A 1,153,433-nucleotide genomic window follows, 5' to 3' on the forward strand; every position below is an offset into this window, starting at 1 on the left:
TTAAATTTTAAAACTAAAACTCATTCTTAACACTCACAAATACAAATATAACTTATTAAATTATCTCTATTTTCTAACAGAGTCGGATGATGAACCTTTAGATTAGGCCTTCCTACTCATCGTGGAGAGTCCGCAGAAGTCAGGTGAACATCACGCAGAGCTGTTGGAAGCCCTCAACAGAGTGGCTTATGAGTTGGAGGAGTGCGTCTGCCTGCTCTCTGATGAAGTGGTGCCCACATGTGCATGCATGGATGTCTCCATGGGGAGGATGGCAAATGTCATGGAGACTCTAGACTAGCAGAATGCGGAGATACGCGCAGACCTGCACTCCATCGCGGGAACCATGGGTGAGTTCCTGCAGTCGCAATGCAAGAGGAAACGGGGCATCTCGACGTCCCTCCAGGTGCTCCGTCCTCTCAACAAGGCACTCAAAGGGAGAAGGAGCGGCAGCTGGACACCCCTGGGTCATCCACTCAGGAATCTCAGAGGCTGTCCATTCCCTCCAAGCCCCCTCTGCCTGTGAGGCCTCACCGTAGAGGGAGCAGCTGGCCCACGAGTGATTCTGGAGGGAGAAGTGTATGTTGCAGGGCCTTTCGAAGCCTTGTGCAAGCACTCTCCCACAGCGCAGATCTTTCCCATATCACACTCGCCTCAATGTCCTGAGCATTTTCAATGCTGCCTGCTGGGGTTTGCTTTCAGTTGTCCATCTGAGTTGACCTGCATCTCCGCCCACCCAATGATCACATTCCCAGGCAGCATCTGATCTCGCCCACCACGATTCTCGTTTCACTTTCAATTTGGACAGCATATTGCTAATTCGGTTTTACTTTCTTTCCACCATCCTTTACCCTCCCCCAGTCACCCATTTCCTTTCCCCCATCACTGTGGACCCCCTTGACATCACCTTCCACCTCCCCTCCATGACCTACCAGCCACAACAGTTTTTCTTCAGGGATGTCCTGGTGAACATGCACATTCCCTTCCTTCCCGAAAATCACACCCTCATCGACGTTAACCTCCTGACCTCCTCCTTCCCACCCCAGGGTACATGTCTGCCTCCGAGTCCCCGCCAGCCACATTCACCGTCCCTCCTACCGCTACCATCGAACCTTCACCCTCCTAACCTACCACCACACTCTGCCTCAGAACAGCAAACCTCTCCAGGTTGGCTAGAGGCAATGCACGTTTCAAGATCTCACACAGCCATCCCCTTACAGCTTTTCATCCTTCTTTAAATATATTTCCTCCTTTATTGATCTGTAAATCCCATTATATCTTCTGATCTTTGGAATTTACCTTTCCAAGAACATAAAAATATTTTATGTTGTCATTATGGCCAGCACTTTTGGGAAAAGTACATGTAATAACTTTACCTTATTCATCTTGCCAGTTGTAAACATCTTACCATGTCCCTTTGAAAAGCCAACCATCTCTCCACTTTCCTAAAAATGCAAATTCCATGTTCCTTAGTTTGTCCGTTAGCATTTCAAATACCAGTTTTAATTACACTTAACCCCTTTGATGATTCAAACCTTGCAGTCTAACAGTCTGCAGTTTACTTAAATTATTCACACACACAGAAACACACACACAAACATAAGCCTGCTTTAATGTATCCCAAAGTAATATTAGGAAAAAAAAATAGTTCCTGTACAGTACACACTGCTGCCACTGTGCATCAGTGGTGGAGGGAATGAATGTTTGTGGAAGGGGTGCCTATCATGTGGCTGCTTTGTCCTGATGGTGTCAAGCTTCTTGAGTGTTTTTGGAGCTGTACTCATCCAAACAAATGGTGAGTAGTTCTTCAAACTCCTGATGTGCCTTGTAGATGGTGGACAGGCTTTGGGGAGTCAGGAGGTGAGTTACTCACAGCAGGATTCCTAACCTCTGACCTAGTTTTTAGACACAGTACTTATATAGCTCATCCAGTTCAGTTTCTGGTCGATGGTAACCCCCAGCATGTTGATAGTGGGGATTCAGTGATGGTCATGCTATTGAATATCATGGGGCAATGGTTAGGTTCTCTCTTGTTGGAAATGGTCATTGCCTGGCACTTGTGTGGCATGAAATTTACTTGCCACTTGTCAGCCCAAGCCTGCATCAATATTAACAAACTTTAAAAAAATTAAAATGTGGAATTTTTATCATAATGGAGAAATCTGGCATTTCACAAATATAAAATTAACTTTTCCAGGCCACTGAGGGTGCTCAGCAGCAATTATGAAGTTAGTCGGCTATTAAAAACCCAGTTACAACTCATTCAACAAGGTGTGACCACTTCAAGCATTTTTACAGCAAGCGTAACAGCCTAAATGTGGAAGTTTTCAACAATTCATTGATTTCCAATTGATTTCAGCAACATTTCAATTTCTGGAGAAGCATGGAATCATGGAAAGCAACTTCTGGATATGCAGACTCCCAAAGTTGCTGTCAGTTTTAGTGGATTAACAACTTTGAAAGTTGACAATTTCACAATCATTACAATCACAAAATCTGGGTCAACATGTTCATTATTTCTTCTTATTATGTAACAGACACATTGTACAGATTGAATTCTGTGAATTTGATTCTAATTTTTGGCCCGTTTGTTGACTTATAGCAGCTGATAATGCATTCCTGACCCCATTTTACAAAGTGTTTTCTTGATCTACATTCAAGGTGCCTACTGGGGTGTGTGTGAATGGCACAAATGTTCAATTTTGATCACAAGGAACATAACTGCTGTTATATTATCCTATAGTCAAATATTGAGGGATATGCACATACCCTTAAATGTAACTTTTTCAAACTGCTTACAGGAGTGACCAGTACTGCTTTCCTGAGAAAATATCTAAGAAAAGACCTGCAACAACATACAATTCTTGCAGAGAAGGCTGCTGCATATTTTTTTGATAAGCATTTAAACATACTTTGTGGATTTCATGGAAATGTTTTCTTTGCTTGCAAAGATTTTAATTGGAAGTTACACTGATGTAACTAAACATCAACAAGTTAAAGATAAATCATATGCAGTTAAACAGATGTTATTCACCTCTTAACTCCCATGATAAGTAGATACTAATGTGATTGGTAAAGGATAGGCAGGTTAAAGCAACGGTAAAATAAATCCTGGAATATATTTTCTAATGATTGCACAAATATTCTTAATTAGATGTATGGTAATTGTAATTTGTATGTATAACACCATTGCACAGAAAAAGTGTTAAAATAGTTATATCGAATTGTTAATTCCTGTCAATCAATAATCAAAGATTGATGTAACTAACTTGAAAAATTATACTGAGTACAAATACTTAGTGTGACAATTTTTGCTTTATCACTCCAGATTATTCGTTGGATCCAGTAATATCATTCCCTCCCAGAAGCAAACTTCACATCCCCTGCATTTTGCTTCTTTTTCTGCCCAATATCTAGTTAAACAATAGCATGAATTGAAATCATAATAGAGAACCATCTCCAATAAACTTAGGACAGAAATAAGACATGTTCTGCCATTTGAATTCTCGAATGTTTTGGAAGGGTGGATTGAATAAGCAGTTTGCCAAGATGAGGCTTAAGCTTTGGACCACGGTTCATATATTTGTACAATAACTGAATCAACAGTGCAGGGTGACAAAATAAAAACATGCATTCTCCTACAGTCATCAGGTTATAAAGCAGTTAAAACATAAGTTGTTACTTTTCTAAACATTGGCTTTATAAAACCATAAGATCATAAGCAATAGGAGCAAGAGTAGGCTGTTCAATCCCTTGAGCCTGCTCCATAAATCAGTATGATTATGGCTGATCTGATTGCAGCCTTAACTTCACTTTCCTGCCTGACCACATGACCTGAACTCCCTTGCTGATCAAAAATCTATTTAACTCAGCCTTGAATATTTCCAATGGGTCAGCCTCCACTGCTCTCTGGGGTGGAGAATTCCAAAAATTAATGACCCTTTGAGGGAAGAAATTTCTCCTCATCTCCATCAGAAATGAGGAGACCCCTAATTTTAAAACTGTGCCCCCTCGTTCTATATTGCTCCACGAAGAGAAAGATCCTCTCAGCATATATTTGTCAAGCCCTCTCAGAATCTTTCATGTTTCAATAAGATCACCTCTCATTCTTCTAAACTTCAGTGAGTATTAGGTCCAGCTGCTCAACCTTTCCTCATAAGATAACTCCTTCTTCCCAGGAATCAGTCGAGTGAACCTTCTCTGAACTATCTCCAATGCAAGCACATCCCTCAAGTAAGGAGACCAAAACATACATAGTACTTCAAGTGCGATCTTACCAATGTCCAGTACAGTTGTAGCAAGGGTTTGCTACATTCATATTCCATCCCCTTGTAATAAAGGCCAATACTTCAGTTGCTTCCCTAATTACTTGCTATACTAACTTACTTATGGTCCAGAGAGTCAGAATAAACAGGATAAGTTCAAGTTGATAAACTGTAACTAGTGGAGTGCTTGCATACTAACATCTTATGATTCATGTACGAAGTCACACAGATCCCTCAGTAACACAAGCTGGGATTTTCTGGTCCCACCCATTGCAGGGATCATCGCAGGCGGGATGGAAAATTTGCTGGAATGCAGTGGGCGGGACCAGAAAATCCTGGCCTCAGAGTTCTGCAGTCTCTCTCCATCTGAATAATATTCTGCTATTCTATTCTTCCTGCTAAAGTGGATAACCTCACATTTTCCCACATTATCCTCCATCTACCAATTTTTTGCCCACTCATTTAAACTATCTACATCCCTTTGCAGATGCTCTGTGTCCTCTTCACAACTTGCTTTCCTATCTTTGTATGGTCAGTAAATTTGGCTACAATACACTCAGTCACTTCACCAAATCATGAACATAATCATAAATAGTTGAGGCACCACCACTGATTCCTGCGGCACTCCATTAGTTAGTTTATCAACTTGAACTTGTCCTGTTTATTCTGACTCTCTGGATCATAACTTCCATGGAGTGATAATCAGGGTAAGGTTGCCACTCTGCTCCTAGTTTTTTACCTTGAAGTCCAGCCGTTACTTTCTCACCCAACCTTCCGTCTCAGGCCAGGCCAGAACAGTGCAGTGGGTTCCCAAGGCTTTCTGTTGAGGGCAGCGGAGTCTGAGGTAAGAAAGACATATCCTAATTTTTTTTGGCACGGCTGCCATAAAGAAGGTAAGTTTAAAATTCCAGCCACTTTGAGAAGCCAGGGAGAAGGTAAGTGTGTTAGCAAAGTGTGAAGGTTGGGGTGGTGGGCAGGGTTGGGGAGGCGGGGGTGTAGGGGGGTGCGGGTAGGGTGGAGGCAGTGGTTAGGGGGAGTCGGGGGGAGTCGGGTGATCAGTGGGGGAGGGGTCAGGTGATCAGGGGAGTGGTCAGTGGGAGGGGTTGTCAGTGAGAGGGGTTTGGATGGTCAGTGGCGGTGGTCAGTGGGGGATCAGGTGATCAGAAGGGTGGTCAGTGAGGTGGTAGTCAGTGGGGGGTTTAGTCAGTGGGGGAGTGGTCAGTGGGGCTTGGTCAGTGGGAGGTGGGGTGGTCAGCGGGGGGGGGCAGGGAAGAGTAGTCGGGTGGAGGGAGGGATTGGTAGTGGGGGGTGTAGTTGGGGTTGTGGGTAGTTAGGAGGAAGTCAGGGGGCAGTCGGGGGTGGGGAGGGCCGTCAGGGGGTCCCATTGGAAGCCAGGGTTAGTCAGGGATGTCCCATGGGGGGTCAGGGGTAGTTGTGGAGTGGTCCCATGGGGGGTCAGTGGGTAGTGGATTAGTGGGGGGCTGGGGGGTAGTTGGCAGTGGGGTTGTGGGGAGCCTATTGGGGGGATGGGATGGGTCAGTACTTTTGTTACCCATGAGTTAGAAATGGTTATAATTCTTGTGGCATTTTCTGGGTAACTATTACTGTAAGACAGTGTGAACTATCCAAAGTTTAAATCAGAGTTTTGGATGGTTCCCATTGCAGGACAATTGTCCAACGGAAGTTTGAACTTCCCGGGAAATTGCCGTAGAATCCTTACGTAGGGGTGTCCTCCAGCGCATTTTATGGTACCTCCCAGTTACAACGCCCTGGAGCTCAGAAGTTATAGGCCTGTTAGTTAGTCGATTATCTATCCCTGCTAATATATCACCCCCATACCACAAGCTCTTACCATGTGCAGTAACCTTTTATGTGGAACCATATTGAATGCCTTTTGGAAAGCCAAAGAGGGTATATTTACTAGTACCTCTTTAATCTATCCTGCTTTTACATCCTCAAAACACTCTAGTGAATTTATCAATTTCTCATTCACAAAACCAAGTTGACTCTGAAATAAAAACAGAAAGTGCTAGAAAAACCCAACTGGTCTGGCAGCATCTGTGGAGAGAGAGAAACAGAGTTGATGTTTTGAGTCAAATTCTTCAGAACTGAGGAGAGGGAGGGATGTGATTGTTTTTATGCTGTTGAGAAAGGGAGAAAGGCAGGTGGAACAAAAGAGAAGATCAGGGATAGGTTATAGGGCAGAGGAGATTAAATGACAAAGATGTCATGGAACACAAGGCAAAGGGAGTGGTAATGATTCAAGACACAAAGCATTGGTCCAGAATAGTTGTTAATAGCAGAATAAAGATCAGTGCTTTCTGAAAGCAAAAAATGAGAACAAGATTCAGACTGGTACTTGGCAGAAAAAAAATTCAAAATGGAAGACAGAGTTCATGGTCTGAAGTTGTTGAACTCAATGTTGAGCCCAGAAAGCTGTAAAGTGCCAAACTGGAAGATGAGGTGCTGTTCCTCCATCTTTCGTTGGGCTTCACTGGAACGTTGCAGCAGGCTGAGGACAGAAATGAGAGCAAGAAGGGGAAGGAACCAGAAGGTAAGGGTCATGCTTACAGATTGAGCGAAGGTGTTCTGCAAAGCAATCACCCAGTCTGCGTTTGGTCTCCCTAATGTAGAAGAAACTGCTTTGTGAACAGCGAATACAGTAGACTAAATTGAGAAGTGCAAGTAAATTGCTGCTTCACCTGGAAGGAGACTTTGGGGCCTTGGATGGTGAGGAAGAAGGAGGTAAAGAGACAGGTATTACACCTCATGCAATTGCATGGGAAGGTGCAATGGGAAGGGGTTGATGTTTTGGGGGGATAGAGGAGTGGACCAGCATGCTTTTTAAAATTCTTTCACAGGATGTGGGCGTCGCTGCCAAGACCAGCATTTTTATTGCCCATCCCTAATTGCCCTTGAGAAGGTGGTGGTGAGCCAACTTCTTGAACTGCTACAGTCCTTATGATGCGGATAAACCCACAGCACTGTAGTGGGGGCAATTCCAGGATTTTGACCCAGCAACAGTGAAGGAACAGCAATATAGTTTCAGGTCAGGATGGTGTGTGACGTGGAAGGGATCTTGCAGGTGGAGGTGTTCCCACACCTCTGCTGCCTTTGTCCTTCAAAGTGATAGAGGTCACAGGTTTGGAAGGTGCTGTCAAAGGAGCCTTGGTGAGTTGCTGCAGTGTGTCTTGTAGGTGGCATACACTGCTGCCACTGTGCATCGGTGGTGGATGGAATGAATGTTGAAGGTGGTGGATGAGGTGCCAATCAGGCAGGCTGCTTTGTTCTGGATTGTGTCAAGCTCCTAGAGTGTTGTTGGAGCCGTGGAGGGAATGATCCCTTTGGAATGCTGATGGTGGTTGGGAGGGAAAGATGTGTTTTGGTGGTGGCATCATGCTGGAGTTGGCTGAAATAGTGGAGGATAATCCTCTGAATACAGAGGTTGGTGGGGTGGGAAGTGAGGACAAGGGGAACTCAATTGTGTTTCTGGGAGGCAGTGGAAAGTGTGAGGACAGAAATGCGTGAAATGGATTGAATATAGCTGAACCACAGTCAGGGGGAATCCTCAGCTGAGGGAAAGGAAGATGTCAGAAGTACCATTGTGGAAGGTAGCATCATCAGAAAAGATGCAATGGAGACTGAGAAACTGGAAAATTGAATGGAGCCTTTCCAGGAAGGAGAGTGTGAGGAGGTTAGTCAAGGTAGCTGTGGGAATCGGTGGGCTCATAATGAATATTAGTAGACAGTCTATTCCCAGAAATTGAGACAGAGACTTCAAGGAAGGGAAGGGAAATGTCAGATATGGACCACATGAAGGTGAGAAAGGGGTGGAAATTGGAAGCAAAATCGATTTTTTTTCAGTTCCAGACTGTTGACTGGTTGTATTATGACTTTCTACATATAACTCCTTAACAATTGATTCTAGTATTTCCCCAATTACAGATGTAAGGTTAACTGGTTTACAGTTTGCTTCTTTCTGTCTCCCTCCTTTGTAGGATAGAGATGTTACATTTGCAGTTTTCCAATCCACTAGGACCTAGGATAAACACCATCAGGTCCAGGACTTGTCAGCTTTCAGTACTATTAATTTTCCCAGTACATTTTCTCTAGTGATCATGATTGTTTTAAGTTCCTCCCTCCCTTTTGCTTCTTAATTTTCTACTATTCTTGGGATGCTTTTAGTGTCTTCTACCATGAGGACAGATAAAAAATACATGTTTGAAGTATCTGCCATTTTCTTGTTCCTCATTATTAATTCTTCAGTCTCACCCCTAAGGGACTGATGCTCACTTTTGCTATTCTTTTTCTTATTATTTGTTTGAAGAAACTTTTACTGTCTGGTTTTATATTTCTTACGAGTTTTCACTCATAGCTTAAAATTTCCTTCCTTTAATTTTTTAGTCATCCTTTGCTGGTTTTCAAACTTTTCCCAATCTTCGAGGCTACCCCTAATCTTCACTGCATTGTACATCTTCTTTTCAATTTGATACCATCCTTGATTTCCTTCATTGGCCACAGATGATACATTCTTCTTGTAGAGCCTTTCTTTCTCAATGGAATATGTTTTTGTTGTGAGCTATGCTTTATCTCTTTAAATGTCTGACACTGCTTCGCTACCATCTTACATTTTAACCTATTTTCCCAGTCCACCTTAGCTAGCTGTCTTCATACTCTTTTAGTTGTCTTTATTTAAGTTTGACATTTTAATTTCAGAACCACATTTCTCACCTTCAAACTGATTGTGAATTTGTGCCATGTTATGATCACTCTTATCCAGAGGATCCTTCACTATGAGGTCGTTAATTAATCCCCTCTCATTACCAGGCTTAGAATAGCCTTGTCAGTTGCAGAATGTTTCATTCTATGAAACTGTCCTGAATACACTCTGTGAACTTATCCTATAGGCTATTTGTGCCAATTTGGGACAATTATAATCTCCCGCAATTATTGTAATACCTTTCTTATAAGTTTCCATTATTTTTTGATTTATACTCAGTGCTTCACTGTAGCTACTGTCAGGCAGCCTATAATTACTCCCACCAGTGATTTCTTTCCTTTGTCATTTCTTACCTCCACCTAAACTGATTTGACATCTTGATCCTCTGAATCAAAATCATCTTTCACTACTGTAATGATCCTATCCTTTATTAACAGAGTTATCCCAGCTCCTTTTCCATTCTTCCTGTCATTCTGAATTGTTAAATACCCTTGAATATGCAGTTCCCAGCTGTGGTCACCTTGCAACCATGCCGATGTAATGACTAGTTATTTCTATTTGTGCCATCAATTTTTCCACATTGTTACGAATGTTTCACGTGTTCAGAGAAAGAGCCTTCAGTTCTATATTTTTACTGTTTTCCCTATTCTGACCTTATTTCTTGTGCACTCATATTTGTCTGCTCTGTCCCTTTCTGTCACACTCTGGTTTTCTTTACTCATATCCCTATCATGCGCATCCCTACCCTGCAAGATTTCCTTGTCCTTTCTTTTTAACTTTCCAAATCTCCCCTCACTTGTAACTTAACATCCTGCCACTGCCGCGCCCCCCCCACCCCACCCACTATTTAGTTTAAAGCCCTCTCTATAGCCCAGTTATATGATTCTCCAAGACAGCCATACCAATGCGGTTCAGGTGAAGGCCAATACAGATGCCACTGCCCCATGAATCATACCCATTTCTTCCACAACAATCTTTGAGTCACACACTCAACTCAATTTGCCTGTGGCTCAGGTTGTAATCCAGAGATTATTACCTTTGTGGTTCTGCATTTTAATTTATCCCCGAGCTTAAGAGAGTGTCTTTCTTCGTCCTACCTCAGCACTCAAATGGACCATGACAACTTATTCCTTTCCCTTCCACTCAAAGTTCCTCTCCAGCCCTGAGGAGATATCCTTAACCCTGGCATGAGGCAGGCAACACAGCCTTTAGGTCTCACGCTCTCAGCTGCAGAGAACAGTATTTATCCTCCAAACTATACTATCCCCTACTGCAACTACGTTCCAGTTTACTTGCCCCATACACTCTGTTTTACATGCTGTGGTCAGTTGGCTTGTTCTCCCTGCGATCCCTATTCTTGTCCACACAAGCTGCAAGATCATCATTCTATTGGAGAATTGCAAGGGCTAAGGCTCCTCCATTGCTACTTCTTAATTCCCATACCTGCCTCATGTACTGTCACAACCTCCTGTCCCCAATCACAGACCAAATCTGAAGTACCAAGCTGAAGGGGTGAGACAACCTCCTGGAACAGAAGATTACCTCCTCTAACTTAATCCTTCAAAGCTAAACTGGTTTTGACTTTAAACGCTAATAATCCTTTCTGGTTCTGAAATTCACAAGACTCTCTATGACTTTGTGCTAACATCTCTCCTTTAAGTATGTGAAATGGGGGCTGTGGCCTACAAAGATATCAAGTATAAGGGAGCTCGAACCAATCAATTGCTATCCTTTTATTCAAAGGAATCCAGAAATAGCTGTGGAGCAAAATTTATTGCCTTGATTGAGGTGAGAGCTTTCCCTTTGATCTGAAGTGAGAAAACTCAGCAGTTCAGCAGCCCCCGCTAAGTGTATGATTGACATAGGATGACATCCTGGTCCAACAGGTGTCACAAGGAGCTATTTTCTCATGCTATTTTGGAGTGTGGAACTAATTAATTCTTCAGATCAATATGTATCTTGAGGAAAATATATTGAATTGACAGGTTTCAGGCTAGTGGCCAACTCAAAAAATGCTATTTGTATGCTTCAAAGCTAACTTCCGCTATGCTGAATTAAGCATTGAAGCCACAAAATAAGTTTAAAAATCCAAAACAGGCAAAAATCCAATTTGCCACTTATTGAGCCATTCATCTCTCGGGGGAGAGATGAATGACTCAACTTAAGCCGTTATTGCAGGTTGGGACTCTGAGGAAGTCTCAGCCTGCATGGGTGCACGGTACTTATGAAGTTTAACCTTCCTATTGACAGTTGTACGTTGCCTGGACTGCAGCACAGTGCCTACGACAGGAGGCTGAGATCTTGGGCTGTTTGCCCAGGACATCCCCTGTATTTTAAGCTGATTTACTTCGAGCTTTTCCAAGCAGGCATAAAGCTTGCTCAGGAGTGCAGCTCTTAGTAAATCAGCTGGAATTGTCAAAGCACTCCAACACATTTCAGTAACCCCAGTATGGCTCAGCACCTTTCCCGACAATGTTCACCGCCCCTGCCCCCAACTCCACTCCCCAAACCATCCATTCCCGACAATGTTCACTCCCTCCCAACTCACCTTGGAGAAGCGATGGCCCCAAAGCAGCCGATGTCAACAGATTCCATCTTATCAGGGAGTGAGGGAGGGGTGAGCACTCAGAGGGAGTGGAGATGGGGGTCAGCACTAACAGGGTGAGGGGTGAGCACCGACAGTGAGTTGTGCAGTGGGGTGAGCATGGTCAGGGAGTGAAACAAAAACAAAAAGTGCTGGAAAAACTCAGCAGCTCTGACAGCATCTGTGGAGAGAAACAGAGTAAACGTTTCGAGTCCATATGACTTCTTCAGAGCTGAAGGGAAGTAGAAATGTGGTGAAATTTATACTGTTTAAGGGGGGGGCGGACCAGGTGAAGTTGGATAGAAGGTCAGCGATTGGTGGAGGTAAAGGAGAGATTGTGAATGATGTCATAAACAAAAGGTCAAAGGGTTGCTAATAGAGGTGGTTCTAGCTAAAGGAGGGTTAATGGTGACATTAAGAGTGGAAAGCAGAATTTGATAATGGTCGGACCAGAGTAAGTGACAGATGGCCTGAGTAGGGGTGGGGTGGGAGGAGGGGACCGTGGTAGAAAAAAAGATTGAAAAGGCTAAAAGCTGGGGATAAAACAATGAATACAATGGAATGGGCATGAGAGCAGGATGGTGTGTTGATGGTGTCGATGGTGTGCCCACATGTCCGTCCTTGGCCTGCTGCAATGTTTCTGTGAAGCTCAACGCAAACTGGAGGAGCAGCACCTCATCTTCCAACTAGGCACTTTACAGCCTTCCGGACTGAATATTGAGTTCAACAACTTCAGACCATGAACTCTGTCCTCCATCCCCACCCCTTTCTGATCCTGTCCTTTTTTCTTATTCATTTTTATTTTAAAATATTTATTTATTTCCCACTTATTTTCATTATTATTATTTTTAAAATTTATTTCCATTTTATTCATTGTTTTATCCCCAGCTTTTAGCCTTTTCGATCTTTTTTCCCACCATCATCCCCTCCACCCATCCCATCCCCACTAAGTCCATCTGTCACTTTCCAGAGTGCTTACCCTGGTCCGGCCATTATTACATTCTGCCTGCCACTCTTAGGGCTGAATTTTTCCCCCGTTGGGGGGGCTGTGCAGGGGCGGCGGGAGCGAACACGAACCCGATCAGGCGCGCACCGCCATTTTATGTGGGCAGGCCAATTAAGGCCCGCCCAGCTGTGCGCTCCCTGTGCGGGCAGGAGGGTGGTGGGGGGGGTTGGATTCCCTGAGTCGGGGCCTGCGCCATTTCGCACATGTGTGCAAAAGAGCGCAGAAATCTCCCTGAGGCACAGAGGTGCCTTATGGAGATTTGTTTAAGTTTTAAACATCAAAATAAAGAAATTAAAAACTTTTAAAATATGTCCCCTCATAGCTGGGACATGTCAATGAATTATTTTGAAAATTTTTATTGAATTTTTAAACACTTCATGAAACCTCATCCCACCAGTGGATGAGGTTTCGTGAAAAATGCGAAGGCCGCCTGGGCTCTTTGACTGCCCACCAACCTTAAGGTTGGACGGGCAGATCATTTAACTATTTTAATTAGTTTTTAACAGGTCTTAACAGTGATGGGTGGTGATGTCATGATGCCTGCCCGATGTCATCGTGTGTCAGCGGGTGGGCCTTGCCCCCACTCGCTGACCAGACGATTCTCCCCTTAATGTCACGCTTAGCACCCCCTGCAGCCGGAACCACCACTATCAACGACCCTTTGACCTTTTGTTTATGACATCTTTCACAATCTCTCCTTTGCCTCCACCTATCACTGGCCTTCTATCCAACTTCACCTGTTCTGCCCCCCTTGAACAGTATATATTTCTTCTTCCCTTCGAGAAAAATCATCTGGTCAGCGAGCGGGGGTGGGGCTCGCTCGCCGACATGTAAAATGACGCGGGGATACGTCAGGCGGGCTTGACTCCATGTCATTTAGGTTTTCAGTTTGGCAGGCAAAACTGATTAACATGATTGATGGACCTGCCCATCCAACCTTAAGATTGGTGGGCAGGCGGAGAGCCCAGGCGGGCCTCAGAAAAATCATGAAACCTCATTCCCGGGCAGGATGAGGTTTCATGAGGGTATACAAATTTTTATTAAATGTTTAAATAAAAGTTATGGACGTGTCCCAACTCATGTGACAGTGTCACATGAGAGGACATGGCAGGCAAACTTTTTAATCACCTTTATTGAAAATTTTATTGGAGCCAATCTCCCTGAGGTAGCACTTTGCCTCAGGGAGATCTGTGCACTGTGCACTCTTTCACGTGCATGCATGAAAGAGCGCACTCCCAGCTGAGGAAATCCCCCTCACCCGCACAGGGAGTGCATAGCGCTTCCTGGTGGACGGCAGGCTGGGTGGGCCTTAATTATCCTGCCCACGTAAAATGGAGGCCCGCCTGCCTGCACCCACTCCTGCACTTCCCCTCCAATAGAGGGGAAATGATGCCCTTCGGCTCTGAAGAAGAGTCATGCGGACATGAAACGTTTACTCCGTCTTTCTCTCCACAGATGCTGCTCACTGCCTCAGTGACCTCCATCAGTCCTTCAGTCTGAAGGAGAGTTATATAGTCTCGAAACATTAACTCTGTCTTTCTCTCCACAGATGCTGTCAGACCGGCTGAGTTTTTCCAGTATTTTTCGTTTTTGTTTCAGATTTCCAGCATTCACAGTATTGTGTTTTTATATTATTGTCAGGGAGCGGGTGGGTGAGTATTGTTTGAGAGTGGTTGGGTGGGCTTTGTCAGGGAGTGGGGGGAGTGAGTATTGTCAAGTAGTGGGGGCAGTGAGCTCAACACCAATCTTTAAGCCGCACATTTAACTCCTTGACTTTATTTACCCTATGCCAGTTTGCCTGTTGCTCAGGTAGTAATTCCTTGGAGGTTCTGTTTTTTAATCTAGCTCCAATTGTTCAAATTCTTTCAGCAGAATCTCCTTTCTAGTCCTATCAATGTCGGACAAAGTGGACAACAACAACTGGATCCCTCCCCTCCCACTCCAAGTTGCTCTCCAGCCCTGAGGAGATGTTCTTAACCCTGGAACCGGGCAGGTAACACAGCCTTCGGGACTCACACTCATGGCTGCAGAGAACTGTATCTCTCCCCCTATTTATACTGTCCCCTACCACTACTACATTCCTATTTCCTCCCACCGCCTGAATGGCTCCCTGTACCACGGTGCCCCGGTCAGTTCATTCATCCTCTGTGCAGTCCCGGCTCTTGTCCATGCAGCTTGCAAGAACCTTGTAACTGTTGGACAATAGCAGGGGCTGAAACTCCTTGAATGCTACCCCCTTGGTCCCCATACCTGCCTCACCTGCAGTCAAACCTTCCTGTCCATGATCACAGACCAAATTTGAATTACTTAATCTGAGGGGTATTACCACCTCCTGGGGCAAAGTGTCCAGGTAACCTTCCCCATCCCTGATGTGGCGCAATGTCTGCAGCTCAGACTTCAGCTCCTCAACTCGGATCCAAAGTTCCTCAAGCTGCAAACATTTACTACAGATATATTTACTCCGGATCACCTTGTGTCCAGCAGCTCCCACATGCTGCATCAGCAACACATCACCTGTCCTGCCATCGCTATCGTATTTTATTTAATTTACTAATTAATTACTCTAGTATCCTTGCTCTTTATATTTGAACAATTCCCCGCTCTTTACACTTTATTGTAATTATTTTTTACACCAGTATCGGTCTTATACTTAACAAGCTATTTTTAAGAGAGAGAAAAAAAGACTAGAGACACAAACTAAATACCTTACTTTTACTTTAAAAACTAGAAATACTCACCAATCCTACCTACCAATCGGATGCCTTTTTTTGCACCCTTGTGGTTCGTGATGTCACTCCGCCGTTGGTCTCACATGAACTTTCTCCACTCTGACTAAAATGAACACTCCCTGCTCTTTTTAAAATGAATTCTCCCTGTTCCCTGCACCTTTTTTAAAATGAACTCTTCCCGCTCTCCGCTCTCTTTTTAAATTGAAGTCTTCCTGCTCCCCACGCTCTTTTTAAATGAAGTCTCCCTGTTCTCCGCTCTCTTTTTAAAATGAAGCCTTCCTACTCTTTTTAAAATGACATCTCCCCACTATCCGTGCTCTTTTTAAAATGAAGTCTCCCTGCTCTCCGTACTCCTTTCAAGTAAAGTCTCTCCGCTCTTTTTAAAATGAAGTCTCCCCACTCTCCGCTCTCTTTTTATAATGAAGTCTCCTCGCTCTCCACGCTCTTTTTAAAATGAACTCTACCGACTCTCCACATCTTTTTAAAATGAAGTCTTCCCGCTCTCCACACTCTTTTCAAATAAAGTCTCTCCACTCTTTTTAAAATGAAGTCACCCTGCTCTTTTTAAAATGAAGTCTCCCCATTCTCCAGGCTCTATTAAAATGAAGCCTCCCTACTCTATTTAAAATTAGCTCTACCTGCTCTCCGCACTCTTTTTAAAATTAAATCTCCCCTGTCCACACTCTTTTTAAAATGAAGCCTCCCTGCTCTCTCTGCTCTTTTTAAGTTGAAGCCTCCCCATTCTCCGTACTCTTTTTAAAATGAACTCTTTTTAAAAAATGAAGTCTCCCCACTCTCTGCACTCTTTTTAGAATGAAGTCTTCCTGCTTTCTGCACTTTTTTAAAGATGAAGTCTCCCCGCACTTTTAAATAAATAAAGTCTCCCTGCTCTCCGTGCTCTTTTTAAAATGAAATCTCCCCACACTCCGTACTCATTTTAATTTGAAGTGTCCCTGCTTTCCCAGCTCTTTTTAAAGAGAGGTCTCTCCGCTCTCTGCACTGTTTTTAAATTGGTGTTGAGAATTGCCAGGGAGTGGGTGGGTGAGCTTTGTCAGGGATGGAGAGATTAGCATTGTCAAGGAGTGGGGGGGATGAGCACTGTTAGTGATGGGGGGGTGAGCATTGTCAGGGAGTGAAGGGTTGAGCATTGTCAGGGAGTGAGGGTGAGTATTGTCAGAGAGTGGGTGGGTGAACATTGTCGGAGAGTGGGGAGGCTGAGCATTTTCAGGGATGGAGTGGGTGAGCATTGTCAGGGAGTTGGGGCTTCAGCATTGTCAGTGAGGGGGTGAACATTGTCAGGGCGTGGGGGAGTCAACATTGTCAGTGACGGGGTATTAATTTTCAGGGAGTGAGGGGGTGAGCATTATCAGGGGTGGGGGTGTTGAGGATTGTCAGGGAGTGAGGGATGTATTGTCAGGGAGTGGGGGATGTCAGCATTATCAGAGATTGGGCTGTAGTGTTGAGCACTGTCAGGGTTTGGGCGTGAGCATTGTCGGGGAGTGAAATGGGTGAGCGTTGTCAGTGAGTTAGATGGTGAGTATTGTCAGGGAGTGGGGGGGGGATTAGCATTGTCAGGGAGTGGGGGTGAACATTGTCAGGAAGTTGGGGGGTAAGTATTGTCAGGGAGTTGGGGGTGAAGAGTATTGTCAGAGAGTGGGGGGGTATATTCTCGGAGTGGAGGGAGGTGAGTATTGTTAGGGAGTGGAGGGTGAGCATTGTCACTCAGTGGGGAGGTGAGCATTGTCAGCGAGTGGGAGTTGAGTATTGTCAGGTAATGGGTTGAGTATTGTCAGGGAGTGGGGGGGCAGTGAGTATTGTCAGGGATGGTGGGGGTGAACATTGTCAGGGATGGTGGGGGTGAATATTGTCAGGGAATGTGGGGGTGAACATTGTCAGGGAATGTGGGGGTGAACATTGTCAAGGAGTGGGGGAGTGAACATTGACAGGGAATGGGGGTGAGTATTGTCAGAGAGTGGGGGGGGGTGAACATTGTCAGGGAGTGAGGGTGAGTATTGTCAGGGAATGGGGGGTGAGCATTGTCAGGGAGTCGGGGTGAGCATTGTCAGGGAGTGGGGGTTGAATATTGTCAGGGAGTGGGGATGAGTATTGTTCAGGGAGTGATGGGGGTGAACATTGTCAGGGAGTGGACGTGAGTATTGTCAGGGAGTGGGGTGTGAACATTGTCAGGGAGTGGGGGATGAGCATTGTCAGGGAGTGGGGTGAGTGTTGTCAGTGAGTGGGCGTAAGGGTTGTAAGGGAGTGAGGGGTAAGTATTGTCAGGGAGTGGGAGTGAGTATTGTCAGGGAGTGGGAGTGAGTATTGTCAGGGAATGGGAGTGAGTATTGTCAGGGAGTGGGAGTGAGTGTTGTCAGGGAATGAGGTGTGTGTATTGTCAGGGAGTGAGGGGGGTGAATGTTGTCAGGGAGTGGGAGTGAGTATTGTCAGGGAGTGGGAGTGAGTATTGTCAGGGAATGGGAGTGAGTATTGTCAGGGAGTGGGAGTGAGTGTTGTCAGGGAATGAGGTGTGTGTATTGTCAGGGAGTGAGGGGGGTGAATGTTGTCAGGGAGTGGGGGTGAGTATTGTCAGGGAGTGAGTGGGGTGAGCATTGTCAGGAAGTGGGTGGGTAAGTATTGTCAGGGAGTGGTTGTGGTGAGTATTGTCAGAGAGTGGGGGGAGTGTATTCTCAGGGAGTGGAGGGAGGTGAGTATTGTTAGGGAGTGGAGGATGAGCATTGGCACTCAGTGGGTAGGTGAGCATTGTCAGCGAGTGGGAGTTGAGTATTGTAAGGTAATGGGGGGTTGAGTATTGTCAGGGAGTGAGGGGGGATGAACATTGTCATGGAGTGGGGGGGTGAGCATTGTCAGGGAGTGGGGGGGAGTGAACATTGTCAGGGAATGATGTTGCATTGTCAGGGAGTGGGGGGTGGGGTGAGCATTGACAGGAAGTGATGGGGTGAACGTTGTCAGGGAGTGGGGGTAAGGGTTATCAGGGAGTGGGAGGGTAAACATTGTCAGGGAGTGGGGGTGTATTGTCAGGGAGTGGGAGGGTGAACATTGTCAGGGAGTGGGGGTGTATTGTCAGGGAGTGGGGGGGTATTGTCGGAGTGGGGGGTGGGGTGAGCATTGACAGAGAGTGATGGGGTGAACATTGTCAGGGAGTGGGGGGTGAGCATTGTCAGGGAGTGGTTGGGTGAACATTGTCAGGGAGTGGGGGTGAGTGTTTTCAGGGAGTGGGGGTAAGGGTTATCAGGGAGTGAGGGTTGAGTGTTGTCAGGGAGTAAGTTTGTGTGTTGTCAGGGAGTGAGGGGTGAGTATTGTCAGGGAGTGGGAATGAGTGTTGTCAGGGAGTGAGGGGTGAGTATTGTCAGGGAGTGAGGGGGGTGAATGTTGTGAGGGAGTGGGGGTGAGTATTGTCAGTGAGTGGGAGTGAGTGTTATGCGGGAGCGAGGGGTGAGTATTGTCAGGGAGTGAGGGGGTGAGCATTGTCAGGGAAGGAGGGTGAGTGTTGTCAGGGAGGGAGGGTGAGTGTTGTCAGGGAGGGAGGGTGAGTGTTGTCAGGGAGGGAGGGTGAGTGTTGTCAGGGAGTGGGGGTGGTGAGCATTGTCAGGGAGTGGGGGTGAGTGTTGCCAGGGAGTGGGGGGGTGAGCATTGTCAGTGAATGGGGTGAGCATTGTCAGGGACTGGGGGGGTGTGAACGTTGTCAGGGAGTGGAGGTGAGTATTGTCAGGGAATGGGGGTGAGTGTTGTCAAGGAGTGAGAGGGTGAGCATTGTCAGGAAGTGGGAGGGGTCAGCATTGTCAGGGAGTGGGGAGGGAGAACATTGTCAGGGAGTGGAGGTGAGTATTGTCAGGGAATGGGGGTGAGTGTTGTCAAGGAGTGAGGGGTGAGTATTGTCAGGGAGTGTGGGGGTGAGCACTTTCAGTGAGTGGGAGGGGTCAGCATTGTCAAGGAGTGTTGGTGAGTATTGTCAGGGAGTGGGGGCTAGCATTGTCAGGGAGTGGAGGGGTGAACATGGTCAGGGAGTGTGGGTGAGTATTGTTAGGTGGTGGGGGTGAGTTTTGGCAGGGAGTGAGCGTGAGTGTTTCGAGGAAGTGGGGCTGATTGCTGTCAGGGAGTGGGGGTGAGTGTGGTCAGGGAGTGGGGGTAAATGTTGTTATGGAGTGGGGGTGAGCATTGTCAGAGAGTGGGAGGGGTGAAAATTGCCAGGGAGTGGTGGTGAGTATTGGTAGGTAGTGGGGTGAGTGTTGGCAGGGAGTGAGGGTGAGTGTTATCAGGAAGTGGGGCTGATTGTTGTCAGGGAGTGGGGGTGAGTGTTGTCAGGGAGTGGGGGTGACTATTATCAGGGAGTGGGAGTGAGTATTGTCAGGCAGCGGGGGTGAGTATTGTTAGGGAATGAAGGGGGTGTGTGTTGTCAGGGAGTGGGGGTGAGTGTTGTCTGGGTGTGGGGGTGACTATTATCAGGGAGTGGGGGTGAGTATTGTCAAGGGGCAGGGGTGAGTATTGTCAGGGAATAAGGGGGGGTGTGTGTTGCCAGGGAGTGGGGGTGACTGTTATCAGGGAGTGGGGGTGACTATTATCAGGGAGTGGGGGTGACTATTATCAGGGAGTGGGGGTGAGTATTGTCAGGGAAAAGGGGTGATTATTGTCAGGGAATGAAGGGGGTGTGTGTTGCCAGGGTGTGGAGGTGTGAGCATTGTCATGGAGTGGGTGGAGGTGAGCATTGTCAGGTAGTCGGGGTGTGATCGTTGTAAAGGAGTGGGTGTGAGTGTTGTCAGGGAGTGGAGGTGATTATAGTCAGGGAGTGGGGGGGATGAGCATTGTCAGGGAGTGGGGGTGAGCATTGTCAGGGAGTGGGGGGGGTGAACATTGTCAGGGAGTGGGGGTGAGTATTGTCAGGGAGTGGGGGGGTGAACATTGTCAGGGAGTGGGGGTGAGTATTGTCAGGGAGTGGGGGGGGGTGAACATTGTCAGGGAGTGGGGGGGTGAGCATTGTCAGGGAGTGGGGGGGTGAGCATTGTCAGGGAGTGGGGTGTGAGCATTGTCAGGGAGTGGGGGGATGAGCATTGTCAGGGAGTGGGGGGTGAGCATTGTCAGGGAGTGGGGGGGTGAGCATTGTCAGGGAGTGGGGGGTGAGCATTGTCAGGGAGTGGGGGGGTGAGCATTGTCAGGGAGTGGGGGTGAGCATTGTCAGGGAGTGGGGGTGAGAATTGTCAGGGAATGGGGGGGTGAATATTGTCAGGGAGTGCAGATGAGTATTGTTCAGGGAGTGGTGGGGGTGAACATTGTCAGGGAGTGGACTTGAGTATTGTCAGGGAATGGGGTGTGAACCTTGTCAGGGAGTGGGGGAAGAGCATTGTCAGGGAGTGGGGTGAGTGCTGTCAGTGAGTGGGCGTAAGGGTTGTCAGGGAGTGAGGGGTGAGTATTGTCAGGGAGTGGGAGTGAGTGTTGTCAGGGAATGAGGTGTGAGTATTGTCAGGGAGTGAGGGGGGTGAATGTTGTCAGGGAGTGGGGGTGAGTATTGTCAGGAAGTGGGTGGGTAAGTATTGTCAGGGAGTGGGTGTGGTGAGTATTGTCAGAGAGTGGGGGATGTATTCTCAGGGAGTGGAGGGAGGTAAGTATTGTTAGGAAGTGGAGGGTGAGCATTGGCATTCAGTGGGGAGTTGTGCATTGTCAGCGAGTGGGAGTTGAGTATTGTAAGGTAATGGGGGGTTGAGTATTGTCATGGAGTGGGTGGGCAGTGAGTATTGTCAGGCATGGCGGGGTGGTGAACATTGTCAGGGAATGTGGGGGTGAACATTGTCAAGGAGTGGGGGAGTGAACATTGTCAGGGAATGCGGGTAAACATTGTCAAGGAGTGGGAGGGTGAGCATTGTCAGGGAGTGGGTGGGGTTGAGCATTGTCAGGGAGTGGGGGGGGTGTACATTGTCAGGGAATGAGGGTGAGTATTGTCAGGGAGTGAGGGTGAGCATTGTCAGGGAGTGGGGGTGAGAATTGTCAGGGAGTGGGAGGGTGAACATTGTCGGGGAGTGGGGGTGTATTGTCAGGAAGTGGGGGGTGTGAACATTGTCAGGGAGTGTGGGTGTATTGTCAGGGAGTGGGGGGTGGGGTGAGCATTGACAGGGAGTGATGAGATGAACATTGTCAGGGAGTGGGGTTGAGCATTGTCAGGGAGTGATTGGGTGAACATTGTCAGGGAGTGGGGGTGAGTGTTTTCAGGGAGTGGGGGTAAGGGTTATCAGGGAGTGAGGGTTGAGTGTTGTCAGGGAGTGAGTTTGAGTGTTGTCAGAGAGTGAGTTTGAGTGTTGTCAGGGAGTGAGGGGTGAGTATTGTCAGGGAGTGGGAGTGAGTGTTGTCAGGGAGTGAGGGGTGAGTATTGTGAGGGAGTAAGGTGGGTGAATGTGGTCAGGGAGTGGGGGTGAGCATTGTCAGGGAGTCGGGGTGTGAACATTGTCAGCGAGTGGGGGTGAATATTGTCAGCTAGTTGGGGTGAGTATTGGCAGGGACTGAGGGTGAGTGTTATCTGGAAGTGGGGCTGATTGTTGTCAGGAAGTGGGGATGAGTGTTGTCATGGAGTGGGCGGGGTGAACATTGTCAGGGGGTGGGGTTGAGCATTGACAGGTCGTGGGGGGGGTGAACATTGTGAGGGAGTGGGGATGAGTATTGTCAGTGAGTAGGGGTGAGCGTTCTCAGGGATTGGGGGAATCAGCATTGTCAGTGAGGGGGTGATCATTGTCAGGGAGTGAGGTGGTGAGCATTATCAGGTGTGGGGGTGTTGAGCATTGTCAGGGAGTGAGGGATGTATTGTCAGGGAGTGGGTGATGTCAGCATTATCAGGGATTGGGCTGTAGTGTTGAGCGCTGCCAGGGATTGGGCGTGAGCATTGTCAGGGAGTGAAAGGGGTGAGCGTTGTCAGCGAGTTAGATGGTGAGTATTGTCAGGGAGTGGGGGGGATTAGCATTGTCAGGGAGTGGGCGTGAGCATTGTCAGGAAGTTGGTTGGGTAAGTATTGTCAGGGAGTGGGGGTGATGAGTATTTTCAGAGGGTGGGGGTGTGTATTCTCAGGGAGTGGAGGGAGGTGAGTATTGTTAGGGAGTGGAGGGTGAGCATTGTCAGTGAGTGGGGGAGGTGAGCATTGTCAGCGAGTGGGAGTTGAGTATTGTCAGGTAATGGGGGGCAGTGAGTATTGTCAGGGAGTGGGGGGGGTGAACATGGTCAGGGAGTGGGTGTGAGCATTGCCCGGGAGTGGGGTGTGAGTGTTGTCAGGGAGTGGGGGTGGTGAGCATGTCAGGGAGTGTGGGGGTGAGCATTGTCAGGGAGTGGGAGGGTTCAGCATTGTCAAGCAGTGTTGGTGAGTATTGTCAGGGAGTGGGGGTGAGCATTGTCAGGGAGTGGGAAGGGTGAAAATTGCCAGGGAGTGGTGGTGAGTATTGGTAGGTAGTGGGGGTGAGTGTTGGCAGGGAGTGAGGGTGAGTGTTGTCAGGGAGTGGGGGTGAGTGTTGTCAGGGAGTGGGGGTGAGTGTTGTCAGGGAGTGGGGCTGAGTATTGTCAGGGAGCAAGGGTGAGTATTGTCAGGGAATGAGGCGGGTGTGTGTTGCCAGGGAGTGGGCGTGTGAGCATTGTCACGGAGTGGGGGTTGAGCATTGTCACGGAGTGGGGGGGTGAGCATTGTCACAGAGTGGGGGGGTGAGCATTGTCACAGAGTGGGGGGGTTGAGCTTTGTCAGGGAGTGGGGGGGTTGAGCTTTGTCAGGGAGTGGGGGGGTTGAGCATTGTCAGGGAGTGGGGGGGGTGAGCATTGACAGGGAGTTGGGGGTGTGCATTGTCAGGGACTGCGTTGGGGGTGAACATTGTCAGGGAGTGGGGGTGAGTATTGTCAGGGAGTGGGGGTGAGTATTGTCAGGGAGTGGCAGGGGTGAGCATTGTCAGGGAGTGGGGGTGAGCATTGTCAGGGAGTGGGGGGATGGTGAACATTGTCAGGGAGTGGGGGTGAGTATTGTCAGCGAGTGGGCGGGGTGAGAATTGGAGAATTGTCAGGGAGTGGGGCTGAGCATTGTCAGGGAGTGGGGTGGTGGGGAACATTGTCAGGGAGTGGGGGTAAGTATTGTCAGGGAGTGGGGGGGTGGTGAACATTGTCAGGGAGTAGGCGTGAGTATTGTCAGGGTTTGAGGGGTTGAGTGTTGTCAGGGTGTGGCGGGGTGAGCATTGTCAGGGAGTGCGGGGGTGAGCATTGTCAGGGAGTGTGGGGGTTGAGCATTGTCAGGGAGTGGGGCGGTGGAGAACCTTGTCAGGGAGTGGGGGTGAGTATTGTCAGAGATTTGGGGTGAGTGTTGTCAGGGAGAGCGGGGTGAATATTGTCAGGGAGTGGGGGTGAGCATTGTCATGGTTTGGGGGTGAGTATTGTCAGGGCGTGAGGGGTTGAGCATTGTCAGGGAGTGGCAGCGTTGAGCATTGTCAGAGAGTGGGGGTGAGTATTGTCAAGTAGTGGGGGTGAGTGTTTGCAGGGATTGATGGTGCGTGTTGTCAGGGAGTGGGGGTGAGCATTGTCAGGGAGTGGGGGTGAGCATTGTCAGGGAGTGGGGGTGAGCATTGTCAGGGAGTGGGGGTGAACATTGTCAGCGAGTGGGGGTGAATATTGTCAGGTAGTTGAGGTGAGTGTTGGCAGGGAGAGAGGGTGAGTGTTGTCAGGAAGTGGGGGTGAGTGTTGTCAGGGAGTGGGGGTGAGTGTTGTCAGGGAGTGGGGGTGAGTTGTCAGGGAGGGGGTGATCCTTGTCAGGGAATGAGTTGGTGAGTATTATCGGGGGTGGTTGTGTTGAGCATTGTCAGGGAGTGAGGGATGTATTGTCAGGGAGTGGGGGATGTCAGCATTATCAGGGATTGGGCTGTAGTGTTGAGCGCTGTCAGTGATTGAGCGTGACCATTGTCGAGGGGTGAAATGGGTGAGCGTTGTCAGCGAGTTAGATGGTGAGTATTGTCAGGGAGTGGGTGGGTTTAGCATTGTCAGGGAGTGGGTGTGAGCATTGTCAGGAAGTTGGGGGGCTGAACATTGTCAGGGAGTGCGGGTGAGCATTGTCAGGGAGTGGGGGCTGAACATTGTCAAGGAGTGGGGGGTGAGCATTGTCGGGGAGTGAGGGGGGATGAACATGGTCATGGAGTGGGGGGGTGAGAATTGTCAAGGAGTGGGGGGCTGAACATTGTCAGGGAGTGGGGGTGAGTGTTGTCAGGGAGTGGGGGTAAGTGTTGTCAGGGAGTGAGGGGTGTGTATTGTCAGGGAGTGAGGTGGGTGAAAGTTGTCAGGGAGTGGGGGTGAGTATTATCAGGGAGTGAACGGGGTGAGTATTGTCAGGGAATTGGGGTGAGCATTGTCAGGGAGTGTGGGTGAGTATTGTCAGGGAGGGGGCAGGGTGTATTCTCAGGGAGTGGTGGGAGGTGAGTATTGTTAGGGAGTGGAGGGTGAGCATTGCCACTGAGTGGGGCAGGTGAGAATTGTCAGCGAGTGGGGGAGGTGAGCATTGTCAGCAACTGGGAGTTGAGTATTGTCAGGGAGTTGGGGGTGTTGAGTATTGTCAGGGATTGGGGGTGCAGTGAGTATTGTCAGGGATTGGATGGGTCAACATTGTCAGGGATTGGGGAATGAATATTGTCAGCTAGTGGGGGGGTGAGCATTGTCAGTGTGTGGGTGGTGAGCATTGTCAGTGTGTGGGTGGTGAGCATTGTCAGTGCGTGGGTAGTGAGCATTGTCAGGGAGTGGGGGGGGATCATTGTCAGGGAGTGAGGGTGAGTATTATCAGGGAGTGGGGGGTTGAGCATTGTCAGGGTGTTGGGGTGAGTATTGTCAGGGAGTGGAGGGGTGAACATTGTCAGGTAGTGGGAGTGAGTGTTGTCAGGGAGTGGGGGTGAATATTGTCAGGGAGTTGGCGGGGTGAGCATTGTCCGGGAGTGTGGGTGAGTATTGTCAGGGAGGGGGCGGGGTGTATTCTCAGGGAGTGGTGGGAGGTGAGTATTGTTAGGGAGTGGAGGGTGAGCGTTGCCACTGAGTGGGGCAGGTGAGAATTGTCAGCGAGTGGGGGAGGTGAGCATTGTCAGCGACTGGGAGTTGAGTATTGTCACGGAGTGGGGGGCGTTGAGTATTGTCAGGGATTGGGGGGGCAGTGAGTATTATCAGGGATTGGGTGATTGAAAATTGTCAGGGAGTGAGCTTGAGTATTATCAGGGAGTGGGGCTGGGTGTTGTCAGGGAGTGGGTGGGGTGAACATTGTCAGGGAGTGGGGTTGAGCATTTTCAGTGAGGGGGTGATCCTTGTCAGGGAGTGAGGGGCGAGCATTGGTCAGGGAGTGGTGGGGGTGAACATTGTCAGGGAGTGGGGGATGAGCATTGTCAGTGAGGGAAGTTGCGTGTTGTCAGGGAGTGAGGGGTGAGTATTATCAGCGAGTGTGTGTGAGTGTTGTCAGGGAGTGAGGAGTGAGTATTGTCAGGGAGTGAGGGGTGAGTATTGTCAGGGAGTGGGAGTGAGTGTTGTCAGGGAGTGAGGAGTGAGTATTGTCAGGGAGTGGGAGTGAGTGTTGTCAGGGAGTGAGGAGTGAGTATTATCATGGAGTGGGGGTGAGTATTGTCAGGGAGTGAGCGGGGTGAGCATTGTCGGGAAGTTGGGGGGTAAGTATTGTCAGGGAGTGGGTTTGGTGAGTATTGTCAGAGATTGAGGAGGTGTGTTCTCAGGGAGTGGAGGGTGGTGAGTATTGTTAGGGAGTGGAGGGTGAGCAATGCCACTGAGTGGGGGAGGTGAGAATTGTCAGCGAGTGGGGGAGGTGAGCATTGTCTGCGACTGGGAGTTGAGTATTGTCAGGGAGTGGGGGTGTAGGTTGAGCATTATCAGGGATTAAGGGGGCAGTGAGTATTGTCAGCGAGTGGGTGTGTAGGTTGAGCATTGTCAGGGATTAAGGGGGGCAGTGAGTATTGTCAGGGAGTAGGGAGATGAACATTGTCAGGGAATTGGGGAGTGAACATTGTCAAGGAGTAGGGGGGTGAACATTGTCAGGGAGTGCGGGTAAGCATTGTCAGGGAGTAGGGGGGTTGAGGATTGTCAGGGAGTGGGGTTTGAGCATTGTCAGGGAGTAAGGGGGGGATGAACATTGTCATGGAGTGGGGATGGTGAGCATTGTCAGGGAGTGGGGCGGTGGTGAACATTGTCAGGGAGAGCGGGGTGAATATTGTCAGGGTGTAAGTGGTTGAGTGTTGTCAGGGAGTGGCAGGGGTGAGCATTGTCAGCGACTGGGAGTTGAGTATTGTCAGGTGGTGGGGGGGGGGTTGAGTATTGTCAGGTATTGGGGGGGCAGTGAGTATTGTCAGGGATTGGTTGGGTGAACATTGTCAGGGAATGGAGGGGTGAACATTGTCAGGGAATGGAGGGGTGAACATTGTCAGGGAGTGGCGGGGTGAGTATTGTCAGGGAGTGAGCTTGAGTATTGTCAGGGAGAGGGAGTGAGTGTTGTCAGGGAGTGGGGGTGAGTGTTGTCAGGGAGTGGGCAGGGTGAACATTGTTAGGTAGTGGGGTTGAGCATTGTCAGTGAGGGGGTGAGCATTGGTCAGGGAGTGGTGGGGGTGAACATTGTCAGGGAGTGGACGTGAGTATTGTCAGCGACTGGGAGTTGAGTATTGTCAGGGAGTGGGGGTGGGGGTTGAGCATTGTCAGGGATTAAGGGGGCAGTGAGTATTGTCAGGGAGTGGGGGGATGAACATTGTCAGGGAATTGGGGAGTGAACATTGTCATGGAGTAGGGGGGTGAACATTGTCAGGGAGTGCGGGTAAGCATTGTCAGGGAATAGGGGGGTTGAACATTGTCAGGGAGTGGGGGGTTGAACATTGTCAGGGAGTGGGGGGGTTGAGCATTGTCAGGGAGTGGGGGGTTGAGCATTGTCAGGGAGTGGGGGGTTGAGCATTGTCAGGGAGTGGCGGGGTGAGCATTGTCAGGTAGTGGGGGGTGAGTATTGTCAGGTAGTGGGGGGTGAGTGTTTGTAGGGAGTGATGGTGAGTGTTGTCAGGGAGTGGGGGTGAGTGTTGTCAGGGAGTGGGGGTGAGTGTTGTCAGGGAGTGGGGGTGAGCATTGTCAGGGAGCGGGGGTGAACATTGTCAGGGAGCGGGGGGGTGTGAACATTGTCAGGGAGTGGGGGTGAATATTGTCAGGTAGTTGGGGTGTGTGTTGGCAGGGAGAGAGGGTGAGTGTTATCAGGAAGTGGGGCTGGTTGTTGTCAGGGAGTGGGGGTGAGTGTTGTCAGGGAGTGGGGGTGAGTGTTGTCAGGGAGTGGGCGGGGTGAACATTGTCAGGGAGTGGAGTTGAGCATTGTCACTGAGGGGGTGATCATTACCTGGGGTAGGTGTGTTGAGCATCGTCAGGGAGTGAGGGATGTATTGTCAGGGAGTGGGGGATGTCAGCATTATCAGGGATTGGGCTGTAGTGTTGAGCGCTGTCAGTGATTGAGCGTGACCATTGTCGGGGAGTGAAATGGGTGAGCGTTGTCAGCGAGTTAGATGGTGAGTATTGTCAGGAAGTGGAGGGGATTAGCATTGTCAGGGAGTGGGTGTGAGCATTGTCAGGAAGTTGGGGGCTGAACATTGTCAGGGAGTGCGGGTGAGCATTGTCAGGGAGTGGGGGGTGAGCATTGTCAGGGAGTGAGGGGGGATGAACATGGTCATGGAGTGGGGGGGTGAGTATTGTCAAGGAGTTGGGGTGTGAACATTGACAGGGAGTGGGGGATGAGCATTGTCAGGGAGTGGGATTGAGAGTTGTCATGGAGTGGGGGTGATTGTTGTCCGGGGGTGGGCGGGGTGAACATTGTCAGGGAGTGGCGTTGAGCATTGTCAGTTAGGGGGTGATCCTTGTCAGGGAGTGAGGGGTGAGCATTGGTCACAGAGTGGTGAGGGTGAACATTGTCAGGGAGTGGACATGAGTATTGTCAGGGAGTGGGGGGGTGAACATTGTCAGGGAGTGGGAGATGAGCATTGTCAGTGAGGGAAGTTGCGTGTTGTCAGGGCTTGAGGGGTGAGTATTGTCAGGGAGTGAGGGGTGAGTATTGTCAGGGAGTGGGAGTGAGTATTGTCAGGGAGTGGGAGTGAGTGTTGTCAGGGAGTGAGGAGTGAGTGTTGTCAGGGAGTGAGGAGTGAGTATTGTCAGGGACTGAGTTTGAGTGTTGTCAGGGAGTGAGCGGGGTGAATGTTGTCAGGGAGTGAGGGGTGAGTATTGTCAGTGAGTGGGAGTGAGTGTTGTCACGGAGTGAGGGGTGAGTATTGTCAGGGCGTGGGAGTGAGTGTTGTCATGGAGTGGGGGTGTATTGTCGCGGAGTGGGTGGGGGTGAGCATTGTCATGGAGTGATGGGGGGTGAACATTGTCAGGGGGTGGTTGGATGAACATTGTCAGGGAGTGAGGGTGAGTATTGTCACGGAGTGGGGGGAGTGAGCATTGTCAGGGAGTGGGGTGAGTGTTGTCAGGGAGTGGGGGTAAGGGTTGTCAGGGAGTGAGGGGTGAGTATTGTCAGGGAGTGGGTTGAGTGTTGTCAGGGAGTGAGGGGTGACTATTGTCAGGGAGTGAGTTGAGTGTTGTCAGTGATTGAGGGGTGAGTATTGTCAGCTAGTGAGGGTGGTGAATGTTGTCAGGGAGTGGGGGTGAGTATTGTCAGGCAGTGAGAGGGGTGAGCATTGTCAGGAAGTGGGCAGGTAAGTATTGTCAGGGAATGGGTGTTGTGAGTATTGTCAGAGAATGGGGGGGTGTATTCTCAAGGAGTGGAGGGAGGTGAGTATTGTTAGGGAGTGGAGGGTGAGCATTGCCACTGAGTGGGGGAGGTGAGAATTGTCAGCGAGTGGGGGAGGTGAGAATTGTCAGCGAGTGGGGGAGGTGAGCATTGTCAGCGAGTGGGAGTTTTGTATTGTCAGGGAATGGTGGGGGAGGTTGAGTATTGTCAGGGAGTTGGGGGGGCAGTGAGTATTGTCAGTGAGTGGGGGATTGGACATTGTCAGGGAATGGCGGGGTGAACGTTGTCAGGGATTGGGGGGTTGAGCATTGTCAGGGAATGAGGGGGGATGAACCTTGTCATGGAGTAGGTGGGTGAGCATTGTCAGGGAATGGGGGGTGATCATTGTCAGGGAATGAGGGTGAGTATTGTCAGGGAATGAGGGTGAGTATTGTCAGGGAGTGGGAGGGGTGAGCATTGTCAGGGAGTGGGGTGAGTATTGTCAGGGAGTGGTTGGGTGAACATTGTCAGGGTGTGAGTTGAGGGTTGTTAGGAAGTGAGGGGTGAGTATTGTCAAGGAGTGGGAGTGAGTGTTGTCAGGGACTGAGGGGTGAGTATTGTCAGGGAGTGAGGGGGGTGAATGTTGTCAAAGAGTGCGTGTGAGTATTGTCAGGGAGTGAGTGGGGTGAACATTGTCAGGAAGTGGGCGGGTAAGTATTGTCAGGGAGTGGGTGTGGTGAGTATTGTCAGCGAATGGGGGGGTGTATTCTCAGGGAGTGGAGGGTGAGCTTGCCACTTAGTGGGGGAGGTGAGAATTGTCAGTGTGTGGGGGAGGTGAGCATTGTCCACGAGTGGGAGTTGGGTATTGTCAGGGAATGGGGCGTGGTTGAGTATTGTCAGGGAGTGGGGGGGCAGTGAGTATTATCAGGGAGTGTGGGGTGAGTATTATCAGGGACTGCAGGTGAGCATTGTCAGGGAGTGAGGGATGAGCATTGTCAGGTAGTGGGGGGTGAGCATTGTCAGGAAGTGTGGGGGATGAACATTGTCATGGAGTGGGTGGGTGAGCATTGTTAGGTAGTGGGGGGATCAACATTGTCAGTGAATGAGGGTGAATATTGTCAGGGAGTGAGGGGGTGAGCATTGTCAGGGAGCAGGGGTGAGTATTGTCAGGGAGTGGGTGAGGGTGAACATTGTCAGGGAGCGGTGGTGTATTGTCAGGGAGTTGGGGGTGGTGAGTATTGTCAGGGAGTGATGGGGGTGAACATTGTCAGGGAGTGGGGGTGAGTGTTGTCAGGGAGTGGGCGTGAGTGTTGTCAGGGAGTGGGGGTAAGTATTGTCGGAGTGAGGGGGTGAGCATTGTCGGGAGTGGGCAGGGGTGAGCATTGTCAGGGAGTGGGGGTTAGTATTGTCAGGGAGTGGGTTGAGTATTGTCAGGGAGTGGGACTGAGTATTGTTAGGGAGTGAGTGGGTTGAACATTGTCAGGGAGTGGGGGTGAGTATTGTCAGGGAGTGAGTGGGGTGAATATTGTCACGGACTGGGAGTGAACATTGTCAGGGAGTCGGGGGGGTGAGCATTGTCAGGGAGTGGGGGTGAGCATTGTCAAGGTGTGGGGGGTGAGCATTGTCAGGGAGTGGGGGGTTAGCATTGTCAGGAAGTGAGGGGGGATGAACATTGTCTTGGATTAGGGGTGTGAGCATTGTCAGGGAGTCGTGGGGAACATTGTCAGGGAGTGAGGGTGAGTATTATCAGGGAGTGGGGTGGTTAGCATTGTCAGGGAGTTGGGGTGAGTATTGTCAGGAAGTGGGGGGAGGTGAGCATTGTCAGGGAGTGATGGGGGGTGAACATTGTTTGGGAGTGGGGGGTGAGCATTATCTGGAAGTGGTGGGGTGAGCATTGTCAGGGAGTGGAGATGAGTATTGTCAGGGAGTTGGGGGGTGAACATTGGCAGGGAGTGGGGGGGTGAACATTGGCAGGGAGTGGGGAGGTGAACATTGTCAGGGAGTGGGGGGTAAACATTGTCAGGGAGTGCGGGTGAGCATTGTCAGGCAGTGGGGAGTTGATCATTGTCAGGGACTGAGGGGGATGAACATTGTCATGGAGTGGGTGGGTGAGCATTGTCAGGGAGTGGGGGGTGAGCATTGTCAGGGAGTGGGGGGTGAGCATGTCAGGGAGTGGGGGGTAAACATTGTCAGGGAGTGGGGGGGTTGAACATTGTCAGGGAGTGGGGGTTTATTGTCAGAGAGTGGGAGTGAGTGTTGTCAGGGAGTGAGTGGTGAGTATTGTCAGGGAGTGAGGGGGGTGAATGCTGTCAGGGAGTGGGGGTGAGTATTGTCAGGGAGTGGGATGAGTATTGTGAGGGGGTGAGTGTTGTCAGGGACTAGGGGGGTGAGCATTGTCAGGGAGTAGGGGGGAGGGGCGAGCATTGTCAGGGGGTGGGGGTGAGTATTGTCAGGGAGTGGGGGCGGTGAGCATTGTCAGGGAGTGGGGGTGAGTCTTGTCAGGCGGTGGGGGTGAGTATTGTCAGGGAGTGGGGGTGAGTATTGTCAGGGAGTGGGTGGGGTGAACATTATCAGGGAATGGGGGTGTATTGTCAGGGAGTGGGGGTGGAGGTGAGTATTGTCAGGGAGTGAGGGGGTTGAACATTATCAGTGAGTGAGCGGTGCACCTTGACAGGGAGTGGTTGGGTGAAAATTGTCAGGGAGTGGGAGTGAATATTGTCAGGGAGTGGGGGGTGAGCATTGTCAGGGAGTGGGGGGTGAGCATTGTCAGGGAGTGGGGGGTGAGCATTGTCAGGGACCTGGGGGGTAAACATTGTCAGGGAGTGGGGGGGTTGAACATTGTCAGGGAGTGGGGGTTTATTGTCAGGGAGTGGGAGTGAGTGTTGTCAGGGGGTGAGCGGTGAGTATTGTCAGGGACTGAGGGGGTTGAATGCTGTCAGGGAGTGGGGGTGAGTATTGTCAGGGAGTTGGGGTGAGTATTGTCAGGGAGTGAGGGGGTGAGTGTTGTCAGGGAGTGGGGGTGAGCATTGTCAGGGAGTGGGGGTGACTCTTGTCAGGCGGTGGGGGTGAGTATTGTCAGGGAGTGGGTGGGGTGAAAATTTTCAGGGAATGGGGGTGTATTGTCAGGGAGTGGGGGTGGAGGTGAGTATTGTCAGGGAGTGAGGGGGTTGAACATTATCAGTGAGTGAGCGGTGAACATTGACAGGGAGTGGTTGGGTGAGTATAGTCAGGGAGTGGGAGTGAGTATTGTCAGGGAGTGGGGGGGTGAACATTGTCAGGGGTTGGGGAGGTGAGCATTGTCAGGGATTGGGGGGGCAGTGAGTATTGTCAGGGAGTGGGGTGGCAGTGAGTATTGTCAGGGATTGGGGTAATGAACATTGTCAGGGATTGGGGGGGGTGAACATTGTCAGGGAGTGGGGGGTGAGTATTGTCAGGGAGTGGGGGGTTGATCATTGTCAGGGACTGAGGGGGATGAACATTGTCATGGAGTGGGTGGGTGAGCATTGTCAGGGAGTGGGGGGGTGAACATTGTCAGGGAATGAAGGTGAGTATTGTCAGGGAGTGGGGGGTAAACATTGTCAGTGAATGGGGGGGTTGAACATTGTCAGGGATTGGGGGTTTATTGTCAGGGAGTGGGAGTGAGTATTGTCAGGGATTGAGGGGGTTGAATGCTTTCAGGGAGTGGGGATGAGTATTGTCAGGGAGTGAAGGGTGAGTGTTGTCACAGAGTGGAGGGGTGAGCATTGTCAGGGAGTGGGAGGGGTAAGCATTGTTAGGGAGTGGGTGTTAGTCTTGTCAGGGAGTGGGGGTGAGTATTGTCAGGGAGTGAGTGGGGTGAAAATTGTCAGGGAGTGGGGGTGTATTGTCAGGGAGTTGGGGGGTGGGTGAGCATTGTCAGGGAGTGATGCGGGTAAACAGTGTCAGTGAGTGAGCGGTGTACATTGACAGGGAGCAGTTGGGTGAAAATTGTCAGGTAGTGTGTGAGTGTTGTCAGGAAGTTGGGGTAAGTGTTTTCAGGGAGTGAGGGTGAGTACTGTCAGGGAGTGAGGTTGAGTGTTGTCAGGGAGTGAGGTGTGAGTATTGTCAGGGAGTGGGAGTAGGTGTTGTCAGGGAGTGAGGGGTGAGTATTGCCAGGGAGTGTGGGGGATGAATGTTGTCAGGGAATGGGGATGAGTATTGTCAGGAAGTGGGAGTGAGTGTTTTCAGGGAGTGAGTGGTGACTATTGTCAGGGAGTGGGAGTGAGTGTTGTCAGGGAGTGAGGTTAAGTGTTGTCAGGGAGTGAGTGGTGAGTATTGTCAGGGAGTGGGTGTGAGTATTGTCAGGGAGTGAGTGGGGTGAGCATTGTCAGGAAGTGGGCGGGTAAGTATTGTCAGGGAGTGGGTGTGGTGAGTATTGTCAGAGAATGGGGGGCGGTATTCTCAGGGAGTGGAGGGAGGTGACTATTATTAGGGAGTGGAGGGTGAACTTGCCACTTAGTGGGCGAGGTGAGAATTGTCAGCGTGTGGGGGAGGTGAGCATTGTCAGCGAGTGGGAGTTGAGTATTGTCAGGGAATGGGGGGTGTTGAACATTGTCAGGGAGTGGGGGGTAAACATTGTCAGGGAGTGGGGGGTAAACGTTGTCAGGGAGTGCGGGTGTGAGCATTGTCAGGGAGTGAGGGGGGATGCACATTGTCATGGAGTGGGTGGGTGAGCATTGTCAGGGAGTGGGGGGCTGAACATTGTCAGGGAATGAGGGTGAGTATTGTCAGGGAGTGGGGGCGTGAGTATTGTCAGGGAGTGGGGTTGAGTATTGTCAGTTAGTGGTGGGGGTGAACATTGTCAGGAGTGGGAGTGAGTATTGTCAGGGAGTGGAGGGAGGTGAGTATTGTTAGGGAGTGGAGGGTGAACTTGCCACTTAGTGGGGGAGTTGAGAATTGTCAGTGTGTGGGGAAGGTGAGAATTGTCAGCGAGTGGTTTTGAGTATTGTTAGGGAATTGGGCGGGTTAGTATTGTCAGTGAGTGGGGGGGCAGTGAGTATTGTCAGTGAGTGGGGGAATGAACATTGTCAGGGATTGGGGGGGTGAACGTTGTCAGGGAGTGGGGGGTAAACATTGTCAGCAGTGCGGGTGAGCATTGTCAGCGAGTGGGGGATGAGCATTGTCAGGGGGTGGGGGGGTGAATAGTGTCAGGGAGTGGGGGGGTGAATAGTGTCAGGGAGTGGGGGGGTGTATTGTCAGGGAGTGGGGGTGAGTGTTGTCAGGGAGTGAGCGGTGAGTATTGTCAGGGAGGAGGGGGGTGAATGCTGTCAGGGAGTGGGGGTGAGTATTCTCGGAGTGGGGTGAGTATTGTCAGGGTGTAGGGGGGAGGGGTGAGCATTGTCAGGGAGTGGGGGTGAGTATTGTCAGGGAGTGGGTGGGGTGAACATTGTCAGGGAAGTGTGGGTGTATTGTCAGGGATTGGGGGGTGGGCGTGTGGTGAGCATTGTCATGGAGTGATGGGGATGAACATTGTCAGTGAGTGAGCGGTGAACATTGACAGGGAGTGGTTGGGTGAAAATTGTCAGGGAGTGGGAGTGAGTATTGTCAGGGAGTGGGGATGTGAACATTGTCAGGGGGTGGGGAGGTGAGCATTGTCAGGGAGTGGGTGTGAGTGTTGTCAGGGAGTGGGTGTGAGTGTTGTCAGGGAGTGGTTGTAAGGGTTTTCAGGGAGTGAGGTTGAGTGTTGTCAGGGAGTGAGGTGTGAGTATTGTCAGGGAGTGGGATGACTGTTGTCAGGGAGTGGGAGTGACTGTTGTCAGGGAGTGGGAGTGACTGTTGTCAGGGAGTGGGGGTGAACATTGTCAGGGGGTGGGGAGGTGAGCATTGTCAGGGAGTGGGGGGTGAACATTGTCAGGGAGTGGGGGGGTGAACATTGTCAGGGAGTGGGGGGGTGAACATTGTCAGGGAGTGGGGGTGAGTATTGTCAGGGAGTGGGGGTGAGTATTGTCAGGGAGTGGGGGTGAACATTGTCAGGGAGTGGTGGGGGCGAACATTGTCAGGGAGTGGGGGTGAACATTGTCAGGGAATGAGGGTGAGTATTGTCAGGGAGTGGTGGGGGCGAACATTGTCAGGGCATGGGGGTGTATTGTCAGGGAGTGGGAGTGAGTGTTGTCAGGGAGTGGGGCAGGGGGTGAGCATTGTCAGGGAGTGAGCGGTGTACATTGACAGGGAGTAGTTGGGTGAAAATTGTCAGCGAGTGTGTGTGAATGTTGTCAGGGAGTTGGGGTAAGGGTTTTCAGGGAGTGAGGGGTGAGTATTGTCAGGGAGTGTGGGTTGTGAGTATTGTCAGGGAGTGGGAGTGAGTGTTGTCAGGGAGTGGGTGTGAGTATTGTCAGGGAGTGAGTGTGGTGAGTATTGTCAGAGAATGGGGGGGTGTATTCTCAGGGAGTGGAGGGAGGTGAGTATTGTTAGGGAGTGGAGGGTGAACTTGCCACTTAGTGGGGGAGGTGAGAATTGTCAGTGTGTGGGGGAGGTGAGCATTGTCAGCGAGTGGGAGTTGAGTATTGTTAGGGAATGGGGGGGTTGAGTATTGTCAGGGAGTGGGGTGAGTATTGTCAGGGTGTAGGGGGGAGGGGTGAGCATTGTCAGGGAGTGGGGGTGAGTATTGTCAGGGAGTGGGTGGGGTGAACATTGTCAGGGAAGTGTGGGTGTATTGTCAGGGATTGGGGGGTGGGCGTGTGGTGAGCATTGTCATGGAGTGATGGGGATGAACATTGTCAGTGAGTGAGCGGTGAACATTGACAGGGAGTGGTTGGGTGAAAATTGTCAGGGAGTGGGAGTGAGTATTGTCAGGGAGTGGGGATGTGAACATTGTCAGGGGGTGGGGAGGTGAGCATTGTCAGGGAGTGGGTGTGAGTGTTGTCAGGGAGTGGGTGTGAGTGTTGTCAGGGAGTGGGTGTAAGGGTTTTCAGGGAGTGAGGTTGAGTGTTGTCAGGGAGTGAGGTGTGAGTATTGTCAGGGAGTGGGAGTGACTGTTGTCAGGGAGTGGGAGTGACTGTTGTCAGCGAGTGGGGGTGAACATTGTCAGGGGGTGGGGAGGTGAGCATTGTCAGGGAGTGGGGGGTTGAGCATTGTCAGGGAATGAGGAGGATGACATTGTCATGGAGTGGGTGGGTGAGCATTGTCAGGGAGTGGGTGGGTGAGCATTGTCAGGGAGTGGGTGGGTGAGCATTGTCAGGGAGTGGGGGGTGAGCATTGTCAGGGAGTGGGGGGGTGAGCATTGTCAGGGAGTGGGGGGGTGAGCATTGTCAGGGAGTGGGGGGGTGAACATTGTCAGGGAGTGGGGGGGTGAACATTGTCAGGGAGTGGGTGGGTGAACATTGTCAGGGAGTGGGGGTGAGTATTGTCAGGGAGTGGGGGTGAGTATTGTCAGGGAGTGGGGGTGAACATTGTCAGGGAGTGGTGGGGGCGAACATTGTCAGGGCATGGGGGTGTATTGTCAGGGAGTGGGAGTGAGTGTTGTCAGGGAGTGGGGCAGGGGGTGAGCATTGTCAGGGAGTGAGCGGTGTACATTGACAGGGAGTAGTTGGGTGAAAATTGTCAGCGAGTGTGTGTGAATGTTGTCAGGGAGTTGGGGTAAGGGTTTTCAGGGAGTGAGGGGTGAGTATTGTCAGGGAGTGTGGGTTGTGAGTATTGTCAGGGAGTGGGAGTGAGTGTTGTCAGGGAGTGGGTGTGAGTATTGTCAGGGAGTGAGTGTGGTGAGTATTGTCAGAGAATGGGGGGGTGTATTCTCAGGGAGTGGAGGGAGGTGAGTATTGTTAGGGAGTGGAGGGTGAACTCGCCACTTAGTGGGGGAGGTGAGAATTGTCAGTGTGTGGGGGAGGTGAGCATTGTCAGCGAGTGGGAGTTGAGTATTGTTAGGGAATGGGGGGGTTGTCAGTGAGTCGGGGGGGGCAGTGAGTATTGTCAGGGAGCGGGGGAATGAACATTGTCAGGGATTGGGGTTTGAACATTGTCAGGGAGTGGGGGGGTAAACATTTTCAGGGAGTGCGGGTGAGCATTGTCAGAGAGTGGGAGTGAGTGTTGTCAGGGAGTGAGCGGTGAGTATTGTCAGGGAGTGGGGGTGAGTATCGTTAGGGAGTGGGGTAAATATTGTCAGGGTATGAGGGGGTGAGTGTTGTCAGGGAGTGGGGGGGTGAGCATTGTCAGGGAGTAGGGGCGAGGGGTGAGCATTGTCAGGGAGTGGTCTGAGTCTTGTCAGGGATTGAGGGTGAGTATTGTCAGGGAGTGGGTGGGGTGAACATTCAGTGAAGTGTGGGTGTATTTGTCAGGGATTGGTGGGTGGGGGGATGGTGAGCATTGTCATGGAGTGATGGGGGTGAACATTGTCAGTGAGTGAGCGGTGAACATTGACAGGAAGTGGTTTGGTGAAAATTGTCAGGGAGTGGGTGTGAGGATTGTCAGGGAGTGGGGGTGTGAACATTGTCAGGGGGTGGGGAGGTGAGCATTGTCAGGGAGTGAGGTTGAGTGTTGTCAGGGAGTGAGGTGTGAGTATTGTCAGGTGGGAGTGACTATTGTCAGGGAGTGTGGGGTGAACATTGTCAGGGGGTGGGGAGATGAGCATTGTCAGGGCGTGGGGGGTTGAGCATTGTCAGGGCGTGAGGGGGATGAACATTGTCATGGATTGGGTGGGTGAGCATTGTCAGGGAGTGGGGGGTGAACATTGTCAGGGAATGAGGGTGAGTATTGTCAGGGAGTGGGGGGGTGAGCATTGTCAGGGAGTGGGGGTGAGTATTGTCAGGGAGTTGGGGGGGGTGAACATTGTCAGGGAGTGGGGGTGTATTGTCAGGGAGTGGGAGTGAGTGTTGTCAGGGAGTGAGCGGTGAGTATTGTCAGGGAGTGAAGGGGTTGAATGCTGTCAGGGAGTGGGGGTGAGTATTGTCAGGGAGTGAAGGGGTGAGTGTTGTTAGGGAGTGGGGGTGTGAGCATTGTCAGGGAGTGGGAGGGGTGAGCATTGTTAGGGAGTGGATGTTAGTCTTGTCAGGGGGTGGGGGTGAGTATTGTCAGGGATTGGGGGTGAGTATTGTCAGGGAGTGGGTGGGGTGAACATTGTCAGGGAGTGAGTTGTGAGTATTGTCAGGGAGTGGGAGTGAGTATTGTCAGGGAGTGAGGGGTGAGTATTGTCAGGGAGTGTGTGTTGTGAATGTTGTCAGGGAGTGAGGGGTGAGTATTGTCAGGGAGTGTGGGTTGTGAATGTTGTCAGGGAGTGGGGATGAGTATTGTCAGGGAGTGGGACTGAGTGTTTTCAGGGAGTGAGGGGTGACTATTGTCAGGGAGTGGGAGTGAGTGTTGTCAGGGAGTGGGTCTGAGTCTTGTCAGGGGGTGGGGGTGAGTATTGTCAGGGATTGGGGGTGAGTATTGTCAGGGAGTGGGTGGGGTGAACATTGTCAGTGAAGTGTGGGTGTATTGTCAGGGATTGGGGGTGGGGGGATGGTGAGCATTGTCATGGAGTGATGGGGGTGAACATTGTCAGTGAGTGAGCGGTGAACATTGACAGGAAGTGGTTGGGTGAAAATTGTCAGGGAGTGGGAGTGAGTATTGTCAGGGGGTGGGGGTGTGAACATTGTCAGGGGGTGGGGAGGTGAGCATTGTCAGGGAGTGGGTGTGTGTTGTCAGGGAGTGGGGGTAAGGGTTTTTAGGGAGTGAGGTTGAGTATTGGCAGGGAGTGGGAGTGACTATTGTCAGGGAGTGGGGGGTGAACATTGTCAGGGGGTGGGGAGGTGATCATTGTCAGGGCGTGAGGGGGATGAACATTGTCATGGAGTGGGTGGGTGAGCATTGTCAGGGAGTGGGGGGGTGAACATTGTCAGGGAATGAGGGTGAGTATTGTCAGGGGGTGGGGGTGAGTCTTGTCAGGGATTGGGGGTGAGTATTGTCAGGGATTGGGGGTGAGTATTGTCAGGGAGTGGGTGGGATGAACATTGTCAGTGAAGTGTGGGTGTATTGTCAGGGATTGGTGGGTGGGCGGATGGTGAGCATTGTCATGGAGTGATGGGGGTGAACATTGTCAGTGAGTGAGCGGTGAACATTGACAGGAAGTGGTTGGGTGAAAATTGTCAGGGAGTGGGTGTGAGTATTGTCAGGGAGTGGGGGTGTGAACATTGTCAGGGGGTGGGGAGGTGAGCATTGTCAGGGAGTGAGGTTGAGTGTTGTCAGGGAGTGAGGTGTGAGTATTGTCAGGTGGGAGTGACTATTGTCAGGGAGTGTGGGGTGAACATTGTCAGGGGGTGGGGAGATGAGCATTGTCAGGGCGTGGGGGGTTGAGCATTGTCAGGGAGTGAGGGGGATGAACATCGTCATGGATTGGGTGGGCGAGCATTGTCAGGGAGTGGGGGGGGTGAACATTGTCAGGGAATGAGGGTGAGTATTGTCAGGGAGTGGGGGGGTGAGCATTGTCAGGGAGTGGGGGTGAGTATTGTCAGGGAGTTGGGGGGGGTGAACATTGTCAGGGAGTGGGGGTGTATTGTCAGGGAGTGGGAGTGAGTGTTGTCAGGGAGTGAGCGGTGAGTATTGTCAGGGAGTGAAGGGGTTGAATGCTGTCAGGGAGTGGGGGTGAGTATTGTCAGGGAGTGAAGGGGTGAGTGTTGTTAGGGAGTGGGGGTGTGAGCATTGTCAGCGAGTGGGAGGGGTGAGCATTGTCAGGGAGTGGATGTTAGTCTTGTCAGGGGGTGGGGGTGAGTATTGTCAGGGATTGGGGGTGAGTATTGTCAGGGAGTGGGTGAGGTGAACATTGTCAGGGAGTGAGTTGTGAGTATTGTCAGGGAGTGGGAGTGAGTATTGTCAGGGAGTGAGGGGTGAGTATTGTCAGGGAGTGAGGGGTGAGTATTGTCAGGGAGTGTGGGTTGTGAATGTTGTCAGGGAGTGGGGATGAGTATTGTCAAGGAGTGGGACTGAGTGTTTTCAGGGAGTGAGGGGTGACTATTGTCAGGGAGTGGGAGTGAGTGTTGTCAGGGAGTGGGTCTGAGTCTTGTCAGGGATTGGGGTTGAGTATTGTCAGGGATTGGGGGTGAGTATTGTCAGGGAGTGATGGGGGTGAACATTGTCAGTGAGTGAGCGGTGAACAGTGACAGGAAGTGGTTGGGTGAAAATTGTCGGAGTGGGAGTGACTATTGTCAGGGAGTGGGGGGTTGAACATTGTCAGGGGGTGGGGAGGTGAGCATTGTCAGGGAGTGGGTGTGAGTGTTGTCAGGGAGTTGGGGTAAGGGTTTTCAGGGAGTGAGGTTGAGTATTGTCAGGGAGTGGGAGTGACTATTGTCAGGGAGTGGGGGGTGAACATTGTCAGGGGGTGGGGAGGTGAGCATTGTCAGGGCGTGAGGGGGATGAACATTGTCATGGAGTGGGTGGGTGAGCATTGTCAGGGAGTGGGGGGGTGAACATTGTCAGGGAATGAGGGTGAGTATTGTCAGGGAGTGGGGGTTGAGCATTGTCAGGGATTGGGGGTGAGTATTGTCAGGGAGTGGGGTGGGTGAACATTGTCAGGGAGTGGGGGTGTATTGTCAGGGAGTGGGAGTGAGTGTTGTCAGGGAGTGAGCGGTGAGTATTGTCAGGGAGTGAGGGAGTTGAATGCTGTCAGGGAGTGGGGTTGAGTATTGTCAGGGAGTGAAGGGGTGAGTGTTGTCAGGGAGTGGGAGGGGTGAGCATTGTCAGGAAATTGGTGTTAGTCTTGTCAGGGGGTGGGGGTGTGTATTGTCAGGGAGTGGGTGGGGTGAACATTGTCAGGGAGTGGGGGTGTATTGTCAGGGAGTGAGGGGGGGTGGTGAGCATTGTCCGGGAGTGATGGGGGTGAACATTGTCAGTGAGTGAGTGGTGAACATTGACAGTGAGTAGTTGGATGAAAATGGTCAGTGAGTGTGTGTGTGTTGTCAGGCCGTTGGGGATAAGGGTTTTCAGGGAGTGAGGGGTGAGTGTTGTCAGGGAGTGAGGTTGAGTGTTGTCAGGGAGTAAGGTTGAGTGTTGTCAGGGAGTGAGGTGTGAGTATTGTCAGGGAGTGGGAGTGAGTATTGTCATGGAGTGAGGGGTGAGTATTGTCAGGGAGTGGGAGTGAGTGTTTTCATGGAGTGAGGGATGACTATTGTCAGGGAGTGGGAGTGAGTGTTGTCAGGGAGTGAGGTTAAGTGTTTTCAGGGAGTGAGTGGTGAGTATTGTCAGGGAGTGGGTGTGAGTATTGTCAGGGAGTGGGTGTGAGTATTGTCAGGGAGTGGGTGGGTGTATTCTCAGGGAGTGGAGGGAGGTGAGTATTGTTAGGGAGTGGAGGGTGAACTTGCCACTTTGTGGGGGAGGTGAGAATTGTCAGCGTGTGGGGGAGGTGAGCATTGTCAGGGAATGGGGGGGTGGTTGAGTATTGTCAGGGAGTGAGGGAATGAACATTGTCAGGGATTGGTGGGCTGAACATTGTCAGGGAGTGCGGGTGAGCATTGTCAGGGAGTGGAGAGGTTGAGCATTGTCAGGGGGTGGGGGGGAACATTGTCAGGGGGTGGGGAGGTGAGCATTGTCAGGGAGTGAGGGTGGATGAACATTGTCATGGAGTGGGTGGGTGAGCATTGTCAGGGATTGGCGGGGTGAACATTGTCAGGGAATGAGGGTGAGTATTGTCAGGGAGTGGGGGCGTGAGCATTGTCAGGGAGTGGGGTTGAGTATTGACAGGGAGTGGGGGGGGGTGAACATGGTCAGGGTGTGGGGGTGTATTGTCAGGGAGTCGGGGGGGGGCGAACGTTGTCAGGGAGTGAGTGGTGAACATTGACAGTGAGTAGTTGGATGAAAATGGTCAGTGAGTGTGTGTGAGTGTTGTCAGGCCGTTGGGGATAAGGGTTTTCAGGGAGTGAGGGGTGAGTATTGTCAGGGAGTGAGGTTGAGTGTTGTCAGGGAGTGAGGTTGAGTGTTGTCAGGGAGTGAGGTGTGAGTATTGTCAGGGAGTGGGAGTGAGTATTGTCATGGAGTGAGGGGTGAGTATTGTCAGGGAGTGGGAGTGAGTGTTTTCATGGAGTGAGGGGTGACTATTGTCAGGGAGTGAGGTTAAGTATTGTCAGGGAGTGAGGTTAAGTGTTGTCAGGGAGTGAGGTTAAGTGTTGTCAGGGAGTGAGGTTAAGTGTTGTCAGGGAGTGAGGTTAAGTGTTTTCAGGGAGTGAGTGGTGAGTATTGTCAGGGAATGGGTGGGTGTATTGTCAGAGAATGGGTGGGTGTATTCTCAGGGAGTGGAGGGAGGTGAGTATTGTTAGGGAGTGGAGGGTGAACTTGCCACTTTGTGGGGGAGCTGAGAATTGTCAGCGTGTGGGGGAGGTGAGCATTGTCAGGGAATGGGGGGTGTTGAGTATTGTCAGGGAGTGAGGGAGTGAACATTGTCAGGGATTGGAGGGCTGAACATTGTCAGGGGGTGGGGGGTGAGCATTGTCAGGGGGTGGGGGGTGAGCATTGTCAGGGAGTGGAGATGTTGAGCATTGTCAGGGAGTGGGGGTGAACATTGTCAGGGGGTGGGGAATTGAGCATTGTCAGGGAGTGAGGGTGGATGAACATTGTCATGGAGTGGGTGGGTGAGCATTGTCAGGGATTGGGGGGGTGAACATTGTCAGGGAATGAGGGTGAGTATTGTCAGGGAGTGGGGGCGTGAGCATTGTCAGGGAGTGGGGTTGAGTATTGACAGGGAGTGGGGGGGGTGAACATGGTCAGGGTGTGGGGGTGTATTGTCAGGGAGTCGGGGGGGGCGAACATTGTCAGGGAGTGGGGGGGTGAGTATTGTCAGGGAGTGGGGGGGTGAGTATTGTCAGGGAGTGGGGGGGTGAGCATTGTCAGGGAATGGGGATGTGTGTTGTCAGGGACTGGGGGTAAGGGTTGTCAGGGAGTGAGAGGTGAGTATTGTCAGGGAGTGACTTGTGTTGTCAGGGAGTGAGGTGTGAGTATTGTCAGGGAGTGGGAGTGAGTGTTGTCAGGGAATGAGCAGTGAGTATTATCAGGGAGTGAGGGGTTGAGTGTTGTCAGGGAGTGGGGGGGTGGGCATTGTCAGGGAGTGGAAGGGGTGAACATTGTTAGGGAGTGAGGGTGAGGGTTGTCAGGGTGTGGGGCTGAGTATTGTCAGGGAGTAGGGGTGAGCATTGTCAGGGATTGCGGAGGGGGTGAACATTGTCAGAGAGTGGGGCTAAGTATTGTCAGGGAATGGGGGTGAGTGTTGTCAGGGAGTGGGGGGTGAGCATTGACAGGGAGTGGGGGGTGAACATTGTCAGGGTTTGGGGGTGAGTATTGTCAGGTAGTGGGGGTGGTTGTTGGCAGGGAGTTCGGGTGAGTATTGTCAGGGAGTGGGGGTGAGTGTTGTCAGGGAGTGGAGGAAAGTGTTGTCAGTTAGTGGGGTGAGTATTGTCAGGGAGTGAGTGGGGTGAACGTTGTCAGGGAGTAGGGGTGAGTATTGTCAGGTAGTGGGGTGAGTGTTGGCAGGGAATGAGGGTGAGTTTTATCAGGAATTGGGTCTGATTGTTGTCAGGGAGTGGGGGTGAGTGTTGTCAGGGAGTGGGGGTGAGTGTTGTCAGGGAGTGGGGGTGAGTGTTGTCAGGGAGTGGGGGTGAGTATTGTCAGTGAGTTGGGGTGTGTGTTGTCAGGTAAATGGTTTAATGTGAACGTTTGTGAAGCATCTCTGTCTCAAATGGCAGTAAGTTAAAGAAGAAGAAACCAGAGAAGCCATGATAAAAAATAAAATATTAATGATTAAAATGACTGTGAAAAGCTGCCTCTTTACCTCTTGGAGTTTGTCTGTTTTGTGAGATTTATCTTTTCTCTGTAGTCTCGAATTACTGTTGTTGAAAGTCAGTTGAAGAGTGTGTGTGTGTGTGTGTGTGTGTGTGTGTGGTGTCTTTTTGATTTGGATTAAAGGGAACCGTGCTTTATTTGAAATGGTTGAAGTAATTATAATTAATTCTGATTTGGATTGGATTGATCCTGGGTTAAAAACTTGCTGCAAAGTTTAAGGATTTGAGGATTTGGTTCCTGCGACAGTAACCCAGGGAGCCCTGAGATCCACACACTGCTGATGTGAAATGATTGCTGTGTGTGGACAAACAACGTGCACTTTAAACAAACTAATTATCCTGTGTATTGCTTGGTCCCAGAGAATGATTTTAAATGCTAGTTCAAGCCAGGTCACAGAACTTGTGGCAGTAGCCAAACCCCTAAAGGTAATGGAAAGCGAATCAACGTATACACTGATAGTAGGTATGCATTTGGAGTAACACATGATTACATGATCACCTGGAGCAGGCGAGGATATATATTACCTCAGGGGAAGGTCAAATACAACACAAAGATATAATTAGGAACCTCATAGAGGCAGTAGGACCATCAAAGGAAGTTGCAGTAGTTAAAGCTAAAGTTTAGTAGGAGATCATTATCCCAGTTCAGCAGGGAAATGCATAGGCACGCTAACGCCTCTCTCTCTCTCTCTCTCTCTCTCTCTCTCTCCCCCCCCCGCCCCACCCCTCCCAACACCTTAAACCAGCTTATATTTCAACTCTTTCTTGGACTCGAACTCAAGTTCTGTCGAAGGGTCATGAAGACTCGAAACGTCAACTCTTTTCTTCTCCGCCGATGCTGCCAGACCTGCTGAGTTTTTCCAGGTAATTCTGTTTTTGTTTTAGTTAGATATGTGCAAGTTTCCAAGAATCTGAATGGAGAACTCAGGACAGAGGCACACAGCGAGTGTTAGAAGTGTTCAGGGTACTGAACAAAGTAAAAAATTAATTAAAGGGCACTTGATATGCTAAGCGCAATTGGATCCGACACATTGGATGGAGGAAAAAAACTTAAATTAATGATGTTTGATGTACTAAGTGCAGGAGAATAGGGCACTCGATAAACTGAGTGCAGTGTACCCAAAAGTAAACATGGCCAACATGCCAGACAATCAGGAAAACTGGATTGGGGCCTGGAGTGGTCCATCGCTAAATTTGTTATGGATAAACATTAGTAACAGTCCAGAAGGCATGGTGGAAGGGTCAAAAGAAAGATAAAGGGGTAAAAGGGCCATAGGAAACGTTGGTCCTAGTCGCAACCATATAAGGGGTAAGAATACAATTAAATAACAGGGAACCCGGTGACGACCGGATACCCAAGTATTTGCTGTTTTTCAGATTATATTGCAGGATGGAGCAATGAGCTTTGCTGATATTGTTGTACCATTTGGTCTTCGCTGAAGGAAAGTGTTTGGCGTATCTTGCAAGTACAATGCATGGCAAGTTTGATATTATAGGCACCTATGTGGAAATCTCTTCCGAGCCAGAACCAGAGATTGACTGCACAACATTGATTGCAGAGACTGTGAATAACTATGCATGCATTGAATGTCCCTACAGATACCAATTTCTGGCTGTGAAAGGTGGCTTGGCCATGTGGCGTAATAGGCACTGGAATCAGGACAGGACTGTATCAACACATGGTGTACATTATTTAGGGTCTTACCTTTCTTTAACAACATAAGTCCATTCTCATGTCCCTCCGTCTTGACAGGCAGGGTTTATATTCTGGAGTAGTGGTGGTGGATGAGTTTGTTGGAGGATTCAGTGGTGGTAGGGTGAGTAGAAGCACTCCTACTGGTTAGACATACATAGTTACATTCTCATACTCATGTTTTGTTGTGGATTTGTACATTAAGCCCCAAGTTCCACATATCATATCTCCCACCAATTTTTAACTTGGATTCCCCTCGACCTGATCCTTAATGCACTCCGTCTACTGGCGGAGAATGTAATAGGTCTCAATGATCAGAATTATCTCCCCTGTCCTGGTGGTCATGCAATCCATAGTGATGTACATGATTCGCCTCACACAAAAGCCAAAGTAAGAAGAAGAATGAGGACTTGGCTAAAGCTGTAAGGAAGGCTGACACAGAACCATTGAGGAATGAGGGAGCCAATCAGGAGCTACCAGTGTGAGACACCAAAATAATACAGGGATAGCTTGGTTTATACCGCTTTATTTGATAGCATTTGTCCAGACCTAATAGAGGCTAATAGAGCCAATACAAAGTCATCAGGCATCAGGCTTTAGTAGTATCTGAAGTTTATGGAACTCAAAGGGCCCCTGGGACAACCAAAGATTGAGGATTCAGGGTATGGCTACCTCAGGCCAGGCTCTGGCTAAGGACGAAAAGTGGGAACTGTGAGGGGAGACTGACGAATGGGGATCATGGGATACTTGGCATAAAACCTAAGCTGCTAAAACTTGAGAGAAGCTTGTCTGTGAGACAGAGTCATATGAAAGATCTAATCAAGTGCTGATGAGAGCGGAGGTGGGGGTGGGGGTGGGGGCGGGGTGGGTGAGAGACAAAGAGATATATGACAGTGTGATGAAGGAAAGATAAAATCAGGGGAATAAGGTGGAAAGATCTAACTAAAAATGAAGCAGCTGGTCAAGTGAACTTTTTGTAACTATAAATTAACTGTTCAAACATTGTATTGTAGAACCCCTACTTATGAGAGTGGAGCTTCTCCTTGCAAGCTCGCAACAAAGATCAATCGCTTCAATGAGACAACCAACTCTCTGCATTTTTGAGTAACGGGGGAAGCCCTCATCCTTTCAGAGGGCATCATGCTGATATAGATTTCAAATTACTACAAGTTCCAGTGCAAAAGCCTACAAATAGTATGTGGGCAAATTTAAGTGTAATGAACAGCTGGTGCAGTTCATTCACCGTTGACTGCAAAATCTGGCACAATGTAATAGCTGTCTTAAGTATAAATATGGTCAGGTTAGCAATAGAATGTTATTAGGATCTGAGGATAAAAGGAGGTCCAGACTACAGTACATATGTTTTCTGGACCATGTTAATTACTGCTTAACTGTACACAGTACTGTACTACAAATGTGCAGGGCTATTGTGCACTATTCTGTACCACATGTTAGGATGTTTAAGATGAATGTTTTGTTGTTTAGTGTGTTTTAGATTACTGATTTGTTGGGAATTTCAAGAAAGGAGGGAAAGAGAAAACAGGAAACTACAGACCATTTAATCTGATATAAATTATTGAAAAAATGCTGGAATCTATTATTAAACATGTCCTAACAATGCACTTAAAAAAGCATAGTATAATGAGAGCATATCAACACGGTTTTACAAAAGGGAAATCCTGTTTGACAAATTTATTAGAGTTTTTTGAGGATGTAACTAGTAGGGTAGATAAAGGTAATCCAAGAGATGTTGTCTACCTGAATTTCCAAAAGCTTTTGATAAGGTGTCACAAAATGTTCATAGGTGTGATAAGGGCTCATGGAGTTGGATGTAAGATATCAGCATGGATAGAGGATTGGTTAACAGATAGGAAACAGAAAGTGAGCACAAACAGGGCATTTACATGTTGGCAGTGAAGTGCTGCAAGGATCAGTGCTCAGGCCTCAGCTATACAATCTACATTAATGAATTGGATGAAGGGACATAGAGTAATGCATCTAAGTTTGCTGATGATACAAAGCTGGGTGGAAAGGTAAGCTGTGAGGAGGACACAGGGAGGCTGCAAAGAACTAGAGAAAGGTTAAGTGAGTAAGCAACAAGATAGCAGATGGAGTATAATGTGGGGAAGTGTGAAGTTATTCACTTTGGTTGTAAAAGTAGAAAAACAGAATATTTTTTAAAAGGTGTGAAACTTAGAAATGTCGGTGCTCAAAGAGCCTTAGGTGTGTTTGTATCAGGATTACAGGAAGTTAGCATGCAGGTTCCTGGGATGAGGGGATTGTTCTATGATGAGAAGTTGAGTAAATTGAGTATTATTCTCTGGAGTTTAGAAGAATGAGAGTCGATCTCATTGATGTTTACAAGATTCTTCATGGGCTTGGAAGTGCAGATGATGAGGGATTGTTTCTGCTGATTGGAGATTCTAAAACATGGGGGCACAGTCTCAAGATAAGGGGCCGATCATTTAGGACTGAGGTGAGGAAAGCTGTGAATTTTTGGAATTCTCTACATAAGAGGGTTGTGGATGTTCCATTGTTGAATACATTTAAGGTTGGGATAGACAGAATTTTAGTCTCTCATGGAATTAAGGGATCTGGGGAGTGGACAGGAAAGTGGAATTGAAACCCAAGATCAGCTATGATTGTACTGAATGGCAGAGCAAACTCAACGGGCCATATGTTCTACTCCTACTATTTCATGTGCTCTTGTGAATAAATCAAGTGGATTATCAAACGTATTACTGTCTAAAGTATACATATTTGTTTAGAATATGGAAGGAATTATCCAACAGCTGATCCTCCTCAGTTTCCTTCCATCATTAATACAAATGAACCAACATATCAGGGTTTTAAACAACAGATTAGGGTCACCATTAACCAGAAGATTCTACAAACCAGCCATATATCAACATCTTAATTCTGATAACAGGGAAAAGACTGAGTCCTCTAAAATGAATGGGTCACCTCCTGATCCCTAAAAATATATGCACAATGCTCATCAGGATTGTGATGGAATACTCACCATTTGCCTAAATGGGTGCAATTACAACACATAAAAGAGGATGAACACCCTCCAGGATGAAGCCTGATCGATGCTCCTGCCATTGACTTAATACCAATTGCCTGCCCCATCAGTGCATAGTGCCTAACGTGTAGCAGTTTGTATCTCATTCTTCTGGACCCTGTCCCCCAATTACTGCTAGACCCATAAACTCCCAACACAACTGGATTCTGGTCTTCTTGTGCTTCAACACATTGTCTCCATTTCTTCTGAACCCTAATAGCTCCTCAGATCACTTATCCCACCACCACTTCCAGATTTGAGGGCCCTTTTCATTAATCACAAAACCTTAAAATGTATTTCCTGTGTAACTTAATACCAGACCCCAAGAACTTCCTTCCAATTCCAGAGTCCAGGATTCATCTTGAAATGCTGCCAGACTCTAGGAACTAAGCCCAAGACTTCCCAATGCCTTTCTTTCCAATGTCCCCAAAATCCCATCCCCTTCCCAAACCCTATGACCTGTGACCCCTGGTCCCTTAAAATGTTGTTTATATAAATTGATACTGAAACTTGTGGTTACCCCACTTTGCACTCTCTTCCCAGTGGTCCCAAACTCCGGCATCTCTCTCCTTATCCGGTGACCCCCATCCAAGTGTGACCAGGTTTCAAGTCCACCAGTAATGCTGTTAACTAATGTCCCTGATACTCCTTCTTGTGTTACTATAATACTTCAAATGCCATGCGCAACACCACAAGAGATCTGCGAGTAATATATTTAAAATTTTATGAATAACACCTGCTTCCAACAAATGCCATCTTGTATTATTTTCCTCATCGTATTTTGTAAAAACAATTTATCTTCCAAATTATTGGGAGCAATTCAACAATGATCCACTAGTGATAATATTAAAAGTTCTGCATAAGAGTTGCACTTCCTGTAAATATCACACTTACTGTAACAATTTCTCCATTATACTTTATTCATAACACTTCTATTATTACAAAACATCATGTCCACTGATTTGTTGCAAGCAATGCCAAGAGAGATCTGAATATGGAATATTTCAACTACAGTCTGTTTTGCAGGTTGTTTTTGATAATCTTATGGTCATAATGTCACAATAATTTATCCAGCAGTGTGAATATTATTGTGTACCAAGCACAAAGAATGTACTCATAGTTGCATCTGCAGCGATGCACTATGAAGCACACAAACTTTTAAAACAATCAGAATAAAACCTTTATATAAATAAAAAAAAATTAAATGTACCAAGTAATTTTATCTTATATCAAAGATGAACTCGCAACCAGGGTTCAGCTGACAGTTATAAACTGCTTGAAATTCAAGATTATAATTTATGATTTTATTCAAATCCCACCAGATTGATTGATTTGATTAACTCAATTAGTTAATGCCTTGTAACCTATTCATTCCTGTGCCTTCAGAGATTCTAAATTAAAAAAAATCATCATACAGAATTTTATTAGTCAATTAAATTTGATGCCCTTTGTGAATATTTTAACATAATACATACAACATATGGCTCTCACTTTAATCATATCTCTTCCAATTTTGTCGACTAAGGGAATAGAATTTTCCTTTCATTTGCTGTGACATTTAGTTAATTACCTATAATTTAATTAGCAGGTTCTGTTGAGGAAATTAAAAAAAGTTAGTTTACAATAGCAATGAAGAGTTGTTATAGCATAATTATTTCCTTAAATTTGTTCTTCCAAGTAATAAATCAATTTGATCTATTATGATAATATAAAATTATGGTACCCTCACATGATCCTACGCTCAGATAAGTTTCTCTCTAATCTAAGGCCGTTATGATTTGGTGGTCCAAAAGGTTAGTGTTAAATTGTCTCTGTAATTAGGCCAAAAAAAAGTTTTGGAGTCAGTTTTGGTTAAAGCATCAGGATTAGTTTTGTGTCTTTTTAAGGATGCTTATGATATTTTGCCAAACAGAATTAACTTCATGAGAACACATGGTATGCTGAGAGGAGATAGGCAACTCAGATTTCCAGCATCTGCAGTATCTTGCTTTTATTTAGTAATCCTAAATCTTTACAAATCATTGGTTAGTGTCAGTTACAATATTGTGTCCAGTTTTGGGTGCCATACCTTAAGAAAACTGCCAAGGCTATGGATAAAGATGCAGAAGAGATCCACTCAGCTGATGCAGGGATAAGAGGACAGAATAAAGAAACTTGGCTCTTGTTATTAGAACAAGGAAAGCAAAGAGGTCTGATAAAGGTGCTCAGAATTATGAGAGGCTTTAATAAGTTAAATCAGGGAAAACTATTTCCACTAATAAGTGAGTCAGTAATTTGTTGGCATACATTAACCAAAAAAAAAAGCAAGTGATTCAGAGAATATTTTTTGGACATGTGGTTATTTGGACATTCTACCAGAAAAGTTAAGGAAGCAAAGTCATATCAGCTCTGAATATGAAAGTGTATAAATATTTGAACTTTAAAAAAGACATGATAAATTAAATAAAGTGGATAACTCTGAGGTCCAGCATGAACAAAATGGGTTGAATAGCCACCTTCTGTGATAATTATATTGTAAATGGGTTTAACTGTATGCAGGTGGTGAACATTAACTTGAGATCCTTTACAGAAGCTGACAGAAAAACAGTAGTCATTGAGTTAAGGGGTGTATGCTTGCAATATGTAACTCTCTAAATAAATATAAAAGCGTGTCTAGTTTGGCTCCATTTCCATACTTCAGCAACTGTTTTTTCTGAAGTAGAACATGGTAGCAGAAGATGCCTCTCTAAAGATGAAGGTTGGGAGATGAGAAAAAAAAACACAGACAGAAAACTATAATCCTATCAGTCATTGAGAAAAATCGCAGAAAATTAATGTAAATTGCCAGAATATGTTCCAATGTTCCCAGAGTCTGAGCAATATGATCATTGGAAGAAAGGGTCAGAGATATGGACATGGACTGTGACTTGGCCAAACAGGAAACAAGGTATGGTCTTGATATTGTTGCTTCCGACCAGAAGTAAAATCAGAAGTAAAGTACCTTGTCATATGGATGTCCATCAGTGGGATAGTGATGAAGGTTTGGACCTTCTATAAGAATTCTTGGATGAAATTTCCAAGAAAGGTAATTTGTTAAATGCCTATGAAATATTGTTGGACTGGATTTTGGAAAAGACATGATCATTCCATGGAGGAAAAGTTCATAGGTTTTAACAGACTGTATAAACAATTGACAAAATTCAGTTTTGGATCCCTGGGTCAGGGCTAAGTGTTTGAATTGCTGAATTGTACGAAGGAATCTTCTATGGACAGGCTCCAGTTTCTAACTAGAATTCATTTTTAGGACTTGAAAACTTCTGACTTGAAAATATTCACAGGGAAACAATCATTTCCTTCAGCCTTTACAGATATTGACATGCAGTATGTGGACCATTTGGCATGCAGTATGTGGACAATTTCAAAATCTGGAAATCATTGTGTTGTCTATTCTTTGTGTCACCATGGAATGTTCCATTTGCTCAATACATGCTGAAGGAAGTGATTGTTTTCCCCAGCAATTTAACCAGTTTTATCAACTCATTTCTTTACAATTACAATAGCAATTTAAACAGATTTAACAACTCATTTAACAGATCATCTTTCTTGGAAATTTAGTCCAAGAACTCATATAGAAGGTCCAAGCCTTCATCATGACCCCACTGATAGACATCCATCTCACAAAATACTTTATTTCTCATTTTACTTCTTGGGTACAAGGCTAATAGAAGAGATTAGGGAGAAGCCTGAAATCCATAAAAAGTATCAGAGGATGCTGCCATGCATACCTTCTATTGGTTATGTAACATTAATGAGGTTGTTATCAAAGATCTAAAGGTATGGGACAATGTCAGAAATATTTTAATTGTACAATTTTAAAGTCTGCTGATCAAATTTAGTCTTTCTACAATAATACTCAGGAAGGACAAAAGGCTTTTTATGGACAAAACCATGGAGAAATGATAGAAACCAGACTGAGGGAACCAGCAAAGTATTTGACAGCCAGATTCCCCTCCATTATCACTGACCAGTTCAGAGACATGTGTGAAAACATGAAGATCGTGGTCATGAATACACAGCTGAAATTTCTTTCAGCAATGGACTTTGTGAAAGGAATGATGCCATGCTGAAATGCGCATAAAAGTTTATCTGATCAACCAGACTGTAAATTGTCAACTGCTTTGGCATGGGAGATTTATGCAAAATATTAACTCCAGATGATTGGAGGGTATAGTGTCCATCAATTAGTCTAAGTGCTCCTGAAAATTATTTAGGCCAAGCACATTAATAAATGTCCCTCTTCCTCGTTGCCTTGCCTGGGACAGCTGGAGCTGCCTGGGTGAAGTTTTCTTTCTTTAATCCCATCAATAAGACTTCGGGGTTGGGGGTGGGGGTGGTAGTGGGCAGTGGAATTATGCCTGGGCAGTTCTTGCTGTTGTGGGAGAAGGAATACAAGCAGAGGGTTTGATCATCCCCAGAATGTGCACCCCTCCAGCACCTACCCACTAAGCCTGACTCTTGAGTGGCAACCCTGTTGGATAACTTCCCTCCTACTCTCATTTTTCTCTGTGTGTCTCTCTTTCCTTGAGAGGCAATCAACTTGGCCTTTACCCACCTCACGACTAATTGTCGTTGTACCTTTTATGTTTATTTATTCTTTCCTGGGATGCGGACATCACTGGCTAGACCAGCACTTATTGCCTATCCTTAATTGCCCTTGATAAGATGGTGGTGAGTCACCTTCTTGAACCGCTGCAGTCCATGAGTTTAAGGAACACCCACAGCGCTTTTAGGGAGGGAGTTCCAGTACTTTGACCCAGTGATAGTGAAGGAACAGCGATAAAGTTCCAAGTCAGCATGTTTGTGTGTCTTGGAAGGGAACGTGAAGGCGGTGGTGTTCCCATGCACCTGCTGCTCATGTCCTTCTAGGTGGCAGAGGTTGCAGGTTTGGAAGGTGCTGTCACTTGGTGAGTTGGTGCAGTGCATCTTGTAAGTGGTACACACTGCTGCTACTGTGCAATAGTGGTGGAGGGAGTGAATGTTAAAGGTGGTAGATGGAATGCCAATCAAGTGGGCTGCTTAGTCCTGGATGGTGTTGAGCTTCTCGAGTGTTGTTAGAGCCTGCATTCATTGAGGTAAATGGAGAGTATTCCATCGCATTCCTGACATGTGCCTTGTTGATGCTGGATACGCTTTGGGGAGTCAGGAGGTGAGTTACCTTCTGCAGAATTCCCAGCCTCTCACCTGCACTTGTAGCCACAGTATTTATATGACAAGTCCAGTTCAGTTACTATTACTTGGGGGTTACCAGTCAATGGTAAAGCCCAAGATGTTGATAGTGGGGGATTGAGTGATGGTAATGTCATTGAATGTCAAGAGGAGATGGTTAGATTCCCTCTTGTTGGAGGTGGTCATTGCCTGGCACTTGTACGGCATGAATATTATTTGCTCCTTATCAGCTCAAGCTTGAATACTATCAGGTCTTGGTGCATATGGACACGGCCTGCTTAGGTGTCTGAAGAGTCATGAATGGTGCTGAAATTTGTGCAATCATCAGTGACCATTTCCACTTCTGACCTTATGATGGAGGGAAGGTCATTAATGAAGTTGCTGAAAATGGTTGGGCTTAGGATTCTACCCTAAGGAACTCCTGCAGCGATGTCCCAGACATGAGATGATTGACCTCCAACAACCACAGCCATCTTCCTTTGAGCTAGGTATGACTGCAAACGGTGGAGAGTTTTCTCCCTGATTCCCATTGACTTCAGTTTTGCTAGGGTTCCTTGATGCCATGCTTGGTCAAATGCAGCCTTAATGTCAAGGGCAATCACTCTCACCCCACCTCTTGAGTTCAGCCATGTCTGGCTGTAATGAGGTCAGGGGCCAAGTGGCCCTGGCAGAACCTAAACTGAAGGCAGAATTTTCTCCTAGCCTGCCCAACCACACAAGCAATGCAGAGGCACCAAAGTGCCAACAAGCGCTCCAGACCTTACTGTTCCCCCACTGCCCCAACCCTGCAACCTCACCCCAGCACAGACTGCGAGTCCGTGACCACTTTACTGGGCCATGCAGCAGTTGGACTGCACCTGTTGCACAATCTCCTCACTAACTCTGGCCATGTAGCAGTCACTGCTGGAGGCACTCACAGCCCCTTGCAATCTCAGCATCTCAGTTAGGAGCAGTCTCTCCCATGTCGCAGGCTGACAGGGTAGCCATGCAGCGCATGCATCTATGGCCATCTGAGGGGTGACCAGCACTCTCCGGGAAGCATTAAGGGGCAGTCACAAAAGGCCAGGAAAGGTACTAAGTTCACCCATGCTAACCACATCTCTCTCTATTTCATGCCGCAGGAAGACCACATTAGGAGCATGGAGCCTGGTGATCTAGCTGTATGCCTGATGGCTTACAGAGAGCGAAGAAGACGGAGAAGAGAGTGACTGAGACTCCTGGCTGAGCAAAGGCAGGATCAGCAACCTCAGGCAGAAGGGGCTGCTGGGGCTCCCGCACACATTGCCCAGGAGCGACTGCGAGCCATGACTGGTCAGGGCCTAGTGACACCCAGGGTCTATAGACGCCGCCTGTCATTCCTGCAGATGATCGAGAACCAGTGTCGCTGATGACTGCGCATGTCTATGAACCTGGTCGCTCACATTTGCAACTTACGCAGGACTTGGTGCCAAGGGGACTTGGAGGGTATCCACTGCCACCAGTGGCTGTGAAACTGACCGCAGCGCTCAATTTCTATGCTAGTGACTCCTTTCAGGGCTCCACAGGTGACCTCTGTGGGATTTCACAATCTGCCACCCACAAATGCATCCATGAGGTCACGGATGCCATCTTCTCAAGGGCACACAACTTTGTGCATTTCGCCCAGGACCAGGACAGCCAGGATGCAAGGACCATTGGATTCTCCCAGATCTCAGGATTCCCACAGGTGCAGGTGCATTTGGCTACATTCATGTGGCGCTCAGGTCTCCATCACTACACATGGTGGACTACATCAGTCACAAGGTATTCCAATCACTGAATTTGCAGCTGATATGCGACCACCAGAAACACATCCTGCAGGTGTGCACATGCTTTCCAGGGAGTGTGCACGCTGCCAACATCCTCAGTCTTCCAGGGTCCACAGAGGCTGCAGGGTTGGCTCCTCAAGGACAAGGGCTACCCGCAGAGGCTGTGGCTGATGGCACCCAAGCGGTGGCCTCAGACTGCAGCAGACCGAAGGTACGAGGCTCATTCTACAACTTGCATCTTGGTGGAGCAGACCATCGTGAAGCTGAAGATGAGGTTCTGGTGCATGGACCGGTCTGGTGGAGCCCTGCAATACAGTCCACAGAGGGGTGTCACGCATCATCATCATCATCTGCTAAGCCCTTTACAACCTGACATTCCAATTGGGAGATGAGTTGGCTGAGGAGGAGTAGGAAGAGCTGGAGGTCTCTCCCGACGGGGAGGACGCCGACGGGGATGAGGCTGAGGAGGTCCTCGGAGGCGACGATGACGGGGACAAGGCCCTCGCACTGTCTAGACAATGTAGGCGTGCACAGGAGGCCCTCATAGCTGCTAGATTTGTGAAAGGTGGTGACGACGTGCAGGGACCCCCATGGATCCTCACATTGCATTTGTGAATGCCTATCTCCAGTCTGGCTTATGGCAACATGAATACCCTCTGTGAGAATACTCCTGTCTTGGCGATGCAGTGAAGGCCCTAATAGTCACTTGATTGCAGAAGAATGATGACAACATGCTGTGAGGACACTCCATAAATCTTCACATAGCCTCTGAGAATGTCTGACTCCTGTCTGGCCGAGGGCAGCTCACTTGCACTCTGTGATTAAGGTCATATCATACAGACACAGCCATGAAACTTTATAAACTGTAGCACCTGAGCCCTTCAGGAGCTGGACCACAGATCAGTGGTCACAGATGCTGAAGAGATGGGGGCCAGCCCCTCCTTAAAGTTGCTGAGAGCACACAGAGAGAATGAGAGAACTCTGTGGCACATGCCCACTACATTCTGGCAGCAATGACAAGCACCATCGAGGTGGAGGTATCAGTAATGTGTCCAGGGAGTGTGAGGCCAGACCATCACTTTGGTCTGAAGGCTGCACAGGGCACAGGGAAGAGGCCCTGGATTGAGACACCTGCCTATATCTTGTGCAGAAAGGTTTCACATCTGAGTGGCAAGAACACTGCTCATTAGAATAAGGAGCCATATGCAGGGAGACATTCCTGGGAGTTTACTGACAATAGTGAACAGTATGAACAAGTGATTAACATCCGTGCCCAGGCTGTGCAACTAATTTTCCTTAACTGTCCTAACCCTGCTGCTATGTCTTGGTGCTCCCTGAACATCCATAGAGAAGGTGGAGGCAGCCTGCTGACTGCAACGCCCTGTCTGTGATGACTTTGGTGGGCGTCCTCTAGAGGGCCGAGACGTGGAGGGCCCTGGCCTACTTTCAGGCTCGTGCTGTGTGGCAGTGGCACCCTCCTCGGCCTGTGAAGTTGGAGCTGCTGGGGTCACAGGAAGAGGGGAGTTCAATGGGCCAGACACTCTCGGAGTCACCTGGATGGATGGACCCGGAGTGTGCCCCTGCTGATCCTCCTCCCTACAAGTGCCCGGGTGTCCTAGACTTGAGTAGAAGTGGTAGATGCAGTGAGATCGAGGCTGCCCTCTTGCTTACACACTGTTGGAGGCATCAGTGATCAAGTTGAGCTCACACAACAGTGCAGGAGCGAAGTCCTGGACCAAGGTCTCCCTGGCAGCCACCACCCAACCAGTGTTGACCTCCGTGCATTGGCATGCCGGCGCTATCACCTCAGCCTGAAGGAGGACGGACTCCTCCATTGTGCCTTGCAATCTGAGGAGTGAAGCGAACATTCCTTCCGTCTGTTCCCGAGCTTGCCTTTGCAGCTCTAGCAACTGTGACATGACCAAGTCCAGAGGCTCGTCATCTGACTCGGACTCAGCAACATTCTGGCCTCCAGCAGTCCTCCTAGGGGACCTAGGAAGTCCCTGCCTTTGCCTGCTGTGGTTCAGACAGTGTGACGTTATCACCAGATTGTGACCCCGAGGCCACTCTGAAGCTAGGTCCCACCGAGGTGTGTGTCTCTGCGCTGGCGGAGGGTGTGAATGAGCTCAGTGATGGAACTTCAGGGAGGGTGCCTCCAGATTCTACTTCAGAGGTTTCTTCGGGGCTTGATTGGAGGCCCTAGGTCATGGAATTTGTCGGCTGTTTGGCAGATGTGCCTGCGAAAGCAAGGAGAGATAATTAGTGCATGGCAGTGGCCTACGAAACAGGACACATCACTCACAGCATAGTTGCCTGATGGATGTTGCACTGCTGGATGCTCACTTGGCAGAGCAGTGCCGACCTCACCATCAGCACAGGACCAGTCCAGACCCTCACCAGCCAGCTGGATGGCTCTGTTTTCAAAGTCCGTCAGGACCTTGATTTCGGGCACTCCAGCACTGGTCTGTGACCTCTCTCTGTGTGCCAGCTTGTCCTGCATGGATAGAGATGGAGAAGGAGGAAGCAGGGCAGCTGCCAGGCCAGATGATAAGTATGCTTGGCTTGTGTGGGTGGTGAATGATCCCATGGATGGGATGAGGACAATGATAGTGAGTGTGAGAGAGAGAATGGTGATGTTCCTTGAACTGGCAGTGAGTGAGTGCCCTGTGGATGTGTGATGGGTTTGTAAGTGTGTGAGTTGAGATTTACCTTTGCGGAATGAAGGAGATCATTCAACCTCTTGTGGCACTGGGTGCTGTCCCCTTCTGAAGGGCGTTGGCGCTGACCACTGCTGCCACCGCCTCTCAAGCCGGATTGGTCATGTTGCTGCTCCTCCTGCGGTCAGAGCAGGGTTACAGGACATCCCAGCGGGCTTCCATGGCATCCAGCAGTCAGTCAAGGAACCCATCATTGAAGCAGAGGGCTGCCGTTTTTTTTTCCCTTTCTGGCCATGTCTCCCGGGGAGTGGTGATGAGCTGGTGGAGATGAGCGCTTTTCTGGCAGCTGCCCTTTAAATATGGCAGCTGGTGTGATGCAATGGTGGGGTGATGTCAGGTGAGTGAATGACAGCCCACCCACCATGGAAACAGTGTGTTTCCCGGGAGTGCAGAAATAATGAGGCAGGTTTGGGACGATACGGTATGAAAACCCACCACCTCAGCCGGCAGGTAAAATGTAATTTTATCCCCCCAACCATCACCTCTCCCCCCCCACCCCACTGCCCCCCCATCACCACCCTTAGTGCAAATCTGGGAAAATTCCACTGAGTGTTAGTGAGCAGGTTATTTTTGATGTGTGAGTGCTGCTTGATAGCACTGTCAATGACCTCTTCCAACATTTTGCTGATGATCAAGAGTAGACTGATGGGGTGGTCATTGGCCCAGTTGGATTTGTACTGCTTTTTGTGGACAGGACATATCTGGGCAATTTTTCACATTGCTGGGTAGATATATTGTTGCAGCTGTACTGGAACAGCTTGGCTAGGGGCACAGCTAGTTCCAGATCTTTGAACTGCGCAGATGGAATTTAGCCACTCTTCCCATTCCAATCAAAGGAAAGAGTGTTTTTTTCTCTTTCTTTTTTGATGCCCTCTGTGCAGAAATCAGCTGTCGCCAGAATTGGGGTGCATGCAGATCCCTTCAACGATGACTCAGTCTTCACTGGAGGCGGGATCTGCCAAGACCTACTGCTCCTGCAGCCCTGTTCACCATTTACACTTATCGCTCAGAAGCTCAACATGATGTTCGAGGCATGCATTAAAACCATAGGCCCTTCAGCCACCCCAGCCACCTCAAAAATGCTTGGGAAGGCTGTGTTCTTTCTGAAGACCAAGCGGGTGGTGCATTTGGCCTTTAAGAGGGGGCTTCTGGTAGGCAGGATCTTCCTGCTTTTGGACATTTTTCAGGCCACCGGGCAGCAATTAGTAATTCAAATGTCCCACCTTTTATCCCGGATGATCTCCCCCTTCCCAACCTTCGCCAACAACTGAGGGAAGTGAGGTCACGCATAGTACCAATCCTGATCGGCTTCAGAGAGACCAGCCTCCAGCATGTCTTTCTCTTCTGGTGCCAAGTCTTTTTGTGGAGATGGTACGGGAAGAGGATATGAAGAGTGGTTACTCAACTGAGCAGCAGGGAGCTATGTCAAGCATTTTCTGGTTGTTGGACACTGTGCACTGTCACGTCTACAAGGATGTGGAATATGTACAGAAAAACTGACCTGCCACTCGGGCAACCAAAACATTCCAAGTGGCAGAGATTGGCACCTCCAATCTCTTAAACATGGAGCCAATGCTGCAAGTCTATGTCACCTCAGCCGCCCACAGCGAGGGCAGAATGCCCATATGGAAGGAAGACATGGTGAAAATACAAACAAGGCAAACCTCCCGGACAACCAGTCCACAAGCGGTCTCACGTGTGTCGCTGTGCCTATGTGTGTTCCATGCCTGCCACCAGTGAGCCCATGGCGGCCCTGTGCTCACGAGCAATCCTGTTGGTGATTCTGCAACCATATCTGAGCCTGAGACACTGTCCACTTTGGTGGACTTATATATCCTACAGTCAGGTTTGGATGCTGGAGCCAAAGAGAAAGTGAAGGTGCTGGCCGAAAGCCTCAACCAACAGAGGTCTTCTCCCTTCTGCATCCCTCCTGGACAAGTAGGGGGAGGCACCATTTCTCAAAAGCAGGGAAGAGGCCACAGAGTAGGGCTGACCCCTTGTATCCCTTGTAGATTCTGCCCCACTGCCCCCTCCACCCTCCTCACCCTGCCACCACTATTCTGTCAATGGGTGTTGTCCATCCCTCAGGAGGGTGAAACAGATCCATCTGTCCAACTTGTATCTCCCATGGCTGGGAGAAAATCTTTGCCTGAGGGAGGGGCAGAGGATCCATCTGGTTTGACTCAGTCACTCTTCGCAAGGTGGGCATCCCAGAGGCTGGGGTGTGCGAGGTCATTGAGGCTGAGCCCACCCGGCCACATGCTGATATCCTCCAGGGCCTGCTCCAATGATTCAATTAAAAAGGCTCTACACACTGGTTGACTGGATAGTTGTGAGGGTGGGGAAGACCCTGTTTTTCTGTCTCTGACTTGGGTGTTGGGCATGCTGGTACTGGGGATGAAGTTCTTCCATGTGTCATTGAGCGACCAGTGCTGGTCCAGTGGTCCAGACCACTGTTTCCCTCTGGCTCAGACCTGCACCCCACCCCTGAGCTCAGAGAAGCCCAGGGAGAGTCCCTCTGCCATCAGTCCTGGGCGTAGGATAGTGACAGACCTAGGGCTGTCTGGTGCAGCTGGGCCATCCACTGGACTCTGTGCAGTAGGTGGGTTGGGAACTGATGGAGTTGACTTGGAGGAGGACGGGGTCTTGGTGGATGGCACTGGTGTTGATTTAGAGTCCATTGTCAATGAGATGGTGGATGCCCACTACTCACCCCCTTTATGATTCTGGGAACTCCAAGCCGACAGCTTGTATCACCGTGACAAAGTCCAGCTGGCCCTGTTTGTCAAATCTGTCCGCTCAGCTGTAAAGACTGGGGCTATGAGAAAGGACATGAGCTGACTGGAGTTGCGCTAGCTCAAGACTTACCTCACTGGGCTGCTGAAGGAGTAGAGAATCATGAGTAACTCTGCTCCCTCCTCAGAGCAGGGTGTTACTGGTGGTTGCACCTCTTGTATTTTATTGACCCACATAACGTGCTGCTTTGTAATGAAGCTCTTTTGCTCCATCCCACAAATCAATTCCTCCGTAATATTTATGCACCCGTCAATAGACACTTTTTCCTGTTCATCAAATGCACCATTTTCATTGTCATCATCATCACTCTTATTCATGACCATGTCACATATTTCACGGTCTTTGAATTGGAGGTGAACCAGAGCATCATTGTCAATACTCAGTCAACCCTCTACAACTTCTTCATCCAATGACTTTTCACTGAGGCGCCCTTCTCTAGATGTCTTAATAACTCCACTTTCTGCCCAGAGACAAGTGTTTCCTCTTTCCCCTTTCCGCCAGCCACGGGACTTCCTGCGAGACTTTTCAACATGAAACCAGATATAATAAAGACATGAATTACAGAACGAGACTTGTTCAAACAGTACTTGAACTGTGCATACAGATCATCAACATGGGAATTGGTGGTGCCACAAAAGCGGGAGCTTGATGAAATAGTCTACACACCAATTTCAAATTGCAATGCAGGGTGCCATCGTTGAGCATTGCCGGTTTTCGGGTCCTTTTGGTTGTTGGGACGCTGGATACGTGGTCCAGTGCCATGAAGATAGCCATAGTCAACCTCAACATCAATGGCAGGGACAACATAGATTTCTCAACTTCTTACTCCTTAACGACAGGAATTATGCAGTGGGCTTCCACAGGAAATCCACACTGTTCCAGGTGACAAAGATATGTGGCTTCTGAACTGGCAAAGATGGGTCTATATGTGGAAATGTGGGTTCATACTACCCACATAGTTTGCTATTTGTAGGATCAGCATACAATGAGTTAAAACAACATTTAGCTGAACAGGGATTCCTTATGAAGGTAGCCTAATTCAAGGTCACTCATCCATGTCTTGAGCAGATGTTCCAGCCCCCAAGCCTGGGGATCTCTTGTTCTAGTTGTTGTGGTTGCAATAAGATGATTGAAGAACTTAAGTAGACTAGGTAACCACTATAACAGAATGATTAGGATAGGTTGAGATGAATTAAGTGCATCTTGTTGGCCATGTTGGTATTTTCAATGTCACATTTTGTGTCTTTTAATGTATTATGATTTACTGGTCTTGTGCACGAAAAGTAGAGATCAAAGGTATAATTGGTATAAGAGTGTTGAGTCAACCACTATATGTTGTAGGCGCTCTGGATCTGGAATATAATGTACCAGAGGTCTTATAATGATATGTGAACTCAATAAAGAATACTGTAATCATAATGGAGTCGCAAAGTATGATCTACCTGAATACTTGTGTTGGATTGTGTAACATGAGTTTGTTAAAGACCTGATTTTTGTGGTTGTTACAACTGATATCTGTGTACTTCAATGTTTAAATTAATTGAACAAAATAGAATGGGCAAACAGTCCCAACATTACACATCAAAATACTAGGTGTATTGGAAAACCTGCTAGAAAACTTGTGTTCAATGACAATGAACATGGAGCAGTCTGGAACCAACTTGGCAGAGGGCATTATGCAGAACTTGGAGCCAAATATTTTCAGCATGGAAGTGCTGGTACTTTCATTCACACACTTGTGGAACCAACTATAATATAATTTCTGATGGCTGATGCTGTAGCTTCCATTGCAACACAAGTAGCGGCCACCCAACATTTGAATGCTGCATGAGAAGCTCAGACTTGTTGGCATAACTCTGGATAGCAGTGTTCAAAGGGGCTTCCAGAGTGTCACAGCAGACCAGTAATCTTTCCTCCACTAGATTACTAGGATTGTTGAATAACCAGTCTGGAAGAATAACAGTGGCCCCATGGAGGAGAGACCTGCTGTCATCTCTCAGAACGCAATATTCAGTGTTTAAATCCATGTCACTTTGCCATCACCCTTGCGATTGCCTGCCAGCCAGCCCAGGCTGCTGTTACCCGTGGTAAGTTCTGAAACAAGGCATGTAGGCCCAGTGCTCCAAGGCCATTTGTAATCTCCTTCACTGAAAACCAGCAGATTTCAACCAACTTTGCTACAGGCACTGAGGTAGAATCATTTAGGAGCACTAGGATAGGCTTATTTTCATATAAATATGGCATGATTTAATTCATGAATCTGCATGACAAATGTGTATTTTATGTTAGCATTTAGTTTTGCCTTGTGGAAGATGGTGTGATGGTTGGATCAAACAAAAGGTAGAGACTGTGGAACTGTTGGTGAATGGGGAATTGGGATTGAGGTTACCAGTATCGCTCTTGAATTTTGTTTATGTGCAACCGAAGGAGAAAGTTGTTGTACAGGTTGCAGTCTCCCTTTTTCTTCCTCATCTTCTGCTACCTTCTTCACTTGCTCCTCTTTATGTTCTTACTCTTCATCTTCTCACTTAATAGCTAATGGCAAGATAGCAAGTTTGTGCACAACATAGCACACAATGACAAAGCGTGAGACCCATGAGGCTAAGAAATATAAAGGTTCCTCCACAGTGATGCAAACAGTGGAATTGTTGTTTCCAGGTGCCAAATGACTGTTCTATTAGATTTATTATGGCAGTATGCCTGTCATTTTAATGACAATAATGTGTAGACTTTAATGCACAGTAACCACCAAGGTTCCTTGTAAGCTAACCTGAAAGTCCACACGCAGGTCATACACAAGTCAGTCCTTTACCACATATAAAACTTAGCACATGTGCACGGTTGCACAAAAATTTCAATGTCCTTTAAAAAAAACACCTTTTTTTATTAATGCATGATTAATAAAATCATGTGGGCATCACTGGACAGGCCAGCATTTAGTGTCCATCCCTAACTGCTGCTGAGAAGGTGGTGGTGAGCTGCTTTCTTGAACCGCTGCAGTCCATGTGGTGTAGGTACACCCACAGTGTTGTGAGGAAGGGAGTTCCAGGATTTTGACCCAGTGACAGTGAAGGAATGGTGATATATTTCCAAGTCAGGATGGTGAGTGACTTGGAGGGGAATTTGCAAGTGGTGGTATTCCCATCTATCTGCTACCTTTGCCCTTCTAGATGGTAGCTGTTGTGAGTTTGGAAGATGCTGGCTAAGGAGCCTTGGTGAGTTCCTGCAGTGCATCTTGTAGACGGTATACACTGCTGCCACTGTCTAACAGTGGTGGAGGGAGTGAATGTTTGTGGAAGGGGTGCCAATCAAGCGGGTTGGTTTGTCCTGAACTGTATTAAGCTTCTTGAGTGTAGTGGGAGCTGCACTCACCCAGGAAAGTGGGGACCATCCCATCACACTCCTGACTTGTGCCTTGTAGATGGTGGACACTCTTTAGGGGAGTCAGAAGGTGAGTTACTCACCGCAGGATTCCTAGCCTCTGACTCATAGCCACAGTATTTATATGGCTAGTCCAGTTCAGTTTCTTGTCAATGGTAACCCCCAGGATGTTGATAGTGGGGGATTCAGTGAAGGTGATGCCATTGAATGTCAAAGACCTTGGTTAGATTTTCTCTTGGTGAAGATGGTCATTGCCTGACATTTGTGTGGATATTGTCAAAGTCTTGCTGCATTTGGACATGGACTGCTTCAGTATCTGAGGAGTCATGAATGGTGCTGAACATTGTGTAGTCATCAGTGAACATCCCCACTTCTGAACTTATGATAGAAGGATGATCATTGATGAAGCAGCTAAAGATGGTTGCACCTAGGACACTACCCTGATGAACTCCTGCTGTGATGTCCTGGGACTTAGATGATTGACCTCCAACAACCACAAACATCTTCCTTTTTGTGAAGTATGACTACAACCAGCGGACAGTTTTCCCCCACGATTCCCATTAATTCCAATTTTGTGAGGGTTCCTTGATGCCACACTCAGTCAACTGCTGCCTTCATGTCAAGGGCAGTCACTCAACTCACCTCTGGAGTTCAGCTCTTTGGTCCATGTTTGAACCATGTATGGCCACCAGTTGAGAGCCTTTCTCCCCTGCATCCTCCTCCCTCTTGTGCAGTTTGTTTTAGGCTGCATGTGCACTCAAAAAAATAAAAGGGAATGTTCGTCACCATTCTTTAGTCTTGTGTAATGGTTGAAACATGGTAATGCTGCAGAATGAATGTGTCATGACTGCTGCCAGGATACTGGGCATTGACCTGCACGATGTGAGTGGAATCCCTTCTGGTTCAGGTACTTGGTAGAGTTAACATGAGGGACAACAAGCAATGTGCATGCAGCCAAAGGCACCATGGGGAAGCCTGCAATCTTCACAAATGCTCATGTTCATTCCATCTACTTCTGTTAAGAGGGGATTAAATAAAACTGGTCTCTTTGAATAGAGAGCCCCAATTACTGCTTATTGCAGCAGTGTACTGCAAGATGTTACTAATATGTCCAATACCAACCTCAAAGAAGCCAGATGTAGAAGTTCATAGCCATATTCACCTTCACAGCAGTCTCTCTTTGAGTGGAATCATCCCAGATTTGCACGAAGTGCAGTAGTGAGCATGAAAAATTGTTACCTGCTGGCCGCAATGGCAGGGTTTCGTGCCGGATCATCCCCTTCTGGCGTATCCTGCCTCATTAATAATGCATTGACGGGAAACACAGCAGATCGTTGGCAAGCAGGCTCAGATTTACATCAGTGCTTCCTCACTCCAGACGCCATATTTAACGCGCAACAGATAGCAGCCTACTTCACGGGCAGAATTTGATGTCCCAAGAGTGGGCACGCGCCGGACCTGATTTGGTGTAAAATCACGCGAGATGTCGGGGAGGCATCCTGATGTCATCCCATGCTTGTGAAATATTTTGGCCAATGGGCGCGCGCAAAAGTTGTAAGTTAGGCTGCTGACAATCAAGAGGGCAATTAAGCCCATTAACAGAGTAATTGACTCCAATTTTTTGTGGTCCATCCAACCTTACGGTGGACGGGCAAATCGGACAGGCGGCTTTTGCATTTTTCATGAAACCTCATCCAAGGGCGGGCTGAGGTTTCTGTTAGTAAATTTTTTAAAAATCTGTGGATGGCATTTTTATCATCTATATGTTCAGGTGCATGTTTGTGATACTTGGACATTTTTTTTCCTGATTTTCCAACTTTTATTGCATGGTTTTCGGGTCTGCAGCTCCCTGAGGCAGCTCTCTGCCTTCATGGAGCTTTCTCAGCGCTCGCCCAGGTCTGTTGAAACATCATTGCCCACTATCCTCCAGCCCCTACTCCGGCAGCTCTGAGCTTCTCAGTGCATGTTTCATGCACTGGCCAGCCAGCGTGAAATTGCAGTCGGGGGCCAATTATTGTCAATGGTGCATTTCCTAACCGCTCCTGGACCCACCAGGCTGAAAATTCAGGCCCATGTCTGCAAACCAGGACTGTTCCAGACAAAGATGGCCCTTAAAGGAGGGGTGACGGCAGCCCCCAAATTTAAGTGATGCCTCTCTCAGGCACTTGCTGGACACAGTGGAAGGCTGCAGCGATTTCCTCTATCCCCACTCTGGCACAGAAGATCCACCATGGTCATGAATCCAGCCTGGGAAGCAGTGGCAGCGGCAGGCAGTGCCACCGGAACACAGAGGAGGTCAGCCATCTACTGCAGGAAGAGGACGAATGCTCTCATCTGTTCCACCAGGGCAAGTCAATCAACTCATTACTCTCAACTCACACATGCTCAAGATCATCACACGTCTACACCTCAGGGAACAACACCCACGAACTCTCACACACACCCTCACATCTCCATCAGGCTCATGTCCCCTAGAGCATCCTCACCCTGTCCATGGCACTGCTCACCACAGAAACATTACAGCGGTGCCATGCCTTCTGCTCACCTGCTTCTACCCCCTGCCTGCCATGATGCCTGCTGCCAATGGGACTCAACAATTCCGCCCTTTGTCTGAGGTTGGAGTTGTGGTGCAGCAATTGGCAAATTGCAGGGACAACCTCTTTTCTGAAGTGCAGCCAGCTCAAACATTGGCCGCCGCTACAGTTCAGGTACACACATTTCTCCCTAAACACCCTTTGTGGATATGGTCCTTCCCCCCTTCTTCCTCCTCTTCCTTCTTCCAGCCTGTTTCAGGCTGCATATTTATTGCTCATTGTCTCAGCCATGCTCAATGGCAAGAGGCATGTGTACTAGCCCACCCATGCATGAAAATAACTGGTTTACGTAGAAGAAATCAGCAGAAAAGTACTTCAGCACCTGCCAGACCGAGAAGAAATAATACAGCAACTAACCTGTAAGTAGCTGATGATCTCTTTAAACGGCACTGGTGAATAATCTTTCACGCTGCTTAATGTTGTGTTCAGTTGTTCAAAGTTAAGAGTGGATGTCAACTGGGGGTTGGAAATGATGCTGATTGTTCTACATGCTGCGGGCAGAGTTAAGTACACACACCTGAATTCCTTTGCCAGAGATGCTATTTTGGAACCATAAGTGACCTCGTGGTGCCCATAAAATAGGTGTTACTGAGCCCAATTTCATCCATCTCATTTTTGTACTGTAATTACCATGCAGTTGTGGTGCAGGCAAAAACAATACAGTAAGTCCTCGCTTAATGATATGGTTCCATTCCTGAACCATGCAACTTTAAATGAAACAATGTTAAGCGAATCGGATTTTCCCATTATAACTAATGTAAAAGCTGTAGTTAGGTCCTTTCTCATCAGAAAAAAATACATGAAAACACACTATGTAGGTTGAAATAGTTTACATTGCTAAATTTCTATATTAGTCAATGAAATAAAATAAATTTAAAACTATATAAGAAATATCCCAACTCTCCACTTAACTGCTACTTGCTGCCTCGCCCACTGACTGCCTCCGTGGCTCACCACCTCTTCCCAATCCCCCTGGTCATTGCCAATTGTGCTCACTGACCTTGCTTCTCGCCAATCGTCCCTCTCGGCAACCCTCCCTTTCACTGCCTCTCCCACTCACTGCTTCCATCACCTGAAGCCTCCCTGTGAGTGAGAGCTTGAGATGCACGGCAATAGACAGGAACAGCAGCTTCAGGTTGCAGAGGTAAACCTCAAGCCGGAGATGCAACAAGGGGAAGGGTTGACAAGAGAGAAGGTCAACAGCAGTCGTGATGGTTGGCGAGAGGGAGGGCCAGCGAGATAGAGAGCTGGCGAGAGGATGGGTTGGCGAGCAGGAAGATCAGCTGTGAACGGGAGGGTCAGCAGAAGAGGGAGTGTCGACAAGAGGGAAGGTTAACAGCAATTGGGAGGGAAGGTCAGCAGTGACCAGGAGGATTGGTGGGAGGGGAGTTTGGCAGGGAGCAGGAGAGGGCACTACAAAAAGGTACCAATTGGGTCATGCAACCCTATGTCAGACCTGGTGCAAAACAACATTAAAATGAAACTCCTTGCAATGAATGCAAATACGGACTTAGTTAACTGGCCAACGTTAAAGTGGAACAACTTAAAAACAGGGAATTCGTATATAGCATAGTGCTCAAAAAATGGACTTATCATGTAATCATTCATAACAACGGTTTCTACTGAGAATCACCTTGATGTTCAGGGATGGGTCTCACAGTAGGAATAGGCAGCAGTTGTGTCTAATGGGCAGGGAATGGATCGGGGGAAAAATGAGTAACAGCTGATTACTATTGGCCTCTCTTTCCACAAATGCTGCTTTTAAAATATTCTTTCATGGGTTTAAATGCCATTAGCAAGACCAATGTTTGTTGCCCAACCCTAATTGCCCTTGAGAAGGGTGGTGAGCTGCTTTCTTGAACCACTGCAGTCCATCTGGTGTAGGTGCACCACAGTGCTGTTAGGAAAGGAGTTCCAGGATTTTGACCCAGCAACAGTGAAGGAACGGCAATATATTTCCAAGTCCTGGTAAGTGACTTGGAGGGAAACTTGCAGGTGGTGACGTTTCCATGTGTCCACAGCCCTTGTCCTTTGAGGTGGTAGAAGTCATGAGTTTGCAACTTGACGTTGAAGCCGGCTTGGTGAGTTGCTTTGGTGCATTTTGTAGTTGGTATCACTGTGTGCCGGTGGTGGAGGGATTGAATGTTTAAGGTTGTAGATGAGGTGCCAATCAGGTAGGCACTTTATCCTGGATGGTGTCAAGCTTCTTGAATGCTGTTGGAGCTGCAATCATTCAGGCAAGTGGAGAGTATTCCATCACATTCCTGACTTGGACCTTGTAAGTGGCGGACAGACTTCAGAATCAGGAGGTAAGTTACTCGATGCAGAATTTCCAGCCTCTTTAGCTGCAGTATTTAAATGACTGATACAGTTACGTTTTTGGTTAATTCTGCTTGATAAAGGGGGTACCTCAGTGTTACTGCATCTTAAATCCCCTTCCAGCCTGCCAGAACCAAGGATCCACCTCAGTACTGCCATATTCCAGGACACAGTGTTGACAAAACTTGGGAATTCTCCCCAATGCTTACAAACTGAGGAATCCAACAAGCGTTTCAAAAACACAGGAGCATGCTGTGATCCTGAGAAGCATGCTGTGATCCCTATCAGTTCAGTGAGACTGCTGCCTAAGACTTCTCCCCAGTGCAGGGAGAAACTGGCCTCCTCAACAATGTTCTCAGACATCAGAAGCAACTCTGTTGTCAAGCCTCAGGACCTCCCCTCTTTCACAATGTGCCAGACTGCTCAAAGCTATCTCTATAAGCACTGTCTGACATTAACAATTCCTCCATGAGTAAAATTCCATATCCCACCAGCATACTATTAAATCTCAAGCATCTTGTGCCATTAAATCAAAAAACATGATACTGTTCCTGAGTTGCAAACCAGAAAAACACAGAACACCCACAGTGCAATTTGATGCACAACAGATCTTTCTTTCTGCCTTTTCTCCATTTCTTAAATGTAATTTACACCGGTTAAGGTGCTGCTTAGCAGTTCAGCTGCATTCTTCAGGTGCTTTCTAATTTACTGATCAGTAGCACATTTTTTTAAGTGCACACAAACTTTTAGAAAGCGTGCGGAATCAAGTTGTAATTAAACAAGTGCATTTAAAAAGGGACATTAAGTTTAACTTGAATTCAACAAATTTCCCCACGCACTATCCCACTTGAGAAAAAGCATATCAAACTGCAGCCCATGAACCACATGCAGCCTGCAGAGTCTGGTAATTCAACCCACAAAACCTCGGCAACTATTCCATTTATACTTATACTTGTTTGTTCATCTTATTTTGAGGTCTTGGGAGTTTCAAAATGTTTGGTCTTGGAGCTCTTGTCAATGCCTAAATTAAACCCTGAAGGGTCACGAGGACTCGAAACGTCAACTCTTTTCTTCTCCGCCGATGCTGCCAGACCTGCTGAGTTTTTCCAGGTAATTCTGCTTTTGTTTTGGATTTACAGCATCCGCAGTTTTTTGTTTTTATCTGAAAAAAACCTGTTTGCATCTGCAGCTCAAGATGTATGCCAGTTTGGGTTAATTTATTTTATTCATTCATTTAAATTTTGTAAGTGGCCCACCCAGGCTCCATGCTGTGCATGTTAATAGGTTCTTGCTTTGTCATGTTGGCTAAGAACATAAGAAATAGAAGGAGTAGTTGACACAACCTTTCAAGCCTGCTCTGCCATTCATTAAGGTCATAGTTGATCTCCTGCATCTGATCCACATTGCCAACCGTTCCCCATAGACGTTGATTCCCTGAGAGATCAAAAATCTGTTTATTAGACAAATTGAACTAGAATGCATGGAATGTGTTGTCTTGGGAGACAGTTAATGGTGCATGACTCTGATGACTCAGGACTTTGGAACGACACCGATGAATTGCAATGGTTTTTTCACGTCCTGTGGTGGAATATCTATCAGCTGAATCAATTCATATTCTTATGTCAGCTTCTAAAATCCATAGCATATTCAGAAAATGATACTGCTCGAATACAACAAAAATGCAATAAGATTGCTTCATTTGCAGAAAAACATATAATTTTTAAAATATGTTTGTTCATTACAGAAATTCAACAGAAATTGGAGGAAGTTTTCTGGAACATTTTGTGACATAAACTCATTCCTTATAACTGGTGGATCTCATGACATGGATCTCAGTGCATCTGCTATTTTGTCACATATAGCATACCTTGCTATGCACAGTGTATGTATCACTGTGCTTAGGTGTTAGTCCTGGTTGAATGGAAATGCTCTTGCTTCTGAGTAAGAAGGTGTGCATTCAAATCGCCCTCCAGAATCTTCCACACATAAGCCAGGCTGACACTAGTGCAGTACCAAGGAAGAGCTTCACTGTCAGAAGTGCAGGCAGTTTGATGAGCTGTTAAAAAAGGCCCCTCCTGCTTTTTCAGTGGGATTTACAAGTTGCTACAGCATTACTTGGAGATTCAGTGGAGTTCTGGCCAACAATTAACCCTAAACCAAGATCACTACTGCAGAAGATGTGGATTGGTCACTATCACAGTGCAGTTTGTGGGACCTCACTGTGTGCACTTTGGCTGGAACCTTTTCTACATTACGAACACACAAAATAGAAGCAGAAGTAGGCCATTCGGCCTGCCTAGCCTGTTCCACCATTCAATAAGATCATGGCGCATCGGTTTACATTTTGAATTCCACATTCCCATCTACCCTGAAAACCTTTGATTCCCTTGCCTAAAAAGAATCTATTCACCTCTGCCTTAAAAATATCCAGTGACCCTGCCCTCCACCACCTTCTGAGGCAGAGAGTTCCAAAGTTGCACAAACCTCTGCAAGAAAAAAACTTTCTCCTCATCTGTTGTAAAAGGGTAACCCCTAATTTTAAAACAGTGCCCCCTAGTTCTGGAATCACTAAGAGGAAACATCCATTCCACGTCCATCTTGTCAATACAGTTCAGGATCTTATATACTTCAATCAAGTCACCCCTCACTCTACTCAACTCCGGTGGAAACAAGCCCAGTCTGTCTAACCTTTCTTCATAAGACAACCCGCTCATTCCCAGGTATCAATCAAGTAAACCTCTTCTGAACTGTCTCCAACGCATTTACATCCTTCCTTAAACCAAAAACTTAGACCAAAACTGCGTACAGTATTCGGGATGTGGTCTCATCAATACCCTGTATAAATGATGCATAGCATCCTTACTTTATGTTCAATTCCTCTCATGATAAAGGATAACATTCCATTAGCCTTTTTAATTATTTGCTGTAGCTGCATGCTAACTTTTTGTGACTTGTACGAGAACACCTAGATCCCCCTGCACCTCAAATTTATGCAGCCATTCTCTGTTTCAGTAATGTTCTACTATTTTCTGCCAGCCAATCTTCTATCCATGCTAATATGTTATCCCAACACCATGAACTTTTATTTTCCACAATAGCCTTTGATGTGGCACCTTTTCAAATGCCTTTTGGAAATCCAAGTGCAGCACATCTACAGGCTCCCCTTTATCCACAGTGCATGTTAGTCCTTCAAAGAACTCCAATAAGTTGGTTAAACCTGATTTCCCTTTCACAAAACTGTGCTGACTCTTCCCGATTACCTTGAGTTTCTTTAAGTGCCCAGCTATAACCTCCTTAATGATCAATTCTAACACCTTCCCCACAACAGATATCAAGCTAACTGGCCTAAAGTTTCGGTTTTCTGCCTCCCTCCCTTCTTGAATAGAGGGGTTATGTTTGATACATTCCGGTCTGAAGGAACCTTTCCAGAATCTAGGGAATGTTGGAAAATTAACACTAATGAAACTAATCCCTCATTAGCCACCTCTTTTAAGACCTTAGGATGAAGTCCACCTGGACCTGGAGACTTATCCACCCACAGCTCCATCAGGTTGCTCAATACTCCCTCCCTGGAGATTGCAATTTGACCAAGTTCCCCTCCCCCTTCCACCTCCTGATTTACAGCTTTTACTGGAATGTTTTTCTACATCCTCTACAGTGAAGAAAGAAACAAAGTATTTGCTCATTTCATCCACCATTTCTTTATTATTTACTATTAACTCCCCATTGTCACTCTCGAGGAGCAACACTCACTTTACTTACTCATTTCCTTTTTAAGTACCTGTAGAAACTCTTGCTGTCTGTTTTTACATACTCTAATTTATTTTTCCTGTTTAACCTTTTTGTCATTCTCTGCCTAATGACTAGGCAGTCATTATATTTATATTCGGACCAATCATTTGACCTGCCATTCATCTTTGTGCTGTTATATGCTTTTTCCTTAAGTTTGATGCTTTCCTTAACTTCTTTAGTTGACCACAGATGGTGGGTCCTCACCTTAGAATTTTTCTTTACAGTTGTAATGTACTTATTCTGAGTACTCTGAAATATCCCCTTAAATGTCTGCTACTCCTTCTCGGTTGATCTATCCTCTAGACTAATATCCCAGTTAACTTCAGCTAGCTCAGCTTTCATGCCACATAGTTGCCCCTATTTAAGTTTAAAATATTCATCTTAGACCCTCTGTTCTCTCTTGCAAACTGGATGTAAAATCCAATCATATTGCGGCTGCTGCTACATTGTGGGGACCTTCACAATCCTGTCACATTACACAATATCAAGTCTAACCGGCTATCTGGTTGGTTCCAGAACATGCTGCTCTAAAAAAAACTACCTCAAAAGAACTCTATGAATTCCTCATCCAGGCTACTACTGCCAGCCTGATTTTTCCAGTTTATACATAGATTAAAGTCACCCATGATTATTGCCATCCCTTTATCACAAGCGCTCACTTTTTCTTCTTGTATACTTTGTCCTGCATAGAAACATAGACAATAAGAGCGGGAGTAGATTATTTGGTCCTTCAAGCCTGCTCCACCGTTCAATATGATCATGGCTGATCCTCTATCTCAATGCTATACTCCTGTTCTCTCCCCATACCCTTTGATGCCTTTAAAAGTCCAGAAATCTATCTATTCCTTCTTAAATGCATTCAGTGACTTGGCCTCCACTGCCTTCTGTGGTAGAGAATTCCACAGGTTCACCACCCTCAGTGAAGAAGCTTATCCTCATCTCAGTTCTAAATGGCCTGCCCCATATCCTGAGACTGTGACCCCCCATGTTCCAGTTGCCCCAGCCAGGGGAAACATGATCCCTGCATCTAGTCTGTCCATCCCTGTCAGAATTTTATGCATTTTAATGAAAGCCTCATACTTCTAAATTCCACTGAATAAGGCCTAGTTGGCCCAATTTCTCTTCATACGACAATCATGCCATCCCAAGAATCAGTCTGGTGAACCTTCGCTGCACTCCCTCTATGGCAAATATATTCTTTCTTAGGTAAGGAGACCAAAAATGCACAGAGTACTCCAGGTGCAGTCTCACCAAGGACCGTAACAGCTGCAGTAAGAAACTGTTGCTCCTGTACTCAAGTTCTCTCGCAGTGAAGGCTAACATACCATTTGCCGCTTTAACTGCTTGCTGCACCTGCGTGCTTGCTTTCAATGATTGGTGTGCAAGGGCACCCAGATCTCTTTGTACAGCAACAATTCCCAATCTATCACCATTTAAATGATGCTCTATCATTCTGTTTTTCTGACCGAAGTGGATAACTTCATACTTATCCACATTACACTGCATCTGCCAGGTATTTGCCCACTCACTCAACCATCTAAAATCGCCTTGAAAACTTTTAACACCCTCTTCATTGTTCACATTCCCACCAAGTTTTGTGCCATCAACAAACTTGGAAATATTACATGTGGTTCCCTCATCCATATCATTGATAGATATTGTGAATAGCTGGAGCTCTGTGGTACCCGACTAGTCACTGCCTGCCACTCTGAAAAAGACCTGCTTTTTCCTGTTTATTTAGATTATGAACTCTCTCCTCCATCCCCATCCCCTTTCCAATTTTCCCCCTCCTTTTTGATTTTTCCAATAATTTATATAGATTTTTCTTTTCCCACCTATTTCGATTATTTTTAAATGTATTTCCATCCATTGTTTTATCTCTACCTTTTAGCCTTTTTTGATTCCTTCATCCCACCCCAGCCCCACTAGGGCTATCAGTACCTTGCTCGTCCTGCTTTCTACCCTTAACTAGCGCATTCCTTTAGGTAATATCACCACCTTCAACACCTCTTTGTCCTTTTGTCTGTGACATCTTTTGGTTATCTCCACCTATCACTGGCCCTCTATCCAGCTCTTCTTTCCCACCCCCCCCCCCCCCACCCCCTTAAATCAGTTTATATTTCAACCCTTTTCTATTTTTCCTTAGTTCTGTTGAAGAGTCATTCGGACTCGAAACATTAACTGTGCTCCTCTCCACAGATGCTGCCAAACCTGCTGAGTTTTTCCAGATATTTTTGTTTTTGTTCTGCTTATTCTTATTCTGTTTCCTGTCTGCCAACCAATTCTCAATCCATTCAACATATTACCTCCAATCCCATATGCTTTAAATTTATACACCAGCCTCTTATGTGAGACTTTATCAAAAGCTTTCTCAAAATCCAAATACACCACACCCACTGGTTCTCCCTTAGCTATTCTGCTGGTTATGTCCTCAAAGAACTCCAGTATGTTTGTCAAATGTGACTTCCTTTCATAAATGCATGTTCATTTTGTCTAATCCCGTTGTTATGTCCTAAGTGTCCTGTTATCACGCCCTTTATAATAGACTCCAGCATTTTGTCTACTACTGGTGTTAGGCAAACCGGTCTGTAATTTGCTGTTTTCTCCCTCCCTCTTTCCTTTTTTAAATAGTGGAGTATCATTTAGCAACCCTCCAATCTGCTGGGACGCTTCCAGAATCTACGGAATTTTGGAAGATGGCAACAACTCATCCATTATTTCCATGGCCACCCCCTTTAGTACTCAGAGGTGTAGATTCAGGTCCTGGGGATTTATTGACTTTCCATCCCATTAATTTCTGCAGCACTATTGTTTTAGTAATACTAATTTCCTTCAATTCTTCCTCACCAGACCCTTGGCTCCCTAGCATTTCTGGGAAGTTATTTGTGCCTTCCTTCATGAAGACAGAACTAAAGTAGTTGTTTAATTGCTCTGCCAATTCCTTTTCCTCTATTATAAATTTTCCTGTTTCAGACTGTAAGGGGCCTACAATTGTCTTCACTAATCTTCTTCTTTTTACATACTTATAGAAGCTCTTACAGTCTGCTTTTATGTTCCTTGCACTCTCACACTTTTTTTTCCCCTCTTAATCAATCTCTTTGTCCTCCTTTGCTGAATTCTAAATTGTTCTCAATCCTCAGGTTTGTTACTTTTTCTAGCAACTTTATACAAGACTCCTCTTTGGATCTAATACTATCTTTAATTTATTTTGTTAGACATGGTTGGGCCTCTTTTCCTGTTGTATTTTTGCACCAGAAAAGAATGTGCAATGGTTACAATTCATACATTCATTCCTTAAATATTAGCCATTCTATCCATCGTCATGCCTTTTAATCAAGTTCCCCAATCTATCTTAGATAACTCACTCCTCATACCTTCATAGTTTCCTTTGTTTAGATTTAGAACCCAAGTTTCAGATCGGATTACTTCACTTTCCATCCTCATGAAGAATTCTATCATGTTACGGTCACTGTTCCGAAAAGGACCCTGTACAACAAGAGGATTAATTAACCCCTTCTCATTGCACAATACAAAATCTAAGATAATCTGTTCCCTAGATGATTCCTCAACATACTGGTCTAAAAAGCCATCTCATACATACTCCAGGAATTCATCTACCACAGTATTATTGCTAATTTGGTTTGCCCAGTCGATATGTAGATTAAAGTCACCTGTGATCGCTGTAGCACCCTTGTTACAAGCATCTCTAATTTCCTGTTTAATGCCGTCCTCTAATTTATCACTGCTGTTTGGAGGCCTATCAACAACTCCCACTAATGTTTTCCGCCCCTTGTTGCTTCTTAGCTCCATCCAGACTGATTCTGCATCTAGATTTTCTGAGCCAATATCCTCTTTTGCTATCATACTGATTTTATCCTTAACTAACAGTGCTACACCACCTCCTTCCCCTTTTTGTCTGTCCATCCTAAATATCGAGTACCCTGGATATTCAGTCCCCAGCCTTGGTCACCCTGCAGCCATGTTGCCGTAATCGCCGTCATTTTGTACTTGTTTACATCTATCTGCGCCGTTAATTCATCTAATTTATTGCAAATGCTCCGTGCAGTCAGATACAGTGCCTTTAGAGTTGTCTTTTTAACATTTTTATGCATCTCTTTTTGTACTAAGGCACTATTTGCTGCTCGCACTTGCTTCCTCTGCCTTCCATTTTTGCTTTCCACTTTTCTTTCTTTCATTTGTATCTTTGTTCCCCTCTCTTGTGCCTCCCTGCTCAGGTTCCCATCCTCCTGTAGACTAGTTTAAACCCTCCCCCATAGTACTAGCAAATACCCCTGTGAAGATTTTGGTCCTAGTCCTGCTAGGGTGCAACCTATACAGCTTGTAGAGCTTCCTCAGAATTGGTCCCAATGCCTTAGGAATTCAGAGTCAGGGCTCCAGTCTCCACTCACCAGGATTGTCAAGAGTGGGGTGTGAACCTTCTGATGGAGGATGGGAATGCTGCTATTAAGCAAAAGAACCATTCCATAATTGAAGAGCTATAACAACTAGAAAAAGGAGTAGTAGGGTTGTGAAAAAGGAGATTAAAAAGGGTACAAAAAAATTGAGAAAAGGTATTAGACGATATGAGGAACTACTAAGGACTTTTATAACATATATAGTTTTAAAAAATTAAAGAGAAAGCAGGATTACTCAAGAATGAAGAAGGTTAGACTAATTATAGAAAAGAAAGGTCAAAGGGTCATTTACAGCACAGAAGGAGGCCATTCAGCCATCGAATCCATGCCTGCTCTCTACCATCAGCAATCCAGTCAGTCCTACTCCACTCTCGATCCCTGCAGCCCTGCAAGTTTATTCCCTTAAACCATCCATCCAATTTTCTTTTGAAATCATTGTTTGTTTCAGCTTCCACCACCCTTGTGAGCAGTGATCTCCAGGTCATTACCACTTGTTGTGTTAAAGGTGTTCTTCCTCACATTACCTTTGCATTCTTACCCAAAATCTTGAATCTGTCTGTCCTGGTCCTTGTACAATCAGCTATCTCAGAAGAGAGTTTCCTTTTCTATTTTATCTGAGCCTATTGTACACTGCTATCAAATCTCCCTTCAGTCTCCTTTCTTTCAGGGAGAACAACTTAACCTTGCAACTAAACTCCCTGGAACCATTCTTGTGGATCTCCTTTGAATGCTGTCAATGACCTTAATCTTTCCTGAAGTGTGGTGACCAGGGCTGAGCACGGTGCTCTAGTTGGGACCTAACCAGAGCTTTATAGAGGTTCAGCATAGCTTCCCTGCTTTTGTACTCAATGCCTCTATTTAAGAAACCCAAGATTCCATATGCTTTGCTAACCACACTCTCAATATGTTCTGCCACCCTCAAAGATGGATGCAAATGCACTTCCAGGCTCCTCTGTTCCTGCACACTTTTTGAAATAGTCCTATTAAATCTCTATTGTATAGAACACTAGTGGGGCCACAACGGGAGTGTTGTGTGCGGTTCTGGTCATCACATTACAGGAGGGGCGTAATAGCTCTGGAGGGAATGCAGTGGAGGTTTGCAAGAATGTTGCCAGGGTTAGAAAAGTGTAGCTACGAGGAGAGATTGGATAGGTTGGGGTTGTTTTCCTTAGAACAGGGAGGGCTGAGAGATGACTTGATTGAGGTGTACAAAATTATGAGGAGAATATATAGAGTGAACAGGATAATATTGTTTCCCTTGATGGAGAATTCTCTCACTAAACTTCAACTGAAGCACTCTAATGCAGCCCAAAGCAGCACTCACTGCAGTGCGACAAAAGCAACATTGTAGATGTTTTGCTTTTATGCTGTCTGAATATGGCTTCTGAAAACCTGTTTAAGCCAGTGAACTAATTAACAAGCTGCAGCTGCAAGCAAAGCTTGTATAACCCCTGCTTTAAAGCTGGACTAAAACTCACCTTCTTCCAACCCAAACTCTCTTCCATTATTTGGCAATAGTGGAAACATGGCAGAAAAATGTTGTGGACTCGGTGCTTAATATTCAAAAATATAATGTGTTCAGAAAACATAGAGAAGAAAAAAAGGGAGGGGTGGCAGTACTGATTAGGGAAGACATTAGAGTGTTGGAAAGAGAGATGTCTTTGAGGAGGAAAGGACAGAATCCATTTGATTAGAGTCGAGAAACAAAAATGGTATGATTAGTTAGTTGCTAAATTAAAGAAAGAATAGACTTTAGATGGAAATTAACCCTTAAAAATCCCTCTCTCACCAAACTCTAATGGAAGCTCTAACCGCAACTCTAACATTGTGATTACTATTAGGGGACCTGCTTTAGAAGTACTTTGTTGCCTTCAACCCACTTTTTGGAGTCCTGAGGTTGTGAAAGGTGTGACATCAGTGCAAATTTTCTTTTTTCTTTACACATTTGGATCTTCTCATCTTTTTGACTCAAGTTCTATTTTTGGCAATTTATTTATAGGAAGATGAATAACCCATTCAGCCTCTCAATCCTGTTCTGCTATTCAATGAAATCATAGCTGATCTGTACCTAAAATCTATTTATCTCCCTTGTTCTATATTCCTTAATATCTTTGCCTAACAATGAATGCTGAATATGTCAGCAAAGCCCGTATCCAAAGGCATGCAACTAAATATTTGACAATAACATTAAATAAATGTGCTTTACCAAATACTGCATAGATTTGACAAGCTGTGGAATCTGGAAAATATTGCTTCCAACCTGAGCACTTTCCATGATAAAGTTTACATTATGAAAATGAGCAAAAATAATTGGTTTGCAATTGGCAGTTATGTAAATAGCACAAAGACAGCTGTGAGGTGATCATTGAACATAATTAGGAAAATTTGGAAGTAAATATCATCTGATTCTGTTTTTATAAAATTTAATTTGTGGCACCACATTGCAGATTACTTTCCAGGTGTCAGGTTGAAAGCCACCGTGGGTGCATTTTAGACAACATGGCAGGGGAAAAAAGCCATCAGTTTTTGCACAGTCTGCCAATAAGACCATATTGAAAATTCCACGGTGAATATCTTCAGTGTCATCACATTACATAAGAGAATCATGCCAATTGGCAAATTTTGCACAGGAGAATAAACACTTGAAAATATCACTGTAAAAGGAGACTGAAAGTCAACATTTCACCACATGGCATTTAAGTTGTGACTCTGTTGGTAGCACTCTCATCTCTGAGGGTGTGGCCTCTCCAGAGACTTGAGCACATGACTCAGGTTGACACTTGATTGCAGTACTGAGAGAGTCAAAGGTGGTGCCTTTTGGATCAGATGCTTAATTGAGGCCCCATATGCCTGATCAAGTGTATGTAAAAGATCCTATTGCGCTTTTGAAGAGAAATATCCTTGATAATCTGGCAGGTGATTGTCACCTGCAACCAGCTATTTCAATTTTGTGATCTATTAAGTTTGAAAGTAGCTCCTCACCCATTCATCCCCTTTTTAAATTTAGTTGACTCAATCATATAGTTTGCACCAAAACAACATCCACCCTATTTTGTTAATTTGTGATATTTTTCCTTTTGGTGCCCAATTCATTGACCTTGAAATCAGAGCAATCAGGGAAATTGAGGTAGGGACAGTGGTGAGCAGTGTTGCAGAAACAGAATTGAGTTGTCTTGGTGATTGGTGGGAAATGGAGTTGAAAAATGACAGGAAAAGACTAAAACTTAGAGAGGACAGGTATTGAGGTCCTACAGTCAGGTTTTCAGGAGCTAGCGAGGATATTAAAAGGTAGGATCTCCGAGATAATAATCTCTGGATTATTCCCAGAGCCACATGCAAGCGAGAGAAGAAATTGGAAGAAAAGGAGGATCAGTGCATGGCTTGAGGCATGGTACAGGAAGGAGGGTTTCAGATTCTTGGGACGTTGGGACCAGTTCTGGGGCAAAAGACAAGATTCAAAAGGGACTTCAACAGGACTGGGACTAATGTCTTTATGGGGAGGTTAACTAGTGTAGTTGGGAGAGTTTAAATTAAATTGGCAGGGGGTGGGCACCAGTGTTTAGAAGAAGAAAAACGAATAAGGTCCATAAAGGAGCATGAGTGTACTAGAGAAGAGAATAGTTACATATTAGATATGAGTAGGCAAAGAAAGACTACAAGTAATGTATTCAGATTTACAATGCATGTATGTAAATGCACAAAGTGTAGTGAGTAAAGTTGGTGAGCTACCAAGCACAAGTAGCAATGTGCAATATGATATGGTGGCAATAATAGAAACACGGCTGAAAAATGGTGTGAACTTGATGCTTAATATTCAAAGATATAATGTGTTCAGAAAAGATAGAGAAGGAAAAATAGGGAGGGGTGGCAGTACTGAATAGGGAAGACATTATAGTGTTGGAAAGAGGGGATGTCCTTGAGGAGGAAAGGACAGAATCCATTTGATTGGAGTCGAGAAACAAAACTGGTATGATCACAGTACTTGAGGCATTCTTTAGGCCTCCAATTAATGGGAGAGATAGAGGAGCAAACCTGCAAGGAAATCACTGATGTGGAAGAACCATAGACTGGTGATATTGGGGGACTTTAATTATCCAAATATTGATTGGGACAGTGATAGAGTAAAGGGTAAGGAGGGGGAAAAATTTCTGAATTGTGTTCAGGAGAAATTCCTTGATAATATGTTCTTGCCCAACTAGAAAAGAGGTATTGCTGGATCTGGTGCTCGAAAATGAGTTAACCCAAATGGATCAAGTGTCTGTGGAGGAATAATTGGGTAAGAGTGATCATCGTATCATCAGGTTTAGACTAATAATGCAGAAGAGCAAGGAACAATCTTAAGTAGTACATTTAAATTGGAAGAAGACTAATTTCAATGGGATGAGAAGAAACAAGCCAGGGTAAAGTTGAACCAAAGGTTGGCAAGAAAAACTGTAACAGAACAATAGATAATGCCTAGGGAAGAGATACTTCAAGTACAAGCTGGGTACATTCCAACAAGCATGAAAGTTAGGGGATCCAAATCTAGGGCCTCTTGGATGATGAGGGAGGTGGATAAGATTTTAGAACCAATCAGGGTAAAAAAATCAACAAGCACTTAGAGATTTTGAGTTAATTAAGGATAGCCAGCATGGATTTGTAAAAGGCAGATCGTGCTCGACTAATTGAATGTTTTAATGAAGTAACAGAGAAGATTGATGAGGAGAATGCAGTGAAGTTGTCCATAAGGATTTTAAGGAAGTGTTTGAAAATATACCACATAAAGGCTCGTTAACAAAACTGAGGTTCATAGAATGGGAAGATCAGTGTCTAATTAGAGAAAAAAAATTGGTTTAAGGACACAAAACAGTGAGTTGTGGCAAATACTTATTTTTCAGTCTGGAGGCTGGTAGATTGTGATATTCCACAAGGGCCAGTGTTCGGACCACTGCCTTTTTTGCTTTATATAAATAGTTTAGATATTAGAAAATAGAGTAAAAATTCAAAATTTACTGATGATACCAAACTTAGAGGAGTGGCAACTACGAGGATAATACTAATCAACTGCAACAGGACAGATCGGCAAACAGAATGAGCGGACAAGTGGCAGGTAGAATTTAATACAGAGGGATGCTCAGTGATGTATTTTGGCAAAAGGAACAGGAAGAGACAATATAGAATTAATGGCACAATTCTAAACAGTGTTCAGAAAAAAAGGGGTACAAATGCATAAACCTTCAAAGGTGGCTAGGCATACTGAGAGAGTGGCTGGCAAAGTATACTGGACCTTGGGCTTCATAAATAGAGGCATTGAGTAGAAAAACAGGGAAGTTTTGCTGAACCTTGAAAAGCTCTGGTTAGGCCACAACTGGAATATTGCATTCAGTTCTGGTCACTGAACTTGAGGAAGGATGTGAGAGTCCTTAAGAGAGTACAGAGGATATTTACCAGAATAATTCCAGGGATGGGATATTTTAGCTACAAGATTAAGTTGGAGAAGGTGGGGTTGTTCTCCTTGTAGCAAAGGAGATTGAGGGGAGATTTTATAGAGAAATACAAGATTATGACATGTTTAGATAGGGTAAAAGCTGTTCCCATTATCCGATGATACAAATACAATGGGACACAGATTTAGAGTTTTGAGTGAGAAAAGCACGGAAATGGGAAGAAGAACTTTTTAAAGCAGTGAGTGGTTATGACCTAGAACTCATTGCCCACAAGGGTGGTGGAAGCACAAACGATTAGTGATTTCAAAAGGAAATTGGATGGGCACTTGAAGGAAATAAATTTGCAGTGCTATGAGGATAGAGCAGGGCAATGGTACTGACTGCATTGCTTCATGAAGAGCTGGCATGGACTTGATGAGCCGAATGGCCTCCGTCTGTGCCATAAATGACTTACTGACTCCATGGTCCATCAAACCTGTCCAATCCCAGCATGGTGCAACTTAAACATACCATTAACAAACCCTCCCCCCAACCCCAGTTACTTCATCTCTTAGGTGAAGCAGAAAAGTATAGCAAAGAACCTTCAGACAATTTAGGAAACAATTTTGAAAATTTCTCTCGTTCCCTTGCAGGCAATCAAAGAGCATTACCTAGCGGCAGGATGAATTTCTAATTGCTTTCCAAATTTTTGGACTGGAGTTGTGCAACTCTCTGTCACTATAACACTGCAAACACTCATATGGATACAGTGAAAATGAGCATAACCTTTGATGTATTTTAGCAGATGAATTTTGATACAAAAACCTGTGTATTGCATTATGCGCATGTACACATTTACATTTATTAAAGCAGCCACATTTCATTCTTAAGTTCTGCTAAACCTTAGATTCCTTCTTCACATTGCTACCAAACTATAAGATCTCCATTAGTATCTTATAACACAAGGATAAATTGTACGCATTGATTGAATTTAGCTCAGTCATAGCAGCTGTTCATTATTTTCACATTACTCTAAAATACACCAGCTTGACGATTCCGATCTGACCTCACCTCACCAAGCATTCCTTCTGTCTGCCTTCAGAAAGATTGAAGATGTACATGTGTGAAAGCCACAAAGATCCATTTCAGGTTGCATGAGAGTACTAACCTAGAGCATGTTACCATACAAACAGATTTTAGGCAGTAGGTCAATTCCCCAGGACTGCTTATGGGAGTGAATGACACCATTACAACTGATAATGTATGTATAGCAGACTAATTTTCACATCATCCTGAAAAATAAATTTGAAACATTTTTAAAATTAGTTCATGGGATATGGGCGTTACTGGCTGCGTCAGCATTTATTGCCCATCCCTAATTGCCCTTGAGAAGGTGGTGGTGAGCTGCCTTCTTGAACCACTACAGTCCATGTGGTATAGGTACACCCACAGTGCTTTTAGGGAGTGAGTTCCAGGATTTTGACCCAGCGACAGTTAAGGAGCGGCGATATATTTCCAAGTCAGGATGGTTTGTGGTTTGGTGGGGAACTTCCAGTTAATGGTGTTCTGCTGCCTTTCTAGGTGGTAACCGTTATGGATTTGAAAGGTGCTGTCTAAGGAGGCTTGGTGAGTTCCTGCAGAGCATCTTATAGATGGTGCATACTGCTACCACTGTGCGTTGGTGGTGGAGGGAGTGAATGTTTGTGGATGGGGTGCCAATCAAGCAGCTAGTTTGTCCTAGATTGTTTCGAGCTTTTTGAGTGTTGTTGGAGCTGCACTCATCCTGGCAAATGGAGAGTATTCCATCATAATCATGTCTTGTGCCTTGTAGATGGTGGACAGGTTTTGGGGATTCAGGAGGTGAGTTACTCACTGCAGGATTCCTAGCCTGGGACCTGCTTTTGTGGCCACAGTATTTATATGGCTAGTCCAGTTCAATTTCTGGTCAATGGTAACCTGTTGATTGTGGGGATTAAGCGATGGTAATGCCATTGAATGTCAAGGGGCAATGGTTAGATTCTCCCTTGTTGGAGATGGTCATTGCCTGGCACTTGTGTGGCATGAATATTACTTGCCACTTGTAGCCCAAGCCTGAATATTGTACAGATCCTGCTGTTTTTGGACGTGGACTGCTTCGGTATCTGAGGAGTCGCGAATGGTGTTGAACATTGTGCAATCATTAGCGAATATCCCCACTTCTGACCTTATGATGGAAGGAAGATCATTGATGAAGCAGCTGAAGATGGTTGGGTCTAGGATACTACCCTGAGGAATTCCTGCAGTGATGTCCTGAAATTGAGATGACTGACATCCAACAATCAGAACCATCTTCCTTTGTGCTAGGTATGACTCCAACAGCGATGCCCTCTAGACCCTGCAAAGTCCTCCTTACTAGCATCTGGGGGCTAGTGCAAAAATTGGCTCGCTGTCTCAGAGACTAGTCAAGCAACAGCTTAACATAGTCATCCTTATGGAATCATATCTTACAGATAATGTCCCAGACACCAGCATCACCATTCCTGGATATGTCCTGCCCCATTGGCAGAATAGACCCAGCAGAGGTGGCAGCACAGTGGTATACAGTCAAGAGAGAGTTGCCCTGGGAGTCCTCTACATAGACTCAGGACCAAAAGGTCAAACATGGGCAAGGAAACCTCCTGTTGATTACAACGTACCACCTGCTGTACTGCCCCCCCTCCCCCAGCTGATGAATCAGTACTCCTCCATGTTGAACACCACTTGGAGGAAGCACTGAGCGTGGCAAGGGCGCTGAATGTATTCTGGTTGGGGGACGTCAATGTCCATCACCCAACACTGGCTTGCTAGCACCACTATCGACAGAGCTGGCCAATTCCTAAAGGACATAGCTGCTACACTGGGTCTGCAGCAAGTGGTGAGGGAACCAACAAGAGTGAAAAACATATTTGACCTCATCCTCACCAACCTGCTTGTCATAGACGCATCTGTCCATTATATTATTGGCAGGGGTGACCACCACAAAGTCATTGTGGACACAAAGTCCCGCCTTCACATTGAGGATACCCTCCACCATGTTGTGTGGCACTACAACCGTGCTAAATGGGATAGATTTCGAATGGATCTAGCAACTCAAGACTGGACATCGATGTCAAGGGCAGACGCTCTCTCCTCATCTCTGGATTTCAGCTCTTTTGTCCATGTTGAACCAAGGCTGTAATGAGGTCAGAAGCTAAGTGGCCGTGGCGGAACCCAAACCGAATATCAGTGAGCAGGTTATTGCTAAGCAAGTGCTGCTTGATAGCACTGTTGCTGACCCCTTCCATCACTTCACTGATGATGGAGAGTAGATTGATAGGATGGTAATTAGTTGGGTTGGATCTGTGCAGCTTTTAGTGTACAAGACATACCTGGGCAATTTTTCACATTTCCGGGTAGCTGCCAGTGTTGTAGCTGTACTGGAACAGCTTAGCTAGGGGCGTGGCAAGTTCTGCAGCACAAGTCTTAAGTACTATTGCCAGAATATTGTCAGGGCCCATAGCCTTTGCAGTATCCAGTGCCTTCAGCCATTTCTTGATAACATGTGGAGTGAATTGAATTGGCTGAAGACTGGCAACTGTGATGCTGGGGGCCTCTGGAGGAGGCTGAATTGGATCATCCACTTGGTACTTCTAGCTGAAGATTGTAGGGCTTATGTGTTGGGAACCCCATTACTGAGGATGGGGATATTTGTGGAGCCTCATCCTTCAGTCCACCGCCATTCATGACTGGATGTGGCAGGACTGCAGAGCTTAGATCTGAGCCATTGTATGTGGAATCGCTTAGCTCTGTCTATCACTTGCAACTTATGCTGTTTGGCTCGCAAGTAGTCCTGTGTTGCAACTTCACCAGGTTGACACTTCACTTTTAGGTATGCCTGGTGCTGCTTCTGGTATGCCCTCCTGCACTCTTCATTGAATCAGGGTTGATCCCCTGGCTTGGTGGTAACGGTAGAGTTGGGGATATGCTGGGCCATGATGCTTCAGATTATGGTTGAGTTCAATTCTGCTGCTGCTAATGGCCCACAGCGCCTCATGGTTGCCCAGTTTTGAGTTGCTAGATCGGTTCGAAATCTATCCCGCTTCGCATGCTTGCAGTGCCACGTAACACGATGGAGGGTATCCTCAATGTGAAGATGGGACTTCACCTCCCCAAGGACTGTGCTGTGGTCACTCCTACCAATACTGTCATGGACAGATGCATCTGCAGCAGGCAGGTTGGTGAGGATGAGGCCAAGTATGTTTTTCCCTCTTGTTGGTTCCCTCACCATCTACTGCAGACCAAATCTAGCAGCTATGTCCTTTTGGACATAGCCACTTGGTCTGGAGTAGTGCTACCAAGCCACTATTGATGATGGACATTGAAGTCCCCCACCCAGAGCACATTCTGTGCACTTGCCATCTTCATTGTTTCCCCCAAGTGGTGTTCAACATGGAGGAGTACTAACTCATCAGCTGAGGAGTGGGGGGTGGGTGGTGGTTGGGGGGCATGTGCGGTACATGATAATCAGCAGGAGGTTCCATTGCCCATGTTTGACCTAATGCCATGGGGTCCGGAGTCTATGTTGAGGACTCCCTCCCGACTGTCTACTTCCACATCTTGTGGCGTGGTGATGGTGGTGTCTGTGAGTATGACTCTGTCAGGCTGTTGCTTGACTAGTCTATGAGACAGTTCTCTCAATTTTGGCACAAGTCCCCAGATATCAGTAAGGAGGACTTCACAGGGTTGGCAGGGCTGAAGTTGCCAATGTTTTTGCTGGGTGGTCAATCTGGTTTCATTCCTTTTAAACTTTTTAACAGTTTGACACAACCGAGTGGCTTTCTACGCCATTTCAGAGGGCATTTAAAAGTAAACCACACTGCTAAGGTGCAGGAGTAACATGTAGGCCAGACCAGGATGTCAGATATCCTGTCCCTAAAGGGCATCAGTGAACCAGATGGGTTTTGTGACAATGGTTCCATTGTCATCATTAGACTCTTAATTCCAGATTTTTATTGAATTCAAATTTCACCTTCTGCCATGGTGGGTTGGGTCTCTGGATGACTAATCCAGTGACAATACCACTATGCCACTGCTTCCCCCAATTAAACCTATTGTTTCTGAAATTAAAATATAATTAATATGATGTATTAGTAGGATGTTAGGAGCATCAAGTGAATATTTTGCCTCTTTTCCTAATACAAATACATTGAAAAATTGCACTGAAACTTAACATTCACAGTCTAGGCTTATGAAATGCCTATATTCGTATACTTTTGGATCATCTTGTACAGGGATAAGTTACACAAAACAATCAGCACAGGATGTAGTGCAGCACTGAATGAAGTGCAAATAATTGCCTACTGACAAAGTCAGAAATGAAATCAACAGAAGAGAGGGATTAATTAAGATAGCTTTATTTAAACTTATGAAAGCACAATTAATATGATGAGGTTAAATATAAAGTAGCACAAAGCACTTAGATAGTTGGAAATTTATACATATATATATATATATAGTCATACACTATCTAAATCACCTTTGTTACAACAGTTATTTAAATGTATCCCAACATTTTGTCATTAATTGGGTTTTACTTAACAACTTTTCAGTTATGTTCCAAGTCCAAAAATTTACAGCATTTGAGTATTCAGATTATCTTCTTTTGATAATGAGAATTATGTGTACAATCTTGTCTTTCTAGTAGGTTGGCTGTTACATTATTGGGTGTTTCTGTTATTCTCCTAGATTCTCTGGAGATGAATGTGATCCATCACTATCCTTGCGCATTGTCTTTTTATTGAAACTTCCAACTTCCACTTACAACAACAGCTTGAATTTATATTGCAGCTTCAATGTACTAAAATGTCTCAAGGTGCTTCACAGGACCTAAACAGACACAATTGACAGCGAGCCAAGAAGGTAGCATTAGTGCTAGTAGCCAATAGCTTGGTCAAAGAGGGAGGTTTTAAGGTAAGTTTTAAGAAGCATCTTAAAGAGTGAAGTGGAGAGGCAGAGGCTGAGGGAAGGAATTCCAGAACTGATGGTCTTGTTAGCTGACTCGAACCATTGTTGAATTGGGAGCAAATGGTCAGTGAGCACAGGGATAATGGCTGAATGGGACAACTTGGTGTGAGTTAGCATAGAAGCAGAGTTTGGATGACTTTAATTTTATGTAGGGTGTAAAATGGGAGCAGAGTATTGGAATCATTGAGTATGAAGGTAATATCTGCATGGAAAAAGATTTCAGCAGCAGATGAGCTGAGGCCAGGAGACAGGCAGGAGAATTGTTGTGGAAATAGGTGATTGAAAGGAAATACAGTTGGCAGCTCAGCTCAGGTTCAGTTAGGTCTCCAAGATTATGAACAGTCTGATTGAGCCTGAAATAGTGACGGGGAGGAGGACAGAATTGGTGGCTAGCAAACATCTTCTCCACTGCAAAGACTTGCAACCAAAATTTTTATGCCCTCCTTTTCACCTTCTAATTTTCAAAACAATACTTCTGATTTTGGCAGGTAGATCTTGCATAATGATTTTTACAATGTAAATCCTGCTTAAGTTGTGCATAACCTTGAGTAACCAAATAAGGTGTCTCATTCTGTGATACACGTCATTTCAATGGCATCATTGAATAGAAAATAACATGGTAGGAATGATAATTTTCAGAATTGAATTTATTTGATGAAGGTCAGGAACTAATTAAATCTTAGTTCCTTTCCTTTCCAGAATGCCTGAATAAAGGTGGAAAGACACCTCGTCTGATATGTTGTTTTTTAAGGTTCTGCCTTTCTCACTTTACTGTTATCTGCTCACATACCACAAAGCTTTAATTAGTCTATAGGTCTGCAACCTCAGTAGATTTAGCTTAATCTGGCATCAGATTTTTAATTGGAAATGGTTTTAAATTAGAAACATTCAGGATTTTCCCAGAAGGCCAAACATTGGCTTAAAAGGACCATTTTCTTACAATGTACATGGCACTGCTGTCAAAGTCCAGAGCCAATCCCATAATACTGCCAAAACTTAAGACTATCATGACAATGCTGCTCACCACCAGAATCCCCAGTCCAGTGCATACCTAGGCTACTCCACAACATTACCAAAGCCTAGAACTCTGCCAATGCTTCTAAAACCAACATCAATTAGTCGTCCTGCTATATCTAAGGTATCCACCTTCATCCTGAAACCCTTTGCCAATATCTTTCAGCATGTAGCTCTTAAATGGGCTAAAAGGTTAAAAGTGAAGTGCATAAGTAAAGGAACACCTAACAATAAGTTAAAGCCAATATAAAAGAAAAATGCTGCAGATGCTGGAAGTCTGAAATAAAAACAGAAAATGTTGGAAAAACTCAGTGGGTCTGGCAGCACCGGTGGAGAGAGAAACAGAGTTAACATTTCAAGTCCGCTCTGAATAAGAGTCATACAGACTCAAAACGTGAACTTTGTTTCTCTCTCCACCGATGCTGCTAGACCTGCTGAGTTTTTCCAGCATTTTCTGTTTTTATACTTCATAATAAATTAAAGTCATTGATTTACACTTTTCCCACAGAAAATTGGACAGAAATCAATGAATTAATTCCCATAACAGCATGTAATAAACATGAAATTTGACTCCTTTGCTATAAATCATTGTTAGATTGTCCTGAGCCTTTGCTTACTAACAGTTAGGATATATAGTGTTATAGAGATACAGCTACCTCAGAAGAATTCTGCGTTACACCCCTTTCCTTAGAGAACATTGCATCAGTCTGACTTGCAATGAGAAATGACTTAGGAGAATTACCAGTGTTATGGACAGGAGGGGAATTAATTTAAACAGCCCTGATTTCTCCTCTCACCACCCATCCATAAACAGAAAAGTGTTTTTGATTTTTCATCTCCTCCTTTATAAGTGGTGCCATATTTTCCCCAAACCCTCATTTTGGAGAGATCCAATCTTTTATTCATAACCTCGCAGCAAATTCGACATAGTGTAAAATCAGAGGGTTAGTTTATTTTACACACGCTCAAAATGCAGTGAGGGTGTGTCGGTACATAATCTCGGTACATTCACACAATAAAAGAGGGATAAGGGACAGAAAGAGATACAGGGCAAAGACAGCACAAAAAAATTGTTTCACATGAGTCCAAAGTCTAGTAAGTCACTGTCCAAGGAAGATTCTTTCAGTTGGTTTTGTCTCGCAGAAGTCCTGGTCTTTTTCCTAGGAACTCGGTTGAAGGCTGAGAGGGTTGAAGATGCAGCAGAGTATTCTTGTATTCTGGGAACTAGTTCACTTTAGAGGCAAAATGCAGGATGCTTTCTGGGCACCAGGCTTTGAGAGATGGATAAAAGCAAAATACTGCTGATGCTGGAAACCTGAAACAAAAACAAAAATTGCTGGAAAAACTCAGCAGGTCTGACAGCATCTGTGGCGAGAAAGACAGAGGTAACGTTTCAAGTCTATATCACTCTTCTTCAGACTGAAGGACTGATGGAAGTCACTGAGGCAGTGAGCAGAGAGACTGTTATGCACAGAAACTGGATCCAGTGGAGAGAGCGGTTCAATGGCCTTATTAGCTCTGGCAAGGTAAGTGCAACGCCAGACACTCAAGATAAATCTCTGGGTATTTACCTATCAGCAGACGCTCCAGCTGAGGAGCAGGGGGTTCATGCTGATCCTGAACATGGGAAGATTGTGTGACCAGGAACTTCCTGACCCCTCATAATGATTCAGAACCAGTAATCTTGAGGATCTGCCAGCTTCTTATGCATTGGAACAGTTGACATTGGCCATAGAGACCAACAGTGCCTTACCTCTCTCTCTCTCTTTTCCTTGTAGGAGAAATGGACATAGAATGTCCAAAAGAGAGCCCAGACAAGGAGGGGAGTTCATCACCTGCACGTCATCACCACAATGGGGGAGGGAGCAATGGACATCATCAGAGTGATGGACCATGAAGAAGGTGGGCATGGCAAAATGGACATTCATGGTGGAAGTGGTGATTAGAGGGTGCAATGCATTCATTAAGGAGGTGCATTGCACTCCACTGTCGGACAACAGGCTGAAGACTGAGCACATGCAGAGTCTCCTACTCTCCAAGGCTAGTTACTATGATTTCTTCTTATGTTTCCCACAGGTGCAGGTGTTGAGGCAATAAGATTGACTTGGTCACCACCACCGGGCCAAGTGCAGCCGGAGCAGAACTCAGGAGTGGCACCAGCACACCTAGAAGCCGACCCTCCACTAGTGCAGATACAATTACCTTGGTGGGTACTTGCATGTGGTTAGATATGGTGGCAGTGGGAGATTAGTGTGCAAGAGGAGGTGCAAGAGGCAGAGGCAGCTCTGGGCAGTGCCCATCGGAAGATGGAGGACAGAGTCTTGTTCAATTGGGCACAGATACAAGGCCTCAGGGGGTCACAGGAACAGAGCTTCAACTTAGATCAACAGGTAGAGCTCCCACACGTCAGAGTTCCTTGAAGCAGCGTGGGGTCATGGGCAGAAAATGGAGGATTCCATTCAGCTTATGTGCGGCACAATGGCTGAGGGCTTTGAACGCATGAGCTCCTCCACTGATAGTGGCCAACCTCATGGCAAACTATATGTGGCAGCTCTTAGAGTGTATTCAGGAGCTATGCGCTGACATACACACGATGCATGACACACTATGTAGCCTTGACCAGTCAGTGACACTGATGGTGCAGGGACATTTGGAGGGAATGCCAGTTGTGCCCCAGCTGATATTCCCCTCCAGCCATAAAGAGCGCCAGCCAAGGGCTGAGGCAGTTACTAAGGAGGATGAGGGTGCCACACCTCACAGAGCACCAACATCGTTGTCAGGATCCATGGCTCCTCTGACTGAGGGAGCATATGCGCAACAGGGCCCAGTGACAGAAGCTGAACCTGCAATGAACAAGATGCAGCTGCCTCTGGAAGTGCTCCCACTGGCACTTCCATAACAAGGATGCCAGCCATGTGTATCTCAACCACAAGCAGAGTCAAGTGACCAGATGACCTTCCTCTCTGCCAAGACCACAAGGGGAGCATCACGTTGAAGTGGCTGAGAGTGGAGACCACCACATCAGGCAAAGCACTGTGTGGGTCACTGGGGTATCTATCACTTGAGAATGTGCATTTTTTGCCTTTCAGGGCACCATGAAGCCAGACCTGAGAGCTTTAATTCATTAATAGTGGTACAGGAAAAGAGGGTTGAAGTGGTAAAGGGGAGTAAAGATCTGTGAACAGAGACAGTGAAACCTCTGGGCGGATGTACTTCCTTCATTGACAGTAAGAATTGAGCTGTCCCAGGTTGTTTCTGTAATGGAGGTGTTCTCACAAGTAGCTCAAAGAGAGTTCCAGACCATGCCATTCCTCCTGCATTAGAGGGGCTCAGCTGAATTAATGATTCCTTACATTGATAGCATCCTGATGAGACCTTCGAGCCCTACGTTGACACCGGCCCTGGCCATCTACCCTGTGCAGCTAGGATATCTCGGTATACTGCATCTTCCTCCTTCTCCTATTCCTCCTCCTCCTTTTCCTCATCCTCTTCCATATCCTGCTCCTCCTTTTCCTCCAATGAGCTGTGTTCATCCAATGTTTCACTGCCTTCAAAGTCCACACCTCTCTGAAGGCTCATGTTATGGAGAGTAGAGCAGATGCAGACCACCACCATGCATGGACCCTTCGCGGGAGTGGATCCATCCAACTGGATGGATACATTATCAATATCCGATACAAGGAGCCTAAAAAATTATTACTTTGCCAATCAATGTTTTCCTTTTTCCAGACGGTGAAAGAAAGCAAGAATATGTAAACGTGATCATATAGGAGAGCAAAAATAAAATAGGAGCAATTTAAAGCTGAATTTGACTTTGATGATTATAGTAAATTCTGGAGGAAAACGTAGTCATCAGAATTTTGGATTTTAGAAACACAGAACCATCACTGAACTGCTTGACAGGTGTTGACACTAGTGGAACCTTTGCAAAGGTACAAAGCACATGTTATTATTATGATCTCATTAATGATTGATGGTTTTTATCTGTCTGATCTAAATCATCTATATTACTAAAGTCAAGTTTGTGTTTCGACAGGAATGCCACAGATTCTTGTTTTGATTTCTAGTGTTTGGCCGGTTCAGGCACAGGAGCACCATCCTCAGAAGGCCGATGGCCTGCTCAGCGGCTGTCCTCGTGGGCTGATGGCTACGGTTGTAGTGCTTCTGTCTCGGGGTCATATGAAGGGGTGAGTACCATCTCTTCAAGGGATATCCCTTATTCTCTAAAATCCATCCACATAGTTTGAGGGGATGGAATGAAGAGCTACAGCATTACTAGCTAATCCAAGGATGAAGGTGTCAAGGCAGTGGCCAGGAAAGTGAGCAAACACAAGCTGGACGCTCTTGCTGTGGTCTCAGACCAGTTGAAAGTTAAGAAAATGGAAACCCTTCCTGTTCATGAATCTCACTGGATGGTCAGTGAGATTGCCACAGAATGGCCAATTTGTTCCATGGTGGCTGAAGCAATTGACTGTTTCCCCAGCCTTTTATCAAAGCAGTAGGAAGCCTCCCACTCTAAGAACTGAATACCAGTTAGAACCAGAAATCTGCCCATGTGAGTGAACTTAGCACAATCCAGCAAGTTAAACATTAATACTGCTACAGGAAATTGAATTTCATCAATCTTTTATAATCTATTAAAGTCCATGATAGATTCCCCCATTTCTGAAATCTATCAAAGTCTGACCATGCCTCATTGGCATTTAACAGATCGTCTTTCTCGTAAGAACTCTAAGAGAATGTCCACATCTTCATCACCATCTAGCTGATGGACATCCAAGGGGCTGTTGGGGGTGGGGGAGGGTGGGGGGAGGGGAGGGGTGTCAGTGCTATAGTTACCCAGAAGTTAGAAGCGGTTTTAATTTGTCTAACTTCTTTGGGGTAACTAATACTGTAAGATGTTCGGAACCATCCGAAGTTTGTGATTTAAATCAGTGTTTCAGATGGTTCCCATTGCAGGGCAATTGCCCAGTGGAAGGTTGAATTGCCATGCAATCTTTACAGGAGGAATTCTGGGGGGATGTTCCCCAGTGCATCTTTGGGGTACCCACCAGGTATGACGCCCCGGGGGAATGGAAGTTATGGGCCATTGAGTTTTTATGGGCCTGAACTTCTGTGGAGCTGTGATCAGAGTTGGATTGCCACTCTGCTCCTACTTACTTAACTTGACATTTTTTCGATCCTGTCTCACCCAACCTTCTGACTCAGGACGGGTAAAACTGTGCAGGGCAGCATTCTCCTGAGGCCTTCAGTTGAGCGCTGCTGAATCGGATGGGAGGAGGCCATGCACCCTTTTTTAAGGCACTGGCTGCCATAAATCAGGTGAGTTTAAGCTAGGGAGCAGGTAGGTGTGTAAGGTAAGTGGTTAGAATTTGGGCTTGGGGGTTCAGGGGGTGTGGGGGCTTGTCTGCCAGTTGGGAGGTGGGGATTGGGGGAGGTTGTCTGCTAGCTGGGGTGTGTCGGCCAGTCTGGGGAGGGGGTTGTCAGGCAGTTGGGGAGGTGCTGGGCAGTCAGGAGGCCTGGGCAATCAAGGGGACATCGAGCAGTTACCGAGGTGAGTGGGGGAGGGGGATTGGGCTGGGCTGGGCCGGGCCTGGAGGCGGGTTAGCGGAAGTCCTATTTGATGGGGGGGGGGGGGGGGGGGGGGGGGGGGGGTCCTGTAGTGAGGGGAGGTGTCCCTTGGAAGGTATTGGGGGAGTCTTTTGGGGTGGCAGGCAGTCCTGAGAGGGGTGGGATGGGTAGTCCCATAGGGAGGAATAGTCGGGGTGGGGTAGGGGGACCACTCTAGGGGTTCGGGAGTGTGGGAGGAGTCCATGGGGGGGGTTGGTGTGGGTCTTTACCTGGGAACTTCCTGGGGTGGGAGGGCATTCCCCAGCGTATCTTTCGGTTATCCTCCCAGTTAAACTGCCCTGGAGCTTGGAAGTTACGGCTGAATGTTGTTTCTGTGATGTTTCTCATTGGTAGCAATTGATCAGAAATGCACTTTTTGATCTTTGTTATGGTTTCATTGCAATCCAAATGCAACAGTGGTTCATCTCTTGCTTTACTAAATTTGTGGCATGATTGCAATTTCACATGATAGACATGACAACATAAGAACATTAGAAATAGGAACAGGAGTTAACTACTGTATATGGCTCCTTGCGCCTGCTCCACCATTTAATACAATATGGCTGATCTTCAGTCTCAATTTCACTTTCCTGCCTGCTCTCCAGATCTCTAGCTCCCTGAGAGATTAAAAATCAACTATCCAAGTCTTGAACATATTTGACGATGGAGAATCCACAAACCTCTGGGATAAAATATTCCACAGATTCACAACCTTTTGAATAAATAAATTTGTCTTCATCTCAGTCCTAAATGATTGATCCCTTTTCCGGAGGCCCTGCCTCTGTGATCAAAATTCCCCACGAGAGGAAACAATCTCTGCGTTTACCCTGTCAAGCCCTTCAGAATCTTGTATGTTTCAATGAGATCACCTCTCATTCTTTCAAATGTCAGAAATTTAGGTGCAATTTACTTACCGCTTCTCATAATTGGTAGAAAGTGCACACTGCTTGGCTGATATACTAGGCGTATCATTGCTAAGTTGAGTTTGATTAAATATGTTCTTTTCCAATACAAGTTTCTAAGGGAGGTCAGCCTCCATACAAAAGTAAAGAAGCAACACTGATGACCATGTTACTGAAAGTGAAAGATAATAGCTTGACAGGTATATTTGTGATATTACTTATAAAGCTTGGTTGGGGTTGGTTAGCTCAGTTGGCTGGATGGCAAATGTGTGATGCAGAATGATGCCAACAATGCAATTTCAATTGCCATATTGACTATGATAATTCCTGGAGGTCTGTGTCCTCACCTTGCCTCACGCTTGGGGAATAGTGCCCCTCAAGCTATATATAACTAATTGTCTCTCTGTCTTACAGAGCGAGATGCCTAAGGCCTTTTGTGGACTCTGGCTTATTCTCTTATTTTTAAGCTTAAACTGTAAGAAATATGGAGTGTAAAACTGGATAACCCCTGAAAATAGGCATGGAGATCATGATATATGAACAACCTGTCCTTCAATATGGAGATCAAACTGCACACAGTACTCCAGGTGTGATCTCACCAAAACTCTGTACAACTGAAGCAAGACTTCTTTATTCCTATATTCCAATCCCCTTGCAATAAAGGGCAATATGCCATTTACCTTCCAATTGCTTGTTGTATCTACATCCTAACTTTTTATGTTCCTTGTATGAGCACATCTAAGTCTCTATGAACATCAAAATTTACAAGATTCATGCCTATTAAAAATATTCTGCTTTTTTATTCTTATGACTAAAGTGAACAATCTCACACTTCCCCATTTTATACTCTATCTGCCATCTTGTTGCCAACTCATTTAACCTTATACCTATATCTATGTCTATGCCTCTTTGAAGCCTTTCTGTGCCTTCCTCACAACTTATATTTCCACCTAAGTTTGTATGCCAGCAAACTTAGAGACATTACTCTCTGTCTTTTAGTGCAAGTCATTAGTATAGATTGTAAATAACTGAGGACCTAGCACTGATTTTTGCGGCACTCAATTAGTCATAGCCTTCCAACTTTAGAATTCCTCATTTATGTCTACTTTTTGCTTCCTGTCCATTAACCAATCATGTATACATGCTAATATATTACCCCCAACTCCAAGAGCCCTTCACTTGCCTATTAACCTTTTGTGGCACCTTTTAGAAATCCACATATATTACACCCCCTGGTTCCACTTGATCTACCCTTGTAGTTGCATCCTCAAAAATTCCAATAAATTTGTCAAAATTTATTCTTAAAACCATGTGGTAGAGAGTGCCACAGGTTCACCAATCTCTGACTGAAGTTTCTCCTCATCTCAGTCCTAAATGGCCTAACACGCATCCTGAGACTGTGACCCATTGTTCTAGCCAGAGGAAACATCATCCCTGCATCCAGTCTGTCCAGCCCTGTCAGAATTTTATACATTTCATTCTTCTAAATTCCAGTGTATATAGGCATAGTCAGCCTAATTTCTCTTCATAGCACTGTCATGCCACCCCAAAAATCAGTCTGGTGAACATTCACTGCACTCCCTCTCTGGCAAGTATGTCCTTTCTTAGGTAAGGAGACCAAAAATACACACAATACTCCAGATGTGGTCTCACCAAGGCCCTGTACAGCTGCAGTAAGACATACTTGCTCCTGTACTCAAGTTCTCTCGCAATGAAGGCCAACATACTATTTGCCTTAATAAAAACAAAAAAACTGCGGATGCTGGAAATCCAAAAAAGTACAGAGCAATATTTGCCTTAACTGCTTGCTGCACCTGCATGCTTGCTTTCAGTGATTGGTGTACAAGGACACCCAGGTCCCTTTGTATGTCAACATTTCCCAATCTATCACCATTTAAATAATACTTTGCCATTCTGTTTTTCCTACCGAAGTGGATAATTTCACATTTCTCCATGTTATACTTCATGTGCCATGTATGGATTTTGGTCCCTTAAGCTTCTTACATCAGCAGGACTGAGGAGCTGGGGCTGTGGGGAAGTGGGTTGTGAGTAGAGCTGGGGCTACCTGGGGTGGGGGGGCGGTGGTGGGGAGTGACTAAGGCAAGGGGGTTGTGAGCAGAGCATGGTGGGGGAACTGCGTGGCGGGGGAAAGTGAGAGGTTTGCGAGCAGAGCAGAGAGTGCCAATCAGTGGGGTGGGGTGGGGTGTGGGGAGCAGTGAGCAGAGTCAGGGGTGCCTGGTAGAAGAGGGGTTTGAGAACTGAACTGCAGATGCCAGGGTGGCATGGGGGAAGGTGGTGGTGCAGTGTGTATGGGGCTGTGGACAGTGTGCATTGGTCCTGGGAGTGTTTTGAGACTCAGTGTAAATAGCATTGTAAGTACAGAGCAATATGCCCAAGCTTATCTGCTTGCAGCTGTTGGCAGAACCATCAACCATTCCTGGAGCACCACAACTTCCGGATTTGAGTATAATTTGGCTCTCTGGAAGTTGCAATGCACTGAGATAATTGATTGTGCAAAACTTCCCAGTGTTCGCTGCTATTGTGACCGCACAATTTGAGCAGTTTATCTCCTTTCATGATGCAACATCATACTTTGTTTGATAATGATCCTGTGAAGCGCCTTGGTATGTTTTATTACTTTAAAGGTGCATTTATGTATAAGTTGTTGTTGTCATGGAGTTTACACCTTTCCTTTATTTCACCTTTACCTTTCCATTACAAAAGCGAAAGACTTCGGGCCGTAACTTGCAACTAGCGTCTAACTTTTTCTGGGTAACCATTGGCTTAACTCTGGTGGAACCATCCTAAGTTTGCAATTTAAATTGCATTTTCGGATGTCTCCCAGAGCAGGGCAATTGCTGTGCAAACCACGACCTGGGAACTTCTAAGAGGGATTCCTCAGTGCATCTTTGGGATACCCCCCGCCCCTAAATCCGATGCTGGGGAGCTCGGAAGTTATGGCCCAAACGAATTATGGCAATCTTTAACAACTTTTCTGTGAATTTTATCAATCAAGGGGAAAGGCAAGGGAGTGAGATGCAACACACACACCCACAGGGACAATTTGATCAGAAACAGAAAATGCTGGAAACACTCAGCAGGTCTGACAGCATCTATGGAGAGAGAAACAGAGTTAAGTTTCCAGTCAGTGTGACTCTTCTGAAAAAGGGTCATACGGATCCAAAACTTTAACTTTGTTTCTCTCTCCACAGATGCTGTCAGACCTGCTGAGTATTTCCGGCATTTTCTGTTTTTGTTTCACATTTCCAGCGTCCGCAATATTTTACTTCTACCTTTGATCTAAAGCTTCCTGACCGAGCGCCAGCGGCGACCGTTAGCATGTGACGTCATGGCACCACCAGCCGCACCCATCCTGCTTTCCGATTGGTCAACTGTGCGACTCATTTGATTGGTCCAAGCGGCGACGGCGGGTTATTCACTCGCCATTGGGGGAAAAAAAAAAGCCGCGAACTGGAGGTTGGAGAAGGAAACGGGGGAAGGTTTTTTCATTCACTTATTTTTATGTCTCCGGGATTTCCCCGCGCCGAAACGGCGACGCGAGGGCAGTTGCCGCCAGAGTTTCTTTTCCCCGGATCGGATCAGAGAGGTTAAACAGGATTAGACGGAGTTCACCAGGTCGGGTGCCGCTGAGGGGCTTAAACCCGGGAGGACGATTTTCTTCAAAATAAAAGTGAATTAAGTAAACATGGAGCGATATCACCCTCCGCGCTCCCACTCTCCCCATTGCGGGGAGAACGATGTCCACCGGAAAAAACTGTTCGCTGGTCCCAGTCCCTGCGATGGTCAGGCTGCCCTTGGGCCGCAACGTGGAGATGCGGCGAGAAGGAACAAATTCGTAAGTGCTTCAGCCAACTTTTGCCTCATTCACGTAGGACCGCAGACAGTTATGTTTCAGGGCATCAGCTACTGTGTTTAGACATTGCAGATAGTAATAATACTCGGAATAAAAGTGGAAACTTTAATCACTTGCGGCTTCCTTCAGGCTCGGGTGATGCCGGGAGCCTGTGTCTGTCCAAAAACACGGGGCAACTTGTACCTGTGTTTTTTCTTTTAGTAATTTTTATTTTTACGTGTTACTCTACTCGTTTAAAAAAATGCTTTAATGTCAGACTGATGATTCACAGCAAGTTGTCCAAATTTAAGATGTTAGATATTTTATTTTTGGTTTCCTGAGCCCTATTAGTCTGGATTAATCTGCAAGAACACTGACGTGGTGTGCTGTTGTAACTGGAGGAAGGAGGTGCGTCTCTTTTGCTGGAAATTGAAGGAATCTGTTTGTGTTGAGGTGTCAGGTGATTTTGACAGGAATTGTTAGATCTAGCTCTGACTTCTACCATCTCTTTTGTCACGTGATAATGGGGTGGTTAACTTAAATAAATCAATCTTTATCAATTCGTCGGCACCTCTGAAGTAGAGGGTGAAGATCCTGTGCCAGTATTTCGAAGAATGAGGTTGTTTTCCCTGGTGTCCCATGCGACAAGTACCCTTCCACCAACATTACTTACCAACTTATCTGGCATTATCATGTTGCTGTTTGTGGGACCTTGCTGTGCACACATTGGTTTGTATTAATAAATGCATTGGGAATTCAGAAGAAAATTCTTATCTGAAAACTGGTAACAATGTGGAATGTGCTCTCACACGCAGTGGTTGAGGCAAATAGCGTAGATGAAATTTAAGGGAAAGATCGGTAACCGTACAAGAGTGGAAGGAGTAAATGGATCTACTAATAGGGGGAGATGGAACATAAATATTGACTTAGACCATGTGGGCTGAATGGCCTGTTTCTGTGCTGTAGAATCATTGTGGCTATCTCATATCTATGTCCATAGTCTTAGACTCATCCACATCTGTTAACATCTGCCTTAGCTCACCCAATCATAATTTTAAAACCTCTCAGTTAACATTCAAGTCTTCTCTTTTTGACAGAAAATAGCCCCAGCCTGCTAGTCTTTCCTGAGACTTAGAACCTCTCTATTCTGGTGTCATTTTTGTAAATCTTTGCTTTTTGCATCTTCTAGTGCATCTATTGCCTTTTTGTAAAATGGACACTATAGAACCGTGCACTACTGTTAAACATGGTTTAACTAAACTTTTGTATGTTTAACATAACCTGTGCTTTTCAATTCTGTTCCCTTGGAAATGGCCCCAATCTTTTGGCATTTTTATGATTTTGTTAGCTTGTGCTATGAGATATAGTGGTCTTGATGTACTGTTGATCAGCGATGTTAGCAAACAACTGTCGAAATATTAATATTATCCATTAGGTATCTAAAGCAGCTATTAATACAAAACAATCTTATTGCATCAAAGTTTTTTTGTTCGTTTTAGTTCAGGCAGTGGTGGATATTCATTCTTGGTAAAATTAGTGAAAGTTGGAAGTAGAATGGTATTTGGAAATAAGGTGGAGGTAAGGGTCACAGGATGGAAAAAAGCCTAGTGTAAAGTTTACTATCAATTTATTTCATTCTATGCATGTCATGTTTATTCATGCTATTCCTATTAATTTTTATCAGCCATTTGTATCAATTATAACTTGTTTAATTAATGCAGGCAAGTCTTCCTGGTGATAAATTTGAGAAGTTGATGTTAGCCATGGTGTCTTGGATGAGATATAAATTGTTATTGAGTGTGATTCTCCAAGACATTGGAAGTTAAAATCTGCACCATTTGAACCTGCTAACCCTCTTGGATAAGATACTTCCTCATACCACATTGATCTGGCCCGATGAAAGACAACACAACAGCTGCAACTTATATCGTGTCATTAATGTATTAACATGTCCCAAGATGCTTAACAGAGGCATCATAAAACAAAATATGACACCCAGCCATGTAGCAATATTAGGACATGTGACCAGAAGCTTGGTCAATGAGGTAGGATTTAAGGAGTGACTTAAAGGAGGCATGAGGTAGAGAGGCAGAAAGTTTTCAGGAGGAAATCCCAGAGCTTTGGGCCTCAGCAGCTTAAGGCACAGCAGCCAGTGGGGGAGCAATTGAAATTGGGGATACTCAAGAGGCCAGAATTAGTGGAGCACAGATATCTGAGGATTATCAGGCTGGTGACAATTACAGAGATAGGGAGGGGCAAGGTTGTGGAGGGATTTGACAAAAAGATAAGAATTTTAAAACTGAAGCATTTAGCCAGAAGTCAGTGCAGGTCAGTGAGCACAGAACTGCTAAGTGAATGGAACTTGGTGCAAGTTAAGACATCGGCAACAGAGTTTGGATGAACTTAAGTTTACAGAGAATAGAATGTTGGAGGCTATTCAGGAATGTGTTTGAGTTGTTAAGTCTGGAGTTAACAAAGACATGGATGAGACTTTCTGCACCAGAAAAATTAGAGGTGGCAATGGGCAATCTGATGGAGGTAGAAATAGGAAGTTTTTGTGATGGTGTGGATATGTGGAATTTATACTTGGATGCTCATCGCGGGATCAAATATGACACCAAGGTTACAAACTGTCTGGTTTAGCTTAAAACCGTTGCCAGAGAGAGGAATGGAACCTGTGAATACAGAGTAGAGTTTGTGGTGGAGACTGAAGTCAATAGCTTCAGCTTTCCTAATATTTAATTTGAGGAATTTTCTGTTTATTCAGTACTGGGTGTCTGTAAGCAGTCTGGCTATTTAGCAACAGTGGAAGTGTCAAGAGAGGTGGTGGTGAGGCAGATTTGGGTTGTCAGCACAAATGTGGACACTGATGCAATGCTTTTGGATGATGTCTTTGAGGGACAACATGTCGATGAGAAAAATGAGTGGGCCAAAAATAGATCCTGGGATGGAAACCAGTGGCAGCGACGAAGGAGCATGAAAGGAAGCCATTGCAAATGACAGTCTAGCCACGACTTGGTAAGAGTCGAATCAGGCGAGCCTAGTCCCACACAGCTGGATAAGGTGGAGAGGTGTTGGAGGAAGATGACGTGATCAGCAGTGTCAAAGGCTGCAGACAGGTTAAGAAGGAAGAGGAAGGATAATTTGATTTTTGTCATAGTCACGTTGGATGTTGCTTGTGACTGATGGGAGCTGTTTTGGTACTGTGGCAGGGGTGAAAACAGAAGGGATATAAAAACAGAAAATGCTGGAAAAACTCAGCAGGTCTGACAGCATCTGTGGAGAGAGAAACAGAGTTAACGTTTCGAGTCCATATGACTCTTCTTCAGATCTGAGTTTTCCAGCATTTTCTGTTTTTATTTCATATTTCCAGCATCTGCAGTATTTTGCTTTTATTTATATGAATACCAGAGAGATTTATTTATCCTTGTCTTGTGAGTGATAGTATAATAAAATCCTTGAGGCAAAATATAACAAAAAAAAAATCAGTGCTATTTTGGTTTATACATCTTTGGGCATCTACATTTTGTTTGGAGGGAGAGTGCCTTTTTTTGCTCTCAACATGAGATAATCCAATAATTAAGCAGTGTAACTAACGAAACAAAGTGGGGAATTTGGTGCAAAGTATTCCAGTTACCAAATGATCAAATTAAGCAACTTTAAATTAAAGAGCAGGAGTAGACTGCAATGCACTTATTTGCTTTGATTGGGCAAATTGCCTGAAATCATGTTCAACCAAAGTAGCTTAGTGTATTTGAGGATGTGTATGATGTACTAAAGGATAAGGTTTATTTATTTTGCCAACTATGAAAGCTTAATGTTACATTAAGAATGACGTGAAATATTCAATAATCCAGCTACTACTTTAAAGAAGTTTTATCTTTTTGTGATTGAACACCAAAGTTAGAGACATAACCTGAAAGCATATTGATGCTGCCTTGAATATTGACAGGTACATACTGTTACCTTGAAAGCTGAATTTTCATATTTGTTAGGTTAAACTGAACTAAAACAATATATGATTCAGTCTCAACCATTTCTGTTAATTTTATCAGAATTATTGAAGCAGAATTTTTGTGTTCTTTGAATGTGGATTTTTCTGATGAAGGCTGTATGTTGTTCATCCCTAATTATCCTGAGATCTGTGGTTGGCCTGCACTTGAAAAGCTGCAATCTTATGATGATTTTAAGTCCATGGTCCCTGTAACGATGAAGGATTTATCAGTCAGGATGGTGTCTGACTTGGAAGAGCACCTGTAACTGATGTTGTTCCCATGATACATCAGTTGTCTTTCTGGTGGTAGAAGTTAGAAGGCGTGCATGTGCCGATGGGCAAGGTAAGCCTGGCAATTTGCTCCAGTGCGTCTTTCAGTAATGCACTCTGAAGCTGTAATGTGCTGTTGTTGGAAGGCATGGGTATTGAGTGATGGACTGCTTTGTTCCATCTGTTGCTGGGTTTCTTGAGTGTTACATCATCCAAAGTCATTGGTGAGCCTTCCAACGTGCTCCTCATTTGATCCTTATAGGTGGTGGAAAGGCATTGATGGGGTCAGGAGGTGAGGCATGCATTGCAGAGTATCCAGGCTCTGACTTGCTGTTTTCACCTTGATGTTGAAATTGCTAGCTTAGTTTCACTTCTTGTCAATAAATCACCCTCAGGATGTTGTTATGGTAATATCAGTAATGTCAAATATATGTATCCAAAGGTCCAGGGGGCGATGGCTGAAGAGAATCCTTTCATTGGAAACTTTAAAAAATCATTGGAATTTCCCACTGGATTCAAAAGCAATAAATGCAACGGCTCTAATTTTTTTACTTTCAAGAGACAAATGGTGTAATTTTACCAGCCCCATGGTGAAGAGCTTGGAGGTGGGTGGGCCAGTAATGTCGTTGGAAGGTGTGTTGGTATGAATCTTCAACCGCCTTCCTGCTATTGGCCAAATTTCAACTTTTTTGCATCAGGCTCGTTCCAGGGAATGTCTGTGTCAATGTATAAATAATCACACTGCATGGCAATCACCTTGTTAAAGACAATTGCTAGTTAAATCGCTGATGGGTATTGATTATCCCATCTAAATAAAATAAAAATATACAGCTGGAACACTTTGTGTGGAAGCTACTTGGCAGTCAGTAGCACTGAGGCGCTGTCTTGAAAATCAACCAGCAAGAACCAAAAGACCAGATTAATTCTTCCACCACAACCTCTTATTGAGAGTAACAGTCTGGACACATTTATGGGATTTCTCAGTCAGCAACCCATGACGGCATCCATCACCTGCTCGATGCATTATTTTGGAGGGCAGGGGAACACATCAGGGTCCACACCGATCGCGTTGAGAGGGTGACCTTTGGTTTGGAACCATGGCAGACTTCTCTCGGGTCCAGGAGGGTTACAGATTTTTGCATGTAGCCATCAATGCTCCCTTGGAGCAGCCAGATGTGTTCCATTGACTCCATGTTGAAATAGTCGGTGACCACCACAAAAGAATCCTCTAGGTGTATGCAAGCTTTCTGAGAAGCTGCCATGACTGGACTTGAAAATCCTGAGACCATCCCAGGTGCCTTAGTTATTGAGTCCACATGAATGGCTTCATGGATGACACCTGTGTGAAACGGAATATCTGCCGAAGTTACACCCGTGTGGAACCCCAACACACAAGCAGAGGAATCCTGTAAATGCTGCCATTTGACCACAAGGGTGCCTATCTAGCACATACTTGGGCTTCTGAAAATGCAGGTCAAATGCTGAGGCAGATTTGTGGGAACTCTTCAATCTGCCCCATCAAGAGTCTCCCATATCGAGGCCTGCTGTGCTTTGCATAACCTGGCATAATAGATATGAGTTGCATTGGAGATGGGCAACCGCTTTGAGTATGCTACCTCCTCCTTCGCTGCTCCCCCTTCCCCCCACCCCCCCCCTCCTCCCACCCCCCCCTCCCCCCCCACCCCCCCCATCCCTTCCCCCCCTCCCACCCCCCCCCCTCCCCCTCCCCCCCTCGCCCCCCACCCCCCCTCGCCCCCCACCCCCCCTCCCCCCTCCCTCTCCCCCAACCCCCCCTCCCCTCCCTCCCTCCCCTCCCTCCCTCCCCTCCCTCCCTCCCCTCCCTTCTTCAATGACCTTCCTTCTATCATGAGGTCAGAAGTGGGGATGTTCGCTGATGATTGCACCATGTTCAGCACCTTTTACAACTCCTCAGATGCCGAAGCAGTCCATGTCCAAATGCAGCAAGACCTGGACAATATCCAGGCTTAGGTTGACAAGTGGCAAGTAACAGTCACTCCACAGAAGTACCAGGCAATGGCCATCTCCAAAAAGAGAAAATCTAACCATCACCCCTTGACATTCAGTGATATTAGCACAGCTGAATCCTCCACTATTTTCATCTTGGGGGTTACCATTGACCAGGAACTGAACTGGACTAGCCATATAAATACCGTGGCTGCAAAAGCAGGTCAGAGGCTCGGAGTCCTGCGGCGAGTAACTTAGGCCCGTAACTTCTGCGCTCCCCAATGTCATATTTGGGGGCCACCCCAAAGATGCACTGGGGAATCCCTCTGGCAAGTTCCCAGGTAAGGGTTTGCATGGCAATTGCCAAGAAGTGCACACTTCCTCCGGATAATTGCATTGAGCTGGGAGCCATCCGAAAATGTAATCTAAATCACAAACTTAGGATGGTTCCGCTGGGTTTATTCCAATACTTACCCAGAAAAAGTTAGAAGAATTAAAACCTTTTTTTATTCTATTTCTTCTAATTTCTGTGGGCCAGCATTTTCCGACGCTAGTCAGAGGGTTACGTCCCTGCTCTCTAACTCTCCAAAGCTTGTCCCCCATGTACAAGGCACAAGTCAGGAGCATGGTGGAATACTCTCCACTTGCCTGGATGAGTGCAACTCCAACTGCACTCAAGAAATTCGATACCATCCAGGACAAAGAAACCTGCGTGATTTGGCACCCCATCTACAAATGTTCACTCCCTCTGCTACCACTGTGCGTTGGTGGTGATGTGTACCACCTACAAGGTGCACTGCAGAAGCCTGAGCCTTGACTGCAGTCACCAAAGGCCGAGGCAGTGGGAAGAGTGCGAGGCCTGAGATCAAGGAATGCAGGGCAGGGGCAGGAAGCTGCCGATTGGGTGGTGAAGTGTGAGTAACCCAGGGCGGGGGAGAAGGGGAGCAGGATAACTGGTTCCATTGACCACACCACACTCTCTCCCCTCCATCCCAAGCTCTATTGGTGTTCTAAGATGGGCTCAGCCCCTGCGGACTGAGGATGAGACCTAGGCTCAGGTGCCTCCTTGGACTGGGATTTGGCCAGAGTCTTGAGTTGTTGAGTCACTGCCCTGGGATGATTTGGGGGTGCGACAGAATGGGAAAGGAGAGGGAGAAAGACAGAGAGAATGGGAAAGGTAAGAAAGCAAAAGGGAGTGCTATGATTAAGACACAAAAGTTGTGCGACTCATTAAGGAAATACAAACTCAGCCATCACATTAAAGCAGTGGGTGAGTTGAGTGTTTCTGTATTCTCTCTCAAAAAATAAATTAAATTGTTTTTTATGTGTGAGTGGCCCTTGTCAAGAAAAAGGCTCCCCACCCCTGCCTTATGTTTTACATTGTTGCTGCTACATTATCACTACCCCATCTCCCTGCTTCAAGTCCTTCAATTCAGTGTTTCAGATGGTCAGGAGGCCTCATAACCCTGGTAGGTTCTGTCACTGCTGGTTGCTCCTGCAGGTTTGGAGGTGGTTCTGACATCTGAGTATGTTTTCAACCTCCTCTTCCATTTTTTTGTGTTGAGCTGCACTTGCTCGGTTTGGCTGTTGTGCTGGTCAGTGGTTGCTGCCCTAATTTATTTCTAGAAGGGTGGACGAACATTATATTCATCTCCTTGTTGCTTCTTTCGCTTCTTCCATTGTTGTGTGGGTCATCACGATGCTCTCTGTGGCAGAGGATGAGCATTCCTCTGACTAGAATGAGGTTTAATGGTACACTCAGCTCTGCCTTTCGCTGTCAGTAATGGACAGCTGCTACCAGGTTCCAGCACCTTTTTTGGTTTTGGCATATCGGCTGGGAGTTGCAGTGTATGGTGGTTGCAGTGTTGATCCACTGTACCATCTTTGGAACTGGAGGTTGAGGTTCATTGGATTATTGACCACTGTTTTTTACATCCTCCACTGGAGGCATCGTGGCTGCCTCCTGGGTGGTTGGCTGGTCTGACCATTGTAGGTTTTCTGGCACCTACGACAAGAAATGGACAAAATTGCTGTGCAAAGAGAGAAAACAGATCAGAGTTGAAATCCCAGTCAGGGTACTTTTTTTTTGTTTGAGTACTTGGGAACTTGCAGTTCTGTATGATTAATGACAGTAGTCTTGACATCTTTGGCCATTTTGAAGAGGTGCAGGGCTACGCAGACATCTCTGCTCGAGGGAGAGAAAGGCTTGTTATGGGTAACATACATCAGCTCGAAGATTTGTTTGCCAATGTACCTTAGTGATTCCAGAATCATGCCTATGACTGGCAGTCTGATTTCTATGGGTCTTCAGTGCTGTGTCTGTTCAAAGCCAGAGGTCATATAGCCACTGTTTTTTGCTTGACAGCTCTGTTATACTGGCTCCTGTGTCTATTTTAAAGTTTGTTAAATGGCCATTGACTGAAATGGCTGCATTCCAAAATGAGAAACCAAGATCTTAGACCTCACAAAAGAAGCATGGCTGTGTGTCTTCCAGATTTGCAGTAGTGTTCAATCCTGTTGCATTGAAAGCATTGGGCTGAACTTGCAAGACATGGCCTCACATTGCTCCACAGCATTGGCATGGTTGCTCTGCTGGCTGGCTTGGGTACTGCTTTTCCTGGCCTGGAATGTCCCTTTGTCTTTGTTGCTTAGCTAGCTTAACTGTGGATTGATTGACCTTCGCACCACTTTTTTGTCTCTCTCCTTTTAAAATTGCTCTATGCTGCTTACAGAGCTCTGACTACCTAACTATCTGCATTGCGTTTCCCAGGGTTAGATCTTCCTTTGCTTGCATGAGGTCAGAGGGTGCATCGTCTGTTATTCCGACCACTATTCTGTCTCTGAGTTCAGGTTTTAAGTCTCCGTATTCGTCACCTTGTACCACCCTGTACAGATCATTGAATGAATCAACAGGTTCTCCTGGCTGCTGGACCTGCTTGTTAAATTTAGCTCTTTTGAGTATTTTGTTGCTTCTCAGGTTAAAATAAACTTCAAATTTAGTAGATGATTCATTGTTACCCTGTCTTGCAATAATGTCTTCTGCAATCGGGCCGACTGAGTAAAGCGCTGTGTTAACCTGCTGTGCTTCTACCATATTGTCTAAACCTGAAGTGATGCTATATTTTGGGAATCTTTCCTCCAAAGCCCCCAATTATGTGATTGATCTGGGCCTTGGATTAGTCTGAATTGATTTGGAAATGTGGAATTCTTATCCATGGTTGAATTTTTAAAGCTGTTGGTTGAGCTTTCTGAATTTCAAGATGGCGTTGCCCTTCATTCAAAGGGGTTTCCCGCATTGCCGGCTTTGGTAGCCTTCATTACAATGGTGGTCGCGCTCAGCTTGAAAAAAAAATCTCAATAATCCCTGTCAGCAGAGTTCTCTTGCTCAGGGTTTATGAGTAAAGTTGTGAATTTGTCGAATCCTAGCTTTAGTTGGGTTTAAAAAGTCGCAGTTCTCCCGGGGTATTAAATTAATTATTTATAAATATTTTCGGAGTGAGCTCGGGTGCTGATTTGGGGATTGGGTTTCAGTGACTGGTTATTTCAAATTGCATTTCTGACTCTGAATTATTTAAAGATTTCTCAAGTATTGCTGACCTTGCTAGGTCAGAATATTTTGTTGAATTTTTTTCTCAGTCTTCCAACATTTTAGTTCTCTCCATTTGCTGTGAGTTTTTGGATTTTTCCCACCACTCCCACCATGTTGTAGGGTCTTGGTTACAGTTCGGTAGGTCTGAAGAAGTCTTTGTAGCCAGACATAGGTTAACTATAAATCTTCATTGACTCTGAGAACTATGTACATACATACAGTAAAAGGTACAAGCTAGGAGCTGTCTCCATGCTTGCTGGTACAAATGGCTCTGTCCAACACCCAACTGACCTTGGGTGTGGGTTATGTGCTCTCTTACATCACTGTGTGGGCGATATTGTACTCAGTCCCACTTTAACCCTCTTTGTGTCAGACCCTTATACTACAATATTGACACATCTTTTCCAAATTCATAGTGCAGGTAGTTTTTTTTGCAGGAGCAAATAGATATTGAGTTTCAACAAATTGCATGAAATGATCAATGTCAGCCATACTACCAACCCAGAGGACCCAACGGTTCCTTGACTTGATTGGACAGGCGTTCTCCGGCATTCCCACCAAGTACGGAAACGAAATGGAATGTATCACATTCTCAACATGTGGAAAGCAAGGGTGGGAAAAATGTTGACTGGTTCGAGGCTAACATTGCTGTGATTAGAACCTGCCATTGAAGCCAAGCGACCTGCTCTAATTACAGGAGAGATCTGAACGAGAGGACTCTGAGTACACTAAGAGCAGCTTGAAGTAAAGTCCAACAGGCTGCTAGGTGATGTGCAATAACTACTGATTACAGTTTTGTCAGAATGCCCTTCAATATAGGGAATGCTCAGGGCATATATGAAGGGATGAAAAAGGCATCAGGTCCATCATCCAAGAAAACAACTCTATTGAAAACCAAGGCAGGGAGGTTATCACCTTTTGCAATAAGCAGTTGGAGAGATGGGTGGAACGCTACTTTGTACACTAGGGAGAATACTGTCACCGAGGAAGCTCTAGGCACTATGGAAAGCTTGGCTGTCATGGCAGAGCTGGATATTGAACTCGCAGTGGAGGAGCTTAGCTATTGACTCAATTGCCTTGGTTAAAGCTCCAACTGCTGATGCTATACCATTTGGACTCATGAAGCATGGGAAACCGGCACTACTGCAGCATCTGCACGAACTTCTCTGTCTCTGTTCAAGGGAGGGGGCAGTACCCAGGATATGCATAATGCAAAAATTGTTACTCTGTACTAGAACAATGGTTACTGCAGTAATTGCAACAATTATCGAGGCATCTCCCTGCTGAGCATTGTGGGAAACATATTTGCCTGTGTTGTTTTTGTCATTTGACAGATTGTAGCTGAATGTATCTACCCCGAATCCCAGTGTGGTTTCAGTCATGAAAAATCTACAATTGACATGAACTTCCCAGACTGGCAGCTACACGAGAAATGCTGTGAACAAAGGAGATCACTATATATTGCTTTCATTGACCTCACCAAGGCACTCGATCATGTGAGCAGAGGCGGCCTATTTAAGTTGCTGGAGAAAATATGCTTTCTACTGGAGCCTGCTCAATGTCATCTTTTTCCTTGGCAATGACTGATAAGGTCAGCTATGATGGGGCATCATAGAGCAGTGGGGTCAAAGTGTTCTGGCACTGACACTCAGGCATATTCTTCTCTTTGCTGTCATATGTTTTCAGGTCATCTACAGAGAGTGTCTACTTGCTTACCAGGACTGATGCTAAGCTGTTCAGCCATGCTTGCCTGAGATCCAAGACAACTCCTCATCAGAGAGTTGCTCTATGCTGATGAAGCCACTCCAGCATTCCATATTGAGAAACACCCTTAATGGCAAATGAACAAGTTTTCTCAACATAATGAGCTTGGTCTGAAGATCATCAGAAATACAAATGTTATGGTAGAGGATATTGCTCTCCCGGCATCTCTCAGCGTTGATTATGTGATGCTGGAGATTGTTGATAGCATCACCTATCTAGACTTTACAATCACCAACAATCTGTCACTTGATGCTAAAATGAATACATGCATCACAAAAGCTTCAGCTGTTATGTACGAGCTGAGTAAGAGTGTATGCATTAGCAATCTAACTGACAACACCACGCTGTGAATCTAGCAAACCTGTGTTCTCAGTGCACTCCACTGCAGTGGTGAGACCTGGACAACATATGCCATGTAGGAGTAAAGGCTAAACAGTTTCCACCTTTGCTATCTCAGATGTATCCTCAGCATCTCTTCGCAGAACAACGTCACCAACAAGGTGGGCCTGGAATGTGTTAAACCCATCAGCATACACGAAGCTAACAATGTCTTTGCTGCTTGGCTATGTGCGTCGGATGGATGGCAGCTATATAGTTGTGTACCCAAAGGCCATCTGTATGGTGAACTGGCATCATGACCTCCTGGGCGTCAAATACTTTCACTACAAGGACACCTGCAAGCGAGGTATGAAGGTGGCGGACATTGACAATTGGGAGACAGCTGCTGACAGCTGTGACTCCTGGAGGGGCATTAGAAGAGGTCAGCAGAAACAGAAATCTCAGCTGGTCGATGAGACGGCCCAGAGAATATAGAGATTACTGAATCGTGTATCTTCTCAACCTGCTGCCATTTTCTGCATCAAATATGGCAGAGACTCCCATTCCAGTGTGGGGTTCTTGAACCACACCAGGTGATGTTTAACACACATTTGACCACTTCAATAACAAAATCATTATCTCATGACATGAAAGGTGGCCAAGAACCAACACGTCATGCATTCCATCTAGTCTTGAAAGAAAAAATTATAATGTTATGTATACAAGCAGAGGCCTGCAGAATTTTTAGCGTGAAATTATCTTTATTGCAACAATACTTATAATCTCCATCCCATGCCATTCCAACCTTCCCATGCTTGCATCCCTCTTCTACTACAGTTAGATAAATGAACCACTTCTACTTCTGTACATGGCCACTGAAATCTTAGTTTCCTGTCACTGGAGGGAGCTGTAATACAGTATTCCCAAGAGTGAATTCTACTTGCTTTCTGTTACAAATAGCTTGGGGAGCATCCTTCACTTGAGCATCCTTCACTCCATACTTGTAAGACGTTATATGGGTGTGAGCACTTAAAAAATGTAAGTGCTTTAATATTTAGAATCTCTTTGATGCACGTTTTTGATAACAGCTTAAAGATTTTTAAGTCTGAGCTTGCAAGTAGCTTGATTTTTAACACAAGTGGGAAATATGGATTAAATTTACAGATGATTTGACATCAAGCATTCATGTTAACTCAACTTCCACTGAATCACAGTATTGTTACAGCATAAAAGGAGGTCGTTGCCCATCATGTCTGTGCTGACTCCCTGGAGGAGCAATTTACCTCGTGCTTTCCCCCCATCTTCACATAGTCCTGCATATTCTTCCTTTGAGATAACAATCATATTTTCTCTTGAATGTCTCCACCACACTCTTGGGCACTGCATTCCAGATCCTAACCACTTGCTGTGTGAAAATGTTTTTGTTCATATTGCCTTTGCTTCTTTTGCCTTTAACCGTAAATCTACACCCTCTTGTTTTTGATCACTCCACCAATGGAAATATTTTTTTCCTATCTACTCTATCCAGACCGCTCATGATTTTGAATACCTCTATCAAATCTCTGTTCAACCTTCTCTTTTCCAAGGAAATCATCTTCTCCAATCTATCTGCGTAACTGGTATCGGGGATGAGGAACTTCAGTCTTGTAAGTCTTTTATGCACTTTCTCTAATGTCTTCACATCTTTCGTAAAGTGTGGCACCCAGGATTGAACACAATACTCTAGCTGAGGCCAAACCAGTGTTTTATACAAGTTTAACATAACTTCCTTGCTCCTGTACTCTATGGCCCATTCATGAAGCCTCGGATACTGTGTGCTTTATTAACTGCGCTCTCAACTTGTCCCGCCTGTCATGAAACTAACTTTTTTCATAATATTTTTCTGGTTTAGTGTGAAATAGGTTTATGGGGTAAGTATAGTTAGGTTTGTGTGTGATTTAATTACATTTTGTAGTCAAGCAGACTACAAGCTTTAAATCATGAAAAGAAGCTACAGACTTGACATGCTAATGAGTAAACATGGATACTGGCTTAGCATGCAAGGCGTGAAGGGAATTTGCATTTTTAGATAAATGAAGGGATATTTGGATTTCAAAGGGATCTTAGTCTGTTTACAACTAACCAGATAAGCAAAGCTAAGGAATGTGTTTATTTTTCCCAAAGGTTACTGACAATATTTGGTGGCAACATGAAAGTTTTTATATTATGAGGACAGAAACAACTTTCAAAGGCATATGGAACAATATAATTTCATGTTAAAAAGAGAGAAACATAAATAAAGGAGAATGAAAAGCTATGTGGAAGAATGCCATGCAAGATCAAACAGCAATATGTGAGATAGCCTTAATGAAGCCTCCAGCATTTGTGCATAAGTCTGCTGTCTTATGAAACTGAAGCTGAAGAAAAACGATTTGCAATGTCCAGGGTATTATGCTAGCTTGCTGACTTTGTTTTAAGTCTAAAATCTATTGTGGACCTTTGTCTTAAAGGGAGGGTAATTGGGGTCAGGTTAATTAGGAATTTTAGGAATTATTATAGCAGTATTATATTTGTGCTTGACATGTTTTATTTTGTTAAGTATTTTAATTTATTTTTTTAAATCTCTAAAGGTCTTAGTGGACTTATTACTTCTGAATTCAATGCACACATCTCATAATATATACAAATTGCAAAACTGTTGTGATAGCACGACCAAGTTTCCCTTGTGGATTTGTTCCGTCTAGCACACGTTATCTGCTACGTCATAACATGCCGCCTTCAATGATTTATGCACCAGGTCCCTTTGCTCCTGTTCCATCCCCTTTTAAAATTGTACCCTCTATTTTATGTTGACTCTCCATGTTCTTCTACCAAAATGAATCGTTTCACACTTCTCTGCATTGAATTTCATCTGCCACTCGTCTGCCCATTCCACTAACCTGTCTATGTCCTTCTGAAGTTCTACACTATACTTCTCACAATTCACAATGCTTCCAAGTTTCATATCATTCCATAAATTTTGAAATTATGCCCTGTACACTGAGGTCTAAGTCATTAATATATATCAGGAAGAGCAAGGGTCCTAATACCAATGCCTGGGGAATTCCACTACAAACCTTCCTCCAGTCTGAAAAATAACCATTAACCACTACTCTCTGTTTCCTACCTCTCAACCAATTTCTTATCCATGCTGCCACTAACCCTTTTATTCCATGAGCTATAATTTTACTCAGAGGCCTGTTATGCAGCACTTTACCAAATGCCTTTTGGAAGTCCTTGTATAACCACATCAAGAGCATTACTCTCATCAACCCTCTCTGTTACCTCATCAAAGAGCCCCAAGTTAGTTAAATGCAATTTGCCCTTAAATCCATGCTGGCTTTCCTTAATTAACCCATATTTGCCCAAGTTAATCTTATTCTGAATTATCATTTCTAGAAACTTCCCCATCACCGAGGTTAACTGACTAGCTTGTAGTTCCTGGGCTTAATTTTCCACCCTCTTAGAACAAGGGTGTAACATTTGCGAATTTCCAGTCCTTGAACAACAACACCCCTGAGTCTAAGGAAGACTGGGAAACTACGGCCAGTGCTTCCTCTGTTTCCACTCACTTCCCTCAATATGCTCAGATGCATCCCATCCAGCCCTGATGCCTGATCAACTTTAAGTACAGACAGCCTATGCAGTACCTCCTTATGAATTTTAAATCTTTTAAGTGTTTGAATTATCTTCTCTTTTACCATGACCTGTTCAGCATCTTGTTCCTTGATAAAGACAATTGCAAAGTATTCATTAATAGCTCAGTTGTGCCCCTGATGATTATACCCAGCCACTTCACTGATTATGTGCCTCCAGAACACTGTCAAGCCCATATCACCACTGATTTCAGCTATTTAAATAAATGGTTTAAACATTACCTAAAACTAAACAAAGGCATACTTTACTGTGTAATTGTTTTTAAAAGCAAGTTGATACACTTTGTTTAGCCAAATTGTATGAAACATTCATTTTGCATTAACCTTTAGTTCTGTTTGACGAGCTGAATATTTTATTTTGGACCAGAATGTTGATGCATATTGGTAAGCCCTGACAGCTCTGCCATGGGTATCCTTAACATAAAATTTAAGTGAGACTTGCAAAATCCAGTTGAGTTTTGAGAATAGTAGCATAGGGACTGCAAGTGGCAGCATTAATTACGTTGTGTGTTAAATATGCTTTGAATGAGCAACCTGACATTTGAGAATTGATTTGATAGAAAATGTCGAGTGCCTTATTAAAAGAGACATGATTTTCTAAATGACTAAGACCAATTTAAAATAAAATATACTCAGCAAGCAATCTGTCATTCTTAAGAGTTGTTGGCACAGTTGTTAAAAATGGTATGGGTCTCAGTGAGTGGATGCAAACTTTGTTACAGCCAGGATCCTGAATGATGAGTTGACGCTGCTTGCATGTAATGCATTTAATTTAATACTTGAAATCTGTGGACTGGAGAAATTAGTTTGTATATGTGGATTGTAAATATTAAAAAGATATTTAATTTAGGCAGCAGAATCACTAAAGTATTTTTACTGGCATCTTTTGTCATAATTCATAAATTGTTAAAACAAAATACATTCTAAATTATTTTGAAGTTTGTGTATGTACATGCCTTTACTTCATCTCGGGATCATTGTGAGAATTTGGTATTCAATAAATCAACCTCTTGAATCCCCTAATGTTTATTGTGTAAAATTTTTGAAGAGAATATGATCCCAATGGTTTTTTCTCTATTTATGCAGTTTTGTATGTTCCAATTCTCTACTGGTGTATAGTTACATGGAAACTTGTTGCACTCTGTTATGAGGCCCAGGTGGCTGCTGTTTTTGTAGGAGTTTTGATCATGAAATTTGGCAGTGCTTCCTGCAAGAGTTGTTAATCTTTCTGAGCAGAATCCTCTCTCTTTTGCTTCCGTTGCTTACCCAGCTGCATTGGGGGCCCAATCTGCGGACAAAGATCAGTTAACTCTGCATCAAGCTTGATAAAAACTGGCCTTTCGTTATTTCTGTGGATCATCTATTTATTTATTTATCTATTAACTTGCTGACAACTGGAGAGTTGATCATCTGACAATCTGTGATATGCAGAGGCTGGCCATTTTATAGATGTACCTGGTTTTGCATTATCATAAAGTTGCTCTTCCTTGCTGATAAAATTAGATTAAGTATTGAATACATCGAATGTAAGCAATATAAAATAATCATTCAGGCTAGTGCCTGTGACGACGTTCACATCCATTCACTGAAACTCATAAAATTTCTATGACTGTGCTGACAATGCAATACTTGAAGGATGACAGATTGTTTGGGCTAGCTCCTTACCAATGACTCTTAAAACAAAAATGATTTTTTTTGTCCTTGGTCACTACCTAGTGTTTTATTTTTCCATATTTCCTACCGTGACTTGAACAGTTGAACAGAGGTTGAAAGCTATCCATGACATGGATGCTCAGAGTTTGGTCTGTTTAAATGAACTGTAAAAATGTTCGTGCTTTATTAGTTGCTTGCAGCCTACAGTTCTTGGGCCATTGGGAATATTATTTATAAAGTTAGAATGGGAAATTTTCAAGCTTGGTCACAATCACTGAGTTTCACAAGTCCTATGGCCAATCCTTAAAACTTTAGGGAAAAGCAGCCATGTATATGTACGTCTTCACAAAAACGATATTGTTTGGTTATGCCTGCAAAATGCTCGTTTTATTGGGTTTAATGTGATGCCAGACTGCAGCTGTCTGCATTAGATTGGCTGATGCTGGCAAAGTGTGTTGGTGAGCAGTCTAAAAAAAGTTGTAAACTGACCTCCCAATTTGTAAAAGCATTTTAAACCTGCCATCAGGGGGCAGCCATGGATTAACTGTTTGAATATTGAATGTTGCAATTTAGGAATAATTTTGTGGCTATATAAAATAAATTATTATATCTCTCCTTAAAGTGCTTTTGAAGCTCTGTGCAAAAGCATACTGATGTCTTACAAGAATAGTTCTTGGCACAGCTCCTTTCCCCCTCTTAATTTTCTTTGGGTCCTGAAGTGTCTTGTGTTCCAGGATACACTGTATAATGCAGACAGAAATGTAATGCTTTGTAGGGTGCAAGCCTATAGCATTAAGATACCTTGTCCTGCCAGACACGATTGATGCACGTTTGTGCCTCTGCTGTGAGCTGCGTTGCTATAAAGCCAGTGTCTCTGCAAAGGATCTGGTGGTGTGGTGCCTGAAACAGGAGTCACTGTCAGGCATCATCTGTAAAGAGCAGAAACATGTTCTTGTTTTGATTTCCAGCACCTGCAGTGTTTTGTTTACAGTATTCATCCTATCATATCAAGAACAGTTAGAGTTCAATGTTTAAACTGATATTAACTTTCGCAATTTTGGGTGCATTTTTGCTCTCAGACACACGTTCCTTCAGATCAAAATTTGTCATGTTTGCACGTGGGAAAGCTGACCCTCTGGGAGGGTCTAAACTAACTTCGCAAGGGGATGGAAACCAGGACTTTGGTAAGGAAAAACAAGATGCACAAAGATTTCGGGGAGATTGTTAACCCTAGCATAAGAAATAGTAAGCTTTAGGTGGTGTCAGAGTAAGAGGGATTATATGTATGTGAACATACAGAATTTGGTAACTTAGGTTGGTGACCTGTAGGCGCAGAGAGCCATGTGGCAATATCGATGTTGTGGCGATGATGGAGACCTGGCTCAAAAAAGGGTACGAAATATTTCATCAGACAAGGAGTTTGGAAAAAGTAAGGAGGAGGGGTGGCAGTGTTGATTAATGATATTAGTGTTGGAGAGAGACACTGTCTGAGAGGGGTCAAGGACAGATCTATTTGGTTTGAGCCAAAAAGTAGTATAGGTACAATTATGCTACTGGGTGTACTTTATAGGCCACCAACTTGTGCAAAAGTTATAGAGGAACAAATTTGCATGGAAATTGCAGAGTGATGCAAAAGTTATAGTAATAACGGGAGACTTAATTTATCCTAATATAGACTGGAATAGTAAGAGTGCAAAGGGTAGAGAGGAGTTTCTGAAGTGTGTAAAAGAGAATTCTCTAGATCTGTTGAAGGAGGCTTTACTGTTATTATGATCAGCACAGAGATTGATAACTTTAATGAAGAAATTTATATTTCCAGTTCCTAGCACAAGAAGATTTCATCTTTTAAAACTTTTCCAACAACAGCCTAACAAATGGCTGAATAAAAACGCTATTGACTAAACGCTACATTCTTTTTGTAGGCAACTTGCATGTTAAACTACAGAAAGTGATGTTCCACTTGTGTACTTAAGACCCAATGCATTCTGGATTAAATTACAGTCCTTTTAGAAAACAGTCCACAGTTGCTTCCAGCTTCTAATGGGTTTCTGTATCCCTATTTTGTCTAGCAATAATTTCAAGTAACTGTCTGCTATCTTCAGTTTTCGAAGAGTTTCTTAATTCCACCAGCAGCAAGAAAGCCTGTTCTGATAATTCTTCCTCCCCCTGTCTATTCCAAGACAAATCTCCTGAAATCCTGTGATGGCTGCAGGGAAGCCTTTAAGTCGACCCCTAAAGTGGCTTCCTCTGCCCTCTTTCTCATGGCAACATGAAACATGTTAACCTTCTATCTAGGTTGAAATGCTAATTAGATATTCATGACCCCAACTGCTTTTCATCTTAAAAGTAAATGGCCAGTTTACAGCACAATTGTTTACAACCTGATACCTACAGCACCAGAACTTTGGGAGAAGTCTACTCATTGTAAACTCAGACTGCTGCCATTGTCTCCAAGCATAAATACCTTACGCCACCGCATCTGTAAAAAAAAATCTAAGCCTTCCTTTTATCTCTAACAATGAAACCACACAGGTTGACTCTGGAACAGGTCACATGATCTCCCTCCCAATTTATCCTGAGTTTAAAGCTACAATTCCAAAATATTATCAGCCTCATAATTATAATACTGGATCTGCTTCTGGAGAATGAGATGAGTCAAGTCAATCATATGTTAGAAGGGAAACATTGAGGGGATGGTGATCCTAGTATCATAAAGTTTAGGTTAGTTGTGGAAAAGGACAAGGAGTAATCCAGTATACAATAATCAATCGGAGGGGAAACTTCTGTTGGGTGAGGACAAATCTGGCCCTGATAAATTGGAATCAAAAATCGGCAGGCAAAACTAGAATGGAATGATGGGCTACCTTTAAAGAGCAGATAGGCCAGGTATAGTTGAGGGACATTCCTACAAGGGGAAAAAGATTGGGCAAACAAAATCAGATATCCCTGGATGCCTAAGAAGTAGACAGTAAAATGAAGCAGAAAAAGGGTGCAGGACTGATGCCCGTTTGATTAATACAAATGAGAACCAGGCTGAGTATAGAAAATTCAGAGCAGAAGTGGAGAAAAAAAGAAAATAAGAGAGAGGATGAGAAGAGATTGGCAACGAACATCCAGATGTCTTCTGTAGACAAATAAGTGGTACAAGGCTGGTAAAAGGCAGAGTGAGACCAAGTAGGGATTAAAAGGGAGATTTCTAGGATGTAGCTGAGGACTTGAACAAATACTTTTTAGCTGTTTGAACCAAGAAAGAAGATGTTGCCCAAGTCACATTGAAAAAGGATGGAGCTGATGCACAGGATGGTCTTAAAGTTGCAAAAGAGGAGTTACTATTGGCTGTACTTAAAGTTGATACATCACCAGGACCAGATATAATGCATCCCAAAATACTGATGGAAGTAAGGGTGGAAGTTGCGGAGGTACTGGCTATAATCCTCCAATCCTCCTAAGATACAAGAATAATGCCAGAGAACTGGAGGACTCCCAAGCGTTACACCCTTGTTCAAAAAAGGGTCTGAGGAAAAGCCCAGCAACCACAGGGCATTCAGTTTATCCTTGACGGTGGGAAAGCCTTTAGAAAAGATAATCCAAGACAAAATTAACAGTTACTTGGACAAATGTGAATGAATTAATGAAAGCCAGCACTGATTTGTTCAGGGAAAATTGTGTTTAACGAACTTGATTGGACTTTTTGATGAAGGATCAGAGATGGTAGATGAGGGTCATGTGGTTGATACTGTGTACTTGGATTTCCAAAAGGCAATTAATGAAGCGTCACCTATAAGTTTTGTTGGCAAATTTTAAGCCCATAGCATAAAAGGGACAGTGGCACCATGAGTATGAAATTGGCTGCGTGAAAGAAAGGAGAGAGGAGTGGTGAATGGTTGATTTTTCGGACTGGAGGAATGTTTATGCAACCTAGACTTGGGTGTGCAGGGCACAATTTCAGAATTTGTGAGTAACACAAAACTTGGAAGCATTGGGAACTGAGGAGAATAGGGAATTTGAGATAGAGACAGGCTGGTGAAATGGACGGACAAGTGGCCGATGGAATTTAATGCAGAGAAATGTGAAGCAATACGTTTTGGTAGGAAGAACAAAGAGAGGCATTATAAAATAAAGGATACATTTTTAAAGCAAGTTCCCTAGTAGAGGGACCTGTGGCTAAATGTACATAAATCATTTGAGGGGGCAGGGTAGTTTGAGAAAGTATTTAAAAAGGCATTTGGATTCCTGGGCTTTATAAATAGGGTTATAGAGTTCAAAAGCAAGTAACTTATAATTTACAACACCAAAAATAGCTGTACCATTAGCACATTCCTTAGCTAATATCACCACCGTCACGCTCCTTTGTCCTTTTGTCTATGATATCTTTGACAATCTCTTCTTTGCCGCCACCTATCACTGGCCCTCTATTCAGCTCTACCTGTCCCACCCCCCTCAAACAGCTTATATTTCACCTCACTTCTATTTTTCTTTAGTTCTGATGAAGAGTCATATGGAGTTGAAACATTAACTGTATCCCTCTCCGCAGATGCGGTCAGACCTGCTGAGCCTTTCCAGCTATTTTTGTTTTTGTTTCAGATTTCCAGCATCCTCAGTGTTTTGCTTTTAAGTTATAATTTACCTTGTCTAAAACAATAGTTCGGATTCGTGTTGAGTATTATGTTCAATTCTGAGCACCACACTTATGAGGGATGGGAAGGCATTAGAGCGAGTGCAGGAAGATTCAAGAGAATTGTTCCAGGGTTGAGAAACTTCAGCTATATGGATAGATTGGAGAAGCTGGGGCTGTTCTGCTTAGCAAAGAGGACATGAAGAGGAAATTTGATAGAAATGCTCAATCATGAGGGTCTGGATAAAGTAGTTGGGGAGAAATTGTTCCCTTTGCTGAATGCATTGCAAATGAGAGGGCAGCCATTCATAATCAATGGCAAAAGAGCCAAAGGTCACTGTTTAAAAACAAGGGGTCGTTCATTTAAGACAGAGAAGAGGAGAAATTTTTTCTGAGGTTAATGAGTCTTTGGAGCCTTCTCCTCAAAAGGCGATGGAATTAGAGTCTTTGAACATTTTTAAGGCAGAGCTAGATTTATCCTTGATAAGCAAGGGGGCGAAAGATTATCAGGGTAGGTAGAAATGTGGGGTTGAGGTTACAATCAGATCAAGCATGATCTTATTGAATGGCGGAGCAGGCTTGAGGGGCCAAGTGGCCTCCTCCTCCTAATTTGTATGATTGTACGGATCTTTACTTAGCCAGTTGTTAGGATTTGGAATGTATTGCCTATGTTTGGAGGCAGATTCAATTGTGGCTTTCAAAAGGAAGTGGGACAATGATCAGAAGAGAAAATTTGTAAGGTTATGTGGAAAAGCTGCAGGAGTTGGAATAGTTTAGTTGCTCTTGGACAGAGCTAGCATGGCCATGTGCCTCATTCAAATGGCGTTTGTACTGAAATTAAGAGCATTAAGGAGCGCTGGTGTGGGAGGCAGAGAGGGGCGTGAAGGAGGAAGGAAGGAGGTGGAGGGGGCGTGAGGGAAAGAGGGGGGTGACAGGGGCGTGAAGAAGGGAGGGAGGGGGTTGTGGAGTGCGTGGGCTCACTCGCTTTCGCTCTCACCCCCCCGCCCCCCGCAACCCCCATGCTCCCTCTCGCACACGCCCCCATCTGCAGTGCTTTATGAAAGTAGTCCCAGATTTTTGACAGTGAAGGAATGATGATATAGTTGCAGTTCAGGACGGTGTGTGGATTGGAGGAGAACACCTGGTGGTAATGTTCCCATGTGACCTTAGACATTACTCTGAGGATCTCCCTGCAGTGATGTCCCAGGCTGATTTAATTGGCCTCCAACAAACACAAACACCTTCCTTTTGTGCTGGATATGACTACAGCCTGTGAAAAGTTTTCCCCTCAATTTCCATAAACCTCAATTTTGCTAAGGTGGTAGAGGTCACAGGTTTGAAATGTGCTGTCAAAGGATACTTAGTGAATTGCTTCGGTGCATCTTGTATATGGTACACACGGCTGCCGCTGTGTGCTGTTGGTGGGATGAATGTTAATGGTTGTGAATGGGATACCCATTAAGCGGGTTGCTTTTTTCTGGGAGGGAGAGTATTATGTCACACTCCTGACTTGTGCTTATGTTCATGATGGATGGGTTTTGGGGAGTCAGGAAGTGAGTTACTTGCTGCAGAATTCCCAACCTCTGACCAGCTCTTGTGGCCACAGTATTTATATGGCTGGTCCAGTTCAGTTTCTGGTTAATGGTGATCCCCAGGATGTTGATGGTGGGTGATTCAGCAATCGTAATGCCATTGAATGTCAAGAGGCGATGGTTAGATGCTCTCTTGTTGGGGATGGTCATTGCCTGATGTGAATGTTACTTGCCACTTAGCAGCCCAAGTGTTTCTTTGCTTCACTCCTCAGAGACCTGGCTCTAATTTTTTGATGATGCTCCCTCAACCTAGACTCCCCAGTCAGTGGAAATATTTCCTCTCCATCTTCCCTGTCAGTTTCCTTTATATCTTGATAACTTCAACCACAACACCTTTTAACATTTCAGGGAATACAATCCGAGTTAACCTATCTTTTGTCATTTAAACTTGAAGTCCAGGGTACATTCTGGTAAATCCATGTTGCACTTCCTGCAATTTAATATATCCTTCCGAAGGTCTGTTTTTGAAATAAAAACATAGAATCGAGGTTCAATCTTTGGAAAAGCTGAGACCTTAATGTGAAGGAAGATCTTGAACAACACAAAGAGACAATTGTATCGGTGACTTTTGGTGTTATTGTTAAATGTATAACAAAACTTTACTTTTGCTCATACAAATTTCAGTTAGGAGAAAGAAATAAGATGTGATGGACAAGATTTTGGCCAAGGACTTTGCCTCAATTTGATTACTAACAAGCTATGATAGTCTATATATGGCTTGCTGGCTGTAAAAATGTTTACATAGGCCTTTTCTATTATGGCATATTGATGTGAGTTTTCCATTATAAAAGTGCGATACTGGAAGAAGTAAGTAAGAGTGCATTATTTCAAGCCACACTTGAGGGAATCGATGCGTAATCTAAACCGAAACTTCAATGCATCGCTGTATAAGGAATTAACTGACGGGTCTGTGTACCTTTTCAGGTGCATGTATAAAATCCTATGCCACTATTCAGAGGAGTTCTGGCATCTGGTCAACATTTATCTCTCAATCAACATTTAAAACATATTAATTAGCCATTCACTTTGTTTGTTGGACCTTGCTTTGTGTAGTTTGTTAGCTACGTTTGTCTGTGCATAAACGATTACTCTTCACAAGTAATTAATTAGATCTGACATGCCAGGGGATGCTCTGAGGATGCAAAAGACGCTGTATAGGTGCAAGTTATTTTTAAGCCAGTTTGAAGGAAACATTCACGAGTAAGGCTACATCAGTCAACACCAGGGCTACAGTCCAGTATTGAGATAAGTGCACTTTAATTCTTGCTCTTCAGGGACATCAAAAGATCACAATAGACACTGCTTAATTACTTAATTGCAAACAATACTTGGAAGGTGCTACATAAATGCAAGCCTGTTTTCACTGCAGCGGCCTATAAGGTTAAATTTTAGTGCGTATCATAAAATTAATTTTATTAATGACCGTTAACAGGATCTAAATCTTCAAGTTTCATAAGATTGGGGTTTCAGTGAATTTAAGTTAAAAATCTGTAGAATATACGACACCGAAGCAGACCATTTCATCCAACCAGTCCATACCTGTGCCTTATACTCCACTTAAGCCTCCACCTGTCCTTCCTGATTTAATTATGTCAGCATTTAACCATCTTATCCCTTTTCCTTCATATGCTTATATAGTTTCCCAATAAAAGCATCTATTCTATTTGCCTCAACTCCTCTCTGTGGTAGCAAGTTTTATGTAGAATCACAAAATGGTTGCAGCGGAGAAGGAGGCCATTTGGCCCACCGTGTCCATGTCAGCTCTGTGCAAGAGTAATTTAACTAGTTACAATTCCCTGCCCTTTCTCTGCAGTTTTTTTTCTTCAGGTGCTTATCCAATTCCCTTTGAAAAGCCATGATTTAACCTGCCTCCGCCAATAGCTCAGGCAGTGCATTCCTAACTACTTGCTGTGCAAGAAGGATTTTTCCTCGTGCTACTGTTTCTTGCAATTTACCTTAAATCAATGTCTTATGGTTTCCCACTCTTGTGCCAATGAAACAGTTTCTCTCTATCTACTCAGTCCAGACCCCTCATGATTTTGAACACCTCTATCAAATTTCCATTCAACTGTCTCTTCTGTAAGGCATTCTCACCACTCTTTGGCTGAATTCACAATTTGATTTCTGGGTGACTATCTTATATTGATGGCCTCTAGTTCTACTCCTCTCCACAAGTTGATATACTCTTCTGTGTCTACTCTATCAAAGCCTTTCATAATTTTTAAAGGTTACTCCTCAGCTGTCTCTGATCATTTCCTCTCAATTCTGGTATCATCTTTGGAAATAATTTTTGTACCCTCTCGAGTGCCTCTCTATACTGTTTTATGATATGGTGACTAGAATGTACACAGTACTCTTAAGTGTGGGCCAATCAAGGTTCGATATAAGTTTAGTACAACTTATCTACTTGTCAATTCCATCTGCCCAGAAATAAACTCTCATGCTTGCTTTGTTTTTAAGGTCTTATTGATCTGTGTCACTAATTTTAGGGACTTGTGTATTTGCACTCCCAGAGCCCTTTGCTCTGCGACCCTATTTAGATTCTTATTTTCCACTTAATATGCGGCCACCTTATTTTCCTTAGCTAAATATCTGGGTTGAAATTCTTTTGTCTGTAATAAACCCATCCTGCAAATGGACTCTTGTTGCCTTGTGATTTGTTGCAGTCTCCCTAAGGGTTGATGTCATCTTCAAATCGAGAAATTGTGATTCTATAAAAAATTCTAAAGTAAAAATCGTTTTGCAATTGTGGACATTGATGGTCCGAGTACGATTCACGTAGAACCTCACTTCCCATCCTCTGTCACTCTGAATAGCTTTACCCTATTCTCTGCTTCTCTGCCTTGCAGCCAGTTAGCTATCAATTGTACTACTTTGACCCCTAACTCTAATCAGCAGAACCCTCAACCTGTCTCCCCAATTCGTATCACATTCTCTCTGCTCCTGGTGATCCCATGCCCTGCCCTCCCTCCCCTGTATGATTAAGGCACAGGAATCCCCAAACCCAATGCTTCCACAACCAACAATGATATTTGAGTTCTCTCAGATCTTTAGCCTTCTCATAGTGCTGCGCACATCAGCAAACTTCATACTTCCTTCATTTCCCTGTACTGCAGCACATAGCAACTAGAGCTAACCTCCTAATTGCCTCCAAGGTGGAATACGCTATTTTTGATATACTATGCTTTAAAAGTAAGTTGGAAATCAATGTGACTACATAGTTAAATGAATGTATAATTGTTTCCGTGATATTGATTGAGAGATAAATATTAGCTAACCCAAAGATCTTGACAGCCAAGTAATTATTTTTTCATGTCTCATCACTGGATGAGCAAGTTGAATAAGAGCATAAGAAATAGGAGCAGGTTTAGGCCATTCAGCCCTTCGAGCCTTCTCTGCCATTCAATGAAATCATGGCTGATCTATTACTTTAACACCATTTTCCTGCACTACCCTTGCATCCCTTGATGTTTTTGATATGTAGAAATCTATTGATCTCAGTCATGAGCATATTTAACAACAGCTCTCCGTTTAATGAAAGAAACCACCTCACAGTCCAAGAATATCGCACAATATCGATTGACGCACATTGTATAATACACACCCCCCCAAAAAGTTAGTGAAATTGTGATTTGCTTAAAATAAAACACTTGATGCTATGCAGGATTCCTGACTGTTATGGAATGGCTTCTTCAGTGAGCAATAGTCAAGTTAAACTGTTTTTCAAAAATCAAGTGTGAATTATCTTAACATTTAATAACTTAGGTCATGAAATCATGTAGAATTTTTACAGTTGCTGCAAAATAAGTTTATTGATTAAGTGTAACTATACAGTGCCAAAACAATTTCAGTGAACTATTTAAAATATGATTGAGCAACAGGTTGCTTTCGTTACCCAGTTGATGTTATTGAACCTTTTTGAGCCCGATGAGAATTTATTGATTTGATTTCATAAGTGACGATTAAAAGAGTAGGTTTAAAAAGGTGGGGTTGACCGACAGGCCATCAACTTTCAAGCTGTACAAACTTAAATAAGTGAAGAGGTCGGGTGTAAAATCTGGATAACAAGATTATTGCATACATGTATTCGATGCTTTGAATCCACAGAGATTTTATCTATGCTATAATGACAGATGTATGATTTTCTCACAACTAAAACTTAAACAAATTTAATAATAGGATGGTTTAAAAACAAGATTATTGTTTAAAAATTAATTATATTTTGTCATATTCCCTGTATTTCTTGAGTAAGCAATCATTTGTGCATAATCATTATTCTGTGGATAAATATTATGTAGTAATTTGTTTTTCCCTTTTCTGCAGAACTTGAATATCAAAACATTGACAGATGATATGGTAAGGCTTTTTATTTTTTAACTAACATCCTTGTATTTTGCTGTGTTTTTACTGAGTTGCAATTTAATTCTGCAGCTCATAAATTCAATATCTGTTAATATTGGATTGATATTCATGTTTCAGCATGTAATTAATCAACTGGTTTGGAATATTTAGCTACCTTTTATAAACATTTTCTTTAGGGCACTAATTTAAGATTCACATTTCATCAGTGTTTGACCTGCAGATGGCAGCAGTATCCAGCTTGGGCACTGCATTCGGGTCATGTGGTGACTAATATCTGGTGATTAATATACTAATACTGTGGCCAATAAGGTTTGTGAACCAAGGATACCATTGAGGTGAATTGCTTACAAATTATATTCATTGTACTTGGACATTCTCCGCACCTTGCATCAGTGGATAGACACTGGCTTTGATCACTCGAAGATCAGCATCTGTTGAGACATTTTGACATCAGTAGCTACCCATGATTTCCCTCATTCTTGTGCTGTATACAAGAACAAACGCTTGTGTCAGGAGCATGTACTTATTTATTGCACATTTACACTCTTCCATTCAGTTTGTTTTCTCAGCAGTCAAGTTTTTATGTTGCGATGACTGGTTCAGAACTGTGACCAGTTGAACTGATGTAAAGATAACTGCATCAGCAAGGAGAGTGCAAGATCTTTTATTGCAGGTCTTGATGTATTGCTGAGATTTTGGGTCCATTTTCAGCACACTCCTTTGAAGCCCTGACAGATGTCCGAGGCACACATGCTTCACTTATCCCTGCTTTTCAGAAGGAGGCTTGGTACTGGTTGGACTGTACCAAAAATGGTAATTTCAAAACTCATCTGAAACATTGTCTCAAATGGTTATCTTTGAACTCTTCCAGAGTATTCATCAGGCAGACTTAGAATCAAGACAAACCCTGTTCTTGATGGTAGCTCGAAGTTGTTGTGAAACCAAGAAGAAAAGGATTACTTAGTTGACATCATTAGGTCACTGCTTAATCCAGTGGTTAGGTCACGTGTGGCTATCCATTCAAAACTGAAGTGCCAAAAAAATACACAGTAAGTTAACAAAGAACCACAAGTGTTACACATAACTAATAATCTCTGATTCCTGAGCAGTGAGATTGAGTATCACGAATGATAAATTTTATTTTAAACTATTTTCTTTCTATCTTGCTGGTTTCGTTTGAAGGAAGCCTCACCTGTGGAACATAACCAGGCTCCCTGGAATCCTGCAACGACTTAGTCAATTCCTGTGACAATCCAAACTGAATTCTACTCAAAAGTCTGTTGAGGTCAATTCAGCTTCTTGTGGAACATTAATCAGTGTTATAAACTTAACTTTAATGAAAATGCAATGACTTTTTATTGAATAAAACAAGCCATAAAACAAAAGTTAACTAGAAATTACAATCAAACATTAATTGTAGGGGAGTTGATGACGTGTTGTTATTGTCGCTGGGCTAGTAATCCAGAGACCCAGGGTAATGCTCTGGGGACCCGGATTCGAAAACCTCCATGGCAGGTGGTGACATTTGAATTAAATAAATAAAATCTGGAATTAAAAGTCTAATGAAATTATGACGATTGTCGATTGTTTTAAACCCATCTGGTTCACTAATGTTCCCTTTAGGGAAGGAAATCTGTCCTTATCTGGCCTGGCCTGCATGTGACTTCAGACCAGGTAAGGCCTGCGCATTGAGGATACCCTCCATTACATTGTGTGGCACTGCCACTGTGCTAAATGGGACAGATTTCAAACTGAACTAGCAATTCGAGACTGGGCATCCATGAGGTGCTGTGGGCCATCAGCAGCAGAATTGTACTCGCTCACAATCTGTAACCACGTGGCCTATCATACCCCCCACTCCATCATTACCATCAAGCCAGGGGATCAACCCTGGTTCAATGAAGAGTGCAGGAGGGCATGCCAAGAGCAGCACCAGGCATACCTAAAAATGAGGTCAACCCGGTGAAGCTATAACATAGGACTACTTGGGTGCCATAAGACAAAAGCAGCAATTGATAGAAAGAGCTGAGCAATCCCACAAACAACAGATCAGATTTCAACTCTGCAGCCCTGCCACTTGAATGGTGGTGGACAATTAAGCGATTCGCTGGAGGAGGATGCTCCTCAAATATCCCCATCCTCAATGATGGAGAAGCCAGCAAAAGATGAAGCTAATTTGCAAATCAGCACAAAAGATAAGGCTGAAGCATTCGCAACAATCTTCAGCCGGAAGTGCCGAATGGATGATCCGCCTCGGCCTCCTCCGGAGGTCCCCAGCATCACGGATGCCAGTCTTCAGTTAATTCGATTCACTCCATATGATATTAAGAAACGGCTGAAGGCATTGGATTCGGTAAAGGCTGTGGGCCCTGACAATATTCCAGCAATAGTACTGAAGATTTGTGTTCCAGAACTTGCCACGCCCCTAGCCAAGCTGTTCCAGTACAGCTACAACATTGACATCTATCCAACTATGTGCCCAGGTATGTTCTGTACACACAAAGCAGGACAAATCCAACCCGGTCAATTACCGCCCCATTAGTCGACTCTAGATCATCAGTAAAACAATGGAAGTGGTCATCAACAGTGCTATCAAGTGGCACTTGCTTGGTAATAACCTGTTCTCTGACTCCCGGTTTGGGTTCCGCCAGGGCTACTCAGCTCCTGACCTTGGTTCAAACGTGGAGAAAAGAGCTGAACTTCCAAGGTGAGGTGAGAGTGACTGCCTTTGGCATTAAGGTGGCATTTGATCGAGTGTGACATCAAGAAGCCCTGGCAAAACTGGAGTCAATGGGAATCAGAGTCACACCCAGCACAAAGGAAGGTATTTATGGTTGTTGGAGGTCAGTTATATCAGCTTCAGGACATCACTGCAGGAGTTCCTCAGGGTAATGTCCTAGGCCCAACCATCTTCAGCTGCTTCATCAATGATCTTCCTCCCATCATAAGGTCAGAAGTGGGGATGTTCGCTGATGATTGCACATTGTACAGCACCATTCATGACTCCTCAGATGCCGAAGCAGTCCATGTCCAAATGCAGCAAGACCTGGGCAATATCCAGACTTGGCCTGACAAGTGGCAAGTAACATTCAACCATCCAAAAATCTAACCATCGCCCCATGATTTTCAATGGCATTACCATCACTGGATCCCTCACTATCAACATCCTCAGGATTACCATTGACCAGAAACTGAACTGGACTAGTCATATAAATACTGTGGCTACAAGGGCAGGTCAGAGGCTAGGAATCATGCAATGAGTAACTCACCTCCTGACTCCCCAAAGCCTGCCCACCATTGACAAGACACAAGTCAGGAGTGTGATGGAATACTCTCCACTTGCCTGGATGAGTGCAGCTCCCACAACACTGTGAAGCTGGACACTGTCCAGGACAAAGCAGTCTGCTTGATTGGCACCACATCCATAAACATTCACTCCCTCCACCACCAACACATTGTACCATCTACAAGATGCACTGCAGGAATTCACCAAGGCTCCTTGGACAGCATCTTTCAAACCCACCACCACTAACACCTAGGAGGACAAGGGCAGCAGGTAGATGAGAACACGACCACCTGAGGTTCCCCTCCAAATCACTCAGCATCCTGACTTGGAAATATATCGCCGTTCCTTCAGTGTTGCTGGGTCAAAATCCTGGAACTCCCTTTCTAACAGCACTGTGGGTGTACCTGCACCACATGGACTGCAGCGGCTCAAGAAGGCAGGTCACTACCACCTTAAGGGCAACTAGAGATGGGCAATAAATGCTGGCCCAGGCAGCGACACTCACATCCCGTGAATGAATAAAAAGTAACGGAATCAATATTACAATGAAATAGAAATGGCTTTATAAAGAGCATTATACCTTAATTTAACAACTGCTTAAATACAAATTCTAAAGTACAAGCCAAAAATGTTTGAAAAAATAAATTAGATCAGTATAAAATCCTGTTGGACATTTGCACCCCTCCCCCAGCCACCTGATTTGCCAGTGCCTGCCTGCCTGGCCTGGCCTTAGAACAATACAGAAAAAACCTAACCTGTTGTCATGCCCAATAGAGGCATGTCATATTCATAGCTTGTAAAACGTAAACTGTACTTGGTGTGGAATTTTCTTATTTAAATCTTTTGTCAGCACTTTAAATCGACACTTACGTGCTGTCTGCACAACAACAACAAAAACTGCTGAAACAACAGCAGCAGAAAGGGCAATAACACCTATGTCTTGATAACTGGTGACTGAAACATTGTAATGTCAACAAGCCTGTTCCTTTTCAAGTCCACCAATACAGCAGAATTGATGATAAGACTACAAGTAATGAACTGCATGACCTGCAGAAAGTCCATCTCTTCTAGAGAATCCTCGACTCTGGTTTGCAATTTTGGCTATTGAATTCACCTAACTATGCTTCAGTAGTGACAAACCTCTTTTTCATCAGGTGCACTGTGTGTTTTCCAGGACCAGCCAATTGCATGAAATGCGAACAGTTCTTTTGTCTATTACTTTTAAAGAGAATGGTGCACTTTTACCTTTCTCTCTCTCTCTCATTTTTTATATATCTCTCGTTTTATATCTAGATCTCTCTTGTTTTATATCTCTCTTTCTCTCTCGTTTGATGTCTTTCTCTCGTTTGATGTCTTTCTCTCGTTTGATGTCTTTCTCTCGTTTGATGTCTCTCTCTCGTTTGAGATGTCTCTCTCTCGTTTGAGATGTCTCTCTCTCTCTCGTTTGAGATGTCTCTCTCTCTCTCGTTTGATATCTCTCTCTCTCTCTCGTTTGATATCTCTCTCTCTCTCGTTTGATATCTCTCTCTCTCTCGTTTGATATCTCTCTCTCTCTCTCGTTTGATATCTCTCTCTCTCTCTCGTTTGGTATCTCTCTTTCTCTCTCATTTGATATCTCTCTCTCTCTCACTCTCTCTCTCTCGTTTGATATCTCTCCCTCTCTCGTTTGATATCTCTCCCTCTCTCGTTTGATATCTCTCTCTGTGTCTCGTTTGATATCTCTCTCTGTGTCTCGTTTGATATCTCTGTGTCTCGTTTGATATCTCTCTCTCTCGTTTGATATCTCTCTCTCTCGTTTGATATCTCTCTCTCTCTCTCGTTTGATATCTCTCTCTCTCTCTCGTTTGATATCTCTCTCTCTCTCTCGTTTGATATCTCTCTCTCTCGTTTGATATCTCTCTCGTTTGATATCTCTCTCTCTCGTTTGATATCTCTCTCTCTCGTTTGATCTCTCTCTCTCTCGTTTGATCTCTCTCTCTCTCGTTTGATCTCTCTCTCTCTCTCTCTCGTTTGATCTCGATCTCTCTCTCGTTTGATCTCGATCTCTCTCGTTTGATCTCTCTCTCGTTTGATCTCTCTCTCGTTTGATCTCTCTCTCTCGTTTGATCTCTCTCGTTTGATCTCTCTCTCTCTCGTTTGATCTCTCTCTCGTTTGATCTCTCTCTCGTTTGATCTCTCTCTCGTTTGATCTCTCTCTCGTTTGATCTCTCTCTCGTTTGATCTCTCTCTCTCTCGTTTGATCTCTCTCTCTCTCGTTTGATCTCTCTCTCTCTCGTTTGATCTCTCTCTCTCGTTTGATCTCTCTCTCTCTCGTTTGATCTGTCTCTCGTTTGATCTCTCTCGTTTGATCTCTCTCGTTTGATCTCCCTCGTTTGATCTCTCTCTCGTTTCATCTCTCTCTCTCGTTTGATTTCTCTCGTTTGATCTCTCTCTCTCGTTTGATCTCTCTCTCTCGTTTCATCTCTCTCTCTCGTTTGATTTCTCTCGTTTGATCTCTCTCTCTCGTTTGATCTCTCTCTCTCGTTTGATCTCTCTCTCTCGTTTGATCTCTCTCTCTCTCGTTTGATCTCTCTCTCTCTCGTTTGATCTCTTTCTCTCCCTCGTTTGATCTCTTTCTCTCCCTCGTTTGGTCTCTTTCTCTCCCTCGTTTGATTTCTCTCTCTCGTTTGATTTCTCTCTCTCTCGTTTGATTTCTCTCTCTCTCGTTTGATTTCTCTCTCTCTCGTTTGATTTCTCTCTCTCTCTCGTTTGATTTCTCTCTCTCTCTCGTTTGATTTCTCTCTCTCTCTCGTTTGATATCTCTCTCTCTCGTTTGATATCTCTCTCTCTCGTTTGATATCTCTCTCTCTCGTTTGATATCTCTCTCTCTCGTTTGATATCTCTCTCTCTCGTTTGATATCTCTCTCTCTCGTTTGATATCTCTCCCTCTTTCTCTCTCGTTTGATATCTCTCTCTCTCGTTTGATATCTCTCTCTCTCTCGTTTGATATCTCTCTCTCTCGTTTGATATCTCTCTCTCTCTCGTTTGATCTCTCTCTCTCGTTTGATCTCTCTCTCTCGTTTGATCTCTCTCTCTCTCGTTTGATCTCTCTCTCTCTCGTTTGATCTCTCTCTCTCTCGTTTGATCTCTCTCTCTCTCGTTTGATCTCTCTCTCTCGTTTGATCTCACGTTTGATCTCGCTCTCTCTCTCTCGTTTGATCTCGCTCTCTCTCGTTTGATCTCGCTCTCTCTCTCTCGTTTGATCTCGCTCTCTCTCTCTCGTTTGATCTCGCTCTCTCTCTCTCGTTTGATCTCGCTCTCTCTCTCTCGTTTGATCTCGCTCTCTCTCTCTCGTTTGATCTCTCGTTTGATCTCTCGTTTGATCTCGCTCTCTCTCTCTCTCTCTCATTTGATCTCGCTCTCTCTCTCTCTCTCTCTCTCTCTCATTTGATCTCGCTCTCTCTCTCTCTCTCTCATTTGATCTCGCTCTCTCTCTCTCGTTTGATCTCGCTCTCTCGGTCTTTTCTCAAATAATGGGGCCACATTTGCTATGTTCTAAACTGCAGGCACTGTTCCAGACTCTTTAGAATTTTGAAGGGTGATCACCAAAGTATCCATTATCTCTACAGCTACCTCTTTCAACACGCTAGGGTGGAGATCATCAGATCTAGGGGATTTATCAACTTTCAGCCCCATTAATTTCTCCTGCACTACTTTTTTACTAATACTGATAGCTTTTGGGCCCTCAATCTCACCAGTCCCTTGGCTACCCAATATTTCAGAGAGGTTTTTTTGTATCTTCCTCTGTGAAGACAAACACAATGTATTTGTTAGCTTCTCTGTCATTTCACTATTCCCCATTATAAATTCTCCTGTCTCTGCCTATAATGGGCCCACATTTGTCTTTACCAAACTTTTCCTTTTTGCATTTCTGTCAAAGCATTTACAGCCTGTTTTTACGTTCCACGCTAGTTTAATTTCATATTTTATTTTCCCTCTCTTTCTCAATTTCTTGGTTCTCTGTTGCTGAATTTTAAAATACACCAAATCCTCAGACTCACTACTTTTTTGGGCAACTTTATAAGCCTCTTCCTTACATCTAATATAAACTTCAACCTCTCTTGTTAACCATTGTTGGTTCACTTTTTTTTCTAGCTTCTTATTACAAACCATGTATTAATTCTTTAAATACCTGTTACCTGTCTACCATCATACCTTTTAAAGCAGTTCCCCAATCTGCCTCAGCCAACTTGCCCCTCACACCTACGTAACTTCTTTTGTTTAGATTAGATACCTTAGTTTCCAATTATATGACATCACTTTTAAACTTGATGTAAAATTCCATCATATTGTGATCACTCTTCCCTAAAGGCTCATTTACAATGAGATTATTAATTAGCCCTTTCTGATGGCTCATTTACAATGAGATTTTTAATTAGCCCTTTCTGAATGCACAATACTAGACCTAAAATAGCCTGTTCTCTAATTGGTTCCTCAACCTACTATTGTAGAAAACCATTGCGTATACATTCCTGGAATTTGCCCTCCTCAACATTAATGCTAATTATCTTTACTAAACCTATATGTAGATTGAAGCCCTTCATGATGGCTGTATTACTCTTTTACATGCATCTTTAATTTCCTAATTTATACCACGCCCACATTACCACTACTATTTGGTGGCCTGTGAGCAATTCCCACTAAAGTTTGCTGCCCCTTGCTGTCTCTTAGCTCCATCCCAAGCTCATTCTACATTTTGATCTTCTGATCTAACATCCTCTGTAACTAATGTACTGATCCCATCCTTTATTAACAGTGCAACACCACCTCCTTTTCTATTTTGCCTATCCTTCTAAATGCCAAACACCCTTGGATTTCAGTTCCCAGCCTTGATCACCCTGCAGCCATGTCTCTGTTGTGGCAATTAGATCATACAAAGGTTATTATGGAAAATAAAACCACATGGTGTAGGGGGTAACATATTAATTAGCATGGATAGAAGGCTGGCTGGCAGAAAGTAGAGAGTGTGTATAAATGGGTCTTTGTCTGATTGCGGGATGTGATGAGTGGCGTCCCACAGGGGCCTGTATTGGGGCCTCAACTTTTTACGATTTACATTAATGACTTAGATGAGGTGAGTGAAGACATGGTAGCTAAATTTGCAGATGGTACAAAGATAAGTAGGAAAGTATGTTGTGAAGAGGACATAAGGAGTTTGCAGACGGATATAGATAAGTTGAGTGAGTGGGCAAAAATATGGCAGATGGAGTATAATGTGGGAAAATGTGAAGTTGTTCACTTTGGCAGGAAGAATAAAAAAGCAGAGTATTACTTAAATGGAGAATGGCTGCATAATTCTGAGGTGCAGAGGGATCTCAGTGTTCTAGTGCATGTGTCACAAAAAGTTAGTATGCAGGTACAGTAAGTAATTAAGGCGGCCAATGGAATTCTATCCTTTATTATGGGGGGATTGACATAAAAGTAAAGACGTTTTGCTTCAGTTGTACAAGATATTGGTGCGACTGTACCTCGCATACTGTGTACAGTTTTCGTCTCCTTATTTAAGGAAGGATGTAAATGCATTAGAGGCAGTTCAAATGAGTTTATCAGATTGATACTTGGAATGAGTGGGTTGACTATGAGGAAAGATTGGACAGACTGGGCTTCCTCTGGGTTTTCCTTTGTGGGTGAGTCCAGAACTAGGGGACACTGTTTTAAAATTAGGAGTCTCCCTTTTAGGACAGAGATGAAGAGAAATTTTTTCTCTGAGGGTTGTGTGACTTTGGAATTCGCTGCCTCAGAAGGTGGAGGCGGCGTCGATGTATATTTTTAAGGCAGAAGTGGATAGATTCTTGTTAGGCAAGGGAATCAAAGGTTATCGGGGTTAGATGAGAATGTGGAAATTGAAACACGAGTTTCAGCCATGATCTTATTGAATGGCGGAGCAGGCTCAAGGGGCCGAATGCTCTACTTCTGTTCCTATTTGTTATGTTCGTTCTTATATCTGCTTATTTCTATTTGCGCTGCCAATTCATCTACCATATTGCGAATGCTGTGTGTATTCAGGTAAAGTGCCTTTAATTCTGGCTTATTATTTTTACCATCTCTGGCCTTAACTGCTGGTGCACTCTTTTGTTTGTCCAATCTGTCCCTTTCTGACACATTTTGATAACAGTTACCCCTGTAACTGTCCTGCTCTTTTTCCTTCTCCATCTTTAGTTTATCACATCTTCCCTCACCCCTGTTTCGTCGAGTAAGAACTTCAAGTAACTGTCTCCAATCATTTTCCTCAGTTTTTGGAGAGTTTCTTAAATCTACCACCAGCAGTAAAGCCTGTTATGCTGATTCTTCCGGCTGGCCATGCCAGAAATGAATTTCCCAGAATCCTAAGATGGCTACGGGATGCATACCTTGGACTAGAGACCCTCTTGCATCCAACTGTGGTTGCTTACAAAATCAAGCAGCCTTTTCTCTCTGCTGACTCCGCAAACTTGTTTGTCTGTGATAATCATTGATTTGTTGAGAAGCCTGCCCTCTTTCCCCATGGCAACGTGAAGCGCAACCTTGCAACCAGGTAGAATTGCTAGTTAACTATTCTTGACCTCAACTCCCTATCATCTTAAAAGTAAATTTACAGCTTACAATACAACTGTTTACATCCTGGCACCGTCGAATGTCAAAGGGACATGAGAGATTCTGCCTTGTTGGAGATGGTCATTGCCTGGCAATTGTGTGGCATTAAAGTCATTTGCCATTTATCAGCCCAAGCCTGAATGTTGTTCAGGTCTAGCTATGTATGGACACGGACTGCTTCAGTATCTGAGGAGTCGCAACTGGTACTGAACATTGTGCAATCATCAGCGAGTATCCCAACTTCGGACCTTATGACAGAGGGAAGGTCGTTGATGAAGCAGCTGAAGATGCTGAGGAAACCTGCAGCCCGATTGCTGCAGGATTGGCCTCCAACAATCACAAGCATCTTCCTTTGTGCTAGGTGTGACTCCAACTGTGGAAAGTTTCCCCCCAATTTCCATTGACTGAGTTTTGTCAGGGTTCCCTGATGCCACACTTGGTCAAATGTGGCCTTGATTTTGCCTTTGGAATTCAGCTCCTTTAACTGTGTTTGGACTAAGGCTAATGAGGTCAAACCAAGTGCCCAATGACACCTTCAACACCTTCCGTCACTTTGCTGATGATCGAGAGTAGACTAATAAGGCAGAAATTGGCTGGAATGGATTAGTCGTGCTTTTGCGGGTAGGATATTTCTAGGCTATTTTCCACATTGTTGGATCAATGCCATTGTTGCAGCTCTACTAGAAGAACTTGGCTTGGGTCATGGCCAGTTCTGGAGCACTAGTCTTCGCTCCTACTGCTGAGATGTTGTCAGGGTCCATCATTGTTGATGTATTCAGTGCTTTCAGCCTTTTATTGATAATCACGAATAATGAATCCGTTGACGCTGCGATGCTGGGGATCTCAGGAGGACACCAAGATGGATTATCCACTCAACACTTCTGGCTGAAGATGGTTTCAAATGCTTCAGCCTTGTCTTTTCAATTGATGTGTTGGGCTCCCCCAGCATTGAGGATGGGAATATTTGTGGAGCCTCCTCCTCCTGTTACTTGTTTAATTGTCCATCACCAGTCACGACTGGATGTGGCAGGACTGCAGATCTTTGATCTGATCTGTCGGCCGTGGGATTACTTAGTTCTTTCTATTGCTTGCTGCTTCTGCTGTTTGGTATGTTCGTCCGGTGTTGTAATTTTACCAGGTTGGAACCTCATTTTTAGGTATGCCTGGTGGTGCTCTTGACATGCGTTTCTGCACGTCTTCATTGAACTCAAGTTCACCTTCTGGCTTCATGGTAATGGTAGAGTGAGGGATGTACTGGACCATGAGGTTGCAGATTGTTGAATGTAATTCTGTTGTAGCTGATGCCCCACAGTGCCTCATGGCTGCTTGGTTTTGAGCTGCTAGGTCTATTTTGAATCTGTTCCAAATGTATTCCATTTGGCATGGCGGTAGTGCCACAGGACACAGTGGACAGTTTCCTCATCGTGAAGATAGGCCTCCACCTCCCTAAGAACTGCACAGGGGTCATGTCTACGAATGCTATCTTGACAGATGCATCTGCGACAGGTAGTTAAGCGAGAGCAATAGCTTGAGATACGTGGAGGCAGCAAGAGGTGGATGTGAGACTGGCAGCATTGATGGGTGTGAGAGAGTGTGAGGTGAGTATGTAGATAGTAGGCTGGAATCCAGAGTGTCAGGGGCTGTTGGTGGGTGAGTGAAGGGAATGTGGTGCACTGAGAGGATTGTGTGTCGAAGGTGTGATATGAGATGCATTCGGTGATTCCAATCACCACTGTGAGTCAATGACACCAGTTTCTCGGATTTGATCTGCCTGACCACCTGATCCCACTCCCTCCCTTTTGAAATGAGCTGTTGAGGGTCTCCTGACCTTCATGGGGCCCTGCCATATCTCTCCCTGCCCATCTGCACTACCAATGCCTCCGGAATTGCAACCATCGCTTTGGATCCCCCTGTCAACTGTGGTATTCACTTTGTAAGAATTTCTATTGTCGTAGTTTTTGTGGAACTTCTCTTTAAACAACAGCCTGCCTTTAACGTTAGATTAAGTATTATTTGCATGCAGTCAATTCAAATTCACCTTGACTATTTAAATCCTTCTAGCCAAAGTACTTATCAAAAATTACAATATGTTGACGGTATGAGATTTTGTAATATTTTATTAATTATACTAATTTCTGTATTTGCCTAATTCATAGTTTAAAGTAATTGGAAAGTGCTACAATATTTTCGGTGGTCTAATTTAATGAAAAGCTAAAATTGCTGATAAGTACTTGGTGTCATCTTGATTTTACGCAGGTGCTCCATTATTAGGTAGTTATTTTGTGGACCGCTAGTGGAAAAAACTTCTAAATAATCTACTTGTTTACCACAAGTTTATTCATAATACCACATATAGGATAGAACTGTGGAAAGTTATGCTTGCTGGAAGTGAAGATATTGATGGACACTGCTTAGAGTTTCTCTTGTGCTATTTTTGAACAAAAGGCTGTTGAATAAACTGTCTCAAGGGCAGACCCATCACGGTCATGACGTGGGGATGTGCTGAGGATAGGTGAAAGTTAAAAGACTTTTAAAAAAAGGATTCAATTTTTGTGCTCAGAAAATGAGAGATATCCTTGTTAGGAATACGTTTTCCCATTTGTTTCCTCTACTTGACCACGACCAGTCTTGGGTGAGAGAACCTGCATTTATATAGCATTTTTCACAAGTTCAGGACATTCCAAAGTGGTGTAAAACCAATGAAATACTTTTGAAGGTGATCATTGCTGTAACGTAGGGAAATGCAGCAACCAATTTGTACACCATAAGATTTCACCAAGAGCGACCACTTAATTGCTCGACAATTCTTTTCATGATGCCTATTGAATGCTAAACATTAATGAGGATACAAGGTGATACTTGCTGCTTTTATTTAAATAATTCCATGGGATCTGCTACATGGGGCCTTGCTTTAAAATTTCATTTGAAAGATAATGCCTTTGACACGGCAGCACTTTCTCAGTCCGATGCTGATATGTCAGCCTAGATTATTGCTTAAATCCCTGGAGTGGAACTTTTGAACCATGCAGGTTCAAGGTCAAGCAAAGTTACCTGTGCATTGTTACAACCAAGTGGCCAAACCCTAGTTTTTAAAAGAAAGCACCTGCATTAAACTATTGTTCTGTTTCCATTTCTTTCTGGTTTACTTAAAGGTGGTTGACAATGGATTGAGAATTTGGGGTTGAGTTTTTGTTCTGCACTTGACTGTTGTCACCACTGTTCACAAAAGTTCTTTTGAAAAAAAATGGGAACACGTGGAACTGTCCATATGTCTGTTTGTGCATTTAGGAACATTAAGAAAGGAAGGACTTCCATTTATCTAGGCCCTGTTTATGTGCACTTGTCAGAATAGTGCCATTTATAGCACACTACCTTTCCATATCACTTCACACATGACTGCAGTGAGCTCCGTTTGCCGTGCTTCTGCCCAATTCACATCCTCTCTGTAATCCTGAACTTTGAAATAATCCTTATTGTTATCTACTACTTCGGCCTGAATTTTCGCAGGAATGGGGAGGGTCTTTAGCTAAGCCAAAAGGGGGCAGGAGCCCTGATTCCTGAAGTTCCATCCCTGAACCGAGCGCTCACTGTTTCCCGCACTTTTCACCGGGGTGGGAGTGGGGGGAGGCAGGGGGCGATATGGGTTGGAGACGGTGGTGGGTGGGGTGGCAATTGGAGGTGCGGTGGGTTGTAGTTGGCGTATCTGTGGCTCAGGCACATGTAAAAGTGCAGCACCTTCAAACAGATTCAATTTTCATTAATGGTATGTCCAAAACACAACCTGTGTACTTTACACTTTTCAAGAGGAGTTCTAAACTTACTGGAGTTATTTGGATAGGTAGTCCTTTGGGAGAGGTCATGTGCCTTACGGGACTGTTAAAATTAGGCATGGATGTGCATAAAAAGTGGATAAATACATGGAAGTGTCAAGCTGTCAAGACATTTAAATATCTTGCCCTTGCTTGTTTTTTAAAGTCTGCAGATTAAAAAAAATCTGTTCTTGCTATTTCACCCTGTTGACATAAGCCTGAGATTTATTGTTTTTGGATTTGTGCTGCTTAACTGATTTTAGAACCTATCATTATCGCAGTTTGTGACCAGTCCACAGTTGGATTGACAGCTCCAAATGGTTTTAAAGCCTTTGTGCGGCTATGAGTACAAATGCTTGTTTTTATCGGGAAATCAATGTTTGAAGGAAATGTTTTTCTTTATAAGGGATTAAGTCGCTGAAGGAATTTAAATGTAGTGAATGGATTTTTTACAATGAGTTTTTTTAACTAGTGAAGTCATCAATTGACACTTCGAACTTTATTTAATCTCAGCACGGATCCTGAGGTCTGCCTAGGTGAATACCAGGTGAGTTGGCATGGAGGTTGTAAGGGAAAGGGTGTTGGGTGGGGGCATGAGTTGGCATGATGGATATAAAGGATCCTGGGGTGTGGGTAGAGGGGCATAGGTTGGTAAGGAGGGTATGAGGCACCATGAGGCTGGGTAGAAGGGTGTAGGTTGGCATGGAGAGATGAGGGGACATGGGGTGGGCAGCAGGGCATGAGTTGGCATGGAGAGTGTGTGGGGCGGGTGAGGTCTCTGGAGGGCTATTGTTTGTTTTAAGCTTTCTCTTACAAGGCCTGGAGCACCGAGGCAGGCCATTCATATAGCTCACTGTTATGATCCTAGACCAGTTCCCGATGGTCTGGTCAGGGACCAATATCCTTGTATAAAGTAGGCAAAGTTTGAGATCCAATACGCTTGCTAACAGAATAAAGCCTCAAGATTTCATGAGTTTTGAGTGAACAGAAATAAACTTTAATATTCAAGGCCAGAAAGGTAAAACAATTTACTTTATCTATTTTATACTCCAGCATTCAGGGTTAACATGAGGTAAGTGTGGATTAACAGGCAAATGTGGTCCCACACTATACTTTGAATAGCAAATACGGCCACGGATTTCTCAGCAACCCACCCAGATGTCAGTAAACATTGTGAGCCAACCAGTCTTGTTGAACTCTCTCGCACGAGGAATTCCACTCTTCACTTTCGAAGATCCAGCCTTGGAATTCTCTCCAAAAATTGCTCGAACTTGGACTTCTTCAATGACAGCTCACCTTGCAGAGTTTTAATCTTGTCTCCTGAGACTCCATTTCCCAGGATTCTCGAGTCTGTGCTCCAGCTTCAATTCATATGCACAACTTCAGCTGTTCAGCCACACCAAGCAGAATATTACTGCTCCAAAGGGGTATGTACCTTTGCCCCAATAGCCTGCAGCATGGAGTCATCAATCTTCTGCTGCCTCCTTAGATCTTATGGGCTTCTCCTGTGCCTCCATTGCTTAAAGTCTGCCAACCACAGCCCTTTTTCTGCTTGGAGCTGCTTTCTCTGCTCCTCTCTCCTTAAGTGGGTCCTCTCCATGTCTCCTGTCTGGGACTCCCTTAGGGACTTTTCCTTGTCCTCTGCCTGGTACTCTTCCCTGGTTATGACGCCCTGATTGTTACCTGATTGAGGTTTTTGCACCATTTCCATTAATGAAGGCACAATGGGCCTGTCCCCTGCCTGGAGAACTACAGAGAGATCAGCCATGATTTTAATGAATGGCAGAGTAGGCTCGAGATGCAGGATGGCCTACTTTTGCTCTGATTTCGTATGTTCATATTGCGCATGCGCCGCCCACTTGCACTCCGTGCATGTGCAGAAACACCCAGGGCCTGTATTGACTTGGAGTTCCTGACAAGATAAGTCAGGTCTCGTAACAGCCCCTTTGCATCCAGCAATCTAGAATGAAAATGAGAATATCTGGACCACTTTTGTGTCAGGTTTGTGGAGCCAGGAATTTTCCTAAATTGGGATTCTGTCAAGTTTTACATTACCTCCAAACTTTATAATGCTGCTCCCTGCACCAGAGTCTGTGTCAATTATAAAAATTGAAAAGAGTAATGGACTCAGAACTGACCCTTGGGGGCCATCACTGCTAAGTGTCACCCGATCTGAGGACATGCATCTGCCACCACTCTGCTTCCTATCACTCTAGGAAGTGAGGCTAATGCCATATCCATAGAGCCACTTTGCTCCTAACTTTACAGGTTTCTGGCTTGTTGCTGAGCCTCCTGTGTGGCACTTTGTTGAATGCCCTCTGAAAATCTATATTTACAACACCTACTGCACTGGCTTGATCATCCTTCTCTGATACCTTATCAACTTAATCTTAGTCAAGTTATTGCTGAAAAAGGAGACATGCTGTCGAAGATTTTCGTCTTGCATTCATCAGGAAAGATTTACAAGAATACCAGTTGTGAAGGGACAAAACATAGTGTCCAACATTAGATGTGATTCTGCAATTGGACGGCACTTGCTAAACAAACCTGAATGTGCGAAGAATTACACTGACAACTAATTTAAGATGATCAATCGGGCTTGCAGTGTGGCTCACTTTTATACGTGCTAGAGGCTACATAGATTCACACACAGGGCCCTGTCCTTTGCAGACAAAAGGAGAATATCCACACATTGCACCTTTTTCAACTGAGCAAAAGCTTGGGATTGGGGGAGGTGCAACCATTCCCTGGTTCATTCCCTATGGCAATGCCTTGACCAGTCAGATTTGACTTGCTTGGTGTGAATTTAAACAAAAGTTTAGCAGTTAACTGTTCCCTGATGCATCCTCCATGGCAACACCTCTACCAATGAGAGTCCACTTGCCAACCAATCAGCACTGTCTTCTCATGCAGTATAAGTTGTTGATCCCTTTATGATTTGTATTCTTGCAAATCTGTCCAGATCAGTGCAAGACGAAAAGCTTCGACAGCATGCCTTTTTTTTTTCAGCAATATTCAAGTTCTGTGCTAAATGACTATTAAATTAAGCTAGTCGGACACGATTTGCTTTTCTATTGTGGCCCACTTGATTAATCTGCTGACTGAGAATTATAGACTACAGTGGCTATGCTTAACTAAGCATATATTTAGTTTAATGTAATCGCAGGGCTCTGAAAACCTCAGCGTCTGCTCTAATGTAAGTACAGATCACCTATTAAGGGCCATCTGTTTAAGCTGCATTAAGTGACTAAATTCTTAACAAAATTTAATGAACCCAGCTGTCACGATAAACTTGTGGCTAAAACTGAAACAAACATTGAAGCAAAAATAATTATCACTGAATTTAATCTCACCAGTTTCTGCCTAATCCCAAATATTTGGGGATGGCAAGAGTGTTTTTTTTTTGCTCCACACTTTGCAACCATGATGCTCTCAAGCTTTCAATTTACTGTACTAAAAGAGTGGTGTACAGGCATGTAGTTTTCATTTTCTTGATGCTATATTCATAATGGCTTGCTGCTAGATGTTGTGTCTTTGTATCTGAGATTGTCAAATAAAAAATGGTTTGTAACAAAAGCAATCTGACTCCAATGAGTTAACATTGCCATGTGGTATGCAAAGGAATAATATGACATTGGTTTTTTCACACAATGCATCACTCCATGAGTTTTTTGTTTTAGGTGGACTATTTGATCAGGAGCTAAATGGGATTTAGGAGCACAGAGAAAATTTGTGGCCAATAAATATTTTATAATTGAATTGCCAAGAAATTTTATTTCTGATATGAAGGACCCATAAAATTTGGTTGTACCAGTAGTGTTGAAGGAGTTTAAGGTCTTCTTACTCACAAACCATTAGTTATATTTATCACTTCTCTGGATAATGCATAGCAATCCCACCAGTCATAGTGAAAAATGTTTCTATTGTAATGTTTCCAAGTTTAAAAAAATTATAAATCAGAAGAGATATTGGAATAATTTTTTTTTTTAGTCTTATTGTGGATTTATGTACCTTTTTATCTGAAGCTTTGATTCTAATTCCTAGAATGTACAAACAAAGCTGGTTGTAACTACTTGATTTTTTTTGGTAACTTTTTGCAGCTGGACAAATTTGCCAGTATCCGAGTTCCAGGCAGCAGACGAGGCAGACCAGTTCTTCCAAATCTGAAGCATGCACAACTTTCCAGTCATGACTGGCCTGCACAATCGCCAGAATATGAATATTCCTCAAAGCAGCTGCCAGAGAAGGAAGTTAGTTCACTCTTTGAAAAGATGATGGTAAGTTTTTTCGTAACTTCCTGGACTGCTGCCTGCAGTCTGGTTTTGTTTATTTCCTTTGAACAAAAGTCACAACACATTTGTTAAGTTTTAGAATTGCATGCAAGTTTGTTCATAAAAGTAATGTCTGCTTTTTAGATTCAGTAATTGCTGTACTAGATGTGCAACAATGTTTTGAAGATGCATTGAATAATAAATAACCTCTGTTTTAAGCGGTTTCTGGCAATGTTCCTTTTTAACACACAATAAATTGATAAACTTCATTAAATAGCATGGCCTTTCATTTTGATTAAACATAATTTATGAGTACGCCATGCACATGCGCAGTGCACAGAGAACCGTTTGCGATTCCAAGCTCTGCATCTGCATTACAAATCACGCCTAAACTGTTCTCTGTGACAGCTCTACGTAAAAATTAATTCTGTGAAGGTTGTGCATCACTGTATAGGTGCTTTATTTTCATTTGAACTAATGAAAGTTTTTTTTTGAAAATTCACTGCAAATTGTGAATTTAGCTATGCTATGCAGTACTCTAGTATAAGTGCTTTGTACTGTATAAAATTGACCCAAATCATGTCTAAGTAACAGTTTTCTTCAACTCCCCTGGTCACTAAGGGGAAGACTATTAATTTAGAGGTTAACTTAATATGCTTGGGCACCTTGAGCAAGGTGAGCATGCAATTGATATTGCTAATTCCATAAACCTGACTGAATCTACTGTGCATACTGTTAAGAAAAATCAAGATTAAGCTGAGCTCAGTGGTAAGACTGTAACTTCTTCAACTGCCATGATGTTGCAACACTTGCACAGCCATTTGATGGAGAGAATGGAGCACCGACTGGGCATTTGGATTGAAGATCAGCCCCAATGACGAATTCCTTTTAAGCACAGCTGCAGGAATGTTTTTGAAGATTGATTTACTTCTTCTGTCCTGCTGTTGAAAATTGTTGCAAAGCTAAGAACTTTGTTCATAAAGCATTGCTGCTTCTAGACAATGCCCCTGATGATCCAAAAAACTTAAGCTATTTGTCTGATAACATCAGGGTTGAATTTCTCCCAGAGAATGTCACTGCTTTAATCCAGCCTATGGATCAAGGTGCCATTGCTACAGTAAAGGTATGTTACTTCAGGAAGCCAGTTGATTCGTGAAACTAATGGAGGGGTTAAACCCACAGTTCGTGAGTTTTGGCAAAATTTCAACATCGTGCATACCATTAAGTTCATACCAAGTGAGATTGGGATGAAGTTCAACCATCAATAAATGTAGTTTGGCGCAATATCTGGCCAGCATGTGTGCATGATTTTCGTGGGTTTACCCCTAGTGAAAATACAGCAGATATCAATGAGATTGTGAGAAAAGTTACGCAGTGCGTTTTGATGAATTTGACACAAAGGACGTGGAGGAGTTGTTGCAATCTCATAATGAAGCATTATCAGATGAAGTTGGAGATGAGTACAATTTTTGGGAAGATGATAAAGACAATGAAATGGAAGTAAATCACGTCAAATCACAATGAAGAAATTAACCAAGCTATTCAGGTTGGCTGTCGAGATGCAGTCTATCAATCAAGATATGGACATGGGATATTACAATACCAGTGTTTGTCCTTATTTGGATAAATCCATTGCATGTTACATAGCAATCTACAGGGAAAGGCAGAAGTTTTCCAAGCAGACAAAGATGGACCAGTTCTTAAGTGCCATAGACTCTCCATGAGTTTTGCATCAGCTCCTCCAATTGTGTCTACCAAATCAGATACCAATGAGTCTTCTACAGACTGACAAGTAACCTCCATTCTCACCATGCTATAGAGAACTTGAAATGCCAGTAAAAATAATTTTCATTATATTTTGTGACTTATTCCTGTGTTCCAGTGTTTGTTTAATCCATAAATTGCATTAAATACATTAATACCTAAAAGTAGGTTTTTAATCTAAAAATTACAGGTCAGGAATGTAACCCACTCTTATTCCATGCTTCCTTATAGGAAAGTGGTTTTCATGTTTTCGTTCAGCACGCCATTTTTCAAGAGCACATTAGGACTGCTAAGCGAGGATAGTTGTATTTTCCTCAAAAAAGTAGTTGACCATGAATATCAAAGAAACAGAAGCAGAAAATGTTGCAAACACTTTGCAGGTTAGTCAGCATCTGCAGGTTTCAGATGTGAGCCCCCTTAATAACCTTTCACGCTATTGTAACTGTCCTCTTCCTCAAATGGTCACTGATTTGCAGAGTGGTTTCTGTCCTTGTTTCTAATTTCCAACATTTGGAAATGTTTTGCTTTTTTATTGAATGTCGGTGAATTGATTGTCTAAGTGTGCTTGGCGGTTGAGGCTATATTTTTAATTGTCGAGGCCTTTGGCTTCTGCTGTCACAATGAGTTAATGCGTTCCTTGAAATTCCCTGAACAACTATACCTCTGAGGTTGCACACGTTTTCAAAGCTAGTGAAAACGTTCTTGTCGTTGTTACTGACCAATCATTTGTTAACTTCTAGTATGTGTTCTCTGACTTAGGTAGGTTTTCTGATCTGCATTGTCAACAACTGTGTACGTACTTAACAGTTTGATTGTAATTGCTGTATATTTGTGATAATTTTTCCATCATAATACATTATTCTACGATAAATCTTGCTTTTCAGTTTAATGTAAAAATTTGTTTTTAGATATTTAAAATGTGGAAAAGAAATGCAATCTTTGTTTTAGTCTTAACAAATTGTTGTTACAGAGAACATGCAAGGAACATCAAAATCAAAACATATCGTTCTGTTTTCCATCTTAGGCCACCTATTAATTCTAACTTGAGCCAAAATAATTAAAATACATTAAGACATTTACTTATACTTAATATTTTTGTATCTAATATAATATTACATCATTCCTGATATATCTAATGATTTGTGAAAAAGGTATAAAGTCATGTCAAACAGGGAATGATGACATGATTTCCTTTATAAAATGCTACAACTTGCAAATCGCATCCTTGTGGTGTCATAACCATTAATGGTTTACAGTTTAACAGTTCAGCCCAGTTCACTCTTATCATTTTATTTTCCATTGCTTCAAAATTTGTCTTGGTTAAATTTAAAATCTTGGTTTGTGAATCTCCCTTCTCCTCCTTCAATTTGATATCAAGTTCAGTTATATTCTGGTCACTTTGTGTAAGATAGTCCCTTTCATTACATTGCTGACAAATTCTGATTTCATTACTGATCACTAAATCCAGTGTGCTATTATTCTTTCTAAGACACAATTTTCCAGAAAACTGTGCCAAGTACATTCTGGATATACACTGGGGAAAAAATTTGTTTGTGTGGTGCCACTTCAAGTACATCCTGCACAGTGATGCCACTGAAGAAAAACAAGCAGTCCATGAGACTGTTTAATCCCCTGCTTGCGCCCCCCCCACCAAAGGAATTTGACATTGTTTGCATCTTTGGCAGCCTTTTGTCTTGTTGGGCGGTGGTTTGTGGATTTGGTGGTCAGTCCTGTGTTAAGCACTTCGTGGTTCGACTCAGGAGCCCTGCTCTTGTATTGGAGCCCCTGCCGCCTTTGCTGCAGATGAAGATTCATGGACTGAGAAGAATCAGTATTTTCTAGCCTGTTTTCTCTGGGCTCTCTTCTCAGCCAGCTGAGCCTTCTGTTTTGCCTTGCCTCTTCCAATACCCCTCCAGACAGGTAGCCCCCAGAGGTTATGACCATCAGCGACTGTCTGCCAGTTGTCTTGTGTCAGTGTCCACCATCTCGCATGCAGGTGTCTGTGTAGCAGAGGTATGGATGTGTCCGGCAGGTTGTGACTCAGTGGCCAGTTCACAATACAGAAGGTTTTTGGGTATAACGTTGTTGTCCAACTTCAGGACTTGTTGTTATCCAATTAACATAGCTGAGCCAACACAGTTGTCTACTTTGAAATGCTTAAAAGGGGTGTTACCTGAAGGAATTTTTCCCAAATTGCCATTGCTACCTGCTTCTCCCACTCTGAAAATTTAAATCTCCCATTATCACACTGTTTCCGTGACAGACTTCCCTGATCTCTGTACTTAAATATTCTTCTGTTGTATCACTGCTGTAAGAAGGCCTGTAGATAACTACCAGTAGCATAGTGGTAATGTTACTGGACCTAGGAATCTAGAGCCCCGGACTAATGCGGCAGACACATTGGTTCAAATCCCACAAAGGCAGTGGGAAAGTTAAACTTAATTAATTAATAACTCTGGAATAAAAAAACTAAAAGCCCTGAAAACTAATGGATCATCCTGAAAGGGTCAGGCCAGAATTGTGACCTGTCTTCTGACGTGGCCGGGCAGCCACTTGGTTGTATCAAATTGCTACAGACCGGACTGACCGCCCGGCTTAGAACTATGCACTGAAAACAATAAAGGCATACCCTGCCTGTTTGACCCTACAAAGTCTTTATCACTAAAATCTGGGGATTTGTGAGAGATCTGTCCTTTAGACAGGTTAAGCAACAGCCTGACATAGCCATACTCAGACTCGTGCCCATCGTTTACCACCCTGGACTCCTCCATTACTATCCCTGGACATTTTCAGCGACAGGAGAACCGCACCAGAGGAGGTGACACAGCAGTGTACAGTTGTGGGAGTCCTTCACATTAACTCAACTCTGGACATCATGCGTCAGGGAAAACGTGGGCATGGAAGCCTCCTGATGATTATTACCTACTGCCTTCCTTCAGCTGATGAATCAGTGCTACTCTACGTTGACCACTACTTGGAAGAAGCATCGATAGTATCAAGGGCAGAGAATGTACTCTGTGTGGGACACTTCAATGTCTATCACCAACAGTGGCTTGGTAGCACCACGACTGACCAAGTTGGCCGTGTCCTGAAGGATATACCTGCCAGTCTGGGCTTGTGGAAGGTGGTAAGAGAAATCAAAAAGAGGGAAAAACCTACTTGACCTTGTCCTCACCAATCTACCTGTTGCAGATGCACCGTACATGACAGTATCGTTAGGAGTGACATTGCTTAGACCTGTCTTCACAATAAGGGCACTCTCCATTGTCTTGTGTGGCACTACTATTTTGCTAAATGGGGTAGATTCAGAACAGATCTGGCAGCTCAAAGCTGGGCATCATGAGGCACTGTGGACCAGCAGCATTTGTATTCAACAACAATCTCTAATCTCATGGTCATGCATATACCATACTCCACCATTACCATCAGGTTAGGGGACAAACTCTGGTTCAATGTGGAATGTGGGAGAGCACCCAGGCACACTTAATAAGATGCCAACCTGGTGAAGCTAAAACACAGGACCACATACATGCTAGACAGTGAAAGAGCATGCTATAGACATACTCAATAGATCAGATCTAAGCTCTGCAATTCTACCTCATCCAGTCTTGAATGGTGGTGGACAATTAAACAACTAACGGTTGGAAGAGGCTATGCAAACATCCTCATCAATGATGGGGGAGTCTAGAGCCTCAGTGCAAAAGACAAGGCTGAAGCATTTGCAGCTGCCTTCAGCTAGAAGTGCCGAGTAGATAATCGACCTCTGCTTCCTCTTAAGGTCACTAGTATCATAGACGTCAGTTTTCAGCCAATTAGATTCACTCCATATGATATCAAGAAATGACTGAAGGCACTTGATGCAGCAAAGGCTTTAGGGCCCGACACCCTTCCTGGCTTGTGGTACTGAAGATTTGTACTCCAGAACTAGCTGCACCCCTAGCCATGTTGTTCCAGTACAGATACAACACCGGCATCTCCCTGGCAATGTGCAAAATTGCCACAAAAATCCAATCATTCTTCTACCAGTCATAAGCAAAGTAATGGGAAGTGTTGTTGACAGTGATCTCAGGTGCTCAGTTTGAGTTCTGCCAGGGCTATTTGGCTCTTGACATCATTGCAGCCTTGGTCCAAACATGGAAAAAAGAGCTGAACTCAAGAGGTTAGCCTGATTGCCCTTGGTATCAAGGCAGCATTAAACTGTGACATCAAGGAGCCCTCGTACTGAAGTCGGTGAAAATCCGGGGAGTCGGGGGGGCGGGGGGATATCTCTCCACTGGTTGAATAATACCTAGCACAAAGAAAGATGTTTGTGGTTGTTGGAGGTCAATCCGGTCAGCCCCAGGACACCGCTGCAGGATTTCCTATTTCTTCAGGTTAGTGCCCCAGGCCCAATCATCTTCAGCTGCTTCATCAATGACCTTTCCACCAAAAGTTTCCTGATGACTGCAAAAGTGTTTAGTGCCATTGACTGTGTCCCCAGGCAGTAAGACATGAACCACATTGTGGCTTGGGCTGATGTGGCAAATACCATTTCCAATTGGAGATAAACAAAGCAAGTGCCCTTGACATTCAGTGGCATTACCATCACTGAACCCCCAGCATCAACATCCTGGGGGTTACCATTGATCAAATACTTAGCTGGATCAGCCTAGAAATATTGTGGCTACAAGAGCAGGTCAGAAGCTGGAAATTGTATGGTGAGTAACTCATCTCCTGACACCTCAAAGGTACAAGTCAGGAGTGTGATGGAAAACTCTCCACTTGCCTGGATGAGTGCAGCTCCAACAACACGAAAGATGACACCATCCATGACACAGCCTGTTTAACCTGCACCCTATCCACCACTTTAAATGTTCATTTTCCGCCACCGGCACACTGTGGCAGCAGTGTGTACCATCTACAAGATATACTGCAGCAACTTGCCAAGGGTCCTTAAGCAGCATCTTTGAAACTGGTGACCTTTTCCACCCAGGTGGACAAGGTCAGCAGAGGAATGGAAAGATTAGCACCTGCAAGTTGACCTGCAAATCACAAAACATATTTACCTGGAATTGTATTGCTGTTCCTTTACCACCACTGGGTGAAAATCCTGAAACATCACATCACATGGGCTGCAGCAGTTCAAGAAGGTGGCTCACCACCATTTTCTCATAAACAATTAGAGATGGATAACAAACACTGGCCTTGTCAGCAATGCTCACATGCCATGAAGGAATAAAAGGAAACTCCCAGCAGCATTGCATCCTTTACTGTTCCTTACTTCTATATATATTGCTCCCATTGCCTGTTCACCCTTTCTGATCTCCTTTCTTTCCACTACTTTCCACTGCTTTGTGTCTTATCAGCATTGCTCATCCTCCTCGTTTTCCAATTTCCCTAAGCTTTCTGATGATCTTGTATCCTGGAATGTTTATCTCCCAATCATGCCCGGCTTGTTGCCATGCCTTTGTAATGGCGATTTATGTCATGTCCTTTAAGCTGATTTTGTGTTTCTAACTCATTTGCTTTATTTTTTAGGCTATGTGCATTTGTGTACATAACTCAGTTGGGTAAATCCTCACTTTGTCCAAACTCCCTGATGATGTTGTGTTCTCACTTTTCAACCTACTGTATTTTGGCTGCTGATGGTCTGTACATTGGTGTAATTTGTTTCGGAAGATGTGTTTATTTTTGTTAATTTTGTTTCTCTTTGTTTCTCTTCCTCATGTGTAATTAAAAAAAAATAGTGGGCAAGGAGCCAGTAAGACTCTGCTAATCCCCGATCAGTTTTGGGATCAAAGTTTGGATCGATGCTGAATGTGGAATAAATTGTGGTTTCTTGTGAGCTGGGATTGTTGTTGCATCTCCATGTCGAGATTCAACATAATCCTTGCAAAATCCTCAGTTTAGTAACGTAGCCCTTCAAAGGGGCTGATAGGTAATAGGTGGCTCCCTGGTATTATTGAGAACATGTTAAAGTTGCGGTGGGAAACATGTGTGAGTTTCTATTTTTTGTCATATTCAATTTAACACCATTTCAAAAATACTGGACTATATTTTGAGAATTCAATCCTTGTGCAGAGACTTCCCTAATGGGATTCTGATCATATAATTGGCTGTGGAGGTTATTGATGCACTGAAAACAGTAGCTCTGGATTTAGCTACATAGTATCCATGATGACTGAATGAACTGCCAAGTTCTGATCGTTAGTATTACACTTATGCATATAGGAATTATTTGCAATAAGAAATTAGTGCCATCAGCCTTTGCACCATTTTGTTCAAACACACTGTTGTGTGGAATTTTATTTTTCAACAGATTATTATGCAAAATCTTTACCTGAGACTATGTGCTTCCAAAGTGAAATGTGACTACATTTATGTAGCAAGAGCATTTTCTGCTATTCTTCAAAGTGAAAATGTTTACAGTTCAAACTGATCATCTTTCAGAAAGAAAGGTGTTCACCTAAACCTTGTTTTGCGAAACATTTTTTAGAATGAATATTTCCTAAATACTTAACTGCCATACAAGGAACCTTTGAATCAATTCAAAAGTATTTTCACCAGCATTATGGCCACTTTGTTAGCTAATGTTAAAAGTTAGCAAGATTTCATTTCCATGAATTCAATGGGGAGTCATTTTTACCATTTTGAACGTTAGGTTTTATGGTACTTCAGAAAGAATTCTAATGGTTTTGCTGCTCCAGAACTAAATTAGTATGAAGTTGAAGTCATTGAATAAGTGGAGTGGATGGCAAAGTAATTTTTTGTTCATGGGATTCAAAATTGCTGGCCAGGCCAGCATTTGTTGCCCATCCCATATTTCCCTTGAGAAGATGGTGTTGAGCTGCCGCATTGAATTGCTGCAATCCATGTAGCATCGGTACACCCACAGTGCCGTTAGGAAGGGCGTTTGAGGTTTTTGTTTCAGTGAAAGAACGGTGATATAGTTCCAGGTTAGAATGATGTGTGGCTTGGAGGGTAACTTACAGATGGTGGTTTTTCAAGTGCCTGCTGTCCTTGCCCTTCTAAGAGTTTGGAGTTTGGATGGTACTGTTGAAACAGGTTTGGCCAGTTGCTGCAGTGCATCTTGCATGTGGTACAAACTGTTATTACTGTGCACTGGCAGTGGTGGAAATGAATATTTAAGGTGGTGGATGGGTTTCTTTGTCCTGGATGACATTGAGCTTAATGGATGTTTTTGGAGCTGTACTCATCCAGGGGAAGTGGAGAGTATTCTGTCGCACTCCTGACATGTGCCTTGTAGATAGTGGACTGACTTTGGAGAATTAAGAGCTGAGTTACTCATCATGGAATTCACAGTTGCTGACCCAGACTTGTCACCACAGGCTGGTCCAGTTAAGTTTCTGGTCAATGGCAACCCTCAGAATGTTGATGTTGGGGTTTCAGTGATGGTCATGTCATTAAATGTCAAGGGGAGATGCTTTGCTTCTCTCTCGTTGGAAATCTTGGGGCATTCAGTGATGGTATTAATGTTCAACGTCAAGGGACGATGGTTGGATTTTGTCTTGTTGAAGATGGTCATTGCTGGCACTTGTACGAACATATGAGCATATGAATTAGGGACAGGAGTAGGCCACTTGGTTCTTCGAGCCTGCTCTGCCATTCACTAAGATCATGGCTGATTTGATTGTAACCTCAACCCCATATTCCTGCCCACCTTGATAACCTTTCACCCCCTTGCTAATCAAGAATCTATCTAGCTCTGTCTAAAAAATATTCAGACTCTGCTTCCACCGCCTTTTGAGGAATAGAGTTCCAAAGACTCATGACCGCCTGAAAGAAAAAATTTCTCCTCATCTTTCTTCACATCTCTGTGCTGTGAATGTTACTTGGTACTTTTCAACCCATGCCTGAATGTTGTCCAGGTCTTGCTGCATGTAGGCGCAGACTGCTTCAATATCTGAGGAGTTGCAAATGGTGCAAGCATCTGTGAACATTTCCACTACTGACCTTGTGCAGGGAAGGTGAAGCAGCTGAAGATGGTTGAGCCTAACCTGAAGAACTCCTGCAACGATGATCTGGGGTTGAGATGATTGGCCCTCAACACCACAACTGTATTGCTGAAGAGAGAAACATTCTGCTGAAGCTTTTTGTCTTGCACTCATCAGTACAAATGTAAGAATGCCAAATTTCAAATGATCATAATATATACTACGAGTGGAAAAGGGTTGCTGAGTGGTCAGCAAGTTGACTTGGACTGAGGCATTGTCGTGCAGAAAGCAACAGGGAAGTAAGGGCTCCCCGCGTTTCTGGGTAATTCAAAAAAGGTACAAGGCTTGAACACCTTCCTTGTGCTTGCAGAGAATGGGTCCCTGCATATGAATGTATATCACTTCTAGCAATAGTAAATGAACCACATTACGAACTTGACTGATCATCTTAAATTAGTTGTTTGTGTAACTATCAGCGCATTCAGGACTGTTCACCAAGTGATGCCCAATCACAGAATCATGTCGAATAGTAGACATTTTCATTCGCGTTTTGCAAATGCAGACTAGTTGAACACTGTTTGTACTCTACCTATTATGATCAACCGGAGGAAGATATTGTTTGATTCATTCAACTAATCATTGGGATGGACCCTGGAAAGCCAAAGTATCTCAAAAATTTGAGCAGGTTAAGTAACCTGTTTCTCGATGCCTCTATGCAGTTGTGATGCAAATGGTATTTTCCACTAATAGGGTGCTACCATCTGTCTAAAAAGACATTTATCCCATGACAATTGAATAAAGTGCATAAACTTGTGCTGGTGTGATGCCAGTTTGCAAATACTTCAGCCTTGTTTTTTGCGCTGATGTGCTGGGCTCCTGTGTCATTGAGGATGGGGATATTTGTAGATTTGCCTCGCCTGGTTAGTTGTATAATTTTCCATCACCATTCACGACTGGATGTGGCAGGACTGCAGAGTTTAGCTCTGATCCATTAGTTGTGGGATCGCCTAGCTCTGTCTATCGCATGCTGTTTCTGCATGTAAGTAGTTATGTGTTGTATATTCAAGGCTGAGATGGACATATTTTCAATCAGTAAGGGAATCAAGGGTTATGGGGGAAAGGCAGGAAAGTGGAGTTGAGGATTATCAGATCAGCCATGACCTCATTGAATGATGGAGCAGACTTGATGGGCTGAATGGCTTACTTCTGTTCCAAGTCTTATAGTCTTATGGTCAGAATTCTGATCACTGAGAACAAAAGAGTGTGAGAGAAAGCGAACTAGAAATATATTAAAACAAAGTTTCTGCAGGTATTTAAAAAGGAAGAGTAATGAAAGCAAATATTGGTCCTCTTGGGAGTGAGCCTGGGGCATCCCATCCCATCTTCAGGGGCAGGGCGATAATGCAGGTCCCAAGTCTACCTCAGCCGGAATGGGAATTGAGCCCACGCTTATTGGGATTATTCTGAACCACATACTAGTCATCAAGCCAACAGAGCTAACCGGCCCCCCTTCTGGGGAATTAATAATGGGAAATTAGGAAATGGTGGAAGTATTGAACAGGTATTTTGTCTCTGTCTTCACTGTGGAAGGCACAAATAACACCCTGGAAGTACTTGTAAATAAAGTGGTGAAAGGGATGGAGGAAATTAAAACAATACAATCACTTGGGGAAAGATACTGAGAAAGCTATTAGAATTAAAGGCTGACAAGTTCCCAGGATCTGATTGCCTGCCTCTTAGGGTCTTAAAAGAAGTGGCTACTGAGATAGTAGACGCATTGGTTGTAATTGTCCAAAATTTCCTATATTCTGGAAAGGTCCCGTTAGTTTGGAAAATAGTGAATCTAACTCCCCTCTTCAGCAAAGGAGGGAGGCAGAAAGCAGTAAACTACAGGCCAGTTAGCCTAATATCTGGCATAACGAATCATGCTATAATCTATTATTATGGAGGTTAGAGCAGGGCATTTAGAAAATCTTAATGTCATCAGGTAGAGTCAACATGGTTTTGCGAAAGGGAAATCATGCTTGACTAATTTATTTCAGGTTTTTGGAGGAAGTAACTATCAACGTTGATGTGGTGTACTTGGATTTTCAAAAAGTACTTGATAAGGTGCCACATTCAAATTTTACTACAAAAAATAAGAGCTCGTGGTGTAGGGGGTTACCACATCAGCGTGGCTATCAGTTTTGTTAGCTAATGGGAAGCAGAAAGTGGGATGTTTTTGGGTTGACAAACTGTAACTAGTGGAGTGCCACAGGGATCAATGCTGGGCCTCAACGATTTACAAATTTATATCAATGACTTGGATGAGGGACCGAATGTGTGGTTGTGAAATTTGCTGATGACGCATAGGTAGAAAAGCAAGTTGTCAAGAGGACATAGAATCTACAAAGCAATATAGATAGGTTAAGTGAGTGGGCAAAAATTTGGCAGGTGGAGAAAATGTGGGAAAATGTGAACTTGTCCACTTTGGTAGGAAGAATGGACAAGCAGTGTATTATTTAAATGAAGGGAGATTGCAGAACTCTGCGGTGCAGAGGGATCTGGGTGTGCTGGTAGATGCATCATAAGAAGCTAGTATGTAGGCGCAGCAAGTCAGAAGGCAAATGGAATGTTACCATTTATTGCCAAGGGAATGGAATATAAAAGTAGGGAAGTTTTACTGCACTTGTACGTGGCCTTGGTGAGATCATGTCTGGAGCGCTGTGTACAGTTTTGGCCTTCCCTCTTAAAGAACTGCTTTATAAGCACCCTGGGATGATGGGGTTATCTTATGAGGAAATTCTTCCTGCCAAAGTGGACAAGTTCACATTTTGCCACATTTTCTCCATTTGCCAAATTTTTGCTCACTCACTTAACCTATCTATATTGCTTTGTAGATTCTGACTTCATGACAACTTCCTTTCTTACCTATCTATGTGTCATCAGCAAATTTAACAACCACACATTTGGCCCCTTCATCCAAGTCATTGATATAAATTGTAAATAGTTGAGGCCCAACCTGTGGCACTCCACTAATTACAGCTTGTCAACCTGAAAATACCCCATTTATCCCTACTTTCTGCTTCTTGCTAACTAGCAACTCCTCTAGCCATGCTGATATGTTAGCCCCCTACACCATGAGCTCTTATTTTGTGTAGTTAATGTGCAGGTTGGGCCTGTGTACTTCCATTGGAGTTTAAAAGAATGAAAGGTGGTCTTATTGAGAAGGTGGACGCTGAGAAAATGTTTCCACTTCTGGGAGAGACGAGAACTAGGGAACACAATTTTAAAAACAAGGGGACTTCCATTTAAGATGGGGATGAGGAGAAATGTTTTCTCTCAGGGTTGTCAGTCTGTGGACTTCTTTTCCCCAGAGAGCAGTGGAGGCTGGGTCATTGAATATTTTTAAGGCTGAGTCAGATAGATTCTTGATTGATAAGGGAGTCAAGAGTTACAAGGGGCACAAAGGAAAGTAGATTAGAAACTACATTCAGATCAGCCATGATCTTATTAAATGTTGGAGCAGACTCAAGGGCTGAATGGCCAACTGCTCTTAATCTGTATGTTTGTACATACTTCTACTCCCCTCTCTGTGACGTTATTGGTCCAAGTGAATAGAAACAAATCCACTAGGTTGATGGCCTTGTAACTGCATAAATTGGAAGCGGATGCTGGGGGAAGAGTGTCAGTCATTGCTTGGGAAAGTCATGAGCATAGTGTCACATCAGGAATAACTACATTGGAGAAGGTGTGCAGCTTACTATGCATGATATATAGTGGTGCATCTAAATAACACAGCTTGTTTTGCTGGTTCTCCTGACACCCCTTCTGGTACTCACCCCTACTGCAGCACACCACCAAGCCTTTGTACTGTTCCCCAGTTCCTACTTTTATTCCATCCTCCCCGTGCTGTTTTCCCAATCCCCAAATTTTACTATTTCTTCCCCATCCCTTTTTTCAGGAAGTTCTCCATCGCAATGTAATTTTCAGTATCACCCCATGAACTGCACATCCAAACCCAAGATCCTAATCCCTGAATTTCACCTCTTGAAAACTCCCGCTCCTCGTTACCATCACCTCATTGTTGACATGTTTCAAATCCACCCTTCCATCACTGCCAAACGTGGCATTGCTTTCATACATCTCATGCACCTCTGATCATGCTCCTGGACTCTGACACCCTCCTTTTTCACATCTACTGGTATATCAGGCCCTGATAAATTCTCCTTGTTCCCAAATATTAGGACTGTCTCTTCCAGCATTCCATCAGAAAGCAACTCAGCTCCTGGTTCTTCAAACTATCACCTTTCCCCTGGACCCACATCTGATGTTCTCCTGGTGCTCATATTTAATGTGTCATGAAGAGATATTAATGTCTATAATGTTACTGGAAATTATTTTTTAAATAGAATTGTAGTGGTGTGTTTGTGCTTAATTGGATTAAAGCCAGCTAGTCTGGGTGCTTTGATGTATAGAAAGAAGTAAGTTTGAAGTGGTAATTAGATAAACATGGAGAAGTTTAGAAACATAGGTGTCAAGGAGGCAATTTGCATTTTTAAATAAACCATTCAAAAGAATGGGTGAAATCTTGCACCTAGCTGGGAGATGCCAAGCAATATGTTTATATCACTAATACAATTAGTGGGATGAAAATGTTATTGTGAGAAGATGTGATGCTAAAAGCTTAGGATACAATGGAAAATTTACATTCAAAGGGGAAGCTAGGTATAAACAGAAGGGAGTTTGTGTGTGTAAGTCAGATGCACTTAAGAACTAACCAACCTGTAAGCCTACAACTGTCTGCAAAGGAAACAAATTGAAAGGAACCTCATTTTGAATTCATTAGGTCAAATGTGCTTTGCCTGGTGTCTAAAGTCTATGGGTTACTGATGTCTAGGTGAAGGTTTACCTGATTTATTTGGGGATTTGTTTAAAAGTTATTATGGTAATAATCTGTAGATGTATATGTGTTTAATTTGTTAAATTAATAAATGTTTAATTTAGTTTTATATAAAAAAAAACCTTACGAGGCTTGGTGGTCTTATTCCTGAATTCAGAGCTGCACCTCACATACCAATTGAAAATATAGGTTATGACAGTTGTTCAAGTTTCCCTCTGGGATTTAAACAACTCTGCCTTTACCAACTGCTGTGTCATAACAAATGTTTTCAGACATTACCAACCTTTAGGCCTCTTTCATAGTGCTGTGACATATTCTATATTCAACCTGGTGCACCTGCCCCGTGGTTTTGCTCTGTTCCTTTGGCTTTTTTTAAAAAAAAGTTTGTGATGGAATAACCTATATAGTTAAGTCACCGGATCATTATTAAAATTAAATTTTAAGTTGCCAGATATGAGCATAATCATAGAAATCAGCCTCAAAACACCAACAGTGCTTTTAAAATAAGCTACATTTTGGCTTATTCAATTGCTATAAATCAATGACCCTGAAAATATATTGTTCGTTTTATAACATTAAGCAGCATATGGCGTGACTTCCTGTGAGCAATAAATAATACTGAAACAAAAAATTGGCAGTGTACTGTTGTCACCTTTATTAGCCACACTACCATAAAGCCTTAGTTTTATATTGGCAAAAAAATGTAAATTTATGGTTTTATTTGGCTGTGTTTATGGTTATGAATAAGTTAATTAGAAATTGCATGCCAAAATTTATTACTTACATTGTCTTTGTTTCAGCTTTGAGTTGTGTGGGTAGCAGGATTTAGTGCTTTGATTGTGGGGAATTAGGGTAGGATTCTATCTGAAATGGGAAAATGTAGCCCTTATTTGCATCAGCTACCAAGTCAATTAGGTAATTTGAATAGATCAATATGAACCTGAAAGTCAGTTTCAGATTAAGTTGTTGCAAAAATGAAGGATTTTGTCCTGGTTTGGCTTGTTAGGGTTTTTAAAAAAAGATTTTCACAAGGCATTATTTTAAAATGAGCTACAGTGAAGACTCAGATTTGTAGCTTGGATCACTGTGAGAACCATATGGTCTGTTTTCTTCCTGATAAAGGGAAGAAATAGCCTTATTCAAACAAGCGCGTACAAAGGAATTTCCTCAGTTAACATCCTCCTGTTTAATGTTTCCCCGTTAGCCCACTGAGCTGTCCTCCTGCAGCTTCAACATTGATGGAGTCTTCATTTGTGACTTTAACCTCCATCTCAATTTGCCTTGCCTGATGTAATTCTGACGTTACTGTCCTCCTCAAGCCTCACCTTCCACATGAATGAACTTACCCATATTTATAGTCATTGACCTTATCATCCCATGTTGCCATTCTACTCCTATGGTCTCTGAACGCAGACAAGTTATCTCTAACCACTTGTATCTTTCACTATGCTCATCCCCTATCCATGTCTAATCCAGGAAAAATCTCTACTCCCAAATCATGTACTACTGCGCATCCATACCAATAACCTAATCTTTGGCCTACCATTCACCATGATTCTTCTGCAGCTATCAATTTGCTTAGCTATTTCCTTCTCCTGTACATTTGATATCCTTGTTCCCTGTAAAACCATTATACTGTCCCACTTTGGTTGCTCTCCTTGGTTCCCTTGTCTCCAAAGGATCCAAACTTGAATGTATCTGGTGCACAACTATTTTCGTGGTCCATCGACATCTTGCTGGACCATGTCAAGTGCTATCAAGCCTCGTTATTTATCTTCCAAATTTGGTCACTATTCTGGGATCATCCCCGAGAGCAAGATAACCCCCAGCTTCAGGCATCAACTGTCTGTTATTCCTTGCATCCCCTCAGTGCCTTACCCCCTAAGCTCTAACAACAAACCAAGTAGCTTGTGGGCTAATGTCTCTTCTTGCCCATGCAGCCCAACCTCTCAGAAAGCTCCTACCTGACCAAACCTTGAACCCTCAACTTTCTCCCCATTTCCCCATATGTCCTCAGCTTAAATTGCCCATGAAACTTCCCCTGCTACTAAACACTTTTATGAGGTGGATGAACTAACTTTCCATTTTTGCTTTTATAAAGAAAGGAACTTGCATTTATTACCGAATTGCACATCTCAGGTTGTTCTAAAGTGCTTATATTTTTTGCTACTTACTGGGTTGCCCAAATTGGCTGATTAATTTAGGGGAGCTAAGAAAGAAACTTTATCACCTTGGCATTTTGATCCACTGCAACATGAAATAAAGTGTAAATCCCTCGTTATTGCATAGATACTTGACATTAATGCAGTTCACAGTTTATTGCATATATTATGCAGCTGGTTTAAAGAAAATATAAGTTTTTCCAATATTACTGTGGGATACTGAAGCAGGCTTGTGGGAGTGTGTGTGTCTGTGTGACTAACTTAATTAGACTGAAGACAGTCAGACTGCAAGGTTTAAATCATCCAAGAGTTGGGTGTTAAACAAGCATTTTTGAAATCGAAATCGACAAGCCAAGACGGGATACAAGTAAATACAACATGAATAGGAATTTATATTAGGAGATAAATGAGGAGTTGAATTTTTAGCTGTTGAATTTCAAAGAGAGAAAAGGATGTTTTACAACAGGCAAAGGTCATACAGGAATAAAGCAAAGTTATTAAGTTTATTTTCCCCGAAAGTGGTGGCCGTAAAGACAATATGAAAGATTTTAGATTCTGGGAAAGGTAACTTTCGAAAGAAAGTTTAAAAACAATGGGTTTAAAGATGAAAGGCGAAAAATGTATTTAACAAAAGCTTGGAGGCGTTTCTGGCCATGTGATCTTAAAGAGTGTGCTGTGTGAGCATAGTCTGTTGCAGAAAGTAGCTTCTAGCCACCACAGAGAAGGGCCTGGTTATTCCAGAAAGCAAGGTTTTGTTACAAACCTTGGATTTCCATTGCCAGGGGAAAGGGAAGCTTGTGAAATACCTCCCTTCTAGCAACAGTGAGGGCCTTGTGGTAATTTTACTGGATGTTTTATAGATTAAGAATCTATAGGGACTGTTGCCTGGAAACGGGTGTTTATTTGTGAGTCTAGCTAAGTAGAAATTGTTTGGGGAAATGTAAAACTAAATTTAACTGTGTAACTGTAATCTTGTGTATTTAAGTTTTCTTTTGTAAACGTTTTAATTTAATATTCAAAATCTCCAGAAGCGGTAGTGGAACCTTTACTTCTGACTTCAGTACACATACCTTCTCATAATAAGTAAAAATTGCAAAATCGTTGTGATGGTCTGATCAAGTTTCCTTTTGGGATTTGGTCAGCCCAGCAAGTATCACCTGCCATATCATAACACTGGGAAAATTGTATTACAAAATCTTTAGATGAACAGTATGCTTGGACACACATTTTTATCTAGTGTGATTCTTACCTGTGCCCTTTACTCTGGTGTTATGGACAGGAGAGAGAGAGGCAAACTGAATTTGTTTATTTTTCAAGCTGTCTGTCTGTAAACAGAGGTGATTTAATTTTTGAAATGGACTGTGGTGTATTTCTCCAAACCCCCTGTTTGAGAAATCAATTTTAAAGTGACTCATAGCAAACTCTCTTTAGGGTTAAATCAAAACACATTCAAACCCAGGGGATGGCCTTTGCAATGGCTGGCGCGCACACACACAAGCAAGCACGTAAAAAGGAGCTAGCAAAGAAGTATTTTACAACGAGGAATAACTTAAAACAAAAAAAACCCCGAAGATATGGATATTAATTCACGTTAATTCAGAGTCCAGTGAGGGTTCCTTCATGTAGGAATTGAAGTTCAGGTGGGTTCAACTGGCTGAAAGCAAAAGTTGCCAAATTTCTTCAAAATTGGTGATGACGCAGCAAGATGATGTTGGTATTCAGAGACTTGGCCCACTCTTTGGTTGATGGTAGGAATCTTCCAGAGAACCAGGCTTCGAGGAGGCTGAGACTTGAGGCAGGCTTTATTGTCAGCCTGGACTCATGCTTTTAGTGTTCGTAGGCTGTATGTTAACAGCAAACTGCTCTGGGAGTCCAAGAATGTAACATTAAAACTTTCCAAAGACCAAAGGAGCTTAGGGCGTGTGGTATTGCACATTAATAAGTCAGTTTCAGGTTAACAATCAGTTTCTATTTCTCTGGTCAAAATCCATTGCCCACCTTAGGAGACAGAAGGTTGGTATTAGCGCCTCCACAGGTATAACAAGTTTCAATGACTCTTTCTTTGTTATATTTCCAGGCTGTTTCATTGGCTGTTATGGGCCCACACAATGATAGGTGTGAGATTCCACAAGGATGAAGGTTGAGCTTTGTTTATAATTACTGTTGGAAGTCTCCAGAACTCTAGTCACCTTCCAAATCATGTGACCTGTAGCAGCCATGTTTTTCGTCCAACAAAGTCTACTTTTAAATAAGCAGAAAATAAGGTTTGATGTAAACAGTCTATGATCCCTTTCATGCCTTATGGTCATGACACTGGTGAATATTTTTTATAAGTCATTCTAAAATTTGGATGTTTAATCATTAATTTATGAAATTTTGGTTCAGCTGCAGTTTTGACTAATGCTAGCTGCCCACTAATTTGAATACGTTCTGGTGCCGTGGCAGGTACAGTAAAATTGCATGTTGAGTAAATGAAGATTGTGTGTCTGTTCTACAGAAATAAACAGGAAAAAAGTTGGAAATCTGAGATATTCTCCAAAGACTGGTTCTAATAAAGACAGGTGGTTTTCTGTTTCCAGAAAACATAATAGATCAGATTATGAACTGTGCAAGAGAAAATCAAATGTCTGTTTTACATTATTAGTTTAATCTGCAATAGTTGAGGGTTAATATGAATTGCATCACACACTTGCTCATTGTCAGTTATTCAATGAGGTGGAGGTTCGTTAATGTAGTAATATATTAAATTTTGTTTGGACTGAGGGAGGGGACTTGGTGACATAATTGGAATGTTTTTTCTTGGTGTATTTGTTGGTGAGTATTTGTCATGTTAGTAAGATAATTTTCTGAAGTTAATGAATGAGAAGATAAAATATCAAGCTTATCCAAGTGATTTTTTAAATGTGGGTTTCTGCCTCTATCAGTCTTCCAGGTGCTGAATTCCAGACCCCCTCTACCCTCTGGGTGAAAAAGTTACCCCTCAGCTCTCTTCTAATCCTTCTACAATTATTATAAATCTGTTCCCCTTCATTATTGACCTTTCTGTTTAAAAAAAAAATATGTCCACTCTAGGCCCCTCATAAATTTATACACCCCAAATAAAACCCTCCTCAGCCTCTTCCTTCCCAGTCTTTGGCCATAGCTAAAATTTTCCGTTCCTGGCAACATTCTGGTACCCTATGGTATGATCACATTGTTCCTATATTTCTTATACTTTATGCCTTGGCCAATAAAGCAAAGTATCCCATATGCCGCCTTCAGTGCCTTAACCCCATCTAATCTTCAGAGATCTGTGGATATGCAGTCCAATGTTTCTCTGTTCCTCTATGCATCTCAGTAACCAAACATTTATTGTATATTCCCTTGCCTTGTCTTCTGCCTCAAAATGTGCTGCCTCGCACTTATCTGGATTGAATTTGTTTGTAATTTTTTATCCACCCATTGAGCCCATTGAGATCTTCCTGTAATCCACAACATTCTTCCACACTATCAACTAGATGGCCAATTTTCATACCATCTGCAACCCTTTGAATCATGCCACTTGCACTTAAATCTAAATCATTGATACATACCACAAAAAGCAAGGGACCTGGCACTGAGCCTTGCTGAACTCCACTCGAAACAACCTTCCAATAACAAAAACACCTTGGGGAGGAGTGTCACCCCATTGGGAGGTTGGGGGTGTGTGTGTGTGTATATGAAGGCGCACGCACAGCCAATCGCTGCCATTTTACATGGGTGGGCCAATTAAGGCCCACCCAGCATGATGTGCGCCCGGAAGTGCATGTGCGCGAAAGAGCGCAGAAATCTTCCTGAGGTACAGAGCTGCCTCGGGGATATTAGTTTAAGTTTAAAAATTTTAATAAAGTAAAAGAAAAATTTTTAGGACATGTCCTCTCATGTGAAACTGTCGCATGAGCTGGGAGATGTATATGAATTTTATTAAAAGATTTTTCAAACCTTTAAAACCTTTGATGAGACCTCATCCCGCCCGTGGATGAGGTTCCATGAAAAGTGCGAAGGCTGCCTGGGCTCTTCGCCTGCCACCAACCTTGAGGTTGGCCTCGGTTTATCGATTTAATTGATAGTTAACTGGTCTTAATAGGCCTTTGACAGTTCGGTGGGCGCGCAGCCGACTCGGGTGTGCGTCTGCCGAACTGAAAATCTGAATGATGTGGTGACATTGGAACGCACGCCAGATGTCACTGCGTGTCATTTTACTTCAAGCTCAATTCTTACTTTTAACCTGTATGACCGTATATACATGTGTTTTATCCTTTCTAGCCTTTCATAGTTAATAAACTTACTCTTACCTTTAACTCAAGAAAGCCTGAAAAAATTGGCTCCTTCAAAATCAGAACGATTGGGTCTGGGATAAAAATCTGTGAAAGGGACCCTTTTTAGATTAAATCTTGTTGTGACCAATTAAAGACAGGGAGCCAGTTCATCCCCCCCCCCCATCACCTGGACATAACAATTTGGGGCTGTCCCAGCCAGATGGTGACAAATTGAGGGGTTTCACCTGGACCAAGAACTTTGGGGAACCTCACCCGCGGGGTGGGTTGTAAAACTGATGAAGCTACATAATAGGATGACATACAAGCTAAACATCGGAAGCAGCAGGTGATAGACAGAGTTAAGCGATCTCACAGCCAAATCAATGCCACATCCAATTGTGAATTGTAATGGATAATTAAACAACTAACTGAACTGAGGGCTCCACAAACATCCCCATCCTCAATGAAGGGGGAACCAAGCCAATGGAAAAGACGAGGCTGAAAAAACATTTGCAATTACCTTCAGTCATAAGTCCTGAGTGGATGATTTACCTCCTCTAGAGGTTCACAGATGCCACTCTTCAGCCAGTTTGATTTACTCCACGTGATATCAATAAATGGCTGAAGGCACTGGATACAGCAAAGGCAATGGACCCTGACAATATCAAGGTCGTAGTACTGAAGGCATGCGCTCCAGAACTATTCCTGCTCTTAACTAAACTACTCCAGTACAAATACAGCATTGGCATCTAAAATTGCCCAGTTATGTCTTGTCCATAAACAGCAGGGCAAATCCAGTCCTGCCAATTACCACCCCACTGGTATACTGTCAAGTATAGGCAAGTTAATGGAAGGTGTTATTGACAGTGATATCAAGCTGCAGTTTCCTGGCAATAACCTGCTCACCGTGCACAGTTCGGATACTGCCAGAGCCACTTGGTTCCAGACCTCATTACAACCTTGGTTCAAATGTGGACAAAAGAGCTGAATTCGAGGTGAGGTGAGTGTGACCGCCCTTGACATTAAGGCTGCATTTGATAAACAGTCGAACCAGGCAGCCCTTGCAAAATTGAAGCCAATGGGAATCAGAGGGAAAATTCTCCACTTGTTTGTGGTTGTTGGAGGCCAATCATTTCAACTCCAGGATATTGTTTCAGGTGTTCCTTGGGGCAGTATCCTTGGCCTAACCATCTTCAACTACTTCATCAATGACCTCCCCTCCATCATAAGGTCAGAAGTGGGGATGCTTGCTGATGTTTCCACAGTATTCAGTACCTTTTGCGATGATTCACATACTAAAGCAATCCATGCCCACATGCAGCAAGACCTGGACAACATTAAAGCTTGGGCTTCTAAAAGGCAAGCAATATTTGTGCCACACAGGTGCCTGGCAATGACCATCTCCAACAGGAGAAAATCTAACCGCTTCCCCATGATGTTCAGTGGCCTCACTATCCACTATCAACATCCTGGGGGTTACCATTGACCAGAAATTTAGCTGGATCAACTATATAAATACGATAACTACAAAAGCAGCTCAGAGGCTAGGAATTCTGTGGTGAGTAACTCACCTTCTGACTTCTCAAAACCTGCCCATTGGCCCTACAAGGCACAAGTCAGGAGTGTGATGGAATACTCTGCATTTGCCTGGATGAATGCAGCTCCAACAACACTCAAGAAACTCAACACCATTCAGGACAAAGAAGCCCGCTTGATCAGCACCCTGTCCACCTTATTAAACATGCATTCTCTCCACCACAAGCAAACAGTGGGCAGCAGTGTGTGCCATCTGCAGGATGCAGTGATGCAACTTGCCAAGGTTTCTTCGACAACTCCTAAAGCCATCACTGCTCCCACCAAGAAGGACAAGGGCAGCAGAAGCATGGGACCTACAAATTCTTCTCCAAGCCACATAGCATCCTGACTTGGAACTATCTTGCTGCCCCTTCACTGTCTCTGGGTCTAAAACCTGGAACTGCCTTCTGAACAGTGTTGTGTGTGTACTTATACCACATAGACTGCAGTGGTTCAAGAAGGCAGCTCATCACACCTTCTCAAGGGCAATTGGGGTTGGGCAACAAATGCTTGCCTTGCCTGCAACCCTCATCCCATGATCTAATTAAAAAGCAATATCATTAACTGAAATAATTCCAATCTGAAAAATGCTTCCGAAACAGGAACAAAACTGAAGATAAACAGACGGCTACCGTTCGCAACAGAGTGTGAGAGAGCCAACTTAGGATCATTCACTGCATATTCTGTGCAGCATATTAATTGAACTTTACACTGACCAGATGTGTGTGGGAGAGATTGCGGTCAGAGTTGTGCTCTGCTGCATGCACTCCAGCTGAGCTGTTGCATCCAACTGTTTTGGACAGTTGTCTGTGAGGCCATCAGGACTATGCCTGGCAAGTGGCTTTAGAATCTATGCGTGGAGTTAAGTTATCCCTGTGCATGAGAAACTGTATCCCCATTGTGGCAAAGCATTCAGCTTTCTGTACTCCCCCCACAACCAACATGTTTTTAGAGTAACTACGGGATGCATATTGTGGAATGTGTTTTGTAGGCTCTGCTTCCTCAGTTCAACAAACATGATTTGCTCTGAGACAAAGACAGAATTACCTGGAAAAACTCAGCAGGTCTGGTGGCATTGGTGGAGAAGAAAACTAGTTCTGTCGAAGGGTCGTGAGGACTCGAAACGTCAACTCTTTTCTTCTCCGCCGATGCTGCCAGACCTGCTGAGTTTTTCCAGGTAATTCTGTTTTTGTTTTGGATTTCCAGCATCCGCAGTTTTTTTGTTTTTATGATTTGCTCTGAGGCCTGTTCTTGGAGGTCAACAAAGCACACATCCTCAAGTTCTTGGATATCGAAACTGTTGTCCAGGAGACAGAGCTTAGCAACACAGGAATCATAAATTGCTATTAGTGATGTGGCGAAGCTCAGTTTTGCACATAATCAACTGATACATACTTGGACCTCATTCCATGTAGTTTAACACCACCCCAGTAAATGTGGAAACAACTATTTTCAGCATGTTCTGCCTCTAGTAGACATGTAACCTCACTAGCAAAAGTCTGTTGCATTTTCCTACAAGCAGTTGGCAAATTCTATACTGATCTGTAAGTATACTGACCTTCTAGAATATGGATAATATTAACTTACCTTAAGGGTCAAGTTCTCAATTTCATGTCATTTTTGAAAAAATAGAATCACTTTCTGACAGGAGCTTTTACCATAGAACAGTGTTGATGAAGTCCAAAATTAGATTTGAATCCTCAAGTGGCATGGATTTTGGTTCAGAATTTTCCCACCTGTGGTACAATTTGTTTGCTTGAATTTCTGTTGGAGTGTTTTGATTTTAACCCATTCATTCACAGAAACCCATTTTTCTATTTCATCTGTTTTTGCTCTTTTTGAGATAAGCTTAATTATTGAAGTAGCCTCTTTGAATCTAACTGATGGTATTTTGAAAAATAACATCTCAAATGAATGTAGTGAGTGGCCTAGTCATTCAAAAGAATTTGTCCCATTTTTCTTCTATGCAAGGGATGCTCATTAAATGGTTGTATCATCCTTGGGAGTTTTGTTTTGGTCTTGTGATGTATGAGTGATGGATTTGCTGGCCCTTAAACATCCCGAGTAACTTGACACATCTGAGCAGCCTCACCAACATTGCTGCAATTAGTGGGAATTTATCTTGGGAGATTGAGATGGATTTAAGATCAGTTTTGTTTAAGTCTTAAGAACTTCTCTTGTGTTTCATCATAGTTTTCTACTAGATTAAGATGGGAAAATTAGGACAGTTGTATTTTGCTGCTTTCTGAGGGGGGTTAGATTCTGCCTGATCTCATTGATTTATAATGCACAAAGTTGTGATCTCCGTGGGAGTTGATTTTGTCTGCTTGCTTGGTTTGTCATAGCACTCAGTCATTAGATTTTTTTGGCTGATCAGACATTAAAGATATGTTTGGTTTCTGCAAGAAAGAACTAGTTCCATAAACTGTGGCTTTTTAACCCCACAGGCATGTCTTATTCCCGAGGCACTCGGATCGGATGTATTTTGAAGTGAACACCTCTGAGGCTGATATCCAAGCAGCCTTTTTGCTGCTTGTATAATGTAACACAATTAACACTGAGAGAAGTCAGTTTTAATTAGTCATGTGTGACATCTGTCACTCTTCTTTCCTAGCTCTTTCATTTTCAAAGAGTGGGCAACTTTGTCTCCTGATCTTGGTTCTTCACTGAATATTTGCTTTGCCATTGGAGCTAGTGACACACTTCATGAACATTAAGCATCATGGATGCTAGTCTGAAAAAAGTATAACACTGCAGAATATATATTTTAATGATTTTGTATTTTAGGTTTTACGTTAAACCTAGTTATTTATAAGAATCTGTTAAGCCTTTGTACTCTATTTGCACCTTTGGCTGTGCCTCTGGTTGCTTGCAGAAGCGTGCCTTTGCTCCCTAGATCCTTGAGACTATCCAAGTATGAACAATCTTTCCAAGTTTGGTCGTGTGCTCAGGATAATGAACCAAAAAAACCCTTTCTCAGATTTGTTTTTCTGCTGGTTTTATCCGATAGATTCACATCATCCTTTTTTTGCCTTTGAATAGTGGAATAATGACACCACACTTCAGACTTTAATTACTAACTGGCTACGTTTTTTGTCATGTATTTCTGTCAGCCTTCAACAATCCTAAGTATTTGTCCACATTTATACTGGGTTGCCCCTAGGCAACTCAATTTGTTTTAAGTAAATTTCAAGTTCCGATTGCTAGCAGTTATATGTGCGAGAGAGACAGTTGGAGAGAAAGACGAACATTATGATCTCACTCAAATTTGAATTGTTTCTAAAAGTACAAGTGAATTAAATTTAAAGCAAACAGATTCTCTTTGGGGGGCACAGTTAAACTGGGAGCAATGGAGGGAAACTGAATGAGGTTACCATTTTGCCTGGTTGGAGAGATCTGATTGGGAGTGGGTAGATAGTGGTTGTAAGAGGTCTTGTGGCACAGTGGATAGTGTCCCTGCCTCTGAGCCAGAAGCTCTGGGTTCAAGTCCCACTCCAGGACTTGATGGTAAAGGAAGGTGAATTCTAATGTGGGCAGTCACCTTGTAAATCCTTCCAACGTATGCCAATGGCTGGCGGCAAGCCCGGAGAGATTCCTGGTCAGCCATGTGATAGAAAGAATATCGGAGCCTTTACCATTGCTATCCTTAGCTCCAGACACATGTTGCCACAGCCACTTGGACATTTGGGGTGGGGGGGGGGTGGAGGTGTTGGCTGGATGGACGGTATAGACCAGATTATACCTGTGTGGGAGTTGTGGCACTGTGGGTTGGATCTTTGGGCAAAGAACTCAAGAAGATGAAGAAGACAGTGGTTAACATTGCAAGGGAAGGATGCACTGTGGGAAGAGATGGAAAGGAAGTTGTGCTTCTTAACTTGTACCCCAAATGCAGCCTACTGTTGTTGTTTTATTTAAAGAGGAAGAAGAAAGGGAGAAAAGCAGAATTGGGAAGAGAGAAAATAAGGAGTTGGGATAGAGAGAATTTGCAGAGATGAGAAAGGGACAAAGAAGTAGAAGAAAAAAGACAGGAAAACAGCAAACAAACATAGCAGAGACAGGTAAAAGGGAAACTTAGCCTATACCTTGTGCAACACCTAAAGATATTAATAGATTGTGTTAAAAGCAAAATACTGCAGATGCTGGAAATCTGAAACAAAAACAAAACTACCTGGAAAAACCCAGCAGGCCTGACAGCATCTGCGGAGAGGAATACAGATGATGTTTCGAGTCCGTATGACTCTTCATGAGAACTAAGGAAATAGGGAAATGAGGTGAAATATAAGTTGGTAGAGGGGGGTGGAACAGGTAGAGCTGGATTGGGGGCCAGTGATAGGTGGAGGCAAGGAAGGGATTGCCAAAGATGTCATTGACAAAAGGACAAAGGGGTGTTGACGGTGGGGATATTATCTAAGGAATGTGCTAATGGGGACATTAAGTGTAGCAAGCAGGACAAGCTAGTGGCAGATGGCCCTAGTGGGGGTGGGGTGGGTGGAAGGGATCGAAATGGGATAAAAGATGGAGATAAAACAATAGATCGAAATAAATTTAAAAATAGGTGGGAAAAGAAAAATATATTTTTTTAAAATTATAAATTATTGGAAAAAGGGTGATCGGATAGGGGATGGAGGAGAGAGTTCATGATCTGAAGTTGTTGAACTCAATGTTAAGTGCGGAAGGCTGTAGAGTGCCTAGTCGGAAGATGAGGTGCTGTTCCTCTAGTTTGCGTTGCGCTTCACTGGAACATTGCAGCAGGCCAAGTACGGACATGTGGGCATGAGACCAGGGTGGTGTGTTGAAATGGCAAGCAACAGGGAGGTCTGGGTCATGCTTGCGGACAGACCGAAGATTGTGAGCCTGGTGTGTTGCTGACACAGAGTGTTGTGGGCATTTTATGACTTCTTGTCAGACTCTTCAAACTTAAGAGATCACACTTTAGGGTTTCTTCCAAATCACCATGAGCAATACCATAGAAAATCCACGGTACGCCCTAAGGAAAAAATAAATACTTGCAAATTCTATACTGAACAATATTTTGTATTTTTAAGGTATGTATTCTTTTCTTTGTCAACTGTGGCTCAGTTGATACCATTCTCACCTCAAAATCAGAAAGTTGTGGGTTCAAGACCACTTTTTTCTATTCCAGAAATCCAGTTGGTGAAGGATGATATTGGAGTCAGTCTTTGCTGAGTCTTACATTTAGTGAATGTTCATAAAGTGAAGCATTGTGAACATTCACCTCCAAACTTAACCACACCGCATTTTTAGTGAGTATCTCTTGATATGTGCTCAAGTGAAACCCCAATTATAGAAGTATAGAAAGAATGGTTATAGCACAGGAGGAGCCTAATCGGCCCACTGAGTCCATGGCGGCTCTCTGCAAGAGCGACTCACCTGGTCCCACTCCCCCACTTTTACCCCGTAGCCCTGCAGTATTTTTCTCTTCAGATTATTGTCCAATTGTCTTTTGAATACTACGATTAAATATCTCTCCGCTACAGTCTCGGGAAGTGCATTCCACATTCTGTCACTGAAGGCCCTTTAGAATAGCACCCTTTACTTTATGTTGCCTCTCCTCATTCTTCGCACTAAAATTAATCACTTCACACTTCCCTGCATTAACTTTCTTCTGCCACTTGTCTGCCTAAAGAATTTGGTGAAGTGCCCAAAAGGACAGCCAACACAAGCTCAGGGGGAAAAAGTGGGCGTAAAAGACATACGACAATAGAGAAGTGATGGGTTTTGTGGATGCCATGATAAAATGACACCAGGATCAGTTTATGACAGCTTGCACAACACAAGAACAGTCATGATGAGGAATGTTATGATATGGCAGGTGGTTATTGCCTGGCTGACCAAATCCCAAAGGGGAACTTGGTGAAGTTATCACAATGATTTGCAATTTGTATTTTTATTACGAGAGGCTATGTGTACTGAAGTCAGAAGTAAAGATTCCACTAACACTTTGCAGATTTTAAATATTAAACTAGAACATTTATTAACAAAATGAGTGAGTGGGCAAATGCATGGCAGATGCAGTATAATGTGGATAAATGTTATCCATTTGGGTAGCAAAACCAGGAAGGCAGATTATTATTTGAAAGGCTATAAATTGGGAGAGGGGAATGTGCAACGAGACCTGGGTGTCCTTGTACACCAATCGCTGAAGGTAAGCATGCAGGTGTAGCAGGCGGTAAAGAAGGCAAATGGTATGTTGGCCTTCATAGCCAGAGGATTCGAGTACAGGAACAGGGATGTCTTGCTGCAATTGTACCGGGTCTTGCTGAGACCATGCCTGGAATATTGTGTGTAGTTTTGGTCTCCTTATTTGAGGAAGGATGTACTTGCTATAGAAGGAGTGCAGCGAAAGTTTACCCGACTGATTCCTGGGAAGGCGGGACTGACATATGAGGAGAGATTGAGTCGATTAGGATTATATTTGCTGAAGTTCAGAAAAATATGGGGGGAATCTCATAGAAGCCTATAAAATTCTAACAGGACTAGACAGGGTAGATGCAGGAATGATGTTCCCGATGGTGGGGGGAGTCCAGAACCAGGGGTCACAGTCTGAGGATATGTGGTAGACCATTTAGGACTGAGATGAGGAGAAATTTCTTCACCCAGAGAGTGGTGAGCCTGTGGAATTTGTTACCACAGAAATCGTTGAGACCAAAACATGGTATGCTTTCAAGGAGTTAGATTTCGCTCTTGGGGTGAAAAGGATCAAAGGGTATGGGGAGAAAGCGGGAGCAGGCTATTGAGTTGGATGATCAGCCTTGATCATAATGAATGGCGGAGCAGGCTGGAAGGGCCGAATGGCCTACTCCTCCTAGTTTATATGTTTCTATGTCCACTTACTACCCGTCAGTAAACAGAAAAGTGTTTTTGAGGTTTCTCCCTTTATAAGTGGTGGCTTATTTTCTCCAACCTTTAAGTATTGAAGTTATCCAATCCTGTATTAATAACCCCATAGCAATCTTGAGATAAGGCAAAATAAAAGTTTATTTTACACGCAGACACAAAACAAGGGAAGGGGTTTTGCAATGTCCGCCCCTTTTGCATTCATACAATAAAAGAGGATTAAGGGAAAGAAAGGGGTACAGGGCAAGACCATGATTAAAAATAAGAATTATGGTTTCACATGAGTCCAGAGTCCAGTCTCAAAAATTCTAGTGGTATATTCCTTCAGAGGTTAGTCGGCTGAAACTGTTGCAGGGTGAGCCATCTTTCCAGAGTGAGAACTTCCATGACGGGAGAAGTTGCGTCAAGATGAATTAGTCTTGAAGACAGAGATACAGAAGTTCCAATGTTCCAGTAGTTAACAGTGTATATGAGGGCTAGGCAATTTCCCTGGAAAGAGCTCTTTCTACTGCTACCTGTTAGTTGTTAAAATGGTAGACTGCCTGTGTTCAGACCAGATGGCAATATTACAAGTTCTAGCAGTTTGGGGGAGGTCATGTGACATTTCCCACTTCTCCAAGGTGTTGGACAAAGGATGTATTTTCCCAGGCCTGGAATCCTGAGGTGTTTAATTGAGGAGTTGGAGTCCCTGTTGTCCTTTGCAGATATACCGTTTCTACTGACCGGAGCTCTGCTGTGGAAATGTATAGGGGGTGGGTGTATTTCTTTGGAATTTGTTTGTCGGCCGTCACAGAGGGCATTAGCGCATTGTTATGGCACAGCCAATGGTAAATGCTGAGTTGTTCAAATCCCAAAGGAAACTTGAAACAACTGCCACAACTATTTTACAATTTGTATTTATTTCGAGATGCGCGCCTTGAATTCAGCAGTAATAAGACCACTGAGTCTTATAGGTTTCTTACGAAACTAAATTAAACCTTCATTAATTAAAAAAAATATTTTAAGCATATATAAAGGTTTACAAATTCCGATTATAATAACTCCTAGCTTCCTTAGTTAATCTAACTCTCAGCTACCCCTCCGTTAAGGTAACAGTAAAACACACAGATTTTAAAAGACCAGGCAAAGTAACACAATACCCTGATCAGTTGAATTCAAAGTGAGTTTTCTTCACTTTAGTTCGTATAGACAGCAACTTGAGGCTTAGAGGCTGGAGGCTTTTTACACATGTTCGACCGTAGAATGCTTTCCTCTTACACACACTCATTTCCTTAATACACGTTTCTCCCTTTTTAACTTAAGTCCCATTGTCCCAATATGTCTTTTTAACTCTGCTTTTCTAATAATAAAAATCTTCTTAGCACCAATTTTATCAGTCAGCTTTGGGAAAAATAAGCACACTGTTTTGCTTCTTCTGGCTAAGTGTAACATTTCACCACCTATTTTGAAATTCAAATAACTCTGGTTTATCTAAAAATGCAGTTTCCCTTTACACCTCACAATCTAAAACTTCAGTCATGATTACCTATTTAACATTTCAAACCTAGCTCTTCTGATACATCAAAGCCTTCAGAGCAGCTGTCTTTAATTCAATTAAGTCCTCCTGCCACACACACAGACAAACACTATTCTTACCTTTAGAATAAATTCCAATAACATTATGAAAATTAATATATTTTCCTGACACACCTTTTTAAAGATAAGGTTCCTGTTGGCTTCTTAAGGTTAGAAATTCCTCTGGTATTAGTCATGGCTAGTCAGGATAAAGCCTTCTCCATTTTTAAAGTAAAAGTAATAATTTTATAAAGCAGCCAGGTTCACTTAGAGAGAAATGTACATATTTTCCTTCCTGTCTTCTGGCCAGGACAATAAGAAGTTTTCTTTTCATAAATATACATTGAAAGTGAACAGACCAGAGACTTATGATGATCTAAATAGCTAGCCTCTTGTATTTTATATATCTGACCTTCCTTCACAGACTACAAATCATATTCCAAGATTATTGAGCTCCAGGTGAAGTACACCGAAACAGCTGCTAAGCATTCATTGAATTTTAATAACTATCTCTGAAATTCAAAAAGAGGTGCCAACCAGCCACAAAATCCACTGTGCGGCTTGGTTTTCTCCATGAGAAACCTGTCCAGGCCTCTGTGATTAACAATTGAAATATCATATTGATTTTGGCTGAGACATGATTTCTGGTAAAGCAGCTGGTTACCTAATCTACAGTGACTGAATGAAAGAAACCAATAGCAAGCTAAAACCTGAACAGAAATACTTTGATTTAAATTGTAACCAAAATTTATCTTCGTTGCTGTTTGACTTGAGCATCTGCTGCTAGTATTAAAAAAATGATTTAGCAATAGCTGGGAATAGATGGCCTATTTGACTAATAATTGGAGAAATTGCAAAGGTTATTATTTCCACCGTGTTTCTCAGTGGCAAATTGTTACTGTCTCTGCGACCAGCAATCTTGATAATTTATTACAAAATGTCAGGTTATGGTTCCTAAGAGCTGGAGAGTTGCCCAAGAACCGTCGCTGATGTTGGGAACAAGAAAAAAAAGTATTTGTTATGCACCCTTTTTAAGCAGAGATCCCCTAGCTGTGGATTGCATTCACTTATGTACTGGATTCTTGAAAATATCATGCCCAATAAAGAGATATCATATTGCTAACTTTCAAGATATGGATGTTATTCCATGTGGTTTCTTTGAAATTGATCTTACTTTTTAAAAAGTGGACAATGTGCGACAAAGATGGCTGCTGAAGGTCAGATGGCCTTTGGTGATTTTTAACTCTGCAGAGTCAACCAAATAAACTAAATCAAAAAAATGAGGGATAAAGTAAACACAGTCCCTAAATTAGGTTAGCTGTAAAACCAAAGATAAAGTTTAAAGAAAACTTACAAACATCAAACCAAAATGTGATTAACAGGGTCAATAAAACACCCCAATCCCAGCGGTGTCCACCGGGCGTGGAAGGACTCGACGGTGCTGGCAGACACCGCATGCTTCCTCTCCAGGGACACCCGGTCGCGAACATAGCCATGGAAGAAGGGCAGACAGTCGTGTCGGGCAACCCCCTCGATCGCCCACTGCCTGGACCTGTTAATGGCAAACTTGGCTAAGCCCAGGAGCAGGTCCATGAAGAGGCCGTGCACCTGGCGGAAGAAATACGTCGCCAAGGCACACCATCTCGGAGGGGGCTCAACATAAAGGTGTTGCAGGGCCTGAAGGTGGAAAGTCGCCACCTGGGTGCTTAGGCACACCAGCGCCTGACCGCCCTCCCTAAGCGGGACACTCAGAGTTTTAGCAGGGACCCAGTGCAGTCTTTTGTTCCAGAAGAAATCGATGAGCATTCCCTGGATTTTTGTGACAAAGTCCAGGGGAGGGGTCAAAGTGACCAGCTGGTACCATAACATGGTGGCAATCAACTGGTTTATGACCAGAACTTGACCCTGGTATGAAAGCACTCAAAGCAGTCCTCTCCAACGTCGCAGATGAGTGGTGACTTTGGTCTCCAGTCCCTGCCAATTCGCCAGCCAGGATTCCTCAGCAGGACAGAGATAGTCCCCCAGGTGGACGAGGTTGGTCCTGCTCCAGGTGAAAGGCCTGAGCTCCTCGGGTCGGAGATCCATCTGCCACGGGCTGACCAGGAGTCCAGAACATTTACCCCAGTTGATCCTGGCAGAAGACGTGGCAGAGTAGACCTCCTGGCACTTGCACATGCTCCGCAGGTCAGCCGGGTCACTAAACATAAGGAGCAAGTCACCAGCTTAAGCCGAAAGGACTACCCCGATGCCCGGCCTGCGCAGAACCAATCCCGACAACCTCCTCCGCAAGAGGCGCAGGAAAGGCTCCATGCAAATAGAATACAATTGGCCAGATGGGGCAGCCCTGACTCACTCCTCTCCCAAAGTGAAGGGGTGCCGTCAGGGACATTTTAACCTTAACGAGACACTCTGCGGCAGTGTACAGAAGTCATATGTGGGTGATAAAATGCGTCACGAACCCAAATGCTCACAGAGTTCTGAATAAATATTCATGATATTTGTTGATTTTTAGATGGACAAGGCTTAACTCGTGGTTGAACATGCTTCCAGAAAGTCAATAAAATGTAAATGCCTGTGGGCGAAAGGCCCTCCCTTGAAATGTGAGACCATTTGTGAATTTACACCACCTAATGTCTACCGAAACTCAAAATCAATACTGCCACCACCAAACCCGGTGTCTGCGAGCTCGAAACTTAGCAAAGAGTGGTGCGGAGAGACCAGTTTATCACAAGCAGGCGTGAACAGCCACTATTCATCCTCCATTGTGTAGCAGTGGCTTCCAACTTCAAATGCTTTGTGTGGCCAATAGAGGTATTGATCATGTGGTGACATGATAGAAACTGACTTCAGATGACAAATCTTATTACCCCAAGAACCAGAGACAAAGTCAGGACATATCCTCCAGCAGGAAGAAATAAATACAATCAGTCAACTCAGGCATGGAGAGAGGGGTTAATTTAGCCTTGATAGAATTTTGACCATGACTTTGTCTGGAAACCCAGAGACTTCCAACTTGCATTCATCTCCAAAAAACCATGAGACAACCGACCCAGACCTGCAGCATGTGCATCTTGAAGGAATGATTTAAACATGTGATTTGATTTTTGTTATTCTGTTAATAACCTCAATGCGTGCTTCATCTCTGGAGTTCATCTTATGTATGTGTGTTAGTGGGAATGTGTTTTTGTTTCCTTTACATTTTGGGGTCTTATGTGAATAAACGTCTTATCCTCTGATTTAAACTTGCCAGAAAGCCGGTCTTGTGTCGGCTATTAAAAACACAACACTCAAAAGGTTTAAAACACCCCCTCTGCATTACACATGTTCTTACAGCCAACTGAACGGTAAGGAAAAACAGGGAAAGTTATCCCATATCTCTTTCCCATCCGGAACAGGAAGCCTTGCTTTCATGGTGTTCCATGAGGAAATTGATATTTCAAAGGTGACAATTGCAACCACAATTTGATGGGGTATAGAAAAGAAAAGAGAACATAGAAGTGATAGAGAGGTGGTAGAAAGAGAAGGGAAGGTATGCAGGTTGAGAAAGATGCAGTGGGATTAAGGGAATTGAGAGATATCAAAGGGGTCGCTGAGAGAGAGGCCACAAAGGGTGAGGGGAAGGAAGGGATAGGGGTCATGAGGTATGGCTGTGAGATGGTGAAGGGGAGAGGGGTATAGTAAAAGGAGAAAGGTTCATAAGTGACAAGTTAAATTGACAGCAGAGAAAAGAATACAGGAAAGGAGAAGGAAAAGAGGACTTGGAAAGATGGAGGAGGATCAAGAAATAAAGGGTCCAGGAAGGCAATGGAGGGAGGCAAAAAATAATAGGCCAAGAGGAGGCAGATTGAGGCAAACAGCTGGCAGAGAAGCAAGGAGAGAAGGATAAAAAAAAGTTGGGAGGGCTTGGAGGTAGGGGAAGAAGGGGTGGCAGAAAGGTAGTTGAGGAAGAAGGAAAATGACATGAGTGGGAGAAAGAGGAGGATGCAGGAAAGATAAGGATGGAGTGGGGAAAAAAGATATAGGTCAGAGAAGCTAGTGACCCACCTTTTTTGATCAGTAGTCTTAAAATGAGCTCTTTTTTAAAATTCATTCACGGATGTGGGCTTCGCTGGCTGGGCCAGCATTTATTGCCCATCCCTAGTTGCCTTTGAGAAGCTGGTGGTAAGCTGCTTTCTTGGCGTAGGTACACCCACAGTGCTGTTGGGAAGGGAGTTCCAGGATTTTGACCCAGCGACAGTGAAGGAACGGCGATATATTTCCAAATCCAGATGGTGAGTGACTTGGAGGGGAGCTTGCAGGTGGTGGTGTTCCCACATATCTGCTGTCCTTGTCCTTCTAGATGGTAGCAGTCAAGGGTTTGGAAGGTGCTGTCTAAGGAGCCTTGGTGAATTCCTGCAGTGCATCTTGTAGATGGTACACAATGCTGCTACTGTTCATCGATGATGGATGGACTGAATGTTTGTGGATGCGGTGCCAATCAAGCGGGCTGCGTTGTCCTGGAAGGTGTCAAGCTTCAAGTGTTGTGGGAGTTGCACTAACCCAGAGGAGTGGGGAGTATTCATTCACACTTGTGACTTGTGCCTTGTAGATGGTGGACAGTGTTTGGGAGTTAAGAGTTGAGTTATTTGTCGCACGATTCCTAGTCTCTGACCTGCTCTTGTAGTTGCAGGATTTTTATGATTAGTCCAGTTCAGTTTCTGGTCAATGGCAACCCCCAGGATGTTGATAGTGGGGGATTCAGTGTTGGTAATGCCATTGAATGTCAAAAGGCAATGGTTAGATTCTCTCTTGTTGGAAATGGTCATTGCCTGGCACTTTTGTGGCAAGAATGTTACTTGCCACTTGTCAGCCCAAGCTTGGATATTGTCCAGGTCTTGCTCCATTTGGACATGGACTGCTTTAGTATCTGAGAATCGTGAATGCCGCTGAACGTTGTGCAATCATCAGCAAACATCTCCACTTCTGATGTTATGATGGAAGGAAGGTCATTGATGAAACAGCTCAAGATGGTTGGACTGAGGACACTCATATAGTTTAGGCTGAAAGAAGGGAGGCACTTGCTTGAACCTTGACCTGAAATTTTGCACCCAATTTTCTACACGTTGAAATAGAAATAGAAAATGTTGGAAATATTCATAAGGTATTTCAGTATTTCCAGCATTTTCAGTTTTTTTATTTCAGATTTCCAGCATCTACTTTCTGACTCGTGTCTATATATTGAATACTAGTCTTTCAGAATCTTTATTGATTTCATTTTTCTGGTATGCTTCTCATTGGATAGCAGTTGAGTATTTTGTGGAGGATCTCTACACTTAAATAGGTCATTTGATTGATTAGTGATCTGGACTTGCATTTCCCTTCTTGGGCAGGATCTACCATCCGGGTGCAAACTGTGCCCAAAATTGAGCTAGTTTTGACAAGTGTATTTTTTCCTAAGTTTTTGCTCAAACTGATTTAGACATCGCCAACTATAAATTCTGCCATGAATGTGTTTGATAGTGTAATTTAAAATATAAAGATTAATTCAAAAGTATTGATACATTTGAGTGGCAACTCGATGCAGCTAGATTAATGCAGCTGAAAGTGAACTTATCACAAAAAATAAACATTTTTAATCAGAGTTTCTATTCCACAACCTGTGACGAAACCGATTTTACATAACTGAAAGTGACTTAAAAAATACTCAACCATTTGCTAGTTATATTAGTTTCTTAGTAAATTTTTAAAAATCAATAAAATTTTAGAACATGCCTATTAGTTTGCTTGTACTTAAAGAAAAATGCTTAACTTTAAGAACTTCCTCAAACACTTGCAAATGAGTGCTATGAGGGTCCCTTTAAGAATTAGATTTCTTGAGGATCTGATTTCTGGTAAACAGCCATTGGCTTCCAGTAAATTATCATGTGCCCAGGTTACCTGGGAGATAAATATGATAGGAAAAGCAGGGCAACATAAGTTAATTCTAGGCAGTGATTCTCTGTTCATATAGTTTCGTTTAGTTTTCGAGTTTAGAACAAGCTACAGTGAAGGAAACATCTCTTTGAACAGAATTCGGTTGAAATTCTGTGTGTTGCTAAAAGAGTGAAAATTCGTGGTAACTGAAGGATTCTATAAACAATGAATTGAGTTTCTGGTACAGTTGAGCTGATGAGAGAGTTTTGAATGCTAAACCTTAGAATTAAAGAACATTAGAACCAGAAGATCTGAAATAAAAACTGAAAATGCTGAAAAAGGCAGCACCTGTGGAGAGAAACAGAGTTAATGTGCAGGGGGTGATGGTGTGTGTCAGTTTCACCTCTGACTTCTGAGCTGTTCGAATTGCTCTCACTCCCTGGGTTCTAGACCTTGGACTTATCTGGGGGTTGTGACAAAGTGCACCAGACAACTGGTTTTGGTGCAAGAAAAACTGAGTTTATTGAAGTCACAAATGAACTTATAACATTAGGATTACACTGAGATTATACAGACTTACAAAGTACACTTAGTTAAGAATGGGGAACACATGGCATAACGAGCGAAAAATCACTCTACTAATCCCCTTACCCTTGTCCCACCCCCCAGAACCTAACTAAATTGAACTAGTAGAGGTCAGGGATCATGTTCACCAACCCAGGGTTCCTTGACAGTTCGAAATTCAGCCAGGTAAGCTGGTTGTAGTTTTGGGGTACGCTCTTTGTGTCCTTTGGGGCCTGCCGTCCCCACGCGGTCCTGGTCTGTGGAATCTGCGAAGGTTCTTTAGTTGAGTGGAGGACTCGGTTGTGGGTGGTCAATCTTCGTGGAGGGCTGCGATTGTGGCCTTGTTGTCTTCGGTTGAGCCTGCCACGCCGTGCCCCTCGCCTTGATGTTGCCTGCGTGCCGGCAAACCTCCAGATCTTCTTGCTTAAACTCTGTTTCAACCATTACCAACTGCTCACTGCCTGCTAGCTGGTTTCCCTCTCTCGCCCTTTTGCTAGCTGGTTTCTCTCACCCTTCTGCTAGTTGGTTTCTCTCTCTCTCTCTCTCGTAACAGCCCAGTTTTCCATCCATTGTTTTATTTCTACCTTTTAGCCTTTTCGATTCCTCCACCCCACCCCCACTAGGGCTATCATTACCTTGCTCGTCCTGCTTTCTACTCTTAATTAGCACATTCCTTTGGATTATATCACCACCTTCAATACCTCTTTGTCCTTTTGTCTGTGACATCTTTTGGTTATCTCCATCTATCACTGGCCTTCTATTCAGCTCTTCTTGTCGTCCCCGTCAACACCCACCACCCCCACAAACCCCTTAAACCAGCTTATATTTCAACCCTTTTCTATTTTTCCTTAGTTCTGTTGAAGAGTCTTGCGGACTCGAAACGTTAACTGTGTTCCTCTCCACAGATGCTGCCAGACCTGCTGAGTTTTTCCAGGTATTTTTGTTTTTGTTTTGCCCAGTTATACTGTCTTTCGAATTTCTTATTGGAATCCAAATCAAGGTTAGTTCTTTGTTTGACTTTGGTGGGCTTCCTTCGGTGATTGTGTGTCTCATTGTATTTAATGGGCTCGCATGATGCTTATCATTATCTTCCTGCCTCGTAACTAACTAGTTTTGAACTGAAAGCCATTGGATGTATGGAGCATTGATGAGTTTGCATAATTGAATTGATAGTGCCTTCCTGCCTTAGTAGTTAGTAGCGATTATTTATACAAAATTTAAACGGGTTTCAGTTTCGTGTGAGGTGAAGTCTTTCTCTGGGTTGATTGTATTAAAGGGAAGAATGCATATTCTGTCTCCTCTCGTTGCCTGGTTTCAGGGAAAACAATCTGCACTGTACTCAATAATGCCAGGCATGTGCAGCCCCAGGCCTTCATGGGTCTACCCTCCTGTCTGCAGGGTTTTACACTTAACTCAGCAATTTAAAAGTCCAAAAGTCATACCCTTGTTGATGATATGAAAAATGTGGGAATTTTGAGAACCCTTCAAATGAGCGGAATTTTCCATGCTCGCGGCGTCAGGCATGATTGGTGGTGTGAGTGGGCAATATGGCGTGATCGGTTTCATGATGGTGTGAAACGAGTTTGATTTTCCATTCAGCCCGCCGATGTCTGGCCATATTGCCTGCCATTGGATGTCAGGGACCTCATGGTAACAAATCAGCATATAATTATCAGGCCAGCCGCCGGAATCGTTCCCCCCTTGCTGGATCATCCGTCTACGTTGGCGGGAAAGCATGCCGACTTGTTTCACAACATAAAAGGCATGCACTTGGCACCCTGCATTTGAGGGGAACTCGGAGGTGAGTACACAGTAATGTTGTGCAGAGCTTGCCCGGGTCGCCTGTTGGACTTCAAGCTTCAGTGGTGTTAGGGGTCCGGGTTAAGGGCAGCCCCGCCATTGAGGCGACTTGTGGAGAGCCAAGGGCCTGCTGTTGAATAAAGCGCATAAGCACTCGGGTTGCAGGGTTGGTTGGGCAAGGGAAGTGGCCACGCTTTAGGGCAACTTGTATGAAGTGACCACTTCTCTGCAACTTGGACAGTTCAGGCACAGCCACATTGATAATGATTGGAGTTGGACTTCTAGCTTATCTGCCCACTCAAGCAACACAGAGGCATCAAAGTGCCACCAAGTGCTCCAAAGCTTTTCATCCCCCACTCCCTCCCCGGCACAGACTGCAGAGTCATGAGCATTTTAGTAGATGGCAGAACAGTTGGACAACTGCACACGTTGTACAATCTCGTGCTAAAGTTGACCATGGAGGAGTCACTGCTGGAGACGTTCACAGCCCCCGCAGTGTCAGTATCTTGGTTTGAACCGAACTCCCCCATGGTTCAAGCTAACAGTGCGGCCTTGCAGCACAGGTTAGGATAATGCCTGAGCTGAGAGCACAGCATGCAATCCAGCGGGAAAACCTGCCGCCAATCGGTCGGGTGAACTGGGGTGGGGTTTCAGAAAGCCGTGCAGTGCACTGATCTCTGGCCATCCAAGTGGTGGCCAGCACACTCAGGATGCGTTTAGGGACCTTCACATGTAACCAAGGCAGGTTCTTAGTACACCCATGCTAACCATGTGTCTCTCTCTCTCTCTCTCTTTGATCCTGCAGGAGTACATCAGGATCATGAAGCCTGGTGAACTAGCTGTATGCCTGATGGCCTACAGAGCATGAAGACGATAGAGGAGAGAGTAACTGAGGCTCTTGGCTGCGCAGATGCAGGAACAGGAACCTCAGGAAGAAGGGGCGGCTGGGGCTTCCGCACATGCCACCCAAGAGCCACAGTGAGCCATCGCAGGCTGGTGCCTCATGACACCCAGGGTCTTTAGACGCCACCTTTAGTTCCTGCAGATAACTGAGAGCCAGTGTCACAGAAGACTGCGCATGACTTGATAACTGGCTGGTCACATCTGTTTGCTACTGCAGGATTTGGGGACATGGAGGGCATCCACTGCCAGTGGCCAAGAAAGTGACCTCGGCGCTCAATTTCTACGCTAGTGTCCCCTTTCAGGGCTCCTCAGGTTACCTCTGTGGGATTTCACAAGACTCCACCCACAGATGCATCCATGAGGTCACAGATGCCATCTTCCGGAGGGCACACAATTTTGTGCGTTTTGCCTAGGACCAGGACAGCCAGGATGCAAGAGCGATTGGATTTGCCCAGATCTTGGGTTTCCCACAGGTGCAGGTGGGATTGATTGCAGTTGTGTGATGCTCAGATCTCCGTCACTAACACATGGTGGACTACACCAACCGCAAGGGGTTCCATGCGTTGAACGTGCAGCTTGTGGGTGACCATCAGAATGCATCCTACAGGTTTGAACATGGTTTCCAGGGATTATGCATTGCACCTGCATCCTCAGTTGGTCACAGATCCCTGGAGTCTTTCAAGGTCCACAGAAGCTGCAGGGATGGATCGTTGGGGACAAGGGCTACTCTCAATTGCCCTTGGCTGATGACAACTATGCGACAATCTCAGACTGCAGCAGAGTGACAGTATGATGAGGCTCATGCTGCAGCTCACAACATGGAGCAGACCATCCGGATACTGAAGATGAGGTCCTGGTGCCTGGATTGGTCTGGTGGAGCCCTGCAATATAGTCCACAGAGGGGGTTACACATCGTCTGCTGTGCCCTTTACAACTGGGTGCTGCAATGGGGAGATCAGCTGGCTCAGGAGGAGATGGAGGAGTTTGAGGTCTCCTCTGATGTGGAGGATGCTGACGGCGACGAGGGTGAGGAGGTTCTCAGAAGTGACAATGACAGGCTGAGGCCCTTGCACTGGTTAAATGAGGCAGGTGCACTCGGGAGGCCCTCATAGCTGCTAGATTTGGGGAGGATGATGGCCACATGCAGTGAGGTGACCCCATAGATCCTCACATCGCATCTGTGAATGTTTGACTCCAGCCTGGCTTCTGGCTGTGTGAATACTCTCTGAGAGAATGTTACTGTCATGGAGAAGTAGTGGAGGCCCTAATAGTCACTCGATTACAGCACTCGATGTTGATATGCAGTGAAGACATTCCATAAAGCTTCACATAGCCTCTGAGAATGCCTGACTCCTGTCTGGCTGAGGGCAGATTGCTTGTGCTCTGTGATCAGGCTCTTATCATAGAGATGCATCCATGAAACTTTAGAAACAACTGATCCTTTGTCCACCTTCACCTGAGCCCCTCAGGTGCACAGCATCAGCGGTCATTGATGCTGAGGAGATGGGGGACAGCCCCTCCTTAAAAGTGCTGAGAGCACACCGGGAGAATGAGAGAACTCTGTGGGCCTGCCCACTACATTCTGGCAGCAATGACGAGCACTGTTGAGATGCAGGCATCAGTAATGTTTCCAGGGAGCATGAGGCTGGACCATCACTTCGGTCTGAAGGCTGCAGAGAGCACAGGGAGGTGGACTGAGTCACCTGCCTTTATCTTGTGCAGAAAGGTTTCACATCTGTGTGACAAGAAACCTGCTCGTCAGAACAAGGAGCCACAGGCAGGAGGACGTTCTTGGGAGTTTATTGACAATAGTGAACAGTATGTACAGGTGAATAATACCTGAGCCTGGGCTGTGCAACAAATTCTTCTTAACTTACTTAACCCTACTCCTATGTCTTGGTGCTCCCATGGCATCCACGGCGGAGGTTGAGGCAGCCTGCTGACTGCAGCGCCCTGTCTGCAATGATTTTGGCGGGCGTCCTCTGGAGGGCTGAGACTTGGAGGGCTCCGGCCTGCTTTCGGAGTCCTGCTGTGTGGCAGTGGCACCCTCCTCGGCCTGTGGTGCTGGAGATCCTGAGGTCACAAGAAGAGGGGAGTCGGGTGGGCTGGACACTCTCAGAGTCACCTGGATGGATGGCCCCAGTGTGTGCACCTGCTGATCCTTCTCCCTTTGGGTGCCCGGGAACCCCAAGCTGACTCCTTGAGGAGCGGGGGTAGCTGCAGTGAGATTGAGCTGCCCGACACCCCTCTCGCGTACACACTATTGGAGGCCAACTATAGCATTAGCGATGGAGTTGAGCCCAAGCAGCAGTACAAGAGCCAAGTCCTGGACCAAAGTCTCCATGGCAGCCGCCATCCTACTAGAGTTGACCTTTGTGCATTGGCAGGCCAGCGCTATTACCTCAGAACGAAGGCGGATGGACTCCTCCATCGTGCTTTGCAATCTGAGGAGTGCAGCGGATACACCTTCCTGATGTTCCTGAGATTACCTTTGGAGCTCCAGCAACTGTGACATGACCGAGTCCAGAGGCTCGTCATCTCACTCGGACTCAGCAACGCTCTGGCCTCCAGCAGTCCTCTGAGTGATGGATGTCAGGGCAGTTCCTACCATGGCCTGCTGTTAATCAGACAGTGCGATGTGCTCACCAGATTGCGATCCCAAGGCTATTCTAAAGCTAGGTTCCATTGAGGTGTGTGTGTGTGTTTCTACGCTGGTGGAGGGTGTGGATGAGTGCTGTGATGAGACTTCAAGGAGGATGCCTCCAGATTCCTCTTCAGAGGTTTCTTCAGGGCTTGATTTGAGGCCTGGGTCGTGGATCCATTGGTTTTTTCCAAAATGTGCCTGGGCAGCAAGAGAAGATAATTAGTGCATGGCAGTGGCATCTCAAACAGGAGACGTCGCTCAGCATGGTTGTCTGATCTATTATGCACTGCTGGACCCTCATTTGGTAGAGCACTGCTGACCTCGCCGTCAGCCCAGGACCGGTCCAGATCGTTGCCGGCCAGCTGGATGGCTGTGTTTTCAAAGTCCGTGAGAATCTTGATTATGGGCATTCCACATCGGTCTGCGGCTTCTCCCTCTTGTGTGCCAGCTAGTCCTGCATGAGTAGAGATAGCGAAAGTGTAAGCAGGACGCCTGCCACGCTAGATGGTAAGTATGCCCGATCTGTGTGGGTAGTGAGTGGCCCCAGGGATGGGATGAGGACAATGATGGTGAATGTGAGAGAGCGAATGGTGATGACCCTTGAATTGACATTGAGTGAGATCACTCTGGATTTGTGAGTGTGTGAGTTGAGAGTGATGAGAAGAGTGACTTACCCTGGCGGAATGGAGGAAATCATTCATCCTCTTTCAGCACTGGGTCGCTGCCCTTCTTTGAAGGGCATTGGCGCTGACCACTGCTGCTACCGTCTCCCAAGTTGGTTGGTGCTGTTGCTGCCTATCCTACAGCCAGAGCCAGGGTGGAGGACATCCTGGCAGGTCTCCACAGCATCCAAGAGGCACTTGAGGGATGCGTCGTTGAACCTGGGGGCTGCAGCCTTCTTCACTCTCAGGGCCATGCCTTCTGTGCTGCAGTGCTGGTCTGGAAGCACTGAGATGTGTGCTTGCAGCTGGAATTTAAATATGGCACCTGGCGTGAAGCATCAGCGGGGAGACGGCAGACGGGCGAATGAGAGCCCGCTCGCTGTGGCACCGGCGTGTTTCCTGGAAGTGCATGAATAACGTGGTGGGTTTGGGACGATACGACGTGAAAACTCGCCATCGTGGCCGGCAGGTAAAACGTCGCTTTACCCACCCGCTACCACATTCATTGCAAATCTGGGAAAATTCTACCCAATGTTTTGGTCCAACATGTCTCTCCTTTGGAAGTTGAGTTCCAGAATCTGCATTATTTTGCTTTCAGTTTAACATTTTTAACATAATTAAGTAGAGAGTAGTTAATAAGGTTCATGTTCTTTGATTTTGATGTGTTAAAATTATTTTGTGGCTTCTTTCGTTCCTTATATACCTGGATTTTCGAATGCTAAACAAAAATAAATGTTACTAGCCTCTACAGAGATTATTGATTTGGGGGCTTTAGTGGGATTGCGAATTCATAGAACTTGATGGGTGCACTGGGAAATCAGCTAAGGTTTTGGCTCACAGTAGTTCATGGTGAATTTCACTAAACAAAGTGCAAGGCAGTATGGCTATGTTAGTTGCAAAGACTTTCTTGGAGGGGGAAGATTCATCCCAGAATGATTTGCAAATATTAACTATAAAAGATATTTAAGAAGGTAAACACATGGCCTGACCTTCAAAAGACACACGCATGCAAAATTACCAGTTATAGAGTAGAGGAGTTTAACTTTGGCCAAATTAAGACTCAATGATAAAAGGCAAAAAAAAAAAAACAAGAATTCACTGTTTGAGTCCTTCACTGTTGTTAGTGCTTGAGGCTCCCCTGGAAACACTGATTTGGGATTTCGGAGTGTCCTCCGGAACTTTTCTGTCTGTTGACTACATTATGATATAAGCAGGCAGAGTTCCTTTCGATTGAAATTCTCTATCTTTGTGATGGATTCCACAATGTAACAGAGATAGGGCTCTGAACTTAACAACAGCAGGGAAAGATGTTATTACTTTTCTATTCGCAGCCAATGACTTCTAGACTGCTAAAAGAAACCAGGCTGCAGTAAGAAAATGGTACTTCAAAATGGTGATTCTGGTCACATGACTTTTCTTCCCCTAATGATTGGAGTATCCCACAGAAGGTAATTGATTAGCTCATGTCTGGACAGACCTTAGCCATTGTGTTATTGCCAAGGTGATTGGCTTCTTAAATGTACCAGCCATCACTTCTGAATGGACCATTCTTCCCTTTGATGAACTAAGAAGAACATATCTACACCTTCTGTACAGCCATTGCCCCAATAAACTTTCTGTCTCTGCCTGTAAGGTAGCATTAGAGAAATGCAAATGGGGAGAGTCAGCTACAAGTTCCAGTTTATCTTTGAAATAGTTCTTAACATCAGCAGCTGTGAAATTCCATAGGAGGTTTGCCTTGGCATGTCCTCATTATAATCCATATTGGAAACTTCCAGAAACTGACCAACTTGTAATACCAGATGTGGCAGGTGACTGTGACAGCCATCTTAAGTCAGTGCCTTTGATTGCTTTGAAAGTTCAGTATATATTTGACCTGATGAAATGAAAGATTAATATTCCATGTGCACATCACATTGTCATGACGACAGATGAGATTTATTAAAATGTTCACAATGTTATATTTTATAAATGTTGTGCCGAAACTTTTTATTACGTTAAGGGGCTTCTTCAATTAAGGCTTTAAATTGCAAACCTGTCTGTTCGGGTGGATAGAAAAATTCCCCATTGTAAGATTCAGAAAAGAGCAGGGGAGTTCTGCTTGTGTCCTAGCCAATATTTATTTCTAAGTCAACACAATTCAGCAGATGATTTTGTTCTTACTGTTTGCAAATGGCTTTGCCAACATAACAATAGCATACACTTCTACAAATAAAACAAGTACTTTTTTGGCTGTGAAACACTTGGAACATGCTGATAATGAGATAAAGCATTAAGTGCCAACTCTTTTGTTCTTCACACAATAGATCTGACTTTTGGTAAGAGCATAGTGGGGAAAATTTAGGTGCTTCCTTGCTCAAATTTAGGAGGTGAGCTTTTGGGGTCCTGTAAAGAATCTGGAAATTTATAAGTTGAACTCAGTTCAAAACTGTGTCTAAACGTCACAACAGATATGAGGTGACACCAGCCAGTATAGATTTTAGGATAGGATTTGCTATGTTGTCATAACTAATAACGTAGGAAAAAATGTCATTTCAGCAAGTTAACTTAGCTTATTGTTATTTTCACAGGAAGATATGAACTTAAATGAAGAGCGAAAGGCTCCTCTGCGTGAGAAGGATATGAGTATTAAAAGGGAAATGGTTGTGCAATATATTGGTGCAACTTCCAATACAGTAAGTGAAACATGAAACTTTTTTAATTCTTTTTAGTCATATGGCATGACTTTCAATATATTTGATTTTTTAAAAAAAAGCCAGCAGGTTGAATCATAAAGATCTTTTGTGCAGATCTTTGATCTTTCCAGATATCAGCTAGCTGAGCATCCTTAAGTTTAACTTAACGCAACTTATGCTTTCTATGAGTGAAGTCAAGTCCGCTGATTGGTTGTTTTTTTTTAAGTAATCTAACTGGGATCCCCTGATACTGTTCATGGGAAAACATTTCAAAACTATTTTTATATCCATTGGATTCTATGTCTTGCTATTCTGTTGGCCATATTCCTTTACTATACATCCCTTGTGATGTAATAATAAATATATGGAAATAAAATGTTACCCATTTTCCCCAAATTTAGATTTATTCTGTTTTACTTTAGGAATTAACGTTGAATAAAAATGTATGTGCCTTAGAAAAAATTGTTGTAGCTTTGTAATTTTAATATTTCTGATTTCTTGACTATGAGTGACCAATGACCATTGATTTTTATTTTGGGTGCATGTCATTTCCCTGTAATTAACCTGATTTCTGCTTCCAATCTAAATGATATTCCTGGGAAACAGATTATTTTTCATCCTATCAAAATGATGAGGAATGTATGCTGGATATTTCACCTGACCTCTGTTGGATAACTCAGTGGCGCAAACGTATACTTATTGTTTGGCTGATGTATGCTACTTTTGTCCTTTGCTTATAAACCAACAGATTTTAAGTATGCAATGTGGATTTGCCTATGGAAACTGCAGTTTACTGCAAGAATCTGTAAAGTGAGGGCTGTGATCCTAATAATTGGAAGATATATAAGATGTGGATAATTATTTTCTCAATAACCCTGGATGTTGCTGACGGGCTGAAGAACCAATGTGCTTCTGTAACTATACTTTTGCTTCTTTCCTGATTTCACATTTTATTTGTATACATTTCTCTTCCTTGTCTTCCAGATTTTCTGTTTTTGTTTTGTTCTTTTGTTCACTTCTGGTCCCTCATTTTCTTTTTTCACCTTTTTTGCACACTTTTTTTCCCTTTTCTTCCTTTTATAAGACAAATGTTAGTGATACACTAATGCACGAGGATGTAGCTGGAAGGTAATCACTTCAGTCATTTTTCGGGTTGATAGCTGCCAGTCCCAAACTAGCAAGTGACACAATTATCTGGTGGAATAAGTAGATAAATATTTGAAGGGGAAAATTTGCAGGTCTGTTGGGACGTTAGAGGAATGGGACTAATTAGATTTCAAAGAGCCGATACAGGCATGATGTAGTGAATGACCTTTTTTTGTGCTGTATCATTGTAGAATTCTATTGAATAATTTTGTGAAACTGCTTTGAGCTGCTGTTTAGAATTTTTCAAATACTCATACAATTAACGTAATGTTGGGAAACTGTTAAAAATATAACCTTCATTAGAAATGGTTAATTCTTAAAAGAATAGCAAGTCCCTGTGGCTTGCTCCCTTTGGGGAAAACTGAGGCCGAAAAGGAAAATGGAATGCACTTGTTTGCCTTGTTGCTTTCTGTTTCTGAAAATATTTGAGCCCACCTTAATCCTGGGAAGCCCCTTCTCACTGTCTATGCTTTGTTCCCCTGACATGACACACTTCCAGTTTTTCTTTCAGGATTAACCCACCTATAGTTCTTCACAGTTCTCAAGCCCATGAATAATTCCTGACTCATGACATTCAAGTCCAACAAAAATCTGCTGATTCAGAGTTACGTGATTTTACTGCATTTTGCATTTGAGTGCATTTTAGTAGTCTGTGCAAAATTCTTGGAACAAAGATAGAAACAGAGAAAACTTGACGCAGAGAAGGAGGCTATTCAACCTATTGTACCCGTGCTTTCAGAAAGAGTTATCCAGCCTAATCCCACCTTCCAGCTCTTGGCCCATAACCCTGTAAATTATGACACTTCAAGGGCATATCCAAGTATTTTTAAATGTGATGAGTGTTTCTGCCTTTGCCATCCTTTCAAGCAACAAGTTCCAGGCTGCTATCATGCTCTAGGTGAAAACATTTCTCACTAGCTCCTCTCTAATCCTTTGGCCAGTTGTTCAAAATCTATACCCTGGTGACTAACATTTCTGCAAAGGGAAGCAATGCTTTCCTATCTGCTCTTCTTGGTCCTTCATAATTTTATAAACCTCAATTAAATTTCCTCTCAGCTTCCTCTGTTGAAAGAAAACAATCTCAGTTCATCCAGTCTTTCCTCATAGCTAAAATTCTTGATTCCCAGTCTGGTAATCTCTTCTATACTCTCGCTCTTGTGCAGACACATCCTTCTGCAATGTGGTGACCAGAATCAGATAGCGCGCAGCAGTCTAGCTGTGGCATAACCAGTATTTTATACAATTCTATCATAACCTCCCTCACATAACCTAGGCCTTAAGTTCCTGTCCTGCTACCTCTAGGAATCTGTGGCCATGCACTCCAAGGGCCTTCTGTTCCCCTACAGTTTTCAATATCCTACCATTTATTGTGTATTCCCTTTTTTAAACCTTTTCTCCTGCACATCTGACCAGTGATATTCATTGACATCTTCCTGCCGTCCACAGCTTTATTATTCATTATCAAACAAATATCATCTGCAAACTTTTAATTCATGTTCCCCAAATTTATGTCTAAATCATTGATGTGCACTGTGAACAGCAGAGGACCCAGAACCCTTCTGACAGGTATGTAGCATTAAACGAACAGTCCCACAGTCACTCCCAACTCCCCAGTGGATGTTCACTTTTCCCCACCATGCCAGGTTGATACTTCCACTGACTTTTGACAACCGTGCCACCCTCTGTTCAAGCATGTGGATCCAATTATCACCAGCAAGGTACACCCCAGCGGCTCCCTGTTCCTTAAATCTTCAAGATCCCTCTCTGTTCTGATCCCTTCCTTTTGAACAGAAATCAAATTCTAACAAGCATCCTTTTGTTGTTAACACAAAACAGTTCTTCCCTGCTTTCCCACAGCAGTAGCTCCTTCGTTTCTGTGTCTCAAACAGCAGCTGTTCTTTTTTTCTGAGGGATACTGGGTGTTAATACTACCACCCAGCCTCAATAGCATTCTGAAACAAAAACAGAAAATGCTGAAAAAGCTCAGCAGGTCTGGCAGCATCTGTGGAGAGAGAAACAGAGTTAATGTTTCAAGCCCATATGATGATTCTTCAGAGGTGAGGGATAGAGAGGGTGATGTTATAAAGGAATTTAACTTTAAAAATAAGAATCTTAAAGTTGTGACAGAATCCAGAGTATACAATCCTTTTGGCCAGAGTTGAGAAGCAAGAAAGGTATGATCACACCACCAGGACCTGCAAATGGTGAGAGAATAGAGGAGTAAATCTGCAGGGAAATCAGAAATCTGCAAGAACAATAGAGTGGTGATACTTTGAGATTTCAATTTACCGTATATTGATTATGATAACGGTTGAGTAAAGGGAAATTAAGGGGGCGGAATCTCTGAAATATGGTCAGGAGAACTTCCTTGACCAGTATGTTCACGGTGCAACTAGGAAGGAGCCATTGCTGGACCTGGTGCTGGGAAATGAGCTGGGTCATGTGGACCAAGTTTCTGTGGGGAACACTTGGGTAAGAACGATCATCATAAAATTTAGATTAGTAATGGCGAAGAGCAAGGAACAATCTAAAGTAGAGCTTCTAAATTGGAGGAGGGCTAACTTCAATGGGATGAGAGTGGATCTAGCCAGGGTGAGATGGAATCAAAGACTGATGGGAAAACTGTCAGCAATCTTTAAGGAGGAGGTGTTTCAAACACAGTCGGTAAATTTCAATAAGGGCAAGGTAGGGGAAATGAAGCCAAAAGAAAAAGGAAAAAGAGAATACGATGAAATAAAAAATTAAGAAGGTGTACAGAAACATAGAAACGTAGAAACATAGAAACTAGGAGCAGGAGTAGGCCATTCGGCTCTTTGATGATGCATGTCAGGTGAATTCTTCAACTCCCCTCTCAACCTATTGGATTTCGTCTGGTTTCTGTTGAAGAGAAAAATAAGACTGGTGAAGAGAGAATAAAATGGCAGTTAAAAGGAAACCCTAAAATCTTCTATTGGCATGTAAATAGGAAGTGGGTCAAAAGGGGTGGGGTGGGTCCTATTAGGGATTAAGAGGGTGATATGTGCTTAGAGGTGGCGGGCAAGGCTAGAATACTTAATAGCCCGAATCTTCGGTTCTGGGTCGGAAACACTATTTCTCACCCCGCTCGGACAAACCACCTGGCGTCCTCCAATTTTTCAGGGCAAACTTCCGATGGAGGATCCTGCAAAAGTCAGTCAGTGCAGGAAACCTCGAAGGGAGCAGTGGAGATAGTCTGCACAGAAACCTCACCACCTTTTTATGGCACCAGCTACCGTATTCTTTAATTAGAGTTTAAATTTCTCAAAGCTTCTTTGAAAAACAGGTGAGAAGCTAAGTGTATAAAGGGGTAGGGCAGGTAAGGTGAGTGGGTAAGGGTGTAGGGTGGGTTAAAGGTTGGGAAGCATGTGGATCAGGTGGTAGGATGGCAGTTGGGTTGGGTGAGCAGGGGTGTGGGGTGGCAGGTGGGTGAGTGGGTCAGGGCTTTGGTTGGGTTGGGAGGTTTTGTAGGTTGGGGGCTAGTCATGCTGGGTGGTTAGGGTTAGTTAGGTCGGGTTGCGGGGAGAGCCGGAAGTTCGGTGGGGTTGTTGGGTGGCGAGGGCTGGTTGGGTTAGGGGCTAGTCAGGATGGGAGCTGAATTACGGGGGGAGTTGGGTGGCAGGGGGTAGTCAGGTCGTGTTGCGGGGGCAGTCAGGACTCTGGGGCTAGTTGGGTAGTGAGAGCTAGTCAGGTTGGGTTGGGTGCTTGTCAGGTTGGGGGTGCAGTCAGATGGTGGAGACTACTCCAGTTGGGTCGGGAGCTCGTCAGGTGAGGTCGGATGGAGGTGGAGTTGTGGTAAAACAAAAACAGAATTACCTGGAAAAACTCAGCAGGTCTGGCAGCATCGGCGGAGAAGAGTTGACGTTTCGAGTCCTCATGACCCTTCGACAGAACTTGAGTGAGTCCAAGAAAGGGGTGAAATATAAGCTGGTTTAAGGTGTGTAGGGGTGGGGTCTGGGGTGGGGGGGGGTGTTGGGTGGGGGGAGAGAGAGAGAAGTGGAGGGTGTTGGTGTGTTTGTAGGGACAAACAAGCAGTAATAGAAGCAGATCATCAAAAGATGTCACAAACAACAGAACAAAAGAACACATAGATGTTAAAGTTGGTGATATTATCTAAACGAATGTGCTAATTAAGAATGGATGGTAGGGCACTCAAGGTATAGCTCTAGTGGGGGTGGGGGGAGCATAAAAGATTTAAAAATGTTTAAAAATAATGGAAATAGGTGGGAAAAGAAAAATCTATATCATTTATTGGAAAAAACAAAAGGAAGGGGGAAATAGAAAGGGGGTGGGGATGGAGGAGGGAAGTCAAGACCTAAAGTTGTTGAATTCAATATTCAGTCCGGAAGGCTGTAAAGTGCCTAGTCAGAAGATGAGGTGTTGTTCCTCCAGTTTGCGTTGGGCTTCACTGGAACAATGCAGCAAGCCAAGGACAGACATGTGGGTAAGAGAGCAGGGTGGAGTGTTAAAATGGCAAGCGACAGGGAGGTTTGGATCATTCTTGCGGACAGACCGCAGGTATTCTGCAAAGCGGTCGCCCAGTTTACGTTTGGTCTCTCCAATGTAGAGGAGACCACATTGGGAGCAACGAATGCAGTAGACTAAGTTGGGGGAAATGCAAGTGAAATGCTGCTTCTTTTGAAAGGAGTGTTTGGGCCCTTGGACGGTGAGGAGAGAGGAAGTGAAGGGGCAGGTGTTGCATCTTTTGCGTGGGCATGGGGTGGTGCCATAGGAGGGGGTTGAGGAGTAGGGGGTGATGGAGGAGTGGACCAGGGTGTCCCGGAGGGAACGATCCCTACGGAATGCCGATAGGGGGGGTGAAGGGAAGATGTGTTTGGTGGTGGCATCATGCTGGAGTTGGCGGAAATGGCGGAGGATGATATGATCCTTTGAATGCGGAGGCTGGTGGGGTGATAAGTGAGGACAAGGGGGACCCTATCATGTTTCTGGGAGGGAGGAGAAGGCGTGAGGGCGGATGCGCGGGAGATGGGCCGGACACGCTTGTGGGCCCTGTCAATGACCGTGGGTGGAAAACCTCGGTTAAGGAAGAAGGAGGACATGTCAGAGGAACTGTTTTTGAAGGTAGCATCATCGGAACAGACGCGACGGAGGCAAAGGAACTGAGAGAATGGGATGGAGTCCTTACAGGAAGCGGGGTGTGAGGAGCTGTAGTCGAGGGAGCTGTGGGAGTCGTTAGGTTTGTAATGGATATTGGTGGACAGTCTATCACCAGAGATTGAGACAGAGAGGTCAGGGAAGGGAAGTGTCAGAGATGGACCACATGAAAATGATGGAGGGGTGGAGATTGGAAGCAAAATTAATAAATTTTTCCAAGTCCCGACGAGAGCATGAAGCGGCACTGAAGTAATCATCGATGTACCAGAGAAAGAGTTGTGGAAGGGGGCCGGAGTAGGACTGCAACAAGGAATGTTCCACGTACCCCATAAAGAGACAGGCATAGCTGGGGCCCATGCGGGTACCCATAGCCACACCTTTTATTTGGAGGAAGTGAGAGGAGTTGAAGGAGAAATTGTTCAGTGTGAGAACAAGTTCAGCCAGATGGAGGAGAATAGTGGTGGATGGGGATTGTTCGGGCCTCTGTTCGAGGAAGAAGCTAAGGGCCCTCAGACCATCCTGGTGGGGGATGGAGGTGTAGATGGATTGGACGTCCATGGTGAAGAGGAAGTGGTTGGGGCCAGGGAACTGGAAATTGTTGATGTGACGTAAGGTGTCAGAGGAATCACGGATGTAGGTGCGAAGGGACTGGACAAGGGGAGAGAGAAGGGAGTCAAGATAACGAGAATGAGTTCTGTGAGTTCTGTGGAGTCGGGTGGTGGGAGCTAGTTGGTTCGGGGAGGATATTCGGATGGTGGGGACGAGTCAGGTCAGGGGGAAGTTGGGGGGGTTAGGGGGCAGTGGGTAGTCGGGGGTACAGGGTAATGTGCGATTATGGGGGCAGTTGTATAGTTACCCAGGAGTTGGACTAGGTTTTTTTTCTGTCTAACATTTCCTGGTCCTTAGGCCAGAACTGTCTGGAGTCTCTGACTCTAACTCAGAGTTGGAGACTTTTTCAGATGGTCCCGGGGAACAGGGAATTGCTTGTTGGAAGTTCAAACTTCCTGTGCAATTCTCATGGAGTCCTTGCGTTGGGACTTCCAATGGGTCCCACAGTGCATCTTCCGGAGTACGTCCGGTCTCTGAACATCGAGAGATCAGAAGGTCTGGGTGATTGAGTACTTTGTATTGGTGCAAGCAAAGGAAGAGGATGCTCACAAAATATCAGTAGAAACGAAGATGTTTGAGGTAATAGATGGAGTGAAAACTGATAGGTAGTATGTACTGGAAAGACTGGCTACGCTTCGAGTGGATAGGACGCTTGATCCAGATCGTTTGCATCCCAGGTTGATAAGGGAACTGGAGGTGGAGATAGCAGAAGGCCTTGTCATAATTCTTTGATCTCCCTGAGATATTGGGGAGGTGCCAGAGAGTTGGAGAGTGACACGTTTATTGAAGAAAGGTGGAAGCACGTTCCAAGTAACCACAGGCCAGTCAGTTTAACATCAGTGTAGGTAAGGCTTTAGAAACAATAAACAGGAGAAAATCAACAAGAGATGGTTGAGTTAATTAAGGAGAGCCAGCACAGATTAGTAAAAGCTAGATTGTGTTTGACAATCTACCTGAATTGTTTTATGAAGTAATAGAGAAAGTTAATGCAAGGAATGGAATGGAGGTAATTTATATGGATTTTAAGGAAGCATTTGACAAAAGAGAGACTGTCATAGTTGTAAAGTTAGTGGACTTGTAATCCAGAGACTCAGGCAAATGATTTGGGGGCATGGTTTCAAATCACACCATGGCAAATGGTGCAATTTAAATTCAATTAACAAAAAATCTGGAATTGAAAGCTCGTCTCAGTAATGGTGATCGTGAAACTATCGTGGATTGTCATTAAAACCCATTTGATTAACTAGTGTCCATTAGGAAAGGAAATCTGCCATCCTTACCTAGTCTGTTTACACATGACCCCAAATCCATAGCAATATGGTTGACCTTTAACTGCCCTCTGAAATGGCCTGGTAAGCCACTCACTTCAAGGGCAATTAGGGATGGGCAACAAATGCTGGCCTTGCCAATGACACCCAGATCTATTCAAAGAATAAAAAATAGTACAACATGAAATGCTGGTTACCAAAATTGAAGCTCATGGATTGGAATAGGAGGGTAGCGACAGCTTGGATAAAAAATTGGCTTAAGGATAGAAAACAGCGAGTTGTGGTAAATAGTTGTTTTCAGGCTTGAGGATGGTAGACAGTGGTGTTCCCCAAGGATCAGTGCTGGGACCACTGCTTTTATTTATATATAACTTGGGTATTGGAATGCAGAGTAAAATTTAAAAATGCGTTGAGGATACCAAGCTTGGAGGTGTGGCGAACCAGATGATGTCAATTAACTGCATCAGGAGGTCATATAGATGGGTAGGCTACCATAGTGGGCAGACATCTGACAGATGAAATTTAATAGGGAAGTAAGACCAGAGGACTTAGGAGCAGAAGCAGGCATTCGGCCCATCGAGTCTACTCTGCCATTTAATGAGGTCATGGCTGATTTGATAATCCTTAACTCCTCTTTCTGCCTTTTCCTTCATAACTCTTGATTTCCTTACTGATTAAAAATCTGTCTTTTCTCAACTTTGAATGTACTTAATGATCCAGCCTCTACAGAAGTGTGAGGTGATGCATTTTGGCAGTCGGATAGGGAGAGGTAATATGGACTTAATAGCATAGTTCTAAAGAGTGTGCAAAGACAAAGGGACTTGGAGGTTTACGTAAATAAATCTTTGAAGGGAGCAGGCCATATCGAGAGTGTAGTTAGCAAGGCATTTGGGGCCCAGGGCTTCATAAGCAGAGGTATTGAGTACAAAAACAGGGAAGTTATTCTGAACTTTTATAAAGCTCCAGTTAGGCCTCAACTAGAGTATTGCATCCATTTCTGGTTATCACGTTTTATGAAAGATGTGAGGGTCTTAAAGAGCGCCGAGGACACTTAGTAGAATGGCTCCAGGGATGAGGGATTTTAGGTAAATGGTTAAATTGGAGAAGCTGGAATTGTTCTCCTTGGAGTAAAGGAGATTGAAGGATGTGATAGAGGTGTACAAGATCATGACAGATTTTGATAGGCTAGACAAAGCAAAGCTGTTCTCATTAGCTGATGGTACAATGGCAGGGGACAGATGTTTAAGGTTTTGGGCAACAGCTGTAGGGGACTGTGAGGAGGAATTTTTTTACGCAGCGAGTGTTAATGATCTGGAACTCATTGCCTACAAGGGTAGTGGAACTGGAGACAACCAATTATTTAAAATCAAAATTGAGTGGGCACTTGAAGGAAATAAGCTTGCAGGACCATGGTGATGAAGAGGAGGGAATGGGACTGACTGGATTGCCGTACAGAAAGCAGCATGGGCACAATGGGCCAAATAGCCGCCTCCTCTGCTGTTATTGCTCTTTATGACTTGAAGGCAATGGGAAAACAGCCATTATAAATCAATAGGGGCAATAGCGGATGATTATTTAATAACTTTTTAAAAACTTTTATGTTGTGCTTTGTTATTGTGCTGCTGTCCCTGGATGTCCAGAAGATGTTAACTAAGTAAAGTGGAGCTTTACTTCTCTCTTACTATTATTTCATCACCGTTGAGCATAATGGCTATACCATCCTTGGATTTTTTACTCAGCTGCAGTGTTGCGGGCTGCCATCTGTTGTGTCTTTGGCTAAACCATTGATCATTAACTGTGGTTAATAATGATGAACAATTGCATTTGAGGTAGGGTGGAACATAAGATGTTATTTTACCTCCCTTGTCAGGTAACTTGTGTAAGCAATCCGCCTACTTCAGACCCAATCATTAAGAATTCAGCCACACCTAGGATCACAGCTTCCACAAATGTAAAATACAACATGTGTTTCTGGTCCCAGAAATCCCACATATGAAACTGATCCTTATTGCTGACATGAGGATAAGCTTTTTATAGCCAGGTGATGAAGGAGGAGACCAGAAGTTCACTCAGTTATAGATTTATTCATAAAGTGAGATAATACAAATGTATGGCTCCTAATTCTACAACCGAACAACAATGTCAAAGTGTCTCTTTCTACCTCTTTTGTGCATCTAACACTAATTAAGTGTTCTATTGGAAAGGGGTGCTCTTTTTTTTACATTTCTGCACCTATACCCCTTGTGCCCTAATTGAAAGGGGCACTTTTACATTACTGTTATAAAACAGAAATTTTAAGCGATACTTATCAGTTGAAAATGTCATTCCTGGCTGCGATGATACACTCCAGAAATGTGTCTCTATAGCTACACAAGGAATTATCCAATGAGTGACCCCAGCTTGTACGCACTTAACCTTAACTTATGCAATTTACAGGGGTAGCCGTAAGTACCAATGGATAGCAATGAAGTTATGTCTAAGCCTTCCACAGAAAAAAAATAACAATTACAGAATTGGAAGTTTGTACTGAAGTAGTGTACATCAGGTATCATCATAACTGAAGAGAATTTACAGATGAATTGTGGGTTATTTGGAAAATAATTCAGAATTTCCGCGTTTTGGGCTGGCTCTTAAGACAACAATATGCTTGATAATGAAGCCAACCAAGTCCAAAGCAATACAGAAAATAACAAACCTTCAGTACTTTTTTTAAACAAGAAAAGCAAATGAAGTATAAATAACGTAGGAAGCATGCAGTTCTCATAGGTCACACAAGATGCCCAGAATTACACAGTTTTGTTGTGCATAGCTTTCAAAATTTTCTGATGATGCCAAGAATGAGAAATTTCTGCCACATAGTGGATTTCTGACATTGGTGTTTCAAAAGTCTGTCATTGGCATCTTCCCAAAAGGTCAGCTTTAAAAGAAAATCAGAACTGTCAGTTTTCACTGACAGTTGTTGCGAGCGGAAACTGCTACTTGCGACCTTCAGGTATTGTTGTGCTTTTCTGGTGGGCTTTTTAAAAAAAAACTTGGAAGTGGCAGCAAAACTAGCATCTGGCTTTGTCTGAGTGCTTAACAAATTCAACTAACAAATCAAGTTTCGCAATTGTTCTTTGTTCTTTAGATATAAGATCATCTTTCTGTGCTGACCTAGCATGATTAATCAGAATAGGAGTAACACTCACCAAATAGGATTGCTGATTCCTGATAAAGCTACTCCAGACCTTTTCTGATTAGTGTCTCAACCAATATGTTTAACAGCCCCTGAAGCCTGACTTCCAATCTTAAATTCCACTTTAATCTTATTAATAACACATTTTTCAAATTCTATAGTACCGCCCCATGAGAAATCAGCATGTATCATGAAGATAAAAACAACAACAGAATTACCTGGAAAAACTCAGCTGGTCTGGCAGCATCGGCGGAGAAGAAAAGAGTTGACGTTTCAAGTCCTCATGACCCTTCGACAGAACTTGAGTTCGAGTCCAAGAAAGAGTTGAAATATAAGCTGGTTTAAGGTGTGTGTGTGGGGGGGCGGAGAGAGAGAGAGAGAAAGAGAGGTGGAGGGGGCGGGGGGGGGGGGGCGGGGTGGGTTGTGGTTGTAGGGACAAACAAGCAGTGATAGAAGCAGATCATCAAAGGATGTCAATGACAATAGTACAATAGAACACATAGGTGTTAAAGTTGGTGATATTATCTAAACGAATGTGCTAATTAAGAATGGATGGTAGGGCACTCAAGGTATAGCTCTCGTGGGGGTTTTTTTTAAATTTTTTTTTTAATAATGGAAATAGGTGGGAAAAGGAAAATCTTTATAATTTATTGGAAAAAAAAGGAAGGGGGAAACAGAAAGGGGGTGGGGATGGGGGAGGGAGCTCACGACCTAAAGTTGTTGAATTCAATATTCAGTCCGGAAGGCTGTAAAGTGCCTAGTCGGAAGATGAGGTGTTGTTCCTCCAGTTTGCGTTGGGCTTCACTGGAACAATGCAGCAAGCCAAGGACAGACATGTGGGCAAGAGAGCAGGGTGGAGTGTTAAAATGGCAAGCGACAGGGAGGTTTGTGTCATTCTTGCGGACAGACCGCAGGTGTTCTGCAAAGCGGTCGCCCAGTTTACGTTTGGTCTCTCCAATGTAGAGGAGACCACATTGGGAGCAACGAATGCAGTAGACTAAGTTGGGGGAAATGCAAGTGAAATGCTGCTTCTTTTGAAAGGAGTGTTTGGGCCCTTGGACGGTGAGGAGAGAGGAAGTGAAGGGGCAGGTGTTGCATCTTTTGCGTGGGCATGGGGTGGTGCCATAGGAGGGGGTTGAGGAGTAGGGGGTGATGGAGGAGTGGACCAGGGTGTCCCGGAGGGAGCGATCCCTACGGAATGCCGATAAGGGGAGTGAAGGGAAGATTTGTTTGGTGGTGGCATCATGCTGGAGTTGGCGGAAATGGCGGAGGATGATCCTTTGAATGCGGAGGCTGGTGGGGTGATAAGTGAGGACAAGGGGGACCCTATCATGTTTCTGGGAGGGAGGAGAAGGCGTGAGGGCGGATGCGCGGGAGATGGGCCGGACACGGTTGAGGACCCTGTCAACGACCGTGAGTGGAAAACCTCGGTTAAGGAAGAAGGAGGACATGTCAGAGGAACTGTTTTTGAAGGTAGCATCATCGGAACAGACGCGACGGAGGCAAAGGAACTGAGAGAATGGGATGGAGTCCTTACAGGAAGCGGGGTGTGAGGAGCTATAGTCGAGATAGCTGTGGGAGTTGGTGGGTTTGTAATGGATATTGGTGGACAGTCTATCACCAGAGATTGAGACAGAGAGGTCAAGGAAGGGAAGGGAAGTGTCAGAGATGGACCACGTGAAAATGATGGAGGGGTGGAGATTGGAAGCAAAATTAATAAATTTTTCCAAGTCCCGATGAGAGCATGAAGCGGCACTGAAGTAATCATCGATGTACCGGAGAAAGAGTTGTGGAGGGGGGCCGGAGTAGGACTGGAACAAGGAATGTTCCACATACCCCATAAAGAGACAGGCATAGCTGGGGCCCATGCGGGTACCCATAGCCACACCTTTTATTTGAAGGAAGTGAGAGGAGTTGAAGGAGAAATTGTTCAGTGTGAGAACAAGTTCAGCCAGACGGAGGAGAGTAGTGGTGGATGGGGATTGTTCGGGCCTCTGTTCGAGGAAGAAGCTAAGGGCCCTCAGACCATCCTGGTGGGGGATGGAGGTGTAGATGGATTGGACGTTCATGGTGAAGAGGAAGCGGTTGGGGCCAGGGAACTGGAAATTGTTGATGTGACGTAAGGTGTCAGAGGAATCACGGATGTAGGTGGGAAGGGACTGGACAAGGGGAGAGAGAAGGGAGTCAAGATAACGAGAAATGAGTTCTGTGGGGCAGGAGCAAGCTGAGACAATCGGTCTACCGGGGCAGTTCTGTTTGTGGATTTTGGGTAGGAGATAGAAGCGGGCCGTCCGAGGTTGGGCGACTATCAGGTTGGAAGCTGTGGGAGGGAGATCCCCAGAGGAGATGAGGTCAGTGACAGTCCTGGAAACAATGGCTTGATGTTCAGTGGTGGGGTCATGGTCCAGGGAGAGGTAGGAGGAAGTGTCTGCGAGTTGATGCTCAGCCTCCGCGAGGTAGAGGTCAGTGCGCCAGACAACAACAGCACCACCCTTGTCAGCGGGTTTGATGACAATGTCAGGGTTGGACCTGAGAGAATGGAGTGCAGTAAGTTCAGAGAGAGACAGGTTAGAATGGGTGAGAGGAGCAGAGAAATTGAGACGACTAATGTCGCGCCGACAGTTCTCAATGAAAAGATCGAGAGAAGGTAAGAATCCAGAGGGAGGGGTCCAGGTGGAGGGAGAATATTGGAGATGGGTAAAAGGATCCGTTGAACTGGGAGAGGACTCCTGCCCAAAGAAGTGAGCCCGGAGACGAAGACGGCGGAAGAAGAGTTCAGTATCATGCCGAGCCCGAAATTCATTGAGGTGAGGGCGTAAGGGTATGAAACTAAGTCCTTTGCTGATCATGAAGATGCCTGGAAGTTTCCCTTTTTGATACTGATAAAGCAGTATCTGCTTTTAGTTGAACACAGCCTAATTTCAGCAGAACAGATCTCACCAAAAAATTACCACACATTTGAGGCATCAGGACATAAGAAATGGGAACAGGGATAGGCCATAAGCCAGCTCCACCATTCAGTAAGATCATGGTTGATTCAATTGTGGCATTAAATACATTTCCCTGCCTGTCCCATATGACCCTAGACTCTCTGAAGATCAAAAATCTGTTTAACTGTTGCTATGAGAAGGCAGGAATGGGTTTTCATGTTGAATGGCTGATAGCAGTCTGTCCCCACAACTGAGGGGCTTGTAAGGCCACTTCAGAGTTACATCAAGTCTAAAGGGGGCCAGATATCTAGATGGCTAGTGTGTGGTTCAGAATAATGCAAATAGCCCAGGTTCAATTCCCATTCCAACGAAAATAAAAGCAAAAAAGTACGGATGCTGGAAATCCAAAACAAAACAAAAATACCTGGAAAAACTCAGCAGGTCTGACAGCATCTGTGGAGAGGAACACGGTTAATATTTTGAGTGCGTATGACTCTTCGTTCCCATTCCAACTAAGGTAGACTTGACACCTGCCTCGTTGCCCTGCCCCCAATAGTGGAACACAATGGCAAACCACCACTGAAAAAAACTGCCTAGACAAACAAGCTCAGGATGAAGCATCAGCAGACAATGAGCCCAGGACTTGCCTTCAGGCAGAGCACACATGAATGAATGAACAAACCAAGTCTATGCGCAGAAACAGGCCATTAGACCCAAGTTGTCTGGGAATATAGTCACACATCAGCCAGACTAGATAAGGATGACAGGTAGCTTTTTCCTCAAGGACAGTGGTATGTTTTTAAGACAGTACAACAGCTTCATGGTCAATTTTACTGACACCAGTTTTGTATTTCTAGATTTTATTACCCTCAACTCAAATTCCAATTCTCCAACTGCACTTGTAGGATTTGAACATATCTCCTGAACTATTAGCCATGCTTTTGGATTACTTTGTCTTTAACATAACTTCTACATGATTACATAGTACACAAATCTCCATTCAAGCAAAGGCACTAGTTATAGGGTAAAATAACTTTTGACTGAACAGTGTCCCTGTAGGACAGGCCAATAGAATGGTAGAACAGACTTGCTTTAACCTCATGACAACTTCCACCCTATAGCACAATCAAATTAACAACTGTCTTGGACTACTGGTAAGGTGCTCATCACACAGAACATGCATAAAATGGGCAAAGGCCACAATAGTTTTGTTTTGCAGCAGACACATCTGGGTTAAGTACCATTAAATCTGATACTATGATGTTAGTGATTTTTAAAAATTAAAATAGGAGTGCTGCACTAAGCAGCAAGAGAAGCAATATTGAGAGAGTAGATGATCCTATGGTTCTAGAAACATTGTTTTCAAAAGTCATTTGAAACAGTTTTCAATGATATATGTTTGCTAAAGAGAATCTATTTGGCTAACTTAAATGTTACTGCTCAAGGTAGAATCTGAATTCAATTCTGTGCAAAAATATGCAAACTTAGACTTGTGGAAGCCAAGGTCTTCAAATAAAATTTTAATGAAGGTTTTTGAAATAGATTGAAGACAATTCAATGTATAAATTTAACATATTTTGGAATGCATTTTGAAAGTGTTTAAAACCTAATTTGGATATGAAAAATATCAATTACTGAGAATAATGGCAGAACACTTCCTTCAAATACTATTTTAATTGATTTAATTGGCTCATCAGCAAACAGTGCAGCAAAACACTAAAATACCATTTTAGCTGCTATAAAATGTTAACAATCTCAACCATTTGCACTAGAATCTGCCATTATAAATACTGACATGAAGTGTTGCAACATGATATTTTTGATAAACTCGATATCATTGTCAAAATTTAAAATTCTAAATGCAATGGAAATTAGGAATAGTAATATTGAACACTGAGAAGGAAGATAAAAAGGTCTGATGTGTACATTCTTTCAATTAAAAGTAGCACAGACAAGTGATTTCAAATAGGACAAGTTCACCAACCACTGTTCAATGTGAAAAGACAGTGAATGGTTTCCATACCATGAAGTCAGAACTCATGTTCTTCAGAATTGGAGTGATCTTTGTTCAGGCCACAAATGTATTTGTTTCGTTTTCCATCTGCGTTGCTTGCTTCTTCAGGTGGTTTCAGAAACACTTCTCTCTTAAACTTTTCACCCTGAAGAAACAAGCCTTTTCTGCCAGTTGATCTACACTCCCATGAATGTGGCCAAAAGAGCTAACAAGATTTTCAGGATTACTTTTCGCACTATGGGAGACTCTACTCTAACATCTGTATTGCCAATTAGCTCTTCAAAACCTGAAGCAACTGGCCTTGCTTTACCCTCATTAGTCCTACCTATGAGGACCTCTTCAGCCCAAATCTACCTGTGCAACAAAGCTGGCTGTGACCTATCCGGTTCTTGAGAATAAACTCCAAATTTCTACCAAGTATCCAATTCCTTTTGTTTTGCCCCTCTCATTAGTTTACCCTTTAGTTTATTGGCGGCCACGAAAGCTTCATGGTCCTCAGGTCAACTTCTTGTCCTACCTTGTAACCCTCCTTTGATTATGTAATCTATTCCTGCTGCAGCCTCTACTTGCACTTTGATGACTTTCAGGACTACTGCTGTAAGATCTTGCTCTCTCTTGGACACTTTCATTTTCAGTTTGTGATCATTTTCCAATGCAAGAGCCCCCTCAGACCCAATATAAGAACTCTCACTACGTTTTCTTACTTTCCATTCTTTTACCCTATTCTGTCAGTCCATGGACCTTACATCTTAGCCATCATCTTGAGCAATTAACCAATATTTAAACTTGCCAGTAGCTTTTTCTGCATGTCCCACAATCATAACTCCCCATTCATTGGACCTTTCTGGAACATAGGCTATCCAGTACCTCATTTAAGGCAATTGGCCTTTGGACGTGGTAGTGCTCTCCTGTGTATCATGATACAGGGCTTATCACCATCCAGCCCCTGATCTATTGCACCCTTTTCCTCAGAACCATAATGACAAAATACAAGAGTGTGTGAGGTGCAGATTCTGAGAGTTTGTAATCAGTCTTAATTATTTGTGAGGAATGAACCTTAACAGTTTGATTCCCATGTTGTATAACCATTGTCTTACCATCATGCCTTATTACCTTAACAGGATATTTCCATTCCTTATGGCCCTCATTTAGAATGCACCATATCCCTGGAAATAAAGTCTATCTCCAACAGTCTTATATGATGTCTTTGAGCTCTCTGAATTTTCTCCGAGAACTCACCCTTGATGAAAACCCTTCTTCCTGCATGTAAAACATTCAGATTTGCATAAAAAAATAGAACTAATCATAGTCCTCTCAAGGGCTGGGTTGTCTATTGCCCAGCACAGCAGATAATTTGCAATCCCTCTTATGGCCAATTGATAGCTAATCAATTAATGATTGTTAACTGTTCCCTGGGAATTCCTGAGGTTTGCTCGCCAACTATTGCTGCTCCAATCCTGTCACCTGGTGAAGGAGAAGACCAGAAGAGTCAATCTTTACTTAATTTTAAATTTTTTCCCCCCAAACTGAGATATATACGTACAACTTTGAACTTTACAAGCCACCACCAGTGTACATAACTGTCTCTTTCTATGTGCACAAGTAATCACCCAATGAATGATTCTGTCACATCTTGATTTAATGAAATCAAACACTCTTCTTGAGGCACTTCAACCTCCGCTCTCCAAAAATCCCAACTCTTTCCACATTTTGACCCATGTATTCTATCCCATTTTAAGTCTTGCTCATTTATTACTCCATCTTATTATTGACACTGGTAATTTGTGCCATTTTTCATGTCCCACCAACAATTATGAGTCCACACTAAAAAAAAAGATTCCTTAGATATTAGGTACAGCTCAAAATATACAACAGATCTCTCTTAAGCTCTCCATCAGTAAATCTCTTTCACACCTTACATGCATGAAACTTTCCACAATTGCAACGAACACTGCTTAACTTGTTATTCACTACCACGTGTCTGGAACAACCACCCATATTGATGTAAATGGAAATTGAAGGCCTAACACTTTAAAAAAAAAAGTGCATAAAAGAGAACCAAGCGATGTAGTATTGCTTTTCATTAAGCAGTTGCTAATTCTGCATCTGGGTTACACTGTGAATGATGATCTAGCACTTAATACTTTCTAACACAGCAGGAGAGAGTTCTGAATAGCCAGCACTCGCTGGAAGGATATGAAGGGGTGACCAATTTTAAAAATTACAGTTTGTCAATGTCAATGGTTTTAGTTCTCAAAAGATCTAAGATCCTGCAGAACAGTAATACCTAAAACACTGGCAAGATATTGTTATTTCATACACTCCATTGACATGATTGAAAAATTATAACTAACTAGACAAATTGACTTTGGAACAATTATCTTTTATGACTTAACATTAAGTAGTGATAGCCAACAAAAATATGACACATTTATGTGATACTGAATTCAGCATCCAATCTGAAGTATATGAGGGATAAAATAAAAAAAACTAAACTATTTCATAAGAACATAAAAGAAATAGGAGTAAACCTGCTCCCCCGATTCAGTACAATCATGGTTAATCTTCTGCCTCGACTCCATTTTCCATCCCGCTCCCAAGATTCCTTGATTCTCTGGGAGGTCAAAAGCTGACGATCCCAGCCTTCAATATATTCAATGATGGAACATCCACAGCCCTTTGGAGTAGAGAATTCCAAAGAATCATAACCCTTTGAGTGAAGAAGTTTTTCCTCATCTCAGTCCGAAGTGATCACCGCTTATCCTGCCTCCCCCACCCGAAAGATTCTTGTATGTTTCAATGAAATCACCTCCCGTTCTTAATAATCTCCAGAGTGTATAGTCCCTGTTGACTCAACCTTTCATCATAGGACAGCCCCCTCATTTCAGGAACCAGTCTGGTGAACCATTGCTATATCGCCTCCAATGCAAGTATATACTTCCTTAGATATGGAAACCAAAACTGTGCCCAGTGCTTCAGATGTTGTCTCACCAAAGCCCTATACAATTGTAGCAAGCCTTCGTTGTTCTCGTACTTCAGTCACTTGCAATAAAGGCCAGCATGGCATTGGCCTTCCTAAAATTACTTGCTGTATCTGCACACTAACTTTTAGTGCTCCTTGTACAGGTGCACCCAAGTATCTCTGAACAGCAACAGTTAAGAAGTTTGTGCATTTTAAAGCATTTTTTACTTTTCTATTATTATCAAAGTGAATAACTTCACACTTGACCACATTATACTCCCTCTATCACCTTGTTGCCCACTCACTTAATCTGTCTTTGCAGCATCTTTGTGCCCTCTGAAATGAATGCTGGGCTTTGCAAGACTGTTATGTTTGAAAATGTCTCGTTTAACTTGAGATGAAATGGAATCTTGGTATTACAGAACTTGAACGTTGCTGAAAAGCGAGATGTATTGCCGAAGATTTTTGTTTTTCACTCATCAGGACAAACTGAAGAATGCCAAATTTCAAACAATCACAATAGCTCATACTAAAAGAGAAAAGGGATGCTCATTGGTTGGCATGTTGATTCTGGCTGAGGTGTTGCTATGTGATGATTGTTGTGATCGTTTAAAATTTGGTAGTCTTGTTTGTCCGAATGAGTGCAACATGATGAGTTCCGGCAACATGTCTCTCATTTCAGCAGAATTCAAATGAAACAGAATGTTCTGGATGGAGGACATTGAGGTTATGTGGAAAAACTCTGCCTGGAGACAGGCCTATGTGATCTGGCTACCATAAGAGAAACTCAAACAGAAACCTATTGAAATATAAAGTGACAGTTTCCACACCTTTATACAGTAGCTCACAGGGAGGATACAGCTGCTTTGTGATACAGAGAGAGGGAGTGAGAGAGAAACACAAAGGGAACTACTGCTGTGTGGAGGGACAAAGAAACAAACTGCTGTGGAGAGCAGATAAAGACTTGTGTGTTTTAGTTTCCAAGCAGAACGCTTCTAAGAGTTGGCTTTCTGTACAAAAGGAAGCGGACAGAACCAACAGGACTCTTGGAGATTGAAGGAACAAGGAGTCGCTGTGGTGGGCTTTGCTGGTGAAAGCCAGGCTGAGTGGAATGATTTTTGGAGGACATTGGAAGTTTCAACCAGTCTGACAGGGAGACGTGAGACTGTTGGAAAGCCTGGGAGTAACTTGGGACTTAGCATTGTGATGGTACACATCTGCTAGAAGTAGGGTGCATAGAAAAAGAAGCTGTAAGAAGTATCTCAATTGTGTTAATTAGTTATTGTGAAAATAACTCCTCTGCCATTTCTGCCAACTCCAGCATGATGGCACCACCAAACACATCTTCCCCTCACCCCCCGTCAGCATTCCTTAGGAACTGCTCCCTCCGTGACGCCCTGGTCCACTCCTCCATCACCTCCAACTCCCCATCCCCTTCCCACAGCACCTTCTCATGCAATCACTGAAGGTGCAACGCCTGCCCTTTACCTCCCCGCTGGTCTACTGTATTCGCTGCTCCCAATGGAGTCTCCTCCACATCACGGAGACTAAATGCAGACTGGGTGACTGCTTTGTGGAACACCTCTACTCAGTCTGCAAGCATGACCCAGACCTTCCTGTAGCTTGCCATTTCAATTCACCATCTTGCTCTCATGCCCACATGTCTGTCCTTAGCCTGCTGCAATATTCCAGTGAAGCCCAACGCAAACTGGAGGAACAGCAATTCATCTTCCAATTAGGTATGTTACAGCATTCCAGACTTGGCATTGAGTTCAACAACTTCAGACCGTGAACAGTCTCCTCCATCTTGACTCCCTTTTCAATCCAATACTTACTAATTTAGTTATTTTTGCTTTTATTTATTTTTTACTTTATTTATTCTTTAATTTATTTGTTCATTTTGTTGTGGGAGGCGGATGGTAAATGCCAAGCTGCCCAAATTCCATAGGGAAACTTGAAGCAGCTGCCACGACTGTCAGCAATTTGCACTTATTTCGACATACGGGCTTTGTATTCAGTAAAAAGGCTCTTATCGGTTTCTTTCGAAACTAAATTAAACCTTTATTAATATAAGAAATTATTTTAAACACCGACATGGATCTACAAATTACTACTATGACAACTTCTAAATCCCCTAATTAATTTAAACCCCAGTTGCATCTCTGTTAAGGCAACAGTGAGACACACAGATTTTAAAAGACCCAGGCAAAGTTACACACAGTACGCTGAATGGTCGAATTCAAAGTGAGTTTTTATCAGCTTCATTTCCTTGTAGACAGCAGCTGGAAGCTTAGATGCATGAGGCTTTTTAAGCTTGTTAGATCTTAGAATTCCTTTCATTTACACATATTTTCCCCTTTGAATGCAAATTCCCATTGTTTCACAATGTCTTTGGACTTTACCTCCCAGTAATAAATATCCATCATAGTACCAATTTTACCAGTAATCTTAGGGAAAAATAAACACATTGTTTCTTAACTTCTCCTGGCTAGGTGAAACACTTCACCCCCTCCTTTGAATTCAACCTAGTCTGGTTTATCTAAAAATGCAAATATTGCCTTTACACCTTAAATTCTAAAACTTCCCCCGTGTTTACCTACTTAGTATTTCGCACCTAGCTTATCTTCTGTTAGATCAAAGGCTTCAGACCATCTGCCTTTAATTCAATTAAGTCACACACACACACATACATACACACATATACACAGACACAACTATTATTCTACTTTACAATAAATTCCAATAACATTATGAAAATTATTACATCTTCCTGACATCCCCCTCCTTATTAAAAAAATGAACCATCATAATTTAAAAAGACGGCTTCCATTTTGTGAATCCACTTTACCTCCTATACTTATTACACTATTACATTACTAACTGCATGCATTAACATAACTATATTTATAACAAATCCTTGGTATCAACGGAAGTCACTCAGTGTCCAAGTTTTAACTGTCTAATGTTCCTTTTAAGCCTCAAACTCTTGACAATGCATCTGCAATCAGATGTTCTTGTCCCACCGCATGTATAATCTGTAGATTAAATGGTTGCAGTAATAAACTCCATCTAAGTGGCCTCACACTTCTGTCTCAAAATTTGTCCAAAATCTTAAAAGGATTGTGGCCTGTGTAAACAATTGTTTCTGACGAATTGTTTGCAAAGTAAATTTCAAAATGCTGCAAGGCAAACACCAACTCCAAAGTTTCATTTTCGATCGTTGAATATCTGCTTTTTTGTACATTCAACTTCTGTGTAAAATACCCTATCGTTTTTTTTCAATTCCACTGTCGTCATCTTGTAACAGTATGGCCCCAATGCCTATATTTGCTTGCGACAACGGCCAACTTAAATTGCTTGGCTTCATTGGGTACTGCCAAAGCCAGTGTTCTAGTTAATACAGTTTTCAAACTGTCAAATACCTTCTGACATTCCAGTGTCCATTGAAACTTCTTGCTCTTTTTAATAGTTCAGCAATGGAGAAACCACACTCAAAATTTGGTGCAAATTTCTGATAAAACCCACTCATGCCCAGAAATCTCAAAACTTCTTGTTTTGTTGTAGGCACAGGGAAATCCATGATAGGCTTGACTTTCATATCCCTCGGATCCACCTTACCATGCCCAGTGGTATGGCTGAGATATGTAACTTGTGCTTTTGCAAATTCACTTCTAGTCAAGTTCATCACCAAATTAGCTTTGTGTAATCGATTAAATAATTCTTCCAGATGTAAGTGCTCCTCCTGCATCTAACTGAAAACTATCAAGTCATCAATATAAACAGCGCAATTGCTCAGACCTGCAATTACTTTGTTTGTCAGCCTTTGAAACATTGCAGGTGCATTTTTCATAACAAACGGCATGACTTTAAACTGATATAGTCGATCTGATATCATTAAAGCTGTTATCTCCTTTGCTCTCCCTGATGGTGGTATTTGCCAGTATCCTCTTAGCAAGTCAATCTTTGTGATAAATTTTGATTGTCCCACTTTCTCAATACAATCTTCCAACTGTGGTATAGGATACGAATCTGCTTTTGTCACCGCATTCATCTTTTGATAGTCCACACACAGTCTTTATGTTCCATCCGGTTTCGGTATCAGCACAATAGGCGAACTCCAGTTACTGCAACTAGACTCAATTATATCATTTTGAAGCATGAGTTCAATTTCTATCTGTACTCGTGATAACTTTGCAGGACTTAATCTATAAGGATGTTGCCTTATCGAGGATGAGACATCTACATATAGCTAAATTTGTCATTCCTAGCTTATTCCCACAAATAGATTTGTATGACCGCAATCGCTTCTCCAAATCACTTTGACACTTGTTTGGAAGGTAACTCAATACTACATTTAAATTTTCAAGTACCCCTCATTATCCAATTTGATTAGAGGAATATCCTTTTCTGAACCATACGTTTCTACTGCTTTCTCATTATCTACCACCACTAATACCTCCTTTTGGCCCTCTTCCCTGTCAAAGTACTTTTTAAGCATATTCACATGACACATCCTCTGCTTCTTTCTTCGATCTGAGTATTTATTAAATCATTTACTTCGCTTAATTTATTTTCAATCCTGTGGGGCCACAAAACCTTGCCTTTAACGAATTACCCACTGCTGGTAACAACTAGCACTTTCTCCCCAGCAACAAAACTACGAGCTGTAGCTTTCCTGTCTACCTTCACTTTCATCACTTGTTGTGATATCCTTAAATGTTCCGTAGCTAACTCCCATGCTCTGTCCAATCTCTCTGAGGTTTGATACATTATCCAAGAAAGTTGTTTCTGAATTTTGACCCACCACTTTCCCAAGAATCAATTTTCCTGGTCCCCTTACCTCATCAACATAAACTTGTTCAAAAGGACCAAAACCAGTCAATACATTAGGAGCATACCTAATAACAAATAACAAGAATAGAGTTCCCTTATTCCAATGCTGTGGATAAATCTGACTATACATTCTCAACATAGTTTTCAGAGTTTAATGCCATATTTCCAAAGCCCCATGTGATTCAGGATGATAAGCTGTTGACTTATAATGTTTTATCCCCAAACTGTTCTTTACTTCCTTAAACAGCCGTGACATGAAATTTGAATCCTGATCTGATTGTATTTCTTGAAGTAAACCACATGCTGTAAAACATTTAGTCAAGTCTTCCACAATTTTCTATGTTATAATATTGTTCAAAGGTATTGCTTTAGGAAACCTGATAGGCACATCCTTTATTGTCAGTATGTACTGATTTCCATTTTTAGTCTTAGGGACGGGTCCTACACAATCAATCATGACCCTCGTTAAAGGTTTTTCAAATGCTGGAATAGGAATTAAAGGTGCTGGCTTAATCACTGCTTGTGGTTTCCCTATCACCCGACATGTGTGACATGTTTGCCAGAATTTGATGCCATCCCTGTGCAATCCAGAACAATAAAAATGTTCCTGTATTTTTGCCTGTGTCTTTTTAATTCCTAAATGTCCCCCCATTGGAAATTCATGAGCTATTCTCAGACTCTTATTTCTATATCCAAATGATATTGCAGTCTGATGCACCTCTCTCCAGCTTTCATTTGCTGAAGCATGATAAGGCCTCCATTTTCTCACTAAAACATGACCCTCAAGGTAATAACATTCTGGAGTATATTTTGCTTCTGGTTCTGAGTAAGCTGTCTGATATAACTGTTTTATTGCGAATCCTTTTTCTGTAAGCCTATCAACTGCCTTGAGTTAAACATCTCAGTTGCAATGCCTTCCAGTCTTTCTTCCTGAACAATCTTACCAACACAGTCTCAACTAATTGGATTTCCAAACCTTCCCTCTGCTTTTGAATTTCCTATTGTTGTTTCAACCTATGAGCCTGTCATCTTGTTGTCACACAGTCTGGAAACAACCCAGGATCTCTCTTCTGTTGAAAACAATAATACAGGCTGCTCAATGACCATAGGCATCACCCACATCTGTGATCCAGCTATATCATTACCTAAAATAAATAGAACCCCTGCAATGGACAATTTTTCCACTACTCCAACAATTACCTCACCTGTTTTCCTTGCTCTTTAAATTTACCTTCTACAATGGAATACATTTTGTATCCCCTATCCCACAACATTAAGAATTGACTAGCCCTAAAATTTTGACATCTTTACCTGCTCCACCCTGTACACACGGAAGGACTTTCCCTTCACACACAAAATCTTTAAACATTTCTGCAACGTGCTCCTCAGAATTCTCATGGGTACACGTTCCTACTTCTTTACCTATCACTGATTCTTCCTGTTTTACCTGTACACAAACCACTGGCTTTTCCTGTGCCTGAACCTCAGAACCCACGGCACTTTTACTTCCAGAACTTTTCTGCACCCCTGTAATTCCAACAGATTTTCCCTGTAATTTCCAACACACTGACTTAGTGTGTCCAACTTTATTACAATGAAAACACCTCAATTTTTGAGTGTCACTTCTACCCTCAGCACCTTCCTTTTTATTTGAGAAAAACTTCCTGGCAATTTTCCTCTTCCCTGACTTCCCTTACTTTCACCTTCCCACTTTCTGCCCTTCTCTGATTTAAAAGGGTGATGAAAAAAAGGTTTAGCCCTATGAACTAACACATGATCATCAGCTATCTCTGCTGCTTGTCTTATCATTTCAACCCTCTGTTGCTCCAAATGAGTCCTCACTGCTGAAGGAATTGAATCTTTAAATTCTTCCAAACGTATTACCTCTCTAAGAGCTGCATATGTTGTCTATCTTTAATGCCCGTATCCAGTGGTCAAAATTACTTTGTTTTATTCTTTCAAACTCACTATAAGTTTGCCTAGGCTGTTTTCTCATATTCGTAAATTTGTATGCCTCAGGAACGAACTCATATGCACTCAAAATAACCTTTTCTACCACATCATAGTTCACCGACATTTCTTCTGACGGTGAAGCATAAACCTCATGTGCTCCACACACCAGCCTAGATTGTAGCAACAATGTCCAGTTTTCCTGTGGGCATTTCACCTGTTTAGCTATCCTCTCAAATGAAACTGACTATACATTCTCAACATAGTTTTCAGAGTTTAATGCCATATTTCCAAAGCCCCATGTGATTCAGGATGGTAAGCTGTTGACTTCTCATGTTTTATCCCCAAACTGTTCTTTACTTCCTTAAACAGCTGTGACATGAAATTTCTCAAATGAAACTTTGGAAGGGCTTGTACAACTTTAAACATTACCTCACTGGGTTCTGATCTGGAAATAAGTCCTTCCTCGTCTACTGGTGTCTCTTTTCTAACTGCCAGCATTTTGAACTGGAATTCTCTCTCCTTTTCTCTTTATTCCTTTTCTAACCTCACCATTTCTAATTCCCTTTCCTGTTTTTTTTCTCTTTCCTGCCTTTCTGACTGTTTCCTTTGAAGTGCCCTTTATTTTTCTTTTCCTGCTCTTTTTTTCTGCTCTTTCTTTGTCTTGTCCTTGTTCTACTACCTCTAGCTCAAGTTTTTAATTTCCTTTGCTCGATCAAGCTCAAGCTTCGCCATTTGTAACTGAAGTCTCACTACCCCCAGCTGTGACTCACTTTAAATTGTGCTATACCTTCAATTATGTCTGCTTTCTTTGCCCCTGCAGGTAATCCTAATTGTAACTTATACACCAATTCCATTAACCCAACTTTATTTACCTTTTGTAAACCAGCCAAAGTGATAACCTTAACTCCCAGACAAGCCTTAGCAACTGCCAAAACCATATTGCAGTCCCACTACAACTATTTGCAATTTGTACTTATTTCGAGATGTGGGCTTTGAAGTCAGTAAAAAGGCCACTAAGTCTTATAGATTTCTTATGAAACTAAATTAAACCTTTATAATAGAAGAAATTATTTTAAGCATAGACGTGGATCTACAAATTACTCCAATGATAATTTCGAAATCCCCTAATTAATCTAAATCCCAGTTGCATCTTTGTTAAGGCAGCTGTGAGATACACAGATTTTAAAAGACCCAGGCAAAGTTACACACAATACGCTGAATGGTCGAATTCAAAGTGAGTTTTTATCAGCTTCAGTTCCTTGTAGACAACAGCTTGAAGCTTAGATACATGAGGCTTTTCACATTTGTTAGACCTTAGAATACTTTCCCTAGCACACACCCTTCTCTCCTTTATACATATTTTCCCCTTTGAATGCAAATTCCCATTGTTTCACTATGTCTTTGGACTTTACCACTCTAATAATAAATATCCATCAAAGTACCAATTTTACCAGTAATCTTAGGGAAAAATAAGTCACTGTTTCTTAACTTCTCCTGGTTAGGTGAACATTTCACCCCCTCTTTTGAATTCAAGTTTGTCTGGTTTATTTAAAAATGCAAATGTTCCCTTTACACCTTACATTCTAAAACTTCCTCCATGCTAACCTACTTAGCATTTCGCACCTAGCTTATCTTCTGTTAGATCAAAGGCTTCAGACCATCTGCCTTGAATTCAGGTAAGACACAAACACACACACACACACACACACACACACACACACACACACACACTATTACTGTACAATAAACTCCAATAACATTGTGAAAATTATTATATCTTCCTGGCAATTCTTAAAAATCCATTTGCCCCAAATCCCTTCCCCCCCACAGGGCCATTAGTCACTTGTTTCTATGTTGTGCTTTCACTGAGTGCTGACCCTTGTTCCGATGTTAATACCTCCTGCTATCTTACCTTTAAGCCACTATCAGCACTTAATTTAGTCTTTAACATTACCGTTAACACTCCCTTTGTCTTGTGTCCATGACATCTTTGAAATTCTTTCCTTAGCTGTCACCTATCCCTGACCTTCTATCTTGCTCCACCTCTCCTAGACAGTATAAAATCCATCACATCACATTTCTACTTCTCTTTAGCCCTGAAGAAGAGTCATATGGACTCACAATGTTAACTGTTTCTCTCCACAGATGCTGCCAGACCTGTTGCGTTTTTCTAGCATTTTCTGTTCTTATTTCAGATTTCCAGCATCTGCAGTATTTTGCTTTAATGTAAATTCCCTTTGTTTAGTTTGGTGTATTAGTTGCCTATATTACGTAATGTTTGTTCTGTGTTAATTTTAGCTTGTTGCAGGAGAAGTATTAAACGTGAAATTTCATGTTTTGGCTATTTCTGTCAGTTACTAGGTGATTTATCTTTTTTTAAAGTAATTGGTCTCTACAGGGATCGTAGCTCCTCAAAAACATGCATTTCCAATCAGTTTTGTATCAGCAGCAAACTTAGGCACATTACTCTTGATGCCTGTCATTGATGTAGATTGTAAATAGTTGAGGCCCAAACACTGACCCTTGCGACACTTCCAAGTTAGATCTCATCGACTTAAAAGTGCCCCTTTTATCTCCATTCTGTGCTTCCTGCCCGTTAACCAATCCTCCAGCTTGCCAATATATAACCCCAACCCTGTGAACTATTAATTGTGTATTAATCTTTTGTGTGGTACTTTATTAAATGCCCTTTGGAAATATAAATATACTGCATCCACTGGTTCCCCTTGTTTAGATACATCCTCAAAAAACTCCAACAAATTTGTCAAATGTAATTTTCCTTGTGTCAAACCATACTGACTGTCTGATTGTACTATGATTTTCTAAGTGCATTTTTAAGATTTGATTCATAATCTCTTCTTTTTGATTCTCTTCCCATGCCTAGAGATGCACGAAAAAGCACATGCTTACGTCCATTTCCTTAGCTAGTTTTTCCTGGAACAGGTTGCTTGCTTGTCGCCAGAGGCTATAGCTTGAGGGTATCACTCCCCATCAATCATGACCCACCAGGATACTCTCCCACTCTTACTTTCTGCCATGGTGCTTTCGGAGGATTTATAGGTTGTTAGTCAACCTGTTCGGTCACGTTATGAACGTACCTTCTGTAGCCATCAAGTTCTGGAGTGGGACCTGAGTTTGTTGCTCAAAGGCAGGGGTGCTACCCACTGTGTCACAAGATTTTCTCCTTCATAATAGATTCCAATATTTTCTTGATATTAACTAATCTAAATTAATCTGACTGATGTCAGACTAATTGATCTGCAGTTCCCTGTTTTCTCGTTCCCTCCTTTCTTTAACAGCAGGGTTACATTTGCTAACTCCAATCTACTGGGACCATTCTGAAATTTAGGGAACTGGAAAATCTTGATCAGTGCATTCTGATCCTGCAACTGTCTCTTTTAGAACTCTTAGATATAGGCCATCAGATTCTGGGCATTTGTTGGTTTTTAGTTCCTTACGTTTCTATAATACCTTTTCTCTGCTGATATTAATTATCTTAAGTTCCTCAGTTTTGTAGCCCCTTGGTTACCTTCTATTACTGGCATATAATTTGTGTCTTCTACTTTGAAGACAGAGACAAATATTTATTAGTGATGAGACATTGCATACCAGTGTTATCTCTGCTGTAGATGAGCACATTCATTGGATTTCAAAACAGAGCTGCAGATCTGATCATTTTCATGGCATGGAACTGATTCCTTAGGAAACAACTGTTATTGGGGTTGAGTGCCAGTTTGCACAACATAAAGATGATGCATTGAATGCTGTTGCTGCACCAGACTGCATTGCTGGGGAGCATCCAAATAAGGACAAGAATACCCAACACATACTGGTACTGGCTACCATTTATGCTTGTGGGTCAGTCCAGCACCAGGGTCAATTATATGGCCTTCTGAATTTTTTAAGGGCATTGTCAGAGATGCTCCTGGTTACCAAGGGGTGCTCTGCAGTCATAGAACTGATGCTGCAGACAGTGATGAGCTAAGACCATTTGCTGGCATATCTCTCTTTCCTTGGTAGCATTACCAATTTACCTGGGAAAACGGTTAACATCAATAGTTGCTGAATGGGGTGTGTCACCAAAGTATTGCAAAGCACAGGAGGGTAGAAGGGGATGTTTATTTTGTGTAATTCATTTTTCTTTGCTGCAGTAATGATAGTTTTTTTTCTAAATTTAACTTGAGAATTTTTTCTAAATCATAGTTGATTGTTTTTTGTGGTATGAATGAGGTGGCAGATGATGTGTGCCAGGCAGACCAAATCCACAAGGGAAACTTGGTCATGCTATCACAATGGTCTTGCAATTTGTATTTATTACGAGAAAATGTGTGCACTGAATTCAGAAGTACCATGTCCACCAAGACTTTTGATTTTAAAAATTAAATAAAAATATTTATTAAGAAAATAAAAGATTTTAAGTACATACATGAGACTACAATTACTTACCACTATAATAACTCCTAAAATTCCTAATTAACCTGACCCCCAGTTACATCCCCTGTAACAAGTCTAAAACAGAACCAGCAAGTTAACACAAGACCCACTTGACAGTGGAATTCCAAATGGCTTTTCACCAACTTCATTTTCCTTGCATAGCAGACTCACACACCAATGGCTAGAGGCTTCATTAAGGCTATTTCACATATTCCTGTTAGATCTTACATGGCATTCTTCCGCATAGCCTTTCATTCTCCTTTATATATGTTTTCCTCTTTTTAATGTGTAAATTCTACTGTTCTATCTATATGTCTTTGAAACTGTATCTCATAATATAAAAACTTTCATGTTGCCAATATTATCAGCCCTCTTTGGGAAAAATAAACACACTCCTTAGCCCTGTGTATCTGGCTGGTTGTAAATACACTAAGATCCCTTTGAAATCCAACAATCCCTTCACACCTTACATGTTAAGCCAGCATCCATGTTTACTCATTAGCATGTCAAGCACCTAACTTCTTTTGATGATTTAAAGCTTGCAGCCTACTTGACTTCAAATGTAATTAAATCACGCAGACTATACTATAACTATATAACTATACAAACTATACTTAATCCCATAAACCTACTTCACAATAAAACAAAAAAAATTATGAAAATGATTATACTTTTGTCACATTGAAATTCAAATGTAGGCTTACTTAGACATTTCTTATGCCTGAAGCACTTTTAGGACATCAAGTCTGAATCTTTTTTTATTCTTTGTGGGATGTGAGCATTGCCAGCATTTGTTGCCCATCCTTGCACTTGAGAGGGTGGTGTCAAGCCACCTTCTTGAGCTGCTGCATTCCATCTGTTGCAGGTGCAGCCACAGTGCTGCTGGGGATGGAATTTCATGATTTTGATCCTGTGACAGTGAAGGAATGGTGATGTTGTTCCAAATAGTAGTTCCAACTTGTAGGAGATAGTGTTCCCATGCGTCTGTTGCCCTTGTCCTTCCAGGTGGTAGAGGTTGTGGGTTTGGAAGGTGCTGTTGAAGGAACCTTGGTGAGTCGCTGCTATGCATCTTGTATGGGATACTCTAGGTTTTTTATACATAGATTATTTTAATTTATCTTAATCCCTAAGTATGCAATTATCTAACTTCAGATTAACCCTATCAAATCAATTAAATGTTTTGGCTTGAACAAGACATAGTCATCAGGCAAGATGGACTCTTGAGTAGTGAGTTAAAAGAGGAAGATTTATTTTAAAAAGCAAAAAGTATACTTAACAACACAAAAATAGACTTTACGGCTTCAAGCAAGTGATCAGGTTACTGAAGTGTAAGGTTGTCCTCCTGTTCTTTTGTGGACAGCAATTCTTTTAAATTCTGCCTTGGGAGCACCTAGTACATGACTAGCGAGCAAAGATATTGTTTAAAACCTTTACTTTTGTCCCCTAAATTATCAATGCCTCATCTCAGACCATGTCTGTGTAATTTCATAATTGGTTAATTTAATTGTTGTCTTGTTTTAATTGGAGTTTGACTACCAACATACATCATCTCTTGAAAGCACCATGTTTCTTTTGCGGTGTCTTTTGTTATCTGACTTTGCACAATTGCCTACTGCTCATTTGGTCATGGCTTTGGCTGAGCTCAGTACAACATACCTGATACTCATCCAAAGCAGACATATCAAAATAGTGTTAAAACTTGGAAGGTTTTAAATCCAGCTTTAACATAACTACTTGATTAATTAGTATTTATTCAATTACAACTTAATTGAGGTACACTATTTGGTCAATCATCTGATTCTGGCTGCTTCCTAATTACATACAAACCCTTAATTAATACATGTAATTAATTATAAAGTACAGAACACAAAATGGCTTCTTATCTCAGTGTTAATACAAACTGCGTTTTGACCTTGTTAGTTTATTACAATGAATAAAACATGAAATTAATCTAAAAATGGTCAAGTTACACTAAAACCTAGTACCCAAGCTTACATGGAGTACATACTGCTGCCACTGTGCGTCGGTTGTGGAAGGAGTCAATATTTAAGGTGGTAGACGGGATGTTGATCAAGTGGGTTGCTTTGCCCTGGCTGGTGTTAAGTTTCTTGCGTGTTGTTGGAGCAGCATTCCTCCAGGCAAGTGTAGATGTTTGACCACACTCCTGACTTGTGTCTTGTAGATGGTGGACAGGCTTAAGGGAGTCAGGAGGTGAGTTACCCTCTACAGAATTCCCAGCCTCTGACATGTTCTGATGGCCACAGTATTTATATGGCTAGTCCTGTTCAGTTTCTGGTCAAAGGTAACCCCCAGGATGTTGATGGTGAGGGATTCACTGATAGTGCCATTAAATGTCAAGGGGAGATGGTGAGATTCTCTTTTGTTGGAGCAGTTGTGTAGCACAAATGTTAGTTGCCATTTATCAGCCCAAACTTTAATGTTATCCAAGTCTTGGTGCACATTAGCATGGACTGCTTCAGCATCTGAAGAGTAACAAATAGTACTGAACAATCATCAATGAACATCCCCTTTTTTCTGACTTTATGATGGAAGGAAGGTCACTGAGGAAGCAGCTGAAGATGGTTGGGCCTAGCCCCTGAGATACTCCTGTTGTGATGTCCCAGGGCTGAGATGATTGGCCTCAAGCAACTGCAACTATCTGCCTTTGTGCTAGGTATGACCCCAGCCAGTGGAGAATTTTCTCCCTGGTTCCTTTTGACTTGAGTTTTATGAGGACTTCTTGATACCACACTTGGAATCTGCATTTGACTTCAAGGCAGCATTTGACCATTAACTCACCACTGGAGATTTTTGCTCTGATTCCCAATGAATTCACTTTTGCGAGGAATCCTTGACACCATTTTTGGTCAAATGCTGCCTTGATGTCAAGAGCAGTCATTCTCATCTTAGCCCTTGAGTTTAGCTCTTGTCTGCGTTTGGACCAAGGATGTGATGAGATCAGGAGCCAAGTAATCCTGGTGGAACTCGAGCTGAGCATCAGTGAGCAGGGTGCTGCTGTGTAAGTTAGCACTGTCAATGACAGCTTCCATCACTTTGCTAATGATTGAGAGGAGGCTGATGGGGTGGTAATTGACTGGATTGGATTTGTCCTGCTTTTTGTGGACAGGACATACCTGGGAAGTTTTCCACATTGTTGGGCAGATGCCAGTGTTGTAGCTGTACCGGAACAGCTTGGTTAGAGTGCAGCTAATTCTGGAGCACAAGTCTTCAGTATTATTGCCGGAATGCTGACAGGGCCTATAAGCCTTTGCAGTATCCAGTTCCTTCAGCTGTTTCTTCATGTTTTGACCACAGCCGATGTTAATTGCTGTGCAAACCAAATCCCGGAGGGACACTTGGCTTACGGGCCATGCCCTTTTATTGTATTCTGAGAACAAGAAGAAAATGTACTGATCTCAGCACCAAGGAGTCCAGTGATATTTTTGGGATTTCAAAAGTTCAAAGTAAATTTTTATAAACAAGAATAAAAATATTATAAGTAAAAGTTTTATTAACATGAAGAAAGAAAAACTTAAGCACACAAGATTACAAGTACACAGTTAAACTTAGTCTTACAAAACATTCCCCCAGAAAGACACTCTACTTAGTCAGACCCACAAGTAAAAACATTCCAGGCAACACTCCCTTATAGTTTCATTTTAGGCAATTCGTACTGTCTGGGTTATTTCTCCCTCTGAAGCTCTCTATCTCTTTCCCTCTCTCTTTCTTCAATTGCTAAGTTCAAGTTCAAGCTTTTGCATTTCTATCTCTTGTAATCTATTCCATTTCCTGCTCCTCTCTTTCCCATTGAAACTTTTTTATTTCTATTTCTTTTAGCCTATCCTTTTCTTTTTCCTTCTCTTTTCTTTCTAACTCAAGTTTTTTTATTTCTCTTTCTTCCAATTTAACCTTTTGCCTTTCTCTATCTCTTTCTATATCAGGTTGCTTTATTTGCAACTCAAGTCTTACTATCTCCAGCTGTGACACACGAGCTTCAGGTATCCAATCCTCCAACCTTACATGTTGGGTAAATACTCTAACTATATCAGCCTTATGAAATTCCTCCTTTATCTCTACCTGCATTTACCTGCTAATTCTTTCAACTGAACTTTATTCAGATATTTCAAATACTCCACAGTTACATTTTCCACTCCCAGAAAAGTTGTAGCAATTGCCAAAGCTATTTTGTAGTCCAACCACTTTAAAACTCTTCAACACAAAACTCTTGAGTTCAGCGTTCTTCTTGTCCTCGTATAGCTTTGATTCACAAACTCCAACCTAATCAAGGAATTGTAGTAATACTGCAAAGAGCCCCAAATTTGTTAAGACCACAGCCAAAGTTAATTGCTGTGCAAGCCAAATCCTGGAGGGAAACTTGGCTTACGGGCCATACCATTTTTTTAATATTCTGTAAACGAGAAGGGACAAACTGTTCCCTGCAGTAAGAAGCCCGGTGACACTTTTGGGATTTTAAATATTATAAGTAAAAGTTTTATTAATACGAAGAAAGAAAAACTTAAGCACACAAGATTACAGATATACAGTTAAACTTAGTCCTACAAAACATTCCCCCAAAAAGGCTCTACTTGGTCAGACCTACAAGTAAACACATTCCAGGCAACACTCCCTTATAAATGTTTAACAGTTTAAAAAAAAATCCAGTAATATCACCCAAGGCAAACTGCTGTAGCTTCAATAAAGGCACATCACATGACCTGTAACACACTTCCACTCTGCTGTGAAAATCTACACTTGAGAATAAAACTGCTTTATGCAGCCTAAGACATTTCTGGCTTGACTGGTTGGTTGATTCAAACTGCATCCTCTCTCAGCCACAGCTCCTGCTGCTACCCTCAGCCCTCCACAGTAACTCTAAAATACCTTATTTCCCTTTCATCTCAAGGTTCCATTGTTATCACAACACTTTGAAACTCCAACCCTTCCAAATATCAGATTTTTCACATTTCTATTTTGTTTTTGCTTTTGGTTCAATAAAATATATCACCTCTTCTGTTTACCTATGGGACCCCTGCAAGATGCAAACATGCTTCTTGGTACCTCTGATTCCCCTTCAATGTTCAAACAAACTCTCCACTTATCTAAAAAATGAAATTGTTAGATCTAACCTATTCACTTTGTACCTCAAATGTAACACCTGTATCCTTTTCATGTTTTAAACCCCCCAGACAACCTGTCTCCTATCAATCTCTTCCCAGCTTAATTAAATCATACACGCACACGTGTTAATATGACAATCATCTTGTTAAAACCAATTGTTAGTTAAACAGGTGATGGCATTAATTATCCCACCTAAATAGAATAAAAAGTTATAGCTGGAACACTTTGTGTGGAAGCTACTAGGAAATTAGTAGCACTGAGGAGTTGTCTTGGAAATAAACCAGCTTTAACCAAGAGACTAGCCTGGATTAATTCTTTCACCACAACTTCTTATTGTGAGTAACAACACGCACAGCCTTTTCCACAGAATAACAATATTCTCCAAAAATATTTAAAAAAAACATCTGTTCCTCACATTTGATATCAAGTGGAATAAATCAAATTGGCTAAAGATTGGTGCTTGTGATGTTGGGGAGCTCAGGAGGAGGCTGTAATAATGGCTGAAGATGGCTGCAAATGCTTTCATCTTGCCTTTTGCACTGATGTGCTGAGCTCCCTCGTCATTGAGGATGGGGATATTTGTGGACCTTCCTCCTCTCCTTAGTTCTTTAATTGTCCACTACCTTTAACAACATGTGCTGCATGTGGCAGCATTGTAGAGCTTAGATCTGATCTATTGGTTGTGGGATTGCTTAGCACTGTGTACCACAAGCTGTTTCTGCTGTTTGGCATTCATGTTAGCCCTATGTTATGGCTTCCCAAGAGTGAAACCTCATTTTTAGGTATGATTGGTGCTGCTCCTGGTATGTCCTCCTGTACTCTTCATTGAACCAGGGTTGATCCCTTGGCTTGATGGTAATCGTAGAGTGAGGGATATGCTGGTCTATGAGTTTACAGATTGTGTTTGAATACAGTTCCACTGCTGATGACCCACAGTGCCTCATGGAAGCCCAGTTTTGAGCTACTAGGTCTATTCTGAGTCTGTCCCATTTACCACAATGGCAGTGCCACACAACTTAATGGAGGGACTGCTCAGTGTGAGGATGGGACTTCGTTTTCACCAGGACCGCTCTGTGGTCACATCTATCTATAATGTTGTGGATAGATGCTTGCCCAGGCACCGGTTCCTTCCCGCCCAGGCGCCGGCTCCTTCCCGCCCAGGCGCCGGCTCCTTCCCGCCCAGGCGCCAGCTCCTTCCCGCCCAGGCACTGGCTCCTTCCCGAATTTGCTACTGATAAACTCACTGCTGAGTTTATCAGCAGCAAACATGAGAGAGAAACCTTTGAACATTGGGTCCCCAGGCCAGATACAGAGGTTTGGAGGGCCGAGTTGTGGTCCGCAAGCTGTAGGTTGGACAAGCCTGGTCTTGAAGTTAATGCGTTTAAAAATAAACAACTCTCAGCAGAATGCAGCACACAGTTAATGCATAGAATGAATATCTTGTGACATCATCAAAAATGTTATGCACTTTAAGTGTCCTTTATTTGAGTACAGTAACAAGAACATACTTTTTCTTGTAGCTGTATGCCGCTGTACCCTAATCAAACAAAATTTTTCACTGTGATACCTGTTATTTTTCAGGGCAGTCTGAAGAACAGACAGTACACTGCTACCTTACCCCACGAGTTCATCCATGAACTAAAATCAGGTGTTGCGGATGAAAGACTCTTCAGTTCTCTGGAATCCCTCCGGGTATCTCTGAGCAGCAATCCTATCAGGTAATGAAGACATCACAGGTGTATGATTCAGGCATTTGTAGTAAACCTTAGTGATTTCCTTAACCTGCAGCCTTATAATTTGTTATCTTTTAAATAATTTCTTGTTCAAGTGAGTAAAACTAACATTAATCATGGCTCCCTAAATATTTATTTGCTGCACTAAAGCAAGTCAGCATAATTTACGTGCACTTTTCCTGGCCATTATAAATTGTTCATATTAGAAAACTTAAGTTCTTTAGAAAACTAACATAATGTTCAATGCTCAAATGACTATACACATCATCAGATTAAAAATTAGTTTGCTTTTATATAACTTGTAATTCTGAACAAGCTATTCATACTGGTTTTATTATATTGTAATATAGGATTGCAAAATAAGATGGAATGTCTTTTCATCAATTAATTTATTCTTGTGATCATTTAGAAACATAGAAAAGAGAGAGGCCATTCATCCCATCATGCCTCTTCTAGACCAAAAAATGTTATGCAGCTCAGTGCCTCTTTCCAGCTCTTGGTCTGTCGCCCTGTAGGTTTACCCTCAAATCTTGTCTCTTTTGCCATTTTTGGTAGACTTCTGTGTTACAGATTTTCTTGTACACAGATGACTGTTGAATCATAGAACCATAAAAACTTGCAGGAAGAGGCCATTCTGCCCATTGGACCTATGCTGGCTCTTTATAAGGGCAATCATGTTTAGAATCTGCACTTTTTGTTTGTAATCCTGTAAGTTGCTTATTCTCGAGTAAACATCTAACACTCTTTCAAAATTTTTTATGGCATCAGCCTCCACTATCTTTTCAGGTAGCCTGTTGCAGAATCCGACAACTTCTAAGTGAAAATAATTCTCTTCATCTTCCCTCTAGATCTTTTGCCAATTATTTTAAATCTGAAACTTCTGGCTATTGATTCACTCACCAGATGGAATCAGTTTTCTTTAACTATATAAAAACCTCTCTGTATCCTGAAAATCTCTATATAAGGTCACCTCTTAACCTCCTCTGTTCCAAGGAGAACAGTCCTAATTTTTCCAAACATTTTTCATAACTTAAGTTTCTCATTCCAGACAGCAACCTGGTAAACCTCCCCTGTACCCTTTCTAAGGCGTCACCTAGGATTTTCAAAATTGTGCCATTGATAGATTACTCTTGTTTCATATCAGTGCTCCCAAAGTGCATCACTTAATATTTCTCTGCGTTAAACTCTGTCTACTATGCTTCTCCCCATGTCACAATCCTGTCTGTCATCCTGAAATCCACAACCATCCTCATCACTGTCTACTATATTGCCAAGTTTACAGGTAATGAAGCACAGTAACTGTTAGAACATAGGGAAACATGGCAACCAATTTGCACTCTGTAAAATCCCACAAACAACGAGATACTCTGTTTTTATTCAGGTCATATTGATTGAATGGTAACTGCAGAACATTGAAAGAACAGCCCTGCTCTTCTTTGAAAATAAAACTTAATTCCATTCACCTATGTGCTTGGCACAGAATATTGATTAGAATTGGGTGCTGTGTCATTGGGGGAGAATTCAGGATTTATATGAGGAGAGCAATTTCAAATTTTGAGCAATTTGGAGGACAATTTAAATGTCTTACAATTGTGTATAGTGTTGGTTTGGTGTTTGCTTCTCCGGGCTCCCCACCCAATATGACCTTAGAAATATTGGGAATAATTTTAGCCTCTTCTAAATAACTTTGACCATTATAGAGTCCATCTGATCCATGCAGATAAATTATCATCAGTAAATTATACTTGGTAGATTTGGAACTGTTAACATGATCATACAAACCTAAAGTTTGGGAATTCATGTGTCCAAGTATGGTGTGAGGAAATGCAATACGCTGGCGTTGCAGGAGACTGCAATGAGACATAGATTATCTTTAGCATGCCACTTTGGTATAAGTTGTCCTAGATCATTGAAAGGTAAACCATGCTGCAATTATTCCAGAGGTTACATGATCTACATGCAAAAATATTTCAAGTTATGACAGAAAATTTGCATCTGATTTTTTGCCCATTAAACTTGAATTATGTTATTTTTTGGAGAAAGTATTTATTCTTATATCTGTAAACTGACCAGATTTTATTACAATTTACTGGCATAGTAAAATGAATTTGTGTTGAATGAGTTGTATGCCTAGCCAATTTGAAAATTGATCACAGATTTAACAAATCGTTATGTATTTTGTTTCTTATGGCATTAGTTATAGTTCATCAGAGTAAAATGTATTATTTCCTCCGTGAACTTTACATTCTTAGTTGAGAAATAGATATAAATGCTGATAGAAAATTATTCCTAAGTGAAGCCTTTTATAGTGCTTTGTGTTGTGATAAAAAGGGGAGGAGACGGTAATAACCTGAAATAAAAGTATAATACTGCAGATACTAGAAATCTGAAATTAAAATATAATCAGTTCCGAAGAAGAGTAATGTTGAACTTGAAACATTAACTCTGTTTCTCTCTCCACAGCCAGATCTGCTGAGATTTTCCAGCATTTTCTGTTTCATTTCAGTAATAACCTAAGGTTGCTATATTGCCACGATACCAACATTATTAAAAGAAGAATTTTATCGTTTACGATAGTGCACTAAGTAATTCTTTCGAGATTGTTGAAACACAATTGTTTTTGACACTTCAAATGTGCCACATTTCCTCCCCAGTGCTTAACAAACCATAGCCAGACTTGTTTACTTGAAACTTGAGGATAAACACTGGAGACAATTAGCCACCAATGAATTGAGAAAAATTGCACAAACTGCTCTTGTTGGGTCAATTTTTAGTAAACCAAACCATGTTTAAAGATCAGCTACACCAAAGTCTATGATCGGGTAAGAAATCCTTTTAAACGGAATGTCATGGGTTGCACAGTAAGCTTGAACATTTGCAGTAAAATTATGAGTGCATCTTCATTCCCTGTGTTATATGAAACTGAGAATAAGTGTGCTTCATTAAAGCATATCTGTGAAAATAATTGATCCAAACCTTAATATACTGGCATTGTCTTTTTCCCGAAAAAAAAAGATTAAATTAGTTAATTAAACAGTTAACAATTTACCAGAGATAACTTTTCTTTGACTTGCAGTTTTAAAAAAATAATTCAGACCTGTGTATTTCGTTAATCAACGTTTCAGAAGCATTTTGTTTAAAAGGAAGGGCCAGATTTTTCCTGTGGGCTCATGAATACCTGACTTGCGCACTTCTGCACTTTCTGAAATGCACATCTCACCCACTTGTGACTTTGCCCGGTATTTTAGTCTCTTCTCAAGGGGCGATGGGTGGTGTAGTGGTAATGTCTGGACTGGTAATTCCAAGACCCAGGCGAATGCTCTGGGGACATGTGGTTCAAATTTCACCACGACCGATGGTGGAATTTAAATTCAATTAATAAATCTGGAATATAAAGCTGGTCCCTGTAAAGGTGACCATGACAACCATCGTTGATTGTGGTAAAACCCCATCTGGTTCATTAATGGCCTTTTGGGAAGGAAATTTGTTATCCTTACCTTGTCTGGCCGACATGTAACTCCAGAACACATCGATGTGGCTAACTCTGAATTGCCCTTTGAAATGGCCCAGTAAGCCACTCAGTTCAAAGGTAAATCGAAATGGACAACAAATGCCGGCCTTGTCAGTGATGCCCACATTCCATGAAAGAATAAAGAAAAAAGAACATGGGTCCAGTTTGCAATGCACCTTATGAGCCACAGTTGCGTTTTTGAGGGGTCTGGGTGTGAAGATTTGCTAGTGTGCAGGCCTATCTTGATTCTTCAATACAGGAATCCCCACTAAACCTCAGCCTTCTCCCCTCATCTCCCCACCCACCCCCTTGCCGCCTCTCTTCACCTGTGCCATCCATGCCCTCTCAGAAAAGCCATGCCATGCCCCCTAAGGACACATATGCCACCTCCTATGGCCCAATTTATCCTTCATAGCCAGTCACCCATTATGCACTATGTACAGTCCTCAGGAGCCATACAATAGGAATTATTTTAATATTATTGGAAAAAAAAACCTCTTTAACAATCTAATAAAACCTTGAATTCAAACCCATTATCATTGAGACTGGAAAAAAAATAACTATTCCAGTGCAAAAAAAATGTAATCCTTTAAGTGACTATTAGATTTGTCAACACATAAGAAACCACATCAAAGGCATCTTCTGTTCTTACAGCCTCTTAAAAGTTTTAATCGTTCTTGGATCAATCAACCACCTGCTGAACTGAAGTAATTAGCAAGTTTTTAAAACCAGCCAAGTATTCCTCATGGCTTCAGGTGTCATAATAAAAGCTCTGAGCTACATTGCCTGAAACTGACTTTTCAAAGCAGAGTGTTTGTCAATCAAAAGCGAGGAACAGGTGCAGGGAGTTTATTCAACTTTCAAAAGCAGGGTTGTATAACAGCCAGAGCTGTCGCTTGATTTAAGTCACAGCACAAAACTTGACAACAGAGGCTGACTGTCACTTTATTTTACATTTTTAATACATTATACCTCTCTTGACAATTGGAAAGTACTGTAATGCATTTCAGCAATTACACAATGCTGGACAATGTAAAGGTCAACTTACCCTAACAGGAGGGATCCCTATGATGAATCACTGCATTAAAAACAAATCTGCGTTACAATGCAGTGTATAATAGTGACATTTGAAAGTGTCAAAACATTTTACACTTACCTTTCAGAATGTTCCCGACTCTTCAGGTTTTCCCCAGTGGTCTCAAACTCGCTGCGAGGTGCACTTTTTTAGGGCTTTCAAAAATCCCACTGGCACATGAAAATTGTGTGCGGGAGGAAATGCAATTTTCCTGTGGTCCACACAATGGGGACCCAACCTTGGAAGAGGTGTATATGTGTTTTTCACCCAAGGCCTTCTCAATCTATGAAAAGACCATACGAAGATGGTGTGGGGTTGGGAAGGCAGAGCAAAATTGTTTTTCCAATGGAAAAGCAAGCTAAGTTCAGCGTTCAACACCTCCATTGGGAGACAAAAATCTGACCCAGCGCGTCTGATCAGGCCTTTTAAGAAAGAAAGAGCGTACATTTATAGAGTACGTTTTATGTCCTTGGGGATACTCAAGCACTTCATAGCCGATGAATTACTTTTGAAGCATAGTTGCTATTATAATCAGGAAAACACAGCAGCCAATTTGCTAACAACATGGTCCCACACGCAACCATGAGGTAAATGACCAGATAACCCATTTTAGGTGATGTTATTTGAGGGATAGTTGTTGGCCAGGATACCAGGAGAAACCCCTTTATTTTCTTTACTTAGCGCCAGTAGATCTGACAGGGTGGACATAAATGTGTCAAGTTGTTATTTTGTATTTTGACAGTCATGATTACTTAGTTCCTGATTAACGCATGCGTTACTGGGCAATTGGTGTATAATAGAAGACAGGAGCCTGATTTTCTGCTTACTAAGGTTATAAATCTATTTTTTGGGATGGTCCCACTTTGATTCCCATATGTAAGTTGCCCAAAAGGTAAGAGATACATGCTTGTGTTAAATTAATATGACTTTCAAAAATTATTTTGCAATAGAGGAGGTCATGCAACCCCTTGAGCCTGCTCTACTATTTAATAAGATCATAGCTGAAAATTTTACATTAACTCCCCCTTTTCTATCCTTATATCCCTTGATCCCTTAGTGCCCAAAGATCTATTGTTTTTAGTCTTGAATTTACTCTTGAATATGACTGAGCATCCACAGCCCTCTGGGTTAGATAATTCCAGACATTCACAACCCTCTGAATGAAGAAATTTCTCCTCATCTCAATCCTAAACTGCTGACCCTTATCCATAGACTATGCCCTGGTTTACTGTACAGCTGGGCAAACTATGGCCCACTGGCCACATCTAGACCATGTGAAGTTCCCATCTGGCTGACAGCTGAATCAGGGGAAGCATGAAAACATGTGCCAGCAAGCAGTGTGCACTGTGTGCACATGTGCAACTGCACTTAGTGCCTGGCCAGCTGGTGCCGGGAGCTGTTGAGAGTAAAATGTGAATCATGGAGAGCTTCAAAGGAAGTACTTCAGGCTCAACCAAAGTACTTCCAGGTAAGTTGGAGTTGTCCAATGATCAGAGGCCAGGGGTGGGCATTTCTTGGAGTGATAACAGCACAAGCTAAGTATACATTTAAGCTTACTTTTTAGATCACCATATTTTGATTTTCATTTTGGATTTTGTTACGACTGATGCAGTTGGTAAACAACTGTCATAATCAATAATTTTAATTATTATGTTTGAGATACGACTCTAAATTCAGGAAGCAGATCACTAGTTTTCGAGGTTTTACATTAGACTAAATGAAACATTTTATTAATTTACACAGGTTAAAATATATATATATATACATGGCTACAAATTACTACTAACATAACTTTTAACTTTTTTTTGCAAAAATATACTTTATTCATAAAATATTTTCAAGAACATTCCAAACCATTTCAAAATCACCATCACAAAAGTACAGTCAGATTCAACTTTTACAACGTAGGCATTTCTTGAAGAGGAGTGGCAGTCAATTCGTTTAGATAATATCACCACCTTCAACACCTCTTTGTTCTTTTGTCTGTGACATCTTTTGATTATCTGCTCCTGTCACTGCTTGCTTGTCCCTACAACCAGACCACCCCCCCCCACCTTAAACCAGCTTATATTTCACCCTTCTCCTAATATTCACTCAGTTCTGTTGAAGGGTTATGAGGACTCGAAACGTCAACTCTTTTCTTCTCCGCCGATGCTGCCAGACCTGCTGAGTTTTTCCAGGTAATTCTGTTTTGGTTTTCAACTTTTACAACATGTATCACGAAATGCATCAATACAATAAATGAATATTACAATCATTTGCAGACATTCATTTTGAGCTGTACAGCCCGAGGGGCTCTAAACAGTTCCCAGCCCCTCGGTGCACTGTGGCAGAAAGGTCTTAGACAGCGACCTTTCCCCATTGCGCCTTTGCAGTGGCTGCCCCAAGCTTTATTGCGTCCCTCAGCACGTAGTCCTGGACTTTGGATTGTGCCAGTCTGCAACACTCGATCGGGGACAACTCTTTACACTGGAAGACCAACAAGTTTCGGGCAGATCAAAGAGCGTATTTCACTGAGTTGATTATCTTCCAGCTGCAGTTGATGTTTGTCTCGGTGTGTGTCCTTGGGAACAGCCCGTAGAGCACAGAGTCCTGTGTCACAGAACTGCTCAGGATGAACCTCGACATAACTTTTAACAAATTCCCAAACTAATCTCCATTAAGGCAACAGCAACCCATAGACTTTACCATACACCAGGCAAAGCATTTTCACCTTACAATTCAGACTGAGGTTCTTTTCACTGTGGAGCCAGTTGGACCAGTTGGAAGCTTGCAGCTGCTTTTTGATCTTACATTGCCTCTGCCTGCACATCCGAAAACCACTGAGGTTATATGTACCAGCCCCATTGAATGTTAATTCTCAATGTATCACCAGTCTCTTTGAACTTTACCTTTTAACAATGAAGCCCCATTCATTGTACCGATTTTATTAGTAATATAAACATATTGCTTGATAACTGTTAGAAAGATGTCAAGTTTTCACCCCACTTCTTGAATGCTTTATTCAAAAATGCAAATACACTCTACCTCTCTGTTGACATCTCAAACCAGCACACATCAAAGCACCCAGACTAGCTGGCTTTAATCCAATTAAGGCATACCCAATCGAAAATATTATATACATTAATAGCTTCGCGACAGATTTTGTAAGTATTTACACTAACTTCAAAACTTAAATTTATTTTACATTTAGGGTTTGATACTGTTTATGAAAAATCAGATCAGCTCTTATACAGTTTTGTTTGCCCATTTTTTAAAATGTTGTGCAATGTTGCAGAAAATCAACTAATTATTCAAATTGGTATGCTTTGTTATCTGTCAACATTCCTTATGAAGTTTCCAATCAAATGTTAGTTGTGTTACATCACTGTTACACTTGTTATTGCCTATGATTCCTGTAGGTTGTGCTGTAATAGGTTTTCATTTTGGAGTACTTAGCTCTGTCATGCTTTTTAGTCACAAAAGTTGGTGACTGCAATTTGCAGTCAACAAGCCCATTTTGTGTGTGCCTGTCAGCCACAGTCTGGCCATTAGGTGGCTCTGTAACAATGCACCTTTCTGAAACTCCTTTTTGGTAGGCATCATGGAAAAGGTGAGCTTTAGTTAAGTTTAAACTTTGTACTGACCTCACTTGCTGCCCTTGTTGGCAGAATGATGTTGAAATTAGTAGTTGTTCCCTGTTAAAAATCATGGCATTTTTAGGTTAGCATATTACGGATCAGAAAACTGCAGAACCCCTCTCCTGGTGCTATCCCAGCTCTTCCTGTACTGAGATAGTAACCTATTGTTAGGACGCGGCAGATGATGTGTGCCAGGTGGATCAAATCTACGAGGGAAACTTGATCACATGGTCACAACGATTTTGCAATTTGTATTTTAGTTTGAGATGCGTGCCTTGAATTCAGTAGTAATAGGCACACCTAGACTTGGAGATTTTTTACAAAACTGAATTAAACATTTATTAACAAAAGAAATGATTTCAAGCACATACGTAGGTCTACACATTACTACTGTAATAACTCCTAAAACCCCAAATTAATCTGGCTCCCAGCTTCTCCATTAAGGCAACAGTAAAAACAAAGATTTAAACAGACCCAGGCAAAGCAACACAATACCCTGGACAACCACATTCGAAATGAGTTTTCTCAGCTTCGATTTCTGTAGGCAGCAACTTGATACACAGAGGCTGGAGGCTTTTCACACTTGTGTGTTAGATCTTAGAATTCCTTCTCCTTACACATAACCTCGTCTCCTTTATACATGTTTCTTTCTTTTAATGCAAATTCCATTGTTCCAATATGTTTTTACAACTTTACTTTTCTCATACTATAAATCTTTCATAGTATTAATTTTCTCAGTAATCTTTGGGAAAAATAAACGCACTGTTTGTCTTAACTTCTTTTAGCTAGGTGTAACATCTTACCGTCCCTTTGAAATTCAGACTAACCTAATTTATCTATAAATGCAAATTTTCCTCATACCTCGCATTCTAAAACTTCAGCCATGTCTACCTATTTAGCATTTCAAGCCTAGCTTCTTGTTTGATGACACTGAAACCTCCAGACCAGCTGTCTCCAATTCAATGAAATCTCACACACACATATATACACACAGAAAAACTAATCCAAATCCCACTATTACCCCAAGTTTATAAATCACAATAATATTATGGAAATTGCTATATCTGCATGACACAATTCCTGCCCTTAACCTGTTCTCCTGACCATTTTTGCTCCCCGATCTTCTCCTATGTTTTCTCTCCTCCTTTCTTCCCTTTCCCTTTCACTACTTGAGTTTTCCCTTCTTCCCCACATCCTTTCCCCTCTCCTTTTTTCACTACTTTGCCCAACCATGTTCCGAGTAAAGCAATGAAGAGGAAAAAGCAGGTTTGGGTTTTCTTTGAGATTTTAGGGTGTATGCTCTTAACAGAATGCCTCAAACTAGTTTTCAAGCATCTGTAAAATAGGGAACTATCATCACAGCATTTAGCTTAGCTTAGACAAGTTGTTGTCATGTCTTCAGAATAAACAAATTAGTAGACTAGGGCTTAGGTTGAAATCTGACGAGATTTTGTAAATGGGGAAGTGTGCGAAAATAATTATATTGTAGAATTGCAAGAGGCAAAATTTTGGTGGATCATCTCATTGGTGACTGGAAATGGGGAGGCATTAGATTGCTCCTATATTTCTCCCCATGCCATTGGTCGTTCAATCTTTTAGTGGGAATGTGCCCATTTCTTCCTCCTCCACTCGACCCCTCACATTTAGGAGATATGACTAAGGGAGTTCCTGGGCTTTCTTGGGAAGTTCCACCGAGTAGGTCCTGCGAATAACCTCAGTGGAATTTATGTCTGCAGGTGTGGACTGAGTAAAGGACCCAGAATGCTAAGATGGACATTGCCTTCTTTGGTGGAATTCAGAAATTTCCAGCTTTACTTTTTCTGCTTTTCCCAGTTTCCATTTCACCATCAGACTTGTATGATACTGCTCTGATTTGCTAGTGTGCTTTTGATGCACTCTTATGGGGATTGACTGTCAAGCCAAATGTTTTTCACAACCTGTTGCTACAATTTGAGAACTGGACTGTGCTGCTCCTGTGTAATGAACTAAGACAAGTCATCACATTTCAGTTCGGTAACTTGTATTTAAAGTTCAGTTTTGATTCAATATTGCATGTTACAAGTACTTCCACCATTTAAAAAAAACTTGGTATATACAGATATTTGATAATGGTAAAATGCAAAGTTATTTATTGATTGAGTGAAAATATTGCTATGTCAGTCTTGGCTTCTACAGTTCACCAATTGGAGAAATTTTTAGGATAAACACACCTGCGTCTTAGGTTTTGCAGTTGAACCTGATTTTTTAAATGCAGTGCTGACTGTGTTATGATTGTTGCCGGAGGTCACCGCTAATGGTTATTGGCTTAGTACAAAGAGGAGAAGAGTCAATTCTCTCTTAACTCTAAATTCGCTTTACTCACGTCGTTAGATCATCTACATATAGCTTATATGTCTGGTTAAATAGTGACATGCAGTTTACAGCAGGTTATACAGTTTTATAACCAAAACTAGGATCTAAGCGCACACCTACGAAGTTTCTCTGACACTCCCTGAGTGGTCACAGAATATAAAAGCTAATACCCGAAAAGGAGAGCTGAAGCTGGCCAGGCGTTCCATTCTCTCTCTTTTGAATCCCTACATTGCTGACGTAGGTTCTTCTGCTTCTGCAATGGTTGGTCTCTGGCATCTCGCTGCTCCACGCCTGAAATCCTTTCAACTTTATACTGAATCTTATCTCTTCAAGCTGTGCTGTCTCTTTCCCATTGGTTTAGGCCTGCTTGCCTGATCTGTGGCATATTCTCATTGGCTCTGTTTCAAGCTTTGCAGCATCACCTCGTTCCTCCTTTTCTAAGTAAGGACACATCACATTTACTTTGTCTTCAAGACACTCAGCTACTTCAAAACTGGTTCTAGCCAGTTCAGCCCAGTGACTGGACTCAGGTTTCAAAAGTTGCTCAGGCCAGTGACTGAGCTCAGGTTACTTCAGGTCAAAAGTTGCTTTTACTTGTGTCAGCAGTTCAGCTGCAGCCCCTGGCCAACATCTTCCCCTTTTGATCCAAAGATACTTATCTTAGGATCATTATTCTCCCTTTCTGTGTATCACTCCTGAGGTTATCATTGTCCCCCAATGGGCATGTTACATCTGCGATATCATATGGTTGTATAAAAATATAAAAGAGAAGCATATATAAAATACACTTCACACAGTATCCTTATAATGATAATCATTTCTTCTGTTTCATTATAGCATTAACATTCAATCGGTGCAAAATTTCAGTTTCCCACCTTCTAAGCTGATATATGTTGAATAAGACAAGTATTAAAGCACATATGATCACAACTACAGCAGCATGTGATAAAATCCTGACCCATGGATGTATTTGAACATTAGATCCTCAATTCCAAAACTTATCCCAGAACTCAGGGTCCTGTAGCAGTTCGTCTGCTTTATCAGCATGAGTTCTAATTATTTTAGCATGTTTAGTCCATTGATAAATTATCTCATTGGCTTTCTCCGCTATTTGCATCCAATCCGCAGTCAGGTGCAGAATAGGTGGTAGTTCAGTAGGAACATATTTCTGCAGATCTTGGTCTATATTGGTACGTTGGACTGTGAGGTTTTCATTTATTACCATCCTCATTATTGGCTTAGGCAGAACTTGTCCACCGATAACCAGGTCTAAGGTCACATTGCTAAGGGCCACATTGTTTCCTCCCAGAGGTCACTGTTTCCATCCTTTGCTATAGTTCGTAGCCGCTGTGGCTACGTAATACGTTTGTTCCACAAGGGCGTATTGTAAAAAGGACTGGCTGTTAATGGGCAGAGTGGACAATGAACAATTTTCATAAGTACTGAACCCGCAATTAGTGAGTTTCTGTCTCGCTATCTCTTCTGGACAGGCCCAGTGATTCCCTCCTTGGTAACACTTTGACAAATCTACCCCTTTCTCAGCACCGTCCATTACAATAGCATGAGATGGTGGGTTGCTCAAAGATATCCAAGTACCCTCATGATACTTGCCCACGTTATGAACTCTTTTTAAAGGGTATGTCAAATTGCTTCTATGCCAGGGAATATGAAACACTGCCGCAACATAATATCTTCCTTTATCCTCATGACAGGTATCTAACACCCTATTAGTTAAGGTTAAACTCCTGAGGTGACAAAGGAGTGTTTCTTCTCTGACCCATTTCTCTAACTGCTCATCCGACACCCAGTCTAGAACTTGGTGTGCATTGAGCTATAACAAATTAGTACAAATCATAGTCAATATCCAGCTAGTGCATCGGGTACACATATCGGCCTTATGGGCCTCCTCTGAAATATTAGCCGTACGGTCAATGATCAAATTCATTGTATCCTGTAAAGGTTTTAGCAATTTAACTGTGTCTAGGGTCACTCGTGATGCATCCTGACCTATTTGGCTGGTTTGTATCTGATCCCGATAACCCTCTCCAGTAATAACCTGCATTTTCTGCTGGAGGGGTTGTATCTGATTTTCCAATTCTGCTATGTCCAACGTGTTGACTGTTGCCACTCCTGATGCATAACCTGCCCCTGCTAGTTCCTTTCATTTTTGGCTGGACCTGTAATGAACAAGTATAATTTCTGTTCTTATTTACAGTTTCTTCTCAGTACTATTTTAAGTCCAGTCTCTCCATATTCTGAGCCAGACTGTCCATATCATGTTCCCAATTTGTTTCAGATTCTAACCGTCCATTTCTTCTAACCTACTTATTCCCCCTCTTTGTTTTATTTTTCGTTCGTTTTTTTCCCCTGGATTTGCCTCTGCATGTGAATGGACAGTATCAAATTTGTTTTCAATCACTTGCTCTTTGATCTGTAGCTGGTCCTGTTCTTGATCTCCCTGACTTTCGAGATTCAGAACATCATTAGCATCAAGCAGCACATGCCAATGGTGATTATCTTGTTTTTCTCCCACTAACTTTAGCTGATTAATATGATACCATCCATTCTTATCTGGTGTCATTAATATCTTGCATACAGATGGGATAGCTTTATCTACTATCTCATAGGAGCCAGCAAGCTTTGGACTCGAATGAGGTGGGTTGATGTAATCATTATTCTTTGTCCGGGGCTCATCTCTATCGGGCTGGCTTTTGCGTCGAAATAAGCCTTGCTTTGCTGTTTCTTCTTTCCCTGTCGGTGAGCAACGACATAATTTGCTTCTTTTACTGTTTCTACTAGCTGTTGTACCCATTTTTCTGATATAATGTGGTCTACCTCAGGTTCGGACAAATTCAAACCTACCAACCCCCCCATTCCCTTCATGTCCCTTCCTGTCATGAGTCTATAAGGAGTGTAGCCTGTTGATGAAGCCACGGTATTCCTGATTATCATCAGCACATAGGGCAGGACAACCTGCCAGGTTGTCTTGTGCTGTTGCACCATTTTGGCTATCATGTTTTTCAATGTCTGATTCATTCTTTCCACAATTCCACTAGACTGTGGTCTATAGGGTATGTGGAATCTCTGTCTGATCCCAAAAAGGGTCATAACATCTTGCATTACTTGAGCTGTAACATGTGTTCCCTGATCCAATTCTGTGCTTCGGGGTAAACCCCAATGGCTAAACACCTTTTCTAATAGAATTTTTGCAGTAATTTTGGCTGTGTTTGTTCTGGTCAGAAAAGCTTCTACCCATTTAGTGAAGGTATCCACTGTTACTAGAATGTACTTGTATCCTCCTGGAATGGGAGGAAGGGGTCCTACATAGTCTATCTGTAAATTAGTCCAAGGCCCTTCTACTGGTCTAGTATGTCGGAGGGCCCCTGTCCTAACGTTTTTATTGGGGTTGTGTTGTGCACAGATCAAACAATTTTTGACATAGTGTTCCACGTCACCTTTCATTTCGGGCCACCAGCTCACCTCCTTTATCCTATCCAGGGAGCTCGCCATCCCTTTATGTCCCTATAAGTCATGGTACCAGTGGATAATTTGGTTTCGTTCCCCCCGCTGGCACCACAAATTTCCGTTCACATAAAACCACTCCGTCTTGAAGATAGACCCCCTCGTGCCTTTTGTATGTGTCTGACTGCTCCTTCTATTAGTTTTTTCAATTCTCCGTCTTTCTTTTGCTCCTTCGTTAAATCCATTACTTTAACTTGCTTCTCTCTCTGGCCCCCGATTTCCCCAATCGGTGGCTGCCATTCCTGTCCACTTACAGGACCTCGTTTGGCTAGTTCATCAGCTTTCCTGTTCCCTTCGGGAGATAGTTTTGAATGAGCTTTCACTTTTGTGACCCCAAATCCTTTCCCCTGTGCTTCTTCAAAGATGTACCGTAATAGCGGGGCCGAAGGAAGGGGCCTTCCATCCGCTGAGACAAATCCTCTCGCTTCCCGGAGGGGCAAATGTTTTGTGAGGCAATTACAGACATACATGCTATCAGAACATATGATTGATCTAGGCAGAAAGTATTCCGGGTGACCAATCACATATGCGATGGCTGCTAGTTCTACTGCCTGTGTACTCATGGTTTTAGGTAATTTCAAAGCCGCACTATATCTTTCCTGTCTGTGTTCATCCTCCATGTATATCCCACAGCCAGTTCTCCTTTCTCCATCCTGTACTGATGAAGAGCCATCCACAAAAATTTAAAAATAGGGTTCTTCCTTTCCTGTTTCCTTTGTTTTTCTGCTTTCAGGCCCTGTCTTACTCCCTCCCTTTTTCTTTGATACAAATGGGCCCTTGGGGTCATTTGCTATCATCAATTGACACTCATGTTTTTCTCCTTGATAAACTAAGTTATCTGCTAACATAGTAGTGGTTTTTACCCCCTTTATGGTTATATTTCTCCCTTGCAGAACAATGTCCATCTAACGATTCTATTTTGGCTAACTGCACCATCCTTAGTCCTACCTTCTAACAGTAGCTGTACAGGGGTGTGTTCTGTTAATATTGTAAGTGGGGTTTAGTCCCACTATATAGGTAAAATGCTGCACTGCCCAAAAGACAACTAGCAAGTGTTTTTCGCATACTGTATACCCCTGCTCTACTGGTGAGAGCATACGCGAGGCGTACGCTACTGGTCGTAATTTCCCTTGTGTCTCCTGTAATAGAACTGCTGAAAGGGTGGTATCTGTGGTAGCCACCTCCAATGAAAATGGCTCAGTTGGATTTGGGGTTTTCAGAGAAGGCGCGGCAGCTAGTGCTTGCTTTAGAGTGGTCATGGCCTGGGTGTGTTCTGTTTTCCACTTCCAGGCCACATTCATTCTTAATAATTCCATTGGAAGGGCCGCTTTTGTGGCGAATCCATCAATGCAATATCCCACCAAGCCTAAGAAGGACCTTAACCCTTTTACATCCTGTGAAACAGGAAGTCTGCCAACCGTCTCTACCCTTCGCTTGTCAATTTCCCTCTTCCCCAGTGTCAGAATCATTCCCAAGTAAGTTACTTTTTGTTTCGTGATCTGTGCTTTTTTAGGGTTAATCTTTAACCCCAAGTCATGTAACAACTGCAGTAATTTGCTTAGCAGTTGATAATGTTCCTTTTCGGTTTTAGTTTTTAGGAGTAAGTCGTCTACATACTGCACTAGACATTCAGGCCTCGAGAATCCTTTTAACCCTTCCCTCAGCTGTTGGTGAAATATGGACAGGGAATTGTGAAATCCCTGCGGCAGGGCGGTCCATGTATATTGCTGTCCTTGGAAAGTAAACACGAACTTATATTGACATTCTTTCTCTAGTGGAATAGGCCAAAAACCGTTACTTATGTCCAAAACCGTAAACCACTGCGCATCCTCATTTTGTCGAACTACTGTCTCTGGGCTAGTTGCTACAGTAGGAGCTGTTAACGGGGTGACTTTATTTAATCTGCTGTCGTCTATCGTTAGTCGCCAGCTACCATTGGGTTTCTCACCAGCCAAATGGGCTCGTTGTTAGTAGAAGCTATTGGTCTTAATATCCCTTGCTGCAGCAGACTCTGTATCACCTTCTCTATCTCTTCTTCTCCTTGTTTTTGTAAACCACACTGCTTTTGTGGTTTGGGGTCTGGACTTTGTATACACACACACCCGGTCATTTCCCCACAACCATGTTTATATCGGGCAAATACTATTGAGTTTTGTGCAATAATTTGTTGTACTTCACGATCGTCACTCATTTCTCCTGGTTCTATCCACATTTCCCCGATCGTGCATATCCTATCCTGATATTCCCCTACCGGGACGAGTGTGTGATTTATACTGCTTATGCCCAAAGGCATTTGCCAAATCATACAATTAATGGGGTCAAAGCAGAGGCCTGCTTTGGCCATATATTAGGGACCATATGTCCTTGTTCTCTGGGTAACTTGATAAGGACCACTGAATGCTCTATCAATATGTCTCCCACACCGATTTCCAACAGTACACTCATATATCCCACTTGTGAATGCCCTGTGAATCCACTTAGAATAATTTTGTTTTGAATTTTCCAATCTACATCATTGATCTGAATAGTGTTAACGGTGGTGCGGGATCCCCCGTGTCCCAAAGGAATGTAATAGGGCGGCCTCCAAACCTACCATTCACTAGTGGTCTCCCCATGTCATCCCACTGCGTATCACATACCCATAACGGAGAGGCCTGAGACCATCATTGCAATTCGGGGTACAACCCGGAACTCGGTGGTATTTGTATCATATCACACTGAGGACTTGGTCAACTCGGCCCTTCCATGGGTAGGCTCTGGTTTCCTCCATGACCTGCATTCTCTCGTTTCAAGTTCGGGCAGTCCATGGCAAAGTGTCCCTCTTGGTCACAGTTATAGCATCTGGACACCTTGCCCCGAGTTCTCCCCGTTCCTGAGAAGTTTCCTTTTCCTCTACCTCTACCCACTGCCTGATAAGCTGGAGGGGGCTCCCTCTCAGTAAGTCCCCTCCCTTCATTTTTCCAGGTTGTCGCCTGATTCTTAACAGGCATTGCTCTGTCCCTGGATGCCTTGGGTTGTTTTGGTGTTTCCCTTTCCCATACACTAACCATCTTCCTAATTATCCAGGGCTCTATATGTGTGTTATCAGTGGGATCAAACTGATCGAATGCTTTCCTCAACTCCTCAGTGCCATGCGACACTAGCATTCCCAGCCATCGGTTCCTAATCTCCAGCTGTAAATCATTCTTATCTCATCCTGTGCCATAGACCCCCTGAAACACTGCCCATAATGCGAGCCAAAAATGCAGTGGGGTGTTCACCTTTTCTTTGATAGCATTTCATCAGTGTCTCCACTGGGTCCCCTCTGTTATCGCCTATGACAGATAATACCTGGTCCTTTAAGGCCTCATTTGTGCCTCTACCAAGTTTTTGTTCCTCTGGTAGGGCGGAGTGTATATGTGCGTGTCGGCACATTAGAATTAATTTTCTTTCCTCAGCATCGTCTAAGCCGTGTACCTCTCTCTGTTGCCTGACCGCTAGGAACAACTCCCTAGGATCATCCCCGGGCGCACACGTCCCAATATCTTTTGCAATATCCCTCAGTTCTTGTATCCCAAGTGGGGTGGAATATGTCATATTCGGGCCAGCTTGCCCCTGGCCATCTGCCCCTACCTGTGCTCTAGCGGTTACAAGGGGGGCCATTGGGGGCAGACAGTTTTTCTGGCTCTGGAATATATGCCGCCGGTGGATCCTCTGGTGGAGGTTCCCCATCACCGTTGCTGTATCTTTCTGCCCCGTCTGCTAAACCATCCCAATTTATATACCCTTGACCACTTTCTTCACCTCTTCTGGTTGCGAAAGCACACAATATGCCCCTCTGTGCGGCTAGCTGATCTTGCAGCTTCACTATCACTTTCTGACACTGTGTGATCACCGGTACTGCTCCTCTTTTCCTGAGCTGGTCTGTGAATCACATTCGTAGCAGTTTTTAAATCACTACATTGTTGTTTCCATCCTTCCACCTCAGCTTCAGCTGCTTGGGCTTCTCCCTCTCTCTTACTCTTTTCATTAGCCAATTTTTCGCATAGCAACTGATATTAGTTCATGTGCATCAACTCTGCACTTCTCTGTCCCTTTAAATCAGTTACCTTCTCACTAAGGCGGGCTATCTCTTCCGGGAGTTTTTTATTCTCTCCCTCTAATCTGTCCCACGCTCTCCTAGCCTGCTGTCGGCATTCTATCCATTCCTCAAATAAACATCCAATCGCTACGGACTTCTGTACCTTTTCAAATTTCTTATCTGACATCTTTGTTTGTGCAATTCTCCAAAGGGCCCCTTGTCACCAATGTGACTCGCATACTCTCCATATTGCGGCCACTTCCCTATTACGTATTTTTGAAGGAGTGCCTTCCAGTCGAAACAGTCCCTGAGGCTTGGAGATTCCCTTTGATTCGTCATCTTATGTTAATAGCTATGAATTAACCCAAACTCCTGTTCTCTGTGTACTTTGCCAACTCGGTTCGGCTCGAGTCTCCTGCTGACTCAATGGAGAGATTTATCCTCGAGCCCACCCAGGGACGCCAGATATGTTGCCGGAGGTCACCGGTAACGGTTATTGGCTTAGTACAAAGAGGAGAAGAGTCAATTCTCTCTTAACTCTAAATTAGCTTTATTCACGTCGTTAGATCATCTACATATAGCTTTTGAGTCTGGTTAAATAGAGACATGCAGTTTGCAGCAGGTTATACAGTTTTATACCCAAAACTAGGATCTAAACGCACATGCACTAGGTTTCTCTGACACTCCCTGAGTGGTCACAGAATATAAAAGCTAATACCCGAAAAGGAGAACTGATGCTGGCCAGGCGTTCCATTCTCTGTCTCTCTTGCTTCTCTACGTTGCTGACGTAGGTTCTTCCGCTTCGGCGATGGTTGGTCTCCTGAGTCTCGCTGCTCCACGTCCGAGATCCTTTCAGTCTAATATTGAATCTTATCTCTTCAAGCTGTGCTGTCTCTTTCCCGTTGGTTTCAGCCTTCTTGCCTCATCCGTGGCATATTCTCATTGGCTCGGTTCCAAGACTTGCCGTATCACCTCGTTCCTCTTTTTCTAAATAAGGACTCAACACATTTCCTTTGTCTTCAAGCTACTCCGCTACTTCAAAACTGGTTCTAGTCAGTTCAGCCCAGTGACTGGACTCAGGTTTCAAAAATTGCTCAAGCCAGTGACTGAGCTCAGATTACTTCAGGTCAAAAGTTGCTTTTACCTGTGTCAGGAGTTCAGCTGCAGCCCCTGGTCAAGCTGATCCCCAGCTGAGGTTACCATTGGACAAGCCTAATCCCAGGTGGCACCTAGCTTGATAGATCCTAACTTTTATTTGTTTGTTTAGATACATGGAGAAGGGCCACTGAACAGAGTCACCAGAGTCAGCTGATGAACTTTCAACAAAAGAATAAAACATTTATTTGACAAGAATAGATGAGCTCTATTACAATACTCCTTCCCCCCACAACCATACCTTTAAATATATATACAGATTTGTAAGGGTAGCACAAGTTACAAAAACTCATCTCATACTCTAATGTTCACATTAAGTACACAGTCCATGTACTAATAGGCAACCTGTGGTCAGACACACCACACTCTGAAACCAAGTGACAGATGTCACCTCAGACAGATGCTATGGATCTCTCCTCAACTCCCCCCAGACGTTTGTCATACCATGAGCCAACCAGTCTCACTGAACTCCGTCTTTCAAAGAACTCACCTTGGATCTTCTCCTAAACCAATGCTTTCTCTCAGATGCCTTCTGCAAGGGTTCACCTCTAGGGTTTTGAACTCTCCTTCTGATGTCCCCCTCCACTGAGTCACCACATGCATTCAAGCTTTCTTCCACACACTGTCTCTCTCTGACTCAGCTGTCAACACCATACCACTGCTTCACATGTCCAAAGCAAAGAGTTACAGACCTTCAGTTGCCTCTTTGGACCTTCTGACTTCTCACAAGCTTTTATATCACTTTGACTCTGCTTCCTGCAGCTTGGAGCTTTAAACTTGAAGCTTGGAGCCTTTCTCTGCCCCTCACTCTTAACTTCACTTAACAAGACCTTTTCCAGGTTCCAGTCCTTCCTTTGACCAGAAGATTTGCTTGGGACTTTCTCCTTCCACTCCCACTTCTTTGGGGCTTTCTTCTTTAGCTTGGGACTGGCTATCTGACCCTTCTAGGTTGCTTTTGCTTGGCAGCTGTCTTCAAAACTGAACTCAAACAGCTTCCGAATCAAACTGCAATTTCTAGTTTCTTTTGTGTGTGTGTCTATGGGAGGTGTCTGCCTTTCTGGACCCCTGTTGCAAGGCAACAGCCCAGTTTTTCTAGTCTTGTTTGCTTTATTTCTATTACAGTCGTAAACTGTCATTAGAAATGCAGACACCTTTTCAAGTGAAACTGAAACTCAACTTGACCTTTTCTTAACACAGATACAGAAATACTAATAAAACTTAAACATTAAAACTAAAACTCATTCCTCACACCCAAATACCAATATAACTTATTAAACTACATCTCATTTCCTAATAACTGGAACTCAATTGCATCTCCCCTGGTGTCCTATTTTTATTCTTCAACCAACATGACTAAAAGTAGATTATCTGGTCAATATCACATTGCTGTTTAAAGGTTTTCACTGTGAACAAAATGACTGCCACATTCCCTGCATAACAAAAGTGACGACACTCAAAATAACTTCTTCGTTTGTAAAGTGCTTTGGGATTTTGTGGTTATGAAAAGCAATATATAAATGCAAGTTTTTGATCTTATCATGCAATTCTCTTCTGCTTTGTTTGAAATTTCTGAGCTGTGAAGAAATTTTAAAATTTGAATTTGGTGAATTGCCCATTCAGATCTGTCAGGATACTTGTCTTGCCATACCGGTTAAGTACTCCAGTGGAATATTGATAAAATGTGGAATTGAGCTGTTAATTTCAAGTTTCGAGATCTGAATTTAAAGGTGGCAGTATTCAGACTTTACTCTTCTTCCTTCCCAATGTGCTTTGGACCAATAAGCGTAATTGTGGGTGCTTTAGAAAGTTTGGACATAGATAATCATGCAGATTATTTAAGATTGTAAAGTCATCAGGTTCAGAGGATATATAGAGTGCTCTTGTCTCTAATGATTTTATCCAGAAAAGTTTGATTACCATCACATCTGCTCACAAGAATCCTTGCTGCAGTTCTTCTGAAATGAATAACGTCCAGAATACTACGATACAGCTGTGATTTTTGTGTCTGAATTCGAAGAATTAGTTAAAGAGCTTGCATAAAGTCATGAATCATGATGAGTACTAATAACTTTGAATCTGTAGGGATTTAGCTTAGTATTAAAGTCAAATTAGGTGGCCTTGCATTGCTTATGGGCAAATTTTGATCAAGGTATTAGTGTTTTCTTTTCTATGATTAGAGTTCCAGCAGGGAAGACATAGCATTTTTTTGTAAGAAGTTAATTTTGCACCTTGATCTTTTATTCTCTGAAAAGAAGATTAGGATTATAAAAATAATCCTTTTCAAAACATGGAGTCTGTAGTTTGCTTAATAGAGAAAGGAATGCGTCTTTTTTGATGGTATGAGATAAAGATTAAGGCTTTTTGTTTATCAAGAGTGAAGTACTGGATCACAATATTATTTAATGGACAATTAGTTTTTTCCCCCCTATATTGAAGGGTTTCTAAATCCTTAAAAGTCCCGTTATCTTTGCTTGGATGTTTAATTTCCTTTTTACTGTTCTTGTCTGTTGTTTTCCCTGTTGTCAAATGATGTTGCAAATATGATTTATGTTGAGATCCTGAGCAATCTCTGTATTGTAAATTAAATTCAAGGTTTTGTGTATGTTGGGTTTCTACAAATAAAATGTTATTGATGGTTTTTAAAGCTGTTCTTTCAATGTTATTTTATTTTTACTTTTAGAGTTGATGGATATCATAGATATTTTCAGGTTTAGTACATAAATAATGTGCCCTTCGCTCAGAGCGTGGATGTCGATCATTCATTGAAAATTAACAAGTCTTATTCCGTTCATTATATAGTAATTAGGAGTAAAATAGAGAAGTGTGAAATGTTAATATGTTCACTTTATGAATATTTGTAATTATTTTGTTACGATCTCTGCATAGGCCGATAACTTTTAAAAAGAGACATGATGATTCCAGCCCGACTGACAAAAAGCATTGTACAACAAGATTTCACATTTTAAGAATTCTTCGAGGTGTACCTTTTCTGTTTCGCACATCCAGCAGCTTCTCTCTTTTTCTCTCTCTTTCTCTGTCCAAAGTGAGTCTTTCCGTCCCTCCGACCGTCCACCCCTCTCTGGCCCCCCTGTCTGCCCGCCTCTCCCCACCCCCCCACCTCTGGCCCCCTCCCTCTCTGTGTATCTGCCTATCACACAAATGAATTTCAGCGCCAGTGGGATGCTATACGGCCCAAAGACTGGCAGATCGTATCACAGCGTGTTCTAGCTGCTGATCGCAACAGGCATGGTACAGACCATACCCAACCAGCCCGTGCTTGCAAAACTCAAAACACAGTGTCCAACACTAGATATGATTCTACCATTGGACAACATTTGCTAAATAATCTTCAGTGTGCTGAGAATTACACTGACAACCATTTGCGTGTACTGGAAGCTACATATATTAATACACAGGGCCCTATTCTTTGCAGACAGAAAGAACATGTACACACATTGTGCCTGTTTTAACTGAACAAAATAAGTGACAGAATGACAGCCATTTGTTAACTCATTCCTCAGGGCAATGCCTTGACCAATCAGGGTTGAGCTGTCTGGTTTAAATTTCAAACAATGCTTGGCAGTTAACTGTCAGTCACCATCAATGGTGCATTCTCCATGTCAATGCCTCTTCCAATCAGAGTCCACTTGCCAACTAATGAGCACTATCTTCACAAACAGCATAAATTGTTGTTTTCCTCTTGATATTGGTGTTCTTGCGAAGTGTCCTGATGAGTGTAAGATGAAAAGCTTCAACATGTCTCTTTATTCAGCAATACACAAAAATCCAATTTTTTATTTTTATTTATTTTTAAAAAAGGGCTAAAGATGGAAGGTAATGTTAATGGCCTGCCTCTGAGGCATCTCTGCCACCACCCTTCCTCTCCTTCCCAGAAGTAATATAGGGCCCCCTTAGTCCTCACATTTCACTCCAACAGCCTCTGCATTCAAAGGATCATCCTCTGCCATTTCTGCCAACTCCAGCATGATGCCGCCACCACCAAACACATCTTCCCCCCACCCCCCGTCTCAACTTATCATAGGGACCGCCCCCTCTGTGACACCCTGGTCCATTCCTCCATCATCCCCAACTCCTCATCCCCTTCCCATGCAATCACAGAAGGTGCAACACCTGCCCATTTATCTCCTCCCTCCTCAGCGTCCACGGCCTCAAATGCCCCTTTCAGATGAAGTAGCGCTTCACTTGCACCTCCTTCAATTTGGTCTACTGTGGTTGCTGCTCCCAATGTGGCCCCCTCGACATTAGGGAGACTAAACACAGATCGGGTGATCACTTTGTGGAACACATTCGCTCAGTTCGGAAGCATGACCCAGACCTCCCTGTCCCATCTCCACCTCTTTTATTCTTTGTCTCCTCTTCTCCATTCTTTATTTTTTCTTCCCTCTTGTTTGGATTTATGAGGAAGTATGGCAAATATGGAGCTTGATGACCAAGCTCAAGAATCATAGATCTGGAACAATGCAGAAAGTAACCCTGAGAGAGGGAAGTTGTTGGAATATGGTAGATCAAACTTCCCAAACTGTTGAAATTTTGTGTTGCGTTGTAAAATAATTTTTTGCTTTGTTTTGTGTGGTGAGTGAGAAACGAAGATGATTGCTGAAAGAAATTGGAAAATATTCAGGGGACTTGACTGATCGCTTTTTAATGAATAAAAATTGTTTTGAGTGGTAACAAATTTGTGTGTGTAATTACACATAAGCATATAAGTATATATATATATATATATATATATAATATATATACATTTAATATATGTGTAGACGAATGTATATTTTATGTGGGTGGTGGTCCCTTTTAAGAACTAGGACCTGAGTTCTGGTTAAAAAAAAAGCTGGGTTCCAATAAATCATCATGTGACCAGGTTGTCTAGAAGATGAGCAACAATTTTTTAAAAAAGCCAACAAGTTAATTATAGGATTGAGTCGGTTCCTCGGGAAGGGTCTCTGTCCAAGCAATTTTTGAGTTTGGGAGTTTAGAACAAACTGGAGTGAAGGAAGCACCTCTGTCAGTGGAATTCAGTCAAAATTCTGGGCATTGGCTGAAAGAGTTAAAACTCTTGCTAACTGAAGGACTTCAACAATGAGTTGAATTTCTGTTACAGCTAAGCTGAGGAGAGACAGCGACAGAAAGAGAGACAGCGTGAGAGTTTTAGATACAAAACTTTATAGTTAAAGAATTTTAGAACCAGATGGGTTCAGTCTCAAGAGGCCTACGCTTAACATGCCAGGGTTTATGTTTATGTTTATGTTTAATGTGGAGTTTGCAACCTCAGGTAGTTGGAGGAGATTTGAAGCGATAACCTTGCTGGAAGTAAACAGAAGGGCCAAGAAACCTCAGCCCGTTTACAAATTGTTGACACAGTACTGAAACCGTGTGGTTAATCGTCTAAGTTTTAATAAGCATCTGACCTGAGGGTTTTGAACTGTTAGTCTGGGCTGTAGAAGAAAAGTGGCGTTCAGGCATTCAGTTTAGAGCATACAAATTTGTGTTCATTGTAATGTAACTGACTATTTAAGATAGAGTGCAGTTATTATAGTTCTGGTTCTTTGATCTTTGTACAGTAAAATTATTTTGTTTAGACTGTGAACCTTGTAGCTTCACTTTTGTAGAAAATACCTGGGTTTTTGGATACTAAAACACAAAGTAAAAGTGTTGCTGGTCTTGACTGAGATGGTAACGACATATAAAATGAGTGGTTTTTAAGCTTTTTTGCTCAAATCCCACATTTATTAAAAATCAACCAATTGACAGGCATCCCTTTAGATTTAATAAGTTAGGCATGTACTTGATGAAAACTGCTGTCCTGCCAAAACTTTCCCACTTAACAATAGTTTTATGTAGCACCTCTGGTAAAATCGCATAGTGAACTCAAAGTGTTTGTGGGATGGATTCCGTTTAACATAAAGTACTCTTCTTTTTGATTATCCCTATGGAAAAGAAGTCTATGTCTCCCCTCCAAAGAATAGATTTGTACTGCAGTTGAAACTAAATCAGTTGATAGTGAGTAGCTTTTTATGTTGGCCCTCCCATTTAAAATATACCCGTATAAGTCACTGGCCAAAATTTTTTGAAATTTTTAATTTTTTCTCCTCCATTGCAGGCACCCATTCTTGTTCAGCAAATGTGTTTTCTACATCAATCTGAATCACATCCCAGTTATCAATATTTAATTGTATCCGCCTTTGTATGATCTTAACCTTCCCTGCACTAGTCATTTGCCATATAGCTTTAAGCTGTCCCCTTAGTTGGTATGCAAATAGCAGAAGCTCCAGAGCTTAAACCAACCTGCAGTTTGCACCTGCAAATTTAGTTTCATTCTGAGGAAAAGCAGTAAATACACATTGCCAACATCCCATTAAATGCTTTCAATAATTTTCCAGCTTTAGCTGTTATTTCCCGATTAATGTATCATTCTTCACTTTCAGTCGCAAGATTAACATCGTTTATCCAGGCACTGAAGTACAGCTTCCATTTTGATGGTGCTCCTTTAGATATTAGAAGTAACAAATCCTTACCTATTTCTTTGACGATTATAACATATCTAACCAGGGCCAGATGCCCATCCCTGTAATACTTTAATTTCTTTGTATCTAAATACTCTACTGATCTCTGCCTATATTTATTTCTGAAGCAGGCTTGTTGCATTTTAATTTGACCATGGTTTTCGTTTATGAAGAATTCTTTGTCCTGATTTCTTTCATAATATTTCGATCTGTTATTGCATGTTGGATCTGTGCATTTCATATGCAACTTAGATTTTAAAAGCATCCTTTTCTTTCCTTTTGCTGCAATTTGCAGTTTTTCTTTTGAATAATATTTTACAATTTCTAATGATACTTCTAGCTGTTCTCAGCTAACTGATATACGAATTCCAGTCCTCACTATGATGTTTCCTTGTCTGTAAGATTTAGTCCATCCATTGTTGCGAATTAGTTTTTGGTCATCATGTGATTGTGAAGTTAGCATGAACCAATACTGCCCCTGTTTTTTTTCTTTGCTTTCTGCCCATAGCTCCCATTTTCTGTATTATAATTTTAAACATAGGCTATTTCCTTACAGTTTAAATTGCACCTTCATTTCTTGCGAATTTCAATTTCTATTCAGCACTGTTTATTTTTCAGTTAAGAGGCCACCACCCAGGCTGTCGCCCAGTTAAGGATGGCGACCTGTCTTTGAGTTGCTACCCAATCAGCAGGCAACAGTTTGGCAGCCACCAATTCAGGTGGCTGCTGCTGAGGCTGCAGGGGGAAAAATGGGGTGCTTCCATGTTGAAGGCCATGGGTATGGTGGGGTGGGGGGAGGTGGTGCGGTGTGTGGTCCCGCTAAAGGCAATCTCAATATACCTCACTTTCTTCTCACATGGTGGGGGTCGAACCCATTGCTGGGGGGGATGTAAAGTGGTTGCTAATTGCCACTGAATTGAATTAATGGACCATTTGTGCTTTCTGCCGCCATTTTATGAACTCTTCTGCCTCCATTTTATGAACTCGTCTGCCTCCCAGTCCATCTCCAGAGGGCTCATATGATTTGGTTCACAACTACCACAACAGCAAATAAGGGATTTCAGGAACTGTATGACAAGAGCTGAGAAACAGTAAAGGATGCAAGATTCTGGTAGGAGTTGTCCATAGATGATCTGACAGAAGTTGAAGAGAGATATATAATACTAATATTAGGGAAATATGTAGCTGAAACAAAGTAGTTAGAATGGGAGATTTTAATGTTCACATACACTGGAAGAAGCAGAACAGCTCAAGCAATAAATTCCTAGAATTCATTCGAGACAGAAGTACTAACTCCCTCTGGACAATTGCATTGCACTGGGAACCATCTGAAAATGCGATTTAAGCTGCAAACTCCGATGGTTCAGCCAGGTTATACCAATAGCTATCCAGAAAATGTTAGAAGAATTAAGACGCATGTAATAAAGGAACATCTGTAATTATGGGTGACTTTAATATGCATATAGATTGGGCAGATCAAATCCGCAACAACACCAAAAAGGAGGAATTCCTGCAGTGTATATGGGATGTTTTTCTGGACCAATACATTGAGGAACCAACGAGAGAACAGGCCATCGTCGACTGGGTATTGTGTAATGAGAAAGGAATAATTGGCAATCTAGTTGTGCGAGGCTCCTTGGGGATGAGCGACTATAACATGATAGAATTCTTCATCAAGATGGAGAGTGACATAGTTGATTCTGAGACTTGGGTCCTGAATCTTAATAAAGGAAACTACGATGGTGTGAGGCGCGAGTTGGCTATGACGGATTGGGAAACGTTACTTAAAGGGATGACGGTGGATAGGCAATGGCAAACACTCAAACAGCGCATGGGTGAACGGCAACAATTGTTTATTCCTGTCTGGGGCAAAAGTAAAACAGGAAAGGTGGCCAAACCATGGCTTACAAGGGAAATTAGAGATAGTATTAGATGCAAGGAAGAGGCATACAAATTGGCCAGAAAAAAAAACAACAGACATGAGGATTGGGAGCAGTTTAGAATTCAGCAAAGGAGGACCAAGGGATTGATTAAGAAGGGGAAAATAGAGTACGAGAGTAAGCTTGCAGGGAACATAAAAACTGACTGTAAACGTTTCTGTAGGTATGTGAAGAGAAAAAGATTTGTGAAGACAAATGTAGGTCCCTTACAGTCAGAAACAGGGGAATTTATAATGAGGAACAAAGAAATGGCTGACCAACTAAATACATAGATAAAAACAAAAAAACTGCGGATGCTGGAAATCCAAAACAAAAACAGAATTACCTGGAAAAACTCAGCAGGTCTGGCAGCATCGGCGGAGAAGAAAAGAGTTGACGTTTCGAGTCCTCATGACCCTTCGACAGAACTTGAGTTCGAGTCCAAGAAAGAGTTGAAATATAAGCTGGTTTAAGGTATGTGTGTGGGGGGCAGAGAGATAGAGAGAGAGAGAGAGGTGGGGGGGGGTGTGGTTGTAGGGACAAACAAGCAGTGATAGAAGCAGATTATCAAAAGATGTCAACGACAATAGTACAATAGAACACATAGGTGTTAAAGTTAAAGTTGGTGATATTATCTAAACGAATGTGCTAATTAAGAATGGATGGTAGGGCACTGAAGGTATAGCTCTAGTGGGGGTTTTTTTTTAATTTTTTTTAAATAATGGAAATAGGTGGGAAAAGGAAAATCTTTATAATTTATTGGAAAAAAAAGGAAGGGGGAAACAGAAAGGGGGTGGGGATGGGGGAGGGAGCTCACGACCTAAAGTTGTTGAATCCCGGGGCCTGATAATCTACATCCCAGAGTACTTACGGAAGTGGCCCTAGAAATAGTGGATGCATTGGTGGTCATCTTCCGAGATTCTATAGACTCTGGAACAGTTCCTGCAGATTGGAGGGTAGCTAATGTAACCCCACTATTCAACTATTCAACAACTTTAGGTCGTGAGCTCCCTCCCCCATCCCCACCCCCTTTCTGTTTCCCCCTTCCTTTTTTTTCCAATAAATTATAAAGATTTTCCTTTTCCCACCTATTTCCATTATTTAAAAAAAAACCCCACTAGAGCTATACCTTGAGTGCCCTACCATCCATTCTTAATTAGCACATTCGTTTAGGTAATATCACCAACTTTAACTTTAACACCTATGTGTTCTATTGTACTATTGTCATTGACATCTTTTGATGATCTTCTATCACTGCTTGTTTGTCCCTAAAACCACACCCCCCCCCTCCACCTCTCTCTCTCTCTATCTCTCCGCCCCCCCACACACACACCTTAAACCAGCTTATATTTCAACTCTTTCTTGGACTTGAACTCAAGTTCTGTCGAAGAGTCATGAGGACTCGAAACGTCAACTCTTTTCTTCTCCGCCGATGCTGCCAGACCTGCTGAGTTTTTCCAGGTAATTCTGTTTTTGTTTTCAACTAAATACATACGTTGGTTCTGTCTTCACAAAGGAGGACACTAATAACATAGCAGAAATGTTGGGGAACACAGGGTTTAGTGAGAGGGAGGAGCCGAAAGAAATCAGTATTACTAGGGAAATGGTGTTGGGGAAATTGATGGGATTGAAGGCTGATAAATTCCCGGGGCCTGATAATCTACATCCCAGAGTACTTACGGAAGTGGCCCTAGAAATAGTGGATGCATTGGTGGTCATCTTCCGAGATTCTATAGACTCTGGAACAGTTCCTGCAGATTGGAGGGTAGCTAATGTAACCCCACTATTTAAAAAGGGAGGCTGAGAGAAAACAGGGATTTATAGACCAGTCAGCCTGACGTCAGTGGTGGGGAAAATTCTAGAGACAATTATAAAAGATTTAATAGCTGAGCCCGTGGAAAAAAAGTGGCAGAATTGGACAGAGTCAGCATGGATTTATGAACGAGAAATCATGCTTGACAAATCTACTGGAAATTTTTGAGGGTGTAACTAGTAGAGTTGATGAGGGGGAGCCAGTTAATGTGGTTTATTTGGACTTTCAGAAGGCTTTTGACAAAGTCCCACATAAGAGATTGGTATGTAAAATTAAAGCACATGGGATTTGGGGTAGTGTATTGTTATGGATAGAAAACTGGTTGGCAGGCAGGAAACAAAGAGTTGAAATAAACCAGGTCTTTTTCCGAATGTCAGGCAATGACTAGTGGGGTACTGCAGGGATCGGTTATTCACAATATATATTAATGATTTAGCTGGAATTAAATGTAATATCTCCAAATTTGCAGATGAAACAAAGCTGGGTGGGAGGGTGAGCTGTGAGGAGGATGCGGAGGTGCTTCAGTGTGATTTGGACAAGCTGAGTTAGTAGACAAATGCATGGCAGATGCAGTTTAATGTGGATAAATGTAAGGTTATCCATTTTGGTAGCAAAAACAGGAAGGCAGATTCCTTTCTGAATGGCTATAAGTTGAGAGAGGGAAATGTGCAACGAGACCTGGGTGTCCTTGTACACCAGTCGCTGAAAGTAAACATGCAGGTGCAGCAGGCGGTAAAGAAGGCAAATGGTGTGTTGGTCTTCATAGCCAGAGGATTAGAGTACAGGAACAGGAAAGTCTTGCTGCAATTGTACAGGGCCTTGGTGAGACCACACCTGGAATATTGTGTGCAGTTTTGGTCTCCTTATCTGAGGGGGGACGTACTTGCTGTAGAGCGAGTGCAGTGAAAGTTTACCTGACTGATTCCTGGGATGGTGGGACTGACATATGAGGAGAGATTGAGTCAATTAGGATTATATTCGCTGGAGTTCAGAAGAATGAGGGGGGATCTCATAGAAACCTATAAAATTCTAACAGGACTAGACAGGGTAGATGGAGGAAGGATTTTCCCGATGGTGGGGGAGTCCAGAACCAGGGGTCACAGTCTGAGGATATGGGGTAGACCATTTAGGTCTGAGATGAGGAGAAATCTCCTCACCCAGAGAGTGGTGAGCCTGTGGAACTCGTTACCACAAAGTAGTTGAGACCAAAACATTGTATGCATTCAAGACGGAGTTAGATATAGCCCTTGGGGCGAAAGGGATCAAAGGGTTTGGTGAGAAAGTGGGAGCAGGCTATTGAGTTGGATGATCAGCTATGATCATAATGAATGACAGAGCAGGCTCGAAGGGCCAAATGGCCTCTTCCTCCTAGTTTCTATGTTTCTATGTAAAACCTCTTCTAACCCCTGGGTAACTATCAAGTGCCAAATGGAGAGAAGCAAAGTAATTAGAGGCGCAAAAAGGAAGCATGGAAAGAACTTAAATTTGCATATCAAAGCATATCAATGGGTTAAGAATGGATTTGAGCCAAATAAACTGGAATCCAAGGTTGGCAGGAAAAATGGTAACTGAACAATAGGCTACCTTCAAAGTAGAGAGAGTTTGAACACAGAGGATGTTCCCTAAAGGGGGAATAAGAGGCAAACAAATCCAGACCTCCGTGGAAAATCAAAGAGATAGATGAAGAAGAAAAAGATGCTTCTGACATGTCAGAAGTCTGAGTATAGAAAGTTCAGAGGGGAGGTGAGAAAGCAAATAAGAGAAGCAAAGAGTGAGTATGAAAAGAGACCGGCGGCTAACATAAAAGGGAATCCCAAAGTCTTCTATAGGCGTATAAATAGTGTTAATAAAGCTCTCTAAATAGTGTTAATAGAGACTCATCTGAAGAAGAGTCATACGGACTCAAAATGTTAACTCTGTTTTTCACTGCATAGACGCTGAGACCTGCTGAGTTTTTTCAGCATTTTCAGTTTTTGTTTCAGATTTACAGCATCCACAGCATTTTGCTTTCATCACAAGAGTAAGGAGGTTGTGTTGAACCTGTATAAGACACTAGTTCGGCCTCAGCTGGAGTATTGCATCCAGTTCTGGGTGCTTAGGAAAGATGTGAAGATATTGGAGTGAAGATTCACAAGAATGGTTCTTGGGATGAGGAACTTCTGTTATGAAGGTAGACTGGAGAAGTTGGGACTGTTTTGCTTGGAGAAGAGAAGGCTGAGAGGAGATTTGAGAGAGGTATTCAAAATCATGAGATGTCTGGACAGAGCAGATTGGGAGAAACTGTTCCATTCGTGAAACGATCATAAACGAGAAGGCACAGATTTTAAGTAATTGATAAAAGAAGCAAAATTGACACATGCAGCAGGTGGTCAAGATTTGGAATGCACTGTCTGAGAGCATAGTGGAGGCAGATTCAAGGTATTCAGAAAGGAATTAGACTGTTATCTGATAAGCAAGAATGTGCAGGGTTAGAGGGAGAGGTTTTGGAGAGAAAGTGGGGGAATGGCAATAGGTGAATTGCTCCTTGGAAAAGCTGATGCTGATAAGATGGGTGGAGTTTTCCGGCTTTGTCAGCGGTGGCTGGGGAGGAAAATGCAGAGAGAGCCCAAAAATTGGATTTGCGCTGTTGGGAAATAAGTTTGGAATGTTCCCCTCACCACTTTCATGGCGGGCTGATGGCGTGCTGGGTTTCCTCCTGCTTCTTGTTGGAACGCGCTTTGCATGCATTATCATGCCATGAATGCTCATTAAAAACACCACCTGCTGGAATCATGATACCCCTCCCAATCTTGTGCCAAGCCAGCGGGAAATTAGACCGGTCTGAATCATGCAAGTAGGTGGTGTGCGGCTGTCTGCCCTCACTTTGCTCGTTACTGCAAGGTGAGTGCAACCTTCAAAGCCTACCTGCAACAGCACTGCTCTGGTTTCTCAGCATTGGCAGTATAATGCCACACTGGTGGAGGTGTAGGGTTGGCATGCTCACGGTTGGTGCCTCCATACTCCAGGAGGACAGCACTCTGTGTGCAGAGGCTCTTGGGCAGGGCTACGCTCTGAATCAGAGACCAGGGATTCTGTCAGGGAGGATGACAGAGAATGAGGGGTCAATGATGGGGTTAGTTGGGAGGGGGTGGGGGAAGATGATGGAGAAATGTGGGTTAATATGGTATGGTTGGAGGGGGTGGTGAGATGACGGAGACATGGGTGTCAGTGGGGTATGGTGGGGTTGATCGAGGAGAATGGTGGCAGGCAAAGGGGAGACCAAGTGTGGGGAAGCTGGAGCCTGATATGGAAGATGAGAATGCAAACGCAGAAGGGAGTGGCTGGGAATCCAAATGTATGAATGGGAGAGGATGCATGCACACAGAGTCCGGAATAGGGGTGATGGGAGGGTGTTGTGCTAGTGTGGCACAAGAGAGATGGGTTGCACAGAGACTCGTGAGGGGTGCGGGGGAAGGGAGACTTTTGTGATCAGTCATGAAGCAATGGGAGAGCTCATTGAAAAATAGTCATAATAGTCTCTGATCTGGAGGCCAGAGTGAGGGATTAAAAGCAGGCCTGGGGCTTTTTGGACCTCATCGTCAGGGTGAAAGCCAGAGAGCTCCATAGCAGCAGGCCCTGATGTTTTTTTATTTGTTCATGTGATGTGGCTGTCACTGGCTAGACCAGCATTTATTGTCCTTCCATAATTGACCTTGATCATTAGGGCATTTTTAAGAGTCAACCGCATTGCTGTGGGTCTGGAGTCACATGTAGGCCAGAACACTCATGGATGGCAGATTCTCTTCCCTCAAGGACATTAGTGAGTCAGATGGGTTTTTAACAACAGTCAGCAATGATTTTGTGGTCATCATCTTACATTTATTTCCATTGAACTCATGACACCCGTGCGTTGTTCTCAGAGTGCCTCGGAGGAGAAATATAATGTGGCACATAGCTTGATACGATTCATCATTGACTAGACCATTGGGACCATGAAGATGCGCTCACGATGTTTGGACTGTCCTGGTGGGGCTCTGCAGTACTGTCCACAGTGTACTCTCCTGCATAATCATTATCTGTTGTGCCCTTCGCAACCTAACGCTCCAAAGGGGTGATCCCTTACCAGAGGGAAACATAGAGGAGGCCTAGAGCTCCTCAGACATGAAGGGCAGGAAATTGAAGACTGAGATGAGTGTCGACTTCTACGTGAGGATGCCATCAAAGAAGCATGACATGGAAGACATGCTTGTGCCACACTGATAGCCACATGATTCTGGGAGGTGTAAGGTGCTGGCAACAGGACACGGCCACATTCCTCCTGTCCCTGAGCGCCATGCCAGTGAACTGAAAGGCCTTTTCAACCAGTAACATTGAGAGCAAGTTCAGCATTTGGACTTGCCCTCATGATTCACCAGGCCCTGATCTTTGGAAAGGTCAGTGGCGAACCCTGTATCCTTAAGCTCTGGGAAAAGTAAGATAGCACAACAGCACAAACACTGCATCAAAGCACTTGATGCAGTCATTGCCACCTTAATGAGAAACTTTTAGTGGACCCTGAGATGTGTGCATGGTTGGAGACACCATTGTGACTGTAGGTCTTGTGCTTTGGTGCTGCCAGTGAAAACAGCCATCTCATTTTGAAAACAATTACAGCTAACCCTCCAAGGCTATCGAGCAAGCCTAACTCCATGTTGTCTTGTAAGTAGTAGAGGTTACTAATGCATTTTGCAAACACTTTGTCACATCTCCCTGACGTAAAACAAGGGCCGAGTAACTATCATGAGGGCCAACTTCTACGTCAGGATGCCACTGAAGAAGCATGACGTGGAAGATGTGCTTGTGCCATGAATGTGAGGCTCACAAAGGGAGATGATCACTGAGTGGGAGCATGGCTCACCCTTGCAATAAGAGGGTGTACAGATGCATATGAATGGTCCTGTCATTTGAAAATGTCATTCTCATGAACAGCAAATGTATTTACAAAGGTGATACAGTGATTGTACACCCGAGACCCAGAAGTGATGTCAAAGTTCCTTAATTTTTCTAACCTACCGCCATGTGTTGGTGCGTCCTTGACATGTGCAGCAGAGGTGGACGTGGCCTGCTGATTGCTACGCTTGGTTATCTTTGATGACTTTGATGGGTGTCCTCTAGAAGGCCGAGTCCTGGAGGGCCCCAACTTGCTTTAGGTCTCCTGCTATAGGGCAGTGCACCCTCCTTGACCAGTACAGCTGGAGGTGATGGATTCACAAGCAGAGGGTATTGGGATCGACTCGACACTCTTGGAGCCATCTGGGTGGATGGCTCCAGGGTCTCTAGCTGCTGACCCTCCTCCCTATAGTGCCTGAGGGCCCCTGTCTGAGTCCAGGGAGAAGGGGCTCCTGGTGGGAGGTCGAGGTGACCTGCCCCCCTCTCGCCTAGCCACTGATGGATCCCACTAATGCCTATAGTAGGCCCGAGTGCAAATCCGGCAAGATCTGCTAGATCAAGTTCTCCAAGGCAGCCGCCACCTCTCCCATGGAGACCTCGAGGCGCTTGCATGTCAGAGCTATGAAATCAGGTAGAACGCGGATGGAGTCCTCCATCCTTTGCTCTAGTCTGTTGACTGCCTCTTGCAATTCCACCTGATTTTCCACCGCTTGCCGTTACTCCTCCAGGATGTTAGAGGTGGCCGTTTCCAGAGGCTCCTCATCTGAGTTGAACTCAGCAAGTGCCTAACCTCCAGCAGTCCTCCAAGTACCAGACACTTGGGCTGCCATTGCATCCGACTGCTGTGGAGATGTGTTTGAGGTGTTCTCCAGAAAGTAACTCCAAGCCTAATCTAGAACTATGACCCACCTAGGTGTGTGTCACTGCGCAGTGGGAGGATGCAGGTGAATGTAGTGATGGGTCTTCTTCAAATGAACCCTCATCATCCTCTTCTGAGGAGGGCTGGGGCTTCTGTTGCCTGTGCTGGTATGCCTGGACCTGCTACTGCCTGTTAGAGAGAGAAGAGATTTAGCTCATGAGCAGGCTGGAAACAGCATTGCTTGTCACTCACTGTTAATCAGTGGCAGATTTAGAGTTAGTGGGTCCTGTGCACAGCTTCATTTACTGTCATATGGGTGGCCTCAATGTTTGGCTCAGATCTCAAATGTGGCTATTTATTTTCTTGGCCAATTGTATATGTGATTTTTATTCAGGTGTCATTCTGCAAAGTTTTCAGTAAAACTGAGCATGCGGTAAAACGAAAGGTTGGGTTCTTGAGCTGTACCTTCTGTCAAATGTATTTATTAAATGAACTCAAAACATGCATTTGTCTTTAGAATACAAATTGCAGTTATATTAAAATTATTTTAAGTTTTATTAAAATGCAGGTACCTGGTGCCCACAACAATGTTTTTTCCAGAGTGAAATAACTTTAGAAAGTGACACTATCTTGGATAATGTTCCATTTGAAACTTTTTAACGTCCTGCTAATGTATTCAATTCGAGTTCGCTCACTGTGCTCTTCCTCCAACAGAAACTCTTTGAAACAAAATAGATAAGAAATCTCACATTCACTAGTCAGTCACTTGGGGAATATCTCTCTTTGAAACTCTGACTCAATTCGGTTAAGGTTTTGTTGATAAAAGGCAGGTGAATACTGACAGCAAGAGCAAGTTCTCAGGAAGATCTCTGCTTTTTGTTAAATACACGAGCCTGAGGCAGCATGCAGGATTTGAAACGGGGTCACTCGGGTTATCAGTCAGATTTATAGGAACTGAGAATGAAAGTCGATCCCATAATGTTTCAGCCTTTTAACTAGTTGGGGTGGGTGGGATGGGGGAGCTGCTCACCATGTGTTGCAACATCCTGATTTCCTCCTCTGGGCAGATATGTCATTTCGCTAGAAATAATCAGCCCTGGAAATCTCCATGAACACACTTATCATTTGGCTGCACATCAGAATCAATTTTTCCTGAACAATGAGAATGATATTTGTTTCCTGTACTGGTTTGGGAACTTTTTGAAATCGAATGGGCGGGTTATTGATTGTTATTAAGACAGAGAGAAGCAATTAAATAACGGTTGATCTGTTGAAGAAATGAATCAGCAAACAAATTGGACTTATGAGCCTAAAGTCTGGTATCGCTACCTTTAACATTAAGGTGTGATTTGGGTCAATCGATAGCTAATTTTTTTCATCACCTTATTATGGTGTCACCCAGCTCTCCCGCTAGCTTTAACTTCTTCTGTACTGGCTGCGAAAATATTCACGGCTCTGCAAAAGGGAAATCAAAGTAAAAAGATTGAATTAAACGACAATGAATTTCACCCAAATCATCCACTTGGTACAACTGTTAGAATATGAAATAATTGCTATTAACACACAAGTCTTTACCTGCAAGAGTGATGATGGCGGTTTTGTTTTATAAGTTTAAGAAAGAAACAAAGCTTTACACTAGTTCAGAATCCAGGAATGAGCCACTCATAACACTTTTTATTCACCTTTTGTATCGTGGGGCTAAAGTGCTTGTGAGGTAATGGATTTTTTGATAGCATCTGCAGTGTCTTTCCAAGCTGTTAATTGGGCTAAACTCAATTTTAGTGCGTAGCTTCATTGGGGCTCTGTGCCATGGCATGGTTTGTTTCATATTAAATCCATCACTTCTGTGAATGTCAGGATGTCATCAACTCATGGAGGGCTCATACCTATTTGCTTGTTGGGAGAGGCCAATCTTACCTTCCCCACAGGAGTGATCTCTGTCCTCCCCTGCCAACTTGGTAACATCCTCCTTGAATTTGGAGAGCTCTTGTATGTAGGTTGTCCCTCCTCCCTTCTGGGATCTTCTTTTGTTGTCGGTAAGCTTGGCCTGCTTGAAGACAAATGGATGGAATGTGATGAGAAGCAATTGAGCAGAAGTTTTGAAGCTTGCATGCCTACTGTGTGCTGAGCACTTCCTAGTAAGGGCTGAGGAAGGAGCATGTGCAGCATGATAGATGATTTGCTGATGCTGTTTAAGTGTCTGTGAGACAACCAGTGCAGATGTCTCCCCTGCTAATATTGTGTGAGATCCCTGAGCAGTGTAACCCTTTGAGTGCATGATGTTTGTTATAAGAGTGAGAGATTGGAGTGAGCTGAAGGTTGACTTAGCACTGGCAGCGTGAATGATATCATTCATCCTCTTCCGATGAGCTGACCTCTCTTGCAACCACCTCCCAGGCCATCGAGGTGAGGCTGATGGGCCTCCTGGAGCCATCCCCTTGTGTAGAGGACATTTGATAAATGAGGACCTCAAGGGAGTCATTGCTGAACCTTGGAGTGGCTTCTTTTCTTGGGTGCAGCCATATGAAGCTTCCTGCACACACCTGGGCTGGAGAGAGTCAATGTGGGTGTTCGGATGGTATTTAAATATGGCACCCAGATCTTCAACATCATTAGGTAATGGTGGGGCAGATGAATCAGTGCCCACCCCGCCATGTGATTTGTAGAGCTACTCGCTGGTGCATGATTAATTAGCTTCCGATCTTGAAATCAGGCATGAGTTCCCGCCCCACCACCCATCGGGAAATGTGTTGCGAAACCCGCCTGCCTCAGTACTTATTCTGCAAAATGGAAAATTCCACCAGATGGGGTGAATGGCCGCCTCCAGCGATGTAACAATTCTGTGAAAGTAAACATTTAAGACTGATGGAGGGGAAACTATAATCAATAATGAGCAAATTACAGACTTATTAAATTAGTACTTTACATATATATTTTTTCCTGTTCCTCCACTCTGAATTTCAGTGGTACAAGGGTACCTTAGATAAGACAAGACATAGAAATTTTAGAATTTAATTTCATTGTTTTTGAAGATTGTAGCAATAATGGAATCGAAGATAGACAAACCTCTTGGACCTGCTGTTTTCTGTTCCACTATATTAAAAGAAATAGACTAGGAAATTGCAGCTATGTTGACTGCAATTTTTCAAGTCCTCAATATTCATGAATCATGCCTTTAAATTGGAAAATTGCAGATGTAATTATTTTGGGAGTGATAAGTAAGTAACTACAGACCTGTAAGTTTAACACCAATTATGGGCAAGTTATTGGTTCCTATCGTCACTGAGTGGAGGACTTGGGGAAGTAGGAGAGGATTTAAGAGAGTCAACTTGGATTTGTGATTGTTTGACTTACTTAATTGAATTTTTTGGTTAGATCACTTACAAAGTGTACGGGGCTTGGCCTAAATAGCCAAGTGGTTATGGTACTGGGTTTGGAACCCCAAGATCAAGAGTTCAAATCTCACAATGGCAAACTATGAAACTACATCTGAAACAGATGGAAACGGGTTTGTACTCGAAAGAGTTACAAAGTGTACGTGGAAAATGTCAAGTTGTTTACATGGACTTTCAAAAGGCATTTGATAAGGTTCCATGCAAGAAATTAAGCTTTCAGTACTTGTCAGAAGCAAATGAAACGCATGCTGCATCATTCCATGGGATATTGTGGCAGCCTTCTGTTTTATAGCACGACGATTTGTGTGGTGGTGGTCAACATTGTTAAGGATCACCTGGTGGGGCTCAGGAGCCCCACTCTGGCAGGGCAGTCTTGGCTACGTTTGCTGCAGAAGAAATCAGTGGGTTGAGATGATGCAGGATTCGCTGGCCTCTGTTTTCTCTGGGCACTCTTCTCTGTCAACCAAGCTTTTTGTTTCTGTCTCTTACAATGCCCTTCCATACAGCCTCCAGAGGTCACAGACATTGATAACTGTCTCCCAGTTGTCAGTGTCAATGTCTGCTCATATCTGACTTGCATATCTCTTTGTAGCAGAGGTAGGGGATGCCCGGGAGGTTGTGACCTAGTGGACAGTTCACCCTACAGAAGGTCTTTGGATATATCATCCATGAACGTGGCTAAGCCAGCACAGATGTCATTGGCTTAGCAATGAGAGTATGCTGATAGAATTAGCATGCCCTAGGACCTCCAATTTAGTCACCTTATCCTGCTAAGAGATGTTGAGGATACATCTGAGACAGCAAAGGTGAAAACTGTTCAGTCTTTCCTCCTGCACAGCATATGTTGTCCAGGTCTCACCACTTTAGTGAAGTGCACTGAGGACGCAGATTTGGTAGACTTGCAGTTTGGTAGTTCTCAGTTAAGTTGCTATTGTTCCACACTTTCTCATGAAGCTTGGACATAGCAGCTACAGCTTTTGTGATGCATGTGTTTATTTCAACATCAAGTGATTGCTGATGATTGTAGTGCTGAGAAATGTGAAACATTCAACAGCCTCCAAAGTCATATTGTCAGTGGTGATATATGGCAGTATGGCAAAGTCCTGGACCATGATATTGATATTTATGATACTGATGGTCAAATGAAACTCTTTACAGATGTAAGAGAGTTTGTTTATTTGCTGCTGAAGGTGATTTTCTGTATGGAATGCTAGTCCAGCATCATCAGCATAGAGCAACTGTCTTAGGAGTTGGTATAACTTTGTATTGGATCTCATGCGAGGAAGGCTGAACAGCTTAGCACCAGTACTGGTATGCAAGTAGACACCCTTTGTAGATGACTTGAAAACATATGACAACAGGAAAGAGAAGAATATGCTGAAGAGTGTTGGTGCTATAAGACATCCCTGTTGGACCCTACTATGGTTCTCAAAGGGTACTAATTTTATCCCGTCATAGCCTACCTTACCCATCATGATGTCAGGGAAAGAGGGGATCACATTGAGCAGCTTCGGTGGGTAGCCTATTTTCTCCAACAACTTAAATAGACTGCCTCTACTCACATGATCGAATGCCTTAGTAAGATCAGTGAAGGCAATATATAGTGGCCTCCTTTGTTCACAGCATTTCTCCTGCAGCTGGTGGACTAAGAAGTTCACATCAATTGTAAATCTTGCAGTTCTGAAACCACATTGGGTTTCGGGCTTGATGTGTTCAGCCAGGATCTGTAACCTGACCACAACACGGGCAAATACTTTTCCTGTATCAGAAGGGAGATGCCTCAATAGTTGTTATAATTGTTGTAGTCACCCTTGTTCATGTATAGAGTAACAATTTTTGCATTGTGCATATCCTGGGGCACTGCCCCCTCCCTCCAGCAGAGAAAGAAAAGTTTGCGCTGATCCTTTCTTGTGCCTGATGATTTTAGGTGGTATAGCATCAATGCCTGGAGCTTTATCCATGGCAAGCGAGTCAATAGCTTTGCTAAGCTCCTCCACTGTGATTTGATATCCAGCTCTGCCATGACAGGTAGGTTTTCTATGGTGTCCAGAGCTTCCTTGGTGATCGTGTTCTCTCAAGCGTACAAGGTAGTGTTCCACCCATGTTCCCAACTGTTTATTGTAGTTGGCGATGACCTTGGCTGCCTTTGTTTTCAGTGGAGCTGTTTTCTTTGCTGATGGACCTGTTGCCTTTTTAATCTCTTCATACATGCGCCTGACATTTCCTGTGTCAAAGAACATCTAGATATTCCAGAAAAGTTGTAGTGAGTAGTCGCTGGCATACCTCCGAGCAGTCTGTTGGGCTTTATTTCAAGCAACTGTTTGTGCATTCAGAGTCGTCTTGCTTGGATCTCTCTTTTAATTAATGAGAATGCACTGTTTGGCTCTTCAATGACAGGTACTATCACAGCGATGTTAGCCTTGAACCAGCCAGCATTTTTCTGCACTTGCTTTTCATGTATTGAGAATGTGGTATTGTTGGTAGTGCTTCAAAGTATGTTCCATTTCACCTCCGCTCTCTCTGTGGGAATGCCAGAGAACACCTATTCAATTGAGTCAAGGAACTGTTAGGTTTTTATCTGAATAGGCAGTATGGCTGATGTTGATACGATAGCAGCATTTCTGCTTTGAATGAGAAAGTCAAGGGTTGCATACCAACCCTGATGTATATCATGGCATGATCTGTCTTACAGTCAGTGCTGTGGTAGCTGCATGTGTTGAGAATGCTGTTCGGAGAGTCACATTTGGTGGTGATCAGATCCAGTGCTGGTGCCATTGCCCTGATCTTGGATGTCTCCAGGGTTTGTTCAGAAAGAAGGGCTTAGTTATACAAAGCTCATAGTAGCAGCAAATCTCAAATAGCCTTTGTCCATTCTCATTTGTCTTTCCCAGGCTATGATGTCTGAGGCAGCAGGCCCATTCCTCATGGTCTGTGTTCACTCTTGCATTGAAATCCCCCAGTAGGTGAAGATTTTCTGACTTAGGGATTCTGCTGATTGCAATATCAAGCTCATTATAGAACTGGTCTTTCGCCTCCGTTGTGGAGCACAACATTGGAGCATAGATATCCAAGAGGTCAACTGGCCCTGTTTGAGTTGAGAGGCAGGTGGAGAGAACACGATCTGAACTGTTTGTGGGATTTCTAACATTGAGATCAGTAAGTTCCTTACAGTGAATCCTACACCCTTTCTGTGTGTTTCTTCTGAACTCCTACCCTACCAGATGCACGTGTAATTTTTTTTTTCAGTAGTCCACTCTTGGTGAGTCTTGTTCCTTTGGGGAAGCCATGCAATGTTCAACCCACCAAATTCCATGATCACAGCTGCCTTGCATGAGTTATCGACCAACTGCAAGTTGACTGTCAATCCCATTTACACGACGTTCCGGATTGCCAATCAATGAGTTGGCATTTTATGTCTTTTTGTTTGTTTCATTTGTTTGCCTGGTGTGCTGAATTCAGTCCATTTGTTGAGCAGTGATTCTTGGCTCCAAGCACCCATTGAAGCAGAAGGACTGTGGCAGGTCAGCACATTACTAGCAGGGGGCTACCCGACTTGAGATGTGTGGTGGCTGACCAGTGGTACATGATAGCCCCTCTCATCTTTGGTGGTAGCCCAGAATACCTGTTCTGAATGCCAATCGAGTCAGACTTATCAATCGTGACTGCTGTATCTCGTGTCATGTTAATACTCTGCAGCGAAAGTGGATTTTCTCTCCAGGGTGCAGGCCTGGGCAAAAGGTATGGAGACCCTGGACCAAATGTTAGGGTTGCCCTCGCGACCTCCCTTGTTGAGTTCAAAGGAATGCCAAGCATTACATTTGGCACTGGCTTATTTGGAGGAGTTGCTGGAAAGATAACATATTTAGACATCCGTCTATCTTTGGACTCCACTTCAGATTTTATTTTTTTTAGAGAGTTTACTCAGTTAGCTTTCAACTGTTCTGAGGTATCCACAAGGCAATGGGGCTATTCGTCCATGCCTGCCTGTCCAATGGGTAAATGCGATGCATCTAGTTTGTGGATGAAGTGAACTCGCATACTTTCAGCTTTTGTATGCTTGTTTGCCTCCCATTGCCTCTCGACCTCCCTGATTGATATTCAGTAGTCACTAATGAATACCGTGTATTTTAGAGGCCCTAGCACAGATCCTTGAAAGACATTGCAAATCACATTTCACAGGTTCTTTTGGGATGTCATTGAGTTACTAGTCCCGAATCAATAACGGTTCTAAGTAATTCACATGTCACGAGAAGTTGTTGTGTTTATATTATGGCTTTCACATCCTCAGTATCTCAAAATGCTTTGCTACCAGTGACTGATTGATTGATTCTCCGATTGCTTCGACAGGTGAGTGTTCAGCAAGAGAAAGACCTATTTACCGCCTAGTTTGATGTCTTCACATGTGTGACGTTAGGCCAAGTCTCAATTTGCATAACCATTTGCAAATAATTGCATACGAAGTCAGTGTTGGAGATGGATGGAGCCATTGGCTTTGCGCCACACTTGCTTGTCCTCCAGGCACTTGATTCTATGCTTCTCAAATGTCAAAATCACTTGATGAGCTTCATTTGGATCCAGCTTGCAAACTTTGAAGTTGGCTTTCAGATTGTATTTATGTATAAGTTTGGGGCATCCAGTGGTGCGGGTTCTATACTCAGTTGGCTGCAGAGTATTGCCTTTGGTATGTCGAAATCCTCCATACGAACTACATGACTGATCCAGCGAAGCTGAGCTCTGATGATCATGCTCTCAATGCCAGGTATGCAGCACTTTGTAAGAGCCTTGGTATTGGGGATTTTATCCTGCTACCTGATGTTACAAATAGATCTCAAACAGCCAAGATGGAATGCTCCTAGCTGCTCTTTGTGATGCTGGTAGGTTGCCCAAATCTCCCACCCATAGAGAAGTGATATAAGAACCACTGCTTAGTAGACTTTGATCTTTAAGATAAAAGCAAAATACTGCAGATGCTAGAAGTCTGAAATAAAAGCAGAAAATGTTGGGAAAACTGAGCAGGTCTGGCAGCATTCTGAAGCAGAGTCATACGGACTTGAAACGTTAACTCTGTTTCTCTCTCCACAGAGGCCGCCAGACCTGCTGAGTTTTTTCCAGCATTTTCTTTTTTATTTCAGACCTTGATCTTTGTTCTGAGACAAACTTCAAAGTCTGTGAGTGAGTCTGCCAAACACTGAGCTTGCTAGTTCTGTTGAAGGATCAAGTGGCGGTTGGGGTGGTGGTCAGTTGTATAGTTCTAACTTTTCCTTTTTAACTATTCTGCTAAATGAGTCAGAACTATCCAAAGTTTCTGACTTTATATCGGAGTTTTGGAGGGTTCCAGATGCATTGTAATTGCCCACTGGAAGTTCAAACTTCCCACGTAATTCCTGTGCAGTCCCTGGGCGAGGACTTCCGAGGGGTCCCTCAGTGCATCTTCCAGGATATGACCCTCTGGAGAATGGAAGATCAGGACATTACTGTGTCAGGCCTATGTATTCTGAAACTAGGGCAAAGTGATCAACAAGCAGCTAAATTCTCTCTGAAGTTTAAGCTACGAGAGTATAATCCTCCGTGAACAAGAGTTCATTCAGAGCTGTTCAGCAACCTGCCTTGATCCTTTGCAAGTTGAAATCTGCACTGAATTGTATGTGTACTCCTATTGAGTGCATACTGGAGCATGGCTGAGAAGTATGTGGCAAATAGGGCTGGAGACAATACACGCTCTTGCTTACTGCCATTGGTGACAGAAAAGGCATCTGATGATGTAGCACCTTGCATCACACTGCCCATCATGTCATCGTGAAATTAGTGAATGACACTGATCATCTTTTCAAGTGCAGCCATATTTGTTCAGAAAAGACCTTACATAGGCCTTCCCAGTTTACTAAGTCAAAAGCCTTGATCAGGTTAACAAACACCAAATATGGGTCCTTGGCTTGTTCATGGAACTTTTCTTGAATTTGACGGGCTAAAAAGATCATGCCTATTGTTCCCCATCATGTATAGAAAGCTGCTTTATGGCCTTTGTGACTTCCGCTTGAGAAGGATTGAGAGCAAGCTATTTCAGATGCGTTGCGGTGGAAGTGACTGTGATATTATTTGTACACTATGGATTGTTGGTTTGGAGATTACTGAAGTGTTCTGCCCAACGAGAGAGAATCTCATGGATAATTGTTAGTAGGTGATTGTCATCTGCTGAGAAGCTGGATATCACACTATTGGTTTTGGGGCCATAGACTAATTGCAGACCTTTGATGTAAAGCCTTCAGGTTGCTTTACTTAGCAGACCTTTGAAGCTGGAACAGCCTTGTTTTGCCACCTTCATCTCTCTTAATTTGGCATGCAGTGTATGTTTTGTGCAGTACTATCTGGCATTTCTTGCTGGTGATTTCTTGTCATTTATGTCAGACCTGGGAGCATTGTGCAATTTGTCTAGAAGCTTGCCTATGTCTTGGTTGTTGTTGAACCTGTCTTGGTAGTTCCGTTTGATGAATCCTCGGATCTCGACCGTGCTGTAAGTAACATCCTTTAACTTTTTCCAAGAATCTTAAATTACAATACTGTATTGTCCTCCAGGATATCATCCATTCCTGTGGTTAGTTTGTGTTCCATGTCTTGTCTCTTGGCCATGTCATTAAGAACAGTTACATCAAACTTCCTTTGTGATTTGACTCTGTGCTGAAGTATCTTATGTTTTATCTTCAAAGACATGATACTCCGGACAAGTCGATGGTTAGACCAGCATTCTGTACCTCTAAGGGAACGGGTCAAGCACACATACTTGAGATCCCTCTGTTGTACAATAATGTAGTCCAACACGTGCCAGTGTTTGGATCTGGGGTGCATCCATGTAGTTTTCAATTTGCCTGCTTGCTGGAAAACTGTGTTAGTAATGGTTAGGATTAGGAGGGAAGGAACTGGCCATTGGAGTCTGCTCTGCCAATACCATGATGTCATAGGATCCCTTTCCATGTATTAAGTCTGTGCCCACTTGAGCATTGAAATGACCAAGAATAATGAATTTGTCCTGGTGGGGTACTTGTTTAATTATCTTACTGAGGTCATCACAGAATGCTTCTTTGATCTCATTTGTATGCATCATTGTTGGAGCATAGACGCCATTGAGTGTTGCATGCTGGTTACTGGTGTGATGTAAATGCAGAACCATGATTCAATCGCTGATCCCTGTAGGAATTGAGTCAAGATTGTGTGCCAGTTTAGATTGCATGGCAAAGCCCATACCTGACTGTCAAGGCTCGTCCCTGGACTTGTCAATCCTGTAGAATGTGCAGCCTGCACCAGCCTGCTCAAGTTGAGGCTCCTCAGCAAGCCTTGTTTTGCTTAAGGCAGTTATGTCAATATTGTATCTGCCCTACATTCTGGCTCTGAGCACTGTTCTGTGCTCTGGTCTCGTATTGTGTCCTAGAGGTGATCTATATTCCATGAACCGAGTTTCACACAATGATTAGTAGTTTTGTTCATTACATTTTGACTGTGGCGAATGGATGACCTGGCAAATGTAGGGAGAATGGCCTATGTTTAGGGTTCCTTTTCTTCCCCTTCCCTGGATTGGGGAGAGCAGCACTCTACCTGAAAATTTGGAATAGTGCTCTGTTAGTTAAGGAGGATATGAACTCCACATCTACTCCAATCTGTGGATAGCAGCTGTCACCCTAAGGCCACCTGTAGGCAGGGTTATGACTGTAGATTGCCAGTAGCATCATGTACCTGTTCTCGTCATCACTTTCTCATTGCCACAGGGCTTGCTACATCTGACGTTTTTGTTGATGACTTGTTGAACAACCTGCACATTTGTTTTCTTTAAATGTGTGGGGTTTGTACACAGCCTCTCCCTCGTCCAAAGCAGCTAATACTACACTGGTGCAATGCTTGCCACAAACGTAGCAGCTGAAAGAGTACAGTGATTTTGAAGTTGTCGTCCTCCTACTTGAGCTGCTGGGCAGGCTGAGGAGCCTCATCTAGCCTTGACATCACCGACTAGTCAGTTGACACTATTTGTGATCTTTCACACTGTCAGCTGATGTATACCTTGCTGGCTAACCCATAGCTGGGGGTTTTGAAATCAAGAGTTACCTTCTCCTTGGTAGACTGCAAATTAAGACTGATGGCCCTTACCAACCTCGAGACCAATGAATAACTTTTTTATAGGCATACATTGCAGCTCATTTACACACATCAAATTAAGTAACTGAACAGTTGAGACTATATTGTTGGTATTGGTTGAAAGCTGAATGTTTAAGTGGACATCTGGAGAACTCCCTGCTCTTCTTCAAATAGTGACATATGAGATATTTAATGTTCAGCTGAACAGGCAGTTTTAATGCCTCATCTGAAAGACTGCATCTCTGAAGTTACAGCTATATCTCAGCACTGCAACAAAATACTATTCTAGATAATGTTCTTGAATTTGGAATAGTGCTTGAAGTCATTACCTTCTGCTTTATTGTGACAATGCTACCAAATGTTCACTGTTTTTAAACTGACTTTAAATACAACCTGTTGTTTCATGAATGGGAATAGTTGGAATAGTATTAGGACCTTTGATTTTAGTAATCCTCCAGACACAGTTATTGTGCATGATATTACCCTTGGCTCTTACCAAATTCACAAATGACATCCTTTGTGACTATGGCAAAAGTAAACTTTCCTTCCTCATCTTTCATGACCCTGTCCACAGTTTTGTTGTGGTAGACCACACCATCCTCCTCTAATGCCCCTTGTCTGTCATCCAGCTGATTGGGACTGTTTCCATTCTTAATTATCTAACCCTAGCCAGAGAATCACTTGCAGTGGCCTATTCCTACATCAACACTGTTACCTCTGGTGTCTCCCAAGGATCGAGCCTTGATGCCCTTCTATTTCTCATCTACATGCTGGCCCTCAGCAGCATCATCCAAAGGCATGGTGATGTTTTCACGTGTACGCTGATGACACGCAGCTCGACCTCATTGCCACCTCTCTCGACTGCTCCACTGTTACTAAGTTATCAGACTGCTTATCTGATGTGCAGTAATTGATGAACAGAAATTTCTTCCAATTTAATATAGTGAGTACTGAATTGTTTTTGGTCCATGCTCCAAATTCTGTTTCCTAGATACTGATAACATCCCTTTCCCAGGTTTTATGGTTCCCGTGGCAATCTGTAAACCAAAATAACCAAATTTACTGATTGATCCTCAAAATAAAAAATTACCAAAAGGATTTCACTTTTTGTCATTTTTGCTGTAACACAAATCATAATCAACATAAATTAAACATATATTAACAGGTAAATCATGGTCGGTATGAACTACAAATTCTACGAGGAACAGGATACAACAACAACTATCTTACAGATTTTCTCGGCAGCCCACACATCCTATTTAGCCCCAGTTTCAGTCACATAGTTCTTCCATGCTGAATTCTGGTCCCTTTCCTTCAAGAACTTAGCCAATTCTTCACAGGCAACAGCTTCCAAAAAAACATTTGATAAGGTACTGCACATAAGGTTACTTAATAAGATAAGAGCTCATGGTGTTGGGGGTAGTATATTAACATGGATAGAAAATTGGCTAACTAATAGAAGACAGAGTTGGCATAAGGGGAGCATTTTCAGGATGGCAACCTGTAACTAGTGGAGTGCCACAGGGATCAGTGCTGGGGCCACAATTATTTACAATATATGTCAATGGCTTGGATGAGGGAAGTGAATGTTCATTTGTCAAGTTTGTGGAAAACAGAAAAATAGGTGGGAAGGCAAGTGGTGAGGATGATACAAAGAGTCTAGGAAGGGATATAGACAGGTTAACTGAGTGGGCAAAAACTTGGCAGATGGAATATAATGTGGGAAATGCGAGGCTATGCAATTTGCCAGGAAGAATAGAGGAGCTGAATATTATTTAATTGGAGAAAGACTGCAGAAAGCTGCAGCACAGAGGGATTTGAGGGTTTTTGTGCATTGAATCACAAAAAGCTAGCATACAAATTCAGCAGGTAATAGGGAAGGCAAATGGAATGTTAGTCTTTATCTCAAAGGGAATGGAGTATAAAAATAGGGAGTCTTGCTAAACTATACAAGGCATTAGTTAAACCACACCTAGAATACTGTGAACAGTTTTGGTCCCCTTATCCAAGGAAAGCTATACTGGCATTGGAGGCAGTCCAGAGAAGGTTCACTAGGCTGATCCGGGTATGGAGGGATTTTCTTATGAAGAGAGATTGCGTAGGTTGGGCCTGTACTCATTGTAGTTTAGAAGAATGAGAGGCGACCTTATTGAAACATATAAGATTTTTAAGGTGCTTGATAGGGTAGATGCTGAGTAGTTGTTTCCTCTTGTGGGAGAATCTAGGACCAGAGGGCATAATCTCAGAGTAAGGGGTTGCCCATTTAAGTCAGATGAGGAGGAATTTCTTCTGAGGGTAGTGAATCTATGGCATTCTTTACCGCAGAGGGCTACAGAAGCTGGGTCGTTAAGTATATTCAAGGCTGAGATAGATGTTTAAAGGCAATCAAGGGTTATGGGGAAAATGCAGGAAAGTGGAGTTGAGGATTATTTGGTCAGTCATGATCTCATTGAATGGCAGAGCTGACTTGATGGGCCAAATGGTCTACTTCTGCTCCCAGCTCTTATGGTCTTCCGTGTCAACTGAGTTCTGCCGGTGCAATCTTCCGTATGATGCACTGTCTTTTGGAATCTTCTCCACTCTCATTTCTCTTCTGGAAGTATAGAACTATCAGAACTGCCTATAACTTTGCATGGTGTGGCTAATTCTGGGCATTCAACACTTGGAGGTGCATTTTGACCGATCAGGAATCCACTTCTCCAACTCTGCTTGATGATCGCCTTCTGCCTGCAGTACTCCTGTCTTCTTTGTACCTGGCCACACGGCTGCCTTATTTTAACTTCCTTTCTGTTGCTACTGCTTCCAGGAACAGGTCACATGAACCAGTACTTCTTATTACCAAAAATTATAATCCCTTACAAGTAATATAAACTTCCCAAACATTTTTAAAGTAGTTGCAAATTTTCCATACTGTTCCAGGTCAAAGGCCAACTCATTACCACTTTTAGGCCAAAGGTCAACACGTTACTACTTCTGGCTCAAAGGCCGACACAGTCTGAGATTAAGTCCATCTGTTCGTACCCTTTGTACCGTTTGATCCCACAATGAGATTCCTGCCTCATATTTGTGCCATCACTAACACTATCTACTTCCACCTCGATAATGTTGACCGACTTCGCCTCTGTCTCAGGTCATCTGCTGCTGAACTCTGTTAGACCGGTCCGTGGGTGAGGTTCCCCCATGCTCCTGGCTGAGGAGGGATGAACTTGGACCCTTCTTTATTCAACGCCCTTGGTTGGTCGCAACAAGGTTAATTTAAAAAGATTCCTTTCCTTTGTGGAAACCTTTTCCCTGTCCAAATGTATTTATGTTCTAAAAGGAACCTATTTAACCAGGCTGCCTTGAATCAAAGAGTGAGTTTATTAGTTACTAAACACAAGAAAAAAATAATAAAAACGTAATACACATTCACACAGATTAGAAATGAGAAATTGAGTCCAAAAATAAAAGTTAGAGATATGCAAATCAGTCCTTTGGCTTCTTTGCGTGGAGTAGATGGTGAAAAGTTGCAGCCGTTAAGTTGGGTTGATTCCAGCAGTGTTGACTTTGGCAGTTGAACAGTTGGTTGGAGATTCTTAGCTCTTCAGGTTAGTTGAAGGAGTTGTCCTGTTTCCTTTTCAACTGTGGCTTTGCTTACTTGTGACTTGCCTCCAGCAATCAGAGAGAAAGACATTTTTAGCTGTAAGTGCAGGGGTGCCCAGTTGGTGTTCTTCTGCTGTGACGTTCACAGCAGGCAACAGAACAGAACACCAGACTAGCGCACGCAATTAAAGTTGCAGTTGACTTTTTTTAAACGCCTTTCTTTGTGTATCCCTGGAAGGGAAATAACAAACGTACCTTTTGACCAGATCAGTTTTCTTTTCAACTCATTTCATGTTCACCGTCTAAGATATAACTCAGCAGGATGTTGTTTCAGCTGAGATGGTAATTTTCTATTATCTCCACAACCACAGAAGATTTCAGTTCAGTTTGCATTGTATCTTTTCCTTTGAAGTGCCTCTGTCTGAAGTAGATCGTGACACACCTTTTAGGTGGGACATTCCATTCTCTCTAAACTAGTTGGTCAGGTAATCCACATAGGGATTTTTCAGCAAGTTACCTTAAAGCCTCAGACAGCTTTTACTTGTATGTCCTTTTTAAAAAAAAATACATGTCTGTCTTAAAAGTTTGATATGTCCATAAGTAATTTGGGGAGAAGGTCCGTGGTCATGACAGCCTGCTCATTCATGCTTTCTTTGCCTCTGGACTCGACTATTCCATTGCACTCCTGTCTGGTCTCCTGCATTCTATCCTCTGCAAATTTGAGGTCTACCAAAAGTCTGTTGCTCATGTCTTAACCTGCAACATGCTTTGTTCCCCTGTCATCCCTGTTCTTGCTGACCTATATTGTCCCCCGGTCAAACAATGTGTTAACTTTAAAGAAACATTGCCTGACACTTATGCGGCATGAATGACCATCTCCAATAAGAGAGTATATAACCATCTCCCCATGACATTCAATGGCATTACCTTGGCTTTATCCACCACTATTAACATCCTGGGGGTGAGCATTGGCCAGAAATTGAACTGGACCAGCCATATAAATAGTGTGGCTACAGGAGCAGGACAGAGGTTGGCAATTCTGAGTAACTCACCTCCTGACTGCCCAAAGCCTGTCCACCATCTACAAGGCACAAGCCAAGGGTATGATGGAGTACTCTCATGTGCTTGGGTGAGTGCAGCTCCAACAACACCCAAGATGCTTGACACCTTTCTGGGCTAAGCAGCCTGCTTGATTGACACCCCATCCACCACCTTAAAACATTCAGTCCCTCCACCATTGATGCACAGTGGCAACAGTGTGTACCATCTACAAGATGCAGTGCAGCAACTCACCAAGGGTTCTTCGACAGCACCTCCCAAACCCGCAATCTCTACCACCTAGAAGGACAAAGGTAGCAGATGCATGGGAACACAATCACCTGCATGTTCCCCTCCAAGCCCCACACTATCCTGACCATGACTATATCGCTGTTCCTTCATTGTCACTGGGTCAAAATCCTGGAAATCCCTTCCTAACAGTACTGTGGGTGCACCTACTTTACATGGACTGCAGCAGTTGAAGAAGGTGGCTCACCATCACCTTTTCAAGTGCAATGGGGAATGGGCAAGAAATGCTGGCCTAGCCAGTGAGGCCCACATCCTGTGAATGAATAAATTAAAAAAAATCCCATCCTTGTTTTCAAATTCCTTCTTGGCTTTGCCCCTCCTTATCTCTGTAATCTCCTCCAGTTGCCTCAGCCCAAACTCTGGAATTCCCTCCGTACACCTGCCTGTCTTTCTACCTCACTTTCTTCCTTTTGAGATGCTCCTCAAAATCTACCTTTGTGACCAAACTTTTGGTGACCCAATGTCTCCCTATGTGGCTCAGCATCATACTTGTTTTAATGTTGGCAGCAGCTGTCTCTTGATTCAAAGATGATGTCTACTGAGGGTTGCGATGGGCCTTGTCATGAATTCCATTGATCTTTGTGTCCCTGGGTAATAAATCACTGTCTGTGGAGATTGTAACAGTTAAGGTACAGGATGTTCCAATGCTTGTTACTTTGATTCCTGCCTAGTAACAAACGTGGGACCCTTTTGTAGTGTTTTGATAGGTTCCCAGATTTGCTCAAGGGTAGCGAACTGCTCTTCTTGAGGCAGTCTTCCAGCTAACAAGTGTCACAAAGACAAAAGGGACAGAAACAGGTCCTAGTTAAGTTAAGATAAAGAGCTGTGGGGGCAGGAGGCAGACTAAGTAAAGAGGACCATTGGTGCAGTGGTGTTCTGCTTCACACAGCCATAGATCTGAAAGTGTGCTTGTGAAGTAGTGTCTGAGTGTATTTGCGAATCCAGGTAGAAGGAATCTCGGAAGGTGAGATTGAAACCCTGTGAGGTGGACCATTGTTAAAGCTATTTGTATTGGGCCGATGTTTGGAGAGAATTCCAAGGCAGGATCTTCAAATGTGGAGTGTGGAAACTCTGTGAGAAAGATATGGTATCAGTGCAATTGGCTGGCTCACAATGTGACAGACATCTGTGTGGGGTTGCTGAGAAAATCATTGGAATCGGGCTTCATACTTACTGTGAATGTTAGAGCATGAGACCGACTTCTAAATTGTTTTATCTTTCTGAACATGTATAGTAAAGTTTGATTCTGTTTATTCAAAATCTATGGAATCTTGTGGCTTTATTTCAAAAGCAAGTGTCACGAATCTGAACCTTCATCTACTTTGCACAATATGGCATTAGTCCCTAGCCGGACCTCCCCACATGTGCCGGGGTGTGGCCAAGGATCGTAACATAAATTTATATCGATAATAAATTGGGGCTCCTGTGGGATCTTGGATCCACAGACAAATATGATTTGTTATGTCCACATTAGATGTTATTGCTGAGCAATTTCCCAGAGGGAAACCTGTCTTGCTGATCATAACCCTTTTTTTTGTATTTTGAAAATGAGGAAGAGCTACTGACCTCAAAAATGATAGAACTCCAATTTCAGAATTTTAAAAATTAAATGATTTATTAAAAAGAAAAAAAAACTTAAGCACTAAGATTTAAGTTACACAATTAAAAACACTCTTACAGAACAAACCACCCCCCCAAAAAAAAACCCACTTGATCAAAACCGACAAATAAACTCCCTTCTTGGCAACAACTTCCATAGATTTTTAACCATAAAAATCCAGTAACATTACCCAAAGCGAAGAATTATTATCACTTTAATAAAGATACACCACATGACTCCTCAAACACTTGCACTCAAGATGTGGAAGTCCAAAAAGAAGGTTCAGAAACAGACTATCTCCTGAAAATGAAGGATTTTCTGACTTGAAACTGGGTGATTGCTTCAAATTCAAAACTTTTTGCATCTCCTCAGCACACAGATCTGGTGTTCAGGACATTTCCTCTCACAGCCACACCAACTCAGCTACATATCTTTCCTTAAATATCTTTTTTCCCATTCATCTCATATTCCATTGTCCTCACATCTCTTTGAACTCAACTTCTCCAAATATAAAAGTCTGTTATGTTTTCCTCTTGCCTCTACTTTTGGGTCGATAAAATTTAATATACTTTCCCCTGTTTACTTATGAAATTTTGGTAAGTTTTAAAAGTTCCTTGTCAGCTCTTCCTTTTGAAATTCAACAGTTGAAAAGCCAAATCCCACTTATCTCACAATGTAAAATTTAACTCCAACCAGTTTACTTATAACTCAAGCACACCCTAACCCCTTATTACAAAAGCATAAACCTAACACCTTTACCCTTTTATCTCTCAATTCTTAACCTTCCCCAGTTTAATGAATCATGGACACACACACACACACACACACACGCACGCACAAAACTTCCTTTACAGAATACTAGCATAATCCCAAAAATATTTTAAGAAATCCATCATCACACCTCCCTCAACATGAAAAAAGACATCATATTTTAAAGATATTTTCATTTTCTTTAACCACTTCTTATTACTTACTATACTAATTTATGCAAAATAGTATGACACTCTGATGTACATGCATCAAACATGAAAATATATATACACTTCAAAATGTTGCAAAACTAGAGCCAAACTTAATCTACTTTTCTATATTTGAACATTTCTTCTGATGTATATGCAACTTCCGCAAGAAATACCCCACTGGTTTCTCAAGTCCCAGTTCATTTTCCTGTAGCAACACAGTATCAACATCATTGGCATCAACAGCTATTTATAATTGCTTTGTATAATCAGGTGCTGTTGGAACAGGTGCAGCCATCAGTACAGCTTTTAGGCTGTCAAACGCAGTCTGACACTCCTGTGTCCATTTGAATCTTCTGTTTTTTAACACTCCAGTCAGTGGAATAACTACACTGCTGAAATTTGGCATGAATATCCGATAAAACCTACTCATGCCAAGAAATCGCAGAAGTTGCTGTTTTGTTGTAGGCACTGGCAACTCCACAATAGCTTTTACTTATGCATCTCATGGGGCTACTTGACCATGTCCAACAGTGTGGCCTAGATATCTAACCTTTGCTTTCGCAAATTCACTTAGTCAAATTTTCAACCAAATTGGCTTCCTGTAGTTGGTCAAACAGTTCCCCGAAATGTTCCTCCCAGGTTTGACTGAATACTACTAAGTCATCAGTATAGACAGCACAATTGCTCAGTCCTTCAGTCGTTTTGTTTGTTAGTCTCTGAAATGTTGCTGCTGCATTTTCCATATCAAAGGGCATTATTTTGCATTGATGTAGACCGCTGGGAGTCACAAAAGCGGATATCTCTTTTGCCCTGTCTGATAAGGGTACTTGCAAGTATCCTCGCCGTAAGACAAATTTTGCGCTAAATGCTGACTGTCCAATTCTCTCTATACAATCCTCCAACCGTGCAATAAGATATGAATCTACCTTTGTTACTGCTTTTACTTTGCGATATTCAATACAGTCTTGGTGATCCATCCAGTTTTGGCACCATTAGAATCAGTGAACTCCAATTACTGTGACTGTGTTCTATGATGTCATTTTGAAGCATAACTTCAATTTGTTTCCCCACTTGAGCCAATTTTACTGGATTTAATCTATATGGGTGTTGCCTTATTGAAACTGAATCCTGCACATTAACATCATGCAAAGCCAAATTTCTCTTCCCTAGCTTATTACCACAAATTGCTTTGTGTGACTGCAACAGCTCTTGTAAATCAGTTCAACAGGTTTCTGGAAGGTAATTTAATATCATATTTAGTTACTTAAGTACTTCCTCATTGTCCAGTTTAATCAGAGAAAGGTCAATTTCAGAATTTCTCATTTCTGTTTCCTCCTCTTCATCTACGTCTGAGTACCTCCTGTTTATCCTCTCTGTCAAAGTACCTTTTCAGCATTGTTTACATGGCATACTCACTGACTCTTCTATCTGGGATATTTACTATACAGTTCACTTCAATCAATTTCTTTTTGATCTGGTAAGGTCCCCCAAACCTTGCCTTCAATGGTTCGCCTGACACTGGCAACAATACCATCACTTTTCCTCAGCCGCAAAACTGCGAGCCCTTGCCCTTTTATCTGCATTTGCCTTCATTACCTGCTGAGATACTTCTAAATGTTCCCTAGCCAACTCACATGCCCTACTTAATCTTTCTCTGAATTTCATCACGTAATCCAGAAGAGTAGTTTCAGAACTTTGATTCATTAATTTCTTTTGAATCAGATTGAGCGGCCCCCTTAATTCATAAATTAACTCGAAAGGACTGAACCCTGTTGACTTATTAGGGGCATCCCTAATAGCAGACAATAAGAAAAGAATTCCTTGATCCTAATGGGTCATGATTCCTCATCTGATCTCCTAGACTCTCTTTCACTCTATACCCTGAGCTTTTCTCCAGCTAGTTTATGCTTTGATTTCTTTTTCTCTTTGAGACTTGAGCTTAAGCTTTCACATTTCCATTTCTTTAGCTTTTGCTCTTTTATTTTTCTTTCGCTCTTTCTCTTTTTCTTCTTTTTTGCCAACCCGAGCTTTTCATTTCCATTTCTTTTTCTTTTTCAACTTCAAACTGCTCTATCTGCAGCCGAATTCTCGCTAATTCAACTGAATTGCTTTCTGGATTCACTTTTGCTTCTTCCAATCCCAGATGCTATGCCATTAACTTGATTATTTCTGCTTTCTTAGCCCTTGTTTTTATTTCTAACTCTAACTTTTCTATGGTTAATTGTTGCAAATCACTTGGATAAATCTTTCCTCTCCATAAAAGTCTCAGCAATTGACAAAACCATTCTGCTTTTCAATTGGTATAGTAAAATTCACCCTGGAAATCTTACAAATCTTAACCTCAGCAAGTATCAGCACTAGTTTTTGTCTGTGGATCCAAGATCCTACAAGAGCCCCCAATTTATTATCGTTATAAATTTATCAACTTATGTTACGATCCTTGGCCACACCCCAGGACATGGGGGGAGATCCGGTGAGGGACGAATAATGTTTTGTTTTAAGTAAAAAAAGGTTGAAATTCAAGACACCTCCCTTTTGAATAAAGCCACAAGATTCCATGAATTTTGAACAAATAAAAACAAAACATTTACAAACCTCTCTTACACTCTGACGTTTAGGGTAAGTATAAGGCACATACGAATTAACAGATGAACTGTGGTCTAACGTACTACACTGCAGTGCAAATGACAGATATCACCAAGACAGTCCATAGATTTCTCAAGAACCCATCCAGATGTCAGTGAGCACCAAGTCAAACAATCTCATTGAAACTCTGTTACATGAGGGATTCCCAGCTTCACCTTCAAAGATCTCTCCTTAGAATTCTTTTTCGAAAAGTTACTTCCACCCTGACGGTTTGAACAATGGCCCACATTACAGGGATTCAATCCTGTCTTCCAAGACTCCTTCTCTTTGGATTCCTGAGCGCACTCAAATGCGAGCTTACAAACACGCTTTCAGACCTATGGCTGTGCCAAACAGATCGCCACAGTTCCTAAGGGGTACTTTGCCCCAACGGCCCTCTTTACTTAAAGTTTGCCCCCCCACTGCCCATCTCATTCTTTATCTTAACTGGGACCTGTTTTTGTCCCTTTTGTCATTGTGATACTTGTTGGCTGGCAGACTGCCTCAAACTGACTGCCTCTGTTCTTCTCCAAACTCCTGTCTCCTGGCTGTATCCAGCTATCTATGACTTCCAGGACTTCCCCGAGCCGTCTTCGATTACCAAGGCTACCCCAGAGCCCTCAGTTCCTCAGAGTTAACAGCAGCACTTTGGGTGTATGGAGCTTCTACCCCCTGCTCCTGACTGTACAGAAACTGACTGCCTCAAGAAGAGCTGCTCACTGCCCCTTGAGCTGATTGTGGACCGATCAAAATATTCCCGAGTGTTCCACCCTTGTTGCTTGGCTGGAACCAATGTACCAAGCATTGGAGCATCCTGTACCTTAAATGTTACAGTTTCCAACACTGCTAATTTAACATGCAGGGCCACACAGATTAATGGGTTTCATGGCACCTTATGCCTTGGAAGAAAGAAAGCTTCACTACAGTGAAAGTTTCTTTACAATGGCTTTAGTTTTTTACAAGAAGTACTTAACACCATAACTTGTAACAAATAGCTTATTACATACGATTTGGATAAACTTGATTTTATTTTTATTTATCGCTCAGTGTCATGCTTTGTTTTATCGTTGGGGATGGCCGTCTCTTGATTAGGGGATGATGTCTACTTGGTCACGATGGGCCTAAATGTGACCGAACAGACCAATTTTTGACCCGCATGTATTTGGGCATTTGGGGCAGGATGTCCCATGATGTGCTGGGATCCAGAGTGCAGGATCTGCCTCCTTTTCTTTCCTTCTCTACCTTTGCTCTGCCTCATCATTAAGCTTTGGGGCTCAAAGTTTGATGGCCAAGTTTTTGCCATTCTGAATGATTGATCGCAAGCTCCCCCTGTTCATTAAGGTCAGTTCTGCTGTGCTTCAAGGAGAACTTCAGGGTGCCTTTGAAGCATTTCCCTTGTTCTCCCCTGGAACTTTGGCCATTTGCGAGTTGAGAGAACAGAACCTTTCAGAGGGGATGGTTTTTGGACATCCAGTTAGTGTTCAGTCCATTAAAGTTTACTTCATAGTAGTTTTGCCGGAATGCTTGTGGACCTGGCTTCAAGAAAAGCACAAGCATTTGTTTTACAGTCCTCTCACTGAATTCAGAGGATGCGGCAGAGGCATTGCTGATGCAGTTTCTCTACTGCTGATACACAGTCTGGGTCTCGTTGCAATACAGAAACGTGGTGCCAACTGCTCTGTACATCAGGACTTCTGTTTTATAATGCTCCTGTGAAGCCCCTTAGGAAGTTTCATTCTATTAAAGGTGCTCTATTTTTACGATCCCCGTAGAAACCGATAACTTTTAAAAAGAGATGAATTTTCCCAGGATTTAAGGGCAAGATTTCCTGATTTAAGGGCAAGATTTCCTTTTTTAAGACTTTTCTTGCAAAGTACAAACTAAAACTAACATACATCAAGCATTAATTAACAGACATCTGATACATTAAGTGAAAGAAAAGGTACTTTTGTGTTAACTAATGCACCCATGATATCTTAAGAAACCTTTTCACTGAATGCCATGATTCTGGCAGATATCTGATATTACAAGAACAGTCCCACCATAACTTTCAGTTTTCCAACAAGTTCACTTCGAAACTGTGTGTTCTTGACTGTCCTCCCACTCAGCCCGAGTTTCCGGATCCGGTTAACAATGGCAAGGCAAACTTTGGTGACTCTGTTTCTTAAGCTTTCAGGAGCCCCCTCATTTCTGTTTCCTTTCTTCTGAACAAAAAAGAACTCTCTCAAGCTCCCTGTTTGGTTGTTAACATAAACATTCTGTCACCTGCCAATGCAATAGGGCTGCTGATACCGGTCTGTGGATAAGCACTGGTCTGCACATGTGCAGAAACCTAATGACATCACTGCTGGAGCCTGTAGCCTGGAAGTCAGAGTGGCAGAAGGGGAGAGAATGAGCAGAGGCAATATAGTCTATAACACTCACAGCAACCTACAATCCACTTATATTAATGACATAGTGAGACAGTGTTTAGAAACACTGACCAACATGACTGCGGCAAATCCCTTCCCTTCTAATACTCTGTAGAAGGAGTTTCCAAAATCCATCACTGTCAGTCCAGGATAGAAATTTACAACATTCTGCCCTCCTGCTGCCAAGGACAGTGATGACCACAAATGAACCCTGCTGCATGTTGCCCCCAATAAAGATGATGGCTGCTAACTTGGGCCTACCATCAGCATACAACTGCTTAACACAAAACAGTTTTCTCTACTTCTTCACAGAAGGAGCTTCCTTATCTCTGTATTTCAAACAGCAGCTGTCCTTTGCTGTGTGACACTATGAAAAGATGTTAAAATTGTCACTTGACACTTCAGTGAGTTTCTGTTTGAGTTTCCCTCCATAATGCACCGGATACCAGGGGCATGTCTCCGGACTGAGGTATTTACCAGGATTTCACCACCCCCCTTTTCAGAATGTTCTGTTTCAACTTAAGTTCAAGACGATATTTTAAAACATAGCTGTCTTGTAAAATTCAATGTTCATGACATTGCAAGTATAAGTTGTTGGTGTACATATTTCTTTGAAATTAATTAAAATATGGTTTTTAAGATGCTTAATAAATGCTACTTGTTCTTGTAGTTAATTAGGCAATTGTGTTCCCATTATATAACAAAGCCCAATGCAAAGGGTATATAACTCCCATACAGAGTCAAAGGTCGTTACAGCACAAAAAGAGGCCATTTATCCCCTCAACTCCATGCTGCTTCTCAGTTGAGCAATGCAATCATTCCTATACCCCTGATCCATCCCTAGCCCTGAAAGTTTATTTCACTCAAGTGCCCGTCCAAATTCCTTTTGATTCATGGTCTCTGCTACAACCAGCCTTTAGGCAACAAATTTCAGGTTGTTACCACTTGCTGTGTAAAAGAAAACTTTTCCTCATCATCCTCCCGAACGTGCTTGCCTCGTCTAGCCTGTGTGAGGGCCTCATCTCTGTCATCGTCGCCTTCGAGGACCTCCTCACCATCATCCCCATTGGCAGCCTTCTCATTGGAGCAGACCTCCAGCTCCTCTATCATCTTCTAAGCTAGCTTGACTCCCCATTGCAGCGCCAGGTTGTAAAGGGCGCAGCAGACGACAATGATATGTGACATCCTCTGTGGACAGTATTGCAAGGCTCCACCAGACTGGTCCAGGCACCGGAACCTAATTTTCAGCATCCTGCTGGCCTGTTCCACCAAGTTGCAGCATAAGCCTCATTATAGCGCTGCTCTGCTGCAGTCTGAGGTTGCTGCAAAGGTGTCATTAGCCACAGCCTCTGCGGATAGTCCTTATGCCCAAGAAACCATCCCTATCGCTTCTGTGGACCCTGGAAGACTCCAGGGATCTGTGACTAACTGAGGATGTAGGCGCCGTGCATACTCCCTGGAAACCGTGTGCAAACCTTCAGGATGTGTTTCTGGTGGTTGCACATCAGCTGCACATTCGGCAAGTTTGGAACCCCTTGCAGTTGATGTCATACACCGTGTGTTGCGACAGAGATCTGTGTGCCACATGAGCGCAGTCGATTGCACCCAACACCTGTGGGAAACCCAAGATCTGGGCAAAACCAATCGCTCATGCATCATGACTGTTCTGGTCCCGGGTGAAATGCACCAAGTTGTGTGCCCTTGCAAAGAAGTCATCCGTGACCACATGGATGCATTTGTGGGTGGAGGCTTGTGAGATCCCACAGAGGTCACCTGCGGAGCCCTGAAAAGAGGCATTGGCATAGAAATTTGAGCGCTGCGATCACTTTCACGGCCACAGGCAGTGGATGCCCTCCATGTCCCCATGGCGCCAAATCCCGCAGTAGCTGGCAGATGTGACCGACCAGTTCCCTAGACATGCGCAGTCTTCTGCGACACTGGCTCTCAACCATCTGCAGGAATGAATGATGGCATCTATAGACCCTGGTGTTGCCAGGTGCTGACTTGTGACAGCTCCCTGTGGCTCTTGGGCGCGTATGCAGGAGCCCCAGCCACCCCTTTTTCCTCAGGTTGCTGTTCCTGCGTCTGCACAACCAGGAGCCTCTGACTCTTTCCTTTGTTGTCTTAGCTGTCTGTGAGCCATTTGGCAGACAGCTAGTTCACCAGGCTCCATGACCCTGACATTGTACTTATGTAGGATGAAAGAGAGAGACACGTGGTTAGCGTGGGTGTACTAAGAACCTGAACAAAAACAGAATTACCTGGAAAAACTCAGCAGGTCTGGCAGCATCGGCGGAGAAGAAAAGAGTTGACGTTTCGAGTCCTCATGACCCTTCGACAGAACTTGAGTTCGAGTCCAAGAAAGAGTTGAAATATAAGCTGGTTTAAGGTGTGTGTGTGGGGGGCGGAGAGATAGAGAGAGAGAGAGGTGGGGGGGGGGGGGGTGTGGTTGTAGGGACAAACAAGCGGTGATAGAAGCAGATCATCAAAAGATGTCAACGACACTAGTACAATAGAATACATAGGTGTTAAAGTTAAAGTTGGTGATATTATCTAAACGAATGTGCTAATTAAGAATGGATGGTAGGGCACTCAAGGTATAGCTCTAGTGGGGTTTTTTTTATATCATGGAAATAGGTGGGAAAAGGAAAATCTTTATAATTTATTGGAAAAAAAAGGAAGGGGGAAACAGAAAGGGGGTGGGGATGGGGGAGGGAGCTCACGACCTAAAGTTGTTGAATTCAATATTCAGTCCGGAAGACTGTAAAGTCCCTAGTCGGAAGATGAGGTTCCTCCGGTTTACGTTGGGCTTCACTGGAACAATGCAGCAAGCCAAGGACAGACATATGGGCAAGAGAGCAGGGTGGAGTGTTAAAATGGCAAGCGACAGGGAGGTTTGGGTCATTCTTGCGGACAGACCGCAGGTGTTCTGCAAAGCGGTCGCCCAGTTTACGTTTGGTCTCTCCAATGTGGAGGAGACCACATTGGGAGCAACGAATGCAGTAGACTAAGTTGGGGGAAATGCAAGTGAAATGCTGCTTCACTTGAAAGGAGTGTTTGGGTCCTTGGACGGTGAGGAGAGAGGAAGTGAAGGGGCAGGTGATGCATCTTTTGCGTGGGCATGGAGTGGTGCCATGGGAGGGGGTTGAGGAGTAGGGGGTGATGGAGGAGTGGACCAGGGTGTCCCGGAGGGAGCGATCCCTACGGAATGCCGATAAGGGGGGTGAAGGGAAGATGTGTTTGGTGGTGGCATCATGCTGGAGTTGGCGGAAATGGCGGAGGATGATCCTTTGAATGCGGAGGCTGGTGGGGTGATAAGTGAGGACAAGGGGGACCCTATCATGTTTCTGGGAGGGTGGAGCAGGCGTGAGGTCGGATGCGCGGGAGATGGGCCGGACACGGTTGAGGGCCCTGTCAACGACCGTGGGTGGAAAACCTCGGTTAAGGAAGAAGGAGGACATGTCAGAGGAACTGTTTTTGAATGTAGCATCTTCGGAACAGATGCGACGGAGGCGAAGGAACTGCGAGAATGGGATGGAGTCCTTACAGGAAGCGGGGTGTGAGGAGCTGTAGTCGAGGTAGCTGTGGGAGTCGGTGGGTTTGTAATGGATATTGGTGGACAGTCTATCACCAGAGATTGAGACAGAGAGGTCAAGGAAGGGAAGGGAAGTGTCAGAGATGGACCACGTGAAAATGATGGAGGGGTGGAGATTGGAAGCAAAATTAATAAATTTTTCCAAGTCCCGACGAGAGCATGAAGCGGCACCGAAGTAATCATCGATGTACCGGAGAAAGAATTGTGGAAGGGGGCCGGAGTAGGACTGCAACAAGGAATGTTCCACATACCCCATAAAGAGACAGGCATAGCTGGGGCCCATGTGGGTACCCATAGCCACACCTTTTATTTGGAGGAAGTGAGAGGAGTTGAAGGAGAAATTGTTCAGCGTGAGAACAAGTTCAGCCAGACGGAGGAGAGTAGTGGTGGATGGGGATTGTTTGGGCCTCTGTTCGAGGAAGAAGCTAAGGGCCCTCAGACCATCCTGGTGGGGGATGGAGGTGTAGAGGGATTGGACGTCCATGGTGAAGAGGAAGTGGTTGGGGCCAGGGAACTGGAAATTGTTGATGTGATGTAAGGTGTCAGAGGAATCACGGATGTAGGTGCGAAGGGACTGGACAAGGGGAGAGAGAAGGGAGTCAAGATAACGAGAAATGAGTTCTGTTCACAACCACACCACCCCCCCCCCCCAACCTCTCTCTCTCTCTATCTCTCCGCCCCCCACACACACACCTTAAACCAGCTTATATTTCAACTCTTTCTTGGACTCGAACTCAAGTTCTGTCGAAGGGTCATGAGGACTCGAAACGTCAACTCTTTTCTTCTCCGCCGATGCTGCCAGACCTGCTGAGTTTTTCCAGGTAATTCTGTTTTTGTTTTGGATTTCCAGCATCCGCATTTTTTTTGTTTTTATCTCTGTGTTTAATTGACTGCCACTGCTCTTCAAGAAATGCCTACCTCCTTGAAGAAGTTCTGTTCCTCTCTGCGACAAAATTTCCGTATCTCTCTGTTGTCTTGCTCACCTTCGTTGCTTTCCATTTCCCTCCTAGTGTTTGACAAGGTGTTTACTAAAACCCGCTTTCACAGCCATATCTCATTTCTCAGTCACTGTCTCCGTCTCCGACTTACCCCACGTGGATTTCAACTGAAATTCCACCCCTCATGTTTCGAACCCACCCAGGATTACAGGTATCTCCGGGACATAAAACGTTTCTCGGACTGCTGTTCCCGTCACATTCTGAAATCCACACTCAGTGCCATGCGCCGCCATATGAACACACTCGACCTCTCCCTCCAGCAGCACCGCCGTACCCTTTTTCAAAGCTGCGCGTGCCCCCAGTTTCATTTTATCCTTCGGCTCATCTGACGCCTCAACAAGAAACGTTTTCTCTTTCTCTCAAGTGCTAAGGTACGCAAGCTCCAACAACTCATCGACACCAACACCCATCTAGGACCCTCCACCCCTGCCTGTCCCTCTGTCCCCACCCTTTCTTCCAATCCCAACCCCAGCCCTGTATTCACTATACCCCCTGACCTTCCCCTCTCCGATGCTGAACGTTCAGTGCTCAGCAAAGGACTTAGTTTCATACCCTTACGCCCTCACCTCAATGAATTTCGGGCTCGGCATGATACTGAACTCTTCTTCCACCGTATTCGTCTCCGGGCTCACTTCTTTGGGCAGGAGTCCTCTCCCAGTTCAACGGATCCTTTTACCCATCTCCAATATTCTCCCTCCACCTGGACCCCTCCCTCTGGATTCTTACCTTCTCTCGATCTTTTCATTGAGAACTGTCAGCGCGACATTAGTCGTCTCAATTTCTCTGCTCCCATTCTAACCTGTCTCTCTCTGAACTTACTGCACTCCATTCTCTCAGGTCCAACCCTGACATTGTCATCAAACCCGCTGACAAGGGTGGTGCTGTTGTTGCCTGGCGCACTGACCTCTACCTCGCGGAGGCTGAGCGTCAACTCGCAGACACTTCCTCCTACCTCTCCCTGGACCATGACCCCACCACTGAACATCAAGCCATTGTTTCCAAGACTGTCACTGACCTCATCTCCTCTGGGGATCTCCCTCCCACAGCTTCCAACCTGATAGTCGCCCAACCTCGGACGGCCCGCTTCTATCTCCTACCCAAAATCCACAAACAGAACTGCCCCGGTAGACCGATCGTCTCAGCTTGCTCCTGCCCCACAGAACTCATTTCTCGTTATCTTGACTCCCTTCTCTCTCCCCTTGTCCAGTCCCTTCCCACCTACATCTGTGATTCCTCTGACACCTTAGGTCACATCAACAATTTCCAGTTCCCTGGCCCCAACCGCTTCCTCTTCACCATGGACGTCCAATCCCTCTTCACCTCCATCCCCCACCAGGATGGTCTGAGGGCCCTTAGCTTCTTCCTCGAACAGAGGCCCGAACAATCCCCATCCACCACTACTCTCCTCCGTCTGGCTGAACTTGTTCTCACGCTGAACAATTTCTCCTTCAACTCCTCTCACTTCCTCCAAATAAAAGGTGTGGCTATGGGTACCCGCATGGGCCCCAGCTATGCCTGTCTCGTTATGGGGTATGTGGAACATTCCTTGTTGCAGTCCTACTCCGGCCCCCTTCCACAACTCTTTCTCCGGTACATCGATGATTACTTCGGTGCCGCTTCATGCTCTCGTCGGGACTTGGAAAAATTTATTAATTTTGCTTCCAATCTCCACCCCTCCATCATTTTCATGTGGTCTATCTCTGACACTTCCCTTCCCTTCCTTGACCTCTCTGTCTCAATCTCTGGTGATAGACTGTCCACCAATATCCATTACAAGCCCACCGACTCCCACAGCTATCTCGACTACAGCTCCTCACACCCCGCTTCCTGTAAGGACTCCATCCCATTCTCGCAGTTCCTTCGCCTCCATCGCATCTGTTCCGAAGATGGTACATTCAAAAACAGTTCCTCTGACATGTCCTCCTTCTTCCTTAACCGAGGTTTTCCACCCACGGTCGTTGACAGGGCCCTCAACCGTGTCCGGCCCATCTCCCGCGCATCCGCCCTCACGCCTGCTCCTCCCTCCCAGAAACATGATAGGGTCCCCCTTGTCCTCACTTATCACCCCACCAGCCTCCGCATTCAAAGGATCATCCTCCGCCATTTCCGCCAACTCCAGCATGATGCCACCACCAAACACATCTTCCCTTCACCCCCCTTATTGGCATTCCGTAGGGATCGCTCCCTCCGGGACACCCTGGTCCACTCCTCCATCACCCCCTACTCCTCAACCCCCTCCTATGGCACCACCCCATGCCCATGCAAAAGATGCATCACCTGCCCCTTCACTTCCTCTCTCCTCACCGCCCAAGGACCCAAACACTCCTTTCAAGTGAAGCAGCATTTCACTTGCATTTCCCCCAACTTAGTCTACTGCATTCGTTGCTCCCAATGTGGTCTCCTCTACATTGGAGAGACCAAACGTAAACTGGGCGACCGCTTTGCAGAACACCTGCGGTCTGTCCGCAAGAATGACCCAAACCTCCCTGTCGCTTGCCATTTTAACACTCCACCCTGCTCTCTTGCCCACATGTCTGTCCTTGGCTTGCTGCATTGTTCCAGCGAAGCCCAACGTAAACTGGAGGAACAACACCTCATCTTCCGACTAGGGACTTTACAGCCTTCCGGACTGAATATTGAATTCAACAACTTTAGGTCGTGAGCTCCCTCCCCCATCCCCACCCCCTTTCTGTTTCCCCCTTCCTTTTTTTTCCAATAAATTATAAAGATTTTCCTTTTCCCACCTATTTCCATTAAACATAAAAAAAACCCCCCACTAGAGCTATACCTTGAGTGCCCTACCATCCATTCTTAATTAGCACATTCGTTTAGATAATATCACCAACTTTAACTTTAACACCTATGTGTTTTATTGTACTAGTGTCGTTGACATCTTTTGATGATCTGCTTCTATCACTGCTTGTTTGTCCCTACAACCACACACCCCCCCCCACCTCTCTCTCTCTCTCTATCCCTCTGCCCCCCCACACACACACCTTAAACCAGCTTATATTTCAACTCTTTCTTGGACTCGAACTCAAGTTCTGTCGAAGGGTCATGAGGACTTGAAACGTCAACTCTTTTCTTCTCCGCCGATGCTGCCATACCTGCTGAGTTTTTCCAGGTAATTCTGTTTTTGTTTTGGATTTCCAGCATCCGCAGTTTTTTTGTTTTTACTAAGAACCTGTCCTGGTTAAGTGTGAAGTCCCGTTAACACTTCCCATAGAGTGCTGTCCACCACTTGGGTGGCCAGAGATTAGTGTGCTGCATGGTTGCCCGAAACACCACCCACCTCCGCCTCCGACTGCAGCTCCTCGCACCCCACTTCCTGTAAGGACTCCATCCCATTCTCTCAGTTCCTTCGCCTCCGTCGCATCTGTTTTGATGATGCCACTTTCAAAAACAGTTCCTTTGACATATCTTCCTTCTTTCTTCCCCGAGGTTTTCCACCCACGGTGGTTGACAGGGCCCTAAACCGTGTCCGGCCCATCTCCCGTGTATCCGCCCTCACACTTCCTCTCCCTCCCAGAACTGTGATAGGGTCCCCCTCGTCCTCACTTATCACCCCACCAGCCTCCGCATTCAAGGGATCATCCTCTGCCATTTCTGCCCACTTCAGCATGATGCCACCACCAAACACATCTTCCCTTCACCCCACCCCGGCAGCATTCTTCAGGGATCATTCCATCTGGGACACCCTGGTCCACTCCTCCATCACCCCCTACACCTCAACCCCCTCCCACGGCACCTTCCTATGCAACCGCAGAAGGTGCAACACCTGCCTCTTTGCTTCCCCCTTCTTCATCGTCCAAGGGCCCAAACACTCCTTTCAAGTGAAGCAGCATTTCACTTGCACTTCCCTCAATTTAATCTACTGTATTTGCTGCTCCCAATACAGTTTCCTCGACATTGGAGAGACCAAACGCAGACTGGGTGACCGCTTTGCAGAACACCTTCAGTCTGTCCGCAAGCATGACCCAGACCTCCCTGTCACTTGCCATTTCAACACACCACCCTGCTGTCATGCCCACGTGTCCGTCCTTGGCCTGCTGCAATGTTCCAGTGAAGCTCAATGCAAACTGGAGGTACAGCACCTCATCTTCCGACTAGGCACTTTACAGCCTTCTGGACTGAATATTGAGTTCAACAATTTTAGATCATGAACTCTCTTCTCCATCCCCACCCCCTTTCCGATCCCCCTTTTTTCCAATAATTTATATATAATTTTCTTTTCCTATTTATTTCCATGCATCGTTTTGTCTCTACCTTTTATCCTATTTCTATTCCTTCCCCCCATCCCACCCTCACTAGGGCTATCTGTACCTTGCTCGTCCTGCTTTCTACACTTAATGTCACCTATTAGCACATTTCTTAGCTAATATCACCACCGTCAACACCTCTTTTGGCAAACTCCACCTATCACTGGCCCTCTATTCTGCTCTCCCTGTCCCACCCCCCTTAAACCAGCTTATATTTCACCTGTCTTCTATTTTTCCTAATTCGGACTCAAAATGTTAACTGTATTCCTCTCCGCAGATGCTGTCAGACCTGCTGAGTTTTTCCAGGTATTTTTATTTTTGTTTTTGTCCAGCCATATCAATGTGGCTGTGCCTGAACTGTCGCAGCTGCAGAGGAATGGTCAATTCGCCAAGTTTCCCTAATGCGTGGCCACTTCCCTCGCCCATCCTACCTCTCACCCCAAACGCTTGTACACTCTATTGAACGGCAGGGCTGCCCTTGTCCTACCCCCCACAAGTTGCCTCAACAGCAGGGCTACCCTTGCCCTCCCCCTACAACTTGTCTCAATGGCAGGGCTGCCCTTGACTGCTCCTCAAGCTTGAAGTCCAGCAGTTGACCCTGGCAAGTGCTGCACCTCGTTGCTGTGTACTCACCTCCGAATTCCCCTGAAAGTGCAACTCGCAAAGCGCATGTCTTTTCTCTGCTGTTGTTGTGGCACAACGGATGACAAAAGCTGAGCTGTTCAGAGGTAAACTTGAAACAGCTGCCACAGCTGTTTTGCAAATTGTATTTTATTTTGAGATGCCTGCCTTGAATTCAGTAGTAATAAGTCCACCAAGACTTGGAGATTTTGTTTTACAAAACTAAGTTAAACATTTATTAATAAAAGAAAGCACATGCATAGGGCTACAAATTACTACTATAATAACTCCTAAATCTCCTAATTAATCTCGCTCCCAGTTCCACTCCCATTAAGGCAATAGTAAAAACAAATAGATTAAACAGACCCAGGCAAAGCGCACCATACCCTGGACAGTGATATTCTTAGTTTTGGTTCTTGTAGACAGCAACTTGATGCACCGAGGCCGGAGGCTTTTCAAACTTGTGTTAGCTCTTAGAATGCCTTCTCCCTTGCTCCTCTACTCAATACATGTTTCTCCCTTTTTACTGTAAATTCCATTGTTCCAATATGTCTTTGCAACTTTACTTTTCTCAAGATATAAATCTTTCATAGTCCTCATTATCAGTAACCTTTGGGAAAGATAAACACACTGTTTGGCTTAGCTTCTTTTAGCTAGCGTAACATCCTACCATCTCCTTGAAATTCAAACTACACTAATTTATCTAAAAATGCTAAATTTCCTCACACCTCACAGCTTAAAGCTTCAGCCATGCATTTCCATCCTAGCTTCCCTTTTGATAACTTGAAAGCTCCAGACCAGCTGCTTCCAATTCATTTAAATTCCCCCCACACACATGTCCACACAGAGATACTAATCCAAACCCCAACATTAACATACCTTTACAATAATTCTCAGTAATATTATGAAAATTATTATATTTTCATGACACTGTTGTGAATCATGTTGGTGTGCTTTCCCGCCGACGTGGACGGATGATGAAGCAAGCAGGGGGGTGGGGAGCGGTTTTGGCAGGCTGGCCTAATAATGGTATGCAGATGTATTGCAATGAGGTTCCTGTCGTCAGATAGCAGAAAGCGCAGCCCGCTGTTGGGCTGAGCAGACGTTCATGAACTGGTTTCACACCGTCATGAAACCGATCATGCCATATTGTCCACTCACGCCACTGAACATGCCCGACGCTGGCGGGTGTGGAAAATACTGGCTTGTGTCTTTGAGTCCTTGTGCCATCAGCTAATGGAACCAGCTTTTCTTAGTCTATGTTATCTAAACTTGTAATAATCTTGTATAGCTATCAAATCTCCCCTCAATTTCCTTTGTTCCAAGGAGAAGAGCCCCATTTTATGCAACCTAACCTTGTTGCTAAAATCACTAACCCTGAAATTATTTTGAAACGTTGCCTCTGCACCTTCTTAAAGACCTTCGCATCCTTTCTAAAGTATGGTAACCGGATCTGGATCTAATATTCTAGTTGTGACCCAAGCAGAGCTTTATACAGGTTCGGCAGAGCTCCCCTGCTGTGTACTCAATACCTCTAATAATGAAGTCCAAGATTGCATATGCTTTTCTAACTACCCCTTTAATAAGCCTTGCCACCTTCAAGTATCTATGTACATGTACTCCCATGTCCTCTGTCCATGTACCCCCTTTAGAATTGCCTCTCCCTATCCCTTCCAAAATGCACCACCCCATACTTCTGTACAATAAATTCCATCTGCCACTTATCTGTCCATTTTGCCAACAGGTCTATAGATTGGTTTCACCTCACTTTCAGCCATACCTCTAGGTTTGCTATCAATGGCAAATTTTGAAACTTTACTCTCTCTTCCAATATCCCAATCCTTATATGTATCAAAAAAAAGCAGTAGCCATATAACTGACCCTTGGGGATCACCATTGTCTACCATTCTCCAGTCTAAAAATAGCTGTTTACTGCAATTCTCTGTTCTCTAACATTAAACCATTTTTTAAAAATCCAAACTGACAATGATCCTCATATTCCATGGTCTTCAATTTTGTTAATCAGCCTTTGATGTGGCACTTTGTCAAAGGCTTTCTTAAAATCTGTTTAGACAACATCTATTGCTATTCCCTCACCAACCTCCTTTGTTACTTCCATCAAAAGTTCAATGAGATTAGTCAAGCACAGTCTGTTTTTTTTCCAAATCCTTGCTGGTTCTCCTTAATTATCTGGAAAGTTTAAAATGAAAAATTTCAAGCATCTTCAGTATTTTGCTTTTTTTCTCAATATATAGTTTGGAGTTTTAAACTGCTAGAATTATTGCTGTTATATTATTCAAGAAGAGTTAAGAACTGTATTGCTATGAGCATGTGTACATAAGTATCCAGGATGCCATATTACTCACTACTGCACTAGAGTCTGTGTACCGGATTAGCAATATATCATTCCACCAACCACATGATGTGATCTGGAGGAATACTCTCGATGTCAGCTGTAGTATTATGTCCAAAAGTGAATAATTCAGACTGCTGGGAACCATAAGACACAACATGGTGGCAGAAGGTGCCTGTGAGTAAGACCCAAATGTTTTAATTGAATTAAATGCTGATTGTGAAAATTCAGTCCAAATTAGTTCCAGAGAGAGAGAGAGAGAGAGAGAAATTGAATTGTGCAAGAATAAAATGGCCTCCTGACGGAGTCGAACCGAGTCCTGTAAAAATTATGGCACTCTCTCTGAGCTGGAAGAGACAAGAAAGAGGTGGGAAGTTTCCTTGACTTGATCTGGTACATGAGTTCTTTCCTAGCTCACCTGTCAGACTGCACAGCCAATCTATGAGAGCTGATGAGAGAAGATGTTGCATATCAGTTGTTAGAGTCGCGTGAGAGGAATTTCAATAAATTCAAGTAGTTTGCCAGGAAACAAGTCTGTTATACTACAACAGAGAGAAACCTGCCACTCTGCAAGTAGATGCTTCTACAAAAGGATTGAGACCAGCCTGGTATAAGAGGGAAAACAGATAACGTTCACACCCAAAGCTCTAACATTAGCTGAGCCCAGATAAGTCAACATAGAGAGATTTTGGTAGGCATATATGGACTTGAGAAATTCCATACATATCTCTTTGGGAAAAGGTTCATAGTGGAAAGTGATAATTGTCTACTGGAGCAGATCTACAAGAAAAATGTGTAGATCACCGTCAAGACCGTAAGGGTTACTCTTGTGGCTTCTGAGTTACAATTTCACTCTGAAATACAAGCCAGGAAGAGAAATGGTATCAGCAAATGTCTTTATAGCATCTGTTGCCATGTGAGAAGCACAAGGTAAAAAATCTAGTTATATCACCTGGTGATCATGATAACATCGAAACTGAGTCAACTTAGAGATGATACCAGTAAAGATGAGTTACCGATGTGCTCTCAGCTTAGCAGAATGGTGGGTCATCAGGCTTCATGTTTTACGTGGTGGAGTATTAATTGTTCTGTGTTGTGTTTAGTTACAGAACATCTTATGCTTCATTTATATAAAATTTTAATTATGATCTCATTGGAAATTCTCTTAGCTAAGATTCTCCTTGCCTTATGCAAACATGTGAAACTAATAAACAAGAAGATCAAGGGTATTAATGAACCTGTAAATTTGTCATGATTTTTGGGAAAACATTCATGAATCAAGATAGTCAGAACAATCAAAAATCATGGCAGTGGACTGACTTCGTGGAGATAGATTTGATGCAGTTTGATTGTCATTATCCCTTTCTCTTTGGGCTGGATTTTCTCCATGGAGGTGGAAAACAAGAAGCAGGTCCATTTTTTTTTATCAGAAAACAGCTCTGGTGGGAAACTGAATGAAATTCAGATTTTCATGGGGGTGAACCTTTAACTAATATGGAAACAGGTATACTGTTCAATTAAAATTGGTGGGGAAGGAATGGAGGTAGGTCAGATGAAATGGGGGACTCAATTAGACATCCATCATGAAGGCTGCTGGCTGTTTTGCAGGAGAAGATTTGTGCGCAGCCTTCCACTGCACCACAGAGAAGTGAGATATACAGGGGAGTCAGAGGCTTGGTATCCATGAGGGAGAGGAGTGTGATCCTCATGCCAGAGAGTGGCAGGAAGAGACTACTTTGCCATGAAGCAGGGACAGCTCTCTGTTTCGCGTCACCCTCCTCTGCCTCCAATGGCTTCTTCTCTCTTACCTCTTGCTCCTGCTCCTTTGAGCTGTCCCTTCCAAGGACTTGTCGTCCTCAAGGTCCCCATCTTTCTGGAGAGCCATGTTATGGAGAGCACAGCGGACCATGACACTGACAGAGATTCTTGCAGGACGGTGTTACAGGGTACTACATGACTATTCAAGGCAGCGGACCCAGTGGCCTGTGAGTCTGCGATGTCCCATCAGTTGTGAATCTGATGTGTTGTTCAGCCTTGTTAGAGAGGGCAGCGGTCACCTATGTGATGCACAGGTGTACAGCTGCCTGTGAGATGCCGCAGAGTTTGGGTCCACACTGACAAAAGCACAGATGTCTACGACCCCAGTTGTCTACCCAGCCCATAAAACTCATTAGAAATGCAGATATATAATTTTAGACTTGCTGTCTCCCTTTGTTTGTGTTTCTATCTCTGTCTGTAAATATCACAGTGAAAACAATTTGAATAGTGTTTAGCCAATTTTACTACCTTGACTTGAGATGTTCTCTCTAAACTGTTGAAACGAATCTAATTGCAGATCCACCCAGCATTGGGTCGATTGCCTATGTGTTGAGAGTAGATGATGTAGAGACAAAAGGTGTGCTATTGACTGTGATGAGTAAAATACTGGCCACCTTCATGTAATCCATGGATCATACTTACAGGATCAAATGGAAGAAGCTCCTTTGCTGCATTTGTAGTTCTTCATAAGTAATTTTTTGGCGGTGGTCAACGCAGGGTTACTGTATTCAACAATTATTTGAAGCATGTTTCATTCTTGATAACAGAATTTTAACCAATGCTAATTTAAAAGAGGAATATTTAGATTTTATAACCTATTGTAAAAATTATATTGGTTTGATAAATAATGCATTGTTTAACTGATGCCCATTTATTTACCTACACGAGCGAGTAAGAAAAAGAGCATTTATATTCCAGACTCATTTACTTCATTGTCTCTGGGAAGATATTAAAAGCTTCCCAAAATCTTTCAGAAAAGGTGAACACCTTTCCCCACTACCTACTTCCATGCTCTGCAAACACCATCATGCTGAAAATTGACTTTTTTTTTCAACATCCACAATAAGTATGTTCCCTCTCATGTAAATATGGTTGCTTCTCAGGGTTCGCTGAACGTCGATACAGAATGGCAATCTTCCTCAATTTTCTCCTTTACAATTGAATGGTGCGGCCTTTAATGACAATGCAGCTATCCCTGGGCTGGCTAGGATCACTGTGCTCAGCACAGTGCAGAGGTTGAATCTAGGGTTTCTCTGGTGTATGCAGCTTAGCTAGTTGCTCGATAAAGTGAGCCATCAGGAAAGTTTTGTTTCAGTGACATTTGTCAAAGCTGAAATGACTGTGCTTCATAATTTTAATTCTGCAGCAAGTAACGTTATATGGCAAGAAGGACTGGTGTAACTTGAATTTTCATCTCTTTCCACTTGAGTTTATGTTGTTGGCCATATGGCTGGAGGTATGGGAGGAGATTTTGAAAGCGTATTGTAAGGAGGATGCAAAGTTCAATTGAAAGTCTCCTTTAGTCATTGTTTAAGTTCCTTCTGGTGGATAAATGAAATTAGTAGCTTCTTGGGTATAGGCTGCCTGCTGTGCCTCAGTGATTTCTCATCCAGTGGAGGAAGCAGTGGAACAGAACCATGCTTACAGATTGTAACATTCTTGTGAGTTTCATATGTTGAGAAACATTAATTTTCTCTTGTTTAGTGCATTCATCCTTCTATAGACACTGTTAGTCATTTTCAACCCACAGATGTTCTATTGAGATGTAGGAATTATTTAAGATGCATGCTTGGAGCGTTAAATGGCTGCAGGGTAGCCAGTATCAGTGGGGATGAGTTCTCTGCTGACTCTTGGGTGGCAGAGCAGCAAACCCTGCCATCTGAAAAATCCTGGCCATAGTGTGGGTTCTCCTCTCCCTCAGGCTTTTTGGAATTTTATTTTTCTTGTTGGGGAGTCAGGATAGGGGAGGGTGTTAAGGGTTTTAAAATTTTTATTTCTTATGATTGACCCTGTTCATCTTTGCACATCATATTTGTATCTTCTTGAGGATCCTGAAGCGACCTTTTTGTGTTTGACTGTCATTACTGTTCTCATTTTAGTGATGTCACTTGTGAATGAGAGATTATTTTTGCATTCTGATTTATTATGCATCAGTGTTACTTCTCATAATGTCTCCAAAAATATACACAGCGTTCTACCATCTAGAAGTTCAAGGAAGAGAAGGTGCAACTGAAACTCTATAATTGTATTAAACTTGGGTGATAAATTACTCTGACAGAGGAGTGGAAATTGGTTTTTGATATTATATTGAAACTGATCTTCAAGTTGAAGGTACCGAATTTGTTATTTTGTCATATATACTGTAGTATACGTTTTCTCTAGTTTAAAATAATTGTATCTAATGTGATGTATAACAATAGGTGCTTTGCTTACCATGGTATAATATTCATGAAAATATTCGAAATGATAAAATCATGTGAAGATTTGTGTTAGATTACTTAACCTGTAATTTATATAGTGTTAGGAAATAGAGACAGTTTTAGTAAGTTATGTTTGTATTTGTGGGTGTTGGGAATAAGTTTTAGCTTTAAGTTTAAGTTTGATTTGTATTTCTGTATTTGTGTGTTAAGAAAAGGTCAAGTTGAGTTTTAGTTTCACTTTAGAAGGTGAAACCTGGGATTTAGGTTCATTTTTGAGGGAGTCAGCAGGCCTAAAGCTGTTTGTATACCTGCATTTCTAATGAGGTTTATGACTCTTGGAGAGAAGTTAAAGTAAATAAGAGGAAAAAAAACTGCGCTGTTACCTAGCAACAGCATTCCAGAGAGAGACACACACACACAGATACAGAGTAAAAGCAGCAACTTGAGTTCAGTTGGTAGAAGGTGCCAGAAGAGGCAGGACATGAAAAGGGACAGATCACAAGTCCCAAGCTAAAGAAGAAAGGTCTCAAGGCCAAAGAGTGAGACAGGAATTAAGGAGAAAGGCCCTAGAAGATCTTCTCGTCAAAGGAAGGACAGGAACCTGGAAAGGTCCTGTTAAGTGAAGTTCAGAGTGAGGAGCAGAGGGAGGCTCGAAGCTTCAAGCTTAAAGGAAGAAAAGCTGCAGGAAGCAGATTTAAAGCAAAAACGGCTTGTGAGAAGCCAGAAGGCCCAAAGAGACAGCTGAAGCTTTGTAACTTGTGTTGTGGGCATGTGAAGCAGTGGTCTCCTGTTGGCATTGCTGAGAATTTGAGTGTGTGTGTGTGGAATGAAGTTTGAATGCATGTGGTGATCCACAGGAGAGGAACATTGGAAAGAGAGTTTGAAACCCTGGAGGTGGAACCTTGCAGAAAGCATCAGTTTGGGAGAAAATTTAAAAGCAAGTTCTTGGAGAGTGGAGATTGGAAGCCCTCATGTAAAAGACAGTGAGATTGGTTGGCTCATAGTTTAACTAGTGTTATGGGGGAGCTGATGAGAGATTCATAGCATTTGTTTGGAGTGGCATCTGTCACTTGTTCTCAGAGTGTGGTGTGCCTGACCACAGGTCGCCAATTGGTTTACATGGACTGTGTATTATTGTGAACATTAGAATATAAGATAGTTTTTGTAACTTGTGTTATGCTTACAAACCTGTATATAACTGTAAAAAGGTATAGTTGTGGGTGAAGGAGTATTGTAATATCTTTCATCTTGTCAAATAAATGTTTTTTTCTTTTGTTAAAAGCTCATCAGCTGACTTCTGTGACTCTGTTCAGTAGGTAGTCGACACATATCAAAACAAAAAATAAAAGTTAGGATCTATCAAGCTGAGTTCCACTCTGGGATCAAGCTTGTCCAGTCGTAACATCAGCTGGCATCGTAACAATAGCACAATGAAATATTGTAATTTTATTTGTTCACAAGTAATCAAATGTATCTACCACTTGTTGTATGTGAATACATTTGAGTGTTTTAAAATGTTGACATCGCTTATAAAATTAGATAATTTTTGCTGAATAGTAGCAAATTTTTAGGTATTTCTTATTAATGCTGCAACAGAATTCATAACCTATATTTTTGCAAAATTTACCTCATTGAGTTTGCAGGTATTGCTAAGTCATGAATTGTATTCAGTTGGAATGAATTATGTAAATTATGCCAATTTATGAACCCTGCTGTGAGAAAAAAATAATTTTAAACAGGCTGCCAATCAAAATGATTCAGCAGTGCTATCCAGAATTGCCCTCATTTTTTTGAAAGAGTATTAAAACTTGGGTTAAAAAAAATTGGTTGAATCCCTCCTTACTGCTATCCTCTAGAGTACTGTTTATATATTTGGGTAAATTATTGCAAGTTTGAATTTCCCTAACACGAGTGTTTCAAATTGTGTTTGCTTTTTACCCTGCTACATGACTAGTTGAGCTATAATTATTACATTTTTGCAATGACTGGTGTTTTTCACAGCGTTTGCATCAGATGTGCAGCTTGACTGTGCTAATTTCTTATAAATTGGTGATTTCACACCAATAGTGTCAAGGATCGACTGTAGTTTCTATACATGGGGACTTCCCAATCCTATCTTTATTACTAGTAATTTAACTTGCAGTCAGAAGTCAGTAGCATTGTTCAGTGCGTGCACGTATGCATAATTGAGGCGAGTTGTTGCTACTGATTTGATAGCAAAGTGAATTGCTACAGCTGCCCACTTGCAGCACTTGGGGGAGCACTCAAGATACAATACTGCTTGATACAGTATGATTGGAATGTTAATAAACATGTGCCTCTTACTGTGGAGATAAAATATCTGGTAAATCTAGACCGATATCAAAATCAGTGCGGATTAATCAATTAATTGGATACACATTGAATCGAGCCCACCTAAATGTTATCAATATGCACATAATTGGATAAATATTTAGGTGCAATGATGACATTTAATTTTGCAGCCGAATGTAGTTGAATGTCCTTGTCTATTTTCCTACTCACTTATATGTGAAGAGTCAAGAATATAAATGACCTGTGTGAACATTGTTTTTATTAAAATAGTATTATTTTTAATTTTTTATTTGTCTAATTTTTTTCTGAGAATACTGTCTGAAATTTGTTCTTTTTGGAATCTTCAACACAGAAAAGGTGATAACTTGTCTAAAAGTAAAATCTGAATTTTACCCAATCGCAATTCACATTCAAACTGTGCCAGGTTTGCCATCCCCAACAATGCAATTAAAGAGAGTACCTGGCACATTGCTCCCAATATGTTTTGATGAGAACCCAGATGCAAGTTAATTGTAGCAAATACATTCTTTTCCTTGCACGTTGCTTCTAATTCTAATTAAGATTAGCCTTATGTTGCTCCCACTATAACCACCTCTAAGAAATGTGTAACAATTGAAACGTAACCCTTGTTTTATAAAGGAGAAAATGTTTGCCTTCGGACGCAATAACCTCAGAAAGACAACAATATATGATTGCTTTGCAACACTTGCAAATGTATATCACTTCCGTGAATGCCACAATAATCTTGGGTAGGGTTGTAGCAATAATGTTCTTGAGTTACAAATTAATTGTTTTTTCTACAATGTTATGTATTGTAAATATGTGTGGTCTGTGAGGCCAAGGGCAATTTCAAACATTGAGGTAGCCATGGAGGTGGTGAAGGTGCTGGAGAATAGCAAGTGTTAAAGGTGGTGTTAGAGGCACTTTGGAACATAGCGCTAATGGTGGAGGTGATCCTGTTAGTGCACTAAGTCGAAGGGATGTCGGAATCAGAGGGAGTGCCAAGGTTGGGTTTCATGATGAGGGCACCGTGATTATAGTTAAAGGCAATGGCCTGTATCCGGTGTGCTTTCACAATGTCAAGGGCTAACTATCAATACCTCCTTTTGTGTTCACACAGGTACCAGGGGCACTTACTCACTCCCCCAGGGCTACCTCATCTCTCAAGCCACATTATGTCAAAGAGTGTTTGGATGTTTGAATCCCCTTAGAATGTAAACATTGTATAACAAAAACAATGAGAACTTGGATAAAATGTTGTTTTCTTCTATTCTGGATAACATTGGATTGCTGATAGTTGCATGAAGGGGTGAAGTGAACATTGCTTTGAATCTTGGGAAAAGGCCCCCAGCAGTTTAAAAAAAACTGAGAATGCTTTTCAATTTAATGCCACTGATAATTGCAGAGCTTGATGTCCTCGTGATACATTTCAAAACAGCACATCTGTGACCTTATTAATGCAGTAGTGAATGGTATTCTGATTGACTCCTATGCATCTCTTGCCAATCCTGATAACGTGAAAGTTGAAAGTTTTGTCCTTATTAAAACTACAAATTCTGTGTAACGAATGCTTAATTTCCTAATCTTCAGCGGTGCTCCTGTATTTGGAAGTAAGATCAACTGAACAGTGCTTCATGAAGCACAATGGGCTGAAGGAGTTTGGCCAACCTGAAAGACAGTGATTCATGACAGTGATTCATGTATCAACTAACACAAGAATAGCAAGGTATTAAATTTTGGCTGTTAGAGCATCTGAGCTGATTCTTGTTCTCACTTAAAGTCCACGCTAATGCCCTATTGAGCAGCGATCAATTAGATGCAGTTGGAAATAGGAACTCTTCATACTTCTTTTTATCTCGCTGAGTGATATTAAATTTAGTCCTCCACCATTGCCCTCAGATCCATTAACTCTGCAAAAAGCACGAACCTGAGAACTTTTCTGTTCCCAGTGGTTTAGTACAGGCAGTGAACAGTTGGGGAACCTGCTGTTATGTTTATTGTTTCAAATTCCAAAATTCATTTCTTATACATGAAGTTGGATTTCTTTTCCTAGCAGCTCCAACTTAATTAATGAGTGCATCGATTATATTCTTGCACTATCATGAAAATGTTCATTTAATTATTTTTTGTCAGACTTGCAGAACCTACAGAGTGTGCATTCTTGCAGTGAATTGCTCCTTGATTTGCTTTGGGGTTGCAGAGCTGATTTGCACTGCAGCTTGAAACCCTGATATTTGTTCCCTTTTAGTCTTTGAAAATGGGTAATACAGGTGTTATGCCTGCAAATTTATGAAAAAGATGGGCACTTTACTTTTAAAAAGCAGAATGGAAAAATGATAATTTACTTTGACACAAAATGGAGTCCGGGGGTCAGGTGGCATTCCCCCTTGCCTGCAAATATATATGAAACTGTCCAAAGCTGGAAGTAGACTGTCTGACTGGTGGGGGCATTAAAATGTAAACAACATTTTTGGGACATTACTTGAAGAGATATCAAAATACAATGGACCTCTCCCATGGAGTTAACAGTTGCTATTGTCTAAATGTCAACAGAAACTGAGGTAAATGATTGCCCAGATTGAAAATTGAAATTCCATAAAATGGATGCGAAGAAAAACCATTTGATCACAATGAGATGCAAATGGTCAAGATTCAAATTCCATTGTGTGCCCATACTAACGTTGTCAGGAACCATTTGTTTGGACAATGGGAACAGCGAAATCGTGTTCACATGACAGAAACTAGCTTATGGTAAAAAACACATTAACTCACATCTTGAGCAGCTCAGATCAGTCAGTTTAGGAGACGAAACCACGGAGAGAAGAGACCCCATCCAGCAAAAGAAAGGACCCTGCTTGGCATTTCCTTACAGACAGAGAAAGTGGGGCTATCCTTTTTTCTACTGAATTGCAGAACCAAGCTAGAAACCTACTGTTGCCAGGAGTAAGCCACTATGAATTCATCGCCAGAAGCTTCCAACCTCCAATGCTTCATTGTACCAAGAGAAAATCCTCAGGCCAGTTACCATCTTGCCTTTTTGGACTCTTATTAATTGCATACCACCTCATTTGTAATCATTTTATGTATGTATGTCTTGTGTGAATGAGTGTTATGATCTAGCAGTTGGTAAAGCTGAGTTATTTAAAAATCCCAGAGAGAAACTTTAAATAACTAACATAACCTATATTTTTATTTTGTATGTTTGAGATGCAACTCTGAATTCAGGAATCAGACCACCAGTTCTTGAGAGGTTTTTATATCAAATTACATGAGACGTATTAATTTACACAAGTGAAACATATACACATGGCTACAAATTACTACTGTCATAACTTTTAACAATTTCCCAAACTAATCTCCACTAAGGCAACAGCAACCCATAGACTTTAAGCAGACACCAGACAAAGCATTTTTACCTTACCAATTCAAAATTAAGTTCCTTTCACTTTGGTTCCTTTGCATTCACAGTGTTAGGCTTACAGGCTTTTATCTTGCATTGCCTCTGCCCTGCGCACATGAAACTGCCATCTGTTATACCTGGCACATCTCATTGAATGTAAATTCTCAATGTATCGCCAGCCCCTTTGAAGTCCACCTCTTCTACAGTAAAATCCCTTTCAAAGTATCAATGTTATTAGTAATATAAACATTGCTTGGTCTCTGCTAGCCAGGTGCCAGATTTCACTCCCCTTCTTGAATGCTCTATTCAATAAAATGCAAATGTACCTCTACTTCTCTGGTTACATCTCAAAACTAGTAGACATCAAAGCACCCAGACTAGCTGGCTTCAATCCAATTAAGGCACACCCACAGACTAACTATTTAAAAAAAAAGTTGTCAATAATATATGCATTAATAACTTCATGACAATGAGTGAGTAGGTGCTGTTGCAATTACATTTTAGGTGTTGAGAAAAATAAATGTTTATTCTTTCTATTAATTTAATCTTATGAAAAAACCTGTCTTGTGTTTGTTCTTGAAGGTCAAGGAGTTAAAACACTTGAAAAAACACATTCTGTTGCAGTTAATTGAGAGGTGGGTAAAAGGGGAACCATCCTACCATCTCTGCCCTGCTTGTAATATTGGCAAGATTTCATTTATTCCTCATTCTGAGTTGCACTGAAAAAGTGGTGGTGGGCCTTCTACATAAACAATTGTAGTTTTTCCGTTGGTGGAAGATAGGAAATCCCCGGATTCTGTTCTAGTGATGAAAAGATAGCAACATATGGTCAGGTCAGGGTGGCATTTGACTTCGAGTAGAGCGTGGTGGTGTTCCCATCACATTACTACTCTTGTTTGTTTTGATAGTAGAGGGCATGGGGGAGGGGGAAAGCGCTGGTGAATTGCAGCAGTGCCTACTGTAGATTGTACATAACTACACTCATGTGTTGCAGGTGGATTGGATGAGTTGAGCCATGGACATCAGTCAAACTCTGTCCTGGATGGTGTCAAGCTCCTTGAGTTGCAGCTGCACCTATCCAGGTGAATGAATATTCAGTCATAGATTTGAACCTTGCAAATGCTGTTTGCAAGCCACTGACTGCGGAGTACAAATTTCTACACTGCTTGTGTAGCCACAATGTTGATACAGCTGGTCCAATTAAGCTCCTTGTCAGTGCTGACCCCGAGATTGTTATTGAGGGACTTGGTAATGATTTTTTTGCCATGCATGATTCTAGCTAGCATTATACAGAATATCAAAAAAACAAGGTATTCGGTCCAACTAGTCCATGCCGGCATTTATGTGCTATTTAAGCCTCCTGATATCCTTCCCCATCTAATTATATCAGCATAATCATCTTTTCCCTTCTCATTCATGTTTATCTAATCTCCCCTTTAATCACATCTATACTATCCACCTCAACTGCTCCTTGTGGTAGTGAATTCCTCATTTTCACCATTCTCTGGATAAAGAAGCCTTTTCTGAACTCTCTATTTGAATTATTGATGACCATCTTATATTGATGGCCTCTAGTTTTGCTGCTGTCTACAAGTGAGTACACTGTGTCTGCTCTTTCAAAGCATTTCATTTTTAAAGATCTCCAATAGGTCATCTGCCAGCCTTCTCTTTTCAAGCCTGTTAATGCTTTCCTGATATGTGTAACCTTGAAATTCTGGTAGGTATTCCTTGTGAATGTTTCTTTTACACCCTCTCCAGTGCTTTTATATATCTTTTATATAACACGGTGGTCAGAACTGTACAGAGCACTCCCAATTGTGGTTTATTGAAGATTGAATACAAGTTGAGCATAACTTCTCTACTTTCAAATTCTGTCCCTCTCGAAATAAACCCTAGTGCTTGGTTTGCGATCTTAAAAGTTTGATTAACTCGTATCACTAGAACCCTTACTTCTCTACCTCATTTATAGTCTTATTTTCTAAGTAATTTGTGACCTCCTTATGCAAATAGAGATAAATCGGTATGATTTGGTGGTGATTACTGAGACATGGTTACAGGAAAAACAGGTTTGGGATTTGAATAGCCAAGGGTACTGAGTGTTTTGGAAGGATAGGCAGGAGGGAAAAGGAGGCGGTGTAGCTTTGTTAATAAAGGAAGAGATCAGTGCTATAGTGAGGAATGATGTAGGCACTGGAGAGCAAGACGTAGAGTCAGTCTGGGTAGAAATAAGAAAAAGCAAGGGAAAGAAGTCCCTGTTGGGAGTAATCTATAGGTCCATAAACAGTAGTTCAGCAGGGCACAGTATAAACCAGGAAATACTGGGAGCATGTAAGAAAGGCACGGCAATAACCATGGGTGATTTTAATATGCATATAGACTGGACTAATCAAATTGGTAAGGGTAGCCTTGAGGGAGAGTTCATAGAGTGTATTAGAGATGGGTTCCATAACGTATTGCTCCAAGAAACAGGGAGCAGGCTATTCTGGATTTGACTTTGTGTAATGAGCTGGGATTAATTAACGATCTCATGGTAAAGGACCCTCAAGGGAAGAGTCATCATAGCATGGTAGAATTTCAAGTTCAGTTTGAGAGTGAGAAACTTGAGTCCGACACCAGTGTTCTGGAGTTAAACAAAGGTAGCTACATAGGCACGAGGGCAGATTTGGCCCTAATGGACTGGGCAGGAAGACTACAAGGTAGGACAGTTGATGAACAGTGGCAGATATTTAAGGAGATCTTCAATTTCTCCCAAGTAAAATATATTCCAAAGAGGAAGAAATATGGTAAGGAGGGGAAAAAGCATCCATGGCTAAGCAAGGAAGTTAAAGATAACATAAAGGCAAAAAGTAAGGCATACCAAATTGTGAAGGTCAGTGGCAGGCTAGAAAATTGGGAAACTTTTAAAGATCAAAGGGTTACTAAGAAAATTATAAAAAGAGCAATGGTAAATTATGAAAGAAAACTAGGGTAAAATGTAAAAGCTGATAGCAAAAGCTTCTATAAGCATATAAAAGGAAAGAGAGTAGCTAATGTGAATGTTGGCCCCTTAGAGAATGAGACTGGGGAGTTAATAGTGGGGAACACAGAAATAGCAGAGATGCATAATCAATATTTTGCCTCAGATTTCACGGTGAAGGACACAAGTACCACCCCAATATTAACAGGTAGTGCAGAGGGTATAGAGAAGTAGGAACTTAGAACAATCAACATCACCAGAGAAAAAGTACTGAGCAAACCATTGGGATTAAAAGGTGACAAGTCCCCAGAACCTGATGACAATTAAAGGAAGTGGCAGCAGAGATGGTGGATGCATTGGCTATAATATTCCAAAATTCCCTGGATTCTGGAAAGGTTTCCAGTGGATTGGAAAAATGCTAATATAACGCCCTTATTCAAAAAGGCAGGGAGGCAGAAAGTAGGAAACTACAGACCAGTTAGTTTAATGTCTGTCCTTGGGAAATTGTTGGAATTCATTATTAAAGAAGTAGTAATGGAGCATTTGGAAAGTCAAAATCCAATTCATCAGAATCAGCATGGTTTTATGAAGTGTGAATCGTGTTTGACTAATCTGCTGGAGTTTCTTGAAGATGTGGCAAGCCAAGTGGATAATGGGGATCCTGTAGTAGTATATCTGGACTTCCAGAAAGCCTTTGATAAGGTGCCGCACAAAAGATTAATACACAAGATAAGATCACATAGAGTTAGGGCTAATATATTAATTTGGATAGAGGACTGGCTAACCAACAAAAAGTAGAGAGGAATAAATAGGTCTTTTTCTGGATGGCAAGCTGTAACTAGTGGGGTGCCACAGGGTTCAGTCCTTGGGACCCATCTATTTATAATCTATATTAACGACTTGGGTTCAGGGATAGAAGGTACTATAGCTAATTTTGCAGATGACACCAAAAGAGGTGGGAAAGTAAGTTGTAATGAAGAAATAAGAAATTTACAATGGGATATGGACAGGTTAGGTGAATGGGCCAAAATTTGGCAGATGGAGTTTAACGTGGATAAGTGTGAGGTTATCCATTTTGATTGCAAGAATAAAAAGGCAACTTATTATTTAAATGGAGAGAAACTTCAGAATGCTTCAGTGCAGAGGGATCTGGGTGTCCTCGTGCATGAATCACTGAAAGCTAGTATCCAGGTACAGCAGGTAATAAGGAAGGCAAATGGAATTTTGGCATTTATTGCTAAAGGAATAGAGTGTAAAAGTAGGGAAGTGTTGTTGCAACTGTACAAGGCATTGGTCAGACCACACCTGGAGTACTGTGCACAGTTTTGGTCCTCTTGCTTGAGGAAGATGTAGTTGCATTGGAGGCGGTTCAGAGAAGGTTCACTGGATTGATTCCAGAGATGCGGGGCTTTTCTTATGAGGAGAGATTGAGCATTTTAGGCCGATACTCGCTAGAGTTTAGAAGGATGAGAGGAGATCTAATTGAGGTAGATAAGATGCTAAAAGGGACAGACAAAGTCAGCGTGGAGCAGATGTTTCCTCTTGTGGGGCATTCTAGAACGAGAGGCCATAGTTTTAGGCTAAGGGATGGTAGATTTAAATCAGAGATGAGGGGAAATTACTTTTCTCAAAGGGCTGTGAACCTGTGGAATTCACTACCTCGCAGTGCAGTGGATACCGGGACGCTGAATAAATTTGAGGAGGAGATAGACAGATTTTTAATTAGTAACGGGTTGAAAGGTTATGGGGAGAGGGCGGAAAACTGGAGTTGAGGCCGAAATGAGATCAGCCATAATCGTATTGAATGGTGGGGCAGGCTCGAGGGGCTGGCTCGAGGGGCTGAATTGCCGACTCCTGCTCTGAGTTCTTATGTTCTTATTATGCTGACGAAAATGTAACACCATTTGGCATGGGTATTAATGTTTTGTTGTTACTTCATGCAATCATCCTCAGGGTTGACTATTGCCCTAAAAGTCTAAATCATTAATGTAAGTTGTGAAGAATAGAGGTTCCAGCAGTGATCCTTGTGGGACCTCACTTTATACTTTCTGCAAATTTGAATAGTGCTTAGGCCTACTTTTTGCTTTTTTCCAGTCCTACTTTTTGCTTTTTGCCAGCTAGCTATTCATTCTGTTACTGGTACCCTGACTCTATGTGCCCTGACCTTTATTCATTTGCCTTTCATGTGGTATCTTTGGATATTTTTTGGAAATCCAGAAATATTCTGCCTGCAAGATTCTTTTCTACTCTGTTCCCTCTTCAACAAATTCAGTGGTTCACTAATATCCTTTAGTCAGGAAATCTGCCATCCTTAGCTGCTTTGGCCTATGTTTAACTCCAGACCAGAGCAATCTGCTTCCCTCTTAACTATCCTCTGAAATGATCGAACAAGGCTTTATGACAAAATATTTTTTTTAAAAAAGGATATGCTACCCAGCATCGACCTGAGATTGCATTCTGATATGGAAAAGCATACCCAGCTCAGCCAACACTGCAAAATCCTCTTCATAACATCTGGAGATTAATTCCAAAATTGGGAGAGCTCTCCCACAGACTAGTCAAGGTATTTCTGTTTCTGTTTTTGTTTTGCTGTGCCTATCATGGGCCTTCTCTTCAAAGGGTGATATTGGCATTCATCATGATGCACACTTTTTAAGCATTCCAGAAGACTTTTAGTTCTGCTGTAATATTTTTATGATTTATTTTTCAGTATCAGTTTGGCATTGATTTTTAGAAGATGTCACTATATGGTATGCTTCATATGTTAGGCCCAGAATCATTGGTTCCCAAACACTCAGAGCCATTGTTCTCTGTTTCTGCTTTCTACAGCACTCTATTGTTTTCCCAGAACCAATGGATTAATTTAGATGATTGATTCTCTGTGATCAGTGTTCGCAGAAGTAATCCTCAGATTTCCTGACAGCTGGTATTGGATTCTCCTTTGGCAGTAATTGTGATTGTTGTGCATTTTCTTCATGTTAGCAGGGATTCACTTTGATCCTTTCAAACGCTACATGCTACTGGACAGTACAAAGGATAAATGTTATCAAATATCTTTAATTTAGGAACCCTTGTGACCAGTATTAAAACGCATTGACCAGGATTTTCCCCTCGGTGACTTGGGGGCGGGGCCCGCTCATCGAGGGAAAGATGACCCGGGATGACGTCGGGAGGAATTCCCGACGTCATCCTGGTTCCTTTAAATTTTTAGGAAAGCGGGCGGACAGCAAAATCAGCTGTCCGCCCACCGACCTGTCAATGGCCAATTGAGGCCATTGACAGGCTAATTAAAGTAATTAAAGACCTGCCCGGCCAACCTTAAGGCTGGCAGGCAGGCCAGGAGCCCAGTGGGCTCCTGATTATTCATGAAACTTCATCCACTGGCGGGATGAAGTTTCATATCCGTTTTGTAAAAAAGTTATAAAGTTTTTTTATTAACATATCCCATCTCGTGTGACATTGTCATGGGCAACATGTTAATTTTTTAATGTTTCTATTTTTACACTTAACTTACCTGTCATGAATCTCCCTGAGACAGGACTTTGCCTCAGGGAGCAGTGCGCTCTTTCATGTGCATGCACGAAAGGGCGCACTTTAACAGATGGGGGAACCCCCCACCACAGGAACCACTGGACGGGCCTTAATTGGCTCGCCCACTTAAAATGGTGGCGGGCCCCCTTTCAGTGGCGGGGGTCGGCTGGCTGCCTGCCGCCAAGCTGGTGGAGCCTGCATGCCATCCGAGGGCAAAATTCTGCCCACTGCTGCTTTTATGGTGATGTCAATTATAAGGTGGATTCATTTTATATTTCTCACAATATAAATTTATATGAACTAAAAAGTATCTTTGAGGTATGCCAAATGTTTCGATAATTGACTTGATCATCCCTGCACTTTATCAAAAGCTTTCATCTGAGGAGAGATGGTCTTTTGTTGGACCTTAAAATTGACTGACTGCACACTTGAACGTAATTGAGCGGGTTGGCAGGCATGACATGTGTTGATTGTATGGTTGCTGACATGTAAGCTATGTGCCAGTGATAAACTACATGACAACCTGATTTCTTACATGGAACTTCAATCTGTAAGCTCTGTAGGTTACAGCTTACTTTCATATCATATTATTATAGCTGGGTAAAAATGGAAATGTAATAGCTTCTGCATACAACATCAGCCTTTTTGCATTCCTGTCAAACATTAATGAAATTAGAAGTTGTTTGCTGGAAAAATCATTAAGTATAGGTTTTAATAGAAGCATGTGTGAAAATCAAGTAATAACTGAGCAACTGTCGACTATCGGGTTAAATGATTACAAGGTTACAGGCTTTCATTTTTAGCTGATGTAAACCACATGGTCATGCTTTATAACTGTACTTAGTGCTAGACACTATCAATATGAAATTCTGTGAGATCTGGCAAATTTTGTATTAGCAAACAGATTTGGGTTCCTCTCTCCCCAATCTTTTACTTGTCTGTGACCGTTGGTATCAAAGGCATTTAATGTAACTTCATTCTTAGTGGGGAAACTGCATTTAATGCTTTCTTTTTGAAAAATGCAGCCTTAAGAGAAATACTTCTATGTTGTTTCAAAAGATGTAGTGTAGGGAAGTGCTCCTGTGAGGCCTGCTTGATTGCTGCAGGCAATCCCTCTATGGGGCTCAGGGTGTCCGATCATGAGAGCACCTCTGAACCCTCAGGCAGGCTGCGGGACATTCCTGGCCGGTTGCCATGTGCATTGAAATGTTGAAGTTTAATAACTTAAATGTTTGCCATGACAGTGGTTGGCAAAGACAATTTGCAGTTCAATGCATAGAGCTGAATTTGGTGGTTCCAGCGGTCCCCCCCATCCACTGGCAGGATAGCTGCAAGTAACCCTGCAGTTGCCATTTTGGGAGCCCCGATGGGATTAAATCTTAACTGTATGTCATTAAGATTCTTGGGCTTCTGGAGATGAGGGTCCTGTCTCTAAGAGTTGCTGTTGGTCAGAGGGTTGCAGCTCTTCAGTTGCATCAGTGCCGCTGGGAGCGGTGGCCACTGCTGGTACAGCAGTAGGCCCAGAATCAGGAGCAGCACTGGAGGCCAGGAGTAGAGATAAGTGGAGCTGGCTCACTGGGGCCAGTCAGGCAGGCCCCGGTGAGAGGCCTGCTTGATTGCTGCAGGCGGGCCCTCTGTGAGGCACAGGGTGTCCAATCATGAGAGCACCTCTGAACCCTCAGGCAGGCTGCGGGATATTCCTGGCCGGTTGCCATGTGGCTTGGGCCCTTGGAAATGGCAAACTTGGGTTTTTCTGGCTGGTGGATGGAGTTACTGTTGCAGCCATTAAATACCAGAGCTGAGGAAATGAGACCCTATAGTAGCAAGTAATTGGCCACTTAAGGTCCTCAATTGACCTAGGAGCAGGGAGGTCCACGCAACCTTCGCTGCTCCTGACTTAATGGGGGTGGTGGGATGGGGTGGTGGTGGGATGGGGTGGTGTTGGGAGGAGGAGAGAGTCAGGAAAACAATCGCTCTCCACCCCATACCTACCCAGCCAATTAAATGAACCCTTCGCCTGACCCCGGCCCACTCCCAGGGTGGGGCGTTAAATTCTGTCCATAGTTTCTATGATGAAAAATAAAAATACTTGATACAAATTATTTTAAATGTGTGCTGTTTATGCTCATTATAAGTCATGTCTTAGTATGGAAAATAATATTTAACATTGCAACATAGGAACAGGAGGAGGCCATTCAGCCTGTTCAGCCTGCCCTGCCATTCAGTACAATCACGGCCGATCGAACACTTCATTGCCTTTTACCCACACTATCCCCATAACCCTTTACGTTATTGTTAACCAGAAATCTATCAATCTCTACCTTAAACATAATCAATGACTGAGCTTCCATGACATTCTGGGGTAGAGAATTCCAAAGATTCACAACTCTTTGAGTAAAGAAATTTCTCCTCATCTCAGTACTAAGTGGCTTCCTCCTGATTTTGAAATTCCCTGTTCCCTGGTTCTAGCTCCCGAACCAGGAAAAACATCTTACCTGCATCTATCCTGTCTAGTCCTTTAAGTATTATGTAGGTTTCAATGAGATCACCTCTCATTCTCCAAAACTGTAGAGAATACAGGCTCAGTTTCCCCAATCTCTCTTCATAAGATAGTCCCACCATCCCCGAAACAAGCCTGGTGAACCTTTATTGCACTCCCTCTATGGCAGTAATACCATGAGACAAAGGGACCAAAACTGTACTCAGTACTCTGGGTGTGGCCTAACCAAGCTTCTAAACAATTGAAACAAGACTTCACTACCCCTCCACTCAAATCCTCTTGTGATAAAGGCTAACATTCCATTAGCCTTCCTAATTGCCTGCTGCACCTGCATGTTAGCTTTCAGTGTCTTATGGACAAAGACACCCAGGTCCCTTCGTACATCTACACTTTCTAATCTCTTACCATTTAGGAAATACTCTGCACATCTGTTCCTTCTACCAAAGTGGATAACCTCACATTTTTAAACATTATATTCCATCTGTCATGTTCTTGCCCACTCACTAAGTCCGTCCAAATCCTTCTGTAGCCGCTTTACAGCGTCCTCACAACACACATTCCTGCCTAGCTTCATATCATCTGCGAACTTGGAAATATTATTTGGCCCCCACCTCCAAATCATTGATATACATTGTGAATAGCTGGAGCCCAATACCGATCCTTGCGGTAGCCCACTAGTCACAGCCTGCCAACGCGAGAATGACCCGTTTATTCCTAATCTGTGATTTCTGTCTGTTAGCTAATCCTTACTCAATGCCAGTTTATTGCCTCCGACCCCATATGCTTTTATTTTGCTAACCAATCTCCTGTGGAGGATTTTATCAAAAGCCTTCTGAAAATCCAAGTATACTACATCCATCGACTCTCCTTTTTCAATTTTGTAAGTAACATCCTCAATAAAACTCCCAAGTGCGTCAAGCACGATTTCCCATTCGCAAGTCCATGCTGACTATGCCCAATCAGATCATGATTATCCAAGTATTCATTTATCACATCCTTTGTAATAGATTCTAGCACTGTCCCTTCTACTGATGTAAGGCTAACAGGTCTGTAGTTCCCTGTTTTCTCTTTCCCTCACTTCTTAAATAGTGGGGTGACATTTGCTTCCTTCCAAATTTCAGGAACCATTGCAGAATCTAGAATTTTGGAAAATGATCACCAATATATCCACTATCTGTATAGCAAACCTCTTTCAACACTAGGATGCAGATTATCAGGTCCTGGGGACTTATCAACTTTCAGTCCCATTAATTTCTCTAATACAACCTTCTTACTTATACTAATTTCCTTCAACTCCTCATTCTCCCTAGTCACTTCGATCTCTAAATCTGGGCAATTTCCCTTTATCTTCCTCAGTGAAAATAGACACAAAGTAATCATTTAGCATCTCTGCCATTTCTCTATTCCCCATTCTGAAATCTCCTGACTCTGCCTGTAATGGACCCACATTTGTCTTAGCCAAATGCTTCCTTTTCACATATCTACAGAAGCTTTTAGTCTGTTTTTGTTTTTTGCGAGATTGCATTCATATTCTATTCTCCCTTTCTTGACCAGTTTCTTGGTCTTCCTTTGCTGTATTCTAAAAACTGCCTTAGGTTTACTACTGCTTCTGGCAACTTTATAAGCCTTTTCTTTTAATTTTACACAATTCTTAACTTCCTTTGTCAGCCATAGTTGACTGACTGTTTTCCGGTCTTTGCACCTTGAAGGAATGTATGGGTGTTGTGAGTTATGAAATAGTTCTTTGAAGAATATCCATTGCCTATTTAAAGCCATACCTTTTAATGCATTTTTCCCAAACCACCTCAGCCAATTTGTCCCTCATGCCTTCATAATTCCCTTTATTCAACTTTAACACCCTTGCTTCAGAGTGAACTACCTCACTTTCGAACATAAAGTAAAATTCTATCATATTGTGGTCAATCATCCCTAAAGGTTCTTTTACAACAAGATTATTCATTAGCCCCTTTTCATTACATAATACTAGATCTGAAATTGCCTGTCTTCTAGTCAACTCCTCAATGTACTGCTCTAGAAAACCATCCCTAACACAAGATAGAAACTTGCCTTCCACAGCTTTAGTGCTCAGTTGGTTTACCCAGTCAATATGCAGATTGAAGTCTCTCATGATTACTGTATTGTCCATGCTCCATGCTTCTCTCATGTCCTGATTAATACCGTGCCCCACATTACCACTACTGTTTGTTGGCCTATACACAACTCCAACCAATGTCTGCTGCCCTTGTCTGTTTCATAGCTCCACCCAAACAGATTCCACAAATTATAATAAAAGCAAAATATTGCGGAAGCTGGAAATCTGAAACAAAAACAAAAATAGCTGGAAAAACTCAGCAGGCCTGACAGCATCTGCGGAGAGGGATACAGTTAACGTTTCCACCCTCCTCAAACAGCTTATATTTCACCTCATTTCTATATTTCCTTATTTCTGATGAAGAGTCATTCAGACTCGAAACGTTAACTATATTCCTCTCTGCAGATGCTGTCAGACCTGCTGAGTTTTTCCAGCTGTTTTTGTTTAGACTTCAAACATTGTTCTTCTGATCTGAGATCCTCCCTTACTAATGCACTGATCCCGTCCCTTATTATCAGCACAACTCCATCTCTTTTTCCTTGTTGTTTTTCCTTCCTAAATGTTGAATATCCTTGAATATTCAGCATTCAGTTCCCAGTCTTGGTCATCATGCAGCTATGTTTCCGTAATGGCAATTATATCATACCCATTTACCTCTCTTTGTGCCTTTAGATCACCTACCATATTGCAAATGCTGCGTGCATTCGGGTAGAGTGCCCTTAACTTTGTCTTCTTGACATCATTCTGCATTCAAAGCATACTCAATGCTCTGCTTTGTTTCTCCTGCATTGCAATCTCACTACTACTTCCTGTTATCAACTTTACTTTCTTCCAATTTGGGCCACCCCTCAGGTTCCCACCCCCCTGACAAGCTAAAGTTCAAACTCACCCCAACAGCACTAGTAAATCTCCCTGCGAGTATATCAGTCCCAGCCCCGTTAAGATGTAACCTGTCTATCTTGTACAGGTCCCACCTACCCCAGAATTGGTCCCAATGCCTCAGAAATATGATGCCCTCCCTCCTACACCAGTTCTCCAGCCACATATTTAATCGATCAATCCTCCTATTCCTGTGCTCAGTAGAACGTGGCACTGGGAGTAATCCTGAGATTACTGCTGTTGAGGTCCTGCTTTTTAATTTCCTATCTAACTCCTTGGAATCTGCTTTCAGGACCTCATCCATCTTCCTACCCATATCGTTAGTACCAATGTGTACCACAACTTCTGGCTGATTCCCTCTCCCTTTGAAGGATGTCCTGCTGCTGCTCTGTGACATCCTTGACCCTGGCACCAGGGAGGTAACACATCATCCTGGAGTTACGTTTACTGCCGTAGAAACGTCTGTCCGATCCCCTGACTAAGGAATCCCCTATAACTATTGCCCTTCCATTCTTTTTCCTCTCTCCCCCCCACCCCCCACAAACACCCTATACAGCTGAGCTGCCCGTGGTGCCACAGACTTGGCCCTGGCTGCACTCCCCTGAGGAACCATCAGCATCCAAAATGGAAAACTGATTAGGAAGTAGGATGGACTCAGGGTACTCCTGCACTACCTGCCGGATTCTCTTAGACTGCTTGGCGGTCACCCATTCCCTCTCTGGCTGTATGCTTCTGACCTGTGGTATGGCCACCTCCCTAAGCGTGCTATCCGTGTAGTCCTCTGCCTCACAGATGCAAAGCAGTGACTCCAGCTGCCACTCAAGTTCTGAAACCCAGAACTCAAGCTTGTGCAGCTAGTGATGCTTCCTGCAGATGTGTTTGTAAGGGACACATGGTGCGTCCATGACTTCACACATACCACAGGATGTACATTCCACTTGGCCAAGCTGACCTGCCACCCCATAACTCTAAAAACTATTTGTTACACTTAGAGTAAGTAGAATGAGTAAGATAATTTACTAGTAACTTAACTATACTACACTTAGGCTAACTTTATCTTACTTTGGTTTACCTAATTACTTTATTTCACTTTGACTTGATTTAACTTTACTTTCCTTTTGCTAGTGTTCCTTACTAATATCCAATATTTACTGCAAATTCCTAATTTGGAATAGAATTGTTATTTTCTTTTATTGAAAAACATTAAGTAGTGCGCTGTGATTGATTGCTTCCACCCTTTCCACCTTCTGGTGTTTTAGTTTTGTGATTGAATGTATTCTGTTTTTTTCCAGTTGGGTAGGAAGCTTTGGAAATGAAGGTTTGAGCCAGCTGTTGGATGTCCTGGAGAAATTACTGAATAAGAAGCAGTAAGTACAGTTTCTAATGCTATATTTTAAGTTGTCCAATCATCTGCTTATTGAAATGTCGTTTGGTTTGTGAACTAAAACAAAAGTTTTGTTTTATCCTCATGATAGCCAAGAAAAAAATGACCGCAAGAGCCAGCATAAAGTGATTCAGTGTTTGAGGGCGTTTATGAACAACAAGGTAACTTAATTAGTGAATGATGATGTTGCCGTGATGTTTGACCTTGTTTCAGATTTGCTAGCTGTAGTGCTTTGTTTTTCACAAATGTATAGCAAGAATTTTCCCTTTCTCCTTTGGCACTCTCTTTACAAGCTTGAGATATAATGTTCTAATGCTGATTGTCCAATAAAGGTCAGCAAATGGACCTGCTGGAGATAATAGTTTATTTTTCCTGAATAATGGAGCGTAGCTTTGGATGAAGTGCAAGAGTGTTTCATTAAAGACTATCAAGTTTGACTTGAAATTATTTGTGTATATGTTTTTCTAAAATTATGCTTAGATGGATATCAATAATTAATGAAAATATGATATCGTGGCTGAATTCATATTGAGCAGAAAATCTAACCTTTGCAATTTATTTAGCCTTTTGCCCAATTCTGAAAATGATATCCATGCAAATGCAAAGACAGCAGATAAAATGAGCTGCAACTAATGGACTGCAGCAAGCTTTTTTAACTGCTTTAGAAAATAAAAGCAAATGTATTTATTTAGTATTGATTGCAAATTACTCAGTAAACCTGAAAAAGTAATTTTGTGACTGATATGCAATAAATCTGCCACCTCACTAATTTTAGTATGGATTGGAAAGAATCTTGGGAGAAGAACGAAGTATATTCTTGCTGGCCAGAGCTATTGACCCAAGACAGCCTAACATGATGACAGATGCAGTCAAGCTTCTATCAGCAATTTGTATTGTTGGAGAAGAAAATATGTAAGTTGAAGCCTATATTTTTTTATTGCCCCTTTTGTGTGAGGCTCACAGCAGTCAGCATTATTATATGTAACATTTGAAGAGATAACAGGTATTCATTACACTGGGAACCTAAATACATTAGTTTACATGGTGGTATTTATTTTTAATTCTGATGTATTTTCAAATGAACATAACATTTGCTCTGTATGTTGAAGGACATAATTTTACCTGTCCTTAATTAGGCTTGTTTATCATGTTTTGCCATGATGTAAGGACAAGGAAGAAAAATAAAGCAAATCATTCCCATGGTGATGCACTTCATTATATTGATCTTCCCTGCATTGGATGAGTTTAAAGTCGATGCTAATCCTCTCCGTTTTAAATTATAATTATACTTACTGTCAACACAATGCATTATTCGTTGTGTTTTAAGCATATTTTTACAATTTGAACCCATCATTCACAAATAGTATTTATCAGTGTTTTCTCAGAATATATATATAGAATCATAGAAACTTACAGCATGGAAGTAGGCCATTCGGCCCATTGTACAACACCAGTCTACAAGTAGCTATCCATCTTTTGACCTGTAACCTTGTAGATTATTGCATGTCAAGTGCATATTCAAGTACTTTTTAAGTGTTATGAGGGTTTCCACCTCTACTATGATTTCAGGCAATGAGTTCTAGATCCTCACCACTAAGTGAAAACATTTCTCCTTGAATCGCCTCTAAACCTCCTGCCTCTTATCCTAAATCCATGTCCACTGGTTATGGACCTCTCAGCCAAGGGAAATAGGGTCTTCCTATCCAAACTATGTAGACCCCTCATCATTTTATACACTCCAATTAGGTCTCCCCTCAGCCTCCTCTGTTCCAGAGAAAACAACCCTAGCCTATCTAGCCTTTCCTCACAACTAAAATTCTCCAGTCCAGACAACATCCTCATAAATTTTAGTATTATCTGTAGTGGAATCACATCTTTTCCTATTGTGCAGTCACCAGAACTACAAACAGTGCTCCAGCTGTGGCCTAATTAGTGTTTTATGCTGTTCTAGCATAACCTCCAAGCCCTTATACTCCTTGGCTAATGAAACAAATATTCCCATTAACCCACAGGTAATGAAACAAATATCCCCCTTAGCCCTTGGCTAATGATACAAATATCCCTATGCCTTCTTGCCCACCTTATCTCCCTGTCCAGCTGCCTTCAGGAAGCCGTGGACATGCATCCAAGGGCCCTCTGTTCCTCTGCACTTCTCATTATCCTACTCTTTATTGTGGATGCCTTTGCTGCCTTAGCCTTCCCCAAATGCATTACCTCATTAAAAGTTAATTAGTTTTGACCATTGGCTAGCTGATGTAGAATTGATGTGAGAGAAGGTTGACACATAAATTGAGCTGTCCTGTTAGTGATGCTCTAAGAATATTTATAAGAGCACTTTTTTAAACTTCAACAAAGATGAGATTGATTTGACGTTCATAGGTATAGATTTTATGAAATTACACTCATTAAATCATTGTATAACATGCCTGCAATGACAATAACATGTTAGTTGCTTGATAGTACAGAACATGAGAATTGCTGATCAAAGAGATTTTCTGTGGAAGCTTTTCGTCTTGCACCCATCAGGACAATTTGCAAGAAAATACCAATCCCTGGGGAAACAACATATTTATATTGTATGAGAAGACAGTGCTGATTAGTTGACAAATGGACTCTGGTAGAGGCATTGCCATGGAGAATGCATCAGTAGATGATGACTGACAGTTAACTGCCAAGCATTGTTTGAAATTTAAACCAAGCAGCTTGACTCTGATGAAGCCATTGAGCCTGTTTTAGGGCAATGTGTGTACATATTCTTTCTGTCTGCAAAAGAACAAGGCCCTGTATATTAATACATGCAGCTTCCTGTACACGCAAATGTGCCACACTAAGAGCACGACTGACCATCTTAAATTGGTTGTTAGTGTAATTCTTAGTACATTGAGAATTATTTAGCAAATGTTGTCCAATCACTGAATCACATCCAATGTTGGACACTGTTTTGAGTTTTGCAAGCATGGGCTGGTTAGTTATGGTCTGCACCTTTACTGGTCTGAACAGTGGAAGGGATATGCTGTCTCACATGATCTGCCAGCCTTTGGGATGTATGGCCTACATACCTAGCATCACAGCAGCACTGAAATTTATACACCAGATTACACATTCCTGTGATAAGCAGAACACATTTATGGCTTGACGGTAGCATCCTGTTAGTGGTGAATGCCACTCGTGTTGCTACTGCATAGTGGCAGAGTGAAACAGCTAGTTTCACCTGTTGTTCAAATTTTTGACGTACTTGCCCTTCCAGGGTAATCTGAGGTAGTGAGGTAGACTGGGAACTTTTCAGGGGTGAAAATGATGGCCTTGGGCCCATTCATGAGTTTGCATGATATGCGGTGTAAAATGATCTGATCAGGGTGGCCATTAACCCGCAGGATGCGCCCTATTTCAGCATCAGGCTTGCACGGTGAGCAAATGGCTCGGGCCCTATTTACAAGGTTGCTGAATTGTCCTGATGAGTTCAAGACAAAAAGCTTTGACAAGAAATGTCTCTTTTTTCAGCAATACTCAAATATATTAGTTAATAGAAAAATAGCCTCTCAATATATGAAAGAAAAACATTTGAAATAAAAGCCATAAAAATTTGCAAGTGCAGTTAGTCAATCAGCATTTGAAAAGCAGAATTAAAAGACTTCAACACGTGATGGCAACCATTTCTGTTTATAGATACTAACGGACGTGAATTATTATCAATGTGTTATTAATTTGATATTAATTATTTCAAGTAATGTTTAGCCATGAACTGTAATCCAAAAAATGGAAGAAAAAGGAAAATATATAATTAAAGGAGAATGCAAACTCCTTTTCAGGGTCCATTTCCAAATGTTATTAAACAAAACATCAACACAAGTGACACATAATACCCTGAAGGTGTAGAAGTAATAGCTGTATCATGTTAATATAGGACCAGAAGAAGTAAGTGAAGATTGGGGAAAAATAAATTTGGAATTGATACCAAGAAAAAGCCATGAAGCAAGCTCATTGAAGCAAAAACAATGGGTTGTTTACAGTAAGATCAGATAATGTGATTAGAGAATTAATACACACATGGAAAGCGCAAAAAAGCCCTTTCTCATTTCTAACTTTTCTTGTATGTTTATTTGACCTGCAAATAGGAAAGGTTATTGCTCATTATCTACAACATAAAAATCAACTGTTGCTGTTTGGATTTAAAATATGTCCCTTTGAGGTATTGCTACCCATCAATGATTACTTTACACATGGAGAGAGCAAGACATTACGCCTCTAGTCTAAAGTATGTTTCTCCCACTCCCAACGCTTCCATTTGCTGTATCATTAAAATTATCTGTATCAATAAAAATTTGTTGGTTACTGTGAGATTGCAAATTAGACATATAAGATGAAAAGTTCTTTTAATTACCAGATAGAATATACATACATTCATGCACTCGTGTTAATATTTTTTCAATTTGACACTACTGTTATATTTCTTTTAGCCTTGAAAATGTTTTAGAAGCCATAACTACAGCAGGAGAACTAAGGAAATGGGAAAGATTCTACCCCATTGTGGAAGGTCTACATGACACCCCTGTTCAATTAAAGGTTTGTTAACAGTTGAGAATGCACTATTAAAATATGGCATACGTTAACCTTGAATGTTCATTGTTTACTAAATCATGAATCAACACAGTACTTTGAAGTATCATGCCTTAATTAATTTATGAATTCAGAACTTTAAAGGAGAATTTTACTGATCACAGTTGGTTCTTTGGTTAAGTGCTCCTGGAGCTGGGTGGCGAAAAATTATGTGCTGCGCAGCCTGATTTTCCATTATTTAAATGTTTCACTGTTACATTATTTTTATTGTGAACTGATTCATCTGCTTTTACATTTGGATACAGTGAATTCTCAGAATGATGCATAACAGGTATACGTTTACCCTTTTATCGTCGAGGTGTGTTAGCTGTGGCTTAGTTGCAAGGATCCCCTTCAGTTGCTTCCTCCCGGTAGATTAAGATCTCCTTCCAGAGTTGCAGTGTGGTTTTTGATCTTTGAGGGACACCGCAGACATGATCTTCACTGTGCGACAATTACAAGAAGAATGCAAGGAACAGCATCAGCCGCTTTGAGCTGAATTTTCCGTTCGTCGGGCGGGTGAAGCTGACCCAATCGCGGGCTGCACCGCCATTTTGCGCGGGCAGGCCAATTAAGGCCCACTCAGTGTGACGTCCGCACAGAAGCGCTATGCACTCCCTATGCAGGCGGGGGAATCCCTAAAATTGAGAGTGTGCTCTTTCGCGCATGCGCACGAAAGAGCGCACTCATCTCCCAGAGGCTAAGTGCAGCCTCGACTTTTAAAAATATTAAAAATAAAGTAAAAAAAAATCCCTTACATGTTCCCATATGTGACAATGTCACATGAGTCAATACACGTTCATAATTTCCATAACAGCTTTAAATTTTTAAAACCCTACATGAAACCTCATCCTGCCAGTGGATGAGGTTTCATGTTTTTTCTAGTTGCCCCTGGGGCTCCTGGCCTGCCAACCTTAAGGTTGGATGGACAGGTCCTTTAATTGCTTTATTGATCCTGTCAATTGCCTCAGTTGGCCATTGACAGGTCGGCGGGTGCGCAGCTGATTTTGCTGCGCCCCTGCCTTCCTGAAAATTTAAATGGGGCGGGGTGAAGTCGGGGGTTCCACCTGATGTCATCCTGCATCATTTTACATGGTAAAATCCTGCCCTTTGTAGCCTTTTTCTCCATCATGAAAGCCTTTGACTGTCAACCGTGAAGCCTTATGGAGTATCCTGCTCAAATTTGGCTGCCCTGAGAAATTTGTCACCATTCTCCGCCTACTCCACAATGACTTGTAAGTGTGACCCTCACCAATGCAACCACGACAGACCCTAAACCAGTGAAGACTGGGGTCATACAAGGTTGTGTCATTGCACTAACCCTCTTCTCCATTTTCCTTGCTACCAACGAAACCACCACAGACCCCATCTCAGGGAAGATAGGGCCATACAAGGTTGTGTCATTGCACCTTCTTCATTTTCCTCACTGCAATATTACACCTCAGCTTCAGCAAGCTACCCAAAGACATGGAGATAATCTGCAGAACAGACAGGAAACTGTTCAATCTGGGCTGCCTTCAATCCAAAACCAAAATCACTCCAACCATAGTCGATGAGAGTTTACCGAATGCTTTTAAACTAATTTAGCTCTAACTCCCAAAAACATCTCTCTGCACTGCCCTTACTGCAAGGATTGTAGACGTCATGTCTCCTCCAAAAGGCCCACAGATAGGTCATCCATTATTTCTCCACCTGCTGTTTTATGACTTTCCCTTCTATCTGTTAACCTCTTCAATCAACATGGCTACAACCTTTTAAGTTATAAAACTCCAAAGCTTGTTTGAATAGCTTTTACTTTGGGATTACTTTTACCAGATTCTCAACCAGATAATCCCCATTTTGTACAGTTGGAGCTTTAACACCTAAAACTAAAAGTTATAATCTAAGACATGTGAATAATGAACGAGGTATTTACAGCAGCTTACATAGAAACTGCACTCCAGCTCATTGACGACGACTCTGAATCATATAAGAAAATGGGCCTTTCATTAAGCACACAGAAAACTAGGCTCTTTACCAACCAGCTTTCACAGCACAAACATCACCCCGCTGGTTAAGATCAATGGCAAGTTTGTGAACTGCTTTCCTTATATTGGGAGCCTCCTATCAATGAAGGCAGGCATAGAGGATGAATTTCATCATCACCTCTATTTCATCATCGCATCTAATGTGCCAGAGCAGCCTTCGGCTGACTGAGCAAAAGCATATTTGAGGACCCGTATCTTAAATCTGAGACTGGGATCATGGCTTACCGAGTAGCAGTGATCCCCTGCTCCTTTCTGCTTCGGTGACTTGGACAACCTATGCAGGCACCTCAAAGCACTTGAGCAGTACCCCAGCGGTGTTTGCACAAACCTCCAAACCTGGTGGCTAGAAGGGTGGCCCAATAGCTGCGTTGTCGCCCAAGCCAACATGCCCAGCATGGAGGCACAATTCAGCCAAAGCCCGCTCTGCTGGGTGGGACATGTCATTCATATGCCTGACACCAGTGACCATTCTACTCAAAACTCAGTCATGGCATCAGACTCCCAGGATGGCAGTGAAAATGCTTTAAGGATATCCTCAAAGCATCCTTGAACCAACCAAACATCCCTGCTGACTCACTGGAGCCTCTGGCTTGTGACTGACCAAAATAGAGAAGGTTTATTTCGGAATTCGAGTTATTTCATTGGGAACATACAGAGACGATGTCAAAGTGATGGAGAGAGCACACAAACCTCCAAACAACTCATCTATCTGGCCTTTCAAGCGCTATCTGCTACGCATGTGGCAGGCAGAATCCGCAGATTGTGCATTGGACTTGAGTGCTCTCGGAGCCGATCAAACTGAAGTAGAAGCAAGTCAAACTCAAACCTGCAGGACAACCGAAGAAGAAATGGTAGCACTCTCGCCTCTAAATCGCAAGGTTTCGGGTTCAAGTACCACTCCAGGGCTTGAGCACAAAAATTAAGGTTGACATTCCAGTGCAGTCCTAAGGTAGTACTGATTTGTTGGCAGTGTTGCCTTTCAGATGAGACATTACACTGAAGCACCATTTGCCTGCAAGGTGGATGCAAAAGATCCTATGGCACTATTTTGATGCAGAGCAATGTCGTTTTCCCTGGTGTCCTGGGCAATATTTATCCCGAATGAGCATCACAAAAAAGACAGATGATCTTGTCATTATTATATTGCTGTTTGTGAGAGTTTGCTGAGTGAATGTTGGCTGACACGTTACAGCAGTTCTAAAAGTACTTCATAGGCTATAATGCGCTTTGAGATCTCTGGTGGTCATGAAAAGCGCGATATAAATGCAAGTCTTTTTATTCTTTCAGGTAGTTTTTTGATCTTATAAAACCATGCAATAATAGTTGATCTCTAACAATTTGCAACCATTCAGCTGTGTGATATGGCTGTGAGGCTTATTATATCTGAATTTCCTTTCTGTTCTCTTGTAACAGTAACTGGCCAACAAGTTGAGCTCTGGACATGCATTGTACCTCTTCATTGCTAAAGCAATTCAAGGCAGATCCAGAAGTAGGACCCCATGTGTTTGCCACATAGAGCATTGAGCTTTACTGGTCAGAGACCAGTGCTTGTAATGATAGCCTTGCATTTCTTTCTTTTTAGGCAATTATGCCATTTGTTCTTATTTCAGCTAACAAGAAAAGTGTGTTAGGTTAACTTGATATTCTTTGTTATTTGAATATGGTGCTACATTCCTATTTAAAATTTTTACTTGAATTTGTATGAGATCTATTTGACTCGGAAGACAAGGTGCTGAAATTTTATTTGTCCATTGTGTGCATCTTGCCATCTTTTTGCGGATCATCTTTGCTTTCTGGGGCCAGAGACAAGCATATTTTGCAACCTTGGTCTGTTTAATTTGATTACAGACTGGAACCTGTACAGATTTTAGCTGGCTTGGTAGCATAGTATATCTTGTTAGTGTTTAACATGTATTCCACCAAAGAATGTTGAGTTTCATCCAGTCCCAGCTGTTGGTGCAATATCTGTCAGTGTAGCTCTTGACAGGCTAATGGAATAGTACACACGCTTTTATGAAGTATCATTGTCTTGATTTGATAAGTAACTCTGTCATGTAATTTGATGGTGAAGAGTAAGGTGCATGCTTATGTTGTTTTGGCTATTTTGAAGAAGCAATATTAGATTATACTCCATACCTGTGCACAGAATGCCCTTTTTTATTTCTGTTGTATTCTCATTCTCATTCTTTCATTGTGGCTCAAACTTCTCTTAAAAAAGACTGTCTTGTTCTGGTCTTGGATTGCTAACATGGCTCATTCCTTACTCTTTTGGTTTGTATTATGATCTGCTTATTCTTTTAACTTGAGGTTTAACTATATCCAATATAAAAGGATTGTCATACCTATATAGGTACTGTAGCATTCCATTGAAAACTAAGTCCCCCCACTCCATCCCTCCCAACAGCTGCCCACATTGTTAGTTTAAAGTCCTTGTGACCACCCTCTTTATATTTATCCTTTCGGTTCGGAGCCTTGTCCCAATCAGGCTCAGCTGGAGCCATTCCAAACGTACACTTCTTTCGTATCTCAGTACTGGCGTCAGTGTCCCATGAAATGGAACCCCCTCTTTCCCATACCTCTCCTTCAACAATGTGTTCACTGCTCTTAATCTGCTGATCTTTATGCTAATTTGAACATGGCTTGATTAATAATCCAGAGGTTACCACGTACTGCACCCCCGCCCCTTCCAGCTGATGAATCAGCCCTCCTCCATGTTGAACAGCACTCAGGAAGCACTGAGGGTGGCAAGGGCACAGAGTGTACTCTGGGTGCAGACTTCAATGTCCATCACCAAGAGTGGATTGGTTGCACCACCACAGTCTGAGCTGTCAAAGTTCTAAGGGGAATAGCTGCCAGACTGGGCCTGCGGCAGGTGATAAGGTTACCAACAAGAGGGAAAAACATATTTGACCTCCCCCTCACCAGCCTGCCTGTCGCAGATACATCTGTCCATGACATTATCAATAGGAGTGAGCACCGCACGGTCTTTGTGGTGATGAAGTCCCGAATTCACATTGAGGATACCCTCCATCACTCCAGGGTGGCATTACCACCGTGCTAAATGGGATAGATTTTGAACAGATCAAGCAACTCAAGACTGGGCATCCATGAGGCACTGTGGGCCGTCAGCAGCAGCAGAATTGCACTCAACCACAATTGGTAACCTCATGGACCGTTATATCCCCCAATCTACCATCACCACTAAGCCAGGAGATAAAGCCTGGTTCAATGAGGGGTGCAGAAGCAGCATCAGGCATACCTAAAAACGAGGAGTCTACCTAATGAAGCTACAACACAGGACTACTTGTGTCCCAAACAGCATAAGCAGCAAGTGATAAACAGGACAACCAGCAGATAAGATCTAAGCTCTGCAGTCTTGCCACGTCCAGTTGTGAATGATGGTGGACAATTAAACAACTCACTGGAGAAAGAGGCTCAACTAACATCCCCATCCTCAATGATGAGGGAGATCAGCACATTAGTGCAAAAGATTAGGCTAAATTATTTGCAACAATCTTCAGCCAGAAGTGATGAGTGGATGACCCATCTTGGCCTCCTCCAGATGTCCCCAGCATCACTGATGCCAGTCTTCAGTCAATTCAATTCACTCCATGTGATATCAAGAAATGGCTGGATACTGTAAAGGTTATGGTCCCTGACAAGATTCTGGCAATATTACTGAAGGCTTGTGCTCTAGAACTTGCTGCACCCCTAGCCAAGCAGTTCCAGTATAGCTACGACACTGGCATTGACCTAGCAATGTGGAAAATTGTCCAGGTATACCCTGTACACAAAAAGCAGGTCAAATCCACCCCGCCCGATTAGTCTACTCTGCATCATCAGTAAAGTGATGGAAGGGGTCATCAGCAGTGCTACCAACTGATACTCGCTTAGCAATACTCTGCGCACTGAATCTCAGTTTGAGTTCCACCAGGGCTACTCAGCTTCTGACCTCATTACAGTCTTGGTTCAAACATGGGCAAAAGAGCTGAATGTCAGGGGTGAGGTGAGAGTGACCTTCCTAGACATCAAGGCAGCATTGGACTGAGAGTGGCATCAAGGATCCCGAGCAAAACTGAATTAATGGGATTCGCGGGGGAGAAAACTCGCTGTTCGGAGTCATAGCTAACACAAGGGAAGATGGTGTGGTTGTCGGGGGTCAATCATCTCAGTTCCAGGACATCACTGCAGGAGTTTCTCAAGGTAGTGTCCTAGGCCCAACCATCTTCAGCTGCTTCATCAAGGACCTTACTTGCATCATGAGGTCTGAAGTGGGTATGTTTGCTGATGACTGCACAAAATTCAACACCATTTGCGACGTCTCAGATGCTGAAGCAGTCCATGTCCAAATGCAGCAAGACCTGGGCAATATCCAGGCTAGGGATGACAAGTGACAAGTAACACTCGCACCACACAAGTGTCAGGCAATGATCATCTTCAACATTAGAGAATCTAACCATTGCCCCATGACATTCAATGGCATTACTATCACTGAATCCTCACTATCAACACCCTGGGGGTTATCATTGATCAGAAACTGAACTGGACCATCCATATAAATACTGTGGCTACAAGAGCAGGTCAGAGGCTGGGGTTCCTGTGACGAGTAACTCACCTCCTGACTCCCGAAAGCCTGTCCACCATCTATAAGGCACAAGTCAGGAATGAGATATAATACTGTCCATTTACCTGGATGACTGCAGCTCCAACAACGCTCAAGAAGCTTGAACCCCATCCAAGACAAAGCAGCCTGCTTGATTGGCACCCCTTCCACAAACATTCACACTCTCTCCAGTACCGCGCACAGTGGCAGCAGTGTGTACCATCCAAAAGTTGCACTGCAGAAACACATCAAGGCTCCTTAGGCGGCACCTTCCAAACCTATGACCACTACCATCTAGATGGACAAGGGTAGCAGATACATGGGAACACCATCACCTGGAAGTTCCCCTCCAAGCCCCACACATTCCTGACCTGGAAATATATCGTCACTCCTTGACTGTCGCTGGGTCAAAATCCTGGAACTCCCTCCTGATCAGCACCTGGGGTGTACCTACACCACATGGACTGCAGCGATTCAGGAAGACTGCTCACCATCACCTCCACAAGGGCAATTAGGGATGGGCAATAAATGCTGGCCTAGCCAGTGATGCTGACATCCCATAAATGAGTAAAAAAAAATTATTGCCCTTGAGGTTCTTTTTTAATTCAGCTCTTAAGTTTTTGGCACTCTCCGTAAAGGACATCTGGTCTACTTTTCCTTATGTTTGGGCCCAAAACAACATGGATCCCAGTGAGTGGATCCCACCCCTTCCTTTTTGATATCCTTTCAAGCTGGTTCTAGATGTCCTTCACACTGGCATCAAATGAGCAACATAACATGTGGGACTCTCAATTCTGGTTGGAGATGATGCTCTCTGTCCCCCTAATTTTTGAATCCCCCACAACTACAGCATGATGCTTTCTCCCTCTGGCTCAAGGTGCTATGATCTGCATTTTGCTTAATCTCTGACAAGTCTTTCACTTTATCTTTACAGGTGGAAAGTACATTGTACCTGTTGGATTGAATCAATTTCTGTGTTTTCTTGCTCTCTAGTTCACTTGGGTTTTCTTTATTCTGCACACTTTCGGCCACAGCAACCTCACTCTGGACTGGAACCTTTCTATCACATATGACCGAATTCTGGAGCCAGCAGTCCAGATTCTGCTCCCATTCCCTTTTGTGTCAGAATATCTCCATCTTGCACTCCAGCTCAATGACTCTGAGCCTTGAAGATTTGATTTGTAAACACTGATTATTGATGTGTTTACTTCAGACAGTCTCGCTCTTCACAAACTCCCACATGCTGCAGTCTACGCTGAAAACGTGTTCTACCTTATTTTAGTTATTTAGTTTATTTATATCTCTATTTTGGTTTGCATGTTTGTTCTTTTTCGGCACTCTAGCTTGCTCTGAGCACAAAATATTGGACAAAAGTGTTAAACTTGTCTTGCACGAGTGTTACTTGCCATTTATCCGCCAGAGCACTGAAGCTGTCCAGTTCACACTGCATGCGGTCATGGACATCTTCATATATGAGAAATTATACAGTGTGCAATTATCAGTGAACAGTGTCACTCCTGATTTTACAATGAAGGGAAGTTCATTAATGAAGCACATGAAGATATTTGGGCCTATAGACACAACCCTATAGAGAGACCCTGAGGCTGAGATGATAGACCTCCAACAACCACAACTACCTTTCTTGGTGTTAGTTATGACTTCAGTCACTGATGAATTTTCCATGATCTTGATTAATCTATGTTTTACTCAGTGCCTTGGTGCAACACTCAACCACTCTCACTTGACCTCTGAATTTAATCTCTTTTGTCCATATTTTTACTAAGGATGCAATGTGGCCTGGAGCTGAGTGGCCCTAATGAAACTCAGACTGAGAATTGGTGAGCAGATTATTGGTGTGTAAGTGCTGCTTGAAAACACTGTTCCTTCCTTCATCACTGATGATTGAGTGTCGACTGAGATCATAATTGCTGGTGAGATTTGTCCTACTCTATGTGGAAAAAACATATCTGGGCATTTTTCCACTTGGTCAGATAGGTGCCATTGGTGTAGCTTGACTGAAACAGCTTTGCTAGAAACATTGATAGTTCTGGTGCACAGGTGTTCAGTACTATAGCTGAGATGGTGTTGGGAGGCAAAGCCTTTTCTGTGTTCACTGCTCTTAATCATTTCTTGGAGTGAATCAAATTGGCTGGAAACTGGCATTTGTGATGGCAGGAGCCTCAGGAGGAGGTTGAGATGGATCAATCGTTTGGCACTTCTAGCTGAGAACACTCACCTTTGTCTTTTGCACATGTTCTGGGTTCTGCCATTATGGAGGGATGGGCGTGTTCATAGAGTTTCCTCTCCCCATTCGTAGTTTCATTGCCCACCACTTTACTCAACTGAATGTGGCAAGCTGGCAGAGCTTTGATTTGATGTATTGCTTCTGGGATTGTCTAGTTTATCTATGGCATGCTGTCTACACACTTCTGCAAGCATGTAATTCTGTGTTGTAATTTAGCAGGTTGTTACCTAATTTTCAGATGTATTGGATACTGCTCCTGGTACATTCTTCTGTATTCCATGTTGGACCAGATTTACAAAAATAAAATACTGCGGCTGTTGGAAACCTGAACTAAAAGTGGAAAATGGTGTAAATTTCAAAGGCTAGTTGAGAGTAACTTTCATTTGTTGCCACTGCCTGTGGCCAAAGCAGGCCTTCCAACATCTAGAAAGAGAAACAGAGTTATTGTTTCAAGTCTGTGATCTTTCATCAGTTTGTATTCGGATGAGCGAACACAGACCTGAAACATTAACTCTGTTTCTGTCTCCACAAGTGCTGCCAGACATACTGAGTGTTTCCAGCATTTTCTATTTTAATCTGGATTGGTTGTCCAGCTCGATGGTGATTGAGGAGTGAGGAATATGCTGAGCCATGAGGTTGCAGATTCTGGTGGAATCCAATTCTGCTGCTGCTGGTGGTCAACAGTGCCACAGGGATACCCGCTTATGATCTGCCAGGTCAATTCCTAAACCGTTTTACTTAGCACGGTGTTAGCATCATGCAGCACTATAGAGAGTGTACCTTGCTGGGAGTCAGAGCGGAGCGGACCTGCAGGAGACAGTCAGGAGCTGAGGAGCACCTATAAATACAGACTGGGGATTCAAGTGAGGCCCACCTGGCTGGGAGTACATGAGTCACAACAAGTTAGTATGCAGGTACAGCAAGTAATTAAGAAGGCTAATGGAATTCTATCCTTTATTATGAGAGGAATGGAACATAAAAGGATGCTATGCTTCAGTTCTACAGGACATTGGTGAGACCGCACTTTGAATCCTGTGTGCGGTTTTGGTCTCCTTATTTAAGGAAGCATGTAAATGCATTGGAAGTAGTTCAGAGGAGGTTTACTATATTGATACCTGGAATGAGTGGGTCGTCTTTTGAGGAAAGGTTGGACAGACTGGGCTTGTTTCCACTGGAGTTCAGAAGAGTGAAGGGTGATTTGATTGTAGTATACAAGATCCTGAACGGCCTTGACAAGATGGAAATGAAAAGGTTGTTCGTCTTGTGGGTGAGTCCAGAACTAGGGGGCACTGCTTTAAAATTAGGGGTTGCCCTTTTCTGACAGAGATGAGGAGGATTTTTTTCTGTGAGGGTTGTGCGACTGTGGAACTCTCTGCCTTAGAAGGCAGTGGAGTCAGGGCCATTGAATATTTTTAAGGCAGAGGTAGATAGATTCTTGTCAGTCAAGGGAATCAAAGGTTACCAGGAGTAGATAGGAATGTGGAATTCAAAACACAAGTGGATCAGCCATGGTCTTTTTGAAAGGCAGAGCAGGCACGAGGGGCAGAATGGTCTACTCCTGTTCCCATTTCTTATGTAGTGTGAAGATGGTACTTGTTTCCACAAGGACCATACAGTGGTTACTCCGATTAGTGCTGTCATGGTGAGATGCATCTGTGACAGGTAAATTGATGAATATGAGGTCAAGTTGGGTCTTCCCCCTGTTGGTAATGTGTAAACTGAGGGTGGGTAATAGGTGGTAATCATGTTTAATCTGGTGCCATGAGACTTAAATGTTGATGACAATTGGGGACACTCCTAACTCTATGTACCACTGTGCCCACATTTCTATAGAGTTGTCTTGTTGGTGGGAAAGATCACAGCCAGGGATTTTGATGGAGATGCCTGGGACATTTACTGATTGATTGGAGGTGTCTGGGTCATACTGATTGATAATCATTCTATTACTGTCGGGCTGTTCCCTGACTAGTCTCTGGGACAGCTCTTGCAACTGCAGATCAGTCTTCAGATGTTATGAGGAGGAATTCGCAGGATTGACTTAATGGACATGCCTTTGCAATGTCCAAATTCAATGCCTAGACCAAAATCTAGGTCTCCTGCTGGTTTCATTCTTTTTTGTAATGCTGAGCAATTGAATGGTTTGTTAAACCATTTCAGAAGACATCTGAGAGTAACTCAGGCTTGTTGCCACTGCCTGTAGCCAAAACTGATTGTTGTCAACCTCTCCGACCTATTCAATCCTGAGCTGAGTTTCTGGTCTTGTAACTTCTCCATCAGAAAGACAATCACCTCACCTTCTATAAAATCACCTCCCAGCCCAATCTTAGCCTTTTTTTTTTGCTGCACCCTCATTCATGACCTTGTCAATTCCAGACCTGATCATTCAAATGTTGTGTTGTTGGGCAATGCTCTGCATTCTCCACAAACTTCAATTCATCCAAAACTCTGCTGTACATTTCCTATACCATCATCCTTGTCCTTGCTGACCTACCGTGATTTTTTGATCCTCATGCCTCGACTTTAAAATTCTCAACATTATGTTTAATTACCTTGCTCTTCTGCTTTTTACCTACCGTTACAAGCCTTGGTACAAACGCCACCTCATCCACCCACAAAATTTGTTTTTGCTCTGATCTAATTTCTGCTCATCCCCACGTTTCCTCATTAGTGTGGTGGTTGTGTTTTCAGCCACCTCAGGCCTCGTGCTCAGAATATCTTCTTAAGTAGGGAGCCCCTCTCTACTGTCTACTTCTTTAAAAGCCTCCCCAAAACTCTTCAAGCTTTTTGTCACTCCTCCTAATCTTTTTTTCTTTGGCTCATTATACAATTTTCCCTTGTGCCTCTAAAGGTCCTTGATATTTTTCTACAGTAAATGTGCTGTATAAAAACAGTTTGAGGCATAAATGCTATTATCAACAGAAAGAAGCGTGGAACAGTTGAAATACATTTGTTCACAAACCACGCCAACTTTGATAGTCAGTGGGATGGGTACCGTTCTTTGCAGCCATGACTGGGAATTCCCAAGGTTGTGTACCCCCCACCAGTTCTGGGGTTCAGGACATCTTGCGACATGAGAAGAAATTGGACTAGAAGGGGAAAGACTCTAGTGTTGGGTCAACAACTTTGGAAGTGTAGGCAAGCATCCTGTATGGAGAGTGCCAGGGTATAGCAGCTAAATTAAAGAACAGGACTGTAAAGGTTTATAATCTTTGGATTATTACCTGAGCCATGTGCAAATTAGATTAGGGATAAGCAGATTAGGGAGGTGAACATGCGACTGAAGGAGTGGTGTGAGGAGACGTGTGCCCTCGAGCATTGACGGCAGTGCTGGCATGTAAAGGTACACCCAATATTCCACCGAGCTGGGTCTAAGCAGAAAGGAGAAATAGGGCAGTTATAAGGACTTTAAATCAATAAATTGGGGAAGGAAAAGGTAGCCTAGATAATCGTTTAAAAATACCTGAGAAAGGAGAGAGTAGCAGTCAGAAATTGTGCTTTGGACACCAAAGATTAAGGGAAAACCAAAAGATGTTAAATTAAACAAGGAAAAAGAACTGCAGGCACTAATTCAATTTGGAGGGTATGACATTGGTAGCCATTACGGAGGCATGGTTACAAGACAGCCAGGGCTGGGAACTAAATATAGCAGATTATAAGGTGTACAGGGAGGATAGGAAAAATTGGAGAGGGAAAGAGTAGCCTTAATAGTTAAGGATGAAATCTCTTCAATGGTAAGAGAGAATATATCAAGGGCTAAGCAGGCAGGAAGACTTAATATCTATGAGCAAAAGAACAAATTAGGTTAAAGGCAAAATACTGCGGATGCTGGAAATCTGAAACAAAAACGGAAATGCTGGAAAAACTCAGCAGGCCTAACAGCATCTGTGGAGAGAAAAAAAAAGCAGACTTAATGTTTCGAGTCCGTATGACTATTCAGAGCTCTGAACAAATTAGGTTGTTTGGCCCAAATAAGTGTTCTTTGTACAAATTCATGGAGTATAAAGAACAAATTGAGTGAACTGCAGGCACTAATTCAATATGGAGGGTATGACATTGGTAGCCATTACGGAGGCATGGTTACAAGACAGCCAGGGCTGGGAACTAAATATAGCAGATTATAAGGTGTACAGGGAAGATAGGAAAAATTGGAGAGGGAAGAAGTAGCCTTAATAGTTAAGGATGAAATCTCTTCAATGGTAAGAGAGAATGTATCAAGGGATAAGCAGGCAGGGAGACTTAATGGGAAGAATTAAGAAATTGAAAAAGATTTTTAAGACAATAATAGGATTTCTGATTTGGACCCCTGGTGACAGCTGTTGTGTGGTTGGCTTAAGTTGTTCTAATGGTGGATTTTAACTTTCATATAGTTTCGGATAAGAAGACAAGCATATGTTGTTACATTGCAATAAGGCAGTGGGTGAAAGATAAAACTGGAGCCAATCTTTGCACACTTTTAAAATTTATTTTTGGACTTATACATTACAAACGTACACGTCCTAACCCAATAACAGCAGTTTCAGTCTGTATCTATTACTAGGGATTCAAGTGAATCACCAGATAATGTCCATCAAGTGCATATGATTAAACACAATAAATATAGAATTAACAGGTTCCCTTCCCTTGGGCATTCCTGGAATTCATTTATCTATTATTGATGTCCCAATTCTATCCTCTGCTGTAATAAACAGATTTTTCCAAGGGTGCTTTCATTTTCATTGTGCTTGTCTTTAACCCTTCCATTGTACTGGTACCGGGATCCAGTATCTGGGCCGTGAATATGAAAAAAAACCTTGCCAATGGATGTCAAAGTCAAAACAAGATTTTTACAATCATGGTAAGAAAAAGAGTGTGGCCAGGAGCAATGTTGGCCCCATGAGCACAGCATTGTTCATGAAAATAAGAAAATGACAGGCATATTGAATTATTACTTTGCATCAACATTTAGAATAGAGGAAGAAGCTAGTATACCAGATATCCCAGTATTGGAACAGGGTCTCACTGAAATTACCATACACAAAATAACAATAGTGAAGATAATAATGGCACTAGAGAATGATAAATTTCCAGAACCAGATGGCTTGCATCCCAGAGCTTTTAGATGAAGTCGTCATATCTGGACTATTTGACATCTGTAACTTAAGGCTCCTTCTCTTCCCCGATCTCTAATTAGTAAGTTCTTTGGCTCGATGATGTAACAAGTGAGAGAGTTTTACAGCGCACCTTCGTAATCAAAGTTATGAATAGTTACTACTGGGCTCTTCTGTTTCCCTACTTATGGATCATTTAATTTGCTCTTGTACCGTTGATGTTAGAAGCTGTGATATCTGAGTGAACAGGGACTCTTATTTGCCAACAGAACTGCTTTCTTGTTGGACAGTCCTGAATGCTGAATTTACTTGAAATGGAGTATCAATACAGTTGCAGCTCTTTCACTTTCTCACGTTGTGGGTGCAGAGGTTTTAGAGGACCTCCAGTAAAACTTCTAGTTTGGATCAAGTGACATTGTAGAAGTGCTGGTGCTTCTTGAACTTCTTGACCTTTGATTTGTGCATTGTTTTGAAACAGAAATGTTTTCTTTATTCCTGCTTCTTAATAAACTTGATTTATAGTTCTAGGACTAAGATATATGATCTGCCATAGGTATAAGTGCACAGCATTGCCCCATATTTTTTCCAGTTCACAAAGTGATGATAAATAACTGATCATCCAGGATATTCTGTGTGTCAGGTTGCTTTGTGGATAATGTCACTGTCATGTTCGTGGGGAGCAAAGTTTCCCTATGTCAGACTTTTGCATGGCACCCAGAAAAATATTTTTGGAGAGCACCTGGGTTCTAAAACCTTGAACCGAATATTATTGTTTGATTTTAGAATCTTAGTGATGGCTTATACAGGCCAGTCAATTGATATTAAATGGAGAAATTTGATTAATTGTAGGACAACATTAATTTCAAGATTTTTATGGCTTACTATCTGGTTCTTCAAATCTGTGCAAGTTCCTCAGTCTATGACATTGCAGTGCTTTTGGAACTGCTGAAGGAGAGATGTGAAATTTTTTCAGCTGCTGAATTGATTTATTATATTGCCACAGAGCTTGCTTTGATAAAACAGGCTGATTATTAGAAAATTGCAAGTGCATTGCCTTTGGTTTTCCATTCATTGATTTAAATGATCAGAAAGTTGTGTCTAATGCACACATCATTTTCTGATAAGCTCCCCATTGCATGCCTGGCAAGTCAAGTAATGTATCTTAAAATTTCAAACTATTAATAGCATTTTCTATTCTTATTTAGATTTCCAACATAAGTAATTTTGTTTTATTCAAGTATTTTGGGGACGTTGTTGGATAAAATGCTTTCTGTTGTTTCTTCCTTTTCTTTATTCGTATTAAACTCTGTAAATAATTAACCATTAACATTGTTAGTTACCTGCAATTTTCTTTTCATGCAGGAAAAACATTTAACATGAGGACTGGGAGTGTGTTTCTTAAAGCTACAAAATTTAGTGGGCATCTAAATCTGCTGATGAAAAACTTGCTAATGACATGTCTGTAAGATTATTTGGCCTGTTAATGAATGAACATTCAGGGGTTTTGTTAATTAAGCCATACTGAAGAAAAATGTGCTTGATTTGCAGCCTTTTATGATAAAGCTTGCAATTAGATTGCTTTTGAGTGAAATGAGTAATATTGAAAAACCTTAGTCACAGGAATTTAAAAGTTAATGTTTCAAAGATGTGCATGTAAAGGAATAATGCATTGACGCTATTACTACTGGTGCTAATTTTGCAATCCAGAAACTGAAATTTAAGTCTTTGTGGCATCTGAATTTTGTTAGTTGATTTTTGACTGCAAGAGTCGACAGAACAGTTCATATCAAGCCTTATGGGGACTGTGACAAAGCTCACAGAAGATCAGCATTTATGCTGCATGGTTAAGAATTCACACATTTTATTAAAGCTGAAGTAAATTGTAAGGTAGACAAAGATAGGGGTGAAATGAGATTAAAAATCAGGCACATACTAATCTGGAACATAACTCTGTTTAATATGTAATACCCCCTAAATTGTTTTCATCCAAGTATATTCTACAGAACTCTTTGAAATCTGAAAACACCTTTATAAGTCCAGATAATGGCAATATTAGTACCATCATCTTGCAAATAGTTGTCTAAATTGGCAGATGACATTTCCCTTGTCGAAGGCGTGTACTTCTACATTGGAAACTCATGTCAAGGGGTATTGCAGCTTGGTTGGGGTACAGTGACTGAACAATTTTTTTTTCATTAAGCACAATTTACTGAGGGAACAACATTCCAAATATCCACAGAAAACAAGGGAACATAGAAACAAAACTGCAATGTTATGCTTTGAAAAATGTAATATTGTGAGAGTGGTTGTCTATTTTAAAAAGGGCAAACATACATGCTGCATTATCTGTTGTACCTTTCCCTCGCTCCTTGTGTTCTGAGTCCTGGCAGCTTGTTCAATGCCAGAGAGTTGGTACAGTGGCATCCTGGTACAGTTGAAACTGAGGAGAGTAATGAAGTACTTTTGAAGTGTTGCTACTATTGTAATGTAGGAAATGTGGCAGCAAGTTCCTACAAACAAAAGTGTGATTGAGACCAGATAATCTGTTCCATTGATGTTGATTGAGGGATAAGTATTGACCAAGACACGAGAGAGAACTCCCCAGCTCTTTTTTTAATTTTATCTGACAGGGCCTTGGGCTAACATCTCACCTGAAAGATGGCACCTTCAACAGTGCAGCGTTCTATCAGTACTGCACAAGTGTATCAACTTTGATTTTTTTGCTCAAGTTCTGGACTGTATTTTTGGTCCCCATCAGAAGCAGGCGGAGCCGAAAATTACCCCTGCCAGCTTGCACGCCTGTTCCTTGCTCCATCTGACTTCTGGGTTATTTTTATTAAGAGTCTAATTGAAACCAATTAATGAAGACCAACTGGAATTTTCTAGAGAAACTTAGTGAACCAGATGAGTTTTTTTTACAACAATCAATGATAGTTCCAAGGTCACCATTACTTTATATTCCAGAATAATTAATTGAATTTAAATTCCACCAGCTGCTGTGGTGGAATTTGAACACAGATTATTAGCCTGGGCTCCTGGATTACTGGTTCAGTGACATTACCACTGTGCCACGGTCTTCCCGCTCTAAGGTCTCTGATTGACTCTTCAGTTTTGATAGCCTTCCCGCCTTAATTGGATAGAGAACCTGTCTCCATGCCAATTACGGGTGCACCCCCTTGAGCACTTCAGTGAGTGACTGTTTTCCTCTGGAGGTGGGTTTGGGACCCAGAAACAATCCCAATCTCTGTTTCCTGCCCCTAGGATGGAGAATCCAGCCCCTTGAATGTGATGAGCCCATGACGTTCTGATTCAGAGACAAGAGTGTGACCTACTGAGTCATAGCAGAATACCATGTGAATATGTGAACCTCTGTTCAGGAATGCCTGTGCACATGTGAACTTGTTTACATTAGAAATATTTTTGTTTGGAAGTGAAACATGATTCCGGTTTTCATAGTTTGAGAGAAAATGGATGATCCAGATTTCAGGAGGTGTTTTGAATTGAACAGTGAGGAAAAACTAGAAGATACAGATTTAATTCAGCAAGCCTCAAGTGACCATTTAAAAAAAAATTGCTCATGGAGTGCGGACATCACTGACAAGACTAGCATTTATTCCCCTGTTAGCAGTATAGCAAATATACAGAATGGTATTCCAGGAAGAACAACAGATGTTGGGTCAATTGATATCTTCCAAAAGAATTTGGAAAAGTACTCTTGAGAATGGAATTAAAATTCACACGATTAAATATGGACTAAGTTGCTTAAATGTTCAGTTCAATGCCAGAGTCCTGATGCTGCTTCCATATGAGGTGATGCCTAGATAGGGATGAGAGAGAGTGAGACAAGTGGATTGAACAGTAAATGGATAAATATTCTGTAATTTTGCTCAATTACCTCGGGGATCAAGGAATGTTTAAACTGGTGTTTTCCTCAAGTGTACAGTCCATATTGGGTTGATTGTATGATCAGTTAATGATCAGTTAATGTAGCAGTCTTAAGGTGCAAATGGCACCTTATTCCATGCTATTTCTGTATCCGATGAGTTTGCAGCACAATTTATTCATACCCTCAAAGATAACCTGTAATTATAATATTTAAGATACTAATCTGTTGAATTGGTTGAAATGTGATGGTCTTTTGACATTAACTCAGCTCTTAGAATGGCATTGAATGTACATTAGTGCATCAGCAGCAATGCACGGGAGAAGGATTTGCATTGGCCTTAATGAATTCTTAATCTCATGAAGGAAAGAATGGTAAAGGGTGATTGAAAGCTTAATAGGCTTTCAGTAATGGAGAGTTAGAAAAGTTTAAAGCGAATGGTTCCAAGAATAAGCTGAAGTTTCTGCCACTCATGCTGAAATGAAAGATGAAGCTGACACATGAGATACTAGAGTTAGAGGACTGGAGTGGCCTGGTAGGAATAAGGTGAAGGAAGTTTTCCAGGATAGAGAAAGTTAAGATCATTGGCAGATTTATATTTTAAATTCAGTATGTTAGGGGAAAAGAAGTAATGCCAGTCAGCAAGGCCTGGAGTGACAAATGAGCGGCAGTTAATGCAGGATTATATATGTTGTGAAATTTTTTAGAGGGTGGAGTTAATGGATGTTTAGAGGCCAGCAAGGAGAGTGTTGGAGTAATTAATGTAGAATAATAGAATGGTTATAACACAGAAGCAGGCCATTTGGCCCATTGTGTCTCTGCTGGCTCTCTGCAAGAGCGACTCAGCTCATCCCACTCCACTGCCTTTTCCTCTTAGTCCTGTAAGTTTTTCCTCTTCGGATAATTATCCAATTTCCTTCTGATAACCATGATGAAAACGGCCTTCACCACACACTCAGACTGTGCATTCCAGATCCTAACAACTCGTTGCGTAAAAAGGATTTTCCATGTTACTTCGGGTTCTTTTGCCAATTATTTTAAATCGGTTTCCTCCCGATATGCTCAGTGCAGACTCTTCAAGATTTTGAATACCTCTATCAAATCTCCTTTCAACCTCTTCTTAAAGCAGAACAACTCCAGCTTCTCCACCCTGTCCTCAAAACTGAGGTCCCTAACCCCAAAATGATTCTTGTAAATCTATTCTGCACCCCTTCCAATGCCTTTGCATCCTTATTAAAGTATGGTGCTTAGAATTGGACACAATGTTCTAGTTGAGGATGAACCACTGTTTTATAAAGGTTCACCTTAACTTCCTTGCTTTTTTTTACCTTGTGGGTTGGATTTTGTGAGTCATCCACAGCAGGAAATGAGGTGGATGGACCTGTAAAATAAGGCACCATGCCATCAGCGGCACCTGCCCCACTGCAGTTTTATGAGCGGTGGAAGAGGCATCGGGTGGGGTGCCCACCTGGGTCCTAAATCAGGCTCTTTTAAATTAACACAGTGTGGCGGATTTATACGCTCTACTGAATGCCCTCTTCACTTGTTGAATATTGCCTTTCCTCATTCTTCCTATCAAAATGTATTGCTTCACACTTTTATGCACTACATTTCACCTGCCATGTGCTGGCCTGCTGATATACGTCCTCTTGAAGTATTACCACTGTCCTCTTCACAGTTCGCAATACTCCCAAGTTTTGTCATATGCAAATTTTGAAATTGTGCCGTGTGCACCCAAGTATAGGTCATTAATGTAGATAAATGTTGGCCCCTGTGAACCCACTCTATATTGTGCTCTAGTCCGAAAAGCAACCATACAGTACTACTCTTTGTTTTCTGTATCGCCACCAACTTCATATCCATGGTGCAGCTGGCCCTTTTATTCGATGGGCTTCAACTTTGCTGACAAGCCTGTTACGTGGCACTTTATCAAATGCCTTTTGTAAGTCCATGTGCACAGCGTGACCCTCATCCACCCTCTCTGTTCCCTCATCAAAAAGCTCAATCAAATTAGTTAAACAGATATGCCTGTAACAAATCCATGCTGGCTTTCCTTAATTAATCCACATTTGACCAGGTGAATGCTAATTTGTCCCGGAACGTCATTTCTAAAAGCTTTCCTACAACTGAGATTAAACTGATTTGTCTGTAGTTGTTGGGCTTATTCTTGCATTTTTTTTGAACATTGGTGTGACATTTGCAATTCCCCAGTCCTTTCGCACTGCTCTTGCACCTAAGGAAGATTGCCAATGCCTTCATAATTTCCACCCTTACTTACCTCAGTACCTTTTGGATGCATCCCATCTGGTCCCTGGGACTTATGAACTTTAAGTACAGCCAGCTTTTCCAACACTTGCTCTTGAACAATTTTTAGCTCATCCAGTATCTCATCTACTCTCTCTTTCACTACGACTTTAGCAGCATATTCTTCTTTGGTAAAGACAGGTGCAACGTACTCATTTATTACCTCAGCCATGCCCTCTGTCTCCATGTGTAATTCCCCTTTTTGGTCCTAATCAACCCCATTTCTCCTTTTTACCACCTTTTTATTATTTATATGTCCAGTGCTACAATCCCCATGGGGCAACCACAAACCAGAATAATCAAAGACAACCCCTAAATGACGAAATTACCAACAAGATTTCAGTTTTCATAACTTTTATTTTAACATGAATCGGAACTAATGCAAATTGAACATGAATTAAGTACTTCAAATAAAAAGGTAAATTTCACTTTAAGTAGTTGATACAGAAAGATATGTCTTACACAGCCACAAGCACCTGGATCACTCCCTGCACTTCTCATAGCTTGGTTGCTATAAGAACAGAGAGGCCTTGGTTGTTTTACTGGAAGGAAGGTGCAAGATGTTTACAGCAACAGATAATGTCAAGAGCATTGTGCTGACTTTGGGTAACCTGTTAGTCCCCAATCTCAGAAAGTGTTGTGAATACCAGACTTTCCGAATTGTTATATTTTAAACTATCTATTTAATTTCAAGGTAAAATGGAGTTAGGGATCAAAAGGATAGCATTTCTATCTGGGTGCAAAGCCCATGTGATTCATGTTGCTATGGGGATAGGCTTTAGGAGGGAATAGTCCATAGCAAGCCATTGTACTATTGGGCTACATGCCTTTTCTTGGGACATCTCTGAACCTCATAAGCAAGATCAGTCTACAAGAATCTGAGATAGAAAGCGGAGAGATAGATGCACCCAACCTCTGTTGTTCACTGTGCAGAAAGTGGGTAGAAGCTCATGGTTGAATTGAAGAAACTAAGTTCATGACAATTTACCGAAGGTGGGAAGATTTGTCTCGCTTTGGCTGGAGAGAGGAATCTCACCGTGAGCATGAGTTTCCAGGTGGAGAAGAAAAAGCAAGCAAACCATTGAATGCTGAAAATAGCTTTGAACTGGTTCCTAGAAAATGAAATGTCCTCTTAAGGGACAGAGTAAAGTATAATTGTGACAGGGGATTTTTTGGTCTCTTTAAAAATTAATGTCTTTGTGGTTTACCTACAAAAAAAAGTGTTTAATCAATGTTGTTTTGAGTTTGTTCCACTCTTAAAACTTGAAACCTTGTCGTGTGATCCTTCCAGTCAGTTACTGGAAATTCACATAACTTTTTCAAAATTATCGGGCACTACTGGAGTTGTACCAATGCTAATGGAAGAGTCTGTAAGGTATGATTAGATGAGTCTGGAATCACATGTAGGCCAGACTAGGTCTTGGCAGATTCGCTTCCCTACAAGGCATTAATGAACCATATGGGTTTTATGACAATCTGATAGTTTCACAGTCACCTTCACTGAGACAAGCTCTTACATCCATTTTTTTTTGTGAGTTAATTGAATTTAAATTCCACCAGCTGCCAAGGGGAGATTTGAACCTATCCCCAGAGCATTAACCTGGGCCTCTGGTCCAATTACATTACCGCTACGCCACCATCTCCATTACAAGAGATAGCATTCCGTGCACTGATGTGCAACCACAAGAAGAGATTTTGTGGGAACTGTTATGATGCTTTTAAACTGTGGCGGCCTAACGTTCTAAACCTCTCTGTACAAAGAAACAGAATACTGAGCTGACTCATAACAAATGAAGGATTTTTCTTCAAATTTAGTTTGTAACACCTGTGAGGAATCCCAGAAGTGAGGCTCAGGAGTGCTCCAAAGAGAACCACATGCATCATTGAGTAAACTTTTGTTCATGTTGAAGGTGCACTTCAGGTGCTGAAGTAGGTCTGGAGGTGCTTTTCGATACTTGCCAGTGAGGCAAAATCATAGTGGCATTCTGCATATTTGCACAGCAGAGAGGATTACAGATAGAGGAACATCAAGACACTCATCAATGATCTTTTGAGAAGGGCATTGAAGAGGAAGAGGCCAATGAGCCCTTTGAAGACCAGCGGCATATACTGTTGTCCAGGTTGCCCATACAGTAGATGAGTGTTAACCCTGGTGACTGTTAAATAGTTGCGACGGCTGTTGGCGTTCCCTTAGGCAGGGTCCCCTCCAACCTTTTAGCCTGGCGGGGATAGGGGAGTGGGGGCTGTGGTGGAGGCATGGGGTATTTGGAGCTTTGTGTAATTCAGCCCATTACGCCAAAAATTCAATATTTGATTTGGAAAGCAAAAGGGAGTTACTATCCTGTTCTAAACTTTAGAATTGTGCACAACAGTGATATACTTTGATTGAATTCTGCTGCTGTCCTTTCATTATCAAATCTTGTCTAAAAATGAAAAAACGTTTTATTTTATTCTCTAGTTTAAATACTGTTTATATCTTGTTAGATCTTCTGGTTAGTAGTTGAATAGATATTTTTGTAAATGATATTACCATGTCATATGAGACGATATCTTGATAGCTTGAAAATGGTTTTAAATTTTTTACATGATTTCTAACTAGTTCTTTGAAGCAGATAATATCTAAACAAAAAAAACAAATTTGATCTGTGTGTACCATTTCTGAAAATATGGTATAATTTATAAGTTTGATATTTTCACACATTTCAAGTAACAAAATTGATCTAGTCAATTTGACAAATTATTTTGATTTGTGTTGCTTTAAGCTTTGAATTCTCAATAAGATATACTTCAAAAACTTTGAGTTGCATTGTAAATTTGCGCCAAATAGAAGAAAAAAATTGCTGCTAAGTGTGGCATTGTGCAGAAAGACTCAGTAGCGCTTTATGCATTGAAAGTATACCAGCTGAAATCCATCTTGCTAAAAGTGTTTTCCTTTTTTCACCTTTGGCCCTTGGTGCCAAAATATGATTATAGTTTAGAATTAGCTCCTGTCCAGTACGTGATGCAATTGTTGTTATGTGGAGCAAATTAAAGCTATAAAATGAGACTTCAGTATAGAACATACATCTACTAGGTTTGCTTTGGAGACAACCTTGTGAGTGCCTTTTGTGGGCTTTATCTTTCGTTAGTATATGCAAACACGTCTTGAGATTAATTCAGATGGTACTACATTTAAGAAAGCTTTCTGTCATATAAAGGGCTTAATTTGATTTATACCTTGTGTTTATAATACCCTGTGTTTATAATGCTGCCTTATCATACCTGTCAAACATCAGTGGAAATAAAGGTACTGTTTTCAACTAGACAAATTTGAATGGAGCAATTTTGTGCAGATTGCTGACCTGGATAGCGTTCACAAGTCTTGAGTCAGGCTTGAACTCAATTTCTAACTCATAATTACTAATGGCCTCAATTTTGCCAACAGACTGCTGTAAGTTCTACTGGGGAAGGAAAAATATTGCTTTGTGATCTAATTAAATTTCATCTATTGGAACAAAATGGTGTTGAAATTGCCACAAAATTTAGTTGTGCTAGATTTCACAAACACATGGGAAGTTGAAATAAACATTTGTTCTGTACTGCAGAGATTTGCAGTTACTACCAAAAAGCCAGAGAAGGTTTACTTGTTGTTCATATCCTTACACTCATTCCTATATTTGATGGCTATTCCTTCTATGGCTGTAATCATTTTTGCACCAGCTGTTGGGGTGGTGAGTGCTACACATCAGAAGGGTTTTAAGGACTCTCACAACCCATATCATAAGGAGGCACCCTTCTCCACTGGACCTGTGCATCCTGCTAGTTGCCAACATTCAGAGCTGGAAGTCTGAAGAACCATCCCTGTTACAGTTTTTGTAAACATTGTTCTGACTTTACAGCAAAGCACAGCTTTTAACCATGTTTATGGTGTTCAACCTATTTTACAACTTTTTATGCCTGAAAGTATTACTAATGACACTTGTTTATCTGTCGTGAAACATGGTAATGGGGAGATGGTGGCGTAGTGGTTATGTGACTAGACTAGTAATCCAGAGGCCCAAGCTAACATGCTGGGGACATGGGTTAAAATGGCAGCTGGTAGAACTTAAAGAAAATCAATTAATAAATAAATCTGAATTTGGAAACTGGTCTCAACAATGTTAACCATGAAACTATCGTTGATTGTTGTGCAAACCCATTCATTAATCCTTAACTGATCTGACCTACATGTGATTCCGGACCCTTAGCAATGTGGTTGATTCTTAACTGCCTTCTGAAATGGCCTAGCAAAGCTACTCAGCTCAAGGGCAATTAGGGATGGGCAACAAATGCTGGCCTTGCCAGCGATGCCCACATCCCATGAAGGAATAAAAAACCCAGCTGAGAGCTGTTGCAACCAATAGTATTCTGTATTTAATTTAAACTATTAATGCTCTTCCTGAGTTGAATATGCTTCCACAAATCTCAACCACAAATTTTGATTAAAAGTACGATTAAATTTGTCAAAAATATTTCAGTCTCTTACAAATCTAGGCGCTGGGAGATGGAATGGTGAGTTTTCCATTGTGATCAGTCCATGTTAAACACACTCAGGCCATATGTAGCATACTCAGCTGTAAATTAATGTTCTGTTTAATTTGTGACTTACCCTAATCTCCGAACACCTTGACATATTCAGCTAATGTGATATTAATTAATTTTATGCTCCAGGATTCCAACTGTATATTTTATCCCATATCTAGGTGGCATGTATGCAACTTATTAATGCCCTTGTGACCACTCCTGATGATTTAGACTTGAGGATACACATACGAAATGAGTTTGTGCGTTGTGGACTGAGAGAGATACTGCCGGTAAGAGCAATACGAGTTAATACCTGTTTAGTGCGGCTAAATCTGCATTATTATATAGATTTGCTAATTGCCTGTGGACAGCATTGGTAAAAGCAAATGACACTCAATGAGATGGATCTCAATATTGCTAGTCAGCCTCCTTTCATAGCTCTTTTATTTTAGAACCAATAGTAATATTAAAGGCATACATATCATCCAGCTGAGATGTTGGTTTGGCTTGGACTGTGAACTTCCACAGCACCTGTTTCCAAGACTGTAAATAGGAGGGGTGTGACTGTTTATGTTGAGTTCTAAATTTTATTTTAACTAATACCCACCGCTTGCCTTTAATTCTTCACATTGGTGTCTTCTCTGTTATCCATTCTTAAGCTGATAGTGTGGTTTGTGACATTGACATTTAGCCAACAAACAATGAAATGGATTCAGGCTCCAAATAATAACAACATTCAATTGGTTTGAAAAGCAAATTATGCAGTCTTGGTTATTTGAGATATGATTTTAAATTGAGTTAATATGCTTATGAAATGGTAAAAGACTATTTCGTGTTCATAATCCTGAACTGCAGTATTAAAAAAAAATTGGTTAATTTCCACATTGATAATTTGTCTCTTGTGCGATAGGAATTAGGCTGTGATGCATTACTTTTGCTAATTTGCTTTCCACAGGAGTTGAGATTAATTAAAAATGATGCACTGGATATTCAGCTGAAAGTATTTGATGAGCACAAAGAAGAAGATATGATTGAGTTTTCACATCGCTTAGATGACGTTCGATCTGAACTAGAATATCCTTTTTCTGCAGAACAAGATTTCTATAATCATTCTGTAAACTGACATATTACAGATGAATGAAAAAAAAAACCTCAAGTGATTTATCAAAGGATGAGTAAGAAATTTATTTCCTTGGAAAATGCATTAAGCTATATTCCATTTCACAAATATGATGCAACCGATAATTTTTCATTTGCCTACCCAGCAAGATCATAAGAAATAGGAGCAGGAGTAGGTCATTCGACCCTTTGAGCCTGCTCCTCCATTCAATAAGATCATGGCTAATCTGATTGTAGCCTTAATGCCACTTTCTTGCCTGCCCGCCATAACCCTTAGATTCCCTTGTCAATCAAAAATCTGTCTAACTCAGCCTTGAATGTATTGAATGACCCAGCCTCCACTACTGTCTATGGAAGTGAATTCCAAAGACTAACAATCCTCTGAGAGCAAATTCCTCCTCACCTCCATCTTAAATGGGAGACCCCTTATCTTTAAACTGTGTCCCCTAGTTGTAGATTCCCTCATGAGAGGAAACACCCTTTCAGCATCTACCCTGTCAAAACCCCTCAGAACCTTATATGTTTCAATAAGATCGCTTGTCATTCTTCTAAATTCCAATGAGTGTAGGCCCAACCTCCTCGAACCTTCCTCATAAGACCACCCCTTCATCCCAGCTATCAACCTAGTAAACCTTCTCTGAACTGCTTCCGATACAAGTATATCCTTCCTTAAGTAAGGAGACCAAAACTGTGCGCAGTACTCCATGTGCGGCCTCACCAAAGCCCTGTACAGTTGTAACAAAGCAAAGGTGCTCTTTGAGCTTGTTGTAGTCCCAACCTATAACACTAACCTGTAAGACAAAACTACTATGCCCAAAGTCAGGACTGGCAGGATACAAAATTGAGATCTTCGAGACACCACAATCTTCTGAAAAAGACTGAAAACAAAAAGAATTTTGAAAGGATTAAGCACCTTAAGGATCAGAAGTTGTTTGCAAAAAATTCTAATACTAACTGGGAAGTGGAGGAAGTTTACTCTTGATCTCAATATTGAAATTCTGAACATTGTGAGACTTTACGAGCTGATGAGACAAGATTTATGGGTGAAGGAATGACTTCCCTTGATCAGTGAAAATCTTTTAAACTATTTTTCTCATGATGCAAGATAATCCACACAAGTTAAATAAAATAACAAGTGTTAACAGCTGAAATTGATGGAAAATTATAAACCTTTTGTAGTAAAGTGAAGAAACTATGCTATAAAACCATGCTCCCACTAAACTATAATAATGCCGCAACTTATTTGAGGCAAATAGAAAATCCAAGAAACATTGCCTGTTTGCAGATTCTGACCAAAAGCCTTTGCTTACCTCAGGTTAGAATGTAGCCATATCTGTCTCAATTCTATTTAATTCAGTTTAGTGGACAATATGGCACAATGGGCCATATCTCATTTAATTCCAGTAGTAATGAAAGTCTCTTTTCTGCTTGTTTTGAGTTTTCTAAGTTTAGTTGGTTTGAGCAACCACAGCCTAGTTCCCACTGAGTACAAATTCAAAAACTGCCATTTTGTGGCTAAACTGTCATTTCAATTAGATGTTGTGGGGAAAAAAATCGAAATAAAGAAAGTAAATTAACATTGGTGGAAGTAGGATTTTTCCTTTGAAGGTAATAAGGGATGCAGTTCAACATAGCTTCACTCTACATCAGACTGTACCTGATGCTAATACTGCATGGCAAGAATAGACCTCTTTCATTTCCAAAGCAGTAAAGTATTTCACCTTGTTGAGCACAAACTTTGTTAGTATTTAACTATATTTTTAAATGGGTCTCATTGCCTAACTCTTAATTTTGTTCAAGACTTAACGGCAGAGATTGAGCTTTGAAAGTGTGCCGTCATTGGTGGCTGGTCCTCACTTGAAAGATGACTCTACTCAGAGTCTCAAGTTTCTGCCATGTGTTTTCATGTGATTGAATAGGCTGACTCTCGACCCGCAGGTCTTTCGGCACATGGAACGTGAGGTAGTGAAATCGGAGCACAGGTTTTGCTTTCTTTTTCTCTGCCATCACTCTGCCTCATCATAAAAACATTGTGACTCAAAGCGTGATGCATTTTGATGGACAAGCTGTCGCCATTCAGAATGATTGGTTGTAAGCTCCTCCCAGTCATGTCAATACTGCCAGGCTTCAAGGAGAGCTTCTGAGTGTCTTTAAAGTACTTCTTTTGCTCTTCCCTTCCCTGGAATGTTGGCCATTTGAGAGTTGAGCAAACAGATCCTAGCAGGGGGAAACGGTTTTCAGCTGTCAGGTCCAGCATAGTTGAGTTTGCAGGAGTTTTGCCTGAATGCTTATGGAGCTGGTTTCAAGAAGGACACTAGTCTTTGTTCGATGGTACTCCCATTGAACCTGGAGGATTCAATGGAGGCATTGCTGATGGAATTTCTCTAACACCCTGTGTTGCTGATACATAGTCCAGGTCAACTGCTCTGTACACCAGGTTGACTTGCAGAGTGTTCACGTTTGTTGTCAAACATTTGCTGCCGTAGTTTATAGAAAGTTGAGCTGGCACAGCTGATCTGGTGTTGAATTTCCTCATCAATAGTGACCTTTAGAGAGAGATGGCTACTAAGGTATGGGAAGAGCTCAACATATTCCAGAGTGTCTCTTCCAAAATGTATGTTCGGTGGAATATTTGGCTGTTCATGTCTGGGTTATGATATATGGGTTTTCTTTTGGCAACATTCAAGGATAGGCAGAATTTCTTGCATGCAAAATTGAAGAGATTGAGATTGTCTTGCAAATATGGTGCAGAGTGTGCAATGAAACTGAGTCATCCACAAACATTATATCATGTATATGTGTGGTGGTCAGTTTACTTTTGGCATAGAGGCACCAGAGGTTCAGGATTTTTCCAGTTGGAAAGGTTTGAAAGTATAAGTAGGCTTATAGTTGACAGAACTTTTAAAAAGTACATTCATGGTATCTGCACTGAATGTAAATACCTTAGGTGGAATTAATGAACTATTGCCCATAACTGATTGCTTTCAAGGCTACAATCAATTTTGATCCCCACTCCATTGGGTCTTGCTGAACATCATAATTATGTTCACCGTCGCTCCTGAAGGAACGACTGGAAGTGAATGTATTTGCAAAGTTCCTTTGCCTATGAAGCAGAAAATAAAACCCTTTTGGCTTCTGTAGCTTGGATTTCTGTGGGACCTGGGCTCATCATCCTCATTTAAAAGGGAATTCAAATACAGAGTTGGAAGTCTGTCGCTCGTGCCAGAAATTTTCTGCTTGGACTGGTGTTAATCTGGTATTGAGATTGTTAAACTAAACCGTTGCATATCAGTATGATCATGGCTGTTCTTGGGCTTGAACTCCACTTTCTTGTCTGCTTACCGTACCCCTTGATCCCCTGAGGGACCAAAAATCCGTCTCTGTCAGCCTTAAAAATTCAAGGATGGAGCATCCACAACTCTCTGGGGCAGAAAATTCCAACCACTCAAAGCCCTGTATGAAGAAATATCTCCTCGCCTCAGTTCCAAATGATCGGTTCCTTATCCTGAGACTAGGCCTGTGTGTTCCAGGTTCTACTGTTGATAGAAACAACCTCTGTGTCTATGCTGTCAAGGCCCTTCAGAACCTTGATTGTTTCAATGAGATCAGCTTGCATTCTTCTCAACTCCAGGGAATGTAAACCCAATTTATTCAGCCCCTCATCATCAGGCAACACTCTCAATTTAGGGACCGATCTAGTGAACCTTCGATGCACTGCCTCCAATGCAAGTATATCCATCCTTAAATATGGAAACAAAAACTGCACACGGTATTCCAAGTGTAGTCTCAACTGTACAATAGTAGCAAGGTTTCCTTATTCTTGTACTCTAAACCCCTTGCAATAAAGTCCTTTTGCCTTCCTAATTGCTTGCTGGTACCTGCATGCTAACTGTGTTTCTTGTACAAGGACACTCAAGTCCCTCTGAACATTAACATTTCCATGTTTCATGGCTTGTAAAAAAAATTATTTTTTTCTATTCTTACGATCGAAGTGAATAACCTCACATTTCCCCATATTATACTCTATCTGCCACCTTGTTGCCCACTCACTTAATCTTTCTATATCTCTTTGCAGTTTTTTTTTGCCCCACTCAACTTGCATTCCCACCTGGATTAATATCACCTTACTCTTGGTCTCTTTGTCAGTCATTATGGATTGTAAATAGCTGAAGCCCCAGCACTGATCATTATCATATTCCTCTAGTCACAGCCTGCCAACTTGAAAATGCTGCATTTGCTTGCTGCCTGTTAGCAAGGCAGGGCAGGGCTAGGCTTTATTTTGGAGGGATAGACTTGAAAAGTAGGGAGGTTATGCGAACCACACCTTGTTTAGACCACACTTAGAGCACTGTGTGCAGTTCTGGTCCCATGTTATGTAAAAGATATAGAGATACTGGAGAGGATGAAGACAAGATTTAGAAGGATCATACTAGAACTGTATGGTTATACAATAAAGAGTGCAGGAGGGCATGCCAGGAACAGCACGAGGCATACCTAAAAATGAGGTGTCAACCTGGTGAAGCTACAACTCAGGACTATTTGCATGCCAAACAGCATAAGCAGTATGCGATACACAGAGCTAAGAGATACCACAACCAACGTATCAGATCTAAGCTCTAAGTCCTGTCACATCTAGCCGTGAATGGTGGTGGACAATTCAACAACTCACTGGATGATGAGGCTCCACAAATGTCCCCATCTTCAATGATGGGGGAGTACAGCACATCAGTGCAAAAGATAAGGCTGAAGCATTTACAACAACCTTCAGCCAGAAGTGCCGAGTGAATGATCCATCTGACCCTCCTCCAGAGGTTCCCAGCATCACAGTTGCCAGTCTTCAGCCAATTCCATTCACTCCATGTGATATCAAGAAATGGCTGAAAGCACTGGATACTGCAAAGGCTATGGGCCCTGACAATATTCTGGCAATAGTACTGAAGACTTGTGCTCCAGAATTCACTGCGCCCCTAGCCAAGCTGTTCCATTACAGCTACAACACTGGCATCTATTCGACAATGTGGAAAATTGCCCACAATGTTACGCCCACAAAAAGCAGAACAAATCCAACCCAGCCAATTACTGTCCCATCAGTCTAGACTCGATCATCAGTAAATTGATGGAAGGGGTCCTCAACAATGCTATAAAACAGCACTTACCTGGAAATAACCTGCTCACTGACACTCAGTTTGAGCTGTGCCAAGGTCACTCAGCTCCTGATCTCTTACAGCCTAGGCTCAAATAGGGAGAAAAGAGCTCCAGAGGTGAGGGTGAGAGTGACTGTCCTTGACACCTAAGCAGCATTTGACCGAGTGTAGCATCAAGGACCTTAGCAAAACTGGAGTCAATGGGAATTGGGGGAAAGCCCTCTGCTCATTGGAGTCATATCTTGCACAAAGGAAGATGGCTGTGGTTGTTGGAGGTCAATCATCTCAGTTCCAAGAGATCACTGCACGAGTCTCTCAGGATAGTATCTGAGCTCCAACCGTCTTTATCTTTCTTCCATTATAAGGTCAGAAGTGAGGATGTTCACTGATGACTGCACAATGTTTAGCACCATTCATGACTCCTCAGTTACTGAAGCAGTCCATATCCAAATGCAGCAAGACTTGGACAATATCCAAGCTTGGGATGACAAGTGGCAAGTAACATTCGTGCTACACATGTGCCAGGCCATGACCATCTCCAACAAGAAAGAATCTAACCATCGCCTCTTGATATTCAATGGCAACACCATCGCTGAATCCCCTACTATCAGCATCCTGGGGGTTACCATGGACCAGAAACTGAGCTGGACTAGCCACACAAATACTGTGGCTACAAGAGCAGGCTAGAGGCTAGGAATCCTGCAGCGAGTAACTCACCTCCTGCCTCCCCCAAGGCTTTGCACCATCTACAGGGCACAAGTAAGGAGTGTGAAGGAATACTCTCCAATTGTCTAGATGAGTGCAGCTTCAACAACACTCAAAAGGCTTGGCACCATCCAGGACAAAGCAGCCCACTCGACTGGCACCCCATCCACAAACATTCACTCCCTCCACTGCTGTAGCACAGTGACATCCATGAGATGCACTGCAGGAACTCTCTGAGGCTCCTTAGACAGTACCTTCCAAACCCATGACCACTGCCACCTATAAGGACACATGGGAACACCACCACCTAGAAGTTCCCCTCCAAGCCACACACCATCCTCAGTTGGAAATATATTGCCATTCCTTCATTGTCACTGGGTCAAAATCCTGGAACTCCCTCACTAACAGCACTGTGCTTGTACCCACACCACATGGACTGCAGTGGTTTTAAAAGCAGCTCACCACCACCTGCTCAAAGGCAATTAGGGATGGGCAGTGAATGCTGGCCTAGCCAGTGACAGCCACATCCCATGAATGAATAAAAAAAAAAATCAGGAAAAGATGAACAAGTTGGGTCTCTTTTCTCTCAACAAAAACAAAGGCTGAGGAGTATCCTAATAGCAGTCTTTCAAATGGTGAAAGCTTTTTTATAGAGTGGATACAGAGAGAATGTTTACACTTGTGGAGAAGAGCATAGCTAGAAGCCAACCAAGAAATCCAGCAGGAAATTCAGAGGAAACCCTACTCAGAGTGGTGAGAACTTGGTAGTCACTACCACAAGCAATGGTTGAAGTGAATAGTTTAGATGCATTTAAGGGAGAGTTAGACAAGCATATGAAAGGGAAGGGAATAGAGGATTATGTGAATAGATTTAGATGGGGAAAGAAGGGAGAAGGCTGAAGTGAAGCATAAACACATCAACTGATTGGGCCGAATAGCTTGTTCTGTTCCATATTTCCAGTGTAACCCTACGTAATCTGAGGTGCTCCTGAGGAAGAGGATTAGATAGCATCTGCATAGTGACACTGAAAGGATTGTGAGAGAAGGCACAACTATTGAAAATTAGTAATACGAGAAGACTAAAAGTGAGCACTCTTGCCCTTTGGGGGATGATAAAAGCTATTGGATAAATTTCTAGCAAGAATTGCTATGTGTCAGTTTGAGGTCAATATTATTTAGGCCTTTCTTGCCTGAAGCTTATAAGCCATATTCTGGACTTACACAGTTGGCTAGCTGTGAAAACTATGTGGCTACCAAAAAGAATCAGGGAAAAATTGCCTCAACAAGAAACTTTTTCTCTAACCTTCATCTCATCCAACGCCTCAACAAGAAACTCTTTCTCATCTTCATCTCATCCGATGCCTCAACAAGAAACTTTTTCTCTTTCCATGCCCACGCAAAAGATGTAACACCTGCCCCTTCACTTCCTCTCTCCTCACCGTCCAAGGGCCCAAACACTCCTTTCAAGTGAAGCAGCATTTCACTTGCATTTCCCCTAACTTAGTCTACTGTATTCGTTGCTCCCAATGTGGTCTCTTCTACATTGGAGAGACAAACGTAAACTGGGTGACTGCTTTGCAGAACACCTGTGGTCTGTCCGCAAGAATGACCCAAACCTCCCTGTCGCTTGCCATTTTAACACTCCACCCTGCTCTCTTGCCCATATGTCTGTCCTTGGCTTGCTGCATTGTTCCAGTGAAGCCCAACACAAACTAGAGGAACAACACCTCATCTTCCGACTAGGCACTTTACAGCCTTCCGGACTGAATATTGAATTCAACAACATTAGGTCTTGAGCTCCCTCCTCCATCCCCACCCCCTTTCTGTTTCTTCCCCCTTCCTTTTGTTTTTTTCCAATAAATTATATAGATTTTTCTTTTCCCACCTATTTCCATTATTTTTAAATATTTTTAAATCTTTTATGATTCCCCCACCCCCACTAGAGCTATACCTTGAGTGCCCTACGATCCATTCTTAATTAGCACATTCATTTAGATAATATCACCAACTTCAACACCTCTGTGTTCTTTTGTTCTGTTGTCTGTGACATCTTTTGATGATCTGCTTCTATCACTGCTTGCTTGTCCCTACAACCACACCACCCCCCTCCACTTCTCTCCCCCCACCCCTACACCCCCCGCCACACACACACACACACACACACACACCTTAAACCAGCATATATTTCACCCCTTCCTTGGATTCACCTAGTTCTGTTGAAGGGTCATGAGGACTCGAAACGTCAACTCTTTTCTTTTGTGCCGATGCTGCCAGACCTGCTGAGTTTTTCCAGGTAATTCTGTTTTTGTTTTGGATTTCCAGCATCCGCAGTTTTTTGTTTTTAAAATTGTTTGTGTTTGTCCTGCGACAGTTTGTGATTGCTGATGGTTAGATTTGAAAAATGTACTCTTTTTGTTGATTTTGTGTGAATTACTGATTCACATTTGGTAGAAATTTCTGCCTGTCCATATTTTTGTTGATCAGCATAATTAACTTGTAATTAGATGAGTGTAACAAAGATGTTGTGTGACACTTTTCTATGAATGCTTCCAAGATGTGAGACTTTGACTAACTGATCTTTTTTGAGGTGCAAATGTGGAGAAATTTACTCTCCCAACTTGTATATTTTACCGTTACACAATGAATGCAGAAGTTAAGTTCCAGTTGGAGCTGAAAGAGAAGATTGAGCATGACAAATTTTCCCTGATTTTTGGTAGCCACATAATTTTCACAGTTAGCCAGCTGTACGTTCCTGGAATACGACTGATAAAGCTCATACAGAAAGGTTTAAATAATGTTCAAACTTATACATAGCAAGTCTTGCTGGAAATTTATCCATTAGATTTTACCATATTGCAAAGGTCGGAATGCTGATTTTTAGTCTTTTCCTACTACTTAATTTTCAACAGTTGTGCCTTCTCTCTCAACCCTATCGTGTCACTGTACAGTTACTATATAGTTATCCTCCTTAAGAAGCACCTGTGATTATACAGGGTTACATGGAAAATCTGGAACAGAAGAGGCTAATTTTGGGAGAAACATGCAAATTGACCTGTGTCATTGTAGAAGGCACAAAAGCAAAAGATTAGGATTGGAAGTGACATTGTAGGTTGCCGCTATTGCATTAAGTATTAATTTTACAATCTAATCTGTTTCCTGGATCTTTGAGATATTGATGCTATGTATATGGCTGATTGATATCTGAATTAATGAAGAGGGAAGTATTATTTTTCAAATTTTGTCCTTTGGTTTGGAAATACTAATCTAATGTTTTAAAACCTTGCCAATGTATGCTAATGTGTTACACTGTGCAATATATTTTCCTTAACCTTCGCTGCACTGAAATTAATGATGTTTATAATATGCTGTCTAACACAGTGAAGGGCACAGATGCTGAAAATTATTTTCTATCCATTCTTCAACACATGTTGTTGATCAGGAATGACTATTTTGTGAGGTAAGCTTTTATTTGTGATATTTTGCATGGTTTTGTTCTACAAGTGCCAGCAATTCATTGTCTAATATACGCACACTTACCTCACACACTCATGGTGGGAAGCAGGAAGCTTTTGATCTTAATTAAGAAACTTAAATTAGGAAACTCAGACCTTGATTTTATGAGGCTACTTCAGCATTGCACAAGCACATTACCAGCACATTCAGGTTGCAAATTGGACAAACTTAATTATATAATCAAGATTATTTAAGCAATTCCTGCATTGAATTTATCTTGGTTTTGCATTATTTAATTGCTCATCATTGTTGCTCATCTTGGTTGGGAGGGTGTTGGTTACAATTGGTATGCCTTAAAGAAGTCTCCGTAGTCTCCTGTAAGTTAATTGTAAGTCTTTAGTGACTACTAGAACTATTTACACATGTACAGCTAGGAGCTGTCTCCATGCTTAGGTCTTTACACAACTCTGCTCAACACCACACTGACTCTGCGTGTGGGCCATGTACTTCCTTACATCTCTTTGTGGGTGGTCCTATATTAACCCTATATGTGTCAGACCCTTAACCTGCAATCTCTGAAACATTCTTGGAATCAAACCTGGGACCTGACTGAAACCTAATGTGTCTCAATCCTTTACCATGTTGGTGCATTTATCAATTGAACCTTTTGGAAATTCATTTCAGGAACAAAATTGATTTATTTTTATGTACTTTAAATTTTTTTTCTCTCTCTATATTATTATTTATGACAACCATTCTTCCTCACTGTCCTCTCCTTCTTTCTCTGTCTCTGCCTCTCTCTTTCGCTCTCTCTGTCTCTCTGTTTCTGTTTATTTCCTCTCTCCCTCGCTCTTATAATACAGTCTCTTTCTTTAGCTGGCCTTTTACTGCAGGTGTCTGTGAGAGACTTTGTATAGTTCTTTGGCCTCGTTGTGCTTTATGTATAACACATAACATTTTAAATTAATGTTACTTTGATTTATTTATGATTTTTAACTCTCTTTCTCATTTTTCTGTAAATGCATCCCTGATGTGTTAATTAAATTACTCTATATTCACTGACTTGAGTTTATGGCCATGTTAAAGCAGAAAAGTATGGGTTGCAGTTATAGATGTGTTAGTCATCTGCATTGTAGAAAATAAAAGGAATTTGGAAACAAAAAATTGATACCACATCTGCATTATTCACATCCACAGATGGCGCATGCCCCATCATAATATAAAGCTGTTATGATGTAATACAAGGTGGACATTATGATGGCTTTCCAGATTCTCCAGGAATATAGAAATAGACAAAAATAATTGTTGTCTCCACGTCTACCACTGCCAGCCAGTGTGTCTCACTCATTCCCCCACTGCAACAATTTATTGTGGAAAGGGACTTTGGTAGCCACCATGCTGAATTGTTTCAGCTTGTGGCTGCAGATTGATACTGTTTTGGCAGATTTACTTGTCAGTAAATTAAGCAGTGGTTAAATTAAAGAGGCAGTTTGTGAAATGCCCATCTGTAAACCAGGCCATCCTCATTCTTTGCAAGAAGTTTTCTTGCAGTTTATACCATTTTTCCAACTTGATATTGTTTCAAGATTTTCATTTGGTGTGATGCCTCCATGCTTTTGCTATTGTACTGGACCTCCATGCTGCCTCCTTTGGGCAGAGAGCTAAGGACACATAGCAAAACAAGGCCTTGTGGATAGCAGGGTAGAGAGATATCACTGAACTGCTAAGTGCACAAATTTCCTTTGGGATATTTATCAAGAGATTTCAGTATTGGATGACAGTAGTTCTCACCTGTAAATGGAAGTCAAACCTCTTTTGAAGAATGAAGAAAACAGGGTGGATAATCTAACAGTAATGAAGTCAGTATTATTCTGCATATTAATACTGGACATAGTCATTGCAATTTGTGTATTTCAAGTTCACTCTAAAGTAAATGAATTCATTTGCTTCTCTTCATTGTAGGCCACAGTATTTCAAGATAATAGAAGAATGTGTTTCCCAGATTGTGTTACACCACAGTGGCGTCGATCCTGACTTCACATACCGCAAACGATTAGATGTAAACTTTGATCATCTTGTTGGTGAGCAATATTTCTGTAGAAGGAATTGAGTTAGATTTAATTGATACAGCAGCATGAGGAACATTTTTTGTTGATGCCAATAAAACTATGAAACTGGATCATGTGCCTATCTTATTTGCAGATATTTGTGTTGACAAAGCAAGAGTCGATGAGTGTGAACAAAGGCTCTCTGAACTTACTAGAAAGGTAAGGAATACTACTGTATATTTAATGCTGTTGTTGTAGGAACTTACTTTGTCTTAATTTGCTTGATAATGTTAAATAAAATGTTTACTAATGATGTCACTAAAAAGATGAGTTGAACAAAGATTAATACTGTGATGGCAGGTGGCCTTTAGGATTTTTTTTTAATGTGCACAAATAAGAAATATCATTCCAAAGGGGTAAGAATAAGAAACATAAGAAATCGAAGCAGGAGTAGACTATTGCCCTTCGAGCCTGCCAGGCCATTCAACACAATCATGACTTCTTCTCCCTCAACTCTACTTTCCTGCACACTTCCCATATCCCTTAATTTCTTGAGCACTCAAAAGTCTACCGACCCCAGTCTTGAATGATGGGAGTATCTCTGTGTTAGAGAATTCCAAAGATTCACAACCATTTGAGTTTTTCCTCATCTCAGGCTTAAATAACTGGTCTTTTACCCTGAAGCTGTGCCAATGTGTTCCAGATTCCCTAGCCAGGGGGAAGCAACCTCCATGTCTACCTTGTATGTGTGAATGAGATCATCTTCCATTCTTCTTAAGTCCAATGAGTATACACCCAATTTACGCAATCTCTCATCCAAGGACAACCCTCTTATTCCAGGAACCAATCCCCTGAACCTTTGTATCCACTCTCCTTACAATAAAAGCCAACATGTAATTTGCCTTTCTAATTCTTGCTGTACATGCATGCTAACTTGATGTACTCCTCATAGGAGTACATCAAGATTTCTCTATGCATACGAACATTTATAAGTTCATAAATATTTGAAAAATATTCTGCTTTTTCATTCTTATTACCAAAATGAATAACCTCACATTTTCCCACGTTAACTCCATCTGCCATTCGGTTGCCCACTCAGTTAATTTGTCTATTTCTTTTGCAGCATCTCTGTATCCTCCACATAGCTCACATCCCTAACTAGCTTATCATCATCAAATTTGGGTACACACTGTTGGTTTCAATGTCTAGGCCTGATATAAATTTTAAATAGTTGAGGACCCAGCACCGATCCTTGAGCCCTCCACTAGTCACGGCCTGCCAACTTGAAAATGAACATTTATCCCTACTCTCTGCTCCCTGTCTATTACTCAGCCCTCCATCCATACTAATATATTACCGCCAAGTCCATGAGCCCTTATCCTCCATACTAACCTTCTGTGTGGCACCTTATTGAATGCCTTTTGGAAATCCAAGTGTACTTCATCTACTATGATTGTGGTATGGTTCCCCACCTGTTGTTCCCTGTTTACACTCTCCCTCTTTTCTTTCTTGTTTCTTGTTCATAGAAATGTTTTGTTTTGTTGTTTTATTGGAGTGGGGGACATGAAAGGTTGAAAGCATACATTCTTATTCATTTAACTGTTTTGTTAAGATCACAAAAAGGCCAAAGAAGAATGTTTTTTCCATTCACAATATTATTAATGCATTCTTTGCTTACGATTTTACTTTAAGACGAGGGCTTTCTTGAAAGTCTAGACCAGTATGTTACAAATGGAAAACAGTGGATATCTTCCCTGCTCATCAGGGCACAAAATCTTTTGAATAGATTTATTTTAAAACTCCTTTGTAGGGAATTAACAGAAAAGCATCAAAACTGCTTTACGCTGAATCATAGGTGCTACAGCATTCCCAAAAATAAAAGCGCACTTGATAGTGCTGCGATGTTTGGAATCAACAGAATCTGGCATCCTTAAGGTTGATGTAGTTTTATCTTTCAGTTTGATGAAGAGTTTACAGCCCGGCAAGAAGCACAGGCCCAAATACAGAAGAGAGAAGAAAAAATCAATGAGCTTGAAGCTGAATTGCAGAATCTCAAAGCTCAGGTAATGAAGCCTGCTAAGTGATTTCTTTGATTTCCAAGCTGTTGGTGGTTGCTATCCAGTAACTGGTTAGAATTCATACTCTGAGTATGCAAAATAAAAATATTTATTTTGGTATTCTGTTACAATTTTGGATTTTCAAAATGTCGCCAGCTGTCATCTTGCGGGCTTCTGTCCAAAATGTCTAAGGCTATAAAATGTGGGGTTTGTGCAATATTAATTAACTTTGGTGGTTCAAGATTGATTTCAGGTTTTATTTTGGACTCCTGTTAATTAAACCTTTTGCTTATGTTTCAGTTTGCATTAGTGCCTGGTGTCACACATTTCCTGACTAATTAACCACAGAGGGTAAAGGGTCCACTGCATTTCGATTTAGTGCATCACACAGATCTTTATCCAAATACAGGAAATTATTTCTTAAGTTATTCATTTAGCTCCCCCTATGGTTGAGGTTTCTGTGCAGAAAAAGATAACACACCATTGACTGAGAATATTCTGATAATTTTTCAATTTTCAAAAGTAAATATATTTAAGGCATGATGAACTACAATTCATTGAGGATTGAGAGAGAGAATTAGGAGAACATGTTACTGATGTGCTTTATTTAAAGATATGTGGATTTGATTTTTGTTGTGAACTATTTTAAATATCACAGACAAATAGCAAAAGGTTATGCTGTAACAGTTTTGTTCAGTAATATAGCAACTTTTGCATTTCATGAACTATTAAAGAGGAGGCCTAGAAAAGCTAATGAACTGAGGTAATAGTCTTGGCATTGTTTTCTCCTTTAAAGCAGTGATCAAGGCCATTTCACACTGATACCTGCAAAGGGTCAGAAGTACTGCAAGTTTTTGTTTCTGTTAAATCGCCAGTGAGGAGGTTACAGCAAAGCTGTGATTGGTCCAATTCCATTATGAAAGATCTGAGTTGAACAAGTGGAGAATAGAAATGCTGTCTGGTGCAGTGTGAAATATTGTCTTTTGTTTTCGAAATGAGCCTGATGTTTCACTTGACTGTCTATATCTTCGGATCATTTAAAAAGGATTTGGAATGAATCTACACTATATAAATTTCTAGCTGGTGAAATTTAGTAACTGCATGTTCATGACAATCTGTACTTGAAATAGCCATGGGTTGACAAATATATCACGTCCATGTCTGACAGCAATTTGGGCTTTATGCATCATTCTTAAAACACAAATGTGTTTTGGCTTCTGTAGCTGTATGTAATTTAAATGCAATTTAGATTAACATAGGCCAGCACGTTGAATCATAACTTTATTTATCTCTTACTAATGTGTGAAAATTTCTCTGACTCATGTTAATTTAAAGTACCATCAGTGTTGTGATGAAGCATTGAGCACAGGCCAGGTTTCTCATAAAATGGGGGTGGGGGACAAGTGAAGGAGGAGCTCTTCCCAAATGGTTCTTTTGGATAACCTGGCGATAGGTCGATTGGACTGGAATTGGAATGCACCTTTTGTGTACTGCACCTGCTTTGAGGCATACCATAGCAAATTGTTTTGCTTGCCTCGTTTTTATATTACTGATGACCACTGTGTGCCCGTCATTGCTCCACAGGCAGCTCTCTAATCATGGGAAGGAAGCAAAATAAGCCCAAAGGAATGCGACCTGAGGTATTGACCTAAGCCAGGGCACTCTAACTAATATGTAAGAACAGCAAAACCACTTCTCATATATGTGACCATGTTGAAGTCTTGGAAGAACACGTATGGAATGAAAGTTTTCTGAGCAGAAAAGTAAAAGAAAGAGTTTGTCCTTCTTAGAGGCAGCTTCAGTGATTACTGATGGAATTCCACCTGCGATCAAAAAAATGGGTACCAGCTTCAGAAAATCTGTTGCTGAGGAAGGATGAACTGAGGTGTAGTCACTGTTGGTTGGGTGTGCAACACAAGATCTCTGAAGATATTTTATCTTGGATTAATGAAAGAAATATAAAAACAAAAAACTGCGGATGCTGGAAATCCAAAACAAAAACAGAATTACCTGGAAAAACTCAGCAGGTCTGCCAGCATCGGCGGAGAAGAAAAGAGTGGAACTGAACTGTGGAAGGGTCATGAGGACTCGAAACGTCAACTCTTTTCTTCTCCGCCGATGCTGCCAGACCTGCTGAGTTTTTCCAGGTAATTCTGTTGTTGTAATGAAAAAATGTTTGTATGAAAAGTTGTTTTTACTACTTTGGCTGTCTTTTTTTACTTGTGCTCAACAAAAAAAGGTAGCTTCCATTAGCAAACACACACTTGCTATGAATGAAAATTAGACTGTACACTGAGTACCTATTATAGCAAGCCCCAGGGCAAAAAGTAAACCTTATTTACCATTGGGCTATGCACTGGAAACCATATGGGTTACCACTCTATATTCCCGATTTTTCTAAATTTAAGTACGGTCTAGGGTAACAGACCATGTGCTAAGACTAAAAGTGACCAGTTAGTAATTATTATAAAGTAAGATTTACACAGAAGCATTCTTCACAACCATTTGTGACAGCGATGGAATCTCATTGTTTTGAATTTGCTCCATCTGCGTCCTTTTCAGATCATATTTTTCGTTCCCATTGTAAAGTTTGTAATTTGCAGCTTTTGCACGTGATGCGGTAATGTGATTTGAAGAGGGAGCATGCAAAAGGAACAGAGAGAAATACTGATAGGTGTGAGGACAATAAAACTGTATAATATGAATCTTGAATTGTGCAAACACATTGCCCCATTGTTTTTGGTCTGCCTGCGCAGGGTCAATTATCTATGAGGCTCTCCACACCTTCAGTTGCAATATTGATTTAAAGGGATGATGAGGAGTGTCTGAATTCCCAACCTCAGCTACTAAGAGATTACTGTATGGCTGAATCTGGCATGGAGTAGATAGACTGGGAGACTCAGCCATGTCTGCCTTTTGATACCAGCATTTCAGTGAATTAACATTACAACTTGAAAACCAGAACTGAGGTTGCAGCTTTGGAAGCACAATAGCACTTTGCAACCATATCAGGTTGAGCCTTTGGAAAACACTATTCTTTCTTTGTGCATGTACTTTCCAATATGGTTGCAACAGTAGTTTATTATGCCTATATTTTGGAAGAATTAATTTTTCTTAACATAATTACCAATCATGCTTGTTTTAATGAATATTCATTGTTTTTGTTCTGTTTCTGTACTGCTTCATGGCCAAACTTGTGATTCTTCGAACTTTAAATGCCATCTTATGGAAATTGGTCATTTATCTTTCTTGTGCACACATTTCTGCGTTGCATAAGGCAGCCAGGACTCTTGCTGTTTTCAGAGGTAAGTATGAGAAAGAAAGGAGAAGTCAAAAATGGAGAGAAAAGCGAGGTCAGAAGGTCACCTGAGAATCAGTTGAGTAAGAAAACATATAATACAAGAGCAAGAAGGATCTGACTTGCTAGAAAAACAAAAAGAGGTGAGTGAAATTTACAGGACCCAAGAAAACAGAGCCCATGAATGATTTGGAAGACCACAAGAATTTGTTAGTGACGTAAGAAGAGGTGTAGTAAAAGATGATTTAAGAGAGGCCAAAAATGAACCCTGAGAGACTAAGACATGCCTGAGGCTCTTGATATATTACCATTTAAGGACAGAAGAAACTGGCTCTGAAATTTGGCATGGATTGAGCTTGCCCAGGTCACCTGCCAGGCCCACATTTGCTGAGAATCTAGCAAGTGACCTGCAGAATTCACAGGAAAACAGCAACAAGTCTCTAGCATTTCTTGGAATTTTCTCACTGTCTTATTAAAGACTGAAGCACAGTCCCTTATAATGGAAATGCGGCCAGATGGTGAAGCAGATGGAAGGAGCTTATTAAGTTGGAAGATCCCCCTCCTGAGTGTCAGTTGGGGTTAAATGCTATCATTTGTCGTGGACGCAGGTACATTGAGTGAGAGGAGATACGCTGGTCTCCCAAAGTGTGCATGTTGGGCCTACTATTGAAGTTCAGGCATGGAAAGTAGTCTAGACACCTGTAGAAATAACGTATGTTTGAGGAAACAGATAAGACCCTGGTCGGGGCTGAGGGCTGAGGCAACACACTCCATTAATGAGTAAGTTTGAAATTTACAGTGAATATAGGCAGTCAACAGAGATGTCTAGTCTTTTCCCACCTACATCTGATGCTCTCAGTCAGATTCTTGGTCCCAACACACTTCTTTTCACTTTGACATCTAATCTGTCTACATATTTGTGCCCTACCAGTCCGAGACCTCTCCGCTTCTTCCTGAACAAGACCCAACCAGTTCCCATCTACTACCATCCTCCTCCGCCTGGCTGAAGGTACCCTTACATTGAAAACTTCTTCTTAACTTCAGCTCACTTCCTCCAAATAAAATGTGTTGCTATGGGTACCAGCATGGGTTCCAGCTTTCCAGGCCTTTTTGTGGGATATGTGGAACATTCTTTGCTTGAGTCTTACTCAGGCCCCCTCCCTCATATTCTTTTCCAGTACATTAGTGACTGCATCAGGTCCATTTCCTGCTCTCTTGCAGAACTGGAAAATTTCATCGACTTTGCTGCCAATTTCCATCCTTCTTCCACTGTTCCTCTCCGAATCTTCCTTGCCTTCCTTGACTTTGCTGTTTCCATTAATGGGTATAGGCTTTCAACCAATATTCACCATAAACCCACTGACTCCCACAACTACCTTAACTACACTTTCTCACACCTTACTTCCTAAAAGGCTCTATTCCATTTTCCACTTTCTCCGTCTCTGTCACATCTCTTTGGACAGTACAACTTTCCATGCTAGCACTTCTGATTTATTGTCTTTTTTCTTCAACTGAGAATTCCCGTCCTACTGAGGTTGACTAGGTCCCTTGAAAGGTAAATCTATGCCCAAATCTTTCCAAGTTCCTTCACTCTAGGATTACAAAATTGACAATGATTCTATGTAGTTTCTAAGTTCAATTAATTGCCTGAATTTTAGTATTCAGACATAGGATGGGTAACTTACAATATTGTGGCTAAGAGTTTCCTTCACTTACAGTCGTGGGGGACAGGTAAAGTCCTAGTAATGTCACTGGACTCGTAATCCAGAGGCCCAGCCTAATTCTCTGGAGACCTGAATTCAAATCCTACCATGGCAGCTGATGGAATTGAAATTTAATTAATACATGTGGAATATAAAGCTAATCTCAGTAATAGTAACCATGCCAGCTCTTATCAATGGTTGTAAAAACCCATTGGGTTCACGAATACCCTTTAGAGAAGGAAATCTACCATCCTCACCTGGTCTGGCCCGCATGTGACTCCAGACCCACAACAATATGGTTGACTTTTCACTGCCCTCAGTTCAAGGGCAATCAGGATGGGCAACAAATGTTGGTGTTGCCAGCAACGCCCTCATTCCATGAAAGAATTAAAAAAAATCACACAACAGATGATCAGCCCACAGATTGAATGTAGTCAGTCAGTTGATTAAGCTGCTGCTTCTGTCTTCTCCTTTGTTCTTCCTGTTGAGCGTAAAGGCTAGCACCAATCATTCGTGTGGTCCTGGTTTTATAGCTTAATTGGAGTGTACTGGATTGTTGCTTTTGGGTGAGACAGGTGCTTGCTTTGTCCATCAACTTCAAAACACTGTCTACATCCTCCTCCAGTGCTATACTTTGTGGTATCCACCTCCCACAGTTCTCAATCCTCTTGTGGATCTCCTTATCAGAATATGTACCAGTAAGTCTCAACCATGTATTACAAGCCAGATATAACTTTATTTATTAGCAGTTTCATCTGATGATTATTTCTTGTCTTCACAGAGGTCTTGCCTCCTTGCAAGACCTGCTTGTTCTTTTTAGTCAAATCATGCCGGCTTTGATTGGATAGGTTGCGCTCACAAACCTTGGCCCACTGAATTCGGTTGCTGCTGCATCTTTACATCCTTGACCCTGTCCGCTCTATTTCACACACTTCTGTCATCCCTTCCCCTCCCTCCCAGAAGCAGGGTAGGGTTCCCTTTGTCCTCATCCTCTACTCCTTCAGCCTACGTATTCAACGGGTCATTCTCTGCCATTTCTGCCACATTCAGCGTGATGCCAGCTCCAAATGCATCTTCCTCCCCCATTTCAGCATTCTGAAGGGACTGTTCCTTCTGCAACACCCTGATCCACTCCTCAGCCACCCCCAACACCACCATCTTTTCCTATGGCACCTTTCCATGCAAGCAAGGGAGATGCACTTTCATCTCCTCCCTTCTCACCATCCAAGGCCCCAAACACCCCTTCCATGTGAAACATATAGTTTGTACTTGTACATATTGTTGCTTGGTAGTACAGGACTTGAATATTGCTGAAAATATTAATCAGAGTTGACTTGCCAACCGATTAGCATACTTTTCTGCTGCAATATAAATTGTTGATTCTTTGAAATTTGGTATTCTTACATCTGTCCTGTTATTCTTCAATAGAACACGGAAGGATGGAAATGTTAGATTGGGAGGAATCTGTAGAACTAAAATGACAGAAATTAGAAGCTCAGAGTCATCAATCCTCAGGCATGACTCTGAGCTTCTAATTTCTGTCATTTTAATTCTACAGATTACCCCAAATCTAACATTTCCGTCCTTCCACTTTCTATTGAAGAATAATGCAGGCTCACAGAACAGCACCCCATCTTTCAATTGGGCACTTTACAGCCTCCTGGACTGAACAGCGAGTTCAACAATTTTAGATCAGAACCTCTGCCCCCATTTTATTGTGTGTTCCTTTGCCCCTTTGCTTTTTTTGTCTTATTCTCTCTTGTTGACTTTACGTCTGACGGCAGCTGTTTAGGCTCCTGCCATTCACACCTCTGGAAACACCTCTTGTTTCTTTGCATATCCCATTACCACTCCATTAAGCCTTGCACCATGAAACCTTTTATCACTTAATGTTTCCTGTCTCAACCCTATCACAGACCTTCCCTTTTGTTGTTCTTCTCACCCTCCCCCTATTCACTTAACCAAAACCTATTATAAGTCTGACTTCCCCCAGTTATGATGAAAGGTTAACAGGCCTGAAATGTTAACTCTCTTTTCTTTCACAGATGCTACCTGACCTACTGAGTATTTTAAGCATTTTCTGTTTTCATAACAAAGATGGCAAGCCTGAATTAGCACTTGTGCTTTCCTGGCCCATGATAATTGGGTGCCCCCCCCACTGACTTTGTAAACTGCTGGGGTTAATTTCTGGAAAGATCACAATTGGATGTTATCTGAGAGTGACTGCCTGGATCGCAATCTGAGAAATTTTGGGGCAAATGTGTAATAAAGACAGAAATGTGAATAACATAAAAGAAAATACACCAGATTGGCAAAAGAGAAGAATACAAATGGTGAATGAGAAATAGCAAAGAAATTGCTGAATGGAGTAGAGGTTTTAACAAAATAACAAAATATAGGGGATAAATATGAAATGCAGTAGACAAAAGAATAAGAAGCAAAGGGACGAAAACCAACCAAAAATATGGAATTAAAACACAAGTGAATTGGAAGCCAAATTAAAAGAAACAGCATAAGTCAATATTACAATTGATATCAAAGGAAAATAAATATTGGATCATTTTTCCTGTGGTCACCATTGCAACAAAGTGTTCTGATGAAAAGTCATCAACCTGAAATGTTAACTCTATTTCTCTCCTAAAATGTTGCCTGACCTGCAGAGTATTCCCTGCATATTCTGTTTTAGCTGTCATTTTTTGCTTTTGTTTATTGTTCTCACCTTTGCTCTTCCAAACTGTCCATTATTCATGAATATGGCTGAGTTATACAGGGTGCCGAATTTCCTGCACCCCTGGCTTAAAAAGCCACTGAAAAGACCATCAAGGGGAGCACCAGCTGCCCCATAACCATTGGCTGTTAATAAGGTGGAGGCAGGACTTCTGTCCTTCTAGATAAGGAAGTCTTGCTTCACACAGCTGCTGGCCAGTCAGAGGCTGGCAGCTCTCCAGTATCGGCAGCGCCACTGGCCACTGCCTTTACTGTTCTTGGGGCTTGAGGAGGTGAACTGTGCTGGATCCAGCCCAGCAGTGCGTCGGGGGACTCTCCAGGTGCCAAAATGGCAGGCCTTGTTGAGGAATGTGGGATGCTGGGATTTGAGAGGCTATGGGGGTGGTGGGGGAAGGGAGGGAACACCTGGCTGGGGGCTGTCCACCCAGCCTGGGACATCTGTTAAGGAGTGACCCCCAACCAGCCCACACAGGCAAACCTGCTGTACTAAGCACTTGGTGTGGGCTTGTCCGCTGGTTAAATCCAGGCTATGACAGGATGATGCCCTTAACAGAGTTAATTGCCCATTTACGGGCCTCAATTGGTCACTTACAGGCTGACAGCCTGGTGCCACCCCTGCTGCTGGTAAAATTGCGGTAGGGACATCAGTAGGCTGGTAGTGCGGCGGCCAGGCCACCCACTGCATTTTATGTGTCCCCCACCAGAGTGGGGAGCATATAATCCAGCCCATAGGTACAAGATTATGATTTCTGTTTCCAACACTGTTGCTATAATGTTAAAACCTAAGCCACAGGAGGGCTGGGAATTATTAACCATTTAAATCATCTTAAAACTTTCTAACAAACTGCAGGGATAATCAGTGGAAAAGGTGATTTTAAAAAAAGCGGAGGGACAGGATTATACTCTCAATGAACCTGTTCTGCCATTCAATTAGATCATGGCTGATCTGTGGTTACCAGAGGGGTGATATTTAGCTAGAGCAATTAGGAGTAGAAGGGGGATGGAGGTTTTAATTTTTTGCCTCCAATATTTTTAGTGGTTTGCGTTACAGATAAACATTTGATTTAATTTACCTATAACTTAAACTAGTTCAGGTAGTTAATTGGAAATAACTTAAAGCTGTAAGTTTAATCGATTATATACATCTACTTTAATTAATTAAATAAATAGATCCATGTTATATAGGGATGATAATGTGACAATGACAGTTGCAGTATGTGAGTGTTTGTGGAGAGCATCTGCATCTCAAGGAACTTCAGTTCAGGGTTGTTGATCTGGAGTCCGTGGTGCAGATATAGTGGGCCATCAGGGAGGGGGAAAGTTACCTGACACTTTGATCCATGAGGCAGTCACCCCTTCAGACAGAAAGGGGGTACACGTCTGGTTCGTGGCCATGGACAGGGAGATGTGACTGCGAGTCAGGAATTAAGTGTTGTGGGTCACGTGGGAATTATTGACCTAGGCATAATGAGCAATGAAATGTTTGTTGAGGGAGTTTGAGCAATTAGAATCCAAACTAATAAACAGAACTTAAAGGTAATTGTTACGACTGCAGCTGATTTTAAAGCTGAACTAGCCAGATCTCAGAGTAAAACCCGTCTAGGCTGATTGTAATTTTTTTTGTATTTTATTGACGTGGAGGGAAGGCTACTGAGCACAAAAGCACAGGACTGCGGTGATAACTTTTGAAATTTGAAGAATTAAAATGTTTATTAAAAGAAAAAAAAAGATAAAGCTTAAGCACACAAGATAAAAGATCCTCGGTTAGGAAAATCTTAGAAAAATAACCCCAAAATGCTTCATAAAAAGTACACAATAAAACTATCTTTTTGACAACAATTGTTATAGTTTCTTAACCATAAATTCCAGGAAATGTCACCCAAAACAAGAAATTGCCTTCCTGTTTAAACAGAAGATCATGACTTCCCAGAACTATTCCATTCTGATGTTTTTTTTCAAAGGGGGATTCATAAAAACAAACATTTGCACAGGATGAATAGTCTTCTGGCCCAAAACTGAGTTTTCCAATTAAAAGACTTTCACAGCCTTTCAGCACACTCCAAACATACAGGAGTTGGCTTTTAGTGAGGCTCTCCCGCACACCCCCACAGCAACTCACTGCAGCTGAAAACCCATTTTCATAAATACCCTTTTTACCCCTTTCATCTTAGTTGTCCATTGTCTTCAAATATCTCTTTGAAACTCAGGTTCCCAAATATTAAAGGTTTTCATGTTTCTATTTTGAGTCAATAAGATTTAAAATGTCTGACCCTGTTTGTGCTTGAATCTCCTGTAAAATGCAACTGTTGTTAGTCACCTTTGAGCTGCCTTTTGAAATGCAACGCATCAACTTCAACACTTAACCCAAATGCAAGTTTCAGATCTAATCTGTTTGCTTCCAAGTTAAGACTCACCATAAGGCCTCATTACAAAATACAAGAAGGTAACACCTTTAGTGTTTCATCCCTTAGATTTCACAATCTGACCTCCAACAACCTCTCCTTTGATTAACCCTGGATACGCACACACACACAGCTTTACCCTTACCTACACAGAATATATACATACATACAGAAATATAAACATTTACTCATCTCATCACGATAATAATCTCTGGAGCACTACATTAGCCACATGTATTGACATAGGGCCAAACAAATCAGAGAGTTGAATGCATGGCTCATAGAGTGATATGGGAGATATGGACTTTGATCCATGGGCTATTGACATCAGAACTGGGAGACGAGAGAGCTGTTCCATTGGGATGGGTCCAATTAAACCAGGCTGTGTAGCAATTTGGGTAAAGATGAACAGATTGTAACAGGAAGGGACAAGTGCCAAAATTTTCCCATTGGAGGACAGGAAGCGGGACTAATCCCGATGTCGAAATCCTGTCTTCGCCCTGGCAGTTTGAGTAGACATTATTTTAATCTCTTGGAAGGTGGGGAGGCCTGGAGTTAGGCCTACTGCCTCCAGCAACATGCCCACTGTGGAGACAGAGGAAGGCCAATGCAGAAGAGACTAGGTTAAATGCCCACCTCCATTTCCAGAAACATCGACTGAATTCTTCAAATCAGTTTAAATTCCTCCTCGCCTTTAACCTCTTTCAACCACTGATTGCCCTTAACCCCCTCACTTTCTATACCCTCATATCCTACCTCCTTCAAACCCGCACCCCCCTTTCATTTCCCTACTTTCCCAGCCCACTCACCCAGTATCCAATGTTTAAGCAAAACTGTCAAGTCCTGTAATAACATTTGGTAATCGTTGAAAAGTACATACGTTTGTCAGAATAAACAGCCCTAGAATAGGCACTCAAAACATTTGAGATTTTGATCTCATGAATATGTCAAAATTAACAAACATCACTTGAATAGGACAAAAACAAAAATACCTGGAAAAACTCAGCAGGTCTGGCAGTATCGGTGGAGAAGAGCACAGTTGACGTTTCGAGTTCTCGTGGCCCTTCAACAGAACTGTTGAAGGGTCATGAGGACTCAAAATGTCAACTGTGCTCTTCTCCACTGATGCTGCCAGACCTGCTGATTTTTTCCAGGTATTTTTGTTTTTGTTTTTGTCTTGAATTTCCAGCATCCGCGGTTCTTTGCTTTTATCACTTGAATAGGCGCTTATAAAACCATTATCTTCCTCATAAACTCATAACTCTCAAAGTAAACAAAGATGACTTGAATAGGAACTAAAAAATCACTATACTCTTCAGAATATCATAAGTTTGTTTAAAAAAAGCCTCATAGACATTTCGAAACCCGTTATTTGTCGGAAGTTCACAAATCTGTCAAAATAAACGTACATCACTTGAACAGGCGTTTAGAAAACCATTATCCTCTTCAGAATCGCATTAATCTGTCAAAGCTATCACTCACATTTGCCAGGACAGTTGAATAAACAAACTCTTCACTACATAATCCATGAGTGCTTTTGAAGACAGCCAAAAGCTCACACATCTGTCAAAGCTATAAAGGAACTGAACAGATGGTTGAACTGACCTGCAAAGAATGAGTGATACAATGGAGAGAGTTTGAACAATTATCTCTGGATCTCATGTTGGGCTAGCCATTCAACGTTGTATCATTCAGAATAACTTTTTATTTAGTGAATAATCTAGATTAATGCATCTGAAGACATTTCCACTTTTACAATGCTGTTCTTTCACTTGACAGCAAGTCAGTTGCATGAAGGAACAATGGCAACTACATTATTTAACGGTCACTTGCCTTTTCCAATCACAGCACTGTCATCATTCACTTTGGTCAACATAGATATAACTTAGGCTACACCATTTCATGATAAACTGTAAAGGAGACAACACCATTTTGCTCACCTTTTATAATTTTTCCTGCCTCCAGTTCATGGTTTACTCCCCCCAGGTGTTATTTAGGAGGGCTTCCAAAATGTAGCTGTCTGGATGAATATTCCAAAAGTTCAGAAATTCCTACTTCCAGAATAGTGCCATACTTCTAAATTGCATCATGTGGGGTCCCGCCCCTCCCCCATATCTGCTGAAAATTGCTAGAGATGGAAATGGAGGCAGGACTTCAGCTTTTGCTGCTCAGTGGCCATTTTTTTGTGAAACCCTGACTCCGTGCAGTTGCAAAATGGAACCCCAAAATTTTGGTCACAGCGTCTAACAGTAATAGTGCATTAGTAGTAAAATAAAATCAGAGAAAATGATACGTTAAAATAATCTGATTATACAAAACACTCATAACAAGACAGATGAAGTAATGGCACAAATGGAGATAAATTTGATACAGTAGCCATTACAGAGATGCATTGCAGGGTGACAAAGCTTGCGAAGTGCTGTCGATGTCTGGAAAGCAGAGATAAAATGGAAAAGGAGGGTTGTATCCCTGATAATAGGGATGACATGGTGATACAGATTGGGAAATGTTGATATACAAAGGGACCTGGGTGTCCTTGTACACCAGTCACTGAAAGCAAGCATGCAAGTGCAGCAAGCAGTTAAGGCAATGGTATGTTGGCCTTCATTACAAGAGGACTTGAGTACAGGAGCAAGAATGTCTTACTGCAGCTATACAGGTGAGAATGTACCTGGAGTATTGTGTGCAGCTTTGGTTTCCTTACCTAAGAAGGGGTACACTTGCCATGGAGGGAGTGCAGTGAAGGTTCACAAGACTGATTCCTGGGATAGCAGGATTGTCGTATGAGGAGAGATTGGGCCGACTAGGCCTGTATTCACTGGAGTTCAGAAGAATGAAAGGGGATCTCATTGAAACATATAAAATTCTGACAGGGATGGACAGACTAGATGCAGGGATGATGTTTCCTCTGGATGGGGGGGTTTCTAGAACAAGAGGTCACAATCTCAGGATACAGAGTAAGCCATTTAGAACTGAGATGAGGAGAAGCTTCTTCACTCAGAGGGTGGTGAACCTGTGGAATTCTCTACCACAGAGGGCTGTGGAGGCGAAGTCACTGAATACATTTAAGAAGGAAATAGATTTCTAGACTCTAAAGACATAAAGGGGTATGGGAAGAGTGCAGGAGTTTGGTGTTGAGATAGAGGATCAACTATGATCATATTGAATGGCGGAGCAGGCTCAAAGGGCTGAGTGACACTGCATGTACTTTTTATGTTTCTATAATAGCAATGTAGGATCTTGGCTAGGAATAGCATCAAGTCGAAACAGTATGGATTGAGATATGAAATGGCAAAGGGTAGAAAACACTGGTATGAATTGTTTATAGACTCCCTAACAGTAACTTTACCATTGGAAAGTGTGTTAAACAAGAAATAAGCGAAGCAATCATTCCGGGGGCTTTAATTATCACACAGCCTGAACAAATAAATTGGCAAAAGTAGTTTCGAAGTGGAGTTCATGGAATGCACTCAAGACAGATTCTTAGAATGTAACCAACTAGGGAAGTTGCTATTTTATGTCTTAAAAACAAAAAAACTGCGGATGCTGGAAATCCAAAACAAAAAATAACATGAGCACTCGAAATGTCAACTGTACTTTTCTTCGCCGATGCTGCCAGTCCTGTTGAATTTTTCCAGCTATTTTAGGCCTTGTCTTGTGTAATGAGACAGGGTTAATTAGTAATCTCATAATAAGTGATCCTCTGGGGGAAAGTCTTCATAATATGATAACATTTCACACTGAGCTCGACAGTGACTTACATGAGTCTGAAACTAGACTATTAAGCTTAAGCAAAGCCAAATACTTCGGTATGAGGGAAGAGTTGGCTAAGGTAGGTTGTGAAATTAGATTAAAAGATTAAATTTAAATGATAAGTCGGCAATGGTGAAAAAATACTTTATAATAATCAATGATAATGCTGTTGAGAAATAAAAACACAATGGGAAAATTGATTCAACTATGGCTCACTGATGAGGTTGAGGATATTAAAAGGATAGCTTATAACATGAGGCAGGGTAGTGAGCTTGAGGATTGAGAGAGCGTTTGAAACCAGAAAAGGATGCCCAAGGAATTAAATGGAGAAATATAATTTGAAGTAAATGGGCAAGAAATTTAAAATTCAATTGAAAGAACTTGTAAATGTATGTAAGAAGGAAGAGAAAGTAAACTTGGGACCTTCAAGGCTTAGGCAGGAGAAATTATAATAGGAAATCAAGAAATAGCAAATAAATAAACAAGTATTTAATAACAATTTTAATAACAAGTTCTGATGAAAGATCATATGGACTCGAAACATCAACTGTATCCCTCTCCGCAGATGCTGTCAGACCTGCTGAGTTTTTCCAGGTATTTTTGTTTTTGAACAAGTATTTAATATCTGTCTTCACAGTAGAAGATGCAAAAAACTGCCAGGAACACTGAGAAACCAAGGCCATAATTTTATTGAGTCTTTGGGAATAGGCTCTGAAGCGGGAAGTCTGGCAAAATTGCTTGGGCTGATGCTTTCATGCCGCAATGCCATTTTGTCAGAAGGCAGATGACCTACCTGCCCAAAGCCGAGTTGAACCAATTAAGTGGCCAGTTAAAGGCCTGGTACCATCTCCAGCGGAGGGAAGGAGACTGCCGGGTAAAGTCTCGGGTGGGAGCCCTCCTTTTTGGCTGTCTTTGGCCTACAGGATCGGAGGAGTGTGCGAATTATCAAGACCCACTACGCCGCAGGCCGTACCATTAATTTAAGTGTTGAATTTTCTCATCGGAATGGCCAATTGCGTATCTAAACCTCTAGTACTGAGAAGAAGAGACTCTGACCAGGCTTCTTCCAAAAACTCAATAATTAATTTATTTTAAACAAAACTTATTTTAACAACTTGCAAGGACTGGTTAACACACAATTGTAATCGGGAAGTATAACTATCTCTTCCTAAAGAATTTCCCCAGCACACACACAGGTAAACAAAGGACACACAGATAGAGTGTCTCTGCAGAAATGGGTTTTGGAGGATGGGCGTTATAAAATAAAGGATAAAGTCTACAGGGTCGCGACGCTGTCCATGTAGAGCTTTCCTGTGTGCAGACGGGCCGCTGATCCCGGTAGATGCTTGGAAGTTCCCACCAACTGGTTCAGTTTTGCAGGTTCAAATGCAGACTGGTTACACTCAGATGAGGGTTCTCTGGCTACAGGTTGATAGCCATGCACAATTTTAGGCAAGGTAGAGAGAGAGAGAGAGAGACTTCCTTTCTCAGCTTGTTCTTCAACAAAACTGCCTTCAAAAATAAACACGTTCACCACTTAAGTTTTTTCCCTCTCCCATGTGACTGCCTTTATTGTCTCCCTGCATCTCATGAAGTAAAGAGCCTTGCTGCTCAACACAAACAAGACAACTTCTCAAGTACCAGATAGGTCAGGTGATTCATTGGAAGAGGCCTGCTTGTTTACAATTCAAGGTGAAATAATGACCTTTTAAAAAACATCCCAGGTTAGCGTCCGCATGTCCAGATCATGCCAAATCCTTCCATTTTGTAAAAGAAAACTTCAGTCTTGAGAGATGTGATTCTAATACTACAAAGGAATGCTGTCCCGCAGCATCAGTGCCATATCTTCATTGATACCCCCTTTGCCAGGGCCTGTCTGAAGCACCCAAAAATTCCACTTATCTTGTTTTGAGGGTGCACGTGCAACACTGTATCCTGTTCTGCAAGGTGCAGAATGGCCACCTGTGAAACTCCAGGAGTAACAGCTTGCTAACCTGAAATTGATAGGTATATTTCTACCCTCTGTTCTCTTATAACCAATCCCCTATCCTTGCTAATAGAATCCCCACACCATCCCTGGTGGTGCTGCTGCTGAAGATGCTGAGCTGTGGTCCCTTTGATCGGGCCAGCAGCACTTGGGACTGTTCCACCGTCTCAATGTGATGGCAGATCCGCGGCAATTATTTGATTAAAATGCACCACCAGATCCAGCCACCCATTGAAACAGGGTCATTCCCACTTCTGGCCTTGGTGGTGGATCCCCAGGATTCTGATGAGAGTACGAAACTTAAACCAGTAAAAATTAGTCAAGAAGAAGCACTGGAGAAATAAATATGGTAAAAAGCTGACGAATCTCCTGGACCTCATTGCCTGCTTCCTAGGATTCTAAAAGAGGTGGATGCAGAGTAGTGGATGCATTAGTTGTATCTTCCAAAATTTCCCAGATTCTGGTGATATAAAACACAGTTATTTAAGAAAGGAGGGGAAGTGAAAGCTGAGAACAACAGGTTAGTTAGTCTGACATCAGTTGTCAGGAAAAATGGTGGGATCCATTTTAAGGAAATGGTAATGGGGCCACTGAGAAAATCATAACATGATTAGGCAGAGTCAACATAGTTTTGAGGATGCAGCTAGCAAGGTAGATAAATGGTGAATCAGTGGATATAGTGTATCTGGATTTTTGAAAAGCATTTGATGAGGTGTTGCACAAGAGGTTGTTACACAAAATTAGTGCTCATGGGAACGTGGGGATTCTATTTGCAAGGATAGAGGATTGGTTATAAGAGAACAGAGGGTATAAATACACCTATCAATTTCAGGTTAGCAAGCTGTTACTCCTGGTGTTTCACAAGGACCAGTGCTGGGGCCTCAGCTATTTTCAATCTATACTAATGACTTAGATGTCTTAGATGAACGTACCAAGTATATTGTAAATAGGCTTGTTGACAATACAAAGCTAGGTGGAAAGTAATTTGAGAGGAGCTGAATTTTCACCTTGGGGGAGGGGGAAACAGGAACCGGGACTGTATCCGGGCCCTGAATCTGGTCTGGGAGTTGGGGCAGTAAACAGTCACTCATTTGGGATTTTGACTGGAGTTCTCCTTTAATTGGCATTGAGACAGGTTCCCTGTCAAATTAAGGGCAGTAGGCAGGCTCTTGAAGCTGAAGGGCCAATCATTGGCTTTCTAGCATGAGAGGAGCGGCAGGATGCAATGAAGGGTAAATAACTGAGAGGGTATTTCAACACAAAGGCACCCTCTCATCAACTTTTAAATTTTTAAAATTAAAAACACAATAAAGCAACCAGAACACCACCGTTTTGGAGCTGGGGAATCCCTCTGCAGGCTGGCCTGTGGCTGCATCCACATCCAGGCATGCAGGAAGGAGTGCCCTGAGCCTGCTGCTGGATGCTCCCCCTCCAGGCAGTTAACTGCCCCTTGCGCTGGGAAACTTGAGGCCAACTGAGCTCGGGCAGCCCTGAAACTGCCTTAGCAAAAACTTGCCACATCGGGAGCAGCAGTATTTTTGGGTCTCATCTGCCCCTGTTCCTGACCTTTGCAGAGCCTGAGAATCCTGCCCTAAGAGTTTTCAGAGGGATATAGATAAGTCAAATGAGCAGGTAAGAAGATGGCAGGTAATATAATGTCGAGAAATATGAGGTTATTCGTTTTAGTAGGAAGAACGGCAAAACAGAATTTTTAAATAGTGAAAAACAATTAAATGCTGAGGTTCAGAGGGATTTAGATGGTTTTGTACATGGATCACGGAAAGTTGGCGTTCGGGTACAGCAAACAATTAGGAAAGCAATTGGCCTTTATTGCAAGAGGGTTGAAGTACATTAATAAGGAAGCCTTGCTACAATTGTACACGACCTTGGTGAGTCCACACCTAGAGAACTGTGTGGAATTTTGGTCGTCTTACCCAAGTGAGGATATACTTAGCTTAGAGGATTGATCTCTGGGAAGAGAAGGTTGTCTTTTTAGGGGAGATTGAGTAGAATTGGCCGATGTTCTCATTCCCTAGAGTTTAGAAAAATTAAGTATTATTTCATTGAAAAATAAGATTCTGAGAGACCTTGACAGGGTTGATGCCTTTTGACCAGTGAGTCTAGAGGGCATAAGCCTAAGATAAGGGGTCAAAAATTTAGAACTGCCCTTTCTAATGTCCTGTACCTCAACTCCATTTATTTGCCTTTTCTCCTTTAGTATCTTTCATGAAAATCTACACCAATCTCGAGCTTGAAAATTTCAATTGACCCAGCACCCACAGCCTTTTGAAAAAGAGACTTCCAGATTTCCATTGTTCTTTGTGTGAATGAAATCCTTCCCGATTTTACTCCTAACTGGCCTAGGTCTAGTATTAAAATTATGCCTCCTTGTTTCTTATTTTCACCACCGGAGGAAATAGTTTCTTTCTGTTGAACCTCTTTATCATTATCTGCCCTATTTTGAATCTTTTAAACCTTTTAAATATCTTAATGAGATCACCACTCAATCTTCTGAATTCCAGGGAATACAAGCCAAGTTTGGCAACCTGTCCTCATTATTTAACCCTTTAAGCTCTAGTATTTTGTTGAAGCTGAACTGTACTGCCACCAAGGCTACTGTACCTTTACTGAGGTTTGGTACCCCAAACTGAATCCAGTGTAACTAAAGCATTGCTTTCTCACTTTTGTATTCCAACTCTTTTGAAATGAAAGCTTACATTCCATTGAATTGTGCAGCAAGGGAGGAGGGCAGTCAACCAGTCAGGTCTCTACTGGCTCTTTTAAACAGGGTTTTGATTGTTTTCTGGACCTGTGCACTAGCTTTCAATGATTTGTATACAAGAGCAACTAAACCCCTTTAATCCTGCACAACTGCTTATCTCGACTATTAAGAAAATATTTTTAACTGTTGTTGGGCTCCAAAGTAAATGACCTCATGCCTCCCTCTCATTGATTTATCTTTGTCGTAGTTTTGTCTGCTCACTTAATCTGTCTATGTCTCTTTGCAACCCTGTGTCCCGAGTTACACAATTTACTGTGTCTTTCTACTCTTTCATGCAGATCATTCATGTATAATAGTAAAAAGCTGAGACCCGATTACAGATCTCTGCAAACATCAATTGTCACAATTCGTCAATCATGCACTGTTTTCTTTAACCCTAATCTGTCTCTTCTCAGTCAATTGCCAATCCATATCACAAGGTTGGGAGCCAGTTAGTTCAGTTGGCTATATGGCTAATATGTGGTTCAGAATAACACCAACACCAACAGTGTGGGTTTGATTCCTGTTCCGGCTGAGGAAAACTTGGGACTTGCTTCTTCAGCCTGCTCCTCAGAGTGGAAGGCAAGCCATCACTGATTAAAAACTGCCAAGAAAACAGCTCAGGATGAAGCATCAGCAGATAATGAGGCAAGGACCTGCCTTCAGGCAGAGCACACATGAATGAATGAATCACAAGATTACCTCCAATTTCTTGTCCTTACGTTCTAGACTATCTATTGTGAGGAACCCTATCAATTGCCTTCTGGAAATCCATAGACAGCGTCCATATATGTTAGTGATCTCTTCAAAAGGCCGAACCAGCTCATTTAGTCATGGCTGTCAAATGTTCAGACCAATGGGAGAGCATCTATCTATCATGTGCCTCTGGCAATAGAAAATTGATAGAAATACAGTCAATTTAAATAATGTGCAGTTGCTTAAAGACGAGAAGTTTTTGGAACAGAAATTGATGTGACAGAGAGAAAAAGAGGGCAGAATATTCAGTACCAGGTAAAGAAACTGACAGAGAAAACTGTGATGACAATTCTCACAACATTTTAAAAAATACTGAACAGAAAGAAAGGGATATAGAATATGCCAAGTGAGAATAGAAATCTATTTTTGATTTGCCTTAGCCAATATTTATCTCTCAACTAATACCAACAAAATAAATTATCTTGTAATTTTTCTCATGATTGTTTGTGCGACACTCCTTGTGACAGGCACTCTGCAAGCAACGTTTGCCCACATTACAACACTGACTAGATTTCAGAAGTGTTGCCATAGGTGTTAAGTGTTCCTCCATGCCCTAACACTGTTCAAGATCCTATATAAATACAAGTTCTTGGCTCCAATCAGTCAACTTGATGGCTTGAGAAAGTAATTGGTGGTGGTTGCTTGTTGTTTATTGAAATTAGCCATAGCTTCGAGAACCAAGAAGGAACTAATAATCATTGTAAACCAAACAAATGTTTCACTTTTCTCAAACTGCTTTATGTAGCCTTATTGGTTTCTCTGCCTGCACACTATTTGCAGATAACTATAAACATTATAACATAAGATATGAAAAGAGATCACTAAATTGCTTAAATGTCTGTGACATCTTTGCCACAGAAAGGGCTGCTGCTGTCAGGCCTGAACCTTCAGTTCTGCTTAATTTTTACCTCGTCCATCTTTTTACCTGGACTCCCTTCATTAAAACTCTGAAACTACATAACAGAAGAAGTTGACTCAGCACATCTTTGACTGCACAGTGGTCTCTGGAATTAGATTTTGTGGAATTTTCTTCAATAACATTACAGTGTGCATTCATAATGAAAAGCTTCATGTGAGTGATCAACTTCACTGAGCCCTTTATTTGCTTCCAACTCAAATTGCAGCATAGCAGAACAGGAAAAAAAAACTTAACACTGGGCACAAAACTACTATTTACCTTTCACCTTTGATACTCAGGTTGGAATTATGCAAGATGAGAGCATATCCTTCATAGTTAATCACATTTATTTCACTTTGAACCAGTTCTTGTAGTGATAATCTAATCAAGTCGGGTTTTTCTAGAGGCTGCTTTAAGGCTTTCAAGAGTAGTGAAACTATCATAACAGGTGAATGTCTGACCCCACCTTCCAACACAGCTGAACTTTTGTCTTTTCCAAAGACACACCAAGCATTTCTGTACTTGCCCTTTGAGCATTCTTGAACAATAGCAAATACAATAAACTAGAAGCATAGGTAATTGCTAACTCAATATTAATATCTTAATCTGAGCAAGTTCCGTGCCATCCACCTTAGTTGTTCAATTAACATTAACAAATATAGGCCAGTTTACCATTCTCAGTCAGAGAACCAGAGCTAAGGGAACGTGAAATGATTGGGGAGTAGCTGGTAAGATCAGATCAGGGAAATTCTTAAGTTTATTTGATCGTGAAGAACAATTAGCTGTTCTTTGAACTGTTTGTTTTCTTATTGACCTCTTGCTAACTCATACTGCACTTTAGTGCATTCCTTTGTTGCTACTGATAATTCCAACACAGCGTGGAACTTTTTATTTTTAATTCCTCATGTTTTTCCAGGGTCTATCTTGGTCTATCTCTGTCCTTTTCCATAAGTACATTAAATCTAACTGAATTATGATTACTACCTTTTCTTCCTGCTATTGTGCCTGCCTGCACTTCTGATTGAGTTCTCCCAACTCAGCTTTGCTGCAAACATTTTCCCGTAGAATAGCTTCATTTCCTTTTGGGTTATCTCAGATGGCTTTCCTTCATTCACAGCCAGGTGCTTGCTCTGCACTGCCACCTGTTGTTGCAATATGGGTAATCTGTCAACGTTTTCACAAAGTTCTATTTCAAGCCTCTTGGCTGCTTCTCAGCCTCTTGTTTCTACTGCACTTAACTCTTCAACTTGTGAAGTTCATTGCACTGACATGGTCTGCGACCTTCTTGTGTTTTGCTTGAATATTGTCTCCCTCAGCTTGGGCTCTGCTGTCTCCCTCGTCTTAGGGTTTCCTTGTCCCTTTGGTGCTTTATTGGGGGTATTCTAGACTTTTTTTTAAGGTCTGCACTCTCCACAACTTGGAGTTTAAAATATTTATCAAAGGCTTTTCATATCCCACCAAATGTGGTTGAGGATTAATTTATAATTTGCCTTAGGATTATTTTATCCACAAATGGACCAAACAACAATAAAGATGTATTAACTTGGGCTTCTTACAATTTCTTGCATAATCCTGATGTACTCCTGTAATCTAAAAATGTTCTTCTCCATGGCGCCCAATTTTGGGTCTGGCTTGGTTCTTGCCTTAGCCTAAATTAGTCTGGTAATGTTACTTTGCTATCCATAGCTGTTTTTTCACACAGGTAAGTATAGCTTTAAATGTTGTTTTCTTTTTAAAAATGGCTATGTAGTAACCATTCTTTTTCCTGTTTGTTCTTCCCGCATTTTGTCAGGTTCGCGTTGCTCTGACGGGGCCATTTTCTATCAACTCATTAAATCTGCAGGAAAGTTTTATAAGTAGTAGTCTGGGCCATCCGGTGGACTTTTAAATCAGAGGAATGTACAGGAAGGCGATTCTTCAGCTCTGTCTTCTGTTTTTAAAGCTTTTTTTTCATTCATTTGAGCTCAGCCACCACACATTATGGGGCTGGCTATGGACCTGTTGCTGCACTCTGGAATTCGAGTGCTGATCCTGATTGCTGCTTATTTGAAAAGGAAATCTCAGCCTTTTTACTGCATTTTGCTCACCCTTATGATTTGGCTAGGTCCCTTGACTCTGTGTTTATTCAAATCCTTTTTTTCACCTGCACAGTGGATCATTCTTGCCAGGTCCTATGATTGCCTCTGCATTTGATCGGGCCTGGCTTTTCAGCTGCACAGTGGATTCATTTGCTGCCTTTCAGCTCTTTTTGTTTGAATTTTGCTCATCCTTTTGAGATGTAACTATGTCCCTTTATGTTCGAGCGGGTCTAGTAATGGATCTTCACGTGCCCAGTAATGGATCTTCACGTGCCCTGCTGGAGTCCTTTATCCTCCACGTTTCCAATGAAGTTTCCTTTTAGGCGATCTTTGACTGTCTTCAATTTAGACGCACTTCTCACAGGTCAGGCTTCAGTTTCTTTAGCTTTTCATGCTTTGAGATTTTGGGCTCCTTTTCCAGCTTTTCTGGGATTTCAGGGTCCATCCTTCACTGCCACCATGTTTTAAGATTGTTTGCTGTCGCACTAAGAACTCTGGAGGTTTGAATCGTTGAACATAAACCGTTTATTGGTAACTCATAACTATGTGCATCACCAAGATACAGCCCTGCATGTGTGCTGTCTCCATGCTGGTTCCTTCCAGACTCGTCTACACACAGCCCACTGTCATGTTACTCTCTACCTCATACTGTGGGCGATGCTATTCTCCGGTCCCACATTAACCCTTGCACTGCTTGAACGCCCTTATACTACAGGGTGGAGAGTCAGAAATAAATAGTGATAGGCAACTCAATAGTTAGGGGAATAGAAGGGCATTTCTGTGGTCACAGATGTGATTCCAGGATCTGGTGCTAGATTCAAGGGTGCCACTGAGCAGCTGCAGAATGTTCTGAGGTGGGCTGGGGAAGGTTGAATAGTTGGAGGCTATGTTCCATATCGGCACCAATATCATAGGTAGGAAGAGGGGTGAGGTCCTGCAGGCAGCTTTTAGGGAACTTGGGAAAGCATTAATAAACAGTAGTACCTGGATTTCTCCAAGTGCTGTGCATTTGTGAGTACAGGAAAAGGAGGATAGTGCAGATGGATACGTGACTCGAGATGCTGCCAATGGGAGAGCTTTTAGATCCATTAGACATTGGGACCGGTTCTGTGGCAGCTGAGGCCCACACAAACTGAATGAGTTACACTCGCACAGGAGTTACTACCGTTGAGGAGAGTTTAAATTAGATTGGTAAGGAGATTGGAACCTGAATGTTCCATATCAGGGTGGATTCAGAATGGAGAGAAGCAAAGATGGAAATGGATGGCAGGAAATTAGTAATCAAGTGTGGAAGGCAGAGGAAACAAAGGCTAGAAAGGCAACAAAGGAGTTGGCAGTGATTAATGGTGTATACTTAAATGCAAGAAGAGTAGTGAATAAGGCAGATGAGCTGAGGGCACAAATAGACACTTGAAAGTATGATAGCATGAAACATGACTTAAAGAAGACAAGGAATTGGTGCTCAACATTCCTTGTCACAGGATCTTATGAAAGATCTTATAAAAACGAAAGGGGTCGCAATATTGGTATTCGGGGCAGAATCCTTAAAATGCATTAAGAGATCATTTTTAGTTCATGCATTACAAGCCTGACAAGAATATGGGAAGTTCTGGATTTACTTTCTTAGAACGAAGCTGGGAAGGGTGAAAGAATATCCGTGGGAAATTATTTTGGTGGTCGTGATCAGAATTCAGTTAGACTTAGTGTAGTTATGGAAAAGGACAGATAGATCAAGAGTTTTAAATTTGGGAAAAGCAAATTTTGCTAAACTGAGATGTGATTTAGCAAAAGTAGACTGGGCAAACAACTACTTGAAGGCAAATCAGTGTCAGAGCAGCAGGAAGCGTTCAAAAAAGTGTTCCCCACAAAAAAAAATGGTGAAACTCCTAAAACTAGAGACCCCTGGATGGCAAGGAGCTTTCAAGGTAGGATAAAGCAAAAAAGAAAGCTCCTGTCAGATACTGAAAGCTCACTATTGCAAAAAGCAAAGGGAAGCTTAGAAATGCAGGAATGAAAATACAAAGGAAGCAAAAAGAGAGCATGAAAACACTTTGGCAAGTTTTACAGACAGGGGAGGCAGGCTGAAATACTCGAATTCTTCTACCCTTCTGTCTGTTATCAGCGTGGATTAATTTAGATAAGGCTGATGTGTGTTCCCAAACCCCTATTATGTGTGATTCGTTTTTACAAAGTCAGTAGCAGCAGACTTTTATGGATTTTTAAACCAGGAGCATTATTTAAGCATACATGCACTTTCTCCAGAAATGTTTATCACTACTTCACACACATTACATACATACAAGAAAGATACAGTTAAAGAAAGGAGTTTTACTTCTATGAATATTAAAACCAAACAGAAAATCTAACAGTTCACATGTTTGTAAGAGTCCACTGAGAGGGGCTTTTCCATTCGGGAGTTGAAGTTCAGTTGAGTCCATATAGCTGAAGACAGGACTTCATGGAGTTTCTTTGGGATAAGAGGTGCACAGTAAATAGTGTAAGTCAGTCTTGATAATACTTATAGCCAGAGGACCAGTTTCCCTTTTCCAGGCAAGCTCGAGCCTTTGAGAAACAGGCTTTCAAGGAGCCTTCAACATTTTGAGCTTTGTGGTTTTGTAGAAGGCTAGATGTTATAGCCTGATATCAGCAGTGATGTTCCTTCTGATGTTACTCCTGCATTCTGTAGTCTGCTGCAAAAAGTGAAGCAGGGTTTATAATGAAAGGCTTTCAAAAATCAGAGTTTTGGTCATGTGATGACTGGCCATTGCTACACAATAGAAAAAAATCGATAGTCTATTTATGTTAACACCTCCCATGGTCAAAAAAATCAACTTAAAATAAAGGCACATAAGAGTCCTAAGCACTTCCCTAGTGTATAATCAGTTTTATTAGTTCTCCTTTGTTACCTGGTAGTCCTGGTGACAGAATGTCTGAGGTCCTAATGTCCTTGCTGTTTGACAAAGGCAGGGAGGTGGTGGCGTAGTGGTAATGGCACTGGTAAGTGCAGGCCCAGGCTGATGCCCTGGGGACATGGATTCAAATTTCACCATGGCAGCTGTTGGAATTTAAATTTAATTAATAAAGCAGGAATTTAAAAAAATGAAAATACCATTGTTGTCAAAACCCATCTCGTTCACTAATGTCCTCTAGGGAAGGATATTTGCCATGTTTACCTGGTTTGGTCTACATGTGACTGCAGACCTACAGCAATGTGGTTGACTCTTAAATGCCCCCTGAAATGGTCAATCAAGCCACTCAGGTGTATCAAAGCGCTATGAATTCTCAAAAGAATGACCACCGAGCATCGACTGGAAATGACAACAGCAAAACCAGCCCTGTTGACCCTGCAAAGCCCTCCTTACTAAAACCTGGGGCCTTGTACCAAAATTGGGAGAGCTGTCTCACAGACGAGTCAAGCAGCAGCCTGACTGAATCATACTCACAGAAACATAACTTACAATGTCCCAGACACCCTGATCATCATCCCTGGGTATGTCCTGTCCCACTGGCAGGACAGACCCACCTGAGGTGGCGGCGCAGTGGCATACAGTTGGGAGAAAGTTACCCTGGGAGCCCTCAGCATTGACTCTGGACATGAAGTCTGCTGGCATCAAGCCAAGTATGGGCAAGTAAACCTCCTGCTGATTACCATCAACCACCACGCTCCATCCCCACCCTCCTGCCTCCTCGGCTAATGAATCAGCTTTCCTCCATGTTGGACACCAATTGGATGAAGCACTGAGGATGACAAGGGCACAGAATGACTCTGGGTGGGGAATTCAATGTCCATTACCAAGAGTGGCTTGGTAGCACCACTACTGACTGAACTGGCCGACTCCTGAAGGATATAGCTGCTAGATTGGGTGTGCAGCAGATGGTGAAGGAACCAAAAAGAGGGAAAAACCTACTTGACCTCATCCTCACCAAGCTACCTGTTGCAGATGTATCTATCCATGACAGTGTTGGTAGAAGTCACCACCGCACAGTCCTTGTGGAGGTGAAGTCACGCCTTCACTTTGAGGATACTCTCCACCGTGTTGTGTGGCACTAGCACCGAGTTATCTGGAATAGATTTTGAACAGATCTAGCAACTCAAAACTGGACTTCAATGAGGCACTATGGCCCATCAGCACCAGCAGAATTATATTCAGTTACAATCTGTAACCTCATGGCCTGGCATATCCCCGACTCTACCATTAGCATCAAGGTGGGGGATCAACCCTGGTTCAGTGAAAAGTGCAGGAGGGCATGCCAGCAGCTGTACCAGTTATACCTTCAAATGAGGTGTCAACCTGGGGAAGCTACAACAGCATGCCAAACAGCGGAAGCAGCATGCAATAGACAGAGCTAAGTGATCCCACAAATTAATGAATCAGATCTAAGATCTGCAGTTCTGCCACATCTAGCCATGAATGGTGCTGGATAATTAAACAGCTAACAGGATAAGGAGTTTCTGCAAAAATCCCCATCCACAATTATGGGGGAGCCCAGCACATCAATACAAAAGACAAGGCTGAAGCAGTTGCAACCGCCTTCAGCCAGAACTGCCGGATGGAAGATCCTCCTCCTGAGGTCCCCAGCATCACAGATGCCAGTCTTTAGCCAATTTGATTCGCTCCATGTGATATCAAAAATGGCTGAAGGCACTGCATACTGCCCAGGCAATATTCTGGCACCAGTACTGAAGACTTGTGCTCTGGAACTAGTTGCATCCTCAGCCAAACCGATTTAGTACAGCTAGAACACTGGTGTCTACCTGGCAATGTGGAAAACTACACAGGTATGGCCTGTCCACAAAAATCAGGACAAATCCAATTACTGCACCGGCCAATTACCGCCCCATCAGCCTGCTCTCAATTTTCAGCAGTTTTGGAAGGTGTCCTCGACAGTGCTAACAAGTGGCACTTACTCAGCAATAACCTGCTCACTGGTGCTCAGTTTGGGTTCTGCCAGGGCCATTCAGCTCCTGATCTCGTTACAGTCTTGGTTCAAACATGGATAGAAGAGCTGAATTCCTGAGGTGAGGTGAGAGTGACTTCCCTTGACATCAAGGCAGCATTTGACTGAGTGTGGCATCAAGGACCCTAGCAAAAGTGTAGTCAATGGGAATTGGGAAAAACTCTCCACTGCTTGGAGTCAAACATAGCATAAAGAAAGCTGGTTGTGGTTGTTGGAGATCAATCATCTCAGTCCCAGGACATTGCTGTAGGAGTTCCTGAGGGTAGTCTCCTAGGCCCAACTATCTTCAGCTGTTTCTTCAATGACCTTCCTTTCACCACAAGGCCAGAAGTGGGGATGTTCACTGATGACTGCACAATGTTTAGCACCGTTCCCGACTCCTCAGATACTGAAGCAGTCCAAATGTAGCAAAACCTGGGCTGACAAGTGGCAAGTAACATTTGTGCCACACAAGTACCAGTCATTGATCAACAAGGGAGAATCTAACCATAGCCCCTTGACGTTCAATGGCATTACCACCGCTAAATCCCCCACTATCAACTTCCTGGGGGCTACCATTGACCAGAAACTGGTACGCCTACCTGACAACAATCCCCTTCACAGCGTTCAAACCAATGGGGAGGCAGTTAAATTGAACTATACAGTTAGTTCATGGACCTCCTGATATACCTAGTAACACTTTGGTCTGCTACTGCTGCAACTCGGTTTCACTTCCTTGTAACTGTTTGGTATTCTTTCAAAATCATATTTACATATATGCAAAAGATCCCATGGCAATATTTTGAAGAAGAGCAGGGTGTTTTTCTTGTTTCCTAGCCAGTATTTGTCTCAATCAACATAATTAGAGCAGATTATTTGGTCATTGTTTTGTGAGACCTTGCTGTGTGCAAATTGGCTTCTACAGTTTCTACGTTACAACAGTGACTACGCTTCAAAAGCACTTCAGTGGTTGCGAAACATGTTGAGACATTCTGAATTTTTTGTAAAAAGCTTTACATATTTACGTCTTCCTTCTAACTTTCCTAGGCATCATACATGTAGATACAGAACAGTTAGAAATGTTCAGTGTTTATTGCACTTAGAGTAACCTGAAACAAGCAGATTTGAAACAGCAACGTTTCCTCAGCAGACAGATAAATATTGAGTTACCTTAACTTCAGCTTAACCAGTTGGACTTTCAGGCTGTAAAAAGCACAGACTAGTTTCAACAAAGTTGTGCCTTAGCAGTAGAATAACATAGTGACCTCTGGTCATTATATGGCAGCGTATCATCTTATTTAGTTTCTAAAAATTTGTTCATGGGATGTGGGCGTCGTTGGCCAGTCCAGCATTTATTGTCCATCTCTAATTGCCCTTGTTCCGAAGGCATTTTAAGAGTCAACCACATTGCTGGTCTGAAGATTGTCCATTGAATATGCAGGGCTTGGCTATAATCACACTACATTTACCTTCCCCATCCACAACCTGCAGTATGTCAGCAACAAATCTGCTTCTCTCATGTTCCTTTTGGGCTGTAACTTAAAACCTGATGATCTCAATCCTGAACTTTATTTTTTTAATTTTTTAAAGAAAATCATGCTTTGCTTTCCGATAATTCTAAGTTAAAGGAAACTCCCGATTCCTGTAGCCTCCTCCAGACCAGGTAAGGATGGCAGATTTCCTTTCCAGACCAGGTAAGGATGGCAGATTTCCTTTCCTAAAGGAAGTTAGTGAACCAGATGGGTTCTTACACCAATCGGCAATGGTTTCATGGTCATCGTTAGACTTTTAATTCCAGATTTTTATTGAATTCAAATTTCATCATGGCGGGCCATGGTGGGTTTCGAACCCTGGGTCCCCAGAGCATCACCGTGGGTCTCTGGAATACTCGTCCAGTGACAAAACCACTATGCCACCCCTCCCCCGATTCAGTGAATGAAAAACCATACAAATTATTTTGTCATACTTTGGTATTATGCCTTTATACATTCAAGTTTTTGTATCGCACAGTGACCTGAGTGATTTGAAATACATTATTTTTGAAAAGCAAATCACATTTTAAACAGCATATGAATTGCTAGATGAAAAAAGAGTATCTTGTTTGCCTTCTACCATCCTGGTGGTTACATGATGCAACAATAGTTGAGTTGTTGGGATTGATAGCAATCAATCTCTATTAATCAGTTTAAAGCAGATGAGGAAAACCTCAGTGGTGAAGAGCTTTGGGACCATGGGCCCGAAGTTACCTGTTTCTCCAAGCATGCTGCACTTAACACATATTGGGTGGGATTTTCCACACCTGCCTGCTGCCAGGATCGTCCGGTCTCGCCACAAGTCAATGGGCTCCTGACTGGGGCACTGCTTCGCTTGCGGCAGGTCCCGCCCGCGAAGGGGCTGGAAAACCCCAGTCATTATGTTTCAAATTACTCATATACATTCTCCCAAAATTTTGTTTTCTGAATAAAACCTTATTTCATTTGAATGAAACGATACTCACTGCTTTCAGTGTCCCTTTGAGGAGCCTGTTCCACATTGCTCACTGGGATGTTGTTTCTGCACAGTTGCTTTGAATTTACTGTTCTTCAAGTGCAAACTATCCTCTGGTTCCATTGATCTGGACAAGGTGAAATAGCTTGTCTTGGTCAGCATTATCTAGTTCTTTTAGAATCCTAAAAACAGCAGTGATATCTCATCGCATCATTCTGTTTTCCAATGGGAACAGGGTTTAGTTACATAGTTACCTAATCCCTGTATCCTATCAACCATTTTCGTTGAAAATGACAAATTAGCTATGAACAATCAATGACAGCCTCTAATTAAAAAAGAGAAGCTGAAAGAATCAAATCTTCACAATGTTTAGTTTGAATTCCTGACTTGAATTTATTCCCTACAGAAAAAAAATGCCAGTAGAAGTGGCATTTGTGTGCAAGAAACTCTTAAAAAGATTAAATGAAATACTTATTCTTTCTCATAGCATTTTCCTAAATCCTGGTAAATGTTTTATTGTAGAGTCGCACTTCTGGTTTGTGAGCCTTGTCCAATTTGGAGATTTCATTGTCAATTTTTTGTGGTAAAGCGTATACCAAAAGACGTACATTTAATCTGCAGCAAGATGATCAACTCGAGTACGTTTTTGTATTTGTTATTTGAATTTTTAGATTTGCAGCATGACATTTTTCTTGAAATCTGAGCTCCATACAGAATTTGAATCATTCATGTTCAGCATTTTTGTGGTAGTTTGAACAGTTTAAAACTGACGAGTTATTTTTCTCAGTTCTGCAAGTTCTATTAGAGATGCCTGATATTTAAATTTAATGCTAATTTTGACTTAATTCTGTGCGATTGCAGAAACACATTGGATCTGACCCACAAAACAAGTCTACAGCTCTTTTACATTGCCTCCATCTTTAAAGATTGTTTTAAATAAATATTTTTTGATTTGTTTTCATCTATCTTCTGTTTAATTTGGAATAAATCAAACCTTTGTGGTAAGAGGCCCAACCCAGAAATTCTTCCAAAAGTGACGTAGAGACTTTTGTATTGTGCAAGCAAATATTACAATATTTTTGCTATGTTTTTTATGTTGTATAAGCTTCTCAAAATATCCATTTGTGTGTATCATTATTTGTTTTTAATCCTGTTGATAGTGGGCAATTCAATGATAGTAATGCCATTGAGTGTCAAGGGGTGACGGTTAGATTCTTTCTTGTTGGAGATGATCATTGCCCGCTACTTGTGTAGTGTGAATGTTACTTGCCACTTGTTAGGCCATTTCAGAGGGCATTTAAGAGTCGACCACTTTATTGTGGATCTGTGAGGAGGATACAAAAGCCTGGATGTTGTCCAGGTTTTGCTGCATTTGGACATGGACTGCTTCAGTACCTGAGGAGTCGCGAATGGTGCTGAACATTGTGCAGTCCTCAGTGAACATCCCTACTTCTGACCTTATGATGGAAGGAAGGTCATTGATGAAGCAGCTGAAGATGGTTGGGCCTAGGACACTACCCTGAGGAACTCCTGCAACGTTGTCCAAGAACTGTGATGATTGACCTCTGTTATAAAGTGGTTAATGTATATAACCTTATTGGAAAATATTTTTCTTTTAAAATAGAGACTTAGTCTGTGGGTGTGACTTAATTGGATTAAAGCCAGCTAGTCTGGGTGCTTTGATGTGTACTAGTTTTGATATGGAAGAGAGGTAGAGTGCATTTGCATTTTTTTGAATAGTGCATTCAAGAAGTGGGGTAAATTCTGGCACCTAGCTAGCAGAGACTAAGCAATATGTTTATATTACTAATAAAATTGGTACTATGAAAGGGGTTTCATTGTTAGGGAGGTGGAGTTCAAAGAGGTTGGTGATACAATGAGAATTTACATACAATGGACTATGCTAGGTATAACAAAGTAACCGTTTTGTGTATGTAGTGCAGAGCCAATGTGAGATCAAAAGCAGCTGGAAGCCTCCAACTGACTCCACAGGAACCAAAGTGAAAAGAACCTCATTTTGAATTTGTAAGGTGAAAATGCTTTGCCTGGTGCCTGGTCAAGTCTATAGGTTCCTGTTGCCTTAATGGAGATTAGTTTGGGAATTTGTTAAAAGTTATGATCATAGTAATTTGGAGCCATGTGTATATATTTAACTTGTGTAAATTAATAAAGTGTTTCGTTTAGCTCCTGATACTGTCATGGACAGTTCATCTGCGGCAGGCAGGTTGGTGAGGATAAGGTCAAGTATGTTTTTCCCTCTAAGATAAAAGCAAAAAACTGTGGATGCTGGAAATCCAAAACAAAAACAAAAATACCTTGAAAAACTCAGCAGGTCTGACAGCATCTGAGGAGAGGAACACAGTTAACGTTTCGAGTCCGTATGACTCTTCAACAGAACTAAGGAAAAATAGAAAAGAGCTTTTCGCTTTTCTCCCTCTCATTTTTATCCCAGATGTTAGTAAGGAGGACTTTGCAGTGTCGACAGGGCTGGGTTTGCCACTGTCATTTCCGGTGCCTAGATCGAACCTGGGCAGTCTGTCCAGTTTCTTTCCATTTTATTGACTTTGTAGCAGTTTGATACAACGAAGTGGCTTGTTAGGCCATTTCAGAGGGCATTTAAGAGTCGACCACTTTATTGTGGATCTGTGAGGAGGATACAAAAGTCTGCAAAGGGATATGAATAGGTTAAGTGACTGCGCAAAGATTTGGAAGATAGAGTATGATTTGGGAAAACATGAGGGAATTGACTATAGCAGGAAGAAAAGAAAAGCAGAATATTATTTAAATAGAGACTGCAGAATGCAACAATGTAGAGGAATCTGGGTGTCCTTATACATGAATCGCAAGAAGTTAGCATGCAGGTGGAACAACTAATTAGGAAGGCAAATAGAATGTTGGCTTTATTGTAAGGGCATTGGACTATAAAAGGAGGCAACCTTGCTATAATTGTACAGGGCATTGGTGCAACTGCATCTGGAGTACTTTGTATAGTTTTGGTCTCCTTATTCAAGGAAGGATATTCTTGCATTGGAAGCACTACTGAAAAGATTCTCGAGCCTTATTCCTGGGATGAAAGGGTTGTCTTATGAGGAAAATTTGAGCAGTTTGGGCCTTCACACACTGGAGTTTAGAAGAATAAGAGGTGATCTTATTGAAACATACAAGATTCTGAGGGGGCTTGACAGGATTGATGGTGAGAGGATGTTTCCTCTCACAGGAGAATGTAGAACTAGGGAGCACAGTTTAAAAATTAGAGGTCTCCCATTTTAAGGAAGAGGTGAGGAGGAATATTTTCTCTCAGAGGCTCATTAGCCTTTGGAAGTCTTTTCCACAGAGAGCTTAAATGATATTAAAGGAAGTATCTACAGAGATAGTGGATGCACTGGTACTAATCTTCCAAGAATCCTTAGATTCTGGAAAAGTCCCAGAGGATTGGAAAGCTGCCAGTGTAACACCCTTATTCAAAAAAGGAGGGAGACAAAAACAGGTAACTATAGGCCAGTTAGCTTAACATCTGTCATTGGGAAAATGTTAAATTGTACTATAAATGATGTAATAGCAGAACATTTAGAATTACATAATCTAATGAAGCAGAGTCAACATGGCTTCATGAAGGGGAAGTCATGCCTGACAAATTTATTACAATTTGTTAAGGAGGTAACAAGCAGGGTAGATAAAGGGGAACCAGTAGATGCAATTATTTGGACTTCCAAGAGGCGTTTGATAAGGTACCGGACGTAAGGCTCTTTAATTAGAGCCCATGGTGTTGTGGATAGCGTATTAGCATGGATAGAGGATTGGCTAACTAATAGAAGACGGAGAGTTGGAATAAAGGGGGCATTTTCTGGATGGCAGCCTGTAACTAGTGGAGTACCACAGGGATCAGTGCTGGGGCCTCAATTATTTACAATATGTATAAATGACTGAGATGAGGGAACTGAATGCACTATCACCAAATTTGCGGATAATACAAAAATAGGTGGGAAGGCAAGTGGTGAGGATGACACAAGGAGTCTTCAGAGAGATGGACAGGTTAACTGAGGGGGCAAAAAAAGTGGCAAATGGAATATAATGTGGGAAAATATGAGGTTATGCACTGCAGCAGGAAGAATAGAGGATCTGAATATTATTTAAATGGAGAAAGACTGAAGAAAACTGCAACACAGAGGGATTTGGGGGTCCTCGTGCATGAATCCCATACAAGTTCAGCAGGTAATCGGGAAGGCAAATGGAATATTGGCCTTTATTTCAAAGGGAATGGAGTATAAAAACAGGGAAGTCTTGCTAAAACTATACAAGGCACTAGTTAGACCACACTTGAATACTGTGAACAGTTTTGGTCCCCTTATCTAAGGAAAGATAGACCGGCATTGGAGGCAGTCCAGAGAAAGTTTACTAGGTTGATCCCGGGTATGGAAGGATTTTCTTAGGAGGAGAGTTTGAGTAGGTTGGGCCCAAACTCACTGGAGTTTAGAAGAATAAGAGGTGACCTTTTTGAAACATATTAAGATTCTTAAGGAGCTTGACAGGGTAGATGCCGAGAGGTTCACACTTGTGGGATAGTCTAGGACCGGGGCCATAATCTCAAGAGTAAGGGGTCACCCATTTAAAACAGAGACGAGGAATTTCTTCTCTCAGAGGTAGTTAGCCTGTGGAATTCTTTACCACAGAGGGCTGTAGAAGCTGGGTTGTTAAGCATATTCAAGGTTGAGATAGACAGATTTTTATTCAGTTAAGGCTTCAAGGGTTATGGGAAAAGGCAGGAAAGTGAAGTTGAGGACTATCAGATCAGCCATTATTTCATTGAATGGCGGAGCAGGCTCAATGGGCCGATTGGCCTACTTCTGCTCCTACGTCTAATGGTCTTGTAGCAGTGGAGGCCGGGTCATTGAATATATTCAAGACTGCGTTGGACAGATTTTTGACTGACAAGGGAGTTGAGGGTTATGGGGGACATGGGGGGGAAGGTGGAATTAAAGCCATAAGGAAATCAGCCATGACATTATTGAATGGTGGAGCAGCCTCGATGGTCCAAATGGCCTACTCCTGTTTCTTATGGGAGTTCACGAATTGATAGAGGAGGTATAAATGCTCTTGAAGGGTGGATAAAGTCTGTTTTAAGCATCATGACATGAATTCTTTAGATCCCCAACTTGTTAAACTTGGAAGAAATAGGCTTAATCTGTCAGTGGGAATTAAAATCAAAAACCCCTGCTGGACTGCTTTGATTGACAGGCCATCTGGTGTAGGTTAGAAAATAAAACAGTATGAATGCTTGGCCGAGTTTCAAAAGCTAGAATTATCTTGGGGGTTCTGAGTTCACACTTTAATTGACAGTTTAAGAAGGCTATTAACGGACTGGCTGTTTTTGATGTGGTTCTGATTTGAAGTTTGTTTACTTTTTAACAGATGAGCCACGAGACTTAAAAGCGTTGAATAGGTTTCTTGAATGGGTTTTTTCACTATCGAGCGTGTATGAAAGAAAGCTGTAATAGATTGTTAGCAATTTATTGTTTGCATCTCCACTTGTCTCCTTCAGTCTGCCCATGGTGGATGCTGGTTGAGTGGCTATTGAGGGGCATGGGGGTATGAGGGGGGACGGCATGGTGGGGAGGGTTCATGATTTGGCATGGGGTATGATGGGGCCTGGGGGGGTGGGTGGCATGGGGGTATGAGGGTCTATAGGGGGTGGCATGCATGAGTTAGCATTAGAAGCAGCATGGGAATATTAGATGGGTGGGAGCATGAGTTGGCAAGGTGATTGCATGGCCCTGGGGAGCAGGTGAGGGGGTGTGAGGTCTTGAGGGCCTAACAGCGTTTAAAACATATGCGACAAAATCCCAGAGAACTGAGGGGAGCCTTGTAACCAGCCCCCCTCAGTACTCACCTGCCCTTGTGGCTGCCTAGAATCTGCTTCTGAGTTGGTGGGTCTGACTTGATTCCTCCTCCACTTCCCTGGAACTTGGGCCTAACGAGGTCTTTTAAGCCGAGGCAGGTCTGCCAAGTCGAGAAATTTCCCAACTCGAGCTACCCGCCTCAGTAGAGAAAATCTGGCCCCAAAAGTCAACCATGAATAATGTTGCTGTAGTCACAAATAGGCCATACCGGGTAGGGGTGATGGATTCAATCAACCAGTTGAGTTTTTTCTATAATGTGGTAGCTTCCAAGTTTTTTTTTCTGGTGTTAGCCTGCAAATTACCAGATGTGCTAAATTAGATTTCATACATGTGGGATTTGAACTTCTCTTGTCCATTACCACCAGGCTCCCACAATTGCAAATTATCTTGTTTATTGTATCTAATATAATTTCAATATAAATTGTGATAATAAATAATTTTAGTTCAAAGTTTGAAAATTAGGTCTTCCAGTCATTTCCATTTTATCATTTTAAAATAATAAACTTCATGGCACCTTTGAATATCTTGGCATGTAGAATCATCACACTGAAATAACATTGCTGGTTTCTAAGAACGTAACCATGTGAACTGTAAGAACATTTTGATATTCTTAGGGAGTAATTGTAAGATAACTAATAGTAACCTTCAAGAAAGACTGAATGGCAATAGAATATTTAAAAATGTTTAGTTTCTTTAAATGAAAGTTAATGTCCTTTTATTTATTATCTTTGTATCATTTAATGTGGCACAATTTTACAGAATAAGCTTTTATAACTGAAAACCATGTTCATACAAATAAAGCTTTAATTATAATTTCGTATTCAGATGATTACTAAGGAAGCAGCACTTAAAACTAAATTAAGCAAAACCAGTCATGCACTACTAAAATACAATTTTATGTGAAGTTTAAGTATTGGAACTACAAATTTTATAAGTTTTTGTGACATAATCTATCTGAAGTTTAGGTCGTCGCTATAAACAGAATCATTGCAGTTATTTCCACTTTGAGCATTAGGCAATTCTGTCTTACCTTATTTAAAATTACCAGTGAATTTTCTGTATAAAGTCATGTAATAAGAAGCTCATTGTACCATTTAAACGCTGAACATTTTTTACAGTAGACCTACTTGCTATTTTTACAAAGATTAAGACAGAAAGTCATAACACATATTATAAAATTATTGGGCTCCTGTCTCATTACTCACTGGCAAAAAGATTGTTAATTTTGTAACTATGTCTGCATCTTTTTCACTCAAGTTCTTTTTATATACCCCTCTGTGCTCTGTCAAATTTTTCTTGTATTATCTTTTGGTACAACTCTTTCGTTTGTGTTTCATATTTTTTCTAGTTTCTGCCCACCCCAGAATGGTTTATCCTCATTCTATTTGACCCTGTTTCTTTGTGGTGGTTTTCACTTGCTCCTTTGCTGTGCACTCAGCGTCTATTTGTTACCTGTTTTAAGACCCAGCATTTGCAGAATAATGGAAGGTAACATGTAGAATTCCAAAGGAATACTTGAATAAGGCAGAAAGGTGCTGAAAAACAGATTTGATAACATTAATGGTTAGAAAGTTGATGATGTTAGAAGGAACTAGTGAAGCTGAGATCCAGAGGAGACATGATTGAGGTTGGCATGTGGAAAGAAGTCAACTGTAACCTGTGAGTTGTTGGGGAGTGCTAGACTTGTGTGTAATCATGGGAAATGTGATGTGAGAACATTTGCTGATATTCTGGGACCTGAGGAAACTTTATGTAACTGGGCTCTGGCAGCATTCATGAAGAGAGTGAGTTAATCAGAGTATTTGTTGGGTACTGTGTGGCATTGGAGCAGCTTCTGGTACAACAGTATCTGATTCAGGATTGTTGTCGAACTTCTTTCACCATGTCAATATTAAGAAAATCTGATGAGGATTGGAGGTGATGAAACACCTTATATTAAGTGTTGAGGTTTGATTCTTCATGAGGAAACTCTATATTAATTAACTTTTTTTTGTTCCTATTTGTCATGGACATGTTTCAAACACGACAGGCTCTTTAATTCTGATGCATTCATTTCACTAAAACTAAACCAAACAAGAATATGAATAGTTTTATTTAATTCACAGAGACATTTCCAAAAAAAAACTATAAGAATAATTACAAATTTGTCATGCCTCCCTGTGCAGGAACCATAATCTGTATTAGATTTTTCAAAATATTAAGCAAATTGAAGACATAAATTAATTTGCAATTGCATTTAAAACTGCTTTGAAGCTTTCAAATTTAGAGAGAGAACGCATAGGAGCCATTTGACTGTTCAAGATCAAATTTATTTTTATTTTGAAGTCTAACACGCAAGAAGGCTCGAGCACAGAAATCCAGAGTGACATCTGTGTGCTGAGGGAGTTCTTCATTGTTGAAGGTGTCATCTTTTGAATGAGCCCTAAAACATGAGAAATCTGAACCCTAAAAGCTTTTGAATGAGACCTAAATCTGCTGTCTCAGGTGGACATAAAAAATTGCAAGGTACCACGTCGAAAAAAAGCAAGAGAGCTATCCCTGGTGTCCTTGCCAATATTTATCCCACAATCAACATCACAACAAAAATAAATTGATCATTTTCACATTACTATGTGCAGATTGGCTGCTGTGCTTCCGACCTTATGGATCTGGTGGTATAGTGGTTGTTGACTAGGAACCAGAATCCTGAGCATTTGCTCTAATTGTACTATGGCAGCTGGGGAATTTAAATTCAATTAATTATATAGGTCTGGAAGAAGAAAATTGTAAAAAACCCATAAGGTTCACTAATATTATTTCGGGAAGGAAATCTGCCATTCTTACCTGGTCTTGTCTGTATGCAACTCCAGACTAACACCAATGTTGTTGGCTGCTAATTGTCCTCTGAAGTTGCCTTGCAAGCCATTTAGTTGCCTTCATGAAGGTGGCTCACCACCGTCACCTCAAGGGAAATTAGGAATGGGTAATAAATGCTGACCTTAAAAGTGAATCCTATAGCCCACGAATAAATAAAAAAATTACAACAGTGACTGCATTTCAAAAGCATTTTGTTGGCTGTAAAGTGCTTTGGGACATCCTGAGCGCTATGTATAAAAGCAAATCTTTTAAAATCTGCCTGTTAAAAATGAATAAAGCTTACTGATCCCACCAGTAAGGAATTTGTATGATTTTACTGTATCTTTCTGTTGTATAACTAAGGCCAGACAAACTTATTTGCTGTGGCAAGTTAACTAACAAGGGCATCGCATTAGTTTGTTTAACAGTGTGATAAGGCAGAATGAACTGTCGACTTCAATCTACAGCCATTAAAAATATAGTTAGTTAAATATGCAATAGAATGATGTATTGGCACCATATGTGCAATTGATACTTAATCGAGTAACTTCACACAAGACTTGCTGTTAGGTTACAGGAAGGAATAAAGTCCTTTGTATGTATTCACGTAAAGGCACCTTTTGTTACTTACTGTATGAGGGACACATTTCTATTAGCTGAGTTCATTCAGACATTAAACAGGGTGCATGGTGGCCTTGTGGTAATGTCACTGGGCTAGTAATCAAGCAGTAAAACAGAAAATGCTGGCAAATTCAGCAGGTCTGGCAGCATCTGTGGAGTGGGAAACAGAGTTAACATTTCAAGTCAGAGTTTAAAAGAGGTAGAAATGGGTTGATGGGGGTGGGGGTGTAGTAACTGGAGAAAAATACAAGGTCGGATAGGTTGGAGGTCAGGAGAGATAAAATGACAAAGATGTCATGGACACAAGATGAAAGGAGTGGTAATGATAATGTTAAAGAATAAAGCAGGTGTTAATAGTGGCCTGAAGGTCAGATAGTCGAATGTGTTAATAGCAGAACAAGGGTCCGTGCTTTCTGAAAGCAAAACATGAGAACAAGACACAGATTTGGTGGGTAGGGGTTGGTGGGGGTGAGGATAGGGAAGGGGTGGGGAAAAAAAAGAAAAAATCAAAATGGAGGACAGAGCTCATGGTCTGAAGTTGTTAAATCCAGAAGGCTGTACAGTACTTAATTGTAAGATGTGGTTCTGTTGCGCCAATTGGCTTTGGGATTCACTGGAACTTGCTTTGTTTACTTCATTTTTTTTCTTCCCTCTAACCTCCCTCCCCTCCCCCCACCACTAACCAAGTGCCAATTTTTGTCTTGCTATACCTGCTTCATCCACGCCCCCCTCCCCCTCTGTCAACAGCATAAAACCCTTCATATTCCTACCTCTCTTCAGCTCTCAGGAAGAGCCACATGGACTAGAGATGTTAACTCTGTTTCTCTCTCAGATGCTGCCAGTGTTTTCTGTTTATATTTCAGATTTCCAGCATCTGCAGTATTTTGCTTCTATTTTAGCAATCCAGAGGCCCAGGCTCATGCTTTGGGACATGGGTTCAAATCCCACCACGGCAACTGGCGGAATTTAAATTCAATTAGTCAGTGTGGAATATCGAAAAATTAGTTTCAGTAATGGTGACCATGAAACTATGATCAATTGTTGTAAAGCCCCATCTGGTTCACTAATGTCCTCTGGGGAAGGAAATCTGCCATCCTTAACTAGACTGGCCTACATATGATTCCAGACCCACAGCAATGTGGTTGATCCTTAACTGCCCTCTGAAATGCAGCCAATTAGGGATGGGTACCAAATGTTGTCCCTGCCAGCGATGTCCACATGCCATGAAAGAATAAAAGAAACAGAGCATTCACCAAATGCCACATAGCTAACATACTGATGTGAAGCTTAACTACTGTTTTTGATTTTTCTGACATATTAAAGCACTGCAGGGTAATTGGACAACTTTAATTGTCAACTATTTACCAAACATACAAAAGTGAAGCCTCACTATTGTTTTTGAATTGTTCTGCTGTAATAAAGTACTGCAGGGTAACTGGACAATTTTACTTGATTCATGCTTTGTGCATGTGTATTATGGTCTTGTACTATGGGGCAATCATAAACAAAAAATAGTGGAAAATGAAAGCAACTTTATTGTATCCTATTGTAACAGGATACTTGAAGGAAAGAATGAATAGAAATTATTTTGTGATTTTTGGGTAAGTATGATGACAAAAGCTTGCTACCTGGAACTGATGATGACATATTCCAGATCAGAGTGACTGATGGTCCTGCTTCACCATACTGTTAACGTCACTAAAATGTTCTGTTTATTCATGGTTCTGTAACTGCTTCTAAGTCAGTCTGATATCCTGTCACACCATGTGGACATATTGTTACACTCTGTAAATTTCTCACTTTTGTGGTTATTATGACCGATGCAGTTGGTAAAGCGGAGTTATTTAAAAATCCCAGAAAGAAACTTGAAACATGTCATAACCTATAATTTTAATTGTTATGTTTGAGATGCGACTCTATATTCAGGAATCAGACCACCAGTTCTCGAGGCGTTACATTAAACTAAATGAAACATTTTATGAATTTACACAGGCTAAAATACATGGCTACAAATTACTACTATCATAACCTTTAACAAATGCCTAAACTAATCTCAATTAAAGCAACAACAACCCATAGACTTAACCAAACACCAGGCAAAGCACTTTCACCTTACGAATTCAAGATGAAGTTCTTTTCAATTTGGTTCCTATGAAGCCAGTTAGAGGCTAACAGTTGCCTTTTGATTTTACATTGCCTCTGCTCTGCACACCCAAAACGGTTGTCTTGTTATACCTATCACTACTGATTGAATGCAATTTCTCATTTCTCACCTGCCTTTTCTAACAATGAAACCCCTTTCATAGTTCCAATTTTATTAGTAATATAAACATACTGTTTGGTAGCTGCTAGATAGGTGTCTGTTTTCACCCTATGTCTTGAATGCTCTATTCAAAAAATGTAAGTACATGCTATCTCTCTTACATATCAAAACTAGTACACATCAAAGCATCCAGACTAGCTGGCTTTAATCCAGTTAAGAAACACCCACAGACTAAACCTCTATTTTAAAAGAAATTTTTTCCTAATAATATTATTTACATTAATAGCTTCATGACAGTGGTTTATGAATTTCAGTATGTTTAACTTTTTTCGGTCAACATCCTTAATTTCCTAATTTTAAACTGGAAAGAAAAAAGCCTTGATTGTCATGAAAGAATAGCCCCTTCTGGTTTGGCAAGCAAACACTTACGCACATATAAATTAGGAGCAGGAGCAGGCCAGCTGGTACTTCAAGCCTGCTGCGCCATTCAATGAGATCATGGCTGATCTGATTGTAACCTCAGCTACACATTCCAGCCTACCCCCAATAACCTTTCACCCTTTGCTTATCAAGAATCTTTCTATCTTTGCCTTAAAAATATTCAAAGGCTCATCCACCACGTTTTGAGGAAGAGAGTACTAAAGGCACTCAATCCTCTGAGAGAAAAGATCTCTCCTCATCTCTATCCTAAATGGGCGACCCCTTATTTTTAAACAGTGGCCCCTAATACTAGATTTTCCCACAAGAGGAAACATCCTCTCCACATCGATCCTGTCAACACCCCTCAGGAGCTTAGGTTTCAGTCAAGTCGCCTCTTGCTCTTCGAAACTCCAGTGGATACAAGTCTAGCCTGTCCAACTGTTCCCTATAAAACAACCTGCCCAATCCAGGTATTAGTTTAGTAAGCCTTCTGTAAATTTCTTCCTATGTATTTGCAACCTTCCTTAAATAAGGAGACCAAGACTGTACACAGTACTCCAGATGTGGCCTCATCAATGCCCTGTATAACTGAAGCAAACCTTTTTGTATTTAGTTTTTTTTTGTATTTAGTTCCCCTTGTGATGACTGATAACATTCTATCAGCTTTCCTAATTACATGTTGTACCTGCATACTTCCCTTTTTCGATTCATGCACTAGGACTGCTAGACCCCTCTGCATCTCAGAGTTCTGCAATTTATCACCATTGAGATAATATGCTTCTTTTGTATTTTTCCTGCCAAAATGGACTATTTCACACTTTCCCACATTGTATTCCATTTGTCAGGTCTTTGCCCATTTACTTAACCTATCTATATCCTTTTGTAACCTCCTTGCGTCCTCTTCACATCTTATCATCTCACCTATCTTTGTGTCATCAGCAAATTTAGCAACCATACCTTTGGTCCCTTGATCCAAGTCATTTATGTAAATTGTGAAAAGTTGAGGCCCCATCACTGATCACTGTAGCCTACCATTCTTTACATCTTGCCAACCAGAAAAAGACCCATTTATGTCTGCTCTGTTTCCTGCTAGCTAGCCAATCTTCTATCCATGTCAATACATTACCCCCGACACCATGAGCTTTTATTTTCCTCAATAACCTTTGATGTGGCACCTTATCAAATGCTTTCTGTAAGTTTAGATACAGTACATCCACTGGTTCCTCTTTATCCACATCACATTACTTCTTCAAAGAACGTTAATAAATCGGTTAAATATCATTTCCCTTTCACAAAACCATGTTGACTCTGTCTTATTAACCTGAATTTTCCCAATGTCCTGCTGTAACATCTTTAATAATAGCCTCTAACATTTTCCCTATGACAGATAAGCTAACTGGCCTGTACTTTACTGCTTTCTGTCTCCGTTTTTGAATAAAGGAGTTTCATTCACTATTTTAATGGCTAGCAGAGCAGTCATTTGTTTTGAGTTCCCCTGATAATTCAGTGGATTTTCCTAATGACCAGTAGAGCTGTATAAACCGGAAGGATCTTGGGTTTGACTCAGAGCCTTTTCTTCATTTGTCGGAACAGTAAATGGGGTATGAAAACTGGCCTTAGTTTGTCTGAGTCATGGAGGGGGTGTTAGCTGGGCTCATTCACTCCTGATGGTCAGCCACTGACAGCACTTAGAAATGCTTCCTACTGGCAAACAGCATACCAAACTCTCACACGGAGCCACTTGGAAAAATTGCTTGAGGGCAAGCTGCATCAATGGAACCATAGTTCAAACTTAGAGGAAGCCAAGGGGGAAGTCTGGCAAAAAATATATTGGTGCGATGTTGGATTTTAATTCCATTTTTTGTGTTATGTTTTATTTATATCTAATTTTTCTCTCAGCTTTCAGCATTACCACCTAATGTAAGGGCCACTGTGGCTGGCGTACAAAGCAGAGTCACACTCAACAATTCTCCATCTTCAACTTGTAGTGGAATGCCACCACCGCCACTGCCTTCGCTGATATCTGGGCCTCTTCCTCCTCCACCACCACCACCACCTCCACCACCTCCCCCGCCACCACCAGCAACAGGGTTTAAAGGAGGACACTGGTCTCCAACTCCTCATACGCTACCACATGGATTAAAACCTAAAAAAGAATTCAAATTAGATATCAACATGAAGAGAGTCAACTGGTGTAAGGTATGTGTTTTTGAAAAAAAAGTGCTCAGGTGGAAACTTTCATGAACATTGATGAAACGATCTTTTTGGTATAGTCTTTACAATATGACAGTATGTGTTTCTTTGTCCATGAAATATAAGCAAATTGCATTGTCCCTGGTTTCTGATTAGTAATATGCTTAACAGATGCATATTCCTGCATAGATTCACCTTTCTTACAAATTTTCCATTTCTGATATTGGATGCCATTGAGATATTTGAGATATTGGATCCATTATTCTTTCTTGTTGGTAGCCTCAAACTTGTGTAGTCGATTTGCTGTTAAATATAACAGGTTACTATCAGAAAATTGAGTTGCGTTGTTCATTCGAAGTTTATACTGACCGAGTCGGATTTCAAATCGTAGTAATGCAATCTTCAGTTTATACATGAGATGATTACATCCATTCTTATAGACAACTTCAACTGGAGATTAATGGTTACATACATTTTGTCCAAATAAATGAAGAACAATGATTTGCCCTTATGCATTTTATTAAATTAGAGATTTCACATTAGAAGTATTTTTATCTGGATGCTTCTGTCATTGTTTAATTTTAGCTATCAAAAATAAGTTTCCGCCATATCACTGATGTTCTAAGCACACTGGTGAAGTTAAAGCATGCAACTTGTTAGTGAGGTGTAACATTTAAGTTCAGCATGAAATGGCAAAGCTACTATGGTTTTTGCAACAAGTCGCTTCACAATGTAGCATTTTGCCATAAACAACACTTGTCGCGTTATTCTTTGTAATATTCATTTATATTTAATATTTTAACATCACATCAGTCTTGTAAACTGTATAGTTACAAACATAAAATTTTTCATATACCTACATTCATCATGTCACTCCAGTTTACGTATTGTTTTAAATTAATTTCACTCCTTTTCTGACATGATTTTTACCAGATTTCTATTATGTTTATGTTACCTGAAGTCCAGTTTGCATCATAACCAGAATGAAACTCCAGGTCAATAACCTATACTTATAAAAGAAATATTAAAAATCTGGCAAATAGCATACACCTAATGTAAATATTGCATTTAATGCCATATTTTCGCCACTTCCTATGACACAAAGTAAAATTTAACAAATAGAAGTTATTTAAGTTGGGGATGTACAAATCAAAAGCAAGTGAACTGGCTAGACAGGTCAGTGATATCACAGAATTTTAACGGCACTGAAGGAGGCCATTTGGCCCATCGTGCCTGCACTGGCTCTCCAAATGAGCATTATGACCCTAGTGCCATTGCCTTGCCTTTTTCCCATACTCCTGCACATTGTTTCTATTCAAATAATCATCTAATTCCCTCTTGAATGCCTTGGTTAAACCTGCTTCCACCACACTTCCAGGCATTGCATTCCAGACCTGAACCACTCATGTGAAGACGTTTTTTCTCATGTCACATTTGCCTCTTTTGCAAATCTTTCTGTGCCCTCTTGTTCTTGATCCTTTTACGAGTGGGAGCAACTTCTCCCTATCTACTCTGTCCAGCCTCCTCATGATTTTGAACATCTCTATTTAATCTCTTCTTAGCCACCTTCTCTTCAAAGAGAACAATCCCAACCTCTCCAATCTATCTTTGTAACTGAAGTTTCTCATCCCTGGAACCATTCTTGTAAATGTCTTCTGCACTTTCTCCAATGTGTTCTCATCCTTCCTATAATGTGGCACCCAGAACTGTACACAGTACCCCAGCTGAGGTCTAACGAATGTCTTATATAAATTCAGCATAACCTCCTTGCTCTTGTACTCTATTAATAAAGCCCAGGATACTGTATGCTTAATTAACTGCTCTCTCCACCTGTCTTGCCACTTCAATGATCTATACACCCAGGTCTTTCTGCTCCTGTGTCCCCTTCAAAATTTCACCCCTTATTTTATATTGTCTGTTCATGTTCTTCCTACCAAAATGCATCACCTCACACTTCTCCACATTGACCTTCATCTGCCACCTATCTGTCCACTCCACCAACTTGTCTATGTCCTTATGAAGTTCTGCACTGTCCTCCTTGCAGTTTACAACACTCCCAAGCTTCATACCATCCGCAAACTTTGAAATTGCCCCCTGCACACCAAGATCCAGATCATTAATATATATCAGGAAAAGCAAGGATCCCAATACTGACCCATGGGGAACTCCATTACAAACCTTCCTCTAGCCTGAAAAATATCCATTGACCATTACTCTCTGTTTCCTATTTTTCAGCCAATTTTGTATCCACGTTGCTACTGTCCCTTTTATTCCATGAGTGATAACTTTTCTCACAAGTCTGTTGTGTGGCACTGTATCAAATGCCTCTTGAAAGTCCATGCGCACCACATCAACAGCATTACTCTCATTGATCTTTTCTGTTACCTCTTCAAAACACTCCAGCAAGTTAGTATTGTTAGTACATTGTGCCTTACCTGCCGTAACATCACTATTGCTGTAAAACATTATGGGCTGAACTTTCGGTGTCTTCCGAAAGCGGTGAAGCACAGAGTGCTTTGTAAACAGTGTGCTTTGTGAGCTGAGTGGTAAATTGAAAATATGTTGCAAGTGGGATCTCTCTGCGGTCCATGTGGTGTCACCCCTCTTGCTGCTTCCCTCTCCCAACTTGCTCACTCCCCCCAACTCGCTGCCTCTCTCGCCACTTCCCTCTCTCATAGGAATAGCTCCTTCCCAATCACCAATTCCACCTCCTAACCACTTTGCTCACCGTTTCACTCTCCCAACCCTTTGGCTTGTCACTTCCCTCTCGCGACCCTCCCACTCAATGCTCCTCTCTCCTTTCCACTTGCCACTTCCCTTCCCTTCAGCTTGCTGCTTCACTCTCCTGACCACTTCACTCCCTCCTGCTCGCCATCCCTCTTGCTGCTTCCTTTGCCTGACCCTTCCCCTCACTGCCTCGCTCACTGCCCCTCTCCTGACCCCTGTTGAGAGAGGGTCGGCGAGAAAGAAGCAGCGAGTGGATCAGGAGAGGGGTGGCGAGAATGCCGGTGAGCATGAGGTCCAGGAAAGAAAAGCATCGAGTGAGAGGGTCGAAAAAGGGAAGCGGTGAGTGAGTAGTAGTGAGCGGGGCAGAAATGAGGCAACCAGACTGCTGATGAGCAGCAAATGGGAGGGTGCAAGAGGGAAGTGAGCAGGAACCAGGTAGCAGCAAGCAGGATCTAAGTTCATATGAGTCGTAAGTTGAAGGAGGATTTTTGGGTCAGTTAGGTTCAAGGCAGTCAATAATTTTTTACTAGCCTGTAGGTGTTACAGGTCTGAAACGTAACCCACACTTTTTACATGCTTTATTCGGTGAAAGTGATTTTCATTTTGCATGTTTTTGTTTCACAAGACGTGTTTTTGGAACACCTTTGGAGCGTTAAACAAGTGTTTAAAACATGTGAAGCTTGTAAATGTTCATGTTCAGAAGGACTTGACTGTACTTGTAGTAGGATCACAGAAAGTTAGCCTGCGGGTGTAACATGCAATTAGGAAGGCAAATGACATGTCTGTCTTTATTGCAAGGGGATTGGAATGGAAAAGGAACGTCTTGCTAGAATTGTGCAGCGCTTTGATGAGACCACACTTGGACTACTGTGTGTAATTTTGGTCTCCATATTTAAGGAAGGGTCGACTTGCAGTGAAGGTTCATTAGATTGGTTCCTGGGATGAGAGGGTTGTCATAGGATGAGAGGCTAAGTGTACTTACTGGGGTTTAGAAGAATGAGAGGTGACCTCATTGAAGTAAGATTCTGATGGGATTGACCGGGTTGACATTAACATTACTGGGTAACCTAGACTATGTGGACATAATCTCAGGATAAGAGGTCGATCGTTTCGGACTGAGCTGAGGGCAAGTTTCATCACTGAAGAGGGTTGTGAATCTTTGAAATTCTCTACCCCAGAGGGTTATAGATGTCTGTTTTTGAATATATTTAAGGCTGGAGTAGACAGTTCTTTGATCTCTTCGGAAATTAAGGAATATGGAGACTGGCAGAAAAGTGTAGTTAATGCTAATGATCAGCCATGATGGTATTGTATGGTATACCCCTGTTCCTATTTCATATGCTCTTAGGAAGGAGGGAACAGAACCGTGGGAAACCCCGAAAATACCGATGCTGGGCATGTGTCAACTGCAATGCAGTGAGCCTAGCGCTGGCACAAATCACCAGGTTGGAGGAGAGAGGGGTACAGGAATCCTGCTCTCTTCCCATTTGAGGCTAATTAAGAGTTTGTCAAGGGCTGGCATTTAAAATTTTAAAGGGGAGGACAGCTTACTTGCCCTTTCAGAAATTGACCAGCTGAAGACAGGCAGGTAAAGAGCGTGGAACCAGTCATAGATGCCCCAGGGCATCACCACACTCTCATAAGAGAGTCAGTGGGGCAGATGGGGTCTTGGACACTTGGTATTGTGCAAGTGGCAGGGGGAGTGAGCATTCAGCGCCCGGGATCAGAAGAGCAGTGGGCACGGCTACAAAAGACAATTGGGATGCCACCTGTCCAAAATAAAGGTTCCAACTGGCAATATGCATATGACTGTCAGCTTTGGGACCTAGTGGTGATGAGGAGCAGGCAGGGCAGGACTCTGGATATCAGCATAGCACAGAAGAGGAAAGAAAGGCAACAGAGACCAAACCCTCAGCAGAAGATTGATAATCGAAGACTGAGCTACCTGGAGATGACCTGAAAATAATGCCCCAGGAGACTGTAACTCTCCAGGTAGAAGATCATAAACATCTGTGCCCTTGTTGCTGAAATCCTCTCAGCATTGTTTGTCATGTCCTACCAGTGATGGTGAAATCGCTAGCCTTGCATTTCTTTGTTTCTGGCTCCTGTGACCTTCAGAGGCATGTCAAAAATGGCTGCATACCATTGCATCTCATCTGTCACTGATGCCCTCTTTGCCAGAGCAAGCCAGCACTTTCAGTTAATGACAGATGCCGTCTTGCAGGGACAGGGAGCGTTGGCTTTCACTTCCATTGCTCGATTTCCCCAGGTGCATTATCAACTGCACCTATGTAATCATCAAGGTAGCCAGTGACGGTGAGTGAGATCCATCGATAGGAACGCTTCCTCAACTTCCATCATCTGTAAACCATAGCAAGAGCTTCCTCCATATGTGCACTCACTTTCCTGGCAGTTGCCTTGACTCCTTCATCCTGCACCAGTCTATGCTGCCTCAGATCTTCACTCCCATCCCCAAAGCGGGTGGTTGGATGCTAGTAGATGAGGGAAATCCCATGAAGAGATGGCTTCTGACTTGTGTATGGGAGCTTCTGACAGAGGCACACAGGAGATACAACCAGTGTCACCTGTTCAGTAAGACATTGGAGTTAAAGTCACAATCAGATCAACCATGGTCTTATTGAATGTGGAGCAAATTCAAGGAACCAATTGGCCTACTCCTGCTCCTATTTCTTATGTTCTTATGGTAACTACTGAGCAAGCCATTGGGCTTCTGAGGATGTGTTTCTTGTGCCTGGACTGGTCAGATGATGTCCTCTTATACCCTACTGCAAGGGCCTGAGTCATTGTGGTGGTCTACTGCACTCTCCATAACATAGCCCTGTAGAAAGATTGGACCTCAAGGACATTGAGGCCTTGGAAGGAGACAGCCCATCAGGGAAGGAACAGGTGCATGAGGTGAGATAGGAACAGGAAAATGAGGTGAGGGCAAAGGTAAAAGAGAATTACCTCTGCTGCACGACTAGGTGGCTACCTCCTGCCACTCTCAGGAAATGGGATCTCCGTACTTTCCATCCCTTGGGGGGCAGGCTTGGCGGGGGTGCTTGGGAAGCTGACTGCTGCCCGCGAGCGGCACCACACCGCACTGCAATTTCACGCTGGCTGGCCAATTAAAGCTTGCTTAGCATGAAATGTGAGCGGCAGCGCTCAATGCTGCCTGTGCAGGTTGGGGGGAAGGGCGCTGTGCGGTTGGTGAGGAGGGCGAGCGGGCCTAGCACAAACTTCACACATGCATGTGAGTGAGCGCTTTATAATCTCCCTGAGGAAGTTAAGATATGAAAAAATAGATAAAAATGTAATAAAACATGTACCCTTATGTGACACTGTCACATCAGTAGGGGCATGTTATTAATTCGATTGTAAAACTTTAATTTTATTTTTATTTGCATTTGGAAACTTCATCCCGCCCATGGATGAGATTTCCTAAAATTTGCAAAAACTGCTTTGCCTTTTCGCCTGCCCACCAACTCTTAGTCAGCGCACTCGCTGACTGAACCATTGCACGACTGCGTGTTGATATTGGCACGTGCGTCATTTCACACTTGAGTGGTTCAGACGTGCGCCCGTCGGCCAAGTGAAAATTTCTGCCCCAGGTTAGCATTGATGAAGCAAGGGGCAGCCCTCTCCTGTATGCCAGGCCTCCAGCTCTCCTGTGACACCTCGTTTCCCTCAGGTACTGTGGAAGACTTTGGCATAACCAGCATATTTCTCCTTTATGACAACCAACAGGCTCTGTGACGACTGCCATGGGAGCCTAAATCAGTCCCAAACTCCATCTGACTCACCTCCATTCCTGCCCCCAAATTCAAAGTGGACAAGAAACCTGCCTCCACCTCAATTAAGAGTTCACTCCTGTTAAAATCTTAACTGCAATCAGTTCCACACTGGAGGTGGATTTCTGACCCAAAAACAGATCTGGCTCCTGTTTTCTATCTTTGGAGCTGAAATTCAGTCCTATGGCCTAGATTTTCACCAAGTTGGAAGTGCTATAACTTGACATTGGAATATGAGGAGCCATAGGAGAGGGTGGGATGTCATAGCTTTGGTATGAGGGCATGAGGGAACATAGGGGATGGTTGGAGGGGTAGAGCTTGGCATCGGGGCCATGACAGACCATAGTGGGTGGGTGGAAGGGCAGAGCTCGGTATTAGGGTTATGAGGAGTCATCAAAGGGGTGGGTAGGGGTCATAGCTTGGAAAGAGAACATGAGTGGTCATAGCTTGGCAAGGGGCCATGAGGAGCCAATGGGAGTGGGTGGGGGCATGAGATAGCATGGTTGGGGTATGGGGAGTGTGTGGGATATGAGGGGTGAGGCCTTTGTGTTTTTATTTTAACTGTAACAAGGCAGGTCTTCTAAACAGTAGCCTTTGTGGACACTTCCTCCAGAGGCAGGCAGCCGAGCCTGGAATTTTCCTGATCCCCGCTACCTGCTTTGAGAATAAAAATTCAGGCCTGTATCTCTGATTTACCATGTGCAATGATGAGAGATTGTGTAATCATAGATTGAAGGCCATGTGCATAGTTAGCAGTTCCTTTGAGTATCTGCAGTACTTATGTTATGCAATTTTGTTGACTTGTTCCAAGTGAAAATGCAGAAAATCAAAACTGAAGGTGTAAGGAACATATGCATCAAAAGTTAGAAAATTACTCATGAGGAACTACTAAGAACCTTTGAAAATAGACAATCCTGAATGACATCATGGCCCTCTATGGCACAGTGAGAAGGCTTTTTAAGGGGCCAAAAATAAGATTTTAGCGGATATTGCTGCCCTCCCAGCACTACCTCTTGTCACTGACTGATATTGATGTCCTTTGAGCCCATATTATACCAAGTGGGTTGAACTGTGGGAAAACAGATCACTGCAACCAAAAAGATTTGAGGGCGAAAAGCAGATCAGAGGCCAGGAGTATCTCAACCTAGCACAGTGTAGCTCACATGCCAGCTCACACAGCCTGAGCCTGTGTTGTTTGTCGTGCACCTGCAACATATCTGTATACATGCACAAGTGGTCGGGACCTGTTGCTCTGACTCAAGTGTGCAAGAAGACAGTTTAGTCTCTTTGCATCAAATATTCCAGTTCGGATATAGATGTGCTGGGTAAAGTGCTGACTCCGACCCAATGTACTGAGTGTAGTTGAGAGCTGAGCACTCAGGAAACATTAGAGTCTGACGTGTACAACAAGAAGCAAAAAAAAAAGGATTAATTAAGTGTTTATAACGGGCCTAATGTCACATGTGGGAATCAATCCAGCTGCTGGAAATTAATACATTATTGGTGGGAAAGGACCACTATCAGACTGAGCTTAACATCAGTCTACATGTGGCAAGCTGCTGTAATAATTGAGGCTTCTGCTGATTTTAAAACTGGATTTGAATTTAATATCTGTTGGAAAGAAAACTGATTAAATATTAAAATATTTCTTTAGGTGACTGCAGTAGAAGCTGCATTTATTTTACTGCTGCAAAGCTGGGTGTCATCTTCATACAGCTGTTTAGGACTCTGTCATGATCCCTTTCAACTGTTGTCACATACTTTGCAGCAATTTAAAAATTAACAAATGCCTTTGGGACTTTTGATACTTTTTCATAACTTTAAAAAAAATTATGTTGAATAATCATTAATATTTTTATAAACATCTTAATCTATGCTAAGTTCTGCGTAGGTTTGGAAACATGCAGCTTTTGTGGGATACGTTATTTATAATTTTATTCTGACAAATGGGACAAATTCCTCAGGACGTTTTTTGGCCCCGCCTCAAGCTCAGGAACTTTCCCGTCTGAGTATACTAAAATTTGTCTGCAGTCTATACATTGAATATAATGGGATTATCACTTACAAGCCTGACTAAAATGATTTCCACAAGATGTTGATAATTGCAGATGAGGTCGGCCATTTGTGCCTCACTTTAATTTCACCATCTGTTACGCATTAAGTAAAATAAAAGTAATAAATATATATGCTCAATTGTAAAACTTTTTTTACACAGAAAAAGGGTTGTGTAATGTTCTGGAGGATCTGTGAAATTTCTATCACAGATTGTCTCAAACAAGGAGGTCGAGAGTCTCTGACTTAGTGGTTGTGTCACTGGACTAGTAATCGAAAGGATGAGAATTCAAATGCCACCATGGCAGTTTGAGAATTTGAATTCATTTTTTTTAAAAAATCTCGTTCATCTCAAGTAAGTCTGGTTCACAACTGCCCTTTAAAGAAGAAAATTTGCCCTTGTTTGGTCTGGCCTGTATTGAATTTAGGAGCAATACTGACATAAAAGCAAAATACTGTGGATGCTGGAGATCTGAAATAAAATCTGAAATAAACTGCTGGAAAAACTCAGCATGTCTGGTAGCATCTGTGGAGAGAAGAACAAAGTTAATGTTTTGAGTCTAATATGACCCTTCTTTGGAACTGAAAAGAGATAGGAATGTCCTGGAAAAACTCAGCAGGTCTGGCAACATCGGCGGAGAAGAAAAGAGTCGACGTTTCGAGTCCTCATGACCCTTCGACAGAACTTGAGTTCGAGTCCAAGAAAGAGTGGACTCTTTCTTGGACTCGAACTCAAGTTCTGTCGAAGGGTCATGAGGACTCGAAACGTCGACTCTTTTCTTCTCTGCCGATGCTGCCAGACCTGCTGAGTTTTTCCAGGTAATTCTGTTTTTGTTTTTGTTTTGGATTTCCAGCATCCGCAGTTTTTTTGTTTTTATCTAGAGTTAGGAATGTGATGGGCTTTGTGCTTTTCAAAAAGGCAGAAAGGGCAGGTGGAGCAAAAGAGTTGGTCAGGGATAGGTTGGAGATCAGTGGCAGGGAGATTAAATGACAGCTACGTCATGGAACCAAAGGCAAAGAGAGTGGTAATGATAGTATTAAAGAAACAAAGGATTGCTCCAGAGTAGGCATATTTACACATTCTGTTGCTTTCAGACAGCACTGACCTTTATTCTGCTATTCCCACCTACTTTGGACCAATCCTTTGCTTCTTTAATACTATCACTTCCACTTCCTTTGTCTCTCATCCTATGACATTGCTGTCATTTAACCTCCCCCTGCCCTCTAACTTATCCCTGACCTCTTATGTTCCACCTGCTCCCTTTTTCAACAGCATAAAACCCATCATATTCCTACTTCTCTCCAATTCTGAAGAAGAATCATATTGGATTCAAAACATTAACTGTTTCTCTCCCCATCGATACTAACTTGCTTGACTGTTAATTTCTCTCTCTAGTGGTCTTACAAATTATTTGGTAGTATCACACTGCTGGAAAAAATAGACTGCAGCAACTTGAAAAGAAAGCCCACAACCACCTTCCTGTGCACTAAATGTGAATCAAAACCATGTCCTGATGATGAATTAAAAAAACAAGACAGCAGATGGTTGGCCAGGTGCAGGGCAGCAGAAATGAGTGTTAAAACTTGGGCTAGAGTAGCAGCTGAAAGGTGATGGGGTCACTTGTAAAAATTGAATTTTTAATTCTTTTGAAACAGGAGTAGGGATGGACAAGGAACTGGCAAAAAGCTGAGGTGAGATTGCGGGGAAGAGAATCGATGGTGACCAAAAGAGCTGGAATCCACAGCTATCATGCCACCTGTGAAACCTGTATCAACTACGATGCTTATGACAAGTTCCTGTTCAGACCATACTCAGAACCATAAGGTGGAATTATCCGTTCTGGAGTCTAAGTCTAGTGGCGGGTGGGAAAGTCGGTGTGATTCCCGCTGGACAGTGGGACGATTGAACACGCATGAACATACGCTGTTGAGCTCAGTAATAATGCAACAGCAAAGAGCTTGGTGATTCTCGTGGTGGGGTGGGTAGGAAGTTGCCTGCCCCACTGTTACCTCGTGGGGTCGAAGATCCTGCTTCAAATTTAAACAGCTCCTGGACAGCCATTTAATCAGTGGAGGCCAGGAGCTCCATATTACTCCTCCAGAGCTCATGTGGCCACAGCTCATACTGGAGACGCTTGCTCATGTGAGCAACCACATCCTGAGACATATGAAGGCACTTCCGGCATTGCCTTTCGCTCATTTCTATATAATAACACCGCTTGTGAAAAACCTATGGTCGGGCCAATGTACCCTGTTTGCCAGAATCTTGACCTTCGGGAGGCCCCGCTGCCTCTTGCTGCTCAGGCCATTGCTCCTCATGCCCCTGTGCAGACCTGCGACGGGCCCTCCTCTGCCTCATCTGGATGAGACCATTACCAAGGCAGGGTTGCCTGCGGCCTGCATCATTGACGCCTCAGTGGATATGTGAACGAATTGATATGATACATTAAGTGCTAAGCCTTTCATGGGCCTCTGTCTAGACACGGCATCTCCACCCACCCTTCCTGAACACCAGAAATGGGTGTTCCCCCTGTTCGTACATGAATGTGTGTGGAAACATTGGTCCTCAACCAGAGTGATGGGAGACATGTGCAAGAAGCCTCAAGGTGACAGTTTCCAGCTTGTCTCCATTACCCTCAAATGTCTATGGAGAGAACATTGCCCTGTTAGCATAGAAAGTCTAATTGCATAATCCCTCATCAGCCATGACCATCCATCTGGGAGGATGGAAGTTTGGAGTTGTGAATTGGCTGCTGTTTACCAGCCAATGCCATGCACTTTGGAGGCATCTCCCTCCCTCCCTTCATCCCTGCCTCTGACTGCAGCTGATGGCAAGTGGCAGAGAATGAACGGAAGCTTCACACCTTGCTGGGATCTCGCTGTTGTGAGAACCATGGGTCAGAATCAAACTTGCTGCAATACAGGCTTCATCATAGAGAGGAGAACACAAGTGAGCAACTTTGACATCCAGTTGCCTCATAATTATTAGGGTGTCCCTTTAGTCGGCCACTTGTGCTGACCTTGAACTCCACCCACCTGAAAAGGCCCTCCACCCACTTCAAGAGTCTCACTGACTGACTAACTGCGTAAAGTCATTTTTGGAAAAATGATGCGTGTCACCTTTCAAACTCGCTCCACCACCTTCTATCCCCCTGTCATCACCATATACCCACCCCATATCACCATTCGTCTTCCCTCTGTCACCCTTGAACCTCGCCCTGTGTCCTGGACCCTATCACAATCCACTTCCGTATGCCATTTCTCCCATCAGAGCTGACACCTGTTACTGTCTCCATGCCCATCTTGAACCTGCCACTTGTCTTGTTGCTCTCTGTGACCCCCCTCATGAGACCTTCACCTACGGGACTCCTATCACCAATACCTTGAGCTCCCCAACAGGACGCCACCATTAACATCACTGACCCTGCCCTCTTAAGATGCTTCCATTTCCCCCCCCCTTTCCCGGACACTGTCTTCCCCTCCCTCCCCTTCTCCAGTTACTCTTTGTGTCCACTCTTCCCTGGATACTTTCCCCACTATTCCCCTATAAGCATGCCTCCCCTGCCCAACCTTTGCTACACTTTTCCACCCTAACCCTGCCTCCCAGCCTTCGCCTGCCTCCCTTGTCCAGCCTTGGGGCAATGTTTGCTGGTGGCGCTCAATATGAGTGAAGTTTTCTGAGGTCCCTAAGAAGGAGAATGCACCATCTATGGACCTCAAGGTCATGGAAGAGGTGAAGCTCTCTAGGTGCATGCCTCTTCTGTGAAGTCGTAAGGCTGAATGTTCTAATTTCCTGCTGGAGGGGAACTTAGTTTGGAGGGTGAACTTAAATTCCAGCGAGGTGGCCTTTTAATGAGCATGCATCAGATGCTAATGCATGCAAATAGGGTTCCCAACATTGTTCGTTGGGAAGCTCGACACACTTTGAAAGTTGGGGGAACCAAATTCCAACTGTTTATCCCACCGTCAGGAAACTGATTTTTTTCCCTCCCCTCAAATTAAGTGCCTCTGCCCGCCACGATTCCTGCTACTAGTGGGAGTGGAAAATTCCACCCTTTTTACTTGCAAAAATCATGAGTCACATTCATTTACCTCTGAAAGCTGCAGAAACATAACCTCTGCACAACATTTTAGTTTAGTCAGAAATTGGGATTTGTATATTTCAGTAGCAGATGTATGTATTTGAAGCAATTTGGTGCTTTTGTCCATCTTATTTTGTTTTTTTGTGGAGTTTTTTTGCTGCCTAAATGTTTCATTTTGATTCTTCAGATTAAAGCAAAGCCTCAAAACTCTTTAAATGTAATCCATGGTATTTAGTTAAATCAACTTAAGAACAAGCCAATGAACTGTTGTAGTTTTTCTAGATTTATGATAAAGGTCAAGACAATAAAAAAAGTGATGTCTTATTTGAGGAAGGTGATTAACTGTGGAACTAGATTTTATTAATCTGCATAAACCCGACAGCCACTTACACTTTGAGAAAAGTAGATAGCCAGTGTATGATACACTTGGCTGTTTTATTTTTAATTGTTGAAGGAGTAAATTTAGACTTCACGTAAAATCCCACTTACACTAGTTTCAAACATTTTTCTTATTATATTTAGTATTAAATAGATCCCAGTAGTGCATTTCTTGATTAGAAGCATCTAATCAAGCAACCAGTCCTTGAATCAGAAAAACAGTAGCATGTTCCTCACTGAGGCACCCTATATCAAGTGAGCATTCACTTATTTTCATGGATAAAAGGCTGTCAACCTGAAATGCTGACTCTTTCTTGCCACAGATGCCGTCACAGATTATTTCCAGCATTTTTTCATTTTATTTCACTTATTCTTGATATACAATAACACCGTTTAAGGTAGATTAAGTGGGAGACTGAAGCTAAGATTTTCAGTCCCCGCCATGGCGGGACCCACCACAGAAGATGTGGCGGGCCAGCCAAAAGCCCATTGACTTTTGGCAGGACTGGAAGATCCCGGTGGTGGGCGGGGCTGGAAAATCTCAGCCTGAATAGAATAATTCTGTGACCTGGATTTAAAGTCAATCAGGCTGATGAGTTTACGATCTCTTTATGCTGGTTGTAAGGATTATATATTACATTTTTCAGACTCAAACCAGTTCTTGGTGATCAAGGACCACTGATTAGAAGTGCCTGAATTTGAATGCAGAGATTGTGACCTTAAACCAGAACAAGGGCGGCTGCAGTGATTGCAACAACTATCGAGGCAGCTCCCTGCTGAGCATCTTGGGAAAAATATTTGCCCATGTTGCTCTTGTCAGATTACAGATCTGGTTGAACTCACCTACCCCAAATCCCAGTTTGGTTTCAGAAATGAAAGATCGACAATTGACACGAGCCTCTCGGTCTGGCAGTTGCAAGAACATTAGCAAAGTAGACCACAATATATTGGTAATGTAGAACTGAGGTTACAAACAGGTCAGCCATGATCTTATTGAATGGTGGAGCAGGCTTGAGGGGCTGAGTGGCCTACTCCTGCTTCTAATTCGTATGTTCGTATATTACCTTCATCTTTCTCACCAAGGCATTCAACCATGTGAGCAGAGGTGGTCTATTTGAACTGCTGAAGAAAATAGACTGCCTGTCAAATCTGCTCAAAGTAATCGCCTCTTTCCATGGCAACATGATGGGTAAGGTCATGTATGACAAGGTAACCTCAAACATTTGAGATTTGCAGTGGAGTCAAACAAGGTTATGCTCTGGCACTAACACTCTTTGGCATATTCTTTTATTTGCTCCAACACATGCCTTCAGGTCATCCATAGAAAGCACCTACTTACATACATAACTGATAGCAATCTGTTCAGCCTTGTTCACCTGAGATCTAGAAAAAAGGTACCTCAAATTCTGGTCAGAGAGATGCTCTGTGCTGATGATATCGCACTAGCATTCCATACCAACGAACACTTTCAGGGGTCAATGGACAAATTCTCACATGTCTGCAAAGAGTTTGATTTGACCATCATCATCAGGAAGACAAATATCATGGTCCAGGATGTTACCATACCGCCATCTATCAGCATTGACAATGTAATGCTGGATGTTATTGATAGCTTCACATATCTACAATCACCAGCAATCACTTCATGCTGAAATCAACACAAGCATCACAAAAGCTTCAGCTGTTATGCCCAAGCTGAGTAAGAGTGTGGAACAACAGCAACCTGACTGAGGATTCCAAACTGCGGGTCTACCAACCCTGTGTCCTCAGTGCACTTCTATAGAGTGGTGAGGCCTTGACAGCGTATGCTAGGCAGGAGAAAAGGCTGAACAGTTTTCTCTTCGCTGTCTCAGATGTATCCTTGGCATTTCTTGGCAAGTCAAGGTCACCAACTCGGAGGTCTTGGAGCATATTAACTCCATCAGTATATACTCATTGCTAAGCCAAAGATGTCTGTGCTTGCTTGGCCATGTTCATCAGATGGATGACAGATGAATACCCAAATACCTTCTGTACAGTGAACTGGCCTCTGGGTGTGACTCCCTGGTTATCCATACCTCTGCTAGGAGGCCACCTGCAGGGTAGATATGAAGATGGCAAGCATTAACACTAACAGCTGGGAGACTGTTGCTGATGGCTCTGACCTCTGGTGGGTGACTGTTTGGAAGGGCATTGGAAGAGGCATGCAGAAATGAAGAGCTCAGCTGACTGAGAAGACAGCTGAGAGAAAACAGAGGCCAGCAAATTGTGCACCTTCTCAGCGCACTGCCTTCCTTATAGCAGATGCAGCAGAGACTGGTTTGACAGTAGGGTTCCTGATCTCCACCAGGCAATGCTTAACACAGAGCTGATATTTTGCAAGATGGAAGGCTGCCACCAAGTGATGATTGAACAAGTCTACTCAGTGAATAAGTAAGTTATAGATACTGTGAGTATCCCAGGTTCACTTCTTGGCCTGTCCTGAATTAACTAATCTCTAGTGGGGCTGTAACAGCAACACCACATTTGACTTCATTTGGCCTTGTGCCAGGGAGGGCAAAATCAGCCTGTGATCCTGCTCTTGATTGTTAACCAATGACGTGTGGGCATAGAGTCATGTTGAGTACGAATAGTCTGCTGATGTGCACCATCAAGACTGACTCATAAATAATGGCCATTTGGGTAATATGGCTGATGCTATCAAACCTGTCGCCTGACAAGGAACCCAATAGAACCTATATCTGCCAAGAGCTAGATTACAAAGACCCCAAAATACAGGAGGGATTGATTACTTCCCATAGGTGGTCTGGCAACCCTGTTGCAATGGTGACTACACTTCCACAGCATTTCATTGGCTGGGATCCTGAGATTGTGAAAGTCACTACCTGCAGTAAATGCATATCTTTATTTTTTATTGCTTGCAAAGGCAGCTCTCTTTCTTGCAGGCTTTCTGACTGCCAACACCTTTCATCTCAACTCCCAAGCTCTTCAACTGTTGTTTTACTTTAAATCTTTTTTTCAGGGTAATAAAAGATTTAAATTGAGTTATTATGTTAGCAGGTCTGTATACTTACATTTATCTACTTTATATAACTCCTGTCCCAAAAAAATGTTTGTTCTTTTGAGTTTTGTTAAGTTTTCTTGCATTTCTAATTTTAAATAGCTATGTTAAAAGCACATGACATGGCAAGCACTTATCTGGATAACAATTTATAACTATTTCCTTTTGTTGGTTCGAAAATAGGATTAGGAATGAACATATGATTAGCAATAGCAAAAATAAATGTAATATGGTGTAGAAAAATGTACTACTGTTTGACACCAAGACAGAATAGCAGTGTGCGGTTCAGGAAATTGTCTTTCATTGCCATCAGTTGTGCATTTGAATATAAAGAGCTGCACGTTGTTGCAAATGTGAGGTTTTATAAGATTGTAATGTTTTGGGACTGTCTTTAATTTAGAGTAAAATGGAGGAATGAAAGGGTCATGTGACCTTTTCTGAATTCTGTTGACAAGAGACCTGGTGGCTTGTGAGCCCAATCTGTTTCATTGGGAAGTAGGTGCGGGATATTCATGCGAGAATCCATGAGATAGATAAATTGATTGATATATAGAGAAAGAGAGCTAGCAAGTCTGTATGGTTCTTCATGTGAGAATGCGGGTGGGAGCTTGTGCTTGGATTTCAGAGACCAAGGTTGTGAAAGTTTAAATAAAGCTGGAAGATTTGTCCAGCTTTGGCTAGAGTGAGGAATCTCCAGGGTAACCCTCACATGAAAGCCAGTTCAGGCCCTAGAAGTTATCCAGCTGGAAAAGGGGAAAGAAGCTAAGAAAGACTTTGGACTGGTTCCTGGAGAATGAAGTGTTTACATAAGGGACAGAGTAAAGAATAACTGTGGAGGGAGATTTTTGGTTGTTTTAATTGTTAAATGGGGGGTCTTTTCTGTAGTTTAGAATACAAGCTGCCTGCTGAAATAGTGCTCAGTTAGCATTGCTTTCAGTTTGTTATACAGGTCGAGTATCCTTTATTTGAAACCCTCGGGGCCGATTGTGTTTCAGATTTCAGATAATTTTGGTTTTCAGATACCATGTATAGGCCTAGGCTTACTTGCATTACAATGGCCGAAGCCTAGGCTAGATATAGTCTAAGGTAAAAAAAATTGCTAAAAAAGTAACAGGCACCACCGAATAATAAAAACAGGGTACCTGTAATAAGTTCCCACCTGTGGCGACATCTGGAATTCTGCTTATAGGAGAGGGTTCACAAGGTAAACAATGCAAACAAAAATCGCAAGGTAAACAGTGCAGACAAACAACTAGACTTCCCGTGCTAAAGGTTGGGTTGTGTCAGTTCAATTCAGACTTACCGCGCTAAAGGTTGATGAGGGTTAAAAGAAGTGTTCAAAAGTTTTCGGATGTGTTCGATTTTCGGATTTATGGATAAAGGGTACTCGACCTGTAGTATAAGTCTTAAAACTTAAAATCTTGATGTGTGACCCTTTCATCCGTTTACTGGAAGTCCAAATTTGCTTTTTTGAAAGTCTCTACAGGGATCATAACAAATTTGCACTATCAGTAGAACATCAATAATCAATCTGAGTTGAAATTAACTGGCAGTGGCTAAATCTGTCCAGTTGTTACAAATAAATGTTCATTTAAGTGACTGTTCAACTTGGAAGCTGCAGTCACATTCATTTGGACAATGTAATATACATGTTTTGATGTTTTACTTATATGCAAACATAATAAACCTCCCAAATTACACCTTCTATCCCAATTTCTTTAAAAAAAAATTAATCAATTGTAAACTTTTGTGCAGCTAAACTCGTTTAGATGGTTCATGATAATAGTATATTTATATTAAGAGAGAGGTCAGCAGTTAGTTACACACTGGTATGTTCTGAAGTATTACCAGAAATTTTAATACTTAATTATAAAAACCTGAAATGAAAACAAACCTCTAATCCATAAAGCAACTTTCAGTATTTTTAGAATATAAACATTTGTTATGTTGCTATTCAAAATATAACAATGTAGCATTGCACTCTGTTCTGTCAATCAGTTGGTAAATTGTTGATTCCCTTTGTAGGCAGGATTGGGGCTCAGGAATTTGGTGCATCAAGATTCTTAAAATCAAGTGGAATTGGGTTGCATCAATTTTTAAATTTTCTTCCTAATGGCTACTGAAATGTTCCTGCCCAAATTTTATCCACTTAGCTTCAAGCAATTAAATTGCTTAACCAAAAATCAAACACATCAGGACTAGATATTTCATTGCTAACATTTTACTTTATGTTTTGTTCTCACAGATCAGACCACTTGAAATGCCTGAGAACTGTTTCTGGATAGGAGCAAATGATGACAAATATGCAAACCCCGACCTGTTTGCTCGAATTAGTTTTATCTTTGGTGCACAGAAACGAGGTACCATGTTTATTTGGAAATTATATGTCATATGCAGAATGCCACTTTGTTTTGGGCAGTTGTTTTTTTGCCTCATTTTAGTTAGAGGTAGCATGTAGCTGTAGGATTCTTTCAGGACTCTATGTTTTTGAAATTATATATATGTTCTACAAGGCAGATTGGATATGGAGATAGGACACAAAGGAGGTTAAATTGGATGGCACCCAAACGTGTGTGCTGGGATTGCACTCATCCCTGTACCTTCTTGATTTTAATACTGAACAATCCTGCTTGAGTGCAATTACACTGCAGTTAGTTTCAGTTTTGTAAACATTTCAGAACAAATTTGGGTCTTTGGTTATCTTAAGATAGACTGGGATGGTAATAGTGTTCTGAAGTGTGATCAGGTAAACTTTTTTGACCAGTGCACTTACAGCCTAATGTGAAAAGAGGAATTGCTGGATCTAGTTCTGGGAATTGAGGTGGGTCAAGCGAATGAAGTGTTCATAGGGAAATGTTTGGAGAACAGTGATCATAGTCTCATGAGGTTTAGTTTAGCCTAGCCATGGGAAAGGACAAGGAGAAATCTCAAGGAAAAAAAAAACTTAATGCGGGGGGGGGGGTGGTGTTGGGGGAAAGGGGGCCTTAATTCAGGTGGTTGAGAACAAATCTGTCCTAGGTAAATTGGAATCAATGATTGTCACGCAAAACTGTAAATGAACAACGGGTTGCTTTTAAAGAGGAAATAGTTTGGGTATAGCTGAGGTGCATTCCCAAGAGGGGAAAACTAGGGCAAACAAAGCCACAGCTAGATGAAACAGGAAAAGGGAATATATGACAGATGTTAAGTTGATAATACAAGTGAGAACCAAGCTGAATATAGAAAGTTCAGAGGGGAAGTGAAAAAGGAAATCAGAGAATCAAAAAGAGAATAGGAGAAAGAAATGGCAGCTAAAAAAAAAGGAATTCAAAAGCCTTCTCAGCATATAATTATCAAGAGGTAGGGTGAGGCTGATTAGCAACCAAAAAGGAGACATGCACAGGGAGACATGGGGCATGGCTGAGGCACTAAAATACTCTGCATCTTTCTCTAGCAAGGAAGAAGATGTTGCTAGAGTTATTTTGAAAGGAGGTAGTTGAGATACTGAATGAGCTAAAAATAGATTAAAAGGAGGTACTGGAAAGGCTGGCTGTGTTTAAAATTGACAAGTCACCAGGACCGATGGGTTGTATCCAAGGATACTGAAGGAAGGAAGGAAGAAAGAGTGGAAATTATGGAAATAATAGTCACAATCTTCCAATCCTCCTCAGATATAAGGGTGGTGCCAGAAGAGTGGAGAATGGCAAATGTTACACCCTTGTTCAAAGATAAATCCAGAAACTATAGACCTGTTAACTTAACTTTGGTGATAAGAAAGCTTTTAGAAATAATAATCCAGGACAAAATTAATGTTCACTTGGACATGTGTAGATTAATTAAAGAAAGCCAGTGTGAATTTGTGAAAGTAAATCATGTTTAACTAACTCAGTTGAGATTGTTGACAAGGTAATAGATGAGGGTAATGCATTTGATATGATGATATCACTCATGGACTTTCAAAGTTCGACATAATAAACTTACCAGCAAAGGTGAAGTCCATGCAATAAAAGGGACAGTGGCAGCATGGGCATGAAATTGGTTGAATGACAGGAAATAATGAGTAATGGTGGACGGTTGTTTTTCAAACTGGAGAGAGGTGTACAGTGGGCTTCTCCGGGGCCACGTCTTCCTGGCCAAATTTAGGGCCTAGACTTGGCTGCACAGGACAACATTTCAGCGTGTCGATGACACAAAACTTGGAAATATGGTGGACTTTGAGGAGTGTAATGCTAGACTTCAAGAGGATATCGGCTGGTGGAATCAGCCGACTTGGCAGCTGAACTTTAATGCAGAAAAGTGTGAAGAGGTACATTTTGGTTGGAAGGATGAGGAGAGGCAATATAAAAAGCACTCTAACGCTGCCCAGAAAGGTGTCAGGAGCAGTTGTATTTGCGCATTTGGCCTGCATGGAACCATTCCTCATATCTTTGATACGGTGAAGATATGAATTATCATTGAGACTTATCTATCAGGCACTCCATAGAAATCGTGGTATCACTCCCATTCCCACAGAAATATTTAAGAGAGGTCACTAGTGGAGCTTTTTTTCAAACCATTGAACATGTTGGACTAGTACAGGAAAATTTTAAAACAGCCCTGTAGCTCAGTTGGTCGGTAATGGGGCTCTTAATCCCCGGGCCATTGTTTTGAGCCCCACATTCAGTGATGAATTTTTTTAAAATATTTTAAGATTTCTTTGAATTTTTCTTAATTTCTTTTTAACAGGTTTCTGGGGAAAAGATATCCACCCAGATGTTCCCAGACATCTTATACTGTATTCGTTACTAGAGTGACTATTTGACAAAACAATATTTCTTTGTTTAATAATTTGCGAGTTTTAACTTAAATAAAACCTTCCACAAAGTTAACCCTCCAAAGTAAGGTCCATCATAATTGTAAAGGAGACAGTTATAAGACACCAACTTGCAAAAAAATGCATAATGCAGTAACAGAAAGCAGAGGTGCACTTAAATAATGTTTCAATTTGAAGAGTCAGAGGCTGATACTAGCACGTGCAGGAAGTGCTCCTCCTCGTGTTGTGGCAGAAATAAGTGCAGCCTATAAAATAATGGGTACAATTCTAAAGGAGGTGTCGGGACAGAGAGACATGGGTGTATGTGTGCATTGAATTTAACAGGGCAGGTTAGGAAAGCAATTAAAAGCATATGGGATACTTGACTTTATAATTGGAGGCATCAAGTATAAAAGTATGGAATTTGTAATAATGGTTCACAAAACACTTGTTTGGCTTCAACTGGAATTGTGTCCAATTCTAGGCACTGCACTTCAGGAAAGATGTGAAGGTTTTAGAGAAGATTGTAAAGTTTTTAGAGAAGATTTGCAGGGATGAGAGACTAAAAGTTAATGGATATGTTGGAGAAGTTTGGATTGTTCTCCTTACAGAAGAGAAGGTTGCAGGGAATTTGGATAGAGTTGCTCAAAATCATGAGTGGCCTACATATTAGATAGAGAGAAACTGTTCCCATTGGTGGAAAGGTTGAGAATGACAGGACACAGATTTAAAGTGATTGGCAAAATAATCAAAAGCGTCATAAGGAAAAGCTTTTTTACATAGCATGTGGTTAGGATCTGGAATGCATTGCACGAGAGGGTGGAGGAGGCAGATTTAGTTGTAGCTTTCAAACAGGTGTTGGATAAGCAGCTTAAGGGGGAAAAAATTGCAGGGCTGTAGGGAGAGGGCAAGGGGAGTAAACTTAGTTGTTCTTGCAGGAAGCTGGCATGGGCTCGATGGGCTGAATAACCTCCTTTTGTGCTGTAACCACGCTATGATTCTGTCTGAATTTATGGAGCTGCCTTCAGGTTCTTGTGAACATCAGAAAGATATGATTTTGCTTTAGATTTTATTCAAATAGTTTGCAAATTCCAGAAGAAATTTTGAACATTAATGCCACTAGAGATGTTTATTAAGTTTCTTCGTGTAGATAGGCTGTTTGCATGCATTCGGCTTTTAGCCCTGCTTCAGTCTGTCACATTTAATAGGTCAATGTCAATCAAGTACGAGAAAAAATCATACTCCAGTGCATAAATGAGCATGTCTTTGTGCATATTTTCACTGAAATATCAATTAAGTGAATGAGTCTTAAGCTTTTTGGAATGACAAAGTAAATGGAAGGACAAAACATGTTCTAGTTATTTCCCAGTATATCTGAAAATTATTTATGGATTGTGTGTCAATTTCTCACCAAACACAATGATTTAACACCAGAAACAGGAGCATTTATTTCCGATACACAACAGTTTCTGAAATATCAAGGGGTCAATTTTGGACTGTTGGTGTAGAACTTGTAAGAGATTAATGGTCAAAAACAATCGCTGCTGAAGGAGTCAGTGGGGACCCATTCTGCTTTTCAGGTTGCTAGACATATGCATGCAGTAAGTAATAGGAGCTTTCAATAGGCAGCTGGCTAATTAGGAAGGAGCAGGGAGTCTGGCACTAATGCTGCTTTTTAACGACCCACATCAGCTTCATTTGAAGTGCTTTTTGTGGCCAAATCATGAAAGTAACATTGTGGGAGCTGCAGAGAGAGTTCCTGCAGTATCCTGAGGTTTTCAGAGTCAACCGTGGAGATGTAGGAGCAAGTTTCTGAGAGTAGTTGGGGTTTTGTACGTTACTGACTACAAACGTCCCATGAGTCCTTGCTTGAGACACAGGAACCTACCTTCTCCCACATTAAAGCCATTGGAGAAGGACCTTGTAGAAACACTAGAGTAGTTTTAAACATTATAGTCAGAATTTGTAAGCCATTTAAACCGCGATGATCATTGAAATCTTTGCATGTAGAGAGTGTTCTTATTATGGCTGTTCATCTTGTAATGCAAGTTGTATTATGACACAGCAGATGGTAAATGCTAAATTGTTCAAATCCCAGAGGGAAACTTGAAACAACAGTCACAACTAATTTTCAATTTGTATGTTTCAAGATGCAGGCTTTGAATTCAGTAATAAGACCACCGAGCCTTAAGAGGTTTTTATAAAACTAAATGAAATATTTATTAATAAAAGAGAAGATTGTTAAGAACATACATATGTCTACGAATTACTACTATAATAACTTCTAAATCCCCTAATTAATTTAACTCCCAGTTACACTTTCATTCAGGCAACAGTAAGACACACAGATTTTAGAAGACTCAGACAATGTAAATGGTACCCTGAACAGTCAGATTCAAACTTCAGTCCATGGAGGCAGCAGTTTGGTACATACAGCCTACAGGCTTTTCATATTTGTTAGATCTTAAACTGCCTCCCTTACAAACAGCCTCCTCTACTTTATACATATTTTCCCCTTTGAATGCAAATTCCCATTGTTTCACTATGTCTTTTAAACTTTACCTCTCTATTAATAAAAAATCTATCATCGTACTAATTCCACCAGTAATCTTTGGGAAAAATAAGTACACTATTTCTTATTACTTCTGCTGGCTAGGTAAACATTACATCCTCTCCTTTGAATTGAAGCTTTGTTTAAAAATGCAAATGTTCCCTTTACACTACATATTCTAAAACTTTCCCATGTGTCCCGAATTAACATTTCAAACCTAATTTACCTTCTTACATCAAAGCACCCAGACTAGCTGTCTCTCTTTCTTTCTCTCTCTCTCTCTCTCTCTCACACACACACACACACACGCACACACACACACACACACACACACACACACACACACATATACAGGCACATGCCACTATTACTCTATTTTACAAAAAATCCCAATAACATGGAAATCATTATATCTTCCTGACAGTTGACAATATTGGTATTTCACCAGGTGCTATTGTCTATGTATCCTGGGAATTATAATGCCCCTATATTGCATTGTCTTGCTAATTAACAAAAACTAACTTGTATACGTCCTCAATTTCATTATTATACTAAACTACATTTTTAGTCCTGCTTGTAGTACACCCTGATTAAATGAGGCTTAGAAGTAATTTTGTGAGAAATTGTTGTTTGGGACTTCAATAAACAAGTGCTTTCGACCCAGAGGATTTTGAAAGGGACCAAATTGTGTAAAGGCATGTATCTAAAAGAGTGTGCAAACATCAGCCTGCTTTCTAAGAACTAAAATATAAACATCTTAGCAGAACTTAAGAGACCCAGACGTGTGTAAAGCCCAGATAAAAGAGCCAATTACCAAGGCACCGTGTTTTTCTTGCTTTAGTCAAACTTGGCATTTGAATGTTTACAATCTGATGGGAGCCTGAGCATGGAAAGCCAGAGATCTTGAGAGTTTGACCTAGCTTGGACAGGAAGATAGTCAAATGACATTTTATAATTGGGCCGTTGAAATAATAGCGAGGTAAAGATTGGGTCAAATTAGTCTCTGTAGCTTTGTTGTGAAAAGTAAGTATAAACAGGGATCCCCTGGGCAGGAAAAGGGAGAGATATTTGGCCAGAGGAAATTTGGGACCATTCTGCACACTGACCGTCATGGCAGAACGGGGCTAGCAGCGAGACCACTTGCGTATGTGCTGCGTTGTCTGACATGACCAGGAAGTGATTATGTGACGATCGTGCTTCTACCCAGATCATAATGGTAATTCTGCTGTGCTTTGATATTACTATTCATACATTTGCATAGTTCAAGCCTTTCTTACACTGAATAAAACGTAACCACTTTCACCAATAAGGGTTATCACTTTGAATCATTTCAGAATTTGGGAAAGGTGGATAAAGTGTTAATTGATTCTGAAAGCCCAACATGCAACTGGTGGAAGGATGGGCAGATTTTGGATGTATCTGTTAAAATGGGAACAAAGATTATTCTCTAATAAGTATTTTTGAACATTTTTGTTTGGCAAAAAACTTTTGACCCCTGCTTTCATATTATTGGTATCCTCATTCCGAAAATCCTCTTCCAATGGTGGCTCCATTGGTTGTCCTTTGTTGCGATGTAAAGCCATTCAGCATGCAGCGTGTAGTACACGTGATCATCCAGACACTCTGATCTGTATTTGAGCAAATTTGTCCAGGTATTTGAATTGTTGTTTAACATCATCAGTAGCTGCTTGATCTAAGTCTCCTATTTACCTGTAGATCAGTCAGTAGTTGAAGTCTGCTACTGCAAGGGTCCCTATGAGTTGTTGTATGCTAATTGTGCTAGAGATGGTTGTTGCTTCTGGGAAGACAACCTTTACCTTACTGTGCAGGGGCAAATAGTGCAGGAATGGTTGACAGATTCAATGTAGGGTAAACATTATGTCAGCTGCTGGGAAAACTGGCATGGACCTGAGGTTATGTCAACAGTGATCATATACTATGGTGACTGTTAATAGCATGTTAACTATATTGTCAAGATACACAAGTGAAGGGCATTGTTTAATGAAGTACTATGAGCACATATAAATAGGGGACAGCTGGGACACTGGGTGTGAGAGGGGAGCTATGAGACTAAACAAAGTCAATAAACTCTCTCAGTAAAGAAAACCTCTATGACTTGGTTTTGACTTCACCAACCGGCTTGGATTCTTTTGACAGTGACTACTTTGTATGAATGGGCAATGTGGTTGCTGCCAATAACGCCTTGGATTTCAGGACTTCTTTGCTTTCTACCTCCAGTTTAAATTGTTCCTTAAAACATACATCTTTGACCATGCTTTTGGCTACCTGCCTTAATATTCCTGTACGTTCTTCACTGTCAAATTTTGTTTTATAATGTCACCGTGAAGTGCCTTGTGAGCATGTTTTATTGTGTTAAGGCATTTTATTAGCGTAAGCTGTTGTCTGATAATGCCCCTATGAAAGTGCCTTTGGCGCAAATATTTCACTAACCAAATGCAAACCAGTTAAAGCATGGTAGAATCATAGAATGTTACAGCACAGAAACAGCCATTTTGGCAAGCCATTTTTGCGCTGATATTTTTCTCCGCCAGCTGTTGAGCCTAATCTGAGTTTCCTGACTTCTCATACCCTTGAACTGTTTTATTTTCAAACGTCCAGCCAATTCTCTTTGAAGGGGATTTTGGACTTCGCTTGAACCAGCCCTTCAGCAAGAAATTCTACTCTCTGTGTAAAGAAAGACCTTCTGACCTCTGTCTTAATTATATGTGGTTCTACTGACTTTCTGCACTTGAAACACCTATACTAACACCAGCCCCAACATAAAACCAAATGATCACCTATTTCATTTAGCAGCTTTTTGTGGGGACTTGCTCAGTGCAAAATCATAACCATAAATATGCTTGCTAAATCATTCATTGGCTGTGGACAAAGTTGGGATGTTCCGAGGACATAATAAGGTGCTATATAAACGCAAGTTTTTTTAGGAAGGAAGAAAACGTTTGAGAGGAAAGAAGAAAGTTATTTGCATCCCCAAAAAATGTCTATGTAATGTTAGAAAACATTACAAATATTGTGTCTTTGATCTCTATCTTTTCAGGATCAGATTGCAATATTTATACTTATTTGCAGTTCTGGAATGTTTTGCTTCCAGAAGAATTGCTGTAATTGCACCATTGAAAATTTGGCTGTCAGAAACTACGCCATCTTTAGCAATGCCACAAGAAACATATTAGAAAACATGAAAATTCAGAATCCTTGTATCACAAGATCACATTACAAAAACTGCAGAAATTTTTGGACTTTCTGTGGTAGATATTTGTATCATTTCACCAATTCTTGGGGTATCAAATGGGTACAGAACTGACAAACTTAACAGTAAGATGGCTCCTGTCCAATCTGTTCATGCTTTAAAGCCACTGCTAATTTCATAGGTGGTTTGACTGGCTGCCTAAATCAAGCATTAGGCTGTTGGGTATGTTAAAGGCCTGTTTAAAGACCCCTCTGTATAACTTATTTAAGTTGAGTGTAGCTTGTGGTGGTCATGCCCTGCTCAGAGTACTTCAAGGCTCCTGCAATCCTCTAATGGGATGCCATTTAAAAAATATATATTTTTTCGAACTGGAGTGTGTCTCAATTCCACATTCTTTCCAAATGACCCCATCCCCACTGCCTCTTCCTCCGTCTGGTGCCTTTGTCCACATTTACTCTTGGCACAATTCGCTTTCAACGCTGAGGGACCCATCAACATCTCTCCACTACATTTGCTTCATTACAATCTACCTTCTACACTGCTTCAACACTTCCTTCCAGGACTTGGCTTCAATAGTTTCATCACAGAAGGAGGCGTAACACATGCTGGCAACTTGTACATGCAATAAGGTTCAAAGTTCAATTTTAAGTCAACTGTGAGCATTGTCATTTGAGCCTGGGTTTGCTCTGCAGTGCCACAGCTGGACCTGAAAAATGATGTCAGACAATATTTCACCTGATTAAGTTTGTGCATTGATTCTAATGGAATAGATTGTACCTTCAGAAATTCCAGCCAAATACACCAAATATGGAGAGTAGAATGTGGGAGACTGGCCAGGGGTAGGTTGGTATAGTTAAGTCTGGAAGTAACAAATGCAGGGGTGGAGTCGAGTGATGTTACAGAGATGGAGATAGGCGGCCTTAGTGATGGCATGGATATGTGGTTGAAAACTCATCTCAAAGTCAAATATGATGGTAAGGTTGTGAACAGCCTAGTTTAATCTCAAAGTTGCCACATAGAAGGAATGAATTGGTAACTCGGGAATGGATTTTGTGGTGTGGTCCCAAGGCAATTGCTTTGGGATTCCCAATACTTAATTGATCTGTTCATCCAGTACTGGACATAAGGCAAACAGTGTGACACTTTCAAGATAGTGGCAGAGTAGTAATGGTGAGATAAAACTGGGTGCTGTCAGTATACATGTGGAAACTGTCCCTGTGCTTTCAGATGACGATGTCAAGGGACAGCATGTAGATTAAAACTACTTGCTGCTGTCAGCTGGAGATACATGGTAATATTGCATTTTGCAATAGTAGCGATGAGTAATGAAGTATTGGCCAGTGATCAGGACTCCCTATTCATGATATCACTGTAAGAGGCATTTACCAAAATAAAATATTACCTCTTAAACTGCTTGTGAACCAAATGTTTTAAAGCATAAAATATGATGAAAGGGTGATTGAGAAATGGTTTATTCATAGTGATACTTCCTAAAAATATTTTTTTGTGACATTAAGTTCAACATAGGCGTAGGCTATTTTTGCTTTTTGATCTGGTTCTATCTTTCAATTAGATCATGACTGAAGTGTACCTGAACTCCATTTATCCAAATCATTGATGTATCAGATGAAATGCTGAGACCCCAGATGGATCCCTGGGAAATACCATTTGTCACACCCTGCCATTCAGACAAGGAGCCTTTTGCCCTTGGTCTGTATCTCTTGCCACCCAACCAAATACTGAATCATGTCACAAGCTTATTTTTGCTCATTTTCGTTTAACCTCAGGTATATCTGTGGTGATCTGTACGTAGAAGTAATAATGGAACCAAACTTTTACATTAAATGTTTATTTGTCAGTATTAATGCTTCACGCTGCCCCACAGAAATGCAATCGGATGAAATGATTAGATTAAAAACAAATCGAGGACCCAGTAATAATGGAAACGTGGTAGTTACACCTGGTTTTAATTAGCATGCATGAGAGCAAACTCCTTGGAGATGTAAAATAGTGTGCATAACGCCAAAATGAATCAATTAAGAAAGTGAGAGTAATGGCAAGTATGGTTAAATATCAGTTGACATCAAATATTAACCAACATTAAACTGTGTAATTCAATTATAATCCATCTGCAAATAGTTTCCAGTGAAAGAACATTTTTATTTCTTGTTAAAGCTGAACTGTGAGAAGTAAGGATGTATTTCATTGCGTAAAATATTAATTGTTTTGCTTATGTGTGCATTTTATAGTCCAGTATGAAATTTTTATTTCTAAATCTCATGGGCTTCCTTGGAACTCAGTATTCCATTGTGTTGTAGAAAACCTCAAACCAAAAGGTTGAGAGCTTGACCCTGAAGCTGTCTGTTGGACTCTTAGATTTTAGTAAGCTCCACCAATTTTAGTTGGACTGCTGGACAGAAAAAGGAATTTATTCTGAAGGAAACAGCAAAGCATTCTCTGAGAGCAGTAGTGGTAGCACTGTGCATTCTGGAGCCTGCCTGACACTGACTGGATCAAGTTGCACATTGCAACCACCTTCAATTACTCTGCAGCAGACAAGATCAAATTATATATTACAGACAAGTTATTTATTGGGTGTGTCTTCTCCTCAGATGGTACCAATCAGAAATGTGATCCAACCCACTTGTGCAAATAAACCCAGCCTTCAGAGAACAGACAGGGTGAAGAGTCCTGGTTCAGGAGCACTCAAAGTGTTCATACTCCCAAGTTCAGAGACAACACAGGGCTCACGCTCCAGAATTCTGAGAACACACAGTGCTCAAACTTGGGAGTTCAGCAAATGTACGGCTCTCATACTCCTGATTTCAGTGATCGTACAGCGTGCACCATCTCACAAGTTCAGAGAACATGCAGCGTTCAGACCATGAATTCTGAGACTGCACAGCACTAGTGCCACAGAGCTTGGAGAATGTTCAATGCTCACGCTCTTGAGATCAGAGACCACAAAATGCTCACAGTACAGATTGTGGACAATGCACAACACTCAAAATACCAAGTTCAGAGAATGCACAGGGCTAATACTCCCAAGTTTAGAGAATGGGCAGTACTTACACTCGAGTTCAAAGCACGGACAATGCTCACAATCCTGAATTCAGAGATTTTGCATTGCTCATGCTACTGATTTCAGAGAATGCACAACTCTCACCTTCCTGAATTGAGATAGGAAAGGGTGAAACAATGGAGGGATTTCAAGAATAGGATGAGAATTTAAAAATCAGATTGTTTTGTTTTTGTTTATTAACATGGATGTTTACTGAGTGGGCTTACATGAGAAGAGAAGCCTTTAAATCCCAGAAAGCGACAGAAACTCCATGGCCAGAATTTTCCCGTCAGCGATTTGGGGGTGGGGCCCGCTCGCTGACGGGAAAATGACACGGAATGACATCGGGAGTAACCCCCGACATCGTCCCGGTCCCTTTAAATTTTTAGGAAGGCAAGCGGACAGCAAAATCAGCTGTCTGCCCGCCGATCTATCAGTGGCCAATTGAGGCCATTGACAGGCTAATTAAGATCGCTAAGGATTTGCCTGTCCAACCTTAAGGTTGGTGGGCAGGCCAGGCACCCCAGCGGGCTCCTGATAATACATGAAACCTCACCCACTGGCAGGATGAGGTTTCGTGTCCGTTTTTAAAAAGTTTAATAAAGTTTATGTTGTTTCTATTAACACGTCCCATCTCGTGTGACATTGTCTCGTGCTTCCTGTTGGGAAGGCTGCTGGGAGGGCCTTAATTGGCCTGTCCACTCAAAATGGCGGCGGGCACCGTTTCGGCGGCGGGGGTCAGCTGTCTGCCTGCCGTCGAGCTGGTGGGGCCCGCACGCCCACCAAGGGCAAAATTCTGCCCCATGTTCCCTTCTGACTATCCAATGCTATAACTCCAGGAGTTATTTACTCGGTAACTCAAACTCCTTTCCATAGATAACACAACCCGTAAAGGCTCAGAATTCACAATAATCCCATCCAATCGTCCTCCAGGTCACAGGTATGGCTGTTCGGTAGAAAGCTTCAACTGTCCAGGCCAAACTGGCTTTTTAACATGTGTTCCTGCTGTTTGCACTTTCTGTGGTGATCAAATGACAGTAGGCGGAAATGCCTCCTGACCACCATCTCGGAGACAGTAGTAGTTATCTTAAAATTTATTGCTGGGGCCAACAGGGAGCTTTGGCGGAGAAATTTCAGTGTATCGGAGCTACAACTTAGCTTGGAGATTTCTCCCTACTAACCAATTCCGGAGCGTCTGAATGATCTTTGTCGCTGATGCCATCTGGACCATGAGCCAATGGAGATGAACAAGCACAGGGTTGATTGATGAACCAAAGTTGCTGCGTTGTGGGATGCATGCAGCAGAGTTGTGGATGAGTTCAAGTTCATTGAGAGTAGAAGTTATGAGGCTAGCCAGGGGAGCTTTGAAATGGCCAGCCTGGTAATTAATACAAATGTAATGTCGTGTAGGACCAATACAATTTGCTGTTTTTTATTAAAGATTTATTTGCTAATTCTCAGGGTACAGATTTATTGTCCATCCATTGTCGAGCTTCTCAGGTGTTGCTGGAGCTTCGTTCATCCAAGTGGGTGAAGAGAATTCCACCAAAATCTTGACCTGTGAACTTTGGGTGGTGGACAGGCTTTTGAGAGTCAGGAAGTGAATCACTCGCCACAGAATACCCAGCCTCGGACCTGCTTTTGTAACTAAAGTATTTCTGTGGCTTTTGTAACTAAAGTATTTCTGTGGCTGGTTCAGTTAAGTTTCTGGTCACTGGTAACCCTCAGGATATTGATCGTGGGGAATTTGACAATGGTAATGCCATTGAATAGCAGCAGATGTAGTTTGACTTTCTTTTGGAGATGGTCATTGCTTGGCGCTTTTGTGGTGTGAATATTACTTGGTACCTATCAACCCGAGCATGGTTGTTATCCAAGTGGATGTGGGCAGGCACTGCCTCATTATCTGAAGAATTTGAATGAAGCTGAACACCAAGCAGTCATAATATTCCCACTTCTGATGTTATGATGGATGAAAAGCCAGTGATGAAACAGTTGAAGATGGTTGGATGTAAGACTCCACCAAATAACTCCTTCAGTTGACCTGATTGGCCTCCAGGAACCACAGCCATCTTTGTGCAAGGCATAACTCAAGTCAGAGTTTTGCATCCCAGCAAATATTTCCCCTTCGTCTTTCTCAAATCCCGTTTTCTAATTTATATCGAATTGGCTTCCGCTACCCTCTCAGGTAGTGCATCATCATAAGTCATTGTGTCATATTTTTCACTTCTCCTGACCTCTCGTATCTCTGCCAATCACTTTAAATCTATGTCTTCTAATTACCAAGCCTCTGCTGTGAGAAATGGTTTTTCCTTAATTACTCTGTCAACACCATTCATGAGTTTGAGTGCCTCTATCAATTCTTCCTTTAACCTTCCCTGCTCTAAGGAGAACTTCTCCAGTTTTTCCATGTAACTGAAGTTTTTACCCCTGATACCATTCTAAACAATTTCCTCTGCATCATTTCTCAGGCCTTGACACTTGTCCCTCTAGTGTGATACCCAGAAATGGTTACAATACTCCAGCTGGGACCTAACCAGTGTTTTGTTAAGGTTTAGTATAACTTCCTTGCTTTTGTATGCCATATCTCTATTTATATAACAAGAATCCTGCAAGCCTTTTTAATAGCCTTCTGAATTTGTCCTGTTACCCTCAGACTTGTTTATGTACACCCCAGATCTCTCCCCTTCAAAATTGTACCATTCAGTTTATATTGGTTTGGATTGGGCTTGGGAAACACGAGTAGAGCCATTTCCTGACTTTGGAAATTCGAGCCGAGTGCTTCCCAAACCTTTTCCTGTCGTGACCTCATTTTAATGCTTCGGACTTTGTGACCCCATTGAAAATTTGAGCAGGAGGGAGGAGGGCTTTTAGTTCTTGATCGGTGGAAGGGGGAGGGTGAAGAGGATTTCAGTGTGGGGGGAATTGATGAAAAGGCATGTAATAGAATCTTGGATTATAAATATAACCCGTCTATTCAAGAAGGGAGGGAGGCAGAAAACTGCAAAATGTTGACCAGTTAGCTTGATGTCTGTCATGGGAAAGTTATTAGAATCTTTCATTGAGGAGGTCATAGCTGGGCACTTAGAAGAGCTCAAAGCAATAGGGAAGAGGCAGCATGGTTTTGTGAAAGGAAAATCATGTTTAACCAATTTATTGGAGTTTTTTGAAAGTAACGTGCAGTGGATAAAAGGGAGCCTTTAGATGTACTGTACTTGGATTTTAAGAAGGCATTTGAAAAGGTGCCACATCAAAGATTATTACGGAAAATAAAACCACATGGTGTAGTGGGTAACATATTAGCATGGATAGAAGATTGGCTGGTTGGCAGAAAGGACAGAATGTGCATAAATGGGTCTTTTTCTGATTGGCAGTATGTGACAGGGGCCTCAACTTTTACAATTTACATCAATGACTTGGATGAGGTGAGTGAAGACATGGTAGCTAAATTTGCAGATGACACGAAGATAGGTAGGAAAGTATGTTGTGAAGAGGACATGAGGAAGTTGCAGATGGATATAGATAGATTGAGTGAGTGGGCAAAAATCTGGCAAATGGAGTTTAATGTGGGAAAATGTGAAGTTGTTCACTTTGGCAGGGAGAACAAAAAAGCAGAGTATTACTTAAATGGAGAATGACTGCATAATTCTTAGGTGCAGAGGGATCTTGGTGTTCTAGTACATGAGTCACAAAAAGTTAGTATGCAAGTACAGCGAGTAATTAAGAAGGCTAATGGAATGCTATATTTTATTACAAGAGGGATTGAATATAAAAGTAAGGATGTTATGCTTCAGTTTTACAGGGCATTGGTGAGACCGCACCTCGAATACTATATGCAGTTTTGGTCTCCTTATTTAAGAAAGGATGTAAGTGCATTGGAGGTGGTTCAAAGAAGGTTTACTAGTTTGATACCTGGAATGAATGGGTTGTCTTATGAGGAAAGGTTGGACAGGCTGGGCTTGTTTCCACTGGAGTTTAGAAGAGTGAGGGGTGATTTAATTGAAATATACAAGATCCTGAATGGCCTTGACAAGGTGGATGTCAAAAGGATGTTTCCTCTTGTGGGTGAGTCCAGAATTAGGGGGCACTGTTTTAAGATTAGGGATTGCCCTTTTAGGACAGAGATGAGGAGAATTTTTTTCTCTGAGGGTTGTGCGACTTTGGAATTCTCTGCCTCAGAAGGTGGTGGAGACTGGGTCGTTGAATATTTTTAAGGCAGAGGTAGATAGATTCTTGTTAGGCAAGGGAATCAAAAGTTATCAGGGTTAAATGGGAATGTGGAAATCGAAGCACAAGAAGATCAGCCATGATCTCACTGAATGACAGAGCAGGCTCGAGGGGCTGATTGGTCTACTCCTGTGCCTATTTCTTATGTTCTGAAATAATCGAGCTCTTATTATGAATGTAATTAATGTACTAGGATCCTGGTTATTAATGCCATATGACTGATTAATAGGATAGGTTATTGATTAATGAAAAAGTGTATGAATCATTGATATATTTGTACTCTGATTATTAACGTAACAGCATCCTGATTATTAATCTTGTAGGATCATAATTATTGACACAATTGGCAAATTACTTTAATGTAATAGTATTCTGATTATTGGCAGCTCATTATTAATTCAATAGGACCAGTAATTAATGTCATTAGGTCCTGATTATTAATGTAATCAAATCCTGATTATTAATGCAATAAGGCACTGATTGTTTATGTAGTATCATGATTCTTAAAGTAATAAGACTCTGATTATGAATATAATAGGAACAAGATTATGAATGTAATAGGACTCTGAGTATTGGAGTAATAGAATCCTCATTGTTGATGTAAGAGGATTATTAATGTAATAGAATCATGATTATGCAATATGATCCTGATTATTGATGCAGGATGATCCTGATTATTGAAGTAATAGGCTTTCTATAAAAAAACACACCTACACTTTAACAGGTTTTTTTTCAGCAGCAATAGGGCTTCAGAAAGCAGTTCATTCGGCTATGCCCACCACCAAAAAACCAGAGATTTAAAGGCACCTCACAGCTGCCAGAAGTTAGTTGAAGCTCCATGCAGTCATTGCTTCAGAGCTCGAGACCCCACTGGGGTTGTGATGCACATTTTGGATATCCCTGCCCTGAGCCTGTTATGTCTGCCCATACCTGCCACATTTTTGTCTCTTGGAGACATGGGTGGGAAGGGCTCAGGTTTCGCAACTCTTGAACAATATTGGACAAGCCCAGGTGCCGAAGCATGCTGGTGAGAAGACCCAGCTATCCAACATTGTTCATAAGCCTCCTAACCTTCGCCTCCTCATATCCCCCATTCCCCCTCATATCCCCCATGCACCCTCCATGCCCTTTCAGGTCCCTCCCATGCCCCCTCCCTGCCCTGCCATATTCCTCATGCCTCCTCAAACCCCCAATGCTCCTCAGTGCTCCCATGTATCTTCCATAAACACTCACACAGTTTCCACTATGTACAGTCCTCGGTAGCCATATAATAGCAATGGGAGGCCTTTGAAAATGGACATGAAAAAATGTGTACCTCTAACAATCTAATAGACTTGTCACTGAAAAACACAACCACTCATACAGAAAAGAAAACTTCAGACACAAATGAAAAAAACTTAAGTCCCCCCTAGTGATCATTCAGTTGTAAAAACAAGCAAACATCATACAGTAACCACATCAAAGACAGATAATCTTTTAATAACATCTTAAAACTGCCAGTAGGAAATGTACCTTCATTCATCTCAACAGCTTAACAACACTGATCAATGTAATGGTCAACTTTGCAGGACAGAACCCTATGCTCAATCGCTGCAGTAAAAACACACCTAACTTCTAATACAGCATCTAATAATGCCACATGAAATTGTCAAAACATTTAGCACTCTTCAACAGGTTCCCCCCAAGGTTCCCAGGCTCTCAAACAAAGCGGGTTTTCAGAAACCATTTTAAAATCTGCCCTACCCGATGAAAATAATGGAGGACAGGGTTATGGACAGAATTTGTGTCGGTCATAGTTAGCATGTTTGTATGTAAGGTGTAAGTACTTCCTTGCCCTCAGAGTTATTTTTTTGTCATTTAAAATAAATTACATCAGCAGGCCTTTTGGTGATTTTAAAAATAATGTTGGTTATTTATTATCTCACACTTACCCTGGATGTTTAAAATGTGATGTCCCAATCACTCGCCTCACTCAAACTATCACACACAAAGATTATATACAGATGAAGTTAAAGCTGTAATGAAAAAAATTGAATTTATAACTCAGTCTCTCTGTCAATACAAGCTGATGTCATCTTAATTGAGTTGATCCTTTAGTTGGACTGAAGGAATTTTGGAACCAAAGGATTCTCATGAAGCTGTGAAGCCTCTTGTAGATGAATAGCCAGAAGATTGGTTCTCAGGTGGACTTGGAAGCTGGAACAAGAACAGTAATTTGGCTGCATGACAAGAATTTCAGCTATGATGGCTTAGCTGTTTAGGATGTTTCTGGTGTTTCTGATGTTTCAGCTGTTTCTCTGCTGGATTCGCTTTGTTCAGGATATTTTAAACTGCAGTCCTCGAAAGTTTGTTTTAGTTGAATGACTGCAGGGTTAACAATTCTGGGGCCCAGACCTCCACAACACAATGGCAGCTGAATAGTTATTCACTCGTATCTCTGCCTCAACTTGGCCTTTGTTCAGTATGACCCTCGGAGACCAACATTCTCGAGAACCCATATTTCTCAAAGCTGGTTCATCCTTAAACGATGAGATGTTTCAACTTCATAGGTGGCTGTGAAGTACCCTTATTCAGGCCCATGTTTAACTGAATATTGGCCACAGAATCGAATACTGTCCACAGTCACATGATGAGTTGTAGTCACAGGTTTCGTGACCACTTTCACGAAGTGTGATCTTACAGTTTGTAATATCCAATATCCTCATGCTGGTAATGAGCATGACAACAGGAAAAACAAATTTCCCCTAAGGCTGCCAGTGAAGGCCCCACATAAGAGAATATGTACGTGGGGTTGTGACTCGACCCTAACCTGAGCCTCTCCATCACCTTAGGGAAGATTCTGTATGCCCAGTTTTAGATGGGAAATTTAAATTTGCTATTATAAAAACAAAGTTATGGCGATCCCCGAATCTACGGGACATGAAAATCCAGTTCCTAAAGCTTAAAAGGATCAACATTTACCACAACTCTCTGGTTTCTAGCTCTTAACCAGTTTTGTATCCATGCAACCCTTTAATCCAAAACACAAAATCAAAATGCTGCAGGTGCTACAAATCTGACATAAAACAGAAAATGCTGGAAACACTTAGTAGGTCAGGCAGCATTTGTGGAAAGCAACAGAGTTAACGTTTCAGGTCACTGACCCTTCATCAAGACTGAGGAACCATAGAAATGTAATAGGTTTTGAACAAGTGAAAGGGGGAATGTGGGAGGAAGAAAAGGGAACAAAAGGGTGGAGAGTGGGAGAGATTATAGCACAAAAAGTTTCGTGGTACAAAAAACTAAGGGAGTGGTAATGGGTAAAGGAAGGAAGCAAAAGATGTGTCAAGATGAAGAATGAATGGCTGGATAACAGCCATCCCACCCTTTAATCCCATAGACTTCAATTTTGCTAGGAAGTCGACTTTGTGGTATTTTATCAAACACCTTTTGAAAGCCTATAAATACATAACATGAACCAAACTACCCTGATCCACCCTCTCCGTTACTTCATTCAGGTACTTGGTCAAGTTAATCAAACATGGTTTGGCTTTCACACATCTGCTTCAATTATTTGTTCATACTTTTCCAAATGTTATTTAATTTTGTCCTGAATTATTAACCCCAAATGTTACCCCAACATCAACATTAGGCTCACTTGTCTGTAGTTGATGGGTTTGTCCCTCTCCCTTTTTTTAAATAGTTTAAGATTATTTCCATTGGTTCGCTACACATGCAGCAGGAAGTGATCCAGTGCAATGGACACAGTAAATACTTCATGTAAGATGCAGAAGACCTATGCATCAGACCTTCGTGCTCCCCAAACCAAGCTGCTCCAGTGCAACCATAACAATAGTGCCTACCTGTTAATGTGGAGGGTTACTCAGAAAAGCAAGTTAACTATAACACAGCCATTTTTGACCTGCCATTGCTCCCAATCATCACTTGAGTGATAGAATGCTCAGCAAGTCGGGCAGCATCTGTGGAGAGTGAAAAGTTTCAGTTTGATAAAATTTCATGCTCTGAATAAGACATCAACTCTGTTTCTCTTTCCGTAATTGCTACCTGATTTCCTCAGTGTTTCCACCATATTATATCAGATTTCCAACATCTGCGGTATTTTATTTTTGGTCCAGTTGTGTGATGGTAGGGACTGGCAATAGTGCCATTGGGCAACATTTGCACTGAGCTGTTCGCCAATGCTAAGTTCAAGTTGACTTGTGGGCTCCTTCAAAAATGTGACCCCATGATTGGGTGATGTAAGTCCATGCATATTGTTGTAGCTTTTTCTCTGAGGCTGATTTTGATAAATCCATAAAATTGAACATTTTACATAATTAGAGCCGGAAGATTAGTTTCATGCGCAACATTTCACTCAATGAGAGCAGGTGAAGGTGGCATCATTGCAATTGACATCAGAAAGCAGAACCTTAGATTTTTAGCATGCACCAAGAATCTTTACATTGAGTGACTCAGTTTATTGTTCAACTATAAACCTGAAGTACCTGCACTGTCGCTAATTACTCTGCCTAGCTAAACACTCTGGGTGAGAGCAGCAGTGATCAATGGGACCTTGTGCTTGGGTCACAAATAGTGAACAGATTTATTGGGCAGAAAGTGTTTGGATGGATGATCAACTTTTACTATATATATTGAGTAGCAACAGTCAAGGGCCCAAATCTTCCAAGGAGCAGAAATCGCCATTGGATTGCTGCTCTGCCCTTACTTTTCCACACCACAACTCTGCTCCACATTTCTGGCCGGGTCTTCTGATCCCAGCTTCTTCATAAATGTGGGCAATCTTCCATTGAACTGCTTCCTCGTAGTGCTGGATTGCCGGCAGAGGGCAGAAGACAAGCCGTGCCCCCTTTTTACGGCACTAGCTGCCTTATCCTGGTCAATGTTCACTAACATACTGAAAAGCTTTGGGATATTTAAACAGCTTTTGAGTATGTAAGTGAATGGGTGAGTGAATGGATGTGTTATTGGGTAGAGGATTGAGGTGGATGGGGAGGGTGATGCGTGGTGGGTGGATAAGAGGTAGGGTGGGTCGGGGTGGGGTTGGGAGGGGGGGGCGTTTGGGGGGGGAGGTGGTCAGTGGGGGGAGTCAGTTGGTGGGGGCTAGTCAGGTTGGGCTGGGGGTGGGAGCTAGTTGGGTCGCGGATTTGTGGAGGGGGGGGTGCAGTCAAGGAAGGAGCTGGGGAAGTCAATTATATAGTTACCTAGGAGTTAAACTAGGATTATTTTTGTCTAGCATTTCCTGGGCTCAGGTAATTAAGTCGTTAATGTCAGAAGTCTCCGACTCTAACTCAAGAGTCGGAAACTTTTTCGGAGGGTCCCAGGAAGCGGGGACTTGCCCATCGGAAGTTCAAACTGCCTGGGCAATTCTCACAGAGTCAGTGTGTTGGGACTTCTGCAGGCTCCCAAAGCTCATCTATCTTTATTCTTTTATGGGATGCAGGCGTCCCTGACAAAGCCAGTGTTTGTTGCTCATCCTTAATTGCCCTTGAACTGAGTAACTTGCTAGACCATTTCAGAGGGTAGTTAAGAGTCAACCACATTGCTTTGAGCCTGGAGTCACATGTAAGCCCGACCAGGTAAGGATGGCAGCATCCCTTCCCTAAAGGATATTGGTGAACCAGGTGGATTTTTACAAGAATCAATGATAGCTGTCACGGTCATCATTACTGAGACTAGCTTTATGTTCCTGGTTTATTAATCATATTTAAATTCCACAGCCGCTGTGCTGGGATTTGTATCCATGTCCTCCAGAATGTTAGCCTGGGCCTCTGGATTACTAGTCCAGTGACATTACCATTACATGACTATCTGGCCCCTCCTAGCATCTTGGGGTTATGTCTGGTCTCCGATGATCCAGAGCTCAGAAAATCTGGGCCATGGCTTCTGGGCTTTGTCCTGTTCAAGGATGTCATTTGCCACATAGATGCTGAGCTTTCCAAGAAATCAACTCACTGCTGTTAATGGAGAGTGGATTTGGGGAGGAAGAGAGGGAGAAAGTGGTGCAGGCATAAAAGGGGTGGGGTTGGTGGAGGGGTGGAATAATGAGAGCCAGGCTTAAAATGTGGCGAGATAGGGGTCTACCTACCTACTTGGGTGGCATTAATGCTGTTATTCCCCCCTCCCTCACTTCAGAATCAGAATACACCTTTCTTCTGTTTCCCCCCCACCGTGCATCAAGCCACCCTGTGAGCTCCTCACCTTCAACACTGTCCTCACCCCAAATTAATGGGTAGAATTTTGTGAACTTAGTTTCTGATGAAATTACAGGACCATTAAGGATGGTGAAGAGTGATTCAGTCATGGCTTATGTTTGCAGAGCAACAGGGAAAAGGAATAGGAGTGGCACCAGCTAAATTGCTCTTACAGAGAGCCAGCATGAGCTTGAGAGGATGAATAGCCTCCTTCTGTACTGTAACCAATATATGATTCTACCATTAAAATGCTGTTTAAATTCTACCTTTGTGACCAAGCTTTGGTCTCCTTATGTGGCTCAGCATCAAATGTTATTTGGTAACGGTCCTGTGTAGAGCCTTGGGACATTTCACTATGTCAAAGGTGCAATGTAAATACAAATTGTTGTTGTCTTCATAGGGTCCCCCAACTGTTTTACTGATTTTGATTTAATTTTCCTTTCTAGAGCTTCCGTGGATTTAAATATTTTGCGTGGTATGTTGGTGTGTGTTTCTAACCCCTCCCAACTATCCTTCAATAGGAATTATAATCCTCTTCCTGTTATATCTATTGTTAGGTTTACAGCACAATGAACAAAGATGAAACGTCTTTAACAACAGTTTGCACTTAATGTAGAAAATGTTGCAAGGCATTTCACAGAGGAATGAGAAAAAATTGGTGCCAAGCCAAAAGAAAGATTTGAAACTTTGACCAAACATTGATCAAACAAGTGGATTTTAATAACGATCTTAAAGAGAGGGAGCTGGAGTTGCAAGGGGTCTTAGAGAAAATTCCGAAGAGTGGAATTTAGTCAGCTGAACGCACAGCTGCAAAACTGGGAGAAAGGGAGAAAATATGCAGGAGACTAGAATCACAGGAACAAGAGAGTTCAGGGGAATATTATAAGGCTAGAAGAGGTTACAGAAATCATGAGTGATGGCATGGAGGAATTTAACGGATGCAAATTTTAAATTTGAGGCATTGGAGACACTGGGAACCAGTGTTGGTCAATGAAGGCTGAATTTTGAGCATTTGGGACTAGGTGTAGGATACAGAAATTAGATTCTTGTATGAAGCGAGTTTTATAGAGGGTGGAAAATGGGAGGTCAGCCCATAATCAATTCATTGAGTGAGGAGGTGACAAAGACATGTATGACGATTTCAGCACCGGATGGTGCTGAATGGATGGATTGAAGTTAAGTCTTGTGATGGAGATGATGCTGTAGTTCAGCTGAGGTTCAAGCAGGGGCATTTAAGGTTATGAACATCCTAGTTTAGCTTCAGATAATCACCTGGGATGGGATTAGGTCAGCGGCAAGGGTTCAGCGTTTATCATGGTTGCGCATAATGATAGCTTTGATTCTCCATTAGCTGGAGGAATTAAACGTCAATTTATAATTTTTTGCAAAGAAAATTGAATTTTAGTTGCTCCTGCAATGACAGATGAAATTGTGTTCGCAACAAATAAGATTTAAATTATTGTTAACACGATGTGTTTACTCTTTCACTCTTCCTGTTCCCAATCTGCTGCCATTCTCGGTGTCAAAATGTTGCAAATGCTGTACCTTTAATGTTACAGTCATGAATTAGAATGCAGTTTCTTAATATTTTCATCTGTTTTATAAAACAAAGTTTTACAAATGTTACAGGAATTTGATGTTTAGGGATCCAATATTAAGAATTGAACATTTCAATTGATCCAGCATCCCACAGCCTTTTGGGGAATTGAATTCCAGATTTCCACTATTTCCTGATTTCACTGCTGAATATCCTCGCTTTCCATTTAAGATTGTGCTCTCTTGTTCTGAATTTCCTTCTAGAGGAGATTGAGCAAGTAAAGAGAGAAACTATCAAATTTTATATCATATTAAACATTTTAATTAGATAAAGCCACAATCTTCTAAATTCAGGCGAATTCAAGCCAGATTTATACAACTTGTCCTAAATCTGTATTGTTCCCTTTCCAAGGCTAGTGTGCCTTTCTTGATGTTTGGAGTCTAAAACTGAATGTCATGCTTCAAGTGGGATCTGGACAACGCTCTAGACTTACGAAGCATCACTTCCTCACTTTTGAATTTTAACTCCTTTGAGATGAAGGTCAACATTCCATTCTATTTTTGATTATCTTTTGGACCTGAGCACTTAATGTTTTGTGTACATAGACACCTAAATTTCTTCGCTCCTCCGCATCTCCTAGTCTCATGCTTCTCAGACCAAAGTGGATGATCTCACCTTTCCCCACATCGAACACCATGTGGAATAGTTTTGCCCAAACACTTAGTCTGTCTATGTCACTTTTATAATTTCCTGCTCCCATTCACACAACATGCTGTGCTTGCTTCCTAACTTTGTGTCATTTGCTAAATTTGGATATACAGCTCTCTACTCCTTCACCCAATTCATTAATATATATGGTGAAAAGCTCCAGTGCAGAATTTGGGGGGAACACCATTGGTCACATCCTGCATGCCAATCAGAGAAAAAAAAACATTTAGCTCTACTCTGTCTCCTATCTCCCAACCAGTTACAGTCATGTCATTGCTAATCTGAATAACCTATTGTGCTGAACCTTATCAAATGAGAGAGGCCAATAGGTAATAGTGCTGGCAGCCAGGGACAATGGAGCGAGTGAACCTGAGGAGAAACAGTGCGAGAGGCCAGCAGGTAAAAGTGGTGGCAGAGAGTCAGCGGAAGTAGAGAAAGTGAGTTTGAGGAGAAACAGAGTGAAAGTCAATGAGAATGAAAAGATTGAACCTGAGTGAAACAGTGTGAGAGTATTCTCTCTATCTCATTCTATTCAGACCTTAGTTTCTAAGAGAGAATAGCAGAGCCTGGAGGAAAGAGATTGCGGACCTGAAAGTTCAACATGAGAGCAGTAGTGAGGGGTTGGGGATTGTTATAAGTAACAAGTACTTGAGAATAGGCCTCAATTGGAGAGCCCAGAGGTAATGGAGCAAAATATCTGGGAGGAAGGTAAAAGAAAAATTGAAAGTGACATCACGAGAAGGAAAGGAACTGAATGGCGAGTGTTTTTTTTTTCCAAATCAAGTCAGGGACATGTTTATTTCTGGTAAATATAAATGGTCTAATAAACAGGGATTTCATTTTTTCAGTGTTTTAGTGCTTGTGCAGTTTAGTGTGTAGGAAAAAAACTTGCAACGTGTAGGAAAAAAACTTGCAACCAATAATTTAAATAATCTAGACTAAGATATGGCAGAATGCATTGCATGTATGGAATAGAGTATGCACATGTTTGTGGGAAATGATATTGTCCCAAACAAACTCATCTTCTGGAATGCCTCTGCTTCAGATCTTTCTGGCTCAGAGTCATGGAGCTGGAGTGTGAGTAGGAGACATTGAGACACAAGGGAGGGGGAGAGCACCTGGACAGTTTGCTCCAGAATTTTGTCACACCTTGTAGAGGTACAGGTTCAGAGCGGCATTCATGTAACAAATAGTGAACAGACTAGGGGGAGCCCAGGTAAGATAGAGAATGACATACTGCATAAACTGATCCTATCCAACAGGTACAATGTACTTGCTACCTGTGAGGAAAACGGTAAACACTGTCTGAATGACGGCCAGAATGCCGACTGTGGTACCTTGAAGCAGGCGGCTGCCCAAATGGGGAGGGGGAGGAGGAGGGGAAGCATAACATGATACTTGTCATGAATTCACCAACTAGATGGGCACATACCACCCTTGCATGCAGGATTTAAAGACCCGTTTGGTATATTATCTACCTGGATTGGCTCCAGCATGAGGTACAGCTCAAACTGTTGTCAAAAGGCTATTGGAGAAGGAATGGCAGGATCTAGTCATTGTGATCCACGTTGGGATCAACAACATAGGCATCTGCAGTATGTTGTTTTTGTCTAAGAGTAGATAAGAGGTTCTGTATGGGGAGTACCAGGAACTGGGAGCTAAATTCAAGAACAGAACCTCAAGGATTAGATTTTCTGCATTATTACCCAAGCCAGGTGCAAATTGGAGTCGAGTTCTTTTCATTTACGTGATCTGGGCATCGATGGCTTGGCCAGCAATTATTGCCCACCCCTAGTTGCCCTTGAGATGGCGGTGGTGAGCTGCCTCCTTGAACTGCTGCAGTCCGTGCAGTGTCGAATCATCCACAGTGCTGTTAGGGAGGGAGTTCCAGGATTTTGACCCTGGGACAATATCCCAGTGAAGGAACGGCGATATATTTCCAAGTCAGGATGGTGAGTGGCTTGGAAGGGAACTTTAGGTGGTGGTGTTCCCATCTATCTGCTGCTCTTGTCCTTTTGGATGGTAGGAGGTGTGGTTTTGGAAGGTGCTGCCAAAGGAGTCTTGGTGAGTTCTTGCAGTGCAACTTGTAGATGGAAAAAACTGATGCCACTGTTCTTTGGTGGTGGGGGGAGTGAATGTTTCTGGATGGGGTGCGAATCAAGTGAGTAACTTTTGGCCTGGATGGTTTCAAAGTTGTTGGAGCTGCACCCATCCAGGCAAGTGGAGAGTATTCCATCACACCCGTGACTTGTGCCTTGTAGATGGTAGATAGGCTTTGGGAGTCAGAAGGTGAATTACTTACCGCAGGATTCCCAGTCTTTGACCTGCTCTTGTAGCCACAGTATTTATGTGGCTAGTCCAGTTTAGTTTCACGTCAGTGGTAACCCCTAGGATGTTGATAGTGGGGTGGGGGGGATTCAGCGATGGTAATGCCATTGAATGTCAAGGGGCGATGGTTAAATATAGAAGATAGAAAATAGAAGCAGGAGTAGGTCAATCGGTCCTTCGAGCCTGATCCACCATTCAATATGATCATGGCTGATACTCTCTCTCAGTGCCATACTCTCGCTCTCTCTCCCCATACCCCTTGACGCCTTTAGAGCCTAGAAATCTATTTCCTCCTTAAAGATATTCAGTGTCTTGGCCTTCACAGCCCTCAGTGGTTGAGAATTCCACATGTTCACCACTCTCTGAGTGAAGAAGTTTCTCCTCACCTCAGTCCTAAACGGCTTACCCCGTAACCTGAGATTGTGACCCCTTGTTCTAGAACACCCCAGCCAGAGGAAACATCATTCCTGCATCCAGTCTGTCCAGCCATGTCAGAATTGTATATGTTTTGATGAGATCCCTTCTCATTCTTCTAAACTCCAGTGAATACAGGCCTAGTCGGCCCAATCTCTCCTTATGTGACTGTCTTGGCATTTCATGAATCAGTCTGATGAACCTTTGCTGCACTCCCTCTATGGCAAGTATATCCTTCCTTTAGTAAGGAGACCAAAACTGCACATAAATCGCCAGGTGTGGTCTCGAAAAGGCCCTATACAGCTGCAGTAAGACATCCTTGCTCCTGTACTAAAGTTCTCTCACAATGAAGGCCAACATACCATTTGCCTTCTTAACTGCTTGCTGCACCTGCATGCTTGCTTTCAGTGATTGGTATACAAGCGCACCCGGGTCCCTTTATACATCAGCATTTCCCAATCTATTAACATTTAAGTAATACTCTGCCATTCTGTTTTCCTTACCAAAGTGGATAACTTCACCCTTATCCACATTATACTGCATCTGCCATGTATTTGCCCACTCATTCAATTTGTCTAAGTCGCCTTGAAGCCTCTTAACCTTCTCCTCATCACTCGCATTCCCACCTAGTTTTGTATCATCAACAAACTTGGAAGTATTACATTTGGTTTCCTCATTCATATCATTGATATATATTGTGAATACCTGGGGCTCAAGTACTGATCCCTGCGGTAACCCACTAGTCACTGCCTGCCATTCTGAAAAAGACCTATTTTTTTCCTACTTTCTGTTTCCTGTCTGCGAACCAATTTTCAATCCATGCCAGCATATTACCCCCAATCCCATGTGCTTTAATTTTGCACACTAACTTCTTATATGGAACTTTATCAAAAGCTTTCTGAAAGTCCAAATACACATCCACTTGTTCTCCCTTATCTATTCTGCTAGTCCTCAAAAACTCCAGCAGGTTTGTCAAACATGATTTCCCTTTTATAAATCTCTGTTGACTTTGCCTAATCCGTTGATATTTTCTAAGTTTTCTGTTATCACATCCTTTATAATAGACTCTAGTATTTTCCCCTGCCACTGATGTTAGGCTAACCAGTCTGTAATTCTCAGTTTTCTCCCTCCCTCCTTTTTTAAATAGTGAGGTTACATTTGCCACCATTTCCTTTACATTACATTTCCTTCAATTCCTCCTTCGCGTTCGACCCTTGGTTCCTTCCCATTTCTGGGAAGTTATTTGTGTGTTCCTCCTTGAATACAGAACTAAAGTAGTTGTTTAAATGTACTGTCATTTCCTTGTTCTCTTTTATAAATTCTCCCATTTTGGACTGTAAGAGACCTACATTTGTCGTCACCAATCTTTTTCTTCTTACATACTTATAGAACATTTTACAGTCCTCTTTTATGTTCCTTGCAAGTTTACTCTCATATTCTATTTTTCCCCTCTTAATCAATCCTCCTTTGCTGAATTTTAAACTGCTCCGAATCTTCAGGCTTGCTACTTTTTCTAGCAACTTTATATGACTCCTCTTTGGATTTAATACTATTCTTAATTTCTTTTGTTAGCCATGGTTAGGCTGCTTTTCCTGTTAAATTCTCTCTCATTGGTGATGGTCATTGCCTGGCATTTGTGTGGTGTGAGTGTTACTTGCCACTTGCCAGCCCAAGCCTGGATGTTGTCCAAGTCTTGCTGCATTTGGACATGGACTGCTTCAGTATCTGAGGAGTTGCAAATGGTGCTAGACATTGTGCAATCATCACATACTGATGTCTGACCTTATGATGGAAGGAAGGTCATTGAAGAAGTAGCTGCAGATGGTTGGGCCTAGGACACTACCCTGAGGAACTCCTGCAGTGATGTCTTGGAACTGAGCTGATTGATCTCCAACAACCACAACCTCTTCCTTTCTGCCAGGGATGAGTCCAACCAGTGAAGAGTTTTCCCCCTGATTCCGATTGATTCCAATTTTGCTAGGGCTCCTTGATGCCACACTCTGTCAAAATACTGCCTTGATGTGAAGGGCAGTTAGTCTTACCTCACTTCTGGAGTTCAGCTTATTGGCCCATGTTTGAACCAAGGCTGTAATGAGGTCAGAATCTGAGTGACCCTGATAGAACCCAAACTGAGCATCAGTGAGCAGGTTATTGCTAAGCTGCTTAATAGCGCTGTTGCTGACCCCTTTCATCAATTTACAGATGGTGGAGAGTAGATTGAATGGGCGGTGATTGGCCTGGTTGAATTTGTCCTGCTTTTTGACAGGACATTACTTGGCAATTTTCCACATTGCTGGTTAGATGCCTGTGTTGTAGCTGTACTGGAACAGCTTGGCTAGGGGTGCAGCAAATTCTGGAGCACAAGTCTTCAGTACTATTGGCAGAATATTGTCAGCACTCAATGCCTTTGCAGCATCCAGTGCCTTCAGCCGTTTCTTGATATCATGTGGAGTGAATCGAATTGGCTGAAGACTGGCACCTGTGATGTTAGGTACCTCTGGAGGAGGCCGTCCACATGGCACTTCTGCCTGAAGGTTGTTTCGAGTGCTCCAGCCTTACCTTTTGCACTCATGTGCTGGGCTTCTCCATCATTGAGGTTGAGCAGATAAGAGAAATGCATATGTAGCTGAATGAGTGCTTTGAGTAGGGTTACATTTCATGGCACACTGGCAGCAGCATTGAGGCAATAAGGAACTGTACAATTGGGAAGGGTTGCACCTGCATTGGGCTGGGACAAAGGTCCCAATGGAAAGGACAAATAGGGCAGTCACAAGGACTTTGAACTCGTAAATTATGGGGGGAGGACTCAGGTGAAAAGGTTGTAGGATAAAAGTTTTAAAAAATAAAAGGGTAGATATTAGAGTAACTGTCAGAAATTGTGCTTTTTGCCACCAGAAGAAAATCAAAAATGTAAAGTAATTAACCAGGAGAGAGAAATAAGAAATTTGAGTGTAAAATATTAAAACTGAAGTAAAAATACGGAGATGCTGGAAATCTAAAATAAAAACAAAGTGCTTAGAAATACTCAGCAGATCTGGCTGCATCTGGAAACAACGAAACAGAGTTAATGTTTCAAGTTGAATATGACTCTTCTTCACAGTAGGCCTTGCCAGGAAAATTGCTGGAATGCCAAATTTGAAATTATCATAACAATTTATACTATAGAAGAAAATGGTGCTGATTGGTTGGCAAGTCAACTCTGATTTTTTTTAATATTTCTTCATGAGATGTGGGCGTTGCTGGCCAGACCAGCATTTATTGCCCATCCCTAACTGCCATTGGTCAGAGGGCAGTTAAGAGTCAACCACATTGCTGTGGGTCTGAAGTCACATGTAAGGATGGCAGATTTCCTTCCCTAAAGGACATTTGTGGACCAGATGGGTTTTACGACAGTCGTCGTACGCAATGGTCTTGTGGTCATCATTAGTCTTTTAATCCCAGATTCCAAATGGGGTGCCAATCAAGCAGGCTGCTTTGCCCTGGATTGTTGTTGGAGGTGCACTCATCCAGGTGAGTGCAGATTATTCCATGACACTCCTAGGCTTTGGGGAGTCAGGAGTGAGTTACTTAGTGCAGAATTCCCAACCACTGCTTCAGTATTTATGTATCCTATCCAGTAAAGTTTCTGGTCAATGATTAACCCCCTCTATGGATGTTGATGGTGGAGGATTCAGTGGTGGTAATGCTGTTGAACGTCATGGGGAGATGGTTAGATTCTGTCTTGTTGTAGATGGTTATTGCCTGGCATTTGCGTGGTGCAAATAATTCTTGCCACTTATCAGCCTGAGCCTGAATGTTGTCCAACTCATGCTGCGTGCAGACATAGACTGCTTCAGTATCTGAGGTGTTGTGAACGGTACTGAACACTATGCAATCATCCACAAATATCCCCACTTCTGACTTTATGCTAGAGGGTAGGTCACTGACGAAGCAGTTGAAGATGGTTGGGTCTAGGACACTACCCTGAGGAATTCCTGCAGTGATGACCTGGGGCTGAGATGATTGGCCTCCAACAGCCACAGCCATCTTCCTTTGTGCTAGTGGCAAGATTTCCTCTTGCTTTCCATTGACTGCAATTTTGCTAGGGCTCCTTGATTCCAAACTTAGTCAAATGCTGCCTTGGTGTCACGAGCAGTGATTTTCACCTCATTTCTGGAATTGAGCTGCTTTGTCTATTTTGGAGGCCTAGAGCAGAATGCCCCTGGCGAAATCCAAAGTGTGCATCAGTGAGTATGTGCCACTTGAAAGCATTGTCAATGAAACCCTTACATCAATTTGCTGACGATTGAGAGTAGTCTGTTGGGTGGTAGTTAGCCTTTTTGGAATTCAACTGTTTCTTTGTTGACAGGACATACCTTTTTAATATTGTCAGGGCAATGACGATCTTGCACTGTGTACTCGAACAGCTTGACTAGGATTTGGCTAGTTCAGCATGAGAGGTCTTCAGTACTACAGCCAGATGTCTTCGGAGCCCAAGCCTTTGCTGTATCCAGTGCTTTCAGCTGTTTCTTGACACCGCATGGATTGAATCGAAATGGCTGAAGACTGGCATATGTGATGCTGAGATGGATCATTCTCTTGGCACTTTGGCTGAAGATAGTTTAAGATGTTTCAGCCTTGTCCTTTGCATTGACGTGCTGGGCTACCCATCATTGAGAATGGGTATGTTTATGGAGCCTCCTTTTCCAGTTAGTTGTTTAGCTGTCCACTAACATTCGTGATTGAATGTGGCAGGACCGCAGAGCTTTGATGTTATCTATTAGTAGTGGAATCATTTCGCTCTGTCTGTTGCATGCTGCTTCTACTGTTTAACATGCATGTAGTCTTGTATTGTAGCTTCATTAAGTTGATACTTCATTTTTTCGTGTGCCTGGTGCAGCTCTTGGCATGGTCTCCTGTACTCCTTGGGTAGAATCTAATGGAGGCTACAGGGGCCTCAGCTGCCAGCCAGAGAGCTGGCAAGAGCCCTGTGTCACCACTTTTCAGGAAGACCCACTGCATCTTGTGTCATTGAGGTACTTAACAGGCCAGTGGCAGGTCTTTCTCCACATTCATGGACCCCTCAGGTGGAAGTTCTGCCCACCAAAAGCTGATGGCCAATCAGAGGCCCCCAGCTCTTCTGACTCAGCAGCACCACCAGAGATGCAATGGCTGCTGCCTGTACTATATGCACCCAAGGCCTTGGATTGAGAAGGTACCCAGGCACAGGTGAGTGATGGTGGGAAGTGATTATATTCTGAAACATAGGAATTATGAACTAGATATGCACACAGGAGATACAGATTTTACAACCTAGGTGAAATACTGAATTTTGGGTATTAGCAAATCACATTTGCAAGCTAAGGAACAGAGTGAATGCACGAAGGGTAACCCATGTATGTCAAGGAAATGGGACACCTTTGAATGAAGGTGAGCGAAACAACAGTGTAGAGAAATTAGCAGCCAGTCTCTTTCCCGTTGTTGGACCCATTTTACAAGGCACTTTTAAGGCAGAAAAAAATTATTAACCTTTGACAGCTTATATTGTTCTGAAACCCATGACACAGCCATATTGAAATATTCATTTACGACAATAAATAAGAGCAGCTTATATTATGCCAAAAAACAAATGGGATATGGCTAATTAAGCACCCATTGTATTGCAACAAATCATAACATAGATCTATAAATTTGCTAAAGATCTATTACAGCACACTGTAGTGCCAAAACTAGGTCAGCAATATGTGAAGGATATGAATTTCAGTATTCACAAAGGTCACTTGCTGCAGAAATGATATATAATTAATATTTATTGGAAAAAAATGTATGAATTTGTTTTAGTTGAGACCACTGACTACATTTGAAATATTTACACTAAATTTGTCTTCCTGAATCTTGCATTCTTTATAATGTGCATTTATAATGTGTTTTTGCAAGAATTATTAGAAGCAACTCCCATGGAAGTGCGAACTACAAGATGAACAAAAGATTGATAATGATGAAACGTCATTTAGTCTCTCACTTGCAACCAGTAACTCAAATACTGGCACTATAAGTACTTTACAGAGTAGTATAGAAGTGGGATTTTCACATGGTGAGCCCTGGGGCATGAATGGCCTACAGCCAGGGCAGGAGGTTCAGGTGATTCAGGTGCCATCTTTCTGGAGGGCTAGGTGGTGCACAAGTTCTTCTGCAGAGAACTTGTGAGGACTTCGATTGGTGGTGTACAAAGCCAGGCTAGTGACATGCATAGTGAAATGCTTGCTACATTGGTGGACTTTCCAGAAAGCCTGTGATTATTGTCAAGGGACAAAGAGGAGCCTGTCACCAATTTGGCACTGGACTTTGTGCAGAGCTTAGAGCTGGTTACAAACCAACTGCACATTCAGGGAATGGATCCTTTTGCGTTTGCAGTACATCTCTGAATTTAACTGCGGCATACACTAGGACATGGTATCCTGTACCATGGGAATGCCTGCTGTCCAGGCAAAGCCTCATACATGCCCATCCTGCTCCTCTCTGGCAAGAGAGAATGCTATGGACTCACCTCTCCTGGCATTAGGGCCTCAGTAACCTCCCTTGTGCAGTAGTGGATGGAAAACTGGAAAGTGTTAGATATGTCACCTGCTCCAATCCGGAAGGATCTGGATGTGAAGACATCCCTTGTGACCATCACCTTTACAGCCACTGGCAGCGCTGTCTTTGCTCTGAGGCTGCAGGGCTGCCTGCAAGAAGTGACAGACTTCAGCTAGCACCTCCTTTGTAAAATAGAGACATTGCATACACACATACTTGGTGGGTAGAGGGAAGAGAAATGACCCCTGAAGACCATGTGGATAAGACCTTTTGCTTTCCCTGCACCCTCCACCCCTCCCTTTGCGAGTAACTTATCCTCCTCTCCCAGTCATCTGCAAGCCAAGGAGAATTGTAATTACAGCACCCATCCATGACTGGGAGCAAGTTTTATGTGCAGCACCTTGAAGTCAGAACCAAGGTCTTTACCATGTGGAACACTGTGCCGAACTTCACCAGCTTTAAGCAGCAGTAGAAAACTCACAGCACTTCTACAAACTCAGACCGAGCCGGTAGAAATCAATTAGTGGCTGACAGCCTGTGGGTGGCAACCTCCTGCATCGTACGATCCATAAAACTCTCAGCCTCCCTGATGCTCTGCAGTGACTGCAGTTGACCCTCAAGTTTGGAAATCCCGAGTTTGGGCTTAAGCAGTTGGAGGCAGATCCTACAAAACGTGGTTCCCCCAAGCTATGTGAAGTACTCACATGGTGCAGGAATTGCAAACAGCAGGTCTCAGCTGCCCAACCAAGATCTAAAACAAGATTACTATTCCCTCTCTTAGAGGGAATATCTAGTTAATACTTTGTTTAAACTATTAATTTTAATTAATGCCTCTAGAGCTCGGCTCACAGTTGTCTGTCTCCTGCTCCCTCTCTCAGACTGTTCCTTGTCTTTTTTAAAAAGCAGAACAGCGCCTCCTCCTTCACCCACCAATCCCCATGATTTGTACTCTATAGAAGCAGATTATGGGAGAATTAAGAATGAGGAACAATTTAAGACTGTTGTGGGAGTTGTGTATAATCACCCTGCTAACTGCTGTGAAATGGTAGATTATATAAATACAGAGATTAGATGAGAACAAAACAACAAGCTAACAGGGGATTTTTACTTTTATTTAAATAGAGATAAGCAAAGTAGCAAAAATGTATGAAATGAAAATTTTTTTTGATGTGCCTGGGGATAGTTTTCTTTAACACCGTGTGTTAGAGCCATCAAAGGGGTATGCCATATTAGACTAATGATTAATGAGCCTGTTTCAATTAACATCTTAATGATATGCAATAGTTCATCTAATAGCAATGGTAATATGTTCGAGTTCAACACATTATTTGAAAGGGGGAAATGCAAAACAGTTACTAAGATTCTAGATACATGTAAGGCTGACTTCAATGTGATGACACAGAAACTGGGAAGATCTGTTAATGGGTAAAACAACAGATGATCACTGGAGAAGAGTGTCCAGAAAAGAATGCAATGTGATACACAACTAATTTTTATCCCTAAGGGGCAAGACCTCTACTTGCCAAAAAGGGCAACCGTGGATGACTAACACTGAAACAACATAATGTTAAAAGAAAAAGTTGACAAAAAATACAAAGAAGGAAACAGATCCTTGTGACTGGGGAAAAATGTGAAAAACAGTAAAGAGTGACAAGAAAGTAAGAGCTAATAAAAGGGAATATGTAAAGAATTTTGCAAGAATATCAAAATCAACACAAAAACCTTTTACAGTTATACATACATATGAACATACAAACTAGGAGCAGGAGTAGGCTATTTGGCCCCTGAAGCCTGCTCTGCCATTTGCTAAGATCATGCTGGTCCGATTGTGGCCTCAACTCTACTTTCCTGTCTGCCCCACAGACCAATGACCCACTTGAGAAAAGAAATTCTCATCATTTCCATCTTAAATGGGAGACCCCTTATTTTTAAACTATATCCCCTGGTCCTAGTCTCCCCCACAAGGAAATAGAGGAACCATCCTTTCAACATCCACCCCATCAAATACCCTCAGGATCTTATATGTTTCAATAAGATCACCTTTCATTCTTCTAAATTCTAATGGATACACTAATGTCTAACTTTTCCTCATAAGATAACCCTTTCATCTCAGGAATCGATCGAGTGAACCTTCTCTGAACTACTCCTGATGCTATTATATCGTTTCTTAAGTAAGAAGACCAAAAACTGTACACAGTATTCCAGATGTGATCTCACCAACACCCTGTAAAATTGTAGCAAAACTTCTGTGCTTTTATATTCCATTTTCCTTGCAGTAAACAACAACATTCCATTTGCCTTCCTAATCACTTGTTGTACCTGCACACTAACATTTTGTGAATGAAGTACCAGGTCACACTCATCCCTCTGTACTGCAGAGTTTTGCATTCTTTAAATCATATTATATTAAAAGAGGAGAAATGTGGGACCCTTCAAAGCTAATGAGGGGGATAATGTCAATGAAAATAAGGAAATGATGGACATGTTGAATAATTTACTTTGTGTCAGTATTTACAGCTGAGGAAGAGGTCAGCATGTAGAACATCTCAAGGAAACTAAAACTCTGAGTCAGTGAAAGGGGCTCCCCAAAATTAATATGAGCAAAGCAACAGGGGTGAAGAAAATAATGGCACTGAACTGTGACACATCCTCAGGATCACATGGTTTCCATCCAAGAGTTTTAAGGGAAACAAGGGAGAACCTTGCAGATGCTCTAACTAAAATCTTCCAAGTTCGCTTGATTCTGGAACCATTCCTTTAGATTGGTAAGTTGGGTATATCACTCCATTGTTTAAGAAATGTGAGTGAGGGGAAACCAAGGAATTATAGATCAGTTAATCGAACAGTTACTGTTTTAAAATTACAATAGTGTATAAAGATCGTGATTGAAAACCTTGAAATTTTTCAGCTGATTGGAGAAAGCCATTACGGACTTTTACCGAATAGATCATGCCTGATTGATTTTTTTTTAAAGAGGTGACTGGAATAATGGGCAGGTGAATGTTTAGGGACTTCCAGAAGGCATTTGATAAAGTCCCTCATAAGAGATAGTTAATTAAATGAAGTTGATGTTCATGGGATTGACAACAGATTGTTGATGTGATTAGGAGATTCGCTGAGCACAGGCGACAGAGAGTTGGGATAATTTACAGGTACTGTAATTAGCAGGATGTGACTAATGGCGTCCCACAAGAATCTCTGTTGGAACTTTAACTATTCACCATATTTATTCATGATTGAGATGACAGGACGAAGCCACATGTCCAAATTTGAGGTGACACAAAGGTGAGTATCATTTTAAGTAGTGCAGATGACAGCATAAAGATACTAAGAATTTGTCGTGAAAAGCAGATTACAGCCACAAATTACTTACTGGCATATTGAACTTTTTAAGGAAGAGTTGTGTGTTTTGAAAGAAGTACAAGCAAGGGCACTGAGCAAAAGTTGGCTGATAATGTAAAGTGATCACTTTCTGGAAACTTCCTAAGTGGGTTATACTGACAGACCCATCCTGAGAGAACATGGAATGTCATATCTGAAAAGGTGTCATGGCCGCCTTCAAGCAGAGACACTTGAAAGGGAGATAGGAAAGATGCAAAAGACAGAACTTTCATCTTCTGTTGTTGCAGAGACAAAAGACTGATTACCACGTCTTAGCGGTCATCTGAAATCCATCTCCTGTTGATTTATATCTCAGAATGTGTAAAAATGTGGGGGATGAAAGAAAATAGACTTTGGACGCAAGGCAGGGTTTTTTTCCCTTACTGAAGTATAAAGGGAAAAATGGGTTCTCTCGCTCTCTCGCTCTCTCTCGCTCTCTCTCGCTCTCCCTCCCTCTCCCTCTCTCCCTCCCTCTCTCTCCCTCCCTCTCCATCCCTCTCTCTCCCTCCCTCTCCCTCCCCTCACTCTCCTCTCTCTCTCTTCTCTCTCCTCTCTCTTCTCTCTCTTCTCTCTCTCTCTTCTCTCTCTCTCTCTTCTCTCTCTCTCTCTTCTCTCTCTCTCTCTTCTCTCTCTCTCTATTTCAGTTGCTGGAGACAAGGCTCAACAGAACTCACAATCAAAAAGGAAATAGGACAGCCTCTTCAGCCAACCTGCAGAACCAAGCATCTCCAAACCAACTGCGAAACCGCCAAAGTCAGCTCTACCGAAAACACCGCCTGTGCCTCACGGACAGTCCAAAGATGGATTCATTTTTTAAAAACTTTTATTTAGATTATCGACTTCTCATTTCTGATCTGAGTGTATGTGCGTTGCGGTTTTATTATTTTTCTCTGGATTTAGTAACTAATAAATTCACTCTTTCTTTGACTCAAGAAAGCCCTGGTTAAGTTGGCTCCTTCTAAAAAATAATTACAGTTGGACTGGCAAAAGTTATCCATGGGGGAAGCGACCTTTTTTAAATTAACCCCGTTGCGAACAACAGAAGGGGTTGAATCAAGATGGGAGGCAGCTCCTTCCTCCTCACCCGGGAGCGTAACAAAATTGGGGTCCTGTTTGGGAAGTTAACAAATTGGGGGACCTCGCCTGGGGACTGATTGTAACAAGTTATAAATAGGTTAAATGGCTAGGCAAAACTGTGAAAAATGAATTCCAATGTAGGCAAATGTGAGGCTATCCACTTTGGACCTAAAAAGGATAGAACAGGGTAATTTCCAAATGGTGAACAGCTAGAAACAGTGGTGGACCAAAGAGACTTTGAGTTCCAGGTATTTAGGTCATTATTTTCTGTAACTGTTAATGATATTTTATTCATAAAGTCTAATGGAATGCTGACTTTTATATCGAAAGGACTAGAATACAAGGTGGTAGAAGACCTAGTTATGTTACACATGGGGTCCTATGAACAGTTCTGGGCACCATACCTTAGGATGGATTTATTAGTTTTGGTCAGTGTTTTTTTTGTTTCTGTTTATTCTTTTCAAAGCATGAGGATGTTCCTGGCTAGGCCAACATTTATTACCCATCCCCAATTGCCCTTGAGAAGGTGTGTAGTGAGCCATCGCCTTGAACTGCTGTAGTCTATTTGGTGTAGGTACACCCACAGTGTTGTTAGGAAGGGTGTTCCAGGATTTGGTCCAGGCAACAGTGAAGGAACAGCGACATATTTCCAAGTCAGGGTAGTGTGTGGCTTGGAGCGGAGCTTACAGGTGGTGATGTTCCCATGCATCTGCTGCCCTTGCCCTTTTAGGTAGGAGTGACACCTGGAGGATTAAATCGTGAGGAGAACCATAGGGTTGTATTTCCTGGAATTTAGAAGCTTAAGGTGTAATTTGATAGTTTTGCAAGGTATTAAGAGGAATTAATTGGGTAGATAGAACCTATTTCTGCTGGTTGAGGAGTACTGCACTCGGGCTATTGTCTAAAACATAGAGCCAGACCTTTCAGGAGTGAAATTATGCAACTTTTCAACACACAAAATGGTGGTAGAAGTTTGGAACTTTCTTTCACAAATGGCAATTGATACTCGATCAGTTGCTAATTTCAATTCTGAGATTGATAGATGTTTAACTAACGGTATTAAGGGAAATGGGGCAAAGCAAGTATATGGAGTTTGATTGCAGATCAGCCATGCTCTCATTGAATGGTGGGAACACCCTTGAAGGGTATATAGCCTGCTTCTGTTCCTATGCTGCTACTGCCCAAAACCCTGGGCATGGGATTATATATAATCATGTTGAACAGGTGGAGCTCACAAAATCATAGAAAATGGCTATGTGCTTGTGAGACAGGTTTTTAAGTGGAGCTATCTACTGTAATCCCATTTCTTTGCTGTTTACTCCATATTCTATAGAATCATTCTTTTAATGTCACAAGACTGATGGATGAACGTATCCACAAGAATGTTATGTTCCTGGATCAGAATGCTGGAAACTGGAGAGCATAGTGAAGAGGACACTATTTTCACCCTGGTTTCAAATCCAGCCCAGACTGATGGGGATGAATGTTAACTCTGCTTGTTGGTCTAGGAGTTGCATCTAAACTGATCATGCCAACTTTAATTTAGATCCTTGTGGACAGGGGTAAAAAGTGCACCACTGTTGCATTTTAATATTAACTGCCAGTTTGTCTTTGACCAGAGAATGATTGGTATGGAAAAAGGAAAAATGTCACACCAATGCTTTAGAAAATGCTCTTCAGCAGTTGGGGTTGAGACATGTGTCAGATTGTAGAGAAGCATATCTCTTGCTTTTGGTTATACCAAAGCCGACCTGGGGATCCCGAGTACTGACAATGAGAGGGAGGTTTTTATAGGCAAGGGAAGGCGAGTTTGGGTTTGTGCAGGGCGTTAAGTCCCCTAGAAGTTATATTGAGTGTTCTAGCCCACTTCCAAGAATCCCCATGCAGCTGTGAGGTAAGTCATTCCCTTCTTTGGGAAATTCGGGACTGGGTGTGTACTGGACATGGGCATTTTCCAGATATTCGGCTCTGGGCGGGGGGGATAGGATAACTTAAAGCTGGACCCAGCCGGGATGGGGAAAGGAAGGGATGATGGGCAGACCAGGCTGGTTCCACCATAAATCCTGGACCCAAAGAGCTGGAGATCAGTGTGCCATGACCCTGATACGACGAAGAGCAGTGCCTGATTGGGATTGTAGTTTCCAGGCCAGATCTCGGTTTTTGGGTCCTTCCAGATTTTGGGAAATTGGATAAGGGTTCTGGGACCTGTATTGTAATAGTCAATTAAGTCCTTTTTTAACCAAGGACACTGGCTTCAACAGCCAGTGGCTGTTTCCGAACTGTCGGCAACTTGCCATGGTCACCAAGATGAGTGCACAGTGGGGAGCGCTTCTTCAGTGAAACTAACTGGTTAGGAAGCCTTTGTTCAGTGAATCTGAAGAACTCCAGCAATGTCCAAGTGGGAGGCTGATGCTCGCAGCACTCCTTCTGTGCCTGTCACGTGATTGCCAACTTCTTGGAAGTCACTTCACCTGCTTTGCATTTCACTTAACTTCAGCTGATAAGCTGCTCCCAGCCTTCCCCATGGCATGGGAGCAGCTTGTGCAGCTCTGCCTTGTACCTCTGATGAAAAATAATAGAAGCAGTAACACCAACAGCGTCAGAAGCAGTAGGAGCACCACCAGCACCAGAGCCAATTATTTCTCCTCATCCACATGCTAGTGAATAGACACTGCGATCTAGCTGGAAGGAGATGAGGCACACCACACACCACCCCCCCCCCAACCCACCCCCACCCCTCACCTCGTCCCCAAACACAGGATCTATGAGATCTCTCAACAGGTATGAGCACCAATGCCTCAGGTTTTCACAGCTGGTTGTTACTGATGCCTGCAGCATTGTGGAACTCCTTCTCTGTAGTCTAGGTAGGCACGTGTTTCCAATGGCTGTCAAGATGCCTCTCCCTGAGGTTGTGTGTTCTCTTCTGCAAGGAGAGAAAGCAGAGAGTTATGAGTGTTAGTACTGGCTTGTGTGTATAGGATGAAAAACAACATTTGTGTAATGTGACTGAGGCATGTGAGAGAGCAAGAGGATGACGGTGCATGTGAGTGTTGCTCATCCTAATGGGAATGTCTCTGGTCGTTCCTCGAACTGAAGCAGACCCTTGCCATGGAGGATGGGAATATGAGATGCCTGTGGAGAGGAATGAGTGCAGTGCTGCAAGTTACCTCACTAATGCTATCAATCTGCAAGATTTTCTCTATTTCTATAGAATCATTCTTTTAATGTCTCAAAACTGATGGATGACTTTATCCACAAGGCTGTCATGTTCCTGTATCAGAATGCTGGAAACTGGCCAGCACAGTGAGATGATGTCAGAGCAAAACCCTTGGTTAAAAAGCAACCTGTCTATATCTGTTTGCAGCTGTTGCTCACCATTTACTTGCCCGCTTAATTTTGTATCGTCAGCGAAGTTGGAAACATTACATTCTGTCCTCTCATCTAAGTCATTGATGTAGATAATAAGTAGCTGAGGCCCAAGTACTGAACCTTGCAGTGCCGTGCTAATTACAGTTGTGAACTTGAAAATGTCCTATTTATTTCAACTCTGTTTTCTCTGCGTAACCAACCCTCAATCCATGCTGATATATTATCTCCAATCCCATCAGCCCTATTAAATGCTTTTTGAAAATTCAAATACACAACATTCACTGGCTCTCCCCTATCTAAACTGCTGGTTACAGTTTCAAAAAACATCTCCAACAGATTGGTCAAACACAAATTCTCTCATAATTTTGTATTGACTCTGCCTAATCATATTATGATTTTCTAAGTGCTCTATTATCAAGGTTCTCATAATAGATTCAAAATTATCACAATGACAGGGTAGACATTGTCCAGTATTGTTCCACACACAAGCCAACTCCACTAGTAATGATTTGAAGGGCTGGAAGAAATCATAGGAAATTGGCAGGTCTCTGGGTGTTGGTAGGTATTGGGTAGTCTCGATGAAAGTGATAGGGGTTCTCGGAGACACTATGCTCGTTGAACACTGTTATTACCACTGGTTATTAACTTTTACAAGGATGGAGCCTCATTCCTTTAGATTTTAATTATTATTGGAGATTTTTAAAAAGTTAGAAATTCAACTTTTAACTTTATTTTTCTATCTCCTTTATCATACTACCTTAATTCCCTAATTTGTTTCTCTCTCTGTTTCATTTTCTGTGCTTGATTTGGCTTTGAATTAACTATTCTAACCTTCATTTCCTGGTTCAGACTCTGTGTGCCTCAGTAATGATTCTTTCACTTGGCTGGCTAAGGAGATACACAATTGTTTACCATGTTCACAAGTGCCAGATCCCCTTTAGAGGACTTCATGCTGTTTGAATTTCTAAGTTCCGGTGCAAAAGCCACATGTCTGTGTGCAAGATTAAGTCTAATGAAAAGTTGGTGCTGTTTGTTCACGCTGACTGCAAAATTTGGACCATTGTCCTTTGACTTCAATATTTCAAACAGCTTTGCGTAGTGAATAATGTTTTGTAATATGGTGACTGCCATCTAGGCAAACACAGCAATGTTTCTGTGCCAGCAACTCCCACAAGCTATGAGATGAATAACTACCTATTGTACTTTAGGTGCTATTAATTGATAGGATTGCGGCACAGAACAGTAGAAGAACTGTCTGCTTTTTACTGGTGATTGCTGTCTTAAACCACTAGAATAGACAGAGCCTCAATTTAACATCTTATTGAATGGAATGATGCAAGACCAAGAAGCTTATTGATATTTTGTCAACTCTGCAGAATGATATGCTTTTTAACAAACTCAACCTGTGCTATTCTGCATAACAAATACTGGCAAATGTTATGGCATCAATTTTATTTCAATGTTGAGATTTTTATCCTGCTCTACCAGCTGTTTTGAACTGCAATAATAATCAAGTTTATTTCATTATTTGTGATAGAGCAATATAATACCCAATCTATAAGATACATCCATCTATCTAGAACAAACTTATGGTTGTCATTCCTCACAATGCCCATCTCATTGTTTAATGAATATTTCTATTAGCTTACTAAGAAGGCTATTCCACATGCTGATCACTTTGTATGAAGTACAACTTCCTAAATTTAACTTTTCCCAGTTTGAAACACTACCTTCTTGTTCTAGTATGATGGCTTAATTTGAAATTGTGTTCTAGATCTATCTTTTATCATATTTATTTGTGAGGTTTTTCTGGACCAACTCCTTTTGAAGCCTTAGTTTCTGCAAATTTTCTTCTCAACTTAGTCCTCTGCACAGCTTTAGTATGGCATTTTTTGACTTTACTATATTGATTTGGCTATATAATTTTAGATTCTGTTTGCTTTGCTGATTACTGCTCTGTAGTGACTGAACATTTTAAGGATAATGCCTCATTTTGAAATATTTTCACACTATTAATGTTGCATTTGTGTTACCTTTCATTGTGCAGTATGTTATATTATTCATATCAAATTTCTTCTGCTTGTTTGCAAACTGTAATTCAACAATCTAGTAAGTGTGAGACAATTCATTTTGGCAAAAGGAAATTGTTGTGTGCAGCTCAGGAGATGATGGAATGCACTTGGGTGTATGTCACTTCTGGATTGAATGGTGTCTATTGTGGCCATAGAAGCCAATTCATGGATGGCAATCCCTTCCACAGCTGGCAAGATGAATGGCATTGGCTCAGGTTGACTGATGTTTTTTCCTTCCAGCGGGGTCTCCTTTCCACCATCTGGTCATTTATTTGGTCCTCTGCTTTTTCCACACCTTTTCTGACTGCTTGTCTCCAAGCACTCCAGTCATCAGCAAGTACTTCCCATGCATCAACTCTGGTCCCAGTCAATTTGAGGTCTTACTTACAGACGCCCTTGTATTGCAGACGTGGGCGACATGTTGGTCTTGTGCCGATAGCATGCTTGCCAAAGAGCATGTCTTTGCGGATACAGCCATCATCCATTTGGCTCACATGACCCAGCCAACCAAGCCGATGGTGACTGTACAGCAAATATGCTTGGAAAACAACAGTAATTATTCTCTGAATGGAAGTGGCTGTAGAAGGGAAGAATGACTTGTGGGCATAGGTTGATAGAACATTACAGGTAGCATCTCAGGTTGACTTGGTCTAAAAACTAGAATTCTAGTTTTTATTGCAGGAGGTTTTGAGTATATAAAAGCCAAGAGGTAATGAAGAACCTGTATAAATAAATTTAATAAGACCTTCTGTCAAATTGTTGTTTGCATTATTGGACTAAACAATAAGAATATTGAAGCCTTAGAGAGGGTACAACACAGATCCTCTTGAATGCTATCTGGTGTGAGAAAGTACAAATATGAAGAAAGACATGGAAAATTGTTTCTTTTATTGCTAGAAAATCCAACTTGCAGGGTAATATAGTAGAAGCATTTAAATTTATAGAAGGTTGAGATAGAGTAGATGGACGTAGAATGAGGGGCCATTGAAACAAATACCTCTTCGTCCTTTTGTCTATGATTGGTTATCTCCACCTATCACTGGCCCTCTATCCAGCTCTACCTGTACCACCACCACCCCCACCCCCCATCTTAAACCAGCTTATATTTCACCTCTTTTCTATTTTTCCTTAGTTCTGTTGAAGAGTCATACGGACTCAAAATGTTAACTGTGTTCCTCTCCGCAGATGCTGTCAGACCTGCAGAGTTTTTCCAGGTATTTTTGTTTTTGTTTTGGATTTCCAGCATCCGCAGTTCTTTTGCTTTTATCTCCATAGGATCATGTTACATTGGATCACATGATATAGGATATGCAGTGCAGAGACAAGCAATGTGGCCCATCCAGTCCATGCTGATGTTTATTTTCCACTCCAGCCTCCTCCCATCTTTATTCACTTAAATTACTATGGTAACCATCTATCCCCTTCTCCCTCATATGCTTGTCTAGTTTCTCCTTAAATGCATATCCATCATTCACTTCAACCACTTCCTGTAATAGTGAGATTCACAATGTTACCATTATTTGGGTGAAGGAGTTTTTTCTGAATTCCCAATTTGATTTCTTGGTGACTATCTTATATTGATGTCCTCTATTATGCTCTTCCCCAAAGAGGAAACATTCTCTCTCTATCCACTCTAAGAAAAGCTTTCATAATTTTAAAAACCTCTGTTATTACACCACCCCATAGCCTTCTTTTTCCAAGAGAGAAGAGATTCAGCCTGTCAGTCCTTTACTGATATGTATACCCACACATTTCTGATAGCATCCTTGCAAATGTGGAAGATGCTTAATAGGAGAAGCAGCTAAGTGCTTGCAAAGCTATTTACATAGAAATACATAAAAGTTGGACCGTATCGTAGGTTTTCTTGAAACCTAGGAATGGCATGTGATAAAGCCTTCCGATCGTCCATTAGATCATTACTTAAAAATTATCACAGAGGTTTGTCCTACAAGGATCGTTCCCCTTTTGAACCACTGGTGATTATGTTAGCTTATCATTGATAAAGGGAAACAAAATAATGATTATTTATGTTATTCTAGTAGAGTATCATGTGCTACTGCAATAATAAGGTCAATTTTAGTGGGGAAATAACCAGTAAACATACATTTAAACTTCCAATCTTGCTTAAAATTTAAGGAAGCGAATATGATTGTTCAAGTAAAACCAAATAAGCAAAAAAAACAGAATTGCTAGCATGGGGGACTTAAATGTAATGTGTTAAATTTGAGTCTTGTTTATAATTGGAAGCAGTAAAATCACAATACACAAAAATGTATAATTGTTGACATATTCTTTTCCTCAGATATGGAACTTTCTTGATTACTACAAGAGATTGAGATGTTCTATGTGAATAAGGTAGCATAATAATTCTGTTACTTGACTAGTAATTCAGAGGCCTGGATGAATAACCTGGAGACATGAGTTCAAATCCCAACATGGCAGCTGGGGAATTTAAATCCAATTAATTAAAATAAAATCTGGAATTTAAAAAACTGATGTCAGTAGCTATAACTGTGAAACTGCAAGATTGTTGTAAAACCCATCTAGTTCACTAATGTCTTTTGTGGAAGGAAATCTGCTATTCTTTCCCTGGGACCATATGTGACTCCAGATCCACAGCAGTGTGCTGGACTCTTAACTGTCCTCTGAAAGTGGCCTAGCAAACTACTCAGTCGTTCAACCAAAGCATCAAGTACTGGACAAAGGCATACTCAGCTCAGTCGACCCTGCAATGGCCTCTTCACTAACACATGGAAATTTGTGTTAAAATTGGGAATGCAACAAGAAATTTCTACAATTATCACACTCAGAATCATACCTTTCAGATAACATCCCAGATACCTCCATCACTATCCCTGGTTATGTCCTATCCAACCAGCAGGACAGATCCACTAGAGTTGGCAGCAAAATGTATACAGTCAGGCAGGAGTGGCCTTTTGAGCCCTTAGCATTGTCTCTGGACCTGAAAAAGTCTCATTGCATTAGGCCAAACATTGGCAAGGAAACCTCCTGCTGATTGCCGCCTCCTGCCCTCCCTCAATTGATGAGTTAGTATTCCTCCAAAGCGTAAAATACTGAGGGTAGCAAGGGCACTGAGTGTACTTTGGCTCTGGTCCTTCAATGTCCATCACCAAGAGTGGCTCAGCAGCATCACTGCTGACCAAGCTGATTGAATCCTGAAGGGCTTAGCTGCCAAACTGGGCCTGCGGCAGCTGATAAGAGAACCAACAAAGGGAAAAATCTACTTCATCTGATCCTCACTGGTTCTACTTGTCGCCAATTCATCTATCCATGATATAATTCATTGGAGTGGTCACTGCACACTCCTTGTGCCAATATAGCCCTGTATTCATACTGCGAACATCCTTTTGTGCCATCATGCTAAATTGAAGGAATTCAGAACAGATTTAGCAACTCAAAACTGGGCATCCATGAGGCACTGTGGGCCTTCAACAACAGCAGAATTGTATTCAACCACAATCTGTAACTTCATGGCCTAGCATATCTCTCACTCCACCATTACTATCACAGGATCAACCCTGGTTCATTGAAGCATGCAGGAGAACATACCAGGAGCAGCATCAGATGTACTTGAAAATGAGGTGAAGCTACAACACAAGACCGCACACACACACTTACACACACAGTAACTGAAACACCATGGAAAGGACAGAACAAAATTATTCCAAACCAACAAATCAGATCAAAGTTCTGCTGTCTTTCACATCCAGTCATGAACAGATGTGGGCAATTAAGCACCAACAGTAGGAGGAGGCTCCATGAATGTTCCCATCCTCAGTGAGCATGTGATTGGAAGAGATAAGGCCAAGGCATGTGCATCCATCTTTAGCCAGACATACTGAGTAGATAATTCATCTTGGCCTGCTCCTGCAGTCCTTGCCCTCACAGAAGCCAGTCTTCAGTCAATTTCACTCCTTTTCACGTGATATCAAAAAATGACTGAGTGCATTGGATACAACAAAGACCATGGTCCTCAACAATATCCTAGCAAAGTGCTGAAGATGTGTGCTGCAGAACTAGCTGCACCTCTAGCCAAGCTTTTCCAGTATAACTACAACATTGGCATCTACTAGAAAATGTGGAAAATTGCCCAGGTTATGTCCTATTCATGTAATGTAGGACAAATCCAACTCTACCAATTACTGCCCCCATCGGCCTGCTTTTCATTGCCAGCAAAGGAAAGGGCATCGATACTAATATCAAGCAGAACTTTGTGCACAAGTAACCTGCTCACTGATGTCCCATTTGATTTCTTCCAGTGCCACTTGACTCCAGATTTCATTGCAGGCTTGCTTCAAACATGGATAAAATGAGCTGAATTCCAAGTGTGAGATGAGAGTAACACCCTTTGACATCAAGGCAGCATTTGACTGTGCGGAATATTAAAGAACCCTTTAAAATTGAAGTTGATGTGAAATAGTGGGGTCATACCAAGCAAGTCGGCCTTCCTGTACTCCATTGGGTTATTATGTACTCAAAAATGATCATCACAGATGCTTGTCATACCAAGATCTTTCCCCTTCTGAAAAGTAACAAACATGGCCAACGGAACTCTGCAAAATACCCCAAATAATGAACATGGTCATCTTTGCCTTGAAGGACAAATAAGACCGAGCAGAAGTGAAGATGGTAGTAGTTACTGAAGGGCAATCATCTCCGTCTCAGTATTTTTTTTGCAGGCAGTGACTTATGCCCAACCATCTTTAGCTGCTTCATCAATGACCCTACCTCCATCATAAGGTCAGAAATGGAATGTTTGCTGATGATTTCCTGGTATTCAGTTCTGTTTTCAACGACTCAGAGAATGAATCAGTCTTTGCCTGCATGCAGCAACACCTGGACAATATTCAGACTGGGGCTGTTGAGTAGCAAGTAACATTAATACCACACAAGTGCCAGGCAATGAGCATCTCCAACAAGGGGGAGTCTTGTCATTCAATGTCATGACCATCGCTAGTCTCCTACCATCAACATTGTTGGCTGATGAGGAGGTAGTGGCCACCATTAACCAGAAGCTTAACTGGACCAGCCACGTAAGTACTGTGGCTACAAGAGCAGGTCAGAGGCTGCGGTGAATAACTCACCACCTGACTCCCCAAAGTCTTTCCGCCATCTACAAGGCATGTCAGGATGGTGATGGAATACTTTCCACTTGGTTGGATCAGTGCAGCTCAACACCATCAAGACAAAGCAGACCGCTTGATTGACACCTCATCCATCACCTTAAACATTCATTTCCTCCATCACCTGTGCACTTTGGCTAGTGTGTACCATCTATAAGATACACTGCAGCAACTCACCAAGACTACTTCTACAGCACTTCTCAAATTCACAATGTCTGCCACCTAGGAGGATAAATACAGCAGGAATGTGGGAAGAGCATCACCTATAAATTCCCCTCAAGTCACACACCATCATAATATGGAGATGTATCATTGTTCCTTCATGGTCACTGGGTCAAAATCCTGGAACCCTGGAACAGCACTGTGGGTGGCGTTCACCACATGGACTGCAGCAGTGAAAGAAGTTGGCTCCTCAGCACCTTCTCAAGGACAATTAGGGATGGGCAATAAATACTGACCTTGCCAGTGATGGCCATATCCCATGAACAAATAAAGAAAAATTATCTTTTTTCTTCCTTCTGCACCACTCTCTCTTCCATGCTCTCCTCCCCCCTTGCTCTCTAGAGTCAGGTTGTTTTTTTTTTTGCCTCAGGGATTTTTCTCACAATTAGTTTTTCTTCTCATTGAGTAGTCATAAATCAATTTTAATTCAAAAATTAATTACAAAATGTGTCCAACCAATTAGTTTTCACTCAGTTAAAACTTTATATCTGTTTTGTAACCATGTAAATCAGAAATAAAGAGACACCTCACTGCCATAAATGTTTTACCATATTGATTTTTCCAATTAGTTAACTCCTTTGGTGCCAAAATAAATGTAATTCTCGAGACCGAATCTACTTTAATTTTACCAAGGTTGAATTCATAAACCCCATAACTAAATCTTTGTAAGTGCATATGTTAAGAAAATGCATTTAGAAAGCAATAATTCAGTTAATATATTCTGATTTATAACCCTGTCAAATAAATTTCATAATTCTTACAGTATAACACAGTTTCAATTCAAAATATTATCTGTTGTTAGGAGACGGAATGGATTTGTGATTATCTAAAAGGTCTGTTTACACCTTCAGCTTGGTTGGTTGGGTACAAGAAAGAAAGAACTCCTACCTGAAAATTTTGAAATCATTTTTGCATTCAAATATGTTCAAAAACAATCAGCAATCATTTGACACAATGTTCTAATTTAGAATGAGTTTTTCATGCAGTCAGCGGAGTTTTGCCATCTCTGATATCAAATGCGATCAAATGGCAAAAGACGCTCGAAGGCATCAAGTGCGCTTGAAGCTATCAAATACACTCAGCAATCAGCATTGAAAAATAGAAGGAAATTAATTACCTAAGTAATATCTGAATTTATTCAGTTTTTTCATTTAGTCCAAAAAATCTTTCCACTATACATGCTTGAGAGCACCCACCAGATTTCCGTCAATTCTTATTTCACTTTAGTCTCTGTGTTTATACTCCAGCACCACTTACCCAACCTCCCACCCCCGACAGTCTCTGAGCCTTGCCGGCCAATCCTTGGGCCTCACTGCTGAATTGTTGTGCCTCAGGCCCTGGGTCTTGCCATCTAACGCTTGGCACCACTCCCGCACCCGCCCCCCCCAACCTTCTCTCCATCCTCCCACCTTCTCTCCATCCCTCCACTCCCTGATGATTCTCTCCAACATCCCACGACCCAGCTTCCCCAACCCAAATACATATCTAGCTCCTGCTGCCATTGCTGATCCACGCCGAGAGCCAGCCTCACTATTACTTCTGGTTCTGGCCAACCCTGCAACCCAAGTGCTCTGGTGGGGGTGGGCAGGGGGAGAGAGAGCGTGCGGAGAGAGCGTGCGGAGTGGGGAGAGGTTGGAGAGAGAGTCAGGAGAAAGGGGAAGAGGGAGGAGCTTATTGGGGAGAAAACTGCTGCAACCTTGTGGGGGATGAGGGTTGGGTGGGGCGGGGTGGAGGTGGGGAGTGGGTGGGGGTTCGGTGGTTGCAGAGGAAAATTGCTCCAGGGGAGGTGGTGGGGGAGAAAACTGTTAAAGTGGGGGGAGCAGAGGGAGTTTGGAGAGGGGTGTGCAGCACTAGTTGTAGGTTATGAGGAAAAACAAAAAATTAGCTCATCAAAACATGTATTAAAACAGAGTCTGCTTTTTCTAAAGTTAGCTCAGCTTTAGCGTGTTTGAAGCTATCAAATTTCAGAAATATGGAAAATAAATTCTGATCGTTTTTGGTCTCCAAATGCTTAAGGAAAGTGATGTCACTGATTGCAAATGTTTAAGTGCTGCACTTTGGGGCAATTGAAGACAATGATGTCAGTTGCGCTAATTGCAATGTTAAATGATAGCTAAGTGATTACTTTTGAGCGCAATTGATGTCAAATGAGTGCAAATGAACGCTGTTAAACGCAAATGATGTCAAATGAGATCACAATTTTCGGGTAGGGAGATGTCCACTCATAAAGCACCTTTCTAGTGCTGTGGACATCCCAAAGAACTCATGGTCAATGAATTACTTTTGAAACTTAGTCATTGTTGTCATCAAAATTATTCAATCTGTACACAGAACAAACATTCGGAGGATTAGATGTATTTCCAGGGGTTAAAATTGGAGACAATGAACATTGCAAAGTTGTTGTATGCTGACTATGCAGTGCCGCTTGTAATCAGAAGAGGCCTACAAAATAGCGCAGATCAGGTAAAATTTAGAAGTTTAGAATGTGGATTGAGTATGAACACCAAAAAGACAAAAACAATGGTAGTTAAAAGGAATACTTTAGAAGAAACTAGAGTGAAGATTTAAGTGGATGATGTCACACTGGAACAAGTAGATAAGTTTATCTATTTAGGACAAATGGTAACAGAAGATGGTAGATGCGATGCTGAAATTAGAAGGGTTGAGATAGGCAAAAGTAATTTTGTGAAGATGAAGATGTGCCAACAAGAAAACTCAAGCTTGTAACAAGGAAAAAAACTCATAAGTTGCTACACTCTATCCACTTCCTGTATGCATCAGAAACTTGGGCAAGAAATAAAGATCTGCAGAATAATATTAGACCAATGAAGAAGTGCTTGAATGTGCAAGAACAAAAAGAACGCTAAAAAAATTACATCCAGAAAAGAGAGTGTCAGTATTTCGGCCATTTGATCAGAGCTGAAAAGCTACAGCGATCACTTCTAGAGAGTAAAGTGGAGGGTAGCAAAAAGAGGGGTTGACCTAGGCATAGTTGGATGACTGACGTCACAGATTGTTTGCACACTAGTTGCAGTGGAGTGTGAGGATGGCGCAACAACATAACCTATCATGACAACGGACCTCCTGGTAGGTGTAGCTACAAGCAGCAGCTGCATTGTTATTATGCAGGCAAACCCGGCTGCCCAGTTGCACACAGAAAATAACTGTAAACTTTGTTAATGGTGTTTGTAAGTAGCAGGTGGGGGTAGCCTTGAACTTAGAGTGTTGGAGTACAGATGGCCAGATCACAAACACAGCTGATCTTTAGCAGTAACCAGTTATTTTGTTCACATTTTGGAGCCAATTTGTCCTTGCCAAGTTTCCACAAATGGGTTTGAATGTACAACCCTGACTCGGGTGAGATTGCTACCACTGAACCAAAACTAATCTCTGCACAAATGCATCACCATGACCGACAGTCTCCAATTCAAATTGTTGATGAATCTTGGATTCATGAACTCTCATCAGTAGGGTTTCTTTTTGCTTCATAAGGAATGCACACACTCTCCCTCCAGAGAGATGAGATGCAGGTAAGCAGAGCCAAGGTTTGTAACCCAAGTATGTGCAACATTACTGCTGGAGTTTAACCAGCTGAATCCACAATTCTTATCAGCACTGATATGCTTCCTGCTGCTTATCACCAATGCTGCAGAGCTACCTGACATTGTATAGAAAACATTCCATCCTGAGAGCAGGTCTGCTGCTACAACTTCAAGCAGTGAACAAGGCTGATTGGTCAACATCAGTAGTAACCTGGAGGACAAACTCAGTTATCAGATCACCAAACCTGCCTTGGATGGTTGAATCAGTTCTGGTTTTCCCTTGCTAAGGTGTGCTATTTTGGAGCCATCTCAACCCCAAAAAAACCATCTACTTTCGCTTCTCCCTTCTCGCAAGAAGCATAGTCACCCTGAGTTGGAGACATTGAGTGAAGACTAACCTCTCTTTTAAAAAAAAAGGAAAAGTGACAAATCACCTTGGGCTGTACCGTTTTACATCCTGATAACATTTTCATTGCTTGCATGTTGCAGCTGGATGATATGGCATTGAAAAGTGTAAGAGTGTAAGAAAATTTGATTTCAAAAAAGGAACTAAAAATTTTTTTCATTGTTTATTTTGACATTTAGGTTCAATATGTTACCCACTAAAAATACAAGTATATACTTGTGCAGGCTTTATTTTTGGTTCAACTATACTGATCTGTGAAATCAAGAGAAAACAATGAAATTAATTGCTTTTGTGGTAATACTGCTTGAAATCATGAACTCCAGCTATCGGAACAAAATATGCATTTGGCACATACCCTTAACAGACTGGTACTATGCAAGTTTTCTCCCACGCTTCCTATGTGGTGAGTTCCCAATTTGAGTAACGCTGTTAAGCATAGGCTGGATATTCATGGCCCTGCAGAATACTGTCAGTTATAGAAGAATGACTGATTGATTGCATGAAGAAGGGAACATTGATCCAAGTAACAGCATTTGTGTTTGGAATTTTGCAGTTGCTTAATTGACACTCCTGTTGTCTCTTTTCTTGATATAGTAAAATGAATAGCACATTTAAAAAATATCATGACAGTACTTTTGTGGATTTTACTGCTGCCTATATAAAGTAAATAACCTGAATATGTTACCAAATGAGAAGTATTAAGCTGGTTTTATTCATAAGCAATTATTTATAGAACATAATTAATCTTGTTAATGGAATCATAGAATGATACAGCATAGAATGCGGTCATTTGGCCCATTGTGCTTGTGCTGGCTCTTTGATCGTGCTATCCAATTAGTCCCACTTCGCTGCTCTTTCCTCCTCAGCCCTTGAAAATTTTGCCCTTCAATTATTTATCAAAATCCCAGATTCCTGACCAGCTTCCACCACCCTTTGAGGCAGTTGATTCCAGATCATCAAAACTTGCTGTGTAATTTTCTTTCCCCTCATGTTGTGTCTAGCTCCTTTTTCTTTTGAATTATACATGCATGCTGCCACTACCCCTTTAATTCCACAGACTTCAATTTGACTAATAAGTATATTATATATTTTTTGATCAAATGCCTTTTGGAAGTCCGTATACAAAACATCTATCACCCTGCCCTTAACCGCCTTCTCTTTGCTTCAACTCAATCAAGTTAATCAAACATGAATTTCCTTTAACAAATCTATGTTGGCTTTCATTTGTTAACCCATACTTTTCCAAGTGCCAATTAATTTTGTCTTGTATATTGTTTCTAAAAGTTTCCCTGCCAAGTATGTTAGGCTAACTGGCCTGTAGTGCCTGGTTTATCTCTCGCCCCATTTTTGATGAGGGTGTAACATTTATGTTCGTCCACTCCTTTGACACCATTCCCATATGTAAGGAGGATTGGAAGATTGTGGCCAGTGTTTCTGCAAGTTACACCTAGGATGCATTCCATCCAGATTGAGTGACTTTTCTACTCCGAATACTAGCAACCATTCAATTACCTCTTTATTCATTGTTACCCTATTTGTCTTTCTTCCTTTATTTTGACATTGGCAACAAACCTCTTCATAGTAAAGATAGATGCAATGTAATAATTTAGCACCCCAATCATGCCGTCTTCCTCCTCCACAAGATGATCTCTTTCTTTACCCCTAATTGACCCCATCTTTCTTAAGTTTACCTTTTTCTTATTATGTTTCTAAATAGATTTTTGGAATCTCTTTTATATTGCTTGCTAACCTATTCTCATACATTCTCTCTTCCTTATTGCATTTTTCAGTTCTCTTTTGTACTTAATTTATTCAGCTTGGTTTTCTACTATATTGTAAACTTGACGTTTACCATAAAGCTTTTTTTGTTTCATTTTAATCTTCTATATTGTTAGTTATCAAGGGAGATCCCACTTTAAACGTCTCTTTCTCCTTGTGGGAACGCGCCTTGTGTGTACCCAAATCATCTCACCTTTGAAGGCCTCCTATTCGTCATTTACTGTTTTATTTGCCAATCTTGGATTCCAGTCCCCTTGGACCAGATCACTTTTCAACTCATTGGAATTAGCTGTTACGGTTGAGTATCTTCACATTTAATTTTTCTTCCTGTCCTTTTCTGTAACTACTTCAACTCTAATATTGTGGCCATTCCTTCCCATTTGGTTCCCCACTGAAACATGCTCCATTGCCCCACTCTTTCTCCAGACGCTGCTTGGCTTCCTTCCTCATTGAGCTGGGAATATGCTGATCAAGAAAAGTCTTTTGTAAAGATTTCAGGAATTCCTCCCTCTTTGTACTTTGCACTATTATTTTCCCAGTCTTTATTAGGATAACTGAATTCTCCTATTATCACTACTCTGAAAGTCTTGCACCTTTCTGCACTATGCCTGCAAATTTGCCCCTCCGTCTCCTTCCCACTATTTGGTGGCCTATAGTATACATCCAGTAGCATAGTAATCCTATTACTAATTATAACCAAGTAGGTTTTGTCTTTGAACTGTGAAGTATATCATCAGTTTCTCATACTATAATCGTGTATTTGATCAATACTGCCATCCACCAACCCTACTTCTCCATTTTATTTCTTTCCCTGGCTTTCCTGCAAGATTGTAGCCAAATATGTTAAGTTCCCATTTCTCTCCTTCTTTGGGATGGGTCTCCATTACCTCCACTATATGATAATCCCACGTGTCTACTTGTACCTGTCATTCACCAACCTTATTTACCATGCTCTGTGCATTTGTACACATGCCCTCCAAAGCCAACTTAGCCTGCCTGTCTCATATCCCACCCTCATCCTCCGCCTGTCCGATCCTTCCTGTTTTTGAACTACTATCTATTTTAGCCCTGTTTGTTTCTTATAGTCCTCTGTGCACCTTAATTCTTCTCTCTAATGTTTCATCCTGGTGCCCTTCCTCCTACCAAATTTGTTTAAATTCTCCCCTAACGCTCAGCTATAGTTAACCTTCCTTTGAGGACGTTGGTCCCATTCATGTTCAAGTAGAACCCATTTATCTTGTAGCGGTCACTCCTGTTCTGGAACTCATCCAAACGTCCTAGTTTTCTAAAGCCTTTCCTTCGGCCCAACTTCTCTGGCCATGTCTTACCCTGTCACCCGGGAGGTGACATTGGAAGAAATACGAAGATTACAAATTTTAACTCCCTCCCAAGCTCTTGAAACCTTGTGTGTAGAACCTCTCCTTTTTCTACATATGTCATTGCATATTACATGGACCATGACTTCTCGTTGTTACCCTCCTACCTCCTGCAAAATGTCCTGAACTTTTTCAGTGATGTCCTATACCTTGGTGTCAGGGAGGCCACAGATCATCTCAGACTTGCTGCATTTCTAAGCTTGCATTGCCATCCATGCATATATTTGACTCACAGTGCCTTCTATTTTTTGTAGACTACATTGTCACAAGGTATTGTCACCCTCACTGAAAACTTGTTTGAGAGTTTCACAGTCCCTGAGGATTCCTGCTTTGTCTGCCTCTTCCACGGTTTACTTTGCACATCGGCATGCAAAACTGGTTTCAACTCAATCAATATTCAGTGCGACATCGCAAACTTAAAATTGATTCTGAAAATACGCATACATTTCCAGCAGAACACGAAGGCTATAGATTAGAATTTGGGTGATAACATTTTCAGAATGGAAAAAACAAATCACACATAATGGACCATACAGAATAGAAACGTCCCAGGACTGCACAATGGTGCTATGATTGACATCTTTATCCAGGACTTAGAAAGGAGAAATCAACCAAATTATGTTCAACAGCAGCAATAACTTGCATTTATATAGCACCTTTAAAGTCGTAAAACATCTTAAGGTGCTTCAGATGATTGTCTCCAAATAAAATTTGATACCAGGCCACATAATGAGATATTGCAGCAGCTTGATCAAAGAGGTAGGCTTTAAGAGGTGTCTTAAAGGAAGAGAGAGAAGTGGAGAGGCTTAGGAAGTTAGTTCCAGAGTTTAGGCCCTAGGCAGGGAGGGTCAAGGTCATAGAGGGATTTGACAACAAGAATGGGAATTTTAAAATGGATGTGTTGCTGGACTGGTACAATTGTAGATCAGCAAGCACAGTGGTGATGGACGAACAGGACTTGACACCAGTTAAGATATGGGCAGCAGAGATTTGGATGAATTAAAGTTTATGGAGACCAGATGATCAGAGGCTGGCCAGGAGAACTTTGGAATAATCCAGTCTAGAGGTCAAGAATGAGAGTTTCAGCAGCAACTGAGCTGACGCTGGTCTTGGAGTCGGGCAATGTTAAAGCAATGAAAATAGCTTGGTGATGGAGTAGATGAATGATCAGAAGGTCAAATGGGGATCAAGTATGACACCAAGGTTAGGAATGGTCAATTTCAACCTGAGTTGTCTGGGAGAGTGATGGAATTGTGGCAGAGAAACAAAAGTTTGTGGTGGGGAAGGAAATTTTGGCTCATTTGGTACTGGATGTTGGACCAACAGTGTGACAAATTAGAGACCGTGGAAGGGATAAAGTAACTTGTACTGAGGCTAGAGCTGGGTGTCCTCAGCATCCATGTGGAATCTGAAATTGCTTTTGAATAATGTTGCTGAGTGGCAACAAATAGATAAGAAATAGGATGAGGCCAAGTCATATGATCCTTGTCATATTTTAAATTCATATAAATTCCAGATTAAGATAAGTTTGAACAAATGCTGGAAGCATTTTCTGAGAGGTGACAAACCAATTTTCTGGGACATCATTATACAAGTTTTTCCATTTGTGCTATAATCACTAGCGGATGGCTTAACAAGGGCAGAGAAATTAACAGTCATCACTTTCAAATAACCAGGCCAACAATCATAACTTTTCTAGGTTTGGATCTAATATTTTACTCTGCTCAACTGGAATAAAACAGATCTCTAACCAGAGCAGTGGAATCAGTCCGTATTGTCAACTTGCCCTAGAAAGGTGCTCTTTGAGGTCACCCACTCATCCCTGTCCCCATCTTCTGACCCCACCCACACACCTGGAATGAAAAATGAAAGGCTGCCTCTGGGAGAGAAATTGTCAGAGGACGGATCCTGGTAGATATCGTTCTGGAAAATTTTGTTTTGGCTTGTCCATAATCCCAGTAGGGCTAGGAGAAAGGCTGGCGGATATGACGTTCGTTAAAATACCTGCCAGATGTTTGCGAAACATTTGAACAAATTATAAATTTCTTAGGTATATTAAGAAATTTACCACCATGATCTCATTGAACGATGGAGCAGGCTCAATGGGCTGTGTAGCCTGTGCCTGCTCCTATTTCTTATATTGCATGTTGTTTGATCAGAAATGTTTATAAGATTACAGACAGGATTTCTTTATTTGTTTTCCTGAACAACTTAATAAGCTTTCATTTTCATTGAGTTTTCTGCATAAAAATGCATACCTAGTACTACACAGCAGAGTAATTAGACAAATGAAAATGTTGAGACAAAGAATTAGAAATTAGGAAGGGTTTTAAGGATGACCTTGAACAGGAAGAATGTGGAGGAACAGGTTGTTTCAGGGGGAAATTGCAGAATGTGAGCCCTAGATCAAGGCATAACTTCTCAAGCTGGAGGAATGACTGAAGGAGGCAATACAGCCCAGCCTTGACCCCAAGTTTGGAAACATAAAAGGCACATCAACTTCACATTGCCTGATCAATATCCTGCACACACTGCATGAACTGACGTGTTGGGACCAGTATCTTCAGTGATGCTCATGAAATTTTTCAAAGCATTCACATGATGGTCGTCTCAAAACTCCTACAAATGGGAGTCAATTCATCTCTTGCTTCTTGGATAAGTGATTTTATTTCAAATCACCACCAATGGATTGAATTTTTGTCTGGGTGTTCAGGTGCGCTTTGGTGCACAAGTAGGTTTTTTTTTGAGGAAATTCGATTTTGCTGTACATTCATGACCCCATGCCATTTTCCTATGGCTTTTTTGTGGCTTTGGAAAACTGCTGTGCAAAATGCATACCGGTCCTCGCTGAGATCGGGTTCCCCATTTTTTTTCCCTGCACACTTTTTTTTGTCTGGTGGTGCTGTGTTTTGGAAACCCTTTAAAGCAAGCCAGCCTTGAGTGTTCATGAAGAAAATGGAAAGCCTGCTGAGGAGTCTGGAACATTCTGAAAGGTAAGTGTAAATATGTTTTCACACCTTCAAATGTCACTTCTGTGTGCTGTTTTTAATGCAGTGATTCAATATAGGGATCTGTCTTTTAAAGCAATGTTGACCCTTATGTTGACTAGCCTTGTGTATTTGTTCACGTGCATTACAGTGCTTTTCCAATGGAGAAAGCACCATAATTCAATGAAAAATGTTACAAAATGTCCAGTCAGCCTGTGCTGTCATCTTTTCTATTGTGATTTAAATGAATCTGTTCCAGTACAGCTCCAACACTGGCATTTATTCGGCAATGTGGAAAATTGCCCAGGTATGTCCTGAGCACAAAAAGCATGACAAATCCAACCCGGCCAGTTACTGCCCCATCAGTCTGCTCACAATCAGCAGCAAATTGATGGAAGGTATCATTGACAGCGCTATTAAGCGGCACTGACTAGCAATAACCTGCTTACCGATGCTCAGTTTGGGTTCTGCCAGGGCCATTCAGCTCCTTGAATGTTACTGGAGCTGCACGCATCCAGGCAAGTGGAGTATTCCATCACAATCCTGACTTGTGCCTTGTAGCTGGTGTACAGGTTTTGGAGATTCAGGAGTTGAGTTACTCTCCTCAGAAATTCCAGCCTCTGACCTGCTTTTGTAGCTGCAGTATTTATATAGCTGGACCAGTTTAGATTCAAGTCAGTGATAACCCCAGGATGTTGATAGTGGGGGATTCAGTGATGGTAATCCATTGAATGCCATGGGGCGATGGTTATTTTCTCTCTTGTTGGAGATGGTCATCGCCTGGCAGTTGTGTGGTGTGAACATTACTTGCCACTTATCAGCCCAAGTCTGAATATTGTCCAGGTCTTGCTGCATATGGACACGGACTGTTTCAGTAGCTGAGGTGTCGCAAATGGTGCTGAACATTGTATGTACCATCTTCAAGATGTATTGCAGCAACTCGCCAAGGCTCCTTAGACAGTACCATCTAAATCCATGGCCTCTACCACTTGGAAGGACAAGGGCAGCAGGTACATTGGAACACCACCACCTGGAAGTTCTCCTCCAAGCCAATCACCATCCTGACTTGGAAATATATTGCTTCACTGTCGTCAGGTCAAGATCCTGAAACTCCTTTCCTAATAGCACTGTGAACTACAGTGGTTCAAGAAGACAGCTCTTCAACACCTTCTCAAGGGCAATTAGGGATGGGCAATAAATACTGGCCTAGGCAGCAATGTCCACACCCCATGAACAAATAAAAAAATCTGACTGATTTAAAAAAAACACGTTTTGACATTTGACAAAGTCTAACCACCTGCTCCATCACACATTGACAGCCACTCTGCTTTGAATTTAAATTAGAACCTTCTGTTCTTCCCTTCCCTGAAAATAGCCTATTGTTTGGACAGCTGTGACTATTACCAGTGCTTGCCTGAGTTTCAAAGGTTAATTGGTTTCAACACAGTAGGTAATCCATTCATCTGCGAATGAATGACAATTTCAAGAAGTTGTGATAACAGTGTCCTTTTGGTGTGGTTTCTGGTTTCTTGGCACAAACTAATAGAATTATAATTATGACTAGGCTTTTTTCTCATGGCTGAATGTATTATTTTTCTCAATCAGTGAGATGAAGGCTTTTATTAGATGATGAGATTTTTTAAAGGAATGTAAAATATTTTCCATTGATAATACATGGAATTAGAACTGTACAAGTACATACTGGTTGAGCAGTTATGAAGGGTACATGGAAGGCATAGAGGTGGCATGGGCCATGTGAAGGTGCATGAGCTGGCATGAGGGTTGGGTGGGGGTGAGAGGTGAAGTTGAGGGGGCCCTAAAATCTGGTGGGATCTGATCTGATGGGAGCCGTGAGCATTACTACATCAGGCTGTTGCTTGACTAGTCTGTGGGACAGCTCTCCCTGTTCTGCGTTCTTTAGAAAGATTGCTGCTGATCTCCAACCTTCACTACTTGTTACCTGTAGATGGATCTTAGTGGTTACCAGTGATAGAACTCAAAACAGCTAACTAAATTAAGATGTTAAATGGCAAGATTAAAGAGTAGTCCATGTCTCACCTGCACATTGAACAATCTCTAATGGCTGGTAAACTTTGAACTCTGATAATGTAAAGACCCTAATCTGATGTCAGTGTTATTTTACTCTATGCTTTCTATTAATTTTTGTATTTCATAGTTGACTTGCAAGATTGATTATAAAACTTACCTCATTTCAGCCCTTGGTCAATAAAAGAACCTTTGGTGGTGGTGATGATGATTATGTGGGCAGAGGAAAAAGCCAAGAAGAGATATAAATTTTAAAATTTGAGGCTTTGGAATATTGGCAGCTGTTACGACCCAACAGTTGGTAAAACTGAGTTTTTAAAAATCCCGAAGGAAACTTTAAACAGCTGTCATAACCTATGTTTTTAAGTGGTATGTTGGAGATGCAACTCTAAATTCAGGAATCAGACTACCAGTTCTCAAGAGATTTTATATTAAACTAAATGAAACATTTTATTAATCTACACAAGTTAAATATATACTTATGGCTACAAATTACTACTATCATAAGTTTTAACAAATACCTAAACTAATCTCCATTAAGGCAACCTATATTCTTAACTTTCACCAGGCAAAGCATTTTCATCTTAGGAATTCAAAATGAAGTTCCTCTTACTTTGGTTCCTGTGGAGACAGTTGTAGGCTTAGAGATACTTTTCTCTTATATTGCCTCTGCCCTTATACACAAAACTGTTGTCTGGTAAAGACATGATGAATTGAATGGCTTCCTTCTGTGCTGTATCATTCTATGGGTTGGATTTTCACAGCCCTCTAGCAATGGGCTGGGAGGCATTGGTCAAGGCCTATAAAATAGCGAGGGAAAGCAGGTGGTGGAATTCATATTCTGCTATCATGGCATTTTACCAGAGGTAGGAAGGTGGAGGACCAGAGACCAATGAGCCACTTAAATGACAAATTAAGGAGCACTTCCTGCCACCACTGTCATTTTCCCAGCGGTAGTGGCCCTCAGCCAAGTGGGGAGACTCCCTGATGAACTATAACGGCCTCCTCTGTAAGGCTCCGGATGGGGGAGGATGCCCTTCTTCTTTGGGAACTCTGTGCCTATGAAGGGCCTCTGAGCACCAATGGCTGCCCCTGTGCAAACCGCCACCCCCCCCCCCCCCCACAACCGCCCACCCACACCCCCACCCCCACCCACCGTCCCCACTACCAGGGACTGTCTGACTAGCCTTGGTGCCCTGAAATCTTACTTACCTGGTTGGGAGGTTCAGAGGGTGGCCTACTTCTATGGCATACTCAGCTTCCAGTCCCAGTCGCAGTCGTGGCCATTGTTCTCAGTGGCACTGCTGAGCTGCCATCCCTCAGATTAGCGGCAGCTCTTGTAGGCAGAAGCCTGCCCTTTAAAGGGTCGGGAGTCCCAATGGAAACTAATTAGTTGCTGGACGGAAAAATATGTTTATGGATCACACAAATGGCCAAGGTGGGATTGCCCCGCTGTGCCGATAAATTTCCAATCTTTGTTCTTCTGAGGGGTTACAGCTGTATGCATAGACTGGAGAAGCTGGTTTTGTCCTCCTTAGAGCAGAGAAGGTTTAAAGGAGAACCAATAGAGATGTTTAAAATCATGGAGGATTTTGATAGTAAATGAAGATGAACAATTTCCAGTGGCAGAAATTTTGGTTATTAGAGGGCGTAGATTTAAGGTGATTGGCATAAAAAGATGACTTGAGGAAAAATATTTTACGCAGACTCTGAATGCAAAACCTGAAAGAGTGGTGCAATTTCAGTAGTAACTTTCAAAAGGGAAATACAAAAGAGCCGGCACATCAGGCTGTGTCATTCTATGATTCTATGAACCCCAAAGTTAAGTACACCTTATACAGCTCTGGTTTTATTGTTGTGATGACATGCTATCCACCAAATTCAGTACTATATTTTCAAGTTCCAGCCTGCTTGGTGGACAGCTAAAAGGAAACCTCTGAATGACTAAAATTAAAAGGTTGGAAGTCATTTGGTAATACAGAACTTGAATATTGTTGAAAATATAGGCTCCCAAGCTCCTGGGTAATTCAAAAGGCCACAAAGTCTTATGTTTGCCTCCATTTTAAACAATGTGACATTCTGCACATTGCTGCACATAGATCTTCTTGTCCTTCTCTATGGGCTGAATCTTCGGCTGAGCCAGCGGGGGTGGGGCCCGCTCGCTGAGGCATAAAATGATGTGTGGTGACGTCGGGGGTGCGTCGCGATGTCACGGCCCGTCATTCAGACTTACAGTTTGGCGGGCACGCACCCGAGTTGGCTGCGCACCCACCGAACTGTCAAAGGCTTATTAAGGCCATTTAACTGGCTATGACGATAATGAACGGAGCTGCCTGTCCAATCTTAAGGTTGGGGGGCAGGCGAAGAGCCCGGGTGGCCTTCGTATTTTTCATGGAACCTCATCCATGGGTGGGATGAGGTTTCATGAATTATTTTAAATTTTGAAAAAAATTTTTACATAGTAACATAGAAAATAAGAGCAGGAGTAGGCCATTCAGCCCTCCGAGCCTGCTCCGCCATTCATTATGATCATGATCGTCCAACTCAGTAACCTGCTATAGAAACATAGAAAATAGGAGCAGTAGTAGTACTCCATTATTAAAATTAATGCACATGTCCCAGCTCATGTGACAGTTTCACATGAGGGGACATGCCCGGATATTTTTAAAAAAAATCTATCTTTCCATTTTTCACACTCAGATTAATCTCGCTGAGGCTGCTCTGTGCCTCAGGGAGATTTCTGTGCTCTTTCGAGAACTTCCAAGTGCGCGTCACGCTGGGCGGGTGTTAATTGGCCTGCCCATGTAAAATGGCGGCGCGGGCCCGATTGTGGGCGCCGATTGCACCTGCTCCCACAACGCCCGCCCGACAAGCAGAAAATTCTGCCCTACATCACCTATTTTCGCCCATTGAACATATTCCTTTTTTTTGCAGAGGTCAGGCCTCTGCATATGAATGTGTGACGCTTTTGCAAGCATGAATCAGCCAGGTTACGAGATTGACCGATTATCTTAAATTGCTTGTTAGTGTAGCTATTAGCATACTCAGGATTGTTCAGCAACTGCTGCCTAGTTGCAGAGTAACATCTAACAGTAGTTTTGTTTTGGCGTTTGCAAGCCTGGGCTGGTTGAGTAGGGTCTATACTCAGCCTATTACGAACAACCGAAGGAATATGCTGTTTGATTCGATCAGCCAATCGCTGGGACATATGGCCTACACGTCTGGCACTGAACTGGCACTGAAAGCCCTACACAACATTGCTCAATTATGACAGAATGTCACTTTGTACTGATGGCAGTATCTTGTCAGTAGAAAGTACCACTCGCGAAGCCACTGCATTGTATAGTAGCAGCTTGAAGCTGCTTCCTTATCCTGTTTTTCAGATTTTTGAGATACTTGCCTTTCCAGGGTAATTTGAGAGACCAGGAGCCGGGATTTTCCGGGTTGGGATTTTCCAGCCCCTCCTGGGCTGGACTCACTGCAGGGGATACGGTGGGCCACCCAAAAGTCCATTGACTTTTGGTGGGACTGGGCGATCCCTGCAGTGGGCAGGGCTGGAAAATCCCCCTCAGGGTACTTTTCAGGTCTGAACTTTTCACTAACTGTATTTTGCTTTTTAAAATAACAGAGATTTTAACAGTATAAGTGATTGTTTACTTTTAATTTTGCTGTAGTTGTGTGATGAGTACTAGGAATATTCTAACTGGCTTCAATTAGACATCCAGATTACATATCCTCAGAACATTAGCCTGGACCGCTGCATTACTCGTCCAGTGACATTACCATTGCGCCATCTCCCACCATATTTCTCTATTATGTAGCTTGAACCCAGAATCATTTGATCCAAAAATGAAAGTAATAGAGCCAGCTTAATAATTCTTATGCTTTAAGTAACTGTACAAATCATGGGAACCTTACTGGTAAATTTTCTCTCATCGTATAATACTTTGAATTGTGTCAGCCTTAAGCAAAATGACTCAGGTGAAGAATACATGGGTTGGTTTCCCATTGCCTTCCTCGTATCCTTAAGGGAAACATTAACTCTCTTCCAAAAACATCCTCTGCCTTTAAGCAGTCATTATCCTTTGAGGTTCTAGCTCTTCTGCCATCACCACTGAAAATTTGCTGGTTCCGCTGTTGGCCATGACTCACAATCTTGAATGTGGGATTCTTATTTGGGCCTGGATTGACTTGCAATAGGGCAGGGATGACCACCCCCGAGGTGTGATTTATATTATTTGTAGCATTTTGAAAAGGAGGACGATTGGATTTACAGTTCCCAGCAAATTGATAATGAATTAAACTGTAGTTTGCTAGTGTCAGGAAGGTATAATAATTCTCAAAATGTTATTGGAATTTATTGTAAAATAGTGCTAACTGTGTGTGTGTGTGTGTGTGTGTGTGTGTGTGTGTTTGTGTGTGTGTCTTAATTGGATTAAAGGCAACTGCTCTGAAGGCTTTGATGTAAACATGAGGGAGGTTTAGACTCTAAGATGAAAGGACATTTGTATTTTTAAGTAAACCAGCCTAGATTGTTTTCAAAGGAGGAGTAAAATGTGTCACCTAGCCAGGTGAAGCTTAGAAACAATTTGTTTATTTTCTCCAAAGATTACTGTTAAAACTTGCTCTGAGAGATTTTTATTATCTGAAAGATAAAGTCCAAAAACATAGTGAAACAATGGGAATTTGCATTAAAAGGGGAAAAATATGTATAAAGGAGCAAAGACTGTGTGTAAGGGTCGGCATTCTTAAGATCTAACAAGTGTGAAAACCCTTCAACATCTATGCCTCAAGCTGCTGTTTTCAAAGAACTGACGTTAAGAAAACTCACTTTGAATTCGACTGGTTCAGGATATTGTGTGTCATCTTGCTTAGATCTTTTAAAATCTGTGCCTTACTGTTGACTTAATGAAAGTGTAACTGGGAGTTAAATTAATTAGGCGATTTAGAAGTTATTATAGTAGTAATTTGTAGACATGTGTGTTTTAAAGTCATTTCTCTTGTTAATAAATGTTTAATATAATTTTGTAAAAACCTTTAAGATTTGGTGGTCATATTACTGAATTCAAGGCACGCACCTCGAAATTTATACAAATTGCAAAACAAGTTGCGGCAGTATTTTCAAGTTTCCCTTTGGAATTTAAACAACTCAGCATTTACCATCGGCAGTGCCATAACAGCTATAGAGGAGAACATCAAATTTTAATGCATGCTATTGCATACATTGCCATTTGTGTATTCAGACTGAGAGTGAAAGACCAAAATCATGAAGGACGAGAGTGAGCATAGGAGATTTGAAAGTGGAGAGCAGTACAGTTGAACCCTGAGAGGCTAACGGTAGAATTAAAGCTAAGAAAGAGGCAACCAGCCTTGGGAGTCCAAAATAGGAGAGCAGGTCAGTCAACTTCCAAGAGCTATATTATCATCCATTACAAGAGCGACCTAAATGCCTAGGGCCAGATTTCTAGTGGAGGAGGCAGGTAGATTGAGTAAGAGGAACAAAGAGCTTTGGGACAGGTGGGAACATAGGGCTGGAGGAGAATACAGAGAATGGATAGATTGAAACCCTGGAGGGATTTAAATAATTGTACGAGGGTTTTAAACTTGTGGTATTGAGCACAGAGAGCCAATGTGGTCAACAAGGACTTAGCGGACAGCTGAGTGGGATTTGGTATGGGACAGGATGCCCGTGTCAGTTGGAAAAGTTGTACCTGAGACTTGTGAGAAGAGCAATGGAGTGGTGAAATCTGGAGGTGATAAAAGAGAGGTTGGACATGATGCAGTAAAAGGAAGGGACAGAAGGGTGAGTTTTCTGATGAGGGGAATGATGATGTCAGTTCTGATGGGGAAAAGGATCATGATTGAGAAGAGAGAATCATTGCCAACGTCAGCCAGCATGGAGGTCAAGAAAGGTGTTTTAGCAATCTGCAGGTGGGTGAGAAAGGGATCAAGGGAACAGAAGGTGCAAGAGGCTCAAAATGAACTTGGAGAGGGCATGAGGAAAAACTACAACAAATAATGCCATTATGAGTTATCAATACTAAAGATGCCAAAGGTGCAGAATTTCTCCTTTATTACTGACAAGGTAAAAAAGTAATAGATCAATAACTACAATATGAGATATTGGTTCTGATACTTGCAATTGTATATTTTCCTGAAGAAAAAGCATCTGAGTTATAAATAGTCCATTACACTTTTGGATGGTTTATGGTAATGTCCCATGTATTTTTTAGCACATCATTAGGTCTGTGCAGCCACTGGTAACAAATAGCATGTGGTTAATTGTCAATCGAAAAGTTTCTGAACAAACATTTTGTCTGCTAGTTGGAACATCTATGAATAGTAGTATTGGCATGAATAGATTGAATTATTGGTGTTTTTTGAATTATTTAAAATAATGTCAGGCACCAACATACTTCAGAAATATCATAGAGTTCCTGATACAAAGCAGTTGATAAGTATAAATAATAATTGCATTTAAAGACTTTGATGCTAGCATAGGTTTTTGTACTTATGTAGAACATAGGTTTTCAAACTGGGGCTTTCAGTTCATCAAAGTTCTGTATTTTTGTATTACTTGTTGATTTGCTTGCACATTATTCCTTTGCAGTATGTTAAGAAAAACACATTTTCAACAGTAATTTTCTTAAGTGAGCTGACGCTGCCTTCTGGAAGTTGGGAGAATGGTTCTCTAATGTGGAAAAGTTTCAAAGAATTACTTGCCTGGAAACCATTTAGCTAAATATTGTAGTAATGTCCTCTTTCACATCCAGAGTACACAATTTTCATACTTTTACAAAAAATGTGGTTAATGTTTATTTTGTTACTGCATCACTTTTGCATGTAGTGAAGATCTTGTCCAGAAAAGACCAACAAACGCAATTTCCATTATCCGCTGATATAACCCACCAATATGATCTATGACTTAAAGGAAATTATGTCAGCTAACTAAATTCATCCTTGTCCACATACAAGACATTGGCCAAAGATTACCTGCACCAGTATGAATTCTAGAGGATGTTACTGAGCATAAATGTTCAGGACTAAATTTCGTCATTCAAATGCAACATAACCTCTTTCTGAACCAAATTTTGGCATATTTGTCAAATTTGTTTTTATTTACACGGCATAATGATATGCAAGGGTATAACATAAACCATTCCTGGTTGATATCAGCGATGTAATTTCATACCAGTTTTTAAGTGAAAATGAATAATAAATATACTTGCACTACAATTTGATATGCTTGCTTTTGATTTGTTAAGCTTTCAAGCTTTTCATAGCCACCAGATGCTAAGAGAGCTGGAAAAATAATTTATGTGGCATACCTACTCACTTACATACTGCATTCCCACATTGGGTGTCCCACTTAACCATGACATTTAATTTCACCCAGGGAAGCACTGTAATGAAATAGTTTATTAGGCAGCTCCACAAAGATGGATTGTAATCGGGAAGGTTTAGAATCTTCCTATATTCTCAAGGTAGCCTTTAAATTGGCTTCTGATGAAAAGAGAAGCTGCTGCTCCCATTGGCTCTTAAGCAATGGTGCTGCATCCATAATACTGCATCAAGTATTAAGATGAAATCCATGAATATTGCTTGTCAGCTTGTTCGCCTCAAAACTCTTTGTAAATTCTAACTCTGTGAATGGAATATTTTAGATACTTAAACTATAAGAATATGAGAGGTCATCCATGTCACTAATGAATTTTTTTGAGAGTTATTGAGCAGAAAGCAGCTGACTTCTATAATAATCGTGATACATTGAGGTGTCTTGTGATTGGTGAAATAATTCACCTCTATGACCTGCCTGTCCAGCTGTTGTCTGGATCAATTATTGGTGGAATTTAGCTTTTCTATGAGCTGCATTGCACTGCTTACTGATGAAGAACTTTAATGAGCCTGAGTGAATGCAGGTTGATGAAGGTTAAGTAGATACAAATGTTTTCTTTGCACATTCTTCTTCACCATTTCGGATCCAGGCATCATGACCTAATGAGATCATGCAAACAAGTGCTGCTGATTGACAGTTTTTGATTTAGTAATGAAAATGTCGAATAATGCAGTGTTCAGCGTTTCCAACTAAATAATTGGGTTGATACGGTAGCAGTGCCACTGACCTTGGATATATTGGAGAATTGCAGCTGCACTATTGTTTCAGAAGTTAAGGTGGGCTTTTAAAAATTGCTTTGCAAAATTTGTTGCTGACTGAGTACAAACAAAAATATGAAATACTGTTCCTGCTGGTATCTCAGATAGCTTCAGATTTTCTACTCACCTCTTAATATTATACACGTTGCTGATTATGCAAATTTCATCATAGAAGTAAGGCAAACCACTGATTAACAATGTCATTCATCATTTTTCAACTAGAAACCATTGGAAGTTTCTGAACACATAGAAAAGAGAAAACACAGATGTTTTATTTTAGAAATAAATCAGGTTTGCAAACTGAATGAGGATAAAACACTATGTAAGGCTTATTTGTAAAGCAGGATATTTAAATATATTAGTAGTGTCCATGATGTAAAAAGGCCACATTTTCTGGCAACATTTCACTTAGTGTTGAACTATACTGATGAGACAGAGAATGGGAAGGAATTGGACACCATTCACCCAGCACACTGGCTGGAATGTGAAACTTGACCGATAGCGGCAGTGAGCCTATATAGACCACATTCCTTAGATAATATCACCACTGTCAACACCCCTTTGTCCTTTTGTCAATGACATCTTTGGCAATCTGTCTTTGCCTCCACCTACCACTGGCTCCCTATCCAGTTCCACCTGTCCCACCCTCCTCTACTGGTTTATATTTCACCTCATTTCTCTATTTCCTTCGTTCTGATGAAGAGTCATACAGACTCAAAACATCAACTGTATTCCCTTCCGCAGATGCTGTCAGACCTGCTGAGTTTTTCCAGGTATTTTTGTTTTTTGTTTCAGTAGACCAGGCCCACCTGTATTAGAATCAGAACAGCACAGTAATAAAGGAGGCCAGAATAAAAGCAGAAAATGCTTAGTCGGTCTAGCAATATTCTTGGAGAGGGAGAAATTTGAAATTTTCAGGACATGTGTTGACAGGCTTGGAGAGGTGGGTCGATTGGGGAGTGGGTGGAACCAGAAAAATCGTGCAAAGTACATCAGAACAGTTCCCTGATGCATTCCGACACTAGGGAAGCTTCCAAAGGTGCGGATGCCTGCTGAACAGGGGTGGGGGGGGCAGCCTTTTTAAATAATTAAGGCCTCGATTGGGGTGATTTCTTTTGTGCTTGCCACATTTTGCCTGTGGCAGAGTAACATGGGGAGTCGCCAACTTAATGGAGGTGGCATCCCTGTGACAAGCTGGGGGAGTCAAAGGAACCAGAGACGCCATGTCCCATTAATGTTGCGGAAGGAAAAGCTGCCCAATTTTCTCTCCCCCAGATGACTTTGTCCTCTGTTCTACTTGGCATCCATCTTCCCTACCCCACCGCCACCCTCACCCCGCCCCCCAACCCCCATAAAAAATCTAATGATTTTTATCCCTCATGCTCCATTTTGGAGGCACCAATCCCTCTATTTATCTGCCTGCCTCAGCAACGGCCACGTCATTCAGTCGAGTTGTCAAGGCTCTGGAACTGCTGACCCTGTGATTGAGCTGACAGCATCGGGAGTTCACCTGCCATCATTACTAGGATGGTAAGCCTGTAGGTGGTCAATTAGGAGGCTGCATTTGGGAAAAGAGCACCTGGTCTTGCTCCTGGCAAGTGGTGGGCTTGGAGGCAGGATGGGAAGTCAGGAAAATAGCAGGGAGCCCCATTTGGTCCCAATGGTGGGGTCCCAAAGCTTGGGGACCTGTATCATGAACAGTGAATACAGTCTACTAAATCTTATTTCACCTGGAAGGAATGTTTTTGGCATTGGATGGTGAGAAGGGAGGGAGTGAAAGTGCAGTTGTTGCATTTGTTATCTCTGGTTATTGACACTTTAGCAATTGGAAACTGTTTTCTTTACTTACTTTAAACCCTTCATGATTTTAAACACCTCTATCAAATCTCTTCTAAGGAGAGCAGCCCCAGCTTTTCCAATTACTCATTGGAACTGTAATCCCGCATCCCTGGAACTATTCTAATAAGTCTCTTTTGTACCTACTCCGAAGCATTCATGTCTTTCTTAAAGCGTGGTTTCCAATCTTTGCACAATACTCCAACTTGGGCCAAACTGGTATTTTATATAGATTTAGCATAACTTACTGGCTTTTGTAGTCTATGCCTCTATTTCTAAAGCCCAAGATTCCATTTGCTTTATTAACTACCCTGTTAACCTTGCCTGCCATCTTCAAAGATCTGTGCAAAAACATCTCAGGTGTCTCTCTTCTTGTTCCTCCTTACAATTTAGGTTAAAAGTTCACGCTTTTCTTCTTTGATTTTCATCTGCCATATGTTCATCCATTCCACCAGCCTGTCCTCTTGAAGCCTAGGTGGAAGGGCAATTTTTAATGCTCACAAATCATCTGTTAAGACAGTTTTAGATCTTCACAGGTAAACAAAAATATTCCCTAAGCAAACCAGAATGAATATACTAGTTAAGATTAATTATATTTTACCAGTTTCTAACTGTAAAAATAACTACATTGAAAAAATGAGATGCATTATAAAGTACTTGGAGTGCTGGTCCCTCTGTAGACAGAGAACCTTCCAGGGTTTTGGACAGCCCAAACAAGATTTTTATGATGACAAATATAGAATGAACTGAACTGAATTCCATTTTAGCACTGCCGTTATAGACAACAATATCACTGAGAGTAGACACACAGGAAAAAATCCTCTAACCTGCCACTAAATTGTACCTTGAGCTGAGTTGCAAACCTGTATCAGCAAGACTGCCTACTTCAACTTATGTAATATGCCACCCATATCCCTATTTCAGCCAGAACCCTTCTCCATGCTTTTGTCATTCTAAGGCTCGTTTTCTGCAACATTCCTCTTAAAAGTCTCTTGAGATCTACCTTACGTAAATTCGAACTTAGCCAAAACTCTGCTGCTCATATCCTAATGTTCTAATTCCCAAACATATTTCATCCCTATCCCCCAGCCCACCACTCCATTCTGTTTGCATTCATTTTGTGGCTAACGCAACAAACAAAGCTACATAAGGCAAAATGACACAAGATTAAGCAACGCATGTTGAGTCTTATTTATTCTCATTTCTCTACTTCAACTACAAACAAAAGTCACGTCCCTTTGAATAACCAACTATTATGGGCTAAATAGCATTCAAACTTAAAGGTTGTCTATAAAACAACAAGTTTTTTTTCAAACTAACTGGATAAAATTGTTTTGAAGATATTGCTTGATGGCATGATGCTGTAGCTAAATATCAGTACATGTAATAGATCTGTTATGCTTTTGGAGAAATTTCCCAAGTCAGGAAATCTCCCAGCTCGGCAGACCTAACTCGGCTGGGGGGTGGTGGGAAGTGCCCTGAATGGTGTGATTTTCGCCTGCTGCCCCCCCCCCGATCTAGAATGGAGGCAGCTGCAGGGGCAGCTCAGTGCTGAGGCTGGCTGTTTAAAAATACTGCCTCGGTTCTTTGCCCCTGCGTTTTGTTAAATATTAGGCCCTCTAGCCCTCACCCCTCAGGCCCCATACCTTCACCCACTCTCTGTGCTGACTCCTGCAACCCCACTGGCCTTTGTAGCCCCCATGTCAACCCATACCCCCCCCACCCCATCTGCTTTTGCCCTTACACCTAGTATCCACCATTGGCAGACTTCAGGAGTGAAATAAAGATCTAAATATCTATTACAGCTTTCCGTACAATAAAAAGCACTCACATTCATGAAAGTCCATTCAAAATTTTAAAAACCTCCTAATTACTTAATCCCTTATCAAAACAAACAAACTTGTATGTCTGTTCGTATGTAACCCCACATCAAAGACAATTAACCCTTTAATAATCCCTTTGAGCTGTCAATAAAACCCCCTCCCCACCCTTGCCACTGCTAGGACACTTGTAGGTAGTGGAAAGCAGCCTACTATTAATAATTATATAATATTAGCTCTGGGGTAATGTCAACAAACAGCTATTGTAACTGGCAGACAGATCCTTTTCAACTCCCTGGCACAGGAAGGCTGTTTGTTTTTACTTTTTAAAGGATTGAGATTTAAATAACTTGAGAGCTTGATAGTTCTACGACACTATCCGTCTTTCAAGAACAAGTTAAGGCCCTTGCTGCAACAACATGGTGCCTGTTTGAAATCAGCACTGAGTTCAAATGGTCCAGCTGAGTTTGGGTTTCCTACTTGTGCAAGTCACGACCTGCTCCTTTTCCCTGGCAAAAATGTGGTTTGTCAGAAATGCGGGCAGGACATGTGAACCTACCCACCATTTTCCTGGAGTCTCCACATCTCCACAAAAATCCAGGTCTTTAAGTTTATTGACACTAACATCCCAGAAGTGATTTCAATGAAAAGGGCAGTTTTTTTTTCTCAGAGTTCTGTTCATGCCAGGAATCTAATGATAAGTACTGCAAATTGAGCCTACTGATGTCCGCTTTTGCAATCTGTATCTAGGAATCTGGGTTTTCGAATTAGTAGTAATATTTTAATGCCAATTCATAGTTCGGTAGATGCAGTGTAGTACCCAGAATTACTTAGTGATGGGACTGAACTAACACTTGTATATGTGATTTGTTTCAAGTGCTGATGCGTCACTACTTTGTAAGTAAATGAGTATAGAATATTTAGTAACTATAATCAGCTGTTCAGCTGTTCCTGCAGGCATTTAAGTTCAGATAAGTTTGCAAATAAATTGAGGAATTTCTGGGCACTGTGAATACTTTTCTAATTATGAGTCTTTATATGTGTAATTTCTGTAGAATAAATAGTGCATTGATTCTTAAATAGATAATATTCATACCAACCTTGAATATTGGCGTAATTTTCAACTTGGTGGGGCAGAACACTAGTGATAGTGTGTGGTTACCTGTTATACAGCCACCTTGATTTTCCTTGTTATGATATGGAAGGTGGCAACTGCTGGGCTGACCAAATCCCAAAGGCAATCTTGGGCAAGCTAACAAAACAATTTGCAATTTGTATTTTATTACGAGAAGGAGTGTGTACTGAAATCAGACATAAATATTCCACTATCACTTTTGGAGATTTTAAATATTACATTAAAACATTGATTAACAAAAGAAAAGAAAACTTACACAAAATTACGGTTACACTGTTACATTTAGCCTTATAACATTTCTCAAAAGATTTCTGCTTAGCTATACTCACAAATGAACACTATTTTCAGGCAACAGTCCCAATAGGTTCTTAATCTATAATACACCCAGTAATATTACCACAAGGCTCTCACTGTTGCTATGAGGGAGGTATGTCACAAGCTTCTTGCTCCCTCTCTCTTGACAATGGAAATCCAAAGCTTGTAACAAAATCTTGCTTTCTTGAACCAATAGACACTACTTTAGGGTAGGTAAAAGCTGCCTTTTCACAGTACACTCTTCAAGATCTCACATGGCCACACATACTCATATAGCTTTCAATCTTTCCTTAACTACATTTTCACCCCTTATATCTTTTAAACTCATTGTTTGTAACACTCTTCAAAGTTACCTGTCCCAGAATGTAAAAACCTTTCATGTTGTCTTTATGGTCACTGCCTTCGGGAAAAGTAAACATAATAACTTTGTTTTATTTATTTATGATCTTTCCCAGTTATAAAACTTCCTGTTATATCTCTTTGAAATTCAAAAGCTAAAAATTCCACTCCTTATCTATCTCCTAATGCAAATTCCTATTTATCCCATCTTCGCTCGTCCATCTCCACTTCAAAATGCCTGCTTTTTTACCAAATCCCTTTGATGATTTAAACCTTGCAGTCTTCAGTTTAATTAAATTAGTCTCTCATACACAACACGCACACACACACACACACACACACACACACTGTGTACACAGCCCCCACAAGCCTGCTTCAGTGTCCCACAGAATCACACAGTGCAGAAGAGGCCCTTCGGCCCATCAAGTCTGCACCAACACGTGAGAAACACTTGACCTACCTACCTAATCCCATTTACCAGCACTTGGCCCATAGCCTTGAATGTTATGACGTGCCAAGTGCTCATCCAGGTACTTTTTAAAGGATGTGAAGCAACCTGTCTCCACCACCCTCCCATAATAATAATTATTGATCGTAATAATGAAAAAAATGATATTTCCTTCTTGCCTCCATCCTTATCGAAGAATGAACCATCATAATTCTAACAGGCGGTTTCATTTTCCCAACCCGTTTCACATTGCTTACTATACTTATCTATATACACAAAACCATTACATTGGCCAGGTACAAATGTCCAACAAAATCCACTTATGCCTAGAAATCTCAAAACTTCCCATTTTGTTGCAGACATTGGGAAATTCATGATGGCTTTTATTTACACATCTTTTGGGGCCACCTGACCGTGTCCAATGGCGTGGCCTAAATATGTAACTTGCGCTTTCGCAAATTCACTCTTAGCCAAGTTCACCACCAAATTAGCTTCTTGCAATTGATCAAATGGCTCTTTCAGATGTTGTAAATGCTCCTCCCATCTTTGACTGAAAACTATTAAGCTGTCAATATAAATAGAACAATTGCTTAGTCCTGCAATTACTATATTAGTCAGTCTTTGAAATGTAGCTGGTGCATTCTTCATACCAATATGGCATAACTTAGAACTGATACAGTCCATCTGGCATCACAAAAGCTGATGTCTCTTTCACCCTTTCTGATAAGGGTACTTGCCAATATCCTTGCAGCAAGTCAATCTTTATGATAAACTCTGATTGTTCCGCTTTCTCAATCTTCCAACCATGGGATACGACATGAATCCACTTTTGTCACTGCGTTCACTTTTCAATAATCCACACACATTCTTTGTGTCCCATCCAGCTTCTGTACCATCATGATGGGTGAACTAGTTATTGCAACTAGACTCTATAATGCCATTCTGAAGCATGAATTCAATTTCTCTTTGCCTTTGAACTAATTTTACTGGATTTAATCTATAAGGATGTTGCCTTATTGAAACTGAATCCCCATATCTATATTATCCATAGCCAAATTTGTTTTCCCCACCTTATTCCCACAAATAACTTTTCCAAATCACTTTGACACTTGTCTGGAAGGTAACTCAGTATCACATTTAAATTGTTAAGTACTCCCTCATTGTCCAATTTAATTAGAGGAAAGTCAGTTTCAGAATCCTTCATTTCTATCCCGTTTTCCTTGTCTACGACAAATAATACCTTCTTTTCGTTATCTCCCCTGTCAAAGTACTTTTTAAGCATATTTACGTAACACACCCTCTGCTTCTTTCTTCTATCTGGGACATTTATTAAATAATTTACTTCACTCAATCCAGTAAGGCCCATTCAACTTTGCGTTTAATGGTTCGCCTGGCAACAAAATTAACACCTTTTCTTCAGCAACAAAATGATGAGCTTTAGCCCTCTTATCTCCACTTGTCTTCATCACTTGCTGTGATATCTTTGAATGTTCCTTAGATATACCTGTCATGCTTTGTTCAATCTTTCTCTAAATTTTGTCACATAATCCAAGAGAGTAGTTTCTGAACTTTGACCCACTACTTTCCCCTGAATCAATTTAAGTGGTCCCCTTACTTATGACCATAGTCTCATTCAAAAGGACTAAATGCTGTTGATTTGTTAGGGGCATCCCTAATAACAAATAGCAAGAATTGAATCCCTCGATCCCAGTCCTGTGGGTAGTCACGACTATTCTCTCATCTTAGTTTTTAAAGATTTATGCCATCTCTCTAAAGCACCTTACGACTCAGGGTGATAAGCTGAAGGCCAGGATTTTCTGGCCCCGTTGCAGGTGGGACCCACCGTAAGCGAGGCAGCGCCATAGCCAGAAGTCCATTGACTTGCGGCAGGACTGGAAGATCGCGGCAGATGGGTGTTGAAAATCCTGCCAGAAGACTTAAACTGCTTTATTCGTAGGCTTTTCATTACTTCCTTAAACAGCTGTGGCATGAAATTCAAACCCCGATCCAACTGTATTTCTTTTGGTAACCCATATCTTGTAAAAAAAATTTGGTCAACTCCTCTACAATCCTCTTTGCTGTAATACTTTGTAAAGGTATTGCTTCTGGAAATCTAGTGGACATATCCATGATTGTCAGCAAGTACTGATTTCTACTTTTGGTCTGAGGGAGGAGCCCTACACAATCAATCCTGGTTAAAGGTTCCTCAAATGCTGGAATCGGAATTAAAGGTGTGGGTTTAATTATTGCTTGAGGTTTCCTTATCACCTGACATGTGTGACATGTTCGACAGAATTTGACTATCTTTATGCAGTCCAGGCCAATAGTTCTTGTATTTTCACTTGAGTTTTCCTAATTCCTAAATGCCCAGTATTGGAATTTCATGAGCCACTCTTAATATTTCATTTCTCTATCAATATGGTATTACTATTTGACATACTACCACCCATTTTTCATCTGCAAGAACATGAGACAATCTCCATTTCCTCACTACCACATTATCTTGAAGGTAATAACACTCAACTACACTCTGCTTCTGTTTCAGAATAAGCTGTATGGTACAACTGCTTTATTTGTGGATCTTTCTGCTGTAATTCTACTAATTTCACTGAGCTAAACACTTCAGCCTCACTCTCTCCCACTCTCTCTTACTGAACAATCTTTTCAAAGACAAATCCAGCTAACTGGATATCAGCATCCTTCCCCTGCCTTTTAGATTCTTTCTCTTCCTGTTTCAACCTGTGAGTTTGTGATCTCATTACTACACAATCTGGAAACAACCCAGGATGCTTTTTCTTACACACCTCTGTTGATTGCGTCACCACAGGCTGCTCTACTACAGTAGGCATCACAAACCTATGTGACCCAGCTATACCATTTCCTAGGATCAATTGAACCCCTGCAATGTGAAATTTTTCCACTACTCCAACAATCGCCTCTCCTGTTTTCAAATCACTTTTTAAATTTACCTTACACAATGAAATTGGTTTGACTTTGCCATGGATTCCTTTAATTAATGTTTTGTCCTGCAAAAACCCTTTTGTACAACAGATAGCACTATCCCATAACATTAAGGACTGGGTAGCCCCCATGTCCCTTAAAATTTGGATATCTTTGCCTAGTCCACCCTGTACACATGGATAGACTTTCCCTTCACATATAAGATCTTTAAACATTTCTGTAACCTGCCCTTGGGTAAGTTGTGAACACATTCCCACTCCTCTAGCTACCACTGATTCTTCCTGCCTCTGGATCTCCAAACCCACAGTACTCTTCTTTCCAGAACTTTCTTGTGTTCCAATTACTGCAATTGGTTTTCCCTGCAACTTCCAACACAATGACTTTGTGTGCCCAACCTTATCACAATGGAAATATTTCAGTCTTCAAGTGTCACTTCTACCCTCAGGGCCTTGCTTTCTGGTCTGAGGAGAAATTTCCTGAGAATTCCCAGCTATCCCTTCTCTTTCCTGACTACCTGCCTTCTTTTCACCTTCCCATTTCCTATCCTTCTCGGATTTAAAAGGGTGACAGGAAAAAGGTTTAGCTGTATGGATAAGCTCGTAATCATCAGCTATCTTTGCTGCTTGTCTAGCTGTTTTAACCCCCTTTTCTTCCATATGAGTTCCAACTACTGAAGGAAGTGAATCTTTAAATTCTTCCAAAAGAATTACTTCTTTAAGAGCTGCTTGTCTCTACCTTTAATGCCCGTATCCAATGGTCACAGTTACTTTGTTTTACTTTCTCAAACTCCAAAGAAATCTGACCATGCTGTTTCCTTACAATTTGAAATTTCTGCCTTTATGCCTCAGGAACCAATTCCTATGCACTCAGAATAGCCTTTTTTACTGTACCATAATCCACAGATACTTCTTCTGACAGTGATGCATATAGCTTATGAACCCTGCCTACTAACCTACTTTGTAAAATCAATGTCCAGATTTCTTGTGGCCTTTTGAAATAAAAAATGCCTCTACATCCCTTTCCTCAAACCTGCACAAATTTAAGCATCTATCCACTGGGCTTTGGGTTGAAGATGGCTGTTTCCCCTTCAGAACTTTCCTCAGCATCTGAGGTCTTTTTTTTTAAGGTCCAGCCTTTTAAGCCGGTATTCCCTTTCTCTTTCCTCCATTGCTAACTTCTCCATTTCCAATTCCCTTTCCTGTCTCCTTTCCCTCTCCCTCCTTTCTGCTTGGTCCCTTTGAAATGCTCTCTCTCTCTTTCCTTTATCTTTTGCCTGTAATTCAATTCTTTTTAGTTCCATTGCTTGTTCAAGTTCAAGTTTCTTCATTTGCAACTGAAGTCTCACTACCTGAAGCTGTGATTCACTAGTTTCAGGTATCCCTTCCAGTTTCAAATGCTGCACTATTACTTCAGTTATGCTGCTTTCCTTGCACCTGCTGTTAATCATAACTGCAATTGTCCACCAATTCTGTTAACTGAGCCTTGGTTACTCTTTATAAACCTATCAGTGCTAAATCTTCCACTCCCAGAAAGATTTTAGCAATTGCTAAAGCCACGGTTGCAGTCTAACCACTTTAAAATCCCTCAACACCAACTCTTGAGTTCAGTGTTCTTCTCGCACTCAAAGCCTTCAGATTCATCAACTCCAAACCAATCATGGATTTTTTTTTTAAAATCTCCTCCCCCCCCATCCCTCGACAATGGAAATCCAAGGCTTTGTAACAAAACTTTGCTCTCTTGGACCGACGGATACTTCTCTGTGGTGACTAAAAGCTGCCACTTCACTGTACACTCTTCAAGATCTCACATGGCCACACATACTCATACAGCTTTCAATCTTTCCCTATATACATTTTCTCCCCTTGTATCTTTTAAACCCATTGTTCATAACTGTCTTTTGAAATTTAGCTTTCCCAGAATCTAGCAATCTTTCTTGTTGTCTTTTTGGCCACTACCTTCGGGAAAAATAAACTTAATAACTTTGCTTTATTTATTTATAACCTTTTCCAGTTGTAAAACTTCCTGTTATGTCTCTTTGGGGTTCGACAGCTAAAAATTCCATTCCTTATCTATATCCTAATGAAAATTCCTATTCACGCTGTATCTACTAGGATGCCATCTTAGCTTGTCCATTTCCACTTCAAAATGCTTGCTTCTATACCTTAGCCTTTTGATGATTTAAACCTTGCAGCCTGACTGTCTTCAGTTTAATTAAATTAGTCTCTCTCTCACTCACACATGCACACACATACACACCATGCACACAGCCCCCACAAGCCTACTTCACAGTATCCCACAGTGATATTGAAAATAATCTTTTCCTTACATCCTCTGCTGATAATTTACCATTCCTACCTTGACTGAAAGTTAACCCCTTTTTATTTTGTATGCTTTCTACAAAACACATTTACTGTGACCTTAATGAATTGAATATAACAAATATTTTTTATGGAATCCCTTCTGGCCTAAGTTGATGCAAAGAAATTTGTGAAATGTTGCTGTTTTTAGAAGAATTGTGCCATTTATGCCTGTATTTTCTAACACTTGACATTGGATGGATTAAAAAAAATGAGAAAAAACAAAGAAAAAGAAAAAGTGAAAAAAGTAAGAAAGTTAGACATCTTAACATCTATTCCCTTTGCTGACCCGATGAAACCATCCTAGATTATTGGCTGGAGCTAAGTTCTTGATATTAAGATTCCTTTCAGATGTTGCTGTAACTTATATTATTATATTTAGGCCATTGTGTTAACTCTGTCCAAACTTTCATGATTTTATTATTTCCCTCACCTTTGCATTCTTAATATATACACTGCAGCAGTTTCTTATCCAACTAACTAGTATCTTTTCTGAAATAATACGTATTGTTTCCTATTCTTTGTTTATTTGGATATATAGGGAAAGCCCTTCATGTTTAAGAGTCTATAAGTCAAGCTGCTAAGAAATTCACATGTGTAGTGTTTCCCAACATTCTCAGCAAATAGGCCACACACCTCTTACCCAAGTTTGGAACCATAAGCACAAGTGTGGAGAACCAAAACCTGGACTAAACCTAAATAGGGCCAGAAACCTAGAGTTGAGCCAGCTGAAATTGTATAACTTACTGAACTAGAATGCTGATGACAGTTGCAACCAGTTGACCAGCAAGAACATGTTGTGAGACCAAAATGTAGTCTCAGTTTTTTCCTATTGCCAAAAACTAATGCTTTTTAAAAAATCCCCCAGTGAATAACTTTGAAACCAAACATTACTTTGCTATACAGGTTGATTCCTTGTCTGATAACATTTCTCTCAGTCCCTTGACTGCTTCATTGCTGTCAGACTGTCTATCTGATATCAAGTTCTAGATGAATAACAGCTTCCTCCAACTTAACATTCAGAATACCAAAGACATTGTTTTCAACGTTTGTCATTGACTTCAACAACACCTCTGCTGCCTCCACGCCCATCGCCTGAACCCCAGCCATTCATTTAGACTGAATCGGAACCATTTAACTATCTCGTCCCGTTCAACCCAAACAAAGCTTTAGAATACACATCCTCAAGAGTCATCAAGCCTGCTTATCCCCACTCTTGCAACATTGCTCACTTCTGCTTCGAACTCATATCTTCTGCCAAAATCTTTCTTTTTGCCTTTGTCATCTCAAACTTTGCTCTCCTTGCTGATTTCCTAACTTCCTCAATTTGTCCAAATCTCTGCCACTCATTTCCTTTTTGTGAGATTTTTTCATGGAATGTTAGCATCACTGGCAAGGCCTGCATTTTTAGCCTTTTCCTAATTGTCCTTGAGAGGGTGGTGCTAAGCCACCACCTTGAATCATTGCAGGCACACTCAGTTCTGCTAGGGAGGGAGTTCCAGGATTTTGACCTGCAACAGTGTAGGAAGAGAGTTCCAGAGACTCACGACCCGTGAAAAAATTTTGCCTCATCTCCGTTTTAAGTGGGCAACCGTTATTTTTAAACAGTGACTTTTCCACAAGAGGAATGACATGACAATCTTAAATTGTTTGTCAGCGTAATTCTTAGCACACTGAGGATTATTTAGCAAATGTTGTCCAATCACGGAATCGTGGGTAATATTGGACACTCTTTTGAGTTTCGCAAGCATGGGCTGGCTGGGTACAGTCTATACCTTGCCCACTCACATTCGTAGTCAGTACAGGCTGGTCAGTTTAACAATCAGTGGTGAGTAAAGTTTTGGAAACATTAATCAGGGAAAAAATTAAAAGGTACTTGGAGAAGTTTTAATTAATTAAGGAGTGGCTCTGTACGGATTTGTGAAAGACAGATCACATTTGACTCCTCTGAAGTTTTTGATGAAATAACAGACGGCTGATGAAAGGAATGCAGTGGTTGTTTCCAAATGGATTTTAAGAAATAATTTGACTTAGTACCACATAAAAGGCTGGTTAACAAAATTGAGCCTCGTGGAATAGGAGGGTTACTGTCAACATGGATAAAAAAAATGGCTTAAGGACAGAAAACCTAGAGTCATAGAAAATAGTTGTTTTTCAGACTGGACCATGGTAGACAATGGAGATCCTCAACTGTCAATACTTGGACTACCATTTATTTGATATAAATAAATTACAGTTTATTGGAATACATACAGATTAAAAGTTCAAATGTTGCCTATGATCTAAAACTTGTACATGTGGCAAACGTGATGATGATACCAATCTACTGCAACAGAACATAAATAGGCTAGCGGAATGGGCAAACAGATAGCAGAGGACATTTAATACAGAGAAGTGTGAGGTGATGCACTTTGGCAGAGGAGATAGGAAGGGGCAATATGGATATAAAGGCACAATTCTAAAGTGTGTTCAGGGATTCGTGAGCATTGATCTTCGTAGGTATATGAAGATAGACCTTCAGGACATAGTGAGGGAGTAATTAGCAAAACATATTGGATCTTGGAATTCAAAAATAGTGGTATTGAGTACAAAATCAGTTAAGTTATGCTGAACCTTTATAAAGCTTTGGTTCAGCCTCTCGGGCACTGCAGCCATTAAAGTCTCAAGGGAGGGATCCTAAAATAGTGGTATCGCCTGGCAACAACCCAGCTGCTCCATTGCTTCTTTGAATGGCAAGCCCAGTCAAGGCTGCTGTTCGCTCTTCAAAGGCCCATGACTGGGTGCTACCTCCAGGCCATTCACAGTACCACTAATTTTGTGCTGAACTTATTAAGGGCCAATTGAACGCTTTGCATTGAAAATCAAGTTGGCATTCTAAGGGTTGGGAAATGATCCAGGTATTGCATTCCTGTCCCCGGATTGAAAATCCAACCCTTTGACTGTATCTTCCTAGGTATGACTCCAAACAGTGGAGAATTTTCCCCTTCAGTCCCACTGACTTCAATTTTGCTAGGGCCATTACTCACAGCTAACCTCGTCTTTTATCCATGTTTGGATCAAGACTGTAATGAGGCCTGGAGCCAGGTGGCCCTGGCAGAACCCAAAGTGAGCAAGTTATTGCTGGGTAAGTAGCTCCTGATAGTGCTGTTGAAGACACCTTCCAACATATTGCTGAGGATTGAGAATAGACTGATATGGTGGTAATTGGCTGGATTAAATTTGAACTGCTTTTTTTGGTCAGGACATAGCTTGGAATTTTCTTTTTGTCACATAGATGGCAGTGTTGTAACTGTACTGGAACAGCTTGGCTAAGGGTACAGCTAATTCTGGAGCACAAGTCTTCAGTACTCCGGTGAAGATATTGTCAGTCCCACAGCCATTGCTGTATCCAGTGTGTTCAGCCATTTCTTGATATCACATGGAGTGAATTGTATTGGCTCAGGCTGGCGTCTGTGATCCTGGGGAGCTCAGGAAGATGCTGGCATAGATTATCGACTTGGCATTTCTGGCAGAAGATGATCACAAATACTTCAAATTTGTCTTTGCCCTGATATGCTGGGCTCCCTCATCATTGAGCATGGGGATGTTTGTGGAGCATCCTGCTTCTGTCAGTTGTTCAATTGTCCGCCACCATTCAGGACAGTATGTGGCAGGACTGTAGAGCATTGATCTAACCAGTTGGTTGTCCTGCACTAAGACTTGCTTTCTCATCATGCCTTGATGATATACTTTGGCTTCTTCTCCCTTTGTACATTAAATTTAAAATTCTCTTTCTTGTCTCCATCCCCTTCCACAGCCTTGCCAACCATTTCTCTTGTTATATATATTCCATTTCCATATGCCCCCAAAACCGTGTGTGCTTCTGACTTTCATATTGGGCTGAATTTCTCCCCCTACCCTGCTGCACCACCCACCCCCTACCCACTGCTCCGAAGTTGGGAATGGAGGTGGAGGGGCCCAACAACATCAGAGCTGGCCAGCATGTCTGTATTGGGACACTATTCCAGTGCTGACCATTTTGGGAAGGTGGGTTCATGGCTTGGAAAGGCTGCCTTTCCATATGGTTGGGCTGGAAATGATGCTCATCATGAGCCTTGTTAAAGTAAGTTTTGGAGGCTGACTGGGATTTTCCAGGCGGCCTCCAGTTTCCTTACACAACAGGGAACAGATATAACTATCTGGAGGCTGGCACCCAGCAGCAGGCCATAGTGCCAGTGCTCCTGACAGGCTAATCGGCCCACCCTGCCGACATGAGTGGGGTGCAGCCAAAGACCACCTTTTAGAGGGGTGGCACCTCCCCGGCCCCAAACACACTGTTGGCCTAGCTGCTTTTTATGTTCTTTAGGTTTAAATTTTTAAGAAGTGGCTGAAACAGCATCTTCTCGTTGAGGCGCCATGCCAGTTACTTACCTTGTATTGTAGGTGGGTGCTTCTCTGAAGGTAGAAGGTCTCTGATTGGCTCTCCAGAATTGAGAGCCCACCCATTACCCTAACTGGATAGGGAACCTGTCTCCGTGCCAGTTAAGGGCTTGCTCAGGTGAAAATCTAAATCTTAATCAGTTTCCCCCAGAGGCAGGTTTCTGAGCTGGAACCTCGAAAATTGAAGTCAGCCTCTGACAGTAGACCTTAATAGACTATTAAGTATCCTCAGTTAGCTACCTGCTGCTTGCGGGCTGGTTGTCCTTTGGCCACCAATCCCAGTGCCAGGAAAATGGTCCGCCTCCCGTCTGCACTCACCCTAATTGGGGGCTGAAAATCCTCCCTTCAGTCTTCAGTATGCCCTCCAACAATGAGCAGTTAAGAAAACAGATGGAATGTTGTATTGTCTTTCCAAATTATTGGAGGTTAAGTAAGAATGTCATCTGAACCTCTACAGTACTGTAGTGAGACTACACTTTGAGCAGCATTTTATCCAATTTTGCGTAGCAAATGGAGTACTGGAAGAGGTGTAGATAAGAGCTGTGAGGCTGATCCTTAATATTCAAGCAATGAATTTGAAGAAAAGATGTGAGGAACTTGGTCTTTTCAGCCATGAAAGGAGGTAACTGAAGGTGGACATTAAAGAGGTATAAAAAGTACATCTATAAGGCTACTTCAAGGTATGCTATGCAAGCAGGACAAAGGAACACAGATTTAAACTCGTAAAAGGCAAGCTTAGTTCTAATGTCACGGAGTTCTTGGTGCAAAGCATGATTTGAAGGCAAAAACCATGAAACCAGTTAACAGACATTTGAACATTGTGATCTGACAACTGCTTTAGAATACAGACGAACTGAGGTCAATCTTCCTTGTATTTATTTATCTTGGAATCTTAGAGTCAGCACTTTCAGGGAAGGAGAGGAAAAATTGGACAGGAGTAAGAAATAATTTCCTTCGTTCAGAAGAGAATTATTTTTTAAATTCTTTCTTAGCCCTAGCGTGAGTTGATACAAACTCATCAGAATGAGAATAGAACCTGAATATTGCATCCCTACCTCATAGTGTCCCATTTTTGAGGGGAAAATATTTGAACATGAGATTCACTTAAAATCTTAAGATGTGTATAGTAATAGCGCCAATTTTAATAAGGTCACGGTAAGCATGAGATTGGAGCTGAGGAATTGCTTCTCGATCCAGTGCTTTTAGCAGTGCATTTTAATAACGTAGTGCAACAGTGTATATTAAGTGTATACATTCTATCAAATGATATTACTGATGGCCTGCAGTAAACATGATGTACAGTGACCCCATACAGACATATGATTTGGGGATCGTAGATGGTATTGGGCAGAAGTGTGTTTGACTTCATAACGATCAAAGCATTCATGAATAATTGCTAAAATTATTCTGAAATTTAATAATCTTTGTATCGAATGTTGTACCAAGTGAAATGACTTAAATTCTTAGTGGAATAATATTTTGATACGCCCAAGGTTATGCAGTATCATGTAAATTCTATGTTAATTTCATTATATTGAGCAAATTAATCCATTCCATGCAAATTGCTCAACATTGATGGTTTAAATTCATCCATTTTGTGGGTTGTTACTGATTTTCACAGTTGTTCCAGTTAAATAGTACAATAAATTTTTGTTTGTTCACTCAGTCACTGATTTATTTTGCTTCACACCACATGTGATCATCTCATTTCCATGTTGATTTTGTTCTTATTTCATGGTTTGGAACTGGAAATAGCTTCACCTGTGGATACTTTTTTTTAAAAAAAAAGAGGTTTATTGGTAAGACCCTTCATTTCACTCTGCTGTTGCAGCAGATTGGGAATGATGTTTGTAATAAATTTGAGTGAATAGCAGTGTTATCACTAATATTCTCAATTCACATATTAGTTTTGATTTCCAATTTTATCTAGCTCCATGGCCCACAATTTAAATATATGTGTGTCTGTAATTCCCCACTTAGGAAATTTGGAAGAATTAATGCTTTTTGGAAGAACTATCACGATCTTAGCAATTCATTTCAGTGTCTGACTTATATGTATTTAGATATTCATGGCCTTTTAGTTTTTCATGCCATTGAGACCCATGGACACCGATATTTAAGGAGAAGGTGCAGAGGAGTGTAGCAGCATAGGGATAACCCAGTAAGGACAGGACAGCAGCGATCCTGCTGAAAGATTTTATGGTAATTTTTTTTTCTTTAATTTCCAGCTTAGTAGCTGGCCTAATTGACGGGTTGGCCGGCTGCCGGGACAGAAAGCCAGCAGTTGATTGCTGTAGCCAGGGACTCTTGGAGGAAGCAAGAGATGATTTTTTTGAGGGATAGGTTAACGATCATGACGGGGGTGGGGGGGGGGTGGCGCAATTCACAAAGGGGAGAACAAAGGTTTTCTTGAGGAGCTGAGAAGGCTGGGAAGTACTCTTCCTCCTTGAGCTCGCAGCTGCCATCTCCCTTTTACTGCTAAACTTCCCAAGCTGTGGAGTGCCTATGTACCAGCTGTTAAATTTAAATCAGTTTTCCAACTGCACTGTGGGAGCCTGATTTAAATATGTTAATGACTTGTTACGCTTCTTGAGGGTGGAGCATTGTGCATACTTGGCGGGCTGAGGATGATTTTCCCATTTAAAAATTGTTACCTTTCCCCTGACCCCCTCATGCCCCTTCTTGTGGGCTAAATATCAAGGCCATAGTCTTGGGCCAGCTTCATGATGAAAATAACATTCCATTAATATGCCAAGCCGCTTCAATACTGGTGAATTAAATTTACCCATTTATATTGCAAGGTAGAGTCAGATCACCAGAACTGACAATGCCGCATGCATTGTTGTGGAGAGATAGGTCACAAATTTCAGTTATAAATGTTGATTGAAAATGGAGCTGGCTTGAGGTACCACATGACTTTTTCTGCTTCTATTTCTTGTTGGTCAAAAGTTGTGACAGTTGGAATTTAAGTTTTTGGAACTGTACATCATCACAACATTTTTAATACTAATCAACTAGTGTCCTGTGTTGTTTCGTATGTAAAGTCACTGAGCCAGGGTGATTTGGGAGCCCTTTAAAAATGGTGAGCGGGTCCTGATTCTGGGATTTCTGACCTCATTTAAAACTGAGATGTGAAGGAATTTCTTCTCTCAGAGGGTAGTGAATGTTTGGAATTCTCTACCCCAGAGAATTGTGGAGGCTAGATCACAAAGTATTTAAAGAGGAAGTAGATTGATTTTTGAAATATCGGTGAGTTGAGGGCTATGAGGAGCAGGCCTGAAAGAGGAGTTGAGGCTTGGGGCAGATCAGCCAAGATCTTATTGAATGGTGGAGCAGGCTTGAGGGGCCGAATGGCCTACTCCTATTTTTTTATGTTCTTATTACTGGGTTGTCTGATTTTCAGGAGTGCCTTTACAGGGAGTGGGCCAGAAACACTCCTGACCTGGCCATTGTGGTGATAGGCACATCTTACTCCACTGTAATTTTTATGGAGTTGGGCCAGTTCTTAAATAACCGTGGTTCTTGGCCCCTCAAAAGGAGCCATGAGCCCTAGTCAACATGAAGTGACCTATAAAAGGTAAACTGAAAGGTTCTCCTCGTTCCCTTTATGACAAGCTATGACCCCACTCCCCGCCACCCACCCCCATGGACCCTCATTCCCCCTATGCCAAGCTCTGCCCTTCCACTCACCTCTATGGCTCCTCATGCTCCCTGTGCCAAGCTATGGCACTTCCATGCCCATTCACCCACTATACAATATATAGAGCCAATGAATCCTGTGATGGCAATAGGATATGTGAAAAAGAAGCTTTTACAAAATATAGTTCATTCATAACTTTCTACTGAAAAAGGCATTTCAATTAGAAGGCAATTAAAATGTCAATCATCCAGATCCTTTTATGGATCAATAACAAAAACCACAAGCAAATATTGTGAAATTGACAGCAGAGATCAGAGAGCTTGAACTGTCAATCAAGTGTTTTCTCTGGCGCACAGGTGTTTCAACAAACTTAATGGATGTCTGGGCTCTCAGTCAAATGAAATGACTTTTTTTCTCACATAGCCGAAAGTTATGAATGAATGTTTTTGAAGTTTCTTTTTACACATCCCACTGTCACTATAAGGTTCTATACGGTGTATAGTGGGTGAATTGTCTTGCCATGGGGGCAGGAGGGGCTAGGGGGCGAGGTGGAAGGGTAGAGGATGCCATAGGGGTGGGGAAGCATGAGGTGGCATCAATGGGGCATGGGCAGAGTTTGGAGGGTGAGGGGTTGTGAGAGTTTAGGGCTCGAGGGCCTTTGTTTTTATTTTAACTGGGGTGCAGTCCCACTGTACAGAGGCAGGCCTTTTAAGCAGCCTGCCTCCATGCCTGGCAGACCCTATGCCTCCAAACTTTTTCCCAGATCAATTGGCCCGACTCCAGCCAGGACACCCACCCTGGACAAAAAGAATACCACCTTTGTAGGCACTTTCTCCTGGAGCGGGTGGGCCGAGCCAGGAATTTTCCTGACTCCCGCGACTTGCTTTGAGGATGAAAACCCAGGCTCAAGTGTAGTCTTCTCGTAAAGTGGCACTGGAGCATAATGGTTAGTCCATGCAGATCTAACTGAGTCTCCATTTTAAAGTCATATATGTTGTCCTTATTTTTATCTAGTGCTAAGATTTTATATTTATAATTGCAAAATGTCCAGGAATTGGGAAATGAAGACAGAATTGGTTGAAGCATGGGGGGTTGCTCTTCAGTGTAAGACCGAGGAACTTGGAGATATAAAACGTGTCACATAGATATCACTGACAGGAGATTGTAATTTCATGATTTATATGAGCAGTTTCCATTTTAAATTTGGATATAATTATTTACAATGAAGAAAGTAGCATAAAAGTGTGACAAAAACAAAACAAAGTAAATATTTGTAAATAGGACCTGCGTGCAACTGCAAGGGTTTTTTCACTGTAACACATAGGTGATAATGCAGTTAGACTCATAGATTCAGATGTCTGCAGCACAGAAGGAAGCCATTTGGCCCATCATGTCTGTGCTAGTCAACGAAGATCTGATTACACTAATCCCATTTTCCAGTGCTTGGCCCATAACCCTGGAAGGTATGGCAATGCAAGTGAATGTCTAAATATTTCTTAAATGTTATGAGAGTTTCTGACTCAATCAACCTTTCAGGCAGTGAGTTCCAGACTCCCACCACCCTCTGTGAAAAAATGTCTTCTTAGCTCCCGCTTAGCCTTCTATCTCTTACTTATATCTATGCCCCTGGTTATTGACTCCTCTACGCATGGAAAAAGTATCTTCCTATCCACCCTATCTATACCCCTCATAATCTTTACACCTCTATCAGGTCCCCTCTCAACCTTCGTTGCTCCAAGGAAAACAACCCCAGCCTATCCAATCTTTCCTCATAACTCAGACCCTCCAGCCCAGTCAGTGTCCTGGTAAATCTCTTCTGCACCCTCTCCAGTGCAATTACATCCTTCCTATAATGTGGTAACCAGAACTGCACGCTGTACTCCACTTGTGGCCTAACCACCGTTTTATACAGTTCCAGCATAATCTGCCAATATTTTACACCTCGGCTAATAAAGGTAAGTATCCTATAGGCCTTCATAACCACCTTATCTATCTGCCCCTGCTACCTTCAGGGATCTGTGGATATGCGCACCAAGATCCCTCTGATCTTCAGTACTTTCCAGGGTCCTACCATTCATAGTGTAATTCCTTGTCTTGTTAGCCCTCCCCAATTGCATTACCTTACACATTTCCGGGTTACATTCCAATAGCCGCAGCTCTGCCCACCTGGCCAGTCCATTGATACCCTCCTGCAATTTACGGCTATCCTCCTCACTATTTACTGCCTTATCAATTTTCAGGTCATCGGTGAACTTCTTGATCATACCCCCTACATTTAAGTCTAAATCATTTATGTATGCCACAAACAACAAGGGCCCCAGCACCGAGCCCTGTGGTACCCCACTGGAAACAGGCTTCAGTCACAGAAACATCTCTCTACCATCACCCTCTGCTTCCTGCCTCTTAGCCAGTTTGGATCCAACGTGCCACTTTGCCATGGACCCCATGGGCTCTTACTTTCTTGACCAGTCTGCCATGAGGAACCTTATCAAAAGCCTTGCTTAAAGTCCATGTTGACCACATCAAATGCATTGCCCTCATCAATACTCCTGGTTACCTCCTCAAAATTAAATCAAATTTATCAAACATGACCTTCCCTTAACAAATCCATATTGAGTATCCCTGATTAATCCGTATCTCTCCAATTGCATATATATTCTTTCCCTCAGAATTCTTTCTGGTAACTTTCCCACCACCAAGGTTAGACTGACTGGTCTGTAACTTCCTGGTCTATCCCTTCCTCTCTTTTTTAATAATGGGATAATGTTAGCAGTCCTCCAGTCCTCTGGCACCTCACCTGTGGCCAGAGAGGATTTCAAAATTACTGCTGGGGCCCCTGATATCCCTTCCCTTGCCTCCTTCAACAGCTTGGGATATATCTCATCCGGGCCTGCGGACTTATCCACTTTTAAGGCTGCTAAACCCGCTAGTACCTCCTCTCTCAATATGTTAATATCCTCTAATGTTTCACAGCCCTCCACCCTGATGTCTATGCCTGCGACGTCCTTTTCCATTGTGAAGACCGACGCAAAGTATTCATTGAGGACTGCACCCACGTCTTCTGGGGCCACACACACATTACCTCTATGGTCCTAATTGGCCCTACTCTTTCCCTAGTTACTTTCTTGCTATTTTTATATTTTAAAAACCCCTTGGGTTTTCCTTTATCCTACCCATCAAAGCTTTCTCATGCACTCTCTTAGCTTTCCTAATTTCCTTTTTAAGTTCACCATGCACTTTTATACTCCTCTAAGGACACTGCCGTATTGAGCCCTCAGTATCTGTCATAAGTTTCTCTTTTTTCCTTAATCCTAACTTTTATGTCCTTTGACATCTAGGGTTTTCTGGACTTGGTTCCCCACTTTGTCTTTACGGGAACGTGTTTGCCCTGTACTCTTGCTATTTCCTCTTTGAATGCCTCCCACTGCTCTGACACAGCTTTATCTGCAAGTAGCTGCTCCCAGTCCACTTGGGCCAAATCGTATCTCACCTTAGTAAAATTAGTCTTTCTCCAGTTTAGAACTTTTATTTCTGGCCCAACCTTACCCTTTTCCATAACTATCCTAAATCTAACTGAGTTATGGTCACTATCTCCAAAATGCTCTCCTACTGATCCACCTGTCCAGGCTCATTTCTAAATATTAGGTCCAGAACTGCCCCCTCCCTTGTTGGGCTTTCTACATACTGACTAAAAAAGTTCTCCTGTTTGCAAATTAAGAATTTTGCTCCCTCCCTACCTTGCACACTAAAACGATCCCGGTTAATATTTGGGCAGTTAAAATCCTCTACTATTACTGCCCTATTATTCTTACATTTCTCTGAAATGTGATTACACATTTGATCCTCTATCTCTTCCTGATTGTTTGGGAGCCTGTAGTATACACCCAACAGCGTGTTTGTCCCTTTTGTGTTTTTTACTTTTACCCGTATGGCCTCCTTTGATGATCCTTCCAAGATATCATCTCTCCTCACTGCTATAATTGACTCCTTCATCAATATTGCGACCCCCCCCCCCCCCCCTCCTCTTCTGTCTCATCTGAATACCCTATAACCAGGAATGTTGAGCTGCCAATCCCGCCCTTTTAGCCAAGTCTCAGTCATAGCTATGATATATTCCTACGTTCCCATCTGTGCCCTCAGCTCATCTGTCTTGTTCCTCAGGTTCCTTGCATTTAAATATATTCCATTTAGTCTTGCTAAACTCACTTCTTTCTTATCTAGCCTATGTTTCCTCTGCCTTCCAATCTCACTAACATTTTAACTTCTAATTCCATCTCTCCCCTCTGAACTACTTTTCACAATTCCACCCCCTTGCCAATTTAGGTTAAATCCGCCCCAACTGCATTAGCAAACCTTCCCGCGAGGATGTTGGTCCCGTTCCTGTTCAGATGTAACCCGTCTAACTTGTACAGGTCCCACCTTCCCCAGAAACGGTACCAGTTATTGTAATGATATAGATAAAAACAGGCTATCAATGATATATATCCAGAATCCTAACTATTTCTGTATTATGGTTGGTTGTTAGTGAAATATTGTGTAATCACTGATATCAATCTGATTTCATATTGCAGTAATTAATGCCTTCAAACAATTACCCAATAAAAATTCATTAGCTAGAACTGAAATATCCAGATATAAACGATGACACTCAATGTAACAATAGAGGTGTACGAAAGAATCTGACAGAGGTCTGCTTAAAACAGCTTAACTGAAATGTAATAATTATGTTAATTTGATCATCATGCAATCTAAGCTTTAATATGATAATGAACAAGCATAGGAATCCAAGTGTGTGTTCAACAACAAAAACTGATCTTAATAGTTGCTCCCCAGTGTACAGGAGCATTTTGATACTTTGAACAATGAGATTAATGCATCTTTTGTTTTATTCCCCCCACGCTTTTTTATTTATATCATTTGCGATACACGCTCTTATTAAACATGCTGAGCCCCCCACAGTTAGCTTTTCTTCCAGTTAGTTATTCTGCATCTTAACAAATTTATAACTTATGTTCACACAGCCAACATTCAGTGGGATTTAAAATTCTATAAGCTACTCCTTGTAACTTGTTGAAGCAAAGAAAGAACTTGTAGCTTTATCACAAAATAATTACAGATGAAGATGGCCATTTAGTTTCTTACTTTGTCCATTCAGAATTGCCCTAAAGTGCCTTTAATTATGCTCTGGTGCTCAACTCTATTACACTACTTAGAATCCATTCTAGTTCACGCACTTGCCTGCAGCGAACCTAAATTTTCCTTTTACTGATTTAAATGTGAGACCTATTGTTCTATTCTCCAGATTTAATTTAAAATAATGACTTGGGTTACCTTTGTGATATCATTTACTATTTTATAAAACTCTATAAAATTACCTCTCAGTTGCCTCCTTTCAAGGCTGAAAAGCCCAAGTGTTTCCAGTATTTCCTCATATCTTAGATACTATAGAGATCTGTTATGACCGGTCCCCAAGCGAGGTTCCCCCAATTTGTTATGACTCAAGGTGAGTAAGGATGAACTGGCTCACTTTATTCAACCCCTTCGGTTGGTCACAACAAGCTTGATTTAGGAAGGATCCCTTCCCTCGTGGATACCTTTTCCCAGCCCAAAATGGATTTATGTTTTAAAAGGAGCCAATTTAACCAGAGTCAAACAATTTAACTAGAGTCAAAGAAAGATTGAGTTTATTAGTTACTGAATGTGAGAGAGAAAAAAATAAAAACACAGCACCCATACACACAGATTAGTAATGAGAAATTGAGCCCAAAAATAAAGATTAAAAAGATATACCATTCAGTCCTTTGGCTTGTTCGTGAGGAGTAAATGGTGAAACATTGTGGCTGTTAAGTTGGGGTGATTTAGGTATTGCTGACTTTGGCAGTTGAGCAGTTGGTTTAGAGATTCTTGCTTCTGCAGGTTAGCTGTTTCCTTTTCAACTGTAGCTTTGCTGACTTGTGACTTGCTTCCAGCAGTCAGAGCAAAAGGACTTTTTACCTGTAAATGCAGGGACCCCAGTTGGTGTTCTTCAGATGTAACCTTCACAGCACACACACATGAGAACAGAACAGACTAGCACAGAGAAATAGGGCTGCAGTTAGCTTTTTTAAACCCCTTTCCTTGTGTATTCCTGAAAGGGAAAAAACAAATGTCTTTTGCCCAGATCTGTTTAAAATTCAGTTCATGTTCATAGTCTGGGATATAACTGAACAGGTGGTGGTTTCAGCTGAGATGATAATCATTTTCCATTATCTCCGCAGTAACAGGAGATTACAGTTCAGGTTGCAATGTATCTTTTACTTTGAAGTGCCTCTATCTGAAGTAGGCCATGTCACACTTTTTAGGTGCAACATTCTGTTCTCTCTCAACTATTTGGTCAAGTAATCCACTTAGCAAGCTTCCAGCAAGTGGCTACCTTACAGTCTTAAAAACAAAAAAACTGCGGATGCTGGAAATCCAAAACAAAAACAGAATTACCTGGAAAAACTCAGCAGGTCTTGCAGCATTGGCAGAGAAGAAAAGAGTTGACGTTTTGTGTCCTCACCTTACAGTCTTAGCCAGTTTTTTGTTGTATGTCCTTTTTGAAAATAAAACACGTTTTACTTAAAAGTTCAATATGTCCATAAGTAATTTGGGGATAGGATCCATGGTCACGACAGGCCACTCCTGGAGCTCCCCTTTGTATTGCCTCTCATACTTGAAATTTGTCATGGTGAACAGAAGTGGGTACAATATTCAAGGTGTGAGGTGTACTGTGTTTCATGGTCTTCTCGCACATGGTAGTGTAGAGATTATGTTGCTGAATTAGTAAACCAGAGAATTTAACTTCACATCTCACCATGACTGTTTGAAAGCATCTGGAAATAAAAAAGTGACCAAAATCCCAACTTCCATCCTTGCCTTGTCTGCGAAATGTGACTTCAGTGCCACACTGACTTAATTGACTTGTAACTTCTTTCTGAATGGCATAGCAAACCACTCAATTGTATTAATACAACTAATAATTAATAAAACACTGGAGATTCAAGAAGAAAACCCATTTCCAACCTCTCGGAGCACCAAGGAATGGACTACAATGACCACAATCCAAGAATGACTTAAATAGATGTTGAAAAATATTTCACAACCATTGAATTACTTTTGAAGTGTAGATACAGTTATTCAAATAGCAGTCTGTGGATGGGAAGTGGTCAGGGGCTGGGGAGGTAAGGAGGATGTGGGAGATTAGAGCTTCGTGGATGGCAGCTTTGGATATTAGATTTGTGAAATACAAGATCCTCTGACCACCAGTGCAACTAGTTAATTTGTGAAAACACTGACAGATTTCTCTCTTTTCAGGAACACACTTTCCTGACCTCCCCCCTCGGTTTCATGTTTCCAGATATATTCGGTATCTAACCCACGCAGTCATTCATCATGTGTTCGCCTACTTAGTTGAGCTTGACTATTTGTTTAACTGTGGGGCATCAAGCTGAAGCAAACTCTTTTTAACCTTACACACAGAAAGGTGCAAGCACACATGTATACACACCTTTCCAGTAGATGGCACTGCGTAATCAGGAGTGTGAACCCTGAGGAATTTTTCCCTTCCTAGTCCAGGATTCCCAGGGCACTGCCCTGACTATCTTGGCTGAGTTCAGCTCAACTAAAGTCAAATAATGAATGAAAACTGAGACCTTCCAATCTCTGTTGCTTAGTCACACAATGTCTCCATCGGCTAAACCATGCCTCCATCCATAGGGATGGAATTGGGAATTGTGTCATAATACCAATGCTGATATCAAAGACTACCAATATATTTCCATTAACACTACTTCCTCTTCCTCCAAATTGGTGATCTTTTTAGTTTGTGTTGTATCGATGAGAGTCATTGGATGTGCCATTAATATTTAGTTTGATCTTACAAAGAGCAATTATCCACTCTGCTACTGCAATAAACCAGGACTGCAGTAAAGTAGGACAATCAATAAAAAATAGACTTTCATTTATATTGCATCTTTCACAACCTCAGCACATCCCAAAGTGTTTTACACTGAATGTACAGCAAAGAAACGATCTATTTGGCTCAACCAGTCCATGTTGGTGTTAATACTCCACTCAAACCTCCTCCCTGACTCATCAAACTCAATCAGCATAACCCATTATTCCTTTCCCCCTGTTATGCTTATCTAGCCTCCCCTTAAATGCGTATTAACTGTTTGCCTCAATTACTTCCTGTGGAATCGAGTTTCACATTGACAGGTAGGAAACAGGGCAGCCAATTTGCGCACAGCATGGTTGCCTTACTCAGCAATTAAATAAATGGCCAGATTGTCTGTTTAGACGCTTGTTGAGAGATAAATGTCGGCCAGGACACCAGGAGAATTATCCCCAGCTCTTTGAATATTGCTGTGGAATCTTTTATGTCCACTTGAAAGGGCAGGCGGAGCCTCAGTTTACCATTTCAACCAAAAGGGAACACCTTCGTCAGTGCAGCACTTCCTCGGTACTGGAGTGAATGTTAGCCTGGACTGCTCAGGTCTCTGGAGTAGGACTTTAACGTACAACCTTTTGACTCAGGTGAGAGAGCTACCACTCTGGGCTGACACCTAATCCATGTGATTATCAAGGATTTATTGTAAATTATTTATTGAACACTAGTTTAAAACAGTGTTATAGATAGTTCCTGATCAAAATATTGTACATTTTCCATTCTCTGTGATAAAGCATGCTTAGAATTTCAGGTAGAAATTAAGTAACAATGACTTACAATTGGATTAAAGGATGAGCACATCCTGTCTCAGAAGGTTGTTATGTTGTTTGTGGTGCATGTTTTAAATACTTCAACTGATAATTGGACAAGGGCAAAAGCTGAGGCTCCTTAAGCATTGTACCTGGGTCCTCATATCTGCCTGATTCTAAGCCATACTCTCCTTTTCCTAATCATACCTGTGTAACTTCTGAACTTGAGAGTTGTGACCACCTCCTGGATGAAAGTATCCAGTAACTCTTACATGTGACCCCCGCCATCCCCAGACCCATGACCCACATTGTCTGCACCTTCAACTCCATTTCGACAACTCTGAGCTGAAATTCTTCAAGGTGCAAATGTTTACTGCAGATGTGGTTATCTGGGATTGCAATGTTCTCCACAAACTCCCACACCCTGCATTGCAGCACACCATCTACACTGTCATCCCTACATGTTGCTTTATTTATTTAATTAGTTCATTAATCTATTCATTTTATCAACTTAGTTCAGATTCTTATAGATTTAAAACTAATTAAAGTTCTAGTTTAAGTTATGGGTAGACTAAATTAAATATTCATCTCTCAATTACCCTGTAGATCCTCTTTGTGCTATGACGTAACTTGGCAATTTTTCTCAGAATCAGAGAATCACCTGCAATGGCTTCCCTTCCCACTCCCCCAAAATGACCTCTGTTGTCCCCATTGACCTACCCTTGACTTTGCCTTAGTACTGAATTACATGTCAATGTAAGCTGATGACACTCATCTCTACATTACCACCAGCTTTCTTGACTCCTCTACTATCTCTGAATTATCAGACTACATGTTCGACACCCAGTACTGGATGAGCATACATTTCCTCCAATTAATTATTGCGAAGAAGGAAACCATTATCTTCACCACTGCAAGCTCTGTTCTCTAACTACCATCTTCACCACTCTCTTTGGTTATTGTGTGATGTGAAACTATACTGTTTGCAACCTTGGTGTCGTATATGACTGGCATAAGCTTCTGAACACACATCCGCGCCATCATTAAGATTGCTTATTTCCACTTTGATAACATGGTTTTACTCCATCACTGCCTCAGCTCATCTGCAGTTGAAACCCACACCCATGCCTCTGTTTCTTCTAGACATGACTATTTCAATGCATTGCTGGTTCGCCTCCCATATTTTACCCATAGTAAACTTGAGGCCATTCAAAGCTCTGCTGCCTGTGTCCTTACTTGCATCAAGTCACATTCAGTCATCACCCCTGTGCTTGCTGGCCTACATTGGCTCCTAGTTACACTAGATATTAAAATATTCATCCTTGTTTTACTAATCCCTCCATGGCCTTGTTCCTCTTATCACTGTAATCTTTCCCTAGTTGTGCTCCTCTAATTCTGGTCTCTTGAGCATCCACATTTTAGTTGTTCCATCATTGGAGGCTGTCCCTTCAGCTGTCAAGGCCTTCAGCTCTGGACTTCCTCCTTAAAGTTCTCTGCCTCTCTATCTCTCTCTCTTTTCCTTTAAGATGCTACTTAAAACTTACCTCTTTGACTCAGCTTTTATCCATCTTCCTATCTAAAGACACTATCTAAATACAAGTTGTTGGTGTAGTGGGTGAGGCTCATGATGAAATTGGTCAGATATGCCATTTAAAGATTAACTCAGTCACCATGACCATTCATGTCAGATCTTTAAACTTCTTCCTGCACTGTACCATATTCTTGGAGCAACACTCATGGCATTGACCTTTGCTGATACGTCTTCCCTTTCCCTCCTGAGCATGTGTCCAGATATCCTCCTATCCCACTGTCTCTCCTTTGCACTTCTTCCTCCTAGATCTAAAGTGCTGTGCCAGAAAATCTTGCTGCACGCTTTCTTGCAAGTTCAGCCAATTCTCAAATCATCAGAGAACAGAATCCATTTTCAAATTCTTGCATTCACCATTCTTGCAACCACAATGCATCTCCACTTTAAGAGGTGCAAATTCCTTTAAGTCATGCTGGCCACCTGCGATATCGGGACCCCTCTCGATGTGTGCAGCCAATAAACAATCAGTCCTGGGTGGCGTGCAGCACTCATGTAAAGCAGCTGAAAGCACAAATTTACCAAGCTGCCTACAACACCTAAATGAGTCTGGGTTAATTGTATACTACGATCCCAACGCTTGTTTTCGGGTTAGCCACTTTTCCCCCTTGTTTATTTCCCTGCATTGTGATAGATCAGTTCTTAAATTTAGATAATCTACTTTTTCCTCTTGGCATTTTGATCAAGCGTTTAAACTTGAGATGGGTCTTAATTGGATAAGTAGAGGACACAATCTGTATTTGTAATAGATCAATTTGCATTAATAAGTCATGGTGCATCAGGGAAAATGCCAAGATACCCCTTGATCTCGTCAAAATAATTAGTTTTTTTTGCGAGACTTTAAAAATAACCTCTGGCACTTTCCTTTTTTTTATTTCTAATTGAAGTCATCTATTTCACAAGAGCAGGAACTTCATTCCTTTGTTAACTTTGCCTGGTTAAAATCTATAATGAATCACTAATTATTACTGAATTATATTGCAACGTGCTTTTAACAATGGACTGTGATTTTGAAGCTTTGCGAGCATATTATATATGCTGTGATCAGATTCTGTATACGTTGCTGAATCAATGACTCTCTTATTTTAATAAGCTATGAAAAGACTTGCTACTAAATTGCTCCAATTTATATTTGTATTATTACCTGTTAAATTGTAATCTTGGTGGGTCAGTAATATTGTAAAATGTTGGTATTAATTGCCAGATTGCGGACATTTGTAACACACTAGCCTTGATTTTAACTTGGAAAAGGAGTTGAGCATAACGAGCAGAGGTGGGTGGCAAACTGTGATGATCTTTGTTCCATGTGGAAGGTAAAAATGGTTTCTGCCTAAATCCTTTATTCACAATGCAATGACATCAGAGGTCATATGACTATAGCAAGCCACAGTATACAACATGCACAGTGCACCAAAGGCATTTCTTCAAACATCCCCCTTTTCATAAAAAGAAAAAACACATGCACTATCATTTGCATTTGCAAGTTATCCACACATATGGTCTACAAAGAAAGTCATCAAGTGCAAACAGAAACTTTTCCTTCTTGTTTGTCACACTTTTGTCTGTGTCTATACATGCATTGCTCACACAATCTTGAAAGCATTCAGGTCTTCTACTGGTATGCATGCAGGTTGTTGGTTGTTCGTCTGGTGTTTGCTGGTTCCTAGGGTGACTTTGCTACTCCGGGGAATGTTGCTGCTGATCAGTTGCATTTGTTGGGGAGCAGTTGACTCCTGGGACAGATGGTCATTTTGTTCCTTGCCCAGTTGGCGAAATAAACTCTTCCTTATCAGCTGTCTGCTGTGAAGGAACATCTTCTCCGGCTACATGTATATGTCTGCGGCTGTGAGAATATATCTGGTTGTTCACTTTCACTGTGTAGGATTGAGGTGACATCTGCTTTTCACAGTTTCCAAGTTGCTAAGTGGGCTGACTTTTGTTGAGTGCATTGACTGTTTACAATCTGACCAGCTCTCCAACTCTCAACTCTGGCAATGATTTGGTAGCTTTATCAAAGTGAAATTTGGCTTTCTGTTGTTTCACTTGATTTTGTCACTCACTCCTGTTACAATTTCTGGTTTTAGTAGTTTTTAGCTATTGTTTTTTGCCATTTTGAACAACTTCACACAGGTCTGCAATGATGTTGCCTGTGGCATGTCTATCTGACACATCACATTAACTTGATGCAGTCATCATGATCAGAGTCACAAACAATTTTTTAGGTTGAGACATAAAGGTGCTAACCTGTTCTAGGGTGTGGAGTGATTCATAAGAATCATCGACCGACATCTCTGCAACAGCCATCTTGCTTTTCTTCTTTCCAGCAAAATACTTGCATGCTTCCTTTTCTTTTGTGTGGTGTTCTCCATAATGTTTACGTTCATTGCTTGGGTCTTGATTTTTCTGCCGGCCATTTTGTAAACAGCCCTTTTTCTCTGCCATCTTGTGCTTGCAAGGCCTCTCAGCATAATGCAAAGCCTTGTCAGTTCTCCCATCAGTACAGTACTCTTCAGCTGATGATTAACTACTTCAGAGTTTCTGCACTAGTCAATAGCTTTCCTGAGAATGAGTTTCCCTTCTTGAAGCAGGGGTGCTGTCATGGTGGGATTTCTTGTTCCTAAGGCAGTCCTATCTCTGATCAGATCATCCTTCATTTGCTCAAACTCACAAGATTCAGCTAGACATCTCAGTTTAGTCACATACTGATCAATATTTTCCCCCTGTTCCTTAGCTCTGGTGTTGAACACATAGCGTTCATAAATAACATTAGTAGAGGGTTCAAAATGGGTCTTCAGGGCCTCCAAAATTTCTCAAGCCTGGCTTTTCAGCTCCTCAGTGAGGTCTGGAGTGCAATAAAGCTTGTAGCACTTGTTCCTCAGCACTGATAACAGAATTGCTGCTTTTATTCTTTCAAGTTTCTTATCTAACTCTGTGGCAATTTCATAATTCTGCCATTGAGACACGGAAGAATTTCCAATTTATTTTCACATCCCCCTTCATCTCCATAGGTGCCAGTACTGGATTATTCAAAGCCATAATGACTCACTCAGTGGTCTGTGTCCTGTACAAAGTTGCAGACTGAAATTTTAATTATTCTCTGCTGTCTCTTACAGCTATCAAAATCCACTCAAATTCAGTTTCACACTCCTGACACCATATTTCATGTGGTGGGTAAAAATGGTTTCTGCCTGAGTCTTTTATTCACAACACAATGATATCAGAGGTCACATGCCTATGGCAAGTCAGAGTACACTATATGCACAGTGCACAAAAGGCAAAGACATTTCTCCAGTCAACCTTGATATTGTGAGGCCCAGCAGCTTTTATCTCTTGGAAGTCTTCTGCATTCCTACAGTTATCCAAAACCAGCAGGAAGAAGCAGCTGGCCATTGGCTGTGAATACAATGTGATGTGACAAAAGGACACTGAGGGAACAGTCCCAGTATCAGATAAGTCAAGGGAGCTCAGAGGTTTCTTGCAATTGGGGAAAGGTGGGAGCACAAAGCAGGGGCTTCCTAAACTTTCCTTGTGGGTACAGGGGTGTGGTCCTGATCCTCCCGGCCCTCAAAATAAAGTCAAGAAAAGATGTTTAAAACATACAGATCTTTTCTGGTCTTGTTGCCAGGTTGACCTGGCTGGAAAATCACAATGATTTCCCCATGCAGGCCTCTGATGAAAATCAGGGCTCTGGCTCTGATTACATCATTGGATGCCAATCTTCCTATTTATTGCCCTGCTGGGATAAATCAGAGCTTGTGGGATCAATGTCAGTGGTTCATTCCCATGGATAATTTTAACTGGCTGCCCATCTGGTTTCTGCCATGCAGACAGGGTTAAATTTCCCGTGTTATCGTTAGAATAAATCTTGCAGTCTACTTGGAACATTGAAGAGGCAATGACAACTAACAATAGCAATAAATATGGGCAGAATTTTTTGCTTGGTGGGCGCTCGCCCGATCTGAAGGAGCGTAAAGTGACGCGCAATGATGTTAAGCAAGCATCCTGATGTCATCGCACACTCGTGAGTTATTTCACTTAGTGGGTGCGCGCGGGAGTTAGAGCTGCACTCACCATTAATTAATAGGCCAGGTGCCCCAATGCAGCTTCCAGGGGAGGAGCTGTGAGAAGAAAGGCACAGGCACAAGGGGCACAGGGCCAGCAGGTAGCCCAAGGTGGAAGGGGCCACAGAAGATGCTATTATCCTGCTGCCAGGGTTTACAGGATGTAATGCAGCTACCTCAATATGTCCAACATGCAATGCTGAAGGAGGCTCCATCTCTCCCGGGAGACCATGACATCCATTTGTTAGATGAATGGGCCTGAGATCAGCTCAGACTATGTGGGTGGACACCCCATGCCAGTGACTGTATGTCACAGTTGCCCTCAACTTCTATGCCTCTGGCTCTTTCCAGGGGTCAGTGGGGGATCTGTGTGGAGTCTCCCAATCAGCTGTCCACAGTTGTGTCAAGCTCGTGGCTAAAGCTCTGTTAGGGCCGGTTTTGGACGAGGCCAACCAGGCTGAGCGAGGCAGAGGCTTTCCAGCAATTGCTGGGTTCCCCTGTAACTAGGGTGCCATCGACTATGCACATGTGGCCTTCAACGCGCCAGCGGGTCAGCTGGGTGCCTTTGTTAACAGGACGTGCAGATTCTGCAATTTTGTGCAAAGTACCCTGGCATTTCCCATGATGCGTATATCCTGAGACCCTTCCAGGTGCTGAAGCTCTTCAGTGCTCCAGGCCGACTGGATGGGTGGCTGCTGGGTAACGAGGACTGTCCCTTGAAAAGGTGGTTCATGACACCTCTCTGCCACCCAGGAACAGAGGCCTAGCAGTGGTACAGAGATGGAGCCATGCCTCCACAAGGACATTTGTAGAGAGAACCATAGATCTCTTCAAAGTGTGCCTCCGATGCCTGGACCATTCAGGGGGCGCACTGCAATACTCACCAGAGTGGGTGTCACTGATAGTAGTTGCATGCTGCGCTCTCTGCAATCTGGTACTGGCAAGGGGGAAGCCACTGGAGGAAAAGGATGCTGATGCACCTGCACAGGTCTCAAATGATGAGTCCAATGGTGAGTCAGAAGAGGAGCATGGTGAGGAAATGCTGAGGGCATGGAGCCAAACCTCAGTAACCTCCAGGGAGGCAGGGACATCAAGGATGGCTTGATCCAGTGCTCCTTCACCTCGGCTGCCAAATAAGAACTACCACCTCATGCCAGGGCAGCCACCTCCATCCCAGATTTCAAAAATAACCCTTTCCTTAATAGGCCCACCAGCATGAAATTGCGGTCTGGCCCCGATCACAAGCGGCGGTTGGCTTCCTGACCACTCCCGCCCGCTCTGCCGAGCCTGCCCAACGAGGGCAAAGTTCTGCCCTGTGTGTTTGCTGAGGTGATGTTGCATGGAGATAGAGGGGCCATCCCAGGATTTAGACAAGTGCTTTAAAAAAGTTTAACAATTAATTCACTGAGGGGAAAAGAGAGAAACCGGTGGTTTAAATTGCTATTTAATGAGATATCTGAGACCAAAACTCAAATTATACTTTTCCAAGAAGGCTACTTACTGCAAATTTTAATCCATAAACTGGCAAGGGCTAGCACTAGGTTGCTTAGCTTGCAACACAGCTCCTGCAGTGTTTCTTTGTGATTTCTAGGGTATACATTCAATGGTATTCCTCTTTGCATCATTAAAATGTATAGTATAACAGATTAATTTGTGCTAAAAGAGAAGTAATAGAGAGGAGGGATGAAGAAAGACATAATGGAAATTATTATTAAATTGATAAGGTTCTGTTTGAAACCCTTATTACAAAGATAAAGGCATGTTTTATTAAGAGGTTGTTGAAAGACAGAAAATGAATTGCACACTGGAAAAATATTATAAGTGTTGCTGTATCGGACTCCTGTTATATACAAAAATGATTTGGGCTTCATAATTGAGGGTAACATTGTACTTTGATGCCAAATTATGAGAGATATGGTAAATTGTAACAACTGTGAAAGACTGCCAAAAGCCAGGTTACCAGGATTGGCAGCTTGGCTAGAGTTGCCGTTTATTGCAATGTGAGTTAATGCATTCTTGAGTAAGTTCGGGGAAGGAAGCACAACTTAAATGGTAAGCTTTTAAATGGACTAGAAGAGCAGAAGGGTCTTGTTGTGCAGGTATGTGGATTGTTTATGGTGGCACATCAATAGATAAGACTGTAAAAAAGGCAACCCATTATAGGAAGAACATAAAATCAGTGGGAAAGGTACCATTTAGGTTGACAAGCATAGCAGGAATGTGGATTTATAGTGATGAGAGAATTGAGCTCGGGCTTTTTTCACTGGAGCTGGGAAAGTTGGATGGTGACCTGATGAAGGATTTCAAGATTATAAAGGGTTAAAATATGGTAAGTATTGTTAGATTTGCTTCCATTAGTTCATGAGTGAGATTGGAAAAGGTGACTGACATGAAGGGAAACAGACTGATGTTTCTTTGTTGTAAAATTCTATAATCATATGTTTTGCTTTTTTCTAAAATGTGCTGCAAGTTTTTTTTCTCATGTGGAATGCTGTATGTTGGAGTGGGAAAATATATTTGAGATGAACTGCAAGAATGGCAAAGCTTGTTTTCATGGCTGTCAAGGGTTATTGCTATTGTGTGACTTTAATTACAAGTTCTTATGTCTGAGCACAAACTTGTCATTCTTTTTGATGTAATACTGCTTTGATCTGCAGAGCTATTTCAATGTTTATGTCTACTTTTACTGCTCTGTCCCAAAACTCTTTTGGGTATTTATCCAAGGAAGAATAGATTCCAATTCTGCATGTAAACCTACATCCATATGAGTGACACATGCACTAAATATATGGCTGAATGTGTACGACCTATCTATCTGATTGTTTCATGAATCTACAAATGTACATTTTCAAGTCCCAACAAATTGTTAACATTTGGGGAGGATATAAATGAACCTAGTTTTATTTTAAAGATTTTGTATTTTTATAAAAAGTGTGTACATGGATATTCCTTTTGCAAAGCCATGAAATGTGCATGAAAAGCAAGTACTTTTGTAACAAGGGAATCATTAGAACCATGTATGTTGGTGGCAATGTACTAAAAAATAACATCCCAGAAGGAGCTATAAATCAGGAAATGAAAGGGAGGGAGGAATTTGGGGAAAATTACAATCACCAGAGAAATGGTACTGAGTAAATTGTTAGAGCAGCAGGCTGACAAGTGCCCAGAACTTGATTGGCTTCATCCTTGGGTCTTGAAAGATGTGGCTACTGAGATAGTTGATTCACTAGTTTTAATTTTCCAAAACTCTTTAGATTCGGGAGTTCCCGTTGGATTGGAAGGTATCAAATGTAACTCCATTATTCAAAAAAGGAGGGACACAGAAAGCGGGAAACTATAGGCCAGTTAGCTTAACATCTGTCACAGGGAAAATGTTAGAAGCTATTGTTAAAGAAGTTGTAGCAGGGCACTTGGAGGCAATCAAGGCAGAGTCAACGTGGTTTTGTGAAAGGGAAATCATGCTTCACCAACTCATTGGAGTTCGTTGAGGAAGTAACATGTACTGTGAATCAGGGGAAACCAGTAGATGCACCGTACTTAGATTTCCAGAAGGCATTTGATTAAGTGCCACATCAAAGGTTATTGTGGAAAATAAAAGCTCATGGCATAGAGGGTAACATATTGCATATAAGATTGGCTGGCTAACAGGAAGAGAGAATAGGCATAACTGTCTTTTTCAGGTTGACAAGATGTAATAAGTGGTATGCCACAGGGATCAATGCTGGGGCCTCAATTGTTTACAATTTATATAAATGACTTGGATGAAAGGATGGATGAGATGGTTGCCAAATTTGCATATGACACAAAGAGAGGTAGGAAAGTAAGTTGTGAAGAGGACATAAGGAGGCTACAAAAAGATATAGATACGTTAAGTGGGCGGGAACAGAATGGAGTATGATGTGGGAGAATGTGAAGTTGTCCATTTTGGCAGCAAGTATAAAAGAGAAGCAGATTACCTAAATGGTGAAAGATTGCAGAGCTCTGAGACGCCAAGGGATCTAGGTTATTTGGTGCATGAATAGCAAAAGATTAGTATGCAGGCACAGAAAGTAATTGGGGGGGACAGGAGTTTTTGCTTGGCTCGTGGGCGCCCGCTTATGTCATCTCGCATTCACACAATATTTCAGTCGCCAGGTGTGTGCTAAACTTGGAAGTGTGCCCGCTGATAATTAAGAGGCGCCAACTTTTTTATTCATTCATGGGATGTGGGCATCGCTGCCTAGGCCAGCATTTATTGCCCATCCCTAACTGGCCTTGTTCAGAGGGCATTTTAGAGTCAACCACATTGCTGTGGGTCTGGAGTCACATGTAAGGACAGCAAATTTCCTTCTCTAAAGGACATCAGTGAACCAGATGGGTTTTTACGACAATTGACAATGGTTTCATGGTGATCATCAGACTTTTAATTGCAGATCTTGAATTCAAATTCCATTATCTGCTATGAGCCCTGGGTCTCTGGATTACTATTCCAGTGACGATATCACTATGCCATCACCTCCCCTCCCCTGGGATTTTCCGCTGCTGGTCCAACGTTACGGTTGGTGGGTGGGCAAATCGGCCAGGTGGCCTTTGCATTTTTCAGGAAACCTCATCCAAGGATGGAATGAGGTTTCCATCATTAAATTAAAAAAAATAAAAATCTTAGCACAGAATTTTTATAATGACTATGCTCAGATAACTGCATCTGTTGCTTGGATATTTTTTTACCGGATTTAAAAATCTTTGCTTGATACTTCTGCAGTCTTCACCTCCCTGAGGCAGCTCTCTGCCTTCAGGGAACTTGCTGTGAGTGCTCGTCTGCGCCCGGGCTGACTTCAGCACTTGGCCTCCTCCCACCCCCAACCCAGATAGCACTGATCACATCAGTGCACACTTCACGTTGGCTGGCCATTAATTGGTCCGCCAGCGCAAAATCACAGTCGTGGGCCGATCGTGGGCGTTGGGCCATTTCCTGGCCACTCCCAGACTCACCTGCCTGCTGAACTCAAAATTCTGGCCAGGAAAGCTAATAGAATTTTGTTGCGACGGGAATTGAATACAAAAGTAAGGAGGTTGTGCTTCAGTTATACAGGGCACTAGTGAGACCACATCTGAAGTACTGTGTACAGTTTTGGTCACCTTATTTAAGGAAGGATGTAAATGCATTGGAAGCAGTTCAGAGAAGGTTTACCAGACTAATACCTGGAATGGAGTTGTCTCATGAAGAAAGATTGGACAGGCTAGGCTTGTATCTATCTGCTGGAGTTTAGAAGAGTAGGAGGCGATTTAATTGAAACGTATAAGACGCTGAGGAGTCTTGACAGGATGGATGTGGAGAGGATGTTTCCTCTTGCGGGGGAATCTAGAACTGGGGGGGGTCACTGTTTAAAAATATGGGGTTGCCCATTTAAAACTGAGATGAGGTGAAGTTATTTCTCTCAGAGTCGTGAATCTTTGGAATTCTTTTCCTGAAAAGGCGGTTAAAGTGAAGCCTTTGAACATTTTTAAGGCAGAGGCGGATAAATTCTTGGTAAGCAAGGGGGTGATAGGGTATCGGGGTAGGTGGGATGCAGATTTGAGGTTACTATCAGATCAGCCATGATTTTATTCAATTCCAGAGCAGGCTTGAGGGGCCGAATGGTTTATACCTCCTTGTTTGTATGCATGCTCGTATGACATGCTTAGTGACGTCTAGGCATTTCTTTTGTGCAATAAAATGAAGGATTTGATGGGGTTGATGCTGGAGTAATTATTACTTTGCAAATACAATTTATAGGATGCTTTTGATCTGGTGTTTCCAAATAAACTATTTTCAAAGCATAATTGTCTATTTTTCACTAAAAATTTGGAGAAGAAATAGCCAAAAGAAAACTCCTAATTTCATAACAGGTGAGTGCTCAGAGTGATATTTAAAATTCGTTCAGCTATAAGGAGACATGCAAGGACATATTTTAACAAATAAAGCGTTTATTATAGAAGAAACAGATTTTTTTGTTTAATTTTTGTCTTGGTGGCTGTTTTAAATCCAGCACCATGTAATGAATTTTAGAACCAGGTAAAGCAAAGATCGTTCACCAAGTTTAACAGGATACAATGTTCCATATTTTTATTCAGTTGTTTGCAAAAGAAGGAAGCACTAAGCTACTTTTAACCAGCTATGCATACCAGCTATCTTTTAAACGTGATTGGCAACTTTTCAATTTCAGGAAATCCCAGAAACTTTTCAGGGATATGTAAGGAGCTGTTTCTGGGAATTTTGAAAAGAATATTTTAAGCCAACAGGTCTTACACTTATAAGAAGCACAAGAAAAATTGTTGCATATGTGCAAGTAAGATTAAAAAAAGAATAGTTTAACATCAGATTGTATCCTTTAATCTGAAGAAGTCAAGAACAGCATTTCCACTGTGTATAAGAATTTGTACCAAATCACGGTTTGTTATTTGTATGTTCATTTATTATAAGTATATAATTAAACAAGGTCTGAAGTTGTGTTGATTTTGGGAGAAATCCATTGGAGGCATAGGGATAATTCCAGTCATTTAACATAATTAACAGAAAGATTGTTATCCTGGGGAGTCCTATTAAAATATTACCGAGATGTAGTTGGCCACTTTTTATTCTTTCATGGGATGTGGGTATTGCTGGCAAGGCATTGCCCATCCCCAATTGCTCTTGAGAAGATGGTAGTGAGCCACCTTCTTGAACTACTGAAGTTCATGTTGTCCAGATACGATGCTGTCAGGGTGGGTGTTCCAATATTTTAACACAGAGACAGTGAAGGAACAATAATATATTTCCAGTCAGGGTGCTATACGACTTGGAGGAGAACATGAAGGTGGTAATGGTGTTCCCATGCGCCTATTGTCATTGTTCAAGGTGTTGAGGTTGCAAGTTTGTAAGGTGCTATCAAAATAGCCTTGGTGAATTCCTGCAGAGCACCTTGGGTGGTACACACTACTGTCATGCTTCTTGAGTGTTGTTAGAGCTGCATTCATTTATACAAGTGGAGAGTATTCAATCACACTCCTGACTTATTTCTTATGGATCATGGAAAGACTTTGTTAAGTCTGGGGATGAGCTCCTCATTATAGTACACACAGCCTCTGAACTACTGTTGTAGCCACAATATTTATGTGATTGGTTCAGTTAAGTTTCTAGTAATGGATGTTGATGGTGGGGTTTTAGTGATGGTGATGTTATTGGATGTCAAAGGGAAGTGGTTAGGTTCTCTCTTGCTGGAGATGGTCATTGCCTGGCACTTGAGTGGCACAAAAGTTGCTTGCCACTTATCATCCCATGTTGAATGTTGTCCAAGTAGTGCCGCATGTGAACACAAACTGGTTTAGTACCTGTGGAATTGTGAATGGTGCTGAACACTGTACAAGCATCAACAAATACTCCTGATCTTATGATGCAGGGAAGTTCATTGATGAAATGGTTGAAGATGGTTGGGCTTGGGGCATTGCTCTGAGGAGCTCTTGCAGCAAGTCCTGGGGCTGAGATGATTAGCTTTCAGTGACAACCATCTTCCTTTGTGCTAGGTATGACTCTAATAGTGGAGAGTTTTCCCCATGATTGCCATTGACTTCAATTTTACCAGAGCTCCTTGATGCCTCACTCAGTCAAAAGCTGCCTTAATGTCGATAGTCGTCACTCACAGCTCACCTCTGGAATTCAGCTTATTTGTTGATGTGTAAACCAAGACTGTAATGAAGATTGTAGTTAATTGGTCCAGGCGGAACCCAAATTGGGCATTTGTGAGTCAGTTGCAAATGAGTAAATGCCACTTGATATTACTGTTGGTGATGCCTTCCATCATTTTGCTTGAGGGTAGACTGATGGGATGGTAATTGTTTGGATTGTATTTGTAATTTTTTTGTATAGGACACACCTAGGAAATTTTCCATATTGTCGGGTAGATGCCAGTGATTTAGCTGACAATTTAGCTAAGGGTACAGCTAGTTCTGGAGCACAATTTTCAGCACTGTAGCCAGTATGTTGGTGGGGCCCATAGCCTTTTGATGTATCCAGTGTACTTAGCTGTTTTTTGATGTCACATGGAGTGAATCGAATTGGCTGAAAAGTGGTAGCAAAAAGCTACATTTTATTTGAAATACTTCTGAAAGTGCAAGGAGTTGGGAGTTCCTCTGAGAGCAACCAAAAATAGAGGTCAGAAAAATGCACAGATCATGATGTAAGGAAAGCACAAAATATTTTTTCAATTAAAATTTGATTCTTTTGAGCACAAATGCCCGATTTAGATCTAAATCTCAAAAATGATTAGCCCTTTACCAGCCATATGTGCAAGGTTATTTCAATAAAGTTTATAAAGTTCAATAAAGTTTCAGACGTATGAACAATGATGGACAGGAAAAGATGACACGGTTGCATTTTGTTCCAGTGTTGCTATTTAATGTGACATACTGGTCTTTGTTTTCATAATATCAAGAAAGTAAGGTTTTTCAGATCATTTCTAATCCAGGCTTATGAAATAATCAAATTAATTTGACTTGTGCAGGGTTGTGGATCTTTTTAAAGTTAGGACAAACATGAAATTATTTTTAGTGGTCCAATTGACCGATGGTTGCATGGATACAGAGCCACACTATGGTAAATGCATGACAAAGTTTAATAAAGAAATCAAAAAGTGTTTTCATGGCTACAAGATACATCAGATCTTTTCTAAATACAGCATCTGGCCCTCTACTTCTGAGATCAGAAATTTCTATTTGCATTAATCCTGGACAGGTAACTCATAAAAATAATAATTTATTCTCTGGGAGGAAACCTGAAAACTGAATAAGGAAACAATGGGCATAATTTTCCACGCCTGCTGGCACTGGGCATTTTCGGCGGTGTGAGCGGACAATATGACGAGAAGACCAAAAATCAGTTTCATGACGTCATGAAACCAATTTGCAATCATCCACTCTGTCCGTCAACGATGGGCTGCCTTTTCCGCTGCTGGACATTGGGAACTTCACTGTTATACATCGGCATATCATTATAAGCCCAGCTCACTGGAATCCTCCTCGCCAGTACAGAACACATCTTGACAAGTGTGGCGTGCAGTAGTCAGGACTTCAGGACCTTGCTCACGTCGTGGAGGTCCGAGGAGCAGAAGATGCTGGAGCCCAATAGGAACGGGACCCTGGAGGAAAGTCCATCACGTGCTGGGTGGATTTTGATAGACATGGCACTGCTGTGAAGCAGCTCATGCAAGGTGGAAAGTCATGTCTTGGCCATGATCTGCAATGGATGATTGTCGAGGGGGTGCAGTGGAAGGTCCAGCTGGGTTTGGGAGAGGAAGATATACTGGGGGCGGGATGGGAGAAGAAGGTCCAGGTTTGACTGTGAGAAGGTGTGTTGGGGGAAATGAGGTTGGGAGGGAAGAGTGAAGATTCTGGGGTGGGAGGAGGGAGTACGCGGGGAGGGTAGGTAACCGGGCAGAATACCGCAACAGGGGAGGTAGTTTTAAGGGGGGAGGAAGGTGTAAGGGAAGAGAGTCTGGGGGAAGGAAGGAGTTCGGGGGGGGGCGGTGGGGGGGGCGGTGTGGGGGGGTGGGTGTGGGGAGTACCGGAGGAAGGAGTCTGGAAAAGGGAAGAACTAAGGGTGGAAGAAGTAGTAAGGCTGGGGGAAGGAGTTAGGAGGGGGGAAGAAATGAGGCTGGAGGAAGGAGTCCGGAGAGGGGTAAGAATAAGGGTGGAGGAAGGGGAAAGGACTAAGGGAGGGGGGCAGGGTAAGGATCCAGTATGGGGAGGAGTCCAGAGGGAGGGGGTTTCCAGATGAACGTGCAAGGAAGGGGTCTGTGATTCAATGATGGCCTCCTGGGGAGCGAACTGAGGGCAGACATTGTAGGAGGGAATAGTGAGAATGACCGAGGGCAGAGTGAGGTGGTAGGGTGGGAGGGTGAGGGTGCGATGGTATTGGTAGAAGGGACAGCGAGGGTGCCACTGCAGGAACTCACCCATGGCTACCACGATGTAGTGCAGCTCTGCATTCTGCTGGACCAGGGTCTCCATGGAGTTCACCATCTTTCCCATGGAGACCTCCATGTGTGCACATGTGGGCAGCACTTCATCAGATAGCAGGCAGACGCACTCCTCCAACTCACATGCCACTCTGTTGAAGGCTTCAAAAAGCTCTGACTTCTGCTGACTCTCCACAATGAGTTGGAAGGCCAAATCCAGAGGCTTGTCACCTGAGCCATACCTCACAGATGCCTCTTCCCTAGTGGTCCTCCGAGTGCTGGGAGCTCAGCTGAGCTTGCCTCCTCCTGCTGCAGACACGTATCCCTGTGGTGACCACCAGATTGTGAACCCAAACCTGCTCTAGATCTAGATCCCACTGAGGTATGGGTCTCTGCGCTGGTGGAGGGTGTGGTAAGTGCTGTGATTGGTCTTCCAGGCTGCTTATTTCCAGCTCTTCGATGGAGGAGATGTCCCCTTGGCTGGAGGTGAGGACCTGGATGGAGCTGAGGGACTGGCTGGCAGACAGTGTTGGTTGCTTGTGTATCAAAGTAGAGATAATTAGTGCATGTCAGCAGAGTCACAAGCAGGAGAGAGAGCACTCACGTTTGTATTGAGAGAATGATGATGGGGTGCTGGATCCTCAGGGTGTTTGCCGACGATCTCACCATCGCTGCAGGCACGGTCCATGTCCTCACCAGTCAGCTCGATGGCATGCTCCTCAAATTGAGTGAGGGGCCTAATGTGGGCCACTTCACTCCCAGTCTGGGACCCTTCCCTGCTACTTTCAGCCAGCTTCTCCTGCATGAAAACAGTGTGTGAGCAGGACACATGGCACTGCATGGAATGTTTGTGTGGTGAGCGGAGCCATGGACGGGATAAGGACGCGAGCTCAAGAGGATAAGAGGAGATGTGAGGGTATGTGTGTGAGGTTTAGTGGTGTTGTCCCTTAAGGTGTGAGATCCCTGTGGATTTGTGATGGGTTTGTGAGTATGAGAGTTGAAAGTGATGAGAAGAGTGACTTGCCCTGGTGGAACGGATGAGACATTCATCCTCTTGCGGCAATGGATGGCCGTCCCCTTTTGCAGCCCATTGGCGCTGACCACCGGAGCCATCGTCTTCCATGCTGGATTGGTGACTTTGCTTGCTGGTTTTCGCCCAGAGCACGGGTAAAGGATATCTCGGTGAGCCTCCACAACGTCCAAAAGATGCTTGAGGTTTGCGTCACTAAACCAGCGGGGGGTGCTGCAGTTTTATTGCCTTTCGGGGCCATGTCTTCCACGCAGCAGCCCTGGGCTGAAAGTACCAGGTTTGTGGGCGGCTGCACTTGAAATATGGTGCCTGACATGAGGAGGCAGCGAGGTGATAGCTTGGTGGGCGAATGAGAGCCCACCCACCATCGAAATAGCATGTTTCCCAGGAATGCATGATTCATGAGGCGGGATTGGGACGATATGGCGTGAAAAGTCGCCATTGCAGCTGGCGGGTAAAACATTATTTTTCCCGCTCGCTACTGCACTTAGTGCAAACCTGGCACAATTCCACCTAATGAGACATTGCCCCTTAAAGATGTCATCTGCATTGTCTAGTTTACCATACTCCCTTTGTTATATAAATAGCCTTAACTCTTGCTTTTCTAGTGCAGTATTTTTTTTTCATGCCCTTGGGAAAAGAGTCATACTGTTTACAAGAAAAAAATCATCTGTGCTTTTTATTGCATTTCAGTTATGTAGGAAGCCTTTGTTGTTCAGGTTGGAAGTCAAACTGATCGTTTGATACTTGTAGTGACATTATTTTCTGGTTGAAACAATTTTGGCTTTAAGCAGTTTTGGCTTGAAACCTTTGGTCCATTTCCGAACTGAGGATTTAAATTTTATACGTCATGTTGCAAAGGTCCCTAAACTGTGTCTATTCACAGATTCTGAGTGCAAAGCCTATTCACAACAATTGAATCCAGTTACTCATAAATGCTTTGAAACTGATTCTCAACCACAGAATGGTGTTGCTCAATTCTCCCCCTTCAATATTATGTGATTTATGCGATTCACTAGAGTTGTATGTGACTAAACCCAAAAAGCATAAAACATGTAGCTCAAAGAAAGACGTTGACTTAGCAGGATGTAGCCATTCCTTGGTTCACACAAGGTTATATTCTGAATCAGTATCCAAAGTTGGTTAAAACAATCTGACTCAACTTCTCAAAAGGGAACTTGACCAGAACCCTATTCAAAATAGAATTGCCACACAACTTCCAACAGTAAGGCTCCAATCAACTTTCCTGATTCTAGGCAAAAATATCAGTTAACTCAGTTGGTTCAACCAAGACTGTTTCAGATGCGAACATGTCAACATTGTCTCAATTTCTCATTAGTTAGATATGGGAGGCAGTGATTCGTAGTCACAGTATATATTCCATCAAAATCAGCATCAATGATTTGTATTTATTAGTTAGCAATAATCAAGGATCTTATTCATTCTTCCAATAATTTCAGCAGCTGGTAAGCTAGCATTGATTTTGGTCAATATTTATCTCCAATCCCACAGGAGAGTTTAAGTTGAGGCATCTTTACCTTCTCAGCCCCAACTAATCCATTTAGGGTCTCCAAAGCTTAACCAGAATACCTTGTAATTTGCTACTTTATAATTTGAGAAGAAAACGAGAGAATTAGAGTCTGATTTTATCTGACCAATTTAATTGACTTAATTCAACGCCCAGAGTGCAAAAGTTCCCCTGCAGACCATGTTGACGACGTTAAGCCCCTATGAGATGCCCAGCCTTCTCTTCTTTTGAGGGTCCATGATTCTCCTATCTATTTTCTGTGTAGAATTCCATTATCATGTTGTGGGAATTTGGATTATTTCTAAAATACATCAATGGTGAAGAAGACAGTTGCCTGGCCTTGGCGCAGAGCCTATTTACTTGGCTTTTAATTGAAATTTCCAATGTTCTTAATTAGACAATGTATATCCATGTTAAGGATCATGTTTTCTGCTGAAAATGTTTAAAAGTTATCACTCTAGTTATGATCTCCAGGGAGATTGTTAACTTTTAAACAGAAATTTGAACTGTTATTAACTGAAAGAAGGTTTCACATTTTAACAAAAATGTTTACTGTATAAACATTAAACAAATCAAAAACTACTAACTTAACACTGTTTTGTAATCTGAGCAGACTGCTTGCCGCTCTGTGTTTAATTCTACTCAAGAGTTCCCCTATACCTTCCAGGATCCTCAGGGCTCTTTCACTTCTCCTGGGGCCAAGCCAAGGTATGCCACAGTTCTCAGAATTCGTTATGACCTTCCTTAGTTTCCCAGTCTGTCACTTAGACTTCCAGAGCTTGTTCTCTCTGCAAGGATACCACTGCCGATCTCTTTCACTAGTTTTACAAGGCAGACCTGACTATTTTAATTCCTCATGAATTTGGACTTTTCACTCAGAGCACGGGCCCCACTCACAATTCCTGCTTAGTGACTCTAGATCAGGATCACCCCTGGTTCCTTATCGACTCGATGCCCATTTCTGGCTGCCAGCTATACACCACTGCCTTCTCAGGACCTTCCAAGCTGACTCCTGGCAGTTTTCTCTCTCACTGCCTGTGTGAAAACACCCAGAGAAAGCCAACACAAAAGGGTATCTCCCATGCAATCTACTTTCATGGCAATGTTGCATACTCAGGATGTCCCCAACAGAAATGTAAATCAATTATCTTTTACCTTCAAAACAACCTTTGTTTCTGGGACCCACATAAATAACTTATCTCCCTAATGGAGATAATGGCTCTTTCACTAGGGGCAGAATTTTCCCTTTGGCGTGCGAGGGTGGGCCCCGCACGCCCACATGTAAAATGACGCGCGGTGATTTCGGGCGAGCATCCCAATGCCATCGCAATATTTCGCTGGGTGGGCGCACGATGATGTCCAACGTGTGCCCACCATTAATTAACAGGCCACTTAAGGCCCTCGAGGCACCAATCGACGCCAATTTTTCGATGCCTGTGCAATCTTCAGGTCGGCGCACCGGCGCAAGGGGCAGGCGGGCAGGACATATTTGTACTAACCTCATCCACGGGCTGGATAAGAGGGCTCACTGGGGTTGTAAGTGTGCACAGTCTAGTATTTATATATGAAAGTTTTTGAAACTTGCCTGTGTGATCTGTAGTACTTCAGAACGCATACTGGCTGCTTTTTCTGGACTCTTCACCTTCAGGTCAGCACTCTGCAGTGAGTAACCTTTTCTCTGCCTGCAGGTTTCAAGAAGCCTTCCCTTAGCCTGGGAATGAGAGCTGAACAGACTTCTCTGTTTGGGGCTGCATTGACCTTCATCCTCTATCGTTAGGGCCAGGCAAGCCAGACACAGCGAGCCAGAAGCTTCGCGGCCATTGCTGGCTTCCCCCGCGTCCAGGGTGCAGTAGACTGCACACATGTGGCCATCAAGGCACCAGCAGGTGAGTCCAGTGTCTTCATCTACAGGAAGGGCTTCTACTCCATGAACGTGCAGAAAGTGTGTGACCACAGGATGCTGATTCTACAAGTCTGTGCGAGGTACCCAGGCAGCTCCCTTGACACCTACATCCTCAGGGACTCTCAGGTGCCGGGGCTCTTCACTGCTCAAGCCCGGCTTGATTGATGGCTGCCGGGTGACTAGGGCTATCCCCTCAGAAGGTGGCTCATGATATCTCTCCGCCATCCAGGAACAGAAGCTGAGCAGTGGTACAATAGGAGCCACGCCTCCACAAGGGCTGTGGTGGAGAGAACCAATGATCTTCTCAAGATGTGCTTCCGATGCCTGGACCGCTCAGGGGGCGCACCCCAGTACCCCTGAGATCGCGTCTCAATGATAGTGGTTGCATGCTGCGTTCCCCACAATCTTGCACTGGAAAGGGGGGACGCAGTTGGTGATGAAGACGTTGATGCAGTGACTGTGGCTGCACATGATGAGTCCAGCAGTGAGTCCGAGGATGGGCGTGCACAGGGAAATGCTGAGGGGGTAGACCCTGACCCGGGCATACTCCAGGAAGGCTGGGTCACCCGGGAGGCTTTAATCCAATGAACTTTCAGCTAGCACACCACAGGTGGACCACCAGAACAAGCCTGGGCTGTAGGCTCGATACTCGACACCTAAGTGCAAAATCTGCCAGGTTAGGAACAGTCACTAAGGACCTTGTTAATAAAGCTGACTGTCCAACAAGGCACTCATTACAGTTTTAGAAACGCTACACATACAGAAGAAAAGAGGCACCCTCAGCCATGGTGACATTTCTGAATTTATTGTGTCAAGCAAACTAACTTATTCCAAAAAAAAGAGAATAGTATTACAAAACAAAGCAAATCATCTTGGGCCAGTGAAAATCCCATGTTGTGCATAAGGTACCTTATGTTTTTGTTTCCAGGTGCTACGCCTTGGTGCTGCCCCATTGCTTGGAGTGGCATCTGAGACAGTCTGCTGTCCTGTTGGCCTCGATGACCTTGGCGGTCGTCCTCTGGCCCGTGGAGCCAGTGCTGGCCCCACCTGGGAGGTCGTGCCAGTTCCACAGCTGGCATCTCCCCATTTGTCGCAGCCTCACCAGATGCTATGGTCACTGGGAGAGGGGCGGAGGAGCTGCTGCCCTCATCCAGAGCGCCCTGAGAGGTGCCTGCAAAGACGCCAGGCAGCTGCTGCGCCAACATGAGGTTGCTTCGGACCTCCGTGCTCACCACGGATGGATGGGCACCAAGCTGGGAAAATTGGTGCCCAAACCATCTCCCACACTGGCACTGACCAGCTGAGGTCAATGCCGATGTGAGGGCTTGCTGGTCATAGCGCATCCCCAGGAAGCCCTGATGGGTTTCCTGGAGTAGCCTCTTCACGAGAGTCTCCACTCTCTCTATGGAGGATGCATGGCGCTCAGACATGTGGCTCATTGTTTCGGTGATCGTCCGTGTAGACTTCTCCACCACGGAGACCAAGCCAAGCATAACCTCATGCATCTCCCCCAGATGTTCCCGCACACCTGGCTGCATTTCCTGCATCTGCTTCATCACGGACAGCTCCAGAGGCACATCATCAGGCACGGACTGAGCATGTGCCTGGTCCCCTGCAGTCCTCTGACTGCTGGCACCATCAGCACTCTGTCTCTGCCAGCTCCACCAGTGACTGTGAAGTGCCCTCACCACTGTGCCCCGGGACATCATCCGATGTTCGAATTCCCACCGAGGTTCTAGTATCTGTACTGGTGCCTGTCTCACAGAAATGGTGTGACGCTGGTGAGGCTTCAGGCCCCTCAGATGTGAAAGGGGGCCCCTGCTGCTCCTCCTCCCGGCCCTGCTCCTATGATGCTGAAAGGAAGAACAAGGAGAATGGATCAGTTAATGTGGAGACAATGTCAAAGTGCATCCCCTGGATCATTATGCGTTCATCCTTCCATAACCAATGGCCAAGCCATGTTGCAAAATTAAGTCAATTAACATTCAGCAGTGTTACGGTTGTTGGGAGAACAATGCTGACCTCACTGTTGGGCATAAATACCTGGCCGTGGCACCCCTGCCTCAACGACACCAGTGGGTCTGGGCGCATGGTGCCTTTCCAGACCCAGGGCCTCTTGCTCGAAGTTGCTAAGAATGGCGATCTGCGCCTGGCTGCCGCCAATACTTGCACATTCTGCCACGTTATGAGCATTCTTCTCCTGGAAATGAGAGACAAGCATTCATTAGTGCAATTTGCACACTGACTCTCTTCGCGCACGGCCCACCCCAACCAGAGTGGGACATATAAGGGCTCCTGATCCTCCTCACCCCGCTGCTGCTGAACACTCACACAAAGATGGTAGGCCTGCTCCGCCGCCCCCCCCCCCCCCCCCCCCCCCCCCCCCCGACACATGCTGCCTACATCACATTAGGCACCACTTGGTATATCCTTCCATAACAAGGAGGCGCAAGCACGTGGAGTGCAGAGTGCAGCAGATGGTTCGTGGCCACGCCACCTTGAAGCTCCCCTCCCAGCATGCCATCACCCTGACTTGGACATGTCCTGGAGTTCAAACACAGCGCCTAGGTGCAGCTCCTCCAGATTGCCCCCAAACCAGTCATGTGGGACTCAGTGTAACACATGTTGCAGGGGCAAATCACATCTTTTCATCACCCTCTCAGGCTGACCTCAGCATGGGCAGTATCTGCTGGCCCACCCAGCAAAGGACAAATGCTGCCAATGATTCAATGCAGTCACTGCACTTAGACTTGGTGGGGTGGGGGGGTAGGGGGATAAGCTGACCTGCTGAGTTAAATGACCAATGCCAACATGGTACTCACCCTGCCAGTGCACAACAAGTCATTGAAGTGCTTGCGACACTAGATCCAGTTGCGCTGCACCATATCGCGGAAGCTCACCACTTTCGCCACCTCCTTCTCCCAGGCACATTTCGTCATGTGGGGGAGCCTCCTCCTCCCAACCTGGGGAACCAGCACCTCCCGTCTTGCTACCACCTCCTCGAGGAGGGCAGCAAGTTAGTCATCCAAGGAATGATGAGCACACTCGCCACCCCACCCTACTCTCCGGCCTGGCCTGTCTCACTGCCCTACCGTCCAGCCTGGCCTGCTCCACCAGCCCACCCTCCAGACTGGCCTGATTACCAGAAACCTTCTGGTGAGCCCTTCCACGTGCCATTGTGAGCAGCCTTGCAAAGGCTGCCAGTGCTTCAGATAAACAGGTCACCGGGTTGCCATTGGACCCAGCGGACAATGCACTCCTCCGCCACCCGCCCACTCCCACTATCCTCGGGAGTCGCCCATTACACTGGGTGGACCTGAATTGGTGTAAAATGGCAGTACGGACCTGATTGCGGGCGGCGATTGGGTCTGCGTGTGTTTCCCCCCCCACCACCAAACAGAAAATTCAGCCCTAGGCTTAATGGTTCCATCAAGAAACCCAGTGCTTACAAGTTCTTTTTAGCTTCTTTGATCTAGGGAACCTACATGAATAATTGAAACCTCCCCGTTTTACACATCAACCTCAAACAATTTTCCATGATGCCTTGAGACAAACTGGCCCCTTCAGATAAATCAAAGGTAGCCATTATAATCATTGCTGTGAATACCTTTTACCACCATCTCGACAATACAATAAAACTTCGCCTTTGAACTGAAAATACCCCACGCCTGATTGAATTGCTCTTATTTCAGGGTTGTTTACCTGTTTCTCAATCAAATGTTTATATTTATCTACATTTAAAATTCGATTCCTAAAACTAAAAGTTATGCTTCCAAAACACATGAATTATGAAATTAAAGATTTTGACAATGCACTTAAAAGAAATGGTACACTCACAAGATTTCATGAAATTCTATTTGATCACTATTATATGAAAAACCTCCATGCCTTTGTAAACATTGCCGTCCATTGAGGCCATCCATTTTTGGTCTCCATGCTTGCAGCAAGTCTTATATCAAATCGTCAGATTATCGTTTTTTGCTACTCGGGTGTAATCCTACTGGATATGACTGTTACATAAATATATATGTTTGGTTTAATATTTCTGACTTTTTGAAAATAGTTCAGCATCTACATGCAATTTTGTTTTCCTGGATCTGGCTAAACATGAGTGCATGTAGCTGACTGTTGCATTTACAGTATAATTTTCTCCTTCATTAACCTAGTTTCCTGTATTCCTATATTCAAAGAAGCAATGAGAAGTCAGAAGAAGGCCACTTATTTGGAGTTAGAGCAAAGGCTTTATGTTTCTATTAGTATATTTCTAGTGGTGTTAAATTCTTAAACTGGCAGTGCCTCATGATTCTCTCCCCTGCCCTTTCTTCCAATTTTGATTGCATTGCTTGTATATGGAGGGTTAGCTTATTAAAATAATGAGGAAAACAGTGCCTAAGACAAGCAATTGTTTTTGAATCAGTTTTTCTGTTCACATGTTTTCTGCTGACATTTTTTTGTAGTTATTATATTTATTGAGCTATGCTCCACTTCAATTTTTTTTAGATTTATAAAACCTGGCACTTGTATTCTGTGAATAAATGCACATGACTCAAACACAATACAATAGGCTTTAGCAATAGAAATTCATTAGTCTACAGGAACAGTTAAAGATAATGTAAGCAGAGTTTATTATTGAATGTGGTTCCTATTGAATTTAAATTAAATACTCATCATATTTAGATAAATAAGTCAAGCAAGTTTAAAAAAAACAATGTACAATCTTGCAAAATAATATTTGAAGGATCATCAATAATAAACTAAGGTTGGCTTGGTTTCCTACTCTTTTAAACAGAGCATGTTGCAAAAACCTTAGAGGCAGGTGAACCAGTTGTGGCTCTTTAACCTCAAAATCTTTATTTACGAATTTAAGAAGTTGGTATGTATGACAGAGAACGTTGTTGTTTTCTCTTGGGATTCCATACTAAAGCCATACTGAAAAATGAGACACCACATCACTTTTGGCACAAAATCCTGTGGAACATCAGAATTGGTATCTTTAACGGATTCAGGGTGTCAGAAGGGTTTACCACAAAGCTCCAGGCCCAATTTTCATTTGATTTGTTTCAGGTATAATACATAGAAAAGTCGCAATAAGGGATTACAGTAGATTCATCCACAGCATTGAAGCTTCCATCAACAGTTACCTGTCAGAAACTGTATTAAGCTTGGGCCCCTCATAATGCCCTCCGCACAGAGTAGAAATAAGAATGTAAAAGATATGCTTTGGAAAATGTTGCTTTTCAACTGTTATACAACTGTTGCACAACAGCTGTTGAAAATTCTCACCCAGATACATATGTACTTTGAAAGAAGATGGAAAATTGTACTACAGAGTAGATTAATTCTGAATGTGCACTAATAGTTATGATAACCATCTCAGGGTGTGATCCTTTGTCATCCCACCCATCTTGTGTCATCAAATGAAAATGTTTAACCTTCCCCCTAAAAATCTGCAGAATAAACACAAAAAAGTAGTGTCATTTTATCAACATTTGTCTTTTCATACCAATGGTTCATAATCAGTGTACTTCACTCACCTGGAGACCAAGTGTAATTTATTTTTCATCTTTTTAAACTTAAAGCCTGTATCTACAACCCATTTGCTTCGATGCTTACAATAAACATCACATTAATGTCAAAATATATTTTGGCACTGTTGCAACAGAGTAACATAAGAGCTTATTAATCATTTAGAACAAACTGTCTGCAGTACAATGCTTGTAGTTGGTGAAATATGAACAGAATCTTTTTTCTATTCATTCATGGGATGTGGGCATTGCTGACTAGCATTTATTGCCCATCCCTAGTTGTCCTTGAGAACTGACTTGGCTTGAAATGGCTTGTTAGGCCATTTTAGAGGGCATTCTTAAAAGTCAACCACATTGCTGTGGTTCTGAGATCACGTGTAGGCCAGACCAGGTAAGGATGGCAGAGTTCCTAGTGAAACAGATGGGTTTTTGTGACAATTTACGGTGGTTTCATGGTCACCATTAGACTTTAAATTCCAGAATTTTTAAAAAATTAATTCAAATTCTCCATCTGCCTTAGATGGGATATGAACTCAGGTTCAGAGCATTACACTGGGTATCTGGAGTAATTGTCTGGTGACAATACCGCTATGCCGCCACCTCCCCCTATCTCCCTGACCCCTTAGAAGCAGCTTTGGAGGCGGGAGGGTGGGGGCCAAGAAAATCAAGCTAAAGCACATCGTGATGTGTTCTTACCTCCAGGAGATTTTCCCAAAGGCAGTTTCCCTGTGATAATAGCTGCCTGCTCGTCTGCAGTGGGTAGCTATTTAAGGTATTTAAAGGGCTATTAGCCCTTAAGTGTATTCATTAATGCAGTGTTACAGAATGTGCGCAGGCCCCACATATTCTCAGGAGCTGGCAGCGCATTGGAGGAGGGCCAACGGCTGGAGGTTAGAGGAACATCATAGGCTGAGGGACGTCAGAGGCTGAGGCCAATGCTGTTATTAAAGAGCCACCAGACTGAAACAGGCACACTGTGGCTAAAAGCATTCTTGTAGTGGGGCTCCTCTTCCATACTGATTGCCCTAACAGCTGTGCGCCTTAATTTTTATTAATCCCCTCAAATCTTTCAACTGCGTCTCCATTTTGAGGCACACTTGTGCTTTCCATCTGATTCAGCAGCACCACTTTTCTCAGTCGGGTTACTGGTCAGCTAGCTCTGCAGGCCCTGCCACTGGGCGTCCATGCCCTGACTGTCATCCTTAATTGGACAGTGGAGATGGCCTGTTAACTGGTTGTCTCTGGCAGGATCACACTGCAGGACGCATTTTCGACATGAACAGGATAGGGCTCACTAATGGTCTCGATGCCTGAAAATTTTTAAAGTGGATAACATTCTGCTCTAAGTGTCCCACTCTGATGACTCTCCACAAATGACCACTTATTTTTCTCAGCTCATCTACTGCTGAAACCCTCATTCATGCCTTTATTACCACTAGACTTGACCATTCTAATGCATTGCTGGCTGGCTTCCCATATTCTACCCAGCATAAGCTTCAGGTATTCCAAAACTCTGCTGATCATGTTTACTCGCACTATTCACCTATTACCGCTGTGCATGTTGGCCTACATTGGCTGTAAGTAAGGCAAAGCCTTGATTTTAAAATTCTCATCCTTGTTTTCGAATCTCTCTGTATGTGTGTCAGCTATGGCTCAGTTGGTATCTCTCTTACCCCTCAATCATAACATTCTGGGTTCAAGTGCCTCTCCTGGGCTTGAGCATAAAAGTCATGGCTGACACTCAAGTGCAGTACTGAGGGAGCACTGCACTGTTGGAGGTGGCAGAGGAATTGAACAGGTATTTTGCATAAGTCATCTGTCATGAAGCTATGAATGTACATATTATTTTGGAAAACATTTTTCTTTTAAAATGGAGGTTTAGTCTGCGGGTGTGTCTTAATTGGATTAAAGCCAGCTAGTCTGGGTGCTTTGATATGTACTAGTTTGAGATGTAAACAGAGAGGTAGAGTGTATTTGCAATTTTTGAATACAGCATTCAAGAAGTGGGGTGAAAACCTAACCCCTTTCTAGCAGCTACCAAGCAATATGTTTATATTACTAATAAAATTGGTACAATGAATGGGGTTTCATTGTTAAAAGGCAAAGTTCAAAGAGACTGGTGAGACAATGAGAATTTGAATTTAATCAGTGGTGATAGGTATAACTTCAGAAGTTTTCAGGTGTGCAGGGCAGAGGCAATGTAAGATCAAAAGGCAGCTGTAAGCCTCCAACTGGCTCCACAGTGAAAATAACCTCATCTTAAATTTGTAAGGTGAAAATGCTTTGCCTGGTGTTTGGCTAAATCTATGGGTTGTTATTGCCTTAATGGAGATTAGTTTGGGAATTTGTTAAAAATTATGTTAGTAGTAATTTGTAGCCATGTGTATAAATTTTAACCTGTGTAAATTAATAAAATGTTTCAATTAGTTTAATGTAAAGCCTCGAACTGATGGTCTGATCTCTGAATTTAGAGTCGCATCTCAAACATAACACTTAAGGATAGGTTATGACAGTTATTTAAAGTTTCCCTCTGGGATTTTTAAATAATTCTGCTTTACCAACTGCATTTGTCATAACACTTCAGTATTCAGTATTCACTTGTTTCCTCACAAGTAACATCCCAAAAGTAGCTGTATACCAGGAACAAAAGAAGAAACTCAAGAAATTTACAGTCACCAGGGAAGTGGCACTGAGCAAATTATTGGAGTTGCGGGTTGACATGTTCCCAGGTCGTGATGGATTTCACCCCAGGGTCTTCAAAGAAGTGGTGAGCGAGATAGTTGATGCATTGATTTTAATTTTCCAAAATACCCTAGATTTGGGAAAGGTTCCGTTAGATTGGAAAGTAGCAAATATAACTCCTTTATTCAAAAAGTGAGGGAGACAGAAAGCAGGGAACTACAGGCCAGTTAGCTTAACATCTGTCATAGGGAAAATATTAGAAGCTATTATTAAAAACATTATAGTAGGGCACTTAGAAAAATTCAAGGTAATCAGGCAGAGTCAACATGGTTTTGTGAAGAGGAAATCATGGTTGATCTCAACTTATTGGAGTTCTTTGAGGAAGTAATGTATTGTGGATAGGTGTATGTACTGTATTTAGGTTTCCAGAAGGCATTTGATAAGGTGCCACATCAAAGGTTATTGTGAAAAATACAAGCTTGTGGTGTAGGGGGTAGCATATTGGCATGGAAAGAAGATTGGCTAGATAACAGGAAACAGAGAGTAGGCATAAATGGATCATTTTCTGGTTGGCAAGATGTAATGAGCGTGTACTACAGGGATCCGTGCTGGGGCCTCAACTTTTTACGCTTTATACAAAAGACATAGATGAAGGGACTAAAGGCATGGTTGCCAAATTTGCTGATGACACAAAGATAGGTAGGAAAGTAAGTTGTTAAGAGGACATAAGGAGGCTACAAAGGGATATAAATAAGCTGAGTGAGTGGGGAGAGATCTGGCAAATGGTGTATAATGTAAGAAAATATGAAATTTTATATTTTGGCAAGAAGAATCAAAAGGAAGCATATTATCTAAATGGAGAGATTGCAAAGCTCTGAGGTGCAAAGGGATCTGGATGTCCTTGTGCATGAATCACAAAAGGCTTGTATGCAGGTACAGCAAGTAATTAGGAAAGCTAATAGAATGTTTTCCATTTATTGTGAGGGGAACTGAATACAAAGGTAGGGAGATTATGCGACAGTTGTACAGGGCATTGGTAGGATCATATCTGGAGTAGAGTTTACATCATTGGTCTCCTTATTTAAGGAAAGATGTAAATGCATTGGAATTCAGAGAAGCTTTATTTGGCTAATACCTGGAATGGGCGGGTTGTCATATGAGGGAAGATTGGACAGGATAGGCTTGTATCCGCTGGAGCTTATAAAGAGTAAGAGGTGACTTGATTGAAACATAGGTCCTGAGGGTTCTTGACAGGGTAGATGTGAAAAAGATGTTTCCTCTTGTGGTATAATCTAAAACTACAGGCTATTGTTTAAAAATAAGAGGTCGGCCATTTAAGATAGAAATGGGGAGATATCTTTTCTCACATAGGGTATTTAGTCTTTGGAATGCTCTTTCTCAAAAGGCAGTGGAAGCAGAGTCTTTGAATATTTTAAGGAAGAAGTAGATATATTCTTGATAAGTAAGGGGATGAAAGATTATGGGGAGTAGGCGGAAATGTAAAGAAATCAGATCAGCCATGATCTTATTGAATAGCAGAGTGGGCTGAAGGGGCTGAGTGGCCTACTCCTGCCCCTAATTCAGATGTTCATCTGCCTAAAATTTGCCTATGTAGCCTGGTCTCTTAGTTTGCTTTTTGACACTTTTTTGAATTGCTTTGGAATGTTTTATTATGTTAAAGGTGTTATGGAAATATAAGTTGTTGTTGTTGATCCTTTTAGTTTAACTTACTTCCTAAAATTTTCATACAAAATTAACTCAAATAATTTGCACATTGTTAAACCCAGAAAAGTTAGAATTTTGGGGTGTCATAGTTCAATACTGTATGTAACAATTTGCGATTTGTGCAGGTACTGTACATATATCGTGGATTACACGACTTAGAATTTTTTCACACTATCAAGTTAGTTGCAAGACTTGCAAATGAATAGTGTACTAATGCTGTATGCAGTTACTAATGCTCTAAACAGCTGGATCTATCCATTGAATATATACTCTATTCAGTGGTTCCGTCTTGTCAATAATTTCAATAATGTTATTTTTCTGTGGGGACTCTTGTCACCAGTAAATCTCATGCTGTTAGTCTAAATTGTTCACCGGATCAATCCTGCATTCATGGCCCATGCCATGCCAGGTATATCCACCAGCATATACTTTAGCTGAGTCTTAATCTGGGCATTGGTTGCTTGTTCTTAGCTTTGTTGCTGGGACCTACTCTCTCTCTCCCCCTCTCTCTATTCATTGATTTCTTTGTCCAAACTTCAAAGAATTGATTTTACTCTTTTCAATTTCTTCCTATTTCTGGGAAAGGCCAAAGAAATCAAATAAGGAAAGCCAAAGAACGCTTGTCGGAAACAAGGAGGAAGAAAAGCAGGATAAAAGACAATTGTAAGATCAAAAAGGAAAACTAAATGATGAAATAATTAAGATAGGAGGAAGTGATTAGATGGACATGGAAAACAAAAGCAATAAAAAGCTTTCTTTTCAAAAAAGCAACATGTGGGAGTGTTTCTATAACTCCTGATGTTTGGAATATATACAGTAAAGTGGCACATAGTTCACAGGTGATCCTCTTGAAGAAGCTGTGTGATCATCTACTGGGTAGGACCCAGAAACAGGTTATGGTGGCTTTGCTCATTTGTTGAGTGATCAGGTGGAGGCCGTCTGAAGTGCTACGTGTATACTGTTAGCGTAACTTTTTCAGTGATGTTCTGGAACATTAAAGTCAAGTATCATTGGTCTATGAGGCATACAGTATATATAGTAGTATTTAAACAGACACTTAAAATCACACCTGGTGAGAGTTGACTGTGGATATAAATGTATTGCAGTGATGAAATCAATATCTTGGGCCTTGCAAAAAAAAATACTCATGACAAACTGTTCTACATAGCCATCCACATATTTCTACATCTGCATAATTAGATTAAAGTTAAAATACAACTTCACACAAGGAATATTTAATTGATGAATCCCTTACCAGTAACTTCAATTTTCCTTCTTTAACAAGCTCTTAGTTATTTGGGTTCATTCAATTGATATATCTCCCTTGCTTTGTTATTTTTCAATAGTTTTACACTTATTACATATAACTTCTATTCTACTGAATAATACCTTTAATTAAAAATCTGACTTTGTCTCTGTATTGTAATAACGAAAAAGATGAATGCCCAGATGTTTTCCTTTGTTGAACTAACTGTTTGCCCTCACTGTTCTCAAATGATTAAAGTTCTCAGAAACCTTAGGAATCATTGTGCAATGCATCCCTTTAAATGAGTCTCATTATTTCATCCTGAAACTGACCATTGCTGCAGGCCAGCCCTAAACCAATAACCCTATGGTCACCACTCCAAATTGAGTCGTACTTCCCTCCTTAATAAGAAAATGCTGATGGTTAAAATTAACACAACATAAAAATACATCCATAATAGTATAATATTTTTTCAATAGATCAGTTTGATGAACCCTATCCTTACTATCCTGTTGGTGCTAGTGATCTTTTTTAGTGGCATTTCCAAACCCCAAAACAACAGGCTGGATTATTGTTTTTGGAGTCAGGACTCTGATGTTGGGTGAATTTCTGGGTCCTGACTTTGGTGTCAGACACCCAATGCGATTTTTGTAGGAATGGCCTGGGAGAGCAGGAGAGCATGTTCGCCATCCAATTAATGATGTCAGGTGAGCTCCAGAGGCCGGAGGGCCAATAAGAGGCAGGTAAAGAAAGAGAGGGGACACCTCATGATGGAGGTGCCCTCTGAAGCCAAGTAGAAAAATGTTTGCATTAAAAATGCCAAACCATCATTACGAGGGGCAACACCTCCACTAGACGAATGTCACTGATCACAGCTGTAGCCCAACAGTCAGGATAGGTGCAGGCGAAGGTCAAATGGTATTTTGTTTAGCATTCTTTTTCTAAACCAAACTTCATTTGGCATTTTAAGTCACCAATCAGAATAGCAGTTCACAGAGCATTAAGATAATTAAGTTCGTTTGTAGTTATCTGACAAATAAGGATTAATGTTGCATTATAGTCTATTGCTGACAGTACTTTTCTTAACTTTAAATTGTAGCTGTGAACAGTTTTTCATTCAGCTTTGTTTGCTAGGTACTAATCCAGGATTGAAGTATTAGACAGCTACATTAGTCATGTCGTAGGAAAATGACAGCAATGCTACATATAAATCTTACCTCACTCATGACTTAACTGATGCTTTGCTACAGCATAATTGCTGTCATTTGGTTGAGAGAGTTTGTTGCTTGGGTATAGAAGTCTTAAGATAATCATTCCATGAGTACCTCGTTATAAGTTTTCTGAAATTTTACCATGACATTGGTATTTTATTAGCTTATAATTATTTTTCAGCAAAATAAATAATGCCATTGCCTCCCATGTGTGTTTAAAAAAAATTTCCGAAGTTTTCCTAATAACTTCATCAGTTTTTGGTTACTTGCACACATCCACAGTATCAAGGCTGTTTAAGTTTAAAATATGACCGAGAAGGCTAATCTGAAGCTCATCAATTGCAATTCTGATGTTGCTTTCCTGATATTTTGCACTATTTATGATGACTAAATAAGGACTGAGGAAAACTTACTGTCATGAACCAGTGAGACAAATCTGCACTTTTCACTGTGTTAGTATGGTTTCAGCATGGATGTACAATCGCAGTTATTACATAATAACTAATCATACCACATACCATCTTAAAATGGAATTGGCAAACCATTCCGCTTATAAAAGACCACTTCTCGGTGATTTTATGCTTATTGCATAAGCTGTTTGCTTTACTGGCCACTTTTTTAACAGACTTATTAACCTGCTTATTCAGGGACTAACATTTATTTGGGGGAATATTGATTCAGGATGTGTGAAATCCAATGAAAATAATATAAAGAATGATACTGGTGCAAATCTTAGGATATTAAGCCATTCCCCCTTTAGTTGGCATAAATTTACAAAAGATCTCTTTCTGATAATCCTCCCCAACCCCTCCTTTAATCTAAACCATACAGTTCAGAAAGTATGAGGGGAGTTCAACATTGGTTCTGCTTAATCATAGATTCCACCCATTTAATTTAATCTCCTGAGAAAAGGTTCTACAAAGTAAATTCCTCCACCCTAAAAGAAACTCAAGAATAGCTATCTGACTTACATTCAAAATTATTTGCCATTAACCAAAACTTACGCTGAGACCAAATAGCAGCAGTCAGAATAGACAATGAATACAGTGAATGAATAGCTATAGAAAGAGCAGTGTGACAATGTTGTGTTCTGTCTCCAGATCCTTTCAATTTTTACAGTGAAATGATTATAAGACAACTGTCTAGAGTTACTAGGAATTTCAGCTCGTGGACAGAATGTAAATAATCAGAGATACAAGGATAAAACAGTAATTATGGCAGATACAGAGGAAAATCGACAATGACTCCTAGGTACAATTGTAACAAACAGTAACAGATATGTATTGTCATTAAACTGCATCAGAACAGTGTGCATCGTAATATCAAAGAAAATAATTACACCTCAATAACAGTGGAATTGACCGAATTAAAATAAGTAGAATCATTTTCTAATGTGTAGGCTCATAACATCTGATGGGAGAAGTGATCAAGACATCAGGAGGCACATAACACTTGTAAAATAAACCTTCATAAAAATGTCAGACCTCTTTAGAAATAAAAACAACTCTATGGAAAGAGGAATAAGATTACTAAAATGCTATATTTGGTCAATGTTACTCTGGATACGAAAGTTGGAATATAAGCAAGACAATAATGGAAGATAAATGAAAGGCAAAAGAGAAGTGGTTTCTAAGACCCATGATGAAGATTAGTTGGACAACACACAATTAATGAGGAAGTTTTGTAGAAAGCAGGCACTCAAAAAAGCTTTTTCAGACGATCACCAAGAGATAACTACAATTTTTGGGCAGGTACTTAATAGAGAGAAGTAGAAGGTCTTGGTTGTAACTGGTAAAATTGAAGGTAGCAGAGCAAGAGGAAGACAGAGGAGAAAATGCATCAAAAGTTTAAGAAGCAGAACAGGTATACAATTTGAGAACAATATCAAGATGTTGGCTGCTACTAAGGACTGTGAAAGTTGGAGAGCCATGATTGCTGACATTATAAAACGTGGCACCTGAAGAAGAAGAACCGGTTTTATTTCTTGGCACAACACTGCCATTATTCCAATGCCATCATGTTTTAGCGTATTCAATTATTTCTGCTTATTTGTAATTCTGCCATTTATCTGGCTTTTAAAAAGAATGTATGATGCAGCATCAACAGGTTTTGCTTGTTGACATATTCACTTTTTTTCTCAGAGAAGTAATTTTGATCCTATTCTCAGCTGAGATTTCTTAATTTTATACTTATGGCCTCTATGCTCACAGTTGAAAAGTTTTGCATCCAAATCACCCATTTCTCTTAGTGTTTTGCAGACCAGATGATCTCCTTGGTTTTTAACTTTCAAAAGACAGTATCAAGGAGATTTTGTCATTGTGCCCTCATACTTACTTTATTTTGTGTCCCCTCTCTTCCAAAACAAACCATAGCTTTATAGTTTATTTAAAAAGAAATTACTACTGCTCTAGAAATATTTACCCAGCTGCTGCTGTAATTTTCTGGAGTTCTATGATTCTGCATCAACATTCAGAAAATGGCCCTCTAAGCACTACTGATTAGCCGAGGAGATAGACTCGACTCATTAGTCTCTTCAAATCACAAAACTGAAGTTTTTTTAAACTTGATTTGAAGAAAATTGTTTTTCTTTCATATAATGTGGAGTAATGTGGGGGGAAAAGGTAGATTTATCCACGTGAAACAATTTTTTCAGGTATATTAGGGAGAAAGAAGAGCAAATATGTTGGCAAATTTCTGAGTACAAAAACAGTGGGGCAATAGTAGTTGTGGATTTCAACTATCTTATTATCAATTTGAATACGAATAGTGTAATAGGCACAGAGGGCACAAACTTCTTGAACTGCATTCGAGAACTTTTTCGCCAACACATAACAAGCCCAATGAGAGGGAGTTTAAGTGTAGATTTAGTATTAGGAAAGGAAGCTGGGCAAGTGGATGAAGTAGCAGTGGGTGACCATTTTGGAGATAGTGACCATAATGCAGTTAAATTTAGCATAGTTACGGAAAAGGATAAAGATAGAACAGGAGTAAAAGTTCTAAACTGGAGAAAGACAAATTTTACGAACCTGAGAGGTGATCTGGTGAAAGTGGACTGGTTACAGCTGCTTGGTCAGTGACAGACCAATGGGCGGCATTTAAAAGCAAGATTCTGTGGGCACAGTTTAGACATAAAGGAAAAGGGGAGTACTGCCAAATCAAGAGCTCCCTGATTATCTAGAAGCATACAAGGTAAGATAAAGCAGAAAAAGAAAACTTATGACAGCCACAAAAAACTTAATACTGTAGGAAGCCTAGAGGAGTATAGAAAATACAGGGGTGAAGTAAAAAAGGTAATTAGGAAAGCAAAGAGAGGATGTGAAAAAATTTTGGCAGGTAAAATCAAAGAAAACCCTAAGAGGTTTTACCAATACATTAATAACAAGAGAATAACTAAGGAAAGGGTAGGGCCCATCAGAGATGTACATGGTAACTTGTGTGTTAATGCTGAAGATGTGGGCAGAGTACTTTGTCTTTTGGTGCCCCTCCTATTCACTGTTTACATACTTTCTCTTGGTAATATCATCCAGAAGCATGGGGATGCTCAGCTTTCTGCCTTGTTGAATCCACCCAAAAACTGTGCTATAATTGCCAGCAGTCTTCCTGACATTTAACTTAAAAGCAAAAACTGCGGATGCTGGAAATCCAAAACAAAACCAAAAATACCTGGAAAAACTCAGCAGGTCTGGAAGATAGGAGCACAGTTAACGTTTCGAGTCCGAATTACCCTCTTTTTACTTAGTTCTGTTGAAGGGTCATTCGGACTCGAAATGTTAACTGTGCTCCTATCCACAGATGCTGCCAGACCTGCTGAGTTTTTCCAGGTATTTTTGTTTTTGTTCCCTGACATTTAACCCTGGATTGACTAAAATTTCATCTGGCTTACAGTCAGACAACTCAAACTCTTCCTTGCAGCTGTACCTTTAACTTCAGTAACCCACACTCTAACCAACCCCCCAACACCAGCTAGACATGCACTTTTTTCCTCTTAATGTAAAGCAATTTTAGACATGAGAAACAATGTAGAAATGCAGGTTATTGTTGAAATGCAACTTTGCATCTTATTTGCTGATTTGTTTGCAAAATGCACACGTCTCTTGAAACATTACCTCAGATACTGCAATGATTTTGATCTGGCATTTATCTGCACCTCAGTCTGATTAAAAACTCATGTTGCCTCTCTTTCATTCAGCACTTACCTGTCACTGATATTTTTTTCAACATCCACCGCTTCTGCTAATTTACATACCAGGCAATCCTCCTTTGGTCACCACTGTCATTCATTCTGCATCAGAGCCACCCAAACTCGGGCTGATTTTTCAGGTTCTGCCAGGGGTGGGCATGGAGACAGGCAGGGTACAAAAATATCAGAGAAATATGCAGACAAGTTTGAGAATTGAGTGAATAAACTTGCAGAATGGGCATATAACTGACAAATGAAGTTCAATGCACATAAGTGTGAGGTAGAATATGTTGGTAGGAAGCTTAGGGAAGTCACTTATTACTTAGAAGTCTAAGTGGAGTAGGGAACAAAGGGATTTATGAGTACAAATACACCAATCATCACACATTCCACCACAGATTAGCAAGGCCATAGAAAAATAAACCAAGCTCTAGGCTTTATTTCTCGAGGAATAGATTGAAAAGTAGGGAAGCTATGATGAACCTGTATCGAATCTTGGTTAAACCACACTTAAGAGTATCAGATGCAGTTCTGGTCATCACATTATAAGAAGGATAAAGTGGCACTAGAGAAGAAGGTGCAGAGAAGATTTACAAAGATGATACCAAAAAAGCATGGTGTACATAAAGGAAAGAATTGGCAGGCTGGGTCTCTTTTCTCTTTGTTACAAACCAGGGGAGATTAAGTTAAATAGCACTGATTTCTCCTCTCACTACTCATCCATAAACAAAGAGGTGTTTTTGATTTAAGACTTCCCCCCTTTATAAGTAGTGGCATGTTTTCCCAATCCTTCAGTTTGGAGAGAGCCAATCGTCTATTAATAACCCCACAGCAAACTTGAGATAAGATAAAATAAGAGGGTTGGTTTATTTTACACAGACACACACACACACACACACACACACACACACACAATGCAAGAAGGGGTTTTGCAACATTCACACCGTTTTGCACTCATACAATAAAAGAGGATAAGGGAAAGAAATGAGTGCAGGGCAAGACCACGATAAAAATAAGAGTTGTAGTTTCACATGAGTCCAAAATCAAAAGACCACTGGCATATTCTTTCAGAAGTTAGCAGGCTGAAACTGTTGCAGGGTGATCCGACTCTCCAGAAGCAAGGACTTCCATGATGGGAGAAGTCATGTAAAGATGAATTAGTCTTGAAGGCACAGATACAGAAATTTCAATATTCCAGTAGTTCGCAGTGTAGATGAGGCCTTACCTGGACAGAGCTCTTTCTGCTGCAACCCGTTAGATGATAAAATGGTAGACTGCCTGGGTTTAGTTCCACACAGGAATATTACAGGTTCTCACAGCTTGGGGGAGGTCATGTGGCATGCCTCCCACTCCTGATTGTTGGGCAAAAGATGTATTTTCCCAAGTCTGCAATCTTGAGGTGTTTAATGGAGGAGCCGGAGTCCCTCTTGTCCTTTGCAAACATACCGTCTGGTGGCTGGAGCTCTGCCTGAGGTAAAAAGGGGTTGGTGCATTTCTTTGGAATTTGATTGTCAGCCATCACAGAGGGGCTGCCACAGAACGCCTCTTTAAAGGTAACAAGCTCCCTGCTGGTTTCTGAAGGTAAGAAATTCCTCTGATATGAGCCGTTGCTAGTAAGGGTAAAGTCATGTCCATTTTTAAAATAAAATAATAATTATACAATATACAATACAATATACGCCAGGTTAATGTATATATATTTTCCCTCCTGTCTTCTAGCTAGGACGTTTTTAAAAAGGCTGAGGGATAACATAACCTAGGTATTTAGGTTTTAATCAAGTGAATACAGAAAAAACATTTTATTTTGTGGAGCTAAACTAGAGGCCATCAATATAAGATGGTCACGGTGTCAGCTGTGACTCAGTTGCTTGCACTGTTAGCTCTGAGTCACAGCATTCAAGTTCAAATCCCGTTCTAGGGCTTGAGTACAAAAATCAAAAGGTTGACACTCCAGTGCAATACTGGCGGAGCACTGCACAGTCGGAGTGCCATCTTTCAGACGAGATTTTAAACTGAGGCCCAAAATGGCTACTCAGATCGATGTAAAATATATTTTGAAGGAGAGCCAGGGGAGTTCTCCCTGAAGTCTTGGCCAGTATTTATCTCTCAAACAACATCACAACACAGATTATCTGGCTATTATCACATTGCTATTTGTAGGTGTTTGTTTTTTGCACATTGGCGCACGTTTCCTACATTACAGCAGTGACTACACTGCAAATAAAAAGGTACTTCATTGGCTGTAAAGTGCTTTGAGATGTCTGGTGGTTATGGGAAGTGCTGTATAAATGCAAGTCTTTCATTTTTTTAACTAAGAAATTGAGTCGGGAATTCAGAAGCATCTTCTTTACCCAGTGAGTGTTGAGAATGTGGAACTCGCTAGCACAGGGAGCAGTTGTAGCAAATAGTATAGATTGGACTTGTTCAACCTTTTTGCATGGGGTCCACATTTCCATTTTATTCTCACTCAAGGGGCCGATGAGCAGATCTTGGTAAGATGCATGAGTTTCAAAAAAAAAAAGCTGAGTATGTAGAAAAGAAACATCTTGCTGAGCAAAAAAATAAAGCAATGTCAAAGCAATAAATTGATAATTTAAAAAAAAACTAATAAAAATGACAGTTGGAGTGCAAGAGGGTGAAAGTGTATGTGTCTGGCTCACACTCAGCCTCAGGGTGCTTACTCATTCACCCTCACCCATGATGAGAGTAGGTGAGAGTATGTGGGGATTAGGGTGACTGAGAACCCTGAGACTGGGAGTGACCCAGATACACACTCACTCACTCTCTTTCTCTCCGACAAACCCACTCACACTCACACACACGCACACACGCACACACGCACACACACACACACACGCACACACACACACACACACACACACACACACTCACTCACTCACTCACTCACTCACTCTCTTTCTCTCCGACAAACCCACTCACACACACACACACATACACACTCACTCACTCTCTTTCTCTCCAACAAACCCATACTCACATACACTTACACACACTCACAGACACACACACTCACAGACACACACACTCACAGACACACACACTCACAGACACACACATTCACAGACACACACACTCACAGACACTCACTCTCACTCTCACTCTCACTCACTCTCACACATACTCCGCAGTGCCTTCCCTCCCCAGGCCCCTCACATGCTCACTCACACAAACTCACTTGCACTCTCATATGCACGCACGCTCACTCAGTCACTCACTCACTCGCTCTCAGACACACTCACTCATGCTCTCTTTCTCTCCGACAAACCCACACACACACACACACGTACTCTCTCTCTCTCTCTCTCTCTCTCTCACACACACACACACACACACACACACACACACACATTCACCCTCTCACATTCCCTGCAGCACCTTCCCTCCCCCAGGCCCCCCCAGCACCTTCCCTCCCCTGGGCTCCCCCAGCACCTTCCCTCCCCCGGGTTCCCCCAGCACCTTCTGTCTCTTCTTCCCCCACTCAAATCCTCTCTCTACTCCGAGCACACTTACCATCACTGGCGATCGCTGCTCTTCCAATCAGACTGTTTCTCTAATGACCTGTGATTGGACAAGCAGCTCATTACTGAATCTTCAACTTCACTTACCTGTCTGACCGGCATCTTCAGCAGTGGTCTCTGGGCCACACAGAATGGCTTCGTGGACTACAATCCAGCCTGTGGGCTGCATGTTGGCAAACGTGGTGTAGGTGCATTTACGGGGTCGCTCGACAAGCAAATGAAGGAGATGGGAATAGTGGGTTACAATGATAGATTTAGATAAGGAAAGATGGGAGAAGGCTCAAGAGGAGCATTAACACTGGCAGGGGCCTTTTGGGCCGAATGGCCTGTTTCTGTGTCGTATATCCTATCTAATCCCTTGTAATTTTTGCCTTGAACATCTTCACTTCTGACTCCTTCTAAGGATCAGCTACGGCCCTTGGTAGCATCTCTCAAGTCACTGATGTCCTGTTGGCCAGAGCTGGACAGTACATTCAATTCTAGATAGACATGGACATGTAGGCATGGAGGCCAATGTGTTTCACCTCCATTGGTGGACTCCCCCTAAGTGTAGGGCACCATCAATTGCATCTATGTGGTTATCAAGGTACCAGTGACCAGCTAGTCAGATTCATCCACAGGAACAGATTCCACTCCCTCAATATTTCAGCTGGTCTGTGACCACAACACGAACATCCTCCATGTTTGCGCTTGCTTTTCTTTCAGCTGCTGTGACTCCTTCATCCTCTGCCAATCCAGGCTGCAGCAGCTCTTTATTCCACCCCCCAAAATCCATGGATGAATTCTTGGGGCAAAGGTTTCCTTGAAGCAATAGTTATTCTCAACCTATGGGAGACAGAGGCACATGGGCAATACAACTGAAGTCATTTACTCACTAGAATGAGCATTTAGCAGGCCATCGTGCTTCTGAAGATGCAGATCCATGGTCTGCACAGGTCGAATGGCACTCTGAAATACACTCCTGCAAGGCTCTTGCTCATTGTGGTGTCCTCCTTCATTCTCCATAACATGACCTATCAGACTGGTGTGGGCCTTGAAGAAGGTGAGGCTCTGGAAGGACATATTTCATTGAAGGGTGCAGGACTTAGAAGAGGATTAGGAAGAGGAGAAAGAGTGGGAAGGTGCTGAACACCTAGGACTGTACAGGGTGGTTCTGGGTCTGATGGGGGGGTGTTTGAGGGGATGTCAGGATCCCAATAACATCAGAGCTGTTAAGTATTAATGCTGATTAAGGTTCGCTTCGAGTGAGCTCCTCTGACCCAGGAGGAATGTCATGGTTTGGAGCTCACTGAGTGCCTGTGCTAACACATTCATTGAAGATGCAGCCTGGAATGTGTAAACTCCTCCTGCCAATGAAAGATGCACATTTTCCCAGAGGTTTCACCATCACCCTCACCGTAAATGGACCCATGATTCGCTTCACTACTTTATACATTAGTAAATATATTAATAATACCTGTTCCACTTTAATAAAAGGATGTTAAAACACGTCTTCACATGTCAATATTTACATGATGCTCATAAAAGTAAACAGGACACTGTTACAGGTGGAGGACACCCCAGTGACCTATTCAGTGCTCTGCCTGATACGGTGACCTCCACGGTCGACACTTCTGTGTGATGCTCCAGTTGTGGCCTCAGATGAGGTGGAGGCAGCCTGCTCACTTGACTCTACCTTGGGTTGAGATGCATGTGTCCTCTTCATGTAGGCGCTTGTGGGCACATCTCCAGAGGCTGCTGCACCTGCATCACTCTGGGGGCAGGCTCCTTCACTAGGCCCTGGTGCACAGGTGTGCCCTTTGTCAGAGGGAAAAGGAGGCCAAAGTTGATGGTGGCATCTGCAGCCCATGACTGATGACCTGGTTGGCTGGAGGGGAACACCAGCTTGGGTACAACTGGCATTCCTTCCAGACTTTCCTGCTCCATCATTGCCATGACTGATCCATGCTAGTGTGGCATCTTGTGTTCGTCAGTGTGCAGTTCAAGTGCTGCTGAGTATGGCTTTTCATTAGTTTCGCCACTCTTTCAATGAAGGAGCTCATGCACTCAAAGCACTGCACTATGGTGGTGTATATGAGCTGAATGGGTTCCTCCATTCTTTGCCCATTACCTCACACCACTTCAGGGAACTCTGACATATGGAAACATATCTGTTGCTTCTGATCTAAGTAGAGCATCCTTAATGCAATGCCTGAAGCGCTGCATCTGTGCCCAGCTGAGCAGGGCTGTGTCTGTCCTCTGTCCCCCAAGGTGGAATATCTGCAGCTGCCTCTGGTACCTCCTCATACACACTCACAATGTGCTACTCTATCTAACCATGCACAAGCACCCGTCCAGGTGACTATAACTCCGTTGATGGAGGGTGAGCTTGTAAAGTGTGATGGTGCTTCTTCTGAGCTCTGCTGCTGTGTTGTGCTGATCTGGTGATGTTGAAGGAGTTGATTGTCTTGCTGACAAGATCATGAGAGCTGGCCTTATAAAGCAGATGCCTCTGTGAAGCTGAGGCTTCACAATGCAAGTCAGTGTTTGGTATGCTGTTGGACATGGTGGAATGCAATGCACTCCCTTACTGCACACATTGCACACTTTAATCACCGTCTCCACCATGGATGCTTGTCCCCAACTTCTTCAAGGCCCATGACTCTGACGATGTACATGGCTGCCTACTCCCTGGCTGTTTTCCTGTTAAGGTAGAGAACCCCTCCATCAGTGTGGGCCTTCTGGGAATTATGAGTCCTTTTCTCCTGCAGGGACAAAAGAGCGAGAGAAGGCACTGCTGATCTCTAGCCAATACCAACTACTTTTATTCATTGGAAACTGCATGTTACATTTCAGGGAGGTCCTCAGCAGCATTATGGCTCTGAGTCTTCTGAGGGATCAGTAAGTGGCCTGAACACACACCCCTCCAATGCTCAGGAGTAGATGCACATTGAGGCTCCTCAGTTGATGTTTCAATTGGTGGAAGAATATCCAGAGGCCTGTCCTGAAGTTTGGGGGTACACTTACCTTGCCAGAGTATATCAGGCCATTAATCCTTTTCGGACACTGGATTCATATTTTGTGCGCCACACCCCTGCTGACTGTGTCAGCTCAAACCAGGCACTCTTAGTCTTGAAGGGCGGCCTCCTCTTGCCACTCTCCAGGAAGTGGACCTCCTTTCTCTCCCTTACAGCATCCAGGAAGACCATCAGATCTGCATCAGCAAATCAAGAGTTCGCCCTGCCTGCGTTCTGGGTGCCTGCCTCTCCTGCGACTTTCCAAGTTTCTCTGAACATGTTATCTTTCTAAAGGATGGTATAGCAGTGAAACAACAGCCACAGTAATAGCTGTTATGGTTTGGTTAAATCGGGCTTGCACTTGAACGGTCCAGCCTCTGTTCCCACCTCTATTAATTGGCCACCAAATCCATCTTTAGGCCAATTAAAACGGTGCCCTGTGAAACTCAGGCCGATGATTGTTCACCCCAGGAGCTGGTGCGGGATCCGGATAGTGTCCCAAATTCGGTTCCTGTCCCCGGAGGGAAAACCCTGTCCGATCTCTTGTTCCTGACTATGCGTGGTCATTGCATAGTCTCTGAGCAACGCAAAATTAAATAATGCTCTAGAATCTTTGTCTTACATAAAGATGAAATTGCTTAGTATTTGGATGCCTGATCTATTAAAATCGTTATTTTTTTAAATTTTCAGGACTGTTTAACATGATCAATGCCAAAATTAGAGATTGTGTTTCCATTTTTTGTTTGAACTTCTCAAAACAGAACCAGACTGCTTTCAATTGGAAGTGCAAAAAAAAACTTTAATCTTCAGCATTGTGTCTTTGATCAAGTAAATTGCTTGCAGAGAGCTGTTGGTTATTTAAAGACCTATGCTCCTCGCTTTGCTGTAATTAGAATAATGATCTGCTTCCATTCTAATAGATAGACAAATTATTAGGTTACAAAGCTGCCTGCAATTTGTACTTTGCCTCTCTCAATTTTATGTTAACAAAAGAAAACAGCCTACTTGTAGCTGCTCTCCATTTCAACAGGGAACACTTTTAGCCTTGGGCAAAAGAACTGGACAATTATCAGTAGCCTTTTTTTTCAGTATGTTTAGTTTTAATTTTGTTTTCTTAATAATATACGTGATTTAAAGCTAGTTTTATCATTTAAATCAGGGAGGCTAGAGATGTCTTTGGAAGTTTTTCCTCTTGACAGCCGAATTAGTTTGGAGCTATTTTTTATTCTAGATCTGGCATATTTAGAGCAGGCGATTAGGGCATTATCAGTCTGACATTATTCTAACAGATAACAGGACAGCAATGTTGCCAGATATTAAAAATATTAATAAACAAATACCCAGATTAGAAGCCTAAGGCCAATTTCGCCAGAACTTCTGAGGAGTGGCAATCACAGTTGGATTGTCACTCTGCTCCTTTTTACTTGGCTTATTCAGGAGCTGCACATTTCTTGCCTGACCTGCCGACTCAGGCTGCACATTTCTCAGTAAGCCTATCAGCTCCTGCGACTGTGCGGTGTAGCAGTGTCAGGAGAAATGAAGGCACACCCCCATTTTACAGCTCAAGCTGCCATTAAGCAGGTAAGTTTAAAGCTCCTTGCCACTCTGAGAAGCAGGAGAAGCTAAGCGTGTAAGGTAAGTGGGTGAGGGGGGGTGGTGGAGAGGGTGGGTGTAGGACGGGCCGGGTGTATGGGTAGGACGGGTCGGCGGTGGAGGATTGGTTAGGCCAAGGGGGTAGGATGGATCGGGGTGTTGGATGGTCAGTCAGGGGAGTTGGGGGGAGCAGGAGGTAATTGGGGGACGGGGTAGTCGGGGGATTTCGGAGGATAGTCGGGGGTGGGGGGTGATGGGGGAGTTAGGAGGGGTGGGGGGTGGGAGTTGGGAGGGTAGATGCGGGGTCGAGGGGGTTTTGGAGAGCAGATGGGGTTTGGGGTCAGGAGCATGTGCGAGGGGTGAGGAGGGTTTTTCAGGGTTAGTCAGGAGGTGGGAGTAGGGGTGCTGTTAGGGGGTGGAGGTTGGGGCTGTTAGTCGTGGGGGGGGGGTGCAAAGTGGGTGTGTGGGGGGTATAATCAGGGGTGACGGGGTTGGGGTATCAATTGTATTGTTAGCCAGGAGTTAGGAGTGGTTCTAATTCTTCTAATTTTTCCTGGGTAACTTTTCTGCTAAGAGAGTCGGAACCATCTGAAGTCTCCGATTGGAGTATCAGATGGTTCCCAGTGCAAGGTATTTGCCCATCAGGTAATTGCTGTGCAGTCCTTGCATAGGGACATCTTGGGGGACCCCAGCGTATGTTCTGGGGTACCTCCCGGATACGACCCCCCAGCAATTGGAAGTTCTGAGCATATCATTCCTCTGTATGTGCTGGAGGGTGAATGCACAGAGGGTTGGGGCTGCACTTACCTTGCCACAGCCTATCAAGTCATTAATCCTTTCCGACACTGTATCCAATTTCTGTGTACCACACTCCTTCCTGATCGTCTCAGATATCTCCGTCAGATATCTTAGAGGGTGACATCCTCCCGCCACTATCCAGGAAGCAGACTCTCTTCCTCTCCTGCACAACCTCCAGGCCTGCATTAGAGAATTGAGAGGTTGCCCTGCCTATGTTATAGGGGCCTGCCTCTCTTGAGATTTTCCAAGTTTCTCTGACCCTATAATTTTGCAAACAGGCAATATAGCATTGAGTCGACAACTGCAGTAATGGCTGCCATGGTCTGTTTAATTAGGGCGCACTTGAACAATTTTGCCTCAGTTCCCCCCTCCACTAATTGGCCACCAAATCCATCTCCAGGCCAATTGAAAAGGTGCCCCGCTGAAACTTGGAGCTGATGTCTGCTCCCCCAGGAAGCAGGTATGGGACCCGGAAACTGGTTAGAAGTCCAAGGACAAGGAAACTATGGCCCAGATCTTCTAGTCAGTGGCAATGCTGCTGAAGTTTTCTGCGGCCCCACGGAACTTCCCATTTTCACTGGGACTTCGATTGTGGCTGAAACTGAAATGGCCAGTGCAACCTCTCGTGGGTAAGTCCAACGAGCACAGGAGAGTTGGGAAGGAGAGGACACACCCACTTTTTACAACAGTTGCTGCCATATTTAGTTAAGTTTTTAAAGATCTTAAGTCTTTCAATGAACGAGTTAGCTTAAGGAAAGAGTGAGTGGCAAGTGGGCAGTTTAGTCAGATGGGCAGTTGGGTCGAGTGGAAAGTTGGAACGGTGGTCTGGGCGTGTGGGCAGTTTGCTCAGGGTTGGAGTTTAGTCGGGTTAGGTGGGTAGTTCGGGGAGGTGAGTGGTAGGCAGTGTTTGGTTGGTGATTGGAAGGGGGTGCTTGTGGTGCTCAGTTCCGTTATGCTGGCCAATCTCTGAGTTGGACCAGTTATTAACCAGTGTAACATTTCCTGAGGAAATATCTAGGTAAATCCCGTGTGTTATGTTCAAGTCTATAACACTGAGCTCAGTGTTGGAGACATTCATGGAGCCTGGAGGGCAACACAAATCAGCCTATCGGAAGTTTAAACTTCCTGTGGAATTTCAGCGCATGTGCGCATGTCAGCAGGGTCTCAAAGTGTAACACAGACTTTAGTCCAGATTTTATTGCTCTCGACATCAGAATATTTAGACCAATATTTCCTCTGTTTAGGAATTTTATATTACAAGCGTGCCTACCTATATTAAACTATATTGCTTCTTTTACTGCTTGCTCTAAAGAAGTTGAAGCAACCTCTTCTGAGGAGCAACTGTGTAAGTGATTTGGATAGATTAAGCTTTATGATGCTTTCTGGTCAGTGTTTTACTGGAGAAATTCCTGCCTCTTGTTAAGTAGATATCTTTTTACTAGAATTCAGCCTTCTAAAGTCCAACAGTTTATATCCACTGTTTTTTAAACAGAGAACTACTGTCTACTCCAATGTGCAAAAAATGGTTTGTTCTTTCATTTAACCCTGAATCTTAATCCAGCCAAAAGTACTGCAGTTGTTTTCTGAAAGGGATTGTATTCACCTTTGCCTTGTTCCACATATTTATTTACCATTTTTTCTACCATTGTTTCAGTAGTGCTGTTGTAAGGTAGGTGGTTTGCACATTTTTGATTACTTGTGGAGTCCCAGCATAGATCAGTCCTTTATTAGTAAGCATTAAACCTCAGTTGATTTGAATTATTGAAAGAAAAATAAATCCCTTCTTTCATACTGAAAATTAAATGAGCACAGCGGTCAATTAAGTGAAAGCAATTTTATTGAAGAGGTATTTTTCCTCATAGATATAATACATTCATGTATGTCACATACTCCATCCAGAGCATCACCATTCTGTTGTTCTTCTATGCAAAATGTCAATAGGCTTTTCATGTTTTATAGTTACCTAGCACACAGTCACATCTAATATTCCCTGTAAGTTGCTCAAGTACACTGCGGTATTGCAGCAACCAGAAGGTACCGCGTGAGCCGCTCACAAGTTATCCTCTTTAAGATACTGCGTAAAAAAATTTATAGGGACCATGCATTCTAATGAACAGGCTGCTTACAACAAAAAAGATTTAGAGGGGACGTTGTGCTTTGGGATTTTATTTCATTAAAGACGCAGTACAAATATAAACTGTTGTTCTTGTTATTACACCTGCAGCTGCACAGATCTGCCTCTAGATTGATATGCTGCTGCAGATCACAACCAACTTCAGTGGGATATATTCCAGAAGGATTTATCACATGACTTCCCACCTCAGTCATTCCACCCACCACCCATCAGCACTTCCCCAAAGGTTTCGCACACGTAACCTTCACAACCAATTGGAAAACAAACAGACTCTTTGGCCAGAATTTTCCAGCCCCTCCTGTTGGCAGGATTTCCAGTCCCACCTAATTCACTGGGCTTTTGAATGGCTCGCCGGACCCGCCACGCCAGGAACGGAAAGTCCCAGTCTTTGTTTCCTGATTGGATGATTCCTGAACATCAAACAGCCTTTTATCCCATCTCCAATTTTTTTATGCCCCAGTGACTTTTCTCCCATGTTGCTGGCAGCAGTTTGGGAAATTCAATGGCAATCCGGTAGATTTTGCAACCATACCCCACACCTTATAGCTATGTCTGCAGCAGAACCAGTGCACATGCTGTCATCAACCCCTCCTCAAAAAAAAATCAACCCTTGACCCCACAGCCCTTGGAAACTACCGTGCTATTGCTAATCCCCTTTTCCTCTCCAAAGTCCTTGAACATGACTCCCAAATCTGCACCCATCTTTACCAGAACACCATGTATGAGTCCCTGTAATCTGGTCAGGTCAGGTTTCTGGCCCAGCTCTTATAAAAATCAAAATCACAAATGACATCTTTTGTGGCTGTTTTACAATTCTGAGGTTTGTAAGATCTTTATGTTTTGGAATGGTGCCCTTAATTTAAGGTAAAATGAAGGAGGTCATGTGACCTGTTCTAAAGTCTGTCTGACAGCAAGCCTGGGTTAAAAACAAAAACAGAATTACCTGGAAAAACTCAGCAGGTCTGGTAGCATTGGCGGAGAAGAAAAGAGTTGACGTTTTGAGTCCTCATGACCCTTCAACAGAACTGAGGGAATATTAGGAGAGGGGTGAAATATAAGCTGGTTTAAGGTGGGGGGGGTGGGGGTTGGGGGAGAGAACTGGTGGGGGGGCGGTGGTTGTAGGGACAAGCAAGCAGTGATAGGAGCAGATAATCAAAAGATGTCAAAAGAACAAAGAGGTGTTGAAGGTGGTGATATTATCTAAACGAATGTGCTAATTAAGAATGGATGGCAGGACACTCAAGGTACAGCTTTAGTGGGGGTGGGGTGGAAAGGCTAACAGGGCATAAAAGATATAGATTTAAAAATAATGGAAATAGGTGGGAAAAGAAAAATCTATATAAATTATTGGAAAAAACAAAAGGAAGGGAGAAGAAACGGAAAGGGGGTGGGGATGGAGGAGGGAGTTCAAGATCTAAAGTTGTTGAATTCAATATTCAGTCCGGAAGGCTGTAAAGTGCCTAGTCGGAAGATGAGGTGCTGTTCCTCCAGTTTGCGTTGGGCTTCACTGGAACAACGCAGCAAGCCAAGGACAGACATGTGGGCAAGAGAGCAGGGTGGAGTGTTAAAATGGCAAGCGACAGGGAGGTTTGGGTCTTTCTTGCGGACAGACCGCAGGTGTTCTGCAAAGCAGTCACCCAGTTTATGTTTGGTCTCTCCAATGTAGAGGAGACCGCAATGGGAGCAACAAATGCAGTAGACTAAGTTGGGGGAAATGCAACTGAAAGGCTGCTTCACTTGAAAGGAGTGTTTGGGCTCTTGGACGGTGAGGAGAGGGGAAGTGAAGGGGCAGGTGTTGCATCTTTTGCGTGGGCATGGGGAGGTGCCATAGGTGGTTGAGGAGTAGGGGGTGATGGAGGAATGGACCAGGGTGTCCCGGAGGGAACGATCCCTACAGAATGCTGCGGGGGGGGGGGGGGGGGGGGCGGTGCGGAGGGGTGAAGGGACGATGTGTTTGGTGGTGGCATCATGCTGGAGTTGACGGAAATGGCGGAGGATGATCCTTTGAATGCGGAGGTTGGTGGGGTGATGTGAGGACAAGGGGGACCCTATCATGTTTCTGGAAGGGAGGAGAAGGCATGAGGGCGGATGCTAGCAAGCCTGGGTGGTTTGATGGTTAGAGATTAAAGTGAGCCCAGATTGTTTTACTGGGAAGAAGGTGCAAATTGTTTACACTTGGAGACAATGGCAGTAAGCTGTGTGCCATCAATGGATAGACTAAGCATCTCACATCCCAGAAAAATGTTGTAAATGTCAAATTGTAAACATTTGTGCTTTAAATTGTCCAGTTACTTCCAAGATATAAGACAGTTGGGTCTCAAGGATAACTAATCAGCATTCTACCTGGATAAAAGGCCCAAGTGATTCACGCTGCCATTGAAATGGGCTTTGAGAGAGGAAGGGTTTTTAAGCTACCCCTGAAGCACACAGTTAGCCTGCCAGGATCCAGGGGAGGGAGAGCATCCACAGGCTGCAAGATGCTGTGATTCGTCATGCAGGAATGCATGTGCGAGCCCATGCTTGGATTGGAAAGACCAAATTGGTGAGGAGTTAAAATTAGGTTGAAAGATTCGCTTAGCTTACTCTCAAAGGACAATCTCTGGGGGAAAAAAAGACTCACTGTGAAAGACAATTCTGAGATTAAAAGTTTCCAGGCTGAGAAAGGAAAATAACAGAACTAAATTCTTGGGAGCTAAGGATCACCTTGGACTGGGTCCAGGAGAATTGAATGCCAACTTAAAGGATAGTGTACATCAGAAGTGTGTTTTCGGTTGTGCCAAAAGATGAAAAAGGAACATTCTGTTTTGTGGTAAATTTGCCAACAAAGCTGATGTTTAGTCAGCAGTGTCTTTTATTATAGTTAAAGTCTTAAAACGTGTGATTTTGACTTTGCATGGGAAATGACAAGGGAGGTCCATTAGATCGCAAAAGCATTCAAATGCCATATTTGTGAACAAAGTAACAAAGGCTCTGTTCTTCCTCAGTCTTCAACACTAAAAAAGGGTTTGGCAAACAAGTTTTCAACCGCAGTGCCCTTTTCTGTTAAACAGCTTTGCAGTTAGTTGTCCAACCTCCTCACCCTATGCTTTCCCTCCTGTCCCCCCCCCCCCCCCCCCCCCCCCCCCCCACCAACTCCAAAGTCCAGGATGTTATTATTTGGTCTGGACACACAATGAGCAGTCTAAGAGGACACCTGGGCCACCAGCGAGGTTAAAGCATCAAGGTTCAGCACTCCTGGTGAAATGTGCTTTCTGACTGATTGATGCACAAGATAAGATTTTCATTAGAGCAGCTGGGCATATCTAGAAAGCAGCTCAACCTGCTTTCCATGCAGGTGGATCACTGCAGTACAAGGTGAAAGTGAAGAAATGAACAGACCGATATTAAATATTCAGTTACTCTTTTGTGATTTTGTTTTATCTGATGTGAAAACTTGTACCAAATGTTGTAAAATCAGGAGCAAATAGTATTCAGTGTAATCCAACAATCATTTCAAAATATTAATATTGAGCTATATTTCCTTCCAAAACATTCATAATTTGGAAGGAGAAAGGAAGGATCTACAAAATAGTTGTGAGACTGGCCTTGTTAGATAGTGCAGAAGCTTGGACAACATCAAGAAGAAAGGAACAATGATTGGGTACTAATGAGACGCAGATACTGAGATGGATATGTAGATTAATAAAAATGGACAAGACCAGGAACTTGCACATAAGGAGGTCAGTGAATATTGTGAGAACATCTAAGAAAATAGCTGAGAAGAGATTGAAATAGTATGGTCATCTGTTGCGGAGAAAGGAAATGTGGTGAGGTGAGTAATGAATTGGGACTGCCAGGAAGAAGAGTAATTGAGCCAGATAGAAACATGCACTGGGGACAGAATTAAACACACTGGGACTGGAAGAGGAATGGGTGACTGACAGGCGGAGATGAAAATGGGTGGTCAACCAGCATTCTGGTGACCCCAAATAAAATGGGAGAAGCTGAAAGAAGATTTCCTTCCAAAAAAAACGAGTACTAAACATGTGTCTTGTGATCTGGAAGAGGTAGATTCAATTTTATAATGTGAAAGATTTCCACTTGGTACAGAGAAAATAATTATCAGATTTCTGGGAAAAAGGTTATAGTGTTGTATTCTATATTCACTTAATCCTACAGAAATAGTTTGGAACAAAAACAAAAACAGAATTACCTGGAAAAACTCAGCAGGTCTGGCAGCATCGGCGGAGAAGAAAAGAGTTGATGTTTCGAGTCCTCATGACCCTTCGACAGGTCGAAGGGTCATGAGGACTCGAAACGTCAACTCTTTTCTTCTCCGCCGATGCTGCCAGACCTGCTGAGTTTTTCCAGGTAATTCTGTTTTTGTTTTTGCTTTGGATTTCCAGCATCCGCAGTTTTTTTGTTTTTATATAGAAATAGTTTGGATATGCTCAAATGTATGGTCTTCAACTATTTATTACTTATTAGCATTATGCTCATTAACATACATTTTAATTTAGATTTTCTCTCGAATACTGGATTTACATATGTAGTACTCCATTTTTTCCAGTTAATAAATCAATCAATTTGTTAATATACTTATCGTTAATGGGGGGGGGCACGATATCAAACAATCCATATTCCTATCAGCTATTGTGGTTATCAGCCAGGGACTGACCTAGCAACCTTTCCCTTTGCATATATCATAATTTTAACATAGTTTCTGCAGCCTGTCCTCCAGCTCATTACAGCCTTGGTCCAAACATGGACAAAAGAGCTGAACTCAAGAAGTGAAGTGAGAGTGACATCAAGGCTGCATTTAACCGATTTTGGAATCAGGAAATCCTAGCAAAATTGAAGGGGGGAGTTTTATGGAGCACACAAAGTGGGAAACATCATGGACTTAATTAGGCTGGATGCAAAAGTTTGATTTCCTAATGGTGGTTAAGAAGCAGTGATAAAGTCTGTGGCATGAAACAGTTTTCAATAAAGTCTTAGCCGTGAGATAAAGTCAGCAGCGTATGAGAATCTCATGGCACCCAGCTCATGATCGTTTAAAGGTGGCGTGCACCAGTCAGCTTTGTGCAGTTGTGGCTAAGGTAAGCAGGTTTTTCAGTTTGAACTCTGTGATGCAAGTCAGTGGGTATTGAAGGGCTAGTGTTCGGTTGCAGTGGTGGGAAGGGAAGGTGGACAGAAGTTGGTGTTCAGGTGTGGTAGAGGGAAGGGCCTAGCATCCTGGGTGTGATGGTCCTGTAAGCGGGTGGAGATGGGTGGCTCAAGCAGGGATTGAAAGATGGATGAAGGGCCTAAAGGCCTGGGTTGGTGCAATCAACTGTGAGGTTGAATTGAACGCTGGGTGGGGGAGGGAACAGTCAGTCAATGGAGAAGTTATACTCAATATGGTGGCAGGTCCAGAGCCAGGATCGGGTATTGGAAGGTCTCTCAGAGGGTCATGGAAGTGAATAAAAGCATTGAAGGGGCTAACGGGAGGGTTCAGGATCAGAGTGGGCATTGGGATGGTCACTGGTGGAGGCACAATGGTGAGAGATGGAATGTACAAGAGATTGCTGATAGACTCCAGGGCAATGGGGTGGTTGGGGGGGGCGGGGCACGGTGGGGCGGGACGGCAGTGGAAAAACGGTTATGTTGGGTGGGTAAAGGATGATTGAAGCTAGTATTTGGGTGACGGAACGGTAGAAGGGACAGGATCAGGTTTGGTTTGTAACACGCACCATCGCCTGTGCCTTGTTGAAAATGCACGTTCGGATGCAAGGATCTCAGATAAAAGCGGCAGGAGGGTCGTTTTTCTTGGGTTCGGTTCATGTTGCACACAATTGACTGATTAAAGGCATTATCTAATAATTACTTAAATGGATGAGAACCCTCTATGAATATGCTCTCATATCTATGACTGCCCTCTTTTCACAGTGCATTTACTGCCATAAACATGGGTTTTTCACCTGATTTCCCTGCAACCTCAGGAGCAGGAGGAGAGAAAGCAAGGAAGAAGAGCTCTTGCTGTCCAACCCCAGGGACCTCAAGGCCCAACAGCAGGCAGAACCAGAGGGGGAGGCTGGTCATCCAGGGTGCAGGCATCCAGGAAAGGCATCACCAAAGATGGTCACTGGTGCATCAATGCAGCCAGAGGACAAGATCAAATTACCTCCAGATGTCAGAGAGGCAATGCCAGAGCTGCTTGAGAATGTCCTGGGAAATGATCACCAAGATATGTCGGATTGTCCATCAAGACATGCAGCCACATGGATTTGGTGGGAACCCCATACCAGTGACCCTCAAGGTTACTGTGAGGTTCAATTTCTATGCCAGGGTGGCTTCTAGGGTGCAACAGGCAACATGTTGCATTTCACAGGCTGCCACACACAGGTGTATGAAGGAGGTGACTGATGACCTATTTAGTCGTGCAAATGATTTTATCCAATTCACCACCAATGAAGACAGCCAGGCTGCAAAGTCAGCCACCTTCAGGGTCAGTGCAGGGTTTCCTCGAGTGCAAAGTGTCATTGACTGAACTCATGTGGCCATAAAAATCCCCTGGGAATATCCAGTTGCATTTGTAAATCATAAAAGAGTTTCACCTTATGAACATACAACTGGTGTGCAACCACAGACGAAGAATAATGTAGGTCTGTGCATGCTTTCCATGGGGCTGTCACAACGCATGCATCTTGTGCAGCTCATGCCTCCCAGAGCTTTTTGAAGCCCCAGCCCAGTTTGATGGATGAATTCCCGATGACGAGGGCTGTCCCTTGAGTACATGGCTAATGAGACCAGTGAGGCAGCCCCAGAGCGAGGCAGAGAAACGCTGCGATCAAACTCATGTGTCCAGTAGAGCCATTACAGAGCACACCATTGGGCTTCTTAAAATGTGCATCCGCTGCGTTGACCGCTCTGTTGGGGCTGTGCAAAATGCACCCCAGAGGGTGTCATGAATCGTAGTGCTTTGCACAAACTGGCCTTGCAACATGGTCAGATAATGCAAGGGAAAGAGCATGAGGAAGATCAGGCCTTCTCAGATGAAGAGGATTTGTCAGAGCATGAGGAGGAGCTCTGAATCTATATGAGCCTTTCATGGATGCTAGAGCCTTGGAGAGATGTGCAAGGGATGCCAGGGGCAACCTGATGTACACAAAGTTGGCTCAACAATGAAGCTTTTGCATGACCATCACTCCACTGCCTGACCTTCATCGCCTTCCTAGGGTGTAGACCAGTCCCTGCCATCCCCACATGCCAAGTTGACTATAAACCTGCATCCTCTACCAGTTAGAATAGAATGGGGAGCGGAGCTTTGTGTTACACGCTTGCTAGTGACTGCAGGTACCGAGGACATTTTAGGGTATGTGGACATCCATGTAACAGCCTACCTTGACCAATTATTCTGATCCAGCACCATCATTCAAGTGCTTTGAATACAACTGCAGCTCTTATTTATAGCCACTGAGAATTAAGTGGGCTAGAATCATCTAGTGTGCATGGATGGGGTTCCATCTTTTAAAGCCATGTTCCACAGAATAATCATCACAAAAGTAGCAATTCACATGAACATTCAATAAAGAATGCACAAAAAAGCAAAACATCTCATTGAGGAATAATATGCGTCCCTATCTCCTCTGCATCCATCAAATTGTGACAGAGATGGGGCATGTCATGACTATTAGATCGGACACTGCACCAGGCCCCAACAATACTCAATGATCACGATCAATTGCAGAAAACAAATTATATTGTACATTTTTTAATCAATTCTAAACAAAATTGAAAAATCACCTGGGCCACCTTTGTGCTTACACCTTTTTCAATTTTTGTTTCCTTCCACTACGTCTTAGTAGAGCCCCGACATCATTAGCTGAGATGGAGGCAGTGTGCTCTAGTTATGTCCTGTTGCCTTGAATGACGGTGGCAGGCGTCCTGTGGAAGTGTGGAGCCTTGAGGGCTCCAGTCTAGTGGGGTCTCCTGCACTGGTGCAGGGGCATCCCCTCAGTCTTGCCTGCAGAACCTCTTGGGGGTCAATGATGGAGGGGAATGAGGAAACACTGCTAACCCTGAGGATGTCCTGAGACAAAGGCCCTGGGGCAGCTGGCATGTGCTGCTCTTCCACCTGGATGCAGGATGGCCCCTCCCTGTCAACCTGAGAGAAAGGAGCTCCTGGAGTGAGGTCCAGGTGCTTCGTCCTCTCTCACCTAGCCACTGTTGCAACTGAGCCCCTGATTAGAACAATGGAATGCAGGTCAGAGCGCATATGAACCGATTGCTTGACCTAGCTCTCAATGCCATCCTCTCCATGGATGAAGCATGTGCTCAAATGCCTGGGATATAGCAGAACTCATGACGTGCATGGACTCTTGCACAAAGCTGCGCTTAATCCCTGGCATCTCTGACATACTTTCCCCTAGCCTCTGCAGTGTGTCCAGCGGGTTTCTTGTGGCCACATCACCATGTGGACCATCATCAGTGGGGGCACTGGCACTTACTCTTGTGGGTTGGAGCAGGTCATTGACCCATTTCCTGCACTGGACCAAGGTTCGGCAGGTGACCCCATAGTTGCACACCTCTGCCATCTCTGTCCAGGCTGCCTTGGTCTGTAGGGAGGGTCTTCTGATGCCACCTTCAGGAAAGAGCACCTCCCACCTTTCCCTGATGGCCTCGGGGAGAACCTTTAGGGAGGTGTGGCTGAACTGTGGGGCCAATTTGCTGTGACAGTCAGATATTTCTACGAAGATTATGCTATTCTCAGCCAGTGGTGGAGTGTTGTAAAATTATGCACTGCCTCCTTGTTTAAACAGGAGGCTCTTTAAAAGGCTGTCTGTAGATAGTGCATTGTCAGCTGACTGGGAGTTTCACTAAGGAAAAGCTCTCCCTGTTGCTAAATTGCATATTTGCTTGCACACCCCTGGCAATTAGAGTTCTAATGGCTTGGGAAAAGGCAAAAAGAGAAAAAGCAGAAGTGTTGCCCAATTCCTGTTACAAAGTCAGGAATGATATGCTGTTTACAAAATCATGGCCAAAGTCGATGGGAATCAGGGGAAAACTCCCCACTGCTTTGAGTCATAGCTGGCAAACAAAGATGGTTGTGGTTGTTGGATGCCTATCATCTCAGTCCCAGGACATCGCTGCTGGATTTTCTCAGAGTAGTGTCTTAGGCACAGCTATCTTCAGCTGCTTCATCAATGACCTTCCTGCCATCAGTGTTCAGTACCATTCACAACTCCTCAGATACTGAAGCATCCATGTTCATATACAACAAGACCAGGACAACATTTAGGCTTGGGCTGATGAGTGATAAGTGACAAGTAACATTCACACCACACAAGTGCCAGACAATGACCAGTTTCAACAAGAGAGAACCTAACCATCTCCCTTTGACATTCAATGGCATTACCATTGCTGAATCCCCAAATATCAACATCCTGGAGGTTACCATTGACTGGAAACTGAACTGAAACAGCTATATAAATACTGTGACTGCAGGAGCATGTCAAAGGCTGGGAGTTCTGTAGTGAGTGACTCACTTTCTGACCTCCCCATAGCCTGTCCACCATGTACAAAGCACAAGTCAGGTGTGTAATGGAATACTCTCAACTTGCCTGGATGAGTGCGGCTCCAACAGCGGTAAAAAAGCTCAAAACCATCCAGGATAAAGCAGCCCGCATGATCGGCACCTCATCCACCACCTTAAACATTCACTCCCTCTATCACCGATGCACTGTGGCAGCAGTGTGTACCATATACAGTATGCACTGCAGCAACTCACCAAGGCTCCTTCAACAGCACCTTTCAAACCTACAACCTCTACCACATAGGAGGACATAGGCAGCAGATGCATGGAAACACTGCCACCTGCAAGTTGCCCTCCTGACTTAGAAGAACTGTATCAACGTTTCTTCACAATCGCTAGATCAAACCCAAGAACTCCCTTCCTAACAGCACTGTTGGTGTACCTGCGCTAGATGGACTGAAGTGATTCAAGAAGGTGGCTCACTGCCACCTTCTTAAGGCAAATAGGGATCAGTCCTGGTGTACTTCAAAACAACTTTTATAACGTTGCAAAGTATTAGTTTTTGTTAGTACAGTATCTGCCCCATTTTAAGTACTGTTCTGTGTTTTATTTATTCTGGACTCTAATTTTTTTGCCAAACTTCTCTGTTCCACCTAACAATATAAGCATTTTATCCTATTTTATAATAATTTGATATTTTTATCGTACAAAAATAAGCAACCATGAGTTTAATTAATTTTGAATGTGCTCCTCCTCCTCCTAGTAACTCAATGATTTGCAAATAGAAGGGAAACACATGTTGGCATCTATATCAGCATAATATAAACCCATTTGTAGTTTGATGTGCACTACAAACAGAAAATGGTAGAATTCATTTTTTTTAAATACATGGATAAAATACATTAATCTGTATATTGCAGGCAAAAAAGATGAGGAATTTGAAGAGAAAAAAGATATCAAGAAGAGAATTAAAGAACTTAAAGTTTTAGACCCAAAGATCGCACAGAATCTCTGTAAGTGTGCAACTACATGACTTTTATTTACCTAATAATTTAAATTCTGTTTCAAAATAACAAAGTACATATCTTTGACACTTCCAACAATGGTTTCTCTAGCCATTTTTCTTGGATCTTTTCGGATGCCTTATGAAGAGATCAAAAGGATTATTTTGGAAGTGGATGAAGAGCAATTGACCGAGTCTATAATCCAGGTAATCTTTTTTAAGTCTTATTCAATAGTCCCTGAGTTCAGTAACAACTTTGCCTTGGGAGCATAATTTGTTGCTGCTTAAGGCATGGCTAATTCTGACACTGATCATTTATACAAAGCATTACCTTCTACAGCCGTTAGGTTTTATAAAAATCTAAAGACTTTTATAACCATTCAAGAATCAGATTGCATCTTTATATTTTTCTTGAATTAATGTGTATTGGCTCAGTTAAAATAAAGTTTACAGTAGCAATTAACAATATTGTTCATCTAGTGTCACTTATAATAATTGAGTGGTAAAAATTCTAATGTATAGAGCAGATATGATAATAAGAGTAACCCAAGAGTCAAGTTGCTATCACTTTGCAATTGAAAATATAATGCAATACATCAGTCATTATTAATGTCACGTTCTCATAAATGTTATTAATTTTTAGCCTATTAGAAATGGAGCCAAAGCGCAAATATTGGAGAATATTTTAAAAAGATCACAGACTGCCTGTAAGAACTATATGTTGATCAGTTATAAATATTAAAACAATAACGTTTCAATGTAACTACCCCACCCTCAAAACAATTATGTAAATTCAGCTGAAACCAAAAGGTTGCATTAATTCACTTTAGGATTATTCATCTTAGTGCATGTGTTGCAAAATTATGTTGAATAGTATTTAATGAATTCATGCTTACCTGTCATATTTTTCAAAAAGATATCTGGAAGTCATCAACCTAAAATCAACTATTATTTTGTCCTGGATTGCACCAAGATCTATATTGTATGTTGTATATTGTATATTGTATGTTATGGCCTTTGCCCATACAGTGACCCTGAATGAAATCTAGCTGTTGACATCACATACAGAACAGATTTTCAACATGAAATTAAAGCACCTGTTCACTAATAAAGAGAAATTCTACTGATTCACAGGAACCACACCGAATTAATGGTTGAGGGCCAACACACCATTTTCATTTCATCAATTAAACAATCAGTTGTTATTGAACCATCAGTTCCACTTTAAATTATCCAAAAATATTTTTCCTTAGTTTCCATTATATCTAAATTTATACTGTCAATTCTGCAGATGACAAGCACTAATTTTGCATGCTTAACATTAATTACATATGGGTATTTGTTGGCTACAAATATTTCCCCAATGATACTCCTTACCTTGTGGATCTTCAGTTCTGCTTTGCTGCAAAAATGGTCCCCAATTCTTCTTTTTTCAAATAGTTTTGCAATGCTGCCTGATTAAGTTCCTAGAAATGCTCCTCTGGTTGATCAAGTCCCTAATTATGCTGCTCTACCCAACTGAGTTCTCAATGCTCATTCTTTCTGAACCTGAATACACACAATGTGTGTTGTAGATTGAGGCATTGCTGTGCACTGATGCTATTTAGTCTCATGTCAAAGGTGAAATTGTTGTTGGTTTGTTGTCTTTTTGAGCCAGAATAATCACATTAATTCAATTATTATAAATGATTTATTATAATTTCCATTGAGTTACATTGTACTGAATTTACTGTAAGCAGTTTCATTGTCATTGCAACTTTCTATTAACATCTTTTAAAAAAAATCTTTGTCTCACCTTTCTGGATTGACTTGTGACTTGATTCCTATGTATTAATGGCTTTAATGAAAACTAGAGCAAAATGTCAGACAAACTGTAGGCATCAAAATGTAATCTTTAAAACATGCCTTATTCTAGCTATTTGATGTGTCAACAGAACTTGGTGAGCCATCTACCACAACAAGAGCAGATGCTTACCTTGGCACGTTTCAAGAATGATTACAATAGCCTGTCAGAACCGGAGCAATTCGGAGTTGTGGTCAGTATTATGTGTACCAGAAATGCACAAATAGCCCCACTAACCTTATATGAATGTTTATCGTAAATTGTTGAGTGCTCCTGATAAGAAATGGTTTTCCATTCGTGTTTAATGTTCATTTTATGTTTTATTTATCTTCATTAATATGAAGCTGCATTATTTGACAGTGATATAAATACCTGTTATGACATTTTTGCTTTAATACCAAATAGCAATTATTTCTGCTCATTAAAGTTTGCTTACCTGTAAATTTGAAATTTGACCTTTAATGAAATCAGGTTGTTTTGGTTGGGCAGAATGTAATATAAGAAATTACTTGAGTATGCATTTCTTATTTTGTTGTGAACAACATGTGTTTTGGGACTCTATGGAGTGCTTGAGGTTTTCCTTTGTTATTTAATACATTTACCTGACTTAGTGGCTAAATCTTGTCAATTCTACTCCGCATTGCACTTCCTTCCATTGGCTCACATGGGATAGATTGAAAAAGAGTGGGAGTAGAGAGTCAAGGTGGAGCATTAATAAGGGCAAGAGCTGAGACCCAGAGTGGAGATTTAATGAATGGGAGCTGAGAGCAAGGAGGGAGATTTAACAAGAGTGGCAACAAGAGTCAAAACAGAGATTTAAAAAGAGCTGGAGCAGAGAGTCAAAGGGGAGATATGAAAAGAGTGGGAGCTGAGAGTAAAGATTTGAAAAGAATGGGAGCTGAGAACCAGAGTGGAGATTTAAAAAGGGTGGAACTGAGAGTCTCTACTGAGAGAGCAAAATGGGATGAGGCTGTCTTGGAAGTGGTGACATCATTGGGCAAGGGGTCACATGGGTTGAGTTTTTTTGGTAAATTTTTACTTTAATCTAAATTAATCAATAAAGTAAGGCTGGATTGATTGATTGGCTAGTACAAATACTAAAACTGAAGCCAATTTTATAATAATTTAATTACAATCAGTGCTCAATCAATTAATCAGATCCAGGGGATAAAGTTAAAATTAAATAACAAGAGTTAAATAACTAAAGAGTTATGAATTTTTCAGTAAATTAAAATCTAAGGCTTTTAGGTAATAAGGGTTAAGTAAAACATTTCAGTTAACTTCTCTATAAGATAAATCATGTCAACACAAGAGAAGCAGCTGATAGATAAGTAGCTGGTGAGCCTTTATTTCTTTAAGTAATAAGTTTAATAGTCTAATAGGTGGAGGCATTTCAGGGCAGTAGTATAAAAATAGGGAAGTCTTTCTAAAACTATACAAGGCACTAGTTTGACCACATCTAGAATACTGTGAATGGTTTTGATCCCCTTATCTAAGGAAAGATGTGAATCCAGGATGGGATGTTACCTCCCTGATGCTAGGGTCAAGGATGTCACCGAATGGCTACAGAGCACTCGTAGTGGGGAGGGTGAACAGCCAACTGTCGTGGTCCATACCTGTACTAACAACGTAGGTGGAAAGTGGGATGAGGTCCTGCAGGCAAAGTTTGGGGAACGAGGAAAAAAACTAGCAAGCAGGATGTCAAAGGTGAAAATCTCCAGATTATTTCCAGCACCGTGCACAGTGAGTATAGAAATTGGAAAATGGAACGGATGGATGAGGAGATGGTACGGAAGGGGAGGGCTTTTAATTCCTGGGACTTTGTGATCAATTCTTGGGGTGATGGGACCTGTACAGGCCAGGTGGACTGCACCTGAACAGAGCTAAGACCAGTCCTTGTGGGGTGATTTGTTAGCATTATTGGGGAAGGTTTAAACTAACTTGGCAAGGATGGGGGTGGCAGGAAATATTAATAGGAAAGACAAGGTGAAGAAACAATTGAGAGAGATGGACAGCACTAGAGTAGGAAAACAATTGGGAGAGACAGATAGCACTAGAGCAGGAAATAATATGGTATTTATTGAGATCAGAGTAAGAGGAAATGCAATAAGGTCTAAATTAAGGCTCCTCAGCACATATATGTATGTGCAGAGTGTGGTAAATAAGGGTGGTGAGTTGAGATGCTGAAAGCCATTTGGCGATACAATGTAATAGCCGTAATGGAATCCTAGCTCAAAAAAAAGCCAGAACTGGGTACAGAATATTCCTGAATACAAGATATTCAGGAGAGAAAAGGAATGAAAGAAGGGACATAGGGTAATTGTACCGATTAAGGAGAACTTTGCAGTACTTGGGAGAGAGGATGTTCTAGAGGGGTCAAGGACAGAATCTGTTAGGCTCGAGCTAAGCAACAATAGAGACACCTTTATACAAATGGGTGTGCTCTATAGACCACTGTCTAATGGGAATGATATAGAGGAACAAACTTGCAAGGTAATTACAAAGAGGTGCAAGAACTGAAATTAGTTGTAATAGAGGATTCAATTATCCTAATATTGAATTATCCTAATATTAGGAAGAGTTTGTGAAACATGTTCAGAATTTTCTAGATCAGTATATTTCTGACCCAACAAGAAAGGCACTGCTAGACCTGGTTCTGAGGTGGGTCAAGTGGATCAAGGACTAGATTATTAATTAGGGGTGGGATCCCCAGACCTCAGTGTAAATGTCAGGGGCGAGCCAGCTGGCCAGTTTGCCCCGCTTTCATTTTTCAGCTGACAGGTGAGATTTATGAGGCGAGACTTCCATCTCTCTTTCCAGAAAGCAACCTTGCCTCATAGAGCTGCCGGCTTTTGATTGGCTGGCAGCTCTGCAGTATCAACACTGCCACAGGGAGCGGTGGACACTGCAAGTACTGCAGCTAGGCCAATGGTGAGTGGTTCAGTGATGGGACTGGATGTCCAGGTAAGTCTGGGAGGCCCTAGTGAGAGGGGTAGGGAGGACTTGTTGGATAGGGCACGGTGATGGGGAGGAGTATGCTGTGAGAGAAATCTGTGGCTATTGGGCGGTGGGCTGAGGCCTTTATGTGGACATTAATTGCCCACTTAGGGGCCTCAATTGGGCCATCAGCGGGTAGCCCACCTGATACCAACCCACTGCTCATAAAATCACAGCAGTGGCGGGGGTGGCCATCGAGGGCACAGTGCCCTATTTTATGGGTCTAGCTGCTTGCTTTTCCACCTGCCAGTGACCTCCAACAAGAGAGAATCCAACCACCTCCCCGTGTCATTCAATGCCATTATCATAGCTGAATCCCCCACCATCAACATCCTGGGGTTACCAATGACCAGAAATTCCACTGGACCAATCACATAAATACTGTGGCCACAGGAGCAAGTGAGGGATTGGGAATACTGCGTTGAGTAACTTATCTCCTGACTTCCCAAAGCCTGTCCACCATATGCAAGTCAGGAGTGCGATGGAATACTGTCCACTTGCCTGGATGAGTGCACCTCCAATAACACTCAAGAAACTCAACACCATCCAGGACAAAGCAGTCTGCTTGATTGGCTCCATATCCACCAATTTCAACATTCGCTCCCTCTACCACCGATGCACAGTGGTAGCACTGTGTACAATCTACAAGATGAACTGAAGTAACTCATCAAGGCTCCTTCGACAGCACCTCTCAAGCCTGTGAGTTCTACCACCTAGAAGGACAAGGGCAGCAGATGCATGGAAACACTGTCAGCTGTAAGTTCCCTCCAAGCCACATACCATACTAACTTGGAACTATATCGCTGTTCCTTCACTGTGGCTAGGTCAAAATCCTTGAACTCCCTCCTGAATAGCACTGTGGGTGCACCCACACCACATTAACTGCAGCGTTCAAGAAGGCGTCTCACCACCATCTTCTCAAAAACAATTAGGGAAGGGCAATAAATGGCAGCCTAGCCAATGCTGCCCACATCCTGTGAAAGAATTAATAACATTTATGGGACAATGCTCAGAGTATCTGTCGGGCGGGCTAGGCAGGAGCTTAAGTACATAATGAAACTTTTTTTATAAAGTGAAAATTTATTTAGACATGTCCCCTGTCACATGAGTTTGGACATGTTTGTCAATGTAGCAAATTTTATTTATTTATTTTATTCAACCTTCAGGAAACCTCATCCCACCGGTGGATGAGGCTTCCTGGAAAACGTGAAGGCCACTTGGGCTCTTCATCTGCCCACCAACCTTAAGGTAGAAGGGGCAGCATTGTCAACAACTTTAATTGCTTCTTTAATGGCCTTAATAGGCCGTTGACAGTTCAACGTGTGCGCCCGCCGAACGAAATGACGCGTGATGACATCGGGACGCACGCCTGATGTCATCAGGCATCATTTTACATGTCAGCATCTCGAGCCCGCCGATGGCAATATTCTGGCCATACAGTTTAGGTTTAGTTATTGTAATCCAGAGTGAAAATAATTAAGTGGAGGAGAGTCACCTTCATTAGGGTGCGAACAGACTTGACCCCAAGTAAGTTGGAAGCAAAGATTGGCCGGCAAAACTATAACGGAACATTGGGCTACCTTCACAGAGGAGATGTTTTGGCTACAATTGAGATACATTCCCACAAGGACTAACAAATCCACAACTCCCTGGATGACAACAGTGATAGAGAGTAAAACAATGCAGAAAAAGAGTGCACATCACAGATGTCAGGTGTATGTTATCATTGAGAACAAGGTTGTTTATAGAAAGTTCAGAGGGGAAGTGAAAAAATAAATAAGAGAAGCAAAGAGAGAGTAATTGAAGAGGCTGACAGCAAACATAAAATGGAGTCCAAAAGTCTTCTATAAGACTATAAATAGTAAGAAGGTTGTAAAAGGAGAACTGGGGCCAATTTGTGCAAAGAGGCATGGCTGAGATACTAAATGAGTATTATGCATCTGCCTTTACCAAGGAAGAAGATGGTGCCCAAGCCATAGTAAAGGAAGAGGTAGTTAAGACATCGGACGGACTGAAAATTGATAAAATGGAATTGGATAGGCTCGCTATGTTTGAAGTTAATAAGTAATCAGTGCGGATGAGATGCATCCAAGTATACCGAGGAATGTAAGGGTGGAACTTGCGGACTGGCCATAATTTTCCATTCCTAAGAGATGGGTAGTGCCAGAGGATGGGAGAATTACAAATGTTACACCTTTGGTCAAAAAAGGATGCAAGGATAAACCCAGCAACCGTGGGCCAGTCAGTTTAACTTCAAGTGGTGAGATAGCTTTTAGAAGTGATAAAATATAAATTATAAAATTATAAAAGGACAAAATTCAGTCACTTGAATAAATGATTGGTTGAATTAAAGCCTTTATGGATCTGTGTTTGATTAACATAAGAGTTTTTTGATGAGATAACAGAGAGGGTTGATGAGGGTCATTCGGTTGATGCGGTGGACATGGACTTCTAAAAGACATTTGATAACGTGTCATATAACGGCCTTGTTAGAAAAGTTGAAGCCCATGGACTAAAAGGAATGCTGGCAGTGTGAATATGAATTTGGCTGAGTGACAGGAAACTGGGAGTAGTGGTGAACAGTTGTTTCTCAGACTGGAAGAAGATATATAGTGGAGTTCCCCAGGGGTCGGTGTTAGGACCACTGCTTTTCTTGATTTATATTAATGACCTGGACTTCGGTGTACAGGGCACATTTTCAAAATTTGCTGCTGACACAAAAATTGGAAGCATTGTGAACTATGAGAAGGATAGTGATATAAACTTCAAGAGGATATAGACAGGCTGGTAGAATAGGCACATGAAATTTAATGTAGAGAAGTGTGAAGTGACTCATTTTGGTGGGAAGAACAAAGAGAGCCAATATGAAATAAGTACAATTCTAAAGATGGTGAAGGAGCAGAAGAACTTGGGGTAGATGTGCACAAATCATTGAAGGTTGAGAAAATGGTTAATAAAGCATATGGGATTCTGGACTTTATAAATAGGGACATAGAATATAAAAGCTAGGAAGTTATGGTGAACCTGTATAAAACCCTAGTTAGGCTAGAGTATTGTGTCCAATTCTGGGCACCACATTTTGGGAATGGTGTGAAGGGATGAGAGAGGGTGCAGAAAAGATTCCTGAGAATGGTTCCAGGGAGGAACTTCAGCTATGTGGATAGATTGGAGAATTTGGGACTGTCCTTGGATCAAGAGGAGATTTGATAGAGGTTTTCAAAATCATGAGGGGCCTGGACAGAGGAGATAGGGAGAAACTATCTCTGGTGGCAGACGGGTCAAGAACCAGAGGATTGAAGGTGATTGGTAAAAGAAGCAACAATGACATGAGGAAAAGCTTTTTGCACAGTGCGTGATTAGGGTCTGAAATACTCTGCCTGAGAGTGTGATGAAGACAGTTTCAATTGAGGCTGAAGAGAATTGTATAATAACCTGAAGAAAAGAATTTGCAGGACTATGAGGGAAAAAATGGGGGAGTGGAACTAGGTGATTTGCTCTTCCGGACAGCCAGTCCAGACATGGCAGGCTAAAGTGCCCCCTGCTGTGCTGTAACCAAAAGAAAAGATTTTGATCACTTATCTTCAATTTTTAAGAAAGTGATAATGAAAAATATAAAACCCATATAATTGTAATAAAAAGATGTGAGTGCACGCCACCTTCCCTTCCCCAAACTGAATCATGAAATTGAGTAATTTTAAATAAATCTGAAGGTGACGGGTGTAGTGCAGAAATTGAAAGATGTCATTATATATGACTAAAGGATTAATATCTAGAATTTTGAGAAATTATGTAATACGTGATTGATTCCCCTCTCCCCCTCCATAATTTAATTTGCATGTGAAGCAGAGCAGCTGGAGGAGCCCTTGTCATCAGAAGTTTCTTTATTTGTACTGGCTGGTCCATAGTGCATTTTATCAGTTCTGTGTTCATTCCTACTTGAGAAACCTAAACACTGAATACTTCTGCTGGTTCAAAATTGTTTAATTCAAATTATTAGAAAAATTAATTTTCTTTCAAGCAAAGGTGACTTTGAATTAACAGAAATATGCTTTATTACCTGTGACAGATAAATACTGAGATTAGTATAGGCCAGGATTTTCCCGTCGGCAAGCAGGGGGTGGGGCCCGCTCGTTGATGTGTAAAATATCGGGCGGAACTCCCGACGTCACTGCATCCCATTTAAATTTTCAGGTAGGCGGGTGCTTAGCAAAATCAGCTGTGCGCCCACCAACCTGTCAATGGCCAATTGAGGCCATTGACAGAATCATTTAAGTAATTAATGGACCTGCCTGTCCAACCTTAAGGTTGGCGGGCAGGCCAGGAGCCCTGGCGGGCATTAGGAAAAGCATGAAACCTCATCCATTGTCGGGATGAGGTTTCATGTCAGTTTCAAAAGATTTAATTAAAGTGTTTTTAAAAGTTATAGGCATGTCGCAACTCATGAGGGGACATGTCAGAATTTTTCTATTTTTAACATTTTTTTTTACAGTAGAGCTGATCTCCCTGAGGCAGCACTTGGCCTCAGGGAGATGAGTGCGCTCTTTCGTGCGCTTGCCCGAAAGAGCGCACTCTCGGGTTTAGGGACTTCCCCCCGCCCACATGGGGAGCGCATAGCGCTTCTGTGCAGACATCATGCTGGGCAGACCTTAATTGACCCACTCACATAAAATGGTGGTGCGCCCCCAATCGGGGGTGCCGATTGAAGCACTTCAATTTCCCCCCCCAACAGGGGGAAGATTCTACCCATGGAATTACTCATAATTTTAATTGTTCCTTATCTATAAATCCCATTTGCACAAATCATTGTAATTCAGGTTTTGCCCATATCCATCCTTGTGTTAATCATCGTGTTTTATTTAAAATGTCTGCTAACACCAAAGATCGATTCAAGGCATTAATATGAAATTATTGATGTTGCATGCCTCAATGAAAGAGTATGTTTGTCTTCTCTCCATTACTTGTGCACTGATGTACATTTAGGTTTTTAGAAGTCTTTTTTACAGTAAAAAATAAAAACAAGCCAAGAATTAGTTGTTCACAGTTATTGTTCTGCTTGAGAGATCATTATACCTGTTTATAACTTGGCTTGCAATGGTTTTAGTTTCTTGATCTTTTTGTTCAACCCTTGATCCAAAATTCACAAACCATATGAAACATTTTTGAGGTGGCTCAGCACTGCAGTCTGAAAACACATGAACAAACCAAAGAAAGAAAAATCTTGAAGCTAAATTAACTAACTTTTGATTGCTCACAAATGTGCAGTTCATCTTAATTTGATTTCAGTTTATTTGTTTTCCTTATATGCCATATGTGGGAATACTTTAGCATTTTGTCACATGCTTTCCAGCAAGAACCATTCATCTGTCATATGATCCTATTATAACTACATTTTGTCATTATGACATGACCTCAAATAACATTCAATTATCAGAAGTAGCAACAAAAAAGCTCACTGATATAATTTTAACATCACATGCTGAGCAAGTATTAAGAAATCTGAGCATTGCTAAAAAATGAAGCTTTTTTGTTTAAGCTTTTTATCTTGCACTCATCAGGATAATTCGCAAGAAAATAGCTATGTCAGGGGAAGCAACATATTTATACTGTATAAGAAGAGGATTGATTGGTGGCAAGTGGACTCTGATTGGTAGAGGCGTTGCCATGGAGAATGCACCTGGTCATGGTGACTGACAGTCAACTGCCAAGCATTGTTTGAACTTTAAACCAGGCAGCTTAACTCTGGTCAAGACACTACCCTGGGGAAAGAACTAGTCAATGGTTGTCACTTAATTTGTTTAGCTGAAACAAGCGCAATGTGTTCTTTATGTCTGCAAATCTATATGAGAGTGTTTTAGAGGCTAAAACAGTTACAGTTCAAGATGGGAAAGTTTTCTGAAATACATTGAGTACTTGTCATGTTTATTCATTTTTAAAAATGTGTTACTGACTCCTGTTTTTTTTTAAAGAGTTACAAAATAAGTTACTGCATAATAAAGTCAAGATCATTTCAGGGTTTACTAAATAAAATTAGATTTGAAAATACTTTTTGGTTGGCAGGTCTATATTAATAGAGCTTGAGTTAAAATTTCAGTTTTCAATTAGAATAAGTTAAGCTTCTACCATCAGGCAAGTTTTTGGCCTCGTTACTAAGAGAAGTACTTTATGACAATAAATCATTTTTTAGAGTGGAATAAAAGGCTGTATTGCAAACCTGGAAATGTACATCGTGTTAGTTGATGCAGCAGTGATGATGGTAGTTCAAGGCCCAGACAGTTGTGCCCTTATTGCTGAAAGAGACAGCATGCACAAAGTTTCACCTGTGGAGACCACGAGCGGAAAAAAGTATTAATGAAAATAAAAATAGATTTTCACTTTTCCAATGTCACAGAAATAATGAGAAATAGCAGAATCATTGACTTCCATTTGTCAGAATTTAGAAACTACTATGTGCAGCACAAGCAATAAAGCCACGGGTTTCTGGAACTCAGGTTGTACATCAACAGCGGGTGTGATTTTGCCTTTAAAACACTGAATGCTGTTGGTAGCTATTTCTTTGCCATGAAATCTACCAGGTAAGGTGTATAGCTCAGATACAGCTATAAAGACTTTTTGTACACTTGTGTTTCAAATTACACCTGTTGGGCATATACAGCTTCACGACAGATCATGAATACACCTATTAAAAATTAAAGCAGAAGTTTACAATAATTAAAGACAACAAAAAGTGTCTGTACAGTTTTGGGTAGCTGTAAGAAGCTTCCAGATGATGTAACATGAATTTAAAATGGCCCCAGAGGCAGCTCTTCTCCATAGGATTGGGCTCATTCCATTTTCCAGTTAGTACTACAAAATTGCAGTATTCGTAAAAGCTTTATCATAACAGCCGGTGGTCATTGTGTAAGATCAAATAAATTATTACCATTTAGGCAACTTACTTTTTGATGTCATAATAAAGTTCTCAAGTATAAATAAATTTTAAAAATGGAAATCTGAAACATCAACAGGAAACCTGAGATTTTTTTTGAGAATATTTGTTAATATCTGAAAAGAGAAAAGAAAGGGTAATGCTCAGAATTAAGCATAAACCGTTCAGTTTATAGTGGATGTTATTTTGCACTACATTTCTTCAAACAATTCTACAATATGTATGATGCTTTCTATTTAGTAATTAAGAAGTAATAGCCAGAATTTGCTTTCGATATAGCATAAGGCTAATGGACCTTGTCGTCGTTTATGTGCAAATGGTACACCAACTTGAAGTGTAGAGTAGATACTTGATTAAACTCAAATATTCAATTGTTTTACAGATGTTATTGCTCTGCCTTTGTAGCTACACAAAAATGGCATCTTGCTGTCTGGCTCGCCATTGAAATTCATTGAATGGCATGAAGTTGCTGTATTTCCAGTGGATATGATCTAAACTTGCCACCGCAAGCCATGCCTTGCTCATTTTAGTCTAAATACCCTTTTAATGTATGAGCAAACAACCTGTAGCACTGAAAATGAGCTTTTACAAGTGTGGAGTCTCACTTCTTCAGTTTTAGTTGTTAGAAATATTTAAAATTGAAAATCAAGTTTTACTTTTTTCTATTTATCTTTTTTTCTCTCCCAAGTCAGAGGGTGATGGTGAAATAGTCACTGGACTAGTAACCCAGAGGCCCAGGCTAATACTCTGGAGACGTGGGTTCAAATCCTACCATGGTTTCTGGTAGAATTTAAATTCAATGAATTAATAGTTCTGGAATGGGAAGCTCATCTCTAATGGTGACCAGGAAACTATCATCAATTGTCATAAAAACCCACTTGGCTCACTAATGTCTTCTGGGGAAGGAAAACTGCCATCCTTAGCTGGTTTGTTCTACATGTGAATCCAGATTCACTGCAAGGTGGTTAACTCTTAACTGCTCTCAAGAGTAATTAGGGATGCAGCACCTAAACCCCATGAAAGAATAAAAAATCTTTCTTTCCCTCCTGTTATTTCTCTTTCTGTACCTGATGTGACATTGAATTCACTTATTCAAATTTATTCACTCTAATTTACACTTCCTTCTCCATCAATGTGCTGTTAATTTCATGATCCTTCAACCTGATGGGATAAGGAGATGCACAGTTGCTTGCACTGTTCACTCAGATCCCAAATACCCCTGTTTCACAAATAGTGACTTTATTAGCTCACACTTTCAGAAATTTACCATGTAAAAAAGGGCATGGCTTGCAAAGGCAGGTTTTAAGCAGACCCCAGTGGACGTCCTGCCATTGCAAATTACAATCCAACTTGCTATGTTGTTGAATGTTACTTAAATTGAATGAGGTTTCACTTGGTGGCTGGCAGTCCCTCAACATTAAGCTGTAAGATTCAAGGAGCTGTAAGATTCATAGAGCATGTCCTATTGCTGTAACACCAGAGGGCCACTCGATATTGAGACTGATGTTTCTGGGGGTACTGAGATTCCACAAGGGGACTCTTTCGGAGCCCTTTAATTTTTTCCTGGAATTCTGGTAGGATCATTATCTTCCCCAGGGTAGCTGGGTACTGAAGGGGTGGGTAGAGTGACTTGACATGACCACTAATCCATTGTCCCCCATTGTGACACAATTTGGGTCAGCGGTTTCCATATTGTGAACGTGCACTACAAGCCAAAGTGCCAGCTGGGAACAGCAAACCATGCCAATACTGCCTCATCCAGTTACCTATGTGGGAGACCTCAACCACAACCACATGGACTGGGGTTACTCAGCACCAGAAATTGATGGTGAACAGCTCCTAGAATGGGCCTCTAGAAACGACCTCACCCTGATAACCCTAAGCAACAAGGAATGTCCCATTTAGTCAAACGGGGTCAGAATTACTCACCTGACCTGAGCTGGGTTAGTTCCCTTGATAGTCACTCCCAACCAGCACAGTGTCTCCTACTGGATGACTTCCTGCATAGTCAACACATGCCATTGCTCATTCACATTGGCCTTTACCTTTCAGTCACCAACAATGCAAAAATGGTGCGAAGGAAGTTCAGTGAAGCAGATGGGCCAAAACACAGTGGGACCACATCATTGTAGCTATACTTATTCATAATATACTTGTGGAGGAATCATATAAGTGCTTTTGTGGTGCCATTCACAAAGATACTTGCACTGCCATTCCTCGTGGCTATCGACTCAGCTACATCCCATGTTTTGATGCAGAGTGCAACACTCCAAAATGAATATGAATCATCTAGTGACCCTGATGTAGCAGATCACCTCATCAAATCTCTCAATGCTGCACATCGTGCCAGATGAGAGAGAATGACAGCAGGGCTCAATTTCATTCATTCCAGTCAGAAGTGCTGAAATCTAATATGCCATCTTGGAGCAGTCCAAAAATGACCAATACCAAATCGCCCATCAGTCATCCTGAACAAAGTTGTCAGTCATTTGTTCCATGTAGCAAGGACACTATTGGAAAAGAAAATAAAACTTATCACCCATAACGAACTAAAAAAAATATCAGCAACATGCAGAACGTGGCAGTCCTGATCTGTCCAAGATCATAGAACTGGAAAAGGCATTAAAGGGCATCAAATGCGGCAAAGCAGTGGGATATGACAATATTGCAGCAGAATTCCTGAAACAACCCGGTCCCCATGCTCAGGCTGGCTAACTCATTTCTACACAACAATCATCAGCTCAAACTCACTCCCAAAGGTGTAGCATATGACAAAAATCATTGCCATTCCAAAACCCGGGAAAGATCTCACATTGACGGCCAGCTATCAACCGATTTCACTACTTTTTATGTGCTTTAAGATCTTTGAACGTGTTACCCTGTAACACGTCTCTGTGGAATTAGAGAACAGCCTTAAGTTCGATCAAACTGGTTTCTGTAAGAGGACAGCTCATGTGATCAACTTCTGGTGCTCACCAACGACATCGAAAATGACTTCCAAAAGATCTTGAACATAGTGCAACTGGACCTCCTCTTAAGATACCATGTGGCACACTAACCTGCTCTTATATCTGTCCAGAATGCATCCAACCTGGGCCAAGATAGTTGTGGAAACACTCCCCTGGCTTCCTGTCCTTGCAAACATCTCCCCATCACATATTCGCTGACTGACAAAAACTCCGAAGCTGTTTGGAATTATCCGTGCTGCACCTCACCACTCCATGATGACCTGTCCAATCCATCCATGGCCCACCTTCCACCTCAGTACCCCATATGGAACACCCTGAGCAAGACCTACCAGCAGACATGCTTTGGATCAAGGAATAGGAAACTTGGGAAATCAATAAATTCCTTGTGACAAACCACATTTGTCAAATGGCAGACTTTGAACTGCCACGGTCCTTGCTAAATCAGTTCAGGACAGGCCAGGGCCCCTGTGCAGCCAACTTTTACTGCTGGGGCTTCAGTATAAACCTGTTGTGCACTTACGGAAAGACAGAAATAATGCTGCAGAGCTGAGGAGTTACTGAGGAGTGTCCCCTCTACAGATTAATTGGTGGAATAATCACCTTAAACTCACCAAACGAGGAGGCTATCACTTGGCTTCGGGGATTTGCATTCAGTAAATAAATAATACTTAAATTTAAAGTGGGAACCTGTTTTTATTGTAGAGAAAAGAAAGAAATGGCTTCTCAGCACATCTTCAGGATAGACCAGAGTGCTTTACAAGAGTGCCGTGAATTGGATTTTTATCTCATCCTTCATTTCAAGTTCATCCTTTCTTCATAAGATAGCACCCCCCCCGCCATCCCAGGTATCAGTCAAGTGAACCTTCTCTGTACTGCTTCTAAAGCATTTATATCCTTTCTTAAATAAGGAGACCAAAACTGTACACTGTACTCTAAATGTGGTCTCACCAATACCCTATACAACTGTAGCAAAACATCCCTACTTTTATATTCCACACCCCTTGCAATAAACGACAGCATTCCACTTGCCTTCCTCATCAATTGCTAGATAGAAACTGATAGAAATGCAAATTGATAACTTTGCAGCCATATCATACATACGAATTAGGAGCAGGAATAAGTCATTTGGCCCCTTGAGCCTGCTCTACCATTCAATAAGATCATGGCTGATCTTATTGTGGTCTCCACTCCACGTTCTGCCTATTGCCGATAACCTTTTGATTGCCTATCGACACCCATGTTAATCAAGAATCTTTCTACCTCTGCTTTAAAAATTCCAAAATTTTTTCTTCCCTCTGTCTTAAATGGCAGGTCCCTTATTTTTAAACTCTGTCCCCTAGTTCAGCTCTCTCCCAGAAGGGGAAACATCCTTCCAGCCTGTCAAGTCCATTCGGGATCTAATGTGCTCCAGTATGATCACCTCTCAATCTTCTAAACTCCAAAGGATAGAGACCCAACTTGTCCATCCTTTCTTCATAAGATAGCACCCCCCCCCCCCCCCATCCCAGGTATCAGTCAAGTGAACCTTCTCTGTACTGCTTCTAAAGCATTTATATCCTTTCTTAAATCAGGAGACCAAAACTGTACACTGTACTCTAAATGTGGTCTCACCAATACCCTATACAACTGTAGCAAAACATCCCTACTTTTATATTCCACACCCCTTGCAATAAACGACAGCATTCCACTTGCCTTCCTCATCAATTGCTATATCTGCAAACTAACTTTTCCTGAACTATGTGCCAGGACACCTAGATCTCTCTGAAACTCAGAGGTCTGCAATCTCTCTCCATTTAAATAATATGCTGATTTTCTATTCTTCCTGCCAAGATGGACAAGTTCACATTTTCCCATATCATACTGCATCTGCCAAATTTTTGCTCATTCACTTAATCTATCCATGCCTCTTTACAGACTTATGTCCCCATCACACTTAATTTCCTACCTATCTTTGTGTCATCAGCAAATTTAGTAACAATGCATTCAGTCCCTTCATTCAAGACATTGGTATAAATTGTAAAAAGTTAGGGCCCAGCATTGATCCCTGTAGTACTCCACTTGTTGCATCTTGCCAGCCCAAAAATGATCCATTTACGCCTACTCTCTATTTCCTGTTAGCTAACCAATCCCCTATCCCTGCTAATATGTTATCCTCTATACCAGGAGCTCTTATTTTGCATAATAACATTTGACGTGGTACCCTGTCAGATGCCTTCTGGAAATCAAAGTACAGCACATCCACAGGTTCCCTTTTATCCACTTGCTTGCTGCTTCCTCAAAGAACTCCAATAAATTAGTCGAAGATGATTTCCTTTTCACAAAACCATGTTGACTCTGCCTCATTGCATTGAGACTTTCTCTGTGCCCGCCATAACCTCCTTAATAACAGATTCTAGCATTTTCTCGATGACAGATGTTAAGCTAACTGGCCTGTTGTTTCCTGCTTTCTGTCTCCCTCCTTTCTTGAATAGAGGAGTCACATTCTCTATTTTCCAATCTGATAGGACATTTCCGGAATCTAGAATATTTTGGGACATTTAAAACAAATGCATCTGATATCTGAGCAGCCATTTTTTTAAGACCTTAGGATGAAGTCCATCAGGACCTGAGAACTTGTCAGCTTTTAGTTCTAATATTTTTCTGAGTACCCTTTCCCTGGTGATTGTAATTGTTTGAAGTTCCTCCCTTTCACCTACTGTTTCTCAGGTGTTATTTGTATCCTCTACAGTGAAGGCAGATGCAAAATATCAGTTCAATTCATCTGCCATTTCCTTATTTTCCATTATTAATTCCTCATTCCCACTATCTAGAGGACCAATGCTCACTTTACTTACCCTTTTCTATTTTAAATACCTGTTGATGCTTTTACTATCTGTTTTTATATTTCTAGCTGGTTTTCTCCCATACACTAGTTTCTTCCTCCTTATTGATCCTTTAATCATTCTTTGCTGTTCTTTATATTCTGTCCAATCTCCTGACCTGCTACTGATCTTTGCAGAACTATATGCTTTTTCTATCAATTTGACACTATCTTTAATTTCTTCAGTTAGCCACAGATGGTGTACCCTTCCCTCAGAGCCTTTCTTTCTCACTGGAATGTATATATTTTTTGTATTCTGAAATATCTCCTTAAATGTCTGCCACTGCATCTCTGCTGACCTATCCCTTAACCTAATTTCCCAGTGCACTTTAGCCAGCTCTGTCTTTATGCCCCCATAATTGTCCTTAATTAGATTTAAAACACTAGTCTTAGATCCACTCCTCTATTTCTCAAACTGAATGTGAATTTCAATCACATTACTTTCACTGCTACCCAGGTGTGCCTTCACAATGAGGCCATTAATTAATCCTGTCTCATTGCACATTACCAGATCTAGCATAGCCTGCTTGCTGGTTGGTACTAGAACATGCTGCTATTAGAAATTCTCCCTAAAACACCCTTATGAACTCATCATCCAGGTTGCCTTTGCCACTCTGATTTGTCCAATCTATATGTAGATGAAAATCATCCATGATTATCACCGTACCTTTCTCACAAGCCCCCATTATTTTTTCCTGTATACCCTTGTCGGAGATTAGTCACACCGAGGCATCATTTTGTACGTAGAAACCCTGTTTATTACTTGTGCACAAGGGAGAGCAATACAACGAGAGCTATTGTACGGTCTCAAAGCAGAATACACAAACACTAGCTTAAAAGCATTTTGCAACCAATCAGTAAATTTTGCCCATCTCAATCCACTTATTTGCATACGTTAACTGATCAATCCATGTTTTAGTTAATTTCCATTCCCACCACAACAGGTGCGGTACATACGTACTTGGTTATCACAACTTTAATTACATTCGGCCGAAGAGAGAGACACATGGGATGTCTCAAGGCCCATCCTGCTATAGTGGTCAGACAAGATGCTATTGTTCTTCAAGGTTGCAGGGTTTTTCTCTTAGGCTCAAGTGTTTAATTCAATTGCTCCATTAACCCTTTTCAATACTAAGTGGACCCCCCTGTAGTTGTCTTTAGGCCACCACACCCTGTCCTACAATGTGGTTACTGTTAGGGGGCCTATATACCACTCCTACAAGTGACTTTTTACCTTTACCATTTCTCATCTCTACACAAACTGATTCCACATCTTGGTCTCCAGAACTAAAGTAATCTCTCTCTATTGTATCAATGTCACCCTTAATTACCAGAGCTACCCTTCCACTTTTTCCTAGCTTCCTCTCCTTCATAGATGTCATGTATCTTTGAATATTCAGGCCCCAGTCTTTGTCATCCTGCAGCCATGTCTTTGTAAAGGCTATCTGATCATACATAGTTATTTTTATTTGTGGTGCCAATTCTGGTTTGTTATAAATGCCAAATGGATTCAGATATGGAGCCTTTAGTTCTGTCTTTTTACTATTTTCCTAACCTCTAGCCTTACCTGCTGGTGCGCTCTTACATTTGTACACCCTGTCCCTTCCTGCCATCCTCTGTTCATCATTTCCCTTATTCCTGCCTTCTTCTCTTGCCTTGCTTTCTCTGTTTAATTTATCACATCTTCCCAAATTTGATTCTTTGCCCCCACTATTTAGCTAGTTATATGACTTGCCAAAGCACTAGTTCCAACAGTACAGCTCCCATTTTCCCCAGTACTGGTGCCATGCCACATGAATGGAAACCCATTTCTCCCTCACCAATATTTAAGCTACACATTTAACTCTCTAATCTGATTTACTCTGTGCCAATTTGCTTGTGGCTCTGGTAGTAACCCAGAGATTATTACCTTTAAAGTTCTGCTTTTCAATTTAGCCCTAGCTGCTCAGATGCCCTCAGCAGAACCTCTTTCCTAGTTCTACCTATGTCGTTGGTGCCTGCATGAATCCTCCCCCTCCCACTGCAAGTTCCTATCCAGCCCAGAGAAGATGTCCCGAACCCTGGTACCAGCCAGGCAACACAGCTGTCTGGACTCCTGCTCTCAGCTGCATAGAACTGTGTGTATCCCCCTGACTATACTGCCGCCACTACGACTACATTCCTATTAACTGCCCTCGCTTGTATGGCTACCTGTACCATGGTGCCATGTTCAATCTGCTCATGCTAACCTGCTGCCACCATTTTCATCCATACAGTCTGCAAGAACCTTGAACCTGTTGGACAGTTCAGCGGGTCATCTAGGATCTACTTCTTTACCAATGGAATGTAAGGATAGAAAAAGAGACAGGGAGAAGGACAGAGAAGGAAATGTGATGAATAACAAGAATAGATAGGAAAAGAGAATAGATTGAGAGAACGAAAAAAGAGGAGGGAAAGGTAAGAAAAATTCTACATTTAAAAATCCTCAGATTTGGGATGCACAGTAAATGCTGGCCTTGCCAAGGACGTTCACATCCCATGAACTAATATAAAAAAAACTACCTGCACAAGTGAGATTCCACTGTTTAATTGTTTTTTTTTGAGCTTCCATGGTTGATTGACACATCAGAGCCCAAAACGTGGCATTCACATGATTCTTATCTTAGGAACTACCATCTCTAAATAGTTGCAGCAAGGTACTTTGTATTAATAGTATAAATCCAACAATTTTATGACACACAAGAGGAACCCAATGGCAAGATGGTCATTTTTTTGGCTTTAGCCAGGATAATGGTGCAGTAGTGTAAATCCACCAGCAATCTATGGCAAATCAGAACATGTGGTAAATCGTTTCCTCAACAAAACACTTGTTTTTTTATGCATTAATAATGGCAAACTCAGCGAAGTTACCATTTTTAAAGTGTCTTCTGTTGACTAATTCCATTTAAGAAGATTTGTGCAGCTAGAGAGACAGGCTTATGCCTGTTCACTTATTATTCACAAAACATTTATCTTAACCACCCTAAACAACCATACATTAGCCCTGTGTCTAAAACTCAGGTGATTGTATATCAATGATGATCTGTGAAGATGTTTTTTGCAAGCACTTTCCCATCAATGGTCTCTTCCCTCCTTTCATGAAGCTGAAATTTCAGGTTCCACCAGGGGCAGGAATGGAGTTGGGTGGAAAATGAAAATACCAGCACCAGCTGGTTTCCTGATGTCATTCCCAAGGTGGGGGTTAGTGGTCCCACAATTCCGCCCAATTCATTAACAATGCCATCTAAGATAGTTGAAGTGCTCATTGAGAGTTTGTTAAGAGTGATGTTCTGACTTTGTAGAGGAGAAGGACATGGGGAAAGAAGGACATGGAGACTATACCTTCAGCATATGATCTATTCTGAAGATGATGTACTTAGGGATGACCAAGAACCAGTGCTGCAGGAGACTACGACTCTCCAGGCAGATAGATGGTCACAGCCATCTGTGCCCTTGTCACCAAAGGCCTCCCACCTCGCAGCACTGCTTGTCGTGCCCTGCCAATAGCTGTCAAAGTCACTGTATAAGAACATAAGAAATAGGAGCAGAAGTAGGCCATTCAGCCCCTCAAGCCTGCCCCGTCATTCAATTATATCATGGCTGATCTGTCCTAAGCCTCAACTCCTCTTTCATGCCAGCTCCTCATAGCCCTTAACTCCCCGCTATTTCAAAAAGCTAACTATTGCCTCGTCAAATACTTTCCATAGTCTAGCCTCCATAACTCTCTGGGGCAGAGAATTCCAGAAATTCATTACCCTCTGAGAGAAGAAATCCCTTTGCATCACATTTTTAAATGAGAGTCCCCTTATTCTGTAACTATGTCCCTTAGCTCAAGATTCCCTACTAGTGGAATAGTAGGGAATAATAATAATAAATTCTGTTGCCTTGAATTTCTTTGCTTCTGGCTCCTTGTAAGGATCAGTTGTAGGCCTTGGTAGCATCTCGCACACAGCTGCACATCACTGCATCTCAAAGGTTACTGAATCCCATTGTTTGCAACAGCTAGTCAGTACATTCAGTTCCAGTCAGACGCCGACTCACAAGCACCAAAGGCAGTGGGGCTTTATTGCTGGGTTCCTGTAGGTGCAGGACATTATCAATAGTACCCACAAGGCCATCAAGGAACCCAGTGAGCAGCCAGTGAGATTAATTAAAAGGAAGGACTATCACTCCCTCAACCATGGTGATCAAATCTGTGCCAAAAAAAGGACACCTCACCATTTTGAGGTGCTGGTGAGACCTTGGGTGCATGTGGGGCAGGGTTGGGGGTGATGGTGGAGTTGGGCTTTGACTCATGCAGCCTGCCCCAAGTCTGATACTGCCTGCGCCGACTGGGAACCCCCAGACACCCACTAGACAATGAGGAATCCAAACCGCTCACCTGCCAAAGCTGAACAACTCTCAGAGGAGTGTGCCAGTAAGTGCTTCTTCGTGGTGATATAGACCACAGTACGCATGCTTAGGCACAAAAAATGCAGACACAGAAGAAATCCAGGACAAAACACATCCTGGGAAAGCCTGTCTTGGTACCTGGGACTGAAAGCCAAAATGTAGGACAGTCCCAGATAATCTGGGACAATTGGTCACCCTGCCCTCAACGTTACGCTGATCTACAACCAGAGAAAGAGCTTCCTCCATGTGTGCACTCGTTTTCTAGGCAGTTACCATGACTTCATGCTTCCCCAGTCCAAGCTGCCATGGCTCTTCACCCCACTCCCCAAACTTTGTGGCTGGATTCTAAGGGGCAAGGAATATCCCTTGAAGAGATTAAGTGACCCCACTATGAGAGCCCAAGTCAGAGGCACTACAACTTAAACTATCTGCTGACTAGGACAACCATTGAGCAGGCCATAGGGCTTCTGAGGATGCAGTTCTGGTGCCTGAACTGATTGGCTGTTTCCCTGCAATACATTTCTGCAAAGGTCTTGGTGATTCTGATAGGCTGCTGTTCCCATAACATGGCCCTCCAGAGAGATATGGAGAGGCCTTGGAAGAACACAGCTCATCAGAGGAAGAGCAGGAGCAGGACCTGGAAGAGCAGTAGGACAAATAGGCGGAGGATGCTGCACAGAGAGCTGGCTGAGCCCAGCACGGGGCTCAAGGGCCTCACCAGGATGCCATTATAGCCTGGGATCATCTAATTCAGGCTTCTGTGATCCTGGGGAATAGCATAGCCTGGAACTCACTCTGAGGTACCTTTGCTTACACTTCTTGGTAAACTGTTACCACCCATGAAGGATGCACATCTGCCCAAAGTTTTCACCATAAGCATAGACAGACTCTTGCTCGCCTTTGGCACTTCAGACCACTTTTGTGTCTTGCCATTAATAAAAGGGTGCTCATACATCTGGCTTCACATGTCAACATTTATATGATGCTCATTAAGGAAAACAGTGCATGGTTACCTTTAGAAGATGCCCTGGTGACCTCCCACAGTGCTGTCTGATAGGATGGCCTCTACTCTTGGCCACTTCTACGTGGTGTTGGCCTTGTGACCTCAGAACAGATGAAAGTAGCCTACTCATTTGCCCCTCTCTGCAGTTGAGATACATGTGGCAGTTGTCCTCGTCTTGGAGGTGCCAGTGGGGCCTCAATACAAAGGTAGCCTCAGTCACTGGGTCCTGCTGCACATATGCTCCCTCACTCAGGGGTAAAGGAGGCTGAAGTTGATGATGGTGCTCTGTGAGGGTTGACACCCTTATGCTCTTCGGTGACAGCCTCAGCCCTTGGCTGGCACTCTGGATGGCGGGAATTGAGCACCAGCCTGGGCGTAACTAACATCAGCTCCAAACATTCCTGCGCCATCCACACCACTGACTGGTCAAGGCCACATAATGCAGCATGTATGCCAGTGCACAGTTACTGCATGCACTTAAGTGGTGCCATGTATGGTTCTCCATGAAGTTGCCCACTCTTTCAATGGAAGAGCTCATGTACTCAAAGCCCCAAGCCATTGTGACGCATGTAAGCTGGCTGGACTCCTCCATTCTTGGCCCATGAATGTTTACTGCCTCAGATGTGTGGGAGCACATCTGTTGCTCCTGATCTATGTAAAGCCTCCTTTTTTGTGATTCTTGAGGTTTTTTTTATTCTTTCATGGGAGCTGGGCATCACTGGGTAGGCCAGCATTTATTGCCCAGCCCCATTTGCCCTTGAGTGGTGAGCTGCAGTCCATGTGGTGTAGGTACACCCACAGCGCTGGTAGGCAGTTACAGGATTTTGACCTTGTGATAGTGAAGGAACAACGGTGTAATTCCAAGTCAGGATGGCGAGTGACCTGGAGGGGAACTTGCAGGTGGTAGTGTTCTCATTCATCTGCTGCCCTTGTCGTTCTAAGTGGTAGAGGTCATAGGTTTGGAAGCTGCTGTTTGAAGGAACCTTGATGAGTTGCTGCTGTGTGTCTTGTAGATTGTACACGCTGCTGCCACTGTGTGCCCGTGGTGGAGGGGGTGAATGTTAAAGGTGTCAAGGGGTGTCAATTAAGTGGGTTGCTTTGCCCTGGCTGGTGTCGAGCTTCTTGTGTTGTTGGAGGTGCACTTATCCAGGCAAATGGAGAGTATTGGACACCCTGACTTATGCCCTAGATGGTGAACAGTATTTGGGGAGTCAGGAGGTGAGTTATTCATCGCAGAATTCTCAGCCTCTGACCTGCCCTTGTAGCCACACTATTTATATGGCTGGCCCAATTCTCTTTCTGGTCAATGATAACCCGCAGAATGTTGATTTGGAAATCTTCCAAAAGATATTTGATAAAGTTCCAGGTGAAAGGTAACTAATTAGCTCAAATCTGTCAGGATTTAGGACAAATCTTGTGAATGGACAAAGCATTGGATGATGGGTAGGAAATACCAAGTATAGGTTGAGAGATTACGTTAAAGTGAGGGAATGTACAAAGCTGGTACCCCATGGCTCAGTAGCAGGGCATTACTGTTTTTAAAGTACATCGATCATGTGGATTCCAAATGGAAAATTGATTAAATTAGCACATTATACCAAACTAACAGTGGCAGCTGTTAAGTGTCCTTATACAAGAAGAGCTTTGTGGGGAAGTGGCGTTCAAGTCATAGACTGATCTGCAAGTATTTCTTTCTGTCTTTAGTCTATCTGATCATTCAGCACTTTGAGCTTAGTGTTTGTTTATTCTGAACTGCAAGAGTAAGTTCTCTTTAGAAACATCTGGTAGTGTTGCATCCTGGAGAAAAAGTCAGATTTTTTGTGATTTCACTACCCTTTATCTTCAGAAATCTGGATTTTTTTTTATTCGTTCATGGGATGCAGTGTTGCTGGCATGACCAGCATTTATTACCCATCGCTCATTGCCCTTGAAAAGGTGGTGGTGTGCTTGCCGTCTTGCACCCCTGCTGTCCATGTGTTGTAGAAACACCTACAGTGCTGTTCGGAAGAGAGTTCCAGGATTTTGACCCAGTGACAGTGAAGGACTGGCGATATGGTTCCAAGTCAGGATAGAGTGTGGCTTGGAGGGGAACTTGCAGGTGGTGATGTTCCCATGCATCTGCTGCCCTTGGCCTTCTAGGTGATAGAGGCCCCGGCTTTGGAAGGTGCTGTCGAAGGAAGCTTGGTGAGTTGCTGCAGTGTATCTTGTAGACTGTACACTCTGCTGCCATTCTGTATTGGTGGTGGAGGGAGTGAATGTTGAAGGTGGTGGCTGGGGTGCCAAATCTAGCAGGCTGCTTTGTCCTGGATCGTTTCAAGCTTCTTGAGTGTTGTTGGAGCTGCACTCATCCAGGCAAGTGGAGAGTATCGTGACATCAGAAAGGAGGGGAGCATTTACAAAATTATTGTTTCCACCTAGTTGAACAAAAATTTATTTTTAGTTCAGATGTCACCAGCAAAGGACACAACCATGACACCCTTTTTGGCTAATGGCAGCTTAAAGACTATAAGACATAGGAGCAGAAATTAGGCCATTCAGCCCATTGAGTCTGCTCCACCATTCAATCATGGCTGATAAGTTTCTCAACCCCATTTTCCCACCTTCTCCCCGTAACCTTTGATAAGACCATAAGACATAGGAGCAGAAATTAGGCCATTTGGCCGATTGAAACTCTGATATTGAATGGATTAGACTATTTTAAATTAAATTCAAGACTGTTTCCTAATTATCTTATATGTTATATTTTTATTGCGAAAGTTATAATTGCTATCATTGCATAAATAATTTTATTTCAAGACAGAAGTGCTTAACTGATTAAAAAAACACTTCATCACATGACAACAGGTTTACTGCCTCTTGGATGCAAGGCATTCTTATGCAGTTATAAAGATTATCTATTTTACAACCTTCCAAACTTGACCACAATTTGATATCATATCCACTGCTCCCACTGTTTTGGACAGCAGGCACTGGTAATAATTCTGCTGTTGCCATTTACCTGTCTTTGTTTCTTTATTTATCCCATTATCGCCTTCTTTCCCTTGCACATCATCCCTTTTTCTATTTAATCTCTTCTGCTTTCCACCTTAGCAAAGACCTTCCCTTTGTTCTTCCCTCCCCTCCCCACCCCATGCTTTCTCTGCCTCTGTACTCACTTAAAACCTGGTTCACCTGTAAAATTTTCCAGTTCTGGAAGGCCACTCACCTGAAATGTTAACTCTGTTTCTCTCTCCACAGATGTGGCCTGACCTACTGAGTATTCCAAGCGTTTTCTGTTCATATTTAAGATTTCCAACAGGCACGGTAGCTTGTCTTTTTATGATAATTATGTGTTTCACCTTTCAAACAAGTGGACTAATGCTTCAAAATCAGAAAGCATTTCGAATTTTAATTTACAACTCGCATGTTTATTTCCAAGTGGTTTTCATAGTTTGAAAAGGAATGCAATTGATAGTACATGAGGATGGAGAAGTGGGGCGGGACTCATATTAAATATACACAGATGTGACATAACTGAAAAAAATCTTTTATAATAAAGTTCAACTAATCATTAGCTTACAATAAAAGCTTGTACATTGATTTTGAAGCTCTGACAGCTTATATGGCTATGTGGTATAAAAACAGGGAATGCTGAATGCACTAAGCTGGTAAATGTTCATTGACCTGAAACATTAACTTTGGGCAGTATTTTGGGTTTTGAGTCAGGAGTCCAATGCTGGGGTCAAATGGGGACACTGACCCCACACTGTGTGAGGAAGTCCCCCAGCTGTGATTTTCCCCAAATTGGCCAATTATAGGCCAGAGTATGGATTCACCTTCCAATCAAGGAAGTTGGACAGCCTCTTGAATCTGAAGGGTTACTCCAGTTCAGAAGGAGAAACTGCCCGCCTTTTCAGTTGAGAGAGAATGCCTCCATCTTGAAGTGCCCTCTCTGCAACTTAAAAGTTTTGAACTGAAACATGGGAGGGCCTTAAAGCCTGCCGAGAGCACCAGTACCCTGGTCTGCTGCCAGGGTTGCCCCTCAAGGAAGCTGCCACATTTCCATGTCACAGAGAAAATTCCAATGGGTGTCTGACAATTGGCCTTAATAGACCATTAGCTTACCTCAAATAGTTAACCACCACTTGTGGTTGGGTAACCTTTCTGACCGTCATCCCTCTGGGAAATTTTCACACCCACCCTGCTCCATAACAGGGAGAAAACCCACCCCTCTGTTTTTTTCTCTCGACAGATGCTGCCTGACTTGCTGAGGATTTCCAACATTCTGTTTCTATTTCAGATTTCCAGCACCTGCAATATATTGCTTTTATAATTGTTTGCATTATTTTAATTTAATCCTCTAGCTTTTTTTGGCAAAGTTAGCTCAAGACTCCAAATTTAAGTTTTAGTCCCAAACTTTTCCTGATTTGAAATAATTGGCCTTATTCTATGTATTTCTGTATTAGCGATGTCCTGTTTACTTATATTCAGTCAGTAAGAACCTTTCATGCCATACTAAGCAATATCTTTTTGTAATCGAGATTGTTTACTTCATCAACCTTTTTTGATTGCTTTGCTACTCTGGGTCATAAGTACATATTATTTTTATATGATTTAGTGTATTGGCAGACTGGATTGATCTATGATAGAACTTATCTTTTATTACTTATACACTAGTTATTGTAAAATAAGCGGTTGTTATTAGCAACCACAAATAGAATTTCAATTGCTTGCCCAAGTGTCTTTTATTTTTGCATCCATTTTTCTCATACTTTATAAGATATTTAACCAACATCAATAAATCATCTTTGATTAAATTCACTTGTTCAGTATCAAAATAGGATAGGAGCTTACATATTTTTTCTTCTCTCCAATCAGATGAGCAATGTCAAGAAGCTACGTCCACGGCTGAATGCTATTCTGTTCAAGCTTCAATTTGAGGAACAGGTGAATAACATCAGACCTGATATTATAGCTGTCACCACTGCATGCGAGGAGTTAAAGAAGAGTAAGAGATTTGGAAACCTGCTGGAGCTGGTGTTGCTAATTGGAAACTACATGAATGCTGGGTCTCGAAACGCTCAAACATATGGCTTCAACATCAACTTCCTGTGCAAAGTGAGTCCATGTCTCAGAACCACTAAAGTGAAAAATGATTTTTTGTAATGCAATATTATACAGACCTATTAGGATTAAACAGTTAAAATTACAATTTATACACTCGCCAAATAAATCTTATGAAAAGTAATAGGACAAACAGATTTACAAAAAATAAAGCAGAATTTGCTAGAGCAGGGGATCTCACATCATGGCCAGTAAGTTAGACTTTTTGAGCCTTCAGCTCCAAAATGTTTACATTATAGTTTGCTGGGCAACTGGGACCTTGGTGAATAGTGAGACAAAAGTGTATCTTCTTAACTAATGATATTAAAGGATCGAAAAATAAGAGGAAGGACTGAAAGGGAGGGTGAATCCATTGCCAACTCGGGGACAAAAAGAGAAATAAAAAAGAAGACAGACTAGATTAAGAGAAAGAGAAAAGGGACAAGAGGGTAAAGTAGGAATAAAAATGTAAAATATGACATTTTTTAAAATCTCCAAAAGCAATACACTATCTGAAGGAATGAGAATCCATACCGTGCCAGAGTTTGACTATCAGTGGGTAATAGTTATCATTTTGTTAAAAAGGTACACATGATTAATTACTAGACTTAACTTCCTGTGGCGAATATTAATGGACAATTAATACCTAAATGCAAAATCTTCATGAAACTCATGGTGGAGGTCAAATGTGAGATGCTGTTTTCGCAAAGCTAACAGTGGAACATTGCAAATTGTCTAGCAGCTTCTTGCGATTCACAATTCATGAAGTGTTTCTTCCTGGCGAACATACATGTGCATTAGGAGCAGGAGTAGCCCATTTGGTACTTGAGCCTACTCCACTATTCAATAAGATCCTGGCCCATCTGATTGTAGTTTTGACTTCACTTTCCTTCCTATCCCCATACCCTTTGAGTCCCTTGTCAATCAAGAATCTAACTCAGTCTTAAAAATATTCAGTGACCCTGTCTCCACCACTTTCTGTGGAAGAGAGTTCCACAGAATCACAACCCTCTGAGGAAAGATTTATCCTCATCTCCCTCTTAAATGGAATATCTCTTATTTTAAGCTATGTCCCTCTGGTTCTAGACTCTTCCAAAAGGGGAAATAACCACACTGTCAAGTCCCTTCAGAATCATATATGTTTTCATAAGATTGCCTCTTATTCTTCTAAACCCCAATGGATGCAGCCTAACCTGTCCAACCTTTACTCACAGGATAACCCCCTCATTCCAGGAATTGGAGTTCTTTGAGGAAGTAACATTTGCTGTGGATAAAGGGGAACTGGCGGATATACTGTACTTAGATTTTCAGAAGGCATTTGATAAAGTGCCACATCAAAGGTTATTGCAGAAAATAAAAGCTCATGCTATAGAGGGTAACATATTGGCATGGACAGAAAATTGGCTGGCTAACAGGAAGCAGAGAATAGTTTGGTAAGATGTAATGAGAGGTTTGCCACATGACCTGTGCTGGAACCTCAACTGTTTACAATATATATAAATAATTTGGATGAAGGGATGGTTGCCAAATTTGCTGATGACACAAAAATAGGTAGGAAAGTAAGTTATGAAAAGGACATAAGGAGACTACAAAAATATATAGATAGATAAAGTGAGTGGGCAAAGATCTGGCAAATGGAGTGTAATGTGGGAAAATGTGGAATTGTCCATTTTGGCTGGAAGAATAAAAGAGAAGCAAACTATCTAAATGCTGAGAGATTGCAGAGCTCTGAGGTGCAAAGGGATCTGGGTATTCTAGTGCATGAATCACAAAAGGGTTATATGCAGGTACAGCAAGTAATTAAGAAAGCAAACATAATGTTGTCATTTACTGTGAGGGGAATTGAATACAAAAGTAGGGAGGTTATGTTTCAGTTGTAGAGGGCACGAGTGAGACCATGTTTCGAGTACTCTGTACGGTATTGGTCACCTTATTTAAGGAAGGATGTAAATGTGTTGGAAACAGTTCAGAGAAGGTTTACTAGACTAATACCTGGAATGGGTGGGCTGTTTTATGAGGAAAGGTTGGACAGACTAGGTTTGTATCTGCTGGAGTTTAGAAAAGTAAGAAATGGCTTGATTGAAATGTATAAGATCCTGAGGGGCCTTGACAGGGTGGATGTGGAGGGATGTGTTTCCTCTTGTGGGAGGATCTAGAACTAAGGGTCACTATTTAAAAATAAGGGTCGCCTATTTAAAACAGAGATGAAGCAAAATATTTTCTCTCGGAGAGTCACGGGTGCTTGGAACTCTTCTTGAAAAGTTGTTGAAAGTAGAGTCTTTGAATATTTTTAAGGAAGAAGCAGATAGATTATTGGTAAGCAAGGAAGTGATAGGTTATCGGGGGTAGGTGATGCAGATATCTGGTTACCATCAGATCAACCATGACGTTATTAAACAGCAGCGCAGGGTTGAGGGCTGAATGGCCTACTCCTGGTCTTTGTTCATATGTTCAAACCTTCTCTGAACTGCTTCTAATGCAATTATGTCCTGGAAAGCAGGAAGCAGAGAGTTGGCATAAATGGGTCTTTTTCTGGTTGGCAGGATGTGACAAGTGGTGTGCCACAGGGATCAGTGCTGGGGCCTCAACTTTTTACAATTTATATAAATGCCTTGGTTGCATGGAAGGCATGGTTGCTAAATTTGCTGACAGCACAAAGATGGGTAGGAAAGTAAATTGTGAAGTGGATGTAAGGAGGCTACAAAGTGACATAGATAGATTAAGTGAATGGGCAAAGATCTGGCAAATGGAGTATAATGTGAGCAAATGTGAAATTGTTCATTTTGGCAAGAAGATTAAAAAATAAGTTTATCATCTAAATGATGAGAGATTGAGGAGCTCTGAAATTCAGTGGGATCTGGGTGTCCTAGTTTATGAATCACAAAAAGTTAGTATGCAAGTACAGCAGATAATTAGGAAAGCTAATAGAATGCTATCATTTATTGTGAGGGGAATTGATTACAAAAGTAGGGAGGTTATGCTTCATTTGTGTAGGGCATTGGTGAGATCACATCTGGACATTGTGTACAGTACTGATCTCATTTAAAGAAAGATTTAAATGAGAAGGTTTACTAGACTAATGCCAGGAATGGGTAGGTTGTCTTGAGAGGAAAAGCTGCACAGATTAGGCTTGTATCCACTGGAATTTAGAAGAGTAAGATGCAACTTTATCGGAACCTTTAAGATCCTAAGGGATCTTGACAGGGTGGACCTGGAGGTCAGTTAGCTCAGTTGGCTAGACAGCTAGTTTGTGGTGCAGAGTGATGCCAACTTTATAGCTTCAATTCACGTACGGGCTGAGGTCATCCATGAGGTCATCTCAATCTCACCCCTCGCCTGAGGTTTGATAATCTTCAGGTTAAACTCACCACCTGTCATCTCTCTATGATGAGAGAAGAGCCTATGGTCCTCTGGGACTACGGTGACTTTCCTTTCCCTCTGGAGAATCTATAACTAGGGGTCACTGTTTAAAAATAAGGGGTCGCTCATTTAAGACTGAGATGAGAAATTTTTTCTCTCAGAGGGTTGTGAATCTTTGAAACTTTCCTACTCAACAGGCAGTGGAAGCAGCATCTTTGAATATTTTTGAGGCAGAGCTAGACAGACCCTTGATTAACAAGGTGGTGAAAGATTATTGAGGTTAGGAAGAAATGTGGGGTTGAGGTTACATTCAGATCAATCATGATCTTATTGAATGGCAGAGCAAGCTCGAGGGGCCAGGTGGCCTACTCCTCCTAACTCGTATGTTCATGTGTCCTTTCTTAAATAAGGAGATCAGATCTATACAAAATGATCTAGATGTGGTCTCACTAATACCCTATATAACTGCAGCAAAACATCCTTACTTTTACATTCTATTCCCCTTGCAGTAAATGTTAATATTCCAGTTGCCTTCCTAATCACTTGCTGTGCTTGCATACTAATTTTTTGTGATTCTTGTACCAGGACAGCTAGATCCCTCTGGTCCTCAAGAGTTCTGCAATCTATCCCCATTTAAATAATATGCTGTTTTATTTTATTCCTCCTGCCAAAGTGGACAAGTTCATATTTTTCCACATTATACGCCGTCTGCCAAATTTTTGGCCACACGCAACATATCTTTTTCTCTTTTCAGACTCCTTATGTCCTCTTGACAACTTATTTTCCTACCTGTCTTTGCGTAATCAGCAAGTTTAGCAACCATACATTTGGTACTATCATCCAAGTCACTAATATAGGTTGTAAACAGTTGAGGCTGCAGCACTGATCCCGTGGCTTGTTAGATCTTGCCAACCCAAAAGTGACCTGTTTAAATCTTCTCTCTGTTTCCTGTTAGCTAACCATTCCTCTAGCCATGCTAATAAGTTACCCTCTACACCATGAACTCATATCTTGCATAGTAACCTTTGATATGGCACCTTGTCTAATTCCTCCTGGAAATTGAGGGCGGGATTTTCTGGGCCTGCCAGTGGACCAGGAAAATTCAGGGTATGGCCAAAAGTCTGTTTCCTGCCATCATAAAAAGGGTTTGCAATTTTCTGCTGCTGAGTTTCATGGAAGGTTGGGTAGCCTGCAGCGCCATTTCAGGAAATGCATTTGAGTATCATGAATTCTAATTAAAAACCCAGCTCGCTGGAATCATGTGCCCCCTCCAAGTGAACAGGCCATGCCAGTGGCTAATTAGACCTGTGTGAATGATAACTGAATGAAATAGACCATGAGATTTGTGCACGCAGCACACGCCTACCTTTCATTGCACTGCATTCGTGGCTGCTTGCCAAGGATGCTCAGGCAAGATCAGTAAGCAGGCAGTGGGAGATGCTGGAAGGCAAAGGTTTGATGGGGCAGGGGGAGGCAGTTTGGTGAGACAAAACAGAGGCAAGGGAAGGGGCTGTAGAAAAATGCTTGACTTGGGGGAGCGAGGCTTGAATAGAGCCCAGGGGGTTATGCGGGGGGGTGAAATGAAGGACAGAGACACATGACTTGCGCGGGGGTTGGTGATGTGTGGTGACTGAGGAAGGGGTGGACAGAGACACATGACTGCCGGAGGGAGCGGGGGGGGGGGGTGCAACCAGTCAGAGCCTGAAAGCAGAGTCAGCCCCGGGCCATTGTGCACCACGTTACAAGGCTGTGCCTGGCATGCATATCCAGGTCCTAGTCCAGGGAGTGGGAGGGCATATCTGTTCTGTGTCAGTTGTTCACTGCATGGTATGCAGGACGTGGTCAGTCCCCCACATATTTTGGTGCTGGGTGTTGGTGGCTTGCGTTATGACCGATGCAGTTGATAAAGCTGAGTTCTTTAAAATTTCCAGAGGGAAACTTTAAACAACTGTTGTAATCTATAATTTTAAGTGTTACGTTTGAGATGTGACTCTAAATTCAGGGATCAGACCACCAGTTCTTGAGGTTTTACATAAACTAAACTAAACATTTTATTAATTTACACAGTTTAAAATATATATACACGTTTTCAAATTGCTACTATCATAACTTTTAACAAATTCCCAAACTAATCTCCATTAAGGCAACAGCAACACATAGACTTAACCAAAGACACCAGGCAAAGCATTTTCACCTTACAAATTCAAAATAAGGTTCCTTTCACTTTGGTTCCTTGTGGATACAGTGGTAGGCTTACAGGTTTAATCTTAAATTGCCTCTGCCCTGCACACACAAAACTGCTGAAGTTATACCCAGCACCGCTCATTGAATGTAAATTCTCATTGTATCACCAGCCTCTTTGAACTCCACCTTTTACAATAAAACCCCTTTCATAGCACCAGTTTTATTAGTAATATAAACATATTGCTTGGTATCTGCTAGTTAGGAAGTAGTTTTCACCCCACTTCTTGAATGCTGTATTCAAAAAATGCAAATGCACACTATCTCTCTTACATTTCAAAACTAGTGCACATCAAAGTACCCAGACTAACTGGCTTTAATCCAACTAAGACTCACCCATAGACTAAACCTCTATTTTAAAAGAAAAATATTTTCCAATAATATATACATTAATAGATTCATGATATACCCTTCCTTATCGAAAAATGAACTGTCATAATTCTAAAAGACGGCTTCATTTTTTTAAATAACCCATCTCATGCTATCTCCTATACTTATTACACTATTACATTACCAGATGCATGCATTAACATAACAATACATATACACAAGTCCTTGGTATCAACCAAAATCACTCCAGTTCAGTGTCTAGGCAAAAATGTCCAATTTTCCTTTAAGCTTCAAACTCTTGATAATGCATCTGCAAACAGATTTTCTCATCCAACAATATGTATAATACGTAGATTAAATGGTTGTAATAATAGACTCCATCTGAAAAGCCTTGCGCTTTTGTCACCAAATTTGTCAAAAACTTCAAAGAATTATGATCTGTATAAACAATTGTTTCTGGTCAATTGTTTGCAACGTAAATTTCAAAATGCTGCAATGCTAACACCTCAAAGGTTCTTTTTCAATCATTGAATATCTTCTCTGTTGCACATTCAGCTTCCATGAAAGATACCTTCTTGGTTTTTCAATTCCATTGTCCTCTTGTGACAGTACTGCCCCAATGACTTTATTGCTTGCATCAACAGCCAACTTGAATCGCTTGGCATAATTAGGTACTGCAAACACTGGTGTCATAGTTAATACAGTTTTCAAACTATTGAATGACTTGTGACACTCCAGTGTTCATTGAAGCGTCTTGTTCTTTTTTAATAGTTCAGTCAGTGGAGCAACCACTTGGCTAAAATTTGATACAAGTTTCTGGTAACACCCACTCATGCCCAGAAATCTCAAAACTTTTCGCTTTGTTATAGGCACTGGGAAATCCACGGTAGCCTTGACTTTCGCATCTCTCGGAGCCACCTTACCAGGTCCAATGATATGGCCTAGATACATAACTTAAGCTTTTGCAAATTTACTTTTAGCCAAATTCACAGAAGCACACAGTGCAGAAGAGGCCCTACGGCCCATTGAGTCTGCACTGACACGTGAGAAACACCTGACCTACCTATCTAATCCCATTTACCAGCACTTGGCCCATTGCCTTGAATGTTATGACGTGCCAAGTGCTCATCCAGGTACTTTTTAAAGAATGTGAGGCAACCCGCCTCCACCACCCTCCAAGGCGACGCATTCCAGACTGTCACCACCCTCTGGGTAAAAAAGTTTTCCCTCACATCCCCCCTAAACCTCCCTTCACATTGAACTTATGTCCCCTCGTGACTGACCCTGCAACTAAGGAGAATAGCTGCTCCCTATCCACCTTGTCCATGCCCCTCATAATCTTGTACACCTCGATCAGGTCGCCCCTCAGTCTTCTCTTCTCCAATGAAAACAACCCAAGTCTATCCAGCCTCTTTTCATAACTTAAATGTTTCATCCCAGGCAACATCCTGACGAATCTCCTCTGCACCCCCTCCAGTGCAATCACATCTTTCCTAAAATGTGGTGACCAGAACTGCACACTGTACTCCAGCTGTGGCCTCACCAAGGTTCTATACAACTCCAACATGACCTCCCTACTTTTGTAATCTATGCCTCGATTGATAAAGGCAAGTGTCCCATATGCCTTTTTCACCACCCCACTAACATGCCCCTCCACCTTCAGAGATCTATGGACACATACGCCAAGTTCCCTTTGTTCCTCAGAACTTCCAAGTGTCATGCTGTTCATTGAATACTTCCTTGTCAAATTACTCCTTCCAAAGTGTATCACCTCACACTTTTCAGGGTTAAATTCCATCTGCCACTTATCTGCCCATTTGACCATCCTGCCTATATCTTCCTGTAGCCCAAGACACTCAACCGCACTGTTAACCACCCAGCCAATCTTTGTGTCATCGGCAAAATTAATAGTCCTATCCCCCACATAGTCATCTATGTCATTTATATAAATGATGAATATTAGAGGACCCATCACAGATTCCTGTGGTATGCCACAGGACACTGGCTTCCAGTCACTAAAGCATCCTTCTGTCATCACCCTCTGTCTCTGACAACTAAGCCAATTTTGAATCCACCTCATCAAATTACCCTGTGTCCCATGTGCATTTGCCTTCTTTATAAATCTCCCATGTGGGACCTTGTCAAAGGCTTTGCTGAAATCCATATAAACTGTATCAACTGCACTAGCTTCATCAACACACCTGGTCACCTCCTCAAAAAAATTCAATCAAATTTGTTAGGCATGACCTCCCTCTGACAAAGCCATGCTGACTATCCCTGATCAAACCTTCCCTCTCCAAGTGGAGATAGATTCTCTCCTTCAGAATTTTCTCCAATAGTATCCCTACCACTGACGTGAGACTCACTGGCCTGTACAACCCTTCTCTCTACAACCCTTCTTGAATAGCGGAACCACGTTAGCTATTCTCCAGTCCTCTGGCACCTCCCCCATGGCCAGAGAGGAATTAAAAATTTGGGTGAGAGCCCCTGCGATCTCCACCCTTACCTCCCTCGGCAGTCTGGGACACAAATCTTCTGGACCTGGAGATATGTCCACTTATAAGCCTGCCAACACCTCCAATACCTTGTCACTCCCTATATCAATTTGTTCAAGAACCTCGCAGTCTCCCTTCCCGAGTTCGATACCTTCATCCTCATTCTCTTGAGTGAAGATGGATGAGAAGAAATTCATCACCAAATTAGCTTCTTGTAGTCGAGTAAATAATTCTTCCAGATGCTGTAAATGCTGCTCCGATGCCTGACTGAAAACAATTAGATCATCAATATAAACCACACAATTGCTTAGACCCGCAATTACTTTGTTTATCAGTCTTAGACACAGATACCACTATTTTACAATAAATTCCAATAACATTATTATATTTTCCTGACACTGTTACAAAATATTTCCTTAAATGTCTGTCACTGTACGTCTGCTAACTTATCCCGTAACCTAGTTTCCTAATTCACTTTAGCCAGCTTTGTCTTCATACTCTCATCATTGGCCTTATTTAAGTTCAAAACACTAATCTCAAAGTCACTCTTCTCTCCCTTGAACTGCATGTGAAATTAAATATTGTTATGATCACTGCTACCTTGGGCGTCTTTACCACGAGGCCATAAATTAAGCCTGCCTCTTTGCACATTACCAGACCTAGAATAGCCTGCTCTCTGGTTGGGTCTAGCACATGCCACTCTAAGAAACTGTCCCAAAAGCACTCTGTGAACTCATCTTCCAGGCTACCATTGCTAACCTAATTTGCTTAATCTATATATAGATTAAAATCGCTCATGATTATTGTCGTACCTTTCTCACAAGCCCCCATTGTTTCTTTCTGATGCTCTGTCCTACAGTGCGGTCACTGTTGGGGGCCTGTAAACTCTCCCACAAGTGACTTCCCACCTTTAGTATTTCTTATCTCTACCCAACTGATTCTACATCTTGATCCCCAGAGCTAAGGTCATCTCTCTGTATTGTACTAATGTCATCTTAAATTAACAGAGCTTCCCCTCCACCTTCCTCTAGCTTCCTGTCCTTCCAAAGTGTCATGTACTATTGAATATTCAAGCCCCAGCCTTTGAATATTCAGGCACCAGCCTTTGTCATAATACAGCCATGCTTCTCATGGATATCGGATTATACATATTTATTTCTATTCATATGTTTTGTTATGAATGCTACGTGCATTCATATATCTGGCCCTTCCCTTCAGTGGGATCTTCCAGTCCCGCCAATGCCAATTGATTTAATGGCTTGCTGCATTTTCCAGTCCCATACCTGCTACTGTGGGGCGGAAAATTCCATCCAGAGCCTTTAACTCTGTCTTTATACCATTTTCGCTATCTCTGGCCTTATCTGCTGGCACACTGATTAAGTTTGTACACTCTGGCCCTCCCTGCCACACTCTAATTATCACATCTCTTATTGCTTCCTTGCTCTCTTACTTGCCTTCTCACATCTTATCACATCTTCCCACACTTGGTCCCTTGCCACCGCTATTTAGTTTAAAGTCCTCTCTACTGCCCTATGTATACAGTAAAGTCCCACCTTCACGACTCCCTTGTTTGCGTTTTCACTTACCCACGCTTGTACTTTGTATTCTGCCTCGCCCATCGTGTGAGCAATGCTCACTTATCCGTGTTTGAAATGTTCGAATCTCTGCACCGATTCTTTGACAATACGCCTTTTGAGCGCAGCTCAAGTGTGGAATCAGTAAATTTACAATGAGAGAGTCGGAATAGATTGGATACTAGGTGATATGTCTTTTCTCATGGAGGAGGGTGGCTCTAGAATATAATACTATTGGTATGGTAGGTGCTGACTCTCCGAATACTTTGAGGGAACTGGACAAGTTCCTCCTGAGGACAGAAACCAATAATACAAAATGTAATTGCCTTTATAAATCCTTGTAATCCTTGGTTCATGTGACCAGTTTGGCTGGTTTCAGTGACCTGAGGGGGGGAATCAGAGGAATTTTCTAAGAGATATTTTACCCCTTGTTGGCCCTGGGATTTTCTCTTTCTCATTGATTGCAATTTTTAAATGGGTTGGGAATAAAACTGGCAGTGCTGGAAATTGGAAACTAAAAGGAAAAATGTGGAGTATACAAAGCAGGTCTGACAGCTTCAGTGAAAACAAACACAGTTTTTTGCAGAGTACTGTAACTGCCCAAACCAATGCTGCCCTCGCATTGCTTGGACCTATCCAATTGAGGTGGTGGCGTAGCAGTAGTGTCGCTGGACTAGTAATCCAGAAACACAGTGTAATGCTCTGGGGACCCTGGTCTGAATCTCACCATGGCAGAATTTGAAATCAATAAAAACCTGGAATTTCATGATGACCATTGTTGACTGTCATAAAATGAAATTGGATGGACCACCTAGCATCGACCTTGGCACCAGAAACTACAATGGCAAACCCAGCACATTTAGGGGCTTGCAGACTAGTCAAGCAACAGCCTGACATACTCTCAGAATCATACCTTACAGACAATGTCCCAGACACCACCATCACCACCCCTGGATACATCCTGTCCCACCGGCAGAACAGACCAGGCGGCACAGTGGTATACAGTCAGGAGAGAGTTGTCCTGTCATCAACATCGACTCTGGACCCCATGAAGTCTCATGGCATTAGGTCAAAGATGGACAGGAAAACCTCTTGCTGACTACCACGCACCGTCCACTCACAGCCGATGCATCAGTACTCCTCTATGTTGAGGAAGCACTAAGGGTGGCAAGGGTGCAGAATGTACTCTGGGTGTGGGACTTCATTGTCCATCACCAAAAGCGGCTCGGTAGCACCACTACTGACCAAGTGGTCGAGTCTTAAAGGACATAGCTGCGAGACTGGGTCTGTGGCAGCTGATGAGGGAACCAACAAGAAGGAAATACACGCTTGACCACATCCTCACCAAACTGCCTGCCGTGGATGTATCTATCCATGACAGCATCGGTACTGATGACCACCACACAGTCCTTGTGGAGATGAAGTCCCGTCTTCACATTGAGAATGCTCTCCATCGTGCTGTGTGGCACTACCACCGTGCTAAATGGGATACATTTTGAACAGATCTAGCAAGTCAAGACTGGGCAACCATGAGGCACTGTGGGCCATCAGCAGCAGCAGCAGCAGAATTGTACTTGACCATAATCTGTGACCTCATGGCTTGGCACATCCCCCAGTCATTGCCACCAAGACAGGGGATCAACCCTGGTTCAGTGAAGAGTGCAGGAGGGGCATGCCAGGAGCAGCATCAGGCATACCTAAAAACAAGGTGTGAAGCTACAACACAGGACTACTTGCTGCTTATGCTGCTTAGCACTCAAGTGTAGGCAGAGCCAAGCGATCCCACAACCAATGGATCAGATCTGAGCTCTATAGTCTTGCCACATCCACTCGTGAATGGTGGTAGACAATTAAACAACTCCACAAATATTCCCATCCTCAATGATGGGGGAGCCCAGAACATTAGTGCAAAATGTAAGGCTAAAGCATTTGCTACAATCTTCAGCCAGAAATGCCAATCGGATGATCCATCTCGGCCTCCTTCAGAGGCTCCCAGCATCACAGGTGCTGGTCTTCAGCCAATTCAATTCACTCCACATGGCCAAAGGTTCGGGATGCTGCAAAGGCAATGGGCCCTGACAAAATTCCAGCAATATTAGTGAAGACTTGTGCTCCAGAACTTGCCGTGCTCCTAGCCAGGCTGTTCCAGCACAATATTGGCATCTACCCAACAATGTGGAAAATTGCCCAGATATGTCGTGTATACATAAAGCATGACCAACCCAACCCGGCCAACTACCACCCTATCAGTCCACTTCGATCATCAGTAAAGTTCTGTAAGGGATCATCATCAGTGCTATGATTTGGCACTTGCTTCGCAGTAACCTGCTCACAGAAGCTCATTTTGGGTTCCGCCAGGGCCACTCAGCTCCTGACCTCATTCCAGCCTTGGTTCAAACATGGATAAAAGACCTAAACTCCAGAGGTCAGGTGAGAGTGAATGACCTTGACATCAAGGCCGCATTTGGTTGAATTTGGTATCAAGGAGCCTGAGCAAAACTGGAGTCAATGGGAATCAGGGGGAAAACTCTGCAGTGGTTGGAGTTATAACTCACAAAAAGGGAAATGGTTGTGATTGTTGGAGGCCAATCATTTCAGTCCCTGGCTTTTAGCCAGCTTGATCGGCACCCCGTTCACAAACATTCCCTCCCTCCACCCACGATGCACAGTGGATGCAGTGCGTACCATCTACATGATGTACTGCGGGAACACACCAAGGCTCCTTAGACAGCACCTTCCAAACCCATGATCAGTACCATCTATAAGTACAAGGGCAGCAGATACATGGGAATACCACTACCTGGAAGTTCCCCTCCAAGCCACACACCATCCTGACTTGGTAACCTTCACTGTCACTGAGTCAAAATCCTGGAACTCCCTCCCGACCCTCCCTAACAGCAGTGTGTGTGTATCTACACCACATGGACTGCAGTGGTTCAAGAAGGCAGCTCACCATCACTTTCTCAAAGCCAATTAGGGATGGGCGATAAATGCTAGCCTAGCCAGTGAAGCTCACATCCCTTGGATGAAGAAAAAAATAATCAAAAGCATGTTACTCTTTCACAATTTCACTTTTTGCAAGGTTTCGTGGGAACGTAACCCCCGCAAACGGCAGGACTTTACTGTACGACTTGCCAGAACACTGGTCCCAGCATGGTTCAGGTGAAGACCGTCCCAACGGTGCAGCTCCCACTTTCCCCAGTACTGGCACCATTGCCCCTGAATTGAAACTTATTTCTGCCACACCAATATTTGAGCCACGCATTCAACACCCAAATTTTATTCATGTAACACTATTTTGTTTGTGGCTCACGTGATAATCAAGAGATTATAACCTTTGAGGTTTTGCTTTTTAATTTAGCCCCTACCTGCTCATACTCCCTGAGCAGAACCTCTTCACTGTTCCATCTGTGACATTGGTATCTATGTAGACCGCAACCACTGGATCCTCCTCCTCCTGTTGAAAGTTTCTGTCCAGCCCAGAGCAGATGTTCTGAACCCTGGCACTAGGGAGGCAACACCGCCTTCTGAACCCTCGCTTTCAGCTGCCAAGTACTGTGTCTATCCCCTTGACTATACTGTCCCCCACCACCATTACATTCCTGTTTACTCCCCTGCTTGAATGACCTAACTCATCCACCCTGCAGTTTCCACTTTCATCTATACAGGTTGCAAGCACCTTGAACCTATTGAACAATTGCAAAGGCTGAGGCTCCTCCATTTCTATCTTCTAGGTCCCCAAATGTGCCTCACTTGCTGTCATACCCTTCTGTCCCTGACCAAAGCAGAAGACCCTCTCCTAAGGGGTGTGACTGCCTCCTGGAAACTTTCTAGGTAACTTTTCCCCTCCCAAATGTGCCACAGTGTCTGCATCCCAGCCTCCAACTCAATGACTCTGAGTGCACAGATACTTCCAAGAGACATGTTTGCCTTTGGATCATGCAGGTGTCCTGGAATCCCCACATTCTGCGGTTGTGACACATCATCTGCCCTGCCATCTTTATTATATTAACTTATTTATTTTTCTTAATTAGTTTATAATTAACAAGCACTGCTACTCCCAATAACCTTTACTACTAGTAGTAAACCTCCCTATAGGTAATAAAACCTTACAATTACTTCAATTACACAAATTTTGAGGATAAACGAGCAAAGTATTCACCAATCACTTATCTGTTTTCCTGTGATGTCACACTTTAATTTCTCTCAGAATGCGGCAGCTCTGCTCTGGAGTCACAGACTGGGCTGGATTGGACAGGTCTTCTATGTGAGGCTGACTGCCTCTGGGTCCCCTTTCTGCCCTTGCTGGTTGACATGCACATTCATATAATTTTTTCTTCAGCAAATTCCAGCCCATTATGTTTTTCATAATAGCTTTGCACATTTCTTCAATTGTTATTAATTTCACTTGAATTGTGACATGTAAAGTGGGTCAACAACATAATTAGGAACTCTATTTTAAATGTTACAATTTTAAGGTTGATAACACAACTAATGTATCATAATTGTTGATTTAATGTTTGTTTTTTTAAAGCATTCCGAAGCTTCTTGATGTGACAGTTTATTTCCAGTAAGTTAGAAAATTTAAGATTCTAAAATTAAAAGATTATAGTTTCGAAAATCTTGGTGAAAAGATCAGCAGTCAGGATCAGGGGCCAAAACCATATTTGCATTCAGCATATAGTCACTTCGCTTAGTTCCCTGGTTCTGGGTTAGCAGGAAATCAACTGGCCTCCACTGTGAGCTAAATAGCTTGTCAGGTCTGGGTGACTGATTTGATCTGGAGGTGGGTGAACATGGACCACCAGTGGTCTGCAGTATTTTTTTTAAGTCATTTCTGTTCTTCCTAGCCCTACAAAAATGTTCCCCAAATATATTTCTGGGCTGATTCCTTGGCAGCCTCTTTGATTCCTGGGGAGGCTGCTTACCACCTAGTAGAAGTAGGCAGTGCGCATGTCTCTCAGTCCATCCATTTGAACCTGAAACTTGCAATCGGGACCCCAAAACTCCTGTAGAACCCTAATATTTAAACTTCCTTATCCCTAAAATGAAGCAACGTGCTACTTATCGATGTGTAGCCTCCCTGTGAATTACATTCGTAACTATCAGTGGTTCAACTGAGGAACCCACTCCATCCTGCCCCTTCAGGGATTTTCAACTACCGGTGCCACTTTTCAGATGAGAAATGGGCACATGGAATTTGATAATCACCCCTGTTCCTCTAACATTTTCCAGATGAACAACATTTTCTATTGGACTTGGCTACTTAAATTTAAGCATTTTCCTACTAGCTCTAATGCCCACAGCTAAATAGCTGGTTCCAACATCTGATCAAGTTCCTTATGAACTAAAATCAATATTTCTGTTCACTATCGTGTTTCGGTTAGTATGCCCACGTTTAATAATGTATCCTTAATTGCAGCAAACCACTCGCTGGCAATATGAGATATCTGTAATTCCTTTGGAAGTGAAAATCAACACATTGTCAGACTTTTTAAACTTTGTTCATGGGATGTGAGCGTCACTAGCTAGGTGAGCATTTATTACCCATCCTTGGTTGCACTTGATAAGGTGGTGATGTGCTGCCTTCTTGAAACGTTGCAGTCCATGTGTTGTAGGAACACCCACAGTACTGTTCGGAAGGGAGAGTCTGGATTTTGGCCCAGATGTACTAATGTCACAAGCTAAAACTACTTGATCAAATAGGTGTTCAGGTTGAATCAGATACGGAAACAAAAAGACATAGGAACACAGTGAAATATTTCTTGTCAGATTGGGCCCTACATCTTATAATCGTCTATTCTAATGGTATAATAAACAGAGAGAGCAGGGATGTCAAAGTTACTGCCTGTCAAAGCTGTAAATATTGTCACATGAAAATCTGTTCTTCAGCCATCTAAATGTCAAAGTGATTTTACTAACCAGTTTTCCCAGACTTTGTATTCCTTTTTATGATTTAGTGACTGTCTTCCAATCAAAGCCAAACCCAACCATTTAAAAATACAGAACTTTCAGTTTCCATGATCAGCTGTTCCAAATCCCAGAGTTTAAATATAAGTGAGATGGGTAAAGAACATCCAGTAATCAAAGCTGTAAGGTATGGGCCCGTAACTTCCATGCTCCCTAGTGTCAGATTGGGGGGTACCGCAAAGATGCCCTGGGGAATCCCTCAGGCATGTTCCCAGGTAAGGGTTTGCATGGCAATTGCCCAGAAGTGCTAACTTCCTCTGGACAATTGCGTTATACTGGGAACCATTGGAAAATATGACTTAAATCACAAACCTTGAATGGTTCTGCTGGGGATACACCAATAGTTACCCAGAAAAAGTTAGCAGAATTACAACCTCTTCTAACTTCTGGGTAACTATTGTAAAGGCCTAGGCCGAACTCATGGGACTTCCCCTCCCCCCCCACCACCTGACCATGGAACCCCCCCAGGCACCACCCCCCCGCCACCCAACCTCAAAACCAGCTGACCCCCCGCCGATGTCCGACCCACCCTGTGCCCTCCCCAATGTCCGGCCCCCCTGCCCCTTCTGGATATTGGACCCTCCCCCTCAGCCCCACTGAATGCCTGGCATCCCCAAATGCCCAACCACTCCACCCCAATGAATGGCCTGCTGCACCCCCCTCCCAACGTCAGACACCAACCCCCCCCCACCCCCCCCACCCCGCCAACGTCCAACTTCTTCCCCCCCCCCGACCCCGCCAGCCCCTCCACGATGCTCAATCCCCCCCCTCCCCGCATCCCCACCTGACATCCAAACACCCTCACCCCCCAAATCCTTTTCACTTACCTTAGGCACTTAGCTTCTCCCTGGCCTGTCAAATAAATGGGCCCTTTAAACTTACCTGCTTTATGGTAGCCAGTGCTGTAAGAAGGGGGTGTGTTCTCTTTCAATTCGACTCTTCTAGACTATGGTGCTAGGCTTTGGAGACAACTGTGCTGCATGTTGATGTGGTGCACATGGACTTTCAAAAGGCATTTGGTACAGTGCCACACAGCAGACTTGTGAGGAAAATTATTGCTCATGGAATAAAAGGGACAGTAGTAATGTGGATACAAAATTGGTTGAAAAGTAGGAAACACAGAGTGATGGTCAGTGGATATTTTTTGGGCTGGAGGAAGGTTTGTAGTAGAGTTCCCCAGGGGTCAATATTGGGACTCTTGCTTTTCCTGATATATTTTAATTATCTGGATCTTGGTGTGAAGGGGGCAATTTCAAAGTTTGCGGATGCTATGAGAAGCTTGGGAGTGTTGTAAGCTGTGAGGAGAACAATGTGGAACTTCAAAAGGACAGAAAGACAAGTTGGTGGAGTGGGCAGATAGGTGGCAGATGAAATTCAATGCAGAGAAGTGTGAGGTGATGCATTTTGGTACGAAGAACATGGAGCGACAATATAAAATAAGGGGTGAAATTTTGAAGGGGGTGCAGAAGCAGAAAGACCTGGGCGTATGTGTGCATGGATCATTGAAGGTGGCAGGACAGGTGGAGAGAGCAGTTAATAAAGCATATAGTATCCTTGGCTTTATTAATTGGGGCACAGAGTAGAAGAGCAAGGAGGTTATGCTGAATGTATATAAGACACTCGTTAGACCTCAGCTGGAGTACTGTGTATAATTCTAGGTGCCACATTATAGGAAGGATGTGAACATATTGGAGAAAGTGCAGAAGATATTTACAAGAATGGTTCCAGGGATGAGAACCTTCAGTTACGAAGATAGATTGGGGAGGTTGGGACTGTTCTCCTTGGAGACAAGGCAACTAAATGGAGATTTGATAAAGATGTTTAAAATCACGAGGGAGCTGGACAAAGTAGATATGGAGAAGCTGTTCCCACTCGTAAAAGGATCAAGAATGAGAGGGCACAGATTTAAAATGATTTGCAAAAGAAGCAAATGTAATGTGAGAAAAGACATTTTCGCACAGCTAGTGGTTCGGCCTAGAATGCACTGCCTGGAAGTGTGGTGGAAACAGGTTCAATCGAGACATTCAAGAGGGCATTAGATGATTATTTGAATAGAAACAATGTGCAAGGGTATGGAGAAAAGGCAGGGCAATGGCACTAGGTCATAATGCTCATTGGAGAGCCAGTGCAGACATGATGGGCCGAATAGCTGCCTTCTGCGCCGTTAAAATTCTGTAATTCTGTCATTATTGTAGGGGGTACTGTGGCGCAGTGGGTAATATCCTGCCTCTGAACCAGAAGCTTTGGATTTTTAGTCACACCCCAGAACTTGAAGGCCACAGATGGTCCTTTGATGATGGGGGAGCCCAGCACATCAGTATAAAGGACAGGAGTGAAGCATTTGATGCCATCTTCAGCCAGAAATGTCGAGTGGATGATCCATGTAGGCCTCTCCTGGGGTCCCCAGCATCACAGATGCCAGTCTTCAGCCAATTCAATTTGCTCCATATGATATTAAGAAACAGCAAAAGGCACTGGATGTTGCAAAGACTATGGGCCCTGACAACATTCCAGCAATAGTACTGAAGACTTGTGCCCCAGGACTACCTGCGCCCCTAGCCAGGCTGTTCCAGTATAGCTACAACATTGGCATCTACCCAGCAATATAGAAAATTGTCCAGGTACATCCTGTCACAAAAAGCCGGACAAATCCAACCCGGATGATTATCACCTCATCCGTCTACTCTTGATCATCAACAAAGTGATGGAAAGTGTCATCGACAGTGTTATCAAGTGGCACTTACTCAGCAATAACATGCTCATTGATGCTCAGTGTCGGTTCAGCAAAGGCCATTCAGCTCCTGACCTCATTACAGCCTTGGTCCAAGCATGGACAAAAGAGCTGAACTCCAGGTGAAGTGAGAGTGAATGCTCTTGACATTAAGGCAGCATTTGACCAAATGTGGCATCAAAGAACTCTGGCAAAGCTGAAGTTGATGGGAATTGGGGAAAACTCTTCATTGGTTGGAGTCATACCTAGCAGAAAGGAAGATTGTTGTAATTGTTGGAAGTCAATCATCTCATATCCAGTACATTGCTGCAGGAGTTCCAAAGGATATGTCCCAGGCCCAACCATTTTCAACAATTTCATCAATGACCTTCCGTCCATCATAAGGTCAGAATTGGGGATGTTCGCAAATGATTGCACAAAGTTCAGCACCATTCGCAATGACTCAGATACTGAAGTAGGCCGGGTCCCTATGCATCTAGACTTCAGGCTGATAAGTGCCAAGTAACATTCATGCCACACAAGTGTCAGGCAATGACCATCTTCAACATGAGAGAATCTAACCATCTCCCCTTAGGTTCACTGAATCCTTGAATCCCCCACTATGAAAATCCCAGGTTACCATTGACCAGAAACTGAACCGGACCAGCCATATAAATACTGTGGCTACAAGAGCAGGCCAGAGGCTGGGAATTCTGGGGAGAGTAACTCACCTCCTAACACCCCAAAGCCAGTTCACCATCTACAAGGCACAAGTCAGCAGTATGATGGAATACTCTCCATTTGCCTGGGTGAGTGTAGCTCCAACAACACTCAAGAAGCTTGATACTATACAGGACACAGCTGCCCGCTTGATTGGCACCCCATCCACCAGAAGAAACATTCAGTCCCTCCACCAGTGACTGACAGTGGCAGCAGTGTGTACCATCTAAAAAATGCATTGCAGCAATTCACCAAGACTCCTTCAACAGCACCTTCCAAACCCATATCCTCTGCCATCTGGAAGGACAAAGACAGTAGATTCATGGTAACACCACCACCTGCAAGTGCCCTTCCATGCCACACACCATCCTGACTTGGAACTCTATCATCATGCCTTCATTGTCGCTGGGCCAAAATCCTGAAATTCCCTTTCGAACAGCACTGTGGGCCTACCTACAACTTATGGACTGCAGTGACTCAAGAGGAGAAGCACACCATCACCTTTTCAAGTTCAATTAGGGATGGGCAATAAATGCTGGCCTAACCCGCAATGCCCACATCCCATGAATAAATACAAAAAAAGGTGCATTCATAATTCTAAGATGATTAACTTATCTCCTGACTTCTTAAAGTCTATTCAACATTTACGAGGCACAAATGAGGAGTATTATGGAATAATCTCCACTTGCCTGCAAGAGCGTAAGTCTAACAACTCTCGAGAAGCTCAATACTATCCAGGACAAAGCCGCCCGCTTGATCGGCACCCCACCTACCATCTTCACCGCTCACTTCCTCCACCATGGATACACAGTGGCAGCAGTGCCTGCTATTTACAAGATGCGCTGCAGCAACTCATCAACTCTACTTTGGCATCTGGTGTACCTACACCAGATAGATTGCAGCGGTTCAAGAAGGCAGCTCACCACCACCTTCTCAAGGGGAGTTGAGGCCACAAATACTGCCTTCCGGTGATGCTCAGATTCCACAAAAGAATTAAAAAATCCAGGTGCTGCACTTTTCGGAAGGATGTGAAGGCTTTGGAAATGTTGTGGAAAAGATTTACAAGATTAGTTCCAGAGCTGAGGGATAGATAGATTTACAGTTGCATGGATAGATTGGAGAAGCTGGCATTGCTATCATAAGAGAACAGTAGGCTGAGTGGAGATTTGATAGGAGTTTTCAAAATCATGAGGGGCCTGCACAGAAAAAAGAGAAACAAACTGTTCCCAGTGGTGGAAGGGTTGAGAACCAGAGGGGCACCAATTTAAGATGATTGGCAAAAGGACCAATAGTGACATGAGGAATAACTTTTACACAGCAAGTGGCTAGAATCTTGAATGCACTGCCTGAGTGTGGTGGAGACAGATACAATCAGAGCTTTCAGAAGAGAAGTGAATAAGCACATGAAAAGAAACAAATTGCAGGGCTATGGGAAGGGGTGGAGAAGTGGGGCAAGCTGAACTTCTCTTGCAGAGAACTGGCATTGACACCATTGGCCAAATGTGCTGTAACTACTGCATGATTATATGGCCTATTTTCCTTTACTCATTACATTCTGAACCTTGTTACTTTTTTGAAACGATTGAATTTTTTTCAGTAACACACCTACTGAGGAACTGGTATAACAGCAAATGGCACACAACCATTTGGAACGCTTCTCTTCAGGAGGTAATCTGTGCTCTTTTATCAACGTCACAGGTTTCTTCAATTCACCAGAAACATAGACACTAGGGCTGAATCTTGCAGCCGCCAATTGAGCTTCGTGTCACCCCGCTCGAAAATAAAATGGGGCATTGATGATGTCCGGTGGGCAATACGATGTCATCGCGTCAGTCTCAAATATTGTGCAAAGCAAGTGGGCACATAAGTTGGAAGCCCACCTGCCATTTTTAAATCGCCAATTAACAAGCTATTGAGCACAAGGACGGAAGAAAAGGCCTGCCACCAGGACCATGACTGCATGTAGTAGCAGATTCTACTGGTTAAGGTGGCAGTATCTGCATGATTTTTTGACATTTTTGTGCCTTCAATAAAAGATAAAGACAGATTCAAATGGCAAGGGCCTTTAAATTTGTAGCTGTGACCAACTTCCTACTTGCGGCATTACCCCTCTGCCATATGACGCTCTGGCCTATATTCCCGATTGGGCATGGAGTCCCCCCACCCCTCCACATCATTGGTTGCCTTCCTGCTGGATGGCCAGTAATTTGCCATCCGACGCTTGATTTGACAATCTGATACAGAGGGGGCAGGAGCAAGCGGGCCACTCATTTTCCATTCAGCCTCTCACTCCAATGAAATACATAAAACCCACTCCATACAGTTGGCTATACAGCAAAATTTGAATTCCATTCCTGGAATTGCCAGGAGTTATATATGTCTTGAACAAGTGAAGATATGAATGCTTTCAGCTTGATGGCATGCATCTAGGCCTCCTTTGCCCCAGTATGCAGTTTGTATGTAATGATGAAAAAGATCTTTCAAGTTACTTCCAAGTACCTAGGCTGAATATTATAAGTAAATTGTCGTCTGATTATCTGAGGTGGTTGGAAACCACAAGGCCAGTTCTTGAAGGACCATGTTAAGCCATTGAAACTTTGACTTGAGGCTTATAACCTTTAACCATCAGTAACAAGTGTAGATGATGCTGTTCACTTTCAGGAGGATCTTCACTTGCTGAGAGATTGGTTTCATGCCTGGAAAATGGGGTGCAAAATTGGGCTCCATAACACAATTGCTTCCAGTGCAACAGAAGCCTTGAGATGAGAAATTGGCACTGCTCTCGCTACTGACCCTTTTCAATTTGGGCTACACAGTGTCCCATTGCTTGGGAAGGATGCCATATATATGCTGGTAGATGCTACTGTAATGTCAAATAGCCATTCTGGCTCATTTGACATTAGTTTCAGAAACTTCATCCGCGCATATCCAACAAAAACTCAGCAGGTCTGGCAGCATCAGCGGAGAAGAAAAGAGTTGACATTTCGAGTCCTCATGACCCTTCAACAGAACTCAGTGAATATTAGAAGAGGGGTGAAATATAAGCTGGTTTAAAGTGGGGGTGGGGGGGGGTGGCGAGAGAAGTGTGGGGGTGTGGTGTGATTGTAGGGACAACTCTTTTCTTCTCCGCCAATGCTGCCAGACCTGCTGAGTTTTTCCAGGTAATTCTGCTTTTGTTTTGGATTTCTAGCATCCGCAGTATTTTGTTTTTATCCAACAATGCCTGTGCTGTTTACTTCCAGGTGATCTGACATTCAGCAGCACTAGAGTTTCCTTCAACAGCACTATTTAGAAGGACAGGCACAAACTTGCAAGTGAGGTGCTTTTGACTTATTTCAGCTTAGGCTGAATGTGTGGAAGTACTGTGCTGTATTTTTTGAGGTGCTTTGGAGAGCTGATGCATAAAGTCAGAAAGGACAGAAGATTCAGTGACCAAGGTGCGGGGTTGTGGTTGCACTGCCCTTTGTTCTGCCACATGACCATTCGATGGAGCAGAGACTGCAGTGAGAGGAAGCTCTGAAGAGGGAGGAGGTGGAAATCTCTCCACAGAAAGTCTTGCCCACCCATGTTTTTTTAGCAGTCCTTCTCCTGCTCTTCACTCAGGAGCACAGATCCTGAAGTTACTCAGGTTCAAAAGGAGATGGTCGCAGATTTGTGCCATCTCCTACAACCCAATCAGGAGCCTCAAATCGTGGGAGAATAGCACTGCCAGTGGCTGCAAAGATTACAGTGACATTAAATTTTTGTGTCCCAAGTACTGCCAGGCAGGAGCAGGAGACATCTCAAACATATATCCAATTAGCTGTGCATCGGAGCATCTGGGAGATAGAGGCCGTTTACTGCAGAAGAGAAGAGTACATTGTTTCTGTGGAGGAACAAGAGAAGACAATCAGGCTGAAAGGGCACATGATTTTGCCAGGATACCTGAATTCCTAATGGTACAAGGTGCCATTAAATTCACACGTGATTCTGCTGTCCTCCATGATAATGAGGAGAGGTATAAGAACCTCAATGGCTACCATTCTATTAACGTGCATTTGGTGTGCAATCATGTCAATAACATAATGTTGGTGATTGCCCGCTATCCTGGCAGCAGCCACAATGCATTCACCCTGCACCAGTCATCATGAAATAGAAAACTGACATGCTCGAGCAGCGGTCCTGCTGTCTTAATCCATTTGTGGTGAACAATACAATACACATTGGAGCAGATTTCAAAGGTGGTCTGTTACATCTTCCGTAGCATTGCCATTATGAGTGCATAGTTGTTGCCTCCAGGACCTCGGAGGCCACCTTAGAAAGAGGAGGCGGCAGGGAGAAGGGCTGTCAGAGAGAGCATTCTCAGATTCTGTTTTAAATTAAACTGCTACAATTGACCCACTATTCTCCACCGTCAAACACACCTGAGACACCCCATCACATCCCTTGACCAACATCCAACAATAAAGACCACCCACAAAAACCTTCTCAATTATATCTTTATCTAACAACACATCCAATTATACAAACAGGAAATGAATTTATTCAACCTTTTGCAATTTCCCATATATGTCACCCATATCTTCCATACGATAAAGCATAATGACTGCTGTTCTTGTGTTTGATGTGCCATTTCTTAAGCTCTGCTGGTGTCCTAACAGTTTGTGACTGTCAGAGCCAGTGCCTTTCTTTCCTACCTATTCAGGTGCTTACAGCTGTTCTTCCCTTAACTTGCCACTGGTGATAATTGAAAACACAGTTGAATTGAAATAGAGACGCCACTCAACGTTGTTTCTCTTAAATGCTGAACAAAGCTATCTACACTATCTAGAAAGTCCCATGCTTTCCTCACAGTGGTCAGTAGGCATATAAACCAGTAGGACGAAAGTATAATGTGGCCAGCTTCACAGGCCCTACCTCATCCAAGTGCAAACTGTTGCTGGGCAAAATAGTGATAAAGTCCAGAAATAAACTTGAGATGTTTCACCATTTGGGATCCTGTAGAGATTGAACAGAAGTGACTCCATTGTCCAACAGTTTCTCATGATGAAGTGTTGTACACATTTTATGCAGCAGGATCATGCAAATGGGAGTTCCCAAAGGAGATAAAAGAATTTTTTTTAAGAAAGGTCAAAATAGATTTCTTAATAAATTCGCTTTCTCTCTGCTTTTGTAGGATTGCAAGAGAAATCACAAAGTTCAGGGAAAGGGAATCAAGGTCTTAAATGCATCCTGAATTTGTTTCATAAGAAAATGCAGGAAATACTCAGCAGGTCTGGCAACTGTGGAGAAAAAACTCGAGTTAGTATTTCAGGTCTGTGACCGTTCATCAGAACTGAGAAAAGTTAGAATGCAATAGGTTTTGAGCTTATGAAAGGGGGAAGATTGGAAAAACGACAAAAAAGAGGGTCCGTGAAAGGATGGAGGGTAGGAGAGATTAAATCACAAAAGGTTTCATGGTGCAATGCCAAAGGGATTGGTAATTGCACAAGTAAAGAAATAAAATATGTGTCTGGAGGAGGTTTGATTGACTTGCTAGCTGAGATCTGAGCGCAAAGTAAAGTAATAAAGCAAGAAATTAGAGAAAAAGTACAAATCAGCAAAAAAAAACACTAAACAAATTAGGGACAGAGGATATGGTCTAAAATTGGGATTCTAGTTGGTCAGCAGTTTAGTGGGAATAGGATCAAGAAGTGAGCCTGGTCAGCAAGATGAAAATAAGGTGAGTGCGACAAACATATATACAGAGACCCTAAGATCATGTTATAGCTATAAAATTTGTTAATACAAGCTTTAAAATTCAGCTGTGAGAATATATGCCACAACTATATTCACCTCTCATTCCTCCCCCGAAGAGGATGTTTGGTCAGGAAACAAAATTCTGAAATAGTTTTTTTATAGCTACATTTATGGCAGGAGAATGAAAGACAAAGTCGCCTCACAGCTTTACAATTTCAGCATGTGATCTAAATGTGGTCATGAAAAAGCTAATTAAATATTTCTATTCAATCTATGAGTTGATAGGAGTTGAATTTTTTAATGTGGGCACACAGCAAAATTTTATCACTTGATGTAACCACATCTAAAATTCCTGCTGATCATCATATCTTAATTCTATATGGTTTAAGAAATCATTATTTCACATTCCATTCCTTCTGTCTGTAAATATAAAGTGGACCACCATTTATTGTGGTTGTGGGAAGAACTTTCTATTACTGTGTAGGATGAACAAAACAAGGTTGGAAATCAGTTCAAGATTTCTTACCCTGTAGAAATACATACTTGATAAATCTGTCACCAAAGATCAGATACCCCATTGCTTACTAAAACGTCCCAGAGCTTTTGTTTGATTTCTTTCATCTCCTTCAGCACATAAGATAAAATTTTCCTGCTTTTCTTCCAATAATGCAATGCGATTTTTACATCCACTTGAACAAGCAAACAAGTTATCAGTTAACATTTCATCTGAAAGTGAGGTGGAAATGTTATTGTGGGAGATTATTTAATTGTTTATACTGTCTCTATTATGTCTTTATTTCAAACTCAGTAGACACAATAAAGGGGAGAGTTTTCTATTCCATCCCTTAGCTGTGCTGGCTCAGCTGAACGGATGGAATACAAATCAGACGGAGAGGACCATATGATCACAAGGGGATCTTCCCAGTTTCTCTGTCCAAAAATTTAAATGAACCCAAAAATTTAACTGGTTCCCTTTTAGCTGTTCACTTTAAACAATCCATGATGCTGTATTAGATGTGCCAGGTATTCCAATACACCCATGAGAAGGACCAAAAAAACTTTCATTAAATGTTTTCCAACCCCACAAAGCTAAGCTTATTGGCTCTTTGAATAATTTACTACCATTTTTGTATTATGCTTTAACCCCACCAGGAACTAAGTTAAGGATAACCCAAACTTGTTAAAAGATTAAGGGGTGACCTGATAAACATCTTAAAAATTCCGAATGTTATAAGGTCATTGGCGAATGATTTAGTTCCATTGGGCTATGACACGATATAAAGGACCTACAAATTTAAGCTTATCACAAAGTATCAAAGGGGAAATTAAAAGAAAAATCTTTTCACAGAATGTGAATAGAATTTTACAAAGCATAAGCTGTTGTTTAAGCAGAGTCAGTAAACTATTTTACAGAGGAGTTACATAGTTAATTCACTCTTGCAGAGAGCTGGCACAGACATGACAAACCAATTGGCCGCTTCCTGTGCTGTAACTATTCTATAGTTCTGTTTATTAAAGGGCATGGGGATTAAGGATAATAGTGGGACTAGAGTAAGAGCTTATACAGAGGAAATCACCAGTGCAGTCTTCATGGGCCAAAGGATCAGTTTCTATTGGAGTATGCGATACACCTTATACATAACAAAGATGGGAAACTTGATCAGAGCACTTTAAGTGGATATGAGGCTGGGTCAAAGGATAGTTTTTGAACCCATTGTTCTAACCAGTTACCCATAACCACTCCCTGCAGCACCCTTCCACCAGACTTTGAATATCTAGAATTCTAGGACCATGTGCTTGTCCTAGATAGGCTTCAAACATGTTCCTGGCCTCTGAAGAAAAACTCTTGAGAAAAATACTGGATGTACACAAGAAACAATGCATGCCCCAATAATATTTAAACCCTCGCGCAGTGCTAGCAGCTCAGCAACCTCCTTCCGCCCTGACCACTCCCCCAGCAATATGCAACTCCGTTTAACCTCTTTTCAAATTAAACCAAAAATAGAAATATATAACGTTTATATATTTGTGCCTGTGTATTATAGGAATTGTATTTTTTTCTTGCTTGTGAACAGCTAGATATCCTTGATCATCAGTGTTTTTTTTTTGACTGAAACACAGGTTTGTAATTCCCGTTTGGTAATTTAGAGTGACACAGTAAACTTCATAACTACATTTGAATTGATGACTGAATTATGGTACCATGAAATCTGCAGCTGAATTGAGCAAAAAAAAGAAAAGCTTAATTCACTACATTTATAGACAGAAACTTAAATCATAACACTTTCATGTCTCACTTTTTGCAATTCAAGGGTTATCACTGAATTATGTATGCTTTAGCAAAATTAGATTTCATGTTAAGATGTCTCAGGGGCATATATATCTTAAACTTCACATTGTTGATATTTGTATTTATCCTAATAACACAGTTCGCCGTCTCTTGCTCTCTAAGTCTCATCTCTTGCAAATAAATCCTGATATTTTGATTTACGCATTTGTGAATCCTGCCTGCATGCTCATGTTGACATAACTGGAAGATAAACAATGCAAAATTATTAGCTCTTGTGATTTTTTGAGGGGTGAACTTGTTTTTTTTTCATATGAATTGTTATGTGCTTATCTACGTTCCTTCAGTTATTAAAAGACTCCAGTTGGTTAAGTGACAGCCATGGCTCAGTGCTAGTACTGTTTCCTGTCAGTGAAAAGAATGTGGGTTTAAGTCCTACTCCAGAGACTTGAGCATAAAATCTTGGCTGACCCTCCAGTGCAGCACTAAGCCAAGGACTCACTGTCCTTATTGGTGGATGTGAAAGGTCCCATGCAGTATTCAAAGATGAAAAGGGGAGACAATTCCCTGTGTCTTAGCCAATATATATCCCCCACTCAACACATAAAATAGATTACCTGGTCATTTTCTTATTGCTCATGGGACCTTGATGTAAGAAAATGGGTACTGCCATTACAATTGTGATTACACTTCAAAAGTACATAATTGGCTGAGAAGTGCTCTGGGACATGCTATATAATGCACTATGTAAATGTAAGTCTTCCTTCGTCTTTACATGACAGATGAAAAGGTTTGTGAAGTTCTGGAATCCAATAGTTACAACGTAGTGGGTGAACATAGAAACTGGGATGAAATGTGTGCTTGAATGAAATGTGTGTTGCATTTTCTTTTTAGAGCCAGTCTCCTGTTCTAGGTGCTGGTGCCATAGATTCAGAATATATGCCTAATTATTGCAGATTTGTTAAAGATAATTTTTAACTAGTGTCAATCCTAATATACATGGGAAACATGATCACACAAAGAGAATATTATTTTTGTATTTATATTGGTTGAATTATTGTTTGTCATAGAAATGTGTACTGTAAAATCAGAAAAACAACAGAAAATGTAACCCTAAAACTCATTTTTGTAATTGCTGAGTACATGAAAATGAAAATGTATGACCGTAGTTCTGACCTCGGAAGTAGAAAATCAAACGCTGATAGAAAAACTGAAGGCAGTGCAAATCTAAAATTGAGACCTGAAAATTAACCTGACGTTCATTATGTATTGCCTTCTGCCTTCCTCAAATATATGTAAAGAATGTAAAAATAAAAATGTTAACTTGTTGAAAATGATTTATGAAAGAAAATTAAACGTCACCTGATTGAAACATTCTTAAATTTAAATGAATTTTTTTTATGTTCCTCAGCTAAACGATACCAAATCAGCCGATCAAAAAACCACATTCCTACATTTCCTAGCACAAATTTGTGAGGAAAAGTATCCAGATGTTTTAAAGTTTTCAGATGATCTGCAAAATGTGGACAAAGCTAGCAAAGGTACAAGTCTATATTTTACATTCCAATAACATTTAAAGAATATCATCCACTAGATGATGGAATACACAGTAGAGTCCCGCCATTTGCAACTTCCTTGTTTGCGAATTCATTTACCCAGGCTTTTTACTTTGTAGACAGCATCGCCCATTGCGTGAGCAATGCTGGCTTGTCTGTGGTTCCTTCTCTCTCTCTTTTCCTAGGGAGACAACAGCCATGACGGAGCGTCCAGGGCTACAATAACGGCTCTGTTCAATTTTAAATCTTCACTGATATATTGCTCAGAGGCTCCCCTGTCTGTCATATACAGGTACTGCATCACATTTTTGCTGGAGAGTCCAGTACTGCCCTCACATGGCTGAAACAGATCTAATTGAATCCCATTAAAAAACATGTTCTCCCTTCGCGATTTCACCGTTTGCATGATATTGTGGGAATGTAACCCCTGTGAATGCCGGGACTTTACTGTACATTTCAAGTGGAATGATTAATGTACTTTGTGGTCACAAAAGCATATGCAATATCAGTTTGTTGTATAAACTTCTGCTTAAGCATTGAAGTACAACAACTACAGCAACATGTAATAAAGATAGGAAATGTTGAGAATGCCCTGCTGGTCTGGCTGCATCCGTGGCAAGAGAAATAGAGTTAATGTTTCAGCTCGATGACCTCTTACCAAAACTGGGAGAAGTTAGAAATGTTATAGGTTTTAAGCCAGTGAAAGTGGGCAGAGTGGGAAAAAGAACAAAACGGAAAGTCTGTGATGGAGAGGGTGGTGGGAAATGTCCCAAAATGCTTCAAAATAACATTGGGAAACAAAATTTGACACTGAGCCACATAAGTATTAATGCAAATGACCTAAAGCTCGATCAAAGAGTTCAGTTTTAAGAAGAATCTGAAAGGAGGAAAGAGAGGTAGGGTTGTAGCGAATTTTAGAGAATAAATTCCAAGGCTTAGAGCCAAGTCAGCTAAAGGCACAGCCAAAAATGGAGGGACAATAACAGTCAGGGATGTTTAGGAAGTCAGAATTAGAGGAATACAGCTATCTCAGAGAGTTGTGGGGCTGGAGGAAGTTACAGAGACAGGCAAGGTTAAGGAGGAATTTGAAAGTAGTGATGAGAATTTTAAAATTCAGGTGCTGCTTAACTGAAAGCCAATGTATATCAGCAAAGATGGGGGCAAAGGGTGAACAGGGCTTGGTGCAGGTTGCATGGGCTGCAGAGCTTTGGAAGGCCTTAAACTTCTGGGTGTTAGAATGTGGGAGACTGGTCATGAGTGTATTGCAATAGTCAAATCTAGAGGTAGCTAAGATGTAGCTGAGGGTTTTAACAGCAGATGAACTGTAGCAGAGGCAGTATTGGGCAATGTTACAGAATTGAAATAGGCAGTCTTAAGGATGGCATGGATATGTGATCAGAAACTCAACTTGGGATCAAATATGACATCAACATTGCAAACAGCCTGGTTTAGCCATAGACAGTTGCTGGAGAGAAGGGTGGAGTTGGTGACCAGGGAATGGAGTTTGTAATAGAAACCAAAAGACAATGGCTTTGATCTTCCCAAGATTTAATTGGTGAGAATTTCTGTTCATCCAGTACTCTGATAAGCAGTCTGACAATTTAGAGACAGTGAAGTCAAGAGAGGTAAGCTGGATGTCATCAGTGAACATCAACATTATTGTTGACTCTTAAGTAGTCTCTGAAATGGCCTTGAAATTACTTCTTTTTTGGTTCGTTCATGAAATGTGGGCGTCGCTGGCTCAGCCAGCATTTATTGCTCACAGCAATGTGGTTGACTCTTAAATGCTCAAACCAGGTAAGGACAAAAGATTTCCTTCCCTAAAGGTCATTAGTAAACGAAAATCAGCAATGGTTTTGTGGTCATCATCAGACTTTTAACTCCAGATTGTTATTGAATTCAAATTTTACCATCTGCCATGGTGGGATTCAGACCTGGGTCCCCAGAGCATTACCCTGGGTCTCTGAAGTACTAGTCCAGTGACAACACTACTATGTCACTGCCTCCCTCAATTATATCAAACATTCCCTACTCAATTGTATCAAACCACTACGAAAATATTGAATAAGAATAAAACTGGATAAACCATCCAGCATCAACTGAGGCACCTGACATGACAAAGGCACATTGAGCCCAGTGGACCCTGTAAAGCCTTCTTCACCAACCCCCTGGATACTTATGCCAAAATTGGAAGAACTGTTCCATAGGCTGGACAAGCAACAGCCTAACATTTCATAAGAAATAGGAGCAGGAGTAGGCTATTCGGCCCATCAATCCTGTACCATCATTCAGTAAAACCATGACTGATCTTATTGTAGCCTTAACTCCACTTTCCTGCCTGTTTCCCCTATAATTCTTGACTCCCTTGTCAATCAAAAATCTGTCTAACTCAGCCTTGAATATATTCAATGACCCAGCCTCCGTTGCTCTCTGTGGAAGAGAATTCTAAGCACTAACAGCTCTCTGAGGGAAGAAATTCCTCCTCATCTCTGTCTTAAATGGAAGACCCATTATTTTTAAACTGTGTCCTCTAGTTCTCGATTCCCTCACAAGGAGAAACACCATCTCAGCACCTGCCTTGTCAAACCCTCTCAGAAACTTAAATGTTACAATAAGATCACTTCTCATTCTTCTAAACACCAATTAGTATAGGCCCAACCTGCCCAATCTTTCTTCATAAGACAGCCCCTTCATCAAGGAATCAGCCCAGTGAACCTTCTCTGAACTGTTTCTAATGCACGTATGTCCCCACTTAATAGTTGAGGTCCCAACACTGACCTCTGTGGCACTCTACCAGTTACAGTTTGCCAACCTGAAAAATGACCCATTTATCCTGGCTCTGTTTCCTGTCAGTTAGCAAATTCTCTATCCATGCTGATATATCACCCCCAACACCATGAGCCCTTATCTCGTGTAGTAACCTTTTATCTGGCACCTTATCAAATGCCTTTTGGAAAGCCGAATACACTCATCTATTGGTTCTCCTTTATCCACCCTGCTTGTTCTATCCTCAAAGAACTCTAATAAATTTGTCAAACACGATTTCCTTTTCATGTTGCCTCTACACTGATGTATTATGATTTTCTGAATGTTCTGCTGCTACCTCTTTAATAATGGTTTCTGGCATTTTTCCAGTTACAGATGTTAGACTAACTGGCTTATAGTTTCCTGCCTTCTGTTTCCCCCTTTCTCGAATAGTGATGTTACATTTACGGTTTTCCAATCAGCTGAGAACTTGTCAGCATTTAGTCATATTATTTTCCTGGTACCTTTTCTCTTGTGTTTATGATTGTTTTAAATTCCTCTCTTCGCTTTGTCTATTGATTTTCTACTTTTCTTGCAGGTTTTCTGTGTCTTCTATTGTTAAGGCAGATACAAAATACTTGTTCAAAGTCTCTGCCATTTCTTTGTTTCTCATTATTAACTCCCCAGTCTTATCCACTAAGGGACCAATGCTTATTTTAGCTACTCCCTTTTCATATTCTTTTAGAAGCATTTTTCTGTCTGTTTTTATATTTCTTCCGAGTATTCTCTCATACTCCAATTACTCACATTTTTTAGTCATCTTTTTAATGATTTCTAAAATTTTCCCAATCTTTTGGGCTGCCAGTAATCTTTGCAGCATTTTACATCTTTTCTAATAATTTTATACCATCCTTAACTTCCTTAGTTAGCCATGGATGGTTCTTTTTATCTCAATGGAATGTACCTTTGCTGAGAAGTTATGAAATATCTCCTTAGATGTCTGCAACTGCTCCATCATCTTACCTTTTAACCTATTTTCCCCGTGCACTTTAGTCAACTGTCTCTTCATACCTGTGTAATTGTTTTTATATATTTTTATTTTTTTTCTTATTTATCTTTATTTTATTCCAGCTACTGTCAGGCAGCCTATCCACCAGTGACCTCTTGCTTTTGCTATTTCTTATCTCCACCCAAACTGATCAAAGATCAGTTCCCAAGATCATTTCTCACTACTGTACTGATCTCACCCTTTATTAACAGAGCTACCCACTTCCTTTTCCTTTCTTTCTGTCCTTCTGAAATGTCAGATACTCAAGAGTATTCAGGTCCTAGCCATGGCCACTTTGTAATAGCTGTTATATCATACTCATTTATTTCTATTTGTGCTATCAATTCATCATCTTGTTACAAATGCTGCGTGCATTTAGATAAAGAATCTTTAATTTTTTTCTTTTTACCACTTTTCCCTACTCTGATCTTATTTGTTGGTGCATTCTTATTTGTGTATGCTTGCCTGTCACACTCTGGTTATCACTACCCACATATCACCACCTTGCACTGTTGCCTTTCTCTTTAATTTTCCAAATCTCCCTTCATGTGAATCCTCCCTCCAATATTTAAGTTCCCTCCCTTCCCACTTCAAGGGGGGCATTTTGACAACAGTGTAGTTTTCCCAATGGTGTAACTGGAAGTGTGCACCACTTCCCCTCTCTTGCTTTTTCCTGTTTCCCATGCAAGTACAAATAAAAATTTAAAATGCTGGTGGTGTGCACTGGAGACATGTGCGATTCATGGTGGAGGATGCTTTGCTGCTACAGTGGGCTATAAACAAACCTCCTGGTAAACAGTGAGGCTCTGCATCCTGGCAAAAACTTTCCTGCCCAACTCCATTGCTGTTAACATAAGACTTGAGAGCACAGCGGTGGTACAGATGTTTTTCAAAATTAAATTTCACATGTAAATATTTCACATTACATTAGTTTCACTTTATTCATGTGTGCATCATCATTTTTTGGGACTAGCTTAGTCAGAGAGCTGAATGTACTGGCACGTTTCATGGTTGTCACACATTGATGGTTATAGGGGAGTTAGGGACATTTCCTTTATGTGGAAGAAACAATGTGGTTTTTTGTTCCCCCTTTATTGAATGCTGTTCATGTTAGTGTCTAATGTTGTATTTGCCACCCTGTGGGGCATGGCTCAACTTGCAGACTCAGCTGGATAATTGAAATGTTACAGGTGAACTAAAAGCCCTGGATTCTGCCAGCCAGCACCCTGAGATGGCACACATTTGGACAGAACTGATACCAGCCTATAGGCCTCTAATTTTCTTACTTGACTGTTCCCACCACCACACCCCCAACCCCCCCGCCCAATCTTTCCTCCCATGGATCCCTCTTCCACTCCGCCATGCTCCTGACCCCACTCCACACCCCCCGCCCCTCACCAATCGCTCACCCTTGCCAATCCCAGGCATCTACGCAAGCTGCCACTCTCTTGCTCCCCTCCCTTGTGCTGTAAAGTTGAACAAGGAAAACTGCTGACCTTACACACAACTGCTCAAAGCCAACTGGTGCATGCCATCTTTAAACAAACGTGAACTGGTTGCCTCAAGATTCTCATGTGGTGCTGACTTTATCTTGAAGGTAGGACATAATTTTAAAAGTTTTATGCTAATGTGTACTCATGGCATGCAAATGTGTTACAAGTATGAAACCCCACAGGCCGATGTGAGGCACAACATGGCGCAAACACACCACTGACTTTATCTGTGCATCTCAACCAGCTGTTGGGAAATCGAGATTTCGCATCCGGCATAATTATATCTCCCACGTTTATATACCACGTTTTCCCCTCTTGCGGGCTTCATGAAATTCCATTCCCCAAGTTCCTCTTCAGCCCCGAGGAGGTACCCTTAACTCTGGCACCAGGCAGGCAACATAGCCTTCAGGGCTCACACTCTAAGCTGCAGGGAAGTATCTGTCCTCCTAACTATACTGCCCCGACTACAACTACATTACTTTTTACTCTCCCACTTAAGTGGCTTCCTGCCTCATGTTGCCGTGGTCAATTTGCTCTTCCTCCTTGCGGTCCCTGTTCCCTTCCCATAAGTTGCAAGAACCTCAAACCTGTTGAATAATTGCAAGGGCTGATGCTCCTCCTTTGCCGCCTTTTGGATCCCCATACCTGCCTTACTCACAATCACACCCTCCTGTCCCTGACCATGGACCAAATCTGAAGTACCTTGCCTAAGGGGTGTAAATGCCCCCTGGTAACTTTCCCCCTCCTCATGCATCGCAGTGTCCGAAGCTTGGGCTCCAGTTTATCAACTTGGAGCTGAAGCTCCTCGAGCTGCAGAAATTTACTGCAGATATTGTTGCCGTGAATCACACTGGTGTCCATCAACTACCACATGCTTCAGTTGCATCATATCGCCTCGCCTGCCAACTTTCTTGTGTTTAATTTCACTAATTAGGTTTCAAGTTTAGAAATATCACTTAATTGTTGTCTCTAGTTGCACCAAGGAGTTTAATTACTTGAGCTATAAATTTAATGCAATACATATATCTCCCCAGTATCTATTTAAACTACTGCCATGGTTATAGGGGTAAACCTTAAAAACTCACCAAACAATCACCTACTCGCTCACCTAATTAAAGCCTTGAACACTCATCAGCTTCCTGAGGCTGAAAAAAGTATATAAAAAGCATTACCTCCTTCCTCCTCTGCAACAAACTCCCACCCGCAGCAAATTCCCAAGTTAGCACTTGTTCCTCATTGTATTCTTGTCTCGACACACACTGTGCCCCCACAAATAGTCCAATTCACAGAATTATTCCTTCCTGCTAATACCCCAGACTCCTCCATTATCACCCCTGGGTATGTCCTGCCCCAGAGATAGCGACATAGATAGCAGTATACAGTCAAGAAGGCGTGGCACTGGGAGTCTGCAAAATTGATCCTTGGCCCCATGAAGCCTAATGGCATCAGATCAAGCATGGGCAAGGAAATCTTCAGCTGATTCGGATGCACGGCCATCCCTCAGCTGATGAATCAATACTCCTTCATGTTGAATACCACATGGAAGAAGAAGGGAGAGTAACGAAGGCAAAGAATGTATTCTGGTTGGGGACCTTCAATACCCATAGTGACTCAGTGACATTAATTGAAAGGACAATGTTGAAGCATTTTCAATCATCTTCAGCCAGAATTGGCAAGTACATGATTCATCTTGGCCTCCTCCTGAGGTCCCCAACATCACAGATGTCATTCTTCAACTAATTCAATTCACATCACATGATATCAAGAAATGGCTGAATACACCAGACACTCTTGTGTTTTTATAATGGTTTAAAGGTATCAATCACTTCTAAGGGATTGGGTAAACATGTTGTGGGTTCAGTTACTTAGACTAGGCACATAAAAACAGCTATACAAAGGTAGAAAGCCTGAGGACATCAGAGCTGTGCTGTGTGTGCTATTTTCTGCTCACAGGCCAAAGCGAAACTGAAACTGGATCACATGATATGATATACAGTATTGTTGCTAAATTTGCTGATGATGCAAAGATAGGTAGGATAGTAAGATGTGAAGAGGACACAAGGAAGCTACAAAGAGATATAGATAGATTACGTGAATGGGCAAATACCTAGCAAATGGAGTATAATGTGGAAAATTGCCAATTTTGGCAGGAAGAATGAAAAATAAGCATATTATCTAAATGGTGAGAGATGGCAGGGCTCTGAAATCCAGAGACATCTTGATGTCCTCATGCATGAATTACACGGGTAGTCTGCAGGTACAGCAAGTAGTAGGAAAGCTAACAGAATGCTATCATTTATTGTGAGGGGAATTGAATATAAAAGTAGGGAGATTATGTTTTAGTTATACAGGATATTGGTGAGACCACATCTGGAGTAATTTGTATAGTATTGGTCTCCTTATTTAAGGAGGTATGTAAATGCATTAGAAGCAGTTCAGAGGAGGCTTGCTAAACTAATACCTGCAATGGGCAGGTTGCCTTATGAGGAAAGGTTGGACATGCTCAACTTGTATCTGCTGGAGTTTAGAAGAGCAAAAGGTGACTTGATTGAAACATACAAGATCCTGAAGTGTCTTGACAGGGTCGATGCAAAACGGGTGTTTCCTTTTGTGGGAAAATCTAGTACCAGGGGCCTCTATTTAAAAATAAGGGGTCGCTCATTTAGGACAGAGATGAGGAGAATTTTTTTCTGAGGGCGGTGAGTCTTTGGAACTCTCTTCCTCAAGATGTGGTGCAAGCAGAATTCTTGAATATTTTTAAGGCAGAGCTAGATAGATTCTTTGTAAGCAAGGGGGTAAAAGGTTAGTGGGGGTAGGTGGGAATGTGGGGTTGCGGTAGAAATCAGATCAGGCATGATCTTATTGAATGGTGGAGCAGGCTCGAAGGAATGAATGGCCTATTGCTACTCCTAATTCGTATGTTCGTACATGACACACTTTCCTTCTAGTAATAACATGCTGCTATCCTTTAAAGGCATATTACAACATCCCCCTTTCTTTTTAAAGATACTCCCCCCCAACCTTCCAAAGATGTCTATTTTCAATACTTGTTCATGTTTAGCTACCATAAGGTAAGTGTATAGGCCTGGCAAATATCTAAGTCTCTAAAGCGTTAAGGTAATCTGCTGGTATGCCCAGATCTTTTAATGGTAACCTTGTTTGGGGGTTTCTTTAAAGGCTCACAGTGATCTGAGGGGTTTCATCCTTGGATTGTTCCTGGGTGCATTTGGGATCTTGTCCAAGATGGAGTAAGACTGTATGGTGGTTGAGAAGCTGGAAGGGATCTGATTCGTCCTCAGTTACACCTCGCCATTGCGCATTTGTATGTAATGACTTCACAGGACCTTGGTTCCAAGCAAATCCTTGTCACTTCGGCCAGTTGCCTTGTACGTTCTGTGGGATCCTCAATGTGAACTTGTCCCAACTGTAAACTTGGCAATTCATGTTTTTATCACGCATGTTGGTGGTCATCTCTTGCAGTTTTAAAAGCTGTTCTCTAGTTTCTGAGAGAGTTGAATGGGTAAGAGTAGGCAAATTGGTACGCACTGCACTGTTCTGCCAGAAATGAGCTCTGCCGGTGATCAAATAGTTGCACTTAAAGATGTTGCTCTCAGACGTAATATTGCAATGTATAGATCTTGCTTTCCCTGTCTACATTTGTGAATTAGGATGTTCATCATGCGAATCATTAGTTCAACTAAGCCATTAGATCTAGGATAATGAGGAGAAGAAGCTGTGTGATCGATATTCCACTTCTCACACATGTTCTGAAATCGCTTACCAATAAATTGCAGCCTGTTATCTGTAATGATCTCTCTAGGTACACCAAATAAACTGAAAATACCACTTATAGCATGCGTGACTGTTGTGCTTGATGTATTGTGCAACTGTCGATCAATGGGGTACTTCATAAAGTAATCGCTGCCAACAGTGAAATCAGTGCCTTGGACTTGAAAGAGGCCGGGTGCGATTTTGGACCAAGAATGGGCAGGAACTTAATGCAGAATTAGTGGTTCTTTATGTTGACTTGGCATATGCCCTTGAAATGCCTTGCACTTCTTAACGATAACTTCAATGTCATTGTTCATACCTGACCAAATCTTCTTGTCTGACCTATGCCCATGTGTGAGTGATTAAATTATTGAAGGATATCAGGTTGCAAAGATTCTATTATGATGACCTGCCTGCCTTTAAAAATGACTCCTCAGGAGATGCTTAGCTTGTCCTGATAAGGTCAAAATGGCCTCATGTGTTTGTGGACATGCTGAATTGAATCAGGTCATCCTTTGATGATAGTTTTTCCACAGTCTCTGTAGTGTAGAATCTTTTACCATTTCTTCTTATAGGTGCTGGCATTTGCGTTGTGCAAAATGTGCCAGATCAATTGACGGACTTACATTTTCCTGCAAGCGTAACATTGCAGTTTCTTTGAAAATTGAAACTGCCAATTTTGTCAAAACATTTTGGATATTTCGATGTTAGGTCATGAGGTAATAGGAGCAACTTCTGATGTTGGTCTGCGTGTGAGGTCTCACTGATTACATAGATTGTCACTAGTGAAAGGTCACGGCATGTAATCATCGGGCTTTAATCTCCATGATATAGAACATCTATTACACCCAGGAGGATTGATTGTACATGCACTCCAGGGACTACGGATCCTGCACATGGAATTAGTGAACCATTGTATGCTGAAAGTTGTACAGTAATAGGTTTCACCATGGCTTTCCATATCTGTGGATACATGTCTTTTGGAATTCGCAGAGGTAATATGTTGGCACTTGACCCTGTGTCAATCTTGACCAATAAAGAGTAGTTACTAACTTTCTTAGGTCAGGTAATTTGAATCTTGGCAAACACTTGGATGGTGTGACCACATCTATTTTTTCCACGAGACTGATGGTGTGGAACCTGTGTTCACTGTTCTTTTTGTCTCGTCGTGCACATCATCGTCATTTTCTGGTTTGTCAATCACCTTGTGTATGTTTCGGATGGGATACCACATCGTTGTTCTGATGGCTTGAAGGTACCCATTTTGTATGGCCTGTTTGATCAGCACACAGCTCTTTGTAGCTGCTTCATCCTTTGCTCTAGTACACTGCCACTACCACATGCCTTGTAGAATTGATGGAAAGCTAGGCGTTCCCTTGTTGCCTGCAGAAGGCCACACCTTCCACATGCCTTGCTAGGTTTAAGTGTTCTAGTAAATACAATTGGGGTTGTACTTAGGACTTGTAAGCTTTGTCAACCTGCAAGAATTGTTTTGCACTTAACGTACATCCATGAGTAGCCTTTGGATGCTATATGTTTTGGGTTTGTCTAGCACATCTTGCTGGAATGCTTCCATGGGAATTCCACAATTCTGTCTGCTAGCTCTGCTTTTGAAAAATCACAGTACGTACCCTTTTCTCTGCATTTGCTGAGGAAGTGGTCTGTGGATTCTGCAGGCTGCTGTCAAAATGACATAAACTCGAGTTGATGAATATGGAAGTCTAACTTGATTCTAAACTGGTCTTCCAATGTAATCCATATCTTTTCGGGATCCTTTAGCTCTTCTGCTGTTAATCCTGACGTGTTCAGCCTGTGTAGAATTTCATTTTCAATTGCTCAGTGAATTGTTATGCCTTGCTTGTCTGGTTCAGATACACCTGATTCAAGAAACCATAGCCCTGGACGCTGTTTAAACATTTAGAATTCAAGCAGTAGATCAGCTGCATCCCAATTCAAATTGGGGAATTTTGTGAGCATTTAGACAATACTCCTTTGATCTTCCTCCCTAATTTATTTAATTTATTGTTCAGCTACTCCCAAAGCCACTCAGTATAATTGCAACATTCTCTGGTTGATTTTTAATGATGGCTTTGTTTGTTTTCTTTCATCTGACTCTCCCTCACTCGCTCTCGACCTGACCCACAAGCTGGTCACTTGCCTTTCCCGACTTAGCTAACCCGATGCTGGTTCTCTTGATGCACTGTCCCACTCACTGAACTGACAGGCTACACGCTGCAATCTCAGCACAAGGGATCCTTCTGCTTACCAGTTCTTTATTTAAGCACTGTGTCTTCAAAGCTTTTTTGCACAGGTTTGTTTTGTTTCAACCTTCTAATGCTGTGGTTTCATTGTGGTCTGACCAAAAAGTCACCTCATGCCATGCAGCACAATCTAAGGCTGTTCACCCTGTCATACCTGTACTTAATCTGCTGCTTGGCCGTTTGACCACCGCTGAACACCATGTCATGTTATTGTAATGATATAAAGGCACCAATTACTCATAAGGGATTGAGTAAACACTTTGTGGGTTCATTTTTTAGAGTAGGTACATCAGCACAGCTATACAAAGGTAGAAAGCTTGAAGACATCAGACTGTTGTGTGTGTGCTGTTTTCTGCAGACAGGCCAAAGTGAAACTGAGATTGGATCACGACACACTTTTAGCGATGGCATGCCACTATCCTGTAATGACATATTACAACAGACACGGCAAAGGCTGTGGACTCTCACAGCATTCCAACTGTAGTGCTGAAGACGTGTGCTCCAGGTCTTGCCACGCCCCTGGCCATGCTGTTCCCAGTACAGCTACAAAATTGGCAACCACCTGACAGCATGAAAAATTGCCCAGGTTTGTCCTGTCCACAAAAACCAGAGCAAGTGCAGTCCAGCCAATTGCTGCCCCATCAGTCTATTTTCAATTATCAGCAAAGTGATGGAAGATGTCGCCAATAGTGCTGTTAAGATGCACTTACTCATCAGTAACCTGCTCATTGATATTCAGTTTAGGTTCTGCCTGGATCACTCAGATCCAGACCTCATTACAGCTTTGGTTCAAAAGACTTGCATTCCAGAGATAAGCTGTGAGTAACTGCCCTTGACATCAAGGCAGCATTTGACTTATTGTGGCATCAAAGAACCCAAGTAAAATTGAAACATAAGGGAGTAGGGATGAGGGATAGCTCTCCACTTGTTGGAGTTATACCTAGCTCAAAGGAGGATGTTTGTGGTTGTGGAAGGCCAGTCATCTCAACCCCCAGGACATCAGAACAGTATTCTGGGCCCAACCATTTTTAGCTGCTTCATCAATGACCTCTCTTCCATTACAAGGTGAGGAGTGAGGATGTTTGCAGATGATTTCACGGTTTTTAATCCCACGCACTACTCCTCAGAATATGAAGCAGTCCACACCTGCATACAGCAAGACCTAGGTCTAGGCTGATAAGTGGTAAATAACATTCATGCCACACAAGAGCCAGGAAATGAGAGAATTTACCCATCTCAGTGACACTGCCATTGCTGAATTCCCCCACCATCAACATCCTGGGGGCCACTGTTATGACAAGGTCCAGGACCAATTTGTTAAAATTTCCAGATGAGATCCCCAATTTTTTATGACAGGGACAGGACCCCAATTTTGTTATGATCCTGGGTGAGGAGGAATGAGCTGGCTCCCCTCTTTGTTCAACCTCCTCGATTGGTCACAACAAGGTTAGTTTAAAAATCCTTTCCCTATTTACTTTTTAAAATGAGCCAATTTAACCAGGCTTTCTTGAGTCAAAGAAGTTTATTAATTACTAAAACCTGAGAAAAAATAATAAAATGATGCAACACTCATATGCATGTGTATACACATTAGAAATGAGAAGAATCTAAATAAAAGTTTTAAAATATACAAATTAGTCCTTGGCTTGTTCATGAGGCACAGATGGTGGTACTTTGCAGCCGTTAAGTTTGGCGATTTCGGTAGAGCCGACTTTAGCAGATTCACAGACTGTTAGAGACACTTGTTGGCTTTTCCCAGGGGAAGGAATCCTGGTTCTCTCTGCAGGGTAACTAGAGAGGCTGTCCTGTTTCCTTTTTGCTCATGGTTTCTGCTAAAACTTTGCCTCCAGCAAGAGAGAGACAGAGAAAAACACTTGCTTCTGCAGGAGTGACTGGTGGTTCTTGTTGCTGTCACTCGCAAACACTGGACTGCAGCCAGCTTTTTAAATCTATTTTTCTTGTGTATTCCCAGGAGGGGAAATAGTCATGTCTTGCACCCAATGTCCATTTTTCTTTCATCTCAGACCATTTTACACATTCGGAGACATAAATCAACAGGAGATGGATTTTTAGATGACTGCTGAGACGTGGGAATCAGTCTCAATTGCCTCTGCAAGCACAGGAGAATGAATGTTGAGTCTTTTGCATTTTCCATATCTTCCTTTCAAGTGTCTCTTTTTGAATTAGGCCTTGACACCTCTTAAGGTGCGACATTCTATGCTTTCTCAGAACAGCTCTGTCAGTATAATCTAGATAGGAATTTTCCTGAAAGTGGTCACTTTACATTGTCAGCCATCTTTTGATCAGTCTTTACTTGTATTTTTTTAAAAGCAAAGGCCTTCCTAAAAAAAGTTCAATATCAGAATATCAAGTCAGAGGAGGAATACTTTACAGCTGTAACAATATTCATCAAGCTTGACACCATCCAGGACAAGCAACCTGCTTGATTAACACCCCATCCATCACCTTAACCTTTACTTCCTTCAGCACCGGCACGCCTAGGTTGCAGTGTGTACTATCTCCAAGATGCAGTGCAGCAACTCACCAAGCCGCTTTCATAGCACCTTCCAAACTCATGACCTCTAGCACAAAGAAGGACAGTGGCAGCAGACACATGGAAACACCACTGCGTGCAAGTTCCCTTCCAAGCCACACATCATCTGAGTTGGAAATACATTGCCGTTTCTTCACTATCACTGTGTCAAAAACCTGGAGCTTACTTCCTAACAGCACTATGGGTCAATCTACACCAAATAGACTGCAGCAGTTCAAGAAGGCATCTCAACACCACAATCTCAAGGGGATTTGGGAATGACAACAAATGCTAACCTTGCCACCAACGCTCGCATCCCATAGAAGAATGAAAATATAAATGCATAGGAGGACCACCACCTGCAAGTTCCTCTGCAAATCACACACTCTATCACCATGACTTCATTGTGGGTCAAAATCCTGGAACGCCCTACCCAGCAGCACTGTTGGTGTACCTTCACCACACAGACTACAGCAGTTCAAGATGGTCCTTCACCACTGTCTTTGTAAAGGCAATTAGGGAAGGATAATGAATGCTGCTGACCACCCCCAGAAATTAATTTTAAAAGGAAGCCATAATTGAAGTGTTAATTTCAGATGATGGTGCCAGTTGGCAGCATGTAGGTGACAAAGAAGAGGGGGGCAAGAATAAATGCCTGGAGTCACTGGAGCAGGAAAAGAAGCCACTGCAGGTGGTTTTCTACAATTCGTTAGAAAAAAGAATGGAACCAGGCTAATACGGTCCCATCCAGCTGGGAGAAGGTGGTGAGGCGTTGGAGGAAGATGGTGTGGCCAACCGTATCAAAGGCTACTGACAGGCCAGGATGGACAAGGAGTTACGAAAGGATATAACTTGTGACTTTCAACTGTTAGGAGTGGGGAGAGGGGGAATTCAAACTTGGTGTCCTGGAAAAGATGGGCTCAGATTCAGAAGGCCACATGTTCAAGAACTTTGAAAAGGAAAGGGAGGTTGGAGATGAGATGGTAGCTTGCAAGGATGGAGAGGGTCAAGGGTTTTTTTTTCTGAGCTGGGTGCTGTTGACAGTGCACTTGAAAGAGAGAGTAACAGTGCCTGAACAGAAAGACACAATATTGATTTGTGTGGACTTCACAGCTGCTGAACAATGAGTTGTGAATAGTACAAAAGAGACATTGCTGAGTACTTCACTTGGTCCGCCCTCCTCGGTTACCCATGTAGCTGAAATCTATTGATACCAGTTTAACCTGAACACATGTATGTGAGAAAACTTTAAATTAATTCAGAGACTTTTCCTTTTCCAGGCTGGTGCAGTGAATTCCTAATATAAACTGCAACTATGGGCAGAATTTTGCTGTCAGCGAGCAGGGGGTGAGGCCTGCTCGCCAACATGTAAAATGACGTGGGATGACGTCAGGCGGAACCCCCAACGTCATCCCAATCCATTTAAATTTTCAGGAAGGCGGGGGTACAGCAAAATCAACTATAGACCCGCCGACCTGTCAATGGCCAATTGAGGCCATTGACAGGATCATTTAAACAATTAAAGGACCTGCCTGTCCAACTTTAAGGTTGGCGGGCAGGCCAGGAGCCCCAGTGGCAAATAGAAAAAAACATGAAACCTCATCCACCGGTGGGATGAGCTTTCATGCAGTGTTCTAAAAATTTTAATAAAGCTATAGTGTAAATTATGAACATGTCCCATCTCATGTGACATTGTCACATGAGGGGGACATGTTAGGGAATTTTTTTTTTTCTATTTTTAATATTTTTCAAAGTAGAAGCAATCTCCCTGAGGCTGCACTTAGCCTCAGTGAGATGTGCGCCCTTTCATGCGCATGCGCGAAAGAGCACACTCTCGCTTTTGGGGAATCCCCCCGCCCGCACAGGAATTGCATTGCGCTTCCCGCCGGACGTCACGCTGGGCGGGCCTTAATTGGCCCGCCCACGTAAAATGGTGGTGCGGCCTGCTTTCCTGGTGGGGATCGGCTCCCTGACCACGGGAGATTGGATCGGGCCCGACAAGCAGAAAATTCTGCCCTATATGTTGCATTTTGAGTTGAAATGTCACTTCCAGCATGGTTTAACTGTGTTCCCTGCTGAGTGCAATCTGTAGGAGTTGCAATGGTTTTATTCTTAAGTATGCAAAGTGTTTGAAAAAAAATGGTATTCCTCCACTGATTAGGATTGTTTTTTGTGATGAATTTCTTTTGCTTTCCAGGGTCTTTCAGATCCACATCCTTTTTAGAATCTTTTTGGTTTTTTGGATGGTATAACAGTAAGGTGTACCTCAAGACAATTGTAATTGCACATGATGCTATGTGAATTTGGTAATTTCTGAGAACACCGAAAGACCTGACAGAATTTCATTGGGTTACTGGCAAACTCTCCTATGGTCTGATGTATGTTTCAAACATCCTGGTTCAGCAAGTGACAGTTAGTTCTTAGATTTCTGCTTGTGGTGACAAGAATTTGAGGAGTCAACATGCAGATAAAGCTGTACCACTGCCTTTTAGTACAGTCTTTTTCTATTTACACATATTGATACATTGCCATCAACCATCATGTTTCTGAAAAGAAACGTAGATCAGTGTGCAACATCATGGCCATTTTTTCTTGACAATTCTAGACATGTCTAGATGTTAAAAGTTAAGATATCTTTTTGTCCATCCATTGTCCAGTTATATCAAATTTAGATTCTACCTATTTATTAGTTCCATATCTTTCAGGTGGGAGTTGTAATATCATTAGTGAAAATGAAAATAACTTTTGATCACTGTCAGGTTATTAATGAAATCAGAAAGATAACAGATCTAAGCAACAAACTTCTCTCAAATGTCTTTGCAATGGTTTTATGATGAGAAAATCAGGTTTCATTTATCGTGACCTACAAGCTTGCAGCTTCTGAGGCAGTCACAGATCCATGTTGGACAACTCACCAGATAATCACATAAGGTCAGGTTCTCTATGATTTCTCTTTGATTATTAGATTGAAAACTGTGGAAGTAAATTTTAATGCATGTAGAGAAATTGTGCAACAGTGTTCTGTTTAATTTTCAACTGGCAAATGACTACAACAGGAACTCATGCAATCTTACAGTATTGAAGGAGGCTGTTTGGCCCATTGTACCTTTCTGATTTTCTGAAAGAACTAGCTAATTAATCCTACTTCCAGTTTCTTTCCCATAGGTGTGAATTTTTCTCTTTTTCAAGTACATCTTGGTCGCCCTTCGAGCAAGGATGACCATGTTCATCATCTGGGGTGCTTGGTAGGGTCCTAATGGGTTTGTGGGTGACTGCTAAGACCGATTTGCGCCCGGAAGGTGCTGCTGCTAAGAGGACAGGATTTGGCAGACATTTGCGCATTGGGCAAGTTGCTGGCTCAGAATTTCCTTGCCTTGCTTTTTCTCTCTACTTCTGATAGGCGCTTGCTTTTGAAGGAGGCTGCACTATTTTTTATTTTTAGCAGGGATCCTGGGCGAATTGGTCCTAGGAATTGAAGTCGATATCAAAACTCCTAAGTGAGGCCTTCAGCGCTTCCTTTGACCTCCATGAGAGCACAACCCAGAATCAAACTCTCCATAAAGATTCACTTTAGTAAGCGAGCGTGAGGCATTCTAGCTACATGACCAGCCAACTCGATTGTGGCTGTCAATATGAGGTGGATGCTTGGCATTCCAGCTTCGTGAGCACCTCAGTGTCTTGTATTTTGTCGTACCAGCTGATTTTCAGAAGCTTCCGGAGGCAGCTCAAGTGAAAGTGGTTGAGCTTTTTGGCATTATGCAGTACACAGTCCAAGTCTCGCATGCAGAGTGCCAATAACTGCCCCATCAGACTCCTCTTCATCACTAACAAAGTCAGGGAAGGTGTCATCGACAACGCTATCAAGCGACACTTACACACCGACAACCAGCTCACTGACGCTCAGTTTGGGTTCCGCCAGGGCCATTCAACTCTTGACCTCATTACAGTTTTGGGCCAAACATAGACAAAAGAGCTGAATTCCATAGATGAATTGAGAGTGACTGCCCTTGACATCAAGGCAGTATTTGACTGAATGTGGCACCAAGGAGTCCTGGCAAAATTGGGAATCAGGACGAAAAGCTCTCTCCTGTTTGGAGTCATACATAGCACAAAGGAAGATGGTTGTGGTTGTTGGAGGCCCAGGACACCGTTGCAGGAGTTCCTCAGAGCAGTGTCCTAGGCCCAACCATCTTCAGATATTTCATCAATGAACTTCCCTCCATCGTAAGGTCAGAGGTGGGGATGTTCGCTAGTGTTGCACAATGTTAAGTACTATTTGCAACTCCTCAGGTACTGAAGCAGTCCATGGCCACATGCAGCAAGACCTGGACAATGACCATCTCCAACATGAAAGAATTTAACTATATCTCCTTGACATTCTATGGCATTATCATCACCAAATCCCCCACTATCAACATCCTGGGATTACTATTAACCAGAAATTGAACTGGACCAACGTGTAAATACTGTGGCAATGAGCAGTTCCAGAGACTGGGAATTCTGAGGCGAGCAACTCAACTCCTGACTCCAGAAAGCCTATCCACCATCTGCAAGGCACAAGGCAGGAGTATTATGGAAAACTTACCATTTCCCTGGATGAATGCAGCTCCAACAACACACAACACACAATAAGCTTGACACTATCCAGGACAAAGCAGTCCAGGCAGTGACCATCTCCTGTTTTTTTCCTGTACTCTTGCACATTGTTTCTATTCAAATAATTATCTATTGCCCTCTTGAATTGCTCAATTGACCCTGTCTCCACAACACTTCCAGGCAGCGCATTCGACTCGAACCACTCGCTGCGTGAAAAAGTGTTTTCTTACATCACATTTGTTTCTTTTGCAAATCACTTTAAATCTGTGCCCTCTTGTTCTCGGCCTCTTGATGAGTGGGAACAGTTTCTCCTTATCTACTCTATCCAGCCCCCTCATGACTTTAAACACCTCAATCAAATCTTCTCTTAGCCTTCTCCTCTCCAACGAGAACAGTCCCAACCTCTTCAACCTATCTTCGTAACAAGTTTCTGACCCCTGGAACCATTCTTGTAAACCTCTTCTGCACTCTCTCCAATGCAATCACATCTTTCCTATGGTGTGGCACTCAGAACTGTACACAATACTCCAGCTGAGGTTTAACTAATGTCCTATATAAGCTCAGCATAACCTCCTTGCTCTTGTACTCTATGCCCTATTACTAAAGCCCAGGGTACTGTGTGCTTTATGAACTGCTCTCTTCACCTCTCTTGCCACCTTCAATGACCTGTGCACAAAGACACCCAGGTCTCTCTGCTCCTGCACACCCTTAAGAATTGTACCCCTTATTTTACATTGTGTCTCCATGTTCTTCCTACCTCACACTTCTCTGCACTGAACTTCATCTGCTACCTATTTCACCTGGTTCACTCCACCAACTTATATATATGTCCTTATGAAGTTCTATACTGTTGTCCTCACAGTTTACAATGCTTCCAAGTTTTGTATAATTCGCAAACTTTGAAATTGTCCCCTGCACACCAAGATCTAGATAGTTAAAATATATCAGGAAAAGCAAGGATCCCAATACCGACCCCTGGGGAACTCCACTACAAACCTTCCTCCAGTCTGAAAAATATCCATTGACCATTACCCTTTGATTCCTATTAATCAGCCAATTTTGTATCCATGTCTCTTTGACTCCATGAGTTATAACTTTTCTCATAAGTCTGTTGTGTGGCACTGTATTGGATGCCTTTTGAAAGTCTATGTACACCACATCAACAGCATTACCCTCATCAACCTTCTCTGTTACCTCTTCAAAAAACTCCAGCAAGTTAGTTAAACATGATTTCCCCTTTAGAAATCCATTCTGGCTCTTCCTAATCAACCCACATTTTTCCATGTGACTACTAATTCTATCCCTAATAAGTTTTTCTGGAAGCTACCCCACCACTGACATTAAACTGACTGGTCTGTAATTGCTGGGCTTATCCTTATTTGAACAAGGGCATAATGTTTGCAATTCTCCTGTCCTCTGGCAGCAACCCTGAGTCTAGGGAAGACTGAAAGATTATGGCTGATGCCCCTGAAATTTCCACTCTTACTTCCTTCAATATCCTTGGGTGCATCTCATCCGGCCCCAGTGCCTTGTCAATCTTAAATACCGACAGTTTATCCATTACTTCCTCCTTATCAATTTTGAACCCGTCTAGTGACAGAGTTTCCTTCTGTGTCACCGTGGCCTTGGTAGCATCTGCTTTCTTGGTAAAGACAGATGCAAAGTATTCTTTTAATGTCTCGGCCATGCCCCCGCCTCCATGTGTAAATCCCTTTTTTGATCCCTAATCAGCACTACATCTCCTTTTACCACCCTCTTACTAGTTATGTGCTGATGGAAGACTTTGAGATTCCTCTTTGTGCTTGGTGCCAATCTTCTCTCATGATCCCTCTTTGCTTCTCTTATTTGCTTTTTCACTTCCCTGCTGAACCTTCTGTACCCTGCTTGGTTCTCAGTTGTATTTTCTACCTGACACCTTCATAAGCACTCATTTTCTTTACCTTAATTTGTATTTCCTTTTTCATCCAGGGAGCTCTGGATTTGTTCGCCCTACTTTTCCCTTTTGAGGGAATATACTGCTGTGGATGTATCATCATGCGATTTAATGTTACATAACTATCAATCAACTGGACTAAAGCGCCTTCTCAATTCTAGCTGTTGTACTTAACATTGACCAGAAGCTGACCTTCAAGCAATGCATTTTCAGAGAACGACGACAAGTTAAGTCCAATGTACTCCCCATAGAAATCTGTATTCTTGTGTTTGCCCCACTCTTGGATTTGCAGATCTGCATATGTTCTGCTTTTGGGACTCTCACCTCTTGATATTCCATTTTGTTTAACTGTTATTGCTGCTGCTGCTGCCATTCCTTTCCACCCCCCAATGTTTGTTAACAAATTTCTCCAGCCATTGAGCTCTTTTGCCTGATGTTTGGTTGCTACGTTTGGTTACTCAGCAGCATGCCCACTTCACTGGTCTAGCAGTAATGTGGCCCTGTTGTTCAATGCCTCCATCTTCAACATCCTAGCCTCGAGAGAAATGCCAGTTGTTGCTTCTCCCCACTCCTGCCAATCCTCTTCCACCGATTCCTTTTAGGGCTGCTTTAGGTTCATGAATCCCCCATTTCCACTTCATTCATTTTTCTCGGTTCAATTTTTATTTTTGAACATCCCATTCTCTTCCTCCTCTCCCTGTGCCCACACTACTCTTGTCTTCACTTCCACCCCTTTGCACTCTACTAACTGTGAATCCCATTTTCTCCCCTCCATGGCCACCCTCACCGGCCAGTCTCCCACCTCCCCAGCCTCTCTCCCTCCCTCCTAGGCCTCTCTCCCCTGCCTCTGTCTGTCTCTCTCTCTCTCTCTCTTTCCCCCCCCCCCCCCCCCCCCCCCCCCCCCCCCCCCCCCCCCCCACCCCCCACTATGCTAGGCCTCTCTCTCCCCTCCCCGGCCTCTCTCCCCACATCCCCGGCCTTTCTCTCCCCGCTAGGGCCCCCCGGCCCCTATCCCTTGATAATCTCCCAGGCTATGAAATAACAGGCAGACAAACATGTCAGGGCCTGAACCTTTCAGCCAGGAGAGTATGTGTTAATGCTCTTACCAATACCAGGTGAACCCTTAAAAGCCTGATTTAGTGGCCCAAAAAGAGTAACATAGAAGCTCAAGGAAGTAAACTATCTAATTGAGACCCCAGATTGAGGGAAAAGTCAATGTTTGTGTCATGTCAACATGATAACATCACAGCCAAGAAGGGGACAAGCAGGTAATGGTCTGCCCCATTGCCAAAGATCTAGAGGATGAAGGTAGCAGTGGAGTAAATTGGAGGGAGACTTTGGATGAGGCCCACATTGAACCCTCTACTACCCAGCTAACCAACACAGAGATACTAGCGAACTTAGACTCCTTATTCACCCGCCTAACGGCAGAACAGCGAGCAGACTTGACGAGATTGCTCACTGCCTTTAAACGTTTATGCAGAGACAAGCCAGGCTGCACCACTCTAGCTCTACATGATGTGGATGTGGGAGAGGCCCCTCCCATATGACAACAGCCCTCTCGCCTAGGCCCAGAAAAGCTGGCCCAGGTTCAGGAGGAGATTAACTACATGCTTGAGCACCAACCAATAGAGCCTAGCAGCTGTAGCTGGAGCTACCCAGTTGTGCTCGTTCCCAAATCGGATGACTCCACGAGGTTCTGCATTGACTACCAAAAAGTTAATGCAATGATCAGAGCCGATACCCCAGCTGAAAGACTGCATAGATAGGTTGGTAAAGCAACCTATGTTACAAAGATAGATCTACTCTAGGAATACTGGCAGGCTCCCTTGACTGCCCGCGTGAAGAAAATCCCTGCCTCCGTAACTCCAGATGGGTTATACCAGTGTCGAGTCATGCCATTTCAAATCTGAAATGCCCCAGCCATCTTTCAAAGGCTGATGAACCTGGTAGTGGCAGGCTTATCTAATTGCATAATATACCCAGACAATCTCCTAATATACAGCGACACCTAGAAACTCACTTTGAGCAAATGGAAGCCCTCTTTCAGAAAGTACAGTCAGCTGACTTGGTGGTCAATCTCACAAAGACCGAGTTTGCTAAGACTCAGGTGACCTATCCAGGACATGTAGTGGGTCAAGGACAAGTTCTACCCAGGGCTGCAAAGGTACAAGCAATAGCACAGTTCCCCATTCCCACAACAAAATGGGAAATCATGAGGTCCCTATGGATATGTGGGTTCTATTGCAAGTTTGTCCCAAACTTCAGCCACCCCACTGATAGACGTACTATAGAATAAAACAAAGTTAGTAAGGACTGAGAAATTCCAGATAAAAGCAAAATGCTGCAGATGCTCTGAAGAAGTCATACGGACTCGAAACATTAACTCTGTTTCTCTTTCCACAGATGCTGTTAGACCTGCTGAGTTTTTACAGCATTTTCTGTCTTTATTATTTGAGAAATGCCAGACAGCTTTCAAAAAGCTGAAAGCCATTTTAATAGATGAGCCTGTACTTGCAGCTCTGAACTTTAACCAAGTATTTAAAGTAGCCATCGATGCGAGTGACATCGGGGTAAGGGCTGTCCTCCTCCAGGAAGTTGAATCAGGGATAGAGACACCACTCAGGACTAAACACTGGCTTTCAAAAACTTTGAGATATATGTCCAAAATGGATACAGAGAGACCACAGTCTATACTGACCACATTCCGTTAATGTTTGTGGACAAGTTTAAGACACAGACTGCTAGGTTTTTCCATTAAGTTTGTTTCTCCAACCGTACCACCTAAAAATCACCCACATTGCCGGGAAATCAAATGTGATTACAGATGCCCTGTCTAGAACTTAAAGAGACCCTGTTAGAACTGAAGGGATATTGACCAAGGCTAGGAGAATGAATGTGTGTGTGGGTGTGTTTGTGGTTTATAATTATTTCTCTCTCTATATTATGAAATGAGAATGAATGTCATTTCATTTGTCATGTGGGGGAAGTGTTACGACAGTGGATCACAGCCCCGAATTACTACTGGACATATTGAACTTTTTAAGTAAGAAATGTGTTTTTTAAAAAGACCTATAAGCAAAAGCTGGGTGAGTATATAATGTAACCACTTTCTGGAAAATTCTTATTTGGATTATACTTGACCAACTTGTCTAGAGAGAGAATGGAACATCGCACTTAAAATGGTGTCAAGCCTACTTCAGAAAAAGACTCTTGAAAGGGAGAGATACAATGCAAAAGACTGAATTTTAAGCCCCTGTGGTTGCAATGGAGACTGATTACAATCTCAACAGAAACCATCACCCGTTAAGTTATGTTCAGAATGTGGACAAGATCTAAATTGAAAGAAAGCAGATTCTGGGCAAAGGACGTTTGTTTTTCCCTTCCAGGAATACACAACAAAAGGGGTTAAAAGGCCAGCTGCCAACCTGATCGGTATGTTCTAGTTCTGATGTGCTAGTGAGCGCTGTGAAGGTCACAACAGAATAACAGCAATTAGACATCTTTGCAGCTTGCAGGTAAAAGTCTCCTCTCTCTCTCTCTCTGGCTAGAGGAAAGTCAGCAAAGCCACCGTCAAAAAGGAAACAGGGTAACTCCTTCAGCTAACCTAAAGAACCAAGTGTCTCCAAACCAACTGCACAACTGCCAATGTCAGCTCTACTGGAATCATCCAACTTAATGGCCACAAAGTTTCACATCTACTTCTCGTGGACAAGCCAAGACTGATTCACATATCTTTTTTTAACTTTTATTTTTGGACTCAGCTTCTCATTTCTGATCTGTGTGTATGTATGTTGCGTTATTAGTTCTTGTCTGGTTTTAGTAACTAATAATCTTACTCTTTCTTACTCCAGAAAGCCTGGTTAAATTGGCTCCTTCTAAAACATAAATACATTTGGGTTAGGAAAAGGTATCCACGAGCGAAGGGATCCTTTTTAAACTAATCTTGTTGCGACCAAGCGAGGGTGTTGAATAAAGAAGCGGAGCCAGTTCATTCCTCCTCACCCGGGAGCATAACAAAATTGAGGCCCCATTTGGGAAGTTAACAATTTGGAGTGTCTCGTCCAGGATCATAACAAATTGGTGGACCTTGCCTGGGGACCGTTCGTAACAGAGCTGAAAATGCTGATTGTGCAGGAATAGAGAGGAGATATTAGTGATGTTAAGGTGTGTGTGAGACATTCAGTGCTAATGTCTCGTCTGCTGCTTGTGAGATCCCTGAGGAGTGTAACCCTTTGAGTGCTTGATGCCATTATGAGAGTGTGAATTTGGAATGAGCAAGAAGATAGATTTATCTTGCCTGACCACATTGGACCATTCATCCTCTTACTGCACTGCAGGGCATTTCTTTTTTGGGCCCCAACGGCACAGACCTCTGCTGCAAGCCCCTCCCAGGCCAGCAAGGTGATTTTGGTGGATCTTCTGGTTCTACCCCTCAGGAAGAGGACATCATGGCGTTTGCAGACGGTTTTGAGGAGTGTCATCAGGGAGTCATGCTGAATCGGGGGGGGCGTGTGGCTTCTTTCTCGTAGGGGCCATCTCATTGGCATGCACACCACTCAACTGGGCTGCAGACAGTGAATTTGTGTGTTCGAGTAGCGTTTGAAAATGGCACCAGGACCTTTGGTCCCATAAGGTGATGGCAGGGCAGATGAATCTATCAGTCAGTTCGGATGAACCCTGCCATATCATTCGGAGAGCAGTTCGCTGATGTATAATTAATGAAATTCCAAGCATACTATCGGGCACAAGAACTCGCCCTGCCACCCAGCGGGAAACGCGCTGCTTATCCCACCTGCCACCGCACTTAGTCTCCAGAATGGATAATTCCGCCCATCGTCTTTTTAGCAGTGGTAATTAACCTTTTTAAAGGCCTCAGCCATTATCTTCAATGGTTCCCATTCTCCCAGGTTTCAGGAGATAAGAGCAAGCTATTCACACCTCCAGTGAAGTCTACCTCTGTTTACCCTGGTGGAAATGCAAATTGAATTTCATATGTCTTCACATCTCTGAATATGTGTTACTGCAATCCACTTGGAGCTTTCTGAAGGCTTGACCACATTGCAGTAGAAAAGGTCAGATGCCTTTTGGCAGCCACATCTAGGGCTTCTTCTGTTCATTTAAAACGGAAGGTCAGCCTTTTTACAAAATCAATAATATCTCAACTACACATTTGTGACAACATCCTGAAACGACCTCCTCACTTGCCTTATTTTCTCCCCCTAGTTTCACAGTCCTATTCCAACCTTTGTTCAATTTTGCATCTACTGACCCTGCTTGACTTAAACAATGCTCAATTCCTGAATAGCCTGAATGCAACAACACGAGATTAACAAGTAAGCCTGTAAAATCTCCTTCACCATTACACAGTAATACTAATGGGAAGTGTTAGAGTTACTTGAATCTTGTTTATTTAAACCTGTGTGAGGAAAAGCAAACTCACATTACAATTAAAATTCCTTCACTTGCAATAAAGATATAGTTTGACTAATTTAACCCGACTGGCTGGAGAATGTGTGCTGAGTTTTCAGTAATATCCTATTGCTGCAGGCAACACCCCAGGCAAAATCACAATTGAATAAAAATCTGCCAAAACCCATCAGTGTGAGTTCATCTTTAAGTTTAGTACAACGAGCATTGCAAGAAAAATTGCATTCTTTAAGAATAAAACTATACAGGCTACAATATTTAATATTGGCTTCTTATTGTATAGGAATCAAATTTAATATTTTGCTTTGCTCTTTTATTTACTTCACTATATTGCTAAGTCATTTACTATTCTATTTTCCTCTCCCATACACATGCATGCTTTCACATATTTTCTAGCTATACATGTATTATAATTACAAATACAGATAAAACCATTTTTTCTACCTCCATTCCAGGTTCTGAAATTCACATTCATATTTCTATTGTAGGGTTAGCCAACAGCCAGTACAATAGAATGTCACATAAAACAGGCCAACGTTTATGATATTATTCAGACTGATATATGAAATCTTTTGCATCATCACTTAATGACCAGTAATGCTTTGCAGCAGAGTCATAATCAAGTGCTGTAGTTGCATTTGAATGCCCAGAAGCATTATTGGAGGCAGATTCACCCAATATTTTCCCCTTGCTTAGATACTATTGTGGGTAACTGGTTTTTAGTTTTGTCTTAAAACACCACAAGTGAAATGATTATTGGAGCTAATGAATTGCAGATATGGTAGGGTTTTTTTTATATCTACTCTAGCTGGATATATCTAGATGGAAGAGCATTACAAACTTTTTCCATGAAATTGTTTTCCTTTCATTACCTATGGTGCTTAGTGAGCTAAGTTTTCTTTTCATGAGATTGAAGTCTACATTTGTGGTATGATGGTATGCATTTGGTTGTGTGCAATCTGCTTCGTTGATGAGCATCATTTCAGATTTTAACATGTATGAGTCAACATTTACTTAGTTCCATTCTTTTTCTGCTTCTAGCTATTATTCATCTTAATTAAATCGTAGACTTTTAAGAAAAAAGCGTTAAGAGAAAAGTATGGTTTGTATTCTTTAAACTGTGTTGTTTTTCCTACATTTGGAGTTCGACTAAATTGCTGAGCTTCTTAATGTCAAGCAATGACTGACTGTTTAGCCCAAAATAATAATGTTCCAAACACATTCCTTATTGCCTGTCGCACCATTGTACTAAATTAGTCAGTCAATCTAGAGTAACAGAAGTGTTCCATCTCACAATTACTGCTCTCGTCATGGTGCTGACATACTAGACGTTCTGGGAAGCTGCAGTGGGAAATAGGGCAGACCAAGGCTAATGATCACAGGTAGAAAGCAAGCACTGTATCAACTATTTCAAGGTTAAAGCATTTTTTCTGGCTTTAAAACAGTTCCAGCCAAGTGAAAATGACAAAAATGACTAAATTGGACTACAAATCATGCTTTTCATAAATAACTAGAAGAATGCTGTCAGCTAGAATATTCTGAAGACAATGACCTTAGATATTAGACTGTAGACCAGTTTCTTAACAGGTACAGGAATATTTTTGTGAATTATCTCATCCATTCAGCAAGCTTTTTAGCAATCCTTCATTACATGTACCCCTTGACAGCTATTTAAAAATTATTACAGCAAGAAGCACAGTACAGTGGGCTGCACTAATCTGCATACATCAATAGGGGGAAGTGTGCACTGCTACTGAGACAGCTTATGCTAAAGTGTTATACCAGTAGAAAGGGGACAGGGGACCAATGAAATCTAAAGCTGTAAAAATGGTTTGTTATCCCAGGATGATTGTGCAAGGATTCTGATTACCAACTTCAGAGTATACTATCATAGGCCATACAAAACATGTTGAGTGAAATAGGGCATCTGTTAGAAACTTCAGTGATTTTTATGTTTGTCCAGGACTCAGAAATGTGAGACTGACCTAAACAGGCTAGCCTTAAATTGGGTTTGCCTTCAATTTAGGCCAGCTCCAAAATCAGAGACTCTCAGTCAAATGCATTCAAGATTACAATATGCTACTTTTGATATCCTGCAAGTAATTGTCATGTCACGTGGAAACCTTACATTTAATATGCTTACAACTTGATGCTAGTTAATCATAATGCAAGCTTATTGACCTACCTGATTAATTCAGCACATTTTAAAGGCCAGTGGGAAGATTGTAACTTCCACAGCAGATCAAGAAGTAGGCTATTGCATTTTTCTATCACATGGAAGATAGTTTGTATTTGCAAGTCCTGCAGATCAGGATTTGGCAGTATTGGTATGTAGAAACTTACCTTTAAGTAGCAAGAGGACTTCATAAGGCATCATGCCTTCTACATAGGTTCAAGCTATTAAATAGAAAACAAGATGGGAAATAGATGTGCATAGAAGATGTATAGTAAAACAATGCAATAAGCAGAAAGAGGCCTCTTCACAAAAGAAAAATATAACTTTATACAATTTATGCTGTTATATTTTCGACACTGTTAAATTTTAACAAGGCACCTGTCATACATGGCTGAGTAGAGGCCAAAAAATTGCTTTAAGGACTTGTGTATGCCAGTACCATGGTCACTACCACCTTCAAGGGAGCCTCCTGATGCTTGGTTGAAGCACTTGTATGTTTTGGACAGTGGGTTCTTTTAATATGCAAATTGGGGTCCTAAGCCGAAAAGGCCCAGCCTTTAAAATGGACCAGGCCTCTATCAGACGGCCAGTTAATGTAATCCATTGGTCGATATTTACCTGTCGGTCAACATTTAGCCCATGGTTTCAGACACGGTATTTCCACAGTGCAACCGTCAGCAAGGAGAAACAGTACAGGTTATTACTATGCTTAATGGCATAAGAGCACTGTCCATACATGATTGGATGCATGTGCAGAGCTTCATTTTGAAGGCAGCTAATTTTTAATGTTAGGCGAGCCCAGATGGATATAGATCTTATGTTCACAAGAAAACATATTCAAAAGGAAATTTACAATGTGGCCTCATGAACCATGATATAGTTATATCATATATGATCCAACTGCAAAGCTGTGTCCTGGAGTCTGTTAGCTTCATTACCCTCACCAACTTGACTCCCAAGGTTTTACTGTCAATTTTGGTTCAGTGCACACCTGAAACAACTTTGCATCAGTATAGACTAACTGCACCCCTATTAGATTTACCATCAAAACAAAATAGATAATTTTTCCAAATATATTTGTAACTTTTTTTATGAATTCTAGAACTTTTTTTCTGTATTTGGACCAGGAGCTGTCAAATTAAACTTGTACAGTGTGCATCATGCCCAATAATGCAAAGCCTTATGTAGTTATTTATTTTATAAAGTGACTTACTACATTAAAAATTGATGTACATTTACATTTCTCATTTACTACATTACTTCTGAATTTTTTTAAATGCCTTTGCAGGCATATTTTGAAAAAGTATGTTATTTTAAATTAGATTTCTATTTTTGAAAATACCTGGAAAGTATTCCTAATTAAATTTGCTACTCCCTTACAGAGGAAAGGGCATGTTCATTGATAATGGTGACTGCAGCTGGAACAATCACAAGACTGACTCAATGCCCAACAGCTGCTAAATTGCCCAGGGTTTTTCTTCATCTCTTGAGTTCCTTGAAGGGGGAAGACAGTTTATCCTAGCAAAAAAGAACTGCATTGGTTTGGCATCATTTATTCCCACTCCACTTACAATTCTCTTGACTTTATGCTGTTTGTTTTTTTTTCAAGTATAGGCAAATCTTTACAGTATCCCATATATCTCATTGCTTTTGCTGCACCCACTGAGATAGAATTGTGCTTAAGCAATATCTGAGACTACACACGAAGTGTATACCACTGAGACAAACAAAAATGCAAAAACGAGCCATATTTTATTTCTATAAATGCTTTCAATGTCTATTTTGCTTCTTTTCTGGCAGTTACTGCACCTCAACGTAAGGGAACAGTAAATTCTTTTATTCCTAAGAAAAGTAAAAGTGCAAAATATCAATTATCAATCTATGTCCTATGCATACCTTTTGCAAAGATGTGTACACAGCACACAGGTTGCCCATTTTATGAGGTTATTTTACAACTAGAACTTACAATCATTTACGCCAGTCATCTTTGGCAAATGTTGGTATTATGACTTTTACTGTAGTGCTTCTACTGTAATATTCATGGTACTGAATTATGCATATTAGCAACAATTATATCGGGCAGAATTTTCACCCTGATATGGGGTTGAGAGCAGAGTGTGAACTAGTGATTATCGCAGAGACGGGATGAGGGGCAGAAGGGCTACCTGCCTGCAAGCAGTGGGTCAGTAATTAAGGTTAGTAATGGGCCAATTAAGGCCAATTATCTGAGGCTGTTTACTAATTGGCCTGTCGGCGCCCTGTAACATTGGGAACACACCAGCTGCCTGAACCCAGCTTCCCAGCAGCAGACCATGGGCGGACCTGCACTCCAGGTCGGCTTTGAGACCCTCCCTGCCTGCCTAGTCATGCTGCGGCCCTAGGCCGCCTTATCATGGCAGCTGTGGCTAATTTTTCATTTAAAGATTTTAAAAATTGCCCTTGTTTCTCCCTTATCTGCAACAGCAGACTGCAGCTCCTTCATGCTGGATGGTATCCTGTTGGCCCTCCAACTTTGAAAACCTGTTTGCCATCCTTGCTCACCCTCTGACAACTAATTGGTCAACCAAGGGAAAATCATTGCCAGGTGACTCCTCACAACACTATATAGGGTCAGGGAACCCATTTAAACTCAATACCAGGATTCCAACCCAAAATCCGAATTCAGAGGTAGCAATTGCTCCTTCAGTATTAATAGTTAGAGTGTGATGTATCCCCTTCTCAATCTAAAATGCTTCCTTTTTCTCCTTTGCTGATGGAACTTGTTGCCAGTAGTTTGTTTTCCTACACAGCACGTTTGTTGTGCTTGTTAATTGTAGACTCAAATTTTATCTGGTTCAATCCCTGAGCTATCCATCATGTGGCTCCCCAGAGCTCAGAAAATTTTAACTAATTGAATTTTGCTTATTAAATTTATACCAAGTCTCGAGCTTTTGTCAGTAAATTTCAACAATGGGTTTTCCCAGACTCTGAAGGCTCAGAAGCCTGTGATGGTTAGTCATGCCACGCCGTGTTGAATCATCATCTTGTAAATGTGTGGGACCTAGTGAAAGATATGATGTGAGTGGGGAATTTTGAACAAGTTGGAGTTTATGAAGAGTGGAGGTTAGAAGACCAGCCAGGAGGATGTGGGTTAAATCAAGACCAGAGTTGATGAAGGCATGCAGAAGGTTTTTAATGGAGATAGACAGGGCAGAAGATATAATGCAATGGTGGAAATAAGCTATCATGGTAATGAATAGGATATGGAGTTTAAGGCTTAGCTCAGGATCTACTGAGCATCAAGGTTACCTGAGTGTGCAATAACGGAGGTGAATTAAGTGGAAAGGAAGCCAGATTTTGTTGCTGACGGGTGAAAATAAATGACTTCAGTCTTTCTTGAACTCTCCAGTTGAAGTAAATTTTGACTCATCTACAACTTAATGTCAAGCGAGCAGTCTGAAGGCGCAGAGATGGTTGAACTAAGTTGTGGAGAGGTAGAGCTGGGTGTTGTCAGCATATGTTTGGAAGCACTATTTCAAACTCATGAGAGATTCTGAATACTCTGTACATTCAGGTTGTATGCTCTAGATGCTCCATGTGTTCTCCTCGACTATTTTCGATCACCTGAGGGGGCGGAGAGGAATTTTCTAGATTATTTTTTTCCTTCTCGGCACTGGATTTTTCTACATTGTTTTATCTTTCTCAGGAGATGACATAGCTCTTGCATGCTCTGCCATCATAAGGCTTAGATGACCAGCTAGTCTTTTCCTGCCTGCTATTTTTGTATGCATCCATGGCTATGGCAGTTGCTAGAGGGTCAAGGGTAATTTGTAAAAAAAAATTGAAAAAGGAGGGCAAGTGTCCAACATGTTATAATATGGTCCAAAGTTCTTCGTTAAAGGCCAGCTGCAAGTGCATTAATGAATTAAAGCTGAATGTTTCTCTCTGTCGGTTATGGACATGCAACTACATGGTAACCAAATGATCATTGCCAGGTTGCCAAGATGGCTTCAGGATGCAGGAAAGCAAGATCCATGTGCAAACCAGAATAGTAAGGATAAGTACACAAAAGCAGACTTACAATCATTGAATTTTGCAAGAAGAACTTGCATTTACATAACACCTGTGATGAATTCAGGATACCCCAAAGCATTATATAGCCAATTAAGTATTTTTGATTTGTAGTCACTGTTGTTAGGTAGACAAACCCCAGCAGCTAATTTGTTCACAGCAAGGACCAACAAACAGCAATGACATAATGACCCAAAAATCTGTTTTATTGATGTTAGCTGAAGAATAAATATTAACCAGGAGACCTCTCTGCATTTCCTCGAATGGGATCTTTTATGTCCACCTGAGACAGTTTTAATATTTCATCCAAAACAAAGGATCTCTGATAATGCAGCATTTCTCTTAAACTCTCTCAATTCTTTTGGTAATCTTTGTTAATTTATGCCCATTAGTTACTGATTAACCAATGGAAATAGCTTTTGGTGATTTACCCTGTCAGTATCCCTCATAATTTTGAAGACCTATATTTAATTTCACCTCAGCCTTCTTTGTTCTAATAAAATCAACCCTAGTTTTCCAGTCTCGCTTCATAATTAAAGCCTTGCAATCTTAGCATCATCCTTTTTGCATCCTTTCTATGGCCTTGAGGTAAGGTGCCCAAACTTAAAACACTGGGCTGAATTTTCCAGGTTAGATTATGATCCTGATGTCAGACTCAGTTCTGGGTTGGGAACACCGAAGTGGCTGTGGCAAGATGTCGGTTGCAATCTTCTATGATGCAGCCATTTAAGAAGCTGCCTCCAGGAACCCCATCCAGTTAAGGACAGTGGGCAGACTAGGGAAGTGGGAAACCCAATAGGAGGGCTTGCAGTGATGTCCTGCCAGAAGGTCCACTGAAAGACGTGGGCGATGCTAAGATAGAAGGAGACTATGAGAAGTCTCAAAATGGAGGTGTTCTCTGCAGCATTGTGAAAAATTAAAAATTACACATTGCCAGAGTTGTTATGCTATCAGTGTGGAGGGGGAGCCTGTTCACAGGATGACTTGTTTATATGGCTGTGGACATTACATTTCAGCGGTCATGCTAGTGTGATTGAGAGGAGGCAATGATGACTGCCTCCAATTCCTTGTGTTACGACCGAGATGGGAGGGGTGCACAAATTATCAAGCCCTACTACTCCTCAGGTTGCACCACTAATTTAAATGTTTCATTTTCTCACCAAAATGACCAATTGTGTACCTATACCTCTCGTACCCAGAAGAAAAGAGACTAACAAAGCTTCTTTCAAAACTCAGAATGATTAATTTATTTTAGAACAAAACTTATTTTAACAAGTTGCAAGTACTGGTTAACACACAATTGTAATCGGGAAGTATAACTATCTATCTCTAAATAATTCCGCCAGTAAACTCTCAGACACACACACAGACAAACAGATAGGGGAGAATTTTCTCCCCGCCAGCGGGGCCTGAGCGGGAGCGGGCGCAGCTGGATGCCCAGCCAATCGCCGCCATTTTATGTGGTTGGGCCAATTAAGGCCCACCCAGCGTGACACACCCCTGTGCAGGAGGGGGGAATAGGCTGAGTCAGATCCTGCGCTCTTTCGCGCATGCACGCAAACGGGGCGCAGAAATCTCCCTGAGGCACAGAACTGCCTCAGGGAGGTTAGTTTGATTATCAAAAATTTTAATAAAGAAAAAAAATTTTAAGACATGTCCCCTTGTGACAGTGTCGCATGAGTTGGGACATGTCAATGAACTTTACTGAAAAAAATTTTATTCAATTTATAAACACTTCATGAAACTTCATCCTGCCATGGATTCATGAGATTTCATGATAAATGCGATGGCCGCCTGGGCTCTTCGCCTGCCCGCTTATGGTTGGATGGGCAGCTCTGTTAAGTATTTTAATTATTTTTTAAAAGGCCTTAATAGGTCTTTGACAGTTCATCGGGCACGCTGACTCCGACGCACGGTGACATCGGAATGCATGCCGACATCACCGCATGTCATTTTATGCATCAGCGAGCGGGGCCCGCCCCCGCACGCTTACCCGAAGATTCTGGCTATAGAGTCTCTCTGCGGAGATGAGTTTTGGAAGCTGGGAGTTATAAAATAATGGATAAAGTCCACAGGGCCTCGACCCTGTCGACCTGGAGTTCTTTCGTGTGAAGACTGGTCCCAGTGGATGCCTGGAGGTTCTCACCAACTGGTCCAGCTTTTCAGGCCCAAATGCAGACTGGTTACATTCAGATGATGGTTCTCAGGCTAGAAGTTGATAGCCACAGACAATTTTAGGCAAGATTGAGGAAACCAGTCAAGGTAGCCTTCCTTCCTCTTCAACTAGACTGCTTTTAAAACAAGAAGGTTCACAACTTAAGTTTTTTCCTCTCTCCCATGTGATTGCTTTTTTGTCGCCCAGCTTTTCAGTAATTAAAGTTCTTTGCAGTTCAACACAAACAAGCAACTCCTTCTCAAGTATCACATAGGTCAGGTGATTTCTTGGAAGGAGACCTGCTTGTTGACAGTTCTAAGGTGAACTTATGACCTTTTAAAAAAAAATTCCAGGTTAGCATCCACATGTCCAGATCAAGCCAAATCCTTCCATTTTGTAAAAGAAAACTTCAGTCTTGAGAGATATGATTCTGACACTTGTCAGGTTCCGGCCTCAACAGGGAACCCGTCCATCGTCAGGTAGGTTCTGGCGACATCATCAACTTTCCCTCAATTGAACCATTAATGGGCCTAATTGGCTGCCCAGCGCTGCTGGGTGGATAGTCTTTGACACATTGACCCCGCCTCTGGCAAGATCACCCAGAGGCAGGAATCCAAAGTGCTATCTTCCAGCTTTGTTCCCAGTCCTGCCTCCTAACCAGCCACTATGATCTTGGGAAAATTCAGCCCACTGTTTTAACTGCAGCCTAGCCAGATTCAATATGACCTTTATGTACTCAAAACCTCTATTTTTAAAACCTATGTATCATCCATGCCCCCATATGATTTTTTAAAGCGCTTTACTAAGTTGTCCAATAATATTTTAAGTATTTATGTATGTGAACTTCCTAGATTCCATGGCTGGAAATTTACACCCTCCCCCAGGAGTGGGCTGGCAGGTGGCATAGGCTGGTATAAAGTTCATTGGTATGGCGGGTTGCATCATGCCCATCAGCTACCTGCCTCCACTGGAATTTTACCAATGGTGGGGTAGCTGTCAGGCAGTCTGGCTGCAGGGTGTCCAGTAGAGGCCCCCTTCAATGGAAATGACCATTGGTGGGACATCCTCCCATATGAGGGTGGATACTGAGACCTCAAGCAGTAAACTGCCTGCCGATTGTAAAATCCATTTGTGGCTCCACAGGCCAGTGGAGGTGAATGCACCCCTGACTTTTCAACCGGTGGACAGGGCCACTGCTTTTTGTGAATAATTCAGGCCTATTCCTCTACTCGTTTCAAATTTTACTATGTACTGCATACAGTTCCAACCATATATAGCAGGCATGTTGATGTGAATTGTTATGACCACAGCAGATGTTAATTGCTGAGCAAACCAAATCCCTGAGGGAAACTAGGTATTCTGAAAACAAGGAGGAAATGTACTGATCTCGTCAGCAAGAAGGCCAGTGACACTATTGGGATTTTAAAAATTGAAAGTTTTATTAACAAGAACAAAAGAAAATCTAGATTACAGTGACACAGTTAAAATTGGTCTTACAAAACACCCCCCCCCCCCCCCCAAAAGACTCCCTACTTGGTCAGACCCACAAGTAAACACCTTCCAGGCAACACTCCCCAATAGACATTTAACTATAAAAAACGAGTAATATCACCCAAGGCAAACTTTTGTAGCTTAAATAAATGCATGCCATGTGACCTCTTAACCTTTCTTCCACTCTGCTGTGGAAATCCAAGACTCCGGAACAAGACTGCTTCTTCCAGCCCCAGACTTTACTGGCTTGACTGGATGGCTGATTCAAAATACATCATCTAGCCTAGAGCTGTTTCCAGGAGATCATCTTCACATAGCTAACCACCAACAGCCAGCCCCCAAGCTCTCCACAGTAACTCTAAAATACCTTTCCCCTACTTTCATTTCAGGCCCCATTGCTCGCACACATTTTTGAAACTCAAATCCTTCCAAATAAAGAATCTTTCATGTTTCTATTTTGTCTCTGCTTTCAGATCAATAAAGTGTAATATGCCCTCTTCTGTTTATTCATGGAACTCTTGTAAGATGCAAAAATGTTTCTTGCACCTCTGACTTCCTTTTGATATTCAAATGAACTCTCAACTTATCTAAAAACGCAAATGTAGATCCAACCTATTAACTTTTACCTCAAACCCACCATAATATTTCGTTACAAATGCACAAACCTAGCACTATCCTTTTATGTCTTAAACCTCCCAGACAATCTGTCTCTAGTAACCTTTTCCCAGCTTAATTAAATAATTTATACACAAAGACACACAACCTTCTTCACAGAATAACACCATATTCCCCAAAAATATTTTAAAAAATAACATCCATTCTCACAGAATGCAATTTACTGGGTGTTTACATTGGATGCTAACCTGAAACCACACTGGAAGGAGTGGTGGATTGGGAACAGGTGTCACACAGGCAGAATTTTGCCCTTGGCGGGGGTGCACGGTGGGGACATCGATTGGCACCAGACTGCGATTTTATGCTGGTGGGCAAGGGGAGGAGGGCGAACTTCGTGCATGCGCACGAGAGAGCACTGCATAATCTCCCTGATGGCACAGAGCTGCCTCAGGAAGATGAAGCTTTTTTAATAAAGAAAATGAAGTGAATAAAAATGTAATAAAGTATGACCCCTCATGTAACTCTGTCACATGAGCAAGGGCATGTTATTAATTAAATTTTAAAACTTTTATCTTATTATTATTTGCTTTTAGAAACCTCATTCGGCCCGTGGTTGAGCTTTCCCACAAAGTGCCAAGGCTGCTTTTAGTGAAAATTTTAATTTAATTGATTATTTAATGGCCTCAACAGGCCTTTTTATTGTCGTTGACCAAACTATCGCGTGACTACGAGTTGATGTCGGCACATTCGGCCGACATCAACGAGTGTCATTTCACTCTCGAGGGGGTCGGGCGTGCAGCCACCCACAGAGTGAAAATTTCTGCCCATTTAGAAATTTGAAGTAAAAGTAACTGCGCTGGATGAATGAGTCACGAAAGGCTAGCAGCCCCATGGCTCCCATTGATGGCTAACTCCCTCTACTGATTGCACTGTCTGATTTTTTAGGATTCTTTGTGATGCCAATGGTTTGGTTAATTGACTGAACAACTGATTGATGTTGCTTGATCTCTCCATTAGCTTTTTTCACTATTACCCATGGTAGGCAGAAACCAGTAGCTGTTGAAATGTGACCACCAGATGGTGCATCAGGCGTGACGCACTTGTGAAAAATCTGAGGACAGGCCGCTGATTGAAAGGGACGAAAGCTGCTGCTGGGATACAGAGGGCAATTTTTAAAGAAGAAGCCAATTAGATGGCCCCCTCTGGGAGCCCAGTCCAACTGAGGATGGAAGGTGGACTCCTGGGGTTGGAGGGCCAATAGGACGAGCTCCAGAACTGAAAGTTCAGCAATGTTACTGTCAGGTTAGAGCTGCTAATGGAAGTACCCACAATCAGCCCACAATTTCCTGCTACTGGCCAATGTACCACTCTGTTGCCATAGTCACCCAGAACATTGAGTCTGGATCGTAGGAGGTCGGGGGGATGAGTGATTATGGCAATATGCCAGACAGTGGTGGGTAATCAATTAGGCCAATTAAATTACCCATTGAGTAAATCTACCAGATGGCAAGCAGGTCCCTAGCAGAGACCGAAGCCAGGCCTATGAATTGAGGTGGACTCCTAACAGCAGACCAGGGAGTTGCCATTGCTGCCTCATTGAGTTCAACCCCACCTTCTTCAGAGGGCAGCTCCATTTTGAGTCACCCTCTTGTCCCCCTACCTTCATTAGCAATTCCAACCTCTGACAATGGCATTGTTGAACTTTCGGTTCTGGAGCTCGTCCTATTGGCCCTCCAGCCCCAGGAGTCCACCCTCCATCCTTAGTTGGACTGGGCTCCCAGAGGGGACCATCTAATTGGCTTCTTCTTTAAAAATTGCCCTCTGTATCCCAGCAGCAGCTTTTGTGGTTTGTTGATTAACATTTCCTCACAATGAAGGGAATGGGACCCCAGAACGAAAGTTCAGCCCAAAGTCCAATTGGACATCTTCGGGTCCACTTTCAAAGGGTGAGTGTTGCATGTACTACAACAAACCAGCCAGTTGCTTCTCTTCATACACCAAATATTGGAATGTGGTGTGGAGAGACCTGCCACAATAAACAATGAGCTTGGTGCGTTGCAGAAGCAACTATTTACCCTGCACAATGACATTAAACCCCTGGCAATATGACATTTAGATAACACATCTGGTTGACATATGAATCATTCAGAAGGGCCATTTCCCCTAGGTGAACATTTTGCAATGTCCAGGGGTTCAAATTTAAGACTCTGCCGTGATCAGCTTTAATTAGATTGGAAACCAAATATAAGCACCAATGACCCAGATTCAGGGATTCAAAGACCTTGTGTAAGTGTACATTGAACAATGCCAACAATGTTCAACCTTTAGCAGTGCCATGTGTATAGCATCACAACATAAGGCACCTGTGTCTCATATTGGTGCCAAAACTGTGGCAGCACCAGGCAATGAAACATCACCACATGGTGCTCTTAGAAGTGGTGCCAACAATGCAGGAGATTTGTGATGAAACTGCTGAACTTTTAGCTCTAAAGCAGATAGATCAGGTCCCAACAGGATCCCAAAGTTGTTGACAGGTTATCTTGAAGAAACCCTCTTAACTTTGCTTTACATCCAAAAGCGATCCCAGTGCACGTTACACATTATTGCTACCAGGATGTGTTGCTTTTTTTAAAAAAGATACAATTTTTAATTTTGCTTTTATTGGCTAGATTTTGAAAAAAAAACAATAAATTGTAATCCTATTATGCTGATGGAGGACTGCTAGCCACCAAAATATACAACTTACATTCCACCCAAATGAGATTAAAAGGGAACAGATACCCAACAGCACCAACAGCCCCGCCCACCCCCCCCCCCCCCCCCCCCCCCCGCCCCCCAACCTCGCCTCCACTCCCAAGGAATGTGAAAGACCCCATCTCCTGTTGGCTTTCACACTATTGAAACTTTTCAAAAGTTTCTGAGATAACACATCAGAATGCAGTTACCTGATCTGCAAAACAATAATCACAGCAGACATGGTAATTGAATTCCTCTGGAATATATAGCCAGCAAGAATTTTAAGAACTTTAGCAAACCAGAGAAAACACAAAGCAGAGATCAGAATGTTGTACTGAAAAGCTGCAAGGAAGCTGTTTCTCTCTCTGCCTTGGAAGTATTGCACCCGGATTTGCAAAGTAACCATCCCGAGAAGAGAAATGAACTGAAAACCAAGATCTTTTGGGAATAAAACATGGAAATCTGCTCCATACAACTACACCCAGGAAGACAACTGAACAAAATGGCTGCAATGTGGAATCACGAGACAGCCAAAGGACAGTTAAACAATGAAAGGAATACATGGTTATGTTCTTCATAAGCTATAAAACACCTTTAAGCCTACCCTCTTATTTTACCATCTGTACTAGTGTTTGTGGGGGCCCAGGGAATGTGCATGATGTATGAATGGTGGTGAATGAATGCTAAATTCACAAAACCCCTGATATGGCCAGACTCAAAGTGGTATGATAGGGGAGTTATTTTTAGCATCCTCACATGGCTGTAACATTATAAAGAGGACAAAAAAAAGTTGGTACTGTCACAGTCTTGGTGCTGATATGAAAGGCGCCTGCTCTTGTGCTGCTGCAATGTTCAAGGCTTGGCATTTTTGTCAGTGCTGTATGAAATAGAACATTGCCTGCAACTGTTCTCCTAGCTCATAAAAACTGGTCACTGTGAAGTCTTGAATATGTCTCCCAGAGCCCTGGAAGTACCATAGAGTGCATCTATGACATAGTCCTTCTGTACAACAGAGATCTCATCTGTATTTGTCAATACAATTGCTACGTCATTGAAGGTGCGCATGGAAGTTATTTCCTTTGCAATGCAGCACACACATTTTTTTCTGCAGCAGGAGGGAAAAAAACAGCCAGAATGTATTTTGGGGAAAGGCAAAAAAAAATGAGAAAGGAAAGTATTAAGTTGGTTTTTAAAGTTGGGAGCGAGGAGCAAATGCAGAGTGAATTCCAGAAGCCATTGAAGGATATGTGGTATTGTCATTGTGATAGTTCTAAAAGGATCCAAAAATAAAGCATTGCTATAAAAATTATTCTAATGCTGGCTTTCTGATGGGCCCTGTATGATGTTTGGCAGTGTAGCCTCACCTTGTGATTCTCCTACTTGTTATAATATTTATACTGTACCTAGTCTTTGGAGCCTGGGGCTTGTGTAGTGAAATGAAAATTGGGGTTGCAGTGAGTATAACAAATCTTCCAGAAACTATCCATCTAATCTTTCCCCTCCTTCAAAGATTCATGCCACATGTGATTATCTGAAGATGCAAAAATCACATTACTTCATTGGATATCCAGTGTTGATGAGTATAATTCTAGTCCATGCATTTGCCTACCATCAGTCTCTTTCCAGTCACATAGGAAAAGTAAATCACAAGTCACTTGGAACCAGTAAATGATTTCTTATAAATTTTAGAAAAACTAGCATTGATGAAAAATTGTTGTCTTTTCTGTTGCTGCTGTGAATGCTGCTACCAAACAGTGAACTGTATATTGACAGTTGCTTGTAGTGCAGAACTTGAATATTGCTGAAAAGAAAGACAGGCAACAGCAGATCTAGGATGGTTTTTTTTTTCAGACAAGCTAACGAGGATAACTTAGTTTAACATCTCCCAATCCCAGGTGTACTATTTTTGAATGGCAGGTTTAATCTGCCGGTAGACATTTCCTTTAAACGGTTGAGAGAAATAGCCGTCTGAGCGGGGATGACTAGTGGCTCCATCACTATGGTACCACTAAGACCCTCACATCTAATATTAACAGGCGGCGGCGCATAGGTAGGGACTCAGTGTACGATATTTTGATTATAAAGACTTTGCATCTTTGCCTCGGTGCGTGCCTGACTGACTTTTGTCTCACAGTCATCAGGATAAATGCATGAATGCCAAATTTCAATATTCAAAACAATGTAGGCTCCAGGAAAAAAGGATGCTGTTTGGTTGGCTAAAGAAAGTAATAGGGTACATGGGCCATACATCCCAACGATTAACCTCTTTGGTTGTTCGTAATAGACAGAGTACAGACTGCACTCAACCTGCCAGCGCTTGCAAAATCCGAAACAAAATACCTGCTGCTAGATGTGAATCCGCTATTGGTGAACAGTTACTGAACAATCCTGAGTGTACTATAAATTACATTAACAATGAATTAAAGATAATCAGTCATGCCCGTAATGTGGTTCATTTGCACTTGCTAGAAATGGCATACATTCATAAGCTGGAGCTCTTGTGGCTCAATGGGTAGCATTCCTACCTCTGAGCCAGAAGCTCTTGGTTCATGTCCCACCCCAGAACTTGATGGCCACAGAAGGTGTATGCATGTGTGCACGTCATGGACAAGCAAGTTGATTGTCAACTTCTAAATCCTTCTGATACGCCAATGGCAGGTGATAAGAGTGGGAGATTTTCCTGGTCAGCCGGAACCGTGTAGTAGCTGCAGCACAACAGTATCCCCATGTTAAAAGACTCGCGCACAAGCTCTTTCCACGGACTCCATGGTAAGTGTCCTCCTCGCTGCAAGGGACTGCTAGAGAGCAGGAGAGACAATAATACGCAGGGACCCATTTTCTGCAAACTAAAGGAACATGATCAAGCCTTGTGCCTTTTTCAAATTACCCAAGAGTTTGGGGAGCCTATAGTTCCCAGCTGCTTTCTGCATGGAAATGCCTTGGCAAATCAGAGTTGCCTTGCCAACCAATCAGCATCCTTTTCTCCTATTGTATACATTGTTGTGATTGTTTGACATTTGGCATTCTTGTGTTTGCTCGGATGAGTGCAGGATGAAAAACTTCAGCAATATGTCTCTCCCTTTTCAGCAACAGTATAAGAATGACCAAGGCCAGAATTTTCCTGTCGGCGATTTGGGGGCGGGGCCCGCTCACCGACGGGAAAATGAGGCGGAATGACGTTGGCAGGAACCCCCAATGTCATCCAGGTCCCTTTCAATTTTTAGGAAGGAGGGCGGACAGCGAAATCAACTGTCCGCCCGCCAACCTGTCAATGGCCATTTAAGGCCATTGACAGGCTAATTAAGGTCATTAAAGACCTGCCCATCCACCTTGAGGCTGGCGGGCAGGCCAGGAGCCCCAGTGGGCTCCTGATAATACATGAAACTTCATCCACATGTGATGAGGTTTTGAAACTTCATCCACGTAGGATGAGGTTTCATGTCCGTTTTTAAAAAGTGTAATAAAGTTTGCCGTTTTTAGTAACATGTCCCATCTTGTGTGACATTGTCATATGAGGGGGACATGTTAATAATGTTTTTATTTTTCTATTTTTTAACTTTTGTGCACTGATACTAATCTCCCTTAGACAGCACTTAGTTTGACAGCTGGGGATTCCCTCCCCCACCCCACACAGGAAGCGTATAGCGCTTCCTGTCAGGAAGGCCGCTGGGCGGGCCTTAATTGGCCCGCCCACTCAAAATGGCGGCAGGCCCCATTTTGGAGGCAGCGGTCTGCAATCTGCCCGCCGCTGAGCCGGTGGGACCCACACGCCAACCAAGGGCAAAATTCTGCCCCAAAATGTTTAAACGTAAAGTTTGTGATGGCACAGCAAATTAAGTAAAAGCAAAATATGTATCTTGACAGCCTTGGGAAGGCCCAGCCGAGTGTATGCTCAAGACTGTAGAAACCTTAATTACTACTCAGATTACAATTTTAACCTTTGACTATGTTATTAAAATATAATAATTTGCATAATGTTTTTGGGATTTATTGTAAAGTAGGGATAGTGCAGTCTGGATACTGTGTGTGTGTATGGGCGTGAGTTGAGGGGGGAGGGGGGGAGGGGTGCTTAATTTAATTAAAGACCAGTTCTAAAGGATTTGACGTATCAGAAGAAAAGCTAGGTTTGAAATGCTAAATAAGTAACTATGGCTGGAGTTTTAGAATGTGAGGTGTAAAGAAAAATTTTTAGATAAGCCAGAGTAGTTTGAATTTCAAAGGAGAAGGTGAAATGTTACACTTAGCGAGAAGAAATCAAACATTGTGTTTATTTTTCCCAAAGCTTACTGATAAGATTGGTACTATGAAAGATTTTTATTATTAGAAAGGTAAAGCCCAAAGACATATTGAAACAATGAAATTTACATTCAAAGGGGAAAATATGTATAAAGGAGAGAAGGCTATGTGTAAGAGGAAAGCATTCTAAGATCTAATGTGTGAAAAGCCTCCAGCCTCTATGTACTAAGCTATTGCCTATAGGAATCAATGCTAAGAGAATTTACTGTGAATATCCCTGTCCAAGATATCGTGTGCTTTGCCTGGGTCTGTTAAAATCTATTTTGTTTTTACTGTTGTCTTAACGGGAGTGTAAATGGGAGCCAGATTGATTAGGGGAGCTGAGAGTTGTCATAGTAGTAATTTGTAGACCTATACATATGTGTAAAATTATTTCTTTTATTAATAAATGTTTAATTTAGTTTTGTGAAAAAAACCTCTGCGACTCAGAGGATGTATTACTACTGAATTCAAGGCACGCATCTTGAAATAAGAATGCAAATTGCAAAATAGTTGTGGCAATTGTTTCAAATTTCCCTCTGGGATTGAGCAGCTTAGCATTTACCATCCGTTGTGCCATAATAACTAGTTTTACAATTTGCGTGGCAGTAGGTGGCATACATTAGCGACAATTTGAGGTTGCGGTTATATTCAGATCAGCCATGATAATGAATGGCGGAGCAGGCTCAAGCGGCCAAGTGGCCTACTCCTGCACTTAATTCATATGTAACGATATTCAAGGACTCTGCTTCCGCTGCCTTTTGAGTATGAGAGCTCCAAAAACTCACTAACCTCTGAGAGAAAAAATATTTCTCCTCATCTCTGTCTTAAATGGGTGACTCCTTATTTTTAAACAGTAGCCCCTAGTCTACCTTCTCCTGCAAGAGGAAATATTCTTCCCACATCCACCCTGTCAAGAACCTTCAGGATCTTATATATTTCAATCAAGCCACCTCTTACTCTTCTAAATTCCAGCAGATGTAAGCCTAGCCTTCCCAACCTTTCCTCCTAAGGCAAGCCTTCCATTCCAGATATTAGTCTGGTAAACCTTCTCTGAACTGCTTCCAATGCTTGTATATCCTCCCTTAAATAAGGAGACCATTACTGTATACAGTAATCTAGATGCGGTCTCACAAATGCCCTGTATAACTGAAGCATTACTTTATTGTTCATTTACGGGATGTGGGCATTTATTGCTCATCCCTAATTGCCCTTGAGAAGGTGATGGTGAGCAGCTGATGTCCCTGTGGTGTAGCTACACCCACAGTGCTGTTAGGATGAGAATTCTAGGATTTGGACACAGCAACAGTGAAGGGACAGAGATATATTTCTAAATCAGGATGGTGAATGGCTTGGAGGGCAACTTCCAGGTGGTGGTGTTCCCATCTATCTGCTGCCCTTGTCCTTTCAAGATGGTAGCAGTCGTGGGTTTGGAAGGTGCTGTCTAAGGATCATAAACTCTCTACTCTTGCATTCAATTCCCCTTGCAATAAACAATAACATTCCATTAGCTTTACTAATTACTTGCTGTACCTGCATGCTAACCATTTGCGATTCATACACTAGGACACCCAGATCCCTCTGCATCTCAGAGTTTTGCAATCTCTCAACATTTTACTCCATTTGGCAGATCTTTGCCCTCTCACTGAACTTATGAATATCCCTTTGTACCCTCCTTATGCCCTCTTCACAACTTACTTTCCCACATATCTTTGTGTCATCGGCAAATTTAGCAACCATACCTCCGCTCCCTTCATCCAAGTCACGTATATAAATTGTAAACGGTTGAGGGCCCATGACTGATTCCTGTTGCACATGACTCGTTGTGTCCTGCCAACCAGAAAATGAGCCATTTATGCCTACTAGTTTCCTGTTAAGCGAACCAATCTTCTATCCTTGCCAAAATGTTACCCAGGATATTTGGAAATACTCACAAAATAATGATGACCCACTGTCAAAGTACAAAATTTAGATGGATCTTCACTTAATTGATATCCAACATATAAATCACAAGCAGAGGTGAACATGCATGTGGGGAAAAAGTATTTCCCAGAACTAGGGATTTAAAAAACTTTGGCAAATTCCAAATTGGTGCCAGGACAAATTGATTCCACATTATTATAAATTACAGAAATGATGCACCTGTAGCTCTGATAATTGCATCTGAACTCTATCTTCATTACTTTTATCGTTAAAGTGTTATACCCTGAATCATGCCAGTTTTCTCCATTTTTATTCTTTCATGGGATGTGAGTGTCTCTGGCTAGCATTTGTTGACTATTTCTAAATGCCCTTGAGAAGATGGTGGAGACCTGCCTTCTTGAACCACTGCAGCCAATGTGATGTAGGTACACCCACAGTGCTATTCAGGAGAAAGTTCCAGGTTTTTGACCTAACAACACTAAAACTACTCTTCTCTGAAACCTCTCTTATGCACTATTCCACCTTTTTAAAAGTAGTGTCAAAATGTGGGTTTACTAATATTATCGAGGGCTTAAGATAATCTGCTTCAAATTATCCACATACCCTTGAGATGCATCATAGTATTTGATGAGCCTTGTTGAACACAGCTCATATTGAGTGGAAACTTCCAGTAATTGGTCAGTAATCATTCTAAAATCTTTCTCTTTTTCCACCTCTGTTTTAAAAATCTGCAAAAAAATCATTTTTGGGAAATCTATAGAAAATACTGTTTACTTTATTTGAAGTCATAGAGGTATTGAAGGCCCAAAGGATTTATTTTCCTTTGTCCAGAATTTGATTCACTTACTGTATCTTTCTTCCACCTGGTATATTACAAAAAACTTAAAAACATCTCTCTTTGTTCACGCAGAGGCACATATCTGATACAGAATTAAAGCAGAATTAAACCTAATGACTATGTCTTTCCTCTATGCCTTTCAAAATGTGCACATTCTAGACAATCTTATTTGACACATTGACTAATATTCCTTTATTTTAATTAATTAGAATGGATCTTATCGAGTGAAGGACGTTTTAATCCCTCGCATTATGTCTAACTGCCATCTTGTGAATCTCCTGAGAAGGGATTAAGATATAAATTTGCAGGCCTGTTTGAGCCCTGAACATAACATGATTCAATAATGAGTCATTATTGTTGGCTTCTATACAAAACTAGACACAGAGAGTGGAATTTTGTGCCTTCCCCTATGGCCAGTTTATTGACAAAGGGGCATTTAATCGGGAGGGTGGTGGGTCGGGACCCCACCACCTTCCTGCCTCTATCTCAATTAAGTCTGTGGTGGGAAGGCCCTTGGATGACCTGCCCACCCTGCTGCCAATTGAAACCCATAAGTGGGCTACTAATGCCCACTTAAGTGCCTCATCCCACAGCATCTAGTATTAACCCAGTGGAGGGCAGGGGACTTGCCATGCAGGAAGCATAACAAACAAATTCAAATGGAGTTGCTTGCGCAATCCTTGGGGCTGGGGGATATATCGTTCAAAAGCACTTGGTGCCTGATCGAGAGACATGGTATCGGGTAGGAGGGTCCTGCCGACAGCCACCCCATGTCTTGCTGCCAACTTGCCTCCCCCGTGACACCGCACCACCCCACCCCCACAACACGGTGATCCTGCTCCTGCTATTATTCACTTCAGAGCCAGCAACAATCCTAGGCCTTGGGTGGGTGTCATGCTGGCAGCAGCCACCCCCTCCCCATGGCACTGCCATTTAGTTGAGCTGCCAGCCAATCCACTCGCGGGGTCCTTGATCTTGGGGGAAGGCCTGCCACTGTCCAGTCAAGAGCCTAATTAGCACTTAATTCAGCGGACCCTCACTAAAAGAGATGACATGGGGCTCTCATCAGCCCTCCAGCCAGTGGCCAAAAGGATCACCTCCACAAGATTCTGCTCAAACTTATGCTGCAGTTTCATTCAGCAGGTTATAAGTATAGCATTATTATCAAAAGGGAGCTATATGCTTTTAATAGGTAAACACTTCAGTTATGGTTTGTTGTTCTAGGCTAAAGCAGTGTACAGCGTTTTTCTTTCTGGTTGGTGGCTGGTAGTAACTATCAATGTGAACCTTTGATTTAGTATTGAAACTAAACATTAATAAATCCTCCCACTTTAACTTGAACTGTCAGCCACCACTAGAGGAAAAAATGTATAAAATTGGATTGTGTTCAGGACCAACTAGAGCCGATCCAACAGAGTTTTGGGGGCGGACGTTAGGAACTAATGAGAAACTAATCCCAGCAGCTGTATAATTATATCCCCTATATAAAAAAACAAGGATGTGTCATGGCCAGCTGAAAGACTAATTATCTCTATTCATGAGGCTCAGTTTAATGCACACTTGTGCAGATCATTTATCTTATCATAGTGCTGGCCATCAACTATCTTTAGTCTGCTTTATTAAAAATAAAGTTATGAAATGGCCTAATACATAAAAATGCTGAAACATCATGGAGTATCAGGACTTGACTTTGAATATGAGGTTACATCCACAGGGAGTTTCCATTCTCCACTGATACTGTATGGGTATTGAAGAGCAAAGGAAAATCTGAGTGGGAGTCAAGTTGTTTCATTCACCCCTACTGATTGATTAGAGTGAGCCATTGATGGGCTTAGCAACAATCCTTTTGGTTAGCTGTTGCATGCTGTACAGGAGATCAAACATGCAGAGAAAATAATAAATAAAAATTGGGGACGGAAATATAATTATACATTTTTATAGATATAACATAAAATTGAGAAAGTATGGAACATCTATTTAACTTTTTGAGTTGTTTTCTTTTATTGGTACTGTTAAAATTTAGTTATTTGTCTGAATTAAAGAATTTTGATTTGCGAGTTAGATTACACTCTCTTCAAGTGGAAGTTTCAATAATGATTTTTGGGAACACATGGCCAGTTATTTTTTTAAGTATATGTTTGAAATCACTCTGAATTGTAAATTACTCAACACAGTGTACATTTAACTGACGTTGCACAAGTTATAAATATTCTGTATTTTGTATAAAATAACTCGAGAGCTTACTCCACTGTTATGCAAATGAAAATAATGGCCCAGATTTTGTGACCAATGGCAAAGGAATAGCATGTGCCATTTATTATGCCTACAGCTGCCCAAAGACATTTTGTGGGCCTTTGAGTGGCAATTTATGGTATTTGAAGAGCCTTCACGGGGGAATTTGTGGTGTGTGTGAGGCCATTTCAATCAATCAATTAAAAGGATCATCCCTGAGCCACACAGAGTCTAAACTATGAAGTATGAATTAGAATATTTAATTTGATGTGAAATTATGTATAGAATGCAAAATAAAGGGTAAAAGAAAGATGGGATTAAGAGAGAAAGAGATAAAAGAAACAAGTAAAAAAAATTCTGCAACAATAATGAAATCTTAAGAAATGGGATTCTACACTCGTAAAATTACATCTTCAGGCCTGGGAAGTTTGTCAGCATTAATTACAAAACCGTTAAATTTTCACTTAAATCAGAATGCACCAACATTAATTTCTTCTGACGCACTTACTGGGTAAGTACAGCAACTTCATGTCCTTGAATGTTAAACCTAGCGGTCCAGCAAAACTTGTGGAAGTGCAGAGCAAATCAGGCATCAACTTTCGGATTTCAGCAGTTGTGGTTGTTATTTGAATTATTCCCTAATAATGATGAGCGCTGGAAACCTCCCTATTTCTATCACAAAATTCAGCCCATTTCTGTTCATGACATTCCACCATTATCTGTGGTGGACAAATGGTTATTTCACAATTTCATATTTGTTATCCACTAATTATCACCAAAACAGATTAAGTTTTTTTAAATTTTGAATAGTTAGAAATAATAATAAGGCTACAATTTAACCAATAGTTTCCAATTCATGAGCCATCTTTTTTGAAATCTTTACTGTGGTCTGAATAAAATGAAAGGCAAGCTAACGACAAGCTGCTGAAATGCCAAATTTACTTGTGCTGCTGCTATCCTTGTAGAAAAATAGTATCACATAATTCACAGCAGACTAAAGAAAGAGAATTATTTTGTAGTTACGAAACAAAATTTTGCACTTGTTCAGATCGTGCTATGCGTCAGATACTACAATTACTCAAAAAGGCTCATTTTCCGCAAATTGCGTCGACTAAACTGGTTGGCAGCAAAATTCATCCTCAGAGCGCTACAGCAGCCTGGAGATGGAAAAGCGGTGGGATCTGCTCTTGACTACTTCTAGCATGGCTCACACAGATTGCCTTGGTATGGAGCACAATAGTGCGTGCGTCGCACAGGTACACCTGAACCATGTAGAGTGAGCAGGCTGTGCATCCGTCAATATCTAACACTGATTTCATGCAGAGCCTGCTATTTTGGACTTTGCCAGTCCTTTTAGCGCCCTTTCTTAAACACGCACAGCTGAACATGCATTCAGCTCCACGAGAGGCCATACCAGTTCTATTTAAACGCATATCCATCCAGCTTTCAGTTGAGGTGCTTTTGACCATCAATGTGCAGCTGCAGAGTTGGTGGAAGTAACTGTGTTATTTGAGGAGCAGTGCTGGAACTTTGCAAGGACCGGTTTGGTTTTGAAAAGCTGCAAAGGACACAATGTTCTACCAGTCATGGGGTTTCTAGTTGCCGCTTCTGTTTGCAGATGCAAGAGGAGAAGCCGCTTGAAGATGAAGGAGAAGGAGCAATGTCAAAAGAAGGCCTTACCCATCTAGGATCCTAAGAGAGCACTTGTCCTACCTGCACCTTAGCTAGAAGCAGTATCTGCAACAGCTAAACCTCACTGAGGAGGTAGTAGAATTGTGCCACCTCCTGGGACTGGACCTGTAGTCTGAGAGCAGGACAAGGACAACTTGGTCAACATGGCCCTCAGTTTCTGCAGCAGTGGATCTTTCTAGGCTGGAGCTGGCTACATCACCAATGTATCTCTGTTCACAGCCCATCATTGCATCCAGGAGGCCACTGAGGCACTTTATGCCAGGAAAGGATACTTCATTGACTTCTGTCAATGCAGAAAGAAGCAGGAGGAGAGGCTTGTGGCTTTGCCAGGATCATCGACTGCATGCACATGACCTTGTGGATGTTGCATTTCAATGAGATGTGCTGCACTTCCTGATCGTGCAGTTATTGTGTGATTACTTTCCGGCTAACCTGGCAACAGTCACAATGCCTTTATCCCGTGTCAGTCAGCTGTTCAGCTATTTTTCAGAAGATGGTTGCTCAACGACATGGCTATCCACTGCACATGTGACTGATGACTACAAGCCCACTATTCTTGGACAGTATTCCTATAATGACAGCGATGTTGCAACTGGGAATGTCATGGAGCATGGCACCAGCATCCTGAAGCAACAATTTCACTGCCTGAGCCACTCAGCGGCAGCCTTCCAGTACTCGCCAGAGTGTGTCTCCTGATTTGCAGTGGCCTGCTGCATCCTACACACCTGACTGTAATGAGGTATGCTGCCTTTTCAACCAGACCTTCAGTGACCACTTCAGGATGAAGAAGAAGAGGATGTGAAAGGCATCTGGATGAGCTGAACATGAGCATCTCATCAGATTCTACTTTCCCTGAAAATATCCCCAGGTCACCCTTGATCCACATTTCCCCACTTTCCTCTATCCCCCAGTTACGGGCATTATGATCCTGGACCAAACCCCAAGTTCTTAGTACAATCTGGTTATGACCAAATTTTGGTTTAAAGTAGACAAAGTTTGAGATGCAAGGCACTTGATAAGAGAATAAAACCACAAGAATCCACAGGTTTTGAACAAACGAAAATAAACTTCATAAGGTCAGAAAGATACAACGATCTACAATATCTATGTTATACTCTAACATTCAGGGTTAATGTGAGGTACATGTGAATTAACAGACTAACTTTGGTCACAAAGACGACACTGCACAATGAATGACAGATGACACCAAGACAGATTCCATGGATTTCTCAACAACCCACCCATATGTCAGTAAGCACTGTGAGTCAACCAATCTTGTTGGAACTCTGTCTCTCTCACAAGGGAATCCAGCCTTCACCTTCTAATATCTCACCTTGGAATACTTTCCAAAAGTCGCTCCAGATTGGACAGCCTCAATGATAGCTCATCTCCCAGGATTTCAATCCCATCTCCCAAGACTCCGTTCCCCAGCACCAAGTCGGGCACAATTTTAACTCTTCGGCCGCACCAAGCAGAATACTATTACTCCAAAGGGGTACCTTTGCTCAAACAGCCTGCAGCACAGGATCACCAACCTTCTGCTGCCTTCTTCGATCACCAGAGCTTCTCCTGCCCCCTCTTCGATTGTCAGGGCTCCTCCTGAGCCCTCTCCACTTAAGGTCTGCCAACCACAGCCCTTTATCTCGGAGTCTCTTTCTCTGCTCCTCTTTCTTCTTAATTGGGATCTCTCCCCATTCCCTCTTCCTTAGGGACTTCTACCAGTCCCCAGCTTGGGATTTTTCTCCAAAAATGGGTGCTCTGTCCCTGATCACATCCCGTTTTGTGTAATTTTCTTTTTGTGCAGTCGCACCGACACTGTATTCTCAGCCCAAAGAACATCAGATGCAATATGGTGCATGCACAGCCTGCTCCTGGTCCGTGCATGCACGGAAAATCCGAGGCCTGCTGAGAATTGGAGGTTCCGGCCCCACTTGCTCGACAAGGGATTTCATAACACCCGTTTCCTTGGAAGAAAGAAAGCTTCACTATAGCAAAGGTTTCTTTACAATGGTTTACAATTTCTTTACATGTTGTATTTAATATCATAAACTTCTAACAAGTAACTTATCACATATGGTACTGATAAACTTTACATTTTGTCCAACAATTACACATGTTGTATTATAAAGTTACAAAGGCTTAACCAAAACAAAAGTCGGTACATTTAACAAGTAGGATTAGCAGTATTTAAACATCATAGAATTATCATAACTCAGAACCTGCCTTTTCTCCTCCATCCTTTCTTTAAACTCTGAACAGAATATCAGCAATTAGATGTTTTTTTCTCCTTGTCAACCAAAGATAGTGAAGGGGCAATAAAGTTTTACTTAGAAACATTTTGATCAGCTCGTATTTCTATTTTGTACCTTGGGCTTTCAACCTCTCTCATGTGACTGCAAGCCAAAACTCTGCCGGTCTTCCCCTCTTCACATATGAATGCATATTAGTCACGTTAAATGATGTTAATGTTGCAACCCTGTCAAATGAAGTGCATGCTCTAGTTGTAAATGAGAGCAGTTGTTACTGACTGCTCAAGTATATGTAAGAACCAGTTTCCACCTGTGTGGTAGAAGAAAAAGGGAGTCTGTGTTTATGTTCTTTGGGCTTTGTGAATAAACCTATGCTAAGGAAAGAGTGGTTCCAGATTCCTCCTTTACTCAGTAAATGAGCAGCAAATTATAACATGATTCACATTAGTTTCACATAGGTTTCTCAACTTTAATACTGACGAAAATGAAGTTTTTCTTACTCTTCTTCTCTGCTAATGGAAACATGATTTTAATTGATCCTTTAAGTTTTCTACAGAGATCGTGTATGCTTGATTGATAACCGGCTTCAAAAGTATTTTCCTTGATCACTGCCTCCATAACAGATTTTGTCGTTTTCTGGTTTTGATCAACACCAGATGAATAAACCTGCACTGGGGGAGTTTTACTCTCTTAAGTCACTTTCTAGTTTATCCAAGTGGTGTACAACAGGCCTCTGCGCGTGCTCATATTATTTTCACTGACACTTAAAAATGGACCCTTCATCTCCACTTCATTCACAATTTCATCCAAATATTTGTTTACTCTCTTAATTTCCAATTCTTTTCCAATCTTCTTAATCTTTTCATCCAGCTCAGCAACTGCTTTGGTGAGTTCATTTGCCTTTGCTTCAAAGTCATCTGCAGAACCCTTCTACAATCTTAACAACTTCACCTGGGCATTCTGTTCATTTTGGAACATTTCTTCCGTAGTCACTGGCTGCTCCTTAGATTTCTTTTTCAATTCACTCGTTCACTCAATTTGTTTCTTAAAATTTTCCTTATCTGCTTTTAAAGTCTGGACCTGCTCTTCCATACTTCACATCTCATCTTGCTTGTTCTCTAAATTGCATCATAATTCAGGAAGTTCATTACTCTTTTCACAACAAAGTTCCCACAGTTGATCAGTCTTGGTTTTTAATTCTGCTTTCAGCCAACTGTTCTGATTCATCAACTGTTCTTTTTCCTGTTCAAGATGTTTTTTCACAATACTCAATGTAGATTTCTGATACTTGTAGTTCAAGTTTTAATTGAAGGTCTATTTTCTTGAATTTGCTTCCACAAGTTTATCATTTAAGGCATCTTAAGCCCTCATTCAACTGTTCTACTTCCTGTGACCCACACTCATGTTCTCACCAGTTCTCGTTTTTCATTAGCAACATCATCTGTTGTGCGCGCAAGTTGATTCTCTACACCGATCAGTCTTTCCTTCAATTGCTCATGATTGGCAATAAGCTTCTCTATGCTGGCCAAATCATTACCTGATTTAAAATCTATCCCTTCCGTGGGTAAACTAGAAACAATTCCCACCGTAACAATTCCATTTACTAAGCTATTTGGTAAATGGACTTTATGCACTGAAATAGGTTCATGTATCCCATAAATACACACATTATTACTTTCTACTTCATCAAACCATCTGGATCGGAAATCTTATCATCACCCCCCCATCAATAACTGAACTGCCCCAGTTTCTCTCAAAATGTTAATTTGTTTGCTTGTTTACCAGAGGAGTAAAGGAATACTTCTCCTTTAGAGACAATACCTCTATAACATTCAGTCGACTGATTCAACTCAACAGGAGGAATCCTCTCGACTATCCTGAGCAGGTTTCCACATTCTAGTAGATTCTAAGGGAACATGTTTTACATGTACCATTGCCACTGTATTAACGCCTATTTCATTTCCTGGTTTTCTGAAGACTTGCCTAAGCATCCCTATTACTGCCACTGGTTGACGATTCTGCTTTTATATGCCCTGTCTTATGGCAATAAAAGCATATTGGTTTCTTTATATCACATTTATCCTCTACACTAACATTTTTGTTAACTGGAACAGATTCTGGCTTCCCCCTAAAGCTAAACTCTTTTCTATTCCTCCAGTTTCCCTGTTTTTTTTTAACAAATGGAGATCTACTGTCCCCTAGCTGCCTACGTGATAAATCATACCCACCTGCCAGAACCACTCCTTCCCATAGCTTAGAAACCTTACAGTCTTCCATGTATGACCCAATAGCTATTGGGATGCTGTTTTGAAATTCTTCCAATATTATTAGCTTTCTCACATTCTCAAATGGTGTACTGCGCATGTGCTGCCCCCGCCCGGGCCACGCATGCACAGAAATTCCCAGGGCTTGTCGGGACTTGGAGTTCCCGGCCCCCACTCACCGATGAGATAAGTCTGGATTTCGTAACACAGGCCATCACAGCGTGCTCTTGGCCAAAATCCTGAAATAAAAGACAAAACAACCATTCCATATCAGTTTTCTCCAACAACACTTCAAGTTAAATGTACAATACTCAACTATTCATCCTTGTGCTTTCCCTTAGCATTTGTCTTGCAGGTGCTTTTGCCTTTTCTATTCCTCCTACACAATGCTTCCCCCGAGGCTGTAGTATACTGGGTGGAAGGTTGCTTAATTTCATTGTGGGAGTCATATGGCCTTGCAGGATGGCCTTGAGTAGCTCTGGACCTTGAGGGCCTGGTTCTGGATGCTACCACCTTGACATGGGCTGACTGACTGTCAGGCAACAACAGGAGCATTGACAGAGTGGCACTGGTGGGAGCATGATAAGCATCCTAAGAGGACAGCAGGTTTGTGCATCATGGAGCCACTGGCTGTTCTTTGGAGAAGCTGTTCAGTAGTAATTTCCTGAAGCACAGATTTCTGGATTGTGATGAAAACCTGCAAACCCCTGTGAGCACTGGTGCCTGTAGCCAAGATGGCAGCAACTTGAAGCTACATGGCAACAAGCTGGGCATGCATGGCAATAAGCAGAGATTTCTTGACCTCAGTGTGAGCTTCTACTGCAGCACCCAGATGTTGGTTGGCTTCTGCCTGTGCTACAGTAAAAGCTGAGATATGAGCCATCAGATGTCACTGAACTGTGGGGCCACTCGGGATCTCCCCTCTGCCATGCCCACAAGTGTCTCATTGCACAGGCCTTCATTATGTCTGTCTACTCAGCCTTCCCACAATCCCCCAATCTGCACTGCTTGAAGGGGATGGTCTGAGGCAGCTCTGCAGCATGTGGGAAAGGAGGCCTAAAGCAATGTTCCAGTACTTGCAGCCCTTTGTTGATGGCAACAGCATTTTGGACTGTTTTAGCTGACAACACAGTTACTGCCTCAATTCCCGCCTCCAGCTGCTGAATGGTCAGCCAGCCATTAATTGGCCAGCCGGCATGAAATTCCAACAAGATCAGGAATTTGGAGATTGGAGCAGGAGTATCCACTTCTGGTCCTGCCTTTCCCTCCTTGCTGATTCATAGAACATTCCAGCCATTATATTATTTTTCCTTGCTGCTGCTCTTGGGACTTTCTTCTAGTCATCACTGTCTGTCACAAGTTTGTTGTTTGTGAGAGAAGCAACCCACAGAAAAAACTCTGATGGCTAATGACTCTCTGAAAGTGTTTTCGTGTGGGTGTTAAAGATTTTTTGTGGACAAACTTTCTTGTACCTCATTTTTTTGAAATGAGGTACAGTAGAGTGGCTGTTCATTTTGAATTGCCCAGTGATGGATTGGACTCCTTTGTGTTGTGTCTCATTTTCTGTTTTGGTTTCAGTCAATTAATTTATGAATTTTTGGTTGTTTATTAAACGATCTGCTGTACCATAATAGATTTGTATTTATTATAAAATCATCAAATAAAATTTGGACTTGGTCTGCAATATACAAATTTTAGTCAGATCAATGGGATAGATTAGCTTTGTAGGAGATTTTTTTAAATGCTATGGGTAGCCTTAATTTAGAAGTGGTAGAAGAGAGCTATCATGAACAGAATTTGAGCAAATACATTTTTGATCATGTATTTTACTTGAATTTCAACAACTTTTAAGCTGCTCTGAAATCCTGTTCAGTTTCACTGCTTCAGGTTTTCTTTCTTGCTTTTCCAATTTATTTCATTTTACCAGCATAGTTCAAACTAGAATAATGTACTCTGAGGTGTTGCTGTGAATATTTATATTTAGAAGCATTTTATTTCTGCGAAAGAGTGTAATGCACCAAATAAACTTGATCATCACGGCTGAGTTATGTCGTCCCCAAAAGTTAGATAATATGGTTCTTTGTATAGAGCCCATCTATTCATTCTCTCTCTCTCTCTCGTTTTCACTCTCTCTCTTGCTTTAAAAATCTCTCTCGCTTTATATATACATCTCTCTCTCTCTCTCTCTCTCTATTTCCTTTTCTTTTTCAGGTTGATAATCAACCTGTTTGGCTGTATTATGAATGCATTTTCTGTGGCCATCAAATCCCAGGCATCCACCATCACCTCCAGCTAAAAGTGCCAGGAGGATCTGGACTCCTTTGTCACCGAGATGGGGGTCATCTGTTCAACTGTCTTTGCTGCACCCCCTCTTCCCATTGCCCTTCAATATCCCCTCCATCCTTGCTGGAACCCTAATCTATCTCTAGTTTCTTTCTCATTTACTACAATGCCCACTTTGAGCTCATCTTGTCCTTGAGAGTCATCTTCTGCTCTTGAATCCATTCCCACGAAAGTGCTGACCACCCACTTCCTTTCCTGCCCCCGTGCTATCATTGTAAATGGTTTCCTCTGTTCAGGCAATGCCATCATACTCACTCCACAAAAAAAAACACCCTTGCCTCCTCTGACCTTACAAATTATCATCCCGTATCAATGTCAATGCCTTATTAATTACATTGTTAAGGTTTATGGCAATTACATTGTTAAAGTTTAAACAGGTGGTGGGTATTTGTACACTTTTAAATGGGGATAGCTGGGACACTGGGGGTGTGAGTAGTGTTGGCTTTGAACTAAGTCAATGAACTCTCTCCAGCTAAGAAAGCAGCTGTGTGTTATGGACCAACTGATGGTAAATGCTGAGTTGTTCAAATCCCAGGGAAAATTTGAGACAACTGCCACAACTATTTTTGCAATTTGTATGTTTCAAGATGGGGGCTCTGAATTCAGTAGTAACAAGACCACCGAGTCATGTGTGTTTTTATTTATTAAAACATTTATTAATAAGAGAAATGATTTTAAGCACATACATATGTCAACAAATTGCTACTATAATAACTTTTAAATCCCCTAATTAATCTGACTCCCAGTTACACCTCAGTTGAGGCAACAGTAGGACACACAGATTTTAAAAGACCTAGGCAAAGAAACATGGTACCCTGAACAGTCCAATTCAAAGTGAGTTTTCTTAACTTCAGTTTGTTGTAGACAGCAGCTTGAGGCATAGATGCTAAAGGCTTTTCCAACTTGTTGGATCTTAAAATGCTTGCCTTCTCTCCTTTATACATATTTTCCCCTTTGAATGCAAATTCCCATTATTTCATTGTGTCTTTGGACTTTACCTCCCTGATCATAAAATTTTATCATAGTACCAATTTTACCAATAATCTTTGGGAAAAATAAACACGCTTGTTTCTGAACTGCACTTGGCTAGGTGACACAGTTCACCCCTCCTATGAAAAACAATCTAGTCTGGTTTCTTTAAAAATGCAAATGTTCTTATACACCTTACATTCTAAACTTCCCCTATGATTACCTATTTAACAGTTCAAACCTAGCTTATCTTCTAAGTTCCAAATCTCTCCCACAACTCCTTGTTTGAATCTCTGATCAGGTTTACACCCCTGCTACAGCACCAATCCATTCTTAATCAAAGTCACTAATGGCATTATCTGAGACTGTGATCATGGTGCATATTCATCTTCATCCTCCTTGGCCTCTCCACAGCTTTAAACATAGCTGGTCACACCATGCTCCACTTCTATAGGTGGAGCTGCCTTTACTTTGTTCCACATGTAGCTATCCTATCATACCCAACTCCAACAAAGGTTTCTCTTCCCACTCCTGCACCACAACCTCTTCTTCCTCATCTACATGCTGCCTCTTCACAACATCACCTGTAGACATGGGGTCAGTTTTCACATCTATACTAATGGCAACCAGTTCCACCAGCTCTCAACCCTTCAACTATATCTGTAATGTCATCAGCAACATCCTCCAGTGATACATTGGGAACATCAAAACTATCATTTTTGGCCCCTGACATAAACATCGTACGTTTGCCATCACCTCCATCCTACTGTCTGTGTGACAGGATTGTCACTTTGTCATTTCGTTGTCCTATTTGACCCCAAGCTGAGCTTCTGACTGCATGTCTTCTGCAGTAAATAACCTGCTTATGTTCACCTCCATAACATTGCACACCTCTGCTCTACCTTAGCCCTCTTGTCAATAATAAGTTCATTCATACCTTTGTCACCTCCAGACTTGACTATTTCAATGCCTGCTTGGCTGGTCTTCCATCCTCTGCCTTTTGTAAGTTTTATCTATTACACAATTCTGCTACCAATATCTTATTCCTCACAAAGTCTTAACTGTTCTTACTGATTGGCTCCTGTTTCACAGTGCCTCCAGTTTAAAGTTCTCCTTCTCATGTGTAAATGCTTAAAAGTCCTCATCCTTCTGCGTCTCTAACCGCCACCAGACCAAAACTCCCTCCACTGAACTGTTTGATCCTTTGACTTTTAACCTCTTGTGCAGCCCCTCTGCCCCAATACCTCACCGCTGGTACCTCTGCCTTCAGCTGCCTTGGCCACATTCCTCTCCCAAATCCCATCATCTCTTTCTTATCCTTAAAACTCACCTCTTTGACTTCCCACTTTGACACCCCCCAGGAATGCCTGTGATTACACTTCTGTAATGTGTTTTGGGACATTTTTCAACATTAAAGAGGCATATAAATGCAAGTTGTTGTTTATATGTGTGTATCCAGAGTACCCAATATGGTTTATACCAAGGAACCTCATGAACTATGGCCTGAATTTTCCCCTTATCGGGCGGGCATGGCAGGAGTGGTCAGGGGCGGTCAGGGAGCCGACCGCCGCCCACAATCGGCTCCACACCGCAATTTCACACGGGTGGCCAATTAAGGCTCACCCTGCATGGATCGCAAGTGGCAGCACTGGGCGCTGCCTGTGCAAGCAGGGGGAGGAGGCAGAGCCGGGCTTCGTGTGCAGTTGGCGCATGTACGCAAAAGAGGGCTTCAGTCTCCCTGAGGCAGCTCCGTGCCTCAGAGAGATTGAAGTGCTTTTTAATAATAATAAATACATAAAAATTGAATGAAATATGTCCCAGCTCATGTCACTGTGTCACATGAGATGGGGCACGTTTTTAACGTCGAAATAAAGGCTTTATTTAATTAACATTAGGTTTAGGAAACCTCATCCCGCTCGTGGATGAGGTTTCCTAAAAAATGTAAAGACCGTTTGGCCTTTTCGCCTGCCCGTCAACAGTTAAGTTGGACGGGCAGCGTAAATCTCAAGTTAATTAGGTCATTAATGGCCATAATAGGCCTTTCAATTGTCGGCAGACACGCAGCTGATTCCGGCGCACGCCCGCTGGACAATGACATCAGGATGCACTCCCGATGTCATCGCGCGTCATTTTATGTTCCAGCGTGTCAGGTGTGCATCCGCACGCTGAAGGTAAAATTCTGGCCTATGTTTGTGAAGTTTAAATAAATCTTCCCATTAACTTTCATATATCTCATACCATTAATATTACCAAGAAATCTTAGCATTCTGATTTAGGCTTTATCAACCAAAGGGACTACAAGTGTTAAGCATAGATCTTAAAGTTTCATTCAAAAGCATTAAGTTAGCAAGTAGGAAAATAAGCACAAATAGAAACAAGTGTCAACTCTTTAAGTGCTATACTCTTATAAGCATTGTGAGAAGTAGCTAGAAATCTGTTTCTTAGGGTTACCAATCTGCTACAAATGCTCTATCACTCTATTTCAAGGCTGAGTCCCATTATTTAAGAAAGAAGGAAGCGCAAAAACAAAGAACTATAGGCCAGTGAGCTTAACATCAGTGGTAGGCAAAATACTGGAATTTCTTATTAGGGACCTAGGAACAGGGCACTTGGAAAATCGTACTATGGTTAAATAGAGTCAGTGGCGTATTTATGAAAAGGAATTTGTGCTTGACAAATCTGTTGAAGTTTTTTGAGGATATAACTAGTGGAATGGATAAGGAGGAACCCGTGATGTAGCATATTTTGATTTTCAAAAATCATTTAATAAGATGCCACATAAGCAGTTGTTACACAAAATTGGGACTCGTGGGATTGGAAGTAATTAGCATGGATTGAGGATTGGTTACATAGACTGAAAACAGAAAGTAGAAATAAACGGGACATTTTCAGATCGGCAGGCTGTAACTAGCAGGATCAGTACCTGGGCCTCAGCTGTTTATAATCTATATGAATGAATCGCATGAAGGGGCTAAGTGTAATGTATCTAAGTTTGCTGATAATACAAAGTTAGTTGGGAAAGTAAGTGATGAAGAAGACACAAAGAGGTTGCAGAGGAAGATAGGTTGAATGGGTGAGCAAGAACATGGTAGGTAGAAAATAATGTGGTTAAGTGTGTATATATCCACTTTGGTCGGAAAAATAAATAGCAGAATAATTTTTGAATGCTGAGGGACAGGGAAATGTTTGCATTCAAAGGGACCTTCTGTATGAATCACAGAAAGTTAACATGCAGGCAATCAGGAAGGCAAATGGTATATTATCTTCTGTTACAGGGAGATTGGAATAAAGGAGCAAATAAGTCTTGCTACAATTATGCAGGACATTGGTGAGGCCATATCCAGAGTACTGTGTGCCGTTTTGGTCTCCTTACCCAAGAAAGAAACTTGCCCTGGAGGGAGTGTGACATATGTCCACTAGACTGGTTCCTGACATGTCATATGAGGAGAGATTGAATAGACCAGGCCTGTGTCTCCTGAAGCTTAGAAGAATGAGAAGGGATCTAATTCAAACATATAAAATTCTTAAGAGGCCGAGAAGATGTTTCCCCTGCCTGGGGAATCTAGAACACAGGATCACAGTTTTAGAATAAGGGGTCAGTCATTTAGGATTGAGATCAGAAGAGGTTTCTTCGCTTAAAGTGTTATGAATCTTTGGAAATCTCTACCTCAGGGAGCTGTGGATGCTCAATTGTTGAGTATATTTAAGACAGAGGCCAATAGATTTTTGCGTACTAAGGGAATTAAAGGATATGGGAATAGTGCAGGAAGGTGGAGCTGAAATAGAGGATCAGCTATTATGATCCAAGCTGAAAGATTACCCCGGACAAGCCTGATCCCAGGATGGAACTTAGCTTGATAGATCCTAACTTTTAATTCGTTTGTTTAGATATGTGGAGAGGGACCACTGAACAGAGTCACTAGAGTCAGCTAATGAACTTTTAACAAAAACGTAAAACATTTATTAAACAAGAAAAGATGAACTTCATTACAATATTCCTTCGCCCACAACTATACCTTTACAGATATATACAGATTTGTAAGGATAGCACAAGTTACAAAAACTATCTAATGCTCTAATGTTCACAGGAAGTACACAGTCCATGTAAACCAATAGGCACCCTGTGGTCAGACACAACACATTCTGAAACCAAGTGACAGATGCCACCTCAACCAGATGCCAAGGATCACTGCTCAACTGCACCACTCTGCCCCTCCCAACCCAGACACTTGTTACACAATGAGCCAACCGGTCTCACCACTCCATCTTTCACACAAGGATTTCCAATCTCCGTTTTCCAAAAATTCACCTTGGAATCTTCTCCCAAACTAACGCTTTCTCCCAGATGCCTTCTGCAAGTGTTTCAAACTCTTCTTCTGATGATCCTCTTTCCTGGGTCACCACATGCATTCAAGCTGTCTTCCACGCACTCTCTCTCTCTGTCTCAGCCGTCAACAGTACCACTGCTTCACATGCCCATTGCAAAAAATTGTAGACCCTCTTTGGACCTTCTGAGCCTTTATCTCTTTAAGCTTGAAGCTGGGAGCCTTTCACTGCCCCTTACTCTTAACTTCGCTTAACAGGACCTTTTCCAAGGTTCCTGTCCTTCCTTTGACTAGAAGGCCTGCTTGGGAATTTCTCTTGTTCCACTCCCCTGGATCCTTGGGGTTTTTCTTTAGCTTCGGGCTTGCTATTTGTCCCATTTGCTCCAGTCTCTCCTGGCAGCTGCTTTCAACCAACTTTAGCCTGGGACTGGCTATCTGCTCCTTCTATGTTGCTTCTGCTTGACAGCTGTCTTTAAACCAACTGAACTCAAAACTGTTCTAACCTGTCTCTCTCTGAACTTACTGTACTCCATTCTCTCAGGTCCAACCCTGACATTGTCATCAAACCCGCTGACAAGGGTGGTGCTGTTGTCTGGCGCACTGACCTCTACCTCGCGGAGGCTGAGCGTCAACTCGCAGACACTTCCTCCTACCTCTCCCTGGACCATGACCCCACCACTGAACATCAAGCCATTGTTTCCAGGACTGTCACTGACCTCATCTCCTCTGGGGATCTCCCTCCCACAGCTTCCAACCTGATAGTCGCCCAACCTCGGACGGCCAGCTTCTATCTCCTACCCAAAATCCACAAACAGAACTGCCCCGGTAGACCGATCGTCTCAGCTTGCTCCTGCCCCACAGAACTCATTTCTCATTATCTTGACTCCCTTCTCTTTCCCCTTGTCCAGTCCCTTCCCACCTACATCCGTGATTCCTCTGACACCTTAGGTCACATCAACAATTTCCAGTTCCCTGGCCCCAACCGCTTCCTCTTCACCATGGACGTCCAATCCCTCTACACCTCCATCCCCCACCAGGATGGTCTGAGGGCCCTTAGCTTCTTCCTCGAACAGAGGCCCGAACAATCCCCATCCACCACTACTCTCCTCCGTCTGGCTGAACTTGTTCTCACGCTGAACAATTTCTCCTTCAACTCCTCTCACTTCCTCCAAATAAAAGGTGTGGCTATGGGTACCCGCATGGGCCCCAGCTATGCCTGTCTCTTTATGGGGTATGTGGAACATTCCTTGTTGCAGTCCTACTCCGGCCCCCTTCCACAACTCTTTCTCCGGTACATCGATGATTACTTCGGTGCCGCTTCATGCTCTCGTCGGGACTTGGAAAAATTTTTTAATTTTGCTTCCAATCTCCACCCCTCCATCATTTTCACGTGGTCCATCTCTGACACTTCCTTTCCCTTCCTTGACCTCTCTGTCTCAATCTCTGGTGATAGACTGTCCACCAATATCCATTACAAACCCACCGACTCCCACAGCTATCTCGACTACAGCTCCTCACACCCCCCTTCCTGTAAGGACTCCATCCCATTCTCTCAGTTCCTTCGCCTCCATCGCATCTGTTCCGATGATGCTACCTTCAAAAAGAGTTCCTCTGACATGTCCTCCTTTTTCCTTAACCGAGGTTTTCCACCCACGGTCGTTGACAGGGCCCTCAACCGTGTCCGGCCCATCTCCCGCGCATCCGCCCTCACACCTTCTCCTCCCTCCCAGAAACATGATAGGGTCCCCCTTGTCCTCACTGATCACCCCACCAGCCTCCGCATTCAAAGGATCGTCCTCCGCCATTTCCGCCAACTCCAGCATGATGCCACCACCAAACACATCTTCCCTTCACCCCCCCTATCGACATTCCGTAGGGATCGCTCCCTCCGGGACACCCTGGTCCACTCCTCCATCACCCCCTACTCCTCAACCCCCTCCTATGGCACCACCCCATGCCCACGCAAAAGATGCAACACCTGCCCCTTCACTTCCTCTCTCCTCACCGTCCAAGGACCCAAACACTCCTTTCAAGTGAAGCAGCATTTCACTTGCATTTCCCCCAACTTAGTCTACTGCATTCGTTGCTCCCAATGTGGTCTCCTCTACATTGGAGAGACCAAACGTAAACTGGGCGACCGCTTTGCAGAACACCTGCGGTCTGTCTGCAAGAATGACCCAAACCTCCCTGTCGCTTGCCATTTTAACACTCCACCCTGCTCTCTTGCCCACATGTCTGTCCTTGGCTTGCTGCATTGTTCCAGTGAAGCCCAACGCAAACCGGAGGAACAACACCTCATCTTCCGACTAGGCACTTTACAGCCTTCCGGACTGAATATTGAATTCAACAACTTTAGGTCGTGAGCTCCCTCCCCCATCCCCACCCCCTTTCTGTTTCCCCCTTCCTTTTTTTTTCCAATAAATTATAAAGATTTTCCTTTTTCCACCTATTTCCATTATTTAAAAAAATAAAAAAAAATAAAAAAATTTTTTAAAATCTTTTATGCTCTCCCCACCCCCACTAGAGCTATACCTTGAGTGCCCTACCATCCATTCTTAATTAGCACATTCGTTTAGATAATATCACCAACTTTAACTTTAACACCTATGTGTTCTTTTGTATTATTGTTGTTGACATCTTTTGATGATCTGCTTCTATCACTGCTTGTTTGTCCCTACAACCACACCCCCACTCCACTTCTCTCTCTCTCTCTCTCCGCGCCCCCCACACACACACCTTAAACCAGCTTATATTTCAACTCTTTCTTGGACTCGAACTCAAGTTCTGTCGAAGGGTCGTGAGGACTCGAAACGTCAACTCTTTTCTTCTCCGCCGATGCTGCCAGACCTGCTGAGTTTTTCCAGGTAATTCTGTTTTTGTTTTTGTTTTGAACTCAAAACTGCTGTTTCTTTTGTTTTTCTGTATGTGTCTGTTGGAGGAACCTGTCTCTCTGGACCTGTGTTGCTAGGGAACAGCACTGGTTTTTTTCTACTCTTGTTTGCTTAACTTAGCTTATGGTCATAAAAATCTCATTAGAAATGCAAGAACCTTTTAAAGTGAAACTAAAACTCAACTTGACCTCTTCTTAACACACAGATACAGATATACAAATGAAACTTAAACATCAAAGCCAAAACTCATTGCTAACACCCACAAATACCAATATAACTTACTTAGACTATCTCTATTTCCTAACACAGCCCCGATCTTGGGCAGGTTCAGTTGGCCATATGGCCTACTCCAGCTCATATTTCTTATGTATTTCATGTCTCCTAGAAGAATGAAGTGCAATGTACCAGTTTCCCTTAGACCGGCATTGTTGTTGATCTGCACTTCTTTCTTTGAATGTCTACTGTTATCGCTGTTTTGTGTTGGAATATAGTTAGTAGATCATAGAATTAGTTGTTGTATCCTGCAGGTGGCATTGCATAAACTGGACTTGTGCAACCTTTCCGGATGAGGGGGCACATTTCAATTTTTCTCACATTCGGGGGGGCCAATGAGCAAATTTCAGAAAGAAAAGGTTTGGCACAACATTAAATGTGAATTTAAAAAAAAAAAGGCTGGTGTATGAAAAGAGACAACTTGCAGAGCAAAAAAAAATTCACAACAATAAATTGATTGTTTCTAACCTGTTTTTTTAATTTAAGATGACCATTTGAGTGTGAAAGGGTGAGAGTGTGTATCCAGCTCACTTCCGGTCTCAAGATGCTCACTTACTTATCTCCCTCCACCGTGAGAGTGCCTGTTTGTGTGTGGGGGTGTGAGTGAATGAGAACACTATGACTAGGAGTGAGCCAGATACACTTTCCCCTCCTTTTTACCCCCACCCTCACTCACTCACTCATTCACCCTTTCTCTCTTACACACACTCACTCACCCTCTCTCTCTCCCTCACACACACACACAACTCACCTCTCTCTCTCTCTCACACACACACACATCTCACAAACTTACCCCCAACCCTCACTCATTGACCCATCCTCACTCACTGACCCACCCTCCATCATTGACCCAGCCTCACTCACCCACCATCACTCACTCACCCACTCTTACTCACTGACCCATCCTCACTCACTCACTCACACTCACCATCCTTCACCCACCCACCATCACTCACTGACCCACCCACCCTCACTCATCCACCCTCACTCACCCATCTCACAAACATACATGCACGCACCCTGTCTCACTCACCCTCTCTCTCTCACGCGGGTACACACACATTCTCTCTCTCTCTCTCTCACTCACACGCGTGCGCACACACACACCACCCCACCCCCATCTCAATCACACACACACACACTCACCCTCTCTCTCACTCTCTCTCACACACACACTCTCACCCTCTCTCTCATACGGATGCATATACACACACACACACGCACACCCCCCCTCACTTACACACACACACCTTCTCACCCTCTCTCTCACACGGATGCATATACACATACACACAACTCGCCCCCCTTCCCAGTCTCATTCACACACACATACACACTCACCCTCTCTCTCACTCACACACACACAGACACATCCTCTCACCCTCTCTCACATGGATGCATATACACACACACTCACCCTCTCGCACGCACGCTCTCTCTCTCTCTCACTCAAACATACACACACACACCCTCTCTCACACGAATGCATATGCACACACACACTCATCCTCTCACCCTCTCACACGGATGCATATACACACACACACATCCTCTCGCACGCACACATACACACACACACTGTCTCTCCCTCTCAGACACAAACACACGCACCCTCTCCCTCTGTTTCTGACAGGCGCACACACACATTCACCCCTCTCTCTGTCAGACGCACGCATGCCATCGCCCTCACTGACCCACCCACCCTCGCTCACTCACCCACCCACCCACCTTTCTGTTTTCACTCACTCACTCACCCACCTGCTTTCACTCACTCACCCCCCCACTTTCACTCACCTCACCCACCCACTTTCCCTCGTTCACTCACTCACCTGCCTACATTCACACACCTGCCTGCACTCAACCCACCCATACTCATCTACCCTTACTCACCCACCCTCACTCTGACCCACCATCCCTCACTCACTGACCCACCCAACCTTACTCATTGACCTACCCTTACTGTCCAGCCCTCATTCTCTGACCCTCCCTTACTCACTGACCCACCCTCACCCACCATCCCTCACCAACCCACCCTCACTCACTGGCCCACCCTCACTCACTGACCCACCCACCCTTACTCACTCACCCACCCTTATCCACCATCCTTCATTCACTGACCCAACCACCCTTACTCATTGACCTACCCTTACACACTGACCCATCCTCACCCACTGACCCACTCACCCTCAAACTCACTTACCCTCATTCACCAATTCAGCTGCAGGGGCAGGGGAGGTGCAATGACAAAGGAAGCGAGGCCTGAGGCCTAGCCTCACCCAAACATGGGATGCCTGCCAGGGGGATCTCTGAGACCCGGTTGAATGCGGGAGGAACTGGGGGAACATGGCCAGATCAGGCTGATACACTGTAAGCTGAGGGGGAAAACGTGGTGTGCGGAGGCCCCGTGTGCTCCAGAGATGCCAGTGTTCGCTGTTCCTCCAGTCACCTACTGTGTCTCTCCCATGTTTGCTGCTAATAGGCTCATTATTGAACCCATCAGCAACAAACGCGGGAGAGAAACAGGCTGTGATTGGAGAAGCATTTCCCTGTAGAAAACTTCAAACTCAGTGTCCCGGCCTACCGGCATTTTCAACAAATGCTCCAGGTGCCACATGGAGGGTTGTGGGTCGTGGGTTGGACAAGCCTGGTATAAACGGTGTTTGTAAAATGGAGGTTAAGTATTTTTGATTTATTGTTGTATTGTGCTCTGCTTCACAAAAATTACTGTTGCATATGCTGGTATGTACTTAATGTTCCACAGCAAGGAACAAAAGTATATGTGATATGCAAGTGACTACTTGAGTTCTTAATATATACCAACATTTAAGGAGCTTTTTATTTTATTTTGTGTTATTATATTATACTTTATTTTGTAACATTCAAACAAATAATTTCCCTTAGCATATAATAGATGCTTCCTTAGATCCTAATGGCGAGAGATCTTTTTTTTCTGTATTTACACACCGTTTTCAATAATGTTGTCACGGACATGGCATTTAACATTCAGTGCTACAGTTGAGGCAGCTTTAAGCAGCGAAGACCCCTGATTAGTTTACTTGTCAGTGTCCAGTATTACCTAGTTTTGATACAATTTTCCTGTCAAGATTGACCTCATTCACCTAACTGCATGCCCAATCTTCAAAATTTTCATTTGCTGAAAATTAATCTTTAAAACCAATTTCCAGGCAATGCAAGGATTTTTTAGTTGATAAGAGAATTTCTCACCTTTACAAGTGGTACAAAGTGGAAGAACTGCATTTTAAATTTATAATCTAGAAAAAGAGATAGAATGAGCTAGTAAAAGTTGAAAAGAGGAAAATTCAAATGTTTAAAGAGGATAAGAAATAAAAGCACAAATGAAATGTTTAAATGTTTCATAAAAATAGTGGTTTAGCTGTTTAATAGTTTTATAGTTAAAATACTATAGTCATAAAGTTGTTCCTGATGTTTCAATAGTTTTAATATGGTACTAATGTTCAGTTCACTGCTTCTGTATGTGTGCTGCAACCAAACTCAAATGGTTGCCCAAGGGAGATGGGAGTTTCACTGACTCGCCTGGCTATCTAAGGGTTAAATTATGTCACAATACTGATGTGAGCAGTATATTTATACAAATCGCTTTCTCTATAATCTGTGAGGAAGTCACATTGGCTGTACTCTTATTACAATATTGAAAGCATAACTGAATTTATCATTGTGATAAGTAAAAACAGCTTGACTTTATTTTTCCTATACCTTGCAGGATAAAAGCTTTAATATTGGTATTGTCTTTGTTTTGTAGTATGTGCAGAAAACTTGGAGAAGAACCTTAAGCAGATGGAGAAACAGCTTCAACAGCTTGAAAAGGATTTGGAAACTTTTCCTCCACCAGAGGACCTGCATGACAAGTTTGTGACAAAGATGTCCATATCCTTCCTGACAGCTGCACAGCTCATGGAGCAATATTTAGTTAAGTCTTACATGCTTTTATTTTTTTTTAAGTGCATTGGTGAAGCTACTGCTTCATTACTGATATTAATCATTTTCAAAAGTTGAGGGGCCTTCATATGTCAGTGAGTGAATGAAGGAATGAATAATACAGTATTATAATATTGTAAAGCAATTTTTAAAATAGATTTAGCCGAGAGAATAATGGTGATTCTAAATGGTCTTTATAGGATTTACAGGCAAAGTACACTTCAATACTAATTCCATTTTAAGCCTTGAATGTTGTAAAGGTTTATTTCATAGATGAAGTTAAAATATTTCAGAAGTGGAGGATATGCTGTGGATAGCTTGCAATGGTTAGATCATCCTACACGACTTATTGATGTCTGGACCTATCTGTGTTTCCTCAGCACTAAAGAGAATGGACCAAAAAGTCAAGATCTCACCAAAACTATTTTCTCTTCACACACATGCATGCACCACACACGTGCACAGACCACACCCACACTTCACTCACACAGCACAACCACATCACACCACACGCACACACCGCACTACCACCACAGACTCCAGACCATGCACACCAATTGATATTTGGTTCCTATGAATGAATTTTTTTTTACAAAGGGATAATTTGTGAAGATTTTTTAGTGTCTAGGTGTATGTACAGTGTAACAAACATATAGAAGTGGAAGCATATTGTAAAATATTTATCTAAAAGCCATAATAAACATGCACCTGTACCAGTTAATAATGCCTTACAGGAATTAAGTAATGTTACGATCTCCGTAGAGACAAGTAACTTTAAAAACATCTTCTGGTTAATAGCTGAAAGAATGACATGTCAATTTTCTGTTTTAAAACTTTTGCTGTAACAAGTAACTAAAAATACCATTCATTAAACACCATGGGTAGAATTTTCCCTCCCCGTTAGGGGGGAGGAGTTCAAGAGCAGGCACATGGAGGCGCACCTCCGATCGGCGCGCTGCCATTTTACGTGGGCGGGGAAATTAAGGCCCGCCCAGTGTGATGTTTGCAAGGAAGCGCTATGCACTCCCTGTGTGGGCTGGGGGGGTGGGGGGGTGGATTCCCTGAACCAAGAGAGGCTAAGTGCTGCCTCAGCAAGATCGGCTACACATGAAAAAATAATGAGAACAGGAAAAAGAATTTCCCTGACATGTCCCCTCATGCGACACTGTTGCCTATTTTTCCTGGCCTATTTTTCTCTTTTGGAGGCAACTTATACTTTGAACTACTGAGAGGAACATTCCCGTTATACTTATCACACATCGCTCTCCCCATGGAATTTCAGCCCTTAACACAAGCAGTTCACAATTGCTTCCAAATGGTTCCCATTTCCACTCCACCGAGTAGTAACTTTGAGTGACTGTCTCTAGGCACTTTCCTCAGCTTTGGCAGTTTTTTAAATCCACCACCAGCAGTAAAGCCTTTTCCAATGATCCTTCTTTCCCTTTGCCATGCCAACAAATCTACTGGAATCTTTAGATGGCTTAGGATGTGTCACTTCAACTAAAACCTGCCTCCCTCCCGCATCCAGCTGTGGTAGCTCGCAAAGCAAAGTTACAACTGCTCTCTGCTGACCACACAAAGCTGCTGTCTAAGGTATTCATTGATTTAAAAACAAAAAACTGCGGATGCTGGAAATCCAAAACAAAAACAGAATTACCTGGAAAAACTCAGCAAGTCTGGCAGCATTGGCGGAGAAGAAAAGAGTTGACGTTTCGAGTCCTCATGACCCTTCAACAGTTCTGCTGAAGGGTCATGAGGACTCGAAATGTCAACTCTTTTCTTTTCCGCCGATGCTGCCAGACCTGCTGAGTTTTTCCAGGTAATTCTGTTTTTGTATTCATTGATTTGTCAGGAGGAGCCTGTAGCCCGATCTAAAAAAAATGGCTTCCTCTGCACTCTTCTCCATGGCAATGTGAAACACATTAACTTTGGATTCGGGTGGAAATGCGAATCAACAATTCTTGACCCTTTCGTCTTAAAAGTACAAGGACAGCTTACAGCACAACTGTTTACAACCCAATATTTATAACACCTTTCTGGGTCTTTTGGAGAAGTTTGCTCATGTAAACTGGAGAGACAGCTGTCATTGTCTCCAGGCATAAATACCTTGAACCTTCTTCTCAGTAAACAATCTAAGCCTCCCTTTGATCTCGAACATTCAAACCACCAAGGTTTACTAAGTTAAAAGCAAAAAACTGCGGATGCTGGAAATCCAAAACAAAAACAAAAATACCTGGAAAAACTCAGCAGGTCTGACAGCATCTGCGGAGAGGAACACAGTTAACGTTTCAAGTCCATATGACTCTTCAACAGAACTAAGGAAAAATAGAAAAGAGGTGAAATATAAGCTGCTTTAAGGAGGGGTGGGACAAGTAGAGCTGGATAGAAGCTGGTGATATTATCTAAGGAATGTGATAATAAAGGTACAGATAGCCCTAGTGGGATGGGGTGGGGGGAAGGGATCGAAATAGGCTAAAAGGCAAAGATAAAACAATAGATGGAAATACATTTAAAAATAATGGAAATAGGTGGGAAAAGAAAAATCTATATGAATTATTGGAAAAAAGGAGGATCGGAAAGGGGATGGGGATGGAGGAGAGAGTTCATGATCTAAAATTGTTGAACTCAATATTCAGTCCGGAAGGTTGTAAAGTGCCTAGTCGGAAGATGAGGTGCTGTTCCTCCAGTTTGCGTTGAGCTTCACTGGAACAATGCAGCAGGCCAAGGATGGACATGTGGGCAAGAGAGCAGGGTGGAGTGTTGAAATGGCAAGCGACAGGGAGGTCTGGGTCATGCTTGTGGGCAGACCGAAGGTGTACTGCAAAGCGGTCACCCTATCTGCGTTTGGCCTCTCCGATGTAGAGGAAACCACATTGGGAGCAGCGAATCAGTTTCTTAGCCTCCGTCGCATCTGTTCAGATGATGCCACTTTCAAAAACAGTTCCACTGACATGTCTTCCTTCTTCCTTAACCTAAGTTTTCCACCCACGGTGATTGACAGGGCCCTCAACCGTGTCCGGCCCATCTCCCGCGCATCCGCCCTCACACCTTCCTCTCCCTCCCAGAACCATGATAGTGTCTCCCTTGTCCTCACTTATCACCCCACCAGCCTCCGCATTCAAAGGATCATCCTCCGCCAGCATTTTTAACCCCCCCCCCCCCCCCGGAGCAGGAATCGTTCTCTCCGGGACACCCTGGTCGACTCCTCCATCACCCCTTACACCTCAGCCCCCTCCCACGGCACCTTCCCATGCAACCGCAGAAGGTGCAATACCTGCCCCTTTACTTCCCCTCTCCTCATCGTCCAAAGACCCAAACACTCCTTTCAAGTGAAGCAGCATTTCACTTGCACTTCCCTCAATTTAGTCTACTGCATTTGCTGCTCCCAATGCGGTTTCCTCTACATTGCAGAGACCAAACGCGGACTGGGTGACCGCTTTGCGGAACACCTTCGGTCTGTCCGCAAGCATGACCCAGACCTCCCTGTCGCTTGCCATTTCAACACTCCACCCTGCTCTCATGCCCAAATGTCTGTCCTTGGCCTGCTGCATGGTTCCAGTGAAGCTCAACGCAAACTGGAGGAACAGCACCTCATCTTCCGACTCGGCACTTTACAGCCTTCCGGACTGAATATTGAGTTCAACAACTTTAGATCATGAACTCTCTCCTCCATCCCCAACCCCGTTCTGATCCTCCTTTTTGCCAATAATTTATATAGATTTTTCTTTTCCCACCTATTTCCATTATTTTTAAATGTATTTCCATCCATTGTTTTATCTTTGCCCTTTAGCCTATTTTGATCCCTTCCCCCCCCCCCACCCCCCCCCCCCCCCACCCCCACCCCCACCCCCCACCCCACCCCCACTAGGGCTATCTGTACCTTTATTATCACATTCCTTAGATAATATCACCAGCTTCAACACCTCTCTGTCCTTTTGTCTATGACATCTTTTGTTCATCTCCACCTATCACTAGCCCTCTATCCAGCTCTACTTGTCCCACCCCTCCTTAAACCAGCTTATATTTCACCCCTTTTTTATTTTTCCTTCGTTCTGTTGAAGAGTCATACGGACTCAAAACGTTAACTGTGTTCCTCTCCGCAGATGCTGTCAGACCTGCTGAGTTTTTCCAGATATTTTTGTTTTTGTTTTACCAGGGTTTACTGTCAGGCAGACTGCAGGGCAGGTCACATGACCCCCTTCATTTACCCTAAATTTAAAGCTACAGTCCCAAAATGTATTAATCTTATAAACCTCATAATTGTAACAATAATAATCATAAAAAGTGGTGATCAGTAAAGAATTCACTTCCGTTCAAGCCATTTTCCAATAGATGAAGTGATATAGCATAAACAATTTAATAGAAAATTACGCTGATGTTTTGTAAACCTGCTGAGGGCCGTGCCCTTTAAATTAATAATGTTCAGATCAGCAGGTCAGCACTATGATCATTTGTCAATATTTAACCAAAGAAATTGCTCTCTGATAGAAATAGGCAAGAAAAGATCATTGTAAGGCAACTCAACCAACAGAAGTCAAAGCAAAATCAGAAATAAGAAAAGGGTGACTAGTTTAGTGGAACAATTCATCATCCTTAGAACAATGGCTTTCTGTGATCATGGCTGGCTACTTTTGTCACGGTGCACTTTGCAGTTTGGGTGGGCAAGATATGCAGCGGCATTTGGTTAATTGTTATTTATTAATTACCATAACGTAGTCATACTTAACATTTTAGGAAATATTGAATGTGATATGATCACATACTTAGCTAATTTCATACAAGGCAACTCAACATGAAACATTGATTAAATATAATTTACTTCATTTATTATGAACTGAATAACTTATTTGGTTTAAATTAAAATTGGCAGGAAACAAGAGAAAGGAGCAATAGCAAGTTCCGTTGTTATAAATTTAGGATATGAGGTTAACCTACTTATGTATTCTTCATTTTGAGTGTATAGCTAGGTACCTTTCGAATGTGGAATAAGGGACATGAAAGTTTTTTTTTCCTATGTCAGTCTTAACCTTGCTGTTCTTTTATTGATAGTTCCTTGGTCTATAATAGATTCATCCAATTTATCCGGCCCAGAGACAACAAAATGTCCTGTATTTGTTAGCATGGCTTGTAGGAACACCCAAATGTGTTCAGAATGTCTCCTTGCAGCTTGAATGTTTTCAACTAATGCACAGTGGAGCAACCAGTCACAGAGAACTGAGAGCCAGGCCTCATTATTATTGATTTGTGAATATTGAATACAGCTCACCAACTGGGGATGATTGTCGAAATCTGGCATATCCTTAATAGAGCCATGAATTAAAGAGGGTTGGTGAACGCAATTTTGGAATGGTCGAGGGAGGGCACAGATGAGCCGCAATGGGCTGGAAATTTTGTATATGCCCCCCTTGACACTACTAAAATCTCTTTTAAAAAGACAACTTGCACTTTTTGTGAGTGGCCTGTAGCAGTTCCTTTAAGATCTGCTGGTTGGATTACTGTATGCACAACAAGTTCTGTCTATTGGTACTTCAAAATTGTGTCAGGGTCCTATGTACATTAAAGTACTCTGATTGGATTATTGAAAGTAGGCAGCTATTTAAGACAGGTGGGTGCCTGAACCATCCACGTGAAATCCCCAGCCATACTCGGACCAGAGGAGTCAGTGATACCCTGTCATTATCAGTTCACTATTGCCCTGTTCACATCAGGCAGAAGCAGTGAAAATTGTTCAAAATGCTTTTGAAGTACTGTGAGGACATTGTTACAAACGTCAGGGAAACAGCAAAATTTGTGGAGATTACAATGTTGCTGGTAACTGCATACTTTAACTGCATCAATGATTTGCACCATCATTTGATTCAAAACAATAATTGCATTCTGAGATGAAATTTATATATAAAATACTGTCATTACAATGATAGAATGCACAAAAATAACAATGTGTTCATCCTGTGCACTTTTGTAAAAAATGGCCACAAGTCCAGGATGGCGAAAGCTGCTCCTGTGGGAATGTCATGTACACCTCAGCATTTTATGTCACCCATCAAACCTGAAGCAAGCACCAGCAATGACACGCACTTTTTAAAAATTGCTCTTGCACAGAATGTGCACATTGCTGGCTTGGCCAGCATTTATTGTCCTTCCCTAAATGTCCTGAGAAGGTGTAGTGAGCCACCGCCTTGAACCGCTGTAAACCATGTGGTGTAGGTGTACCCACAGTGCTGTTAGGGAGGGAGTTCCAGGATTCTGACCTAGCGACAATGAAGGAACAACCATGTTGTTCCAGTCAGGATAGTGGCTTGGAGGGGAACTTGCAGGTCATGATGTTCCCATGCATTTGGTCCCCTTGTCCTTCTAAGTTGGGAGCAGTGGGGGATTGGTGGTCGCAGGTTTGGAAGGTGCTGTCGAAGGACCCTTGGTGAGTTGCTGCAGTGTATCTTGTATATAGTACACACTGCTGCCAGAGTATGCCAGTGGTGGAGGGAGGGAATTTTTAGGGTGGTGAATGGGCTGGCCATCAAGTAGGTTGCTTTGTTCTAGAGGGTGTTGAGCTCCTTGAATGTTGTTGGAGCTGCACTTATCCAGGCAAGTGGAGACTATTCGATCACACTCCTGACTTGTGCCTTCTAGATAGTGGACAGGCTTTGGGGAGTGAGGTGGTGAGTTACTCACTGCAGAATTTCCAGCCTCTGACCTGCTCTTGTAGCCAGAGTGTAATCAAGTAGTCACAGCTGAGGACCTGGAATGGTTAGTATTTTGAAGAAGGGTTGGTTGTTGTTGTGTTGAGGATGCAGCGTAGTCACGGACCCTGCTGACTTGCTTCACAGTTCAATGCTCAAGGAGGACCTTCACAAGCATGAATATCTGAAGAAACTACTGGCCTCATTGTGCAAAAGATGATGCAAGGTGGTCTTAGTATATGGAATTTACCACACCGTTGGGACTTTGTTGAACAAAAGTCAAGCAACAAACACTGCCCAACTGCTGTACAGTTGTGGTTTTCAATTTTGCTATCCGCTATCTCCAACAGAAGTATCTGAAAGGAATAGCTTAGACACATTGACTGAAAACACAGTTGGAGTATGGAATGTTCCTGCTGATGTTGAGTTGTTGGCAATTATAGTCCAGACTTATTTTGATATGCTTGGAAATATACAGGTACATATATCATCAAGCAACAAGATTGGCGATCAAAATAACAGCTCCACCTCCAAGTGTTGAAAGCACATGAAAGGAGCTGGTGATTCTTGAGTCATAGCCAGCACCATTCTTTTGGATTAGCAACAGAAGCACCCTAAGGCTTGCATGGCAAGGATTGGACAGGCTGTTCCTATCAAAAAGACAAAGCTGTTTGGTTTTGCAACACATAAACATGGATAGTGAGTGGAATCATAAACCAGCCCTTTGATGATCCTCAAAAACCCTCTGCGCCAACTCCTTTCTCGTTTAGGATCAGTACCTTAAAACAGGCATGATTACAGATATAGCATCTCATGGGAATGGTAGCATAGTGCTGATGTTGCTGGACTAGTAATTTAGAGACCTGGACCAATGCTTCAGATGGGTTCAAATCCCACCATGGCACTTAAATTCAGTTAATGAAATAATCCTGAATAAAATGCCAGCTGAGTAATTGTGACCATCATCATGGTTCACTCATGTCCTTCAGGGAAGGAAACTTACCAGATCTGGCCCAGATGTGACTCCAGACCCACAGGAATGTGATTGACTCTTAACTGCCCTCAGAAATGGCCTAAGAATCACTCAATTGTATCAAACTACTACAGAAAAGTCAAATAAGAATATGAACTACCCACCATCAACATAAGCACAGGAAATGTCAAAGGCACACCCTACCCAGTCAACCCTGCAAACTCCTGGTCACTGATATCTTGGGACTTATGCCAAAATTGGGGAATTATTTCACAAACTAGTCAAGCAACAGCCTGAGATATTCATACTCAATGGATCCTATCTTACAGCCAATTCCCCAGACTCCTTCATCAACCTAACAGAGATGGTGGCAAGGCAGGACTGAATTGGCTAGTGATTCCAGATCCCATGTAGTCTAATGACATCAGATCAAACATGGGCAAGAAAGGCTCCTGATGATTACCTCCTATTGCCCTCCCCCAGCTGATGAATCAATACTCCAAGTTGAACACCACCTGGAAGAAGCACTGACGGCGACAAGGGCACAGAATGTACTCTGCGTGAAGGACTTCATTTCCCATCACCAAGAGTGATGCAGTAGCATCACTGCTAACCAAGCTGGCTGAGTCCTGAACGTCACATCTGCCAGACTGGACCTGTGGATGGTGGTGAGAGAAACCTTCTTTACCTCATCCACACTAATCTACCTCTCGCAGATGCACCTGCCCAGGACAGTAATGATGGGAGTAACCACCACACACCCCTTGTGGAAACAAAGTCCCATCTTCAAACTAAGAGTGCCCCCTGTTGTGTTGTGTGGCACGATCACGACTAAATGACATAGATTCAAAACAGATTTACCAGCTCAAAACTGGGCATCCATGAGATGCTGTTGTCCCTCAGCAGCAGCAGAACTGTATTCAATCACAATCTCTAACCTCATGGTGTGGCATATCCCTCATTTTACCATTATCATCCAGCCAAGAGAACAATCCTGGTTCAATGAGGAGTGTAGGAAAGCATGCAAGGAACACCAGCAGATATACCTAAAAATGAGGTGCCCATCTGGTGAAGTTATAAGACATGCTAATCAATGGAAGCAGCATGTGATAAAGTTAAGCATCCCCACAGTCACCAGATCAGATCAGATCAATGCTCTGTAATCCTGGCACATCCAGTCATGAATGGTGGTGAATGATCAAAGAATTAACTGGAGGAGGAGGACGCACAAGCATCCCATCTTCAATGATGGGGAAACCCAGCACATCAGTGCAAAAGAAAAGGCTGACACACTTGCAACCGTCCTAAACCAGAAGTGCCTCCTCCTCAAAGTCACCAGCATCACAGATGCCAGTCTTCAGCAAATTTGATACGCTTCAAGTAATGTCAAGAAACGGCTGAGTGCACTGCATATAACAAAGGTCATAGGTGCTGACAACATCCCTGCTATAGTAAAGAAGACTAGTACTCTGGAAGTAACCAACCTGTCCCAGTGCAACACTGGCATCTAACTGATATTGTTGAAAATTACCCAGATATGTGCTGTCCACAAAAAGCAGAACAAACCCAATCCAGCCAATTGATGGAAGGTTTGTTGATATTGCAATCAAATGGCACTGACTCAGCAATAACCTGCTTACCAATGTTCAGTTTGGGTTCTGCCAGGATCATTCAAAGTCCAGACTTGTTACAAGTATGGACAAAAGAGATAAATTCCAGAGGGGGGATGAGAGTGACTGCCTTTGACATTAAGCCAACATTTGACCTTGTGTGGCATCAAAGAGTCCCAGCAAAATTCAAGTCAGTAGGATTCAGAAAACTCTACACTGGTTGGAGTCATACCTAGTGAAAAAGAAGATGATTATGATTGTTGGAGTCCAGTCATATCAGCCCCAGTACATCACTGCAGCAGTTCCTTAGGTAGTGTCCTAGCCCCAACCATTTTCAGCTGCTTTTTCAATTACCTTCCCTCTGTTGTAAAGTCAGAAGTTGGATGTTTGCTGATAATCGCAGTGTTCAGCATCATTTGCAACTTCTCAGATAGTGAGGTAGTCTCTGCCCGTTTCAGCTAGACCTAATCAACAATCAGACTGGGGCTGATAAGTGGCAAATAACATTCACGCCACAGAAATGGCAGTCAGCAATCATTTCCCTAAGAGAGATTCTAACCACTTCCTTAAGGTTGGATGGGCAAGTCCTTTAATTACTTAATTGACTCTGTCAATGGCCTCAATTGGCCATTGACAGGTTGGCGGGCGCGCAGCTAATTTCGCTGCGCCCCTGCCTACCTGAAAATTTAAATGGGCGCGGTGACATTGGGAGTTCCCCCCAACGTCACCATGTGTCATTTTAAGCATTGGTGAGTGGGCCCCGCCCCAGCTCGCCGACACATAAAATCCTGTCCTATGACTAATTATTATTATTCATTAAGATTTTGAATCAGTGCTGTGAATTAGAAACTGTTCCACACTTGATTTCAAATCTATCATAGACTCATGGGACAATAGTGTCATTGAGTAGTTGTAAGGGTCCAACATAAAACGTTTGTACAGTCCTAATCCACTTTCTAGAGAGCATGGATCTCTAAGCACAACTGGCCCTAATTTGGTATTATTTGGCAATGCAACCCAGAGAGGCCTTGGATGGCTAGTGTGGTAATTGAAAAAAAATTGCTGCTTTTCTCTTCTGAGGTTGGTGCTAAAACATATTGTTGTGGCATATTACTTTCTCTCTCTGCCTGTGCTGTCTCTGACATGTGTGCCTGAAATGGAAAATGTTTGATATACTTACATCTCTTTTCATGATGAGTACAAAAATATGGAAGCACTTATTAAAAAAATAGGTGTGATACAGTTCCAGAGGAGTATAATAATACCCTTTTGCATCACTCAGCAGTGCATTGAAAACTCAGAATGTACTGTAAAACCCTGAAAGTCATTCGGCATTATACTGACATTCTGCAGGTGAAATTGAATTGTAATTCAACGACAGATAAATTTATGCAATTTGTACAAAAGAAAGACAAAATTATATTGAATAAAAAGTATTTCAATTCATGGCTATTGACTGCATCTAACTTCAGAAACCTATCAGAAAATGTGCTGATAAATGTACAGCATTCAATTAATTCTCTCATTGGACTATATAAGCATCGAAGGGAGCAAGACCGAATACAAACAAAACAAGAACGTGTATGCAACACACTTTCAAATATGGATAAGTAGTGTACAGGTCAGAAATTAAGAGTTTGGCCTGATTTAGATCAATTGGATCTCCAGATTCACAGGTAATGGAACAATATTTGCATTTAATTATATTCAATGGCTTTTCACATTTAAACATTAACGTTTTCTAATAACACATAATAATGTATAAATCATTATTTTTATTAAAAAATCCTGATTCATTAACTTTTAAAAATTAATTTCACATCATTTAGATAAGACCACCCACTTCCGAAAGCCCATGGCTACATGATATGTCAGATAATTATGTAAAGAACCAAGCAGCAGTCTATCTGATCTTTTATTTATTAAGCAATTAACCAAGTAGCTCAGCACTACACTTCCAACAGCTTATTGCTCAGAACACTTAAAGCAGCTGAACTATCTATCAACATAAACTTGGTCAGGTCAAGGAAGAAGTTTTTATTCCCTATGAAGTAATATTCTTAAGACAAAGTCCTGCAATGGTCAAGAGTGCAAGGAAAAAAAATCCCACATCTAATTTTTTAAAAATCACAGTATTTTACAACACTACTTTGCCACACTTTGACAGGGGTGTAATTCAGACCCATATCACTGAGACCCTATCTCAGCGATGTGTCTCAGGGGAAAAAAATCAGCTCACAGATGTCCCATGTTCAGAGCAACATTCCTGGAGTCGGTAAAAGTAGGTCACCTTGTCCTTGTTGGTGGTTGTAGCCCTGGGAAAAAAGTGGTAATTTACTGTGTAGAAACTAAATTAAGGAGCAAAAATTGCAATGCTTGAAAGGAGAGTTAGAAAAAGTTAGTATAGGATGTCTTGTGTCTGAATCACAGCCACAATCAGACAAAACTTGTCATTCCATCATTTAGCCCTGCAGGCCCTGAACCACTCATTCTTTTTTCTAGGGATATTTTTCCTCTTAATGTAATGGGAAACATTTCTTGTAGGACACTACTTTGGAGTTCTTTACGAAGAGCATTTTACAATCATGGCACCCTTTTAAAAAATTTGGTATAAGAATGGTGATTAAGTTAATTTATTAATCCCTCTACCCATTTCTGTAGATGTCTTTTTGTTTATACAGTATTGATGATAACAGACTGGTACATAGGAGAAATCAAACTACGCCAGGGACATAAATTAACAAGTAGTTGAAACTACATAATATTGAAGCGCCCAGGGTTAATGATTGTGTGCTTAACAATGTCAGATTCTTTAACTCCTTTCAGCTGCTTAAAGTCAACAAATGCAAAATGATAATAGTTTTTTTTAATATGCCCTGATGATACTGTCTAATATTTCCTACCAGTTTGTCTTTTAGAACAAACTACTGCTTTCTATCTTCATACTACTATAAGGGAAAGGCATTGTTGTAATGGCTTCCTCAACACTTGCATTAACATCATGTCATGACATGCCAAAGGAGCATGCACGTCTGCAAAGTGCCCCTCTTATGGAGCAGTACATTACTTAGAGTCATAAAATCATTTATGGCACAGAAGGAGGCCTTTGGCCCATCGCATCTATGCTGGCTCTCCGTGGAGCAATCCAGTCAGATCCATAATCCCACTCTATTGCTGTGGTCCTGCAAGCTTATTTCCTTTAAGTACCCATCTAATTTACTTTTGAAATCATTGACCATTTCCACTTCCATCACCCTCATGGGCAGTGAGTTCCAGGTCATTACCACTCGCTATGTTAAAAAAAAATTCTCCCTCACATTCCCCCTGCATCTCTTGCCCAAAACCTTACATCTGTGTCCTCTAGTTCTTGCAGGGATGAGAAATTTCCATCTTGTGGCGGGAATTCCAGCTTACTGATCTGGAATTCCGCCCTTTGAAACATTCTTCCGACCTCTGCCTCCACAGAGGTCTATTTGAAATGTATTGTGCTTTAACTCAAAGCGACTGAGCTTACGAATGAAACAGAAAGGGAACAGACCCACTATTGATTCTGGCAGAAGGATTGTATGTGTGCAGTGTGTTTACCCCTGCCACCTGCGCAATGTGTTGAAGTGTGGTTTTTGTCTGATGAGATAGAAATAATTAAATAGCAACATTGAAATTGAATAACCATCCCAGAAGTCTAGAATTAATTCTCCCTCTCCATATCCAATGCTGTACCAATGATATAGGGAGGAAGAGGGTTCAGGTCCTGCAGTCAGAGTTTAAGGATCTAGAGGGGAAGTTAAAAAGCAGGACCTCAAAGGTGGTAGTCTCTGAATTATTCAGTGCTGTGCACTAGTGAGAGGATATGGCAAGTTAATGCCTGCTAGAGAGGGTGGGAGGGCGGGCTTCAGATTCCTGTGACATTGGAGCCAATTCTGTGGCAGGAGGGTCCTGTTCAAGATGGATAAGTTACACCTGAGCAGAGCTGGGACCAATATCCTCATGGATGGTTTAACTACTGATTTGGCTAATTCAGCAGGAACTCAGGCACCAAGGTGTATTAAGAAGTAGGAACAGGGTACACAGGACTTGCAGGATGTAGTATAAGGATCTGGCACAAATAAGGTTAATGTGGGACTGAGTACAGTATCGCCCATCCAGTGATGTAAGAGAGCAGATGACCGAACTCAGGGTCAGCCTAGTGTCGGACAGAGCCATGTGTACCAGCAAGCATGGAGACAGCTCTTAGCTTGTAACCTTTACTATATATTTGTAAATAGTTCTGAGTCAATAAAGATTTACAGCTAACCTAAGTATGACTCCAAAGACTTCTTCAGACCTTAAACTTAACCAACAGCCTACAGCAGGGGGCAGAGTTAGAGCTAAACATGATAAAAAATTAGGTGGGATCATCGAAAATACAGAGAGGTCTAAGTTAGGTTTGGAGTGTGTGGGCGGAAACTTCCAATCCCGCCAACGGCATGAATCATGGCAGGTGGGGGAGCAAGATTTGGCGGGAGGCCAAAAATCAGTTTCCTGATGGTGGGGAATTTGTTTGGAATCTTCTTCTCCTGACTTTCATGATGGCCTAAAAGTAGGCTGAACGTCCCACTGAGCTTTGTCAGGAACCCCATTGCATCTCATGAATGTTCACACCAGAATCTTGTTCCCCTTCCAAACTAAGTGCCTTACCATTTAGAATGTTCACTTGCACAACTATACATAACTGGCATGCACCTGGCGAGGTATGTCAGTAGATGCTGCTTTTGTCTTCCTTTCACACCATCATTGAGAGATATTGGCTACCTGTCGCCGCTCAGGGGAGAGGTGACACTGAGGCAGGACTGGAGGTGAGGGGAGTCAGGGAGCAGAGTGAAAGAGTGAATGACTGTCTGGGTGCCATTTAAATCTGGTGCCCAGGTGATGGCGGGGTGGGCCATTTCAGCTCACCCCGCCACAAGATTCGACATGCTCCTCATGGATGCATAATTAATGAGCTGAACAGCGCAATATCTCGCATGTTCAGCAGCCCTGCTTTCCAGCAGAATTCACTCCAACTTCCACTCCATCAACCAGACTTGGTCTCCAGAATGGAACATTCCACCCCATGTGTGCAAATGCATGGTGCGGTTAATAAGGTTTGCGAGCAGTAGGCATAAGTAGCCACGTGGAAATATGATGTAGTGGCAATAACTAAGATCTACTTCAAAATAGGGGAGGATTTAGGGGAGAATTGGATACTTATTATTCCTGGATTCAAGATATTCAGGAAAGAAAGGAAATGAAGAAAGGGAGAGGATAGCAATTTTAATTAAAGAAAATATTACAGTGCTGGAAAGAGAGAATGTCCTCAAGGGATCATAAACAGAATCTATTTTGCCGGAGTAAAGAAACAATAAAGGAGCTATTTCACTACTTGGTGTATTTTATAGGCCACCAAATAGTGGGAAAGAGATAGAGGAGCAGATTGGTAAATAAATTATTGAAAGATATAAGAGCTGTAGAGTAGTGCAAATGAGGGATATTAACTACCCCAATAACTAAATGGGACAGAATAGGGACAATTTCTTAGCTACATTCAGGAGGATTTTCTTGATCCATATGCTTCCTGCCCAACAAGTAACAAGGCATTGTTGGATCTATCTATTCCTCGGGAATTAAATGGGTCAAGTGGAGATTTCACAATCATAAAGGATCTTGGAATAAATATCATTGTATCATAGGGTTTAGATTTTTTAAAATTCATTTACATGATGTGGGCATCACTGACTAGGCCAGCGTTTATTGTCCATCCCTAATTACCCTTGAGAAGGTGATAGTGAGCTGCCTTCTTGAACTGCTGCAGTCCATATGGTCCACAGTGTTGTTAGGGAGGGAGTTCCCAGATTTTGACCCAACAACAGTGAAGGAAAAGCAATATATTTCCAAGTCAGGATGATGTGTTCCAGGTGGTAGTCTTCTCATGTATCTGCTGCCCTTGCCCTTCCAGATGGTAGTAGCTGTGGTTTTGGAAGGTGCTGTATAAGGAGGCTTGATGAACTCCTGCAGTGCATCTTGTAGATGGTACACAATGCTGCCACTGTTGATCGGTGGAGGAGGGAGTGAATATTGTGGAAGGCGTTGCCAATCAAGCTGGTTGCATTGTCCTAGATGGTGTCAAGCTTCTTGCATGTTGTTGAAGCTGTACTCATTCAGACAAGCAAAGAGTATTCAATCACATTCTTGTGCCTTGTGGACAGGCGTTGGGAAGTCAGGAGGTGAATTACTCATTGCAGGACTCCTAGCCTCTGACTTGCTCTTGTAGCCATAGTATTTATATGGCTAGTCCAGTTCGGTTTCTGGTCAATGGTAACCACCTGGATGTTGATAGTGGGGGATTAGGCAATGGTAATGTTATTGAATGACATGGGGCGATGGTTAGATTCTCTCTTGTTGGAGATAGTCATTGCCTGGCACTTGTGTGGCGTGAATGTTACTTGCCACTTGTCAGCCCAAACCTGGATCTTGCCCAAGTCTTGCTGCATTTGGACATGGACTGCTTCAGTATCTGAGGAATCGTGAATGGTGCTGAACATTGTGCAATCTTCAGCAGACATCCCCACTTCTGACCTTATGATGGAAGGAAGGTCATTGATGAAGCAACTGAAGCTGATTGGGTCTAGGACACTACCCTGAGGAATTCCTGCAGTGATGTCCTGGAACTGAGATGATTGATCGCCAACAACCACAACCACCTTCCTGTGTGCTAAGTTTGACTCCCAACTAGTGGAGAGTTTTCCTCCTGATTCCCATTGACTCCAGTTTTGCTAGGGCTCCTTGATGCCACACTTGGTCAAATGCTGCATTGATGTCAAGGGTAGTCACTCTCACCTCATTAGCTGTGAAGAAAGACAAGGAACAATCTGGGATAAAAATACTTAACTGGTGTTTGGCATGGCTGAGGAATGCAATGAATATATTTCATCCATGTTTACCAAGGAAAAGGATTTTGTTAAAGGTTTGTTAAACAAGGAGGTTGCTGGGATACTGGATGTGATAAAGTTAGATAAAAAGGAGAGAGTTGAAAGGTTGGCTGTATTTAAAGTGGATACATCACCTGATCTGGATAAATTATATCCTATGTTGCTGAGGGAAGTAAGCTTAAAAATTACAGAGATCACAATCTTTCACCCCTCCAAGATACAAGGGTGATGGGAAAGAACTGAAGAATTGCAAATATTACACCCTTGTTCAAAAAATGGTGAGGATGGGCCTGACAATTATAGACCAGTCAGTTAAATGTCGATGGTGCGGCAGCTTTTAGGAGCAATAATCCAGGAGAAAATTAACAACAACTTGAATAAGCATGGACCAATCAGAGATTGTTGAAGGGTTTGACCAACTTGATTGAATTATTCGATGAGGTAACAGAGAGAATGGATGAGAGCAGTGCAATTGATGTGCAAATGGACTTTCAAAAGATATTTGATAAAATACCACACATTAGGCTTGTTAGAAAAATTGAAGCCAATGGGATTAAAGGGAAGTATCAGCATGGAGACAAGTTTGGTTTAGGGATAGAAAACAAAGTCAAACGGCAGGATATTGACGGCGGGGCCTGCTCGCCAACGCTTAAAATGATGCGGGATGATGCCAGGCGGAACTCCCGACCTCACCCCGCATCAAGTCAATTTTCAGGTCGGCGGGCACTCAGCCGAATCATTTGTGCACTTGCCAACCTGTCAACAGCCAATTGAGGCCATTTAAAAGCTAATTTAACAAGCTAATGGACCTGCCCATCCAATCTTAAGGTTGGCGGGCAGGCTGGGAGCCCTAGCGGGCTTCAGAAAAAGCATGAAACCTCATCCACGGACGGGATGAGACTTCATGTAGGTTTTTAAAAATTTAATAAATGTTTGAATAAAAGTGATGGACATGTCCCAACTCAAGTGACAGTGTCACATGAGGGGTCATGTCAGGGAGATTTTATTTTTGTGCATTGACCCAGCTTAGGGAATCTCTCTCCCCCCCCGCCCCCACCCTCGCCCACACAGGAAGCACATGGGTGGGCCTTAACTGGGTGATTGGGGGCGCCGATTGGAGGCGCATCCGCCCCTGAACTTCCCCCCACCCGCATCCCACCCCCCCCACCCCCCACCCCCCACCCCTGCCGATGGGGGGAAAATTCTTCCCATAGTGAATGGGTGTTTTTCAGACTGGAGGGAGGTATACAAAGTTCAGTTCCTCAAAGTTCAGTATTAGGACAGCTGCTATTTTTTGATATACATTAATAATGTGGACTTTGAAATTGTAGATAACACAAAATTTGCAAGTGTAGTAAACAGTGAGGACGATAGTAATAAACTTCAAGAGGACATGGACAGGCTGTGAAGTGGGTGAACGCATGGAAGATAGAAACAAATGCAGAAAAGTGTGAGGCGATAAACTTTGTTAGGAAAAGGAGAGACAATTCATGCTGAATGGTATAAACTTCAAGAAGGTGAGAAACATGGCGGTATTTGTGCACAAAGTTTTGAAGATGGCAGGTTCAAAATGTTCCTGGGCTTTATAAATAGAGGTATAGAGTGCAAGGAAGTTGTTGTAGACTTATGCAAAACACCAGCTTTGTCGCAGGTGGAGCATTGTGTCAAATCCTGAGTACCACACGTTAGGAAAGGTGTGAAGGCTTTGAATTAAATACTGAAGAAATTTATTAGAATGGTTCCAGGAATTAAGGTTTACAGTTATTGGGGTAGACCGGAGAAGCTGAGCTTGTTCTATTTGGAACACAGAGGCTAAAAGGAGATTTGATTGAAGTGCATAATACAAGAAAGATATTTATGTAATAAAGAGAAACTGGTTCCAATGGCTGAAGGGTTGATAACTAGAGGGCACAGATTTAAGGTGATTAACAAAAGAACCAGAGGTGACATCAGGAAAAAGTTTATTGCACAACTAGTGACCAGGACGTAGAAAGTACTGCTTGATAAGGTGGTGGATACAGATTAAATAACAGCCTTCAAAAGAGAATTGTATAAATATTTGAAGGGGTAAAAAATTGCAGGGATATAGGAAAAGAGCGAGAGAATGAGCCTAACTGGATTGTAGTTTAGAAGAGCTGGCCCAAACTCAATAGGCCTAATAGCCACCTCCTGGTCAATATTATTCTATGAAAGAAAATGTTTTTAAATCTCCAACAATATCTAAAATCTGAAAGTTTCGATTTTGACTCACAGTAAATCTTTAGTACCAGAGAGGTTGCTTGGCAGTGAATAAGACTTAACACATTATTAAAAATTCACTTCCACTTGAAAGAACTAGCCCTAACTTTTTCTGGTGTAGGTGGTAGGTAAGTACCATAACTTCATGCCCTTCATGTCTTGAATGGCAAGTATCTTGGCAAGATACTGGCACATCGAAACTTATAGAAGAGCAATGCAAATCAGGCAACAATTTCCTGATTTCCACCTTTAACTTTGCAGATGCTAGATGTTTCTCTGTAACATAGAAATACCTTGAAAAATACTATTTTTCTGATTTGAACCACTTCAGCTTGTTTGTTGTTAATTGCTAACATTCTCCTAATGGTGTATTTTTTCTCCTTTATTCTTTGTTGATAATTTTGTTTAAGATAAAGCTCGTAATATATAAGAAAGAGCTGCAAAATGATCTGTACTGGTGATGCTTGAGATGTTCCCCCCACGCCCCCCCATCCCAATACTGTGTTGGGTCAAGTCCCAGAAAATACTGTCAGATCTACCAACCTGCTAAATCCCTTTGAAATCCAAATCTCTAACACCACAGAATGCATTTGTAGTGTTCAGCATACTGAGTCCGCAATTTCAACTCTGTGCCACCATATTGTGATATTAAGAAAATCCCAAGTGTTTTCCCATACTGGGGGCAAATTGCAGAGACAGTCGCCCTGATACACTTTTACACCCTACCTAGTTGACTGGTTTCAGCTTATCATTCAGCAAAGTCTTGAACAGGTTGTCCATCCGCAATCTCCTGGAAACGACAATCCTTGGAAGGGAAAACAGTGGAGATTCCTTTAAAAAGAGCATCTTACTTTTTAAAAAAAATGCTCTGTACATATGGAAACACTCTGAGCCTAATCTCGGAGTGTCCATATTATTAAATCAGCGTTGGTGTTTTTTCTCTCATTCCAATAAGAATACATAAAAGAGAACATTTTAGGGTGAATGCAAATTATGAAAATAACAAGCATATAATTCTGTTTATTTCTCATGTTTTCTCTCTTTGAGATCATAGCAAATGTGCATTTCCTTAACAGTGCAGCACAGATTTGCCAGTCATGCCCAGGAAGAGTACTGTAAACTGGCCAACATGCACAGAAACATGGAAAAGCTGTACCATGATTTGATGCGCTACTTTGTTATCAATCCAAAGAAAGTCACAACAGAGGAGCTTTTTAGTGATATCAGTAATTTCAGGTCCATGTTCATGGTATGTTCATGTGGCATATGAAACCCTGTGAAGACAAAGGAACAAGCAAATCTATCTTACAAGTTATTTTGTGATAGCATTACTGCAACATTTTGTTCTGTTACATTTTATTAATAGAGGAATGTTTAACACTGGGGAATGGACCCCCGACCACGATAGGCCCACTGAAAGGCTCAGTGCTGCCAGGATGGAGGCGAGAGGAGGGCAAGCGCTGAAGTCAGCGTGGGTGCGTGGGAGTGTGGAAGGAAAGCTCTCTGAAGGCAGAGAACCTGAGGGAGCTGAAAATATTAAATGCAAAAAATAAAGATTTTAAAAAGTGGGAAAAAATGCCCATGCATCAGAATTAGTCAACGAAACATATAGATGATGAAAATTCAGTCTAAACGTTTTTTTTTAATTAATATCGGAAACCTCATCCTGCCCGTGGATGAGGTTTCCTGAAAAATTAAACGGCCGATTCGCCCACCCGCCAACCGTAATGTTGGACGTCAATGAAAGATCTCAGTTAATTACTACTTTAATGGCTTTAATAGGCCTCTTAATTGTCAGTGGGCACACCGATCAAAATATCGCGCGACTGCGCAATGACGTCAGGACACTCACCCAACCTCATCATGCACTATTTTACGCTCGAGCATGTCAGGCATGTGCCCATACACCGAGTGAAAAATCTGCCCCATATGAACTCATTAGTGTGCGTGTGTGACACTAATGTAACACCTCAATGTTACTCACCAAAGAGTTTGATCAGACTAAATTTCATGGTTACTTTGCTTTCAGTGCTGAGAAAAGAAAAGCTGTAAGAATATATTTCCGAGCATCAAAGAAGCTTAAGTTACATTAGCACTTATGCTCTAGTATAAAATAAAAGCCTGCCTTCAAGTAATAATCAGATCCAAAACTGTTCTCCCCTTAGCTTACTGAGTAACTGAAGCCAATATTTATGACAGCGGTGTTTATTGCCTCACAAATGAAATCATAAAGAATGTAATCACCATTTTTGTTCACAATTTCATATTTGATACAATTCCTAAGATGCAGGAGGAAAAGCAGGCCATTCACCCCTGCAAATTTGCTCCGCCATTCAGTACGATCATCTTTTAACCTTCATTCATTTTACTGAAGCAAGCCATCAAAGAAAACACAAAGCGGAGGGAGGCAGAAGAAAAACTGAGATATGCCAAACTGGCTAAAGAGAAAGCCGAGAAAGAAAAATGGGATAGGCAACAAAAGAAAAGGCATCTACTGGAGAAGAATTCAGGTAAAAAAAGCACACATTCAACTATTAAAAAGAATAGGAAAAGAAAAGAAGTATTCAATCTTTTTAGGTTGTCATTAACTAATTTACTAGAATGTGCACTATACATCACAATGATTTGATCATCAGGAAAAAATAGATTGAATTCATCCTAGTTGTAGATTAACTGCATTTTCATGGAACTCTTAATAAGTTGCACAAATTCCACTTTATTTAGTTTTCTCAAACCACGTAATGCACATCTGCTTTGGTAATGTTATGTAGCCTTTCCTCATTCAATTTCAGGCTTTGTAAATTGGAGAGATCTGTTGAGAATGTTGTGCGCAATGGAAATGAACCGTCAGGAAGATTTCCAAAGCAGTTTGGTCTGATTCTAACTCAATCTAAGCAGCAGCAAATAGTATTTTGACTGCAGTAAAAGTCAATTTGTATCCAATCATTTGATCATTTTGTCAATCTTGTGAAGAGGGCATGAGGAGGTTGCAGATAGATATAGATGGGTTGAGTGAGTGGGCAAAGATCTGGCAAATGTTAAGTTCACTTTGGCAGAAAGAACAAAAAAGCAGAGTATTACTTAAATGGAGAATGGCTGCTTGGTTCTGAAGTGCAGAAGGATCTAGGTGTTCTAGTACACCTAGTACAAAAAGTTTGTATGCCGGTACAGCAAATAATTAAGAAGGATAGTGGAGTGCTTCCTTTATTACGAGAGGGACTGAACATAAAAGTAAGGATGTTATGCTTCAGTTATACAAGGCATTGGTGAGAGCTCACCTCAAGTACTGTGCGCAGTTTTGGTCGTCTTATTTAAGGAAGGATATAAATGCATTGAAGGCAGTTCAAAGGTAGTTTACTAGATTGATACCTGGAATGAGTGGGTTGTCTTATGAGGAAATATTGGACAGACTGGGCTTGTTCCACTGGAGTTTAGAAGAGTGAGGGGTGATTTGATTGAAGTATACAAGGTCCTGAATGGCTTTGACAAGGTGGATGTCGAAAGGATGTTTCCCCTTGTGGGTGAGTCCAGAACTAGGGGGCCCTGTTTTAAAATTAGGGGTCGCCCTTTTAGGACAGAGATGAGAAGAACATTTTTCTCTCAGAGGGTTGTGAGACTTTGGAACTCTCTGCCTCAGAAGGCAGTGGAGACGGGGCCATTGAATATTTTTAAGGCAGAGATAGATAGATTCTTGTTAGGCAAGAGAATCAAAAGGTTATTGGGGCAGATGGGAGTGTGGAAATCGAAACACAAGAAGGTCATCCATGATCTTGTTGAATGGCGGACCAGGCTCGAGGGGCCAAATGGTCTATTCCTGTTCCTATTTCTTATGTTCTTACCATAGAATCTTCAAAAGCAAGCATTTTTTAATCTCATGTTTATGTTTAGTTACTTTCTCCGTAACCATAACTGGTGATGTTGACTGAGAACGATGACACATTTTAGGAGTGAGTTTGGATGAACCTTTGAATCCAAATCCTCATTAGAATTAATTATATTTTACTCCTTGCTCTTACCCCTGCTGCGAGACAGCAATCATGTCTCTGTATTACATGGTTATATGAAAAGATAAAACAACTTAAATAAGTAGAAGCCAAGAAGAAACCAATCAATAAGACTGTCAACAAGTTACTTGCTTCCACCACAAACAAGCTCCTTTTTTGTTGAGCTAAAAATATCAGTATAGCTCCCTATTTCTGTTAACATAATGCACATTCCTCTTGCATTTAATTGCTGTTTGTTTTTATTCAGTCGTGGGATGTGGATGTCACTGGGTAGGCTAGCTTTTATTGCCTATCCCTAATTTCCCTTGAGAAGAAGGTGGTGAGCTGCCTTCTTGAACCACTGCAGTCCATGTGGTGTAGGTACACTGATAGTGCTGTTAGAGAGGCAATTCCATGATGTTGACCCAGTGACAGTGAAGGAGTAGTGATATATTTCCAAGTCAGGATGGTGAGTGGCTTGGAGGGGACTTCCAGGTGGTGGTGTTCCCATGTGTTGGCTGACCATGTCCTTATAGATAGTAGCGGTTGTGGGTTTGAAAGATGCTGTCTGGGGACCTCTTTAAGAGTTCTTGCAATGCATCTTGTAAATGGTACACACTGCTGCCACTGTCATCGGTGGTGGAGGGAGTAAATGTTTGTGGATGGGGTGCGAATCAAGTGGGCAGTTTTGTCCTGGATAGTGTCAAGCTTCTTGAGTGTTGCTGGAACTGCGCTCATTCAGGCAAGTGGAGAGTATTCTATCACACTTCTTGCAGATGGTGGACAGCCTTTGAGGGGTCAGGAGGTGAGTTACTCACCACAGAATTCCTAGCCTCTGACCTGTTCTTGTAGCCACATTATTAACATGGCTAGTCCAGTTCAGTTTCTGGTCAATGGTTTGATCATGTGAATCTATTCTTTTCTTTGGTTCTGTATCCTATCAATGCCACGTGGTCCTTTCATCCTATGTAAATTGTAATTACAGATATGTTTCTTCTGCAGGGCTATCCGGTGTTCTAGTAACATAGAAACAGGAGTAGGCCATTCATTCTCTCAAACCTGTTCAACCATTCAACTAAATCAAGAGTGATCTGTATCTTAACTTTATCTGCCCACTTTAGTTAATACTCTTGCCAAACAAATGTCCAAGAGTGTCTGTTTTTCAATTCCTCAACAGCTTTTTGGTGGGAGACAGTTCCCAGATGTCCACTACCCTTAGTGTGAAGAAGTGCTCGCTCACATCACCCTTGAATAGCCTAGCTCTACTTTGAAAGTTATGCCTCCTTGTTCTGAAATTCCTCACCAGAGGAAATAGTTTTTCTAAATCTAACCTACCAATTCCTTTAATCATCTTAAACACCACAAATTGGCCATTATTAATCATCTAAACTCAGGAATGTAAGCCTAGTCTGTGCAACCTGCCCTCAAAGTTTAACCCTTTAGACCCCAGTATCTTTTTGGTGCATTTGTACTGCACTCCTTTCAAGGCCAATATATCCTCTTGAGGTACAGTAACCAGTACTGAACATAGTATTCCAAATGGAGTCTAACCAGAACTTATTTAATTTTAACATAAGTTCCACCCCTTTGGGTTCCCACTTTAGATAAAGCCCAATATTTCATTGGTCTTTTTAGTTATTTTTGGTATCTGTTCATTAGCTTCTAGTGATTTCTGTACTTGGACCTCTAAATCTCCCTGTTCTTCTACAGTTCGTAGGTTCTCACCATTTAGAAAATACTCTCATATGCCTGTCTTAGATTCAAGTAAATGACCTCACACTTACCCAGACAGAACTCCACCTGCCACAGCTTTGTGCACCAACTGAATCTGTCAGTGGTCCTTTGCAACTTTCTGTTTCCACCTATACTATTTACTGTGTCACCTAACTTGGTGCTAATAGTGAAAGGTAGTACATGCAACTAGATCAGTGATTGCGGTTCCCTGAAGCCTGGAAAGCAGTAGGCAGTGACATGCCTCCAACTACCTTAAGCCCAGAAGACATATTGCAATACTTGTTTGTGTTTCATCTATTTTCAGGCACAAATTTGGTGTTCCATTCGCAAAATTCTCAATGGGAGATCCCATGTTAGAAGTGCGCACAAAATGCAGGGGCAGCCATATTTGTTATGCTTCTTCAGCTTCACGGGCAGCCACCTGAAATGAAAGCTGGGTTAATTAAAGCACTTAAATAACGGTCCTGCACTTGTATTAAGACCTTAGCAAAGCAACGTGGAAGGTTGATGAGGATGATGCAATTGATATTGTGCACATGGGCTTTCAAAAAGTTTGATGAAGTACTCCCTAATAGACTCTAGCAAATTGAAGCCCCAAGTGTTGAAGAAGTGGACGCAGGCATACGAAATTGACTAACGGACAGAAAGCAGAGAGTAATGCTGAGCAGTTGTTTTTCAGACTAGAAAGCAGTATACAGTGCTGTCCCACAATGGTCAGTACAGTAAGTCCTCACTTTAAGTCGCCCAGTTTAACACTGTTTATTCTTTAGGGCCTCTTTTTCTGTTTTGCATCACCATTTTTCCTCTTACATTGGTTGCACTCTGGTCCCCCTCCCTGAGTACTGCACTCTAGACCAGCCGTCACCATGTTCTGATGTCGGCGCTGCCACCACTTTCATTATAGACTGAGGCCCAAGATCCAGCAGTGCAGGGAGTCTGACCCAGATGCTTAGCCAGGGCAGTCACTGACACCCGGAAAGGTGCCATGACAGCTCAGGATGAGAAGCTGCTGACTGGATGGTGGTTGAGAAGGGAGAACCCTGGCTCAATCAGCACTCACCCAGGGCTCAATCAGCAGCCTCGTACAGGGGCTCAGTCCCTTGCAAATAGTCAGGAAGGTGTCCAGGCTTCATGTCAAGGGGCAGCCTCAAAGAGAGAAGACAGAGTGGGAAACGAGAGTGAGAGAGAGACAGACTGGGAAAAGAAAGCAAACAAGAAGTTGAGCTGAGTTTCAGGAGTGCTGTGAGTGAGACACAGAATTTGTGCTACTCAGGGCTTGTTTGGGCGATTTAGTGTTGTTTAATTTGAATTTATACAGTACTTATGTTATATTCAGTGACTTGTTTTATTTTGCACGTTATTCCAGGTGGGAATGCACAGTGCTGCACATGTCTTTTGTTATGACATGGCAGGTGGTATTTGCCAGGCTGACCAAATTCCAAAGGGAAATTTGGCTACGCTATCACAACAATTTTGCAATTTGTATTTACTTACAAGAAGGTTTGTGCACTGAAGTCAGAAATAATGAGTTCACTACCGCCTTTAGAGATTTTAAAGATTAAATTAAAACATTTATTAACAGAAGAAAATAAGCTACACACCCCACCCCCACAAGGGCCATCTGTCACTTGTTCATGTTGATATTTCCAGAGTGCTTACCCTTGTCCTGCTATTATCACACTCTGCTTTCTGACCTTAATGCCACCATCAGCACCTCCTTTAGCCAGTATCACTATCGTTAACACCCCTTAATTCTTCTGCCCAAGACATCTCTGGCAATCTCTCCTTTGCCTCCATCTATCAGTGGCCTTCTATCCAGCTTCACCTGCTCCAACCCCCTTAAACAGTATAAATTTCATTACATTTTCACTTTTCTTTAGCTCTGAAGAAGAGTCATAAGGACTCGAAACATTAACTCTGTTTTTTTCTCCCCACAGATGCTGTTAGACCTGCTGAGTTTTTCCAGCATTTTCTGTTTTTGTTTCAGATTTCTAGCATCCACAGTATTTTGCTTTTGGCTTTTAACACAACCTTGGTTACTGGAACAGGAAACTTCTCCATGGTGGTTTGAGGCTTTTTCCACAAGTCTGCTTCACACAGTGCACCTTTCAAGACCTCACACGGCCACTCCACAAACAGCTTTCCATCTTTCTTTAAATATATTTCTCCCTTTTAATCAGTAAATCGCATTGTTTCAGCCTTTCTTTGGAAGCTAATTTTCCCAGAATATAAAAATCTTTCATGTTGTCATTATGGCCAGCATATTTGAGAAAAATAAACTTAATAATGTTGCCTTACTTATCATGCCAATTGTAAACATTTTATCATGTCCCTTTGAAAATCAAACAATCTCTCAACTTATCTAATAATGTAAATTCCATTCACACTATCTGTTGAGACTTTATCCTACCTTACCCATCTCCATTTTAAATGCCTGTTTTACACCTAACCCCTTTGGATGCTTCCAACCTTGACAGTTTGACTGTCTGCAGTTTAGTTAAACTAGACACATACACAACGTACAAACACACAGTCCCCATAAGCCTGCTTCAGTATCCCACAGTAATATTAGAGTGAAAAAAATTCCTTTACAATACTACAGTATTTCAACTTGTACATTGATTTTTCTGGGCAAGAAATGTCCGAAGGAACTAACTCTGGCTTTAACATTGATTACTATGGGAACCCAAAATTCACTTAAAGTTGTGTCACTTAGGGCTGTATCTTCCCGTCGGTGAGCGAGGGCGGGGCCCACTCACCCACACGTAAAATGACGCGGGGTGACTTCGGGCGTGCGTCCCAACGTCATAGCGCATTATTCAGACTTTCAGTTCGGCAGGGGTGCATCCAAGTCAGCTGCTCGCCCGCCGACCTGTCAACGGCCTATTAAGGACATTAACGAAGTAGTTGAAGTCATTAATGGACCTGCCCGTCCAACCTTAAGGTTGGCGGGAAGGCCGGGAGCCCTGGCAGGCTTCTGAAAAATCTTAAAACGTCATCAACGGGCGGGATGAGGTTTCGTGTGGATTTTAAAATCTCACACTATTTTAAAATAAAAGTTATGGACACGTCCCAACTCACGTGACAGTGTCACATGAGGGGACATGGCAGGGAAATTTTTTTCTCAGCTTTATTTAAAGTTTAAAATGTGAGCTGATCTCCCTGAGGCCGCAGTGAGATCTGTGCATTCTTCCGCGCACGTGCATGAAAGAATGCACTCCCTGCTCAGGGAATCGCGCCCCCCCCCCACCCTGCCCGCACAGGGAGTGCATAACTTCCTGGTGGACGTCACACTGGGCGGGTCTTAATTGGCCCACCCACATAAAATGGCAGTGTGCCTCCAAGCAGGGGTGCCAATTGGAAGCCCGCCCATCTGCTCCCACACGGCACTCCCCCCCCACCCCCGCCCCACGACGGGGGGAAAATGTTGCCCTTAAAGTCACGGTTTTCAGGAATGCAACCACAACTTTAAGTAAGGACTTATATATTCGGACTGTTCTTTTTGATATGTATTAATGCTCTGGGTGTAGGTACACAGGGTATAACTTCAAAGTTTGCAGATGACATGAAATTGAGAAATGTAGTTAACAGTGAGGAGGGTAGAGCCTACTTCAGGAAGACATCAGATAGGCTGGTGAAATGGTAGACAAATGTCAGATGAAATTCAATGCAATGAAGTGATGCATTTTGGAAAGACGATTGGGGCAATATCAGCTAAATGGTGCAACTTTATCGGTGGAACACAGGTGCAAAGAAGCCTCAAGGTTAGTGTACAGAAATCTTTGAAAGTGGCAGGGCAAGTTGAGAAGACTGTTTAAAAAGCATACTCTTTTACATATATAAAGTACAAAAGCAAGGAAGCCATGCTAAGCCTTCTTAAGTCACTGGTTAGGCTTCATCTAGACTTTCAATTCTGGCTCCTTGCTTTAGGAATTGTGTCAAAGCCTTGGAGAGGGTACAGAAGTGACTTATTTTTACATCACCATTGATGAGGGATTTCAGTTATATGGAGAAAGTAGAGAAGCTGATATTTTTGTCCTTAGAACAGAGAACATTAAAGGGGACAGTTAATAGAGACATTCAAAATCATGAAGGGTTTTGATAGAATAAATAAAGTGAAATTGGCAGGAGAATCCATAACCAGACGATACAGATTTAAGGTATTTGGCCAAAGAGCCAAAGGTGAGATGAGGAGAATATTTTTTATGCAGTGAGTTATAATGATCTGAAATGTTCTGCCTGAAATTATGGTGGTAGCAGATTTACAATGATAACTTTCAAAATTGAATTGGATATACAGTTAAAGGAGTGAAAATTGCAGCATTATGGGGAAAGAGCAGGGTAGTAGGTAGAATTGGAAAGCTCTTTCTAAGAACCTGCACGGGCCTGATGAGCTGAATGGCCTCCTGCATTGTAAGATTCTATGATTCTAGCCATACAGGGAAAGATAAGAATGTTGCTGTAATTATCATTGAGGCTGCTACACCTAGGGGAACAGCTGTCACAGAAGTAAACACAGCAGAACAGGCATGCACACATTCAAAGAGGACTGCAAAGGAAGTAAGGGATAAAAATACACCACTCGCCTGTCATACTGAGTAAGACATGCTGGTGTGCAACACCTGTATGCTGTAAGGCTTGAGGTGGCTGAACTTAAGCAGGTGTGCAGTCTGCCCAATGTCACCTGTTGCAGCTGGAATTGGCACCAAACACCAATGCATCAGGTTATGGTGGCCCTCCACATGAATGGCACAGGTTTATTCCATAACACAACAGGTGACAGTACATCAATTAGTTTTCTTGTCCATTTCATAATCAAAAAGATGACAATACCCTTTTTGCACCTTCCCAATGCAGGCTGTTTATCAGGAAGACAGTGCTGTCAGATTTGCCCCCAGGTGCAAGGTGTCATTGACTACACATCTGTTGCCCTACTCTGTCCATGCCAAGCACCAGTCATGTTCTATAACAGGAAAGGTTCTACTCACTGAAAGCTCAGCTCATTTGTGAGCAGTGAATAATGCCTCTGTATGGGTTGCTGGCAGTAGTCATGATGCCTTCACACTGCATCACTTCTCAATACCTTGTTTTTCACCCAGACAAGCTAGTTCCATGGAGGCAGGTTGGGTCGGTGGATGTAACACATTCTTCATCACGCATGCCTAGAATGGCGGCAAGCAGTGAGATACAATGAGCTTGCATCAAGAAAACCCTAAGCATTAACAGACAAAGAATCCAATGCCCGAACTAACCCTGTGAGATTCTGCAATATAGGTGTGGAGCGAGTGCATAGATTTGTAGATTTTTGCTGTGTGCTATAGTTATGCAATTCAGAGGGATCAAGCCTTGCAGCCATCACAGGAGGAAAAGGTGGAGGAAGATGAAGGGAACAAGGAAGAAGACTGAAAATGTTAGAAATACTCAGAAAGTCAGGAAGGATCTGTGGACCGATAAACAGAGTTAACATTTCATGTCAATGATCTTTCATTGATCAGGATGATGAAAGGTCATTGAGCAGAAACATTAACTCTTTTTCCTTCCAGCAATGCTACCTGACCTGCTGAGTATTTTGAGCGTTTTCTGTTGTTATTTCAGGTTTCCAGCATCCACAGTGTTTTGCTTTACTGTTTCAATGATGAAGAAGAGATGGGTCCCCTGGGAGGTTGGAGGCACTTGAGATGACCATGGTGGGCAACTTTAATCAACTCTGGCCCTTGAAGGCTCAGCTGGACACTATTCTGCCTCAGCGTAGGTGGTGGAAGTCTCAGCCAGATGGCTCCTTGGAGAAAAGGCATTGAGCCAGAAATTGGCAGGGGTGTAGGCATGTTGCCATCCTGAGGGAGAGCAGTATGAGCTTCTCCCATAGAACCAATGGGACGTGGTATCGGGGAGGGGGTGGCGGTTGGGAGTGTGCGCCAACATTCCCACTACTTACTTTGCGTGAGAACAGTGAAGGTGTGTCCTGATACTCTGGAAGCCCCTCTCCAAGCTCTCCTTCATGAATTGATAACCTGAAGAAGTACTTGGCCCTAGAATAACAATGGTAGCAACCTAAGCTCCCAGCTCCATCATTGTGGGCTGCATTACAGTGTTCAATGAGTTGACCACACACTCCATGGTTGACTGCATGATTTGAATGCGTGCTCGTGACCCCACAAAAGCTAGAGTCGGACTTCTTCATGCCTTCTGCCATTAAATGTAAGCTTGCTGAAAGGCTGCCCAGAGCACTTTAAGGCCTTGGTGTACAGGGATAAACCTTTTAATGTAGATTGTGTCCTCGGGTTTTCATCTGTGTCCTCTGTAACAGAGTTAAGATGTGAGATGTCCCTCCAGCAAGCTGTTGTTTTGGACATCACATCCTTCTCCACATGTTCCTGTGCATTTGTGTGCGGTGAATCTTTCATTGCTTATCCTGTTAAGTGTGTGTGGGCATACTGAGTTGGTGGTTGCTAAATTGAGCATAAGTGTTGTTTTGTCATCATTTGTGTTGCTGTATTCCATATTCTCAGCCTTTGGGCATTGTGAATTTGTTTCACTCAAAAGAGGAAAGAAAGTTGTGGATTAACATTTAGGACAGAATTTTCACTGACCTGACCCTTACCTTAACTCCACAGCATGTTAGTGACATCCGTGATCAGTTCCCTACCCAGCAACCCAGACCCAGCATCGGTCTTCTATTAGGGAGGACAGCTGGTCCCTGACTATGGTAGCAGCAGATAAATCCATGCCAGGACTGGGTTTGATCAGGATGGGACAAAAGGTGTTCATTTGGGGAAGGAGGGGTGTTCAATTGGAGTGGGATGAGGAGGGCCATCTTGGGGGTTGAATGAAGGGAGCTCTTAATCTTAGGGAGAGCAGTTTGGTCCTTAGTGGAAAATCAGAGGCCTCGAAGAGGAGTGATTGGAGCCAAGTTTGGGGCGGTATGGAGGCTTCAGACCTGGCTTAGGTTGGAGATAAAGAGGAATTGGTGCCTGATGGGGCTACAGAGATTGAGGCCTGGTGGTGGTAGGAGGGATCACGTGGGATCAGGGACAGATGGGGATGAGGTGATCAGGGCCTGACAGGAGTAGGGGAAAGGTGATCCAATGCCTGCAGCAAAGGTCAGTATTGGGAGCAGCGGGGCCTTAATCGCGGAGTCTCCTCACCCAGGGCCCTGATCCACAGTAAGTCCTTGCCTTGAGAAAGCTGCCAGTTTCCCCATGGCTCAGGACACCAGTCTAGCAGCTGTAAAATTCTAAAAAAATTAATGAAAATGAGGCTGTGGGCCTCATTATCATGTTTAAAGTTGCAACCAGCCTCCTTAGGTCGGTTTAGCTGCCTTCCCACCTTCCAGACCCAGTTACAGCTGCAAATGGGTGGATTGGATGCAGGTTTAAGTCACAAAGGAGAATTAATTGACTTTAGCTGACCCAAGCCCATCCATTTTTGTCAATTTCACGGCCCCCCCGTGGTGTCAAGGATGAGTGACTGCACTTTGCCAGGATTAAGGCTGGATTTTCACTCTGAAGCGGGATGCAGGAGGTGGGAAATTTCCCAGCTCAGTGCACTCACATCAGGAAAATGTGCCCTAAATGGCATGGTTTTTTTCTCCAGGGGGACATGGGTATGAGCTGCATGGACATTGGCTCCCAACCCCAGCCACAAGGACTGCCATGTGTCAAGGCAGGCTGTTTAAAAGGCCTGGCTCAGTTTTCTGCCTCTTAAAACCCATTTCTTTGACCAACCTTCTCGTAAGTCCTCCAAATCTCTCTCTCTGTAAGGTTCCAGCCATTGCTCAGTTGGTTGCACTCTCATCGCTGAATCAAAAGGCTGTGGGTTAATGTCCCACGCAGAACTTGAGCTCAAAAATCAAGGCTGATACTCCCGTGCTGTACTGAGGGAGTATTGCACTGCCCGGCCATCCTTCAGATGAGACATTAAACCGAGGTCCCATCTGCCCTTTCAGATGGACATAAGAAATTTCATGATACTATTTCAAAGAAGAACAAGGGAGTTTACCCCAGCATCCTAGCCAATATTTATTCCTCAATCAATATCACTAAGTCACCCAAAAAAAACCCGGTCAATATCACATTGCTGTTGAGCTTGCTGTGGTCAAATTGGCTGCTATATTTCTTACGTGACAAGAGAGACTAGACCTCAAAAGGTTGTAAAACACTTCTGGACATCTTGTGAAAGGCCCCATTTAAATTCAGGTCTTTTGTTTTAACCTTTTGGTAATTCCTCCTAATCTCTTTTTATGGCTCAGCATCTGTTCTCTTCATGCCTCTTTGAATTGCCTAGCCTCTATATTGAATAATTCATAACTTTTAAGACAAAAAAACTTTGAATTATCAGCAGGCTGCATGAAGAAGCTCAAATATTCAACTGACATCTACACTGGAAGTAAATGTTAGTCAGTATTGGTTAACAATTAACAAAAAATATCAAGATGTTAATGTGGGGTTATGTAAGTTTTTCCACCTGCATTTCTTGAACATTAGGTGTTCATCACTTAAAGCACTGCCCCTTCATCCTGATGAAAAACAGATTTCTGATTTTGTTACGCTGGGTACACTCACCCTAACTTTCCAATTCATCCAAAAAAATTAGGATTTAAGAAAGAAAATTCTGTTAAATTTAAAGGTCTAAACTTTTTTTTAGATAATCACATATAGGAAAAGCCTATTTTTCCACTAAATAATTTTCACAAAGTCATGGAGACTTAAGCATACATTTAAAAATGAAGGATGGGACGCAGATTCGGAAGTCCCTCCCTTGTTTCCAACAGATTTCATTTTTGCTGGCAGGGGAGAGCAGGTGGGTTGTAACTCACATAGGGTGAAACCCAAACTCAGCAGAGCCATTTGAACTCAGTGCTGAGTACAAACAGACCCCATTTTGCTGGAGCAAGGGCATTAACCCGCAGTGTGGGAGTGACGAACTTTTAGAGTAGTCATGAATGCTCTTTCTTGTAGGATAAATAAGGTTTGTAGCGCTAGCAAGTTACCTAAATCCCCAACATTTTAAAAATTAAAAACCAGCCTTTTAAAATTTTGGAGAAAAAAAACAGCCTACCTGTTTCAGTGAGAGTTGAAAAACTCTGTTCTAGCAGCTAAAATGGCTCTATATTGACATTCCCCAAGGGCCATAATTATATCATTATTAATGGTTGATTTTTCCCACAATCTACAATTATCATAACAGGGGGTTGTAAGTGCACTGTTTGTTTGACAACTCAAAGAGGCTATTAAAAGATTAGCTGTCTTTGAAAGTTTTGAATGGGCTTCCATGAATGGGAGTGTCTGTGTCTTATAGTGAAAGCTGTAAGATACTTAGATCTTTATTTTATCGCACCATAGCTCCTAAGAGCTGCTCACTGTATACTGGGTGAATTGGCATGGATGGTGTAAAGACAAAGGGTGGTGGATGGGGAACATTGGTTGGCACGAGTTGGCTTTAAGTTAACATGGGGGCAATAAGGAGCCTCCATGGATCATGGGCATGAATTGGCATGGAGGATATGAGGGCCATGGGGCTGTATGGGGACATGAGTTGTCATGGATGGAGCATGGGAAGTGCGTGGGGAGATGATGGGGTGTGACAGATGAGAGCTAGGGGCCTAATATTTAATAAAACAAATGGGACAAAGCCCCAGAGAACTGAGGTGGGCCTTTTTAACAGCCCACCTCAGCGCTTGGCAGCCCCTGTGGCCACCTCTGATCTGCATTCAGGGGCAGCGGGCCCGACTCCATCCGCACCCGCCGCTAGAGAGAAAATCATGCCATTAGGGGCACTTGTAAAATCCGGAGCAATATTAAATGGTGTGCAAGATGGAGATATCAGAACAATACATTGCAAATATTGCTATTACTTGACATGGGTTGAGACACAATATTGGCATAGCGTTGGACAAGTTCTGCATTACATCTACCTGTGTGCTTCATGAACATATAAGAAGGAAACATTTTTATCGGCCATTGCTGAGCTATACTGGAAACGTTTGTTACAAAGTATATATTTCTTGATAATTAATTCCTTCAGTTTTCTCCCACTAATTGTTCCTTTCAGGGGGCACATCTCCTGTTACCAGTCCCCTTTTCCAGTCACATGTTTCAATAGTTGCCCGGGGAATCTCAAAGACTCCCTATATAATTTCCCCCCACCATGGGTAAACTGAGATCAATAATTATGTGCAGTTAGGCATCACATCTCAGTCCAACTATTTTATTAAGTATATTTTTTTTTTATTAAATGTGAATGAATTTTTCATGACAGCTCAATAACTTGGAAGGATGTTAACTTGTATTATAAAAGATTCGTTATTTATTAAATAGTAGCAATGGCATAACTATAAAATGGTAATCCTGGACAGACAGTGTAGAAATTAAAACAATTCACTCAAAAATTTATCCAAAAGCAATTCAAATGTAAGGTCAAAATCTGAAAAATTAATTCTGTTTCTCTTTCCACAGATGCTGCCAGACCTGCTGAGTATTTCCAGCACTTTCTGTTTCTATTTCAAATTCCAAGCTTCCGCAGTATTTTGCTTTTGGATTATTGCATTTTCAGTTGGGACTATCTGTGTGACCTGATTAGATCGTGGTATAGTTTTGGAAAATCTATTACATCAACACATTGTTACGTTTATTAAAAAATAGCCATCTGCTTACAAAGATATAATTAACACAGAGCATCAGCAGTCTAAAGGCCTTTAAACTTACTGAATGCTCATTATCTCAGGAATACAGTTACGGCATATTCAGGTCCTTTACACAATACAGATCTTTTTACACAAGTTGTTAGCTGCAAAAAAAACTTTATGTTACAAATTTTAATCATCTCACTGCTAGCCAGTTTTCAGTCCTTGATGATGCTGTCTAACCTGAAGTATAGCAGATTTCAAAAGAATTTTGAGAGGTCATAGAGGAAGAAAAATATTGAATTTTAACCTTCATGAAGTGAGAATGCACAGCAGTTCAGAAAGTACTATGTGCACAGATTGTTTCACTTCATCTGATAATCAGTTAACCCTTGCTTCAGGGACAGGCTTGATAGTTGAACAAAACAAGCAGATATTACATTAAATATGATCTAAAATTTTTGAATAATACTGAATGATGCAAGAGTTTTATCAACAGCAACATGGCTTTGCTAATTAGTAGTAAGTAATTTTAAAATGTATATTTGTCAAAGGTTGTTAATGTAACAGTTTTATCCTGGTGGCTTGGCATTTTTACATAGAAAGCTAGAGATAAGAACATGAAAAATAGGAGCAGGAGTAGGCCATTTGGCCCTTCAAACCCTGCCCTGCTATCAATAGGATCATGGCTGATCGAATCGTAGTCTCAACTCAACTTTCCTGCCTGTGCCCCCAGAACTGAAATGGTAGTGAATATTCATTGGCTTGCAGGATGCAAAGCCATACTGGCCAATGCAGGGCTTGAACCCATGGCTTTGGCATTATTAGCAGCATGCTCCAACCATTTGAGGTAGCTGCTCGACTGTCCTGAGGACCAATTTCCTCAACTTGCTCTTGTGCATCTTGCAGAGAAATGTAGCAAGCAGAATTGGCAGAGGATTGAGAGCACGTGATCCCATGGTTAGAAATGTACAAAAAACAAAAATGCTGCAGAAGCTGGAAATCTGAAACAAAAACAGAAAATGCTAGAAACACTCAGCAGGTCAGGTATCATCTGTGAAGAGAACAGATAAATTAACATTTCAGGGGTGCACCTTTTATCAGATCAATTGTCTAGTCTGTTGAGTGATTGGACCTTTAAGTGGGAATTAAGCAAGCAGAAGCAATGGAAGAAGCATGTGAAGAATTGCACCCCAATACTCTGGTTATAGGGGCAGTTGGCGAGGGTAAAACTGAAATGCGGCTCAACTGAAAACAGTAACATTGGCATAGAAAGGGATTTTGCCACATGCACTTTCCTAACTTATTTCAAGGTTTGGTTAATCGCTTTCACATCAAGTTGTTTTCCAAACCATTCTCAGCAGCTCAGTGCTGGAATTGAAGATCAGCTCCTGGATTAAAAACCTAAGACAGTTGACGTCCTTTCGGTAAATGCAAATCGCTTCTTTACAAGATATTAGGGGGTAGTGACTCATTATTTTCATGTGTGCCATTGAAGATCTCTGCAGGGAATACTAATCAATTGGTTTGATTTTATCAGAGTGTAAAGAACTTTATAATGCTGTTAACATGGAGAAAATATATTGTAACATAATTGAAAAATCAATCATTGTGGCATCTCCTTTGTCACACACTTTGAAAACAACATAGGTAGTGGCCAATGGAATTGACAGTGAATTATTCTGAATTATCTATTTGCTCTTGAATTTAGAGCTTTTTAATAGCATAATTTTGAAAATTGTAATTCACATGGTGAGATTTACTAGTAAAAAAAAGGCAGAATTGCACTAAGTGAAGTGGTGGGTCCAAAAAAGTTTTTCCCGCCAGCCACAAGGGCAGGTTTTTGTACCGTATCATCCCCTGCCCGCCTCATTAATTATACAGCCACAGGAAACACACCGTAATGCTGGTGGCGGCTTCTGAATCACCCACCGTGCCATTACCTCACTGTTTGCTCACCCCTGTTGCCATATCTGAACAGCAGCCACACACATATAGCTCTCAATGCTTGCAGCTCAAAACTGCTCCAGTGAATCATGGTCCTGAAAGCCAAGAAGAGTTCAGTGACCCATCACTGGAATGCCTTTTGGAGGCCCGCCGTGATCCCTCCACCCCCGCTCTGCCACAGGAGGTCCAGCAATCTCAAAACTCCAGCTTAGGAGGCGGTGGCAGTGGTGGTCTGTGCCAATGCCGCACAGAAGAGGTTGGCCATCCAGTACACAAAGAGGATGAATGATCTCATCCGTGCCACCAGAGTAAGTCAACCATCTCATCACTCTGAACTTGCACTCACAAGCCCATCACACATTCACTGGCATCTCATCACTGCCAGCTCAAGAGACATTGCCCCTCACTTTCTCTCATACACCCTCACTCTCTCACACATGCCGTCACCATTTTAAGGCCATTTTCACAGATCAACATGTGCCCTCCCACACACACTGGGATACTCCCCCTTCCCCAGTACAGCCCTCACCCTGCAGTCTCTTCCCTTACCTGAGGCCACTACTCCCCTTCCCCAAGCAAGCCCTACCACTGCAGTCTTTGAAAAGCCACCCCAGCCTTACAGCTAGCCTGGTAGCTGTAAAAGTGATGTGGTGCTTGCTGCCTGCGTAGCCTGGCGCTGACAACCATGAGTGCTGCCTGAAGCACGGGAGGCTAACAAACCCCGAACTCCCAAATGAAGTGCAGGTCGCCAGGTGAGTGTCACTTATGTACCTTTGTGAAACATATCGGCGTGAGCTCATGAGCCAGCATGGGGGGATGATTCCAGTGAGCAGGGCTTATAATGAGATTGTAGTGTATTCAACTTAGCTTCCTGATTTGCAGCAATGGGAAACGTGGCCTGTCATTGATGGGTGGAGCAAATGACTGCAAACTGGTTTTACAATGACATCTTCCCAATATCTTCTGCTCTTGCCTGCTATGACGCCTGCCGCAAATAGGAGCAGAAAATCCTGGCTATAAAATGAGATTCACTAAGCTTGCCTGACCTAGAAAATATTATTACTCTGTCATAAGAGTATTTTCCTAGATAATAAGTATTCATACACCTGACACACAACTGTAATGCATGGGAAATGTCTGTCATGCTTGAAAATTTTACAATTTGTGCAAAGTGCCAATGACATCGGACTCAGATAACCAATATCTATTGAGTTACTCAAAGACAGGTAGGAATATCCAACAATCATAAACCTGCAGCTCACAAATAACTCAAACAGTGAAATCACTCAATTTATTCAAAGCTAACAATCAACTTTTAAGTGTCTTGTTGTTGAAACATTTTTTTTCATAGCCATGTTGCGTTGTCAGTTAGCTGACAACCAAAAATGTATCATATAACAAACCCATAAACCCATTCACCAATCATGTAAACTTGTGCATAAAATTTCCCCAGTCTTGTTGGAAACCTGTCCAGTAAGTTATATAATCGGAACAGTTACAACAGAGAAAGAGGCCAGTCAGGTCCATGCCATCTCTATGAAGAGCAATTCAACTTGTACCATTCCCTTGCCCTTTCCCCATAAGCCTGCATATTTTTTCTCTTCAGCTGCTTTCCAAGTCCCTCTTGAAAGGGACTACCCTCTCAAGCAGTAACTTCCAGATCATTACTGCTCACTGGATTAAAAAAATGTTTTCTCATGTGGCCTTTGGTTCTATTGCCAATCACCTTAATTCTGCATCCTCTTGTTCTGAACCTTTCAGCCAAAGGGAACAGTTTCTTTCCATCTACTCTGTCTAGAGCTCTGATGATATAAAACACCTCCTATCAAATCTCCACTTAACCTTCTCTTCTCTAAGAATAACAACCCCAACCTCTCCAATCTATCCTCCTAACTAAAGTCTCTCATCCCTGCAACCATTCTCATAAATCCTTTTCCCCACCGCCTCAAAGGTTTCTACACCCTTACTTCAGTGCATTGCCCAGACTTTGAAGCTGAACCAGTGTTCTATTAAGGTTTACCATAACTTTGTTGTTTTCGTACACCTGCCTCTATTTATAAAGCCCTTCCATCTTCACTAATTTGTGCACTTATACCCCCAGATTTTTCCCTAGCTCTGCCTTAGAAATGTAAAGGGTGTTAATGCATTTCTTTGGAATTTGATTATCTGCAGGCACAGAGGGCATGAGCACCTCTTTAAAGGTAACTAAGTCCCTGCTGATTTCTGAAGGTTAGAAATTCCTCTGAGATAAGTCATGGCTAGTCAGGGTAAATTCTTGGTTCATTTTTTAAAAAATAAAATAATTTTGTAGAGTAGCCAGGATTTGATGTAGGTATATATTTTCTTTTCTGTCTTCTGGACGGGACTGTATTGTTACGGACAAGGAGAAGTGGCGGGATAACTTTTCCCCATTTTTCTCTCTTGGTGGCTGACCACAACAAGATATATTTTAAGAAGGAATGTTTTAAACCTTTTAAGTGTTGTCATTTTGAAGAATAGACATGAACAGGCTTTCTCGGTAAGTTTAAATCAAAAGAAAGGGAAACATTTGTTTATGCAACAACCGAAAAGTAAAGGCAACAAAACACCCATTCCCTCAAATACTCAGGCACACATACACACAAAAAAGATGTGTTCTAGAGAGGAAATATGCACTTAGATTACTGGCAGAGCAACAAGAAACAAGTCATGTATTCTTAACCAATCATTTAAGATGAATAATGTTGCAGAATTCTTTGTCTTGGTTCTTTGAAGGCAAATGGAGGTTGGAAATTTTTGGGTTTTTCATGCAGAATTGTTGCTCAGCTTCTGTAGAGAAGAAATATAACCTTGCAGGTGAAAACAAATTAGCCCCTCTTTTCACTGAGATAACTGACTGTTCGAGGCAGGGTACCTTTCTTCTCATTGGGTGATGATTTCTCTGTGTTGCTGGTCCTGGATTGCCTTGCTGGATTCCCTTGTGGAGTAATAAGGTGTCAACCCCTTCTCCTGTTAGTTTTGTTCATGTGATGGCAGTTTCAATGTGTCCCTTGTCCATATAATAGGTTGGGGCCAAGGTGAATGGTACACAATGGGGGGGATGATTGATATCCCATCAACGTGCCAGTTATGATTAACTCAATGAAAGATCTCATTTGACATTCCTTCTTCATTGCTCCGACAGATTTGGTGTACATTGTCTTTTAAATCCCTTCCCTTGAAATGGTGAAGGACAGTCAATTTCCACCTAAAAAACCGACTTGCATTTTTAAGTAACTTCCCAGACATATTGGGTGGAATTTTCCCAGAATTGCACTAAGTCTGGTAGCAGGCGGGTAAAATGGAGACCTATCCGCCGATGAAAATGGCAGGTTTTCACACCATATTGTCCCAAGCCCACCTCATTATTTATTCATCCCCAGGAAACACGCAGTTTCCACGGCGGGGGGGCTCTCATTCGCCCGCTCACCATCACTCTGCTGTTGCATCACACTGGCCACCATCTTTAAAAGGCAGCCGCCAGCAAAGTATTCATCGCCACCAGCTCACCACTGCTGCCCGGTGGACATGGCCAGCAAAGGAAAAAAGACTGCAACCCCCCACTTCAACGACGGGTCCCTTGAGCAACTGCTGGATGCCGTGGAAGCCTGCCAGGATGTGCTCTACCCCTGCTCTGGTTGCAGGATGGGCAGCAAAGTCACCGACCCGGCTTGGGAGGTGGTGGTCAGCGCAAATGCCCTGCAGAGGAAGACAGCCACCCAGTGGCGCAAAAGGATGAATAATCTCCTCCAATCCACCAGGGTAAGTCACTCTTTTCATCACTCCCAACTCACACACTCACAAACCCACCACGCACCGACAGGGCCCTCACTCACTGCCAGTGAAAGGGGCATCACCAATTCACTCTTTCACACACACTGCCATTGTCCTCATCCCGTCCATGGGACCACTCACCACCCACACACACCAGACATACTTATCATCTGGCCCGGCAGGCGTCCTGATACACTCTCCCCATGCAGGACAAACTGGCTCACAGGAGGGAAAGGTCGCAGACTGGCGGAGGGATGCCGGAGATCAATGTTCTGACAGAATTCGAAATCAGAGCCATCCAGCCGGCTGGCGATGACCGGGACTGGTCCCATGCTGACAGTGAGGTTGGTGCTGCTCTACCAAGTGAGGATCCAGCAGTGCAACATCCATCAGACATCCATGCCGTGAGTGATGTGTCTGTCCTCTTTCACAAACCACAGCCATGCACTAATTATCTCCCTTTGCTTTCTCAGGCATATCTGCCAAACAGTCACAGAGTCCATGACCCAGGGTCTCCAATCGAGCTCCGAAGAAACTCCTGAAGAGGAATCTGGAGGCACCCTCCCTGAAGTCCTGTCACAGCGCTCACCCACACCATCCACCAGTGCAGAGACACACACCTCGGTGGGACCTACCTTTAGAGTAGCCTTGGGATCACAATCTGGGGAACACCTCACACTTTCTGATCCACAGCAGGCGGAGGCAGGGACTTCCCAGGTCCCCGGCACCCGTAGGGCTGCTGGAGGCCAGAACTTTGCTGAGTCCGAGTCAGATGACAAGCCTCTGGACTCAGTCATATCACAGTTGCTGGAGCTGCAAAGGCAATCTAGGGAACATCAGGAAAGGATGTCCATTGCACTCCTCAGATTGCAAGGCACAATGGAAGAATCTGTCCGTCTTCAGGCTGAGATGATAGCGCCAGCATTGCAACGCACTGAGGTTAACACTGGCAGGATGGTGGCCACCATGGAGACCTTGGTCCAGGACTTCACTCCTGCACTGTTACACGGGCCTAACTCCAATGCTGATGTCATAGTTGGTCTCCAATAGTGTGTACACTAGAGAGGTGCTGGGTAGCTCGATCTCACTCCAGCTACCCCTTCCGCTCGGAGTCATACAGGGGCCCTTGGGCACCCATAGGGAGGAGGATCAGCAGGTGCACACTCCGTGGCCATCCACCCAGGTGTTTCTGGGAGTGACTGGACCATCCAAATTCCCTCTTCCTGTGACTTCCACAGCTCCAGCTTCATAGGCCGAGGAGGGTGCCACTGCCACACAGCAGGACCCAGAAAGCAGGCCGGGGCCCTCCAGGTCTTGGCCCTCCAGAGGACGCACCCCAAAAGCAAAACGGACAAGGGGTCACAGTCAGCAGGTTGCCTCCATCTCCGCTGTGGATATCCGGGGAGCACCTAAACATAGCGGCAGGGTTAGGAAAGTTAGGTAATGTTGATCACTTGTACGTACTGTCCACTATTGCCAATAAACTCCTAACAATGTCTCCCTGCCTGTAGCTCCTTGTTCGGATGAGCAGTGTTCTTGTCACTCAGATGTGAAACGTTTCTGCACAAGATAAAAGATAGGTGTCTCAATCCAGGGCCTCTTCCCTGTGCTCTGTGCATCCTTCATACCACAGTGATGATCCAACCTCACATTCCCTGGAAACATTACTGATGCCTGCACCTCAGCGGTGCTGGTCATTGCTGCCAGAATGTAGTGGGCAGGTGCCACAGAGTTCTCTCATACTCTTCGTGTGCTCTCAGCTCCTTTAAGGTGGGGCTGGCCATCATCACACCAGCATCTGCACCCAGTGATGCTGTGCACCAGCTCCTGAAGGGCTGAGATGCTGAAGGTGGACACAGCATCAGCTGCATCTAAAATTTCAGGGCTGCATCTCTGAGATGGCCCTGATCATGGAGCGCAATCAAGCTGCCCTCAGCTAGACAGGAGTCAGACATTCTCAGAGACTACATGAAGATCTATGGAGTGTCCTCGCTGCATGTTGTCATCATCCTCCTGTGATCCAGCGACTCTTAGGGTTCCACTGCATCTCCATGACAAGAGCATCCTCACAGAGGGTATTGGCACTGCCATAAGCCAGACCAGCGTCAAACGTTCACAACTGCGATTTGAGGATCTATGGAGACAACCCATTGCATGTCGTCGTCATCCTCCACAGTGAGGACCCCCTCAGCCTCATCCCCATCAGCGGCATCCTGATCGGAGGAGATGTGCAGCTCCTCCATCTTCTCAGCCAGCTCCTCTTCCTGTTGCAGCGCCAAATTGTAAAGGGTGCAGCAGACGACGACGATGCGTGACACCCTCTGTATTGCAGGGCTCCACCAGACCAGTCCAGGCAACGGAACCGCATTTTTAGCATCCCGATGCACCAAACTGCGAGCTGCTGCATGAGCCTCCTTATAACATTGCTGTGCTGCAGTCTGAGGCTGCCACACGGGTGTCATCAGCCACGGCCTCTGCAGGTAGCCCTTGTCCCCACAAAGCCAACCCTGCAGCCTCTGTGGACCCTGTAAGACTGCAGGGATCTGCGAGCGATTCAGGATTTAGGCGTCGTGCACACTCCCTGGAAACCATGCGCACACCTGCAGGATGTGTTTCTGGTGGTCGCATACCAGCTGTACGTTCAGTGAGTGGAAGCCCTTGCTGTTGATGAAGCCCATCGTGTGGCGACAGAGACCTGAGCACCACATGGGTGCGGTCAATCGCACCCTGCACCTGTGGGAATCTCAAGATCAGGGCGAAGTCAATGGCCCTTGCGTCCTGGTTGTCCCGGTCCTAGGCAAAATGCACAAAATTGTGTGCCATGGAGAAGATTGCACCCATTACCTCATGGGTACATTTGTGGGTTGCGGATTGTGAAATCCCACAAAGGTCACCTGTGGAGCCCTGAAAGGAGCCACTGGCATAGAAATTGAGTGCCGCGGTCAATTTCACAGCCATTGACAGTGGATGACTTCAATGTCCCCTAGGCGCCAAGTCCTGCAGTAAGTGGCAGGCAGCATCTATAGACACTGGGTGTCACTAGGCACCGACCAGCCACAGCTCGCTGTTGCTCCTGGGCAACGTGTGCAGGAGCCCCTGCTGCCATTTATTCATGAGGTTGCTGCACCTGGCTGCACAAAGGCAGGAACCTCATTCACTCTCTCCTCAGTCTTCTACGGTCTCTGTAGGCCATCAGGCATACAGCTAGGTCACCAGGATCCATAATCCTGACGTGGTCCTCCTGCAGCATGAAAGAAAGAGAGAAGTTATTATCATGGCTGTACTTAGCACCTGTCCTGGCCCTGTGTGACCACCCCTTAACCCTTCCCGGAGAGTGCTGGTCACCCCTCAGATGGCCAGAGATGAGTGCGCTACATGGCTGCCCTGTCAACCTGCGACGTGGGGGACACTGGTCCAAACCAGGATGCTGAGATTGGAAGAGGCTGTGAGCGCCTCCAGCAGTGGCTGCTACGTGGCCAGCATTGACCAGGAGATTGTACAACGTGTGCAGTCCAACTGCTCCGCGGTCCAATAAAGTGGTGGCGTACTCAAAATCTGTGCCAGGGGTTCGGGGGATGATGTAAGGTATGGAGCACTTGGTGGCCCTTTGGTGCCTCTGTATTGCTTGCGTGGGCAGGCAGGCTAGGAGCCTGACCCCAATCATATCACTGTGGCTGCGCCTGATCTGTCTTAGTTGCAGAGGCATGGTCAGTTTATACAGGTCCCTAATGCGTGGCCACTTCCCTCGCTTACCCTGCCCACCCCCACCTCGATGTCTGTGCGTGGGATGCAGTGCCAGGGAAGCACTTGATCCCCCCCCGCCACACCGACAATGGTCGCCTCCGAGGCTAGCCAGCACTTGCCCTCAGACACGCACACACACACACACACCCCCGCCGCAGCCTCAGCAGCCGCCTCTGAGGCCAGGCATCAGTTGCCCCCTGCGCCTTGTAAACAACAGGCAAGCTGTTGAGAATGCTGCTCCTCACTCACCTCAGTTCCCCCAAAGTGAAGGCCACCAAGTGCACGTGGCCTGCATATTGTTGTGAAACACTTCAGCTTGCTTTCCCGCCGATGTGGATGGATGATACAACCGGGTTCCAAGAGCCTGGCAGGACGGCCTTTTAATTATATGCTGATGTATTACAATTAGCTCCCCGCTGACCGATGGCAGGAAACGCGGCCCACCTTTAGCAGGCTGATCGGACAATTGCAACCTGTCTTCACGCCGTCGTGAAGCAGGTTGTGCCATGTTTTCCGCGCATGCTACATATCACACCCGCCGCCAGCGGTCTCGGCAAATTCCGTCCATTGTCTCTATCTCTCCAGAAATGACAAACCAGTCACCTGACTTTCCGGAAACCATTTTAAGAGAGTACAGTGTCCAATATTCCATTTTGCTTCCCTTTTAAAAATAGAGTCCACAGACCAACTATCTGTGCGGGCATGATTTGATCACTACAATATCAAGAAAACCTCCCATCTCCTTAAGTGCTCGGTGCCTCTACTTCTGTGTCAAGGTCACCTCCTGGCTGATTACATTTAAAGCTCATGCTGCAAGAGCAACACAGCTCACTTTGTAGGGTCAGGACCTGGAATTCACCCAGATATCAGGCTTGCAAGCCCATATTGGAAATCAGCCCCAAGACTTAGATGAGAATACCAAGTGTAATGCATCCTATTTTGTTAATGTTACAAAATTAGGAGGGAAACTAAGATGTAAAGAGGGCGCAAAGAGGCTACAAAAGGATATAGACAATTTAATTGAGTGGACAAAATCATGGCAGAAGGTAAATAATGTGGAGAATTGTGAAGTTATCCACTTTGGTAGGAAAATAGAAAAGCAGAATATTTTTTAAGTGGTGGGAAATGTTGGTATTCAGAGGGACCTGGGTGTCCTTGTACAAGAATCACAATTAATGGGCAAGTACAGCAAGCAACTAAGAAAGTAAATGGTATGTTGGTGTTTATTATAAAAGGAATGAAATACAAGAAGTCTTACTGCAATTAGTAAAATCTTGGTGAGACCATAACTGGTGTGGTCTCCTCACCTAAGGAAGAAATTGGAGAGAATGCCACAAAGTTTCACTAAATTGATTCCTGCAATGATGGGCTTGTCCTAAGGGAAGATATTGAGTGGTCTAGACCTCTATTTTCAAGAGTTCAGAAAAGTAAGAGGTGAAAGGGTTGAAATGCTAAAGGGGCATGACAGGGTAGATGATGTGAGGATATTTCCCCTGGCTGAGAAGCCTAGAATGCCAACCTTTGTGCCTCTACCCACTCCTCTGTGGCCCTTCATACCCTCCATGCCAACTTATGCTCTTCTACCCACCCTACTTGGCCTTTCATACCCTCCATGCCAAGCCATGCGCCCCACCTACCACACTTTGCCATTACACTATCCATGCCAACTCACCCAGTATCCACCATGGGCAGACCTCACAACTCATCCTGAGATTAAATAAATTAAAGCTCTTATGTGTCTATTGATGAATTCACGATTTAAAAAAAACCCAATCACTACATTTACTTCCTTCAACTACTTAATCCGTTATTAAGCAAGCATTTGTATTCATAGCCCCACTTCAAAGATTGTATAAGCACTTGTAGCTGTCAGTCAAACTGTGAACTGGCAGGCACCCCACTGTGATAATGATAGGTTGTCAATTCAGTCATTCACCACAAATCCTGTAATGACAACACTCAAGTTTATGCCAACAGACCGAGTAAAATAGCAAGCATTGTTTTATTTCATGTGGCACAGAGTTTTTCTTCCAAAAAAATTAAAAGTCAGGAAATTTAAATCCCTTGACAACCTAACAGTTCCCTTGACAGCTTTACAATTCCAATCAGCTTGACAGTTCCAATGGGTTTATCCACTTCTTACACATCTTCATGTCTTCTTTTCAGCAACCCAAAGGGCACCTTACCTCTTTCAAAGAGCACTTGAAATCTCCCAAAGAGCACCTGATCTTTCCCAAAGTTGTCCCTGGGCCCATCCAAAAGGGTACCATATCTCTCCAAAGAGCTCAGGCAGTTTTAGACCTTCTGCACGACCCACAGCTCACAAGCCTATTTTGGACCCCCCAGTTATGAAAATCAGATCTGTTTAAAGGCAGTAGCACTTCAATATGTAAACCACGGATGTGAAAACTACAACCCGTTCCTGCTCCCGCTCCCCAACCTCCCCTGGTGAAAATGGTAGGCGCTGGGTTCAGGAGTGGTACTTCCAGATTTCGGCGCCATTTTGGATAAAACAGAGACACTCTCTGTCATGGTGAAAATTCAGGCCACAATATTTGTAATGCTTGCAAAAGTACATCATACTCAACATGATAAATTCACCCTATTAGCATAGTTCAACTAAAATATTTAAGATTTTTTGTTTTAAACCTGTCTTCAAATATTTGCACAGAACTAATGTATCAATATTAAGTTCATATTATGATCTTTTTATTCAGCTGGTTATTGACCAGACCACTTGCTACATCATAGAGGAGCATAATCGCTTTATTTTCTTGCTGCTACACATAGGTTTTTTAGGTAAAATTAGCTAACATTGAATTCAAGGAATATATAATAGATAATTTGTTTGCTTCAAATGACAGATGATCTCCTGAAACAGTGATTCCATTTAAATTACATATAGTAAATAAAGGTCAACAATGTTCTCAACCTTTCGCAGGTGATTTGTTTAGATAAAACCTTTGTTTTCTGATATAAACCTGCTTGTCTGTAAAACAAAATGCCAATACAGGAAGTATTAGCTTTTGAGATGTGTTAAAGAATGATTGATTGCATTAATGCCAGCCTCATCATCTCTGTGAGACTAGTGGAGTGGAGAGAGAACATGACAAGAATGTGACATAAATAGTAGATTGCATTGACCTTTATTTCTGATCTGTGGAATAAGTCTTTTCATTTTCCATGACAATTGTTCAATCAGCACTGCAGTCTATTAGCAGTGGAGCTCTTTAACATGCGAAAACTAGCAGGCAGTTCTAGTTGTTATGCATCTCATTGTGTGACAAAATCTGTTCGATGTAGCTGTTGATCTTCCCCACTGAAAGCAATAGTCACAGGTGAATCAATTCAACTTTGGTCTTTATTTAATGGCTATGAGCAAACCTAAAACATGACTAATCTTGGTTAAAAAAAAAGAAAGCTGATTTATGACAAAGTTAAGGGCTTGTCTAGTTCAGAAATTGCTGGTTTTAGTCATAACATAGTGATCTTCCCCTGTTCTCTTTGACATTGCTATGGTAACCCTCAGGGCTGATAAAATTCCCTCAATCCTTTTCCACAGAGGGTGATGAGACAGGCGTGATGGATAGCCTGCTAGAGGCCCTGCAGTCAGGTGCTGCATTCAGAGACCGAAGAAAACGGACACCAAGGCCTAAAGGTGAGTTCTGTACCTATTTGATGTTGCTTCTAAGGGAGTTAAGGCAGATAGTGCTCATGCTGTTCCCCAGAAAATAAACTTTTTAGAAAAGAGACTAAAATAAAGAGGCATGGTACTGTGGGGTGCAGACCTGTCAATGCCAGGAGCATACTTAATCTTCCTCTTCTGATGGCTAATGTCAGAAAGATGTTAATTCCACTTGGCTGTTGTCAGTACTTGTTTGCAAATCAGAGCTGTGAAGTAAACTTTGTGTGCTCATTATGACATGTTTCATGTTCAGAAACATATGTAACTCATTCATCCCTGTAGCCTTGATACAATTAACTATCAAAATTCACAAAGTCTCTCAATGAGTGAAGTATTTAATTTATGTGCCTGCTATTTGTAACCACTAGAGAATATCCTAAAAATTATACATTTTTCAATATTTTGACACATTTTACTATTAACTGCCATTTCACTTTCATCACTTTGTTTTTTGGCTCTTACAGATACTCGACAAAGTACAAGTCCAAATTCACAATGGCCTGTTTTGAAGGCTTGGAACCAGGGTAAAAATGACTTTCTAATATGCATGCTTCTTTCTTCAATTGTGCCCAATTCACCTGAATTATTTGCAAGACTTTTGTATTTTCCATCTACTTTCATACAAATGAACCACTTTATATTACTGTATTTCAATTTTTGCACACAAGAGGGATCCACTCAAAGCTGCCTTTCATACACAAATTTTTTTGGTTTAATGCAATTTCATTTATCGTGTCATTAAAGCCTAGTAAACACTTTATTCTACAAGTGGGCTTTGAAAAACATTTGAAGAATTTTAAATTAAGATTGAGAGTAAAAATCAATGGACTAAACAGCCCACTAGGCTATGTTCAAACCTCTTCCGATCTCATATAAACTATATTTTAGTGAAATAAGCTTCATCTTCTGGTCAACAAAGCCCATTTAACGTTGCATCTTCTGTTTACCTCGTATGCCAATTATCTGGATTGGGTCCCAACTTTCCATAAATGTAACTTAATTTGTCATTCTATTCATACGTCTTCGTGAATATTGTGCTTCTTTCCCAGCTCGTTTAGCTCAGCTCTTTCTATGTTTGTCAGTCATTGAGCTAAAACAGAATTCAGACAATTACTCTAATGTATATATAAGTTATTTTCCATGATAATTTAGGATTTCGCAGCACAATTTTGTGCTACTTTAGATTGATCAACCCAAATTAATTCCAAAATGTGGACTGGATTACTGGCAATATCAAAGGTGCGTCCTGACCTGCAGGGATGTATAGAATCTTAGAAAGGTTACAGCACAGAAGGGGGCCATTTGGCTTATCGTACCCATACAGGCTCTCTGTAAGAGCCACTCAGCTAGTCCCCATCCCCTACTTTTTCCCCACAGCCCTGCAATTTTCTTCTCTTCAGATAAATACTCAATTCTCTTTTGAAAGCCGCAGTTGAATCTGCTTCCACTACACTTGCAGGCAATGCATTCCAGATCCTAACCACTAGCTCCATAAAAATGTTTTTTCTCATATCACCATTGCTTCTTTTGCCAATCACCTTGAATTGGTGTACTCTAATTCTCGATCCTTCTGCTAATAGGAACAGTTTCTCCCTACCTTCTCTGTCCAGACCCCTCAAGATTTTGAACACCTCTATCAAATTTCCTGACAAGGTGCCATGTAACTTTCAGGACCAACACTCACTGCACTACTGCAAACTTGAAAGCTATTGAGGCTTCAAAACCAAGTTTTAATCTCAATGTATGGCATTTGGTGAATTTCTGCAAAATCATTGCTTTTACTTTTTCTTTCATATTTTGTTACTTGTTTTTTGCCTAGTTAGTATGTTAGGAAAAAAATTGCCTCTATTTTGAGTTAACTTTGTTACTTCCTTTGTTGGAATTGCATTGAAATTTACATCTTTTAAAGGAAAAAAATTGTTAACTATTTGGAGTAAATGATTTTTCAATCATCTTCTCTATCAAAAAAGAAATTTAAGGTTTGAAAATGTCCTGATGCATGTTAATGATTGTTCTGTTCAAGCCAGCACTGTCTTTTGTGCAATTTGTTAATTTAATAAAAATGCACAGCATAAAAATCCTCCACAAGAAATGCACCAAAATGAGTGGAGCTGGGGGAGTAAGTGTTGCAGTGTACTCTCACTTCAGAGCAGAATCTCATCAGAGTCTGCATCCCATTCAATAGTCCAACATTCTTGCTTTTGCTTGCTGTAGGCATACAAAGGAAATTGTGGTAGGAAATTAATTCAGCCCAATTCCCAACTACATGCTTCTCAAAGCTGCACATACTTGAACTTACATTGATTGAAAGCCTCATTACAAGAAACCTTAAATGTAGGTCATATGGCAAGCAAAAATATGGCAATGATGGACCCTGTGGAGCCAGGGGTGCTATTCAGAGTTTGGGCTAAGGTAAATTATTGGGTCAGAACAGAGATAATCTTAATCTGCACTGGATTCTTGCTATTTCTGGTGTTGGAATGCTAGATTCTGGTACCAACCAACAAAGTTCCTAACCGTTCCATTCACTGTGATACTATTCCTCACTATGAAGATTAGCCAATCATGAAAAAGCTTAAAAGACTTAAGGTAACACAATTGCTATCCCATTTACCATAATAACCTTTACTGCCTTCAGTGTGTTTTGAAGAAACTATGAAATACAAACAGTGTTTACAGAGCACAGAAAATCAATAGTGTACCGGGCATTTTTTTGTTAAACATATTCTAGTAAAGTAACATCGTAGTTGTCTCTATGGATAGTTGAAATTGATTGTAAATTTTCAGTTTTAACAATAAGTACTTTGTTTCCTTGTTGTGAAATGACATTCCTTCTTCATAAAAACAAATCAAAAGATTTTTTATTTTGTTGAATTATCAAAAACATCTGGCAGCAAAAATAAGTGAAGGACACAGTCCTCTAAGGGATTTACAATGCACTCTTCCAATGCAAAAGGAACCACCATTTGTGGGGGAAAATTACCCTGACTGTGTTCTACTTGCTCTGCTTTTGGCTACAGCTCACTGGCTAATCTGTTTCCAGGCTTTCTCTGTTGGTTGACATCAGCTCTTGCTATGTTTGTCAGTCACTGAGTTAGAACAGACTTCAGGCAAATAATGTAAAGTTTATAGATTTCACAGTAAAATATACTTGCTGACCTTAAGTTAAATATTTATTCATTTCTATTACATATGAATAATACTAGACCTATTGTATCACCATTCCTGGTTTTGCTCATTTAAAAAAATGTTAACATGATTTAAAAATGGTGTTATGCTAATAGCAAGCACCAGAAGGCCATGATTTTAAACTGTGGTGCAAGTTGAGCAAGAATTTCAAAGTATCACCACAACAGTAACAGAAGTTAAGAGAACATTCATAGAAAGATCTGTGTAGTTCAGAAAATCTCCTAAGGCGATAAGTGTTTGCATTTCAAAACTCAATGGTTGCTATTACTAGCTCAATTTGCATGTGTTAGATTGAGAATGAACTACAGTATCCTATTGTGACATTTTTACTAAAGCCATGTTAGAGAAGCCAGTATGTGTTATAAAATAATTGTTCCACATAAAACAGGAAAACAAATCCTAACTAATCCCCAATTTAATATTTAAAAATCTATAGTGAAATAAGCAGTGACTTTATAAAATGTTCCCACAATCGTCATGAATGCAGTAATTTGTGATCATCAGTTATATTAAGATAGATTTACAGCAGGTCATATGCAAACTTACAGCTGATCATTATTTTCCAAACTATATCTTTCATGTCATTTTATTCTGGACATAGATGTACTGAGTCGACTTAGTAGTGTAACAATGACGTAAAAGGCATTGCCTCAAAGTGCGCTAAGAATTTGTATGTGTGTGTCTATGTATGTAGCCCCCTTTTTTAAATTTGCAAATTATTCAATTGAAAAATAATCAGCAAAGATTTAGGATGAAGACAAAATACAGTGGCTGGCGGGAAAGCCAGCACAGTTTCCTCTGGCCGTTATGTCAGGTTGCCACACCAGAATGTCCACGTTTCAACTCATTATGTATGCATGAATGAACATGTCATAACTCGTGGGGCAGAGCATACTGGGACTCACCCACCCTGCCATTACCTCACCGGATTGTATTTCCGGGCACCATATTTAAATGCACCTGCACATACATTCACTCTTTGCAGCCCAGGACATGTTGTGGCAAATGCTGGAATGGCCTCCAGAAAAGCCAAACCATGTGTGCCCAAGTTTGGCGACAAGGGACTGTCAGCACTCCTCCAGGCAGTCAAGGACCAGCAGGACATCCTTTACCCTTGTGGTGGGAGCCGGAGGTCCACCCTCCACCATGGCTCGGGAGGAAGTCACCAGGGTGCTCAGCGTCTGCGTTTCTCAGAAGAGGCCCACTATCCAGTGCCAAAAAAGGATGAACGATCTCATCCGCTCCACCAGAGTAAGCCAACCTTCTCCTCACTCTCAACTCACTCTCTCATAAGGCCATCAGGCATTCACAGGGTTACAATCCATTGGGATCTCTCACACTGCCAGCACAAGGGACATCATCATTGATTCTCTCACACACACGTTAACATCTTCAACTCTTGTCACATTCTGCACAAGTTGGATCTTCAGCCCTTAGAGTTCCACTCAACACACACAGCAGGCAGGCATGCTTATCACCTGCTTTGGCATCCATCCTGCTCAGTCTGTCCATCTGCCTTTATGCAGGACAAGATCACCCACAACAACAGGGAGAGATCCCAAACAAGAGGGGGAATGCCAGAGCTCCGGCCACTCAGCCCTTTGAAGAGCAGGCAACAGAGCTGGCTGGCGACGACAGGGACCACTCCTGTGCCGAAGGCGAGATTGGTGTCTCCCAACAAGCCAGTGAGGCCCCTTCCATTAGTCTTTGCCCACCCACCAGAACTGTGAGTGCTATTTAATGTAGGTGACTATCCAGCCAATCACTAATTATCTCTTCTTCCTCATTACACCCACCAGCAAGAAAAGGAGGAGCACACCACCAGCAGCCCCAACCCCCAAACCACCTTGGTTGAGGCTCCTGAGGACCCACTGAATGTAGAGCCATCAATGCTTTCACCTGCAATCTCCACCAGCACAGAGACACATAACCTCAGTGGGACCTAGTTTTAAAGCAGGCTCGGGGTCACCATCTAGTGAGCACAGCATAGATTATGGTCCACAGCAGGCAGGAGCAGGGACAGCCAAAGTCGCTGACACTCGGAGGACTGCTGGAGGCCAGGCTCCTGCTGAGTCCAAATATGAGCCTCTGGAATTGGCCCTCAGAGAGATGTTGAAGCTCCAAAGATATGGAGGGGTACAGCAGGGTTGTCAGAGGCCTTTAACAGGGCATAGCAGTTGGCAGGCTGCCTCCACCTCTGCTGAGGATGTCAGGGATGCACCAAGACATAGCAGTAGAGTCGGAAAAATTAAGAAATATTGAGAGCACAGCGGTGGCATGGGTGTTCATTCACTGTATTTACTTTGCACTGGTGTAAATATATTTTGCTTATCTGAAATTCTCATCTAGTGAATGGCTTTTCTGTCAGATGCAATGCTCCGAGGTCATACAAATGTGACTCTTGCCCCCCACCACCCCACATTTATCTCCCATCATGTCCCTCAGGTCAATGGTGTCTCGCACAATCTCAGTACAGTGCATCACCTTTCTGTCCACATCAGTGACATGAGCAAAGCTTGTAGTTCTATCGACATGGTGATTGGACAGTGCATACCTTAGACTTGGGTCAGAGGATCATATCATGTGGCCTCATGAATGTCAATTTTAGTTGTGTTTATTCCCCTGATGCTGCTGTACTGGAGACTGGTCTATGTAGATCTTCTAGGTTTCAATGTTGACCCACATTGGAGTCATTCTAACTTGGTCTTTCTTTCAATGGCCTCCATGTAATGTCTGTCAGGCTTTGGTGTGGGTTACATTTCAAGTAATAGTCAGGGACCTTAGTCACTCATGGCAGCCTATAGCGTGACTCCATGACCACGCATACAGCTAGACATCACCCCTATAGTAGTTCCCACTCTCCACCTACAAGATGCAGAGCTAGGAACCTAGCTAACACTTAGTGACTCCTGAAATGTCTGCTAGATGGCCACGACTATGTGAAATTAGAGGTGTGTGTCTAGGCTCCTTATGCCAGGCTATTAACTGGGAGGGTGCTGCTTTGGACCTGAAGGTCTGGCTAGCGTGGCTTGACATAGTCCCTGAACTAGCTCTCCGATGGGCGATCAACATGGTTACCTGATTGTGACAGTGCCATCAATGTTCCAAGTTTCATTGTGTGTATCTGAAACAATGGGAATTAAAATGCGGAGGCCTCAAATGGGATCAGAATGATGCTCCACTACATGTGCTGTGTGTGTTTTATTATCAACAAAGTTACTAAGTAATGCCTAAATGTTGTGTCAAGTTTTACTGAGCCACCTCACACCCAGGTGCCAAGGCAATGCTGGATGTGAATTTGGGAAGCTCCAGACGCAGGCTGGGTCATGAATTCTTGTCAAGAATCACATGATGGTGTTGCTGAAGCTCTTTCTGTGCACACAAAGTTGACCTGACTCGCAGGCTCACATCCATGACTGAAAGTGACAGATGACAGCGCCTTAAAGAACAATCTCATGCTGGGGACTCTGTATGAGGATAAGGCCAGAACATTATTCTTGCATGAGGGATGGCCTGTGGAGAGATGCTGCAGTCCAGATTCAGATCAGTCCCCAGACATTCATGTGAGAGCCAGAGATTGATGATTATCCTCTTTGAGGCGCCTTGCAACATTCTAGGCACACTGCCATGAGTGCACTGAGGTTTGCAGTGCTGCTTCTACCTCTTGCAGGCTGCCGTAGGCAGTGAAATGTTGCTGTGATGCTTGAAAAAGATTGCACCATGTCTAATTTCCTCATAGTGAGAGCTGGTGGAGTTCTTATCCCAGCACAGAACGGTCACATACTCCAGAGGCTGCCATTGGTTGAGGCCATTGTCATGCAAGATTGTGACTACTCTCTGAGATGTGCTTCATTGAGATGCTGAGGATAGCAAAGAAGGTGTTAATGTTGAGCCTGCATGGAGGGCACAGGTGAAAGTGGCTCGTATGAGCTAGTCGTCTTCATCGTCCTGGAACCTTGTGGCTGTAAGCATCTCATGAGCACATCTGGCCCATACTATTGCCTCTTCCTCTGGGGTCTCATTGAGCTCATCCCTCTCGGCGTCCTCCTCATCGGAGGAGACATGCAGCTTTTCCATCTCTCTATCAGGCAACTCATCCCCCCTTTGGAGCTTCAGGTTGTGTAGAGCGCATCAAACCAACATTATGTGGGACACCCTCTGGGAGAGTGCCGCCTGACTAGTCCAGACATCGGAAATCATCTTCAGCTTGGCAAAGGTCTGCCCAGTCGAGGAGCGTGTCACAGAATGAGCTGCATCATACCTCTCCTCTGAAGCACTTTGTGTCTCTGAAAGGGCGTCATTAGCTACGTCTTTTGGAGGTAGCCTTTATCATCGATGAGCCAAGCCTGAGTGCGCTGAGGGCCCTCAAAAATCTGTGGCAACTGCAAGTGACTCAGGATGTAAGAGTCGTGCAAGCTCCCAGGGTATCTCGCAGAGGCATGCATAATCTGCTTTTGGTGGTCACAGATCAGCTGCATGTTGAGGGAGTGGAAGCTTTTTCTTTTGACCAATTGTTGTGACTGCTGCCAGGGAGCCCTTAATGCCATATGCGTGCCGTCAATGGCACCCTGCACCTGTGGGAAGCCGGAGATCGCTGCAAATCGCACTGCTCAGGCAGCCTGGCTGGCTTCACCAAGGGAGAACTAGATGTAATTGTGTGCCTTACTGAATAGGGTGTCAGTGACCTCACAGATGCATCAATAAATGAGTGGAGGATTGTGATATTCCACAGAGGTCTCCTATTGGAGCCCTGAAACAAACCATTTGTAAAAAGGTTGAGTACAGTGGTCACCTTTAGTGCCACTGGCAATGGAAGACCTTCCAAGCCCTGCAGTGTGCAGTGTCAGATCTTCCCAAAGAACTTGGCAGATGTGAGCCACCACATCCCTTGACAAGTGAAGGCGACAAGAGCACTGTGTCTTGCTTATCCACGGATATGAGAAGCATCTTTGGTACATCCTGGGTTGCGCCAAATGCCTCCATAGAATTAGTCTTTGCCTCAGTTTCTGAGTCTCGCTGGGGTTCCACTCGCCCAAGTTCCTCAGGGTGAGGGTCTTACCTTTGGCCTGCCTAACAGCAACGGGCCCTTCTTCTCAGTTGCATGAGGGCCATGAAAAAAGCAGCGTTGCCTGCTGCCTCCATTCGGCACTCCTCTTCGTCTCTGTGGAAAAATTGATCAGAGACGTGATTGAACATAACCCTGCAATGATCACCATCCATCGCCAAGCTAGGGACTGATTGTGAAGCCCTTCGGCTGCCCTCATTCCAGGCATTCCATTCCCAAATCCTTCCTTGCAGCTGTCGCACAGGCTTAAGGATCACTGGAAGCTGCCTGCCACCCACCATGCTCACCCCAGGCCCCTGGAATTACAGCGCTTTCACAAAGGGTGTTGGATCTAGAAGAGTACAGCCAGATGATATGAGTCTCAGTCAGGGCACTGTTAGGCTGGCTCCTATGGAGTAGACTGGAGCCCAGCCTTGCACTAATGTAATGACTGTAATCGTCGAGACATGTAAAGACTGAGCTCTAAGCTGCAATGTGTAGAGGTCTTGGGAGCATTTTACATATGTACTTTAGCCATTGCCCCTTTACAGTTGGATCCTTCTAACCTTTGTGCATTCCTATCAGAGGGATAAATGGTCATTCATACCAAATCAACATTTGGCCCCAAGCCGTAATGGATTCCCACAAGAATGCACACCATGAGTTAAGGTACCCAAATCCTTCAATTGGCATTTAAGTCTTCCTAACATGTCTCAGCTGTTGTCCGTGTCCTGAAGCAGAAATTATTATAGTGCCACTTCAGTTGGCCCAAAAGTGCAGTAGCCCACTCCTCCCACAAGCCGTTAGACCCCTCCCCGACGATTTTTTCCTAGGTTATTTTTTCAACTGCGTCATTCCATCGGCTGGCGAATTGGTGCTGCCCCGCATCTACTATGAGACCAGCTTCCAACCGCACCCCCCCCCCACCCCTTGCACCCCCAGAATGTCCAAGTTCTTCCTCTCATCCTGGAAGAGCATCACGTGTAGGTTTCCCTCCCTTCGATCATTCTCCTGCCTCCCCCTCTAATCCTGGATCTCATCATGATCGTTGTTGATATCCCTTTCTTCTCCCCTGAACTGTTTTATGTGGATGTCCCGATGCCCCATTTTGAGGCCTTATGCACAGTGACCAACCAAGATCCCCCCTCCGCATCACGAGGCCCCCCACCCCCTTATTTATCGGTTCCCCATTTACAGAATTCAGATGCCTCCCCTGACTGACTGTGCCGTCTGCAGCCCAGTACCAAGCCACCAACCCCCAGGACCCAAACGTGTGAGGGACTGACCACATCCTGCACACCATGCTATCCACAACTGACACAGTACAGACAGGCCCTCCTCTCCCCTGGACTGAGACCAGGATATGTGTGCTAAGCACAGCTTTGTAGCATGACACACACTGCCTTTGCTGTCTGGCCCTACCCCAGGACTGCCTCAGACTTATGCGCCGTCTTCCTTTCACCACCACTGCGTGCCCCACCCCCAGTCATGTGTCTCTTTCCACCCCTTTTCTCTTGTGCTCCAGTCAAACAACGCCCCCCCCACAGCCCCCAGGTCATGCATCCCTTTCTACCCCTTCCCTCCTGGGTCCCAGGCAACCTCCTCCCACAGTCAAACGTGTGCCGTCCAGCCCCTTCCCTTGCCTTTGTCTAGTCTTATCTCACCTGAAGTCAAATGTTTACCTTCCAGCCCCTTACCTTCCTGCTGGTCTTGCCTGAACAGCCTTGGCAAGGAGTCGGAGCAGCTCCGAGTGCAGCGCAGTGGAAGGTAGACATCTGCTGCATGCACAAGCCTCAAAGTTGCAAGTGAAGTGCAGTTCGCCAGTTATATCTAATCATGCTTCACACCGGTCTAATTATCCGCTGGTGTGGCCATTCTTTTTGGGAGTGGGAGCGTGATTCCGGCTAGCTGGATTTTTTAATGAGCATTTATGAGATGTATAGGCTTGCAAATACAGTTCCCAACATGGCTCAGCGGCAAACCAACCTGCCTTGAAAGTCAGGAGCGGAAAATTGCAACCCGTTTTCACTCCGGCGGGAAACTGACTTTTAGCCGCACTCCGGATTTTCCAGTCCTGCCCGCCCATGCCTGCCGCTGGTGGGACTGGAAAATCCCACCCTAAGTCTTAAACAAGGTAGTTTTGTTCATTACAAAACTACTGTTGTAAGTTACTTAGGTAAAAATAATAAAGTTACTCATTCTGCTTTCTACTCTTAATGTCACCATTAGTACCTCCTTTAGCCAGTATCACCACCATCAACACCCTTTCGACCTTTTGTTTATGACATCTTTCGTAATCTCTGCTTTGCCTCCACCTATCACTGGCCTTCTATCCAGCTTCACCTGTCCCACCCCTTTAAACAGTATATATTTCACCACATTTTTACTTCTCTTTAGTTCTGAAGAAGAGTCATACAGACTCGAAACGTTAACTCTGTCTTTCTCTCCACAGATGCTGTCAGACCTGCTGAGTTTTTCCAGCAATTTTTTGTTTTTGTTGTAATAAAGTTACTAATTGAATACGTACACAGAATACATGCAAATAAGGATTAAGATGAAATTCAGTTCAGTCCTTTAAGATAATGTTGATGACCTGTAGCTTGCAGTTGAAGATTTTATTGTCTGGAGTGAAGGTCTAAGTTGAAGAGTTGATTTCAGCAGCTGCACTGGCTTCTGCAGTCGATTAGTCAGTGTTTGCCTTTTCAGGTGGACTCAGCCAGTAGAGCAGCTTTGCGGAGCAAGTGCAGGTCCCTTTTCCCTTTTCTTTACTGGTTCTGCTGGCATGACACTTAAAGACTGCCTGGATTTGTTTTTTCAGCAGAACAGTGATGGTTTCTGAACAACTTCTTTTGTGACTCCGAGTGGCAGAGAGAAACCGAGTGCTCAGATGCTGTTCACAGTTAGTTCAGCTGACAACTGTGGGCTGAAAATGGCTTTTGGGCTCTGCACAAAGCGGCTGTTCTCAGACAGACTTTATACAGCTCAAAACTTAAAAATGGCTGCTACCCCAAAGTTTTAAATCATGCTTCTATATTAGGCATTGGGTTAGCCCAGGTCTGAGGGCATAATTCCATCCATTGTCTTTTAGCCAAGGTCATTAACCTTTTAAATGTCTCAGCCGCTAACTTGAATGGCTCCTATTCTTCAAGTTCGGTGAGATAAGGAAGAGCTATTCTCACCTCCAGGGAAGCCATTGTCAATTAGTTCCTGTTTTCTCTTGTGGAAGTGAGCATTGCACATTAATTTTGAAATGTCTTCACATTTCTGAATATGTCCATTTGAAATCCATTTGAAGCATTTTATAAGCTTGACAAAGATTGCAGTTGTGGGGAGTTGAATTCAACCAGCAGCTGGCAGGGGAGTTGCCATGTGGTAGCCCGAAAAACAAAACTCTTGTGGGGTTTATTTGGGGGCTCCCAGGGAGCATCCCTCGTTCATGGGACCCGGCATTGGGAAGCAGGGTAGCTGAAAGCCACCCCTTGCCCTTGCCTCTGACACCCCCTTCCCATGACACCCATCCCGCCCTCACCCACCTTTAACATCAGGACCCTTGTTAATCCTAGGCCTCTGGTAGGTGAATTACTGGCAGCCCAGTGATGCTGCCTCCAGTGATTCCTGAAAGATCACCACTAATGCCTCCACTATCTCTTCAGCTATCTCCTTCAGAACTCTGGGGTGTAATCCATCTGGCCCAGGTGACTTATCCACCTTCAGACCTTTCAGTTTTCCTAACACCTTCTCCTTGGTAATGGCCACCATACTCACCTCTGCCCCCCGACTCTCTTGAACTTTGGGGATGTTACTCGTGTCTTCCACCGTGAAGACTGATGCAAAGTACCTATTCAGTTCCTCCGCCATTTCTTTGTTCCCCACTACTATTTCTCCAGTGTAATTTTCCAGTGGCCCAATGTCCACTCTTGCCTCTCTCTTACCCTTTATATATCTAAAAAAACTCTTGCAATCTTCTTTTATATTACTGGCTAGTTTACCCTCATATTTAATCTTCTCCCTCCTTATTTCTTTTTTAGTTGTCCTACGTTGGTCTTTGTAAGCTTCCCAATCCCCTGGTTTCCCACTGCTCTTTGCTGCATTGTATGCTTTCTCTTTAGCTTTTATGCTGTCCCTGACTTCCCTTATCAGCCATGGTTGCCTCGTCCTCCCTTTAGTATGCTTCTTCTTCCTATGGATGAATTTTTGCTGTGTCTCCCAAATTACTCCCAGAAACTCCTGCCATTGCTGTTCCACTGTCTTTCCTGCTAGGCTCATCTCCCAGTCAATTCTGGCCAGCTCCTCCCTCATGCCTTTATAGTTGCCTTTATTCAATTGTAATACCGTTACATCTGATTCCAGCTTTTTCCTCTCAAATTGCAGGGTAAATTCTATCATGTTATGGTCACTTCCTCCTAAGGGTTCCTTCACCTTAAGCTCCCTTATCAAATGTGCCTCATTACACATCACTAAATCTAGAATCGCCTGTTCCCTAGCGGGCTCCACCATAAGCTGCTCCAAAAAGCCACCTCGTAGACATTCTACAAATTCCTTTTCTTGTGATCCACTACCAACCTGATCTTCCCAGTCAACCTGCATATTGAAATCCCTCATGATCACTATAACCTTGCCTTTCTTACATGCCTTTTCTATCTCCTGGTGTATCTTGTGCCCCACATCCTGACTACTGTTTGGAGGCCTGTACGTAACTCCCGTTATGGGTTTTTTACCTTTGCGGTTCCTCAACTCTACCCACACAGATTCTACATCATCTGACCCTACATCATTTCTTGCTATCGATTTAATTTCATTTCTTACTGACAAAGCAGCGACACCCCCTCTGCCAACTTGCCTACCTTTTCGATAGGATATATTTCCTTGGATATTTAGCTCCCAGTCCTGATCCCCTTGCAGCCATGTCTCCGTGATGCCCACCACATCATACCTGCCAATTTCAATCTCCGCCATAAGATCATTTACCTTATTTCGTATACTGCGTGCATTCAGATACAACACCTTCAGTCCTGTATTTCCCGTCCCCTTTCTCATTGTCATCCCTTTATCTGATATGCTTGAAGTTAGATTCCTAGCACTTTCCAAACATTCTGTGTTATTTTGTGTTCTGGGGACTTTAATAGCCTCTCCTGGGCTCTCCTTTCTTTTCAGTTTTTTCATAATTTTCCATGAAGTTGAATCCACCTCCCCAAATGCTAACCTGCTGTTTTGTTTCCCATTAGTCATACTTCTCGGAGTTTTACCCTTCCCTTCCCCCCCCTCCCACTTTCTAGTTTAAGATCCTGTTGACCACCCTATTTACCCTTTTCGCTAGAACATTGGTCCCAGATCGGTTCAGGTGGAGACCATCCCAACGGTACAGATCCCTCCTGTTCCAATACTGATGCCAGTGCCCCACGAAATGGAACCCCTCTTTCCCGCACCACTTCTTTAGCCACTTTAGTTTACTTCCCTTATTCTCGCGTCCCTATGCCAATTTGCATGTGGCTCAGGTAGTAATCCGGAGATTATAACCCTTGAGGACCTGTTCTTTAATTTAGTTCCTAGTTCCTGATAATCCCCAAATAGGTCCTCTTTCATAGTCTTACCTATGTTATTTGTCCCGACGTGGACCACAACAACTGGATCCTCCCCCTCCCTCTCCAATATCCTTTCAAGCCGGTCAGAGATGTCCCTCACCCTGGCACCGGGCAGGCAACATACCATGCAGGAGTCTCGATCCTGCTTACAAAGGATGCTATCAATTCCCTTAATTATAAAATCCCCTACAACTACCACTTGTCTTTTTGCTCCCCCCTCTTGAATGGCCTCCTGTGCCACAGTGCTGTGGTCAGCTGGCTCATCCTCCCTACAGCCCTGTTCTTCATCCACACAGGGAGCAAGAACCTCGTACCTGTTGGAAAAGGTCAAGAGCTGAGGCCCCTCTGTTCCCGAACACAGGATCACTCTACCTGCCTCACTTGCAGTCACACCCTGCTGACCCTGACCACTGACCGAACTTGAGGTACTTAATCTACCGGGTGTGACTGCCTTCTGAAACAAAGCGTCCAGGTAATACTCCCTCTCCCGAATGTGCCGCAGTGTCCGGAGCTCGGACTCCAGCTCATCAATTCTGAGCCGGAGTTCCTCCAGTAACCAACACTTGCTGCAGATGTGGTCACTGCGGCTCACAATGGGATCTGCCGGTTCCCACATCATACAGCTACAGCACATCACCTGCCCAGCCATCTCGACTTAGATAATTAATTTATTAATTAGCTTTGCAGTGTTTGTTTTTTTTTCAAATTTGGTGCAGATTTCCTAACAACCAATCAGGTCACAGCTTTCCTATGATGTCACTTTTTTAGTTTTGGCTTCAGTTACTCTGTGCCCCGAGGTCACTGCTCTGGTGCTCCTCCTTCCGAGTCTGCTCCCTGGAGACAAGGCCGCGAATCCCCGAGGTAAGCTAGATCTATACTCACCGCTCTGGTGCTCCTCCCTCCGAGTCTGCTCCCAGAGTTTACTCACCAATCAGCTGCTTTTTCTTTAAAATCCACTTTCAGAAGAGTGTCCCTCACAGGTCTGGTGCACTCCTGAAGGCACTGCCTCTTCCTCTTTTTTTTAGGTTTGAAGAGGAGGAAGGGATGGAAACACTACAGCAATGTAATGTTTGGGGCTATTCCATTCTTTGACAGTGGGTCCTCCTCAATTCCCTCCTGAGTCGCAGTGACTTCTCCCAGAATGCTTCGGGCACTTCTCACTAGCACCCTCTGTTGGATCAGAAAATGCCTGATGGTGGCCTCTTAACTACCTGATAAACACTTAATTCTGACAGACCTCCCCTGATGGAGGCAGCATGGGCTTTTGCCAGTTACCTAGCCGGCGGGCAGGATTCCTGTCACCTCGATTAAATTCTGCCCTTTATATTCGGGGGAGGTGGTGGCATAGTGGTATTGTCACTGGACTAGTCTTCTAGAGAGCTGGGGAATGTCCTGGGGACCTGGGTTTGAATCCTAGCACGGCAGATGGTGAAATATGAATTCAGTAAATAAAATCTAGAATGAGAAGTCTGATGACCACAAAACCATTGCCAATTGTCATTCACTAATGCCCTTTAATTGCCGTCCTTACCTGGTCTGGCCTAAATGTGACTCCAAAGCCATAGCAATGTGGATGTCTCTTAAATGCCCCCTGAACAAGGGCAATAAATACTGGCCTAGCCAGCAATACCAGCATCCCACGAATGAAAATTTTAAAAATGAGTTTGAGTTGAAACTTGAGCAAAAACACTCCTGAAAACCAGTGTCAGTTGCACTCAAAGTGTAAACTTTTGGCCATTGTCTTTGCAGTGGCAGTGAAAGCTGTTTGTAGCAATAGTTTGGAAGTAATAATCATGTTACTAAGAGAATCACTCGTTGCTGTTCAAACTCAAACCTTTTCTACATTGCATTTTAATGAAACATTTTCTGTAAACTATAGTGTTGCACTAAAAAAAAATGTTGCTTTAAGAAGATAAAAATAATTTTATTCTCTTCCTCTATCCTCTATCCAGCTCTACCTGTTCACCCACCCGCCCCCCCAACCAGCTTATATTTCACCTCATTTCTATTTCTCTTCAGTTCTGATGAAGAGTCATATGGACTCGAAACATTAACTGTGTTCCTCTCTGCAGATGCTGTCAGTCCTGCTGAGTTTTTCCACCTTTTTTTTTGTTTCAGCTTTCCAGCATCTGCAGTATTTTGCTTTTATAAAAAATAATTTGCCTGGTTTGTATGCCATTTTTAAAAAAAATTCCATAAAGTACGATCAACAAATTTAATAGCACATCTGTCTCAATTCTTTCACAGTTTCCATCAGTGTATTGATGGCAGTTCAGGACACTTTAGCTAATGGATTAACCCACTGCAGTCAGTGTCAGCTCCAGTGCTATTCAATATGATTATGGACTATAGGCCAACAAACACACTGAGATTTTCTACTCTCACGTTCAGCCCCATCACGGGAATGGTTATGAAAGAAAGTTCCACTTTCTGTCTATTACATAATATGATCTTTAAAGACAGTGCACTGGAACACAACCAGAGCTTTTCACCCAGAGTAATGAGGACACTACCAATGTAAAATGGATATTGTTGTAGTTGCCTATGCATTGTCTCTTGCTGAGAGATGCACAACATCTAACAGTGAAATCTCAGAGCTGAAATCTCCCTTTCAACCTTCATAACAATAGAATATAATTACTTTGATCCAGATGTCAGTGGATGATTTACCTGCAACTGTTGCTCATACAGTAATGCAATCTGGATAAAAGCTCTACACAAGCAAAACCAAGGATATGTACATTTGTCTCATAAGGAAAAGAAAGCTTGCATTTAAATTGCATCTTTTGCATCCAAGGATGTTTCGTATGAACACATGTACAAACTAGGATAAGGAATAGGCCCTTCAAGCCTGCTCCACCATTCAACAAGGCTGATCTGATTGTAGGCACATTCCCACTTACCTTGATAATCTATCACCCATTTTTTTTATCAAGAATCTATCTAACTCTGCCTTAAAAATATTAAAAGATGCTGCTTCCCCTACCTTTTGAGAAAGAGAGTTCCAAAGACTCATGACCCTCTGAGAGAAAAAAATCCTCCTCATCTCTGTCTTAAATTGGCAACCCCTTATTTTTAAACAGTAACCCCTAGTTCCAGATTCTCCCACAAGAGGAAACATCCTTTCCACGTACACCCTGTCAAGACCCCTCAGGAACTTATATGTTTCAATCAAGTTTCCTCTTACTCTTCGAAACTCAGTGGATACAAGCATAGCCTGTCCAACGTTTCCTCTTAAGCCCATTCTAGGCATTAGTCCAGTAAACCTTTGAACTACTTCCAATGCGTTTATATCCTTCCTTAATAAGGAGACCAATACTTTATACTGTACTCCAGATGTGCTCTAACAATGCCCTGTATAACCTCTCTACTTTTGTATTCAATTCCCTTCGCAATAAAACATAACGTTTTATTAGCTTTCCTAATTACTTGCTGTACCTGCATACTAACCTTTTGCAATTCATGCACTAGGACACCCAGTTCCCTCTGATCTCAGAGCTCTGCAATCTCTCACCATTTAGATAATATGCTTCTTTTTTATTCTTCATGCCAAAATGGTCAATTTCACATTTTTCCACATTATACTCCATTTCCCGATCTTTGCCCACTCACTTAATCTATCTATATCCCTTTGTAGCCTTCTTATAGCGACTTCACACCTTACTTTCCTACCTATTTTTAGGTCATCAGCAAAGTTAGCAACCATACCTTCTGATCCTTCATCCAAGTCATTTATATGAATCGTGAGAAGTTGAGGCCCCGACGCAGATCCCTGTGGCACACTACCCGTTACATCTTGCCAACCTGAAAATGTTCCATTTATGCCTACAGTCTGGTTCCTGTTAGCTAGCCAACCTTCTATCCATGCCAAAACGTTATCCCTACACCATGAGCTTTTATTTTCCACAATAACTTTTGATGTGGCACTTTGTCAAATGCCTTCTGGGAATCTAAGTACAGTACATCCACCAGTTCCTCTTATCTACAGCATATGTTTCCTCTTCAGAGAACTCCAATAAATTGGTTAAACATAATCTTGCTTTCACAAAGCTATGTTGACTGTGCCTGATTGCCTTGAATTTTTCCAAGTGCCCTGATAAAATGTCCTTAATAGCTTCTAATATTTTCCCTATGGCAGATGTTAAGCTAACTGGCCTGTAATTTCCTACTTTCTGTCTCTCTCCCTTTTTAAATAAAGGAGTTACATTCGCTATTTTCCAATTAATGGAACCTACCCAAAACCTAGGTTTCATGAAACTAACATCTTTTTCATAATATTTTTCTGGTTTATTGTGAAGTAGGCTTATGTGGCTAAGTATAGTTGGGTTTGTGTGTGATTTAATTACGTTTTGTAGTCAAGCAGGCTACAAGCTTTAAATCATCAAAAGAAGCTACGGACTTGACATGCTAATGAGTAAACATGGATGCTGGCCTAGCATGTAAGGCGTGAAGGGAATTTGCATTTTTAGATAAATTAAGGGATATTTGGAATTCAGAGGGATCTTAGCCTGTTTTCAACTAGCCGGATAAGCAAGGCCAAGAAATCTGTTTATTTTTCCTCAAGGTTACCAAAGGTTATATAGTGGCAACATGGAAGTTCCTATATTATGAGGGAGATACAGTTTCAAAGACATATGGAACAATAGAATTTGCAAATTAAAAAGAGAGAAACATAGGGCAGAATCTTGCTGTCAGCGTGTGAGGACGGGCCCAACATGCTGACACGTAAAGTGACATGTGATGGGTGTGCGTCCTGACGTCACCGCGTTTCATTTAGATTCTCAGTTTGGCGGGCACGCAGCCAAATCAACTGCGTACCTGCCGAACTGTCAATAGCCCCTTAAGGCCATTGAAAAAGGAATTAAAGTTGTTGACAACGCTGCCTGTCCAACCTGAAGGTTGGCAGGCAGGCGAAGAGCCCAAGTGGCCTTCACGTTTTTCAGGAAACCTCATCCATGGGTGGGATGAGGTTTCCTGAAGATGTAATAAAATAAATAAATAAATTTTGCTAAATTGACAAACATATCCCAGCTCATATGACACTGTCACATGAGGGGACATGTCTAAATTATTTTTCACTTTATTTATAAAAAAAAGTTTCATTATGTACTTAATTTCCCTGAGGCAGCTCCATGAGGCAGCATGAGATTGCAGGCACTGATTCGCCCTTCTCCCCCACCCGCACAGGTAGCGCTGAGCACTACGGAATTTGTATTATGCTAGGTGGGTCTTAATTGGCCTGCCCACATAAAATGGCAATGCGCAGCCACCCACTCCCGCCCAGTGTGACCAACATATGTAAAATTCAGCCCATTTATAAAGGAGAATGAAAGGCTATTTGTCAGAAGGCCATGTAAGATCTAACAGGAGTGTGTGAAATAGCCTTAATGAAGCCTCCAGCATTTGTGCATAAGTTTTCTATCTAATGAAACTGAAGCTGGAGAAAAGCCATTTGGAACCCCACCATCCAGGATATTTTGTTTACTTGCTGAGTTTGTTTTAAATCTAAAATCTATTGTTTACCATTGCCGTAAAGGGAGTGTAACTGGGAGTCAGGTTAATTAGGAATTTTAGGAGTTATAATAATAGTAATTGTAGTCTAATGTATGTGTTTGACACCTTGTATTTTGTTAATAAATAATTTATTTTAATTATTTTTAAATCTCTAAAGGTCTTGGTGGACTTATTACTTCTGAATTCAGTGCACACACCTTGCAATAAATACAAATTGTAAAACCATTGTAATAGTGCAACCAAGTTTCCCTCGTGGATTTGGTCCACCTGGCACATGTCATCTGCCATACCATAACACTGGGGAATTTTGGAAAATTAAAAGCAATGCATGAATTGTCTCACTAACCACTTCTTTTAAGACCCGAGAATGAACTCCATCAGGACCTGGGAAGCTGTTAGCCTGCAGCTCCAGCAATTTGCTCAGTACCACTTTCCTGGTTATTGTAACTTTCTTGAGTTCTTCCCTCCCTTCCATTTCCTGATTTACAGCTATTCCTGGGATGTTACTTGTATCCTCTATAGTGAAGACTGGTGCAAAATACCTGTTCAATTAATCTGCCATATCCTTATTTTCCCTTATTAATTCCCCAGAATCACTTTCTATAGGACCAATGCTCACATTGTCAATCCCTTTCTTCTTTAAATATCTATAGAAACTCTCACTATCTGTTTTTATATTTCTAGCTAGCTTCCTCTCATACTCTGATTTTTCCCTCCTTAGCAATCTTTTAATCATTCATTTCTGGTTTTTGTATTCTGTGCAATTTTATGGCCTGCCACCAATCTTTCAAAGCACTCCACAGCCAATGAATCACTTGTGAAGTGCAGTAACTATTGTAATGTAGGCAAACATGGCAGCTAATGTGCGCACGGGTGATCTATTTTCTTGCTGTTGGTGGAGGGAATATATTTGCTGATACTCTGGAATTATGCCATGGGATATTTTACATTCACCTGAACAAGCAGATGGTATCCCAGTTTAATATCTCATCCAAAAAACAGTACCTCCAGCAGTGCAGCACTCTCCTTTAGTACTGTATTGACGTGACAACCAAGATTATTTGCTCAAGTGTCAGAAATGAGAATTGAACCCACAACAAATACTGCCACTGATCTAAGTATGACCTAAAATTTGTGTTGTGGTCCAGGTACTTATGAAAACTGCTGAACAGTAAGTAAAATGGGCTACAAAACCTTCCATCACATTTATTATACTACATTTTATCAGCATAGTAACTGCGACACACACTAAATTTTAGAGAAAAGATGATATGGAGCTAAGATGGACCAATCAGAAAATTAGGCAAATAAGGTCATGAGGACGTTTTGGCAAAAATTCTCGTTTTAAGGATCAACATAAATTTCAGTTTAATTTCTGGATAAATGCAATCCAGGAAAGTCTGGACCAAAAACTCTGAATTGACAAGGATCCATTCTCAACTGGATGCCTTGCTTGACAAAAACACCAACAGAGAATTCCATGCAAAGGTTTATATGTCTGATTCACAGCTCACTGATTTTTTTGCTGTTGGTTTTAATGATTGAAAATTCGGAAGTTGCACACCTTACCCTTGTACCTAACTCTCTGATCTGCAGTAAGAGTTTTGCAATTTTGGGGCATATATCTAATCCAAATGAATACAAAATGTTAATTATTAACTGTATATTTAAATACTAACCTGTAACCCTAGTATTAGATTCACAATGCCTACCTCTGTAAAAAATTAAACAAAGGTCTGGTAGGTTGCATTTCAGTAACCAGTTATACTTCACATTGTAGTTAATGGCCACACAATCTTAATTATGTCTGTTTTTGGAAATTAAACTAAGTTAGATTCAAATTAGTAAGTTTGTTTATGGGATCTTATAAAGGAAATAGGATCAAAATGGTTGGTACCCCATTGGAATTTAATCCATTAACGTGGATAGTGCCTTGGCTTTTCGCACCCTCTTATACATTGTTTAGTTAGGCTTAACTTCACAATGGTAGTTTAAATTACAACTGTTTTCAGTTTGTCCCTGGATTTTAGTTTAGCTAGTTTCTCTAAAGTATTTGTAATATCTTCCTTTCAGAATTAGAAGCAGTTGTTAAATACCTTAGAGCTGTCTCACCAGTCATTGTTTTGTGTTTTATGTAGTAATAAGCCTGATGTGAAAAATAATTCCTCATTCAACCAGCAAAAAATAATGAAATCAAACACCCTTCTTTTATTTCTCAGTGTTGTTATGAATGTATTGCTCAGTTTTTACTGTGTATGTGGATGGAGAGAGACCAGGATTGTTGTTCTGAAACAGCATTGTGTCTGTGAAAGGAAGAAGGCTGACTTAGATTGACTTTACTCAGAGATATTGTCGCAAATAAATCAGAGGCAAGGAACATTGGAAAAGATTTTCACCGTTCACTGTTTAGTTTGAAATCATAAATGTGTTCTTTGTATAGGCATTTCAGATTTGGCTATATCCAGCAAACATCAAAAGACTTCATCCTCAACTTATCTTTTCTTAGCAGGAAAACACTGAAAATATTGGGAATTTGTGTTAAAACATTGATAGTTTTGTATATGAGGGCGGGCGCGAGCGTGGGCCTCTAAACCTGCCTTTACCTATTATAAGGTCAATTAAGATTGTTGAGTATTTAATAAAAGCCCGCCTGTTAAAACTTATGCAATATTCCCAGAGTTTAAAAAGTTAAGTAAAAACGTATTTCAAAGTTTAAACGACTTAACCCTTTGAAGTTAAAGTTGCAGCAACCCATCACAGGTCAGGAGGTGAATCAGAATTAAGAGGTTTGCCAGTTCAGGGGCTCGTCATCCTCCGGGCTTCGCTTGTCTTTTTATTTATTCAAGGGATGTGGGCTTCGCTGGCTAGGCCAGCATTTATTTCCCATCCCTAATTGCCCTTGAGAAGGTAGTGGTGAGGTGCCTTCTTGAACCACTGCAGTCCATGTGGTGTAGGTACACCACCAAGCCACTCACCATCCTGACTTGGAAATATATCTCCGTTCCTTCCCTGTCGCTAGGTCAAAATCCTGGAACTCCCTCCATAACAGCAATGTGGACTGTAGCCAGGAGGAGGCCAAGATGGATCACCCAATAGGCACTTACTGGCTGAAGATGGTTGAAAATGCTTCAACTTGTCTTTTGTACTGATGTGCTGAGTTCCCCCACCATTGAGGATGGGGATATTTGTGCACCAGTTAGTTGTTTAATTGTCCACCACCATTCACAACAGGATGTGGCAGGACTGCAGAATTTAGATCTGATCCGTTGGTAGTAGGATTGCATGCTGCTTCCACTGTTTGGCATGCAAGTAATCCTGTGTTGTAACTTCACCAGGTTGACACCTCATTTGTAGCCATGCCCTCCTGCACTCTTCATTGAACCAGGGTTGATCCCCTGACTTGATGATAATGGTAGAGTGGGGCATGTTGGCCCATATTATAGATTGTGGTTAAATACAATTCTGCTGCCACCGATGGCCCACAACACCTCATGGATGCCCAGCTTTGAGATGCTGGATCTGTTCGAAATCTATCCCATTTAGCACAATAGTATTGCCACACAATACGATGGAGAGTATCCTCATTGTGAAAGGAAGGAGGCTGTGCTGCGGTCACTCCTACCACTACTGTCATGGACAGGTGCTTCTGTGACAGGGAGATTGATGAGGATGAGATCAAGTATGTTTTTCCCTCTTGTTGGCTGCCTCACTTTCTGCCACAAACCTTGTCTAGCAGCTATGCCCTTTAGGACTTGGCCACCTTGATCACTAATGATGCTATCAAGCCATTTTTGGTCATGGACATTGAAGCCCCACTGTGCCCTTGCCACCCTCAGTGCTTCTTCCAAATGAAGTTCAACATGGAGGAGGACTGATTCATCAGCTGAAGGGTGAGGGATGGCAGCGGTGGTAGGTGGTAATTAGTAGGAGGTTTCCTTGCCCATGTTAGACCTAATGCCATGAGACTCCATGGGATGTGGAATAAATTTTGGAGACTCTGAGGACAATTCAGCCCCAAGTGTATACCACTGTGCCACCATCTCTGGTGATTGTGGATGGTGATGTTGGTATCTATGTAATTGTCTGTGAGGTACGATTCTGTAATTATGATGATGCCAGGTTGCTGTTTAACTAGTCTGTGGGACAGCTTCCAGATGTAAGTAAGTAGGACTCTGCAGAGTCGACAGGGCTGGGTGTGCCATGTTGTTTCTGTTGCCTAGGTCGACACTGGGTGGTCCATCCGGCTTCATTCCTTCTGGACTTCATAGATGATTGTTACAACTGAGTGGCTGATCAGGCCATTTTAGAGGGCTTTGAAGAGGCAACAGATTGCTGTGGGCCTGGAGTCACATGCTGGACTAGGTAAGGATAGCACATTTCCTTCCCTAAAGGACATTAGCGAACCAGATAGGTTTTCACAACAATTGTTTTATGGCCACCATTACTGAGACCAGCTTTTAATTCCAGATTTATTAATTGAAATTAATTTCCACTGGCTGCTGAGGTGGAATTTGCACCCATGTCCCCAGAGCATTAATCTTTGTTGCTGAATTACTATTCCAGCAATATTAGCACTACGCCACTGCCTCGCTACTGCTCCGATTAAGGATGGTTGGCAGTTGATAAGATGGGAAATGTGATTTACGCCTTCATTGACCAAATGGTTTCATTGTTTGGAAGGTGTAAGTTATGTCAAATGGTCAGAATGTAAGAAGAAAAATATCAGCAGAAATCATGTAGAGTGTGTAAACAAACAGAGATAAAGCACATCTCAAAGACACAGAAAGTTAGATCGAGACAAAGTATCTTAGCACTAAGGCCACCATTTGGCCAGACACTATCCCCGGAACGCTTACAAGCTGATAGGTGTCACAGCAGTGGAAACCAAATGCCTCGGGAGCTTGGGCCTGGCCTGGGCAGAGAGATGATACTCGACATCTTTTGTAATTGACCTTTCAAATAAATGCTAGACAATGATTGCGTTGAATCAGTCTCCATAGACTTTGCTGTGAAAAGAAAGTATAAGAAGGAATCCCCTGAGGGGAGAGGTAGGCCAGTAGAAGAGGAGAGGCATCCAGCCAGAGAGGGGTCAGGACCATCCAGAAGACAAAGATACCTTACAGGAGGTCAGGACTGGCAGAGGGGCCAAATGTGTACATGCTGCATTGATTGGTGCAACCAGAGAGTGATTACCTGGACACCAGGCTTCTGTGCAGGGTGACATGGTAGTACTGCTATGCTTTAATATTACTGTTCAAACATTAGTCCATGTCTGTGCTGTGATGGGTTCTTCTCTAGGTATGAGACTTGGTTCTTAGACAGACTGAAGACATACCCCAGTATTTGTTTAACAATTGTTTATTAGCACTATCTCTAAACAGGTTACAGAGTAGGTAAAAGCAAAAAAACTGCGGATGCTGGAAATCCAAAACAAAAATAAAAATACCTGGAAAAACTTAGCAGGTCTGACAGCGTCTGCGGAGAGGATTACAGAGTAGGTAAGTTGCTCCTAGGCATGATTCTAACCTCGAGAGAGAGAGAGAGAGAGTCTAACACATAACTGACTGATGCCAGTGGTACATCATCATCTACATCATATGTTAGCATATCCCATCTGTTAACCTTTTACACTACATCCCCCTCCCTCCAAGTATAGTATTCAGCTTTTTAACAACATATGAAACTATGTCTTTAACTATTTATATTACGTACATTTCTCTAACTCCCTTTTTTACAACTACAGATTTTACTCAACTCCAACTCCCCCTCTTCCCTTCCCCAAGTAACAATTCTAGGGGAATCAATCTCTCTCAATATTCTCGGCCCTTAGAGAAGACGTCTTGGAGACAAGAGAGCTTTCTTCTGCATCTGGTCAAACATCATGATCTATAGAATAGGACAACACTTTATCAGCGTGTTTGTCAGCATTGCTGGGAAGTAGAATGTAGGTTGCAGCAAAACTAAACTGCAATGACAACAAAGACTTTTCAACGAAAGACTGACCAAAAGGGAAGACTGAAGAGAATCAACCTTTGGACCCTCTGGAACTAGAAGAGAACTCAGGAAACTGAGGAACTTTTTGCTCGCTTGAAGGACGCTGGGAAGGAGCTTCAGAAGGGGAATGAACTTCAATTCCAGGGAAGACTGTCACAGCTGTATCCTCCACTGCTGTGTCAAAGACTGAAAAAGCATTGAAGATCTGAGATTTCAATGAACTTAGGCAGCAAAGGATAAAACAACTAACTTTTTCCTGTAAGACTTTCTGGCAAAGAAGAGATGATTTCCCAATGACATTTCAAGAGAACTGTCTACTTTCTGTAGGCAGTGGTAAGAGGGCCATACTTTTCTCTGTACGAGGTTGCTCTACAATGGGCAATGGGAAGAATTGCTGAGGATTTGGAGACAAGACAGCCTCATCTTCTGTAATGAGACAAATATTCTGTAAACTATCAACCCTGGGGCAAGATTACTGTACAGGATTCTGCAGCTCCAGAAGTGCTAAAAATTCTGCTGCAGCTTCTGTGTTGACCTCCAGCTCTGAAGAGAAGAAGACTTTTAGTTGCGACTGAAGCATGGGTGGTAATTGACTTTCACCCTTAGAAGGTACTAGCTCTTGAGCAGTGTGATCCTCTATGGACTCTGACCTGGACTTAGGCAAAGCATCCTCTGTGGGACAACGGAAGGTAAAGTAGGCAACACATTAGTAGATTTAGTGGAATTAAGATCCAACTGCTGCCCAGCCACTAAAAGCACAGCTGATTCTTCAAAAAAGACAACAAACTTCATAAGGTGCATCCATTCACGGGAAAGATGAATCATTCTCTAGGACCTCAATCTCCAAGGGCTCGCTCACTCAGTACTGCAAGGGATTCTTCCTCATCACTCTCTAGGAAGAGCCAATTCAGGTCCTGCAGTTCTTCATGGAAATGGTCACCATCTGCTGCTGTGCATTCTGTATCTGCCACCTCTGGTCTTACTTCGTGAAGAACTGAGAGATTCATAACTTGAATCTCCACCCAGGTTCAAGTGGATGGCGTCTTTGTGAAAGAAAGGAACTTACTGCTGAGTGTATAAACTTCCACAGCTTCTGAAGGCTGAATTTCCACTGCTTTTAAATAAAAGGTTGAAGGTTGTTGCATGATAGTTAGAGTTGTTCAAATGATGAGCACATCTGGTTCGTTTAGGATCCCTAGAAGTATGCCAACATCACCACTCAATAAGGATGTATGTTGATTGTGAAGAACAAAGAGAGAATCAATTATCTGTCGTCCCTTGTAGCTAAGGGGAGCAATAACCCTGCCTTTGATTGGAAGGCCTGTGCCACCTGGACCTTGTAACTTGACGTCTAATGGATGAAGGATCATTGGTTGAAACCAGTCAAGATCATTTGCTAATATGTTAACAACAGCTCCAGTATCAATTTTAAAAGTAGTATTGAAGCCTTGAACCTGGACTGTAACTGACCAATACTCTGGATTAAGACCATCTACTTCCCCTAGAAACTCTGTAATTTTGTCTGTTCTTGACTTTCTATTTCTTGGAAGGAATGTGTTTCATAAATACTTTCTGCTCTTCAACTTTGATTAAAATTGCTGGATCTGCAGAAATGCTTGAAATGTCCAGTTTTACTACAATGGAAACATTCCCCGCCCCCTGCTGATGTCTTGGTGTCTATGCTGGGTTTTTGTGCCACAACCTAAGCATCTCAAAATGGCTGCTTGGATGGAGTTTCCTGCCCTTTTGCTTGGTTTGGAGGGCTTTCTTATGGGTGGGGCCACTGCCCATGACCCTACCCAGTCTACGGAGTCAGGTGAACCCTTGGTGTTGCCATGAATTATAGCCAAATTCAGCACTTAGAGTTCTGGCCACGTCACGTGCCGAACCGCCTGCTCGATGACGGGGTACTGTAGCTGATTTAAAAAGATGTCAAAGGCTTTAATAATAGACTCAAAGTCCACAATGGACTCTTGCATCCCTTGCCTTAGGAGAAAGTCTTCTGCTGCTGGACCCACTGCCTAAGGAAAGAAATAAACGTGAAGCTTTTGTTCCTTTTTATGAAGACCCGAGGCTGCTTGGTACCAGAGAAAATGGCGTTTTCATAATTCCCACTGTTGGCCTCTCTGCAGGCCCACGAGGCAGTTAAGTAGGCAGGGCAAGGGCAGAGACTATTCACCAGGCACCGTCATCATTACTTCTCCCCAGTATGCCTCCTTCTTCTGCCATAATTTCTCACACTGTTGTCAAAGGTTTCTTCACTCTGAGGTTCCTTCAGTAACACCAATGTGTTCAATAACACACCATGTTCTGAAATGGGTCCTTCTACCTTGGTCTTGGTTCTTAGACAGACTGTAGACTTCCTATGGTATTTGCGTGTCTGTTTATTAGTACTACCTCTAAACAGGTGACAGAGTAGGCATGTTGCTCCTAGGCATGATTCCAATGTCTCTCGCAACACATCACTGACTGATGTCAGTAGTACATCATCATCCACATCATACATTAGCATATCCCACCTGTTAACCCTTTATACTATAGTGTCAAGTCTTATTTATACTGAATAAAAAAAATCACTGTCACCAATAAGGATTATCACTTTGAATCATTTTGAAACTTGGGAATAAGGGGTTAAAGGGTTAATTGATTCCCTGAATCCCAAATTCCAACTTAGGGCATTTTGTTTAATCATAAATTAACATGGATTTATGAAAGGAAAGTCGTGTTTGACAAATCTGTTTGAGGTTTTGATGATGTAATTGGAAGGATAAGGGGTAAACAGTGAATAGAGTATATTTGGATTTTCAAAAGTATTTGATAAGATGCCACAGACTCATAGGATTGGAGTAATATATTGTCATGGATTGAGGATTGGTTAAAATTGGACAAAAAACGGAGAGTAGGAATAAACGGAACCATTTTCGGGTTGTCAGGCTGTAACTAGCAGATTACTTAAGGATCAGCACTTGGGCTTCAGCTTTTTACAATGTTTATGAATGACTTAGATGAGGGGGCTAAGTATAACGTATTCAAATTTTCCGACGGTACAAAGTTACAGGTTGGGTGAGTAGGAAAGAACATGGCAGATTGAATACAGTATGGTGAAGAGGAAAGTTATCCACTTTGGCAGGAAAAATTTAAAAAAAACAATATGTTTTGAATTGTGAGAGACTGGGAAAATATTTGCATTCAAAGGGACCTGGGTGTCTTTGTACATGAATTGCAGAAAATTGACATGCAGGTGATTGTCGGTTTCCCTTTGTTATCGAATATGGCCAAAGCGTAGAGTCATCTGTTGTGTGTTCTAACATGCCTCGGGAACCCAATTGCAGACTTACATGGCTTTCCACAGCATGAACAAGGATGAATTGTCCAATTTTGTTGGGACTACCCAGTCTTTCTAGCTTGCCTTTTGACCTTTGCTGCCTGTCTTATTTGCTGTTTGAAGGAAACAACACCACTAAATGAGACTGCTCCCCAGGTGGTTCTCCCAGTCTGTGCTAGACATACCACATTTCCCGACTTTCGCCTTCAAGGAACCCTTGAACCTTAATCGTGGCCTACCTCCAGGCAGTATCCAAGTTTAAGTTGTGAATACATGACTGCCTTAGGGATTTTGTCATCTCATAATACATACTATATACTCACTCCATTTGAGCTGGACTCTGATAATGAATGTTTTGATTCCAGACATTTCTGCTCTTTGAAATATCTCAGTGTTGGGCATTTTGTCTCCCATTTGATGCCAATGATGATCCAAATGCATCTCGTGGAACCTGTCTAACTTTAATATGTAGGTAGGAGTAGGTAGTCCATGAGTTGGATTTTATGGGGCGCCAGATTCACCGCCCTGCTCCCGGCTAACATGTTGGCCGGGAGCTTGCCCACCAGAAAGCTACTGCCCCACAGCCATTTAACACTGGAGAAGTCCCATTTTAGAGAGCTGCTGGCTAATCCAATTGGCTGGCAGCTCTGTAGTCCCAGCAGTGCTAAGTTCAAGCAGTTGCCACTGCTGCAACTACTGGCAGTCCCCAACGAAGAGGGAGTTATGATGGCTGGTCTTCAGGTGCGTCCAAGCTATCGGTGGTGCCTGGCTGGCAGGCCCCAGCAGGGGGATTAAGGCCACGTCTGAGAGGCCAGGAAGGGCGTTAAAAGGTGGGATATGGATATGATCTTGGGGCGATGCCTTTAAAGGGCACAGGGGACCCCAAAGGAGCTTTAACCCTGCCTCCTCCCCTTTCCCTGACACTAGCATGCCTAGTAAAAGCTGCTGGACTTCCTACATGGTGTGGGCCTCTCCCTGCTGCAAGTAAAATAGCTTTGGGATACCACTGGCCACTTAAGTGCCTGACTGGTGGGCCTTTCACAAAGGAGGCAACACAGGACTCTCCCCGGCTCTAACACCCCTGGATTAAATTCTGCCTAAATGTTTCTGCTGGCTGGGAAATCTAATACACAAGGTCACAGTCTCGAAACAAGGGCAGAGCCATCTAAGACTGAGGAGGAAAAATGTATTCACTCAAAAGATTGTGAATCTTTGGATTTACAGTTACCTACCTTCTTCTGGTACAAAACTGAATTCTATTTTTGTAGTAAGATATGGAATCAAGCCCTATATATTCATCTCAAAAATGGACAATTGCTGCACTGCAGCTTAGTTGCTGATCTCATTAGATTTACAGGAGACAGCCATGGCTGATACAGCAGCTGCTGTTATTTGCAATGGAAGAGGCAAAATTTCACTGCAGTGGAGGAAATGAGCAGAGAGAATTTTATAGTGAATAATGACTGGTAAGAAAGATTTCAGAGCAGGCAGCTGGACCCTGTATCTTAAGAAACAAGATTTGCCAATCACTCTTTAAGCGTTTCTATTGATTTTTGATATCTATGGATCCAAAATATCACGTTGGAGAGGAAAACTGGCCATGACATAACTTAATATTTGTAATCACATCTCAACCTTTCAAACTATGATTCTATAAATTCCAAGCTCTTTAACTTGTGCATGCTTTGGAAGATAATCAATAAAAGCTTCTCTTGCTGGTCACTGGACCGTACCAATTTGTTGCGGTATCCAGAGCAGTGTGTTTACTTCACACACAGCTATAAATTTTGTTGGAAACGGTTGCTGTTTTTTACAATCTGCTTTTATTTTATTCTTTCATCCTTTCTAATCTGTGTTTTTGTTATCTTTGACTTTTGCCTAGTTCCCAGTCTTCACTATTTTTTGATTTCTTTTATCTCTTAGAAAAATTCTTCTCAACCAATAGGGTATTTTAGACCTTATTATGGTCCCAGTACAACTATTTTTATTCTTATTCTCATATAGGGATGTACTTCCTTTCCACATTCATTCAATTGTTTTCTGAAATGAATTTTTCTTCTGTATTGCTTTGTCTTTCCCTTGAAATCCCCCATCATAATTTGTTCTTTAGTTCTGTCCATCAGTATTGTTAATTTTGTTCTATGCTTTTATTGCTCTATTTCAACTAATTTCTACTTACAACCTAAAGTATTAGCTTGAAGGTGTCCTTTTATTTCTATTAGTTGAGCGAGAAAAGTGCAAATGATATAGGCTATTGTAATTGATTTCTATTCATGTAAATCTTTGAAGAACAGTAATGTTTTCAGGCCTAATCCTAAATTTTTAACAAAAGATGGTTTCTCAATTTCACTGAATTGTTTTACAACAAATTTTTTCTCATTCATTGCCTCAGCTGATGCAGTACTTCTCCATGTTGAACACCATATGGAAGAAGCACTGAAGGTAGCGAGGGCACAGAATATACTCTGGACGGGGGACTTCACTGTCTGTCACCAAGAATTGCTGGGTAACAGCACTATTGGCTGACCTCTAAAGGACATATCTGCTAGACTGAGCTAGTGGCAGTTGTTGAGAAAAACAAGAGGGAAAAAGCCTTCTTGACTCATCCTCACCAATCTACCTGTCACAGACGCATCTGCTTCTGTACGTTGCAGTTTGGTGGAGTGACCACTGTGCAGTCCTCATGGAGACAAAGTGCTGTCTACACACTGAGGATACCTTCCATTGTGTTGTGTAGTACTACCATTGTGCCAAATGGGATAATTTCAGAACAGATCTAACAGCTCAAAACAGGGTATCTATGAAGTGCTATGGGCCATCAGAGCGGCATAATTGCTTTCATCCACAATCTATAAAATCATGAACTGCATTTCCCTCAAAATACTTTTAGCATCAAGCCAGGTGATCGACCCTGGTTCACTGAGACGTGCAGATTGCATACCTTAAAATGAGATGCCAGCCTGGTGAAGCTACAACACAGGAACACATGCATGCTAAACAGGGGAAACAGCATGTGCTAGACAGAGCAAAGTGAACCCAAATCCAATTGATGAAACTAAAGTTCTACAGTCTTTCCACATCCAGTTGTAAATGGTGGTGGACAATTAAACAACTAACCGGAGAAGGAGACTCCACAAATACGTTATTCTTAATGATGTGAAAGCTCAGCATTTGCTACCATCTTTAACTAGAAGTGACAAATATTTGATCCATCTCAGCCTAATTCTGAGGTCTCCAGCATTGTTGAGCCAGTCTTCAGCCGATTCAGCTGAAGGCCCTGGATACAGTAAAGGCTCCAGGACTTGACAACATCACATCAATTGTACTGAAGATATGTGCTCCAAAACAAGCTGCATCTCTGGCCAAGCTGTTCTGCTACACATACAACGCTGGCATTTACCTTACAATATGGAAAAATTGCCCAGATATGTCCTGTCCACAAAACAGGTCAAATCCAATCCGGGCAATTACCGCCTCATCAATCTACTTTTAATCATCAGCAAGTGATGGAAGGGCCATTAACAGTGATATCAAGCAGCACTTAGTCAAAAATAACCTGCTGACCAATGCTCAGTTTGGGTTCTGCCAGGGCCACTTGATTCCAGACCACAAGGCCTTGGTGTAAACATGGACAAAAGAGTTGAATTCAAGACATGAGGTGAGAATGACTGTCCTTGACATCAGCATTTGACCAAGTATGGCATCAAGGGGCCCTAGCAAAATTGAAGTCAATGGAAATTAGAAGAAAAACTCTCCACTGGTTAGATTCATACCTAGCACAAAGGAAGGTGATTATGGTTATTGGAGGCCAATCATCTCAGCTCCAGGACATTGTTGCAGGAGTTCCTGAGTGTAGTGACCTTGACACAATCACCTTCAGCTGCTTCACAATGACTTTCCCTCCATCATAAGGTCAGAAATGGGGATGTTCGCTGATGATTGCACAGTGTTCAGCACCACTTGCAACTCCTCCAATACTGAGGCAGTCCATGCCCCCCATGTAGCAAAAACCTGGACAACATCCAGGTCTGAGATGATGCACAGAAAGTAACATTTGCATCACACAAGTGCCAGGCAATGACCATGTCAACAAGAGAGGGTCTTATTAACTCTCCTTCTTGTTAATGGCATTACCAAAGCTGAATCCCCCAATATCAACACCCCGGGCTTACCATTGACAGAAATTGAACTGGACAAGCCAAAAAGCTGTGGCTGCAAGAGCAGGTCGGAGGCTGGGAATTGTGTTGCAAGACTCCCCAAATCCTGTCCGTCATCCACAGGGCACAGGTCAGGAGTGTGATGGAATGCTCTCCACTTGCCTGGATGAGTGCAGCTCCAACAACACTCAAGAAGCATGACACCATCCAGGAATAAGCAGCCTCCTTGATTAGCACCCATCCACCACTTGAAACATTCACTCCCTCTACCGCAGTGATAGTAGCAGAAGTGAGTATGATCTACTAGATGCACTGTAGCAACTCGCCAATTCTTCTTCAACAGCACATTCCAAACCTGCAACCTGTATCATTTAGAAGGACAAAGGCAACCACCACCTGCAATTTCCCCGCCAAGACATGCAACATCTGACTTAGAACTATATCACTGTCTCTTCACTGTCACTGAATCAAAATCCTTGGACTCCCTCCCAACTGACACCAGATGGACTACAGCAGTCCAAGAAAGTGGTTCACTCCCACCTTCTCAAGGACAATTAGTGATCGGCAATAAATGCTGGGCTTGCCAGCAACGCTCACATCCCATAAACAAATGAAAAAAAATTGAAGATAAAATTAAGTGTTTAGTTAAATTAACGGCTTTTTTAGGGTGGTCTGATATAATGTAAAGATCTAGGGCCCAATTTCTGTATGGGCTTGGGAAAAACTGGCCTGCGGCTCGCAAAATGTATACCTGACCCATGTGTGACTTTACAAGGAATTTTCATCTTTCACACAGGTGTGGAGTTCATTTTGTGAGCTCTGATGGAGTGCCTGAAGAGTGTGAGTGCAGAGGCAGGCTGGGAAGGCCCATTCGATTCTCCAACACAGCAGCCCAGCTTCCAACATCATTTAAAACCCCCCCTAAACCTCCCCCCTCACCCCCTCCCACCTACCTCATGTCACCTAACATGCCATATGCCACCCCATGCCACCTAACATTCCCCTTGCCACCTTACGCTACCCAGGGCACCTCTATACCCCTGCATGTATCCTCCGTACTCACTCATCCAGTATGCGCTATGTGCAGTTCTCAGGGGTCGTGCAATAGCAATGGGAATTATTTTAAAATCATTAAAAAACTGTTAAACTAACAAAACCATGAATTCAAATTCACACATATTGAAACTGGACCAAAAAACCAAAGGAGAAAAAGGAAAATTGTAATAATTTAAGTGTCTATTAGGTTTGTAAACATACAAGAAACCACATCAAAGGCATTATTCTGTTATTATAGGCTTGTGAAAGTTTCAATAGTTCTTGAATCAATAAGACCACCTACTGGGTTGAAGCCCCTGAAACCCAGCCAAACAATCATAATGGAACAGCTGCCATAACAAAAACTCCCAGCTCCACTGACAGAACAGATAAATATTTCCATTACGAAGCCGAATGCCTATCAATCAGTGGAGGGGGAGCAGGTGCAGATGATTTTTTCTATCTCTAGAGCGGGTTTTCTTTTTTTAAAAAAAAATAGCCAGATCTGCCAGTCCAATTAAATCAGAGCACAAAAACATGACAGCAGAGGATTTTTTTTCTCTTTCCACTTCTTAACACATGATGGTACTTTTTTCCATCGGAAAAGTACTGTAATGCATGGGAGCAATTACACAATGCTGGTCAATGTAAGAGTCAACTAACCTTTTCAGGACAGATCCCTATGATGAATCACTGCATTAACAATACAGCACCTAATAATGACATTTGAAGGTGTCAAAACATTTTACACTTACTTTTCAGAACGTTCCCCACTCATCAGCAGGCTTTCCATTTTCTTCACAAACTCTCAAATCCAAAGCGCTTTTAATGGGCTTCTAAATCCCTGCACCACCAGTCAAAAATGGTGTGTGGGAGGAAATCCAACTTTCCTCCCCATTTAAATTGGGGAATCTGACTTCATTGAGGGCGGGTGTGCATTTTGCCCTCTAGGCATTCCCGACTCGCAAAAAGGCCAGACGAAAATAGCACAGCATTGGGAATGTGGAGGAAAATCGGATTTCCACTAAAAAAAAGGCAAAGTGTGGCCATTCGCACACTGAAATGTGCCTCTGCACTCAGGCGAAAATTTGGCCCCAGGTGTAATTTATATTATCTTCAGGGAAAGAAATTCAACTGCAGCTATTAATGGTACTCCATGGCCTGAATTTTACCCTTGGCGGACGCGTGCCATCAGCAGGCCCAAAAGCGGCCGGGAAACAGACCACCGACTGCGATCAGCCCCCAACCACGATTTTACACTGGCTGGCCAATTAACAGCCAGCCAGCCGTGAAACGTGTGCTTAAAAGCTGGGAGATTTTGTTATGATAGTTGTTCCATTATGATTGCTTGGCTGTAGCTTCAGCCCAGCAGGTGGTCATATTAATTCAAGAGCTATTGAAACTTTTACAAACCTATAATAATAGAATAATGCTTCATCAGGGATGGGGGCAGGAAGAGGGTGGGCAATGACATCACCACAGGCGCAGATGAGCGGCTGTGAGAGAGCTCCCTGAAGGCAGACAGCTGCCTCAATGTGCTGCAGACCTGCAAGTAATTAAATAAAGGTGCAAAAAGCTGCAAAAAAATGTCCATGCATCACAATTAAGCACCTGAGAACATACCTCATAAAAGTGCTGACCCCCAGATATGTATTTTTATTTTAGTTCCTAATGGAGACTTCATCCCGACCCTTGGATGAGGTTTGACGAGAAATGCAAAGGCCGCCTGGCCGAATCATAACCATAAGGTTGGACGGGCCACGAAAAATAGCAGAAATTTGCGCCATTAGTGGGCTTAATTGCCTTCTTAATTGTCAGCGGGCGCACTTTCAACTTTTATGCATGCCCAACGTCATCTCGCGTGATTTCACACCCGATCGGGTCAGGCACTTGTCCACCCGCAAAGCATAAAATTCTGTCCTGTGTGAGTGCATTGTGCATTTATTTCATTTATGTTTTTGCAAATGTTTAAAATCTCTGTATTTTGAACCTACATGAAAGTCTCATGGTGATACAATAAGTGAAGCAGATTTGTTGAAGTGATGTGGACCGTAGGGATTTCTTTTTTATACTTCCACAGTATCACTGATGCAAGTGAAATTTGTTTCTTTAGAGACTGATCATGGGTCAGGTATCTATTTTCTTTTTTAGTCTCTGCTGGGTATTTGAAAATACCCTACAGAGACTAAACAGCAAAACCTAATCACCCTGAGCTTAGTCTGACTGTTTCTAAAGTGATTGCATGGTTTCTGCTTCCACAACACTACCAACAATTTTGTTCCTTGTTTTGATCACCCTGTATGAAGACAAACGTCCTGAAATCAGCCCTGTGTCTTTTGATTGTTCAAATCAGGCTCAGGCCCTTGTAATTCATTGGATTTTTCCTCTCATCCATTTTCACACCCACTCGACTCTAAATAATAAACTGACTTTCCAATGCCATGGAAGGAATTTAATTGATCCTGCTGGAGTGGGCATGATAGCGGAGGATGGGAGAATCGGGCAAGAGTACCAACATTGGATTCCTGCCGTCAGGGAAACTGCCCACAATTAGGTTGGGATGGGAACGGCCTGACTCAGGAAACCCACCCAATGGAGGTGGCATGTGAATTAGGCTCATTAATGAGCCACTTGACACCAATTATTTCTCAGCCCACCAGAATTCAGTGGCTCAGAAATACAGTGTGAGTGACACAGCTCCCCTGTGACTCCGAAAGACCACCCAGTAAACCTAGCCAGATTTGCCTGCAGCCTCGTCGAGGGGGCACGGGGGTCTCTTGTTGACAGGCACTTAGTATCCAATCAAGGGGCCTGGCATCAGCTGTTATGATCCCAGCTGATGTTACCACTGGACAAGCCTGATCCCGGAGTGGAACCCAGCTTGATGGATCCTAACTTTTAATTGTTTGTTAGATACCTGGAGAAGGGCTACTGACCAGAGTCACTGGAGTCAGCTGATGAACTTTTAACAAAAGTATGAAACATTTATTTAACAAGAAATGATGAACTATATGACAATACGCCTTCACCCACAACCATACCTTTACAAATATATACAGATTTGTGAGGATAACGCAAGTTACATTAATATGCTAATGTCCACAGTAAGTAACACAGTCCTTGTAAACCGATTGGCAACCTGTGGCCCGACACACCACATTCTGAAATCAAGTGACAGTTGCCACTTCAGACAGATGCTATGGATCTCTCCTCAACTCCCCCCAGATGCTTGTTACTCTGTGAGCCAACCAGTCTCAGTGAACTCTGTCTTTCACACGAGGGTTTCCAATCTCCACCTTCCAAGAATTCGCCTTGGAATCTTCTCCCAAATTGCATTTTTCTCAGATGCCTTCCACAAGGGTTCACCTCAAAGGGTTTCGAAATCTCTTTCCGATGTTCCTCTCCCCTGGGTCACCACATGCATTCAAGCTTTCTTCTATGCACTCTGTCTCACTGACTTAGTTGTCAACAGTACACCACTACTTCATAAACCTATAGCAAAGAGTTACAGACCTTCTGGCATCTCACTTTGACTACTTCCTGCAGCTTGAAGCTTGGAGCCTTTCCCTGCCCCTCACTCTTAACTTCACATAACAGGACCTTTTCCAGGTTCCTGTCCTTCCTTTGACTAGAAGGTCCACTTGGGACTTTCTCCTGTTCCACTCTCCTGAATTCTTCTTTAGCTTGCTATCTGTACCCTTTGCTGCAGTCTCTTCCTGGCAGCTACTTTCAACCAACTTTAGCTTGGTACTGGCTATCTGCCCCTTCTAGGCTGCTCCTGCTAGGCAGCTACCTTCAAACTTAATTCAAAACTGCTGTTCTAGTTTCTTCTGTGTATGTCTGTGGGAGGGACCTGCTTCTCTGGACACCTATCGCTAAGCAACAGCCCAGTTTTTCTGCTCTTGTGTTTGCTGAACTTCTCTTACAGTCGTAAACTCTCCTTGGAAAGGCAGGCACCTTTTAAAGTGAAACTAAAACTCAACTTGACCTGTTCTTAACACACAGACACAGAAATACAAATCAAACTTAAACATTAAAGCTAAAACTCATTCCTAACACATACATATATACCAATATAACTTATTTAAACTATGTCTATTTCCTAACACAGGAAAGGGGGCACTGCTGAAAGCCACTTCCTGCCCTTGCCTCCCTGACCCCCTCCCTGGTGACCCCTTTCCCACAACATATAGCCTGGGATCCACTGGTGATCCTCAGGCTGGGCCTCGGAGATTACCGGCAGCAGTCACCACTCCCAGTGGCGCTGCTGGTAATGGAGAGCTGCCGGCCTCTGATTGGCTGAGACAGGATGGGATTTCCTTTCTTGATGTCCTAAATCTCATGGACGCTGACCAATTAAATGGTTGACAGCACTTAAATCACATTGGGCCTCCCCCATGGAAACAATGCAGGGCTTCCACTGGTTTTCCAACCAGTAAGTGGTGGATCCTCATCAGAGGAACAAAATCCTGGCCCATATCTTTTTCCTCACAAAGATCACCTACTTCTTTAACATCTTAGTAACATCACCTGCCCCTGTCCCTACCTCAGCTCATCTGCCACAGAAATCCTCATCCAAGCTTTTGGCACCTCCAAATTCTAGTTTCCTGACCAGTCTCCCATCTTCCACCTCCCATAGACATCAGCTCATCCAAAACAGTCTGTATTCTCATCTGCACTAAGTGCAGCTCACCCTCACCACTGCTCTCACTGATTTAGATAGGGCCTGAATGCCTGAAACTTAGTTTTCATCACATTTGTTAAATCCCGTCAAGGTTTCAGATCTACCTATCTCTAAGCACCATACTTATAACCCTCCTCCCAACTTGCTGCTTATCTGACTCCTGACTCTTGTGCAACCCCTTTGCTTCATCATTGGCAGCCGCACCCTCAGTCACTGAGGCCAGAATTTTTCAACCTTCCCAGGGCAGGTTCCATTGCTGTGGGGCCAGCAAGCCATTGAAATCTCCATTCACATCAGCGGGACCGGAAGATCCTGCCGGTGTGAGGGGCTGGAAAATTCCAGCCTGAGTCTCCAAACTTTGGAATTCCCTGCCACTTTACATTCCTCTCCTTTAAGACACTTAGTAAAATCACCTTTAACCAAACTTTAGATCACCCTGCTTAACATTTCTTTCTTTGACTTGACATCCATTTTGGGACTTTGAAGGCATTGCATAAGTGCAAGTTGTTATTATAATGACAAATAAAATACATCCGTCAGTTTTTTGAAATTCGTTACTGATCGTATAATCATTAACCTACTTCTGCTCTTAACGGTGAATAATATGGTGTTCCAATTAGAAAATCAAAACACATTTGAAAATATATCTTAATTTTGTAAAGATTATATTCAGCAACAGAATTAAAAATTAACATTTGGTCCATACCTGTCTTGATGAATATTATTACTACTTTTATTGTAAAATTTTAAGATTATAAAATTTTAAGAATATTAAAAAAAAGCTGCAAACTGCCAGATGTTCAAGCAGCAGCGTCATTTATTTTCATAGCCTTTGGAAAACTGACATGGCAACCGACAAAATTAGGCGTTGGTTTGTGCAAAATCAGAGCAATGACTACCTGTTTATTACTTAACCCCACAATAATTCTTTTTAACAACAGAATCAAGAAAAGATGAATTAAAACTGATTGCTAAGGTTAATTGAAACTGCTTGAATAACAGGTTTGATGTAAGTGGTGAAGACTGTATTCCCTAACTTCAAATAGGGTGAAACATATAAAGTATGCTCATGTATACATTTTGTGTAGTGAAATTCTCATGCCATTTGGATCTCATTCCCTCCAAAGGCACTCCAGTGGCCTACTGGAACAATGTTCTTCAGTTTGGTCCAGTTTGTAACTTTACACTGACCTGGATGCTGATCCAGAGCTAGAGCTACAAGCTAGGTACTGTTGTATACTTTGCCAGTAGAGAGTATTTCAAGGTCAGAAATGCCTGGAGTGGCATGGCAGAAAGAATATCTAAAATGACACATCACTTTGAAGGCAGTGTATCAGTACAATGCTTTATCCAGATAGCCCTGGTGGAGTACTTTGAGCAGAAAATATTCCATTAGACTTTCCTTCACTTTAATTTGAATATAGAAGATTTGCAAGGTGGCAAAAAATCATCCTTGAAGAGGAAATAGGGAGATCTCATAAACTGCTGATTGAATCGAAGTGTCTGAGGTTATAAATTAGCTATTAAAATTCATGGAAAGTTACGGTCAAACTTGAAAATAACATTGACAAGTTCATTCAAATGTTTACAATAGCATTATCTATGGAAACTCATGTTGTACAATTTTTCTTTGCACTGGTAAACTGACCACAGCTTACTTGTGTCCACAATGTTCAACAATTATCTAATCAGTACAGATACTAAAAGAAAGATGGTGCACAAGTTCCCATAAATTACTTAGCGCACTGCACTTTCACCACTTGGCAGAAATGAAACTAAAATGGTGTGTGATTGGGTATGGCAGCAAAGCACAGCAGGAGAGAGAAGCCTCTAAGAGTGTTAAAGCAGGCCAGGAGTTTAAGCTTTTAATTTAATCTAAATGAATTGACTCTAAAGCAGACATGAGTGATGAATTAGTATAATTATTGAAAACTAAAGCCAATTTTATAATTTACCAGATAGTCCAGGGACGAGAAATTCCTGTCCAAAGTCGACGGACCTTTGGCTAGTCCATCAAATTTTCCGCCCTGCTGACAATTCCTGCCGCGAGTGGCACCAGAAAATACCAGCCATAACTACAATCAGAGCTGAACTAATTAAATCTAGGGGACAAAGTAAAATATAAACAAAAGATAGGAACACTAAATAGTTCCAAATTTTCAGTAAATTTAAATCTAAGGTGTTTAGAAAACACGAGTTAAGTTAAAACATTCCATTTAAACTTCCTATATAATAAATAGATGTCGGCACAAGAGAAGCAGCTGATTGGTGAATAGTTGGTGAGTCATAAGTTTAATATTCTTTAATAGAGGCATGGCAGAGCATCTCAGTCTCATGGAGTGCGCATCATGTTTAATTTCGGAACTTGACACTTTTCATGTCATCAGTTACAGCAGCTCAAACCCCGGGTTTCAATGATTGGGCAGCAACTGTTATCACTGTGGTACCTCCGCAAGGTTGAGAGTTTTGTGGATAGCATGTTCATAGATGTGGTCACACCAAAACTTGAGGGTGTGTAGGCAGAGAGGGAATGAGTGACTGCCTGATAGTCAAGGAGGATCCATCAGGCAGTGCACAAGCTCCTCATGAGTTCATCTCATTCTCCAGCCAGCATTTAGTTCTGAATACAGGTGAGAGCGATGGTTCCTCTGGGGAGTGCAGACAGAACCTAGTTCACAGCATCATGGCTGACTCAGCTGTACAATAGGGTGTGAAGTTCCTGGGATAGAAACAGTTATATATTCAGCCAGAAACATTTAGAATTAGAACTGCTCACACTGTTAAACATGGATCCTTTATTACTTCCTCTAGCAGACTCCCTCTGCTGGTATATGTGTGTATGGCAGCCTCAAGTGGACAAAATGCAAAATACAATGTTCAATACGCCATAGGGGACAACAGGAAGATTAGGAAAGCAGTAGGAGGTTAAACAGGTAAGTGAACAGACAGGCATTTCTGCAGTCAAAAACTTGAATCCAGGGTGGTATGTTGTCTCACTGGTGCCAGGGCCAAGGATGTCATGAGTAGCTACAGAGCAGTCTGAGGGGGGGGGGGGGTAAACAGCCAGTAGCTGTGGTCAATGTCAGTAGCAACGAAATAATTAGAAAGAAGGATAAGCACCTGCAGATTTTAGGAAGCTAGGATAGAAACTAACAAGCAAGACTGTGCATTAGTAAAGATAGAAATAGGAGAATAGATAAGGTAAATAGAAGCTGGAGAGATGGTGCAGGAGAGAGGGTTTGAGATTCCTGGGTTTTTGGGATGCTTCTGGGGAAGATGTACAGTTCAGATGGATAGCACCTGAACAAAGCCAGAACCGATGTCCTTGCTGGGCAATTTGCTAGTGCCATAGGGAGAGCTTAAACTAACTTGGCAGGAGTGTGGGAACCAGGATGTAATAGTAGAGAGAGGAACAAGGTGCACAAAAACTTGGGAGAGACAGATAGTAGTAGAGTAGGAAATCAAGAGAAACTAGATGGGGTCAGAGTGAGAATGAATGTCATATGTCTAATTTTTTTTACTCTTTCCTGGGATGTCAGCATCGCTGGCTAGGCCAGCATTTGTTGCCCATCTCTAATTGCCCTTGAGAAGGTAGTGGTGAGCTGCCTCCTTGAACCATTGTGGTCCATCTGGTGTAGGTACACCTACAATGACGTTAGGAAAGGAATTCCAGGATTTTGACCTAGCAACAGTGAAGGAACGGCTATATAGTTCCACGTCAGGATGGTGTGTGACTTGGAGGGGAACTTGCAGTTGGTGGTGTTCCCATGTGTCTGCTGCTTTTGTCCCCCTAGGTGGTAGAAGGGCTTGGAAGGTGCTGTTGAAGGAGCCTTGGTGAGCTGCTGTAGTGCATTTTGTGTATGGTACACACTGCTGCCACAGTGGTGGAGGAAGTGAATGTTTAAGGTGGTGGATGGGGTGCTGATCAAGCAAGCTGCTTTGTCCTGGATTGTGTCGAGCGTTGTTGGAGTTTCTATCATCCAGGCAATTGGCGAGTCGTCACCCTTCACAACATACCCCCCTCCAAGAACCATGATATGGTCACCCTGTCCTCACTTTACCAACGCCACCTCCCCCAACCCGCCCGCTTCCACATTAAACAGATCATCCTCTATCATTTCTGCCACCTCCACAAAATGGCACCACCAAACATATTTTCCCCGTCCCTTTTTTTTCCAGCATTCTAAAGGGACTTATTTTCCATGGCACCCTGGTCCACATTTCCATCACCCACAATACCAGTTCCCTTTCCCATGGCACCCTTCCACCTTGGTAGGAGATCCAGCATATATCCTTTACCTCTTCCCTTCCTACCATCCAGGGCGGAGGTTAAACAGTGATTTACTTGTACTTCTTTCAATTTAGTTTACTGTATTGGCTACTCGTGATACAGCCTCTATATTGGAAAGACCAATTGGCAATTGCCCAGTCCATAAGCGTAACCCTGAGCTTCCGGTCACTTGTTATTTTAAGTCACCACACCACCCTCACTCTGATTTTTCTGACCTCTGCCTTCAGTATTCCAGTGTAGATTGAGGAACAGCACCTCACCTTTCAATCAGGCACATTACAACCTTCCGGACTCAGCACTGATTTCAGTAATATCAGATTGTATCCACTACTTCCTTTTTTTGAACAGCTGATAATCGTAATGGTTCTGCTGTTGTCATTCATACCTCCTCTGGATCCATCTTTCATTACTTTATTTGTCCCTTTACCACCCTTGTTTGTCTTGCACCATCATTCCTTTTCACCTGCTGAATATTTCCAGGATTTTTTCTTTTTATTTCAAATTGGACCTGTTAGGTTATGCTTCAAGTTTCCGCTAAAATTAATTTGCATAATCTTCCATGAACCAGCACAGAGAGCATTATTGTTTAATTTTAAAAAGTGTTCCTTGATGTATTCAAGAGTAGGCAAATCTGGTGCAATTTTATTAATAGAGCTCTAAATGGGCTTATTATCAAACATAAGCATTTTCAGTAAGAGTTTCCAAGCTCTTGTCTGATTTAAAATCACTGAAAAAATACTCTACTGAACTATTTGATAGTCTCGTTGATGTGCACTAGTCAGTTTGTTAATGAATTCGATATTTTTAAGAACATAAGAAATGGAGTAGGAATAAGCCACGTGGCCCCTTGAGCCTGCTCTGCCGTTTAACGTGATCACAGCTGATCTTGTACCTCAACTTCCCTTACTGACCACGTTCCTATACCCTTGATTCTTTTAGGTTTCAAAACTCTGTTGATCTCAGCCTTGAATATAACTCAATAACTCAGCAGCCACAGCCCTGTGGGGTAGAGATTTCCAAAGATTAGCAAACCTCTGGTTGAAGAAATTTATCCTCAACTTATGCTGACCCTTTTACTGAGACAATGACCTAGTTGTAGATCCCCCAGCCAGGGAAACAGCCTCTCAGCAACTACCCTATCAAATCCTCTCAGAATCTTGTGTTTCAATGGGCTGGATTATGCACTGAGGGCAGGCTCGACACATCCCAGCATATGGGCTGAATTTTGCCCTTGACAGGCGGACGGTCGGGCCCGACCGACTCGGTGGCACGCGGGCAGCCGATCTCCGCCGCTGAAACGGGCCCCGCAGCCATTTTAAGTGGGCGGGCCAATTAAGGCCCGCCCAGCTTGACGCCCAACGGGAAGCGCTAGACGCCTTCTGTGCGGGCAGGGGGGAGAGATTCTCCAAATGCGAGAGTGCGCTCTTTCCCACATGCGCACGAAAGAGCGCACATCTTCCTGAGGCTCAGTGCTGCCTCAGGGAGATCGCTGAAAGGTTCTCAAAGTTTAAAAATAGAAATATAAAAATATCATTAACATGTCCCCCTCATGTGACAATGTCACACGAGATGGGACATGTTAATAAAGTGCACAAAAACTTTAAACTTTTAAAAAACTGACATGAAACCTCATCCCGCTGGTGGATGAGGTTTCATGTTTCTTTAGAAACCCGCCGGGGCTCCTGGCCTGCCCGCCAACCTTAAGGTTGGACAGGCAGGTCCTTTAATTGTTTTAATGATCCTGTCAATGGCCTCAATTGGCTGATCGTGCTCTGCCCCCGCCTTCCTGAAGATTTAAATGGGGCGGGATGATGTCAGGAGTTCCCCCCAACGTCATCCCGCATCATTCTCACGTTGGCAAGTGGGCCTCGCCCCCTTCTTGCCGACAAAAAAATTCAGCCCATATGTCAGGGGCAAGCCTGCCTCTGCTTGGCCAGCTTGGCCCACTTTAATTTTTTGGGCAATGGCACTTTAACTAGGATGAGGGAGGATTTCCATCCTTCTCCAGAAGGAAGTCTCACCTCAAAGAGCAGTTAGCCAATTGGAAGCCGGTGGTTCTGCACATTGGCAGTGCCAGCAGGAGCGGTGGCCACTGCAGGTAGCTCAAGGAGATGGGCTTCAGCAGTGGACCCAGATATGCAGGTATGTACAGCAGCTCGCTGGGGCCAGACTGACAAGGAGGGTTGGCAGGCATGTTGGACAGGGTCGCGAGGGATGGTGGAAGTGGTGAGGCAATGCTGTGGGGTGCAGCCTCTGGTTGGCACTGGGGGCCTGGCAAGAGGGACCTCCCTCCCCCACCCCCCACCCTTTAACTCTGTAGCCAATAGCTCACAGGGTTAAACCTGCCAAGCTGCATGTTGAGTGCCAGCCTCTCCTGCCACCTGTTGAAAATCAGAGTGACAGCAAGATTCATGCCCTTAATTGGGCGTAAATTGCCACTTGATTAATTGTGTAATTTGAAGAATCTTTCCTATCAAGCATATTGGTTAAAACTCACAATTTTGACTTGGGGATGTGGCCAGTTTTGTAAACATGGATGTTTCAGGCAAATTGAATTCTGAAGCAGCATTAAAAAATGAACCTAAATGGCTTTGAGTGTAATCCGCTGTGTTCTAAATTCCCCAATCATTTGTGCTGCTTTAGCTGATTCTGCTCAAATTGCTAAAGTGTTAAATAGTGGACAGAATATAATGGAGGAGACAAATTAAGTGACAACCAGCCAGTTGTCAGGCCTGCAGCAGGCCCTCCCCAGGATCAAGGACCCTGGGCAGAAGTCCACCCGCCAAGAGTTGCCAGCCAATCAGAGGCTCTATTAAACAGCACACCACCAGGGAGGTGGTGGCTGCTATCGGTACAACACCCACCTGAGGCCTTGGATCGTGCATGGACCCAGGCACACAGATGAGTAATGGTGGGAGAGGGTTTGCAGGATAGCGGGGGTGAAAGTTAGGTTGTCAGCAGCAAGCCCCCTTCTCTTCCCAATGTCAGGTCCTCAATCAGGTACTGAGTGCTTTTGGATGAGTGTTCCCCCCCCCCACCACCACCCAATAAGCTGGCAAGAAACCTCTTGCAGGTTTCCATGTCCTCCCCGCATGGCGAGCTGCCTATCCACCAATGGGTTAATACCAATAGCTGCAGGGTTGCACAGCTGCACTTATATGGGTATTCATTGCCCACTTAAGAGCCTCAATTAGCAGCGGGACAGGAAGGCCATCCACAGGCCTTTCCACCATGGAATTAGTTGGGGTGGAAGCAGGAAGGTGACAGGGTCCCCATCCACCAACCTTCTGCCTAATTAAATACCTTAACCCCCACAACCTACCAAACTTGACATGGGGGAGGGCATTAAATTCTGCCCAGTATGTTGAATGCCTAATTCACATGTCTATGATGTTGAAGAAGTTTACGTCCCCTAAAATTCAGATCCTAGTTTGGAGTAGAATTTCACAGCCTTATGAATTTCAAAATCCCAGGAAAATATTTGTAGACAATTGCATTTTATTTCAAATTAATTGCTGCCTTTGCCTCAGGATAATTAAATTGTACTCTGTTACCTTTACTTAGCATGAAGACTATTGCCCACCCACATACATCAAGTAGATTGTGTTGTTGCTAACGGTTGTGTTATGAGATTTTGGCTCTTTCATATCAACTCCTGCCTCTCCCCAAACTGTTTGAAACACTACCTGAAAATAATTTTGAATATTCTGAAGGACTCTACATCAGGCAGACTGGCTAAATGCCAAACCTACTCTGTGTTCATGCGACAGATGTGATAGGGGTATCAAATTGTTCCCAGTCATGACAATTAACATCTCTATGCTTCATTTTATGGTTCCTTGAAAGCCAATTCCAGTTGCTGTAAGCAGAGCATGAATGACCACATCTCTCTCTTCAGAGTTGTATCACAACATTATCAGCTCATACATCAAGATTATGCAAACTATGAAGCCTGAGAAGTACCCTCGTCTCAGCTAGAGTCCTGTATGACTTGGCTACTCTAGTTGCCATGGTGATAGAATTCTGCTGCAGAAACAGGGCAAATGCTAATTGCAGCCATTTGTTGTTCCTTCTGTCGTTCTTTAACTTGCACAGTTGCAGAGCTGCCTGAGTCTCCAGGCTAACAGCATGATGTTGCCCCCAAAAGCACTTCTGCTGAAGGCAACCGGCTGCTCTGTTCAAAATTGTTCGAGCAGCCGGCATTGCTTGCAGTGCTGCAGTGTGGGCAGAAGAACATCTTGGCTTCAGTACTGCCAATTGTTGATTAGGGACTTGAAAACGGATGCTGTCTAGAATCTTTTGGGGAAAAGAGACTGATGACAGGAAGATTAATTTGACACCAGCCCCTCTGAGATGAGTCTGTGTCAAATTTGAACAACTGTTTTAGGAGGCATCAGCACAGCAGTAAACACAACAGACACCCGAGAGGGCTTAAGTGCAGATGCCATGGGTATCCTGTCTCTCCTGTGTTAGTTTCGGCTATTGAAGTACTCCCAGGGCAAAAAAAAATTAATTTAGTTGACACCAGGAAAATTCCATTCCAGGAAGATATACATTAATCACCTTAACTTCATGTTTGTGTTGTGGCTACACAGTGTCTACCTAATGGCAATAGAAAAATTAATTACATTGTAACTTACCAGAGCAAACCTTAACATGAAAACATTGTGTTTAATATAACGTTTATTTAAAAGTGTTTATAAATAAATGTTAACTAATCTCTCACTAATACAACTATTCTGTTCGAGTAACTTACTGGGACATTTGTGTTCAAGAGCTTTCAAGATCTGTTTTGGGACAGATAGAGTGAGTAAGGCTGACAGATTCTTTCTGACTGATAAGATTGAGATTGATTTTTGACAAATGTCAGTACAACCAAAGGCTGTTTTGTTGTTATATACCAGCCAGAATAAGCTGTTGTTGTTCTCAATGATGTAATATCTCTGCAAGACAGTTTAGACCTGTAATAATTTACTTGATGCTTTAGTTTGACTTGAGCAATAGTGACTGCAGTCAACCGCAAAGTCATGTTAGTGCAAAGGAATGGCACAAAAATGAAGTAAAATTTTTCTTCAGAGGCAAATTATTTGTTTATTTGCCTTAATGGAAGAGAGATGAAAAATTATTTTGAGATAGAACTAGGAAGTTAATAGATATTGTTAATGTTAACTGATTGGAAGAATTTAGTCAGCAGTGCATGCGAATAATTACTTGATGGGAAATGGGCAACTGCAACACAGAAACATAAAATTGCTTCTGCAAATAAATGTATTCAAATTGAAATAAATGGAGCACAGTATTAGCATTGTAACTGTTCTCAGATGCTTATTGGAAAAGGGTTAGCAACATTTCTAACATGGAATTTATTCAGGTAGAACCTATGGGAAAAGAAATGGAAAAGAGTAACAAGATATGTGTGTAAGCACAGGTGACATTTTTTTAACCAAAGATCATAAAACACCTTTACAGTGCGCGAAGGTTATTTGGTTAAATATGCAAGTTACCAGCTAGATACTAAGTATATTAATGATTGTCCTTTACCAAAGTGAAGTACTGTTCAGAATTCACAAGGGAGATTTGAAGTAAATTTAGCATTGTGCTCTGTGACCCATATGCAACTTTTACTTCTTTCATTCTTTTACATAAGTTACAACCTAACCCTGCTGGGGAAATTTTTTGGTTTAATAATACAGAGTTGAGCAGAAATGTAGATTTCCCTGAAGTACTGACAGTCACTAGAGCAGATCAGTGGGGATGCAGGCTTCTCCCCAGCAGCAGTCCCTCACTGAGCAGGTGACTGGGTATGACAGGTTTCTGCACGTATCATCCCTCATAGACAGGTAATCAAGGGGCAGTGGCAATCCCTCACAAAGCAGGTGAGTTCACTTGCAGTCTTATCTGCACTTCTAATGCCTCACAGAACAGCTAGGGTGAATGAAGATGATGGCTTTTACACAACACCAATCCTTCAGAAAACAGGTGAACAGGCACAGTGCCAATCACTTGTAGCAGGACAGTAGAGATATGCAACTTTATCTATACTTCTGAGCCTTTGCAGAGTAAATAAAAAATGGTTTCAGACACTGGCTGCTACAGTGCCAGCATGCCAAAGAGCAGGTAAGTTGGGCAGAGTGCCAGCCACTTATAAAGCAAGTCAGTGGAGTAGTATGTCACACATGGTGCAGGTATGAGCAGCTTACCATCTATAGCACATGTCAGTGAAACACAGCAAAGGTCACTTAATCCAGGTTCTGGAGTATAGTAAATCAGTCCCAGAATGGGTCAGTGAAGCTGAGTATTTTTCATACATGGAATAAAATGCCAAGCACTCTCACACAGAACAAGTTAGCGAAGAGTGCTTTCAGGACGGAGCATGTTACTTGAATACAATGCCATGCATACCCAGTGTTGGTCAATGAAACACTGACAGCCATTCACACTGCAGATTGGGTAGAGCACCATGTCCATGCCTCTCAGAAAACTGAAAACAATAAAAGAAGGAAAATATCACTTTTATGTTGCCCCGAAGGATTCTGTATTGATTCTGCTTTCACGGTGACACTAGTAGGAATTAAGAATTCGCTAACCACTCACTTTGCAAAATTGAGGAACACAAATCTCCACATATACTGTTAACTGACCTCCCACCACCTAGGCAAACTTTCATGATTCAGAAAGCTCAGGAAATTACGCTCTTCAAAAATCCAAGCCAGACTGATAATCTGGCAGGCATAGGAACAGGAGTTGGCCATTGAGCTCTTCATGCCTGTCCTGATCATTTGCCACTGGCATTTGTTTTTAACTTCACAACCATAAAAACTACTTTGGTGCTGTTTTTAATGCCACAGCCATTGTCCATTCTTATCTGTGTTAGATTGTGTTCTCTTAAATGTTTTTGCTTATTTTACACTGTATTTTACCAAGCTGAAATGGAAGTAGCATCTCAGAATTTGCCAGGCAACTTGGAAGCAAATTTAGCATAGTGCATATTGACCCATGTGCTACTTGTCAGGCGAAAAACAGGCACTGAAGGGTCCAATATGATGTGCGACATGTGCATGTGTGCTCTATGGTTAGATGGCTCTATGCTCCAAAGAATTCAACTGAAACAGGCATTGGTCTCATTGTCGGTGCAGATCATGGACCTAACTCCTATTTCAGAACCATTTTCAAACCAGTGATTTCATGTGATTATCTTGCTCATCGGTTTCAGCATGATGGTTCACATTTACTGCTGAGCTTGCACCTGAGATCTAGGCCTTGGTGTTGTATCTGTACCTCAGATGATAATGCAGCAACATCAAACACACAATATAAAATCAGCAGATCCTTTGTTGAAAAGAAGTAATGCAGAAATATGCAAAATAGGGCTGGGGGTGGTGCTGTATTTAAAAACCAAAGGAAAGGAATGACTGTTGGTGGGGATGGGGGGTGCGTAGAGTAGCTGCTGCTGGTGGGGGAGAGAGACTGGCTGTTGCTGGTGGGAGAGAGAGCATGACTACTGCTGGTGGGGGAGAGGGTATGGCTGCTGGTGGTGTGAGTGAGGTAGCGAGTGTGTGTGAGGGAGCAAGTGTGTGTCTGGCTCACACTTATGCCAGGATCTTCCGGTCCCGCCGCAAGTCAATAGAATTCTGGCTGGGGCACTGCCTCGTCCGTGGCAGGTCCCTTCCACCCGCAACGGGGCCGGAAAATCCCGGTCTTTGTCTCAAGGTTTGCACTCACCCTCATCCCCACACACCAACACACTCGAACCACCTCACACAGTGAGTGTGGGGAGGGTGAGTGAGTCAGCACCCTGAGACTGGGGTGAGCCGGACAAACACAATTTGACCCTCTCACATTCAAATGGCCATCTTTATTAATTACTCATTTTTTGAAATTATCAGTTTGTTGCTCTGACATTGCTTTATTTTTGCTCAGCAAGCTGTTTCTTTTACTCACACGTCAACATTTTATTGCAATTCATGTTTAATGTTGTGCCAAACCTTATCTTTCCAAAATTTTCTCATCAGTCCCTTGAGTGAGGAAAAAAATTGAAATGGGGTCCCTCACATGAAAAGACTGGACAAGCCTGGCCAAAGCTGATTATTTCAGTGCAGTCTACTCTCCTATTGCTCTGATTGGTTAAACCAGCTACAATTGTAGGTATTTACATTCCTGGAGGAGGCCATTTCTGGCTGGCTACAAAACAGCTTTCCTGCCTCATCCCACTTTCCAGCTCTTGATTCATAGTCTTATTGGTTATGGTACTTCAAGAACATAGCCAAGTACATTTTAGAGTTCCTGCATCTACCATCCTTTTAGGCAGCGAGTTCCAGGCCCCATCACCCTCTGGTTGGAAAAAGTAATCGCAATTTCCCCCTAATCCTTTGCCAATTACTTGAAATCTCCAGCATGATGCCACCACCAAACACATCTTCCCTTCATGCCTCCTGGTGGCATTCTGCAGGGATTGTTCCCTCCAGGACACCCTGGTCCACTCCTCCATCACCCCCTACACCTCAACCCCCTCCCACGGCTCCTTCCCATGCAACCACAGAAGGTGCAACACCTGCACCTTTACTTCCCCCATCCTCACCATCCAAGGGCCCAAACACTCCTTTCAAATGAAGCAGCATTTCACTTGCACTTCCCTCAATTTAGTCTACTGCATTCGCTGCTCCCGATGCAGTCTCCTCTACATTGGAGAGACCAAACGCAGACTGGGTGAACGCTTTGCGGAACACCTTCGGTCTGTCCACATGCATGACCCAGACCTCCCTGTCGCTTGCCATTTCAACACACCACCCTGCTCTCATGCCCACATGTCCATCCTTGGCCTGCTGCATTGTTCCAGTGAAGCTCAACGCAAACTGGAGGAACAGCACCTCATCTTCCGACTAGGCACTTCACAGCCTTCCGGACTGAATATTGAGTTCAACAACTTTAGATGATGAACTCTCTCCTCCATCCCCACCCCCTTTCCGATCCCCGTTTTTCCAATAATTTATATATATTTTTCTTTTCCCACCTATTTCCCCTATTTTTAAATGTATTCATTTCAAATCCATTGTTTTATCTCTACCTTCTAATCTATTTCAGTCCCTTCCCCCCACCCTACCCCCACTAGGGCTATCCGCACCTTGCTCTTCCTGCTTTCTACCCTTAATGTCATCATTAGCATATTTCTTAGCTAATATCACCACCATCAACACCTCTTTGTCCTTTTGTCTATGACATCTTTTGGTAATCTTCACCTATCACTGGCCCTCTATCCAGCTTTACCTGTCCCACCAACCACCCCCCCATCCCCTCCCCCTTAAACCAGCTTATATTTCACCTTTTTTCTATTTTTCCTTAGTTCTGCTGAAGAGTTATATGGACTCGAAACGTGAACTGTATTCCTCTCCGCAGATGTTGTAAGACCTGCTGAGTTTTTCCAGGTAATTTTGTTTTTGTTTTGTACTGGAAATCAATGCCTCCTGGTAATTGACCTCTCAACATAGGGAAATAGATTCTTCCTACCCACTCTGTCTGGACCTCTCATAATTTTATACATCTCAATTAAACTGGCCCTCAGCCTCTTCTGTTCCAAAGAAAACAACCCAAGCCTATCCGATCTTTCCTCATAGTTCCCTTGCCTTGTTTGTCCTTCCCAAACCTCATGTTTCTCCCGACTGAATTCCAACTGCCACTTTTCTGCCCATTTGACCAGTTCATTGATACACTCCCACAATCTACAGCCTTTTTTCTTCTTATCAAACAGACAGCTAATTTTTGTGCTAGTTGTAGAGTTCTTTGGCTTTCCCCCTACATTTAAATCTATATCATTGAGAAGCTAGGGACCTAATACTAAGCCTTGCAGGATCCCACTGGAAACAGCCTCCAGTGACAAAAACACCCACTGATCGCTACCCTTTGCTTCCTTTCACTAAGTCAAATTTGGATCCAACCTGCCACTTTCTCTTGTCTCCTATAAGTTTTACTTTTCTGACCAGCCTGTCATGTGGGACCTTGTCAAAAGCCTTGTGAAATTCCATGTGGATGACATCAAATCTGCTACCTTCAGCCCTCCTTGTTACCACCTCAAAAAGTTCAATCAAATTAATCAGCCACAATTTTCCCTTAACAAATCCATGCTGACTGTCGTTGATTTATCCATGCCTTTCTAAATAAATATTTAGACTGTCCCTCAAAATGTTTTCCAATAATTTACCTACTACTGAGATTAAGCTGCCTAGTTAGTAGTCATTTGGCCAATCCCATTTTCCCTTTTTAAGCAAGATTAGCCGTTCTGCCGTCTTCTGGCACAAACCCTGTATCCAGAGAGGATTGGAAAATGATGGTTGGAGTCTTTGTTGTTTTCTCCCTTGCTGTTTTCAAACACCTGGACCTGGACTTTTAGGGCAGTGGGTGGGCGGGATGGGCGGGCCCAGGATTGGCTGGAGATCAGCCCCCGACCGCGAATTCATGCTGGCCGGCCAACTAACGGCCAGCCAGCGTGAAGTGTGGGCTGAGAAGCTCAGCGCTGCCTGGGTGGGGATGGGAAGAGGACAGGGGCTGACGTGAGGACGCAGGCCAGCACTGATAGAAAACTCACTGAAGGCAGAGAGCTGCCTCAGGAAGCTGAAGACCTGAAAAGTCAAAAATAAAGTTTCAGAAGCTGAAAGAAAGTGTCCATGCAACATAATAAATCACCTGAAAATGTAACTACTGAAAATGCTGCCCACAGAAATTTATTTATATTTTATTTCATCACGGAAACGTCATCCCATCCGTGGGTGAGGTTTAATGAAAAATATAAAGGCCGCCTGGCCGATTCACCCATCCACCAACCGTGAGATTGGATGGGCAGCAAAAAATTGCAAACAATTGTGCATCAGTGGACTTAATTACCCTCTTAATTGTCAGCAGGCGCGCTTCCGACTTTAGCATGCGCCCATCGACCGAAATATCGCATGAGCGCAGGATGAGGTCAGGACGCTCGCCTGACATCATCTCACGCAATTTCACGCCAGATAAGGTCGCGCGCGCCCACCCAATCAGTGTAAAATTCTGCCCTGGGATGCTTTTATCCAAGTCTGATGGGTTAATTTCAAAGATGCTTCACCCTCACATTCAAGATTTCACTGTCCTCCTTAACTACAATGTTTCCAAAAGAGAGGTTACTCTTTGGTTTCTAAATGGCTCTTCTCTTTCCTTAGTTTTCCTGTTGCTATTTATGTATCTATAAAATATATTTGAATTGTCCTGATTTTACTTGCCAATATTCTTTCATGCACCCTATTTGCTTTCCTCATTTCCTCTTTTATTTAACCTCTACACTTTCTATACTCCAGGGTTTTTTTTGCAGTATTTAGTCTTCAATATCTAACCTCTATGTTCTAAACACTCACTAGCTCCTTCTTGAAAAATTCCCAATACTCTGACACTAATTTACCTTCAAGTAGTTAGTTCCAGTCCATTTTTGCAAAATAACATCTCTGCTTAGTAAAATTGTTTTTTTCCCAATTGAGAGCTTTTACCCTTAGTCATCCCTATCCTATTCCATAAGTATGTTAAATTTAACTGAATTATGATCTGTACTACAAAAACCTTGTTCCTCTTATAACCCTCCCACCAGCCCAGCTGTATCCCCTATGACTAAGCCCAGAACTGCTTCTTTTGTTGGGTTTGCTATATACAGGCTAAAAAAATTTCTGAATGCATTTTAAGAATTCTACGACCTCCACACCTTTTAGTTTGATTTCATTGCAGTTGATGTTAGGGTTGTTGAAATCCCCTTCTATTATAGTCTCATTATTATTGCATTTCTCACAGTTTGCCTACATATTTGCCCTTCTCTTTCCCTTTGATTATTTGGGAGTCTATAGTATACTCCCAGCAGTGTGACTGAACCTTTTTTTGTCATTCAGTACAACCCACATAGCCTTATTTGATGATCCTTCTAGCATATCATTCCTCCTTACTGCTGCTATTGTTTCTTTAACCACTATTGTGTCCCCCACCCCTTTTTTATTCCTCCCTATCTTGTCTGAATACCAAGTAACCAGGAATGTTAAGCTGCCATTCCTGCCCTTCTTTAAGTCATGTGTCACTAATAGCTATGATGCCATACTTCCAAATGTTGACCTGAGTCCTTAGTTCATCTGCCTTATTCGCTAGATATTTTGCATTGAACTATATAATACAAAGCACAACCAAACCCCTTTGTTATCTTTTTTCTAGCCTCTGCTTCCTCTTTTTTTCACACTTGTGAATTATTTTCTGCCTTCCATTTCCAGCTTTGCTTCTGACATTTCTGAAACTATGCCCTGGGTCAAATGTCTTGCCAAGTTATTTTAAATTCTTTTTGGGAGCACTAGCAAACCACCCCACGAGGATATTAGTCCTGATCATGTTGAGGTGCAACCCAACTGGCTCATGAAATTCCCACCTTACCAAGAATCCTATCAATGTCCCAGGAATCTAAAGCCTTTCCTCCTTCACCATCTCTCCATTCATCTGCACTACGCTCCTATTGCTGTATAAATTTGAGAGTAATACCGGTAATAATCCAGAGGTTAACATTCGTGCCATATAAGTGCCAGGCAATGACCATTTCCAACTAGAGAGAAATAACCATCTAACCTTCCAAACTTGTGACCCCTACTGCCTAGAAAGACAAGAGTTGGCGGTGGCATGGGAACACCACCACCTGCAAGTTCCCCTCCAAGCCACACGCCATCCTGACTTGAAACTATACCGCTGTTCCTTCACTGTTACTGGGTCAAAATCCTGGAACTCCCTTTCTAACAAAACTGTGGGTGTACCTACACCACATGGACTGCAGTAGTTCAAGAAGGCAGCTCACCACCAGCGTTTCAAGGGCAATTAGGTATGAGCAGCTAAGGTTGGTGTTAGCAAGACTCACCTCCCATGAAATAAAAAGAATCTACCCTGCAAGGTCATGGTTATTAATTTCTTTCCTACCTCTTTAAAATCTGTCTGCCTTTTACCTATGTCTATGGTACTGACATGGAGTACAACCGCTGACTGTTCACCCTTCTCCGCCCCCACCCCCCACAAACACCTTGAAGCCATTCATTGACATCCTTGACCCTAGCAACATACCATTCTGGAATCACATCTGTGACCGCAGAAATCCCTATCTATATCCCTAATTATTGAGCCCCCGACAAGAGCTTGGCTTACAAACCTTCCCCATCCCCCTGTACAGCTGTGTTATCCACAGTGTGGTGGACTTGGCTTTGCTGTACTCCTCATCTCTTCGCCTTGTGGATACACTGCAGGGACTCCAGCTGCTGCTCAAGCTCAGAAACTCAGAGCTCAAGCTCCTCCATCTGACAACGATTTTTACACGTGGTTGTCGAGGACAGGAGAAGCATTCAACAGGACTGAGGTTCCCAGTCATGCCTCTATTTATTGTACTATTAGCTAACCTTACCAGAAATAAACTTAAGATTTTGGATTGTATTCGATTCATTTAGTTTTATTTTTCTTTAATTAATTAATTAGCTTATCTACTTATCTAGTTTAAGCTATTTATTTCATAAACTTGTAGCAATTATAATTTCTCAGTTCTGAGTTTAAGTTCCCTTGTTTAGAGATCAAAAAAACTGTAATATTCATCAACCAATCACCAACCTGCTGTCCTGTGGCATCACTCCTTGATTTTGTTGTTTTTGAATTCTCTGAATAAATAAATACCTGCTGCTGCTGCTCAGCTCTGCTCTCTCTCTCTCTCTTGCTCTCTTCCCTAATGCTTTATATCCTCTACTCCACTGCTCCTTCCATCACTCAGGTACCACATGTTGTACACATACTTGGAAAAATACTTCATTATTACCTGTGGGTTTTTTTCAGTAGAAACACCACCTGAATCAAATGATAGGAAAAATCTGTAAAGGAAAAGAATAAGAATTGCAATTACTATAAATGAAAACAGAAAATGCCAGAAATACAATGGGTCTGTGAACATATGAAAGAGAAAAGGATAGGTATGGTCTATTCATCAGAAATGAAAACTGAATGAACCAAGCCAATTGAAAGAATAAGAAATGGGTCGAAACAACATGGAGGAAGCTAATAGGTTGAATGATCTGTAAACTGCTAAATAGGAACAAGAGCAAGCAATTCAGCCCCTCGACCTTAGATCCAGTTGCCTAATTTAACACCATAATCTCTTCACACTTTTAACAAACAAAAATCAGTTGATCAATCTTAATAGCTCCAGTTGTCCCATCATTGGGGGAGAGAATTCCAACTTTCTACTACCTTTTGTTTGAAAAAGTGCTTCCTATTTTCTCTCTTGAATGGCCTAGTTATAATTTTAAGATTGTGTCCCTTGTTCATAATTTTCCCCCATCAGAAGACATTTAGTCGGCGCAATGGCCAGATGACTGGCCTGAAAGTCGGAACAAACCCCAGCTCCATCTTTCAGATGTCCAATAACTAATTTATTGCTGTCAGGGCTCTGGTTCCTTTAAAGGTCAGGCTCCAAGAGCTGCCAGTCAATCGAAGTGCTGACAGCTCAGCAATGCTATTGACTGGGTTGTCCGCTGCTGGGACTGCACCTAGCAGAGAGGATGCGATCCACGCTCCCAGCCAGTGGTTGGAATTTAATGCCACCCCCGAGGCGAGTTTGGAGGCCGGTGGAGGGGGGGAGATTTAATTGGGTGGGAGAACCCCACTGCCTTTCCACCTCTGTCCTGATCAAGCCTGGAGCAGAAGAGTTCTGGATGACACTCCCATTCTAGTGCCATTGAGATCCCTAAGTGGGCAATTAATGCTCAATTAAGAGCCTCATCCACTGTCACTGGCATTCAGCCAGAGGCAAGTGGGGGACTCGCAATGCGACAAGCCAGAGAAGCAAAACCCCGATTGAGGAAACCAACATCGGCAAGGGGAGGGCCTGCTGAGAGCTACCCCTCTACCCTTGCTGCTGAGCCCCCTTCTCTCCCATATCTTGGGACTGCACCCTGTGACCTCAACAGGCACTTTCCCCACATGGCGGTGGGCCCACACACCTCTGATAAAATGCCAGCAGCGGCAGGAAGAGGCCTTTAAGTGGCCTTTAATTGATCCAATTGGCCTCTGAGCGTGAGGGGCTGTCCTCCACCTTTCCTGCCGCTGGTAAACTGCCCTTGTGGCAGCAAAGTGGCGGGCACTCCAATACTGCCTTCCATTGCCATTTTATAGGTTCTTTGACCTCCGAACCAATCCCTATAAAATTCAGCCAATTGTTTCTAACAGAAAATCAGGTGTCATAAAAGATATAAGGAAATATCTAAAAGGGCAGAAATCTTACATGCTTAAAAGTAATAAGAAATATCTGCATAAGAGAATGAGAGGCTAGCTGTCTAAGTAGGAGGAAAACAGGAAATATTGGAGATGTCATAGAGTAATTTACAGTACAGAAGGAGGCCATTCGCCCCACTGAGTCCATGCCAGCTCTCTGCGGAATCCCCACTCCCCCACTCAGACCCTACAGCTTATTTCCTTCAAGGGCCCATCCAATTTCCTTTTGAAATCATTGATTGTTTCCGCAGTTGGTTTGCTGGTCCCAAATTAGAAAAAAAAAACATGTAAGTCAGTGTTCTCCACCCAAAACTGTGTCTACGTCTGAAATATGAACCAACCTGTGTTCCAAATCACTATGGTTGTGATTGGTGGTTTAATGGTGAGAAAGGAAATGCTGGGTGCAGTGTTGAGAGCTGACCCCTTATAAACTGAACCAAGCATTACAGAGATATTCTAATTTTTTAAAATTCAACTCAAAAAAAGGAAAATAAATTTTATTTTTCACAAAGCTCTGGTCAGTGGTGTGGGAAGAAATTAGCAGCAGGTGTTGTATCTGTTGCAATTGCATAGGAAGTTCCCAGGGCAAGACAGCTGGAATTTGAAGTGTACCATGTGTTCTGGAGAGGTCTGTCCCTCCAGAAAGTGAGGGATAGGTAATAAGAAGAGGTGTTTGCTGAGACCATTCTGTAGCTGGAAGAAAAGACTTATAAAATGCAACGGTTGGTGAAGTCAAAAGTGAGGATAAGGAAGAATCTGTTATTGATGTGATAGTAGATGCAGGGATATTGGGACAAATACATTAAAGGCCTCATGAGGAGCAAGATCAGCTGATCATTTCAGAAGCTTTGATCCTGAAAATTAAATAATCAGAGCAAATCTCATAGAGACCAAAAAAAAACTGAAAAGAAGCATAATCCAGATCATTGTAGGAGTCTTTTGGGGTTGCAGTAGGTGTGTGTGGATATCCTATTGCCAGAGATGTATAGGAAGAGGTTCAGAAAGGAACAAATCAGAGATGGATAAAGTGGGCTTAGCTGAGACCCAAGTGCACTCCCAGAATGCCAGTATTTCAATAAAGAACTAAGTGGTGAGTAAACAAATAAATTGTTGAGGGTGAGGGTATGTTTTGCTGAATCGGGGAAGGGTGGTGGTGGTGAATGAGGATCGATTGAGCCACTGTTCAAGAACGGAGCAGAGGAAAGGATTGAGGTGAAAGGCACTCTACATCTATGGAGAAAAGGATACAATTAATCAAGAGTACCTGGAATCAGCAAAGTTCTAGAGGCATTAGGCAAGTTGTGATGTAAATAGCTAGAAACTGCACGAAGAGATAAAAATAGACAACTTAGGAGAAAACTCGTTTGGTGAGACAGGAGCAAGTTGAAACAATTGGACTATCAAGACAGACCTACACAGTCAAGGAACTATGGGTGGAATTTTCCCATCCTGCCATGGGTGAGTTTTGTGGTGGGCTGGAGTGGAGAATCTAGCGAGAACCAAAAAATCAGAAACCCACTGGCCATATGGGTGCAGTCAATTACATCCTGCACTCTTGGGAAACCCAAGGAAGCTGCAAAGCTGTTGAATTTCACAGCCTGGCTACCTTCATCGATAGCAAGCATCACATAGTGATGTGCCTTGCTGTGGAGGGCATTTATGATCATCTTTGTGCAACTATGTGTTACAGATGGCGAGATGCCATGAAGCCCCCTGTGGATCCCTGGAATGGACCCTCAGAAATTGAGGGTGATGGTCACCTTTAAAGCCACTGGCAGGGGATAGCCTCCCACTCCATGGGGAGTTAGGTCTTTATGAAAATGTGGCAGATGTAATCTACCAGAGCTCGGGACAAGCACAGACATGCGAGGCATTGTCTCTCAATCATTTGTAGATAGGAGAGCCTTCTTCAGTATACCCTAGGTCTGGCAAGTGTCCTTATTTGTCTGGATCTCTCCTCCTGACCCTCTTGTTCTTGCCCTGGCTCCCTTTGACTCTGGACCTCAGGCAGGGCCTCCTCCTGGAGATGCGCCTCTCCCACCTTCTCTTCTATTACATTAGAACCCTCAAAAAGGCAGCATTGAGTCATGGATCCATAATTGCTTTCTCCTCTCTAAAATCAAAGATTGAACACATTAATGATTAACAGGTCACCATGAATGTGAATCTCACAGAGGGAGACTATCACTGCAAGGGAGGATGGCCTCAAAATAAGCTGATTCAAATGTATATAATAGTGCCTTCAGTTGACCAAGCCATTCACATAAACATCAAATGTATTTACAAGAGTGCAATATTTTTACAGTGGTAGCACACCTGTGACCCAAAAATGATTTCAATATTTCTTAATTTTCCTAACCCTATCACTACACCTGGCTACAGCCCCAACATCTGCAGCAGAGCTGGAGGCAGCCTGCTGACTGTTACATCCTGATGCTGTGATGACCTTGGCGGATGTCCTCTGGTGACCCAAGGCCTTGAGGGCCCCAGCCTGATAAGGGTCTGCTGCTCAGTTGCAGGTGCACCCTCTTCGGCCTGAGCAGCTGGAGTGCATGGGATCACAGGCAGAGGGGACCCTGAATGGCAGGACATCTTTGGAATATCCTGCGAGGAAACCCCTGGGGTGTCCTGCTGATGATGATCCTCTCTGAGGGTGCCTGAGGGCCCCGCCCTGACTCCTTGAGGAGAAGGTGCACTCAGAGAGATGTCAAGGTGCCTCATCTGACTCAGACTGAGCAGGTGGCTGGTCTCCAGCAGCCCTCTGAATGCTGGACACTTGGGCTGACCCTATCTTCGAATGTTGTGGGGACATGTCAGTGAAGTTTTCTCCAGCAGGTGAACCCAAGCCTAATGTAAAACAATGCCTCACCGAGGTGTGTGTCTCTGCGCTGTTGGAAGGTGTGGTTGGGCACTGTGACAGTTCTTCCTCAGCTTCCTTTTCATGTGTGGCCTGGGGGCTGGGACATATGGTGGGCAGCCTTGTGGGTCTTGATCTGCTGGTGCCTATAAAAGAGAGAAGAGAGTTTTAGTTGATGAGCACATGGATTACGAGATTGCTTGTCACTCACTCTGATTGTCAGGATGTGATGATCTGTTCTAGGTTGTTGAGATAATCTTATCTCCCCTTCCTCACAGGACCTATCCTTGACCTCCCCAGTGATCTCGGGCATCCTTCTCGAGTTCTGAGAGGGCAATTACGCCGGCCCTCCCTTCCTCGGTCTGTGCTCTTTCATACCTGTTGTGAGAAAGCTTGCCCTGGATGAAGACTAAAGAAAGGCATATGATGAGAAGGGATGGACCATAGGCTGGGAAAGATGCTTGTCCCCTGTGTGTGGTAAGCTCTCCCCAGAAGGGATTGAGGATGGATTGTGCGCAGCATGACAGATGGGATGGTGGTGATGTGAAAGCTTTTATGAGACAATCGGTGGTGATATGTGTCCCCCACTAATAGTTGTGTGACATCCCTGAAGAGATTACATGATGCCATGATGAGACCATAATAATAATATTTCACCTCTCTTCTATTCTTACTTAGTTCTGTTGAAGAATTATATGGACTCAAAACGTTAACTGTGTTCCTCTCTGCAGATGCTGCCGGACCTTCTGAGTTTTTCCAGGTATTTTTGTTTTTGTTGTGAAGGATAACTTACTCAGGTTGAATGGATGAAATCATTCATTCTCTTCCTACACTGGATAGCATTTGAGTGTGGTGGCCAGCCACACTGACATCCTCTGCAATGGCCTCCTAGTCCAGAGAGGTAAGGCTAGTATGCTCTCTGGAGCCGTCCCTGAGATTTAGGACATGCCTATCTGCACACTCCTCCTATCAAGGCCTGGAGGGTGCTGTGGCTGAAGCAGGGGCCTTCTTTACGCTTGCAGCTTTCTTCATTTGGGTGGAAAACATCTTTAGTGGTCTCCTGGATACAGGTGGGCTGGAGAGAGTGAGATGTGTGCGCTCAGCTGGCATTTAAGTATGGCTGCTGACCTTCAACCCTGCCAGGTAAGGGCGGGGTGGACGAATCCGCTTCCAACCCACCAGGTGATTCAGAGAGGCACTCACCTGTGCATAATTAATGAGCTTGCAAGTGTGGAATCGAGCGTGATATTCAGCATAGCGGGATACACACCTTGGAACCTGCCCATCATTGCACTTATTTTCAAAAATGGAAAATTTCACCCCATGGGTTTGGAGATAAAGTAGGGGAAGTTGAGATTTCTGTAAGAAGTGGAATGGTTGACAACCTGGGATGTGATGATTTGCCATTTGTTAGTGGGTTGTGGTCCAGCAGGAAATAGAAGGAGGAGTCAAAATACGACATTCAGACTGACCTAACAGCTCTTTCTCAACAGCATCTCTACCTTGCTGATCCCGTAACACCAGCACTGGCCTAGCAATACCCTGAAATTCACTCACTCACTCAATCTTTTTAGCACTTGCATCCCTTGATTTCTGATCTTTAACAGGTTTTGATATTGCTTCCTACACATCTTCCTCTTTTCCTTGTACTTGACTTGCCATGTGCTCCTAGGCTTACTTTCTGTAATCAATATCGTAGAAGATACTAGTTTTTTTTTTAATAACCAATTGTTTCTTCTAGAAATCTCATAGTTCCCAACTCGCACAGGCTGTTTTTGCCTTCAACTCAAGCTACACAATATTTTTATACATAATAATAGCATTGCTAAAATATCATATCCCGGGTGTAGTAATTGTAGCTTTAAGGAATGTAGTGACTATAGCTTTAAGACTACATTCCTTAAAGCTACAGTTACTACATCGGGATATGGCCATATATTTGTGCATATTTGGTATTTGTAGGTTTCTCCTCTTGCAATATGATGGGACTGTAGTTTGGAAAAGATTGTCTGTGCCATTGCCTCATTAATGGTTAAGTCTCAATTCAGAACACCAAGTTTTATTAGTATCTGTAGCTTGAAATACATTCAGATTAATGGATATAGATTTTTAGATTAGCTCAGAAACTCCATGTTCCATATCTCTGCAGCCTTTAAACAGAAATGACTTGTTACCCTGCCATAGGAAAGAAAGCTGCTTCCCATAAGAAGCAAAATGAGTACAAATGTTATCTAGCCATTGAAGCAAAATGTTCCAGTTCTCTGAGTAGTGCTGATGATGAAACATGGAGCAGATCATATATAATGAAATTAACAGGGCTTTTGAAATGAATTAGCTATGCAATGTCTGACGAAATGAGGCAGCACTACTTTTCCATTATGAGTAAATTTCAGGATTGCCATTGCAATAATGTTAGCCGAACACCTGAGTTTAAGAGTTGGTATGGAAAGATAAATTTGCAAAGAGTAATAATTCAAAACTCATTAGTGGTAACACCATGGGATTATATGTGTACATATTAAATTGATTAATTATGACTTCCTTAAAAATGTTCGTTGTCCTACTTTATAGCAACAATTATGTATTCTTAAGACTCCACAAAATATTTAAGGAATAGGAATAAATACATAATAACATAGTAGGCTGAGGCACAAGTTTCAAGACATTCTAAACTATGAATTTAAATGAGTCCCTTCTGTTGACATTGCCCACTAGGGATCCTTCCCTTTCTTCTCTGTAACATGAATAGGATAATTAGATGATATTTTGAAATCCCAAGATTTATTTTAACAAGACTCAATGCTGCAACAGAATTTGAATTGCAACAACGCAGAAATCAGGGCCTCTCTCCCCATAATCCCAGCTGTTCCAGTTGATATGTACACTTTCAAGTGGCATTCCTCTGAGTTTAAGCACAGCACAATACAATCAGATGTAATAATACTAGCATCGAGATCATTAAATATTCTTTCAGAGCCATTTGTAAGCAGTAAGTTAATATATTATTCAGACTTAAATGGAACATTTAACTTCAGTGTTCATATATTTCTTTCAACAAATATGTTAGCATTGATAAATTACTGTCTGCAATTCACCACCACCTTCTCAAGGGCAATTAGGGGTGGACAACAAATGCTGGCCTAGCCAGCAACACCCACACCCTGTGAAAGAATAAAGAAAAGATGGCTTTTCACACGTTTTACAGGACCAGTTTTGTCACCAGTTGATTGCATCAAACTGTAAATATGTGGGCTAATACTCTGGTGCCTTCAATGAAGCCAACACTTCTACCAGTGTATGAACTGTGGAAATAGTGGGCATATCTGTTTCGAGTACAATCTCATCTGTTCACAATATCCTGTCCCATCAACCGTTATATATCATAAGATCTCTGAGTATAGCTCCCTTACACTGATGACAGTTTGCATAATTGTCTCACTATACACTAGAGCTTTTTAAAATACACCAGCAGAAACTCAGAGTGATCAAGGCTGACAATTTTCAAGAATATTTTTCCCAAGGGGTTAACTCTCAGCTCCTCAAGAGTGCTGGCAGCATTTTATCAGAATTCTTTTCAGCACCACAATGGTCTCCTCAAGAATAGAGCCAACAGAACTTTAATGCTTTCCCCTCATAAAACTCTGGACTTTAATTTTTGGGGGAAACAGAATATGATCGGATTATAACAGAGCAAATACAGTCTTTGAGAAAATAATGCAAGACGGATACTCCCCATTTCTACCTCTCATTCTACGTAAGATACAATCTTCAAAGATAATTGCTATTTTAATTGAAGGGGACCATAAATAAATTGGATCTTTTAACGGCGCAGAAACATCAAAGTTTAAAGCACAGAAAGATGTCTTTCTATCCACGAAGTCTGTTTTACCCTTTTGCTTGAACTATTCCAAACTAGTTTCATTGCCCTGCTTCCTCTTCATGGGCATATATCTTGCTTCGCTTCAAATCTTTAGTTTCCTTACAAGATATAATGATCTCTGTTTCAATCACTCCCTGTGGGAAAACATTCCAGTCTCTTGCACCCTGCTGCATAAAAAAAACCTCTTAACCACTCTCTCCACTCTCTTAATGACAATTTGAAATTGATGACATCCCCTCGCTCAATCCCCCCCTAACTTCTTCCCCGCCCCCACCCCCCCCATTTCCTGAATGCTTCACACAGAGAAGCACTTTGACTTGTTGAACCCTACTCTATTTGGCAGTGCTTCCATTCAGAACCTCAATAATTTTAGATAATCTAAGGATCTCCTTTCAAGGAGAAGTGGACTTATGTTTACCTTTCATAAATAAATTAAATCTCAAAGTCCCATATATTTGATTTGATTTCCCATTATGTTATAGCCTTTTTCTGATAATTAGACGTGATTTATGAGTAAAATAGATTGGATTAGCCCAAAAATTTGAATTAAGCTATGTAAAGTCACAGCAAAATCTGAATATAGTGTGTTACAACCGGTTGAGGAGGGGTTGTCCTCTCTTCATTTGACCATGACAGTCTTTTTTGTTTGGAAAGATATACAGTAAATGCTTAACTTTCTATGTGCTCTGATCATTAAAAAAAAACAATAAGACAGGTTTTCTTGAGTTTAACAAAGAAAGAAGTTAGCTTTGTTATACTTTAACCAATCTAAGTAAAAAAAAATACGCATTGACTTTCACACACTCACCATCATACACACACACAATCAAAGTTGACACCCACATGCACAAATACAGTTTATAGAGTGGGCAAGGATGGGTTGGTCAAATTAGGGTCCATAAAAGTCCATAATTCAGTGGTCTTCTGCTTTTAGCATTGAGGCAGGTTAAAACTGTAGATGAATGACCTATCTGTTCTTCTGGAGACACAGCTGTAGAGTTGAGTTCTTTCTTTAAAATCTCTGTCACCTGGAGAGAGAGTCAAACAATAGCAGACAGAGCCCAAAAGCTTGAAGTTAAGTGGAAAGAGAGAGAGAGAGGAGGAAGGATCTCTCTCAGCTTCACAGCTGCTTGTCCTCAGTTCTGCTGAGAAAACATGTGCTTCAAACATACAAAGGATTAGTGTGTCATGTGACCACCTCCAACAGATCAGTAATTCAAACATGATCATGTATTCCATTGCAACTTTATTAGGTCAGGTCTTGGAACTCCCCCTCTTAGCAAGGGTCCCATTGTTCAAATGATTAGGTTTGATAGTTTGTCACCACCCAGCTGAGTATCTCAATGTTGTGCTAATGGAATTGGAAATATGGTTAATTCACATTCCTCTGAGATCATTGTCTTTGATGGGTTTTTCCAGCCATACAGTCTCCATCTCAATGGTGTTATAATATGGAATGTACAGGTAGCGATCTTGGCTAAGAGTTCAAGTCACTTTAGTCTGAGCTTTTAAAAAAGTCTGTTTTTTAAAAATGCAATTTATGTTTCCAGCCAGTGGATTAAAAATCATTAAGATTAAAGCAAAATACTGTGAATGCTGGAAATCTGAAACAAAAACAGAAAATGCTGGAAAAACTCAGCAGGTCAGGCAGTAACTGATGAGAGAGAAACAGAGTTAACGTAGGGACGTTAACTCTGTTTCTCTTTCCACAGATGCTGCCAGACCTGCTGAGTTTTTCCAGCATTTTCTGTTTTTGATTAAAAATAATTATTTTGAATAAAGCACCCCTTCATGACAAGTGCAGAAAACAAATTTGAATTATCAAATCATTTGAATTAAGTGACCTTGAATTATGAGGAGTAGACAGCATGAAGAAATTTATTTTATTCCTTGGATCTAAGAACATGTGGTCGTGGGTCTATTTACTATTTTTCATAGAAATCGATTTTATTATTTCTCAGCTTCCAATCAGACTGATCAGAATTCATTTAGCATCACTTTATTGCATTTCATATCTTTAATGTTGCCCATTTAGTCAAGGAGAGAACTTTTGCAATTGCATTTTATGGAAGTAACATGCAATTTGTATTTTAATTCTTCCTTTGAGATCTCATTTTTTGTCACTTAAGCTAATGTACGTCCCCTTATTTTTACAGTTTGAAATAATCTGAGCTGAACATTTCTCAAATTGAAGGCTGTCATTTTGACAATTTATGATAATTTTGACAAAAAGGACTGGATTTTCATCGAGGGGGTGAATAAGTTGAGTCAAGAAACTTCCCCACTTGGCAGACCCACCTCCTTTAAAGGGACCGTAGCTACCGTAATTTCAACCTGGGAATCCAGGGATGAAATGGAGATGGGCCAACTGTCTTCAGAGGGAGCCAGTGCCGAGGTGGGCTAGTCAGAAGACCCGCCAGGGTTCTCTGCAGTTCGGCCCAGTTGTATTAAAGGCTGTTAGACCCTCTATCCCTCACCCACCGTTTATGTCCCCCCCATGCTCTTTCCATTTCCTCACCCAGCTCACTCCATACCCAGTCTCCCAGTATGCACTATGTATAGAACCAATGAGTAATATAAGAAATAGTAGGAATTCTTTGAAATATTCGTGAAAAAAAATTCATTAAAAATCTCTTGAGAAAAAAAACTGCTGCCCTTAAAACCTTGTAAAAGTGCCAATCAAACAGAACCATTCATGGTATCAATAACAGAAGCTTTACCTCACTTCACACCTCTTAATCTTGTCCAAATAAACATATAGACATGGGGTGGGGTGGGGGGGAACAGATCCAAGAAAGAATAACTTATTATAACCTCCTAAAGATGTCAGCAAATCAAAACTAACACTCCTCCTCCACATGTCTAAACAGATCCCTGCTCAGCTAATTCCATTTGTGAGTCTTGCAGTTTAACCAAGCATTCATAATGAGGCTATCTGGCAGCTGTATCAACAGAAACAGATGGCTAGGTTTCCAGTATTTCAGCAATCTGTCAATGGTCTGCAGTAGGAAAACTACCTGGTCACAATGTGCCTCAATAGATTGCACTCCACTTCAACAAAGCCACAGACTTCTCGCAGTTGCTGTGTTCAACTTGCAGAAATACTAAAGTGAGCATATAACTTCAGAATGATGTTTTCTGTGTAAACATCAAGGCTTCCAACAGTGTACCTTGCTGCGTGTTGCAACCAGGTGAGAAGAGTTGAGCTAGCTTCCCTCTATTCAACCTTCTCAGTTGGTCACAACAAAGGTTAAGTTTCTTTTTCATGAGGATATGCCTTTTCCAAATCAGAATGTATTTAACTATTTAAGCAGTGAGCAATACAAGGCCTTCAAATAGCCATTCGGTGTTACAGAGCTTGTGAAGCTTTGCACTCATGAGGACAAAATTTGCAAGAATACAATGTAAAGGAATAGAACAAATTTATACTTTGTTAAAAACTTCTACAAAATGTCTCTTTTTTCAGCAATAAACAAGGTTTTCTTAAGTTAAATAAATTTTGTAACCACGAAATCTGAGGGGAAAAAATAATTAAAATGTGACATCTCACACACAGGCATCAGCTATAAGAGAAGTTAGAGTCCAATAAAAAATGTTAAAAGAATATATGGTTAAGTGTTCTTTGATTGTCCTTGAGGCATAGATTTTTAAACATAGCAGCCAATTTGGATTACCTTATTTTGAGAATGCAGTCAGATGTAGAAGACGTTGCAATTATTATGAGATCTCAGTTCACTGGTTGATTTCTAATAAAGTTGGCTTCCGAACTGGGTAATACACTTGTTCCAAAAGAGAGAGAGAGGCCAGTTTCCAGCCCGTTTCGTCTACTGAAATCTTTCTTGCAGTGACTACAGCCTGGCCTGTTATATTTCACCCATTGTGTATTTCCAAGGGTTTTGGGTGGGTCTGCCATTGTTTCAATATCCAACACCTTGCATTTTAATGTCTCTTCCATTGACAGTGACCAGCTTCGATAGGTCTCCAAATTATAGGAAGTGTCTCTCTCTCTCTCCACACACCTCTGAGGGCGACCTTTTTGTTTTTCACCTTCACCTTGGAATTTTTGCATTTTTAAGCAGTTTGTTCTGTCTCATTTCAAATTGCAAAATTTCTAGTCAGTTGCAAGTTGCAAATCATTCTCAAAAATAAAGAGGAATGGCCTTGTGACACCCCTGCATCACAAAGAAAGGAAATGAGATTCACTCTCGTTTCATTACAAGGTATAAAAATAAACCAAAAAAACACATTTACCCCCATTCACTCTCTTAGCCTTGGTCTTGATTATCAGTTCTAACTGGGTCTCTAAGTTCTGGACAAGGTCTCAGCAATCATATTCGATTGCCCTGCAATGTGAGCGATTTTGAGGTGATATGGCTGGAGAAACAAATCCCTTTAAAAAGGTTAAATGGTTGTGGCCGCATAGACTGTGATCTCTGTGTCCATTTTGGACATATATCTCAAAGTGTTTGAGAGCCAGTAACAAACCTAGGGTTTCCTTTTCTGCTGTGAAATACCATTTCTGATGTTTGCTCAGTTTTTTGGAGAAGTACCCAATTGATCTCTCTATTCCTGGTTTGTCCTTCTGGAGGAGGACAGTCACTACCTCAATGTCACTAGCATTGATAGCTACTTTAAATGCTTGGTTAGTTTCAGATGACCTCTTACTTGGTGTCTGTAAACAAATTCAAGTGGAGTAAAACTGTAGACTCATTGGGTGAGTTTCTGGTAGCGAACAGAAGAATACCTAGTTCTTTATCCCAGTCAATGAAGTACTTGTAGCACTATGTTCAAAACTTTATTCTTATTACTATTCCTTAAAATGAATTTTCTGCTGAGCCAAAAACTGCTATGACATGACAATAGGGTTAGCCCTTTGTTCTAGGAGCTACCACCAGGAGTTACAAAAACAAAAGAATTCTTCACTCGGCCTATGGAATCTGACACCTCCCTGTTGTAATCAATGAACTGGCTCTCCCAAATGGAACTATCACGAGAGAGATTTAAACTCATTATACTGGAAGGGATGCTAATAACCACCTCATTTCACTTCTAAGGAGGAACAATGGAATTCTGGCCAGAAGCACAGAAAATAATTATTAAGCTATAATTAACCATTAACGTGACATGTCACATCACCCAAGCCTCTGGTCTTTTTGGACAGTTACATCTTTAGCCTCACAAGCAGGCTGCTGTTTAACTTCCAACCGGTGAACCCCCACAAGAAGCAGAACTTCAGGCTGAACAACAGCCTGCTCCTCAAAGCCTGTTGCTGCTGGAAGAGTTTCTACTATCGCCTGCAGAACCAACCCAGTTTCTGTGTACCTACTTCATCTTGCAGTGTCAGCACCAACTGTAAAGCAAAGTCTACAGCTCCAGTTTTCAGCCAGTTGAACTCAAACTCCTATATAAAATAATTCCTTACTAGACTCTAATTCTGCAAATCATGTGAACTGATATTCATTTCTGTGGCTCTTGTACTGTTACTATCCACAGTTGTAAAACTCCTTTTTCCATCCCTCCTTTTACTCTGTGCATGTGTATTTTTGTGTCTGCCTAGTGGAGTGGGAAGTTATGAACACTCTTTCCCTGGTTTTGAATATGAAATAAATGAACCTTCTGAGTTAATCATACGCAAGTTTGCAGCAGGTTATTAGTAAATTAGATCACACAAACCGAGGGTTTTGAAAGTATGCCACCGCATGCTTTAAAAATAATTCAAAACACATTCTGCTTATGGACAGCTGGTGGGAGGAGTTGAATACAATTTAGCTGTCTTTTTCCTGTCCATAACATCATAATCATCAGCTAGAGTTGCTGCCTGCTTGGCCCCTGTTACTCTCTGTTCTTCTATATGAGTTCTTATCAGGAAGGGTTTGGAGGTTTTGAACTCTTCAAGGAGAATTATTTCATGAAGATTTTTGTAGGTGGCCTCAAATTTTAAGCGCTCATGCCTACTGGTCAAAAGCAAGCTGCTTAAGCCATTCAAATTTCAGGTATACTTGGTCAGGCCATTTCCTGAGGGTATGGAATTTCTGATGGTATTCCTACAGCACTAACTGGTATGCACATAAAATAGCCCTTTTTGCTCCATCATAGCTTGTTGCACTTTCCTCAGGCAAGAGGAATTAAACCTCATGAGTTTTTTTCCGTCAGCTTACTCTGCAACTTAAGAGACCAGTGTTGGGCTGGCCACTAGTCTCATTTCAACTTGCAAAATTTCCACTCAGTTGAAAGTTGAAAAATCATATTTTCAAAAATAAAGGGGCATAGTCTCATGACATGCGTTATACAAAATATGAACCAAAACATCAGTTGCAGCAATGTCATTGTGAGCATTATTCAATTTTTGGTAAACACTGTTGTGTTTTCAATAATTAACACTTGTTTTGAGAGCTGAATACATGGAACGTCTCCCTAGGGGTTAAGATCAAGGCACTGAGTTTGGACAATATTCCTGTTGCAATTACTTCTGAGGTTTCCTGGCTATCACTATAGAAATTCAACAGTAAATACAGAACCCCGGCCCCCCCTTCTCAAAGTTGAAATATATCAAAACTAAGGGGAAGCCAGGGCGTCATGGAGAGAATGAACCCTTAAGAATCCTGAAAAAGGTGGGGAAACTGTGCTTGATGGCGGCATTGCTCTGGAGGAGGTAGAAACGACGAAGGATAATCTGTTAAATGCATTGGCTGAAGGGGTGGAAGGTGAGGACAAGTGGAACTCTATCAAGTTTTTGAGAGAGAGGGAAACGGATGAAAGTTGAAGTGCAGGAAATGGGATGGACATAATTACATGTTCTGTGAGCCACACTGGGGGAATTCTTAGTTGAGAAGAAAGGAAGATATATCTTGGTGTGCAGGGGACATTTTCAAAGTTTGTGGATTATACGAAACTTGGAAGCATTGTAAACGGTGAGGAAGACGATGTAGAACCTCAAAATGTTATGATGTGGCAGATGATGTATACCAGGCAGACTAAATCTACGAGGGAAATTTGATCGCTCTATCATAACGGTTTTGCAATTCGTAATTATTATGAGAAGATGTGTGCACTGAAATCAGAAGTAATGAGTCCACCAAGACCTTTAGAGATCTTAAAAATTAAATTAGAATATTTATTAACAAAATAAAAGATTTCAAACACATGAATAAGACTACAAATTACTTACTGCTTACAAATTACTTACAACTCCTAAAAGTACCAATTAAACTGACTCCCGGTTACACAGCCCCTTTAAGGCAACAATTTAAAACAGATTTTAGATTTAAAACAAAACCAACAAGTTAATACCCATTTACAGTGGAATTCCAAATGACTTCCCCCACTGCAGTCACTTTACATAGCAGACTTATGGACAAATGGCTGGAGGCATCTTGAAGGCTGTTTCACACACTCCTGTTAGATCTTACATGGCCATCTCCTCACATAGCCTTTCATTCTCCTTTATATAAGTTTCTCTCTCTTTAATATGTAAATTCAATTGTTCCATATGTCTTTGAAACTGTATCGTCCTCATATTATAAAAACTTTCATTTTGCCAATATGGTCGGTAACCTTCGAGAAAAGTAAACACACTCCTTAGCCTTGCTTATCTTTTTTTCATTCACGGGATGTGGGCTTTGCTGGCTGGGCTAGCAAATTCTTGCCCATCCCTAGTTGCCTTTGAGAAGGTGATGGTGAGCTGCTTTCTTGCATTGCTGTAGTCCATTTGGTGTAGGCACACCCACAGTGCTGTTAGGAAGGGAGTTCCAGGATTTTACCCAGCGACAGCGAAGGAACAACGATATATTTCCAAGTCAGGGTGGTGAGTGGCTTGGAGGGGAACTCCCAGCTGATGGTGTTCCCATCTACCTGCTGCCCTTGCCCTTCTAGATGGTAGGGGCTGTGGGTTTGGAAGGTGCTGTCAAAGGAGCATTGGTGAATTCCTGCAGTGCATCATATAGATAGTACACACCGCTGCTACTGTGCGCCAGTGGTGGAGGGAGTGAATGTCAAGCAGGCTGCTTTGTCCTGAACGGAGTGAAGCTTTTTGAGTGTTGTGGGAACTGCATTCATCCAGGCAAGTGGGGAGCATTCCATCACACTCCTGACTCATGCCTTGTAGATGGAGTCAGGAGGTGAGTTACCCGTCGCACAATTGCTTGCCTCTGACCTGCTGTTGTAGCCGTAGTATTTGTAGGCTAGTCCAGTCCAGTTCAGTTTCTGGTCAATGGTAACCCCCAGAATGTTGATAATGAGGGATTCAGTGATGCCAATACCATTGAACATCAAGGAGCGATGGTTGGATTCTTTCTTGTTGGAGATGGTCATTTCCTGACACTTGCATAGTGTGAATGTTACTTGCCACGTGTCAGCCCAAGCCTGGATATTGTTCAGGTCTTGCTGCATTTGGACATGGACTGCTTCAGTATCTGAGGAGTTGCAAATGGTGCTGAACATTATGCATTCATCAGCAAACATCCCCACTTCTGACCTCAGACTCGCAGACTTTGAAAATAATTGTTCCAGCTGGCCGGAGACAATCTGGAACATTCCTGTGCTGACGGTGGGATTGGCGGTGCTCAACCAAGTGAGGATCCAGCAGTGCAACATCCATCAGACAACCATGCTATGAGCCAGCTCCACTGTCATGCCATCCGCTGCCAATAATTAACAATCTCAACTTGCTTTCGCAGACACATCTGGGAAACAGCTGAGATGGTCCCTGACCCAGGTCCTCGACTCAAGACCCGAAGTCACCTTGGAAGACAAATCTAACGACGCCTTCATTGAAGACCCGTCACAACGCTCACCCACACCCTCCACCAGTGTTGTGTCAATCAGATGTGAAACCTTGGTACCAATACAAAGTATAGGCAGATGTTTCAGTCCAGGGCCTCCTCCCTGTGCAGTGTGTAACCTTCAGATCAAAGTGACAGTCCAGCTTAACACTCACTGGACACATTAGTGATGCCTGCACCTTGACGGTGCTTGCCATTGCTGCCAGAGTGTCACAGAGTTCCGCCATTCTCTCTGTGTCCTCTCAACACCTTTGAGGTGGGGCCGTTGGGGCTGTGCTCCTGAAACGGTCAGTTGCTGAAGGCTGACAAAGGTGTATTAAAGTATCACAGCTGCATCTCCATGATATGACCCTGATCACAGCACAAGCAAGCTGCCCTCAACTAGACAGGAGTCAGACATTCATAGGGGCAATGCGAAGATCTGTGCATGTCCTCACTGAACGTTGTCAGTATCCTCCTGGAATCTAGCAACAATTAGGGTCTCCCCTGTATCTCCATAGCATGAGCCTGTGCACTTGGGGGTGTGTGCATTGCCATCAGCCACACGGGAGTCAAATGTTCACAAATGCAAGGTGAGGATGTCAGAACTATCCTCACTGCATCTCGTCATCATCCTCCACAAATCTTGCGGCTATGAGGCCCTCCCGGGCATGACTGCCTCGCCTGGCCAGTGCAATGGCCCCATCGGCAGGATCCTCGCCTTCGAGGATGTTATTACCGTCATCCCTTTCGACATCCTCCTCGTCGGAGGATATGTTCATCTCCTCCTCAGCCAGGTCCGTCCACCCCCCCCCCCCCCACCCCCCCCCCCCCCCCCCCCCCCACCCCACCCTCCCCCAACTTGCAGAGTCAGGTTGTGGAGCGCGCAACAAGCAATGATGTTGCGCAACATCCTCTGGGGATTTTATTTCAGATCTCCACCGGACCTGTTGAGGTACCAGAACCTCATTTTCAAAATGCCTACAGTTTATTCCACCAAAGTCCGGGTCGTGGCATGAGGCTCGTAATGTCTCTCTGCTACATTCTGAGACCACCACATGGGTGTCATCTGACACGCCCTCTGTGGGCAGCCCTTGCCCTCAAGGAGCCAACCCTGCAGCCTCTCTGGACCCTGGAAGATATCAGAGACCTGAGACTGCTAGGTCAGTGCAGACATGATGGGCCGAATGGCCTCCTCCTTTGCTGTATCAATTCTGTGATTCTGTGAGTGCACAAAGGTGTGAATATCTCATAAACAGAGTGGCAATGGGAGTTTGATGAGAGGCACAGTGGGGGTATATAGGTAATGTGTTTTGTTCAAACTAAAATTAATATACTTAGTTATTTTAAAACTTTAAGGCTATGCAGTTGTACTCCGGCTGCTGGTACCAGTGCTTTGGAAGACCCAAATTTTAAAAGAAGTCAGCAGAGTGCATGGAGAATTCCCAGTACAAGGTCCTATCCACCAAGGATCTTTAGAGAGCACTTCAGCATCTCAACCTCAGCCAGCGACAGTGTCTGAGGCACTGCACCTCAAGAAGGAGGTGATCACTGAACTGTGCTACCTCCTACAACCCAGCCTGCAGTGTCATAGGCAGGCAAAGGTGATAGTGTCTGTGAAAACCTCCATTGCCCGAATTTTGATGTCAGTGGATTCTACCAGGGAGCAGGAGACATCAGGAATATCTCATAATTTACCATTCATTATTATATCAGGAGGCCAATTTAGAAGGAGAGAGGAGTTCGTCATCTTCTCACTGACCACAGAGATATAGGAGGGGAAAGCACGTGAATTTTCCAGTCTAGCGAAATTAGTAATGCTGAAGGGTGTAATGGTTCTGTGGGCCCCACATGTTAGCAAGAGAGATGTTTCATAACCACAAGGGCCTTCTGTCAATCCCCAGCCGGTGGGCGACCATGACCAGGAGAGGTCATGGCTGGCCTTGACATCAAAGCAGTGTTTAATCGAATGTGGCATCACGGAGCCCAAGCATAACTGAAGTTAGTGGTAATTGGGGAAACCTCTCCACTGGTTGGAATCATACCTAGTACAAAGGAATATGATTGTGGTTATTAGAGGCAAATCATCTCACTTCTAGGACATCGCTGCTGGAGTTTCTCAGGGTAATGCCCTAGGCCCAACCATCTTCAGCTGCTGCTTCAATGACCTTCCCTCCATTATAAGGCCAGAAGTGGTGATGTTTGCTGATGATTGCACAGTGTTCAGTACCATTCACAACTCCTCAGATACCAAAATAGACCGTGTCCATATGCAGCAAGACCTGGACAACATTCAGGCTTGGGCTGATAAGTTGCAAGTAATATTTGCTCTGGGCAATGACCATCTCCAACTTGAGAGACTCTAACCATCTCCCTTTGATATTCAACAACATTACCATCACAGAATCACCCAATTTCAACATCACAGAAACTGAATTCGACCAGCCATATAAATACTTTGGCTACTAGAGCAGGTCAGAGGCTTGGAATTCTGTGTCGAATAACTCACTTCCTGAATCCCCAAAGCCTGTCCAGCATCTAAAAGTGTTATGATATGGCAGGTGATAATCGCCAGGCTGACCAAATCCCAGAGGAAAACTTGGCCAAGCCATCAAAACGATTTGTGATTTGTACTTTATTACGAGAAGGTATGTGCGCTGAAATCAGAAGTAAAGATTCCACTACCACTTTTGGAGATTTTAAGTATTAAATTAAAACATTTATTAACAAAAGAAACAAGATTACAGTTTCACAGTTAAATTTAGTCTTACAACATTTGCCAAAATATTCCTACTTAGCTACACTCCCAAATAACTGCCCTTTCCCAGCAAATAGATTCTTAATCTATAACACATCCAGTAATAGTACTGAAAGACACCCACTGTTGCTATAAGGGAGGTATTTCACAAGGCTTCCCTCTCCCTCAACAATGGAAATCCAAGGCTTGTAACAAAACTTTGCTTTCTGCAACAAACAAGCGCTTCTCTGGGGTGGCCTAGAGGCTGCTTTTCACGGGTCTGTCTTCCCACAATCCACCTTTTAAGATCTCACGTGACCACTCACCTCATACAGCTTTCAATCTTTCCTTAGATATATTTTCTCTCCTTTGATCTTTAAACTCATTGTTCTAAACTTTATTTGGAAGTCCCCTTTCCCAGAATATAAACATCTTTCATGATGTCATTATGGCCAGCACTTTAAGGAAAAAGAAACTTAATAACTTTGCCTCATTTTTTAATGATCTTTGCCGGTTGTAAAACTTCCTGTCATGCCTTGTTGAAATTCAACTGCTAACAATTCACCCCTCATTTATATCCTAACGCAAATTCCCATTCATAATTTATCCACTGGACCTCATCTTAGCTCATCCATCTCCATTTCAAAATGCCTGCTTTTACACCTAACCCTTTGTGATGATTTTAATCTTGCAGTCTGACTGTCTTCAGTTTAATTTAGTTAGTCTCACACACACACGACACACACAGACCCCACAAGCCTGCTTCACAGTAATATTAGGAAAAATGATATTCTCTTTACACAAGGCACAAGTCAGGAGTGTGATGGAATGCTCTCCCTTGTCTGGATGAGTGCAGATCCAACAACATTTAAGAAGCTCAACGCCATACAGGACAAAGCAGTGGATTGGCACTCCATCCACCATCCCTGGCCACCTGGTCAGGAGCCAATTAAAAAATTGTTGCCAGGCAGTTCCCCATTAAACCAGGCCCTCCTCAGCACCATCCTGTCTTTCATAGCACACTCTGTTCCAAGACCGAAACATTGTATATATTCCTCACACTGTTCTAGTAGACATGTCCTTCAAACCGCAGCTATTGTAATTTTAATCCATAGTCCAAAGAGACATGTTCTTTACAATTCTTTCACAGAGGTCAACAGGCTGAACTGATGCTGAATAATTCACTTTTCCCAGTAGATTTAACCTCCACAATGTGATAGACATGCAGAGAATTAGTCTTGTAGAGGCTCCAGTAGAAACAGTGTAGATGTGGGCAGACATTCAAATCTGGAGAGAGCTCTTTTTCTGAGCTGCTGCTTGGTAGATGGAAGATGGCAGACTGATTTGTAGTAGAGCAAGACAGTATAACTGGTTCTTGCAGCGAGGGAGGTCATGTCACATGACTCCCACCTCTCCACTTTGGCTTTAACAAGGGGTGTATATTCCTTTGTCTGGATTCCTGAGATTGTTAATGTTCTAACCATTAAGAATTTGAAAGGAAGGATACAGGATACTTTGTCCTAGCAGACACTTGACTCTGGTTGGCCAGGCTTGACTTATGAAATGGAGATGGCCTTTGTATAATTGCCTTTGAATTTGGTCTCTACAGTCCTCAGTGGTCATTAGCATTGCTTCAGAGATATTGAGGTACAAATTTCTTCGATACTGCCAGATTACAATAGCCCCATTACAAGATATAACATATATGTATATCATAGAAATCGCACAAAATGAGGCCATTTGACCTGTCGTGTCCATGCTGGTTCTCTGCAAGAGCAACTCACTTAGTTCGACATTTCCGCTTTTACCCCATTGCCCTTTAAATTATTTCTCTTCATATAATTCTCCAGTTCCCTTTTGAAGGCTTCAATTTAATCTTTCTCCAGCTTATACAGTGAGTAATTAAGCAAAATGATGGGACAGATGAGACACATTCTCCACAATCCCTGTGCCACATGGAAACTGCAGGATGTTTCTTGTATCCTGGATAACAAAGTTTTTGAGCTTGACCAGTAGCTGGAGTCTTTGCAGGGCATACAGAAGGCAGAGAATGTCCTGCAGCGCACATTCCAGGAGGTTCACCCCGCAGATATAGAGAATACAGAAGAATAGTAAGTGAATGGCCACCCACTTGAGTAGGAAGAGGCAGGCAGTGCAGGAATCTCCATGAGTGTGGCATTTGCAAACCTTGGGGCAGTGCAGTACAGAACATATCTATCGCACAGTGATGCCAATGGGGGGAACAGCAGAGTGTAGAAAGACAGTGGTCATAGCAAAGTCAATAGACTGGGGGGTGGAAAAGCATTTTTAAAATGCATGAAACTTGCAAATGTTAATATTCAGAGGGAATTGGGTCTACTCGACAAACAACACAGGAAGTTAGCCTGCAGGTACTATAAGCAATTAGGAAGCAAGTAGCAAGTTGCCTTTTATTGCAAGGAAGTTGCAGTACATGGATAAAGAAGTTTTGCTACAATTGTACAGGGCTTTGGTGAGACCACACCTGGAATACTGTACGCTGCTTTGGTCTGAATTTTTAGTGAAGGATATGCTTGCATTAGAGACAGTGCAGTGAAGGTTGACTAAATTGGTCCCTGGGATAAGAGGATTGTCCCACAGTGAGAGAGTGAGTAAACTGTGTCTTCCAATTGAGTCGGATTGCCACTCCACTTGAAAGTTCTTACCTTGAAATCCAGCTGATCCTATTTTGCCCGACTTTCCGACTCAGGCCGCATCCCTGGGGTCTAGTGTCGAGGACTGTAGAGTCGAAGGTAAGTAAGCCGTGCCCCCTTTTTTATGGCATTAGCTGCTGTAAACAGCTAAGTTTAAAGGTACTGCCAGGTTTAAGGGTCTTGAACAAGCTAAGTGGGTGAGATTTGGGGGACTGGAGGTGTCAGGGTGGGCCTTAGTGGGGTGGTGGGGCTGGGTTGGGCCTTGACAGGTTGGAGGGGTTGGATTCTGCCTTGCAGGGTGGGGGGGATGTTGGGTCAGACCTTGAGGGGTATGGGGTGGGGTGGGGGGGCAGTCATGTCAGGCCTTGGGAGTTGAAGAGTGTCAGGTCGGGTCATGAGGGGTGGGGGTGGTTGACTGGGGGGGGGGGTTGATGGATCGGGTTGGGCCTTTGGAGGTGGGGGATCAGGCCTTGGGGCGGTTTCTGTCTTGGAGAGATGGTTAGATCAAGCCTTGGGTGGGGGGTGGTTCCGGTCAGGTCGGGCACTGGCGGGTGAGGGAGGCGCAGGTCAGGTCGGGTCTAGAGGATGTGGTTGGGTCAGCCCTTGGGAGTTAGTTAAGGGTTGAGGGAAGTTCCGTGGAGGGGGTGGGGCAGTCCTGTGAAGCAGGATGAATGGAGGTGGGAGTCTCATGAGAGGTGGGGTAGGGAAAGAGTCCTGTGGGCAGGACGGGTGGGAGAACCATGGGCGGTTGGGGTGGGGAGTCCTGTGTCAGGGGTAGTCGGGGGGTTGGGGGTGTCGCCTTGGGGTTTGGGGTTGTGAGGGGAGTCCCATGGGGTGTCGATGTGGATGTACAATAGTTATCCAGAAGCTGGAAGTGGTTCTAACTCTTCTAACCTTTTCTGGGTAACTATTGATGTAACACAATCAGAACTATCTGAAGTTTGTGATTTAAGTCACAATTTTCGGATGGTTCCCAGTGCAGGGCAATTGCCCATGGGATGTTTGAACTTCCCAGGCAATTGCCGTACAAACCTTACTTGGGAACTGGGGGAGGCTCCCCAGCATATCTTTGGGATACCCCCCTAGATACGACGCCCTGGAGCTTGGAAGTTGCAGCCCATTATTTTGAAGTAGACCAAAGGAGTTATCCCTGGTGTTCTACCCAATATTTATCCCTCCATAAATATTTCAAAAACAGGTTGTGTGGCTATTATCACATTGCTGTTTGTGGGAGTTTGCTGTGCGCAAATTGACTGCCACGTTTCCTACATCACAACAGTGATTACACTTCAAAAGTCCTTAATTGGGTTTAAAACGCTTTGTGAATGTCAGTGGTCATGAGAAACACTATCTAAATGCAAACCTTTCCTTTTTTTTGGACTTCAAAGTTAGTAATCTCTAGATTCCTCAGTGTCACACACTTGTGAATATAGGAATAGTAGGATAAAACAGGTTTATGCATGGCTGAAGAAATGGTGCAGGAGAAAAGACCTCAGATTCCTGAGACACTGAGAATCATAGCTGGTGCAGAAGGAACCTGTTAGCCCCCATCTCCCAAATCTTATCTGAGATCTTGCTTCACCTTGTTGTGGTGTTCCAGATTTATCTTATCTGTTATGTATAATATCTTATGTAATCCTATAAGATTCTATCTTGGTTTCCTTCCTTCAAAGTTACAGAACCTAATTTCTCTAGTCTTTTCTCATAATACAACTATCAAGATTAGGGATCATCCTCATAGTTCTTCTCTAACCTGAATATTTTTTCTTATGATTAGCTGAAAATCTGGATTTGATGTTCAGAACGTTGATATACAGACTGTACAGTTTGAGCCTGACATTCCCCACTTTATACCATATTAATATAGCAAGGTCTGCACCTTGACACGTGAAGTCTTGTTTGCTACTGTGATACAGGGAGCTATTCTGGCACGATTGAAACAACTGGTAGGGCCTTGAACCACTTAGTTTGAAAGATAGGAGCCAGACTAAAGGCAGTTTATTAGTCCTCCTAGTAGGAGGCTGTGAGTCAAGATAACGTGGCCTGCCAATGTTAAAATACCTATCATTAGGAAAACAATATAGGGGTGATAAGATGAGTCTGTTACAGTTTTCCTAATATAGAGATCAGCTGCAGAGAACAATATTCTGCTGGACGTAAAGCAAGATGATACTCCAAATGGAGTCAATTATCATGCTCTGGTCAGACAATAGTAAAAGTAATGATTTGCCTCAGGTTACTAGGTGCAGGAGACTCTAAGCAATGTGCTGTTTTGTAATGCAATCACTCTTGTGTGCACAAATGTTCTCCATACTTGAAATAACCTGATTGCTTGTCCCTATTAGGAGGAAAATTAATGCCATTAAAAAGCCATGTTTGATTTTTTTTTAATTTTCTTCCATAATGAAAATGGAACTTCTTTAATTAAAAAGTATTCTCCCGCCTCAGCTTTCCATCCCATTTCTGGCTCTCTGATCTCGTGCTGTCAAGTTCACAATGTTTATTTACACAAGGTTAAGAGTTTTCAAGTACCTGTAGCTTCTGTTACTTTAAGGAATCTGGATGATTGACACTTTTATTGGGCTGTAGTGAAAGGACTTTTTTTAACATAGTGAAAGTAATGAATGAATGACTTTTTAAAAAGATTTTTGTTTATACATCATATTGTCACTACAGAGTTCTTTGGTTCTATACAGTGTATAGTGGGTGAACAGGCATGGAAGTGCCATAGCTCGGCATAGGGGGCATGAAGCTCTATGGAGAGTGAGTCAGGGGCATAACTTGGCATGGGGGGTATTTTTTTTAATTAATTTATGGGATATGGGCATCACTGGCTAGGCCAGCATTTATTGCCCATCCCTAATTGCCCTTGAGAAGGTGGTGGTGAGCTACCTTCTTGAACAGCTGCAGTCCCAGTGCTAGTAGGGGGAGGGGGGTTTCCAGGATTTTGATCCAGCGACAGTGAAGGAATGGCGATATGCTTCCAAGTTAGGGATGGTGAGTGGCTTGGGGGGGGGGGATCTTCTAGGTGGTGGTGTTCCCATGTATTTGCTGTCTTTGCCCTTCTAGGTGGTAGTGGTGTGGGTTTGGAAGGTGCTGCCTGAGGAGCCTTTGTGACTTTTGCAGTGCATCTTGTAGATGGTACACGCTGCTGCCACTGTGTGTTAGTGGTGGAGGGAGTGAATGTTTATGGAAGGGGTGCCAATCAAGCAGGCTCCTTTGACCTGGATGGTGTCAAGCTTCCTAAGTGTTTTTGGAGCTGCACTCATCCAGGCAAGTGAAGAATATTCCATCACGCTCTTGACTTGTGCATTGTAGAGGGTGGACAAGCTTTGCGGAGTCAAGAGTAAGTTATCGGTCGCGCAATTCCTAGCCTCTGACCTACTCTTGTAGCCTCAGTATTTATATGGCTAGTCCAGTTCAGTTTCTGGTCAATGGTAACCCCCAGGATGTTGATAGAGGGGGACTCAGCAATGGTAATGCCATTGAATGTCAAGGGGTGATGGTGAGAATCTCACTTGTTGGAATTGATCATTACCTGGCACTTGTGTGGTGCGAATGTTGCTTGCCACTTGTCAGCCCAAGCCTGGATATTGTCAAAGTCTTGCTGCATTTGGACATGGACTGCTTCAGTATCTGATCAGTTGCAACTGGTGCTGAACATTGTGAAATCATCAGCTCACATCCTCAATTCAGACCTTATGATGGAAGGAAGGTCATCGATGAAGCAACTGAAGCTGGTTGGGCTGAGGACGCTACCCTGAGGAACTCTTTCAGTGATGTCCTGGAACTGAGATGATTGACGTCCAACAACCACAACCATCTTCCTTTGTGCTAGGTATGACTCCAACCAGCGGAGAATATTCCCCCTGATTCCCATTGACGCCAATTTTGCCAGGGCTCCTTGATGCCACATTTGGTCAAATGCTGCCTTGATGTCAAGAGCAGTCACTCTCACCTCACCTCTGGAATTCAGCTCTTTTGTCCATGTTTGAACCAAGGCTGTAATGAGGTCAGAAGCTGAGTGACCCTGGCAGAACCTAAACTGAGCATCAGTGAGCAGGTTTTTGCTAAGCAAGTGTTGTTTGATGGCACTGTTGATGACCCCTCCCATCACTTTACTGATGTTTGAGAATAAACTGATGGGGCAGTAATTGGCTAGGTTAGATTTGTCCTGCTTTTTGTGTACACTTCATACAGGGACAATTTTCCACATAGCCGGATAGATGCCAGTGTTGTAGCTTCATTGGAACAGCTTGGCTAAGGACATGGCAAGTTCAGGAGCACAAGTCTTCAGCCCAATTTCTGGAATATTGTCAGGGCCCATCACCTTCAGCCGTTTCTTGATATCATGTGGAGCGAATCGAATTGACTGAAGACTGGCATCTATGATGCTGGGGACCTCCGGAGGAGGATGAGATGGATCATCCACTCGGCACTTCTGGTTGAAGATTGCTGGGAATACTTCAGCCTTATCTTTTGTACTGATGTGCTGGGCTCCTCCATCATTGAGGATGGGGATATTTGTGGAGCCTCCTCCTCCAGTGAGTTGTTTAATTGTCCAGCACCATTCACGACTGGATGTGGCAGGACTGCAGAACTTAGATCTGATTGGTTGGTTGTGGAATCGCTTAACTCTGTCTATCACTTGCTGCATATGCTGTTTGGCACGCAAGTAGTCCTTTGTTGTAGCTTCATCAAGTTGACACATCATTTTTAGGTATGCCTGGTGCTGCTCCTGGCATGCTCTCTTGCATTCTTCATTGAACCAGGCTTGATCCCCTGCCATGGTGGTAATGATAGATTGGGGGATATGCCGGGCCATGAGGTTACAGGTTGTGGCTGAGTATAATTCTGCTGCTGCTGATGGCCCATAGTGTCTATGGATGCCCAGTATTGAATTGCTGGATCTGTTCGAAATGTATCCCATTTAGCACGGTGGTAGTGCCACACAACACAATGCAGGGTATCCTCAATGTAAAGACGAGAATCCGTCTCTACAAGGACTGTGAGGTGGTCACTGCTACCGATACTGTCATGGACAGATGCATCTGCGGCAGACAGGTCGGTGAGGATGAGGTCCAGTATGTTTTTCCCTCTTGTTGGACCTGACGCAGACCCAGTCTAGCAGCTATGACCTTTAGGACTCGGCCAGCTTGGTCTGTAGTGATGCCAATAAGCCACTCTCGGTGATTGACATTGAAGTCCCCCACCCAGAGTACGTGCGGCGCCCTTGCCACCCTCACTGCTTCCCTCAAGTGGTGTTCAACATGGAGGAGTCCTGATTCATCAGCTGAGGTGGGGGGCAGTATGTGGTAATCAGCTGGAGGTTTCCTTGCCCATGTTTGACCTGATGCCATGAGACTTCATGGGGGCCAGAGTCGATGTTGAGGACTCCCAGAGCAACTCCATCCCAACTGTATACTACTGTGCCACCACCCCTACTGGGTCTGTCCTGCCGGTGGGACAGGACAAATCTAGGGATGGTGATGGTGGTGTCTGAGACTTGATATGTAAGGTATGAATCCATGAGTATGACTATGTCAGGCTGTTGCTTGACTAATCTATGAGACAGCTCTCCCGACTTTGGTACGAGCCCCCAGATGTTAGTAAGGAGGACTTTACAGGGTCAACAGGGCAGGGTTTGCCTTTGTCATTTCCAGTGCCTAAGCCAATGCCAGGTGGTCCATCCGGTTTCATTCCTCTTTATTGACTTCTAGCAATTTGATACAACTGAGTAGCTTGCTAGGCCATTTAAGAGTCAACCACATTACTGCGGATCTGGAGTCACATGTATGCCAGACCAGGTGGTTGGCAGATTTCCTTCCCTAAAGGACATTCGTGAACCCAATGGGTTTTTACAACAATCGACAATCATTAGATTCTTATTGAATTCAAATTCCACCATCTGCCATAGTGGAATTCGAACCCAGGTCTCCAGAGCATTACCCTGGGTCTCTGGATTACCAGTCCAGTGACAACACCACTATGCCACCACCTCCTTTCGTGGGGGGGATATAGCTTGGCATTGGGGGTATGAGGGGGCATGGTAGTGAGTGGCATAGCCTGGGATGGGGTATGTGATGGCATGGATGGGGCATGGGGAGTGTGTGGGAGGTGAGGGCTGGGAGACTTTTCTGCTTTTATTTTAACTGGAATGAAGTCCCACAGCACCGAGGCAGGCCTTTTAAACAGCCCACCTCTGCACCTGGCAGTCCCAGTGGCTGCTCCAATCTCTTTGCTGGGCCGGCTGGCCCAACTGCAGCCCACACCCAGCAATGAAGATCCTGCCTTTGTAGATATATTCTCCCGAAGCGGGGCGGGCCAAACCAGGAATTTTCCTGATTCCTGCTTCCCACCTCGGTGATGAAAATCCAGATCATTGGAATCTAAAACGCAATTTCTAAATTTGTGGGTAGGGTAACAGCAAATTGAGAGGATAGCCTGCTGAGGACTGCAACCAAATGCAGGAGGCATTTAGTAACTTGTAGAGTCGGTAAATCATTTCCAAATGAAGTTCAACACAGCTAAGTATGAAATAGTACATTTTGGTCAGAAGAATATTACTTGGAAAGTACACATCTAGCTGTGGTAGAGGAACAAAGGCATATCTTGATAAATCAATCACTAAAAGTTGTGCTACAGGTTAGTAAAGCCATAAAAAAAGCAAACCAAACACTTGGCTTTATTTCTAGAGGGAGAGAATTAAAAACTAGGGAAATGATTCTAAACTTGTATCAAACCTTGGTTAGATTATGCCCAGAGTGGTGGGGGATGAGGCAGTCGGGAAATTAGTAGACAGCCATGTCAGGATGGCTGCCTCCCCACTGCGGCCCTACTGCTGAGGATGTTTCCCAGCCTGTGGGACCAAAAACGGAACTTGCCTGTCAAATGGAGGTGAGCAATCGATTTAAATAATTATGGCAATTTTCCCAAAGCCTCCCTTCAACATTACAGAAATGGTCTCCCTGTGACCATCCAGGGCTGCCACTGGAACTGGAGGCTCCATATCCCAAAGAGGCAGGCTGCAGAGCAGGGAAGGGCCACTACCTCAGCCCCAGTGAGCCATCCAGAGACTTCTGCCATCTTGGCCACTCTGATTTAAAATCTTTTACTTACTCCTCTTGATAACCGACCCGCCTCAGCAGCGCTCATCTCTCCTGCTGAGGCTTCAGAGCTGCCAGCCCTCTAATTGGGCCGGCAGCATCTACATCCCGCCTATTGCCTCTTATTGGTCGGGGAGCTCAGATGCAGCCAATTATAGGAGCGTCTCCAGTAAAATTGCTGAGCTGGTCTCACTGGCAGCAGGTGCAGATTTGGGACCTCATTTGGCACTGACATCAGGATCACGAAGCCTGTGGTAAAATCCTGCCATTAGGTCTAATATGGGCAAACCTTTCATGTTTAGGAAAGTGGAAATATTCATGAAACATCTGCTTTTTGTGATCCTCTGATCTACAAGTCATCTGCAGTCATATTTACTGAGAATACTTGTTCACAAGCTCAGCATTATGTCTCTGCAGTTCATTTTTGCATTGGTAATTTTTCTAACAATTAACTAAGAAATATTAAGTGCCACTGGGCTACTAAATTAACATAAAACTACTAGATATGATTCCTGTTTAATTGGTATGAAAATTAAATTTGTACCAAAAGATTGCTGTTCTTTGTGAAATTTCATTTTGTTCATATTCCCACCAGAGTCTATTTGTCTGAAAGAAGAAAGATAAGGTTAACCAAAATGATTATTCTGAATGGGAAATGGTAATTAGAATGAAAGTAATTAAATCTAGAATTGATTTTGTTTCCCTTGCATTAAGTAAATTCAACTTATAATGTTCTGACGTTAGTTACTGCACAAAACCGAAAGGTCAAATTCTTTTCAGTCGGCCCTTTAAGCTTCTCTTTATATCTGGTAGAACTTTCATTTAAAATCAAAGCATATATATTTACTTAAAAAGGATCACTGGTGCATATATTTGCATTGGATACATTTAAATTTTCATTCTTGAAAAGGAATTGTTAAGTCAACCTGTTATATTTTTTAAATGTCACCCTTCACCTTGAGTTTGATAAAGCCACTTTCTTTCTTTTGGCAATAAAAGGAGAATATGTCTTCACTTAGGTAAAGAGGTGATTTGGACACCAATTTACTTGATTCCTGCATATGCAGTTTAGTGTGTGTGAGAGAGACTGTGAGTGTGTGTGAGAGAGACTGAGTGAGTGTGTGTGAGAGAGACTGAGTGAGTGTGTGTGAAAGAGACTGAGTGAGTGTGTGTGAAAGAGACTGAGTGAGTGTGTGTGAAAGAGACTGAGTGAGTGTGTGTGAAAGAGACTGAGTGAGTGTGTGTGAAAGAGACCGAGTGAGTGTGTGTGAAAGAGACCGAGTGAGTGTGTGTGAAAGAGACTGAGTGAGTGTGTGTGAAAGAGACTAAGTGTGTGTGAAAGAGACTGAGTGAGTGTGAGAGAGACTGAGTAAGTGTGTATGAGAGAGAGTGAGTGTGTGTGAGAGAGAGTGAGTATGTGTGAGAGTGAGTGTGTGTGAGAGTGAATGTGTGTGCATGAGAGAGAGTGTGTGTGTGTGAGAGAGAGTGAGTGTGTGTGAGAGAGTGAGTGTGAGTATGTGTGTGTGAGTGAGTGTGAGTATGTGTGTGTGTGAGTGAGTGTGAGTATGTGTTTGTGGGAGTGAGTGAGTATGTGTGTGTGAGTGAGTGAGTATGTGTGTGTGAGTGAGTGAGCATGTGTGTGTGAGCGAGTGTGTGTGTGAGTGTGTGTTTGAGAGAGAGTATGTATGTGTGAGAGCGAGTATGTGTGTGAGAGAGAGTGAGTGTGTGTGCGTGAGAGAGCGAGTGTGTGTGTGAGAGTGTGTGCGTGAGCATGTAGTGAGTGTGTGAGTGAGTCAGTATGTGTGAGAGAGTGAGTGATTGTGTGAGAGAGGGTGAATGTGTGTGAGAGTGATTGTGTGTGAGAGGGTGAATGAGTGTGTGTGTGAGTGAGTGAGTTACTGAGTCAGTGTGAGAGAGAACCCTGAGATTGGGAGTAAGCTATAGGGATGAAATCAATACATCAGTGAGAGAGGATCTTAGATTGAAAGAACAAGATATAGGGAAGAATTTTTCCTCGTCGGGCAAAACCGACCACAGCCCACGATTGGGCCCGACCAAGATTTCACACTGGCTGGCCAATTAACATTCTTTTAAGGCACAAAAACCTGGCAGGAAAATTAAGGCAACTGTGGCTAACAAAATAAATTAAGATTATATTAGATCAAAGGAAGATTTAAAGTTGCCAGAGAAGTAGTAAGCCTGAGGATTGGGAGAATTTTAAAATTTAGCAAAAGAAGACTAAGAAACTGATAAAGGGAGAATAGAATATTTCTTGGAAATTAGCTCGAAACATAAAAATGAACTGTAAAGCTTCAATAGATATGTAAAAAGGGAAAGATTAGCAAAAACAAGTGTGGGTCCATTACAGGCAGTGACAGGAAAATTAAAATGGGGAATAAGGAAATGGCAGAGAAATTAAATAAGTTATATCTGTCTTCATGGAGGAAGGTACACAAAACCTCCCAGAAATAATAGAGAACCAAGGGACGAATGAGAATGAGGAACTGACAGAAGTTAGTATTAGTGAAAAAGTAGTACTGGATAAATTTATGGGGCTAAAAGTTGATAAATCCCCTGGAGCTGATGATCTACATCCCAGAGTGTTGAAAAAGGTGGTAATAGAGATAGTGGATGCATTGGTGGTCATCTTTCAAATTCTATAGAGTCTAGAATGGTGCCTATATATTGGAAGGTTGTAAATGTTACCCCACTATTTAAGAAAGGAAGGAGAGAGAAAATGGGAACTACAGATCTGTTAGCCTGACATCAGTAGTAGGGAAAATATTAGAATCTATTGTAAAGGATGTGGTGACTGGATTCTGAGAAAATAATGATCTGTTTGGACAGATGACATGGATTTATTGAACGGGAAATCATGTTTGACAAACCTGTTGGAGCTTTTTGAGGATGTTACTCGCAGAATAGATAAGGGGGAACCAGTGGACATGGCAGATTTGGATTTTCAGAATGCTTTCGACAAGGTCCCACACAGGGGGTTAGTTAACAAAATTAAAGCACATGGGATGAGGGTAATATACCGGCATCGATTGAGGATTAGTTAGGAACAGAAAACAGTGAGTAGAATTAAATGGGTCATTCTCAGGTTGACATGCTGTGACTAATGGCGTACCGCAAGAATCAGTACTTGGGCCCCAGCTGTTCACAATCTATATCAACGATTTGGATGTGGGGACCAAACATAATATTTCCAAGTTTGTGGATGACACAAAACTAGGTGGGAATGTGTGTTGTGTGGATGATGCAAAGAGACTTCAAGGGGATTTGAACAGGATTTGTGAATAGGCTAGAACAAGGCAGATGAAATATAATGTGGATAAATATGAGGTTCTCCACTTTGGTGGGAGGAACAGAGATGCAGAGTATTTCTTAAATGGTGAGAGATTGGGAAGTTTTTCTGTCCAAAGGAACCTGGCTATCCTTTTTCATAAGTCACTGAAAGCGAACACGCAGGTGCAGCAAACAATTTGGAAAGCAAATGGTATATTGGCCTTTATCGCAAGAGGATTTGAGTACAGAAGTTTTGAGTACAGAAGTAAAGATGTCAGCTTCAATTGTATAGAACCTTGGTTAGACTGCACCTGGAATATTTGATCCCCTTACCTAAGGAAGGATACACTTGCTGTAGAGGGAGTGCAGCGGAGTTCTCCAGACTGAACCCTGGGATGACAGGACTATGAAGACAAATTGAGGAGACTGTGCCTGTATTCTCTAAATCTTAGAAGAGTGAGAGGTGATCTTATTGAAACTTACAAAATTCTTAAGGGACTAGACAGGGTAGATGCGGAAAGGATGTTTCCCCTGGCTGGGGGGTGGGGGGGAGATCTAGAGCCAGGGGACAGTGTCACAATAAGAGGAAAGACATTTAGAACCGAGATGAGGAGGAATTTCTTCACTTAATCTTTGGAATCCTCTACCCCAGAGGGCTGTGGAAGCTCCATCATTGAGTATGTTCAAGACCGAGGTTGATAGGTTTCTAGATACTAATGACATCAAAGGATATGGGAATAATGTGGGAAAATGGCGTTGAGGTAGACGATCACCCATGATCTAGCTGAATGACGGAGCAGGCTCAAGGAGCTGAATGGCCTACTGCTGCTCTGTTGTTCCTATGGCACAAACCCCCACCCAGACACACACACAGGCTAATCAGTGCAGGGACACACACAAACACGCACCTCTCCCTTCCACTCCTCCTCCTCTCTCCCAAAATATCTATCTACATAGTGGGCCAGGAGAGGAGGAAAACCTAAGCTGAAGTCAACCCGCTTCCGACCCCCAATTTCATACGAATTCCACCAAGACCAGCTCAGAGTGTGCACCACCAGAGGCGAATGCGTGGTCAGTGTTAGTTAGACCTAACTCCTTAGCTAGGCCTGGTCTTCTCCCCCTTCCCTTGGGACCAAGACTTAGGTCTCTGTCTCTCTCTAACTCTGCTTCTTAAGTGAAAAGGCAAAAATGATTTCATTATAGCTTTGCTGCCTGGCACATTTTAATGGTCATTTTTATTAATGACTCATTTATTTTAAGTTATCAATTTATTGCTTTGACATTAATGTTGTTGATGTTTAACTTTTTTTAAAAATTTATGTTTAATGTTGTGCCAAATCAGATCTCGGGCAGCTGCTGCTGGGTTTCTTGCTGAAGGGGAATGAAAGTCTCTCAAGAAGTCTGATTGCTTTTTAGAGGGCTGGCAAAACGGGTTATTTTTGCTTCAAAAGAAACGGGAAGTGTTGGAAATGCTCAGCACATCTGGCGGCATCTGTGCAGAGAAAAACAAGTCAGCGACCATTCCGGAGAATGGTGCATCATGGACCTGATGCATTGACTCTCCACAGACGCTGCCTAGCCTTCTGAATGTTTCCAGCATTTTCCATTTTTATTTCTGATTTCTAGCATCTGCAATACTTCGGTCTCCTATTATATGCTCCATGCTAGCCATTTGTAAGTGTGGTTAGTTTCAGTTTAAAATGAGAAAATATTTATCACTCAATGCAAAGTGTCATTTTTCTGTTAACAAAACCCATTTGTGTGGATAGGAAGTGCACATTATTGCTGGTGAATTGGTTGTTGCTAATTTACTAGAAGGTTTTGCCATTTTTATACATGGAACTGAAACCAGGCAATAAGCCATTAGAATATATCACTGTTAATTCAAGACATTCTCATTTGTATATAGGATTGTTGTGTGCTGTGCTTGAGGTTCAAGCCTTTTGGGTGTTGTTGTCTGGAAATTACATAGGGCCAGATTCAAAGAAACAGAGTTGGTTGCATAGTATGAAAACCAAGTTGTTTGTAATTGTCTGACAAAGCCATGGTTGTAAAGTGTATCATAGTGAAATCTGACCTTTCGATGGGCTTTATAAATGGAGGCATAGGGTACAAAAGCCAAGAGGTTTGCTAAGCCTATATAAAACAGTACGACCCCACTGTGACTATGGTCCCCAATTATGGGCACCTGAAGGATGTAAGGGTGAAGGTTAAGGGTTCCGGGAGGTGGAGGAGGGAAATAAGGGGGCCGGAAACAGGAGAAGCACCAAGGCCCATGATTTCGGTCCCTGGCACTGGCCCACCTCCTTGGGATTGTTCCCTATTGTTTGGTAACAAGTGCAGTAGCCAGTTTGCACATGGTAAGCTCAATGAACAGTAAAGGAGTTGAATGATCAGTGTTATTTCACAAGATGTTTTTTGATCGCCTAATGTAGGTATATCCTTTAAGGGGGTCAAGAGATCAAAAACAACAGACAGTTTCCCAGTTCAGCTGTTATTCACTGGTTATCACTTGGAATGTCTTAATGCAAAAGGTGAACTCTTGAAGCCTGAATGATCCACTATTGTACTGGGTGAATTGAATAGAGCAAACTTATAAGCTCAGGATGTCTTTGGATACATCTGAGAAACAATGTGGACAACCTCTGATCATTGAAATAGTGATAGGGAAAACATTCTCCAGTTCAAGTAACCAATGTCATTGTGTGGGCTGTAAGAACGCACCATTTAAGGATTCCTTTGGCAGCCATTTCATCTGTTCTGAGCTGATGGTTTTCTTTTGATCAGATGTTTTGCTCAACACTGGGTATTAAACCCTTACCTGCTGCTTGTAGCAATACAAAATAATAAGTTTAAAAATTAAGCGCAGACAAAATACGTATACTTCTGCCACAGCTAGCTAATTTGTTTGGGTTGTGGAATGGTTATTGGCCAGGACACCAGGAAAACTCCCTATTCTTCTTTAATTGGTGCCACAAAACATTTTTCATCTTGAACATGTAAATGGGAACTCAGTTTAATATTTCATTTGAACAACAGCACTTTTGGTAGTGGAATATTCTCTCGATGTCAGCCTGGATTATGTGCTCAAGTGTGTAGCTAAGCCGTAATAGTTGCAAAACCTGGGCTTCTGTGTATAAAGATTGACTAGTTTATAGATAAAGAATTGAGGCATAGGCCTGTTTGCTCATTGCAGGAAATAAACTTTGGTGAAGATTTTAGTTTGGTTTCAACTAAATATCCATAATTATAAGCATTAACTTTTTTATCAAGCCCTGAAAATTTGTTATGGGCAGCACACATCCTGGTATTCATCCAGCAATGGACTGGCCAGAGTCTCCAGTACAAACCCTGCCAAAATTAATAGGATATGGGGCAAATACCTTAACTTCCATGCCGATAGCAAGCACTCGCACCACTAAAACCAATCCTAGAGCTACCAATACTGCAAATTGTATCAATTAGACATGTTTGGCTGTGGAAGGGGGTATCAGGTCCCCACTGCTTTGGAAAGAATTAAACATTGCCCCCTCCAGGGGTCCAGCCCATGATTCCAGCCAGGGCATTCAGATGGAGTTCACTTCCACCCTTTGACAGATATCCTACACCAGGTGCTCTGAGGGACAGGGATGTGGGAACTCCATTTGTTGGGAGTGTGCATCCCAATCTAGGCCCCAGCGCTCTTCCGCATAAGGGTATACAGATCCCAGCTTTATTCCTAGCTCTTCCACGGTGCTTCTTCTAGAGTTGCGCGGAGTTGAGCATTTTTAAGCAAAGAAAGATATGGAATATTTAGTTGGGGAAAGAACATGTCAAGAGACTTAGGAAAAAAGATGGAGGGACTGATATTTCCATTTCAACTAACTGGGGTCAGCTCTTGTTTTGTTTATTTAAGCTTGACGGAAGATAATTTTCAAAAACCTACATCTTTTAAAAAATTTGTGTCTACTCTGATGTGAACATATACTCAGATATTGTGGCACAGCTCAATTATCCTCTATGAGTCTGCACAGGAAGAACTATTTGTAATAGGGGAAACATGTTGAGACGTATTTTATGTTTTATGAGAAATGCTGTTTTGAATGCAACTGCATATACTTTCAGAGATCTTGACCAGTTCATCATTCTCTGCTGTGCAAATCTTTGATCGGGACTGATTTGATCGGGACTGATTTGAGAGCACACCCGAATGATTCTTCACTAATGGCTAGTTGAAATGCAGCTTGAACCTTAAAAAAACAGATAGTTAACCATGTGTTGTCAGTGGAACTAATATCCTCAAAAAAAATACAAAAAGATTGTCTTTTGCATTTTGATGTAATCCCACCAAACATTAACTTACTCTAATATATGAAAAGTAGTATTGTAGAAAATTCCAGGGGCATCTTTTGGTATCAAATTGAATTAGAGATTGCTAAAAGGAACATGTTTCTCATGGAAATAATATTTGCACTGATAGGCTATCCCATATTATACTGGATAAAATTTTGATCTGGTTACAGTTTTACAGTTTTCCCACATTTCATGGGTAATTAAATCAGATTCATGAGTGAAGTGAAATGGCTGCAAACCCTTCCGAGATGCAGCATTTAGTGTGCAAAATTTTTATGTTGCTAGAAAAAAGTTGCTTTATGTGTCCTGAGAAAGACCTCACAGCCTTAATTTTAATCCCTATGCCCAGGGAGATTAGTATGTTGGAAGACCAGCCACGTCCACCTATGGGCCTGAGGCCTCACTATTCCCGATGAGGCGATGACATTGTCAACCAGAATTTGCCGCAAAAATAACAAGGAGGCTAATGCCATTACCATTATTTATGATTAAATGGTACAGAAACTTCAGGTGAGGAAATATGAACTAAACTAGCCACGTATATTTAGGGCTAGTAATTAGGAGCATTTTAGTGACATGATAATTGTTGGTGGATTTCAATCAACTTCACAGCCACTGAAAATTAACTATTACAGGTATTGAATCTTATTCCTCCAGGTATTCAGTTTTTCAGGCTGCTATTAAAAGTGTCAAATTTTAATTTAATTTTTTTTTCATTTCTCCTTTTCTTCCTCCATTAATCCAAGAGAGGACAAATCCAACCCAGCCTATTACCACACCATCAGTTTATTCTCAATCATCAGCATAGTGATGGAAAATGTCATTGACAATACTATTAATCAGCATTTACTCAGCAATAACCTGATCACTAACACTCAGTTTGTGTTCTGCCAGGGCCACTCAGCTCCTGACCTCCAGTTGTTCCCCTCTCTGCACCGTTATTAGTTCATACTTTCAGCAACTTTGTGGACAAAGATTTCTGAGCTAAAGGATTCATGGCCAGAGCTAACTAACAGCTGGTGCCATTAAATTCTCTGCTACAGCAAAATCTGGCCTTGTTTATTCACAGACTGAAGTTGGTGGGTTGCTCCTGCTACGCAAACCAAAATCCCACTTTAAATTCAAAAGGCACAGCCCAGTGATTATTGGTACTATACCATGATTCCCATGATGAATAGTGGGAGGCCTATCCAGTGTCACCTCCACTAAAAAAACCTAGCTGGAGACACTGATGGCCAGAAGGGGCAAAGTTTAGAAAAAATACTTTTTTGCGATATCCATGTGGTGCAAGAGTGTACCCCCTAGTTCCTTGGGCATCCACAATTCTAGACTTGTCTGTCCCTCTCAGGCTAGTGTGTGCTTCTGACACCCATGCCCAAGATAAAATTTATGCTCCAAAGTGTTTCTTTGTATCCCCTGGATCCTAAGATTCCAGGGCTGACCTCTTGCTCCTACTCACTAGCCCTGACTGTCCCGCATTATGTAAATGAGTCCTGGCAGTTAAAATTGTCGTGGTCTCTTTCTGCCAGGGGCAGCTGAGAATCTAACAGAGAGCCAGTGGATTCCAGCCTGAAAGCCGCTCGCAGTTAAAATGCACCCACCCTCCAGACATCTTTTTCTCTCACTTCCTTGCAGAGCACTTTCCCCTTCACAAGAGCCAATATATTGCAATCATAGAATGGTTACAAAACAGAAAAAAGTCATTCAGCCCATTGTGTCCATTCTGGCTCTTTGTAAGAGCAACTTAGCTAATTCCACTCTCCCCTTCTTTCAAATGTCCCTGCAACTTTTTTCTCTTCAGACAATTATCCAATTCCGTTTTGAAAGCCACAATTGAATATAACTCCACCACACACTCAGGCAGTGCATTCCAGATCCTAACCACTCACGGTGTATGGAAGTTTTTCCTCATGTTGCCTCTGGTTCTTTTGCTAATGATCTTAAATTGGTGTCCTCTGGTTCTCAACCCTTCCACCAATGGGAACAATTCCTCCCTATCTATTCTGTCCAAACCCTTCATGATTTTTAACACCTCTATCAAATCTCCTCTTAGCCTTCTCTGAGGAGAACAGCCTAGCTTCACCAATCCATTCATGTAACTGGAACCATTATCGTAAATTTTTCTGCACCCTCTACAATGACTTCACATCCTTCCTAAAGTGTGATGCCTAGAATTGGACGCAATACTCCAATTTAAGCCCAACAGATTTATAAGATTCACCATAACTTCTTGCTTTTATACTCTATGACTCTATTTATAAGCCCCAGGACCCCATCTGCCTTATTGACCACTTTTTGAACCTGTCCTGCCACCTACAATGATTTGTGCATATATACCCCAGGTCCATCTGCTCCTGTACCCCCATTAGAATTGTATCAGTTATTTCATATTGTTTTTCCTCATTCCTCTTATCTAAATGTATTGTTTCAATTTCTCTGCATTAAATTTCAACTGCCACGTCTGTCTACGTCCTCTTAAAGTCTATCATTATCCTCCTCACAGTTCACAATTCTTCCAAGTTTTGTGTCATCTGCAAATTTTGAAATTGTGCCATGTACACCCAAGTCTAGGTCATTAATGTTGATGAAGAAAAGCAGTGGTCCCCAAGGAATCCCACTGTATATCTTCCTCCAATCCAAAAACCACTATTCCCTATTTTCTGTCACTCAGCCAACTTTGTATCCTTGCTGCCACTGTTCCTTTTATTATGTGGGCTTCAACTGCATTGCCCTCATCACCCCTTTCTGTTACCCTCATTAAAAAGTTCAATCAAGTTAGCTAAATGTGATTTACACTTAACCAATTCTTACTGGCTTTCCTTAATTAGTCCACACTTGTTCAAGTAACTTAATTTTCTCTTGACTTATCATTTCTAAAAGTTTTCTCACCAACAAGATTAAACTGACTGGCATGTAATTGCGGGGTTTATCCTTACACCCTTTTATGAACGAGGGTGTAACATTTGCAATTGTTCAGTCCTCTGGCACCACCCCTGTATCTCAGAAGGATTGGAAGATTATGGCTGGTGCCTCTGCAATTCAACTCTTACTCCCTTTAGTATCCTTGGATGCATCTGATCCTGTCCTGGTGACTTATCAACTTTAAGTATGGCCCAATCTTTTTAACATCTTCCCTTTATCAATTTTTAGTCCATCCAGCGTCTCAACCACCTCCTCTTTCACTGGGTCTTTGGTAGCATCTTTTTCCTTGGTAACAGCATATAGATAGTATTCACTTAGGATCCCGGTCATGCCATCTCCTCCATGGATAATTCTACTTTTTGGTCCCTAATTAGCCTCACCCCTCCTTTTACTACCCTTTTATAATTTATATGCTTTTAGAAGATTTTTGGATTCTCTTTTACGTTAACTGCTGGTCTTTTCTCATACTCTCTCTTTTCTTTTCATTTCTTTTTTCACTTCCCCCTGAACTTTCTATATTTAGCCTGGTTCTTGCATGGTATTATTGGTTTGACATCTGTCATATACACACTTTATCCGCTTCATCTTACCCTCTATCCCTTCTGACATTCAGGAGCACTGGCTATTTTTGCCCTACCTTTCCCACTCATGGAAATGTACCACAACTACCTGAATTATCTCCTCTTGAAATGCAGTCCATTGTTAAAATACAATTTGTCTGCCAATCTTTAAATTCAATTTACCTGGGCCAGATCTGTTCTCACCCCTTTGAAATTGGTCCTCCTCAATTAATTATTTTTATTCTGGATTGGTCCTTGTCCTTTTCCAACGTAAACCTTATGATATAATGATCACTATTGATTAAATATTCTCCTACTGACCCTTGATCCACTGGTCCTACTTTATTCTGCAGAAATGATTCAGCAATGCCTCCTTTCATTGGACTGGGAACATACTGATCTACAAAATTCTGCTTAACATACCTTAGGAACTCTTCCGGCCCCTCTGCCCTGTGCTGACATGTGCATGCACGGAGTAGTAAAGGTGGGAGGTGGAGAAATTTGTGATAGGTCTTTTTAGTGGAATTTATCACAGCATGTTATGTTTTCCGGCCTTGAGCTTTATTTTGCATTCAGCTGAAAAGCCACACATAAAAGACATGGGGTAGGGATTTTACCTCGTTGGGCGGGAGGGCCCAGGAGTGGTTGCGAAATCAACCGCCGCACACAATCGGACCCCGGCCATGATTTCACACTGGCTGGCGGCCAGTCAGCGTGAATCGCGCACTGGGACCCTCAGCGCTGCCTGGTTGGGGGGTGGGGGGGGGAAGACAAGTGTAGCATTTGCGCCTGCGCGCAGGTGCGTGCACTGAAAGCTCCCTGAAGGCAGAAAGCTGCCTCAGGGAATTGGAGATTTTTACAAACATAAATAAGGGCTTTAAAAATGTTAAACACATGTCCCATCTTGTGACTCTGTCACACGAGCAGGGACACGTTATAAATGAGATTTCAACAGTTTTATTTTATTTTTAATTCCTGTTGGAAACTTCATCCAGCCCGGCCTTTTCGCCCGCCTGCCATCCAAACAGTTGGACAGACAGCAAAAAATTAATAGGCCTCTTAATTGTCAGTGGGCACGCTGCTGTCTCTCACGTGCGCCCACCAAGTGAAATATCATGAGAGTGCGCGATGACATCGGGACACCCGCCTGATGTCATTGCGCACTATTTTTCTCTTGTTCAGATTGGGCCCGTGCCCACCCGACGAGAGAAAAATTCTGCCCATGGACCCAAGGGAACCGATCAGTTTCTTCTCCTCCAGTCACATTTACATGCTTCTGGGACCGTCACCACTTTTGAGTTTAGGATCCTCTTTTACTTTCCATCATAAACTCTTTCAAATCCTCCTAGCCATTATGTGGAGTAGATTTTCAGAAACTTTTCTAATGTCGTGGAGTCTTGTTTGAAAGAGTTACAAATAGAACAATTGGGTGTGCAGATCAACAAAGCCATTCAGGTATTTCTAATTTTCAAAAAGACAAGTTTCGTGTTGTTGTGCAGCATGCAGAGAGCATTGCTTACGTCCACAAAACCTATCTTGCATCGGAGTTGCTCCAAATCCACTTTAAACACCATGACCATTTTATCCAGCAGATTATCTCCATTTTACCATCCATCTACTCATCTCTCATCAATCTCATCATTACTGCTGCCTTGATCTGCTTGAGATAAAATCAGCCTGACAATTGCAGTACCAGAAGGCATATCAAAGAACACAAACTGATTCTGCAGGTTATGGGCAGAATCATCCCAAATTTGTACACAGCAATGTAGCAAGCGGGAAAAAGGGCGTTTTACCTGCAATGGTGGCTTTTCGCGCCATATCATGTCTTGCCTCATTAATAATTCATTCCCTGGAAACACACCAGATCACTGGCGAAGGAGCCTCCAATCTACCTGTCCTGCTGTCACCCCTGGCCTTCAGTAATCTGGGTGCCATATTTAAAGGGAGCCCCTGCACAGAGCCAGATCTTCCTAAGATGTCGGAAGCTGCTGGAAAGTCATGGTGCAGAAACGTGCCCCCGTCAGGGAGGTTGTGTGAGAGCAGGCGTGAACCCAATCACCCCCCACCCCCCCCACCTCAATCAGGGCCACACCACCAATTAAGGCACCCCCCCAGCGTGACATGCGCCCGGAAGCGCCTGTACAGGTGGGGGACAGGGGATTCCTTGAGTTGCATGCACACAAAAGAGCACAGAAATCTCCCTGAGGCTCCTCTGTGCCTCAGGGAGATTACTTTCACTTATGAAACATTGAAGAAAGGTAAAAAAAAATGTAAGGACATGTCCCCTCATTGAAACTGTCACATGAGCTGGGACAAGTCCATTAATTTTTTTCAAAATTTTTTATTTAATTAATAAACCCTTCATGAAACCTCATCCCACCCGTGGATGAGGTTTCATGAAAAATGTGAAGGCCGCCTGGGCTCTTCGCCTGCCCGGCCAACCTTAAGGTTGGACGGGCAGCATTCTTAACAACTTTAGTTATTTTCTTAATGGCCTTAATAGGCCTTTGACAGTTCGGCGGGTGCACAGCCTAATTGGCTGCATGCCCATCAAACTAACAATCTAAATGATGTGCAGTGACATCAGGAAGCACGCCTGACGTCACCACGCATCATTTTATACATTGGTGAGCCGGCCCCGTCCCCATTCTCTGACCCAAAAATTCTTCGCATGGCTGCCAAAGGGAGGAAATATGCTGCTCACTTGTCCTGAACTGGACAGAGACCCAGAGTAATGCCCTGGGAGCCAGGTTCAAATCCCACTGTGACAGATGGTGGAATTTGTGAACTATCTTCAAGATGCACTGCAGAAACTAACCAAGGCTCCTTAGGCAGCACCTTACAAACCCACGACTGCCACCATCTAGAAGGACAAGGGCAGCAAATACATGGGAACACCACCACCTGGAAGTTTCCCCCCAAACTACTCACCATCCTGACTTGCAAATATATCGACATTCCTTCACTGTAACTGGGTCAAAATCCTGTAACTCCCTTCCTAACAGCACTGTGGGTGTACCTACAACACTGCCACACAGCAGGACCCCAAAAGCAGTCTCGGTCCTCCTGATGACGCCCGTCAAGGTGTTCAAGGTCAGCAGGTTGCCTCCACCTCCACTGTGGATGTTAGGGGAGCACAAAGACATAGTAGCAGGGTTAGGGAGGTTAAGAAGATGCAGTTGCACAGCCTGGGCATGTGTGTTAATTACTTGTGCTTAATGTTCACTATTGTAAATAAGCTTCCAAGAATATCTCCTTGCCTATAGCTCCTTGTTCTGCTGAGCACTGTTTGTGTCACTCAGATGTGAAACCTTGGTTCCTACACAAAGTAAAGGCAGATGTCTCAGTCCAGGGTCTCTTCCCTGTGCAGTGTGTAACCTTCAGACCAAAGTGATGGCCCAGCTTAACACTCACTGGACACATTAGTGATGCCTGCACCTCGATGGTGCTTGTTATTGTTGCCAGAGTGTCATGGGCAGGCGTCACAGAGTTCCATCATTCTCTCTGTGTTCTCTCATCACCTTTGAGTTGGGGCTGTGCTCCTGAAACGGTCAGATGCTGAAGGCTGACAAAGGATCAGGTGCATTTAACGCATCACAGCTGCATCTCCATGATATGACCCTGATCACAGCACAAGCAAGCTGCCCTCAACTAGTCAAGAGTCAGACATTCACAGAGGCAATGTGAAGATATATGCATGTCCTCACTGCATGTCGTCATCATCCTCCTGGAATCTAGAGACAATTAGGGTCTCCACTGCATCTCCATGACATGAGCCTAAGCACTGAGGGTGTGTGCGTCAAATGTTCACGGATGCAAGGTGAGGATGTCAGGACTATCCTCACTGCATCTCGTCATCATCCTCCTCGAATCTTGCAGCTATGAGGTTCTCCCGGGCACAACTGCCTCACCTGGCCAGTGCAATGGCCCCATTGACAGGACCCTCGCCTTCGAGGGCTTTATTACCGTCATCCCTTTCGACGTCCTCCTCATCGAAGGATACGTGCATCTCCTCAGCCAGGTCTGCCCCACCACTTGCAGTGCCAGGTTGTAGAGCGGGCAGCAAGCAACAATGATGTGCAATGTCTGGGGATTTTATTTCAGTTCTCCCCCGGACCTGTCGTGGCACCAGAACCTCATTTTCAAAATGCCTATAGTTTACTCCACCAAATTCCGGGTCATTAGCTGAGACCCATACCGTCTCTTTGCTACGTTCTGAGGCCACCGCTTGGGTGTCATCAGCCACGACTTTTGTGGGTAACCCTTGTTCCCAAGGAGCCAACCCTGTAGCCTTTCTGGACCCTGGAAGATGTCAGGGATCTGAGACCTTTTAAGATGTAGGAGTCATGGACTCTCCCTGGGAATCGTGTGCAGACCTGCAGGATGTGTTTGTGGTGGTTGCACACCAGCTGAACATTCAGCGAGTGGAAGCTGTTGCGGTAGTTGACTGTTTGTTACCATGGAGTTGTAAGCGCCATGTGAGTGCAGTCAACAGTACCTTGTATTTGTGGAAAACCTGAGATTTGCGCAAATCCCAGCGCTCTTGCTTCCTAGCTTTCCTGATCCAGGGCAAACTGCACAAAGTCCTGTGTCTTAGCGAAGATGGCGTCCATGACCTCCTGGATATACTTGTGTGTGGAGGCTTGCGAGATCCCACACAGGTCACCGTGGAACCTTGAAGGAGCCACTGGCGTAAAGATTGAGCGCCGCGGTCACTTTCAAGGCCACTGATAGTGAATGCTCTCCATGTCCCCGTGGTGCCAAATCCTGCAGCAGGTGGCATTATGTGACTGACCAATTCCCTAGACATGTGCAGTCTTTGATAACACTGGTTCTCAGTCATCTGCAGTAATGACAGCTGCTGTATATAGACCCTGGGTCGAGTGAGGTGCCTACGAGCGACAGCTCGTTGTGGGTCTTCAGCTGCGTGCGCAGCAGGTCCTCCAGCCCCTTCATCTTGAGGGAGGTGGTCCTCCCTTTGCCAACCCAGGCTCCTCTGCTGCTCTGTTCTTCTTCTCTGGTCTCTGTAGGCAATGAGGCATGCCGCTAAGTCACCAGGCTCCATATCCTGATGTTCTCCTCCTGCAGGATCAAAGAGAGAGTTGCGTGGGTTAGCAGGATGTACTAAGAACCTTTCTTGGCTAAGTCTGAAGGCTCCTTCATCCATGCAGGATAGTGTTGGCCCCCACTTGGATGGCCAGTGTGTAGTACACTCACGTGCTATCCGAAATCCCACCCATCTCCGCCCCACTCCACTTGACCGATTGGGGGCAGCTTCAACCATTGAACTACATGCTGTACTCTCAGCTCAGGCATTGGCATTCTCCTAACCTGCACAACAAAGCTATGCTGTTAGCTTGGACCATAATGGATACTGGTCCACATCTTAATAAAGGCATTGCAAGGAGTTGTGCTTACCTCCACCAGTGACTGCGCCATGGCCACATTTCGCAAGGGTATTGTACCACTTGCCCAGATGGCCAATTGCTCTGTCGCCCCATAAAATGCACATTAATTTGCAGTCTACACCTGAGGTGTGAAAATCTCTGGAGCATTTGGTGGCACTTTCATGCTTTTGCGTTGCTTAAGTGGGCAGAAAGGTTTCAGAGGCCCGGCTCCAAGCATGTCAATGGAGCTGCAGCTGAACAGCCGCAGCTGCAGAAGAATGCTCACTTCTGACAAGTTTTTCCAAGTGCATGGCCAGTTCCCTCGCTGCCACCCCACCCCAGCATGTGCTTGAGTCTTTCCTTCAGTATATCTGTGCTGCCTTGCCCCCCACCACACCCCGGCCCCCTGGTCTGACCTGCACTGGAGCCCTTGCCCCGGCAGTGCACTGAAAGCCAGCCGTGAAAAAGAGATTTGCCTGTGCACCCTGTGAATGCGCAGTGTTTCATTCTTGATATCCTATGGGCAGTGCTCACGAGTGCTGAGCAAAGTTGTGTGCACTCACCTTCGAGTTCCCTTCAAAGTTCAGGTCACCAAGTACACGCCTTTTAAAGGCAGTCGTGAAGCACGCCATTCTGAAGTCACGCCAACGTGGGCAGTAAATTCGACTTGGGGGCTGATTCCAGCGAGCAGGATTGGAATCCAACTCTAATGGGGTTGGAAAATTCCTACCTACATTTTTTATGCAAGTATAAAACAAAGATAAATTGCATAGAATTATATTTCAACACAAAGAACACTTTCAGCCTGTCATGTCTGTGGTAGGTACCAGCTTCAAGTCAGTGCTATCAATTTCCGTATTCTTTCCTTTCAGCCCTTTTAATACTTTTATTTTTCCAGGAGTTTATCTAATTCCCTCTTAAATGTCACAACTGGCTCAACTTAAAAAACCACTTGTAGTCAGGCACTCTTATATGCTAATAATCCTACATGTGACAAAAGAACTCTTGAGAATTGTTAGATATACATCAGAATTGCTAGGTACAAAAATATAGAATACTGTTTATGCTGTGTCTCACTTTAAAACTGAGAATTGGAGAGCAAACAATTTGTAGTATTTCCTTGACTGCTTTTGCCTCGTGCCCCCAGTGTAAAGTTCCAACTTTTAGAATTGTAGATTTGGACAATAAATGAAGATGACGCTCATCTTTCAAGGAGCAGGTAATTCCATTATAAAAGTTTGTGAGCCACAGCATTAGCAATTTTGAAGTACAAAAGAGAGCCACAAGTGCATTTAAGAAGTTCCTGCTAATACTTAAAAATTCACACAAGAAAAATTCCCTTAAAAAATAACAAGAGTTGACAATATCCCAATATGTTCCATAGGCTTTGGAGCTTTCATAATTTACTTTAGAAATTTTGTGTTCATCCAATTTTCATTTAAGCTTAGATTATGATATAGCATTAAACCAAAATATGTATAGGTTGCTATGATATTGTAATTTTTATGTAAAAGTGTTTCAGGAATTTGGTTAATTCTGAAGTGGCTAGTTAACAACTCCTAGAAAAGTCTCTGTAAATAATACTGTTTAATTGGAGATGCAGTCTGCAAAGGCTATGGGCCCTTCCAACATTCCAGCAATAGTACTGAAGTCTTGTGTGCCAGAACTAGCCTTGCTCCTAGCCAAGCTGCTCCAGTGCAGCTACAACATTAGCATCTGCACAGCAATGTAGACAATTGCCCATGTATGTCTGGTCCACAAAAAGCAGGACAATTCCAGCCTGGCCAATTACCGCCCCATCAAGTCTACTCTTGATTATCAGCAAAGTACTGGATAGTGTTGCCAACAGTGATAGCAAATGGCACTTATTCAGCAACAACCTGCTCACTGACGCTCAGTTTGGATTCCATTAGGGCCATTCAGCTCCTGACCTCATTACAGCCTTCATCCAAACATGGTCAAAAGAGCTGAACACAAAGGGTGAGTTGTGAGTGAATGCCCTTGACATCAAAGCAGATTTGACCAAGTGTAGCACCAGGGAGCCCTAACACAACTGAAGTCAATGGGAATCAGCCACAAAACTCTCCACTGGTTGGAGTCATACCTAGCACAAAGGAAGATGGTTGTGGTTGTTCATCTAAATCATTTCAGTCTCAGCACATTGCTGCAAGAGATCCTCAGCTTAGTGTCTTAGGCCCTACCATCGTCAGCTGCTTTATCAATGACTTCCCTCCATCATATGGTCAAATGTGGGGATGTTTGCTGATGATTGCACAATGCTCAGCACCATTCATGACTTCTCAGATACTGAAGTGGTCTGTGACCACATGCAGCAAGACCTGGACAACATTCAGACTTGAACTGGTAAATGTGAAGTAACATTCGTGTCACACAAGTGCCAGGCAATGACCCTCTCAAACAAGAGAGAATCTAACCATAATATTAAAGCGAAATCTAAACATCTACCCCTGACATTCAAAGGCATTACCAGCGCTGAATCCCCCTCTACTAACATCCTGGGAGTTACCATTGACCAGAAACTGAACTGGACCAGACATAGAAATAATGTGGACACAAGAGCAGGTCAGAAGCTGGGAATTCTGCAATGAGTAACCTCACCTCCTGACTCCCCAAAGTCTGTCCACCATCTACAAGGCACAAGTTAGGAGTGTGATGGAATGCTCTCCATTTTCCTGAATGAGTGCAGCTCCAACAATACTCAAGAAGCTTGATTCCATCCAAGACAAAGCAGCCCGCTTGATCGGCACCCTATCCACCACCTTAAACGTTCACTCCTTCCACCACCGACGCATAGTAGCAGCAGTGTGTACCATCTACAAGATGCATTGCAGCAACTCACCAAGGCTCCTTCGATGGTACCTCCCAAACTTGCGACTTCTACCACTTAGATCCACTGCCACCTGCAAGTTCCCCTCCAAGTCGCACACTATGCTGATTAGGAACTATATCACTGTTCCTTCATTGTCGCTGGGTCATTATCCTGGAACTCCCTTCCTAACAGCACTGTGGGTGTACCTACAGCAGATCAAGAAGGCAGCTCATCACCACCTTCTCGAGGGCAGTTAGGGATGGGCAATAAATGCTGGTGTAGCCAACGACATCCACACCCTGTGAAAGTATAAATTTTAAAAATCTAAATGTGTTTATGAATTATGCTAGAGATATTACATTATGTAAAGCCATCTAGCATCTTAATGTTTTTATTGCATTTCCTTGAATGTTTTCAGGATAATTGTGGTGGACAGTGAATGTATTTAAAGCAGTTTATGGTGCTGAATGTTGTAAAAATAGATGCATAACTCAGTTAAGTAAGAAGGTGTCATTTAGGCTGAGCGTTAACTGCTTAAATATTCCTGTGTGAATTTATTGCAGCAGCAACTTTTAAGAGATGCACACTAACAACTGCCTCTAGGCTGACCTGTCATACATGACAACAATTTAATGGATTAGGGTAAAATCATGCCACACTGTGATAACAATATATTTTTGGAGCATGGCAGATAAAAGGAATTATCTGCATAATACTGATCCATTTTAAGAGATTCTGCAAACCTATAGGAAGAAAAGCTGGAGAGGTACACCAAGGAGAAAAGAATAGAAGGATATGTTGATAGAGTAAGTTGAAGAAAATGAAGTGGGAGAAAACTCGGGTGGAACATAGAGACTGCTGTGCCCCAACACAAGTTGCATGCATGCAGTAAGAGTAGGAAGCTGGCTATAATGTTTTAACCAGCTATATTCAGTAGCTTAGCTAGGGAAGCTGAACCTATGTCCAAAGAGTGAGTAAGTTTTGATTTTATTGGCCCAGATTTTTGCCACAACAGAGTGCCTCGAACATGGCAATTCCCATTTTCGCAAGGGCAGGGCGCATTTCGCACATGCAGTTTATGGAGGCAGCTGGCCATTTAAATCATCGGCTCTCTCCACTCCAGTGGGAATTTGGTAGCTTTGGAGTGCGAAACCTGAAGTGTACAGATTAGACCTGATAAGAACAGGCCTGAGCTTTATGGATTCATTTGGATAACCAAGGTACCTGCTTTGGAGAGTTAAGGTACCCCTTTGTATCTGGTCCTGGGACACCATTGGGGTAGATAAGGTGCCCTTTGGAATTGTTAGAAGTTGGCATAAATGTGCATAAAAAGTGCATAAACTCATTACTGTCAAACTAACTGGAATTAGGAACATGGGAGCAGGAGTAGGCCATTTGGTCCTTTGCTCCACCATTCAATAAGATCATGGCTGATCTGGTTGTGGTCTCAGTTCCACTTTCCTGTCTGGCCCACATCCCCCGACGTAATCCTGGACTCCCTTGCCTAACAAAAATCTGCCTAACTCTGCCTTGAATAAATTCAAAGACCCTGCCTCCACTACTTTCTGGAGAAGATATTTCCACACACCAACTTCTCCCAACTTTTGGAGAAAAATTTTCTCATCATCTGTCTTCAAGGGGCGACCTCTTATTTTTAAACTATGCCCCCTAGTTTTAGTCTCCCCCACAAGAGAAGTATCCTCTGGGCATCCACCCTATCAAGTACCCTCAGGATCCTACGTTTCAATAAGATCACCTCTCATTCTTCTAAACTCCAATGAGTATAGGCCTAACCTGTTCAACCTTTCTTCATAATACATCACCTTCATCCCAAAAATGAGTCCAATGAGGTGTTCTTTATGAAGAAAGATTGAACAGGTTAGGCCTATACTCATTGGAGTTTAGAAGAATGAGAGGTGATCTTATTAAAACATAGGATCCTGAGGGTACTTGATAGGGTGGATCCTTTTCTGAACTGCTTCTTAAACAATGAAGAGCATTAAACAATTTAAATAAGGAGACCAAAACTTCACACTGCACTCCAAATGTGGTCTCACTAAGGCCTTGTACAGCTGTAGTAAAACTTCCCTACTTTTATACCCCATCCCTCTTGCAATAAACACCAGTGATATTCCATTTGCTTTTCTAATTACATGCTGTACCTGCATGCTAACTTTATATAATTCATGTACCAGGACACCTAGATCCCACGTACCACCGAGTCCTGCAACCTTAGATAGTATACTGCTTTATTTTTCCTGCCAAAGTGAACAAGTTCATATTTACCCATGTTATACTCCATCTGCCAATTTTTTTCCTACTCACCTAAGCTGTCTATATCTTTTGGCAGACTATCTACCTATCTTGGTATTTGCTACTTAGCTACCATACATTTGCTCCCTTCATCTAAGTCATTGATGTAGATTAAAAATAGTTGAGGACCCAACAGTGATCCCTGTGGCACTCCACGAGTTACAGCTTACCAATCCGAAAAATACCCATTTAACCGTACTCTTTGCTTCCTGTTAGCCATCCAATCCTTTATCCATGCTAATATGTTACACCATGTGCTCTTATCTTGTGTAGTAACCTTTGATATGGTAGCTTGTCAAATGCCTTTTGAAAACCCAAGTATACCATCTCTACAGGTTCCCCTTTATCTACATTGAATGTTACTTTGTCAAAAGAACAGACTAGCTAAACACAATTTCCCTTTCACAGAGCCACTTTATAAAAAAATCTTTCATGGGATGTTGGCATTGCTGGCAAGGCCAGCATTTGTTGCCCACCCTTATTGCCCTTGAACTGAGTGGCTTGTTAGGCCATTTCAGAGGATTTATGGGATGGGGTGGGTACAGGGACATAGGCTGGCATGGAGGGTATGAGGGGTCATGGGGTGGGTACAGTGGCATAGGTTGGCATGGAGATTATGAGGTACCATGGAGGTTGGGTACATATGTATAGGTTGGCATAGAGCATTTGAGGGACCATGGAGAGTGGGCACAAGGGAATATATTGGCATGGAGGGTATGAGAAATGGGGTGGGTACAGAGCATGAGGTGGCATGGATGGAGCATGGGGAGTGTGTGGGGGTCTGAGAGCATGAGGGGTGTTTTATGTTTTATTCTTTGTTTTAAATTTTTGGACCCAGTACCAGATTCCCAAGGCAGGCCTTTCATGCAGCCAGCCTCTGTACCCAGCAATCTCCTGAGTTTTTCCAGGGTCACCCACCCCAACTTCTAATCCAGCCTGTCCCCCCAGATCGAAAATCCAATGTGCAGGCAGGCATTTTTAAAAGGTTTTCTCTCAACTGCACACCCAGCTTTGGAGCAAAAACACAGGTCATTGTTTCCAAAACTGAGGAACGTAGAAAATTAGCGGCATGAAATTCTGCGATTAGTGTAATTCTGCAGTCGGATACTGGAAGTTGAGGTATAGAACACCATAGTTATGTCATTTGTAAATTACACACTACAGATATCTTGTGTGTCTTGTCAAACCAGTAAGTGCCTTAGATCACTTTTGTCTGAAATATCGGTTTGACTGACGTGATTAGAAAAATCCTTTTCAGCTGTGCTGCCAAAAAAACAGTTCTGCAACTGGCCTTTCAGCTGTTTCAGACAGGAAAATTGTTTGCTTCCAACTGTTTATTAAGGTTCCCTTATGATGGGATGCACCGTGAACATTCCATATATGTTCTAATACTAGAGTCAAAACAGGAGCAGGATAAAAAGGAAATGAGAGACATGTTCATTAAGGCTCCACCAAAGAAGACCACGAGAAGGTATCCTTTAACCAGAGTCTGCATACCACATTGCTTGTTGAAGAATGTCTGAGGAAAGATCTGCTTAAGGGAGTAAAGTGACTTTCTCACATCCCCATAAACAAAAAAAAAGACATACTTTGGAACAGTGAACTTCATATCACAAATTGAGTTTACTGGGCTACTCCTGGTGCTAGTCTTGTATTGTTCTTAAATTTATCTTGGTGCTTCACTAAAGTGCTAGCTGAGGGCCAAGTAGTGCACAGCAGCATTGTAGTATCATAAATCTCCGAGAAGCAGGGTGGCATTTGTAAGATCAGTAAGGGGTGCGCGAGGAGAACAGATGACTACGCTGGTGTGAGATGGAGACTGAGTAGCGAATTAGGTTCATGTGGCAAGTTCTGGTACGTCCTTTTCAGGTTTTAACTATAGATTAAGAATCAAGATCTGACATAGTACTAACCTTCAAGTAAGTTAGGTTAGCTTGTTAATGAGAGAACTGAATGGAGTGGCAGTTATCTAACAATCACCTGAAAGCAGTTGGTTCAAGTGGTGTTAATTACTGTAACAGGAAGCTAAACTAGCTAGTGACTCATCAGAGGGTCTATAAAAGAGACAGGCTTTTCAAACCTCATGATCAGTAAGGGGCATGCGAGGAGGCAGGCGACTATGCTGGAGTGAGACAGAGACGGAGTGAGTAGTGAATTAGGTTCAGATGCTAAGTCCTAATAAATCCTTTTCAGGTTTTAACTATAGATTAAGAAACAAGATCTGACATCACACTAACTTCAAGTAAGTTAGGTTAGCTTTTAAATAGAGAACTGCATGGACTGGCAGCTTTCTGTCAATCACCTGAAAGCGGTTGGTTCAAGTGGTGTTAATTGCAATTAGGTTCCCACGGGAATTCAGCGCATGGCGGAAAGAGTTGCGGTATGCATAGGAATTATTCTTAGTTAATTAAGAAAGTAATTAAATTAAGCTAACTAAACAACATAAAAGAGCCCATAAAGCAGCAGGAGTTTAGAGAGAGAGAGAGGGCCAGGAGTTTATAGATAAAATCTATAAATGACAACACAGGTGTCCCGTAAGTTGATTGGTTGGTAAGTAAAGGCCTTTCCGGACTCAGCACAGAGGAGATGATTGATGAGTGACAGGTAAGTTATATTATACCATATTGTAGTAAACACTTTATATAAAAGTAAAGGTACATCAGTGCAGCTCGGCCAGGTGGAATGTGCATCCTGCAAAATGTGAGAAGTCGTGGAGGCACAAAGTGCCCTCAATGACTACATCTGCAGGAAGTGTCACCTGCTGCAGAAACTTGAGCTCCAGGTTGCGGAACCCGAGCAGCAGCTGGAGTAACTCTGGTGCATCCGCATGGCTGAGGATTAAGTGGATAGCACATTTAGAGAGATGGTCACACCGCAGTTAAGAAGTACAGAGGCAGAGAGAGAATGGGTGACCACTAGAGTATCTAAGAGAAACAAGCAGGTAGCGCAGGAATCCCCTAAGGCTACCTCGCTCCCTAACTGATTTTCCATTTTGGATACTTGTGAGTGAGGTTGTTCTTCAGACGACTGTAGCAAGAGCCAAGTTCATGGCACGACAAGTGGCTCAGCTGCAAAGGTGGAGACAAAGAAGAGTGGAAGTGCTATAGTGGTAGGGATTCCATACTTAGAGGAGCAGACAAGTGTTTCTGCGGCCATAGATGTGACTCCAGGATGGTATATTGCCTCCCTGGTACCAGGGTCAAGGCTGCAGGACACATTTTTGGGGGAGAGTGAACAGCCAATGGTCATGGTCCACATTGGGACCAGTGACATAGGTAGGAAAAGGGATGAGGTCCTGAAAGCAGATTTTAAGGAATTTAAGAAAGGAATTAAAAAGAAGGTGCTCAAGAGCAGTAATCTCAGAATTACTCCCAGTGCCACATGCGAATGAGCATATGAATACAAAGATGGAGCAGTTCAAAATATGGCTGGAGAAATGGAGCTGGAAGGAGGGTTTTAGTTTTCTGAGGCATTGGGGCGGGTTCTGGGGCAGGTGGGATGTGTACAAGAAGGATGAGTCACACCTTAACAGGACTTGGACTAATGCCCCTGCAGGTAGGTTTGCTAGTATTGTTGGGGAAGGTTTAAACTAGATTGGCAGGGGATTGAGAACCTAGGGAAAATTCCGGGTGGAGCAGAGAAAAACTGGCAGTGGGAAGTAGAGAGGTATTAACTGATAAAGAGGCTATATCAGAGAGTAGTATCAAGGTAAATAGACAACTTGGAGAGTTTGATAGAATTACAGTAGGTAATAGTAAATATGATATGGGGTCAGAGTAAGAGGGCAAGTAAAAAAAAAGCCTAAATCAGGGTTAATATGTGAATGCACAGAGTGTGGTTAATAAGATTGGTGAACTGCAGGGTACAGGTTGACAAATGGAATTATGATATATTTTCGATAGCAGAGACCTGGCTCAAAGAAGGGTAGGACTATGCGCAAAATATTCCTGGGTACAAGGTGTTTAGGAGAGACAGGAAAGGAAGAAAAGGTGGGGAAGAGGCAGTATTGATTAAAGATGGCATTACAATACTGGAGAGAGAGGATGTTCCAGAGGGGTAAAGAACAGAATCTCTCTGGCTAGAGGTAAGGAATGAAAAAGATACAATAACGTTGATCGATGTATATAGACCACCAACTAGAAGAAGAGATGTAGAGAAACAAGCCTGCAAATAAATTACAGAGAGATGCAAGAATTATAGAGTAATTATAATGGGGGGACTTCATTAAGGAAAAATCATGTTTAACTATTTTGCTGGAGTTTTTTGTGGAGGTAACAGAGAAGGTTGATATGGGCAATGCTGTTGATGTTGTGTATATGGATTTTCAAAAGGCGTTTGATACAGTGTCACACATCAGACTTGTGAGCAAAATTCTAGCTCATGGATAAAAGGGAGAGTAGGCACTTAGCTAAGAAATTGACTGAGTGACAGGGGACAAAGAGTATTGGTTAATGGATATTTTTCATATTGGAGGAAGGTTTGTAGTGGGGCTGAATTTTCTGGCTTGCGGAGGGTGGTGTGGAGCAGGTGTGGACTCGATTGCCACCCGCGATTGGGTCTGCACCGCTATTTTACGCGGGCTGGCCAATTAACCCGCCCAGCGTGAATCGCAGCGCCCGAGGACAGCGGGAGTGGCGTGGGGGAGGGGGGGGTGGGGGGGGCGGGTCTGCAATGACTGCCGGGTCCAAAGGCAACTCGGCGGCCTATTTAAAATGTTGCTGCAGCCTTGCTAAGGCTGTGAATTATGGCCAATGGAAGGGCTTCCCAAAGCGCGGCCAGCGAGCAGACAGGCCCCTCATTTTTCCGATGATTGCCTTGCTGCCCTCCTCAAGGAGGTTGCAGCACAGCGATAGGTCCTGGTTCCTCAGGATGGGAGGAAGAGCCCCCCCCCCCCCCATCATATGACCAAACGTGCCTGGGAGGAGGTGGCAGAGGTGGTGAGCTCCCACGACATGGTGCAGCGCACCTGGGTCCAGTGTTGCAAGCGCTTCAATGACCTGTTGCGCTCAGGAAGGGTGAGTACCATGTTGGCATTGGTCACTTAACCCAGCAGGTAGGCTTTCCCCCCTGGTATCCCTTCCTCCCGCCCCCACCAAACCTGAGTGTAGTGACTGCATTGAATCATTGACGGCATGTGTCCTTCGCTGGGTGGGCCAGCATATATTGCCCAAGCTGAGGTCACCCTGAGGGGGTGGTGAAGAGATGGGTTCTGCTCCCGCTGCATGTGGTACACTGAGACCCACATTGCTGTTTTGGGGGCAACCTGGAGGAGCTGCACCTAGGCACAGTGCTGGAACTCCAGGACATGTCAAAGTCAGGGTGATGACATGCTGGGAGGGGAGCCTCAAGGTGGCGTGGCACCGATCGATCTGCTGTCCTCTGTGCTCCACGTGCTCACGCCACCTTGCTGTGAGAGGTTAGACCGCGTGGTGCCTGATGTGATGTAGGCAGCATTTGGCCAAGGGGGAGGGGGGGTATGGACAGGCCTAGCATCTTTGTGTGAGTATTCGGCAGCAGTGGGGTGAGAAGACACTGGAGCCCTGCAATGTCCCACTCTGGTTGGGGTGGGTTGTCTGCGAAAAGAGTCCAGGTTCAAGCAGCACTAATCAATGCTCTTCTCTCCTTTACAGGAGAAGAATGCACATAATGCCACTGAGCGGGTGAGGACTGGTGGCGGCCCAGCACAGTTAGCGATTTTCATCCATTTCGAGCAGGAGGCCCTGGATTTGGAGAGGCGCCATGCACTGAGATCCACCGGTGTCGGTGAGGCTGGGGTGCCACGGTTAGTTATGTTTGCCCAGCAGTGGGGTCAGCATTGTTCACCCAACAGCCATGGCAGTGCTGAATGTTCAGTGATTGAAGTTTGCAACATGGCTTGACCATTGCATATGGAAGGTTAATCGCATAATGATCTGGGGGACAGGATGCACGTTGACATTGTCTCCACGTTAACTGATCCAATGTCCTTGTTCTTCCTTTCAGCATCAATGGAGGAGGGCTGGGAGGAGGAGTAGCAGGGGCCCCCTCTCACACCTGAGGGCCCTAAAGTCTCAGCAGCATCACACTATCTCTGCCAGGCAGGCACCACGCAGATACTGGCACCTCAGTGGGAATTAGAACATCGGCTAGTGTCCCGGGGCACAGTGGTGAGGGCACTTTACAGTCGCATGAGGAGCTGGCAGAGACAGAGAGTGCCCATGGTGCCAGCAGTCGGAAGACTGCAGGGGACCAGGCACGTGCTCAGTTGGTGCCTGATGATGTGCATCTGGAGTCGTCCACGACGCAGCAAGCACAGCAAATTCAGCTGGGTGTGAGGGAGCATCTGGGGGAGATACATGAGGCTATGCCTGGCTTGGTCTCCGTGTTGGAGGAGTCTATACGGACTATCGCCAAAGAAATGAGCCTCGTGTCCGAGCACCATGCATCCTCCATGGAAAGAATGGCGACTCTCGTGGAGAGGCTCCTCCAGGAGACCCATCAGGGCTTCCTGGGAATGCACTCAGATAAGCAAGCCCTCACATCAGCATTGACCTCAGCTGGTCAGTGCCAGTGTGGGAGATGGTCTGGGCACCAAGTTTCCCACCTCGGTGCCCATCCATCCACGGTGAGCAGGGAGGTCCAAAGCAACCTCATGTCAGCACAGCAACTGCCTGTCGACTCTGCGGGCTCCTCTCAGGGTGGTCCGGATGAGAGCTGCAGCTCCTCCGCTCCTCTGCCAGTGACCTTTGCATTCAGTCTGGCTGCAATGACTGGGGAGATGCCAGCTGTGGAATTGTAGCCCTTCCTTCTTCCTCAGAGGAGGTGCCTCCAGTGGAGAGTTCAGCTCCCATTCCCAGGCTAAGGGAATGCTTCCTGAAATATGCAGGCCCAAAAAAGATTCCTCACTGCAGAGTGCTGACCTGAAGGTTGTGAGTCCAGACCAAGAAGCTGGTATATGTATTGAAGTATTGCAGATCATACAGGTAAGTATCAGTAACTTTGAAACATCAATATTTGACAGAGCACATTCGCAGCCCCATTGAGCCCTCTTATCCCACCCGTGGATGAGGTTTAAACAAATGTGTCCTACCTGCCTGCCCTTTGCGCCCATGCACTGACCCGAAGATTGCACGGGCGCTGAAAAATTGCGGTCGATTGGCACCTCAAGGGCCTTAAGTGGTCTGTTAATTAATGGCAGGCATGCATCAGAGACCATCACGCGCCCGCCCAATGAAATATCGCGATGGCGATCAGTGATGTCGGGACACTCGCCCAACGTCACTGCGCATCATTTTACGCACACCAACAGGAAAATTCTGCCCGTGGAGTTCCCCTTGCTCTTCCTGATATCTATTAATGACCTAGACTGTGGTGTTCAGGGCATGATTTCAAAATTTGCAGATGATACGTGATTGAAAACGTTGTCGACTGTAATGAGGGTTGTCTTGAACTTCAAAAGGACATAGACTTGTTGGTGGATTGGGCAAACAAGTGGCAGATGAAGTTCAATGCAGAGAAGTGTAAAGTGATTCATTTTGGCAGGAAGAATATGGAGAGACAGTATAAAATAAAGGGAGAAACTCTTAAGGTGGTGCAGGAACAGAGGGACTTCGGTAGATATGTACATTGAAGATGGCAGGACATGTGAAGAGAACAATTAATAAAGCATATAGTACCTTATGCTTTATTAATAGAGGCATTGAATACAAGAATAAGGAGATCATTATTGAACTTGTATTAGAAACTAGTTAGGCCTCATCTGGAGTACTGGGTCCAGTTCTGAGCACCATACTTGAGGATGGATGTGAAGGCATTGGAGAGAATACAGAGGAGATTCACAAGAATGATTCCAGGGATAAAGAACTGCAGCTATGAGGATAGATTGGAGAGGTTGGGACTGTTTTCCTTGGAGAAAAAAAGGTTGAGAGGAGACTTCATAGAGGCATTTATGATCCTGAGGGGTATGGACAGGGTGAATAGTGAGAAACTGTTCCCACCCAAGGGAGCATCAACTAGAGGGCATAGATTCAAAATAATTGGCAAAATGAGTATAAATGATGTGAGGAATATTGTTTTCACCCAGAGGGTGGTTGGGGTCTGGAATGAACTCCCCGAGAGGGTAGTAGAGGCAGGTTCGATCGGGGTATTCAAAAGGGAATTGGATTGCTATCTGAAAAGAAAGAATGTGCAAGGTTACAGGGATAAGACAGAGGAGTGGGACAAGGCAGAATGTTCTTTCAGAGAGCAAGTGCAAACTTGATGGGCCAAATGGCCTCCTTCTGCACTGTAAATCTTCAGAGATTTGTCTCAGATTATCTGAATCCCAGGAGGAGCCTTTTGCAGATGTATTTGCAGCCTGGCCGTGTGTAACATATATATTGATAGCGATGTGAACAGGCATCAGGAGAGAGAGGGTGACATGATGAAGGCTGACTGTAGCCATGCTATTTGTCCTGGAACAACTACCCACTAATCAATGGGAAGGCAGACCTGATGGTATCGATTAGATCCTGAAAAACTTGAAAAATTGCAATATAAAATTCTTGGAAGCCAACTAGCATTGTCCTCTTGAAATGATCTCCCAAGGTCTAAAGTCCAATGTTAAAAGCATTTATTTTGAAATAACTGATTGGCTAGGAGGAGGCCTCTCTGTTGGGGAGCGATGGATGCATAATTTTCTGATGTCACCACTTGCTTAAGATAGCATGCTGCATTGTTCTGATTCCACACAGAGAATGGCATTGGGCTCTGCTGTTACCCCTCCAGTTTGCCGCAGACTTGATTTACCTTTGAGTAAGACCATGGCCACTCTCTGTGTTCCTCCTGGTATTCTCTAAAGGATCCTTTCAGGTACCTGTCACTGCCTTCTTATGAGCAGCAATCCCTATTTTCTACTCCCTCAGCTTCTTGCTTCATATAAATGCTTCTACCAATATTCATGGCCAACTCTTTGTTCTTGCCATCTCCTGTGGCTGACTTCCCCCTGGTCTCGATCACCAGTCATTTCCTTTAATGTTTGTACCTACTCCTTTTCAACAACACCCCTTTCTGTATCTGCCCCTGGGAAAAGCTATCCCATGTCACTTACAGCTGCACTTTCAAAATCCTAACTGTTTAAAATCTCCAATCACCACAATACTTCTGAAGGTCAACCACTCGTCCATCTCAACCTCTGATGTCCTTGACCACAGCAAAACCTTTACTGTCTCCTATCCTGGCTGCTTCTCTTACTATGGTACCCATCATTGCTTCCTCAAGGGATGCACATTTGGGTCGACTTGGTGCACATCTGGTTTAACCATCTATCACCAAATCTGGCTGCACCACATCAACTGATATTGGATCTCAACCCTCCTCTGTGAAAACCATCCATTGCTGCCAGATCATTCTGGAGAACAAAGAACTAGTTCTTTTCTTTACCATCACCTGCCTCCTTAAACTCTACACCAGGGGTCCAGTGAAGGCACAATAGCAGATTCAGTATATCAGCAGAGGAGCTAGCAGACTGTAAAACAACCACTGGTGAGGGGTCCCCAAAAGGGCCACAAACCTTTTTTTCTATTCTTTGTGTAGCCAGGAGGAACAGGAGAACTTCTTTTGCTGCACAAAAATAGCATGCCCTGTACCCAACCTGGGATCACTTCCCTCCTCTGGGTCCAGTAGCTGACTCAGTATAGAGAATTTCTTCCCCGTCTCAGCCTCCAACCTGCAGAGCATCCAATTAATGCCCACAGCTCACCAGCTACATTTAAATAATATGCAAACCTAAAAGTAGTTTGGGTCTCTTAAAGCTGACTTCGGGTAGCTGCTTCGCTGACTTCACCTCTTTCCAATGGACGTTGATGGGGCAACCAGCATTTAAACATAAACCCCATCATGTAAATTCAGAATCGGAGCTACACGTGATTGGGAGAGAAGCCGTGCAGGATACCCCGAAGAAGGCAGTCTCACAACACTGTGGTTAGACACTGCTTGAAATATAACTACAGTGTGGTATAAAAAGTAGTCACACGCTACCTTTAACTTTCTGGACAACTTTGTAAACCTACCTGGCATTAATTTAAATGTTTAGACAATACAGATGCTGACAATCATGCTGTCTAAATTGCTGAAGTGTTAAATGCAACCACACATGTACAATGCTCTCTCTGAACTTAAGCATCAGAGAGTTCCAACCAGTAGCATAAAAGTTATAGTGTCTGTCTGTAATTCTTACCAGCTACTAGTCAGAGACCAGTAGCTGCTTTGCAAACACAATACATAACATTATACATGTTTTGTCTCTGGTAATAAAGATTTCCTTTCTAAGATAAAAATGCTTTAGGCCCCACACATCCCATTTGGCTGTCTATTAAAATACATTAAGAACACAGTTTGGAATTTTATTTAAACAGCAGTAAGATTTTTTCTCACATCGCTTAAGCTTCTTGAAATAAAGATAAGCATGCTAGGAAGCATCAGTATTGAATTGTCTTTTTATGAATATCTTGCAGTTTAACACTCTACACTTAAATTCTAACTTGTCCCCTCAATAATTTAAAACTGTCAAATGTGTTGAAACAGTTTTTCTCATTAGGTTATTGCTTCTTTTCAGTATTATCTTATACCTGACCAGACATGATATGTCAATAAACACAAATATCAACAAATTAAACACTTTATTCAAATTGAGACACTTGTGCATTCTTCTTAGGTTATTGATTATTGGCAATCTATGCATTAGGCCTTTGTGTCAGGTGCTAAGTTTCTGCTATACTTAGAATGCCAAGAACTGGAAAAAAATACATGTTTTAGATTTTCATTAAAACCTCAAAGCTACTGCAGTTAGTGAAGGAAAATGTTTGGCTTTTCAATTGCTAAAGACATTTTTTTTAATTGTCCACAACCTTTGCTTTCTCTTCAGGTTTTACTTCCTGACTGTGATCTTCCTTGACTGAAATGGCAAGCTAGTCTGCTCTGAGGATACTAACAGTGACAAAGTGCAACCTGTCACTGAGATTTACACAAGGGGCAGAATTGCTTACCCTTTCATGTTATTTTTTATTTTCCTTCTCTCTTCTTTTCTTTGGGGCAGTTACTGCCACCTCCCAAATGGCTCAGTTCAGATCGTGTAGGAAGTTGCAAGCACCAGTCCACAATCTTTACATGAGCAGCTTTGTATTCTGCGTATTTTCTTCTCATGATCTTTTCTAGTTGCTTCTCCGGCAACACCTTTCATGATTGGGCAGGGCAGGGGAAGATTGCACAGAGGAGCTTTCTAAGTATGTGAATTGTTTGCTGGTTCTGTGTTGCTCATCAACATCAAAATACATTCACACTATTGCCTACATGTTAATTGTGGGCTAGCTGAGACAAACAATAGATGACCGGATATGAGTGAGTGGATATATTGAATAATACTTCCAAACAACAACTTGTGCAACTCTGTTGCCTGTTTTGTCAGATATTAATTTTTAATGTTAAGGGAGTATGGGTTGAAGTCTGGTCAATTTTTAAACATTAAAAAAAGTTCATACCAAGTTTAAAAAACTCCTGGATGGGTCCAGTTGACCAGCTGGAGTGCTTGTTAAAATTGGCTTCACACAAGTTTGGAAGTATACACCAATCTGGTGTGAAGTCCAAGCGGTGTGACAATGCGCTGGAGCAGATTTCATGTGTCTTGGCTTCAGTGCAATCGGGAGGCAGATCATCAGCCTGATTTCCAAGTTACACTAATGCTTCCTCCCTGATGCATATCCAAAACTGCTTTGCCTCAGTGCAAATGCTGTGAAAAAAACACTATCTTGGCCTTCGTTGCAGGCATCATTTTCTAGATCTATTGCTTTTAAAACTTACGTCAGTGGACATTGCCTGTCAACATTTTCAGCTCTAAGTTCATATGTCCACATATATAACTGCTGATTATTATAAAACTTATGTATACAGGTTTCAGCCATGCTTTACCATACTGTTAAGCATATGATAACAGCCATTAAAATACCAATTGCAATGTCAAATTCTGTTTTATTCTTTAGAAAGTGTAAGTGCCTGTGCCTTTGGATTTCAACTTCCTCTGATGTCACAAGCCTCTCCCAAAAACAGCTGATCAGTAAAATGCAGAGAAAATACCCTTCTCAGAGCAATGTTGAAATTACTTGATGCAAGCACATCATAAAAAACAAATGTAGCTATCAACAAAATGGGCATTAGAGCTTTTTAAGACCTATCGTTTTAATGTTTCACACACTTGTAAAGCACTGCAATTTACGCAGACTGGAATCCGGTGATTACTTACAGTATGTTTAAAATCCCTTATTTTAATTGTCATGTGATGTTTAAATGATCAAAAATAACTTCCTATAATGAAGTTCTTTTGGCCATCTGTCAAACTTTGGTGAAATTCTTTGCAAATTACCAGTGAAATGAGGCCCCTGTAGAGCCAAAGAACCTAGAAGCTGCCAAAATGGTTCAGTGATTTAATGTCGGTATCCCACAGCTTCAGATGTAATCAGCAGATGCTCCAGTATTAACATAAATGTTTTTCTAACCTCAGCTGTCGGAGAGAAATAAAGGCTTCCTATCTGTTTCTGATCAAATTCGTTTTACTTGCTTTTGCATAATTAACATCCCTAGATGATACCTAACCTTTCTTTTTAATTTTGAATGTTGGTCTAGGCAAAATCCATGCCAGTGTGAACAATCGGCATATGATATATGAAGAGAAATTGAAATAGATATTACACAATCTCCTCATTTCTAATAATTAGCATTCTGTGCATGAATTGTGGAAGCGAACACCGTCATGTTATTTTGTTCTTCCTACATCACATGCAATGTGCCATTTCATTAGGTCATTTCTGTTATTTCTTCCTGCTAACATTTTCCTGCTTGAAGAATTAGTGTTCTGATTCATTTCTGAATAGGTCTTGAGGCAAAGGGCTGGATTTTGGCTATCAAAGCAGTAGCTCGAGTTGGGAAATTTCCCTACTCGTCAGACCTGCCTGGGTAAAAAGCACCCAAAAGGCATGACTTTTGCCTCTGGGGAGGAGAGTACGAGATAGAGTTGGGCCACAAACCCTGGAAGCAGAGCATAGGCAGCCATGGATAGGGTGAGTGTCAAGGTGGGCTGATGAGAAGGTCCATCTCAGTTCTCTGCGACTTCAGTCCAGTTGTTTTAGAAGTTATTAGGCCTATCCCTCACTCCTCACTCCCCATGGCCCTGAATACCCTCCATGCCAACTAAATGCCAACTCATTCCCTACCAACCAACCCCCCCACTCCAACATGGCCCCTCATAGCCTCCACGTCACCTCCATAGCTGCTCGCCCAGTATTTACTATGGACAGACCTCAGCAACTATATCAAGATGAAAAATGCTTTGATCTACAACCTAATACAGCTCTCACTCCTACATATTTGATACCACAAAAAATTCCCAGTCGGAAAACCCATTCAAAGCTTTGAAATCTCCTCATCAAAGACAGCTAATCCAGCCCAAAGCAACGTGTTGTATTGGAAGTAAATAAACTTCAATGCAAAATGGAAGCCTTCATTTTAAAAATTTCGACCCAATGTCCAGCTGGCTATTTTACAATGGCATTTTTAACTATTGATATCAATGCTTCAATATTTTCAAGATCTTGTATTTTTTCCACAAAACTATTTCGGTTTAACTCAACGGAAGGTACCTTGAGAGGACACAAGATAGACAAACTGATATTAAATACTGAAAATCATGAATGGGTAAACTTTAATACGTTAGTGTTACAGATAGTTCATCCAAAACACTTGCGTTTCCTTCCTGCCAAATGCGAAGTGGTGGGTGATGATTGAGGTTGTGGGTGGAGCTTTGTTACAATATACTGGCAGACAACAATACATCACAGTCCAATATATCATGTCACCCCCTGCTGGCTAATACTGTTTCTCAAAAACTAGTTCTGAAATTCTGATAGCCAGTAAAGCCACTAGGTTTTGGAAAAAGCATTTATTTTCTTGCCTCTGGTCTAAAGGTGATCATACTACAGAGTTTTGCTGAGATTGTCCAAGCTACTGTGTAAAGTACTCATCCATCACTGTGAGCCTCCTGGTCATGAAATGACAGTGCAGTAAATATCTTCAGCAGAAGCCTTTTAAAGTACAAGCTGTTTTCTGTAGGAATTTTCAGCTTTCACATAAAACACACAGTCATGAGTGACTGCTTCTGTTCCAAAGTCATTACTGTTTGGATGATAGAACATCTTTCAGAATAACCAAAAACTTTAAATGTCATGTCAAGTTTGTTGAGGCTGTTTTCAGGCTATGCTCAAGGTTACATGAATATGGAGTGTCTCTTTTTTATAGTTGAAGATGTAGGAGAGGATAATTCATAATGTTTGTGAGATGTCTGCAACCTGGCTGATAAAATTTCTGTCTCTTGCTCCTATCAGCCAAAGCCATTTAATAATTGACTGTACAGCTGACGACTACAGCAGGTGCAATAAGTCAAGATCACTGTCACTTATTAGTAACATGCTGCAAAAATATCAGATTGATAGAAAATAGATTGTGTTTGAAAATTAAATTGTGCTTTTGCTATACCTTTAAGCCTTAAAGATTTGAGATATGCCTCAAAACACTGCAGTTTGAAAATGAAAAGGTTTTGTTGTATTAAAGTTAGTTGGTGCTCTCACTTTATTGTGCTCATCCTACCTGCCTTACTCAATATGTAAATGATAATCAGTTTATTAAAGATGCATTCTCTTTTGCTGGCATCATTCTCCCTGGAGCAGAATTTGCTAAGAGGGAAAACGTGATTTCTAAATTCAGATCATCAGGTTTATGCTATCAATCCTCTACTTAACTAGTGATATTTAAGTCATGAGTGACATTTCCTGTAATTTTTGTCACCTTTACATCTCTGCTACCTGCATACTGTTTGCTGGTAGCAAAGCCTTTTCAACTCTGTTCTGTAACTTAATTCCCCTTTATATTTTTTCCCACTGCAGAAAATCAAAAGGCACCATTGGAAAGGTCTAGCCAGAATATCCATTTGAACACAACAAGAATTCCAAGTGTCAAGGAACTCAGTTACGAAACAGAGGCTCATTCATCTACTACAAGAAGTAAAGTTGTCAGGAAAAGGGAGGGACATGCTGTTTTAGACATAAGGAAGAAGGAGTTGGGAACTGTTATTTCCAGTGCTGAGGATGATGCTGTTCCTGAAGTAGAAGCACTACTGGCTAGGTTACGTGCTCTGTAGACCCTATGTTAACATTGAGATCTAACTATACTTAAAAGCAGCAAAATGTTAAAGCTGTTTTAACATATTGTAATGAATACTATCAAATACAAATTTTCAAGAATTGGTATAAGCACTTTGTGATTTTGGAGATAAACCTGTAACAACAAAATATAAGTTTAAGGTGCAGAAGCTATTTCCCAGTACTGGTAAAGCAAAGCAGCAAGAATCCATCTGCCTTGTGTGCTGCATTTGTTTGCCCTATTTCTATGAGAAATCTACTTATCCAAATTGACTTTGCTCTTCCTTGCTGTTTACACACACTTTATCCCAAAATCAGATTATGTATGTATCAAATGTTTTCAATTCACAATGTAACACATGCAGTGCATTTGCAGAAATCAGCAGGTTTCAAATCAAACCATTTGTACCCATACTTCTCCAATGCTTCATATTTTTAATCATTTTTACATCAGTACGAAGAAAATCTTGATTCAACTGCTGCGGTTTACCAATACATTTTGATTCATAACAAGTGCAAATTAGATATGGAACTAATTTGGTGTTTGCCATGTGAATAGGATTATTTTTATTGTTCATACAGCTGCCATTTTAATTTATAATGGAAGGCAATGTCTTATTAACAGTACTGAAATGAAACAGACACTTACCAATAGAAACTCGGTACAAAATATACCTTACTCTCTTTCCAAACTATCACAATAATAATTCTACTACAGTGGAATGTATGCTTACCAAATATTGCACAGTAGAAAATTGCTTATGTACCAAAGAATATCATAATTTGCTTATATTGTTTTTAAAACAGCATATATTATTTGTAGACCTATGTAGTTTTCTCTAACATGTTTCTGTATGTACATACACATATATTATATATTCTTTCTATTCGTTGTCATATTCATTGATTGTTGGAGCGGAGTTTTATTTTGGTGATTTTTACAGTGCTTTTATCCTCTGTGTGCTCCAGTCAGATAGAGTGAAAGATGCTGCTTACCATCATTGTATAAACACTTTTGGCATCAATTATTATTTAATGTATAATCTTTACAATTTGTTGGCCATATTTTCAGAGCATTCTCCTCTTTGCGTTATATCTAAATATGCAGACTGAATTCCAATTATTTTTCTTCAGATTCTTCTCATGTCCCTTGTGATTTTGCATAACAGGTATATTATTCTTCATTGCAAGTGGGTTGCCCATCCCTCCCTAAACTGTCAACTCACCTTGATTTGACTCGCATCCACTTTTCAGGAATTAATGGGAACAAAGTACCTTGTGAATGCTATAGAAAGTAATTGGTGATCAAATAATGTATAGCAGATAGGTATAGAAGTCCATTTTTGGTTTTGGGTTTGTTTGTGAGCAGTTGGTATACTTGAACTAACATGGGACCACATACATTCATATAAAATTCTGTCTGATCATTCAATATTTTACTTGTAAATATTACCAGCAAATCAATTCATAACTTAAATCTGTTTAAAAATGTTAGTGTGTTATCTGGGAAATTATGCAATTATTTCTGTAATGGGCATTACAAACAAGTAACTTCACATGGAAATTTAATATTTGCAAATTATCTAAACACTCCTTAGAATCCATTCATGCATGCATTAAAAAGGTCCCATGTGTGAAATTTGTATCTATGTCACTGTAGAACAAACATATTTTCAGAACCTAAAACGTTAAGTATATTGCTGTTTTTTTTATTATACCTAATGCTTTGATTTCCTGTCTCTCAATTGCTAAAAGCAATAGTTAGTAGGTAATTCAGAATAAGAGACAAGGCACATTATGTAGGGTTAAAATATTTCTATAATAAAAATGTGAGTTATACAGAAATAATTTATTTGTTCCTTTTGACAGAGTGATTACAAAAAAATATAAACCAGATTGGTTCCAGTTATTCAAATCAAGTCATACACCGTTGTGACCTGGAATTATACCATCATTCCTTTGCTGTTACTGGGTCAAAATCCTGGAACTCACTTAGCCATGAAACCCACATCACATGAACAAATAAGTGAATAAAAAATTCAAATGATTGAGTTACATTAAAGATCAGTTATGTAATAATTTAACTCCAGTGTTTGCTTCTGGTAAAATAAGCTTGATATTTGCATCTGTGTTAGATTATTTCAGCCATTAATAGCAAAGAAAATCATGGTTAAAGCTATGCATTTAAATTTAAAAAGTTAATATATGTTGTGACCTACAATTTCAGATAAACTTCTGGGGGAGAATTTTCTCCCCGTCGGCCGGTCGGGAGCGGCTGCGGATGGGTGCGGAACCAGTCGCTGCCTGCAATCAGCTGCAAAACGCCAATTAAGGCCCACCCAGCGTGAAGCACTCCCCGTAGCCCTCAGCACTACCTGTGCAGGCAGGGGGAAGAGGGAGAGTTGGGGCTTGTGCTCTTCCGTGCATGCACACAAAGAGCGCAGAAATCTCCCTGAGGCAGATTAGGTTCAGTTTTGAAGTTTAAAATAAAGAAAGTTAAAAATCATTTACACGTGTCCCCTCATGTGACAGCGCCACGTGAGCTGGGGCATGTTTATCAAATGTTTAAAAAAATTTTATTAATTTAATAAACCCTCCATGAAACTTCACCTCGCCTGTGGATGAGGTTTCATGAAAAATGTGAAGGCCATCTGGGCTCTTCGCCTGCCTGGGCAGCCCTGACAATTTGTTTAATTTATTTGCTAATGGCCTTAACAGGCCTTTGACAGTTCGGCGGGTGTGCAGCCAACTTTGGTGCGCACCCGCTGACAAAATATCGGAATGACGTGCGGTGAAATCAGGACGCACGTCCAACGTCATCGCACATCATTTTATGCATCAGCGTGTGGGACCCACTCCCGCACACCGAACAGAAAATTCTGGCCCTGATGTTTTTGAGTAACTAGATATGGTACAGCCTAGAGTCTACAGCTTAGAGCACTGTCCATATTACCAAAGACATCGGAACTGACAGTGCAACTAGGCATCTGGGGCCTTGATGGACAATGGGATAAGCAGTGTATCTCTTAACCAATTCGATTTTAAAACTGGAGAAATAAACAGAATTAGAGTCAATGAATTTATGCTAAATCAGGTAAATTTTAAAAATTTCCCAAAGTAATTAACAACCTGAAGAAATGGAATGAGACTCCACAGTTATCTTTACTTTTTAGAGAAAAGGGGATTGCTTGACAGTCTTTAACAGTTATGACATCATTAAAAGAATACTTATGCTGATATTTAAGAACATAAATAGGACCAGGAGTCAGATAACAGCCCCTAGCATCTGCTCCACCAGTCGATAAGTTCATGACTGAGCTTTACAACTCCACTTTCTTGCTCTATCCCCATATCCCTGATTTCTTTAGTGCCCAAAAATTAACCTCAGTCTTAAATATGTTTATTGACAGTACATCCACAGCCCTTGTGGGGTAGAGAATTACAAAGATTCACAACTCTCTGAGTGATAAAATTTGCCTTCATTTATCCTTTAACCCCAACTTCACTTTCTCATCCTTACCCAGTCTGGTCTACATGTCACCCCAGACCCACAGCAATGTGGTTGACTCTTAACTGCTGCCTGATATGGCCTAGCAAGCCACCTGTTGTATCAAACCACCGGTGAAAAATCAAATAAGAATAAAACCAGATGAAGCATTTGACATTAACCTAAGTACTGTAAACAACAAAGGCACACCCAGCCCTGTTGCAAAATCCTCCCTACTAACACCTGGTGACTTCTGCCAAAATTGGAAGAGCTGTCTGGCAGACATCATCAGGACAGAAAAGACAGAGTTGGTGACACAGTGATGTACAGTTGGAAGGGAGTGGCCCTGTGTGTCCCCAACATTGACTCCAAACCCCATGAAGCTTCAAGGAATCAGGTCAAACATGTGCAAGGAAAGCGCCTGCTGATTACCACCTACCGCACTCCCTCAACTGATGAATCAGTACTGCTCCACATTAAACACTAGGAAGAGGCTCAGAGCAAGGACACAGAGTATACTCTAGGTGGGGATATCAATGTCCATCACCAAGAATGTCTCAGTAGCACCATCACCGACTGAAATAGTCAAGTCCTGAAGAACATATCTCTCAATCTGGATATGCAGGAAATGTTGAAAGAACTAACAAGAAGAAAAACCTGCTTGATCTTATGCTTACTAGTCTACGTGTCGCAGATGCATCTGTCCACGGCGGTATTGATAAGAGTGACTACCACACAGTTCTTATGGAGACAAAGTCCCATCTTCACAATGACGACGCCCTCTATCATGTTGTGGGATGCTACCACAGTGCTAAGTAGGATGGATTCAGAACACATCTAGCAGCTCAAAACTGGGCATCCATGAGACACTGCCAGTCATTGGCAACAGCAGAATTCTACCCAACCACAATCTGTAACCTCTTGGTCCAGTATATGCCCCATTCTACGACTACCATCAAACTAGGAGATCAACCCTGATTCAATGAGGAGTGCAGGAGAGCATGCCAGGAGCAGGACCCAACTTACTTAAAAATGAGGTGCCAACTTGTTGAAATTACAACACAGGACTATTGTTGTGGACAGGAGAGAGTCAAACTGAGCTTCTTTGTCCTCTCAATGTCTGTCCATTAACAGAAGTGTCATTGAATTATTTTTAAAGTAGGATGTGGCATGTTATCCCAAACCCTTAGTTTGTGTGATCCAATTTTATAAGTAACACGCAGCAAACTATCTTTAAGATTAGTTTATTCACATTCAAACTCAGGGGGTGGGGGATGCTGAATGTTCACAACCTCACACACACAATCATATACAATAAGGGGGGATAGAACAGAGGGAGTTATTACAACAATGAATGACAACTATAAACTAACCACAGAAATAAATATTAGTTCACATGGTCAAAGTCCAGAGGAAGTTTCTTTTGCAACGGAGTTCAGTTCAGACAAGTCCTTAATTGGAAACAGGAATGTAAAAGGCCTTTTGCAGCAAATGATGATGATGCATTGGGGAATTCTGTGCCTAGACTGCTTGGTAGACTTTGATCAGAGACAGGCTTCAAGGAATTGGGAGCCTGGAAGCCCTGCTGTAGATCTGTTTGATTAGTTGGTAATTCAGCAGATGGAGGGTTTCTCTGTTCTCAAAGGAATATCAAGATTTCAAAATGGTCACTCGAGCCATATGACCTTTCACTACAATGATTTCAAAAGGGATGTTTATCTTGTGTCTGGGACGGGCTTCGGTTTCAGGACTGATAATATCCCAGCCATTAGCTTTTGAAAGAATTATCCATATTGAGGATTTTGTGTTGGGAAGCCAATTTCTGGACAGACTCTCTGACTCAGGTAGAGGGGTAAGCTTATAAAGATGCAAATTACATCCATTGGTCCTCAATGCTTCTCCTTTGAAATAGACCTTGGCAGTTCCAAGTATGGGATGGGTCTGTTAGCATCTTGGAAAGAATAATAAGTTTTGATCCCTGTAAATCCCAAGTTTCAAGATTATAATGTCCTTACAATTGAGTGTGAGATTCCACAATGATGAGAGGAGGATTATTTTGTCCTTGTAACCCCTATCGGAAGCTTCCAGAACAAAGAACAAATCATCTGGTCATGTGACTTGTACCAGCCATCTTGTTGGGTTCAACAGAAAGTCTTTTAAAAATAACAAAAATAAATAAAGTCTGATGTACACAGTTTGGATTTCTTTCATGTCTTATTGACATAACACTACATAAACACTAAGTGATGGAAACAGCATGCGATAGACAGCTCAAGCTGATCCCAAAACAAATGGATCCAATCAATGCTCTTCACTCCTGCCACATAGTCATAAACGGTGATGGATAATTAAATAACTGGCTAGAAGTGGTAACAGCACAAACATCCCCATCCTTAATGATGGGGCAGCCCAGCACTTGAGTGCAAAAGACAAGTTTGAAGCATTTGCAACCATCTTCAGCCAGAGTGGATGATTCTTCTCAGCCTCCATCTGAGGTCCCCTAGCATCACGTACACTAGTCTTCAGCAAATTCATACAACAAGAAATTACTGAAAGCACTGGATACAACAAAGGCCCTGACAACATACATTGTGGTAATAAAGACTTGTGCTCTAGAGCTAGCTGAACATCTAGCCAAGCTGTTCCAGTTCAGCTACAACTCGGGCACCTGCCTGGCAATGTGAAAAATTACCCAGGTATGTCCTTTCCATAAAAAGCAGGACAAATCCAATCTGGCCAATCACTAACCTATTAGTTTGCTCAATCATCAGCAAAGTTATGGAAGGTGACACTGACAGTGCTATCAAGTGGCACTTATTCAGCAATAATTGGCTCACAAAAGTTCAATTTGAGTTCCGCCAGGACCACTTGGCTCCAGACAGGATTACATCTTTAGTCCAAACCTGGACAAAAGAACTGAATTCAAGAGGTGAGGAGAGAGTGACTGCTCTTGACAAGACAGCATTTGACTGAGTGTGGCATCAAGAAACTCAAGCAAAAATTGAAGTCAATGTGAACCAAGGAAAACATTTCACTGTTTGGAGTCATACCTAGTACAAAGGAAGATGGTTGTGATTGTTGGAGGCCAAAAATCACAGCCCAAGGGCATCAATGCAGAAGTTCCTTAGGGTAGTGTCCAAGACCCAACCATTTCCAGCTGCTTTATTAATGACTTTCCCTCCAACATAAGGTCCACTTCATGATTGCACAGTGTTCAGTATTGTTCACAGCCCCTCAGGTACTGAAGCTGTCCATGCAGCAAGACCTGGACAACATTCAGGATTGTGCTGACAATTAGCAAGTTACATTTGCACCATACAGTTGCCAGGCAATGATCATCAGGAACATGGGAGAATCTAACCATCTCCCCTTGACATTCAAGTGCATTACCATCAATGAATCCCCATCATCAACATCCTGAGGGTTACCATTGATCAGAAACTTAAATGAGCCAGTTATATAAATACTGTGATTACAAGAGCAAATCAGAGGCTGGGAATTCCACAGTTAATAACTCACCTCCTGACTCCCCAAAGCCTGTCCACCATCTGGAAGGCACAGGTAATGGAATACACTCCACTTGACTGGATAATTGCAAATTCAACAGCAGTTAAGCTTGATACCATCCAGGACAAAGCATCTTGCTTATTTGGCACCCTATCCACACCACCTTAAACATTCATAGGAACAGGAGTAGGCCATTCAGCCTGTCAATTAGATCATAGCTGATCATCTACCTCAACACCACTTTCCAGCGCTATCTCCAATTCCCTTGATATCTGGAGACCATTAGTCTCCAGAAATCTATCAATTTCTTTCTTGAACATGCTCACTGATTGAGGTTCTACAAACTTCTGGCGTGGAGAATTCCGAAGATTCACCACACTCTGGGTGAAGAAATTCCTCCTGATCTCAGTCTTAAATGGCCTGTTTCTTATTTCAAGATTATGTCACCTGTTTCTAGACTCAAGGGAAACATCCTATCTACATCCACTCTATTGAACCCTGTAAGAACTTTGTAAGTTTCAACAAGATCACCTCTCGTTCTTCAAAACTCTAGAAAATACAGGCCCAGTTTCCTCAATCTTTCCTCATAAGACAATCTCCCCTTCCCAAGTGGTCTGGTGAACCTCCATTGAACTCCCTCAATGGCAAGTATATCCTTCCTTAGATAAGGAGACCAAAACTGCACAAAATACCCCAGGTGCAGTCTCACCAAGGGTCTATACAATTGCAGCAAGATACCTTTACCTCTGTAGTCAAATCTCCTTGCAATGAAGATTTGCCTTCATATTGATTGTTGCACCTCCATGTTAGCTTTTAGTGGCTCATGAACAAGGACATTCAGGTCCCTTTGGACACCCTCTCATCATTTCAGAAATATTCTCTTTTTCCTTTTTTTCTACCAAGGTGAATAACTTCACACTTATTCATAGGCCAGAATCTTTGGCTCAGAGATTGGGGCGGGCCCCGCTCTCCGACCTGTAAAATGATACACAGTGACATCAGGCATGTGTCCCGATGTCACCGCGTGTCATTCAGATCTTCAGCTCGGCAGGCACACAGCGGAGTCGGCTGCGCGCCCACCGAACTATCAAAGGCCTATTAAGGCCATTTAAATTCCAATTAAAAGAACTAACTGAGCTGCCCGTCCAACCTTAAGGTTGGGGGGCAGGCAAAGAGCCCAGGCGGCCTTTGCATTTATCATGAAACCTCATCAACAGGCGGGATGAGGTTTCGTGAAGGTTTTTAGACTTTAATAAAATTTTTTAATTAAATTCATAGACATGTTCCAGCTCATGTGACACTGTCACATGAGGGGACATGTCTTAAATATTTTTTCCCCTTTATTTACATTTTTAAAAATCAAACTAATCTCCCTGAGGCAGCTCTACCTCAAGGAGATTTCTGCACTCTTTCGCAAGCATGCGCAAAAGAGCGCAGGCCCCAACTCAGCCTCCTCCCCCCGCCCGCACAGGGAGCACTCAGGTCTTCCGGGTACGCGTGACGCTGGGTGGGCCTTAATTGGCCTGTCCATGTAAAATGGCTGCGCGCCCACCTGCGCCCACTCCCGCCCAACAACCCCCCCAACCCCGAAGGGGAGAAAATTCTCCCCAGAGTATATTCTATCTGCCATGTTCTTGCCTATTCACTTAGCCTGTCCAAGTCTGCATGAAACATCCTTGCATCCCCCTCACAACTCGCATCCCCGCCTCTTAAGAAGAGTCATATGGACTCGAAACATTAACTCTGTTTTTCTCTCCACAGATACTGTTAGACCTGCTGAGTTTTTCTAGCATTTTCTGTTTTTGTTTCACATCCCCACCTAGCTTTGTGTCATCAGCAAATTTGGAAGTATTACAATTGGTCCCCACATCCAAATCAATTCTATAGATTGTGAATAGCATAGCCCTTGATGCACTGATCTTTGCGGTACCTCACTAGTAACAGCCTGCCATCTGAGAGTGATCTGTTTATTCCTACTTTCTGCTTTCTGTCTGTTAAACAATGCTCATTCCATTCTAGCATTAACATCCCTAATCCCATGTGCTCTATTTTTACTTACTAACCTCCTGTATGGGACCTTATCAAAAGCCTTCTGAAAATCTAAATACACCACATCCACTGTTTCTCCTTTATCTATGCTGCAAGCAACATCCTCAAAAAAACTCCAACAGGTTTGTCAACATGATTTCCCTTACATAAATCTATGTTGAGTCTGCCCAATTTTACCATTACTTTCTAAGTCTATTTATCACAGCTTTTATACTAGATTCTAACTTTTTCCCTACTACTGATGTCAAACTAACAGTTCCGTACTTCCCCATTCTCTCTCTCCTTCGCTTCTTAAATAATGGAGTTACATTTGCTACTTTCCAGTCTGCAGGAACCTTTTCAGAATCTATAGAATTTTGAAAGATAACCGTTACTACATCCATTGCCTCAATAGCACTTCTTTTAGCTCGCTGGGAAATAGCTCACCTAGTCCATTCATTCCCTCCATACCTGGTGCACAGTAATAGCAGTATGTGCCATCGAAAAGATGCCCTACTGCAATCCGCCAACAGCACATTCCAAAACCAGAACCTCCAAAAACTGGGAAAAACTAGGGCAGCAGATACCATCACCTGCAACTTCCCTTGCACGCCACACATCATCCGGGCTTGGAACTATATTGCTGTTCCTTCGCTGTTGCAGGGTCAAAATCATGGAACATACTTCCTAACCTCCACCACATGGACTGCAATGGTTCAAGAGCCTGCTCCATCATTCAATAAGATCGTGATTGTTCTCCTTGGGTCTTAACTCCACTTTCCTACTCGCCCTCATAATCCTTGACTCATTTGTAGATCAAAAATCTGATTAATTCAGTCTTGAATATATCAATGAACCAGCCTCCGACATTCTCTGGGATAGAGAATTCCAAAGAATAATGACCATCTTAAATGGAAAACCTCTTAATTTGAAACAATGCCCCTACTTCCAGATTCCCAACGAGGGAAAACATCTTAGCATCTATCCTGTCAAGGCCCTCAAAATCGCACCTTGAGGGGCTCAGCACAGATTGTGTCACCTGCATGTGTGGAGAGGCAGCATCTGGGAACTCTGACAGATAATCACAGATTTCACACTGCTGCTTTAGTATCTACCACTTCGAGGATGACACCGAGGCTTGGAATATACAGAGCATTGCCAAGCCTGTTATCAAATCTCTGATGGGGTCTTGCCTCATGCACACCTGTGACATGTTTCTCTGCTGGTGCCACCCATTCTAAACGGCCGCCAATGTCCACCAATGCGAGAGCATCTGCACTGGTGGAGGGTGTGCTTGAGTGATGTGATGTTGTCTCCTCAGATGGTAGCTCCTCCTCTGCGGTGTCTTGTAATTCAGATGCTGTCAGCAATGCCTAATATGCAACCGGGTCTGTAGGAAAGATAAGAGTGCTGTTAACAACTTCCACCACTGATCTCTCCTGCCTGTCCAAAGTCTGGAACTTCCTACGGTCATCAAGGGCCACAGGGGCACCAGGACATATATTGATCAGAATGTTTGGTACTTGCAACCATCACTTTTCCTATTCTCTATGGGCTTCATACCTGCTTTGCCCTCTTTGGCAGTTTGACCTACTGCAATCCAATCTCCATCATTTTATTCCTCCAACTGCATGATTACAGCAAGGGCACACTACCTCCCATTCATCTACGGTCCCTAGCATTTTGCAGTGTCCCACCCACCTCATGGCCCAGCTGTGCTCGACAAACTATGCCATTATAAATAACTATTGTCACACCACTTGGAGGCCAGCTACAGAATGGCCACTCACCTTCATCACTGCAGCAAGCACCTCTGCCTGATCTGACCCTCTGACATGAGGCAACTCTGTGGCTCACTGTGCATGGTGATCATTTGGTCATTTCCTATGCGTGGGTTGGTCACCTTGCCTCACATTTCATGGGCATTATACCAGACATGCTGGGCTGCCACTTGCCTTCATGTTTGCCACTCACTTTTCCAGGACCACCAGATCATTGAATTGCTTCCAGCACTGCATCCATGTTCATGTAGCTTCTCCATGGCAGCTGACCACTTTGGCCACCTACAGCCATGTCTTCTTATCCAGGCTTATTGCCCATCCACTGGCATAAACTTCTCTCCGTTCCCTCGCTGCCTGGAACAGCACCTCCAGGGTAAGTAGCATGGAGGCCAGCTCAACTGAGTGCTTCTTTGACAGAGTAATGACCTCCAGAATTTGAACAAAGAGTGGTCTGAGAGAGGGAGCAGGACACAGTGAGAATGATAGCTGAAGTCCAGGGGCATCAATTAGGTAAGCAGATAGGTGATTGGTTGGTGAGTTTTAATGTTTCTTTTTTTCTCTGAACTGGGGCGGTAGTTTAAACTATGACTAGGGAGATACAAGTCCTGTATTAAATTTATAGCTTAATTCATTGAGCTACTTATATTTTTTTTATTCATTCATGGGATGTGGGCATCGCTGGTTAAGCCAACATTGCCCATCCCTAATTGCCCTTGTTCAGAGGGCAGTTAAGAGTCAACCACATTGCTGAGGGTCTGGAGTCAACTGTAGGCCAGACCAGGTAAGGACAGCAGATTTCCTTCTCTAAAGGACATTAGTAAACTACAAATATGTAACTACAAATAATCGCTGAGTGATATTTCTAAGCTTGAAACCCTAATTCGTTAAACAAAATACAATAAACATGGTAGGGCAGGTGCTATGTTGCAGCTGTAGCATGAGTGACCCACAGTAACCAGATCTGCAGCTCCAGAAACTTTGGAGCAGAGTTGATGAGCTGAGTCCAAGCTTCAAACATTGCGATGCACCTGGGAGGGAGAAATTCACCTAGACACTTTGTTCTGGGAGGCAGTCACACCCTCAGATTTGGGCCAGGTATGAGGACAGGAGGGTGGGACTGCATGTGAGACAGTATGGGAATCCAGAAGGCAGCACTGGAGGAGTTTCAGCCCTTGCACTTGTCGAACATGTACGAGGTTCTTGAAACCATTGTGGTACAAGGGGTGCTACAAGTTCAGAGAGTAAAAAGAACTGTAGAAGTAGTAGGGGACAGTATATTTAGGGATAAATACCATCCCCTGCAGCCAAAAGCATAAGACCTGTCAGACCTGCTGAGTTTTTCCAGGTATTTTTGTTTTTGTTTTTGTTTCAGATTTCCAGCATCCGCAGTATTTTGCTTTGATCATAAGTCCTGAAGGCTGTGTTACCTGTCAGATGCCAGGGTTAAGGATATCTCCTTGAAGCTGTAGAGGAATTTGGAGGGGAAGTTGTCATGGTCCATGTGGGTATCAACGGCATAGGTAGAACAAAGAAAGAGGTTCTGCTAAGTGAATATAAGCAGCTAAAAGGCAGAACCACAACGGTAATAGTCTCTGAATTACCTGAGGCATAGGCAAATTGGCATAGGGTAAATAAGTTCAGAGATTTGAATGTGTGGCTCAACAATTGGTGTGGGAGAAATGGTTTGCGATTCATGGGACACTGGCACCTGTACTGGGGAAAGATGCTGTTTTAATGGGCTTCATTTGAACCAAGCTGAAACCAGTATCCTGGAGTATTGTATACTGTATAACTAGAGGTGTAGAGAGGGCTTTAAACTAAATGGTGGGTGAGGGCTGGGTTCACATAGGGGGAGATTTAGAAAGTTAATTAGAAAAGATAAGACAATAGTGCAGATTAGTGATGCAGGTAATGAAAAACAGCTCATGACAGGAAGGGACCATGCATCCAAGCTTAAGAGTGCATCAGCAAATAAGGTCAGAGTAGGAAAAAATAATAAAATATGTAAAAATACAGAATTAAAGGCTCTCTATCTGAATACATGCAATAGTCGAAACAAGATGTTTGAATTGATAGCACTGAAATAAATGGTATGGTATGATAGCCATTGCATAGACATGGTTATAATGCTGGGAACTGAATATTCAAAGGTATTTGACATTTCAGAAAGGTAAGGAGAAACGAGACAGGGTAGTCCTGTTAAGAAGGATCAGGTCAGCACAATATTGGGAAGTAATCTTGACGAGGAAGATCAAAATGTAGAATCAGTTTGGGTGGAGATTAGAAATAGCAAGGAAAGAAGTCCCTAGTGGGAGTAGTTTATAGGTCCTTTAACAGCAGCTACACTGTTGGACAGAGCATAAATCATTAATTAATGAAAGTTTGTAAAAATGTTAGTGCAATAATCGTGGGCTATTTTAATCTTTGTATAGATTGGACGAATCAAATTGGCAACGGTAGCTCTGAGGATGAATTCATAGAATGTATTTGGGACAGATTCTTAGAACAATAGGCTCTGAAACCAACCCGGGAACAGACTGCTTTAGACCTGCTAATGTATAAACAGTATCATAGTTAGGGATCCTCTAGGTAAGGGTGATCATAACATAATAGAATTTCACCTTCAGATTGAGAGTGAGAAACTTGGGGCTGGATTTTACAAAGCTCCGTGGTCCCCACACCCCCCCAGATCACACCCCCCCACCTGCAGCTGGTTAAAATCTCTGAGGGCAGCCTGTCCATCGAGATGGCTGGCCAGCAGCAATTTAACGTGAAAGCAGAGTTAATTGCTTTAAGGTGAGACATCCACCTCATCTCAGGAAGAAGTCCTGCTTTAGAAAGCTGGAAACCAATTGAATGGCCAGAAGCTCTATAGTCCCAGCAGCACCACCCAGGACTGGTGGTCCTTGCTGAGTTGACAGGCAGTCCCACCACACTGAGGAGGCCAGGTAAGTCTGGGGTCATGGGTCTCGATGAGGGGTGTGGGGGCTGTGTTCCAGAGGCCGGGGGGTGGGGAGGGAGGGTGAAAGGGGATGATTTTGGGTGGGGGAAGTCTTCTGATGGGCCCAGGAAGCAACAAATCAGGACCCCACTTGTCCAGCTAAAGCTGCCAGGCTTCCCACACAGATTGGGCCTCCCCCGTGTTTTGATGGGCTGGATTTTATGAGATATCATATTCCCCACCATCCCTCACCCCAACTAAAAAGTCATTCAGGAGACTGTCCACCAAACAGCTGGCTGCCCTGCAGCTGTTCAACGCTAGGAGCAGCGTTAATTGACTAAAGGTGAGACTTACGTCCCCATCTGGGGATAAAGTCCTGCCTTGGAGAGCTGCCAGTCAATCAGATTGTCTCTAGTCTGTAGCCCCAGCAGCGCCTGGTTCCAGTGGTGGCCACTGCTGGGACTAAAGGCAGAGCCAGAGGGAGAGGAGGTTGTGGAGGCTGGACTTCGGGGTTAAGTCCAGGATAACAGTGGTAAAATACCAGAGGGGTCAGGATGAGGCCCTTAAGTGGTCACACATTGGCTACTTAAGACCCTCACTAGGCCTAACGGTGGGTGGGCTGCCTGACACCTCCATTTCCCCTGCCCTCTTCCCCCCACTGTAAAGTTTCAGACAGGCTGGGGCAGCGGGAGGGCCACCCACTAGATTTTCGGTGCCACCCTACCTTCAAACCCAATGCAGGAGAGGTTAAAATCCAGCCCTTTGATCAGCACCTAGTGTTTTAAACTTAAATAAAGGCAATTCCAGAAGTATAAAGACAGAGTTGGCTACAGTGGACTGGGAAAATTAAGTTAAAAGGTAAGACAGTAGCTAAGTAGTAGCAGATATTTAAGGAGACTATTTCATAATTCTCAACAAAGATATACTCCATTGAGAAAGAGAGACTCTACCAGAAGAATATGCCATCCATGGCTAACTAAGGATGTTAAGGATGATGTCAAATTTGTTAAAAAACAGGCATCCAATGCTGTGAAGATTAATGGTAGAGATTGGGAAAATTTTAGAACCAGCAGGGGATGACTAAAAAAAAAATAAATATAAGAAATGGGAATACAGTAAACTTGCAAAAATATGGGGCTGGGTTTTATGGCCCCCTGCCAGCGTGTGTGAAGACTGGTGGACTCATAAAATGCAGTGCATGGTCCTTCCACCACCACCCCCCCACCCCACCCCTGACCTAATGGTGGGGGTTGGGGAGGGTGGTGGGGGACAGGGGCAGGGAGGTGTCAGACAGCCCACCTGCCCTTCTGCATATTGAGGCCCTTAAGTGGCCAATTAATGGTTCCTGAAGTGCCTCATCCTGCCCCAGTCAGTATTTTACCCACAGTAGGGGAGGCCTGCATCTTTTGAAAAGCTTGGTAGCCTTTACTACATGAGCAGGTGCTGGGCAAGGTCGGTGGGGGACCTCCTTTGAGGGTCCCTTGTGCCCATCAGAGGCACCCCCACTCCCACCACAAGATTGTGCCCACCCCCCTTTAACCCTCCACCCAGGCTCCTCAAGGCCTGTCCCCCACCTCTGCACCTATCCTTGCTGAGGCCTGCCAGCAGGCCCGATGAAACCCTGGACTTAACCCCGAAGTCCAGCCTCCACAACCTCCTCTCCCTCTAGCTCTGCCTTTAGTCCCAGCAATGGCCACCACTGGAACCTGACGCTGCTGGGGCTACAGACTAGAGACAATCTGATTGACTGGCAGCTCTCCAAGGCAGAACTTTATCCCCAGATAGGGACGTAAGTCTCACCTTTAGTCAATTAACGCTGCTCCTAGCGTTGAACAGCTGCAGGGCAGCGGGCTGTTTGGTGGGCAGTCCCCTGAATGACTTTTTAGTTGGGGTGCGGGATGGCGGTGAATATGATATCCCATAAAATCCGGCCCATAAAAACAGACAGAGCTTCTACAAGTATATAAAAAGGAAGAGTGTAGATAAAGTAAACGTGGGTGCCTTAGAGGATGAGGCTGGGAAATTAATAATGGGAAACAAGGAAATAGAACCAAAAAAAATCTAAAAAAAGTAGATCAGGGGGAAAAAGCAGGGACAAACTTAAAATAATCACTATCACCAGAGAAGAAGTACTGTGAAAACTAATGGGACTAAAGGCTGACAAGTCCCCTAGACCTGATGGCCTGCATCCTAGGATCTTAAAAGAAGTAGAGTTGGTGGATATTTTGGTTGTAATCTTCCAAAATGTCCTAGATTCTGGAAAGGTCCCAGCAGATTGGGAAACCATAAATGTACTACTCATATTCAAGAAGGGAGGGAAACAGAAAGCAGGAAACTATAGGCCAGTTTGCCTAACATCAGTTGTATGGAAAATGCTTGAATCTATTATTAGGGAAGTATTAACAGGACATGTAGAAAATCAAAATACAACCAATCAGAGGTAACAGTAGGCGTAGTGTAATTGGATGCCCAAAAAATCATTCAATGAAGTTGTCACATAAATGGTGCTGCATAAGATAAGAGTTTGTGAGTTAGGGGTAATGGATAGAGGATTGGCTAAGAGGAAACAGAGAGTTGGAATAAATATGCCATTTTCATATTGGTAAACTGTAACTAGTAGAGCACCACAGGGATCAGTGCTGCTTGTATCAAGAGACAGAGTGTATTGTATCCAAAATTACTGACAATATACAGATAGGTAGGAATGCAAGTTGCAAGGAGATAACCAAGAGACTACAAAGGAATAGGTTAAGTAATTGGGCAGAAATCTGGCAGATGGAGTATAATGACAACATCCCCAAGATATCTACCAGCAGCTCAGAAAAAATGTACATTGAATTGTTGATCTGAATGTTTCTGAGAAGAATGATTCATGGTACAAAACTTCAGTGTAGCCTTAACTCAAGAACTGGATTAGTTCCCCTTCCCCTAGAAGCTGTCATACAGATTGTGTTGTACATTGTGAATTTATAGCCTAGGATGGAAAAGTGTAATTAATAAATAAGAAACTCCAACAGCAAAAGAAAAAGTGTGACAGCAACATCCTGAGAGAAATCATTTCTAGAAGCACTTAAATCACAGGATTGGGTCTCTATGAAGGTCCTTTTATGGTATAAGTCTTTTATGTTGTTTCCCTAGGATTTCAATGGATTTTTTTAACCAAGTTTCAATGGAGGATTGGGAATCCTCACCCCGAGAGAAATTTTAGTCCCACAGTGTGACCCCTTTCTGCTAGAATTTAAACAGGATGGTGCAGGTTGGGGTGAACCTAGGATGGAGTAGAGATTTGCAAAAGCTTTCTTTAAGCAATCTCTTAGTGGCAAGTGGGGGTTTCATTCTCAGACTTTGCAAGAGTAATAAAATTGGCAATAGTGAGTCAACACCTGTTTTACACCACTTTCAGTTTTTAGTTTCTTACACTTATTTTGATGAGGCCCAAGATTGTCAAGCCTTTGGTACATCAGGCAGCATATTATCAGAATTGTATCATGCTTGAGGACATAATGAAAATTTAGGCTGCCATTTATATGCTGGTTTAAATTAAAAAGATAATTTTCAGAAATGTACAGTATTTAATTTTGTGGTACTAAACCTTAAAATTTGGCACCCCAACCCCACACCATTCACAAACCCTAACCCAACCACCCCCAACTCCACCCTTGCCACCCCACCCTGCAACATCCACAACTTCCCCAACTCCCCCACACCTTCAATCTCCCCCACCCCTCTAACCTCCCATCACCCCCAAACCTCCCCCTTCTCCCACCAGACCCGCCCCACAACATCCAATTAGCTCTAAAATAATTAGACACTTCATTTACCATGGTTCACCCAAGAATACTTTCTGTTGCTGTGCTGCGCTGCTGACCTTTGGGCAGCTTTGTGCTTTTCAGCCGTGTCAGCCTTTTCAAAGAAAAATTTGGAATCACAAAACTGCCCAAAGCCGAAAGCAGCAGCACAGTAACTCAGTGGAATTAATTGAAAGACCAGCTTTAAATCCAACTTTTCAGGTCTGAACTCACCCGAAGAATAACGAGAACTCCGTTTAAAACACCGAGCCCGGGCCCCCCCCCAAGCCAAGGGGCCCCAGTGCTCTGCACCACCTCTCCCAACTCCTTTTGGTGAGAGCACACTAGGAGTACTGTGTACAGTTTTGGTCGGCTTTATAATGAGGAATATAATTGCAATTGGAAGCAGTTCAGGGAAGGTTCACTGGCCTGATTCCTGGGATGAAGGGGTTGTCAAATGAGGAAAAGTTGAACAGATTAGACCAATACTCATTGAAGTTTAGAAGAATGAGAGGTGATCTTATTGAAACATACAAGATTCTGAGAGGGCTTGACAGGGTAGATGCTGAGAGGATGTTTCCCTTCGTGGGGTAATCTAGAACCAGGGGGGATGGTTTCAAAATAAGGGGTCTCCTGTTTAAGATGGAGGTGAGGAGGAATTTCTTCTATCAGAGAGTTATTATTCTTTGGAATTCTCTTCCCCAAAGAGCAGTGGAGGCTGGGTTATTGAATATGTTCAAGGCTGATTTGGACAGATGTTTGATCTGCAATGGAGTCAAGGTTTATGGGGAGACAGGCGGGAAAGTGGAGTTCAGACAACAATCCAATCAGCTACAATCTTATTGAGTGGCAAAGCAGGCTTGAAGGGCCCAATGGACTCTCCTACTCCAATTTCTTATGATCTTATGAGGCATCATTGATACATTGAACCAACCTTCCTCTCACTGCAACCATTCTTCCATGGGCTCACTCCTGCTGCACCTATTCCTCTGCTTTCTATGTGGGCAGCCTGTATGAAGACTACAGACTGGCCTTTAAGCAGAGTGATGTCAAACTAACTCCCTGCCAGCAGTAGCTCACCCAACCCCCTTCCTGCCACCCATTAGTGATGGCTCACCTTGGCTGCATATCAAAAGAACACCAAGTCTGCCTGTGTGGATATGCAACCCACAAATTACCCTGGTTGTAAGATGTCAACCCATTTGGCAAAACCCAAGTCTCAAGAGTCTAAACTTTTAAAATTGTTATTTGCAATAAGAATTTTTGCTCGCATTGTGACTTCTTAGAAATAAAAGGAAAGATCCTAGTAGCTAAAATTAAAAATAGAAAATTATGAAGTTGCTTTAAAAGAAAAGAAAAGCTTGAGGCTTTGAACTTAGACCTTTTCCAAAAACTCCAATACATTATATTATCTGTGTATATGAAGGCCTAGATTTTCCATGATCTGGGCTGTCTGGCTGAAATCTGCCAAACCAGCCCAAGGGAGCACAGAATTTTAAGACAAGTGCATCTAGCATAAATCAAGTTTCTGCTATTTTTAACACTCTCCCATAAAACTGGCCAGGCCCTCCAGGCCAAAATAAACAACATGCTAAGTTTCCACCGGTTATAACAATTGAAGAAGGCTCTTTAAATTAACTTTGTTTTTTAGTTGCACAAGCACTGGTAACCATTTTTAAATAGTTTTCAAACATTAAAGAGATTTACTTTATTAAGAAACTGATTAGGTAATAGGTTCAATCTAGTTTTTTTAAAGTCATTTTCAGTGATTTAGAATCAGGTTACTCATAGGCAGTTGCTTAGATGTTTTGATTAAAAATGCTACTTTTTGTGATAAACCCATTTTCAGCTGTATTAACAAAATTGCACCAGGTTACCATTCTTACAGGGAGAAAAAAAAAGAACATTCGAGCTCTATTACACTACTCAATTGTGCTGATTCATGGAAGGTTTCAAGATTATGATTATTTAAATGAGTTTAGATGGAAACTTGAACTATAACTTCACTTTGGAAAAACAGCAGAACTTCCCCTTTTCTGACTTGTGAAGGGAGGAATCCAACACTTCCTCTGGTATGAAATAGAGATCCCAATAATGCAGTCCTGATACAGTGCTAACAGAACTCAGTGTACAATACACCAATAGCATAAGGAGTTGGTGTCAATCAATTTTATCAGATAATGAATACAGGTAACAGTGTCATTTGAGACCTCAGGAGATCTCATCAACACCCTCTGTTACCTCAACAAAAATTCAAGCAAGTCGGTTGAATACAAGTTGCCTTTAACAAATCCATGCTGGCTTTCCTTAATTAATCCACATTTATCCAAGTGACTGCTAGTGTTGCCCCAAATTATCATTTCTAGAAGTTTTACCACCTCCAAGCTTGAACTGACTGATATGTAGCTACTGGGCTTACCCTTACACCCTTTTTTGAACAATGATGTAACATTTGCAATCTTCCAGTCCTTTGGCACTACCTCTATATCTAAGGAGGATTGGAAGATTATGGTCAATGTCTCTGCAATTTCCACCAGTACCCCCTCAGAATCCTCAGATGCATTTCATCTGGTCCTAGTGACTTGTCAACTTTAAGTACAGTCAGCAGATACTTTATCTTCACTTTGGTGAACAATTGTTTTTCATACTGGTAGAAGGCGTATAATGGGATTCCAAAGGGGTCAGTGTTAGAACCCCCCTGATATATATTAATGGCCTAGACTTTGGTTTACAGGGCACAATTTCAAAATTTGCAGATGATGCAAGAAGTATGATGAATTGTGAGGAGGATATTGATAAACTTCAAGGGGACATAGAAAGGCTGGGGAATGGCAAGACAAGTGGCAGATAAGATTTAATGCACAAACATGTGAAATGATTCCATTTGGTAGGAAGAACGAGGAGAGGCAATATAAAATAAAGGATACAATTCTAAATAGGGTGCAGGAACAGAAGGACCTGGGACTATATGTTCACAAATTGTTGAAGGTCACAGGACAGGTTGAGTAAGGTGTTAGCAAAGCCTTTGGGATCCTGGGCTTCATAAATAGAGGTATAACATAAAAAGGAAAGAAGTTATGGTAAACCTGTATGTTGGCCTCAGCTTGAATATTGTGTCCAATTATGGACATCACACTTTAGGAAGGATGTGAAGACATTAAAGAGAGTGCACAAAAGGTTCATGAGAATGATCCCAATTATGAGAAACTTCAGTTACACAGATAGATCTGAGAAACTGGGCTTTGTCTCCTTGAGAAGAGAAGGTTGAGAAGAGATTTGATAGAGGTATTAAAAATCATAGGGATCTGGACAGAGCACGTAGGAGGAAACTGTTCCTGTTGGCAGAAGGATCAAGAACCAGAGGACACTCATATATTGGCGAGAGAAAAAGTTGCTACATAAGGAAAAACTCGTTTGTACATCGAATCTTTATGGCCTGACATGCACTGCCTGAGAGTGTGGTGGAGGCAGATTCAATCAAGGCCTTCAAAAGAGAATAGGAAAAAAGTAGGAAGTGAGACTAGTCGAGCTTTTGTTGCAGAGAGCTGGCATGGACAAAACAGGCCAAATTATCTCTTTCTGTGCAGTAACCATTCTATGGTTCTATGATATGGAGCTGATGGGACACTCCAATAATGAGAACTGTTGGAAAAATCTGAGTGGAGATGGCAGAGTGAGTCAATGCAGTTTCCAACATTCATGGATATGGAAGCAGATGAGAAATTAATTTGAACCCAGGTGAGCTATCCACAATTTGGCTTGACTCCATGAACTTGGTACATACATTAGAAATAGTCACTTGATAGTACAGAACTTGAATCTCACTGAAAAGATAGGCATGTTGCTGAAGCTTTTTGTCTGGAACTCATTAGGACAAATGCAAGAATGCTAAATTTCACACAATCACACCAATTTACACTACAGGAGAAGAGGCTGTTGATTTTTTGGCAAGTTGACCATGATTGGACAAGGTGTTGGCATGGAGAAAGCAACAGGAAAGTACAGGCTCTCCAAGCTCCTGAGTGATTTAACTCACCTTTTCAGGACAGAGCCCCGTGATGAATCACTGCAGTTAAAATACATTTACATTATAATACTGCGTCTAATAATGACATTTGAAGTCGTCGAAACGTGTCATGAATTCTCCAACAAGGTAGTTTTCTTTTACAGTTTCCAAAACCCACACCTAAACAAGAATGGGGGTGGGGGCTGTAAGGAAATTCAATTTTCTATAGGACTCGACCTCAGAAGAAGTGCATGTGGGGTTGTGACCCAAGTCCTTCCCAACTTATTGAAAGGCCAAACAAAAATAGCACTTGGTTGGAAAGACTACAAATTTGAAATTAATGCAAAAAATTTGTAAGTTTTTATCATTCCACCCCCATTCCCACCTTTAAAATCAGACAAAAATCCAACCCGGTGAGTGCAGAGGATCTGAAGTTAGCTGTCTGCAGGTAAGCATAGTCCATAACTTTAACCTTAAAGTGCCTGCCCCAAACCATAATTAAGCACGAGTGTTTCATGGAGCCATTCAAATGTGTTCCAAGCACCATGTGAAGTCAGGATCGACTATGGTGAAGTCATTGATGACTATTGAGTATCACAACTGTATCTGTGCAGTGATGCTTGACAACTTCACCAAGCTGCAGACCAATGTAGAGGTCAGGCAGTGACAGAACATACTTAAGACTATAACAGCAGATAAGGTCAGAGTGTGGAGGAACAGTAAAAAGAATTAAAGGCTCTATATCTGAATGTATGCAGCATTCATAACAAAACAGATGAATTCATAGCATAATTAGAAATAAATAAGTATGATCTGATAGCCATTACAGAGATGTGGTTGCAAGGTAACAAATACTGGGACCTGAATATTCAAGGTTATTTGATATTTCAGAAGAACAAGAAGAAAGGAAAAGGTGCTGGGGTAGCTCTGTTATTAAATTTTGGGATTAATACAGTAGTGAGAGATGACCTTGATTCAGAAGAGCAAGATGTAGAATCAGTTTGGGTGAATATATGAAATAGCAAAGGAAAGAAGTGACTAGTGGAAGTAGTTTATAGCTCCCTAACAGTAACTATACTGTAGGACGGATCTGGCAGATGGTGTATAATATGGGAAATATGAAATTGTCCATTTTGGCAGGAAGAATAAAAGAGAAGCACATTGTCTAAATAGTGAGAGATTGTAGGGCTCTGAGATTCAGAGGGATCTGGGTGTTCTAGTGCATGAATCACAAAAGACTTGTATGCAAATACAGCAAATAATTAGAAAAGCTAATAGAATGATAGCATTTATTGTGCGAGGAATTGAATACAAAAGTAGGGAGGTTATGCTTCAGTTGTACAGGGCACTAATGAGACCACATTTGGAGTACTGTGTACAGTATTGGTCATTTTATTTAAGGAAGGATGTAAATGCGTTGGAAGCAGTTCAGAGAAGGTTTACCAGACTATAACCGGAATGGGTGGATTGTCTTATGAGGTAAGGTTGGACAGACCAAGCTTGCATACACAGGAGTTTAGAAGAGGTGACTTGATTGAAACATATAACATCCTGAGGGGTCTTGACAGGGTAGATGTGGAGAGGATGTTTCCTCTTGTGGGAGAATCTAGAACTAGGGGTCACTGTTTAAAAATAAGGGATCGCCCATTTAAAACAGAGATGAGGCAAAATTTTTTCACTCAGAGGGTCATGAGTCTTTGGAACTCTCTTCCTGAAAAGATGGTGGAAGCAGGGTCTTTGAATATTTTTAAAGCAGAGGTGGATAGATTCTTGGTAAGCAAGGGGATGATAGGTTAACGACAGTAGGTGGGTTGCAAATTTGAGGTTACAATCAGATCAGCCATGATCTTATTAAATGGCGCAGCAGGCTTGAGGGGCTGAATGGCCCACTCCTGCTCCTTGTTCGTATATAGGACAGGGTATATATGAAGAAACAAGGGGGACTTCTAAGAAAGGCTTGCAATAATTGTGGACGATCTTAATCTTCATATGGATTAGACAAAGCAAATTGGCAAAGGCTGCTTGGAGGATGAGTTCATAGGGTGTACTTGGGACAATGTCTTAGAGCAACACATCCTAGAGTCAACCAGGGAGCAGACTATTTTGGACCTGGTAATGTGTAATGGGACAAAATTAATTAATGACTTCATGATAAAGGAACCTCTAGACAACAGTGATCATAACATGATGGAATTTCACATTCCTCCGGAAGTCCCCAGCATCATAGATGCCAGTTTTCAGCCAATTCAATTCATTCCAGGTGATATCAAGAAACAGCTGAAGGCACTGGATACTGCAAAGGTTATGGGCCCTGACAACATTCCAGCAATAGTACTGAAGACTTGTGCTCCAGAACTTGCTGCGTCCCCAAGTCAAGCTGTTCCAGTACAGCTACTACACTGGCACCTACCTGGCTATGTGAAAACTGCCCAGGTATGTCCTGTAGACAAAAAGCAGGACAAATCTAACCCGGCCTATTACCACCCCATCAGTCTACCCGCGATCATCAGTAAAATCTTGGAAGGAGTCATCAACGGTGCTATCAAGCAGCACTCGCTTTGCAATAACCTGCTCACTGAAGCCCAGTTTGGGTTCCGCCAGCCACTCAGCTCCTGACCTCATTACAGCCTTGGTTCAAACATGAACAAAAGCTGAACTCCCCAGGTGAGGTGAGAGTGACTGCCCTTGACATCAAAGCTACATTTGACCAATGTAGCATCGAGGAGCCCTAGCAAAACTGGAGTCAATGGGAATCATGGGGAAAACTCTCTGCTGGTTGGTGTCATACCCAGCACGAAGGAAGGTGGTTGTGGTTGTTGGAGGTCAATCATCTCAGTTCCAGGACATCACTGCAGGAGTTCCTCAGGTTAGTGTCCTAGGCCCAACTGTCTTCAGCTGCTACATCAATGACCTTCCTTCCATCATAAGGTCAGAAGTGAGGATATTCGCTGATGATTGCACAATGTTCAGCACCATTTGCAACTCTTCAGATACTGCAGCAGTCCATCTCCAAATGCAGCAAGACCTGGACAAAGCGGCAAGTAACATTCATGCCACACAAATGCCAGGCAATGACCATCGCCCCTTGATGTTCAATGGCATTACCATCACTGAATCCCCTATTGTCAACATCCTGGGGGTTACCATTGACCAAAAACTAAACTGAACTAGCCATATAAATACTGTAGCTACAAGAGGAGGTCAGAATCTAGGAATCCTTTGACGAATAACTCACCTCCTAACTCCTGAAAGCCTGTCCACCATCTACAAGGCATAAGTCAGGAGTGTGATGGAATACTCCTCCCTTGTCTGGATGAGTACAGCTTCTACTCAAGAAGCTTGACACTGTCTAGGACAAAGCAGCCCGCTTGACTAGCACCCCATCCACAAACATTCATGCCTCCCACCACCAACGCAAAGCAGCAGCAGTGTGTACCATCTACAAGATGCACTGCAGGGATTCACCAAGGCTCCTTGGACAGCATCTTCCAACTCACAATCACTATCAGCTAGAAGGACAAGGGCAACAGAGAGATGGGAACACCACGACCTAGAAGTTCCCCTTCAAGTGACTCACCATCCTGACTTGGAAATATATCACCGTTCCTTCACTGCCACTGTGTCAAAATCCTGGAACTCCCTTCCTAAAAGCCCTGTGGGTGTACCTACACCACATGGACTGTAGCAGTTCAAGAAGGCTGCTCACCATCGCCTTCTCAAGGGCAACTAGGGCTGGGCAATAAACGCTGGCCCAGCCAGTGAAGCCCACATTACCCGAATGAATAAAGAAAAACTCATTGCTGCCTAATATTCTTTTTCCCACTGAGGGTGCCAGACATGCTGAGGGAGTGCCCTTTGGCAGATGAATGGCAGGAGTTGGTATAGATGATACCATCATCTTTTAGATCAGTATTATATCCATTCCACAAAACTACTCCATTCAAATGAGTTGCTATATAGCAGCTATCATGCAGAACCGTTGCAGCATAGATAAGGCAGTAGCATCTGCAGGACAATCTCCAGTTTCAGTAGCAGAGTTAATGGATCATCTCTAGTCTGGTCGGCAGATACTGAGATCCAACAGCCAGTCACCACACCTCCTTTCCTGCAAAGAATCATTTGGTACATAAAGGAGCAGGCTCGAGGACACAGCTCATAATATTCAGGTGAATTAAATAGATTATTTTTCAACTGAGAGTTTGCTCAAGCTGGAAAGGAATAAATAGCAGCAGATTTGCACATATGATAGTTGAAGCAGGCTAGAAGGAATTATGAAACTCTGTCACTATAATGGGCAGTATCTTATTTGAATTGAACTGCTTACACCAGGGAGCCAACAGTGGGTTGGGAATAAAAACAGAAAATGCTGGAAAAACTCAGCCAGTCTGGCAGCATCTGTGAAGAAAGAGAGTTAACATTTCAGAGCTAAAGAAGAGTCATATGGACTTGAAATTTTAAATCTGTTTCTCTCTCCACTGATGCTGCCAGACCGACTGAGTTTTTCCAGCATTTTCTGTTTTTATTTCAGATTTCCAGCATCTGCAGTATTTTGCTTTTATTTTAGCAGCTTGGGAGACCTTTGTTTCAGCAGCAGGTTTTGCCTCAGATCCCTAACACAGCCTCAGCACGAACACCCCGCTTCTGGGTTTCCTGTCCAATCATAGAGTACGGGTGTGATGATGACCTGTACCAATGGAAGGTTCCCTATTTAAAGATATTCTGACTGGTTGCATCCAACATACTTTCTGAAAGTTGCAGGAAGAAGGATAGCAGAAAGATGAAGGAAGACTGCTTCCCCCTACCACCTCCAGGTGTCTTGGCTCTTCCCTGAAGATAATGCTTGAGGCAGTAATGGCCATAAAACAAGTCCTGGTTCCTGCAGTCAGGAGGAAGAGGTCAGCCACCCAAACCAAGCAACCATGAAAGGGGGTATCAGAAATAGTGAGCAGCAAGAGTGTGCTCCCTCACCACTGGTAACCTAATGAGGGTAGGAAAGGTGAGTGGTACTGCACTATCTGGTGTTAACCAACACACTTTGACTTCCTGAGCACTCCTCGGATCAATACACCTTGCATCTCCACTCATTCTCCAGTCTCCAGGCATTTCCTCATATCCCCAACTGAACAGCCAATACTCACACTCACCCTCATCTTGAAATTTGCACCCATGCCTCACAGTCACCCCTCCACAAATGTTGTCATTCTATCCTCTTCATACAACCCACTCTTTCACTCATAACTCTGCTTTCTCTTATTGTAGGAGAAAATAGTTGTCATGATCCCCAGCTGAGGTTACCCCTGGACAAGGCAGGGTAATCCAGCTTGATGGATCTTAATTTTTATTTTGTTTATGTAGATATGTGAAAAATGGCTACTGAACAGAGTCACAAAAGTCAGCTGATGAACTTTTAACAAATAAAATTTATTCATAAGAAACTATACTATATTACAATACTCCTTCACCCACAACTATACCTTTAGAGATATATACAGATTTGCAAGGATAACACAAATTGCAAAACTATCTCATACTTTAATGCTTACAGTAAGTACACAGTCCATGTAAACCAATAGGCACCCTGTGGTCAGACACACCACACTTCGAAACCAAGTGACAGATGTCACCTCAACCAGACGCTATGGATCTCTCCTCAACTCCCCCCACACGCTTGTCACACTGTGAGCCAACCAGCCTCACTGCACTCCGTCCTTCACATGAGGGTTTCCAATCTCCAGTCTCCAAGAACTCGCTTGGGAATCTTCTTGCAAACCAACATTTTCTCTCACATGCCTTCCACAAGGATTCACCTCCAGGGTTTTGAACTCTCCTTCCAATGTTCTTCTTCCCTAGGTCACCACATGCATTCAAGCTGTCTTCCATGCACTCTCTCTCGACAACTCAGTTGTCAACAGTACACCACTCTTTCACACGCCCGTAGCAAAGAGTTACAAACCTTCAGTTGTCTCTTTGGACCTTCTTGCCTCTTGCAAGCTGTTCTCACTTTAAATCTACTTTATGCAGCTTTTGTTCCTTTAAATCTGAAGCTTGGAGCCTTTCCCTCTGCCCCTCACTTTTAACTTCACTTAACAGGAACTTTTCCAGGTTCCTGTCCTTCCCTTGACTAGAAGGTCTGCTTGGGACTTTCCCTTCTTCCACTCCTCTGGATTTGGGGGTTTTCCTTAGTTTGGGACTGGCTATCTGTCCCCTTTGCTCCAGTCTCTTCTGGCAGCAACTTTTAGAACCAACTGAATTCCACGGCTTCCAAAACCATAACTGCTGTTTCTCTTCTTTTGTGTGTGTGTGTGTCCGTGGGAAGGACCTGCCTCTCTGGCCCCAGTTGCTAGGCAACTGTTCAATTCTTCTACCTTTGTTTGTTTAACTTAGCTAGAACCATCATAAAAAACCTCATTAGAAATGCAAGCACCTTTTTAAAGTGAAACCAAAACTCCATTTGACCTTTCCCAACACAAAGACATAGAAATACAAATCAGTCTTTAACTTTAAAGCTAAAACTCATTCCTAACACCAACAAATACCAATATAACTTACTTAAACTATCTCTTCCTAGCAGCAGTGTAGAGCTTCAGGAAGAGACAGAGAATGGTGGTGGGCCTGGAGTGATAGACACATTGACAGCTATGGAGGAACAGGGGCTTAAGATCAGCAGGGTATCACAGTCCATAGGAATAGGCATGGAGGGATTGGGTCTCCCACACAGCTGGTGACAGCATTAACTATCACACTGCCACTTGGTACTTAACAGCAGCACAGGTCAAATCAATGTCACCACTAATTGAATTGCCATGATATGCATAATGTAGCATTTGAACTCTTTACCCATGTAAGCACTAACTCATGTCCTTTGATCTCCCACAGGTCTTTCAAAGGTGATGGAGGAATCCTTAGAGGAGGGTGAGAACTCTGAGGATGCATCATCACATCATTCAGTCACACACTGCACCAGTGCAGATACACACACCTTGATGGATACTTCAATAGTGGTAAATTGTTACATAATGAGGTGGGCATCACAATGAGCAGAAGCAGGTGCTGGGGACTGGGACAGCAGAGGACAGACCCTGTCATAGGCTACAGGTCACTCCAAGTTCTGCTCAGCTGGATGTAGTAGCTGATCCTGGGGGTTTCAATGATAAGGAATTTGTGGAACAGCAACAGGAAATGTGTGTGTGCACCTGTCAGAGTTTTCAGAGGCAGTGTACACCCTTGGAGAGAGATTGGAGGATCCCATCTATAGCAAATGCTTTGATATCTCACACATTTGCGCCAACCTCCATCTCTATCTGTGTGAAGAATCAGATGTGATAGGCCACCTAATGCACTCTGACCCACACCAATGGCCCGTACTAGGTCTGCCTGCCATTTTACACAGGTTGGAACAAAGCCTGCCTTGGTGTTTCAATGCTTCACTGAGTTGCAGCAAAGTGCTCTGCAACTCTTAGCTGGCAGAGAGGTGTGGCTATGCCATGAGAGAGAAGATGTAGAAAGGGCACATGGCATTGAGGACTCTTTTCAAGGCACTCCAATTTTTCAACCCTCGCCTCCTCCCTCTCAGACTACCGCCTCCTGCCCTGATAACTGAGTCTGTCCCTGCACACTTCCAGGTGGTGCAATCTTTGGCAGGGACCTCTTGGGCTCCAAAATCCAGAGGATGTCTGGTATGGGCAGGTCAGCTGTCAGAACAGGGGATGAGAAATCAGTTCCTTGCTCTGTTGAAACCACATGAGTAGCACCACAAAGGAATAATAGGAAGCGGATGAGAAAAACAGAAATTTGCACAATGGCTTTCACCTTAATGTTCATGTTGTTATGTAAATGCTTACTTATATGAATCATACGCTTTATTTAAACTCTCCGGCTACTTTGTTGCATCCCAAATGGTCAGTAGCCTTCAGGATAATAGTATGATCAGGTTGGAAGATGAGCAAAGGGTGTGACTGTGACGGTTGGATTTTTGACTGTGGGAATGAGTTGCGTTAGTTATTCACCAGAGGGTTTTTCATTTGCCTCACACACTCAGATTACATAATGCGTCTGGGTGATGCCATCATAGACTTCTTTAGCAACTAATTTAGGAGCTGCAGGCACCTGCCCGCATCGGATCCTCCTCTGAGGATGCCAAGTGCTCTACACCTTCCTCCTCCCACAGCCCCACTCCTCTCTGCAGCGTGATGCTGTGTAAGGCACAATAGACCACAACCATTCTGGAGACCTTGCTGGTACATATTGAAGGGCGATCTTGGACCTGTCGAGGCACCTGAATTGCAACTTCAGGAAACCAATGGCTTGCTCAGTGCCCACTCTTGTAGTCATGTGGCTCCAGTTCTACCTTTCTCTACATCAGTGACATGGTTCAGCATTGGTGTCATCAGTCAGGGCCTCAGAGGGTAGACTTCACCTGCAAGGAGCCATTTGCTCACTCTGAGCGCTGACACAAAAACCTGTGGAAGATATGACTGTAGCAGAATGAAGGAATCATGGCACCTTCCAGTATATCTTGTATGGCTATGCATGATAATCTTCCAAGGTTTAGATGAACATTGAAGGAGTTGAATCCTTTCTGACTGATAAATACTCCTGGATGACCTGAAGGTGCTTTGGCGTATCCATGCAGTCATTGACTCCCTGCACCTGTGGTAATACAACCATTGCAGTAAATGTGACATTCCTCTGTGTCTGATTGACCCCATTAGTAGCAAAGTGAACATAATTGGCAGCCTTGGCAAACCCAACATTGGTCACCTTGGTGATATATTCGTGAGCAGCAGACTGTGAAATCCTGCAGATGTTATGAGAAAATCTCTAGAAGTAGCAAGAGGCAAAGATATTCAGGGCTGTGGTGACCTTGATGGCCATTGACATCATTGCCCAACTGGCCCTCTTGAAAGCACGCTTGATCTGGGAGGCTGCAAATGTCAGCAGCTGAGCTTCCTGAGGCAACATTGCTCTGTCATGTTGAGGAAACTGATCCTCTGTATGCTATCTAGTGTGAGAGTATCACTTCCTGTGGCTTTGCTGGGTTGTGACTTGCCTCCAGCAATTGGAGAAAGAGACTTTTTTACCTGCAAGTGCAGGGATGTTCAGCTGGTGTTCTTCAGCTGTGACCTTCACAACACACGCACACACACACAGCCAAAATGTGGGTTGCAGTTGGCTTTTATAAACCCCTTTCCTTGTGTATTCCTGGAAAAAGAAAAAAAAACATGTCTTTTGCCCAGAACTGTTTTATTTTCAACTCAGTTCATGTTCATAGCTTGGGATATAATTTAACATTAGGTGGTTTCGTCTGAGTTGGTAATAATTTTCCATTATCTCCGCAGGAGATTACAGTTCAGTTTAAAATGTATCTTCTCCTCTGAAGTGCCTCTATCTGAAGTAAGCCGTTTTACACCTTTAGGTGTGACATTCTGTTCTCTCAAACTAGTTGATCAAATAATCCACATAGGAATTTTCCAGCAAGTGGTTACCTTAAAGTCTGAGCCAGCTTTTGCTTGTATGTCCGTTTTTAAAAAACACATGTATTATTTAAAAGCTCAATATGTCCATACGTAATTTGAGAATAGGATCCATGGTCATGACACAGGGTAAATAACTCTTCTCATCACTCTCAGTTCACACACTCACAAACCCATCACACATCCACAGGGATCTCACTCACTGCCAATCAAGGGACATCACCATTCACTCTCTCACACACACCTTCATCTGCCCTGCGGATCATGTCCTCATCCCATCCATGGCACCTCTCAGCACCCACATATGCAAGGCATCCTTCTTATCTAACCGGTTCCCTGGTCCTAACCGCCTACTCTTCACTGCATCTCGTCATCATCCTCCACGAATCTTGCAGCTATGAGGGCCTCCCGGGCATGACTGCCTCGCCTGGCCAGTGCAATGGCCCCATCGGCAGGATCCTCGCCTTCGAGGACGTTATTACCATTATCCCTTTCGACATCCTCCTCATCGGAGGATATGTTCATCTCCTCCTCAGCCAGGTCCTCCCCACCACTTGCAGCGCCAGGTTGTAGAGCGCACAGCAAGCGACAATGATGTGCAACATCCTCTGGGGATTTTATTTCAGATCTCCCCCGGACCTGTCGAGGCACCAGAACGTCATTTTCAAAATGCCTATAGTTTACTCCACCAAAGTCCAGGTTGCGGAATGAGCCTCATACTGTCTCTCTGGTACATTCTGAGACCACCGCATGGGTGTTGTCTGCCACACCCTCTGTGGGTAGCTCTTGTCCCCAGAGAGCCAATCCTGCATCCTGTGTGGTCTCTGGAATCTGATACCTATTGAGGATGTAGGAGTCGTAGACCCTTCCAGGGTATCTTCCACACACCTGCATGATCTGTTTGTTATGGTTGCAGACCAGCTGAACATTAAGAGAGTGGAAGCCTTTGCGGTTCACATACTGGATGCTTGTTGCCAGGGAGATGTAAGAGCCACGTGGGTGCAGTCGATAGCACTGTGCACCTGTGGAAATCTGGAAATCTGAGCAAATCCCAGCGCTCTTGCTTCCTAGCTTGCCTGATCCCTGTCAAAACTGACAAAGGTATGTACCTTGGCAAAAAGAACATCCATGACTTCCTGGATATATATGTGGATAGAGGTTTGCAAGATCCTGCAAAGATCCCCTGTGGAACCCTGGAAGGAGCCACTGTTGTAGAAATTGAGCATGGTGGTAACTTTAATTGCCAATGGCAGTGGATGCCCTCTGAGGCCTTGTGGTGCCAAATCCTGCAGAAGGTGGCATATGTGCATAACCAGTTTCCTTGACAAGTGCAGGTGTCTGCGACACTGGTTCTCATTCTTCTGCAGGCAGCACATACGCCGTCTGTAGACCCTGGGTCTAGCGATGCTCCTACGAACTACGGCTCTGTGAGGTTCATCCTCCATGAGGAGGAGGCCGTGCTGCCCCTTGGTCTTCAGGGTTCTGCTCCTCCCTTTGGTGAGCCAGGTGCCTCCGTCACATTCTTCCCCATCTTCTATCCTGCCTATAAGCAATCAGATAAACAGCGAGATCACCAGACTCCATGTTTCTGATGGTCTCCTCACTGCTGTATCAAAGAGGGAGATGCAAGGGTCAGCAATTTTCTCCTAAGGACTACTCTTGGTCAAGTCATCACCTGTGGCTGCCTCTCAAGGCTCCTTAACACATGCCAGAGGGTCCAGGCCACCAAATGGATGCCCAGTGTTTGGTGGGCATGATGGCTCACCAGGCCCCCATCCAGTGCTGCCCTACAGCACATGACTGAGTGGTGGCAGCTTCCGCCCCTTGACTGCATCCTGAACTCTCACCTCAGGCACAGGCATTTTCCTAACCTACACTCCAAGGCTTCACGGTTTGCTTGGACCATGAAGGTGGCTTTTCAATGTCAACTGAAACATGATGCAAAGGACCAGGAGCGCACCCCTCCATCAGTGTTCGATGGCCACCTTTCCCAACAGGATTGTCAGGCTTGTCCAGTCACACAATGGTTGTGAAGCACCACAGCACTCATTTGAGTTTGAGGTGTTCATGCAAGGGGTTAACAGTAGAGGAGCAATCATTGGCACTGTGATGAACTTGTGCTGCTTGGGCATAATTGCTTGACTAAGCTGACTCCAAGCATATCAATTGAGCTCAAGCTAAACGCTCTCAGCTGTAGTGAGTGCCATTGGCTCGGCTGTTTTTTGCCCCACTAACCCCCTCGCCACCCGACCCGGCTGCATGTGTTTGCGCTCAAGCTTCAGCTGGTGCTGCCCTTGACCTGAGGTTGCCTTCTCCCCCTTCCCCCTTCACAGCATTGCCTTCGCCCTGCTACCACAAGCCAGCCATGAAGAAGCCACTGCAGAGATTTGCCTGTGCACCCCTGGAACCCATGGAGATGCTGGATCATTGTAAGCGCTGCACAGAGTTGTGTGCACTCACCTCCGAGTTCCCCTCATAGTTGAGATTGTCAGTTTCACGCCTTTTAAAAGCAGTTGTAAATCACACCAATATGGGATTAAAAATTTGGCATGGGGGGATGATTCTGGGGAGCGGCCACAATAATGAGATGCAGATGTATTTAAATGAAGTTCCCGATGCTCGACAGCAAGAAACGTGACTGGCCACATTGGGGCAGGGGACAATCCCGTCCTGGATTTAAGTTGTCAGGAAACGGGACTAGGGCCTTCTCGTGGGATTCTCTGACTCGCTACCAAGCATACCTGTCACAATTGTGAGTGGAAAGTCCCAGCCTGAGAATCTAACCATCTCCCCTTGATGTTCAACAGTCAGTAGTGGGGACTTTTGTTCATGTTTGTACCACATTCAGTATTATTCACAACTCCTCAGATATTAACGTAGCCTATTCCCACACGTAGCAAGACCTGGACAACAGCTTAGCCTGATAAGTGGCAAGTAATATTCATGCCACACAAGTGCCAGGCAATGACCATCTTCAACTAGAGAGAATCTAAGCATCTCCCCTTGGCATTCAATGGCATTAACATTGCTGAATTCCCTACACTGCATTGACACCATGGGGGTTACCACTGACTGGAAACTTAACTAAACCAGTCATTTAAATACTGTGGCTACAGAGCCAGTCCAAGATTGGCAATTCTGTGGTGAGTAACCCACCTCCTGGCTCCCCAAAGCTTGCCCACCATCTACAAGACACAAGTCAGGAATGTGGTGGAATACTCTCCACTTGCCTGGATGAGTGCAGTTCCATCAACACTCAAGAAGTTTGACACCTTCCAGGACAAATCAGCCCACTTTGTTGGCACCCCATCCACCACCTTAAACATACATTCCCTTTCCCACAGGCGCACTGTGGCAGCAGTGTGTACCATCTACAAGATGTACTGCAGCAACTCACCAAGCACCTGTCGATAGCACTTTCGAAACCCATGACCTTAACCACCTCAAAGGACAAAGACAATAGATGTATGGGAATACCGTCACCTGCAAATTCCCCCGTTGATTGGTTAAAATCCTGGAAATCCCTTCCTCACAGCATTGCGGTGTATCTACCCAATGAGGATTGCAAGTGGCTCGCCACCACCTTCTAAAGGGCAATTAGAGATGAGCTACAATTACTGGCCATGCCAGTGACACTCACATCCCAAGAATGTATTAAAAAAATTGACTTCCATATGCACTTCCAGCAACTTGCGGGGCAAAATGTCACCGAGGTGAAATGGGTAAGGGCAAGTTTAACTAAAGCCAGTGCCATTCATTGACTGTTTACAGAGAATTTTAGACCACAATTTGTTGTGAATCTCATCATATGTCAATGATGACCAAGAAGCTCTGAAAGTATATTGTTCAAATTTTAATCACTATACATTTTTTATAATCACCTGCTCAGGTATTCTGACAAGTTACAATTTCTAACATTAGTTACTTTTTATATAGCATACATTTAAAAGAAATAATCATGAAAATAAATAATTGCACTCAAGTTGGAAAGAGCTTAATTAATAAAAAAAATCAATTAATGTTTCCTTGCATTTTATAAACCCACAAAGGACGAATTATCTTAATTATAATTGAATCAAATCCTAAGTTTTTATTTACACGCCTGAAGGTTTTTGTGAGCAATCTTTGTAGAGATTTTCTTCTATTTAATACCAGATTAAAGACAGCATTCCAACAGATTAAGGCTGACACCCAAAGACAAATCCAGAAGATAAAGGACATGTGGTGGAAAGTGAAAACCTGAGAGATCCGACAGTGTGCTGGTCATCGTGGAATCCAAAGTTTTTTTGAAGCCACCGGGGCCATCTATAGACCAAGGTTAAATGAACAAAATCTCCTTTGCTGACAGGATGGCATATCTCTTCTTAAGAGTGACATTGCCATCCAGCAACATTGGAATGAACATTGTCAACAACCCAACCGTGAATCCACAGTGGCAGCTGATACTCTCCAGGCTATCCCTGAGTACCGTGAGGTAGAATCCATGGGTGAACCACTATCGATGGAAAGGCTGCAACAAGCAACCAAACAGATGAAAAATTACAAAGCCTGCGGCCCCGATGGTATTCCAGCTGAGATCTTCAAGGCTGGTGCACTTTTTCTGACATCAAGACTCCATGCATTCATCCTCTGGATTTAGGAGGAAAAGAAACTACAGCCTCTCCCCCCGAATTCAGGAATGTGACAATTATAACTATCTTCAACAAGGGAGATGAATCACACTGTGGAAACTATCAATGTATTTCCCTCTTGTCCATTGCAGGGAAAATCCTGACACACATTCTCCTGAATCATCTACTTCCTGGGGCTAAGGAAATTCTCCCAGAGACACAATGTGGCATTAGACCTTCCAGAGGAGCCTCTGACATGGCCTTTGTTGTCAGACAAATCCACTAAAAATGTTGGGAATAATGCCTGGAACTCTTCATTGCATTCATCTAACCGTCCAAAGCATTTGACTCAGTAAATCATGAGGTTCTGTGGATTGTGCTCCAGAGATTTGGATGTCCAAGAACCTTCATCACAATCCATAATCCTGCAGTTGTTTCATGATGATATGACTGCAACAGTCTTGAGTGGGAAACAAGTGCCTTCAAAATGTGGACCAGGGCAAGGTTGTGTGATAGCCCCCATACTATCTACAATCAACCTGACAATGGCTATTCACCTCATTAAAGATCAAATGCCCTCTGGTGCCAATATTAAATAACGCCTAGGTGGAAAACTCTTTCACCTTAGTCATCTCCGTGACAAAATTAAACTGGCCACCATAAGCATACATGATGTACAGTTTGCAGATATCTGCAGTGTCGTTGCCCGCTCTGCATCTGATTTGCAAGCCACTCTCAATCTGTTCAATTCTGTACACAAGTGACTTGGCCTGTCTTTGAATATTACCAAAACAAAATTAAAACATCAACCCACACCTGGTCAGCCAAATATTGCACCTCCCATATGTGTTGAAGGAGAGACTCTGGAATGTGTTGAGCACTTCCCATATGTTGGCAGCCATCTGTCTCAAAAGGCCACCATTGATGAGAAGATCCAACACCAGATCAGCTGTGTCAGCTCAGCCTTCTACAAACCATGGCGGTGAATGTTTGACATTAAAGACCGCCTCAAGTAAACAAAAATCCCAATGTGCAGAGCAGTTGTCATCACCTCTCTCCTGTACTGAAGTGAGACCTGGATTGTGTATCAGTGACACATTAAGTGGGGTCAATGGCGTCATGGTAATGTCACTGGGCCAGTGATTCAGAGACCCAAACTTATGCTCTTGGGTAAAAGCAAAAGACCGTGGATGCTGGAAATCTGAAATAAAAACAGGAAATGTTGGAAAAACCCAGCAGGTCTGGCAGCAGCTGTGGAGAGAGAAACAGAGTTAATGTTTGGAGTCTTTATGGCTTCTTCAGAGCTGAAGAGAGGTAGAAATGTGGTGGGTTATATATTGTTGAAAAGAAGGGGTGGAGCAGATGGAGCAAAATAGAAGGTCAGGAATTACGAGCCTACTGACTCCCACAGCTACCACAACTCCAGCTCCTCACACCCTGCTCCTTGTAAAGACTCTATCCCATTCTCCCAGTTTCTCAGTCTCCATCACATCTGCTCGATGGGTGGAATTTTCCATTTTTTGAGCTAAATGCTGTGATGGATGGGTTCCGCGATACATTTCCTGCAGGTTGTAATGGTGGTAAATCATGCCCAACTACGCGCTCAGAAGCTAATTAATCATGCCTAGGCAAGTATCTCTCCAAATCATCTGACTGGTCGGGGACCGATTCATGCGCCCCACCATTACCTGATGGGGTCGAAGGTCCAGGTGCCATATTTAAATGCCACCCAAGCGTACATATTTCACTCTCTCAAGGCCAACTCTCTCCAACAGACCCACTGAGATGGCTGCAAAGCAGAAGAAGAAGAAAGCTGCCCCAAGGGTTAGCTCTGACTCCCTTCAGGCATCTATATGCCAACACTGGGATGTGCTGTACCCCAAAAAGCACACCAGCCTCACCTTTCTGGCCAGGGAGGCCATAGCAAGTCAGGTCAGCATGGCCAGCAACCAGTCCTGCAACTTCATCCTGTCCAGGAAGAGGATGAATGACCTCATCCACTCCGCCAGGGTAAGTTAGTGTTCAGCTCCCTCCAATCTCACACCCTCATCATGGCATCATGCACTCAAAGGGGAGGGGGGCTCACCATGCTCAGATGGCCTGCATGTTTCCCAACCTCTGCTCAATCCCTTCTCATCACATTCCTTCCTTTTGTCTTCATGCAGGGCAAACTGGCCTGCAACAGAAGCGAAAGATCCCAGACCAGAGACGGGACGGCCAACATCACTGAGCTCAATCCCTTCAAGGAGGATGCCACAGAGCTGGCTGGGGAGGACAGGGGTCTCTCCTGTGGGGAAGGTGAGATTGGCTTTTCCCAGCAACTAGTACAGATAAGACGTCCATGAGCTGATCACCTCCTGACATTAACAGTGAGTGACATGCAATCGTGTATTCTGCCTGCTCATGAATTAAACCTATCTTCTCTCCCTTGCCGGTACCAGCAGTTCCAGGCAGAGGAGGAGGACCAACACGAGCCCCAGACTCCAGCCCACCTCAGATGAGGAAGCTGAGGAACCATCTGAAGAAGATGCATCACTGCGTTCACCTGCACCCTCCACCAGCATAGAGGCCCACACCTCGGAGAATCTTAGTTCTAGATTAGGCTCGGTATCGCCTACTGGAGAATACCTCATTGATACGTCTCCACAGTAGTCCGAGGCAGGGACAGTCCAGGTCTCTGGAACCCGGAGGACTGCTGGATATCAGGCACCCACTAAGTCTGCGTCAGATAATGAGCTTCTTTGAGCAGCCACTGACACAATGTTGGAGATGCAATGACACGGGACAGACAATCTGGCAGAGATGCGAGTCACTCAGCAGACTAGAGAGAAGGATGGAGGAGTCTGTCCACATTTGGTCTGATGTTGTGGCTTCAATGCGTGAACACCTCAAGGTTACCATGGGAAGGGTGGTGAGTGCCTTGGAGACCTTGGTCCAGTAGGTATTGCTGGATTTGTGCTCGGACATGCACTCCATGGCTATAGGCATTGGTGGGATCCATCAGCGGCTGGGTGAGAGTGGGATGATGAGGCACCTTGACTTCCCACCAGGTGGAACTTCAGCTGTTCACCCTGGGGGCATTCACTCAGGACATTCCGAGGGTGTCCAGCCACTCCGAATCCCCTCTGCCTGTGACCCCATCTACTCCAACTGCTCAGGCCGATGAGGGTGCATCTGCCCCTGAGCAGGAGACTCTTATCAGGCTGGGGCCCTCCAGAACTTGGGCCACCAGAGGATGTCCTGCAGTTTCATCACAGACAACAGGGTGTGGCAGTCAGCAGGATGCCTCCACCTCTGCTGCCGATGTTGGGGTGCCCCCAGGTGTAACGATAGGGTTAGGAAAATTAAGAAATATTAACATCACTTCTGGGTCATGAGTGTTCAATTGCTGTAAAATTCATACACTTTTGTAAATACATTTGATGTCACTGAGAATGGTTTGGTCATTTGAAGGTGTTGTGCATGTTCATCGATGTGCACTTTTATAGCGAGGTTGAGCCATCCTCTCACTCAATGATCACCTCCCTTTGTGAGACTCACATTCATTTATGTTAACCTCAGTCAAGATAGTCATTGGATTGTTGTGTGATGTCAGGAAGAAGTCTCCAAATCTTTATTGGGAGCGAGTGCTGAATGAAGTTATAACACTTATTGTTTATGAAACAACATTGTGTGAGGGCTACTCAGCAACCTGAAGGAACAGTTGCAATTGTGTCTCCTAAGTGATAGTACCAAAACGCAAGACCTGGCAAAATGGTGATATATCCAACTATCACTCATATCACTGTCAGCTGTAGTTTCTCATTAAGGTGGCCACAACGGCATCAAGTTCTTTGATGCAGTGTTTGCGTTGTATTGTCAACTTTCAATTCCCAGAGCCTATGGATATCGGGATCACCACTAATCTTCCCTGAGATCATGGCCTGGTGAATCATGAAGGTTGAAGGCACTATTGCTAATGTGGAACTTGCTGTTGATGTCACTGGTTTTAAACCCCTTTCTGAGCAATGGAAAGGCACTAGGGGACAGGAGGAATGTGACTGCCTCCCATTGCCTGCACCTTACTCCTCCTGGAATCTTGTGGCTATCAATGCATCATGTGCACATCTTCAACATCACAATTCTTCCATGGCATCTTTAGGTGCAAGCTCACCCTCATCTTCTTCTTCAGGTTCCTGACCCTTCAGCTCTCAGGCTCCTCAATTTCTCCCTCTGGCGAGGGAACCCCCTTTGAAGTGCCAGGTTGTGAAGGGCGCAACAGGCTATTACTATGCAACTACTACTATACAACCCTTTGAGGGTGATGAACATCAGGGGCTGATGCCATGGAGCCCTCATAGCCACATGTGTGCAGTCAATTGCACCCTGTACTCTAGGGAAGCCTGAGATAGCTGCAAAATGAATCTCGCAGCCTGGCTAGCTTCGTCAACTGTGAACGTCACATAATGATGGGTCTTACTGTGGAGGGCATCCATCACCATCTTGATACATTTATGTGTGGCGGCCTGTGAGATGCCACCCATTCCGCCCATTGTACCTCCTTCCCTCCACTCTTCCATGAGTTTGTTCAACCCTTTCCCCTCTATCACCTCCATGGCCAGGATTTTGCCCTCATCGGGTAGGCTTGGCGGGGGAGAGCAGGAGCAGTCGGGAAGCCTATCACCGCCCGCGATCAGGGCCCAACTGCGATTTCATGCTGGTGGGCCAATTAAGACCTGCCCAGTGTGAAACGTGAGCAGCAGCCCCCAGCGCTGCCTGTGGTGGGGGGAGGGGGGGTGGGGTGGTGGGGGGGGGGTGGTGTGGGGTGGGGGGAAAGGAGGGCAAGAGGGGAACTTCACTCATGCATGTGGATGCAGACAGGGAAATCTCCCTGAAGCACAGAGCTGCCTCAGGGAAATGAAGATTTTAAGAATTAAAAATAAAGAATTTTAAATTGTTAAAAAACACGTCCCCTCACGTAACTCTGTCACATGAGCAATGATATATTATTAATGAAATGTTAAGATTTTTATTTAATTTTTAATAGCCGTTGAAAACCTTATCCTGCCCATGAATGAGGTTTCCTAAAAACTCCAAAAGCCGCCTGGCCTTATTGCCTGTCTACCAACCGTAAGGTCGGACAGGCAGCAAAAAATTTAATTCAGTTGGGATATTAATGGCCTTAATGGGCCTGTTAATTGTTGGCGGGTGCGCTGCCAGGTCCTGTGCGTGCCTGCTGACTGAAATATCGCATGAGCGCGCGATGATATCGGGACGCTCACCTGACATCATCGTCTGACATTTTGCGCTCGTTCGGGTCGGGTGCGCGCCCACCCGACTAGCGAGAAGTTCTAGCCCATGAGTCTTGGTTCCAGCCTTACTCTCTTGTGGCAAACTAACACGACCCCTACCTCTCATGTTCCTAAGTCTGCCGCTTCCCCTCCTTTAGGTGTATTGCTATTCTCATTCCACCCCCCTCCTGTGTTTGCGGTCCTGTCTTTCATGTTGGGCCACAGCTGCCCCCTACCCCGCGGTCTCCCCTCTGTCTGCCATCTCCACCACCCCCCCCACCCAGTCTCCCAACCCCACATAGCCCATTGTTTCTGTGTCTCCTTCCCTCCTCCCCCTCCGCTCCCACAACCTCATCGGGTGGCAATTTCTGTCTGGGAAGCTACCCTGACTGAGCCCCAAAAGAACACCCTCCTGGACAATGGAGGAAGGCAGCAAGAGTGCAAACCTACTCCCCCACCAGTGTGGCGTCTCAATGGCTTTGCTGAGAACTCAGAGTGGCTTTCAGTTTCGAACTCACTTCAATGTCACGAGCAAAGTGAGAGCTGGCAGCTGCACACCACTTATATCCAAACATGGTTCAGACTGATCTAATTTTCCACCCCTGGCATTTTATTGGGAGGGGTTATGTGATTCCAATGAGCAGTATTGTTGATGAGCATTCATGAGATGGTAATGCATGCAAATGGGGCTCCCGCCATGGGTTGGCAGGAAACCCGACCTGCCATCAACCCACCGTGAAAGTAGTGAGGGGGAAATTCCAAACTGTTTTCCCACCAGCGGGTTTTCAACTTTTGGCCTCTTGCCAGATTTTCCAGTCCCGCCCGCCACGAAACCCGCTGTGGGCTGAAGTGGAAAATTCCACCTGACGATGCTGCCTTCCAAAACAGCGTTTCTGATATGTCTTTCTTTTCCTGAGCTGAGGCTGCCTCTCCAAACTGTGGTTGACAGGTCCCTCAACCATGTCCGACCCATCTCTCACACTTCAGCCCTCACCTCTTCACCTCCCTCCCAGATTCTTGATAGGGTTCACCTTGTCCTCACTTTTCACCCCAACAGCCTCCACATTCAAAGTATCATCCTCCAGCTTGATGCCACCACCAAAAATATTTTCCTTTCACCCCTCCTGTCAACATTCTATAGGGGCCTTTCCCTCCATGATACCCTGATCGACTCCTCCATCACTCCCCAACAAGCCATCCCCTTCCCATGGCACCTTCCCATGCAATCACAGGAGGTGTAACACCTGCCCCTTTATCTCGTCCTTCCTCACCATCCAAGGCCCCAAACACTCCTTCCAGGTGAAGCAGCGCTTCACTTACACTTCTTTCAATTTGGTCTACTGCATTCGCTGTTCCCAATGCCATCTCCTCTACATTGGGAAGACTAAATGCAGACTGGGTGACTGCTTTGAGGAACACCTTCACTCCATCTGCAAGCATGACCCAGACCTTCCTGTCGCTTGCCATTTCAACACACCATCCTGCTCCCATGCTCACATGTCTGTCCTTGGCCTGCTGCAATGTTCCAGTGAAGCTCAACACAAACTGGAGGAATAGCACCTCATCTTCCAATTAGGCACTTTACAGCCTTCCGGACTTAAACATTGAGTTCAACAACTTCAGACCATGAACGTTGTCCTCCATTTTGATATAATATTTTTTCCCTAGCCCTTTCCCCTACAAGGCCAGTCTGTAACTTGTTCTAATATTTTGCTTTCAGCGACCCTTGTTCTGCCATTAACACATTCTGCTAACCGACCTTTATGCCACTATTAGCACCTTCCTTAGTCTTTAACACTATCATTACCATTCTCCTTGTCTTGTGTCCATGACATCTTCGTCAGGTCTCTCCTGAGCTCTCACCTATTCCTGATTTTCTATTTTGGTCCACCTGCTTCACCCCTTCTCTTCAACAGTATAAAACCCATCACATTTCTACTTCTCTTCAGCTTTGAAGAAGTTGAATGAGCTCAAAATGTTAATTCTGTTTCCCTCTCCACAGATGCTGCCAGATCTGCTGAGTTTTTCCAGCAGTTTCTGTTTTTATGCTCTGAGATCATGGGTTCAAACCCCACCATTGCAGCTGGTGGAATTTAAATTCAATTATTTAAATTGAACGAATTCGGTTAATTAAATCTGTAATATAAAGCTAGTCTTAGTGATGGTGATCATGACAATGATTATTGATTATCATCTGGTTCACTAATGTCTTTTAGTGAAGGAAATTTGCTGTCCTTAGCTGATCTGGCTGACATCTGACTTCCAGACCCACAGCAATGTGGTTGACTCTATACTCTGAAATGGCTCTGCAAGCCTTTCAGTTCAAAGGCAATTAGGGATAGGCAAAAAATGTAGGCTTTGCCAGCAATGTTCACATCTTATGAACGAATAAAGAGAAAATAACACTCAGCAGCACCTCCTCTGCATCAACCATTGAATAAATGCTAATGCCCTCTTGACGCCAGCCCCACAAGCATTCAGGCAAAACGTCTTTAAAATCAACTTTGATAGACTGGACGTTGTGTCCGGATGGCCGAAAAGCATCTTCCCTGCCAGGTTTTGTTTTCTCAACTATCAAACGGACAATGTTTCGGGGAGGACAAAGAAAACGCTACAAAGGCACTTCGAAGATCTCCTTGAAATATGGCAGCATTAACATTAATGACTGGGAGGAGCTTGCTACCAATTGTTCAAAATGGTGACAGCTTGCCAATCGAGCTGCATCATGCTTTGAGTTCAGATGCCTTAATGATGAGGCAGAACAGCTGCTGAGAAGGAAAGAAAAGGAAACAAATCCTGTACTCCCAGTCTCACAATCTCATGGGAATGTCTCGCCCCATGTGCCCAAAGATCTGTAGGTCGAGAATTAGCCTGTTCAGCCATATGAAAATCCATGGCTGAAACTCACGATCCTGAGTAGACATTATCCTCAAATCAAGGGACAGCTGTGACTAACAGATCAAATTATCTTGGAATTATATCTATAATCTAACACAATGCAAATAACAATTACAGATGAGAGTGAACTATGAAATTGTTACCTCGTGGCCTGTAAAAGGAGTTTTATGTTAGAAGAAGAATTATCATCAGATACCCACGATATGTACCAATATTATTCTCCTTCCTGCCCTGAATTCATTTCTTATTCCGAGGTAGAAGCTGTAATATTTACAAATCTATAATGAGGACCAACAGTTATAGCATCTGTAGTAAAATATGTCATTCTTACATAATCATAAAATGTAAAGCATGTTATTTTATAAAGCAAGTTCCAATTTGAAAACCCTTCCATCATATAAGTCCTGTCCCCAGAACAGCAATCACCTTACAACAATCATAATATAGTGGCTCAAAAATTGCTGTTAAAATAACAGAAAATCTAATAGTGCTCACCGTCATTGATGCACAGTAACTTCAGGTGAGGGCAGATGTGGTTAAATACAGAAATTGAAAACTTATTGTTGGAGATATGTCGCTCTGATATTAGTTTTGCGAAAGCATTGGCCCAGATCTTCCTTGTTTTTTGAATGGTCATATCCCAGAGGTAATCCGGAAGATGTGCTGGGGGACCCGTCGGAAGTTCCACGCACTGACTGCACGGAAATTACTTGGGAAGTTTCAACTTCTGTTGGGCAATTATTTTGGGTCTGGAACCCTCCAAAACACTGAGTTAAAGTCAGAGGCATTAAGTGATTTGGACTTATTTGGCAGAATATTTACTCAGGAAAAGTTAGGATTAAAACCACTTCTACCTATTGAGCACCCGAGTCTTCACTGGACCCCTGACTGTTCCCTCAACTACTTGACTACACCTCCCCCGGCTCCCCAATAACTGCCCCAACCCCCTGATTACCCTCACGACCCCCCCAACTCCCCCATCCCCCAAGCCCCTGACTGCTCCTCCACCTCCCAACACCTTGACTAAATCCCCATCCCTATGACTATTCTCCAAACCCCGACAACCAGACTACATCCCCACCCCCAGGACTATCTGCCGAACTCCCAACTCCCACCTACCCTCCTGACTACATCCCAAACCCCATGACTACCCCTGCAACCCCCTGGCATCCTCCCAATCCCCCATCCCCTCGACTACACAACCATCGCCTGACTACTCTCCCAATCTTCCCACTCCTCCATCCCCTGACCCTAGACTATCCCTCCACTCCCCAACTACCTTCCTGGCAACCCTGAACTTGTGACTGCACCCCCACCCCTGACTACCCTCCCTAGAACCCCCCGATCACCTGACACCCATGACCACCTGCCTACACCCTACCCCTTGACTACCCTCCCACCCCACCCCGACTAACTCCCAACCCCCAAATATCCTCCTGACCTCCTGACCACCCAACTACCCCTCACCTTTCAACTCACGACAACCCTTCCGACCTAACTACGCCGACTACCTCCCTTGACTGTCCCGAACCCCCGACCCATGTTAACCCCGACCCAATTACCTTAAACACTTACCTCACACACTTACATTTAAACTTACCGGAATACAGCAGCTGCTCAAGAAACACGCAGTATTCAGAGATAAAATGGAATTACTTTTATCTGTTATGTTATGTAACAGCCTTCCATTATATGCTGTTTGTATGATCCTTGTTCTTCCATTCAACTAGGTTAAAAGCCTTCCCTTCAGAACCCAGCCACCTTATATTTATCTTTCTTTAACTTTTCACTTATCTTGAATATTGCTGAAAAAAGACATTTTGCCAAAGTTTTTTGTCTTGCACTCATCAGGACAATTGCAAGAATACCAATGTCAGGAGAAGCAACAACTTTAAACTGTATGAGAAGAGAGTGCTGATTGGTTGGTAAGTGGGCTCTGATTGGTAGAGGCATTGCCATGGAGAATGCACAAGTGACTGGCAGTTAACTGCCAAGCATTGGGTTGAAATTTTAAACTAAGAAGTTTGACTCCAATTGATCAAGGCATTGCTCTGAGAAATGAGTCAACGAATGTCTGTTAGTAATTTTGTTTAGTTGAAACAGGTGCAATGTGTGTACATATTCTTTCTGTCTGCAAAGAACAGCGCTCTGTGTATTAATATATGGAGCTTCCAGTACACGCAAATGTGCCACACTGTGAACCCGACTAAAAATCTTAAATTGGTTGTCAGCATAATTCTTAGCACACTGAGAAATATTTAGTAAATGTTGTCCAATCGTGAATCACATCTAATGTTGGACACTGCGTTTTGAGTTTTGAAAGCATGGGCTGGCTGGGTGCAGTCTGTACTTTGCCTGTTGTGAACAGTGAGGGGACATGCTTCTTTATATGATCCACCATCTTTGGGATATATAGCTTACAAACCTAACATCACAAGGTCACTGAAATTCATATACCACACTACTCATTTCTTTGACAGGCAGAACATCTTTTTGGCTTGATGGAAACATCCATTAGTGGCGAATACCACTCATGTTGCTACCGATAATAGCAGCGTGAAACATCTAGCTTCACCTGTACCTCAAATTTTGAGATATTTTGCCCTTCCAGGGTAATCTGAGGTAGACTGGGTACTTTTCAGGGCTGAAAGTGATGATCTCAGGCCTGTTCATGAGTTTGTGTGATATTCAGCACAAAATGATCTGATCCATTATTCTGCAGGATGTCTTTGACGTACCCTATTTCAGCATCAAGCTTGCATGCTGAGCAAATGGCTTGGGCCCTATTTACAAGGTTGCTGATAAGGCCAATATTATAGCGTGTGGAACTGATCTTAACGCATTTAGTGACCAGTGAAGGTAGGTTTGCAATAGACCGTGGGTAGAGAACCCCCTGGAAGATTTCTTAACCAGTATGTCAAGGAAGGGGAGTTCATTTGACTGCTCCATTTCAAAGGTAAATTTGAACATAGGATGGACACAATAAAATATGCAAGGAAATTATTGCATGCTGCTACGGATTTAAATATAACAAATGTATCATCCACATATCAGAAATATGCAAGAGGTAGGAGGTTAGGTGTCATTCCATCAAAGCCAAGTTTCTCATGGAACTCACCAAAGATGTTTGGGAGAGCTGGGCCTAGAGGGGATCCCAAGGTAACACCATCTATTTGGGCATACATGGTGTTGTTAAAACTGAACACAATTGTGTGAGGTGCAGAGTTCATAAGCTTAATGAATACTGTTTCACACAATGGTGATGGGTCTAATTCACCATGACATAGTGTTGCAGCGCAAATATCTATGGCTTTCTTAAGTGGAACATTGGTGAATAGGCTAGCAATGTCAAATGAGCACATGGACACAGCATTGCCATTGATATGCAACTCCTGTATGGACTTTGCAAATTTGAAGGAACCCTTCACCGTGTATGTGGAAAACTTATTCAAAACTGATCGTAACAACTCGCCCAACCATTTGACCAATTAATATTGTGCAGAGCCGGTCATAGATAAGATGGGGTATAGAGGGACATCACTTTTGTGTGTCTTGGGCAGCCTATACATACGTGGACACAGAGAGCCATGAGGATGAACCCTGTCGTATACATGAAGCAGCAGTTCATTGATCATATACAAGTCCAGCAAGCGATGTTTTAGCTTACTTTCGAGCCAGGCTGTCCAGCCATGTTGAGTAGCAGGTCTAATGGATACGAATTTGGATCCGTCATTAAGAATGGCATGCATTTTGTTGATATAGTTAAGGATAACTATCCCTGTCTCTTAGGTTTATTGATGCGTGTGTTCAGGTTGGCCTCAAGGCCTTTCAACAGTGTAAGACATTCATGTTGCATATGAAAATCAGACAGATCGTTTGGAATCCCGCAATATGTATGCACTAGATTAGCTAGGCGCACTTTCAATTTCAGTATCCTTAGTGGATGCTGGTTTGTGCTGGGGTAGTTGGGAGTAGAGGAGTTCAAACTCAGCAAATACCTCTTCCCATTTAATTTGAAATGAAGGCACACCAAAATTGAAACCATGCGCAAGAACAAACTCCTCGCTTTCTGAGAGTACATGGTCAGAGAGATTTGTTACATGCTTAGTGGCGTCACTAATTGTGTTGCCAAACCGTTTCTGCTTAAGTGAGTTTATGGTGTGGACGTATTTCAAACAGGTACTGTTTATGGTGCGTTCATCTATTGAAGCAATATAGTGGCATAAACAGATAAGATTGAAAAATGAAAGCAATTTGTGCACCTGAGACCAAGCGCAGTGTATCCCTGAACAATTGCCTTTGTCAAGTTTTCCATGAATGCTTTCCTTACTTTGTTTCCAAACTGAGAAGCTCCTGAAATGCTGACAATATTCCTCCATGCAGTATTCATGAAGTTTATGTCCCAATTATTAACAATCTTGTAATATCTATTTCATGTTTAGTATGTTTTGTTCCAATCATCTTGTCAGTCTGGTATTCATGACAAATATCAGTTCAGTGCAAAACGTGCCGTGTTTATATAAAATAAGTAAGCCATATATAAATCTAAAATAACGAAATTCAGGTTTCGTAAGGTATGATGAGAGTTCCTGGTCAAGGTGCTTAATTTTTGATTAAAATTAATTTAGTAATCTAGTGGTTTCCACGATGAAATATACTCACTGTACCTAATTGTTATATTACATATTCAAGCATGACAAACTAACAATTAAAATGACTCCTCCTAAGCACATTTCTCCATGCAAAAGTCAGTGTAGGCTAAGTGAGTAAACCCTGACAGAAAATCTGAAATGGAGCCCAAAGGCAGACTGATGCCTAACTCTGTTATCTTTCCGGAAACTCTTGCAATCAAGCTGCTGCCAAATGTAGTGCTCTGCAATCCGTTGAGCCCAACTGGGGAGGTTGAGAGGGGGGTCCCTGACATTTGAGCAGCTCAAGGTCTCCATAAAGTTTGCCCAGGCTTACGCCCTGGAGAGGACAGTCCAGTTTCGCTGAACACAGAGTTGACCACCAAGGCGCAAACCATTGCCTCACAAGATGGATGGCAGCCAGAGCATGCAAAAGGCAGGACAGCAATATAAAATTCATAATTTTAGTTGATGATGTCTGAAGCCTTTTAAGTTCCTCATCCCCGATTTCTATGGAAGTTGCACGTAAACAATTTATGTCATTATGAAAGCATTTGCTGTTAGGATGTGGAGTAGCACAAGAATGTTTTCTATGTGGAAAAACAATTAAATATGTGGTTTGTATTTTGTAGGAAATGTTCCTACTGTATTCAGCGTTATTTGATACATGAAGTAATGTCACTGCAGATGATGAGCTGTAGTACCCTCAGGATCTGGTATTTTCCAGAGAGCAAAGGTTTTGCTGCACTTGGATGCATGGTTATTCTCAGGGTAAATGTACTTCATCGTTGATGAAAACTAGCTAATGTGAAGCGTTATGGACTCTTTACCTTTAAAGGAGATCAATCCCATGTCAGAGAGATATTCACTTTTAAACAGAAGCATTTTACATATGTAATGATGAATTCTGTAAAGATTTTGTTTTGGTCATGAGTCAGAGATAACAGCTGTACATTCATGGGTTCATTGAACCTCAAGTGTTTGTTGGCCAGGATGATAACTGGAGGGAATATCTTATAATTATAACATTTTAGGTCGTATTCTGTATGATAGCAATTTTTATCTCATCTTTAGAGGTCATATGGCCCCTCAGGTTATCCTGTTGTGAGCATTTCATATACAGAGGGAATGTTCGACAAAAAAGAACAAACTGTCTTGTAGTCCTGGTGAAAACAGCTGTTACCGTCAGCTGTCAGTGTCACACAACAAACATCCCATTGGACAGGGTTTGTGTGTGGAACAAGTTACCTTCTACACAGCTACCAACTCCTGAAATTCCAGGGTCTAAAGAATAAGGTTGGGTTATGCACCTGTCTGTCCCCTTACTGGCAAAGTTTAAACACACTAGAATGAAGAACCAATTTATAAGCTGTTCTTTAAAGGATTGTAGATTAGTCAGTGTCCACTTGTGGTAATCTAAGGTGTAATACTCTTTAAAAGACTGTTAGCATATTTACCAAGTGACTGAAAGACCCAATAGCTGTGTAGTGTGGGCTACCATGTTAGTGTTAGTCTGAGTAGAGTCTGGTTGGAGAAGCACACATCATGTTAGTGCTCTGTTGTTTGTGTAAATAAATAGCATGTGCCTCATTTCATATTGGTATCTGCATCTGCAGGACATTGTAATTAACTCATCTGCGGACAGATAAGCATGCAACTGGTTCATGAGAAAAGTGACCCCACAGTAGAACATCATAACTGGCGACAAGGCAAAACACGACCAGTAGACAACACCAAGGAAAGCTGCAAAAACCCAACTGAAGTGAATCAGCTGTGCCTCGCAGGCCAATTGTAAGTACAGCCCTCACCATAGTCGTCGAAGTTATCACCCTCCAGTATGCCACAATTGGGCCGCATCGAGCCATTTGATCAGACCACCGATGACTGGTCACATTACATTGAACGCCTCGCGTTTTTCTTTTTGGCTAATGACATATTGGGGGAGGAGAAGAGGCGGGTGATCCTCTTATCAACATGTGGCAGTAAAACATACTGCCTAATTTGTAGTCAATCACCACCCAATGCCCCAGATTCCAAGAGCTTTAATGAGTTGGTGAATCTTGTAAAAGCCACTTTCAGCCAAAACCCTCGGTAACAATGCAGTGTTTTAAATTCAATTTGAGGAGTCGTGCTCCTGGAGAGACAGCCACTTGTTATGTAGCAGCCTTAAAACAACTGACCAAGTACTGTGAATTTGGGATGTCGATTAATGACATGTTAAAAGACTGATTAGGGTATGGGATTGATGAAGACACCATTCAAAAAAGGTTGTTGTCAGAAACAAAATTAAACTTCAGCAAGGTGCTGGAGTTGGCGCTCGCAATGGAGAGCGCAATCAGAGACTCAGAAGCAATCAAGAGAACCATTGTGCCATTCTTCACACTGGGAGGGAGGCACAGGCTAGAAATGGCGCGGAAGTGCTGGGCTCCATGGAAAGATGGGAAACAGCCGCCATTAACAGACCAGCAAAAAGCAATGGTTTAATGGATAAAAGCCGCATTAACAATAGCAGAATTGGAACCAGACAGTCTGCAAACGAATGAAAATTTAAAAGAACTGAATCTTTCTACTGCCATCACAAAGGGCACTTTATGCAAGATTGTAAAGAGAGACTGAGGCAAAATTTCAAACAAAAAGGCAGAAGTCATGAAATTTATAGAATGGAGTCAGATATTTACTTGCTACAACAACTTAAAAATGGGTAAACCAGAGCCAATCTGTATGACAGTAGAAGTCAACAGAAAACTCGTTCGAACTGAGGTGGATACAGGTGCATCTACGACAGTCACAGGGGAACACACGTTTAGGTATCTGAATGGAAGAGGCCTCTCACTAAAACTGGAAAATCCGATGCTAGATTAAAGACATATGCTGGCGAAGACATATGAGTTAAAGGTATATGCAAGAGTCCAGTACAATATGGAGGCCAGTCTGCTAACCTACTCCTGATAATGGTAGCGGGGGAGGGTCCAACTCTACGTGGTCGGAACTGGCTTAAGGAAATTAAGTTGGAGTGAACTGACATTTTTCAACTCAGAATGAAAAATCTGCAAGAATTATTACAGAAATATGCCTCTGTGTTCAGGGAAGAGCTCAGGAAGATTCAGGGGCTGCAAGCTAAAATCCACGTGGATCCTGGAGCAATCCCCAGATACTTGAAGGTGAGGCCAGTCTCCTACGCATTACGAGAAAAGGTGAATATTGACAGGCTGGAAAGGTTGGGAGTCGTACAACCTGTACAATTTTCTAAATGGGCAGTGCCCATAGTTCCAGTACTAAAGCCTGACCAGAGTGTGTGAATATGCAGGGACCACAAGTTGACCGTTAGCAAAGTGGCCAGACTTGATAGGCATCCTGTAACAAAAATTGATGAATTGTACCCCAAGCTGGCAGGGGGAACCGTATATACGAAACTCGACATGGGCCACACTTACCAGCAAGTCGAGCTAGAAAAGGCCTCTTGGGATTTTGTGACTATCAACAAACACAGGGGGTTATAGCGGTTTGCCAGGTTACCCTTCGAAGTCTCATCGCCTTGTGCCATTTTCCAACGGACTGTGGAAAATTTACTGCAAAGTCTACCTCATGTGTTGGTTTATCTCGATAATGCCCTGGTAACAGGACTAACTGATGAAGAACATCTGGCTAACTTGGAAGAGGTATTGAAGCATTTTCCACAAGCCGAAGTACACTTGAAAAGGGAAAAATGTATCTTCCAAGCAAAAGAAGTGGTTTACCTGGGTCATAGGGTCGACTTGCAGGGCCTTCACCCAGTAAAAGACAAGGTGAGAGCTTTTCATGAGGCGCCAGCCCTGAAAAATGCCACAGCACTCAAGTCCTTCTTGGGAATGGTTAACTACGACGGTCGTTTCTCCCAAATTTGTTGACAGTACTGGCTCCATTATACAGGTTACCCAAGAAAAACCACAGGTGGACTTGGCAAGCCCCAGAACAACAGGCTTTTACGGCAGTAAAGCAGCTACTACATTCATCGGCCCTGTTGGTACATTGTGACCCAAAGAATGAATTGATTTTGACCTGCGATTCATCCCATTACGGTGTAAGGTCAGTACTCTCCCTCCGGATGGCAGATGGCTATGAACAGCCCATTGGTTATGTTTCAAGAACATTCAGTGTGGCAGAGCAAAGATATTCTCAAATTGAGAAAGAAGGCTTATCCATTGTATTTAGCGTTAAGAAATTCCACCAACATATCCATGGTCGCCACTTCACCATCGTATCCGAATGCAAGCCACTATTAGGCTTTTTTGGGGAAGATAAGGCAATACCCTCAATTACCTCAGCATGCATCGAAAGATGTGGGCAATGATTCTAGCTGCTTATGACTATAGTTTTATCCACTGGGAAGTGAGATTGCAAATGCCGACTGAGCCGATTACCTCTAAAGGATGGCAATGTGAACTCCTCATCTCTCAAGAACTTGTCTTGTTATTAAACTTTATGGATTCATCACCAGTGAATGCCAAACAGACCAGAGAATGGATCAACTGTGGTCCAGTTTTGTCCCACATCAGGGAACAAGTCTTGCAGGGATGGTCTAACGAGCCAAAGTTGGATGAAATGAAGTCCTATTTTAACAGGAGATATGAGCTCACCTGCCAGGATGTCATTTTACTGTGGGGAACGAGAGCCATTGTGCCTCCCAGAGGAAGACAACCATTTTGATAGAACTTCATAGCACTCACCCCAGCATTTCTAGAATGAAAATGTTAGTGTGCAGCTACTTATGGTGGCCAGGGATGGACACTGAAATCAAAAACATGGTCAAGAGCTGCATGCAGTGCCAACAGATGCAGCAATTGCCTCCACCGCATCGTTGGAAATGGCCAGGAAGACCATGGGTCTGCCTCCATGTTGACTACGTGGGGTCTTTTTTGGGCACAATGTTCCTCTTACTTATTGATGCTCATTCCAAATGGATGGATGTATATGAGGTAATCACCCACATCTGCCGCCATCATAGACAGATTGTGTCAGAGTCTTGCGATACACTTATTTACCAGAGATAATAGTGTCTGATAATGGAACGGCATTCACTAGCAGGGAATTCCAAAGATTTACAAGTCTCAATGGCATAACACATGTCAAGACCTTGCCAAACCACCCTGCATCCAATAGGTTGTCCGAGAGGGCAGTCCAGACCTTCAAGGCCGGAATGATAAAACTAGATGGGGACTGTATAGCAACAAAATTATCAAATTTCCTGCTCAGCTATAGGACTACACCACATACAACCACTGCAGGTGGTATTGCCCCCACAGAGTTATTAATGAAGAGACATCTCAGGACATGGTTGAGCCTCATAGGTCCGAATTTAGTGGGAATGGTAGAGAGAAGTCAGGAGGCCCAGAAAAATTTACACAATTACCATAGTCGTGAAAGAAACCCCACTGTAGGAGAAACAGTTTTTGCAAACAACTTTGGAGATGGGCCCAAATGGTTATCAGGCAAAGTTAGTGCAAAGACAGGGCCCCTGTCCTATGATATATCGGTTGAAGGTCGGATAATCAGGAGACATGTAGATCACCTCAAGAAAAGGGAAATAGATCCACAGAAAAGGTGTGCCAAACATTCCCATTGGAGTCTATACTGCAGGTAGACAGAACTCCTCTTGCTTTGGAAGTACCCATAGGATCCATTGAGCCTGAGAGAGTCACAGAGGCAAACTTACAGGTTCCTACTGGAGATCCTAGTGGTCAGGTAACTCCTGAGAGGAAGGCCTCAGATAAACCATCTGAAGTCGTAGAACTATGATGGCCAACATGTTTGAAAAAGCCTCCTGAGAGACTGAAAGTAAATATTTTATTTATGTAAATATTAATTGATTGTAAAATGCACTTTCAAGAAAAGGGGGAGGGATGTGGTAATCTTAGATGTAATACACCTTTAAGAGACTGTGAGCAGATTGACCACGTGACTGTAAGACCCAATAGCTGTGTAGCACGGTTTACCGTGTTAATGTTAGTCTAGAGTAGAGTCTGGTTGGAGAAGCACACATCATGTTAAATGCTCTGTTGTTTGTGTAAATAAATAGCATGTGCTTCACTTTATATTGGTCTCTGTGTCTGTCATATATTGTTATCAACTCACCTGCCGACAGATAAGCATGCGGTTCATGAGAAAAGTGACCCCACACTAGAACACAACAATACTACAGAATTCTGTCACACTATGCTACCATATTATGCAGAAAGAAAGATTTGCATTTATCTATTTTAATAGTTTCAGGACTTCCCAAAGCACTGTATGATCGATGAAGTATCTTTGAAGTGTAGTCACCGTTGTAAAATAGGGAAACATGGCAGCCAATTTGTGTGCAGTAAGCCCATTCAAAGAGCAATGTGAAAATGACCAGATAATTTGTTTTAGTGATGCTGGTTGAAGGATAAATATTGGCCAAGAGATAGAGGATGAGTTTATGCTCTTTTTCAAAATATTAGTAGGGCCAGGATTTTATGGCCCCGCTGTTGCATGACTCCCCCTGGCGGATGTGGCGAGCCTATTATTTCTCCATTCAATTTGGCGGGACCGTAATAACCTGCCAGGCGGGAGGGGCTTTAAAATCCTGGCCCATGAATCTTTTATGCTCACATGAGGGGACGGGCAGGGTCTCTGTTTTAGACTCTGTTTCCTGGAGTGGGAAGCTACAATCCTCTGATTCAGGGGTGAGGATGCTACCCACTGAGCCATGGTTATAACCTATATCAAACTGTATCACACCATGAAACACCATCACACACAATATTACCATGTATTATACAATGGAATTCTACAATCCTATACTTTTGGATATTATGGAATTATACTATAATGTGTAACAATAAATTACACTGTAGAAGTACATTCTACAGCACTACTGTGCATTGCATCATGGAATTCATATTATTATAGAGTTACTATGGCAAGGAGGTTACTTGATGTCATCATGTCCATGCCAGTTCTCTGTAGAGCAGTTCAGTCAGTCCCATTCCCCTGCTCTATCTGCTTCTCTTTAACCAAGTACTCACCAATGTTTTAAATGAATCTCCAGCACTGTTCTATCATTTTCAAAATCACCATCATCACCCTTGCCTTAAAGCTGTGTCCTTGGCCCTTTCATCTTTTCCAATATCACCAATATCTAACCTACCAAACCTAAATTTGCATCTTTCTCAAGTTTATCTCCTATCTTCCCTCATCATACATTGAGCTCATTCTATCTGTGAGATCCACCTCTTGCTCTGGGGACTCTATTCCTACTAAACTACTGACCACCCAGTACACAACCCCCCCCCCCCCCCCCCCCCCCCCCCGGCTCTTGCATTAGCTGAACACTTCTTTCTCCACACAAACAGTTCCCATTGACTTTGAGTCTGCCATCATTAACTCTCTCCTCAAAAAAAATACTCTTGATTTCTCCATCTTTGCAAACCACCACCACCATCTCAAACCTCCTTTCCTATCTGAAGTCCCAAACCCATGCCCATTTTCTTTGGTCTCCCATGTTTGAATCCTTCTAATAAGGCTTCTGCCCCTGCCGTAGTACCAAAGCAGCTTACCAAAGTTACAAATGGCATCTTTTTTGATTGTGAGAAAAGAAAACTATTCTTCCTTCTCCTCAACCTGTCTTCTGCCTTTGACATGGTTTACCCCCAACACCTCTCCACTGTTGTTTAGCTGGGTGGGACTGTAATTGCCTGGTTCCATTCTTATCTATCCAGTTGTGTCCAGAGTGTAACCTGCAATGAATTCTTTTCCTGCTCCTGCACCATTCCCTCTGGTGTTCCCCAAGAGCCTTTCCTTTTGCATCTGCCCCATTTTGCATCCATGTGCTGTTCTTGAAACCACATCTTCGGATTTCACATGTATGTTGATGAACCCCAGATTTACCACAGCCCAACATTTCTTGACCCCTTCCCTAACTCTATACTGTCAGACTGCTTGTCCAACATCCAGTAGTGGATGGGAAGAAATTTCCTGCAACTAAATATCAGGAAGACCGAATCTATTGTCTTCGATCCCTGTCACAAACCATTTCCTTGCCACTGACTCCACCCTTCTTCAAGGTAACTGTCTGAGGCTGAGCCAGACTAACTGCTACCTTGGTGTGATATTTGACCCAAAGATGAGCTTCCCAGCATGCATCCACTTCGTTGTTACTCGCATCTCCCCAATAGCCGGATTCTGCCTCCAATTCAGTTTTCCTGTTAACTCTAGCCTTGACTTGTCTAGTGCAATCCTGGCTGGCATCCCTAGTTCTCTTTTAGCTTTGTGCAGTAATTAATAGTCAATTGTTTTATCCTCCACCATCATCTCTCATCTGCTGTTCACCTTGAGGGAAGAGTGGAGAGAGTGGGAATGCTGCCACCAATGACATCCAATTTGTCCCATGGAGTAAGATAATATCCAGCAATGTTTTTTCCTCTCACCCTGCACAGTCACCTCCAGGGTATCCCAAATTTCCATCCATGTCTCCCCATCCCACCCATCGTTTTACACATTTCCATGTTGCCCCTGGATACATTATTCACAGATAAGTGATTAGTTGATGCGTAACTAAAGATATTCACTCTATCAAGGTAGCCACTACCATTGACAATTCCACAACCTCCAACTTACAGATAAGCCAGAGATTCCTCCAGTTAAACATTAAGAAATCTGCAGCTGTTGTGTTTGGCTCTTACCAAAAGCCTCATAAGCTTGATCAGAACATTATTCCTTTTCACAGCTGCTCACTCAGGCTATACCAGATTGTGCACAATCTCAGTGTCCTATTTGACCCTGAGCTGAGTTTCAAAACCTATATCCATCCAAAAGACAGCAGACTTCAATCTCCACAACACTGTTTCGTTTGATACTTCAAGAGCTAATTTCTCAAATGACATCTTAGTGCCCTCTAGAATTATTCTGTATATACAGTAAAACATTGGCTGCTCCCTGTTTAGCCACAGGGGTCATTAGTCTTGATCTAGCCATGCCTGGTCATGTTGAAGCAGGCAGCACACAAACTTTGTGCTATTGGCTAGCTGAATACGCAACATGGGCCTAGCAGGGTGAGTGACTAGCAGAAGTTCCAGCTAGCCTGCACCTCTTAAAGGGGAACTGCGCACATTAGAAGGAAGCTACTGCTGATTGTCTCTAAGGAATTGGGTGGAAGGAAAAGCACCCCAGTAAGACCAACATAGAAGAGAAAGAGATGCCAGGTTCTTGGATGTGATTCCAGAGATCTTAGCCCAGGAGGCTGCCAGGTGGAGAGACGCAGACTGGAATTTTACCAGCCTGTTGGAGTGGGCTAGGAGGTGGGGAGGGGGGGTGGGGGGGGATGTGGGGGGTGTGGAGATATGGCTGATAAAGGTGTTGGCCCAATGTCTTTATGTTGCAAGCAGATATTACCAAAGGTGGCAGGCCTGGCGGAAAGAGGCATTTAAGCCGGGTAAACAGACAATTAACTGGCATTTTACCAGTGTTTACTAATTTTGCAAGGGGTCCAGAGGAATAATAGAGCTTCAGTACCTCACCACTTATACTGAAGTGGAGACTTAGCAGGAAATCCGTGTTGGCTACAGTCAACAGCCATCATGAATGGTAGCGCGGTTTGGTAAAGAGGGTCAGACCAATCTGGACAGATCCGAACTGAGCTGGACAGTCTGGCTGAGAGGGCTTTAGGATTTGGGGCAATTTCTGGATTGCCCAGGTACAGGGTGTCATCAGCTGCAAGGATGTGACCATCAAGGTTCCCACTGACTAGGCAGTGGCAACAGCAAGTGGCAGAAAAGTCAAACTTTCCTGGCACAGCAGAAACATTCTGCTGAATGTCCTCTCTGACTTGGCACATTCACATACAGAACAAGGGGGCTGGGAAGCCCAGAGGACTGAGTGCACCTATTTCCCATGGGCCTCATTCACTCAGGCTTTGAGACCTCCAATGAGGAGAAGCATTTGGGAGGAAGAGAGAGCTGCAGCCTCAGGTAGCAAGGTAGCAGCAGCCAGAGGAGGACCAGGATCAGGAGCCTGGAATGGGGAAGGGAGGAGGAGGGTGCAGAAGGTGAACAACAGCCACTTGCCTGCAGATGATAATACTCCACCCTGCACCCCCCACCCTCACTCCCACAACCACCCCCCCCAAGAAGATCAACTTCCTGCAAGTGTCAGAGCAGCAGTGCCACGGAACACTGCACCTCTTGAAGGAGACTATTACTGAGCCTGGTGCCATGATGGAGGGTGAGCTGAACCCTATGGGGAGGGGCAGGCACCCAATGCCTGTGGCTTGAAGGTCACTGTGGTGCTGAATTTCTACACCTCAAGATCATTCCAGGGATCTTGTTCGGTTATCTTTGGCATCTCCAAGTCTGTGGTTCGCCGCTGCATCAAGATGCCATTTTCAAAAGAGCCAGACAATACATACGCTTCTGTACCGATCCACACAGTCAGGATGAGCGAGCTCTAGGTTTCGGGGGCCATCGCTGGATTCCTTCAGCAATGTGTAACATTCCCAGAAAGCTGCCATGACACCTACATACCAAGGCACTTCCAGGTGCCTGACCTTTTCGGCTTCCTCGCTTACCTTCCAGAATGGATACCAGGTGAGAAAGACTACCCACAAAAGACTTGGCTACAGACGCCTGTGAGGAACCCAAGCACAGATGTAGAGGAGAGATACACTGGCTGCCATGGGTAAACTCAAGCGACCATCTGTGGGGATTCTGAAGATGTAGTTTCAATGTCCTGATGGATCTGGTGGAGTCCTTCAATATGCCCCAGCAGTGGGCTGGCATATCATGGCGGTGTGCTGTGCACTACACAAAAAGTGGAGAATTTTTGAGCCATGAGGACATCCTGGCGCATGGTGCTGGCCTGAGGATAAGGATATGGAAGGAAATTGTAACCTGGTGCAACAGGAAGAAAATCCAGCAGACAAGGAGCAATGAGAGGGAGGCTCAACAGTTTCACATGAACATTTTTCACACACCCACTCAATCTCATAAATCTTCCACTTTCTGCAGACCTGCTGTCCTGTCTTTGATTGCCCTACCATTTTCTTGGAGCCATCATCCCATTATCATGGGAATGCTCTGACCTCATTCAGTGTGCTCCTTTCCATCATACCCTTTGCCGGAGCCAGTAAACTGTTAATTGCATGGTCGTGTTGAGAAAAGTTAAGGGTTCTTTTAGTGGTGCAACCTTTCAGAATTCATTTAAGACACATACAAAGCAAGATGTCATCTAACATCAGAATATAACCTCATGAAACCTAAGTGCAGCTAGGCAGGCTCTACACATGCTTGTGGGTGCTCCTAAGTGGTGGCCCCAGTCCCCACACTGTCAGCTGAGGTGGAAACGGTTGACGTATCTGCTCCTTGGCTCTCGATGATTGTGGTGGTTATCCCCTGATAACCTGAGGCCTGGAGGTCCCGGCATATCAAGGGCCTCCTCCACAGGTACAGGAGCTGACTTTGTCATTGCAGCTTCTTGAGAAGCTGGTGTTACCATCAGAGGGGCTAAGAAGCTGTTTTCCACACTAGGAGTCCCTGGGGGGAGCCCTCAGATATTGCTGACAGCCATTCATCTACACTTTCATGGCACACTTGGCCCTCTCTGCTCACCTGAGAAGTCTGAGAACCTGGCAATGGCTACAGGCATCCCATTCTCCTTTCGCCCAGCCATCGCTCCACACAGCTGCTGGAGATGGTGATGGGGTGCAGGTCTGTGTGCATTTCCAGTGTCCACTGGGTGGTTTGCTGGATATGGCTCTCCAAAAAAGTTTCCAATATCTCGATGGAGGAAACCCTGTGCGCACGCACTAGATTCATGGCAACACTGATGGCCTGGATGGATTCCTCCATTGCCTGTGCATATGTGTACCATGCCTCTGGAATCCCTGCCAGATGTTCCTTCATCTCACTCTGCAACTCCAGCATCTGAAGCCTTGTTGGTGACTCCAGAGACGTATCATTAGCCTGAAGCTGAGCATCACTGGGTCTCCCACAGTCTTCTGAGAATGAGTGATCTTGGCTGTCACTACCTCCGTCAGCTGCTTAGATGCATTTGTGCTGCGCTCACCTGAATGTGACCCTGTTACTAACCACACGTGACTGCTCACCGACCTGAAAGTATCTGCATTGGTGGAGGGTGCAGGTGAATGATGCAACGGTGCACCCCATGAGATCTCTGTTGTATTATCTCTTTCTAGATTAATACACACAAAGCTGAAGGGCAGGCAGAGAGGTTGAAAACAGAGTTTTAATGGAGACTTGTGGCTTCAACCTACACATGCTAACTAACTGCAAGAAAACTGAATCACATGTTACTACATCACTTCCTGTGATGACATACATATGAGCATAAATATATATTTAAATGAGTATATTTAACATACTAACAAGTACACTTTCATATGGTGGCATAATGGTATTGTCACTGGGCTAGTAATGCTCCCAGGGTAATGGTCTGGGGACCTTGGTTTGAATCCCACCACTGCAGATTGTGAAATTTGAATTCAATAAAAATCTGGAATTAAAAGTCTAATGATGACCATGAAACCATTGTCAATTATTGTAAAAACCCATCTGGTTCACCAATGTCCTTTAGGGAAGGAAATCTGCCAGTCTTACCTGATCTGGCCTACATGTGACTCCAGATCCACAGCAGTGTGATTGATTCTTTACTGCCCTCTGAAATGGCTGAGCAAGCCACTCAGTTGTCTCAATCCACTAGAAGGGATGGAACCAGATGGAACACCCGGCATCGGCTTAGGCACCGGAAACGACAATGGCAAACTCAGTCCTGTCGCCCTGCAAAGACCTCCTTACTAACATCTGGGGGCAAGTGCCAATATTGGGAGAACTGTCTCATAGACTAGTCAAGCAATAGCCTGACATAGTCGTACTGATGGAAACATACCTTACAGACAAAGTCACAGACACCACCAACACCATCCCTGGGTATGTCCTGTCCCACCGGCAGGACAGACCCAGCAGAGGTGGTGGCACAGTCATATACAGTTGGGAGGAAGCTGCCCTGGGAGTCCTCAACATCAGCTCTGGACCCCATGAAATCTCATGGCATCATGGAAAAGGAAATCTCCTGCTGATTGACGTGCCCTCCCTCAACTGATGAATCAGTGCTCCTCCATTTTGAACACCACTTGGAAGAAGCACCGAGGGTGGCACAGATGCAGAATTTACTCTGGCTGGGGGACTTCAATGTCCACCACCAAGATTGGCTCAGTAGCACCACTACAAACTAAGCTGGCCTATTCCTAAAGGAGATAGCTGCTAGACTGGATCTGTGGCAGGTGGTGGGGGAACCAACAAGAGGGAAAAACATACTTGACCCCATCCTCACTAACCTGCCAGCCTCAGATGCATCTGTCCATGACAGTATTGGTAGGAGTGACCACAGCACAGTCCACGTAGAAACAAAGTCCCATCTTTACATTGAGGATACCCTCCATCATGTTGTGTGGCACTACTACCGTGCTAAGTGGGATAGATTTCAAACAGATCTAGCAACTTAAGACTAGGCAACCATGTGGGTCATCAGCAGCAGAATTGTACTCAGCCACAATCTGTAACCTCATGGCTAGACATATCCCCCACTCTACCATTATCACCAAGCCAGGGGATCAACGCTGGTTCAATTAAGAGTACAGGAGGGCATTCCAGGAGCAGAACAAGGCATACCTAAAAGTGAGGTGCCAACCTGATGAAGCTAAAACACAGGACTACTTGAATAAACAGCATAAGCAACAAATGATAAACAAAGCTAAGTGATTCCACAGCCAGTGGATCAGATCAAAGTTCTGCAGCCCTGCCACATCCAATCGTGAATGGTGGGGGATAATTAAACAACTCAATGGAAGAGGAGGCTCCACAACTATTCCCATTCTCAATGATAGGGGAGCCCAGCACATCAGTGCAAAAGATAAGGCTGAAGCATTCGCAACAATCATCAGCCAGAATTGCCTTGTGGATGATCCATCTCGTCCCCTCCGGAGATCCCCAGCATCACAGATGCCAGTCTTCAGGCAATTCAATTCACCCCGCATTATATCAAGAAACGGCTGAAGGCATTGGATAATGCAAAGGCTATTATCCAATGACAATGTTCCAGCAATAGTACTGAATACTCGTGTTCCAGTACTTGCCGTGCCCCTAGCCAAGTTGTTCCAGTACAGCTACAACACTGGCATCTACCAGGCAATGTGGAAAATTGCCCAGGTACGTCCTGTACACAAAAAGCAGGACAAATCCAACCCGAGCAATTACCACCCTATCAGTCTATTCTCCATCATCAGTAAAGTGATGGAAGGAGTCATCAGCAGTGGTATCAAGCGGCACTTGCTTAGCAACAACCTGCTCACTGACACCCAGTTTGGGTTCAACTCAGGCCATTCAGCTCCTGACCTCATTACGGCCTTGGTTCAAACATGGACAAAAGAACTGAACTCCAGGGATGAGGTCAGAGTGACTGCCCTTGTCATCAATATCCCACTATCAACATCCTGGGAGTTACCATTAATCAGAAACTGAACTGGACTAGCCATATAAATACTAAGGCTACAAGACCAGGTCAGAGGCTAGGAATCCTGCTCACCTCATCTCCACCTCCTGACTCCCAAAAGCCTGTCCACCATCTACGAGGCACAAGTCAGGAGTGTGATGGAATACTCTCCACTTGCCTGGATGAGTGCAGCTCCAACAACACTCATGAAGCTTGACACATCCAAGAAAAAGCAGCCTGCTTAATTGGCACTCCATCGACAAACATTTCCTCCCGCCACCACCAATGTGCAGTGGAGGCAATATGTACCATCTACAAGAGGCACTGCAGGAACTCAGTAAGCCTCCTTAGGCAGCACCTTCAAAACCCATGACCGCTACCATCTAGAAGGGCGAGGGCAGCAGACAGATGGAAACACTGCCAACTGGAAGTTCCCCTCCAAGCGGCTCACCATCCTGATTTGGAAATATATTGCTGTTCCTTCACTGTTGCTGGGCCAAAATCCTGGAACTCCCTCCCTAACAGCACTGTGGGTGTACCTACACTACCCAAAGACAAGAGCGAGAGTTGCTCATTTGGTATTGGAGTAATTTGCAGCAGTACAAGAAGGCAGCTCATCACCACCCTCTCAAGGGCAATTAGGGATGGGCAATAAATGCTGGCCTAGCCAGCAATGCCCACATTCTATTAAATGAATATATGTCTCCCTCGGGCACCTACTGGATGCTGTGGAGGCCTGCTGTGAAGAAATTTGACAACTATAACATTATTTTCGTATAACATTCAATCATAACAAGAACATTTGGAACACTCCTGTACAAATGCAAGGACATCGATGGGTGTTTTGAAAGATTGCAATGTGTGCCAGGAACACCAAGCCAGTCAGTAGAAAGAACCTCTCCAACCACATGACATACCTTCATCTCCATGGACCAAGTTAGTGACAGATCTGTTCAGGGTGGCAGAGAAGACTGTCTGCTGGTGACCAACTATCACTCCAAATTTCCAATTGTTCAGAAGTTTTGGGACACACTGAATGCAGGAGTGACTAGCACTGCTGACACCATCTTTAGTCTCTTTGGCACTCTGATGGAAGTGGTAACTGCCAATAGTCCACAGTACATGGGAAAACCACTCCAGGTATGTGTGAATGATGGTCCATCAACCACATCACATCATCATCCCGGTATCCTCATTGAAATGGGATAGCTGAATGTACGGTCAGGATGGTCAGCAGATATACCAATCTCATCTTGATATGGCTAAGACGTTCTTTGATCCATTGGGATCTCCTGGGATGGTCTTGGGCCAACCCTCTAATGATCTGCCACAGAGATCAGGATATAGAATCTTGAGAAGTCTCCCTCTGAAGTTCCTCTGATTTGTTTTGGCTAAAGCACATGAGATCTATGTTGTCGACATTCTCCAAGCTGTTCAGGCTTTGTCCACCTGGACGTTGAATAGTATGTGCCATGCCTTCCCAGGGTTGGGCAGCCTACATACAGTGTCTGATAGGACCATCTCCATGCTGGGTTTGTATCTGACATCCTAGTTGTAGCCCTGAATCTTGACATTCGAGGCGGTGCACTTGTGAGCGGTTTTCTCCAGATTATATGCAATGGATTATGATCTGTCTCGACTGTGAACTCTTTCCTGAATAAGTATATGTGGAACATGTTGATCCCAAAGACAAGAGCGAGAGTTGCTCATTTGGTATTGGAGTAATTTGCTTGTGCTGGAGACAGACCTTTTGAACCAAATGTGACAATTTTGTCGTCTGGAAGAAGGCAAGAACCAAGACCTGTCTGCAATGGTGTTTCCTTCCGAGGGTCACAGTATTAAAGACATAACTCGGCTGACAGCACTTGTTTCAATGTATTGAATGCATGTTGGTGATCATACTGCTATAGAAATGGTGTTTCTTTCTTCAACAATTGCCTTAGTGGAGATACCTTCTCAGAGAAGCTCAGTATGTATGCAGCAAGGAAAGTGAATAGACTTAAGCATCTTTGGAGGTCATCCTTGTCCTGCAGTGTTGCCATTGGCTGGATGTCTTCGATCCTCCCAGGATCCAGGTGGATACCCTGAGCTTGACTAAATGGCACTGGAAAGGTTTAATTGATCTGTCTTAATGGAGCGTTTCTTGCTGTTGAAAACCAAACCTTCACTTCTGGCAATCTCCATTTACAAGTGTAGGTTTCTGTCACACTCTTCTATACATCCTACTTTGGTGGAGTTGTCTGCAACACACCCACAGGCCAGGACTTGTTCCGTTATCTCGTCCATATTCTGTTGAATTATGCCTTAGCTGACCAACAGCCTAAATGGGAAATGTAGAAAACAGTATCTGCCGAAAGGAGTTCTAAACATTGTTGACTCTCTTGAAAAGTGTGCGGACCAATATCCATCTTTTGTGTCTAATTTGGAAAAGTGTTTCGCTCCACCAAATGTTGGATTTAACGTTTCTCGTGTTGCTATGAGAACTCTCCTTCCAGGCTTGTTTAGCCACCTCAGGTCTAAACATAGTCGAATTGAACCATCCTTCTTAATTGCAGTAGTGATTGATCTGCACCAGTCCGTGTGATGTTACACTCGTTGAATGATGCCTTGTTTTTCCATTTCATTCAGTTTCATCCTCAACTTTTCTTGAATTTGTATGCTCCATTTTCACATTGGATCGATTGATGGTGTTGCACCTTCTTGAGGGTATAGGGCTGCATCCCCGTGGAAATTCCCAATTGTGTCGAACCGGTCAGGATACAACCTCTAGAGGTCTTGCACTTGGTCCAGTGAATGTGCACCGGTGTTGACTGCTGTGGTTTCCTGACTTTGTCAGCTCTTGGATGGTGACCATGTTAAGTTCAATGCATGTTGGTAGCCGTGCTACTGCTGGTCCTGATACATCCATTATGTAGAATATCTGAGTAGACCATGTTTATTCTTTAAACCTCTGTTCCATGACTAGGGAACCTAGGCACTTTATTGTCAAGCTATTACATGCTGTAAGTTTCACACTTGTGGGTTGGACCACAGATTTTCATGCCTTATGGTAAATGTCCTTGAGAATGAGAAAGGTAGAGTGTTGGCATTTGCACCTGTGTCAGTCTTGACTCTAAGTTGATGCTGTCCAGCCTTACTGGGACAGGCTATATGGAGTATTGCAAAAGCTTCCATTTTGTTAACGGAATGGACCTGTTCTGCTCAGGTGGTCATGTGAAATAGTTGTTCACTTGTAGTGTCTTCAGCTTGATCCACCACATCCACTTATATCATGCAATCCCCCATTTTATGATCGGTCTATACTTTTGGCGATGCCTAGAAGTGTCTTGTCTCCCTTTGCCTCTAGATGGCTTACTTCTGCAGTTTGAGCACTGCTGCTCTGGCTTCTCCCCACCTTCCTGCGGCTGGACTTCCTGCAAAGCTTGGCCCGGAGCCATCTAAGCTCATAGGTTTTGCATGTATCTGTGTAAGCAGGACATCTATGCAGTTTGTGGAAGAGTCTACAGTTACTGTACATGTTGTTTTGCTTGGGCGCCTTGGATATTGTACCGGTAGACAATGCAAACCCTAAGGCTTGTAAACACTGTCTCTCAGCCACAATGGCCTCATACCTGTGTCTGTTGTGTAGTATGCTCTCCACACTGTGTCCCTTCTGCTTTTCCAGGGGGTCTTTCTGGAACGCCTCAATAGGAGTGAATGTGATACCTCATTCCATTACCTGCACTGAGAATTCAGCATCAGAGAAGATCATTCTTTTGCTTTCCCTCTGCATCGATTAACAAAGTTTCAATTGCCTATGTCTTCTACTCTTTCCTCCCACTGTGGAACACACCTTGCTTTAAAATTGGCAGCAAGCTGCAATGTCTGCAGAGCTGAGCAAGAGCCATGTTCTGAGTTGTGTTGCTGCATGTCAGGGTTTGAGCTTGCAGGAGGAAGGGGCTCTGGAGTTGGTATTGGTGAGTGTGTCAATGGAGAGAAGGAGTCTGCACCAAAATATAATGCTGCAATAATCTCTGCAGTTGAAACTGCCATCGATTTTTTTTTCTTCCCATCTCAGGGCAAAAATGGTAGTGTGTCCAAATCACCTTCAATCTCCACTCACACTGCTGCTGTCCCGATGTGAGAGCTGTAATCCATTCACAGCACTTCAAGTCGGGCTTCTGGCTTGAATCATTGTTTTCAACTGCTGATCAATACTTGTAACTCATTACCACTGCCACCATGCTGTATTATCCCTTTCTGAATTAATACAAATGAAGCTGAATGACAGGCATAGAGGTTGAACACAGAACTCTATTGGAGACTTGCTATTACTTAGCTTACACAGGCTAACTCGCTTGGCAATAGAATGGAATCACATGATATTGCATTATTTCCTGTGATTTCATACTAGCATAAATATATATTTGAGTGTTGCTGAAAAAGAGACATTTTTTGTAGAAGTTTTTAATCTTGCACTCATCAGGACAATTCACAAGAAAATACCAAAGTCAGGGGAAACAAGATATTTATGCTGTATGAGAGGAGAGTGTTGATTGGTTGGCAAGTGGACTCTGGTTGGCGTATATATATGTAATATATACACACACATACATCTATCTGCTCTTGCCTATGACCTGCAAGAGAAATAAAATTGATGAGAGGGATATGCATTTCAACATGTAATTCAGACAACTCATCATCTGGAACACTATGTGAGCCATGGCGCACATATGGGCACCATGTTTTATGTTCACCAGAGGGTTTCTGCCACGCATCATTTAGGCCATTCACTCTCTCAGGGCTCCACATCCATCTCACAATTCACAAGCTTGTTATGGACAAAGAAATAGACAAGTTGCAAAAAAATGTTTTGGATTGGGGGAGAGCGGATTTTAGTAAAATAAGGCAGGATCTAGCCATGATAGACTGGGAACAGTTACTTGTGGGGAAATCTTCAGAAGAGCAGTGAAGGGTGTTCAAAAAGGAAATGGGAAGGGTACAGGATCAACATGTTCCCTCTAGGGTGATAGGAAGGAGTAACAAGCCCAGAAAACCATGGATGACCAGAGATATTCAGGATACAATGAGAAGGAAAAGAGAGGCTTTTAGCAGGTACTAGGAGAGCAAATCAGCGGAGGCATTAGTGGAGTACAGAAAGTGCAGGGTGGAGCTTAAGAGAGCAATTAGGAGAGCAAAGAGGGGATATGAGAAAGCTCTGGCTAGTAAAAGTAGGGAAAATCCCAATATATTCTATAAGTACATCACTGGGAAGAGGATAATTGGGGAAAGAGTAGGGCTCATTAGGGACCAAAGGGGCAATCTATGGGTGGAGCCAGAGGACATTGGTAGAGTGTTGAACAAATACTTCACATCCGTCTTCACCCAAGAGAATGAGGATGAAGGTATGGAACTCGGGGAGAGGGACTGCGAGATTCTTGAGAAAATTGAGATAGGGAGTGACAGGGTATTGGAGGTGTTGGCAGGCTTAAAAGTGGACAAATCTCCAGGTCCGGATGATTTGTGTCCCAGACTGCTGAGGAAGGCAAGGGAAGAGATCGCTGGGTTCTGACCCAAATTTTTAATTCCTCTCTGGCCATGGGGGAGGTGCCAGAGGACTGGAGAACAGCTAATGTGGTTCCACTATTTAAGAAGGGCCATAGAGATAAGCCAGGAAACAGCATACCAGTGACTCTCACGTCTGTGGTAGGGAAACTATTGGGGAAAATTCTGAAGGAGAGAATTTATCTCCACTTGGAGAGGCAAGGTTTGATCAGGGATAGTCAGCTTGGCTTTGTCAAGTGGAGGTCATGCCCAACAAATTTGATTGAATTTTTTGAGGAGGTGACCAGGTGTGTAGATGAGGGTAGTGTAGTTGATTTAAATGGATTTCAGCTAAGCTTTGACAACATCCCACATGGGAGACTTATAAAGAAGGCAAATGCACATAGAATACAGGGTAATTTGATAAGGTGGATTCAAAATTGGCTTAGTTGTAGGAGACAGAGGATGATGACAGAAGGCTGCTTTAGTGACTGGAAACCTGTGTCCAGTGACATACCACAAGGATCTGTGCTGGGTCCCCTATTATTTGTCATTTATATAAATGACATAGATGACTATGTAGGGGTAGCATTAGTAAGTTTGTGGATGACACAAAGATTGGCCGGATGGTTAACAGTGAGGTTGAGTGTCTTGGGCTACAGGAAAATATAGACGGGATGGTCAAATGGTCAGATAAGTGGCACATGGAATTTAACTCTGAAAAGTGTGAGGTGATACACTTTGGAAGGAGTAATTTGACAAGGAAGTATTCAATGAATGTCCTGACACTAGGAAGCTATGAGGAACAAATGTACCTTGGTGTGTGTGACCATAGATCTCTGAAGGCGGAGAGGCATGTTAGTGGGGTGGTGAAAAAGGCATTTGGGACACTTGCCTTTATCATTCGAGGCTTGGATTACAAAAGTAGGGAAGTCATGTTAGAGTTGTATAGAACCTTGGTGAGGCCACAGCTGGAGTGCTGAATGCAGTTCTGGTCACCACACTATGGGAAGGATGTGATTGTGCTGGAGGGGGTGCAGAGGAGATTCACCAGGATGGTGCCTGGGATGAAACATTTAAGTTATGAAGAGAGGTTTGATAGACTTGGGTTGTTTTCGTTGGAGCAGAGAAGACTGAGGGGCAACCTGATTGAGGTGTACAAGATTATGAGGGGCATGGACAGGATGGATAGGGAGCAGCTGTTCTCCTCAGTTGAAGGGTCAGTCACGAGGGGACTCATGGTTCAAGGTGAGGGGCAGAAGGTTTAGGGGGGGATGTGAGGAAAAGCTTTTTTACCCAGAGGGTGGTGACGGTCTGGAATGCGTCGCCTGGGAGGGTGGTGGAGGCGGGTTGCCTCACATCCTTTAGAAAGTTCCTGGATGAGCACTTGGCACATCATAACATTCAAGGCTATGGGCCAAGTGCTGGTAAATGGGATTAGGTAGGTAGGTCAGGTGTTGCTTATGTGTCGGTGCAGACTTGATGGGCCGAAGGGCCTCTTCTGCACTGTGAGATTCTGTGATTCTGTGAATTGCCTCCAATCCAGTCAGCTCCAGCACTCCTTCCTTGATAGGTCTAAGAATGGCCATTTCGGGCACATCGCCTATAGTTCTTGACCTTTCCCTGAGGATGTGTGTTCTGTTTTCCTGCAAGCACATGAATTCCCATTTCTAGTCCACCATCAAAACAATGCAGGATGCCTATGTTGGTGGAAGTTTAACTATCCATCATGGTGCCACAGTCATGCCTCCTGCCTGTGGTCAAACTGCAGTGACTTTGCAGGAGTCACCTCTGCCTGTTTAGTGACCTGCATGGAGAGACTAACATGCATCTGACAGCCAATGCTAATTCATGGTCATCTCCACTAACTGGGTGGAGACCCTTTTCTTCTATCTTTTATTCATCTTGTTACGGACAGAGGTGGGAAGCAAAACTGAACTCCTTTATTTTCTTGCCATCTGTCCTTAAGCAGGAGCGTTTTCATTTTTGTAGTCAGCTGTGGCGTGTTTCCCCAAACACTCTGTTTGTGAGGACTGCTCCATAATTTCAGAAAGCAGATCAGAACCAGAGCTTCCAACCTGAAATGTGACTGAAGATTGTCATGTCCCTAAGACATGAAAGAGATCATGAGCGATTACAGCAAACTCTTTTTAGGGTTAAATCAAAAGTATAATTTATTAACACATTCAAATCTTGGAAATGGTTGCAACATTATACATAAACACAAGCAAACAATAAGAAGATAGTAAAGAGGGGATTTACAATTATGAATAACTTAAAAGAAAAAGCACTACAGATATGGATATCTGTTCACGTGATTGGAGAGTGCAGTGAGGGTTCCTTCACAGGGGAACTACAGTTCAGACAGGCTTAGTTAGCTGAAGCAGGATTTTGCAGAATTCATTTAAAGTTGATGGTGATGCAGCGTGATGAGGATGATGGGCAGAAACTTGGTCTTCTTGGCAGGTGATAGCAGGAATCTTCCAGAGAAACAGAATTCAAGGAGGCTCAGACTTGATGCAGATTGCTGGTCAGCCTGGAGTCCTGCTTTGACGTTTGCAGGCTGGAGTTTAGACAGTAGACTGAGTTGTGAGTCCGGCAATGTAATATTAAAACCTTCCAAAGGCCAGATGATTAGATCATGTAATGTTGTCAATTATTGAGACAGTTACAGGTAACAAGCAATTTCTATACCTCTGGTCAAAATCCATTGTTCACCTTAGGAGGTGGCTTTTAGCACCTCTGCAGGTATAACAAGTTTTGATGGCTCTCCCTTTCTTATAGGACCAGGCTAGGGAGACAGGTTGTTTGCTGGTCCCTGGTGTTGTTTATTGTAATGTGCCCTCACAATGAGAGATATGAGATTCCATAAGGATAAGGATTGAGCCTTTGTCCTGTAACTGCTGTTGGAAATTTCCAGAAACTGTAGCCAACTTTTGAATCAAGTGACCTGTAACAGTCATCTTTTGGTCCAGCAAGGTTCACGTTTTAAATAAACAAAAAGGTAAGATTTTATTTAAACAGGTTATGATCTCTTTCATGTCTTAGGGACATGACAATTATCAGTCACATTTTAGACTGGGAGCTGAATATTAGGTGATGCAGGCTTGCCTCACTCTCTGATTCTGATCTGCTCTCTGAAATTATGGAGCAGCCAGTGCCGAAAGTGGGTCAATGATCTGATGTAGTCTGGCAAGGTGACTGCAGCACATAACAATCAGCCAGGGATCTCCAACTTGCCTGCTCAGGGAATTTGTGCAGCCTGCTGGAGCAGGAAGTTTGGGGATTGGGAGAGTCGTGGAGCCCAGACAGTCGGGGAGTGGGAGAGACGGAAAGTGGGAGAGGTGGCGAGCAGGAGTGTTAGGGAGTGTGAGAGGTGGTGAGAGCGAGAGGCGGTGAGCAGTAGGGTTGGGAAGGGAAGTGGTGAAGTGGCTATTTGTTTTTAAAAAAAGACAGAGCATGATCAGTAACCGTACTAATTTGGAAATGGAGGCAGGGCTATTTTGCGCACATCCCTAATTTGCAACCACCCAAATGGGCTATACTTGTACAGGGGCTCAGGGTTGGAGCAACTACTAGGCAAACTAGGCAAACTAGGAGTTGCCTAGGGCTGCAAAATTTGGGGGGTGGCAAAAAGTGCAGGCTTTTTAAAAAATTCAGAACTGAAAGCCAGTCAGAAACCACTGAAGCTGCCTGAAGGGTGGAAGCAGCAGTTACTCCTGGGAGCAACTGTTAGTGAAGCTGAAAATTCCTTTTTTTTTAAAAGCTGGCCAACCATGAAGATGCCCGAAGAGAAGCAGCAGTTTCTGTTCTCAGCAACTGTCAGTCTCTGACAGCTGCTGAGAGCAGAAACTGACTACAGAGCTGTGATTGGAAGAGCAGCAGGGTGGGAAAGACAGAGCTTCTCCTCCAATCACAGATTCTGTGTTGTAGTTGTGTTTGAAGGAGTTGCCTGCTCTGTCACAGCTTTTCGTGAACACAGTGCTTGAACGTGCTGGAAAGGTGAACGACTGCAGGCAGGTGCCAGGTTTACAGTTACACATTAGCAGCTTGGAGGAGGCTGGAACTGAGCCAGAGGAAGAAAAAAAACTTTCCAAGGGAAAAGACTCTACTCTGTGGTCAACGAATAACCACGAGATCGGCAGCAATTAGCATACCACACCAGGGCCAACAGAAAAAGTGGAAGAGGGAGGATTGGAGTGTGACAGAACCACAAGTAAAGAAAGACCCTACACAAGGGTGTGTGAGAGAGAGAGAGAGACAAACACACACACACAGACAGACAGACACGCTCAGAGAACAGATAAAGGGAGAGACATGCAGGAGTGAAGGAGTCATAGGAAAAAATAGAGAGAGAACACAGAAAGACAGCTAGAGTCAAGGAGACCGATCCAAAAAGACAGAGGAAGAAAGTCACAGAGGGTGGGATTTTCTGGCCCACCTGCTGCCGGGGTCATTCGGTCACACTGAAAGTCCATGGACTTTTGGCTGACCCACCACATCCCCTGCTGTGGATCCCACCACAGCAGAGCTGGAAAAACCCGGCTGGAGAGACAGACAGACAGACAGACAGAGAGCAAGAGAGAGAGTAAGAGAGAGAGAGATGGAGGGAAGGAAAGATGTGGGACAACTTCACAAGTGCAGGACAAGAAATCTCTTTGTAAAACAAGGATTTCTGAAAAGACAGCTGGATTCCTTCATTCACAGAATCTAGGGGAAAGAAAGTTATTGTTTAAAAACATTAGAAATTACACTAGAAAACTAAAGTCGGGAGACAATGACAGGGGCAGGTTATTTTGTCTGGGCTTGCATCTCCTTCACTAGTGTCTGAAAACCATCCTACCAGTTACATAGGTAAAATGAATTCAAATTAATATTTCATTCATAAATTTAAAAGACGTTCAAATGTGAACTTCAAATAAGCATTGTGCTTTAAACTTTTTTATATATTGAATTGCTCGATGAGAAAATATAATTATGAAAAAGGTAATGTAAAAGTTTTTTGTTGTTTATAAGTTTTGCCTATTCATGAAACTACATATAAGTAGACAGTCTTCAACATGCTGAAGTAAAATGCAGCACTTCAGATGGGTGATGCCGGTTAATCAAAAATGCTGGTTACCTAGGAGCTCTGCGTTTTCAACCAATCAGAAAGTTACTGGGTGATGCCATGGTGATGCAGGCATTGAAGTCCCCCACTGGGAGCAGAATAAGTGAATCTAATGAGTGGCACCAAAGGAACACGGTGCTGCAGAGCAGTGGGAGGCAGAGACTGGAACGAAGGCAGGCCACGGATTAGAATGACCCATGAATATGACAATTGTTAACGGCAATGTTAACAGACAGCACCATAGCACTTCTGGGGGTGCTTATGGGCAGGTTGATCTACCAGACCAACCATAAGGGGGCGGCATTTAAATGGTTGTAGAGCAGGGCTGGGGCTTGCTTGGGAAAGGGGGAGAAGTGACCTCAGGCAGAGGAAGAGACTACAGGTCAAGGGCTGTACTGGGGAAGGGTTTTTTTTCCTTTTTCTTTTTATGGTTTCTGGTAAATTCACACCTCTTGGTGTATTACTGCCACCTACCGTATGGGAGGAAGAAGTGCAATGCAATAAGGAAAACCTAAATTCTATGTGCTAATCCTGTGAAATATAAAAAAGAAAACGTGACTTTATAAATATCCCAATACCCAGATTTAACTGCTAAAATACTAGCCACTGTACCACATTGTATTCCCGGGGAAGGGGGTTATCCTAGGGTGTGTGTGGGGCCACATATTGATCTGTGCAAGAGGCTTCAAGATGGTGAGAGCTGAGGATGCAGTCTCCAGAGGAGATGAGGCCAGATGGAGATGGGAGGGTGTGTGTGAGAGAGAGAGTGGTGATGTCCCTTGAGCTGGCAGTGAGTGAGATGTCAGTGAATGTGTGATGGATTTGTGAGTGTGGGAGTTTAGAGTGACAAGATGGTTGTCTTACCCTGGAAGATCATGCACCATCTTTCTGCACTGGATGGCCAACCTCTTCTGTGCAGCATTGGCACTGACCAATGCGCCGCCTCCCAAATTGGAGTAGTGATGTTGCTGGACCTCTTGTTGCAGAGGCTGCAAAGGCGGAGGACATCATGGCGGGTCTCCAAAAGGCATTTCAGTGATGGGCTACTGAACTCTTCTCACCTTTCGGGGCCAGGTCTTCACTGGAGCAGTACTGGGCTGTCAGCATTGAGAACCGTGCGCTGTCAAGAAACCATCATATTTTTCCTAATGTTATTGTGGGATATTTTAAAAAAGCTTCTATGCATGTGTGTATGTGTATGGTTCTGTATGTGTGGCTAATTTAATTAAACTAGAGACAATTAGATTGCTAGGTTTAAATTATCAAAGAAGTAAGCTGTAAAACACGCACTTGAAATGGAAATGAGTAAGGCTATGATGAGGTAAGCAGAAACAGTGTGAATGAAATTTGCATTTTTAGTTAAGTGGAGAAGTGTTTGATTTTCAAAGAGTCATGGAGATTGTCTACAAATAGCAAGATGAAAAAGGCAAGGTTATTATGTTGATTTTTCCCAAAAGCGCTGGCCATAATAAGAACATGAAAGATTTTTTATATTCTGGGACAAGTAACATCTAAAGACAAGTGGAAACAATGGGATTTACAGATCCAAAGGGAGAAATATATTTAAAGAAGGATGGAAAGCTGTGTGAGGTGAGCTGTGTGAGGTCTTGAAAGGTGACTGTGTGAAACAGACTAGTGGGGAAAAGCCTCTAGCCATCCCAGTTGCTGTTCCAGTAACCAAAGTTGTGCTAAAAGCATTTGGAAGTCCTTTGTCCAGTGGGTACTAGCGGTCAAATTACTGGATGACTTTATAAATTTGGAATCTATTTGGACTGTTGCCTTAAAGGGAGTGTATAGTTGGGAGTCTGGTTAAGTCAAAAGTTTGGGAACTTCTATAACTGTGTAACTGTAATCTTTTGTGTGCTTAAGTTTTTTTTCTTCTTTTGTTAATAAATGTGTTAATTTAATCTTTAAAATCTCTAACGGTGGTAGTGAACTCATTTCTTTTGACTTCAGTGCACAAGCCTTCTCATAATAAATACAAATTGCAAAATCATTTTGATAGCTTGACCAAGTTTCCCTTGTGGATTTGGTCAGCCTGGCAAATGCCACCTGCCATATCATAACAAAACTGAGGGCTTTTTGTGGGATTTTTAAAATTCCTGGATTGGCTTGGAGTTAGTGAATCTTAAGGCTAAGTGTATGAGAAGAACATTGAACTTGGGAGTTGGTGTTGAGGGATTTTAAAGTGGTTAGACTGCAAAGATGGCTTTAAAAATTGCTAAGACCTTTCTGGGAGTAGAAGATGTAACCCTAATTGGCTTACAGAAAGTAACTGAGGCACAGTTAACAGAATAGGCAGATAGGTTGCTGTTAGGATTAACCGCAGGGACAAAGAGAGTGGATACAATTGCAGTAGTAGAGCAGCATTTGAAATTTGAAGGGATAACAGAGAGACCGAGTTCTCCAGGGGGTGAGTTAGTTGAATTGGCTAAGATTCAGTTGCAAATGAAAAAAACTTCAATTAGAGGCAAAGATAAAGAAAAGGTAAGAGAAAGGAAATTGGAATTGAAAAGGCTAGAGGCAGAAGAAAAGGAGGATGAGGAGTCTCAAAGGCAAGGGAAGGATGCTGGCATCCAATTAGCTGGATCTGTCTTTGAAATGATTGTGCAGGAAGGGAAGATTGAAGAGAATGAGGTGGAAGTGTTTAGTTCAGTGAAATTGGTAGACTTACATCAGAAAGATTCATGAATAAAGAATTTTTACCAGTTAGCTTATTTGGAAACAGAGGCATAGTGTATTCCAGAATGTTATTACCTTAAAGCTAATGTGTTAATGAGGAAATGGAGGTGGTCTCATATTCCAGCAGATGAGAAGTGGGTGGTAGGACATAATATAATTATACCATCGGGATACAGAAATGAAATATTGAAAGTAGCTCATGAAATTCCAAAGCTGGACATTTAGAAATTAGGAAAACTCAGGCGAAAATACAAAAACATTTTTATTGGCTTGGATTGCATAAAGATGTAATTAAATTCTATAGATCATGTTACATATGTCAGGTGACAAGAAAACTTCAAACAGTGATTAAACCTGCACCTTTAATTGTGATTCGAGCATTTGAGGAACCTTTTACCAGGATCCTGATTAATTTGTGTAGGGCGCTCCCTAAGACCAAAAGTAGAAACCAGTACTTGCTGACAATCATGGATGTGTGTACTAGACTTCTGGAAGTAATATCTTTATGAAATATTACAGCAAAGAGGATTGTAGAGGAGTTGACCAAATTTTTGACAAGATAGAGGTTACCAAAAGAAATACAGTTGGATCAGGGTTTGAATATCATGTCACAGCTGTCTAAGGAAGTAATGAACAGCCTGGGCATAAAACAGTTTAAGTCATCAGCTTATCATCCTGAATCACAAGGTGCTTTAGAGAGATAGCATCAAACTTTAAAAACTCTGATGAGAGAATATAGTCAAGACTATCCATAGGACTCGGATTGGGGGATTCCATTCTTGTTATTTGCTATTAGGGATGTTACTAATGAATCAGAAGGGTTTAGCCCTTTCAAATTAGTCTATGGTCATGAAGTAAGGGGACCACTTAAGTTGATTCAGGGGAAACTAGTAGGTCAGAGTTCAGAAATGACTCTCCTGGATTATGTGACCAAATTCAGAGAAAGATTGAACAGAACTTATGAGTTAAGTTAGGAACATTTAAAGATATCACAGCAGGTGATGAAGATAAGTGCAGATAAGAGGGCAAAAGCTTGTAGTTTTGTTGGTGGGGAAAAGGTGTTCATCTTATTACCAGTGTAAGATGAAACATTAAAGGCAAAGTTTAATGGACCTTTCAGGATTGAAAAGAAACCGAATGAAGGAAATGAATTAATAAATACTCCAGACAGAACAAGGAAGCAGATGTAAAACTGGTTGAGAAAATGAAACCATCTTTTAAAATTATGACAATATATTTTTCCACGAGGATGGAGGTGTCAAGGAATTATCACATTTTTCCAATCACTATTGAGGGATATTTGTGTATTTTTCTGTGTGTGGCCAATTTATTTAAACTAGAGATGATTAGACTGCAAGGTTTAAATTATCAAAGAAGTGAGGTTTAAAACAGGCATTTGAAATGGAGATGATCAAAGTTAAGATGAGGTCAGCAGATATGTTCCAGTAACCAATGCAACTGTTCCAACCCATGTCACAGATAAGACTTATGGTTCTCCAATTATGGGCAACCCTCCTCCCAGGGTTTCTTGCCTGCTAACCAGGTTTTCAGCTATTTTAACCTCCCCCCCACACCCCCCCCCCAACCTCCACTAAAGCTCCCTCCCTGAAGATCTTGTCCCCGAGGATCCATCCATGAAGATGCATGAGGGGCTGGAATGGCTGTGGTGCCTGGGATTATCAAATTATGTACCTATCTTGGCTGTCCCTGGGAACTGGGCAAACACCTGTTGAATGCAATTTAGTTGGCCATAGACCAGTTGTGCATTGATGGAATGGAAGTCTCTTCTGTTAATGAAGGCTGCTGGCTGGTCTGTGGGAGCCTTGATGCCACATGTTGGCAATTGATGAAACCTTGCACCTAGGGAGATCCAGAGATGGCTCTGATGGACCTCTCTGCCTGTCAGATAGCTGCTAACCATCTCGACCAAGGCATTGATCACCTTTTTGATGCAGCAATGAGCTGCTGCCTGGGAGACCCTGCACATGTCCCCAGTGTATCCCTACATAGAGGCCAATGTGTAAAAATTCAGTGCAACAGTTTTCTTCAGGGCCACAGCTGTTGGATGTCCACAGAGGTGCATGGATCTCAGCCCCTCCTGAAGCATGAGGAATACGTCTGTGATGACCTGCCTTGAAAGCCACAATCTTCATTGTGTCATGCCCACAAAGTTATGCCCACGAATTTATGGAAAAATGAACACTTTATTTTCTTTAAAACATCATGGAAAATGGGTAATCTGCATTGTAACAAGATGGAGTTAAAGGGGGTCAGGTGACTTCCCTCCTTGTCTGCAAATATACATAACACTGCCCAAGGCTAGAGGCAGCCTGCCTGTTTGGTCACGACATTAACATGTAAACAACCTATTTAGGGACACTCCATTGAAGTGACATTAAAAATGCAACAGATCTCTCCTGTGGAGTTAACAACTACTGTTGTCTAAATGTCTAGAGGAACTGATGTACAATGGCCACACAGACTTAGTGGCTGCTGGATGAAATACCACAGAAGGGATGTGAAGGGAAACCACTCCATCACCAGAAGGTGTAAATGTCTGAGATTGAAACCCCATTGAACATCAAGGCTGCTGACAAGGGCCAGTTGTGTGGACAATGACCAGAAACCAGCTTATGGTAAGAAACATTTATTAACATCTATCTTGAGCAGCAGCCTCATGTCAGTCAGTCTGGGAGACAAAGAGACCCCAGAGGGAAGAGGAACCACCCAGCAAAGAAAGAACCCTGCCTGGAATCCCCTAACAGGCAGAGAAGTCGGCTAATATAAAATGAAAACCGAAAATTTTGGAAAAACTCAGAAGGTCTGGCAGCATCTATGGAGAGAGAAACAGAATTAACATTTCAGGTCCATATGACTCTTCTTCAGAGCTAAAGAGAAGTAGAAATGTGATGGATATTTTTCTGTTTAAGAGAGGTGGAGCAGGTGGAGCAAAATAGAAGGTCAGGGATACATGGGAGTTCAGGAGAGATTGACAAATATGTCATGGACACAAGACAAAGGGAGTGTTAATGGTAGAGTTAGAGACTAAAGATGATGGTGGCATAAAGATAAGATAGCAGAATGTGTTAATAGCCAAACAAGGGTCTGTGTTCTATGAAAGCAAAACAGAAACAAGTGACAGATGGCCCTGTGGGTTGAGGGGGTGGGGGTTTGGGGAAAAAGGATAAAAAAAGTGAATAAGTAAAAAAAAATTAAAAAATTAAAATATTGAATTAAAAAGGGATAAAGATGGAAGAGAAAGTTCATCGTCTGAAGCTGTTGAACTCCATGTTAAGCCTAATTGGAAGATGAGGTGCTGTTCCTTGAGTTTGCATTGGGCTTCACTGGAACATTGCAGCAGGCCAAGGATGGACATATGGGCATGAGAGCAGGATGATGTGTTGAGATGGCAAGCGACAGGAAGGTCTGGGTCAGGCTTGCGGACTGAGAGAAGATGTTCCTCAAAGTGGTCATCCAGTCTGTGTTTAGTCCCCAGTGTAGAGGAGATTGCATTGGGAGCAGCAAATACAGTAGACAAATTGAAGGAGGTGCAAATGAAACACTGCTTCACCTGAAAGGAATGTTTGGGACCTTGGACAGTGAGGAGGGAGAAGTTAAAGGGGCAGGTATTGCACTTTCTGCAATTACATGAGAAGATGCAGTGGGAAGGGGATGAGGAATTAGGGGTGATGGAGGAGTGAACCAGGGTGTCACGGAGGGAATGGTCCCTATGGAATGCTGCCAGGGGTTGAGTGGAAGATGTGTTTGGTGGTGGCATCATGCTGGAGTTGGCAGAAATGGTGGAGGATGATCCTTTGAATGCGGAGGCTGGTGGAGTGAAAAGTGAGGACAAGGGGGACCCTATTATGGTTCTGGGACGGAGGGGAAGCAATGAGGGCAGAGATGCGGGAAATGGGTTGGACATGGTTGAGGGTCTTGTCATCCACAGTTGGTGGGGGCAGGGATCCCTCGGTTTAGGAAGAAGGAAGACAAGTCAGAAACGCCAAATTCTGATTTTATTTCAGATTTCCAGAATCCACAGTATTTTGCTTTTATCTTTGAGAAGTGGGCTATCCTCTTACCTGCAGATTTGCAGAACCAAGCCATAGCTTAATTACAGGGGCTCGACTCCAACTTCAACTGGAGTGGAGCCAGAAACCTACTGTTGCAAGGAATAAGCCATTCTGAATTCATTGCCAGAAATTTCCAACCTCCATTTTCTTCAGTGAATCAAAAGGAAATCATTAGGTCTGCAATATTTCCAGCTTTCATCTCGAAGGACAATAATATAGTTACTTTCTGGACTCTTTAAAACTCTAAGTGCATGCTATGTCTTTTGTAACCACCTTTTCTTGTGCGTGTTTCTTGAGTGAATGAGTGAGTTGGTGCTATTGCAATTACCTTTTGGGTCTTGAGGAATAAACATTTATTCTTTCCTTTTTTTAAACTTATGAGAAAACCTGTCTTGAGTCTGTCCTTGAGAGCTACAGCAATCAAGGTGTTTAAACATTTCTGTTGTAAAACAGATCTTTGTTGCAGTTAGTCGAGAGGTCGGAAAAAGGACTAACCATTCTACCATATCTCCCCTGTCCATAACAATTGACACTGTCATTTAGACATCTACAGATAGTTGAGGTGAGTCCAGTATGTGCTCATCCATGGTTGGGCACTTCTTGTCTCAGCCACCTGCTGTCAATCCACTAAGCATCCTTCACCGGCTTGCCCAGGTGGAGGCTGGTCCTCTTCCTGCTTTTGCTGCTGCTGCTGCTGCTGCAATGGAGCCACCAGTTCCTGTTGCTCCCTCCCTCTGCATCACTTGTCCTTTGCATGGGGGCCCAGGAGCACTGGATATACAAATCCCATGACCTGTGCTCTCTCTCTTTCACATGCGCTGCTCTTGGATTCAACCTCCTCTGAGACCATGCCCTCATCACTCCCCTTTGCCCCAGTGGCAATGCTCCTCTGTTCCCTGCTGAAAGACCACCATCATAATTTGCTCCTACTGCTCCTGTGAGACCAACAGCAGACTACTGCCCACCTCTTAGAGGTGCCAATGTCCAGCAATGATCTCCTCTCCCCTCTCTTCCACATAATGCCAAAGATGAGTGAAGGCAATATACTATGGCTGACTTCCACAGGCGTATCTGAATCATTGCCTCTGTGCCACCAGCTTCGAGTGGTCGGGGATTTGGTGGCCCATGATCTCTCTGCACCACTTGTTGATTTCCACACTCTGCATAAAATAACACAGAATTGCATGTAAATGGGTCTAAATTACCTTCTCAATGAGTTCAATTGCTGTCGTCATGTCATAGCGGAAACACCACCTTGGCGACTTTCCACCGCTGGTGGAATGCAGAACCTACATTGTGCTGCTGGACTTCCGGTTCAGCATATACCCTCCCAATTCTCTGGTCTTTCTGCCACCTCCCAAGCTCCCGAGGGTCCCATTAAATTTTATCCAACATTTCAAGTCAATAAAAGGTTCAGGTTCATCAGAACTGACGAAACATTATTGACCTAAAACATTTACATTGTTTCTCTCTCACCAAACCTGCTATGTATTTCTAGCATTTTCCGCTTATATTTTCTCTGCTAGCTGAATGAAGCTGGGGCAGGTTGAACATAGCTTCTAGTGGATTCAGGCCTCATGCAATACTGTCTCAAAGTTGGTGCTAAATTAATCTCATAGCGCAATTTCTACAAAGGAGGTTGGTGGAAAAATTCATACTGGGTGCTCTTCAAGTTGGGCACAGTGGCTGACTGCTGTGGCAGGTGGAGTTTTACATGCTGTCATGGGGGTTCTAGACACTGATTGAATTGGAGGCCTGAAATAGAATTTGTCCCAATTCCCCAGTGAGAATTTTCATCAGCTTTATGAACAGGAAAATTCAATTAAAAATCTGTTGTCTTTCAGCTTTGTTTATTCAGTACTTGCTTCAGAGATTTTTTTAGGATAGTATGCAATAGCAACAATGTAGGCACTATGATATTCCTGTCTCTGCTAAATAAGTACTTGAGTTAGAAGTAGTTTATTTACAAAAAGCGCTGACAGGTTATTTATTTAGCTGCGCTGTGGTGATTCTTGTCCATCCAAAAATGAACATTAGTAAAAATTTAAGAAAAAATGCACAATATTTACGTTTACTTCATTAATGAAGGCACTTCTAAAGTATTCCGGAACTGCACAATCAAATTAAAAGGTGAATATTTTACTCCACATTTAAAAATACAACCACGATAATGAGACAAGTGAATAGTACAGAGTAAGTTTTGTCAAGGAACATGGAACACATTTGTTGGATAGGAAAGAGTGGAGGAGGAGGGGAAAAGGGAAGTCTGGGATTGGAAGTCTTCATAGGCATGACAGCTTGACTAAAGACAGCAACTCTGACACAATAGAATGAATCACCTGGAGGTGCGGAACACGAGTAAACTAAGATGACTATTGGGGATTCGTATTGTGTGAGCCCCCACGGTCTATGATTGTTTTTACTTAGCTCTCTGCAATGTATTACAAATAAACTGAAGGTCACCAGTGCCCTCAGCCCTAATGCTTCAGGGCTTGTGTTTGCTTTTTGAACAACTATTACTCTGTTACACAATGAAAAATCACAGACATCTAGATGTAATAGAAGAGAAATTGGGCATTAATTGCTTCCATTTTTTAAACGTTACATGGCCTCCTAATGCTTGAAAAAGCAATGCACACTTTAAATGGGAAATGCACTGGGTGCATTTGGTAAAAGGGTTTCTAACAATTGTTAGTAGCATGGAGAACATGCAGAAAATGGTCACTCATAATGCAATGTTAATTTGGCGCCAGTGTTACCATTTACAAATGCGTGCTCCAGCCTATGTCCTGTCTTAAGCCTGCACAACTAAACATGTGGGACTGGATTTGATGGAGGTGACAGTGGTCTCGCTCACCAGCTGGAAAGCTGGAGGGAGCACCGCATCGCCTCTTTCAGGGAAGACCTGCTGAATTAAAATGCCACTCAGGCACTTAACTGGACAGGGCTGGGCCTAAAGGAGCCCAAGGTGGGAGGGCAGAAATCCTGCCCACCAAGAGCTGCCACCCAATCAGAAGTCAGAAGCTCTATTGAATGGCAGTGCCACCAGGAAGGCTGCCGGTATGACACCTGCCTGAGACCAAGTATCAACCAGGTCACAGGTGAGTGATGGTGGGAGGCAGGTTCACTGGGTGCGGGTTGCAAAGGAGGGAGGTCCTCAGCAAGGGGCGGAGGATGGCTCTGAGCTGGGTCTGATGCTCCCTGATGCTGGGTCCCTTGATCAGGCACTGAGTGCCTTCGAACGAGGCCATGGGGCCTCCAATCCTCCTCGCATGGCAAACCCCTTGGGTCAATACAAGTGGCGGTGGGATGAGGCTTTTACCGGCGGGGTGGGAATGTCCACGGATCTTGCTGCCACAGATTTAATTGGTGGGGCCCCCTCCCACCACCCTCCTGGTGCCTGGATAGCTCATTTGGTCAAGAATCAGTCTTTTGTACCCAGGGTCTGGTGTTCCAGAACCTGACTGGGTGCTGCTTCAGGTAAAAGTTGTTCAATTTCCATTAAACCCCACCACCTTCCTACCTGATTAAATGCTCCCATCACCAAACTTGCCATGGGGGAGGGCATTAAATTCCTTCCAGGTTCACAAAATGGATGACTCCCAACAGCGCTACTTAAAGGAATGCGAAACCAGTTGCAGATTAATGCTGAATTATTTCCCCGGTCTGTTGGCCCAGTTGTACACATTTTTGGAGCTTCTGTGTACTTGCTTAAAGTCTATAGGAAGTCCACATTTGGCTGATGTTGAAAAACTTTTTGTTGATATCAAGTTTGCGCTTTTACAAGTTTCTTCCAGAAATGGGTGGCCTGTTAGGAATTTCTCTCTGAATTGAACATGACTGGGAGAATGAAGAGAGGTCAGGTAGAGCAGAACAAGCTGCTAGAAGAGGGAGGAAGAGGAGGGGGAGAAGGGTTCTCAGCAGAAGGCCAAATCTACTGATGGTATTTAGGGAACAATTCTCTTATCTGAACTTCAGCAAGGACCAATGTTTGAGATGCCTTCACTTCACAAAAGATGCCGTGTCCGAAATCTGCTGACAGTTGCAACCTAAAAGCCAAGACCAGATTACCTGTAGCTGCTAAGGTGACCAGGCTGCTGCTGATGAATTAAGCAATAACTCAAAGTTTGCAGTATACAGCTGCATAAGGGAGGTCAATGAGACTCTTTGAGCATAACTTCATTTCATTTTCTCATGCCACAGACAAGTAGGGTGAGCTAATTACCCAATGGCACAGGATGCCATAGACCACAGGAACATTGCCTTACACGTTAAATGAACCGTCTTCATGAATTGAAAGGAATTCTACTCCCTCAATGTGTGGCAGCTATGCGACCATAGTCAGGGCATCACACAAGTAAATGCCCGTTCTCCTGGCAGTAGTCATGATTCCTTCATTCTGTAGCAGTTCTCTACCTTACCTTTATTTGATCCACCATGGCAAGTCAAAAACTGCCTATTGGGTGAAAGGGCTTTCCATCCATGACGTAGTTCATGACTCTGGTATGGAAGCCATACAGTTAGGCACAGTGGGCCTTCAGTGAGTGACATGCTGCCACAGGAACATTATTGGGCACATATTGACCATCCTCATTCAATGCTTCCATTGCCTGGATCTGTCTGGAGGAGCCCTGCAGTACATGGCTGAGTGGGTCTCAGGATTTGTGGTAGAATGCTGCATGTTGTATAACTTGGCCATTATGAAGGCACAGCCCTTGGCTGAGAAGCTGAGGAACAGAAGCATGAAGAAGAGAAGGAAGAGGAAGCGGAGGAGAAGGGAATCCAATAGGAAGTCAAGGAACAAGAAGAGGAATTGAGGCTACAATGTAAACAGCCCCTTTCTGCCTGGGATCTACATGGTCAAATAATTCATGAGCAATACGAGTAACCTCTCCATTCACTAACTGTCCCACACTCCTTACCTGTGACCTTCACATCTTTCCGACAATACAAAGATAAAAGCCACCAGAAATGTACATTCCAATCCAAATGTATAAATTTAGCTATGAGATAATACATCCAAAAATAAACTACTCACCCTTGTGTATTGCCTTTGTGTTTATCATCCATGTGCCTTTGCCTCTGCTAATGCTTCGATGAGCTGCTTCCATGGTAGCTGTGCAGCATTAGTGTTGCAAGGCTGCTGACCTCCAGTTGGGGAGACTGCAGCTGACCTTGGACAGTGATATTGAGCAGCTTTGGGCCTAGGAAACTGGGCTTCACCTTTTCAGTTTGGGCTGCAGTCAGCTAGGCAGGATAGCTGACTGGTAACAGTGAAGACACTTGTACAGTAGCAGGGGGTTTGAGTAGGAATTCTTTCACCCCGAGAGAGGACAGAAGGTTCATTCTCCATTGAGCCACTATCACTCTCCCAGGGAGGCACCTCAGCAACCCTACTGATCTGTTGGAGAACAGATTGCTGTACAGCTGTAATGTTCTGAAACCCCTTTGAACAGTGGTATCCCGAGCAATGCTGGTAGTAGTCTGAGTTTACGTGGCAACAATCTGAGCTTCCATTGCAATACTCAGGCCTTTGATGCTGCTGCAATTGAAGTTGTGACATCAGCCACCAGACACTGTATCATGGTGCGTTCCACAGTTGAGTTGATGGAGGTGACCACCTGTTACCTGTTGGAAATAATGGGCTCCAAGCTCTACATAAAGTCTGGTGCCAAGTTGGTGTTGGGCTCTCTCATGCTTCTTGACACTAAGCACAAGCTTCCTAGCATGTATTCAAGTTCAGCAAACATTTAGCTATGTTCATCGATCAGCCTTTTACTGTAGCCTGGTCCATCGGCATCCTTGCCCTATTCTTATGCAGCAGAATTACTGCATGATCTTGCTCTCCATTAAGCTGACAATTGTGCCATCCTCTCTCCCCTCTCTTGCTCATATGCTTTTGTTCCTGGTGAACTATCACATGCTAATCCCTCCTGCATCTCATCCTTTAGGATGCACACTGGGAAAAAAATGGGATAAGGCTTGAAAATGGGAGTTGTGGGGCTTATGACACACAATTAGCTCTCACCTGTTCAATGTAAACTTCATCCCGCCTTGCCCATCACTTGGTTATAAAGTGCAGCCAGTGCTAAGTGTGCTGTTGAGTGGCTGCAAGCCTGAGTAGGGGACACAATATCATGCTCTACTTAGAACAATTCTGCATCTTACAAAGGGGAAGTGAATTTTGACTTGAACAGTAACTGGAATTCATTTTAGAAATGATTTGGACCTAGGAAGGTCACAGGAATGTCACTGAGTAGGTTCCCTGGTTCTCTGATGCAGCACTGGAGGCCTTGGCGCAGGAAGTCAACAAGAGAAGAGATTTGCTTTATCCATGATGGGGGCCAACAGACCCTCTGGACAAACTGAGAAAATAATGGGGGCAGATCCAAGAGTGAAGCTCTGAGGACCGGGATGCAGTGTCAAAAGAAACTCAATGACCAAGCAGGAGTGATCAAGCCAGTGAATGCATCTTCAAATACCACATTCCACAAACTGCACCATTAGTCACATGCAATGCGCAATTTATTACATGTCTATTGCTCATCTACCAACTGCTATCAGCCACTACTCACACCTAACATTCTTACCTTCATCTCATCCTCACATGCTGAGCAATCCTGCAAGACCCACAATTAACAGCTTGCACACATTTCGACCATTATGCCCACATGCATGACCACCTAAACTCATCATACCACACTCATTGACACACTTCCCTCTCTCTTGCAGGACAAGGTGGGGCATAACTGAAGGCAGCAGCACATAACTGGTGGGGGACAGACACAACTGCATGGCCTTAGCCTCATGGAAGAGACGGTGCTCACCATTATTAGAGTGGCCATGGCCAGGAACAGAGCTGACAAGGATGCCAATATGTTCTTACCTGATTCTTCATCTTAGATCTCACTTCCCTCTCATCCCACAATCTCTTCTGATTTTCAAGCTGCAGATGATGTAAACATACACCTCTTCCTTTCCCCCATTTCCCTCATCATAACCCTACACTTGTTCCTTTCAGAAACCCAGGGCCGAATTTTTAGGTTGGCGTGTGGCCCCGCGCCCGACCCGATCGGACGCAAGATCGTGTGGGACGATGTCAAGCAAGCACCCTGATGTCATCCTACACTAATGCTCTCACCAAAATGGCACCTGGTGTACAGCGTGGATGTATTTCACATCCAAAACAACACCTGCAGTGTTGAAAATGCTGGCATTTAAGAGCCAAATTTTGTGGCCATAGTGTCATTCTCTGAGCTGATGGCTGCAAGTGTATGATCGAGTGAGGGTTTCTCATTGTCTTTACTTTCTCCACTGACTGGGTAGACTGAGATACCAGAAATGAAAAAGGGACAAGCATTGGATTACAGTGCGGAGAGAGTAGAAAACTAGAAGGGTGTGCTTTACCCATGGTAGTAACCGAGTGCAGAGAATACAGGTGTTCTTGTGAAGAGAAATGTACATAGGTGCAAGGTGGATGTCACCTGAAGTGAATCCTCATGGAATGTTCCTGGGTGTCTTGTTCAGCATTTTCCTTATCTATGTTCAAGCTGTAGACATGCAATGGAAAATTGTGATGAAATGGCTGCATGTGTGACACTACCAGGACCTTTGTAGACTTGGTATCAGTTTGTGTTAGGTAGGTCACAAGTCCGCCAACACCAGCGTGACAGGCCTGTTGCAATCTTGACAGGCCCTGGGTTGAATAGATTGAAATCTCTGTGACAGATGATTTTCAGGAGAGTGGGGAATTAAGAGTGTCTTATGTCAGTTAGACATGAAAAAATGATTAAAATGCTACTGAAGTGGAAGATTTTAGTTTCTTTGAAATTCTCCCGACTAGTCAGCTGCCCCCCTCTGCTTTATTTCCTCCTCCCTCTCTATTCCATTGACCCTTCTTTTGTTAAAAGAGTTTGTAGGCAAGTTTTCAATTCTGCTGCAATCTGCAACCAGCCACTGAAAGGTGCTCAAGAGCCATGAAAGGGTTTCTCTGTCTTTTGGGTATAGCCCTCCCCGACCCTCTGTTCCTTAATCCCCCTTTGGTTGTCGTACCTTCAGCTGTCAATGCCTCATCCTCTGGAATTCCCTCCCTAAACCGCTTTGTTTCTCCACCTCCCTCTCTTCTTTTAGCATCAAGTTTAAGACCCATCTTTTTGACCAAGATTTTTGATAAACTTGTTAATATCATTTTCTTTGACTCAGCGTTTGGTTTTTTCTAACTAAATCTCCGTGAAGCACCTTAGGACATTTTGTTCTACATTAAAGAATCTGTACAATTGCAAGTTGTTTTTATTTCTCAATACTCTCTCTCTGCTCCCTGTAGGGAAACACTTTGTCTCCGCTCAACAACTTTGATATTCAAAGTCACTGCATTCCACAAGCATGAAACTCTCTTTTGCTGCACATTCTTATGACAAACTGCGACTCTACCTGGCATCATGACAAGGGTTTACTCAATTATTTTAAAACCAGTGTGTTTCTCAGCACTCAATGCTGAGGGTTATGGCAAATGTATTCAATCTCTGAGTATAACCTCAGTGAGTTCACCAATAGACTTAAAGTAGTATTTGTGGAAATGTAGGGTCTATCAGCATGCAACGTGAAATTCATATACGTCGATATATTTTAAACTATGTATTTATACCGGAATGTCCTTGGACAAACATTCAAGGATCTGATAGTTTTTATGCTCACATTTATTCAGTTATGTATTCGACCCACTAAACTTATCTAATTTTAAAATGTTCTCTTGTCACAATACCTTGGAATTGAATTAGCTCTTGTGTCTGTCTCTAGGGTCTGTCAAGCAAATAGCTTTTAAACAGTCTTATTTTAAATTATTGTTACATATTGACAAGGCCCTCTCCTGAGGTACCTTTACAGATCTGTTCATCTGCAGGAATGCATTGCTATTTAGCTATGTAGACTCCTCAGACAGGGTACGTGCCAAACTGTTAATCTAAAGGAAGCTAATACATATGGTTGTTAAATCTTTTCCTGTTAGACCATTGTTTAAGATCCATCCTGGTTCCATTGCATAGTCCCTATCCTGTAATGTGACCAAATTAGTTTGATCAGAGGACTGTCTAGTCATCTGTGTCCTGCTTCCTGTCTTCTATTGTTTTCCTCATCCCTCCTCAACAGCCCAACATTCCAGTTTTAGCTTTTGCATTTAGGGTCACACAATTTAAGTGTTTTTGTTCTGAGCTGACTTGATCCTTTGGGAATATTGATAGTATAACAAAAACACATTTTCTTCCAATCTGTTAAAGAAAATTGTTTCCTGTGATATAGTCAATACCAAAAAAGAATTTTTAAAAAGGCTATTAGACCTTCTGCCTGCTGTAAAAATGTTGCAATACTAAGCCTTTTCTTTCAATTTTTGCTTTAGAGAAATTCTCTTTTGTATACCTGTAAATTGTAGTGCTCAGCAAGTACACAGATATTTCACTACCAAAAAATAGTTTATTTGCTTTTCTTTTTTAATCTTTAAAATAAGACAGTCTTATTTAGGCTTGTTATTTGTATTTATTCAGAAAAAGCACCCGACTGCACCTTGTACAACTGTTAAAATATTTAACCTTTTCTTTCCGCTTGCTACTGGAAGTGTCAAAAGGGATCACAACTTAACATCTGCTCAGGAAGCATACATTGTACATTACTAAGTAGAGCATTGTACATAACATGTTATACATTTCCATGTGTTCCATTAAAATAATTAGATTACAGAAATTAGTTCTTTTTACAAACTATGGAGTGATTCTCACCAAAAAATGCTAGCAACTTCTCTACACTCAGAATGATGGTTCCGCGGAGGTGAAATTTAGTCTGTGGCTTCCTTTAGTTTAAGCATTTAAATCTGCATCCGTGACAGAGATTTTTCTTTGTTTATTCAATCTTTAACAACCTTGGGCATAATAACATCAGAAAGTTAACATATTCTAAACGAAAAAAGCACTTAAAAGTGTTTCAAGTGGTTCAACCTACTTACAGTTCTTTGGAGACTCATGTTCGTTTCATTTCCTAGCACACTATCTAATGCTTTCATATGAGATGGCATTTCTCAGCATTGCTACTGCCAGTCTGATCTTATTTGAAATGAAATGAACCTCTTAAAATATTGCACATAATACCAACATGTTAAGCAGTGCGATACCGAAGGACATTAAGCCCCATTACATTATCAGAAAATTAATCATACTATTTTAATGTGGTGTTTTAAAAAATGTTACAAATTCTGCTAAAAACAGCTTTTCCTACTAAAAGATTTTTTTTCCCTCATTTGTTCATGGGATGTGGGCATTGTTGGCTAGACCTGCAATTATTGCTCATCCCTAATTGCCCTTGAGAAGGGGCAATTAGGGATGGGCCATAAATGCTGGTCTGGCAAGTGACGTTCACCAAGCCATGAACAAGTAAATTTTTAAAAATCAACTTTTAATAGGAAAAGCTGTTTTTAGTAGGAACTTGCCCCTCCATTGAATTCTTATACTGAAAACACAGATGGAATCTTGCGGTCCTGGCCTTTGCACATGCGGCAAGGCCATTTCCGAGTCGGAAAACTGGGCTTCCGTGTAGCGTTTCTTCCCATTCAGTTTTCCAGAAGGCATTCAATTAAGAACCTATTTACATGATCACTGTCCAATTAGAGATGGTGGGCCAGATGATGAGTTGGGAGTGCAAATGAACGCACAAGATTTAAAGGCTCGACGGCAGTGGCTGCGTGAGATTACTGCTGAGTTGAATTGAACAAGCAGCTTGTGCAGCTAATGGAGGGGAGATGGGGAAGGGCTGTAATAAAAGCAGAAAACATTGGAAACACTCAGCAGGTTTGGCAATATTTGTGGAGCGAGAAAAAGAGTTACCATTTCAGATCGATGATCTTTTATCTGAACAAGACTGCACCCATGTTTTTTTGACACCTCCCTGGAGGTTATTTTAGGAGCAATGAATGCAGGGAGGCAGCTGTTTCCAGAGGACAAGTGGAGGAAGCAAGCCAGTATGACCAAATAGGTACGGCTGGAGGTAGCTAAGGAGGTTAGCAGTTGAGGTGTTGCCATCAGGGCCTGCATACAGTGCAGCAAGAGCTTCTGAAAGGTGGCAAGGTGAGTCTCATCTCCTTAGCACCCCTTTGTACAGGAAGGCTGGAAAACATACTAGTTGCAGCAACAGAGAGCTTTGTCCCATAGTGTTCATTCTGACCTTTCGTATACACATTCAGCACTCACACTCAGCCCTGAAGTAATATCCTTAAGCACCCCAATCCAGTCAAGTCCATCAAATACCACTGTGCCGTATAATCTGCACACTGCACCCCTCTTCTTGTCCTCATTGCAGGAGAAGAGAGCTCCAACTCTCAGCAGTGGCGTCAAACTGGGGATGGAGTCCCATAACTGGCAAAGCAGATGCCAGTGGAAGAAGTGGCATGGGGAATTGGCAGGGTGGCAATTGATCCAGCTATCACCCAGGGGAAGATGAAGGTGCAGCAGAGAGCAGGTCAAAGCATTATGTTGTTATCAGGCAATTCAATCTGAGCAGCTTCTTCAGTGATGCTTTTGATGCCATAAGTGACCATTTCAAGCTCCTATCTACTACCTTACAAGCTTCACTAACTGAGGTCTTCTCCCTTCCACAGGGGAATTGCTGGAGGTACAGCAGGAGGCAGCTCAGAGGAAGATCAGCATTCTCAGGAAGCACCATCATATGTGTAACGCACACCCTCGACCAGCACAGATATATTCACCTCGATGGGGCCTCAGTTGCATATAGACCGGGTGGCACAAGGTAAGCAGCATGTCTTATGTGTGCAGAAGCAGGTGATGGAGGCAGCGACAGTTGTGGCCACTGTTCATCGGAAGATTGAGGACAGTTCTAGCCGTGCTCAGCTCAACGGAGAGGCTGAGCCTCGGGTGCCATATATGAAGCAGGTGCATGTGGAGCAGCAAACGGAGATGTGTGTCCAACTGTCAGAGTTTCCTGAGGCAGAGCAGACACTAGTGTAAAAAAATGGAGGTGTTCATCCACGCTATGAGTGCCTCCATTTCTCAGGCATATGAGTGCATGACCACCTCCATTGAAAGAGTGGCCAAGTGCATGGAGAATCCTTTGAATGCTCATGTACCCTCGAGCCACCCCCCCCTCCTCCTTCTCCTCCTCTGAAGGTGGCCTCTCCCCAACTTCCTCTGTCACTAGTTCCACTCCTCTTTAAAGTGCCCACTCATGCAGGGCACAGAATAACACCAGAGCGATCAAAGCACCTGAACTTTATTTTAAGAAAATCAATGGCTTACTCTACCATGGCCCTGGTAGAAGGCAGCTTATTTAACCTCTCGTTCCTCAGAGGTGGGTTTTTGCACAGGTGTCATTGGCCAGGTTATCAGCAGTTACTCTTATCACCAAGGAGCCATCCACAGAAGTCATGGTGTGAAGATGCAGCAGGTCAGTAAGTGGATGCAGACACATAACAATGTACTGCAAATGATGGCAGCAACCTTAAAAAACACTGATCGAACTATCACCTCAATGGCTGAACACTACATTCTATTGCAGCCATGTGCTTGCACACACTTGGCCATTTCAAGCTCCTATCTACTACCTTACAAGCTTCACTAACTGAGGTCTTCTCCCTTCCACAGGGGAATTGCTGGAGGTACAGCAGGAGGCAGCTCAGAGGAAGATCAGCATTCTCAGGAAGCACCATCATATGTGTAACGCACACCCTCGACCAGCACAGATATATTCACCTCGATGGGGCCTCAGTTGCATATAGACCGGGTGGCACAAGGTAAGCAGCATGCACCCATGTTGTGATCAAGGCTCCATTAGACTTGCCAGGGTTCTACAGTGTGAGCGACAGGTCAATGGATGGTGCAAGGGCAATGATGCAGACACTGCCTTCAGTTGAAGCATGCCTCTGTAAGAATGTCAAAAGCTTCACTGGCATGGGGGTCTATGCTGGAACGCACCATCAACACCTATGAACGCTCATGCTCTGTCGAGCCATTCTCTTCCTCCTCCCCCAAATGTGGTCTCTCCTCAACTTCCTCCCTTGCCAGTTCCACTCCTTTTTAAAGTGCCCAGTTGTGCAAGCCACAAAATAACATCACTATGTCTTCCTGGCCTGTGTTGAAGGGTGCCAGCAGAGTGATCAAAGCACCTGAGCTGTACTTTGAGCAAATCAATGGCTTACTCTACTGTGGCCCTGGTAGCTAGAAGGCATCTTAGTTAACCTTTCGTATCTCAGAGGTGGGTTTTTGCACAGGTGTCATTGGTCAGGTTTTCATCAGTTACTCCTGGTCACCTAAGAGCCATCCATGGAACTCGTGTGAAGATCTGAGGCAATTGAGACTGCCAGAGGATAAAGACATCATGACAGCTCCCTGAAAACATTGCATAAATCTTCAAGATCCTCCTTCGGTGGTTGTATTTAATGAGTGGAACCCTTTATAATAACAAATATACCTGGCCAGCCTAATGGAGTCTCGATCGCAAGATGGGTGCAGTCAATTATGCCCTGGACCTGAGGAAACCCTGCCTGTCAAGCTGAAACCTAAACCTTCTGGGTTTGATGGCTGCATCCATGACAAGATTTATCTTCTTTGAGGTCCTTGGATACAAGACATCCATAATCTGGGTAATATTGTTGTGGCTGTGGATTGTGAGATTATGCAGGTGTCTGTGGCTGAGCCCTGGAATGAGCTGGCCCACCAAGCAGTAGGTGGCCTCCCTCTCCTAATGATGTTGAGTCATCTTCTATTAGGGGGCATAGGTCAGCAACCACCTGATGAGACAGCCACAGCCTTCACAGGCACTGCTGCTTCCACAGGTCAAGGACATTGACCTTTGGCCTATTGATCCTATGCAGAGGCTAGCACCTTCTTCTGGATGCAGCCCTTCAGCCAAACCCACTGCTGCATCCAGATGCCATTCTCTGAGTTGGATGGTGCAGCTGCTGGTCCTGTGGTGCTTCATGCCCCTAATACTTTGGATGCTGATCTGCAGAGTGCTTCATCTCCTCCTCAGTGGCCCACACTACTTCAGGGTGTGTGGAACCCATGTCACTTTCTAAGACGCTAGGTTTAAAGGACAAAACAGCCATTGGACCAAAAACTAGGGTCAATGGAATTATATCAACTTCATCTTGCTGAAAACTATCCAAAATATTTTCTTTGGTGTATATTCTACCAGTGCTAAAATTACTCTATGGTTGGCCCATTGATTCAAATTTCCCCTTTATACTGATGCTGTGATGTTAGGTTGAGCCTTCAATTACTTCCTGCTATGCACTCACCTTCCTTAACTTGTTGCATTGGCAGTGCCGTGTGTGGCCTGTGCTCTTTTTGGAAAGATCCATTACATGTACAAAATGGCACTTCATTGGATTTAAATTACCTTAATTGGCTGCACATTTCACCCAAGGAGGCTGCCAAATTCACTGACAACCCCACCTCTGGGTAATCCAGCATGAATTGGAAAAACACAGGGTTTCTGGCCTGATGCTTTTTTTTGTGAATTTCCTGAATCATCCATCTACTGCTGGGGTTTCAAAGTAGATGTTGATTTGTTCTGGATTAATGGGGAGTATTGCTGAGTTTTTCCACAGCATTATCACTGTGCCAAAACATTTTGCTCTCTGTTCTCATTAATGTATGTGAAAAACCCCCTGAAATTTGCATTCTGTCAATTTCATTTGAGTGAATACTTATATCAAGTGAATTAAAATTGAGAATGTATACAAGTGTTCTTCTCCTGCCCCTTGTATCAATTGTTTGAAACTGCACCATTCTACACCATATTTGTACTGTATATGGTGCCATGAATCTCTAGAATATTACACCATATGCAGATGCAGATTAATGCTATGGAATTCCAGCACACAACGCTGTTTACATATATATATATATATATATATTAATACTATTCAACCCAACCCTACTATACCATATATTAATATTATTAATATTAATACTATGTAACTCTATTACATCATACTACGGATATGTATTAATACTATAGAATTAAAACAAGAAGACTTGCGTTTATATAGGCTTTTCATGGCCTCGGAACATCCCGATATAGTTTACAACCAAGAGTTAAGAATTTTGATGTGTAGTGTGAGTTCAGTGAATCCTATAGAACTACTGACACACTAGACTATTATGGCAAAATTGATTTTTGACTGTGTTGAATTTTTAACTTGTGTTTTTGCATTGCTTAAATCAGAATATATAGTGTTAATCAGCATCATCCAAAGTATTTCTCAAAAGGAATCTCATTTGCTTGGTCTCAGACATACTGACTGTAGCATTCTTCATAAATGCAAAGTGATAGACTGAGAACAAAAAAATTTTCCAGGCGTCAATTTTACTGGAGTGGTCACATTCATCAACAAGTATCTTAGGCCTGTACTAGAGATTGCCTCCATTTACCAATGATAAATGGCTGTTTAGTTTGAATAAATCATAAGAGCTGCATTCTGCTGCCCTTGTTGTCAGGATCTACTGGGGTGTTCACAAGACTCATGGTCACAGTTCAAAAGGTGGGCTTGCACTTTGGGCAGTGATGTTGATTGATTTCTGAGATGAGTAGGAAAGGGATGGGCTTATGAGGCCTCCTTAGCTTGGTGGGCACACTGATTTTTACTGGGAGTGTACAGTTAGTCAGAGAGCAGTCAGAATCTTTGTAACTCAGTCACCAGTTGTAAGATGAATATTTTAAAAAGTTCTGTACCAGCCACAAGCAAAATCAGACTATTTACATTTTAAAAAACAATACTTTTTGCCTTATTGGCACACTGGGAAGGCTGGAATTTATTGTTCATCTCGAGTCAAGTTGGCCTTGAGATGGTGTTGGTGGTGAATCCTCTTCTTGGATGCTGAAGTCTGTGTGGTGAAGGTGCTTCCACAGTGTTGTAGTGGTTTGATACAACTGAGTAGCTTGCTAAACCATTTCAATGGACAACCAAACTGGTGTGGGACTGGAGTCACACATAGGCCAGATTAGGTAAGGATGATAGGTTTCCTTCCCAAAAGGAAATGAATGAACCTTTTTGTTTTTTCTGATAATCCAGCAGCATCATGATCATTTTTATTGACACCACCTTTTTATTTCCAGATGTATAAAACTGAATTTGAATTCTTAAACTGACATGGTAGGGTTTGAACTCATGTTTTCTGGCTTATTGCATCACAACAGCTTTCATAAATATATACAGCACTTTTAACAGAGTAAAACACCCAAAGCGTTTCACAGCAGCAATATCAACAACATTTGATAAGGAGATATTAGGACAGAGAGAGACAGAGGCTCAAAAGTTTAATGAGAGAATTACAGGGTTCATGTGCTAGGCAGTTGCAGGCACAGTGCTCAGTGGTGGAATAATAACAATTGGGGATGCTCATGATGCCTGAATTAGAGGAATTCATGGATCTCAGAGGGTTCAAGGAGTTTACAGAGATAGGAAGGCTGAGACCATAAAGGGTTTGAAAAGAAGCAGGCAGATAGTTGTATGATAGTCTGTAGCAGAACACTTCAAATATTATTGCAGTACTACAGATTTGCAGCAATTCAGAATATCATTGATGTTACATTCCTCTCTTCAACATTAATGTACAAATCATATTGGTGAAACAATAATGTGGGTTTCTAATTTGAAAATAAGACTATGTAGAGATAGCTTTACTATGAGACTAAGTATAGTACATCTGATCTGTACTCTGCTGTTTGCTGACTGCATACATTTCAAGAGATTAATACATCAAATCCTGTTGAGGTGGTAATGATTGATAGCAGTCTAAGGCATGCACCCTTAAAGGTGCATTCATATCATATCACAACATCCTCTTTTTTTTCTAACTAAAGGTTTAACCTTAAAGAATTATTTACATGAAAACGAGAAAAAATAACATTGGGCAAAATGTTTAGCTTGTCCCTGCCCACGCAGGTAATGCTGAGAGCTGCCGCTGGCGTTTCACACAGGGCAGGCCTTAATTGACCTGCCAGTATGAAATTGCCTTCCGGCCTCGATTGCTGGTGGGGGGCTGCCCAACCACCTCTTCCGAGCCCGCCTGAGAAGGGCAAGATTCTGCCCATTGTGTCTGAATGTATTTAAACACAGAGGAATAAATTTAGAAGTCTCTGAAACATATTGGCGGTTTGCTTATCCTCAAGGGAAGGTGATGATGTAGTGGTATTGTTACTGACGACTATCCCAGAGACCCATGGCAATGCTCTAGGGACCCGGGTTCAAATCCTGCCACGGCAGATGGTGAAATTTGAATCCAATAAAAATCTGAAATTAAAAGTCTGATGATGATCATGAAACCATTGCTGATTGTTGTAAGAACCTGCCTGGTTCACTAATGTCCTTTAGGGAAGGAAATCTGCCATCCTTACCTGGTCTGGCCTACATGTGACTCCAGAGCCACAGCAATGTGATTGACCCTTAAATGCTCTCTGAACAAGGGCAATTAGGGATAGGCCACATCCAATGAATGAATAAAAAAAAATAAAATCCTAGCTTTAGTTATCATGATCTTTGCTGGAGGCTCTGTACAGTTTCAGAATATGTTATTTTATTCATCATGGGATGAGGGTGTCACTGGCTGGGCCCATATTTATTGCCCTTGAGAACCAAGTCAACATTGTTGTGGTCTGAAGTCACATGTAGGTCAGGTTTCCTTCCTTAAAGGGCATTAGTGAACCAGGTGGGTTTTTATGACAATTGACTTTTAATTCCAGATTTTTTATTGAATTCAAATTTCACAATCTGCTGTGGTGGGATTTGAACCTAGATCCCCAGAGAATTACGCTGGGTATCTGGAGTACTAGTCTAGTGACAGTACCACTATGCTGCTGTTTCGCTTGTGTTGTATCTTAGACCATGTTCTGTGCACAGTAGGACTGCTTGGCATTTGTGGCTGTGGTATTGTTCTGATTTGGCAAATGTTTCATTTCACTGTCATGCTGTTTGGTGTTTGTACTTGGTACGACCTTGGTTCTGTGCATATACTGATGATTTCTGATAAATTCCAGGTACCATCAGTTAGGTGTTGAGCTCAAACTTTCTGCCCGACATTCAGGTTGGGTAATTCATTACCCATATGCCAGTTGTAGGCATCATTCATCTTTCCCTGTTCTTCGATCAAGGCATCACGTACTCCTGAGAGTATTGACAACTGATGACTGAGGAGATTTGTCCTTTTCTGCTGAATAGCAATCCTGCGTTAGCTCTGCAGCGTGATGAAGTGTGCATGGTCGGAGTGCATATATCTATTGGGTTCAAATTGTGCCACTCAGCCTATCAGCTGATGATCTGCATTGCACAGTCTTCTACTAGTATAAGCACAGGATGGTGCTCCTTGTGGTCTCTAGCCTTTGTCATTGCATTGACGATACAATGAATGGTGACCAAGGTTAGGCCCTTGCATGCTGGTAGGCCTGCAATCACTGGACCTGTGGTGTCCACAGTATAAAATATCTGGGGTGACCAGGGTGATTTTTTTTTAGTGACACTTGACTGGATGGATTCCAGGGATGGAATCTGAACAATTGTATGCAGTGAGGTTGGCATTGAACACATCTTAGGCAGCCACCAAAGGGAAGCTCGGGTACAAGGATTAGATTTTTAGATTATGTATTATTCACAGTGTAAAACTTTATTTTCTCCTTCTGTCGGTTCAGTGCAGTGGGGAGAGTATTAAACAATAAAGAAGCTGATGCTCTTAGTGGCAAGGCAGGCCATCATAAGCACTGTAAATGTAGAATTGTTTGGGCCTCCGCTGTGTGTGATATAGGAGGCTGATGAAGAATGGTAGGTGGGAATAGTTCCCTGTCACAAGAAGTCATTCTTTATCATATTTTCAGGCAGCTCTCCCTGCTGAAACATCCTGGCCCTCCATCTCATCCTTTTCATTGCATTCTCCTTCACCATGCGGAATGGCAGAACTTCTGCTTTCCTCAGCTTTATCATCTCTTTACATGCTTAACATTCTTTCATGGTAAAATTGTATAACATGCAGCAGAGATGAATGACTTTATATGCCTTTGATAAACTGTGAAGCAGCAACCTCATAAAACAACCTGGGCAAGGGAGCCATGGTACAGTACACTAATGATGTGCTCCAAAGTAACTCATGTAGTGGCATGGGTTTCACTGATATCTAAGCTCTGCCTACTTTAGGATAGGAGCCGCACAAAGGAGAGCCAGAAGTAAACGTTATAATTTTACAGTACAAAAGGAACAAAGGAACAGGGGTGGGTCTTTCAGCTCCTTGAACATGTTCTGTCATTCAATTAGAACATGGCTGATCTGCAATTTTACCTCCATTGATACGCCTTGATTCCATATCCTGTAATATCCATAACAGAAATCTTAAAATCATGATTTGAAATTTTCAATTGACCTAGCCTCAATAGCTTTATTGGGGTGGATAGATCTAGATGTTTCACTTAAAGGAAACCATTTGGCCCATTTTGTCTGTGCTGACTCTTTGTAAGAGCTATCCAATTAAGCCCACTCCCCTTTCTTATCCCACAACCTGCAATTTATTCATTTTTGCAACAGGGTGCCCAAAACTACTCTCAGAAATAAAACTGTGATCTAACCATTACATTGTGTAATTTTATCAAAATCTCTTTGCACTATAGACCCTTATTTATAAAATCCAAAATATTTTCACCTTCATTTTTCTGAACTTCCACTTTCCCTTTCAGGGAATTATGTGTTAAATCTTAGGACACCCCATTCATTTTTACCCTTCAGCATCGGTCACTGAGTGAATACTCACAATCCCTTACTCTTCTCCCCAGTGTAGTGCCTCCATACTAAACTGTCCATAAGAAAGCTTAGCTTCAACGCTTACAAAAACAATGAAGAAAGCACATAATAAATAAAATATAATTTTGATCTGCATGACATTTAAGAGAACCACAATATTGAGTCTGTCCAATTATTCCTTAAAAAGGAACAAGGAACACAGATGATAACCAGACAGGGGGTGGGTATTGTGTGTTAGGAATCTCAAGCGATGCAAATATATTCTAATAAGTTTTAGTTTGAGAGTTTTACAAATAATGAGAGGTGGGTTTTCTTTAAGAACTAAAATTTAAAAGCAACTTCATATGGATTGTGAGTTTTCCTGTGATTGAATTAGATTTTCTTTGCTGTGGAGTGTGTCCTTTATTATTTAATACTTAGCTTACCAATTCCTAAAAAAAACCCCGAATATTTACAATATGAAAAATCAGCGGTAGTGTTATGGGACATGCAACAGTCAGTAGTTTTGTTTCACGTAATCTTTCCTGTTCAGGAAATGAAATTATTGGAGCTGGCTGTACCGCTATTCTAAATTACTTTGTGTACCATTCTGCACTTGATGTTTTTTAAAGGATAAACATGACTGAATGGGATTCATCAGTTCTAAATGCTGCACCATTTAGGAGAAAATTGCACATTATTTTCAGACTAACAAAATAATCCAAACACACCATTTGGTTCCTTGAACGTGATGTTAGACATAAATTCTCCTGTTTCAGAAAAGTGGAAAATAACTTTCTATATGTAGCTTCATTTTCAAAGAATAAAACTCGCCCCTTTTAATGCAGCGAGACAAAAAACAAAAACATTAAGAATTGTCTTATCTCCACGACATTTGAGGTTTACAGAATCTTTGTTCTTTTTTCACTGAGCCTGCATTGTGAGCCCTTGTCCCCACAATTCAAACAGCACGGTTCAGAATTGATTAGTAAACTACAGCAACGCTGTCTGGAAAAGTGACTGATGGTCAGAGATCTCGAATGGTGTGTCATTCTGTTTGGTAACCAGCTGTATCCCACAGCTTCCCGGCACAAATTCTATTCACACAGGGAGAAGGGAGCAGAAGGGCACATCCACCTCTACTCAAGGAAGGTAAAGCCACGCATAACGCCATCAATTACAATTCATTAGTGCAGGAGGGGCTGTCCATTAGACTGTTAAGCGTGCACAGATGCTTTTGTTATGAGAATGACACTCGTAATTAGAAAGCCACAGCACTGAGAGCTTCACAGCCGTTTTAGCAAAGATAAGATCGGTCTGTTTACACTTAGAGTTTGTCATTTTTTAATTGCAAGAGATGACTCTTAGTGTGGTAGGCGAGCCTGAATTTAAATTATGACAAAATGCTACAATGCCAGGACAGTGGCTTTGTTTCCCACAGTACAGTTTCACACAGGGCCCTGGCTGTTGACCAGCACTGAGCACCAGAGCACAAACAGAATCATGGAATGGAATATACATGATGTCTTAAGTTAATTCCCACGACATTAGCGGCTTTATCTCAGCAGCCTGATATCATGACCACCCTTCGGTGCTGGTCTGTAAATTCTTGTCCCCTCCTCTGCTTTCTTACATTTTCCGCAGTCCATTTCCATAACGCGAGAGCAGACTGCCCTGTCATATCATTCATTTATATTAGTGATTCTCCATACGAGAGACCTTCACATGTCATTGAAGTATTTTTTTGTTGCTGGTGCGTGCGTGGACTTAACATAAAATGATGTTCCCGCAGGAAATCAAGGAGATTGAAACCAGCTTGGATCAAACAAGTTCACTTAAAAAAAACAGTTGATTTGCTATTTCTGAGTGTATGCGTTTGCCATATCAAGGAAAATTTAAAGTACATTCGCATGTAAATGTTTAGGGTCTCGGTTGAATCCACTGTGTTCTTCTTACAATGAAATGGCACAATTAATAATATATTGGCTGATCTCCCACGGCACTGGGGGTTTGGCGACAAAAATAAATGCATTTCATCGTAGGAAGAAATTTGGGAGGCTTCCTTCCTCCACTTGGAGTTTCGTTAGATGGGGCGCACGTCACAGAATTGTTCTTGCAGCGATGCAGCCCTATCTCTATATACTCCGTGCCTCCAGCAAGCACTGGGAACTGAGCCTCGCAAGATCACCCCTTGGGATATAGATAACAAATTTACCTCCCAATAGAGCCCGTTAGACGTGGCCGCACCTTTTCCAAATGCTGTACCTGGCTAATGTTAGAACTTTTTAAACTTCGTATAAGTGACAGATGTTTCTGGAAATTTCTGTGAGGTTGATAACACATCAGACATTCAAGATTAGAAGGGCAGATCTCATTTTTTTAAACTAAGAAAGTACATCATTTCCGAATGTAACCAGTTTTTGTAATAATTTTTGATAAACATTCCCATCAAGTATTTTACTGAACAATCCTCAAATGTCATTTTTCAACACGTGACTTCATAAAACCATATCTAATAAAATCCAAAATGCTTATGTAGTTGATGAATTAAAGTTCCCTCATCCAGAGGCTGTCAACAACATTAAAATGTCTTGGCTTTGAAATTCTTGTGGCCAAATCTGCAAACGAAAGTGGTCTGCATGTGAATGTGACTTGATATGTGATGGGTATGTGCATTGGCAAGTGATATCATGAAATATAATTGTGCCTGTAACAGGTTCATCTCTTGCAAGTCCACCCCGGTATGTGGTCTCTCCTTGGCAAATCGATCTCCGTATCCAATCTCCTCCATGTTCAAGTCCTTGCCAGTCAGAAGGAACTTACATTTAAATTGTGTCTTTCACAAGCTCAGGATGTTGCAACACACTTCATAGACAATTGAATACTGTAACAGCATAAAAACAAAAAAACTGCGGATGCTGGAAATCCAAAACAAAAACAGAATTACCTGGAAAAACTCAGCAGGTCTGGCAGCATCGGCCGAGAAGAAAAGAGTTGACGTTTCGAGTCCTCATGACCCTTACTGTCGAAGGGTCATGAGGACTCGAAACGTCAACTCTTTTCTTCTCCGCCGATACTGTAACAGCATCATTGTTCTAAAGTAGGGAAATGTCACAGCCAATCTGTGTACAGCAAACTCCCAAGAACAGCAGTGACCAATTGATCACGGTGATGGTTAAAGCATAAATGTTGGTCAGAACAATGAGAAATTCACACCCCGCCAACACTTCTACAAATAGTGCCATGGGTTCTAAAAAATCCTGCAAGCAGAAAGGGCCTTAGTCAAATGTCTCATCAGAAATATAGCATCTGCAACAATATATTGTGCTCAAATTTTCTATCTTCTAACATAGAGCCACAAGTTCCAGCACTGAATCACATTGACACTTTATACACGGTGTTTCCATCATAAAGGGCATAAATCTCCTGATCTATGCAGGAGAAAAAGGAAAGTAAGTATCTCCTCTTGTGTAATATATCTTGTGAAAGAAGGGGCAAATGTTACTCTAGCACTTCTGTACAAACATTGAGCTGAGCAGGGACAGAAGAAAATGCCAAGAAGCTGATCCCAATGACACTGAGTATCAGAGTACTAACATATTGCCATGGAAGGACACAGATTCAAGGCTAAGCCTACTGTTTTCCCAAATCTTATGCAGGGAGGTGCCAACCACAAGGAAGATGGGGGGAGAGGTTATTACAGGGTGACTTGGAACTGGGCTACTTCTGTTCATTTTCTAGAAGCTGACTATGTGCAACATCAGCAGAAGTCTCAGTGCAATTTGTTGGAAATACTCAGCAGGTCTGCTGGCTTTTGTGGAAAGAATAAATGTAGATGCTTCAGTTATAGGAGGGCTACGCCTGAAACATTAACTCCTCTCTGCTGGTGTTAACTGACCTGCTGAGTATTTCCAGAAATCTGTTTTTCTCAGGTTTCAGCATCTGCTTTTTTCCTTTCGTTGGTTTCACAGAGCAGATTTTGTGCACCTGCCAGTAACCAGTAAACATAATTGTAAAAACGGTAAAAGAAAAAATGACACAGCCTCTTCTGTTTTATGGGCTAATCGGTGGGAAATCTCCCTTTGCACTGGCAAACATTTCACCAACAACAGATGCAGAACAAAGGATACCGTGGCTCTTCTGATGCACTATAACAAGCTATTATCACATCTTTTTATCTCACGTTTTACTAATGCTTTTTAAAATCCCTTTGTGGAGCAGGAGGATCCTGAGAGCAGGACAGAAACCATATTGCTTTCTGGTGACATCATACTACCATGTATTCAGCTCGAGTTTTTCACTAAAATCAACAAAACCAAAAGGGTTGACCCCCGCAAAAGTTGAGAGTATTTTTTTAAAAAACATGTAAATGAAAATCGGCGGGAGGGGAGGCGGGCACTGGTGTGGGGTGAAATCTCTAAAAAGTGGTTCTGGGTTGAGAAATCAACATCATCCATCTTTGTGACTTCCGGATTTGTCCGGGCGGGTTCAGAGCTGGGCAGGCAACTCACCACCCCCCCCCCCCCCACCGTGCAGCTGTGGAGAAACTAATTAAAAATGCAAAAGAGCTAATTAAGTGTGACTTTAACCTTGCATTCCAGCTTTAACAACCAGTTCACGGGCTCCACAATCTCGCTGCATCTCGTCAGGGTGCATAAGGCGAGTGCACAGAGGGCAGTGATAGTTTAATGAGATTGACGTACAAGAAAGGCTTTCGAGAATAAAATCGCAAGCTTGTGTTATCCAGAATGAAAAGCTTGTGTTTACAGGATTAGTTCTGACAACCGGAAGCCTCAGAGTCAATTGCAGTTTTTGGACTAACTTTCAAGTACCTTGCAGGATAATCACCTACATCCTAACTTCCTTGCTGTCAGCCTTCACTGCATCACGGCAGCAACATATGCAGCATTAACCTGTAGCTCCGAAGAGGAGGAACAGGCACAACCACGGCAGCAGCAGCAGCACCACCACCAAGGACAGCTACAATACCAGCAAGAGCCACACGCTGCTCCACAGGGTAGAACGGGTGCACAGAGAACTTCAGTTTGAAGGAGATGATATCCCAGCATTGGGTGTATAGGGTGAGAATGAGTTTCCTGGATGTGACGGAGTGACCATGATTCAGGAGGTTCGGTGTCTTTTGGCAGGTGACGGCAGACATCTGCAGTTTGCTGGAAGCAGGCGTTGTCCCAGGAGGACCAGGTAGCCCTGCATTACCAGTGTGTGTCAAGGTCAGCACGGCCCTGAATTTCTTTGACTTTGGCTCCCTGCAGGGATCTGACGGAGACAGCTCTAGGCTACCATCGCAAGCTGCCCACAAGTGCATCACCCTGGTCACCGGTGCCTTATTTGCAAAGGCAAGTTAAAGCTAGGGGACTGTTGGCTTCAATGTAGTGGTTAAATTTCCACAGATCTAGAGAGTGAATGATTGTACTCCTGTTATAATCAAGGCACCCTCCGATCGGCCTGGAGTCTTCATGAATAGGAAGGGCTTCCACTCCTTTACTCTCCAACTACTTTGACACCACACAAGGTGATCATGCTAGATATTCGGGGAGCTGCCATGACTCCTTTTATTTTTGCCAATCACATGCTACAGGTGTCCTCTCCACCACATAGCATCAGTGATAGACTCCTGGGGGACAAGGGCTAGCAGCTGAAGACTTGGTTGCTGGCATCTGTGAGGGACTCTCTCACGGAGGCAAAGCAGATATGCATCAGGAGCCTTGTCATCACTAGGGCAATAATAGAGCAAGTGATTGGGTTGCTCAAGATGTGGTTCAGGTACCTGGACAAATCTGGAGACAGTCTTTAATATGCCCCAATAAGTCTCAAATTGTTGTGGTCTGTTGGGTCCTTGACAACATAACTCTGAAGAGAAGGGTGGAGTTACAGCAGGAGGAAGGCTGAAAGCGGCCTGCATCCTCCTCCTCGAGGACCCAGGTCTGCCTATGCTACTTGCAGCTGCACACTTGGCTACCAGAAAAACCTGCAACAAACTCAATCAGACATGCTTCACTTAATATGTGTGAGTGCAGCCTCCTGAGGGCTCCAACAGAAATTCTGTGCCCACCCCCTTATTGCACCTCATTCCACCAGTCAAACCAGCCAACCACCACATTCACACTCTTTCCTCCTCATAAAGATTGATCACATCATTCACTTGAGTGAAAGGAAGCTGCAGCAAAGTAGCAGACAAGAAGAATAAAGAGTTCAAATAAATCTTCCATTCATTGAAATAAAGTATAGCACCATGAACATTGCTCTGCGCACACAAGTGAATCCCCTTGTGCAGCTTAATTCTTTTACATCTGTCCTCTATAACTCATACATGATGCAACCTCTGTAGCTTCAGCAGAGCTAGAGGTAGGATGCTTTGATGCATGAGGTGCCCTCTGGAAGATACCCTCTGAGTTTTGGAGACTGTGAGAGCCATGCCAAAGACTGCCCCAACCTGCACCTGTGCAGGGACAGACTCAGTCAACAGGCAGGATAGTGCAGTTTGTGGGGGGGGTGGTGGAGTGCAAGGGATGAGAAGTGGGAGCACCTTGAAAAAGTCCCTGCTGCCATGTGCCCAAACGTTATATTCATTCTCATAGCCAACCTGCATTTCCCTGTACCAACCAATTGCTGACGCACTTGGTTGCATTTCAGTGAGGTGTTTTTGAGCTACTGAGGCAAGGTTTTGTTCCCATCTTGTGTAAATGCCAGACAGAGTGTGTAGGCCATTGGTCAGGCCCAGCATGTACTCGATTATCTGCTGCCCCTGATTCTCTATGCAGTTGGCCACTCTTTCCATGGTGGTGCACACCAAAGCAAATGCCTGTGACATCATGACACTCGTGCTAGAGATGAAATGTCCTGCACCCTCTGCTAGGAATGCGTTATTGCTGTCCCTGTCTTCAGCTCCTGCTCCCAAGTGATTATTCCTCATCACGTGTCAACATATCTATTTCTACTGGTGGAGCCCCCAACACCCATCCCCATCGAAGAGTGTGTACCTCCATTGATGGAGGTGTACAGAAGTCATGTGATTGTGCGTCCTTAGAATGTCCCTCCTCCTCTGAAGATGCTTCATGCTGCTCTTTCATCATCTTGGTCGTCACCATGAAGGTCCCGTGGAAGATGAAAGACATGAATTATTGCTGACATTGAAAAAGGGTATGAACTCAGCACAGTGTCAAATGACAGTTAAGTTATTGTTGATATTAATTCAACATGAGTGACTGTTAAGTGCCAAATGCCAATATGATAGCTGATGCTGTCACCAGAGGCTCAATCTTAACCCATTCAAAACCTACCCACTTACACAGAGTTAAAATTGGTCGCAGGTCCCTGGGCCACTTCAGTACTTGTGATACCTTGCTGATCTCCAAGGTATCCATCTCCATTGTGGCTGGGACACTTCTGGCTGCAGGTCCACCCCTAGTTCTCTGTCTGTTGCTGCTGTTGTGTGCTTTCTTCTCCTGCAATGAAAGAAGCAGAAAATAATGAGTGTGGGAAGTAAAATGAATGTTGAGGTTGGAATAAGAATATTTGTGGGGGTCAACTGGGAGGGATCATTGTGAGAGGGCATTATTATTTAATAATATTATTTAATTTTATTTAAATGGAGAAAGACTGCAGAAGGCTGCAGCACCGAAGGATTTGGGAGTCCTTGTGCAAGAATCCCAAAAAGCTAACATACAGTTTCAACAGGTAATAGGGAAGGCAAATGGAATTTTGGCATTTATTTCAAAGGGAATGGAGTATAAAAATAGGGAGTCTTGCTAAGACTATACAAGGCACAAGTTAGACCACACCTAGAATACTGTGAACAGTTTTGGTCCTCTTATCTAAGGAAAGATATACTGGCATTAGAGGCAGTCCAGAGAAGGTTCACTAGGTTGATCCCGGGCATGGAGGGATCTTCTTATGAAGAGAGGTTGGGTAGGTTGGGCCCATGCTCATTGGAGTTTAGAAGAATGAGAGGCAACCTTATTGAAACATATAAGATTCTTAGGGGGCTTGACAGGGTAGAAGCTGAGGTTGATTCCCCTTGTGGGAGAGTCTAGGGTCAGAAGGCATAATCTCAGAGTAAGGGGTTGCCCATTTAAAACAGAGATGAGGAGGAATTTCTTCTCTCAGAGGGTAGTCAATCTGTGGAATTCTTTACCGCAGCGGGCTGTAGAGGCTGTGTCATTAAGTGTATTCAAGGCGGAGATAGACAGATTTTTAATCAGTAAGGGAATCAATGGCTATGGGGAAAAGGCAGGAAAGTGGAGTTGAGGATTAGCAGATCAGCCATGATCTCATTGGAAGAGCAGAGTGGAAGGGCCGAATGGTCTACTTCTGCTCCTACATCTTATGATCTTAGGGCAATAGTTTGAGGGTGAGTGTTCTCTGTTATGATGGAAATTTGAGGAGGAGGCTGGAGAAAAAGGAATATGTGTGACGACAAGGTATGTTGGTTAGAGGGGTTCTGTGTGATGAATGCTAGGGAGGTGGGAGACTGATGGCTGCCATGTGAGATTTGCAGGACACACACCTGGCTGGACCTAATTAATCCTTTACAGTCACTGGATCCAGGTCCTGGGTGCCACATTTCGACTGCTGACAGCCTCTGCTACCTTCAGCCATGCCTGCTTCATAAGGCTGACCAACATTCTCCATCCTCAAGAATATGGACTTCTCTTCTTGCTCTCACTGCCTCCACTATGATCTCCAGGGAAGGGTCTGAGTCCTAGAGGTAGCCTTCTAAGATCATCCTTTCATTTTGCATCTTTCTGGATGCTTTCCCAAGATTTCCTGTGGTCATTTGCAGCCCCTGCCAGGGTCTCTTTAAATAGAGAGCCTTCATTGACTGATTTGGCACATGATCCTATCCGCCCACCCTCTCTGGCCTGGAAACCTGGAGGTTGGATGCTAATGTTGTGGCTGGGAGATACAGTCACGGCAAAGTTACTCCAACAGCAATCAAATTGCCGACTCACTGTGGGTTTCTCCATTTCACCAGGGACTGCAAGGTGAAAGTTTTCCCCTAGTGTCTGCACTTTGAGATTCAGACCTTCAGTTCTGATCTGATCAATTTTTGTCTTTTGAAATTATTTACAGGGAAAGTGCATTCTTCAGAATTGTTGCAATATTTTTGAGTGTTGTAAAGGGAACTTTATGTGCGGTTTCTGGTGTGTCTCACTAACAGTTGTCCCCTTTTACTGCTTTTTATTCCTGGGAAGAGCTGGTCGGGGATACTCTAGGACCAGCTATTTTGTGTCTAGCTCCCTTCATATTACATCATGAGGATCTGCTCCAGTGATGACATGAGTACTAGCCCAGATCTCTTGTACTCCACTGTGGAGTGCAACTGTTCAAGCTGTAACATCAGGGGGAGTTCCATGCAAAACTATTACTCTCAGACTCCCTTTAAGCAGCAGCTTTAAAGCTTAAGTTATTGAAACAAGAGGAGATTGAGAGGCATCAGTAAACCTACAATTATCTGTCTTGCTATTTATAGCAAGAAATATCTCCGGGACTTAGATTCATCCCATGGGCAAGTCATAGTGGGTACATGACATTGCCCACGGGATAAATTTAACAAGTGCATGAGTTTCTAGCTATTAGTGACTTGGACAATTCAATAGAATATTTTTCATTTTTGAGTTGTGCAGATTAATATGTGGAATGAACACATGCCTGCCATTTTTAAGTTCAGTTAGCAATATGCACATATCACCCTGTACATTAAATTGGGAGTCACCATTTTAATTACAGAATTTTATATTTACTGTCTGACAGGGTCACAGGTGAATTGGAAGCCATATATTTGTTGGTTTGGTAAAAGTAATTTTTCACTGGCGCCTCAAATTTATTTCACAATAAAGTGAAAAACTGTAATAAGTTTGCTTGCTGATCACAGCAGGACTTAAATAAGGGTAATTACAAAGGAATGAAGGTAGAGTTGGCTGGAGTGGACTGTGAAAGGAGTTTAGCAGAAAAGACGGTTGATGAACAATGGCAGGTGTTTAAGAAAGTTCATGGCTCACAACAAAGATAGAGATAGAGATAGAGGCAGAACCCCTCATAACATTTAAGAAGTATTTGGTTGTGCAGTTGCGATGCCATGACATACAAGGCTATGGGCCTAGTGCTGAAAAGTGGGATTAGAATAGTTAGGTACTTGTTTGACTGGCGCAGACCCGATGGGCTGAAGGGCCTTTTTCTGTGCTGTAGACCTCTATGACTCTATATCCTAGTGAGGAAGAAGGATTCTCGGAAGGGGATAAACCAACCATGGGTAACCAAGGAAGTTAAGAATAGTATCAAATTGAAAGAAAAAACATACAATTTGGCAAAGTTCAGTGGTGTGCCAGAGGATTGGGAAATTTTTAAAAACCAACAAAAGATAACGAAAAATTAATAAAGAGGGTGAAAATAAACTTTGAAGTAAACTGGCAAGTAGTATAAAAATGGACAGTAAGAGCTTTTTTAAATATTTAAAAAGGATGAGAGAGGCAAAAGTGAACATTGACCCTTTAGAGAATGAAGCTGGGGAAATAATAATGGGGAACCGGGAAATGGCAAAGGAGTTCAATAAATACTTTGCATCAGTCTTCATGGTAGAAGACACTAATAGCATTCCAAAAATAATAAATAACTAAGGGGCAAAGGGGGGTGGTGGTGGAAGAAATAAATACAATAATTATCACTAGAGAAAAAGTACTAGGGAAACTAATGGCGCTAAAGGCCAATAAGCCCCCTGGACCTGTTGGGTTGCATCTAGGATATTAAAGTAAGTAGCTACACAAATAATGGATATACTGGTAGTAATCTTCCAAGAATCCTTAGCTTCTGGAAAAGTCCCAGAAGATTGGAAAACTGCCAATGTAACACCCCCTATTCAAAAAGGGAAGGAGACAAAAAAACGGGTAATTATAGGCCAGTTAGCCTAACATCCATCATTGGGAAAATGTTGGAGTCTATTATAAGGGATGTAATAGCAGAGCATTTAGAAATACATAGGGCAGAATTTTGCCCTTGGTGGGCGTTCAGGCCCACTAGCTTGGCGGCAGGCAGACAGCCGACCCCTGCTGCCGAAATGGGGTCTGCCGCCATTTTGGGTGGGAGGGCCAATTAAGGCCTGCCCAGCGGCCTGCCCGACAGGAAGTGGGGGTGGGTGTGCGGGAATCCCCAGCTGTCAAAATGTTCACTGAGACTAAGTGCTGTCTCAGGGAGATTAGTGACAGTGTACAAAACTTAAAAAATAAAAAAATAACAATATTATTAACATGTTCCCCTCATGTGACAATGTCACACGAGATGGGACATGTTAATAAATATCACATTACATTTATTAAAGTTTTTAAAAAGGAACAAGAAACCTCATCCCTCCTGTGGATGAGGTTTCATGTATGATCAGAAGCCCACTGGGGCTCCTGGCCTGCCCGCCAGCCTTAATGTTGGCGGGCAGGGCCTTTAATTACTTTAATTACCCTATCAATGGCCTCAAATGGCCACTGACAGGTCGGCGGGCGGCCAGCTGATTTCGCTGTTCGCCCGCCTTCCTGAAAATTTAAAGGGACCAGGATGACATTGGGGGTTCCTCCTGACATCATCCCGCATCATTTTCCCGTCGGCGAGTGGGTCCTGCCATCAAATCGCCGAGGGGAAAATTCTGGCCATAATATAATCAAGCAGAGTCAGGATGGCTTCATGAAGGGGAAATCATGCCTGAAAAATTTATTAAAATTCTTTGAGGAGTTAATAAGAGGATAGATAAAGGGGAACCACTAGATGTAATATATTTAGATTTCCAAAAGGCACCACACATAAGGCTACTTAATAAGGTAAGATCCCATGGTGTTGGGGGTAGTATATTAGCATGGACAGAGGATTGGCTAACTAATAGAAGACAGAGAGTTGGGATAAGGGGGGGGGGGGACATTTTCAGGATGGCAACCTGTAACTAATGGAGTGCCACAAGGATAAGTGCTGGGCTCACAATTATTTACAATATATATTAATGACTTGGATGAGAGAAGTGAATGTACTATCACCAAGTAGGTGGATGACACAAAAATAGGTGGGAAGGCAAGTCATGAGGATGACACAGAGTAAACAGAGGGATATAAACAGGCTAAGTGAGTGGGCAAAAACTTGGCAGATGGAATATAATGTGGTAAAATGTGAGGTTATGCACTTTGGCAGCAAGAATAGAGGAGCTGAATATTATCTAAATGGGGAAAGACTGCAGAAAGCTGCAGCACAGAGGGATTTGGGGTTCCTCGTGCATGAATCCCAAAAAGCTAACATACAAGTTCAACAGGTAATAGGGAAGGCAAATGGGATGTTGGCCTTTATTTCAAAGGGAATGGAGTACAAAAATAGGGAGTCTTGTTAAAACTATACAAGGCACGAGTTAGACCACACCTAGAATACTGTGAACAGTTTTGGTCCCCTTATGTAAGGAAAGATATACTGGTATTGGAGGTAGTCCAGAGAAGGTTCACTAGGTTGATCCCAGCTGAGATAGACAAATTTTTAATCGGTAAGGAATCAAGGGTTATGGGGAAAAGGCAGAAAAGTGGAGTTGAGGATTATCAGATCAGCCATGATCTCATTGAATGGTGGAGCAGACTCGATTACTTCTGCTCCTATGTCTTATGGATGAAAAAGAAGCAACAGTTATAAAAATGGTTTAAACTTATCAACAAATAATCTCCTGGTTTTCCCTTTTGCTCAGTTTGTTAATGCACACCTTATGTTTTGAAGCTTTATGCAAAGAAATCTTGGAGTATAGAATGCTTTGCCATAGGGAATAATTGAGTCAGAGACCACTGTTTTTTAAAGAAAAAAGTGAAATTATTTGAAGCAGCACATTAACAGATAGAACAGGGCACTGGGATTAGTTTGGGATTGATAGCGGGCACTGGAGAGGCAACAAGGCAGAGGCATTCATTTTACATTGTTACAGGGCTGCATGGTGGCATGGCTGGATGTGTTTGTGCCTGTAGTAAGATTTATGATGTCTTTGCAGTTACCTGTGGTGTAAAGCAAGGCTGCATCATGGTTCCTCAAATCTGTTGCGGGACTGAGAGAAGAATGGGTTAACTTTCCCCCTTTATCTTACTTCTCGGCTAACCGCAACAAGATATATTTTTGAGAAGATGTGTTTTACCCTTTTGAATGCTGTGACATTAAAGAATGGACACGAGAAGGCTTTCTTGTAAGTTTAAATTAAAGGAAAGGATAAATGTTTATTGTCACAAGATTGGAAAGGTAAACAGAACAAAACACCCACTCCCCAAACACACAGACACACACACACAGAAAAGATAATTTCTAGAGATGTAACATGCAATTATATTACTAGCAGAGTAAGGAGAAATAAGTCACTTATTTTTCACCTGTCTTTTAAGATGGAGGTTGAAAAGCATTTCAGGCTGGAAGGATTCTCTCTTGGTTGCTTGGTGACAAACAGAGGTTGGAAATTCCTGGGATTTCCAGATGAAATTGTGGCTGAACCCCTGTAGTGGAGAAGTATAATTGTGCAGGTGAAACAAATTAGCCCATTTTTGTTACCTGATTTAACTGTTTTTTACAGGCAGGATCCTTTTCATCATTGCTGGATGTGACCCCTCTATGCTGCTGGTCCATGACTGACTTGCTGAGTTCCTTTGTCTCGTAATAAGGTGTTCACCTCCTCTCCAGCTAGTTTCAGTCATGTGATGGCAGTTTCGATGCATACCATTGTCCACATAATGTGTTGGAGCTGAGGTGATTGATACACAGTGGATGGATGATTGCTATTCCATCAACAGACCAGTTATGATTAAGTCACCGAAATACTTTATTTGACATTCCATCTTCATGGATCCGACAGGTCTGGTAGCCATTGTCTTTTGAATTTCCTCAGTTGAAATGGTGAGGAAAAGCCATTTGCATTTTAAGTAACTTCCCAGACATATTGTCTCTGTCTATCCAGAAACCACAAACAGAAGTCACCTGACTTTCCAAAACCATTTTGAGGGAGTACAGTGTCCATTATTCCATGTAGTTTTCTTTTTTAAAAATACAGTATTCACTTTTCAATTATCTGGTTTGGCTTGACTCTCCCCTATAAAAGGGAAAAAGTGAAATTCCTTTGCATATCATTTTTTGTTTTGTTACATCTTGGAGAAAAAGAAACGTAAAACACAATAGCAATCATTCACACACATTCATTCTAGACAGAGCATCTGTAATCACATTGTTCTTTCCCACCTTTAAAATTCTTTAATTGTTATCATAAGGCATAGTATCTTTATGAGCATTTGTTTGGAATACTTTGGACATTTTAATACCAACAGACATAAGGCCTTTGGTGGATTTTGGGCTAAGTGAAAAATTAAGTTTGACCCTTGAGTCCTTGAGAGGATTAGATTTCACAAGCTGCTGGAAAGACAGCTTTTTTGTTTTAAGTTTTTAGTATGAAAATTTCCATTACTGTATTGTTCCTGGATGTTGGCAAGTTGCATTGCCTGTAATGACTTTAACCACTGTTTGTACAACGCATGGGTTTAGTAGTTCAGTTTCAAGCAGGTTGGTAATCCTGATTTCAAGGGTAATATTAAAGTGTTAGACTATCTTTTAGTCCATGCAATGAACCTCGGCTCCCTCTTTCCTCCTGAACTTCCTTTTGGTTTTAACTTTAGGTTGCTAAGTTCCAATGGTCTGAAATTTGGAACCTGTAGAATCTGCTTGTTTGAATCTTCAGTGGGCAAATTTGTGCTGATTGCACTTTCAGCCTGTTGTGGTTTTCACAAGAGTACTTTAATTTTCCTTGCATTATCCTCCATCTTTCCTGTACTTCTAGGGTGGCTTGTCCCCTGATCTGCCCCAGTTCCCTGGGGCTTTACTACCTCCACCTTCATCTGGAGTTGGGAACCTTTTGACAGGTAAGTTCAAAAAGATGTTACCAACTTCATGTCATGTAATGTTGTATGATAAGTTATTTTTTTATTACAGTGATTAGTGATAGGATTTTGTCCATAATATGTAATGACCATTAAAGTGACCAGCCTGTGTAAAAATGGAAAGTGTTCAGATGCATTAGAGTAAATTATCCAATGAATAAGTTGTTGTTCTGCATTGAACAGTTTTGATAAGATTTGACTGTGTCAGTTGTCTCTGAGATTTAACCTTTTAATTGAATGACAGCTCAGCCATCTGTTCCTTGGCTATTAAGCTTGAACAGATGGCTTAACTCTTTCAATGACTTCTGAAGTTTAATGTACTCAGCTCTGGAGGCATTGTTTATACAGTTGTGCAATAGAATACCAATTTGAATGGTTGGCTGAGTTGAAAATCCCATTAGTGTGACCAGCTCAGCAGGGGTTGTTGACACAGTTGTCAAAGGGACTTTGAGTTTTTCTATCTTAACAGTTTTATGACCAAGAGGAGTATGTTTTTTAAGTAGTTTTTGAATGAGTGTTTGTTTATCAGGACAGTTTCATGAGCAGCTCAAAGACTTCCCAATGGAAGTTGGAAGAAGGGCTCAAGAGTTTTGTACAGTGTGGATTGTGGGTGAGTGGGCATGGAAGAGTGAAGGCGTATGGGGGGTTGGTGAGTGGAAATGAAGCGATGAAGAGGCAAGGGGGGAATGGGTGCATAGTGGGGGGGGGGGGGGAGATATCAAATGTGGGGTGGAAAGGGAACATTTGCATTTTTAAATAAACCAGAGTAGCTTGAATTCAAAAGAGGAGGTGAAATGTTTCACCTAGCCAGGAGAAGTTAAGAAACAGTGTGTTTATTTTTCCCAAATATTACTGGTGAAATTGGTACTATGATAGATTTTTGTTATTAGAGAGGTAAAGTCCAAAGACATGGTGAAACAATGGGAATTTGTATTCACCGGGGAAAAGATGTAAAAAGGAGAGAAGGCTGTGTGCAAGGGAAGATCTAACACAAGTGCAAAAAGTCTCCATCATCTAAATCTCAAGCTACTGTCTACAAGGAACTGAAGGTAAGAAAGCTTACTTTGAATTAGACTCTTCAGGATATCATATTTCTTTGCCTGGGTCTTTTAAAATCTGTGTTTTACTGCTGCCAAAACAGAGCTGTAACTGGGAGTTAGGAGCTAGGAGTTATTATAGTAGTAATTTGTAGATCTATGTATGTGTTTAAAATCATTTCTTCTATTAATAAATATTTAATTTAGTTTTGTAAAGCCCTCTAAGATTTGGTGGTCTTATTACTACTGAATTCAAGTCATGCATGTCGAATTAATATACAAATTAAAAAAGAGTTATGACAATTGTTTCAAATTTTCTTTTGGGATTTGGAATTGGTGAATCTTAAGGTTACGAGTACGAGAAGTACTTTTGAATTCTGGAGTTGGTGTGATGTATTTTTAAAGTGATGAGACCGCAAAAATGGCTGTAGTCATGGCTAAAACTTTTTTGGAAGTAGAAGATATAACTCTGATTGTGTTACAAAAAGTATCTAAGGGCAATTTAACAGAGTTGACAGATAAGTTGCAGTTGGGGTTACCTGCAAGGGCAAAGAAAGCAGACATAGTTGAAGTGATAGCACAACATTTAAAATTGGAAGTGATACTAGTGAGTCACAGTTGGAGGTAGTGAGACTTCAGTTAGAAATGAAGAGGCTTGAATTTGAGCAAGCAAAGGAACTGAGAAAACATAAATTGGAGGCAAATGAAAAGGAAAAAGAATTGGAAATGAAAAAAAAACTTGAACTAGAGGCAGTAGAAAAAGAAAGGGATAAAGAGATTATTTCAAAAAGAAATGGAAATGTGAAAACTTGAACTCCAGAGGGAAAGGTTCGCAATGGAAGAGAAAATGAAGGAAAGAAACAGAGAGTATCAGCTTAAAAGGCTGGAGGTTAAAAAAGAGATCTCAGATTCTGAGGAAAGTTCTGATGATGGATACACCTTTAACCTAAAACTCAGTGGAGAGATGTTTAAATTGTACAAGCTCTTCTGAAGTTTGAGGAAAGAGATGTTGAAGCATTCCTTATTTCACTTGAGAAGATAGCTAAACAGATGAAATGGCCACAGGAAAAGTGGACATTGTTGTTACAGTCCAGATTGGTTGATAGAGCACATGTGGTTTATACTTCACTGTCAGAAGAAATGTCGAACTATGATGTGGTTAAAAAAGAGGCTATTTTGATTGCATATGAGTTGCTTACTGAGGCATACAGGTAGAAATTTAGGAATATGAGAAAACAACTTGGACAAACCTATAATGAGTTTGAGAGAGTAAAACAAAATAATTTGGTGGATATGGGCATTAAAGATAGAGGTGACATATGCAGCTCCTAGAGAAGTAATTCCTTTGGAAGAGTTTAAAGATTCAATTCCTTCCATAGTGAGAACTCAGGTGGAGCAACAGAGGGTTGAAACAGTTAGACAAACAGCAGACATAGCTGATGATTATGAGTTAGTTCATAGAGCTAAGTCCTTTTCTCATTTTAAATTAGAGAAGGATAGAAAGTGGGAAGGTGGGTAGTCAGGGAAGAGAAGGGTAGGTGGAAACTCTCAGGAAGTTTTTTTCAGAATGAAAAGGAAGGTGTTGAGGGTAGGAGTGACATACAAATATTGGGGCAGTTTCATTGTAATAAAGTTGGACACATGAAGTCAGTGTGTGGGTAATTGCAGAGGAAACCTGTTGGGATTATTGGGGTGCACAAAAATTCTGGAACTAAAAGTACTGTGGGTTCTGAGGTTCAGGCACAGGAAAAACCAATGGTTTGTGTACAGGTAAAACAGGAAGAATCAGTGATTGGTAAAGAAGTGGGAATGTGTCCACATTTATCCAAGACCATTCTGAGGAGCAGGTTGCAGAAATGTTTAAAGATTTTATGTGTGAAGGGAAAGTCTTTCCGTGTGTACAAGGTGGAGTAGGTAAAGATGTTAAAATTTTAAGAGACACAGGGATTAGTCAATCCTTAATGTTGAAGGATAGTGATATTTGTTGTTCAGATGGAATATTGCAGGAGCAGGTGGGGTTTATGCATCTGCTAAACCTATTCCATTGTGGAAGGTAAATTTAAAGAGTAAGTGGAAAACAGGTGAGGTGATTGTTGGAGCAGTGGAAAAATTACCCATCGCAGGGGTTCAATTTATTTTGGGTAATGATCTAGCTGGGAACCAGGTGTGGGTGATGCCTATGGTAGTTGAGCAGCCTGAAGAAGTGTTTTCAAAAGAAGTATTGCAGTGAGAGCATCCTGGATCATTTCCAGATTGTGTGATAACAAGATCTCAGGCTTATAGGCTAAAAGAGGAACAGGAAGTTCAAAGGAAGGGAGAAGATATGGAAGTCCAATTAGCTGACACTGTGTTTGATAAAATTGTTCTGGAGGAAAGAACAGATGACAATGCAGCTGAGTTGTTTAACTCAAGGCAGTTGGTAGAGTGACAGAAAAAGGATATGCAAATAAGACAGTTATAATCAAACAGTTTATTCAGAAACAGAGGCAAAGTGTATTCCAGAATATTATTACCTTAAAGCTACTGTTTTAATGAGAAAGTGGAGTCCTTATCATGATTAAGCAAATGAAAACTGGAGGGAGGTGCATCTGATTGTAATACCATTTGGATACAGAAATGAGATTTTGAGGATTGCTCATGAAATTCCAATGGGGGGTGACATTTAGGAAATAGAAAGACACAGATGAAAATACAAAAACATTTTAATTGGCCTGGATTGCATAGTAATGTAGTAAAATTCTGTAGAACATGTCACACATGTCAGGTGATAGGGAAGCCACAAGCAGTGATCAAGCCGGCATCTTTAATTCCAATTCCAGCATTTGAAGAAGCTTTTACAAGGGTCATGATTGATTATGTGGGACCCTTCCCTAAGACTAAAAATTTAAACCAGTATTTACTGACAATAATGGATGTGTCTACAAGGTTTCCTGAAGTGAAATATTACAACAAAGAAAATTGTGGAAGAATTAAATACATTTTTTTACAAGATATGGTTTACCTAAAGAAATACAATCAGATCAGGTTTCAAATTTAATGTCACAGTTGTTTAAGGAAATAATGAACAGTTTGGGGATAAAACAATTTAAGTCAGCAGCTGACCATATGGAGTTACAAGGGGCTTTTGAAAGATGGCATCAAACTTTAAAAACTATGATGAGGGCGTTTGGTCAAGATTATCCACAGGATTGCGGTGGGGGAATCCCATTCTTGTTATTTGCTATTAGGGACGCTCCTAATGCATCAATTGGTTTCAGTCCTTTTGAACTAGTTTATGGTCATGAGGTAAAGGGATCTCTGAAATTGATTCATGAGAAATTGGTGGGTCAAAATTCAGAAACTATTCTCCTGTATTATGTATCAAATTTCAGAGCGAGATTGGACAGAGCATGGGAGTTAGGGAACATTTAAAGCTATCACAGCAAGTGATGAAAGTGAAGGCAGACAGGAAAGCTACAGCTCGTGGTTTTGTTGCTGGGGAGAGTGTGCTAGTTCTGTTACCAGCACTGCGTAACTCATTAAAGGCAAGGTTTAATGGGACTTACAGGATTGAAATGAAACTGAATGAAGTAAATTATTTAATAAATACTCCAAATAGAAGAAAGCAGAGGGCGTGTCATGTAAATATGCTTAAAAAGTATTTTGACAGGAAAGAGGACCAAAAGAACATGTTAGTGGCGGTAGATAATGAGAAAGAGGTAGAAATGCAGGATTCTGAAACTGACTTTCACTGTGTTGGGGTGCGGTGTGCGCATGCAGAGTACATGAGCGATCAGCCCCAGTAAATGCTCCTCTCTGTTCTGCAGGCAAAAAATGAGAACAATAGCCGGGAACATCAGTGGACTGGTGGTGGGCACACCGAGCTCCAGCGCCTCACCACTTATGAGGAGCAGGCCATGGAGCTGGGGAGGAGACAGGTGGCCAGGTCAGCAGGTGTGGGCAAGGCTGGGGTCCAGCAGCCAGGTATTTGAGTGCCACAGTCCCATCCACTCTGTCTCCCCACCATCCAAAGCACTGATGGTTGCTGCAATTGTTAATGCAGCAACACTGCTCATTCACAGACTGATACAGTCAGACGTGTGGGTCATACACAAAGGTCCCTCGGCCCCTTGAGGATTTGCATCTCCACCACCTTCCAAAGTCACCTTATCCCATTTCTGACCCCTATCCCCATGGCCTAACATGCCATGGCATCGCTGCGGCACATTCAAAGATTTATTGCGTCTTAGGATGGCTTGTACCTCCACCACCCTTTCAGCCAGTTTGCCCCACATTACTCTGTCCAAAAGGTCCTCAGCACCTCACCTGTCAACCTCATGGCACTCAACTTACATAATGCCACCATGTTAGTCATCCCTGCGCCAAGGGGAACTGCTGCCTTCTGTCCACCTGTTCTATGCCCCTCATAATGGTATGAAGGTCAATAATGTGACCTGTCAATCTCCTGTGCTCCACGGCAAATATCGCAAGTGTTTGCAATGTCGCCTCATCACTCCAACTCTTCAGGCCAGCATGCATCCAGGTCAGGTACCTCTGCACTCTCCCCACTCCAGTGCCATCCATCCCATGAAGCGCAGGTCACAACTGAACGCAGAAGTGTAGATGTGGCCTTGACAGCGTTTTCTGCACTTGCAACATGACCTCCCTTTTCCTACATTCTATTCCTCGGCTAATAAAGGCAAGTTTGGCTTTGACCTTGCTAAACGCCTGTTGTTCCTGTTCTGCTACCTTAATGGGTCTGCCCAGCAATGTCCCTGTAATCGTCATGACTTCCCACGGTCCTACAATTACTCGTGTATTCCCGTACCTTGCTTGACTTGCCCAAGTCTTAACCGAACGCTTATTCACATAACATTCCATACGGCATTCCTTAGGCCCTCTGACCAGCCTGTCCGTATGCGCGTGTAATGTTTGGGCCTCCTCTTGACTATTTACCAAACCACCAATGTTCGTCTCCTTAGGTTCTTGAAGGATGAGCGCATTATGAAGCTTGTGGGGGGTGGTGGTGGTGGGGGGTAGGGATGAAAGGTGTTACTGACTACTGACTGAACGCTAACTGATGCACTGTCCTTGTTGTTAATTTCAGCATCATCACTGCATGGTCGCACCCAACAAGTCCAGAGCCCTCCCTCCACACCTGAGCGCCAAGACTTGCAACTTGCATCACATCATTTCAGCGAGCCAGGCTCCAGCGCAGCGACAAACACATCGGTGGGGATTATGACGTTGGCTAGTGTCCCGGGGCATAGTGGAGAGGGCACTTCACAATCGCTGGAGGAGATGGCATGGACAGAGAGTGCCAATGGTGCCAGCAGCCGGAGGACTGCAGGGGACCAGGTACTTGCTGAGTCCGGCTGTGATGACGTGCCTCTGGAGATGTCAGCCATGCAGCAGCTGCAGGACAAGTGGCAGGGTGCGCGGCAGCGTCTGGCAGGGTTGCATGAGGGTGTGCTTCACTTGGTCTCTGTGGTGGAGGAATCCAGGCAGAGTGTCAGTGATGGCATGAACCTCAGGACAGAGCTTCAGGCTTCCTCCTTTGAGAGAATGGTGATTCTCATGGAGAAGGACTTCCAGCAGATTGATAATCTTCTGATTGGGTTACGCTCTGGCCTGCAAGTCTTCACAACACTAATGGCCACAGGTGGTCATTCGCAATGTGGGAGATGTTCTGGGCACCAAGCATCGCAGCTCGGTGCCCATCCATCTGCGGTGAGCAGGGAGGTCCAATGTGACCCCATGTTGGCGCAGCAGCTGCCTGTCGTCGCTGCGAGCTCCTCTCAGGATGCTCCAGATGAGGGCAGCAGATCCTCCACCCCTCTGCCAGTGACCATTGCATTCATTGATGCTGCGACAACTGGGGAGGTGCCAGTTCTGGAACTGGCGGGTCCAGCACAGGCTCCACGGGCCAGAGGATGACCAGCAAGGTCATCAAGGCCAACAGGACAGCAGAGTCAGCAGGCTGTCTCACAAGCCACTCCGAGTGATGGGGTGACACCTAGACGTAGCACCCGCAAACGAAAGCATAAGGCATGTTAGGAACTCCATGGGTTTGTCGCTGGTGATTTTGTGTTGGCCTTAGGTTAGGGAATATTTCATTATGTGCGTCAGAGCGATGCTTGTTGTTTATTTTGGTGGCAATAAAGTCCACTTTTCTGACCATGGCTGAGGGTGTTTCCCTTGTGCTGCATTTGTATGTTTCACAGACATCTCATGAGTGTTTGAATGGACATTGATGTTTCTGTACTGAGCCCTTAGTTGCAGCTGTTGAGGTGGAAGATGTAGCACCTAAGTGCCACGTGTGGAAGCACCAGGCAATGCTGGACCTGCAGATCCATGTGTGTGGAGCTAGCTGAAGGTTTGTTGGATTAGTGTGTCCTGGGTGACCCTGCCTCCTTGGTGTAGTAGCGGGTTGGCGTGCTGCCCCTCATCATTGCCTTGTGTTTCCTCATCCTCTGAGCCACTGTTGGATACATCATGTGCAGCCTCTGCCACTGAGTCAAGGTCTTCATCGTCAACTGCATCCCCCCTTTCCAGCACAAGATTGTGCAGAGCACAGCATGCTACCACTATCACAGAGAAGTGATCTGGGGAGTACTGGAGTGCGCCCCCTGAGCAGTCCAGGCAACGGAAGCGCATCTTGAGAAGACCGATGGCTCTCTCCACCACAGCCCTTGCAGTGCTGTGGCTCCTATTGTACCGCTGCTCAGCTTCTGTTCTTGGATGGCGGAGAGGTGTCATGAGCCACCTTCTGAGGGGATAACCCTTGTCACCCAGCAGCCATCCATTCAGCCGAGCCGGAGCACTGAAGAGCCCCGGCACCTGGGAGTGTCTGAGGATGTAGGCATCATGGGAACTGCCTGGGTACCTTGCACAGATTTGTAGAATCCTGTGATCACACACTATCTGCACGTTCATAGCGCCTTGATGGCCACATGTGTACAGTCTATAGCACCCTGGACGCGGGGGAAGCCAGCAATGACCACGAAGCCTCTGACTCACTGTACCTGACTTGCCTGGCCACAGTGGAAGTGGATGAAGGTCAATGCCCATCTGAACAGAGTGTCTGTAACCTGCGTGACACAAGTGTGGACAGCTGATTGGTAGATTACTACAGAGATCACCCGCTGACCCCTGAAAGGAGCCAGAGGCATAGAAGTGGAGGGCAACTGTGACCTTCTGAGGCGTTGCCATGGGGTGTTCACCCACACAGTTAGGGGAGATTTCAGGGCCAATCATCTGACAGATATAGTTCACTGTCCCGCTTGACAGTCGGAGCCTCCTTCAGCACTGCATCTCAGTCATATTGAGGTAGCTGCTTCGCCCCCTGTATACCCTGGCAGCAGGATAGTGGCATCTTCTGCGGCCCCTTCCACCTTGGACAACCTCTTGGCCCTGCGCCCCTTGTGCCTGCGCCTGGCCTCCCAAAGGTGGCTCCCCTGGAGGCTGATTGTCCGCTCCTGGCCTCCTCCTTATTCTATCCCTCCCTTCCTCCTCAGAGGAGCTGCCTCCAGTGGAGGTATCAGAACCCATACCCAGGCTAAATGGAAGCCCCCGGAAAGCTGCAGGCCCGAGAGAGATTACTGTTTGCAGACTGGTGAACTGAAGCTTCAAGGTACAGAGAAAACTATTGGAAATCGATCTGAACTGGTAATAATCACACAGGCAAGTTTAAAACACTTTCTGCAATAAATACTTCAGATAAAATATTAACAACCCCTCTGAGCCCACATATCCCGCCCGTGGATAAGGTTTGTTAAAAAATCAGTTACTCACCTGCACGTTGGGCCCGTGCGCTGAGCCGAAGATCGCACAGACTCCTCAAAATCGGCATCAATTGCTGAGTTAAGGGCCTTAACAAGGCCTTTAATTAATGGTAGGTGCAATCGCGTTTCATCATGGTGATGCCACACGCTGACGTCAGGACGCTCGCCTGACATCAGTACGCGACATTTTAAGCGCTGACATACGGGCTCTGCCACCCGCACGTCAGCCATAAAATTCTGCCCAGTGTGTTTATTTTTCCCAATGATTACTGGTAAAATTAGTACGATGATAGATTTTTATTATTAGAGAGGTAAAGTCCAAAGACATTGTGAAACAATGGGAATTTGCATTCAAAGGGGAAAATATGTATTAAGGAGAGAAGGCTGTATGCAAGGGAAGGCATTTTAAGATCTAACGCAAGTGTGAAAAGCCTTCAGTATCTAAACCTCAAGCTGTCTACAAGGAACTGAAGTTAAGAAAACCCACATTGAATTAGACTCTTTGGGGTATCACGTTACTTTGCCTGGGCCTTTTAAAATCTGTGTGTTTTACTGTTGCCTTAATGGAGGTATGACTGGGAATTAGATTAATCAGGGGAGCTAGGAATCATCATAGTAGCAATTTGTACTACTTAAAATCATTACTTCTATTAATAAACGTTTAATCTAGTTTTGTTAAAAACCCTCGAAGACTCGGTGGTCTTATTACTAGTGAATTCAAGTCAAGCATCTCGAATTAATATCCAAATTAAAAAACAGCCATAAATGAATGAATAATGTTATGGCACATAATCCTGGGTCTGCTAAATGCGATACATCAAAGCTCTAGAATGCTTCCACCAAAGATGCATGAGAACTTGATGCAGGAAAAGAATCACAAACAATGTGGTCCTTCAGAGGGCTGGGATCAACACCATGGAGACCACCCACCAGAACATTCAACTTAGATGGGCAGTGCACTTCTCCTGCATGGATAATTACAGAATCCCTTAGCAGATTTTCTATGGGGAGCTGTCTCAGGGCAAATGATATCAAGGTTTACAAGGGCATCCTAAATAAGAGCATTAAAAACTTCTACATTGCAGACCGACCAATGTGGAGGCAAGATCTGAAATTTGGTTCAACATGCTTTGAAGACTTTCTATGCCAAACTTGCAACATCCAGTATACACAGAGGAAGGCCAGAGGTGATGCAACTGCAGTAGCCCCCACCGCCCTGCAACCCCCCCCCCCCCACCCCCCCCCGCCCAAAACCACCCCCCCAAGCACCAAAAATCACAATATTAACAGCTAATTCTGTGAATGTCCATGCTTATCCTGCATTAGACTCTTCAGTCATGGGAGGACCCACAGAAGATGATGAAGTGACTGGGCATATTCGAATAATGAGGAGTCCACAACCAGTAACGGCACTTCAAAATAATTAATTGAATGTAAAATGCTTTAAAGTGTTTGGGAGAAAAATTGATGGGCTGATAAATAAATGCAAATCTTTCTTTTAATTATTAAATGGAAGTGACTGTTCAGGGCAAACGAGGATTGAAACTCATAAAGTAGACCAGTGAAATTGTCTGGTATTCCTTATCTAGATTATAGATTTCCTCAATTGATGCAGAGGATTTCCCTTAATGCGGAGTCCTGACACAACTTAGTCAGGCTGGGAGTTTCTCCCAGTACCACCACCACCCCCCCCGCCCCCCCAGCCAACAACCCATGCTATATGTTATGTTTAACATTTTAGGCAGGATCCCTAGATCCCATAGTGTCAGACAGAGAATGGCTGCATCTCCCACCGAGATATAACACAATAAACAATCAAAGGCCAGTGGCAAATGGCACGGGACTGGGTGCAAAATGGCCTGCTTTCTTTTAAGCACCTGCAATTGAATTTTTTTTTATTTGTTCATGGGATCTAGGTATCGCTGGCTAGGTCAGCATTATTGCCCATCCCTAATTGCCCTTGTTCAGAGGGCATTTAAGAGTCAACCACATTGCTGTTGGTCTGGAGTCACATGTGGGCCAGACCAGAGGACAGCAGATTTCCTTCTCTAAAGGATACTAGTGAATCAGATGGGTTTTTAAGAAAATCGGCAATAGTTTTGTGGTCATCATCAGACTTTTAATTCCAGATTTTTATTGGATTCAAATTTCACCATCTGCCATGGTGGGATTTGAACCCAGGTCCCCAGAGCATTACCCTGGGACTCTGAATGACTAGTCCAGTGACAATACCATTACATCCCCTACATAGGCTGCACAACCCTTTAAAGACAACAGATCTCTCTCTGGCATCATAGCAATGCAGGTTGTCAGGAAAGTTCAAGTGTTTTGTTGCACATGCACTAAGTATGTTATTTGTACCATATGCACCATCATGTCTTCAAAATGATAAGGGTGCGCAGTTGCTGATGAAATTGTTACTGCTTCAATCCCACTTGAGTTACACTAGACAACTTGAGTAATTTTAGTCAAAAATCTAGGCACACTTGTCCTAATTTGGCGGGGAGAGAATCAGGAACCCTGTGATTCATTGAATAGGTCTTCTGAAACTGCTCATGTGTCCATTCTTCATGTTGAAGATCCATGGAAGTGAGTGTTGGCAACAGAAGGAGTATCACAACCAAACCTGATCCTGTCTTCACTTGATGCCCATATGTCCGAAGAAGCGAGCAATTGGTTAATGATCAAAAATGAGAACTTAGGCGGATTCTTCCTTTCTAAATGGCATATTTGACCAATTGGAGCACAATTAGCCAAGTTCAGCGAGTTCAGTTCAAATCAATAATTGATCCCAGAAATGTATTAGTCTCTATTGCTCAGTTGTACACTTGGCACTGCTTCAACCAGTCTATGTGTGCCTGGATACCAAGAATCCTTTGTCCCAGAGTGACCATATTCTGTCCATGTTAACAATGTACTTAAAATGGAAGGAAAGGTTTGTGCCTCAAGACACGTGTGATGCAAAAATAAAAGGGGATCACAGTGACAGCAACAATTACCGAGGCATCTTCTTGTTAAGTAATGTGGGGGAGGCTCTTATCAGATTGCAGACTCTGGCATCATGCATCTCTCCTGTGTCTCAGTGCGGCTTCAGACTGACAGATCGACAGTTGACATGATTTTCTCACTTCAGCAGTTTACAGAAATGTCCTGAACAGCATAAATGTCTCTACATTGCTTTCATAGAACTCATTGAGCCTTTCAACTTTGTTAGCAAAGGCGGACTCTTTAAACTGCTGTGAAAAATAGACTGCCCTTCTGGTGTCACTTTTTCTTTTGACAAGAGCATGTACTTTCGTCACTTACGATGCAGCATCATCGGAGGCTTTCACAATCAGCAGCGGGGTAAAGCAAGGCTGCATCCTGGCACCAACTCTGTTTGGCAGACTTTTTGCCATGCTACTATTGTATGTTTTTTGCAATTTAAACGAGGGCGTCTACCTGCATGCCAGAGCTGGCGACAAGCTGTTCAGCTTGGCAAGACTGCGCATCAAGACCAAAGTGTATATATCCTAGTTCTTGAGTTGCTGTTTGCTGATGATGCCACACTGGCAATCCATATCGAAGTTCACTTGCAACTGCTTATAGATTGATTCTCCCAGGCCTGCAAGGACTTTGGACAGACAATCAGCATCAGGAAAATCAAAGTTATGGGCCAGGACATAGATTTCACCTCCCATCAACACTGACAACCTCACTCTGAAGGTCATCGACAGCTTCACATAACTTGGACCAACAATTAACAGCAACCTGTCCCTTGATGCCGAAATTAGCACCAGGATTGCCAAGGCCACATCTATCATGACAAATTTGAGAAGTTGAGAGTGGACCAACAGCAAACGAACTGTACCAGGCTAGAGTTCTCAACATCTTCCTTTACAGGAGCAGTAGGATTGGAATCCCGTCCAACTGGGAAATTTATGGAACATAATTTCAAAACCCACGGACAAGTTTTGACTTCATGATTGGAACTATAAATTACAAAAAGATAAGCTTCAGTCAGCAGTCCAGGGCTGGGCAGCAAGGAGTTCATTTGGACATTTAGTAAAAACAGTGACTCCTCAAAATGGTTTGGACATTGACCAATGCAGTCAAGAAGTCTGATTACCCAATACAATGGCAGAAAGGCCATATCATCAATACAATATGTTCAAGGAATTATGTGACCACCACAGATAATAATACTAGAATAGGGTCATTCAAACCCTCATTAACTTTGGAGCCAGGTGCTGTTACTGTGCCACCTCAAACTGCAGGAGAATTTCTCATACAATAAGAACTGATAATATTCATCTGAATACGTCTTCCACGGAAAACCCCGAATTGTTTTAACCAGCCGGAGCTGTCTGGACTTGCATGGAATCAACTAGATGGACATTGGAACAACAGGAAATATGTTTTGACATGCCTGAGTTAAATAAAAGAAGAGCAGATCTGAGTATTGGGGCTGCTTTTGGAAGGAGGGTCAAGCTGGTCGCCTTGACTCAGGCCCTACATTCTACATTGGACAGACCAGCCATGTTTGGGATTGTAAGTGTTTTCAGCCATATCACAGTGATATTGGTCTGAAGATTTTGGGCTGCAGTCGGAAGAAGGGTTGAACTTGGTAACATTGACTCAGGCCTACAGTCAACACCGAACAGACCAGCTATGTTGGATACTGTAAGTGTTTTCAGCCAAATCGTGGTGATATTGCTCTGAGGGTTTTGTGAAGGTTTGGGGTGAAAACTTGTTGTTTGCTGGTACCTTGTAACTTGTTTCAGCCATATCTTAGTGATATTAGCCTGAGTGTTTTTTTTAAGGTTTCAGGACAAGGTGTGGTGTTTGCCTGTGTTTTTGCAAGTTTAAACTGAGTCGTGGGGATTTTGAGTGGAGTTAGCAATTTTGTATGTTTAAGCCCGAGTCGTGGTGACTTTGTGTCGAGTACTGGGAATGGGTTGTTTTAAATTTTGGGGTTTTGTACTGTGGGGTTGTGGGTGATTAAAAAAAAAAACAATTGTGAATTATCAGAAGAAACTTGTCTCACTGGTTATTCTGTTCAAAGCCATACACTTGTGAACCTGGTGTCACGAACCTGAGGGTGGAATTTCCCAGAATTGCACTAAGTGTGGTAGCGGGTGGGTAAAATGGAGTCCTACCCATAATGAAAATGGTGGGTTTTCATGCTGTATCTTCCCAAGCTTGCCTCATTATATATTCACTCCCACGAAACATGCCGTTTTCATGGTGGGCTCTCATTCGCCCGCTCGCCATCACCTTGCTGTTCCATCACACCGGCTGCCATCTTTAAAAGGCAGCCACCAGCAAAGTATTCATCACCACCAGCTCACCACCGCTGCCTGGGAGACATGGCCTGCAAAGGCAAAAACACTGCAGCCTCCCGCTTCACCCTCGAGTGACTGCCGGGTGTCGTGGAGGCCCACCGGGATGTGCTCTACTCCTGCTCTGACTACAGGATGGATAGCAGAGTCACCAACCCAGCTTGGCAGGTTGTGGCAGTGGTGGTCAGTGCGAAAGCCCTGCAGGGGAAGACAATCACCCAGTGCCACAAAAGGATGAATGATCTCTTCCGTTCGGCAAGGGTAAGTCACTCCTTTCATTACTCCCAACTCACACTCTCACAAACCCATCACACACTCACAGGGCCTTCACTCACTGCCAGTGCAGGGGACATCACCATTCATTTGTTCACACACACCTTCATTGTCCTCATCCCATCCATGGGTCCACTTGCCACCCACACAGGCCAGGCATAATTATCATCTGGCCTGGCAGGCATCCTGATACACTCTCCCCATCTCTATCCATGCAGCACAAACTGGCTCAAAACAGGGCAAATGTCACAGACAGGTGGAGGGATGCCGGAGATCAAAGTTCTGACAGAATTCGAAAACAGAGCCATCCGGCTGGTCGGCAATGACCAGGACTGTCCTGTGCTGACGGTGAGGTTGGCGCTGCTCTACCAAGTGAGGATCCAACAGTGCAACCTCCATCAGACAACCAAGCGTCTTTCACAGGCCACTGCCATGCACTAATTATCTCTCCTTGATTTCACAGGCACATCTGCCAAACAGCCAACAGAGTCCATGACCCAGGGCCTCCACTAAAGCTCTGAAGAAACCTCTGAAGAGGAATCTGAAGGCACCCTCCCTGAAGTCCCGTCACAGCGCTCACCCACACCCTCCACCATTGCAGAGACACACACCTTGGTGGGACCTAGCTGTAGAGTAGCGTTGTGATCACAATCTGGTGAGCACATCGCACTTTCTAATCCACAGCAGGCAGAGGCAGGGACTTCCCAGGTTCCCAGCACTTGGAGGAATACTGGAGGCCAGAATGTTGCTGAGTCTGAGTCAGATGACGAGCCTCTGGACTCAGTCAAGCCACAGTTGCTGGAGCTGCAAAGGCAAGCTAGGGAACAACAGGAAGGGATGTCCGCTGAACTGCTCAGATTGCAAGGCATGATGGAGGAGTCTGTCCATCTTCAGGCTGAGGAACACACCAAGGTCAACACTGGCAGGATGGCAGCCGCCATGGAGACCTTGGTCCAGGACTTCAATCCTGCACTGCTGCATGGGCTTAACTCCATCGCTGATGCCATAGTTGGTGTCCAACACTATGTACACAAGATGGTTGCTGGGCAGCTCGATCTCACTCCAGCTACCTCTTCTGCTCATGGAGTCAGCCAGGGGCCCTTGGGCACCCATAGGGAGGAGGATCAGCAGATGCACACTCTGGGCCCATCCATCCAGGTGACTCTGGGAGTGACCGGCCCATCAGATTCCCCTCTTCCTGTGACCTCTGCAGCTCCAGCTTCAAAAGCCAAGGAGGGTGCCACTGCCAGACAGCTGGACCCCAAAAGCTGGCCGTGGCCCCCCAAGTCTTGGCCCTCCAGAGGATACCCGCCAAAGTCATCACAGATAGGGCATCACAGTCAGCAGGCTGCCTCCATCTCTGCTTTAGATGTCTGGGGAGCACCAAGACAGAGTGGCAGAGTTAGGAAAGTTAAGTAAAAGTAGTTGCACAGCCTGGCCACGGGTGTTGATCACTTGTACATACTGTTCAATATTGTCAATAAACTCATAAGAATGTCTCCCTGCCTATGGCTCCTTGCTCTGATGAGCAGTGTTCATGTCACTCAGATGTGAAACTTTTCTGCACAAAATAAAAGGCAGGTGTCTCAGTGCAGGGCCTCTTCCCTGTGCTTTATGCAGCCTTCAGACCAAAGTGATGGTCCAGCCTCACACTCCCTGGAAACATTACCGATGCCTGCACCTCGGCAGTGCTGGTCATTGCTGCCAGAATATAGTTGGCAGGTGCCACACAGTTCTCTCTCTCTCGGTGTGCTCTCAGCACCTTTAAGGTGGGGCTGGCCCCTTCACACCAGCATCTGTGACCAATGATACTGTGCACCAGCTCCTGAAGGGCCTGAGGTGCTGAAGGCAGACACAGCATCTGATGCATCTAAAGTTTCATGGTTACATCTCTATACGATGGCCCTGATCACAGAGCGCAAGCGAGCTGCTCTCAGCCAGACAGGAGTCAGACATTCCCAGACGCTATGTGAAGATCTATGGAGTGTCCTCACTACATGTTGTCATCATCCTCCTGCGATTGAGCGACTATTAAGGCCTCCACTGCATCACCATGACAGGAGCATTCTCACAGAGGGTATTGGTGTTGCCATAAGCCAAACTGGAGTTAAATGTTCACAACTGCGATGTGAGGATCTACGGGGACACCTCACTGCATGTCGTCATCATCCTCCACAAACTTGGCAACTAGGAGGGCCCACTGATTGTGCCTGCCTCGTTTAGAGCCTCACCCCTGTCAACATCACCACTGAGGACCCCTCACCCTCATCCCCATTGGCATCCTCCTCATTGGAAGAGATCTCCAGCTCCTCCATCTCCTCCTGAGCCAGCTCCTCACCCTGTTGCAGTGCCAGGTTGTAAAGGGTGCAGCAGATGACGACGATGCATGACATCCTCTGCGAACTGTATTGCAGGGCTCCACCAGACCGGTCCAGGCACCGGAACTGTATCTTCAGCATCCTGATGGTCTGCTCCACCAAGTTGCGAGCTATTGCATGAGCCTCATTATGGCGTCACTCTGCTGCAGTCTGAGGCCGCTACATGGGTGTCATCAGCCACGGCCCCTGCCGGTAGCCCTTGTGCCCAAAGAGCCAACCCTGCAGCCTCTGTGAACCCTGGAAGACTGCAGGGATCTGCAAGCGACTCAGGATGTAGGCATCATACATACTCCCTGGAAACCGTGCACACACCCGCAGGATGAGTTTCTGGTGGTCACATACCAGCTGTACATTCACTGAGTGGAAAACCTTGCAATTGACGAAGTCCACCAAGTGTAGCGACAGAGACCTGAGCACCACATGAGTACATCCAATCACATCCTGCACCTGTGGGAAAACAGAGATCTGGGCGAATCCGATGGCTCTTGCATCCTGGTTGTCCCGGTCCCAGGCAAAATGCACAAAGTTGTGTGCCATGGAGAAGATGGCATCCATGACCTCATGGATGCATTTGTGGTGGAGGATTGCAAAATCCTACAGAGGTCACCTGTGGAGCCCTGAAAGGAGCCACTGGCATAGAAATTGAGCACCGCAGTCACTTTCACAGCCACTGGCAGCAGACGCCTTCCATGTCCCCTTGGCGCCAACTCCTGCAGTAAGTGGCAGATGTGAGCCACCAGGTCCCTAGACATTCGCAGTCGTTAGTGACCCTGGTTCTCATTCACCTGCAGGAATGCCAGGCAGCGTCTAAAGACATTGGGTGTCACTAGGCGCCGACCAGCCACAGCTCGTTCTGCTCCTGGGCACCGTGTGCGGGAGCCCCTGTTGCCCCTTCTTCATGAGGTTGCTGCTCCTACCTTTGCATGGCCAGGTGCCTCAGTCACTCTGCCCTCCGTTTTCTTTGCTCTCTGTAGGCCATCAGGCAGACAGCTAGGTCAGGTCCTCCTGCAGCATGAAAGAGAAAGAGACATGGTTATCATGGCTGTACTTAGCACCTATCCTGGCCCTGTGTGACCATCCCTTCATGCTTCCCGGAGAGTGCTGGTCACCCCTTGGATGGCCAGAGATGAGTGTGCTGCGTGGCTGCCCTGTCAGCCTGTGACATGGGGGACACTGGTCCAAACTGGGATGCTGAGATTGCAATGGGCTGTGAGCGCCTCCAGCAGTGACTGCTACATGGCCGGTGTTGGCGAGGAGATTGTACAACGGGTGCAGTCCAACTGCTCAGTGGTCCAGTAACGTGGTGGCGGACTTGAAGTCTGTGCCGGGAGGGGGGTGCGGTGGGGGGGGGGGGTGCGGGGTGGGGTGTGGTGGGGGGTGGTGGGGGAGGGGGGGGTGGTGGGGGCGGTGGGGGAGTGGGGTAAGGTATGGAGCGCTTGGTGGCCCTTTGGTGCCTCCATGTTGCTTGCATGGGTGGGCAGGCTAGGAGCCTGACCCCAATCATATCACTGTGGCTGCGCCTGATCTGCCTTAGTTGCAGAGGCGTGGTCAGTTTATACAGGTATTCCTAATGCATAGCCACTTCCCTCGCTTACCCTGCCCCCCATGCTTTGATTGCCTGTGCGTGGGATGCAGTGCCAGGGCAGACCCCCTGCCTTAGAAGTTGCCTCCGAGACTGGCCAGCACTTGCCCCCAAACACCCCCCACCCCTCAGTAGTCGCCTGCGGGATCAGGCATCAGTTTCCCTTGCCGCCCAGTGCCCCTGAAGCCTGTAAACAACAGGCAGGTTGTGGAGAACGCTGCTGCTCTCTCACCTCAGCTCCCCCAAAGTGAAGGCGCAAAGTGCACATCGCCTGCGTGCTGTTGTGAAACACGTTGGCGGGGTTCCAAGAGCCTGGCGGGATGGCCTTTTAATTATATGCTAATGTATTACAATTAGCCCCCCCCCCCCCCCAGACCGCTGGCGGGAGTGAATGATCACGACCTGCCTTCACTCCGTTGTGAAGTGGGTCCCGCCATGTTTTCCGCACATGCATCCTATCATGCCCACTGCCAGCAGCCTCGGAAAATTCTGCCCTGAGTGTGGGGGGGGCGGTCTCTGAGAGAAAAGGGAGGCATGGACAACTTACGTAAGCCAAGAAATGCAGCTGTACAGCTTCCACCTCCAACACCTTGGACGAATATTGGGCATTTCCTGGCAAGACAGAGGGGAGCATTTTCTCCCTGTCGGGCAGGTGGTTCGGGAGCAGGCACAGGTGGGTGCGGAAGCCAATCGCTGCCCAAGATCAGCTGCACGCCGCAATTAAGGCCCGCCCAGCATGATGCGCACCCGGAAGTGCTGTGCACTCCCTGTGCTGGCGGGTGGAAGAGGAAGAGTTGGGGCCTGCGCTCTTTTGCATATGCATGTGAAAGAGTGCAGAAATCTCCCTGAGGCACGGAGCTGCTTCAGGGAGATTAGTTTAATAATAAATCATCGCAAAAAAGAAAAAATAAAATTACTCAGACATGTCCCCTCATGTAACATTGTCACATGATCTGGGGCATGTTTATGAATTTTCAGAACACATTTTATTTAATTAATAAACACTTCATGAAACCTCATTCCCCCCCCCCGTTTCATGAATAATGCAAAGACCGTCTGGGCTCTTCACCTGCCCGCCAACCTTAAGGTTGGACAGGCAGCCCTGACAATCAGTTTAATTAGTTAATAAATGGCCTTAACAAGCCTTTGACAGGCGGGCATGAAGCTGACTCCAGTGCGCACCCGCCGAACTGAATATTGGAATGATGCGTGGTGACGTTGGGACAGATGCCCGACTTCACCGTGCGTCATTTTACGCATCAGCATGTGGGGCCTGCCCCGCAGGCCGAAAGGAAGATTCAGGCCAGAGTGCCAAATATGGAAGCACACCCGCGTGCAGGGATCCCCGGCATTTTTGCCCTCTCGAGTTAGCGGCGACTCCATTGGTTGGGTCATGTGAGCTGAATGGATGATGGCTGCATCCTCAAAGACATGTTCTATGGGGAGGTTGCTTTTGACACAAGATCAACAAGTCGCCCATGTCTGTGACACAAGGCTGCCTGCAAATGAGGCTTCAAGTTGACTGGGATCGGAGTCAATGCATTGGGAAGTCCTCGCTGCTGACTGGAGTCCCTGGAAACAAGCAGTCAGGAAGGGCGTGGAAAAAGAAGGGGCCAAATGAAATGACCAGATGGCAGAAAAGATGGAAAAAACATCAATTGACCTCAGGCCAATGCTATTCATCTGTGCCAGCTGCCGAAGGTACAACCATTAGTGAATTAGCCTCTACAGACAAAATCCAATACAAAAGTGACATACACCCTGGGCCCAGTCCACCGTCTCCCAAGACAGACGGATGCCAATATAATGAAATGTACTATAAAATATTAGGTTACTTTTGGTGAGCTTTGGGCATTGCTTATTGTAGATTGCAAGCGGTATTTGACAGAATAGAATGGATATTTGTTTAGTATGCTATAGTTACAGGAATAAATGTGTATTTTATCAAGATCTAATTTAGTGCTGGCTGTCTTTAGGGTTTGAACATGTGGCCTTCTGCTTTGACTCAAGTGTGTAAAAGACTGATCTACCAAGTTACAGTTTAGTTTTATCATTTCTGAAAGGAGGAATTTCAGTCTAACCTTCTGACTGCAGTTGCATGCTGTGCAGGCAATTCAATTTCTAAAAATATTAGTTTTAATAGATTCCTGTTTCTGAGAACCTTTTTGTTTTAGAGTGTCTCCTTTTATATTGGCATCAATTTGACTTGTGATGAGAGTAAAATTCCAAGAACATGCTTGTTTAAGAAGCAATTTTAGCAATTTTCATGCCAGCTGTTATTCTAGATAACAGATGTTCTCATTTACATCACTCCTCCCCATCAACTGACAAACAATGTTCTCGCTCTTACAGTCAATCAATATTGAGAATCATTTCCACCTTTGAAATAAAGAGCTAATGTACAATGCCTCTTTGTACAAATTGTACAACTGTTGTACAATATCAAATTATAAATTTATTAACATTTATTTCAATAATTGTAAAATCAAATTTGGCACATTGTGTCTTTTAAAGAAACTGTTCTCATAGGATCAGAAGAAGGCCATTTTGCCCATGATGCCTATGCCAGCTTTTTGAAAGACCTATTCAATTAGTCCTACAGCCCCGTTCTGTTATAGGAAAGGCTGGACAGTACCAATGTGTAAGTACCAGAATTACAATCCCATATAGCAGTTCAGGGTTATTGTTCATTTCAGTCAGCCCAATGGAGATGACACAAGCATTCAAAGAGTCAGGAACTTCCTTATGAAGAAATTAAAATAAAAACAGAGAGGGGTGTCTTTTTAAATTGCTCTCAAACATAACCAGCAGTGGCTGGTAATGGTGCCTTGTGCTTGTACTATAAAACTGGTATTGGAATATGACATAGACAGATGTGAAATTGTAGGATCGAATTTGTTTAATAAACATTTTCAATCAATATGGAGAAAAACAGAAGGAATTGTCACATTACTGGGTTCCCCATATAGATAAAAAGATCTCAGATCCAATTCTTGTTCTGTGGTGTGCTCACTGTGGTGTGCAGGTGAATAAATTTATCTCAGCACCTCTGGATTAGGGAATCATAATCAGTCAGGAATTCCAGTGGTTGTCCTTCTGCCTGATCTCTTCAAAAGTATGCAAATGCAGATTTTGTATGAGGACAGGATTATGGCTGGTTGTGATACCCCAGAGGGCAAACAGTCTGCCCACAATCACTACCTAAACTCGTTTGTGAAGTATGGACACTTGGGCAAAGCAATCAGAGGTTGACCAGACCCCATGGAACTGCAGTCCATGAGGAAAAGAATTGGTTAAAACATGATATTATTCAGTGTCTATATGTTAAAAACATTCAAGGTGACAAAAGCTGTAGTTTCTAGCTGGTTATAAAAAAGCGAAATATAGGCTAATACGATGCGTAGCTTGTCCTATAATCAACACTTATTCATAAAGCTACAAATAGCATTGATTTCGTGAGATCCTGCTAGGCAATTAATCTGCCATGTCCTCGCTACAATCCTTCCTGTCATTTAAGATGACGGCACTGATTTCTGGAGTGGGACTTGATGCTCTGCAATCTCCCTGTGACAACAGCTTTTGTGCTGTTTATGTGAGTTGTACTGTAACTGTCAAAAGATCTGACTCACCGAACAGTTGTTTCCGACCTTGCTGAAACTTGCCCAAAAAATTTCAGGCATTTTGAAATCCATCGAGCTGCGGAACGACTGCAAACATGCAGTCTAATATAAAGGCGATACTGGAAGAAACCAATTTTTAAAGGTTGTGGTACTGAGTTGTTGGAAGGAAGTGTATGCAATGACTGAAGTAATTTGAAAGGCTTACTAAATATAGCGGTTGCTTTAACATTTTAAGATACAAGATATAGGGAATTATCCTGTGGAAGAGGGTATGACCTGGCATACATCTCAGAATTCAAAAGGAGGTCTCATAATGACCACACAGTGAGTTTCTGGTGCCAGTTGGATTGGCTGGAGGAAGTGTTTCCCAAAGAGAGAACAAAAAGAGAAGTCCAAGGACTGTATTTTATGGCCCTATCGGGTGTGTTTCTGGTGGGGTGGGGGGCACATAAAATATGGCAGGTGCCCACCTCACCTCCTTCCCGCCCACCCCGACCTGTTTCCCATAATATGGGGGTGGGTGAGGTGCACAGTAGTTTCCCTGCTCTTAGGTGTATTGAAATCCTTAAGTGGCAATTAAGGGCTTCAGTCTACCTTGGCTGTCATAAATGCTGGGCAGTGGCAGGCAGGCCAGAGTGTTTTTGAAATTGCTTCTTTGAAAGGGTAGGAAGAAGGGGCTTATCAGTCGGAGGGTGCCCTATGCGCATTGGGGGTACCATACCCCCTCTCCCCCAAGATGTCACTACCTCTCCCTTTGTTCCTCCCCCCTGCCCTTCAAAGGCCAGACCCCCATCCTCCTCTTCCCCCTCCCTAAACATCCTCCTATGGCCTCCTTGCAGTCCCAGCTGCAAACTGCAGCAATAAAATATGAAAAATGAAATAGTGCCATCTTCACACTGAGGATAACGTCCATTCTGTTGTGACATGATCACCGTGCTAGATGGGACAGATTTAAAACAGATCTAGCAGCTCAAAACTGGGCATCCATGAGGCGCTGTAGACCATAAGCAGCAGCAGAATTGTGTTCAACCACTATCTGTAACCATATGGCCCAGCATATCTCTAGCTCTATCACTACCATCAAGCCAGGGATCAACCCTGGTTCAATGAGGAGTGCAGGAGGGCATGCCAGGAGCAGCACCAAGCACATCTAAAAATGAGGTGCCCAACTGGTGAAGCCATAACGCAGGACCACATGCATGTCAAATAGTTCAAGCAGCATGTAATAGGCAAACCTAAGTGATCCCACAACCAATGGAGCAGATCAAAGCTCTGAAATCTTGTGAGTAGTGGTGGATAATTAAACAACTAACTGGAGGATGAGGCTTCACAAATATTCCCATCTTCAATGACAGGAGAGCCCAGCACACCAGTGCAAAGACCAGGCTAAAGTATCTGCAACCACCTTCAGTTAGAAAGGCCGAGTGTACAATCCATCTCGGCCTCCTCCTGAGGTCCCCAGCAACTTGCCAGCCTTCAGTCAACTTGATTCACACCACATGATATCAAGAAATGGCTGAGTGCACTGGAAACAACAAAGGCTATGGGCCTTGACAACATCCTGGATGTAGAACTGAAGACTTGTGTTCCAGAACTGGTTGCACCCTTTGTCAAGCTGCCATCATGTACTTACAACACTGACATCTACCCGACAGTGTGAAAAATTGCCCAGGTACGCCCTGTACACAAAACGTAGAACAAATCCAATTTGGCAATCACTGCTCCATCAGTCTACTCTCAATTATCAGCAAAGTGCTGGAAGGTGTCATCGACAGTATTATCAAGCTGCATCTAGATATCAATAACTTGCTCACTGACATTCAGTTTGCGTTCTGCCAGGGCCATTGACTCTTGACCTTATTACAGCCTTGGTCCAAACATGAACAAAAGAGCTGAACTCAAGAGGGAAGTTAAGAGTAATTGCCTTTGACATCAAAGTAGCATTTGCCCGACTGTGGCATCAAGGACCCCTAGCAAAATTGAAGCCAATGGGAATCGGGGGTTTGAGTCATATTTAGTACAAACTAATATGGTTGTGGTTCTTGGAGGCCGATCATCTCAGTCCCAGGACATCATTGCAGAAATTCATCAGGGTAGTGTTCTAGGCTCAACCATCTTTAGCTGCTTCATTAATGATTTCCTTCCATTATAAGGTCAGAAGTGGAGATGTTCGCTGATGATTGCACAATATTCATTACGATTCTGTGTCCATATGCAGCAAGACATGGACAATATTCAAGCTTGGACTGAAAAGTGGTAAGTACATTTGCTCCACAAAAGTGCCAGGCAGTGATCATCTCCAACATGAAGGAAACTAACCATATCCCTTTGATACTCAATGGCAATAATATCACTGAATCCCCCACAATCAACATCGTGGGGGTTGTCATCGACTTGAAACTGGATTTGCTATATCAATACTAGGCCTACAAGAACAGATCAGAGGCTGGGAATTCTACAGTGAATGACTGACCTCCTGATTCCCCAAAGCCTGCTACCATCTACAAGTCAGGAGTGTGGTGGAATACTCTCCACTTGCATGGATAATTACATATCCTACAACTCTCAAGAAGCTCAGCACAATCCAGGACAAAGCAACCTGCTTGATTGGCACCCCATCCACCACCCTAAATATTCACTCCCCCCACCAATCACACCCAGTGACAGTGGTGTGTAGCATCTACAAGTTGCACTACAGCAACTTGCCAAGTCTCTTTCGACAGCATCTTCCAAATCTGTGACTTCTACCACTGAGAAGAACAAGGGCAGCAGCTGCATGGGAATACCACTACCTGCAAGTTTCTCTGCAATATTGAATATTAAGTAAACTGTAAATCTTAACAAATAATAACCAACAAGTTTCTCATTTTAGGTTTCCTAAAAATTCGGAATGATAATCATTTGTCCAGCTGAGAACTTGTCCTGTTCACTCTGTAATAAAGACCGCATTACCCCTTCCACCTCTGAATGCTACATTTTAGGGACAATAGGATACTTTCCTTGTTACTGCTGCCCAGGCAGCTGAATCCTCCTCATTGCTGCAGGTGACTGAAGTTCACAACAGCTGTTTTCTGCCCTCCGAGGCAGGCTTGCTGGTGCAGACAGGAGGACCACTAAGAGCTGCCAGAATAAAAGTTGATTAAGCGAACTCTAGGAAATTTTTAAGTCAACAGCATAACAGCTGTGCAGGAGGAAGTCCCATCCCTTCACACTTCCAAAAGATAGCCTCTAGAGGACATTTTCAACCAATATTTCACATGCAACTTGAATAGTCAAGGCTTGTAGTCTGTTGTTCTGGCTACACACCTTGGCGTTCAATTTACACTATTATGGACTTCAGCTTTGTGTCTGAATATTAAAAATAATAAGTTTGTTATCACTCACTAAGTTTATCTCTGCAGATTAAGTTCTACTTACTGCAAATTAACGATGCACACTTTTTGACTATAGTAACATTTTAAAACTCTATTGTTATGCCCAATTGTGCCCAATCTAAATTCTTCTTGAATCTTTTGTTGCACTCTATATGCTAGCGCCACCAGCAAACTTTATAAGTGTAACTTTATAAGTTTCAGTACCATTAGTAGTCTCATCATCCGGTATATTTTAGAAAGAATATGGTTCCCAGCACTGACTCCCATGGGGCTTTATTAAACACCTCCTCCCAAGATGACATTACATTCAATCAACATCCCTGGGGTTACCATTGACCAGAAACTGAACCGGACTAGCCATACAAAAACTGTTGCTACAAGAGCAGGTCAGAGGCTAGGAATCTTGCAGTAAGATCTTGCACCTCTTGACTCCCAAAGCCTATCCACCATCTACAAAGCACAAGTTAGGAGTGAGACGGAATATTCTCTGCTTGTCTGGATGAGTGCAGCTCCCAAAACACTCAAGAATTTTCTCACCATTCAGGACAAAGCAGTCCGCTTGATTGGCACCCCTTCCACAAACATTCACTCCCTCCACCATTATATAAAAGCAAAATACTGCAGGTGCTGGAAATCTGAAATAAAAGCAGAAAATAAAGCAGAGCTCTGAAGAAGAGTCATACAGACATGAAACATTAACTCTGTTTCTCTCGCCACAGATGCTGTCAGACCTGCTGAGTTTTTCCAGCATTTTCTGTTTTTATTTCACTCTCTCCATCACTGACGAACAGTAGCAGCAGTGTGTACCATCTACAAGATGCACTACAGAAACTCACCAAGGCTCCTTAGGCATTATCTTCCAAACCCATGACCACTAACATCTAGAAGGACAAAGGTAGCTGATACATGGAAACACCACCACCTGGAAGATCCCCCCCAAATCATTCACCATCCTGACTTGAAAAATAATGCCACTCCTTTACGGTAGCTGGGTCAAAATCCTGGAACTCCATCCTTACAGCACTGTGTGTGTACCTACACCACCTGGACTGCGGCAGTTCAAGGAGGCAGCTCACCACCACCTTCTCAAGGACAATTAGAGATGGGCAATAAATGCTGGCCGAGTCAGCGATGTCCACATCCATGAATGAATATTAAAAAAACATTTGCAAGTAATCTCTGCGTCCTACTTTTCAAATCAATTTCCTATCCAGTCCTAAATTCTACTCTGGTCCCAGTGCTTTTAGGTAATTAACAGTCTTTCATGTCAAATGCTGCCAAAAGCTTTCCGAAACTCTAAATAAGCTATATCAAAAGGAGCTCAAGTATTTGTAATGTTGTCAAAGTATTCAAGAAAGTTCTTTAGATCTATGTTGGCAATTTCCTGTAAGGTTATTACTTACACAGTCACTTTTGCATAATGACCTATAGAATAGCTCCCATTTTCCTGTCTGTTATTGGCAATAGACAAATGGTCCTTGGTTTTCTCAGCTGGGTTCGATGGGTTATCCTTTTTGAATATTGGCAACATTTACTTGTTTTCAGTGCTGCCCACATTCACTTCCGCAGTACTAAAATGTACAGGTGATAAAATCCATACACACAATTAACAACAACAATCTCTTACATTTATATTGCACATTTAACATAGTAAAACGTCTAAAGAGCAAGATCAATCAAGTCATTTTTGACATCGGGCTACAAAAGAGATATTAGAACAGATGGTCAAAAGCTTAATCAAAGGTTTAGGTTTTAAGGAGCCTCTTAATAGAGGAGAGGGAAATAGAGGGCAACATTTCCACCCCCCCAATTGGGGGGGATGTGTGGGAGCTGGCGCGGGTGGGTGGGTTCCCGATTGGTGCCTCCGGTCAGGGGTGCGCCGCCATTTTACGTGGGCGGGCCAATTAAGGTGAGCAGGCCCCCCCCCACCCTCACCAACCGGAAGATGCAGCCCAAAGAGACAAAGTGGATTAAGGATGAAATTCCAGTGGTCATGTAGGGCCTTGTCCAGCTAAAAGCACAGCCAGCGGCAATGGTGAAGTGATAAACATTAGGGATGTGCAAGAGGTCAGAATTGTAGGGGTGCAGAGATCTTGAGGCTTGTAGGACTGAAAGAAGCTGCAAATTTAGGACAGGCAAGCTCATACAGGGATTTGAAAACAAGGATGTTAAATTGAGGCACTGTTGGATAGGGAACCAGCGAAGATCAGTAAACACAGGGATGTTGAATGAGTGAGATTTGGAGTGAATTAAGAGACAGGGAGAAAATTTGTGGAGTGTCACAAGTTTATTTAGGGTGGAAGATAGGAGCATTGGTGCAGTCAAGCTTGGAGGCAACAAAGGCATGAATGAGGGTTTCAGCAGCAGGTGAGCTGAGGTACGGTTGGACTTGAGCAATGTTATGGAGGTGGAAGTAGGCAGTCTTGGAAATATCATGGATATGTGGGGCAAAATTTATCATTTGGAGAACCAGTGGGAGACTTATGTTGCTTCTGTCCAGAAGGCCCAATGCTATTTAAGTGTAATCTGGCACTTAACTGGTCAGAACTGGGCCTTCCACGTGACCAAGACCCCAGTCAGGCAGAAATCCTGCCCCAAGAGCTTCCAGCCAATCAGGAGCTGGCAGTTGTCCATTGCTAGCAGTGCCACAAGGAGTGGTGGCTGCTGCTGGTAATGCCCTGAGGCCTTCACCAAGCAACATTACTGGATCCCTGGAGACAGGTGATTGGAGCGGGATGGGGGTTGTGTGATAGGAGTCGCTGGCAATGGGAGGCTGGGGAGGAGGGGGAGCATAGGCAGGGAGGATGGTCAGGTGTGGACACGCATCGGATGCAAGGGAAGGGGGTGGTTTTCAGCAGATACTTCTGCCTGATTTGCCTGGCCCTCCTGCCATAATACTTGCTCTGGAAGGCTCCAATAAATTCCACTCATGTTTGGTAACTCATTTCGGTATGAAGAAAAATACTGAGATTGCAAACAGTTTTGATCAACTTGAGATAGTTACCAGTGAAGTAAATGGTGGACAGGGAACCTAGTTAGTGTTGGAGATTGAAGACGATGACTTCAGTCTTCCAAATATGTAGCTTTATTATCTTAATATTATTTCTAAGAATAACATAGACACATCAAAAAACAAGTGAAAAAGAGATGAGATTCATTCCTCTGGGATCTCTTCCTCAATCTCTCCTGAGTGCACACTGCCAGCGTGAAGCTTCAGTGGGGGCCAACCATGCAGTGCCTTTGCCTCCTCTCTCCCAGACATCCTTATTCCCATCCTCTGCCAAACAAAATCCTAAACCAATATAATCCAGAAATAGACTGATAACTTCATGTCCTCTTGAGAAATCCTTTATACAGCCATGTACTTTGACCCTCATGTCTGTTTTATTCTCTAACATCTGGTCTTCTTAATTAAACAGGATTCCTATGGTGACTTTGATGGAAAGTAAAATCATTTTCCTGTAGTCTGAATATGTAACTATCTTTTCCTAGCACAATTCTAGTTTCCAAATTCTTTTACAACTTTCTTAGAAATTGTTAATGATGCAAACCCCTTTCTCCCCGGGCATTTCCTCTATCAGTGTTTTAGCCTTGAGATCAATGAATGAGGGAGGGTGAAAATATAAGGAAAGACTGTCAGATCTCTGCAGTATCTATTTCCTTCTTATGCTCAAACCAACACTTCAATTAATTTATTTCTATCTGATTAACATCCATACAGGCTTTTTGAAACAGTAAACAAGTACCCAGGCATTAGATCGTAGCTGCACTCACCACAGTAAAGGGCATTTAATGATTAGGTTCCTGTTGTGATCTTTAACTTATAACATTGACAATATTTATTAACCTGAACTACGTACAATCTGGTGAAAGGGACAAGCAGGATAAAACCAGTTGGTCCATTCAGCCTGTCCCAAACTCCTGGGGCTGGATTTACACTGAGAGTGGACTTTCTCAACCCAGGCTGAATTTTACAGGCCACCTGCAGGTGGGAAAACAGGCACGTGGGCCCGTAAATTAGGGCGCCATATTGTCGGTGGAGTACATGACACCACCCTGCCTGCCCCTGCCATGATTTTACAGGTGCCTGTGGCCCAATTGGGACCCTTTTAATGGCCAATTAAGTGCCTCAACCCACTCCGATTTAATGGACGGCAGCAGTCACCTGCACACAATGTATAACCAGGCAATCTTAACCTTGCGGGCTGCTGGACAGTGAAAGTAGTGGTTGGGGGTGTGGCTGATGCCTCCTTCCTGGGCCACCAGTGCCAATCGGAGCCCCCCCCACTAGAATTATGCCTCCCCTTGTCCACCCTCTTCTGCTGCTCTGTCCAACAGGCCCACCCAGCCCGCTGACCAGGCCCTGCCAACCCAACCCCAGCAAGATCTCAGACATACCTGGTTTTGGGAGCATTCATTGTTCCTCTTCCTCCAGGGTCCAATCCTGAGGTGACGCAGGGCTACTGGCCAGCAACTCTATAAGGTGGGACATCCTCCTGGGGATGGAAGGATGTTCAGACTCATACTAATTAAAAGGGCCATCACTTGAAAAATTTAAGCGGAGTGAGCCAGCCAGGTGAAGGTGGTCATTAGTACGACATGGACTTCTGTCCATCTCAAGGAGGAAATCTCACCTCATCGAGCTGCTGGCCAATTGGAGACCAGCAGCTCTGCGCCACACCAGGATCAGTGGTTATCGTTGTCATTGCAGGAAGCCAGGAGGAACACGAACCATAGATGTCCCCAAACCCAGGTAAATCTGGGATCTCGCCAGAGCCAGGATGGCAGGGGTTGGGGGCACATATTAGACATGGAAGAGGGAGAGGGTGGTTGCAGGGAAGCAAAACTGTAATGGGGTGGGGGGGGAGGCCAGGAAGGAGGCACACCACGTTTTCTGCTGGGGTACATATTAGGCTTCTCCTTCTGCCTGTTAAATCAGGGCAACTGAGGTATTAGGCCTTTAATTAGGCATTAATTGCCTGCTTTTTAAAATTCATTTACGGGATGTGGACATCACTTGCTAGGCCAGCATTTATTGTCCATCCTTAAGTGCCCTTGAGAAGGTGATGGTGAGCTGCCTTCTTGAACCACTGCAGTCCTTGCGGTGTAGGTACACCCACAGTGCTGTTAGGGAGGGAGTTCCAAGAATTTGACCCAGTGACAGTGAAGGAACGGTGATATATTTCCAAGTCAGGATGGTGAGTGGTTTGGAGGGAAATTTCCAGGTGGTGGTGTTCCCATGCATCTGCTGCTCTTGTCCTTCTAGATGGCAGTGGTCATGGGTTTGGAAGATGCTGCCTAAGGAGCCTTGGTGAATTTCTGCAGTGCATCTTGTAGATGGTGCACACTGCTGCCACAGTGCTTTAGTGGTGGAAGGGATGCCAATCAAGTGGGCTGCTTTGTCCTGGATGGTGTCAAGCTTCTTGAGTATTGTTGGAGCTGCACTCATCCAGGCAAGCGGAGAGTATTCCACCACATTCCTGACTTGTGCCTTGTAGATGGTGGACAGGCTTTGGGGAGTCAGGAGGTGAGTTAACTGTCGTACGATTCCTAGTCCCTGACCTGCTCTTGTAGCCACTGTATTTATATGGCTAATCCACTTCAGCTTCTGGTCAATGGTAATCCCCAGGATGTTGGTAGTGGAGGATCCAGCGATGGTAATGCCATTGAATGTCAAGGGGCGATGGTTAGATCCTCTTGTTGGAGACGGTCATTGCCTGGCATGAATGCTACTTGCCACTTGTCAGCCCAAGCCTGGAAATTGTCCAGGTCTTGCTGCATTTGGACATGTGTGGGCAACAATATGTACTAATCAGCAGGAGGTTTCCTTGCCCATGTTTGGTCTGATGCCATGAGACTTCATGGGGGACTGCAGTCATGTTGAGGACTCCCAAGGCAACTTCCTCCTGACTGTATAACACTGTGTCGCCACCTCCACTGGGTCTGTCCTACCAGTAGGACATGACATACCCAGGGATGCTGAAGGTAGTGTCTGGGACATTATCCATAAGGTATGATTCTGTGAGGTTGACTATTTCAGGCTGTTGCTCTCCCAATTTTGGCTCAAGTCCCTAGATGTTAGAAAGGAGGCCTTTGCAGGGTTGGGTTTGCCATTGTGATTTCTGGTGCCAAGGTCGATGCCAGGTTGTCTGTTCAGTTTCATTCCATTTTATTGAGTTTGTAGCAGCTTGATACAACTGAGTGGCTTGCTAGGCCATTTCAGAGGGAATTTAAGAGTCAACCACTTTTCTGTGGATCTGTATTCATATGTAGGCAAGACCAGGTGAGGACAGCAGATTTTCTTCCCCACAGGATATTAGTGAACCAGATAGGTTTTTTTTTACAATACTCAACAATGGCTTTGTGGTCATCATTTAACTTTTAATTCCAGATATTTATTGAATTCAAATTCCACCATCTGCCATGGTGGGAGTTGAACCTGAGTCCCGGGAGCATTACCCTGGATTACCAGTCTAGTGACAATACCACTGTGCCACTGTCTTGGCTTAAGAACCTCAACTGGGCCACAGGCAGGTGGCCCACCCATGCCACTCCTGTCCCTTGTTTTCTGGAAGGGAAATTGTTTTTGACAAATTTATTGGAGTTCTTTGAGGACGTAACAAGCAGGTTGGATACGGGGATGTGGAGTAGATGTAGAATATTTGGATTTTCAAACAGCTCATGAGGTTGATTCATGGGATGAAAGGGTAGTCTTATGAGAAAAAGTTGAGCAGGTTGTACCTGCGCACATTGGAATTTGGATGAGAGGTGATCTTATAGAAGCATATAATATTCTGAGGGGACTTGACAGATAGAAAAGAATGTTCCCCTCATGAGGGAATCTGGAACTAGGGGGCACAGTTTCAAAATAAGGGCTTCCCATTAAAACGAAGATGAGGTGGAGTTTCTACTCTCAGAGGGTCGTTAATCTTTAGAATTCTGTACACCAGACAGCAGTGTGGGCTGGGTCACTAAATATATTCAAGGCTCAGTTAGGCAGATTTTTGATCTACAAAGGAGTCAAGGGTTATGAGTGTGTGGGAGTTGGGGGGGGTGGGGGGAGGGGGCAGTGGTGGGGGGTGGGGGGTTGGGGGAGCTGGTGGGAGGGTGGTAAGGGTTGCAGGCAGAAGAGGAAGACCACAATTGGATCAAATCAGTTATGATCTTATTGAACAGTGGAGCAGGCTTGAGCAGCAAAATGGCCCACTCCTGCTCCTACTTTATATGTTCTTATATTCTTAATGTCCACATGTAATCTCCTGGGAGTAGCAAAAACCCAAGAGCAGTAAGGGGAAAAAATAGTCTCCAAAATTTCTCTCTGTACTCTGCAGGCAATCACCTGGACCATGTGTTATCTGTAAGACCACTTATATATGATCCGATCTGTATCTCAGTTAAAAACCAATCTACTTGCTCCTGAAAGCATGCAGAGTTGTACTCACCACATCAGCGGGCAACATGTTACAGATGCTCATTACTCTAAGGGAAAAGAAAAACCACATAACATACAGTCCATTTTAACTTTGCATATCTTAAACATGGTACATTTGTCTTAAATCATTTAGGCTTGCATACATTCTTCGTATTCTCAGCAACATCTTTTCTGTAATATTGGAAGTTTCTCTAATCTAGACCTTCTGCAAAGGTTTTGCAGCACTTTAAGATAAGAAAAAATCTTGCAGTGTCCAATCTAAATCATGCCAGATAAAAAGGGTGTACATCATTTTTCCCTCTCTCAGCTGTCTCTTCAGTCCATCAAACTATACCCGTTTTGTTTGTTGTCTGTTAGAGTTGTCTAGGAAGATGATGAGTTGCTGGTTGCCATGGGTTATTTCAACTGTTATTGACACTTTTCTCTGGCTAGTCTTGCAATTAATTCCCTATTTGAAACCCAGCAGGAGTTGGGAAAGTCATTACCTGTGAATGCTCAATGATCCATATCTCTTCTTCAATGCTCAGAGGGGTTGATCAACTGTAATTAGTTGGCACCTTTGTGCAAGAGTTAAAATATTAAGAGGAAGTTTTGCAAAAACATTACTACATTGGAAAATTCATTTCTTTCTGAAATACCCATGAGTTTTAAATTATTCCGCAATGGTTGATTTTCCATGTTCCTCTGTCTACCCTCTGTGTAATAATTCTTTTCTGAAAGGTTGATGTCATTATTAGGGCACATTTTAATTTGTCACATCTATCAGAAATTTTTCTTTACCTGTGTCTTTTCTTCATTTATTCATACCTGACATTTCTATACAGTGCAATTTTATCCCTATTGCCATGCATTACATTCAGACCAGAAGAAGAGGTAATCCCTCTGAAATGACTATAATGGCATCATAAGTTGGAACAATTCTTGTGGAACCAACTAGGGCTAAAGCTATTTTAGATTAGTATTATGGAATAAGGCAGGGTGAATTAGGAATCTCGTAGTAAAATATCCGCTGGGAAAAAGTGATCATAGAGCAAGTGAATTTCATACTAAGCTTGAAAGTGACATACTCCAGTCCAAAATAAGAATCTTAAACTTTCAGAGGAAAGTGAAGTTGAGACCACAATCAGATCTTATTGCATGGCGGAGTAAGCTCGAAGAGCCAAATGGCCTACTCCTGTTCCTAAAACCTATGTTCCTATATATGAGAGGAGAATTGGCTAAGATTGATTAGATAAATAGACTAAAAGGTTTGGCAGTAAATAAATAATGAGAAACATTAAAATAAATGATTCAAAATGTTCAACAAAAATATATTCTTCAAAAAAACAGGAACTCTGCAAGAAAGGTCCATTCGTGGTTTCCTAAGGAAGTTAAGGATTGTATTAGATTAAAAGAAGAGGTTTATGATGTGGCAATGAATATCAGCAAGCCTGAGGATTGCGAATGTTTTAGAAATCAGCAAAGGGCCTCTAAAAAGTTAATAAAAATAGAAAAAATAGAATACGAAGGTAAACTAGCTAGGAATATAAAAACAGATTGTAAGAACTTATACAAGTTGTCATGCTCACACAATATTGCCTCATGGATTTATGGAAAATTGCCACTAGTTTTAAATTAAAATGGAGAATGAACACTTTGTTTTTGAAACAAAATGAAGTTGAAAGGTCAGGTGATTTTTTTCTTCTATTCTGTCACTATACATGAAGCTATACAAGACCCTGGAAGCTAGTCTGGATGTCTGGACAAGGCATTAAAATGTAAATGAGCTTTCAGGACATTTCATTGAGAATGCATTAAAATGCAACAAACCTTGCCTGTCGATTAATGGCTGCCATTATCCAAATAGTTACAGAACCTAGTTCACAATGGACTTGTAAACTTCTTGGCTTCAGAGTGGAATTCTAAAAAATGGGTGTGACAAGAATCCTATTCTATTACAAGGATATGTAAATGAGTAAAACCCAAACACCATTGTATGTCAATAGCCAAAGTTTCAGAGACCCTTTGTGAGAAAAACGAGAAACAGATACTATGGTCACAAGACAGAAACCAGGTTTTCGCTGCAGTTGTTCAACTGCACTGCGACTGGAGTGAAGTCAGAGAAACCTGCTACTACAAGCAGTAAGCCACTGTGAATCCATCTTTATAAACCTCCAACCCCTATTTCTTCAGTGGACCAAAAACGAATCATTGGCCTGCAATGTTCCAAGCTTTCATCTTGAGAGAAGCCAATGACAATGATTTTTTAGATTTTCAAGACCTAAGTGTATGCTAACTCTTTTGTAATCACCTTTCCTTGTGTGCTATCTGGGTTTGTCGCTATGTGTATGTGTGTGAGTGGGTGTTGTTGCGTAAACATATCTAGTGTTGAGTGATAACATTTATCCGTTTTTAAAACTTACAAGAAAACCTGTCATTGTTGTTCTTAACAGTCACAGCATCCAGTGGTTTAAAATACCTCTCTTCTAAAACTCATTTATCTTTGGTTAGTGGAGAGGTAGAAAAAGAGGGGGCCATGCCACCATCTATCCCCAGTCCATAACAAACTATATTAAAAGGAAAGTAGCTAAAGTAAACGCTGGTCCTCTAGAGGTAGAGACAGGAAAAATTTTCATGGGGATTGAAGAAATGGCAGACGCTGAACAAATATTTTTTGTCTGTCTTCACAGTAGAAAACACCAAATACGTATCAGAAACAGAGGGCAAAATGGTCCCAGATTTGGAAAAGAACAATGTTCCCGTCGGCCACAATGCCGGCTTTTCATGTTGTATCTTCCCAATCCTGCCTCAATAATCATGCAATTCCTAGAAACGCGCCATTTTGATGGTGGGTGGGCCCTCATTTGCCTGCCATGTTGTCACCTCACCGCTTCCTCATGCGGGTGCCATATTTAAAGTGCAGCCCCACTCACCTCTCAGTGCTGCCCATGACTGCTGCACAGAAGGCATGACCCCAAAAGGCAAAACGACTGCAGCCTCTCAATTCAGTGACCCTGGAACACCTGTTGGATGCCATGGAGGCCTGCTGTGATGTCCTTTATCCCTGCTCTGGCCGCAGGAGGTCCAGCAATCTCACCACTCCGGCTTGTTAGGCAATGGCAGTGGTGATCAGTGCCAATGCTGCACAGAAGAGGTTGGCTATCCCAGTGCAGAAAGTGGATGAATAATCTCATCCGTGCTGCCAGGGTAAAACAACCATCTCATCACTCCAAACTCACACACTCAAGCCCATCTCAGGATACAGGGTAGGCCATTTAGTACTGAGATGAGGAGAGGATAGTGAATCTATGGAATTCTCTACCACAGAAGGCTGTGGAGGCCAAGTCACAGAATATATTTAAGAAGGTAATAGATCGATCTCTGTACTCTAAAGGCATCAAGGGTTATGGGGAGAGAGCAGGAGTATGGCATTGAGATACAGGATCAGCCATGATCATATTGAATGATGGGGCAGGCTCGAAGGGCTGAATAACCTATTCCTGCTCCTATTTTCTTTGTTTCTGTTTCTATGGTTGTTTTGCAAAGGGATTGGAGTACAAGAATAAAGAATCCTTGCTACAATTACAGTTACAGGGCTTTGGTGAGATTACATCTGCAGTAATGTGGGCAGTTTTAGTCTGAATTTTTTTAAATTCATTCATTGGATGTGGGCATCGCTGGCTAGGCCAGCATTTATTGCCCATCCCTAATTGTCCTTGTCCTGAGGGCATATAAGGGTCAACTACATTGCTTAAGGAAGGATATATTTGCATTGAAGACAGCAGAGCTGGGGTTCAATAGATTGGTTTCTGGGATGAGAGGGCTGTCCTATAATGAGTGTCTGAGTAAATTGGGCCTATATTCTCTGGAGTTTAGAAGAATGAGAGGTGATGTCATTGGAACATACAAGATTCTGAAGGGTAGAAACTGAGAGGTTATGTTCCCTGGATGGGGAATCTAGAACACAGTCTCAGGATAGGGGCATATCATTTGGGACTGAGGTAGGCAGAACTTTCTTCACCCAGATGTGCTGAATTCTCTGCCAAAGAGGGTTGCAGATGTTTCACTGTTGAATACCTTTAAGATTGAGATAGACAGATTTTTGGACTCTTAGAGAATCAAGGATCATGGACAGCGAGTGGGAAAGTAGGGTTGACTCCAAAAATCATTCCTGATTGTATTGAATGGCGGAGCAAGCTCAATGGACTTACGGTCTACTCCTACTTCTATTTCTTTTGTTCTTATGTTCTTATGGTAAACTCAGATCTCTCAATGTATACAGTTGCATAATTGTTACAAAAACAAAAACTGCTGGCAAAACTCAGCAAGTCTGACAGCATTTATGGAGAGAAAGACAGAATTAACATTTTGAGCCCGTATAACTCTTCTTCAGAGCTAAGAGAAGTAAAAATGTGGTGAAATTTATAGTGCTAAAGGGGGGTGGAGCAGGTGGAGCTGGATAGAAGATAAGCGATATGTGGAGGCAAAGGAGAGATTGTCAAAGATGTCATAAGCAAAAGGTCAAAGCAGTATTGATGGTGGTGATACTAGCTAAAAGAGGTGATAATGGTGACATTGAGGATAGAACGCAGAATGTGATAACAGCTGGATAAGGGTAAGTGCTCTGGGTAGAACAACATGAGCAAGTGACAGATGGCCCTAGTGGGGGTAGAGTGGGGAGAGGGGACGGTGGGGGGAAAAATGATCAAAAATAGGCTAAAAGGTGGGGATAAAGCAATGAGTAAAAATGAAAATAAATCAAAAAAAATAATAAAAATAAGTGGGAAAAAATAAAAATTAGAAAAATAATATTAAAAGCATGGGATAAAAAAGGGGTGAGGAGGGAAGAGAGAGTTTATGGTCTGATGTTGTTGAACTCAATGTTAAGTCCAGAAGGCTGTAAAGTACCTAATCAGAAGATGAGTTGCTGTCCCTCCAGTTTATGTTGAGCTTCACAGGAACATTGCAAAAGACCAAGGACGGACATGTGGGTATGAGAGCAGGGTGGTGTGTTGAAATGGCAAGCAACAGGAAGTCTGAGTCATGCCTGCGGACAGACCGAAGGTGTTCCGCAAAGCGGTCACCCAGTCTGTGTTTGATCTCTCCAATGTAGAGGAGATTGCATTGTGAGCAGTGAATGCAGTAGACCAAATTGAGGGAAGTGCAAGTGAAGTGCTGCTTCAACTTAAAGGAGTGTTTGAGCCCTTGGATAGTGAAGAGTGGAGAGATAAAGGGGCAGGTGTTGCACCTTCTGCGATTGCATGGGAAGGTGCCGTGGGAGGGGATTAAAGTGTTGGGGGTGATGGAGGGTGGCCCGGAGTGAATGATCCCTCTGGAATGCCGACAGTGGGGGTTAAGGGAAGATGTGCTTGGTGATGGCATCGTGCTGGAGTTGGTAGAAATGGCAGAGGATGATTCTTTGAATGGAGAGGCTGGTGGGGTGAAAAGTGAGGACAAGGGGTTCGGGGAGGGAGAGGAATGTGTGAGGGCAGAGGTGTGGGAGATGAATTGGACACGGTTGAGGGCCCTGTCAGCCACCCTGGGTGGGAAATCTCGGCTAAGGAAGAAGGAAGACATGTCAGAAGTGCTGTTTTGGAAAGTGGCATCATCAGAACAGATGTGACGGAGGTGAAGGAACTGAGAGAATGGGATAGCGTCCTTACAGGAAGCGGGGTGTGAGGAGCTGTAGTCAAGGTAGCTGTGGGAGTTGGTGGGCTTGTAATGAATGTTGGTGGACAGTCTATCATCAGAAATTGAGGCAAAAAGGTCTAGGAAGGGAAGGGAAGTGGTCGGAGATGGATCATGTGAAAGTGATGAAGGAGTGGAAATTGGAAGCAAAATTGATAAATTTATCCAGGTTCAGACGAGAGCATGAAGCAGCACCGAAATAATCATTGATGTACTGAGCAAAGAGTTGTGGGAGGGGGCCTGAGTGGGCCTGGAACAAGGAATGTTCCACATACTCCATAAAAAGACAGGCATAATTGGGGCCCATGCGGGTACCCATAGCCACACCTTTTATTTGGAGGAAGTGAGACAAATTTAAGGAAAATTTGTTCAGTGAGAGAACAAGTTCAGCCAGACGGAGGAGAGTTGTGGTGGATGGGGATTGTTTGGGCCTCTGTTCAAGGAAGAAATGGAAAGCCCTCAGACCATCCTGGTGGGGGATGGAGATGTAGAGGGATTGGATGTCCATGGTGAAGAGGAGGCGGTTAGGGCCAGGGAACTGGAAATTGGTGATATGATGTTGGGCATCAGAGGAATCGTGGATGTAGGTGGGAAGAGACTGGACAAGGGGAGAGAGAATGGAGTCAAGATAGGAAGAAATGAGTTCCGTGGGGCAGGAAGAGGTTGACACCATCAGTCTACCAGGACTTTCCTGTTTGTGGATTTTGGAGAGGAGGTAGAAGCGAGCTATCCGGGGTTGGGAGACTATGAGGTTGGAAGCTGTGGGGGGAAGATCTCCAGAGGAGATGAGGTCAGTGACAGTCCTGAAAACAATGGCTTAATATTCGGTGATGGAGTCATGGTAGGGGGAAGAGGTCAGTACACCAGACAACGATAACACCACCCTTGTCGGCAGGTTTGATAACAAAGTGAGGGTTGGGCCTGAGAGAACGGAATGCGGCAAGTTCAGAAGGAGACAGGTGAGTGAGTGAGAGGAGTAGAGAAATTGAGATGGCCGATGTCACACCGACAGTTCTTAATGAAAAGATCAAGGGCAGGTAAGAGGTCAGAGGAGGGGTCCAGGTGGAAGGAGAATACCGGAGCATAATTGTTATGTTAATGCTTTAGTTATCCAGATGTCTGGGGTAATAACCTTTACGTCTGAGTTAAAATCACACCATAGCAGCTGGGGCATTTAAAATCTGTTAAATTCAATAAATCTGGAATAAAAAGCTGGAATTGGAAATGGTGATCATGAAATGACTGAATTGTCATAAAAAAACACTTGGTTCCTTTTGGGAAGGAACCCTGGCCTGTACGTAACTCTACACCCATGGCAAATTAATAAGTTCTTAACTGTCCTCTGAAATGGTCTAGCAAGCTACTCAGCTTCCATAATAAGGTATATTGAGAATAAAATGACAAGGCATCAACAAAGGCATTGGATTTGGATATGACAAATGCATATCCTGCAAAGATACTGAGCACATGTGCCAAAATAAGGAGAACTGTCCCATAGACTAATCAAGTATTGGCCTGACATAGTCATACTCACAGAATCATACCTTACAGCCAATGTCCAAACTCATCCATTAGACAGACAAACATGGCATTGACATACCATTGGGAGGGATTGGCCCTGGAGTCTTCAACATTGAACCTGGCATCAGCTCAAACATAACCAAGGAAACCTCCTGCTGATTAGTAATTCTGGAGAAAAATGTACTTGAACTCATAGGCACCAATCTACCTGTTGCAGGTCCATCCGTGCATGACAGTATTGGTAGGAGTGACCACTACACAGCCCTCGTGGAGAGAAGGTCCTGTTCTCACACTGATGGCATCCTCAGTTGTGTTGCTTGGTAGTACCACTGTGCTAAATGGGATAGATCCACAATGCATTAGCAGTTCAAAAATGGGCATCCATGATATGCTGTGAGCCATCAGCAGTAACGGAATTGCACTCTGCCAAAATTTTTAACTTCATGTCGCAGCATATCACTCAGTTCAGCATTACCATCAAACCAAATTGACCAACTTTGCGTCAATGACAGATGTAGAACAGCATGCCAGCAGTAGCACTTGGAACACATAAAGATGAGATACCAACCTGGTGAAGCTACAACGTAGGGCTACACACATGCTAAAAAGTGGAAGCAAATGCTGTAGACAGAGTTAAGTGATTCTACACCAAACAGATTAAATCAAAGGTCTGCAGTCCTGCCACACCCAGTTGTGAATGGTGGTGGACAGTTAAACAACTAACGTAAGGAGGAAACTTAACGAATATCTACTTCCTAATGATAGTGGAACCCAGAATGTGAGTGCAAAAGGCAAGGCTGAATTGTTTACATTCTCTTCAGCCGGAGATCCATCCTTGCCTCCTCCTGGGGACCCCATCATCATAGTTGCCAGTCTTCAGCCAATTATATTCACTCCATGTGATATCAAAAACCCACGAAGTGCATTTGATACAGTCATGACTGTGGGCTCCAACCACATCCTGGCTGGGGTATTAAAGACTGGTGCTCCAGAACAAGCCTACCTCTTGCCCAGCTGTTCCACTGTTGTAATACTGGCATCTACCCAATATGTTGGAAAATTGCTCAGCTATATCATATGCGCAAAATGCAGAACAAACACAATTTGGTCACTTACCACCCCATCAGTCTAATCTCAATCATCAGCAAAGTGTTGAAAGTTGTCATCAACAGTGCTATCAAGTGACACTTACTCTCCTGGTCATTGACGCTCAGTTTTGGTTCTGCTGGGCCCACTCAGCTCAAGACCTTATCACACCCTTGACCCAAACATGGACAAAAAAGCTAAATTCCAGAGATGAGGTGAAAATAAGTGTCCTTGACAACATGCAAGCATTTGACCAAGTGTGGCATCAAGGAGCTGTTGCAAAATTGAAATCAATGGGAATCAGGTGGAGTGCACTTGACTGAGTGGAGTCATGCCTAGCACTTAGGAAGATGATTGCAGTTGTCGGAGGCTAATCATCTCAGCCGCAGCACATTGCTACAGGAGAGTTCTACAAGGTACCGCCCTAGCCCCAGCCATCTTTAGCTGTTCAATGATCTCCCCTTTATCATAAGGTCAGGAGTGGGGATGTTTGCTGATGATTGCACTATGTTCAGTGCCATTTGTGTTTCCTCAAATAGTGAAGCAGTCCCTACTCATGTGCAGCAAGCCTTGGACAACATCCAGCCTTGGCTTGAGAAGTGACAAATAACATTCACGTCAAACAAGTACTAGGCAATGATCACCTCCAACAAGAGAGAGTCTAACATCTCCACTTGACATTCAGTGGCATTACCATTGCTGAATCACCACCATCAACATTGGGAGGTGGTGGCCTCAGTTCAAGTGTCATAATTGAACAAAACCCTAAGTTGGACCAGCCACATAAATGATGTGGCCACAAAATCAGGTCAACTCTTGCGTATTCTATGGCAAGTGACTCACCACCTGATTCCTCAAAGTCTGTCCACCATCTACAAGCCACAAGTCAGGTGTATAATGAGATAATCTTCAATTGTCTGTATGATTGTAGCTCCAACAACACTCAAGAAGTTTAACTACATTCAGGAGAAAACAGCTTGCTTGATTGGCGCCCCTTCCACCATCTTAAACATTCAGTCCTTCCACACTGATGCACAGTGGCAACAGTATGTTCCATTTTCAAAATGCGCTTCAATAACTTACCAAGGCTTCTTCAACACCTGGGACAATTCCGCCCAAACCAAGGACCTCTACTGCCTATTAAGAGAAGGGCAGCCAGTGCTTGGGAACACCAGCTCATCTAAGTTCCCCTCCAAATTACACACCATCCTGACTTGGAAACATATCACTGTTCCTTCACTTTCACTGGGTCAAAATCCTGGATCTCCCTACCTAACAGTACAGTGGAAGTGGCTTCATCTGTAGTGGTTCAAGAAGGCAGCTTCTCAAGAGCAATTTGGGTTGAACAAAAAATCTGGTTTTGCCAGTAATGTCCACATCCCAGAAATAAAAGGAATGTTGAAAATGTGTGTGAATTACTTTTTCCTTTAATTTTGAGCTGCTCAAAAGCAATGTTTGCTTTGCAGGGCCCAGTCCAAAAGTTTGGTAGAGGTCCTAAATTTTGCTAGATACTAGATACTACTAAATCTACACCTGTACAATATCAGAAGTATTAAAAATGATTAGATGCCAGCTGTTGAGTATGTGTTTTCATTAGATCTGGGGTCCTTAGCTAGTTTGGGGGTTAAATTCCCTTATAGGGCATCAATGACTTTGCATTCACTATAATGATAATGTAACTTGCGCATGAGTAATGAATCTGTGATTTCACCAGCTGACCAAACATATACCAAACTGTTTAAAAAGGACTTTTTAAAGAAAGAAAAGACACTGATTTCAGGTGGCTGCCACAAGTCACCTGAGGTCTGGTATTGCCAATTGACTGGCTTCTGGAAAGTTCTGATGGGGAATTACAATTCAAACTTTGTTATTTAAACTGAGAGCAAACTACTTGAAAATGCAAGGCCACCTTCCAAGGTGAAGGTGAAAAACAAACAAACCTTCGAAACTCATCATTGTCTAAGGAAGTGAATTAAAATGCAAGTGCTGGATATTGACATAATGGCAGCCACAGACAGACTCACCCAATACGCCTTGGAAATATGCAATGGGTGAAGTATAGTTCAGGCTGCAGTCACTGCAGAGAGATTACAAGTGACACAGGTGGTGTCAAGAAAATTTTCAGCTGAGTAAACAGGCTGAAAAGCTGCCTTTTCTCCCTCTCTCCCTTTTGGAACAAGTTTGGAACCGGTTTAGTAGACAACTTTACTGGAAATCTACCAGCGAACCAAGATCTCGTAATAACTAACATCTTGTACATTTGACTGCATCCATGAAACCAACTAATCCAAATTGGCCGCAACATTTAACAATCTAAGCCTCAAGGACAAACAAAAGACACTTGACCGTATATTCTTTTAATTGTTTTACTGAATTCAAACATTCCCTTATTTCTGCTACCTGTTTGTATGACATCGTATTTTTATTATTCTATCCTTGAGTTTAGTGGTTAATAAATTTGCTCTTTCTTTGATCCAAGAAAACGTTGTTTGATTGGCTACTTATTGCTCATTGCATTAATAGTTAAATACATTCTGATTTCGAAAAGACATATCCTCATGAAAAAGGAACTTAACCTTTGTTGTGGCCAACCAAGAAGGCTGAATAGAGAGGAGCCAGTTCACTCCTCCTCACTTGATCCCTGCACAGCAAACTAGCAAAATATCACCATTTAATCGAGTCAACTCTTTGCTTAGTTGTGATATTTGTGCCATTCTGAATAATTTATGACTTGGCAATAGACTTGGCCATAAAAGGCAGATTGATTGTGAAAAGATACTGCTGCAGCCCCCTTGCAATTTGGCATGAAATAACTTATAACTCAATAAAAATGTACTTTAGTTTGATCCCTGCACTCTTTTATAATACCCTAAACTCAATCCACAACTATATTCTGACTGTAATTAAAACATTAAAATAAAGTTTGCTCTGATCACCATGTACAATTCAAACGGATTTCCGCTGAGAGCAGACTCATCAGGTGCCTTGTCAGGGTGGGCAAAAAGATCCCATAACATTATTTTTAAGAAGAGCAAGGGAGTTCCCCTGAGCCAATATTTATTCTGTAACTAATCACTGGAAACAATTAATCTGATGGGACAAAAATAGTGAGAGAGGAAATATTAATTCACTAGTATCTTTGAAAGTAAATAAATCACCAAACCCAGATGAAGTGTATCCCAGGCTAGTAAGAGGACCAAGGGGATAAATAGCTGAGGTTCTGAGCACCATTTTCTAATCATCTCTGGCTACAGGCATGGTGCTGGAGGACTGGAGGACTGCTAATGTTGTACCATTGTTTAAAAAGGACGATGACGGATTGACCAAATAATTGCAGGCCAGTCAGCCTCACATCAGTTCTGGGCAAATTATTGGAAAGAATTCTAAGGGACAGTACAAAATCGCCATTTAGAATGGCATGGATTAATTAAAGGCAGTCAGCATAGATCTGTTAAGGGAAAGTTATGTCTGACTAAGTTGATTGAACTTTTTGAGGAGGCAACAAAGAGGGTCGATGAGGTCAGCATGTTTGATGTAGGCCACACAGATCTTAGCAAGACTTTTGTTAAGGTCCCACATGGCAGATTGCTCAGCAAACTAAAAGCCCATGGGATGCATGGGAAATTGGCAAGTTGTATCCTAAATTGGCTCAGTGGCAAGAAGGAAAAGGTAATGGCCAACAAGCATTTCTGTGACTGGAAGGCAGAGCTCAGTGCAACGTTGCCTTCATGTATGTATGAATATATTATTTATACATATATATGTATATTTTTATATATATATATATATATATATATATATATATATATCAATGGTTTATTCTTAAAGGTAGAGGGCATAATAGTGTGCGAGTGAGAAAGAAGGTTCCGTACTGCAGATATCAATGGACTGATCAGGTGTACAGACAAGTAGCAAATGGAGTTCAATCTGGAGAAGTGTGAAATAGTGCATTTAGAAAGGAATCACAGGGCAAGGGAATACACAAAAAGGATCCTGAGCAGTATAGAGGAACAGAGAGGCATTGAACGTATGTCCACAGATCCTCAAAGGTAGAAGGATAGGTACAAAAGGTAGCTAAGTAGGCATTTGTGTTACTTGCCTTTATTAGCAAGGCCAAGAGTGTAAGAGCAGGTAGATTATGTTAGTAAAGTTATATTTACTGTATAAAATACTAGTTAAGCCACTAGCTAGAGGGCTGTGTACAATTCTGGTCACTATATTAAAGTAGGGTTTTGATCACATTAGAGAGGGTACAGAGAGGACTTACAAGGATGTGACTAGAAATGGAGAATTTTAGCTGTGAGGAATGATCAGATGGGCTCTGGAACAGAAGAGGCTGAGTGGAAATTTAATTGAGATGTATAAAATTTTGAGGGACTTAGATAGAGTGCATAGGAAGGACTTATGTTCCTTAGAGGAGGCTGGTTAGCTTAGATGGCCAGCATGTGATTCAGACCAATGCCAACCTCACAGGTTTGATCCCGTTCCAGCTGTGGTAATCTTGGGACTTGCCTCCTTACACTGCTCCAACTGTGGAAAGCAACAGCAAACCACCACAAGAAACTGTCAATGAAAAGCATCAGCCTTTGGACAGAACACATATACCATACCATACCATACCATTTCCCTTAGCAGGGAGGTCAATAATCAGTGAGCCTAGATTTAAATTAATTGGTGGAAGGAGTAGAGGGCAGTTGAGGAGAAATCTTTTCACCCAGAAGATAGTGGGGCCTGGAACTCTAAGAGGGTGGTAATGCAGAAAACATCATTACATTTAAAAAGTAGCTGGATGTGCACTTGAAGTGCCATAGTCTGCAGGGGATCAAGAGCTGGAAAGTAAGATTTGGTTGGATAACTCTTTTTCACCTGGCACAGACATGATGGGCTGAATGGACTCCTTCTGTGCTATAAATGTCCTATGTTTTTTTGCTTGGTCATAAGGAGATTTCTGTTTGTGGGAGCTTGATGTATACAAATTGACTGCCATCTACATTACAACAGTGTCTACATTTCAAAAGTACTTCATTGGTTTTAAAGCACTTTGTAATGTCTTCAGTGCAAAAAGGCACTACAGAAATTCATAGCAAGACAGTGCAAGAATGACATGTTATTTCACCAAGATGGAGGTGTTGCTGTGAATTCTCTTGATTGAGATATATTCCTTTTCGAACTCAAATAATTCACTGGAATTGGAAGGAAATAATCAAAGGAGGAATGGAATGAATGTGGTTTGACCAAGAAAGAGATATCAAATCTGCATCCATAGCTATTTGTAGAAGTGTTTTGATAAGACGAAAGATTACAAGATTTCATCTGTGGCATAAAATCACAAATTGAACTTACATGAGTTACCTTTACAAGATTTGGCCATCTCCTGTAAAGCTATACAAATATTGGCCTGAATTTTGCTGATTGGATGGATGGATGACCTGAGATCAGCAGGAAAGCATGTCTCTCCCAACTAAGTGGCTGCTGCTTTGGTTGCCATCCTATTCAGGGGGGTAGCCCTCGAGAGGTGCTGGCCCAATCAGAGGCCTGGCAGCTCAGCAGCCTCAACAGTGCCATCAGGAGTGGTGGCCACTACTGAGGCAGGCAAAGGCCCTGGAGCTTACAGCAGGTAGGAAAAAAGATAATTTAAAAGATTTACCATCGTCAGCATCTTCCATATCACTGGGGCCGTGGAGGTTGCCTTCTCTGCCCGCAGCCTCATTTTTGCTTTAAAAAACCCTTCCCCCCTAGGCTGCTGCTGGGAGGCCAAGTCCATTTAGCTGGCAGCCTCTTCTCATGGCAGGGAGTCCATCCACCCTTGCCAAAATGCAGACAGCACAGTGAAATGGTCCTTAGAAGTCCCTTTGCACATTTAAATTGGTGACAGCCTGTCCAATTCCTGTCCTGCTGTCAGAAAGATTACTCTACGACAGGACATGGTTGCCCTCTGCAAACCAGCCCTCCTCACACCCCGGGGGAGGGGGTGGTGGGTGCTGGTAAAATGCTGCTCATCATTGTCATCTTAAGATTAACAACTTTGCGAAAGATATTTACTTATCTCACCCAAATCAATATTGTTGATTATTAGATCAGGTTTCCATTTCTCACAGTGTACCAAAGGATCTCATGCAGTCTCTCCATTTTTAGTGATTCCAATACCTCAATGTCAATTATGTGCACAGTAAGAAATTATCACTGGACTTTTTCACATCTGACACCCCGTGGACGAGTTTTGTTAATTTTCTCTTTTTTTGGGTATTAGAGTTTACTGTTTGCAAGGGACATTGGCTTTGGGCTGAATTTTGTCCTTGTTGGGTGGGCGCAGCGAACGGGCCCAGGACCGGCCACAAAAGTGACCACAACCCGTGATTAGGCCCCCGGCCACGATTTCACTCTGCTGGGCCAATTAAGGCCCGCCCTGAAATGCAGCTTGTCACTGGCCAGGAAGGGCCAAGCGGGGGCGGGGGCCAGTTAGCCGCCGGGTCCAATGGCGACCCAGTGGCTGGTATAAAGAAGGCCCAGAAAGGCTGCCAGGGAAGGACGTCTGGCTGCTGTTTGGACCATGCATTTGATGCGGCAGCAAACACCAGGCAGGAGGGCAGGTCAGGTGGGCACCTGGCCCCCTGCTTTTCTGATTTGTTTCACCATTCTCTTGGAGGAGGTGGCTGCCAGGAGGGACACCCTTGTCCCCAGAGATGGGAGGAGGAGGCCACCGCACCTCACTAAGTGGGCATGGGAGGAGATGGCAGCCCGGGCGAGCAGCTATGATGTGGTGCGGCGCACATGGGTGCAGTGCCCGCAGCGCTTCAATGACCTGCTGCGCTCAGGAAGGGTGAGTACTGTGTTGGCATGGGTCAATGTGCAGATGTATTAAGGTCTGGCCATCCCCCCGTGGACCTCAGGGGTGCTAGAGCCTGAGAGCCAACTGTCAATGATACTGGAGCTGGCCAAGGGGGTGAGCCCTGGTTACTTGGGTTGAGTGCCTTGCAGCTCGAGGGCCACAACTCAGATGTGCCCTGTGAGGTGTTCAGCAACTGGGGTTGGCCAGGCTGCAATGGCGCTGCATATACAGAGTGGACTAATCAATGCTCCTCTATCAGGAAAAGACAAGTCATAACCAAGCAGAGAGGGCACAAACAGGCGGAGGCCCGCCCAACCTGCTGCTGCTCTCTTGGTTCAAGCAGGATGCCCTGGAGCTGGAGAGCCTTCCTGTGCAACCGGGCATGGAGAGGCGGGTGTGCCAGATGAAGGTAAGAGTGCAGAACACTGAGGTGAGACTCTCGGATTGTGCAACCATTCTAGTGTAGTCTCCTAATTGATGTGAGCCTCGCACCTGGAGTCCCCATTGATCATTGAAAAATGATGGCACCATGATGCAGATCTCCATTCTCTCACCAGGGTGCCTGGCATGCGCAGTGACAGTGTGATGACTTTAACTAGTAATATGTCCTTCTTCTCCCTTTTAGGTTCCCCAGCAGACAACCCATCTGCAAACCCTGAAGGGCCACCCCTGACACTGGAGGACCACCGGGCATTACTGTCACCTGCATCAAACCCGCTCTCTGATGCAGGCACCAGCGCAGATACCAGCACCTCTGCTGGCATTAGTTTGGCGGCTAGTATCCTGGTGCACAGCGGTGAGGGTACTTCACACTTGCTTAAGGTGCAGGCCGTGGCAGAGAGTGCCCAGGGTGCCGGCAGTCAGATGACTGCTGGGGAACAGGACGATGCTCAGACGAAGGCTGATGATAAGCCCCTGGAGTTATTCATTAGGTAGCAGATGCTGGATGTCAGTGGGATGTGCGGGAGAATCTGTCAGAGATCCATGAGGGTGTGTGTGCCATGATCTCTGTTATGCAGGAGTCCATGAGGAGCATGAGCACTGCGTTGACACTCATGGCCAAGCGCACTGCCTCCTCCATTGAGAGAGTGGCAACTCTCATGGAGAGGCAGCTCCAGTGACAAAATGAAGGGTTCCTGAGGATGTGTTCAGGCCTGCAAGTCCTCACACAGGCACTGACCTCAGGTGGTCGTGTCAGTGTGGGAGTTGGATGAGGCACCCTGTTTCGCAGCTAGGTGCCCGTCCATCAATGGTAAGTAGGGAGGTCTTCAGTGACCTTATATTGGCCCATGAGCTGCCTGTCCTCTCTGTGGGCTCCTCTCAGGGTACTCTAGATGATGGCAGCAGCTCCTCCACCCCTTTGCCAGTGACCGTTGCATCTGATGAGTCAGTGGCAACTTGGGAGATGCCAGCCGTGGCACTGGCCGCTCCCTCCCACGCGCGGCCAGCACAGGCTCCATTGACCAGAGGACAACCACCAAGGTCATCAAGGCCAACAAGACAGCAGGGTCAGCAGACTGTCTCCAACACCGGTGCCAGCGAGGGGGCAGCACTAGACATAGCACTCGCAAGCATAAGTTAAAGGCACCATGAGCACTAGATGGACAGATCATGGGTGATTTTATGTTCATTTATGTTTAGTTAATGTCTAGGAGTTAAGACCAGAGAGGTTGATGTAAATAGCCTGTACATATCAACATGATATAAATCTGGTTTTGTCATCATGGCCTGAGTATGCTTCACCTTTTTATTTCATTGGTGCAGGGTAGGCATTATGTAATGCTGGGCGTAAGTAGTTCTGAACTTTATTGCACAGGCACTGAGTGTTCTTTGTGTTCAAATGAAAGGATCCTTTCAGACATCTGAGGTGGAGGAGGTAGCCCTGGTATGCAGTTGAAGCTGATCATTGGTAGCCTAGCTGTAGGTCCTGGAGGCTACTGAGGTCTGGCTCCATGCCCTCAGTGTTCCCTTCACTGTGTTCATCTTCTGACTCACTACTGGACTCATCGTCTGTGGCCTCTGCTGCTGCATCAGGATCCTCTTCCTGGAGAGTGCAGCATGCAACCACGATCAGTGACATCTGCACTGGTGGTATTGTGGTGCATCCTCTGAATGGCCCAGGCATCGGAAGTGCATCTTGAGAAGATCTATGGTCCTCTCTACCATCACCCTTGTGGAGCCATGACTCATTATACTGCTCTGCCTTTGCTTTTGGGTGGCAGAGAGGCATCATGAGCTATCTCTTCAACGGATAGCCCTTGTCACCCAGCAGCCATCCATCTAGTTGGGCTGAAGCACTGAAGAGCCTCGGCACCTGTGAGTGTCTCAAGATGAATGCATCATGGGAGCTGCCATCATACCTTGCACAGACTTTCAGAATCTGCCTCCTGTGGTCACAAACTATCTGCACATTCATGGAGTGGAATCCCTTCCTGTTGACAAAGGCACCCAGCTGATCGGCTGGCAACTTGATGGCCACATGTGTGCAGTCAATGACAACCTGGATGCTGGGGGATCCAGCAATTGCTGCAAAGCCTCTGGCTTACTCAGCCTGGCTGGCCTTGTCCATACGGTTAAGAATAAAGGTCAGTAACTGCCTGAACAGAGTTTCTGTCACCAGTTTAACACAACTGTGGACAGCTGATTGGGAGACTCCACACAGATCCCCCATTGGAAAGAGCTGGAGGCATAGAAGTTGAGGGCCACTGTGACCTTCAGAGCCACTGGCATGAGGTGTCCACCCACACAGTCGGAGCTGATCTCAGGCCCAATCATCTGACAAATGGAGGTCACAGTCTCCCTTGAGAGGCGGAGCCTCCTTTGGCATTGCACCTTGGACATATTGAAGTAGCTGCATCACTACCTGTAAACCCTGGCAGCAGGATAGTGGTGCCTTCTGCAGCCGCTTCCGCCTTTGACTATCTGTTGGCCCTGCGTCCCTTGTGCCTGCACCTCTCCTCCCACAGGTCCCTTCCCTGGAAGTTGCATTGGGACACCTGGCCTCTCTTCCTTCTCCCCCTCTCTTCCTCCTCAGAGGAGGTGCCCCCAACTGAGACCACAATCCTCCTTACAATGGTTACAGAAGGCTGTCTGATACCTGGAAGGGTCCATGTGGTCTGAATTCTCCGGGGGCCTGGCAGACAGCAATGAGTAAATGAGACCTGGAAAGGCTAAGACTGAAGCCCTGAACAGAGATGAAGTTGCCAAATACCAATAAGCAATGAGCAGCAAACTATCTCCAAAACTACTCACACTGGCAATGCTGCTGTCCCTTTTTATCCCGCCCTTGGATGAAGTTTGAGGAAATGTCGGCTGGCTGCCTGCCTGTTTTGCCAGCGTGACGAGCAGAAAATCACACAGACAGTGAAAAATCTCAGGTAATTGCATTGTTGAGGGCCTTAAGTGGCTTGTTAATTAATGGCAGGCGTCGCTCCAGCACCCGCATGCGCCCGCTAAGCGAAATATCGCGAGAATGCGCGATGATGTCCGAACGCTTGCCTGACGTTATCGCGCACTATTTTACTCTTGTGTGGGTGTGACACATTCCGGCTCAAAGAGGGAAAAATTGAGCCCTTTGTTCCTGAATTGGTTTGTTACCTCAGAATTAAAAAAATACACTGTCTTCCTTTGATTTGCCTAAGCAAAAGTATGCCTGATCAAAAGTGACCTTCAAGAATTTTTCATGAATCTCCTTTTACCACCCTTTAATGTGCTTCAATGTCTTTGTAGGATGACATTTGAACACAGTGATTTATAATGATGCAAGAGAAAAATACATAATGGACAAAATTTAATAGCACCAAAAATGGACGCAGGGTCATGGTGCACGATTAACTCATGCCCATTATTCCAATTCAGGCAACATGCAAACTGAGATGCTCCGTGGTTGAATAAGGGTACAAAATTGTGAGAGGCTAGCATGAATTCAAGTTAAGCTGTGACACTTAAAGTCAGCCTGCACGTCTTGAAGACGAGATACATTTTGGCTGGAGCAGGTACTAGAAGTAATTCCAGAAGAGAGTTTGACCTGGGAAAGACATATACATGGCATGGTAGAGAGTGTGCTCTAAGATTCTCTAAACCTGTGCTGGAGGAGGGAGGTCTTCTATCCACAGGAGACCAGAAAGCCCTCCAGACAAAAGCTGAAGTCAGAGCAGATAGCTGTGCCAAATCCCACCAATGGAACCACCAACTTTACACACTGCTCAATGCACTACATCCCCATCACTCACCTACAAAACAATCCCTATCAATCATGACTCACACATCACACTTATAGTTTCACCTCGCCCTCACATAAGTACCTGGGTCAGGACCAAAGTCCAATGGTTTGCTAGAGGTGTGGGAGAGGATTTAAACTAATTTTGCAGCAGGACGGGAAACAGGATGTGGCATTAGAAAGGAGAAGCAAAGTGCACAAAGGATTGGGAGAGACAGATAGCGCTAAAGTAAGAGATAGTAAGGTATTGTGTGGGTTAGACAAAGGGGCTCAGAAAGATCTAATTCAAGTCTACTGTGCATTTAAATGCACAAATTGTGGTAAATAAGGTTGGTGAACTGCAGATGCAAATAGGCACATGGGAATATGATGCTGTGGCAATAACAGAGTCCTGGCTCAAAAAGGGACAGGACTGGGTACTAAATTTCTTGGATACAAGATGTTCAGGAAAGATAGGGAAGGGAAAAAGGAGGAATGGTGGCTGTATTAGTTAAGCAGAAGTGAGAGGATGTCCTCCGGGGTCAAAGAGACAAGCTATGTGATTAGAGTTAAGAAACAATAGAAGGACCATTACACGACTGGGTATATTATATAGGCCACCAACCAGTGGGACATTTGCAAGTAAATCACAGAGATGTGCAAGAAATATAGGGTAGTGATGATTTAGGGCTTTAAGTACCCTAATATAGACTGGGATAATAATTGTGTAAGAGTAGAGATGGAGAGGGTATGTTCAGGAGAATTTTCCTGATTACTATGTTTTCAGCCCAAAGAGGAAGGAGGCGGGACTGGATCTGGTTCTGGGGAATGAGGGAGGTCAACTGGATCAAATGTCAGCAGGGAAACATTTAGAGAACAGTGATCATCATATCATAAGATTTAGATTAGCTATGGAAAAGGACAAAGAACGATCTAGAGTAAAAATAATTAATTGCAGGAGGGCAATAAATTGGATTGTCAGGCAAATCTGTAATGGAACAATTAAAAAGGGGATGATTTGGGAACAATTGCGGTACATCCCCATTGAGGGGGAAGGTAGGGGTATCAACGTATCAACTTTGTCTGATAAACGCCAAGACTGGTTGAGATGCATTTGGGGATGCTGAGGGAAATCAGGATTGAAATTTCGGAAGTGCTAGCCATAATCTTCCAAACTCTCTTAGATATAGAGGTAGTGTGAGAGAACTGGAGAATTACAAATCGTACACCCTTGTTGAAAAATGGGTGTAAGGATAAACCCAGCATCTGCAGGTCAGTTGGCTTAAAGTTGGTGGTTAGAAAGCTTTCAGAAATAATATTCTGGGAGAAAAATTATCAGTCACTTGGAAAAGTGTGGATTAATAAGGAAAGTCATCATGGATTTGTTAAAGGCAAATCATATTTAAGAGTTTTTGATGAGGTAACAGAAATAGGTAATGTGCTTTCTGTAGTGTATATAGACTTCCAAAAGAAATTTGATAAAGTGCTATATAATAGGCTTGTCAGCAAAGTTGAAGTCCATGGAATAAAAGGGAAAGTGGCAACATGGATACAAACTCAGCAGGTCAGGCAGCATCGGCGGAGAAGAAAAGAGTTGACGTTTTGAGTCCTCATGACCCTTCCACAGAACTGGGTGAATCCAAGGAGAGGGGTGAAATATAAGCTGGTTTAAGGTTGGGGGTGGGGGGGGGGGGGGGGGGGGGGTTGGGTGGGGGGGAGAGAAGTGGAGGGGTGGGTGTGTGATTGTAGGAGCAATCCTACAACCACACCCCCCCCCCACTTCTCTCCCCCCACCCAACCCCCCATACCACCACCACCCGCCCGCCCCCCCCCCCCCCCCCCCCCCCCCCCCCCCCCACCACCTTAAACCAGCTTATATTTCACCCCTCTCCTTGGATTCACCTAGTTCTGTGGAAGGGTCATGAGGACTCGAAACGTCAACTCTTTTCTTCTCCGCCGATGCTGCCAGACCTGCTGAGTTTTTCCAGGTAATTCTGTTTTTGTTTTGGATTTCCAGCGTCCGCAGTTTTTTGTTTTTATAACATGGATGCAAGGTTGGTTGAGTGAGAGGAAGCAGAGAGTAGCGGGGTGAAAAGTTGCTTTTTGGACCAGAGAAATGTATACAGTGGGTTTCCCCAGGGTCGATAATAGGATTATTGCTTTTCTTGATCTATATGAATATCCTAGACTTGGGTGCGCAGGACATCACTTCAAAATTTTCAGATAGCATAAAGCTTGGAAATACTACAAACTGTAAGGAGGTTAGTGATGGACTTCAATAGGACATAGTTAAATTGGTGAAATGGGCAGACACATAACAGATGAATTTTAATGCTGAGAAGTGGCAATATGAACTAAAAGGCACACTTTTAAAGAGCATGCAACAATAGATAGTGGATGTATGTGTTAAAAGCAGCAGGGTGGGTTCAGAAGGTTTACAGGATCCTAAAAAAAAGGAAGTAAGGCATTAGATTGGGTGCAGAAAAGATTTACAAGAATAGTTCCAGAGATGATTGACTTCAATTAGGATATATTGTAGAAGCGGGGGTTGTTCTCTTTAGGGAATTAGGTTGAGAGGAGATGTGATAGAAGTGTTCAAAATCATAAGGGATCTGAACAGAATAGATAGAGAGAAATTTTCCCATTGATGGAAGATTTGACAATCATAGAACACAGATTTAACACAGATGGCAAAAGAATCAAAGGCATGGTCCAGAATTTTACGTTACCCACCCCACCACACCCGGCAGGTTCTGAGGCTGGGGGGGAGTGTGAAATTTCATGGACGGGGTTCCCTCTGAATTCCCGCCTGCACTGACTTGGTAGTGATTTTATGGTGGAGTGGGCAGGGCTTTGGATAGGAAGCCAGCCTTGCTCCAGTTAAAGCCCTTAAGTGGCCACTTAAAGGCCACTTAAGGGTCTTTTCCTGCCCAACCTCAATTTTTAGGCTGGCAGACAGATGACAACTCGGGGGGGCGATGGCCAGAAATAAACTGTGTTCGATCTCAGACGGGAAGGTTGGGGTCTTGGGGTGGCACCTCAATCAGAAGGCCCCTTCTTACTGGGGGCGCCCTCCCCTTGAGCCCTCCCCTCCGGCCCTCCCCCAGCCTAGCCTAACCCTCAAGACCCCTACTGTATCCCTCATGATCTCCTAGGCATTCCCTATCCTCTTCGCCCTGGGACCCTTGCCAATTACCTGTTCTCCAGGTCCTGGAGCTTAGTTCCAGATGGCCAATGCAGCACTGTGCTTGGAGGGACTGGAGAGCTGCTGGCCAGTCTGATTGGTTGGTGACAAAAGCAGAAACAGAATTACCTGGAAAAACTCAGCAGGTCTGGCAGCATCAGCGGAGAAGAGCACAGTTGACGGTTTGAGTCCTCGTGCCCCTTCAACAGAACTAAGTAAAAATAGGAAAGGGGTGAAATATAAGCTGGTTTAACGTGGGGTGGGGTGGGGGGGGTGGGGGGGGGGGGGGGGGGGGGCGGGGGTGGGGGGGGGGTGGGGTGGGGGGGCGGCTGTGGGTGGTGGTGAGGGTTGTTGGGACAAGAAGCCAGTAATAGGTGGAGATAACCAAAAGATGTCACAGACAAATGGAGAAGGAGGTGTTGAAGGTGGTGATATTATCTAAAGGAATGTGCTAATTAAGGGTAGAAAGCAGGACGAGCAAGGTACAGATAGCTCTAGTGGGGGTGGAGTGGGGTGAAGGAATACTAAAAAGGCTAAAAGGTAGAGATAAAACAATGGGTGGAAATACATTTAAAAATAATGGAAATAGGTGGGAAAAGAAAAATCTATATAAATTATTGGAAAAAACAAAAAGGAGGGGGAAGAAATGGAAAGGGGGTGGGGATGGAGGAGAGAGTTCATGATCTAAAATTGTTGAACTCAATATTCAGTCTGGAAGGCTGTAAAATGCCTAGTCGGAAGATGAGGTGCTGTTCCTCCAGTTTGGGTTGAGCTTCACTGGAACAATGCAGCAAGCCAAGGACATGACAGCAGGGTGGAGTGTTGAAATGACAAGCGACAGGGAGGCCTGGGTAATGCTTGTGGACAGACCAAAGGTGTTCTGCAAAGCAGTTACCCAGTCTGTGTTTGGTCTCTCCAATGTAGAGGAAACCGCATTGGGAGTAGCGAATGCAGTAGACAAAGTTGAGGGAAGTGCAAATGAAATGCTGCTTCACTTGAAAGGAATGTTTGGGTCCTTGGATGGTGAGGAGAGAGGAAGTGAAGGGGCAGGTGTTGCATCTTATGCGGTTGCCGTGGGAGGGAGTTGAGGAGTAGGGGGTGATGGAGGAGTGGACCAGGGTATCACGGAGGGAACGATCCCGATGGAATGCTGCCAGAGGGGTGAAGGGAAGATGTGTTTGGTGGTGGCATCATGCTGAAGTTGGCGGAAAATAAATTCTCACACTGAGCAATATCTCCTTTAACTCCTCTCACTTCCTCCAAATAAAAGGTGTGGCTATGGGTACCCGCATGGGCCCCAGCTATGCCTGTCTCTTTATGGGGTGTGTGGAACATTCCTTGTTCCAGTCCTACTCCGGCCCCCTCCCACAACTCTTTCTCCGGTACATCGATGATTACTTCAGTGCTGCTTCATGCTCTCGTCGGGACCTGGAAAATTTTATTAATTTTGCTTCCAATTTCCACCCGTCCATCATTTTCACATGGTCCATCTCTGACACTTCCCTTCCCTTCCTTGACCTCTCTGTCTCAATCTCTGGTGATAGACTGTCCACCAATATCCATTACAAGCCTACCGACTCCCACAGCTACCTCGACTACAGCTCCTCACACCCCGCTTCCTGTAAGGACTCCATCCCATTCTCTCAGTTCCTTCGCCTCCATCTGTTCTGATAATGCCACTTTCAAAAACAGTTCCTCTGACATGTCCTCCTTCTTCCTTACCCGAGGCTTTCCACCCACAGTGGTTGACAGGAACCTCAACCGTGTCCGGCCCATCTCCCGTGCATCCGCCCTCACACCTTCTCCTCCCTCCCAGAAACATGATAGGGTCCCCCTTGTCCTCACTTATCACCCCACCAGCCTCCGCATTCAAAGGATCATCCTCCACCATTTCCGCCAACTCAAGCATGATGCCACCACCAAACACATCTTCCCTTTACCCCCCCGGTGGCATTCCATAGGGATCGTTCCCTCCGGGACACCCTGGTCCACTCCTCCATCACCCACTACTCCTCAACACCCTCCCACGGCACCTTCCCATGCAGCCGCAGAAGATGCAACACCTGCCCCTTCACTTCCTCTCTCCTCACCGTCAGAGGGCCCAAACACTCCTTTCAGGTGAAGCAGCATTTCACTTGCACTTCCCTCAACTTAGTCTACTGCATTCATTGCTCCCAAAGTGGTTTCCTCTACATTGGAGAGACCAAACGCAGACCGGTTGAACGCTTTGCAGAACACCTTCGGTCTGTCCGCAAGCATTAGCCAGACCTCCCTGTCACTTTCCATTTCAACACTCCACCCTGCTGTCATGTCCACATGTCTGTCCTTGGCTTGCTGCATTGTTCCAGTGAAGCTCAACGCAAACTGAAGGAACAGCACCTCATCTTCCGACTAGGCACTTTACAGCTTTCCGGACTGAATATTGAGTTCAACAATTTTAGATCATGAACTCTCTCCTCCATCCCCATCCCCTTTCCATTTCTTCCCCCTCCTTTTTGTTTTTTCCAATAATTTACATAGATTTTTCTTTTCCCACCTATTTCCATTATTTTTAAATGTATTTCCACCCATTGTTTTATCTCTACCTTTTAGCCTTTTTAGTATTCCTTCACCCCACCCCCACTAGAGCTATCCGTACCTTGTTTGTCCTGCTTTCTACCTTTAATTAGCACATTCCTTTAGATAATATCACCACCTTCAACACCTCTTTGTTCTTTTGTCTGTGACATCTTTTGGTTATCTCCACCTATTACTGGCTTCTTGTCCCAACAACCACTCCCCCCACCCCCCCACTTTAAACCAGCTTATATTTCACCCTTTTCCTATTTTTACTTAGTTCTGTTGAAGAGTCATGAGGACTCGCAATGTCAACTGTGCTCTTCTCCGCCGATCCTGCCAGACCTGCTGAGTTTTTCCAGGTATTTCTGTTTCTGTTTTCATTTTGGATTTCCAGCATCCGCAGTTCTTTGCTTTTATCTCTGATTGGTTGGTAGTTCTCCAAGGCGGGAATGTAACCACGCTGATTTCAGCAGCACCAATTTCATTTTATGCTCTAACGAGGGTTGATTGCCATAAGATGGGACTTCTGCCCTCACTCAGGAGGAAGTCCCACCTTGGAGAGCTGCCGGCCAATCAGATTGGCCGGCAGCTCTCCAGTGCCTTGGGGCATGGCGCTGAAGTGGCCGGAAGAGACACTGCAGGGAGCTGCCTGGAACTAAGTCACAGGGCCTGAAGGACAGGTAAGTGGCAGGGTCCCAGTGCTGAGCCCCCACCATCCTGAAAATTCAGGCTATGAAGAAAAGCTTTATACAAAAGGTTAGGATCTGGATTGCACTGCCTGAGAGGGTGGTGGATGCATATTTAGTGGTGGCTTTCAAAAGGACATTGGATAAGCAAACGAAGAGAAAGTAATTGCAGGTCTGTAGGGAAAGGGTGCTGAAGTAGGTCTAGCTAAATCGCTCTTGCTGAGAGCAGCCACGGGTTCAACTGGCCAAATGACCTCCTTCTGTATTGTAGCCATTGTATAATTCCATGATAATGCCACTGCTGTAAGACTCAGGATCACATCTCTCAGCTTTCACACACTTCAAACTATTTAACCATGGCAGCCATATTATCCAGACACTTTGTACCATTCGCTGACAGACTCCTGCTTTATTGCAGGAGAGGGTAACACACAACCACAGCCACAGTTGTATGCCCTCAGCCAATGGAAAAGCTGTTCTGGCCATTATTGGAGCTGCCATGCCTGAGGCCATGGTCAGTGGCGTGGACTGTACGTTACTACCTAATCCTCTTTCTCAGGTCCCACTACCCCTCATCCTAGAGGTTCTTCTGATTCCCAAGTCGCTAATGTGTGAACAATGAGTCATAGAATCATTGAATGGTTACAGCAAAGAAGGAGGCCATTTGGCCCATCATGTCTGTGCTGGCTCTCTGCAAGAGCAATTCATCCAGTACCTTTTCCTTGTAGCTCTTAAATTTTTTCTTTTTAGACAGTGATCCAATTCTCTTTTCAATGATTGAATCTGCTTCCACCACACTCTCAGGCAGTGCATTTCAGATCCTAAAATCTCACTGCATAAAAAAACTTTTCCTCATTTCGCTATTGCTTCTTTTACCAATTAATTTAAATCTGTCCCCTCCGGTTCGCGATCCTTCCACCAATGGGAACAATTTCTCTCTAGCTACTTTGCTCAGACTGCTAATGATTTTGAACACCTCTATAAAACTTGCTCTCAGCCTTCTCTTTTCCAAGGAGAACAGACGCCCTATGTAACTGAAGTTCCTCATCTCTGGAATCATTCTCATGAATCTTTTCTGCATGCCCTCAAATGCCTTCACATCCTTGTAGTGCCTTTCATTTGAGGCCAAATCATTATTTTATAGAGGTTTATCATAACTTCTTTGCTTTTGGACTCTATGCCCTTTTTTATAAAACCCAGGATCTAAAATGCTTTAATAAGTGCTTTCTCAACTGTCCTGCCACCTTCGATGATTTGTGCACGTACACCCCCAGGTCTCTCTGCTTCTGCATCCTGTTTCCGTACCTCTTTCTTTACCCCACCTCCCTTCACCAAAGCCATACCCTTGTGTTTTTCTTTTTTCAGATACCTGAAAACTACAACCTAGATATGCAATGAGGCAGGGTCTTCAAGAGCAAGAGGAAGGAGAGACTGATGATGATGAAACACCATCAATCGATCTCTCACCTGGATACTGGCCCTGGACACACTTTGCAGAGTAGCACAGAAGCAGGACCTGTAAATGGTGAGTCACCAGACATGAGTGGCCTGCAGCTAGAGCAGGCGGCAGCGGTCGCCCAGGTGCTAGGTCCCTGGAGGGTGAGGTCACACATGTCTTCTACTGCAGTAGAGTCAGATCAGGTCTTCGGTGGAGCAGGGTACTGGAAAGGCTGATTGCCATTCACACATAAATGCTTGGTGCAATGTTTGGCCTGCCAGAAAGCCTGCTCTGCCTGTCAAGAGGCATGGTGGAGTGCAGCTACAACTTGGCACAGGGCTTTGCATAGACCATGGAGCCCATCATTTCAACCATCAGAGAGGTGGCCCATTCCATGCCAGCACTTACAACCATGAGGCAGCATCTAATGGCTGATATTTCAGCTTCCATTGTTGTACAAGCAGAAGCCATTCAATATCTGAATGCTGCAGTGGACACAATTTGCTGTCACGCAAGATAAACTGTTGCCAAAATGGCTGTGGATACTGGTGCTCAAAGAGGCTTGCAGGAATTCACACCAGTCCATCAATCTGCACTCCAACAAATGAAGAGAGTTGCTGAGGTGCCATCCCAGGAGTGTGCCAGTGGTTCTGTGGTGCATGAACATCCAGTCCTCTCTCAGGAGGGTGTCACTTATTCTCCCACCTCTGCCACTCTGCCGGTTTCTGTCAGGCAGTCCAGACTGCTTTCACCCATGCCAAGGTGGTGCATCCCAAAGTTGGGCCTTCTAAGCCCATGGCTGCACAAGGTCATCCTGAAAGGTCATCTGCAAGTCAGCAGCCTTCTGCCTGATAAGAAACACTAGGCCAGGTAAAGGCACGGGTAAAACAGGCACCAAGGGATTGCACAAAGGTGGTTAGCTGACTTTTGTATGGAATATTGATTGATGGAATTGATTTGGAACATTGATTCTGCAGTGGCATTTATTTGGTACAGTGGACTGGCTCAGAATAAAGGCATCATGACAGCTGCAAGAATAGCAGGTATTGACCTGCAAGATGTGCAGAGCATTGTCGCACACCAACTGTACAGCTGTGTGGTTCCAGCACTGAATTTGCGTGCATGGTCTTGAAAGATGGGATGAAATATGTTCCCCTCTTTTGACAAACAGTGCATCAGTCTCCCTTATATAACTGTGGATGGTGAATTGTGAGATGTTCAAGATGTTGGCTGCTCCAGCCTGGAAGGAGACCAATGTGAAGATGTTCATGTCCATGGTCACCTGCATAATCATTGGCTGCTCTGAGATCTGCTTACAAGGCAGATTCCGATGAACATCTCCTTAGTGAAATGCAGGGGTTTAATGCGCAGTTCCTTGCCAACCTTGAGGAAGGACAATTCCTCCCTGAAGACACTGGGAGAATACGGCCTCCTGCTGAGAGCTCTTTTCCTTTCCTCCTCTTCCCGCTTTGAGCAGCTTACTCTCTTTTGTATTGCCCCTGCTCATTCTTCCTGTCATGCCACTGGCCAAAGGGGATAGAAATATCATAATTTCTATGGGAGCAAGTGGACTGAGCAGAAACCTTGAAGTCAGTATCAAGGCCTTTACCTACCTAATGCCCTACCATTTTCTGTAGACTTCATCAACTTTAGCTAACTGTACAAACCACTAAATACTTCTAATAATTCATTAACAGCCAGTAGAAATTAATCAGCAATTAACCTGAAAGCGGTGGATGATCCCTTTAACAAGCACTGGTGGGAGTTCCAGCTTGTTGTTGAACACATGGATAGCTGGGCATGTTTAAAAGAGGATATCAGCTGGAGTGCTGTGGTCTCTAGAATCAAATCACCATTTTACACTAACTGACATCATAATCTGCCATACCCAAAATGGTGTCCGGCTTGGCCTGCTCCAGAAATGTATGCAAGTGGCACAGACACAGTAGTGGATGTGCAATGGCACCCATAGTGCTGAAGATACAGGTGCTTTGGAGTTGAATTTTGAAGCCAGTGTTTCTACAGTGGCAAAGGAATTAATAGAATTGCAAAATACTGTTTAAAATGAAAATGTTTAATGACTTCATTATTTGAAATGATGACAGAACTACTTTGGGATAATGGTTTTTTCATTGGACCAAGTGCAGTTTTCCCTTGAGTGTTACTTGTCTGCTCTGCTGTCTCCATTAATTATATATTAACCCTGAAATTTTATTGTATCTCTTGGGATACTGTCTTTTCTCAAACACAAAATCATCTCTTCAGCACTAGCATCTAAAAACATAGCTTTTTAGAAAAACTTTTGTTATTGTTGAGTGAACAAAGAAGCATTCGTCAACATAATTCTAGTGTTGTTCTCAATAACATCTCCTTAGCTGAATATTTCTCAGGATCCCCCAATATGTCTAAGAATCTTCCCTGAAATAAGTCACGCCTAGTCTGATCTACCACCTATCTTGAAAAAGCAATCTTTTCCATTGAATTTATAATAGATTTTACTTACAATAAATACTGTCACTGTGAAATAGATGCAGCTTTTCATACAAATCGTCTCATCTAAAAGGAATGTTGAAGTTCCTCACTTCAATCAAGATAAAACATAAAAAAATGTAAATTAATGTGAAACACTGTTATTGAAAGACTTAAGATTAAGAGGAAGGATCTATTTCAACATTAAGTGGCCCTTATAATTCAATGTTGAATCTTGTACACTCGAGGATAACATTATGATTTTGTTTAGTGATAATTCATCATTTATATACATAAGATCAGGACAGATCAACTCCCAAGGAACTGAAGTTACACCAACTTTTTGGGAGAATAGGGGCTATTTGATGGTCTCCCAGCCAGTGATATTTTCAGGCAGTATTTTCATCCTGAGCAGTCTTCCATAATAAGATGGGCAGATAAGGCAACAGTCAGCTTGCCTGCCCTTAGGCCTACTGATGCCCTTAACTAGCCAATTAATGGCCAGTTAAGGGCCAGTTTCTGCCCCCAGTGCAATAATACGTGTGGGTGGGTAAGGGAGAATGAAGGAGACCAGCCATTGCTTCACGACCTCAGCTGAAAAAGCAAGAAGGGGGCATACCTCCTTTGAGGGATGTTCTATGCCCATGGGGGGTACCCCCATCTCCAAGATCTTACCTCCACTTTGTTCAATCTGACACTCCCCCCAGGGTCCCCAGTCTTTCCCTGACCAAAAATCTCAGGACTCACCTTAGTCAAGTATCTATGTTGTCTTTCTTCTCAGGACCACTTGTACTCCCTGCAGTGGCCACTACTGTGTTATGGCGCTGTTGTGGTACTTAGGAGTGGCCAATCAGGTTGACCAGCAGCTCTCTTAAATAGAGATCCTATTTTGCATTATTACAAAGGGAATTCCATTTGGTGGCACTTTCGCAGTGAAATAATCACAGTGGTATTTTCTGTGCCCTGTTGAACATGAGTGTAATGTTCAAACTGTTACCACGATAGCTGAGCACCAACCAATTTGAGACCAAGTTAACAGTTACTTGGACAAATGTGGATTAATTAAGGAAATCTAGCCCTGGATCATGTTTAACTAACTTGCTTGAGTTTTGTGATGAGGTAACAGAAAGCGTTGATGAGGATAATGAGGTTGATGTGGTATATCTCTTTTTTTGAGCCAACCAAATAAACTAAATTAACAAAATCTGGGACAAAGTAAAAGGCAGCCCTGTAAATGGAAACTGCAAAAACAAAAGACAAAACACAAAGGAAACTTACCAACATTAAATCAAAATGTGAATAAAGGGGTTGATAAAACACCCAAGTCCTCGCGGTGCCCACTGAGCATGGAAGGCGTCAGTGGTGCCAACGAACACGGCGTGCTCCCTCTCCAGGGACACCCGGTCATAAACGTAGCCATAGAAGAAGGGCAGACAGTTGGGTTAGGCAACCTCCTCAGTCACCCACTGCTTGGACTTGTCAATGGCCAACTTGGCCAGGCCCAGGAGCAGGTTCTCCTCCCTCCTGGCCCCCCCCTCTGCACCGGGTGCCTGTAGATCAGGAGTGTGGGACTGAAATGCAAACAGAACAACAGTAAAAGGTATTTCAAGAAACTATGAAGGGAATGCAGCCTACAACACCCTATATATACATGGTCCACAGACTCCATAAGGCCGCAAAAGACACAGGCATCTTGGGTTTGATGTGGTGTACGTAAACTTCCAAAGGCCATCTGATAAATGGCTTATCAGCAAAATTAGAGCCCATGGAATAAATGAGACTGTAAAAGCATGGATTTAAATTGGCTGAGTGACAGGAAACAGAGTAGCAGTGAATGATTGTGGATGGAGGTGTATAATGGGACTTCCCAGGGACTGGTATTAGGACTGCTGCTTTTCTGGATATATATTAATGACCAAGACTTGGTTTACATGGCAAAATTTTAAAATTTGCAGAAAACACAAAATTTGGAAGTATTGTGAACTGTGAGGAGGACAGTGATAGACTTCAAGGGGATATAAAAAGTCTCCTGGTGTGGGCGGACAAGTGGCAGATTATATTTAATGCAGACAGTTGTGAAATGATTCATTTTAGTAGGAAGAATGAGTAAAGGCAATATAAAACAATGGGTACAGTTCTAATAGGGGTGCAAGAGCAGAGTGACCTAGGGCTATATGTGCAAAATCAATGAAGGTGGCAGGGCAGATTGAGAAAGTGGTTAAAAAGACATATGGGATTCTGAGCTTTATAAATAGGGGCATTGAGTACATGAAAAAGGATGTTTATGTTAAAACTGTATAAAACGCTGTTTCCACTTTCGTGGAGTAGCAATCAAGAGTTTGATTGCCGCTCTGCTCCTAGCTTCTTACCTTAAAATTCTGCTGCTCCTTTCCTGCCCGACCTTCCAACTCAGGCTGTGTGAGAACTGTCTAGTGCAGCGAGTGTAGAGGCCTTATGTCGAAGGCTGGAGAATCAGAGGTAAGGAAGCCATACCCCTGTTTTACATCACTAACTGCCCGTTTCTCATGGGGGTATAGTCAGGGGGGTGGAGGGCGAGGGGGGAGGGTTGTTGGTGGGGGAGGAGGGTGTCCCATGGGGGCTTGAAGGGGTATCAGTACTAGAGTTATCTAGGAGTTAGAAGTGGTTTTAATTCTTCTAACTTTTTCTGGGGTACTATTAATGTAAGACAGTCAGAACCATCCACAGTTTGCAATTTAAATTGTACTTTTGGACTGTTCCTATTGCAGTGCAATTCCCCAATGTAATTTTGAACTTCCTGGGCACTTGCTGTGCAATCCTTACCTGGGGACTCCCCCAGCCCATTTTTGATGTACCCCCCATTTACGACTCCCTAGAGGTCGGATGTTATGGGCCATTGTGTCCAGTTCTAAACAGAAGATTTTAGGAAGTGTGGTAAAGTGGAGTGCTATGTACCTTTAAGAGAATGTAGTTAGTTGACCATTTAACTGTATTGACCAATTGCTACACGGCGCTGGCTTCTTGGGTAACTGTAAGTCTAGAAATGGAGGTTACTGAAAAAGCACACATGGTGTTAGGGCTCTGTTCTTAGTTCCAATAAACCACCAGTATGTGTTCAGTTAATCGGTCTTTCTGCCTATATTGTTTCAAGCACCAACTAATGTGTTAATAACAAGGGCGCAGCTAGCGTTCACCGGGCAAAGCAAACCTGATAACCAAAAACAGGGGATGAGGTAAAACCAGACCAATTGACGGCAATTAAGAAAGCCGCAGTAAGCCAGCTATATTACTTCGCCACTACCTTGAAGCTGTTTGAAAGCGCAGTCTCCTTAGTCATTGAATGTGCTGCGGTTTAGGCATCTTAAACCATTCGACCATTAAACCATCGTTTTTGATGACTGGTTGATGACTTCTTTACCACTAACGACATCGCAGGGGAGGACAAGAAGGGGACAATTATTTTGTCCTCATGTGGGAGCAAAACGTCTGGGCTGATCCTCAGCCTCACATTACCGAACACCCCTCATACAAAGACATTTGACGCGTTAGTAAACATTGTAAAAAAACATCTGAAGCCAAAGCCCTCAGTCACTATGCAGCCTTTTAAATTCAATTTGATGAATAGGATTCCAGGAGAGACAATTGCTGACTTAAAAGGAATTAGCAGAATATTGTGAGTTCAGAACTTCACCTAATGACATGTTGAGAGACCGATTGATATGCAGAATCGGGAACAATGCTATCCAAAAGCAATTGCTACCTGAGACTAATCTAGACTTCAGTAAGGCATTAGAATTGACAACAGCCATGCTGTTAGAGACTCAGAGGCAATAAAAAATACGCAAAATGGTGTCCTTCATCTTGTAGGATGCGAGGGGCTGGAAGCAAAAGGTGCAAAAACGTTGGACTCCGCAGAAAGGCGGGGAATGCCCACTATGCACAGACCATTGAAGAACAAACAGTAGTAGTACAGTGAAAACCCACGGCAGTAGAGAGAGAAATGCATCCAGGCAGCCTGCAGGCAATCGACAGTTCAGAAATATCAAATGCATTTTTTGCCACCGCAATGGTTACATAATGCAGCACTGTCAAGAGAGGCTGGGACAGCATTTTAAAAACAAAGGTAGAAATGGTGAAATCCATCTCGTTGAAGAACCAGAGGAAGCAGAATTTGACATCTATTCACTATCCAACCTGAAAGTGGGGAGAGCTGAGCCAATCCAGTTGGTCGTTAGAGTCAATGAACAACCTATCAAGGTGGGGGTCAATACTGGTGCATCAATATCTGTCAAAGGAGAACATTCATTCAGACACTTGAATAAAGGAGTCCATCCTTTAAGTTTGGAAAAATCGGATGCTAAATTAAAAACATATATGGGCGAAGAAATAAGAGGGAAAGGGATATGTCAAGTCCTGGTGCAGTGTGGGGATCAGTCTGCAAATTTACCCCTGATAGTAGTAGCAGGGGCGGACCCCCGTTTAATTGGTTGCAACTAGCTCAAAAAGATTAAATTGCAATGGGCTGAGATTTTTCAAATCAGAACAAGAAATTTACAGGAATTGTTACAAAAATACGCTTCCATTTTCAGTGATGAGCTAGGAAGGATTCGTGGACTACAAGCCAAAATCCATGTAGACCCTAATGCAACCCCCAGATTTATCAGAACCAGACCAGTCCCTTATGCTCTATGGGACAAGGTTGAGACTGAGATAAACAGGCTGGAAATGTTGGGTATCTTACAGCTGATGCAATTTTCCGAGTAGGCGGCACCCAAAGCAACTGTACTGAAGCCAGACCAAAGTGTTCACTTATGCGGTGATGACAAGTTAGCTGTAAACAGAGCAGCTAAACTGGATAGACACCTGATACCGAAGATTGATGAATAATATTTGAAATTGGCAGGGGGCATCACATATTCAAAACTCGACATGAGTCACCCCCACCAGCAGGCAGAGTTGGAAGGAGGCTTTAGGGAGTTCGTGACCATCAATACACATCAAGGATTGTACCAATATACTCGACTACCCTTTGGGATCTCATCAGCATGTGCTATTTTCCAGTATACCACAGAAAATCTGCTTCATGGACTGCCCCATGTTGTTTATCCGGATGATGTCTTAGTTACTGGATGAACTACAAAGAACGCTTAGCTAATTTGAAGGAGGTGCTGAAACGCTTCTCACAAGTGGGGTATGCTTGAAGTGAAAAACATGTCCTTTCGAAGCCAAAGCAGTAGTTTACTTTGACCATAAAGTCGACGTGCAGGGCCTGCAACATGTGGAAGAAAAGGTCAAGACTAATTGCGAGGCATCTGCACTGAGAAACACAACAGAGCTAAAGGACTTCTTAGGCATGATAAACTACTATGGGTGATTTCTCCCAAATCTATCAACCATACTGGCTCCGTTAAACACATTGCTTAAGAAAAACCATAAATGGATATAGCAAGCTCCGCACTAGGATACATTTGTGAAGGTAAAACAATTGTTAAGATCATCGGCCCTACTGGTCCGCTTTGACCCAAAGAAAGAATTGATTTTAACTTGTGAAGCATCCACTTATGGAGTAGGGGTGGTACTTTCACACCAGATGGCTCCGAACAACCCATTGGTTATACATCTTGCACGCTTAGTTCTGCAGGGCAATGATATTGTCAAATTGAGAAGGAGGGCTTGTCTGTTGTGTTTGGTGTTTGGAAATTCCGTCAATGCCCCCACAGTCACCATTTTCACATTATATCCAACTACAAGCCTTTGCTGGGATTATTGGGAGAGGATAAGACGATACCCCTAATCGCATCTGCTCATATCCAGGGGTGGGCACTGATATTGGCTGCTTCCTAATACACTTTTATTCACTGATTGGGAAGCAGGATTGCACATGCTGATGTGCTGAGCCACCTCCCTTTGCCAGAACGTGAAGGTTCCAATTTCCCAAAATCTTGTCTTAGTACCAAATTTTTTGGATTCTTCCCCTGTTCAGGCCAAACAAATCCATGGACAAGCCAAGATCCACTTTTATCTCAATTCCGGGAGCAGGTCTTGAATGGATGGTCAGTCGAGCCAAAGTCTGATGGCATGAAGCCCTGTTTCAATCGCAGATATGAGCTCATTTTCCAGGATGGCATATTGCCCTGGGGAGCATATCTCCCCAGGAGGGCGAAGGCCATTTGTGGCCAAATTACATATCACTCACCCTGGCATTAGTAGTGTGAAGATGATCGCGTGCAGCTACTTGTGGTGCCAGGGATGGACGGGGACATTGAAACCCTAGTCAAAAGTTGTCTTCAATGCCAGCAGATACAAAAGCAACCCCCCTTAGCTCCATTGCTTCATTGAGAATGTCCAGGGCGGCCATGGGTGCACCTCCATGTCAACCACATGGGGCTCTTATTAGGCATGATGTTCCTTTTACTGATTGACGTCCACTCCAAGTGGATAAATGTCTACGAAGTCTGGTCACCCACATCTGCTGCCACAATAGACCGTTTGTGACAGAGCATGGGTTACCAGAAGTGCTCATGTCGGACAATGTGACTGCATTTCCACAGATTCACAACCCTCAATGGAATAACTCATATCAAAGTCTTGCCTTACCACCCCGACTCTAATGGTTTGGCTGAGTGGGTGGTCCAAACTTTTAAGTCCGGGATGACAAAGCTGGACAGGGATTCCATCAGCACCAGATTGTCACGGTTCCTGTACGCGTACCGGAGGACTATTGGAATTGCCCCTGCTGAATTATTAATGAAGAGGCATCTCCGCACTGGTCTAACTCTTATCAGGTTGAATTTAGGGGGGAGGGTGGAGAGAAGCCAGGAGAGCCAGAAGGCTAGACATGATGGCCATAATCATGAAAGAAATTTCACAGTGGGAGACATAGTTCTCGCGAAGAACATTGGAGATGGGCCCAATTGGCCATTAGGTGAAGTGAGTGCCGTGACAGGACCTCCCTTCTGTAACATGTCGGTAAATGGCTGAATAATTAGATGACACATGGATCACCTTCAGAGAAGAGAAACAGTTCCACAAGAAGGAATGCCGTCATCATTTGCGTTTGAGTTTCCACCGCATGTGGAAGCAATATCACATGATTTGGAAGTACTGGTGGGCCTGCCGGACCCGAGAGGGTCAAAGTCACAAGCTTCTCCACTTCCGCTGAAGAGCTTGGTGGACATTTGATCCCTGAGAAGTGGGTCTCAGAAAAACCAGCTGAGGCCATTGATCTACGATGCTTGACATGTCCGAGCCTCCTGAGAGACTTGATTTGTAAATGTTTATTCATATATATAATTGGGATATTGTAATGCTTGATAATTTTACTTGCAAGTAAAGGGGGACGGATATGGTAAAGTGGTGTGCTTTGTACCTTTAAGAGAATGTAGTTAGTTGACCATGTAACTATATTGACCAATCGCTACACAATGTAGGCTTCTTGGGTAACTGTAACTAGGGCTGGAGGTGATTGAAGAAGCACACATGGTGTTAGTGTTCTGTTCTTAGTTCCAATAAACCACCAGTGTTTGTTCAGTTTATCGGTCTCTCTGCCTATATTGTTTCAACCCCCACTAATGTGCTAATAGCAAGGGTGCAGCTAGCATTCACCAGACAAAGCAAACCTGACAACCAAAAACAAAAAAGGAAGGATGTGAAGGCATTAGATAGGGGTTCAGAAAAGATTCAAGAGAATGGTGCAGAGATGAGGAACTTTAGTTATGTGGATGGATTGGAGAAAGTGGGGCTGTTCTCCTTGGAGAAGAGAAGTTTAAGAGGAAATTGATAGAGGTGTTCAAAGTCATAAGGAGTCTGGACTGAGTAGATAGGGAAAAACTATTCCCTTTGGTGGTAAGGTTGACAACCAGGGGACTCAGATTTAAAGTGATTGGTAAAAGAAACAACAGTGACATGAGGAAAATGTTTTTGTGGAGTGAGTGGTTATGATCTGGAATGCATTGCCTGAGTGTGGTGGAAGCACATTCAATTGTGTTTTCAAAAGGGAATTAGATGATTATCTGAAGCGAAAGTATTTGTTGAGCCATGGGGAAAAGGCAGGAGAGTGGGACTAGGTGAATTGCTATTGTACAACCCAACCGGCTGAATGGCATCCATCTGTGCTATATTCCAAGATTTCTGGAGTATGTTCCAAGGGCAGAAGACCCTTTGTATTTGCCAGGAAACCAATTAAAGCGGCAATGAAAAGCATCTTACATCCTACATTCTGACTTTATCAGCATGAGTTCCACTCTGTTTCAACATCTGGCCAGGTTGGAGGAGGTGAGCACACAGCAGGAAGTCATTGTTGACTGGAAGTGACCTGCTAAAGACAGTATAATGGCTGAAGTTTGTGGTTAGTCACATTTCAAGGCTAACGCTAACAGGAGTTCTTTCACCTGGAATTCACTGCTTTCTTTGGGAACAGGAGCTTTGTCCAGTAACTTTTAAATGCCTTGGCGTCCACTGAACTCAGTCTCAACCTCTATGGGGATTACCTATTCTGCTGTAACTCGGACCTCTTGAGAAGGAGCTAGGGTTTGCTCCAGTCCAGCAGCCATAGTAATGGGGCAGGAATTCACAGAAACAGCCTCCTTCTTACAGTCGCCCAGGCAGCAAATGCAATTGTTCCCTTTCCTCCTCATCAAGACTGGCCATTCAATTCATTACATTGAAACAGACCAGAGTGAATAGGGATGCAACCAAGTATAGGCCATGACAATAGGGAGTTCAGGTAAACTCATTCTTTCATTTAAATAAGGAGAAACAGTAAAGAGAACAATAATAAGAATCAGAAACAGTAATACCAAAACATCTTCCTCTTAAGTATTTTATTATTTCTAGTTCGTGCAACCTCTGTGCTTCAGAAGAGCTGAAGGTAGGCTGCTCAATCCCCTGCTCAGATAGATGAGATGCCCATCAGTGCAGGAGGCAGCTTGTTTGGCTGTGAAGTCTTGGTGCCACATTCCTGATGCTCAGCATCTCTGTTGCTTGCAGCTTGGTCTGCTTGGTGAGGCTGACTGGCTTTCTCCTCCTGTCCCCAGAGGATAGGTCTCTGCATTCAAAATGGCCTCAATGGATGAGTCAGAGAACCAGGATGGGGGAGGCAGGGGGCAGCCTTTCCATGTCTTGCTCCCACTCTGCACCAGTTTCCTCCTTTCCACTGCAATCATCAATGTCTCACTCAGTGCTATCATTGAAAGCCCTGTTTGGATTCCTTTAAATAGAGATCCTTCATTGTTTAGGCAGTCATCCCGCTTGCACTCCCTGATTGGTTGATGAACCTGATGGTGCGATGATAATGCCAAGGCTCTGGGAAAAGGCCTTTGCAAAGCTTGCCAATCAGTGATTCAGGTCACAGACAACAACTTATCCCATTGTTTCGCCAGGGACTAAGTCCACAAAGTTCCACTCACACAGTAAAAAAGCAAAGAAATTATACAAAACTTTCATAAAACACTGGTTATAACACAGTGGAATATTATGTTCAACTTTTGTCACACATTTAAAATGATGCCAAGGCCTTAGAGATGGCGGAGAAGAGATTTACTAGAATGGTAACAGGGATGTGGGTTGTGAAGTTGGACTCCATACTGCCACTGGTTCTGGTGTTATGTACGCCCTGAATTCAGAAAATGCTGCTTGTCATGCATCCGGCCACATCCAGTGTGGTCTGTGTGGCGCCCCATGCTGGGAAGGGATCATAGCATCAAACAGCTGTTCTGACTGATTTGACATGGTTTTGAAACACGGACCGTGCAGGCCCATTGCGTGTCTGTGTCAATCATTCACTGCTGAATATGCATTCAGCTGCATGAAGAACCGACCATGCTGTCCCCCAGCACTATTTATGGGAATTGGCATTTAACTTGCAGATGAGGTGTTTTTGAATTACATTTGCTATAGTAAGTTTGTGGAGTACTGTGGACTGTTTTTGGGGCTATTGTGCTGAGTTGCTGGATTTGGGAGGGAGTGTTGCTCCACTCTTAAAGGAAGGGCAAAGTAGTTGGAGTTCGGTCCACACAAAGGCTACAACAAGTATGGAGGCTGCAGTTGCAGTGCTTCCACATCTCCACTATGGCAGACAAATGAAGCAGAGGCTGCAGAGGGTGAATCTCTGCACAGAGGGTGGAGGAGGAGGGGGCTCTCCACAGAAGATCTAGTCACTACTGGTTTTCAGGGAGCACTTCTTCTATCTGCACCTCAGCCACGAGCAATGCCTGTGGCACCTGAGATTCATAAAGGAGGTGGCCATGGAACTAGGCCACGTCCTTTAACAGGTCCTGGAGCCTCATAGCAGGGTGAGGACAGTACTGCCAGTGGCTGTCAAGGTCACACCATTGCGCTCAACTCCTAGGTGACTGGATCATTCTAGGCAGGAACAGGTGACATTGCCAACATCTCCCAGTACACTTCTATCGCTACAATTGAGAGGAAATGAAGGCCCTGTATGTGAGGAGAAGTGAGCTCATTATTTTCCCTCTAAGCAGAGAGAATCAGAATGTGTGGACACATGGTTTTGCCAAACTAGCAGGATTCCTAATGGCGCAGGAAGCCATTGACTACACCCATGTGGCTTTGAAGCCCCCATATGTCAATGAGGAGAAGTACTGGAACCAAAAGGGGTTCCACTCCATTCAATCCATCATGTTGGTAAATGCCTGTATCCTGGTAGCAGCCATGGTGCTTTGACCCTGAGACAGTCTGTTCTTTCTGCCATTTTTGCTCAACCATGATGAACCAGAGGCTGCCCAGAAACATGGGATACCACTCTTCACAGGGCTGATAAACATCACTTTGCCACGCAGTCATGTGAGAATAACAAGCATTCCTCCACCAGCGGATTTTCAGGCAAGGGTGGGGGGGGTGCGGTTTGGAATTCCATGGATGGGCTTCCTGCCCGCCCTTGGCTTTGCCCCAATTGAGGTCCATAAGTAGCCAATTATTGGCCGCTTAAGGGCTGTTTCCTGCCCAGCCTTAATTTTCAGGCTGGCAAGAGGGATTCAGGAGCAGTGGAGAAGCCCAGAAAATGACCCTGTTCAGACTTTGGGCAGGAAGAGGGATTGCACCTCCATCAACAGCCTCCTTTCAACATTGGGCACCCTTCACAAGGGTTTGCCTCCCATGGGTGCTCCATTCCACACCAGCCTCTCCATCAACACCCCCACCGCTCTTATGTCCAACTCCTCTGGCCTCACCTCTCCTCGCCTCCCCACCTTAAGACCCCCTATAGGAAACTCCACCATCTGAAAAATCCTGGTCAAAATGAAAGCCATTAGCGTTTTTAAGCAACCATTTTGCTGCAACGGAGTGGGGTATCTGAAAATACTCTCTGGAGTATGTCTCCAAGTTCATGGTAGCATGCTGCATCCTCAACAACATCATAACCATGAGGGCACAGCCCTTGCCACCTGCCATCTAGAAGCAACCTCAGGAAGAGAAAGAAGAGGAAGAAGGGAGGAGGCAAGGAGGATGCATCTTGGACCTCTTCACTCTGACCAGGCTGTCCATTAGGGCTGACTCCAACACAGATTCCCTTAAGAAATCATCCCTTCACAACCATAGCTCCACTATTTCTCACCTTCTCATCAATCTGCGAAGTCCCATCGCAGCACCCTCTTGATCAAAAGTCCGCAATAAAAGCCAGCAATAAAAACCTTTCTGTAACATCTTTAACCAACAACACATCCAATAATACAAAATAAATGAAACTATTCCTCCTTGTACTTTCCTTTAGTGTTTGTCTTGCCTTTGCCTGATCCAGTGCTTATGTGCAGTTCTACTCCAGTGGCTGCAGCATGGCTGGTGGAAGGCTACTGACTTTTACTGGGGGAGGCTGCACATGACCTTGCACAATAACCTCAAACAACTCTGGGCTTTAAGAGCTCAGCTTTGGACTGCACCTTAGCATGAATGGCAGTAGCCTGGGCTGGCTGAAAGGCAACAGCAAGGACACTGGCTGAGTGTCAGTAATGGGAGCAAGAGTGCTGTCCTTCTTCTGAGAGAGGAATGCAAGTTTGTGCGCCACTGGTACTCCCCCTGTCCCGGGGCAGTACCTCAGCAATCTTAGCAATCAGTTGTCAGGATTGCTGACTAGTCAGCCAAACCTTTGTGGAAGGAACATTCTGAGAGAATATTCTGCAGGACAGGATAAATCACCATTTATAGAGCATGGATGAATCAAAGACAGTCAGCATAGATTTGTTAAGGGAAGGTTGTGTCTGACTAACATGACTGTATTTTGTTGGGAGATAGCAAGGAGGGTCGATGAATTTAGTGCATTTGATATAATGTACATGAATTTTAGCAATGTTTTTGAAAAAGTCCCACAGGGCAGCTGGTCACAAAAGTACAAGCCCATGGCATCTAAGGCCAGTGGGATCCAAAATTAGGTCAGAGGCAGGAAACAAAAGATAATGGCCGATGGGTATTTTTGTGACTGGAAGACTGTTTCCAGTTGGGTTCCACAGGGCTCAGTACTAGGTTCCTTGCTTTTGTGGTGTATACTAATGATTTGGACTTGAATGTAGGGGTATGATTAAGAAGGTTACAGATGATACGGAAATTGGCCATGTGGTTGATAGAGAAGAGGAAAGATAGAGGCTGCAGGAAGATATCAATGGACTAGTTGGGTGAACATAACAATAGCAAAACAAAAACAGAATTACCTGGAAAAACTCAGCAGGTCTGGCAGCATCGGCGGAGAAGAAAAGAGTTGACGTTTCGAGTCCTCATGATAGGATATAACAATAGCACATGTAGTTAAACCCAGAGAAGTGTGTGGTAATGCATTTGAGGAAAGCTAACAAGGTGAGGGAATACACAATAAATGGTAGGATCCTGAGAAGCATAGAGGAGCAGTGAGACCTTGGAGTGCCTGTCCACAGACCCCTGAATGTAGCTGGACAAGTAGATAAGATGACCAAGGAGATATATGGGATACTTGCCTTTATTAGCCAAGGCACAGAATATAAGACAAAAACAGAATTACCTAGAAAAACTCAGCAGGTCTGGCAGCATCAGCGGAGAAGAAAAGAGTTGACGTTTCGAGTCCGCATGACCCTTCAACAGAACTGAGTGAATATTAGGAGAGGGGTGAAATATAAGCTGGTTTAAGGTGGGAAGTGAGGGGGTGGGGGGAGAGAAGTGGGAGAGGGGGTTGTGGTTGTAGGGCCAAGCAAGCAGTGATAGGAGTAGATAATCAAAAGATGTCACAGACAAAAGAACAAAGAGGTGTTGAAGGTGGTGATATTATCTAAACGAATGTGCTAATTAAAAATGGATGGCAGGACACTCAAGGTACAGCTTTAGTGGGGGTAGGTGGAAAGACTAACCAGGCATAAAAGATATAGATTTTAAAATAATGCAAATAGGTGGGAAAAGAAAAATCTATATAAATTATTGGAAAAAACAAAAGGAAGGGGGAAGAAATGGAAAGGGGGTGGGGATGGAGGAGGGAGTTCAAGATCTAAAGTTGTTGAATTCAATATTCAGTCCGGAAGGCTGTAAAGTACCTAGTCGGAAGATGAGGTGCTGTTCCTCCTGTTTGCGTTGGGCTTCACTGGAACAATGCAGCAAGCCAAGGACAGACATGTGGGCAAGAGAGCAGGGTGGAGTGTTAAAATGGCAAGCAACAGGGAGGTTTGGGTCTTTCTTGCGGACAGACCGCATGTGTTCTGCAAAGCGGTCGCCCAGTTTACATTTGGTCTCTCCAAACTGGAGGAGACCGCACTGGGAGCAACGAATGCAGTAGACTAAGTTAGGAGAAATGCAAGTGAAATGCTGCTTCACTTGAAAGGAGTGTTTGGGCCCTTGGACGATGAGGAGAGAGGAAGTGAAGAGGGAGGTGTTGCATCTTTGGCGTGGGCATAGGGAGATGCCATAGGTTGGGGTTGAGAAGTAGGGGGTGATGGAGGAGTGGACCAGGATGTTCCGGAGGGAACGATCCATATGGAATGCTGCCAGCGGGGTGAAGGGAAGATGTGTTTGGTGGTGGCATCATGCTGGAGTTGGAGGAAATAGCGGAGGATGATCCTTTGAATGCGGAGGCTGGTGGGGTGATAAGTGAGGACAAGGGGGACCCTATCATGTTTCTGGGAGGGAGGAGAAGGCGTGAGAGCGGATGCACGGGAGATGGGCTGGACACGGTTGAGTGGCCTGTCAACCATCGTGGGTGGAAAACCTCGGTTAAGGAATAAGGAGGACATGTCAGAGGAATTGTTTTTGAAGGTAGCATCATCAGAACAGATGCGACGGAGGCGAAGGAACTGAGAGAATGGGATGGAGTCCTTACAGGAAGCGGGGTGTGAGGAGCTGTAGTCGAGGTAGCTGTGGGAGTCGGTAGGCTTGTAATGGATATTGGTGGACAGTCTATCACCAGAAATTGAGACAGAGAGGTCAAGGAAAGAAAGGGAAGTGTCAGAGATGGACCATGTGAAAATGATGGAGGGGTGGAGATTGCAAGCAAAATTAATAAATTTTTCCAGGTCCCGACGAGAGCATGAAGCAGCACTGAAGTAATCATCGATGTATCGGAGAAAGTGTTGTGGGAGGGGGCCGGAGTAGGACTGGAACAAGGAATGTTCCACATACCCCATAAAGAGACAGGCATAGCTGGGGCCCATGCGGCTACCCATAGCCACACCTTTTATTTGGAGGAAGTGAGAGGAGTTAAAGGAGAAATTGTTCAGCGTGAGAACAAGTTTAGCCAGACGGAGGAGAATAGTGGTGGATGGGGATTGTTTGGGCCTCTGTGCGAGGAAGAAGCTAAGGGCCCTCAGACCATCCTGGTGGGGGATGGAGGTATAGAGGGTTTGGACGTCCATGGTGAAGAGGAAGTGATTGGGGCCAGGGAACTGGAAATTGTTGATGTGACGTAAGCTGTCAGAGGAATCACGGATGTGGGTGGGAAGGGACTGGACAAGGGGAGAGAGAAGTGAGTCAAGATAACGAGAAATGAGTTCCGTGGGGCAGGAGCAGGCTGACACGATCAGTCTGCCGGGACAGTTCTGTTTGTTGATTTTGGGTAGGAGGCAGAAGCGGGCCGTCCGAGTTTGGGCGACTATCAGGTTGGAAGCTGTGGGAGGAAATCTCCAGAGGAGATGAAGTCAGTGACAGTCCTGGAAACAATGGCTTGACGTTCAGTGGTGGGGTCATGGTCCAGGGAGAGGTAGGAGCAAGTGTCTGCGAGTTGACGCTCAGCCTCCGCGAGGTAGATGTCATTGTGCCAGACAACAACAGCACCACTCTTGTCAGCGGGTTTGATGACAATGTTTGGGCTGGACCTGAGAGAACGGAGTGCAGTAAGTTCAGAGAGAGACAGATTAGAATGGGTGAGAGGAGCAGAGAAATAGACGACTAATGTCACGCCGACTGTTCTCAATGAAAAGATCAAGAGAAGGTAAGAATCCAGAGGGAGGGGTCCAGGTGGAGGGAGAATATTGGAGGTGGGTAAAAGGATCCATTGAACGGGGAGAGGTCTCCTGCCAAAGAAGTGAGCATGGAGACGAAGACGGCGGAAGAAGAGTTCAGCATCGTGCCGAGCCCGAAATTCATTGAGATGAGGGCGTAAGGGTATGAAACTAAGTCCTTTGCTGAGCACTGAGCGTTCAGCGTCGAACAGGGGAAGGTCAGGGGGTATAGGATTGGAAGATAGGGTGGGGACGGAGGGACAGGCAGGGATGGAGGGTCCTAGATGGGTGTTGCTTTCGATGAGTTGTCGGAGCTTGCGTTCCTTAGTACTTGAGATAAAGAGAAAAAGTTTCTTGTTGAGGCGTCGGATGAGACGAAGAATAAAATAAAACTGGGGGCATGAGCAGCTTTGAAAAAGGGTACAGCGGTGCTGCTGGAGGGAGAGGTCAAGTGTGTTCATATAGTGGCGCATGGCACTGAGTGTGGATCTAAGAATGTGACGGGAACAGCAGTCCGAGAAACGTTTTATGTCCCAGAGATACCTGTAATCCTGGGTGGGTTAGAAACAAGAGGGATGGAATTTCAGTTGAAATCCACGTGGGGTAAGTCGGAGACGGAGACAGTGACTGAGAAAGGAGATATGGCTGTGAAAGCGGGTTTTAGTAAACACCTGGTCAAACACCAGGAGACAAATGGAAAGCAATGAAGGTGAACAAGGCAAAAGAGAGATACGGAAATCTTGTCGGAGAGAGGAGCAGTAATTCTACAAGGTAGGCATTTCTTGAAGAGGAGTGGCAGTCAATTAAACACAGAGATAAAAACAAAAAACTGCGGATGCTGGAAATCCAAAACAAAAACAGAATTACCTGGAAAAACTCAGCAGGTCTGGCAGCATTGGCGGAGAAGAAAAGAGTTGATGTTTCATGTCCTCATGACCCTTCAACAGAACTGAGCGAATATTAGGAGAGGGGTGAAATATAAGCTGATTTAAGGTGGGAGGGGGGATGGGGGAGAGAAGTGTTGGGGGGGGGGGCGGTTGTGGTTGTAGGGACAAGCAAGTAGTGATAGGAGCAGAAAATCAAAAGTTGTCACAGACAGAAAAACAAAGAGGTGTTGAAGGTGGTGATATTATCTAAACGAATGTGCTAATTAAGAATGGACGGCAGGACACTCAAGGTACAGCTCTAGTGGGGGTGGGGTGGAAAGACTAACAGGGCATAAAAGATATAGATTTAAAAATAATGGAAATAGGTGGGAAAAGAAAAATCTATATAAATTATTGGAAAAAACAAAAGGAAGGGGGAAGAAACGGAAAGGGAATGGGGATGGAGGAGGGAGTTCAGGATCTAAAGTTGTTGAGTTCAATATTCAGTCCGGAAGGCCGTAAAGTGCCTAGTCGGAAGATGAGGTGCTGTTCCTCCAGTTTGCGTTGGGCTTCACTGGAACAATGCAGCAAGCCAAAGACAGACATGTGGGCAAGAGAGCAGGGTGGAGTGTTAAAATGGCAAGCAACAGGGAGGTTTGGGTCTTTCTTGCGGACAGACCGCATGTGTTCTGCAAAGCGGTCACCCAGTTTAAGTTTGGTCTCTCCAAACTGGAGGAGACCGCACTGGGAGCAACGAATGCAGTAGACTAAGTTAGGGGAAATGCAAGTGAAATGCTGCTTCACTTGAAAGGAGTGTTTGGGCCCTTGGACGATGAGGAGAGAGGAAGTGAAGAGGGAGGTGTTGCATCTTTGGCGTGGGCATAGGGAGATGCCATAGGTTGGGGTTGAGGAGTAGGGGGTGATGGAGGAGTGGACCAGGATGTTCCGGAGGGAACGATCCATATGGAATGCTGCCAGGGGGGTGAAGGGAAGATGTGTTTGGTGGTGGCATCATGCTGGAGTTGGCGGAAATAGCGGAGAATGATCCTTTGAATGCGGAGGCTGGTGGGGTGATAACTGAGGACAAGGAGGACCCTATCATGTTTCTGGGAGAGAGGAGAAGGCGTGAGGGTGGATGCACGGGAGATGGGCCGGACACAGTTGAGGGCCCTGTCAACCATCATGGGTGGAAAACCTCGGTTAAGGAATAAGGAGGACATGTCAGAGGAATTGTTTTTGAAGGTAGCATCATCAGAACAGATGCGACGGAGGCGAAGGAACTGAGAGAATGGGATGGAGTCCTTACAGGAAGCGGGGTGTGAGGAGCTGTAGTCGAGGTAGCTGTGGGAGTCGGTAGGCTTGTAATGGATATTGGTGGACAGTCTATCACCAGAAATTGAGACAGAGAGGTCAAGGAAGGAAAGGGAAGTGTCAGAGATGGACCATGTGAAAATGATGGAGGGGTGGAGATTGCAAGCAAAATTAATAAATTTTTCCAGGTCCCGATGAGAGCATGAAGCAGCACCGAAGTAATTATCGATGTACCGGAGAAAGAGTTGTGGGAGGGGGCTGGAGTAGGACTGGAACAAGGAATGTTCCCCATACCCCATAAAGAGACAGGCATAGCTGGGGCCCATGCAGGTACCCATAGCCACACTTTTTATTTGGAGGAAGTGAGAGGAGTTAAAGGAGAAATTGTTCAGTGTGAGAACAAGTTCAGCCAGATGGAGGAGAGTAGTAGTGGATGGGGATTGTTTGGGCCTCTGTTAGAGGAAGATGCTAAGGGCCCTCAGACCATCCTGGTGGGGGATGGAGGTGTAGAGGGATTGGACGTCCATGGTGAAGGGGAAGCGTTTGGTGCCAGGGAACTGGAAATTGTTGATGTGACGTAAGCTGTCAGAGGAATCAGGGATGTAGGTGGGAAGGGACTGGACAAGGGGAGAGAGAAGTGAGTCAAGGTAACGAGAAATGAGTTCCGTGGGGCAGGAGCAGGCTGACATGATCAGTCTGCTGGGACAGTCCTGTTTGTGGATTTTGGGTAGGAGGTAGAAGCGGGCCGTCTGAGGTTGGGCGACTATCAGGTTGGATGCTGTGGGAGGAAGATCTCCAGAGGAGATGAGGTCGGTGACAGTCCTGGAAACAATGGTTTGATGTTCAGTGGTGGGATCATGGTCCAGGGAGAGGTAGAAGGAAGTGTCTGCAAGTTGACGCTCTGCCTCCGCGAGGCAGAGCATAGAATATAAGAACTGGGAGGTCATTCTAGAACTGTATAAAAACTAGTTTTGCCACAGCTGGAATAGAGTAGGTAGCTATGGTCACTGTGCTGTAGGAAATATGTGATTGCACTTGAAAGGGCACAAAGGAGATTTATGGGGATGATGCCTGGACTGGAGAATTTTAGTTCTGTGGAAAGATTGGATGCTTTAGGTTGTTTTCTTTGAAATAGATAAGGCTGAGGGGAGACCAAATGAAGTGTTAAAAATTGATGAGGGGTCTTAATAGGTTGGATAATCCCCTAATCCCCTTGGTTGAGGGGTCCATAACCAGGGGACATAGATTTATGGTAAGAGATAGGAGGTTTGGATAGAATTTGAGGTGAATTATTCACCTGCACTATGGTGGGGATCTGGAACTCACTGCCTGAAAGGGTGCTAGAGGCAGAATCCCTCATAATATTTAATAAGTGCTTGGATATGCACTCAAAATGCTGTAACCTACAAACCGCAGACCAAGAGGCAAAAAGCGGGATTCGGCTGGATGGCTACTTGTTGGCTGGCACAGCCATGATGGGCCAAGTGGCCTCCTTGTGTAAATGTCTATGATTTCTATGACTGATTGTTGGACTGCTGCGAAAGCCAGCATGCCCCTTTTACTACTAAGGTCCACAGCCATATGGCAGGAATCTGAACCTACAAGGCACTCAGCATATATCTCATGAGCTCTGTTTGAGCTGTACTGCAACACTGAGACTTTAATTGGCTTCTGTCTGTGCTGCAGTGGAAGCTGAGGCAGCAGTCACCAGGTGCTGGGTCCATAAGTGCTGTCATGGAGTTGGCCACCACTTCCTCAGTGGAAAGGAAGGGCTCCAAGCTCTATGCCATGTTGGAGTTGCTGCTCCATCCTCCCTGATAGTGCCAAGAAGCTGTCAGGCAGGCCTGCCGATGAGCCAAGCATCTCAGTGTACATGCTGATCTGTATTTTCCTGTAGAACACCCCATCAAAAGCATCGTTTGAAACCCCTGTACAATCATGTCTTCCGGTGTGCTGGCACATGAACTATCCTTTCCTCCTGGCCTGTCTGCATCCTACTTGTAAATCACAAAGTGCAGACCCTAACAGCATGCTACCCTCTAATGTTTTCACGGTGTTGGTATCTGAGTTGGTTGCTGTAAGCAGATCAAATGAATGGGTCTCTTTATCAGTGGTATGCTGTTGCCCTTCTATTTGAGGCTGCTGTGGCTGGGCAGCTGGTTGTTCTTGGTTGTTTGAAAGCAGACAATCAGAATGGAGAGGCTGGTCTGAGGGAAGTGGGGCAGGGAGGAAAGCTAAATACCCATGGTGGCATCATCTGCACTTCATTCCAGATAGCAGGATGAGAGTGAGGTGGAGCTGAGAAGTGCCATCAGCCAGGAACATACCATGATCTGGAATGTTCTCGACAACACTGGATGTCATGCTCTCTGTTGATGTCAGCTCATGATATGGACCATTATCTTGTCCATAGGGCTCAAGTGATGCAGACGTGCCTGATCTCTGCCAGCTCTGTTCTGTTTTTTGTGATTATCTCCAACATTATCCTGCAAAGAAAGGGAAGAATGTCAGGTTCAGCTTGTGCAGCATTTTGTTTAGTTGAATAGCTGGAGATATGTGGAGGGCGCGAGAAGTGGTTATGAAGCTGGCACCATTGAAAGCTGTGTAAGGGTGAGGTGGGACATCTGAATATTAGGGTTGAATCTTGACTGCTAGGAACTGCTGATGGGTGATTGACGGTGGTGTGGTTCATAGAACAGTCTGAGAGGTTAGTGGTGTGTTCAGTAGGAGATGTCATGTGAAAATGTATTCACTCACCTTAGCCATCTAAGTCTGGTTGTTGAACCTCTTGTATCACTGCTACCTGATCCTCAGGGCCAGACTCTGGAAGCTGATCACTCTGGCCACCTGCTTCCACTCCCTCCGGAAGGTATTCCTTGGGGGCCTCCTGGTTCCCTACAGAACTGGTTCTCCTCTCTTGTCAACCTCCACCACAAAGGTATCCAGTATCAGACATGTGAACCTGGTAACACTTTCCCTTCACTGGTTTTCCATTTATTAAACTTCTTTTTAGATCCAATTGCACATGGGGAGTCCGTAGCAGCTTCTTTTAATGAGTGCAACTCTTCTTTTTGAGGGAAAGCTGCCTTTATGAGGTGCATTTTATCTGGAACACATGTTAGGCCCCCTGTTGAGTGTTCAGTCAGCCAGCAGGGTAAGTTGTGCTCGACTGAACACTAGACATGTAAATGAGGATGCAGCACTAAGTTCGCATATTGCTTGTTTCAATGTTACTGGGTGCAGGCAGATTGCAAAACATGAACCACAGCTCTGAAAGCGCGAGGAAACCAATTTTTAGCCTGTGGTCTTCACTTATGTGGAGCGACTGGTGAAGTGGGGTTGTTCTCCTTAGAAAAGAGAATGTGATCAAAGTGCTCAAAATTATAGACAGTATTGATAAAGTAAGGAGAACTGTTTCCAGCCACAGAAGGTCAGGAACCAGAAAACTCAGATTTAAGGCAATTGGCAAAAGGGCAAGAAGCGAAAAGAGGAAGCTTTTTTCACATTGTAAATTGTGATCTGCCTGAAAGGGTGATGAAAGTGGATCCAAAATAACTTTTGAAAGGATTTGGGTAAATACTTGAACATGAACAATTGACACGACAGTGTGAAAACGGCAGGGGAGTGAGACTAAGTGGATGTACATGGTGGGCTGAATGACCTCCTGTGCTATATTGTCCTATGATTCTACAATATTGCAGTGTAAATGTTTGTTGTGCTATTGCAAAAACAATTGTTGTAAAACAATAACATTTTAGGAAAATTGGATTTTCTTTTATGTATTTAAACTCAGATGACTTAACAATCGATGGAAAATTATTGAACCATGTTTTCTTTCCCATTGAATCTCCTGAGAAAATATTTTGCATAAGCACAATGATTTCCAAAAATAATTGAGCAAGGCTTCTGTTGAAGGGTCATGAGGACTCGAAACGTCAACTCTTTTCTTCTCCGCCGATGCTGCCAGACCTGCTGAGTTTTTCCAGGTAATTCTGTTTTTGTGCTGAATATGTTGGTTCTATCATTCAGCTCTAGTTGTCTGCTCTCTAGAGGGAACAACTCCCAATCCTCACTTGCCCCAATAGCAAACAATCCCTGGTGCATTATGGACAGATGCTGTTTGACCTGCTGAGTATTTCCAGTATTTGCTGTTTTTATTTCAGATTTCCAGCATCCACAAGCCTTTTGCTTGTGTGTTCTGGGTTATTTGATTATCTCAACCTACACTTATATTTACAGTCTCTGATTTTGATTCCAGACAGATAGTTAACATCTCCTTTTTGAAGGAAGTAATATTATTTGAAGCATCAATTACAAATGTGAACTGCAATTTATTGCAAGGACCTTAAAAATACCTCCCAAAGGAAACAAAAGAATTGGAAAGAATTAGAAAAGACACTGGGAAAAGGAAGAAGAAAAGTACTTCCATTCACAGAGGGCCTTATCAGGTCCTCAAGATGAAATACTTTACAACTAATGGATTTGTTTTGCATTGTAGTCACTATAGTTATGAAGGCAAAAATGCAGCCATTTTGCACATAGTGTGGATGCATAAACAGCAAATGAATTAACGACCGGATGTCCTGGTATTGGTGATGTCAGTTAAGGCAGAAATGTTTGCTAGGACACCAAGGGAACTTCTGACCCTCCTTTGAATCATATCATGGGAGTTTTGATTTAACATCTCATCCAATAGGTATTGTGACCAATTGGCCAGCCTTTCAGTAAAAAAAAACTGGAGTGCCAGCTGACTTTATGCAGTTAAGTTCTCTTGGGAATTGAACCCACAACCTTCTGACTATTGGCAATAATTGGGATGAGGACATGGACTAAACTCAAGCAGAGATTATTTTATTTCAGCTCCCTATTAGAAGTTAAGTTCAGGCAAGAGAAGGTGATGGATATTACAATACCCAGGGGAGGATTTCACATTGAAAATTGGGACTGCTGCAGTCCTGTGCATGCTTAAAATCCAGCATGATGATGTTGAGTCCTTAGCCTGACATCATCACGCTGGTCTCCAATAATATGGAAGTCAGGTGTGCGCTGAAATCAGCAACCCACCTGCCATTTTTAAAAAGAACAGTTAACAAGCTATTAACGTTGTTCGGAGGGAGTCATGCCTGGTTCCAGGATGTGTTGCAAAGATGCACATGAAGGTTCAAAGCGAGATTGTGGCTGCTTTCAGCAGAAGGCTCTGATGCTGAAGGTGGGAGAGTTTCATAGTGGTATAAATTTTATTTTTCATAGTTTTCAGCTTGCATTAAGACATTTTCTCAGGGAAGGGGTCATACAGGAATTACTACAATCAAGTCTGTGCACACCGCCACGTGGCCCAGCCAAGTCTGCAACATGCTACTGCACAAGTGGCTGTGGAGGACTGAGAGCAATATCAGGTATGCAGAGGTAGATGAAGGCATTACCCTGCCAACTGTGTCTACAGGGTGAGGATGACATCCCTCCTGATGTCTGATCAACAGTGCCTCAGAACCTGTGCCTCTTAAGACAGACAGTCACATCCCTGTGTGACATGCTGTCTGAGGAGATAGCCTTCAATTGTGTTGGTGGTCATGCAATGCCAGTGGCATTAAAAATGACAGTGGCTTTGATTTTCTTCATTTATGGGTAATTCCAGGCATCATGTGGAGGCTTTAGTGGCATCTTGCAGCCTGCGGCCCATTACTGTATAAAGGTTTTCACAGATGCCATATTCAGGCATGTCATTTACCAATGACAATCGCAGTCAAGCAGTAAGAGCCAGAGGCTTTGCAGCAATGGTTGGATTCCCAAGGTGCAAAGGATCACCAATTGCACGCATGCTGCAATAAAAGCTCCAATTGGATAGCCAGGGACATTTGTCAATAGAAAAGGGTATCATTCCATTAATGTGCAGATTGTGTATGATCATAATCAAAGGGTGATGCAGGTATGTATCTGCACAGTACCTGCGTGACAGTCATGATGCACACATATTTTGGCACTCCCAGGTGTCAGGAACTTTTTGGCTGGCTGGCTTCTGGGAGATAAAAGTTACCCTTTGAAGAGATGGCTAATGGCACCAGTGCTCCCTGGGACCCTCTGTCTGTCTCCGACTGAGCTAGAGTTGGAGATTTGGTAGATTCCAATGTACTTACTGGAATAGTTACCCTAGAAATGCTAGATATTAAAACCTAGTCTAACTCCAGGCTAACTACAGTACTGACTCCCAGGCACGCACCTGCCAACTCACCCACCTGCCACCTTACTCACCTGCCACTTCACCCATCTGCCACCTCAACTACTGTATCCACCTACCCACTAACCCACTTACCTCACCTACCTTACCCACTTACCCATTCTCGCATTCATCCGCTCAACCGTGCATTCACCTATTCACTATCATTCAAACCGGACATTTAAACATACCTTATGGCAGGTAGTGGCTATAAGAGGGGGCTTCCCCTGACACTGCTGGGCAGAGCTTTCCGAGGGATGCTCTGCTCCATGTTTCTGGGAAAGCCAGGGCTCGGATGGCCCCTGAAGAAATGCATGGGGAATGTTCGGGCAGAGCGGCAATCCGACGATGATTGCCACTCCTCAGAAGATCGGGCCTATAGCTTATGCATCTGCAAAAGGCAGATATATGTATGTACCAGGACCCAGCGCTTATATATGAGGTACAATAATTTTACTGAAGAATTGCTTCCAATTCTGTAGGAATAGATCCAATTTATCATCTATCCTAGCCCTGAATTTTAATTTGGAGACTGGAACATGACGTAGGAGGATGTAAGAGGGTAATGAACCCATAGCATTTGGTGATGTGGAAGTCGAGCTGATTTTGACAGCCAGCCATTATCACAATAAAGCTTCTGGAATCCTCGTCATGGTGATGCTGCCCACTCACCTGGTACATTTCCTGGCGTCTATTTAAAGGTTTAAGCAAGGGAGACTGGGGGAAAGGAATGAATGAACAGGCATAAAAGGTGACAATTGATCAAATGTCTGCAAAGAAAGGGAATGTGGTCTTCAGGTTATCGGATGCTTCCCTGAAGGTCATGCTGGGTGCAGCGAGAGCTCCTCAAAAATAGGAAGAAAATATCTGCTATCATAACAAGCAGGCATGGATGGAGGTGAAGGAGTAAATAAACACCAGGAGCATTGTTGTAGGGTGGCTGAGTTGTGCTATTAACGAAAGAGTTGATCTGCAGACACTTCTTGGGTGGAAACATTAAGCTTATTTGCAATATACTCAGTAGCAACTAAATGTGTGCTTTCAACTACAATTCTATCTCAACACTGACTGCTGAGGTAGCCTGCGTTACTCTCCTATTGTTTACTACAGATCTTGTTGTTTAGCCTAACAAGTATTATTCTTAAAGGTGCATTACACTAAATAAAACAATAATTACTACATTCCCCCGCCTTTAATTTGGCTATACACATTATATTTACAAGTACATATTTTTCAAGACAACATAGTATTTAGACTGGGTAAAGAATTTACAAGTTCAATCTTTCAGGTGGTTTCCTGGTACGTGTGGAACATCGCAGCTCCACAACTTCAGATTCTTTGTCAGGAACCTCCTGTTCTGAAGTTGCCTGAACATCAGCAACTTTGGTGGGTGCCTGCAGTTCTGTATCTTCAACTCTTACAGGAATATCAGACATGTCAGTCCTGGGTTGAGTATCCTCAACAGGAAACGCAGACCTGGTCATGATCATTGGTGGAACCAAATCTTGGTGATTTGTCTCTCTCTTCCATAAATGATCCACATGTTTATGGATGATCCGGCCTTCCACCTCCATGTGGTAAGACAGAGGTCCAGTCACTGCACTTATTTCACCTGGTAATCACTTTAGTCCCTTCACTGAAGTTCTTCATGTGTACCGGCTCTCGCATGGTAAATTTCCTCTCATGACTATGCCAGTTGTGTCTAGTTTTCTGGCTTTCCTGACTCCTTTCCACCTTCCCCTCTAAATTCGGCATTGTTCAGCTCAAATTTGTTCTGGGACAGCGTTTCAATAATAACACCTCAGATGTGACACTTGTTGTTGTGTGAAGGGTAGCCCTGTAATGAAAAAGAAAGTGTGCTTGTTTGGTTGCCAAGGGATTGCCAGTTAGCTTTTTTATGGCTGCCTTGAATGGTTGAACCACACTTTTGCCCAGTCCGTTTGAGAAAAGATGGCAGGTGCATTTTTTATATGAGTGATACCGTTGAGGCTGATAACAGTTGAAACTCAGCACTCATAAATGTTGTGCCGTCATCAGAAACGACTACTTCTGGTAGTCCGCTAATGGCAAAGCTCTGATGTAGTTTGTCAATTGTAGTGGTCAACGTTGGTGACTTCACCTCATATACGTCCTTGTCCAAACTCTGAATATCGAGCACATACTGGTGAGGAATCTAAGAAAGTTAACACTAAAACAAGCCCCTGTGGAACTGGGATGTGCTCATCATTTTCTTGTAAAGGAAAATGGCTAAGGGCATCGGCGTTTGCGATTTGATTGCCAGGCTTATGTATGAAAGTGTATCCGTATGTTGCCAGAATTAAAGCCCATCATTGTATTCTTGCTGAGGCTATGGTTGGTATAGCCTTGTCCACACTAAACAATCCTTGCAATGGTTTGTGGTCTGAAGCGATTGTAAAATGATGGTTGTGTACGAACTGGCGAAATTTCTTGACACCCTTTCCGCTGTGGCGAGCATGCTTGATAGGTAACCTATTGGCTGTTCCGTGCTATCGTCCATCCAATGAGATAGCACTGCTCCCACTCTGTAGAAAGATGCAACACATGTCAGCACCAATTATTTCATCTGGTCGTAATGCACTAATAGATTGGATGAATGCACATCTTGTTTCACTGTTATGAAAGCTTCTTTCTGGGGCATCTCCCAAGACCAACGTTGGTTCTTTTTGAGTAAAGAATGCAGGAGTGGGGGCAGCACTGTAGACAAATTGGGTAAGAACCACCCCTAATAGTTGATCATTCCTAGGAAAGATTTGAGCTCTGAGGTGTTATTTGGTGCAGGTGCCACTCTTGTGGCTCTCACTTTCTCTTCAACTGGGTGGAGGCCCTACGAATCTACTTGGTGACCCAAATAGATTACCTTCTTTGCTTGGAATATGCACTTTTCTTTTTTTAAACGTACTCCAGCTTGCAAAAAAACTTTTTAAGACTTCTTATAAGTTTGCCAAATGCTCTTTTTCAATGAATTCTGTCACAAATACATTGTCACCTGGGGCAGTCCCTGCAGTAAGTTTCCTATTGCTCTCTGAAAGGTGGCACAAGTGGAGGAGACACTGAAAGGCAATCGTGTATATTGGTACAACTCTTTGTCGGTATTAATTGTGACAAATTCCTGGGATGCATTATCCAACTCTATTTATTGGTAAGCATGACTCATGTCAAGCTTTGTGTACGTTGTCTCTCCTGCCAGATTGGTATACAGGTCTTTGATTTTTTTATGGGGTGACTCTATTAACCGTCAATTTGTAGTTTCCACAAATTCAGATGCTTTGGCGGGGTTCAAGGACAAGGACTATGGATGCTGCCCATTCTGAGAACTGAACAGGTTGTATAACGCCCAGATTCTCTATTCAATGTCGTCTTTTTCTCACAGGGCATATGGCACCGGTCTCGCCTTCATGAAGTGAAGGGTTGCTTCCAGATCCATATGAATCTTGGCCCTGCAGGCTTTGGATTTTCCCCAGTTCATCCTTAATGATGGTGACGTACTTTCAAAGTAGCTCTGGTAGTCCACTTGCTCTCAAATGGAAAATTTCAGCCTATCCTAAGTTAATCCCCTTTAACCAATTTTGCCCCAGGAGGCATGGCCCTTCACCTGCTGCCACCATCAAAGGTAGCTTTGCCGATTGGCTTCCATAATGGACAGTTAGTCTGCTTATGCCTTTTACTTGAATGTCTTCACCCGTATATGTTTTTTGCTTGGCAGCTGTTTCTTCTAAACATAATTGATTCATTATTCAAATATCCGAAGATATGTTCCCCATTTACTGTAGTGGAAGCTCCCATGTCCGCTTCCATTCTAACAAGTTTTCCATTTACTTTCACTGTGACAAATGTTGGTTCTGTCTTTCCAACTTACCGATTAAACAATGAGTAACTATCTGAATTTGTTGTTTCTGGCTCTTCTACATCGTAGATTTCATTGGGCTTCTTCTTTTGTTTACAAGCCTGCTTGAATCTTTCCTTGCATTGCCTCATTATATGTTCATTTCTATGACAATAGTAGCATGCGATTTTTTTAAACTGCCGATCACTAAAAGACTGATTGTTTCTACCTCTATTAAAATTGTTCTTTGATTTCACTGCTAAGTTATTTTTCTCTATTCTTTAGCCAGCGGGGGCTGTTTCCCACTTCTCGGTGGAGTCTCGCTTTTTCATGCCTCTTTTGACTGAGGTTTTCCTGCCTAAAGTGGAGGACAGCGCCATGTTGCGCACCCTATATTGCTTTTGAATCTCTCACTGTGCTTTTGCTGGCCAGCGCTATCTCCAGCACCTTCTTGAAATCCAGATTCACTTCAGACAATAATTTTTTCTGAATAGAGTCCTTTTTCACACCACGCACTAAACGATCTCTGAGCATGTCGTTCAGAGTCATTCCAAACTCACAATGTTCCGTTAACTGCTTCAAATTTGCCACGTAGCATGCAATTGTCTCACCCGGGACTCCATTTCATGAATTAAACCTGAACCTTTGCATCGTGACTGAGGGTTTTGGTTGAAAATGACCCTTCACGAGGTCCACTAATTCATCAAAATTCTTCGAACCTGTGGCACTGGATGCCTTCAAATGCTGAATCAGACTGTAGGTTTTACTCCCACAAGTATTCAAGAGGATTGCTCGCCTCTTCTCTTTCTCCAGTAACCTTGTTCGCTTGAATAAAGAACCTGAGGCATTCTATGTATTGAGACTAATCATCTGTGGCAGGTTCAAAAGGATCAATTCTCCCAAATTGTGGCATTTTGAGAGAGGATAACTTCTTCAATTCTAACAGAGCTTGCTACATAGAAGCACTGGGAGAGGTACAGCGCCAATTTCTTTTTAACTTGATTTCTTCTGTTCAATCCTGTTTTATCCTCATCAATAGTTGGTTGTAGGGTGGCTGAGTTGCACTATTAATGATAGAGTTCATCTGCAGATACTTCTTGGGTGGAAACATTAAGTTTACATACAATATACTCAGTAGCAACTAAACGTGTGCTTTCAGCTCTCCTATTCAACTGCAACTCTAGTGCCACGCTAGCCTGCGCTACTCTCCTATTGGTTACTACAGTTCATGTGATCTTGCCTAACAAGTGTTATTCTTAAAGGTACATTACACACTAAATAAAGCCATAATTACTACAAGCATGATGGCAAGGTTCTGCATCCAGTGCCCAGAAATGGTTCAATGACCTTACCAAGTCAACACATGTCCTTCTTCACCTATCTACAACAATGCACCTCTTTTTATTGCTTCTTTGTCCTCCTACATAATTCATATTTGGAACCCTTTCCTCAGCACAAGTCAGAATAGTACACTATACTACCTCTCATCCCCACTCCTTGCACATGCTCATCTGCAGCTTACTCCTAGAATTAGTGAGTATAGAAATAGAAGGATAGGGCAGATGACTGCATGGCTGGAGAGATAATACAGGATTTAGGTTTCTAGGACATTGGTGAGGCGGTACCTATATGTGTGGATGATTTGCACCAGAACAGAGCCGGGACCAGTAATCTGGTGGCCGATTTTCTTGTGCTCTTGATGGGGTTTTAAATTAATTTTGCAGGATGTTGGGAATCATCGTATAGCATTTGAGAGGAGAAATATGGTTCACAAAGGATAGAAAGAGATAGATAGCACTAGATTAAGAAATAGTAAGGTATTAGATAGCAACAGAGTAAGAGGCACTGTAAGAACGTCTAAATTAGGTTACGTTGTATTTATGGTTAACACACAAAGCATGGTAAATGAGGCTGGTGAGTTGCCAATGCAAATAGGCACATGGGAATATGCTGCTGTGGTGCTAATGGAGAGCTAGCTTAAGAAAGGGCAGACTGGATATTAAATATTTCTAGATACAAGGTGTTCAGGAAAGATAGGGAAGGAGGAAAAAGGAGGAGGGTTGGCAGTATTGATTAGGGAGAGTATTACAGTGCTGAAGAGAGAGTATATCCTAGAGAGGTCAAGGACAAAGTTTATTTTGTAAGAGTTAAGAAACAATAGAGATACCATTACACTACTGGATGTATTCTATAAATCATGAACAAGTGAGAAAGATTTAGAGGCACAAATTTGCAGAGAAATTACAGAGATGTGCAAAACCATGGAGCAGTGACCATGGGTGACTACAATTATCTTAATATAATTTGGGATAGTCATCATGTAAGGGACAGAGATGGGGAAGAGTTTTAGAAGTGCATTTAGAAGAACTTTCTTGATCAGTATGTTTCCGGCCCATGGAGGAAAAAAGCAGTGTTGATCTGGTTCTGGGAATAAAGTGGGTCGAGTGGATCGAGTGTCAGTTGGGGACATTTAGGGAACAGTGATCATAGTATCATAGGGCTCAATTTTACAGGCCACCAGCGGATAGGAAAACATGTGAGAGGACCCGGAGGGCAATGTGTCATTACTAGCCTGCCTGGCCACCATGATTTTATGGGCTGCAGAGAGCCTTTGGGTTGGTCATCGATCCTGGTGTGGTGCAGAGCTGCTGGTCTCAGATTGGCTGGAAGCTCAATGATGGGGGACTTTCTCCTGGAGATGGACCAAAGTCCCGCCTCATACTAATTAAAAGGCCATTGCCCAAAAAATAAATTGGGGTGAGCCAGCCAAGTGCAGGCAGGTATCCTACCTCCAGCATATAATCCAGACTATAAAGTTTAGAGCAGCTATAGAAAAGGACAAGGAGAAATCTAGAGTAAAACTACTTAATTAGAGGAGGGCCATTTTCATTGGGGTGAGAGCAGACCTGATCCAGGTAAATCAGAATCAAAGATTGGCTGCTAAAACTGCAATGGAACAAAGAGGAAATAGTTTGTGTACAATCCAGGTACATTCTCACAAGAGGAAAGGTAGGGAAAGCTAAGCTAAAATTCCACTGGATGCCGAAAGAGATAGAAAGTAAGATTAACCGGAAAAAGTGTGCATATGACTGGTGTCAGGTTGATAATATAAATGAGCACCAGGCTGAATATAGGAAGCTCATTAGGGAGGTGAAGAAGGAAATAAGAGAGGCAAAGAAAGAATATGAGAACAGACTAATTGCAACTAACATAAAAGGAACATAAAAGTCTTGTACAGTCATATAAATAGTTAAAAGGTAGTAAGGAGAGGGGTGTGGTTAATTGGGAGCCAAAAAGGGGACCTACACATGGGCAGAGCACAGAGCTGAGGTACTTATTTGCATCTATCTTTACCAAGGAAGAAAATGCTGCCGAATTCATAGTGAAAGAGGAGGTATTGAAGGCACTGAATGTGCTTAAAAATTCTCAAGGGAATATATTAGAAAAACTGGTTGTACTTAAAGTTGATAAGTCACTAGGACCAGATATGATGTATCCGAGGATAATGTGGGAAGCAAGGAAGGAAATTGAAGAGCCAGTGGACATAATTTTCCAATCCTCCGTAGATACAAGAGTTGTATCAGAGGACTGGAGAATTGCTAATGTTACATCTTGCTCAGAAAAAGATGTAAAGGTATGCCCAGCAACTGCAGGTCAGTCACTTTTACTTTGGTGTATGCAAAGCTTTTGGAAAAGATAATTTAGGGAAAAATTAATGGTTACTGGAACAAATATGGAATAATTAAGGAAAGGCAACATGGATTTGTCAAGGGCAAATCATGTTTAGCTTGATTGAGTTTTTTGATGAGGTAGCAGACAGGGTTGACGTGGGTAAAATGGTTAATGTGGTGTATATGGACTTTTAAAAGGAGTTTGATAAAGTGCCATATAATAGGCTTGCTATTAAAGTTGAAGGCCATGAAACAAAACAGGCAGTGACAGCAAGGATATGAAATTGACTGAGTGGCAGGAAACAGAGAATAATGTTGAACAGTTGTTTTTCAGACTAGGGGAAGGTATGTAATGGAGTTCTCTAGAGTCGGTCCTAGGACCACTGCTGTTTTAGATTGATGTTAATGAACTGGACCTGGGTGTAAAGGGTGCATTTTGCAGATGACATAAAACTTGAAAGTTTTTCTTATTCTTTCATGAGATGTGGGCATTGCTGTCAAGGCCAGCATTTGTTCTCCATCCCTAATTGCCCCTGAGAAGGTGGTGGTGAGTGGCCTCTTGAACCACTGAAGTCTATCTGCTGCAAGTACACCCACAGTGCTGGTAGGAAGAGAGTTCTCGGATTTTGATCCAGCAACAGTGAAGGAGCAGCGATATAGTTCAAAGTTGGAATGGTGAGTGGCTTGGAGGAGAACCTGCAGGTGGTGGTGTTCCCATGCACCAGCTGCATTTGTTATTCTATGTGGTAGAGGTTGCGTGTTTGGAAGGTGATGTCAAAGGTGCATTAGTGAGCTGGTGAAATGCATCTTGTAGATGGTACACACTGCTGCCACTGTGCGCTGGTGAATGTTTAAGTTGGTGGATGGCGTGCCGATCAAGCAACTGTTTTCTCCTGGAAGAGTGTCCTGCAGTCAGCATCGCAGTGAAGCAATCTAGAAAGAGTGTCCTGCAGTCAGTTCTTGTTGAAAATAACAAGAGTGACATCACAAGACAGAATGAGAGAGCAGCGGAGAGATCAGAACCAGCGCGAGTGCGGGGAAGCTTCAAAAAGTGATGTCAGCACAAAGGTGAGAGTTGATTGGTGAGTAGTGGGTAAGTGTTTTTTTTTCTCCAAGTTTTTTTCTCCAGTTTTTCTACAGTTTAAAATAGATGAAGCCAAGAAAAGGTAAGGGTTCTAGTTTTTATGTCAGGTACATAAATAATTTAACTTTTTTTTACTGTATTTAACTTAATTAAGGGCTTTTTTTTCAACTAGAGGCATGGCAGGGGCAGCTCATTCCCATGTTATGTACTGCCTGCAACATGTGGGAAGTCCTAGATGTTCCTTGCGCTCTGACTGACTACGTGTGCAGGAAGTGCCACCAGCTGCAGCTACTTAAGCTTCGAGTTTTGGAGCCTGAGCGGCAGCTGGAGGCACTGAGGTGCATCTGTGAGGCTGAGAGTTTTCGTGGATAGCATGTATTTAGACATGGTTACCCCACAGCTTACCAAAGTGCAGACAGAGAGGGAATGGGTGATCATCAGTCAGAAGAAAGCAGGCAGCCAGGAAATCCCCAGGGTGCATCTCGCTCAAGAACCGTTTTTCTATGTTGGAAAACGGTGAGAGTGACGGTTCCTCTGGGGAGTGCAGCCATGCTCATGGCACTGTGAGTGGCTCAGCTGCACAAGGGAGGAGGAAAAAGAGGGGAAGAGCAATAGTGGTAGAAGACTCGATCATAAAGGTAACAGACAGACGTTTCTGCAGCCGTTGACGTGACTCCAGGATAGTATGTTGCCTCCTTGGTGCCAGGGTCAAGGATGTCACAGGATGGCTGCAGGGCATTCTGAAGGGGGAAGGCAAACAGACAGAGATCATGGTACATACTGGTACCAATGGCATAGGTAGAAAGAGGTATGATGTCCTGCAAGCAGTATTTAGAGAGCTAGGAAACAGATTATAAAACAGGACCTCAAATGTAGTAATCTCTGGATTACTTCAGGTGCCATGCACTAGTGACTATAGAAATACAAGGTTAGTCCAGATGAATGCGCGGCTGCAGAGATGGTGCTGGAGGGAGGGCTTTAGATTTCTGGGACATTGGGACCATTTCTGGGGGTTGTGGGACCTGTACAAGGCAGACGGGTGGCACCTGAATCGGAATGGGACCAACATCTTTGTGGGGAGGTTTGCTAGTGCTATTGGTGAGGGTTTAAACTAACTTGGCAGGGCAATGGGATCCTGAGAGGAGGTTCAGTGGGGGGAGATGCACAGCCAAAATTGGAAGAGGTATCAAGTGAGTCTGGAAGGCATAGAAATTATAGGCCAGTTAAGGCACAAGGGAGTTTGGCATGGTTGGATGATGTTTATTTTAATGCAAGGAGTCTGACGAATAAGGCAGATGAGTTGAGGGCACAAATTAACATGTATGATGTAATTGCTGTCATAGAGACATGGTTGAGAGAGGGGCAGGATTGGCAGCTCAATATTCCAGGATATAGGGTCTTCAGGTGAGTCAGGGGAGGAGGTTAAAGAGGAGGGGGGTATTGCAATATTGATCTAGGAATCAATTACAGCAGTAAGGGGGGATGACATCTTAGAAGGCTCCTCAACTGAAGCCACATGGATAGAACTGAAAAACAAAAAAGGAGCAATCACATTGCTGGGGTTGTACTCTCGGCCCCCAAACAGTCCGAGAGAAATAGAGAGCAGATATGTAGGCATATTTCATAGAAGTGTAAAAATAATAGGGTAGTAATAGTGGGGGATTTCAACTTCCCCAACATTAACTGGATTAGTCATAGTGTGATAGTTCTAAAGAGAGCGGAATTCTTAAAATGCATCCAGGAGAGCTTTTTAAGCCAGTACGTAGAGGGCCCTACAGGAGGTCCTGGACTTAATTTTAGGGAATGAAGCCGGGCAAGTGGTAGAGATATTAATGGGGGAACTTTTTGCCGAAAGTGATCATAACTCTGTTAGATTCAAGGTTGTTATGGAAAAGGACAAGGATGGGCCAGAAATCAGAGTTCTAAATTGGAGGAAGGCTGATTTTAATAAGATCAGATATAATTTGGTCAGAGTGGACTGGGAGCAGCTACTTTTAGGTAAATCTGCATCAGAGCAGTGGGACTCATTCAAGAAGGACAAAGGGAGAGTACAGGACCAACATATTCCAGTAAAGACGAAGGGTGGGTCCAACAAACTCAAGGAAGCCTGGATGTCGAGGATTGGATTAGATAAAGAGAAAAAGGGAGGCTTATGGCAGATACCGAGGGCTCAAAACAGCAGAAGCTCTAGAGGAGTATAGAATGTGTAGGTGGGAACTTAAAAAGGAAACTCGGAGAGCAAAAATCCAAAGTTATTTTACAAGTACATTAAGACTAAGAGGATAACTAGGGAAAGAGTAGGGCCCAATAAGGATCATAGTGCTAATTTGTGTGTGGAGCTGGAAGACGCAGGTAGGGTTCTAAATTAATATTTTGTGTTGGTGTTCACAAATGAGAGGGACAACATGGGTATGGAAATCAGTCAGAAAGACTGTGATATAATTAAAGAAATTAGCGTAGAAAGGGAAGAGGTTCTAAGTGGTCTGGTAGGCTTAAAAGTAGATAAATGTGGATGAAATGTATCCCAGGCTGTTGGCTGAGGTAAGGGAGGAGACAGCAGGGGCGCTGGCAATAATTTTCAATACCTCCCTGGCCACAGGCAAGGTGCCAGAGGTCTGGAGGACAGCCGATGTGGTACTGTTATTCAAGGATGGAGGAAGGGATAAACCAGGGAACTACAGGCTAGTCAGTCTAACCTCAGTGGTGGGGAAACTATTGGAAGCAATTCTGAGGGACAGAATTAATCTACACTTGGAGAAGGAGGGATTAATCAAGGACAGTCAGCATGGTTTTGTTAAGGGGAGGTCATGTCAGACCAATTTGATTGAATTTTTTGAAGAGGTGACCAGGTGTGTAGTTGAGGGCAATGTATTTGATGTAGTCTACTTGAACTTCAGCTAGGCTTTTGATAAGGTCCCGCATGGGAGGCTGATCCCATGGGATCCTAAGGCAATTTGGCAAATTGGATCCAGAATTGGCTGAGTGGCAGGAAGCAGAGGGTGATAGTCGAGGGGTGTTTTTGTGACTGGATGCCTGTGTCCACTGGGGTTCCACAGGGATCAGTGTTGGGTCCCTTACTGTTTAGGGCATACATAAACGATTTAGACTTGAATGTAGGAGGCTTGATCAGTAAGTTCGCGGATGACACGAAAATTGGTGAGGTGGTAAATAGTGAGGTGGATTACAGGAGGATATAGACAGGTAGGTCAGATGGGCTGATCAGTAGGAAATGGAATTTAATCCGGATAAGTGTGAGGTGATGTGCTTGGGTGAGACAAACAAGGCACGGGAATACACAATGAATGGTAGGGCCCTGGGAAGTACCGAGGATCAGAGGAACCTAGGTGTGCATGTCCACCAGTCCCTTAAGGTAGCGGGACAGGTAGATAAGGTGGTTAAGAAGGCATATGGGATACTTGCCTTTATTAGCCGAGACATAGAATATAAGAGCAGGGAGGTTATGCCGGAACTGACTGTTTTACCGCTGGTTAGGCCACAGCTACAGCATTGCATGCAGTTCTGGAATCCGGATTATAGGAAGGATGTGATTGCACTAGTGAGAGTGCAGAGGAGATTTACCAGGATGTAGTCTGGGCTGGAGAGTTTTAGTTATGAGGAGAGATTGGATAGACTGGGGTTATTTTCCCTGGAGCAAAGGAGATTGAGGGGGGACATGATTGAGGTGTATAAAATTATGAGGGGCATAGATAGGGTAGACAGGAAGGAACTTTTCCCCTTGGTGGAGAGATCAATAACTAGGGGGCATAGATTTAAGGTAAGGGACAGGAGGTTTAGAGGGGATATGAGGAAGAATTTTTTTTCACCCTGAGGGTGATGGGAATCTGGAACTCACTGCCTGAAAGGGTCAGAAACCCTCATAACATTTAAAAAGTATTTGGATGTGCAGTTGCGATGCCATGGCATACAAGGCTATGGGCCTAGTGCTGGAAAATGGGATTAGAATAGCTAGGTATTTGTTTGACGGGTGCAGATGCGATGGGCTGAAGGGCCTTTTTCTATGCTGTTGACCTCTATGACTCTGTGGATGTTTTGAGCTTCTGGACTGTGTTGGAGCTGCATTTATCCAGGCAGGCAGAGATTATTCCATCACACTCCTGACTTGTGCCTTGTAGATGGTGGACAGGCTTTGGGGAGTCAGGATGTGAGCTACTCTCTGCAGAATTCCCACCCTCTGACCTGCTCTTGTTGCCACAGTATTTATGGTCCAGTTCAGTTCGTAGTTAATGGTAACCCCCCAGGATGCTGATTGTGGTGGATTCAGCAATGCTAATTCCATTGAATGTCTTGGGGAGATGGTTTGGTCATCTCTTGTTGGAGACGGTCATTCCTGGCATGTGCGTGACACAAATGTTACTTGACACTTATCAGCCCAAGCCTGAATATTGTCCAGGGGCAGGAATTTACGGCCCTGTTGCAGCATGTCTGACCCCAGTGCATGCAGCAAGCCATTTAAACCTCCATCCAGTTTAGCGGGACTGTTATATCTTGCTGGGTGGGAGGGATCATAAAATCCTGGCCCAGGCCTTTCTGCACATAGACATGAAAAGGTTTTGTACCTAGTTCAGGATTTTGTGCAATCACCAGTGAACAGCCCCACTTATGATCTTAAAAGAGGGAAGGTCATTGATGAAGCAGCTAAAGATGGTTGGGCCTATGACACTACCCTGAGGAACTCCTGCACAGCCCTGGGACTAAGAATTGGTTAAAAAGGCATATGGGATCACAGAATTTATAAATAGAGACATGGAGTACAAAAACAAGGAAGTGATAATGAACCTCTATTAAACATTGGCTCAGTCTCAACTGGAAAATTATGACCAATTCTGGGCACCACTCTTTAAGAAGGATTTGAAGGCTCCAGAGAGGGTGCAGAAAAGAATTATGTGAATTGTTCCAGGGATGAGGCGCTACATTCAGATTGGAGAAGCTGGGGTTATTATCCTTAGAGAAGAGGAGATTGAAAGGAGATTTGATTGCGTTCTTCAAAGCCATGAAAAGTCTAGATAGAGAGCAAGTGTTCCCATTGTGGGAAGTGTCAAGAACTAGAAGACATATTTTCATGAAGTAAATGTAATGCACTGTCTGAGAATGTGGTGGAGAAGATTCAATCAGGGCTTCAGGGCTTTCAAATGGGAATTTGCTTAGTACCTGAAGAAAAAAATTGCAGGCGTATGGGGAAAAGTGGGGGAGTGGGACTAACTGAGATGCTATTGCAGAGATCCAGCACAGACATGATGGGCTGAATGGCCTCCATATGTGCTTTAACCCATTCTATACTGCTTGCTCCTTTCACTGCTGCCAATAACACAGAATGACGGAATTACAGGATTGTTACAGTACAGAAGGAGGCCATTTGGGCCCATCATGTCTGCACCAGCATCCTGAAATGATCAGTTTACCTAATGCCATTCTTCCACCTACTCCCCATAACCCTGAAAATTCATCCCCCTTAGATAACAGTTTAAATCTCTTTTGAATGCTTCAATTGAACCTACCTCCACCACACTATCAGGCAGTGCACTCCTGACCTTAACCACTCACTGCGTGACAAAAGTTTTTCCTAATGCCGCTTTATCTTCTTTTACCAATTACTTTAAATCTGTGCCCTCTCATCCTCAATCCTTTCATGAGTTGGAACAGATTCTCCCTATTTACTGTATCCAGACCCGTCATGCTTTTGAATATTTCTATCACCTACTAATAAAACCCAGGATACTGTGTGCTTTATTAACCATGCTCTCAATCTGTCCTGCCACCTTCAATGACTTAAGCACATATAAACGCAAGTCCCTCTGCTCCTGAACCTCTGTTAGAGTTGCACGCTTTGTTTTGTATTGCCTTTCCATGTTCTTCCTATCAAAATGAATCACTTTACATTTCTCCACATTAAGCACCATTTATTACATGTCTGCCAATTCCACCAATTTGTCTATGACATTTTGAAGTTTTACACTACCCTCCTCACAGTTCACAATTCTTCCAAGTTTTGTATCATTTGCAAATTTTCAAATTGGGCTCTGTACACCAAGGCCTATAATATATATGAGGGAAAAGAAGGGCTCCAACACTGACCCCTGGGGAACTCCACAACAAATTTTTGTCCAGAACGAAAAACATCCACTAACCAATAATCTCTATTTCCTGTCACTCGGCCAATTGCCACTATCCCTTTTATTTCATGAGCTATAATTTTGCTCAAATGTCTGTTGGCACTGTATCAAGTACTTTTTGGAAGTCCATGCACACCACATCAACTACATTCCCCTCATCAACCTTCTCTGTTACCTCTTCAAAAAACTCCAGCAAGTTGGTTAGATATGATTTTCCCTTAAGAAATCCATACTGGCTTTCTTTAATTAATCCACATTTGTTCCACGTGACTATTAATTTTGTCCCATATTATTGTTTCTGGAAGTTCCCCTTTCACTGAAGCTAAACTGACTGGCCTGTAGTTGCTGGTCTTACCTTTACACCCTTTTTTGAACAAGGGTGTAACGCTTGCAATTCTTCAATCCTCTGGCACCACCTGAGTCTAAGGAAGACTGGAAAATTATGGCCAGTGCTTCCACTATTTTCACTCTCACTTCTCTCAGTATCCTTCGATGCATCTCATCCAGTCTTAGTGCCTTCCCACTTTAAGTACAGACAGCCTATCCCATACCTCCCCTTATCAATTTTAAACCCTTCTAGTGTCTGAATTACCTCCTCTTTCACCATGGCCTGTGTAATATCTTTTACTTGGTAAAAACAGCTGCAAAGTATTCATTTAATATCTCAGCTGTGCCTTCTGCCTCCATGTGTAAATCTCCTTTTTGGTCCGTCTTATTCCTCCTTTTATTACTGTTACGAACTTGTAGTTGTAGATATAAAAGATTTTATAAAAGAGCTAATCTTTCTTTTGAATGGACACAAGGAGCCTTAAAAATGGCTGCCGAAAGTCACCCGACCTTTTACAATTACAATGTTTGTCAAGCTTCTTGAAGACTCCGAGTGGATTGCAAATGCACATACCCAGCCATGTGAAAACATTTGAAATTCAATGCGCATTTCCACAAGGCTCAATGAGAGACTCATTCACAATGGCTTCCATGGATGTGAATAGGTCTTTCCTATCTCACCAAACCTGCAAGAATGGGATACATTCAAGTTAATAGCTGAGATATTTAAAATGTTACAAACCTCACCTAAAAGACAAATGATGGGACTATGCCCTAGACCTGGGCTAACCCAAAGTCTAATATGGAAGCTTGATTTGACAGTTTGGGATAACAGCCATTTTGAATTTTGAACCATTTCAACACTTCGCTGTACTCAACCAACACTTCAACTGTAAGCTATATGGTGGCAACGATATCTTTAAGCACTAAACTAAACTTCATCTTAATAACAACATAACTGCATTTAATCTTTGTACATATTTAGTTAGTAGAATTACTATTTTTACTTAAGTAACTTTCAGCAGTATTTTTGTAATAAACTAACCTTCATCTTGTTTAAGAATAAAGCTTGACTGATGGTTATTTTTGAATTGAACCACTCGCAAATAAAAAAGGGGTTACATAAAAAAGAATATACAATTAATGGGAGAATGCTGAGAGGTGAAGAGGAAATGAGAGTTCTTGGAGTGAATATTCACAGAAGGTAGCTGGGCAGGTTGATAAGGTTTTTAAGAAGGAATATGGAATCCTTTCCTTTATTAGCCAAGGTATAGAATATAAGAGTAGGGAGGTTATGCTGGAACTGTATAAATCATTAGTTAGGCCTGAACTTGGGTACTGTGTGCAAGTCTGGTCACCTCATAACAGAAAGGATTTTAATGCTCTAGAGTGAAGGTTAACAGGGATGTTGCCAGGACTGGAAAAATGCAGCTGTGAGGAAAGTTTGGATAGACTGGTGTTGTTCTGCTTGAAACAGAGGAGGTTGAGGGGAGATTTGATTGAGATGAACAAAATTGTGAGGGGCTAGGATGCAGTGGATGGGAAGGGCCTACTTGTCTTAGCATAGAGGTCAGTGACTAGGGGGCATAGATTTAAAGTGATTGGTAAAAAGATTAGTGGGGAGATGAGGAAAAATATTTTCTCCCAGAGGGTAGTAGAGGTCTGGAACTCACTGCCTGAAAGGGTAGAAACCCTCAACTCATTTAAAAGGTATCTGGATATGCACTTCAAGTGCCATAACCTGCAGGGCTATGAACAAATGTTGAAAAGTGAGATTCGGCTGGGCGGCTCATTTTTTGGCTGGCACAGATATGATGGGCCAGATGGCTCTTTCTGTGCAGTAAACTTTCTATGATTCTATGAAATCACACAAATTCTCAACTCACAGACCAATTTGAGGAAACATCTTTTAAGTGGTCGTGACACCTCTCTCTTAATATTTATATGCCTATGGAAGACTTTGGGATTCCCTTTTGTGTTGGCTGCCAGTTTCTTCTCATATCCCTTTGCTTCTCATATTTGCTTTTTCACCTCCTCTCTGAACCTTCTATATTCAGCCTGGTTCTCAATTGCATTTTCTACCTGACATCTGTCATAAGTACACTTTTTTCTTTTGATCTATTTCTATCTCTTTTATCATTCAGAGAGCAATGGCTTTGTTAGCCCTAGCTTTCCCTTTCAAGAGAGTATATGTTGTCTGTGTCCGAAAACTTCTTTGAAGGTAGCCCATTGCTCAGATACCATTTTTACTGCCAACCTTTGACCGCAATTTATTCATTCTAGATCTGTTCTTACCTCGTCAAAGTTGGCTTTTCCCCAATTAATTTTTCTTACTGTAGATTGATCTTTATCCTTTTCCATAATCAGCCTAAACCTTATGATACAATGATCACTGTCCACTAGATGTTCTCCTACTGACACTTGATCCACTTGCCCCACACCAGTCCCAAGAACCAGGTCCAGCAGTGCCCCCTTTCTTCTTGGACTGGACACATACTGCTGTAGAAAATTCTCCTGAGCACACACTAGGAAGTCTTGTCCCTCTCTACCCTTTATATTACCACTACTCCAGTCTATAGTCAGATAATTAAAGTCCCTAATAGCTACCCTATAATTTTGCACCTGTCTATAATTTCCTTGCCAATTTGTTCCTTCTCATCCCCCCCATAGTTGGCTGACTATAGACTACACCGAGTAATGTAATTGCACCTTTTCTGTTCCTTAGCTCTAGCCAAAGAGATTCTGTCCTTGTCCCCTCTGGAACATCCTCTGTCCCCAGCACTGCAATGCTCTCCTTAATCAATACTGTCACTCCTCCATCTTTCCTTCCTTTCCTATTTCTATATTAACTTGCATATGCCACTGGGAGTAATCCAGAGATTACTACTTTTGAGGTCCTGCTTGCTAATTTCCTACCCGGCTCCATATATTCCGACTGCAGGACCACATCCCTATTTCTGCCTCTACCGTTCATACCGATGTGGACCACAACCACTGGCTGTTTATTCTCTCCCCTCCCATGGTGCTCTGCAGCTGCACAGTGACATCCTTGGCCCTGACACCAGGGAGGCAACACAATATCCTGGATTCATGTCTGCGGCCGCAGAAACACCTATCTAACCCCTAACTATCTAACCTCCTATCACTATTGCTCTTCTAATCTTCCTTGCACCCCCCCCCCAGTATAACCGATCTGCCCATGGTGCCATAGGCTTGACTCTGGCTTCCTAGATGAACAATCACTTTCATCAGCACTTAGAGCTGAATACTGGTAGGAGAGTGGGATGCAGCCAGGGGACTTCTGCTTGTTCCTTTTTGACTGCCTGGTGGTTACCCATTCCCTCTCTCCTTGCACACTTAAGCTGTGAGGTGGCCATGTCTATAAACGTGCTATTCATGCTCAACCTCATGGATGCACCACAGTGATGCCAGCTGCTGCTCAAGCTCTGAAACCCTGAGCTTAAGCTGCTGCAATTGATGACACTTCCCACACAAATGGTTGTCCAGGGTACGAGAAGCTTCATGCCACTGGTAATAAGCCTTACCAAGACTAATAAACTTTACTGCTTTTAATAAGCTTTACACCATCTTCACCTCATTACAGCTGCTTCACCTGTACTTGCTCTCAGCAAGTCTCCTCAATTTGCACTGTAGCCCCTATTTGTATTGGAATGATATCCTCAATCGTATGCCACCTGCCTGATTGCCCCCTTCACTTGGTGGATTACATCCAGGGTAAACAAACTGATGAATACAAGATGTTCTGTATGCTGTGCGTCATGTCCTCCACCTCCTCTTCACCATCCTCTTTCTCATCAGCTAAAGAAGCCTGAAGGCCTCTGTCTTCCTACATCTCCAGTCCTCTTGTTAAGTGATGTTACGCAGGGTGCAATGGGCCAGAATGTTTTTGGATACCCTTGCTGGAGCCTCCTGACATGTCAAGGCACCTGAATCTCAGCTTGAGCTTCTTAATTGCACGCTTTATGATGCATCTTATAGTGATGTGATTACTGTTTCTGTTGTGGCGTGGAGTAGTTCTGTTCTAGAGAAATGCCATTATCCATAGTAAAAGAGCTGCACTGAAAACTCCTCAAACTGGTCGGCACCATTGGGATGGATGGGTAACCGCTCTGCAGGAGGGAACACAACTGTGATTGTGGCCTTTCATCCAAACGATCGCATTATTGGGGCATAGAGCCTCTGGTTCTGATGGCCTTTAAGGTTGAGGTGCCACGGATTCAGGTGAAGGCACAGTCAAGTCTCATTTTCCCAGCTGGCTGACAGTGCAGTGCCGGGGCAAGGGTTGCACGGTGGTTGGAGGAGTATATCAGCAGCATGGAGTCTGCTGAGCTAGCTGCATGCCCCTTGGCTTACAGAGATTGAGGATGAAGGAGAAGAGAGCGATGGAGGTGCCTGGCTGGGCAGAGGGAGGAGCAACAACCTCAGGAAGAAAGGGCAACTGGGGCTTCTGCGCAAACCACTGAAGAGCCACTGTGAGCCGTCACTGGTCGGCGCCTAGCCAGAGCCAGGGTCTACAGACAGTGCTTGTCATTCGTGACCAAGAACCAATGTCACCAAAGACTGCGCATGTCTAAGGAACTGGTTGGTCATTCCTGCCATCTGCTGCAGGATTTGGCACCATGGGGACATGGGGGGCATCCACTGCCATTGGCCATGAAAGTGACTGCAGAGCTCAACTTTTGCACCAGTGGCTCCTGTCAGGGCTCCTTAGGTGACCTCTGTGGGATATTGCAAGTATCCGCCCACAAATGAACGCAGGAGGTCATGTATCCTATCTTCACAAAGGTACGCAACTTTATGCATTTCGCCCGGGATCAGGAAAGCCAGGAAGCAAGAGCGCTGGGACTTGCCCAGATCTTGGGTTTCCCACAGGTGCAAGGTGCCAATGACTGCTCTCACGTGGGGCTCAGTCTCCATGGCAACAAGCTGTCGACTATGTAAACTGCGTGGGCTTCCACCCGCTGAATGTTCAGCTGATGTGTGATCACCACAAACACATCCTGCAGATCTGTGCATAGTTCCCAGGGAATGTGCATGACTCCTACATTCTCAGCAAATCTCGGATATCTGACATTTTCCAGGGTCCATAGAGGCTGCAGGGTTGTCTCCTCAGGGACAAGGTCTACCCTCAGAGGATGCAGCTAATGACAACCATTTGGCAGCCTCAGACTGCAGCAGAGAGAAGATACAATGAGGCTTATGCTGCAACTCACACCTTGGTGGAGTAGACCATCAGAATGTTGAAAATGAGATTCCAGTGCCTGGACCGGTCTGGTGGAGCCCTGCAATATTGTCCACAGAGGGTGTCCCACATCATCGTCGCCTGCTATGCCCTTTACCTCCTGGCGCTGCAATGGGGAGAGAGGCTGGCTGAGGAGGAGATGGAGGAGCTGCATATCTCCTCCGATGAAGAGGAAGTCGACGGGGATGAGGGTGAGGAGCTCCTCAAAGGCGAGGATAATGGCGATGAGGCCATCACACTGGCCAGATGAGGCAGGCGCGGTCAGGAGGTCCTCATAGCTGCTCGATTCATGGAGAATGATGATGACATGTAGTGAGGAGACACCATAGATCCTCACATTGCACTGTGAACATTTGACTACAGCCTGGTTGGTGATGGCAACGCACATACCCTCTGTGATAAGGCTCCTGACATGGAGGCACAGTGGATGTCCATATTCCCTACATTCCAGGAGGATGATGATGATGACATGCAGTGGGGACACTCCACAGATCCTCACATTGATTATCTGAATGTCTGTCTCCCATCTGACTGATGGCACCTCACTTGCGCTCTGTCAACAGGGTCATATCATGGACATGCAGAGGGGCAACTTTAATTTTTCCTGATCTTATAGCATCCTTCATGAGCTGAACCTTTCGGGACCACATTGTCACCGCACACAGATGCTGATGAGATGGGGGGCCAGCTGCACCTTAAAGGCGCTGAGAGCACACACAGAGAATGATGGACCTCTGTACTGCCTGCCCAGGACATTCTGGCAGCAATGATAAGCACCATTGAGGTGCAGGCATGACTGATTTGATCAGTAAAAGTGAAGGCCCACCATCAGTGTGCTGGGAAGGTTGCATGAAGCATAGGGACGAGGCCCTGGACTGAGATACCTGCTTTTATCTTGTGTAGGGATCAAACTTCCACACCTGAGTGACATGAACACTGCTCATCAGAACAAGGAGCCACAGGCAAGGAGAAATTCTTGGGAGTTTATTAACGAAGCGAACATTGTGTACAAATGATTAGCACCCGTGCCCAGGCTGTGCAAATACATCTTCTTGACTTTCTTCACCCTGCTGCTATATCTTGGTGCTCCCTGGACATCCACAATGGAGGTGGAGGCAGCCTGCTAACTGCTGCATCTTGTCTGTGATAAAATGTTATCACAATGGATGGGCATCCTCTGGAGGGCCGAGATGTGGAAGGCCCCGGCTTGCTTTTGTAGCAGCGGCACCCTTCTTGGCCTGTGGAGCTGGAGCTGCTGGAGTCACAGGAAGAGGGGATTCGAATGGGCCGGACACTCCCAGAGTCAGCCAGGTGGATGACCCTGCGGTGTGCATATGCTGATCCTCCTCCCTACGGGTGCCCAAGGGCCCCTGGCTGACTCCCTGAAGAGATAGGGAAGCTAGAGTGAGATCAAGCTGCTCCAGACCCTTCTCATGATGCCACATAGTTGAAGGTCAACTATGGCATCAGCAATGCAGTTCAGCCCGCGCATCAGTGTAGGAGTGACATCCTGGACCAAGGTCTCCATGGCAGCCGCCATCCTACCAATGTTAACCTCAGCGTGTTGGCATGTTGGCATTATCACCTCAGCCTGAAGATGGACTAATTCTCCATCATGCCTTGTAATCTGAGGAGTGCAGCGGACATCCCTTCCTGATGTTCACGAACTTGCCTTTGCAGATCAGCAACTGAGGTATGACCGAGTTCAGGGGCTCGTCATCTGACTTGGACTCAGCAGATTTCTGACCTCCAGCAGTCCACCGAGTGCCAGAAACCTGGGAAGTCCCTGCTGCCGCCTGTTGTGGATCAGTGTGATGCGCTCATTAGATTGTGACCCCGAGGCTACTCTAAAACTTGGTCTCACCAATGTGTGTATCTCTACTCTGGTGGAGGGTGTGGATGAGCGCTGTGATGGGTCTTCAATTAAAGCTTCAGCAGATTCCTCTTCCGAAATGTCTTCGGGGCTTGAGCTGAGGACCTGGGTCTTGGACTCCCTTGGCTGTTTCCCAGATGTGCCTGTGAAAGCAAGGAGAGAGAATTAGTGCATGGCAGTGGCCTGTGAAACAGGAAACATCACTCACAGCATGGTTGTCTGATGGATGTTTCACTGCTGGATGCTCACTTGCTCACTGCCGATCTCACAATCAACACAGGAAAGGTCCAGATCTTCACCGGCCAACTGTATTACTCGATTTTCAAAGTCCATGAGGACCTTGATGTCAGGCATTACTCCACCAGTCTGAGACCTCTCCCTCTTGTGTGCCAGCTTGTACTGCATGAAGACAGTTGGAGAGAGTGAAAGCAGGATGCTGGCCAGGCCAGATGATAAGTATGCCTGGCATGTGTGTGTAGTGAGTTGTCCCATGGGCAGGATGAGGACAATGAAGGTGTGTGTGAGAGTTTGAATGGTGATGTCTCTTGAACTGGCAGTGAGTGAGATCCCTGATGGTTTGTGAGTATGTGAGTTGAGAGTGATGAGAAGAGTGACATTACCCTAGTGGAATGGAGGAGATCATTCATTGTCATTCAGTACTGGGTGGTTGCCCTCTTTTGCAGGCGTTGGTGCTGGCCACCGCTTCCCAAGCCATTTGGCAATGTTGCTGGCCCTCCTGCGGCCAAGCGGGATTGGAGGACATCATGGCAGGCCCTCACGGCATCCAAAAGGCATTCCAGGGACGTGTCATTAAGTCGGGGGGCTGCAGTCTTCTTGCCTTTCAGGGCCATGTCCTCTTTGCAGCAGTCCCTTGCTGGAAGCACTGAGAGCTGTGCATGCGGCTGCACTTTAAATATGACACCTGGTGTGAGGAAGCAGCAAGGCGACAGCATGGCAAATGAGAGGCCACCCGCAAGTGTCCTAGTATGTTTTCCAGGAATGCATGATTAATGAGGCGGGTTTAGGATGATATAGTGTAAAAAGCTGCCATTGCGGCCAGTGTTCGTTTCCACGCCCGCTAACACACTTAGCGCAAATGTGGGATGATTCCGCCCATAGTGGAACCAAAAAATAAAACCATAACCAAACTCCTGTGGCACATGGCAGGTGAAAACGCATGATTAGGAACAATTTTATGAACAGGTTAAAATAAACATTTCACTGTCAAACTGGCAGATTATGAAACTTCTATATTGTTATGGACAGGGGAGAGATGGTAGGATGGTTCCCCCTTTTCTCCATCTCTTGACTGACCAAAGACAGACATGTTTTAAAAGAAAAGCGTTTTAACCCCCTGAGTGCTGTAACTTTCAAGAACAGACAAATTACAGGTTTTCTCACAGGTTTTTAAAAGAAGGATAAATGCTTATTACTTAATACCTAAAATGCATATGCAACAGCATCACTCAAAGTCGCACAGATATACGTGCGCACACACACACACAAAAGAAAAGGTGATTACAAGAAAAGGTAGCATGCACATGGGTCTTAACAGTCCAAAGATCCGCTGTCACACTTGCTTCTTTCAAGATGAAGGCTTAAAACTTTGCCCCACTTTTGGTCCACTGAAGAAATAGAGGTTGGATGTTCATGAAGATGGCTTACTGCTTGCAGTAACAGTTTCTCTGGCTTCACTCTAGTCAAGATGTAGTCAAACTCCTGCAGTGGAAAACTGGTTTGGTTCCTCACATAGGTAGGTAAATTCTCTGCACCGTGATGGACTTAAGACAGGGTCCTGAAACTTTGCTGACCTGGAACTCTTCTTCTTTCTTTCTGTCTACTGCTCCAGAAATGCGTCCTATTAAATGTTCTTAATCAGCAACCTGATTTCTGTCAGGTGACAATAGCATTTGTTCTCCAATGTCCTCATAAACGGTCTCTGATGGCATAATGACACACAATGGTGTTCGAGTTTTGCCCATTTACATCTCCTTGTGATTGAATGGGATTCCTCTCACACCCATTCTTTCAAAATCCATTCCAAAGCCAAGAAATTGGCAAATCTTTGTTTTTGTAACTATTTGGATAATGGCAGCCATTAAACCACAGGAATTTTAAAGCCTTCTGAATGAAATGTCCCAAAATGTCATTTGTATTCTAATGTCCTATCCAGACATGCTGGCTAACTTCCAGGACCTTGTGTAATTCCATGTATATTGACAGAAAAAGAAAAGAGGTCACCTGACCTCTCAACTCCATTTTGCTTCAAAAGCTGAGCTCTCATTCTCCATTTTTTTAAGATAAAATGTTCATTTTAAATATAAGCATAAGTTCATATTGTGTAAGCTTAACTATATAAAACTGGAAATATATAAATTGTTTTTTTTAAATTTCAGCTTTTGATAACTGTTTTTAATTGTTATCAAGGTATTTAGAGAAAACACGGTTCTGTTATCTGGACCAATAAAATAGGCTGGTTTGCTATTTATCATTTTTTGGCATTCATCATTTGTCTTCTGAAACCAATAACTAATAAATCCTCCATTTATAAGATCAGTCTATATTCAGTAATACATAGAATCTTCATGCACATTGTGTTTATTTTTTTATCCCTAAACTGATCTAATTTGTTTTGATGTGTTACTATATAAACATGTTTCAATTAGTAACCACTTAACATTTTGCCTCCTGAACCAAATTCAAATCTTCAATGCAGTCCTACTTATCCAAACTGAGCTAATAATACTTCTCTTCTCTTCCAGGCAATGACAGCTCTCAGCCCTCTGCTAACTTTTGTCTACATGCTGTTTTATTCCAGTCTTCTGTGCATCAGAACTTCAGATGAAGGGTCACCAACCTGAATTGTTATAAAAGCAAAATACTGCGGATGCTGGAAATCTAGAACAAAAACAAAAATATCAGACTCAAAACGTTAACTGTATTCCTCTCCATAAATGCTGTCAGACCTGCTGAGTTTTTCCAATATCTTCTGTTTTTAAATTCAGGTTTTCAGCATCTGCAACATTTTGCTCTTGTTCCTTTGTAATGTTGACTCTGAAGTTTTGTGGATATTTTCCTGGTCTCCCAGTGTAGCACTTTTTTCTGAGGATTGGAATGGTGGGGAAAGGCTGGGGTAAGGGTAGTGCACTCGAATTACAGCAGAAGACTGGGAGAAGGCTATGGAATTTCAGGGACATCCGTAGTTTAAGGACAGCAACTGCAGTTTGGTGCATAGTCCAATTGTCAGAGTATTTATCTGAAGTCAACAAATCAGGAGGTTTTTTTTTTAGCAACTTTGTGGGATGATCTATTAATGATTTAAATGCTATACATTCTACGCAATATATTAGACAATCCACGCTTATCACAGGCAGTCACCTATTTCAGGCAAATGATGCTAACTATTCCATTACCATGGAATCAATTAAAAGAAACTTGTTTATTGTACATTAGCCACATAACTCAATAGGTACTTAACCATTTAATAGGTTCTGCTAATTTCAGGTAAAGTCAGGTTCTCAAGCAGCTTCAATCAGCATCTCCTTAAAATGAATTACCTGGAAAAACTCAGCAGGTCTGGCAGCATCGGCGGAGAAGGAAAGAGTTGTTGTTTTGAGTCCTCATGACCCTTCAACAGAACTGATTGAATATTAGGAAAGGGGTGAAATATAAGCTGGTTTAAGCTGGGGGATGAGGGGGGGAGGGCAGTGGGGGGAGAGAAGTAGGGGGGGATTGTGGTTGTAGGGAAAAGCAAGCAGTGATAGGAGCAGATAATCAAAAGATGTCACAGACAAAAGAACAAAGAAGTGTTGAAGGTGGTGATATTATCTAAACGAATGTGCTAATTAAGAATGGACGGCAGGGCACTCAAGGTACAGCTCTAGTGGGGGTGGGGTGGAAAGAGTAGCAGGGCATACAAGATTTTAAAATAATGGAAATAGGTGGGAAAAGAAAAATCTATATAAATGATTGGAAAAAACTAAAGGAAGGGGGAAGAGATGAAAGAAGTCCGACTAGGCAGTTTACAGCCTTCCGGACTGAATATTGAATTCAACAACTTTAGATCTTGAACTCTCTCCTCCATCCCCACCCCCTTTCCATTTCTTCCCCCTTCCTTTTGTTTTTTCCAATCATTTATATAGATTTTTCTTTTCCCACCTATTTCCATTATTTTTAAATTTTGTATGCCCTGCTGCTCTTTCCACCCCACCCCCACTAGATCTGTACCTTGAGTGCCCTGCCATCCATTCTTAATTAGCACATTCATTTAGATAATATCACCACCTTCAACACTTCTTTGTTCCTTTGTCTGTGACATCTTTTGATTATCTGCTCCTATCACTGCTTGCTTGTCCCTACAACCACAGCTCCCCACACTTCTCTCCCCCCCACCGCCCTCCCCCCCTACCCTTAAACCAGCTTATATTTCACCCCTTTCCTAATATTCACTCAGTTCTGTTGAAGGGTCATGAGGACTCGAAACGTCAACTCTTTTCCTCTCTGCCGATGCTGCCAGACCTGCTGAGTTTTTCCAGGTAATTGTTTTTGTTTTGGATATCCAGCATCTGCTGTTTTAGTTTTTATTTTTGTTTTTATCTCCTTAAAATGAGCTTACCTTAATAACGAGATTCTGATGTAACTGCTAACAATTAGGAGAGGTAGCTACTAAGTGAGATTTCCTGATTTTTAAAACTGTAGGTTACTCATCGTCTAGTTTGTATAGGTGGCGAATTGGGTTAATGCCAATTTGTCTGCTTTAAGCAGTGGGGACTGTAATTTGTCATGCTGCCTTCCTTTCTTCCTCTGCCACTTTGGTCCTCTCCTGTTCAGTTGGATAAAGATTGATTCTGTGATCTTTCACGCAGCGAAATAGCTCTATTAAAGTCAAACTTTAATGCTGCTATTGGTTCTACAAATCCTACAATTGCGTGATAGAAGTCAAATGCAGGGAAATGTAAGGTGATAAGCAAGGAGAAGTGCTTAAAAGCAAACGATGTAACTGGCACATTTACAGCTCCTCTCATTTAGAAACACATTTTGAAAAGTATAAATTAACAAATGCCTGACAAATAAAAACATTTTCAGTGGTGTTGAAGTGCTCAGCAGCCTTATTGAAATTCCTGTTCATTTTTATAGCAAGATTCAGTAGGAATATAACATTAATTTGAATATAATTAACACTATTTTCTCAGCTATTACAGTCAGAGGACAGGTTATGCAAATCGCAGGGAGCTTCCTGCCTCCGATACCTGTTAAACCATCCTGCAACAACAGTGGGCAAATTGCATAACAGCAACCCGATTGCCATAGGCAAAGGACACTGCACGTTGTTCAAACACCAAAGGGACATATTGATAGCAACAACATATAAGGGACAGTTCTTAGAATTATGTGCTCCTGACATGGAGTTCTATTCATCAGAAGTATATATCAGGAATCTGGGTGTGGAATTCAGCAGATCCTATTGGCTTTTCTACTCAGTAATTCCTGCAAAGCCTGAATTCCAATTGCGTACTCTGGATGGCTGAAGGTCCACACCCAGTGTATAAAGTCTTAAACTCTTCAATGGGTGTGAAATTGCTCCTTGGCAGTCAGGCAAAATAGGATTGTAGTAAATCATGTCCAATTTTCATTTCCATCGTTGTTTCCTAGTGTTGTAAGATAAATAGAACATGTCTGTACATGTGAAGCAAAGTTTGAAAGAACTTAAAACACTTTGGGCAATATTCTCTCTGTTTACTAGGCATAGTAAAATGATGCATGCTTTGGTCTGGAATTTGCATTGAAAATATTGGTGAAGCTAACAGCACTCACTGTTATTAAGAAGTAAACCAGACAAGTACTGGGCCTGAACTTTACCTTTGGTGGGCGCGTGCGATTGGCGGGCCAGGGAATGGTCAGGAAACGGGCCCCCGACCACGATCGGCAGCCAACTGCAATTTGATGCTGGCTGGCCAATTAACGTCCAGCCAACATGAAATGTGCGCTAAAAAGCTCAGCGCTGCCAGGGTGGGGATTGGAAGAGGGCGGGCAATGATGTTTCCGCGGGCGCGGGTGAGCGCCGGGATAAAGCTCCGTGAAGGCAGACAGCTGCCTCATGGAGCTGCAGACCTGAAAATGCTAAAATAAAGGTTTAAGAAGCTGCAAAAAAATGCCCATGCATCACAATAAGGCACCTGAAAACACAAATGATAAAAATGCTGTCCACAAATATTTTTATTTTACTTCATAGTGGAAAGTTCATTCCGCCCTTGGAAAAGGTTTAATGAAAAATGTAAAGGCTGCCTGGCAGATTCGTCCGTCCGCAAACCGTATGGTTGGATGGGCCACGAAGAATCCAAGTAAATGGCACTGTTAATGAGCTTCATTGCCTTCTTAATTGTCAGCGGAATCTTGCAAAATTCGGAAGCATGCCCGCCGACAGTATTGTGCGAGTGCGCGATGATGTCAGGCACTTGCCTGACGTCTTCTTGTGTAATTTTACACCCGATCAGGTTGGGGCACACCCGCCCACCAGTGGGGTGTAAAATTCAGCCCCTGAAGTCCACACATATGCAGTTCAACACAGAAACCAGTCCAAGTTACCCTTGTCCTCCACAGCTACAGTATAACAGTTCTTCATGATAAATTGGCATGCAAATCAATGTAAGGGCATGAATTTCAGGGCATACTCACTAGTTACCTATTAAACACAGCAGAAAAAGCTAGGGTTGGTACATTCAAGAGGAAACGTTTTTTAAATAGTATGATAAATCATCATTACCATCAAACAGTCTCTCAGGGCCTGAAAATAACATTTTACAAGAGTGGAATCTCAACCCTTTTGAATTAAGTTAGTGCTAGAGATTTCAAACACATTTTTAAAAATCTTTTTCTGTCTGTCTTTATTTTCTCTTGCTCTTATAATCCTATCTTTCTTCCTCAAATAAAAACAGAAAATGCTGGGAAGATTGAGCATGTCATGCAACATTTGTGGAAAGAGAAAAGGTTAATGGATAGAATTTTCTGGGATTATTGGCGATGGGCTGGGAGACAGGAAGGCTGGCAAAATAGCATGGAAAGGCATAGGGTACTGTGCCCCTGCCTTCCCGCCGCAATACCATTTTGCCAGCAATGGGAAGTGTGGCAGATGAATTGCCCACTTTGAGACCAATTGAGATCCACAAATGGCTGACTAATGGCCTCTTCCCGGCTTCATGGGAGGGGCCCCAGTGGCAATGGCCACTCTCGTGGCAATGGTATTGCTTGCCCTCAGCAGTCACACCTACTCTCCAGAGCTACCTGGCTAGCTTCAGTGCTCCTAATAGAGATCAGGTTGCTGATTAAGAATATTTAATAAGACACATCTCACCCCACTTACCTGACTTTGAGAGTGTACAGCCACCTATAAAAAGGAATTTCTTTTCTCAAACGGTCATTAATCTGTGGAATTCTCTACCCCTGAGAACAGTGGAGGTTGAGCTATAGATGTACCCAAGGCTGAGTTAGATTTTTTAATTAACAAGGGAGTCAAGGGTAATGGGGGCAGGCAGGAAAGTGGAGTTAAGGCCACAATCAGATCAACCACGATGCTGTTAATGGCGAAGCAGTCTTGAAGAGTCAAATAGCCTATTCCTGCTCCTGTTTCTTATGTTTTTTTGATGCACCATTATCCTCCAGGCGCAGCCTCAGCAATGACCACTTCTAGTGCTGTCGCTGCTGAGACTACCGAGCTGCTGGCCCTTTGATTGGGCTGGCAACCCTGGAGGCTGAACTGCTGTCCTTAATAGGATGACAGTCCTGTTACAGCCACTTAATTGGCCTCAGATCCTATCACTGACTGAAGTGGGACCAGCCCCTGCTTTCAACCCCAGCAGCGAGACCCCCACTGTCTTCACAAAATTCTATGCAATGTTTCACATTGATGGCCTTTCATTAGAGATTTTTCAGTCTTTATTTCATTTTCTACACATGGTTTAATTCTAATTCATACATCCAGGTTTATACTTTCTGGTTTGGATTCTACATGTCTCAGTAAGGTTTCTTCAATCTGATTGGTTGAAGAGGCTCGTTCTTGTTTGCCCTGCTCACAAGTCCCACATATCCCCTATAAGACACTGCCCGATGACAGAAAGTCTATGTTAAAAGCCCACAAAACCTTTGTGGATAACTATCAGGCTAGTGAAGGGTGAACACTGGCCCTTCAGTGCTGACTTTAAAATCTGGGCCATGATAGAGTGGAGTTTAGCATTTATCTCCACCCTGCCTATCCTGTGTTACTTTGAGGCTTGAAGAAAAGCTGTGGAAGTTTGAATTTGAATGCAGGTTGGGTAAATTGTACAACATTCGATTAAGTGTTCCATCTTCAAGAAGGGGCAGGATGGATTCCTGTACCAAATATGGGTTATATCAGACAGTACTGTATTTGATGTCCAGAAAACTGTGAGCTCCATAAAAAACCCAGCAGATGACTGGTGGAATACGATTACTGATCCTCTTTACTGCCTCTATGTTCAAAATATATACAGCTGGTCCTTAAATAAAATCCATCTGTGTTACTGGAAAGCTGCTAAGATAGTTGAGGAATGTGTCCAATTATCTGATTGTGTGATCAACAGGTGCAAGTTAAGAGCAGTGCCAGTGTTCAGGGGCAACTTTCCAGGAATAAACTTCGTCCCCTTGAACATATGAAATTAATGAAATATTTTACTGCCAAGGTCTAGGAAGGTTTGGATACCACATTAATCAAGGCTTCTATAAACGCTAGCTGAAATAGAAGGAGCCTTCCAGAACTAACAGGCTGTCCTTGCGGTGTCTAGTCATAACTAAATTTAATGTGATTAACAAAATTAATTATATTTTCTCTGTAATTATATTGTATGTACACATTTTTGACAAAAAGTCAGATATGTAAGTTCTTCTGAATGAATGTTGCCAGTAGATGACATGGGGCAAGATTTCAAACCATAATACGTGACAAGGATACAAAGCTCCACTGAATCCAGTTTAGACCAGAGCACTGTTGTGTACTAATCTACTTAACTCTGATTTTTTTCGTGTTGCAAAAAGGCGTCACTGCAACAGGAGGCTCTATTCTGGATTTTCCTGGGCCGATCAGAAAATTGCCCAGGTGGTCTGCTTGACACCTGAATGTATTTACCCTGTAGTGGGGAGGAAGAGGAACTGTAGTAATTAAGTTTGGAGCGTGGATTGAAGGCAGTTGTTCAGTGGTTCTCTGCCATTGGGAGGAAGGGCAATCCGGTTTAACATGGAAACTAAAGGGGCTGCTGCAACTAAAAGGGTCACAAGGCGGTCTTAGTCTTAGGCAGGCAGAGACAGAGAAAGGGCATAGTGAAAGATGGATAATGGGAGGCAGAGCAACGTCAAGGATGTCCTCTGTAGCCAAAGTCCCAACATTTTTGGAAGCTCCCATGGTGGTGGTGTTGGTAGAGATGAGGATTGGAAGAGATAGGGCAATTACAACTGAAATACAACAATCCTCATAAAAGAGAAAAATCTATGCCCCATCAACCACTGCATGAACAACATTATGGGCCTTTAGTTCCAAGATCCAGGGCGTTGTACCTGGGGGCTACCCAAAGATGCACTGGGCAACCCCTCCCCCAATCCCCTGGAAGTTCCTAGGTAAGGTTTACACAGGAAATGCCTGGGTAATGGGCAATTGCCCTGCACTAGTGACCATCCAAAAATTGCAATATAAATTGAACACTTTGGATGGTTGCTGACTGCTTTACATCAATAGTTACCCAGAAAAAGTTAGAAGAATTAAAACCTCTTCTAGCTTCTGGGTAACTATTGTATAAACCCAAACCAATGCTTCCCCCCAACCCAAGGGACTCCCCCCCACACCCCTGAACCCCCAGAGGATTTCCCATGCCTTCCAACTACTCCCACCTCATGGAACTCCCCATTCTAAGACTTGCCTCCCACGCGGGACTTCCCCCTCCACAGAACTCAACCCCACTCCAAAGCCTGATCCGGTACCCCCCTCAAAACCCGGCCCATTCCGACCTCCCCCGCCAAGGCCTGATGCGAATACCCCTCCTGCAAATCCTACCCACTTACCTTTTACACTTACCTTGTCAAAGATCTTTAAACGTGACTGAGCCTTTAAGCTTACTTGGTTTATAGCAGCTATTGCCGTAAAAAAGGATGTGTGGTGCTACAGTCCTCAATGCTAGGCCCCAGCAATGCACTGCACTACCCAGATCTCGCCCGGCTTGAGTTGGAAGGTTGGGAAAGATAGGATCAGCTGCATTTTAAGGTAAGAACTTTCGAGCGGAGTGCCAACCTGACTCAATTGCAACTCCATTGGAAGTTATCGCCCAATGTGTAGAAATGCTTTACTGGTCACAACAGGCTGGTGAAGCTAAATAGGAGCAATGGGTTTTAAGCACATTCTGAATTACTGCTGGAACCCTGAATTATTTGTGTAACATCCACACAACAGGAAGAAAACATTAATGAGTGACATCACCAAGCCCCCTAACATTCACAACCACACATTGCTTTCCTGTCCTTCCACTGTATCATATTTCTATGGAAAATATGGTCTCTTTCTAACTGTGAGGCTATACAACATATATTATGCCATTACGCTTCTTGAAACCATTGCAGGAATATACTTCAGGGCTGCTCCTGACCTGTCCAGCCAATGTGTGTGGGACTTTAGTATTCAGGATGGTCTGTTCAATAATGATGCAGGTAGCACTCAGGTATTCATTGAACCTGTCATTGCTCTTGGTTTCTGGATGAAGCAGTGATCCCTAATTGCTGCAGTGGGTCATGGGGAAGGGCATGCCTTCAAAACAAAGACAAACTAAGGCATAGATGACAGGTGGCAACACAATACTGCCTGCTCTGTGCCTCTGCCAATGCTTAATTTTACCCTTAATACAAAAGCAAAACATTGCAGATGCTGGGAATCTGAATTACAAACAAAGAATACAGGAAATATTCCCCAGGTGTGATGAGTCATGTGCTGAGAAAATATTTTCTTTTGTGCTATGTCCATTTCAGATTAAAATGTTCTGGAGAGTATTTTGAAAGAGGGTTAATTGGTTTCCTGATTATGACATTATTAGTTTCCAAGAAATACCCTTGTGACCTGGGGTTGCCATGGATATAAGCAACTAAGAAGCAAAGGGTAAGTAGAAAGCTAATTACAGTGGTGTGGGGTCAGCCTGTTTCTTTTGTTTGGCAGTTAAGAACACTGGGAATTTGTGCAAAGAGGATACAAGCTAGACTCTCTCCAAATAGAACAGTTTTCTGGATGGCAGTCTTCAATTAGATCCTAGTGTTCCAGCAGGTCTCTGAGAATAGGGCAGAGCTGTGTTACTGTGTGCATTATAAGTTGGAAAGGACAGAATACTGAAGATGAAGAGCGGGTGATTGTGAATTGGATAATACCAATTGCAGTTGTTGAAGTGGTGACAGAGCCCAACAAACCATTTAAAGAGATAAGAGAGAAGAGAGCCTCTGGGGATTCTTTGTCATCAGGTGTGTCATGGCCCAAGTGAGAGAGGGTTCATTGATGTACACCTTGTCAGTGGGAACTGTGCCAGAGTACTTCGGCTGGAATATAGCTGCTAGTGAACATGACTCAAGAGCCAAAACAATTAGGCAGGAAGTGAGAAATCCTACAAAATGAAGACTGAGTTGGAAAGATTGTAAGGTTACACACTATGCCACATTTGTGCGAGAAGTAATGCAAGTGCTTGTAACTATATGAGGCATATCTTTGTTGCATTGACTATTTAAAGCAAAATTTACCTTTTTATTTGAAATATCCTTCATCAGTTAACTAATGTTTGTGTTCTGTTGAATTCAGTTGATTTGTTACAGTAAAAGTTTTAAAAAGTGAAACCTTGTCTGGTTTTCCTTCCGTTGATGTTGTGGGGGTTTCTTTCTTCTTAAAAAGGTATCAATCCCAACGGGGATCATGACACAGATCAGGCAGAATCTGTGACAGCACCAGAATTTAGGATGTAGTTGTTTACTTTCCCCCTGAATCCACCAAATCCTCATTTCGATGAAGCTGCCAGCTTCCCGGCTCGGGAAACCTGGCCAACGACAGGTGAAGTTAAAACCTGCTTGACAATGGGGCTAGCAGCCTCATTAGCATATTTAAAGTTCTAACCCACCTGCTTGGAATGGGTTGGTTGCCCACCTATCTTCCAGTATCAGTCAAAGCTGGAAATACATGGGTTGAAGGTGAGTTTGGATTGGGAAACAGACTTTTGAGGCTTTAAACCCCCATGCAATCAAAACTTGCTCATTTTCTAGGTTAAAATTCAGCCCAATATTTCAGGTTAATGACCTTTCCTCTGAACCTTTCTGACTGAAGGTCCTCTGTTTGAAATATTGAGCCCTGAATTTTTGTGCAGATGGAGAAGCTCTCCTTTTTTGAAAAAATGGCTCTGGATGCCTGAATCGAGAAGTCCTGCTCTGAAATCCAGCCCCCACCATTTTTGCTGGGGTGAAATAGGAATGGGTCAAACTTTGCAAATCTGTGGTTCATGGAGGCAGTTGCACATGTTAATGTGTAGCTGCCTTCTGTCTGATCTGATTTTAGCTAGGACGGAGTGGAAAATATGACTTGTGCACATTCTGGTAGAAGGTCTGAACTTTCTGGAATTCTTTGGAGTGGTAAGGTATCCCTTTAGAGAGGTAAGGTACCATTTTGAGTATGGGCCTGGGACACCTTTGGGAGAGATTAGGTTCCCTTTGGGAGACATAAGGTGCCCTTTGAGAGAGATCAATTGTCCTTTGGGATTGTTAAAATTAGATATGAATGTGTGTAAAAAGTGGATAAACTCATTGGAACTGTCATGTTCATTAGAACTGTCAAAGGAGGTGTCAAGCAGAACTGTCAAACAGAGCTGCCATTGGAAGCTGTCAAGCTGCTAAGAGACCTACGAAAGCTCATTGAAATGTCAAGCTGTCAAGAATATAAACCTCCTGGCATTTAAATATTTAAAAAGCACTACAGCTTAAAAAAAAATCAGTGCTTGCAGTTTCACTCTGTCTATTGACATAAGCCTGAGGGGTATCATTATCTGATTTATGCTGTGTCTCTGATTTAGAACATATCATTACCACAGTAGGGTACCTGCCAGTTCACAGTTAGATTAACAGCTCCAAGTGGTTATAAATTCTTTGATGCAGGACTGTGAATACAAATGCTTGTTATATGGGATTAAATGATTGAAGGAATGTACTGAATGGGTTTTTATTAATGAGAGTTTTTTTACACTAGTGAATTCATCAATAGACATATGGATTATTTTATTTCCTTCTTGCATGGATCCTGATGCCTGCCCATGGTGGATACTGGGTGAGTTGGCATGAAGGGCGTAAGAGAAAAAGGTGGTGGATGAGGGGCATGGGTTGGCATGAATTGGCACTAAGTTGGCATAAGGGTTACAAAAGGGCATGCGGTGGCATGGAGGGTAATATGGACCATGAGGGGTGGATGGAGAGGTATAGGTTGGCAAGGAGGGTATGAGGGGCCATAGGCAATGAATAGAGGACATAGATTATCATGGAGGCTGTGAGAGGCCCTGGAGGTAGTTGGGGGCATATGTTGGCATGAAGGGTGTGAGGCACCATAGGTGGTGGGTGAGGGTCATGAGGTGGCATGGATGGAGCAAGAGGGGTGTGTGGGATGTGAGAGGCTGGGGGCTTGAGGGATGTTTTTGTTTTTTTTTACATGCCCCGACAAAGCGTCGGATCACTGAGGCGGCCCTTTCACCCAGCCTGCTTCTGCACCTGTCAGCCCCTGTGCTGCCTCCAAACTGTTTTCAGGGGCGGTGGGCATGACTGCCATAAAACCTACCCTGCCGGAATGCAAATCTGAAACTCCAGAGCACTTTCTCCTGAGCTGGGTTTGCAAAGTCAGGAATGCTCCCGACTCTGCACTCCTGACCTGGGAGCGAAACTTCAGGCCGGACTGTTTTTCTCTCCACAGAAGCCACGTGACCTGCTGAGTATTTCCTTACATTGTCTGTTTTTATTTTAATATTCACCACCATCACCCCCTCCCGGCACCCCCGTTTCCCATCAGTACAGTGATGTGAGGGACTTGGCCCTTTTCATCCCATCATATTGTGCTTTGATACTCCAACATCCTGTCCTTATTTCAAAAATGAGCATTTTTCTGCTGCCAAGCCCATAATGTCAAAAGGAGTTTTTTTGAGTCAGCTTGGCTGTTAAACGTGTGATGAATATAATTTCCAGACTGTCACACTTCTGCTTACCCACATTCTACTTCATCTGCTGACATGTAAGGTACAGGGGGCGGCATGTCAGCTTCTGCACATATAAATATAAATGTACATGCATACCCTGCAGTGCATGCTCATTTACTCTAGAATAACAACGCTGTCAAATGTATTCTAATGAGTGGCTTCTGATCACATTAATTTCTGTGTGAATGAAGAGAGTATCCTGCGGGACCAGTAAAACCTCAAGGTTATAACATAACTAATGTGCACCATTTATGAAAATTGATATACACATTCTTTGACTCCCCTTTCTGTTATCTTTTCATTCCCACAACTCTATTGGTGTTTTAGTTTTATCCTTTAATTGTATTTTTCACTTTCGTCTTTCTCTTTATTTCTGTTTTATTTGCTTTCTTTCATGACTTCCTTTCTTTGAGCAGCCTTCTGCTTAGTTTACTATACCTCATACTTCTGTTGATGTTACATTTCACTGTGCAGAAACAATTGCGCAGCACATAAGCAATGATGACCGGTGCACTAACTGTGCTCTGCACAGCGGGTTGCTGGAGGAGGGATCGATGTGGAAGTGTTATTAATGCGCTCACTGCCTGAGATGCCACGGCTAATATTTCTACAAATTAGAGAGGAGCTGGTTTTGGCCAACTCCAATGAACATTACTCCATCTCTGAATTAAAGTGCTATATAGTTGTATAGCTTAAATGGTAGGCTCTGGATATTTGGGCTATTAGTTGAAACATGGATCATTACATTGCTATTCTACCCCTGTATTCCTAAGAAAAAAAAGCCTCCAATGAAGCAGATAAGAGAAGCAGGAGCTTTCTTGAGCAGTTGTTTGACATTTCGGAACAATAATTTGATGGTTGAAAGGTACTGAAGGTGGTTTACAGCAAAATCTCCAGAATGTTGACAGTGCAGTAGTGTCGTGCATACTGCACAATAAAGCTGTGGAAGGAGCTCTATGTGCATTTATCGGTGAAGACAACAAAAGCACTGGCACATGAGGAGGAGAAGATAGTAGAAGTGGAATATGCAGTTCTTTCTATTTTTGTTTCTTTAAAAATAACATTTTCTCATTAATATTGTTTATGTGACAAATATAATTCTTTTGGAAGGAGGGAATAACTATGGGCAGAACTTTTCATTCCACTGGCAGGAGCGCGCCCGACCTGAACGGGGGCAAAATAGTGTGTGATGACGTCGGGTGAGCGTCCTGACATCATTGTGCACTTGCGCGATATTTCACTCGGTGGGCATGCGCGAGTGCCAGTGTGGCGCTCGCCATTAATTAACAGGCCACCTTAGGCCCTTAACAGTCCACTTGGCTGTGATTTTACCGTGCCCGTGCGATTTTCTGCTCATTGCACGGGCAAAATGGCAGGCGGCCAGCCAACATTTTCACAAACCTCGTCCAAGTGCGGGATAAAGGCCAGTGTGAGTATTGAGCAGTTTTGGAGATAGTTTGCAGCTGGTTGCTTATTGGTACTTGGCAGCTTCATCTCTGTTCAGGGCTTCGTTCTTAGCATTTACAGACCTCATTTCAGGACTCGTTACTGTACGCCAGGTCCCCGGAGGATTCAAACAGTGTGGACCCTTACAGGTATCAGACAGCCTTCTATAACCTTGGTACTGGAGATTGTGGTCTCCGCTGGAGGCACCTCCTTTGAGAAGTAAGAGAGGAGCAGAAGGGAGAGGAGACCAGGTGTACAAATGTAACTTCCAGGGGAGGAGAGGCGCAGGCACAAAGGGCGCAGGGCTAACAGGTAGTCCAAGATGGAAGGGGCCGCAGTAGACACCACCATCCTGCTACCAGGGTTTACAGGCAGTGATGCAGCTACCTCAATATGTCTGAGGTACAATGCCAAAGGAGGCTCTGCCTCTCAAGAGAGACGATCACCTCCATTTGCCAGATGATTGGGCCTGAGATCAGCTCCGACTATGTGGGAGGACACCTCATGCCAGTGGTAGAGAGGACCATAGGTCTTCTGAAGATGTGCTACCTATGCCTGAACCATTCAGGGGAGCACTACAGTACCCCCCAGAGCGGGTGCCACTGATAATGGTTTCATGCTGTGCTCTCCACAATCTGTCACTGACAAGGGGGGACCCACTGGAGGAAGGGGGTCTTGAGGCAGCTGCAGAGGCCGCAAAGGATGAATCCAGTAGTGAGTCCGAAGATGAGCACGGTGAGGAGAATGCTGAGGGCATGGAGGCAGACTTCGGTAACCTCCAGGGAGGCAAGGATACCGGGGATGCCTTGATCCAACCCTCCTTCAGCTAGGCTACCAAAGGTCAGCTTCAACCACATGCTGGGTCTGCCTCCTTCATCCCAGATGTCTGAAAAGACCCTTTCATTTGAACACAAAGAACACTCAGTGCCTGTGCAATAAAGTTCAGAGCCACTTATGCCCAGCATTACATACAGGCGTACCCTGCACCAATAAAATAATAAGGTGAAGCATACTCAGGCTGTCATGACAAAGGCAAAATTTATCTCAGTTGGAAAATTCCGAACTATTTACATAAACTTCTCTTGTATTCATTCCCGGACCAGAATAGGTAAAGTAAACATAAATGAACATAAAATCACCCATGACCTGTCCCTCTTGTGCCCATGGTGCCTTTGACTTATATTTATGAGTATAACGTCTAGGTGCTCCCCCCTCGCTGGCACTGGCATTGGAGACAGTCTGCTGACTCTGCTATCTTGTTGGCCTTGATGACCTTAGCGGTCAACCTCTGGCCATTGGAGCCTGTGCTGGCCCTGCCTGGGAAGGATGCCTGGCATCTCCCTAGGCATCGCAGCCTCATATGATGCAACACTCATTGGTGGAAGGGCAGAGGAGCTGCTGCCCACATCCAGAGCATCCTGAGAGGAGCCCTCAGAGACAACAGGCAGCTCGTGCGCCAATGTAAGGTCGCTATGGACCTCCTTGCTCACCATTGTTGGGCGGGGAGCTAGTTGGAATACTGGGTGCCACATCCATCTCTCACACTGGCACTGACCACCTGAGGTCAGTGCCTTTGTGTGGGTTTGCAGCTCCGAGCACAACCCCAGGAACCCCTGATTCTGCCCCTGGAGTGAAAGATGCAACTAGTCCATTAGGGTTCTTTGGCAGCACACTGCAGAGCGGTGAGCTCATGCAGATAGAAGGATAAGACATAAAGAGGCATGACATCAGCTATGTTTGCTGGTGCCCTCTACGCCAGACCCCAACCCCGCACCTTTCACAATATGAGCTCTCTGTGTGGTAGGGTCAATGACCTGCAGTTGCCTCTCTACTGGCAGACTACATGGACTGTAGTATGGCTACAAGGCATCAACGCATCACATTGAGAAAGCCTTTATGCAACACAGATGGCATGGTCACTGATGCCCATGTCCCAGTTCCCTTTCTGTGAAGTGAGTTTGAGCAGTAGTGGGTTCACCTACCCTGGTGGTGTGGACGAGGTCGTTCATCCTTTTCCTGCGCTGCAGGACGGTCATCTGGTGAATGCAGTTGGCACTCACCACCCAGGTGACTGCCTTCCATGCAGGGTTGGTGAGTCGGGTGGGCTTCCTCCTTCCATCCTTGGGGTAGAGGACTGCATCTCTAAATCTGGGTGCCAATGCTGCTTGGGATCTCTGAGCAATTTCCTGGACCGCAGTTTAGAGTGGGATAAATCAGCAGCTGTCTGGGCGCCTTTTAAATATGGTGCCTGGATATGACGGTGGGCCATGTGACTTGTTGTCTCCGCCACTGCTAAAAAGGTCAGGAAGCCCCTGGCTGCATAATTGATGAGCTCAACATCGCGCTATTCAGTGTGATTTCCCGCAGAGCTCCATGGAGGGAAATATTCTCACCTCCCGCTCCCGTCATGGGTCTTAGGCCCAGAGTGGTAAATCCTGGCCTGGGTGTGGCAACTTCATACAGGTCTGCTGAGAGCAGCATTTGATTCTTCTGGCTGGGCTGCGTATATTGTAAGCCTTGATGATTTTTCTGTGGGCCAGATGTAGCCTATCCTATCTGGTCTTTAGATGCCAGCATTCTTTTGGAACCTTCTGTCACTTTTGCCAGCGGGTGGCTGGACAGCAACTTTACAGCTAGCACCTCTTCCTATGGTCTACCTACACTGGTGGAAGTGAATTAAGAAGATCATTGTGGATGAGGAAAGCTATTTGACTCATCTTAATTAATCTCTCCAGAAATATCCTTTAGACCTCTCCCATTGCTTCATCTCTTCCTAGGAGTCCATTCCAAGCATTGATTACTCTTCATGTGATGAAGAACTTGCCTTCCCAAATGTGTTTTTTTAACTAGTTTTGACCTTTATTACCTTGTCCTACTCTTGCAATTAAATTTAAAGCACTTTTCCTTATTTGTTTTATCTATTCCTTTAATTAGCATATAATTTTATAAAATCATCTCTCCTTTCTAGGCAGGGAAGTCAAGGTTTCTACAGCCTTCTTCATAATATTGACATCTGACACTAAGACTTAGCCTCCCGGGTCTTCAGTACACTGTTTCTAGTAGAAGATCACGGATTAATTATGGATGAGTAAGGCCATTCAGCTCATCCAAATTCATGCATTTGGAGAGATTCTAATTGTAGCATCCAATTGTTTCTCAGATAGTACACTGTAAACCTCTCCAGCCGTAAATCTATTGCTCAGAAACAACAGTTGTCCAGAAATCTTTTGAACAGATGACCCACCTTTCCCTCGTCATCATCGACATCATTTTAATTCAGTACTTTGGGAGCAGAAACAGGGAACATACAGTGTGTAAAACAATTTCTATTACTGCTTTATAATGTTTTATCAGTTTTATATTTCAGGGAAATATTTCTATCTGCTATGTTTTCCAGTTCACACACTTGCCGTTAGGCATTCTATCGTTATTCTATAACCCAGAAAATTCCAAAATCCAGAAATGACTTGGTTCCAAACATTCTGGACTGGAGAGGTTGTGGTATACCAGAGTTTTTGCCTCTCCTGCTCCAGCTAGGAATTTATTCCACAGGGTTAATTTTGACTTTTAGAGGACCAACTGGTGGATTGTGTTAGCTGGTTTGACTCTTTCTCCAGTGATATTGAAGCCTCTGTTTAATTTGGCAGGTGAGTTATGGGCCACAGAACAGGTATCCTGATGCATCTTGCCAGATTGAAGCCTCAGCAAGTGCTGTGTTTGCAGAGACTATTTACACCATTGAATCTCAGTTTTCATGTTAAAAGGGGTCTATCTATCACTTAACTCAGTTGGCATTTTGGACACACAATAGTGGGTTCAGAATTGAGCTAGTTGCATCACCAGTGTGATGGTAAAGCCAGTATTGAGGCTGTTGACACCAGGTGAAGTCACTCAAGAGTGATCCCCTCATTTTAATTTAGTGTTTCAAATTGAAACTTCGTACATATGAATTAAATAACAGTTTGAGGATTCTTCTATACAAAAAATAAATGTAACTATTTTTAAAGTGATTTATTTTTACCATCCCTCCAGTTCGCATGTTGTTTGTGGAATTTTTATTTTCTTTCCCCATTCACTTCTATTTCCATCAGAATATTGACAGTTCTCTGAATCTCAAGACTGTGCTGTTGGTTAGTTAGCGCCTGCTTACATGTGTCATGAAGCACAAAGCCTCACAGCAGTTTTCCCCACGCTGAAAGGTGGAAACAGGTGGTGGGAAACAGAATCTATCTGAACTGTAGCACAAGACCAAAGTAATATTGAACAGCATGAGTGAAAACATGTACCAGGCCTTAAGGTATATGGGTTTGATGGCGGTTGATTGGGATGAGAGAAAGCAGGTGGTAGGTCATTACGTGTGGTTATGTACTGAGATCACATCTTCATGGGAAACCCATATTTCTGTTAAATCTGCTGCAGGTACCTTGCTGTGCATCTTTTTGCAACCCTTCTGTCTACTAGTTTTTAAATGGAGTGAAAGTACTGAAATAAGAGTAAAAGAATGACAATGAGGAACAATAATTTCTTGGAAGTTAATTGGCCTGCTGCTTCATTTTACATTTTCAATCAGGCTAACTTAAGAATCTCCGAGTACATCTTTGTATCTTGAAAGTCAGAGATGTTTATAAACTTATGAGTCAGAAGGTGCATAAGGTACAGCGAATTTATGAAACAGTTCTACAGGGCATTCATTTTAAAAACTGATTGTGGAAATGGATGGGGATTAAGGCTCATGATTTGCTGGAATAGGAGATTCCTATTCTGAACACATCACTTGCAAACTCTGAATGGCACGAGGTAAAGTCACAAAGTGCAGGCCCAACGGTGTAGGAAGGAAGAAAATTAGCTCTGTGTGTGTGTGTATGTGGACTGTTGTTTCTGTGTTGCTGAAATTTCTAACACAATCCACAAAGCACACATCATCCTCTGGGGGTTTTTCTGTTGGCAGGAGAAAACTATCTACAGCTGCTGAACATGAAGGTAATCAATACATATAGAAACAGGAGTAACTGAATGAAATATGAACCAAGCAGTCTAGCAAGTTACCAGAAGTCAGGAACCTATAAAACTTGAAAAAAATTAGAACATTGTAAATATAGTGGATAACAATGAATAGATTTTGATGAGGAAAGGCTCTGATATGTAAAATTATAACTGTAGGTATAATTAGATTACAATGCAAGGAATAATTAGAAATCTTTGGGTAGTCACACCCTTAGCTTTGAAAAACCAACAAAACTTCCATCAAAACTCTTTGTGGAATATTGAATTTCCCCTTGATTCATTCTATCAGGGCTGTGATTGAAAGCCTATCCTTAGACTTATTTTGCATTAACTTGGGAGTTCCTGAGGATTCTGACCCTGTTTATTCCTCATATCATTATTCTTCTCCATTACCAATTCAGTCTTATGATGAGGATTGCACTTTACATTTATCAACTTTCTTTAGATTGTACACCCAGGACTGAATTTTTCTGGTTCCGTGGTGGCAGACTTGGAGATAGGGGTTGAGAAAATAGGAGAGGAGCTGTGTTGGCTTTCTGACACATTCCTACCATCAGGGAACCTTCCTGTGGTGGGTTGGGAACAGGAATGGCTGTTGGCTCCATGACGGCGGGCAGCCAATTAAGATGGTTATGGCCCCAATTAGGGATGATTTTGAGGCCTTGCTGGTATTTTAACACTAGCAGAATGTCCCCCTGTCACATGTGGAGGCTGCCAGCTCAATGGAAATGGCCTTCCTCCAACAGGGGAGTGATCATCGAATCCAGAGGCCCCATGTCCCAATAATGGGGTCATGGGCAGGAAAGGCCTCACCTGGGACTCTAACAATTCCTCTGCTTAAATTGGCTTTTCAGGTTTGGTTCTCATCAGTTTTGCTTTTGATCCATGTCCGCAAGAGCGCCTCAATGTTGTCTTCTTGTGGCATTGCCAAGGCTCTGGAGCTACCGGCTGGCATAGAGTCGGTCAATTAGAAGGCTGCCTCCCAGGAATTTTGCACCAGTGGGCAAGCTGCCATCAAGTGCAGGCTCGGGAACCCTATTTGATCCCAACATTGGGAAAATCTCACATTGCAATAATGCAGTATTTACAATATGAAAATTTTGCTTTCAATTCTTCAAGGACACAATATTTTGATGTCTTTATTATCAACAGTTGAATTTTCTTGTCTTTCAAGGTTCGTGGTTTGTTTATTCTTTATCTATCTTCATTCCTTGTTTCACAATTTCCTCTGACCTTAATGGAATTCTCACATTTCCTCGATGGTCGAAGTTATTTTCATGAAGCTTGGTTTGGTCTTCTGTGTCAAACAGGTCTTTGAGTCAATGCATTTGTATAAAATGCTTTATTGCACAGTATAATTTCAAAATCCAAGCTCATCCAAGACTTCATGCACCCATATTTGGCGATGTTATTTAAACATTTGTGCCCTGGACAGGATGCAAGCAAAACTTGTTTCACCTCTATCCTATGACTCTTTTTCTCCATCTCCATTTTTCTGTTCTTTCTATATTTCATCAACATATTTTACCCATATTACTGTGACTTTGCTGCTCTAAATGTTCTTGTTTTTCGATCCAAGCTTCAAATAAACCACTTTACACAGTCTTTTCTCAGAAGCACAACTGCAAGTAATCAAACATCATTTGCAAGCAATGTGCAAAGGAAGTAAAGAACCAAAATGTGTAATCAGTTGATGACCTATAGTAAAAATAAAAGGACCTATTTCGGCCTAAAAATGGCCTTCAGAAAGTAGCAGAAAACCATAATAAAAGGTTAAATAAAAAGCCAGTCTGTTAGCTTTAAATATTACTTCCTTGTCCTCTGTGTTAAGTAATCCAATACATCAGATAAATAATGAAATATTAAACTGCAAAAAATATATTTTGCTGTTCATATTGGATGCAATTTCACATCTCCAGGAGGAGAATAGTTGCTTAAGTACCAGTTTCAAATACTTAGAACTCCAGACCTTGTTTAAGAGCACTGGTACACTGTTACAATTTTTGGGCAGCACCAACTATCCCTATCATGCTCATTGCCAGCCATCACCACTTTTAGTGCATCCTTGCTCCCGTGTATTGAACAGTTACTTAAATATACAAAATTAGGCATTCTAGCAATGCCCAGGGTCGAACGGAACACCCTTGTTGTTCTAATTGCCCACTGGAAATTACTCAAGGCCTCATGTGTTCTCTTTGTTCCATGATAATAATGGGAAAATTATTGCACTGTCAACCCTTGCTGTTTAGGCTGTAATCTATGAATTAAAACATTAAACAACAGCAGAAGTGCATCATGATGCATCAGCTACATGCATATTGTTAATTGAGCACTAGATAGGCCCCTGATGGGAGTAACTACGCTGTAGCAATTATAGTTCTCTTGTTTTACTTTTGTTATTCTTTCAAGGACATCTCCTAAAGGGTCTGGAAATACCACAGAAATTTGTATATTAGGTCATGCAGCAGATTCCACCTGACAACTCCTGAGTCATTAAGTCATGGCCCAGATCTTCTGTTGTCCGTATGGTCATATCCCAGAGGTACTCCAGAAGATGTGCTGGGGGACCCCTTGGAAGTCCCCATGCACTGACCACACGGGACTTGCCCAGGAAGTTTCAACTACCATTGGGCAATTACTCTGCATCTCGAACCTCCCGAAATCCTGATCTAAAGTCGAAGACTTTGGATGATTCCGATTCACTTAGTAGAATGGTTCCCAGAAAACCTTAGAAGAAATGTTAGAAGGATTAAAGTCAGTTCTAACTCTGGGTAACTGTACTCCCGATCTCCCCAATGCCCCACTGGATCACCCCACCGTAATCCGCTGGCTACCCCTACACCCTCCAACAACACCCATGAACTGATTCCCCCATCACCCAAGTACACCGAACACCCCCGACTACCCACGTGAACCCCCGATTACCCTCAACTATCCCCTCCACTCCCAACTAACCATGCAACAATCCCCACACCAGACTACCCCCAACCACCCTTATGAACCCCCACCCCTCCAGCCCCGACTACCTCACAACCCCTGACTATCCCCCTCCACCCATCTACTCCCCACTACCCCACCACCAAATTATCTTCCTGACCACCCGACTACTCTCCTGAGCCCCCTGAACTGTCTGCCCTCCCTGACTCCCCGACGACCCCGCTGACCCCCCTGACTATCCTCCTACCCCCCAAACCCCAATCCAACCCTGACTAACGCCCACCCCTGACTACCTCCAACCCACCCCCTACCCTGACTAACCCTCCCCACTACTGACTCCCCACTCCCCGACTACACCCCATTCCCCAAACTATCTTCCTGACCACCCGACTATTCTCCTGAGCCCCTTGAACATGTGAGTTTCAATCAGACTAGACCATCCTACCATAGGTCAGGGGCAATTGAATAAACAATTAAAACAGTTGAGGTAATTGCCTTTAGGTACCACATTGATAAAAGGCAAACCACACATGTGAATATGAACTCCCCTTCAACAAATTAACTATCAATTGATACTTTGACAAGCCTTAATTAAAATAAAGACTATTATGAATTTATTACTTGACTTAAAATAGAGCCATTAGGGTTGAAGTTTAACACCTGTGTGAAGCAACACCTGTGTTAAAATAGAGTATTAAGGAGTTCCATATGAATGTGTTAAACATTTGAAGCCTAATTTATAGAACTACAGCACAGAAGTGGACTGTTTAGTCCTAACTAGATGGTGCTGGTATTTATAGTCCACTTGAGTCACTTTCCATTCTAGTTACCTCATCTCAACCTTTCAACATATTTTCCTATTCTCTTTTCTCTTGTCTGCTTGTCTAGTTTCCTTTTGAAAGCATCCAATCTATTTGACTCAATTACTCCCTGTGGTCATGAGTTCAATATCCTACCAACTCTGTGATTAATTTACACTTATTTTTCAATTGGATTGATTCAAAACTAGCTTAGGTAAATGGCATATGTAGCAAATGCACACACTTTTGTGTGAATCACACTGGACACCATATTAGCAAAGGCATTAGCGATCATGTAGTGAAGATCTGACAGGCATATGCAAACCATTCAGATTATCATTGTGTAATTCTGATTTGATGCTATCTTAATACTCCAGCCAATGTCCTTTCTTTTCCTCATGGTTTCCAGATGTTTTGCCTTGTATTACCTCTTTTTCTGAATACTCCCCTCATGTTCACAAAATATGTGAGTTTCCTTGATATCACTGCCTCAAGCAAGTTCTTCTTAACACCGACTTTCTTGAGCATCCAATCATTTGTCTGCTTGGCTGTCTATGACACATGTAACATCTGTTGAATCCTTTCATTTCAAATGCTCTTATTTGAACTTTGTCACTCTCCCTGATACTTTCACAGCCATACATTGCCACTGGCCACACAAGGGCTTTCAGAAGATGAATTTTCATTGTAATTGAGATGCTGTGGCTACTCCATATTCTTTTGAGTGAGTCCATAATGCCATGCCCTTGTTAAACTGAGCCTAAATTTCTTTGGTAGATTCTGCATCTTCTGCGATGAGTGACCCAAGTTAATGGAAGGTATCAGCCTGTTCAAGCTGAACTCTGTTAATCAGAATCTTGCAGGTCTTTCCACCAGTCCCTATCACTTTTGTCTTGCTGACGTTGATCAGGATCAATTGATCGATCCCCTGAACTTTAGCAAGGAGAAATTCGGCTGAATTTCCTAACCTGGTGGTGGGCTTGAAGGTGGGATGGTCAGGAAAATAGTGAGAAGCCCACCTGGACAGCTCCCTGGCACATTCCCACTACTGGGGAAATTTCCCAGGGGCAGCCTGAGAAGCGGATCGGCTTTCCTGCTGCACAGAGGTGGGCATGCAATTTACATACTTAAGGCCTTGATCGGGGTGATTTTGCATCGCCACTGGCACTGCATACACAGTAGAACAGTACCCTGCCATGTGTGGAGGCCACCAACTCTTTGAAGGTCGACTTGCTGTGACAGGGCCATTGGAGATGGAAGCACCATGCTCCAAAGAAGGGTTTGACCCTCAGGGAAGGCAGCACTTTCAGCCTGAAATTTTCTGCACTCATCTGGAATTTTCATTTAGGTTTATGCCTCCCAGGATGCCTCTATGTTGTGGTGCATCATGTGGCCTTCCCTAGGCAGTGCTCTTCTTTCTTGCCAGGGACCAGCAGCCAGAGTGAGCATGTGACATGACTAGGATTTTAGCCAGCATGCAGAGTGCTATTGACTTCATACATACTGCTTTTCAGGCACCACGTGCAAATTCTACCCTATACTGGAGCTGAAAGGAATTCCACTCCCTTAATGTTCAACTCGTGCGTGACCACAGGCAGCTAACGTGCCTGACATCCTGGCAGCAATTATGTTGTCTTCATTCTGCAGTCATCCACTGACCCCACTGCATTTGAGCCATCATGCCACTGAGTGATGAGGGCTACCTGCTGATGATGTGACTGATGACCCCAGTGTGCAACCACAAATGTGGGCTGCACGTATACAATGAAAACCAGGCTATTACATGGGATGTGAGAGAGCAGACCAGTTATGTGCTGAAACAGCACTCCCACTACCTGAACTGCTCTGAAGAGCTCTGCAATACTTAGCAGAATGACTGTCACAATTTGCTGTGGTCTGCTGCACACTGTACAGCCTTGCCACTAGCTATACAGTGAGCAATTGAGGAGCAAGAGCATAAAGAGGAGGACAAACCAGAGGAGCAGGAGGAACAAGAGGAGGAATAAGAGGAACAGGAAGAAAAGGTTGGGAGAAGGCAACTTTGTGCCCCATCTGCCTGTGAAGAACTTATCTGAGTGCAATGCCAGCATCCTCAACTGCAATCCCCATTCATCAACAGTCCGACACCTTCCTTTCCTCCATCACTGACCATCACACTAACAAGCCAAACCAAATTTATAAATGAGTTATGTTATACTGCATACAAATGTTAACTGATTACTTGAGTATTCTCTTAGTACCTTTGCCTGGTCTAGTACTCCTACACAGTATCAACCCAATGGCTGCAGCAGGCTGCTGACTTTCAGTGGGGCACCTTGAGCACCTCTGGCCCTAGAAGGCCCAGCTGCAACTGTACCATCTGGCATGGGTAACAGCATGGGGTGGCTATTGTTTGAGCTGCAATGGAAGGAAGCCATGACATTAGATCAGATTTGTTTTCTTTATTCTTTTATGGGATGTGCCATCATTTGTTGCCAATCCCTAACTGCCCTTGAACTGAGCACTGCAGAGGGCATTTAAGAGTCAACCACATTTTTGTAGGTAAGACTGGGTAGTAATAGCAGATTTCCTTTCCTAAAGGACATTAGTGAACCATATGGGTTTTTAACGACAATCAACTATAGTTGTCATGGTGTCATCATTGAGACAAGTCAATTCCAGATTTATTAACTGAATTTAAATTTGACCAGCTATCACGGTGGGATTTGAACCCATGTCCTCAGAGCATTAGCCTGGGCCTCTGGGTCATTAGTCCAGCAATATTACCACTACACCATTGTCTCCCCTAATGCTGTACCATGGTTCTATCCACAAGTGTGCAAATCGATTTGGCCACCACTTCCATGCTGGAAAGGATGGGCACCAAGCTCTGCGTGAAGTCCTATGTCAGGTATTGACCACAGTTTTTTGGCAGGTGTGCCAATGCACTATCAATGTGCTTGTCTGAGCCTTCTGCAGCAGAACTGGTATGCAACCTTTGTCTCTAGTGAGGTGCTACCTGCATTATCCTTGCCCCTTGCTCTGTCTGCAGCCTGCTCATGTTTGGCATCTCACCATGTGCAGGTCTTGCCTCTAATCTGTCCTCTAAGATATCTGCAGAATCAGTATCTGAGCTGGTGGCTGTGGATGTCAAAACTAGTGATGGTGCTGTGTCTTCACAATCCCTCTATCCTTGGTGTTCCTCCACTGCCTGGTCAGGCTGCATTTCCTGGATATCTGAAAGGAAAAAGGCACATGGGCAAAGTTCTGGTGCAGGAAGTGGGGATAAAGTAAGAGGTGCATACTTACACAATCTACAGCTTGTAAATCAGATGTGAGTATGCGTTGACAGGGGAATGCTATATTAGAAGGATTAGGTATGAGGATATCCTCAACTTCAGTAGTTTCATCCCCACCACTGGTCACAAGCTCAGCAATGGTTGTCCCATTAATGGCCAGGACAATCTCCTTCAAGGAATAAGGACATGCGGGCATACCTATCTCCCTTTGGTTAGCTTCTGCCACCTCTGGGTATGTGGTGCATGATAGAAGGATTGGGTCAATGGATATCATGCAATCTGTTTGGCTAATGTGACTGTCATGGTTTAATAGTTGTCAGTGTGTGAAACCTGTGGGATCTGGGTGTGAGGTTTGCAACAATGAGGGTGAGGTGAAGCATATGAATGTTAGATATGACTGATAGAGATTGTTGGAATGTGAATGATGGGGGTGTGTTGATTTAAGCAGTGGCTGAGGCTGCAGTTGGCAGGATATGGCATTTGAAGATGCATTCATTGACCACTTAAATGAGGTCATTAAATTTCTTGCAACATTGCATCCAGATCCCCTGGGTTTGACTTCTGATATTGTCCTCCACGACCTTCTGCTTCCATTGCCTTTTAACCATGTACCTGCAGGATCCCCTTCCCCTCCACAGCCGATACAGGGCATCTCACCTCCTTTCCACCTCCTCCACAAAGTTCTTTGGCATAGCCTTTGAATACCTTGCAGCCTGCACTCTCTCATGTTATGCTAATTTTAAAAAAAATTCATTCATGGGACGTGGGCATCGCTGGATAGGCCAGCATTTATTGCCCTTGCTCAGAGGGTATTTAAGAATTAACCACATTGTTGTCGGGTCTGGAGTCACATAAGGTAAGGATGGAAGATTTTCTTCCCTAAAGGACATTAGTGACAAAGGTTTCATTGTCATCATTAGACTTTTAATTTAAATTCCACCATCTGCTGTGGCAGGATTCAAACCTGGGTTCCCAGAGCTTTACCCTGGCCTCTGGATTATTAGTCTAGCAACAATACCATTACGCCATCACCTCCCCATCTTCTTACTCATTCCCAGGTCAGATCCTCTTCAACCATGACTTGCATCGCCTGCTCTAACCACAATGCACCTTCCTATAAGAGATGCAGGCTAGAATTAAACATTACAAGCTATCTATAATTGGTGCTAGCCAACCACAATACTGGCTCTTGCTCATGTGTCCAGCCAATGAACCATGCAATTAGTGTTCGGCCGGATGCGAAATCATTCAAATGAGCTGGCAGCATGAAGTTGGTGTGCTGTCTGCATTGCACTCAATCAGTGGAGGTTAATCATGCATCACAATCTCCACGCACCCTTTTAGGGACTATCCAATTTAGCCCTCACCTAATATTTATGGTCTCTCATTTAGGATTTACTCTCAAGTGGAAACATTCCATATTGTCATGAGGTGATAGTGTGATCATGGTCCACTTGCTTCCTTCCCCACGCCCATTTTCTTCACGCCAAACTTCCCCTTCTGAGCTCTGGCTTTCAAGCTGCCAAGAGCTACCACCTGTCAAGCCATTAAAGCCCCAAGAGGAGGAAAGAGAGCAACAAAACAGCATTGATCTGACATTCACATCTACCAACTCTGACAGTGGCATTGCATGAATCTTGGAATCTAGTATAGAGATGGGATCAGCACATGGTGAGTCACTAGGTATGACTGGACTAAAACAAGACCAGGTTGAAAGGATGATTTATTTGCCAACTCACCAGAGGGCAAGGTGGCAGCTAAGTCCTGCTACAGGGGATTCAGAAGAAGACCTTAATGGTGCTGCATACAAGAAAGCACTGGATGAGCATGCACACTGAGATGCTGGGTGCATTAGCTGACCTGTCAGACAGCCTCCTGTCACTGTCAAGGAGCATGGAGGAGTCTGGCTCCAACGTGGAAGAAGGCATCATGCAGAGTTTGCCCTCATCGCAGCCTTTGCCCCATTTCTCTGTCATGTTGCAGACTCAGAAGCACTGGCACTGGCACTGCTGCCTCCATTCCGGTTGCAACCTTTGTGTGGGCAAGTCACCTAATTCATTGCCATTGGATGCTACAACATTCCCTGGCAAATGCACCAAAACACCTGGAAAAAAACTCATGAAACAAATCAAAGCGCACTCACTTTTCCAGAACTGCTTCATCCAGTTCAGTGTTGTGGGGGAAGCCTATCCCGAAAGGCAATGGGCACATAGGCAGGGGACACCCAGGACAGGACACCAGTCCATCACAGAGCACACACTCACGCACACTGATGCACACACTAAGGGGCAATTTACCGTAGCCAATCCCCCTAACCAGCACAACTTTGGATGGTGGGAGGAAATCAGGGCACCCGAGAACATGCAAACTCCACACAGACAGACACCTGGGGCAGAATTTTACGTCTCGCAGGCAGGCACACACCCAAACCAATCATGTGTAAGATAGTGCACATTGATGCCGGTAGCATCCCGATGTTATTGTGCTCTCGCGTGACATTTCAGTTGGCAAGCACGAGGGTGCTGGAGCTATGCCAACCATTAATTGAGAGGCCACTTAAGGACATTAACAATTGATGCCGATTTTTCATTACCAGTGCAATTTTGTACTCATTGCACAGACAAAACGGGCAGGTGGTCAGCTGAAATTTTCAAAAACCTCATTCACAGGCGGGATAAAAGGGGTGAGCAGCATTGCCAGTGTCAGCAGTGGAGCATTTGGTAAGTTTGCTGCTGGTGACTTATTGGAACTTGGCAGCTTCATCCCTGTTCAGGGCTTCATTATTAGCATTTCCAGGCTTAATTGTAGGTCTTCTTGGTGTCTCTAAGGCCCCAGGAGGATTCAGACCATGTGGACCCTTCCAGGTATCAGACAGCCTTCCCTTACCCTGGTACAGGAGATTGTGGTATCCACTGGTGTGACCTCCTCTGAGGAAGAAGAGAATAGCAGAAGGGAGAGGAGGTAGGTGTCCTTATGCAGCTTCCAGGGGAGGGACCTTTGGGAGCAGAGGTGCAGGCACAAAGGGTGCAAGGCCAGCAGTAAGTCCAAGGCAGAAGGGGCTGTAGAAGATGCCACTATCTGCTGCCTGAGTTTACAGGTGGCGATGCAGCTACCTCAATATGTCCGAAGTGCAATGCTGAAGGAGGCTCTGCCTCTTAAGGGAGGCGGTGACCTCCATTTGTTAGATGAATGGGCCTGAGATCAGCTCCGACTGTATGGGTGGACACCCCATGCCAGTGGCTCTAAAGTAGCCCTCAACTTCTATGCATCAGGCTTTTCCGGGGCTCAATAGGGGATCTGTGTGGAGTCTCCCAATCAACTGTCCACAGATGCATCAAACTGGTGACAGAAATCTTGTTCAGGTGGGTAATGACCTTTATTCTTTACTGTATGGACAAGGCCAGCCAGCTTGAGTGAGCCAGAGGCTCTGATGCAATTGCTGGCTTCCCCTGCATCCAGGGTGCCATCGACTGCAAACATGTGGCCATCAATGCGCCAGTGGGTCAGCCGGGGGCCTTTGTCAATAGGAAGGGATTCCACTCCATGAACGTCCAGATAGTGTGTGACCACAGGATGCAGATTCTGCAAGTTTGTGCAAGGTACCCCGGCAGCTTCCATGATGCTTATATCCTGAGACATTCCCAGGTGCCGAGGCTCTTCACTGCTCCAGCCCACCTGGATGGATGGCTGCTGGGTGACAAGGGCTATCTGTTGGAGAGGTGGCTCATGATGCCTCTCTACCACCCAAAACAGAGGCAGAGAAGTGTTACAATACGAGTCATGCCTCCAGAAGGGCGATGATAGAGAGGACCAAAAGTCTTCTCAGGATGCGTTTCGATGCCTGGACCGTTCAGGGGGAGCACTAAAATACCTCCCAGAGTGGGCTTCACTGATAGTGGTTACATGCTGCACTCTCCACAGTCTGGCACTGGCAAGGGGGCCCCACTGGAGGAAGGGGATCTTGACACAGCTGTAGAGGCCACAGATGATGAGCCCAGTAGTGAGTCAGAAGATGAGCACGGTGAGGAGAATGCTGAGGGCATGGAGGCAGACTTCGGTAACCTTCAGGGAGGCAGGGACGCTAGGGAAGCTTTGATCCAACGCTCCTTCAGCTAGGCTACCAAAGGTTAGCTTCAGCCATATGCCAGGGCTGCCTCCTCCATCCTGGATGTCTGAAATGACCCTATCAGGTAAACCCAAAGTCCACTCAGCGCCTGTGCAATAAAGTTTAGAGCCACTCACGTCCAGCATTACATACTGGCGTGCCCTGCACCAAAAGATGAAGCATACTCAGGCCATTATGACATGAACAGAATTTATCTCATTTTGACAACCAAAAAAATTTACATATCCTTCTCTGGCCTTTCTTCCCAGACCAGTACAGATAAGCCAAACATAAATGAATATAAAATGACCTGTGAACTGTCCCTCTTGTGCTCATGGTGCCTTTAACTTACGTTTCTGAGTGCTATGTCTCCCACTCCCTGGCACTGGCATTGGAAACAGCTTGCTGAGTCTGCTGTCCTGTTGGCCTTGATGACCTTGGTGGTCGTCCTTTGGCCAGTGGAGCCTGTGCCGGCCCCGCCTGGGAAGGAGCGGCCAGTGCCACACCTGGCATCTCCCCAGTCATTGCAGCCTCATCAGATATGATGGTCACTGGCGGACGGGTGGAGGAGCTGCTGCCATCATCCAGAGTGGCCTGAGAGGAGCCCGCAGAGATGACAAACAGCTCATGCATCAACGTAAGGCCGCTCTGGACCTCCCTGCTCCATAGCTGGGATACTGGGTGCCTCATCATCTCCCACACTGGCACTTACCACCTGAAGTCAGTGCCTGTATGAGGGCTTGCAGGCCCGAACACAACCCCTGGAACCCCTCATTCTGTCCCTGGAGCTGCCTCTCCATGAGAGTCGCCACTCTCTCAATGGAGGAGGCAGTGTGCTCAGCCAAGAGTGTCAACGCAGTGCTCATGCTCCGCATGGACTCCTGCACAATGGAGACCATGACATGCAGACCCTAATGGATCTCTGCCAGATCCTCCTGCACATCCCGCTGGACATCCAGCACCCGTCGCCTAATGGATGACACCAGAGGCTCATCGTCTGCCTTCAAATGAGAATCATCCTCTGACTGACGGCACCCTGGGCACTCCCTGCCTCTGCCTGCACCTGAAGTGAGTGTGAAGTGTCCTCACCAATGTGCACCGACATTCTAACCACCGATCCAATGCTGATTGAGGTGCTGGTGTCTGTGCTGGTGCCTGCTTCAGAGAGAGGGTGTGACAAAGGTGCAAGTGAAGCCCAGTGATCCTCCGGCGTCAGGGGTGGCCCTTTGGGGTCACAGATCAATTGTGTGCTGGCGAATCAGAAAGGGAGAACAAGGACATGTCATTAGTTAAAGTCATCACATTGTCATTGCGCATGCCAGGTACCCTGGTGAGACAATGGAGATATGCATCATGATGCCATCATCTTTCAATGGTCAACGGGGACTCCAGGTTCGAGGCTCCCATCAATTAAGACACTACACTAGAAAGATTGAACAATCCAAAACTCTTACTTTTGTGCACTGTACTCTTACCTTTGTCTGGCTCCCCCGCCTCTCCATGCCCGATTGCATGGGGAGCGTGCTGGCTCTCGATCTCAAGGGCGTCCTGCTTGAAACTGCTGAGCAGCAGCAGGTTGGGCTGCCCTCCGTCTGTATGTGCCCTCTTTGATTGCTTATGGCTTCTCCTGAAAGGACAGAGGAACATTGGTTAGTCTACTCTCTACCTGCAGTGCTATTGCTGTCTGGCCAACTCCAGCTGAGGAACACATCACAGGGCACATCTGAGGCGCTCAGTCCAAGCAGCCAGGGCTCACCCCCTTGGCCAGCTTCAGCACTCAGACTCTAGCACCCCTAAGCTCCACAGGGTGGGGAGGGGTGTTGCTGGCCACACCATAGCACTTCTGCACCCTGACCCATACCAACATGGTGCTTGCCATTCCTGAGTACAGCATGACATTGAACCACTTCTGGCACTGCACCCATGTGCGCTGTACCATGTCATGGCTGTTCACCAGCACTGCCACATCCTCCCATGCCCTCTTTGTGAGATGCGGTTGCCCATCCTCCTCCATCTGTGAGGACAAGAGTGTTCCCCCTGGCAGCCACCTCCTTCAGCAGGATGGCAAGGCACTCATCCAAAAAACAGGGGGCTGAGTGCCCACCCAAATTGCCCCTCCCCACTGGGGTCTCCAGTTGCACTTGACTCCATAACTTGGATGTTCAAGATGCAGAAGAGACCCTCTTCTGTGGCAGCTTGGGCCATTTTTAAACCAGCCACTGATCACCATTGGAGCCAGTGGTCAACAGTCACCTGCCCCTGCTCAGCCCTTCCTGACCAGTGGCAAGCAGCATTTCACACTGGGCAGGCCTTAATTGGCCCAGCAGCATGAAATCACAGTCAGGGGCTAATCGTGGGCAGCAGACCATTTCCCAGCCTCAACCAGACTCACCCGACGAGCTCAAAATCCTTCCCCTGAGGTCAGGATTGAACCCGAGGTCCTGGAGCTGTGAGGTAGCAGCACTAACCACTGTACCACCATGCCACTCTCCGAATGCAAACCGTTCCAAACATTTAACTCTGCAGCAATCAGGCTGCCAGCCCTTTTAGTAGTGTGAATCCAGGGCCCACTCTTTTTTCAGGAGTAAACAATTCAGGTATTGCCAGGGCCTGTATTGTCCAAAATTGGCCCTGGCCTCACATCAGCTGGTTGAGCTGTTTGACATCAGGATAGCAACAATTAAAGGCACTCAGATACACACAGTGGGTGCAATGACCTTCAGTCCTTAAGTAGCTGCCTGTGCCAACGGACACAAGGTAAGCCTTCGTTGTGCTCAATTTTGTGCCCATAAAATTGTTAGTGGATTTGACATGGCCAACGCTGAAGGCTGTTTCCCTGACTGGAGAGTCTAAGACTATATGGATGGTAGTGTCAGATTGAGAGGTTGGCCATTTAGGACTCACATGAGGAGAAATTTCTTCGCTCAGAGGGTATGGATCTTTGGAACTCAATAAGTATATTCAAGACTGAGATCGATAGATTTTTGGGAATAAGGGAATCCAGGGATACGGTGGGAAAGTGGAGTTGATGTAGAAGATCAGCGTTATTCAGTGGCAGAGTAGTCGTGAGGGGCTGTATGGCCTAATCTTGCTACTATTTCTTATGTTTATGCCAATAGATCAAAGAATTGAGACTAATTAACAAATGTAGTCAGAAGCTTGCAGAATAACTTGGCCAGCTTCATTTTGTGCATGCTCAAATTAAATCAAGTAGAAAAATATGAAAATAGCATGTATCACCAAATTAAATTGTCTAAAATGAAAATATTCAATACCAAAAGCTAAGGTGGGGGATTATTTGGGAATTATCCTTAAATAATAACCTCTATATAGCTTACAGTTTTTCTCCCTTTTAAATACAACCTTTCTGCTTTCAGTAAATTACTGGCATCCTTGGTTCTAATTTTAATCAATTGTTCTCAATTGTGTGGCCTGAAATATAAATTTCTTAGGGTATTGACTTGTCTACTTATGAAAAGTGCTTCTCAAAGATTGGAAAAACCTGATACAAACCAGCCCAGAGGAATGAGCTGAGAATTTAATAAATATTGTGTACTTTGAATGATCAGCTGTCTTATCTACAAGTAAATGCCAGGCTTTGAATGAAATATGGGCTGAGATTGGAAAAATTTAAGAGCTCTTTATATCATGTGACACTGCTAAGAAACTAAGAGGAGAATGTGTGGGAGCATGTCATGTCTACGCAGTTTTGACGAGAACCAATATTCTTGACATTGTTTTTGAACCTTTTGATGATTTAAGTCCAAACCAGTTAGATAGGCTACAAAGTCCTGAAATATAAGATCCTTTGTGGAACTGAATAATGATTCATGGCTCTTGAAGGTTGGCTTACTTAATCATTTTTTTTAATGGGAAGGTGAGTAATATTTGTCCTATGAGAGATTGGAAGGTTATGTGAAAATAAAATACTTATCTTAATGGGGGAGCACAACCAATTTAATCGAAACCAGGAAAGCAGAACCAGATTAAGTAAATAAAATCCATGATGGCTTCTTGACCTAGGATTGAAGGCAACCATGAGATTCAATGCTGTTTATATAAAACCGGAACTTGGTTGTGAAATTCAAGTCATAGCTCCTCTGTGGATCAGTGAACACAGAAGGTCCAATTTTAATCCAGCCTGCCTGGTGGGATGAGTGTGGTTGGGGAAGCTATGAAGGCAGACAGGCAGAAACCATTGCGTTATGTTCCTGCAACCTTACCACCTTTTGCCATTTCAATTAACGGGATTCTAGCAGAGTGGAGGCCAGCCGCCATTGACTCCCTAATTAGTATGCGAAAGTTGTGGCTGGACTGCAACTTCAGTGTCATGCCATCATTTTAATATAAAATTGTGGGAGGCCCATGTGGCACTTAACCAGACAGTGAAACCTGGTGGGAGACAGCAGAATGGCCAGAGAAGGCCAAGGTAAATATATTTTTTTCATTTTTGTGAGGATTTCCTGTCGGTAAAAAGAAGCAGGAATGCTCCTCCCGGCTTCACAAAGAATCCAGATTCCCCTCGCCTCCCACACCAGCAGCATTTCACCCTTCTCCCTCCTTGTGCCAATTTTATGCTGGGGTTGTAAACTTGGGTCCCTGGTTGTGTTAACCTCCTGCCTTATTTCCTGCTCTTGCTCACCAGCTTTGATACAATTCCCATCAGCTTCGGGCAGGAGACAGCGTAGGTGCTCTTAAATGAGACCCGAGAGTTAGAAAGGCCTTTGTGACATGTCGAAGAGGGGAGTACAGTACTGCCCACATGGTGATGTAAGAAGCACATGACCTAGAGATAATGCCAGTCTGGAAATAGGTAGCAACATGTAAGGACCTAGTATGGGGTCCTCTCCATACCTTTACCCTCTACTGTAATTTTTTTTGGTAAAACAAACTGGTTTATTTATAGTGACAGATGCATGTAAACAGGTTCCTGCAGATAAAACTCTTCTCTCTACTTCCCATCCATTTTTTGCCTCCACGTCCAAAGTTCTTTGATGATCTTTGGATCCTCTATCCTGAAGCCATGGTTAAGATAGTTTATAAACATAAGCTCCAGCTTAGGCAGACCAACATTTTTTTCCACTGAAGTCTTCAATTTGGCCTTGATTTCTTCAACAGCTAATGATATCTTTGGGTTCCTGGGTTTACTGCTAGACTCTGGTGTCTGACAATATATACAAATTTAAGTACTGTTAAAAAAGACTTCTTTGTAACTTCAACAAGACTGCTTCCTGATGTCCAAGCAGTAAACATCACAGGTAGCAACAACAGAACAGATCACTTAGGACCGAGCTGATGTATTATAAGGTCTGTGTTCTCAGCACCTTGCTCCATGGCTATGAAACACGAAAGACTTACAGCTATAAAGAATAGAAGCTCAACAATTCCCATCTTTGATGTCTGAGGTGCATTATGGGTATATGCTGGTAGGATAAAATCACGAATGTGATAGTCCTCTCAAAGACAAAGCTCCCAAGTTTGTTACCATTCATCAAACAGAGGTGGCTCAGGCACGTCCACAGGATGCAAGACAGTCACATACCAAGGGGCTTCCTGTGTGGTAAGATAGCCAGGGCCAGGCAACTGGTAGGATGCCCAAAGCTCTGCTTCATGGATGCTTACATACATGACCTGAAGACCCAGACATTGATTATTGAATCTGGGAGTAACTAGCTGATAACAAAAGAAAATGGTGGCACCTCCTGTGCACTGGCGTGCACCAGCATGATGGCCAGAGGCTGTAATGGCTTGGCAATGGATGCCAATTCTGAAAACAGCCCACAAAATCACTTGGAAGTTTCATGCCAACACTGGTGCAGAACCTGCCGCTCAAGGATTAGCCTTTTCAGCCATCAGCAAAGGGTTGCTATATGAAGACACCCAATCTCAAATGGATTTGTTAGCTGTGTGTCCATCATCTTTTGTAGATAAAAGGATGCTGGAACTCAGGTACATCCATCATCAAAAAAAAATCTTGACTTGTCACAGGTTCTGTCACCTGTTCTCACATGTCTGACTTGGACATTAACTCCCAAGTGAGAAAAAGCACACACTTATTAATAACGTATATTTATCTGGTGACATTTAAGTAAGATTCATGCCTTGACCATTTATATTAAGCTCTTTTTCAAGAATATTGAAACAAGAAGCATTACCTGGACCTTTAAAATGAGCCACTTTGATGAAAATCTAATTACAATATGTTTACTTTTTCATGGTCCAGCACTGGTGATGTACAAACATAACTAGTTCAAATGTATGGCTGAATAAACACAATTTATTTTCATTTCAATGTCAAATCAACTCAGTGTGCATTTGCCTGTATCATTTCTGAACTTGTAGTTGTATTACTAACATCATGTGGCGTTAGGCTGTTCCGGAAACGTTGTTTTCCATTTTGTTGCTTTTTTTTTACAGTTCTTTGCTTCATGGTGCTGCTGGTAAAAGCTCTGAACAGTAGTTGCCTGCTGGAATTACATCTTTGTGCTGCTGCTCTGATGTTATGTTGATTTAGCTGACATTATTTACACTTTAGTATGAACCTTTTTCAACTGTACCACAATTACATGAATGCATGCGCCTGCCATTTACCTTAGCTGTGGCTGATACTTTTTCTATGTCTATTACCTAGAACAGGATCACGCTGTCAGTCAACTGCCCAGTATGCTTTGTTGTCAGCGGAATAAACAGAAATAAGAACCTAGTTAGAACGATGCATTGTAACCGGTAGCAGTACTGCTGCATCCACTTTTCAGAAGGGTCCGTGCCATTTTATTGCTTCATTCATGGAATGTGAGCATCGCTGGCTGGGCCAGCATTTATTACCCATCCCTAATTGCCCTTTGAGAAGGGGAACTTGAACTGCTGCAGTCCATGTATTATACAATGCTGTTAGGAAGGGAATTCTGGCATTTCTAAGATATACAAGAAAAAGAATTTAGAAAATGTACAAATTCTCAAGGTACAAGATGTCTGTAGCCTCTCTGACTTCATTTGCCTCACCAAAAGTGACCATGCTTTCACATGGCTGGGCCCTAAGCATTGCAATTGAACCATTCCAACTTTGCATAGGTGTCTCCTCCTTTAAGACACTCCTTAACACCTACCTCTTTGACCAAGTTTTTGGTCACTTGTTTGAATCCTTCTTTCTTTGGCTCAGTGCCAATTTTTAGTGGCAGAGGTCATGTTTTTGCCTTGTTTGTTGTTCTGTTTATCTTTAAACAATGTATCTAAAAAACTAATGGATGGATTTCAGTGAAACTTGGTACACGGAAAGGGCATGGCCCGAGGAAGAAATAATTAAGTTGTAGCAAAGATAGGGATCAGAATCTGGAACCTGGAATTTTTTAAAGAATCTCTTAACATTGGGAAATAGGCCGAATTTTCTTCTTTTTAGGGGGGCAGAATTTTACATCCCGTGGGCTGACCTGCTCAGACATGAAATAGCGCGTGATGGTGTCAGGTGAGCATCCCGAGGTTTTGCTCAGTGGGTGCGAGCAGGTGCTGGAGCCGCGCCCGACATTAATTAACAGGCGACTTAAGGCCATTAACAATCCAGCTGATGATGACTTTTCATTGCTTGTGCGATTTCGCACTCAGCGCACAGGCGAAACGGGCAGGCGGGCAGCCAACCTTTTCAAAAACCTCATCCGTGGGTGGGATAAAAGGGGTGAACAGCATTGCCAGTGTCAGTAGTGGGGAGTTTGGTACATAGTTTATTGCTGGTGACTTATTGGTACTTGACAGCTTCATCTCTGGGGCTTCATTCTTAGCATTTTAAGGCTTCATTTCAGGACTCCTTGGTGTCTCCAAGAACCCTGGATGATTCAAATCATGTGGACGCTTCCAGGTATCAGGCAGCCTTCTGTTACCCTGGTAATAGGGATTGTGGTCTCCACTGGTGGCACCTCCTCTGAGGAGGAAGAGAGGGGCAGAAGGGAGAGGAGACCAGGTGTCCAAATGCAGCTTCCAGGGGAGGGACCTGTGGAGGGAGAGGTGCAGGTACAAGGGGTGCAGGGTCAGCAGGTAGTCCAAGGCAGAAGGGGCTGCAGAAGATGCCACTATTCTGCTGCCAAGGTTTACAGGTGGCGATGCAGCCATCTCAATATGTCGGAGGCGCAATGCTGAAGGAGGTTCTGCCTCTCAAGGGAGACTGTGACCTCCATCTGTCAGGTGATTGGGCCTGAGATCAGCTCCAACTGTGTGGGTGGACATCCCATGCCAGTGGCTCTGAAGGTCACAACTTCTATGCTTCCTGCTCTTTCCAGGGTTCAATGGGGGATCTGCGTGGAGTCTCTCAATCACCTATCCACAGTTGTGTCAAGCTGGTGGTAGAAGCTCTGTTCAGGTGGGTACTGATCTTTATTCTTTACTGTACGGACGATGCCAGCCAGATTGAGTGAGCCAGACGCTTTGCAGCGATTGCTGGGTTACCCTGCATCCAGGCTGCAATCAACTGCACACACATGGCCACCAAGGTGCCAACGGGTCAGCCGGGTGCCTTCGTCAACAGGAGGGGATTCCACTTGATGAACGTGCAGATAGTTTGTGCCCACAGGATGCAGATTCTGCAAGTCTGTGCAAGGTACCCAGGCAGCTCGCATGATGCTTATATCCTGAGACACTCCCAGATGCCGAGGGTCTTCAGTGTTCCAGCCTGACTGGATAGATGTCTGCTGGGTGATAGGGGCTATCATTGAAAAGGTGGCTTATGATGCTTCTCTGCCACCCAAGAACAGAGGCAGAGCAGCTTTATAGCCTCGAGTCATGCCTCCACAAGGGCAGTGATAGAGAGGACCATAGGTCTTCTGCAAATGCGTTTCTGATGCCTGGACCATTCAGGGGAGCACTACAATACCCCCCAGAGCAGTTTTCACTGATAGTGGTTGCATGCTGCGCTCTCCACAATCTGGCACTGGCAACAGGAGACCCACTGGAGGAAGAGGATCTTGTTGCAGCTCCACAGGCCACAGAGGATGAATCCAGTAGTGAGTCAGAAGAGGAGTACAGTGAGGAGAACGCTGAGGGCATGGAGGCAGCCGTCTGTAACCTCCAGGGAGACAGGGACACCAGGGATGCCTTGGTCCAACGCTTCTTCAGCTAGGCTACCAAAGATCAGCTTCAAATGCATGCTGGGGCTGCTGCCTTCTTCCCAGGTGTCTGAAAGGACACTTTCATTTGAATCCAAAGAACACTCAGTGCTTGTACTGGTGCACCCTGCACTAAACAAATAAAAAGGTGAAGCATACTCAGGCCATGATGACAAAATCAAAGTTTATCTCATTGTGACAATTCCAAACAATTTACATAACGTTCTCTGGTCTTCAGAACAGAACTTCTGTCACCAGCTTGGCGCATCTGTGAACAGCTGATTGGGACACTCCACAAAGATTCCCCACTGATGCCTGGAAAGAGCCAGAGACATTCAGGTTGAGGGCCAATGTGACCTTCAGAGCCACTGGCATGGGATTTGCACCCACACAGTTGGAGGTGATCTCAGGACCAATCATCTGACAAATGGAGGTCACAGTTTCCCTGGAGAGGCAAAGCCTCCTTTGACATTGCACCTTGGACATGTTGAGGTAGCTGGATCGCTGCCTCTAAACCATGGCAGCAGGATAGTAGAGTCTTCTGCATCCCCTTTTGCCTTGTCTACCTGCTGGCCCTGCACCCCTTGTGCCTGCTCCTCTCCTCTCATCAGTTGCTCCCCTGCAAGCTGCATAAGGACACCTGCCTCTTCCTTCTGCCCTTTCCCTCCTCAGGGGAGGTGCCTTCAGTGGAAACCACAATCCCCATTACCAGGGTAATGGAAGGCTGTCTTATACCTGCAAGGGTCCACATGGTCTGAATCCTTCAGGGGCATTGGAGACATCAATGAGTCCTGGAATGAAGCCTGGAAATGCTAAGAATGAAGCTCAGAACTGAGATGAAGCTGTCAAATAAACAACCAGCAGCAGACTATCTCCTAAACTCCTCACTACCCAAAATGGCAATGCTGCCGACCCTTTTTATCCTGCCCTTGGATCAGGTTTTGCAAAAAATGGACTGCCCGCCTGCCCTTTCTGCCCATTTGATGAGCGTGAAATCATGCAGGCAACGTAAAATCTGCAACAATTGGGTTTTTAATGGCTTTAATTGATGGCGGCGCGGCTCCGACACCAGCTCGTGCCTGTTGACCTGAAGATTGTGCACATGTGGGGATGACATCAGGACGCTTGCCCGACGTGATCTCGCATGATTTTATGGGCATGCATCTGCCCGCAAGGCGTAAAATCCTGCCCATGGAAATTTTATTACATTAAAGCTGCTATATAAATGCAAATTGTTGTTCTCCCCCATAAATTCAATCAGTATATGTGACTGAATCAAAACAAAATAACATTAATGGTGAGAAAAATTTGATTAATAAATAGCTGACACCCATTGTAATCAACATGGCAGGCACACAATCCACACTTTTGCCATGTCTCCAACATTAATTTGCTGAAATAACATTATCGGAGATAAACAGTGCTAAGAACTTTTGTATACAGACAATTTGTATTCATGCAATGGTTCGATAATCATTCATTCTGTGGGTTGTCATTCTGCAGGTTGTGAATCAGTGAAGGTGACCATTTGCAGAGCTGTAACTTTTAAACATAAAAACTTAAACCAGCACCTGCCAACCTCATTTTTTTCCACTATTTGCAGTTAAGGCATTTCTTAAAGGAGGTAAAAAAATATTTCTGGCCAAGTACAAAACGACTGCAAATCAGAAACCTGTCAGGAAGCGAGCTACCTGCTGAAAATATAAGGTATTATTTATGGTGGTGTTTTCTTCCAGCTTCCCAAAAGAGGAGTTTTTCTGGACAACATTGATTTCTCACTTGTGTAAGAGAGCATACTACATTCTGATGATGAATGAAGAATCAAAATTGTTCACACAATGGCTATCACATAGATTTCCACTAGTGATGGGACTAGTGTGTAGAAAATTACTACAGATAGGGAGTTCCTTTTTGAGATTTGTTTTGGAAATAATTTAAAAAAGCAATGGCATCCGTTGTACAAGCAATCAAAAATGTATTACCTATCTCAGTTGTAGTTTTCGTCATAGGTCTCATATGTATTTGAATTTGCATCATATCTATAGTTACATTAATATTCATAATAGACATGAAACATTGCTAATGTAAATCAGGAACAACCAGCTCCGAAAGCAGAATTTATGCTTTTGTATTCATCACAATGTTAAAAAAAAATCAAACTGCAGTTTTTTATTCCAGACAAAGGTAATGGCATCTTGTAGGGTATTTATTAATCTATTCTTGCCTTTCCTCGCTCTCCAGACACGTGGGTGTTTCAGTGTTAGAAACAAATAATACTTAAGATGTAAAGTAAGGCTTGCATTGGAAGAATGAAGAGTCTTGATTGAAATGGCTAATTTTCTTTCCCTGTAATTGAAGCCAATTTCTTTGGTACAGCCTATACTCCATCTATGTGTAAATAAAGTTTGGATCTGATTAACATTTTTCCACATTTGCTCAGTGACTTCAGTTTTTTGTTTAATGTTACAATTGTGCCCTACTTTGTGAAAGAAGTAAATACAATTCAATTGTAATTTCAGTGAAAGAAGAAGGTTTAGTAATTAAGAGACAACAGCAATATTCAGAGATAACTTCATTACAGTGAGAATTTAGTAGCATACTGGGAACTTCCGCATGATGAGACATGGCCAGTGAAATGGTTAATGGAAGTAACCTTCCTACAGAGGCACCATCTGTATTGCAATTTCCCTAATGATTTCATAGACAGCTCTGTAAATCTGCCAGTTGATGGACATAATATTTTCATTACTATGTAGCAGAAAACACTTCAACTGTACAGCCAAGATTCCCTTTATTAAAAACAGAAAATGCCCTCCAGGTCACTAACTGAGAGGTTTGACAAAAAACCTCATCTAGCATGCTAACCTATCTTTTTCTTTCAGATACTGACTGACCTGCAGTGCACTTTCATTATTTATTTCAGATCTTCAGCATTATAATATCCTTAATAGTTTATTTAACTATTTACTATTGCTGCATGTTTTTATTTCTACAAATATTACGAACTGCTGTAGAATACATGCACTGGTGCAAATATACAGGACATTGGATACCATTCATTTATGGAGGACACTAGAACGACATCCAGTCATAGAGCATATAGGGCACTGGCCAATCATGAAGGACAATAAAGTGCTGTCTTATCATGTAAGCATAGTGTGCTCTTTACGGAAGATCTACTTCTTGTGCTATTTCCTCACGAGTGGGTTTAAGATTTATCAACCCAATAAGAAAGTTGAGTACTGCCCTAATGGCTGATTGGCCCAGTGACTGTATGTAACTTACTAAAACCTCATGTGGGAAAAATTCTAAAAGGCCTGTTAGTAGGCACAGGGACCATGATGTGTGATTACCCCACAGATGATGGAAGTGATACAAGCAGCGCACAATCTTCATGCTGCCTCTTCATCTCCATGTTTGTAGTTAGTGGTAACATAATCAGTCAGGGCTCAACTTTGTGAGATGCTAGCACTAATTAAAGCAAGCCTGTACTTCTTAAAGGCAGCCTGCACTTATTAAATGTTAGGTGTACTGCAGCAAGTATTGGAATTGTTTATGAAGGACATTCTGAGTATGATGGAGCAGCAGGTCTCAGAGAGGGCACCTACGTTCTCAAATGCAGGGTGGAAGACCTTGGTGCCAGAGATGAAAAAGTGGTGGGGAAAGGTCATCTTTCTGCAGGGGGTCAGCAGGCCTCCAGACTTACACTGCTAAGGCAATGGGAGCAGATAGCCATGCGGGGCAATGCCAGGAGCCTGGGACTGAGGACTTAGATAAAGTGCCAGGAAACTCTCAGTGACCTTACATGAGAGGTCAAGGTTAGTGAATCATCTTCAAATCCATTCTTCTAACAACTGCACCACCAACCTCTCACATTGCTCAATGTACCACGTGCCACAGCTCACCCACCAGCAATCACTAGTCATCTCTGACAATCACCACTCAGGCCTAAAAACTCAGATGCTCTGATGAAAGGTCATTGATCTGAAACGTTAACTCAACAGAAATATTGCATGTTTCCAGCAATTTGATCCAGCTGCACACACTTAACACTGCAGCAAGCCTCACACCCAAATCTCTCAGCTTTCACATGCTTCCAACAATTCAGCTGTGATGGGCACATCACCCAAAATCATTGCAACACACATACTGACCTTCTTCTGTCCCTGTTGCAGGATAAGATGTCATGTAACAGAAGGCAGCAGTACAGAACCTGCTGGGGAGTAGGCATGGCTGCCAGTTCTTAACTCCTTGGGGGAGATGGTGCTTGGCTTTATTGGCGTGACTGTCGCTGCTGCTGTAGCGACCGATGTCACTGAAGCCACTAGGAAGACGGTGTGGTCCTGCCTCATACACTTTCTCAAATCCTATTTCACCCTCATCCTGCAACTTGGTATGATGTACAAGTTACAGATGGTGTAAGTAAGCACCTCTGTCTTTCTACCCACCTCCTTTCCCTCACACTAACCTCCCCTTCTGCATGTATGCATTCAGACACCCAAGAACTGTTACCTGGACTGCTGGAGATGCTTGAGGATGAAGGTCCAGAAGAAGAGAAGACCTCTGAGGAAGAAGCAGCGTCACTTAAGCTGACACTTGCAATCGCCACCTTAGACCCTGGCATGACGCTTACCTTTGAGGATAATATAGAAGTGGGATCTGCATGTGTCACTGGGCATAAGTGGACTTCAGGGAGTCCTGAGGGAAAAGGTAGTGCATGTGCCAGCTTCACGGAGGACAGGGTCATAGACAAGCTCTGCTGCAGAGGACTCAGATGAGAACTTTGATGGGGCAATATACTGATGGGCATACACACCAAATTACTTGATTCATTGACATGCCTGCCAGAATGCCTCTTATCACTGTCAAGGGGGAGTCCAGCTCCAATTTGGCAGGTGGCTTTATGTAAAGCTTGGAGCCCATCTTTTCCAGCATGGAAGTAGCGGTTAACTCCATGAGTGGATTACTTGGCCCAGCCTCGATCTAGCATCCGATGGTTGATATCTGATTTCCCTTGGATTACAAGCAAAAGCCACCAGATATCTGAGTGCTGCACTGGAAGCTCAACCTGAGGTATGAGATCACTCCTTGATGCTACGTAAGCTTGGAATGGTGCCATGCAGACTCAGACTGCTGCTATCTTGGCTGCAGATAACCAGTGCTCAAAGGGGCTTGCGGGGTCGTAAAGCAGTCCAGCAACTTTTGTTTCGGCAGTTTATTAGTTTTGCTGAGGAACAAGCCCGGGGGAATGGCAGTGGCTCTGTGGTGCAGGGACCTGCTGTCCTCTCTGAGAAGTACAGCATTTGTGCCCAGCACTGCCGCTCTGCCATTGTCCTTGCTGTTGCCTTTTGTCCAGCTGCCCAGCCTGCAGCTGCCCATGCTGAGTTGGTACAGTCTGAAGTAGGCTGAGAGCTGCTTAAAGTAGTCTTGCAAGGCCATCTGCACTCTCCTCCAATGAAAGTCAGCAACCTTCCAGCAACCATGCTGCAGCCACTGGGGTAGCAATGTATAGAGGTACGAGATGTGGGAAAGACACCTGTAAGACAGGCATTTAGGGAATGCACAAGGGTGAATGGTTGAGTTCCGTGTGTATCACTGGAATTGTGACTGGATAAATTTGGATGGAATGGCTGTTTTATTGTATCTTTTATTTGAGGATTTTGGCCAAAAGGATGCTCTGCCAATCAACAGTGGAAGGATGGTAAGGTGAGGAAATGCTGAGCAACAATGATGTAGAGATTTTGTTTCAGGGGAACTGGAGTCCAATGAGGCTCTCATGGACAGCCGCTGGAAGCGTTGATGTGTTGGTTATCTCTCCCTTCCTCCCTTTCTCTGCTTCCTCCTCCTCCTGAAAAATTTTTCAAAGCCCCGATGACAAGGGCTATGGTTTCAGTGCAGCCAGATTGTGGAGGACACAGCAGGCAACCAGAAATTGGGAGAGATGGTTTGGTGAGTATTGGAGGGCTCCCTTCCCAGCAGTCCAAGCAGTGGAACTGTTGTTTCAGGACCCAAATGATTTGCTGCATGTTGGTCCTAGTTGCATCATGGCTGAAATTGTAGAGCATGTGGTTATGTGGTGGAGATGAGTCGTCAGCTGGATGTACAGTGGGTAGCCCTTGTTGCTGAGTAATCACCCTCTGGTTTGGCATGGTGGCTTGAAGAGGGTTGGAACATCTGACTGGCACAGGATGAAAGAATCATAACTGCCCATTCAGGAAGTGGAAACCTTTCCGGTTGCGGTACATCTCCCTATTGTGATGTAGCACTTGCAAAGCCAGATGCATCAATAGGATGCCTGATCTCCTGACAAAGCCATGTGCCTGTTCCTCCTGTTTCTCTTTGTTTGGAGAGAAGATAATGAAGTTTCCTCTCCTGTCATACAAGGCCATGGTGACCTCCCGGATATGGCAATGGACGGTGAGTTGAGATATGTTAATGATGTTTCTGGCTCCAGTGTCGAAGCATTCATTGGTGCAGAAATTGAGAGCTTTGATAAATTTGACGACCACTGGCTGTTCTTCCTTGCTGTGCACTGCCGCTGCAGGACCGGTTCTAAGATCCCCTCCTTCGTGAGGCAAAGTCACCGCAGACATTGCTCTGGCTGAATGCTCTCCAAAGACTTCCGGCAGGAGCCTTCCTCTTCCTCGTTCTGCAAACAACTTCTCTTCTCTGCCTCTGCTGCTTTTGTTCCATCTCCTTCTGATGCTGCAGCCCAGTTGGAACTGA

The 1,153,433-nt window shown here is 43.0% G+C and overlaps 1 protein-coding gene across 1 annotated transcript; it reads left to right on the forward strand.

Moving 5' to 3' along the window:
• Positions 1-99,955: 99,955 nt before the first annotated feature.
• LOC121284432 (protein diaphanous homolog 3-like) lies at positions 99,956-884,480 on the forward strand. Its single transcript, XM_041199892.1, has 28 exons — positions 99,956-100,336; positions 128,091-128,123; positions 145,937-146,113; positions 192,149-192,253; positions 229,407-229,543; positions 323,947-324,021; positions 324,130-324,199; positions 324,814-324,950; positions 328,496-328,601; positions 353,505-353,615; positions 354,281-354,399; positions 363,634-363,750; positions 365,709-365,827; positions 365,949-366,013; positions 367,753-367,857; positions 411,575-411,874; positions 430,184-430,298; positions 585,135-585,227; positions 585,330-585,424; positions 587,152-587,253; positions 613,082-613,321; positions 642,123-642,252; positions 711,356-711,480; positions 731,064-731,228; positions 732,354-732,489; positions 759,363-759,458; positions 759,950-760,009; positions 882,171-884,480. Exons 1-28 carry the CDS (start codon positions 100,187-100,189, stop codon positions 882,422-882,424), a joined length of 3,537 nt encoding a protein of 1,178 aa, XP_041055826.1. The 5' UTR covers positions 99,956-100,186; the 3' UTR covers positions 882,425-884,480.
• Positions 884,481-1,153,433: the final 268,953 nt, after the last annotated feature.

The sequence above is a fragment of the Carcharodon carcharias genome, chromosome 11 (genome assembly GCF_017639515.1).
Source record: "Carcharodon carcharias isolate sCarCar2 chromosome 11, sCarCar2.pri, whole genome shotgun sequence".
Classification (NCBI taxonomy): Eukaryota; Metazoa; Chordata; class Chondrichthyes; order Lamniformes; family Lamnidae; genus Carcharodon; species Carcharodon carcharias.

Bases quoted from the DNA above. Each gene is read 5' to 3' on its own strand.
- LOC121284432 (XM_041199892.1), top strand. From the start codon at position 100,187: ATGGAGCGATATCACCCTCCGCGCTCCCACTCTCCCCATTGCGGGGAG. The intron at 128,124-145,936 runs GTAAGGCTTTTT...AACTTTTTGCAG, and splicing joins AAACATTGACAGATGATATG to CTGGACAAATTTGCCAGTAT. The intron at 324,951-328,495 runs GTAAGTTGAAGC...TATTTCTTTTAG, and splicing joins ATTGTTGGAGAAGAAAATAT to CCTTGAAAATGTTTTAGAAG.